The sequence below is a fragment of the Canis lupus genome, chromosome 1, assembly GCF_003254725.2.
Source record: "Canis lupus dingo isolate Sandy chromosome 1, ASM325472v2, whole genome shotgun sequence".
NCBI lineage: Eukaryota > Metazoa > Chordata > Mammalia > Carnivora > Canidae > Canis > Canis lupus.
The window spans coordinates 46115214-47268646 of NC_064243.1; the positions used below are offsets into that span (position 1 = coordinate 46115214).

At 42.0% G+C, this 1153433-nt stretch overlaps 7 protein-coding genes and 7 long non-coding RNA genes across 35 annotated transcripts; 6 read left to right on the plus strand and 8 right to left on the minus strand.

The window, feature by feature from the left end:
- Positions 1-192782: 192782 nt before the first annotated feature.
- LOC112644344 (uncharacterized) lies at positions 192783-225077 on the plus strand. Of its 8 annotated transcripts, none has more exons than XR_003126317.3 (5): positions 192783-192932; positions 202407-202505; positions 217022-217076; positions 222182-222363; positions 224656-225077. It is a non-coding gene; the product is annotated as an uncharacterized LOC112644344 (long non-coding RNA). The 8 variants fall into 8 exon arrangements; XR_003126316.3 differs by having other exon boundaries at positions 222223-222363; XR_003126319.3 differs by having other exon boundaries at positions 222223-222363; positions 224659-225077.
- A 16573-nt stretch (positions 225078-241650) lies between these two features.
- On the minus strand, positions 241651-248349 carry LOC112644347 (uncharacterized). Its single transcript, XR_003126323.3, has 2 exons — positions 248239-248349; positions 241651-245745 (listed from the first exon to the last, which is right to left on the minus strand). It is a non-coding gene; the product is annotated as an uncharacterized LOC112644347 (long non-coding RNA).
- Positions 246599-681442, plus strand: ARID1B (AT-rich interaction domain 1B). Of its 11 annotated transcripts, none has more exons than XM_049113926.1 (22): positions 246599-248536; positions 297836-298030; positions 375213-375362; positions 406529-406639; positions 506261-506302; positions 555010-555253; positions 588207-588296; positions 608528-608707; positions 621888-622215; positions 624052-624180; positions 639013-639158; positions 646353-646462; positions 647193-647351; positions 653260-653469; positions 656399-656603; positions 661705-661843; positions 662058-662230; positions 668617-668767; positions 671187-671283; positions 672968-673751; positions 676033-676163; positions 678291-681442. In XM_049113926.1, exons 1-22 carry the CDS (start codon positions 246614-246616, stop codon positions 680013-680015), a joined length of 7422 nt encoding a protein of 2473 aa, XP_048969883.1. In that variant the 5' UTR covers positions 246599-246613; the 3' UTR covers positions 680016-681442. The 11 variants fall into 11 exon arrangements, with proteins under 11 accessions (XP_048969883.1, XP_048969887.1, XP_048969892.1 ...); XM_049113930.1 differs by having other exon boundaries at positions 646371-646462; XM_049113935.1 differs by lacking the exon at positions 647193-647351.
- Positions 681443-698245: 16803 nt separating this feature from the next.
- LOC112644349 (uncharacterized) lies at positions 698246-706074 on the minus strand. The gene is made up of 3 exons (XR_003126326.3): positions 705477-706074; positions 704675-705034; positions 698246-701864 (listed from the first exon to the last, which is right to left on the minus strand). It is a non-coding gene; the product is annotated as an uncharacterized LOC112644349 (long non-coding RNA).
- Positions 706075-714214: 8140 nt separating this feature from the next.
- LOC112644348 (uncharacterized) lies at positions 714215-719072 on the minus strand. The gene is made up of 3 exons (XR_003126325.3): positions 715697-719072; positions 715384-715539; positions 714215-715251 (listed from the first exon to the last, which is right to left on the minus strand). It is a non-coding gene; the product is annotated as an uncharacterized LOC112644348 (long non-coding RNA).
- Positions 719073-737321: 18249 nt separating this feature from the next.
- On the minus strand, positions 737322-741654 carry LOC112643461 (WAS/WASL-interacting protein family member 1-like). Its single transcript, XM_025421464.3, has 3 exons — positions 741273-741654; positions 740714-741119; positions 737322-737431 (listed from the first exon to the last, which is right to left on the minus strand). Exons 1-3 carry the CDS (start codon positions 741375-741377, stop codon positions 737322-737324), a joined length of 621 nt encoding a protein of 206 aa, XP_025277249.1. The 5' UTR covers positions 741378-741654.
- A 10279-nt stretch (positions 741655-751933) lies between these two features.
- TMEM242 (transmembrane protein 242) lies at positions 751934-782456 on the minus strand. Its single transcript, XM_025422617.3, has 4 exons — positions 782324-782456; positions 781411-781511; positions 775685-775822; positions 751934-754169 (listed from the first exon to the last, which is right to left on the minus strand). Exons 1-4 carry the CDS (start codon positions 782409-782411, stop codon positions 754071-754073), a joined length of 426 nt encoding a protein of 141 aa, XP_025278402.1. The 5' UTR covers positions 782412-782456; the 3' UTR covers positions 751934-754070.
- Positions 759964-761534, minus strand: LDHAL6B (lactate dehydrogenase A like 6B). Its single transcript, XM_025422616.3, has one exon. It carries the CDS (start codon positions 761532-761534, stop codon positions 760407-760409), a length of 1128 nt encoding a protein of 375 aa, XP_025278401.3. The 3' UTR covers positions 759964-760406.
- LOC112644354 (uncharacterized) lies at positions 761811-763254 on the plus strand. Of its 2 annotated transcripts, XR_003126328.3 has the most exons (4): positions 761811-761951; positions 762048-762130; positions 762236-762425; positions 763240-763254. It is a non-coding gene; the product is annotated as an uncharacterized LOC112644354 (long non-coding RNA). The 2 variants fall into 2 exon arrangements; XR_007412843.1 differs by lacking the exon at positions 763240-763254 and having other exon boundaries at positions 762236-762529.
- Positions 782457-821730: 39274 nt separating the features above from the next.
- On the minus strand, positions 821731-823527 carry LOC118353860 (uncharacterized). Its single transcript, XM_035712799.2, has 2 exons — positions 822986-823527; positions 821731-822138 (listed from the first exon to the last, which is right to left on the minus strand). The coding sequence occupies exons 1-2, from the start codon at positions 823339-823341 to the stop codon at positions 821841-821843; spliced, it is 654 nt and encodes a 217-aa protein (XP_035568692.1). The 5' UTR covers positions 823342-823527; the 3' UTR covers positions 821731-821840.
- Positions 823528-824792: 1265 nt separating this feature from the next.
- On the plus strand, positions 824793-1100093 carry ZDHHC14 (zinc finger DHHC-type palmitoyltransferase 14). Of its 4 annotated transcripts, none has more exons than XM_025422620.3 (9): positions 824793-825341; positions 985832-986004; positions 1026555-1026713; positions 1059115-1059252; positions 1062664-1062712; positions 1077781-1077883; positions 1078987-1079096; positions 1084118-1084220; positions 1098877-1100093. In XM_025422620.3, the coding sequence occupies exons 1-9, from the start codon at positions 825097-825099 to the stop codon at positions 1099228-1099230; spliced, it is 1434 nt and encodes a 477-aa protein (XP_025278405.1). In that variant the 5' UTR covers positions 824793-825096; the 3' UTR covers positions 1099231-1100093. The 4 variants fall into 4 exon arrangements, with proteins under 4 accessions (XP_025278405.1, XP_025278403.1, XP_025278406.1 ...); XM_025422618.3 differs by having other exon boundaries at positions 824795-825341; positions 1098832-1100093; XM_025422621.2 differs by having other exon boundaries at positions 824796-825341; positions 985832-985992.
- Positions 826098-829381, plus strand: LOC125755716 (uncharacterized). The gene is made up of 2 exons (XR_007412849.1): positions 826098-828270; positions 828875-829381. It is a non-coding gene; the product is annotated as an uncharacterized LOC125755716 (long non-coding RNA).
- LOC112644356 (uncharacterized) lies at positions 1051452-1055438 on the minus strand. Its single transcript, XR_003126329.3, has 3 exons — positions 1055078-1055438; positions 1052702-1052930; positions 1051452-1051805 (listed from the first exon to the last, which is right to left on the minus strand). It is a non-coding gene; the product is annotated as an uncharacterized LOC112644356 (long non-coding RNA).
- LOC112645599 (protein SET-like) lies at positions 1064891-1067569 on the plus strand. The gene is made up of 3 exons (XM_025425257.3): positions 1064891-1064995; positions 1065112-1065331; positions 1067079-1067569. Exons 1-3 carry the CDS (start codon positions 1064891-1064893, stop codon positions 1067567-1067569), a joined length of 816 nt encoding a protein of 271 aa, XP_025281042.1.
- Positions 1100094-1153433: the final 53340 nt, after the last annotated feature.

Genomic DNA, 1153433 nt, shown 5'->3' on the forward strand with positions numbered 1-1153433 from the left:
AGAGGGAGAAAGGAAGGAAAAGGAATCCAGGGGAAAGAAAGAAGAGAGGAGAAAATAGAAATCACAAATGTCACTAAACTCAAGCATAAAGGCGATGAAAGAAACATTTTTATAAATAAGTAGTTATGACCATGTGAAACTGTTCACAAAATATTTTCAGTGTATTTTTTAAACTGAAAAAAACTGTCAACCAACCAACCAAGAAAAATATTTGCCACAAGCCTAACAGACAAAAGTTACAGACCTCTTGTAAGTCAGTAGGAAAAATACTAACACATTACTTTTTTTAAAGATTTTATTTATTTATTTGAGGGACAGAAAAAGAGCATGAGGGGGATGGGGAGAGGCAGAGGGGAAAAGGAAAAGCGGGCTCCCTGCTGAGCAGGCAGGACCCTGGGATCATGACCTGAGCTGAAGGCAGCCACTTAACTGACTGAGCTATCCAGGAGCCCTAATACATTACTTTTTTAAATTCAAAGGAAATGAACAGCAAGTCATAGAATGAAAATTCAAATTTCAGTGAGGTTGCAGGATATAAAAAATACAAAAATCTGTTCCATTTCTATACACCAGTAATGAACTATTGGAAAGATAAATTAACAATCACATTTACAGTTGCATCAAAAAGAATAGAATAACTAGGAATAAATTTAAGCAAGGAGCTGAAAGATCTGTACATTGAAAACTATAAGACAGTGATAAAAGAAACTAAAGACATAAATAGAGAGATATTCTGTACTTATAGATTTGAAGAATTAATATTGTTAGAATTTCCACACTACCCAAAGCAATAAAATCAAAATACAGATTCAGTGCAATCCCTTTCAAAATTCCAATGTCATTTTTCACATAAATAGAACACATAATCCTAAATATTGTGTGGAACTACAAAATACCCCAAATGTCCAAAGTAATCTTGAGAAAGAAGAACAGAGATGGTGGCATCATGCTCTCTGAATATATGACAAAGCCATAGTAATTAAAATAGTATTGTATTATAACAAAAAAAGATACAAAAATTAATGGAACAGAACAAAGAGCTCAGAAATAATCCCATGAACATATGGTCAATTGATTTTTCAACAAAGGAGCCAAGAATATACTATGGGGAAAAGACAATCTCTTCAATAAATAGTGTTGGGAAAACTGGACAGCCACATGCAGAAGAATGAAACTGGACCATTTTCTTACCCCATACATAAGAGTTAATTCAAAATGGATTAAAAATTGAATGTAAGACCTGAAACTAGAAAAAAGTACAAATGGTAGGTTCCTTAACATCAGTATCAGTGATGAGTTTTCAGTTTGACACCAAACACAAAAGCAACAAAAGCAAAAATAAACAAGTGGGATTACATCAAACTAAAAGTTTCTGTACGACAAAGAAATCATCAACAAAGTGAAAAGGCCACCTACTGAATAGGAAAAATATTTGCAAATTATATATCTGATAAGGAGTTAATATCTAAAATATATTTTAAAAACTAATACAATTCAACAGCAAAAAGAAATCCAATTTTTTAAAAACAGGCCGAAGATCTAAAATGACATTTTTCCAAAGACATACAAGGGTCAACAGGTACCTGAAAAGATGCTCAACATTATTATTCATCAGGGAAATGCAACTCAAAACTACAATCAAATATCACTTCACATCTGTCAGAATTGCTATCAAAAGTACAAAAAAAAAAAAGAGTTGGCAAGGATGTGGAGAAAAGGGAACACTTCTGCACTGTTGATAGTAACGTAAATTGATGCAGCCACTCTCAAAAACAGTATGGATATTCCTCAAAAAATTAAAAACAGAACTACCATATGATTTAGCAATTCCACTTCTGGGTATTTATCCAAAGAAAACAAAAACACTAACTCAAAAAGTATATGCATATCCATATTCATAACAGCATTATTTACAACAACCTAAGTGTTGATCAATAAATGAGTGGATAAGGAAGATGTGGAAGGTACACACACAGAGAGACACACAGAATACAATATTATTCAGCCATAAAAAAGAATTTTGCCATTTGCTACATAGATGAATCTTAAAGGCATTATGCTAAGTGAAATAAGCCAGAGAAAGACAAACACCATATGATCTCACTTACATGCAAAATCTAAAGAACAAAACAAAATTCAAGCTCATGGATATAGAAAATAGACTAGTGGTTGCTGGGGAGGAAGGGGTAAAAGATGGGTGAAAGGGGTCAATAGGTACAAATGTCCAGTTATAAGTAAGTCATAAGTATGTAATATACAGCATGGTAATCATAGTTAATAATACTATATTGCATATTTGAAAGTTGCCAATAGATCTTAAAAGTTCTCATCACAAGAAAAAAAGTTATGTAATTTATGTATGGTGACAGATGCTAACTAGACATATTGTGGTGATCATTTCACAATATATGCAAATATAGAATCATTATGTTGTGTACCTAATACAATGAGCATGTCAATTATATCAAGAAAAAAATAAAAATAAATTTTAAAAAATGTATTTAAAATAATAAACTCAGTTAAGCACCCAGCTCTTGATTTCAGCTCAGGTCATAATTTCAGAGTCCTGGGACCAAGCCCTAGGTTGGGCTCTGTGCTGGGCATGGAGCCTGCTTGGAATTCTCTCTCTCCCTCTTCCTCTGCCCCTTCTTGCACATGTGAATGCACTTTCTCTTTATCTCTTTCTCTCTCTCTCTCTCTCTTGCTAAAAAAAAAAAAAAAAAAAAAAAAAAAATGGGGAAACCCAGCAGACACATTCACCAAGTGATCAGAGGTAATGTGGCCAGTAATGGGACAAATCAACCTCAGGTGGAAAAAAAATTCAAATTTCCAAAATCCATACTCATTAGTAATCAATGAGTATGCAAAAAAAAATTTTTAATTGTGTTCCCTGTTAGACTGGTAAAAATTAATTAATTTTGGAATAAAACAATAATTTTAAATGCTGACAAAACACATGCCATAAAATGGACATTCTCATATACTGTTGAAACGAATGTAACGGACCCAAACTTTCCAAACAACAACTTGGAAATGTCCATAGGGAGCTTTTGCCCAGTAGTTATAACTTTTTAAAATTTACCCTAAGAAAATAATCACAGATATGGACAGAGATTTATGTATAGGACTGTTAATTATGCATTATTTATAATGGTGAAAAATTGGACCCAGTCTAAACGGAGAAGGGTTAAATTTATTATGGCATATATTGACTGTATAATGGAATATTAGTAATATAATAGAGCCGTGAAAAATCATGCTTCATGAGACTATATAATGGATTACTGAAAATATGTTATACGATGTAGGGCACAGAATTTTGTACACAGACCAAATATACATACACACATTAACTGGAAGGAAATATACTAAAGAGTAAACAATAGCTATTTCTGAGTAGTTAGATCATGGGTGACTTTCATTTTTTCCCCAATAGTTTTCCATATTTTCTAAATTTTCTGAAATAAATATGTGTTACATTGAAAACACTGTTGTAAGTTAATGAATAATCAGTGCTTACTCTGTGCCAAGCCCTATGCAAAGTATCTAGTATGTATTATGTCATTTAATGCTCTCAATAAACCTGTGAGCTAGATAATGGGTGTTATTATTCTCATTTTACCAATTAAAAATCTAAGGCCCAGGGAGGGTTAGTAACTTATCTGAGGTCACACAGTAGTAAATGGTACAGCCAGTAAGTTGTAACTAAATGAAGTGGGTAAATGTAGGCCCAATGATTGTAAACCCTACACCTTTAACCATATCGGTCATATCAGCAATTATTAAACATTCTGATCTTGGACCCCTTGGACATTTTTTAAAACTATTGAAACCTTCAAAGGGATTTTGTTTATTTGGATTATTGTTATTGATATGTCTATTAATATTTATCAACCATAATGTTTAAACCTGAGAAATGGTTAATTCACCTAAAAATAATAATGAAAACCCATCGCATGTTAACACAAATAATACATTTTTATTAAAAACAATTATATTTCCAAAAAATTACAGCAATAAAAATGGTATTATTTTATCTTTATGAAAATCTCTTAATGTCTAGCTTAACAGAAAATAACTAAATAGGGGATCCCTGGGTGGCGCAGCGGTTTGGCGCCTGCCTTTGGCCCAGGGCGCGATCCTGGAGACCCGGGATCGAATCCCATGTCGGGCTCCCGGTGCATGGAGCCTGCTTCTCCCTCTGCCTGTGTCTCTGCCTATCTCTCTCTCTCTCTGTGACTATCATAAATAAATAAAAATTAAAAAAAAAATCTTAAATAACAGGGCCCTAGGCCCTTCAAAAAAAAAAAAAGAAAATAACTAAATACCAATATCTGCTTCCACACTTAATTTATTGCAGTATTACATGTTATGTGGCCTTTAGAAAACACCACTGTCAATTCATGAGAGAATGAAAGTGAACATGGCAAATGATGTCTTAGTTTTATTGTGATAATGGTCTGGACTTGGTAGACCCCTTGGAAAGAGTCCCAGGGACTTTTAGGGATCCTGGAAACACATTTAGAGAATCACTACTTCACACTGAGTTTTTAAAGAAGGACAAGAAGGAAGAAGAGGAGGGAGGGGAAGGGGAGTGAGTGAGAAGGGGAGGGAGGGAGAAGGGGAAGGGAGGAGGGAGAGGAGGAAGAGGAGAAGGAGAAGAGGAAGAAGAAGGAGGAGGAAGTGATGGTGGTGGTGGTGGAGGAGGAGGAGGAGGAGGAGGAAGAGGACGAGGTGGAAGAGAAAGAGAAGGAGGAGGAGGAGGAGAAGGTAGAGAAGGAGGAGGAAATTGAGTGTTTACTGTGCATCAAACACTCATCACCACTTCAGATTCTCAAAAGGCCCCAGCACAACAGGAAGGACAATGGAGACAGAACTTTATTCTAACCTGATTCATTAACCCAGAGCAAAATTTTCTTCTAAGATGTCAGTCATTTCCAACCCACTGGTTGAGATGCAACCAAAATTTGGATCCAACTAGAACTCTGCAACTCTGTTAGCCTTGAACACATCATATCAAAAAAGACAGACAGGAAACTTGACATGCTCTGCAGAACCACCTCCAGAGAGCTCACCCCACTGTAGACAATGAGAGGAAATCCATGTAAGAAGCCAGATCACGGGATCCCTGGGTGGCGCAGCGGTTTGGCGCCTGCCTTTGGCCCAGGGCACGATCCTGGAGACCCGGGATCGAATCCCACGTCGGGCTCCCGGTGCATGGAGCCTGCTTCTCCCTCTGCGTATGTCTCTGCCTCTCTCTCTCTCTCTCTCTCTCTCTGTGACTCTCATAAATAAATAAAAAATTAAAAAAAAAAAGAAGCCAGATCACTGCATCATGAGATCATGAGTAACTTCCAACAAGTCACTGGTTCATCTGTTCATTAAACCAATATTTATTGACCAGTCACTAATTAGGATGTCATGCTAGATGCTAAGGCTACAAAGGAGAGAAGAAAATAATCTCTCACTGCTCAATTCTTAGTGTTAAATACAGAACCTCCCACATGATAGGTGCTCAGTAAATGAAGATGACAGACGGATAGATGGACATAGGGCTGTATGGATGGAGAAATGGCCCAGTAACTGTTCTTAAGTACCTCAGAGTCTATTAAAGGAGATAGACATGTAAACAAAGAATCATAATGCCTCATAGCCAGTGCTTGAACTGAGGTTCAAGTAGATCTTCAACAAAATGTGATTTTCACCAATTGCCAATGAATACCATTACCCTGAAGACTCTGTGGAAAAGCAAGTGGAGGATGTAGAGGAGGGTGGGCTCACTTCCAGGGGAAGAAGGAGTACTAGCAGGAGCCCAGGCCATGCTTGGAAGCCTAGTACTAGCAGGATACGCAGGTCAATGGATCATGGCACAGGTCCAGACCCTAGACCTGGGTGTGGCATTGTGGCCTGGTTACAGGACTAGGGAAGAGGCCTAGCTACTAGAACTTGGTAGAAGATTAAAGAATAATGAACAGTAAATCCAACTTGATCTGATGGTGAGTTTTCTGAATGTCTGAACTAGGCTCCTAACAGCCCTCAGTATGGTTTCCATAGCCAGGGACAGGGCTCAGCCTGCAGGGGAAGGCCATGTGGCCACGGCAGTGGAGAAAGAAGTATGGTGGAAACTAAGTGAGGTTTTCTTCCAGCCACCTGCCTCCCTTGGGTAGCTCTCCTAACATTTAACCACTGTTAGCACTAATGTATAACCATTGTTAGTGTTAAGTAATATTATAGTAAATGAAACACAGTTGCGTGCATGGCCAGGCCTGGCAGATAGCTGACACTCTCCTACATTTTATTCTACATCATTAATTCCTATGACAGCACTTTCCAGACACTGTAGGCATACACTAAAACATCTACTGTACTTCAAATTCTAAAAGCCACAAAGGCTGTAAATATTCTTGCAGTTGGGGTATAAATAGGATGAGAAAATTTTTGATGCTATGTGGGAAGAAGCAACATAATATTCTCAGCCTAAAAATAGTTGAATTTGTTGTGACCATGTTTTTGTTTTGTTTTGTTTTACAAAAAAAGTAAAATCAGTTCTCTGGCATTTCTAGGTATGGGAAAGGATTTACAAACTGTAAATAAAATCTAATGGACTCAAACACTTACCTGTATAGCACTTTTCACACCAACTTTCCCAAGGACCTCACTTAGAAACCAGAGCAGCTCAAGGGTTCATGAATGGGGTACATTAAATTAACTTATTTTGAACCACAACCAAAAGCAGAAGCTCCCCAGCCCACTGAGGCAGGAGAAGAAAAAGTCTGCAGTCATCTGAACTCCATAAATAATTCGTGGAGCTTTGCTCCCATGTGTATGTATAGACAGTGGCCTTGTGCTGCTACATTCCAGAACCTTCTCTGGTTTGCCCTGCCAGAAGAAGCACACAAGATGTTTATTTAATAAATTCACTATGACGGTAATAGGAGTTGTATTTTCAGTGCTTATAATACAGAAAATCAGTCAAAACTATGACAAATAAACTAAGGCAAGGAAAAACAACTGCTCCAGGCCAATCTAGCTTCTCAGATCTGAGGGCTTTATTGAATTTCATCAGAATATCTACTAAACACAAAATACTTACTCTTAAAAATCTCTAAAGAGAAAGATTAAGGCCCCTTTGATTGAGAACAAGGCAATTGAGATCCAAAAATGCCCCCAAGTGACAAAGGCATGGGTAAAGCATCTTGAACTTCATACCTGAGCTCTGTTTATGAAGAAAGCCAACTCCCAGGCTATGTCTCAATGAGAATTGCCACCAGCTAAAGGTCCCTCTGCTTCCCTCATACCCTTTAGGTGTGATGGCAGGCCCCAAATCTCAACCTCTTAAGAGTTTAAGAGAGAACCTGATGGCAGGGAGGGCAAGAAGAAAGACAAGAGGGAATTTTTTTTTATGCAAACTTTGAAAATCAAAGAGATTTTTCTCCTTTTGGGTGACCTTTGTCAGTTCTCTTTCCCAAGATAAATTTCATCTCTGCTAATCTCATAAACTAATATCAAAATTAAATATGGCATACTGCTTCATATAACATTTCTATCTATGTGGCAACTCTCAAGACTGTATATTTACCTAAGGAACTCTCACTGGGAGTTTCACATTGAACCAGATCTAACAGCCCAAGAAAAGGGGATTACTGCTATTTACATACGACTTAATCACACTTACAGACTGCTATCCTGTAAGTATAACTCACTTTAGGCAGATGGGTGTAGGATAAGCCATCAGCTCCAAGATCCAAGTAAGATGCTTTCCATTAACTAAAGCTGTGGCACAGTAAATAAAGCTTGGGAAGCTCAGAGAGCGGATGCATCTTCCAAAGGGCCCCATTTATGGGAAATTGGAGCATAATTTAGATACTAGAAACATTTGGCTTAAAATACTTAAAGGAGAAAATGGGCTTGCAAAATAGGCTTGATTCAGATCTGCCTCCCATCTTGGATATGCTGTATCTGACCTAATTGAAATTGTGGGATACTTGAGGAAAAAGTTTCCTGAAAGGCCCAGAAAACCATAGTAGATTAGAAAGGATTTAAGTGTATCCCTTTGTATAGAACTCTCTGGCTTATATACAAATTTTGTAATAGTGAAACCAATTCCTGGAGCACTGAATTTTGGAATGGAGGTGGGGAAGTAAGATACAGTAGCCTACCCAAGTAACGAATAATCTAGCCAAAAAAAACATCGTGCTCCTGTCAAAACCCACAGAACTGTACACCACAAAGAGGGCGCCCTAATTAAACTATGGATTCCAGGTAATAAAAATGTATCCATATTGGTTCATCAGTTATAACAATGTACCACACTAATGCACGATAATGATGGGCAACACTGTGGGGTGAGGTATAAGGGAACTCAGTGCTTCCTATTCAATATTTTTAAATTTTATTTATTTATTCATGAGAGGCAGAGTCATAGGGAGAAGCAAGCTCCCTGCAGGGATCCTGATACGGGACTTGCCCCCAGAACCCCGGGATCATGACTGGAGCCCAAGACAGACGCTCAACCACTGAGCCACCCAGGTGCCCCCCTTCCTATTCAATTTTATATGAGCCAAAAACTGCTCTAAAGACAGACATCAACATAAGTTAGGAGACTAAGAAAGAATCCAGATAGGAAAGAAAAGACATTGCAAAGCCTTGTTGTTGGCATATTACATGTCAATGCAAGGCATAAAGATTAGCAGTTGGGCACCCCATGCATTATATTTAACTTTGTCCAGGCTGATGCACTGCCTCAGGGGTACATATGTTCAGAATCAGGAGTGGTGCTGTTTTCCTGTACACCTTTAATGGGGCAATAATAATTATCAATGAGTACATCTCAGAATAAAGAAAGAAAAACTAGATATTTGAAAGAGATGCAGACTTAATACCTACTTTCCTTTGGCCCCAACATCAATATCTATATTAAGAAACAAAAACAAAATAAGGAAAATGCCTGTTTACTGATGAAGTTGAAGACAAAATTTTGCTGTCTCCCTCAAATTTAAAGGCCAGCAATTTAAGCAACTGGCACCTCCCTACTGGTTTTCTAATTTTCTTTTTCTCTATACAGGCTAGGCCATCATCATCATACTTGGGCTGAAATGACCGAATTTGATTAGGCATTCTTAGAAAATCTAAATTAAATACATGGCTTAAGTCAATGTTCCCTTTACTTTGTCTTAATTTTTCTCTTAATTTCACTGCAGAATTTGTTTTTTTTTTAATTTATTTTTTATTGGTGTTCAATTTACTAACATACAGAATAACCCCCAGTGCCCATCACCCATTCACTCCCACCCCCCGCCCTCCTCCTCTTCTACCACCCCTAGTTCGTTTCCCAGAGTTAGCAGTCTTTACGTTCTGTCTCCCTTTCTGATATTTCCCACACATTTCTTCTCCCTTCCCTTATATTCCCTTTCACTATTATTTATATTCCCCAAATGAATGAGAACATATAATGTTTGTCCTTCTCCGACTGACTTACTTCACTCAGCATAATACCCTCCAGTTCCATCCACGTTGAAGCAAATGGTGGGTATTTGTCATTTCTAATAGCACAGGCAACACCCTTTTTGAACTCGGCCATAGTAACTTCTTGCAAGATACATCCACGAAGGCAAAAGAAACAAAAGCAAAAATGAACTATTGGGACTTCATCAAGATAAGAAGCTTTTGCACAGCAAAGGATACAGTCAACAAAACTCAAAGACAACCTACAGAATGGGAGAAGATATTTGCAAATGACATATCAGAATTTGTTGTAAAACCTAGACAGCAAGTTTCTTCTGTTCATTAACAATGATAGCTAACAGTTTTTAAAATTTTTTTGAGTACAGTTGACACAGTATTACCTTATTTTCAGGTGTACAACCTAGTGATTGGACAAGTTTAAACATTATGCTATGCTCACAGCAAGTGTAGCTCCCATCTGTCACCATACACAGCTATTACTATATTATTGACTATATCCTCTATGCTGTGCCTTTTATTCTGTGAATTTATTTATTCCATAACTGGAAGCTTATATCTCCTACCCTCCTTCACCCATTTTGCCAGCGTCACACCTGCCTCTCTTCTAGCAATCATAAGTTTGTTCTCTGTGTTTATAGGCCACATTCTGCTTTTTGTTTATTCATTGTGGGTTTTTTAGATTCCACACATGAGTAAAATCCTATAGTATTTGTCTTTCAAATATCTCTCTTTAGCATAATACACTTTAGGTTCATCCATGTTGTCACAACAAATGGCAAAATCTCATCTTTTTTTTTGGCTAAATAATATTTCATTGTGTATACATACTATATCTAATTTATCCATTCATCTATTGATGGATGGATAGACAGCTCAACACCAAAACAACAAGCAATCCAATTAAAAATGAGCAAAGGACCTGAACAGAGTTTTTTCCAAAGAAGAGCAATAGACATATGAAAAGATGCTTGATATCACTCATCATCAGAGAAACATAAATCAAAACCACAATGGGTCACCACCTTATACCTTTCAGAATGGCTAAAATCAAAAAGACAAGCAATAACAGCATTGGAGAGGATGTGGAGAAAAAGGAACTCTTGTATACTGTTGATAGGAATGTAAATTGGTGCAGTCACTACAGAAAACAATATGGAAGTTCCTCAAAAGTTAAAAATAGAAATTCCATATTCCACTGCTTCCACCCAATGGAAGCAAAAACATTAATTCAAAAGATATGTCTACTCCTGTGTTCATTGCAGTATTATTTACAATAGTCAAGATATAGAAGCCACCTAAGTGTTCATCGATAGCTAACATTTGTTAGCAATTATAGCTAACACTGTTCTAAACAAGAGAAACAGGTCATCAGTTAATTCTTTAAATGAGTAATTTCTATTTTATTCTCATTGCCGGAGGAATCTCACAAGAATGAGAGGTATCAATTTTTCTCTTCCTTTCTCCACTCTGCCTGGACATGGGAGTAAAGGGGCAGTGGAGGGGGCTCTAGCATCCCTCCTGTTTGGGTATTATGCTGAGTGAAGTAAGTCAATCAGAGAAGGACAATCATTATATGGTCTCATGCATTTGGGGAATATAAAAAATAGTGAAAGGAAATAAAGGGGAAAGGAGAGAAAATGAGTGGGAAATATCAGAGAGGGTGACACAACATGAGAGACTCCTAACTCTGGGAAAGGAACAAGGGGTAGTGGAAGGGGAGGTGAGTGGGGGGTTGGGGTAACTGGGTGACAGGCACTGAGGAGGGCACTTGATGGGATGAGCACTGGGTATTATGCTATGTGTTGGCAAATCAAACTCTAATAAAAAAATATACCAAAAAAATCCCTCCTGTTTAAGGGACAAAGAAACAAAAGCCCACTAGAGTCCTGGAAACAAGACCCCCAATTCCCAGGCTTTCATTTGCAAATGTAGACGTAAGAGGAGAGGTTTCTCCAAATGAAGTTGTTGGAGGCAAAGGTGATTCTACTTGGGGGAACAGGGGAAGGTCTAGATAAGGGCAAAATGATTGAAAAGGTGGATTCCATAAGGGGCCAGGGCCTGTACACAACTCAGATGGGGCTGAATGTAGGTCCTGGAGAGATGGATGCCTGAAGAGCTGGAGTAAGATCTCTACATTCCTCTGACCATAAGAAGAACAGAACCACCAGCCTGGTCCAAGATATCTCATTGGCAATGTTGAGCAGAAGACTTTTAGATAGAACTTCTCTTCTGTTCTCTGAAACCTTGTATGGTAGAACTTTTACATGCTGTTCTAATGGGGAAGGCGACCAGTGCCCCACTGCCACTGGCCATACTGGCTCACAAGAATCAATTGTTAAACTTTCAGGAATTTTGTGAATCAATTGTTTTTTGTTTATTTTTTAGATTTTATTCATTTATTTGAGAGAGAGAGAAGGCACAGGGGACAATGGGTAGAGAGAGGAGAAGCAGACTCCCCACTGAGCAGGGAGCCTGACATGGGCTCGATCCCAGGACCCTGGGACCATGACCTGCCCCAAAGGCAGACCCTTAACCGATTGAGCTACCCAGGCACTGCTGTTAGCCAATGGTTAAGCACAGTCATTATTAAAAATTAAATTATGTAAACTTACAATTAAGTAAATTACATTAAATGTAAAAAGCGATAAATATGCAAAACTCCTCTCTTTTTAAGTACATGTATGACATTTAAGTAAATGTATGACTACATTTTACCATAATCAATGCTCTTCATGGCATCTCTCTTTACTATATCTGAATGGCAGATATACCATTTTCAGCGGCCACTGGACATCTCTTGCCAACTCTGTGCACAGTGATGGCATATTGGCAGCTTGAGATCGGCCTGATTGGGAGTATTTTTACCACATAAATTGGCAGACTCTACAGATCAGGTCTCGATGGATTGTTCTAGACCAAGAGTCAACAAACTATGATGCATGGGCCAACTATAGCTCACCACCTGTTTTCACAAAGTTTTATTTGACACAACCATGCCCATTCATTTATGCCTTGTCTAGCAGTAAAAGCTTTTGCTGCTTTCTCTCTACAACAGTGGAATAGTTAAAACAGAGACTATACGACCTGCAAAGCCTAAAATATTTATTATCTTTTCCCATATAGAAAAAATTTGTCGAACCCTGATCTAGATTTAAGAAAGTGATGGAGAATTATGGTGATCATTTCACAATATGTACAAATACTGAATCATTCATTGTATTGAACATTGGAAATTAATATTATGTTAGATGTCAATTGTATTCAACTTTTAAAAAGTGATGCAGAAAATGTTAATAATGCAGATTAAACTTAAAAATGCATTGTGTGTATGGTCTGTAGTTTGGTGAGTAGCATCAAAAATTAAAGAAATATTCTTTCAGTATTCAAAACTGTTATCCAATTCAGTAAAGAAGATACATCTAGTGGCATTACAAACCAGCGAACTTCTAAAACACATCTTCATTATTTTACTTTTGTATAACACCCATTAAATAAATTAAAAATATCGACCAGCCTCTATGTCAAAAGAATACATAGAGCCCCAGGTTTAAACATCTAGCAACAGGCATAACACTGAATCCTCTCATTGAATTGTACACCATTTTGATGAATGGCATGTCTCTCTGCTGAATCTGGTTTAAAAAAAAAAAAAAGGCATCTCTCGTGTATCTTGTATTCAAGTGTTGTGGAACATATTCATGAGCTGACATATATATTACCATTTAACAATATGATTCTGGTATTATAAATCCCATTCAGTAGGTGAAATAATAGAGATAAAAGGTTAAGAAACACAATGTTGAAGCTAGGATTTGAACCTAGATTTACTGAAAACCTGAGTACACTTGCTCAGAAATTATAATTTCAGGAGCTATCATTTGAGAGAATACACCATAATGTTAAAAAAAAAATCAACTGCTGGTGCATCTGGGTGGCTCATTTGGTTAAACATCCAACTCCTGATTTCAGCTCATGATCTCAGAGTTGCAAGATTGAGCTGCACAGGGCTCTGTCCTGGGCAACAGGACAGAGAACCCCTCCATGGGATTCTCTCTCTCTCTGCCACTCCCTGCCATCTCTCTCTCCTTCTCTGAAAAACATGTTAAAAAAAAATCAACTGTGAACTCAGCCATACTTTAATGTAAATTTTAACGTAAATTTATGTTACTAATTACGATATCAATAGACATTTGAAAAGTTATGTGTGAAACACTTCTTCATCCTATAGGCAGGGCTTGGTATGGATTCATAAACCCCTTGTGATAATGCAGCACTGGCCTCAGAGTTCTGCAGCCAAAGGCTGGAGACTTTGTAAGCAATTCCTATGGCTTATCCTTAAGATCCTTCTTGCTGCCAGACCAGATTCCCCGCCATATACTTAAGCCCAGACTTTGCTTCTTTCCCAAGGAACTGTTGCTCACTGTCCTTCTGGAACACCAACTGGCTTCATCGGATTTCCCACCCAGCCAGGACTGCGTGGTCTGGCCCCACGTGAGGTCTTTCCACTACACCTGTCTTCTACTTTGGGGATCTTCTCAGGTGGCAACAGGGGCAGGGTTGCTTGCAAAAGCTCCAGTGACATGAAAGCAGACAGACTTAGATCACTGAGAGCAAGTCAGAGGGATAAGAATGCAGGATTTCAGAGAGGACAAGTTAAGAGTCCCCAGGAACAGTTTTAAGCTGGGAAGTTAAACAGTCTGACTCATGTTTTGTTGATTTTTTTTTAAATGATGTCACATCTGTAAAAAATTGAATCCCACCACATCCTAACCTTCCCCTTCTGCCCAGAGAAAAGGAGGCAGGGTCCAGCACAGCTGGTGGTTTTCCCGGGACCAAAACCGGGCTGGAGACCTCTGAGAAAGGTCAACACCAGAGGCAGGAGAGCAGAGTGACCGGAAGCTTCTACCCAAGAAGCCGAAGGTCACAAACCACAGGAGGCCCCAGCCCATGAGCAGCCCCTAGCCCCACAGCCCAGGCTCAGAAGAGCAAAGACAGAAGTGGAGGGTATACCTGGAGCATTAGGGGCTGCTGGCTAAGTGAGGTGCTGCTGTCAGCAGTTCGCTTTGGTGCACTGCCCAAGAGCAGGGAGGCATGGAGTGTACACAGAATTATCTAGACAGCAATGAGAATTACATTTCACAGAAACTAAATTGTCAGTTTTTCTCTTTTATTTTCTTGGGTCATGAATAGTTGTGGTTTGGTAACAGTGGGCTAAAAGGAAACCTATCATGAACTTGGTAATGCTTTAAAAGTCATCAATTATTTAACCCAAGATGGCGAATAAGTTAGACGAAAGCATCATGGAGGAGAAATCACATTATTCTTTATGTCTGGAATGTGTGTAATGCCAAACCCTGGCAGGGATAGAGCCCGGTATAAAGATCAGATTTTTCCAACTTCTCCATGTGATGGTGAGGTTCGGGTGTGTGTTTGCTTACTGCAGACAGGTTGGGTGGACAGAGTTCTCCCCCCACTGCCACCCAGCACCACAGTCCAGGGAAAACAGAAGGAATGAGGGGGGAATGAGGGAGAAAACCCCATGATTCTGGGCTGCAATCTTCAATGAGAGGAACATTTCTGGGGGTTTTTGCCCTTGAAAATGAACACACATCCTACCAGTAACAAATCTCTGGGAAGTGCTATACCCTTCCCAGCCACCATTTGCTTGCCAATTCCCTACTTGGCCATTTATAATTCTCGCACCCACTGCTATCATCATACCAACTACGATTTCAAAAAAGTAGCAGTGATCACCATATTGCCAAATCCACTGACTCCTTTTAAGTTCTCTTTCTTCTTAGTTTCCATAATATGAGACTGCCTATCCTTGTAACCAGGCCTCTGTCAAAAGAAAAAAGGAAAATGATTTGATGTCTACAATATGCAGATTGAAGGAGAGGCAGGAGGCCAAGACAACATTAGTATTTCAAGTATATGCGTCTGAAATGTGTTGCCAAAACACAGAGTGGGAAGTTGGGAGGGGAACGATGTGATTTGGTGGGGGAGAGGCGTTCAGTAAGCTCTCGGAGACACAGAAACCCCTAATCAGGGTAGGGGGCTATCTACACAAAAATTGCTGCTTAAGTCCTGAAAAGCAGTGCAGCCACGCAGAGAAAAAAGATGGGCCCCTGGGAATTCTGCTTCCTTCTCTACCCCCCAACCAGGCCACTGACAAATTCTTCCCAAACATTGCTTCTTTTTTTTTTTTTTTTTTTTTCCAAACATTGCTTCTTTTCCTCCCATGTAAAACTGACTCCTTGTGGATTCAATTCTGAAGGTCTGTGCCTGGCCTCCATAGCCCTGTGGAAGCCTCTACTTTTTCCACTTGGTTCCACGCTGTGGTGAGACGGCCTGGGCCAGGGCCATTTTTCTCACAGTGATGGGCTCCCCTGGCCTGCTTGCCAAAGAGGACTCTGCTCCAGCTGGGCTCCTCCTCTTCATCCACTTCTCCCTCCTTCTCCCCTGCCTCTTCCCTGGGATTATCACATAACAGATCCCTCCAAGAGTGACTTCTCTTTGCTCTTCCCTCCTCCGAGGGCACCTTTCTCCCAACTACATTGGCAAGAGGGCTCTTTTAGCACTTTTAGGGACCTCTGTCCTATGATAGAGCAAGTATGGAATCCATTTTGACTGATTGATTGATCGCCTGATATGCAACTACGCCTCAGTAAAACTAAAGAACTGATCGTTTACAGTATCAAAGGAGCTTCCTTTTGCAGAAATGAAATTATTATCTATTTTTTTCTTATTGTGGTAAGATACACATAATGTAAAATTTACCATTTTAACCATTTTTAAGTGAACAGTTCAGTAGCATTCAGGACATTCCACATTGCTGGGCAGCCATCCCCACCAGCTACATCCAGAGCTTTTTCCTCTTCCCATATTGAAACTCTGTCCCAGGTAACACCAATTCCACATTCCCTTCCCCCCCCCCCACCACCACACACACATACCCCTGGCAACCACCCTCTGTTCTCTCTACGAATCTGATGAATCTAGGGACGTCCTATAAGTGGAATCACTCACTTTTTGTCCTTTTGTGACTAGTTTACTCCATTTAGCATAGTATCCTCAAGATGATTACATATTCTTTTAGCTATTGCAGACTCTAATATTTAAAAATCCATTCATTTCTAACTATTTGACAACTGGTATGGGAGGAACACTGACCACACAGAAAGAAATCAAGACCAACCATTTGCCAGCCACAAATGAGCCATATTCCAGCCCTGCCTTCACCAAGCTGGAACTCATATGCAGCTTCTCAAAAGCACATCTGCTTCGGAACAGAAGGAATATAATGTGTCTGAAACAATGAGGTGAGGAAAGAGCTCTCCACCCAGTGGGATGATGGCTTCGTCATCTCATTTAACCTTCACACCTCAGAGAGTCACAACTGCTTCCTCTCCACTTTACAGATGAAGAAACCGAAGCTTAAAGAGATCAAGTAATTTGTCCCAAACCACATCTGGGAGATACTGGAGCAGAGACTCACCCTCTCAGATGGATGTCCATTTGACCCCAGATGCCTTGCCCCTAAACACCCGTTGCCTACCCCACACTCCACCCCAGACCCCCCATCCAAAGTAGAAGGAAGCAAGGAAATCAACTAGACAAACATAGGACCTGAAAGAAATGGTAAGATTTCAGTGAAGAAAAGCATGCGGAGAAGGTGACTTTAAAACAGCCTGAGTATATAAATTGTGATCAGACTATTAAAGTCTCCTTTAAAGAGAAAGAACAAATGGGCTTCAAGGGTAATAGGAGGAATCTCATTATCAGATGGGTTTTCATAAAGGTTGTGAGTTCCCTTCCCCGGGAGACTGCAGGAGGAGGAGAGGCTCGAACCTGCCTAGATCAGGCCTGCCTGGAGGCAAAGAGGTGACCCGGGGGGCTCTTGGGGGACTCCCCCGGCACTGGAAGTCCCCTAGGTGATACTTGTAAAGCTTTTGAGTTCTTAAAAGAAAGGCTGTCTAGAAACACTAGGTAAGCGTCATAAATATGCATGTGTATTTTATCCCCTCTCATCAGCTTCATCCTGCTGGGTGGGGTGCATGTCTGACACTCTCAAAATTTAAGGGGCAATGTCCCCTTTGATTACAGGGCATTCTGCAGTGAACTAACTTTCAAACTAACTCCAACCTGCTTTCAAGCAGCGTCTTTTACATTCAGGCTGAGCAGTAAGTTTGCCTTGAAGTGAATATTTCACTGAACAGGGAAGATGCTAGCTTTTCATTTTAATGTCCTTACAGCTCTTTCTATATGCATTGCCTCAGAGGCTGAGTTTGTCAAGATATGTAAACAGCAAAATCCAATGTGCTTTTCTCAGGATGACCCAGTCTACTGAGGCAGATTAAGTCTAGTGGAAGGTGACTCCCAAGGCATCTTATGTTCAGAATTTCTTTAAAAGGAAAAATGAAACTGAGAGCACACCCTTTCCAAGTGACAGGAACCATCGAAACACAACAGACATTCTTAGGGATAAACCTATGGTCAGATCTAAAATGTTTTTTAGAGCAGACATATCACTTTTGTCTTCATTCTGCCAAATTCTTTAAGCCTCGACAGCCGTATTCAATTCCCACTCTTCTTGTGGTCATAAAAGGGACCCGAGTGAGGTCTGTATCCTTACATCAAGAGTTTAATTTGTGAAGGGGTCTTGTTGGCCATTGCCAGCACCTCCATCTCCTCCTTCTGGTTCTCCACCCCCCCAAACCTCTCCATCTATCACTGTGAAATCCTCAATGCACACAGTGTTTCAATGCTGCCTGCATTCTATGGCTTCTGATATATAACTTCATTTTAAGGATTATCCAGATTTTCATTGTCTAAAAATGTTATTTCCTATGTGGTAATTATATAAATGTCTGCATGGATTCAGATTGGTATTTGCTAATCTTTGTACAAAATAGAATTGGCTCCAAAGCATTGGTATGTGTGGTGGGGAGGAGGGAACAATGGAGTAATTTCTGTGCATGTTGAAATGTGGAAATTCTGTCTTCTACAAATGTACTTGTATCTAATCCTTAAGATTACTGCCTTCCTAGCATTTGCAGAGCAAATAATGTCAGTAATGGACCTCATACCCTACCTAGAATGTAGCCTTTCTTAGTATATATTCAATGTATTGACAAAAGCTGTAGGAGGCTGTTGATCTATTGCCATATTCTTATTAAGAGTCAGAACAGAAGTGCTTGGGTGGCTCAGTTGGTTAAGCATCTGACTTCAGCTCAGGTCATGATCTTGGAGTCTTGGGATCAAGCCCCACATCGGGCTCCCCACTCAGTGGGGGAGTCTCCTTCTCCCTCTCCCTCCATCCCTCCCCCTGCTCATGTGCAGTCTCTCTCTCTCTCTCTCAAATAAATATTTTTTTAAAGGAGTCAACCAAAATAATCCAGTTATTTCAGCTACTTTTCCATCACTGAGGGATAGGATAGCACCATGAGAACCCTTAATAGTGTAGCAATACAGGGATCCCTGGGTGGCGCAGCGGTTTGGCGCCTGCCTTTGGCCCAGGGCGCGATCCTGGAGACCCGGGATCGAATCCCACGTCGGGCTTCCGATGCATGGAGCCTGCTTCTCTCTCTGCCTGTGTCTCTGCCCCTCTCTCTCTCTCTGTGACTATCATGAATAAATAAATAAAATCTTTAAAAAAAAATAGTGTAGCAATACACAGTGATAACTAAGATAGATAAAAGACCAGGAAATCCAAATCATGACCCAGTCATTCTGCTCCAGAGACATACCCTGTGTCTTCCTGGAGGAAGACATTGGGACATTTACTTCCGTACCACCACCAAGCCATTCAATGTCTATCATTAAAGAAGCTAGATAAAAATAAACTCCCAGGAATTTACCCCAAATCCACACCAAAGCCAAACTTAAAATCCACAGTTGTTATTCATCAAAGGACTGGAGCATTGGTTTCCTGGTGCTGGTGGACTTCTAGACTTCCAAATCTGATGTTTTCTACTCATCATAGCATCATGAATGAGTCATGACCATTCCTATGCAGAAGACAGTAATAGGGACAAATGAGGTGCATCTTGGAGATAGCATTGCCTCTTGTAGTTGAACTATAACATAACTATCTAGAAACCAAGGAGACATGCAAAGCCACCTAAAATTAGAGAAAAACCCACAGTTTGAAGACCTGATAGTCACCTGGCTGCTAAGGTTAAATATCCAGAGAAAAAAATATATTAGTCAGGAGGGATGGACAACCATGGAAACATGGAAAGAACTGCCTATAGTTTTAGTGACAGGGGGGCTGCCAGGCCCTGAGACACAATGTCTTCCCTGAGAAAGATGACCAGAGCTGATTCTCAGAGCCCAATGCCAGTAAGTATTCAAATCCTTTCACCTGGGCGTTTGTTAGAAGTCCATGCTTGCTGGCCATCTTTCAATTATAATGTGCCTTCACAGGCCACAAGTACATTTCAAAATAATAAATCAGAATTCTGGTCTACACATCAGCTTTTTTGAGTTGAGTTAATGTGAGTCTATCCCCATAAGACAGCTCCAATGAAAACCATCTTCCTCCATTTTCAGTCTTCATTTTTCAAAACAATGAATTCATACTATTTATTGACATATAGCACACCATCAGTTATTATATATTAATCACCACAAGGTGCTTACAAGAATAACATTACTCCATTTGGGAGAGAAATGTCAATAAGTGAATTTCCCATCTTGTAAAATCTGAGGCAAGAGGCTGGGTTTTTACATCTTATGTGTTTATATTTTATGTTTATTTTGTCCTCCACAATGCCTGGCCCAGGTCTGGGTTTGAGTTCATAAATAGGTGTTAGTTTATCAAGTGAGTGAATGACACAGTGCAGCTAATTACAACTATATGACATAGAAATAAGGCAAAGAGCCCTGGCACAGGAAGCCGAAGGGCAAGGCCTGCAAATCCAGTGACTCCAGAGGGATAGTTCTGACTTCTAAACAGAAGCCAGCACATTCCCGGCCACAGAGGGTAGACCAGCAACCAGGTCACCTTCTGGATTTCTTTCCACCACATTCTCTTTGACTCCCAGCAGAGTATGGGAAGGGGGAGGGAACCCTCAGGGAGCATGAGCCTGACCATGAGCTCACTGCACACTCGTCCTGGACACCTCCTGAGGGCACTGCTGATATGTGGCCATCTCTGTGTTTAGATGTGATTGCAAGCAGCCACAGTGAGAAAGCATTGTCAGTTCTCTCTCCCTGCTCACTGGGCGAGAAAAGATTTTTCATTTCATACATCATTTACAACTTGCTGCTGTGATTCTAAAAAACCAGTGGGCTTTATCGAGTTAATGAGCAAGAAAAACATATTTGGTGAGCGTGTTAATTTTTTGAATGTTCTGCAGAGCCCAGGACATTAGGCAACATGCACGGGGCAGCTGGGCACACCAGGGAGCCCCTCCTCCCCCCAGATTATTCCACCCAATGATGGGGGCACCTGGCTAGTCACTAATAAGTCAGCAAATGTGTCTTAATAGAAATTGAACAGCAAACACGTCATTCACTTTGCATTCTCTGCATTGTCCCTACTCAGGAACATTTGGGACCCTGGGCGAAAATCACCATTGGCCTGATTGAGTTTCTCTTCCACATACCGATCTTCACAGCAAGACAGAGGAACAAGCAGGGCAGCTTTGAGGACAAATCAGGTCAAAAGGGGGAAGAAAGTATACGCATCTCGGTGCTTGAGATTTTCGAAGTGATATAAGACCATCTATCTCAAGAATGATGTAGTGATGAAGGTGAAAGGCTAGACACTTGGATGAAATGGCTCTGTCAGAGGACCAAAATAAGATACTTAAATAAGTCTTAATTTATTAAAGGATCCTTTTAGAGTTCTTATTCTTCTCTATCAAGACCTCAGATACTCCAAGCTGGTTGAATACATCTCAGCATTAATCTGCCCACGAGACCACTGAACCAAAAGCATCACATTCGTTGCATCTTGGTTTCTGTCTTTGAGTTCCATCTTAAATGAGACACTTGAGATAGACCTCAGCAAGTTCATGGTGTTAGCAAAACTTGCACCCAAAACTGAAAAGGCATGTGTGGATTTTTCTCATTCCTCTTCTACACATGGACGATGAGTAGATTTGAGTCTTATTAGAGATGGGGAAATGTTTGAGGCTATTAAGTATAAACACAAAATGATAGCTACTAAGTCTGGGCTTAGAATATCCCCCACTCTACACAAAACCAACAATGGGTAGGGACAACATTTTAATGTTACACAACTCTTTCAAAGAGGGTCAATTTCTGGACCCCCACCTATCACAAAGATTGCCGGCCATAAACACACATGCGCACGCACACATACCATTCACACACACAATTCACAACTCCCAGAGAGCAGAAGATCACTTAGATTAAGCAAATGGCATAGGAGACAGAAACTGGTTGTTTTCTAGATAAGAAAAAATGCAAAACAGTCTATTTCAGAAAAGATACAAAATAAGTATCACTATTTTAGGAAGGAACATAATTGTGTTTTGTTGGAGAATACGAATCCAGGAAACACTTTTGTATTCTGATATTTAATGGTATTTTGTATTCATTCCCACAGTGGTTGCGATAAAGCTCTACTTAACAAAGACACCCAGTTTTCCGTAACCGAGCCTGCAGCCAAGATATTATCTCAGGAAGACTAGGGCTTATTCGCACCCTAAGAGGGGAACTATCTCTGGTGTCTGGTAAATGGTGAGGAATGTCAGGAAGAGTATCTTAATTTGCAGATGATTTTTGGAGAAATGGAAAGAAGAGAGCTGGGAGTTGTGCCCAGAAAGCAGGAGGCCAAGGACTGTGAATTGCATTAAGTACGATGCTCCACATGTGGCTGAAAATGCCTGCCTCGGGTGGCCCCCATGTAGGACTGACTACAGCATGTTCCCTGCCCCACCGCCATCGTGGTCGGTGCCTGGCAGGCAGTGAGGCCAAGAGTCTGCCCCATACACAGAGCCATAGGGATGCCCCACACGTCCTCTGGCACAACCTCACTCAGGCACTAAATCACTTCCCCTTCTAAACTGTAGGCTCACTCTTCCCAGCCCAAAAAAAGAGATTCTGCACATGCTGAGTGTGAAAAGTTAAGGCCTGGCCTGACCACTCCATGGGAAAGCTCATAACCCATACACAGGTGAGGAGAAACAGTAATAAATGAGAGATGGAAGGGGTGCCTGGTGGGGCTCAGTCTGTTAAGCGTCTGTCTTCAGTTCAGGTCATTCAGGAGTCCCTGCTCAGTGGGAAGCCTGCTTCTCTCTCCTTCTGCCTCTCCCCTTGCTCTTGTGCTCACTCACTCTCATAAATAAATAAATAAATAAATAAATAAATAAATAAATAAATAAATAATCCTTTAAAAAAAATGAGAGATGGAAGATCAGGCAAGAGGAAGCTGCCTGGGGCTAACCTGGGGTAGGGAAAGAATATCCTAGAAAGGTTGAAAAAAAAAGCACCCCCCCCCCTCACTGTAGCACTGGCCTTAAATACCACCTGTCCCAACAACAGCCACCAACAATGCCATCCCACCTAGCTTCCTATGAACACCCTGTGAACATACCCTACATAGCTCTTGTGAGCTGCACACTGCTCAACCCCCTTCCCCTGGGTTCAGGCGAACCTATGGTTTGCCCACATTAAACAGCAATGGTGACTGGATAGTCCTTCCTGTCACATCATATGTCACATCATATCCTCCATTCTAGAAACTAGATTGAGATTCTCTTGCTCACCATAGTAGGCAGGATAATGCCTCTCCCACATCCTCACCCCCACCTCACCATGGTGTCTACTAATTCCAGAAACCTGTTACATGACAAAGAGATTCTGCTCAATTTCCAAGCAGGGAGATTATCCTGGATTATCCAGTTGGGCCCAGTCTAATCACATAGACCCTTAAAGCAGAGAACCTTCTCCAAAGAGTCAGAAAGAGGCAGCAGAAGAGAAGCAGGTGAGATTCTCAGCATTAAAGGTTTCAACACACCATTGCTGGTTCTGAGATGTAGGGCCCAAGTGCAAGGACCTGGGAAAGGCCCCCAGGAATCAACAGCATCCCCCAGCTGACAGACAGCAATGAAATGGGGACTTCAGTCCTACAACCACAAAGAGCCAAGTCAAGTCCCACTAACAGCTGGAAGGAGTTTGGAATCAGCTACTTCTCCAGAACCTCCAGAAAGGCTCATAGCCCTGCCCACATCTTGTAGGACTCCAGATCAGAAGAACCAGCTGAAAAAAAAAAAAAAAAAAAAAAAAAAAGAAGAACCAGCTGAGCCATGCTGCGCCAAGATCTCTGAAGAATGGAAAGTATAAAACCATGCATTAGTATTGTTTTAAGTCACATTTAAGCTAATTTTGTGGTAATTCATTACAGCAGCAATAAGAAACTTGAAGATGACTGTCATCTTGTCAAAGCAAATGCAAAAGGGCCACTGAGAGATGAGGGCAGCCCCAGCAGGCAGTCACCAAGAATCCCTCAATTCTACAACCAAAAGCTGCATCCTGCTAACTGTCACATGAGCTTTAAAGAGGACCCCATACCACAGATAGGAACTCAGTCTTGTCTATATCATGACTGCACCCTTGTGAGACCCCAAGCAGAGGACTCACCTAAGCCATGCCCAGATTCCTGACCCTGGAAAGCAAGATGGTAAATGTATGGTGCTCTGAGCCATCAAAGCCATGGCTACTTGTTGCATATAAAGCAGTAACTAATACAACACTCCTCCAGAAGGGTAGTTTATGTTTCTTCTGGACCACAGTATCCCAACGCCTAAATCAAGTTACTAACTCATGATTGGGAGGGTAGAGTCTGATATTTAACACATTAGAACTTAGGATAAAGATCTAACATGATGGGGATCCCTGGGTGGCTCAGTGGTCTGGCACCTGCCTTTGGTCCAGGGAGTGATTCTGGAGTCCCGGGATCAAGTCCCACATCAGGCTCCTGGCATGGAGCCTGCTTCTCCCTCTGCCTGTGTCTCTGTCTCTCTATCATTAATAAATAAATAAATAAATAAATAAATAAATAAATAAATAAATAAAAAGATCTAACATGATTGGGCAGCTCTTACATGCAAATACAGATTCTCTCTTTTCCACCAGCATATAAAATCAGACCTAAGTCTGACAACCACACTCTACTCTTTCTTACAAACCAGAGCACTGTCCTACCATACAATGGTGACATGGGTTCTCTGATGAGGACAAAAGCAAGAGTTAACTCCTTTTTCAAAGAGTCAAGCATGAATATCAATTTGTAACTTCATTTCAGTTGTTGTTTCCAATGGTATTTTACCGGATTGATGACGTTGAGGCAGAACCCTTTCATGTTTAAGTGACAGATACTCTAATTCAAATAGGATTCAACTAAAAACAAAAAAGGATTGGAACGTCAAGAGTAGACAGGGCTGAAAGCCCTGGTCTCATCGCAGCTCTTGGTTCTTCTCTCCTCTGTATTTGCTTTATTCTCCAACTGGCTCTTCTCTTGTGTGACAAGATGGCAGCCGGTAGCCCACTTCTCATCCTCCTTTCACCCTAGATGTTACAATACAAGTCCTGGGCCTGACTCCCACTGGCCCATTTGGGCCATGTCACTGCTGAACAGTCATTAGGGAGAGAGGAGACAATTTGTTGATTGGCCAAAGCTGGGAGCTGTGCTCATCTCTAGAGCATATGGTGAGGTATCCAATCCTCTCCTTGTGGACTGAGAGTCTAGAAGGAAAGAAAGGTTAAGGAACCATGTCAAAAGAAAGACAAGAAACATTAGATGGTCAAAATCAATACCTCTGTACTTCTGGAAGCCATTTTCTTTATCCATTTTGATTCTGACTAGCATTGGGCAATTTTCAAACACTAAATCAATTTTCTAAGGAAAAAAAAAGCTATCACCCCATAAAGACATCTGTATCTTGTGTCCAGACCGACTGTGCCCTGGACAGTCCCCTCAATCTCTACAGTGTAGGATTCTAACTCTATTGGGAACTTAATTGGAAGACATGTCCAGTCTCCCAACATGGGTGCCTTTGAAATTATCTTTGAAAAGAAGAACATTCACCTGTTTGAAAAACCAGCCCTAACACTCCCTAGGTAAATCTCATGGGTCATCCTTTTGCGTGCTCTGTATTCAAGTGGTCCTCTGTCCCTTGGTCCACTGCTGGGAACACGTAGACATTGAATCCCTTGACATCCCCACAGAGGTGACAGGGAGAGAGGCAGGGCGCTGAGCCTGCACTCTGTCAACTCCCCAAACTTTGTTTTTCAAAAGCAAATTTCTTCAAACAAAGCAGTTACAAGTCCTTAGTTGAAGTTTAAAAACAAAGATACTTTTGAGTCTTCTAAACACATACCAAAAGAAAAGGTTATTTTTTAACTTTCAAAAAAGACAGATGCATGCTTTTGGTGTTCAGATGCAGCCAAGCAGAATTTAGCTAAAACTTTCCCCTGAGTTCTATTTTGCGACTGAAACCAGGCACCAAAATCTTTTTTTTATCTGAAAGGATCTTTCTCTTTCAAAAAAGAAAAAGACATAGTTGGAAGAAAATATATGAAGAAGCTAAATAGGAGAGCCCTGCCAACCAAATAAGTGCCTGATATTAAGATATCGCCAAATAAATGGTTCATACCTTCTCGCCAGATGTCATTTTGGGATCCAGAGGATAATTTTAGGAGAAATCAGTCAAACTTCCTTGAGGTAGAACAGCCACTAAATCTTTAACCCATTTCAGAGATATATTGTATTGGTCTCCTATTTTTAGTGCCCCGTAGCTTCCTTAGCATAATCTGAGGGGGGCAATGCTCCAACCCCCCTGCCAGCGCACCATATGGGTTATTGTCTGATACCTGTGTATAATTATCGGTGTTATTTTAATAATCAATTTCAGTAGAATGGCAGGATTTGCTTCAGTTGCATTTAAATCCTAATAAAGCTCAATAAAAAGAAAATGAGAAAGAAAGAGAAAATAATGTTCGGAGGATTAACAAAACACTCCAACAAAAGGGACCTTTTTAATTTTCATGACGTGATAAAGTGATAGCCTTTTGAATAGACAATTAGGCTCATAAACCTGATACACCAAGGGCTTAATTCACAAACACACACTGCCACTAATACATTTGCAGAGGAGCTGTATGCTTAACAGGATTAGAATACAGCGAATCATTCATTATTAATGGAAATCTACATTGCCTAGGTCTTCATCCCTAGATAGACCAGTATTTAAATCAAATAATTTAGCACAATTTCAGGAGCTTAGTTCTGTATATAGATTGCTCATGGGTAGCTCAGTATTTCCGTACACAGAACTAGGAATCTTTCCTAGGGGCATTGTTAACCTGCCTCAGCTCCTGTTACCCAGAGGATTTAGATTCTAGAAGCTTTGTGCCTTGCCCTATTCACCCATAAACTGAGAAGTAACCACCTGGCTGGTCTACCTGATAAGGTCACTCGCCTCCCCCCAAAGACTGTAAGCTGTATAATATTCCATGCACACCATTTGCACTTCAGCTCTGATGGGTAATTTTGCAAATGCAGGACCCATGTCACAAGGAGGTTCAGACAAAACCTGGTCTAGGGCATGGGTAGAATTTACAGAGTCGCCCTTTCAACAGTGTCTCAAGGGACACAGAAGACTTCCTTTGCTTTGCCTCATGGAAATGCTGGCTTCACAGGTAGGCATACTAATGAGATATGGCTTAAGGGAAGGCGACAACAGAAGTTATTCACCCTTTTGGTTGAGCATCTAAATTGTGCCAAGTACAGAGTGACCAACTGTTCAGTTTGGCTAGGACCAAAGAGTTTCCCACAGCAAGGGACTTCTAGGTTTAAACCAGAAATTTCCCAGGCACACAGCATGGGTTGGTCACCCTAGCAAGGCAGTACAATATGCTCTCTACCATTTCATAATGGAGGTTCATTATTTTGTAATAATGAGGTTATCATCAACCTTCTGAGGGGGATATTCCCATTTTTAGAAATGGAGAATGACCCCCAAAGATGTTAAATAATTCACCCAAAGCCATGGCCAGCCAGTAGAGCTGGGATTCAGTCCCAGGCCTCTCCAACTTCTCTCCTCAAGGACCTCCAGTTCTGCTAGGTCAACCAAACATTCAGCTAGAACGAACTGCCTTGCTACTCACCCAGGGTCACATGCTTCTTCCACACAGGAAGTCAAGGCTTCCTGGTTTACAATTAATTCTAGCTTGAGATTAAAGCTTCACATGATCTGAGAACTCACCAGGCCCTCCAGCAACACCAAAGCCAGGGTCAATTCAACTAACATTGTCACATCTAAGGGCCAACAGAGACCATCCTCATTTAGAAAAAGATTGCACATCTAAACCTCCTGGGGGCATTTTCCCTGATAAAAATCTCTCCCACCCTCAGTGGGATTTTGAATCAATAGGCTCAGTGGTATGCCTGGCCTATGTTTCAGATAAAAAATCCAAGGTCCCCCAGATGATTCATAAGGCCTGGACAGCTGCCCTATCCTTCTGTAGGTAAGTCTGCTGCTTTATTCTACAACCCAATTAGCCATTGTGCCTCACAAATATGACTGGGGCAGGCCCTGGCAAGATTCCTTTACTGGTCAGATAAGACTACATTGAAGGCATACTTCGGGAAAGAAAAAAACAAATCCTAGCTGTGCTGTGTGAACTCAGGGAAATCACTTCATCTCAGAGCTTCCATTTCCTCACTCATAGCATGGGGATGTTACTAACACCTTTCCCAAGAGAACATACGAGATGTACTAGACACACTGATCCCCATACCCTATCCTCCTTATCATCCCACTCAACCTCAACCACAATACTGAACAATCACATTATTTCATTTCGAAGGAGGTTCCACCTACTAGGCAGACATCATGGTCATTCGCCCACTAGTTGTGGCCTGTGTACAACTGTCTGTTTTCACCCCAGCGTGCTTCTCGGTTATCGGCTGCTTTGGGATGATCGTATCCTTCAGTACCTTCCAGGAGTGAATCCAGCAAGAGAGGCTTCAGTGGGTACAACTGATAGATGGGATTATCAACTCAACAAATAATATGTTAAGTGGTTAACTCCTCTCATTAGAAAAGGAGTGTTTACTTTGCAAAAGGATTAATCAAAGTTTTTTTAAGTAGCAGGAGCCCAAATTGCATTAATCATTAATTATGAGTAACATTAATTAGTAACATATATTTAACCTCTAAAAATCCTGAATTCTTAAGACCTGGCAAGTCTCAGACAGGAAACTGTCTAGTTTATAAAAGAAAACAAGATTCAACACACATAAATTCCTTTTCAGGGGCCCCTGAGTAGCTCAGTCATTTGAACCTCTGACTCTTGATTTTGGCTCATGTCTTGATGTCAGGATCATGATATCGAGCCCGGCATAGGGCTCTGTGCTCAGTAGGGCATCTGCTTGGGATTATCTCTTTCTGCCCCTCCCTTTGCTCTCTCACTGAAAAATAAATCTCTTTTTTTAAAACCCTTTTTCAGTCTTCTTTGCAAATTTCTTGGCCTCTGCAGGACCTCAGGTCTGAGCGCAGGGCCTTCTGTTTTCTTCCCAACATTCTCTCCCTAGAGGATCTCCTCCATTTTCATCTTGTATCTAAATCCAGGTCCCGTCTCTGAATTTCAGCTGCCTGTCTCCACAGAGAGGTCTACGAGCAGCTCAAAGGTAGCACACCTGTGAACTCGGCCATAGTAACTTCTTGCAAGATACATCCACGAAGGCAAAAGAAACAAAAGCAAAAATGAACTATTGGGACTTCATCAAGATAAGAAGCTTTTGCACAGCAAAGGATACAGTCAACAAAACTCAAAGACAACCTACAGAATGGGAGAAGATATTTGCAAATGACCTATCAGATAAAGGGCTAGTTTCCAAGATCTATAAAGAACTTATTAAACTCAACACCAAAGAAACAAACAATCCAATCATGAAATGGGCAAAAGACATGAACAGAAATCTCACAGAGGAAGACATAGACATGGCCAACATGCATATGAGAAAATGCTCTGCATCACTTGCCATCAGGGAAATACAAATCAAAACCACAATGAGATACCACCTCACACCAGTGAGAATGGGGAAAATTAACAAGGCAGGAAACAACAAATGTTGGAGAGGATGCGGAGCAAAGGGAACCCTCATACACTGTTGGTGGGAATGTGAACTGGTGCAGCCACTCTGGAAAACTGCGTGGAGGTTCCTCAAACAGTTAAAAATATACCTGCCCTATGACCCAGCAATTGCACTGTTGGGGATTTACCCCAAAGATACAGATGCAGTGAAACGCCAGGACACCTGCACCCCGATGTTTATAGCAGCAATGGCCACGATAGCCAAACTGTGGAAGGAGCCTCGGTGTCCAACGAAAGATGAATGGATAAAGAAGATGTGGTCTGTGTATACAATGGAATATTACTCAGCCATTAGAAATCACAAATACCCACCATTTGCTTCCATGTGGATGGAACTGGAGGGTATTATGCTGAGTGAAGTAAGTCAGTCGGAGAAGGACAAACATTATATGTTCTCATTCATTTGGGGAATATAAATAATAGTGAAAGGGAATATAAGGGAAGGGGGAAGAAATGTGTGGGAAATATCAGAAAGGGAGACAGAACGTAAAGACTGCTAACTCTGGGAAACGAACTAGGGGTGGTAGAAGGGGAGGAGGGCGGGGGGTGGGAGTGAATGGGTGACGGGCACTGGGGGTTATTCTGTATGTTAGTAAATTGAACACCAATAAAAAATAAATTAAAAAAAAAAAAAAAAAAAGGTAGCACGCCTGTTGCAGGCTGAACTCTGTCTCCCAGAAAGATACTTTAAAGTCCTAACCCCCAGGGCCTCCAAACGTGGCCTTATTTGGAAAGAGGCTTATGGCAGATGTAATTAGTAAAAATGAGGTCTTCCTGGAGTAGAGTGGACATCAATGAGACTGATGTCCTCAAAAGAAGGTGGCCATGTGAAGATACAGAGACTTAGGGAAAACCACATGTGAAGACAGAGGCAAGATAAGAATGATGTCACCAGCAGCCACAAAACACCTGGGGCCACCAGGAGACAGAAGAGGGAAGGAGGATGCTCCCCGAGAGACTTCAGAGGGAGCACAGTCCAGCTGACACCTTGATTTTAGACTTCCAGACTCCAGAAAAGAAACTACATATATTTCTATTGTCAAAGCCACCTGGCTCGTGGCCCTAGGAAACTAGCACAATGCTATGCCCCCAGGAAGCAGTAGTTCGGCTGCATCCACCAATGACCTGGACAGCGTCCTGTCCTCCCTACCTCCTCCCCTCCCCTAGGGATCCCACCCAGCCCACATCATTACCTGCAAGTCTCAGCCCAGGGACAACCTCCTCAGAGTCCTTCCCTCCTGTTCAATCTCTCCTCACACCCTTCAGCTCTTCCTTGTGGCATTTGTCATGCTCTTAGTCACCTATTTATTAGTGTGGGGTTATTTGCTGTTACCATTGGGGTTTTTTTATGTCTTTCTCTCCCTCACTATAAGCCCCCATGAACAGAAATAATCTCTATTTGTTCTGGTGTTGGCAGAAAACAGAACAATGCCCTGCTCCTAGGAGGTGCTCTATAAATATTGTGGAATGGTCCAACCTAAATGCCTCTCTTTGTGGCTGATGCAGTATAGGGATGTGTTGACTCTCAAACACGACAGCACCAGCACTAACTCTACTCACACCAGAGCTGTGAGAACCCAGGGCTGTGAGGAAACATCACCAGCTGCCACCTATGGCTGGGCATCTGATGTCTTGAGTTTCCACAGTTTACGGCCTGCTGTGGTCCACAGATTCCTGATTTAGGTTGTTTCTTAATTGGCCCTTGATGCTTTGTAAAGCTGCTCCTCAAGGGTGATCTCAGGGAGACTGGCAACCACTCCTTCCAGGTGGTCATGTAGGTATCACTGCCCCATTTCACAGATGAGGACAGAGGGTATAATTCACACAAGTGATAATGCTGGGTCTAGCCTCCTCCTGGCTGTGCAGAGCCCCTTAATACAACAGAAAACAGCATGGCTTTCAAAAAACAGCTTCTGGATAAAGCCAACAGGTGACTTTAACCAGGGACTGATCCTATCACATGGGATGATCACCCAAGTTCTAGCAGAGTCACCTCTGAGATCACTTGAAACTTTGTTAACAGTGTCTTCAGAAGTAACTGGCAGTTATACACAATTCTTGGAACAAGAAGAGAAGTATCAGCCCAAATGCTTCCGTGTATCGTCATTGGATAGATATCATCACTGGATTCTTTTTTCTCACCAAATCTATGATGAGAAAAGGAATTTTAATTCTATCAATCTGGTGAACAAAAGGATTCTAACAGAGTCAGGATCTCCATCTTCAAATCGAAGTCTGGCATCAGCAATTCTCAACTTGCCTCTCCTCTTCTTTTCCAGGTAGAAGATCCAAACTAAAGCAAAGCAAAAGCAAGAACAGGGTGACTGGACAGACTTATGTATCCATGAAGTACCCTGAAATGATAAAAAGATTTAAGCTGTATCCAAGGACTATGCAAGCCTGTGATAGAGGTCACCCCATCCATGGCCTCCAGCTGGAGATGGAATCCCCCATGGCTGTTTAAAGACAAAAGGTGGCTACCACACAATGCTTCTCCGTGAATGCCAGGCCTTGATGACTCTGTAAAAGGTCTCCCTACTAATGAACACTAACTTCACTAACAGTCACCCCATTCACTCAACACCACTCAAATCCAGCTCTCCCTCACCGCCTCCGTTCACTGACAGCTGAGTCCCCAGCCTTCTCAACCCCTCAGAGTCAGTCTTGTCAAATGTAAACCTCACACCTGCGATTTCCAACCCAAAATGTGGCTTAAGCACTGCCTTCAACTCACACAGCTGCCCCAGATTTTAAATTTTTGAAGGAAAGAAAGCACAACTTGTCTGTCAAGCACTGTGCAAACTATGAGCCCGAGGCCGTTCCCACTTCCCTCATTAGATCATGCTATATACCTTTCAATGACATAATATCTTTGTGAAGCTGGGCTTCCCAGATTGCTGGGACAAAAGTAAGCCCCTTGTTATACACCCAAAGGACATGAAAGCAGGGACTCAGCTGAAGCATGCACACCAAGGTTCACAGAAGCACCATTCACAACAGCCAACAGGTGGCAACAACCCAAATGTCCATCAACAGAGGTATGGATGAACAAAACATGGTCTTCACAGGCAGTGGAATATCATTCAGTCTTAATAAGGAATTAAGTATCAATACATGCTGCCACATAGACAAATCTTGAAAGTGTGATGCTAGGGGGGGAAAGAAAGCCAAACATCAAAGAATAAATTTTGTATGATTCCACTTTTATGAGGTACCTAGAGTAGTCAGAAAATAAAATGGTGGTTTCCAGGAGCTGAGGAGGGGGAGGATGGGGCATTAGTGTTTAATGTCAATTAGTGTCTAATAGGCACAGAGTTTCGGTTTGGGATGATGAAAAAACTCTGGAAATGAGTGATGGTACTGGCTGCACAACACTGTGAATGTACTTAGTGCCACTAAATTGTACACTTAAAAAATAGTTACAATGGTAAGTTTTCTGTTATGTATATTTTACCACAAAAAAAAAAAAAGTAAAACCTTGCAAAAATCAATACAAAAAAGGAAACGAGGGTGGCAGTGTCCAATATGATCCAAGGTGTGAAAAGCTATTCCATGCCCAACTAGCAAGAAATTGTGGCTACAAATGCAATGGAAATATTTTTTGATTTATGCATAGTAGTTTCCAAGAAGCCACCAAGCTCTCTTAGAACGTAAATACTTACTAAGATATTTAAAAATATGACTACTTGGGGGGAAGCCTGGGTGGCTCCATTGTTTAAGCATCTGACTTTTGATTTCAGCTCAGGTCATGATCTCACGGTTGTGAGATAGAGCCACACATCAGGCTCTATAACCGGGTGTGGAGTCTGCTTAAGATTCTCTCTGTCCCAGGGCATCTGGATGGTACAGTTGGTTAGGTGTCTGACTTGTGGTTTCAGCTCAGGCTGTGATCTCAGGGTCCTAGGATTGAGCCCTGTGTCAGGCTCTACGCTCAGTGTGGAGTCTGCTTGGGATTCTCTCTCCCTCTCCCTCTGCACTGTGTATGCTCACTCTCTAACATAAAATATTTTTTAAAACTTTTCTCTCCCTCGTCTTCTGCCCCTCCCCCACCAGGTACACATTCTGTCAAAGAAAAAAATATATATATATATTCATATAACTACTTAATCCTCCGAACTGTTAAGTATTCTTTTGGCAGAGGGGCACCCTGAAAAATATTACTGGTGCAACCAGAGCGCCATGAACCAAGATACCACCTGTGAGGTTCATTCACCCCAAGAGTCATGCTTAAATTTCATCCATTCCCCACCACACAGGACTATAGGAGACAGATGAACATGTTAAATGACACCACCAGGAAGCAATCAGTGTATCTAAACTGTGGGAAAGGCCACGTGGAAATATAAAGAAAGAAGGAAAGAGAGAGAGATGAAGGAGCATAAGAGAATGAAGGAGTAGAAGATGAAGATTACAAGAGATTTGCAAATACGTCCACTAAACTGTAGTGTATGGACCTTACTAGATCCTGATTTGAATAAACTGTAAGATATATATAACTTGTTCATATATATGAAAATCAGGGGGAACTAAAGAACTAACTGGATCCATTGGTGTTATTTAGGAATTACGATATTACGGTTGTTTTTTTCAAGGTAGTCCTTCCTTTTCAGAGATACATGTGAAAATGTTTACAATAGAAATGATATGATGTCTGGGGCTTGCTTCACAACAATCTCAGACAGGGAATGGGAGAGTGAGGGGGAGAAGAGAAAACACAGTTGACCACGAGATGATCCATGTTGAAAACTGGGTGATGGATTCATGGAGGTTCACAGTCCTTTCTGCTTGTAGCTTCCCATTTCCAAATTTAAATGCAAATCTCCTTGTAAAACCTAGTGTGTCACTCCTTGGATAGCTCTAATTCTAACTCCTTGGGTGACTCTCCGTGCTCTCAGGATAAAATCCAAACTTGTGGGTGGGATACCTTGCCTCTACTCACCTCCCCATCTGCATTGCCACCAGCATGCTCCATGACACTGAGCTGCTAGGACCTCCTGGGTTCCTGCCCCACCCATCCCTCAGTCCTTGGTAGCACTCACCACTTCCCCCAGGGTGCTCTAATGGACACCCCTCCCCAACACTGGATTAAGACCCTTTCCTCAGTGCTTCTATAGAAACATTTTCCCTTTAGCAAAACTTTGTAAACAATAGTATTTTCATTTCCCATTGGTTCATTAAACTGAACCAATCTGAACTATCTGGTACACAATAGATACTCAATAAACATTTGTTGACTTGAGAAATGAATAGCAAAAAAAACAGCTGAATAAATAATATCATCACTATTTCATTCATTCCCCACCACACATTCACAGTTCTCTCTGTGAATCTGCCATCTACATGGGCCCCATTAGCAGCCTTTCATTGCTGGAGGATGTGGATCTTCCCTCCTACCTGGAGGGAGGAACTGAAAAGGTGAGCAAAAGAATGAAAAGGTTCATACATGCAAGGCCACCTCCCTGTGTCAAGTTAGAGACAAAATGAATCAAACCAACACTACAGCTCCAGAAAAGCAAGACTCTAAGCAAGGAGTAACAGCATTAGGAGCCAATCTTGTTGTGGGAATCCTGACTCCAGAGACATCCAATCCTTGCCTTCTAGACACTGACCTGACCCTGGGAGTCACTTCTGGGGACTCCAGTTCCTCACTCACCTCTTGAAAGCCTCTTCCAGACCTGACATCTTGAGATTCTACTCCAGTTTCTGATCCATCTCCACACCCCTTGGTTTGTTCATTATGTAATAACAAGTTATTGATCACTGAGAATACCCAAGCCTCACCAGACCGCATCCTAGGCAGTGTGACAAATTCCAAAGTTGACAAGGGTCTCAAAATCCTACAGAGAAAGATGACACGCATGGAAATAACTGCATCACAAAACTGAACATGCTACGTAGCAGAAGAGGGGAACAAGCAAGATGTCTGGGAGATCATAACTGAGCTGGAGTTCTTTCAATTCAGGAAACCTTGACAGAAGCAGCAGGGTTTGGATGACAGCCGTGAAAGGTGGGTGGGATTTAGGTAGGTGGCATGTCAGCTAGAATGCTTTCGGGTGCCTGTGGCAGCCTGCTTGAGCTGGGTTTCTAACCCAGCCCAGAGACAGAGTGGTCTCGGGGTTCTCCTCTGCTCTGTTCAAGGGGGATGGGTTCTTCCCATCGTACCTCCCTGCGGTGCCCAGGTGGGTTCATCGTGGACCAAGAAGGTACAGAGGGCAGGCTCCCCTCCAGGCACAACCAAGTTCAGGGGAAGCAGACAGACCATTAGCCTGTGGTCTCTTTCTGTAGTTCACTCTTAGAGAAAAATCCAATCTCCCAGAAGCCCCACAGCCAGTTCTGGTCAAGCCACGTGGCTAAAAGTGGATGGAAGGCCCATTCCTGAGCCAGTCCCATGCCTGCTACATCACCTGGTCTTGGGGCACACACAGGGCCAGGGCCATGTGGGATTCCCAGGCACTCTGCCTTCTAGATACAGCCAGAGGGATGACTTCCACGTTCTGTCCACCATCGAGGCAGGCTCTGGCGCAGCCAGTAGGGTGGTTAATGAGCAGACGTCTGAAGACAAGACAGGACAAGAAGAGACAAACCCAAACCCAATGCCCACCATGCACTTTCTCTCCCTCTTCCCCCTGCTTCTGACTCCTGGCTGCACGTTAGAACTACCTGGGCCCCAGCCTGGATCAATTAAATTGAAGACTCCTGGGGTTGGGATTCAGGCATCTGTGGTTTGGATCTTTAAGCTTCCCAGAGGATTGGGATGCCCAGGGAGGGTTGAGAACCAGGGCTCTGGCTCAGTGGTTCTCAAACTTTAGCATCACCCGGAGGGCTTATCAAAGCACAGACTGCTTCACCCCACAACTCACTCAGTACGTGGGAGGTGGAGCCAAGAATTTGCATTTCTAACAAGCTCCCAGGTGATGATGCTGCTGCTGGTGGGGATAAGCTCTCCATCATCTTGACCAACCTATTCTCGCTCTCAGAGCCACAATATCCTTTCCCACCTGTAAAATGGAGGTACTGGGAGCTGCCACACTGCTATGATCGGAGGGATTAAAGATAAAGTCCACAAAACACCCAGCACAGAGCTCACAGAGCACCCAGCAGGTGCTCACAAGATGGAAGTTACCTTTATTAGTTAAATCGCTATGGGCGTGTCAGAGGGCTGAGTGTGGCCCTGAGCTGGGTCAGCTCTCCCTCCCACCTAGTACTTTTTTTTCCTCCTAAAACTGTGTCAGAAGAAAAGAAAAGAAAAGAAAAGAAAAGAAAGGGAAGGGAAGGGAAGGGAAGGGAAGGGAAGGGAAGGGAAGGGAAGGGAAGGGAAGGGAAGGGAAGGGAAGGGAAGGGAAGGGAAGGGAAGGGAAGGGAAGGGAAGGGAAGGGAAGGGAAGGGAAGGGAAGGGAAGGGAAGGGAAAGGAAAGGAAGAAAGGAAGAAAAAGAAAGAAAGAAAGAAAGAAAGAAAGAAAGAAAGAAAGAAAGAGAAAGAAAGAAAGAGAAAGAAAGAAAGAAAGAAAGAAAGAAAGAAAGAAAGAAAGAAAGAAAGAAAGAAAGAAAGAAAGAAAGAGTGCATCTTGCTTTCTGCACTGGTTCTAAGTCTCTGGCGTTTTCTTATAGAATGATGCTTATCAGAGGAAAAACATCTGCTCCACTTTCTTTAATCTCTAATTTATCTAATCTCCCTTTGTAAAAAGGTATATTGCTAATGAGTGAATTTCTGCCAAGGGAAAAAAAATGCTTGTTTCAATTACTTATTCTTCTCATTGACTTTACTCTCTGTGGTGTAATATCACACAACATAAATATAATGAATGGGCCACTTTTTTCTGGTTATCTTCATCACTGGCCACTGATAGAGAGCCTTCCCGAGTAGAAAGATGTCATTTTTCATGTCTCTACCTGAAGCATCAGACACACGTTTGTCGGAGTAAATCTTTTCCTCCGGCGAGTGTCCCCACCCCGCCCAAGGCTCGAGCCCCGAGAGCCCTCCGCGGACGGTGACCGTGACGGAGAGCGGCCGCCAGAGGGCGCCGCAGAGCAGCGCAGCCTGCCCCCTCCAGGGCCTTGCTCCTCCCCGGGAAAGGGTGCTTCCCAGTATCTGTAGACATCTAGGTGTTGCTTGGCTTCTTGGTTTTTGTTTTGCGTTTTTGTTTTTGTTTTTTAAGGTAAGATAATTATCAGACATCAGGCTTTGCTCCCACGTGTTTCTAAAAACAAGTGAAAATTAAATTATTTGAAAGAAGGAAGTTGGATCAAAACAAGGAAATTTTGGAATTGGGGTGTTGTGGAGGTAGGGCCGGGAGTCGAAGGCCTTTGGGAATGCACCCCTCATTTTACAGGTGAGGACACGTGAGGCTCCGAGAGGTCTCCATGCCACAAGCAACACACCACAACCCCCATCAGAGCCGGGGGATGCAACCCATGAGCCCCACTCCCTCTCTCCTGCTGCCCTCCCTTATGAATTACTGTGCAAAGAGGAGAGACATTTCTTCTTATAAGTTTGTGCCATGCCTTGCAATGTTTATATTTCCTTTTTGTAACTTTTTGGATTGTGGTAAGACATACATGAAATTTACCATTTTAACTATTTTTAAGTGGCCTTTTCAGTAGCATTAAGTATTATAGGATACTGTACAGCCCTCACCACCATCCATCTCCCAGAACTTTTTTTGTCTTCCCAAACTGAAATTCTGTCCCCTTGTACTGGTAACTCCCCAGCCCCTGGCTCTCACCATCCTATTTTCTGTCCCTATGGATTTACCTATTCTAGGTACCTCATATAAGGAGAATCATACAATATTGTCCTTTTGGGTACGGCTTATTCCACTTATAAATATCCCCAGGTTTCTGACATATTGTAGCATGTGTGAGGATTTCCTCCTTTTCAGGGCTGAATAATATTCCAGTGCTTTCATTATTATAGCTGATTCCCAGAAGAACACTAGTGGGCAGTCCAGACCCTCCCCCTTCTGATGAGGACTCTGAGCCTCCAGTTACTTGCGGGCACCTGCCCTTTGCAGAGCTTGGACCCATACTTGGTCTTCTGGGCAGTCAAGCCCATCAGATCTACAGGATGATGTGTGCAAAGGGTTACTCAAAGAAAGCAGGGAACGGGAAGCACTCAGTGCTCGTCGCTCTGTCTTGACCTGTGTTTTTCCCACAAGCAGGAAGCAGACTTTTGCCACTGTCCCTCTACTTGCTGCACAGAGAGATGCTCCCCCCGTAGGAGGGGCATCCCACCCACATAAGGAATGCAAGTGCAACACCAAGGCAGGAGGGCACAGAGAAGCTGAACCAATCTACGAAGACACACCTCCACAGGCTTACATTTGCAGAGACTATACCACCCCTTCACAAAGCTTCTACAGACCTGGTTACAAAGGTAATGAAATCTTTTTGGTTTTTGTTTTTTTGTTTTTCTGGTGGGGGGTGGGGGTGCCAGATATTCCAGCTTGTGTTAACTGAAGTTAACACAATAAGCCACCAAATGCATCAAAGCCCTTTAGGTTTTAAAATTCTGCTTCAGCCAGAAGTCTGATTGAACAGTAGGAGGTGTGGTGAAGCATTCAAGTGATGCAGTCACTGGGCATCCTTACCCGGGTAAAGTGTGCTGGTGTGGCAATTCCCAGAAGAAAGTCCACTGCTAATTAAGAGCCACATCCTGAGGCGACTAAGGATTAATGTGACAAGTGAACTATTCCTACCTGTGCTTTATAAACAAAACCCATTATGGGTTTTATGAGGCCCCCATTATTGACATGACTATCATTAATCATCTAGGTGCTTTTGCAAATTGCATCATTTGATTCCCATACACGATCCATGAAATTAGAGCTGAAGGATGACATGGCTGCCCCGGGGTTACACTGTTGGTAAACCGTAGCCAGCAGTCCAAGTGGGGTTTCACGACTTCAGAACCCAACCTCTCCACTATGGAACTCAACTGGCTCATGTCACACTCATCCCCTACCCGGAGGTGGAAGCTGTCCTTGGAAGAGTTCTCTCACTTTCCAAACCAAAGCTTAGGCAACTTAATCCAACAAACCCTTCCTGGGCCCCCGTCTGTGTCATCACTGTGGCAGGTGCCTTGAGAAACACCAAAGGGAAGGCAGTCCCAAGTCTCTTGGAGCTCACAACCAATGAACAAATATCTGTGACTCATTGGGCTTACATTTAGGAGTAATATGGAATGCCAAATGTAGTAACTTCCTGGTGTATATTAAAAGAACCTGAGAAACCATTTCTTGGATGGCATTCAGGTGAGAAACAGAATACCTCAATTTTTACTAAAACACCCTGAGTGAACCTTTCCAAACTTCACATAAGGTGCAGAGACATGTGGCATTTCGCAAGACACAACCCCTTGGTTCACTGACCCCAATCATGGATTCAATAAAGGGTGTTACCGGGCAAAGAAGGGGTTTTGCCAAGGGTCCAGTCAAAATAGGTTTTAAAAATCAAATGGCATGTTTTCTGAAATCGTATTTACTCTAGAACCCTGGAGGAAACAATAAAGGAAGCTCCAACTCATCTGTTTGGTGTGATAAATACGGAATGTTCCTGAACTCCAATAATTTGCATAAGATGAAGCAACACTCAAAAAAGGTTAGCCAATCCTAAAAGGATTAAAATCTGTCTCAGCAGTCCAAGAACCTCTTGTAATTTCAGCTGCTCATCATCCTTGGCTACATTTGCCAATATTCTGACATGAAAGTGTGGGAAGTGGTCAACACCGTGCCTCAGTTAGGGAAGTCTACACCACAGTGGCGGAGGGGCTGTCTGATTCTGACAGACCAGTTCCCTTGGCCCCCACCCCAGCACGTTACCAAGGAAAAGGAGGCATGTTCTCTAGTTAGTGGTGAAGCAGGAACATTTGTACCAATAAAGGAGAAAAAGGAAGAGTGTGTTTTTTTTCTCCTAAATAACCTGAGATAAAAATAGGAAAACTTTGTGACCTGTGAACGATGTTTTAATATCTATGTACCCTAAGAGCAGAAGAAAAAACAGGATCACACAAAGATTATCGCCACAACAAAGTTACTCTTGGGGCAAATTTTAAGTAATATCTCAAAGAAAATTGGGAATTATTATAAATGATACAGAAAAGTTGGTGGAAATCTTATTACAATTAACATAGTGATGCTGCACCCAGCTACTTCCAGGGCCACTTGATTGGGGACCTAATCCTAACTACCGCTGCCCCCTCACAATATGTGACTTACTTTGGCCAACAGAACATGATCAGAAGTGACATGTGCCACAGTGAGGAGTCCTAAGAGTGTTGGGGGTTTCCTCGTTGTTCTTTTCCCTCTGCCATAAGAGAGGAAGGACACAGCATCAGGCTGCTTCTTCAGCCTGGGTCTTTCAGTGAAGAGGATCTGCGGAGCAAGGCTGCAGTGGCCCAGAGTCAAGATGAGCAAAAAACAGACATTTGTTACTAGAAGCTACTGAACTATTTGGACCTGCTTGTTACACAGCAACAGCTAGGTTTTTACCTAGCAAATACTCACATGTGGAGCTTCTTATTCCTCTTACATTAAAATCCAAAATCCATAACCTGGCACCAAGGCCCTACTTCCACCTGCTTAAACTACCCTTGCTTCCCACTACCAGGCCTGTGTTCACTGGTGTTAATGGCTGCTAAGCTTAAAAGTCACTTCTTTAAGGAAAGTTTTCCTGACCCTCTGTCAATCCACCACATACCCCTCCCTTTGTAGAGTGTATCAGATTTTAAATTTTAATTTTCTTTGCTTGGTCATTTAATTGCTGCCTCTACTTCTTCTTAAAGCATTAATCACAGCTATAACTTCTCTGATTATTTATTTAATATCCATCCCTCCTCTGACCACCACATGCTTACATATACTCTCACAAAGCCTCAGGAGAATACTTTCTGGTTTCACTAACCATTGAGCCCAAGACCTGGTATGTAACAGAGGTTCGATAAGTTTTTGTCAATGAATGGAATTGCTCATCAATGACCAGACAAAACAGATTAAGTATATTGTGAAATGTGAATATAAAGGTTATTTAAAGCACTTGCTGGATGGAGTGATGTGATAAAGTCCTGGTATTTCATGTAAGAGCAGTAATCTAGAAGTCTCTCTTCTCCCATATCAACACCAGCCCTGCCTCTAAACAGCAGTTAATAAATAATATCATAGTATCATGTAGCCTTAGATGTTAAAAACACAGGTTCTGGCTCAGTAGGGCGAGGTAGGACTCTGGAAGCTCACTGCTAACAAGTCTGGGGGAGTGTAAGGCTGCTAGTCAGGGCCCCACTGAGAACCACTGCCTTGGAACTTAGAACCACGCTCACTTGGGGGGGCCATGGAAGAGAAACACGGCCGGCTTCCTTCTCACTCACATCTCATACTTCACGGAGGAATGTAACCTTTTATTCTATGGAAGTGGGGGGTCCCACTGTCCCAATTCCACTGGGCAAACCATACTTGTTATAGACAGGGCCTTGATATAAGCCTAAGGGGGTCTCTGCAGAGCTTTGCACCCAAGGGGTAAATGAGAATCACATTTTCTACAAAACGCTATGGGTAGAAGTAGGGCAGCAATGCTGGCACCCAATTCCTGGTGAGTCTCTCTCTCATGGGAGACACCCTCCCTATCACTGAAAACTGACTTTAGGTGACAAGGAAGGGGAACCCCAGTGCCATCCAGGGCAGTCCATAACACAGTGGGCATTAGTTATGATTCATAGAGCTACCAAGTATTTATGTGTCAAGCACATACAACATGAAGGAAACCCCTTATGCAGAAGTCTTGATTGGAAAAAAAAAAAATGATTTTTTCCATGAAGTTATTCTACCAGTATCTGTTATAGGCACCCCTGGGTGGCTCAATGAGTTAACCATCTGCCTTTGTCTCAAGTCACGATCCTGGGGTCCTAGGCTTGAGCCTCACGTTGGGCTCCTTGCTCAGTGAGGAGTCTGCTTCTCCCTCTCCCTCTATGTGCTTGCTCTCTCTCTCTCTCTCTCTCTCTAATAAATTAAACAAATCTTAAAAAAAAAAAAACCCACAGCAAAAACAAAAACATCTCAAAAATGCCTTAGTTAAATAAGCAAACACTGAGGCCATGTAAGAAGGCAGCAACTAAAAATAAGCTGTACCCTCCAGCCTGGGAGAGTCCTGCAGATCCTCTTGCAAGGCTGGCCTCAGCTTTCCTGGGTGCTTGTCTCACAGGCTAACGGGGTCATGTGTCCACTCCTCCTCACCGCCCTCCCCGAGACATCAGACCGTCTCCCTGGCTCTCCTGTGCCACCAGAACCCTGCCTTTGTCTGAAACCTTCACAGGCCACAGCTCACAGCCAGGAATGTGAGGACGAGGAGATGGTGGGGAAGCTCTTCCAGGACCTGCCTGGGATTCCATTCTGCATGAGGACCACCCCCAGAATAGCGCATGTGACACACATAACCATTCATATAAAAACCAAATAGCCAACCCCAGCATAAAAGCAAGCCATGTGAGTACCACTGAGACCTTCACGCCCTTGCTTGGAAAGACTATATAAGGCTAGCTGCTCTGTAAACGCAAGCATCTAAGGAAAACCGCCCAGGGCTATAATTCTTTGTCACTGTAAAAATATGTTGAATTAGTCTCATAGACACTACATTCATCCATCTGTCACTATTCCTGGCCCTACTCTCCTCTTCTGTTAATTTTTATGCATAATCAGAAGAGTATCTTTTGTCAAGCCCCAAACCCCACTGTATGTGCCTGAGTCCAGGATGTGTGTGTGGCTAACAGCACTCCATCCACCACGACCACCTCACTACCTCATCACCTCTGTTGTTTGATGCATCCCCTGACACTCATGGGACAGAATGGTCAGACACCCCATGAACAGGAGGGGAAGGGCAGAGAGACGGTTGGATTTCACCCCAGTCAAAACCCATCTCAGTCCCTGAAATGTGTGTTTCTCACTGAATCCCAATTCTTCACACTTGTTTTAGGATATGATTTAACATGAAATGTGAAATATTTACTTTGTGACACCCGGGTTTGGTCTGTACACTGATTCCACGGTGTTAATCCCCTTGGAGGGCTGCAATTAAAACTGGAGCTGGCCAGAAGCGCCTCCCTCCCTGGAGAGCTGCGGCCCTGTCTCAGTAAAACTTACTGAGGGAAGAGGGAAGACTGAGCAGAAAAGCAGCCATATCCACACTGGCCCCCACCCAACAGCCCCAGCCATAGCACTGAGGACCATGCAGGAGGCCAATCTCATCACCTGTCCTCTCTGAGAAGCAAACAATGTAGCACTGTGCATTTTTCCCCATCTTTCTTTTTCTGAGAGGCAACAGTGATTAAGAATGCAGGGGTTAGCCTCCTATATTAGATTCAAATCCTGTTTCTATCATTTCCTCTGATGCTTTAGATGAATCATTTTAAAGTTTCAGTAGATTTTGTTTCCCTCACCCACCCCACAGAGTTTTGTAAAAATTAAAGAAGGTAATTTGTGTAAAGCACCCTGACAGTGGGCAGGTAAGAAGCAATCGATTGATGGCAGCAGTTGAAATCATTGTATTGTTATTACCATATAGGAGTCTTATAAAGATTAACCAAAATAGGGGCACCTGGGTGGCTCAGTCAGTTAAGCGTCTACCTTTGGTTCAGGTCATGATCCCAGAATCCCAGGATCGAGCCCCACATCTGGCTCCCTGCTCAGCAGGCAGTCTGCTTCTCCCTCTGCCCCTCACCACACTCTCATATTTGCTTCCTCTCTCTCTCTCTCTAATAAAATAAATAAATAAAATATTTTTACAAAAAAGGATTAACCAAAATAATGGGTACTGTTGTGGCTGTTTAACTGTGTGCTTGATTTTTTTTAAATTTTATTTATTTATCCACGAGAGACAGAAAGAGAGAGAGAGAGGCGCAGAGACACAGGCAGAGAGAGAACCAGGCTCCATGCAGGGAGCCTGACGCAGGACTCGATTCCAGGTCTCCAGGATCACGCCGCAGGTCGAAGGCGGCACTAAACTGCTGAGCGACCCCGGCTGCTTGAAAAGTCAACTGACATTGCACTAATTTTATAGCTTAAAAAACAAAAACCATAAAAGTTTAAGTCATTTGCACATGCACGCTGACATGGGAAGTTGAACCCCAGTGTCACCATCCACCACATGCTGGTCTAGCGGGGAGCCTGTTATGGATGCTCTAGGGGAATTCCCATAGAGCTCCCATATTGGTGGCAGTGGTGGGAACAGCACTGACTCTCCTCGTTGGCTCCATGGACAGTGTGCCCAGGCACCCTGAGGCTAATACTTGCTGCTCCTATGAAATATTGACTTTCTGACCCTCAGTTAGGTCTGTATCTCAATTCCATGTGCTGCAGAATAAGGTAGACCTGGAAGATGCATCACTAGGGCTCAGAATATAGGTTGGATGCCACTGCCTTGCACTGTGCTGGGGACTCCATTCATGGGCTGTGGAATACATATGTCTTGAATGATGCTCCCTGTAGTTGTGCAAACTGTAGGTTGAAGGGGAAAAAAAAAAACACAAGAGGAATGACTCCATTCTTACTCTTTCCCAACCATCCTTATAAGCCCCCAGCACCTGAACAGAAGATGAATGAGGCAGTTATCATGGAAATAGGAATAGCCAAGGAAATTTATGAATAAAAAGAGTCAATATTCCTTTCCTAATTTGGCTGTGATAGCCCACAGTGGGTGAGGCAACCCCACTCCACTCCAAATCTACCTCTGTCCTTGACTAGATGGTACCATGCTGCATGGCGGGATCAGGGCTTGGGTATGCTGGTAAATGTTTAACAACTTGCTTTCTGGGAAATAAAAGCCTTGATAGATAGTATTTTCCAATTCCCATGATGTAAATACTCCCATTATGGTCATTTCCAAGCTACTAATATGACCCCACTGAAGCAGAGCTAGGAAGGGACATACATCTTTAGGGTCACGGCTGAAAAGAGCAGAGACAAAGGGGGAAAGAACAAATACAGGAGCCAAACAGAGAAGAATTCAGCAAAATTAAAATATAAAGAGAGGGTGACCAGGAAAAATGGAAGCCACTCTCAGGAATTCCTACAGATATTTGAAAGGGTGTTGATTATCCTACTGCATATAGGTTTACACAGGATGACCCCAGTGAGCTAAAATGTGGAGATATTCAGAGTCACCTAAACAATGCAAGAGATGGCATATAAGAAAGCCAAAATCTCAGCCAAAAGCATACATGACCAGCTGAGGAGAAAGGCTAAAACCTTTTACTCATTTATGAATATCAGCAAAATACTATAAGAATATCAAAAAGTTTAAGATTTTCTTAGCTTGGGATCCCTGGGTGGAGCAGCGGTTTAGCGCCTGCCTTTGGCCCAGGGCGCGATCCTGGAGACCCAGGATCGAGTCCCACATCGGGCTCCCAGTGCATGGAGCCTGCTTCTCCCTCTGCCTATGTCTCTGCCTCTCTCTCTCTCTCTCTCTCTCTCTGTGACTATCATAAATAAATAAAAATTTTAAAAAAAAGATTTTCTTAGCTTAAGATTAGAGCATACAAACTCAAACTCTATTCATGTCTTCATTTGTCTCTTATACACCTGTGTAACTTGATCCTCAGGCTTCCAGTTGTTCTTGCCTCAGTTTCTTCTTCTATGAAATTAGTATTTGATCGCAAACTTCCCAAGACATAGCACTGTAAAACTACCTTCTAAAATAAATAACAGACCACCGAAACTTCACTGAGAGCATTTCTCCACTTATACCTAAGATTGCTATAGCTCAGAATTCAGAAATAGCTTTCATTTCAAAATGATCAATTCCAGAATCCCTAAAACTAAACATCAACAACAACAACAAAAAAAACAAAAACAAAACAGTGAAAACTAATTTTAAAGAATGCCACTTGCAGGTAATATCTTCTTACAATAAATGGTTTTTTTCAGACTACATCTCCCATCAATAACTAGAAAACGTGGAAAAAATATGAGACACATCTGTTCAAAAGGACCAGAGTACCACAAAAGCAGTAAGGACTTGAAAGACCGAGATCCTCCAAGAGAATGAAAGTCACTTTTCCCTACAGATACTTTTACTCAAAAGTAGCATTAGAGAGGCTGAGAGGCAGAGCATAGATTTCAGAAGTATCAGAGCTGAGGAGAGAGTGGAATATAGGACTCATCAAGGAGGACTAATCAAAAATTACTAGAAAAATTCAATCAATGAAAGGACAAGGAAATTGAAGAACTAGTGTGGCACAACACCCACTGCCTAACTAGCTAACAGTGCACCCTGCCCCTGAACTGTTAGCTGAGTTCTCCTGTGGACACACCTCCTCCACACCCAGAGCTGAGGTTTCCCCCCACCCCAACAACAGACCTTGCCAACATTGCATACCCTGCCCCCTCACTCTCCTGCAGCTTGGTACTACTGCATCCCTGGTAAACACCTGGTCTGACTCAAGCCCAAGGTGTCCCCCAACTGGGGGGACTAAAACACAGGGACCAAACCCTGCCCATAACACACAAGGAGAGTCATTGCAGATGACTGGACTGAGAGCAAAAGGGGCTCAGCCACAATAGCAGAGCACTCACAACACACAGAGGAGACACCCCTGAAGTGCCAGGTCCTGGTGAACAGGGGACACTTCACTGCAGACTGCTACAGGAGCTTCATAAACCCACTACTTTTAAGAGTAGGAGATGAAGCTGACTTTCCTAATACAGAGAAACAAACACAGAGAGTTACACAAATGTCACAAAATGACAAGACAGAGGAATATGTCCCAAGTAAAAGAACAGGACAAAACCACAGCAAGAGAACAAAGCAAAGCAGAGATAAGTAAAATGTCTTATAGAGAATTTAAAATAATGGTCAGGGGGTGCCTGGATGGCTCAGTTAGATATCCAGCTCTTGATTTGGCTCAGATCATGATCTCAAGGTAGTGAAATCAAGCCCCATATCAAGCTCGGCACTGGGCATGGAGCCTGTTTAAGAATGTCTCTCTCCCTCTCCCTCAGCTTCTCCCACCTCCCTCCCTCAACCCCCATTCATGTGCTCTCCCTCTCTTTAAAAAGAAAATAAAGTATTGGTCATAAAGATATTCACTGGACTTGAGAAAAGAGTGGAGTGAATGAGATCCTTAACAAAGAGACAGAAAACATAAAAAAGAATCAGAGAAGAAAAACTCAGTCACTGAAATTAAAAATACACTAGGTGGAGTAAATAATAGACTAGAGGAAGCAAAAGGATGGACCAGGGACAGTGTAATTAATGGAAAGCAATCAAGCTGAACAGGAGAAAGGAAAAAATAATAATAAATGAAAATAGACTCAGCAACATTTTCAAGTCCAGTAACATTCACTTATAGGAATCCCAGAAGAAGAAGAAAGGGGGGAAGAAAAAAAGAAGTCCAGATCTAGAAGGCAAAGAAAGCGCCTAACAAAACCAACCCAAGGAGGTCCACACCAAGGCACACAGTAATTAAAATGGCAAAAAGTAGTGATATAGAGAGAATTTTAAAAACAACAAGAGAAAACAAAATAGTTATATACAAAGGAAACCCCAGAAGTTTTCAGCTGATTTTCAGCAGAAACTTTGCAGGCTAGAAGAAAGGGAAATGATATATTCAAAGTACTGAAAGACCAGTGAGAATGGGGAAAATTAACAAGGCAGGAAACAACAAATGTTGGAGAGGATGCGGAAAAAAGGGAACCCTCTTACACTGTTGGTGGGAATGTGAACTGGTGCAGCCACTCTGGAAAACTGTGTGGAGGTTCCTCAAACAGTTAAAAATATACCTGCCCTACGACCCAGCAATTGCACTGTTGGGGATTTACCCCAAAGATACAAATGCAATGAAACGCCGGGACACCTGCACCCCGATGTTTATAGCAGCAATGGCCACGATAGCCAAACTGTGGAAGGAGCCTCGGTGTCCAACGAAAGATGAATGGATAAAGAAGATGTGGTTTATGTATACAATGGAATATTACTAAGCTATTAGAAATGACAAATACCCACCATTTGCTTCAACGTGGATGGAACTGGAGGGTATTATGCTGAGTGAAGTAAGTCAGTCGGTGAAGGACAAACTTTATATGTTCTCATTCATTTGGGGAATATAAATAATAGTGAAAGGGAATATAAGGGAAGGGAGAAGAAATGTGTGGGAAATATCAGAAAGGGAGACAGAACGTAAAGACTGCTAACTCTAGGAAACGAACTAGGGGTGGTGGAAGGGGAGAACGGCGGGGGGTGGGAGTGAATGGGTGATGGGCACTGGGGGTTATTCTGTATGTTAGTAAATTGAACACCAATAAAAAATAAATTAAAAAAAAATAAAAACAAAGTACTGAAAGAAAAAAACCTGCAGCCAAGAATACTCTATCCAACAAGGCTATTGTTAAGAACAGAAGGAGAGATAGAGTTTCCCAGACAAACAAAATTAAAGGAGTTCATGACCTCTAAACAAGCCCTACAAGAAATGTTAAAGGGGACTTTTTGAGTGGAAAGACCATAGTAGGAATTAGAAAAGTAAGCACAAAAGCAGTAAAATTAAAGATATCTGTAAAAATTAGTAAAGGTATTCACAAAATAAAAGAATGTAAAGTATGACACCATATACTTAAAGTTGGTGTGGGGGGGGGTAAAGAATGAGCTCCAACCTAAGTAACCATCAACTTAATGTAGACTGCTATCTGCATAAGATGTTATACACAAATCTAATGGTAACCACAAATCAAAAACCTATGATATGCAAAAACTAAAGAGAAAGGAATCCAAGTATATCACTAAAGAAAGCCAACCAATCATGAGAGAAGAGAGCAAGAGAAGAAAGGAATAGAGAACTACAAATTAACCATAAAACAAGTAACAAAATGCAAGAAGATATACATACCTACCAATAATTAAATGTAAATAAACTAAATGCTCCAATCACCAGTAGATGAATGGATAAAGATATGCCATATCTATATGGTGGAATATTATTCAGCCATAAAAAAAGAATGAAATTTTGCCATTTGCAACAACATAGATGGATCTAGAGTATAATGCTAGGTGCAAAAAGTCAGAGAAAGACAAATACCATATGATTTCACTTATATGTGAAATTTAAGAAAGTAAAACAAAGGGTAAAAAGGAACAAACTAAAAGCAGACTCTTAACTATAGAAAATAAATTGTTGTTTGCCAGAGGGGAGGTGGCTGGGAGATGGGTGAAATAGATGAAGGGGATTTAAGTACACTTATCACAATGAGCACTGAGTAATATATAGAATTGTTGAATCAGTATATTGTACACCTGAAATTAATATAACACTATACAGTGTGCTATACATTACAATTAAAAATTTTTCAAAAAGAAGGACAAGGAAAGCCAAAAACCAAAAGAAACAAAAGAAAACACAGAAACAAGCCCACAAAGATTAATATATTGGAATTATATAACACAAATATGAAAAAAAAACTATGATAAAAAAGCTCTTGAAAACATGGACAATTTCAGCTGCAAATAGAAACTATAAAAAAGGAACAAATGAAAATTTTGAACAAGATAATGATAAAAATTAAGAACTCAGTGGAGGGGTTTAATAGCAAATTCAAAATGGTAGAAGAGTGATTGAGTCAAATAGAAGATAGTTAATAAGAAAATATTCAGACTGAAGGGCAGAGATCCAAAAGAATGGGAAGTACAAAATACAGCATAAGAGATATGAGCAAAAAATGTCTAATATTTGTAACTAACGTCTGAAAAAGAGTAGAGTGAGATAGTCAAGCATGAGATGAATTTGTGTCATGCCAACCTAGCCAAGCTAGAACTTCCTGCTAGAATTTCCTTCCCTGCATTAAGTAGATTAGTGTGAGTTACAGAAATCTCATGCAAGATTCAGAAGTCAATTAGCAATCCTGTGCCAATGTCATTCAGAAGGTCATAGAAGGGCACAAGGTGCTGTTACAGTCCATATACCTTGTCATTTACCTGCTGACTCAAACTTTATAGACTTGGGACATCAGCCAGCTCCTGTCAGATTTCCTTCTTAGGCTCCTCAACTCCTGGGCCAGCACATGTTAACCTCCATGTCAAAGATGCCAAATTCTTCATCAGGACATCCCATCATTAATGTTGGAATCTTGGAGGTAGGGACTAATATAAGTTCCACTCCATTCTCGTGGGCTCCCTCTCTTCTCCTACTACCTATCCTTTGACTTCAGGCCATGGTACTAGAAACAGGAGAAATACCTTCCCCAGACTATTGAACCAGCTTGGCCAATTTTATAAGGTCAAATCAGTATAATAAATCTCTGTCTGTACGTATGTCTTCCAGCGGTTCTATTTTTGTGATTAAATCTTAAAAAAAGAAAAAATAGTATTTAAAGAGGTGATGGCTGATTTTTAAAAAAACTGATGAAAGACATCAAAACACAGATTCAACACTACATTTTACAACTGACACTAACATAATGTTATGTTTAGATTATACTTCCATGAAATGAAAGGGATAAATTGGAGGGGTACAGAGGGTTTTTAGGGCAGTGACAATTCTGTATGATACTACAATGATGATACATGTCATTACACATTTGTCAAAATCTACACAACCCATAGAATGAACAACCATGGACCCCCAGGTGAACTCTAAGAGTCCTATGAAAGCGTTCATTGAGGTGTAGACCTAAAGTAGGAAAGAGAAGTGCAATAAGAGAGATACCAACTCCACCTGTGTTTTCCTCTCTCTTGTCTACAGAGCAAAAGCCTACAGAAGGAAGGGCAACAGTCTTATTGACTCTACTCTCCTGTCCTGTGCAAGATATATGACTTTCAACAAAAAAAGAATGAGGCTTATGAAAAGGCAGGAAAAAAGATGATACAAAGAGGCGAAGTAATGATCAAAACCATACTCTGTTAAGACACAGATGTTGGAACTATGTAATAGGAACTATCTACTATAATTATTCTATATAACTATGATTAATATGCCCAAGGCTGTAATGGAGAAAGTAGAAACCAGGCAAGATCAGATGGGCAATTTCAGCAGAGGGACTAAAACTCTAAGAAAGCAGTAGATGCAAGTGCTAAAAATTAAAGGAAAAAAAAACCTAACAGAGAAGGTGTTCAATGAATTCATTAGATACAAGCCCACTGAGGAATTAAACAGCAGGAAAACAGAAAACATGTGTGAACACACACACACACACCTTCATAGATCATATCTAAACTGCTGAGAACAAAAGAAAATGAGGAATTTTTAAAGTCAGCCAGAAAAATAATACACATTACATACAGAGGAACAAAAGAATTAGCAGATGATTCTTTTCCCCGGAACTCATGCAAGCTAGAGGATAATGGAGTGACATCTTGAAGTGAGAAAAGAAAACAAAGTTTTCAGCCAGAATCCTCTCCACAACAAAATTCAAAATGACGGAGAAATAAAGACTTTTTTAAATACTGAAGGAATTCGTGGCCAGCAGATGTGCATTAGAGGAAATATTAAATAGCATTACTTAGGGGAAAAAATCATATACATATGATACCAAACAGAAACATGGATCTACACAAAGAAATGAAGAATATTAGAAGTGGAATAAAGGTTTAAAAAATTGTTTCTTCTTTTTAATTGCTTTAAAAGATAACCAACAACCTAAAGGAAAAATAGTAGCTATATAGCATGTGTTTTATCACATATAAAAAAAAGAGAAAATGTGACAACAATGGCACAAAGGATGGAAAGAGGACTGGAGAATATACTGTTGCAACTTACACTACATGTGAAATGGTATGACATTATTTAAATGTAGACTCTTATTAATTAAAGATATAAATTGTTCGCATCACTAAAACAAAGTTTAAGTTGTACTAATAATGTCAGTGGAGAACAACAGAAGTGTGTAAATGCTCACTAAACCTAAGAGAAGGCAGGAGAAAAAGGACCAAAAAGAAAGATGGAATAAATAAGAAAACAGCCAACAAGGTGACAGATTATAATCCAACCATACCGGTGATGACGTTGAATGTGAACAGGTCAACTGTGCCAGTTATGACAGGAGTTGACAGATTAGATTAAAAAGTAAGATCTAACTATATGCTATCTGCAAGAAATCTCCTTTAAACACAATGATAGGGACAAAGTAAAAAATGAAATGAAATGAAAAATATAAATACTGGGCAAACACTAATCAAGAGGGTGTTGAGGTGGTTACATCAATGTCAGAGCAGACTTCACACAAGGAATGTTATTAAAGATAAAGGAGGAACTCTGCGTAATGATAAAGGGGTCAATTCTCCAAGAGGATAAAACAACCCTAAGTGTATATGGACCTCACAACACAGCTTCAAATACCATGAAGCAAAAAAATGAACTAAGAAACAGACAAATCCATAGTCATAGCTGGAGACTCCAATACTCCTCTCTCAGTAATCACTGGGACAAGGAAACAGGTGAGTAAGAATGCAGAGGATCTAAACACTATCAATTCAATCAACCTAATTGACATTTACAGAACATCGTATGCAAGTCCATGTGCAACATTCATCAAGAGAAACCATATTTGATCATAAAACAAACCTCAGCAAATTGTACATGATAGAAATCATACAAAGTATGTTCTCAGACCATAAATGGAATTAAACCGGAAATCAACAATGGAACAAAATCTGGAAAATCCCTACACGTTTGGAAAGACATAGTATGATTCTAAATTATCCATGAGCCAAAAAGGAAGTCTTAAAGGAAACTAGAAATTTTTGAATTGAATGAAAATGAAAACACGGCATATCAAAATTTGTGAGATGCAACCAAAGCTGTGTCTAGAGAGACATGTATAGCATTCCATGCTTATAGTAGAAAAGAAAGGTCTCGAATCCATAAGCTAAGCTTAAACCTTATCAAACTAGAAAAAGGTAAATTAAACCCAACACAAGGGATCCCTGGGTGGCGCAATGGTTTGGCGCCTGCCTTTGGCCCAGGGCCCGATCCTGGAGACGCGGGATCGAATCCCACATCGGGCTCCCGGTGCATGGAGCCTGCTTCTCCCTCTGCCTGTGTCTCTGCCTCTCTCTCTCTCTCTCTGTGACTATCATTCATAAATAAATAAATAAACAAACAAACCCAACACAAGCATAAGGAAATAAAGTGCAGAAATCGATGAAATTGAAAACAGAAAAATGAAAGCATAGTAAAGACATTTTCCGAAAAACAGAATTTGATGAAATTCATCATCACCAGACCCACTCTAAAGGAAATTGCTAAAACAAGTTTTCAGGGAAATACAAACTGATACATGAAATCAGAGATACAGAGTATTCATCTCCTGTCCTACTATAATAATCTACCACAAACATAGTGGTTTCTAAATATGTAAAACGTATCTAAATGCATCATTGCACAGTTTGGGACACTGGCAGTCCAAATTGGTCTCACGGGTCACAGGGCTAAACCCCAGGGGCAGGAGGGCTGCATTACTCAGGGGGCTCTAGGGAGAACCCATGTCCTTGCCTTTCCAGCTTCCAGGCCTCATGCCTTCCCTGGATCATGGCCTCGTTCCTCCACCTGTAAAGCCAGCTCTTTGGACTGCCAATTCTCTGATGCTCCCTCTTCTGCCTCCATCCTCCACATTTAAGAAGTCTTATGATTCCACTGACCAGTGAGATAATCCAGGATAATCTATTTAAAAGTCAACTAATTAGCAACTTTAATGCCTCTCTGTCACAGAACCTCACATAGTCACAGTTTCCAGAGATCAAGGTGCATGCCGGGGTCATTGTTCTGTCTACCATGTGCAGAAAGAAATGAAGGACAAGACAAGAGAGAATTATAAGAGGAAACTAATAGACCGCTGACTCCTAAAACAGTAATGACAAGGAGTTTTTATATGGAGAAATAAGGTACATGAAAAAAATAGCACAACAGGCAGGATCAGACGTAAATGGAATTCAACTTTTTAAGGCCTGTGCATCATCCAGGGAGAGGGGTTTATATGACTCTATGCTAGATATTTATAAGGTAGTGCTGCTGTAATCTCCAGGCCCTTGGGTAGCCAGTTAAAGAATGCATAACTTGGGCAGCCCCGGTGGCTCAGCAGTTTAGCACCGCCTTCAACCCAGGGCCTGATCCTGGAGACCCGGGATCGAGTCCCACATTGGGCTCCCTGCATGGAGCCTGCTTCTCCCTCTGCCTGGGTCTCTGCCTCTCTCTCTCTCCTGTGTATTCTCATGAATAAATAAATAAAATCTTAAAAAAAAAAAAAAAAAAACAATGGATAACTTAACTACCGACAGAGACGGGACATGGAATCGTTTTTAAATATCTAATAATCCAAAGAACAGGCAAGGATGGAAATAAAAACAAGCACAGAACAAATGGGACAAACAGAAAACAAATTGCAAAGTGATAGATTTTTTTGCCATTTGGGAAACCTATGGCCAGAAAATTTATGTTCATTTCCCACAAGCCCAGGGCTTCTTAGTTGCAGGGAGCAGAGAACAGGCCCGAATGCCCATCCCTCTCAACCCAAGCCTAGGGCGCCCAGGCCTGGCCACCTCTAGAGAGTTCCTGTCCCTCGCCTGGGCCTTGCCTGAGAGCTCTCGGAGACCAGGCCTCCTGCCTCTAAGCTGCCCACATCTTCCTGGGACTGTTTCAGCTTGCTGAAAAGTTCTTTGTTTCTATAATTGCATACTGTGGTCATTGCCACAACGTCAAATAAGATTTACTTACATCTGAAGTGACCATGAGCGAAGGTTTGTACCCATGTCCTATTCTGGTGGCAGCCGAGCCTGGCTGCTCGGGGTATGGCAGGAGCACTGCAGAAATGTGTCTCACAGCGCAGGGAATTACACACCTCAAGTGAAGGAACATTCCCAGGCACAGCAGAATCCACTCTGCACTCGGGAACATCCCACACACAGCCCTGAACACTTGCATTAGCAGCAATTAATCTCAGGTGATACAAACTCAGAGCAGCCCTGAATTTGCACTCAGGGATGAAAGGGGAGGTGGGGAAAGCAGGAAGGAGAAAGAAAATAAATCTGGTTTTGCCTGCTAGACAGAGAGACATCTCTAGGAGAGGCCGGTGCTCTGTGACTTTGTTAAAAACCAGTGACCAATGCACGTGCTCCAGTTAAATATTTTGCTTTCATTCTCTAAACCCCAACAACAAATAGAAAAAAGTGGGGACAGCCAACGGTTGAAAACCAGGTGAAGGACATGTGGGAAGGGGCACTGTGAACACGACTCCCCAGCAAGCAGGCCTGGGTGGGGCTTACTTGATTTCAGCTATAGTGAAAATCAAGTAGCATTTTAAAATCCCAAATTTGGGCAGCCCCGGTGGCTCAGCGGTTTGGCGCCACCTTCAGCCTGGGGTGTGATCCTGGAGACCCAGGATGGAGTCCCACGTTGGGTTCCCTACATGGAGCCTACTTCTCTCTCTCTCTCTGCCATGAAAAAATAAATAAAATCTTAAAAAAAAATAAAAATCCCAAATTTTTGGAGACTTTTGTCTCCCAACTGTATCCAGGGAGGGGGAATGTATCCAGGGAGAGGCACACAGGGCAGATGGCAATTAAGGTGTGATGCAACAAATCTATTTTTTATCACAGTTTGTTTGATTTTTTTTCCAAGGGTTTTCATGCTCTTACCAAAAAGAATCATTACACAGTGATAGAAGACTTCAAAGTTTTTTCAAGGACCTCCAATAACATCAAATATTTGCATATTTTAGGATACTCAGGGTAACAAGAAATGATTAATCTCTGATGGGAGGTGTTTTGGGTTTATTTGCAGCCTATGCAGCTTGAGCATTATCTGACAATTTTTAGGGGGGAGGGGCAGAGGGAGAGGGAGAGAGAATCTTAAGGAGCCTAAAGCAGGGCTTAATCTCACAACGCTCAGATCATGACCTGAGCTAAAACCAAGAGTCACACACTTAACCAGCTGAGCCACCCAGGCACACCTGCAATGAGCTATTTTAAATCCCACTGTGTAGGGATGCCTGGGTGGCTCAGCAGTTGAGCATCTGCCTTTGGCTCAGGTCATGATCCCAAGGTCCTGTGATTGAGTCCCACATCAGCTTCGCATGGAGAGGGGAGCTTCTCCCTCTCCCTATGTCTCTGCCTCTCTCTGTGTGTCTCTCATGAATAAATAAAGTCTTTTAAAAAATCAAAACAATAAATGCCACTGTATAAATTGAAAAATAACCATGTCCATTTTTTTTGCCATAATCTCACCTCGAGGGACTGCCCAGCTATGAATCTGTTAGTTCTCAACCCTTAAAAAGTCACTAATTTCTCTGGTTTCAGAGAAATGCTCATATGGATCATCATCACCTGTGAGATTGTATAAAATGAAGATTCCTAGGCTTTCCACCCCCAAAACCTGATTCACTACATAAGGGACAGAGCCCATGCATGTGGTCCATAGATCTAAAACACTCAGCGAGATGATATTTGATGTTTATTCCAGCTCTAGTATTGCATGATAATGCCATTTACAAGCGGGGCTACAGCTCGTGGTATCATGAAGCCAATATTGCTATCAACACAAGTCAAAACAAAGCATCTATGAAGAAATAAAAATTTTAGGGAAAGAACTTTGGGTCCGTAGCAAATATTGATTAATTTTTCAGCACTTTACATTGAAACAACTAGACAACTTAAAAACACATTATTTTAAGTGTCTTCATATTCAATCTTTAAAGTGAAAGATTTACTTTTAAACAGAAAAATGTGCATTTAACCATCCGGATGAAAAATAACATCCTTTGCACAGTTGTTTTCCTGAGAATTGGGCTTTTTATATTAAATGCATTTTTACATTAGATATTTAACATAGAATAAAGACCAGAATCAATCTTTAAAGTATGTGGGAGATAGTGTGGCTTAAGAGCACCAGGAATCTTGCTGATCATCATCAATGCCCAACTAGCACCTCCAGAATTAACCTTCCCCCAGCCCGGGTAAAATCTGAAATTCTGCAATGACAGTTTTATTCCTTTGTTTTTAACTCATGCTCATGACTCATGACTCCAGCGGATTTGCAAATGTCCACGAGGAGCTAATCTACTAAATCCTGAGTGGCAATAACTAGCTCCAAACAATCGTGCTTCTAGCCCCTTCCATGCAGACATTGGTCATTGATCCTGGAGCTCTTCCCTCTGAGCCGAGATGAGGCTACAAAAGCTTCTTCAGGTTAGTACTCAGGCAGCTACTTCCGTTTGACTGGAGTTGCCCTCAATCTTATCTGTCACTTACAATATTCGTTCAATAAACCTTTAATGCACTTCACTATGTGCCAGACAGGATGTTCAGATGATCTTCTGAGAAGAAGCTAAGGAAGGGCAGCAGTAACATACTAAAGGCATCAAAGACAAACTTCACCCTACTTCACATTTGTGCCAAGAGTTGACCGTGGTAAAGACAAAGATTCTTCCTGTTGATAGGAAAATGGATATGGAGATTGTACTATATCCAGAGTAGAATAATATCCAGCAAAAAACTAACTACAGCTACATGCTACAACATCAATGAATCTTGGAACACAAGTGTTTAAGAGGGAAAAAGCGGGGGAGGCTAGTTTCAGAAGACTATGAGGAATATTGAGGAATGGGGGAAAAGCATGTAAGTGGACATGTGATATTATCAATGTTCTATTTATTGGGTTGCATGGTGGGTCCTTAGGTATCTATTATATTATGATAAAAATAACATCCATAAAAAAATAATAATAACATCCATGTATGGATGAGACAAGAATTGTGGTTAATCCAGTTATGTGCTCTGGGATCCATTTGAAGGAGAAAGGACACAGTGTAGCAATTTTGTCAAGAAAGCCAGACTAAGGATCTAAGCTACTGTCTACAGACTCCTTGGACCGACCTCAGGAATCTGCCTCACCACAAGAATTCTTTAAGGATAGGAAGCAACCTAGACCAGAGACATTGCAGAAAGAGCAATGCATGAAGTTCAACAGACTGGTTTGAAAAAAAAAAATTCTAGACGCCAAAATGCCTTGAACCATTCCAACAAATCATTTCATGTTATTCATATTTTCTTTACTTTCGAAGGGAAGTTTGGAATACCCTAAGGAGCACTTTAGTTCTGAAATTGCTGGAGTAAATAAAAGAAATGTTACATAACTCATTTCTAAAAGAACAAGAGAACTATATTAACAGATTGACAGTATTCATAGGTTAATTAGGAAATCTGTTGGTGCTGTTAAGAAACTTGGCATATTTTAATTTAGATTGACGTTCCTCAAGATATAGGTATAAGTGATGTTCATTCAACAATAGTGAGATGTCACACAGTCTGTAAGATACTGATGTCTGGAGAGTGCTTACAGTCGAGCAGTATGTAAAATGTGTTCTGGATCACTAGGGATGTTTTTTCATCAAACTTAGGTCTTTGAAAGTATTCAGGTTGGAAAATTGATGCACAGTTGAGAAGAACTGAAAGAAAGGAGTTAAAAAGAAAAAGGGCTTTTGAGCTGATTAGAAACTGTTTACAGAGGAACCATGTCACCACTGTCTTCCCATGGCCAACATTTTAAACACGGCCACCACAGCTGCAAGAGAAGGTTAGGAATGCCCTCTTCATTATTCAGGATGTTATCTATTGAACTGAATCTTTAAGAGTCAGATGAGAGAATAGATCGTTGGCGGGAACACTGAAAACATCTCTATATAGTCACCCAGAAACCAAGACGTGGCTTTCAGAAAATGGTTGCCTTCCAGAGTTTTTGCCTAATCACCTCACTTAGTCCTCACAACCAACATATGTGATGAAAACTCTTCCCCTCCACAATTCCAGACCACTCTTAGAGATTTTTTTTTTTAAAAGTCATAGAGCTACAGAGCTGCACAGCTAACAGGGGAGCCAGATCTACTAGACCCCAAAGCCCCAGTCCTGAGGGACAGGCGCTGCCTGAAGAACAGCCCTCAGAAGATTTCTGATTGGGTGGTGCCACTGCAGTGGGGGAGGGGAGGCCTGGACGGATGGTCAGGATGCAGACTTCTACTGGAATCCTTGTCTGTACTGTGGCCCTGCCTTCAGCTGAGCCTGGCATCCCCAAGCCTAAGGTCTCTGCTTTGCCTCTCAGCCCTAGCACTGGCCTCCTGCTCAACAGGGAGGCAGACTCGCAGCCCTCGGGGGATACAAAAAGGACGCCCATCAGTCAGGAGGGTGATCACTGCTGCAGAGAAAGACTTTCAGCCAATCCAGTTTTTGCCCCCACCTGCAACTCCAGGAAGTCGCAGTAACTAACTGCTGATGCTCCCCCTAGATCAGTAAGTAGCTCACCTCAGCCTGCGTCTGAGTTTCTCCCCTGATCAGCTTAAGTTATAGCTTTCTCCTGCCTGCCAAATCAGTAACTACTATCTCTCTGACTTAGAGCCTCCAAACTGTGGTTGCTTGTAGTGAGCATCCTCCACTGCTCTCTTTGTCCTTGTGGGTCTAGGCCTTTTTGGTGCCTATATTATCATTTTAATGCGGTTTTCAGAGAAAGCAGCTATAAACACATTTGTTCCATCTGCCATGCTCAACTGGCTCTTCTGAAACAAAAATATGTTCATGGACAAGAAAAATGTGTGCCTAAACCCTTATGTGATCTAAGAGTTTTACACAGAGCCTACTTGCAACATGCAAAACATTAGCCCCCACCACCACCACCCCCACCACAAGCTCTAATTGTAAACAGGTGAGCCGTGTTCCTTACTGCAGACATTTTTCTCAAATATGACCACCTACAATTATACAGTCTCTTTTCAAGCTTGGAGAAGGAAAAGTGAGAAAAGCCAATGCCAGCCGCCCGCAGTTGTTCGTGTCTCCAGTAAAAAGGCCATCATTTGCAGCATGAGTTAGACTATTTGTCACAAAGCTTGGATGCTGTTATTTTAGGCTAAGACTATGAAATGGTGCAGCGTTACAGAATCGCACCACTGCCAGAGCTCTGGACATTTGGTAACTTCTAAGATTTAAAACTATAAAACAGAGGAATATCTCCCTTGTAAAGGGCATGGATGCAATTTCTCACCTGATCCTTTAACACCACAACTAAGTTAACCAATCCAGTTGTCTGGGTTGTGTTTCTGATGCCCAGCAGGAGAACTTCATGACTTCTGACACGAACTGAATGAGCAGTTGCCTCATATGGCCCTGATGCCTGGCATGGAAACTGAGAAGGTAGAAGAGACTGGAGCAGACCATAATCTCAGAGCCTAGGGCCTGGATGCTTCTCTCATGCCCACTGGAAAAGAAAAGCTATAACAAAAACAATCGTACAAGATGCCACCTCTGTTGCTCACCCTCACGATAGGAGACCCTTGGGGAACCTTGTCCTGAGAGCCTCAGTTCATTTGTCAACCCTTCGTCCATTGGAAACTGTAAGGTCTACACCATTCCATTTCCCAAAGAAAATTCATATAAATAACAATAAAGAACAGGAATAAAATGGGAAGATGTGCTGCAGATTTTTAGCATCTTGCTTTCTTATGATGGATCTTCTGCATCCTTGCTCCTTTGAAATATTCTCACTGCAGTATAGAGAGAGCCCACCTGAGAGAGCTCCACAGAAAAAAAAAGGAAAATCACAAGTGGATTTCTTCACTGGTAATCATCTCAGATACAAAAGGGAAGGGAATAAAGTTGTTCAACATAATATGTCTTCAGGGAAATGTAAATTAAGACAACAGTGAGATACCACTACACCCCATTAGGATGACCAACGTCCAGAGCAATGACAACACCAAATGCAAGTAAGGATATGGAGCAACAAGAATTTTCATTCATTGCTGGTAGGAATGCAAGCATTGCAGCCAATTTGGAGGACGGTTTGGCAATTTCTTACAAAACTAAACATACTCTTACCATACGATCTAGCAATCATGTTCCTTGGTATTTACCTAAATGAAATGAAACATTATGTCTACACAAAAACCAACCCATAGATGTTTATGGCAGCTTTACTCATAATTGTCAAAACTAGGAAGCAACCAAGATGTCCTTTAGCAGGTGAATGAATAAATTGTAGTAAACCAGACAATGGAGTAACATCACTGCTAAAAAGAAGTGATCAAAGGACGATGCCTGGATGGCTTAGTGGTTGAGCATCTGTCTTTAGTTCAGATCGTGATCCCAGGATCGTGAGATGGAGTCCCACATTGGGCTCCCCACAGGGAGCCTGCTTCTCCCTCTGCCTATGTCTCTGCCTCTCTCTGTGTGTCTCTCATGAATAAATAAATAAAATCTAAAAAAAAAAGAAGTTATCAAGCCATGAAAAAACACAGAGAAACCAAACCCTAAATGCATATTACTTAAGTGAAAGAAACCAATCTGAAGCTGATCTGAAAAGACTACCCACTATATGATTCCAACTATACAACATTTTGGAAAAGGCAAAACTATGGAGACAGTTTAAAAAAAAAAAAAAAAAAGACTGGTGGTTGCTAAGGGGTTGGGGCCAGGAAGGAATGAACTGGAGGAGTGGAGAGGAGTTTGGGGGCAGTGACACAATTCTGTATGATACTACAATGATGGATACATGTCATTATACATTTGTAAAAACCTACACAACCTATACATAAACTATAATGATGTGTCAATGTAGGTTCATCAGTTGTAAAAAAAAAAAAAAAAAAAACATACACTCACATGCAGAATGCTAGTCGTAGCAGAAGTTGGGAGAAGGAAGGCCAGGGGGTATATGGAAAATCTGCCTTCTGCTCAGCTTTGGAATTAACCTAAAAAACTACTCTAAAAAATAAAGTCTTATTGTTTTAAGCAAATTCATCTCAGCCCAGTAATCAAGTTCCATCCGCAGAACTTAACCAAGCATAGTCTCCTTTCCCCATGTCCTAGAGAGGGAGACTGTCACTGTTCAATCTTCTGAAAAGAAGGGCAGAATGATGCAAGGAAGGAAGGAACAGAGGGAGAGGCCTCATCAGCTGAGGGCTGAGAAACCAGGATAGGTGGTAACTAATTGTTACTAGATTAGTTTTCTATTATTGCCTGCCAGATTAACATCAACATGATGGCTTCACACAACACACCTTTATTATCTCATAGTTTCTGTATGCCAGGAGTATGCCAAGGCTTAGCTGGTTCCTCAACTCAGGGTTTCACGAGGTTGCTATCAAGATGCCAGCTGGGCTGCATTTCATCAGAGACCTGAGGGGGGAAAGATTCACAACCACAGTTGCTGGCAGAATGAGTTTCCTTGCAGGCATAGAACTCATAGCCGCTTGCTTCCTCAAGGAAAGTCTCTGACCTCAGGGAAGGTTCTAGTCCCTCCTTTAAGGACTTTCACCTGATTAAGTCAGACCCATCCAGGACAATCTTTTTTATTAACTCAAAATCAACTGATTTGGGATCTTAATTACAAAATCTGTTCATCTTTGCCATATAACATGAACACAGGGGTGACATCTCATCACTGTTGCTATATTTCATTGGCCAGAAGCGAGTCACAGTTTCCGTGAACACTCAAGGGGATCATGCAAAGAAGTGACTCACTGGGAGTCACCTTATGGAATGTCCACCACAATTACTCCATATTTTCGTTAGTAGAAAATAAAAAGAGCTGTTGTGAAGGATTTTTGACCAATGTCAGTCTCTTGGGTTTCTGAATCATTTCCTCATTAAGCTATAAAAAGAATAGATTAATTAATTTATGGCCTGGCTAAGAAAGCAGAGTCTCTCCTAAACTTTGGCCGAGAAAGGTCTTTGAATATGTCCATTTGGAAAAACAGCACAAAATGTCATAAACACTCTGGCTGACTTTTGGCTGCTAGTCACACAAACCAGTGAAAAATGGCTGGACGACAAGCCTATAAGATGAACAGTTGTAATACTTTAAAAAATGTCCTGCCCTATTCTTTTCACCCTTCCAAACATATACACCACCACCACCACCACCCCAGTCTGCTCCATTGGAGGCATCTGTCTGTCTGGAGGATGGTTAGAATTTGTTATCAAGAGAATGCCAAGAGAAAGAACTTGGCCTTTGACATGCACAAATGGTTTTTGGTTTGGGTTTGTTTTATTTTTTTTTTTCAACAAGAAAATAAGCTTAAAGAATAGGCTACTCTCAGGGAGGTGGATAGGAGGATGGGATAACTGGGTGACGGGCACTGAGGGGGGCACTTGATTGGGTGAGCTCTGGGTGTTATATGTTGGCAAATTGAATTTACATTTAAAAAATTAAAAAAAAAAAAAAAGAATAGGCTACTCTTTTAGGAAAAGATTGTCTATATTCCTTAACTCCCTCCCTGTCCCCACTCTTGGTTATCAGAGCAGTTTGGCATTTTAGTAGAGAGGCCCTGGCCTGAGAAACAATGGACCCTCCTTGGAGCCCCAGCAGCAGGAGGAGGTCCCAGAGCAGGCTGCATGGAAGATGCAGCTGAGAGCATCCCAAGTCAGGGAGTCCAGCCAGCCAGGCTGAAGCTGCCCCCGCCACAAATGTCACTGTGAATATCCTGGGCAAGCTGCTGCCAGCTGAGGCAGGGACATTGCTCTCGGGCCAGAGGAAGCAAACACGCTGTTTCCAAGGACCCCAACTTTTCCCAGCCACTCTGAGCTAGGCTAAGCCATGTGTCCGCCCGTGCCTGGATATTATCTTAAAAAGAGAAGCAGGAAGGAGAGGCTGGGGAATGGACCACATGGAAAGAATGCTCCTATTTATATGAAACATTAGCCCATAAAACAATACTATATATTTTCTATTAGTACAACTCTATGTATGTAAGTTCATAGCAATGGGTACAGATCCACATGTCCCGACCCCAGAGCAAAGGAGCTGAGCCCGACCATCAGCCAGAGGAGCAAATTGACCAAATACAGATTTCAGAATTATAGACGTAATCAAAACTTAATTCATAAAAAGAATCATTGGAGGATTTTAAAAAAAAATACACTTTCTCTGGCCCTACCCCGAGACAGTGTGATCCCGTCTCTGCTGGGTGGGGGACCAGGATTCTGCAGGTTTAATAGGGATCTCAGGAACATCCACGGGGAGAGACCCACACCCGTCTGAGGACCTGTGTTTCCGAACTGCTGCACAAGATTTTGTTTGTTGCAACTGATTAACTAAACTTTGTCAATAACAGGCCTGAGGTTTGAGTCATATCTGAATGATCTCAAGGTCTGCCAAAGCAGAAAAACACCTGCCTCCAACTCCAGCAGTGAAAACATTCTCTACTAGAATGTGAACTCTAGGAGAACAGGGGCTTCATCTGTTTTGCTCATCCTGCGCTGCCAGAGCCTAGAACGCGACCCGTCACAGAAGGCCCTCGATAAATATGTGACAAATGCATGAATGGATGAATGCTTGAATAATGAACCTGCAAACCTCTCATACCCCTAACAGTAAGTCAAATAGGCAAGTACAAGAGATCAGTCATATCACATTTTAAGGGGTTTATTCCATTCCCCTTTACTCGGCTCAAATATGAATAAAATTGCTTCTCCTTCTAAAGTAGCTGGGCCTCACGATCAGCCTCCCCAGTGCTAACCTGGCACCCAGCCACATGTACCACCAAAGAAACATAAACCAGAGTCCAAAACTCCTTGCAAAGCCACATTTTTACTGATGACTCTAAAAGAGTCCCCAACTGGGGCCTCACATGACAAACAAGGAGCAAAACTTCCCCCAAATCCCATTTTCCTATTTTTCCCCCAGAAGTCTTCACACTACACAGTGGCTCCCTCCCAGGACACGCAGCCTGCCCGGAGCCTCCTGCCTTCCTCTCCTCTCCCCACACACCTGCCTCCTCTGGCCTTCCTGATCCTTTCACTCTTCAGAGAAGGAATTTCATAGGCTTTGAAATTACAGCATTACATCCACACTCTTTTTTTTTTCCAAAGGTTTTATTTATTTATTTATTCATGGGAGACACAGAGAGAGGCAGAGACACAGGCAGAGGGAGAAGCAGGCTCCAGGTAGGGAGCCCGATATAGGACTCGATCCTGGGACTCCCTGGGCCAAAGGCAGACGCTTAACTGCTGAGCCACCCAGGCGTCCCCATCCACACTCTTCATACAACTTAAGCCCTCTGTGCCCTGGGGCTCTCCCTCACCCAATTTCCAGATCAGCTGAAGAGAGGTCCAGGAATGGGGCATTCCAAGAAAAAGCTTCCCAAAGGCAAGAGAGGTGCAAGCACCACAAATTATTTGACATTAATAGTTTTTCCCTGTGATAGGTCAATGCAAGATGTGGCATCTACCTTGTTTTCAAGACCCAGTGCCTTGGGACACCTGGGTGGCTCAGTGGTTGAGCATCTGCCTGTAGCCCAGCACATGATCCCAGGGCCCTGGGATCGAGTCCCACATTGGGTTCCCCACAGGGCCTGCTTCTCCCTTCTGCCTATGTCTCTGTGTCTCTCGTGAATAAATAAATAAAATCTTTTAAAACATTTTAAAAGGTCCAGTGCCTTTGTTTCCCAAGTCACCACCCCCGTTCACCAGCCCACCAGGACTCTGCTTCAATGTCAACTCTATTATTCTGCACTTATTATGTTGTGCAATTGCTCTCAATCTGTTTTGTGTGCTTCCACCCCACCCAGCCCTCCCCGGGCAAGTGATAAGATTCTTGAGGGCAGATGCTTTGCCTCTTCATACCATTTGGATTCCTTCCACAGCTAATGTCCATGTATTTGCAGGTCAGGTGCTGGACAATATTTGCTAATTTCCTAAAGGGCCTCAGGTAGAACTTCCGCCTTGCTTTTCCAGAAAGAATATGCCTGGGAAGTAAAAAGGCAACCAAGTCATCTCTGAATACAAAGGGACAACTGTGTATGTAAATATATGATAGGAATAGTCATTCAAACATGAAATTGATCCTGGAGGACTCATAAAATAAACTGTAGGCGATCTGAACGTCTCCTGTGGATTACCAGCCAATTAATTCCACTGACACTGTACGAGGAATGGTTTATATTAAAGCAGGTTTGGAAAGTAGGCGATGGTAAGTCATTGCCCATTATCCACTTTCTCCTAATGTGAGAAGTGTGTCTGGCTACTGGGCCCGATTTGTATCCCTGGCTATGCCCTGTGGATAAACCCCAGCTGGAAGGGATTATGGCTGAGGAGCCCCGATTCAGGGAATTTGTCTTTTCCTTCTAGCCCCCAAAATACCTGAGCAAGAGCTACCAGAGGAGGAGGAGGAGAAGATCAGTATGCCATAAAGGAAGATCTTAGCAGGGGTTTTAGATCATTAGTACGAAATAGTGCAAAATAGTCAAATGCAAGAAGAAAGTAGGTCAGTGGGAAAGAACGGATAGACTCCCAGCAAAAACCACGTGTGCTTTTCCACCCCCGTGCAAAGCCATTCCCGAGAGTCGAAGCAAATGTTGTTGTTGTTTTGCACTGTACGCACTGTCTGAAATGCAAATCGGCTGCAACTAGCCTTGCAGGCCAGCAAGAGCAGTGAGAACCCTGAGCCCTCCGAGCAGTGTCAAGTGAGGTTCACGCAGAGCAAAATTAATGCTGTAAACGAGACACAAAGTTCACTGATGAGCAACTCTCTCATGGGCAATTACCTCTTCTCTTCTCTCTCCTTCCTTTTTTTTTTTTTTTTTTTTTTTTTTTTTTTTTTTTTTTTGCCATAGCGTTAAGGTATAGTAAGCAACAGAGGGTCTGAAGGAGACTGCAGTTTCATTTGGTCTGCCAAAGAAGGCAGCTTTCATGCATTTTCTGAGGTGTGCATAATTACAGGTGCAGTTAATGTGCTTAAGAGCTTAGGGGAAGCAATTGTATATGAAAGATAACTTCCTCGCAGACAGCTTTATTACAGCCGGGCCCGGCTGCCTCTCAGCTCCGGAATTATGCACACCTCTCCCTCCTCCCCACCCATGTGTCCTAGAGGTGCTCTCAAAGATGTGGAACCTGTAGAAATATTTGACTGGGAGTGTGCAGGGCCCCGAGACTTATGCACACACCTAATACATCTCCTGGAATCTCACAGGACTCGCCGATGAAGAGAAGACTTGGGGGCAGGCCTCAGACAGAAACTGCTAGCGAGAAATGCCTTGATGGATGAAAACCGATGGCGAGCAACCACCCGTAACAATTTTAAGAACACACATGAGGGGGACGCCTGGGTGGCTCAGCAGTTGAGCGTCTGCCTTCGGTTCAGGGCATGATCCTGGGGTCCTGGGATCGAGTCCCACATCAGGCTCCCTGCATGGAGCCTGCTTCTCCCTCTCCCTGTGTCTCTGCATCTCTCTCTCTCTCTCTCTCATTCTGCGTCTCTCATAAATAAATACATAAAATCTTTTTAAAAAGAAAAGAAAAGAAAGAACACACATGAAGTGCCCCGTGCAAGGCACCTTCCAGTGGAGTTGGGATCACAGTTGCAGCCCCACAGATGCAGAGGCCCATGTCAGCACCCTACCAAAGTCCTGCTAAAGTCCTTCCATCCAGGACCAATGGAGACAAGCTGCTGTTTGCTGCTCCACGATGTCCCTTCTCTGCAGGGTAACACTGTGTGAGGCATATTTTCTCCGTCAGGGACTACTGGCTCAGAATTGGGAAAAAGATGCCAGGATGTCAGTAAGGAAACCACCATGGCTCTTTTGGCTTGTACCAACAAGCAGGATTGGGGTGAAGTCTAATGAAAGGAAATAAAGAACTAGAAGGAAAAGGGGAGAGCATGAAGGAATAGGGCATCAACCTACTGAGGCAGGTCCCTCTCTACCCCCCCGTCTCTCTGCTTTTGTCTGTTTCTCCCCTTGCCTTCTCTCTTTCTTTCTCTCTCTCTCTCTCTCTCTCTCTCTCTCACACACACACACACACACACACACACACACACAAAGAGATGTGCCAAAACAAACACACAATGAGGACAAACGACACAAAGATACAGAGAACCATACACTGAAAGGCACAGACATAAAGATACACAGAGAAGCTTCAACTGAACTTCTGCCCTTTCAAGAATGAGTCAGACCAACTATCTTTAAAAAAAAAAAAAAGGTTAAAGCCAGTTGTGTTTTTGTGAATGTAAGCACAATTAATCACATCATCTCTTGGTACTTACTACATGTTCTGACCAAAATGGAGCTAAGAACACTCTGTCCCTTCCACACATGTTGTTAATGGTCTGGGAGAAGCAACAGACCATGGACTAGACTACACGGGACAGTTTATAGCCTCTATTTCCCAGTGTCTTTCTAACAATTAATTGTCTTTAGCTTTTTTTGGAGAAGCAAGAAGAGAGTTTAGTCCATGACTTGTTTTCTTAGTCTTTTACCTGTTTCTCATTTAACTAAGGCCCACTGACACAGCTTTTTATTTGTATCCCTCCCCCTTAGAGAATACTTGCCCTTTATAGTCAACAATACTGTATAATAAACTTCAAAGTTGCTAAAAGACCAGATCTTAATTGTTCCTACCACCAAAAAAAAAAAAAAAAAAGGTAATTGTGCATCATGATAAAGTATTAGCTAATGCTACAGTGGGATCACATTATCATATTATTCAATTTTACATGCCAATTAGGTTCCATCTTTAAAAATACTCCTCTTTACAAAGAATCCAACACTATCTCCCTTCAATACCAGTTACCCCCATGCCACAGGGTTCCAAAATACTGTATTGGGTTTTGCCATGAACAAAAAGACCTAGGATGATACTGTTCATGTTGCTTAACCCAGTGCTACAGAAGAACCAATGAGAATGGTCATTCTGCTTTTCCACCCTAGTGTGTAGCTTTCATCCTCAATGTTACCTCATGGCCCAAAATGACTGATGGACCACCAGCCATGGAAAGGCTAGACAGGACCTTTCATAACTGACTCAATTCTCCTTAAGTAGCTTTCCCAGATGTTCCCTACAAATTTATATATGATACACAGATTGAGAGAAAGAGAGAGAAAGAGAGAGAGAGAGAGACATACATATACAGTCAAAACTTAGCCACATGAGTGTATCTCACTATAAGGAAAACCAGACAATCTGGTCTTTTGACTGAGCACGTGGTTACCACAAGCTAAATTAGGATTCTGCTTTTAAGGAAGAAGGGAAGATTGGCTATTGGGAAATAACTGATTCAATCATGTTTTACACAGAGCCTAAACATTTTCATTCACTCAACAAATGTTCATTGAATGTCAACTCTGTGCCAACTGTCCTCAGCAGAGTCCACATCTGGCCCTCAGGAAACCCTTGCATCCTGACCCTGACAGACGCCAGCCATGCAGGCTGTTCCAGGCAGCCTTGTGTTTGTTTGTTAAGAATTTATTTATTTATTCATGAGAGACACACAGAGAGAGAGAGAGAGAGAGAGATTAAGGCAGAGACACAGGGAGAGGGAGAAGCAGGTTCCACACAGGTAGCCCAACATGGGACTCGATCCCGGACTCCAGGATCACGCCTTGGGCTGAACGCAGCGCTAAACTGCTGAGCCACCCAGGCTGCCCCAGCCTTGTGTTTGTGATATGCCTCAGACAGAGGCAGCCACATCCCACACTTCAGTCTTCCCTTTGCAGACGTTCAGTTCCTATGTCCCCAAACACCAGGAGACACATGTCACATCATTTGAATGATTCTCCTGAAGGACCCCAACATAGCCTGAGGCATGGGGAAACACTGAGGGTCAAGTGGGAACACAGCACACTGATGTTCTCTCCCAAGAATTACTCACTATTAGCCTTTTGCCTCAGAGGTGATTTTGAACTGTATTTTTCAGAATTCCCTTTTCTGTATGGCTCTGCACTAGGCCGGCCACAAGACACAATTTGTACAAGACATAGAAGGTGGAAGTGGAGCACCAGCCGACATTGTTGTGTCCTGAAGGCATCCTGGTTGCTCCCATGGATGCTCACCTCATTGCCACAGGGCAGCACTGACATGCACAGCTTCTCCACTTGCCATGAGATCCCCGTCAGCTTCTCCAGGTCCTGGGCTGAGGGGGTGTGCTGCTCCCTGGCAGAGGGCACCAGAATTTCCTGTGGCCATGTGCAGCATTGGGCTGGAGTCTATGAGTCAGACGCAGGTTCCCATTTGCCCTCAGAAGTTTCAGCTGTCCTCAGGGATCCCCATTCATCCTCAGTTTCATTTTCTCTTATTTTTCATTCACATGCACATCTGTCCCACTGCCAGTCCAGCCAATGCTCCACAACTTCAAGCCCAACCGCTGATGTGGAGCCACAGCATGCAGGGCAGACTCCCACGGCTGCGCAAGGTCCAGCCCTGCAAGACTTCCCAATTGCACAGTGTTCCCAACACCTGTGCTTCTCTAAAGGCACCCAATCTTCCCAATTAATTTCCACTCCTTTTATGTAGCCTGAAGCAGGTGGCAATGAGCTAGTGCTGGCAGGAACTATATTTTCACCCTCCCCTTTACCTGCCCAACCTGGGCGATCCAGCACCTCATTTTAGCATGCAGTTACATGTGACAACTAACATTTGTTCCCAGCCTTGGAAGCTTCTGCTGAAACTCAGAGATGAGCAGAATTGTGTTTAACATCCTGTCATATCTGTCATTCTATCATATGTGATAATAGATGAATAGACTAGATTAGATTGATACATAGATGTGTAGATAGATAGAATTTAAAAAATAAATACCCTGGAGCTTCCCTATCATACTGTCCTGAGGACTCAAACCATGGAGCTATCTAAAAAGTGAAATAGAATAATAATGAGGTCTTTGCCATTACAGACTCCCACAGCTCAGATTTTATCATTGGAAATATGAGACAAACCCACCTTATGCTAATCTCCCCCATTACATTGGGCAATATAATGTTCAGTGTACAAATGTTCCAAACATAATTCTATAAAACTTTAAATATTGCTTTCAATTTTAAAAAATGAAACTCATACTTAGAATGTCATTTCTCACCAATACATTAGCACTTAGATATTTGACTTACATAAAAATAATTTGTTTAATAAATAAGTGCTTTTTTAAAGATTTTATTTATTTGAGAGAGAGAGCAAGGAAAGGAGTAGAGGGAAAGGGACAAGCAGACTCCCTGCTGAGCACAGAGCCCATCTCAGGGCTTGATCTCACAACTCTAAGATCATGATGTGAGCCAAAAGCAAGGGACTGACACCTAAGTGACTGAGCCACCCAGGTGCTCTAATAAACAAGTGCTTTTATAGATAACCAAATAATTATATTTTCTTTTGGGATGATTTTGCTATTTAATTTATATATCAGTTTAATTTCATTTTAAATAAATCAGACACTTACAGTATAAATATATGAAATACTTCTTGTTTTGAAAATCAAGTCAACATTTAAAGACTATCTTGACAAATCATATGTCCAAAAGAACATCATACCCAAAGTGGAGTTTTATAGAATGGAAAACTAAAAAAGTGTTACTTAAAACAATAAAGAATATTTTTTTGGTCAAGTAAGTTTGGAATAGACTGAGTTTTAAAAATTTCAAATTAGGGATCCCTGGGTGGCGCAGCGGTTTAGCGCCTGCCTTTGGCCCAGGGCACGATCCTGGAGACCTGGGATCGAATCCCATGTCAGGCTCCCTGCATGGAGCCTGCTTCTCCCTCTGCCTATGTCTCTGCCTCTCTCTCTGTCTCTCTCTGTGACTATCATAAATAAATTAAAAAAAAATTTTTTTTTTAAATTTCAAATTAATTTCTTTACCTCAAGACTTCTCAACGAGTTTTTTATGCTTCCATGCTTAAACTCACCAAAAAGAGGCATATTGGCAAATTTTTCCAAGTTTATTTACCAATGGAAACTTTCCTGGTAAAATATTTTGAAGAACTAACATTCAGGAACACACTTTGGTAAAATGCCACGGGGGAAGTTATACAATACTTCAAAACAACCAACAACTTTTAAATATATTTTTAAATATGTCATTATGCGAGTTTCAAGTTATATTCTCACTATATGTGCTAACTGGTTTATTGAAATCACTGTTTTATCATGACATCTCTATACTACCACTCCAACTATACACAATAGTCCCAAAACACAGTCTAAGATCAAATATAAATAATTTGGAGGGTTTCACTTTTTCTAACACAATAATTTGTAGAGTTGACTGACAATATTATGCTTTGTACTTTATTGACCAAACTATTTCTCTCTAGCTTAAATGACATTACAAGACAGGAGTTCCATGCTGACATGTAAAGAACAAGAGCGATAATTTTATTTCTAGGTATAAGGTGGAATAAACAACTTGAAAACCCTCCCACTAAAAAAAATGCTTTCAAATGCAAGTGAAGTATAGTAAATACCCTGTAAAGTGCATAGCTGTGCTTATAATAAAGTAGAGGAACTTCCCAAGTGCTAAAAATGAACTGGGAATTAGAAATCAGAAAGTTAAGGTCATCTGTGCTGGAGCAGGAGGTGCTCCAACCAAATCAACACCCTTGGGTTGTAATGTCTCACAGACATGACAATGAGATTGAGATCTTAGTCCCCAACCAGACTGGGAGTAAGACTTGAGAGGACACCCCTGAATGAAGTCAAGACTTTCAAATGACTACATCCTCAGTGAAAGGATGATTTGGGAATGGGGGGAGTTCATCGACTGTCCCAGAGAAACAGCAAGGAAGCTTTTAGTTATTGGCCTGGGTTTGACTGGAAAAGGACTGTTCTGAGAATTTGCAACAATGGACCTGCTCTCACTCTGGTTTTTGGATTAAGTTATAGGCTCACATGGTCTAGAAACCTTGGTGCCAAAAAATTCAGATAAAAATGTTTCCAGGGACACCTGGGTGGCTCAGTGGTTGAGCATCTGCCTTTGGCTCAGGTCACGATCCTGGGATCTGGGATCAAGTCCCGCATCAGGCTCCCCACAGTGAGCCTGGTTCTCCCTCTGCCTGTGTCTCTGCCTCTCTCTCTCTGTCTCTCATGAATAAATAAATAAAATCTTTTTTAAAAAATGTTTCCAAAAGGTTAATATTCTTAAGGTATCTGACAGAAGCAAACTTAAAACTGCTCTGAAACTCAGGCCACAGAGAAATTCACAAAATAATCCCACCAATAATATGCACATAACCTAGAATGTATAGATACAGGAGGAAATAATCCACTATGGGGGAGAAAGGTCAATGAGCCCAGAAAACAGCATAATTAATCCTCCAATTAATCCTCCATTAACCCCTCAATGATATAACAATTCAAAAATCTATGAATGAGTATATCTTAAACTGTTACTCATAAAAGAAAGAAACAAAGATATAAGAACAAGAAACTATGAAAAATAACCAACATTTGAAAACCTATCAAAACAGAGCTTCTAGAAATGAAAACTCTAGTCATTTTGATTTTAAACTCAATGGATGATTTAGATAAAAAATTAGACACAGCTGAAGAAGGGAACTGGTGAATTGGAAGATATTTCTAGGAAAATTACCCAGAATGAATCACAGAGAGATAAACAAATGGAAAATATTTCAATTTGGAAAACATGGTGGACAAAATGAAAAGATCCCACATCTCTCCTCAGGGAGAGATAATGCAAAGATAAAGAGACAATACTTCCAAAATTGAAGAAAGACAGGAATTCTATAATTCAAGAATACCTTCAAATATCAAGCATAATAAATAAAAATATACCCTCACTTAAGACATTGTAGAGAAAGGCTGCAAAATATTAAAGACCAAGAGAAAAAATTTATGGGAAGCTTGGAGAAAACACAGCATGCCCACAAAGGAACAGCAGTTGACAATACTTATAAACTGTAATAACTGGACCCAAAAAACAACGAGAAAAGCATTCAAAGTGCAAAGGGAAAAACAGTCCTCTTAGTATTCTAAACCCAGCCAAACTATAATTGGAAAAGGAGGACATAATAAGGACATTTTCAGAATACTCAGGTTTTTATCTGCAAAACTTCACTTAAAAAATAAAACTGCACAGCAAAGGATACAGTCAACAAAACTCAAAGACAACCTACAGAATGGGAGAAGATATTTGCAAATGACATCTCAGATAAAGGGCTAGTTTCCAAGATCTATAAAGAACTTATTAAACTCAACACCAAAGAAACAAACAATCCAATCATGAAATGGGCAAAAGACATGAAAAGAAATCTCACAGAGGAAGACATAGACATGGCCAACATGCACATGAGAAAATGCTCTGCATCACTTGCCATCAGGGAAATACAAATCAAAACCACAATGAGATACCACCTCACACCAGTGAGAATGGGGAAAATTAACAAGGCAGGAAACAACAAATGTTGGAGAGGATGCGGAGCAAAGGGAACCCTCATACACTGTTGGTGGGAATGTGAACTGGTGTAGCCACTCTGGAAAACTGTGTGGAGGTTCCTCAAACAGTTAAAAATATACCTGCCCTACGACCCAGCAATTGCACTGTTGGGGATTTACCCCAAAGATACAAATGCAATGAAACGCCGGGACACCTGCACCCTGATGTTTATAGCAGCAATGGCCACGATAGCCAAACTGTGGAAGGAGCCTCGGTGTCCAACGAAAGATGAATGGATAAAGAAGATGTGGTTTATGTATACAATGGAATATTACTCAGCCATTAGAAATGACAAATACCCACCATTTGCTTCAACGTGGATGGAACTGGAGGGTATTATGCTGAGTGAAGTAAGTCAGTCGGAGAAGGACAAACATTATATGTTCTCATTCATTTGGGGAATATAAATAATAGTGAAAGGGAATATAAGGGAAGGGGGAAGAAATGTGTGGGAAATATCAGAAAGGGAGACAGAACGTAAAGACTGCTAACTCTGGGAAACGAACTAGGGGTGGTGGAAGGGGAGGAGGGCGGGGGGTGGGAGTGAATGGGTGACGGGCACTGGGGAATATTCTGTATGTTAGTAAATTGAACACCAATAAAAAATAAATTTAAAAAATAAATAAATAAATAAATAAATAAATAAATAAATAAATAAAATAAATTTAAAAAAATAAAATAAAACTGATTATTACTTTAGTAAGGAAAGAAAGTGAACACAGAAGGAAAGACTGAGAGGCAAGAAAGTTGAGCAAGGAAATCAGAAAATATGTATATTTATAAAGAAACTTTGATTAGAATAAAGCAAGGATAGTGACAGAGGGGTGAAAATAAGGCACAACTCAAGAGTGGAGAGAAATATCATGAAAGATGAAAGAGACAGTTGAAGGTAAAACAGCCTAAAGTATTAATCATGTGTTCTCAGTCAGGAAATGTGCAAGTACATGCTCTAACTCAGTATGGATACGGGCATAAGAGGGAGGTACTGTGGTTTGGGTTCTTTTTTTAAAGATTTTTTTTATTTATTTATTCATTAATGAGAGACAGAGAGCAGGGGAGAGGCAGAGACACAGGCAGAGGGAGAAGCAGGCTCCATGCAGAGAGCCCGATGTGGGACTCAATCCCGGGTCTCCAGAATCAGGCCCCGGGATGAAGGCAGCGCTAAACCACTGAGCCACTAGGGCTGCCCTGGTTTGGGTTCTAATACATGAATACTACAATATATTGAGCCAAATGAATTTTTTGGTTTGCCAGTGCATAGGAAAGTTATATTTAACCTATCTATTAAGTGTACAGTAGCACTGTGTCTAAAAAACAATGTACATACCTTAATTTAAAATTACATTCTTACTAAAACAATGTTAACCATCATTTGAGCTCTCAGGGACTTATAATCTTTTTGTTGGGGGACGGTCTTGCCTCTATCTTGATGGCTGCTGACTGATCAGGGTGGTGGTTGCTGAAAGGCAGGGTGGCTGTGGCAATTTCTTAAAATAAGACTACAATGATGCTTGCTGCCCCAACTGACTCTTCCTTTCACAAACAACTTCTCCATGGCATGTGATGCTATTTTATAGAATTTCTACGAACAGTAGAATTTCTTTCAAAATTGAAGTCAATTTTCTCAAACCCTGCTACTGCCTTACCAACCAAATTTATGTTATACTCTAAATCTTTTGTTGTCATTTCAACAATCTTCCCAGCATCTTCCTCAGATAGATTCCATCTCAAGAAACCACTTTGTTGACTCATCCATAAGAAGCAACCTCTCATCCATTCAAGTTTTATCATGAGATCACGGCAATTCAATCTCACCTTCAGATTCCACTTCTAATTCTAGCTCTTGTGCTATTTCCACATCTATAGGTGCTTCCTCCCCTGACATTTTGAACCCCTCAAAGTCATCCATGAGGGTTAGAATCAATTTCTTCCAAATTCCTGTTAATGTTGCTATTTTAACCCCTTCCCATGAATCACAAGTGTTCTGAATAGCATCTAGAACAGTGAATTCTTTCCAGATTTTCAATTTATATTGCCCAGATCCATCAGAGGAATCCCTATCTATGGCCACTTAACCTTATGAAATATGTTTCTTCAATAATAAGAAACTGAGGGGCGCCTGAGTTGCTCAGCTGTTTAAGTATCTGCTTTTCGCTCAGATCATGATCCTGGGGTCCTGGGATCGAGCCCCGCATTGGGTTCCCTGCTCAGTGGGGAGTCTGCTTCTCCCTCTCCCTCTGCTCTTCCCCCCGACTTGCTTGTGTTCTCCTTCTCTCTCTCAAATAAATAAATAAAATCTTTTTTTTAAAAAAGAACCTGAAAATCAAAATTCTTCCTTGATCCATGAGCTACAGAATGGATGTCATGTCAGTAGGCATGAAAATAGTAATCGCATTGTGCATCTTCATCAGAGTTCTTGGATGACTAGATTCATTGTTAATGAGCCATAATTTTTTTAAAGATTTTATTTATTTATTCATGAGAGACACAGAAAGAGAGAGAGGCAGAGACATAGGCAGAAGGAGAAGCAGGCTCCATGCAGGGAGCCCGATGTGGGACTCGATCCCAAGTCTCCAGGATCAGGCCCTGGGCTGAAGGCAGCGCTAAACCACTGAGCCACCCGGGCTGCCCTGAGCAGTAATATTTTGAAGGTAATCTTTTTTTCTGAGCAGTATGCCCCAACAGTGGGCTTAAAATATTCAGTAAACCGTGTTGTAAACAGATGTGCTACCATCTAGACTTTGCTGTTCCAATCTACAGGCAGAGTAGATTTAGCATAATTCTTAAGGGCCCTAGAATTTTGGAATGGTAAACGAGCACTGGTGTCAAGGTAAACGAGCACTGGTGTCAAGGTAAACGAGCACTGGTGTCAACTTAGTCACTACCTGCATTAGCCCCTAACAAGAGAGTCAGAAGGTTTCAAGGCAGTCAATTCACTTCTCCTCTCTAGATATGAAAGTTCTAGATGGCATCTTCTTCAACAGAAGACTCTTTTATCTACATTATAAATTCATTATTTATTGTAGCCACCTTAATGATCTATCTTACCTAGATTTTCTGGATAACTTGGTGCAGCTTCTATATCAGCACTTGCTGCTTCACCTTGTAGTTGTATGTCATGGATACAGCTTCCTTCCTTAAACCTCATGAACCAACCTCTCCCAGCTTCAAACTTTTCTTCTGCAGTCTCCTCGCTCCTCATAGCCTACACAGAATTGAAGAGTTAGGGCCTTGCTCTCAGATGAGGCTTTGGCTTAAGGGAACATTGTAACTGGTTTGATCCTCTAGCCAGACCACTAAAACTTTCTCCCTATCAGCAAAAAAGTTGGGTTTTTACTTCTGATTTATGTGTTCTTCTCTGGAGTAGGGTTTTAATTTCTTCCAGAACTTTTCTTTTTTTTTTCTTTTTTTTTTTTTTTTGCATTCACAATTTGGCTGTTCATCACAAAAGGCCTACCTTTTATATCCAAGCTTTTGATGTGCCTTCCTCACTAAGCTCAACCATTTTTAGCTTTTGATTTAAAGTAAGAGACCTGTGGTTCTTCCCTTTCTCTTGAACACTTAGAAAGCATTGATTGTAGGGTTATGAATTAGCCTAATCTCAATATTGTTATATCTCAGGGAATAGGGAGGCTGGAGGGGGGAGAAACACCGGGAAGAGCCAGTCAGTGGTGCGGTCAGGACACATGCAACAGTCATTAAGTTCACCACCATGTTATATGGGTGCCGTTCATGGCACTTGAAAACAATTACAATAGTAACATAAAAGATCACTAATGACCATAACACTATATTATTATAATGAAAAAGTTTGAAATATTATAAGAATTACCCAAATGTGGCACAGAGACACAAAGTGAACAAATACTGTTAGAAAAAAATGACACCAATAGACTTGCTCAACACAGGGTTGCCACAAACCTTCAATTCGTAAAAAAAAAAATCATATTTGTGAAGCACAATAAAGTGAAGTGCAATAAAAGGAGGTATGTCTCTATTAAGTTTCATGTTACACTTTGTGGGTAACCGGTAAAAGAACAGGAATAGGATGCATAGCTTCCAAAGAAACTGAAGTGCGGAGAGAAAGAAAATAGGGAAAACTTAAATTAACCAATAAAGTGGAAGGTAGAAAAGCTAAAGCAAAAACATAGTAAGTACAAAGCAAAAGGAAACCTGTAATCATAATTGCTGGAGATCCACCAGGTAAAAGAAAGATCTCAGCTTACTTTTTAAAAATAAAATCTGGCTGTGTTTCTACAAGCAATATGCTTAAAACATAGTATTACAGAAAGGTTAGAAATATAAGAATAGAGAAAGGATATACCAGAAAAATACAAACCCAATGAAAGCTGGTACAGCTACATAAAATGAGATAAAACAAACTTTAAGTCAAAATTCATTAGCAGGGAAAAAGATGGTCATTATATAGTGATAAAAGTTCACTAGGAGGATATTATAATTTTTTATTTTCTTTCTTTCATTTTTTCTTTATTTTATTTTATTATTTTTTTAATAGAATGTTAAGCATGTTCCATGCCCAGCACATAAACCCAACATGGGCTCAATTTCACAGCCCTGAGATCATGACCTGAGCCAAAATCAAGAGTTGGATGCTTAACCAACTGAGCCACCAAGGTGCCCCAGAAGATACTATAATTTTAAACTGTATTTTATAACACAGCTTCAAAATGTATAGAATTACTAAAATTATAAGAGAAACAGGCTCACAAACATTGTGGAAGATCCTACCTATGTCTCTGAATGCCTGGTGGACAGAGCAGAATAAAATATGGAAGGGGTGTAGAAGATCTTCACAAAGAGGATGAAGAAGAAGAGTATTAGAGAAGAACATGATTATTCTTCTCTTAGAGAAGAATAAAAATATATATATATATCAGGTATATATATGTGTATATATATATATATATATACACATATATATACCTGAATGCTCAAATTAGAAAATATACATTTATGTTCAAATACATAAAAACTATTTTTAGGGGACTCGGGTGGTTCAGGTGGTTAAGCATCATAATCGCGGGGTCCTGGGATTGAGCCCTGCACCAGTCTCTGCACTTAATGAAGAGTCTGCTTGAGATTCTCTCTCCCTTTCCCTCTGCCCCTCCCCACGCTTATTCTCTCTCACTCTCCCCCACACCCCCTCTCTCCCTCTCTCTCAAAAAAATAAATAAATCTTTAAAAATACATTGTTTTTAAATCATGGTAATTATTATGGACTACATGTTCATGTCGCCCTGAAAGTTATAAGTTGAAACCCACCCTCCAGTGTGATAATATTTGTAGGTGGGCCTTTGGGAGATGATTAGGTTGAGATGAGTTCACGAGGATGGTGCTCCATGATGGAATTAGTGCCCCTTGAAGAGAAGGAAGAGGCCATTGTGAGGACAAAGCAAGAAGGCAGCTGTCTGAAAAGCAAGAAATATCTGCTCTCACCAGACATGACATCTGCTGGCACCATGATCTTGGACTTCTAGCCTCCAAAACTGTGAGAAAAGAAGTGTTTGATAAGCCAGCGGTCTGTGGTATTTGTTATAGCAGCTAGAGCTTACTAGAACAAGAATATAACTGATACATATAAATGCAGCAGGACTTTGAGGTCCTCACTCTAAACAGCATTTATCAGACTTTTATTAGATGCACCACATTCAGGGTGCCTGGGTGGCTAAATCAGTTGGGCATTTGCCTTCAGCTCAGCTCATGATCCGGGGGTCCTGGGATCAAGTCCCGCATCAGGCTCCCTGTTCAGCAGGGAATATGCTTCTCTCCCTCCCTTTGCTCTTTCCCACTGTGCTCTCTCTTTCAAATAAATAAATAGAATCTTTGAAAAGAAGAATAAGCATTACATTCTTCTCAGGACCCCCAATTAGACACCAGTAATACAAATGCTGGAGAGACTTCCGTAAAGAAATGAAGGATACTTGAAAGTTTTACAAAGTGACTTCTTAAATCCAAAGCAGTGGCCGTAAGCTTATATAGCTGCTTTTATTAAAGGGGCTAACATGAGCATTCATTTACATTCTAGAAAGAGGGAACAGGATATGATAAAAAATATCCTCAAAAATGATTTTCTCTGCAGTCAGCTCAAGTACAGGGAGAAGAATTTAACGTAATGATACAGAAATGCCTCTTAGAGGCCAAGAGACCATGTACAGTTAGATTCATGGTGTCCTTGGGAATGCGCCCCTCTCTCCACTTCTTCCTCTCTCCACTCGGCCTTTAGTCCACCTGAAGTCTGCATGTCTGCTGCCTTCTCCCCTCCCTGCAGACGAAGATCCCACGTGCATCCATCAGCCTGCCAGGGCCTCAGACAGCTGCTCCAGACTCCATGTGGCCTGCATGCTGGCAGCAGTGTCTCCCATTTTCATAATTTCAAATTACAGGAAAGAGCCATGCCATACAAGACCTAAGTCCCCAGACAGCATGGAGCCAGGACTCTTCTACCTCTGCCCAATTATCAAAGGCAAGGAGAAGTGGCAGGTTTTAATGGGACATGGCCACTGAGAGCAGGAAAGGCCATGTTCAGAGAAGCCAAAATAGAAGTACCCTATACGTTGGGTAACAGTGAATCACTCTACTCCATTTCCAAGAAGAAAATAAGTATGTAATTTGCAAGGGGAGACATTAACATTGATAAATAAGAACATGCCTACTAGAGCAACTGTGATCTCTGGGATAGCCCTTTAACAAGCTTTTATTAAAGACCATGTTTACATATTAAATGCCACGTGCCAGGAATTGAATAGGGCTGAGATGATACAAAGGTAACTCTGCATGCAAAGAACTCATGATGTAATGGAGTACGTTATTAAGAAGAGCTGTGCCATCTGTTTCTCTAGAAAATTTAAAGAGTGATCCTTCCAGGGAACTTCAAATACACTAGAGTCCGAGGCCTTCAGACAACTCCTGTATGTCCTCTGGAAATTATACCAAGCCCCTGCTTGCATGCTCTTCTGTGCAAGAAACCTTAGATTTCTTGTTACCTCTGGGAATATCCACTTCAGCTTAGGAAAGCACTTGTAGAGAGAGGCAATTAGAAAAGAATTGAGCCCTTTTGTATTCTGCTTATGTTTACTTTAACCAATTTTAGGGACCATCCAATTTCCTCTTCCACTGTTGAGAGCCAGGATTTACCAGCACGCGCAATCAGGCGTGGACAGAGTCAGGTGTCTTCTGCACGAGGTTGCATGGTTACCACCTCATCCACCTGTTCAGCGGACCAGACACACTGCTGCTGGGTTTCCTCGGCAGCCCCTTGCTCTGGGCTGCTCAGAGAACATCACAAGCGTATTACTCCTAATGCACTACTACATTTCTGCAAGGAAATAAAATACTATTCCCTGGTGGGAGAGTTAAAGCCCAGTAAGAGGACTTAACCCACTGCACAAAATTAGTGATGAGAAAGTCTTGAGCTCCTAATTCCCAGTCTCTTGTGAGAAACAGAAAACCCACAGCCCAGCAGCTGGAACTCTCCAGGTACAATCCCAGAGTCACCTGTTTCTAATTATGCCTGCTTGTATGATGAGTTACTGATTAAGATGAGAGTCAGAAGAATGGAACCAGGAGAAAGTAGAAGCACAGTCTCTTAAAAGGGTGTGCAGGGCACAAGGGACCAGCCCCACAGGGGGATCCAGCCATGGCAGTCTCAGCTCCTCTTGGCCCTCTCCTCTGTAGGGCATTAGCCAGAAGCAGGCTTCCTACTCGTCATGGAACCCCCTCCACATGGCTTGTTTGCAGGTTATGTCTCTTTGATTGGCTGAGAGGAGCCCAAGAGAGCTCTGTGGGAGAAGAGAGCAGGAGGCTTCATACAAACTCAGTTGGGCTTTAGGGAATCAGTCTGTGAGGGGGGAAACCCGATCTAACACCAATCTTCCAAAGTGGTTTGGTTAATAAAGCAGCAGAAGGGTGATTTTCTACCATGGTTCCTCTATAATCCAGCCCCACCTGGGGACCCTGAGGGCAGCAATGTAATGATCCCTGAGGGGGCTTGGCTGAAGTGTCACTCACCTTTCCATGAGAAAGACCCTCCTCAGAGAGGGCAATTTTGACTAGACTTTGTTTCTACTCTTCTGTTATGCTTCTAGAACTTGTCATTGCAAAGCTTTTTTTTTTTTACCCCAAAATATCTTGATCCAAAATAAATGGATTAACTTTATACAGCATTACATCAAATGAAGTCCATTGACCTTTCTGATTTTCTTTTCTAAGAACAGCTGATGTGTGTCTTGCCAACCACCTTTCTAACCAGGAGGGCCAGAATAAGTGCCCTGAGACTCTCCCATATTGTGGTCTTACCATACATTTTATATTTATTAGCTGAGGGACCTTGCAAGTTATTTAATTTATGTAAGCCTATTTACCCCATCTGTAGTCTAAGGATGGTAACACTACCTATCAAGGTGGAGAAGATTGAGAAAATGTAATTCTATTTGGTAACCACCACAGTAATAATTGTTTCAAGCAAAGAATCATCAAAAGATGCTAAAATCAGTGGGTGAAGGTATGATAAGAAACAGAATATTTACACAGTCTCTAAAAATCTCCCCCAGAAGATACCTATTATATACTAAGCAAAAAATAATAACTTTACAGAGAAGAAACAGGCAAACACCACCCTAGTCAAGGGATCAAAGGCTATAGCATCACCAGTAATGGAACAGAGCTCCTGATAAACCGTATTGAGAAGGCACAACAGCACAACTGCCTTGCCAAAGTCACATAACCTGAATCTAGTCATGTGGAAACACCAGATGAACTCTAATTAAGAGATAGTCTACAAAATAACTGTCCTATACTCTTCTAAAATATTGAAGTCATAGAAGTATTTATCATCCCCAAATACCTGGCACTTGTGAATAGGTTACCTTGCATAGTAAAAGGGTCTTTTGAGGTATGGAGATCATCCTGGGTTATCTGAATGGGTCCAATCTAATCAGATGAAGACACAAAGCCAAGACCTGCCCTCCCCAGTTGTGGTCAGAGATGTGACAATGAAAGAAGAGCTGTGACCATCTGAGAGGGTCTTGATGTAGCTGGACATTGCTGGCTTCCAAAGTGGAATAAGGGGCCACACGTCCAGGAATGCAGGTGACATCTGGAAGCTGGAAAGTGCAAGGAAACAGATTCTCACTTAAAGCCTCCAAAAAGGAACCAGCCCTACTAATACCTTGATGTTAGCCCAGAGAGGACATGTCAGACTATAAGATAATACATCAGTGTTGCTAAAGCCACTGATTGTGTGGTAACCTGTTATAAGAGCAGGGAAAAACCAATAGTCATGAGAGAAAAGACTGAGAAACTGTTGCAGGTTAAAGGAGACTGAAGAGGTGTGACTCTTCAGCAATACTTCCAAGCAATATGCCTCCTGAATTGAATCCTGGACTAGAAAATGGGTATTAATTGAGCAGTTGAAAACTCTGAGTGAGATCTGAGGGTAGATAATAGTATTGTATAAATGTTGATTTTCTGATTTGGGTCATTGTGTTGTTGTATAAGAGAATGATCTTGTTTTAAGAAATACACAATGAAGTTTCTGGAAGTAAAAGGGCAACAATATACCTGCAACTTATTGTCAAGTGTGTCAGAAAAATATATGTGTGTGTATGTGATACATGCAGTTGATGTGATGTATACATGATATATGGATACATTGATGCTCATAAGAAGAGAGAGAGAGAAAATTATGGTAAAATGTAAGCATTTGCTGACTCTGTGTTGTGAAGAGCATACAGAAGTACTGTATACTATTATTACAACTTTTCTTTATAAGTCTGAAGTTTTTCAAAGTAAATTTGAAATACTGAAAAAGTGAAAAATGTATATAAAATATAGCACCCTACCTGACACTCTAGTGAATCTAGTGAATCTAGACTTTTGCTATTCTTTCTGGGTCTAGCATGCTCTTTGTCCATGGTAGGCAAAAGTAAATGGGGTGCAGTGGTTAGAAGCACAGTTGACCTTGGGCCTCAAGGCATTTGAATCCTAACTTGGATTCTTACTAAGTGTGTGACTCTGAACAAGGCATTTAACCACTCTGGCCTTCAGTTTTCCCATCTATTAAAGAGGGGGTAATATCTACATCAAGTTTATGAGGCTGAAGTGAACTGGTGTGTGTAAAGTACATAGACTAGCCCTAGACATGAAATCAGCTCTATGTACCTTGGGCTATTACATGGTGGGTTCTAATAAGATATCAAAAAGATGCTTGTCTGAACATCCATCTGCATACTTCTCCAACCTGCTGTCAGGGTTCTACCATTACAGTTTATAATTCTAGCTTAGGGCTTATTTATTGCCTAAATTCACTAAGTATATCCATCACTTAGACATGGGTATGTAGATGGATTTGCCAGAGCTTTTACTAAGAGCAAAACCCTAGAAGACAAAAAAAGACAGCACAAAAAGGGGCTGATCTTAAGGAATATGTCTTGTTCCATGGAGGATAAATAACACTGAAAAGGTAAATGCCATATGAAAGCTAAACTGATTACTACAAATCAATTTCATTTTATTTTCTGGAGCATAAGTCTCAAAGAAGATCACATACGAAGGAACCAGAGTCAGAATGACCTCAGACTTCTCAACAGCAACACTGAATTCAAGATGATAATGGAGCAACACTTTTAAAATATTGAAAGAAAAGAACTTTGAACTATTATGTTGTATTTATCTGAATTGCCATTCAAATGTAAAGATATAATAAAAGTATTCTTAGAAATATAATGCCTCAATAATTTACCACAAAATGATCTATATTGAGAACATTTTGGGAGAAAAAATTCAAATATGAAAAGAAATAAGACCAAGAGGCTGCAAATAGTATGGAGAAGAAAGATGATCAAAGTTTATTGTGGTCTCAATTTTTCTTAATTAAAGGTTGGCACTAAATTAAAAGAAAAAAAGCATATCCATAACAAAAAGTGAAACTCTAGCCAATATTTCATGGGTAATCTTTTAGAACAAGGATATAGAAGTTGATTTAAGAAACCAATAAAGATAAATAGGAGTATGAGCTTAAGTTTAAAACGAACACCAGAACAAAAAATAGAATGTAAAATCATCAAGGTGCAGAAGAAATTTCAATCCATTCAGTGGAATAGGAAGAGATAAATATAGGAAAACAAATGAAAAATATAAGATAGAAATAAATCTTATTATGATAGTAATTATATTAATCTACATGAGTTATACTACTGAGTAAAGAAGATGGCCTTTTTAAGACTGTATTCATTTATTATTTATTAATTTATTTATTTTAGAAAGAGCACAGGAGTAGGGAGAGGAACAGAAAGTGGAGGGGGGAGGGAGGATCTCAAGCAGACTGAATTGATCAGAGAGTCCCATGCAGGGCTTGATCCCATGACCCTGAGATCATGACCTGAGCCAAAACCAAGAGTTGGATGCCTAACAGACTGAGCCACCCAAGTGCTCAAGAAGACATTCTTAAATGCACCAACCAATAGACATAGGATAACAGAATGGATAAAAAAATAAGACCCATCAGGGTGCCTGGGTGACTCAGTCAGTTGGCATCTCACTCTTGATCTCAGGGATATGAGTTCAGACCTGACATTGGTTCTATGCTTGGCATGGAACCTACTTTAAAAAACAAACAAACAAAAGCCATCTATATGCTGTCTACAAGAGATGAATTTCAGACCTAAATACACCTACAGATTGAAAGTGAGAGGATGGAGAAACATTTATCATGCAAATGAATGTCAGGAGAAAGCTAGAGTAGCAACACTTATGTCAAGCAAGATAGACTTTAAAACAAAGCTGTAACAAGAGACAAAAAAGAACATGTAACGATAAAAGGGAAAATCCAACAGGAAGATATAACAATTGTAAATATGCACTCAATATGAGAGCACCCAAATATATGAAACAGTTAATAACAAACATAAAGGAACTAATCAATAGCAATACACTAACAATAGAGAACTATATAAACCCCACTTACATCAATGGACAGATGATCTAAAAAAAAAAAAAAATCAACAAGGAAATAGTGGCTTTGATCCACTGGACCAAATGGATCTAACATATAGATTCAGAACATTCCATCCTAAAACAGCAGACTACACATTCTTTTTAAGTACATAGATCATTCTCCAGAATAGATCATGTATTAGGTCACAAGATAAGTCTCAATGAATTAAAAAAGAATGAAGTCATACCATGCATCTTTTCTGACTATACAGCTATGAAACTATAAATCAACTACAAGAAAAAAATCTAGAAAGGACACAAATACATGGAACTTAAATAACATGCTACTAAACAGTGTATGGGTCAACCAAGAAATCAAAGAATAAATCAAAAATTACATGGAAACAAATGAAAAGGAAAACACAATGCTCAAAAATCTTTGGGATGAAGCAAAAGCAGTTCTAAGAGGGAAGTTTATAGCATTACACACCTACCTCAAGAAGCAATAAAAACCTCAAATTAACAACCTAATTTTACACCTAAACAAGCTAGAAAAAGAACAACAAACAACACCCACACCCAAGGCCAGGAGAAGGAAGGAAATAATAAAGATTAGAGCAGAAATAAATGATATAGAAACAAAAAAAAAATAGGACAGATCAAATGAAACCAGGAGCCGGTTCTCTGAAAAAAAAAAACAACAAAATTTATAAATCTCTAGCTAGACTCATCAAGAAAAAAAAGAGAAAGGACTCAAACAAAATCATGTATGAGAGAAGAGAAATAGCAACTAACACCACAGAAATACAATCATAAGAGAATATTATGAAAAATTATATGCCAATAAATTGGACAAGCTAATGGATAAATTCCTAAAATCATGTAACCTACCAAAACTAAAGCAGGAAGAAATAAAAAATTTGAACAGACTGACTACTAGCAAGGAAATTAAGTCAGTAATAATAATAATAATAATAATAATAATAATAATAATAATAAAACAAGTCCAGGACCAGACAGCTTCCTATGGGAATTCTACCAAACATTTATTTTTTTTTTAATATTTTTTTTAATTTTTATTTATTTATGATAGTCATCACAGAGAGAGAGAGAGAGAGAGAGAGGCAGAGACATAGGCAGAGGGAGAAGCAGGCTCCATGCACCGGGAGCCCGATGTGGGATTCGATCCCGGGTCTCCAGGATCGCGCCCTGGGCCAAAGGCAGGCGCTAAACCACTGCGCCACCCAGGGATCCCTCTACCAAACATTTAAAGAAGAGTTAATATCTATTCTTCTCAAACCATTTCAAAAAATAGAAGAGGAAGGAAAACTTCCAGATTCATTCTGAGGCCAGTATTACCCTGATACCAAAACCAGATAAAGACACCACCAAAAAAAGAGGACCATAGGCCAATATCTCTGATGAACATAGATGTAAAAATCCTCAACAAAATTTTAGCAAACCAAATCCAACAATACGTTAAGAAAATCATTCACCATGATCAAGTGAAATTTATTCCCAACTTGCCAAGGTGATTCAATATTTGCAAATCAATCAATGTGATACATCGCATCAATAAGAGAAAGGATAGAAACTATATGATCACTTCAATAGATGCATAAAAAGCATTTGACAAAGTACAACATCCATTCATGGTTTTTAAAAAACCTCAACAAAGTAGGTTTAGGGCAATGTACCTCAACATACTCAATTGTGAAAAACTGAGAGCTTTTTTCCCTAAGGTTAAGAACAAAATGAACTGTCCACTCTCACCACTTTTACTAAAATTTTACTGGAAGTCCTAGCCACAGCAATCAAACAAGATCCCTGGGTGGATCCCTGGGTGGCGCAGCGGTTTGGCGCCTGCCTTTGGCCCAGGGCGCGATCCTGGAGACCTGGGATCGAATCCCACATCGGGCTCCCAGTGCATGGAGCCTGCTTCTCCCTCTGCCTATGTCTCTGCCTCTCTCTCTCTCTCTCTCTCTCTCTCTCTCTGTGACTATCATAAATAAATAAAAAAAAAATTTCAAACAAGAAAAAGAAATAAAGGCAGCCAAATTGATAAAGAAGAAGGAAAACTTCCACTATTTGTATATGACATGATACTATATATAGAAAATCCTAAAGGTGCCCCAAAAAAATCATTAAAACTGATTAATGAATTCGGCAAGATCATAGAACACAAAATCAATATACAGAAATCAGTCACATTTCTATACACTGATAATGAAGCAGCAGAAAGAGAAATTTAAAAAACAATCCCATTTACAATTGCACCAAAATTAATACCTGGGAATAAACTTAACCAAAGAGGTAAAAGAACTGCACTATGAAAACTATAAAACACAAATGAAAACTTTCAAGACAACACAAAAAAATGAAGACATTTCATTGTTGTGGATTGCAAGAACAAATATTGTTAAAATATCCATTCTACCCAAAGCAATCTATAGATTTAATTCAATCCCTATCAAAAAAACCAACACATTTTTCACAGAACTAGAATAAACAATCATAAAATTTGTATGGAACCACAGAAGACCCTGAACCTGAATAGCCAAATTAATCTTGAGAAAGAAAAATAAAGCTGAGAGTAACAGAATTCCAGACTCAAATTATACTACAGAGCTGTAGTAATCAAACAGTATGGTACTGGCACAAAAATAGACACATAGATCAAGAGAACAAAAACAGCCCAAAAACGAATCTGCAATTATGGGGTCAATTAATCTTCAACAAAGGAGGCAAGAATATGTAATAGGGGAAAAAATAGTCTCTTCAACAAAAGAGAAACTGGTTGGGAAAACTGGTCACATGCAAATGAATGAAATTGGACCACTTTCTTACACCATACACAAAAATAAATTCAAAATGTATTAAAGACCTAAATGTGAGATCTAAAACCATAAAAACCTGGAAGAGAACATAAGCCTCTTTGAAGAACGTAACTTCTTTGAAGAACGTAACCAGGGATGCCCAATAAAATCTTTTTTAAAAACTACATTGAGGGCAGCCCTGATGGCTCAGTGGTTTAGCACTGCCTTCAGCCCAGGACGTGATCCTGGAGACCCGGGATCGAGTCCCACATTGGGCTCCCTGCATGGAGCCTGCTTCTCCCTCTGCCTGTGTCTCTGCCTCTCTCTGTCTCTCTGCGTCTCTCATGTATAAACAAATAAAATATTTTAAAAATAAAAATAAAAAATAAAAATACAATCTACATTGAGATATATCACTTCACACAGCTCAGAATGGCTAACATCAAAAACACAAGAAACAGTATGTATCGGCAAGGAAGTGGAGAAAAACAAACCTTCTTGCACTGTTAATGGGATTGCAAAGTGGTACAGCCACTGCGGAAAACAGTATGGAAATTCCTCAAAAAGTTAAAAATGAAATATCCAATGATCCAGTAACCATACTACTGGGTATTTACCAAAAAATACAAAAACACCAATTCAAAGGGATATATGCACTCCTTTGTTTATAGCAGCATTACTTGCAATAGCCATGATATGGAAGCAGCAATTGATGTGTCCATGGATTGATGCATGAATAAAGAATATGTGGCATATATTCACAATGGAATATTATTCAACCATAAAAAATGAAACCTTGCCATTTGCAACAACAGGGATGGAGCTAGCGTATAATGCTAATAGAAATAAGGCACTCAGAGAAAGACAAGTACCATATGATCTCACTCATAGCTGGAATTTAAGAAACAAAACAGAGCACCTGGGTGGGCTCAGTTGGTTGAGTGTCCAACTCTTGATTTTTGGCTCAGGTCATGATCTCAGGGTCCTAAGATCAAGCCCTGCATGATGCTCCACACACAATGGGAGTCTCCTTAGGATTCTCTCTCTCTCCCTCTCCCTCTCCCTCTGCTCCTCCCCCTGTTCATGCATGCTCTTTCTCTCTGTATCTCCTTCTAAAATAAATAAATAAATAAATAAATAAATAAATAAATAAATAAATAAATAAATAAATAAATATTCTTTAATGGGGGGTGCCTGCATGGCTCCATTAGCTAAGCATCTCAACTCAGGTCTTGATCCCAAGGTCCTGGGATCAAGCTCCACATTGGGATCCCTGCTCAGTGGGGGGAATCTGCTTCCTCTCCCTTTGCTCCTCCCCCCACATATACTCTCCCTTTCTCTCTCTCTCTCATTCAAATAAATAAATAAATAGTATTTTTCTAAATTGTATTTTTTTAAAAGACACAAAACAAGCAAGCCTGGGGTGGGGGGTGGTAGAGAGAAAGGCAAACCAAAAACCAGACTCTTAACTATAGAGAATAAACTGATGATTACTAGAGGGGAGGTGAGTGGGTGGATGGGTTAAATAGATGGTGGGGATTAAGGAGTGAACTTGCTGTGATGAGTACAGGGTATTATATGGAAGTGTTAAATCACTATATTATACACCTGAAACTAATAGTATACTGTATGTTAACTAACTGGAATTAAAATAAAAACTTTAAAAATAAACAAAATTAATAATATAAAAATAAATTTTAAAAAAAGAATGGAGTGCACTTGTCATGATGAACACTGAGAAATATATGGAACTGTTGAATCACTATATTGATTTTATATTGAATCACATGGGAAACTAATATAACACTGTATATTAACTATACTAGAATTAAAATTAAAACTTTTTTAAAGGGCAGCCCCAGTGGCTCAGTGGTTTAGCACCGCCTTCAACCCAGGGGTGTGATCCTGGAGACTCAGGATTAAGTCCCACATCAGGTTCCCTGCATGGAGCCTGCTTCTCCCTCTGCCTGTGTCTCTGCCTCTCTCGTGTGTGTGTGTGTGTGTGTGTGTGTGTGTGTGTGTGTGTGTCTCATGAATAAATAAACAAAATCTTAAAAAAAAAAAAACTTTTTTTAAGAAAAGAATACAGAGTCTTGCTGAATTTAAAAACCTAAGGTGGAGGACACCTGGGTGGCTCAGTCAACTGAATGTGCCACTCTTAGTTTCCGCTCAGGTCATGATCCCAGTGTCCTGAGATCGAGCCATATCAGGCTCTTTGCTCAGCAGTGAGTCTGTTTGATTCTCTCTCTCCCTCTCCCTCTACCCTCCCCCAGCTCGCTCTCACTCTCTCTCTCTCTAATTAAATAAAATCCTAAAAAGAAAAAACCTAAGGTCCAACTATCTGTTGCCTACATTAACAGGTTTAAAACAAAAAATCACAGAAAAATTAGGAGTACAGTAATCTCCACTAATGTTTTAAACTATTATGTTATCATGCCTATTTTAGACTTTTGGTCCATCTGTCCCAATAATTCCACTTCTTATGATTATATGTGGCCCAGTTTTTGAGGTGTTCTATTCCTCAGGTATGCTGTCATTCTGACTTCTGAGTTCATGTTTCCTAGAAATATCAACTACTCAGTGGAGGGATTTTTGGAGAGGGATACAGGGAGTGTCAGTGGTCAAAGGCAGGCCCCTATCTGGGTGGAAGTAGACAGGGCCCCAGGAGAAAGCCCCAGGAGCCAAAGAATCACTTGAGTGACCTCTTTTCTGCCACCCCCGAGGTAAACCTTAAGGTTAGAACTTTGCTTCCAAACACATCAAGCAGCCTGGGGAGAATGTGACCTCCCTGGATAAGTGTCTCTTAACCAGCCACACAAAGTAATCAGCTGAGGAGCTTTTTAGCAATCCTATAGCCCTGATCTTACAACCAGAGATTGTGATTGGTTCATCAATATGGAATGAGGTCTGGGAAATGGGTTTGTAAACTCTAGCAATTCTAAAGTATATCCAAAGTTGAAAGGCATTTGGAGTAACCCATCAGTCCTGAGTGTAAGTGTATGAAGAAGCAAGGAGCCAAGGCAATTGCCTGCAGTCACTCCACAAAGGTGTTCATCAAGTCCTTGCCCAGCAGAGTCCAGCCCTGCCCTGCTAACACCTGCATCTACTGTCTGGATTGGTTTTCACTTACAGGACTAACAATGATTGTCACAAAGTCATATGTGTCCCAAAGTCACACTAACCCTATCCTCTACCTGATGTTCCCAGCCACATCTCACCCTAGCCTAAGCCCCACACACATCAATAGCCTCCCTCAAGTTTTTCTCTTGTTTGGGTTTTGTTTTTATTTTGTATTTTTGTCGTTGCTGTTTAGTTTCTGAATTCTATGTCAACTTCTAGTTGGTTCAGAGTTGATTTTGGAGAAAGGAGCCAGTAGGCCATGTTAGTTTGCCATCTGGCAAGATTCCAAGCCTGAAAGGCAAGAGGTTGTTTGCTTTTGTACTTTTCTTTTTTAAAGATATAAACTCAGAGGCAGAACAGGATAACCTCTGGAAAGCAGAAATCCTAGCAGACCTGAAAAAGCCATATCTTAAGCTAACGTGGTAAGAGCTAAGAACCAGTGAGTTTTACACTGAAGACACCTTAAAGGGCTCAGAATTGACAACATCAGCAATCTCTAGAGCTGGGGCGGAAAGGAGAAATGACTGCAATCTATAGGACTGGTCAAGAGCTGTTTGAGAAGTAGTAAGAGCCCTATATCCCCTTCACCAGTCCATACAGATGAGTAGCAACCCCTCAACAATGTGCTGGCACCCTAGAGGCTTGGCCTCTGAAGGGGAAAAAACAGAGTGTGGACTGTGGGCAGAGCAGCACAGCTGAGGACATGAGCACAGGAAAAAAGTTAACATGAATGCTCAATGTTGCAAGCTGGGAGTGTCAGCCCTCTTTGTCCCTCAACTTCCAGGAATCTGCTGCAGGGCCTCTACTCTCCAGGCAAGAGACTAGCAACTTCCTCTCTGAGGAGTCTGACCATCCCATGAGGAAAGATCTAGACTGGTCCCAGGGTTCCCTAAAAATAGCCCATCTAGATCACCCTAGAGCAAAGCTCAAATTGACAAGCCCCACTCAAGCAGCTTTGTTGTCCTCATTTTTAATCATAAACAGACAAGCTAGGACAACAAGACATTCATGGAAAATCACAGAAGGAGACCAAAATAAATAGAAGACAGTAAAAATAAATAAATAAATAAATAACCAAAGCCTGAAGGAAACAAACAAAATGCAGGAAGAAGAAACTTTTAAAAATATAACTATCATTCCTATAATCAGAGAAGTAAGAAAAGATAATATATCCAGGACATAAGAATAGATTTCTACTTATTATCTTAAAAGAAGTAGAGAAGACAAGGGGAAAAAAATATTTTAGAAATTAAAATTACACCAAACAAAAGCTTCAAAGGAATAAAATACTTAGGAATTTTATTTTTTATTAAATAATACTTAAAAGACAAGAGACTCATACACTGAAGTCTATAAAACATTGATGAAATTTTTTAAAGATTTTATTTATTTATTTATGACAGAGAGAGAGAGAGAGAGAGAGAGAGAGAGAAGGGCAGAGACATAGGCAGAGGGAGAAACAGACTCCATGCAAAGAGCCCAATGTGGGATTTGTTTTGTTTTGTTTTTTAATAAATTAATTTTTATTGGTGTTCAATTTACCAATATACAGAATAACACCCAGTGCTCATACCGTCAAGTGTCCCCCTCAGCGCCCGTCACCCACTCACCCCCACCCCCCACCCTCCTCCCCTTCCACCACCCCTAGTTCGTTTCCCAGAGTTAGGAGTCTTTATGTTCTGTCTCCCTTTCTGATATTTCCCACACATTTCTTCTCCCTTCCCTTATATTCCCTTTCACTATTATTTATATTCCCCAAATGAATGAGAACATACACTGTTTGTCCTTCTCCCATTGACTTACTTCACTCAGCATAATACCCTCCAGTTCCACCCACGTTGAAGCAAATGGTGGGTATTTGTCATTTCTAATGGCTGAGTAATATTCCATTGTATACATAAACCACATCTTCTTTATCCATTCATCTTTCGATGGACACCGAGGCTCCTTCCACAGTTTGGCTATTGTGGACATTGCTGCTAGAAACATCGGGGTGCAGGTGTCCCGGCATTTCATTGCATCTGAATCTTTGGGGTAAATCCCCAGCAGTGCAATTGCTGGGTCATAGGGCAGATCTATTTTTAACTCTTTGAGGAACCTCCACACAGTTTTCCAGAGTGGCTGCACCAGTTCACATTCCCACCAACAGTGTAAGAGGGTTCCCCTTTCTCCACATCCTCTCCAACATTTGTTGTTTCCTGCCTTGTTGATTTTCCCCATTCTCAGTGGTATGAAGTGGTATCTCATTGTGGTTTTGATTTGTATTTCCCTGATGGCAAGTGATGCAGAGCATTTTCTCATGTGCGTGTTGGCCGTGTCTATGTCTTCCTCTGTGAGATTTCTCTTCATGTCTTTGCCCATTTCATGATTGGATTGTTTGTTTCTTTGGTGTTGAGTTTAAGAAGTTCTTTATAGACCTTGGAAACTAGCCCTTTATCTGATACGTCATTTGCAAATATCTTCTCCCATTCTGTAGGTTGTCTTTTAGTTTTGTTGACTGTATCCTGTGCTGTGCAAAAGCTTCTTATCTTGATGAAGTCCCAATAGTTCATTTTTGCTTTTGTTTCTTTTGCCTTCGTGGATGTATCTTGCAAGAAGTTACTGTGGCCAAGTTCAAAAAGGGTGTTGCCTGTGTTCTCCTCTAGGATTTTGATGGACTCTTGTCTCACATTTAGATCTTTCATCCATTTTGGCATTTCTATACACTAACAATGAGACTGAGAAAGAGAAATTAAGGAGTCAATCCCATTTACAATTGCACCCAAAAGCATAAGATACCTAGGAATAAACCTAACCAAAGAGGTAAAGGATCTATACCCTAAAAACTATAGAACACTTCTGAAAGAAATTGAGGAAGACACAAAGAGATGGAAAAATATTCCATGCTCATGGATTGGCAGAATTAATATTGTGAAAATGTCAATGTTACCCAGGGCAATTTACACGTTTAATGCAATCCCTATCAAAATACCATGGACTTTCTTCAGAGAGTTAGAACAAATTATCTTAAGATTTGTGTGGAATCAGAAAAGACCCCAAATAGCCAGGGGAATTTTAAAAAAGAAAACCATATCTGGAGGCATCACAATGCCAGATTTCAGGTTGTACTACAAAGCTGTGGTCATCAAGACAGTGTGGTACTGGCACAAAAACAGACACATAGATCAATGGAACAGAACAGAGAACCCAGAAGTGGACCCTGAACTTTATGGTCAACTAATATTCGATAAAGGAGGAAAGACTATCCATTGGAAGAAAGTCTCTTCAATAAATGGTGCTGGGAAAATTGGACATCCACATGCAGAAGAATGAAACTAGACCACTCTCTTTCACCATACACAAAGATAAACCAATGTGGGATTTGATCCTGGGACTCCAGGATCACACCCTGAGCCAAAGGCAGACACTCAACTGCTGAGCCACCCAGGCATCCCTGAAAAATTTTAAAAGACATAAATGGAAAAAGACATCCCATGTTCATCGATCAGAAGACTTATATTATTGGATGTATAGGTAGTAAGATGTACATCTACCCAAAGTGATACACAGATTCAATGCAATCTCTATCAAAAACCCAACAGTATTTTTTTCAGGAATAGAAACACCCATCCTAGAACCCATATGGAATCACAAGGGACTTAGAATAGCCAAAACAATCTTGAAAAGAACAAATTTGGAGGACTCACACTTCCTGATTTCAAAACTTAGTATAAAGCTACAATAATCAAAACAGCATGATACTGACATAAGGGCAAACATAAAACAAGGTACTAGGAGAGAGAGCCCAGAAATAAATCCCTACATGTATACTCTATTGATTATTGACAAGGGTGCCAAGATCATGCTATAGGAAAGGATAGTTTTGTTTTGTTTTGTTTAAATATTGTGCAGGAGAAACTGGATATCTACATGCAAAGGTACAAAGTTGGGCTGTTACCTAAGCCATACATAAAAGTTATTGAAAATTTATCAAAGACTGTAACTTAAGAGCTTTATAAAAACTGCAAAACTCTTAGAGAAAACCATAGAGGAAAATCTTCATGGCATTGTATTTGGCAATAATTTCTTGGATATGAAGCCAAAAGCACAGGCAATGAAAGAAAAAAATGCATAATTTGGACTTTACCCAACTGAAAAACTTCTGTTCATCAAAGGATACTACCAAGAGAGAAAAAAGGTTCATTTTGTGAGCCCACAAAATGGAAGAAAATATGCACAAATCACTGTCTGATAGATTTCTTTTTTTTTAATTTTTATTTATTCATGATAGGCACACAGTGAGAGAGAGAGAGGCAGAGACACAGGCAGAGGGAGAAGCAGGCTCCATGCACCGGGAGCCTGACGTGGGATTCGATCCCAGATCTCCAGGATCGCTCCCTGGGCCAAAGGCAGGCGCCAAACCGCTGCGCCACCCAGGGATCCCTGTCTGATAGATTTCTATCCAGGATGTGTAAAGAACTCTTAAGGCTCAACAGCACACACACACACACACACACACACACACAAAACCCACAATGTAATTTGAAAATGGGCAAAGGGCCTGAACAGGCATTTCTCCAGAGAAGATACACAAATGGCCAATAGCACATAAAAAAGATATTTAATATCATTAGTCATTAGGGAAATGCAAATCAAAAACCACAATGAGATACCAACCTCATACACATTAGGACAGCTGTTACCAAAGAAATTGAAAGTAACAAATGAGAATGTGCATTGCTAGTGGGGAAAACAGTCATGCTTCCTCAAGAGGTTAAACATTGAATTACCATATGATCTAGCGATTCCATTCCCAGGTACACACTTAAAAGAATTGAAAGCAGAGTCTCAAACAGATAATTGTACACCATGTTCGCAGCAGCAATACTCACAACAGCCAACAAGTGGAAACAGCCTAAATATTCACTAGTATATGAATGGTGGTATACACATAAAATGGAATATCACTTGCCCGTCTAAAAAGAATGAAATTATGATACACACTGCAGCAAGAATGAACCTTGAACACTATGCAAAGAGAAATAAACCAGACAACAAAAAATAAACACCATATGATTCCAAGTATATAAGTTACCTGGAATAGGCAAATTCCTAGAGACAGAAAGAATCAAGGTCACCAGGGGCTAGGGTTGAAGGGAAAGAAAAGGAGGAGTCATTGTTGAAAAGGTAGTTTTTGTCTGGGAGGCTGAAAAAGTTCTGGAAACAGTGGTGATGTCTGCACAACATTTTAAGTGTCCTTAATGTCACTGAGTTATACGTAAAAATGATTAAGTGGTGGGGCACCTGGGTGGCTTAGTCAGTTAAGTGTCTGCCTTTGGTTCAGGTCATGATCCCAGGGTCCTGAGATCGAGCCCCACATCAGGGTCTCTGTTCAGTGGGGAAACAGCTTCACCTTCTCCCTCTACCACTTTCCCTGCTTGTGCTCTCTCTTGCTCTTGCTTACTCTCTCTCAAATAAATAAATAAAATCTTTTTTTAAAAAATGGTTAAGTGACTAAAATGGTAAATTTTATATTATATATACTTTACCATAATAAAAACAAGCAAACAAATAAATAAAATATGGCAAAAATTAAAAACTCAGTAGAGGGTTGACAGAATGACAAAACAAATTAAATAAAATCATGGCAGAAATTAAAACCCTCAGTAAAGGGTTGACATATAAAATCAAGTGGGGGCACATGGCTGGCTCAATTGGCAAAGCATGTGCTTCTTGATCTCAGGGCTGAGTGAGATCTCATGGGCGAGTTCTGTGCCTACATTGGGCACAGAGCATATTTTTAAATAATAATAATAATAAGGAAATCTCCAAGAAAATATAGCAAAAGAACAGAGACAGAAAATAGGCAAATAAATAAGGATCGGTACAGAAGGTCAAAATCCAAATAACAGGAATTCTAGAAAAAGAGAACAGGAAATATGGTGTGAAGAAGGGGTGGGTTTTCAATGAACTCATTCAAGAAAACTTCCCTAAATTGAAGGACTTGAATTTCTGTATTGAAAGAATCTGCCAAATATGCAGCACTTTGGCTCTAAATAAATGGCACCAAGGCTTATCACTGAAATCTCAGAACCAGAAGGCAAGGGGTTCATAGAACTGAGCAACCTGAAAACTGAATCTCCAAAGAATCAGCAGACAGATGAGGAGTAGTTGGAGAGGAGTGTGGACTGCGGGACCCCATGTTCCACTCCAGTGCCTGGGGAGCGCCCGCTGCAAAGCAAGCAGGGCTAGGTCTCAGTCTGCTGAATGCCTCGGCATATGGAGCTCATGAGTGTTGGCAGGAAGGAGAGATCACAAACACTGGAAGGATAGGTCATCTCAATAAACATTTTGAGTGACATCTAAAGTGGATCTTGTGTGATGGGTAGAATTCGAACAAGCAATCAGAATAGAGACACAGTGGGTCAAAATAAAAGCAGTTCTGGGGCCCTGATCAGTCCAGAATAGCTGGGGTGGAGGGAGGAGAAGAGTGGGTGATGAAGCTAGACAGGTGGCTTGGAGGTAATGAACGGAGAAGAGTCTAGGAGGTACCAGGCATATGCCAGTGCCCTAGGCTGCCTTCTTAACAGGAAAGCAGACCGTATTATGCAAAGCAAGGATCCCCAGGTCCCATCCAATTCACTCTGATTCCAGATTTCAGTATCCTGCCTCTCCTTATCGAGTGTGTTAACACGTGTATACATTTAATGACTATGAGTTCAGTGGCACCCTGTGCAGATTGCTGAATCAAGAACCATGCATGGGTACATGTGACAAATACATGATCCTTGCCTTCAAGACACTGAGATTCTTGCGGATAAGAAAGGCCTCTTTTTCCATCATTGAAGAGAATAAACCAGAGCTGGAGGAGGGTGGAGAGCCAAAGTGGAAACAGTCTCACAGACCCCAAATGTGGAACAGCTCAGCATCCTTGACACAGAAGATGTTAGGGCCACTGGGACTTGAAATGAACTGGCCGCACCAAAAAGGGATCACTTATTGTAAATCCCTTACCAGGATTGGAGCTGTACTGTATATCATTCCTGGTTTCTGTTTTAAGAAATTCAGTAAACTGGAAAAAGGAGAAAGAGGACTCCCCACTTCACCTTCCAGGCAAAGGACTAAGTCTTCTGTATTTCAGACCCCCTATACGGTGCTCAGCATTCCAAGAATGTTCACTGTGCAATAAATTCTGGGCATTTCTGAAAATACGGACAGACTATAAACACTCTCAGGCATTATGTTGAGCTCAACACTGCAGACTCTTCACTGTAAAAGATCAATTATAATCTATTAGTTCAACAATCTTCATCCCATCAAAATTAAAAAATAAAAGGATTTTACATGACTAATGAGCTACTCTGCTCCACTGAGTCATAATCTGCATTTTAAAGTATCTATATTCACAAACGCAGGGTGAACTGAACCTCACTGGTGTTATTGTTTCTGACTTTCTAGTAATTAATGGGAATTTCTCAAATTGTCTGAATCGCTATTTAAATGATTTATATAATGGACCTTCAGAGTTGCTGTTACAATCTATCACATTGTAATGAAGTAACTTAGGTGTGTTTATTACCAATTTATAGCGAATATGGCAGACTAGAGGTTATAAAAGTTTTTTTCCTGCTGGCTTCCTTACTGTTCTAACATTCTGTGATTGGAATAAACAGGACATATCTTAACACATGAGACATTTGTAGTTTGAAGCCATAGATATTTTATTTGGGGCGCTGGCCAGTCCCTTGTGATTTATGACATTATTTCATTACAAATTGCTGTAAGGACAACCATTGCTCACCCACGAGGTGTTGTGCATTTACTCATAAATTTTCAGGAATGAGACCATGTATGTGCCAGGAATGATAGAATACTGTTTACTTTTCCCTTCTCTGACTCTTAAAACAAAAGGATGTCTTAGGAAATGGGGTTTAAGAGTCCAGCCTGAGAAAAAGGGAGTAGTCCAAACCAGCATGTGCACATGTTAGGTGTCAGCCAAAGCAGAGACATCAAAAAAAAAAAAAAAAAAGCAGAGACATCCACTACCTATGCTTAACTTTAAATCAAAGAAGAGGAACAATGTTCATACTATCTCTGTATCGATGCAATAGGAAATCTACAGTAATGGGGCAGAGTTTTTGCAGAAATATAATCCTCTAGAGTTAAGACCAAGATTTCTCAATTTTGTAATTCCCTAAGTCTATTGAGCTTCATGCCTGGCAAAACGTAGTTGTTCAATAACCTCGATATTTGAGTTAATCTCTACAAGAGTGTAAGTTGTGAAATAAATATTTGAAAAATTGAGTCAAAGTTCAGGAAATATTTATTTGAAGGGTGCATACCATAGGGAGGTATTTTGCAATTGTGAGATATTTGTAATATGATTTGAGGTCTTGAGCATGACGCCATCTTGCATTCTGGATCTTTCGATTATCTTTCACTTTTCTTAAATATTGTAAATACGCAAAATGATGATTTTTCATCTGACTCATTTTGAGAGGACATAAAAGAAACAACCTTCCTAAAATGAAGAATGCTATGTAATTATTAATAAATATAGGTCTTTCCTAATTCAGCAAGCTCAAATGTTACAAACGTATGGATTCTCCTAGATACATGGGAGTTCTTTGTACCAATATTTTTAGTTTTGTGCATTTGAAATTTTAATAAAAATATTTTGAGTAGAGCAATTGAGTTTTACTAGTTGGTTGTGTTATAGAGAGATGCATCCAGGAATATGAGACGCTCAAAGCATTTTGTTCCATTGAAGAATTAAATTTCTTACAATAGGGATCCCTGGGTGGCGCAGTGGTTTGGTGCCTGCCTTTGGCCCAGGGCGCGATCCTGGAGACCCGGGATCGAATCCCACGTCGGGCTCCGGTGCATGGAGCCTGCTTCTCCCTCTGCCTGTGTCTCTGCCTCTCTCTCTCTCTCTCTCTCTGTGTGACTATCATAAATAAATAAAAATTTAAAATAAATAAATAAATTTCTTACAATATATTCTTTCCTTTTGGGTTCACTTGTTTTCTTCTATACAAAATATTATACAAGTTTGTTTATCAAACCTTCAAATTTAAACTCTCTTTATCTTTGCATATCTGAAAATGTCATTTTTTTCCTTAATACATTTATTTAGGAATAATTTGCATACAAAAAACTGCATTCATTTAGATGAGTTTCATTAGAATGTAAATACTCATACCACCAGGTATAACACAGGGGTGTCAAGACACAGGGGTGCCTGGGTGGCTCAGTCAGGTAAGCATCCAATTGATCTGTCCATGGATTGATGCATGGATAAAAAGGATGTGGCATATATTCACAATGGAATATTATTCAACCATAAAAAGAATGAAATCTTGTCATTTCCAACAACAAGGATGGAGCTACAGAGTATGATGCTAATAGAAATAACTCAGTCAGGGAAAGACAAGTGCCATATGATCTCATTCATAGGTGGAATTTAAGAAACTAAAACAAATAAGCATGGGGGGAAAAAGAGAAAGGGGCAAACCAAGAAAGAGGCCCTTAACTCGAGAGAACAAACTGATGGTTACCAGGAGGGAGGTTGGTGGTGATTAAGGAGTGCACTTGCTGTGATGAGCACTGGATGATATAGGGAAGTGTTAAATCACTATATTATACACCTGAAACTAATACTATACAGTATGTTAACTAACAGGACTTTAAATAAAAACTATATATTTTTAAAGATTGTATGTATTTATTTGACAGAGAGAGAGAGAGCACAAGCGGGGGTGGGGAGCACACAGAGGAAGAGGGAAAAGCAGACTCCTCACTGAACAGAGAGCCCAATGTGGGGCTTGATCTCAGGACCCCAAGGTCATGACCTGAGCCAAAGGCAGATGCCCCACTTACTGAGCTACCCAGGCTCCCCTAAATAAAAACTTTAATTTTTTTTATTTTAAAAATAATATAAAAATAAAGGTTCTGGGTGGCTCAGCTGATTGAGCTTCTGGCTCTTGATTGTGGCTCAGGCCATGATCTCAGGGTTGTGAGATAGAGCTCATGCTGAGCACGAAGCCTCCTTAAGATTCTCTTTCTCCCTCTGTCCCTCCCAGCCCCCCCTTTAAAAAAAAAAGACACAGACATTTCCATTATCCCCAAAAGACTCATTGTGCCCCTTTGCTCTTCATTCCCTACATCAGCCCCAATTCTAGGCAACCACAGATCTTCTTTATGTCACTACAGATTATCTTACAATGTATATAAATAGAAAAATATAGTGCCTACCCTTTGTATCTGACTTCTTTCATTCAGCTTGACTTGAAAAACATGTTGTTGTATATTTAAGTACTCTGTTCCTTTTTAACTTCTAAGTAATATTCCACATTTTGGATATATCACATGTTATCAATCTACCAGCTGATGAATATTTGGGGTCATTTACAGGTTATAGCTAATGTGATTAAAGCTGCTATCGACATTTTTATATAAATATTAGTGTAGACATGTGTCTACACTAATAAATAAATAAATATTTATTTATTTTGGGTTAATACCTAAGAGTGGAATACTTGGGTATATAATCATATAAGTTTATGTTTAACATTTTTAATAAACTGCCAAACAGATTTCCCAAGTGGTTGAACCATTTAATAGTCCTAACAGCAATTCACAAAAGCTCTACTTGCTCTACTTCCTTGCCAAAACTTGATATTGTCAGTTTTTTTAAATTTTAGCTCCTCTGTAAATAAATAGTGGTTTCTCACTGTGGCTTCTATGGTGGTGATGGTGACTGGTTTCTTTTGCATTTCCTTGATGGCTATATTTTAAGCATCTTTTCACATGTTCACTGACCATTCATTTATCTTCTCTTGAAAAGTGTTCAAATATTTTTTCTGTTTTGTATTAGGTTGTTTGTCTTTTTGTTATTGAATTGTAAGAGTTCTTTATATATTCTGAATACAAGCCTTTAAAACAAATGTTTAGCAAATATTTTCATCCATTCTTCACCTTTTCTTTTTATTAGTGGTACTTTTAGAGAGCAAAAGTTTTTAATTTTTATAAAGTTCAATTTATCCATTTTTTCCTTTACATTCATGCTTATTTGTATCCTTTCTGAGAAAGCTTTGTCTTTCCTAAGGTCAAAAAGATTTGCCCTATGTATTTTTTCTATGTTCTTCCAGTTTTGTAGTGTTAGCTTTTCTATTTTGTTTTGTTTTAGGGTTTTGGCATGGTTTTTTGTTGTTGTTTTATTGTTTGGGGACTTTTCACCTGTTCTGAAAAGATGATTTAGCCAGGTGTAGAAATCTAGCTTGGCAGTTGTTTTCCCTCAGCACATAGGTTATTATTCCATCATCCAGCATCTCATGTTCCTGATGAATAGTCAGCTGTCAGTCTGATGGCTGTTGCTTTGTAAATGATGTGCATTTCTCTCAGATACATTTTAATTTATTTATTCTTGCCATTCCATAGTTTCACTGACATGTATCTAGGTGTGAGGGGTTTTGCTCTGCTTAACAATTAAGATGCTCTTTCTACCCCAGGATTTGTACCTACCCTTAGTTCTAGAAAAGTCTTGGCCATTATCTTTTCAAATATTGCTTCTCAAGGTGCCTGGGCAGTTCAGTCGGTCAAGAATCTGACTATTAATCTCAGCTCAGGTCTTAATCTCAGGGTTGTAATTCAAGCCTTGCATTGGGCTTCATGCTGGGTGTGGAGTCTACTTAGCATATATGTATTATATATAATACACATACATATTTTTATATCTATATATACACATATATATACACATATATATTGTTTCTCTCTTGCTAGTCTTCCAAGAATACCTATTAGCCACAATTTGTAATTTCCCAACTTTCTCTCCATATCCATCTTATAGTTCCTTTCATAGTTCCCCTTTATTTATCTCTCCATGCTGCATTCCAGATGCCTTCAAAGTTCTGGCTTCCATCTCACTTTCTTCAACTATGACCAGTTCAATATTTCATGTATAGGGTTTGCTTTTTTATTTCAATGACTATATTTTTCATTTCCAAGATTTCTGACTCATGTTTATTTATATCCATCTATTCTTGAATGCAATTGCCCACTTAATTCATATTTTGTTTGTAGTTGTTGTTTTACCTTATGAAAGGTTGTAAATGTATTTATCTCAAAGTAATTTTCTGATTCTTGTACTATTTATAGTTTCCCAGATATGAGTTCTTCAGTCTTGTTTGAGAGTTCATACTGCATGGAAGTTGCCTACCTACCAGCCATTCTCTCCCCATTTCTTTGCTAATAAAACCCAGTTTTATCTCGAGTAGCAATGTGTCCAGCCCATAGATCTGATAGGTCCAAGCCAGTTGTGACTATTTGTTTCCTGTGGCCACATATTCAATTTCCCAGTCTCCCCTGGAACCAAGGGAGGCCACATGACCCAGTTCTGCCTAACAAGATATAATGGAGATTCTGCTTGGGAGCTTCTGGGAAGTCAGGAATTACGGTATCTGGAGCTGCAGCAGCCATCTCACAACCATAAAGCAACAAACAGCAAATACAGCAGAGAGGAGAAAAAGAGAGCTTGAATCCATGATGACATTGCTGAGTCACTAGACCATCCTAAGATAGCTTGCTTCTAGTTCTTCTTATTAAGAAAGATAATAGGGGCAGCTAAGTGGCTCAGTTGGTTAAGCACCTGCCTTCAGCTCAGGTCATGATCCCAGGGTCCTGAGATCGAGCCCCACACCAGGCTCCCTGCTCAGTGGGGAGTAGTCTACTTCTCCCTCTCCCTCTCCCTCTTCTTGTACTCTCTCTCTGTCAAAAAAGAGATAAAACCTTTTTTCAAAGAAATAAAATAAAAAAGATAATAAGTGTCTGTATAGCTTAGGGCACAATTATTTGCTGCTAAAATCATTCCACCAGTAGAGCAGGTGCTTCCTCTCTCCAGCTGGTGGAATGCCTCAGCCTAGCTCCCAGGAGATCTGCAGCTCAGAACTACTGTGTCATTTGCTGGGTCTTTGTGGTTCCTGACCCCAAGCCAGGATGGAACTTGGTCCACCTCCAAGTCTTGAAGGGGTCTTGAGTCTGCCCTCTGCCAAAGGTGAGTAGCTTTTTACCAGCCAAAACTCCACATGGGTTGGTTGGAATCCTCACAGCTTTCAGCCACACCCCCAACATGGGCTTTATGACAGGCTCTTAAGGAGGGATTCACCACTCCCTTCCCACTTCAAAATCCTCTATACTAAATGTGCTTCCCTTACTCCCACCCCAAACCTTCACACTCAGCTAACCTTACTGCTTTGGGGCTCTGCTCCTCACTGGTCCTTCCCTTTAACACAGCTATGCCATTATAACCTTTATTTATAAGTCATCCTTCATTCCTCTAAGTGTGGGATATAAGAGAAGTGTCCACATTTGTTCACTTTGACAAGTTGCCTGAAATTCACCCAGATGTATTTTTTAATTATTGTATTGCTGTATTTGGGATGCTTACAAATAGGCTTATTCTTATAAAAGTTTGGAATTGCAAAAATAAATAAATAAATAAATAAATAAATATCAACATTACCCTACCACAACTGTTAATATTTTGATAGGTTTCTCACTAATCTTTTTTCTATGCATATTGATAAACATATTGTTTTATAAGATTGTGGCACTAATGTAATACAGGGTTATAACTTGCCTTTTTTCACTTACTATATTATGTACATTCTCTTATGCCTTTATATATACATATATCTTATATACATTATATTTATGAAATACATAAACACATGTTTATTAAATATATAAAATATATATGCAATATTCTATATGTCACTATATCACATAAATCATAGACATCTACCATACTTTCCTTACCCCCCTATTATGGATATTTGGTGTTTTTAATTTGTACCTACTATACATACTGTTGCATCATAAATATTTCAATATTTCCTTAGTATAAAGTGCTAGAAATAAGATTGCTGAGACAAAAGATATGAATATTTTTTAAATATATATACATATTGCCAAAGTTCTCTCCTTACAAATGTTCATCCTCTCAAACTCTGAGTGTAATGCTGTTTTAAACTTGCCAGTTTGATAGATAAAAAAGTCTCAGTGTTCTTTTAATTTACATTTCTTTGATAGTCATAAGTTTGAATATTTTTCATATGTTAATTAGCCATTTGTCTTTCCTTTCAGTGCATCTTAAATAAGATTGTATTTACTTACAACTTTGCAAAACAGTTATTTCACAAATCACACCAAAACACCTGATTCTGCATAGTAAGTGTATAAACCAGCCTCAAGAGCCCATATTGGTATGGACTCTTGTGTAAGTTGAAATGTCTTCTTTATTGTACTTCATGTCCAAATTATAATTGGGCTCAGTCTTTAGGTAAATCATAATCAAGGGTATAGGAGTAGAGAGAAGATGTGTATATAAATACAAGGGGCCAAATTACATCTATATCTGTAAGATACAGATATACATATATGAGTGTATATTTATATACAAATAATTCATATATAATTAACCACAGGTGTGGATGATTTTTTTATCTGCAAACTTCAATATAATTATATATTTCTGTAGTCTCTGGTCATGTGCAAACTTGTTTTGAAATTTATTAAAAATGCAGTTAAGGGGTGCCTGGGTGGCTCAGTCAGTTGAGCATTAGACTTCAGATCAGGTCATGATCCTGAGGTTGTAAGATCAAGCCCCACACTGGGCTCCACACGCTCAGCTCTCTTCATACTTCTCTCTCCCTTCCACTCTCTCCCTCCCCCCACGCACACACTCTAAATAAATAAATAAAATGCTTTTTAAAAATCGCAGTTGATATGCCCATTTGAAAATTCTACCAGCCACCATTTTATCTCATAAACCACAAATCAAACTTAAGCTGTGTCTTCCAAGGACCTAAAGACAGGTGCTATGTGATTAATTTAAAAGAGTTATCAATTCATACTATCAATAAAGCAACAGGCATTGAATACTGTTTATGGAAACTGAAATGCTAAAGTATTCAGGGAGGTCATTAGAGAAAGTGAATCTGATTGCAGGCTTCGAGGAGATGAGGTATTCTTCTGAGGAGAGAGGCAAGAAAGGCCTTACATTCAGAAAGACAGGAGACCATAATCAGATTATGTGTAAGGGTTCAGGTTAGGTGTAAGGGTTCAGGAGACCTCTGGGACTCAAGTCCTAGCTCCACCGTGCACCCAGCATGTGCTCTGCAGTAAGCACCTCACAGTCTTACTCCAGGATTTAATAGCATGCATAACGCCATATGGGACTCATAGTTGGGTAGGGACTCATAGCTGAGTCTCTCATTATTATGATAATAGCAATGTAAGATAACCAAGAGGCTGGCCACAGCAACACTGGTGGGAAATGTGGCAGAGAGGGCATGAAGCAGATGAGTGAGGTCCAGGACCACAGGTGGACTCCCAGGAGGTGGAGCCAAGCCTTGAGACCACGAAGAGCTTTCGAGTGACATATGAGGCAGATAAGTCCCTTCAAGGTTCATGGGGCATGACATGATGAAAACTATCAAGAGACTCTCCTATCCCTGTAGTGAAAATAGGATGCTGGGAAGTGTTTTACTGCATAATGAAAAATCACCTGTCACTGTGCAGGGGACTGTGACCTCACAGGATAAACAGGACCCGAGTACCCAGCTCCAGGTGGGGAGCCAAACTCAGACTGCAGCAAACTGCTAAGGAGCCAGGGTCACTTTGCAAAAATGTGTCTTTTATAGTGACGTATCAAAATTGAGGTATACTGCTGAGTAGAGACAGGAAATAGTAAAAATGTCTGAGTGCTTAGATCAAGGCTGTTTGTTACATTTCTGAATTTGGTCCTATGCTTATCACAAAAAATTAGGCATTGCTGTCTCTTTCTGATCACAGTTCTAGCTTCTCTGATGACACATGTCTTCCTGCTATACCAGTCACTCTGGGGCCTCCCAGGGCATCCCAACATTTCCAAATTTCAAGACAACCCGAGTCCACTAAATAATGCGCCTAGAAGAATACTTTAAGCTAAAACACCCACAGTTGTAAAGGTTTTTAGAAATCTATGCCACTCCCCCAGGTAAGCAGAAAAACCCTGTTTGTAAAACCCCCACCCAAGTCCTAGACATGCCTCCCATTTGCCACATTAGATGAAGGTCTTATATTAATGCAGAGTTAGGGAAAATGCTCTACCAGGTTTTGTTAGGTTCCTGTTTGAAATGATTTTTAATTCCTTTCTTTACTGGGGTGCCTGGGTGGCACAGTAGGTTAAGTGTCCAACTCTTGGTTTCGGCTCAGGTCGTGATCTCAGGGTCATGAGATCAAGTCCTACATCAGGCTCTGTGTTCAGCAGGGAATCTGCTTGGGATTCTCTCTCCTCCTTCTGTCCCTCCCACTTGTGATCTCTCTTTCTCAAAATAAATAAATAAATATTTAATTCCTTTCTTTCCTCTTCTAATCTACTTCTTTTTTGCTATTGCACACACCAAAATACATAAACCTTCATACTAACGGGCCAATTTCTTAACATACTTCTTTTTCTTCCCTCAGTGGAGACCTGGAAAAATTATAATCAATGAGTCAAAATGAAAATTTGACCTAATATTTCAACCACTATTTTATTTTATTTATTTATTTTTAAAGATTTTATTTATTTATTCATGAGAGACACAGAGGAGAGGGAGAGGCACAGACACAGGCAGAGGGAGAAGCAGGCTCCATGCAGGGAGCCCGATGTGAGACTCGATCTCGGGTCCCCAGGCTCTCGCCCTGGGTCAAAGGCAGGTGCTCAACTGCTGAGTCATCCAGGGATTCCCTCAACCACTATTTTAAATGCATCTCTTGATCATTTCCAAAATATCTCACTGAAGAATTAACCCAAAGGATGTTATTCTTTCCAATTTTTTTCATGGAAAAACCCTAAATAATTATTTCTTCAGAACTTTCCTCATGTCTTCACTGCTAATTACAAATCTCCCTCAAAATAGTCCTGTTTGGGGGCGCCTGGGTTGCTCAGTCAGTCAAGCTTCTGCCTTCAGCTCCTGTCATGATCCTCAAGTCCTGATACACTCTCACATCTGGCTCCCTGCTCAGTGGGAAGTCTGCTTCTCCCTCTGCCCCTCCCCCCGTTCATATTCTCTCTCTCATAAATAAATAAATAAATAAATAAATAAATAAATAAATAAATAAAATATTTTTCAAAAAATAGCTCTGTATGCCTCAGACCTAACTAAGTGAAAGAACAAGGTGTCTGTCTATCTCAAGACAATTGTAATCATTGGGTTTTTCTTTTCCAATTTTAATCATTTGCACTTGCACTTTGGTTAACAAATTAGCTTAGATGTTTCTTAAATAGGAAAGAATCATTACACGGTCAGGGAAAGAACTAGTTGTGAGCTAGGTGTGAACACAAGTTAAATCTTGGAACCTTAAGTACCTCGTCTATAAGATGGCATTAAAAATAGTAATACTTACCTCATATGATTTTGCCAGAACTAATATTATATATATTATCTATTATATTATATATAACAAGTATTCTATAACTTTACATGTAATATATAGTATTATATATGTTACATATGTAACAGATAAAGAGAAGCCCATTGCCCATCATGCAGCAAACATACAATCACTGTCTCCTCCCCATTTTTTCATCACTGTGACATACTTTTTTGAAATACAAACATGAACCTTTTCATCAGAGGGCTTTGGAAATTCATGATCTCTCTGGGGACCACTACCACACTTCAGATCACCACTCCAGAAGTCCCCTCTGAACCTCAGCTCTCTAAGGTAAGATGCTTAGGTACTTAATAAATACTTCTTGATGATGAGCCAGTATTTATCATATCATAACAGCTTTAAATGGACCTGCCTCATTCACAAAAACAAGGGCTAGAGCATGTAAAATAACAGGCAGAGGCTCCAGCACCCCGTCTCTTGATTTCATGTGGACCAGCCCCCAGTGCACACATTCTTTCCTGGCTGAAGCCCACTCCCACCTTTTGTGATCTCTAAGCCTCCTTCAGGGACATGCCCCAGTTCCCAGGGCAGTCAGGATCTGCTTGCTTTCGTGGGCCACTTGGGACCAACTATTCTAGCTCAATCTCATGTACTGATTCCAGTATGTCCCCTCTTCTGTCACATTGCAGGTGCAAATGAGACCCCATCCTCCTCCTCCCCGTATAGGGGAGGCAACAGACATTCAGACACTTTGGGACATCATTAGGTGTGGTTTGGCCAAATTGTACATAAGAATGATTTCCACAGGGCAGCCCGGGTGGCTCAGCGGTTTAGTGCCTGCCTTCAGCCCACGGCCTGATCCTGGAGACCTGGGATCGTGTCCCACATCAGGCTCCCTGCATGGATCCTGCTTCTTCTTCTACCTGTGTCTCTGCCTCTCTGTCTCTCATGAATAAATAAAAAATCTTAAAAAAAAAAAAAGAATCATTTCCACAAAGATTGAATGCAAGAGCCCCTTGAATGGTCTAGAACAAGGAAGGTTCTGATCATCCTCAGCAGAGGCAAAGGGCGGGGGTTAGAGCATGAAAGTGAAGTCATGGCGTGGTTAAGTGAGAAGTCAGCACAGGGGCTCAAGAGTCTAGACATGGACCAAACCAGAAAGTGTCTTTAGTCAAAGATAAATACACGCCTTCAGCCAAAGATCCAGACCCAGCCCAATCCAAAGGAAGGTCTACTTTAGTCAGGGAAGAAAAATTAATCCCAGGGAGTTCAAGTACATCTGCAGGTGGAAGACTATGGAAGAAGATGGCCTGGCACTAGGCAGAGGACGCTCAGCCCTGCAGATGCTGGGGTCAGGACAAGACCCAGGATGCTGAGGCACTGGCTGGGTCTTTGTCATCAGACACAAGACTGTAATTTGAGGACCAAGGACAGAGTGAGCCAGGTGTCCTCAAAGCCTCCTGTAGACAAAGGGATCAGTTCAGAACTGAATGTCATGCCACCGAAGCTGCACTTCTACATCTCCAGGGTTAGATGCTAGAACAGGCTTCAGGTAGTTGCTCTGTGCTCTGGTCAGGTCTGACATCTGCAGGCTACATGGTCTACTGAAGAGCTCCCTCTGATGGGGGCCCATCATCCACCCTGTCAGATGAAGCAAGGCTAGAGAAGCTGAGTAAATGCAGCGCAATGCCTAGGAACAACTGAGATTTCCCTGCAGATCCTGTCTCTACCATCTTTGCCAGAGGCAGAGGGTATGGAAGGCTGGTGGGAAACCAGAGAAAATACACAAGCCATCAGCCATCAGCCATCAGGTGGCAGACAAACAGATCTGTCAGAGGTGGCCAACACTCCAGACTTCCCAGACCTCTCCTGGGGGTCTGGACCAAAAAGAAACATGTTAGCAGCCTGGTAAGACACAGGACATGATCAGCAGTGAAGGGAGAAGAGGGCACTCCCGACCATAGCCAGGCTTGGTGGTAGAGGGAAACCATAAAATTCACCCAAAGGAGCTGCTCTTCTTTTCCTTCCCAAAGCTGTCTAACCGGTAAGAATGGTGTGAAATCATGTGCTTTCAGGTGCCTGTTCCTGGGCGGATCCTAGTTTCCACTAGCCCCCGGCCCCTTCTGCATCCTCTCTGCCCTCCACAGCAGATAAGAGTGCACAAACTCCCACCTAACGCTACTTTCTATTTGGTTCTTATTCTTACCTATTCTTGACTCAATGACCATTTACAGCTAGATTCTCCACCTAGATGAATGATGGCCACTATTCATCCAGTCACCCCATCTCTTGGGCTTTGACTGTACCAAGCTTGCATCCAGCCTTTAAACTAAAGTTAGATTTAACTTGGGTCTCCGCTCTTAAGGTTTTGACAAGTTGGCTGCCCTTGCTTGAACTTCTATCTCTGCAAACGCAAGGTCTATCGGAAATCTGGACTTGTCACTTTTTCCTCCTGGGCAATCAACTGTACAATCACAAGGAAATGCTTGCTATCGCCATTACTGTAACTCTGGTGACACAGATGCCATATAACTCTGCTGAATTAAAAAAAGAAGAAGAAGAAGAAGAAAAAGACTCAGGTATAGCCTCCAGGAGCCAAGTGCTGCTGAGCCACTAGCATCCCAAACGCTTGGGTCTGAAAAGAGACATAATGTCTCTTAGCATTATCAGCAAAAGCACTTCAGCCAACTCTGTATTCATATTCCTCAACCCAAATTCCTTTGAAAATGAAAGCAAAAATGAAGCGATACTCCTCATCATTTCCTCCAGACCTTGGAGTCTGGATTAAAGAAAATCTGCTGACTTTGCCGACCTTCACAAGGGTGCCGTGGGGGCGAGGAGAGGGGGCGCTTGCATCTGGGGCTGCTGTGGGTCCTAATAGCCGAGCTTTGCCTGCACTTTCGATATTTTCTTTCAAACTTGCCTTTTTGCTGCTGCAGCTGGGCTTGTCAGCTTTCAGTACTAATGGGTTGTGATGGGGTGTCAGGGGAAGTCAACAATCAATGCTTGGGAAAAAAAGTGGTGGGGGTGCGGGGGCCCATCACTGCTGACATGGCCAGGAACGGAAGTACAATGGCTTTCTTTTGTAGAAAAAGAGACAAAAAACTCTGTGCTGTGTTTTGCTTTTAAGATTAGTATAGATTTTTATTCTTTGATGACTGGGCTGTCTGCTCTTTCCCACTTAAAACTTGCCTATCAAAAACGTATATTCTGGTTTTTTAAATAACCACTTTCCTATACAGTTTAAATTGTAATTCACGTTGTGCGTCGCAGTTATTTCTTCCAGGAAGATAAAACAAGATAGGGAAATGTCTCCTGAAACAGAGGCAAGGAAGACGTGGTGGGGAAGGACTGTGGCCACCTCGCGAGGCAGGCCGCCTCTAGGAAAAGCTCATTCTGGCCCCAGTTGTGTGACATGAGAATGCCATTCCAGTAACACCTCAGCGTGAGGACGCTAATGTGAAAACATTAGTGCCTGATTGCAGTTTGCATCCAGGGCTGGGAAGCTCACTGAAGATGATTTGTAATCATAATCCTGGGGAACCCTCTTATGACACCTGCGTCGGAGCGCAGGAATAGGATTTGCTGCATACGTCATTCCGTTCAAGTCATAGAGCAGGAGGTCCATGTGGAAGGTGATCTAATCAACAATCAACTGCAATATCACCTGTGATAGCAAAGAATTTGCTAAATGAAGGTTCACTGTATATATATATACATTTTTAAAGATTTATTTATTTATTCATTCAGAGAGAGCAAAGAGAGAGGCAGAGACACAGGCAGAGGGAGAAGCAGGCTCCATGCAGGGAGCCCGATGCGGGACTCGATCCCAGGTCTCCAGGATCACACCCCAGGCTGCAGGCGGCGCTAAACCGCTGCGCCACCCGGGCTGCCCCACTGTATATATTTACATGAGTTGTATTTATGCCAAGAACCCAAAGGGGCCATCAAGGAGAGATATTTCCAGTTGACTTTATACAACATATGAGTTCCTGAGAAGTTTTGTGTGATTCAGAGTAAAACTCAGAGTCACCTCTTGATTTATTCACTTTGTAAACCCTGTTCCACATGACTCAGGTTTTCTTTTCAAAGCCCATCTGTATTCATCTTTCTTTTTAAAATTGAAAAATTTAGTTACAGGGAAAAATGTGGACAGAAGGAGTCTGAAGTGGTAGTGAAATGAAAAGAAGTCTTGCTAATTCCACATCCCTACCCGAACTACGTTTCCTTCCTGTACCATACTTCACAATCTTACTTGGCCCGATTATTACTTTCAACTGCAGCCTTTTTGTATTATCAGGACGTTAATAAACATACGGCATTTTAATAATTGGGGGAAAATAACACAGGTTTAATCTTGAAAAAAAACATCATCCAGCAGGAAGATGGAATGGACAGTTTTCCTACTCATCCCACTAATTACAACTAAACATCCTGCATGGTACAAGCTTTTACATTTCTATTTATGTATCTATAAATTAATAAACATATTATTAATATATGATTTACATACTTATTACATATAATTTAGGTATAAATATATAATTTTGGTTTTGGGGTTTTTCTGAGAGAGAGCACATGCAAGGTACAAGGAGGGGCAGTGGGAAAGGAAGAGAAAGAATCTTTTAAAAAAAAGATTATATTTATTTATTGGGGGGGGGGGAAGAGCAGAGAGAGAGGAACAAGCAGACTCCACACTCAGCACGGAGCCCAAGAAAGGGCTCAATTCCATGACCCTGAGATCATGACATGAGCCAAAATCAAGAAGCAGACATTTAACCAACTGAGCCAACCAGGCACCCCTATAATTTTTATTTATGTACATCTAAATCAACCATTCAAAGGTGCTGAGAAACCAACCAACCTTGGGTCTCAAAGAGCCACCATAGTGAGCTCCCTGGGTTTTCTTTTTGTCTCATAGATCCCAGACTTGGAACTGAAGAATCTGGGAAGCCCTCAAATGCCAACTGGCATAGACAAAAACAGTCCCCACAAAAACTCATACTCTAACCGAAAGACAAGGAAAGGGGCAACTCAACAGTCAGAAAGCATTTGAATAATGGCTGCTCTACTCCAGCCGAACACCACAGGAAACACTCTGTAGGAAGGTGGAATGGGAGCTAGACTTCCACCCTCATGAGCCTGTAAAAAGAAACTGCAACAGTTGCATCTGGGTCACATCACAGAAGACCAGATAAGGAGCCTGAACATTGGTCCCCATCAACCGATAGTCAGCAGCCCGCTAACCCCATCCAGTGTGTCAGCGGAGTCCTAGAGGAGAGCTAGAACTCCTCCCCCATATCATCCCCAGCCATGTCAGAGAAAACCAACAAAACCAAGAGGTTTACAGGATCTCCTAGCATGATACAAATATGTCCAAGTTTCAGCTGAAAATAATTCATCATGCCAAAAACCAGGGCAACCTCAAATTGAATGAAAACAAAACAAAACAAAACAATCAATAGGTACCAACACCAAGATGACAGAGATGTTAGAATTATCTGACAACAATTTCAAAGCAGCCATGATAAAGGTGCTTTAGCAAGCAATTATAATCATGCTTGAAACAAATGAGGAAATGGAAAGTCTCAATATAGATAACAAAGGAACACAACTCCACACACACACAAATTTGACACCTTGGAAGACAAGGGTCACTTCCTCAAAAAAACAAATAAAAATAAAAAACAAAAAACCTGCCACAACTCACCCAACATTAAGTGATGACTTGAATAGCCCTCTAACTATTTAAGAAATTGAATTCATCATTTTTAAGTTCCCAAAAAGAAATGTCAAGGCCCAGATGCTTTCACTGGATAATTGTACTAAACATTTAAATAAGAATTAACACCAATGTCACAACCTCTTTCAGAAAACAAAAGAGAAGGGAACACTCCCAATTGAGTTTATAATACCAGTCTTACCCTAATACTAAAGCAAAAAGGAAGGCAGTACAGAAAAAGAAAACCACAAACCAATAATCCCTCATGAATATAGATGCAAAAATCCTTAAAAAAAAAAAACCTAGTAAATAGAATTGAGCAATATATAAAAGAATCTATATATCATGACCAAGTGGGAATGGTTCAATGTTTAAAAATCGATCCGTGTAATCCACCATATTAACAGACTAAAGAAGAAAAATCACATAATCATATCAATCAATGCAGAAAAAAAGCATTTGGAAAAACTCTGTATCCATTCATGATAAAAACTTTTAGGAAAAAAACATTCCACTATGCTTCCATGATCAATTCTCTTCCTCCTTTTATGGGTATGATCTTGGGCAAAGTACTTAATCTGCCTGAGCCTCAATTTCCTCATTTCAAAAAAAAGGGGGGGGGGATGATGTTTTCTACCTCGCTGAGTTGCTGGGTGAATTACTATTATACATACCAATTATTAGTGATTAGAAGCACACCTGTTGAACAGTGTTTTATGGAATGGCTTCCTTCCTGGTTTTGTGTACTCTGATCATCAGAACCAGCTAGATAAGACCCTCTTAGTTCAAGTATCTACCTACTATAATACCTAAAAGTGCCAGAATGTTATAGACAACCCAAAACCATAAATCGTGCCTGAAGAAAGTGACAATGAGCATCTTGTCTATTTCACTGTTCAGTTAACTTAGGTAACATTATATACCACAAACTAGAATTGCTTTATAAAGATGGTCTGGTATAAACTTCTAATCACTCCTCAATACAGGATTAGTAAAAATCTTTAACCAACAAACATAATATTAATAATAATAGCAGTGATCAAAGGATCTTTCTTGGTCTGATCCACAATTCCCCTTTCCCTGCATTTTGTAAACTGCTAATCCTCTGCAGCATGTTTAATGCAGTTCCTTTCCCAAGTCAAGTTGTTCAGGGGTACACTCTTCCTTGTCTTCGTTGCCCTTATGACTATTTGCAGAAAAGTGTCAGTCTTTGCAGATGTGCTTGCAACATGTATATTTAAATACTGATTAACCATGTCTCCTCTACACAGCCTGGGTTATCCTTCAATATACACCACAAAAATGCCTGCCTGTTCTTTCAGCTGCAGGACAGCTTCCCTTCTCTGGTTTATGGTGCTCCCGTCCGGCTCTGGAACCCCAGTGCTCAGAGTTCTGGTCTACAATCTCTGGGGTCTGCCCTTGGCTTCTCCATAGCAGTGCAGCCAGAGGAGGGGCCAATTCTGAAGCTTTGGCAGGAAGAAAACCTTTCTGTTTGGGGTCCGAGCTAAAAGTGGATTCCACTGTCCCATTTGAATAGCAATATCTAGGGACCCCTGGGTGGCGCAGCGGTTTAGCGCCTGCCTTTGGCCCAGGGCGCAATCCTGGAGACCCGGGATCGAATCCCACGTCGGGCTCCCGGTGCATGGAGCCTGCTTCTCCCTCTGCCTGTGTCTCTGCCTCTCTCTCTCTCTCTCTCTGTGTGACTATCATAAATAAATAAATAAAAATTTAAAAAAATTATGAATAGCAATATCTATATCTTGCCATTTTGTGTATTATGATTAAATGTCTTCCCAAGTTGCCGGACTTCAGAAGATTTACTATGTAGTCATTTTAGGCTTATCATTGTGCAGGCCATAAATGCTCAAAAAATATTGGATGAATAAATAAATATCTATTGGCACTGCAGGCCAAGCTGACCTGAAAGGGCGCATGTACACATATAGAGCACACACACACACACACACACACTCCAAACACATGAAAAAGCTAGATAAACATTTTTTTTTTTAACACAGCCAAACTCAAAAGCAAGGGAAGGAAATCCCCAGATGTCAGAAAAGAGGAACAACTCAAAGAAAAAGAGTGAGAGCTGAAGCCAAACATACAACAGGCATATCATAAACAGATAGAGCCTACTATTCTGGGGACTAAGTAGTTTGTTGGGTTATTTTTTTGCTCATTTATTTTTGATTTTTCAAGTTTTTATCTAAATTCCAGTTAGCTAACATATAGTTATCAGTTTCAAGAGTAGAATTTAGTGATTCATTATTTACTACAACACCCAGTGCTCCTCACAACAAATGCCCTTCTTTTTTTTTTTCATTTTTATTTTTTATTGGAGTTCAATTTGCCAACAGTTAGCATAACAACCAGTGCTCATCCCGCCACGTGCCCCCCTCAGTGCCCATCACCCAGTCACCTCAACCCCCGCCCACCTCCCTTTCCACTATCCCTTGTTCATTTCCCAGAGTTAGGTGTCTCTCATGTTTTGTCACCCTCACTGATACTTTCACTCATTTTCTCTCCTTTCCCTTTATTCCCTTTCATTAATTTTTATATTCCCCAAATGAATGAGACCATATAATGTTTGTCCTTCTCCGACTGACTTATTTCACTCAGCATAATACCCTCCAGGTCCATCCACGTCAAAGCAAATGGTGGGTGTTTGTCGTTTCTAATAGCTGAGTAATATTCCACTGTATACATAGACCACATCTTCTTTATCCATTCATCTTTCGATGGACACCGAGGCTCCTTCCACAGTTTGGCTATTGTGGACATTGCTGCTAGAAACATCGGGGTGCAGGTGTCCCGGCGTTTCACTGCATCTGTATCTTTGGGGTAAATCCCCAACAGTGCAATTGCTGGGTCGTAGGGCAGGTCTATTTTTAACTCTTTGAAGAACCTCCACACAGTTTTCCAGAGTGGCTGCACCAGTTCACATTCCCACCAACAGTGCAAGAGGGTTCCCCTTTCTCCACATCCTCTCCAACATTTGTTGTTTCCTGTCTTGTTAATTCTCCCCATTCTCACTGGTGTGAGGTGGTATCTCATTGTGGTTTTGATTTGTATTTCCCTGATGGCCAGTGATGCAGAGCATTTCTCATGTGCTTGTTGGCCGTGTCTATGTCTTCCTCTGTGAGATTTCTGTTCATGTCTTTTGCCCATTTCATGACTGGATTGTTTGTTTCTTTGTTGTTGAGTTTAATAAGTTCTTTATAGATCTCAGATACTAGCCCTTTATCTGATCCGTCATTTGCAAGTATCTTCTCCCATTCTGTAGGTTGTCTTTGAGTTTTGTTGACTGTATCCTTTGCTGTGCAGAAGCTTTTTATCTTGATGAAGTCCCAATAATTCATTTTTGCTTTTGTTTCTCTTGCCTTTGTGGATGTATCTTGCAAGAAGTTGCTGTGACCAAGTTCACAAAGGCTGTTGCCTGTGTTCTCCTCCAGGATTTTGATGGAATCTTGTCTCACATTTAGATCTTTCATCCTTTTTGAGTTTATCTTTGTGTCTGGTGTAAGAGAATGGTCTAGTTTCATTCTTCTGCATGTGGATGTCCAATTTTCCCAGCACCATTTATTGAAGAGACTGTCTTTTTTCCAGTGGATAGTCTTTCCTGCTTTGTTGAATATTAGTTGACCATAAAGTTCAGGGTCCACTTCTGGGTTCTCTATTCTGTTCCATTGATCTATGTGTCTGTTTTTGTGCCAGTACCACACTGTCTTGATGACCACAGCTTTGTAGTACAACCTGAAATCTGGCATTGTGATGCCCCCAGCTGTGGTTTTCTTTTTAATATTTCCCTGACTATTTGGGGTTCTTTCTGATTCCACACAAATCTTAAGATGATTTGTTCCAACTCTCTGAAGAAAGTCCATGGTATTTTGATAGGGATTGCATTAAATGTGTAAATTGCCCTGGGTAGCATTGACATTTTTACAATATTAATTCTTCCAATCCATGAGCATGGAATATTTTTCCATCTCCGTGTCTTCCTCAATTGCTTTCAGAAGTATTCTGTAGTTTTGAGGGTATAGATCCTTTACCTCTTTGGTTAGGTTTATTTCTAGGTATCAGGCTTTTGGGTGCAATTGTAAATGGGATTGATTCCTTAATTTCTCTTTCTTCAGTCTCATTGTTAGTGTATAGAAATACCACTGATTTCTGGGCATTGATTTTGCATCCTGCCACACTGCCGAATTGCTGTATGAGTTCTAGAAATCTTGGGGTGGAGTCTTTTGGGTTTTCTATGTACAATATCATGTCATCTGCGAAGGGGAAGAGATTGACTTCTTCTTTGCCAATTTGAATGCCTTTTATTTATTTTTGTTGCCTGATCGCTGAGGCTAGGACATCTAATACTATGTTGAACAGCAGTGGTGAGAGTGGACATTCCTGTTGTGTTCCTGATCTTAGGGGAAAGGCTCCCAGTTTTTCCCCATTGAGAATGATATTTGCTGTGGGCTTTTTGTAGATGGCTTTTAAGATGCTGAGGAATGTTCCCTCCACCCCTACACTCTGAAGAGTTTTGATCAGGAATGGATGCTGTATTTTGTCAAATGCTTTCTCTGAAATGCCCTTCTTAATACCCATCATCCACCTAGCCCATCTCCCACCCACTGCCCCTCCAGCAACCCTCAGTTTGTTTTCTATAAGAGTCTCTTTTATGATTTGCTTCACTTTCTCTTTCCTCTATATTTATCTGTTTTTTTTTAAGATTTTATTTACTTATTCATGAGAGACACAGAGAGAGAGGCAGAGACACAGGCAGAGGGAGAAGCAGGCTCCATGCAGGGAGCCTGACGTGGGACTCGATCCCAGGTCTCCAGGATCAGGTCCTGGGCTAAAGGCAGCACTAAACCGCTGAGCCACCCAGCTTGCCCTATTCATCTGTTTTATTTTTTAAATTCCATATATGAGTGAAATCATACAGTATTTGTCCTTCTCTGACTGACTTATCTGGCTTAGCATAATATACTCCAGCTCTATTCACATCATTGCAAATGGTAAGATACATTATTTTTGATGACTAAGTAATATTCCATTATATGTATATATGTATATGAATATGTATAAATATACCACATCTTCTTTATCCATTCATCAGTTGATGGACATTTGGGCTCTTTCCATAGTTTGGCTATTATTGATAATGCTGCTATAAACATCACAGTGCATGCGTCCCTTCGGACCAATATTTTTGTATCCTTCAGGCAAATACCTAGTAGTGCAATTGCTGGGTCATAGGGCAGCTCTATTTTTAACTTTTTGAGGAACCTCCATACTGTTTTCCAGAATGGCTACATCAGTATGCAATCCCATCAACAGTGTAAGAAGATTCCCCTTGTTCCGCATTCCTGACAACATCTGTTGTTCCCTATATGTTTCTTTTAGCCATTCTAATAGGTGTGAGGTGCTCTCTCAACTCTCAATGCCTACACAGGGACAGGAAGCAACATCTTGGGCCATGCAAAGCAAAGAAAAGAAACTAAGCTCCCATATAAAACTGGGATCATGGAAGCTTTGCCTGCATTGTGACACTAAATTTAGGTCCTCAAACACCAGGTAAGGGAGTCAACAAGGAAGGTTAATGTCAGATTAGGTCAATTAGTATAAAAAGTTACTCACAGGAAGTGAAAACCAGCGTGCCTTCTGTATAAATCTGTACTGTTTTTAGTGGTGAGAGAATCCCAATGGAAAAATTAACACAAACACTGGTATAGTAATTGCATATCCTAAAAAATTGAAAAGAGGGTCTCAGAGAGATATTTGCACCCCCATAGTCAAGGCAGCATTATTCACAATTGCCAAATGTTCAACAGAGAATGGAAAAACAAAATGTTTTGTATAAGAAATATTATTCAGCTTTTAAAAAGGAAGGAAAGTTTGACACATGGTAAAAATCAGGATGAATCTGGAGACATTACACTAAATGAAATAAGTCAATCACAACAGACAAATACTGTATGATTCCACTTATATATATAGAGAGAGAGTAGTCAAATCCATAAAAACAGAAAGTAGAATGCTGGTTACTAGGAGCTAGAGGGAGGAGGAAATAGATGATCATTGTTTAATTGGCATAGAGTTTTAATTTTGCAATAAGAGAAAGGTTCCAGAGACTAGTTGCACAACACTGTAAATATACTTAACATTACTAAACTGTACGCTTAAATGGTTATATTGGCAAACATTATTCGTATCTTTCTACAATTAAAAATTGGGGGGTAAAAAAGGGACACCTGGGTGGCTCAGTGGTTGGGCATCTGCCTTTGGCTCAGGGCATGATCCTGGGGTCCTGAGATCAAGTCCCACATCAGGCTCCAGGAGGGAGCCTACTTCTCCCTCTGCCTATGTCTCTGCCTCTCTCTCTCTATGTCTCTCATGACTAAATAAATAAATAAAATCTTTTTTTAAAAAATTGGAAAAAAAAAAAAAAACTGGCACAGAACCACTTTAGGCCCCAGCAGGGAAATAGAAAACAAAACTCTGTAGATGAGAGCACAACCAGGAAACTGTGTCACTCTAGGACACAACCTGATAAAGATGAGTTCACATTCAAAGATGACAAATCTGGGGAAATGTACAGACAACAGAAAAATCTGAGAAAGGGATCCCCGGGTGGCGCAGCTGGTTAGCGCCTGCCTTTGGCCCAGGGCGCGATCCTGGAGACCCAGGATCGAATCCCACGTCGGGCTCCCGGTGCATGGAGCCTGCTTCTCCCTCTGCCTATGTCTCTGCCTCTCTCTCTCTCTCTCTCTCTCTCTCTCTCTCTGTGACTATCATAAATAAATAAAAATTAAAAAAAAAAGAAAAATCTGAGAAAATATAAAGCATATATTCCCACCAAAAAGATAGCAGATTATCTAGAAACCATCATGAAAGAACAGAAAAGGAAGGGAGTTACTGGGGGAGGGAGAGGAAGAGATATGATTTAGAAAAAAACTAAATAGGAATTCTAAAAATAAACAAATATACCATCATTATAATATTCTAAAAAGAATAATTGGGTGGGTTAAACACTGATCTGATTAATACTGGTCTGATTAATATTGCTACTGAATCCAGAGCAAGGGAAAAAGCAACACATTTTATTCAGACCTAAACCTTTAACCAGCTAATTACATGATTTATGAGCCATGATGCAATCCCCATTCTACAGCCAGAAACAAAATAACAGCAGGCATCCCTCCTGTTCATCTTCAACTAGTCAAACTTTGAGTCAGGCACTGTTCTAAGCCCTGAAGATACAGTTATGAACAAAACAGACAAGTTCCTTCATCTTCTGATTCTTATACTCTCATACTTCATTGTCTGCAAAACAAGGAGTAGGTGTAAATATAATAAATTCAGGTATTCAGGTAAATACAATGAAAAAATTAGTACAGAGAAATAACAGAGAGTAAGAGGGGTTGGGGGGTGCTACCTTAGATTCAGTGTTCAGAAAAGTCCTCCCTAAAGAGGGGGATTTAATCTGAGTTTGAATGAGAAGGTACCAACAAGGCCAAGATCCGAGAGAAAAGCAATCTAAGGATAGGGCTCTGAGACAAGAAAGAAGCAAAAGCCTTTGGATTACCATTTAAAACAGACACAGGTAGAAAGAAAGGATGATAATAATGTTTCCCATCAAACATAAGAACTAAAATGCCATGGTACAGATATACCCAATTACTCGCATTGCCAGATTGCTGTTGGTTCCCGTAAAGTTCAAGTCATAACTGAGTTCTAGGATACAGTCTGTGTGGGAGAATGAGAGCCAGGCCCTGAGCCTCAGCCAGAATTATACTGCCAAGGGGCAGACCTAGAAACACATTCTCTCAGAAGTCCACGGGTGACTTGTACACTACACAGTGTCCCTATCTGAGTCAGAGAATGAATGGAGTGCAGCCTATATGCTAGACACCCAGGACCCCTAAAGCTTCGTCCATTTCCTAAAGGAAAGGTGGCAACCTTTCTATGTAAAGAATCAGATAGTAAATAGCTTAGGTTTTGAAAACCATACTATCTCTGCTGCAACTGCTCAACTTTGCCATTGTGGTGCAAAAGCAGCCAAAGATAATACGGGAATGAATGTGTGTGGCTTGTTCTAATAACACTGCATTTATACAAAACAGGGAGTAATTTGCCAACCCCTCTTCTAAAACAATGATCTCCAGAGTGGTTGAATCCAAATGAACCACAGGGCATGGAAAAAAGTATCAGGACTTTTGTTTACATTTTTTTAGCATGAGAGAAAGAAAGAGAAAGAAAGAAAGAAAGAAGAAAGAAAGAAAGAAAGAAAGAAAGAAAGAAAGAAAGAAAGAAAGAAAGAAAGAAGAAAGAAAGAAAGAAAGAAAGAAAGAAAGAAAGAAAGAAAGAAAGAAGAAGAAAGAAAGAAAGAAAGAAAGAAAGAAAGGAAAGAAAGAAAGAAAGAAAGAAAGAAAGAAAGAAAGAAAGGAAGGAAGGAAGGAAGGAAGGAAGGAAGGAAGGAAGGAAGGAAGGAAAAGGAATGAAAGAAAGAAAGAAATTGACCCATTAGTATTTAATAGACAGGTTACCATGGGTCCCCTGAACGATCCAGTGTTCATAGGCATTCCCACGCAGTGTGGAAGGAAGTGTGAGGGAAGAAGGGATGTCCCCAGTGCAGCCGTGTTGGCAGTGGGTCCTCACCCTTACCTTTCCTTTCAGTGGGTTGTAACACATGATGGTTTGTCACACTCCCAAAATGGGCAAGCGGCTTGAAGGATTTCAACAAGAAACTCTCAGATGGAAGACAATACCAGTAACACAAACACAAATGAATAACTCGAAAACTGCAAAAACAAATTGCTCCACTTCCTAGTATGACCATGTTAGTCACTTAGAAGACAAAAATGATCCGAAGTTCCCACTTGCAAAGCAATCCAGGAAGATATTCCAGTCTGTATTTGTTGCCCATTGTTGTGTAACAAATCACCCCAAAACACAGGGACAGCAAACAACAATGAACAGTTAGCATCTCACACAATTTCTATGAGTCAGAAATTTGGGTGCCACTTAGCCAAGTGACTCTGGCTTTAGGGTCTCACCTGTGGTTGTCGTTGGGATGCTGGCCAGAATGCTGTCATCAGAAGGCTCCATTCAGACTGGAAGATTCACTTCCTGGGAAAATTGGTGCTGGCTGAGGGGAGGGATCTCCTTCTCACCCCATGCACCTCTCCATGAGGCTGCTTGAGTGTCCCCAAAACACAGCAGCTGGCTCCCCGCAGACTGAGGGAATCCAAGGTAGCAAGGCAAAAGTGACGGAATCTTTTATGTCCTGGTCTCAGAAGTCAGACACCATCACCTTTCCCATATCCTTGGGGTCACCTAAAGCAGCCCTGAGGCAGGTCTGAATACCAGTGGTCAGGGATCACGGGTTGGGGGGAGCACTTTGGAGGCTAGCCACCACCATCCACCCTCTGACCCAGTGACTGATGTCCTTCTTACCCAAGGACGTAATCGATCCTCAAGGAGAGAATGGGACTTCCCTCCCACCTCACTGTTTGCTCTAGTCAGGCTTCGCACAACTTTGACGAGGCCCAACCCACAGCAGGAAGGGCAATCTACTTTACTTAGTCTACCAATTCAAAATCCTTTGGTTTTTTGTTTTTTCAGCTTTACTGAAGTATAATTGACAAAACTGTGCTCTATTTAAAGTGTACAGGATGGTGATTTGATATACCTGGTCCTAGGTAGTTTTGCTGTGAATATCTTGGCTGCAGGCATCTTGCCCACAGCATTTTCACTGCGTAACTAATTGGCCATAACACAATTTTGCCATAAAAGATAAAATAACCAGTTGACAGTTTGGTTTCATTTCTCTACTGACAAATCAACTGCCTTCAGCAGAGTTAATGTATTGAAGCTAAGTTATCAGTTTGGTTTCATTTCTCCACTGATGAAGTTCCCATCTTTATATTCTATAAATCTTAGCCAGCCCTCATAATGGCCTATATGGTGACAAGTAGACATGGTGGTTTCGAACAGTGGATGTTAACACCTATGTATATTGACCTGATAGAAAATACAGTGATAAAACACACTAGAAGTGTGAAGCAAGAGCATGTGAAGCCAGACTGCCTGCTGTACTCTCCTAAAAAAATGATAGCATATCAGTGACAATAACAAAGCTCAGGTACAAATGCATTATGGCATTAGCATTTCTTCCACATTTTCCACAGAACTTTGGAACCATCTATCAATGGACATGTGACAATATGTCAAGAACGCACAGCATAGAAGGCTTTCACAACATAATACAAAGCTTGGTGGTAAATATGTATCCTGGTATTTGGAAAACCGATACCTCTCCTAATGAAAGAAGAAATTAATAATTCATGTTTCATAATGTCCTTTTAATATCCCTCTTTTATTTCTCATTGTGATATCTTTTACAGCAAAATTACCTTCTGGCCAATGAGTTATGCAAAGAAGTCTACAGGAACGATGTCTACAGTAAAACTACTAGACGCGGATAGAGTATATATCGTAAAAGGACTCCTCCCATTGAGTGAATCAGCACATCCAACACCTCACATATTTACCTTTTTTTTTTTTTGGTGAGACTATTTAAGCTCTATTCTCTTAGCAAATTTCAATTCTACAACACTACGTTATTGACTATAGTCACCATGTTATACATTAAAATTTCAGATCTTGCTCATTTTATAACTGAAAATTTGTACTCTTGTAGCAACTTTTTCCTATTTCTGCCACCCAATTCAAAAGTTAATCTCATCCAGAAACATCCTCACAGACACACCAAAATAATGTTTAACCAGAAATCTTGGCATTCCATGTTTCTGTCAAGTTATCACATAAACGTAACCATCACAAAAATTAAAATAAAGTCAAATAAATTTATATTTCAAATATTGGTTATTTCATATTTCTCATCTTCATCCTATTTTAGTTTGTATTTTTGAAAATGTTTCATGATACATGAACAATACAATCATATAAGTGTGTGTGTGTGTTTATATCACATTCATGCACATTGCGTGCTCATGACACTCTTTTAAAGAGGCAGAGGCATGAACTCAAAAGTTTGGAGACAACTGGTTTAGAGAGTATGAAAATGAAAAAATGCTCACCCATTCTGAGCTTCTATTTTCAGTAATCATTTGTCAGGGCATCTATCTGGTGGTTGGTAAGTGGTATCAAAATGCAGTTACCAGCTTGACTGCCTTATGAGAAGTGGCATAAAATGATGTGGTTTTGAGGGGAAGTAAATGTAAAAATCATATCGAGCAAGAAGAGGTGGTAGCTGTGGCAAGCATTTAGCCTGCTCTTGAAGATGAACAGAATATTTAAAATCAAGGACAAATTTCCCTTTTAAAAAGCCAGGAAATACATGATCCATGTAAAGACTAAAGCAATGAATACCTAAGACAAGTACCTAGGGAAGATTTTAAGGGGGAAAAAAGCTTTTCCGTTTCAGTAAAAATTGTGTCTTATATTTAAAAAAGAGGGGAGCATATAGAGACTTGATAAGAAGGAAAGAAGGGAGACAGGTTGAGACATTGTGAATATCTACCACCATTTGCTGCCAGCTACTTATTGAAAATATTCTACTCCCTTCTCCCTTTGCTGCTCCCTTCCATTGAAACTTTGTTTTAACAGAATCAAAAATCGCAAGAACAAGCACACTGCAATCCTTTGCCAGCAGGTCCCTCCACTAAGGGAGCTCAACCCAGCGCTTATATCTAGTCACCACACACCAAGAACCCTAGGCTCATGATTCATCCCTAGTTAGCCATTATGAACCAATGTAGAATGTCCCAATCGAATTGTTCCTTCAAGGGCCATCTTACCATAACCTGGACAATAATGCACGCAACTAAAGGTAGATTTACTTACATGCACATTATGCAGTAAGTAGTGTAAGTCACAAGTTAGCACCAAAATGTCTGCATAATGATTTCTTAGTTATATCATTATTATTATTAAGAATTTTAGTCTTGGGGCACCTGGATGGCTCCAGGTTAAGCATTTGACTCTTGATTTCAGCTCAGGTCATGATCAGGGTCATGGGATCAAGCCCTGAATAGGGCTCCATGCTTGGCAGGGAGTCTTTTTGAGATTTTCTCTCTCTTTTCTCTCTCTCTCCTTCCCCCTCAGCCCCTCCTCCCCACTCTCTCTCTCTCTCTCAAACAAATATAATAAATCCTCTTATTATAAAAAAAAGAATTATAGTCTTGGAGTGCTTGGGTAGCTCAGTCAGCTAGGCATCCAACTCTTGATTTAGGCTCAGATCATGATTTTAGGGTCATGGGTTTGAGCCTCCAAGGGTACCATGCTCAGCAGGGAGCCTGCTTCAGATTCTCTCCCTCTCCCTGTGCCTCTACCCCCCCCTTAAATAGATAAATAAAATCTTTTTTATTTGATCTCATGAGAAACACAAAGACAGAGACAGAGGCAGAGGGAGAGGCAGGCTCCCTGCGGAAATACTTTTTTTTTTAATTTAGTTATTTATTTGAGAGACAGAGAGGATGAGAGGAGGGAGGGGCAGAGAGAGAATCTCCAAGCAGACTCCCCACTAGGCACAAAGCCTGAACCAGGTTCCATCCTAGGACCATGATTTCAAGACCCAAGCTGAAATCAAGAGTCAGCTGACCAACTGATTGAGCTATCCAAGCACACCTAGCCTAGCTCCCTTTAAATATGATTCTATTTATACCATTATACTCCCTCCCCCAGTAACCCTCTCCCTTTCCTGTTCTTTCATGATGGTTTCTAGATAATCTTTTTGGTAGGAATATATGCTTTACATTATCTCAGATTTTTCTGTTGTCTATATCTCTTGGAAAATAGCTTTTTCCATGGTGACCCATTTCCCCAAGTTTGTCATCTTTGAGTGTGAGCTCATCTTCAACAGGCTATGTTCTAGAGTGATACAACCTGAGCCAAAGGCACCTGCCACCCAGGTGCCCCAATAAATAAATAAATAATTTTAAAAAAAAAAGAAGAATTATAGTCTTGGCCATGAGCAACATCTACCATTTATTAAGCCTTTTTTTTTTTTTTTTTAGCCAGATGCTCTGTATGCATGATTTTCATACATTGTGTCATTTCATCCTTCCAGCAACCCTAGGATGTAGATTCACCTACTCTTCACCATTTTCTAGAAAAGGAAGCCAAAGCTTAAGTAATTTGCAGGCCAAATCAGCGGCAGAGGCAGAATTTTATTTCAGACACTGACTTCTCCACTACTATACCAACAGTCTTCAAACTTTGATGTGCATTTCACATGAAATACTGCTTAAAATACAGAGTCTTAGACAGCACCCCAAAGACTCTGACTCAGCAGACCTCAGAAATGTCCTTGGAATTTGCATTTTTCCTAAAACACCCCCAGTAATGCTAATTTAGGTTGTTAGTATCTTTCTGGGACACACATTAATACTGTATTATAGGAGATCTCTTAAACTGGTAGTTCACTCTGACCAAACAAATTGAACTACATCTCAGATGTTAAAGGTTACTTTATAAGTAACTGACCTCTCTGATGTTATGAATTAAGGGAGAAGAACACAGACGAACACATACACACATTCAAACTTACCAAACTGAAATACCAGAGGCTGTAATTTCCATTACAAAATTTTTCTGCAGTTTACAAAAAGGTTCTTTGCAGTGACAAATTTCCAAAACAAGATACTACACTGCACTGCCCATAAATTGAGCAAAACTGGTCACTAAAACTAAAATATATAAATAAATAAAATTAATAGCAGAATTCCCAACACATAGAAAACCACAGACCAGTGAATTTAATTTTAACCATTTCAATTTTGTCTCCCATATATTTTTCTCAAACATCTACTGCCTGTGCCACTAATCTGCTCTTGAGGGAGAGCTGACCAAAAAAGCAAGTAAACAACAACCAGATAATTATTTTTTAAAATGCTCAAAAGTGGGACATCACAGTGGCTCAATGGTTGAGCATCTGCCTTCAGCTCAGAGTGTAATCTCAGGGTCCTGGGATCGAGTCCCACATGGGGCTCCCTGCAGAGGGCCTGATTCTCCTTCTTCCTATGTCTCTGCCTCTCTCTGTGTGTCTCTCATAAATAAATAAATAAATAAATAAATAAATAAATAAATAAATATTTAAAAAAAACACTCAAAAGAACCAATTTGGGGTGCCTACATGGCTCCGTCGATTGAGCATCAGACCATTGATTTCTGCTCAGGTCATTGTCTCAGGATCATGGGTTTGAGCCCCATCAGGCTCCATGCTGCATGTGGAGCCTGCTTGGGATTCTCTCTCTGCATCTGCCCTTTCCTGTCCCTCAAGGATGCATGCTCTCTCTTTCTCAAATAAATAGAGGAAGAAACAAATGAAAGAAAGAAGGAATGAATAAATAAATAAGTGAAACCAATCATGTCACATTTGACTACCTGATCTTTTTTGAGGATTTTATGCTTGTGATTTTATATTGTATTTATATGGCACAGTCATACCTTCTGCTGGTAAAGTTGTCCCTGGCTCATATATTACTGAATATGTCTCCTTATCATGGGTCTGTTTTGGACAGAGCATCAAGACTTCAAGGTACACTACCATTTGAATAAGTTTGTAAACAACTAGCCTAGCTCTCTCTCTCTTTTTTTTTTTTTTTTTTTAAGATTTAGTTATTTATTTGAAAGAGAGCATGAGAGGAAGGAGGGGCAGAGAATCTTTAAGCAGACTCCCTGCTGGGTGCAGAGCCGGAAACCAGGCTCCACCAGGACCCTGATATCATGACCCAAGCTAAAATCTAGAGTCAGTTGCCCAACTGATGGAGCTATCCAGGCACCCCTAGCCTAGCTCCCTTTAAATGATTCTATTTATACCATTTCAATTATATACTTCTCAGAAACACATTTATTATGTAATATAGTATGTGAAAGAAAGGACTTTTCAATTGTTGATTAAAATTGTTATTCTCATAGTGATTTTCCTGTTGCAAAGCTGTAGTGCCATGAGCCAGGAAGTCCACATCCCTGCAAGACATAGAGAAGAATTACGCCCAAGAACTCTTGCATCGGGCTGTTGTACATCATCATCTCTGCTCTGCAGAACAGAGACATCGCTCAGCAAACAAAGGGCAGTAAGTGGGAGGAGCCTGGGGGGCATGTGGAAAACAAAGCCCAACCTCTGCTCCCAGCTGTTGACAGAGGGAATAGTATGTAAAGAGCCTCCAGGGATGACTAAATGCAGATTCTACTTGGAAGTTAAGAAACTGAGCTTCGAGGATGCCTGGGTGGCCAAGTGGTTGAGCATCTGCCTTTGGCTCAGGTCGTGATCTCAGTGTCCCTGGATCAAGTCCCACATCAGGCTCCCTGCAGAGAGCCTGCTTCTCCCTCTGCATATGTTTCTGCCTCTCTCTGTGTGTCTCTCATGAATAAATAAATAAATAAATAAAATCTTTAAAAAAGAAAAAAAAGAAGCTGAGTTTCACTTCTGGATAGTCAGCTTTAGCCATCAACTATGCTTTGGGCTATAAATATATTTCAAAGAAATGGCTGAGGAGTAGATCTTGAATGATGGGAGGCAGACCCTTCCATAGCGCAAAAGAAGTGCCTAATGGGTGCATGAGTACAGGGGTGAATAAAGCCCAAGATGATCTCTAGGAGCCAGAAATGGGTGGCGCCCGACAATGGCCCAACGCTATCCCCCCAGTGGCGGTACAGTCCTCCAAGGTCCTGTGCACACCTTCAGTACCACCAACCACTTCATCCTGGGAACAGTTTGCACACATAGATGGAGATGGCTTGTCCTTTGGAGCCACACCATCCACTGCACTTCTGCTCCTACTGTGTCCTTAGAGCATGCTAGACTCTGCATTCCCTCCAATGTGAGCTAATTACAAGTATGTCCTCATCTTTCATGCTCTGCATCCCAGACTGACAGTCCAGAAAGATGCTGGGTGACCTGGATCACCCTGCTGGGCCTTTACATGCCTTGACTTGATTTAGCCCATAGGTCCAAGCCCACCTGTGGAGAACACCTGTGGAAACTGCCACAGAACAAACTGAGTGCACTACACTGATGGTTTGCAGGTGGTGACAAATCCAAGTAGGGTCAAAAAAAAATTTTCCTGAAGAACATCAGCCTGAACTGGCAAGACAACAGACAAGCATTTGGGGCAAGGCTCTGAAAGGAGAAAGGAGCTGAAAGGAGCTGTCCCACTCCCATCTTCTGTGCATTTCTACCCTCCCCTGAGCAGCCAGGATGGTATGACCAAGTAATAAGTAAACTATATTAAACTGTACTGAGAAAAATATTTGTGTGCCAATTTCATCTTTATTGTACTACTGCTGTGATGGTGGTTATGACTGTAAAAGCAGTAAGAATGGCTTGGACACTTGGGTTACTCTGTCGGTTAAGCATCCTACTTGTGATTTCAGCTCAGGGCATGATCTCATGGGTGGTGGGATTGAGCTCTGCTTTGGGCTTTGTGCTCTACAGGGAGTCTGCTTGAGGATTCCCTCTCTCTCTCTCTCTCTCTCTCTCCTCAAACAAATAATCTTTTTTTTTTTTTGTAAGAATAGCTAACACTAATTGAACACTTTCCATGTGCCACGCAGTATGCTAGGACTCATATCCATCATGTCACTTAATTCTCAAATCAACCCAACAAGGTGCTCTCTGTCTTTTATAGGAAGGGAAGTGAGGCTGGGAAGAGTAAAGTAATTTGCACTAACTTAGAATAAGCAGCAATCCTGACCAGGACAGCCAAGCAGTCCTAGGGACATCGTGGCCTGTAAGGGCCTTAATAAGCAGCCCTGTTTTATAGCACAGCATTATATATATATATATTCCCCAAATGACTGAGATAAGCTTCCATCATACTCGTGGAAGCTAGGCAAGAAGACAGGTGCTTAAGACATTTTAGAAAGACTGCTATTCAAAATGATAAAAACAAACTAAATTTGGGTGCTCAAAGAAGTGGAGTTCAGTCAGCTGGAAAATGTAGTTACGTGAAATAGCTCATCACTGATGATGCTGGATAAATGGACTGTTGCCATATTAGTAATAGTAGTAGTCAGAGCAGCTCAATTAATAATATTAGTCAAGCTGCAATGGTTGGACAGATTGGTGTCAGAGGGAAGGGGGAATTAGAGAAACGTTTGGGAAGTCATCCATCTCTGACACAGATTCAGAGAGACCCGGGCCATCCAGGCCCACCTGCCCCTTCCCACCACCCTCACTCATTGCTCAAAGTGTAATGATGTTTCCAGGTAACGTATTCATTTCTCAACAACAAACGCTCAGCTATTCTTCTCTCATTGTGAACCCCCTAGCTCTGGATGCCTCTGTACTTGGGCGCTGGCAGCATTTGAGAATATATATGTGCTGCAGCCCTGTGCACAGTACAAGGCTATAGTGAAAGCAAACGGATTCTCCTTGTCTGGTATATTGATGCTGTGCAGCAGAAAGCCAATAAGTGCATGACCTTGTTCCACACACAAATCCGTTCTTTTAACAGGCTTTTCCTCTAAGGCAGCAAGTCTGAGCTGGTAGGGAGACAGAATGAATTTTCCTTTTAAGAAATGTGTAAGACAGTACTCGTTTTTTCCAGCCTTTTTTTTTTTTGTCTTTTATTTTCCCAGTTTCATAAAATATACTTATAAAAGCATCTCCCTTCTTGCACATAATGATATTAGCCAAGCCATCTTGCTGAAAGGTCTTCCTTTCTCTGTTGGTTGCTGGAAATGGACCCCAGCCATATAGACTCAACACCAGTCCAGATTCTTATCGGTTACAATAGAGACGCCATATTTCTGCCTGTATTCCTATCTGATCTCTTGACTACATTGGACACATGGATATATGGATGGACAGTAAGACAAATAAGGAGATGCTATAGGTCAATAACTGCTTTCAAACCAATGCTATATAATTAAGGAAGTACAGGTTTGATTTTCCTGCTCCTACATAACTCTTGTTTGAGGGTGTGCAAAGTTGAGACTGATTTATGCCATAGCACACCATGAATAAAGCTTTTGAAGCAAAGAAATGTAGCCACAAGTGTTTAATTTGCATGTATGTTAATAGGTACTCAGCTTACATGGGATTGTCCCCATGTACTACATAGGATCTAGCATCACAGCATTGTGTGTCTTACACTTACCAGACATCGATTATGTGCCAGGCACTGTGCTAGGTGATGGCCACTCAAAGATGGATAGAAAAAGAAAAAGGAAAACAAAACAAAACAAAACAAAACCAGCAACTACAGGGCAGTGCCACACAATGAGGATTAATGAACATCATTTTTTAAAACTGTTTGAACACTGTTCTATGTTTCAAGCTGAAAACCACCCCTTTCTCCCTCCACCCATGAATCAGTCAAGAACAAAAGGAAATGATTCTGAATTTTTCGCTTTCTTTCCAAGCACCTTGGGAAGAGCCAGGCATGGAGCCAAAAGGGAGGGGGATTTTGCTAAGGAAAAACACCACCCTGTTTGGCTTTGATGGGAAAAAAAAAAAGAAAGAAGCAACTGCATCATGTATCGAGGCACGAATGATGTGTATAGGAAAAGAGTGTTTTTATGGATAACTGCCATGGGCGAAACAGCAGATCTAATCAAAAGCACTACACACGTGGATGTTCCCAGCCTCTGGGAGAAGGGAACTCTTACAACGGCTGGGTTTCTAAGTTTTTCTTCTTCAATTCAGCAGAGGGTAGACAGCCTTACAATGCATAAAATATTCCTCACAGCCTCCCTGTCCTCCCAGCAGGAAAAAAAAAAAAAAAAAAAAAAAAAGGCAAGAAAGAAGACTCATCACTAAGACAAACCATTAATTCCAAATTAATTCCAAACTAATAAAATTCTCTTATCTCCATCACACAGGTGAGTTGTGGTGTGACTATCCGTGAGGCTCCATACATATGAGCCTTGTCACTGCTCTCCGCTCGCCCTTCCCAGGAGCTCGGGAGCGGAGTCTCGGCTTCGGGAAACAAGAACGTTCGGGCTGATGGTCCCGGCCCCGTCCCTCTGCCCACCTCCGCCGCGGCCCCCTTAGATCCGCACCAGAGGCCGAGGCAGCCCCGACCCCAGCGCCGCGCGCCGCAGGCCGCTGTCGCCCCCAGAGGGCGCTGTCCGCCCCCGCCGCCCCCGCGGCCTCCCCAGGTCCCGGGCGCGAGCCTGCTCTCCCGCAGCCACTTTTTGGAAAGTCTGAACCTTGCACAGGCCTGAGCAGGCAGGAGCGGGAGAGGGAGCCGGGCGAGGAGGCCGGGCCTGGCGCCCAGAGGCCGAGGGAGGACAGGCCTCGCCCCGGGCCTGGGCCCGCTGCGGGGCTGCAGGTGCCCGAGCTGCTTGGCGTCGCCAGGCCCGGGGGGTGGGTGGTGGGTGGTGGGTGGTGGGTGGTGGCGAACAGAGGACGGCCAAGGCCTAACAGGACGGCGGGGGAGGGAGGGCCTGTGTCACTAAAGACAGCCCTACCCAGGGTTTCTGGGTATCGGAAGGTCAGATCAAAGATACCAAATCCCCCAGGAAACTAGACCCCAAATAGATATGGGTGGTTGTTTGCTTGTTTTTGTTTTTGTTTTTTTAAGGTTTTGCTTATTTATTCATGGGAGACAGAGAGAGGGGCAGAGACACAGGCAGAGGGAGAAGCATCCTCATCCTCAAGGAGAGCCCCATGTGGGACTCGATCCCGGGTCTCCAGGATCACGACCTGAGCCGAAGGCAGACGCTCAACCACTGAGCCTTCAAGGGGTCCATAGCTGTGTTTTAAAACCAGATTCAGGGCAGCCCGGGGGTCTCAGCGGTTTAGCGCCGCCTTCAGCCCGGGGCGTCATCCTGGGTCGCGGGATCGAGTCCCGCATCGGGCTCCCTGCATGGAGCCTCTGGGAGAGGGAGAGCCTTGTGTCTCTGCCTCTCTTTCTCTCTGTGTGTGTGTCTCATGAATAAATAAAATCTTAAAAAAAAAAAATAGATCCAGATGCAGCTATTCACCACATCTCCTTTGACCATCCCAACACCTCCCCCCCATAATCCGACAGCCCTGGCTGATACTGTGCACCTGTGCTATGCCAGGCACCGGGTAAGTTTGCGCGGATCCCCCTCTGCTCCCAGCGCCCCTCCGGCCCCTCCAGCACGGGTGCTATGACACCGCACTTATAAGTGACAGACACCTGGAGTGAAAACCGCCAAGAGAATCCAGTCAGGTATAGGAGCTGGGGTTTGCAGCCCGCCGATCTGATTCCAGAGTCCACATCCCTAACTACTAGGCTCATTGGGCTGTAAATGCCGTGCCTCTGGCAACAGCCAGAAAAACTTAATAGGCTGCTAAACCCAAATAGTAAAATCCAACTTGATTGAACCCCCATCAACCCCACCAAGATGGTAGAGTGAGGATGTCCCCAGTGTCTGTTCTTTCTTGTTTAGCAGATGCCAAAGGGTATGGAATATAGAAAAGAAATTAGGCTCCTGTGAAAAGTTAGTGAAACCCCAATTAGAAAAATGAAGTAGGGGTACTGGGGGGCTCCATGGGCTAAGCATCGGACTTGCGCTCAGGTCATGACCTCAGGGTCCTGGGATGGAGCCCAGCTAGGAGCCCCACGTTGGGCTCCATGATTCATGGGGAGTCTGCTTGTCCCTCTGCCCCTTCCACTGCTCATGTGCACACTGGCACTGTCTCTCTCTCTCTCTCTCAAATAAATCAATAAAATCTAAAAAAAAAAAAGAAGAAGAAAGGAAAAACAAAGTATGGGGGTATCTCCATGGCACATTCAGTTAAGAGATAGACTCTTGGTTTCTGCTCAAGTCATGATCTCCAGGTAGTGAGATCAGCCCTGGGTAGGGCCCCGAGTTCAGCTCAGAGTGGAGTCAGTTGAGGTTTCTCTCTTCCTCTCCCTGGGTCCTTCCCCCCTTTTTGTGTGCAAGCTCTCTCTCTCTCTCGGTCTCTCTCTCTCTCTCTCTCTCTCTCTCACAACTAAATAAATCTAAAAAAAGAGGGGATCCCTGGGTGGCTCAGTGGTTTAGCACCTTCCTTTGGCCCAGGGCATGATCCTGGAGTCCCAGGATCGAGTCCCCCGTCAGGCTCCCCGCATGGAACTTGCTTCTCCCTCTGCCTCTCTCTCTCTCTCTCTCCCTCTCTCTCTATCATGAATAAATAAATTAAATTAAAAAAAAAAAAAGAAAAGAAAGTGAAGCCTAGGAAATCAGTCTCCTAGAATTGTACAAAGACCCAACATCCAGGATATTCCAGAGATTTTTTTTTTTTTAACCAATCCAAGCCCAACCCCGACTCTGAGAACCCAGGCAGGTAGGATCCTTCTGCGGGAGGCGACTCTACCATCACCAGGCCCTCTGCTCTGAATCCGTTCCCCTCCCTCCCTCAGATTCATTTGCTCCCCATGGACTGAGAAGCTCCAGCCTTTCCTACATGAATCGTCTCCAGTTTTTCCCCTCTTTACCTCAGCAATCCAATAAATCTCCCCTTTTGGGTTTTTTTTCCTTTTGTTTTGGCAAAACGAATGTTTTTCCTCCTTTCCAAACCATTTAGTCTACTCATGCACCTGGACTCAACCATGATCCCCACCCGCCTCGTCATGTCCTACTCTTGGCCTCTTCCCCTCTGCCTACAAATCTGTGCTACTCTCACACTGTAAGAAATGCAATCAATTAATGAATAAAAAATTTTAAACCATCCTTTTACCCATGCTCCTCTTTGTAAGCAGGTTTACAAAATTGCTCAGTCAGAAGAGTCACCTGGGCCCTTGTGAATGACAGTCTCCCAGGCACTTTACCCTAGATATTGACTTATCTGGTCTGAGACATGGCACAGGAGTCTGCGTGACTGGGCAAGTTTGGGGAACACCTCCTTGCAGCTCTGCTTTCCGTGTCTACACACGCTGTGCACATGGACTGTCATCACTGTCCTCACCTCCCACTCACCCACAAGCACACTGCAAAGCTCCCACCCTAACAAATTTTTCTCTTGTGGGTGTTTTGTAACATGACAACAAAGCCAAGTGGAACTACAAGTCCCAGAATTTCCTAACCTTCACAGTGCTGGGTGAGGGCTGGCCACTCAGAGAAGGCTGCATGAGACCTATGGAGCAAGAGGGGAGCAGTGGGGTCATGCCCTGACGGAGATCCCTGGAGGGCCTAGGACCCACTGGCTCAGTGTGTTGTCAGGGGTGCCCTCAGGCCCATGGCTCCTCTTCCTGCAGGATTTCCTCCTTCAGCTTCTCTGAGTCCCGGGCCAAGCATAGTATAGTTCCACGGCAAAGGACAATGGCTCTTGTGGGTCATCTGTGTCCTCAAGGTTGAAGGCAGAGAGAGAGAGAGGCAGGTTACAATTTTTCCTTTTAGGATGAGTTTGTCTTCACAAGTTTCTGTTTGCCCTCAAATCACCCTGCTCATATCCAATTTTTCTTCCCAACTTCTGTCCCCCACTAGATACAGAGGCAACAGCCCTCCATAGACTTCACTATGTGGTCCAACTGCTATAAGAAATTCCATATGCATGTCACTCGACAGTGGTTCTGCTTCTCTGATTAAACCCTATCTGATGTACACACTGGTACTAGAAGTGACTCCAGGGGAGGAGAACCCTAAAGATGGGTTCCATGACTTGGAACTGGTTTATGTACAATTGATTCTCTGATATGATTAGATTTAATGGCCCTGTCACCAGCGGCAAAAGAGACATTGGTAGCCTGTGGCATGCAATGGCAAAATATTCATTAAATTGTCATCTGAAACACTTATAATTGTCTGCAAGACAAGGCTTTTCATGATCAAATAGTTGCTGCTATAATAGATTTTGGTGCAAATAAAGAATATAACATTTGGTTGCTTTGAAGAATATTAGAAAACTCAACCAAGAAAAAAAATAAACAATAAGTTTGGAGCCTCTCAATCCCAGTCTGAGGTTTGAGAAAAGGACCACAAAGCTTCCAGGACAGCCTAACAAAGCTCTTGTCTCCTGTAGCCAAGATTTCTAGAGAAAGAGAGAGAAAAAAAAAAAAAAAAAAAAAAGACAGAGAAAGAAAGTTCAATCTTAAGGATTGATGACTCACAAAACAAACTGAATTTGCAATCTTGCAGGATCTCTTATGCTTAATTATGTTAAACTTGTTATGTGCATTTTACCACAATAAAAAATTTTTAAAAAAAAACCTACTTAATCGAATGGATCCCTCTTCTGGGTGCCTGGCTGGCTCAGTCGGAGGGGCACGCGATTCTTGATCTTGGGGCTATGAGTTCAAGCCCTGCATTGGGTGTAGACATTACTTAAATAAATAAAATAAGTAAACTTTTCTAAAAAAAATAATAAGTCCCTCTTCAAACTATGATTCTCAAACTTTTTGAAGTAGAGGAAACTTTTTAACATTATGAATTTCACCCCTCACATTCCTGCCCACACACACACAGAAACATATGATGGTGGTTGTACTTTTAGTGTTTTTGAAGGAGAAAAAAGGTAAGGAAAAGTAATATATATCAGATAGATAGATAGATAGATAGATAGATAGATAGATAGATAGATAGATAGATAGATATCAGAGCAGGGGCACCGGGGTGGCTCTGTGGTTGAGTGTCTGCCTTTGGCTCAGGGAATGATCTCAGGGTCCTGGGATTGAGTCTCTCATCGGGTTCTCTGCAGGGAGCCTACTTCTTCCTCTGCCTATGTTTCTGCCTCTCTCTGTGTATGTATCATGAATAAATAAATAAAATCTTTAAAAAAATATATATCAGAGCATTGGTATGGTCCCTGAAGAGGCGAGTTTCTGCCAAATTTTGTCAGTGGAAGCAGCCCTTCCTCCTCGTCTTTCTCTTTCTGAGTTTCTCCCATCTCCACAAAGGCAGTTTCCTTATAGAGGATTGCTGATTCTCCCCACGACCTACCCATATGACTCTCAATTCTTCTAGACCTTGACCGGACACAAGTCCCAGCAGGCCTCAGAAGCTAAAGTACAAAGTGTGACCCATGAAGGGATGCAATATGCTCCAAAATTACAAACATTTTGTGAACTTTTATCAACAGCATCTTTGGAAATGTGTTTAGGAATGAACCCTACAGCTGTTGGATCAGGGTAGAAGGGATTGGATTGGTCCAAATTTGTTGATAGGGTGCACTGAGCAAAGATTCTAGATTTAGTGTGTTAACTTAAGAAGCTGGGGATGATTCTAAAAGTTTCTGCATTGGTTTCCTGGAACACAGGAACAAAAGTGACCTATTCTGAGTGAAGTTGAAATGCCAAAACTTCCTTAGTAAACAAAAGAAGATATCTAGAGGCTATGGAAGATCAGAATTGTAGAGTAGATTTCCATATCTGACCTGTTGTCTCACTCCCTAATTATGCCCTCCAGGATGGTTTGGGGTCCTTCTCTCACCAAGACTATAAGAAATGAATTTATAAGGACATCCTTGAAGAGCTCTATGGTGGCTCTTCTCTGCAGGCCAAGAATGACTACCATCAAATTAGCAAATTCACTGAGGTTCTGGGGTAGCAGGGGCCTTAATTATAGAGATGAGGTTAGCCAGGTTACCATAATGGGCAGCAGAGCCAGAGCAAGAATCATAATGGTTTAAACCATCAAAATCTTTGGCATTGACTAATTGATCTTGGTATCTCTAGAACTGAAATAGATGTACAACCTAGTAGATTTAGATCTGGTGACAAGAAGTCTGAGTCAAATCATCACACTAGAGAGTTGTGACCTTTTCCTAGATTTGAGCTAGTTCACCAACCCAGGGCCTTTGGAATGAGGGTAGGCTGGTTTCCCTTCAGAAATGTCCCACTTACACAGCTAATAATTAGCTGATACATCTCCCAAAAGTCTCCTAATTCCCAACATGCTTATGGACTACAGCATGTGACACCATGGTCTACCTCCCCCTTGAAACTTCCAATCCGTGTCATCCCTAAAATCACATGCTTCTGCTCCTTCTGCTGCATGTCTGACTCTCCTTCCCAGGTTCTTCTTTCTAATCCCTGAAAATGACCAGCCCTACATTTCTATCCTGGTCCCTTTTCTCTTCTCATTTCCTGAAACATTTACTTCAGTAGTTCCTACATCTTTTCTACCTAGAGGTTCCAAACTTCCCTATGAGCACCATCACTGCTTTTAAGTTAGCCCAACATCAAACACCTAGATGTACTATTGCCACCTTGAAGCCATCCCATATCTGCTATGGACGGAATGTTTGTGTCCCCCTAAAATTCATATGTTGGATCCCTGCCCCCCACCCCCCGATAGTATTAGGAGGTAAGGCGTTGGGAGGTAATTATGTCACAACGGTGGAACCTTCATAAATGGGATAAGTGCCCTTATAAAAAGGACCTCAAAGAACTCTGTTGTCCTTGTTCTACCATGTGAGAATACCAGAAGTGGACAGTCAGCAACTCTGAAGATTCTCACCAGATCCCGACCATGCTGGCACCCTGATTTCAAACTTCCTGCCCCCAAAACTGGGAGAAATACGTCTCTTGTTTACCAGCGACCCAGTCTGTGGAATTCTCTTATAGCAGACCAAATAAACTAAGATAATATCATTTTTCCTTCTGTTCTCCTATTAACACCACGATCTTCCTAATCAAACTAGAAACATCAGGCCTCCTTGACTCCACTTCCCCCTTTTCCTTTCCACATCTCATTGGTCACCAAAGAGTAGCAATTTTATGTGTAGTCTCACCTTTCTACTACTAGAAACATGACCCAAGATCAAATCTGTGGCATTCCTGGAAGAAATACGGCAGCCTTCCACTTCCATTCTCTCTCCCAAAAATCCAGCTGACTCTTCCTAATGTATGTACTATTTTGGTGTGTGAAGTTCCATTACTCAAAAACCCACTGTGTTGGGCAGCCTGGGTGGCTCAGCAGTTTAGCGCCATTTTTTTTTTTTCTCCAACAGATTTATTTGGAAAGGAATGGATTTTGAGGAGAAAAAAACATGGGGCAGAGGTATGGAATAGAAAATAAATACAAATGTAAGCTGTTTTTCTAATTGTTTTATAACCACAACAAATTCGTACAGAGAATGCCCTGTACAAAACAACACAATAAAAAAAATAAATTAATTAATTAATTAAATAAAAACAACACAATAAAGGTTCAAAGATCGAGGTGTTCCCCTAGGCAAGGCTGAAGATTTCAGTCTCTGGTATTTGGAATCTAGGCAGTCCTTGGTTTTGGATGGATCACTGGGTGTGTGACACAGTCCATGCTTTTAACCAGATTTTAACAGAGGGGGGATCACATCTTCAGCCCAGGATGTGATCCTGGAGACCTGGGATCGAGTCCCACATCAGGTTCCCTGCATGGAGCCTGCTTCTTCCATTGCCTGTGCTCTGCCTCTCTTTCTGTGTCTCTCATGAATAAATAAATAAAATCTTAAAAAAAAAAAAAAAAAACACTGTGAATCCTACTTGCCTATAAAATACAACCCAAGCTTCAGAATTTAGTATTTTTGCCCTTTATTAATTGGCCTTCAATCAGCATTCCTCATACCATGACATTTTCAGGTCTTTTACCATCCACTGAATATGACCCAAATGTTCTCATTTCTACATCTCTATTCACAGCATTCCCTATCTGCCATGCCTTCCTCATCTCTACCTGTTCACTTATTCCATACATACTATTGAACATCTCCCATGGTAAGGTCTTGTCCATATCAGGGCATGATTCCTCTCTTGGATTACTTAGATTCTGGCCTGTTGAAATCCTATGATTGCTACAAGGCTCGTCCATGTGCCACCACCTCTGTGGACTCCTCCTTGGTCTCCTGGCCAGAGGTGACCGCCTGACCACTGTGCTCCTTACCTCGTTCATAGTATTTGTCCACACGTATGCTAGTCATTCATCCCTGGAACCGTTGTAATTGCAGTTCCCTCTGCCCAGTAAGCTTTTCCTAGACTCCTCATAGCTGAATCCCTCACTTCCTTCAAATGGCACAGCCTCAGAGTCTTCTCTAGCCACTCTACCCAAACTATTCCTCCAACTTTTATCCTTCTTCATTTTTCTTCCTTGAAATTATCAGTACTTTAAGTGGGAGTGTGTGTGTGCACACGTGTGTGTAGTTGGTTGTTCGTGTATTATATGCCTACATCTACCCAGTGGGCTACCAGGGATGCTGTATCCTGAAATTGTCCTTTAGAAACAACAATCACCTCTCCCTAATCGCCTATCTTAACTTCACAAAGAATATCCAACTAGGAAATGGTAGTTTATATGTTCTTTGGGCCAAATCAAGTTCTTAGAGTATCCTTTCTCCAATAATTATATCCACAAGCAGAAAGGAAGAAAAATGGGCATTTATTCTCTCCTGTCCAGCTCATTGCTTTTGATTTTATTTTCTGGTTATATCTAAAACAACCACTGCCTTCTTCCCAAGCTTAGCAGAGTATAAACTAAGAATGTAACAAATGTCTCTGAATGGAATCCCCCTCCCCAAGAAACAGAATGCTGAATCTTTTTTCCATTGCTCGATATCCTCCAGATGATCTGAAATATTGATGGCACTAACCACTGACCACAGATCTCTCAGTGGGGACTACCATAGTCCCTTCCCACAGAACAGCCAGGGGACCAGGAGCTGCAAAAGCAGAGAACCATAAAAGCAGGAACAAAGATACTCAGCCCCACATTCACCTGGCTTTGGGACAGACCCAGCCCTTCATGTCCCATTAGCCCTAGAAGGAAAGAATCTTGGGAGGAGGCCTCCCTCACTTTGGATTCTCCAGAGTTTGTGTCCTTTAATTTTGTGGGTACCACAGAGTCAGTATTTTTTTTTAACAATCGCTGACTGGGTAACTTCAGTTGTCCTAGGTGGCAGTGGCATCTCATTCTTCCACAATATGTCTGAGAACAGTAGGTTGCTAGTGAAGGTGAACTATCCTTTCTTTGCCCCCTTCTCCCTCCCCCAGCATGATTGGGATCACCCAACAGAAAAGGGAAGCCTTGACTCTTCTGATGAATGTATGGCCCCTCCTGATAGACTAGCCTCAGAAAGGCCTCTTGTGAAGGGTAAAGCACTCAAGCCTGACACTACTGGACACCCAGGGCAAGGAATGTCAAGACAATGGGCTCTGCACTAAGGCTTTCCACAAAAGAACAAGGCCAGGGCAATTGCCTTCCCTGACCCTCAAGTGACAATCGTGTTCAACGCCTTCATTCACAGCCCATCAGAGGGCTGCTTGTTATAGATCTGTGGCCTCTATGACATGTGGGTCCCTATGGAACACACATCTGTAGCTGTCCTCACCCGTCTTCCCACCAGCCAGATAGGTCTCTTCCACTTCTCTAATACTTGGTCTGATCTATGACTTAATTATCTAGCCTCGATTAATTTAATTCACTGTAGAATCAATCAGGCCAACTGAAAACTGTCAACTCAAAGAAATTCTTCACAGATTCTCCAGTGTATTTGTGAAGGGAATAACAGCCTGTCACTTGTAGACAAGTCGCTTAATTTCTCTGGGCCTGGGTTCCCTCACAAATAAAACGAGGTAGATTTGTTGGTGGCTCTAACACTGGCTGCATATTAGAATCATCTGGGGAACTTGTAAACCAACTATGGGGCCTGGGCCCCTCCTTCCCAGACCAATTAAGTTAGAATCTGGTGGGGAGGGGTGGAGGCCGAGGCCCCAGTATTTTTTAAAAGCTCCCTAGGGAGCATGCAACCGCCTTGGGGGAATGACCAACAGATTGGATGATCCCTCAGACTGCTTTAGTGCCAGCCTCACTCTACCCTGAAAGCCCTCATGATGTGCCTTGAGCATCTGTCATTCGAGTGACCTCTTAACCCACCCAGTGATGTCTTATTGTCCCAAGTAAGAAGTTCAGTTGCAAACAAAATACCCTCCTCAGAGGCTGAATGTGTCTTTCCAGAAGACAGGACCAGATGTCTTTAGGATTTTCCCTGGACCTTCAATCCATCAAGCAATGCACAGAGAGGACAGTCATCAACACCCGTGCCCTTACTGCAAAGGTAACCTGGTGACCCCTTCCCCCTCTCCTTACCCATTCTCTCCCTGACCGGCATTCACCCATTCATCCCACACAGACCTGTCAAGTGCCTGAAACTCCACAGGTGGACCATAAGGCCTCATGGCCAAGGTGCAATCTGGGCAACACCGTGAAAGACAGCCCCTTTTTCTTTCTGCTAGGTTCTACAGCTCTATTCTACACAGAATGATGCACAGCCTCGTACTGTCATTATTTCACAAGTCAGTCATTTCCTACACCAAATTTTCGGACCCTGCACAGCACAGAGCACATAGTAGGCTCTGAGTAGAAACCCTTTGAGATGGAAGGGGAAAAGGCAGAAATAAGGCTGAGGGGCCAAAAGAAGTGTCATTATCTGTAACAGAACACATGCCCCTGGGCAGCACCCCCCCTTGGCCATCTTTCACCCCTCCCTGACTCCTCAAAGCCAATGCCAGCCTTCAGTGCTGCTTGCTAGTGCCCCTGACTCCCCTGCACTCTCCGCAGCACGAGAGCTCCCTTCCAATTCCCTTCAAATCCAGAAATGTGGCCAAATCAATTTATAGAGCAGAGTTTTTCCAATGTGCAGTGTTTTTCTATAATGAACCTGCCTGTACCTTGGCTTCTCTCTCAAAGAAGACATAGGCAGCAACCATCACTTCGAATGAGCAGTGAATTTATAATCAAACTGAAATCTACCATTGTCTCTTCAATCTCTGCTAAGCCACACCTCTGAGAAGCACAAAATTATGTACCCCTTTAGTGGGCATTCAAGTTGCAAAATAAACAACCAACCGTGGCTAAATACAAAATGGTAATTTTTTTAAACACATTTTTATCTTGAAATATTCTTTCACTTAAAAATCACGTCATATTAATATGAACACTAAGTCCTCTTGCTTACTTGTGCCTTGACTTGTTTAGGGAGAAATAGTCAGATTTTTCTTTTCATTTTCCGAGTACAAAAGTACCATAATATTGACAGTGCTTTTCCAAAACGACACAGGGTCTTATATTAGGTGTTAACAGGAGAAGGCAAAGCTATATTTTAAACTATGATGACCTAAGAGCTAAAGGATGCCAAAAAACATAGCAGTTTTTGGAATGAGCACACAGCTTGGAACCAGGCACCATGTTTTTTAATTCAGATAATAGGGGTGCTTGGCAGGGTCTGCTTTGCCAAGTCTGCATGATTTGACTGTACAATCACGAGCTCTGAAGCCTCCACCTAATTCTCAAGATTAGTGAGATCTTAGAGCCTTTCCTCAGCACCATCCGGGATCAGAGTGGAAGAAAGATGAATGGAAACCAGGTACATGTGTGTAGCCTTAAAAAAGAAAAGGTTTATGTGTCTGTAGTCTCCAGAGGCTTATAATGGAACCTCAATAATAGCTGAGCTGGGAAAGAGGCAGGGGCCTGTAGCTTCATCCCCTGGAGGAAGAAATCATGATATTGTTGAGTAGTGAGAAAAATAAAAAATTGAAAATGTTACCAACAAGAATGTTGGACTGAACGGCAGACTGTATTATACTTTGTTGTCCTTTGTATTCAAAGATAATGCACCTGACAGTGATTGTTCTCTGAGCCTTAGCATGTGGCTTAAATACCAATGGGGAAACTCAAGAGTCTTTTCCGTGCTCTATAAATTGTTCTGTGCTTTGCTACAGCCATGTCACTGTTTCTTGCTCTGTAGCTTCGATTCGTGGTTAACCTGAAGCCTTTGGTCCAAGGGGAGGGATCTCATGCCTTCCTGCCCACAGTGGGATGATCGGCTGGTGGCTGTGGTTTAACAGAGGTCAGTGCTACACAGAATAGCCAGGGAGCCACTCTTGTAGGAGGGACATACCTTCCCCCCACCCCAATAACTTAGGGAACAGTGAAGCATGTAATGGTGGTCAAAGACATGGAGTAGAGAGCACAGACCAAGTCTCCAGTCTCCCAGCCCTGCTCAAATGAAATGCTGAGCTTCAGAGAACAGAGTCACACCAACCAGAGCCACCATTTATTAAGCACCTATACCAGGGATTTACATTCAGTACCTGACTTAATTCTCACAATAGCCATGCCGCATAAGGATTATAATTTTCATTTATAGATGAGGACACTGAGGTCCAGACCAATTAAGTTATTTGTCAAGGGTCAAAAAGTTAATAAAGAGGACCTCTGGTTTCCAGTCCAGCCGTTCTGTCCTGACAACTAAAAAGCTGAAAAAAAAAACTAAAAAACAAACAATTCTTAGGTCCATCAAAGAAGTGAGGTCACACAGCAAACAACTGCCCCTCAAAATTGGAGAGACAGACAAGCAAAAACTGAGAATTACAACTTCCCACAGCAGATATCCATGAGCAGAAACCAACCCAGAAACCAGAGCTAGGGCAGAACCATCTGAGCCATAATTGACAAATTGCTAGAGTCTTGGTGTGGGCAAATCTCAAAGTTAAAAACTCTAGGGGGACCCAGTCATAAAGGGGAACCCACACATTTGTGAATTTCACCTCCAGGAACTCAACTAGATCCTCATATGAAATATCAGAGAAAAATCCCCAGTAATTCCAGCAGGAAGAGGGGAAAGGAATCATTTTGGAATGCATCAGAGCATTGTGTTGTGCTTCATTGTTGTTGTTGTTTTTAAATATTTTATTTATTTATTTATTTATTTATTTATTTATTTATTTATTTATTTATTAGAGACACACAGAGAGAAGCAGAGACATAGGCAGAGGGAGAAGCAGGCTCTCTGTGGGCATGCAATGTGGACTTGATCCTAGGACCCCAGGATCAAGCCCTGAGCGGAAAGGTGGACACTCAACCACTGAGCCACCCAGGTGTCCTGCATTCTGTTGTTTTTAACAAAGCCTGCCCTCAGAACAACCTATTTTATCAGAACATAACCGACTTGAGTTAGAGGGAGATTGCCAACTCCTAGCCTTCTCTTCCTATCTTACCCTACTTACAGGGAGAAAAAAAGTGAAACACACTGGTGAAGCTCACAGTCCAGGGTAACAAGCTCACCAAAAACTCTGTGGACCTAATTATAGGACCACAAAATGCTTCCCCTCCCCCCATGCCTTATCACCACATCACTAAAAGCCTATTTACTGCAGTTCCTTTCACCCAGTACATCATGTTCACCTTTCAATGAAAAATTACAAGGCACACTAAAAGTCAAAAACACTCAAATCGAAGAGCCTTGACAAGTACCAGAATCAGAGTCAGATATTATAGAAATGTCAGAATTATCAGATCAGGAATTTTTTGAAACTGTGATTAATATGCTAAGGGATTTGACAGAAATGTAGACAACAGAAAGGACAGATGGATAGTGTACCCCAGGGAGGGGTGGGGGAAACGGTAATTCTAAGATTTAAAAAGAAACAATAGAGATCAATACCTTGTACTGGAAATGAAGAATGCCTTTGATGGACTTGTTAGTAGACTGCACATGGCTGAAAGAAGTCCTGAGCTTGAGGATAGAACAATAGAAACTGAAAAGCAAAGAGAAAAAAGACTGAATAAAAACAGAACAGAACACTCAAAAACTAAGGGACAACTATGAAAGCTATAATATATGCATATTGAGGATGTCAGAAGAAGAAAGAAACAGAAGAAATACGTGAAGCTATAATGATTGAAATTTTTTCCAAATTCCCCAAACACCAAACCACAGGCACAGAAACTTCAACAACACCAAGCATGATAAATGCAAAAACAAACACAAATATGCCTACACATCAGCATATCATATTCAAAGTTCAGAAAATCCAAGATGAAAACCTCCAATGAAGCCCAAGGAAGAAAATACCTTACCTGTGGAGGAGCAAAGATAAGAATTATATCAGACTACTCCTCAGAAACCACACAAGAAAGAAGGAAGTAAAGTGAAATATTTAAAGTGCTAAGGAAAAAAAACAAAAACCTCTACAATTCTATTCTCTCTGAGACTAGCTTTCCAAGGTGTAAGAAAAAGAAAGACCTCCTGAGAAACAAAAATTGAGGAAATTTGTTGCCAGTAGATCTGCTTTGCAAGAAATGTTAAATGAAATTCTTCAAAGATGGAATCCCTGGGTGGCTCAGCAGTTTAGCACCTGCCTTTGGCCCGGGATGTGATGCTGGAGACCTGGGATCGAGTCCCACATCGGGCTCCCTGCATGGAGCCTGCTTCTCCCTCTGCCTCTCTCTCTTTCTCTCTCTCTCTCTCTCATGAATAAATAAATAAAATCTTTAAAGAAAAATTCTTCAAAGATAAGGAAAATGAAACAAGTCAGAACTCACAACTACAAGAGGATAGGAAGCGTGTTGGAAACTGAATGAGTGAAGGTAAAACAAAAAACATTTATTTTTCATATCCTAATTGATGACAGCATTTTTTAAAAATAATAGCAACAATAATAATATGCAGATGCCAAGGAAGTTTACGAGAAGATGCTCCACATCATATGTCATCAGAGAAATGCAAATTAAAACAAAAATCAAGTACCACCACACATCTATTAGAATAGTCAAAATCCAAAATACTGACAACACCAAATTCTAGTAGGAATGGGGAGCTCACGCTGGGGAGTACAACATGGGGCAGCCACTTTGGAAGACAGTTTGGCAGTTTCTAACGAAACTAAGTAAACTACCATATTATCTAGCAATCATGCCTCCTGCTATTTACCCAAGTAAAGTGAAAACTTATGTCCTCACAAAAACCTGCAGCACTTGGATATTTATAGCAGTTTTATTCATAATTGTCAAAACTTGGAAGCAACCAAAATGTCCTTCAGTAGATGAATGGATAAATACACTATGGTAGGTACATCCAGACAACAGAATATTATTCAGCACTAAAAAAAAAAAAAAAAAAAAAAAAAAAAAAAAAAAAAAAATTCCATCTAGCAATGAAAAGAAATGCACATAATTAAGTGAAAGAAGCCAATATGAAAAAGCTATAGACTATATGATTCCAACTATATGACATTCTGGAAAATGCAAAACTATGGAGACCGTAAAAAGATCAGCAGTTGCCAGAGGAGGGCTGGAGAGAGGGAAGGATGAATAGGCACAGCATAGGATTTTTAGGGCAGCAAACTTATAATGTCCCATACTATAATGGTGGATGTGTCATTATACATTTGTCAAAACCCATTGAATATACAACACCAAAAGTGTACCTTAATATAAACTATGGACTTTGGGTGATAATGCGTGTCAATGTAGATTCATCGATGGTAACTAACGTACCACTGTGTTGCCCAGTGTGGATGGTGGGGGAAGCTATGTATGTGTAGGGATAGGAAATATATGGAAAATCTCTATACTTTCCACTTAAATCTAAAAATGCTCTAAAAAATAAAGTTTATAAACTAAAAACATAATAAATTCTAGAGCTAGAATCTGATCTCAGGTACTTACCTATAAAACCTTTGTTTGACTTGGCAATGTGACAGCCTCTAATATGAAACTAGCAGTTCCTAAGCCACTGAGTGTGGCCCTGCACCACGCTATGTGTCTTTGGCCCTTTATTCTTAAGGCATCCCAATTCTAACTTACCTTTCAACAGCCAAGGGGATCATACTGTCACTCAGGCCACACAGTGAGGAGCTGTATGACTATAAGCAGACAAAATCACTAAGGAAATGCTTTAGTCTCATCAATCAGTGTAAATTCTAGTTTATCAGTGACACATTGCTGACAAACAAACCACAGCAGTTTACTATTTCCCATGATCCTATAGGTTAGCCAGGCAGGTCTTCTGCTGCTCTCACATGAACCAACTCAGACAACCATATTCCCTGGTAGACCAGCTGGGGCCTGTGCTCAGCTTGGATGGCTGAGATGGCCGGGTCTCTCCCTCTCATGGTCTTTGTGCTTGGCTTTTTCACAGCTTGGTGATCTCAGATGTTCAAGGCAACAAAAACAGAGGCTCTAAATCCTCTTAAGCCCTAGCCTCCAAAGTTGTACCATGTTGCTTCAAGCTGTTTCCACTGGTCAGAGCAAGTCATAAGGCCAGCCCACATTAACAGAGTGAGGAAACAGACCTCTCAATGGGAGAAGCAGCAAAGAAACATGAACACAGGAAGGTCGTGATTTCCTGGGGGCCAATATTATACATATTATTGTACCATGGTCCTCCCTTTGGCCCCAGTGATTCACATTCAGATTCCCCAAAGTCTCATCCAATTCCAGCATTAGACTCAAAGCCCATGATCTCATGCAGGTCAAGTCCAGATGGAAAGGGAGAATAAAAGTGCAATCAACCTTCCCATTTAAAAAGGAGAAAGAGGGGCCCCTGGGTGGCTCAGTGGTTGAGCAGCTGCCTTCTGCTCAGGTCATGATCCTGGGGTCCTAAGAACAAGTCCCGCATCAGGCTCCCCATAGGGAGCCTGCTTCTCCTTCTGCCAATGTCTCTGCCTATCTCTGTGTGTCTCTCATGAATAAATAAATGAAATATTTTTTTTAAAGGTGGAGAGAAAGGGGTGCCGGTTAAGTACCGGACTCTTGATCTCAGCTCATGTCTTGATCTCAGGGTCTTGATCTCAGTGTAATGAGTGCAAGCCCTATGTTGGGCTCCATGCTGGGTGCTGGGTAGGGAGAAAAAAGGAGAAAGAGAGGCTCGGAAATGTCACTGGCCCCAAACAATTCTGAAATCTGGCTAGGTACATGTTTCAACCTTCCTCCTCTGACAACAGGGTATGTTCTGTTATTGGGAGCCAGATGTGCTCCCTAGGAGCAGACCCCTTAGCTATTCTGTTCCTCAGTTTTTGGCTCTGCCCTCAGACTATGGCCTTACCTTCTGAGACACCTTTCCTTTATCACAAAAAAAATGGCTCATGTTTGCAGCTAAGAAGCGTTTTTAGTCATCCTCCTGCCCAAAGACAGTTGGGAGGCCAGAGGCCTGTCTGTTTCAGTCCAAGCTGGCAAGGCTCTCTTAAATACAATACTTTCAAAATCTCTGTGGGTTTCCTGTTAATTTTATACTGTTTCTCTCCATGTCCCAAAGAGACACATCCATCATTCCTTTCAAGACACGCCTGTCTGTGTGTTAGACATGTCAAATTGCAGTGGGATGATGCCCTGAGGATTCTTAGAAAACACTGTGTCTGGCTGAGAGGGTTATTTAGACAACTCCTTAAATTTTTCAGAAGTCTTAGCAAAGATTTTATAGCCACACCCTTGATTCAATGTTTACCTGTTTCTTTCTTTCTCTTTTTCTCTTTTTTTTTTTTTGAGTCTTTTGCTGACTGGAGACACTAGAAATGTAAATAAAATCATTTAATTTTATAAATAAAAATGTCCTGGATTTTCTCTATTTCCTGTAAATTCTAATTATAAACTAAATACTTCATTCTTCGGTTCATTTCTCTCTTCCCAAGTTAAAAAATAAATAAATAAATAAATAAATAAAACAGTGGACACTTTCAACATTTTTGCCTTGGCCAAGTGCACAAGGTCACCAAGCACATTTTCTACACCCCTTGTCCCTGTGGCATCAGCTTGCCCATTATACAAGGTGGGTCATTCCTTTCCAACACCCACTAACAATTCTTCCAATGCCCTTCCAGCTTCTCTAAAAAACGCTGTGCTATCCTTTCAGCCTCTACCGGCCCAGTCCCAAAGCCAGAGCCACACACACGTCTTGGGGTTTGCTTCAATTACCCACTGCCAGATACCAATTTCTGTATCTGTTACTTATTATTGTACAACAAAACACTCCAAAACTTAGCGGTTTCAAAGAACCACAATGTATTCTATCTCATTATTCTGTGGATTGGCTGGGGAGTTCTGCTGGTCCTTCCTGGGCTGCATCCAACTGGCAGGTTGGCTTCACCTGGGCTTTTCTCTCCAGAAGGTCTTCCATCCTGAGTTTATAAACGCATAAGCATGGTAGACGTGGAACAATGAAAAAGCAAAAGCAAAGGTTCCAGAGCCTCTAGAAGCCAGCCTCAGAGGTCATGCACTGTCACTTCTACCTTATTCTATTGGGTAAATGACATATAGTCAAAGGACGGAAAAACGTACTCTACATCTTGATTGAAGGAATAGCAGAGAACATGCATACAGGGAAGTATAATTCTTTAGGGGCTAGAACTTATAATAACCTACTACATAATATATATATTTTTATGTATAGAAATATGTGAACATATCCGCACAGCATGATTTTTTTACATCCGAGTTTGGAATCAAGATATTTGCTTTACTAGTTTATTTAGATAAATATAGTTGAGTCATAATACTTTATGATAGTCAGCTAGTGAATGGCCTGTAGTATATTTGGCAAAAGTAATGAATTCTTAGTGATTTGAGATTTTCCTAGAGCTCCTAGCTATAAAATGTTTCCTGTGAAGTAAAATGATATTGCTGAGGAATTTGGGTGGAAATTATAGGGTTTATGGATTAGCAAAGTGAGAATTAATGAGGTTCCTCTGTCTTTACTGCAACCTAAGAACTAGAATTCCTATAAAGAAATTAGTTCTAAGAGTGAAGGCCATTTTCAAATCATTCTGGCAAAGATGGCATCATATTGAAAGCAAAAAGCTATAAAAGCCTAAATTTTGCCATTATAGAGATCGTTTTTATTGCAATGTATAATTTTTATTAATTAAAATTTCACATGGATAACTTAGCAATAAAATTATTTTTTAGCCATAAAATTATTTATAATCTAAGTGTATGTCTATAATCTTACCATGTAATATATTTTTCACAAAGGTTTAGGACAATATAAGCTATAGTTTCCTATCTTTATTTCTCAGAGTCACTTTTACTGCTTAAATTAAGAAACTTTTATAAATTAAAGTATAAAGCCTTATTTCTCAGATATTTGTGAGTGAAATAAAGTGTTATTTTTACTCTCTTCAGAAATGCATAAAATGAGTGATTATAAAAATACGTCATAATATTACTCATCGTCTTTCAGACATTAAGAGAACTAATAACAAAGTTGTGCTAAGGAATATTGAATAAAATTGTTTTAGCAGGGAGACACTTAATTTTACATATAGAGGGAAGACCCAATCAAATTAGATGAGATAGGATCTCATGACTTAATTTATAGTACTATTATGCCATCCTAATTGTTCAATAGTCTTTATCAGGCTAAAAGTTTTGACCCCATGGATGATAACTAGAGACACATTGATAAAGCCGGCTTCAGAATAAATTACATATTCACGGAAAATTAAAAATCTGTGTGCAGAACACTTAAATGTATTAAAAATTTCAGCAATTCATCTTGTAAAATATTTCTCCAGCACCATTTCGAGTCTGACAGCCATTGTGCCAAAAAGCTTAAAATGTAAAATGGTTAGATGGGGTACCTAGAGTACTCATATCATGACAAAATAGAATGGGAATTTCCTAGGTATGGGAGAATGGAAGAATAGGGAGTTTGTAGGGGTGGACCATGGGGACCATTGCACAACTAGGTAAATGCACTCCATGCCACTGAGCTGTACTCCTAAAAATGGTTAAAATGGTAAATTTTATTTACATAAATATCTCACCGACATAAAATGAAATTAAATACTACAAAATAAGTGCAAACACTTCAGAATGTTGGCAGGTATAAAAGAAAACAATCCCACTGATTCAGATGAAACCTGAAAACGATGAGTTTAAAGGAGTGAGTTTAAAGGTTTCAATGGGTGAGTCACCTTCAGGAGAAGCCATCCTGAGACACCAGTGAAATTGGACACATCCGCCTGGAAAAACAACTCAGAACTTAGGTGACTGAATGGGGATGTCCTACCTGTATCACTGTTTACATTTTTTTAAATATCAGGACTAGTGTAAGCACCTCCATGCCTCAGTGTCCTTATAGATCCCAGGGCAAATTTTTGACCTCCCTACAACATCTCAAATACGTGCACTTCCAATCTCTTTTTTTCTTTTTTTCAAGATTTACTTATTTATTCATGAGAGACACACAGAGAAGGCAGAAACATAGGCAGAGGGAGAAGCAGGCTCCCTGTGGGAAGCCTGATGCAGGACTCGATCCCGAGACTGGGATCACACCCTGAACCAAAGGCAAGATGCTCAACCACTGAGCCACCAGATATCCCTCCAATCTCCTTTCTTATCATGTTTTCACATGCCCAGTCTCCATCTGGCTGATCCCCAGCCAGCTTGCTAGGCCCAACTCACTGAGGCTCCCCCTTCCTTCTCCATTCCCTGACAACTGTCCCTAGGGTTTTCCTCATCACTCGTATTCCCTATCAGTGTTTACCTGATTACCTGTGAGTCTTTCCAACAAATCTGGAAGGTTTTGGAAGACTACGACTGTGCCTTTGCTCATCCTTGTGTTCCTAGACCCTAATACAGTATTTGGCCCACAGTAGAAAATACATGTTTGTTGAATGAATGAATGAATGAATGAAGAATTAAATAAATGGTACACCCTTTCCAAACTTATAAAAAGGGTCCCAATCAAGAGCCAGCTCAGCGACAAGGATGCTGATCTGGGGACCTGACCACCTGTTGGGGGTGAAGCTGTGACAAGCCACTGTAGAGATGGGGCAAAACCAGCCCAAGACAGCAGCAAGGGGTGGGACGCAACTCTGGCCAGTACTTTATAAGAAGATATTACAGGGCTCTTGGGTGGCTCAATCAGTAGAGCATTTGACTCTTGATTTCAGATCAGGTCATGGTGTTAGGGTCTTGGGATCAGGCCTGACGTAAGGCTCCACGCTTAGTGGAGAGTTTGCTTGAGATTCTCTCTCTCCCTCTCCCTCTGCCCCTCCTCCCTGCTTATACTCTCTAAATAAATAAATAAATAAATAAATAAATAAATAAATAAATAAATAAATAAAATATTTTTAAAAATCATAAATAAGAAGCTTTACACTTTCTAACTGGTGCATTCCAGAAAGCAATTTTTGTTCCAGCAGGTTATTGTAACTATTACATTCAGAATACAATTCTGGAAGCAACTGTGAAGAGCTGTGAAGGGTAGTAGCTGACCTGTTTGTTCCTGAAAAAAAGGTCTCACCAGGCTCGTTATATGTATATGTACACAAATATATCAACTGGATCAAAAAAGCTTTTTCTAAAACTCTGTTTAAATATTTTATAGTAAATATAAGAAGAAGCACAGAACATTTTAAGTACAAATTAAGTTGTACTTAATTTTGTTGTGAGCCTCGGGTGATTTCCTGCCCATACCTCCTTTCCCTCATACCCTGCTTGGGTAGAACTACTCGTGATGGAAAAGAAGTGTCTGGTGACCACTGTAGCCCTGGGAAATGAAGCACATGGTAGATGCAGCAGGTTTCAGAGAAGGGGGTCATGCGCTAACTATTCCTTCTACATGTAAACCATTCTTTACTCTTGACCAAAGGCCAAGGGGCACTGACTATATTACACACAGGAGGATATACATTCCCAAGCGATCATTCATTATTATAAATGACTAGAATAAAGAAAATAAGATTCTAGGTCTGCCCATTTTGGTGGCTCCTACACTGGTAGAAACTTGTCCTCCTGAACTCTAATATTTTGAAAATCCCAGGAAAGGTAGAACTACAACAGAAAGAAGCAGAAGGAAAAAAAAATTCCTATGAGCAAAGGCCAGCTCAAACCCTAGAGAGCTTCTCCCCCCTCCTAAGCACATGTTATAGAAAATAAACAATATTTTCATTTAACAACAGATGGTTCAACACTCATTGCTATGCCAGGACCTAGCAGTGAATAAATGGCTTCTCCTTCTTGGAATAAGCATCTTCTCTTTCCAGTTGGACTCTAAGCCTGGGATGAAAGGGTTTACAAAATTCTGTGTTTTCGTGTTGCCAGCACCCAGCTCATACTAGCCTTCGGGAATAAAAGCTAACACGGTATTGGCGGTGGTGACGGACAACCCAGGGGGCAGGATGCAGGGGGCGAGTAAGATACGACCAAGCAGCTAGCTTATTTCACTTATATGTATTCCACAAACAGGTTTAGTACATACTATAAAATTAAGATATTGGTGAAAGCTAGCATTCACTCATTTTATATATTTATCAATTACTGTCTCCCATGGTTCTGAGAGTTGACCAAGCTCAGCTGAGCACTTCTCCGTGAGGTCTTCCATGCACTTCCAGGAAGTTAGTAGCTGGGGCTGGAGTCATCAGAAGGTTCAATGTGACTGGACACCCAAGACGCTAACTCACTTGATGGGCAGTTGATGTTATCTGTTGGCTGGGAGCTCATTGCTCGGAGTAACCGCACACTACAAGCTGTACAGGACAGGTAACCTGGCCTCCACATGCTTCTCAAAGAATGCAGCTGGCTCCTGAGAGGGAGGGTCCCAAGAAGAAACATTCCAAGAGACTGGGGTATAGAAGCAACAAAATTCTTTATGACCTGCCCTTGAAAGTCATAGAGTGTCACTTCAGCTGCAGCCCAGATTCAAACCAGGGACAACCAAAGAGTGCATGGCTCCTGGGAACAACTTTGGAGAAGGAAAACAAATATATATATATATATAAAACATTAATATATTATAACATTATAATTCAGACATTACAAACATATATATATAACACATATATATGTTTATGTTACATATATATATATTTATATATATTCAGACATTACAGTGTGTTTTACATATGTTATTTCATTCACGAAAGACCTAGTAGGTGGGGATAAGCATCCTTAATCTTACAGATGAGGAATCCAAAGCTCAGAGAAGCTAACATTACCTAGCAATAATTCTCTTGTGTGAATGAATTCAGAGTGTGGTCAGCTTGTGATCTGCCACGATTAACCTGAAACATCCTTCTTCAGCTCTCTCTAGAGTGCAAGGCTTTGTTCTCAGGAGTACTGTCGGAAATACGAATGAGAAAGAAGTGAAATCCCCTTTCTCCAAGAATTTTATAACCTGAAGTCCCTGGCGGGCTCAATTGAAAGAGCAAGTCTCAATCTCGGAGTGATGAGTTTGAGCCCCACATTGCAGGGTAGAAGTTATTTCATTAAGTAAAACTTTTTTAAAAAACTTTTTATAATCTAGCAGAATCAGAAAATATTGAGGTAACAGTTGTTGCCGAGCAAGGAAATCTCCATCTTGACAGATCCTGCTCTATCCAAACCACTGAAATTAAATGTGGGGAAATTGCCTTGAAAAACCTTCTTGCTCCTTCTTGAGCTCTTCTGAGAGATTGAAAGAAAAGGAGGAGAACAAGGAGAACAGGGTAACAAGCAAGGATGAGAATGTGGAGCCCACAAAGGAGCCACCAGGAGACTATGGAGAAGAAGGCCCCACCACCAACACCCTCACAAGGAAGGAATTGTCAGATGTGTAAACATTTAAATGCTATTGATCGCTCTCCAAGAGGCCACGCAGACAGGGTGTATGCTTGTGCTAAAGAGTGGGTTTAAAAGGCTTTTTTCCCATTCCCACTGTAGTAGGTAAGCAGCCAGATAACCCTCAACGGTTTTTCATCACATTGTTGTTCAGTCTCTCTACCTATAGGACAATAATTTTCCACTTTGTGCCCCAATCAATATGCCATCTACCACTGTTAACTCTCCACCCTAGGCTGCTCCTCCCACACAAATATCAGAATATATATATTTTAAATACATTACAACTTGTTTAAAGTTTCAGGCAAGTGAAGTCTGTGGTATCTTTGAATTCAAAGCTATTTAGTTTTTGACAAAAAGAGAGAGAGGTGTCTACGTTCTTGCTCTCAACTGTTAAAAGCCTGAGAGTTTAGTTTTAAGAACTTGAGTCACAGCACACCTCATTTGTCCCCTTGTGTCTCGCTACTGCAGCCCTAGGTGTTTTGTATAATGCATGAGTGAACCCCGCTTAGAAATAGAAATGCATTTTCAATAAGTATTTATTATGTTGTTCTGAGCATACAGCTTTAAATTTGCCCGCTGTAGCTTGAAGCATTACACAAACTGTTGGTCTGCTGACTGCCTCTCTGGCAGCAACACACACAGAAAATAGATTGCTAAGGGTTTTTTTTTTCCCCTCCTCCCCCACTCCTTCCCTCTCTCCTGTTTTCTTTTTCTTTCTTTCTTTTTTTTTTTTTTAAACCAGTCGTGAACATTTTTTAATCTTGTGGCATTTTTAATCAACACGTATTTCCTTCCAGGACCTATGATCCTCTATTGATTCCCATTAAAATGCTTTTCTTTTCTTTGCCCCCTCTGCTGATCGAATTTCAGATCAGCCACAGGATATGCAACTAACCTTCCGGCACTACTGAACCCAGCCGAGCGAGGGTGATCAAAAGGCTGATGCATTCATTAAACATTCCCGTCGCCCGGCCAGGAGCTCTAATGGAAGCTATCTCTTTGCATTGCAATTTTTTTTTTTTTTATCCTTTTTGTCTTTCCCCCCCACCTCCAAAAAATGTTTTTCGCCTTTGATCGCGAGGGGGGAGGTGGGGGAAGAACAGGAGAACAAAAGAGACCTATCTTTTTTCCCCGGGGCTGACGTCAGTTTGATTTTACTGACAACTATTCGAGCGTGTGTAGCAGTTGGAAGCGGCCCCTAGCCCGCCCCCGCCCCCCCCCCCACACCTTCCACTTTGGGGAGAAAACAAGACTTTTCGCGGCTCCCGAGACGCGCCCTGAAAATGGCCCGCTCGGGCTCCCGCTCGCTGCCCTCCCGCCCGCTCGGCAAAGGGCATTCCGGGCTTATTTGTGTGGCACGATCTTTACTGGGGCGGAAAACACGCGGCGGGGGAGGAGCGGGGCCGGGCGCGGGCCGGGCCGGGCCGGGCGGGGCGGGGCGGGGAGAGCCCGGAACCTTCCCCCCGCCGGGCACGGGACGCTGGCGGGCCCCCGCCAGGGCTCGGGGTCCCCGGCGGCTGCGGGGCCGCCGCGGGCGGGGCGGCGGCGCGAGGGGCCCGGGAGCGCGGAGCCGGGGCGCGGGGACCCGCCGCCCCCGCGGGCGCGCGTGCGCGGCGCTGCCCCCCACGCCCCGGCCGCGGCGGCCTCGGCGGCGCCAGCTCCCTGCTCGGCGAGCGCGGCGGCGGGCGGGCCGCAAAACCCGGGCCGGAGCCGGCGCGGACGGGGTCGGGGCGGCGCGGCGGGCCCGGGCCGGAGCGGGAGGCGCCAGGCCTGCCCCGAGGGGCGCGCGCGGCGCGCGGCGGGCCGAGTCCGGGATCCGGCACCTGGCAGGGGCGGCCCGCGCAGCCCGTGCGGAGTCCCCGCCCGGCCTGGGAGGAAGCGCGCCCGGGCGGGCTCAGCGCGTCCACGGCTGCCGGGAGCCCGAGGATCTACAACCGACCTACACCATTTCTGGAAAAGTCATATTTTCCGGGCTTTCGTGAAACAGTCATTGCCCCTCTTCTAAATGTGGAGGGAAGTGTGCATCCGTTTCAGGGGAGGGGGAAAAAGAATGTGAAGAGTGGACCGATTCTGGGAAATGTGGGTAATGGGGTTGGACCTGTGCCTGGTGTCCACCCGCTGGTCCCTTCCCCTGAGCGCACCTGGGACATTTGTTCATTAAGATAATGAAGCGCGGTGCGTGCTTGCTATCAACAAAGTACTGCGGCACGTTTGTCCAGGACCAAAAGGCCAATTTAAAAATGGGTCCCATACCTCGGGATCTTGACTGATGCTCTCAGGGAGAACGTGCATTCAATAAAAGTCAACCACTGTTGGCCGGACCGTGGAAGTCCGGGGCGCACCGCACCCCTATCTGCATTTCAGCGTCTACCGCGCTGGACTGAAACTGTGCGTTCGTCCCCTTACCTGTCTCGAGAGGCTGAAGATTCCCGGAGAGAGGATACCGCTTTGTTCTGTGCATCTGCCCCCAGCCCTTCAGAGCGCACCATAAGTGCTCGAATAAATGTCTTTCTGAATAAGTGCATACTGGGGATGAGAGTGAAATGCTTCGGAGCGTGGAGGAAAGAACATTTCATTTTGGCTAAGGAAAGGGGTCAGAGAAGGCTTCCTGAAAGAGCAGACATCTGAGCTAGACTCTGAAGACCAACAGTAAAGGCCATTCCAAATTGAGGCAATGTGAGTGAAGGAGGGAATGTGCAGTGGGGGGAAATGTGGGTGTGAGCAGGGGTAGGCCGGACACAGAGAGGGAGCCAGGAGGTTGGAGCTGGAAGGCGGTGAATGCCCAGCCATAGCGACAACGCCAGGAAAAGCACGAAACATCCTGCTTGACGGTCCTAGAATATGGGCCTGCAAATATAAAATAAAGGATATGGATATATTTTTTTAAAAAGAAGAAAGAAAAAAGTCAAAAGAAAAATGAGAGCATTTTACAGGAGAATTTCAGAAAAATCATATGAGACCAAAAATAAATGCCAAGGGAAATCCCTCTGCTTAAGACTCTGGGAACAAAAATATCTTGATAGCATTTGAGGGGGGTTCTGTATAGAAGACGGAGAGAAGAGAGGTAACAATGGACCATAACACTATTTCTTATTGGTGAAGGCATGAATTGGTTAAAAATGTAAAAGGATTCTAGACATCACTAGTAAGAAATAAATGGAGCTCAAAATAAGAGAACAGTGATCATTTGAAAACAAGACAAATGTTGGTCATTAAGGAATTCTACATTGTGGTACCGTCAATAGAATATTATGCAACCATTAAAAGTGAAGTATATTTATTAGGGAGATAGTCACAAAATATTGTGTGAAGAAGCAAGTTACAAGACAGAATGTCTGGAAGGACATATCTAAAATGTTAGTGGGGTTGCCTGGGCGGCTCAGTTGGCTAAGTGTGAGACTTGATTTCAGCTCAGGTCATGATCTCAGGGTTGTGAGATCCAGCCAGTGTGCAGCTCTGTGCTCAGTGTGGAGTCTGCTTGTCCCTCTCCTGCCCCCTCTTCTCCTCCTCCTGCTTGCACATCATTCACTTGCTCTCAAATAAATAAATAAATAAATAAAATCTTTTGTAAAATAAAAATAAAATGTTAGTGTTTCTCTCTAAATTTATTATTAGTCATTTTTACTTTCTCCTTTAAATCTGTATTGTCTGAATTTTAGCAATGATCGGTTATTACGTTCTAATTCAAAAATAAACACGATTGAATCGAGTTTTAATCTTTTGTAAATGTCTGTGGATCTTTCTGATGAGACTCAAGTGATGTTTGTAGCATTGGAAATCCATGGCATGTGGAAAGAAGACAAGGTCTGGAGTCAGATTGACCTGAGAGCTGCACAAGATGCCATTTTTTTAATTCCCTGTGCTATCTGGCTCAAGCTACTTCAAGACCTATCTGGATGCAATAACTTCATCTGTGAAATGAAGATGTAATAGTATGTACCTAACAGCATTGTTGTGAACACTGGATTTAATAGCTGTAATATGCTTAGCACTGCCCCTGGCCCTGGGGAGGTGGTCTGTAAGTGGAAGCTTTCCTGGAGGAAAAAGAGCAGAGGCTTTAGAAAACACCTTTCTTATCAGATCCTCCTCTGCTGCCCTGGTAGCCATTAGAGCTGCCTATAAATATTCCCTCTCTCCCTCTCAGATAGTAAGACTATACTTCCTCACCTACTTGAAGTTAGGAGTGGCCATGTGACAGGCCCTAGCCAACAAAATGAACAGAAGGAACATGTGTTACCAGTAAGCGTTTTGCCATGTTCTCTTTATCCATCTGCCGTGACAAACAGCAATTTCCAGGCAGTGGCTGCTCTGTCTGCCCAGATCCCAGACTGAGGAGAAGCAGAGACCCGTGCCTCTTCATAGACATATAGCATGAGTGAGAAGGAAACCCTTGTTGTTGCAAGCCACTAAGATTTGGGGGCTGTTTGTCACAAAGCCTAATGTAACTAATGCTGACAAACACAGCCACTTCCCCATTTTGTGACCTTGGCAAAGTTACTAAACCTCTCCAAGTTTCCACTTCTTCCCCTGTAAAATGTAGATGTTAATATTCCCATTCCATAGATTGGTGGAGAAAACAAATTAATGTCCAAAGTGCTAGGCCTTGCATCTGGTGGATACCCGTGAAACACTAGGGACTCTTATACTCTCTCTCACCACAGGGACTTATCCTATCTGTTAAATGGGAGCAGGCATCAATACCGAGGTGGTCCACTAATGCTTGCACATTGTCTTTCTATCACTGAGTATCCTCTTACTGCAGCCATAGAAAGATACTCGTACATGAATAAGAGATAGCAGGGTCAATGTAGGTAAGAAAAGTCATTCAAATATTATTGATAATCTCCTTTTTGTCCTTGAAGAAATGCCAAGTGACTAGTAGAGTCAGCAGTCACATGACCAATAGGTCACGTCCCTACTATGACAGCCAAGGCGGGGAGGAGGGGGTTTAGAACACAGAAAGATTCCCGTGATCCTCTGGGTCACAGATAAAGTCATTCATGTGAATGTGATTTAGAGCGGTGCTTATAAGGACGGTGACCACCAATTTCTTCTAGTATAAAACAAGTTTCTTATCATCTCAGAGCCTTAAAAACACGGAGGTCTGTAATACAAGAGACAGAAAGAGTTGTGTGTCTGGGTTCTTCTAATGCTCTGTATGCTTCACTGCTTAGATTGAGGAGTGAGAAGATCATGTGGCCACAAAAAAATCTGATTTTCAGTGCATAGAAAGGCTTTGTTTCTGTTGCTACATAATCAGGAAGCCTCATGATTCTGCCAGAAAATGAACAGTCCTCTGAGGATGTTTGGGCACGAGGCCAGACACCTCAAAGAATCCAGAAGGAGTGTGAAGTGTGGCTCTTTTCCCCAGTTGGGCTCAGCAGGGGGTATCATAGCACCTTCCCAATTTGAAAGGGAAGCCCAACAAAATTCTCAGGTGACACACAATGGGGCCTCTATTACCTGCATGTCAGTTACTGGAGGCTAATGTTAAATGAGGCACTCAGAAAACCTCTTCACTACCTCTAAGAAAGAGTAGCATGTAACAATAAGAGTAAAGAGTAATGAATAGTCCTATCTTTACATTTGCAGGGTATTTTACAGTTAACCAAGTGTTTTCCCATACATTTATTCATTTCATCCTTCTCATGAAAGGATCAATCAAGCAATAGAGAGATGCCGCTCCTGTTGTACCTCTACTTGACTAGCTGAAAAGCATAGAGTCTTTCAAGACTAAGCATTTCACCAATACAGAAGGCAGCAGCAGAGGTGGAAGAAAGGCAGAAAGTTAGTTCTGGGACTTGGCCGCCCATCTGAAATAAAGATCGCCAAGCAGTCTTCCTGTGAGTTACCATAATAGGAGCATGCAATTTCTATTTCCATCAAGGCCAACAAGAAGCCACTTCTCCATTTCCAACATCATTACGCAGAGCCACGTGTTAATGACCACATCCTTGGGTTGCTTCCTACCTTCTACCTCCGCACACCCCTCCTATCTTCCAAACTGATGCCCGGCTCATCTTCCTAAGCATCACTTTCATGTCACTTGCTCATGGGAAGATCTCTGGTGCCCCTCAGCCCATGACACAGATCTTCTGTTGTCCAGCTGATCCCATTCTACCACCCGCTAGTCAGATGTCCATTTCCTAGCTGGAAGGCCCTTCCTTCCCCTTGTCACAAATCAAAATTCTACACACAAGGCCGGCAGATGTCATATCCTCCACGGAAATGTCACAACACCTGCAACTGACAAAAGTTTTTCCACACCCCTGAATTACAGTCAGTTTTCCACCCTTCAGGACAGCCATCTTCAAAGCAGATACACCTATTCCTCTAGGGCTGACTACGGCTTTCCAAAGAAATGTACTCTCAAGGATATTTGGAAGGAAGGCAACATGAATATCTTCAAATTCAACATATGCTTTTCATCAAATACCCCTGCCCTCCTCTCACAATGGCTCTTCCCTCAGTTTACAAAAGTCTTCCCTCTTTCCCTCTTCCCTTCCCTGTCTCTTTTTAAAATATTTTATTTAGTTAGTTATTTGAGAGAGAGAGAGAGAGTGAGAGGAGGGGAAGAGGGACAGGGAAAGAGAGAATCTCAAGCAGACTCTTCACTGGGCTCCATCACTGGGATCCATCTCATGACCCTGAGATCCTGACCTGAGCTGAAATCAAGAGTTGGACACTCAACTGACTGAGCCACTGGCCTTCAGAAAGGTGTCCCTCTCTCTTACTCCCAATTCTACTGGAGTGCCTTGCTGGGGGAGGGGGGTGGGGTTTAAAAATCTTCCTGGGCACCAAGTAAAGGAAAAATGGAGAATATTGGTGTAGGTGTTGGGGAGGTGAATGATTATAAGGACCATGCATTTGTTTGCTAGAGCTACAGGAACAAAGAACCACAAACAAATGGCTCCAAAAAAGAAATTTATTGTCTCACGGTTCTGGAGGCTACAACTCCAAGATCAAAGTGTGGACTGGGTTGGTTCCTTTTCAGGGCTGAGAGGAAAGGATCCATTCCGGGATCCTTGGCTTATACATGGCCATCTCCTCTCTGTGTCTTCATATCCTCTTCTCTCTGTGCATGTCTGTCTCTCTGTACAAATTTTCCCTTTTTATAAAGACACCAGTCATAGTGCATTAGGGCCCACCCTAATGACCTCATCTTAACTAATTAGATCTGCAACAATGTTTTCAAGTAAGATCACGTTTGGAGGAATTAGGGGTTAGGACTTCAACATATAAATTTTGGAGGGCTGCAGCTCGACCTATAACAGACTGGGTATAACAAATAGTTTGAGAATCAGGACGTTTCCAGTATCTTGCTTTCAACAAAATGGAAGGAGAAAATAGTGAAACTATTAGCCGACAGATCATTAAAACTAGCATTTGATAATAGATTACTATGAGATTTGGGACAAATAAATCAGAAGACATTTCAAAAATTTAAGGACATTTTTATAACAAAATTCTTTGCATTCCCGTTTCCTCATTTATAAGAACAAGGATTTTTCATCTCTAAGAAATGAAAACTAGTCATAGAATGAATGCTAAACACCATCATTCTAGCAATAAAGTAATACTTATCCATAATACACGCAATGTTTGAGAAAAAGGACAGCATCATCTATCTTATTAAGAAATGCAAACTTCCAATAAAACTTTACTTTCAATGTTAGTATTTATCAAAACTGTATATTCATTTAGGTTGTTTTGATCAATTGTGCAATACTAGTAATGATAACTCACCCCAGGAATCACTTAGAGCCTATGGTCGCAGGAATTTTAAAGTGTATAAATTTTAATTTTTATACTATGTTTGACAGATAAAAATGTGAGGGATACTCAATAAAAGATGTCCAATCATAAAGATATTAGCATAAAATTCTGAAGGGGAAGTAAAATGTAAACAGAATTTCAAAGAGAAAAACAGCAATAGGCAATTTTTGCTTGCTAAAGATGACCTTGTGTATTTCTTTTTTTTTTTTTTTAAATTTTTAAGTAATCCCTACATCCAAGGTCAGACTCAAACTCACAAACCTGAGATCAAGAGTCACACGCTCCTCCGACTGAGCCAGCCAGGCGCCCTATTTGTGTATTTCTTAAACAGATGATGACAAATAACAAGCTGTTCTAAGATCTGGATTCCATTTGGATGCATTTAAGACAGTGATGTTTCATTTAAAAATGTCAATATTTACAATATGCTGGGGATTATGTTCTTTGAAACTATTTAAATTTATAATCTTATTATAAATATCAATTTTTATTTTTATTTTTTAAAAAATATTTTATTTATTTATTCATGAGGGACACAGAGAGAGAGGCAGAGACATAGGCAGAGGGAGAAGCAGGCTCCGCCCAGGGAGCCTGATGCAGAACTCGATCCCAGAACCCGGAGATCACACCCTGAGCTGAAGGCAGGCACTCAACTGCTGAGCGACCCACACGTCCGTAAATATCAATTTTTAAATGTGCGAAGAAGAGCATACTTTTCTAAACTATTTTAGGGTACTTGAGCAAAACCTTTAAAGATCAATTTGGTATATGGTGCCAAATTTTATATTGTGCTTTAGGTGTCTGAGTGTCTCAATGATCTTCTAGAGCTCATTGTCAATCCAAGGAGATTAACTGAATTTAGATCTTGACCTAGTGTTGTCATAATTTCCACTCACAAATGGAATGGTGGAACTGGATGCATGCTGGCAATCTTTGATTCCTTTCTGAGGGAGAGCATGGTGGCGTGAAAAGTGCATGGTCTTAAACCACAATGAGATACCACATCACACCCATAGGACAGCTATTGTCAGAAAAAGAAGAAGGAGAAGAGAAGGAGGAAGGGGAGGAGGAGGAAAGAAATAAAGTGCTGGTGAGGATGTGGAACCTTTGTGTAGTGCTGGTGGGAATTTAAAGTGGGGCAGCTGCTGTTTAAAACAGTATGGCAGTTCCTCAAAAAATTAAATATAGAATTACTGTATGACCCAACAATTCCACTTCTGAGTATATACCTGAAAGAACTGAAAGCAGGGATTCAAATAGATATTTGTGTACCAATGTTCATAGTATTATTCACAATAGCCAAAGGAGGAAGCAACCGATATGCCCATTAACAGAAAAATAAACAAAACGTGGCACTTTGGGGTGCCACTGGGTGGCTCAGTCCATTAAGCTTCCAACTCTTGATTTCAGCTCAGGTCCTGATCTTAGGGTGGTGGGATCAAGCCCCTCATTGGGCTCTGCACCTAGCGTGAAATCTGCTTGCCCCTCTCTCTCCTCATCTGTCCCCCAATCCAAATAAATAAATAAAATATTTAAAAACACACATACAAAGACATGGTATATACACAAGATGGAGTATTATTCAGCCCTTAAAAAAGAGACTCTGACATCAGCAACAATGTGGATGAATCTTGAGGCCATCATGCTAAGTGAAATAAGTCAGGCACCAAAAGACCATATAGTATGATTCCACTTATATAGGGAACCTAGAGCTGTGAAATTCATAGAGATGGAAAGTAGAAGGATGCTTTCCAGGTGCTGGAGGGAGAGGGGAATAGGGAGTTATTGTTTAATAGTATTATGTTTAACATTAATATTAGTGTAACATTATTGTTTAATGGGTACAGAGTTTCAGTTCTGAAGGATGAAGAAAGTTCTAGAGACATATGGTGGTGGCAGTTACACAATAATGTGAATGTACTTAACGTTGCTGAACTGTAATTGTAAAACAGGTAAAATGAGGGGCACCTGGCTGGCTCAGTCAGAAGACCATGAGATTTGGGACACCTTGGTGGCTCACATGGTGGAGCGTCTGCCTTCAGCTCAGGTCATGATCTCGGGGTCCTGGGATCAAGCCCCGCATCAGGATCCCTGCTCAATGGGAAGCCTGACTTCTTCCTCTCTGTCGGGCCCTCCCTCCTCCCACTCGTTCACACACTCTCTCTCTCCCTATGTGTCTCTCTCTCTCAAATAAATAAATATAATCTTTAGAAAAAGAAGAGCATGAGACTCTTGATCTTGGGGTCGTGAGTTCAAACCCCATGTTGGGTATGGAGATTACTAAATAAATAAAACTTTAGAAAATAGTTAAAATGAAAAATTTTATGGTATGTGTATTTTACCACAATTTTTTTTAAATACGTGGTCTTTGGACTCAGAAAAACCCAAGTTCAAATCCAAAATATCAGGTATGTGACCTTGAACAGGTTGCCCTCTGAGTCCCAAAAAGGAAATGAGAATGCTTAACCTGGAGGAGTGTTGAAAGAATGAATACATAAAGGAATCTGTAGTGGATGCTGGGGTATGCCACCCAGACACCCTCTTCAGGAGTCAGCTGTCACAGCTCCAGCTGGGATGTCAGCTGCAAACCTCTCAGGCATTGGCCCCCACGGGGTTGCCTAGCCCAGGTCTGCAACCCCTCTTGGGAGACATAAGCTGGCTAAGGCCAGCTTACAAGGTCCAGCCCTTTGCCTCAGTTTGGGAAAACTCTAAAGGATCATCCCAACCTTAGGGCCTGCAGAAGGTCGGGTGAGATCTTTGTGGGTCATGCACGCTTAGACTCTACCCAATCCAGCTTCTCTCACATTCCAGGCCAGGAGAGACCACCTCCTGTGTGCTGATCTGCATCTTAGAGTCAGTGTCCAGGTAACTCTCACCTGTTCACAATTTCCTGAGAGCTTCTCAACATCCTCAGAATGAAACCCAAAAAGCTTATCATTTCCCTCAAAGCCCTATGTAGTTTAGTGATTTACCTATCTCTCCTCCTTCTTCTGCAACCTCCTCTTCCCTAGCCCATCCCCGCCATGCAGAGCCTTTGGGTATACCACACTCATCTCGCACTTGCTTTTCCCCCTGCCTGTGACACTCCTCCTCCCAGCTGTGCATAGCTCACTCCATCCCTCTAGAGAGGCCTGCCCCAAAAGGTCCCCTACGGGGCCATCTGGCTATCTCAGTCCATAGAGTATGCGACTCTTGGTCTTGGAGTTGTAGGTTTGAGCTCCACGTTTGGTGGGGAGATTACTTTTTAAAAATAAAATAAAATGTTCCCTACCCACTCCAGAATCTCGCTCTATCCCTTTACCCTGCTCTACTGTTCCCTCTAGCATTTACTGTTACCTGAAATGACATTGCGTATTCAGTTGCTTATAACCACTAGAATGTAGTTCCCCCAAAGGCAGGAATTTCCTCTTCCTCAGGACCTGTGGTATTCTTAATAACTAGAAGGCCCAGCACATAATAGGCACTCAAGTAACATTTGTGGAAAGAATTTAAGAAACATTTGTGGAAAGAATTCGTGAATCGGAGATAATGTACACTGAGCATGTAAGTCAGGGCACAGCACAAGTCAAGGGCTCAATAGGTGGTACCTATTATTTTGTCATATTTCTTGTCTGTCCACCTCAGCCAGTGAGTGTCATATACCTTTTTAGAGTGCTAGGTCCCAAATCACTCAATAAATAAATACTTTTTAACTGGACTTGATTTATTCTAAAGCCAGGGGTGAGGGAGGACTACTGGAAAGATCATTCTTGCCCAGGCTGGCCAGCTGGTTCTACTTCATCTGAGTGGCCAAGATTCTATCACACACAATAGGTCTCTATTAAAAAGTAATTGTGATCAGACTCCGTCCATCACTTCCCAGGGAGAGAAGACAGGCTTCCAGCAAAATCATCCTGGCCACTCTCAGAGACAGAGGGTTTTTCTGAGGCCCTGTGTGACATTTCTTCATTTGAATTACCAAATATTGCTAATATTATTCAATAATCTTTTAGAAACTATCAAAAGGGAGGTAATGGATGTGAACTCTGCCCCCAAAACACTTAAATTCCAAACTTGTCAGAGCAGAAGAGAAAAGAGAGGCTTCATTATTTCTCACCTGTTCCCTGCCCTGTTCCCTTCACCCTCAGCAATTTCCCCCTTCTCCTGAGCTCTGTTCTCTCAGGTCTGACAGGAATACGCTGCCTGATACTCCTATCGGTTTGACATCCCACATTCTTGGCTGTGCAGTGACAGTGCACTTTATGAATTATATGGCACACAGTATTTCCTGCTTTGCCACAGTCAATTTAAATGCTGTACAATATGTACAATTTAATACATATGTACAATTTAAATGCTGTTCCCATGAAAGCAGACTGCAGAATGCCATGTAGAACTTGGTGACAATTCTCAGTTCTTCACTTCTTTTGCAGGTTCAAGAAAACCGTGGTGTCCTCACCACAAGGAGTACTCACAAAGGCAGGGAAGGCTGGCGACAGCCATGAGCCAGGCACCATGCTAGGGAAATACATGTTCATTTTGTAACTGAATCCACACCGCAGCACTTTGAGGTAGGTATTATCCTCAATTTACAGATGAGGTAAGAGGCTGGAGAGATGAAGTAATGTACATTGGGTCACCCAGATGGCAAGTCATAAATCAAGAATTGCATTAAGCTTTCCCTGATTCCAAAGGCTCGCCTAAGACTTTGCCACATTGCCATATACCCTGAGTCTGGTTCTTTACTTCCTGGGGCCCAATCTCAGGTTTCCTCCTTAAGAGCTCCCACTCTACCCGGGATCCTATTTGAAAAAACAAATATATATATATATATATATATATATATATACTACAAAACTGTAAGTTTTGGGCATATATATAGTGTCCTACCAGATTAAAAATACTATAAAGCCACAATAGATAAAGCAGAATGGCAAGCTGTGGGACAAAAGAGTTCAGAAATAAACTCAGACATAGGATAAAGGGAGCATTTCAAGTCCTTTCGAGTGGAAGAAAAAAATAAATTTTTCTAAAACGGTTTTAAGAAAACTGGATAGCCTGACAACAAGTATTGGTAATGTGTACAATGCATCATACAGTTAGAGATGACACATCCTGTCCAGCCCCCCCAAGGGACTGCCGAGAAGAGTCAGAATAACTTTCTGAGTTCCAGACTTTTTTTTTTTTTAAGTAGGCTCCAAGCACAGTGTAGGGCTTGAACTCCTGTCCCTGAGACCAAGAGTCCCATGCTCTACTGACTGAGCCAGCCAGGTTCTTAGCACTTAGGCCTTTGTAAAATCTCTGGTCTCTAGAGCGCTCTCATCTTAATTCCTTGCACAGTCTCCAGCAAGACTTTATAAGGACACCGAGGCTCAGAAAGGTTGGGTTCATAGCTGGCCTGGTGCATAAATCTCAAGCGCAGGGCTTCCTGAGCCCTGTGCAGCCCTCGACTATCCCAACTCTGTACAGTCTCTCCCCTCCGGGCCCTCACTTCCATACCCACACGATTTAAACAATGCAAAACAAATAACATCACCACATTAACACTGACACAATAACTGTGTTCATTTCTCCCTACCCCTGTGCAGTCTTTGTCCATAGCACACGTATTTTTACATAATTGCAATCATAGTTTAATTAAAATTTAGTGGCCCCTTTTCCCACTTCATATTGTATCCGAAGTCCCCGATGCTGTTTACAGTTTTATAGCAAATGACTGATGTCCATCTTTACTGTCTCTTACATGCTCGTCTTCTCTAATGCCATCCATGTAAATCTCCATCTCTAATCCAATTGATATTAAATGAATTTCTTTCACATGAGTGAGTGTGGGCCCTTGTGTTCCTCTTTTCAGGCGGCCATTTATCTCCTTTCGCTCAAAGAGACGTCTCGTCTCTTTTCCCAAACCCTGGGTAACTTCACAGATTGTGTTTGGATTCCTCTGCTTTCAGTCTCTCTGTTGTGGGTGAACGTCGGGGAGCTCTTCTGCAGGCTTTTGCCCGGGTGTAAGCAGCAGAAGGGGGCGTCTGTTGCCTTCTGGGAGTCTATGACCATTGCATTCCTAGTAGGGATTCACTCTGCACTCCTTTTTTTAACCTGTGGCTTCTCAATTTAGCTTCCTTAGGACAGTCATCACTACCAGTATGATTCACCCCCATGGTTTCCTCCCAGGCCAGGGAGAAATTTCAAGCTGAACATTTTCATCACCGTTATGTATACAGTATGATTCATGGAGAACAGACTCTGCTTAGAGTATTAAATAAGTCATTGTTTTCAATCATTCACACTGTGTGTTAAGAAAGAGAGACATTCTGCATATGCAATGTTCTAGTCCCTCCATTTCAGCAGATAAAAATGGCCTCATGGAAACATACCCTGACTTGACTGGTCTTTGGAAAGGAGTAGATGGGGGAGAGACATGGAAGTATAATGAGAGACATGGAAAAGATACATTTTGGGGTTAGTGTCTGTCCTGAATGCTCCATGAAGTCAAGTTCAGTCCACTTAAAAGTGTTATGAGGCCTTAACAAGGTAGTTCTTGAGTAGGATGTCAATAAACACCTACTGAATGTCTACACACTACTCTGTTAGCTCTCCAAAGGAAATTCACTGTCCCTGCTCTCAAGAAATTGATTCTCTACACCAAATTGTCTGGCTGAAAAGCATGCTGGCCAGATCTGCCAAAAGAGGGTGATATAATAAGAAGGTTGTGATATTTTTGCAAAAGGTTGGTTTTGATCAGGCTTATAACTGTGAAGTAAAATACTTCATTAAAATGGAGATAATGAAGCTACAGAATAATAGTGACAACAGTAATAATAACAGAGAGGGGCTATTATAATTTGGTTGTGCTTTCAGACATCTAATTGTAAAACATTTGTGCAGGGGGAAGAATAAAAATGAGTGTCTAAGAACAAATGCAACTGTTTTCTTTTTTGTCATTGAGGAGCCTTTTCTGGGGAAAGAAGTCCTAATTCCATTTGGGGAGCAAAGAAGGAAAATTTATGAGTTAGTACATCCCAGATTGATTGTAACTTTTCATGACTCAGCTAAGATGGGCTAGGAATGGCCAAACATGTTTGAATGTTATGCTTTAGTGAGGCACGGGCATTGCCAATAGTTGAAAGTTATGGTAGCTGTGATTCACTAAGGGGAATATCAGCCTTGACCAGAGAAAAATGTAGTACTATAGTAACAAGCCAAATTGCTGGCATTGTCAGTAGCTGTGATTTCACTTTATTGATTGTCTCCTGTGAAACATGAGGCTCTTTATTTGAATCATTTGTATAGGTGTCATATTGGGTTAATTGCAAAGCAATTGGATTTAATAATAATATAACGGTGTATCCATGTACATCGATTCCTAGAATTGTGAGATGTGAATTGCACTTGATCATGAGGTTGTGCTTCCCGGTGCTATGATGAGCAAGTCCCAGGCTAATCGTGTAAATTTAAGCTGCCCAGGGTGAGCTTTAACATATATGCCAGTTTAGATTGTTATTGCAAATACTTTATAGGGCTGGAACTTGATTGGATGCCCTTGAACTTGAATTGTTTTAAAAGCACAGCTTTACATTGAGTTAACAGCGTGCCATTAAGATCAGTACCAGTGTAAACACAGAGGATGAAGGCTTTTTGTTGGCCATGCTCTCCTGCAGGTTTTCAGAGTTGCTGAAATTATTTGGCTCTTAGCTAAGCTGTTTTGTCTTTGTCAGTCCGTTCAGTAAGGAATGCAAGAAAGATGGTTCTCAAAATGAACAGAAATTCCCAAAAAAGCAAGGATGCAGACAAAAGAAGTCGACAACCAAGTTCATTATTTCATAACTAAAGAAACAACATAGTCATATATTTGCATAATTGTATTTATATTTAAAATAAGTGGATACTTTCCAGTTCTCCAGTTGAAGGATGTTCCTTTCTGAGAAGGAAGAAGCAGGTGGGAATCGATTTTCTGGGAAAATTTCACATCCATATGATGAAGAAAAACTAAGGGAAAAGCTCAAGTCAGATCCAAGTAGGAAAATTTCAGAGGTTTTAGAGAAAGAGGAAAAAGGAGGATGAGGAAGTGTTATAAAATGAGAAGACTAATTCAGTACATATTGTCTGGCACAGTATGGGCCCTCAATAAATGGCTTTGAATCAGTAACTCGATTAACTGAGTTAAAAAAAAAATGTTGTGACAGGCGCGTGGGTGGCCCAGTCCCTTGAGTGACTCACTCTTGATTTCGGCTCAGTTCATCATCTCAGGGTTATGCATCAGAGTCTACATTCAGCCAAGCACCTGCTTGAGATTCTCTCCCTCTCCTCCTCTTCCTCCCGCTGGCTCCCTTACTCTTTTATAAATAAATATGGAAATAAATAAATAAATAAATAAATAAATAAATAAATAAATAAATATCTTTCATTAAGAAAAAAGTTGTGAAGAAAGTTAATAATGCATCAAAATGTATTGCCCTGATTGTGGCCTTCCATGTAGCTAAAAAGGAGTAACAAGCATTCTTTGGTTAGGCCAAACTCAACTACTTGAGTTTATATTAACATATTATCTTCAGTTAGATTTACTTTGTTCACCATTTTCACTAGCACCATTGCTATAACATCTTCTCTCGTTTTTTTTAAATATTTTAAAAAAAATTTTATTTGTGAGAGAGAGAGTACATGCATGGTGGGGTGGGGAGGGACAGAGGGAGACTCTCTGCTGATCAAGGAGCCAGATGTGGAGCTCAATCCCAGAACCCTCAGATGATGATGTGAGCCACCAAAAAGCAGACACTTAACTGACTGAGCCACCAAGGTGCCCCTGCTACAGAATCTTCTTAAAATCATTGGACTCCACAGTCAAATTGGAGAGGTCACTGGAAAAATCACTGACTTCTACAATTCATACGAAGTCAGCATGTAAAGTCATTTACTTACACTCAGATGCTTCTCATTTCCCTTCCTCCTGGAGAATCTGCCTTTCTCACCAATTTGAAGACAATTTCAGAGGGCACGAAATCAAAAACAAAACTAGATACACTTCATAAGCAGGTTTATCCATTAAGATATTAGGCTGTGTGTATGTACCCTACAGGTTGATCTTTTTATGAGCACAGACCGATGCTACAAGATGTTTTTTAAATGTGTTTCAGAAATGTGTTTGACTAAATGTGCTAATGGCAAGATTGAGGCCCTGCCTAAACGCTAATGAATTAGATGACCATGTGTTCAGAGCTGCTCTGGCCACAGTTGACAGCTGAATCAACTGACAGGAACAGCGGTGAAAGAAGACAAGAAACAAGGCTCCTTTGATCTTGTACAGATCTTTATTTTAATTTGGTGTGGATGTAGTGATAATATTACAGACTTAGGAGAAATATAGGAACCTAGGAAATTCTAAAAGGGAGGCTTTAAGTGAAATAAGACACGACCAAGAAGGAAAACCTCATATTTATGACTACAGTGAGGTGCCTGGCATTTCCTAGCATAACGAGGGTAATGGGAAGCAGTAGCCCTCTGTCAGGATGACAGTCCCCTTGCTTTGGCCTTTTGATTGTACCAGACTTTGGATTTTCTTAATTAAAACAAGACTCCTATTAAGTAAAAATAATAAAATGAAGAGACTTAAGAATCAACAAAAAACTGAAAAACAGCATTAAAACAATGAATTTTGACTGACTATTCAGATTTTTATGTAGCTGTTCATGAACCCTCCTATTGTATAAAAAGTACAGCAATTTTTAAAAAGATTTTATTTATTTATTTATTTATTTATTTATTTATTTATTTATTTGAGAGAGGGAGGGAAAGAGAATGAGTGGGGGAGGGGCAGAGGAAGAGGGAGACACTTAACAACTGAGCCACCCAGGGGCCCCAAAAAGTACAGCAATTTTTAACTATTGTGATGAAACTTGGACCTAAGACCCAAGAAAAGTTAAAAATTATGAAGTGCTCTTCTCCTAAGGAGATTCTTCCTCTGAATGAACTAATGTTATTTACATTTTATGTATCCTATGAGCACTTTTTCCTTGTTTATAAGCATTTTATTCATAGCCTGGAAAGCAAAACAAAAAAATAAATGTAAAATTCTATTTGCTCTATTTATTCTATCGACTCTGAGTCCCAGCTTCCCTTTTTCTACCTTATTGCTCTCCATTATAATAGCAAAGAAAAATCAAGAAACCTACAGTGTTTGAGCAAAATCTCACCCAAACACTCCACTCTGTGCTCCAAGAGCAAATACTGGCTAATAAATGGGGCTAGGGAGGGGTGGGGGGTGAGCAGCAGGGTTGCAAAATGTGACCTGGTGGCACACTGTGGGAACCATGTGCTCCAGAACTCTCTCGAGTTTCTATCTTATGAAAGATTTGCAATTTTTATCCTGTCACTGAACAAATAGAACCATGACTATTGTTTCACAATCTAGGCAGCCGATTGCACGTACTGGATTGCATGTTTCTTATTCTATCACATTTCCAACAGTTGCAAATGTTTCTCCTTCTGGGACATCAGGCTGTGAAACGGGTTTACTGTAGGGGGCGGGCATTAGAACTGGAGACAGGCAGTGATTGGATGATGGGAGATGATGCATACTTACTGCTCCACCCACCCTCGTTCTGGGCTCTGTTTAAGGAGTGATTCCCTGGATTTATTGCTTTGCCACCTCCTATTTTGCTTCTATGCACTTGTTTGTGTCCACACTGACCACATTACAATCCCCAAAGCAGGGCACCTGCTCTAGCATTTATGAGAGTCCATATTTCCTGGACTATGGATATATTTGAAATCAAAACTGTCTCAGAAGATCTAGAATATTTGCTGTAATTTTTCCTGTCCATCCATCCAAACAATCTATCCTGATTTTTAGGAATTCCTAAGTGCTCCTCCGTTAAGAAGACTCCTTTAACTACTCCAGTGTGTGACCCTCTTTCTGAACTAATAGTTTGAAAAATAAATTATATTATGTTGATTTACGTCTATTGAATGTATTATAACATTATATTATCATCTTATCCATGCTATTGTATTTTTTTTTACCATGTGAAATAAGCCCTGCATCTGTTACTTTGATAAAATTGTAGGAGAGAGGAGGTTTGTTTGATTAAGATTTATTTATTTAAGAGAGAGAGAGTGCAAGGGGAGGGGCAGAGAGGGAAGGAGAGGGAGGGAAACCCCAGGCAGACTCCATGCTCAGCGTGGAGCCTGACTGGAGCTCAATCTCAGCCCCTAAGATCAAGACTTGAGTGGAAAACGAAGAGTCGGACCCTCCCACCCTTAATGGTCTGAGCTCCCCAGGCGCCCCTAGAGGGGAGTTTTTTTGTTTTTGTCAAGTATGCTACATATATGATATATACATATTGCAGTTTACATGCTACCTATATATGTTGGAGTTTTTAGTTCTCTAAGGCTATTTATGTTTAAAAACAACTTTGCCTACTCCCTTGGTCCTTTAAAAGAAACACATATATAATCAATTTATTTAAGTAGTTACAGATGAAAGCATAGTTTGGGGATGATCTACGTAAAGATCCGTGACAAGTCTTAACAACTTCAGGCCAAGACGGGAACAGCAGTATGGCTTATTGACCATGTCAGTCTAGAGACACAATGATATCACCTCCTAATTGATATCTTGTGTTTTCTTGTTTCCTTGTTTACTATCTCTGTTTTTAAATAAAATATTAAGTAGAACTATTGTAGTTTGAAGAGATCAAACATATGCCTCTCTTCTACTACTACTGCTTAGAATGTCTATTGACATTTTCTACACCGGGTCATCCAGTCTAGTATTTGCTTGAGCAAATACAATGAACACAATATTTCTCGTATTGATGTTCACGTTATCAGAAAGCTATTCTTATAGTGAACTGAAATTTGATTCATTCCCTATAACTTTTAAACTTTGGTCTAGATACACTCTCTGAAGGAATAAAAATAAATCTTAGGGTACCTGGATGGCTCAGTCAGTCAAGTATCTGATTTTGGCTCAGGTCATGATCTCGATCCTGGGATCGAGCCCCGCATCGGGCTCCCTGCTCAACGGAGAGTCTGCTTGTTCCTCTGCCTCTCCCCCCACTTGTTCACGCTCTCTCTCTCTCTCTCTCAAATAAGTTTTAAAAAATCTTTTTAAAAAATCAATTCTCACTTTCACTTTTCTGTGGAGGCCCTCCATACGTATATAGCTTTTCAGCTCCTCCCATGTGAGTATTCTCTTCCCCAAATCAAGTACATTCAATTCTTCATATGGTTCTTCTAGGCATTTCAATTTCTTCCTTTTTCATTCATTCAGTCAACTTATACTGAAGATTTACTAAGTTTAAAGCATTGTGATGCCTCCTGTCTATATAATGATGAGCAAAACCAGACATGGTTCTTATTCTCATTGAACCCAGAGCCGAGGCAGAGAAGACAAACATTCATCACCTAGTCACACTAATGGATTTATAATTAAAAGCTCAAATAAGTGAGCTTTGAAGAGAAAGAATGTCATTTCATGTAAGCATATGACAACAGAACCGGAGCTAGTCTGGAGATTCAGGGAAGGCTTTTCTGCAGAATAAAGGATGAAGAGGAGGACAGGCAAAAGAATAGAGAGAGGGATCAGCATGATCAGGGATCCTAAAAGAGAGAGTGTGTGGTCAAAGAAGGAATGAATAGTGTAGTAGAGCTTAGAGAATGAGAGATAGAGAGGTGACAGGTAAAGCTGGGGAGTTCAAGGCAGAGAACATCACCAGGAGTCTTGCAGGTCTGGTAAGGTTTTGGATTTCATCCTTGAAACAATAGGAAGTCACTGAAGGGAATGGTGAATTGTGGTAAATTCCCGGTTGTCAAATATTCTGACTTTACTTCCTCCAGTGTTCCTCCCTGTAGGAAGATTGCATCCATTCCTACTGAACTCAGAGAAGACTTTGTGACCTGCTATGGCCAATGAAATGTGGGCAACCGTAGTATGTGTCCCTTCTAGGCAGAAGCTTTCAGAGCCAGCATGTGGGTTACACTTCCTCTTCAGTCATGTCATTGCTACCATGACCAGCAATGTTATATACAGGGGCTACTCCATCAGCTTGAATTCCAAAGTGAAATGTCCATGGAGCAAAGCAACAGACATGCTGTGAATGAGCAATAACTGCTGTTGTTGAAAGCTAAGGAGATTTCTGGGGTTGTTTGTTACAACAGGATTACCTAACTTATTCTGACAGATACAAAGGCTTTTATGGGGCCTGAGGGAACATGACCAAATTTGTGTTTTGGAAAGATGAGCAACTACTACTCAGAGAGTAGACTGAAAAGAAACCAAAGAAGATTCTGGAAAACAAGTTAAGCCATCATTACATTAATCCAAGCAAAGGACAGCAATAAATTGGACAATGGTGAACACAGAGATACAAAGATGTAGGTATAGCCAAAAGCTATCTAGAAGATAAAATTTTCAGAGCTTAGTGATAGATTTAGATCCTTGGTAGGAGAGGGGGTTGGAGAAATCAATATATCGGGGGCGATGCCTATGTTTCTGGCTACGTTTCAGATGGATACTAATGGCTTATAAAGAAATGGATATAAGTAGAGGAGGACAATACTTAAGGGAAAGATCATGAGGTTAGTTTAGAGCATATCTAACCTGAAGCACCCTTAAGGCTGCCAACTGATACAGCTGGCTACAGGTCTAGAACCCAAAGTTCAGGTTAGAGATACAAACTTAGAAACCACTGGTGTATAGATGGGAGTAATCATGGGCAGCAGTGAGTTTGCTAGATACAGAGTAAAGAGTAAAAAACAAAACAAAACAAAAACCATATATACACACACACACATACCACTGTATGGTATGGTATACCACATACCATATACACATACACACACACACACACACACACACACACACACACACAGAGATTGAGTTTGAGATTGATTTTTAGGATTAAATGTTTAGAAGCTCCAAAATGTAACATCTGGGGACGGGCTTACTCTTATTAAGAAGGATTAGCCAGAGAAGAGGAAGGAGAATCAAGAGAATATGATGCCTCCAAAGTCATAAGAAAAGCCTTTTTTTCAAAAGAAGGAAGTGATTGTCAAGGCTCCTCAGAACTTGAAAAAGATGAGGACTAAGAAATCTCCATTGAGTTTAGCCACATGAAGGTCACCAGAGGCCTTTGTCAAGGCTGTTTATTACCAGAATGATGTAGCAGAAGTCTGGCTGGTCTGGGGCCACACACAGCTCTCTGTGTCCCTGCTGGATGTAACACAAAGACAAGAGTGAGGCAAGGTCTGGGTGTCCGTGCATGACATCTGCACAAGGGGATCAAGTCCGGCTGACAGGAGCACACTAACATTTGCTAACGTGCTCCCTGTACATACACAGTAGCATGTCCTGCCCACTTTTGTCACCCTCCACAGGAGTTAAGAAAAAAATTATAGCTCCAAACCATAATAAAATCAGTTAACATCACTCTGTGGGTATTTAGGAAAACAGAATTAACTACAGATGCCATGATATTCAGTTATAAAACTAAACAGACTTTCAAAAAGTGTATTCACATTAATTTAATCTAATTAAGAGAAAGTACCAAAAACCACATGAAATGCAGAACACACGTGCACGTGAGTGCGCACACACACACACACACAAACGTTCTACTTATACATACATACATATATATATATATATATATATATATTCTTACTTTTAAATTTGAGGGGTTTGAGGGGTGATGGGAAATGGGGATAATGAAAGAATGCTCCCATATTTTTCTTCATTTCTGGTTCAGACTGCCCTTACTATATTTTGACTATGTATTTCCAGCTTATTCACTTATAAAATTATCTGATTCTTCTTTTTACAAAATTCTTTGTCGTATGAATTTTTCTCTTGAACTGTCTCAGACCTGGCTTTTTCTTACCCATGTCTGCCTCCTCACGTCTCAGTTCCTTGGCCCTCTCCAATTTATTTTGCATAAGCCCCTGTCTGATAGAATCCTATTCCTAAAGCCCTATTTTAATCACTTCTCTGCTCTTTCAAGAACTTACAATGGCTCCCTATTTCCTATCACATGAAATATAGAGTTCTCTACTTAGAACACAAGACTTTACACAATCTATCTCTATTTGACTCATTCAAGTGTGTTAACTACTCTTCAAAGTACAACTTCCACTTCCCTCAGGCTACATCAGAACGAGTTCCCGTACTCCTATTTGCTTTTTCTCTATGCTCCTTTGACTGAAATGCCCTCTGCTCGTCTCTTCATGTAACCAAATCTCACCCATCTTTCTAGGCCCAGTAGGAAAAATCTACATGCAGAAAATGCTCATCTTCTATGAGAAATTTGCCAATAAGAAACTAATGCTCTGGAGATTTTACTATGCCACACTCTCTACATGAATTATCTCACTGAATACTCAGAATAGCCCTTCAAGGTAGGCAACATTTTGATGATCAAAGTAAGGATTAAGACCACCTATGGAAAGCACTAGCACACTGCCTACACATAATAAGGATTCAATAAATGTTGACCGTCATTATGCCTACTACAGAGACGTAGTAACTCTTCAAGGTCATACAGCGGTAAGGGAAAGAGCTAGAATTCAAACTCTAGCTTCGGAGCCCACCCTTTTACCTTGCCAAGAGCAGCAATGCTGTTTGTACTGATGTTGTGTTGTCAAGCTTTCTCAACTATGACAGTCAGCTATCTATGATTTGTGCTATCTGAATTCCTCAGTAGTTGAAGTGTCTGTCCTACTCTGTTTTATACTAGGTGGCTAGCTTAGTTAGACTCACTTTTTCTTCACTATATGTCTTATCTCATGCTGCCCAAGAGTAAAGACTAGGGGTGTGCTGATAAATGTTTAACAACCACCTCTCATGGAGCTGGTTCATACTGTTCATTCAGCATTTGCTGACTTCAGTGGTATAAATATTCCTACCATGGTCAATTTCCAGATATCAAAACAAAGTCAGCCAATCCATATAATTCCTAAAATTTTAACCATTGGTCTTGCAAGTGAGTGCAAGCTGGCTGCAGCACACTACTGTTACAAAGAATTAGATATTATACTGTATTCTCTTGTCTTTCCTAGTGCCAGGCTTACTACTGAGCAAATAGGATACATGACCACATATCTGGAGCTTCTGGTTCAAGGTTGCAAGTTACATATAAACATTTACTTAGCCTATTTCTCCAAATCCCACTGAAATGATGATACACAAAAACTAATGCTTCCATAATAATCCTTAAACAAGTAAAGGTGCCAACGGCCAATTAGAAAACTTTACAAATTCATGAAAGACAAGAAAGCAGATGGATTCCTACTAATGGATAAGCCGAAGGAAACCACAAATTGAAACCAGCACCAGTGAGGGCTGCTTTGGAGCTGAAAGCCACTCTTCCCAGGGAGACTCTAGGCTCGGCAGGTATGGAGACCTTACATGGACAGTGGGGCAAATAATCAGGGTGACTAATTAAAGGCTAAAAAATAACTGAGACAGTTTGCCCCCTCCCTCTTCTATGTATTTTGAGCATTGTGTCCCCAGCTACAGCTCTCAGAATTGCTTTCTAAGCCAAGTGCAATGTTTCTCTGGGAAGGACCCCCTAGTGTGGATATTCGAAGCTGGAGAAATAGAGCAGAGCCTATGCTATCCGAACTTCCAAATGTACTCAGAGTGGGGAAATGGGTACACATTTTAGCAGCCGCACTAAAGTCAAATCTGTTCTACCATTTCAGGTGCTCAGTATCTGTTCATTGAATGAATGAATGAATGGATAAATGAATGAATCTTATATCTTGGAGACAAGTGAATGACTCTTTAGGCAACACAACAACCTAAGCAAATGCGTACAAATTCTGGATTTAAAACTAATAAAAATGTGTTTTAGCAGCCATGTTGGAGAAGAGAGGGAAGGAAATCTCCAAGTGACATAAATGAAGAGAAACATCAAAGGTAAAGTGTTAAGCACAGCCAAGCAGCCCGCATCCTTTGAGGCTGGGGGTGACCATGTGATATAGTTCTAGCCAACATGACGTAAGCAGCAGCAGGCAGGGATTTCTGGGAAAGTCTGTTTTTCCTGATCTGGGGACCATCCCTTCCCGCTTGTTTCTTCTCCCTGTCCCACCTGGGCCATGGCTTGTGAGGCTTGAAATGGAAAAGCCACCTTGCCTCTAAGAAACAAGCAGAAGTCACTGCTTAAGATTGGAGGCAGAGGGAGATACAGGGAGCTTGAGGAAAAAAACATGGCTGCAAGAATTTCTTCCTTTCTCTAACTACTTCCAAACTTCCTATTGTGTTAGAAAAATAAAACCCTTCTGAGTTAGGTTACTATAGCCAGTCTTGGTTGCGTCCCTAAATGACATATTATATGTCTGGAAACTTGGATGGTAGAAAAACAGCTTTGAGAAATGGAAACTCCAGGCCTGAGATAAATGTATGTGGTGGTGGGGAGTGGTAGATGTGTCCAAATTTATACTCCTTGCTTGACCCAGGAATCCTAATTGAGAAATTAAATTAAATTAAAAAGTACGCCAGGATATTTGAAACCTCCAGAGCCCCAGCAGTAAAAATATGTTCTCACTCCATGGGAACACTATTACATCTCCAAGGAAGGGGGAAGAATTAAAGAGAAGTCCACAGTTAAAAATTAAAAGGTCCATGAAAGAATATGCTGCCACGAGATGAATCAACAGATATAGCAGAGGGAAGAATCAGCATTCTGAGATCTGATATAAAAGAACACTTTGCTTTCAAAGTGACCATGAAATAACTATAACATAGCTGAAGATATAAACAAAAGCACGGAAACTATAATGAAGAAAAAAACAATTTTAAAAAACCCTCAAAACTTGGAAAAAACAAAATTCAGTCTCTATAAATGAAAAACATAGTCACCAAAATTAAAAATTCAATAAACAGGGCAGCCTGGTGGGCTCAGCAGTTTAGCGCCGCTTTCAGCCCAGGGTGTGATCCTGGAGACCGGGGATCGAGTTCCACATCGGACTCCCTGCATGGAGCCTGCTTTTTCCTCTGCCTGTCTCTGTCTCTCTCTCTCTCTCTGTGTGTCTCATGAATAAATAAATAAAATATTGAAAAAAATAAAAAATACATAAAAACTCAATAAACAGGGTGGGATGCCTGGGTGGCTCAGTCTGTTAGGCATTCAACTCTTGGTTTTGGCTCAGGTCATGAGCTCATGAGTTATGGGATCAAGCCCTGAATCAGGCTCCCTGCTTAGTGGGATGTCTGTTTGAAGATTCTCTCCCTCTGTCCCTCCTCCCACCTGCTCGCTCTCTCTTTCTCTAATAAACAAACAAATAAATCCTTAAAACAAAAAAAAAAAAACCTCAGTGAGGAGGGTAAGGAATAGTTAAGACAAACATGAAGAAAGAATCCATAAATCAGAAGACAGATTTGAGGAAACTTCTCAGAATGTAGGACAGAGAAACTATGAAGTTATAGTTAAGAGCCATTGAAAATAGATCAAGAAGGTTGAATATATACCAAATGGAAATGCCAGAGCAAAGGGTAGAAAAGGAAGAAGAGATGATACTTCAGAAAATAACAGCTGAGAATTTGCCAGAACTAAGTAAAACATAAGTGAGTCTTCAGATTTCAGAAGCATACAAACACCTTAGCACTACATTTTTTTTTTTAATTCAAAATTGAATTTACTGTGGTGAAACTTCAGAATGTCAATGATAAGAAGAAAAGTCTTTAAAACACAAATGTTCTAGGGCACCTGGGTGGCTCAGTGGTTGAATTTGGCTCAGGTGATCCTAGGGTTCTGCGATCAAATCCCACATTGGGCTCCCCACAAAGAGCCTCTTCTCCCTTTACCCATGTCTCTGCCTCTCTCATGAATAAATAAATAAAATCTTTTTTAAAAAAGCAAATATTCTAAAAACAAAAAGTAAAAATTATTCAATTGAACCATCATGAAATTTGTCTTCAGTCACCATAGATATCTGTGGAAATGAACAGCATCCTGATGCTCCACAGGGGAAAGAATTCTCATCCTAGAATTCTATACCCAGCTAAATTTTTATTCTAGGCTGAGAGTGACATAAACATTTCAAAACAATGCAGTTTGAAAATTTACCATTCAAATGGTAAAAATTTTGACCAAAATTTACCACTCAAAAGAAAAACTTTTTAAAAGATCTACTATAGGGTTTACTTCAGTAACAAAAATAATTGAATCTGGAAGGAAGAAGTGGAGGGCAAAACATAAGGGTGAATAAAGAAATTGGTAAATATATTGTCAAAACTGAATAATGACTTACTGTAAATAAATGCTGATCATTAATTTGAGAGGACTTTAAAAATAAAGTAACACTAAGATACCAGTACACAATACCATGGACACTGCAAAGATGGGAGATTTGAGTTTAGGCTACTATTAGAGTTTAAGGATCCCAAGGTCCTGTGTCAGTTCAAAGGAGAACAGATATATTGATTAACTTTACATTCTGTTAAGATTTTCTTGAGAACAAGTAGTAAAAAGTATAGGAATATAATTTCAACGCCAAAAGAGGAGAATAGAGGGAAATTAAAAGAAAAAAAGGGAATCCCTGGGTGGCTTAGCTAGTGAAACGTCTGCCTTCAGCTTAGGTCATGGGTGCCTGCTCAGTGGGGAGCTTTCTTCTCCCTCTCCCTCTGCTTATCCTCTTGCTCTCTCAAATAAATAAATAAATAAATAAATAAATAAATAAATAAATAAATAAATAAAATATTTTTTAAAAAATCAAAAAAGAACTGACAATGCCATTAAAAGGCAGGATAGTGGGGAGGGGATGGAGGGAAAAACAAATTTAAATAAAGACAAATTTAAATAAATAATAAACAGAAAATCTAAAAACTTAATGTTGAGTAATACACATACATTATATACATATATGTTTTTAAAGATTTTATTTATTTATTCATGAGAAACACAGACACAGACACACACACACACACACACACACACACACAGACAGACATAGGCAGAGGGAGAAGCAGGCTCCATGCAGGGAGCCTGACATGGGACTCGATCCTCGGACTCCAGGATCATGCCCTGGGCCAAAGGCAGCGCTAAACCACTGAACCACCTGGGCTGCCAGTATTTTTTTTTTTTTTTTATGAATCAATATGGGGCACTTGAGTGGTTCTGTGGTTGAGCAGCTGCCTTCTGCTCAGGGCGTGATCCAGGGTCCCAGGGATCAAGTCCCACATTGGGTTCCCCTCCGGGAGCCTGCTTCTCCCTCTGCTTCTGTCTCTGCCTCTCTCCCTCTCTCTCTCTCATAAATAAATAAATAAAATACTTTTTAAAAAGAACACGAATTAACATTAAATATTGTTAATGGACAGATATATGAACAAAAAGTAGAAAAACAAGATAGGAAAGATAGTCACCAATTTTGGAATAGTGGCTACCTCCAGAGGGTTTGGAGAGTAGAACTGAAAGCAGGTACAAAGTGGCTTCAACATATCTTCATGTGTTGTTGTATTTTTTCTATACTGTGGAAGAAACAAAAAGGAAGGGAAAGAAGGAAGAAAAACGCTGAGCTACTCAATGCAAGAATAATTCTACACAAACAAGCAGCACAAGAACTTGTCCCTCTGGGCACCTTGCTGGCTCAGTCAGAAGAATGTCTGATTCTTGACCTCAGGGTCACTAGTTTGAGCCCTACGTTGGGTGGAGGGATTACTTAAATAAAAATAAAACTGAAGGGTGCTTGAGTGGCTCAGTCAGTTATGCATCTGACTTCCACTCAGGTCATGATCTTGGGGTCCTGGGATGGAGCCCTGCGTCACTGGGCTTCCTGCTCAGTGGGGAGTCTGCTTGGCCCCCCTCCCCCGCCCTGTCCCTCCCCTTGCTCGTGCTCTCTCAAATAAATAAAATCTTTAAAAATAATAATAAAATAAAATAAAACTTAAAAAAAAGAAGTTGACCCCTCAACAAATTAACAAGTACAGAGAAACAGATGAAGCAGGAATGAGCAGGATCGGCAGGATCATGAGAAGGATGATTTGATAGTGGTTTGTCCTGTTACTGGCATTGACATTCTTAGCATTCTAACTGCAGAAATCTGCTGGGAGAGAAAACAGCTCTAACTCATACAGGAAGAGACTGATATGAAGGAAGGATCATGTGGCTATGTATTTTTTGACATTTGATAGAAGTCAGTATACATATTTTAGAAGATCCTGTTTCCTCACAATACTTACAAATAAGGATAATCTGACCGATAAAATCTTTCTGAAGGGAAAATGGTACACTATACCACTGGTTTTCCAATATGTTGGTACGCAAAAATCTGGGTGAAAACTGTAAATACTAAAGGGCCCTTGGGGTGGCTCCAATTCAGTAAGACTCAAGCTCAGAAGTCTCCTCCACCCAATGCTAGTCAGGAAAAAAGAGGAGAAGGGGATAGAAGGGGAGGGGGAGGAAAGGAGTAGGAGATCAGATGTAAAACTGTGTAAACCACTCATCTACTTTACCTACTTGGTCCCTGTTTCTCAGGAAGGCAAAGAAATAGATGCAAAGAGAACTGGAATACATTTCAGATGTGAGAGCTTTCTACATTTCCTCTTCCCATAATTTTCCAGATAGTCAGCCTTCCCTACCTAGACCAGATTTAAGGGAAAGTGGGATAGAACGCTTCTGAATGCAAGCAGGCCATGGGGACAGTATCAGTGGGAAAAACTGTCCATGTTTATTGTTAAGTTTATGGCAGCTAAAAATACAGCCCTGCTATTCTGTCTTCTCAAAATGATGACAAAGATTTTCATGCAGACACAAAGACCACTGGACGTGACATCTTGAACCCGTCCAGCCCTGACTCCAGGAGGATCCCATGAATACTTCGAGGACTACCAGACAATATGATCTCACCACTCCAGCCGAAAGGGTGATTCTGAAATGTCACTTTCTCCTCCAATTCTCTTTTTGTATTGGGGTATAATTTACATATTATAACATATGCATATTTAACATATACACTTCTAAATATATAATTATACAAATACAAATGTATGATTTTAAATATATAAAATATACACGTAATTTTGATGAAACTATATACACCCATCCCAATCACGGTACAATATAAAGTCATTCTTTAGGGAAACTTATTATCTGAAATAGATCCAATAGCAATGAAACACAATAGCTTCTATTTCTAAATATCCTGCATTTGCAATCATAGAACTAACATCCGAGACGTGAAGATAATGAGATACAGGGCAGTAAATAGTGTATTTCACCCCATCTATAAGAAGAGTTCCACTTTCCATAGTCATTTAGATAAGAAACAGAAAATGCTATAAATCACTGCAAAGTGATTTGTACTTGAAAGCACAAATCTTAACAATTTGTATGCTGAAAAGTGATTAATCATACTTTATTTTCTTTTCAAATTTTCTTACACTGCCTCATGAATAAGCCAATACACCTTATCTTCTGTCCTATCTGAAAAATCTGGATTAACAGCCCGGGCCGAATTCCATTCTAGCAACGGGGGTACATAGCTACAAATAATTCTCTTGAAGCCAAAGGAAAATAACAACAAACACAGGAACACCTTACTCTGAAGTTCCTTTATTTTGGTTTAAACCTCTCTTAACAGGCTCTTTTCAAGTCTTTGGAGCATTATTAAACGATCCTACTATTGATTTTCCACGCTCAGTACTGGTGGAATGGAGTGACTTGAAGCACTAATGACTGAAGTCCACTCACTGTCTAAAGGACAGGTACAAAGGCAGACGTACTTGGAACTCATTCCACCAACCATCCTCATAACTTAGACTTCAGCGCCTGGAAATAGGACAGGTGGGAAATAGGACACGGAACTCAACTCATCTCTCTTACTTAAATATAGCACTGCTTCTATTTCTGTTACTTACCTTGGGAAATTTCATAAGTATTGGTATATTTTGCTATTCAGCATGAAGCCGTATGTTTCATTTCTACCTTTGAAACCCAAATTTCCAAGCCACCGCTTTTAGAAAAGCATTCCTCTATTTTCAGCTTCATTCTCCATGGGCCATTTATTTGTGATGCCAAGCCATTGAGTAACTAGAGGTTACAATAAGAATTTGTCATGCCAGATTCCATCTTTAAAAGGAAAAGCTTTTAAGACAAACAAACCAATTTTTTAAATGAGTACTAGAAATGAATGGGCATTTCACATAAAAGGGGGGGAAGAAAAGGAATGGTCTCCTAAGTTCGACCTCATAAATAATCAGGAAAATGCACATTAAAACCACAATGAGACACCATTTCACACCCCATCAGATTAGCAAAAATTTGTAGTCTTACAATACCAAGTGTTGATGAGGATGTAAAAGTACAGAAACTCTCATACATTTAAATTGGTAAGAGCATGGAAGTGTCCTTAGGGGTGATATGTCAAGATGTCTACAACCTTAAAATGGTTCAGCAAAAAAAAAAAAAAAATTCTAGAGAGGGAGAAAGAAAAGGCAAATATGACAAAGTCTGTGTTACAAAGTAGGGGGCAGGCTCTAGGGGCAGAGTCTGCAAATTTGAATCACAGTTCTGCCCCTCATTAATTGTAATCTGGTTTAATTATTTAAATGTCAGTTTAATTATCTGTGAAATGGGAGTAATGGTGGTATGTACTTGATAAGAGATGTGAGTATTTAATGTGGTAATTCATGCAAAGTACTTAAAGTAGTCGCTGCCTTGTCATAAGCCTTCAATAAATGTTAGTTATTACCTCTGTTGGCTCCATTTTGCAGATGATATAAGTTGAGACTCAGAAGGGTGAAGCGACTTGTCTAGTCACATCACTGGCTACTGGTGATTGAGGCTCCAGGGAAGCTCTCCGACAAATCAGCAGAGACATTCACACAGCAGCTCCCTAACAGCAAACACTTGAGACAGCCCAAATGCCCATCCACTGCAAAATGGCTCACTAAATAATGCTACATTTCTTTTTTTTTTTTAAGATTTATTTATTTACTTATTTATTTATTTAGAGTATGCACACACACAAATGAAGAGAGAGGCAGAGGAAGAGGGAGACAGAATCAATCTCAAGCAGACTCCACACTGAGCTAAGAGATGCATGCGGGGCTCGATTTCATGACCCTGAGATCATGATCTGAGCTGAAATCAAGAGTGGGATACCTGATTCACTGAGCCACCCACGAGCCCAATAGTGCTACATTTCTTTACCAGAGTGCTATGCAGCCAGGGAAAGGAAAAGGTTGTATTAGCATGAAAAGAATTTTAAAAAATTAAAATTAGTTAAAGGATTTTATTTTATTCTTAAAGATTTTAGTTGGTCCAGCAAGAAGACTGATTAAGCCATAAAAACTACCATAAAACGCAAATAAAAAAATATTTTTGTTTATAACCACTTTGTACTTCATCACGGCACTTTTTGTCAAGAAAGTACTCTCTAAATGTTTAACACATGAATAATTATATAAAACAAAGAATGAAAAAAAAAACCCCAAAACGAAGAATGATTCCTACAATGAACTAATTTATAGCCATTTAAATCACGTTTTTAAATGAATATTTAGTGACATGGTGAAATGCTTACTATATAAACTTTAAAAATACAGGATTCCCAAACTTTAAATATATACAAATATATATATATATACACTATCCATACCTTTATATGTATGTACACATGTATATAGGAAACTTTAAGTATATACAAATATATATATATATCTTATCCATACACTTATATATGGATATGATATACATATACACATATGTATATATAAGGTGTTTATACGTATATTTAAATATATATCACAGAAGAATAAACTTGAAAGTTTATATACCAAAAAAAAATATTTTTCTATGTCTTAGAGATTTTATTTTTATTTATCTTTAAGTAGGCTCCACAACCAGTTAGGATTGAACTCACAACCCCAAGATCAAGAGTTGCATGCTCTACCCACTGAGCCAGCCAGGTGCCCTTAAAATTCACCCTTTTTAAAAAAGTTAAAAGTGATTTTCTTTGAATGGAGAGATGGAAAATGATTTTTCCTTTTTTTCTTCTCATCTATAATATGTATTTTCTACAGTGAAAATGTGAAACTAGTGCCTCTGGAGCACAATTAGGCAGCATCTAATAAAGTCACAGATTGCACACTTACAGTCCTGAAATATTTCCACTCTTGGGTGAAAGTCTTCACCTGTGCTCAAGGAGACATTTATAAGAAGGTTCATAGCAACATTGCTTATAATAGAGAAAAAGTAGAAACAACCTATATCCATCAACAGAAGCACAGATATATCTACCTGGTGAATATCTAGGCAACAGTTAAAAAGAAGGAAACAGAGCTACAGTAATCAAGGTGGGCATATCACAAAAATACAATGTGGAGTGATCTAAAAATGGCAGAAATGTAGGTGGAGTATGATATTGTTTATATAAAGATTAAAACCACGCGAAATAACATTATGCATGTTGACTATATATAATTTATGTATATATGCATGTGTACGAAAAATGTTTTTAATGTATGGGAATGACAAACACCAAATGCAGGGTAAAGTTTATCTGTGGAATGTGAGGAAGGGAAATGTGTTGGGGGAACACATGGATGGGGGCAGGTAGGGACTGCAAGTACACCTGTAATGCTCTATCTCTTGGACTGAGTACTAGAGTACAGGTGTTTGTTGTTATACAACTCTATGGGATTTGCCTGTGCATGTGCCTGAAATGATTCAGAATATACTCATATAAGAAAAATTTTAAATTAAGTTCATCTAGAAATTTAATTATTTGGAGGCGCAATCACGGACATTTGGGCTAATTTAGTGTGTGTGTTTGTGTGTGTGTGTGTGTGTGTGCGCGCGCGCGCACGTGTGGCACTGGCAAGGGGTGGGGGTTCCAGTTGGACTAATTTTTTAAAATACTTTTACATCTTTATTTTGGCAAAACCAAGATTTCCAAACCAGAACATTTAATTCCTGCAAAAACAAAGGATTTTTCATGAGAGTACTCAATGATAATTATCACCCAATTTCGTTTAAAACCCAAACTCTCTCTACTGGGAGAATAATTAAAACATATATGCCCCCTCTCCCTGAAACATACGTATTTAAAAGAAGAGGGTAAAGAAAGGCTGAATCCGTAAAAAGTTGCAGTCATTTCATTCTTTCAGCAAATTCTGGATTTAGAGGAAACTATGTGGCTCAGAGCAGGCCCTGCATGACTAAGCCACGCTCCCAGCCTTGCTGAGGCCGATCCTCCCAACCCTGGCCGACTTTGTCAGAGGGCAGAGTGACACATTTGCACATGGTTAAACAGTTTCGTCAGTGAAATAGATTTAAACTAGCTTTAAAAGAAGGAAAAGAAAACATTCAGTGCATTCCACATTTTCCCTTAAGTATACTGTACCTTCCAGTTATGCTGCATTTTGCATGCCTCGGAGCTCCAAAACACTATTTAAATTGTGCACATAAATCATTTTACCCCTGGTGAAACACAGCTGTCTCCTCCAGGAGAAATAGGGGGTGACCTGTCCCAAGTGGCTACACCCTGGGGTGAGGACCCGGCTCGGCCCAAATCAAAGCGACCCACGTTCTGTCCCGAAGGCTGCACAGTCTGGAGAAGCGCTCATCTCGCCCTGTAGCCATGCACCACAGTCTCTGGGTTAAAAGCTCTCGTATGAAAAACTGGGAAATTGTACCTCCTGACCACATGACCTCAGCGGTTCCAGCGTGTGGGAAGTGGAGGGTTACGAGGGCGGAAAGGATCATCAGGCAGGCAGGCCGAAGGGAGAGGCTCCAAAGGTTACACAACCCAGAAACTCACAAAGATGTACAGCGGGGAGGGGGCTGGGGGCTGGCGGTCCGCGGGTTCCCAGCCCCAAAGACTTTCCTTCTCCCCGAGAAGCCACCGTGGGGGGTTCCTGTAACTCGCAGACCTTGTTTACCCAGCGCTCACCCTCGGGGAGCGCCGCCCGCGTTCACAAGCCGCTGCCTGCGTTCTAGACGCTTCCCGGGGGGGGGGGGGGGGGGGGGCGGAGGGCGGGGCCGCCGGCCGCGGGGACCCCTCCGCCCCGCCCCGCCCTCCCCGGCCGCGCGCTGCGGGCCCGAGCGGGCGCGGGGGAGGAGCGACTGCAGCCCCGGGCCCGGCCGGCCCGGCCCCCGCGGAGCCTGCGCGCACTGCCCGGCATCGCCGGCGCCTCCGAGGGCCTCCGTGCACGTGCACTAGTTCTGCGTGGCTAACCCGGACCCCGGAGGAACCTCGGTAATTTCCAAACCCGGAGCCCGCCCCCACCCCAGCGCGCACGCTCGCCGGGGCTGTAGCGATCCCAGCGAGTGCCCCTCCTGCCCCAGGGGCGGGCTCGCGGCCCAGTTCCGCGGGAAGGATGGGCTGAAGGCGGCCCTCGCTGCAGGCCTCTCTCCCCGGGGAGAGGAGCCAGGTGGGCCTCTGGAGCACCCTGGAAGCTTCGACCTCCTGGGGCGAAGGAGAGAAGTCCACCTGACCGAGGCTAGGCCAACAGTGGCTCCTTCCTATGGGGCCTGGCTCTCCCGGTAACGAAAAGAGGCCACATCGAGTGTAAAAAATTTTCCAGATTACGCTATATGGCTTTCTGTTGAATAATTATGGGGTCTCGGTTTCAGAATTAAATTCATCACCTACCTGACAGCGCCCCAGACTGGGCACAGCCACAAAAATTGGCTGGCTCAGGCCTCACGCAGCCCCATGGGGTGGCTATTAATACCTGCCCAGGGGCCGCCTGGGTGGCTAAGTGGGTTAAGCTTCCCACTCTTGATTGGGGCTCAGGTCGTGATCTCTGGGTTCTGAGATTCAGGGCTGGGGGGCGGGAGGGGGTGAGTTTGAGATCCTCTCTAGCCCCTTGCCCTTGCCCCCTCCCTAAAATAAATCTTAAAACCAAACCGGCCAGGCAGAGAAGGAAAAGGCCTTGATAGACTGTTGTTGGTGTAAAGTCACACCGACCAGCTCCTTGCAGGACCAGCTCCTTAAACGCCCAGGTTTTCATACTATGTGAATGGAAATAACTTCACCCTTGCCTTCGTTTTCTCTGCAACCATTTCTCAGAAGCTGTTTTCATTTCCTTTTTTTTCCCTACGTTTTCTCCTTCTTGCTTTTGCTCCCTGGGCCACAGGGTCACTTCTTTCTAGACGCTGAAAGTCTGTCGAGGAGGGAGGATTAAAGGGAGACGTAGGGCCGGGAGATGCTATCCATCAGAAAAGGAACAGGGCAGAGCCGGGACTTGTGCTCCTCCTGCCAAGTTAATGTGCTACGAGAACCAGCTGGGTCGGGTCCGGACACGCTTTTCTGTTCTGCAGCTCGCAGAAGTTTTTGTGTCTCTTTAAACTTCAGTGATCTTTGGTGCCCCTAAAGGCAAGTGGGACACCTGAATCATAAAGCTTCAGATGAGTTGAGTTCAAAGTTTTATTTTCTGCTTTTAAAGCCCTCAATAAATTAGGGCAAAGGTAGTTGGAATCCGGCCTCCTGCCCTGGCAGTTCCTCTGAGCTTATTAAGGTTGGCTAAGCAATCTGCTGTTGAGAAACCAGGTGTAACAAGACCTGGGTGGAGGGAACCTGGGGTTGTTTGTGGATCTTTCTTCTTCTGTGCGGCATGTGCCTGTCTTTCTGGAGCAGCCCTGCAGGTTTGCCGCCACAGCTGGGTGGAGTCGACCTGCCTTGGTGGTGAAAGTCCCAGAACTCAGGGCTTCCCAGCTAAGAATCCGGCTGGCCTTTAAGGAGAAGGAAGCACTTTTGAGGAACAGTAGGGCATAAGGGAGTGTGAAAGCCAGTATAGTGTTGTAAGACTCATTAAAAAGAAAATAAATAAGGGGCAGCCCAGGTGGCTCAGTGGTTTAGCGCTGCCTTCGGCCCAGGGTATGATCTTGGTGGCCCAGGATCGAGTCCCACATCAGGCTCCCTGCATAGAGTCTGCTTCTCCCTCTGCCTGTGTCTGTGCTCTCTCTCAATCTGTGTCTCTCATGAATAAATAAATAAAATCTTTAAAAAAAAAAAAAAGAAAATAAATAAAAGCCCTGTTTGAGGTGACATACCTCTTCCTTGCACCTGTATATAAGCATTTATTTGTGTGTGTATGTTTGTGAAGTACCATTCAATTAATATCTGGTTCCTGGACTTTATCATTCTTACCTTCAAACGGCAACTTTTTGTGGCATTTTATGCTAGTGCAAATGGATTCTGTGCCTGTGAGTTTCAAATTCTCAGGTGTTTTGTCCTGGCCGTTCAGTTCTTGTCCTGGTGTTCAGTCCTGTGGGCTGCTGGCTTAGGATACCTCTTCACCCCCCTACCTCCCCACCTCCACCACTATCACCATCTTGAGTACCCTAGCTAGCTAGGGTTGGAAGAGAGGTAATGCTTCAGAGCCCTGCCACCAATTCGAATTGAGTCCTTAGGATTCAATTAAAGTGATAGAATGTAATCAAAACGAACATTCTGTACCACCTAAGTTGATCAGAAAGGGAGCAGTTAATTCTGACTGTTCTCTGTTTTCCTTATCATTATGTGGAATCATATTTTTGCCCCAACTCTCTAATGTTTTTACATTTCCAACAGAATCATTCTTTCTAAGACTCTTACGAACAATGGTGGTGGTGGGGATAGTCAAGAATTCCCATTTTTCCCCCGAGCCTGTTTACTTGCAAATCTGCTGCTGTAGCCACCAACATGCTTTTGAAACCTGGCTGCAGGGATCCCATTTGGTATAAATTTTCAGGCTGTGCTAGACTGTTCTCCCCAGGGTGAACTCAGAGACCCCGGGACATGTGTGTGCATTGAGACAGGATGGGGACTTCAGGTGGCTTTGTTCCAAAGCCTGGGGATGGCCCCACAATCATTCCAAATCCTGTTCTGGAAGATCTGTCTGCCCACTGAAATCAGGTTCCCATAATAACAAGGACAAAAGTAGATGGGAGTGTGAACTGTGGAAGTATCGGCTCCCTATGGAATGAGCTTGTTGGTGTTCATTAGTGCCTGCCTTTTGAATAGTCCGGGACCTAGAAAAAGCAGAAGCTATTTTGCAGGAAGAAAACAAAAAGAGAAAGTGAGCCACCTGTCAAAGAGAAAGGAAATCTTCCCCACTCTGCTTTGTACCATGATCTAAACCTCCTGGAAGTCAGACCCAAAAGATATACAAGCCCAAATTGATGAGCGTATCATGCTGTCATCTCCATGGGGTTTACAAACAGCTGAGAAATGACTCCATTCCTCATGACTCTCCAAGACATTCTCCAGTGAGCTTCGTGGTGACACCAGCTGCTCTTCCACTTCCTGTTATTTACTGGAGGGTGTTCTGTAAAAAGAAAATCACCCCTTTCTACTTTATTCCAATATAGTGGTCATTTTTATATCTCAGTAGTCCCTAAAGCATTTTACAGAGGAATCTAAATCCATCTATTATTATGGGAAAAATACAGACTCTCGGGGAACAGAAATGAGAAAATCCTTTGGCTGAAATAATTTATTCTTATAAAGTCTCTCAGTAACAAAGAACCTGTCTGGGTGGTATATAGATTCAAAATCATGGGGAAATGACCCTAAGATTATGTTTTGTTTTTACTTTTTTGTTATGTTCTCTGGGTCAATTAGACAAATTAGAAAAGTCAATGATATTCAAAGTGGGGTAGTCTTTTATTTAGGACTGGAACAACTCTTTCTCTGGAAATCTAAAAATGTTAGGGAATTGGGACAAAATATGATTCCACATAAAGATATGGAAAACAGAAAGCCATTAATTGCTCTCTTTAGAATCAGCTTAGATGTGTGCAGACTGTTTGTTTTGACTATATCACTTAAATCCGAAGGATACCCTTCGGATTGACATGTCCTTAAAAAATTATGTGACAACCAGCTCTTAATTACTGAAATCATAGTGCCAAAAGAACTTGTCATAACCAGCAGACCAAGCGACCATTCATAGAAGAGATGGATGAACTGGTCATGGAGGGCAGTGGGGGTGGCACTCCACGTTCCTGACTGTTCCTTTTCCCAAAATTCTTTTTGGCAAAGATTTAATTGCACCAAATACCAGTTTTATGATAAGACTATCAAACTTGTTTTATTGAATACCCTCTTCTCCTACAACTGTCTAAACAGGATTTTCCCATTTAGCACCACATCAATCCAGAGTTATGATTGTGCCACAATTTAGAAGATCCTTTGTATTATATATTAATATTTGTATAGTTATTAAAGTATTTAATGATTTGCACAGGGACTCCAAAATGAAATATAGCATGTCATTTATAGTCTTCTCTAAAATTATAAATGAAAAATTACTTTCCAGCCTTTAGTTTTTGCTGAAACAACTTGTAAGATGACTTATATTTTAAGTGGTATGTATAACACTTTTTAGAAAATACAGCACTTAACGCAGAAATCTTTTATGTTGTATAATATGGTGGTCTTCAGATGATGTTTATCCAGGTACTCTTTCTCAAACAAAACACTAAGTAGAAGACAAGTAAATAAATAAGGACAAAGGTGTTGAGGGGGCAATGGAGGAATAAGTTAGGCCTTTCAACTCTCGTCAGGGTCACAAAAGCACTTTTGAGGAACAGTAGGGCATAAGGGAGTGTGAAAGCCAACGTAGTGTTCTAAGACTCATTAAAAAGAAAATAAATAAAAGCCCTGTTTGAGATGACATACCTCTTCCTTGCACCTGTATATAAGCATTTATTTGTGTGTGTATGTTTGTGAAGTACCATTCAGTTAATATCTGGTTCCTGGACTTTATCATTCTTACCCTCAAACCGCAACTTTTTGTGGCATTTTATCCTAGTGCAAATGGATTCTGTGCCTGTGAGTTTCAAATTCTCAGGTGTTTTGTCCTGTCCGTTCAGAAAAGGCCAGAAGGCATGTTAAGGCAAAAATACATATGACTTCAATGAAATTATTTAGATAACTATTTCTACGTTGTAGAGTAACAGTAGCATCTCAAGAAATGATTGTCAAATTATGATTAGAACTTTAAAGGCTCTTTTATCCAAAGATGATTTGTTGGCAGCTGAGAACACTGAGGTCCTGCAAGTCAAGGGAGATCACCTGGATTATAGGGGTGCATTCCAGACCCCAGCACAAGTGTCTTGGCCCCGAATCGCATGCTTTTTTTCCATTACCCTGTGTAATGCATTGTATAAATTAATGTGAAATTTTTACAACTTAAAAATACCAAAATGAGCTATCGACTGAAATCAATTATTTGTACATTGGTAGCCTGTTTAAGTCATAGTCAAGAAGCACAGTTTGTGTTAGATCACACATCCTGAAAACATCCTTAAGCAACACAAGTCACTGTGAAAGGATTTCAGGAGCTCACGTGGGGAGACAAAGGACACCAAGGTACAGAAAGCCTTCGAGCCTTCTTTGGAAAGTAGGGGCCTTGCGTAGCATACACCAAGTCAGCTAATGCGAGGCTGGGACGGGCAAGCTGAAACTTTGATGTGGAGATGACTCTGGGCCTGGTCCACACTGAGAGCTCCTTCCACACATAACTCCTTGAGCAGTGGGCGGCAGGGGGAGGCCTCATCACAGAGGCTGACCTCATAGACCAGAGCTCGAAATCTTGCACTGACTGCAGACCACTGAGTGTGGCCTGTGTCGCATAACATATTATTAAAATAAGGGAGCTTTGGGTGGTTTTAACTCATCTAAGCCTATTTGTGCATATGCCATATACATTTTCAATTCCATAATTGGACATTTTGTTTATAAGTCACATTTCTTAGACATGTCATTCTCTGCTTCAGGCTAAGTTGGATTTGTTTGTTTAGTTCCTTCTGAGCTTTCAAGAGAAATCCTACAGAAGGGTTTGCTATGAACCAAATCAATACACTGGTTTCCATTTTTGCTTTTTTGGCAGCTCTGCTTCTGCCAGGGAATATTAGCTCCTGTAAATGTTAGCCGTTGTGTGCCTAATTGTATATACAATTATATTACATGCATTTCAATATTTGTAGATGCAAATGCTTCAGAGTGAACAAGCACCCCAGGCTGCAGTGAGGCAGCTGGACAAGGGGGCGGGCCAAGCCTGTCAACAGCCAGTATACTGAGCCTCCAGGTGGGGGCTTCCCTGTGGTTCAGGATTGTTTGGCAAATGGAAGAAACTTGTCTTTGTAAAAGCATCTGGAGGATTTAGGGGTGCGATCCTGTTTGTTATCTGGTTTATTCAGATTATGTTGTAAATAGGATGGCCTTGGGGCACCTGGGTGGTTCTGTGGTTGAGTGGCTGCCTTCAGCTCAGGTCCATGATCCCTGGGTCCTGGGATCTAGTCCCGCATCAGACTCCCCAGAGGGAGCCTGCTTCTCCCTCTGCCTGTGTCTCTGCCTCTCTCTCTCTGTGTCTCTCGTGAATAAATAAACACAAATAAATAAATAAATTAAATAAATAAATAAATAAATAAATAATAGGCCTTGACTTTTAAATTATGTAATTGATACAGTATTTGAAGCTTCCCCAGGGCAAAGCTAAAAGGAAAAAGAATAGTGCTTATTGTAGATCATGTAATACTTGCTCCCTGTGCCTCACAGGATTGGTGTGAAGAGCAAATAAATCCGAAACTTGTAAGGGACGTTGCAAACTGTGAAGAACTCTTCCCATTTACTGTCACAGGTACACATTCATGTTACATTTCAGCATCGAAGCAGAGATGAAAAATTCAGATTATGGCTTTCACCCACTCTTATGAAAACATATGACACTTAAACTGTTTTTTTTCTTTAATAGATTTATTGAAGTACAATTTATGTACCATAAAAACCACTCATTGTAAGCACACACTGATTGATATTTAGTAAATGTAAATGGTCATGCAACCATCACTAGAATCCAGTTTGAGAACATTTCCGTGACCCCAGTAAGCTTCCGTAGGCTCTTGTGCAATTAATCCCTTTTCTTATTCCAGCCCCAAGAAATCTCTGATGTGCCTATAAATTTGCCTTTTCTGGACATTTCCTATAAATGGAGTCTTTGCATCTGGCTTCTTGCATTTATCTTATGTTTTTGCAATTCATCTATGTTGTAACGTGTATCAGTACTTGTTTCCTTGTTATTGCTGAATAGTATCCCATGGTGTGGGGGCACCACATTTTGTTCATCAGCTGACTGACATTTGTGTTGTTTTGAGTATCTGACTCTTATGAAAAATGCTGCTCTGAACTTTCACATATGCAGCTTTGTTTGGACTTATGTTTTCTATCCCTTGAGTAGATTCCTAGGAGTGAATTGTTGCAGTTTATGGTAAGTTGATGTTTTAGTTTTTAAGAAACTGCCAATCTGTTATCCAAAGTGGCCGTAACACTTTATATTTCCATCAGCAATATACAGCGGTTCCAATGTCTCCACCACATCCATGCCAACACTTGATATTGTCTGTCTTTTTGATGATAGCCATCCTGGAGGGTGTGTAGTGATAGCTCATATCCCTAATGATTAATGATGTTGAGCATCTTTTCATGTGCTTGTCATTAGATCTTATTTTTTTGGAAATCTCTATTCAAATCTTCTGCCTATTTTTAAAAACTGAGTTGATTGCTTATTATTGAGTTAGACCCTACTTGTTTTTTGCCATTAATTATCATTTCCCCTTCCACCAACGTGTGGTCTCTTATATCCTGCTGCCTTCCAATGTTACTGTACTTCTGTACTGTTACTTAAGTTTTAGTACTAATACATTTTTTCCCAAAACTTGATTTTGAAACTTCCTCAAAAAGAAGAGCACTTCCACCTTATTTATATTTTTTATAAAAACATAGCCAGACCTAGCAAGATATTCTGAAAATAATATATCCTCAATGAGTATTTGTCACATAAATGATGAAAAAGTTCATCATTTGTATGTCAGTATCACATCAGCACACCTGATACTATAATTTAGTAAGTTGCATTTAATTTTCTTGATTATTACTTATTTTGTATATCAAAGGTTTCAGTTTTATTTTTTTTTCTTTATTTATTTATGATAGTCACACACAGAGAGAGAGAGAGAGAGAAAGAGAGAGGCAGAGACACAGGCAGAGGGAGAAGCAGGCTCCATGCACCGGGAGCCTGATGTGGGATTCGATCCCGGGTCTCCAGGATCGCGCCCGGGGCCAAAGGCAGGCGCCAAACCACTGCGCCACCCAGGGATCCCCCAGGTTTCAGTTTCAAAACCATCTTGGAAAGAAAGGAGTGCTGCAGATAGTAAACATGGACAAACAAATTTAATTTTCGGAGAAAGATTAAGAGAGATTCTGGGGAAACGTTAATATTTTGTGGTAGTTAATATGTTAAATTAAAAATTCTAGGTGTTATAATTTTTCTGCAAATGTCTCTGAGTGCCTTAACAAAAATAGTGCAAAACATAATTATGAAAACGGGCAACTCTCTCAAGTGTACCCATGAGTAAGTTGAAAGCAAACCAAATGCTTCACCTATCACCGGTACACTGGACCCCAAATAAAAGATTTCTAATTATAAATATAAACCTACTTATGTGAACCTGAATATAAAACAAAAACAACTTTCCCTATGACTAGTAAATAACAGGGGAAAAAAAAAACTTTTGAGCCTTGCCTGGAAGGATGCCAAAGATATACACTTGAGAATATTTTAAGGTAATTAGCATTTTTGTCTCTGTGTCAGTAAAAATAGGCTTTTGCCTGCTACTAATTTTCTTTGGGTTAGTGAGACCATTGTATGAGTGAAGGGCCGTTAAAGGCCATTTATATTGTACAAACAGAGGCACAAATTAGAGAGGGCATGGTAATAAGGAGAGGGGGCTTATGAGTGCTCAATTATGAGCCCAGAACCCACTTCTATTTTAGGGGGATAGAAAACACATCAATCTTGCTTTTAGAATATTTTCAATTAAAATGAACAGCACATGGCACACTAAGAAACAGCCAAGGCTGCGGCCATGTGGATTTTGAATAATTCTTACGTACCATCTCAGTATCAAAACTGATATATGTATAATGGGCTGAAATATAATTTGAGATCCCAGAAGACCAAGGTCCCTGAGCTGCATAAGAAATTCTAAAGGAAAAGAAATATAAAACTGGACCATCTGTTTCACTTTTCAGCCTGCAACCTTTAGAGGAGAAGATTTGGAGGAGGATGCTGTTTAAACCTGAATAGGGATGAAATATAGTACATAAACTCACAACATATCATTAACTTCCTCTCTCCTAAGCACAATCAATAGCGTCTGCAAGCCTAGTTCTGCATGTTAAAAACAAAGCACAATGTTAGCTGCACAGAGCATTCACTTCTCTCCACACCAAAACAATAGTGGGTAGATTACTCTCCGGCCCTAGGCAGTGCCTCCTGCCTAATTGGGGTGAGCAAATGGAGGCACCCACTCTACCCGGGCAAGTGTTTGGGGAGTGTAATTATAGTTTGCATATGCAATGATATCCTTATGAGCCCAGTTTGCACTTTCTTTGGCCACTACTCTCAGTGGCTTCATAGCATGTTTTTTATCCATACTTAGGAAAACATTTCAAGATCTCTTCCCCAAAGTTACCTTTTCCCTTATGCAAAATACAGATTTTAGAATTAGAACTAACCAGGCATCAGTGTTCACATAATGCTCATAGAGTGGAAAAGCACTAAATAAAGCAGTGAAGGGTGGCAGGAATGAAATGCCTTTGGTCTCAAGGTAGAGAAACCACTACCCCCCATGAACTTCTGCAAACCATGATTGTATTGGATTTTTGGCCTCTCTTTTTCAGGTGGCGCTAGTCTTCTCTCTTGAAACCTTTGTAACTATTAAGGCTGAAGTGCCATTTAAAGAAAAAGGAAGGCAAAGAAATGAGCTATAGGAAGCCATGGTGAGTCATTTGTCAATGAATCCTTTCTTGAGCTCATTGGGGAAGCAGGCTTCAGGGTGATGGGATCATAGGCTTTATTTTGAATTTGTCTGTTATAACCTTAAAGCTTTCTTCAAGGGAGATACATAGGGTTCATGTCTGATACACAATGTCTGTTGCTATGGAAAGGTTTGTACTTAACCATATTACGGTGTTCTGTTAGAAGCAGGGAAACCAGAATATCAGTTCATCTCTTTTTTAAAACTGTGTGTTTTATGGGCTAAAACAAAACAAGAAAACATGTGCAGCACATACTTCTGACATTGGACAACAATTTTAAAGGCCTTTTTTTACCTTGTATGTCTCAAGAAGCTGTTATGCATTTAAAGATCCGTGGTAGCCTCTTACTACAGAAGTTAGTAGTCACGTTACAGATACCAGTTACTCACAGTATGTAATCAGAGCTCCTCTGATATTTATGTCTTTAAATTCATTTCCGTGTTGCATTTCTCATTTCCACCTGAGTGTCTACTTTTGGCACATTATCTAGTACTGCATTCTTGGTGAACAGTTTCAACACAAAAAGATGGTACAGTGAGTGCTTGCTATTCAGGAGTCTTCTGTTCAAAATGGAAAGGTGAAGCGTGCCCTAACATTAAAATTTTGGCTTTCCTGAGAAAATGCAACAGTTGGCCTAAACACAATCTAAACATTTTCAACTTTCACGTTTTTCTTTATTTCACTCATTGCAAAATATTGTTTGTTTTGTTTTAAGACAGTAATTTCCACTCAGCCTCGTGTCCTCTTCTGGTGCAGCTCCTCTAGTATTTATGGGCTGGGGGGGCGAGGTTGGAGGGGAAGGAGTGACCACACATCAAATAAAGAGTGAACTGAAAAAAAAAAAAAGACAGTAATTTAGGGGCACCTAGTTGGCTCAGTCAGGGGAGCGTGCTTGGGATTGTGAGTTTGGGGAGAGAGATTACTGAAATAAATAAATAATGTTTTAAAATACCAGTAATGTATTGTGTGGTGCTACCTCCTACACTTGTAGGAAAACATATTGGTTCCCAGCATGGACCCTAGAGGCAGGCTGCCAGAGTGGGAGTCCAGATATGTATGCCATTTGTAGCCTGTGTCATCTTGAGCAAGTTTTCTTAACCTCTGTGTGACTGTTTCCACATCTATACCACTGGGATAATAATACTACCTATTTTATAGGGCTGAAGTGGGAATTAAATGATAGGGATCTGGCCACGCACTGAAAATAGTGCCTGGCACATGGTAGGTATACAGTAAGTGTTGGTTTATTACATTATTGCATGCCTTTTTTATCTTTTTAATTTTGTCTTTTTCTATGAATTTTTATTTTTGTCTTTTCCTATGAATGTGGAGTCATTTCCCTAAACTCAGAAGCATTTAAGATGGTAGAATTTGGGTCATTTTGGCAGGATGTTTGAGAAATATCTGGGGCTGAGGGGCTTTCCTCTGCCCCACAAATAATTCTAAGACTTAATTGACAATTGCCTTGTAACTCTAAGGAAAACTTGGCCTTTTGATCTGGAGTAGTATGATTTCTTCTTTGCCCATTGTCCTGCTAAAAGCTCTTTTTGATTCTAGATAATACAAATGTAAAAATAGTTTGTCTGGATATATATGTGTTACAGAGGCCCTTATATTTCTATTTACATCAATGCTTTATTAACAGTCCTTATATGTTATTAAGTGTAGAAGGAGGTTTAAAATAATTTTAGGATAATCCACTCCAACATAAGCTCCAACTGGTTTTTACCAGTATCCCAAGTATAATAAATATAGAGATACAGAAATAGACAGGGAGCTCCATTTATGGTATATCCAAACCGATGCATGAGGATTTGGCTAGACCTGGAAATTGGCGGTTAGTATTTGGCATTTCTTCACAACCAGCAGAACCATTATTAGTAGGCTTGTTTTATTTACTTGGAACATAATTTGGTACAGTCAAGTTAATCTGGCTACCATTGAATGAAATTTTTCTTTAAAGGCTTTTTTTCTCCCCACATTTCATTTATATACTACCTCTAGTGAGGTCAAATTCCCCTGTAAATATTATCTGATTTATTCTCATAACATCTCTAAGAGATAGAGTGCATTTGGCTATATTATTAACATCTGGGGTTAGAAGATCCACCTTTACTTTGTTGGGAATCACTGAAAACAAATCTCATGTAGACACTAATGGAAAATATAATAGGAGATAAATACAGGTATGTCTGCAAATGAAGATATTTTCCCACCTTTGAAATCTGTTGACTAAAAAGATAAAAATTGGAACAACTTATGATGATTGAATAGTAATAAAAAGCAGCATTTAATCTAAATCTCTCCTTCCTGTGATTACAGCATGCTAAATATTACTCAATACTAGAGAGTCTGCTGATGAGCTATGTAAATGTTTTCCAATAAAATTAAATAGATTAGATTTGGGAAGAGAATGTTAATGTTTCTAAGGCTTTTAAAAGAGTCGTCTTTTTTTTTTTTTTGGAGAGTCTTCTTTAAAAACTTTTCTGAAAAATATATGGTTTCAGACTGTGTCTGTGTTCTGGGTCCTAGCAGAGTGAACGCCATTATTTCCACGTGGTTAAAACAGGCAGAGGCAGCCATCATGTTTGAGAAGTTCTTGTCATCTGTGATCCTTTATTGTTAATTCTCTTCATGTATGTTGCCTGCTGCTTTGTCTTGGTTGTCAGAGTTTGTTACTGAGACAAGAGTAAGATCATCCTGCTCTGACAGTCGCAGATTGAGTTGGCATGACGTGCCATGAGGTGAGTCTAATTGCTGTTAATATTGGGAGGATGCATAATCCTATTAAAAAGAAGAACAGTTATAAAAAAATAAATAAGTGGAGGCAAGTCTAGATTACATGAAAGAAGGACAGCTTGATGAGGGAAAACCCATTAACCTGAAAGGAAGCAGTTCTTTGCTTCCAATTTAGCAGTTGTGAGCAAGACCGCATTCATACTAAATCAAAATGGAGACAATTTTTTTGAGTCACTTATAGACTTAAATATTAGGTTTTCTTATATGTGGAGAAAGAGACCCTACTATGATTCCTAATTATTAATAGAATAGCAAAATGCCACATTAGGTATGTTTCTAGGGAAACTTTCATCTTGTTCCCTAGGTGTTATTAATGAGTCAAAAAAGGTAACTTTATTTTAGGTGGAGAGAACAAAACAATAAACCAGAGCTTCTCAAACTCCAATGTGCTTTTGCCTCGTCCTGAGATCTTGATAAGTTGTGGATTCTGATTCAGAGCTCCTCAGTGGGGCCTGAGATGCTTCATTGGAGAAGCTCCCAGGAGATACCTGTGCTGCCGACTCAGGACCCCTCTTGGAGAAGGCAGGCTGCCGATAACTCTTTTACAAAGAAATCCAGACAATTACAGTGTAACTTATTTTGCCATCATTTCAGGAAATTGAATGGCAATTGGGATAACAAAACCAAGTCATTTGCTTTGCAAATGGAAATGGAGAGAACAGATCTATTTAAAGCTTCAGGGACTCCTTTATGACTTTTTTTTTTTTTTTTAAGTAAGCTCTACACCCAACCTGGGGCTTGAACTCACAACCCTGAGATCCAGAGTTGCATGCTCTGTGCCTGGGTGGCTCAGTCAATTAAGTGGCCAACTCTTGATTTTTGGCTCAGGTCGTGATCTCAGGGCTGTGAGACCCAGCCCCATGTGGAACTCCTTGCTCAGGCGGGAGTCTGCTAGATGATTCTCTTTCTCCCTCTGCCCCTCTCACCACTCATGTACTCTCTCTCTCTCAATAAGTCTTAAATAAAAAGAGTCACATACTCCACCCAAGGACTCCTTTAAGGACAACTTGAATTACTGGTAAGGTTGAAGCTATAATGGAACAGGCAGAAAGGCAGAAAGTCTCCTGGTTCCTTTTGGAGCTTCATTCATAGCCTCCTTCAATACTCCTCTTCCTGGTAGTCATTGTTATTAGATGGCTACATGGACCTATTCTGTTCATACGATAGACTTCTCAACTTGAATTCATGATACCTTAGTAAGAGAGAGCATTGTGCTGGGGCACTAGGGTGGCCCAGTTGGTTGAGCATCCAGTCTCTTGATTTTAGCTCAGGTCATAATCTCAGGGTTGTGAGATTGATTCCCAAATAGGGCTCTGTGCTGGGCGTGGAACCTGCTTAAGATTCTCTCTTCCTCTCCCTTTGCCCCTCCGGACAGCTCACGAGCACATGCATGCGCTCTGTTCTCTCTCTAAAAAAAAAAGAGAGAGAGCGCACATTGTACTTCTTCCTCTTCCCACAAACCAGGTTGTTAAGAGAACACTTAACGCTGCAAGCACCTGACAGCATGCACATTTCACCCATTTAGCCTTTCCCCAGGACATGCTGTTTATTGGTGGTTACATACTGGTAAGATCATCTGACACCTCCCAGCATGAAGTCTGGTGTTGTGGGCTCTTGAATACATTAATCTTCATCAGACCTCAGATAGCTGAATAAGAGGGAGAATTCAAATAATTAAGAATACATCGTAGTGAGAAGAGCTTTAAATGGGTTTCAGAAACTTGACTTCACAGTAAATATTCTGAATTTGGGTAATCACAAGCTACATTTATTACTTATCTGGTAAGTATGTAGGGACACCATAAGCAGAGGGTAGGAAAATGAATTCCAACTAAATGAACAGTATTTGGAGGTATTAGTCTGCTCAGGCTGCTATAACAAAATAGCATGGCCTGAATGGCTTAAACAATAGACATTTATTCCTCAATTCTGGGGCTGGGAAATGCAAGATCCAAGTGCCAGCTGATTCAGTTCCTGGTAAGGAGGGGCCTTCTCTCTGGTTTGCAAGTAGCCTTCTCCTTGTGTCTTCGAGTGCCTGAGAGGGAGAGGGTGGTCTCTCTGTCTTCCCCTTCTTATAAAGCTACTGATTTCCTTCTGAGGGAGCTAACCTTATAATGCCCTACCTCATCTAGCCCTAAGTACCTCCCAAAGGCCAAATACCATCACATTGGGGTAGGGATTCAACATGTGAATTTTGGGAGGCATTGTTAGGTCTATAGTAGTGTACTAAAGGCTGGTGAGATGGTGGTGACTTCGTAATTATAACATGAGCACAAAGGTGAAGACTTTTTTGTTGCTTTTCAACTTATATATACCTTTTTACATTTGTTTTCTCTAAAGCTGCAGGTGTGTGTGCGTATCACACTGATGTCAAGTCTGGAAATACGGTCCCTGGTGATAATGCCATCACAGTTTTGAAGGCTACTCATTCTAAAATCAATATATTCTCCTACCCAAAATACAACCTTTTAAAAAAAATAGTTGTGATGAATTTTCTGACTAACTCATATAATCTTACTCTACGAAGACAAATTTAGTCCTACTTCACAAAGACAAATATACTTCTAGCATGTTAGAAAAAAAATCTACACCTTCTAGTACTCACTAGAAAGTGAACATGGCAGACAAATGTGACATGAAAAGACTTGCTTATATTACTATTTCCAGTACAAATTCATGAAAGTGATGAATAAAATGGAACAACAAACTGCCCAGATGTCAGAAACAAAGCAAGAAGCCAAAGCCAAAGCAAAAAATACAGGCCAATGCTGCAGGGACCTCTGGGGGTTTTAGCCTTGGGTAAATGCCCTTGGGGATGAGGATGGGCAGAGGAGGAGGGAGAGCTGGAGGCAGGAGATAAAGCTTTAGACTCACTGGGCAGGGAGGCTGAAGCCCGTCCCTTGCAGAGAGCCCGGAGCCTCAGGAGAACTAGCAAAATTCCACTCATTGGCCAAAGGAAAGAGCAAAGATGTTTGCTATATTTGAGCCCAAGAGTAGGCAAAGGCCAGGGAAGGGACATCATTTGAGAAAAACTGATCCCATCCTAGGCCGTATCCTGAGAGGATTGAATTTATATTATTTGTTTAGAAAGCTAGCCGTAAGTCCATTTTCTTGGAGAGCAATCTCTAAGCCAATAAATTAACATAAAACTACATCCAGAGCCTTGGGAGTCCTTAGGAATCTGACAGAAGCAGAACCCCCTTTCTGTAAGATCACTTTCACATCCTGTGGGTCAGGAACTAGTCAGTCAGCTAAGACACCATAACAAAATGCCACAGACTGCGTGTCTTAAGCAGCAGAATGAGGCTAGAAGTCCAAGATCAAGATATTAGCAGGTTTACTTTCTCCTGAAGCCTCTCTGCTTGGCTTGCAAACAGCTGCCTTCCTGCCACATCCTCACATGGCCTTTCCTCTGTGTGTGCATATCACCTCGATGTCTCTTGCACTATTTTTTTTTTTTTTGAGGAGGGGGGGCAGAGAGAAAAAATTTTTTTGAAGATTTTATTTATTTACTTGACAGAGTGCAAGCAGAGGGAGAGGGAGAAGCAGGCTCCCCACTGAGCACAGAGCCCATTGTGGGGCTCGACCCAGGACCCCAGGATCATGACCTGAGCCAAAGGCAGGCACTTAGCTGACTGAGCCACCCAGGTGCCCATGAGAGAGAGAAAATCTTAAACAGGCTCCACAACCAGCATGGGGCCCGATGTAGACCTTGATCTAACCACCCTGAGATCATGACCTAAGCCAAAATCAGGAGTCAAATGCTTTACTGAGTCACCCCAGTGCTTCTGTCTTATAAGGACATCATGAGTCTATCAGATTACCCTTATTACCTTATTTAATCACCTCTTTAAGAGGCACCTGGCTGGCTCAGTTGGTGGAGCATGCAACTCTTGATCTTGGCGTTGTGAGTTAGAGCCCATTTTGGGTACAGAGGTTACTTAAAAAAATCTTTAAAAAATCAGTGCTTTAAAGGTTGTATGTCTAAATACAGTCCCATTGGGGGTTAGGGCTACAACATATGAGTTGGGGGTGGGGGGCATGGTTTAGTCCATAACAGAAACCTCTCCCAGAAAAACAGCTGAACCCCCCCCTGAAGATGAATTCACAACCACGACAGCAAAATGTTACAAAGTACATAAGGAATGCCATCTTAGAGGAGAATTATTAGAGGCAAAAATCAAGAGACTTTGCACCAAAACAACTACAGATGGAAGAATAAAAATCAGACACTCTAAAATAAAAGGAATAAGCAAAGAGATCTTTAAAAAGAATTGAATATGTAACAAAACCACATGATGTCATAGAAAGAAAGAATAGGCAGATCTGGAAAGAAACAAATGGAATATTTAGCAATGGAAATTACAGTCATTACAATCCCACTGAATGAGTTAAATTAGCATATTAGACACATTGAAAGAGAAAATTAGCAAATTGGAAGATATAGTTGAGGAAACCACCTTGAATGAAGAACACAGAGAAAGAGGTGGAAGAGATGAAAGAATGGTTCAGGGTGTGGAAGACACAACGAGAAGGTCCAACAAGCACCTGCTGTGTCTCAGGGAGAGAGGAGCAAATGGGAGACGGGCAATATTCAAAAAGTTAATGACAATTTTCTATAATGAAATATTAGAATCTAAACATGGAAGAAATACACTGATTCTCAAGAAGGAAAAGCAAAAACAAGTGTCTACCTAGTTTGAAAAAAATCCAACAATTCCAATACTTCCCACAAAAGAAATCTCAATAAAAAAAATTGGTTTCATACAGTACATGTGCTCTGATCATAATGCAGTAAAATTAGAAATTAATAAAAAACAATAGCTGCTAGGAAAATGAAAATGACCATACACTATCAATAAAAGGACTCTGAATGACACAAACTATATCAACACATGCATTGAATCTCTTAAAATTATGGGGCACCTGGGTGGCTCAGTTGATTGAGCATCCTACTCTTGATTTTGCCTTAGGTCATGATAATAACCTCTCAGGTCATGAGATCGAGTCCACGTCAGGCTCCACACTGAATATGGAGTCTGTTCAAGATTTTCTTTCTACCCCTGCCCCTCCCTCTATGTGCATGCACATGTGCTCTCTCTTTCTCTCAAAAAAAAAAAATCAGCATCTCAATGTATACAAGAAAATGAATCTTTATGGCATTTAGTGTATAGTTGTACCTCATTATTTATAATTCTGGTTTCATAAGCAAATACTTTTCCTTTGCCTCATGGTTATTCCTGAGACTGTCTTGTTAGTTGTGTCTGTCTTTGATACTAGAGAACTATATTTTGTTGCTACTTTACAAAGAACTTTCACACACATTCTGTCATCATCTAATTTCTCTGTCTTGGTGATATAAATCAGGGAGGCATTTGCAACATCCTTGACTAGCATGCAAATCACCTACCAATCTGTGAAAGAAGTACTGCTGGAGTCAGACATTTCTTACCAACTGATTTTATTTCTTCTGGAAGCCTGTAGAGACTTCATTTGGGCATTCACAGTGAGCACAGTCTTGCAGGGGAAAGTTACTGACATTAGGGATTGAGAAGCTTGAAGACAGTCTTCTCTCACCATTATTAAGTATCAGACACATGCTATAATAGATTTGTTGTTTAAATGATTAAGAATAGAATGGTGTGAATAGCCCTGAAATATGTGATAATGGAGCAGAGACCACATAGAAACACTTGTTTTTCCTTTAAAATCTATGAAAATTAAATAGACTTATAAGAATTTCTAACATGTTTTGCATAAGAAAAAATTTTCTCAATTGACTTATAAACCATGATAATGTTGGCTTTCAGCTCCCTTAAGACTTAAAATTCTGTGGAGGATTATGTGTGTGTAATTTCTTTTAATAAACCACCCATAGAGGTCTGCTTTGGAAAGATTTAATCTCTGAGTGTGTTTGTCGAGAATTCTGATTGTAATTCCAGAGAGGCAGGCCTCTGTGCCTTGAGAAGTGTTGCCTGGGCCTAATAACAACCCCAGGCACAACCAAATGGCAAAGCATTTGACATATAATTCTGTTATTTTAATTTTTATTTTTCAGTATATGTTACTGAGGCATCTCCTCTGCTTTTCATCTATATTGCATTGTTTTTACTTGGAGCTGATCTTGACATCAACTCCTTCTATTCACTGGCTTCCACAAGAAATAGTCCACAATCCTTAAAGATTTGTGGTAGCATCATAAAAGGTTGCATCCCACCTGATGCAAAGTTCAAACCCACAATCCCACTGAACATCTCTTACCCCACCCCTGCCCCACAGTCCTCAGCTATTGGGATTTACCTTATAAAGATATGCTCTACAACACAGTCTCAGCTGGAGATTCACTCAATAGTCCTGTCCCCAGCATTTCCCCTGAAGTAATCCTATTTGCTACCCACCTTGCCTATCAAGCAGGGCAATTCAGTCACCCCAGTGCCCTAGCTTATGCCAACACCCAGTAAACTGCCAGCCCTCCTGCTGCAAGAATTTATTCTCAGAGAGCAATGAGGGTTACAATCAATAATAATTCTGTTACATGTAAAAGTAAATGCTTTATTAAACTAGTAGTACTGACATTTCCCCCTAAACCATCTTTATCTTGTGAATACATTAAGATGTAATATAAAGTAATTTTTAAAGAAATGCAATCATCTAATGACATATTGATTATATTTCCACAATTGTTATTAACATAGCATAACTAAAATTTGAATTTATTTTGGGGTAGACAGAAACTTTGGATTAAAACCCCAGTGACTTGGGATTTCTGAGGAGTTTCTAAGCTCAGTGAATTACCTGAGCCCTTGACTCAGATTTCAAAAGCTTTTAATTCAGTTCTTACCCAAATTAATCTCAGTAGGTGTTCAGTAAATATTGGTGTAATGAATGGGAAGGTCTGTATATGTCACCACCTCCAGATAATCCGTGGGCTGAAAGTCTGCCTGTCTTCTGATATGTTTTGTCTTTTTTCCTTTACTTAGACAAAACAAAAATAAAATGCACTGATCTCCCTTGCCCAAACAGAAACAAAAACAAAATAAAAAAATAGAAAAACAAATATCAATAAAATAACAATAATATTTTATATTATAAATAAAAGTGTTCAATGAAATGTTTTCAATAACAACCCTCATTTCATTGTATTTAAAAATAAACTAAAAATGTTAACCACCAGCACATTATTTTCTCTACCTCCCTTTAATTTTATCAGATTTTAATTTAGTCAGTTTATTACAATGCCTGCAATTTAATAGACTCTTTCATCCAAGGAGTAATGTATTTCTTACATCATAAAGTCAATCAGTTGACTGATAAACAAATAAACCATTCAGCATCAAAAACTACTTGGAACTTGAAACAGTGGTTTGTACACATAGGTAAATAGTTATCTTTGTATAAAATGCTTGAGTCACAAGTTCATAGATTTTAGGGGTTAAATTGTAGACTGACATGATTCTCAGAAATTGACAAAAAATAAAGAATTTCATTTTATACAAAACAGCCTTTAGTGTTTAGACTACTTCATTCAACATCACTATGCCAGAATTTCCAGAGATAGCACTTTGATGAGCATTAGTTAAGTAAGGTAGAAACACAGCTGCTGATAGACTGCTTGCCTGGTGGTCCGAGTTCTGGACAATGATGTTCCTATAATATTGTGTATGGAATCTAACAATGATTAACTTTTAAGTCAAGTGTTATTTCCCTCAGAAAATACATAATTACCAAGGATAGGTGTGCTAATTTATGAAAGGGAGGAGACACGGATAAAGAGAATCTGGGATACATCCTCCAAAGAGAGAATTGCAGTAGGAAGGATACTGAAAAAAAAAAAATTGGCAAAGTAATTAAGGACACTTCCCAAGCAAGGCTGGAAATCCTCATAAATGTTCTATGCTTTATATTCTTTTTAAAAAGATTTTCCTTTTTTTTTTTTAGATTTTATTTATTTATTCATAGAGACACAGAGAGAGAATGAGAGGCAGAGACACAGGCAGAGGGAGAAGCAGGCTCCATGCAGAGAGCCTGATGTGGGACTTGATCCAGGGTCTCCAGGATCACGCCCTGGGCTGCAGGCGGTGCTAAACCACTGCACCACCGGGGCTGCCCTAAAAAGATTTTATTTATTCATGAGAGACAGAGTGAGAGGCAGAGACATAGGCAGAAGCAGGCTCCCCTTGGGGAGCCCAGTGTGGGACTCGATTCCAGGACCCTGGGATCACGACCTGAGCCAAAGGCAGACACTTGACCACTGAGCCACCCAGGCACCCCTATGCTTTATATTCTCAATTTATTTTATTCTAAAGGTTTCATGAGGGGTGCCTGGGTGGTACAGTGGTTAAGCATCTGTCTCTTCGTTTCACCTCAGGTCCTGATGGCAGGGTAGTGGGATTGAGCCCTGTGTCGGGCTCTGTGCTCAGTGTGGAGTCTGCTTGAGATTTTCTCTCCCTCTACCTGCCCCTCCCACTTGTGCTGTCTCTCATTCTCTCTCTCTCAAATAAGTAAGTAAAACTTTAAAAAAGACTTCATGAGACATGAAGATGGTTATCATTATTTGACTTTTCATTGTTCTTTCCTAATTTTTGATTCTTTGTGAAACATAAATCTATTTTTGAGGTAATGACTGTATTAAAGTTACATTGAACAACTATTTTAAGATTAAATAAAATAGGAGAATGCACTTTCGCTGGAAAAATTGATTAAATCCAGTTTCCCTAGTGCGAGAGTTAAACAGAAATGATTTTAAATCAAATTCGCCCTGAATAAGGGGTCTGCTTATAAAACTTGGAATATCTTTTTAAAGTAGAATGTTTATTATACAGTTTTAGAAAAACATAATACATAAGCCAAGGTGTTAATTTCCTTAATGCTGAATGTTCTTACATATTGATACAAAGGTAAACAAGTCAATTTAAAAACAACAGTTTAGGGATCCCTGGGTGGCGCAGCGGTTTGGCGCCTGCCTTTGGCCCAGGGCGTGATCCTGGAGACCTGGGATCATGTCCCACGTCAGGCTCCCGGTGCATGGAGCCTGCTTCTCCCTCAGCCTGTGTCTCTGCCTCTCTCTCTCTCTCTCTCTGTGTGACTATCATAAATAAATAAAAATTAAAAAAAAAAAGAAAATCTTAAAAACAACAATTTGAAGTGGAAAAACTGATTGCTAACTGTATGCAAAGTTCAAGTTCAGTTATAATTGAACAAATGCAAACTTCTAAAACTGAGAAGTGAATTTTTTTCTTTCATATTGCCAGGGATGAAAATATTGTTTTGGGCTTGAGAAATCTGCAGTCTCAGGTAGCATCAATAGGAGTGTAAATTTAGTGATACAACCTTTTTTGAGAGCCATTTGGCGGGATGTATTAAATTTTAACATGAAAATTTTGCTTTTAAATGTAAATTATACATCTTTTGATCTTCTAATTCCCTTTAGACATTTATAGTTTTTATACATGTGAACAAAAATAATCATTGTCATATTTTTTGTAAATAGCCAAAAGCCCACCGAAGATCCGTCCATGAGAATCTGGTTCTTTTATATGATAGGGTACATCTCTGCTTGCATGCAAATGTTCATAGGAAGGATATGAGTTATATATGCTCCTAGAAAGAAGTCCAAGGTAAATTGTTTTGTGCAAAAACAGCAAGTTAGAGAACATATATAATATAATCCCATTTGCCTAAAAACCACAGGGAAGTGGGAAAGTAGAGGAACTTTTTATCTGTTTATTATTCTGTCCCACACTACTACTTTGCTTTGCTTTCTTCTTTCAGCCATCTGCCTTCCACTCAGGTCTTGATCCCAGGGTCCTGGGGATGGAGCCCTGTATTGGGCTTCCTGCTCAGCAGGGAGTCTGCTTCTCCCTCTGCCTTTGTTTCTCCCCTCCACTTCCCCCTGCTCATGGTCATGTTCTCTCTCTCTCTCTCTGTCTCAAATAAATAAGATCTTAAAGAAGATAGTTGACTAAAGGAGATTAAGGTGCCCCTGAAGTCAGAAGAAGATGCTTACAAACATGGGCACACCAGGTCCAAGAGGGAAGAGGGCTTTAAAAACAAAAGTTAAATGTACATTTATTTACAAAACAAAATGAAAAACACCAGCCCATACTTATATGTAGCACTTTTTCATCTTTTCTCATACTGTCTCATTTCATTGCTATTAATGAAGATGAAGGGCAAGTGGAGAGAAATTAAAGGCACAAGATGAGGCACCTATTTTTGAAGCTCTTTTGCAGGATGGATCCAATTCCAGATAACTCTTCCAGTTGTAAATAGCAGTGACAAGAACCAAAAGTATTTTGCTTCACATCATGTAGATGTCAGTTACATGATGAGAAAAAAATAAAATATTCATGCTACAGGAAAGTGGCTTTTGCAGACTGGAAAGCAACTCTGATGCACTTAGAAATGCTTATTTCAGGGAGATTTTCTGCTGTTGGACTCATGGAACTGAAAGAAAAAAAAAACAGATGAGAAGACTCAAGGCACTGAAAGAAAAAAAAAAACAGCCTGTCCTAAAGGTTGTTTTATTTATTCCTCTTATATTCCTATCAAATTTTCTTGCAAACTCCTTTGGAGGTTAAAGTTTATTTTAGAAAGGCAGTACCTTGGTCGAAGCTGCTTTTCAATAAGGAGGAGGATAGATTCAACTGCCCTCGTCCTAATTGCTTTGTGAAGCCTTCCCTTCTTCCTAATCTCACTGTAGTTTCTTAAGAAATGAGGCACTTACATATCCCAGGGGGTTAAATGGAGATTTCTGCTGCAGAGGATAAAGTAGGGAGTTTGCTGCATTAATCATTGAATAACATCAATCACACATCCACTTGGGCAGTTAAATTTCTGTTGAACAAAGTACAGAAGTACCTGGGGAATGTCTCCCTCTTCATAAGTGGTGTTATTAGACGTCTGTCATGAAGGCCTTGTAAAAATAGATGTTGGGGTGCAAACAAAATCATTTTAATGCTAACACAATGCTAGGCACATAATGACTAATAACCTATAAAAAATTGAGTAAATAAATTACATTCCGAAATAAATTACTGTACCACTTCCCGTAAGAGTCTGTTAATCACCTTCCTACTCCACACTTGTGTGCTCATTGCAGCAAGGATGATCTTTCTTAAGCACCATTTTGATTTTTCAGACCCATTTTCAAAAACTATAATAAGTCAAAAATTTTACTCAGGTAAAATCCATATTGCTGATCCATGTTGCAAAGGGTTTCTAACAATTGGTCCCTTCTCCCTAATTTCCCTTTTAAAAAAATAAGTCAATCAGAGGACAATCATCATGCGGTTTCACTCATACATGGAATATAAGAAATAGTAAAAGGGATTATAAGGGAAAGGAAGGGAACTGAGTGGGAAAAATTAGGGAGACAAACCATGAGAGACTCCTAACTCAGAAACAAAGGGTTGTGGAAGGGGAGGTGGGCAGGGGGTTGGGATAACTGGGTGACGGGCACTGAGGAGGGCACTTGATGGCATGAGCACTGGGTGTTATACTATATACTGGCAAATCAAACTTAAATAAAAACAAATAAAAATATAAAAAATATTGTGCATTCATATTATCTTTGCTAGCCTAGAACACATGTGAATCTGCTTCATAATTTGCCTTGCCCCATCCAAATGCTACTTCTATCTGCAATGCCTTTTACTCTCTTTTTTTTACCATTCCAGATCAATCCCACTCTGGTCTTACTGTCATTTGTCATTCTAGCCAGCTTTGAGAGATGTAAGTACAGGGCAGTGTATTTATAATAATAAAACTCTGGAGAGTTTTATTTCTGTTTTACATGACTTCATATCAATTCAATGCAATGTTAATGATCTTTAGTGGAATATTAGCACATTGGAGGCAAAGCCTGGTTTTATGACTCTCTTACAAGAGGCTTCATGACCTTTCAAGGGTCTGATAACATCTTAGAAAAAGACCAAAGTGACTTCCTTTGAAAATAAAAAATATTGGGACACCTGGGTGGCTCAGCAGTTGGGTGTCTGCCTTTGGCTCCAGGTGTGATCCTAGGATTCGGGATTGAGTTCTGCATTGGGCTCCTTGAAGGGATCCTGCTTCTTCCTCTGCCTGTTTCTCTACCTTTCTCTCTCTGTGTCTCGCATGAACAAATAAATACAATCTTTTAGAAAAAAAATTAAAAATATCCTATCGGTGGGTCATATCAATATCATATTGAGTCAATAATGAAAAAGGGTCAACTAATTGCAAATCAATCTAAAACTATAATGAAATTCAAATATAAGTCCCAGCTTTAATAGAATTTGTTTTTGTTGTTTTGTCAGAGCATTAAAAAAGCATAAAGTTCATTTTGAGAAATTTAAAAAAATTTATTAGGGAGGATTTACCATATCAGTTATTATACAAATATTTAAAAGCTAGAGTAAAGTTATGGCACTGGTAAAGAAATAGATATATAGATTAATAGAACATAACTGAAAGTTCAAAAGTGATCCTTGTATGCAAGGAGAATTTAGTTCTTCCTAGAAATGGCATTTTGTATCAGGGGATAAAGGATGACCTGTTTAATAAAGGGGGAAATGTTTGGTTAATCACTTGGGAAAATAAACATTTGGATCCCTATAATATAACAAAATAAATACCAGATGGATTAATAATTTCTAAATAAGTTAAATAAAACTAAAACAATACATAAAAGTGTTAGTGGATATCATAGGCTATTAGTGGATATCATTTTTCTACAGTCTGAGAGAAGAGAGAACTTTCTAAAAATGATACCAAAGATAGAAAATGAAGTCTTGATAAATTTTAAAAATTCCACATAAAAATACCACAATTAATATTTAACGATAGTGAAGTGACCAAAGAAAATATTTATAATATATAAGGCAGACAAAGGCTTAAGTACCCAATATTTAGTCTTCTAAAATCTAATGTAAGAGAATGCTTTGATAGAATAATGGGTAAGGAACTTAAAAAAACAACATGGAATAAACACAAATGGTAAACAATTTTTTTTAAAGTTTAACCATTCTAGTAATCCAAAAATCATATTTTCGGCCCATCTGATTGGCAAAGTGAAAATGAATGAGATTTGGCAATATATCCGAAAAACCTTTAATAGGCTATATATCCTGAGGTGCCTAAGTAGCTCAGTCAGTAAGCGTCCAACTCTTGATTTCAGCTCAGGTTCTGATCTCAGGGTGGTGACACAGAGCCCTACATCCAGCTCCATGCTCAGAAAGTGGTCTATTTGAGACTCCCTCTCTCCTTCTGCCCCCCTTCCTCTCTTTCTCTAAAATAAATAAATAAATCTTTAAAAAATAAAAGGATATATCCCATGACTTACACATTCTATTGGAAGAAGTAGGGAAGGGACACCTGGGCGGCTCAGTGGTTGAGCATCAGCCTTTAGCTCAGGTCATGATCCCAGGGTCCCGGGATTGAGTCCCACATTGGACTCCCCACAGGGAGCCTGCTTCTCCCTCTGCCTGTGTCTTTGCCTCTCTCTCTGTGTGTGTCTCTCATGAATAAATAAAATCTTTAAAAAAAAAGTAGGGAAATATAGGCACAAAGGAATGCTTATAGCAGCTGATCATTACACCAAAATATTTGGGAAAACGTGTTATTTGGAAAATCCCAAATAATAAAGCTTAAATGAGGTAGATATTTATTTTCTTGCCATATAAATGAAAGTCTTAAGATAAAACAATCCATGGCTGATACTGCAACTCCATGATTAACAGTGATGCAGGTTCATTCTATCTTGTCTACAATCTCTTAAGATGAGAATTCCACCTTGTGATCCAAAATAGCTCTTTGATCTCCAAGCATTTCATCCATACACACAGGAAATAGTGTATGAAGATACCCTAGGACAATAAGAAGGAAGAAAAGCACAGTTCTTTTCTTTAAGGATATGTCCTGGAAGTTGAGCATGACATTTCAGTTGGGTCACATGGCCACACCTAAGAGCAAAGCAAACTGGGAAATCAGCCTTTATTCCAGACAGCACCTACCAGCTAAAAACTAGGAGTCTTGTCACTAAGGAAGAAGAGAACGATGGGTTTTAGGGGACAAGCTGCATTCTCTTCCATATAACCAAAATATTGACTCATAAATGGTTCAACAACAAATAAGTTATGGTTCATTCAGACAACGATGTGCTATATCATCGTTAAACTGATGGTATGGCTCTACAGTTATTAACATGGAAAGAGATGCCCAATATATTATTAAATGACAGAGCAGGTCATGAAATTGTTTTTATGGTATGATTCTATCATCTTTTCTGTATCTATCTAGTTGCCCTTTCATATATTTCATCTATTGATTGATCGATCAATCTGTCTTAAAGTGCTTTTTAGTTTTTAAAGTGATAGGATTTCTAAATTTGTTGGTTTTTAAATTTCTGATGATGGTGCATTGTGCTATGAAATGTGCTGTGTATGAAATGAATTCTTTGGTATTTGTTGTGACTGGATTGTGTCACTTTCTAGTAATTATCGGTTTTCCATAATTATTGGGGGCAGGATTCTGTATATGTTCATTAGAGCTAGCTTATTAATTGTGTTGTTCAAGACATTTTATACTTCCTAATTAATTGTAAGCTTTCTATATCAGTTTCCGAGAGATGTGTTAAAAATACCTACCATGCTTAGGTCATGATCTTGGGGTCCTGGCATTGAACCCCAGGTCAGGCTCCCTGCTTAGCAGGGAGCCTGCTTGTCTATCAGCCCCTCCTTCCACTTGTGTTTTTTCTCTCTCTCAAATAAATAAATAAAATCTTAAAAAAAAATACCTACCATGATGGGGGATTTAATAATTTCTTTAGTATATATATCATTATTTATCTTTATAAATATTTTAAGGCTATATTTTTGGGGGCATGCAAGTCAGCATTATTATATTTTTTTGGTGGTTGTTCTTTTTATCGTTAATGATAGGCTCTCCCATTTTTTAAGTAGCTTCCATGTCCAACGTGGGGCTTGGACTCATGATCCTAAGATCAAGAGTCCCATGCTCTACCAACTGAGCTGGCCAGGCACCCAATGGTAGCCCTTTCTAATACCTAATACTATTGCCTTAAAGTATTTTCTATTAAAGATTTTATTTTTAAGTAATCTCTATACCCAGTGTGGAGTTTAAACGTATAACCCTGAGATCAAGAGTTGCATGCTCTAGGACAGCCCGGGTGGCTCAGTGGTTTAGCGCTGCCTTTGGCCCAGGGTGTGATCCTGGAGTCCTGGGATCCAGTCCCACGTCAGGCTCCCTGTATGAGGCCTTCTTCTCCCTTTGGCTCTGTCTGTGCCTCTGTGTGTGTGTGTGTCTCTCATGAATAAATAAATAAAATCTTTTTTAAAAAAAGTTGCATGCTCTAACACCTGAGCCAGCTAAGTTCCCCTATTTCCTTAAATTTTATTTCATCTGATTAATACTGCTTTTTTGCCTTCATTTGTTTAATATTTGGTGTATTTTTTCCATAATTTTACTTCGCATTTTGGGCATTCTTCCCTTTTATGCTTGCAAAGAGCATACATATAGGATTTGTATTTCAATTCAGATAATTTCTGCTATTTAACAGCTGAATTTAATGTTTCCACTTATTAGGATTACTGATGGATTTATCTCCACCATCTTATGTGTGCTATTTAACATTTTTTTTCTTGTTATTTGGGTTTTTACTGATTCCAGTTGGATTGATTTTGTTCCCTTTTCCTTCTTCAGTGTTCTAAAAGATACATATTTTATTTCTGTTAGAGGCTACCCTTAAATTTTGAATATGCTGCATTTGACTTAAGAAAGACTACATTTATTTATTAAATTTTATTTATTTATTCATGAGAGACACAGAGAGAGAGGCAGAGACACAGGCAGAGGGAGAAACAGGCTCATGCGGGAACCCGACATGGGACTCGATCCCGGGTCTCCAGGATCATGCCCTAGGCCGAAGGTGGCACTAAATCGCTGAGCCACCGGGGCTGCCCAAGAAAGACTACATTTAATTAATAGCTCTGTTCTCTCTTCTCCCATGTTATTGTTGTCTAGTTTATTAGTTTCATTTGTTTTGTTTTTTAAGATTTTATTTATTTGAGAGAGAGACAGAGATAGCAAGACAGCATGAGCAGGGAGGAGAGGGAGAAGCAGGCTTCCCGCTAAGCAGGGAGCCCAATGAGGGGCTTGATCCCAAAACCTTGGAGATCATGACCTGAGACAAAGGCAAACAGATGCTTAACCAACTGAGCCACCCAAATGCCCCTGGTGGCGCCTATTTTTAAAAGTATCCCCAAATTAGCCTTCATTATTAGAGTTGTAGAGTATCCCACACATAGCACTTCTCTTCCTCTTTGAAATTCAGAACCAATATGGAGAAAGAGGGGGAGAAAGGCAGGAGTTAGAGGTGGAAGATGAGAAATATAATATTAGCTTTATTTCAGATAAAGCTGATAGAGAAAATGATTTTAGATCTGTGGCCAGATGGACTTGCTGATACTTTATTCCTGAATTAGATGGACTTAGCCCCCCATGGCACAGTGAGACAACAGCAGGTCTCCCTAATAAGGCTGGTTATTCACCACCTGGACCCAGGCAGACCAGAATGTTCCTTCTGTGGAGGCAGGCAGATCTGAAAGGAGAGAGAATAGCGGGGCTGAGCCAAGCATGGTGAGCTGTGCCTCCTAAACTTTCCCATTCTCCTGCCTTTGGGTGGAATGGTTAAGTAAGCAGAAAGAAGTTATGAGTGTTCTTATGTTAGCACTGTGGAGATGAGAGTAGAATTTCTTTCAATGGATATATGAGTGGGAAGTAATTGTTTCTCTAACAATTATTACTATTACTGCTGTTCTTGTTAATACTATTTTCTGTAGTTCCTGCTAAATGCTGATTTCCCATGAAGCTAATATTTCAGCTGCAGGACTCTTAACTTGATGGACCCTCCCCAGGCTATGAAACCAGGAAGAAGCAACACCCCAAGATAGTGGAAGAATGTAGTCTTGCTGGTCTGGAGGTCATTTCTCATCCTAGTGGTGGTCTTGGAGCTGCAGGAGAGGTGGGTGGACATTGGACAACAGTTCCCAATGGAAGCCTGCACTCCGTGGGTCCCATGGAACATCAGAATCTTCCTCAGTGAGAAGAATCTGACTACGACACTGCTTGGCTCTTAGCTTGAGGGTCATGTGACTTGGCACACACCACTGCTGAGAACTGCCCTGGCAAGGTAGGGGTGGGAGGGATGCTAGGTGTGGTGAAAGCCAGCCGACCTGAACAGCTTGCTCTGACAGTGAGATCAAAGGGCTGGAGTTATCTGAAGCCTTCCTCCATTACCAAAAATGAATGTGAAGCTAAAATAAATTTTTCTAAACTATGACTGACTTTTTTTTTAAAAAAAAGAATAAATTTTGGCCAACTGTGTTAGAAGACTGATGTGTCTTTCATCCTCTTTACATAGGACAATATTTAAAAGTCCTTGTCACATTAAGAGATGAGCAAAGAGTATGCAGTCAAAAAATGTACAGAATGAAATGTATTATAGAAGAGGTGAAATTATAACAAAAATAATTAAAGATTGTATTACATTCCTGGATTTTGTGAGTTTTTGTAGCATGTAGCTGCAATTTATTTATTTGTTTGTTTCAAGTTTTTGTTTAAATTACAATTAGTTAACACACAGTATAATTTTAAAATACAGCATAATACTAGTTTCTGGTGTAGAGTTTAGTGATTCATCACTTACATACAACACCAGTGCTCATCACAAGTGCCCTCCTTCATCCCCATCACCCATCTAGCCCATCCCCCACCCATCTTCCCTCCAACAACCCCCAGTTTGTTCTCTATAGCCAAGAGTCTGTTTTATGGTTTGCCTCCCTCTCTTTCTTCCCCACCATGTTCTGCTATTTAAATTTTTATTTGTTGTGATTTCTGTTCTCATTCTAAGGAAATGTAAACTTTTTTTAAAAAGATTTTTTAAAAAAGATTTTATCTATTTATTCCTGAGAGACACACAGAGAGAGGCAGAGACATAGGCAGAGGGAAAAGCAGGCTTCTTGCAAGGAACCTGATGTGTGACTTGATCCTAGGACCCTGGGATCAGGCCCTGAGCCACCCAGGCATCCCTTTTTTTAGATTTTATTTTATGACCAACAGACACATGAAAACATGCTCAACATCAGTCAGCATCAGGGAAATACAAATCAAAACCACAATGAGATACCACCTCACACCAGTCAGAATGGCTAAAATTAACAAGTCAGGAAACAACAGATGTTGGTGAGGATGCAGAGAAAGGGGAACCCTCTTATACCGTTGGTGGGAATGCAAGGTGGTGCAGCCACTCTGGAAGATAGTATGGAGGTTCCTCAGAAAGTTGAAAATAGAGCTATCCTATGACCCAGCAATTGCACTACTTGGTATTTACCCCATGATACAAATGTAGTGATCCAAAGGGGCACCTGTATCCTAATGCTTATAGCAACAATGTCCACAATAGCCAAACTATGGAAAGAGCCCAGATGTCCATTGACAGATAAATGGATAAAGTAGATGTGGTATGTATGTGCGTGTGTGTGTGTGTGTGTGTGTGTGTGTGTATATATATATATATATATATATATATATATATATGTATAGTGTATATATATATGGTATATATATATGAATATTAATTACTCAGCCATCAAAAAAGTGAAATCTTGCCATTTGCAACCATGTGGCTAGAACTAGAGTGTATTATGCTAAGCCAAATAAGTCTGAGTAGACAGTGTCATATGATCTCAGTTATATGAAATTTAAGAAGCAAAATGGAGGATCATAGGGAAGAGAGGAAAAAATAAAACAAGACAAAATCAGAAAGGGAGACAAACCATAAAAGACTCTTAATATAGGAAACAAACTGGGGGTTGCTAGAGGTAAGAGGAGTGGGGGATGGGGTAACTGGGTGATAGGCATTAAGGAGGGCACGTGATGTGATGAGCACTGGATGTTATATAAGACTGATGAATCACTGAGCTCTACTTCTGAAACTGGTAATACATTATATGTTAATTAATTGAATTTAAATAACATTTAAAAACTGGTTAAAAAAAACACAAAAAATAAATATTTTAAGTAATCTCTACACCCAACATGGGTCTGGAACTCAACCCCAAGATCAAGAGTCAGATCCTTCACTGACCCAACCAGCCAGGCATCCCAGAAATGTAAACTGTGTACCTAATTTTCTATTAATACTTTAGTATTCCTTTCTTAAAATGTGTTCCCCAAATTATGCAAGCTTTAGGTGCCACAAAACATGGGTCCGCCTCTGTTTTTTTAATTTTAATTTTAATTTTAATTTTTTTAGTAGGGGTGAGGCAGAGGAAGAGGAGAGAGAGAACCTTAAGCAAGCTGTACACCAAGCACAGAGCTTGATGCTGGCTCAATCTCAACGACCCTGAGATCATGACCTGAACTGAAATCAAGAGTTGAACACTTAACCGACTGAGACACCCAGGCACCCCTACCCATTTTTTTAGTTTTACAGAAAGGTTTGCCAGTTTCTTTGCTTACCTCTCCTCTGTGTTTCTCATATCTTTTCTGGGTCTTTTTTCCTTCTTACTCAAATACATCTTTTAGTGATTCTTCCCGTGAATGTCTGCTAATGACCCTACTCATTTCCTCTCCCTTCAGAGGCCACTCTTATCCTAAATTTACGATTTATCACTTGTTCGTTTTCTTAGTAGTTTTACAAGAAAAATAAATTGTTATGCATGTTTTAAAACTTTATCAGTGGACTAATGGTGAATCTATTTTTCAATTTGTTTTTTCCACTCAAAATTATGTTCCTTAGATTTTACTAAGTTGTTGAAGATAGCTATAATTTATTCCTAATCTTACTATATTGTATTCCATCATCCACATTTTACCCATCTTAACTGTTAATGGACATTGGCTTATTTCTAGTTTTTTACTAGTAGGCATAAAGCTACTTTAAGCATTTTCATAAACACCTCCTGCAAATGGATAGTTTCTCTAGAGTTTATACTTACGGGTGGAATTGCTAGGTCATAGTGTATGGATATCTTCATAAAGCAAAATTGGTTTCCAAAATGACTGTACTAATTTACATTCCCATCAGTACTATATGACAAATTGCCTTGTTGCACATTGCTGCTGATGCCTGATAGTTTTAGGCTTGAATATTTGCCAATTTTTTGGATATGTAATGGTTCTTCATAATAGAATTAATTTGTGTTTTTCTGATTGGTAATAAGACTGAGTGACATTTTATACGTTTATTGCCATTTATATTTTTTATAAAATGCTTGTGCAGTTCCTTTGGTCTTTTTAAAAAAATTGGTTTGTTTTTGCTCATTAATTTATAAGAATTCTTTACATAGTCAGGATACTAATCCCTTGATAGTTAACATATTTAACAAGTATATATTGTATATAAAAATATATTTAGCAAATCTCCTTCTAGTCTGTGGCTGATCGCTTCATTCTCATTATGGTGGCTTTTGATAAAATGGATATAGTTATTTTAAATGTAGCCAAATTTGTCAATTTTTCCTCTGTGGCTTTCAGTTTTTATTTCTTGTATAAGAAAATGTTTATATCCTTGATATCATAAAAGTATTCTCCCATATTGACTTCTAAATGTTTATAGTTTTGTATTTTATATATAGTTCATGAATTCATCTAGAGTTGATTTTTGTACATGATATGATGAAAGGGTGTAAGTTCTAATTATGTACCTTATCAGTGTTTATTTTTATATGTATATGTTCTTTTCTCCCATCTCACTTATTATACAAAAGACATATTGTTGGATAGAGGAAAATGGTACTCTGAGAAAAATATGTAACCTCAATACTTAAAGGTTGAAAACTAAATAGCTATGTTTCCAAGTTTGAAAGTTAAAGAAGAATAACAGGGAAAGAAAACCCACACAAAGGAAGTAGAATAAAAAACACTATAAAGAGCAGAAACAAACAAACAAACAAAAGAGCAGAAACCAATTAAATAGCCATTGTATAAATAATAAATTGATTAAACAGAAATCATGTTAAATAATAGACTCAAGAAAAACAAAATATTGTTCTTTGAAAAGATTAACAAAATAGATAAACTCTGGTGTGACTACTCAAGAGAGAGAAAAGGCATAGATAAATATCATGAAATTGATAAAGGTGTCACAAGTTTAGATGGAACAGGGGTAAAAAAGACAAGGAGATGCTTTTCACTAACTTTAGGAGGATTAAATTGAAAATAGAAAACATGAAAATTTCCAGAAAGATGTATATTGATTTTGTGTCTATATCATTAACACTCTTACCAATGCTAATAATTTCTGTGTGGATAATTTTGGGTTTACTACATAAAACAACCATACAACATGTGAATTATAACAGTATTTTTCTTCTCCCATTATCGCTGTGAATGTCTCTACAAATTTCTTTTAGAAGTATGTATTAGAACTTCTCATTCTGTCTTCCATGTCTCAGAAAGTCTCTTGTTCTCTTGTTATCTCTGTGTTGTATTACAGGTGGTTTATTCAGGTCTATTTTTCAGTTGACCATTTTACATGATTTATTCATTGAGTTGTTAATTTGAATGAATTAATCTTTTATTTCCAAGAGTATAATTTGGTCCTGGCTCAAATCTGTTTATTCTCTGTTCATATTGTCTTCTTGTTCCATTATTTCAATTCCTTCTTTTACCTCTTTAATAATCTTAAACATAGTAATGTTTCTAGTACCTTTTAAGAGTGTTCAATTATCAATAGTTCTATGATTTGTTGATTATTGAACCTTTTGATTCATCCTCATATCCTCACATGGTTTGTAATTTTTTATTGTGAGTTCATCTTAAGCAGTGATGGTCCTTTCTGTGGGAGATTGTAGATTTGTCCTGATATGTGGATTAATTTTTGGTTCTGCAAGGGTCCTAGAGTTTTCATGGGCCTTGAGCAAATTTGTTTTTCTTGCCCAACTTTTTGTTAGTGTGTCAGCTGAGAATTCTTGTCCTAAAAGACTAGCATAAAATTCAATCCTACACTCAGGCATGGTTTAATTTCTTATCTCAGAAGAGATGTTTCTTTTTCTTTCAGACTCAAAGCCTTGACTATTACAAGATGCCTTGCTCTTTTTCCTCATTGGACTTCTTGTTAGTGCCATTTTTATGGACTAAGCAACTTTGCAAGAGCTTTTCCTTAATTCACCCTCCTAATTCCAGATATTCATCTTGAGTGGACCCAAGGCCATGTCTTTTGTCTTCATATGAGGTTTATATCACAACCTCCATTCTCTAGGTGCTGGTTCCATCAGCCCAACTTTATAATTCCAGCTACCAGAGAATTCCCCTTTCTTCCTTCTTGACTCAATTATCTATTTTTAAAAATGTAATTTATCTGTGTAGCAGTAATTTATTTTGTTTATTATATTTTATCCTAGAGAGTGTCCACATCAGCCTTTTCATGTTGCTAGAACCAGAAGTGGTAGAAGAAGTCTTGATTTACCCCCAAATTTACCTCCGTATTTATTTATTTATTTATTTATTTATTTATTTATTTATTTATTTTAATTTTTATTTATTTATGATAGTCACACAGAGAGAGTGAGAGAGGCAGAGACACAGGCAGAGGGAGAAGCAGGCTCCATGCACCGGGAGCCCGACGTGGGATTAGATCCCGAGTCTCCAGGATCGCGCCCTGGGCCAAAGGCAGGCGCCAAACCGCTGCGCCACCCAGGGATCCCTACCTCCATATTTAAAAAAAAAAAAAAAAAAAAGATTCTATATATTTTAGACTTGGGGGGAGGAGCAGAAGGAAAGTGAGAAAGAGGCCTTAGACTGTGCTGAGCTCGGAGCATGGCGCCGGGCTCCGTCTCACGATCTTGAGATCACCGTCCGAGTGGAAACCAAGAGTCAGACACTTAACTGACTGTGCCACTAGGCATCCCTGCAACATTTAAATAAATGCTCTCCATTAAGTGTAATTACGGGTGATTTTTCTTTTCTTTTTATTTTTTTAAAAGATGTTATTTATTCATGAGAAACACAGACACAGAGAGAGAGTGTGACAGCCACAGAGGGAGAAGCAGGCTCCATGCTGGGAGCTGGATGTGGGACTCGATCCCGGGCCTGCAGGATCAGGAGGCCTTGAGCCACCCAGGCTGCCCCTGATTTTGATTTTCTATTAAAGCCTTTTATTGCCTGGACTTCATACAATGACTATGTAATATATTGATTATTTGAAAATATTATAAGGTGATTTTAATTTTGAAATGAAAATTGGGTTAGGATATCATTTTACTACTGTACAGCTCAAAAATTATTTTACTTTCAACTATCTATGTTAAGTAGGGGGAAAAGTTGCACAAAGTTCTAAAATTATTTTATGTTTGTCTTTAGAAAGCATCACCAATTCAGATTAAATGAGGAAAACAAATTTAAAGTTGTCTAAAACTTAAATATTTTTTAATGCATTTTAAAAAAAGATATATTTAGAAGAGAGAGCGTGGGTGGGGGAGGGGCAGAGGGAGAGAGAGAGAATCTGAAGCAGACCCCACACTGAGTTCACAGCCCAACATGGGGCTCAGTCCCACAACACTGAGATCATGACCTGAGCTGAAATAAAAAACCAGATGCGCAACCAACTGAGTCACCTAGGTGCCCCTTGAATATTTTTTATGAAGGTTTTTATTTTTAAGTAATCTCCACATTCAGTGTGAGGCTTGAACTCATAACCCCAAGAACAAGAGTTTCATGCTCTACTGACTGAACCAGCCAGGTGCCCCTAAAGCTTGAATATTTTTAATGCTGTTTTATTTCTTCAAGTAAATGCAATAAATGGAACAACAAATGGTGTCAGGAAAGGCCCTATGTTCTATAATAAACAAATATTAGTTCTTTTATACTTCTGAACAGGAAGATATTTCTCCCTCCTGACTCAACTCCTCAATCCTCCTCAATCTCAATTCCTTAATCTTTAGTTATGATGAAGTTCGAATATCCTTGAGATTGTTGGACTGATAACTTTTGAAATGTCCATGGTTTCAATTTCCTAATGATATTTGTGTATGTTTGTTTCTGGGTATATCTGGGGATGTGCGATGTGTCTTGAGGTGTGAGAATGTTGTATGTGTATTTGAGGGAGATTGAGGAGGGTGTGGGTGTGTCCGTGCCGGATGATTTTTGATTCTCTTTTTCAATGAATATATTTAGTTTTAGTCTTGTACCTATTCAAATGATCAGTAATTCTAAATTATTTAGACTCCAATAATGTTTTTCCCTAAATGATTTGCCAATATGGATAAACTGAAATATTCTTAATTTGAAGGTTTTAAAAAATCTAAATTATTCCCCACAAAGGTCACATAAAAAATCACTTAGTGTATTATTTGAACATTTCCCTCAGAGCCCATGCTTCCTTCGAAAGCCTTTATAATAAATTTTATGAAAACAAATTCTGGAAGTGCCTGCCTGGCTTAGTTGGTAGAGCATGAGACTCTTGATCTCGGGGTTGTTGGTTCGAGCCCTGCTTTGGGTGTAAAGCTTACTTAAAAATAAAATCTTAAAAAAATTAAAATTAAACAAATTTTGTATAGAACAGAAGATTGCCACTGTTATGAAATGTGTAAGACTATTTCTACAAAGGAACTTTCAATGGAATATAAACATCTCTTTCATAAATAACTTTCCTAATACCTTAGAAATTATTTTTTTTAGTTTATTTTTAAAAAAGAAGAAAGAAGAAAAGAGATGGAAAAAAGAATGGAACCTAGTAAAGTCTAATCAAACATAAATAATGTTTCTTTATAAATCTAGCATTTTCCATTCCCAAATTATTGGTAGTCCTGATCTGGGAGAAGGAAGGAAGTGGCTCCTATGTTGTGGCTTAGTTGTGCATGGAAGGTGTAACTACAGTGTACTAGAACAGCCTGGCAGTGTCCAGCCCTGGAATTTGACTCATCTGCTGACTTGGGCAGAAGCTACAGAACCAAATTCAGCCTGGGAAATTAGGAGAGGTGCAGCATTTTGAGCTTCACCCAGGAGGTTCCAGAGAACATGGCCAATGGTCATGGGCCTTCCCTAAAATGTGGACCAGCTAGAGATTTTAGAATTTAGATTTCTATAGTTCCCCCAGTACTTCTGGTAGGTGGTGGGTGTCAGGTGTCAGGGGATGTTCAATAAGAAGGAAACTCATATTTGACAATCCAGATAGGCAGGCAGCGTCAAATATAGTCATCAGTGAGTACCAAGGCCATAGCAGGCAGCCAAGATTTGAGAGACCAGATTCAGTGCCAAGGGAGGGTGAAGGGATAAACCTACCTTAGCGGTAGGAGCAAAGTGGAGCCCCCAACTCAGAAGGATAGAATAATAGGATTCAATGGCTGAGCCCAATCCCAGGAAAACAAGACAAGCATGTGGTTAGCTCGTGGTGTTAAAATGCCACCTGACCTCAGTTACAAGGTCCAGCATAGACCTAGAGGACAGCAGCAGTGGGGAACTGATGTCCTGTCTAAAGCATCTGGCCATGGCTCTTGAAATCTACCACTCCACCCCCAAGTAGGTGATGATTGGTCCTTGAGCCAGAGGGAGCTACACCAGCTGGGGAAGATGAATGGAATTTTTTCAACTCTAGTTTTATTTACTTTTGAACATACATTTTTGAATCAAAAACCAAAACTCTATGGAAAGATATTCACAGGAAGTCTCGCTTCCACTGTCCTCTCCATTCTGTCCTCCTCCACCCCCTATAGATAACCACCCCCTACAGATAGTTATCCTTGCAGTGTTTCTTTTCAAGAATGTAAACAACTATGTATACATATTCTTACTCCCCCTGCCTGTTATACAAAAGATAGCACACTATATATTTTGTTTTATTTTATTTTTTACTTGACAATATGTCCTGCAGATTTCTCTACACCAAAAGATGGAAATCTTTGTCTTCTTTTATGGCTGCATGGTACTCTGCTGTGTGGAAGTCCCGAGTTATTTGGAGTAAAGGCCCTATTAGCGCTGAACACTTGGGTTGTTTCTAATCGTTTGCTCTTACAATGTCACAAGGCACGATCCCAGATGGTTGTCATCTGTACTTTTACAAGGTACCAATAGCATAGATGCTTAGAAGTACGGTGGCTGGTTAAAGGGTAAGTTCATTGATGGTTTTGTTCATTATTATCAAACCTTTCCAAAAGAACTTCCATTTTCTGCTAACCCTAACAATATATGAGAATTCCTGTTCCCCCACAGCCTCACCAGCACAGCATGCTGTCAGACTTTTAGATTGTTACCAAGCTGGTGGGAAGGTTGTAATTTTGAAGTCCAACGAAGGGTGAATTGGACTTTTATTAAAGGCCCCACTAAGTAATGCTTCATTATTTGGAATGTTCCTATTCCTTCCTTCTTTTTTTTCCCTTTAATCACCATAGGCCCAAATATTTTGTGTTTAGCTATACGGGCTTAGTTATGTATTCCAAAACCTGAAGCATTCTGGATGTAATGAATTAAACTGGCTGGTGTAGGTAAGATGAAGAATTTAGAATCCTGACTGATGTCCTGGCTCCTGGGAACCCTCCAGCTTCTGCATTGCCAACACCTCCTGGGTCCCCCTCCACCAACCTCAGGCTGACCTCCTGGCCTTGACTAAACATCTCCCTGCCCGTTTCCTGACCACCAGGAGCCCGCCAGCCGCTGCCTCACAAATATTGCCTGTGACACGTAGGATGCCACGGAAAGAAGTTTTAAAGACTTATGTGAAGTATAGCTCACAGACTCAGAGCAAGAATAACCATGAGAGCCCAGCCTTGAGTCTGTGGAGGAGTGGCTCAGGCTATTTTCAATAAATTTCAGTAAATTTAGTAAGTGTTGATATAGAAGGATACATCTTTTTCATGTATGCTCAGATCATTAAAAATGGCTTTGAGTAAACCCCTGGAGAAGCATGAAGTGTTTTTATGAACATAAAGGACATTCTTGGTGGTTACAACTAGAACAGATGAAACACAGTCCCAGGTGCCCTGGAACTCCTGCCTCTCTGCGCTGGAGAAAATGTTCCTGTTCCCTATGAGACACCTGCTGCTCAACTTTTAGCTACTTTCAGCGGGGAAGTTTCATATGGGGGCTACCAGGAATCAAATTAACACATATCTGAGAAAATTAAATATGTGGTATATTCCAAAATTTGTAAATTTAAAACTTTTCAAAACAAAGAAATTAAATCGGATCCTGACAGAGTAATACAATGCCAAGATTGCATGCCACCTAAGAGCAAAAAATGAGAAGTTAAACCGAAGTATCCGGAAAGTACATCTCTCTATCTCTCTCTCTATTTTTTTTTTTTTTGGAAAATATATCTCAATTGAACTATGATGAGCTTAGTTTTAGATTAGTCATACTAATTTTTTATAGTATAAAGAAATAGTGAATAACTATATCTAGTCATTTTAATAATCCCAAGCTCTTTGAAAGTATAGTGAGAAAGATTTGGCAACAATGTATTTTAGTTATAGCATCTTTAAAAAATTGTCTATAGGGTGGCCACAAAGTCTTTTCTCATGCTAGTTTAAAATTATATGGATGGTTTTTTCCACAAAAATCTTGTTTTCCCCATGTTGTTCCAGACATATGTCCCCACAGATAGCTGAAAATCACTGAAGCATCCATGATGATGGCTGTTGCTAAGTCTTTGAGTCTTGTTACATGGAGTGGGGAACTTTTCTTTTATAATGACTAAAGGCAAAATTCCCCATTTGTTAAGTAGGGACCCTGAGGAGGTCATGCTGAAGGATGTTCCCTAGCTCCACGAGCAGAATGTTGATGCACTCCCTGTTGCAGAAGGGAAGGGAGGCTGTCTCACTTTCTCATTTTGTATCGACCACCAGAAAGTGCATTCAGATGAACAGGAGTGGCTGGCACTTCCTTTGGGATAATATGGTTGGTTCTATCAGGTGATCTTCTGAACTCGCTGCCCATATCTGACAAGAATGCTTGTCAAGCAGACAACGATTCTGCTTCATTTCCTCAGAATAATGGGTTGATTACTAAGGATACATTCTCATGCAGAGGGACTTTGTGACTGTTCAGGAAGCATCAGAGGAGCTAGTACCATCTTCAGAGGAAGGGGATGTGACCCTGTTAGCACTCTGACTGCAGAGATGATTTATTTATCCAACTAATGCTAACAGAGGACGAGGACCCATGTTAGGTCCTGGATATACAGAACTGTGGGGTGCCCTCCTGGAGCACTCAATCTAGGGGTGGAGACATAAACATTGACAAATATTTACAACATACTAAGGGTTAAAGTAGTGATGTCCATGAGTTCATTTTGTAGCTCAGAGGTGACTATTCCACTATGGATGTGAAAATTGGGACCAGGAAATTTTCACAAAGGGAGTGACATTGAACTCAATTTTGAAAGACAGTAGCTTTTGATGAAGCAGTGGGAAAGAGTACAGAAGGTGGTAAATGCAAAGTCCAAGAGGAATGAGAGAGAGAGCCCAGTGGGGGTAAGGAATTAGTAATGGAGGGGGCCAGACACTGGAAGAAGTGGCTGGACATTCAAGGAATGGCTACACAAAGGCACAGTGAGCAACTGTGAATAGTTGAGAAACTGGCAATAGTAGGTCAGAGCAGAGAGGACACCATTGTGACCGGGCAGGGCTGTCCCCAGGGTCCCCATGATGAGCTGGCTGGCCACAGGGACAGGGCCCTGCAGGGGAGCAGGAGCACCCTCAGGGGTCAGGGGCTGGTGGCTAGGAGGAGGAGACACTGGTGAAGGAAGCATGGGGAAGTTTCAGGCTCGAGCAGTCTTAGGGAAGTCAGAGAAAGAAAAAGCTAATTTTGAGATCTGAAGAGCCATCAAAGTAGTCACCAACTGGTTCACTTGCCTCCTTTTGTAGAGAAGGAAGTTGAAGTCTCTGCCAATATGTACTGCTTTGGGGCCTTGTGTCCATGCCATGTCCCATTGCACCCACACTCCTGAGGTTTTTTGTTCCTGCTTGGTATTTAGAAGAGCTTAGCTGGTCTAAACAGACCTCTCACCCTGGCACCAATAAACAGGTGTAGAATGGAAATCATAGGACACCACACTTCAGATTTCAATATGTATTTCCAAAAGACTGAAGCAGAGGAAAGCCAAGAAAAAACTCAAGAGTTTTCCTAGAAAGAAAAAGGCCATTAGGAATCATAGGTGAACTTTTTCCAGTGGCCAGGTGACATAAAAAAATCATAATACAGCAGGACTTATGAAAGAAAGTGGAGGCAGGCAGATCAACTGTCCAGGGAACTTACCTATGGAAGGTCAGCAAGGAAGGTCATTCTACACCTTTAACCTTGAACCTAAAATTTTTATAACTTCCATGAATGATCTCACCTTAGTAAGATGGTCTAGCCTAGTTAATGATAAATGTGTCAAAGGATAAATTATAATTTGCAACATTATTTTTTCCCCCAGACCCACTGAGGTTTTTAGTAACAGTGTGTTGGGCTGTCTCTAGAAGTCTCCCTAATAATGTTCCTGTCCCTCTTTCCCTTCCACCCCAGTTTCTTTCTTCTTTGTCCTCTTCTCCATTGCAACCACCCCAGATGAGGTACATTTTAACCCTGTGCACCCCCATTCTTTGTTATCGCAACCAGAGGGTCCCAAAGGGAGATGCCTGGGTGGCTTAGTGGTTGAGCGTCTGCCTTTGGCTCAGGGCATCATCCTGGGGTCCTGGGATCGAGTTCTGCATCAGGTTCTTCACAGGGAGCCTGCTTCTCTCTCTGCCTATGTCTACGCCTCTCTCTTTGTGTTTCTCATGAATAAGTAAATAAATTCCTTAAAAAACCAAAAAACACCAAAAAAGGGTCCCACAGGGCCCACAGGCAGGATGGGGGTTCTGGAGGCCAGCAGTCTCCTTCACTTCTGCCCTCGCTCCAGCCTCAGTACTAGCAATTTTCTTCGGTAGTGGAGAGGTTCACTGTGCTTCATTATCACCTCCGAAGTAGAAATGCTTCACACCACAGAATCATGCCCCATCTAGCCACAGAATCATGGAATGACTTGGCTGGAAAAGCACCTCCAAACTGCACGCCCCTCTCTCTTCCTCACGTAGTCTCTACCTAGCTTCATCTACCATGGATTAACTGTAACAGAGCTAGGGATGACAAATCCTGAGATTCCAGCCTGTAGGAAATGGGATGAGGACCCAGAAGCCTGAACTGTCAGGATGGAAAGAAAACCTTTTCAATGTTTTTTTCCTTTCCATATTTTTAGCTTGTGAATAGGTGGGGCTGTTTACAAGGGGGTGCTGTGCTGTGCTGTAAACAGAATTTTCCCCCAGCCTCACAGCCTTCCCATTCACTGTACTGGGTCCTGCCTCAGCTCATCCTCTCTCTGGTCCTGTTGGCCTGGTTCTCCTTTCCTCTTCTTCTGCATCAAAGCAGGCCTTCAAGAAAAATAAAAATTAAATAAAAATTAAAAACACACAAAAAACAAAGCAGGCCTTCAGGAATGTATTCAAAATATATTCATAATATGGTGTGAATGGCTGACAAATCTTCAGGTATTAGGTGGTAGAAGCATATTTGCATTTTGTTAGGGCATGGAGCCTTTAAAGAAAGGAATAAATCCATAAATTTTTAATGGAGAAATGTTAATTAGGTAGCAGAAGAAATGTTCCGGATTGAGTGGAGTATACCTGGTTTTCCTGAAATCACATGACAGATACCTATTCTATTTAGAAATTAAGCACACACTCACGCCCTACTTACCTATTTAATTCCAGGCAACATGTCAAATACTTTATATATATATATATAATATATATATATATATATACTTTCTCATTTAATTCTTACCCCCAAAACCCCCCAAAAAGAAAAACCCATGAAAACATGCAAGATAGATATCTAGTTTTTTTTTTTAAGATTTTATTTATTTATTAATGAGAGACACACACAGAGAGAGGTAGAGAGATAGGCAGAGGGAGAAGCAGGCTCCCTACAGGGAGCCTGATGCAGGACTCCATCCCAGGACCCCGGGATCACACCCTGAGCCAAAAGCAGATGCTCAATCACTGTGCCACCCAGGTGCCCCCAAATATTTATTAGTGTCTCATGTACATTCTGCTACCCAAAAAGTTAAGTAAATTGCCAAAATTTGCCCAGCCCATAAAATATGGCACTGTGATGTGAGTCTAACTTCTTTCTCCAGATCGGGAAGCTGTTACCCCGAGGTAACACTCCTTTCATGTGCTGGGAAGCAGTTTTCCTGCTTGCCTCCTGGGTTGCTTAGTTAAGGAACATATAGAGCTTTAAAAATCCTTTAAAGTCATCTTAAAAAGTCCTCTTAATTGTCTTTGTTTTTCTCTGAACTTCCCAGTTTGTGTATGTCATCCTCGTAATTATGTGCCCCAAATGAAGCACAGTGGCCTGCTCTATTTTCATTTTTCAGCGTATGCAGGATATAAAAAATAAACAGCATATGGTGCAAAGTTAATGAGATAAAAAAATAAGTTCACTTAAAATAATCCATGGGCTTTTCTACATGTGTTCTTGGTCTGGCTTCAAAAACCACAGGAGTTTTACTATGCTTTAAAAAAGGGTGAATATTTGCATTGTTTCTGTTGAGGTCAGTGGGAAACCAATCTCACAGAATCAGCGCTAATAATCATGTTGTTTATAAACAAGTACCATGCTAAACTAGTATAGACTGAGACTTACTGTGATGGACTCAAGCATTAAACATATTCAAGGCAACTCTCTCTAGTTACAAATCTCATGCTCATGTGATACTCCTTTATTTTTTTAAAAGATTTTATTCATTTATTCATGAGAGACACACACAGAGAGAGGCAGAGACAGAAGCAGAGGCAGAAGCAGGCTCCTCGAGGGGAGCCCGATGCGGGATTCATCTGAAGAGCCTGGGATCACGACCTGAGCTGAAGGCAGATGGTCAGCCACTGAGCCACCCAGGTGTCCCACCCATGTGGTACTCTTTTAGCCTGCAAGGGTAATGAAGTCTTACCTAGAGAGGAAGTTGGGAAATCAGTTTCTCAGAGTGGTAGCCCTCTGAATATAGCTTACAACTTGTATTACCATAATAGGTCAACTTGACCTTTTAAGAAAAACTTCCTACACCTTTGAAACAAAAAGAAAGAAAAGAAAGAAAAAGAAAAAGAAAAAGAAAAAGAAAGAAAGAAAAGAAAGAAAAAGAAAGAAAAGAAAAGAGAAAAGAAGTTAGGAGTCCTTCCTTTATGGACTAGCCACAAAACTTAAAAAAAAGATTTAAAAAAGGAGTCCCTGGGTGGCTCAGTTGGTTAGGGGTCTGCCTTTGGCTCGGGTCATGATTTCAGGGTCCTGGGATTTGAGCCCCTCATGGCATCAGGCTCCCTGCTCAGTGGGAAATATGCTTCTTCCTCTTTCTCTTTCCTACTCATGCTTTCTCTCTCTCTCAAATAAAATAATTAAAAAAAAAAGATTCAAAATGACTAGCCACATAAAGGTATTGTTCCTTAAGCTACATTAGTTCTCTGCGTTGAAAGAAACAATTAATTTGAAAACGCATGTGAATAATTTTATTTAGATGTTTGTGTTCAACCCCAGAGTTTTTTCAACAATTAAGTGCTAAGAGCCCACTGTGGGTCCTGGATTGTTCTGAATATGGTAGAAGGTAGAAGAGAAACTTGAAGGTGGGGACTGATAACCTAGCTGATAACCTAGCCAGTGAGACATAAAGGGCTTAATAAAATAATAATATCTGACCCCTCCCTTTTGCCAGGCACTGTGCTCAGAGCTTTGCAAACATTATTTAATCCTCAGAAGCCCGGTGAAGTAGGCACTGTTATTTCCTGTGTTTTCTGCAGGATGAAATCAAGGTGTGTGTGCTTTACTGAGCTCTCGAAGTATGAGAATTGTATGAGAAATCATATGCACTAGATCAGGTTTAGATTTTGTTTCCTACTTAAAAAGAAAAAAAGGGAAGAGAAAAAAAGAAAAAAATCCCAAACAAAGCAAAAAACATCAGTTATTTTGAAGAAGATAGAAGTTTTTCTCTTTCATAAACCAAGTCTGAAGGCAGATGGTAACTGAGCCAGCATCAGAGCTCCCGTTAAACAGAGTGACACACCTATCTCCAAGGCATCTGGGAAATGTAGACTTCTTCTTTTTTTTAAACAGGTGGTCATGTGCCCAGTTATAAATTGGGGCTTTGGGTAAAGAGAACAGATGTTGGGTAAGGGCACTTGCTTCTCTGCTGTATCTACGTGAAGTGCAGGGCACAGTATAGACACAATACATGTTTAGCAATAGTAACTATAAAACTCAAAGCAGCTTAGAAGTGGCTGGGTTTGTTGATTTAAATACAACTATTTCTAAAAATAAATAATAAATAAATAAATACATACATACATACATACATGCAACTATTTCTGCCTGAGGTTTTCCCTTTTCTAGATTGATGCCCTATCCTTAGATAGGGAAGTGAGTGAGAAGAAGGGAGGGCATGCGTGTTGCTCTAAACACTGCCCTCACCCCAGGGCTTGCGTCTCCTTTTCCTCCTTCAGGTATGCGAGGTGGCTGCCCCAAGGTTTGCAGCTGTGGAAAGGAGGCAGAAAGCCAAATCCACGCAAAACAAGGAGACTGCCTGGGCCTGGGCATGGCCATTTCCCAACCTGGGATCCTGTTTTCTTCCTGCACCTCCTTTCAAGGACTACAAATGATAGCCTTGGCCTCTGGCAAATAGAGACGATCAGGGGAGCCACACTGCACAATTCCAGGGAACAAACAGTCATACTGCATGAAGGCGTCCGTTAGATGGAGGGCAACAAGCATGGCACCCGCTGATGCTGTGCAAACAGGAGGCCCTGGGAAGGGGAAGTCTTGACTCACCTGGTTCATTTGTTTCAAAGAGTTTCTCAAGGATCATCTCAATCTCACAAATTCCTAGAAACGAGAGAAGGCTCTCAGGCCACAAAATCTTAGCACTGCATGGATTTTCAAAACTCTGCGCTGTCTCTAGGTCTGAGATTCCATGATGAGAAATGTTGGCTTATCTGAGCAGTGCAGGGGTGGGGAGGGCAGGGAGTGGTATAGAGAAAACTAGGGTAGGATAGAGGGACAGGAGTGGACTGGATGGTGGGGATACAAGCTGGGGTTCCCAGCTGCTTCATACACTGGGCCAGGAAGGGGTAGGTGGAGGAAAAAGTGGTGAGAGGGAAGGCCCTGAGCCTCCCATCACCTCACAAACACATCTGAACTATTACCAAGTCTTCCCATGCCTCTCCTCACCATCTGTCCCATGGAGGCCCACTGCAAGCATGCATTTATGCTTCATGTGAATTGGAAAAAAACATCCCATCCTCTAGTGGACTCAGTCCCGTGCCAGGACTCAATGAGTGGCAAGTAAGATTCTGGCTGGACTGCAGCCCTCACTCATCTCCTTGGCTGGTTGCCCTTGAGCAGTGAACAATCTGCACATTCTTAAGTGGGGGGACCCGTTGGGGTCAGTTCACTTATCTCCATCCCCATGGTCCCTCCTGTCTTTACCAACTTCACCATCTCTCATCTCTCACTTGGACTGTGCTTCATCATGACAGATAACCCAGAGAGCCATTTACAGTCTCCAATTTCGCCTTTCGTGTTGTCGCCAAGTAAAGTTATACATTTATTCCTAGAGATACAATGACTAGATGAAAAGAGTTTCATCAAATTGTTTTTAAACTTGTAGTCTATCAACAGATCACTCGGCTGTAGGGCACTATGAATTAATTAAAAATGAGTCCTAGAATTATTCTAAGTGTAAAAAAGCGCATCAGGATATTGCATTGTGTTTTAGAGGCTGACTACATTACATTTAAAAACATGTAAACATTAAGGGGTGCCTGGGTGGCTCAGTCGGTTGAGCGTCTGTCTGCCTTAGGCTTGGGTCATGATCCTGGGGTCCTGGGATCAAGCCCCGCGTCAGGCTCTCTACTCAACGGGGGGAGTTTGCTTCTCCCTCTCCCTCTGTCCCTGGTCATGTGTGCTCTCTCTCCCGCTTACTCGGTCTTTCAAAAAAATAAAACTTACAAAATTGTAAACATTAAAATAAATGCATTTTTATGATCCTTAGTATTTCTTCTTATCATAATCCATTGGGAGCCTAAAGAAATGAAGGTGGTCAAGCTTCCCCATCCTGAGAGGTGAGCCTGGACTTGAGACAGTCCCCTATTCCACATCCTTTCTGCTCTGGCTCCACCTCTTCCCAGCAGTCAGTGGGTTCTGTGACTGGATGCAGTCATGTCAGCCCACTGCTCACATGCTACACTTACTTAGAGCCCTGATCTTGGAGTACAAGCTCCGACCAACCTGGGCTGCCAGAACCTGCACAGAGGCACCCAGTCTGCTGTCTACCCCACTGGCCTCCTGGTGTCTGGGATGCCCTTTCCCTTCTTTCTCTGGTTTTCTCCCACCTTGCAGTTTTCAGCCCAAGCCATCTTTGCCCTGCCTTGGTCAGACTTCTTCGTTTACTGCCTTCCCATAACTCTGTATCTTTCCTCAGAGCGTGTTATCTCTGTGCAATGATACGTTCATTAGTGTGATCACTTGTCTAGCAGGTTCACTCAATGTGGGAAGTCCCCCCTTTCCTTCTCTGCACCCCACCCCACTGCGATGGCTGCGGAGCTTAGCACTGGGCCCGTGCAGAGTAGGCACTTGGCAGTTACTTGCTGAATGAATGGGGCTGAGCCAAGAGGCCACCTTCCCAGCTGCTCCTTGTGAGTTACACTTTGGGAGGAGGGAAAACTTAACACACAGGTCCTTGAGAAAGCAGGTCACCAGCACCAGAGAGAAGTGTGGCTTGAGAGAGGAGACATCTGAGGGTCAGAGTAGATGTCAAGGATGGCCCATTGAATTTTAAGGCCTACAGCAACACACCACATGTGAAAATTTCCTTTAACTTAGGGAGAGAGGAAAAAAAAGATTTATGCTTAACAACTCGGATGTTTTTAGAGGAATGCACTGATAAGCAAATTTCTTAATGAAATTGTCATTTTGTGTAGGGATGCACATAACCACGTCCTTTGTCCCTTACCAGAACAATCAGGCAATTGTCAATAATTTACCCTTAAAGGTGCCCACTGACTGTCTTAATGGACTGGGGACAAAGCAATGGGTAGAATAAAAATCACACATGCATTGGGGCTCCTGGGTGGCTCAGTTACTTGAGTGTCCAACTCGTGGTTTCCACTCAGGTCATGATCTCTGGATAGCAGGGTTGCAGGATAGAGTCTGTGTGGGATTCAGCATTCAGTGAGGAGTCCGCTTGTCCCCCACGTCCCCCCTCTCAAACAAATAAAATTAAAAAATAATCACACATGTACTACATCAATGCACGAGTTGTTTGTAATTTATTGTGCTTGAAGAGTAGTTTTACTTTCTAAGTTTATGTGTACTATGAAGCAATTAATCACATATGAGAAAGACCCAGAAGGGCCTCAGAGAAGTCACTAAAATCTTTCTTTCCAGAAAATTAAGGTGTTTTGCTCTCCAAATGACTTACCTTTGTATTCTTGATTATTATACATGATCTCAAATAGGTTTACTTCTCAAGTAGTTACTTAAAAGAACTATAGTGGAGCTATCTATAAAGTGTCTTTATCCACACAGCAGGTTATCAGTGATAGAGGCCATACAGATGATTATGTGACATGACATAATTGTAGAAGGAGAGAGTATTGAAATGCACCTGTAGGTGCCCACCTGTAGGTGCCCAATAAGATTTTGATGGGAATAAAATGAAAGAAATGTCATCATGCACATATCTGTCTAAAAGTAACAGAAAATCTCTAATCTAGGCTGTAGTAAAAATATTTATTACACAGCATTCAAAATGTGGATGGTCAAATGTAAGACAAAAAGTACAACGTTCTAAAATGCCAATAAGGTGTTTTTAAATGTATTTCACTGAAGTTACTATGTTTTTAAGGACTTGGGAGAGAAATTGTTAGTACCTTAATGGTAAATTTGATTTAAGGTTCTGGAAGTCTAGCCCCAACAGTGGTGGGTTCCCAGTGTTATGTCTGAACTGTGCCAGATTGAGGATTAGGGCGAGGTGCCTGGCTGGTGGCTGCCAACAAGGCATAGCTGCAGGGAATGTTGTTGGGTGGGGAAGTCTGAGCTTGCTTCTTTATTAGCCAAACCCTCTATGATATTTCAGGGCAGCCTTGCGTTTGTCTCCCCTATTGAGGACAGGGCCAAGATAATAATAATTATCTTCTTATTCTCAAAGCATGTCACAAAGTAGGTTCAAGATAAATTTGTGAAATAAGTGTAGTTTATTCCCATCCAGGTTTATTATCCATGCTATACTGTTCTTACTAAGTACAATGGTGCTACTATCCGTCAGAGTCCCCAAATTTATTTAAAGTATTTTTGCCTAGATTTTTTCTCAAATTCTAATTGAAAAGAAATTCTAATTGTTTGCCTCCTAAACTTTTGGACCACTGTTAATTTGCATAGTTGTTTCAAATCAAATGCTATGTCCCATATCTTGCGTTTACTCAGTTATTCACTGCTAACATCTAAATCAGAGAAGTGAAAAGGACAATTGTTTAGTGCTTTTTAAAGTCCCTGCCCAAGATCAGTAGGGAAATCCCATTAGCTCCATTCATCGCATTTCTCATAAATCTAAAAGGAAAGCAAGTATCCAAAGCCTTATTCTCTAATAGTTCTTATTTGTAAAACCTTGACAGGGCTTTATTCTAAATTGCTTCCAAATTACATAAAGAATACTGAGGAATATGATGGTTAGTGAATCGTGATAGTTTCAGTTATCGAATAAATAACCAGAATAGTAAAAGGGGACTAATCTGAAAGCAAACAGAATGATGGGCTACGACGACGATGAGGCAAAAAGAACAGAGCTGTGGCATTCTTCAACTACCATCTGGCTCAATCCTCTTGAAGTGGGCAAGTTGAAGAGTCTTTTATTCGGAGCCCAAAACTTCTTCAAAAGGAGTATTTAAATATTAGTATTTTCATATAGTTAAAAAAAAAAAAACCCAAACCCAAAACAAACCAAACCTTTTTGTCGCCAAAATGGAGTGTTTAAGAAAATAACGGGTAATCTTCTGGCTAAACAGGAGGGCTCAGGGCAAGCCGTGGGTGGGACGGTGGCGGCAGGGGCACGGTGGCCATTTGCCAGCTTTCGGGTCTTCACCTCCGTTGGTTTGCGGTCGGAGTGACTTATTAAAGTTGTCATCATTGTTTGAAATTACACAAGAGGTGTAAAAATAAGGACTTCATCGGGAAAAATGTACCTGTTACTTTCTGAAGGGCCTTATTTCATCAAAGGAAACAATATTGGTAGCGTGGCCATATAGGATAATTGAGGCAAGTGATACAACAGAATTATCACCTCTGGTTCAAACTGTGCTTTTTTTGTGAAATGTGAACCTGTTTCATCACTTTCTAACAGACCCCTGACAGTCCCTGTTTTTGTCTATGAAGCCATGGATTTTTAAATGAAACTCTGAGAGGCTTTTATTTTGTTTTCTTGAGAAGGTGTGTTTAAAAACTGTAAGTTGAATGAATAGGAGCCCACTACTTATCTTCAGCAAGGGTGCTTTAAAAAAGGTATTTTAGCATTCTCTGTGGTTTAAAAGACAAAACCAAGTCCTGCCGGCTTTGTGTTGTGCTTCTCTTTACAGACTGCAGTGCCTTCTGTCTGCTTTAGGGTGTGGCATCTGCCATTGGGGAGGAGAAACTGGCATGTGTCGCCTTTTATAGCAGGCTGATTTCATTGTGCTGGGGGCCTCTATTTCATAGCCTCTTGGTTCCAATCTTCTACTTGACTTGCTGAAACAAATGGAATTAAAAGAGATCTTGACATATATTTTTTTTCTAGTTCCATGATTTTTCTATATGAAAAATATTTCTAAGAAAAAGGCCAGAGAGCTAAACTTGGGTGACTCATGTTTCCCTCTCAGGATTAGTTGTGAAAATAAGCCACAAGATATGGCTACACCTGTTTAAATTGACTTTGACGTATTTTATCAATTTGGATAAATGCTTTCGTGTGACTGTATTATGTATATGTTTAGTATGGGTCTAAATGTCTAAAAGCATAAATGTGTAGCTGATTTTAGAATATATGTGTTCACACACGAAACAGACATGTATTTATAGTTGCATATGAAAAACTTTAAAAATTCAACTTTTGTGGTGTACTGTGTATAATTAGTACGTATTTGAATGTATAAAGGGGGAAAATCCAGGAGAAAGTGTCAAAAAGGCACACTAACAAAGATGTAGTATTCTCTTGGCAAAAACTGATGAATGATTTGGCATGAATTCATCTTACAGTTCTGTTAGTCTCTCTTACACACAATGATATAACCCCTGTTTTCCAGCTGTTCGCATGGAATTGCGATTTGTTGTTTGTACACTCTATAATGACCCTTGGGTGTGCACCTGATTCCCCTCCCCCACCAATTAGCCACCAGTTTTTCCCAGCCATCTTTTTCTATTTAGTCATTAACATATTTGCACTTGTGCAAGCAAATAAAAATAACCGCTGCAGTAGAAATAAACTAAAACGATCTTTATAAAAAGCTGAGGGATGAAGGGACTTTAGAAAACTATGTTCTCCCACATGTATCCTTTCAGTTAGTGTGACCTCTTGGAAAGTTCTGGTTTCAAATGCTTTCTCTCCGTGGAAACGAGTTCCACACTAGTACAAGTGAGGCACTGCTTAGGTTCAGAAGGCCTGCTTGAAGATATCCACGAGGTTACCAGGTGATGAATTCACAATAACAAAAACACTTAAAACACCCTAAAGTGACAGAAGAGTAGGGTATTCTTAAAGGAACACGGTCCGAAACATTTCTGCTCTAGGGCTAGATCTGACCCATCTCCATTACTACTGATCTTCTATTTATTGGGCATAACACGTATTTCTTTTAGTTTTGTTTCACATTGCTTAGAGATGAACTCCTATCCAGAGGGTTAATTGTGCACATTAACCTCTGAAATATGATGAAAGGCGTCGTACAGATTTATGAAGACACGAGATAAACTTCAGCTGTCCCTATTATGGCACCGATAGTTAAATTTCCATGTGCAAGCTGGAGCATAGCACACACCGGTCTACTTATTCGAAGACTTTCCCTTTAGAGAGAGGATAGAGAGAGACAAGCGCCTGTCGTTAAGAAAAATGCTCCTCTGGGAATACTTTTGCGTCTGTAGGCACTGCTAAGCCTACAGGCATACAGAAGGTGCCTGGAAAGAAGAGTTACGTAAACGTCCTCTTTGGGGCAGGTGCGGTCCGTCTCCGCACTTCCTGGGCGCTTGCTGTGTCCAGGACACGCACTCCCCGAACCCACGCGGCCGACCTTCCCCGAAACTCTTTCCTCCTCTCGCAAGTTTTGGAGAAGTTGTGGGAATTACACCGATGGCCCCAAATCGAGGCAGAGCGGCTAACGTTCTGGGGGAAAAAAAAAAAAAAAATTACATAACTCCTGGGAGAGGCAGTGCTGCTTTTTTTTTTTTTTTTTTTTTTCCTTTTGCACGGATCGCCCAAACATTTTGCTCCTCCGAACCCCGGAGGCCAACCGACAACTTTGTCCCCCAGCCCTTCTCCCTCTTTTGTCTGCTCGTCAGACTCGTTTTCCACCTTTGTATCGTTCCTTTTAGACGTGAAAACAAACACGCGAACGGCCGGTTGGCAAGGAGACGGGGCGCGAGGGGAGAAAGCGCAGCCCGCCGCCGCCCCAGGCCGCCCCAGCCCAGCCCGCCCTGCCCAGCCCAGCCCTGCCCTGCCCTGCCCGGGGCGGCGGTGCGCGGGGCGCGGGGCGGCGGGCGGCGGGCGGCGGGGCGGCCGGGGGCCCGCGAGGCTGCGCCCGGCGGCGGCGGCGGCGGCGGCGGCGGGGGGCGGGGGGCGGGGGGCGGGGGGCGGCCCGCGCCGAGTCCAGTCCGCGTTTTGCGAGTGCACGCGAGCAATCAGACAGAAGTGGATAATAGTTGCTCGGGCTCGCTCGGCTCCCTCGCATGCCGGCCTGGGCCCGACAGGCTCAGTCAGTCGTGTATTTACCCATATCCGGGTTAGAGAGGAAAAGAGAAAAGTTTCATTTAAACCTGAACTAAAAACTTTGACCATGAAATCACACAGCGGGAGCAGGCCCAGACCGTAAGGCGTGACGCCCGGTTCGGCTCCGGCGGGGCCTGCGGAGGGGGAGGGGGCCGCTCGCCTCCCGTCGGGGCGTGTGGATGCGCACAGGAGGGGCCGCCGACTAAAAAGTGGGTTTTATTGTCTCCCCCCGCCCCCCGCCCGGCCTCGCCACGCCGCGGCGATCATGGCCGCGCGGGCAGCAGCGGCGGCGGCGGCGGCGGCGGCGGCGGCGGCGCGGGCGCGGACGGGCAGCGGCGAGCGGCGGGCGCCCCCCGGGCCGCGGCCGGCGCCCGGGGCCCGGGACCTGGAGGCGGGGGCGCGCGGCGCGGCGGCGGCGGCGGCGGCGGCGGCACCGGGACCCATGCTGGGGGGCGGCGGCGACGGCGGCGGCCTGCATAGTGTGCACCACCACCCCCTGCACCCCCGTCACGACCTGAACATGGCCCATAACGCGAGCACGGCGGCCGCCGCCGCCAGCTCTCACAGCGCCAAGAGCGGCGGCTCCGAGGCGGCTCTCAAGGAGGGTGGAAGCGCCGCCGCGCTGTCCTCCTCCTCCTCCGCGGCGGCGGCGGCGGCGGCGGCGGCGGCGGCGGCGTCCTCCTCTTCCTCCTCGTCGGGCCCGGGCTCGGCCATGGAGACGGGGCTGCTCCCCAACCACAAACTGAAAACCGTTGGCGAAGCCCCCGCCGCAGCGCCCCACCAGCAGCACCACCACCACCACCATGCCCACCACCACCACCACCATGCCCACCACCTCCACCACCACCACCACGCACTACAGCAGCAGCTAAACCAGTTCCAGCAGCAGCAGCAGCAGCAGCAACAGCAGCAGCAGCAACAGCAGCAGCAGCAGCAGCAGCAACATCCCATTTCCAACAACAACAGCCTCGGCGGCGCGGGCGGCGGCGCGGCTCAGCCCGGTCCCGACATGGAGCAGCCGCAACATGGAGGCGCCAAGGACAGTGCCGCGGGCAGCCAGGCCGACCCCCCGGGCCAGCCTCTGCTGAGCAAGCCGGGCGACGAGGACGACGCGCCGCCCAAGATGGGGGAGCCGGCGGGCGGCCGGTTCGAGCACCCGGGCCTGGGCGCCCTGGGCGCGCAGCAGCCGCCGATCGCCGTGCCCGGGGGCGGCGGCGGCGGCGGCGGCGGCAGCGGCGGCGGCGGCGGCGGCGGCAGCGGCGGCGGCGGCGGTGGCGGCCCCGCGGCCGTCTCGGAGTTTAATAATTACTATGGCAGCGCTGCCCCTGCTAGCGGCGGCCCCGGCGGCCGCACTGGGCCTTGCTTTGATCAACATGGCGGACAACAAAGCCCCGGGATGGGGATGATGCATTCCGCCCCAGCCGCCGCCGGAGCCCCCAACAGCATGGACCCCCTGCAGAACTCCCACGAAGGGTACCCCAACAGCCAGTACAACCATTATCCGGGCTACAGCCGGCCCAGCGCGGGCGGCGGCGGCGGCGGCGGCGGCGGCGGAGGAGGAGGAGGAGGCAGCGGAGGAGGAGGAGGAGGAGGAGGAGGAGGAGGAGGAGCAGGAGCGGGAGCTGTGGCGGCGGCGGCCGCGGCGGCGGCAGCAGCAGCAGGAGGCGGCGGCGGCGGCGGCGGCGGCGGCTATGGGGGCTCGTCCTCGGGGTACGGGGTGCTGAGCTCCCCCCGGCAGCAGGGCGGCGGCATGATGATGGGCCCCGGGGGCGGCGGGGCCGCGAGCCTCAGCAAGGCGGCCGCCGGCGCGGCGGCTGGGGGCTTCCAGCGCTTCGCCGGGCAGAACCAGCACCCGTCGGGGGCCACCCCGACCCTCAACCAGCTGCTCACCTCGCCCAGCCCCATGATGAGGAGCTACGGCGGCAGCTACCCCGACTACAGCAGCCCCAGCGCGCCGCCGCCGCCGCCGCCGTCGCAGCCCCAGTCCCAGGCGGCGGCGGCGGCGGCGGCGGCGGCGGCGGCGGCGGGGGCGGCGGCGGGCGGCCAGCAGGCGGCCGCGGGCATGGGCTTGGGCAAGGACATGGGCGCCCAGTACGCCGCTGCCAGCCCGGCCTGGGCGGCCGCGCAACAAAGGAGCCACCCGGCGATGAGCCCCGGCACCCCCGGCCCGGCCATGGGCAGATCCCAGGTAACCCCCGCGCCGGCCGGGCCTGCTTCCGCCGCGGCGGCCTCGCCGCGCGCCTCGAGCCCGACTTTCTTTCTTTCCGCGTACTTTTTCCGCGTCTTCTGCCGGGGGGGAGGCGGGGGCGAGGCGCCCAAAGCCATTTTAACTCGCGGCTGCCTCCCTCGGAGGCTGGGCGGCGCGCGGCGCCCGAGTGCGCGGCGCGGGGCCCGGGGGCCCGGGGGCCCGGGGAGAGGGTCGCGCCGAGGCCCGGGACGCCCGCCGGGACGCGCGGCCGCCCCCCCCCCCCCCCCGCCCCGGGCGCGGAGCCCCGCGCGGAGCCGTGCGCGGAGCCGGGGATTGCGCGCCCAGGACGCGGCGTGGGCGCCGGGGGCGGCCCGGGCGGCTTCGGTAACCAGATCGGCGCTCCCGGCCCGCCGGGTCGAGGGAGGAATATTGACCCCGTCTCCTCGGTGAGCGCCCACGACCAGCTTTAACTGGGAAAAGAACGAGGAACTTTGTCCTACCTCCAGCCACACCGCGTTCCCTCTTAACCTGCAAGGTGAAGGCAGAGGGGGGAGGAAAGAGAAAAAAAGAAAGAAAGAAAGAAAGAAAAAAAAAGGTTAGCTTTGTGGCCACCGAGGGTGTTTTTCGTAGTTGTGCCCGGCTATTCGGAGATACTCGATGCGAGCTTTGAGTTTGAGTGCTTCGTAGCAAAAATAACACCCCGGTTTACAACGACGTGGAGGTGAGAGAGGTTCTAAAATTAATCGATTCATTCCCGAGAATAGCCAGGAAATCCATTATTTTTGGCTTCCAGGCTGCTCGAAAGGAGTCACCTTCGACAGGATAGGCTGTGCTAATGGAACGCATTCCGGTTAAATGGGACTTATTTTGATCTCGGATCAGGCATACATTTTATTCGGCGAGTCCAGGAAAATAGCAGACCCGTGAAAATGGATCTTTTTGGATCAGATTTATTTGGGTTTTCTTTGATTTGCTGTCCCCCAGGTCCTACAGCGTTATTAGGAAGTGTCCTGCACCCTTGCTGTTTCTTGCTCGTAGGCTGAGCCTAAAGACTGACTTGATCTCCTTTGCAAGGTTTGGAATTTGAATTGTGGAGGTAAACTGGCTGTAATAGTCTCCAGACAGCTGCCTCTGAGTTGACATCTAATCTGCCATCTGATTGGCTCCCCTCTCACCATTGGGCATTTAGCACTGCTGATGTAAATAGAAGTGCTGAGCAGTACAGTCACAAAAATTCTTGCCACAAATAATAACTGAGCTCTATTACAAGCAGATGTAAGGTGGAATATTATTTGAAGCTTAAGTTATTACGAATCATAGTTATTAATAAGAGGATTAAACACTGAAAACATGATGCTGGTGTCCAGCAGATTGGGCTTTTTTACAAAATTCCAGGTCTTTGACAGTCTTAACGTGGACACAGCAGATATCACGGACTTTGATTGTAAGATGAGAATACGGCAATTGAAAAGCAATTAAACCAAAGATTTTACCAATTCTTGGATTCGTAAAGCTTTGATGAAAGCTCCCTTTACAGATTAAACTCTGCAAACAATGGGTTGTCAGCACGACGCAGTCTAAAATAAAAAATTAAAACGTTAAAAAATTCCCAGGTTCTGATATGCGGCGGTCTCTTTTAGTGATACTTAATTAGCTTTGTAACAAGATGAGAGCTGTGTTTCTAGTAACGTGTGTTTTAACCATTCCGATCGTTTAAAGATGTTTGTAGATGAGAAGTTTCAAATTGATGTGATATTCAGAAGTCAGGAAGTGAGGAAACTAATTCTGCAGACAATAATCAAAGGGGAAAAATGGATAATCGAGAAATACTAAAAATTATTTTACATTTGCTTCTGATTTGGAAATATAGAAATGCTCTAGGAATTTTTTTCTTTTTAATTTTGTTAGGTTTGGTGATATGAGCCTTATTTGAAGTGCTCACACATGTGTTAGGGAAACTATCACATGCAAGCTGTGCTGGGTGTGTTTATTCCAAATAATCTTTCTTTCTTAGACGTCTTAAATGCTGTGAAAGCTTTTAAAATTCTGATTTGTTAGAAAGGAATTAACAGTGGTTGTAATCTGTGTTTTTACGCAGCTTATTTATTTTAGGAAGGTGCATTTTAATAATAATCATGTCTTAGAGGAGAGATGTGTCAGAATGGATACAGGACTGAATTTAACAGATAATCATGTGAATCCCCAGCTGAGGACATTAGTGTCCACTGCTTTTAAATCTTTAGTTACTGGAGTTGTACTTTTAATGAAAATAGATTTTCCTACTCTTGATAGAAAATTTGTAATATGACTTTTTAACTTTGATTCACACAAGACGCAGAAGCCTTGTGCAAATAAACCGATGTAATTAATTTTAAAAAGATTTATTTTGTCAGCTTGCTTTTAAAGGAATAGTTTGAGATTCACATCTTTGTACACTAGAACGGAAGGATGATAGAGGCAGATGTAGGTAGGTCCTTGTTACTTTTAAGTGTTATTTCTTAATGGTACCAATCATTTTAAGTATTTTGATGTTTTGGAATGAGAGTGAATCCATTATGTCCTCAGTGTGACCCTTGGGAATAGCTTTTTTATTTTTGAGGGGGAAGAAGAAAAATGCTGGGCATATGACCTAGATTCACAGATTTCTTTTAGGTACTCTGCCGTGTAATGTGTGGAATGTGTCTTTTTTATATTTTTCCGTTTTGGAAGGCTCATATTTATTTAGTATTTGTTATGATTATGATAAATAGTTATTTGTCCAAAATATTAAATTACTATGTAATTATAGGTCATAAAGTACTATTAAATCATGTTGTTAAATGATGAAATTTTCTTGTGGCTTTAGCACATTTAGTTTCATTTTTGGTTTTAGGAATGGTTTATATTGGGTGGCAAACGTTTGTGTAATTGGAAGCAAAACATGTATGTATTGTATTGGGGGCATCTTTCTGAAAAGTGAAATAAGCCATTTTATGATAGTTTGTTACTGGGTTTTTGTAAGATAAAGTATTTGGAGAGAGTAGTCTCAAAAGGAATACTGAGGTCTACTCACGTAACCAGGATTTTGTAATGTCCACATTTGTGCTGAATTCCATTAATGCTATTTTAACCTTAGTTTTATAGAATATAATGCAGCGTAATAAAAAGAGCCTTATTTACCATTAAAAGAAGTGACTAGCTGGCTTACAAAGCAGGAAGTTACAGACTGGTTCCTGATTACCTTAAAATTTGTATAAGATATATTATAGCATCACATCGTTCCCCACTTCCCTCCCAATGAAATTTTACCCTATCTGATGTTTTAAATCTTGTAAAGAAATTACTGTGCTCTAAATTGATATATTTGCTGAGATCTTGCTGGCTGGCTGGCTGGCTGCTCTGTCGTCAGAGAAGGTGGAATTGGCAGCTGTGGTCATAGAATAGGCCTATCCTTGAAGAAAAAAAAAACGAAAATATAACAAAAATGTTTACAGTTTTCTGCTTTCTTAGGTTACCTGGAATGAAATTATGCATGGCTTAAAATTGTTTTCTTTGGATATTCTCATTTCTGTTTACTTACTTTGGATGATTTAAAAAAAAGTGATAACTACTCTTTAAGACAGCTATCACTTATTGTTTATATTAACACAAAATTGGTAAGTGTATTCCAGGGAACGTCATATTTTTTACCTTGGGTCTATACTGAAAAACCTTAATTTCCGTTTTTTCTTTGGTTTTGCTTTTTATTTATATCTAGGAATGAATTTTTGGCAGGGCTTTTTCTACTTGTACCATTATCCCCGGCATCATATTGTATCAGAAGTATCACAAGTATGTTGTGGAGATGGAAATAATCCAAGTCACCCTTTGACACTTATACTACTGTACTTTCCTTCTAAATGTCATCTTCTTTCATTAGAATTGAGAGAATAATATCTTCTCTCTGGTATAAACATAGTATTGATTTTGGTTTGAGAACCAATTCTAAAAACGTAAAAGAGTATAGAGGAAGACTCATAAATTCATTTGGTAGTTTTACCAGACACATATTTTAAAGAAAACAGGTATAGGAGAATGGGGTTGAGTTTTCAGTTCTATTTCTTATTAATGGACTTTGTTACTTTATAATTTGGGGCAGAATTTATTTAAAAAAAAGGCTTCTGATGTAATAGGAACTTATTTCTGTAGGATAAATACCAATATGACAGGCAAACTGAAAAGGTGATCATTTCGTTTATTTATACCCTGTTCTGTCCTGGGAAGAGAGTGGTTTGATTTAAAATTTGTTGGGGGGGGGGGGTGGTCTCTCTGAAATTTTGTTACTTATTTTGAAGATTGATTTGGGCATGTAATTTTGGATGTATTGCATTGGGAACTATATTAGCTTTTTGCCCAGTGTCCAAAATTTAGAGGCTTTTCTCACTATAAGACTTGACACTGCTCAGTTAATGGATCTTGTGTACTTTGATCCATCATTGAGGAAAAGGAACTAATAATTCACTTGTGTCCCTTTCATTTTGGCTTATGTGTAGATTTGTAAATTTGAGGGTTATATTTATATTTGAGAGAACTATTGTGTATCACTTAAGGCAACATATTTATGGAGGCTCACGAGGAATGTTAATAAAACTCAAATTCTATTATTTTTTTGAATTAATTAAATTTTCAAAATGGATGTTACAAAATTTTTATGACATTTTATAATGCTCTTTATAATATATGGGCCACTTCCACATCTTAGGCTTTTTTGGAATTGGATCGTTGTTGGTCTCTGGCCTTTTCTGAGGTGTTCTTCATCAGATTTGTGTAGATGCTCTGTGGATGTGTAAAGTAGAGCCACATACTCGCTCTATGTGTGTGTGTGTATGTGTGTGCATGCATGCACAGGCACTTGAGGCTGAGGGATCCCTGTTTGACTTCTCTGTGTGTGCAGGGAGAAGTATCAGGCACAGCTGCTTATCCTCCAAGGATGTATATATTTATCATAGATGTAGAACTATTACACAATATTGCTCTTTACCATTTGGAGGCTATTTGTGCAAGGCTAGGTGGCTTCTTTTGGTTTCATTGGGTGATTGAGTAGATTAATTTTGATCTAAAAACTCTATACCTTAATGACTTTTTCTCAGAATTTTGATAAAAAGAAGGTGATACAGGTATTGGTACTGAGGTATCATTAAGTATCCACTTATTTTGCTTTATGCTAACGAAGGAATGAGTAGAATTGTTGATACGAGCATACCTGTAGTTTTAACTTAACACTTCACACTAATTGAGTGACTGAGTGACTTTATCAGAGTAAAAGATAGGTTTCCACAGTAAGTTTTCAGCAAACATGTTCTATTTTTCAAAGGCTTTAACGTGGAGTAATTCTAAGAAAACTATTTCCTTAGATTTACTTATTTGAATGGGATCCAATAGGCAGTTTTCAGACCCACTTCTGAATGGATCAGTGCCAAGAATATTAGAAGGCTACTGAGTGTGACAGATGAACTAATGATGAAATTAATTTGTTCCTTGAGTGATATTTATTGCTAGGAAAGAGACCAAAGCTCTAAATCTTAAGCATATCCGGTTTACCCATAGACACTCTTATTTTAGGTAGGTGGCAGCAGAATCTGGACTAGATTTGTCGTATTGAGGCATTCCTTTTGAATTGAATGAGATTTAGCTTTTGCTCATCATCTTCTGTAGGATGCCCTTCTCAATGTCTTGTTTGGGCCTTGACGAAAGATGAAACTTGAGAATCAGGCAAGTTATGTACTAGGTAGCTCGGGAAGGGAAGCCATATTTGATGAAATCCAGAAGAAAATCTTAGGCCACATTTTTAAGAATATGAGATGCTAAAAAATTATATGTATATTTTTGTTGTGATAAAATATACAGAAGATAAAATTTACTGTTTAACCATTTTTAGGTGTGCAGTTCAGTGCCACTCATGTTGTGCAGCCATCATTGCATCCATTTCCAGAACTTTTCATCTTCCCAACTGAAATAAAACGCGTCATGTCAAACTTCCACATTGTTAGTTATTAATGCATATTGTAAGCGAAATAATCTTCATTTTGGAGCCATTAATCTTGCTGCTTCATAGTTTGTTAGTAAATCCTTTCTCAGATGTTCCCTAGCAGCACTAATGCGTGTGTGTGTGTGTGTGTGTGTGTGTGTGTGTGTGTTTACTCCACTACTTCCTCCCAGTTCTGATTTGGGGGTGATCTTCCCAGGTTTTGTCTGTTTGGAAATGTGTTTTGTGTAGGTTAGTTGTTTCATTGTCAGGTCATTAAAAGTTTAAAAGCAGCTTTTTGAAGACTTTCTGTTTAAAGGTTTTGGGATACTTTGTTGAGAGAAGCCTGGTATATTTGGTTAGATAATAGGACATGAAAATGAACTGTTAGCAGGATTTTTCCCCTTTATTTCTCTCACCTTTTACATGTTAGCCTATTTTTTAAATTACTGGTTTTATCTTTCTACTATTAGTGAAAATTATTTACAATGATCATTTTTTTCCAGTTGTGTTATAAGTTTTGGGCCATCCCAGCCTACCAGGCCTGAGCAAACAATAAATGCATGTGTTGCTGTGTCTTTTTCCATAGTGTTCTGTGCCCCAAATTTGTGCTCCCCCCTTAAGTTTTTAATTTTGTAGTCTTTTGCAAAACTGTAGAAATAAATTTGTATGTGGAAAAATTCCTAAATTAAGATGATTGGTCTTTTAATTAAATTTATAGGCAGCTGGTTAGTCTTACGAACAGGCTTTTTTTGTGTGTAAAATCTGGAATTGTATTTTAGTTGCTATTGATGCTGGTATGTTGTTACATCTTTAGACAATCAGTTGTGTACATTAATACTGAGTTCCACAGAGGACACAGAAATTGAGCTTTAAGACTGTGTACTTGGAAATAATGATTTCTTAAAGTGTAAACATTTAGCATTTGTGTATGCTAGGAGATGTATGTTAGATAAGTATCTACTCTGGATGATCAGTTGGCAAATATTTATTAAGCACCCATTTTCTTCATCAGTCCTGTGCTGGACACTGACGGTAGCTAGGGTCTGGGGATTGCTGCCGCTCCTGTGTGTGGTTCAGGGAGACGTACTGCCAAAGCCTGCTCCCACTGAACCTGGGCATGGCATTTTTGGCATTGTCGACTTAGAACTGGTTCATTTAAACAAAGTGCAAATAGCAGCCATGTGGGTCAGCAGTCTGTTGGCCTGCTTTTTTGGGTGGGGGAGTGGATTTTGGCAAAACAGATAATCGTAGATTGTTGTGATATAGTTGATGTGAGCTAGTGACTCTTTTCCATTACGACCAATCAATTACTGGCTTTGTGCCACAGCAAAATAAAGATTTCACTATAGAAAATAATGACTAAAACGAGGAAAATATCACTTTGAAATGTATATAGAATGGTCCTTTTTCCTTTTCTCAGTTTTCTACATTACATAGGCTCTTGGAAAAAAGTTAAAACAGTCTGCTCAGATTTAGGAAGATACTTGGATTGCTGGAGTATTTTTGGTAACTGTTTAGATAATGTATGCTGGCTGAGGAGTAAATTCAGCTACTGCTTCTGGGTCCTGAAATAAACCTTTCAGAAAGCGAGGCATTGATGATTAGTGGAGGCTGTTCCAGAATTCTTAGTATCTCCTGTTTCTTTTTGTGCTCAACATCTTAGAAGTTAAACCACTCACTATACTCCATAGCCTTATTTTGAAATGACTGGTAATTCCGAAATTTGTCTAGAATTTGGCATCTAATTTCTGAAAATTGAAGAAGCAAATTTTAAGATTCTGTGACCACATATTTATATATATCAAGCTGTAACCCCATTTTAATATCCTTTAAATTTTCTGCTTTCTGTTCGTATTTTTTTTTTTTTTACAATAAATTCACTTTACCCAATGAATTATAAATGACCTTGGAAATAGAAATGTAAAACATTGCTACTGCTGAGCAAGAATCTGTCTGAAGAAGCAGACATATTTCTAAGGGAACCGGTATGTTTGTTGTATATTAGTTTATTTCTGTGGTTCTGAGGATTTACGAGAGAATGTGAATATATTACAAGGCATCCTCATGTAATGGAGAGATCGTGAGCTTGGAGTTGGTAAGACTTTGGTTCACTTGTAGGCTTGGGTGCCCATTTTCTCTGAGATACGGCCAAGGCTGTTTCCTGATGTGAAATGTTGCCTGCTAGATGGGGCTGTCACTGAGGTCATCTCTGTAAATCCAGTGACAATGTTGTATGAGGTACCTCTTTTTTTCCTACCTGTCTTCCCATGGTGTAGTGAACCCCGAGTTCTTATTCTCTGCCTGGCCCTGCTACGCTTCAGGGTGTGGTCGCAGATAAGCCGCTGCCTCCATCAATTAGGTGACCCCAGTCCCTCCCAGCTGCAAAATTCTGTGCTGCTTTGAATTTTAAAAAATACAGTGCCTCATCAGCTATGCACCACTGAACATCTTATTAAACTATACTAGATCCAGGACATGTTCAGTGAATATAAACTGAGGCCTGTGCAAATATACAGATTTTGTGAATACCACTGCAATTTCCCTCACAGAATGTAGTTTTGTACTGATTGGGACTCTTGTAAACAATTACATGAATTGGTTTTGGTTGACCAGTAGAGCCCATGATGGATTGATGTCATTGGGTCTAAGCTGCTGCCTCACTATTCCATCCTTAATATTAATCAGTGAATTCTGAGACTTCCTATCTTATACTTGGACCTTTCTACTTTCATGATCTGCAAAAAATGACTGGCAAGTACTTTTTGCAAAGGAACGAAGTTTTAAAATATTAAAACTGGGTTTTGGGATTCTGAGTGGTGGACAGTGGTCTCTGATTCATGGTTAAGTAACTTCTGCGTCTATTTCAACTTCACTGAATATGTGATTCACATTTGGTCCTTAACATTCTAATTTACTTCACATGTCAGGGAGGCTTAGGGTTGCTCTCGAAGAGTCAAAGTCAAAGCAGAGAATGTCAAATCTGAGAATGCTAGGGGCCTGCCTCAAATATGTAGGTAGAGAGAAAGAGGTTTTTTCTTTTTTTCTTTTTTGTTAATACTGAGATTTATAAAAGTATCAGGGACAAAATTTAATTCTATTATGAACAAATACTTACTCTGAGCACCACTTGGTGCTTAAGATACAAAGAGTAAATATAACATATGATCCATAATTTTCCTAGTGAATTATCATAGACTCCTGGTGTTTTACAAAGTGGAAATTAAAATGAATGGCTACATTATTCTCCTGCAGTTCTATGCAGAAAGACTATATCCCTCAAAGTGCATCATCTAAGAACTATTTGAAGAAAAGTTGATAATGTATCCAAACAAAATTTCCTGATGGGTATATTATACATTTCCAACATTAGTTTCAAGAAAATTTGTTCAGGTAGTGTTTCATGATTTTATGTGGAAGGTCCGTGTACTTGGGAGATATTTCTTAGTTCTTGATGAGAAAGTGATCTTAATTTGAATTTTGTTTTGGGTATCATCTGGTGATTTGTATCTAAAGAAATGATTTTATAGTGTCTGTAGAATTCAGTTCATTTGCCTTCACCGTATTGAATAATCTCTTGTGTGTTAGGGCCTTTTAACTATGGCAAGAACCCAGGGCATCAGGCAGATGTTTGTGGAGAGCCTACTGTGTGCCTGGTACCATGGTGGATGGTAGATTCCTGGATGACAAGGGCATGGATCTTGATGAATTGACAATGCAATGACTAAGGAGAAGTAAACATGCTACAGAATACAATGTCAGTGGTTCAGTGGGAGTAGTGCTGATGTTAGTGGGACATCCCCAAGAGACTAGACTGGGGTGGGAGCATAAAGAAGAAGGCCCTGTGCACTAACTAAGGTTTGAGACATCTGGTTAGTGAGTGTATTTTAACCAAGCTAGGAGGCAAGGGCAAGAACCACAGGTGTGTGGGTTAGAGAACTGGGAAGATTGGACATTGACTACCTGTGTGACCTTGGGCGAGTTACTTTACCTCCCTGATCCCTGAGGTTTAAAGTTCCCTCATGTCTAAAGAGATGGGAAAGTAGACATAACCTATGGAATTGTTTTTGGGAAGTACACTTGACAAAGTACTGGCATACTACCTGGCAAGGAAAGGGATGTTTTCACAAAGTAACAAAGGATTGTATTTTCTCAGGGACAAGGAATGAAATTGAGTTAGATGTGATTCTGTATTAGTTAATTTAACAAGTTGACTTAACAGTTTATTAGTCTTTCAGAACAAATAGGTTAGCATTTGAAGGTTATTTCTAGTCCAGACAGTTTTAGTTTTTTTATTGCCTGATGTGTCTGTACCTTGCCAAGTGTTTAGGGAAAGTGAGTGATGGGGCAGTTGATCACATTTCTTAAATGTCTGCTGTAGTTTGCCGTCTTTTTATAGTCATATTTTTTTAACTGGTAAGGAAAAACAAATTCAGAAGATCGATAATTGGGGCATTTAATTTCACCGTCATCAACAAACATTTAGTGACCTTGGTGTAGGGGCACTGTACCAGATAAAAAGATATTGGGAATATTTGAAAATTGAAAAGCATCATGTCATTCATTGGTTAGTGTAGAGGAGTATCCTTAGATTACAAAATGATTATTGGTGATTACAATAAATAAGATAGTTTGTGGAATATTTTTATTTTACCTACTTATCCATTTAATTAGAAACTTGGATTGAACAATTTTGGCCTAAAGCAATTTAAATTTTGAATCGAAGGAAATCAGTGCTTGGCAGACAACTTGCAAATTGGTGAAATGGATCTTTTGCTTTTAATTGATTTTCTCCATGTGTTGAAGAAGTAGTTTATTATTGTTAACTGTTGAAAAGTTTTAAAAATTATAGTCACATCTGTTAAGATTTTGCTGGTTTTGAAAGTCTTCCCTTTCCCCGCTCTCCCCCCCCCCTTTTTTTTTTAAAGATTTTATTTATTCATGATAGAGAGAGAGAGAGAGAGAGAGAGAGAGGCAGAGACACAGGCAGATACACAGGCAGAGGGAGAAGCAGGCTCCATGCAGGGAGCCTGATGCAGGACTCGATCCCAGGACTCCAGGATCATTCCCTGGGCCGAAGGCAGGTGCTCAACCGCTGAGCCACCCAGGGATCCCTGCTTTCCCCACTCTTGATGCCAGCCCCCTTCATTTTCATTTGGCTGCGCAGAAAGAACACTCAGGAAGGTGCACGCTAGAGCCGGCAGAGAGAGGCTTCGGGAGAGCCTGGGTTTCTCCCCTGGTATCCATCATGTGTGGCAAGACTTGGTTTGCCTCCTCCATTGAGACATTTGTCAGAAGTATGCGTGCGTTAAAGCAGTAGCGCTTTACTTTTATTCAGCAATTAATTAGTGAAGATAGGATGTGAAAAGCAGTTTTGTGTTTTGTTTTTTATTGTGCATTAAGTTCCTATAGTTTTCCATATTGCTATATTATTAATGAGGGGGGAGAGAAGAATTGGGGGGGGGAGAAGATTAATTTTATTTAAGACAGTCATGTTCGGGTAACATAAAGGAATGTGCTTTTTTAGTCTTAACTACCCTTTCCTGGTGTTTCATGATTCTTTGAAAAAGTAATGCAAAGAAGTTGTAATCAGCTGTTAAGATATTTGAGCCAACTGGTTGTCAATATGTTGAAGTTTTATTCTTGGTGTGTCTAGAAACTTCATATAAATGCCTTTTATGAAGAAGGAGGTGTACTAGCCTGGCCAAACTGGTAAAGCTGAAATCTGGATTTGATTTGCATATGTGGTATTTTTTAGGGACTTGCAAAGTTTCACACATGAAATAAACTAGGTAGTGTGTACGGCATCACATGATCAAAATATTTTTCCCCTTACTGCTGCCAGAAGCTATCTATTGCTTTTCAACAATCTTACTTGTTGGGCATCATGCCAAGATGTTTAAGACAACCCCTTACGTGAGCTGTTCCATTCTTAACCTCTTTGACTGAAGTGCCGTGACCTTCACATATGTAGATTAGCCATGTGCTCTGTGAATTGAAACTTGCTGCCTCAGGAAGAAAGGGTTTTTCTTTTTATTCCACTGGGAATTTGACAGCCATTCATCCCTGACCTGGGCAGAGGTAATGCAAGGAAATTGGATTCAAATGGAACGTGGACAGATAACACGGGGAGGCAGCAAGCTTTCTACCTACGAGGATGAAAATATCCCGTGGTACAGATAATGTGCTGATGCGAAGGATCTGAAAAGCAACAGATACAGAGAGAGAGCAATAGATAAATGTAGGCATTTTGAAACAGTGTCCTTTTAAAAAAGGAAATTGTCATTATGGCATTTCTAATTAGCTTTGACTCTATTCTTTCTCTTCTTTTCCTACTTAAGTTTTTGAAATCCTTTTCTCATTTAAAAAAATGTCTTTACATGACTTGAGAATTAAATTATGAGCAAGCGTGGACTTACATACATTTAATCCAGATGAGTCTCTCAAAAGTGGAAGTCATTAGAAAGTTGGAGAGATGAGTGTATTGTATCACCTGTATCTCAGCAAGTTTCTTTGTCTTTACGCTCTAAAATTTTGAGGTGAATTGATACTCAGTATTACTCATATGAGAGTTCTACTGAGTTTTGTGATGATTAATACAAATAATTAGTGAACAAAAATAATGAATTTTTGTATTTTTATTAGGCAACTAGTTTTAAAGAACATTCACCTTTGCTTTGTTAGTAAACATACTTGAGATTAAAGTAAGAGTCTGTATAAATAGTAGTCATGACACTTGATTAGGTTGATATGACAGAGTGTGAGAAGGAAAGTTCTCATTATAAGAATAATGGGTCTGAAGTGGTACTCCAACTGGTTTCTTAGCAAAAGGAGGGGATGATTAGGGCCGTCTGAAATTTATGAGTGCTTTTGTGTGGCTTTCAGGGCTGAGCCTTTCCTGTGTACATTAGGGCTTGTGAAATATTATGGGTCAGAGCATTCATTCCGGGCTCTGTGGGAGGTGTTGTTGATACCCAGCCCATTCTAGGGGGTGCAAAAGAGGACATCGGTGTGGGGAATGTGCTTAGTGGATACAATAAAGCGAGAGGAACACACAATTATCCCTTGACTTGAGGAAGACTTGTTTCTTTCCATTGAGGACTAATAAACAAATTAGGAAAAGTATCTGGTTATGACCATGCAGAATGTGGGGCCTTTCATGCATTTCTGGTCACAGGGCAGACAGAAGGAGTGATAGTCCATGGGTGGCAGGACTCAGATCTCACCAGCTTGTTTATGTGCAGTTGGAGCAGCGAGTCCAACCCGCAGAGAGAGGAGTGCAGGGTCCAGGGGAGGAGGGGCTTGCCCTAGAGGAGATAGAGCAGGAAAGGAGCAAGGCAGGCCTGTGATTCCCTTCCGCCTGGATAGGTGTGCAGCGCACCACCCCGCCCCAGGACAGCACACAGCTGGGTACAGGTGAGGCGGAAGGAAGAGTAGTGAATCAGCAGCCAAACCTTGAGGGATTTTTCTCGTTTCTTTTTTAATGGTGGCCTGTATTAAGACTGTTTTGTGGGACCCCTGCATGGCTCAGTCTGTTAGGCATCTACCTTGGGCTCAGGTCATGATCTCAGGGGCCTGGGATTGAGTCTTGTGTCGGGGAGTCTGCTGCTCCCTGTCTCTCTGCCTGTTGCTCCCCTTGCTCCTGCTCTCTCTGTCAAATAAATAAAATCCTCTCCCCCCAAAAAAGACTGTTATGCGGGGACACAGGAAATCAGCCTCTCCTTGGAGTCAGGTGTGATTGGCAAAAATATTACAACACCTTGCTTTTCATTCTTGGCCTCTCAAATAAAGAACTGCATGTTCAGAGACAACGGTTTTAGAAGAGCTCTGAGTAATAGTGATCTAATAAAAGCAATAGCAGTAATAATGGTTCCTGTTACTGAATACTTACCTGTGTGCTAGGCACATTGCACGTACTAATTGCCGTCTTTCAACAGACTTACAAGGCAGTCTCCCAATTTTATGGACAAGTAAACTGGTAGAATTAAAAAAATTGTTCAGTATTCTGGCATGTCTGGTGTGAAAGCCTGTATTGTTTCAGCTGAAGGAGTGATTCTCAAGCCTGGTTGTGCATCTGAATCACCGGGGGAGGCAGACAGGGTCTTGAGGCCCGTCCCCCCCACAGTGATTCCTGCATCGTCCTTAGGCTGTGGGATGGCCTGTACGCCTACCTTTCTCTTCCTGCAGAGTTACTGATACAATTGATAGTGGTAGAATTTAGTAAGACTTTTTTGTTGTTGTTGAGACATGTAGAATTATATACTTCTAATCGAGCTTTTACTACATTTTGGTTCCATAGTCCTATCAGACAGAGGAAAGAAAGAAATTATGCTTCAAGGGCATGAAGGTAGCTATTGGATTTTTCTGGTAGTGTCACTGAACATAAATTTACATCTGCCTGTCAGAGGAGACTGTCCCAAGATCTGGGTCATTGCTTGGAGTTATCAAGGGAGGCTATGAAATAGTCTTGCTGTTTGAAGAGGAGCCACTGTTCTGAGGTCCTGTTCTGAGTTATTCACATGTGGTTGTAACAAGTTTCTGGGACAAGGAGGCGATGGAGCAGCATCTGGAACAGTGTCTACTACCTAGTACCTGCTTACTAAATAGTTTTGGATTGGAAAATGGATGAACAGACTGGGCAGCATCTCGAGGTCATAAGTTCTGTGTGTTATGAGCCCAGAAATCTTAAATCCAAGAATGTGTGAAGAGAGCATGGATATGGGAAGGGAGGACAGGTGACAGTCAGGGACCAGAAGACTGGAGAAGGGAGAACACAGGCAGCCAGAATGAGATTGTTAGAATGGAAACCAACACACAGACTTCATGCTCGTCGTGTGCCCTCAGTGAACCACTGTCACGGCAAAAGTGGTAAGATACTACCCCCCACCCCCAAATCGGCAGATCTTAAAATAATCAAGATGCAAATGCGTAGTTACCAGAACGCTTGGAGAACAAAGGCAGAAAAATCCTCCCAGTTCTTTGGGGAGGTCATTTCATGACATGCAGTCATGAGTATTTCTGTCGGTGTTATTGCCACACGGCCATTCTGGAACCAGAGTCAGTGATATTGGGAGGGTATTAAAAGCACTCGATCAATGGACCCAGTCGAATCCCTGTTTCCTTTGTTACTTACTTGGTGGTGGACTTCTAGGCTGGCCAGGTCAAGGGATACTGGGATGTGTCCTGAGACCCTGTTAGTCTTTCTCTTTCTAATTATGTCTAGTAGGAGGGTGTAATACTGGGAAATTTCCCACCTATGTCCCTAGCTATTCTTCTCTTTTGAAACTTATCAATAAAATCATCACATCTCACAGCTTTAAAGAAAATCAGTTTGACCATAACCTTGTAGACAAGGTTGACGCCGTGTCAGTTCCATTCCACTTAACCAGAGCTGCAGAAGAGTGTGAGTTGTGGGAGGGATCACAGTACCGTCTCTATTCATGTCTGTTTCCTGGGGTTTCAGCTTGGGTTTTCCTCACTTTCTGACTGCTCCTAAATTTGAGGTTGAGAATATTTCTAAATGACCTACCTCCAAAATGTTATTTTTTAGCTTAGGAAGAAATGAAGGCTTTTCTGTCTCATGTTTCCTCTTTCCTAATAATATTTGATTTTGTTTCATTATTTATCGTAATAAATCAGTACTAGAGTAATCGTGGATTTATAGTTTGTAGTTAATGCTGACTACACCTAAGCCATCTCAAGGAAATGAATTAACAGTATGTTTTAAAGAACCCAGAGGAAGAGAAAAACCCAAACAAACTGGTAACCTGTTTTTTAGGCTGTAGCTGTTTGTCACCAGCATGTCCTTTTCTCTAAGACTGGGCCTTTAATTTTGTTTGGTTCTTCACACTTATGAAGGGAATGAGCATCTTTGGTGTCTTAGCAGTCATGTTTTAATTTTGTTCGCTATGATGAAAGGTATCTGTCTTTTACCTAGAAAGCTAACACCTGTCTACCTGCGTTAGTACTTTCAGAACATTTCTGTAGTAATGTATCATTCATCCAGTGCTACGGTTTCCAACAGTGCCAACGTAGCATTCTGAAACAGCTGAGAAAGCCTTCAGAAGGTAACTGTCACCGTGCTCAGGACCTAAGTCTGTTAGAGAAGAAGAAAGCCCTTCCCTCCCTTTTCAGGCATAGATAATAGTTATTTGGTTCTCCATGGTAACTCCCTTTTGCCATATTATCAGTACAAAGTGGAGGAGTTAGTCGAACAGCTGTGGGCAGCAGGTGAGAAGTGGGAGCCTGTAGAGGCAGACGAATGAGATGCAGCAAGTTCTGCCAACCACGGTGGGGGAGGGGGGGATCAGCGGATCAGCTGTGCTGGTTTGTCCCTCATGACCTGAGGGAGTCAGGGGAGAAGCAGGCCAAACCTTTCATGCTTTCGAGTCTGTGAGAGCCTTAGACACGAATCTGGGTGGAGACACCCTGAGTATAGTCATATGGGGACATTTGGAGGGATACCTTCCATACCCCAAGAAACCTTGGGAAAGAAGAACAGGAAACCAGGGTTGAGGGGCGGGGGGAGACTTTTAAGTCTGCAGACAGGTACTGTGCTACTTCATGTATGTCCTTGACTCATTCAACCAAGAGGTATTGCTGTCTGGTCAGATGCTGGTCTGTTTACCTACTGGGTGACAGATAGTGTTCTAGGTGCTAGGGACACAGCAATGACTACAACACAGGCCCTGCTTTCATAAGGCTTACCTTTCAGTGAAATTTAATCCCAGAGATAGCAGAACCATCTGTCCACGTGGGGCTGACACCCTTTGTAGGGTTGAAGAGCTGCACAGGGGAATTGAACACTTTTTCAAAAACTGGTTACTTAGTAATGAGGCCATATATGAATATGTAATAAAAATCACTTTGTAAAGGAACTATCATGGTTATTTCTGTAGTCTCAGAAATGCTCAGCATGCACCTCTTGTGTCAGAGGACATTGATGAAACATAACATTTTTACTGTCAGTGGTTGAAATGGCAAATGGCAGCCCCAACACTGCCTTCATTTCCTCCAAGCTGAGAGGAAGAAGCAGTGCAAACAGAGCTCTCGCTCTGACTCCACAGGGAGAAATCAGATGGTATGTAACTCTTTGAAGGTGCTCCCTTACTTTTGAATCATCCTGCGTTTTTAGTGCCAGGCTTTGGTTCTGGATCTGTTGGGTTTGAAATGTGTTCTAAAGAGCTGACTGGAGATGCTTGGAGGCAGTTAGAAAAGACAGGAGCGTGATTGGGGCCCAGTACAGAACTGTGGGCTCTAAGCATGAGGGGTGGTTGAAAAAGGAGTTCCTGAGATTGCCAGTGGGAGCATGTGCGTGGGGAAGAGAGGGGTGCTGAGGAGTTTGAGGGAGCACTCTCGTTGCAGGAGTGGAAAGGGAGCCCACCACAGAGCCAGAAAAGGAGGTGGAGAGCATGGAGAGAGTTCCACAGGAGCCACGGGGACAGAGGTTTTTGGAGGGCAGATAGACATAGCTGTGGTAGGCTCTGAGGAAGGTTCAGGCAAGAGTGGTCATTGATGACCTTCGGAAGAACAGTGAAGAGGGAGGCAAGCTGCAGGATGCTACACAGTGACTAGGAAGTAAGAAAGAGGCTTCCAGATGGTAGGAAGAGGAGTGGGTTTTATTTCTTCTTTTTCTAAAATTTTAATTAGCTGGAAGAGAGGTAGAGAATTTGGTTTGCTGCGCTGCCTGTGTCCAGGCACTGTGCTGTCTGCTTCCTAAATGCCAGGTGTTCTTTCCCTCTCTTGTTGGCCTGGGCTCTACTTGGGTAGGGACCTGAGGGTCTTTTCTCTTGTGTCCCTGGTGGTATCTGATGCAGTGTCTGGCATGTGGTGGGACTCAGTGAATGATCGTTGAGGGGCCATACACGTTCTGTGAGGTCTCTAACTAATATAGTCCTTGTAGCATTCATCTGTGACAGGTTTTGGTTTCCACATTTTCTCCATTCTAAGGAAATGTTGGACCAGAGGGGGCACATGTGCTTTGAGCCAGGCCGAGAGGTGATGGCCCCACGAGTCAACTCTGAGTCGATTAACTCCAGTGCCTGTGCTACCACTGGTCTTTGTTAAGGGCAGAGGATATACACTGGATTTGTAGGCTGCAGGGAAGGAGTCACAATTTATAGAGATTATTTACAAACATTTCCAGAGAATATGTTTTGTAATATATAGAACTACCAGTATTTTGGGTGCTTTTGATACCTTTGGTAAACTGGATTGGACATGCAAGGCAGTGAGTCAGCTGGTCTGATAAAGACATCTTTGAACCTCTGTAGAGAGTTCTTAAAACAGAGATGATTGCATTTGGGGAATTAACTTTGCGTATTGCCATGTATGTGCTAATACTCTGAGACTCAAGCAGTGATTGGTAGGAGTGAAAGCTGTCGTTACTCCCTGTTATCCTCTCTGAAAACCTGTGTTTGGGAGCGAGCATTCGAGATTAGCCACAAAAAGTTCTGAAACCGTTTGCTCTGTGTGTATAAGTTATTCTTTGATGTTAAACTCGTTAGACATGTATGGATTTTCTATCGTGTATTTATAGTGAAACCATTCTTTTTTTTTTTTTTTTTAAGATTTTATTTATTTATTCATGAGAGGCACAGAAAGGGAGAGGCAGAGACACAGGCAGAGGGAGAAGCAGGCTCCATGCAGGGAGCCCAATGTGGGACTCCATCCCGGCCCCAGGATCACGCCCTGAGCCTAAGGCAGACGCCCAACCTCTGAGCCACCCAGGTGTCCCCGTGAAACGGGGACTTTAAATTACAACTTCTTTAAATTACAACTTGCTACCCATCCCCTTTCCCTCATAGTACCTGGAACCTCAAAAGGAAATCACTTGTTTTTCCATTGTACTGAAATGTGAAGTTTTGACTAATTAGTAATATAAAATACTTTCTCAAACAGTTACTAGGTGTTAAGCAATGCTAAGAATTGCTTGGCATATCTTGTGAACGAGGTACCATTGTTATACCCATTCTGCAGACGAGTTAATGAAGGCATCGGTCTAGGTAGGCCCAAGGAGCATATCTAGGACGTGGCACAGGCACACAGCGTGCACCCAGGCATTCTGACTCTACTGCCATCTCACATACGCTGCATTTCCTCTCAGCAGTGCCTGATGCGAGCAGAGTTAGATGAGCGGTCTCCGTTCCTATTGTGCAAGCCATCATTATGATAGCTTTTTTTTTTTTTCTTGCTAACTTACATTCACATCATTTGATGTTCTATGAGGATATTGGAAACGGTGAAGAAAGATAACCCTTTCCTATAGATGGGATATTATTTGGTTGATGGAAGGTAGAGTCTTCCAGGAAGCCACACAGTAGGTGGTGCACCACCTTCTGTTCCAGGAGCTGTGGCCCTGAGGTGTGCACCTGGACTCCCTTTCCCCTCAGGACACATATCTTTATTATCTGTGCCCCTTCTGCCCTGCTGGTTAGGAAGCAGTTTTGAACTAAAGTGCATTTCTTTTTTGATGAGAATGTGAAAGGGGGTCTGTATACTTGGTTTACTTTTTATTAGCATCTCACCTTCCTAAAGAGAAAACTCCTTGTCCTGATATGTAATGTGGTCGAAAGATGTTTTTCCAGCAGCTTTTGTAGTGTTAAGTTATCATGTAGAACTGCTCTGTCCAATATGGTAGCCAGTAGCCACATGTGGCTATTTAAGTTAAAATTAATTACAATTAAATAAAATTAAAACTGCAGTTGTGCAGTGTACTAGCTACGTTTAAGTGCTTAAAAGCACAAATGCAGCACTGAATAGAATGTTCCCATCGTTGCAGAAAATATTATTGGACAGTGCTGCTCTAGAGACTCTGGTTGCATCTTGTAATTTTGAAAAGGACTTAAACATATGATTACTTTGCATTGCTCCTAGTTAGTGCAAAATGTGAGCTACTTGAATTTTGGATGGCCATAAATAGGATTGAGTCTCGATTTTAAACGTATTCTTTGTTATCAACAGTATACCAATGTGTTGTAATGATCCAAAATTAAAAATTAATGAAAAAACCCAATAAAATAATATTGTAAGAAACTACTTTTTTCTCTGTTTGGAGTATTTTGTCCAGGCTTTTCTGCCATGTCATCTGAGGATTGTTCAGGAACAGAGAGGGCATCTGTGTTGTCCACTATTTTTAGTAGGAGAGAAGATGCTGCTAAGCACCAAGTGTGGGGAAGGCTGTTGCACTTGATTTTGTTTTATAGCCACTGAAAATAAATGTATGACTGGTTAGTGTTTTTGTTTTTAGTTTTTTTCTTCTGAAATGTTTGAAGGAGAGTACTTGATTTCTGTCTGTGTCACAGTTTGAACTTTAACCAGTGGTTTGGTGGTTGGAATAGGTTATGCATTTTGCTGTGGAAAAAAATCGAATTGCTTTCTCAAGGTTGACTAAAATGTTTTAACTCTTCATAGCAAATGAGGCGTGAAACAAATTGTCAAAAGGATGGAGACAAAGTTATTGCAGCACGGAATGTTTAACGGGCTGGTGATGTTCTACCGGAGGTGTGAGCTGAGCAGATAAATGTGTAAACGGCACCTTTCTCCTTTTCCCCTGCCCGATTTTTCACAGCTTGTCTTTGCGAGAGGACCTAAATCTATGTCAGAAAAATCGCAGCCCTTCTGAAAGTGTTAGATTATAGTGTTGCTATGAGGAATAATTAAGAAGTACTATAGGCAATGGATTAGGAGAAATAAACTTCCTGTTTGCAAACATTTTACTGCACATCATCATTAGATGAAGTAAAAATAAATTTTTAGTGTTTCTGGAGCTTGATTATGTGTAAAGTATGTCAGTGCTTCTTTATGCCCATACACTTCTCTGTTCATTTGCTCTGCATCGTTCTACTCAGAATAATACCCTTTTTCAGGATTTAGGATTTTAGGATTTAGTTGGAATAATAATGCTTGGACTGAAAGATAATGAAGTATTTAAATCATGGACTTTTTACTTCTAAAATAGCAAATGTTAATTTAAGGACCAGCTAGAGGTTTAATAGGTGGCACTTTATATTTTTGGCTACTTCTCCTTCCTTTTCATTTTGAGGCTTCTCCTTAGGATCTTAGAATTTATTAAGATATAGCAAATAGAAGGTTAGAGCTTTCCAGCCCACTGGGGCTTTTAATTTCAAACATAGATCATAGAATGGCCAAAATAGATGTTTCACAGAGAGTGTGAGGGGAGAAATATTAAATAAAGAAAGATTATGCATTGGCCTTTTTTTTCTGGGGCCAAATATAAGTTATTTCTTATATTTGTAAGTATTTTTAGCATCTTACAAGCAAAGAGGTCTGTGTATAAATGTGTGTGTGTGAAAATATGTTTATGAGTATATGTCGTGTGTGTGTTTATGTATATGTATACATATTTAATAGAACTTTAAGTATGGGAAGCAGAAAGGCAGCATCCTACCACACTCACATAGTTGGTGTTTCTTTTGCATCTTTCCATCTCCTTGTTACTTCTAATGGGTGTATGTGTGACCATGACCACTTTTTTCATCCCTTTTTTACCTTATGACTAAGTGATAAGTATATATAGGGAGTATAATAAATTGATTATACTGCTTCCAAGCAACCATATTTTTTATTGGATTGACTCCAGGCTGGAGAGATGATTGAAGTTGTGTGTGTGTGAGTGTGTGTGTGATTTTTGTGCATTTATTTAAGCCCTCAGTGAAGATTTAAGAGCCAGTATTTTATTTATAGAATGCAGTCTACATTTATAAATTTATGTAATAGGGACACTTAGGTTGCTCAGCAGTTGAGCGTCTGCCTTTGGCTTAGGTCGTGTTCCCAGGGTCCTGGGATCGAGTCCCACATCAGGCTCCCTACCAGGAGCCTGCTTCTCCCTCTGCCTATGTGTCTGCCTCCCTCTCTGTGTCTCTCATAAATAAAAATTTAAAAAAAATTATGTTATAGAAATGCATGATATTTCCTTTGAGTTTTCATACGTAGAGGTGTCATGGGTCTTACAAAACTTGTAGTAGATGCTGCTTGCCTTTTTAAGAGGGAACCAAAATATTTTCCTTCCCCCTCCCCTTGATTTGCTTTTATCTTTGAAGTGTCTTATATCCGTCATCTTCATCCCTCTGTATGCCTATCTGTCTCATACTTACCTAGACTTACCTTTGCTTTTGTTTTTGCATTTATGATTCTCCCTGCCCCCATCTCCTTCAAGTGAATTCTCCTTTTGTTTTCATGGTGTGCTTTTTCTTGCTTTCATTTTGTCTTTTTCTTCCTCTTCCTTTTCTTGATCCAGTTCTTTCTGTCCTTCCTGTGGTTCAGTTTATAAGCTTCAAATTCCATATCCTGCCCAGAGCGAGCATTCATACAGAATTTTTCTTGTGTGTCCATGGTTAACTTTGGCCAATGTGTTTTAAAAATTTGCCCTTTTGATCTCTTCCTGTTGCTGTTTTTTCCCTTCCTAAAACTGTAAGTTTTAAAGATTAGGCAGTATTACTAATTGCCAGTATTTGTAAAGAGACGTGTAATTAGAGCAGGAGTTTAACGAATGCAAACATCTTGCTAAAGTTCTGTGCTTTACTCACTGACCTTTGACTGTTCAACTGATAATTGCTTATTATAAGTATGCATTTGTTTGCTTATATTAATCAGGCTGGAACAAACCTCCTGCAGCTTACCCTGAGTCTGTTTCCTCTTAGGTAGATGCTTATTCTGGAGTATGGTCTTTGGCTTCTTAAATTTGAATTTTAAGGCAGATTTACCACAAACTCTTAACTTTTACCTGCCTCTTGCTGGGCAGCATGCTGAGTGAGAGGAGACAGAATAATACAGTGAGTAAGGTATTCAATTTGAATCCCCAGCTCTGCCACTTGTTACTTGTGAAATGGCGATAAAGTGCCAAAGTGCCAGCTTGTTTCGAGGATTAAATGAGATATAAGCATATGAAAAGTGTTTTCTGAGTATTGACTGCTATTATTATTACCATTGCCATTACTGAGGAAACAGATTTACACTTCATTCAGGGGCAGGTATGAGAGTACTCTGCTCTTACAGCTGCTACCGGGGAAAATTTTTTTTTTCATTCAAAGGCCACCTTTGCTTTTATTTTCTTTCTTTTCCATAGGTGAACAGAAGAAAAAAATAGGAAGAGTTACATACAAACTTTAAAACGTTGTGATGTGATCTAATGTATGTTATGGTCACTTTGCCTCTATCACAGTCACTGGGCCTCAATATCTTCACCATAAACCTTGAGGAGTTTCTGTGTCCTTAACCAGTAAAATTGGGGATTAAATGAACTGTCCTGAGGATATACTGCCTGGGTCCTTAATAAATGTTAAACTCTTGTACAGTGTAGCTAACGAAACTTTAAAGCATTAAAAAAGAAAAAGGCATATGGTTTTCAAAAAGTGCTTTAATTTCTAATGTTGGGACACTGTGCCTTAATGTGTTATTCAGTTGAAGAATAGGTTCTGTCTATGACTTTCATAATTTCATCAGAGCTGGCTTGGAGGTGTCCCTGCTCTCTGTTGGTCTTTCTAAAAATATATTTTACATAAAAATACATTTCACAGGCTTTTTTGTATCATAGCTTCAACCAAAGTTTAAATGTGGGTTGACGTTACTTAGTAATAATAATTTTGCAGATCATTTAATGATTTCCAAAGTGCTATTCTTACTTAGTTCTCTCGATCTTGTGAGATTTGGGTAATTTTGTGTGTACACACACAGATACACACACATATGTAGAAGCTGAAGCACAATTAGTTGGGTAAGGGCACAGCTTGGATTCAAACCAGGTACCCCAAATCTGAGCTTTCTGAACTGCATACTGTCTCTCTGGTGTGTTACAGAGATTCTTTTAATTTATAGATATGTTAACTTAAGCATTTAGGTCACGGATTGGCATACATTTCCTCTGAAGGGCCACGGAGTCAGTATTGTAGGCTTTACGGGCATCGTCTTAGTTTTAACATCTGAACTCTGCTGGCACAGTAGAAGCCATGGGCAGTATGTGAAAGACAGGGGAGGCTGTGTGTGCCCATTGCCATGGATGCCAACATTTGAATTTCATCTAATTTTATATGTTATTAAATATTTTTCTTCTTTTGATTTTTTCCCCCTGCCCCCAGCTATTTAAAAACGTAAAAGTCATTCTTAGCAGACTGGTCCTTAGTCCTTCAGAAACAGGTGGTGGACCAGATTTGGTCTGCAGGCCATAGTTTGCTTCCCTCTGGTTTATATCTTGATGTGGGCAGGATATACTTTTCCATTTCAGGTTCCATACAAATCTTTCACCCTCCCTCCAGTTAGCCATCATTATTTATACAACTCTGTATTCTCTGAGATCTTGGCTCAAGCAGCAGCCCTAGCTAGCACGGCTGGGAGGATTTTGGCTTTTCAGAGGAGACTGGGGTCCCCAGGGAGTAAATGGATCTCCCAGGGTTGGCAGTCCCATTAGCAAGAACTTGTGCATATTAAAGCAGGCTCCTTTTTTTTTTTTTTTTTTTTAAAGCAGGCTTCTTGATTCTCTGTACAGTAGTCTATTTTGTTGGAATTTTTACTGGCTATGATTTAATTGTTTTTTTCATGTTCTGGGTACTCTAGCATTTCCTTAATTTCCCTCCCAAAGGTTTTGATATTCTGAGTCTTTTTTTTACAGAATGCAGTGGGTGAATATGTTATTCTATAAAAAAATTCAAACACTGGTGAAAACATGTATGTTGAATATTTAAATTCCTTGCACCACTTCTACTTCCTAGAAGTATATATTCTTAAGCTAAATGTATTTTTTCTAACCTACTTTTTCTTTAAAAATCTGCATGTGAATGCATACAATTATATAAACATAAGTAATCCACGTGTAAGATTGTATTATATACATTGAACTGGCCTTTTTCCCCATTGAAGCCACTTTTGGACACATCCCATTGGTCCTGTTTTTAACTTTGGGTAATTTTGTGTGTGTGGTGGCAGAGAGGTTCTCTTATTATTGTCTAAGCAGTAATTGAACGATTGAAAAAAACCCAACATTGTCATTTTCACTGTGGACTGCTGAATCATTTTAGGATGTCATTGTCTTTTGAGGTAGTTGGCCAAGAGTATTTGCCTGGAAGGATCATGATAGGGTCTTTAGGCATGGGCCCCGCATCACTTCTCTTTGTGACACCCTCAGATGCAGTCTCAGGCTTCCTGTGTTACTGTTTACTTGTTGTATGCTGTTCATGATAGTGTGTTACTTTTGATGCTTTAACCCTGTTGTATCCCTAAGGTGAAAGCAAAGGGAGACATTTCAAAGTAATTGAATTCAGTAATTTGAAATTTCAAAAGTAATGGAGAGAAGATGAGAGCATTTCCTATTTGGAAGGGCTCAGCTGGATTTTTTTTTTCCTTAAGTTATTTTCATTGTATCTAGTTAGCTTCAGAAATAAGAATGAGGAGAATAGAAAGGAGAACATACAGTGGTATCATGTAGATCTGAAAATACTTCAAAGTTCTCTTTCTTTTTTAGGTATAGTACTAAATAGATACCCTAGTCAGATGGAGGCTATAACTTTGTACTTAAAAATCTCTTTAAAAAAAAAAAAGGAACCTTCATCATGTTTTTGGCAGTTTATCACGTGGGTAGCCTTGTGAATGTGAGCTCTCGGCAAAACTGACCATGAACCAGAATGCTTCTGGTGCTCACCAGTCCTTGTAGCTCTCTTATAATCCCCATGCCACAGATTTTCTTGGAATCCTACCTTATTTCCCTTTCATTCTTTCATGCTTGTGTTTTCAGTTCAGCTGAAAAAAAAAAGTTTTTTTTTTAAAGTAGGGTCCATGCCCAACATGGAGCTTGAACTCAACCCTAAGATCAAGACCTGAGCTGAGATCAAGAGTCAGATACTTAACCAACTGAGCTACCCAGGCACTCCTCAGTCCAGCTGAAAAAAAAATTTGTTTTAAAAAGATTTTATTTATTTATTTGACGGAGAGAGAGAGAGAACACAAGCCTGGGGAGTAGCAGGCAAAGGGAGAGGGAGGAACGTGTTCCCTGCTGAGTGGAGAGCCTGCCATGGGGCTCCATCCCAGGACCCCGAGATCATGACTTGAGCTGAAGGCTCCAACTAAGCCACCCAAGTGTCCCAAATTTTTTTTTTAAAAATGTCTTTATTTATTTATTTATTCATGAGAGAGAGAGAGAGAGAGAGAGAGAGAGAGAGGCAGAGACACAGGCAGAGGGAGAAGCAGGCTCCACACAGGGAGCCCAATGTGGGACTCGATCCCGGGTCTCCAGGATCAGGCCCTGGGCTGAAGGCGGCGCTAAACCACTGAGCCACCCAGGCTGCCCCTTAAAAAATGTCTTAAGCACACTAAGTCTTCAAAAATAACTTTTTCTAATCTCTATGCAAATATGAAAATCGAAAATAAAAACATCTATATTGTTTGTTAAGGATTTATTCATTATTCAAATAAAGAATTTGCTGATTTGGTTTTAAAATATAAATGATTATCATGCTCTCTTCTGCTCTAGTTTTGGCTTGATGAGAGGAAAGAAACTTTAAAAAACTCCAACATTTAGAGACACTAAAATCTTTGATTAAAAATAGTGTTAAGGATTTTTGTTTCAGTGGACTATGGGAAGAAATATCTTGAAGTTGTACATAGGAGTTTGTGTTATCTCTGTGACTCTAAAATTCATCAAAATCACATGGCTGAGCAAATATCTGAAATACTTTTTGAAGATTTTTATTAGTTGTATCTGATTTATTCAGTTGATTTGCTGTGAAACACCAATAACCTAATCTAATAAAACACTGGCTGTCTTTATTTTTGGCCTCCTTTACATTGCTTATTTGTGTATCAAGCTGGCCCATAAAGGTATGTCTTGGCTCTGGACTGCTGAACAATGTCATGCTATGACTGACCTTCCTGATGTAGAGAAATCACATGAGACCTACAGTGAGTCTTTTTTGGTCTTTGCTTTATATGCTTTGTGAAGGATACAGTTGTTTTATACTCAGGATGTATAGTGGGGTATTGACATTTTACTGATCCAGAAAACTGTGTCTGAATTCAGCTGCCTTTCTTTTTAAAAAGAAACTACAGTTTTAATTTTGAAATCTAGATGAAACATAATCCCTGGAGTGCTCTTGCCCTGTTGCAGTGTAATCTTTTCATAAGATACCTGATTTAGTTGGAAACAAATTAGTAACTATGCATGCTTAAAGGAAGCAATTTAATAAACAGGATTTTAGAGAAACCTAATCAGAATTGTAAAATGATACTAGCGAATCAATTGCATTATACAGAATTACTAGGTTAGATGTAGCTTGTAGGTAAGGGTGAACAAATCTGAGGCTTCTGTACCACCATTGTCAAAAGCGTTAACAAATTTGCCTTTCTTGAAAAAAAAAAAAAAAGGCAAGGGAAATTCCCTTGTCCCTTAAGTTATTGGTTCATTCACAAATTATTAAAAAATAGCCTTCTCAGATCACTTGGTCTGAAGCCAACCAGACAGTGGAGCTGGCTACAGCTGTGACCTGGTCTCTCAAATTAAGTTCAGCACGCTGGGCAAGGCCAACTGTTTGGAGGTGGGCATGTGATCAGGTATCGTGAAAAAGGCAAAGAGATGCAGCCCTAAACCTGAGGATTTAGCAAGCACCTGGAGGCCTTGTATGGCAGAGAGCCGAGGGATAGGTCCAGGAGTGAGGTGAAGACTGGCAGGTGACCCAGACTCGATCTCACAGACTTCTGGCTGCCTTTTACACGTGAGATACAGGCAGTGAGAAGTAAACAACTTTTATTTTAAATCCTTTTTATCCCTTGTCAGCATATATGCATGTACTATTAAATAGTTGCCATTAGTTTTAATCACTAATTTTCAGTTCACAGTTTTGTACACATTTTCTTATATTGGTATTATTGCTAGTACTTTTTTTTCTTGTTAGATTTTAGGTTGACCTTGCAAGTATATTTTAATTGTCATATTTATTCAGTGTGCGTACATATTTTGTACTAGGTTCTAGTACAGAAAAGTGCAGAGTATAGAAAATGAGTGCCCACTAGCAAACTGTTCTATTTTATAGATGAGGAACTATAAGCCTGCAGGAACTCGAAGCCTGGAGAAGTTAACTTCCCTGAGGATAATCCAGGTCCTTTGGCTGGTGAACTAGAATTGGACACCTGCTCCTGTTCTATGTGTATTATGATGCAGGAGGTGTTTTCCTTTATCTTTGTAAGCTGTCTTGCTGTTTAACTTAGTCTCTGTCATTGAGGAGACAAGTAAATAGAAAATTGCAACCAGACCTTCTAAATATTATAATGGAGGTTTCCTTAAAGGTCTCTGAGAAGACCACAGAAGAGATAGGTTTTATTCTGGCTGGAGATTTCAAGACAAACTTGATGGGGAAGGTGATCCTTGAAGGATAAGTAGGAGTTTGCCTGGAGATGGGAAAAAATAAAGAGCTCCCAATAACTTCTGGAACTGTATGGTTTCAGGCTTCCTGTCAGGGAAAATATCAGGCTAGCAGGTCCTGCATGAGAGGGGCTTAGCTTAGGAGCCAGCGATCTGCTTGCATGTGGGAGTGAGGAGAAGCTATGTGGAAAGTATTATTTTTACAAAGTTGTGGATTAGTTTTTGTTTGTGTTTGCTGCATAACAACTCGAGTGGTGTAAAACAACATTCATTTTCTCAAGAGTTTCCTTGGGTTAGAAGTCCAGGTATGACCTGCTGGACACACTCTGTTCAGTGTATCAATAGGCTGTGATTAAGGAGTCAGTGGGCTGCATTCTCAGCTGGAGGCTTGACTAGGGAAGGCACCCTCACATTGTTGGCAGAATTCATTTCCTTGTGGCTGTAGCTTCATAGTCACTTGCTTCTTCAGTGCCACCAACACAGAGAGAGTGAGTTTCTAACTTCTGGGAAGGCTGGACTTTGTCTTCAAGGGCCCACATGATAATGTCAGGCCCATTTGGGATATTCTCTCTTTGCATTAACTCCAAGTCAACTGATTAGGGACTTCAGTTCCAATTGCAAAGTCCAACTGCTATATTCTCTGGGTTAGGTGCAAATCACAGGTCTTGCACAAAGGTGTGGGTACCAGGAGGCAGGAATCCAAGGAGCTGTCTTAGAATTCAGGTTGTATGATACAAATCAGTAAAAGTAGAAGTGGCATGTCTTAGTGTGCTCAGAATGTCATAATAAAATACTACTGTAGACTGGGTGGCTTAAACAGCAGAAATGTATTTCTCACAATTCTGGAGTTTTAATTTCTGAGATCAAGATTGTAGCATGGTAGATTTCATTCTGAGGTCTCTTCCCTTGGCTTGTATACCTTACTGCGTGCTCGCATGACTTCTTTATGTGTGTGTTGGGGGAGAGGGGAGAGAATGCCTTGGTCTCTCTGTTGTCTTATAAGAACGTAAGTCTGTCACATGAGGGCCTGCCCTTATGACCTCATTTAACTTTTATTACCTGCTTATGTACCCTATTTCCAAATATAGTCACATTGGCAGTTAGGTCTTCAACATACGAATTTTGGAGGGACAATTCAGTTTCAGTTTGTTTATATCATGGGTTACTAATTCTAGTGGCTTGGAGGGGAGCCTAATGGCCGTTAGAAACCTCTTCCCCAAAGGGCAGCAGCCAGATTTGGGAAAATCCTGATTCCATCCTGTTGTAATATGACCTCGGGCAGGTTGCCTAATCTAGGAGATGATTTCCTTCAACTAAAAATAGTGATTTGTAATATTAAGTTTTTTGCGAGATTTTTGTTGGACATGGTCATGTCATTTGTAAAGCATCTAGCACCGTGCTTAGCTCATAGTAGGCACTCCTCAAATGGTGGCTGTTGTTATTATATTTGTGTCTTGATATTTCTGTATATCTTCATCTTCTCTTTTCCACATTAAATGATGTAAATTCCCCATGAATTCTTGCGTTCCTTTCAACTAGAAGTTATTACCTTTAACTGAGAACTCATGGGACTTCATTTTCTTTGTCCTGTGGCATTTGCAAGCTTATTTATACCTTGAATTATTTATATACATCTCTTAATTTCTCTGCTATAGTGTATGTTTCTTAAAGTCAAGAACCGTCTTATACATCTATTATCTTTCATCGTGACTTGCTCATTAATATTTGTTCAGTTTAGACAATGTTGAATGAATGGATATGGCCTCTTATTTCTTTACTCTTTTATCTGAATCTTTGTTTCTTAACTTTTTTTTAACTCCTGCCTTCTTTTGGTAAACATAAATTTCCTTGTACCGCTTCCAGCATTCAAATGTATCATCTCAAAGGACTAGGTCCATATTCTCCACCTTCCTTGAGAAGACATAGGCTAGACTTTTCCTTCATATTCTCAACAAGTGAGATTATTTTATCAAGCTACATTTACTTACTTAACTTATTTATTTTATTTAAGATTTTATTTATTTATTCATGAGAGACACACAGAGAGACAGAAAGGCAGAGAGACACAGGCAGAGGGAGAAGCAGGCTCCAGGCAGGGAGCCCAATGTGGGACTCCATCCTGGGTCTCCAGGATCAGGCCCTAGGCAGAAGGCTGCGCTAAACGGTTGAGCCACCCGGGCTGCCCTCAAGCTACTTTTAATGGTATGTTATAAAACTAATACTTTCCCCTTTTTCCCCAAATAAGAAATTTGATCACCTTAAATATACATTTTCAACTGCACCCTCTTATTGACAGCCCCTACTCCTTGTTTCTATAGCATCCGTCCATTTTCACATGAAGAGTTCTGCTCTGAACCATTTCTGATGTACTATAGTATAGAGTCCTGTCCTAGGTAGTGGTGATAGAGGCATTAATGTTTAGGTAAAGCCTTCAGCCCCTTTGCACATGTATAAGAGACTTCTCTGCTTTCCTTTTATTTGACCCTTTTGTAATGAAAGGTGTTAAATTGATACATGTTTGAATTTGTGAACCCTATTTTCTGAAACGATTATGTGTGTAGCTTAAGGAGTAATCCTAGGCATCTATTATGCTTTTATAATCCTAGGCATCTATTATGCTTTTATAAAGCTCCCCCCTCCCCAAGAATTTAAAGCACTTTGTAGACATTACCTTATCAACACTTAGCACATCCCTATGAGCCAAATAAAAATTAGAGACCATTGCTTTTATTCTGCAGGCGAGTAAAATGTGGCTGAGAGGTCCAGGAGGGCCTGCTGTTCTGTGCCCTTCCAAGGTGTTTGTGCTGGGGAAACTTTGCCTTTACATTTTCTAACCATAAATTGTCATGTTAGTCTGCATTATAGTAGTGGGTATAATGTCCCAATTAACTCTCTTTACCAAGCCAGCAAACAGGACACCTTTAGTCAGAAGATAGAGCAAATTTATGAAGTGATCTTTCTTTTTAAAGGAAATCTGTAGCTGTACATAAGAATAAAAAATCAGTGTACTGAAAGGAAAGTAAATTACATCTAGTTTCCTGAGGAGGCCTCTTTTAAATTCATTTAGAGGCCTTATTTGGAATTGGATTGATTGAATGGGAGTTGTTTTAAATGAGCACACCCCTCCCCCCCATACTGTGAAAGTTATTTTATACCTTTGAAAACACTTTAGTTTTGTGTGGTCTACCTTGCTTGTTTGGTATCTTGAGATTGTGGGAAATGCTACTATGAGCTGGGAGAAAGCACAATTTAGGGGCTTTTACAGAATTGGGCAGCCTTCCTGAAAAGGCAGATTAATGGTAAGGAAAAGTTGAATCTTTGGCTGGCTTGATGCCTTTGAGGGTTTGTTTAAAAATATATATAGGTAAGGCAGTCTCACTTTTTTTTTTAAAGATCTTTTTTTAAAAGATTATTTGAGAGAATGCATAAGCACCCTCGGGGAGGGGGGTGGACAGAGGAAAAGGGGGAGAGAGAATCTGAAGCAGACTCTCTGATGAGTGTGGAGCCGCATGGGGGCTCCATCCCAGGACCCTGAGATCATGAGTGTGCTGAAATCAAGAGTCAGGATGCTCAATGGACTGAGCCACCCAAGTGTCCCAATGTAGTCTCACTTTTAATGGTTACTTAATAACTTAAAAAAGTCCCTCTTTCCTCCCTGTTTCATACTTACTTGTCTTATCCTTTTCTTTGACATGAAAAGTACTCTTTAGCCCAATTTTTGTTAATTGACTGTGATGACAGATTTTTAGATGTAGACCCATCAATTACCAATAAATAGATTGTTAAATAGTGAGCAATAAACTAAATATAAAAAGTGTATGTATCTAACAACAGACACAAATGTTTTTGGAAGATTGAATGTGTGCTGGCTTATGTGTGTTTTACAATGGATATATTTTGGTATTAGTTGTAAACTAAAATTTCTGGTCAAGCCCTTTTTTATTAAAAAGTGTAAGGAAGGCAGAGTATGTATGTATCAAGGTACATATTTTGTAACACAGGTTAAAATATAACTCTGGTGCCTTTGCAGTCTAGTTACTATTTTTAGATATAAAAATCTTTCACGTCCCTAGCCCTAGATTTGTACATTAGTTAATTTAGCAGATAGGTAAAGGTATAGAGTGTACTTTCCATGAAACACTTTCAAGTTTCTTTTAGTCTGGAGAGAGTAATGTGACTTCTTTGGTTTTCCTCCTTTATCCCTTTCTCCCCTCACCCATTTTTAAAATAGCATTGCTTTTCATACTGTCAGATTTCATGTTGTGACACCCTACTCAGAAGTTATGACAGCAGGGTAATGACAGCAACTGCCTCCAGAGAATCAATCAGGCAATTAATTTTGTAAATGAAATGCTGATTATACAAAGCTTCACATGAGAGGCCCAGTGATTAAAATCAATTTAACAAATTGTTTCAGGTGGGACTTGATTAATAATTTGCCATAAATGCTGAGGATATATGACCAGCATACCTTGTTGTTACTCCTACTATCCAATGTATAAAAATACCTTGTTGTTGCTCTTACTACCCGGCTCTATAAAAATCTGCAGGTAAGCTAAAGCACTGTGTCATCCTGTCACACTAGTGGGGATAGAAGCCATATGCATGCACAAACACACTCACACATATTTACCCTTTGCTTGTTTGTCTAGTTAGATAGACCTAGCTAACAATGAAAATGAAATGCATTATTGTCATTTCGGTTTATGTTTTCCTGTGTTCTACTTAAAAAACAAAAACTTGCCCAGACAGGTCTTTTTTTTTTTTTTTTTTTTTTCTTTTTGGGTCTTTTTTCTATGTAGGATGTTTTAGACTTTTATTATGCTAACTTATATTCTGAATCTTAAAGAGTGGCATCTGCTTTATAGACATTTCCCATTCTTTTTTTTTTTTATAATAGTCATGAGATTTATGCTCCTAGCATCATAGCTTCAAAGTAAATAAGGAAAAACTGATTAAAAAAAACAAAAAGGAAAAATAGAAAACCCACAAGGTTTTATACGCCTCTATCAGAAATGAACAGAATAGGGGTGCTTGGCTGGCTCAGTTCATAGAGTGTATGACTCTTGATCTCAGGGTTGTGAGTTTGAACCCCACACTGGGTGCAGAAGTTACTTTGCCCCTCCTAGGCTACAGTGTCCCTGGAGGTGGAGTTCCTGGGTCAGATTCTCTGACTCCCCAGCAGCCTAGATATTTACCATTCTTAATTACAGTAACAGCTATAAACATAGTTTGGGAAATGATGTTGTAAGAATATTAGGAATAGTAACATTATAGACTGGAAATAAAAAATGCCTATGTTTGGCACTTTATAATTTGAATCCAGGAGAAGTCACACTTGGAATAGGAGACACAGCTGGATGTCTTTCTCATACTCAGAATCTAAACATTTGTTAATTCCCTGTTATAAACCAGACTTGGGCTCAGGTTTCATAGTTTTCATTATGTATCTTTGACACATCTAGAAGGCAGTACAATATGATTTAGGAGAAGGTAACTTGGGGAGGTAAGGGTTGAGGTTTTTTTTTTTCTTTCTTTTTTTTTTTAAGTTTTTTATTAATGAATAGGAACAATAATTGTTCACTGTATGTGAGAAGTTGGGGCTATAAGGAGAATTAGGATGAGGAAGACACCATTTCTGCCCTTAGGTGCTCACTGATGAGAGTGGCCAGGTAAGCAGGGTTGCAGGTGGTTGTGATGTTGACTATTTATTGAATGAGACAGTGGCAGTGCTTAGCAAGAGCCCTGAGAAGGCAGGATACTGTATCTTGGGCTTTCTGGAGGAGAAAAGAGTTTGTTCAGTTTGCAGATGCCAAAGGTGTGTGAGGTGCGAGGGCATTCTAGGAACGGGTGTGCCTTAGTGCATTGGCACGGAGGTGTGCAAAAGGTCCGTCCGGGTTCACTGTTGAAGATGCTGCATATGGCAGGTGTGGCACCCAGAAGTGAGCCTTGATTATTTGGGTGTTGCACTTCTGGGCTTTGAATTCTTTCGACCTCTTTATAGCCCTTTCCCTGCCTTGTGACTTTTAGGGCAGTTTATCGGTCAGAGTTCTGGTCAAAAAATGTGGCAGAAAGTAGAAATCTGTCCACATTCCTTTTGATACTTAACCGTGCCGAAAGTTCTGGGAGGGAGGAGGGCTTCTAGAATTGTGGAATGCTGGAACAGGAAGGGGTTGTAAGGGCTCATCTGGCAATCTCTCACTTCACATGTGAGGAATCATGAGGTTCACAGGTATGAGACTATCCATGAACAACAAGCTCCCACACTTAAGCGGTTACTGTGTGCCAGGCACTGTGTTTTGTATCGACCCATGTTATTTCATACTTACCACGATGCTATAAGGTGGACCAATTATAATCTTAACTTTTCAGAGGGGGAAGCTTAAGTTCAGGGAATTTGCAGGAACTACCGAGATCACACAGTATGTGGTGACCCACTGTGTGCAGGCCAAGGCCGCCTTAATTCCAGAGCCTGCGTATTTGACCCCACTTTGCTGTACCACAGGAGGCCAGATGGCTGGATAGTTGGAGAGTTAGGCTCTACTTGCCATAGCAAGTAATTAAACTGTTAATTAGTTGGCTGTCTCTAAACCCTCTCCTTCCTCTAAGGGAAGCTTTGTCAACCACATTTTTGGGATAATTTGCTTTTTAAAGTTTGTACTGAGATTTAAAAATACTGGATATGTTTTCATTTGGATGGTTGCTCTCCTTATTTTAAATCAGAGTTTGACGGAGCACCACCACGATGCCCTTCCAGGAGGCACTGCTAGGGGACCAGGTCTGTTTACATCCTTTGTAGAGAAGAGGAGGGAGCAGGGTCACGTGTGAAAAGTGGGAGTTATAAAAGCACTTTTTGAAATTTACAAAAACAAATAAGGGAGATTTCTGGGTTGAAGATGGCACATTTCACATCTTTAATGGCTGGTTTGAGATCTTTTAAAAAGCATAGTATGAAACCTGAGGGGGCAGAAGCCATACATCTTAAAAGTTGAGGGTGAGGGATCCCCGGTAGCTCAGTGGTTTAGCACCGCCTTCGGCCCAGGGAGTGATCCTGGAGACCTGGGATTGAGTCCCACATCAGGCTCCCTGCATGGAGCCTGCTTCTCCCTCTGCCTGTGTCTCTGCCTCTCCTCTCTCTCTCAGTCTCTCATGAATAAATAAAATCTTAAAGAAAAAAAAAAAAAAGAAAGTTGAGGGTGATTACCTGAAAATGTTATTTGTGGGAAAGGGTCTCTACCAGAGCAGGGTTTTAACCTAGAAGGTCTCTTTTAAAGGACTTTTTAAAAACTTTATTTATTTATCTATTTACTTATTTATTTTAAGTAATCTTTGCACCCCATGTCGGGGCTCAAACTGGCCACTGTGAGATTAGGAGTCAAACACTTCTAACGGAGCCAGCCAGGTGCTCCTTCTGAGGGTTATTTTTTAAAAAGTACTTAGAAGAATATTTTTTCAGTATGTGTTTTGCCAGCTTTAGTACATTTAAGAAAAGTATTGCAGCCTCTTTTCCTCCCCAGTTACACCTCACTGTGTACCCTTCTTTATTTCTGTGTGTGCTCTCCTGGTGTTTTGACTCTTCTGGTTCTCCAAGTTTCTTTTCCCTTCCTCTCTTTACAGCATCCCCACCCCCTTAGGTTTTAAGCCTGCCAGATATCCCGTTGATACCATGTGACACCATGCAGCCCTTAAGGGCTCTGAGTTCTGAGGAGCTGCGGCCTCCTCCCTTGCAGACAAAAGGCATAGTGATGGTTCTGGTTTTCAGTTTCTTTTTGCCCTCTTATTTTAGCTTTTATTTTGAAATAATTTCAAATTTTCAAGGTCTCAAAAATAGTGCAGACAAGTCCCATATACTTTTTACTTTGATACATCAGTTTTGAACACTTTGCTACATTGACTTTTCCCACCTACCTATCCATCTACAGCGTATTTTCTCAGGATCCTTTGAGAATAGATTGCGCACACCCTGCCCCTTTACTCCTTAATGTTTGCCAGTGTATTTCCTGGAGCGTATTTCTTGGGATGAGGTTATTCTTTTACAGACCTCAGTGCAGTCACCACTCTTGGGGTATTTAACTCGGGTTCAGTATTTGAACTACAGTCCATACACTACTTTTGTTCACTGTCCTAATAACATCTATGTAGCAATCTTCTTTCCTTCAGGGTAGGATCCTGTCTAGACCTAATATGCATTGCATTGCCCTTTTTTTTTTTTTTTTTTGCATTGCCCTTTTTCAGTCTATACTGAACAGTGGACTTGAACTTCATGGTTCCACTTATTTTATTTTTTAAAAGATATATATTTTATATTTGTTAATGCTTGAGAGGCACAGAGAGAGAGAGAGAGAGAGAGAGAGGGGCAGAGACACAGGCAGAGGGAGAAGCAGGCTCCATGCAGGCAACTTGATGTGGGACTTGATCCCAGGACTCCAGGATCACGCCCTGGACCCAACGAAGGCAGGTGCTAAACCGCTGAGCCACCCAAGGATCCCCTCATGGTTCCATTTAAATGTGGAATTTTTTTTTTTTTTTTTTGGTGAATACAGTACTATAAATCTGTTTCCTTATGATTTTCTTAAAAAATTATACATACATACATGTATATAATTTAAGTGGGCTCCAAGCCTAGCATGGAGCCCAGCATAGGGCCTGAACTCAGCACCCTGAGATCAAGACCTAAGCTGAGATCAAGAGTCTGATGCTCAACTGACTGAGTCACCCAGGCACCCTTCCTTATGATTTTCTTAATAACATTTTCTTTGGATTACTCTTTGTAAGAATACAGGGTGTATACATGTAACATAGCACATACAATACATGTAACATACAAAAATATGTGTTAATTGATTATGTTATTGGTAAGGCTTTGTTCAAGAATAGGCTAATGATGGTAGTTAAGTTTTTGGAGAGTCAGGCTTATATGTGGATTTTTGATTCTGCATAGGGTCAATGCCCCTAACCTCCACATTATTCAAGGGATCAATTATATATTAGTCATATTAACATTTTCTATTTGAACAGTCATATTACAACTAATATATGCTTTAACTTATCTATGGCTCTGGTATAGTGGAATGGGGTTATGTCTCTGGAAAGCGTGTTTGTACCGGGGGCTGGTAGCCTGCATATCAAGCACAGCAGGCACTCTTTGTTTAGAGATAGGTAAATCAGTTGTTAACATTCATAATATTTGTACTAGCATTTTTTAATGCAATTTTAAAGTTGTTAATTTTTAAAAGTTAATAAAATAGCTTGAAAGAGGCATGATGGTAACCATAGTGATCGGTGGGGAAACCAGCAACTTCTCAATTTGTCTTTAGGTGCCACTCTGACATGCCCCTGGAATTGTTTATCCACACAGGTCACGTACCAAACATCTTTAGAATGATGGCGTTTTTTCACTTGTAAGATGGGAAAACCAATGGTTAGAGCACTGGAATTATTTATCCAACACTTCATGGCTAGTTGGTAGCAGGAGAGGATCAGGACCTCAGGTCTACCCAGTGTCATACTTCATGCTTTTCCCTTGGAGTAGACACAGCAAGTTGGTTTCTGCTTGTTTGCAAAAATCTGATAATTGGTAGTGGCTTCCTGCCACTGTACAGTGAAGCTGCTACCAATTCACTGGCAGTGAATGGTTCTGAAGCTTACTGGACTTCAGGAAAATGAATTCTAGGATTGATTAAGCAGCGTCTGTCTTCTGCACATTAGTGGAGGGGTGGAGAGATTCTGTGCCTCATAGTGATTATTCTGGAGTTACACTTTCACATCATAATGATGATAATAAAATCTCTCCCTATTAAAAGCCTGTTATGTGCCAAGGACTTAACTGTCATATCTCCAATTCTCTCACAGCTCTTCAGTGATAGTGGTAGAGTTCCTGCTGATCAGATGAGTTAACTGAGATGCAGAGAGCTTAAGTGGTGACTTTCTTTAGCATCACATGGCTAAAAGGGATGAGGTTGAAATTTGATGTATTCCCACAAAAACTTCCTTTCTTGCTTTAAGTCTGTATTTGGGGAATATACCACATTATTTCTCTTTCTTAAATAAGCCTGCTACTGAGTTGTCAGTAGTGACACATGAATATGAATGATAGTGCATACTTAGAGATGTAAATTTTAGGAATAGTTAAAGCCATGGTAATAGCTTTATAGTTTTTTTTTTTTTTTTGGTGGTAAGAAATAACAAATCTAGGGAAAATAGAAATATATACCATTACTATTTTGATATTTCCTTTAGATCTAATCTATTCTTGAAATAAAAAATACATATACACTTATGTTTATTTATAAAATTATTACATTTGCTAAGTTAAATTTAAAAGTATGGTTCAGTCAGAGAGTAATTTATACATTGAATAGACTTACCAAGTTGCTGAGCTTGGGGTATTAGGCAAATAATAGGTTTTGCCAGTTTATAAAAATCCACCCCACACTGGGGGAACCAAGACAGTCTTATTTTATGGACTTATTCTGTATTATCCAGATGATAGCTATGAATGGGTTTAATATTTGTCTTCTCACTTCATCATTCCTATTCCTATGGGACAGTCTAGTTGGGGAGACAGACATTTATCAAATAGATAAATATTCTTGTATTCTTTACTGAGTGCCATGAAGGAAAAGCACATTGTTTTCTGAGGGGATCCTACCTCACTCTGGTGTTCAGGGAGGATTTCTCTGAGGGTGGGGTACTGGTGCTGACTTCTGCAGGAGCATAGAGCTCCTTCCACATGGAAGGAACAGTGTAGTTAAAAACCCAGTGGTGGGGAAGTGTGTGGTTTTTCTAGAGTACCCCAGAAACCAGCATGGTCAGAAGAGGAGATTTCCTTTTGGCAGCAATGGTGGGTCCAGCTGTGACTGGATTTGGTGAGGGATGGCTGTGGTGGGAGAGGAAGGAGTCAGAATGCATCCCTGGATTCTAACTTGTACATCTATGTGGGTAGGGGGTATCTTTCACTGAGATCAGAAACAGGCAGGGAGTATCCTAGGCATCCAGGCAGGAATGTTGGGTGGCAGTTGGGTATAGAGCTCTGGGGCTTAGGGGACCAGCCAAGGGAGACCCATTTGGGGGACACAGGCATGAGGAGGTAATGCAACCTGTGGCTTATATGAACTTGGGAAAAATGAAGCTTTGTCTGCAGTGATGCATGATTTTTTACGTCTTGTACCTATTGACTGTAAGAAGCCTACATTCCAATTAGAGTCCTGTTGTTTAACTGGCCATGTGGTGTTGAGCAAGCTATTGCTTTTTCTGTTCAACGAATGTTAATGTTGCCGTTGCCAGGCATTGTTCTAAGTGCTAGATACACAAAGATTAAAAAACAAACAAAATTTTAGCTTTAATTAATAGAATGCGGAGACAAGGAAATAAACTATTGAGTGATTTCACTCTGACTTCAATTTGTTAATTTATTAAGAGGAAAAGAAAAAAAAAAGATTTATGAAGCTCTTACTGTGTGATAAATCCTGTGGTATCTCATTTAGCCCCCCAGCAGCACAAGAAATGAACATGACTGTACTCTATTAAACTGAGCCCAAGTTACACCACTAGTAAGTTGTATAGGCAGGGTTCACATCCAGGTTTGTCTGACTCTAAACTCCCTCCCTTTCCATTATACCTTTATTGTCTAGAATTTTAAGTGTTTTTCTAAACTGAGCTGTTTATATTATATGAAAAAGATGGAGGAGTTTGAAGCAGGGAAGCATTGTCACCCAAGGTAAATATTTGTGCTTGCATAGTAAGTGTAGTAGGTGAATCAGCAGAGTCCTTGCATCAGTGGAAAAGGTTTTCCTGAGATTTCTCTTGCTCTTAAGAAAGCTGATGCCTGGATGAATGTCAGTCTTTATGAATGGCACTCATGGTTAGCCGAAGGCTATGTCATCTTCCTTGACCTCTTTGATATTTTTGTCATTGACACGGGCAAAGACATGAATGAGATGGCATGCTGATTTAATTGGCGACTGAAGTCAAGATAGGAGATACAGTTAATATATTAGATGTCAGGGTGGAATGATGACTAGAAATAAACAATGAAAATAAGCGGAGGTACAGACAAACTTCCACCACTAGCATCGACTAACCACCTGAATAATGGAAGAGGGGAAGGTGGGGTTTCGTTACAGCTCATGGGATGGATCAGGAGTATGATGGGGCTGCCACCCAAGCACAGAGATCCACAAGGCCACATTAGTACCAGTGGAGGCTCTGGGAAAAAGAAGTGAGCTCCTCCCCATATTTTTTGTGTTAAGGGGACTAACACACACACACACACACACACACACACACACACACAAATTCTTCAAAAGCAGAATTGAATAATTTTGCTCAGAAAAAGGAAGTAGATATGATTGTCTTCAAATATTCTGCAAAAGGACCTAAGTGAAACCAATGATGTAAACTTCAAGGAACAGAATTTTGTTATGGAGAAGGAAGGAATTCATAACATTCATGGTTGTAGATACATGGCGGGGGGTTCGTACACACATCACCTATGAACCAGTGAGGTTCTTTTCTGTTCTAAGATTCTTTGTTTCATTGCTGAATCCTTTATCTAGAGAATCTTAGGAATTGTGATCAAATGGAGATGTATTGAAGTGCTTTGGAAATGCATGGTAGACATTGGTCATAATTTGATAATGTAGGTCAGGAGGATAATGCAGGGTTTCTAGAGGACATTTCATTGACCTCTGATGCTGTATGTTAATTTGGATGTACCTACACGATGGTTGCATTTTTTAAAGTATGCCTAAGAGTTAAGAATCACAGCTTCTGAATGTTGCTTTTTATTGGTAGTTTATGGAAGTCACTTATACATATAACATATAACAACATATTAATATTTTGTGGCTAGTCTTAATTCTGAAAAATGAAAACCCAGTGGTATTTTAAATTTAAAGTATAGTTAGAAAAAAATATTGTGTCTCCTATTCTTGTCCCATTTAAGGATAATATATATGTGACAAACTTCTTTATTTAAAAATACACATCAAGGGGCACCCGGGTGGCCCAGTCAGTTAAGTGTCTGCCTTTGGCTCAGGTCATGATCCCTGGGTCCTGGGATCGAGCCCCATGTCGGGCTCCCTGCTCAGAGGAGAGTCTGTTTCTTCCTCTGCCTCTGCCCATGTTCTCTCTTTTGCTCACTCTTTCAAATAAATAAAATCTTAAAAAAAAATTACACATTAAAAAAATGTTTCTTTCAGATAAAAACTGAGCAAATAAAAACTGCCTTAAATCCCATTTTTATACTTTTTTTCTTCATCCCCCCCATCTCTGGTTCCACAAATATATATGATATATATGTTCTGTGTAACTTGCCTTAAGGAAACCCAAAGCAAAAATAATGACAGTGGTCATTTTTCCATGCCAGTATATGAGTATTTTGGTCCCTCCCTGCCCTTACCCACTCCCTGCAGTTAGCATCATACTTAGAGAGGGCACCATGGTTCTTGGAGCCAATAACCAATACTAATACTGATGTATTAGAATTCTACTTCTTGATCCTTCCCATACCACGGTAGAATGTAGCACATATTCCTAGATTGACAAAGGAAAACTTATGGTGTGTTGATACTCAAATTCGAAGCTCACGTCTGCTTGAATAGGTACTATCTTGTCAAGTAAAAACACAATGGTTTTAGATGCTGCGTTGCATTTTTTTCCTGTCTCAATTTCATGACCATACATGGATGTATGCTGTAGTGTACATAGGAGACTATGGGCCTGAGTCAGGAAACTTGTGCTCTGGTCTTGGCTCTGTACAAGTGCTGTAGCCCTGGGTAAGTCCCCACAACTCCCAGCCTTCAGTATGTCATCTGGGATGAGATTGTTTCCGTGGTAATTGGATTCTGTGGTAGTGGTGACAGTGGTAACTGAGAATAGTGGTATTTTCTGGCTTGAAGAGGAATACGGAATGAGGGAAAAAGTCTTTAGTGCCTTGCTTCTTTATTTTTGACTTAAACTGATCTTTTTTATTTTATTTTATTTATTTATTAGAGAGAGAGAGAGGCAGAGACACAGGCAGAGGGAGAAGCAGGCTCCATGCAGGGAGCCTGACCTGGGACTCGATCCCTGGTCCCCAGGATCAGGCCCTGGGCTGAAGGTGGCGCGAAACTGCTGAGCCACCTGGGCTGCCTGACTTAAACTGATCTTAATGCCATTAGAAGAACTTGACCAAGAATATTGCATTATATATTATCATTGGTTTTACATGTGTCTTCTGCATAATGTACAGAATCGATAGAGAAATTGGTCGGTGATTTTTACTTTTTACTTTTGAGAACATTTTACTTTATGTGATCAGTCATCATTCCTGTGGAGTTACTGAATCAGCACAATCTGAGTCATTTGTGCTGTGTGCTAAGTGAGACATAAAGAAGTGCAAAGCATGGATGTTGCCATTTTAGACTACTTGGGAGGTAAGAAAATTCATGAAAAATGAAAAACTAGTCCATGAGTTAAATAACAATGCAAGGCAACTGAGAAGTCTGTTACAAGTAGCACAGGAGAGGGGCACCTGGGTGGCTCAGTGATTGAGTGTCTGCCTTTGGCTCAGGTTTGATCCTGGGGTTTTGGGATCAAGTCCTGCATTGGCCTCCCCAAAGGGAGTCTGCTTCTACCTCTGCCTGTGTCTCTGCCTCTCTCATGAATAAATAAATAAAGTCTAAACCAAAAACCAAACCCAAAAACAAATAGCACAGGAGAGACTAGGGTAGGTCCTATAGATAGTGTTCTTGGGTGTGGTGAAGGGGGGGATGCTCTGTTGACCTTGAACCAGGACTTGAGTGAACTTGGGTTTAGACAGACAGGAGAGTGGGGACGTCCTCAGAATAAGGACTAGCAGCCGTTCCCTGTGGGTGAATGCTCTAAATGGGAGTGCGGGTGTGGGGATGGAGAAGGATGAATGTGGGACAGCTGTGTCCCATCCACCCCCACCCTACAGAAAACCATAGTAATGTTTGCAGCATGCCTGGGAAAAAACAGACATTTTAGAGTTATATTTAGACATTATCACAGAAAAGTAAACATAGATTGCTTCATGATATGGCAACCACTTCTTACAGGTCACTATGGCTGGCTCTGATCCTTATCGGCCTAACTTTCACATAGCTGTAATTCATGCACATCGCTTTTAAACATTTGACATTGTTATGTATGTATTTTTCCATTTCTCTGTTCCACTGTGCTCATATGTTATGGCTTGTTCACATATTCTGTAATTGTCGAATAGGTTGTCCTAGTTTTCTTCTTTGAACAATTGGTAAGTGGCTCTCAGAACTGTTACAGTTCTTATTAATTTGATTTTCACATGCATTGTGAGTTAGGTATTATTTCTTCGATTTGCTGAGTGAGAAGCCTAATATGCAATGTATCTGGGGTCATATAGTGGTAGTAAGTGGTGAGATAAGTGTGTGGGCCCACTCTGCGGCCAAGCCCACACTTTCTTCACTGGACTATGCTGTCTCCTGTCAGTATTAAAAATCATGTAGCTGCAGATGGATTTGGAGAAATCGCACCCCTACCCCATTTGAGAGACAGGGTTAGAGTTGGAGCAAGATAGAGTTTTTATTTTTTATTTTTTTATTTTTAAAGATTTTATTTATTTATTCTTGAGAGACACAGAGAGAGAGAGGCAGAGACATAGGCAGAGGGAGAAGTAGGCTCCCTCAGGGGAGCCCCATGTGGTACCCCATCCTGGGACCCTGGGATCACGACCTGAGCCAGAGGCAGACGCTCAACCACTGAGCCACCCAGGCATCCCAAGATAGAGTTTTTAAAGCTTTTGTTTAAAGCTTATTGTCCTGTTATCTCTCAGAGTGAAGTAGTAGTGAAAAACCTACTAGTAGGTATAAAACCTACTGGTATAAACACTCATTTACTTAAATTGGGTTTCATTATTTTTGTCATTTTATAGGTAATGAAATATTACTTCGAAGTTTTCTTTAGTTGCTGGTAATATAGAATATTTTCCCAAATAATGGTTCAAAATGGGAAGAGATTCTTTCTCTGAGCGCATATTTAATCCAGATGTATAGATATGATTAGAGATCAAGAAAATAGGATAGTTCTTTCAGTGGGCTTGCAATGCTTTTCTTCAATTTGTGGTTTAAGAAATTGGGCTGAAAAAATTGTAGCATATTATATTCAGAAAGAAACTACTAATAAACCATTTCCCTAACTTGATATTTGGTAGTAAATACAATTACATAGATATCTTTATTATAAAAACATATGGTGGCATACTCTGAAAGAGTGGTAATGAAGGAATAAGTATAAAAAACATCAAGTCTATTTAAAGTAGGGGCACCTGGGTAGCTCAGTCACTTAAACGTCTGACTCTAGATCTCAGCTCAGGTCTTGATCCTCACCATTGTGAGTTTGAGCCCCGAGTTGGGCCTTCACACCCAGGGTGGAGTCTACTTAAAAAAAAAAAAGTCTGTCTAAAGTATACTAAAAGTATGTAAGTGAGTTGTTGTTTAATTTGGATTATCTTTAAAAGTGTTGTTGGATTCTTAGGCCAGCGTTTGATAAACCTCTTTTACCTATAATACAGCCCAAGTATGCTGCCTAAATTGTCTAGAATATATGTTCAAATATATATTTAAAAAAAATACACATTGTACTCTTATTTAGTTGTCCTTGGGATAGAAAACCTTCAGAGGATTTTGGAGGATGTAGGTAGTAGTGGCAGCTTCCCAAAAGGAGATGTAGGAAGGCATGTGTGTGCACGTGTTCATGTGTGGTGTACAATTGATACATGCATATCTACACAAAAGTTTATTTGAACAAAGGAGTTATAAGAATGCCTTACCAATAAATAAAATTGCATAAGACACTGAGTATAATTAAACCTACACTAGTTGTTTTGAGTTCTTTGAAAATGGGTGGTACATACTGTGGCCTTCAAAGGACTTAGTTTATAGGATTGAAGCTCAAACTGCAGTAGTTGTGGAATGGTATCTAGAGAGGAGTAACATATTTAGAGATGTATTTGAGGACTGTTTTAATATGCACAATGTCTCTGATAGAGCATACATTTTATATGAGAAATGAAAATGATGGTACTCTGGAATAGATCAACCAAGGAGAGATGATAAAAATACTAAAATTGTTTTGGGTTAGAAGTGAATAGGAGAAGCGACTTGACCTTTAGGTTTTTTGGAAAAACCTATATTTGGTTTGGTCTTTGGTTTCTTTAAGGAGGAAGTAGTAAAAAGCAGGGGTTGAGATCCTGTACTTGTACATATTTAATGTTAAAAATAGGAAGAGCACACAGCAGGATGAATTTGAGGTGTGGATGAGTATTTAACACAAGACCATAAGGAGAGAAGGTTAAAATTAAATAATTTGCACTGTATAAGTATCTGTTTTCATATCTGAAGTCTCACTGAAAGGTATTAGATGCATTTTGAGAGGTACAGATAATCTATGTATTTCATGTTTTCGATTTTCAGAACTCTCAGGGTTAAGCTAACATTTTTGACATGGGTGCAAATGAGCTGAATTTTAAGTAGGATGGTAAAGGTTTATTGCAGTGATTAGACAGATATTACAAAACAATTTTAGTCACTGATAAGATGAATTTGCTGCACTGTTACCTATAGCATTAAAATAAAGACACTCCAATAATCATTTTTCCATTTTAAATTTCTGCTTTAATTAAGCCAGTTTTGGGGTGCATTATTTAAAGTGAAATAAGTAGACCTTTCCTATGTCCTGGCTAATCCAGATTGAATGTGAAGATAGGGCTGCCTCAGGACTCCGTATTAGAAATTTAGCTTGAAATCTGATTTACTCAGCCTCTCTCTTGGCCATTCATTCATTCATTCTGAAATCACCAGCTGAGCCTTGATTTTCACACTTCCATAGGAAGTTTTATCTTTTGAGAGAAAGTGTGGAAAATAATTATATTCAGCTTTTTTTAAGGCATATGTTCTGATTTAACTCATTCTAGGAAAACTTAATTCTTAACACTTGATTTTTGTTTTATTGCAGTATATCAACATACATGTTTGTGTGTTGAATTGTGAAGTTAGCACAGGTTGTGTAACATCAGTATATAATCATTGTAAGTACAAAATTTCCTTGACTGGTGAAAGTAACACATCTAAAATTCCATGAAATTTGAATTTTGAGCAGAACTGTTAGGCCTACACATATTCTCATTCAGGTGAGATCAGTTCCTGGCAAATTCCTATGAATCCCCAAGAACTGAGCTTTTTTGTAGGGGGGCTTTGTTACAGCCCACCACAGACCCATTGAGATGCTCTGTCCTTACCATGCCTTGTGTGTCCAGTTAGGATGTCGACTGCATGTGTTACATTTTTGTTCAGCCTGTCTCCAGTGAATTGCTCATTTCTCTGGGATAGGTTGTTTTCATTTTTCTTCAGTGCCTGGTGCACTGCGCATTTAAGAGATACCAAGGAAGGAGGGCAAAGATTGCATGCAGCTTTGGGCTGGGGTGTCAGTGGGAAGAAACTGGCAGTTCTTGTAGCTTCCCCAGCTTGGGGTCTGGGTTTGTGCTCCTGGCTTAGCTCTTACCTCCCATTCATGCCATAGCTCCTTACCTTCGAACTACGGCTCTCACCTCTGTGGTGAGGCTTTCGTTGCCAAACCCAGCAATTACCTTCTAGTCACCGAATATGGAAAAGCTTTTAGCCTTCACCTCTTAAACACCAGGGTTGCATTTGCCATGTCTCATTTGTTGTGATGTATGACTCCCTTCTTTTCTGTGACACCATACTCTCCGGAATCTTTATTTTCTGACCATTCTTCTGGCTTCTTTATGGACTGCTTCTTTCCCTTCTCTCTAAAATGGTGTTATCCTCTACAATTTTGTCCTCTACCATTGTTCTTTTTTCACATATTTTTCCTGGGTGAAATACTTGAGTTTTTATATGCTTCCTGTTGATTAAATCATCCAGTATTTGTTGAACATTTTATTATGTGCCAGGTGTACTATTTGACTTATGTCCTAGAGATACAATAGTGAGTAAAACAGAAGAGTTGCTGCCTTTCCAGGAGCATGTATCCTCTATATGCTGACTTTTCCCTATATATCATTCTATGTCAGCCCTTACTCCCCAAGCTACAAACATATTGGGTTCCTTCCTATTTTTTTATTTTATTTTATTTTATTTTATTTTTTTATTTTATTATTTTTTAAGATTTTATGTATTTATCCATGAGAGAGAGAGAGCGAGAGGTGGGGGGGCAGGCAGAGACACAGGCAGAGGGAGAAGCAGGCTCCATGCAGGGAGCCTGACGTGGGACTCAATCCCGGGACTCCAGAATCATGCCCCGGGCTGAAGGCAGGTGCTAAACCGCTGAGCCACCCAGGGATCCCAGGTTCCTTCCTTCTAGATGTTTTCACCTGGGTTTCCTATAGGAACCTCAGATTTCCTATGTAGAATACTGAAGGCTCCCTTTGGCAAATGGAGGAGAGGGCTGATCTGCTTCTACCTCTGCATATCCTGTCTCAGATGGTGTCTTACTATCTATTGAGCCACCTTTGACTCCTGTCTTCTTCCATCACTTAGTCTCCAAGTTGTGTTGTATTTCCATCCCATTACTTGAATCTGGGCTTGCTTTCTGCCACTACTGCCACCAGTTCAGTATTTCAGCTCACCTGCCTGCTGCAGTAGCCCACCCTGGCTCCAGGCAGCTGCTTGAGAGCAGGCCTTCTGAAGCTGGATCCAACTATAGCTGCCTCTTAAAAGCACCTAGTGGTTCACCCCAAGGTGCAATCTGAAGCCTTTCAGATGACGTGCAAGGCTCACCCATGTACTGTCTTCTGCCTGCTGCAGCTTCTTTGCAAATTTCTGCTTCGTTTGGATCTCAACTGCTTATGTTTACTCATAAACATCAGGCAGCTCACCTTCCTTGAGCCTCTGCTTTATGCTGCTCCTTCTGCTCTGTGGTTCTCTATGCCCTGTCCCTCCCCACCTTGAGCCTGGCACTTTCTCACTCATTTATTCTGGTAATCTTTAAGCCTTCTAGAGGGTTTTCATATGTATTATATAGAGTCTGGCATACAGTGGGGATCAATATATGGTTTTGAAAGGAAGGCAAGAAGGATCTCTTGTATGAATGCTGCAGGCTTTTTTAGCACCTTGGGGAGGGATTTCCCTTGCCAGGGCTTTTGCTCCTTTGAAGCACCCAAGGCAAGAAAGTCCCAGTTGAGTCTCTAGTTCTGGCTCTCCCGAATGGCCTTGGCCCTGAGGCCCATGGGCTGACTCACTAAACCCAAAATAAAACTCAGAGTCTAGATTTGAACTGGTTATGTTTGGTAAGATACTGACATAGGGAAGGTGGCTTGTGATTCATAGTCTGGGTGCCTATTCATATGCACTAGTGATCTTTGAAAACTTTTACCCTAGATATTCTGTATTATCTAAAATCTACCCTTTCACTTTCTAATGAGTACTCAGATGCATTAATGTTTGATCAGGAGTTGCAGACTCAGGTCCAAATTAGAGTAGTTTTTCTGAGAATACTTTGAAGTCAAAATCGTTGCTAACCACTCAGTATACTTTATCTTTATTACTAGTAAGCTAAAAGGAACCGGCTGAGATTAACTGTCATGCTCATATCCTATATGTATAGCAGAATTTTAGATGCAAATGTTTTCTCTGCAAACTCTTTCCTCCTTTTGTTTCCTCCTTCGTAATTGCTAAAACCTTCCTAAAAATAAAAAATAGGTGTCATGTATCCATCTAGACCTTTTTCCTAAATGTTCTGGGTTTTTATATGCCACCTAATTGTTTTTTTTAAATTAAATAATTGATTTACAGCATATTAGTTTTTAGATATTATAATGATCTGATATTTGTATATATTGTGTGTCTTTAATATTGTCAAAAGTAAGGATAGTTGTGTAAATGTTAGTGTAACAAAATCTCTGCCTTTGTAATACATAATGACTTAATCTGTGTCTTTGTTTATTTCTTCCCAGGGCAGCCCAATGGATCCTATGGTGATGAAGAGACCTCAGTTGTATGGGATGGGCAGTAACCCTCATTCTCAGCCTCAGCAAAGCAGCCCTTACCCAGGAGGCTCTTACGGCCCACCAGGCCCACAACGGTATCCAATCAGCATCCAGGGTCGGACCCCAGGGGCCATGGGAGGAATGCAGTACCCACAGCAGCAGGTTTGTGCTGGTTTTAATCCCATTTCCCCTTCAAATTGGTGATGTTTTGTCTTTGTTGCTGTCTACCTAAAGATTGGTACTGAGAGAATTAGGAAGCATTATTTTCTTTTTTCTTCTAGTTTTCATAGTTTTCAGGTAATCACAGGTGCAGTTTTCTTTCAAAGAAGGAAAGGTGATAGGGCACCTGGGTGGCTCAGTCAGTTAAACTTTCAACTTTCAATCTTGGTGCAGGTCTTGATCTCAGGATTGTGACTTCGGCCTGCCTTGGGCTTCATGCTTGGCGTGGAGTTTACTTAAAAAAAGAGCCATGGTTGGCCAGTCATTAAGCATTGGATTCTTGATTTCCCCTCAGGGTCAGGAGATGGAGGCCTGCCTGGGAATCCCAGCATGAGCTGCTTAAAATTCTTTCTTTCTCCCTAGCCCTCTGTCAGCTTGCTCCGCCTCCTGCGTGCATGCGCATACACTTTCTCTTTAAAACAAATAAAAATAAAAATAAATAAAAAGGAAAAGTGAGCTTCTTAGAACAAAGTGGACAAAAATACCTGTTTGGTGGAGGCTGTTACCGTGTTACTGACTGTAGTTGAAAGATAGGCAATCTCATCATTTTGCACTACATTATATAGATCTAAACCCCATGAAGTCAACTTCGCTTTCTAACATTTCTGATGTCAGACTGGCATGTTTTGAACTGTGAATAGAGTTCTTAAGGTGAAGTTTTAATTATTTAAAAAATAAATAACCATGAAAACGGCATCAACTTTGAGAAAAGTTTCTTTATTCTCCCAAAAAGTTTTTTTGCGTTTATTTCTTAACATATTGCTTTCATATAAGAGGATTTGGGTACATCTGTTTTGGGTACATCTGTTTTCTTAGATTTGGATGGGTTTTGTGTTTTACTTAAAGACTTTTTTTTAAAGTCCCCCAGTATTTTTCTCCTTTTTCTCTAGAAACAAATAGTTGGAGTTACTTTTTAGCCATAGTAAACCTAGAGTCTCTTGGATACTAGAGTATATCCTTGTTATGTTGGCCTGAGGAAGCATGAAATTAGGAAAAGACTAAATTAGATTCAGACTCGTTAAGGTGTTTAGTCACTAGAAATACCAGAAAGCCTTATTTATTAATTCCCACACCATGTCTTTAATCCTGGGGGTGCACTGGGCTGATGCTGCGTACATTTTCCTGCCTCCAGATAAATTACTCCTTAATGTTGCTAGTACCCCATTCCAGTGTTTCATATACTTCCTCTCTGGAAATTCTTCCCTGTGTTTGACCAAAAATCATCTGTGGCAGAAAAAAAAAATGGATCAGACTTTTCTTCTAAGATGGAAGTGGAGAATGATACACTTTTACATGCTCCAGAGCTGTGTTGATGAAGTTGCATCTGAGCCTTTTCTTTTATAGGCTGAATATTATTTTTCCTCTTTATTTTTTGTCCCTCCTTGGGTGGTATTTTTATTTCAAGGTGGTTGTAGGGAAAGATGGAAGTAGTTCAACCTTTGAATCCTAGCTGTTGGTTCCTTAAATAGCTGTTATTACTCCTTTATTAAAATTGGCTGCCCAGAATTCTAAGTCACTTGCACACTTACTTAATTGCTCTGTTAATTTTTTTAACATAATTCCGTTCTTCCAGAAATATTTTGCTGCCTAGAATAAAACATCTTTAGCTGAGGTTACTAATTGTGAGGGGGAAATAGTTTGAACATGATTGAAAAGTAAGACATGATTGAAAAGTACGACATGATTTTCTTTTCCTTTTTCTAGTTTTAATTCAGTTTGCTCTTAGGTGAGGGGAAGAAAGCCCAAGCAGCTTGCTACCAAAATCCTATTTCTCCTCTGTAGCTGATTTCATTTGGGGGCTGATAGTCCTGTATGATAACCCCAGCCACAGGAAGAGAAGAAGGGAAGAAGTAACGGGACTTGTGGAATGAAGTAGATGCTAATCACTCCTTGTTTATCTGTATCTTCTTTCCACTATATTTTCCTGCTGTCAGAAATTCATTTTGAAAGGTGATGTTTATGGTAAGGTACGAGATACTCCTTTATCTTTTTCTCTGAACGAATTCAAGTCTTGTAAGTTTTCAACATTAGCATAGTTTGCAATGCCAAAGTAGAAGTCCAGCAAATGGAAAAGAGTGTATAAACAACGGTTACCCCAGGGGGCGCCTGGGTGACTTGCTCCATTAAATAGTTGCCTTTGGCTCAGGTCATGATCTCAGGGTCGATCCAGCCCTGTGCTGGGCTTCCTGCTCCACTTGGAGTCTGCTTGAGGATCCTCTCTCTCCCTCTTCCTCTGCTGATCTGCCCACTTGTGTGTGCCGATTCTCTCTCAAATAAATAAATAAAATCTTAAAAAAAAAAAGATTACCCAGGAATATTTTTTTCATTATTTTCTTTCCTACATGTGTAAGCCTGGAAGAAGAGGATGTACATAAGTACATGAGTAATCTTAATTTCTTGGGTTCTTGGTATTTTTTTTTTTAATTCCTGTGTCTCTTACATACTTTTGAAATTCAGTAACTCTTGGATTTCTTTGAAGGGACAAATTGATGAAGATAACTCACCAACTATTTCAGCAAATTTTTAATTAAGATTTTAGATTAGGCATTTTACTGCTAACCAGAAGAAATGCCTAATTCTAATTAAGGACAAATCTTTCTGATAATGAAAGGAAAGTAGTGTATCTGGTAAGAAATTGAATGCCTCGGCCATAATATGTCAAACTTTCATATTGAGTTCATCATAATCAAGTGTTCTAAGTAATCTGTATTGCCTTTTCATCCTTTCATTTAGTTATGATATAGTCTTAAAATATAGTATCTTGTTTTGATAAGTAAAAGGCTAAAAATGGCTATGAATGCATTTTTGAATATGTGTAACATTTTAAAAGGGACTCAACTTTTAAAATACTAGTTCATGTGATCAGTTAGGTATAGGCTAATTAATAGCCTTGAATGGAAAAAAATGTAATTGAGAAAGTTTTGGGTAAAAGTTATTAGAGCACATTTACTTTGTTAGTTTTAGACTGTGTTCTTGGTGGGGAATTCTCAGTGAGTTGCTTTGTTTGTAAATTTTGGGTAATTATAAACTTGTCCACAGACAAGGCCCTGGCACAGTGATTGGCTGCTGGTCCTGTCCGTTTTCTCCTCGTATTAATGTAATTGGCCGAGCATTTTTGTAATCATGGCTGCTAATGTTTCTCAGGGAAGAAGTTGAAAGATAATGATGACATTGAGTTTTTATTGAGTGGACATCACCACCTAGGCATGACTTTGCTTTGGATAGCCTCCAAAGCTTTCTGTGTTTGGTTTGTGAGCCTCTAATGAGCTGAATCAGGTTCATTTAATATTGCTCATATATTTCTGCAAAGGATTAAAATGCAGGAATTCAAGTTTGTAAATTGAGTTGCCCACTTACCAGCTGAGTGGTAAGTTGTCTTTGGCTCAGGGGTCACAGTTTGATTCCTGGCTAGCGTTCCACTCCTGTGATAGGAATTGTAAATGAGTATTCTGTTAGAAAGGACTGCCATGCTAATATGAAATTTAACATGGATAATATCCCTGCTTGCTTTTTGTTTCTGAGAATCAGGAGAAACTGGCCATCGAGTATTTGATTTTAGTGTTAACCTGGTAATTCTTGATTTTGTATGGTGATAATTTTATTTTTGCAATATACTCATGACTAGGTCTTTGAGCATGACATGATAATAGTACATCATTTTGGTATTTATTAACTGGAACTAGATTTGTGCTCTTTCACATGCTGATTCTCCCATACCATCAGGCGAATACATGGCTAAACAGATTAGTTTTGCACAGTGCCCTAAAAACTAGTCTACTTGAGTTTCTATTGAGCCGAGAGGGGAAATGAATTTTCTATGCCTCTGTGGAGAATGTTCTGCCTCTAGGCTCCTGGAATTCAAACTTGGAGATGGTTAACGGAAGTATACTGGTTGATTTCGTCTAATACAGAACCACAGAGAGGAAATATAATCTTTAAGGTTACCAGAATCTGACTCTTGAGTTTTTTTAGATTTTTAAAATAACATAGACACTAAGGTACCCCTGGCTGCATCAGGGATGTGGGTGAGCAAATGTTTTGTTTTACTTCTCTTGTCCTTTGTGATTATAAATGTATATGCAGGCCTGTGCCAACTTGCTTTAAAAAAGATTTTCATATAAAAGAAATAGCACACAGGGGAAATAGGCTACAGAAGTGAGGATATATTTATTTGTGTCAAGCACATTTCAATTACCTCATGTAGTGTTGAGATTTTTCCTGAGTTATCAAGGGTTAGTGGGTTGATATTTTAACTATCCTTACCTTACTGCAGAAGTTTGTATAATCTAATGCCTCTTGGCATTATAAAGCCAGGGAAAGGGGAAGAGGGCAGTGAGATATTTAAGTTTATGAGTATTTTTATAATGAAAAACACGACCTTTTTAGTTTTTAAAAACACATCTGTCTTCCAAAGACCTTTACAAAAATAAGAGCATGATATAACAACAAGAATATAATAGTTTTGAAAGGTATTCTGGAAAAATTAAACAGAAATTAGTTATTTTTGTTAAGGTGATCCATCTGAACTTATCCCTTAAAAACCTAATTAAAGTTGAAGTTCTTTTGAAGAAGACTTTAGAAGTCAATAGGTATTCTCATTTGTGTCTTTATCTTCTGTACCCTTTGGATATGTGTATTTTGCTGTGTGTTTTTTGAGTAAAAATGTTATGTTATTTCAGAACATAAGCATTTTATTTGGTGCTATCTTAACAGCCAAAACACTTCTTCCAATGCAAATGTTTATTTTGGCAGCAGATGTTTCTAAAAGGAGACAAACATTACAATTGTTTGGCTAAAATAAATGTTTTCTTTGGGGTTATTGAGGCAGCCAAGCAAGTTCTAGGATTCCCACCTGTGTTGCTTTATATTGTCAGTCTATTTGGGTAAAAAATGTTTACTTTAAAAAATACAGTTAAAATTATGTCGTATTCAGTTTGAACAATGTCTTTGAAAAGTCAGGATGGATGAGGAAGGAAGAGTTGGTTAAAGACGTAACAATTACAGAATTATTTAACATTAAATGTTTGTTTAGACTCCGTCTCTGAATCCTAAATGTGAATCCAATAATCAGGGATTAATTTTGGTTTTGCCTAATAAGAGCTTAGACATCCTATTTTTAAGGAGCATCGTAGGGTGTGATAGGATGAGAAAGGAAGACTTGACTTAACGGAAAAGAACTGGTGCGTAGAGTTTGTTTTACATCCAGACTCAGTTTTTTTGATAGTTTATGTTTACTCAAAGACACACCCACTCGCACTTATGTGTGCACACGCTTACTTGCACACACTTATTTAAAGCAGAATGTTTGTGTGACAGTGGTATCTTAGTATAACCAAATGTATCTCCATACACATACTGAATATATTAAACATGTATTTTATGTGTGTTTTAGATATGTGTACATATATAAACAAATACATGAATAAAATGAAGGTAAACATTTTGGGCAGTAAAATAATGAATGCTGAGAGATTTCTCTCACTGTGTTATTTGTAGCATTTTTTTTTTTTTTTTGTAGCATTTTTATATAGGCATGTTCGGTACCAAGAGACTAGGAGCCAAGCTGCTTTGCTTGCACACCTGAAATGTTTGGAGTCCTTTCAGCGGATTGCAGATTTGTATAAATAATGGCCTTTTGTTGGCCACATTTTGTCTTGATTTTCTCAGTTGTTCTCCATCAGTGAACATAAAGGTATTTAAGGTTTACCAACAAAATACATTTACACCTCATATTTCTGCTTCCAAGTAGATAGCAGATGCTACTATCACTGATGCCAAAGTTCCCTGTAGATGGAGTTTTGTACCAAGAGAATATTTTTGAAAAGATTTGTAGATATGATAATTTTTATTTGCTCCTTAAAATGTAAATTTCTGGAATACTTAACTGGTTTTATTTACTTTTTATATTGTAGTTGAATGTAAGCATATTTTGAAGCATTCAATGTGACATCCTTAGAGGAGGATTAGAAGAGATCACATTTCAAGTTACATAGAAATTTTTAAGTTGTTAGCCTTTTTCCTAAAAAATGAGCAAAAACCAGGTTTCATACTTGAAAGTTTAATGAGAAAATATGAGATGATTTCTCTTGTTGTTTGGATAGCTACTTTTACATTAGAAAGTTTATACCAAATAGATTTGGTTTTTTATCTGAACATTTACATTGTTCTAGGTATTTATTATAATGTGTACAGCACCTGTTCTCTGCTTGTAGTTTATACCCTTTTGTCACTCACATATGAATTCTACATATTTTACACTCATGGACTTTCAACTAAAATATCTCTTAAGCTTTTCTATTATGTTTTTGTCTTTGAGATATAAATCTCACACATGTTTTAGGTAGCATTAGAATTGCCGGAGTATATTTTAAATAAATTTTGATTTTTTTTTGGTTTTACAAATAAAGAAACATTAAATGTGATATTTATGTTAAAATTAAAGCAATTCAAATAAAGCTAACAGTTGATACCAGTAAACCAACCAACCACATTACTTCAATGCTCCCTGAAACACAACTAACCACAGAAATCACTAAACAACAAAAATCCCAGAATATAAATTGACAGTTACAGTGACTGGCATAATTTAGACAGTAGTTCTCAAGTTTGCTGAATATTAGAATCTCTCAGGGTGCTTTCCAGCACTCCAGATTGGGATGTTCATATCAAGGACATCTGAATGTTAAGGCCCCCTTCTCTCTTTTTCTGAGCTCCACAGGTGACTCCCCAGTGTAGCCAGAATTAACAACCAGGTGATAGAGATGGACAAGTAAGTAAGGACCCCAGACTAGATTTTGGGCCAGCAGCATTGCCATTCTTTGGACCCTGCCCAGGGAGTCAGGTGCTTACTGCTGCCTTAATGTGTCCAGAAGCAGGAGGTGGGACAGTGAAGTCCTCGCTGATTAATGCTGGTAATCTGTGTGCGATCTTGGAAAAATCAAGACCTCACCCTGCTCATCTACTGAGTGAGGGACTTTGACTATGAGATCTCCTGGCTTGGAGATTTAGATAACTATTATTTAAAATAATACTTAATGTTTTTTCATTTTAGTTTTAAATTTTAGAGTTTTGTGACTCCAAGTACCATCTTCTGAAATTGATGCTTGATGGGTTGTATTAATAATTACTAGCCTACGTTCTTTAAAATTCTTTGTAGAGGTGAAAGAGTTGTTCTTCCTTAAAGATTAGCAAATTGTTGCAATCAATGCAATCAGTTATTTACTTTTAATTTAATTTTTTTAAGATTTTATTTTTGAGAGAGAGAGCAGAGTGAGAGAGAGCGAGCTTGAGAGTGCACAAGCAGCGGGGAGGGGCAGAGGGAGAGAAGCAGACTCCCCACTGAGCAGGGACTTGGGAGTGGGAACAGGGAGCCGATGCAGGGCTCCATTCCAGGACCCTGGGATCATGGCCTGAGCCAAGGGCAGAAGTTTAACCAAGTGAGCCACCCACGCACCCCTAATTTTATTATTTTTAAAGTGAAAATTTTCTCAGATAACTTCTTCTGAATACCTGTGGTGTGCTAGGTATGTAGAATGTTGTCTGTCCTTTCTAATATGTAGAAAATCATAAGGTTGAGTGAGATGTTAACTTTATTTGGAGTCACAAAAGGAAATAGAGACCCAGTAATTACTTACTCATTTAATACATTATTACTTTCTAAGTAGTTCTGAAAATAAGTATATACCGTACATTAGGATAAACTGTGTACAGTGAGTTCTGAATAGAAATAGGGACTTTTAAGACTTCTATTCTGTGCTATTATTTTCACTCCTCTTTGAGTGCCACAAAGAGGGATTTGCTGGCTGTATTTTTGTCTTTTAAAATGGTTTTTCTCTGGGTGGCTGGGTGGCTCAGTCAGCTGAGCATCTGCCTTGGGCTCAGGTAATGATCCCGTGACCCTAGGATGGAGCCCCATGTGAGGCTTCCTGCTCAGAGGGGAGTGTTTCCCCTGCCCCCACTTATATGTACTTGCTCTGACATGCACTCTCTTTCTTTCTCTCAAATAAATAAAAATCTTTAAAAAAATTCAGGCTTTTTCTAAGGGTAAAAAGTTTTTAAACTTCATGTTAGTAGCTAGAAGTTAAATTCTTTATGGTCAAAAGTTCTTTATGACAGCTTGATTATTTTTGTATGCAACAAATTTATGAATGACCTTTGTACTTCTTTTTTTAAAAGATTTTATTTATTTATTCATGAGAGAGACACGGAGAGAGAGAGAAGGCGAAGACATAGGTAGAGAGAGAAGCAGGCTCCTCGCAGCGAGCCCAATGTGGGACTCGATCCTGGAACTCTGGGATCATGCCCTGAGCCCTGAGGCAGATGCTCAACCACTGAGCCACCCAGGCATCTCCCTTTGCACTTTTCATTTTGGAAAATAATATTAAAAGTTAAATCTGTAGTTTTGAAAGGAATTAGAAAAGACAGTTTAGCAGAGAAGGAGAAGAAAAAGAAGATGGGTGAGAGCATGAAGGGAAGAAGGAAATCACAAGGCTACAAATAGGAAAAAAACAGCAGCCTTGCTTCTCTACGAATGGCTGTGTAGATGCCTTCCTGGTGCTAGGGAGCTTACTCAGCCTGGGTTCCTCGGCCTCAGGGGGAACTCCCCATGTGAGATCAGGTGTTAGAAATTTCCTGGAAATTCTGGAGCTGAGACCTGAGTGTGGTTAGTGTATGTATAAAGCAAACATTCCTTACCTACTAAGCCCCAAACCAAAACTTAGCAACTGTTGACAACAGTAGGAGTTACCAGCTTCCTATTTCCTATGAAAAAGTATGTTTAATTGAGAAAGCAGACTGTATTCCAAAGAAGTAACCGAATTAGTCTGTCTCTATTGATATTGAATCAGTAAGAACATACTTTCTTTTTTCTTTTTTAGTAATGACCAAATAAACCGGTGGAATTGGCTCTTCAGGGATAGTCAAAAACACGATCCAGGTCAATTTCTATAAAACATCAAACATTCAGAAACAAAGAGTAAGACTAATGTAAATAGCAAACACTGAAAAGATTGAATTAAAATGCAAAAAGATCCGTTGCTAAGATAATTGTTGAACTCAATGGACCTGAGACTGGGAAAAACTAGCTCTATCCGGATAGTTGTAGATGAGCCCCCAAGGAGGGCTAGGGAGAAGTGTCTGATGGAAACTCCAATCTGAGTGCATCCCAGAAAAGACAACCAAGTAGGGACAGTTTCCCAGTATGGCCTGTAAGGATTATGTGTCGTTTTATAATCTATATCATTGTTACCATTGCTTGCAGAGAAAGCTGGGGAAAAGGGAAGTATTGGAATAATTGTTATTATAATTGATGGGTTGTTATCACCTCAGAATACTTCTTTAAGGGTGGCTGAGAAGGAAACTTCCTTTTACTTAATTAGTATATTACCTTAAATTTCTAAGATTTTCTGATATCCCAATAGTCTGGATATTTTAAGCATTTTACATCCTTGGAGGTTTCCTCAGAGTGTTTTGGGCTTCATAGCAAAGTAAGACTTCCCCTCTCTACTTAACTACGTGTAAGTCCTGTGCTCTTCATCACAGGTCTTTGAGATGAGAGGATCTTATTCCCCAGGAATTGGCCAAATTTTGATACTTGGGAGAAGAGAAAAGACCAGAATTTATTTCTCTCAAATCCATTGGACTGCAAGGGAGACCCTTTCTCCATTATTGTCTCTGATTGATTTCTTACCTATTCTTCCTTGTTGGTTTCAAAAATAAAGAGTGAAAGGAGTGACATCATTGGCCCTAAGTCTTCATGATATCAGGTTATCACAGCACACTTGGAGTCATTTCCAGAATGATCGTTAAAAGCTGATTTACCACATATATGAGTTAGGTCATGAGAGTAATAAAATACTGAATGGAGAATGAGGCAGAGGGTTCCAGAAGGATTCCAGAGCCCAATGGGGTCTCAGCCACTGCTGCTGAAAGACACAGAAACTGGCATTAAGCAACATGCAGGCTTCTTACTTCCCAATCAGAGTCTGCTATGGTTGGTCTAACTGAAAGAATTTAAGTCTCCTAGCTGCTAGGGAGGCTATGAATTTGAGTTTTCAGGTCTCAGTTGTGGGAGGCAGAATGGTTTGGATACTACATCTTTGCAGAGAACACAGAATTACTCCTGACAGTCCCAGAGTTTCTCTGGTGTAAACATTTCCCTCCTTAGTCTTCCTGTTTCAATAGATGGCAGCTCCATCCCTTCTGCTTGACCCCGCAAGCACCTCACAGTCCTCTTCTTTTTCTCAAGCTCTCAATTTGTTAGAGAACCTCATTGCTTCTTTCTTCAGAATAAACCAGAAATGGCACACTTCTCACCACCTTGAAGGCTACTGCCCTTGACTAAAGGTCTATGGACACCACCTCCCATTTGTATCACCATAGTGGACTCTCTTGACTTGCTGCTCCACAGTCTGTTTTCAGCAGAGTGACCAGAATGGTCTTTTGAGATGGTATAAGTCAAAGCAAGACACTGAGTCCCTGAGGTCCACTTCTATATCCACATCCCCACACCTGGCTCTTCCTTCTGCCTGGAAGGCTCTTGGCTGGGTGTCGGGCTTGCCTTCTTCCTTCTTTTAAATTTCTGTTGAGATGTTCGTTTGATCTTCTCAGACTTCTTGAGTTGAACTGCACACTCCTCCTGGCCCTGGCCCTGGCCCTGGCCCTGGCCCTGTTTTATTTCCTCCATAGCACTTGCCACCTGAGGTGTGCTTGTTGCTTTGTTGTCATTTCTATTAGGATATGAACTGTAGACAGCAGAGACTGGGTTTTACCCTGCTGTGGCCTCTCATCTAGAACAGCACATGGCTCTTCACAAACATTTCCCAGCAAACAAAGAAGAATGTGCAGAATTGTAGACTCTGGCCAGGGAAACCCAAGGAGCCCGGTGCTGAAAGGTTCGAGTGTGTTCGCATTATATCTGCCACCTGTATGTGGCTGAGAGGCTGCTCCTTGGCCATGGCTTCCTCAGTTTCTGGCTGAATTGCTAGTACCCAGCTCCTAGCTGATCTGGTAGGAAGCCTACTAACAACCACTGGGCTGTCCCTGTAAACCTGCTGTTAGATTCCAGAGGAGTTTCTGGTACCTGAGAGGCCATTACGGCATGGTGGTTCTCTGTTGCTCCTCCTTCCAACATGTGCAGGATTAGGGGCCTGTAGTCCTCTCTCTGATACTAACCCCACTGAGAAAATTGGAGACAGCACTACTCTACATCAGGGCTGGTAACGTTCATCTGGGTTCTCTTGTATTGAGTGAAATACTTAGTAGGGGGAGACATGCAAAAGTTTCCAGACCCTAGCTGAATTGGATTTGGTGTAAATGTGATACAGGCTCAGGTCTTTGTCCTAACACTGGTCATTTGACAGTGCTTATGGAGGAAAACCCCCCAATGAGTTAGGATGCTGTTTATGGAAAACACATTTTTCCAGTAGGGATTTACTGGTAGGGGAAGAGAATTCCTTCACAATAGAGGCAGAGCTGTGCCATGCATGGTGGGAGTATGAAGGGGCTTTTAGATCCTCGGTGGTGGGGGAGTAGTTTACATCCAAGCTTATATTGGAATTGTGTAAAAGCTGGTAATTTATGGGGAAAAAACCTTAAATGTGATGTTGCAGTTCTCCATCAGTGAAACTGGTAAGTTGAGACCACTGTTTTTAGCAGACATTGTTTTTCATGTGCTTTATGGAGCAAGCACACTTGTATAAAGCTTAGCTTTTAGAAGAGGTGTGTTAGGGACCGAGGTTTGGAATTGTTAACCTTTGCCTACATTGTGCTGTTGTTGTTTCCAGAAGCAGAGGTCATGGCCACACTCAGAATGAAAGTTACACCTAGGAGTAAAGAAATGCAGTTTAGACCAAATATTACAAAATTATCCCTATGTGCTTTATTTCAGTTGAGGATGTATGATAGATAAATAATTGACTTTTAAGGAAGTACAAGGATTTAGTGCCTCAGTATTGATGTGATCTCATTGCCCTCTTCCTCCGCATCGTGATTATCACTGATCACAGTTTCCTAGTTGTAAAATATGAGAGATTGTCATTACGTGCCAGTAACAACATCAGTCCCCTTGCCGGGTGTCACACTAGGTACTTTTATGTCCCGTGCTCTTGTGTAACCCCTGCTGACCTTTCGTTTATCTCCACTTTCTGAATAATAATAAGAGCTAATATTTATTAAGGGCTTACTCTGTGTCAGGCACTGTTTTACTTACTTTACGAGGATTAACAATCTTCATGATGGCCTCCTGGGGCATGTGTTATAATCCTCAGTTTATAGATGAGGAAACTGGTCATTTGACCGTGTTTGTTTAAATTTATGTACTCACTAAGTGGCATGGCAAGAATTTCAGATCCTTGGCACTTTACCTCTGGGCCCACTCTAGCATAAATTTTATGATTCTGGTAAAACTGGAATGCTTCTCATCAACTGAGATGAGAATTCATTTGGATTTCTGAATAGTAAGACTGATTATAGTTAAGATAGCCTAATTTTGACACTGAATATTAGTTTCATTAGCTTTGTAACCTTTACCACGTTGAAAATGGAATGTTGGGCAGCCCGGGTGGCTCAGCAGTTTAGTGCCGCCTTTGGCCCAGAGCCTGATCCCGGAGACCCTGGGTCGAGTCCCACGTCGGGCTCCTTGCGTGGAGCCTGCTTCTCCCTCTGCCTGTGTCTCTGCCTCTCTCTCTCTCTCTCTCTCTCTCTCTCTCTCTCTGTGTGTGTGTCTCTCATTAATAAATAAATAAAATCTTAAAAAAAAAAAGAAAATGGAATGTTACCTACGAGGTCTATCACACTTAAAGAGTCAGGAGTTTTTTTTATTGAGGTGAAATGCATATTACAGAAAGTTACCCACTTAAAAGTGTACAGTTCAGTGAAATTTAGTACAATTCATAGTACTGTGCAACCACCATCTTTATCTAGTTCTAGAACATCTCCTTCACCCCCAGATGACATTCTGGTCCCTATTAAACACTCACTTCCTGTTTCCTCCTCCCCCTACCCTGGGGCAACCATTAGTCAGCTATCTCTATAGATTTACCTATTCCAGATATTTCACATAAATGGAATTGTAGAATATGTGACTTTTTGTGTCTAGCTTCTTTCACTTAACATAATTTTTTCAAGGTTCATCCCTGTGGTAGCACATAACAATACTTCATTCCTTTATATGGCTGTACATTTTTCCATTGCATGGAGACAGTATCTTTTGTTTCTCCATTCATCTGTTGATGGACATGTGGGTTTCCATGTGTCAGCTAGTGTGAATAGTGCTGTTATCAACATTTGTGTACAAGTATGTGTTTGAATGTTGGTTTTAACTTCTTTTGGATATATATACCTAGGAGTAGAATTGCTAAGTTGTGTGGTGATTCTGTGTGTAGCTCCTTTTTTTTTTTTTTTTTTTAAAGATTTTATTTATTTGAGACTGAGTGTGTGTGCAGACAAGTGGGAGTGGAGGGGCAGAAGGAAAGAGAGAAGCCGACTTCCTGCTAATCAGAGAGCTGGACATGGGGCTCGATCCCAGGACCCTGAGGTCACAACCTGAGCTGAAGGCAGATGCTCAACCCACTGAGCCACCCAGACGCCCCTATGCTTAACTCCTTAAAGAACTGCCCAACTCTAGCTGCTGTAACATTTTACATTAGAATCATATGATTTTAACATTGGTCTGGTGTTTACCGAGACTGTTCTAAGTGCCAGGGCATATATCATGTCATATAATTCTTACCAAAGCTATTAGGTAGGTAATGCTACTTTGCCAGTGGGGAGACCAAGTAGGTGGGTAGCTTTCCTGGGGTCATTGTGTAGCCTTAAAGACCTTCCGTTCCAGCCCAGTGCTTCTCCGTGTGTTCCACACATCCTGCTGATAATAGGCAAGGTTGTTTTGGATGCCACATAGACACAGCATTACATAGCACTGAATCATATAGTAAAAAAGTTATTTTCTTACAGATTTTTTCTTTCTATTGAATGGAACTCTAATACCATTCCAACACTTCATAGCCCCTTTTCCCAGTTTTTCATTTTCTAAAGAACAGGCCTCAGTCTAAGAGCCTTGGGCAGGTGTCAGCATCCAGTTAGAAGGTAATCATATTGTATTGTCTTCATAGTCTGTATTTCGTGATGATCTTCTATTTATGGCAGGCAATACTGGTTTTCTATTTATGATAGTAGATTGAAAGTTTTCTTTAAAATGAAATTATTTGAATTAAAAGAGTGATTCATATCAAAGAAAAACTGCTCATACTGTAAGTGGAGTTTATGTACTTCCAGTTTAGCCCAGCACACATTTATTGAATGCGTACTAAGTGTTCTGTAATGTATTTGCACTGGGGAATGTAAAGATGGCAATAACCAGGTCTTTGCTCTCTGGATGCTCTGCAGAGAAAGAAGTTAAGCAGTATGTAGTGAGTTCAGGTGTCCATGTGTCTCTGGTGCTATGGCAACACGGAGGGACATTTTTCTGTGTGAGGATAGGAACGGGGAGAATGTTAGATTATATGTGTGGATATAGACTGATTCTAATTGTACCAGGTCTCTAATGAATTTTGAAAATTGATCTTTTGGGTTCAGATAAATATCATTATCTCATGCATCCATTTGATTCGTTATTATTTTTGTTTTGTTGAACTAAGAGGATATTATTAAGGTCTAAAGTGGTTTGTTCACTTTGTTATGAGACATTTATTGCTAACTGTAGAGGAACTTGGAGTTCACTCATGCAAATACATGAAATACACGTATGTGGGTCTTTAGAGTGCTGCAGTGCTGTAGTAAGATTTGGAGAACATGCTCTGGGAACAGCTAACGCTGCATAGAATGGGTGGCATAAGGCCTGGATTTTGGAGTAGGAGTTTGCTGGGTTTGGGAGAGGAAAGTTGGGGGAGGGAGTGCTTTTCAGTTCAAATAGGATTTAAAGGGATCTTTATGATTTTTACAGAATTTTTCGCATTCTAAGTTTGCACAAGCATAGAATCTAACTTCTTTTTTTCTTCTTGTGCCTTCAAATTTTCCTTTCATCTTTGCCCATATTAGTGCTTTGATGGATCAGTTCAGAAAGCAACAGGGTTCCTGTTTGAAGACCGGCTGGATCTTGTTTGATTTTTTTTTTTTTTTTTTTTTTTAAAGAAGAGAAACTGTCTCTCCATGCTAAGGCTTCCAGAATGGAGAAAAATACTAATCTATTCATGTATCAAGAGGGGGCAGAAATGTGACGTGTCTATAAACATTGTTTTAATAAGTAGACCTTTGAAAAATGGCCTGTGATTCTATTAGCATTATTTTCTTTTACCTCAGAGATCATAGAAAACTGTGCCTGCGTCATACGATCCTGACGCCTCTGCTGCAGTTAAGTTTATCCTCACAGAATGAGTATCAGCTCTTATGGCCTGCAGTGCTCAGGAATTCCTCTTGTAGAAAAGGGAACGAGCCAAAACGCCAGGGTAATATTTAGACAACATAATCAACGCTCTGAACTTTCATTCCAGTGGTTTAACTGGGGTGAGTGATGATACGGAAATATATAAAGAAGCTAAATTTTGAATAAAAACGTAAACATTGCTTATTTTTCTCCTCAGTTGAGCTTTCTTGTTGACTTTCACGTTTCAGGCTCTGACCTCTGCTTTTACGAGCAAGAGTGTAAAAAAAAAAAAGTGCACCCTCATCAGTTTTTCTGATTATTGTCAGTTTTATTTATTTGTGTTGGCCCTGATAACATATTTTAGGGTATCTTTTCTTATTCTACAAATTGCTTACATTTACTACACATCTTTTCAAATTAAGAAGGAAAATGGAACAGAGGGCTTGCTCATGTCTGTTAATCAGATTTATATAATTCATTATGACAAATAAGGTTTTCTCTCCCTTTTTTTCCCCCCTTCTATTATTTTTGGAAGCATTTTAATTTGTATTCATTACATTGTTCTTATGTTAATGGCAAGATATATGACTGATACTATATGATTTTTAAAAATTAGTCACTTGGAAATCCAGAGCTAAATTAGATGATTTCTTTTAAAGATAAAGAGGTGAAGGGTGACTTTGTTTTAAGTTGATTACCTTATCTTAATTCTAATATGAGAAAGGAAGATTATGAATCCTAGTGACCGTAGTGTCTCACCTGCCATTTGGTAAACTGAATATGAACTTAGGATTTGAATGTTTTGTCAAATATGCACACTTCAAATACCCCTACAGACTATGGTTGCAATATCCAGCAAATGAATTATAAAGATTATATTGAAAAGGACATCAGTGTCAGTATTAGCAAGTTTTCCTTTTTTTGTCATTGCTGTTAAACATTTGCTGAGTTTGGTTCTGGTGCCATGGACCACAGGTTGAACCTGATTAGGTAGTGATTGCAGCTGAGTCCAAGAGCCTTTTCTTAATGAATTGTATTCATTATGAAGGATCTATCCTCTTTGTCTTTAAAAAAGAGTATGTACTGTAAGAAATAATATCACAAGATATTTAATGTTAGTTGGACGTTTGGCCACAGATGACCCGTGTTAAGGAGAGTCTGTAGTATGTCTCTCACTCAATATAAAGGACTTGCCATTGGGAGGCTCACAGTCTAGTGGAGAAGACCCATATATTGAAAAATTATTTTAAGGAATGCCTGGGTGGCTTAGTGGTTGAGCGTCTGCTTTCGGCTCAGGACGTGATTCAGGAGTTCCAGGATTGAGTCCTGCGTTGGGCTCCCAGCAGAGCCTGCTTCTCCCTCTGCCTATGTTATGTCTCTGCCTCTCTTTTTCTATGTCTGCTGTGAATAAATAAATAAAATCTTTAAAAAAATTATTTAAAAAGTTTCCTCAATAACATGTATACATAGCTTAAAAGATAGTATTACAAAGCTTCTTATGAAAAATATCAATTCCCATTCCATCATTCCTTGTCTATGATTTCCAGTCCCTGGAGACATCCATTTTCAACTCTTAATGGTTTATTCTGGTACTTAAATCCATATTTCTAAATGACATGGTTATGTTGCTATTTTTCTGTTTTTCAAATTTAGACTGTATCTATTAACTTCACTATGTAAAAGTTAACTCTTACACTGCCCTGCCTTACAATTCATTTTCCCCTCTCTTTTCTCATTATATCTTAAGTTGAGGTTAAATTAACACTCACCTTTTACATTAACAGGATTCTATAATATAACTGCCTATAGTTGAGACATGAACTATGAATATATTTTCTTAATATGCAACTTTTGGTTATCCTGAAGTTGATAATTGCCTCATTGTTTTACTTTAAAAAATGTATATATCTACAATTTATCCTTATTCTCTGATAGAACTGTACAGTTCTCAATAAGGTGGAACTGAACAGTTAATCAAATTTTAGTGAACATTTTTCATGTTCATGGAACTCGCCATCTTTTGAATAGCCTTTTTATGTTTGGTGAAATTCCTGCATTTAAAAGGTCTGCCTCCACAATTTAGAATTCAGAACTCATATCCATGGCCTCACTTGCAGCTAGGATGCAGTCAGATGACTTCTATTCTTTCCGAGAGACTTACCAAACCAGATTTTGATCTGGAATGAACTGTGTTGCTTTCTTCCAAATTTCTGGCTTGGCAGTAGTAGTTGAGTCTTTGGTTAGAACTGGAGTCTCTCTGACTTGTTCTCTATTCCGTATGTTATTACTCTTATGAGTTGCTGTGTACATGTAGTAAAACTTCTTAAACCGTCATTCTCGGAATTACTTTGGTTTCAAACTCAGTTTTCTGAATCCACGTCTTCTGTCTTTATGTATGTTTTTTATTTTGGTGGGTGGGACATACTGTCTAGTAGCTTTTTAGGAAGGGTGCAGGAGACGAAAGTCTTTTGGATATCAGATGCCATTTCTGTCATCATGCTTGCTTGGTTGTTTGGCTGAGTATAGAATTCTAGATTGGAAATAATTTTCCCCTAAAAGCTTTTTTTCTGTTGCCTTCTAGGCTTACAGTATTTCTGTTAAGAGGTCCAGTAAATCATCCTTTATGTGTCATCTATTTTTTTCCTGTTTGATTACTTAAGCCTTTTATTTCTCTGATTTCTAAAATATTGATGAGCCTATTCATTTTGCTGGACCCAGCCAGTGTGAAACTCAATTCTAGAAATTTTTTGGAGGGGGGTGGAATACCATTTTTTGGGTAATTTCCTCATCTTGATTTTCTGTGTTCTTAGTATTTGGAAATCTTACTAGTTGGATTATAGAAGTTCTAGATTAACCCCTTATATTTTAAACCATTTCCTCTGTCCCTTTTTCATTTCTTTGTCTTTTTTGTTCCAATTCCTGTTAGATAGTCTTAATTTGTTTTCCAGCTGTTGTGGTGAATTTTTTAATTTTTGTTTTCTTAGTTTCACTTTCTGTGAACTTGTTTTCACTAAATTTTCATTTTTTATACCTTCTTCTTATTTCACGGATACAGTAGTTTATCTCACTGAAGATCATTTTAGGATCTTTGTTTTTGAAATCTTTCTCTGTAGTCTCCTTGTCTATGTTTCCTTTGAGTCCTTACTGTCTTTACTCTTCATTGTCTTTCCTGCTGGACACTTTCTTGAAATGTCTGGTGATCCTTGACTTTCTATTCATGTTACAGTTAGATATGGAAGAACAGAAAGCTAAGAACCAATAGAAAGATTTATGTTCTTCGACAGGTGTGTCCACTGGTAGGCCTAGATGATGGGGAGGGGATCACCCCATGTTGTTTGAGGATCTTCAAGTGTTATCTCTGTTGTCATCGTTGTCTGCCCGCCCCCCCCCCCCAATCCAGAGAGGAAATGAGGGCATCTGGAGGCTGAGTGTGCCTCCATTTAATCTCCATACTTCCATTTAATCTTATCTTTTCCATGGACTCCTGTCTCTTGCCAACCTCTCCAGATGGCAGTCCTCTTGACTTTTGACAAGATTGGGGTGGAGATTAGAAAGGGAGGTGCCCTGAACTACTCATTACAGATATTTCATCCAGCCCCCTGCCACCCTCTGATTCCTGAGTCATTGGGGTTCTGAGCTTTAATTAGCTTGCTTCTTATCCTCTCACCTAGAACAAATTAAAACTTTAATTATCACTTGTCTATCTGCTTTTCTCCTTCCAAAATTTTTTTGACCTCTTATCTGCTATCATCTTAAGTTTTCTTTGCCCTTGTGGATTTTTACTTTAGAAGTTTATTTACTATTACTTTAATGGGGTTCTATGAGGGAGTAGAGATAAACATGAGTATTTAATCTGACATGTTTACTGGAAATCTCTGCAAAGACCTTTTTAATCAGTTTTTTTTTTTTCTTATCAACCTGTTGTCTGCTTATGAGGTTTTTATAGTGTGTGCTACCTGGTAATACACTAGGACTTTTCAGTAGCTCAAGGAATTTGTAGACTAAGAATAAACCTATGAATAAATGAATTGAACTGCTCAACTGGAGTGTCCTCGGGTTGGCAGGGAGCCTGGCCTGACGAGGCAGTGTGAGGCGGGGGTGGTGGCCTTTGTTTAGATGAGCCGGAAAAGCCTCCTGGAACTCAGGAAGTGCTGCTCAGGGGAAAATGATCTCCCCAGCTGTGTTTAGGACAGAGCGAAGGGGAGGTCGGAAGTAGGAAAGCCAATCGGCTCTCTTACCAGCCAGAGGAGAAATCAGTGCCCCTGTCTGGATAAAAGTTCTCTAGTGAAGGGGAAGTAAGGGGGGAAGGATCTAGTTGACAGAGATAACATAAAGGCAGAAACAAGTCTGGAGGTTAACTGCATATGAGAGCAGACATTTTAATGATGTTGAGGTCAAGGATGATCCTAGTGTTTAAAATTTTAAGGATACACTGAAATGTGAATACATTCTGTAATAAAATTACTAATGCAAATCTATAAGTAGGTAACTTTTTTTTGGTTATCCTTTGCTTTAGGAGGAAAAAAAAGGGCAAGTTCAGTAAAACACTTTAAGCTTATACTTATTCAGACAAGAAATTTCTGACTGTAGACTTGGGTCTATAAAAATGATAGGTGCTTTCTACCTGGTTTTCTAAAGGCAGTGAGCAGCATCTGCCCCCTGGAAGCCACATCAGGATCTAGTAAATACAACAGTGACAAGAAGGATCAGTGCCTGGAGCCCCACCTGCCTGCCTCCACTTTGTCCTGTCAAATGTCCTGACAATTTTCTTTTCAGATTTGGTCATGAGAATCCTGACAAAGACTTCAGTATTCAAAGAAAGAGGAAATGTGTTCATTTAAAGCAGGAGACTGTACTGATGATGTCTGTGTTTACATGTAGTTTTTAACAATAAGAGATGAGACTCAGAGAACTTTCTGATAAATACTTCTCTGCTTAGAACATGACATTAAGCATAGAAGCATAGTCCTCAAGCTCTTATGTATTCATTTGTGATCTTGCTGTATTTGAGTTTCATCTGAGGCAGTGGCTTCCTGGTATCTGTATGTGTGGCCCAGTGCCAAGACCAGTGTGAAATGAAGAGCAACAACAGCAAACTGTTGGAGTAATTATAACAAAAGTCAAGTTTGTAGACTTATATGTCAGGAATAAAAAATGAGTCCCGTTTATTTTGCCAGTGTTTGGTGTTCACATTGCTGTTTATGTAATGATACATATGGTCTTTCAAAGTGATCATGTGCTTTCACAATGAGGTATCTGCCTACTTCTATCGGCTTTCACAAATGCTGTCTTTTTATATCATCTCTATCACTGTTAAGACAGCGATTGGTGATGAGGGTACCTCAGGACGGAAGGCTTCCATGGAGACCACCATCCTGTTTGGGGGGTGCATGTGGTGGTGATTCTTCCCTGAACATTCTGGTGCCCTCATGTTGGCCTCAGCCTCAAGCCCCTGAAGTTAAAAATACCCTGTGTGTGGCCTTGCCAGCTGGCCATTGGCCAGGGGTTTTATAGCCTGGGAAGGGAGCTTTGTGCTGGGGGTGGAGGTTGGTGCCGGAGTCACACTGTGGGGAGGGTCTCCGCTGGCTTGGGGAGCCCCTCTTGCCTTAGCTCTGTCATCCTAAACGAGATAGAAGGGGGAGCTGATGCTGGCCGCCTCCCATAGCTTTTGGTAATTTGTTTGTTAAACTAACCAAGGAGACAGTTTGAAATAGATTTTCCCATTATTTTGAAACCTATTGTATCTGATGCCAGAGAGTAACTTCACTGCTTGAGTACATTTACTTTACCTAATTAATTGAGTACTGGTTTCGTAGAGAAACAGGTTTATTAAACGTCAACGAATTTGGGATGTTTAGTCTTCACTTCTGGCCTTCTGTGTCCAGTGGCATTTTTCCTAAATTATGTCTGGAATTTCCTTGGGATTATGCCTGTGACATTTTAATTCCAAATTCTTGCTTAGTTTCTTGGGAAGGTTTCATTTGTTTTCATAATTCTTCTGTAAGAGTACCTAGAAAATAATTCTTATCTCTTCTCCTATCTTTCTTCCTGGATGCTGTTGTATTCACCCAAATCATAGGGTTAAAGTAATAAATACCTTTGACACATTGCTTTGTTTTGTTATTAAACATTGGTGGGGAACCAGGTGAAATGAGGAATGATGTCACAGAATTCTTATTACAAATAATTTTCAGGCCATACCCTTTGGTCATTCATAATGTGTGATCTTGTGCTTAATTAAGGCCTAAAAATATTAAAGAGCAGAATGTTAATTCATGGAAGCTTCTGCCTGTATGTGGTTCCAAAGAGCCAAAATTTAAAACACGGCTTTGTGTAAACTCTTACTGTCCTTGTATGTTTTTCTGGCCCGAAGAGCAGACAGTCACATTAATTTGCTCCCTCTCTTACTCACTACTTGATGGAAGGGGAAAAAAGAAGAAAAAGACAAATATTTGTGTGGGTTAGGGAGGGGAGGTGTTCTGTTTTGTTAAAGCTTTTAAGGAGTGTGTAGGTGGTAAGCCAATTGTAACAGTTCTTATGGACCCTTCACCCCTTCGGAGGGAGGGAAACGGTGTTGTCGGCCCTGATGTTGATGATTGAAGGATGATTGTTCACTTTCCCCAAGAATTAAAAATGTATGAGAGCACCCTTTTGACACTGGGTTTGCTGAAGCATCACCGCTGTCTTTTTTGGACTACTCCCATGGATGTTTTTGCACAAAGCGGTATCTGTCAAAACTTGAAATATCCTTGCAGGGCTGTCTTTGAGCAGGTAGTGCTAGACAAGTTTTAGCACATACTTGACATGGGGCTGCTGATCACTGGGAGAGAATGTTTATACTGATGGGTAGCAGAGCCAATGAGCAAAGAACTGTGCCAATTTATATACTGCACTCTCCCTAATTACTGCCCTCCCATTTTGAATCCTCACTCCTTTTTCTGAAAGTAGAAAAGAGGGGACACATGGTAGGAAATCTTGAGAATGCTGAAACAATGTATGATTAGACTGGGGGGAACCTCGGTTGTCAATATGAACTTCCATATTCTTCCTCTAGCAGTTCTGGTGATCCCGGACCTCTCGCATTCTTTTCTTTCTTTTTTTTTTTTTTTTTATGATATGATAGTCACAGAGAGAGAGAGGCAGAGACACAGGCAGAGGGAGAGGGAGAAGCAGGCTCCATGCACCGGGAGCCCGACGTGGGATTCGATCCCGGGTCTCCAGGATTGCGTCCTGGGCCAAAGGCAGGCGCCAAACAGCTGCGCCACCCAGGGATCCCGACCTCTCGCATTCTTAGGCAGGATGCAGTTCTCACAAGAAATGCCCATAAATATTTTTCTTTTGGAGGAACTGTCTCTAAAATACAAGTGGCTTTTTGTAAATTCATATTATGAATTTCTTATTTTGCAGTATGGGAAATCCATAGAAACAGTCCTATTTTTAATGTGTTCTATATTCATAACTTCAAGGGGATTATTAGTAGGCTGAATGAATTGGGGCCACTTCCAGAACTTGTTGGCACACATGGTATTCTTTAATAAATAAAGTGTACACACTACAGGTGTTTCTGTTTTATTTCCTGGAAAATGCTGAATTTCACATTTTGGGAGAAATAGAAGAATAGTTCTTACTTCCTTCCCCCGCCCTGCCCAGCCCCTCCCATTGTAAAATACTACTTGTAAAAGATTAAACATGCTTAATGCAGAAATGATAAAAGGCTAAAAATTCTCTGAAATCTCTTCAGAGAAAAAAAGTCTCTTGTATGTACTTCTAAACAAAGTTTTAAAATGGTGTAATGTTATACATTCTTCTGCGACTAGCTTTCCTCGCTTAATGAATCTTAGATATTTTGTGTTTGCACTATCCATATCTAGATAAGGCCGCACCATATTCCTTTGCATGGATATACTGTCATTTATTTAACCAATTTCTGATTGAGGGATATTTGGGTTGATGCCAGTATTTAACTGTGACAAATGTTGTTGCAAAGAGTGCTCTCTTGCAGTTGTATTCTCCTGAAAGCATTTCTTTAAGATAAATTCCTAGAAGTAAAATTGGAGGGTCAAAGAGTCAGGGTTTATTTTCCTGTAATAGGAGGAAGACATTTAAAACCCAAGAACTCAACTTTGCCCGGTCTTCTGCTTTGTAAAAAGTATTGTTTACTGTTTTATCAAAAAGAGGACTCTAAGTAAACTGCAGTTTAGAGGGAGTGGGGGGAGAGTCTCTCAGGATTAGATTTTTGTCATTTGACTTTTTTTCTTTAGTCTTTAATCTGCAGGTGAAGAGCTTTATATAAAACAAGTTTTAAAATTTAAAAGTTTTGTTTGTATTTTAATAACAGATGATTTTTAATCATCTGTTATGGTGTGAACATTATTAGTTCCTTCTGTTTTATGATCTGTACAGTATCCTATAATGTTAGGATACTGTATCTTATAATGTTTATAAGCCATAAATGCCTACAAGTGTGCAAAGTCATGTGAGGTAGAGTAGGGTGAATGGAAACACTTAACAATCCCTTACCTTAAACTTAAAATACAGTCATTTTTAATGATCACAGAGTAGCTCCTCATTATAATTAGTACAATTTCACAAGTAAATATTTAACACAAGAAGTTTAAGTATTTTTTTCTCTGAAAATTAAAGTTAGGGGCTGCCTGGATGGCTCAGTCGGTTAAGCATCTGACTCTTGGTTTTGGCTCAGGTTGTGATCTCATGGTCATGGGATCAAGCCCCACTTCCAGCTCTGTGCTCAGCCCAGAGTCTGCTTGAAATTCTCTCTCTCCCCTTCTGCCCCTCCTGCTTGTGCTTTCTCTTTCTCTCAAATTAATAAAAAAAATCTTTTTTAAAAAAGAAAATTAAACTTAGATTTAATATCATTTCAGGATTTCTGGTGAATAGAAAGAATTGTATACTTAAATTTTATCAGTGTTACCCATTTAAGGCACATATCAGATGACTAGTTTTTCTGTAGTCCTTCCAATTTTTTTCTTTTCTTTTTTTTTTTTTTTTGTAAGTAGTCTGGGGTGCAGTAGGCATGTTTGAAAGCCATTCACCTGGTTGAAGATTCTAAACTTCTTAACCCTTCCTTGAAGCCTCATTGAATTAAAAAATGAAAAAATGGCTTAATTTTTTTTTCTTTCCTGACAGGAGAAATGATAGGTATTTTCTATAAAATGTCCAGGTAATATAACAAGTATAAAGACAAAAATTGCTCCATGATTCTTCTACCCAGAGATAAAAACTGGTTAATTTCTAGAGCTTTGCATATATGTTTAACAAATTTTTGTTTGTTAACAGCATGGGGCACTGTTTACTGTGTGTTGTGTATGGTTATCATTATCGTGTTGCAGTACGTGAGCCATGAGCTCTGGTTCCTGGAGTGCTCCTCTTACCTTGCAAGGAATCAGATACCTTGGGTTTTCTGTGTATGCAGAGCCCCCCTCCAGCCATAGGGGCTGTTCCTCAGTCTTTTAGAAGCCTGGCAAGGGGACCAGAACTTCTGACTTTGAAAAGGAAACATATAACCTCTTTGTTCTGCAAATACCATCCAGTGATTAAGGTCTCGGCTTGTTCCTTTTTATTTTGCAGCTTCTGTTTTCTGGTTTGCTCTTGACACTCTTGTATTTAATTGTATTTTGAAGAAGTAAAAATAAAACGTGCCTTTTAAAAGAAGAATGTTTTTTTGGAAAGGATTTTTTCTCTCTCTTTCTGACAGTGGATCAGACTCCTGAAGGCTCTGGATCTAGGTTATTGCAGGGTTTGCTCTAAGCTGGAACTGTCCAACTGCTGTGCTATTTCAGACCTGGCCTATCTTTCCCTTTCAAGCTCCAGGGATAATTTATAGCTGCCGGGTGTTAGGAGTGGGTTTGAGTTGGGCCTGCACAGTGTAACATGGAATTTTGCAAAGATTGTTAGTTGAAATTACTACATCAGTATTCACATGACCAAGTACAGTAAACTTCTTCCACAGTTCATTTATTTGAATATTTATTGATCGAGTCCTTCATGTAGAATACTAAAACACTGAGAAAGCCCAGCACATGTTCAGAGCTGAGTGGACTTTTATAAAGATTCTAGGCCGTCATGTCAGCTAAATGATCTTTAGCAGAATTGGCAGTAAATGGATACCCATGGGCTGGGAATCAGCTTCTTTTTCTTTAAAGTTATTACAGAGCTATTGTTACCTCTAAGTGTTAGGTTAGTCTAGAAAAGGGACACTCTCAGTTGGGGGAATACTTGTTATTTACATATTTTCTTCCACATTGGAGAAAGTTACATTTCTGCTCTTTATCTCTGGCATAAGCATGGGAGGACTTTGAGAATATTTTGTTTGTTCAATTTGCAGTGGCCTTCAGAAATTCACTGTTTCTGTGTTTAAGTCTCTCTTAACCTAAATATAAATTTAGGAGCCAGTGATTGGACTTTATTAGTGCAAGGTTTTCATAAAAATTAGACTCCTAAGACAATGACTTTTCCAACCAGAAGGATATAATTTTCTTCTCTCTGAACCAAAAATATTACCATTAGCAGATGTTTTTCCAAAACTGACCACAAGAAAACATGTCAGGACTAACTCAGGATCATACAGAATATTAAATAAACTATGATTTAATTACAACAATTGACTCTCTGACTCTGTTAATAGCTAATGACTTACATTTTCCTGTGCCTGTGAGCTATGCTTTGCTGTGTTTTAGGGCTTTCAGATATAATCATTAGTGTTCCCAGAGACAAGACTTTCCTAGAAACTAGTTTCTTTCTTTTCATTTATGGTTTAGTTTTTATACTATTTCTTCCTCCCCCATTTAATTGGGAGAACCGAGGAAGAGAGGGTTACCAAACGGATTTAGGCTTGAAAACCCAAACCTTCCTTATGCCTTTCTGAGCTTGCTGTAAAAATGCAACAGATTCTTGTTATAATGCTGATAGGAGGGAAAAAACCTAGAAACTTTTAATGTTACTTTGGGGAATGTACTGTACCATCGTTTGCACACAGGCAGTCTATATTGGACTGCTGGAGTTACCAGGACTGCGATGTAGGGTGGTACTTTATAATCTTATAATAGAGCTTAAGGACTGGATCAGAAATTAGAACTTCAGAATTCCACATTTAGATATGTACTTTAAGTCTTCATGCATTGGAATTACAGCCCTTAAATCAGCCTGTATCCTAATGTGTTGTGAGACTAGATCAAAGTCTATATGAAAGTGATTTGAAATACTTTGATATATTCTTTAAGACAGTCTTGTCATTTTTTTTCAATCATAGTCTTAGGATTGTCCTAATGATGAACTTTCTTTCCACTTGGGGCATGATAATGGGCCCTCATGGTAGATCCAAAGTTGGTCAATTCTTGGGGCCTGGTATTCCTTTCTTGGGAGGCCTTGGTTTACCTTTGGGTCGCCTTCTGGGTTAGAATAGGGTACAGCTGGAGCCTGTTGGAAGTGTTTCTTCTTTCACCTATGCATTTTATGGTAGGATGAAGGTCTGACTCCTTGTTTCTTTCCATTTGCCAGCAGAGTTGTTCTTATCTTGGAATGTGTCACCCTCATGACCCAGATACTCATAACCATTTGCTTCTGAGCTCTCAAGCTTAGTATTAACCTGTGAACTGTGGTTTCTGAATCTGTAAGATGGATCTGATATTGCCTGCCTCCATAGGTTTTTATAAGGGTTAAATGAGATGATACTTGTAATGAATGAGTAGAACTCACTGAAAACCACAGACGCACACAAATATGTATGTGTGTGAAAATATTATTACAGATGTTTTCATAAAACATATGGTTCTTCAGTGAGTTTTGAATTATGACATTAACAATTTACTTTATGAACCAAAGCTAGCTAGCTAACTAGTACCCGTTTCTCCCTTTTCTTTCTCCTTTCTTTTCCTTTTCTTATTTGTCTTTCTTTCATTAACAATTGAACACAACTGCCATGATGAACTAGAATGAACATGAAATGGCTGTTTTCTTTGGGCTTGAGTAATTGTTAATTTTTATTTGGGAGTTTTCTGTGGAAATACTTACCCTCCATACCTAAGACAGTTTAGAGACCCTTTCAGGGGGTGAGAGGCAGGGGTTAGGGATAATGGAGTAACAAAGCATGCTGAAGATTTGAGTGGTTCATTACTTCAGGCTTATTAAGTAGCCTCTTAAGACCCAAGGCAGACATTGGACAAGAATGGACAAAAATTGTTTTAGGACTGAGGGTAGCTAGACTGTTCTATTTCCTGTGCTACACATCTTACTGATGTAAATGATTGAGGAGTCATTTCCCCTCTCCACCTTCCATAGGATCCAGTAATGTGGAATTCAGACTTTCAAAGTCAGCTAACATGATGTGATCTGGTTGTTGTGTTTGAATATGTTGGGCACAGATGAAACAGTGAAAGACGTGGGAAGGTTTTATTATATTGAGAATTCATTTCTTTTGCAAAAATGTTACAGCAATTAGCTGCTGTAATTACTATAAATAATTAAAACCAGGACCATCAGAATAAATTTTTTTTAAAAGATTTTATTTATTTATTCATAGAGACACAGAGAGAGAGGCAGAGACACAGGCAGAGGGAGAAGCAGGCTCCATGCAGGGAGCCTGACGCGGGACTCGATCCCACGTCTCCAGGATCAGACCCCAGGCTGCAGGCGGCGCTAAACTGCTGCGCCACCGGGGCTGCCCAGGACCATCAGAATAAATTAACAAAACATGTTAGGTGGTAACATGGGCTTTTCTTTCTTTCTTTGCTTTGTCCTGTTAACTTCCAGTTAACCATTAGACTCTTTTTGTCTATTTGACCCATCTGATAAGGCTTTTATTGATAAGCTACTAGCTCCGGTCTATTGGGGGAAAGGTGGATGCTTCCCATGTTGAATGGAATATGTGTTGAAGGTAAAATCCAAAGTATGGTAACATCACCGGTGTCAGCTTAATTTAACAGGAAGGGATGAATGAAGGTAGGTCAGGGAGATTGGGAATGATGTTCAATTTTGGAAGAACAAGTTTGTAATATCTAAGTTGTTATTCAGACTTAGCAATAAATTTTCAGGGAATGTGAGTGATACTTTAAAAGCAAGTAAGTTAATGAGCGAATTGCTCTTTAATTTTTGAAAGCTGGGAATTTAACCTGAATTTACACTGTAAGTGAACTTTAGCTACAAAAATATTATCGTATACAAGTGTTTAATACATGCATAATATTAACATTCTATAAAATACAGGCTGTTACATTTGTGGAACATGTATATTAAAATAGAACTGTGTGATGATGATAAATGGTACAGCAGATCTATTTCTTTTGTGTATTTCACATGTTTTCCTGGTTTAACTAGTATTTAGTTCACAAATGAGAGTCACTTGATCGATCACTTGATACGTTTACTTTTTTTTAGTTCTCTGTTTTGACAAAATATCACTTATTTCAGGTAGTGTTTCTGATAAAAGTTGTACAATAATCATTTTATAATTATATTAAGGTGAAATGTTAATAATCAAGTCAAGCAGTAAGTTAGCTATATGAATATTGGTTAAAACCATGAAATCCTGAGTTCATCAAAAACAGTCCATCCTTTCAAGTGGATTCCTAAATCTATTATATGAGTGTGTGTATGTGTATATATTTATCTGTTTAAAATCCCACAATTAGAGATGGGAATATATAATCCTTTGATTTATATCAGAGAAATTAGCTCTGGAATATAGAAACCAGCTGGCTATGTTCTTGGATCCTTAGAAATGCTATGGTATTTTTTATTTTTATTTTTTATTTATTTATGATAGTTACAGAGAGAGAGAGAGAGGCAGAGACACAGGCAGAGGGAGAAGCAGGCTCCATGCACCGGGAGCCCGATGTGGGATTCGATCCCGGGTCTCCAGGATCGCGCCCTGGGCCAAAGGCAGGCGCCAAACCGCTGCGCCACCCAGGGATCCCTGGTATTTTTTATAAAAAAGACAAGTGTTGAAAATAATATGAAAATATAGACTATAATGGCTTATTCTCCTACCAGATTTAAAAGGAAAAAATTTGGTTTATAATCTGTGTTCATGTATTATAATTACAACTATGGTCATGTGGACTGATTATATAGATAGTTGACAAGATATTGGCTTCTGGAGTCATTCTGGATCTTAGTTTCTTTGTTGGCTTATTCCGAGGATTAGTAGTGTTCATATGTATTGAGCTCCAAGAACAGTGCCCGGCACAGGGCAGACACTTAGCTTATGCTGCTTAATGTTAACCCAAGTGAATTTATTGTAGATACCATGGAAAGATGTGTGTATGTGTAATCAAATACATTCAGATATATGAATGTATAAAACCTTATTATCCATGTGTGAATGATGGTCCTATAACTTACACTTTTCAGGACACATTGAATGACTGAATAAACATAACACCCTCCTGTGTGCCACATGCTGTTTTTAGCATTTTGCATATATTAACTCATTGGACTTCATAGCAGTTCCGTGAAGTATATAGTGCTAGCTCATTTTATAGATGACGAAATTAAGGCACAGAGAGATTAAGTAACTTTCCCCAATACTTCTAGTGGATACGTTGGAACTGAATGCAGTTAGTGCTGCTCCAGACTCTTAACCACTTTACCATGTTGCCTCACCAGCATTACACTTGGATCTTGTTCTAAGGAGAATACTCCTGTTTGGCTTTCTTATAGCCATTTATATTTGTATATATGTTTGCATATATGTTTATATATCAGTTACAGCCCATTTATTGCATTATATGTGTGTGGATAAAAATGATATCAGCTTTTAAAATGCTTAGATCTAAAAAATAAAAATAAAATAAAATAAAATACTTAGATCTAATAATCCCTATTGTTTAAAAACTCACTGCTTTGCTTAATTGTAAAATAGGCCAGTCATAGTTTGTTGAAACGGTAGCGTAAGATCTAAGGGGAAGAATCTTGGGAAGAAAGTTAGAGAAATGATTGATGCTGTATCTGAATTCTGAGCAGCCAAGAGACTGAAATTTCGAGTCTCTGACTTCTAACTTACTCCAAGGTTGTAATGGGCAAGGAGGCCTATGGTTGACTCTGTGGTGTCCTGTGGTAGCAGCTGTGATTGCAGGAAACTTGTATTTCCTGTCCTGGGCTTGTAGTATTTCAACAGCTAGAACTTTGCCTTAGTAAGGGTAGTACAGTTGACTAAGTGCTTTTGAATCTGTCTTCTCACTTGAACCTTGGCAATGGCCTGGTTAGCACTAAGAGGGTTACTGTTCTCCAGGTGAGGAAACGGAAGCTCATGTCAAATAAGCATTTTCAAGGTTATACGGTTCTTAAGTGTCAAAAGCTGAACATAGGTTTTCCAATGACCAAACCATGTGCTCTCTTTCTGTTACCCATGATTTCAGCAGTGTCAGAACCCTTGTCTCCTCCCCATATAGAGGCAGTATGTAACTCCTGTGAAGCTTAAATGCCAGGCATAAGCCACTTGAAATTAAAGGACAGGTGGCCCAGTGGGTAGAAGCAGAGGCCCTGGTGTGGCCTTGGCCCGGATCCAGACGTCTGGTGTGGGGGTTCCGCCAAGCCCTCCTGCTCAGGAGCATCGCTATTTGTTTGCATCCCTCGGCTGTCACTGTGAAGGCGGCCATTTTTCTGAAATTTCTCTTTGAACCCGAAATTTGAGGTGGAGTCAAGGTTGGGAATGGGGCTCTGACAAAGGTGCTGGTCACCTGTTCTGGAACTGCTTTCATTTTCTGTTTTCTTTTTTAGTGTGGCTTGAAGAGAAAAGGAGGCAAGCAGCTTTCTGTTCCTTAACCAGTACAGTAGTAGTTAGTTTTGCATTTGTAATAAAAAGGAATCGAGGATGTCTAATTTGTCCCTTTTCTGTTATCCCTTAAACCTCGGGCTTTAAGCCTGATGTGATATTATGCTGTAAAGCAATACTGGTATTGATGCCATTGACATGGTCACCCGTTGCCTTAGGTTTGGCCATGAAGAGATTGAGAGCAGGGAAGAGTTAGTATTCCTTGTTTAGTGACTTCTATAATAATATTTAGATTTTGGTTTTGGGCTTCTCCCCCTTTAAACATTTCAGTATTTACTGGCATACTATAGTGCAAATGTGAAAAGGAAACTGTTAAAAATTTATTTTGTAATTTATATACCAGCATTTTTATATGGAACTGTGCTGTGCGTATGGCAGCTTTTCCGTTTGTGTTAACTGATACCAAAGCTTTTCTAGATTAAAAACTGTAGGTTGCAAAACATGTGGGTTTGTGTCGTTCCCCCCCCCCCCCGCCGCAGTTATTTCTTTATCACTGAGTTGTCCTTCCAAGCCTGGTCTAAATGTGCTTGAAAATTACCATCTGCTCCCTGCAGTTTGGAGCGGGCACAGAGAGACTAAGGTGGAAAGCTGTCACTTCTAATATTTTCATTCAAACTTTCACACCCTTCTTGTCTAGTTACATAATTGCATGCAGCAGGAGTTGTTTCAACCATTTGGTCCTATCCTAATTTTTAAACGGGGGAGGCATAGGGAGAGACTGTTTAATTTTGAGAGCTGGGGCACAGTACTGATGTGAATTTGAGAATCTGATAAACCATGAAAGCATTCAGCATTTCACCTTCCTGCCCATTAAGTCACTAGCTATGTCTGTGACATAAGTGAGACAATGTGAACAAAAACACCCATTCTTTGGATACATTTTCTTATGCAGAATTTGCTTTCTTACAAATTTTGAATGCTGTATTCTCAAATTTCATTTTCTGAGATTGGTGTAGATAGATTTAATGATCTAATGGTTATTTACAATCTTATTTGGTGTTCAGAATTTATTATAGATCATATCGGAAGGATTTTGGATTGCTTGCATAATTAATTTTTTTAATGTCCCCTTTTTTTATCTTAAAAATTGATCTATTTTGGTTTTGATTGGAATGAAGGGCCACAATAGGATTTGGAAATGAAACATGACGGAAGCCTGTTAGTGTAAACTGCCAATAATTTCTAATAGTCAGGAACAAGAAGACCATTAAAAAATGGGACTAACGCCAATAAAAAGGTAGTAAGATAAAATGATAGTATTATTGTAGGCCAGAGCTGTAAATTTTGATATTCCTGCAAGTTAATTATCTAACATCCACACCAAGCTGAAGACAGTAGTTTTACCCTTTCATTTACTTGAGGTCGATTGTAAGAGAAGAAAAGAATTTCAGTTTTCATTTGGCAGAATGATGGTTCTGACTTCCATATAATGAAGTATTCAGTAATTCCCACAAAAGATATTTAGTTAAGATGTCTGTAATTGATTTTTTTGAGGAACAGCATTCTATGCTTTTCATAATTAGAACAGAGAACTGAAAACAGAAATTCTCTCTTTTTTTTCTGGTATTTTCTGGTTTATGATAATCTGAGTCTCTTTAGAAAAAAACATTGATCTATTTAAGTACCCCGTTTGTGCCAGCTTATTTGCCTTTTGTACAACCAACATTTTATAATTCTGTAATGTAACAGAAACTTGCTTTGGAAAAGATGTATATTCCAGGCTGTCACAGAACAAATAGAGAGCTAGGGAGCAGGTATGTCGAAAACCTTACGTAATGTGGTCATTTGTAAAACAGTACATATATTTCGAATATCCTGTGGGAGTTACAGGAGGGTGGTGATGATTCTGTGGAGGCTTCAGTGGGTAGGCTTGACCAGAAGGTAGGTAACATTTGAACTCTGTGTGTGTGTGTGTGTGTGTGTGTCTCACACGCTTGGTAGTGGAAACAGTATATTTAGTATTCTATAATCCTAAACTTGTATGTTGAAGAGTAATGTGATTCTCATAGGGCTAAAGATGTTGGAGAATGCGATATATGTTTGGATTGGGAAAGATTAGAGAAAGGTTGTGAATGTGAATGGTTTTATATACCATTCCAAGAAATCTGAACTTTACCATGTCTATATAGGAACACTTTCTGTATTTGTAGGAAGTTTTAAGATGGGGGGGGGGGGAAACGATGAAATCTGTATGCCAAAAGGTGATTACTGATGTGTGAATAGACAGGACAGGGAGCCTGGAAGAAGGGTGAATGATTAGGGTGACCCTACTAGGAGGGCTTGAAGGATAGGTGAAAGGTGCATTTAATAGGTTGTATACATGGGTCTTAGTAACGAAGCATCAGGTGAGGCAAGGGAGGGCTTTTGGGCATCTGGTTTTATGTCACTATAGAGATAAAGAAGGGGCAGTAGATCTGAGAGAAGGAGGGTGACATTGGTTTTATGGTGGTAGCCTGCAGGAAGCACACATATTCAATGGACAGTTGGAAATCTGGATTAGAGTTGTTGAGGATGCTGAAGATAGAATCTTGAGATTCCATTCTGAAGTTAGAGTATGGCTCATTGGTTCTGAGTCCTGGCATCTCTTTTAGAATCAGTTGGGAAACTAACAAAATATATGTAGTGAGTCCATCCCCAGCGGGTTTATTTTACTTTGGTGTGGGTCCTGGACCCTGTGTAATCGGGGTTGAGAATCAGAATTTGTAGGTTCATAGTAGAAGCTATAGGAAAGGATGTGCATTGCCTAAGGAGTATAAAAGAGGAGGGAGACAAACTTTGAAACCCAAGTACTTAACAGGTGATTGACAAAACAGGAGGTAGTGAGCAAGTATAGTAAAGAAGGCAGAGCAGTAAGAAGAACATCAGAGAATTGTGCCATGAGAGAGATGGGGATGGGGTCAGTACAGAGGAATGTGGAGTGGTCTGCAATTTCCAGTGCTGTGGAAGGGTCAAGAAGAAAGAAGGATTAAGAAGTGGCCAGAGATCCTTTTTTTTTTTTTGCTTTTTTTGCTGTGATTTAATAATGTAAATTGCAATGGTTTGGGGAGTGAATGAAGAAAGGAAAGGAGGCAGTGAAGGTAGAGTGTTCTTTGAGTCTGCTTGTTTTGTCCTATAAGGTCCATGAGTGCTTTTGCATTGTTGAATGCCTGCTGTGTGCCCACCTGGGTGTGGGAGCCTAGCGGCTTCAGTTTTGGCTAAGTTACTTCATGCCCTGGGGAGCTTTTGGTCTTTTGAGGAGATAGGTGAACAGATATGACTTAGGTCAGATGATGAGCTGAGTTTCATAAGATTAATAAGTCATTCAAAGAAAAGTTGGACCTCATGTTACAGTCAGAAAGTATATCACGAGGGGGGCAAGGTGAGGTGAACTCATTCAGCTACATGTGAGTAGCTTACTTGAGATGATACTGGGAGAGATGCTTGGGTGATGGAAAGCTCTGAATGCTAAGTTGGGAAGCCTTACTTGATCCACTAAGCAATATGGAGCCTCTCTATTTCTTTTTTTTTTTTTTAATTTTTATTTATTTATGATAGTCACAGAGAGAGAGAGAGAGAGAGAGAGGCGGAGACACAGAGGGAGAAGCAGGCTCCATGCACCGGGAGCCCGATGTGGGATTCGATCCCCGGTCTCCAGGATCGTGCCCTGGGCCAAAGGCAGGCGCCAAACCGCTGCGCCACCCAGGGATCCCGAGACTCTCTAGTTCTAAGGGGGGAAGAGAGGCGGATCTTTGAAATGAGCATTTTAGGGAGATCATTTCCTGCCGCCTGCTTGATGAGGAAGAAGGACTAAATGGGAAAGAGCTTGGAGCTAGGGAATGGCCTATTCTGAACAGAATAAAGTAGGACCCCCATGGATTTGTGTTGTATGGATTGAAAGGAATGAGAGTGAATACTTGTGTCCCTGCAAAACTGCTCTCTTGACACCTAGCCCCCATTGTAAGGGTATTAGAAAGAGGAGGGGCCTTTGGGAGGTACTTAGGATGAGGACAGAGCCCTCACGACCAGGGTTAGTGTCCTACTAAGAAAGCCCCCAGAGAGCCCCTTTGCCCCTTCTACCATGCGCAGTGAGGAAGCAGCTGCCTGGGAACCAGGAGGTGGGCTTTCACCAGACACTGAAACTGCTGTCCTTGATTTTGGACTTCCCAGCCTCCAGAACTGTGAGAAATAAAATTCTGTTTGTAAGCTACTTGGTTTATGATAATGCTGTTACAGCCAGAAGGGACTAAGACAGGTAACTTTCAGTCTGTGTAGAAGGTAAACTGGGCGTGGGACATGGGAGGCTGATTTGATTGTATCGGGTTAAGAAGGTACAGGATGCCAGGAGAAAACTTAGATGACTCCACATTCCTGCTTTGGATGGAGGAGAAGAGTTTGGTTCCAGTAGGCAAGAGCCTGAATATAAAAGAAGAGGCAAGTTTTGTGAAGGAGGATGATGGGTTTGGTTTTGGATATATTGAGTTTCACATGGCCATGTTAGTTGTGTATATTTGAGGATAGTAGAGTATTCTCCCAGTATTTTTTTTCCTTTAAAAATCTTAAAGAAACAGGGCAGCCCGGGTGGCTTAGTGGTTTGGCACTGTCTTTGGCCTGGGGCGTGATCCTGGAGACCCGGGATCGAGTCCCACGTCGGGCTCCCTGCATGGGGCTTGCTTTGCCCTCTGCCTGTGTCTCTGTCTCTCTCTCTTTCTGTCTCTGTCTCTCATGAATAAATAAATAAAATATTTAAAAAAAAGAATCTTAAACATGTCCACTCCGTTCTCATAAACTTCCCTGTGAAATATAGGATAGTTATATCTTTATTTTATAGATGGGGAAACCAAAGCAATTAAAATATTAAGTGACTTAACTAAAAGTAGGGAATAGCAAGTGGAGCCGAGGTTAGTGAATACCTCAGTTCTGTGTCCATATAGTAATTGTCAAAAATGGGTTTTCAGATATTGAATGGATGATAAGTGAATTATTTTGATCTCCATGATGTTGCACACAGCTCCTGAGCATTTTCATTGGGCACAGAACCTCTCGGAGTCATGGGTTCCTCATCTGCAAAGTTGGGTGTATGGGGCATGCAGAAGGAAGAAGAGATTCTGACTTCTCAGTTTCTTGCTAGTTCGAACATTCTGTGTTTCTAGACTTTCAGTGCCATCAACTTGAAATTGTTCTTTGAAGTAACTAAAAAATAGTGTTCAACCCCTAACAGATGATTTATTTTCTATCCTCTTTTTCTTCAAGAGGAGAATGGAAAAATTATGTCTGTAGAACACAGTGGGCTAGAAATGGCTTGTGAGAACGAGTTCTGTATTTTCTTTAAATTAATCTTCTCCCTCATAGCAAAGCCTCATGTACTTAAAGTAATTGAATGGGCTGCAGGGTATACTGGGAATTGTAGTTTCCACTTCTTTGTGTTCTGAAGATTAATAATCTTGCAGCCCTCTGAGGGAGATAAGGAGAAGACGCTCTCTGACAAATTGTTATCTTGTCTTTCAGAAGTGTGCTTTGAGCAGTGAATATACCCTCAATGCCTCCCTTGGGCTTTTAGTTTGATTCTAAGTAATGGTAATATATAAAGTATGGCTTTAAACATTTTTTTGGCTTATGATACTGTACTTCTTTTCTAGGAGTGTCTTTAATCTTTTCTTTCAGCCTAGTTTTAAGAAAGTTTTTGTTTGTATCAAGGTTATAGATGTAAATGGTGTTCAAAGACAATGGTTTTACAAGATCTGCCATCACAAAGAGTGGTGACTGCTCTCCTTTATCCAGTTCATGTCCCTGGAGGCAGCCACTTTGAATTCTTCAGCTAGCTGATTCTTCAAGGATGCCTCCATATTTTTGAATAACATCCTTGCAGTTGCTGCTTTCCAGTTTGAGGTGACAATTTAATGCTCCCTTCTCATTGTGTCTTCCCCACAAGCTTGAGTCCTGCTTGCCTGCTCATTCTCTCGGTGTAGCTTTGTTGGGCCTGGGGCTTGATCACTGTTGTGTTGACATTACTGACCCTCTGGAAGCCCTGTCCAGAAGTGAGCCATGAAGTGAGCGGTGCTCCTCTTCTGTGTAGGTCTTTGGTTTCCTCCAAGTTAAGAATTGATTTTTCCTGAATTTTCTACACGTAGAAATATAAATATAAATAATATAAATATAAATATAAATATAAGTCATAGCTGTTTGTTGTAAGATGTTCAGTTCTCACAGGCATGGTAGCAGTTCCATCTTGTAGAGGACACTGTGCTGGGCCTCTGACTCTCTGGGCTCTCTCTGGGTACGTCTGTTTGTGATGCATGCATCCAGGGACTTCCTTTACTTTCATCTTGGAGTTTCCATCTACCTCTCCCTGTATGAGTGGGATCCTGCTTCGCTGAATTCTGGCTGGGTCTGTCTGATTTTAGTGCAGTCCATCTTCTAGTAGCTTTCTCAGGAATGGTGTGGGGAAGTAAAATTTTAAGATCTGTGTGTCAGAAAACGTTTTTATTTTATCCTCATAGATGACCTAAAGATCGAGTGGAAATAGCAGTTTGGGAATCATTGTCCGTTAGAGTTTTGAAGCCGTGGCTTGACTGTTCTTCAGCTGTCTGCGCTGCTATTAGGAAGTGTGAAGCCATTCTTCTTGCTTCCTGAGTGTGGACGCTATCTCTCACCCTCCCTGACCATTGTTGCATCTTCTCTTCTCCCACTGTCCTTAAGTGTCCCCAGGGTCCCTCATCTCCACTGCCCTCTGCACTCTTTTGACCTTGGGATCATGTTCTGAATTACATTTTCTTATCTCCCTTCCCTCCTCGTTTTTTCCTCTTCTCTCAGTCTAGGACCTTTGTCACTTGATGCTGTGCTTACTGGGCTTATCTTTTCTTATTTTTTTATATTGTTTTCTTTTTATTCCCATTTCTGGAAGAGTTCTTCATTCTGTTGTATTTTTAATTTCCAAGGCTCTTTCTAGGCCTCTCTCCCCGCTTCTTCCTCCGTGCCTCTCTACCTTCTCTTTGTTCCTTTTCTTAATTCTTTTTAAATTTTGTTTGAACAGAATTCTGTTCTTGTTTCAGGATAGATTATTTTTTATCTCTTTGAGATATTAATAATTGTGCATCTTACATCATTTCACTGCCTTCTGATTTGTGCCCCCCACCCCCTTTTTGCTTGTTTTGGTCCCTCTTTTCCTGTTGAAGGCTTTCCTCGGCTACCAATAATTCTCACTTGTCCAAATGTTGTTGTGAGGTACCTCGTGGGCTGTTTAGGGGAATTGGGGTCACCCCCACTCCTACTCCAGTGTATATTTAGATCTTTCCTAATTGTGCTAAGATTTACCATGGGAAGAGGCTGTTGGCAGGGCTGTATGGAGGGATCTCAGTATTCAGTAGATACAGCTGAACCACAGCACATCTATGGTATTGGTTCTGGGGAATCACTCTTTCTCCCCTCTTCTGGGAATAAATCTCTGGGTCTCTGCTGGGTTGAGGGAACTGCTCCTCGCACCCCCACACAGGCGCCCATCTCCATACCACTCAGCTCTCAAAGTATTTGGTACCACCAGTGCCTGAGCCTTTTGAAGATTCTGCTGAGTTAGTTACTAATTGTCCATCTGTTTCTAGCATCCACAATTTTGTTGCTGTTGTTGTTCCCGTTCTTGTGGGTTTATTTTATAAAAACAAACAAAAAAGCAAATGAAAAAACAAGCTGCAGTGTCATTTTTGTTTTGGGGAGGGAATGATACTAGGATGTAAGTATTGAATCTGTCATGTTGATCCAGAGTCTTGGTTATAAATAGTACATTTACATTTGTAGGTCTGACCTATGTATACTGCTTTATAAATACCTTTGTAATTTATGTGAAATGTACTTAACTGTGGGTTACAGTCTGTCCAATACATAAACAGAACTGTCACAGACATTAAAATGTAATTAACAGCTGTAAGAACTAACTGTCTACACTCTGTGATCTCTTTTGAATGGTTTATACTATTTGCAAGTTGAAAATATAGTTGATTTTGCAATCATCATGGAAATTATTTCATTTAAATGTGACTTAGTGCATCTCATTGTCTGTTTAGACGTCTGAAAATGACTTATGGCTGCAGTCTTCCCTGCACGTGAATACCCCATTCAACATGGCCTGCTGTATTGTTAACTTGTTAAAATGGTATTTGTTTCAGGAATATTTTCCTATAAAAACATGTATGTACACTTGAAAGTATGGGTGTCTCCACATAAAAATAATCTATCACAGCACTCTTGCTATGTCTTCGGTGCTTCAAGGGTATCAGCCTGTGAGTAGGAATATGGTAGGCTGTATTTTCAGCCAGCAAACCTACCTACACCATCCTGCAAATGCTCTCTGCCACCTTATGATGGTACGTTTCGCAGCTTGCGCCGTAGAGCCTTCTGTGGCTTCCTTTCTGCGCCATACACATTCTGATGGACAGCTTTGATCTCTGATGACCAACAGAAGTTATACAAATGACATTTTTGGACCTACAAAAGAGTAACAAAGATTATTTTGCTGGATGTTAAAATGCAAGTTGTATGGTGGTCTGAAGTGCCTTCATGGAAGAATTTGTGGAAGTTCAGTTAGGCATTGAGGGGCTGGGGCAATTCGTGTGCTCCACCAGTGAGCCCTGCTACCTGGGGGCTTGGCCAGTAGATGCATGGAAGCAGCTGGAAGCACAGAGCTGCAGAGATGCCTCACTGCTTGAGGGTACTGGAAAAGCATGGAACAGTGTTTGCTGGCATCCATTTCCATGGGCATAGTTGACAAGACACAAGTTTCCCCACATAAATGGTGTGAGAGGTATGAACACACTGCTTTCTATGGGAAGCTGACCTAGCTATTTTATGGGCATATTTGATTCTATAACTGAATGTGCTAAAGAGTAACTGGATGATGTCATTATCTGAAATACTATGTGTGTGTGTGTGTGTGTGTGTGTGTGTGTGTGTGTGTGTGTGTGTATTTAATTTTGGTAATGTGTGAAAAGTATCTGAATGTATTATATTGAAGATTTAAAATAATGCTTTTATTTTTTTCATTTAGGCTTTCTAGATGTCTTTCTTCACAGATTAAGAATAAGAATGAGACTCCGCTTGCAGTGTGACTTTTTAAAAATAGTATTTCATCCCAGAAGTAGAGCAGCAGGTCTCGAACTGCTCTTCACACGCCCTCCCCTTAAATTTCGCTCTATGCAGTTGAGTCCAAAATACAGCTTGCTCTATGGACAAAATAATCTTTTATAGAAAGACAGATGGAAAGATGGAAAAAAACCATAAATGTTTGTTTCAGAAATTAATATTCAAATGAGTTGCTATGTTGTTTGTGAGGACGGTATTCACTTTATTGGTGAGCATTGCTGCTGAGGCTGCAGCTTGGGGCATCGCTCCACAGATACTGGCATTCTGCAGAACAGTCCCAAGTGCAGGGGTCATTGGAATCCTCCATCTGTGAGCAAGCTGCCAAATGCATAGTTGTGTCAATACCGAACTGCGAATGAATATTGGATTTATTACTTTAGATCAGTTTTCCACATGGTCCTTACTATTTGTTGGACAATTTGGATAAGGTGTAATGGAAAAAGATGTGCCCAATCACTTCTTTTCCTTCCTGGAGGAAATGGTATTTCTTTAGTTTTTGTCATTGGATGGGCTTGGGTGCCCCTTTTGTATTGTTATGACATCATGATAAGTATTAAGCTAACAAACATAATACAATGAAGAACTGACTTTAGAAAATAGAAATTCTGACTTTTTTTTTTAAGATTTTATTTATTTATTCATTAGAGACACAGAGAACGAGAGAAAGACAGGCAGAGACCTAGGCAGAGGGAGAAGCAGGCTCCATGTAGGGAGCTCGATGTGGGACTAGATCCCGGAACTCCAGGATCACGCCCCTAAGTCAAAGGCAGGGACCTAACCGCTGAGCCACCCAGGCGTCCCTCTGAAAGACTTTTTTAAGAAAAGATTTATTTATTTGAGAGAGAGCATGTGTGCATGGAGGGGGGAGGGGCAGAGGGAGAGAATCTCAAGCAGCCTCCCCATTGAGCCTGGAGCCAGTGGTGGGGCTTGATATCAACAATCCTTGGGATCATGACCTGAGCTAAAACCAAGAGTCTGACGCTTAACTGACTGAGCCATCCAGGCGTCCCTGAAATGTTTTAAGACAAAACAAAACCAAATAATAAATTAAGTATCCATATACAAAACCAGAACTATATGATGTCTCTTTAGAAATAGAATTTAGAAAGTTTTTCTGTCAGTTTTTAAACAATGATAAATTGCAAGATTTTGAAGAGGAATTCAGCAAAATGATAAAAGAAGTGACCCACTAGTGAAGAATAGTGATTATTGAGGTATCTAATTTTACTTGGGATATCTAATTTTAAATGATTTTAAAAAATGAATTTAGGGGGCATCTGGGTGGCTCATTTGGTTAAGTATCTGCATTCAGCTTAGGTCATGATCCCAGGGTCCTAGGATTGAGCCTCTAGTCAAGCTCCTTGCTCAGCAGGGGGACTGCTTTTTTTCTCTCCCTCTGTCTTTCCCTTTCTACTCATGCTCTGCTTCTTGTTTTCTCTCTCAAATGAATAAATACAATCTTTAAAAGTTTTTTTAAATGAATTTAGTTTTTCTTTTCAAATGCATTAAATCTGTTATCAATTGAACTTTTGATTTCATTTTAATAGGTATATGCATTTTTTCAAAAAGAATTTGAAGATTTAGAAATCTGTATTTAAATCTGTCAGAATTGGCAAAATTCTCAGATTTAGTAATTTTAGCTGTTTTTTCCTAATGATAATTCTTAAAAGACAAGAGACCAAAAAAAAAAAAAAATGTTTTTGATCATCCCTTCTCTCTCTCTCTCTCTCTCTTTTTGTTTTGTTTTGTTTTGTTTTGGTATAGTTCATTCATCTCCATTGGCTCAGCATCTGGCTATAAAAAATGAATAATAGTGTTTATTCAATTGAAATTCATTTTACAGTTTTGGATGAAAAGTCTATCATTTGAAGATAAACATTGAGGATTACAACCGTCTTATAAATATTGACTAAATTTATGCTGAAATTAATGAATTTTTAAGCTGCTAGTCTGTACAAATTTATCTGAAAATAGAACTAAAGAAGAAACGTGTCAGTGATGTATATTAATTACTCTATCTAAGGGATTGGGACAGATAAAGACTTCATTTTATGCTATTTTTTTGTTACACTAATTTAGTAAGCTTATAGGCATGCATGTGGAAGCCAGCAAGGGTTTATATGGATGTCAGATAATGTGTGAAGAAATGGATTTGTCTAAAGTGAGCTATAAAGTGAATTTCTTTATATCAGATTTTATGTGCCCATTGAGATTCCTAAAAACAAAATTAAAAAAAATAATAAAAAGGGATGCATTCCTATGGGGGAAAATTGATTCTGAAAATTCATAGTAAAGTCACACTTAAGAACTTTAGACATCTACTGAAAATGCATATTTAAAATCTTTTCCAATACTGTTTTAATATTCATAGTAATAAGATAGAGTAGTTCATAATTATAGATACTTATGATTTCCCAAGTGAAAGTTCCCTACTCATCTGGGAGCAATGGGACTGGGGCAGGGGGAGGGTAGCCAGTCCCGATGTTGTCTGCCTTTTCCAGGATTCATCGCCATGTGGACTGGTTGGGTCACATTCTGCTTCTCCTGTCCTTCCTACTTGCCCTCTTTACTCCAGAGGGTCCCAACTCTATAACACTCTGGATTACAGTGTCTTTGAAGAAGTTGGAAAGCCAGTGGCTAAAATGCCCCCTGCTTGGCCTCTCCTTGTTAATGGAGATGATCATCCTGCAATTTTTGGAGGGTGACAATGGGAGAGGCTGGAGAGAGCCCCCTGTTCCACTGCGAATTTCAGTAAATCTCCCTTCTCCCTCTCGGCTAGATGCATTTATAGTAGGATAGCAAGTCCCAGTTCTGAGGCCCAGCCCTGGCTTGTGTTAAGTGATGAGACTGGCAGCCTGCATTCTCATGGCTGTTTATAGCTAGACCCTGCCTGACCCTGAATGCAGTGCATCTATCCTGGTGCCAGAGGGCAAGGACACCTGGAAATGTCCTAACTTCAGGGCTCAGGATAACATGGAGCAAATATATTTGCCATTTAACATATTATCTAGGTTGATTTCATTTATCGTCCTTTATATATATGTAGTTTCAAAAGTCTCTTTTGCTTTGGTGACTATGTATTGAAGAGCTTGCTTTGAAATAAGTCCTGTCAAAGACTGAATCTGCGTGGTAGCTTAGAACTTTTGGTGGAAAAAATGTGGATTCTGAGTTTTGCTGGGAAAATAAAAATACTTGAAGCAGTACTTAAAATGGTAGTATATATCCCATAAATAGGAAAAAGAGCTGTTTGGTGTATTGTATTTGAACATTATGTATATGTTTAAAGTTTTAAAAATTTTATCACGTTGGGGCACTTGGGTGGCTCAGTCAGTTAAGTGTCCGACTCAGTTTCAAGTCAAGTCATGGTCTCCAGGTTGTGAGATGGAGCCCTTCCTACATTGGGCTCTGTGCTGGGCCTAGAGCCTGCTTGAGATTCTCTCACTCTCTCTCCCTCTACACCCTGGTCCCCTCAAAAAAATAAATAATAAAAATTGTATCTCATTGGATTCTAGACCCATAGTTAAAATACTTTGTTAAACCCATATCTTGCAACAATATTTAGTGATGTGTCTCTATTCAAAAATTTTCTAATAACTGGGGATCCCTGGTGTATGGCGCCTGCCTTCGGCCTGGGGTGTGATCCTGGAGTCCTGTGATGGAGTTCCACATCAGGCTCCCTGCAGGGAGCCTGCTTCTCTCTCTGCCTCTCTGTCTGTGTCTCTCATGAATAAATAAGTAAAATCTTTAAAAAAATAATTCTCTAATAACAACAAATAACCATCATAAAGTCTGAACCAATTTTATATTTGTGACTTTCATTCTTGTTTTGTGATATCTAGAACTTTAGGATTTCCTAGCATTATGCTTGAAGGGGCTTTAGTGTATATCTCATTAAGTTTTGTAACTAGAATTGAAGTGATTGGTTTTTTTCTCCCTTCTTACTAATCTGGAAAAAGAAAGACTACCCATTGATAATGATATATAAGTAAGTTTGAACTAAGACTGTTTTCATAGTTTCTTCTTTAAAAAAAAAAAAAGATTTTATTTATTTGAGAAGAGAGAGTGAAAGAATGTGAGCATGAATAGGGGGAGTGGCAGGGGGAGACGGAGAAGCAGACTCCCCGTTGAGTGATGAGCATGGAGCTGGACACAGGGCTCTATCCCAGGATCCTGAGATCATGAACTGACCCGAAGTTAGATGCTTAATGGACTGAGCCACCCAGCTGCCCCATAGTTTCTTCTTTATTGCATAGCCTGTATTATTCCTTGTATGTACTCCTATAAACTACCATCTGTGTGTAGGAAAGTCAGACTTTTGCAGAGCAGGGCTTATCTCTTATTTATAGATACCTAGCTGGCATAGTGCCTGACAGGTAGGAGTGATAAATAAATGTTTGTGAAATAGAATGTTGAGGGAACCACACAGAATGGTCTTGTTTACTTCCTCAACGGACAGTAAAAAAAAAAAAGGTCCTTGATAGACTGGAAATCAGATCTCTGGGACAGGTCTCTTGGATACTGTTATACAGGGTGCACTGCAGTGGAGAAGGCCTGATACAGATAAGTGTCTTGGAGTGATTAAGTGGCTCGAGCTCACATAATAAAGTAATGGAACCAAGATTAGAATGCTGGTCTGATTGACTCCACCACTGTTGTTCTTAATTACTCTTTTATCCTACTTTTGTGAATCTGGAAGTACCATGTGGAAGGACATGTTTTGGTTTGAGAATCGTCTTTTCTTAGATGCTCCTACTTGCTTATGATCTTTGGGGCAGTCTGACTGCAGGGATAGCCAGCATGTCAATGTTATCCCACCTCTGTGCAGTGCTTATGGGAGCATCACCCTGCAGGTATACCGTCCCATGTATTGTAATGCTAGTACCTTCCAGGGCTGGTTGGTCCTGGGCTCATTAGGAGTTAGAAGAGCAGTTACTTCTTTTTTTTCCCTTCTTTGAGGAACCGCAATGTGTTTTGTTTTTTTTTTTTTCCTGATGGCTTCTTGGTATTTGGATGGGTTATGTACACTTGAAGGCTTAAGTTCTTTCTTTTCTGTATTTCCCCATGTTCTTAGATATAAAAAATAACTAGATGCTTATATAATATGGTATGAAGACATATGACATAAGATCTTGAAGTACTGTATTACAGGGAAGGCGGAGTAGAGTCTTTGTGGAGTAAAATACACCTGGGTATAAACATCAGCTGCTGCTTAAGCTGAGTGATCTTGAGCGAGCCACTTAAACAGTCTGTATTACAATTTCCTCCTTATTAGAAGATCGTTGTAATTACTAAATGAGATTTCATATGTGGGAGCAGGTAGCCTAGGACCTAGTATTAAGGGCTTAAGAAATGTTCCTTCCCCCATTTCATCCTTTTTGGGAATCCTGGCAGATCTGCTTAACCCATTGGTTCCTGGCCTGTCTTGTTTGATGATTTGGTAAACAATTACTGATAATTTCCATTCAGCAAGACAGAGCCTTCTAGGGACTGGGCAAGGGGCACATAGATATTTAGAAAATAACAAGACCACGTACATTTTCCTCCCCCGCTCCCATTGCCATGCTGTTGATGGTGTTTCCTGAACCTTCTGGTGTGGTTATCCTTACACCTTCTCTTGTTTCTTGGCTTTTTGGTTTTCTACGTGCTGTCTCTTGCCTGGAATTCCCAGGCACCTATAAATCCATATTGTATGACAGGCTACTCCTATTCCAAGATTATTCCGCCTGGGTGAAGCCTTCCTTACCTCTCCCTTTCTCCTTCCACCACACTTGCCATCATTGCATGGTGAGTTCCTGGTGGCACACCAGACAGTCAGTGTTTCTTTTTTTCCTCCTCCCCCTGCAGCACTTTATTACTTTCCTCCCCCAACTTTATTGAGGAATAATTGACAAATATAATTGTATATTGTATATAAATTAAGGTGTTCTATGTGTTGGTTTGGTGTACACACACACACATTGTGAAATGATTACCAAAATCCGGATAATCAACACATCCACCACCTCACAAGGTTAACTCTTGTGTATGTTGAGAATGCTTAAGATCTCTGCTCAGCAACTTTCTCACCTGTACAATACCATGTTATTAACCATAGTCACCATGCTGCATGGTTGGTCCTCAGAATTGCTACTTACAAATGAAAAGTTTTTTTCAAAGATTTTGTTTATTCATAAGAGACATAGAAGCAGAGACATAGCAGAGGGAGAAGCAGGCTCCCTCTGTGGAGCCTAATGTGTGACTTGGTCCCAGGACCCTAGGGTCGTGCTCTGAGCCAAAGGCATACGCTCAACCACTGAGCCACCCAAGCATCCCTATAACGAAAATTGATTCCCTTGGCACATTTCCTCATTTCCTCCTTCCCCAGCTCCTGGCAATCACCATTCTATTCTCTGTTTCTATGAAATTGGCTTTTCTTTTTTCTTTTTCTTCAGATTCCACAAACAAGTGATACTATATATAGTATGTATTTTTTTCTGTCTTGGCTGTTTCACTTCCATTTTAATCCATGTTGTTGCAAATGGCAGGATTTTCTTTCTTATTTTAATGGCTGGGTAATATTCTGTTATGTGTGTATCATTCTCTTTATTCATTCACCCATCAAAGGTTATTTAGGTTTTTGCTATATCTTGGTCATTATGAATAAAGCTGTTGTAAACATAGGAGTGTAGGTATCTATTTAAGATCCTGATTTCATTTCCTTTGGATATGTACCCAGCAGTGGGATTGCTGGATCATAGGGTGGTTCTATTTTTAATTTTTTGAGGAAATTCGTACTGTTTCCATAGCGGCTGCACCAGTTTGCATTCCCACCGACAGTGCACAAGGGTTTCCTTTTCTCCACATCCTTGCCAGCACTTACTATTTCTTGCCCTTTTGGTAATAACCATTCTAACAGGTGTGAAGTGACATCTACCTCATTGTGGCTTTGCTTTGCATTTTCCTGACCATCAGTGATGTTGACCTTTTCATGGATCTCTGGGCCATATGTATGTCTTCTTTAGAAAATGTCTATTCAGATTCTTTACTCATTTTTAATTGCATTATTTGCTTTGTTGCTATTTAGTTGGAGTTTATATATATTATATATATTATATGTATATATGTAATACATATATTTTTTTTTTGGATATTAACCCTTTACTAGATACATGATTTGCAGATGTTTTGTCCCACTTTGTAGGTTGCCTTTTCAATGTATTATTTCCTTTGTTGTGCTCTTTAGTTTGATGTAGTCTCACTGGTTTACTTTTGCTTTGTTGCCTTTGCTTTTGTCTCTTACCCAGGAAATCATTGCCAAGACCAATGCCAATGGTTTTTTCCCTGTGTTTTCTTCTACGAATTTTATGGTATCAGGTCTTACATTTAAGTCTTCAGTCTTTTTTGTGTTTATTTCTTTTAAGATTTTATTTATCTATTATATTATATTATATTATATTATATTATATTATATTATATTATATTATATTATTATTTATTTGAGATTGAGAGAGCACGCACACAAGTAGGGGAGGAAGGGGCTGAGGGAGAGGGAGAAGCTGACTCACCATGAGCAGAGAGCCCAATGCGGGGCTTGATCCCAGGACCAAGTTGAAGGCAGATACTTAACCAACTGAGCCACCCAGGCACCCGCCCCACCCTACCTTGTGTGTTCTTGATTCCCTTATCAAAAATTAATTGACCATGTGTGTATAAGTTTATTTCAGGGATGTGTATTGTGTTTCGTTGTTCTGTTGGTCTTTGCCTATTTAAATTCTATTACCATACTGTTTTGATTACTGTAACTTTGTAATATAGTTTGAAATCAGGAAATGTAATGCCTCCAGCTTTGTTTTTCTTTCTTAAGGTTGCTTTGGCTATTTAGGGCCTTTTTTGGTTCCATAAAATTTTAGGGTAGTTTTTTCTATTTCTCTGAAAAATACTGTTGGAATTTTTTTCCCTTGTTGGCCTCTAACAACATGGCCTTTCTTATCTTTGTTCCTGATACCCCATGCAGTGCTGGCCAAATAGGAGGCCTCTAGGGAGTGCGTGTTGAATAAATGAGACCTAGGCACAAATTTTGGTATCCATGCAAGACCAAGACCAACCTATTGATTAACAATTGGAAAATTCTGAGCTAGTCTACTGGTATAGAATTTTCTGTCCTTCTGATTGTGTAATAGTTCAGTTCAAGATACATTTTATATATATTTTAAATATTTTATATTTTTATATATTTTATAAGTTCAAAGTAAATAGTTTCTTTTTTTCTTGGCAAGCATCCTTGTGAAGATTATCATACTTTGAGGAGAAGGCAACTAATAATAGTGTATTTTTATTACTTAAAATTTAAATTTACACATGAATATTTTTGTGAACTTCAGTATAAAAATTAGAGACTGATTTATTTTTTTTTATTTTTTTATTTTTTTTTTAAGTTTTTCTTTATTTATGATAGTCACACAGAGAGAGAGAGAGAGAGAGAGAGAGAGGCAGAGACATAGGCAGAGGGAGAAGCAGGCTCCATGCCGGGAGCCCGATGTGGGACTCGATCCCGGGACTCCAGGATCGTGCCCTAGGCCAAAGGCAGGCGCTAAACCACTGAGCCACCCAGGGATCCCCGCTGAGCCACCCAGGGATCCCCTGATTTTTTTTTAAAGGGAGAGCCAAGAGGTTTCCAAGACAAGTGAAAATATGAGTATATATCCATGAAGACCCAGAATAATACATTTGTTATCTACAAACCATGTGCCAGCCCTTGGCTTGCCTTTTCAGCTGCCTGAAAAAGAGTTTCTCAGGCCTCCTTAGAAATAGCTATTCCTCCATTTACTTGGCCTATTTTTCCTGACACACCCCTGGTACCCTAAGTTTCATGGGGCCAATGCCAAAGAGTCATGTTTGATTTTGCCCTTGTTTTTTTTTCTGTGTTGGTTAACTTCTCAAGTTTAGTTTATTTTAAGAGTATTAGCCCTGGCCTCAGGTACATTAGATTTCCAGCCTGATTTGTTTATTTATTAGGTGTGTGATGTGAATATTGCTCACCTCGTCAGCCTTCGGCTGCTCACCTATGAAGTGAGGATGATGCTTTCTATCTTATCAGGTTGTTGAGAGAGTGAAACACCATAGTTTATAGCACATAGGTCTGACTGTCATACAGTAGACCTGAGGATTGGAATGTCATTTCCCCCTCCTATCACTTGTTATAATTCTCGGAGATCTCGAATACCATTTTCAGTGCCTCCTCTCCCTTGCACAGGACCTATTTGTGCTGGCCTACTTCTCACTCCTTCTGTCCTTGTATCTTTGTTCCTCTCTTACATATAACTTCTTAAAGAAGTTCTACACTTTTGTGTCATTATTATTTTTTAAGGGGGGAGGGGCAGAGGGAGAGAGACTCTTAAGCAGACTCCACACCCAGGATGGAGCCTGATGTGGGGCTCAGTCTCATGACCCTGAGATCTTGACCTGAACTGAAATCAAGAGTCAGATGCTTAAGTTGACTGAGCCATCCAGAAATGTGTGCCTTTTTCTTCCTTTTTTTTTTTTTTTTTTTTTAGATTTAGAATTCCTGTTCTCTTTACCTGTTTTTCTCTGCCTGCTCAACCTCTGGGTACTCCTTAAAGTTCAACTCCATTCCCTTCATGGAACTTGACTGTGTTTCTAGAATGTGCCTAAACTGTATTTTATGTTGGTCATCATGTGTTGAATCTTGATTCGTGATAATTTGAGTACTGATCCTCTCTGATCCTTGAGGGTCTTTAAGAGTGAGAGTCACATCTTGATCTTATCATTGTGGCATAAAGTAGAATAGCCTTCCTGTAGTAACTGATTAATTAAACATTTGATTTTAATTGATATATAATACCTAGTTTTACCTGCTAAAACTTACAGTATACTTTGAAAGATCACCTTTAAATTGCTTTTTTGAGTACAGCCATACTTTATTTTATTTCACTTTGCTTTATTGTGCTTCACAGATACTGTATTTTTTTCTAACAAATTGAAGGTTTGTGGTAACCCTGTGATTAGCAAGTGTTTTGGTGCCACTTTTCCAACAGCGTTTGCTCACTTCATGTCTCTGTGTCACTTTTTTTAATTCCCGCAATATTTCAAACTTTTTCGTTATTATTATATTTGTTAAGATGATCTGTGATCAGTGATTACTGAAAGCTCAGATGAGGATTAGCATTTTTTAACAATGAAGAATTTTTTAAATTAAGGTACGAACATTGTTTTTTAGACATAATGCTATTGTACACTTAATAGACTATGTATAAGTATAAACATAACTTTTATATGCACGGGGGAACCAGAGGATTCATTTGACTTGCTTTACTGCAATACTCACTTAATCGTGGTAGTCTGGACCTGAACCCACAATATTGCCAAGGTATGCTTGTATATAGATCAAGAGTGGTATCTAGATGAATATTTGAGGCTGATAACCATTTATTCATTGTTCCCTCGTTCCTTCATTAAATTGGCATTAAGTGCCATTGTACACAGTGTGTGATATAGCTGAAAACCATTACGTAGAAGAATTTTTTAGTTTTATAGGAAATGATTGCATGTATTGCATGACCAAATTTTAGAGCTTTACAAATTGTTGAGTACCAATAAGCTTTCTTCATATCTGTATTCATCTTTCAATTCAGTTAGTGACATCTGTATTTTATTCTCTTGGAAAGTGTAGAACCATTTGTCACTTACTCAAATTAATTGCATTTATAATACTCAATGGTAAAAGTTGAGTGAGGTGAAAAAGAAATATATGACCAACTGAATTATATTCTGGATTAATGTTTTTGTTATTTTTATTTCATACTTTGCATTTCAGTATGAGAATAATAAAGCCTTAAAATTATTACAGTCTTTCTCTTGCCAACTTATCCTCACAAAGTAAAGACACCAGACTCTGCCCAAATTTAAAAGTATCATGTTATTGCCAGTGAGCTATTGTTTAAAATGAGTTCTTTAGGGAAAAAAGTCACAAAGAAAGCTGTACTTATGGAGAATGTTTTCTTTTTCTTAATAGAAGGATGGCTTACTGCCATGTTTTGTTGTTGTTTAATATTATAGAGGTTTTACTGTAGCTCTGTTGATGATTACAAGAGTGCTACATTTTGGCTAACAAATGGAGTAAATGTGATGAAAATCCCCTATGTTGTACATTGTCTGAATAACATGTTTATATAACATGCTAAATACTTCTGCTGAAAGAAATGCTTTTCTGAAAGGAGGTTGGAAATTCCTTTCTTGATTTTTAGTATTGCTAGCGTGTACTGTTGTATATTCCAAAACTACATGGGTACTTTAAATGTTTATAGTCTTAATTTTTTCAAATTACATGGGTATTTTAAAAGCACCCTTAAACATTTTTATTTGCACATACTATCATTTTTGAAGTCAGGGTTCTGAAAAGATTGAGAATTGTATCTCTGGATAGGACTTTTGGTTTTCTTACAACCTACTGGCCAGTGAACACAGTTCATTTAAAGAAATTTATCCAGGTTCTCTATTTTTTAGAGTAGATTGCACTGATGTGTCCATGCTTATAAGTCACATGCACATTAAATGATACTGCGGTTGTGTTCTGACCCTGAACCCATGGCACTCTCTTCTAGCCTGTGGGCTCCTGTTGAGTCCTGGCTTCTCCTTGTGATCTTGTGGCCTGGCTCCTATCTTGTTGACCCTGCCATGTCTAGCTGTCTCATGTAAGTCTCTGCTGTTCCATGTTGGTCTAGTGATTCTACCCAGGGCTATAGCCTGCTCAGCTTGAGATTCCAATTTCTAATTGCCAGAGGGGCCTCTCCACCCAGACGTGTCTCTAGCAACTCAGTTCTGAAAGTATCCCATACTTTCTCCTACTCTGTTTAGCCCCATAAAATCATGGGGCTGCTCAGTCACTTAAGTGATCCACCTGGAAGTCCTGCTTTTGGCGATCCTCCCTCATTGCCCATATACTGCTAATGAGTAATTTCTGCAAATTAGGTCATACCTCTTCTGTCCTGTCTTCCCCACCCCCCATTATAGCCTTCACTGTACGTTGTGTTCTTTACCATCATCACTGGTGTGGACAATAGCTGTAGCTTCTCAAGTGACTTTGCCAGTTGTCTCTCTCTTGCTTCTAGAGTATTATTATTTTGAGGTCCACGGACCCTGGATTGTTCATAGATGGATTGCAGGAAGCTGTGAACCATTTGGAACTAAATATTAAAATTTTATGTATGTGTGTAGGTACATTTTTCTGGTCATTATATTTGCAAGGATCTAGGAATCCCACGTGGTTAAAAACCAGTTTTTGTTTGTTATTCCTTCACATGGAGTCTTCACAGTAATCTTGCTAAAATAAAATGTAAATCTGATATGTTACTCTCCTGCTTACATTTCTTTAGTGAATTCCTGTTAAAAATAAAATCCAAACTTGCCAGCCTGATGGCATAGCACTTTTGAGCTGATGCCTGTCTTCCTTCCCAGCTTTATCTCCTGCCAGCCCTTTCTCCTATGTCTATCAGTTTACTGAAATGCTTGCAGTTGGAGAATATACCACGTATTGTTTCCCTGCATACTTTGTTATATTCTTCCTTCTGTCTGAAATGACCTATTCCTCCTTCCCCTTTTATGTTTGCTTCAGATGTCCGTTTGTAAAATCTCCCTTGTCCACTGGCCCCCATCTACACTTAGTCAAATTTCACTTCAGTGAACACTTCTCTCTCTGTGTGTTAAAAATATTTGTTGATATTAGAGATTTCTACTCCTGAACTTGTGATTTTCCCTTAATACATTAAACTGCCTGCTCCTGAAATCTCATTACAAGTGACCTATGGGCCTTCTCACATAACCATACTTATTCTTGACTTTTGATTAGTTGCCTAAAATCTTTTGAAGAGTTTGTTTCTTTTCTTGCTCTTGTCCTGTGGTCTTGATCAAGCAGCTGCCCTTCATCATTTTTTAAAAAAGATTTTATTAGAGAGCACAAGTGGAGGGGGGGACAGAGGGGGAGGGATAAGCAGACTCCCCACTGAGTACCAAGCCTGACATGGGGCTCGATCTCAGGACTCTGAGCCAAAGTCTGATGCTTAACCAACTGAGCCACCCAGGTACCCCTGCCCTTCATCATTTGTATCATGACAGCTGTGTATTACATTCTGCCTTCTGTTTTTGCTGTGCAGTGCGGCTCATTTGGAAGTTCTCTTGTGATTTCTTTACTTATCTTTCCTACCACTTCAGAAACTGCTTGTATCAGCCAGAATTCTTAGTTGTAAGCAATGAAAATGGAGTCTGGCCCTTCCAAATGGAAAAGGAAGTACAGACAGGCTATTGGCAAGCCCATAGAATTGCCAGGAAGGCTGAAGAACAAGGCCAGCAGGAAGGGTAGGCACAAGGGAGACAACACTGTGAGATTGATACTAAAACTAGGACGCCAGGACAGAAGGCATCCACTGTCCCTTAGCAGGCACTGCCACAGCTTGTCCAGCGTCACCCCTGCTGGCATCCTGGTAATGTGCGCTGGTGACACACACCTGAAATTGAGTATTACTGTGTATACTGCCAGGAAAAATTCCTCTTGTCCTTGTTTCTTTGTGTTACCAGCTAATGGGCCAAAGATCAGGGCATGTGTATCTCATTGGCCAATCTTGGGTCACATGCCAGTACCCATTTGCTGGGAAGTTTAGGAATCAAGTATCTGGTATTTTTGGCCTGTTGGGAGGCAGAGTCAGCTTCTACAATTCTGACACCCCTTGCAATGTGGTATTTTCTCCCCTCACCACCAAGTAATTCTCAGATGCCAGTGGGTGTCTTGCAGTTTAACTCAATTCTGACACAACCTACCTGGAGAAAGCATCCAGTCCCACAGGCTAAGGGCTCCCATCTCCACTTTAGGTGACAGTGCTATTGATCTGGAAGCTTGAGGGATTCCCTTTCTGGGCTTAATTAATGTGCTAGAGTGGCTCCTAGAGCTCAGAGAAACATTTGTACGTAGTACTATTGGCCTATTACAAAACAATATAACTCAGGAACAGGCAGATGGAAAAGATGCATAGGGGAAGTTATACAGGAAGGTCATGGAGCTTCCTTGCCCTCTGAGTGCAGGACTCTTCCTGAAATGCCACATGTTAACCAACCTGGAAGCTCCCCGAACCTGTCCTCTTTGGGTTTTATGGAAGCTTCATTATCTAGGTATGATTGATAAAATAAGTGGCCATTGGTGATTGATTTCATCCTCCAGCCCCTCCATCTCTCCAGAACTCAGAGGGGTGGGACTAGAAGTTCCAACCCTCTAATCACAGGGCTGTTCTCCTGGCAGCCTGTCCTCATCCTTCCTGTGAGTTTTGAATGCCACCCCAGTAACATAACAAAAGGTACCTTTGTGGCGTCATCACTTAGAAAATTCTAAAAGTCCTAGGAGCTTCGTGCTAGAAATGGGAATAAAGGCCAAATATATATTTGTTATCATAAATCACCACATACCAGCCTCCTGTCAGACCCATAAGGTGAGGAATTAATCCACATACCAAAGAGTGCTTATAGCCTGGGCAGCAGAACGGATGAACAGGTGTTCACCACACTGCTGCTTTACCCCTTGGATTGGCTATGCTTCAGGAGATTTTTCTCCATGAAACAAGTATTATTATCCTGCAATTGTTTACATAGTGGTTGGCCATTTAGTACATCTTCGTGTCAGCATCTCATTCAGCAAGATGGAGGGAGTATTGTAATGCCATTTTTTAAGGATGGAGGTAAGGAAATGAGTGGGCAAAGCAAGAATGCAGTCTAACAAAGGACATAAGACTGCTAAGGGCAGAACTGGAGCTTGACCCATGCTTCTGGCTCCAGAGCCCATGCAGGCTGTTTCTTTAGACCTGCCGGCAAGCCATGGTGCCCAGGTACAGTGCCAGGAGGGGCTCAGAGAGGTATGTTCACTAAATACACACTCACACAACCTCTTCCAACAAGAGAGACATGCATTAGCATATCTGGTTCTGTGAGGCCTAATTCGGCATTTTGTATTCTTGTTCTGTCTACTTGTATTGTTTAATGTTGTAACGTCTCTCTGGTTGACTGAAGCCATATGTCATTCAAATAGAACCTGTACTTTGGCATTGGCCTGACAATCACTCAGCTGAGTAATACAGCAATAAAAATTATGAAAACTGTATCTGTTCATTAGACCACTGGAATTCGCAGCCACAAAGTGCCTGTGCCCCGCAGCTCTGCACTCTGGCAAATGGAAGTGCAGTAGATGAGGCCTTTGTCCTTTTTTCCCTGTGTGAATTGTACATTTGTTTCACAGTGTGCGGATTGCGAGTAGAGCCACATGGATGAACACTTTAAAAGATTCTAACAATAGGAAATATGTTTGGGGGAATGAACTGCCTCCAAACAAGTAGTATAAGAGGTATTCTACTGGATTTCTTTTTTCATGTCACATTAAAAGTTTTGCAGACTCTTTAGAATTTTAAGAGTGTTACATAGTTTTTCTGTTATCAGGAGAGAGGGTATATATTTTATTTTTATAAAGTCTTCCATCAGTTCTTTCTGCACATTAAGATATAAACATGAAGCAGGCATACATGTACCTGCAGAGCAGTGTGTGTGTGTGTGTGTGTGTGTGTGCGTGCACACATGAGAGAGAGACAGAGAGAGAGAGTGAAGTTAAGTGTTCCCATGTTTCAGACTAGTGAGCTTTCACATTTCATAGGAAAACAGTGTCAAGCCCTCCATGATGGGAAGAAGAGACAGCAAAAACAGCAACAACAAAAATTTCAAACACTCTCTGCAGCGGCAGATGGCACACTGTCATCAGAGGAGAACCCTTCCGTGCTAGACTTTAATTAATTAATTAACTAATTAATTATTTTGAGTAGGATCCACATTCAACATGGGGCTTGAACTCAGGACCCTGAGATCAAGAGTCACATGATCTACTAACTAAGCCAGCCAGGAGCCCCACGTTAAGATTTTAGAAGTCTCTTTCATGGGGCGGGAGTTGTGGGCTGGTGAGAGTCAGGATGCCCCCAATGGTACATTTGACGTTGGGGCCAGGTCCAGGTTAATGTCTGGGAGAGGACAAACTAGGAGTTAGGGCAGACAGAAAGAGATGTGTTTCTGGGGGGGAGAGAGACATCAAACTGAAGAGTGACCCTGTCTTAAATAGGGAGAATCAGAGGGAAAGAGTAGAAAGAGAAAACTACAGAGAATGTGGTTATGATTGTTTAAGAGACCAGAGGCTTACACCAGAGTTTTGTAAGGTGGTTGATAAGTTGATGTAGTGTTTAAAGTGTTAAACATGTAATGCTTTATTTGGATTAAGAAATTTGTATAATTATTTAAAAGTGTAAGGAAATGTAAATATCTATTTGAAAAAATGTGTATTTGCTTAAGAAAAAACACTGATGGCTCTTGGTGGATGGCAGTTATTAAGCTTTTATTATTTTACAAAATAGTTGTTAATTTTGTGTAGCAAACACATTTTAAGTTGACAACAGTTTGTGTGTCATTTTCTCATATTTCTAATGTAGAGAAAAAGGCTAAAGAGAGGGGTTTGGAAGCCTGGACTGGTCTTGTGGCTTGATGGGGGTTAGAAGGGATTTAAAATGCAGTAGCTTGTTGCCTTTGCTACCATAGTGTCACGGTGTCATGCTGGGTTGCCTTGGGCCTATAGGACTTCCCAGGGCTCTGTCAGGTGACCTGTGACTTGGCCTGAGTCAGATGCCCCCCACCCCACCCTTACTCTGGGCCTCACTTATACCCTTAGGAGGCCCACCAGGGCAGCCCTCGCCTTGCTTCCTGGACCCAGATTGAGGTCTTATTGTGGTGTTTGAAATTTTGGGTGTATTAGATTTGAGGTTCTGACATACTGAACCAGAAGAAATTGGAAAAAATTAGATCATTTCTAGTAGCTTTATTTTTCAAATAAAGCAGTATGTGTGGCTACATTTGCACACACGTCAAATATTTCTTTCATGGATATGAGCTACCCCTAAAAATAATATTTATGACAATACCAATACTTTATATTTACATAGCACTTTTCAACTTTTAAAACTACTTTAAAAGTAGCTTTGTATGTATGTGTGTGTGTGTGTGTGTGTGTGTGTATGTATGTAAATATATAAACTACCACCTATGACGTATTTGGGTTAATGCCTGCACCTATGCATATTGTCTTCAATTCTGTGTCACTCATTTTCAGGGAGTTGGAGGTCTGACTTGCCTGGGTTCCTGACCTCAGTACTTGACTGCTTCATTACCATTATTGGAATTTAGGCTCAGTGGTACACATTGGGGTTGGCTCAGTCTTTGTTCATGTTGATTAAAGAGCAGCAGTTTTAGCAATAATTCTAAACTGTAGGTATTCCTTAAAAATTACTGCGTGGTTTTGGAATGTAGTACTTAATTTCAGAGGGCAGAAAACTTAACCTCCCTCCACTGATATATTGGGTTAATATGAAAAGGATGTGCTGCTCTTCAGTGGCCATGTAAAGAGGCATCCTGAAGGTGTGTGTGGTAAGGGGGAAAGCCCTAAGGGGCTTATAGTTTTTCCACGGACAGTCCACAATCAACATTGGAGAATTAATAATAACTCATTAACTTGGGTGGTAACTCATATGTTTGTGTTTTAAAATGAAATGTACTAATTTATTACAGAGTCAATGTTCATACTTTTTCATATTTCAAAATGTATTCATTTTTTTAAGCAGCTGCTGTATGCATAGCATGGTCTTGGGAATTAATCAAAATTCTTCCCTATCATTACCTCACGCTGTACTGAGCTATTTATTCCTTGTGCCCTTAATGCGTACTTGTCTTCCCCGACTGGGTCTCTTACTCAACAGAGATTCCTCTCTCTTCTCTGCCAATTGAAAGTCAAGTCCTCCCTCTAGGCCTAGGTCCATTACTTCTGGTCTGACAGCATTTCCTAATGTTCTAGCACTTGTTTCCCCAACTTTCCCTGTTCCCTTCTCTGCTGTCTTTCTCTTTACTGCTCAGATTCTTCATTTCTTCAGACTTGTAAATGAGTATCATCTCTCTCTTCTGTTTGTAAGCGGCTTATGTGCAGGGATTTTGTCTTCTTTGTATTTGTATCATCTGTGGGGCCTAGGACAATTCTGTTGACACTTTATTGCTCAGGAAATGTTAGATCAATACACGTGATATAATGGAAAATAGAAGTTTGAAAGCTGTTTGGAAAAACAAAGCATAGATACAGATACTGTCTGTAAAGGAGCCTTGCTAGTACCTTCGTCCTTCAATGCTGTGGTCTGGTTGAATCAGGAGACCAGAAATCTAGCCTGGATTCTACCCCCAGTCAGTCACATGTTCTTAGCTATTTTAAGGTTCTGTCCTGTTAAAGGAGACTAGTTATACCCATTTCAATAGAATTGTTGTGGATCCTATTGAATGAGATCATCTATGTGAAAGTAGCTTTAAAAGTTGAAAAGTGCTATGTAAATATAAAGTATTGGTATTGTCATAAATATTATTTTTAGGGGTAGCTCATATCCATGAAAGAAAGCATTTTACAATGAGGTCTGTCTTGTTGTCACTGTAGTAAATCAGAGAAAAGAATCAGAGCCGATTAGTCTTATGCTCCTCACTCGTCTGTGGCGTGGGGGCTTTCATATTAAGGCCCTGGGGCAGAGAGCAAAGTCAGGTTATGATAAAAGAATACAAGGGGAACCTGAGAAGAGAAGAGAGTTCACTGGTTTAATTTCTGTATTTTCTAAGGGTGCAAACTCAATTAATAGAACTGCCTTTAGTTCTTCTGTCCCTGATCATTGGTGGGTCAGGGAACGTGTGATAGGAGCCTTCAGGCTCTCCATTCTTGCAGCAGCTTCCCCGGGGTCTCTGCCTGCTTCATTCTTTCTCATGAGTGTTCACTTTCTCCTTTATGTGTTCACTGTTTTTATTCTTCCTAATAGCATTATTGCAAATTTCAGGTAGTAGTTATAATTTTTGTCCCAAGTATTTGTCCCAGAGAGATGATTGATTAACCTGGATATTAATATAAACCTGGGAGAGAACTCATTGCTAGGAAACCTCAGGATTTCCACAGTTCGAATCCTCCATACTCTCCCTCACTCCTGGAAAAATAGATTACCTTCTTTCTGTGATGCTTTACTTCTTTTGTGACCTATGTAGAAAGTCAAGAGAAGTCCTAGCCCTTCCTCCTTCATTCTATTTTATTTTAAAGATTTTATTTATTTATTTGAGAGAGAGAGAGAGAGAGAGTGCATGCATGCACGGTGGGAGGAACAGAGGGAGAGGTTGATAAGCAGACTCAGACTGAGCGTGGAGTTGGATGCTGGGCTTGATCCCATGACCCCAAGATCACGATCTGAGCTGAAATCAAGAGTCAGACGCTCAACCGACTGAACCACCCAGCTGCCCCTCTATGTTATTTTAAAAATTTACTTCCATCTCATTTTCCTTGCTCTGTCTCTGCTGGAGCTCTGTTCATTCCATACTTTCAAATTCATTTCTTTTCTTCACCTGTAAGTTTGATGCACACCGTCTCTGACACTTGCCAACTTGCTCCTGTAGCATGGCCTTATTCTCCTGATTCTCCACATAGAACCAGTCCCTGCCCAACTCCAGCTTTGTCTCTGTTCTTCACTATTTCTTGTTTTGACACCTGACTGCTTCCAGAAGTTGCGGTGTCCTTTCTCTCTGAATTAGGTACCATCCATAGGTCACCGCCCTGCTCTGTGGGGGTTTGCCTCCATTTTGCCAGCCATCCCCAGGGAAACTGCTCTAGCTGCTCAGCCTATGCAGACCAGCAGTGGTCTGTCTCCTTGGCAGGGGCATTGTGTGTCAACAGCAGCTGCAGGTCAGGGGAGAGGAGATGCAGGGGCCAGGATTTGCTGACACTAGTTTGTTACAGTATCACTTGGAACAGTTTTTCCTGGAGATTTTCTGAAAATACCACTCTCAAATGCCGTGTTTTTTAAACTGCTTATTGTGATCTATTTGTAGGAACATGAAAGCAGTGTATTAGGCTGCAACTAGAAATTTTTTAAAAGGGAGAGAATTTGAATATAAACAGTAGAAGATATGAATGTATCAACATGTAGTAGGGGTGTCATGTATTCATGATTGTGATATGCAACATAATTTCCTCCTTTGAGTTGGAGTCAAAAACATTTGAAAACCATTGCTCTGGTTAACCTTCAATATTTCTATCCTTCTTTGTTTCTTGAACCCCTTTTCTTGTAATGGAGATTTAAGAAAATGTTTTGTATTTGTTTGTTTGTAGTTGAGATAAAAGTAGAATTAGAATATAGTCTATTCATTGGACAACCTGATGGAAAATCAAAACCACAGTGAAGTGGTTTAACCAGTTGCACAGCCAGTGTCCTATATTCTTTTACGGCATGACCACTTAAATAGTGCTGTTTCTAAGCAGGCCCAAGAAGGAACCTGCAGTGAGGGTAGCCATGTAGGTGGAGGCTCCTCTGTAGATGGGGAGTACCATCTGGGAGCATTAGAGCCTGTAGAGATGGAGCACCCAAAGCCCAACAGTTGATGCATCCTGGACATGTGAGGTGATCACAGTTGGCTAGGGGGATGGCAGGGATTTCTGGGTTGATTAGGCTATCACAAGTATGGAGAGTGGAGTGAGTACACTGGAAAGAGGTTCTGAGTTTCAGAAACCACCAAATAACCAGATAATGGTGCTGCAAATTGTTTTCTCTGGCAGTAAGAAGTAGCTCTATGTTTCTAAGTGATTTTGAGCGATTATTCAATGTAGCATCTCTGGTTAGAAAATATTGCCAATCTCTGCCAATTCTATATACCTTACCTTGAGTTAGAGCCTTTTTTTCCCCCCAGAGAGATTTTATTCATCTATTTGAGAGAGAGCACAAGTACACACAAGCATGGGAGAGGGGTGGAGGGAGAAGGAGGGGCAGACTCCCCACTGAGCAAGGATCCCGACCCGGCATCATCCCAGGACCCTGGACTCCTGGCATGAGCTGAAGAGAGACATTTAACCCACTGAGCCACCAGGTGCCCCACACCTCACATCTTTTAAATTTAAGGCTTTATTACAGTGGAAATTGTTGTGGGATACTATTTAAAACCTAGCTTTTTCCTCGTAGTGGTAATGGAAGAAATATTTTTCTTAATTAAAACAAAGTAGAATTAGAATATGGTTTAATTTCAGGAATAATAAATTTTTTAGCCCAATTATTCTGATTTCTCATTGGATTGGAGGGCTGTATCTTAGGATAATTATTTTATACCCCTTACAGTTTTAGTAAAACAGTTAAATTGCTCTATATTCCCTAAAGTCTACTGATTTACCTGCAAAGGTACTGAGAATGGACAATCTGAGATTGCATCTGTGTTGAAGTATAGTTTTGAGGGGGATAATGATGATTTTATGATTATTTATTGATTTTCAGAATGAATAGGTTAGACTATCTAATTTTAATAATTTGTTGATATAAATAGGGGAATAGTAGAAAGAAATGAAACATTTAATTTGTTGAAAATCCTATGTTGAGAAAATCCTCCTCCTTCCGCCCCCAGGTGTCTTTCTATTAATGATTTTAAAATGTCAACATCCTTTATTTTTTTCCTGAACAATCTTTGGGGAATATTTGGCACATGTTATTCCATCTGATGAAATAAGAAAAAAATTGTAAATCTTCTTTCTTGAGGGAAATAATTATATTATTTTCTCCTTTTATATAAACACTTGCTTTGAAATATATTTATATTTGGAGGGCTTTGATACTGTATCCAAAGCATCATTTCCTCATAGTGCCTCAATAGCAGAGTGGAACTCCTCCTTAAACTACTGCCCAGCATCACAAATTTGTCATGGAAGTTATGTCTATGTGCTAAACGACTCAAAATGAAGAGCCCTTGTCCCCCTCCCCAGTTTGTCTTGAGTTCATGGTGTCTGTGTTGGTAGAAATTGTATATCCTGTGCATTCTGAGTTAATCTAAACCACTCAGATTTTTTAAATTTCCATTTTTCAGACTTAACATTGTATGCAGTTCTTGTTTGCAGCCATTGCCCTTTTACTTACCTGTCTCTCTTTTTTTCAACCTCTTCCCATGCTTGCTTTTCTTATGTTCTGGTACTCTTGTCTGTTCACACTACTCTCTTCTAGAAGAGAGCAAGATCTCCAAAGTGTCCTTTACTCTTTGTGTTCCAGCCTGAGTGTCCATTTACAACCTGCCTTCCATGTTTCACTTACATGTTACTCCTCAGTCCTCTGTTCAGTGACTGAGGGTCATGGGAGAATGACATGAACTTGGGGGTGGGAATAGGAGGACGGGGAGGGCAGAGAATTGTGTTCCATTTGTTACTCTAGTGGATGAAATTGTGCCGGTTTCTTAACCCTTGACCCGGCTTTGCTGACCTTGACATTGGAGGTTTGAACTGGTGGTTTTTGAAATCTCTATCAGTACTAATAGTGCAGGATATAGTAATTTACAATAAAATGTAATTGGGCTTAGCCTTCTGAGAAAGGGAAAACAGGTGTATACTATTAGTTTAAAACAAAAGCTTGTGGGTCCAAATACATGTACTCTGTGTTGGATATGTTTTTGAGCATCTTCATTCACCTCCCTTCCCTCCTGTGCCTTCAACTCAGACTGTGATCCAGGGAATAAAATGCAAGAAGTCAGTTTTTCAGCCATTGATGTACATATATATTTCTTTTAGTCTCCCCTTTGTCTGTGGGGTTCAGGGACAAAAGTCACTGAGAGATGATGGGTTAGTAGTAAAAACAACTAATGCAAGAGACTCCTTTATAAACTCACCCCTCATTATTTGTTAACAGGCTCATTCTGAAAGTTAGGGCAAAGAATAAACTGACTGGCTAGTTCTGTTCATCTGAAGCCTGTTCTGTCCCTGGGAAGCACAGGATGAAGCCTATAACCTCACTACTCTCTGAGTTAGTGTCAGTGCCTCCACTCGGGGAGGATGCCAATAATGGTCCCCATACTAGTTCTTCCTTTGGGACTGTCTATTCTTAGATTTTGCAGCCTACTGAATTCTCAAAGTCTCAGAGGAAGACTTTTATAGCCAGGTTTGGGTCTTGGCCACGGTATGTGGAGAAGGCTGACCTTTTTGCATTACCAATGCTATTATTTTTCTCCATTCATACATTTTTCACCATATGTGTCATTTCAGGTTTGGAGTAGATAGAGTAATGTGTTTATGTTTTGTCTTTAAAAAAAAAAAAAAAAAACCTCAGGGAACAGTTAGACCATACATTTTTAAAGGATCATATTTTAATATAATACAGTTTTAAAAATTCCTTTTTTCTTTTTGGCAGGAGAGGAAAAAAGATCTAGAAGGCATGTAGAAGCAACTAGCACCCTCATCCTCAAAGAGTGAGCTTTAGATTGTTGGTAATGGTGCAGTCACATAGATCCCCACCCCTGCATCTTTCATTAAAAAAGGAAAAAACTTCAAAGCTGTGTTTAAACAAAATCTCTCTCTCTCTCTCTCTGTCTCTGTCTGTCTCTCTCTCTCTCTCTCTCTCTCTCTCACACACACACACACACACGCGCGCGCGCACGCGTGAAGAAGTCATTTATATGCATGGTATAAAATCCCCAAGCTAGAAAGGGTCTGCAGTGAACAGTCTTTTTCCTCCTGTCCCTCCACCATTGAGTTTTCCTCCCTAGAAGGTACCAGTTACTTGTTTCTCCATTGGCTGTTTTAAAATTCTAGTCTTACTCTGGTAAATCCCGGTTTTCTCTCTTTCCCCTACTCTGTAGTTATCTCAAATAGAACAGTCTTTTCAATCTAGCATTCGCTGCACATGTTCCAGTCATGCGGTTGCAAAGTTGACATTGCAGCCTCAGCAAAGGTTATCTCTTTAAAATTCTCTGAAATTCCCCTTTGGCACATCCATTTTGGCAGCTGGGTTTATATAGGAAAGTAGTAAAGCTCTTGGCTCCTCTTTTTGTGGTTTATAAAAATAGAAATCTCTGGCCAGAAGGGCAGCTGGGCAAGCAGCTCCTTCTTCATTCCCATCAGTTGTCCTTGCTGAGTGTTTTGCATTCTACCTGCAGCAAATGGTAACCTCACATATATAGGTGGCTCAAGTGGGTGGGTTTTAAAAACATGAACATCCTGTAGCTTGACACTTATTTTAAAGTTTAGAAACTCCTGCTTTTCTAACGTGTATGTTTTGGACTGTTTTGACTTTTGGTCTGGTAATCTTCTTGTTTCTTTCTTTCTTTCTTTCTTTCTTTCTTTCTTTCTTTCTTTCTTTCTTTCTTTCTTTCTTTCTTTTCTTTCTTTCTTCTTTCTTTCAAGAATTTATTTATGTATCTTAGAAGGCACGTGCGTGCATACTTGAGCAGGGGGAGGGACAGAGGGAGAGAATTTCAGGCAGACTCCTTGCTGAGTGTGGAGCCCTTCTTGGGCTTTTATCTCATGACCCTGAGATAGTGACTTGAGCCAAAATCAAGAGTTGGCTGCTTCACCAATGGAGTCACCCAGGCGCCCTTTCTTGTATTTTTTTTTTTAAACTTAAAACAACTCAAAGATTATGTTCACTGATGCCAAACTACCTGTTGCAGTTTGGGCAGTAATATAACAGGAAAGTTGGAAACTCCACATGGCTTTCCCAGTGACATGAATTTGTCACTAAGTAAATGACCGAGCATGCCTGTTTTCCTGGGGACATGTTCTCCTGGATGGAGATAGCTGAACCCCTACATGGCAGCACAAGCCTTTTTTTTGTTTCCTTTCCTTTTTCAAGTAGCTTTTTCTAGGAAAATGCTGCTTCTGTGAGCAGAATTGACCTATTTATTAGTACAGATTGCCTTCAGAGGCCTTCATTGCTTTCTGTATGCACTGTGATCTCCACAGAGGTAAAGCTTTGTGCACATCACGTCAGTGTATTTCCATAGTTATGATTCTCTGATTTAGAATGGACTACTACCTATGTTTGGTATGGAAAATAGTTATTTTTGATTTTGTTTTAAATGTAAATGCTGGTAACCTAGATGTCAAAGCTTCCATGTTAGAAATGAACATGGTCCTTTCACTGTTAATTTTTTTCTTTGCTTACATTATTATATAAATAAGGCATGTAGGCTCGCTTCTAGATGTGTTTTTCTGCCCTGTGATAGTTTATGAAAGATTTTAGACCACTTGTTTTTGCCTGTCGCTTCTGTTTTCTTCAAGAATAGGCGGTGTGAATTAAGTCTTTTGCTCTTAGGCACACCCTCCCTTTTCCTCCTGCGGTACCAAATTTATATACATTGGAAATATGCTGTCTTTTTTAGCCAAAATTTTTGGAATGGGATTTATCGTCTTATGCATTGCACACAGACTTTTTCTCTGAAGCTGCAAATTTTTTCCTGTTATGCTTCTGTTTTATCAGAAAGTGTACTGTGGCCTTTATAGATCTGTGATATCGAATGCCCTCGATGGATCCTTGGGAAGAAAGTGTTTTAAAGTGCATAATTAGGGTACTTGAGCATAAAACTACAATTATACACTTGTGTGTTAATTTTGTGTACAGTAAGACTTTAGTTCAACACTGGTTGTAAATGAGAGAGGAAGCATTTTACTGCCAGTGAATGTCTGCATTTTATGAATACTTAAAAACAAAATCTCCTCTAATTGGCTGACCTGGGAGGAAAGGTGAAAACATCTGTAGTTAGGAGGGAGAGGCGAGAATATAGAATGTGTACTACAGGCTTTTTAAAGAAGTAACTAGAAAAGTAATCTTACTCTTATGTGCAGCCATACTTGCTGTGCCTTTGGAAGCATTCATGCTATTTTAGTTGTGCCTCCACAGTGGAGACTAGCAGAGTGCAAGCATTTTGATAAGCCAGTGAAATTAATCAAGGGCAGAGTAGAATATAGCATTCGTTACTCAAATTCTTTGTGCTAGCATTAGGGGGCACTCCTTGGAGCTTGGAGTTAATTTTATGAAAATTAAAGGATGTACCACTTTATGAAATGGATAATAATGTTCCAGAACTGGTTACCCTCAAGAGGTAGCATGGACTTAGAAATATAAATTAATTTAAGAAGGGTATAAATAAATTCATGGATAATAGAATGATAATGATTATAAAGAGGAAATAAAGGCTGTTAAGGACATATCCCTGACTTCTGGAAATTGAGGTCACGAGAGACACTACCATTTAGTTCCCACAGCCATATAGAATATTCGCTCTGCAGAACATGGTCTGACCTAGTATTTACGTAAGCTGTGTTTTGCTAAATATAGAGTAGTTGGACTTAGAATAAGCAGTGAAATTTTGTAGACAATTAATAATTGTGAAGATAGAAGTCCAAGAGAGATTGTATGTATATTATTTTCATTGTGTTTATGTTTATAATCTTATATTGTGTCCATCTGTCAAAGAAGTTTTAGAAAACAAATGTGATGAGGAAAGATTCATATATGTCACAAATGAGAACTTCTCAACTTTATTTCACAAATCACAAAGAAATTTATTGTCTTACCTAGAGAGAACAAACTGATGGTTGCTAAAAGGGAGGTGGGTGGGAGGGGTAAGGGGGAAATAGGTGATGGGGATTAAAAGGACATTTGTAATGATGAGCATGGAGTAATGTGTAGAATTGTTGACTCACTATACTGTACACCTGGAGTTAATACACTTTATGTTAACTACACTGGAATTAAACTTCAAGAAAAAAAGAGAATGTGGAAAACACAAAAACTAAAAATGGAAAGTGAAAAATCTACCATATTGTATTTATCCAAAGAAATCTGTTAATATTTGTTATGTTTCAGGTAACTATTGACAAATAATGCTACAGATCAATCAACTTGAAAGTTAAGTGATATTTATTTTTATACCCATGGGTCTGTGAGTTAGTTGGACTGATTTGGAGTGGACTCCACTGGGTTTAGGTCCAGACAAGAAATATGGGGTTGGGTCCCCTGCATGTGGTTTATTTTGTAGCCCCAGATGAGACTGAAGAGCTTCTTCAAGGTACTTACTTCTATCTTCCAGTGAGATGATAGGATGGGATGTAAGCTGGGCCAGGGAACAGTGGGTGGGGCTGTGGATGAAACAACATTGGCCTTAAATTGATAATTACTTAAACTGTAGATTTAAGTAATACTATTCCTTCTACTATTGTATATATTTAAAATTTTACATAATAGTTAAATTTGTAAAAAAACAAACAAACAATTTTTTAAGAATTTACAAAACTTCTAAGCTAAAGGAGAGGGTTAAACCAGCCTAGATATGTTGGTAGTTTTCAGGCTCTAAAACAGCAGTGTTTGAGGCCTGGAAGTTATCTGTTAGGAATAAGGACATGGACCGAACGGAAGTGTGCTCCATAGCAACATGAACTGTGTAACTGGCCTGTTTGTGTGGTTGGTCATCCAGCCTGTTCTGGTATTGAAGACACTGCTTGACCCTGGAGTGTTTTGCCAACTCCTCCTCCAGCTCTGGGTAGTCTTTTCCTCTTACTCAAAGGAAATGACAGAATTTGAAGGAATGTAGCTTGAGCGTTCGATGCATACAGTAAGCACTCAATCTGCATTTGTTGATAGTTTCTTGTTTTTTTCAAGCAGGATGGAGTACTCTCAGGAAATTGTGGAGGTTTGTTATTTTGTTTTTTTTTTTTTTCCTTAGACAAGCCTAAGGACAAGATTTATTTTTCTTTTTAAAATAAGAAAGTGAGGGGGTGTGGGGGGGAAACCTAAATTGTTTAGAAGTCTCAATTCGGAACTTAGCTTAAGGGATTGTAGGTCATGGAGCAGTTGTAGGATCTTGACCTTGTAAACTTTTTTTTATTACCTTCAAGCACATTATTTTTGACTGGACATGTTGACATAATAAAATTTCCTCATGCAGTTGGTTCCACCACACATCGGCTTAGCATCTGAGTTCCTTGCTGTGGGGAATTTTCAATCTGACTCTTACGCATGGAAAACAGTGTTTGATCTTTCTGTGAAATCGGAAGCCAGCAGAATTCGCCACAGTAATGACTAAAATGTAACTGTTGTGAATTTAGGATTTTTCCTATGCTTTTCCCCTTCCTATTTTGTGGAATTTACCTGAAGGGGCTGAAGCTTATGATGAAAACAAACAAACAAATGAAAATTAAGGAGCTTTCTGCTGTTAAAGGCAAATTTATAACACATTTTTTGGAGAATTCTTGAATAGACCACAATAAATAATCCAAAATAACTTGTATTTTGTTCTAGATTTAGGAAAAACAGAGTTGGTTTAGGAAATGATAGATAATATTTTGATGTTTATTCCTTTAGGCTATTAATTCTTTACTCGTATAACTACACATACACAGATTTTTATATTAAAAACAGCATTTTACTACATATACTGTTTTATAACCTACCCCTTAAGGTACACCGTAATAATGCTTCTTGCTGTTAAATACATATTATCTACAATGGGATTCATTAATCTGATATTATTGAATCTCGAACCCCCCTCCTCCCCAGCTAATCCTTGTTGGACATTTAGGCTGTTTCCATATTTTTCAATGGGGATGCTTTCATGGTGGGAGGGGGTAAATTCCTTGCTATACATATCTTTGCATACTTGTTTCACATTTCTTTTTCCTTAAGATAAAATCTTAAAAGTAGAATTCTGGGTTGCAGAGATATTGTTTCTGTATATATTATGACTTGCCTCAGATATTTGAATTTATACACCCACTGATTATTTCAATATACCCAATTGCTGTGTACTGTTTTGGATTATGTAAAGTAGAAAATATGAAAACTTCCTGTGAAGCACCTGGGAACAGTCATTATCAAGTAGGGAATTTACATGTAGGCATAAATGAGGCAGTGATGATTTAACCTAAATATGTTATAAAATATGTGAAGTTAAAAGTTCAGCTACTTTGGTTATTAAGTATATATATACATATTCTGCTAGTAGTTTTTAAAGGTATAACTTACAATAAAATGCTCAGATGTTAAGTGTACCATCTGATGAGTTTTGACACATATGAACAGCCATGGAACTATCACCCCAATTAAGATACAGAATATTTTCATTATTCCCAGAAAATTCCTTCATGCCTCTTTTCAGCCATTCGTTACAGCCTGCAAACAGTGTTGTGATCTTTCTATATAAATTAGGTTTGTGTGATTCTGAATTTCATATAAACAGATAATACTGTGTGTTGATTGTGCACACTTAAGGTAGTTCTGGAGGGAACTGTAAATACTAAACCAAACTGTACTTAAAACAAAAGGATCTGAAGGTGATGTGAATATCATATGGAGTAAGAACAATAGGTCTTTCAAAAGAATGAAGTTAGACTTACACTATATACAAAAAAAACCTCAAAATGGATTACAGATCTAAACATAAGAGCTAAAGGTATAAAACTCTTAGAAGGGGGGCACCTGGCTGGCTCAGTTGGTGGAGTTTGTGACTCTTGATCATGGGGTTATGAGTTCGAGCCCCACATCGGGCATAGAGATTATCTATCTATCTATCTATCTATCTATCTATCTATCTATCTATCTATATCAAGATTACATATATATAGATATATATAGATATAGATAGATAGATAAAACTCTTAGAAAGCAAAGGGGAAAGCTTCATGACATGAGATTTGGCAGTAATTTCTTGGATGTGAAACCGAACGCACAGGCAATAAATGAAAAGATAGATTACATCAAAATTAAAAACTGTGTGTCAAAGGACACTAGCAAGAGAATAAAAGGGCAACCAACAGGAGAGAATATTTGTAAATCATATATCAAGTAAGGGATTAATATCCAGAATATATAATGCACTCTTATAGTTCAACAACAAAAAACCCAATTAAAATATTGGCAAAGGACTTGAATACATTTTTCCAAGTAAGATAAACAAATAGCCAATAAGCATGCAGAAGATGTTTAATATCACTAATCATTAGAAAAATGAAAAGTCAAATCCACAATAAGTATGATACCACTTCACACCCTTTAGAATGGCTATTACAAAAAAACAGAACACAGTAAATGATATCAAGGATGTGGGGAGATTGGAATACTTGTGCACTGCTGGTGGGAATATAAAATGGTACAGCCACTGCAAAAAACATTATGGCGTTTCCTCAAAGAATTAAACATAGAGCCACCAGATGATCCAGCAGTTCCACTACTGAGTTTTTATTCAAAGACTTGAACAGATGTTTATATGTCCATTTTCATGGCAGTATTCTCTACAATAACCAAAAAGTAGGAACGACTCAAGCATCCATGACAGATGCCTAGATAAAATGATAACCTTGTATTTTAAAATGTCTGTGATAAATTTAGTACAATTTAAGTCATTTCTTTTGATCTTAAATTATTTCTCTCTAAAAGGAAGGACAAAACTGATAATGTAAATAGATTCAGATAATCCAGAGATGACAGATCTGTAATTGAAACCAAGGTGTATTTTAGGACCATAACTTTCTAGCTCACGTCAAGGAGGATTATAATATCTGTTCCTAATGTTGTGAGCTGTTGTGGAGATAGAACATTGCACTGAACCATTGTGTAGCTCAAGGCAGAAAGCTCTTATGTTTATATGTCAGTCGTGTGTGATTTACAGTATATGATTTATATACTTCTTCCATGAGGTTCAGTCAACAAGTATTCATTGAGCCCTTAATACAGGCCAGGCTCTCTGAGTACAATGATGAGCTAAACTGCCAAGCCCCTCCCCCTTTTATTAAATTAGTTTCAGAGGTAGAATTTAGTGATTCATCATGTGCATATAACACCCAGTGCTCATTACATCAGGTGCCTCCTTAATGCCCATCACCTAATTATAAGGCTCCATTTTCTATAGAACTTACTTTTCAGTGGGCGTGGTGGTATATTTGTAGTCTGATAGACTTGAGAAATCCCAGACTGAAAGGTAGATGGGTTTCGTTTCGTTTCTTTTCTTCTTTTCTTTTTTCTTTTCTTTTCTTTTCTTTCTTTTCTTTTCTTTTCTTTTCTTTTCTTTTCTTTTCTTTTCTTTTCTTTTCTTTTCTTTTCTTTTCTTTTCTTTTCTTTTCTTTCTTTTCTTTTCTTTTCTTTCTTTTCTCCTTCCTTCCTTCCTTCCTTCCTTCCTTCCTTCCTTCCTTCCTTCCTTCCTTCCTTCCTTCCTTCCTTCCTTCCTTCCTTCCTCCTCCCCCTTCCCCTTCTCCTTCTAAAAGATTTTATTTATTTATTCACGAGAGAACACAGAGAGAGAGAGGCAGAGACACAGGCAGACGCGGGAATAGATGCCCAGTCCCCAGGGTCAGGCCCTGGGCTGAAGGCGGCGCTAAACTGCTGAGCCACCCGGGCTGCCTGGGTAGATGGGTTTCTTAAGGATTTAACAAATCCTTTGATATGCTAGTATGTTGTTTTATTTTTTTGTTTATTTCTCAAGCTTTTTTGATTATAGAATTTATTTCTGTGAGTTAACTTGCCTGATTAGTGTCCCTTGTAGGTGCCATCGGGAAATGCTGGCATAAAGTCCTTACTGTAAGAGATTTACCAATCAGTAGGAAGCAAAGAAGATCATAATGAGTCTTTGGCCTAATCTTGCCCCAGGTAGAGGCCTAGAACAGATTAGGGCACCTGGCATAGTAATCAGGGATGGGTCTCTGGAGCAAAGTTCTAGCTGGGCCTCTTTAAATAAAGCAGCACAACAAGGCACCTTCCTCTCCAGGCCCTCTCCAGGGGTCTGTCTCTTGCCTTGTGTGCATGCTGGCTTATCTTCCATGCCTCTGCCTTTTGGGGGAGGGGGGATGTGGGATAGGGTAGAGGTGACATCTTTAGTTTAGAATTTTAAATTATGAAATAACTTAGGCATACAGAAAAGTGCAGAAACAAATATAACAGACACTTGTGTAACTACCCCAGGATTGTTAAGTGTTACCATTTTGCCACATCTGCTTCATATCTCCTTCATTCTTTAAAGGGAAAAAATGCAAGGCTGAAGCTTGACTCCATCTTTTCCTCTCTCCCTTCTCCAGAGAATGTCATATATTTCCTCCAGTGCATACTTTTGTGTTTTTACTGTGTGTATATATACGTGTATATATATACACACACACATATGTACATATATATGTATCCATAAACAATGTATACTGTTTAGTGTATTAAAAATGCATACCAGGTGTGTTATGCTGCATTCTTTTGTTGCTTTTTAAAATTCAGCATTATATTAGATTTGAACTATTTTGATATGTAGGCTTAACTACTTTTTTTTTTTTTTAAAGAAAACTACTGTATAGAATTCCATTGTATGCCTATAGCAAAATTTTTCCCCCCATTTACGTACAGTATTAGAGTTAGATTGTGTCCTCTTTCTGGCTTTTGTAAATAGCATTGCATCAAATACCCTTCTTGGGACACATATGAATGTTTCATGGATATATATTTATAAGGGGGAATTGCTGGGTCAGAGGGTCAGTGCACCTTTACACTTGGTGAGGAAATGGTTTTCTACAATTTCTTTAGGAAGAAAAACGGACAGAAGATAAACCTTGATATTTCTCCAATTTTGAAGTATGAGCAAAGAGTTCAGGGTAAGGTAAAGTGAAAAATCGGCCTGGCATTTCTGCACATTTAACATCATACAGGGATGTGAAAGTTAATACTCATGTTTTTTATCAGAGTGGTTTCCTAAAATAAATATTTAAAGTAAATAAATCATTTTTAGCTATACTTTTCTAATAATATATGAAAGCATTCATATTTCTTGGAAAATTGGAATAAATTTTTTGTTATTATGTGTGCTCATGCTCCACTGTAAGATCTTCTTTATTTAGAAATGAGTGGAATACATTCTTGTTTTTCTTGTTTTTAGATAACAGAAAGGCTCTGATCTCAGGCATTTTCTGGAGATTTCCATTTAGTTTAGTGTTGTGATCTTTTTATTCAAACCATGATAAAGGTCCAAAGCATTTGCTGCATAATAATGACTTTTAGAGGGTTAGCAGTGAATAACCAAGAGCACCGTGCGGCTGTGAACATGAAGTCCAGTGTTTTGGCTATTGGATGAAGCTGAACATACTTGTAACCAAGAGTTGAGTGTGGTACAAGTGATTTCAGTTTTATGAGGTGTTCCTTCATTCGTTTCATTTTTTATATAATAAAACGTTTTTATTTTTTATATAATAATCCTTTAATTTAGTAATCCACTGAATAACATCCATTCATTCAATAAACACTGGGTGACTGGCAGGCCCACTTCCAGTAGGCATTCCAGGAATGTGGGAGTTTAGAGTCTAGTGATGAGGACAAACACTACACATAGCACATAACTAAGGGGTTGACTAACGAAGTCCGATCATCTCCCCTATGGTAAAGTAAAGTTGCAAATGGCCTGAGAAAGATGATTGGAGCTGTGCTTGAGTAATTAGGCTGGTCAGGGAAGAGGAGGGCACCTGAGCTAGAAGTGCTTTCTGACTCCAACTCCCAGCACTTGGTTCCTGGTACTCAGTAACTCTTGGTTAAATTTTCCTTGCACTCAACCTTCTGGTAATCTCATTTAGCCTGAGTGTTTGAGAACCAAGACATAAACAAGAAGACTCTCAGTAGCCAACATTGGTTTTACCAAACTCGAGGCAGTCAAAGTTCTTGTGCTTTCCTCATGGACAACTCCCCTTGGCCTTCCTGTTTTTAATCAACATTGCTGGTTTCTCGTCTTCAGCAGGTTCTGTTGAGGGTGGAGGTGGGAGTGATGAGATGTGGCTAAGAGCACTGGTGGCTGGTGAGACCGATGGTTCAGGGGCACCAGGGTTATGCCATGGGACTTGTGTAAACAGCGAGGCTCTGGGGCCCTCCATGTAAGGGCTCAATCTCTCCATTTCATAATAATGACTTCTTCATTCAGGATGTCAGAAAAGCATATAATAGACCTTTGAAAGCCCTGCATCTAACATGATTAAAAGCAATATTGATCATTAAAGATTTAGACTTTAGTTGTAGACAATTGAGCTATTGTATTTAGAAATTGATTTGTAGAGATAAAACTTAGGAAATAATATTTTGGAGATAGCACTACAACTGATAATTTAACAAGTAATAGCACCTATGTAGCATTCCAAGTAGGATTACTAGATTGCTGGTTATAACAGTTATTAATATGAATTAATAGAGAAAGCCCTATTTTACAGATGAAAATGTAAGATGGATATCGCTATATGATTGATCATATTCATGCAAGTGAAGCACAGTAGGACTTGGATTTAGATCTTTCTAACCCAGAGATTCTTTAGCTAAACAGATTTTAGTGATCTCTGTTGCAGTGTGGCTCCTATGTAAGGGCAGTAGACCAGATTCAGTTGATTGGCACTGGGGACCCACGTCTAACTGGTAGTCCAATTGTATTGGGTTATAAATCACCTCAGCCCAGGCTCACAGAGGGTGAGGTGCCAGGTAGGTTAGTACCAAACGAATTAGGCCATGTATCTAAAAGGAGAGCAAATAGGTTTTAATTTTGCAAGACAGGAGTAAAATCGCCCAAGCAGAAGTTTTTGATGGTTTCTCCTCTGAAGTTTGCTGTGTTCTGCAGATTATTGCTGCAGTTCCATTAAAGATTTGCTTACACTCTGACCCACCTTACTTTGCCTCACCTAACACCTCAACTTGCTCCGTAGCTTTTCAGAGCTGGAATAAAATAGTAAGAGATTCTATTAAGTTCATGACTGCTCTAGTGTTAGCTGCTGCCACAATATGTCCTGTTGTCTTTCTTAGAAAATAGAGCCCCGCTCCCCAAAACAACACTTTCATATTGTGTGTAAAGGTTTCTGTAAACCAGAAAGTCAACATATTAAAGTATAACTCATAGGGGAGTTGCCGGCTGTGTTGATTGAGTTTTACAGTCATTTTAACACTGGCAAAAGTGTTATCCTAACTGCTTCAAATCAAACTGCAAAGATGCTTGTGTGAAATATAGTATTAGATATCAAATCAACATATGGGTGCTGAACGGAGGGATATGTGTTGTGGTAGTATATGATATTCTAGCATGTGGAGTTGTATTTTATGGAAATTCTTTGGCTTGGCTTATGGCAGGGACATACATTCATTATGAGATATCAAGCTGTAAAATAAATAAAAGCAAAGAATTCAACTGTGCAGTTAAATGGTTTTCAATACAAACTTGTCTGCTCTACTAACTTAGGGTCTGTGTGATGAGGCATTCGTGAGCCGTTGTGGCCAAATGTTTGTGATCATTGCTGACAGTCCTGGACAATAATCTAGATCAGGTCACAAGGAAAATGAACTCTAACTTTTGCATTTTCCCGGTTTACTTCACTGTATGTGTTAGGAATTACTGTGCTAATTTAGTCTTAGAGGTGAAATATTTAATATTTTCCTCCTTTTTTACCATTTCTTTTCATTCAGTATTTGATAGTGATTGCATTTTTAAATGTGTATCTGGAACTGGTCACTGAATTCTTTTTTTTTTTTTTAATTTGTATTTATTTATGATAGTCACAGAGAGAGAGAGGCAGAGACATAGGCAGAGGGAGAAGCAGGCTCCATGCACCGGGAGCCCCATGTGGGATTCGATCCCGGGTCTCCAGGATCGCACCCTGGGCCAAAGGCAGGCGCCAAACCGCTGCGCCACCCAGGGATCCCTGGTCACTGAATTCTTAACTGTGTGGGCTTATGGAGCTCTAGTTGTTGGGGTTCTCAAGTGGACGGTATTGTGTTATTAACAGAATGACTTTACTGTCCTCTCTGGAGTGCTTTTTGCTATCCTCGTATCTGTTTTTCTTTTTCTCTGTTCCTGTCTCTCCCACTTAGAAAATAAAAAGGCAATAGATTTTTCATATGAAAAAAATATTGTTCATGTGTACAATTTGTTGTTTGAGAAAGGACTTTTCTTTGAGCAAGGATTTTAAGGATTTTTAGGTTCATGTAAATTAGAGATGGAGGAAACTCACTTAGGCCATTTTTGCCTATATCTGGCATTTGCGTCTAGCACACTTTGCTTTACACCATTACCTGTTTTATCAACTAGGAAAATACTACTCTAATATTAGATACGAATATTTTTCCTTTAAGAACTCACGTTGTTGGTTATATTGGGTTACATACATAATACTGTCTTCTAAAAGAGTTGTATTTGATTATAAAGCATTATAGTTTCTTGTTTAGCAGGAACAGCAGATGGAATTGTTAATATAACTGGTACAGTGTCTGCTACTATGTAGTTGGGACTTTTTGAACTTAGTTGAAACAAAACCACACCCTATATGAGTACTCAAGCCATAAGCATCCAACAGAATATTAGTAAGTGGGCTTGGATGGTTGGAGTTCATTTTAATTTTGAGTGTTGCATGAAAATGGATTAGCATTATGCTTCGTTGACTTTCTTAGCACAGGGTATCATTTTTTTTCCTTCACATACAGTGTTTTATTAGCTTAAAGTGTACAACAATATAGTGATTCACCAATTCAGTGGAGGCTATTTTTTCACATTAGTACTAGGAGATTTTTCCCCCCACTGGATTTTTTTTTTAAGATTTTATTTATTTATTCATGAGAGACACAAAGAGAGAGGCAGAGACATAGACAGAGGGAGAAGTGGTCTCCTCACAGGGATCTTGTATGTGGGACTCAATCCCCAGACCCGAGATCATGCCCTGAGCCAAAGGTAGATGCTCGACTGCTGAGCCACCCAGGCATCCCCCATCACTGGATTTTTATGAGGTTATCAATATTTGATTATCTGATGAAATCTTATTTCTTAAAACAGTCAAATTATCTTTTTACTTCATTGATACCATGCTAATAGAAGGCAGTATGACGATTTATGTAATGAAGATTAAAGATACTGAATTCAGTTGCTTAGCAAAGATCCCACTTCATGTTGCTGAATTGAAACCGTATTTGATTTCATTAAATTGCACATTTTGACTTTCTCACTTGTTTTGTTTGACTTGTTAACAGATGCCACCTCAGTATGGACAGCAAGGTGTGAGTGGTTACTGCCAGCAGGGCCAGCAGCCTTACTACAACCAGCAGCCACAGCCTCCACATCTCCCTCCGCAGGCCCAGTACCTGCCATCCCAGTCCCAGCAAAGGTACCAGCCACAGCAGGTGAGCACCACCACTGGTCCCCCAGACCCCCCAAACTGTTTTCAGGGTCTGCGTGCAAGGGCCAGACACAGCTCAGAGACAGCTTCCTCTCCTGCTTTAAAAATCCTGTTCTCAAGTGGGAAGAAAATGTGGTTTTGAGAAAGTGTAAAGCTGAACCTAATCTAAACTTTTCATTTGTTATGAATGGATGTTTGAAATTAAAGAGTGAGAAGAATACACTTATTCAGAAAAGTGGCTTTATTGATTTAATCTTGCTCGTTGGCACCTACATGGTATTTTTATCTTGAGCTATTTTTTGGTTGTTTTAATGGTAAATGCTACTATATCAAAACATTGTTGCCTTTGGCAGTGTTATTCCTCTTAAACTAACTTATAGACAGATATTCACTTCAATTACGATATATTAAAACACTAAAGGGAATCATATACTAAGCAGTTTGGAGTTTGAGTTAGCCTCACTGAATACTCTTATACATTATTGAGCAGTATATTTCAGCTGATGTGATTTGTAGAAAAATTGTACATATGCATTTGATAAAATGATTCAGTCTCATCTTGTTTTAGAGATTGTCATTGAGTGATTGATATTAAAAGGTACTGTGAGCTCAGGACTCTTACTCTGAATCCAGATAAATGTTTCATAGCACTTCTAGTGATAAGCATCAGAATATAATTTTCCATTTCATATTTTCCTTTCTTCTTCTTCTTTTGTGGGGTGCTGTAGTGAAGAGAGGGAAGACAATGACTTCGTTATTCAGTTTTTAGTGTCTTGCACATCTTAAAGAGATTGATACAAAGCAGTGTATATAAATATATGAAGCTTAGTTTTAATGCAGCTGATTTCTTAAGTATTTTCTTGGGTTCATTGGCGTCTTTTCCCACGTGACTTATATTTAAGAGAATTTTATTTTATTAATATTTAAAATAATTTTAAAGAGAGTTTATGACTTTAAACAGAACATGTTAAAACAACAGCTGAGATCAAAGATCCTGTAGCATCTTGTTTTTTTGCATAGGTTTTCAAAATTCTGACATTACATAAAGAGAAGTATGGAGGTAGGAATATATATTATTTCAGAGTTATTTGGTCTAGTACTTTATTAAGATGTGAGAAAACTAAATAACCTTCCAATATCATTTCTTTTTTAAGTGAGACTGGTATCTGGGTTTATGATATATAAAGTTATAGGCTTTTTCAAGGGTTTTCCTGAACCTTATTGAACTTCTGGATAAACATAGAATATTTTGTCATGCCATCAAAATTTAAGAAGAACTGAATAGAAAGATTACATTAGTCATTTTACGTTAGTGCTGAAATGAATCTCTGATTGTAAAACCAGTTTGATTAAGGATTCTGAGTGCCTGTCATTTCCTTCAAGACCAAGCTCAAATTTGCTTCCTTTATGAAGCATTCACTGATGACTTCTACCACATGGCAATTAGTTATTTAATATCCTTCACATTTAAATATTTAAAGCATACTACAGGTGAAATCTTACTTTAATGAATACTATTTTAATATGCTTAGTTTAGGTCTATTTTATGATTTGAAACTATTATTGATGTGAATGTAGTAAATCATATGGTAAGAAATACTGTATATATAACCATGATTCTCTAACATAAATATTGTCATTTTTGTATATTCCGAGAAAAACAAAAATTCTTCTGATTGTGTTGGGAAGTTTTTCTTGTTTTCTTACTCCCTATCTATAGAATGTCTAAGTATTTTTTAAGTTTTATTGCGCTCATTATGGGACAAAGAGATGGAAGGCAGAGATAGGTAACCGAATCAGAGGGTCTTATTTGATAGGAAGAACTTCGGTTTTTAGGGAGTTAGATGTTCAGATAGATGTGGAAAGTTTACCTAGGAGATAAGATTTAGCATTTTAGATATGGTTAGTGCTCCCAAAACAGTAATCCCCTCAAACTGTATCCCAAAACAAAGTAAAAATAACCAATAGAATATTTTCAAAAATCAAGCTGAATTTTAATAAGTATTTGTCATTCTGAATTCACATACGTTTAAAAACCAAAGACACTCAACTATATTTAATGTAGTGAGCCAGTAGTTCCTAACAGACAGAATGTTCTTTTCTGCAGACTTCTCTTGTTTCCAAACAGCATACATGGTGTATTGATTTTTATATTAGAGAGTCAATTAGCAAATAATACTTGGTGTCTTTTGTTAATATGATTAATACAAGAAGCAATTTTAAGGTTCCATTAAGATGCTTGCTCTATGTCTTTAAATTTGTTAACATGTTATATTTAACATGATTTGAGTAATCAATACATTCATATATTTCAAAAATGAAAAAGTACAAGGGAAAGGATATGAATAAAAGTCTCCCAGAAGAGTCCTCCTACCTAGTTCACCACCCATCTCAGCCTTTGCCAGACAACCACTGTAGTAGTTTATTGTACAGCTTTCTGGAGTATCTTTATACAAAGAAGCAAGATACCATATTTTAATTTTTACTCTATTTTTACACAAATGGTAACATACTATAACATACACACTGTTCTGTTCTCTATCATCCTCCTCCCCCACCCACCAAAATATAGTTTCTATAGATCTTGCCCAAAGGAGTACATGAAGCAAGGCTTCATTTTTTTTCATAGCTTTGTTTGATTTTATGGACATACCATGATAATATTAAACCAGTTCTCTTGATGGTCATTTAGACTGTTTTTAATTATTTGCAACTCAGATAATACTGTCATGATAAACTTTGTATGTATCATTTCATAAATGTGCTAGTGTATGTATATGATGAATTTCTGAAAGTGGCTTAAGTGTGTCAGTTGGTATATGCCAGTTATAATTTGGTAAATATTGCCAGATTGTTCCTTTGAGGGGTTGTACCAATTTATACTCACACCATCAATATGTGAGAGTACCTGTTTGCCTAAACATGTGCCAGTAGCATGGTTTACTAAGCTTCTGGAGTTTTGCCAATCTGATAATGTAATTTTAATTTGCATTTATCTTGTTTTGAGTTGTATTGAATGTCTTATCTACTTTTTTAAAAATTAAAAAAAATTTTTTTTGAATGTCTTATCTACTTAAAAGCATTTGCATTTCCTCTTTTTTAAATTGTGAATTCATATCTTTTTATCTTGAATTTTTCTATTCAATTGTTGGTCTTTTAAAAATTGATTTAATAAAACTGTATAGGGAGACTGGATCTTTATTTATGATATGAGTTACTAGCCACTTCCCCCATTTTATCACTAATCTTTGGTACTATTTATGATTTATTTATGTATTTGGTCATGCAGAGGGGCTTTTTAAATTAAAAAAAAATTTGTGTAGTCAGAATTATCAATCTTTTCTTTTAAGATAATACAGATTTTTATTTAGTGGGTGTATGAGACCTATACTCCAGTATTTACAAAGGAACTCTCCCATGTTATTTTGTAATATTTTCATAGATTCATTTTTGCATTTCACTTACCCTAATCCAGCTTAATTCTTTATTTTGCCAGATCTTTTTTAAAAAAATATTTTATTTAAATTCAGTTTGCCAACATACAGTATAACACCCTATTTTGATAGATCTTTAAGTGCCTTTTCTTGTGTAGGCTATTGTCTTCAAGCTCTAGAGAGAAAATGAATGTGTATATGGGTGTGTATACACACACACCCTATTTGGTTAGGATAAAGAGATTTATTGTAAGGGATTGGCTTACACAATTACAGAGGCTGGCAGGTCCGAAATCTGCAGTGTGGCAGGCTGGAGACTCAGGAGAATTGATGGCGGAGATGAAGTCTGAAGCATTCTGGATTGATTCCCTCTTAGTTGGAGAGGCTGGTCTTTTTGCTCTGTTCTGGCCTTCAACTGATGCCTGCCTGATCTGCATTACTCAAAGTCACTGATTTAAATGTTAATTTAATCCAAAAACACTCTCCATGTTGACACATAAATTTAACCATTAGTTACCTTTCCCCAATGGATTCGAGATCCCTCTTTCATTATTTGCTGAATTCCCTTAGGTATAATGTTTGAGGTTCTTCTGGGTTTTTTATTCTTTTTGTTGATCCTTCTATTAATGCACCAATACTGCCCTGTCTTCACTATTCTTTTTTAGTGTTATCTTGGCTGTTGTGTTTATTATGGCTATTACAGACATTGGCAGTGATGCCTGTAAAACCAATAATAACAATAAACTCTTCATTTCTTTCATTCATTCATTCATTCATTGATTCATGAGAGACAGAGAGAAGCAGAGACATAAGCAGTGGGAGAAGCATGCTCCCCACAGGGAGCCCAATGCAGGACTTGATCCCAGGACCCCTGGATCAGGACCCCTGGATCATGTCCTGAACTGATAGCAGACGCCTAACCACTGAGCCACCCAGGCATCCCTAAACTCTTCATTTCTTACCATGCTTTTTCCTAGGAATTTTTCTTTTTTGTTATAATAATGACATTTTTCTTATTATAAATTTACCCTTTTCATTTTCTATGAGACAGATGATACTTATAAAAGAGAAACAGTGAAACAAAAGTAAGTACCTAGTTTGAACAATTTTTGCCTTGTTGAAGCCCACTCACCACACATGAAGAACACAGTTGTGATAAAACAAGTTGGGTTTAAGTAGTTGGGTTGTTATAGGCCAGAAAGATTGGGTATACTTCTGAGAGCCTCAGGAACATCATGGGAAGATAGGGTTGGGGTGCGTGCTGGATGATTCTAAGAGGGATTTGGAAAGTGGGGGTCAGCCCGAGATAGGCTGCTCTCAAGAAGCTGGGATATTTGGTAATTAGATGTCTTAATTTTTATCCATGAGACAGGACATTTGAAGTGGGGCCAGATGGTCATGGATAAAGAAGCAATAGCCACTTAAGGTAGTAGTTAGGAGAGATGGGTGTTCTGTCATTTTTGTTGTCAGTGACCTCGTCGAGCTCTACTTTCAGCTCAGGTCATGCTGTGGGCTGCTTGTTCTCATGGTCTGTTGTCCATCTCTTCTTGAGTTCTTGTTCTGCCACCGCTCATCTTTCTGAATGACCTCTCCGTTTTTCCATTGTTTGGGTATTTTTTTAATTTCCTTTAGAACATTCTTCAAAAAGAGTTGTACTTTTTTTGTTAGAATGAATTCTATATACCTTATTTTTTTGTTGCCATTGTAAATTGTATCCTTTTCAGCATTTTTATTTTCTCATTATTATTGGTATATACAAATATAATGAACTTTATTACATTTTTTTTCGGTCCAGTGACACTTTAAGTTCTTGTTAATTCTATCAGCATTTTATAGATTCTCTTAAGTTTTCTCAATTTTTTAAAATAATGGTTGCTTTAGAATAGCCCCGGTGGCACAACGGTTTAGCGCCACCTGCGGCCCCTGGGTGTGATCTTGGAGACCCGGGACTGAGTCCTGCATTGGGCTCCCTGCAAGGAGCCTGCTTCTCCCTCTGCCTCTCTCTCTCTCTCTCTCTGTCTCTCTGAATAAATAAATCTTTAAAAAGAAAAGTTGCTTTAAAAAAAAAAAAATCATCCCCCTACCCGTCTTTTTTGCAGACTAGTTTCTCCGGAGCATTGTTTGAAAGGGCTGTCCATTCTTTTTTTTTTTTTTTTAAGATTCTGTTTGTTTATTTGAGAGAGTGAGAGAGTGTGCGGGTATGCACACCCTTAGAGGGAGAGGGGGAAGCATACTCCCTGCTGAGCAGAGAGTCCACCGTGGGGTTGATCCCAGGACCTGAGCTTGAAGGCAGATGCTTAATCCACTGAGCCCCCTGGGTGCCCCAAGGCTGTCCATTCTTGTATTCTATGGGACTTAAAGGGAGGCTTTCAGCATTTCATCATTAAGTATAATGTTAGTATACTTGTATAAACAAGTACACTTACCTTTTTGTTTACTTAGTAGCTGCCCACTACCGGGCAGGGAGATTTCCTTACTTTCCTAGTTTGCTAAGGGATTTTATCATGAGTGAATGCCAAATTTTATCTTATTTTTTTTTTTTTTATAATAACCATTGATATCATCACTTTATTTTTCTCTTGTAATCTGTTGGGGACATATTATTTGTGGTTTTTTTGTTTTAAAGTATTAAACCAAACATGCTTTCTTGGATAAACCTAGCTATGTGATATCTTTTTATACACACTGAATTCAGTTTTGCTGATGTTTCTTTAGGTTCTTGAGTGAGTTCATGAATGAGACTGATTTGTAATTGTCCTTATAAGGTTTTGGTGTCTGTATTATGGAGTTTTGTAAAATGAATTGGAGCCTAGTCTTTTTTTAAATATTTTTTTTTAATTTTTATTTATTTATGATAGTCACAGAGAGAGAAAGAGGCTCCATGTACCGGGAGCCCGACGTGGGAATCGATCCTGGGTCTCCAGGATCGTGCCCTAGGCCAAAGGCAGGCGCCAAACTGCTGCGCCACCCAGGGATCCCCCTAGTCTTTTTTTAAATCTACTGGAAGAGTTCATGTTAAAGTTTGGAATTACCTGTTTTTTGAATTACCCTAAAGCCCTGTGTGTCTAGCCCTTGATTTTTACCTTTTGTCCCTTTCCTGATTTTTTGACTTTTGATCTTATTTCCTTTGTGAATATAAGCATTTTCAAGTTCTCGATTTCTTCTTGAGTCAGTCTTTTGCTGTTATATAGCTGTATGAATATATGTGTATATAAGCATATATACATACAACACACACACACACACACACACATATATATATGCCTGCATATTAGGAATTTATTTCCTACAGTTTTTCAAATTTATTAACAAAGTTGTTCATATAACTTGTCATTAATTTCCATAACATCCAGAGTTCCAGGCATTTTATTTTTAAGATTTTATTTATTTATTTGAGAGAGAGAAAGAATCGGGAAGTGAGCACAGTGCAGAGAGAGGGAGAGAAAGAGAGAGAAGACTTCCTACTGAGTCTCAAGCAGACTTCCTACTGAGTGCAGAGCTCCATGTAGGGCTTACCCAAGATCATGACCTGCACTGAAATCAAGAATTGCACACTTAACTGACTGATCTACTCAGGCACCCCTGGCATTTTAATTCATAACATTCTCCCCTTTTTTTAAATTCTTGATTAATTGTGCCAGTGGTTCACCTTTCCAAAGCAGCTTTGGTTGTTGTCCTATTACATGTTCTTTTTTAAAAGTTTAGTTAAATTCTGTTCTTGCTTTGATTATGTCTATTTTACTGATATTTATTTTGCTGATTTTTTTTTCAGTCAAGTAAATGCTTAGCTTTTTTGAAACATGTTTGTCTGATGGAGCAAAATGGAAGACTAAAAATTTTCCTCTTAAGTACTGCTTTGGCTGAATCTCTCAAATTTTGATATGCATTATTTTTGTTTTCTTTTAGTTTTAAGAATTTCCACCCCCCCCCTTTTTTTTGAAGACACGGTTTATTTTTCTTTTTCTCAGAAGGATTGATCTGTGTTTTTACCATTTGCCTGTGGACACGAGTTATCTGGAACCACATTTTGTGTTTTATTTTGTAGTTTTATTATAAAAATTTCTTACTGTGCCGATAAACAGAATTATATAGGGAGTACTGACATGCCACCATAATTCCTTGCATTTACTAGCCTCGTCATATTTAGATTTTCCCAGTTGTCCTCAGGATGCCTTTATAGTATGGTTTTTTTCAAGCAGAATTTAAAGAAATCTAATACATTGATTTGTTTCTTAAGTATTTTTATCTGGAACAGTTCCTTCTTCCCCATCTGTAGTTGAGCCTTTAGCATGTTGAAAAGTTGAGTCCACTGTCCAGTGAAATGGGTTGGTTTGGTTCTTTCTTATTGATGGGGCTTAATTTGTTCATCTAGCCCCTCTATAAGGGGCTTTGTTTGTAGTTGTTGTAAATCAAATTCCCAACATGTGGGGCATTGTTTCTGTTGACCTGAGGGGTCTGGGACCCTTTCTGTGAGCGAGGAAGCCCCTAGCCTGTCTGTCCAGGGACCACTAGCAGTCTTCCAGCTGAGTGGGTAGAGACATGGTAGTGAAGACCAGCCTCCCTTTGCACTCTGTCCACATTCCCCAGCAGCAAAATCTGGGAACGTAACACTTGCTTGTGGCTTTGGGCTGCTAAGTTTTGGGCAGTTTGTTACACATCATTACTGACTGACAAAGTTGGAGTACTTCATAGGTGATGCTGTGAGTTTAGTATATCAGGATAAACACAGTGTTTTGTTGTTCCACAGTGGTGATGTCAGGATTGATCAGTGGATTCAGGTGGTGATGGCTTCTGGGACCACTTTAAATAGAATTATCTTCTTGAGGTTTTTGCAGACCACACCATTAAGTGTTAATTTCAACCAGAAACCCTGATGAAGGTTAGTTTGTGGTTGCAAATTCTCAGTGGAGCCATTTTTAAATTCTTCTTGCCTCGGAGTACCAGGTTCAAGACAGGTGTTTCTCTGTCCTCTTTAGTGGGTTTTCATTTTCTCAAATGATGGGTATAGTCCTTTTGAGTCTCTAATTTATTTGAGATTTATGGTTTCATATTTTACTACCTTTTGGCAGGGCCTGGACTTTTCCTTTTCCCTGTTCTCTGTATAGTTTTCCAGTGGAAAGTTAAAATCTAAGCAAGTGAGCTTCTATTGTATTGCTCATACTTCCTGCATTCTTGGTTTACTTTCTGTGTGTTTTTGGTTTCACTCATATTCATGCCAAGTCTCTGATCCATTTAAAAAGGCATTTTATCCAGTATTTTAGATATTTAAGTCTACAGACATTTTGAGTATCCAATCTGCCACATGGCTGGAACTGGCCCTCTTTTCTAATTCTTTATTTGATATCCTTTACTCAGTTTAAAATGGTAATAAGCATGTAATAGAATAGCTTATAACATAACAGACAATATATTCTCATTTTATAATGAAACTTTTCTAATGCATCCTTTATTCTTTGGAAATAAAAATCATAGTTCATATGTGATCTACACCAAATTCATAGATAATGTATTACCTAGACAAAATTTCAAACAAGTGAGAATAATGCACTAACTGTATATGGATAAACTGTCCTATTAATTAAATGCTGAGGCATGATTACATTTGAAGACTTGTGAAATAGGCACTTGTGTGTGGGATCACTGAACTTGGCAGCTACAAAATGAGTGTTGTTTTAGCAACTCTGATGTCTCAAGCCGGGTTGTCATTGGTGACTCATCTTTTAAGATGGTGAGCAACTCTTGGTCAAAGTCTAAACAAAATAAAGTATAATCTTTCCTCAATATACACAGTAGTTTTATTCCTCGAATATTCAGTATGTAATAAAATTATTTTAAGAATAGTTAAGAATTAACTATTAGAATAGTTAAGAATTGAGATAGAATAGTTAAGGATTGTGTTCTAGAGTCAGACAAATAATTAACTTTTTGTGTGATTTTTGTTTTTAAATTAAATGAATGGTGGGACTTGGAAAGAGTGGGATATGTTATTATCTGTCAGATCAGTCTCTCTCAGAGGTTGGAGGATAAGATTGCATTCCTACCCTATTATACCCACTAAGTTTCATTACATTTTCTTAAACTTGTGTGGCAACCATTCTCTTGAAATCCTGTTAGCACTTATATAACTTATGTGCTTCCTGATTTTTTTCTGAAATAATATTCATACATAATATGTGGTACTTATTTACAAAATCTAAGACATCAGTATAATGTCCTAAATGTAATGGAAAGGGTGGAGAGTAGTGTATGGTAAGATACTGTTTTTCCTGAGTAAACACTCACACATGTCCACATGAGAAGACTTGTGAAAGTCAGAGGTCAACACCTCCGTGTGTAATAACCGTGAACTCACTATGCAAACGAGGGATACAGGTACATTGCATGAACAGCTCGAAATCAGGAGCAGAGTTTGAATCCATGGGTTTTATTACCATATAACAGCAATTATATAAAATGAAAATATAGAACATTTTTAATAACATGTTCACAGAGTTAACAGAAAAGGTAAGTTACCCCCACAGTGTGGAGATACCGTAAATTTGTAAATGATGTACACACACACCCAGTAGGAATCAGTAAGAATGTTATCTAGACCCTTACAGCTTTTCTTTTTTGGGGGGAATTCCTATCTGTATCTTTTAAATTGTCTCTAATTAATATGTATGTAATATTTTAAAATACTGTGTCAAGGATGCTACATCAGTGACAAAGTAAAAGGAATTGCCTGTTTCAGCAGTATAACAGATGAGATATTCTGAATGTCTCTACTGATCCAAAACAATCTAAAATGGTGGCTCCATTCTTAGGGAGACATGCTGTCAGCTGATGATCTCTCATTTTTACCGTTTTTCACAGCCCTTCTGTCATCCCCTTCCCCTTTCTCCTTCCCCAGTGAGAATTCCTCCTGGGGCACTCCCGTTACTCGTTGGTGTGCACTCCTATTACATTGCTGGCCCTCCCCTCCCGATCTTACACACGCTCTTATACACTGTCTTCCGAGACCCTGATGAAACTCATCTCTGTGTCTACTCCAGAGGGCGGGGCTAAGGGAGGACTGAGGGAAGCTTCCTACTGCTGACCCCCCCCCCCCCCCCCCGACTCCTCCCTGACCTGTGCCCCATCTCCCCGCTCCCCCCAGAGCTGTTTCACATTCTCCTCTGTCTTCAGCTCGCCACTCCTGACTCTGAGCTGGTGATGTGGTTTCCTAGTTCCTGGCAGAGATACAAGCAAGAGAAAGAACTTAGCATGCCACTCGCCCGCGTCTGCACAGGCACTGGGCCTTCCGGTGTGCTTTGGTTGAAGCCTCACGTTCCTGTGTGCCTGCCGTGCCACACGTGGTAGAGTTCTAATAGGAGTGACCAAAACCCCCACAACAGCCTATTTCTCTCTTCTCTCACCATCATCATTTACTGTTCCTCCTTGAATCGGCTCCAGACAGGCTTTTATTTTGACCACTGTGCCAAAACAGCTCTTCTGAAAGCTGTTGTGGGGTCCGGTTGGCAGCTGTCATGTTTCCATGTTTCTCTTATCGGGAGCAATTGATGCAGGTGATGGTATCGTCCTTCCTGGAGCACCTTTCGTGCTTGTTTCTAATATGGAGGCACCATTTTAGAATTTGTTTTGCTTGTTACCTTTCTCTTTGCCTTGCCGGCCTCCCTCTGCTCTCCTTTGCCGGTGGTTCTTTGTCTCCCTGACCTACAAGTGTTGGTCTGTGGTTCAGGTTCAGTGTTGGAGGTTCTTGTTTGTCTTTATGCAGCTTGCCTGTGTGATCTCATTTAACCCTATGGCTGTGAATAGCATCCAGAGGCTAGAACTTTCAGATATATTTCTTTAGCTTGGACCTCTGTCCTCCCTTCTGTAACTGTACGCCCAGCTCCTACTTGGCATCTCCAAATGAATGTCTTAACAGGCTTCTGAAACTCTGTATATCCCAAGCAAAACACAGGACTCTCACTTCCTTCTTCCACAAACGTGCTCTTCTGTAGTTCGCTCTATCACAAACTCTCTGTAACACTTTGGTCAGAAACTTTGAAGTCTTCTTGAATCATTCTCTTTCATACCCATTTAACCTCTGAAATTTATTCAAATCTCACTAGTTTCATTGCTACCACTTTGGGCCAAGGCCTCATTGTCTTACTTGAAGGGTTCCAGGGTCTCCTAACTGGTCCCCACCTTTCACTGCCTTTGTTCACTACAAGGTACAACAGCCAGACAGATGCTCTATGGTGGCTGGTTCTCCACCGTCCCCAGGTGCCTCCTGCCTTCTTTGCCACTGGCCAGCTTGCAGGGCTCATCTCAAGGCATTTTTACTTACTGTTCACTCTGCCTACAAGGTTCTTCCCCCAGATGGCTGCGGGGCTTTTCCTTGGAAGTCTTCCATGGAAGACTTAACTTCCTCAAAGTCTTTACTCAGGTGGTACCTCATCAGACAAGCCTCCATCCTGACTGCTCTGTGTAAGACATAGCAACCCTCCTTCCTCCCTGCACTCCATTTTATTTGACCATGCCTGCCTTTTCTCCATGGCCCTGATCACTATGTAATGTATCACATTCTCACTCTGCCCTTTTCTGTGGCTCCCCCATTAGAATATGAGCATTATGAGAGGAAGGACTTTGTTTTGTCATTGCTGTGTCCCCATACCTAGCACGAAGTAGAAACACACGATATACACATTGACTTAATCATTCAGAAAATTTTTTATTTACTAGCACATAGTAGACTTTACAGTGTTGAAGAAAAAGGATTTACTGTCAAGTATTTAGACTTTGACAATTCTTTTGATATTGTAGACAGTGCTTTATGGGGCATTTTTATAGGTGACTCCTTTGTGCTGTGTGTGTGTGTGTGTGTGTGTGTATATGTGTGCTCATATGCACAGGTTTTCACCTATAAACTCCCCAAATGGAATTTCTGGGTAAGAGAATAGACACAAAGACTTGATATTTTACCAAATTCCTCTGCAGAAGGTTTTAGGAAACGATACCCCCAGCTAGCTCTCTTCTATTCATTTTCATATTTATTTTTCCGGTGATATTTACCTTTATTTCTCATAAGGATTCTACTTAGTTGTTTTTTGAGCCCCAACAATGTTAGAGAGACTTTATGGAATTTTGAATGAGATGTGTTACTGTGGTCATAGGTTGAATAGGTAATAGAAATTTGATTTCATCAACAAGAAGTACACAGTTGGACATTTATAATTTTCTGATTTACCTTTCACTCAGAGGCTCTGAAATTATCACAAATTCTTACTGTTTGCTTTCATTATCATTTGTTTCTTTCCTCTAATCATTTTCAGTGGGTCAGTGGGGGCAGAAATAGAACTACAAAATAAGAATAGGCCTTATTGATTCTTCCTGTTGTAGACCAAGAGAATAACCAATATAACAATGAAATTCACTGTCCAGTTAGCAGACACTGTATTTATTCAACCCTCTGACGTTTCCTTCTTAAAAAGGATTATGAATTTTTAAGACCTTAAAAAAACAAATAGCTATTTGAAATAGTTGCTTCCATTTTAATTTTTTTTTAATTTTTTTTTTAATTTTTATTTATTTGTGATAGTCACAGAGAGAGAGAGAGAATGAGGCAGAGACACAGGCAGAGGGAGAAGCAGGCTCCATGCACCGGGAGCCCGACGTGGGATTCGATCCCGGGTCTCCAGGATCGCGCCCTGGGCCAAAGGCAGGCGCCAAACCGCTGCGCCACCCAGGGATCCCAGTTGCTTCCATTTTAAAGTGTTTTTGTACCCTTGCTTACTTCCTCAAACTGATTTGCCTAAGATTTAATATTTTTGTGTAGTAGGGAAAACCTTCTTTAATGCTAAACGTTTTCACTTTTTTGTTTTGTTTTGTTTTATTTCAAAGTTTCCACTTGCCTTCCCTCTCCTCAGTATTGACTCATAAAATATTATGTGAGGTTTATTTCCTGGTTCATTGTCATCTCTTCACAAACTCTCATTACCTTTCTCTCTCCTCCTTGTACCTGTGGACCCATAATCCTTTCCTTTTATCTCTATTTCCTGTTCTCTTTAAACCCAATCTTGGGAGATGCTGGAGAAGAAAGAGGTCCTGTTGTCTCTTGGGGCACAGGTTTCTCTTGGACCTTTCACCCCCACACACACACTTCCTATTGGGCACACTTGCTAGACATCAGAGGAGTGTGCCAGGAATCAGTCAGTTCACCTGCAAGGAGTCTTGCACTTGCACACTGCAAGTATGAGGTGGAAACCAGCCTGTTATTACCCTTTTCTTTGACAGTAGTCTTCTCCCGATTCTGCTCCACCTCTAGGACCGTGACTCCTGGCAGCCAGAAGCTTCTGTTTTCATGGCTTTAAACTATACTGTTGTTTTCATAGCCAGAAAAATCTTTCTTTCCTTAGAGAGGATTTGTAGGATGTAACTCCATTCAAATAGTTTCAGTTTATTTAAAGAGAATATATCAGGATGAATTTTTTTAAAAACTCAAGTTAAAGCAGTGACAGAATTTCAGACTTCACCTTTTTAGGTGTAGTTTTCTTCTAGGTGATAGAATTCTCTGGTTCTTGAGAGTAATACAGAGTATTATGAATACATACTTGATAACGTACTTTATCTTTTTTATTTTTTTAAATGCTTGGTTTATTGGGAAAACTGAAGGAGAGAGAAGGTTAGGAAAAAGCAAAACAGAAACCATCTACTAAATGCCTTTGTGATTGAGAATGTTTTCTGTGTTGGAAATTCAGTGATTAATCAAATATGTGTCTGACCTGAAGGGGCTCCTGGTCAGATGGAATGGTAGACAAGGCTAGATAATGACAGTAGAGCAGGAGAGGTGTGTTTTCAAGCTGTGACTGAATGTTGGTAAAAAATGTCTCAATTTTTGAAGTTTTGAAGGATGAGTAAGAGTTGCTTGTGAGAGAAGAAGAAATGATCTTGAGGGCAGGACTAATGCTTTGTTAGAATCTAGAGATGATGCCCAACCACAACCACGAACGGGACTGAGTTAGACTCAAAGTTTGGTTAAAATAGTCAAGGTCGGGCTTCTGGGGGGCTCAGTCAGTTAAGTATCTGCTTTTGGCTCAGGTCATAATCCCAGGGTCCTGGGATTGAGCCCTGTATTGGGTTCCCTGCTCAGTGGGGAGTCGGCTTCTCCCTCCCCCTGCTCATGCTCTCCATCTGCATCCCCCTCAAATAAGTAAGTAAATAAATAAATAAAATCTTTATAAAAAAGTAGTCAAGGTCATTTAGAAGCAACATGACTGGTGGCTATATTGCTTTTCATCAGTGATTAAAAATGAAACAAAAGGTTATTCAATAATTTCTTTAAATAGAAAATAGTACAGGCTGAGCAGTTACCTTTTAGCAGTGGATTACTTAATAGTTGAACCAAGTGGAAGTCTAAATCTACTTTGATATGAGTAGGTAGACATAAGTATTTCAATTATATTTTCTAAAATGCCACTTTAGAGGCACCTGGGTGGCTCAGTTGGTTAAGCGTCTGTCTTCAGTTCGAGGCATGATCTCTCAGGGTCCTGGGATCAAGCCCCACAGCTGGCCCCCCGCTGCTTCTCTCTCTTCCTCTGACCCTCCTCCCTGCTCATGCTCTTGCATGCGTGCCCTCAAAAATGAATAAAATCTTTAAAAAATAATAAATAAAATGGCACTTTATTTAGACATCTTCACGGTCAGCAGTTTTCAAAGGAGATATAGTAAACTTGAAAGTATTTGATAAACAAGAATCATTTTGAAAAGCAGGTAACATTCAGGGATGAGTGTATACTTTAGAATTAGTAGCTTGCCACTGAAATAAGTCAATTAGAATTCTGAAGTTTCATTAGAAATATTGGTGATGATCCATTGTGGCAGAAATATTTCTTTATTATTATTGTTATTTAATTATTTAATCTATGTTTTTTATTACTTCTGTGACACAATGTTAATGGATAAGCCACTCCTTATTTTGCAGCTTTTTTGGGGGAAATTAATCATAGAAGGCCTGTGTTAAATCACTGATGGGCTCATATCATGTTTTAGAAGATTGCTTTGTAAGATTTTGTTATAAAAGCAAGAGAAGGACATTTATAGTTTGTTGCCATTAATTGCTTAGCATTTAGATATTAACACCAGGAGTCTATTAATTAACTGGATAGTAAAAACTGTTGGAATGTAGGTTGCTAAAAATTATTCTTTGTTTTAAAGGAGATTACTAGTGCAGCTTTCGGTTATGTTTGAATTTTGAATTGCCTCCTTTCTTCTTGCTTACGCTATTTGCAGTTGTCTTATACTTTGAACCATTGCTAGGGGGAATTTCTTTTAAGTTTAAAGAGCGTGTGAGCATCTAAGGAGAAAACTTTTAAGTTACTTTCAGGTCTGAGTAAGGCCCACTCCTGACTGATTTCTGATTGTTGACTTGGGTAACCATTTACCTGCTTGAAGACTCAGGTTGGAGCCACTCCTGGGAGCTCACAGGTGGTGTTGTGACAATCTGGTGGGCTCTTAGCTTGGGGTGGCCAGAGATTAGGAGGACAGGAATGAAAAAGTAATGATTTTCTTCTCCTTGCTATTTTTTTTCTCCTTTGGGAGACAGAGCAGTATATTAAAAGCTCAGCACTAATTTTGAATATAATTTGTTGCCTTAACAGTATCAGTTCATATATAATGGTAAGTTTTGTGTGTATGTGTTTGTGTATGTTTTGGGTCTTGATATTCCTGAAAGGTTTTTAAATAAATAAATAGAAAAATCTACTGAAGAATGAAGACCATTTTAAGAATGTTTGAATATTGTTTGACATGCATATGGTATTGTTGTTTTTATTTAATTTTATTTATTGTTTTTAGAGAGGGAGAGAAGTGGGGAGAGGCAAAGGGAGAGGGGGAGGGAGAGAGAGAATCTTAAGCAGGCTCCATTCCACACCCATCATGGAGCCTGACTTTGGATTTGATCTCACAACCCTGAGATCATGACCTGAACCTAAATTAAGAGATGGATGCTTAACCAACTGAGCCATCCAGGTGCTCCTTTTGTTGTTTTTTGTCTGTCTGTCTGTCTGTCTGCCTATCTATCTGAGAAAGAGAGAGAAGGAAGGAGAGAGCACAAGCAGAGGAAGGGGTTGGGGAAGAGGGAGAAGCAGATTCCTCACTGAGCAGGGAATCTGATGTGAGGCTCGAGCAGCCCAGGACCCTGGGATTGTGACCTGAGCTGAAGGCAGATGCTTAACCAACTGAGCCACCCAAGTGCCCCCTTTTATTGTTTTTAATTGTAGTAGAAATCAAGTTGATCCTGTAGTCAGTTGTAACTATTTATGCCTGGACCTTTGCTTTTATTTTATAAAACTGAGAAACACCAAGGAAAAATCATCAGATTTTATATAGATCTCTTCCAGTAATAAGGCATTTTGGGCTCTTTGATGCACAACTTTGAATAGTTACTATTATGTTTTAGATCATAAGTGGGACTCTAACTGCATTGGACTATAATTTGATAATGCTGTTCATTTTCATGTTTAAAATATTTTTGAAATAATTTCTTTCAGGTACCAGAATCAAGGGAAAATAAAACTGAGCTGTAAGGAATTATATAGTAATAATAATATTGTTAATACTGAACTTCCTTTAGAAAGGTGTTGGAAGGTTCCTCCTAAGAAGATCAGCCCAGAAGCCAGTAAGGTCTGGAGTGTGGGAGTAGCCTGCTCCTGGCTTAAGGCTTGTTCAGATGTTGTGGGGCATCTACTTATGAGTATGGGGCATCTTTAGAAATGTGTGTAAGATCAAATCAGATGGCCAGGACTGTCTGCCTTGCTGACAGAAGAGGAAAATCTTACATTATTTAAGATACATTATATTAAAGGCTCCTGGGATCCCTGGGTGGCTCAGCGGTTTAGCGCCTGCCTTCGGCCCAGGGTGTGATCCTGGAGTTCCCGGATCAGGTCCCACATCAGGCTCCCTGCATGGGGCCTGCTTCTCCCTCTGCCTGTGTCTCTGCCTCTCTCTCTCTGTGTGTCTCTCATGAATAAATAAATAAAATCTTTAAAAAAAAAAAAGAAATAAAAAAAAATAAAGGCTCCTGGATGGCTCAGTCCATTAAACCTCTGACTCTTGATTTTGGCTCAGGTCATGATCTTAGGATCGTGAGATCGAGCTCCGCAGCAGGAATCTGTGCTGACTGGGGAGTCCACTTAAAGATTTTCTTACTCTGCCCCTTCCCCCACATGTTCTCTCTCTAAAATAAAAAAATCTTTTTAAAAAAGATACATTTTTTTTAAGCTGAAGAGAAGCTTGAAATGCATTAAGAGAAGGAATTAGTCTAAAATGCAGATACTCTCGCCCGCCCCTTTTTTGTGTTTCTGATGCAGCTGTGAGAGCAGGTGAGCCTTCACCATTCTTTTCCTCTCCTCCATCTCTGTCACTGTCCCTACCAGACATGAAGCTGTGGGAATGAACCAGATGTGCTGGCTCTTGGGTGCCCTTGGGACTCATTCTCTCATTCCTTGTTCTGATTATGGAGTCTGAGCTGGTGGAGGAGGAAGCCTCTCTCTCTTAGTCACTGGCGCATGGTGCGGAGTGGGCCTGTGTATGGGTTTCATTTGAACCTCTTCTCCCTCTACCAAATTGAACCTCTTCTCGCTCTCCTCTTTGGTACTCCTCCTCCATTGGTAGTGAGGGATGAAGTTGAGGACAGAAAAGGATATGTAGCTAAAAGTCATTAAAGCTCATTATATTTTTCATACAGTCAACTTTCCTTCCTGTTTAAAGGAAGAATTTAAATTTCCTTCCAGAATTTAAATTCTGACACAAGGGAGACTGGGAAGTTTTTTTTTTTTTCCCCCGTTTTTTTTTTGTTTTTTTCCTCCCCCTACTCTCAGCTGCCTTTTTGTCTTTCAGTGCTCATTTCAATTTGTTAAAGTATGGAAAAGAAAGTAAAACATTTCTTATATATGACCTTAAAGTTCTTCCTTCATCAATTTCTTTGATTTAAAAAAGTTTTAGAATAACAGGCCCTCTGTATATTGTGCTCCAGAAGATGATTATCTGCAGATGTTTGAAATAATAGGGTTAGTTTGAGAATTTGCTGGTGTGGGCAAGAACCACCTTTGTACAGCCACAGTTTTCTACAGTGAAAAACAGAGGGGATTATCTGCATGAAAATTACCTGGGGTGTTTGCATAACTAAATTCTCTTTAAAACTCTTCTCCTTTGGGGGAACCTCGGAATCTACAAAGTTCAATCTACTGAACTTTATAGGCAATTCTGACTCATTCTAATCTTTGTGCACCACTGGAACACAGAAATACTAGCCAGTGCTTTCTAGTTTTTACTTTAGAATGGCACATGGATATTATTTCATTTATTATTAATAAATAACCCTGAGAGGTCATACAGCAGGTTTTCCTTGAATGTGGTGGGGCTTGGGTTTGATTGCAATTCTACTTTAATCTGAGGGTTTACTGTCTCCTTTATTACTGTTTATATATAATAGGGAAGCATTTTGCTCCAGAAATAGGCTGATATTCATGCCTTAAGGCCATTGATATGGGGCTTTTTGTTAACCCCATATCAATGGGGTTAACTGTTTTTGAAATTTCAGTGTGAATTGGAATTACCCGGAAGACTTTGTTAGAGCACATGTGTGTTGGACCCTTTTCCCCAAGTTTCTGCTTCAGTTTGGAGTATGGCCTGATAATTTTCATTTCTGACAAGTTTCCATGTGATGCTGCTGTTAACTGATGCCCCAGGATCAACCTCAGAGAACCACCGTGTAGATTCAGCAGTTCAGAGTTGTTTGGGAATAGTCCCTGGCCCAACACACTCAGAGGCACTCCCTCTCTCTCCTGGGACCCCAGGCTTCTGCAGCTCTGAGGTTAATATCCTGCTCAGCAGGAGAACCCAGGAGCCTGGACCTCACTCACTCTTGGACCACTTGGCAAGTATTTGGAATCCCATCTTTGCTTTAGAGCAGTGGTTTTCAACCTTTGCTTCCCCTACAGAAAAGCAGTGGAAGGATTATCCTTAGAATGTCCTTGGAAATTTGAGGCATTTGTTTTAATGTAAAATGGCTAAAGAAATAAATTTTGCTTTAATAAATAAATTTTACTTTAATTTCGAGTTAATTAATGGTAATACTAAATTTCTGGGATCTTCTTTTTCTTCTTTTTTTTTTTCCAAATAGAAATTCAATTGACTCTTTAATGATAAAAATTTTTCTATATTCATAACACTTAACTGTAATATATGTAATTTTAAAAACTAAGGAACCTCTGAGAAATTCAGATGAGTTTGTTAATTCTTAGAGTGTCTATAGTCTGTTTACTTTCATCGAAGATCAGTAGGAAGTGGATGCGGACTTCTCATCTTTCCCCTTATAGTCTATATTCTGAAAACAACAACTGGAGTAGGGAAAGAGAGAATTTCATAGACCAAATGGTCCATTTTAACTTATTTTTAAAGGTTATGGAAGTCGGGCAGCCCTGGTGGTTCGGCAGTTTAACGCCACCTTCAGCCCAGGGCATGCATGATCCTGGAGACCTGGGATCAAGTCCCACGTCAGGCTCCCTGCATGGAGCCTGCTTCTCCTTCTGCCTGTGTCTCTGCCTCTCTCTCTCTCTCTGTCTCTGTCTCTGTCTCTCATGAATAAATAAATAAAATCTTAAAAAAAAAAAGGTTATAGAAGTCATATATACTCATGGTAAAAAACAAAACAACCCCCAAGAAACCTCAACAGAATCCTTTTGAGTTCTTTAATTTTGAAAGTGATACTGGTACGACGCAAAACGACAGCCACAAAACGAATCCTGTATAGCTGGCTTTTATTGTTTGATGTTTTTTCAGTTACTTTTTTTTTCTCCTAGCCTTCTTTATTTTTTGCCCTTGGTGGTTTTAGCTTTTACTCCAAAGGCATTTCATGGGGAAGTCAACTTTTTAAAAGTGATCCCTGTACAGCTTTAGGGATGAGTTGGCAAGACAAGCTTGAGGCAGGATCTTTCTGGCACCTTACTTCACTCCTTGGCAAAAACAAACTCTCTACCTGTTTATACAGCATATGGGTTTCATAAATTCTGTTTCAGCAGGTTGCTATCATGCCACTTGTGTCCCTCATGCTATTCCTTTAATTAAAGTGTGTGTAGTAATGTAAGGTGTCTTGTTTAAATTACTTCTTAGACTAGAGTCACTCAAAAAACCTGGGCTTTTATTGGATAAAGTATTTGGACACTGAATTTGGAAATTTTTTAGCAATTATATTTTTACTTCAGTTACTTAGATAAAGATTGTAGCGTATTGGGATTTAAATCTCTGAAATCATGTTCTCAATCCTGATGAGTCTCATGTTTATTATCTCTGTTAGTTTTTACCCTTTAGCTGCTTTGGCGGCATCCTTAAGAATCTGGTGAAAGGGATCCCTGGGTGGCGCAGCGGTTTAGCACCTGCCTTTGGCCCAGGGCGCGATCCTGGAGACCCGGGATCAAGTCCCACATCAGGCTCCCTGCGTGGAGCCTGCTTCTCCCTCTGCCTGTGTCTCTGCCTCTCTCTCTCACTCTCTCTGTGTGTGTGTGTGACTATCATGAATAAATAAATAAAGAATCTGGTGAAAGCTAGGGGTCCTCTTCCCGGAAGAATACATGCACTTTGCAAAATTTGCTTTAATTTCAGGGAAGTTAAAGCAAATCCCCCTCCTGGAGAGAATTGAGGCCTAAATGAGTTACAGATTCAGGAGTCTAGGTCTCTGGCTCATGTGCCTGGGGTCGTCAGCTCTCTGATCCAGGGAGGAAGGGGTTGGGGTTTTGGCACTAAGAGTCAGTCCTGAGAGAATGTGAGATGCCAGTGCCAGCATTACTTCTTTTCAGAGGGGATGGTGATTTTTTGAACTGCTGCTGCCACCACAGTAGACAAATACCCATTCTTTACATCAGTGGGATTGATCTACCTCTTATAACCATAAGGCATGATAAGCTAGCTCTTGTTAACGACACAGCAAAGTTTTACGCTATAGATACTAGAGGTAATAGAGTACCCTAAAACCCCACATTGTAGTGATTCTTTATCAAACTTTAATGAAAATCCTACATTGTTGTTAGTCAACAATTCTTACTTTATAGGCAAATTTGGGGAAGTTGATTAAAAATTTAGATTCCTAAACCCCAGCCTCAGGATGAGATTTATCAGCTGCAGGGTAGAGTCCAGAAAATAGGCCCTGTCCAGTGGGAAGCAGAGTGGGGAGGCCATTAAATGTGAGCACTCTGGAAAAGGAATATATTTGGTTCCCATCCCAACTCAGCCACTTGCCAGCTGAGTGACCTTGGGCAGGTTACTTAAGAAACTCTGCCTCAGTTTCTTCCTCTTAAAATAGTACTTATTTCATGGGGTTCTGGTCAGATAAAAAGACTCAAGACGGCAAGTCAGATAAAAAGACTCAAGACGGCCTGGCAAATAGCAAATGTCACATAATTATTAGCTGCTCTTGCCATCATCACCATCAGTATAATTGCCAAAGGTAAAGCCCCAGGGGCTCAAGGGAAATTTTGATCTTATTCCTTTTTTTTTTTTTTTTAAGATTTTATTTATTTATTCATGAGAGACACAGAGAGAGAGGCAGAGACACAGGCAGAGGGAGAAGCAGGCTCCCTGCGGGAAGCCTGATGTGGGGCTCCATCGTGGAACTCTAGGATCATGACCTGAGCCAGAGGCAGATACTCAACCACTGAGCCACGGAGGCGTCCCTGATCTCATTCTTAAATGTGGTTTTAAAGAGTATAAATCGCAATTGGTAACATTTATTGAGACTTCTATATGCCCGTGCAGTGCTGATTGCTTAAAGGTAGTCTCTTTAATCATTAAAGCAACTCTTGAAGATAAGTCCTTCTATCTTGGTTTTGTGGATGAGGTAAGTAATTCTCAGGTAACAAATTATAGAGTCAAGTTTCTTTTTTATTCTCCGTGTGTGTGTGTGTGTGTGTGTGTGTGTGTGTTTAACACAAAGCATAACTGGATATTTACTGTGGCTCGTTTAGCTTTGTGATTTTATGAAAATAAATTAATCTATTAAAAAATCTTAGTTATTTAAGTCCAGCTCTTGAGGATCTTCATATTTCTCTTTGGTATTTTAGGAAATTAATTTTAGGCACATTTCCCTTTTCACTCTGGGTCCCCTGCTAGTTTAGGAAGAAGTTCTTACAAAAATGAAGAGAAAACAAGAAGCTTTTCTCAAGTTTTGAGTGGCCTCCAGAACTTAAACTTGATTAGAATTGGGGAGACAGCCCTCTTGGGGAAGTGTTCTCTCTTTTCCAGCCCACCCAGGGCTCACCTTACCACAGGCCCAGGGGCTGCTGCAGCTGCAGGTGTACTGGTAAGTCTGGTGCCATGATGACACATCCTCATTAATGGCAGGCTACAACTGTAGTGTTGAATTTGCCATCAGAATTAATGAGACACATGAGTAAGAAAATATAAAGTAGCTTGTATACGCCTGTCCTTTTTCTAGAATGGTTTTCAAAATTTTTAAATTTTGGAAATAATTATGCCTGTGAATTGGTAGGAAAATTGCAACAGTGTTCTGAATCTAGCCAACTCTATACTCAATCAGTATATATGGTGTATTCTGGGGAATTTGGCTTTACTATAAGCTGAGAAGCTGCCTTTGGAATCAGTAACAGTAAAAAACCATATGAGCCTTGGTCATGTGATTTTTTTGGGGGGTCATGTGATTTTTAAATCTACTCTAAAAGCTGTTTGGAACAAGAGTTTAAAGAGAGATACGGGGGGGAACACATTGATATGGACATAGAAGAATTAAAGTGAGTTAGCAGTATCTTAAACTGATTGTGCTGATTGTAGAACACCCACTCTGCTGGGAGTCCCTGAGCCGTACCCCCGCCCCCCCCCCAGTGCCTGGTATATGGGAGTGTTGGGAGTCAAGTGCACATTCACTGTACCCTTCACCTTCCCTGGTTGACTCCTCCAGTATGGTTTCTAAAGTAGGAAACTGAACTGAAAAATTCATCCAGGGTCACACAGGTGGTGAGTAGTCTAGAAGTTGGAATTTGATCTTGGGTTTCTTTGACTCAGAGGTTCATGACTCTTGGAGATTTGTGGCTGGAAAAGCCTCCTTGGAATCAGTGAAAGAAGAAACAAGGCCTTTAAGAGCCTAGACTAAGAAGATAAGGGTTAGAGTGTCAGATTTAGGCAAGGAGGATGGCTGGACTGAGATTATGACAGCTTGATCAAGGGATGAGATTGAGAACGGATTGCTGAGTTAGCAATTGGAGAATCTAGGGAAAATGACACTGGCAAGGTTAAATTCGTTAGGATTATGGAGGGATTAAAAAAATACAGCTAAGTGTTAGGATTAAGTAGTATAGCATATATGTTAAAGATAAAATGGTAGGAGGGAGCTTAAGAAACTGAAAGATTAAACGATCTATGTTTAATGGGTTTTCTTGGGGGGAAAGGGGATTGATGGCAAGGGGACCAATGAGGAAGTTCTTGTAGGAAAGCTAGAATCAGTCCCCCAGCCTCAGCCCCCTCTGGATTCCCACTAACTCCATTTTCATTAAATGGAAAATTTCAAACATAAACAGAAGTATACAGGATCCCTGTGCACCCATCACTCATCTTTAATAGTTCTAGGGCCAGTCTCATTGCATCCACACTCCCTTCCCTCATCCCCAACCCCCACCCGCAATATTATTTTGAAGTAAGTCCCAGACATCATATCACTTAATCTGTAAATATTTCAGCATACATCTCTAAAAGATAAAGGGCTTTAAAAAGGAAACATAGGGCAGGCCGGGTCGCTCAGCGGTTTAGCGCCACCTTCGGCCCAGGGCCTGATCCTGGAGACCCGGGATCGAGTCCCACATCAGGCTCCTTGCATGGCGCCTGCTTTTCCCTCTGCCTGTGTCTCTGCTTCTCTCTCTCCTCTCTGTGTATTCTCAGAAATAAATAAATAAAATCTTTAAAAAAAAGGAAACATAAACATACTATGGTTATCACATTTAAAACCTACATTTTCACACCAATTATCTAAATTCCTAGTAGCCTCATAAATGGAATAAATGTTTAATGTACATTGTAGGGTAGTTTGAATCAAGATCCAGGTTAAAGTCCAGTCTTAGAATTGGCTGATAGCTTCTCATCTCTAGCATTTCCCTCTGTCTCCATCTCTCTCTTTTCCTCTCCTTTTCTTTTTACTATTGGAACTTATTTGTTGAAGAAAGTAGGTCATTCGTGTAGTAGAGATTCCCACAGTTTGAGATTTGCTGATTGATTTGCTATGGTTTAGCATGTTCTTCAGCCCTTTTTATTTCCTATAAATTGGTAGTTAGATACACAGGCTTTATCAAATCATTATCAATTTTTTGTTTTGGCAAGAATATTTCATTGCTGGTTTGTTCGTGAGAAGGTATGAATGTCTTGATTTTTCTTTCTTTTTTGATGCACCACTAATGCTATAGTCTTCCTTCTCTCTCAATTTTTATTATTATTTTTTACTACGTTCAAGACTGCCAGTAACAAATAGCAAAAATGTGTTTTGTAGCACATTGCTACCAGGCAGGGTAGCTGTTAACATGATAAATATTCTTGGACATGAGCCCAAGTTTTGTTCTGTTTTATGTATTTGTCCTCTTATATTTGTTTTTATATTGCTGTATCTAAGTGTAAGCTGTTCTGAGCCATTCAGTCAATCATTCACAAGCCTCTTACTGAGTACCTGTCCATGCTTGGCCCTGGGAGCCCAAGAGGAAGGAAGAGTCCAGATCAGGAGATACACAAACAATTAAAATACAACATTGTAAATTTTTTTTATTTTTTTAAAATATTTATTTAGAGAGAGAGAGTGTGCAGGAGTGGGGGGAAAGAGGCAGAGGGAGAGAGAGAAAATCTTAAGCAGACTCTCCATGTTCAATATGGAGCTTGACCCGCAGCTTGATCTCATGATACTGAGCTCCTGACCTGAACAGAAATCATGGTGGACAAGAGGCTGTACTACAGTAAACTGGCCAAAAGCAGAGGCCTGACAGTTGGGAGAAAGACAAAAGAATGTAGATTTGACAGTGACTTGGGGTTTGGTGATATGTTAGAAGTGTATGAATGGTGAAAGAGATAAAAAGCTCTGAGAAGTCCCCTGTGGAGGTGAAGGTCCTTGACCAGGTGGCAACCCGAAGGAGGAGGATCAGATTGGAGGATGAAGAAGAAGGTCCTTTCCTGGCATCATGTGTATAAGGGGCTTTATACCCTCAAGTAGAAATGTTTATAGTGCAGTTGAACAGATGGGACTTGAAATAGAGATTTGGGAATTGTCACCAATCAGGAATCAGGGTGGTTGGAATCTTTGGGGTAAAGATCTGAGGGGCACCAGTTATTTGGGGACGGGCAGAAGGAGTGGAACTGGCAGAGGTGCCTTAGGTGAACATAATCTGAGAAGGCTGGGCCTCTTTATATTGCTTTCTGCCAGTCAGTTTGGGGACTTGAAATTACTATTCGATGATAATGAGTGGTAGAGTAGTCTTAGTTTTAAATTTGTGGGAGTTTTAAATTTTAATATTTCTTATTAATTCACAATATTGTAATTGAGTATTTTGGAAATATCCGCTTATAAAATATGCAAGATTTGTAACTTCTGAAAGGGAAATTTAGGAGAATATATGGAAGAATAGGGTAATACCTTTAAAAAGTTAAAACTGCATTAAATCCTTATTATGTAATAGTGTTTGAGGCTTCCAGTGGTCTCCAGTAGTTAGGATAGAAATGAAAATTTGTCCATCACATTGAGATACTAGCAGTGTTAGACGTTAGCTGTGCAAGTCCTTTAAGCTTTTGCTTCCTTGTGGTAAAATATAAGAGGATGCTAAGGACTCACCTTATAGGATTTATTGTAAAGGCGGACCGTGCACGGTACCTGTCACAGAGCCCTGTCTGCAAATGCCAGCTGTCTTTGTTAGTAACATTTCCATTAGGGCGTTCCTGAAATGGTGACTGTGCCATTCTGAAGTAGGTATTTTATAGATTTATGTTGCTTTCCTTTTGGAAAGGATATTTTACATTTATTTACAAACTAAAGCTGGGGAGGTCAATAGCATGCTGAGTTCCTTGATCAGAGTAATGATTTCACATGACTGGCAGCCCCATGTGGCCATGGGGACATTTTCTCTGTGGCCATGACGCCCTTCCCTCCTACTACAGTGTCTGATAATGCTGGAACCATTTCTTTTCCCTGTTAGTAGTTGGATTGATGATGAGAGTTTCCAAAGCAGGGAGAAAAAAGGAGCAAGAAATTTTTTCTGACCTAGATACTGTAGGACCTTATGAGGCCATTCAAGTTCTCATCATCCTACTCTGGATTATTGCAATAGTATTAACGTGACCATTTTTATTCTTTGTAGCACATCTGTACTTCTTGTGATTATTGAAGTAACCTGAAAACCTTTCTTAAGTAACCTGAAAATCACCATGTGTTCTATCTAGTTTTTTGCTGGTTTCTGGACTGAAACCTCCCTGGCCCCTTAGTACCATTGGTATGTCTAGGACTGAGGTGTTTTTACCACATCTGCTCATCCATCTTCCTTTGGTTTGTATTCTGTGTATGTGCTCTCAAATTTTTGTTTTCCTGTTACTATCTCCCAATTCTCCTACCACTCCCCTCTACTCTGGATTTCCTGCCCCCCCCCCCATTTTTTTAATCTTTTGAGAGAGAGAGAGAGAGAGAGAACACGAACCAGCAGGGGAAGAGGCAGAGGGAGAGGGAGAAACAGACTCCCTGCTGAGTGGGAGTCCAATGCAGGACTCCATCCCAAGACCCGGAGATCATGACCTGAGCGAAGGCAGATGCTTAGCCATCTGAGCCCCCAGGTGCCCTGGCATTTTGAGGTCCTAGGGTAAATATTTTTAATGAGGCTTCCTACTATTCCAGAATGATGGACTGGAGTGTTGACTGATGCTCCTTTTGTTAAGAGCACTTTGCTAGACTCTGTCAAAAGTTTACATGTGTACCAACCCTTTGGCAGAAATTCTCCTTTTGGAGGTTTATTATTCTCCAGAGATAGATCACATGAAGATGAATGTGTACAGATTTTATCATGGTGCTGTGTGAGTTAGGAAAAGACTGGGAACAACCTGAATGTCCATCAGTAGGGGACCGATTAAATAAGTCACAGTACTGACAAATACTGCAATACTAGGGAGCACTAAGCAAAAGAATAGATATTTAGATGCAGATATGGAATGAGCCCCACACTATATTGTTAAGGGACCGAAAAATAAAGGAAATATGCCACATCGTGTTTAAAGGAAAAAGGATTTAAATAAACATTTGTACTTGGTAACTAATGCATTGAGCAGTCGTGGGAAGAGAAATAACAACTATGAGCAGCAATTCTTGTGGAGGGCATCCTGGAAAGAAGGTGGTTGCTCTGTTTTTCAGTGTTTTTCGCTTTGTATCTTTCGAACTCATACCATAGGAACATTTTCCCTTTTAATTTTTTCTTAAAAGGTGTCCTTGGCCTTTCATTCTTCATTTTCTTTAAAGTCTTGTGTTACCGTTAGTACTTAATTTATCACCATAAAAAAACCGAAGCACTCGGGCTCTTGGCTTTGACAATAGACTCACGTGACAATTTTGATCCTTCTCCTTCCTTATGATATGAGTGAGACACGAGTGTTTTACTACCTGCTCATGCTCCACACGTAAGCTAGGAAGTAGCTGATGAAAAGGAGGGTTCCATACTAGGTGTTCAGTAAATGTCTACCACGTCTGCTGAAAGAAACACCTAGGTGGACCCTTCATGTGTGCATGCCTGTACCCCAAACTCTTTTCACACTTTTGTTGTTTTCTGAGTCAATCTTCCTTTTACCTTTGACTCATAACATGAAGACGGTTAAAACCAGAATCCATGAATGGTTAAAAGTCTGTGGGTGAGATGAAGAAAACTCATATTGATAAAGAACTGGGAAGGGGTAAACCACATTCCCCACTTGCGGTTCTTTTCGCATTGCAGCATGATCACAGTGAGAGAGACTTTATAGTCGTGGCTTTGTATGCGTACAGCAGAGGAATGCAGTAATGTGCGTGTCAGCTAGTATACACACTTGTGTGCACTAGTTCAAACCTGTAAATAAACAAAGATGGCAATGATGTGTTAAAAATGTAAGGCTGTGTCTTGTCATTTGTTTATAAAATGATGCTGAATATCTTCTTTATTTTCTGATACTGACATTGCCCTTTTATTGTCTATTAAAGTACTCATTACTATTACTCTTCTTGAGGTGAAAATAAGTACATACTAGAAAATAAATATAGCTCTGAAGGGGGAAAATCTCAGGTTTGTTATGGAATATAACCTTTCTATCTTTATTAAAGCTGCCAGAAGTAGACTTTATAGTCCCAGTGTGAATTATATATAGATGATGATTGTTTTAGGTTAAAACTTGGTACCTTTTCTGGATGTTTTCTCAGTTAAATTAATCCTTATGTTTCAACATAAATTGAGGCAGAACAAGTTCCCACTTCAGCAATTCTCACTAAATTTTGTTTCAGTTTTATTTCCAACTGAATTTAATAATCAAAAGCCTCTTGTGGTTAGGAATAGTGTTTGAGACTTTGGTAGAATCTAATTATTTTTGAACTTTTTAAAGCCTTAAAAAGTGAAATGTAAAGCCATAGTAAAATTTTCTGATAGCTTTCATAGTCTATTAGTTCAATGTTGCTTATTTTAGAGGGGACAGTATCTAAATTGAAATGTGTATTCATTATAGTTGTAATGGTCTCTTTCAACTCTTTTAAAAATCAGTTTATTTAGCTACAAAGGGAAAATAAAAAAAATTTAAAAGGCTAATAAGCATAGGGCATGTGAGCCTGTTCCTGTTTCTTAACCGGAGTTTAGTTAAAAAAAAAAAAAAAGAGAGAGAGCACTGCCCATAAACTCTGTGTGCGCACACGCGTGTATTTGAGGAGCTAGCGGGGGTCTGCTCATTTGTTTGCCCATTGTGAGGCTGTCCAGCACCTTTGTGGGGTTTTTTTGTAACGTGGTGAAGGCCCTGAATGGAAGCCTTGTGCCCTACTTGATTTGAAATCCTCTATGTTAATCTAAAGGAACCTGCAGGGCACCCAGCGGGAAGTCTGTGTGACAAGTGGAGGTCTGGGATCCGGAAGAAATGGTGCTGGGGGGCAGGGGGGCAGTGAGAGTGGTAATAATCTTTCAGCCTTCAGCTTTTGTCCCTTGCAGCCTAATTGTTACCCTCTGCTGGCAGCCAGATTGAAGGGCTACCCTTTTGGGTGTCCTGGGTTGCATGTGCTTACTGAGGCCTCACCTAACTGTTACCAGATTAAAACCTGGACAACTGGGATTTAACTCTCTTACAAAAGCATGGTACTGACTGGGCATTATGCATTCCTTTTAGAGGTTAGATATTTTGATTAATTGTGTGTGTGTGTGTGTGTGTGTGTAGCTTTACTTAAAGGATAAAAGGGTTGCTCGGGAAATGCTGTATTGTTGGCATGCTCTTTATTACAGAGCCTGTTTAAAACCAGCACTTGGCTAGTTAAATCTAGTTTGTACAGTTTGTGTACTTTGTAGTACTAGCTATTGGTCCAAAGTTTCTTGGCTTAAGAAGCCATGTAATTTTAAGTGTATACTGTGTGAGAAAGGGGTGGGGCAATAGGAGCTTTTTATAGGGCTTCACCTAATAAACATTAATTTTTAATGTAATATTTTGAGAGTTTAACAGGAGAAGTAGAACTTGTGTATAATGTTTCTTTGATACTAACACTGACAGGGAAAAGGGGAGAATTTTATTTTTAAGTGATATTTTGTATTCGTTTTTTTTCTCTCCACTCAGAAACTGGTTCTCCAACTTTCAGGGCCAATTAAGACATGCTATAATAAGTATTTTATATTCTGTCCTGCTGTTTGACTTTGAGTGTAAATGGTGATAGAATGTTTAGTAGCTGAGCATACATAGTTAAACAGCTAGAGATTGGGTATATAGTAAGTTTGGTGTGGTGTGGTATTTGGTTTATATAATAGTATTTCAGCATAATACTGAAACCATGCAGAATACCTCCTGGAAAAGTGTTCAACAGGATGCCAGAAAGGCCATGTTAATGATAAGTTTCTCATACCTCAGCAGGTTTTTTGGGCGTGTTTTGTTTCCCTACTGCTGTTTTATTCTTTATTGTGGTTCTCTGGAAACTATGCCACGTGAACATATGGAATTCTATACGTGAATGTTTATTGGTTTTGTAGAAACCCCAGGATACCGTGAGCATAATAACTATGTTGTTTTGTGGGTTATCAAGGAGACATACAAAAAGTCAGTTGTTAATAAAGTTTTCATTAAGTATTTTGACATTTTAAAGGTAATATTAAAGGCAGCTCAACAAAAATCAGAATTAAACAATAACATGAGCTTCTGGTTTGCTCTGGTTTAAAATAGAGTTTGATTACAGGTGACCTCCTTTCTTTTCTTTTATTGACTGTTACCTTACTGCAAAACTCAAATATGCTCTTTAGTTTGTATGGTCTCATAATAAATTTAGTTGTGTGTGTGTGTGTGTATACATATATATATTTTAAAAAATATGTGTTTTTTCTCTTGATGATTCACTGCTTAGTTTTTTGTTTCTAGTTTCGATAAAGTGTTAAATAATAGCCATATAACATTTGTATATCTGCTCAACTGTAATATGTTGATAGTTTGTGATAAGCCTTTGTTTTTGTTACAACTCACTGAGATATTTATGAAGTGCTTTATATTTGTGTTTGTTTAGGACATGTCTCAGGAAGGCTATGGAACTAGGTCTCAACCTCCTTTGGCTCCTGGAAAACCTAACCATGAAGACTTGAACTTAATACAACAAGAAAGACCATCAAGTTTACCAGTAAGACATTAATGTGCTGATTTGGAAATGTAATGAGTTAAAACTTTTTAAAAAGAGATGTTGTTTTTGTTTGTTCTACTTTATATTAAGACTTGGGGGAGAAGTTTCTAAATCAGATATATTTGTGATTTATCAAATTTTTAGGGCTTTATTCTTAAGAACTGTGTAGGCTTGGATAAGTGTCGTTCATTTGTAGTTATCTCTTAGTCCAATTGGGAGGCTTATTCGGTGGATAGGTTTTGTGGCAGAAAAGTGTACAGTTGTACAGTTGTGCTATGCTTAACCTGTTGCTTTCTGGAGTGATAAAGACCAGAGGTGTACTATTTAAGAGTTAAATGTAAAGAAATTCCCACTTGGCAAAGGATATAAATGATGAATGAGATAAAGAATCCAGCAGTAGTTTGAATTTCTTCAGGGACTTTATGTAATGAGAAATCACCAATCCTTTTCTACCTAAAAGGAAATATTTTAGTTTAAATTTGGAGAAAGCAGCTTATAAGTATTTCCACTAGTGAATACTGTGTTGTGTTTAGGAGATATGTTGAGTAGAGTAGTGGCTATATTAAAGGGAGTCATATTGAGGCTCATAAAGTAGTTCATCTGTTTTTTTTTTTTTTAATGAGCAGCCTAATTTAAATGAGGTTTTCCTTAAAAACTAAAAGAATACATCTGTGCAAATAAATTTTTATGTTTATTTTCTTGTTAAAATATTTTGATTTGAAGAATTATTATTCCTTAATCTTTATTAAGTTTCATTTAAGGTGGGAGTTCAGGCTAACGATTTTAATTTGAATTTCAAATTTTTTACATTTAATAAGATTTATTATTTCTGAATATTTGAGAACCAGCATTTGTAGTGAATGTTTTCCATGACATTTGGCATGCATACTGTATCCATTTTTAAGTTATGTCTAGCCTTAGAGAAGAAGGTAAGTCATGGCTACAGGGTGTATAGTATCTTTGAAGCTGATGCACATGTTTTTGACATCCTAATTTGTTAGCTTTTATTTCTGGGGTGGGTGATGGGTGAAATTTATTGTGATCATTTTGTTAGTCACATTGGAGTGTTTATTGTCTAGTTACTTGGTTTTTTGAAGGAATGAAAGAAGTGATGAATTATGCATTTTGTTCTGTAAGCTTTTTTCTTTAGTGGGTGATTCACAGCTTGGTAAGCATGCAGTTTGTGTGTGCATGAGTATGCAGGTGAGCACTGTTGATACATGTAACAATTGCTGAATATTTGGAAATTGGCTTGTGGATTTAGGAAATTTAAATTGACTCATGGGAAGCAGATAAATGATGAGTTCCACTTTTTTCCCCACCAGATTTGTATTGTTTTTAGAGAAACCCAACTTCGTAGATGTGCCATTGGCTAGTGAAATGTACTGTTATACATGTTGGAAAATTTCTTATAAATTGATAGAGATTTTTTATGCAGCCATAGGAATAGCTTGCGATGTGCTGCTTTCCTCATATCCACTTGAACTTTGGAGTCCTCACTAGGCTGTGTTTCTTTTCATGGCTCTGCACTGAAATGGGTGGTTGATGTTCAGCTAGCTCTACAGCACAGTTAGGTAAGGAGGAAAATATGGTAGTCCTAGAAAACTGATCGAAGAGTTCTGCTCGGGGATGGTGCTTTTTAAGTTGATTATTGAAAAGGAGGCTAAAAGCATTTTAGGAAGCGAACTGATATATTCATCAATAGTTTAAGTTTTTTTGAGTGGTTCTGTTTGTATACATATAATGGCTTGCTTTCTTCCTTAATCTTTACCATACCTAATTCCCAAGAGGATTTAAGGTTGTTCATGACATAAATTTTCTTATGAGCTAAAAACAAAACAACGCAACAGTGCCCCAGTTGGTATTTTCTTTCTGTTTTTGCAAGTCACAGGTAAATAACATGATGATTGACTTATTAATACCATTTCAATATTTTTTTAGAGAGCAGAATTTCCAGGTTTTGTGGTGAGTATATGGGAGTATCAGTTACTGAATAAAGAACAAACCATAGATCAACTGGTATACCTACCCCCCCCCCCAATCTGTTAAGATGAAAATTGGCTTTATTTAAATGAATTTTAGCATGGCAGTTTTCTTTCAACAGGCTTAATTTGTCTAGAAAGTTTCTGTACAGGGTATACTAATATATATTTTTAGCTCTGTGGATGCTGCATCAATATGTTGTTATACACAATTAAGATAATCACAATTTTGGGGAAAAATTTGTTGGTATTCTACATGGCTATACTATCATATTTTTAATGTTACTTCTATTAAATATTTTAGTTCTCCAACTTGGCTAAGTTGATACTGTAGATATTATGAAACTATAGGCAGTCCATCACATTTCAACCTCTAGTTTATAATTTGGAACTAGGGAAATTGTGGGTGTTAGCTTTACATTTTAAATAATTGTGGTATAGTGATTCTAATGTATGATTTTGAAGTCTTTATTCATTGTATATGTGAACTATGAAGAAGGTAGCTTCTCCAATAGTTATTTCTTAATCTCTTTAATTATATGGAGATAGATTTTGTAATATTTTTTGCACATGTAATATTTTCTTCATCATGTTTGTTACATGGTTAAATTTCTATTACAGGAAATCAAGATATTTTCAGTATCTTTATGTTAGATCTATAATTTGATCTTTCAGTAAGTTATCAGCTCATCGTTGTTTGAACTATTGTCTGTCTATATTTGCATGTCATTAAATTCTTAGTGATCTGCAGTAGCTAAAGCAGTTATGTTTTCCAGCTGACTTACATCTTCAGATCATTCATAGTAAAGCAAATAACTGATAAATTAATATTTGTCCTCTTGTTGTCTTGGGGCCATGACCAGTAATATTTACTTATCACTTGATTCACTCAGACCTAAGCTTAGAACAAATCTTTCTTAGTAATATCTACTTATTGTTATAGCTCATAATCGTATAGCTTTTCCCCCATTGAGATAACATTAGCTTACATACCCTTGATATTACCATTTTTAGCAAATTTTACCATATAGCAGGTATTAAAAGTAGCTGAAGAACTCTATCTCCTTGGAATAATATCACTTAAATTTCGAGCATATTCTGTATAGTTTTTTCTACCTCTATTATTGATATGAAATGAAGCCAGCATTTAAGCAAAATACACTGGAGTTCCCCCTCCCCCCAGTGCTACAACTTATTAACTCTTTATCTTATAAACATTGAGTATATCTCAATTTCTATTTTAAGGTAACTCCTCAAGTATTATTTTTTTTTCAAATATTATTTAGTATATTTTTTTGGTTGGGTTTTTTGTTATATTTTCATTGCTTATGCCATTTACTGTTTATCTTTTTATTACATTTACTTTGATAGCTGTCTTGACTCCCCTGTTAGTCTAGTATCTTTTCAGAATATTTATTATGATTTATTTGGTAAATATTTTCCTAATAGGTTTTGTGTAAAAAGTTTTAAACACATTCTTCCTCCAGTTTCAGAATTTTCTTTTCATTACTTGAGGGATTTTTTTCCCCACGGTCTTGGCTTGATAGCAGTAGAACCTGTGTTTTCCAGTGCTACGAGATACAGAAGGATTATAATCTCTGCATCAGCAGGGTGAGATTTGTGCCAAAACCACTTCCTTTATTATAAAATGACATTTGAGTTTTACCTGGTAGCCTTAAGCTTCCATAGCAAAAGTGGGCACTTTTGGATAATTAAGCTATAAGTAGCATGAAAAACATTCTTTTCTTAGTAGTGTGAAAACATTCTTTTAATTGTAAAAGTAAATAAATTGACAGGAACAATAATGATACTTGCAGTAAATATGGCACAGATATGTTGTTAATAAAATATTTATAAACATGTATACAAGGATGTAAACAAACAAAAGGTTTGATTTTCTTCCTTGATCTAAGCACATGCACATAGTGCTTTCTCCTCCAGGGATGTGAAGAGCCCTTGGTTTTCCTCAGGTTATAGCAATCACCTGTCTGCTTTATTCTTCCAGGAGGCCTTGCCACCAGTCTGTATTTCAGATAGTAAGCCCATTATTCTGTTTACCTTAGACACAGAATATGATCAGTCACATTCTAATAACCTTTGAGAAGCCCTGATTCAGGTCATTAAAATCCTCCTCCTGACCCTTTCTCCTCTAAATAGGAAATACCTAAAGAGATCAACAGAAAAAGTGATTTTATCTTTCTGAGTTTAGTAAAAAACCCTAAATGTTATATAGAATAGTACTTATGGTACTTCTGTTGAGTTAACAATTAGAAGGGAATATTGAGGTTTAGATAAAACATACGTTTTTTTGGCCCTTTGTGAAAGGAAGGAGGTAGTAAATGCGGATTGTTCTTTGAAATAGAGGGTGTTAAACAGGATATTGGAAGCCTGAAAGAGGATGGTTGGAAAACTGTTATTACCAAGAATATTCTTTGGGGGTTAGGTATTAGCAACAGAGCCTACAATGATTTGCCTTTCCTGAAAAAGAGTACTCTGTGTGTGTTTGTTTTTTTAACCTTTTTTTTTTTTTTAAGATTTTATTTTTTTATGAGAGAGAGAGAGAGAGAGAGAGAGAGAGAGAGGGGCAGAGACACAGGCAGAGGGAGAAGCAGGCTCCCTGCAGGGAGCCCAATGTGGGACTCCATCCCGGGACCCCAGGATCACGCTCAGGGCCGAAGGCAGACGCTAAACCGCTGAGCGACCCAGGGATCCGTATGTGTGTTTATTTTTAAATCTTTAATGACACTTACATTGGATAGTGGTAAAAGGTCATGTACTTTGGAAGCATATATGAATATTGATGATATGTTAATAGGGACATTTTAAGTTTGTAGATTTGTTAATACAGTTCCTGTGAACAATTGGAAACTATTGGAAAAAGCTAGGTGAAGCGTTTTTTAACTGTGTTTTGATGTTTACTAAGTTCTCAACCCAACTGAAAATATAAATTGTTAAAATGATCTCAACCTCTTAGGTGGCAGGTTTTCACAAAAGTTGAAATCTGCCAGGTAAAAATTATATGTGTGGCTGCTGAATGTATTCTTCCCAAACTTTTTTGTTTGTTTTTTGTATCTTGAATTTGATTTAAATGGTTTTCAGTGAAAGGTTAAGAATGTAGCTGTCTTCTGTTGCTTGATCCTTCTCAAACCATTCTGAACATTTAAAAAATCTAAGTTAATAAAAAATCTCATCTGTTGTCACTTTTTCTCAGTGTCCAGCACTGATGATTCCTGTGTGCAGCTGATGACATAAGCTGTTTATGAGTCTTCTTCTCTAAATGTTACTAGAGTACATTCCGTTGGGAGTTACAGATGTTGTTGAAAGGGAGCATCTCATGAAAGGGAGCAGGAGGTTCTTTAAAGGATGGGTGGAGAGTATCTGCACATCGAGTTCATCAGTGGCATGGTTTTGAAACTGAAGGTGCAGACACATTTTGGTATCTTGGCAAAGTTTTAAATGGAACACGTAATAGTTGGGTTTCTTACCTAGGATTTACCATATTCTCAGATGTAATTTTAGTAAGTGGTCTAATCCATGTGGGGACATCAATTCTTTTTTGGGTTAAGATTGAGAGCAGGGGCAGCCCTGGTGGCTCAGCAGTTTAGCACCGCCTTCAGCCCAGGGCCTGATCCTGGAGACCTTAGATCGAGTCCCATGTCAGGCTCCCTGCATGGAGCCTGCTTCTCCCTCTGCCTGTGTCTCTGCCTCTCTCTCTCTCTCTCTCTCTCTCTCTCTCTCTGTGTCTCTCATGAATAAATAAATAAAATCTTAAAAAAAAAAAAAAGATTGAGAGCAACATGTAATGACCTTACTTAAAAGTCCTAATTTAGGAAAAGTGATAGTAACTTTGACAAATGTTATTTTCCAACATGGGTTATTTCTTTAAGATGTGATGTTCTTTAATTTTATTCCCTAGAGTTATTTTTGTGATACTGGTAGTCATTTTGAAAATAGAGGAGAATTCTTGAACTTGAAACAAGGTAAGAGGTAGTAGGAAGTGGGAAAGTAGGTTTCTCCTTTCAAAATAATCTTCCACTTAAATGTTTGTTCTGTAAATGAATACTCCGTAAAACCCCACCAGTTTGGATTTCATCCAGGTAAAAGCAGGCTAAATATATGGAAAGTTTGAATAAATTAATATTTAAAAAGAACTGGAGTTTGCTTTTAAATAACTGAAATGTTTGTGTGCAAAGTGTTTCTAAATTGAGATCTTCAGTCCTGTTGAAATAAATGGATAATTCTAAATTTATTATAGCTGCGATATTTGCTTAGTGACAAAATGTTATTTTTAAAAATTCGTTTAACTTTTAAAAGCATTTTAAGCATATCCCCTGCAACTTTTTCACATAATATTCTAAAGATTTCCATTTAAAATATGGGGGAAATGAATTTTAACCCATTTTATGGGACTGTCAATTCTAAAAAAATTAATGGAGTATTATAAAAAATAGACACTAGACAAAATTGGAGATGAAGAGAGGCTGAAACATAACTGATTTGCAGGATATTGGTTTTGATAATAGAAGGATAACTATGATCTATAGTTGATAAATGAGGCTCATTAAGTTAGGGATGAAAAATGCAGATATTCCTGGCTGATAGAAAAGTTAGCATACAGATTGTGCCATAACAAATTGTGGATGGGAAGGTTTTGAACCAGCTTGCAGCTCTTCCGAGGGGCTGTGGGAGCCAGTGGAGCCTCCTCTGTGGCCCTACCAGCTAGGCACAGGCAGTTCCCAGATCTGTGTGCAGAGCCGCAGAACCACACCTGGCCCCGGGGGCGTCTCTGACCAAGGAGCTATCCCTGTGCAAAAGGAAGAGCAGTAGGGTCTGTCCTTAGTTTGAAGCCTAGAAAGAAATTCTTGCATGGGTGCTTGGGTAGGTGAGTTTGTCAAGCAGCTTAGCTCCTTCACGTTTTAATTTTATATTTTTACGCTAGGACGAAAAAAACGACAGATGTTCCAAGGTACCTCTTCTCATTCGAACCTGTTCTTTCTACAAAAGGCAGTTCTTGGCACGTTGAGCTAGAAAGCCTTCTTCCTCCTCTCTTCAGCGTGCCCTCCCGTTCAGGTATCTGGATGGGGGGCTTCCCCGCCCCACCCCAGAATACACAGGCATGGCCCTTGTAAGGGATTGAATGCATTTTACTTTGTATTGCCCAAGTTAGGTGGGAAATAGATTGTAATTTACAAATTCCCACTTTATAGGCAACTGAAGGCAGACATCTATGTTGTATGTTACATAAGAGATACATAACCAGCAGGAGCTCATAGTAACATTTGTGGACTGATTACCTGCTTTTATTTTTCTTTTGGACTGGAAGTGACTATTTTTGATATTAACTGTCAGTTTAGGAGAGGAAATAAATATATGTAGAGAGCAAAATATTTTTGTTCTTCTCTCACAATGTAGGATTTTAGAAGTGTGTCTCTTTCTCATCTTTTGCTTTCACTAAATTGTTGTAAAATAACTGAATGGTCTTGTTTTCCTTTGTTTGGGTCAAGAAATTTTAGCTGAAAATTGTTACTGTGTGAAAGAAGATTATTGACTCAACAAGCCTTCAATTTTCCGTGAATAACACTCCCACCCCCTAGCTTCAGGAACACGCCGTGCATGCATTCTATTTTAAAATACAGACTGTAATTTAAAACAGGCAGTTTGATGCCCCACTGAACTTTGTTTAAGCCTGGAATAAAAGAGGGGGAAAAAAAGCTTTAAGCTACAAAAAAGTGACTAAGCTTTCTCAACCACTTTTCTTCATAATGCATTCTATTTAAGAAAAAAAAAAAAAAAAGCTGTCGGATACTATCATCTCTTTCCACAGGACCTAAATTTTATCCAGTGTTAAATTGCAGTGTGTGCGTCTTTTCACTTTATTTCATTATTAGGCTATCATTTGAATTTTTTAAGTGTTGGGAGTAGTAGTCATGTGTAGTGGAATCTGAGTGCATTTGTGCATTTTGTCCCCGTTGAGTGCATGTGAGAACATTATTTCTAAAATACATCACTTCTAGTATTCACTTATTGATAGCTAATTTCCTAGAGTTATCTTAATTTAAATAGTACCTGATTATTAGACCAGAATGATAGTAGATAATATTATGGTTAAATATCTATATCAGATCATTAAAAAAAGGATTAGCTGAAAGTAATTTATTTCACTTGCCTGTTTTTTTTTTTTTTTTCCCTCCTCACAAAAAGAAAATGAGCATCTTAGGATGACTTGTATGGAAGGAATGATGACTTTATCCCAAGAGAGTCATATTTTTTGACCTGGAGACCTGTTCTAATGATGATGCTGAATAGCAAACAGGCTTAAGTCTTGGTTAAGTTTCTGGCTCCATGTATACCCTTCAGTAATGGCTCATATATGGCCTAGTATGGTTTCCCTCCCATTTTTGGGTACCATTTACTTTTGAACATATTTAGGGATTTGAGGTTGCCTGATTGAGTCCAAAGCTTTATTCAGGTCCTGGAAAACCACAGGCCTTCTTGTGGCCTTGATCTACAACATTGCAGAGATCCCCTGCTGTGGGGCAGTCTGATGTCTTTGAGTATAGGGTAGTTTTGGAAGAAGGAGAAAAGTTCACATGAATAGCTGAAAAGTACATATACCAGATGTACCATGGTACCATATGAAATGTACCATGAATGGAAATATTAGCAACCCAAGGACATGAAAACCATTTGTTCTTGAGGAACCCAACAGTTTCATGAAAAATGTCCTCTGTATTTCTACATTTTGTGTTTTCTTTCCCTCCCTTCCTTACTGCCTTCCTTCTTTCTGTTTTTGGGGCTCACTGGTTTGATCTGAGTAGAGTGGTATGTTACAAATCTTAACTTGTTAGTTTACTCCTACATTTGTCAAAGCATAGAATGGCATCCACTGAGACAGTGGCACATAAGCTGTGCCTGATCCGTAGGTGATGTCTTCTCTGAAAGTAGGCCAGAATGAGTGAGTACAGCAGTATCCTGCCCCATCTGAGACTTATACACTGATACTGATCCTTTTTTATCCCTCCTCCTCCAAATTTTTCATGTAAGTAGGGATCTTCATCAGTCTTTATTTCTCCAGTTAATACCTTCTAATGATCATAAAAGTTTGTGGTTAGTCTTTTGTAATTACCTGTATCTGGAGGAAATTTGGCTTCAAATAATAATAATTATATGCAATAATTTATTGGACATCATTTTTAAAAGTCTTTTATATAAGTAAAATTTTCAATTAACTAACACTGGAAACTGCTAGTAAAAGAATAGCTGTGCCCAGAGTAAGGGTCTTCATGAATATCATAGGTGTGAGTTGCGTGGACTTTATTTTTTTAAATTTTATTGATTGATTGCGTGGACTTTAAAGATATGCACTTCCTGACACCTATTTTGTCTGCTCAAAGCCAGATCCCACCCCATTCTTCTCTTTGTGAAAGTCTGGTACTTTCAGGTTACCAGGACAAGTGAATTGCTCCCTGCCTTTTATTTATACAAAGCCTTTATTTTTACAATGCCTTTATTACCACTAGAGGCAGGGAGACAACTTTAGAGGCTAGTGTACTATCTCACTAATGAGGTTGAGTCAGATTATTAAAAAGTGTTGGCAGTGAGAATGCAGAAGGAGAAAACTGTTGAAATAAAGAGAAGGATGAATGATAGACGCTTTTGATGTTTTTAAGCTGAGTGGCTAGATGTGTGTTGGTATTGATGACAAACACAGGGAAGTGGTGGTGGGAATTGGTTTAGGGAGAAAAGTATACCCAGAGATTTTATGAGATTTAAAAAGCAAGTCCTGAATAAATTTGCTTGAATTCTACGCCTCCTAGAAAAGCATTTCATCTTTGCTACCAACGCCTTATTTTTTGTATAGTTCTTTACATAAGAGATACAAAACATTGTCATAAATAGCAACTGATGTTGAAAGAATGATAGCAGTGGCTATAACTTTACATTTTGTGTAAATTGTTGGAGATGATTTGAATATCGGAGCAGAGTTTGTATAAACAGCTCAGCAGATCGTACCACAGTACCACAGAGTGTTCTCACTCGAACATGGAGTAAGACAAGAGTGCAATCTAAAAAATAAATGAAACTATATATAATTCAGTTAGGATTCATGGCTGATCCCGTTGTCTTTGCTTTTAGGCTAGTCCAGTAAGTTTATATCCTAATCTGTCTGTTTTGTTAGGTAGTTTTCTTCATACTGCTTTGTCTGGCTTACTTTGGAATGATTTAGACTTGCTTATTGTTGCAATTCATTTTGGAGGAACATTCCTTCGTTTCATTTATCTCATTATGATTTCTCCTTTTCTGAAACTTATTTTGAGTATGTGCGTTAGAGAGCCTAGTATAAAAATTTAATGTTTTTACTTGCTTGTTTGTTTTTCTTTTTTGAGAGTATGTGACGGGGGGAGGGCAGGGGAACCTAGTTTTCCCGAGCTATTTTTGAAAGATGTTCTTTTATTTTGTAGAAACGGTTACCCCTTTGAATACCTTGAGTTTCTGTGATACATTTAAATAAACGTAGAGGAAATAGGGCCTTAGGGAGATTACCATTGAACTCTGAACAGTTTTCTCTTTTTTGTTGTTTTGTTTTTTAAATAAAACCCCTCCTTACTTTTTTTTTTTTTTTTTTTTGGTCAGTGTTTAAAGCCCTGTTATTTCATTTCCTACGGAAAGAACAAAGGTCTAATATTAATGAGTTATTAAAATGTGTGTATTTACATAATTTGATTCAGATTTTTTAAAGCTCTAATTCCCAGATGTGGTAATAAAGAACCCGTAAAGACAGGAAACTTTGCTCAAAGTTCCAAGGATGATGGAATGGTGGTGAATCCGTAGCTGCTTCCATTATTATGGCAGCTGTCTGTCTGCACCTGCTCCAGGACATACCTGAGTGGCCTTCTCTCTTTTTAATACTGTTTTGCCAATTTTGACCAAAATTTTGAGTGTCCTTGAATGAATACGAACATGTTCAAATTTTCCCAAGTGGTTTTGCTTTTTCATAGTTTTATTACATTTATGCTTTTCCTTAGCATGCCTAAGTGTTGACATCCTCAATTAATACACAAAATTTCACAATACACAGGAAAATTCAGTTACAGTTAACATCATTTATTGATGGCCTCCTATATTTAAGATTTTATGTTAGGTGGAGGAATAACATAAAAATAAAATTTGGGGGCAGCCTGGGTGGTGCAGCGGTTTAGCGCTGCCTGCAGCCTGGGGTGTGATCCTGGAGACCCGGGATCGAGTCCCACATCGGGCTCCCTGCGTGGAGCCTGCTTCTCCCTCTGCCAGTGTCTCTGCCTCTATGTCTCTCATGCATAAATAAATAAAATCTTTAAAAAAAATAAAATAAAATAAAATTTGGATTAGCTTATTATTAGTGTCCTTTCCTAACACCTGCAGCAATAAGAAATCAACAAGAAAACATACTTTAATGTATCTTATTATTTTATCTATAAAATCTGCAAAATTCATACTTTTAGTATGGGTAATATCACAGAAATGTTTTGTCATTCTGTGGAAGTTTTGGATATTTGAAAAGGTAAGAGCACTGATGGCCGTATCAAAATGATGTTAGCCTGCTCTGCAAGGCATTCAGGTGGCATTGCGTCCTGCATCGGTAGTGCTCCTTATCACTGGGGAAAGAACATTGCTAATGAACACCTGGTGTGCTAGAGGAATGATTCTCCTGGTTTTCTTGAGTGATTTCATGAGGCTTTTTATTAATATTTTTACTACTTTTTTCCTGACTTAATTTGCACTTTCTCCTTTTATAGGGATGAAAACAAGATATTAAAGTTCTAGCCATCTTTGATAAAATTCTGGCCCTTTTTTGGGGTATTGGACTTTAAAAAGTACACTAAATATGCACATCATGGTTCACAAAGCACATTGACATATACTTCAATTTAGTTTTATTGCCTAGATACTTCACCTTTACCTACCACATTAAATGAGATATATTTAAAACCTCTTGCGTAGTACTTGCCTTATATGTAAGTTCTCAATAAGTTGTCAGTTTCTTATCCTGTCTTGGCCCCTCCTCTTTGGAAACTCATTTAGCCTCCAGGGCCTGTTAGGGTTGCTAGTATACCAATCTTTCCCAAGATTTAGCTCTTCTTTCCTCTGGGTGAAGAGACCTGGCACTGAGACTTGTAGAGTCACAGCGATTATGGCAGCTGACTCTTGGCTAAAACTTTATCCCTTTGACTCTTGGCCTGTGAATCTGTTGTTGGATCTCCCAGTGCTGTAGACCTCTGCTGATGGAGTATGTTGGTGTGAAGACCACTGGGATTCTTCTGCATTTCTTTTGATTTTTGTATTCTTTATTTTTATTTACCACATAACAGAAGAACACGTATATGTGAAAACTATATTAAACACTTTGTAATTTGAAACAATACTACTTGGCCCTCCCAACATTATTGTCAGAGTTGTGTAGGTAACTAAGTGATTGAAGTTTACTTTTCCTAGCTCTTTCCAGCTTGTGGTATTATCAGTAAGTGGTAAGATCACCTAAAAGAAGAGAGAGAAAAGAAAAAGATGTAAGGAAAGGCTCAGATGGAAATCTACTTTGCTTTCAATGAAGTCTGCTTTAGATAAACTCCTTAGATTTTGCAAAGGGTTTTCAGATTTCTGAGGCAGATAACCGTATGAACCATAGTGGTCGTCCAGGTATAACCAGCTGTGACTGATAATACATCTTTAGTGGGACAGGGTGGAGAATCAAGTAAAATCAGATATCCTCCTAAGTCAAATACATTTGTCTCTTTCTCTGTCTCTGTGTTTCTAATACATACACACAGAGAAAGGAAAGGGGAGGCATCAAGAGGATCATGCGTAAATAATTATATTAATATAGGAAACAGACCTTTGGGGATTCTCTGCCATTTATCATCCCGATTGATTAAATGATACTCAGTATGTTGTTGCATGAGTCAGATTAGATGGCATTCTGTGTGTTGTTGTGAGTCAGGTGGTGTTTTTGCAAGTGGGAACACTTTGGAAGCATCTTGTTTTTTTTTAGGACTATTCTTTTAGACAGTTGTGTTTATTCATCTTTAAACTATACATTCCAGGGTGCCTGGGTGGTTCAGTGGTTGAGCGTCTCTCTTTGGCTTAGGTCAGGATCCCGGGGTCCTGGGATCGAGTTCTGCATCAGGCTCCCTGCAGGGAGCCTGCTTCTCCCTCTGCCTATCTCTCTCTCTCTCTCTCTCTCTCTGTGCCTCCCATGAATAAATAAATAAAATCTTAAAAAATAAAAACAAAATAAACTATACATCCCAAATAGCAAACTTCTGCAAATGCTTATTTAATAAACCCAGCATATTTAGCTAGCAGCAGTAGCTAGTGAAAAGGTACCAGGACAAATTATAGAGGAAATGAGTATTACTTTACAGTTGTAAATAGGTTAATATATTTTTTTTACTTCTTTCAACATTTTTATTGACTATCTGATCATATCCCTTGTATATGATACTCCCCATCACCAGTTTTACTTTCGAATTTACTTAGAAGCCCAGTTTCTCATCAAAACAACAAAATTATATGAAATTTAATATAATTCATTTTGTAGCCTCTCTGATTGAAGTTTTTATACTGTGGCATTCTAATAAAAAGTATGACCCAGACACTGTATAATTTAATGATTGAAATTTAAGAACGTAAATTTCTTCATCTATAAAAGTGTTTAAAAGCAACTTGGAAGGGGCATTGTTCTTCCAACATGTGTCCTTATGAATTATAAATAAATTTGTTTATTTTTAAATATACCAATGGCCACTTTTAACTGAAAGAGTCCTGTTGTGACAGAACATTCTCATTTCCTATGATGTTTTTAACATAGAATTTATAACCCATGTGTTTTTAAATAGGAATTCAGCTGACCTACAGTAAAACATTTGTATAACTGAAACTACTCAAAGTGGAATACAAATTTTAAAAATGTTTAAAAAAAGGAGATGTAAACCGTGATAATGCAGTTACCACAAATCACTATTAAATATAAGGCTGCAGAGTGCCTGGCTGGCTCAGTCGGTGGAGCGTGCGACTTTTGATCTCTGGGTTGTGAGTTTGATCCCCATGTGGTGTATAGAGATTACTTAAAATCTTAAGAAAAAAAAATTAAGGCTGCATTCCCAACTATGTAGGTAGAAGGACAAAAATGAGGTTGCAGAATTATTAATGTAAAGTGAAAACATCATTTCTGAAGGGTAGAATATCATATGTATTATTTTGTAAAAGGAAATACTCTATAAAGGAACATATATAGTGCCCTGTGAAAATAGTGACTAATGATGCCAAAATATGGTTTTCTGTTTTTTTTTTTTTTTTATAATGTTAAAGAAGTTTTTTCATTTTATTTGGGATGATTATCATGAGCCGAAGTTTGGCATCCTGTCACATAAATAAATAAATAAATGATTGGCTGTTTCTTCCGTAATCTGCTTAACTGTCACAATGATAAATCCAGCAATTCTGTCCAACGGAGTAGCTTATTGAGCTGCTTTTTATTTCAGAGTATAAGTCTTGAAAATAATAGTTTTGTAAGTATAAAATATGTAGCAGAATGAGGTCATTTAATAAATAGTTCCATTGTGAAGAGAGTATTTTTCATAAACTTTGTTTTGAGGGATAGGTGACATTTTGTTCTGTAACTTGGTATTTTTCTGTTGTATGTTTTTATGGGAGAAGATTGCTAATGTTTGAGTTACAGGATTTGGACTCAAGATTAATTGGTTAGTCTGGTGACGGTCTAAGTTTTACAATGCAGACATTCCACTAATGACTTAGTACCATTAATTTGTATCTTGTGGTAAAATTTAGTGCTGGTTTTGTTTGTGTTTGCTTTTTGGGGTACCTTTTGACTTAAGTATATCATAAACTTGGAGGAGACATGTTCTTCAGGACAGAAAGGATAAATCCATAATCCGTCTAGCTCCTTCAGAGTTTTTCAGAGTTTTAGTGGGAGGGACGCTAAAGCTGATGTGATTCCTCCAATTTCTACCCTCCCCCCGGGACTGTGTGTTGGTTGCTATGCCTTATACTTTAGAAAGAGTGGGTGAGAAAGCAAGCCTGTGACCCACCCAGTAGGGGGTAAGGATCTTGACACCAGTCCTGATTTGAATCCACAACTATCTTTGGCTCTTGGCCTTTAGGGGGAAAGGGAGCAGGGGTCTGTTGATCCTATCTGTTGAAACGGGGGCAGCTGTATCATGTTCCTGTTATCGTGAGGGAATTGGACTTTTCTGAGCCCCAAACCATATGATAGAATTTAACAGAAAGATTATGTAACATACATTTACTCCTATAAAATAAAACAAAACATAGGAAAACTACCTGTGTTCATTTGTTGGCCGGTCTTGTCATATTTAACTTCCTTTAAGTAAAAAGGGTCTAATATGATAAATTCCTCCTTGTAGAGACTCTTCAAAAGGACTTGAATTCCAGTGTTAATTCTTTTGTATTACCTCTAGGAAAAGTACTTGCTCAAGATTTTTGTGGCTCTCTCAGCTATTGAGCTTGTGCTTTTAAAAATTGTACAGCTACAAAATCGTGAAACAGCAATGTCTATGTCAGCTTTATTTATTTATGTGATTTTTTTTTTAAGACACACAAAAAAACCTATAAATTGGAAAATTGTTTCCCTTCCGAGGGCTTAAAAAATATCTTGAGCTTGTTGGGATTAGATTGGGTGGCAGTCAGGGTAGCTGCTTCTCTGTAGCTGAAGTGCACAAATCGATTTTGCTCCTTTAGCTGCCTTCTTGTGCTTAAAACAATTTTTGACAAATGCTGGAGTTTCACAAATGTAGGAGTAGCAGTTATAGAGGTGGTTTTGCAAGTCCCTTGGAACAGCCATGCACATCTTCAGTCACTCTTAATTTGAATGAGAAAGGGGATGGTAGAAGCTATTTTTATTTTCCCCTGGGAGCAAGAGAAAAGGAGGCGGAACTCTGTACCATGTAATTTTAAAAAAGAAAAAAAAAATCAGATTCCATTGAGATTCTTCCTTGTTTACTTTTTGTTTTACTCTTGCTGTCTCCCAGTGTGTTTGACTAATATAAGTCTTCCCCCAGGAATATGAGAATATGTGGTACAGTCCGCCTCATAACCTTCCTGGATATTTTTATAATTTATCATCAGCTGACACCGCCTGGGTAGAATATTCTTACCACTCCCTCTGGCTGCTGGAAGTCTGAAATTACATCTTTGTCTTTGAAGTCAGGCATACTGTTAGCGTTGCTATGGCGACAGGGTGGGTAATGGCGTCCGCAGACAGGAGATTGGTATTTAGCGTTTAAACGCTGCTGTACCCAAGGCCTTGATTTTTAGAGTGGTTACTGAACTATTCCCTTTTAGTAAATGTTTAAAAATTACATTTTTACATGGTCTTACTAGATTAATAGTCATGGTTTATTTCATTTTAACTGCAAGGATAAAAGCATTATTCCATTAAATGGGTAGCTTTTTTCCCCCTTGGTTTATGCATTATTAACACAGGCTTTCCTGTTTTGCTTGTAACATTTTATAGGCTTTTTCAAACATCCAGTCAGATTTGCTCTGTTGCTCCTTTATTTTTTTGGTCTTAACCCATTATCTGCTTGATCTTCCATGATTTCAGAGGAGACAAAGTTCTGAGGAACTAAGCTTTATAATACTAAAAATGAAGAGAGGGAGGGAGGGTGAGAGCGTGTATGTGTATGTTACCTTGTATGTGATAAAGTTAACTGACCAGTCTTTCCCCATGAATTGCAGTGATAACTTTCTTTTTAAATGTTTCTTTTGTTTCAGGTTTCCTTTTTGCCCCTCTCCTGTACTCTACCTTCACATAGGAGGTTAAAGGAAAGATTATTTACAGTTGTGGGGAACTGTGGGACATCTTGTAAAGGTTTTAGTTAATGTAACTTCTTAACAGATTTATTTATTTATTTATTTATCTATTTATTTATTTATTATTTATTTATTTATTTATGGGGGGAGAGAGAAAGAGAGAGAAATGGAGAAGAGCGCAGGGGGAGGAGCAGAGGGAGAGGGACCCTGACTCACAACAGAGCACAGAGCCCAGTAAGGGACTTGATTTCACAACCCTGAGATCATGACCTTAGCTAAAACCATGACCAAGCTAAACCAATTAAGCTATCTAGGTGTCCCAGTCAATTTAACTTTTGAAGTAATATTCTCTCAATTAAATCTGTTTGGTCTGAGACCGTTACTTATATTACATATAATTTGTTGATTCTTGATTATTTTGGCATTAGAATAATGGTGACTCTTAAGTTTATATAGTTATATACGTATCCCTCTGTACCTCATTTATGAACTGCTTCTAGAATATAATTTTGAGTGCCTCATAATATGAAACTTCATAAAATATTTGTTAGGAAATTCTTCCTGAGATTAACTTAAAATGCTTTCTTGAATTTGAGTTTTACTTCTGCTTTCTTAAGCCAAATGAGATAAATCTAAATCCCTTGTCTCTATCGTGGCTATCCAGATACTTGAAGATAGTTTTCATTTTACCTTGTTTTTTACTAGGCTAATTAATTAGTTCCTTTATTTTCTCCATTAAGTGGTTTCAAATCTGTCACCCTACTTAAAATTCTTTGGTAAACTTACATTTTGTGTAAGTGCCTCCAAATAGCAATCCACAACCAGACTGAATACTCCAACAAAAGTATGGCTGGTATGGATAGAGCCAATTTGTCACTACCTTTGTTCTGGACCTTTATGATGGTAGGGACTGTGTTTCATAGCAGCTACATCCCACTCTGACCCTGTGTTGGGAGGTGCTTCGAAGGCACATGTCTCATCTGTCCTGTACTATACCCTTACTGAGTGCTGTCTTACTTTTTTTGAGTCATTGTTCAACCCTACTAATATGTATTTGGATCCCAAATGTAGCATCTGTTGTATTTAATATAATTTCTACCTTTATGTCCTCTGTAAATTCATTTCATTATAACTCTTAATATAAAAAAATTAAATAGACTAAATGCAGCACTTTTTGACGTTTTGGTGGTTGCCCTTCATCTAAGTATAAAAATCTAGAGCTTCTGTGTGTTCTTGGCCTTACATAACATATTAACCACCACACCATCCTAAGAGACTTAGCCAGAAACTGGATGGGAGTCCAGAACAATTAGGACCATAGTCCTGTTATACATATAAAGACTCCATAATATTAAAAGTTATATATAAGTTGCTTCTGAATTAATTTTGTCTTCATCAAGCCCAAGTTTTCTGCATGAGAGATGAAAATTGACTTTGTAAGCCAGTTCATATTGCTGTATCAAGTGATACGTGTTGGCTTCTTCCCTGTAACCAGGAGGAATACCCAAAATAAACATCAAGAAAAGATAGAAGAACCTGTGCCTACCCTAGAGGGGCCCTGGAAACAGAGCCTGAATGTCCTGGGTCCAAGGCACATGAGAGTTCCCCTAGTCTTGGGGTCTTTGAAATGAAGTGGTCTTGCTTGAAGGATCTCCAGTTTCAGAGAATGAGACTGTTGGTCACAGAAGCCGCTGGCCTATCCCATGAGGTGGTTAGTGGAGGCGGCAGGTAGTGTGTGTGTTTGGGGGTGGGGGGGCTCTCCTTTATATCTTCCTTATTTTTCTGTATTCATCTGTGTATCTGACACATGCTTCATGCTTTTCTTTCCATTACAAAATGTCCAGGACTGAGGGGATGTTGGATCCTAGGGAATGTTAAACTGGCGTAGTCTTTTCTAGGGATAAGATAGTTCCCTTGGGGGAACATGTATGGGGGCCTGGTATTGGGGAGGAGAGCAGGGTACCTGCTCTACAGTACGCAGTGTCTTTGCTTCCTTGCTCATCACTGCCTGTAGGAATGGAGGAGAGCATGAGCCTAGTGAGTCACTAAGAACAAGACATCCTATTTTGATGGGGTCTTGGGTGTCTCCACCTAAGACATGTATGTATGCATGGAGAGGAGGCACACAGTTTTTGCCTGTATTAAGCCACTTCTGCCCTCCTCAATCTTACATCTTTTCTCTCTAAAGAAGCCAGGGCTTTCTTTCTGGACATAGGTTACTTGAGAGGTAGAACACTTAAAAATTAAGAATTTGACAATACATTTTATAGATTGGAAAACAAATGCTTCAGACCAGTGCTGTTTCATGTAGTGACAGGTGGGAAATAATCCTCTAGAGATGGTCTCTAGGTACAGTATTCTTTTCCTTCTTCATTTGTAGGCCCTTTATGACTGATAACCATGCAAGCTACTCTAATTGGCCAGCAGTTTTGGCTTGAATTGGGGTTGAGGAATGGCATGTTCCACTCTACTGAAACTTTTAATGAGATTTTCATTAAGTGAATTCTGTATCTTCCCTCAAAAGGACAAATATATGAGTGAATTTGGCAGCTGAATATCGCCCTGTTTGCAGTATTTGTAACAGAAAGTGTGTTACAAAGACTTTGATAGTCTAGATCTACACCATCCAACAGAATTTTCTGGGATTAAAATATTCCATATCTGTGTCATATAGTATGTTAGCCACTTGCCATATGTTGTTATGTAGCACTTGAAATATGGCTAGTGTGAAGAACTGAATTTTGAATTTTAATTAAATTTAAAATAGCCACATGTGGCTAATGGCTTCCGTATTGGACAGCACATTTCTCTCATGGATCCTATGTAGTCTTGTTTTTACTACAGTGGATTTTGGTAAAATAACAATGTGCTTGCTCATATTCAGGCTTTCAGTGCATTTTGAACTAGGATTTAAGTCTGACTCATTCATTCATGTGTATAGGAGATTATAGGTACAAATATATTTTAGGTGTAGAGTGACTCCCTTGCAGTGTTTTGGTGTATAGATAGAAAACTTAAGATTTCAGGAGTAAGGTAATTGTATCTTCAGTGGATGACTGCTGTGTGCTGGAACATTCTTTCAGAAGTTAGAAAGCTGAAGAGCTTACATGTCTTTCTACTTGCCTCTTTAACTGCACTTTCAATTATCTATATTAATGGAAATAGTTATTCCTGAGGTCATTACCTTAAGGATGTCTTCTGGATGCATCCACCTCCCTTCCACACATACACCAATATCCAGGTCAGCTTCAGCTCTGAGGAGTCCAGGCCTGTGGGCACCAACTATAGGTCAAACAGCAGTGTGACCCGTGGATAGCAGAGTGTATCACATGGACTTCCAGGATTCTGCTTGCCTGGACCACTGTGCAGGTGTAAGCTGCAGCTTTCGGAAACGGAATGTAAAATGTCTTAAGGTCTATGATTTGGCATCTTTCTTAGAACTTCAGTGTCATATCTGAGAAGTAGCCTAGGGTTCAGCCTATAGTATTGAAAATAGTTTCCTGGGAATGTGTCCAGATGATGTCTACTGTTATTTAGGATATTTTTCCTTCTGTTTAATCACAAAGGGCATCAAGACGTGTGTTTTCCCATGAGTCTCCAATCATTTCATATTTACAGTGTGAGAATAAGTGGCAATTTCAGGGCAGCAGAGGAATTTTCTGACTTTTTAGGGCCGAGTTCCTCCTTTGCCAGGTGAGGAGGGATCTCCTAAAGGAGATGGCAATGCAAGGAAACCCTGATGCTGGTCCTCTTGCTGCCCAACAACTGGATTTCTGTTACGGAATTTGTATGTGGCACCGCCTTCCCCTTATACATAAGAGCTGCCACTTTTCACTATTTTAGTGCTCTGCATGTTTAGAATTTTCATAAGAACTATATTTTACATTTAAAATAATGTAGTTGGGTAGTTTAAATAATATGTTCCAGGATTTCTGATTCACTTGTCACCACCTTCAAAACTCAGCTTTTCCTTGTTGTCTACATTCATTCACTAAACACTACATTTAACAGTCATAGCCTATGTGTTTTATCTCTTCCCCGATATCACGAGTGACTCTTTTTTTCCGAGGTCATTATCTAAACCTAACCCCACCCCACCCCACCCCATTTAAAGAGGAGGAAAAACACCAGGAATGAGTAATAATAATTTTCTCAATATTTGTTGGATTCTTTGGCAGTAATGTACACTTCAGCATCAAAAGTAGATGGATGAGTTAGTGTTGCTTGTTGCTCTTACTCATTCAGTCTATAAACCTAACTTGTTTTATTTATGATGGGAGAAGAATATATGAATTCATTTTACTAAGCAGTTCTTGAGTTTTTGTAGTGTGCTATTTCAATGGACACATTCTTGGTTTGAGAAAGACGAAGAAATACAGAATACCTGAGATTATGAACACTTTTCAGCAAATATATTTTGTTTTGGTAGATATATTTGTTGTGGGATATTTCAGTATTCTCCATATGTCTTCAGTATTTCTTTTGAATAATAACTATTTTTAATTACAATCTGGATTTCTCTTTCCTCTTTTGAGAAATAATAGTGTCCTTCCCCTCCCCCTGTTCCCCTTTTGGGAAAAGTCAGTAATCTGGGCAATTTCTATTAAAAAAGCTCTATTACAACTAAGGAATGATTGTAGTCCACTTAATGAAGCAAAGCACAAAAGATGATGAGGACAGGAGCGATAGAGAGTCAGTTCACTAATGAAGCCACTTACTTTTGAAGGTAAGGAAAAAATAAAGAAGCCCACCTCTCTTTTTTCCAACCTGGTTGTTATCTGGAATTTTCAGTTAAGTAAAATCGTTAACTACTTATATGTGCTTCAAACTAAACACAAAACCCCAAAGACTATTTAATTATCACACTTTTGTTAATAAGATTATGGGACTTGCATAAGAAAGATACTGTGCAACATAGAATTCTTTCCTGTGATCATGAGAATATTTAGTTTGTGTTCTTTTTAATGATTGGGTCTAATACTCTGTTTTTTAGTCCATGAAGGGAGAAAGCAAGCAAATGACCGTTCCTTATCCTCTTGGAAAGGTCTTGCCTAATTCCAGTTGTTTGTTGTTACATTGTGTAGGGTTTTGTTCTTAAAAGCTCTTAAAAAGATGGATGTAATATCTTATTTCTCAAGATGGTTTCAATAAAATCTTAGTAGTTCACTAAAATTTTGTAAGATGTCTTTAGAAAAAAAAGTGTAACAGTTGCAGAGTTGAGTCGACTCCATTATCTGAGTCATTCCTTCTTTTTAAATATTTCACCCATTTAAAAAGTATGAATTTGTCTCCACCCCACCCTCCCCCATTAAATAAATAAATAATATTTAAAGCTGTAGATTTCTCCTGCTAGCTTTCTTTTGTGAGTGGTTTAGTTGGATGAGATCTGCAGGAGCACTGTTAAAAGTGGGAAGTGATTTAACATACCTTTGAGGCATTTGGCTGTAAAGATTTTGTTTCTGCTGAGAAAGCACCAAGGTATGAACTTCCCATGAGGGCGTGGTGGGGGTGGGCCACGGGCAGTGTGGATAGTGCTCTCAGCTCTGCTTGCTGTAGCTCTTTGTTCCGTCACTTTGGGTTGTTAGAAAGAGCGTTTCATTTTTCTACAGATTTCATACTGTAGATGGGAGCAGTCTACTTTCTGAATGAGTGAAGGTGAAGTGATATTCTTGCCCCCCACCCCTGATGCCCTTCTTTCATCCATTTCTGGCAGTTGAGAATTTTGTACACAGTGCATCTTCCTCTGGCGACCCAAGCTTAAATTTTCATTCAGGATTGTCTTTGAAGTTTACGCACATCGTGATTTAATTGAGAACATGATGTTCACCCCAAACTACTGTTACGATTTTTTAAAAGCAGTATTTCATTCTCCTTTACAATTCCTAAATTCTTTGCTTTAAAATAATAATAATAAAAGACATTTCTGTTTTCTGATGGGGAATTGGGCTTTGTACAAAATGTGTGATATGGCATCTGTTTGTGTGACAGATGCCCTTTATGGTCTCATAGTAAGTTCCCCTGTGCGTTGATATAATGGAATTATTGTTCTTAAAATAATTTATCCTCATTTATAGTAAACTACAATTATACTTTAATTTTATGATTTAAATATTAGTGCAACAAGTAAGAAATAACATGCACAAACTTTATTGACAAAGTACTGCCCTTAAAAGTATTATTTTTGTTTATGAGCAAATGTATTCTGTTTCTATGGGTTTGGGTATGCATTCCCTTCAGGTCTGTTTCCAAAGTGCAGCTTATTTACCAAAGCCTCAAAAATTTAAACAACAATTTCACTTCTGTTTTTTGTGTTTATTTTTTATGTGCGTACAGGGCAGTTGTCAAGGGGGGCGGGGGTGAACCCATATTATTCTCTGGGAAGGAAAAAGCCAGCCTGGTAAACTAGAATTAGGATTTGGATTTTGCAGTTTATAGGGTTTTAGAATCATTAGCATGCAGCACTTTCTTATGTTTTTTAAGACTTGAATTTAAAGAAGTGATTTTGTTCATTGAAGATGCAGAATTATTCCCTAAACATTGTAAGAAGCCAAGCACCAGTGTAGAGAGCAGAGCTCATGGGATTTGCCTGTATAGTTCAGGGACCACTTTGAAAAACCATTGCAAAATGGGCAGCCTTTTAATTTTGTTAAAAAGGAACAGATAATTGTAAAATGGAACATTGATTTCTAAATTTGAAGTTTTAGGTGTTCTCACAGAAAAGGAAAGAAATCACTCATAGAAAACAGAAACAGAAAGAAATTCCAAACTCCTCAGCTCTTACCAGGACATCCCTTGCTCACTAGTAAGTCAGAGCAGAGCCCCGAGTCCTTAAAATGGGCAGAACTTGCATGCTCTGTGGCTGAGTGCCTGCTGCCTGGGGTTACTTAATAGAAACCAAGTACTAAAGTAGTTTTTTTTTTTTTAATATATATTTTTTAAGACTTTATTTATTTATTCATAGAGATGCAGAGAGAGAAAGAAAATTTCTTTAGACACAGGCAGAGGGAGAAGCAGGCTCCATGCAGAGAGCCTGATGTGGGACTCGATCCTGGAACTCCAGGATCAGGCCCTGGGCTGCAGGCGGCGCTAAACCGCTGCGCCACCAGGGCTGCCCTACTAAAGTAGTTTTTACATTTAATGAACTTTCTACGTTTAATCAACTTTCTTTCACTGTCAGATTCCAAGCCAAAACTATATTTAAAAATGTGGTGCCATTCCACACAACCTAAGGTGTGTGTTTTGGAGAGTAAAATGAAAGGAATCACTGGTGGGGACCTTTGGGAGGTAGTGAAGTGCTGACTCCAGAGAATTGTGACTTTGGCTCTTCCTTGTGGAACCCAGGTGACTTCAGTGCACAGCATTGAGCACAGCCCTTCAGCCAGTTGCTAGCTGATGCCCATGGGCAAACACTGTACCTCCCCGCTTCTGCCCACATTTGGATCACCCTGGGTAGCAGAGCTACTCCATCAGCACATGTGCCTGGCCCTTTACCTGCTCTGGGTCTGTGTCTCAGGGTGACTGCTTGAGTGACCTCTTGATAGAAGCCTGGTGATCAGCAGTGCTAGTGGGAATACTTGAAATTAGTGATGAAGGGCATAATTGTGCATCACTTTTATCTCCTGTTGAATGTAAAATTGGTACACAGGTACTATTTGCTGTGGTTTCTTGAACTAGAAATAAATGGGCAAAGGAGGCTAAGGAACAACTCTGTCTGTTCGTATATTATTGAGATTTTGTTTTCTAAAGAATGTATTTCTAAAAAGAAAAAAATCATTCTGTGTATTCCATAATAAAGTGAGAAATACCATGTGGTGGGAGCAGCCTGCCAATTCTTCCCTTCTTATAAAAATAAGTCAACTCCACTATGCCACCCACTCTATTTTTACTAGAAAGAATGGGTGTACTGATTTATTTCATAGATAGTTTTTTATGTAATGTATATAATTTTGTATATACATATATATTCTTTAAAATACTATAAAAGGGTAAATGACAATTCAGCAGTGAATTCAAGTTTCTTTTTTTAACTTGTTATTTTAAAATTTCAAAATAAATGAGTAAAATGCATTGCAGTGCTTCTTAATTTTGTTTATATTTTTTAGTTTTAGAAAGTAGTTTTTCAGAAATCTGTATCTATGTCAATTTCTTTAGAAGTATTATATAGTTAACATAACTACTTTGGTAGGCTCTGTTTTAGTGGATTTTATTTAACTGTTGTATTTGTGCATCAATAAGGAATGTAGAAGAAAGAAAGAAACCTATTGCTCAGTGTTTGCTCTATTTAAAAAGAGCATTGCTGATTATTCTCACCACATAGGTAATATATATTCATTTATAAAGTTGAGATTACTATTTTCTGTATCTTAGATTTTTTTCTCCCTATATTCTTGAGTAATTTCTCTTAGAAAAACAGTCATATCACCTATGTACTGTTTTATAACCTGCTGAGACAACTTAATGTAATTTCTTATGAGATACAGTTATAGGCCATCATTTTAAATGATTGCGTAGCATTGATACAGAATAAGCCTGTTTCAGCAAGTATTAAACCAAAATATACTGTATAATTAAGTATTTCAGCTTTGAGTTGCCTTCTTTGTTATATTGAGCTTTAGGGTTCAAAATGATACTTAGACCAAAAAAAATTCTGAGTAGTATTTGCTAAGAGTGATCAAATGCTGTTTTATTTATTTTTTTATTAAATGCTACTTTAAATTAAGTCAGAACCATGGAAGAGTTTTATAAGTAAACAAGACTCCTCTAAACAAACGTTTCCTCTTGGTGTATTTATGTAAGATTCTCCCTGTTTCCAGAAATTGTATCATGTTTATTTTGAAAATAGAAATTTTTAATGTGGGATCCCTGGGTGGCGCAGCGGTTTGGCGCCTGCCTTTGGCCCAGGGCGCGATCCCGGAGACCCGGGATCGAATCCCACATCGGGCTCCCGGTGCATGGAGCCTGCTTCTCCCTCTGCCTGTGTCCCTGCCTCTCTCTCTCTCTGTAACTATCATAAATAAAAAATAAAAATTAAAAAAAAAGAAATTTTTAATGTGCTTATGAAATAGAGGTCTCAGAGGGATGCAAGACTATGTATAGTATGAACTGGGCATGGCATAAATTTGGGTTCTTTAGCAGTTTTTGTGCCTTTTTCTTAAGAATAAATAGATGCTTGCCAAGTATGGAAAGAAGCTCCTTCAGAACATGTGAATGAGAGATCCTTGCAAACCATTCTTTTGTTTCAGTTTCCAAATCTCTTTTGTCACTCTTAGAAGCCATCAGAAAGATTCTGCATTTTGACTTTTACAGTTGTGGGGAACGTTGTCCTCAGTTCCACCCGCCTTTCCCTCCTCCTCAAAAAAAGCTAGCCTTGTCATGGACTCAGCTGCATGCCTTATTAACTCATCTTGTGACCTTTGGCTCATCAGGACTATGAGCTGTCAGAGCTCTCTGTGACATCACAGAGAGTAGTATGTGACTTGAATGGATATACTGCAGGTGCTGAATCAGCTTTTTTCATTCCCTTCCACATTAGAAAAGCAGGTGCTAAGTCTCATTTTGAGAATTTATCGCTGTTGGTGACACTTTAGAGACCACTCCGCTTTTTTGACTAATAGCCAATGGAAGCTAATAGTCTGTTTTGGCCATAGAAGCCTTAAAATCCTACTAATTTCTTCCCTGATCCCCCCCCCACCCAAAAAAACCTTTTATGTTTTTGTGCTGAGACAAATATGATGACAGACAAATATGATGTTTTGTGTAGGGAAAATTCAGATAGGATTGAGGGATTTGTGGTTTTTAAATTTTTTTGTGGTAGCATAACATTCTTTGTATGCTCAGGATGTTGATGGTTGTATATCTTTGTCTCTGTGTGTAAAAAAATGTAAATTTGGAGTTACTGATTTTGAAAAAAAAAGATACATTTTTAAATCAGGTCTTTTTTAAAGAGCTTAACCTCAGTGGAAGTATGTATTCTCTTACCTGAAAAGGTTTCTTTTTTCATAAATATTTTAGAAAAAATTATTAAAATTACTAAAATTGTATTTATATCAGGTGTATTCAGTCTGTGAAGGTTTTATTTTGGATATTTGGGGAGAATGATTCTTTGGTTCTTTTTATTTTAGCTTGTAGGAAATGAAAATTATATGAACAGTCCAAGTATCAACGTAGATGAGGTGCTAAATAAATTGTAGTAAGCACTAGAGGACATAAGAATGTGTTAATCTCAAAGCTGCATGATGATTTTTGTGTTGTGAAAGGTTAGCTTTTCAATTGCAAGACTTAATTACTTTTCAGATGAATATTTCATAAGTTATTTTTTTCATTGAATATACATCTACATGCGTATTCTATTCCCCATGTGGTAGACATCGGTTAACAGCAGTTTTGAAATTCAGTTATTCCCCTGCAGCACCCCCCCCCACCCAATCTTTGCATACAGCAGTGTAATCAAGAGGTTCTCGTTTTTAAAATATTTTTTAAAGGTTCAAAGTAATAACATAATTCAGCAGTGCTTTCCTTGCCATTACTTTGTTGATTCTTTTATTGAATGTGATGGCACAGCTGATTTCTCAATTTTATCCAGGCGTGCCCCTGTTAGAGTAGGAGACCAATGTTTTCCACCTTCACAAATGCATGTTTGTATCTCTAGGTGATGCTAGTATTTCTGCTTGTGTTTCAGCTCTCTTTCTTGCTCAGTATCCCTCTGACTTTATCTTAACAGTGTGGAAAGAAGGGTGTCTTTGAAGAAAAATTGCTGTTGATTATTCAGTGGCTGTTTTGTCCAGGTTACCAGGAGTTAATGGGATAAGTTAAATTTGTACTTGGATTCATGAATATGTATTAATAGTTGTAAAAAACTTAGAATAAACTTTTATTAAGTTTAAAATAAAAATGTCTTAGTTTCAATTTAGGGGGAAAATTATTGTAATACAAACATATAGATAAGTTTAATAGCCTTTTTTCCAGCTCTTCTATATCAAGTAAAAGTGCGAAATTTTAGAGCCTAATGTAGAGTTATAGCTTGCTAATTACCTTTGGGGGGGATTTGTAGACAGTAAAATTATTTTTTGTTAGCTTGATTATCCAGAAGTCATAATTAAATATACATTTATAGTTTATTGCACATCATACAAAAATACAGTAATCTTGACCAAGTTCTGAGAATTTTCAGATTATGTAATTAGTTTTGTCTTTAAGATGTAGGCAAAATACACTTTTTTAAATTACTGAGATATATCCTTTGTCAGCATGCTTTTCTTTCCTTTTTTTTTCCTTTTCCTTTGCTTTTATTTACTGCTAATGCAGTCTACTGGAACTGGATGGTATCTGGCCTTAGCACAGGGGCCACAACTCATGGTATGTCTCAGATACTTAGGATATGCTGCCCATTTCCTTTTTGGTAAATGGGATGAGCCTCGATTTGTATGTACTGCCAATTTATCATTCAACAAGATAGACTTCTAGCCAAACAAATCCCAGCTAACCATTTCTTAACTTGAAATTCACATTAAGATGTTAGGGTGGGCAAATAATACGTAACTGCTGGTATATTCCCAATATACCAAGATTTTAAAAAGAGGGGCAAACCAGAAAACAAAGTCTTAACTATAGAGACCTGCTAAGGGTTGCTGTAGGGGAGATGGGCAGGGGGGCTAAGTGGGTAATGGGGATGAAGGAGGGCACTTGTGAACATCACCAGGTATCCTGTGTTAAGAGATGAAACACTAAATTCTACACCTGAAACCAATATTAAACTGTATGTTAACTGAAATTTATTTATTTTTTAAAGATCTTATTTATTTATTTATGAGAGAGAGACAGAGGGAGAAGCAGGCCTCCTGGAGGAAGCCTGATGTAGGACTTGATCTCAGAACCCCAGGATCACGACCTGAACCAAAGACAGACGCTCAACCACTGCCCAGGTGTCTCTGTTAACTGGAATTTAAATAAAAACTTGAAACAAAAAATAAAAAGCATACTTTAAAATCTTATTAATCTTCTTATTTTGATAGTGTAAATGCTTAGAGTGGTTTCAATTTGGGGAAACCGTTATCACAATATAGCATAGATAATTTTAACATGTTTTTCTTGCTCTTTTAATAGTCCATTTCCTTTTCCCTGTCCTTGCTGTTTGTATTGATAATGTTGTCTTTTTAATTGCCTTGATTGGAGACTTCATCTCAACCATCTTTAGAGAGATGTAAACCTAGTCTTTTGAGGGACTTTGAAGGGGTTAGAGTAATCTGTTTTTCAAAATATGCCTTGTATTTGAACATGTGAAGGTATGTTTACTGAAAACAAATTAGTTTTATACGTGTACCTGTAAATGCACATACATACACATATGTACACATATATACATATTTGCTTTTCAGATAAGAATATTCACAGTATTAAGACAAGAATCACTATAGGAAATGCCATTAAATAGGTATGAAAAAGTCATGAAGATAAATCAGTTGTCACCTGTCGGTTAATGATTAATTTGGAAATGGGATTTTTTACATTTTTTTCCTCCTGGTGCGCTTCCCTCTTTTGACTGATTTTCACTGCTCTGAATGATGAGTGAAATAGAGAGCGAGAAGAGGGAGAAAATGTGTGTATATCTGTACAGTTGGTACATAAAATTTGTTTCAGTGCTTTAAAAATACAGTAATATGAATTTAGTTTATGTATGTCATTTGAAATAGAAATTTCCAATCTGCTCTTATGGGTTAAAGCATACGCATATTCATTATTGTTATTGTGAAAATTTAAGCTTTAGATTTCTGAATATATTTAATGTTTGAATTGATCAGTAAGTTGAAATTATCCTTATAACTTTAGCTTATAACTGTATTTGAAACACGAATACCCTATGAATGTGATTGGGGGGCTTGCGGGTGCTTTGACAAAAGTGAAAATAAGACTCACGAAGAACTTTGATTCATCCCATAGGAAGAACAGTTTCAGAATTTATTTTCCTTTTCAGTTAAGTAAATCTTTCCAGTAGACATATGCTGAGTTCACATTTGGGTAGAGTTTGGGCATTGAGCTCATGTCTTGTTCTTTATGTCCTTGGAAAAGACTGTTCCTGCTCTTACCTTCAATTACCAGCACACTTCCCCGGTTCCTCCCTGTCTGAGGCAGACTGATGTGCCTGTCACAGGGCCACTCTTTCACATGTCCTTAGCCAGACAACATCTTATCTGGATGTTTCTTGTTACCTAGAAATGGAAATGATTGTTTTGTTTTACCTTATTTTGGGGGAAATTTTTATTTTCTAGTTATCTTTACACCAGTGTCGGGCTTGAACTCATAATCCTGAGATCAAGAGTCGCACATTCTACTGACTGAGCCAGCCAGGTGCCTCTGGAAATTATTATTTTAAACTGTTGTTACTGATAATGCTACTTGGTAGCCAGTATTTTAGTTTTAGTACTAAGTGTTGTAATTTGATATAAGTATTTGGATATTTTGCTCATTTCGCCCTCTAACTTATTTGTAAATTATTTCAAGAATGGACACTGACTAAAATCATACCCTGCTATTATATTAATATCTCATTTGATTTTGCTTTTGTGTGTATCAACAAAATTGTCCAGAAGATATTTAATATGAATGCACATCTCTATTCAGAGTAAGTTTGTTGGTCTTGGCTCAAATTGGATCCCTTTCTAGCCTAAGGGTAGGTTGGATTTGTACTGTAATGTTGGATTTTTACCATAGATTCCCCCATGAGTGCTCACCCATGGTTTAAGATAACCAGCTAGAGAAAGGAGTGTAGTCTGAATTAACTTTGTTTAAGCATCTAAACACATGACTGGTAGGCATGGTGAGCCAGAATGTTATACATTTATTGAAAAGAGGTGTCAGGGAAAAAAAGACCTCATAATAACACAATTACTCTACATATAGTAGTTACCCAAAGCCAAGTTAATTAACCTTATTCAGCTTTATTCTAATCATTCACTATTTTTATAACTATTAATCTATCTATAGAAGTGTGACTTAATAATATATGTGAGCTTTATGTGGCCAGGGGAACTAACTCTTCTGGGACATTTATTGGAATAGGAGTTTAAAAACATACTTCAGTATTCCTTGCTTTTTTCTTTTTTTTTTCCCCCCCTTTAGACTGGGGAGAGGGGCATAGGGAAAGAGGGGAGAGAGACAGAGAATCTGAAGCTGGCTGCATGCCCAGTGTGGGGAAGGAGGGGCTTGATCTCAAAACCCTGATATCATGACTTGAGCCAAAATCAAGAGTCAGATGCTTAACTGACTGATCCACCCAGGTGCCCCTATATCCTTGTTTTCTAAAGAAGAGACAATATCTGATAACTTAGAGGACTCAAAAATTTCAATTTAGTTTTTTTTATTTTTTGTTCTGTAATGTCTCTCTTCAGGGACTCAGATCAGACAAACCAATTCTAGGTTTTAACTTCTTTACAATTTAGACTTTGTAAAGAAAAATTTATATTTACCTTTTCAGTGTTGGTTAGAGAACTACACAGAATGTAGACATTATATAGAATTTTGAATTTACTAGGAATAAAAGCTTTGAATTTTTATAACATTTCTTTTGCTTTAAAAAAATGTCATGCATTGGGCTCCTGGGTGGGTCAGTCGGTTAAGCGGTTGCCTTCGGCTAAGGTCATGATCTCCGGGTCCTGGGATCTAGCTCAACGTCGGACTCCTTGATCAGGGGGGAGTCTGCTTCTCCCCCTGCCCTGACCCCTGCTCATGTTCTCTCTTCCTCTTTGTCTCAAATAAATCTTTAAAAAGGGTCATATATTTTATTTTGTAACATATGAGATATACCTTACTATTTGAATCAAGATTGCTTGATAAGTCTGCTAGATATTTTAAATTTTGGAATATTAACGATTTGTTCTAAAATGTTTTAATTATATTTCATTAATACTGCCAAATTTGGGGCATTAGTAAACAACATTGAAAGATATCGTTTTAGGTTCTAGAACAACTGTTTGTGGCTAGTGGTAAACGTTATTTAATGTCATATGTGCCTTCTATTGTGTCTCTCTTGGATTCTCTCTCTGTGCTCACTGACATAATAGAATGTTTTGGGTGCCTTTTGCTTTCACCATCCTCCATGGATTCTGCTCTGTCCCCCAGCGCTGTGCAGCATGTTTATGTCTGTCTTAAGCTGAATTATAGCACTTGATGTTTTTGACCTAAGACCGTGCACATCCACAGCCTGGACCTGGTTCTCTCTCAGCTTTGCTTTGACCACCCTGCTTACCTACTCCAGAATCTCTAGTGGAGAAACATAATTTTGCTCCTGTTTGTATTTTGTGTGAAAGTTAAGTATCTCATTTTCTCTGGGTCCTGATTTTTCTCTCTGCTGCTGGCTTCCTTAGCCAGTGGAGCTCTGATGCTACTTATACGTAGAAAGGACAGAGCTTACTGATGTATTGTCATCCATCTTCACATATCCTTAAATTCACTGTTGGTGAACTTTTTAGAAATTTATTTCTAATTAAGAGTAGTCATCAAAGGGGCCCCTGAGTGCACGGTTAGTTAAGCATCCAACTCTTGGTTTCTGCTCAGGTTGTGATCTCAGGGTCATGAAATCAAGCCTGTCATGGGGCTTTGCACTCAGTGGGGAGTTTGCTTGAGTTTCTCTCTCCTTCTGCCCCTCCCTCCAATACACATACACACTCTCTCTAAAATAAATCTTTTAAAGAAAAAGAGTCATCATTGGAGAATAAGAACTCAAAGTTGTAATATTTGAGCTTTGGAATCAAGTAGACTCGAATTCAAACATTCCTTTGTGATCTTGGAAAAATTATGACTTCCTAGGGTTTGTTGCATCATCAATGGCATGAGCATCTTAGCCTTACTGTTAGATTACATTAGTTAATTAATGCAGAGAGCTAACTAATGCCTTACCACTGGAGGAGGACGTAGTCATTTTTTTTCCTCCATGTCACTTAGCCTCAAATTCCTTACCTTTAAAATGGGGTTAAGAACACGTTAGCACAATGTAACGGACTTAAGAGAGAGAGAAAGAGAGAGAGAGAGAGAGTGTGTGTGTGTGTGTGTGTGTGTGTGTGTGTGTGTGTGGTGTCTGCCTGGGTCTGTGTATGTATCTAGAGGAAATTTCTGAATGAGATACATCCCACAGTAAACAGTGAATGAATTTGGGAATATGTTAGTTTTCTGTTGCTATGTAATAATTTGCCACGAACTTAGAGGCTTTAAACCCATTTATTATTTAAAAAAAAAATTTTTTTTATTTATTCATGAGAGATAGTTCTGAATTTCAAAAATTTTTTAAAAATATTTATTTGAGAGAGAGAAAGAGAGCGAAGGGACGGGGAGAGAGGGAGAGAGAATCCTAGACAGACTCCCTGCTGAGAGCAGAGGCACAGAGGGAGAAGCAGGCTCCATTCAGGGAGCCTGATGTGGGACTCAATCCCGGGACTCCAGGATCACACCCTGGGCCGAAGGCAGGCGCTAAACTGCTGTGCCACCCAGGGATTCTGCCCCATTTATTATTTCATGGAGCCTGTGGGGTTAAGAATCTAAGCATAGCATACCTGAGTCCCCCATTTGGGATCTCCTGAGATTGATAATAAGGTGTCACTTGGGGCTGGCACCTCACCTGAGGCTTGGGGTCCTTTTGCAAGCTCATGGTGGTTGACAGAGTTTATTTCCATGTGACCATAGACCTCGTGGCAGCCTATTTCTTAAAAGCCAGCTAGAGAGAGTCTCTCAGACTCTTTAAATAGCATTCCCCAGGTTAGGTCAGTCCCACAGAGATTAATCACCCTTTGATTAATTCAGACCAATTAGGGACCTTCATTTTATTTGAAGAGTCTCTGACTTTACCGTGTAATGTAACTTAATCATGGGTATAATACCCCAACACGTTCACAGGCCCTGTCTGCATCATTGGGAGAGGATTATATACCAGAAGCTGGGAATCGTGAGTGCCATCTTAGAATTCTGCCCGGAGTAGGAATGGATTAGGAAAGACCTCCATTCCTGAGTACATAGTTCTGAAGTTTAAACAGTTTTAAAAAATATTTATTTGAGAGAGAGAAAAGAGAGCAGAGGGAGGGGGAGAGAGGGGGAGAGAATGCCAGGCAGACTCCCTGCTGAGAGCAGAGCCCATTATGGGGCCCAGTCTCATGACCCTGAAATCATGACCCAATCAGAAATTAAGTCAGTCGCCTAACCCACTGAACCACCCAGGCACCTCTGAAGTTTAAATTTTTTTAAATAGTACCTAAAATGCCTAAAACAATGCTTTTTGTTCTCTTGACAGGAGAGTTCCTCCAGAATTCCTAAATGAAAATAATAAAAATTTAAATTTAATTAATTAAAAACTGTTGAACAACAGTTCTCCAATGTTTATTGTGCATTCACTTATGATGTCTGAGATACTGACAATCAGAAATAAGTAAATGGGCTAGGTTGGTTACTTTATTTTGTAGATGGTGGGGCAAAGGGTGAAGGCAGCCAAAGGGCTAGGGGACGCAGGTGTCCTCAGTGTCAGGGCACCAGTGAATGAGGGAGGGCTGGCAGTGAGCTACCCACTTCCCTTGATGACCTCATGTTTGCCTCTGAGTTTGTGCAAATCTATTAAGAATACTTATTTTAATGATATTCTGTAACCTTGTTGAAGAATTTTTCCTTAGCTACCAGTGGAAGACTAACATTATTAGTAAGCATGTAAACATGAACTTGGGAAGCATAGTTTGAGGTCAGTATCCTAAGGTGACATGCTTCTCTTACCCATTAGTGTCTATTAAATTAGGAGGCTGTCTCTGTTTACCTTTCTATTTAGATCCTTGCTCTATCTTTGGATTCAGGTGAGTACTTGAATTACAGAGTCATTTCATGTTCAATTGGATGGAGCCCCAGGAACCTACAGAAATTGGTTACAATTCAGAAGTACTTCTCTTAAAGACAAATGATCTAACAAGTGCCCACCAAAAAGGTTAGCCTAGGAATTGTGGTTAAAAAAAAACCCTTCCATTTAAAAAAAAAAAAAGGCACTTTAAACTTTCAGGAATTTTTAATATTTTGGTCCTTCTAAAGAGGCTAAATAGAAAACCATGGAAATAAGTGATACTTTATTTCACTGGCATCCATTACAAGTGCATGTTGTAACAGTCTCCCATGATATTATGCAAGTGAAAAGTTTTAGTCTTCTACATTGTGCAGCCAAACAGCCATTGGGGACACATGGCTGGGAGCACTCAAAATGCGGCTAATGGGACAGAGGAACTGAATTCTAAATTTTATTTAATTTTAATGAATTTAAATTTGAATAGCTACATGTGGTTAGTCGCTGTCATATTAGTGCAGAATATAGAATGTTTCTCTTATCCTATCATATTCTTTTCAACAAGTGTTGGGATAAGTGAATGTAGTTTATAAGTTCATATAATAAAGAGCCAACTAAATGAGCTTTAATATCCGTTCTGGTTCTCAAATTCTGCGCTTTATTGTTTCCTATAAATTACTTTAAAATGAATTTTAATGGGATATGTAGGTTTATTTTATTAATGAGTATCTAAGTTGCTCATCTTTCTGCATATATATTTTTAGTTTTTATGCACTGAAACCAATTTTTTATTGTTGATTTAAATGGAACTCCATTTTTTTAAGCATTACAAAATTTCTACTGTTAGAGGCTAGAGGCACATGAAATTAAGAGAGAATAGTCCATTTAGTTTACAGTTTTAACTCCTCACAATCATTCCACTGGCTTATTTGTCTTGAATGAGTGCCCTCCCCCCATTTGTTTCTGGTTCAGTTTGATTTACTAATTTATATCAGTAGTTATGACATATTTATTTTAAAATTCCTTCATAGCCACTTAGTGACATACTTTACTCCCATAACAAATAGAAAAGCAGAGGAAATAGATCTGTATTTGTGGTTATGATGAAAGAGTATGATGTGGTCTATATGTTTTTGTTGTTTTTCCCATCACCAAATTTCTTGACTGTCCTGGTTAGTGTCACAGACTAACCAGGATTCTCTCTGTATCTCCAGATTTTTTCTTCATGGAACATTTTTCTACAACATTTTACTGGGCTAATTTAGATGTGATTTCCCAAAGGGCACCTGACTTGAAAAAATTACTTTATTCATTCAGGGATTGATATTCCTAGGATTTTAGAAGAACAAAAAGCAGAGAATATGGGGAAGAGTAAAGTAAAAACTGCAATGTAGCTTTGAATTTTGAGTTTTTACTGTGGGTGTACTTTAGTGATTTCTATGTACATTTTATTATTTTTTTAAATCTGAATAAAGATGTGCAATCTAAACAAGTTCAGATTGACTACAGTTCAGGATTTTAAATCATGTAAACTCTTCTGGGAGCTTTAGCTTTATAAACCTTGTAATAACAAAGCTATGAGTCCTAGAATCATTATTCATACTTTTTAGTTTCTCACAAGGGAAGCATTATTGAATCTTTTTTTTTTTTTTTTTTTGCAGCGTACCACATTTTAAAACACACTGAATTACAGTTATCAAATAGTTTTCTAGTAAATAATCTTGTTTGCTGAATGTACAAGAAAAGCTAATTGTGTGGAGGTAGAGAGAAAATGTGGCAATTTTGCCTGAGATTAGAAAGGATAAAGGTTAAATTGTTCCTTGAAAACCTTACAACACAGAACAAAAAAAACCAAACACAAATACTATTCTCTGCCATCTTCTTCACACAGAACATACTGTTACATCAGTGAAATTAAGATACTTAAAAAGCCAGTTGAAAGCACATATAGAAATCTTTTAGCTTACGTTCTGTTAGATACTGCCAGGTATGTTATAACTTGGTGAGTAACATCACCTAGAACAGAGGAATGTATTAGTGTAATTTGTTTTTGGATTTCAGATACACATTTTTACAGTATCACAGCCTACCTTCAACTTCTACTGTACCATCTCCCATTCAGCATAGGAGCTTCACAGCAGTGTACTTTTGCTTCTCCTGTCTGGGCCTTTTTGCTGTGATTATTGTAGGTTTAATTACCTGCTATACATTGTGTTTATCTACCATTTATTTGAAGGATGTTTGGATTGTTTCACCTTTTGGTTATTATGACTAGTTCTACCAGGAACTGCTGTCATGTGTAAGTTTTTCTTTAGACATGTGTTTTCAGTCCTTCCTTCCTTCCTTCCTTCCTTCCTTCCTTCCTTCTTCCTTTCCTTTCTCCTTTTCTTTCTTTCTTTCTTTCTTTCTTTCTTTCTTTCTTTCTTTCTTTCTTTCTTTCTTTCTTTCTTTCTTTCTTTTCTTTCTTTCTTTCTTTCTTTCTCTTTCTTTTCTTTCTCTCTTTCTCTCTTTCTTTTCTTTCTTTTCTTTCTTTCTTTCCTGTAATCACGCTTAGTGTGGGGCTCGAACTCACAACCCCCAGATCAAGAGTTGCACACTGCACCAACTGAGCCAGCCATGAGTCCCATTCATTTCTTCTGAGTAGTTACCTACTAGTGGAATTTTGCTGGGACATATGGGGGACATTTCTGTCTCACAATTTAAGAAACTGCCAGTTAACTTCCAAGATGGCCGTATCATTTTACATTCCTCCCAGTGGTGTTCCTTTTTGCGTCCTCGTATCTTCTCACATCTTCTGTCCCTTCATTATAGCCAATCTTGTTAATGTGGCTGGGGTTTCAGTTTGCACTTCCCTAATAACTAGTGATGTTGAGTAGTTTTTCATATGTGCATCGCCCATTTGTATACCTTCTTGGGTGAGAAGTCCATTCAGATCTTTTGCTCGTTTAAAAATTGGGTTATTCTGTCTTCTTATTTAATTTTAAAAGTTCTTTATGTTTCCTGGATACAGGTCTTTGGCAGATAGAACTGGCAGATATATTCTCACAGTCTGTGGCTTATCTTTTCACTTTCTTAAAGGTGTCTTCTGAAGCAAAAAAAAAAAAACCCTTTAATTTTGAAGTTCAGTTTATCATTTTTTAAATCACTTGTGCTTTTTCATGTGAAATGCATGATCACTTCATTTTGAAAGATATTTTCAGTGAATGTAGAATTTCAGTTTGACAGTATTTTTCCTTTAGTAAAGATACTGCTCCACTGTCATCTGGTTTTCAGTGTTTCTGATAAAAAGTCTTTTCTTATCTTGTTCTTTATGTAATGTGGGTTTTTTTTCCTACCTCTTAAGATTTTCTCTATCATTGGTTTTAAGCAATTTAATTATAAGATATTTATAGTCATGTGTATGGCTGTAGTTTACTTTGTCTTCTGCCTGGAGTTTGTTGACCTTTTGGGGTTTGTGGATTTATGGTTCATTGGATTTGGAAAATTGTCAGCCATGGTTTCTTCACATATTCTTTCTGCACCCTCCACCTCTCATTTCTCTGTGTTCATTTTTTCTGTATCATGTCTTCCATTTTAGGTTTACTAGTCTTTTGTATCGTTGTAATCTGCCATTGAATACATCCAGTATTTTTCACATCAGACATTGTAGTTTTCATCCCTTGAAGTTAAATTTGGGTTATTTCACACAGTTTCCATATCTCTACTTAAGATGTACATTTTTCTCTACCTTTTAAAACAGTTGGAGTACATTTATAATTGTTCAAATATTCTTGTCTACTAATTCCATCATCTTTGACATTTTTATGTGTATTTCGGTTGATTGGTTTTTTTCCTCTTTGTTTTGGGTTATAGTTTCCTGCTTCTTTGCATTTCTGGTAATTTTTGTTTGGGTGCTAGACATCATAAGCTTTACTTTGTTGAGTGGTGGACATGTACGTGTATTTCTGAAGGCATATATTTGTTTAAAAATCCGTGATGTGGAATCCAGGTACAATACCTGGAAACGGCTTGATACTCTTGGGTCTTACTTTTTAGGCTCTGGTCAGTGGGACCTGAGCATTGGTAACCACTAATTTTTGTTCTACTTTTGAGGCAGAGTCCTTCCAAGAGTTACATGCAGTTTTCCCCTTTGACTGGTATGAACAGGAAATCTATGTGAGCTCTGAGGATTAGTCCTTCCAATTTTTTTGTTTCTCCCCCATCTTTATTTTTTCTTTTATCTTTTAAAGATTTTATGTATTTATTCATGAGAGACACAGAGGGAGAAGCAGGCTCCCTGTGGGGGAGCTCAGTACAGGATTCGATCCCAGAACCCCAGGTTGAAAACCTGAGCCAAAACAGACACTCAACCACTGAGCCACACAGGTGCCCCTCTCCCCATCTTTAGATGTTATTTCATGCACATGGACCAAACATTACTCTGCAGTGTACCAGAGAGAGGAGACTGCTAGAATCATGAGCCCTGTATGTAAAGGTTTCTCTTTTACTTACTCTTCCCTGAGAATACCAGCCTTCTGATCTTCGGTGGGCTCCCAGCTCCGTTTCCTCAACTCAGGGGCAGATGCCTAGAGTCTGCCTGCTGTTCTCCACCTTGCACCACGCCCTGGAAACTCACTCTAGGCCTTAAATGAGGCAGGCTTAAGGTTCCCCTTGTTCTCCTCTCAGGAACCATTGGCCTTGTTGCCTCATATTCAGCGTCTTGAAAATTGTTGCATTACATACTTTGTCCAGGTTTTTCTTTTTCTTTTCTTTTTTTTTTTTTAAGGGAAAGTAAATGTAGTACCTGTGAAAAAAATGAACTTATAACAATAAAAGTTAAAAATAGGGAAAAATATAGATTTCTTCATAACTGGTTTTGACAAGAAGTGATTTCTTCCATAAATTTTATTGCCTTTGAGTTTTACTATATAAGCATATCCTAGATATCATTTTAGTGTAATTTTTAATAAAGTAACATGGATATCTCAGTATATGGTATAGAAGCCATCTCAACACCATGAAAAATCTTTTTGTGTGATACAAATTATCAGAGATGATTGTGTGTCATTATGTAAAAAGTTTTTTTTGCTGTGCTGTTTTGTTACATGGATCTTAAAATCCTATATGGTGCTACAGTAGGTGTATCTTCATTAATACAATTTAAAAGAGAATATAATCTTAGGGGCTTTGTTATTCTAAAACATAGCCATTTTCTTTGAAGAATCACAAGTTCTACCTTCCAGTAGGATATATTTAAATGTGATGTATTACTTTTTTTAGCTACAAATTTTTTTCTGGACTTCTTTATAATAGAATCAAACTGTTATTCTGTTTGTTTCACATTTCTTCCCATTTTTCCCTCCAGATGGCAGCTGACTCAAGTGTACATGATAGTACATTTACTTTTTTTTTTAATTTTTTTAATTTTATGATAGTCACACACAGAGAGAGAAGCTGAGACACAGGCAGAGGGAGAAGCAGGCTCCATGCACTGGGAGCCCGACGTGGGATTCGATCCCCGGTCTCCAGGATCGCGCCCTGGGCCAAAGGCAGGCGCCAAACCGCTGCGCCACCCAGGGATCCCCTACATTTACTTTTTTAGGTTAAAAGCAATAAACCCATTTTTAATGCTATTGAATTACTTAATGAATGAAAGAAGATTTAAATGTTTTTGGTGCTTTATCTCAGCTTATAAAGCAAGTAATCCTGAAAGTACTAGTAGTGTTGATATTACCTGCTTATAATTTAAGAATTTTGCTTTTCTGCTTTGTAGTTCTGTCAGTACTGTTTCCATATTTATCTGCTTATAGAATCATTTGAAATTCTCAGCCCACAGGAATCCCAACTTTGCAAAGACAATTATATATTGTTATAAATATATAAATACTTATCTAAAGTAACTGCTGAAATGCTTATTTGGAAACCTTTGTGCTTTCTAGATCAGGTTCCAGTGAATTCTCTTTGCCTGATACAGAATATACAGTTAGGCAAACTGACTCAGTTGTAAACCTCCATATCTTGCCATGGGTAGAAATTACCTACCCCTATGACAGGTGTAGGAAGTTGGGAGGACAGGATGGTGCTGCTCATATTCTTTGCTGCTAAGGGTATTGGAAATTACTACTTGCTCTACCTGAATTTCAGCTTGGCAGTGGTCCAGGAACATTAGAGATTTGCATGAAATACAAACATGAATTATTTTTAGTCATTTGGTTCTTCCTTTTAAACATTGATTGCAGTGTGGCCTTTCTTTTTTACCATGCTAGTTAAGAGTCTAAAGAAAGTATCTGTAAAAGTTTAGTATTTCTCACTAAACACTCATCAGAATTTCTTCTAATGCTTAGATCCATAATTATGGCATTGTTATAATTTGATTAGTACATCTGGAAAAGAATTGTTGAGATTCTGTGTCAAGCAGTGTGCTAGTTATTGGGGGGATACAGTGATGAAATTCATGGGGCTTGCCCTTGAGGACGAGGTTGAGTGGTAAAGGCCCTCCATGAAACAGTGCATGTAACAAATTCTGTACTGTTAACTGAGGCATTGTGGGATACCAGTGAGGATCGTTGTGCCACGGTGGGAAGGTCTTAGGGACACCAGAGAGGCCTGGTTGGTGCAGCAGCATGGGGCCTGCACATCTCAGAAGGGGCAGTAATTTTCAGTGTACCAGGAGCTGAGGTTTTAGCTTGAAGCAACAATGAGCCCTCATCATATAGAGGAATACATAGATCTCGGTTGATGTTTTTAGAGAAAACCTCTTTCATTGTTTTAGGGGAGGATCTTAAAATTTGAATTGTTTTTGTTCACTGGAAGAAACAATTTCATGGTAAATCTTTTCAGTATTTGTTTTGATACTTTTATTTCAGTATAGATCTCTGTCATCCTGGCAGTTGAGTGAAACCACAATTTTTGTTTGTTTAATTCATGACCTAGCAAAACCCTGAAAGGTATCTAATTTTTGGCAACTTCTAGCAGACATCATCCCTCGTTGAATCCTATGTGTGATGCCATTGCTGTCCTAACTGTGGGAAAGCACCATTAGTCTCAAGATTACCCACACGTTGTTGACATTACTGGGGCATGGACAGGGCAGTTGATTTTTTTTTTTTTTTTTAAGAGATGGTAGTAAAGTGGAGGTAATTAATGGCCAGTTAACTGAAATTGGGAAGTGGAGCATTTCTGCATTTCTTCATGCCAAGTATATAGAACCAAGCATTAGAAACTGAAAATGATTTATAGGCACATATGTCCTTTTCTCCTAGGATAAACTGTAACCCAGTTTTCAAAACCTAAGTTTTCAAAAACACCAAATTTAGAAATGTATAACTATAGATGACTTTAAAAAATTAAAAGTTCTTTTTAAATCTTTATTTCCTTTAAGAATGCACATTCATACAATTATTAATATATAGTATCTTCTAAATTCTTCAATTTAGCATTATTTAATGACTTGAGTAGATGAGGATCATAGCTGCTTTCAACCTTCTCATTCCCACTCTTCCCCATTCTCCCAGGGTAATCGTATCTCAACTTTCATTGAAGACCAGATTATTGTTTTTTTATTATATCTTTTTAAGTATTGTTTACTGAGTAAGTCTTGTACTGTACAATAATTACATATCCTTTCTTGGATGACTTTTAGTATTGCGTGGAGTTAAAGTTTGCCTCATTTTTTTTCTCATAGTTTATTTTCTTTGACTATCTAACTAGGTCTTTCTAAGGTTCTACCCTGCAGCAGCTGTAACATAGTTTTACATACTTTCACACCTGTCAGATGATTTTTTTCAGTTTTATTTTTTTTCCCTAGGAGACATACTTTCTGGATTTCCAGAGCATCTTACCCCAATTTGGAGTGGTGGTTACCTTAGAAGTATATAGACATCTCCTCGGATGCTCATTCATTATTTTTCTCACTCTGCCTCTCATATGTGCATATTGTGTTCTCTAAGTCACTTGTCATTTGAATGTGCACATCCTTCAGTAGCTTCATGAGAAAGTGTGCTTCGGATGTAAATTTTTTAGACCTTGTATTTTTAAAAATAGCTTTATACCCTCAACATTTAATAGTTTGTTTGGTGAGGCCAGATAGAATTAGTTAGGATGGAAATAATTTTCTAAGAACTAAAAAATAAAACCTAAATTCTGATATTTCTGCATTTAAATGCTCCATGTAGCTGTTGAGAAATTAGATACCTTTTTAATGAGTGGCCCTTTCTTTGTATGTGACTTATTCCCCCATATTCCCTGGGAGCTATAAAGATTCTCACCCATATTCTAAAATAATGCTATATGGTTCCATGGGTCTTTTTTATTTTTTGTTGTTCCGGGCACTAAGTTTGTACTATTCATCATTTCTGGGCAATTATAGTATTTATTTGATAATTCCTTTCTCTCCCTTTATTCTAATTCCAAAAGTCTTTTTGGGTGGATTTGGATTCTGGATCGATTCTTTTCTGTCCTCTACTAATTTTTCCATTCCTTTAGTGTTTTCTAAGAGATAACTTTGACTTTATCTTCCAACTTGCTTATTATTTTATTTTTCTCCTTATTTTTTTTATTTCATAGTGGTTTTTTTGGATACTTTGTTCCTTTTTTATGACATTATTTATTCCATGGATGTGATACCCATTTTTTCCCTCTTTGAAACAGGATTTTATTAAAAAATTTTTTTCCTGCATTCTCTGTTTCTTCTGAATTACCCTTTTTACTTTTGTAAAAAAAAATTTCTCTTAATGTCCAAGATGTTACTCAGAAGTATTCGTATTTAAGGGTGTGAAGCACTGCAGTGCTGACCGGAAGCTCTCCTTGTACACCAGGCTTATGGACTGTACGCATCTCTTCAGGGTCATCATATTATCAGCCAGCTTTCTCACTGGGAACTTTCTGAGGTTAATATGTGAAAGTCTTTTTCTGGAGTAGGTTTTTGTTTTGTTTTGTTTTTTTGTTTTTTCCAGAGAAGGTACCTATAGTCTTCTGCTTGGAGAGTTGGTAGGTAGTGTGTGAGCTGAATTAAAGAGGATGGCTTCAGGTCCCTGTGTTTGGCCCTTATTCTCATGTATGGGGTCATTTCCCAGGCCTTCCCCACCCTGTGAGCCCTGAGCATTTTAATTAATCCTCTTGATTTGTCTGGTAATCCCCGATTCTTCAGCTTTCCAGGCTGTCTTGGTTTGATTCTTGCTGATAGCCTCAGACATTTAGCATTAGCCTTTCTTCTCTCTGCTAAGTTGTTTGTCATCCCTTCATTTGCTTTGCCATCTGCATATATTGTTAGTAATATTATTTCAGTTAACAAAACACCTCACAACTTCATTTATTTAAAAAGAATCATTTTATTATCTCTACCGTTTCTGTAATTCGGAGGGGGGCAATGTTTTGTTAGGTATCTCTCACATGGTTACAGAGGAGACACTGGCTGGAGCTGGGAGGAGAGGATTGTCTGGTCGTCTTGTCTTGGCATATTAGGGCAGAAGCTAGAGACAGGAAAAAGTATAGCATGGTTGTACAAAGTAATATGGGCAAGCCCCAGAAGTAGGAGTAAGTCATGGTAGTCAGGCACATGAGCTAGATAGTCATTGGAACTAAGTTGCTTTTCAGCTTGCCTGTGTCTTTTCAAATTTCTCCTTAAGTTTCTTCTCAAAATATGATTTTTGGTTCCTTTCTTTGGTCCTTCAGTGCTCTTATTCCTGCTCTTTTAAGGTATCTGAACATCATTCTGTAAGAAAAGATAATCTGGATAAATGAGAAATGCCCTAAAGTAGTTATTTTCCATATAAGGATTTGGATCTCCTTGGACCTGTTTGGCATGTACTGTCTTTTCAAGATTTTTTTTGGGGGGGGGGGCGGGGTATATTGTGATGACTTGATGTTACTGAAAAACAAGAGGAAAGTGAGGAGAAGCAGCTCTCTATGACTGCTTTGGAGGAAATACAGGGTGTGAATCAGTGGGTGGTACAGGTAGAAGCAGTTGTGGTGAAGCTTCACTGTAGAACTGGAAAGAAATCAGAAAATTGAGCTCAGGCTAAACTGTATTTCAGGAAGAAACTTTTTTTTGTGAGTGAAGACTTTCGTTTTCAATAATGGTAGGTTATTATTAAACATTGCTATAAATGTATTTAAAGTTCTTATGGAAAGAAAGGTTCCATATATTTTAAACGTTTTGAGAATTTTTCAGATTGTGGCTCTCAAGAGCAGCCCATAGCGTATGTTTAATTGAAACTTAAAAATCAGAAAATCACTTTTCTTCTCCTTAAAGAAAAGAGAAGCAAAGACTGGTGAGAATATAGTCTTGTGGTTTTGTAAAAATTACTCAAATGATCGAAATTGATAATACTTGTCAGATTGTCTTATTTCTAAAATCAGTGTAAATATTGTTCCTGTTCTGATAAACTTAATTAGCAAAGTCTTTAGCATTTGTGTGTAGAGTTTTGTAAAAAAAGGTTTTTAAATTCAGAGAAAATGCTCATGTTTAAAAAGACCATACACAAATCTGGAAGAAGTAAAAGAAATCTTTAAATTAGAATTGCAAGGCTGTCTGCTTGTATTTAATTGACACGTTTAAACATTGGTTGTAATAGATCATTTGCCATTTAACTGACATTAACGACCTCAGTTAATTCGTGTTTTTATATTAACATTGGCTGCTTATTTTTTGTTAATTTACCTTAGTATTTAGCTTCCTATACATTAAAAGTTTTTCTTTTTATAGATATAAACAACTACATGTCTTGAATTGCTCTTTTATTATTAAAACTTTTGCACACATATTGTTTTTAATTGCATTTTACTTTTTATAGCCTGAAAACATGAACCATATTGATCATAAAACTTAAGCATCTGCACATCGTTGCAAAACTTAATTCTGCAAGAAAACTCATACCTAAATGTCATGATACTCTCCAAATCATCCTTAGAAATGGGATTGTGTCCTGCCTCGTTCACCTTGGATCAGTCAGCAGGAGATGAAGGAAAGCCAAAACAGAACTTTTATGACTTTGATTCTGAGATGAAATGTCCCATTGCACTGGGTAATTTTCTGTATTAGTATTCTTACCTCCTATGATTTTTCTGTCAATTTTTATCATTTTCTGCCAAATTTCCTTTACTTAGAAGGTTTTTGTCTTTGATCTGTCAAGACTCCCACTGGTGGGGAAGAGATCTGGGGGGGCTTTCTTCCTTTTAGAGTTAAATAATTTTCATTTGAATTACTCATCTACCCTAGGATGTTGTGAATTTAAGGTGGGTTTGTTAGCCATGCTGACCTTCCTCTCATCCCCTTAACTAGTTGTGTCTCTGCAACACGTGTGGGATGGTATTGCATTTCTGATTGTTATAGGGGGCTCTTCCTCTCTCCCAAATAGGTTTGTGATTATTTTTTATTGAATACAAGGTTTTATGTCTCTTCTGATTCGTGTTTAATAGGAAGATTTTTAAGTTTCCAAAGTTTGGTTGGCTATTTTTAAGTATTGTTCAAAGTATACACCTCATGCGGACTAATACCAATAGAAGAGAGCTGGGACTGGCAGTTAGGGTCCTGGGTTCAAATCCAGATCTGCCACTCATATCAGTTGTCTGACTTCTTTATGCTTTGGTTTCCTTGCCTGACAAAAGAGACAGTAATACCTATCTATATCTTAGGTTAAGGTGAACATGTAATCCACCTAAAATATTGCTTGGCACACAGTAGTCACTCCGTAAATGCTAGGTGTTGCTATTACTATTATTATTAAAGAACACTTATTAGATCCTTTTACACAGACCACAGTCAACTTCTTTTAAAGGCCAGGGCTACCATTTTCGAAGGAAACAACTCAGCATAATAGTATTAAAAATGATTATATGTGATTAAAACACAAAGTGGCTACTCAATATAAGTACTTTTTAAAAACTCTAGAAAAATCTAAGGCCGGGGTGGCGGGGTTTGGGGAGGGGTAGTTAACTTCCTTCCATCCCACAGGGAGTATTACAGCTAATATTTTTATCTATTTCCTCTGTACCCACTATAAGAAAATCTGATAGTGTAGAAAATCTGGGTTTGTAGACCAGACACATGTTGGGCTGAAGGTGAGGGATTATTGCCCAAGGCTTTAGTTGTATATTCACTACAGACTGGGGACTGGGAGTGAGAAGGGAGTTTGAGGGAATAGAATAAATATCTAACCAGTAAGGTGTTGACAGCTATAACTGTCAGGCCAGTGACTTAATTAGCATGTGCCCAATTTGTACAGTCCTTCACACGAGTGTCTTTGTTGCATTCAGTGAGGGACTCACATTTTGTTCTACCTTCATCCATTCTCATAGGGCACTTGGGATGTGCGCTCTGTTTGCTCTGCACTCTGCTGATCTCAGGATTTATGGCAAACAGCAGTGGTGGCAAGGGAAGAATGGCCAAAGTAGTCTTCCAGGCTGACTTGTGGCCATTCGTACCCTAGTTTAAATGGGGACAGCATATTCTCGTCTCTACCAAAAGTGAATGGTTGCATTAGCAAGTCATCAGGGACTTCTGTAGAAGCTCTCCCATCCTCTAGTCGTGGTAGTTTCATTTCCTGTGTGTCTGAATGCATTCACAAGCTTAGGGGCTTGTTAATTATTGCATCCCGCATCACTGTCTTGTCTTCATAGAATGCTAAAGAGGACGTTAGTCTTTTTAACACACTTCAGCATCCTCAACCACCTGATGCTGAGATGGATGTTTTCCTGCTTTATTTCTATGCATTTGGAGCTGGTATTATCCTTGATTGACCAGTCCCAGAGCTGTCACCCTAACCAGCACCTCCATTAGAATATAGCAACCATTATTAACAAGTAGATGTGTGCATTCTTATAGTCAGAGAAATGTGTCATACAGGTAGAGAGAATTTCTTCCTTTTTGCTCATGTATATTCTGACCCAGTAGCTTGGTCCTATGGTCACATAAGGGCCATGTATTCACAGTGATCTGACTTCTGTTGGCTTGTGTTGTCCTTCCCTCCCTTCTTCCTCCCATTATGACATGGAGACCTCTGATTGTGGCAGTTTCTCCCAGTTCTTTTAGCTCTCATTTGTATTTAGCTTCTTGGCCATTGGCTATCATACTTTGTCATTACTCTTCTTTCACCCCTTACTTGTTTATCCCATTTGTTCTGTAAAACCCCTCCAAGTAGACCAGCCTTCCTGTTCCTCTCAGCCTCTCTGTGTTTTCCTAGCACTGCTGCAGGCACAATTGTACAGTCATGGCCATTGGTGTTTCTGCTACAGAGGATCATCCTGTATTCAGGTGAAGATTATGTCTTTTTATGGTTATGAAGATCCCAAGCAAGAGAAAAGATAATGATGTATTTTGACAGTCACAGATATAATGCATGTTAATCTTCAGTGATTGGAAGTTGTGGGAAGCTATCCTGCTGTACTACACAAAGCCAGCGCATAAATTGAAGAAATTTTAAAGTTTTACTCATACTGCTATTTAGTAAGGACTCTGAGTTCACACATTTGGGTTTTAATCCTAGTTGGCTCACCTGATAGCTGCGTGACTATGGGCAATTTGCTTAACATCTCTTAATCTCTATTTCCCCCTCCATAAAACAAAGATGTTAAGCATGTCACAGGGCTGCTCAGAGGAGTCAGCAAGACAGTGATTGCCACTTGCTTATTGTGGTAGATGTAGAAAACATGCTCAGTCAAGAGAGGTGGTGGTCATAGCTTTAAAACAGTGTTTGTGGTTGTTCTTATTTCCCAGGTGATAGGAACCCTTTCTATAGCTGCCTTGTGGGAGAGTGATAAGAAATAGTGATCTAATATTTAATGAGAGACATCTGAAAGGGTAGTTTATTCCTTTCATGTAATTCTTGTCAATTGAAGTACTTTGTAACTTTATAGTGAGTAATGTCAAATTCTTTTTTTAAAAAGACTTATTTACTTGAGAGAGAGAAAGCGAGTGTGAGTGGGCAGAGGGGTAGAGGGCGAGGAAGAATCTCAAGCAGACTCCCCACGGAGCATGTAGGCGATACAAGGCTCGATCTCACAACCCTGAGATCACCAACTGAGCCGAAATCAAGAATTAGATGCTTAACTGACTGAGCCACCTGGGCACACCCTGAAGTGTAAAATTTCTTATATAGAAAAATATTTACCTATGGTGCAGTAATTCCTTGAGAATCAAATGCTGTCTTGCAAGGTTCTGGGCTTACTGTTCTATAAAAGCATGAGCAGGATGTGGCCTTGGTCCTTTGAATGCTTGAGTCTAGTGAACTGTAGGATCAGTGGACTGGATAGAGAGCCAAGGCAGATTTCCTTAACTTCCTGCTTTTATTTTATGCTTTTGCTCTCACTAACCCTAATTACATATCATAAATGGCTTTTCATGGCTAATCATATTTCATAGCCATGAAGATTAATAATTATAACTATAATGGTAACAACAACTAATGTTGATCGAGGTTACTTATGAGCCAGGTACTTCTGCAGTCATTTTACATGTATTAACTCATTTAATTTTCACAGCATTCCTGTGAGGACTGTTATTAACCCTCTCTTATCATCAGCCTCTGAGGAACAACATTTCAGCCACAGTTGCATAGCAGGTATCAGTGGCAGGGACAGAATTAGAGTTCTGGCAGCATGGCCCCGCAGAGCCTGCTATGCTGACCTGCCAGGATATTCATTAGAAAATGGGGATCCATCTATATGTTAATCCAGGATCATCCATGATACTATACCAGTGTAGAATTAAGAAATGTTTCAGGGGAAAAAATGCATTCTTACATATAATTTCATATCCATCTTGAATTTCAAAAATTTAAATGGCATTTTCCTGAATATGTTGTAGGATACTGACTTTTAATTTATTTTACTCAAGAATAATAAAAACTTACTGTTTTCATACACATCAATAGTAATTGCTCTAAATGTCTGGATGTTTTTTTCTCCTAACATTTTTGGTACTTCAAAAGTTTTGTTGGAATTAGATGCATGCAGTGTTTGTAAGCTGCTCTTTATTTGGTACCTTAATTTGCTTCTCAAACAGGTGTTTGTTCAAATATAGACTTTAAAGTTCTTAATATTGAAAATCGTCCAAAGATACATAACAAAGTTTTAATCCTAATTTAATAACAAAACAGCATTTTAAAATAGTCAACAAAGTCACAAAGATCTTTCTCTTGTTGTGAACAATAACCTTGAACATAGATGCTTGTTTTTATTTTCATTCCACAATAGAAATATTTCTTACATTGTACGTAGTATATATACTAAATGTAATAATGTATATAACATAATGATAACTGTACAAGATGGCTTATACATGGAAATTGTATTAAGCTTACATTTTAGTTTTTGGGTTCCTGATTTCTGGTGTGAAAAGTTAAACAATTACAGATATGTGACCTGTGTGTGTGTGCATGTGTGTGTAGTGTCTTGTGTGGGTGTGTGTGTGCTTCATTTGGGAAAGCTATTTGGTAGAATAGCAATTCCTGTAGCTCCTATCCAAGTTTATAGGTTCAAGGGAAGACAGCCAGGCAAAAGGAAAGTGTTATAAATTAATATCTCATCCTGATTTAAATGTACCTTCCAACTTGTTCATGATCATAATAAAAAATGAAAAACCAATTAATTTTGTGTTATTTTCATAGACTTTGATTATAGAAGATCATTAGTTTGTTTTTAGTGATTCTTTGGCTTTGTTCTAAATACGTGTTTTCAGTTCCTGTGTCCATATTTGTGAGTCCTCTGTGTGTTTTCCCTATCAGAAAAGGAGCCCGGTGAGCAGAAGGACAGAAGGCTAGCACCAGGGCCTTGCCTTCTGGAGTGGGAGGTTTTCAGAATGGCTCCCATCTGTTGGGCCTGTTCACGGAGAAGACTTGAAGCCGCTGCCTTGGCTCTCCAGACCAGACGTGACTACTCAGAGGCCTCTGGACCTGGAGGGTTGGCTTAGCTGCGGAGGATGCAGTCCCAACCGGGTTCTAGGCACCACGGTCGTCAGCTACCAGCTCTAGAAAGCGTTGCAAAGGCAGCATTCTGGTGGCCAAGTTTATGCTTTGGATTAAAAAATATTAAGCAGAATTCAAAGATAGTATTCAGTGAATCAGAAGACTTTATGTAATAAGTCTAAAATTCAGATGCCTCCCGTAGAGGTTTGAATCTTTATCATTTAAGTTTAGCCATTTGCATTCACAGGTGGTATTGTAAGATCTACTGAGTGGTGGGTATTCTAATTGTACAAAAGAGGGGATCCCTGGGCGGCTCAGTGGTTTAGTGCCTGCCTTTGGCCCAAGGTGTGCTCCTGGAGTCCCGGGATTGAGTCCCGCGTCGGGCTCCCGACATGGAGCCTGCTTCTCCCTCTGCCTGTGTCTCTGCCTCTCTCTCTCTGTGTCTATCATGAATGAATAAATAAAAATCTTTTAATTGTACAAAAGATAGAGGAAGTTTCTTTGTTCTTAGGTTTTTAGCAGAATTACTTTTAAACATACAGTGTGGTGATTCTGGCACAGAAACATTCCCTATTTTGGGAGATGTTTGTGTTACTTCATTTGTCATTTTGCCGATAGACATGTCACTTGGATGTAAAATATTTTAGACTTCTAAGGTTCTAATGTTTTATTTTTAAAAATTCTCTGAAATATTTATTCTTCAGAGTGACCATCATGAAGTCATATACTAAATCACAATGCCAAAACTACTTAGTATAACTATCTCAATTTCCAAAGTTTTCTGAATGAAGTAGTATTTGTTTCATTGACAAGCCTAGGTGGAAACCATTGCTCTTTTTTTTTTAAAAGGCTTAAAACAGGAGCACCTGGGTGGCTCAGTCTGTTAAGCATCAGACTGTTGGTTTCACCTTAGTTTGTGATCTTGGGGTCCTGGGATCAGGCTATGTCGGACTTTGCACTTACTGCAGAGTCTGCTTGGGATTCTCTCTTCCTCTCCCATTGCCCCTAACTCCACTCTCTCAACCTCTCAAATAAATATAAAATCTTAAAAAAAAAAAAAAAGGCTAGAAACCTTAGTCTTTAATTTTTAAAATAATTACTGAATTTTAAATTTTTGTTGATAAACATATGAACAACACATTCTAAAATTTATAAAATCAAATGCAAATCCCAAAAGTGCTCTTTGTAAAATATGTCCTATATCCAATATTTACTGAATAGCTAATATAATTGTTGATATTTATTCAAATTATAAAATCAATATTTATTGAATGTCCTATGCTGACAAAAGGCCATTGCACCATGACAACAGGGATTATGTAGGAACATGAGGTTTACTTGGTGTACAAAAATTGAGATGCACATTCTCACTTTTGGATGTTTTTTTTTTTTTTTTTTTTCGTGGATTTCTGTCTTTGCTTTTCCCAAAATATTATTTGAGAATATTTGACATAGTGACAGTGGAAGTAGTGAGTTATTCAAATTGCTTTTTTCCTTCATGAGTCAGTTGACTAGAAAGGATTGAATTGCACTTTTGTTTATAGTAATGTCAGTCATAACTCTGCTCATCATGCATGTTCATCCACAGTCTCTCTTTTTAAAAATATTTAATTTATTTGGGAGAGAGGAGAGAGAGAGAGAGAGAGAGAGAGAGAGAGAGAAAGAGCATATGAGTTGGGAGACGAGCAGAGAGAGAGAGAGAGAGAGAGAGAGAGAGAATCCCAAGCTGATTCCACACTCAGCATGGAGTCCAACATGGGGCTCGATCTCATGACCCTGAGATCCTGACCGGAGCTGAAACCAGGAGTCCGATGCTTAACCGACTGAGACTCCCAGGTGCCCCTGTCAACATTCTTTTTTTTCAACATTTTTTTTAAAGAACAGATCTGACTATATACAAAGGTGGTAGGTTGTCTTAATGCAGACTGCTCCAGTGGAGCATTATGAGCATCTGTGATATCAGTAAAAACATATGATATCAGAAGTTTTGGCTCCAAAGAATGTCATTTGATTATTTATGGATCTGCACAGAGGAGCTGATGAGGTACCTTTGTCGATTTACTCTCTGCAAAGGAGGAAATGATGTTTAAACAAACACACAGGGAGCCTGGGTGGCTAAGTGGCTAAATGTCTGCCTTTGGCTCAGGTCTTGATCCCTGATGCGAATCCCACATCAGGCTCCCTGCAGAGCCCAGGAGCTGGGCAGAGCTGCTTCTTTAGCCTCTGCCTCTCATAAATAAATAAAATCTTTAAACACACACACACACACAAAACATTCACAAAATGCTTTTTCCCAGGTAAAAACCTAGTTCTCATACTTGGATAATCAAAAGCAGCTTTTAGTTTGTGTGTTTTGGGTAATTTTACCCAAAACCTGATTAAGACATGTCCATTATTTGTAACAACTCTTATCATTGTTCCCTGCTTTGAGTCACCTGTGTGCTCTGTCTCTAATCCTCAGATGAGGCCCTCAAACTTCAGTGAAGTTCAGTAACCTGCCCCAAACCATGCAGCCTGTGAGAGGCAGAGGACTGCTTCCAGGTAGGGGCTGCCTGGATTGGTTCACTATTTCCTCTCCTAATGAAACATGGTCTCCTCCCTCTATGCCCTGGGATTTTTCTCTCTTTCTCTGGAGTGCTTGCAGAGGTTCTTTTACCCAGAGCCCCCAGCCCTCACCCTGCCCAGCTGTGCCTGGGTGAACCAAGGAGCAGAGAAGTCGGGGCAGAGGGGCTTTGCCCTGAGTCTTCCCTGTGACTCCTCCTCTGCCATGTAGGATTGTGAGCAGGTGAGGTCGCTGAACTCAGTGGACTCTCTCTCCTGACGACCCAAGCAGGACCTGAGAAGGTGGGCTATGCCCTATTCTTGCAGGCTAAGGGGTTCCAGGTGCACCTTTTGACTAATGAGGCAGTAGGAAGCCACTGTGTCTCCCAGGGTGGACTGAGATGACTTACAAACAAGTCTCTGAAGAATTCATTTCATTTGCTTTTCTCCCTTTCTTACCAAAAAGAGCTCTGGTTGCCTCTAAAATACACATAAAGGGCTAAGAAAAAGGAAGAAATTGGAAATAGCTAACCTGTACCTTGTGTTACAAGTTGACCTATACAGTGTGCTGACTTAGAAACCAGTTTATGTGATGCTTTGTGGACAGAGATTGTCCTAAATGAATAGCAGAGTTTTGGTAACTCTTCACAACAGGCCACATTATAAAGCACTAGTTGGTGAGTACTGAATGGGTGTGTGGTGTAGTGTGTCTAATCTGTGGTAAGCCCACGGTGTTGTGCTAGGAACTGAACAACTTGGGACAAGGTCCTCAAACCTGCCAATTAACCAACCTTTCTGAATGTCAGTTTTCATTTATGTGGCTAGTACCAAGTTCTTGTGATGATGTGCTCAGTGACAGGGCAGCAGGGGATTAAATCCTTGTTAATGCTGTACTAGCTACTCGTTAGCTGTCACTAGACTTGTTAGAGAATCTGCCTGCAACCTGGTAATGTGTTACTGTGTCACTGATTTGGAAACAGGGTTGCCAGATAAAATATAGGGCACCCAGTTTAAATTTGAATTTCAGACAAGCAGTGAATAATTTTTTAGTGTAAGTATGTCCCATATATTGCATGGTACATGTTACACAGAATATATTACTAGATCTGGCAACCCTATATGGAAAGATTCACTTTGGCAATGTGAAGAGGCCTCTCCCTGTTAAGTTGCTGAAAACTTCAGGACCCCACATCAGTTGAACTCTTCATTCTTAGGTCTTCAAAAGTCAGGACTAACTCCTTTTTTCCCTGCATCAGACTCAAGGACTGTATGAATATCTTCTATCCACAAAGATCTGAATTATTCTTAATTTTGTTCAGAAGCTTGGATGAGGAGTGGTCTGAACCACAGTCTGGATGCTGTTAGTGTTCTCTGCAAGCACAACCAAACCCATCAGGAATTACCTACTGGGCTGAGCTCTGTCCCAGGTGTGAATTTCTTTCCCAGCAGTGAGGGATTCAGGATGAGATGCAAGGATGACCAGAATGGGGACTGAGTGTTCTAAGATTTCCTGAGAGCCTCAGAAAGGGGATCTTACAAGCCCTACACCACCAATCCCCTGCCATCATGGTCCCTGGCTAGAGGCAGGCTGGTGAAATGAATGAGTGCAGAACATCAGGAGCCAAAGCCTGAGCCCTCAATGCAAGAGCAGCCTTTTTTTTTTTTTTTTTTTTTAAAGATTGTATTTATTTATTCATGAGAGACACAGAGAGAGGTGAGACATAGGCAGAGGGAAAAGCAGGCTCTCCATAGGGAGCCTGATGTGGGACTCCATCCCAGGACTCCAGGATTACACTCTTGAGCCTAAGGCAGAGGCTCAACCACTGAACCACCCAGGTGCCCCTGCAACAGTGGACTTAATGGTTCACTGCTGGGTCTCAGTTTGCTCTCTGTCAAATGGGGATAATACCTACTCTCAAAGGACTGCTTGAGAAATTAAAAGTAAATATTAAATCAGGGGCACCTGGGAAGCTCAGTTGGTTAAGCATCAGGTCGTGATCCAGCAGGGAGTCAGCTTGTCTCTGTCTCCCTCTGCCCCTCCCTCTGTTCATTACTTTCTCTCTCTCAAATAAATAAAATTTTTAAAAAATGAATAAAAATAAAATACTAAAACTGTTTTGTAAATGTGATGTGTTTAGAGATGGAGGGTAGTAAGGCTGTGAGTATGACTGTTAGGCTGCATCTTGGGTTTTGGGAACTTTTCTCAAGAGTTTTTGTTTTTCTTTTTTAGCAATTTGTGAGTTTTAAATCTTATCAGTGCTGCATATTGAATTAGCTTTTTGCTGTGCGGTTATTAATAAATTTTGTGAATTGGAATTTCACAATGGTGTTAATGTCTAAATCAAATCAGCCTCATTGATTCTTTTTTTAATCCACACTTTTGCCTAAAGTGGCCATATTATAGATAACCCTGATCATTTATTACAGTGACTTAAAAACCACAGTAAAAACATGACATATGATATTGGGGGGAGGTGGGAATGTGCTCTTAATAGACATTAATTTAATTACATCTGGTAAAGCTGGCCCAGTAGACATGATTATTAGTGTTATTTAAGATAGATAAATTTTCAATAATCTCACTCTCCAGGGAATTACTTCTGAATCTGTTGTTTTCACAAACACATGTGAATTGTTGCAGTCTCTGGAAAACAGCAAAATAAGTGTAAAACTGATGTTCTTAAAAGTTGTAACTACTATGCCTATTACACTAGTCATTTGTATAAACATGTTTTTTCCCCCTCTGAGCAAATTTAGGGGTTGAATACCCCTAAATTGAGGTGCACCTTAAAACCCTAGAAGTTTATCTTTGTATTTCAGATTCCTCTCATGTTCTAAGAAGCCTATAATCTGTTACAACACTTTATCTCCTATTCTGTGGTTGTATAAAGATTGTAATGATACATTTGGCATGCCTGCTGCTTGAGTGTCAAGAGACAATTCTTTATCATTGTCATCGCCACCAATTCTTACTGTTGTGTAGCATCTGATAGTTTTTAGAGTGTTTTACCTTACTTTCTTATGAAATATGTACGATTGCTAAGAGGTCAACTTGGCAGGCATTTTTTATCCTTATTCTATGTAAGATGTAGCAGATGTAAAAAAAAAAATTCTTGTTTACAAAGTTCAGATGGCAAGTTCCAGAGCTGAAATTTAAACACCTGTATTTTAACTTCTTTTTTTACTATTATTTCTGCTGTACTGCGCTGCTCCCTGCCACAATCTACCCCTGCTCATGATTTCTAGAACTTTACATTTAAGTTTACATTAACAGCAAGGAATGTATTTTAATATCTAAACATTCTCTTTTATTAAAGTTTTTTTTTTTTAATTTATTCATGAGAGACACAGAGAGACAGACACACAGGCAGAGGGAGAAGCAGGCTCCCTGCGGGGAGCCTGGTGTGAGACTTGATCCCAGGACCACAACCTGAGCCAAAGAGATGCTCAACCACTGATCCACCCAGGCGCCCCTCTAAACATTCTTTTGTTGAAAATTGATATGAAGTTATTTGACTCTAAATGTATTATTCCAGATGATCTAGAAGCCTAAAAGTATACAAGATAAAGATATTATTGTCCCAAGAAATTATTTATCAGAAAATGTGAACACTAGCAAAATTTTCATAAACTTTAGTATAGTAGATGTGAATAAATTGGCACAGAAAGATATTTGGGGGTATATTTCTACTTTTTTTCCATTTAACATTTAAAGCAACCATGTCATTTTGGAGATTGTCACTTTTGGTAATCCTGTTGGTCACAGAATACTAGAGGGTGGATTATAGGCCTATGCAGTGTGGTAATTCTTACAGCTTTGCTTCTGGGTGTAGACAGAAGGCAGCTCTGAATGCACTTGTGTTATGAATGTGCAACTTATCTGGGTCTAACCTGTTCTCTTTGTATTCCCTCTCCTTTTTTGAAAGAAGTTGAGAAAAGTTCAAAGAGGTGGAGGAAGAATGGGAATGATGGGGTACAAAGCTGGCCAATCCCATGGTCAGTACTTCATACCCAGTGTTCCCTCATCCTGAGGATAGTTGTGATAAAAGCCACACTGCACTTGAATGTTTGGTATATTTAACAGAAGCAGGGTGAAAAATCAAACCACTATGTTTTCTCTGGTCTTCTATGATAAAATAGTAACTCTACGTTGTATTTATTCTGCTGAAAAGAAGGAAACAAGTGTTCTTTTCCTTCAACTGTCATGGAAATGTGGCTCTTCAGAAAAAAATTGCTGTGTGCTCTTTGGAGAATCTAAGTTGTTCAGCAGAGCTGTTGGAAGAAATTTGGCATGGAAGAAGGGAAAATTTTTATATGTCCTCTCTCCAGCAATCCTCTGAGCCTCATGTGGCAAGTCTAGAGAATTTCTGGGCCAGTAAGTTCACAGGCAGGAGGCCATGAAAGCCATGCAAAGGGCCAAAAGTATGTACTTGTGTGGAAACTAAAATGCATAGTGGACTCTGGGCTTGAATGTACTGTGTACTGTTCACATGTAGGACGATAGTGTCAGGATTAGTACATTAGGATTTTGTTAAAATCTTCCTATTATCCATTTATCCTTGGGATATGTAGTTAAGAGCAGGAAATTTGTAGTCTGGTGAAGTCCAACCATGCAACCAACTAGTCATGTGACATTGGAGAGGATTCTTGATTTTTGTAAGTGATAATTTCCTCCTCTGTAAAATAAAGGTAATCTTGTGTATTTAGTGGTACTTTTGTAAAGGTCAGAGGAGCCTGTGTCGAAGCCTGGCGCAGAGGCGCCCCATAAAGTTTTGTTACACTGTTGTACTCATGGTTATTATTGTTGCAATCAACAGATACTGAAGAGAGTTGCTCTCTTGTGGGGGTTCAGGACACCGCATTCTGTCTTTTTTTTCTGCCTTTGGTTTCATGCTGATTATGGAAGTGAAGAGCCAAAGGAACCTATATATACTGGGATATTTGGTGGTGATGTTTGCATGTTGGTGTGCTTGTGTTTCTGAGTTTGTGAGCATACAAGTGCCCCTGAGCCACCATCAGAGGCCTGTCTTTTCAGCAAACATTTAAGAACTGCTTTTAAGTGTAGCACTGGGAACACAGCCATGAAAAGACAAGTACAGTTGCTGCTCTTGGAGAGCTTGTGTTCCTTCAGGTGGAAAAAGGTGGTTTGGTCAACAAGCAGATACACAAGAGAATGTCAGAAAATGAAGATTGCTGTGAATAGAATTAGATACAGCCATATGAGAGTGAGCAAGCAGGTGGCCAGTTGATACTGTATGTTCCGGAAAGATCTCTGAGGAAATAAGCCGTTCAGCTAAAAATCCAAAGATCCAAGGGGCAACATTCCAAGAGGAGAGGATGGCTAAGGAAAAGGCGCTGACGGTGGAATGGGTGGGGCCTAACAAGCCAGGTCCTGGGGGGCTGGAGAGAGAGAGAGAGAGAGAGGCGGGGCTGGAGTCTTGTTCTTTAACTAGTTCTTCTAGAGTGAGTCACAGTTCTGAGAGTTTCTGTGTTAGGTTTTTGAATAGGACTCCAGAAAAATCACTGCAAACCAGATGGAAATGTTGGTCTCCTTTGCCTCTGGGAACTTTTCTTAATTATCAAATGGAGATATGTTTTATGTCTGTTTGTAATGGGGATATGAGTATCATTAAAGTATATGAAAAATATTTTGTATACTGTGAACCAGAGACACATTGAAAATACTGAACAACATCATGTTTCTGAGTAATACAATCATTTTAGATCTTTTGTGCTAATTTTGCTCTTGCATATCATTATTTGCTTGATATTTAGCCCTCTATACCCTCTGTATGGATGAGGTATAATGTTCTTAAGTTTTCCCTCCGTTATAAAGCGTATTTTGGAGGGGTGGTTTCTCCAGCAATTGTGATGGATTTACACTTCTTACAAGCACCTATTGCTAATAAGGCATGCCTAGGTTAGGAATGACTGCTACGGGACCATTTCATAGCATTTTAAGTAATGAAGAACACATTTTTATAGCTCTCTTTATGGTCCTTCAGAACTTGATACACATTTAATCTCTAAGGCTATTTTCATAATGGCAAACAATAAGGAAACGGAGGGTAAGGGTTAAAAACTTGGCTGAGCACCTACTAACTCCAAGTTCTTTTTAAAAGATCTCATTGGAACACCCAGCAAAGCAGGTGGTTGCCTCCTTTTTACAGGTGAAGAAACTGCTGCTCAGAGGCCCAGGGACCCTGATGCAGGTCAGGGCAGCAGAGCCACAATTTGAAATTAGACCCCAGGGTCCCTCCCAGTCTACACAGATAAATAATAGATGCCCTGGCTTTCATCGGAGCCATTTTAAGCAATGGCAGATGCCAGACGTTCTGGATTATTTTGCACATGTTGTCTGGGGGTTCCTGTGCTTCCCTAGAAAGGAAATATCCTTCTTTCTAGGGGAGAATAGCTTAGGAGACTGTGAGAACCAGCTCCTTCATGATCACTGTTTTCAGTTATTGAAGGCTCTGGAAGAAGATTATTGAAATTTGCATTCTTGAATACTTAACAGTTTAATAATCTTGAATATGAAACAAAGCCAGAAAGTCTCGTTTGATATTTTATGCAATGCTGCATCCATATATTCAAGTTTTTATTTAGGTTGCACACACACATACAAAGCCCAGAGGGAGAGTGGAAGTATTTGTATTCCTGGGTTTAAGAGCCCCTGCAGTAACTGCTATGAATGGGGCCCACCTTCATTCTGTCCTTGTTCAGTTGACTCATTACCTTAGCTCTTCTGTTCTCACAAGGTGCAGCCTGCAGAAGGTAGTGATGACCCAGGGAGCTGAGTGCTGGTTCCTGAGGCCCCTGAGGAATTTTGGGGAGGGAGAACTCTGGCGATCTGGATCTGTCGCAGGCTTTGCCAATAGGAGGCAAGGATGCATCTCCTTGAGTGTGAGGACAGGGAGGGTGTCCCTCTGTATTTGCAGGGTATTCGCTTGAATGAAAGTGAGCTCATGGGACTCCTGCTCGCTCTGCTAGGTTGTTGGATTGCCTATTTCAAACTGCTTTGTAAATTGTGAAGTAGCAGAAATGCTAGCTTTTACTTAGTAACCATGACTCTGAAAAGCTCTGTTTTAATTTCCTGATTGCCAAGTCAGAATGAGAAATAGATTTTATAATTGTGACACACTTAAATACCTTGAGGTATATGTTTACCTTTGAAAAGCTAATAAACATGTGACTTTTTGAAATTTTAGTATTTTATGTTCATTTTGCATATTTCAGTTTTGAAAAGAACTCCAGCCAAAGGCATCTTTGTGTTTTTTTATTCCTTCTACTTATCTATATATTTATTTTTATGTTTAGAGGCCCTCCCTTTAACTCTAGATTCTGAAGACCTCCTATTCTCTAGGAAGGCTAAGAATTCTCTATGTAATATTGATTATACAAAAGTTGGCTCTTATAGTGCACAAATCAGCTCTGCATTTGTAGGAGGGATACAGATGTAACTTTATTAATACACTGTATTGCTGTCTAACCAGAAGCATTTGCTAGTTCTTGAGGTCTCCTCATTCTGGATACTTTTTATGATTGTGATAAATTTGTCTTTTGGAAGTGCTTTGGAATACATTAAACCACTTGTTAGACTTGTAAAATAATGGCTGGAGATCTTAATTTGGCCTGCATGCAGATGTTCATTGCATCCTTCATGCAGCTCATTTTAGTTGCTCACTTGCTGGAAGTAGAGAAGCTCCACTAATGACAGGTAGCAGACCTGTCCTCATGTTACTTTATAATTTAGTGGGGGAGAACATCTTGCAAGGAAAATACAAATTGAAAAAATGTTACATTAGGAATAAATATGGAATTACATGGAAGAGGGCATAAATTTTAAGTCAGAGAGGGCATCTAAATAAGGCAAAACCTGAAGGTCAAGTAGCCAGGCAGCATAATGAGAAGAGGATTCTAGGTAGAGGGAAGAGCTGAGACCAGAGACATGCCGGGACCATGGGATGATCCAGGAATTCCAAGTCAGACAGTGTCCTCTGGTGAAGGAAGCTGATGTGGGGACCGCTGGTTTAAGTGTAAGGGCTGGGGAGATAAGTTAGGGCAAGGTCAACAAGGGGCTTTTGCATTCTTGTAAAGAGTTTAGCCTTGATCCTGAGAGCAATGGAAAACCATTGAAGAGTAATTTTATTTTAATCTGGGATGTGGCCTGAGTAGACTTGAATTTCAGAAAGATCCTCCTTTCTGCAAAGTGTAGAATATCGAAGGAGACAGTCGTGGTGGGCCTTTTGTGTATGGCCACCATGTCCATGCAGGTTTTGTGGTGTTGCATTTCAGTGAGCATCACATTAATGTTCCCATCTTCCATCTCATAGTGCCCAACCCAGGCAATGTTCCACAGCAGCTCTGTGAGCGGGGAAACTGTAGAAAGTCAGAATTGAGACTATAGCAGTCTGATGTAGGCAGCAACCTTGGAGTTGGAATAAAAAAAGGCCAAATTGTTGCTACAGGCCTTAGAATGGCTTGGCTCTAAAGGTGAAGGAGGGGGAGGAGTTGGAAAGATACCTAGCCTTCAGACTTGTCAATCTGAGAGGATAAGGGAACACAGGAAAAGGGAACACAGCAAGTCCATTTACTGTTTTCTTCCTCGTTCCACAAAGAAATCCAGAATCCTATGGTAAAGTGAAAATTGTAGCTATATTACGTAGCCTTATGGCTTCTTTGACTCTGCCTCTTATGCATCCACATCTAACAAAAAAAAAGGCCACTGATTAACATTAGGGTACATCCCATGATGTTTTCTATCAAAATGTCTCAAATTTGGGAAGCTAAGCATATGCCAAAAAAAAAAAAAGCTTGAACTCTAAATTGCCTACTTTTTAAGTTACATGTTTGTTAACTGTTTAGCTAGAATAATCATTTTACTGCTCCTAAAATGTTAAATGAAGCCGTTTTGTTTCTCCTGTGAACAAATATTAGATACAGAGATCTAAGTGATAAAATACCATCATTTTGCTTGATTTTTATGAAGTGTAATTTCTTGACATAAAGACTCAAAGGAACACAGACCAAGTAAGGAGATTAAATATTTATTTCATTCTGCAGACTTTGAAATTTTAAAATATAAGTTGTAATTTAAAAGATAAAATTGGTCTCTTTTATAAGCCCACAGAAAAATGATAGTTATCTTAAATTTAGAAATGTGTTTAGTTGTGGAATTGAATTCAGCTTTAGACGCTGAGCAGCCTTGTATGGATATTAAAGAATTCTATATTGAGTTAGGAGCAGTCTTTGAGAAAGCACACACTTTTGTACCATATTGTTTTACTAATTTTATTAATCTTCATCAGTGGATACTAGAAAGAATCTAATTGTTTCTAAGGGTAGGAGAAAAATATCTATAGTACAGTAAAATCTATCCTTCATTGGCATTTCTGACACAAAAGATCCATTTTCACCAAAAATGGCAAGGGGGAAAGACTTGATTCACAAGGAGGTCCATTTACCAGTTTCCAAGAAGAATCAATAATTAGTTAACTTAAGCTTTAACTGAAGATAAAATCCTAACATCCTACATTTTATGAGCAGATGAATTTAACGTAATGTATTTAACAACATAACTTCAAATCTTTTAAAAATGCCTTTTTAAAACATAGTCTGCCTTTCAACCCCTACCCCCTGCCTTTCAATCTCCCTCCTCTGCTACCTCCTTTATTTATTTATTTTTTTTAAGATTTTATTTGTTCTTGAGAGAGAGAGAGGCAGAGGGAGAGAAGCAGGCTCCACGCAGGGAGCCCGATGGGGGACTCGATCCCGGAACCCCAGGATCTTGCCCTGTGCGGAAGGCAGATGCTCAACCATTGAGCCGCCCAGGCGTCCCATCCTCTGCTACCTCCTAATCTCAGAATTGAGCTCTGGCTTGTTTTACATTACTATCTTGAACTTTGCTTTTTATGCCTTGGAAATATGTACAAAAGCTACAGTGTTACTTTAAGAAGCTTGCTTATGAAAGGTCTCCCCTGTCTAGTCTTCCTGACCCTGCCTTCCTTCCGTATTCCTTCCATCCTCCTGCTCCTTCTGCCTGCCCCCCACCCCTTCCCTCATTTAAAAGACCCAAACAAAACAGAATCCTTTGCCTTTGGTATTCTATGGAAAGTTCAGTGATACCTTGTCTTGCTGTTGTAAAAATTCATAGTATATAGTAGTTCAAAAAAGATTCTTACCTCAGAGACCTGATGTAAAGACCATTTGGAACCATATCTGGGCTCTACCACTGATACCAAGTTTTATACTAGTAGTTCATTAATAATGTTTTCCTGTCAGAGCCTTAGTGTATTGCACATCACTTTATTAAAATAAATGCTAGTGGAGACAGTAACTCAATGTAATGTGGCTGATGTGGAATCGTGTCTAATATTCTCTCCTCCACCCCCACTCCAGCTCCACCCCCAGCGTAAAAATTGCCATTCTGAAGAGGAAAAATATATTTAAAGAATTGTAGCATAAGGTCAAATTATATTATTTTATTGCAATACTACTGTAGTACAGAGATATTATGTAATGGAAAGGAGTGCCAATTTCCGTTCTGATGAAGCGGTCATCCTTTGGATATGCTTAGGAGGATAACTAAGCTAGTTACCAATAAATATACAGTTCTAAAAATTTCGGTTATTAATCATTAGGAAACGTCTTAAACTTTTTTAACATTGGAAAGATATCAATGAGATGTGTAATGAGAATGAAAAATATTTTGCTTTGTTCAGAATACTCAGAGCACCATGTAATGTTCTTAGGAAACGAAAGAGGAGCCTGTTCTGATCTGTCTTCCGTGAAGAGGCTTCTCCCACAGAGCTGCCATTTCTAGACTGAATGTTTTCATTTCAGAATGGAAAGAGACTTGATTCACAAGAAAGTCCACTTACCAGAAGGGTGGGGTTTTTTTTTTTTTTTGTCTTTTTTTCATGTTTAAATCCAAAATTATTATTGCATAAAAGGAAATGTTATCACTTATCTGAAGGAAAATGCTGTGTATTCTGGGGCTATTTGTTTGCATGACTCACATAGTCGCACATGGTTTGTCAGGCACCAGAGAAATGGTCCTCTGCTTTAACTTTGTAATTCCTCTGGTGAGAGTCTGTCCTAAAGAAATAATCCAGAGTGTTAGGGGCAGGGAGAGCTCTGAGCATAAAGACAATTTTCTTGATCTCCTGTATAGACTAGTGAAAAATTGGAAACAACCTATAGGACTCATAGAAGGGGCTTGCTTATTAGTTTAATGAATTTTCACACAGTCCCTCAAATGGAAATCTTATATGAGTAAAGATAATGGTTATTAAAACTTTTAGGAAGTTGGAAAATCTGCTTTTAATTAAAGTGTTAGGCTACAGTATTTTTCTTCAGTTTTCCAAATTTTGCACTTTATTACTTTCATAATGAAGGAAAAATAGAATTTCAAAATATGTTGTTTCTGCTCTGAAATTTTTTTCTTAAATAAATATTGAAGATTGCTGCCAGACTGCAGCCAACAATTTTAGGGACCCTAAAGCTTGAATTTCGTTTAAACACATTAATGGTTTTGGTATATTCTGAAAGTGTGTTTAATTTAAAACGAACCATTTAGTTTCTGTTTAGATTGGTTTTAGCCTTAAGTATATATAGTTAATTCTAGAGAGGAGCCCTAGAATTTGGGGTATAAAATAAGAAAGAGAATTTTAAGAAATGAGTAATAATGTTATTTTAAAAAGAGAATTAATTACAAAGAAGAATTTCTGGAACATTGATACTAGAAGTTCCGAGGGAACTTTTGCAACAGGAGTCAGAGGACCTAGGTTGAGAAATTTCTAAAAGCTTAAATTATACAAAGAACTCATGGAACCATTTCAATCTGGGAAATATGTTACTAACAAGAAATGCATTTGTTTCATTTCTTTTCCTCCCTCCCTTCCTCCTTTCCTCCATCCTCATTTTTCTTTTCTTTTTTTCCTTTGTTTATTGTGGTAAAATACACATGACAGAACCATTTTAACCATTTTAACCACCAGTGGTCTTATGTGCTTTCCTCTTGTCCCGAAGCCACCACCACCATCCATGTCCAGAACCCTCATCATCATCCTGAACTGGAGCTCTGGTCCCATTCAAACCTACCCCCCAACCCCCACCCTCCCTGCCCTCACCACCCTTCTGCGTGTGGCTCCAGGTACCTCATATCCATATCCTCTTTCCTTTGCTCTTAATCTAGATGCTGGAAGCATCACCCACACTCATTCACTCCCCTCACAGTTACTGCCCATCTCCTGTGTTCAGAGGCTCCAGTATGGCTTACCAACATGAAAAGCAAGGAACCTGTTAAATTTGCAGTCTAGTGAGTATAAACAAGCCCATCCCTACACAGGTAACTGGAGTAAAGGATAGTAATTATCATTTGAAAGGGCAGAAAAGAAGAAGAAGAAGTGTGCTACTTGAGTTACAAGAGTGAAGGAGTAACTGTGGACAGTTTATGGGAAGTTTATGGGAAGTTTATGTGGACAGTTTATTGCAGGATATGGGAAGAAAGTAGCATCCCATCACCCCGATGAGATTTGTAGGCATCATGAAGATGCCACCGCCCCAGTGTCTCTAGTAGGAGTCACATTTTATTAAGTTTTTGTGGTGGTGGTTTGCCTGCTGTTGTTTTATTTTGTTTTATAGTTGGTTAGTTGGTTTTTTGGTAGTAGTGATAGGCTGAACTTAGTCCCTCCCTTTCCTGATCCAGTAATCAATGCCTTGCAAGCCCTGGGCTATATGGTGCAGTTGAGTGGTTGGAGAATATAGGGAGTGCCCGATAAGCTAGGAGAATAATCTGGTCTGTTATCCATTTGGGAGGTTAAGAAGCCCATGGGCAAACCTGGATTTGCACCTGCACCCTGATCTATTCAAGTTAACTAAGGTAAAATTTCTTGAAACAGGCACCCCTTGTCTAGGCTAGTGGTTTTTATTACTGCAATTCCGATTATTAGCTGTTTTTTTATGTATAAATTTATTTTTTATTGGTGTTCAATTTCCAACATATAGAATAACACCCAGTGCTCATCCCATCAAGTGCCCCCTCAGTGCCCGTCACCCAGTCACCCCCACCTCCCCTTCCACCCCCCCTGTTTCGTTTCCCAGAGTTAGGAGTCTCTCATATTCTGTCTCCCTTTCTGATATTTCCCACTCATTCGATTATTAGCTGTTTAAGAATTTTAGGCAAACGTGCCTTTTGAGTTGGGTGGGAGACTGAGAGGCCTTTCCTGGCATTGCTTACTTAGTAGTGTTCATGCCCATTGTTCTGTGTTCCGCAGGTCTCTCCAAGACGACAGTGTGTGTCCTTCACTGGTCATTCTTCCCCTGGCTTGTCTGAGGTCCCTTCGTTTGTAAATGGAGTGGGTGCTAGGAACTGACAGGCTTTTGGTTTGACCCTGGCACGCCTGTTCCTCCTAAATCCTCTTAACACCACCTCCCATATTAAGATGTTCGGACTTCCTTTGTTGTATTGAAGAATAGTTTAGTTATAGTCTGTCTGGAAGAAGGTCAGTAAATCACTGGCTAGTATCACAATGAAAGAAGGTTTATTTAGCTTCTCGCCTGCTTGGTGAATACTAGGCACTCTTCTTTACTTTGCCTTGGAGTTATTCTTTGTACTGTGGATCTGTGAGAGGAAACGCCTGCCTGTCATTGAACTGGAGAGGCCATTATGTGCAGAGATGGTGGTGGTCACAGGTGTTGGTTGTTGATAGGAAACCATGCACGATTTTGTTGGAAAACTGAGCAGTTCTGTTACGACTAAATCGAGGATACCTCAAGGGGAGTAAGATTGAGGTCAAGTAGGTAGTGGGGTTAACCCTGAGTATTGGAACAGAGAGGAAACATGCACTGCTGCCCGAGGCTTGTTAGGCATTAGGACTTCTTACAATAGAAGTAGAATGGGATGACGAGGGGGCAAGGAGGCCAGTTTAAAGCAGATGGAACAGCTGAAAAATTGGCCCTCAACTAGTTGATGGCATAGAATATGGAAAATGGGTTTCTCTTGATGAAGGTTATAATTAAAGACACTGGTTTCTAGAGTATTCTGTCTATATAGTTTCTTTCAGCAAGTATTTATTATATGTCACTACCTTAGATACAGAAGCTTTATCTGATCAGCACCAAAAAAAATCTCATAAATATCATTGTTGTGTATGATGAGATAAAATGCTTATCACTTAAGACATTTAATTCATGTTTATTTGCTAATGATAGTAACAGACTTTTCTAAGTGCCTCACAAGTATTAATCTGTGTGGTCCCTCACAACAGCCCTATGATGTGGATACTTCTTTTCAATAGACCAATTTGCAGAAAGGTTAAATAATCTTGGTGTCAGGATTTGAACACAGGCCATTGGCCTGTGTAGCCTATGTTTCAGAAAGTTCACCTCTTGAGCAAAGAGTATGATGTAACTTGGCCAACCTGTTTACCGTAGTTCTGGCAAAAGATTGTGAGAGGGTGTGTTCCGCTGATTTATGGGGCAATCTTAGGGTTCTTATCCTTTCTCATATGAAGGATGTTCCAGAATCCTGGAATAAGAATTTCTAAAATGAAGTATAGCGAACCATTTAGACCTAATGTTAGAACACGGACACTGCTAATTCACTGGTTTTAACTCAGAGATTTTTGTCACCTTCCCTCTCTCCACCCTCCTTCTCTCTCCTCCACCCTTCTTCATCTTTAGGTACCTTTGAATATGGCAGGGCTATTCTTTACTATTGATCAGTATACATTCTAGACTGCTAATTTTGTAAACATTTGTGCATTTTGTCCTCATTGCCTATAAAAATAACTGTATTCTAATGCAGCAAGTCTTCCTATCAGCTTAGGCAAAGTAACTGTGTGAATTTATCTAAGTGGAGGGTGTGCATGTGTGGAAGTGAAAAGTCTTTCCCCACAGTGGTTAACCCTTCACTGTAAGGAAGTAGGATGGCCTTTTTTGTTTTTCACAGTGAAAATGCTACTTCGTTCTTCTCTATTCTGTAGGAAATTTATAAATTGTGATAAGTGAAACCAATCATCTAGAGAATTTCATGGTTTAACTTTTTTTAACAAAGAGAAAAAAGAAAGAAATTGTGTGTTTAATTTCACCTGTTTAGCAACAGCCTGAAGAAATCCAAAGACCAGACAGACTATTTCTCAGAGTTTACTGCCTACCCCCAGTCCCCCCATGATGTGTTAGTTTTTGGTTTTTAAAACTGTTGCTTTGTGGAGAGAGGTGTGGAATGGACAAGTGAATAGGGAAGCCATTCTCAATTTCATTTCTTTAACTTTCTCATTTCCTTTTGTTTTCAGTACAGGGACAATAAACTTTTTGTGCCCTAGCAAGAATTTTTGTGTTATCATTGAGTATATGGAGTATTGATATTTAAATAAATGGAAAAAATATAATTATAAGATAAATAAATTGATATTTGAGCATTTTGCGATTCCTTTGAGTTTTTTTTAATAAATTTATTTTTTATTGGTGTTCAATTTGTCAACATACAGAATAACACCCAGCCTTTGAGTTCTAATTGTGGCAAAAGTATTATAGTTCTTTTTATTTTCTTCTATTTATTATTTTGAGAGAAAGAGAAGGGAGCACATGAACGAAGAGGGGGAAGAGGCAGAGGGAGAAGCAGACTCCCTGCTGAGCAGGGAGCAGAACATGGGGCTCCATCCCAGGACCCTGAGATCATGATTGGAACCAAAGGCATAGACGCCCAAGCGTCTGAGCCACTCAGGCACTCCAAAAGTATTATAGTTCTATCATAAACTCCCTTCCATGTAAGTTCCATACCTTTAGTCAGCAGTTATTATTTTTTATTTTTTATTTTTAAAAGCTCCTTAAAGAGCCAGTTTTCTTCAGATTTTATCTATTTATTCATGAGAGACATGGGGGGTGAGAGGAGAGAGAGAGAGAAAGAGAGAGAGAGAGAGAGGCAGAGACACAGGCAGAGGGAGAAGCAGGCTCCATGCAGGGAGCTGGATGTGGGACTCGATCCCAGGTCTCCTGGATCACGCCCTGGTCTGAAGGTAGGCGCTAAACCGCTAAGCCACCTGGGCTGCCCTAGTCAGCAGTTAGAGCCAAGAACGAATTATGTAGTGGTTGTGATTTGATTAGTTAAGATGAACTAACAGGAAAAACTGCAAAGAAAACTTAATAGGTGTGAAGTGTTACATTAGTTTATGCCGTGGGAACTTGTATGATGAAGTATAAAATGAAAACAATATAAATATGTTTTGAAGTCCTTGAGGAAAAAATTCTATCACCACAGTGGTTTTTTATGAACTATGGTCCATGAAAACCCATATCACAATAGACATAGTAGTCCAAAGTTTAATTTTAGATGTGTTTTGTTTATTTTTATGAGATGATAACATGGATGTTAGAGCATTTGTCTTCTATTATGTGAATTTAAATGCATAAATGCCATATTTATTACCATTGTCTTTCTGTACTACTGTATCTTGGTTGGTACCGGTGTTGCATGTTTCAAAAGTTAGAGTATTCCAGGTTTAAATCAGAAATGTCTAGATGTTATCATAACTATAAACCGTAAAAGACAAAGTCTTGAAAGTAGCCAGAGAAAAAGAGCAGGTCGCCTATTAAAATTTGGTGAGAATCTTAGTAAATTTCTGTGGTACTGTAAAATGCTGAAGAAGTAGGGAAAATATCTACAAGATGTGAATTTGCAAAATTACTTTAAGTGCTGTTCAAGAATTATGATAAAATGGAAATGGTTGAGTTTATCCCTGAAAGACCTCTGCATTTCCTCTAAAGGAACTTCTGTAGGATGTAATTCAAGGGAATGAAAAATTGTTCCAGAAGGAATAATGAGAAATAAGAATAGTAAGCAGGTAGGAGGCACAAATATAGGTAAAGCCAAACAAACATGATATAAAAATTGTGTCAAACCCATGGAATTAAAAAGTAAAAAAACTGCAACATTGTTCAACAGGAGAATGTACCCCTGAAAGGGGCGGTGGTGGCAACTAATGTCCTTTTACTGTCCAGGAAGGGAGATTTTGTTGAGGTAAATATGTGTTTATGGTAAGTTGTCAAGGAAGACCGCTGAAGGAATTAAAGAGTGAAAAACTTATGAACTAGTGAAGAAGGGGGTATGGGGAGATAGAGGACAGGGTCCTACTGGTCTGACAGTAACCTTAAAATAACAAAATCAACTGTTTTCAACAAGAGCATCTCAGGGCTTTTTAAAACATCATTAGACCTGTTCCTGATTATGGAAATCTATAAACAATGCAGTCAAGTTTTTAACCTTAAGTAGCTTAAATTCTCTCGATTTGTACAGTATTGATCAATTTAGGAAACCTTTATATCAGAGCTCACAACAAATTAATGGAGACAAAAGTTACTGAGGCTTTACTGCTCTGTAGGAGATTTATGACTCCTGAAAGGATTACGGACATTCACGAGATTTCTGGGTGCTTATGTTTTGAAATGGGTATTTTAGAGGAAAATAGGAATGCAAGTAGCTTATATATTTGGATAGTGTTCAGTAATAATGGTCAGTGCAAATGCTGCTTATGTGTTTTTGTTGTTTAATCTCTTTGTCCTCTATTTTGAAACTGTAATAATCATTCTCATTTATTTTATTATTTTTTTATTTAAGTGCAATTCATTAACACATAGTGTGTCATTTAGTTTCAGGGGTAGATCATTCTCATTTATTGAGCACTAGTCTGGGCATTTTGCTAGTTGTTCTACTTATTTATTATTTGTAGCCCTCACAACAGCTCTGTAAACAAAGGTATGTTTTGCCCATTTCACATGTTAGAAACTTCATGTTGTCAGAGTTTACCCTGTCCCGGGCTCCTCACCCAGCTGGCCAATGGCAGAGGCGAAGCCAAACCTGCATATGCTCCACTTCTGCAGTAGGTTTTCCCTCTGTCCTTCAAGTGGTCTTTTTTTTTTTTTTTTTTTTTAAGATTTTATTTATTTATTCATGAGAGACACACAGAGAGAGGCAGAGACATAGGCAGAGGGAGAAGCAGGCTCTCACAGTGAGCCAGATGTGAGATTCCATCCCAGGACTCCAGGATCACACTCTGAGCTAGAGGCAGATGCTCAACCACTGAGCTGCCCAGGCATCCCTCAAGTGGTCTTTAAGGGGTGAATACCAGTGATTCTTTCTGTTGCTTTTTGTTAATCTGAGAGGCAGTTGCTTTGCTAAACAGTGCAATTAGGGGAAGACTAAGGAGAGCTAATCTGAGTATGCTTATGTGATGTGTTTATTATGATGAAGCCAGATTCCAAGAGCTTGTATTTTATCACAGAACAGCCGATGACTCTGAATGCTTTGCTCCAGGGACTTAGAGGCCCTGGGTGGAAGAACTGATGGCAGTTACATTCCCCTGCAATAGAGAAATGTGGTCCAGGGTATCTTGCAGTTAAGGTCCCTTGTGTTCAGACCCAAAGCATTTGTGAGACGTACTTTTACTTCTGTATATAGAAAGAAAAGAACCTTGAGGCTATGCCATCAGTGCCCATGTGGGATGCCACTGGGTGGTTCCCCATCTAAAGCACAAAAACACCGGGTATTTATTTCAAGGAGGTTACTGTTCAATAGGAAACTGGTTCTCAAAGAGGTGGAATTCAGGGTTGGGGGGTGGCATCTGGAAATCCCTGTGATCCAAATCTGCTAATTCTGCGATGTAAGATCCCCACAGCCTCAAAAGACTCTTGCTTGACGTTGGAACCGGTCCCCCCCTCAGAATGAATGACTTTCTGTGCCAAAAGTTTTCTCTTCGCTATTCTATTGAATAGTAAAGATCTAGAACATTTTCCAGCCAAATTTCTTTACTTTTGCCAGTGATTTTCAACCTCAGCTGAGAAATTAGCAGGACCTGGGAGCTTTACAACTCCTCATACCCAGGTCAGTTATAGCAGAATCTCTGGAAATCTCTGAAATCCAGACATCCGTAAAGTATATCATGTGACTCTTTAAGGCTTCTATAAATCCATGACCCCTCTCCCCATTTTTAGTTCTTTTAGTTAATTCATTACTTGAACAACCCTTGCTGTTCTTCACATATTTAAACTATTTTTCTTGTTTTACAGTTTAATCTCATTTCTTCTCGGAAGTGCATTATATAGAATAAAAATTAATATTTTGGGAGAGATAAGATATTTATTTCTAAGAAGTGAAAGCTGAGAGAGATGCAGGGTTTCAAATCATCCTGCATAAAGTAGGTTACAAGGGAAAGGATCTAGCTCAGCTGAAAGAAGCTAGTTGATCTGGTTTGTTTGTTTGTTTGTTTATTTATTTATTTATTTATTTATTTATTTATTTATTTATTTATTTTTTAAAGGCTTTATTTATTTATTCATGAGAGATACACACAGAGAGACACAGGCAGAGGGAGAAGCAGGCTCCACGCAGGGAGCCTGACGTGGGACTCGATCCCGGGTCTCCAGGATCACACCCTGGGCGGAAAGCGGCACTAAACCGCCGAGCCACCCGGGCTACCCAAGTTGATCTAGTTTAGAGCTGGCCTCCAAGAATTGTGTCCAGAAGTAAAAATTTCAAGAAGTAAAATTTTTCAAGAGTATGGGGATTCAGTGCAGGAAGAGGTGTATACCAGTACCGTCTAAGCAAGCCTTTTCATAGTCATCAGCTGGTGGGAATATCTTGATTCCCAGAGGGAGTTGGAACTGGCAGTTGTGGGAATACTGGAGTAGCAGAATGAGTTAGATGACAGGGGCTCCATTCTCAGCAGACAAGTGGAGCAGAAACCAGGAATAAATCTGCTTAGATTGGGAATACCTGCTAGACACATGGGCTACGTTTTGGTCCACTGAAATATATACACTGGAGGCTAGTTGAGGGCACCCTGTAGGAACAGGCTGCTGATACCCACCTGGCCTTGGTGGTCATTGGTTGGCTCTAACCTAAAGATTCTTCAGGTTGAAGCTAGTTCTCGCCAAATGTAGAGACAAGACCTTATGGAATGGGTATAGTGTAGTATAAGAGCACTGACCCTAAGGTCAGGAGACCTAAGGTCTAGTCTCATTTTCTCAAAGAACTAGATTTGCAACCTGAGACAACTCATTTAATCTAGTAAGCTTCTGTTTTTCTGCATCGATGAAATAAAAAGTACTCTCTTAATGTCTAGTACTATTCCTTTCAGGTCTGTGAATATTGCTGTAAAAAAGTGAAAGCAACAAATGTGCCCAAGTAATATGTACAGTAGAAAACTTTAAAAGAGTGTGTTTTTACATAGGGTGTGATGTTCTTGAGCTAGTCTTCTTACTGTTCTCATGTTGCCTGAGGCATACTGTAGTTCTATAGAGGTAGTCTGTGCCTCCCAGGCTTGATCTCAGTTTAAGCTACTTGTCTTCTGAGGTGATCCCAGGAACTGGCAACTCTGTGCCCTGATACTTAGAGCCAGTACTTTCTGAAGCATATTGACTCAGCATTTGTCACTTTATACAGTGATGGCAAGAAAAAAATTCAATATTAGAACAGTTGTACCCTTAAGTGAAGTCTCAGTAGAGCCTCATGATAAAAATAAGTGCTAGAAGCACTATTATTGCTTTACATCAACTTCATTTGGTTCATCAAAAATCAAAAGGCATTTATTTACCAGATTAGGTAACTATTACTGAAGTTAGGATCTGTTGTGAGCCAAGAATTTCAGTGGTTTTTTAAAGATTTTTATTGAGAAGCATAAATAAAAGGGTTTATCTCAAAAAAAAAAAGATTTTTATTTATTCATGAGAGACACACACACAGAGAGAGGCAGAGACACAGGCAGAGGGAGAAGCAGGTTCCATGCAGGGAGCCCGATGTAGGACTCGATCCCGGGACCCCAGGATCATGCCCTGGGCCGAAGGCAGGCACTAAACCACTGAGCCACCCAGGGATCCCTTTCAATGTGTTTTTTGTTCAACGTGAGCCTGGTGTCTGTCGCTCACACTGAATGCCGATACAAAAGTCTGCTTGAGAGTATGTTGCTTGCACACAATCTCATGAACTTATTTTTTTCTCTACTGACTAGAAACTGGTACCATAGCCAAATTAGATGTCAGCACAAAGGGAATTCAGTGGCATACCTGAACAGAAGTGACAAGCGAAAATCAATTAAAGGAGCCAGCCACATGGGTATATTTGGTAACACAGGCCAGCACTATAGGAATCTTATACTCATTGCCTTCCTTGAGATCAATGCTTTGACTTTGTGCATTGCTAACACACACATAAACCTTTGTTCATCATGATCTTTTTGATGATGGTATTGAACATATGTTGGGGTTTTTCTGTTTGTTTTTGATGGCTCAGCTTATAACTTGTTTTCGGTGTCCCCTGTCCCACAAAGATGAGACTTGAAGGAAGAACAACATTGTATTTTCCACTTCTGAATCCAGAGACTTAGAGACTGGTAGGTGAATATGCACGTGACTGAGATGCTAGCAGATATTTAATGGAGGCTTCATTATTCTGGAGCAGAGATACTCTTTTTCTCTTGGAAATTAGAAAGGAAGCATATAAGCTTTCCACAGCTACTGCTGCCATTTTTGTAACTACAAGGAATACGATTTTAGGCTTAAGCAGACACCACACTGGAGGGCAAGACTGATTTTGAGAAAGCAGGTCTTGAGTGACATTGCTGAGCCACTAGACGACGACTGACCAGAAGCCCATCCCTCCCTTTTTTTAAAGTAAGCTCCATGCCCGTTGTGGGACTTAAACTCACGACCTCATGATCAAGAGTTGTGTGCTCTACTGACTGAGGCAACCAGCCGCCCCCAAATGCCTACCCTTTTCCAAGAGTCTATATTTATGTTATTCAATAAATTTCCTATATAATTTGAGCTAATATGAGTCAGGTTTTCTACAGCTTGCAACATAAAGATTCCTAAAGCATATACTTCTCAGTGTTTTGTTTTTTCAGTGCCCTGTAACATTTTCTTGGTTCAATTTTTATGTCATTTTTTCCCTAATCTACACTGTAATATTATATATGTCTTACTTCTAATTGGGCCAGAAGTTCAGAGCTTGCAAAGGTATATATCAAACATGTCTTTAGATTCATTGCATCTTAACCAGGACCCTGTGTATTCATTAGTCCTTTATATATCAGATGTGAACCTCAGAATGCTTCAGACACTGTGTTAATAAGTATAGAGGACAGAGAGTTATCTGGTGGTAGCAAGCTACCCCAAAACTTAGTGGCTTAAAAAAAAAGGTATTTTGATAAGATTCATCAGGGGTAGTATAACCCTTCTCTATGTGGTGTTACTGGGCTGGAGGCATTATTTCCAAGATGATACACTTCCATGACAGGCAAATGGGTGCTAGCTGTCGCCTGAGAGTACAGTCGGAACTGTCAGCTGGGGGCTTTGATTTCTCTCCACATGGGTTCTTCCATGGTGCTTCCTTAATATTAGGAATCAGCTGATACTTGGGCTTCCATTTAATATTAGTATCAGCTGATACTTGGGCTTCCTTAAATGACAAAGGTTTGGATCTTCCATGAAATTTCCTTCCAGGGTAAGATTGCTAAACTGTTTCAAGCCTTTCAAAGAACTTTGATGCTGTAGTTAGTAAATTAGCTCCATGTGAGTTGTAAACTAAGGGGAAGTATGGTAACTTAGGTCCTGTGAGATTAAATGTCATAAGAGATGGTCTTTCTATACTTACTTACATGGGTTAAAACTTATTTGTAATTGTCTTGGTATGGAAATAAGCATTTTTTCCCTTTTTTACCAGTACTAGGCTTTATAGATGTAAAAACTTCATATGAAAATTTCTGGAATTCTGACCATTACCTTATGCAATACAATGTGGGATGCTGTTGTCAACTCCCCTGAATTAAACAGCTTTTTGATAGAAAAACGATCATCTGGATTCTAAATTTGAAGACAAGACTCAATTTTAGTTAAATATAAACCTTTAGGTAGCATGACAAGTGGAATAGTTAAGTTTCCTTTGTAAGCTGAAACCAAATGCACATTTTATTTATTCAACAGAGTTGATCAATTACCTTCTGTATACTAAATACTGTCCTGTCCCTGTATTATGCCAAGATAAAAGGAGGAATAGCCAAACATGTCATTCTTTATCTTCTAGGAATTTTCAGGCCAATGTAGAAAACAGAGAATCAGATCAGTATAAATTAGTATTTTGATGAGTTGGCTAACCTGAGTGAGAGATCAGGTTGGGAAAGAGGAGGTAACATTTGGTACCATATGCATCTTTTATACCCAGCATATTTCACACAATGCTTGGCACACTGTAGGTACTTAGAAAATGTTTGTGGAATTAAGTTTGAAATGTACTGTGAAGAATAAATAGTTGACAAGAGCCTAAATTAAAGCAGAAATGATGGAGAAACAGAAAGATGGCGGTGTGATTTCTGATTGGAACAATATCAGAAGGCGTGGGTAAGTTCCAAAGTTTCAAGCTCTGGCAGATGGATAGTTTGTTATTAACTGAACAAGGAGAACACAGAAGTTGGTTTGAGATCAGTGGAATGATAAGAGAAATTTATTTTAGGTTTTGACTTGTTAAAATCAGGGTTTTTGAGGGAACATCTTTATGAGATTGTTCAGTAAGCATTCAGAGAAACCTGGTCAGTCCTGGAGCTCCAGTGGAGGAAATGAAGATAAAAATTCAGGATTCATCGAAATATTTGATACCTACAGCCATGGGAGTGGGTGGGATTGCTCAAGTAAAGTGATAAAAAATCTCCATGATAGGTCTATGAAGAAGGTAATGTTTTTAAATTGGTATTTCTAGAGCCAATTAGATTTATTTGAAAAGGTGATCCACTCAATAGAACCAAGCACCTCAGTAGCCTGTTTCTATGGAAGTAAGTGGGTGTCCTGATTCACAATATAGCAAGTGCTGACTCTTAACAGTGCATTTGCTGTCATTCTGTCTTCCCTTTGCTGCTTTCATCTCTTGCATGTGAGTAAAATTGCAGGAAGGGCTCTCCTGTCACTGTGCCAGTCCCAGCATTACTCCTGCCCAACCACAACATACAGCTCACCCACCTCAGAAAGAAAGGCAAAGTTCCAGTGTGATTGCTGCTGCTTCATTGCTTTTAAGAGCAAAAATTATCGCAGAATGATCAGAGCCTCTTGCTGTATCTGTAAGACGCCATCGTCGCTGGAGACTTGTCACAACTAATAACAATTTCCACTGTGGTCCAAGGAAGGGTCTATAAAAAATGTTCTTTCACTTCTACCGCTCAGAAGACATCTGACTACTTTATGTGTGTGTGCAGTTGGCTGCAATTTTTTACATTATTAGAACTATTACAGTTTCATCTTTATAGATCTTCTTTGAATGCTTTGTACTTTACTTTTCTATCAATAAAGTAACCACTAATACCCTTTATGCAATGTTATCTTTAGTGAAAAAGTCCTCCTCAGTAAAAATTTAAACTATATTGCCCAATCTCAAATCTTTCTCCCCCTCCTCCACCAAGATATCTTGACCTATCTGATAGGGCTGTTGAGCATCTGAACTATGGCTAGTCCAAATTGAGATATGCTGCAACCATAAAACACATTGGATTTTGAAGACATAAGCATTAAGAAAAGTAAAATATATCGTTAATTTTTATACTGAGTACATGCTGAAATGATAATATTTTGGGTATATCGGGTCTGAGAAAATCTATTTTACCATTTTTTCTTTTGCTTTTCTTAACGTAGCTACTAGAAAATTTTAAATTACATACATGTTTCTTTCAGACAGACTGATGTAGACTAAACTACTCTAAAGACAACCCCTTCCCACAACATACCCTAAATGAGTTGTCCCTACTTATAGGTTTGTTAGTGATAACTTGCTCTTGTGCCTAATGTCACTGCCCAGTGCTGAAGCCTATGGTAATCCAGCAACAGTTCTGGTGATTTTTAAAGCTAGATTTGTTGATTACAGAGAATTTTGCAAAGGGCAGATTGGGGAAATAATTCACATTTATTGAGCTACTCAGAAGTAATACTTATAACCAGTAAAACATCTGTTGGGGACCATGGCAAGATGTTCTCTGTTTTTGGCTATAATTTCTATAAAAATGACTATTGGATTTTATAAAATACGTTTTTACTTTCTACCTTGTTCTAAAATGGATTTTAAATAGCCAATTTAATAAAGTAATTAATCGGTTAGCACCTTTTTAGGAATCCACCAATAGAAAGATGGTATCTGTTATTTTAGGAAATGAGCTAGTTGAAATTCCAGTAAAATAAAAATTCACGCTCCTCTAGATGATTGCTTCTTATCCTTTTTTTGGTCTGTCTCCTGAGACCAGACCTCATTCATCTGGAAACAAAGCACTGTCAGTCTGACCAAGGACAATCCATAAGAGGATCTCACATTTAGAATGCCTCACCTTCTCACATTGTGCTTTGAAGTTGAAAGTAAACATAGACCCTGCTCCTCCTGGTTGGTAAATGTCTAGAGCCTAAATGTCTTCTAACATGGAAACTAACAATTTTAGGGGGGAAAAGTGTCCAAAACTAAGTTGTAAATTTAAGAAATAACTGCCCACCTCTTTTTTATGATGATAAAGAAAATTCTCCACTTCCTGCAGATACTAAGTTACAGCTATTTAATGATTCCCTATATACATATAAGAGTATCTTCCTGTCTCAACCTTACTCCTACTTATTAATCTGAGGATTTGTATTGCTGGAGTGTGAGAACATTTGATGTCCAGCATTTCTCTTTTTAAGTTTCTATGATTTAGTACCTACTATGTGTCACACACTTTCTAGGGCTTTGCCTGTGAATAATACACATAAATACAGAATGGATGGACCTTGCCTTCAGTCATCTAAGAGGCAAATAGACATGTATATGGTTACATATAAATGATTAAATCAATTCAGTAGTGTACAAAGTGCAGTAAATTCTATTGAAGGGAAGGGATCAAAAAAGTCTTTTTGGAAGGAAGCATGGGATTTCAAAAGGGGCAAGTTATAGAGAAAGTGAAGGGTTCAATATGAATAAAGACCTTAAAAAAATATATCTCGTAGGTTCAGCACACAAGTCACCAAAGACGGTGATTAAAGGAGCAAGTGCAGGGAGATGAAACCGCATGGCAGATTAGAAACAGACTCCCCAGGGCACCTTCTCCCAAGGTAGGGAGTCTGCACCCAGTTCTCTTGATATTCTCAAGGATTTTGAGCAGAGTAACATATTCAAATCTGTGTTTGCTGAAGACAAAGACAAGCACTTTGAAAGATAATGGGTGGGAAAGAGCGAAAGAGTCTGGTGTCAAGGAAACCAGTTTCACAGAATTCTGGGTTTTAAAAAGGAGAGATATGGCCCTTTACTGAGGCAGTGCTAACAGGAATAGAGGCTAGGATGGATCTGAGAAACCGAATTTGGGGAGTGATTGAATGATGATGAAAGCAAGCTTTGAGTAATTGCTGTTTAACTCCTAACAACCACCTGCTGTTATTAGTCTTCTCACTTTATACCTGAGGCACAGGGGTGCTAAGAAACTTGCCCCAAGAATACAATGCCATTGCTCAGAGGAGTTAAATTCAGTCCCAGGCAATCTTGCCTGCATCCAAGCTCTTAATTTCTATTTCTCCCTGGAAATGGAGGAAAAGCATTCTGAAGTCCTAACATTTCTAGCTTCATTGGCTGTTGCTTCCACCAAAGAAAAGAGAAACTTTGTCCTTTACGTCTTGGTGCTCATTGAAGGTTCTTTTTGAGGGTTTATGCTCATCTCATTCCACATGCTTTTCTATAATAATAAACTCAGGCATCCATTCCCATGAACCCAGCTATCCTCTCCTTGCCCATGACTCCATGTTCTGTTATCTTTAGTACAGATACTCTGTCCTGTACTTCCTGTTGCCAGCTGGCTGGCTCCTTGGTAGACCACAAGCTTGTCAAGGTAAACAGCCCCAAACCAACCCCATTAGTTACTAGTAATGACATAACCATGCTGTTATGCAGCCCACCAAGTTGAAAACTAGGATTTCATCCTGACTACTCTCACATACAGCCATTATCTTACTTGAACTAGAAGCGTCTCAGAGTCTCATTCGGTCCCTTAGGTGGCCTTTTTTTTTTTTTTTTTTTTTTTAACCCCCTGCCTTCTTCTCTTGGCTTGCATGCCTGCATACATACAGAAATAACTGCCTACCTACCAACCAACCAGTTGGCATAATTTGGAGTACTACAGAGCAGCAAAAGACCAAAAGTACCCATAAGCGGGAGAGAAGGAGAAAGAAAGTAGGTAATCTCAGGAGGGAGGGGGATAGTACATAAATTTGCTTTTAAGAAAATTATCCGAGGTTTTAAAAAGCTTTGAAATAAAATTGAAAACCATTTAGCAAAGTATGTTGTTAGGAAATTAATAATATTCAGAAAAATAAATGGGATAATTGGGAATATAAATAACTTTTGAATATTTCAAGGACTTGGGTAGTTCTCAGTATTCTTGATTTTTAACCTTGCGTAAATAGCATTTTTTTTAACTTAGGCTTTAAGATTTTATTTATTTATTTATTTATTTATTTATTTATTTATTTATTTTTTAAGATTTTATTTATTTATTCATGAGATACACAGAGAGAGGGAGAGAGAGGCAGAGACACAGGCAGAGGGAGAAGCAGGCTCCATCCAGGGAGCTTGATGTGGGACTTGATCCCGGGTCTTCCGGATCACGCCCTGGGTGGAAGGCAGGCACTAAACCGCTGAGCCACCCAGGGATCCCAAAATATCATCATTTTATATATGTTACTCGTTTATAGCCTGGTACTAGTTCCAGCAGCTCATAAAAGATATAATTTAAAGTTAAAAAGTAAGAGATATGTGGGCAAACCTTTATATTAAAAAATGTTGTCAAGCCATGTAATTGTAAATCAGTACCTAAAAAAATGTTTAATAGGCATCTTTTTTTATTAACCCAAACTTTAAAATTTGAATAAAGGTGGTAAATGTTTGAGTTCTTAGTGTATATGGCACCATGCATGTCTGTTATTGGTAATTGCTGGTGTGTACTATAAATAGTAGGTAGAGTTGAATGAGAAATGGTATTCTATAAACAACAATGAAGCCTACTATTAGCCATTTTTCTTATTCAAATAGAGATTCAAAATATTTCGTAATAGTATTTTAAAACTTTGAAGTTTTCTCAAAATTAGTTTTCTCAAAATGGTTTGAGGAAACTCCCTCCACATAACTCTTGTTTATGACTCAAGAAATTACTTTCTTGGTGTATGTGCGTTTATACCGTGTGTGCTTTCTTTTACGGATCTATCCGATTCTTTAATTTTCTCCCAAAAGAAATAATCTGGCATTTGTGGCTATAAATTATGTATAATCTTAGTGGGGGACAGTGTTGCTTATTTGTTTAACTTGATAATTAAATTAGATACCCATTTTGGAAAACCAAAACTTTAAATATCTGCCCTCAAAGTCATGCTCCGGGTGAATCTCAGAAGCAGCCAGCCGCTGGCAGGTGCTGCGCTGAGTCCCTCCCCTGGCGGCCTCCGCCTTGCGCGGGGTCTTCGCCCTGCCCCGCCCCGCCCCGCCCCGCCCCGGCCTGGCCCTGGCCCGCCCCGCCCCGGCCCGGCCCGGCCCGCCCCGCCCCGGCCTGGCCCTGGCCCTGGCCCTGGCTCGCTCTCCTACTTCTCTCTCCCTTCCTGGCCCGCTTGTCAGCTTCTGAATCAATCATGCATCATCATCATAGTTTATCTATTTTTGTTGCCAGCCACTGGCTTTGTAGAGTATCGAACACACGAAGGAAGACCCCTTGCTAGCCAGTCACCAGGCCCTAAAATTACTTTTTTCCTATACATTAAAAACCATTGTCATGTGTTTCCTTCTCAACTGTTTACGCATCCAGTGATTCGGTTGGGCACTCAATTAGCAAGACACAGATGTTTAGAAAGTCTAAAAAACCGGAAAGGTGGGGGAGGAGAGGCAGGTGAATGATTAAGCGAGCTCAGAAATGCCGGGGGCCGGGGGCCCGGAGCCCGGGGCGGCGGGGGCGGCGGCGGGGGCGGCGGCGGGGGCGGCGGGGGCGGCGGCGCGGGCCGGGCAACAAAGCTGCGGCGGGGCGAGCTCCCAGCAGGCACCGCTCCGCGCCGCCCTCCGCCCGCGCTCCGGGCTTCCCGGCAGGCAGCCCTCGCCCCGCCCCGCCCCGCGTCCTGCCCTCCTCCTTCCCGCACGTAGGCCGGCGGCGGAGGGAGGACGTGGAGCGCTGGCCGGAGCGCCCCTTCCCCTGGAGCCGGAGCCGCAGCCGCAGCCGCGTGCTGGCCCCATGGCCATCTTCCCTGAGCTGGCGGCCCCGGGTCCTCCCCCGGGCCTGCGGCGGGAGCTCGGGCCGCCGTCTGCAAGCCAGGAGACCGGCTCCCAGGCGGGCGGTGCCACGGCACTGTCAGGCCCCGCTGTGTAAAGTTTCTGCTGACACAGCCTAACATTTAAATGAAACACTCCAGCTGGATTGGCGAAGGCAAAGAACGTTTTTCCGTACCATTTTAGCCACATTTTACCCTCAATGGCTTCATTTGCCCCCTAACCTCCTCCCGCGGGACTTGCCAAAATCTGCGTGTTGTTTTCCTACTTCCTTTGGTGCCTCTTTCTGCTCCTCTTCCCCTGCCCCCGAAGAAATACCACCGCCTAACTTCCAGGGCTGGATGAGGTCGCAACTCGTTTGCGCAATTACCAGTGCCTGGTGGTGGAAAAGAACAGGGAGCCGGGGAGGAAGGACGCAGGGTCGGAGCTGAGCCCAGGCCTCCGAGCGTCGGGTGGGGCCGGCGCTGCTGGGCGGGGGGCGGGAGGACGCCGAGCAGGGCGTGTCACGTGCCACCGGGCGGGGCGGGGCCTGCGGCGGGGGCGGGGCCTGCGGCGGGGGCGGGGCCGGAGCCGGGCCCGGGCCCGGGCCGCAGAGCGCTGGGCGGGACCTGCTGGCTGGGGCGAGGCTCGAGTTCTGAACCCGGTGGACAAAAACAGGGCGGGGCGGCGGGTGAGGGGCGGGGCCAGTCCGGGGTTTAGGCTCCCAATGCAGAGCGGGGCCGGGTGCTGGAGGGCGGAGGGGCGGGCGCCGGCAGCGGGCAGGCGGGCGGAGCCTGAAGCCCAGGCCTGCAAGAGCTCTGCTGGGCTGGAGGGTTGGCCTCAGAGCTGGCTGGAGCCAGGGTGATGGAGGCTGGGGCTGCTTAGACAGGCATTTGTGTTAAATAATCTGCAGCGAAGTACGCGCTCATCAGCCTTCCGTGGCGGGAAAACCTGCTCACAGCATTCTTTTAAAAGCTTAGCAAATTCTTAAGTTTGTCTGATTTTGTCTCCTGCCTGTGATTTCCTATCTTAATTAAATGCTAACAAATCATTTCAGAATATTGCCTTTTCTGCTTTTCAGCCTGTCTCTGATGAAGACTCAAACATCCTTCATTAGGTCTTCTCTTTGGTCACTTTCTATGGGAGTTTTAAGTAGAATGTTGCAATCTGGACGCCTTTGACTACATTTTCAGCTAAACAAGGTGACACATAAAACTGTAATAGATTAGTTAAGACACGCATTTAATCCAACTAGTAGTAAGCAATTATGGCCACTTGGTTTGTAAACTTCTTTTATTCCACTCAGTGGAGTATATAATTTTTAAAAGTCTGTTTACTGTGTTGATACAACTTAGATAAGTAGCTTATTGTTTGGTAGTGGCGGTTCTGCTTACTCTCTATCATACTCAGATAAACTGAAAATTGATGAAATTTCCTTTAAAATGGAATCCAGAGGCTAGTGGAGGAGCTCTACTGCCCACCACTTCTGATCAACTGCAGACCCCGTAGGTAGACACATACTTTACAAAACCATCCTGCTCTAGCTAAGACTTCGAGTTTCCCGGCCTGAAGAAAGGTTTTCTCCTCCCACAGCAACAGTTTAGCCAGTGAAAGACTGTCCTAACTCAGCGAGAAACCACTATACTTCTAACAGTTTACTACATTAGACTTTTTGTTTATAATACCCCTCTCGGTTTCCTGCTTTTCCTTTATAAAATGTTCCTCTCTTTTGTTCTTGGGAGTCACCTATGGTTTTGTCATAGCTTGCTTGTTCTGAGTTGTAATTCTCTATTTCTTTCTTTTTAAAAAAGATGTTATTTATTTATTTATTTATTTATTTATTTATTTATTTATTTGAGAGAGAGCAAATGCTCACGTGTGAATGTGAGCTGGGGGACAGAGGAGAGAGTGCATCCTAAAGTCAAAGAGGAGCCCATGCAGGGCAAGATCCCAGGATTCCAAAATCATGAACCCATTGGAAATCAAGGGTCAGTCGCTCCATCCATTGAGCCACCCAAGGGGCCCCAATTCTCCATTTCAGTTAACTTTTGCTGTAAAATAACAGGCAGTTTTATTTTTAAGTTTCTCACAACTTAATTTTGAAACTCTTGAATTTTAAGTGATGGTTTATTATGAGAATTATAGTCTGCCTCTGTATCAATATTGATAAACTAAGAAATGAGTGTTCAGAAGGTTATAAGAGAAATGGCTTTCAGTAATTCTGAATATTAACATTCTGTTTGCTTTTGTGCCTTATAAAGTTACAATGTTTGTGGTATATATGAATATACACAGTATTTTCACTTGTATATACAAACATTTAATTTTAAATAGATTGTATCAGGGACATTCTAACCTTGATCAAGTTGCTACTCACTTAATGACACCTGCCAGTTCCATTTTAAGTTAGATTAAATCCAAAATTCTTTTTGAGTGTTTCATTACAAGAGGTAGTCGTGTACCAGGACCTAATGTCGTAATCCCCATCCCTCTTCATATTGTAGTGAGTAGGGAGAGCAAATGTAGTGTTAGGGTAAACCCTGATTGGTGGCCATCTGTAGGCTAAGATTAGCAGCTCTTTTTAGGTTTTGAGCTTCAGTTTTGTGTAGTAATGGTTAAATTGATTTAGGTGTGTGAGTTTGGGGATGTTTACCTCCTTAGCTTTGTGAATATTGACTAATGGAAAGGCTTAATTTTCTCTGTATCTCAGAAAGATACCTATAATTGGAAAAGAAAACGGAACAAACTCTTTCACATAACCTGAAATTTTAAAACAGTGCAACCTTAACTGAATCAGTTTCAGAACAATTTCACCTGTCATCCTTCCACATATTCAGTAGTTAATCAACGCTTCTCCCAGCTCTAATGGTGAAAATGCATCTGGAAATATAGGTACATCAAGCTTTACTTAGGGGCACCTGGGTGGTTCAGTGGTTGAGTGTCTGCCTTCAGGCTCAGGTCCTGGTTCTGGGATGGAGTCCCTGCATCAGGCTCCCCCGCAGGGAGTCAGCTTCTCCCTCTGCCTGTATCTCTGCCTCTCTCTGTGTGTCTCTCATGAATAAATACATAAATCTTAAAAAAAATAAAAATAAAAGCTTTACTTAGGAATTACCATCCTAATACTACCTAGAAAGTCTTGGATTTTAAAAATCCTAACTCATTTGAGTATTAGCACAAAAGTTGTGTCTATTTGGATAGTCATTTATGCCCATTCTCCCCAAGAGTACAGTTTCTATTTGCTTTAGGCATTTGCCTGGTTTACAGTAAAATTCTAAAGTTATACTTTGCCCACCTAATATCCTAGTGAATATGAGATTCCAGTATCCACCCTCCCCGAGGCTCTCCAAGGGACTCTTGAAGTAAATAATTTAAATGAGATTTATTTTATTTTATTTTATTTTATTTTATTTTATTTTATTTTATTATTTATTTATTTATTTATTTATTTATTTATTTATTTATTTATTTATTTTAGAGAGAGCATGCACAAGCATGGGGGTGGGGGGGTGCAGAGGGAGAGGGAGGAGCAGGCTTCCCCATGTGGAGCTTGATCCCAGGGCCCTGAGATCATAATCTGAGCAGAAATGCTTCACATCTGAAGGTTGTATAATATTTTCAAGATGCTTAACTGACTGAGCCACCCAGATGCCCCTTCAGTGAATTTCAAGCAAATGCCTGATTTAACTAGTTTTGCATTCATATTATAGATAGGGCTAAAATACACATATGCAGACGTATACATGCACGCATATACACACATGTTAACAAGAGTTAGTTATCTCAGAGGTTAAGTTTTACCCATTTCCTCTTTTTCAAGATACTGAATTTGTATTAATCATAATTGGTAACTGTCCCATTTTAAAAAAGTAATATATGGCGTTGAGCTCACATTTCATATGAGTAGTTTTATTCTGTGTGCTGGGTTGTCACTGAACTCCAGAGCTGTTTCCTGGAGGGAAACTTTGTTTTACATTTTACTTAAGCTATACTTCGCTTTGTAGCAGCTCTTTTCTGTAGCCCTTGAGGCAGGTTAACTGTGTCAGCAATGGAGGTAGTGTTCATCCCAAACACTGCTTGGATTCATGTTAATTAAAAAGATCTGATTTGAGATCTACCTGTTTTCAATCTTTTGAATTATTGGTAGCCGGGACTTTTAATATCTAGACTAGGATTTCTTAATCTTGGTCCCATTGACATTTTGGGCCTGATAATTGATTGTTGTAAAGAGGCTATTCTGTGCACTGTATTATTTACCCACCAGATACCAGGAGCAAACCCCTCCCTCCAGTTCTGATGACCAAAAATGTTTCTGGACATTGTTGAATGTCCCCTAGATTGGGGCAAGAGGGGGCACACAAAATTGCCTCTGGTTGAGAACCACTGGTCTAGACAAAACTTAAATTCACTGGAAATCCTTGGCCAAAAGTGTTTATAAACTTTGGTAAAACATGACACGAATGAATGAAACATGAAATAAATAAAACCATCTAAGTAGCTAGTTTCTTTTCAAGTTTGGTTGTACATTGTTTATTTTAGAAACCTCATTTTTGCTTAAGCTGTGAAGAATTTGTATGAACAAAACTGACTCTACTTAATAATATGGAAAGGACCTCCTGAGAGTAGATGTTTCAGACATTAAAAATTAAGCTTTTCAACTTTGAGACTGTATTCCAAGCTTTTGCTACTTTTTAAGTAGTAAGTAGTTTGATGGTGTAACTTCTGTAACTCTCCTAGAGTTACTGGAGCTGACTTACCAAACAAATGTAAATAAATATGTGGTCCTTTACGAGATTTTTAAGATTTCATTTTCAAAAATTGAGCTTCAAGATTTCTGAGCTAAGAGCAAGGGGTACAGTTAGTTACAAAGAGGGAAGTATCATGCTTCACATCTGAAGGTTGTATAATATTTTCAAGCCTGAGCCTGTACATACTACTTTAGCTTTAGTGTTGACTGTAGTTTTGATTTTAAGTTAATTTGCTAGTTTTCATGTTGGAGTTCAAATTTATATGCCATTTGTATTGAATAAAAACATTTTTTTATTAGACACATTCTTTTCTAACTTCCAACTGGCAATTCCCAAATCATGCAGAAATCTCTAGAAGTTATCAACTGAAGATTTCAATTATATGAAACATAATTTATCAAAATAAACCAAAACATAAAGTTGTACTATACAATGAAAATGAAAGGCATTTTGAGGGTGAGAAGGTATGGAATGTTATTTAAATTTTTTATCTGTATATTTGGAAAAGGTGACATTTTCTGAGTGCCATGGATTATTGCATTTTGAAATGCAAAACAAGATAACATATAAGGATAGTATTTTTATAGAATCTGAAAACAGTTGTAATAGAACACTTTTATTACCCAAAAAGTTTCCCTTGCCCCTTACCTCCTTCTATCATACCTAGTTCCAGGCAAACACTTATCTGTTTTCTTTCCCTGTAGATTTGCTTTTTCTAAAATGTTACAGGGGGGATCCCTGGATGGCTCAGTGGTTTAGCGCCTGCCTTTGGCCCAGGGCGCGATCCTGGAGTCCCAGGATTGAGTCCCATGTCGGGCTCCCGGCATGGAGCCTGCTTTTCCCTCCTCCTGTGTCTCTGCCTCTTTCTCTATGTCATAAATGAATAAATGAATGAATGAATGAATGAATGAATGAATGGTATTAAATCATACAGCCTCTTTTATTTGGCATAACACTTTTGAGATTCATTCATGTTCAGATAATTTCTTTTTTATTGGTGAGTAGTTTTCCATTGTGTGCATGTGGTCCGTAGTTTCATCGGTTCACTAATTGATAGACATTTGCATTGCTCGCAGTCTTTGACAATTATAAATAAAGCCATATTCTCATATGGGCTTTCACGTGAATGTGTTTTCAATTCTCTTGGGTACATACCTACAAGGGGAATTTCTAGATCATATGGTAATAAGCTTACTTTTACCTCCTCGGAAACTGTCAAACTCTTTTCCAAAGTGTCTCTGTTATTTTACCACAATTAGATTATTAAAAAAAAAAAATTCTGTTCTTATGTTTGAATTCCATGTTTCTTCACAAATCACTCTTTTGGGAAAGGAGTATATAGTACTGCTATCTGTTGGAATCAGAGAATTCTTTCCTCGGAAGATCTTATTTAGGGGAGCACTGTAATCCCATCACTAGTATTTTAGAAAGTTACTTTACTATTTCATGTCAGGACATGCCTCTTGATAGGAGATAGCTTTTCTTAATAAAGCAGTTACAGATGAGTGTCACAGCTTGGTGCCATACTTCCTCTTGGGGCCAGTCTTGGGTCCCTTCCTCTGTGGGTTCAGCTTTGTACCTCCTGTCTGACCTGTCTCACGTGTCCTCAGACACCAGTTCTTAAGTGGGCGGAGGAGTGTTTCTAATTTTCTGCCTCTTTTCTGTACTAAAATGTCTATCTCTTGAATCATCAGTATTTTTTGACTGCTGAAAACTCTACTTTAGAATCTTTGTGTTCATTCTGGAAGATTAATATTGAAGAATTTTAAGCAAATGAACTCAGTAAAACTTTTTCACACAACTAATAACTATTTTTAAAGGCTTCCTCTTTTTCTTGTACAGTTTTTTTTTTTTTTTTTTTTTTTAGATATATTTGTTTTGGGGAGAGGAAGAGGGGGCAGAGTCAATATACAGTGGTCTGCTGACAGTTACTTGCCTTGAAAACTTCAGCTCTTTTTTTTCTTAATTTGCCCCTTCCAGAACTTCCTGTACTGGCCTCAGTTTCCTTCACATACTGATGCTCCTGGCTTGAAAGTTTTCTTGTTGCCCTCAGCAGATAAGGCTGGACTTAAACTGCCGACTGAGCAAAGGAGGTGACATGGCTCCTGGGGGGCCGGTGTAGATTAGCTTGTTTGGAGGAATACCACTTTACAAAACTATGAAAATTGAAAAGTGGTTGACTTCCCCAGAGACTTCTTTCTTAGTTTTACAGTTACTAGCTTACCTAACTAAAGGAGCGGATTCTTCAAAATAAGTCCCATCCAAAACAAAAATAAGATTTAAATGTAAAGGGTAGAAGTTTGTGGTTAAATTTAAGTATCACTAACTTTATGTTCTTTTTCCTCTCTTTACTAAGTCATCTCTCTGTTCCAACTTGATCATCAAAATAGCCCTGAACAGTTTAAAACTTTTGAAAGGCCTTAAAGAAATACATGGTAATAAAAGTGTGACTGTCACCACTATCCCAGTAGTTTAAAAACCCGGTGCATGGAGCCTGCTTCTCCCTCTGCCTGTGTCTCTGCCTCTCTCTCTCTCTCTCTATGATGACTATCATAAATAAATAAAAAATAAAAATAAAAAAAAATAAAAATAAAAACCAGTGTATTTTGGTAGCAGTATTTTTGGGTAAAAAGGGAGATTTGACACCTGCCATTTTTTCTCACATGCAGACTCTAGTGACAGAGTTGGGGGGATGGTGGGACATGTGGACAGGGAAGAAGGGAGCAGGAAAAGGAAACCAGTGATGCATAATTAAATTTATTAGGTATAAACAGCCATTTGGGGCAGTAATAGAAGTTTAATTTGTTGATCTAAAAATATTTTTGTTTTTAGAACACCTTTTCATTCTAATCTAATCACTTTAAGTCACCTTTTTGTGCCTCCGACCCTTGGACACAGGAATGCACGTCACATGGCCTTTATGTGGGTCTCCACAACCTGTCTCTAGGACCTCATCTGCATACTGACTTTAAAACAACTTTCAACTTGCTTTTCTGAGCCAGCCTTAATCGTGGGTAGGATTGGAAAGGGGGAGTTAAGTATGGGCAAATAGTAGTTTAGCTAAATTTTCAGTTACCTTAGTAGGTATATTTGGTTATTTTTAACATACAAAATTTTCCTCATTATGAAATATATTTAAAATTAGAGAAAAAAGGTTATATTACTGGCTTTTTTTAGAGCATTTGAATTTATCAAACTATAGTGTAGTGAATTTAATATAGTATATAGAAAATCTGATAATTTTTTGTATCAATTTATATATGAATAAGTTGATACATGGGTAAACAGGGAGGTGTTGCTTAAAATGGCATTGAATTATGACACTTCACAGTGAATATGATATAGTAGGAGATGAAATAATAGAATTATCTCAATTTTTAGGAAGTTTAGATAAACTACCACTTATTGTTTAAAATTTTTTAACATTTGAACTGCCTGGACACTTGTAGCTTTTATATTTTCCTTCATCAAACTTCCTAGAAATTATGATTAAGTATAGAAGATTTCTTTAACTGCAAGTTGGTGAGTGTTGGGGGGTGGGGAGGGGGAGAGAGAGAGAGAATATCTTAAGCAGGCTCCGTGCCCAGTGGAGAGCCCAGTGCAGGGCTCAATGTCATGACCCTGAGATCATAACTTCAGCCAAAATCAGGAGTTGGACACTTAACTGACAAAGTCACTCAGGCATCCCAAAAAGTATAGAAAATCTTAATAAAAATAGATATTAACTTGAAGTATACAGATAAGGCAATCACATAGAAATGATAATGTAATGAATAATTAGTGTTTCATTGTACATGTATTTTCTACTTTAATAAAATATGATTTACAGAAATATCTAAAGATGAATATGAAAGCATTGCTTTTATTGAAAGTATGATCTGTTTTCAAAAGTTTTGTTTAAAAATTTGCATTATTTGTATACTCGTGTTATATTAGGAAAGCTAAATGAAATCATGAATAGGTACATAATCATTGATCTATATTTTTCATGATTCCATAGCCCATATTTTTTGGTATACACTATAAATAAAGAATTGATTAACTTTTATACATATGTTTTTTTAGGTATAGCATTCTGAATGCCCCCAAATCTAACTGACATGATAATCCTTGAGCTCCTGTTGCACTTTGTGTCAAGGAGGGCATCTAGAATTGGTGTGGTGCTATGACCATGAAGCCTGCCAAGTGCCAGTATTTTTCAGTACAATTTATGCCTGTCGATATTTCTCACAGTGCAGACCTGCAGCATGGGCAGGGCATTCTTAACCTAACCTGCTGTGTTGTGGTCAACCATCCTCAATGCAAAACTGAAATTTACTTTTAGAAATTAAATTTGGAAAGATTGTGAGCTGTATGTGGTCTTTGTAAAATATTTACTATAGTCATTTCTTGGTATGGTATACATCTAAAAAAATGATTATGTTTTAATTTAGGAATATGGAGAAAAGAATGTTATGTTTGAGGGACAGCCTTCATTGCCATCAATTTTAAAAATGAATTTTTAAAAGGAATTTAAAATTTACTCTTCACTAGAGAGACAGATGCATCAAATGCATATATGTCATTAAATACAGTCAAACTTTTTAAAAATAACTAGTATATTATGCATACTTGTATATATCATCGGCCAAGTGGTACATACATAAGACTTTAATGTGTGTAGGTATATTAGGTGGAACATGTTTTAAATCTTGTTGTTATGTCTACATGTATGACATAGTGGGCAATATTAAATTTGAGTTCATAAACAGATTTGAATATATATATATTATATATATATAATATATATATATATACATATTTTAAAATTTATTTATTCATGAGAGACACAGAGAGAGAGAAAGAGAGAGGCAGGCAGAGGGAGAAGCAGGCTCCATGTAGGGAGCCCAGGGATCCTCACATATTTATATTTTGATGGTATTTTATTTTTTGACCCATTCACACGTGTACATTCATTCTTTCAACAGTTACTGGAGGGATCCCTGGATGGCTCTGGTTTAGCTCCTGCCTTCGGCCCAGGGCGTGATCCTGGAGTCCCGGGATCGAGTTCCGCATCAGGCTCCCTGCATGGAGCCTGCTTCTCCCTCTGCCTGTGTGTCTGCCTCTGTCTCTCTCTGTCTCTCATGAATAGATAAATAAATCTTTAAAAAAAAAAACAAAACAGTTACTGGAAAAAAAAATACTAATAGGCCCCTGCTTTTATGAAGTTTATGGTTTAGTAAAGGGATGAACAGTCAAATTTCATTCAAGTGGTTATACAGGAGAGGAAGAGGGGCTTTCTGAGGATACCACCTTTAAACGGAGGTGGGAGTGGTGTGAAGGGAACCAGAAAGGGAAGATCTGGTACAGAGTATTCCAGGAGGTGGGAGCAGCAAGTACAAAGGCTCAGAGAAAGAGCCATTTTTAGGAATGGAAAGGAAGCTGGTATATCTGAAATGTTGTATGTGGGGGGGCCAAGGTGGAATTGGGGATCAGTGAGGCAAGCAGGAGCCTCATTGTTCAGATGCTTGTGGACCACAGTAAAGAATTCAAACAGAATTTTATGATCTTGGAAAATTCCAAATAGAGAGTGGAGATGGAGAAGGACTTGGCTATGAAGATATGTGAGAGGTTTTAGAATTGCCTTTACCATCATAGTGTTCTTGCCTGAAACTCTGCCAGTAGATGTTTGACACTTAGAGTTCCATGATGTAGAGCCCCTCAGTGTGTTAGTTAGCTTTTGTTGTGCAGCAGACCAACCCATAACTTAATGCTTGGAACATCCACCACTTATTTAGCTCACTATCCTACAGTTGGACAATTTGGTTTGAGCCTGAGTTCTTCTGGTTTCTGCTGTGCTCAGGGTCTCTCAGGAGCTGATTAGATAAGTGGCTCTGAATGGCTCTTGGCCAGGGTGATGTGGTAACAGAACCATTATGTCTCTTTGCCTCCAATAGACCAGTCTGGGCTTGTTCGCATAGTAGCTGGTTGACTTTCAGGAGAGCTATTAGAAGAAGTATGCATTGCCTTTTGGGTCTTAAGACTTGGAAGTGGTACAATATGAATCTTTTTTTTTTTTTTAAGATTGTCTTTATTTATTTATTGGAGACACACAGAGAGAGGCAGAGACATAAGCAGGGGGAGAAGCAGACTCCCTGTAGGGAGCCTGATCCTGTAGGATCACGGCCTGAGCCAAAGGCAGATGCTCAGCTACTGAGCCACCCAGGTGCCCCATGATTCTTCAGCTGCATTCTATTGATCCAAGCAACTCACATGCCTAGTCCAGTTTAAAGTAGAGAAATAGATTCCACCTTTTGGTGGACGGGGCTGTAAACTCACATTGCATAGTGTTGGCTATTTTTACACGCTCTTGTTTCACATTCAAGGTCTTTTTTCTCTGAGCCATCATGAGTTTATGATTGCTCTGTGAACCTCATGTGAAGGTATCCTAACTCAGAGAACCTAATTAGAAAGTGGAGTATGACCATAATGGCGACAACTTTTGTTTTAATGTCATAGCCTAGGATATGAAGACAAGAGAACATCCTAGTATAGAAGATTTTGTGAACAAAAGACTTGTAGTCAAAAGCATAATTATAACATATCCACTATTTGTCTTGAAATCATGTTACACTGTATTTAGTGTAGTAGAAATGCTCTTTGGTTGCATAGATGGAATTTAGCATTGCTATTAATATTTACTGGTCCCCTAACTAGAGGCAGATTTTTAGTTAATTTTAAATACATTCAGAGAATGGTGGTTCTGCTCAGCAACATTTAGCAGTAGAAGGCATCATTGCATGTTCTCTTACCAGCTAAGCAAACACTGAGCAGTTTCAGCAAGCCGTGTCCTTGAGCTGTCTTGTGGCCTGTTCATGCTAATAAGGAGAATGAGGAGAATTAATAAGAGAAGAGTGCTGGCAAGGCTTTGCATGGTTTTTTTAAGTGTTCATTGTTTTCAATGGATTCCAAAACATAAGATAATGAAAATAATAGTAGCAATAGCAAGCAATAGTAATAAAACGACAAAACAACTTCCTTGCTTGAAAAATAAAAACTTTGCAGTCCAGCACTAGCTGCTTATGTGATTGTGAATGTGAGGGAGAGAGAGGGAGGCAAAGGAGCTGCTTGTCCTGCAGTTTAAATTGTCATAAATCTGGGGACATGGTTTTAGAAAGCCATTTATTTATTAGTGTCTGCTTCTCCTTAGTGATACATTGCTTTTTCTGGCCCAACTAAACTAGGCACGGCTATCTTTGTAAGTATGGACAGTGTTGTCATTCCTTGAACACCAATCTAGGAAAAAATTATTTTTTTTCAAGAGCATCTGAATTCTTAGTGATACACTCATGGACAGATATTGTGACTGCAAATTCTCTCAGGTTCTTGGTGATAGAATCTACCTGATTTTATTAGGTTCTATCAGGGAGTTGATCAACTCCCATCTCCCTTAGGTTGAATACCTTACAGGTTATTTTGCTTTTCCCATTACTACCTGGAATTGGGAGGCAAAATTTATATCATTTTGATGTTTAATTATGATAAAGATGTGGCATCTCTGATCACTGGAGAAAATAGCGGATCATTCTGCACCATGGTTATTCAAATGGAAAATTAAAACTGAGTCACCTCTTCCCCTTGTTATTTCAAAATAAATTATAGATGGATCAAATATTTAAATGTAAAAAATGAAAGTCAAACATATTAAAAGAAAACATGAATGAATATGTAAAAAATCCTGGAGTGGGGAAGGCATTTTTCCACATGGCACATATTCTAGAAGGCATGAAAGAAGCAAATAGTTAGATGTGAATGTTTGTAATGCCAAATTCCTGTTTTTAATCCTACTTTTAAAATTTAATATGTTTATAAGCATTTTCTCATGTTCGAAAAGATTTCATGAACAGTGAGCTTTTTATGATTATGTAATTGTCTATCATATGAAATACCAAACTTTATTTAACCATCACCTATTTTTGTACATTTTTTCTAATTTGTCATTATCTTTCAAATAATGGCATAGTATACATACTTCATAATTTACAAATAGTTGATAACAAATTAGATCATAAAGATAGATTTCTCTAGCAAATAGGTTATCACATTTGCTTACATTTCTGTGATTATTACTGAACATTATGTTATTGGTTGATTTTGTTAACTACTTTTAATTGAACAAGAAACACATGCACATCATGAAAAATATTCTTAACATTTTAAGACAAAACATAAGAATAATAAGTTCTTTCCCTTGAGGTAATCACTGATGTGTCTCTTGCATATCTTTCCAGAAATGATCCAAGTATATCAAGCACATAACCCACTCCTACTTAAAAAAAAAATATTAGCTTACTGTGCACACTCTTCTGATTCTTTTCACTTAATATATCATAGAAATCTTATCTGCACACAGATTTACCTCCTTTTATTTATTTATTTTTTTAATTTTTATTTATTTATGATAGTCACACACAGAGAGAGAGAGAGAGAGAGGCAGAGACATAGGCAGAGGGAGAAGCAGGTTCCAGGCACCGGGAGCCCAATGTGGGATTCGATCCCGGGTCTCCAGGATGGCGCCCTGGGCCAAAGGCAGGCGCCAAACCGCTGCGCCACCCAGGGATCCCCGATTCACCTCCTTTTAAACAGTAGTATAGTATTCTATTGCTTGGATGTATTATAGTTTATTAAATACTCCTTTGTTGTCAGTCATTTGGTTGGTAGATGTTTTCAGCTTTTTACTGTTATATACAACTTTGGTAAGCACTTGAGTAAATACTTTTACACTTGAATATCAGTAGAATTATTGGCTTAACAATTACGTACCATATACATTTTGATGGATACTGCAAAAATGCACATTATTCCAACATATGTTCTCATAATGAGTGCAAGGCTGTGTGATGTGATTTTCCACATTCTTACCAATATTGTAATTATCAACATTTTTAATTTTGGTAGTCTGTAGTGAGAAAAATAGAATAATGTTAGGAGTTCGGATTTGCATTCCTTTAATTATGAATAAGATTCTTTACGATTATAGGTCATCACTGTCACTTTACTTTTTGTGACAGTGATCTTGACTTTAGAAAGAAATGTTTTTCATTAAAATGGGACATATTTTTGGCATAGTTTTATTTTAATGGAGGTGCTGCTGGATATTAGTATTCTCTGCTTTTCAGGTAAAAGTAGAAAGGACTTCAGAAGTCATTCAAGAAAGGTCTAACCATTTTCACTTCAAATTCATGAATTCATATTTTTTCAATTTTCTTGATGGAATGATTGGAAATAAATGGTGGGTTTTTTTTTTTTTTTTTTTCTCTAATTTTGGTGAAGGTAGGCCTTAGTAGGCTACCTGGGAGAGAGAAACCACTGAAAGGTTTTTTGCTGAGCAGAGTGCAAGGACTGTTAAGAGGCCTAGCTGCTGCTGAACTTTCTGAATGATTTGCACAGTTCTCTACAGACGGAATCCTTTTAGGCACTGGTGTTACAGCGTGTTGATTGTGACATCATTTGAAATAACGGGATTTAATGGGAAGGGCCTTGTCTTGGACTTGGGAAGCCTCTGCTTTGCTAGCCTGCTCATATCACTTCACACCTTGCAGCTCGGACGCCCTGACAAGTTCTCTCCCTGGGATGATGCCAGCTGTGCTGCTCATCAGGGTCCTCTGTCTTTGTATTCGTTACAGCCTCTGTGTGGGGAGAACATTGGGTATTGTGCCCTCATTTTACATTGCATAAAACCTGTGACTATTTTTTCTTGGGTATGGGTTTTGTTTTGTTTTGTTTTAATAATACTGCCAGTTTTAAATCTCCCAAAACTGAAGTTTAAAAAAGAAAAATGGCACCGTGAATAATCTAATCTGGTCATTTCTGAATATGAATTTGTTTGTTAAATGAATGTTTAAGTACATTTCATTCAGGTATAGATACTTGAGTGAAATTCGTCATTTTTCAACTCTTACAGTAGCATTAAGCACAATGCCTTGCATGCAGTAAATATCCAGAAAGTCTTTGTTAATGAGTCAGGTAAATGGAAACCGTCAGCATTCACTCTTCCCAGGACATTATTAAATTCTTCCACTGAGATGTACTAATTTTTTCCAGTTGTACATTCCTGTTTTAACTTCAAATTGTGACTACTTTATAGCCAAATTAAATTTGATGATAATGGTTGATTAGTAACTAAAATCCCATCAGATAAACATAAATCTACTTCTAGCATATGTGTGTGTGTGTGTGTGTGTGTGTGTGTGTGAGAGAGAGAGAGAGAGAGAATTACAGATGTTTTAGGCTTGTGAAATATTTTAAAATATTTAAATTGATGATGAAAGGAAAAGCTGATCTCTGCTGATTGTTAAGTTTAATGACTGCTACCTGAAAATTTTATGTGAAGGTTGAAATACTCCCTTACTCCCACTAGAGGGGGATTCCTTCCAACTTAGGTAAAAATGCTCTTAGAAAACCTTTGTATGACATTGATCTTTGTTTTTTATTAAATTGAAGTTAGTTTCATATTTTTAAAATCAACTGTTTTTGTGTTGGCATTGAAATATAAAATCAGAAACAGAAAATATAAAGGAAATTATAAAATATAATTCAGTAGAACTCAAGTGCTTATGTATTTAAACCATAATGCTTTTGAATAAAACAAATATACATTTTCAGTTGGTCCAGTTAAATCGGTTAGTACTTAGGAATTGCAAACCTCTTCAGCCTTCCTGGAGATAGAATCTGGGATGGAGGATGAGGCTGACCTTTTGAGATCCACCTCCTTCAACCAGTGCCCAAGGTCTGCCTTTGTCTACTGACACAGCCGCACGACAGTTCCTAAATTCCACTTGAAAGCTTTGGTTTTGTTATTATCTCAAGTTGTCAAATAGATCGAAGCCATATCTTGAAATAGATTTCTATTTGCTATTGACTTTTCTCACTTTGACTTTTTATAATATATTAAGCAAACACAGAACTCACTGGGGATGGTTTTTGCAGATTTAAACTTCTAATATATTTTTCAGATAATTGTATGTACATTAAAGTATCACATCAGAAGGGTGAATGTACCTAAAAAATATATGCAGATATGCTCTGTGTCTGTAACATAAGAGTCAATGCTGTATAGTATTTACAATAGTTAAGATGCACTGAATTTGTCGTGTGTCCTTTGCCTTCAACTAAACTCTTCAATGTTGATTAGAGGTTTTAATGTAAAAATATTTGAGGTTAGTAATCTAATACTGTGAAAGACAGGACTTAGGAAATTCAAACATATGTAAATTGCCAATAACTGTTGCTTCCCTCCACCCCCCTTAAACAAAGTCTGTAATAAAATCTTGCTTCTAAATCTAACAATTAGCTTTGGAAATCAAAGTGGAAACAGACATGCTGTCACTGAATCTTATAATGATTTTGTACTATAGTTGATCCAGCATTTCACATTTGTTATCAGCAACATATGGTTTTTGTCAAAATGAGGCTGGTCATCTTCCCAATACCTAATTGTGTGTTTCTCCTGCTTTATGAACCAGTTTCCGCCAAGTCCCAGGTGGTGGATGAGCCTCCTTTGCAGCCAATCAGTTGGAGAATACAATTTCTTTGTTTCTTTTTGACCCCTTTACTTTTGTACTGGATGACAATCTTACTGAAATGGTCTTCCTTTCTGTATTTCCTTCTCTCAAGGGAAGAATCCAATTTTGTTTTATAGCAAGATACATTGGATAGGCTTGTGTGCCTTCTACTTAAACACCGATCACAAAGTCCTAATTCTAAAAGTTGAAAATTCGACGGTGAAGTCAGCTAGTCTGAGATTACTGCTCCACCCCCACTTGTCTTCTTTCAGACACTTAAAAAAATCCATATTCTGTTGCTTTCTTTCTTTGCTCTCTTGTATCATATATTGGTACTTTGTAGTAGTCAAAGTTAAAGCTTTACACACCAGACTGAATAATTATGTTTAAAAAACAGTAATTATCAATACACGTCTTGTTCCATGCAGCTTTTTGAATTCATGTTAATGAGTTCTGTCTTCTCATGCACAAGACTGACAGGCAATTTTGAAGTTTTGCCATCATTTCACAACTTGTTGCTTAGACTCTGCCTGCCTTTTCCTGAGTATTGCTTTCAGTCACTCTTGCTCTGCAACATTCCAGATTCTCAGGACTACCCACTCTGATGGGAGCAGGACAAGAAATTACTAGCAGCATCATAAGCATGATGAAATTGCTTTACGAAGCATAACTTTCCCCTCACTGTCCGTAAAAGATCAAAAAGCATATGCAACATCTTGTGATTTTAACTGAGAAAGATGATTCTTCTGACTTCTAGATCATTTTGAGGAACTTATACCACCACTTCAACATGATGACAAATACATAAATTTGATAGGCACTTGCCCTATTTTAGAACTGGAGCCTGGGGCAATGACCTATGTTTATACCCAGCCAACTCTTGAAGAGAATCCCAGATCTCTCTTTCTTGATGCCTTACATAAATTGAATACCAGTTTTCTCCAAACTCTTAGTTCCAGGCCATGCCTGTGCTCTGGTGTCTGTGGCTAGACTCAAAGAACATTTTTGAGAGTGCCTAAATTATTTTTTCCTTATGATTTCAGGTTGAAGTCTTGACCTCGGAGGATACCGCCTTTGGACTCAAGGTGTGTAGTCTGATGTAGCTTATTGGGTAGCTCCCCTAGGTGGATCAGAAGCCTCACACAGCTAGGACTTGTTTTTATTATCAAATGCAGAGGTTCTAGAAATCTTCCAGAGTTTAAGATTTCCCCCCTTCTTTTGTAAGATTAGACTATCGTAGTATTTTCTTTACCTTCATTCTTTGTTGTCGGGAATATAAGAAATAGTACAGGAAACGAAGAGTTTCATTTAGTAGTAATTGATGTTTAAGTTTGAATTAGCCATGGAACAGGATTTACTCAGTGGCTCCAAGTGTGGAGGGGACTGCAGTACCACTGCTGAATGTTGTTGGAGTGCTGTTTGGGTTTACTACTCTACTTTCATTAGTCCATTTATTCATTATCCCTGCTTCAAATATTTGTTGAACCCCTATGTTCCAGTCGCAACGAAATTCAATCCCAGTCCCTGCCCTTAAGTTGCTCACAGTGATTTGGTAGGCATAGGTTGTCCTGCCATGTGGTTGTCTGCTAGACATACGCGGAGGATTGCGAGAATGGGTAGGGCAGAGTGGGAAAGCATTCTAGGAGCTTGAGAGAGTGTATTCCATGAGGCAGGAGAGGAGGACAAGAGAAATGAGAACTGTTTTCAGGTCAGAGGACAACCATGAGAAAAATCAGAGGGAACTAAAAGTTAAATTCTGCCTGTGTGGCAAGATCAGAGGTTGAAGAGATTAAAGACTTGAATTTTATCCTATAGAAAATACAAAGCTGTTCTTAGATTTTGGCCACCTTGTTGAGGATGGATTTGCCAGAGACCAGTGAAGGGCGGTTGAATGGATCAGGTAAAAAACAATGTGGACCTGAGCTAGCAAAGTGGAAGAGGAAAGGAATTCTTAGGAAGTGAGTCTTGGGGACCCGGTAATCACTGGGATATGTGCAATGAGGAAGGTGGAGGAGCTGAGAATGAGCCAGAGGAAGAGATGGTGTGTCACAAAGAGAGGGAGCACACAGTGGGAGCAGTCACAGATATCTTAGATTACAGTCTTTTGGACTTGTGTGTTAGCAGATTGACTTGCCTTTTGGACATATTTGCTCATAATTCTTAAACCATGTAAGTAAATTGGTAGAAGGCACTTATTAGGAGAGGCACTTACATGACTTCATTTTCATCTAGAAGTGCAGAAGTAATGTAGGTGCCATCAGTTACTTTGGAAGTCAGAAGTTTAGGAGAATAATTGGTGGAGACTTTAGAGTACAAGGTATGGGTGATTGATTACTCTTAGCTGACTCCTGTATGTGCAACATCTTTAGCTTAAAAATAAAAATTAGTTGTTTATATTTTTCATATTTTTTCTATTTCCATTTTATGTGCTTGGCATTTTACTAGTACAGTTTAATGGTTGTGCTGCAATTATAGGTGGATGACATTGTAATACTAGCAAAATCAAAGCTGTTCTGAGGTTATAAGCTTAGCAAGGTTTATGTCACAAATGAATATAACTTAAAAGTAAAAATATAAGTTAAGACTTTATAAATATTCAGCTATTTGGTGAACGAACTCAAGTTTACCCTTAACCTGTTTCTTCTATTTCTGTGTCAAAAATTACTAAAGAAAATTTCAATTCTAAATAGAGCTAATTCAGTATTTGCAGTATTTAACATATCGTCATCGTTTTAATTTTTCATTTTTTTATTTAATGCCCAGCATGGCATGCAGAATATTCACTGCATATTTAATAAACCTGTAGGGTCAGTTCTTGTGAACTCATCTCCATAATCCTTCATACTTACCGAGTAGGCAGCAGTATTATGAAGATTACTGTACAGGCAGCTCTCGTGGTCTGCCCCACTGTGTAAAAGGCTTTTATTTGTTTTATGGCTAAACTAGCAGATTGCTTTTGTAGTCTTCAATTCAATTTGTAGAGACAGTAGTTTGAAATATTTTCCCAATAATTCAGTGATTTTTCAAAGAATTAAAGAGTTTTTCCACATTTATAGATCTATATCAGATTGTACATATAACTAAAAATGAGAAATTTGAAATTTTATTTTTTGCTTCATTCATTATCCACAAGTCAGCAAGTACATCTTGTTTCTTGAAAAGTCTGGATATTTGGTATTGGTCACATTTCTGAACATTTATTCACAACTGCCTCCTTTGTCCTATTTTTATGCCCTGGGAAAAAGAACTCAGATACTTCCTCACTGGGAATACAGTAATGGCATCACTTTGGCAAATGAGTAGAATGCTGAAGTGTGCATCTGCACCATGTATGTCTCTGATCCTGTTAGTACTGATATTTAATATGCCTCTCCTCTTTTTTTTACTTTTTCCCCCCACTATCGACTTATTCACCCCTTGGATGCTTCTCCTTCTCTTAAGTCTGCAGGCTTTATATTTACTTAAGATTGAAGCATGAATTCTTCAGTCTTGTTGGAAAATAACTTAAACGTGTTGGGACGCAGAGATACAAACAGCCTGTTATTGTGTGTGAGTGTGCTGAAACTGCGACCTTAGGAACAATTTTGCAGTCATTCCAAACTCTCATGACTGTTCGTGCTGGCTTGAGATTAATTTTTTTCAAGCTAATCTAATGAGAGATAGCTATGCTTTCATACGTTTCAAATCTTAATTTCTCAAATCCCAATTCGTCATTAGGCTTTTCTCAGTCAAAAGTAGCTTAGAATTTGAAATGCTAATAGCTTTACCACAGTAGATACTCCAGGTGTTTCCAATGGTTCTCATTTTTCGCTCTGAATTACAGCAACTTTGATTTTCTGGAATTTGTTTCTATACAGGTTTGGAAAGATGCTTAATTTAAAATCATGTACTTTCCAAAAATAAGAATTGTAGTGAATAGAAGAGGTGCTTCAAAATAAATGAGCAAATATATTAGGAAAGGAAAGTTCTGCAAACTGTAGGACACTGATCTTGACTTTGGTTCTCATCAAAACTTAAACATATTAAGAAGTTTATAATTCTATAGAATAATACATTAGGAGTCACAGGGACAGGCAAAATGGGTCAGTTCTTTTAACAAGATAAGATGCCTCTGTATCATTAATGCACTAAATAAGGCTGCTAGCAATAGATAATGAGATGATAAATCAGCTAAGGAAATATATATACAGTTATGCTATTAAAAATAGAAAAGGCTAAAAGTTTGCTGCTTATGAGTTCTACAAAGAAATTTATAGTAGAGAAGTGAAAAAGAGGAGTGAGTAAAATATTTCTGGGTCATTAAAAAGAGAAACTAGATAATTGTAACTTTTCCATGAATTTTTTGAGAGATCTTATCAAAATCTAAATACTTTAAAATTTCATGATCATGAATATCTTTTGTTTCTTGTTTGTTGTAGGTAGCTAAGTCAAGAATCATAAAGAAGCAAGTTTTTTATTTAATCCATTCTCCCAATGAGTTAGGGACTGTGTTATTCTCAGTTTTGGGGAAGGAAATAGAAATTGACACAGCTAATGAATAACAGAAGTGGGATGGGAACCCAAGCCTGTTCTCTTTCTTGAATGTCCTAAGAACCAGTGAGGTCTGCACTGCTACCTGCCTCCTCACTTCCCATGTCATCTCATCTGCCCATAACTCTGTCCCCACTCCACCCCTCTTGCTAAGGTCCCGCTCATTCCTTTCCTTTCACTTGCCTCTTCATAGCCACCTGTCTCAGTTGGACCCTTCTTCCTTCCTTGGCCCTCTTCCCTTGGTTTCTCCAACAGTGCTCTGCTGATCTTCCTCCTGTGAGTGTGGCCATGGTTTCTCAGACTTCTCTTCCTTCTCCACAGCCATGCCATAAAGCACTCCACCAGGGCTCTGTCGTGGATTCTCCTTATGAATGTGGCACCTCTCCCTCCTGCTCCAGGGCTGCTTCTTGAATATCGTGCTGAGTTAATGAATATGCATAAAGCCAAGACAAAGATTTAAAAATATACCTGTGGTTCAGTACAACATTTTTTCTAGGGTAAATTCTTAGTGCTTGTTTTGGCTGTAATATAATTTGGTTACCAAAATCATTTTTTAAAGACTTTTACTTTGGGGGTGCCTGGATGGCTCAGTCCATTAAGCGACTGACTTTGGCTCGCGTCATGATCTCAGGGTCCTGGGAAGTCTGGGCTCTCTACGCGGGGCTTCTTGCTCGGTGGGGAGTCTGCTTCACCCTCTGCTCTGCACCACTGCCCTGCTTGTTCTCTCTTTCATGTCTCTCTCTTAGATAAATAAAATCTTGAAAAAATAAATAAAAACTTTTACTTTTGAAAGATGGGTGAACATAAATATATATTATCAGTTCATTTGTTTTCCACTTCTAAATTGGCATTAGAATTCCACAAATTCAAAAAATACTTCAATACGTTATTTTGGCTGGCATGTTCTTTGGAAAAACGAAATCCTGTATTCTATGCCCATTTTCATGATTTTATTATAAAAATGTATGTGGGTAGATAATTTTAAGCCGAATGTTAAGAAAAATCAAGGGTAAGCATGTATGTTCTAGAAAAGAATGAGAGAAAAAAAAAGATGTAAACTGTAGGTCATCACAGGAACCCACAAGTGCCAGAGCCCTTCACTCCTGGACTCCCTTCAAGCTGTTACTGCTCCTACTGGTTACCATCCCCTGCTGGGGAGGAGAATGCCAGCCTGTCACCTCCACCCCCACCTTTTAGACCAAACCCTAAGGGAGGTGTATAAAACTCAATAAGGCCTTTTCTCGAAAACATTGTTTCAGGACCTACACCTCATTTTGTCTCTTCCTTCCTGTATTTTCTTTTTGTCTTTTCTTGGAACTATACTGTCCTAGAGTCCTAAAATTTTACCCCTCCTGGATATCTTCAAGGTCCTCTGATCTAGGTTTCCTCCATGTTAGAGATGAGGGAACTGAAGGCCAAAGGATTCTTTGTTCCCACAGATAGCTCATTACTGGCAAAGGTGGGAGTGAATTAAGGATTAGTAATCTCCTAATTTTTCCTAATATTTAAATAAAAATATTTAATATTTCCTCTTAATATTACCTTTTTATCCTATTTTGGCAAAAATTTTTAGTATTTAAGCACCTAAAATTTATTGTTATTTTAGTGAAAAGCCTAAACTTAAAAATACTTAAAAATCAGATTTAATTTAAGTTTTTTAAATTTAATTTAATTTTTTTTTTTTTAAGAGAGAGAAAGAGCATACATGTGGGCACAAAAAAGCTAGGGGTCACGGGTGGTGAGGTGTATAGACAGAAAATCTCAAGCAGACCCCACACTCAGCAAGGAGCCTGATGGGGGGCGGGACGGCGGGGGGGGGGGGGGCTTGATCTCGTGATCCTGAGATCATGACCTGAGTCGAAATCAAGAGTCCAATGCTTAACCAACTGAGCCACCCAGGTGCCCCTAAGAATCAGATTTTAAAATAAGTACTAAATTTGTTTACTCTGATGTATTACTTTTTATCCATATGTTGACTGATTAAATACCTAAGAGAAATATAACATCAGAGTTCAAACTGGTGTACTAACCCCCCGGGGTAGCCTCATAACTGTATTGAGCTCTTAACTTCCTTCCTTCCGAGCCTAACCTTATACCTTGCCTTCCCTTCAAATGCTTTCCCGTCCTCTTGTTGCATTTCATGTTCATCCTCCCCTCCAGTCTCAGTTCATACTGTTCCTTTTCTGTGACACCTTCCCTCAGCATAGCAGACTTCTGAGCTTTCAAGCTCTGAGCTTCTACAGCACTCACTGCCTTTGCAGTTTGCAGCTGACCCTTGAACAACACAGGTTTGAACTGTGCAGGTCCACTAAGTACTTGATCGTTTTCCATAAACACAGTGCGGTACTGTAAATGTATTTCTCTTCTTTAAGATTTTCTTAATAGCATTTTCTTTTCTGTAGCCTATGTTATTATAAGAATACAACATGTAATACACATCACATACAAAATAACATGCTCATCAGTAGTGTATTATTGGTAAGGCTTCCAGTCAACAGTAGGTTATTTAGTAGTTAAGTTTTTGGGGAGTCTGATGTTATACACAGATTTTCGAATAGGCAGCTCTAACCCCCATGTTACTCAGTGGTCAGCTGTGTTTGAAATTTCTTTGGCCAACTTGTTTTTGTTTTTTTGTTTTTTTTTCCAACTTGTTTTTGATCTGTATATGAGAAACAGCATGGTATGGCCTGGCCCAGCGCCATCATATGGCATTTTTTTCCAGAAAGATTATAAGCTTAGAGACTTCATTTTGCTCATCTTTTTATATCCAATATTGACTTGCACTTGGCTCCTACTAAGTAGGTGTTGCTGGTTATTTAGAGCTCTGTTGATGATTTAACAGTTCTGATTATTAAGAGCAAAAAACCTGTGATGTTACATATTACTACTGCCATTTTTTCTATTCTGGGGTTTTCTCACCGATTTTTCTATTATCTGAGTTAATGTATTAGCTTGGCATTTTATAAGGTGGAGCCCAGCTGAAAGAAGATGTATTCATTATTAATGCTTGTTGAAGCTGTTGAGTGGCTCTGGTTGACACTGAAGACCGACCAGCTGGTTCCAGTTTATCTCACTACTAATTTAAATTTATCTTTGTTAATCCACAATCTGCAGTTAGATTCATTGGTTTCATTCTTCCACTGCATTTCGTTCAAACATCTGTGGATTATACACGTTATGTGCTGGGAGTGCCTAAGAGTAATAAACCCTTGCTTCCATTGGCCCTACATTCTTGACACAGCTTTTGGGATAAATCTTATGCCAGAAAGAAATTCTAGGAGATACAAGTTTATATTCTCTTTTTGGATATAATTGTATGCTACTCTGTGATAATATTGCTTTGATTGAATATATTTGTTGTATTCTACGAAATGGAATAGGATTCCAGTGTGACTTATAAAACTTATAAATAACAAATGGATTAGTCATTTCCAAAAACAATTTCCAATAAAATAAAAGTAAAACTTATTTGTCCTTTTAAAAATAAGGTACTTTTACTTGTGGCAAATTGTATAGCTGGGGGAATCATATTGGGCAGTGATGTAAGTCATCTTTGGATTTATTCCTGGATTTTGACATCTCACCATTATGAAAATCATCTATATTTCTCTCATATAAAAGTAAAATGTTGTTATGCAATTTGTAACTCTTTGTCATAACTATTTATAATAACTAAGGAGGAATTAGAACAGAACACTGGTAGGCTATCTCTGAAATGTGTTCCGTTGGGTAAATAACCAAAAATGTGACCTTGAAGAAAAGTAGGAGGAGATTCACTTACATTTTTCTTTTTCTTTTTTTTTTTTTTCTGGCCAGTTCACATCACAGGTCTCCAGCTTGATTATTTCTCATTGTTTATTTTGGTCATCCAGAACTATGCTGTCCAGTTTGGTATTTACTAGCCATGTGTAGCTACTTTAAATAAATTAAAATTAAATTAAAAATAATCTTCAGTTGTACTAGTCACATTTCCATAGCCACTTGTTGCTAGTGGCTACCATATTGGCACTGTGCCTTTGTAGAATATTTCCATCTTTGAAGAAAGTTCTGTTGGCCAGAGCTGGTCTAGAAAAGAAAACTTCCCAGTATTCATATGAATAAGACATAATCCATTTTGTAATCAGAATAGCCATTATTTAATTGATAAACCACCAAGCATTAGAGCAGATAAGTAGAAAACAGAAGAAATTTGCTATCATAGTAAAGTAACATAAAGCAGAGGGAATGTTCTATTCAGTTCAAATATTAATAATAATAATAATAGCAACAACAACCATGCCAGCTCATCCCATTGGATTTTTCAAGTGGGAAGCTTTTAAACAGGATTATGAAATAAGGCATTCTTTTGGTGACTCTTGTAATAGGCCATTCATTCACTGATATGCTTGGGGTTATATCGGGGGGCTCTGAATACAGTATTCTAGATTAAGAATGTTTAGCTCCACATAATAAGAGATTATAATTGTTAAAATGTCCTTCCTTTTATGAATGTCACCACCTGAAAGCATACATTAATCTTCCCTCTAAAAACACCTCTTTTCCTTATAAAGCTGCAGTAACTCAGGTTCTTCTCAGCTGTTTGCATTTTCTCACCAGGGTGTGTTTTCTATTGAATTTATACTTGGCTAACTTGCTAAGCGGGTGTGAATGTAACTTTGGTGAAAACATATTTAAGGCAACAGTGTCATTGAAATGAAACTAGCAAAGATTTTCTTTTTAAAGTTTATCATCTTACTCATGTTACTCATCTTTTCAAAATTTAAAGGATTTATTTTTGTATTTTCAATTTTGTATTTATTGAAAATCTAGTAGAAATGTTTAGAGAAGTAGAAAACCAAGTTTATTCTTTACTGCTTCAGTCATTGAATCTAAATGAAAATTATAGAATCTATATTGGTGAAGCAGGAGAATTTTCTGTATCTCCGTGAAAGAAAGACTGGAGAAGGAAAAAAATCTATAGCAGTTCTCAAGTCGTGATTTGGGAATCCATGTTGAGTTGCTCCCTTCTTTTGTTAGAGAATTTCCCAGCCTCTCCTTCTGCCATCTGCTGGTGGTTTGTACACTTACATGTTTGATTTTAAAACAAATCTGCTTTATTCTTATTTAGGAAAGATTTGGGGGAAAATGTTCCATTTATATTCACCTCTACTATTTTGGTACAGTTTTGCGTGTCATGTTTAATTATCTTTTTAAGGGCTGTTTTAGTTTCTTTTTCAACTCTGCCTTTAGAGGAATACATGAATAGAAAATTTAGAAAAGACGAAAAAAACTATGAAGGCCAAAGTATGTGCCCTTAAGAGACAGAGAGGCGTAGACTTACTGGTTAATGGTCTTGAGTGCCATAAGGGGTTGCTTGAGAGTTGTTGGGGTCTTCCCTCATTTCTGAGTTTGGATTAAATACACAGTAGTATTTCTGTCCTGCTTTTTTTGTTTTTGTTTTGTTTTTTTTTTCTGTCCTGCTTTTTGTAATTAAGACTCCTTAACTAGAAGTGAGCCCATCTTTGTTTTATGTGGAATCCCGTTAACAGGTTGGAAAATTGGTGACTTGATAAGGTTCTTTTCAACCCTGAAGCACTACAGTTCTCCTTGTATTCATTAAGTCAAACCTTCAACTCTGTCCTTATTTTGTTACTCTTTTGAGTCTCCCCTCTACTATTTACAGCCTAAGCCATCCTTATCATCTGGGGAAAAGCATAAGTATCTTTTGTCTACAAACATCCTTCTATGAAATAAAGCTAGGCAAAAATTTTTAAAAGGGAAACAGAGTATAGGAATTTTATTTCCTGCCACCTTTAATCCCCTTTGCTAATCTTTAGAGCTGCCCTGACTAATTCTAGAACCTTAAACTCATGAGTCAGTTACTTGTTCATCATTTTCTCAAAGAGGAGAAGTAGCCCAGAATACTAATCTCATTTTTTTTCCATAATGAATAAGATTGAGGGAGGGAAAGTGACATATTTTAGGCCCTGTTTAGTGGCAAGGTAGAACAAAAATCCAAGTTTCTGCCTCCCAGGCCAGTGCCCTTTTTTTTTTTTTTTTTTGCCAGTGCCCTTTATGCAGAATTACAGCAGTATTTGGAATTAGTCCTCCAGTCTGGGAACTGTATCTGAAATCGAATGTTACAGGATCATCATTTTACAGCTCAGAAAGAGTCTAATAGTAGCAATTTCATATGGTTCAATTCAATGTATTAGGGCTCTCATATCATTTTAGATCTATATTCAACAGTGAAAACACTTTTTCTTTAAAAGCTGTTTATCCCAATTGGAATGTGTATGTGCACACTGTTTGAAGTATTAGGTGATCACAAGATATTTGTAGAGTTTAATCGGCATCAAAGTACCCACTAAGCCACATAACTCGATATGGAATGTGTGAGGTTTCCATAATATGCTTTGACATTATATAAAAAATAAAATATTTTATTGTAACCAAGTGTGTTCTGAGTGTGGTAGGAGCTCCATTTCTCCTAGACCAGATGCTCTGTCAGGTGATGGTAGAGGGCAGACTGTTTAGATGGATTTCCTGACTGCATGGCATGGGTCGCTAGATATAGTAAGTACATTTGTGCAGACATGTTTGACTGATGGTGAATGTAGGAAAGTGAGTGAAGGGGAGCTTAATGCAAAACAATTTATGCCTGCTTTTGTCAGACTTACATTGTATTTGTTTTGTTTTGTTAAAGGATGTTAGAAATTAAACATGGCCCCAGGTACTGTGGATTTCAGCAGTGACCTGTTTAAGGCAGGGAGGAGTTACCCTTGAAGAAAAGCTTACTACTTACTTGTATATTCTGGAATTTGATTGACTCCATTTTTCTCCAGGGACATTATTTTTGGCACTATTTTTTGAGAACTTAATTCTCCAGTAATAATAAAAATGCATATATCCTCCTTATCCCCACCCTCAAACACCTGTTCATTTGGGATATGCACAAGAATTAGAGGCATATTTCTGGGCTTGACTATAAAATTCCTTAGCATAGAGTTACTGTGACGATATTAATAATCTTCAAGCTGCTTAAGATTTTGTTGGGAAGAAGCAAAGAAATTATTCTAGGGGAGATGAGGGAAGATTTTGATTGTGTGTGTTTTAGGTTCTCTCTGATGCCAAATTTTAAAGCCGGTTTTGTTTCTTCAGATGGTGAAAACCCTCCTCCTCCCTTCTTCCTGCCTTAAATCTGGCTTTTACCCAAGCCATGTCAATTTTTGCAAGTCAGTTGAGAATGTCAAAGTGACTGGTGTTGAAAGAGCCAATATGTTGGAAGATGCTTAAAGCCAAGTAGAACATTTACGTGAATTAAAGAATATATTAGAAGATGATTTTCAGAAATCAGATTTGGAAAAAAAAACCTGTTGAATTAATACTTGCATACCAGATGTACCACTGATAAATACGTGTAACAGATATTCCCCAATAAGCACTAAAATTACCATTTTACAACTGAAGTAATGTATCCTGTGGGTACATTTGCAAAGATATGCCAACAAAAATACATGCAGGGTTCTTGAAGTAATAATGCAAATAAAACATTTCATATTATAATTTTAAAATAACAGGATTGGAAAGCAAGAAAAAGTCTGGGAGACTATTTGTTGTGTCTAAATTTTGCTTTTACTCTGATCTTTTGACAGTTGGCTTTTTGATATTGGATAATGGTTTTAGTGTCTTTGTGTGTGTTGAAGGACTGGATTGTCTGACAGAGTTGAAGTTGAAAATCCCATAAATTCTGAATAATACAAGTAATAAATATATCTTGTTTGTTTCATAGCAATGATGACTTATTTTCATACTTTCCTGTATTCTGTTTGTGTTCGTGGCTACTACTAAATCACTAAGCAGAGAGTTTTGCCATGTCTAATTTATTCTTTCGTGCCCAGCCAAAGCATCTGTGCCGCGTGCAGTGATGTGTGTCCCCGTGTGCCAAGTCCCTGAGACTTGCTGCTGCTCGTCATTGCCTGCTTTGCCTAGTGAGTCTGCTCCACTGGTCAGGCTGGCCTCTGGCTGAGGGGGGATGTCTTCTTCTGTCTGGGTCAGAGCCCACCTCAGGGGTGGGGTTCCTTCGGTCTTAGATGGACGTGTGAAAAGAATGAGAGGAAGGGAAAAAAAGAAATACAGGGAGCCATAGGACTTATGCGCTCTGTGATTGAGACAGAGTAAATGAAATCCTGCAGAAAATTTCATTTTCTTCTAGCTACACATGGCACTTTAAAGCACTTAATTGGCTGCTTCCTAAGGAGCTATGTACATTTTTATAAGAAATTCCTCTTAACCTCCCTCTACTCTTCCCCAAATTAAATTTTCATTTCAGAGTGACTTTTTTGGATCTCATTGAGGGGGAGAGGAGGTGAAGAATGGGGTAGCAAATGAATACATGTTATTTAAAATGAGAATTGGGTATAGGCCTAGACTAGATATTGTACATTAAATAACATGGTAAAATTAATAAACTTATAAAAGTATTCTAAAAATACATTCAAGATTTCCTGAACATTTCTCAGAATTTAAAAAAAAAATATGTATTTTACATTTATAATTATAAATTTCTCACATTGTAGTCTTATTGTCTTATTTAATTTTTAGTCCCTTTAAACAAGTAAACCTATCTTCAGTCATCTTATTTTTTTTTTAAAGATTTTATTTATTTGTTCATGAGAGACACAGAGTAAGAGAGAGAGAGACAGGCAGAGACACACACAGGCAGAGGGAGAAGCAGGCTCCATGCAGGGAGCCTGACGTCGGACTCGATCCCGGGTCGCCAGGATCATGACCCGGGCTGAAGGCGGCCCCTAAACCGCTGAGCCACCTGGGCTGCCCTTCTTCAGTCATCTTAATGTGTTAATGTGATGATATTTAATATTGTCATGATTTTTATTTTTTTTTTAATTTTTTTTTATTTACTTATGATAGTCACACACACAGAGAGAGAAAGAGAGAGAGAGGTGGAGACATAGGCAGAGGGAGAAGCAGGCTCCATGCACTGGGATCCTGACGTGGGATTCGATCCCGGGTCTCCAGGATCGCGCTCTGGGCCAAAGGCAGGCGCTAAACCGCTGCGCCACCCAGGGATCCCTGTCATGATTTTTAGAAAATTGTCATGTGCTTTTGTAGTATAAGAATAATAATACATAGTCAACTAGAATCATTTCTTGTGATAAATGAGTAATTGAAAAAGAAGCTGGGAAATCCTGATTTTTAAGACACAGAAGATAGGGGGTGCCTGGTGGGTTGGTTGGTTGGTTAAGCTCCTGACTCTTGATTTCCACTCAGGTCATGATCTCAGGATCCTAGAATCCAGCCCCTGGTAGGGCTCCCTGCTCAGTGGGGAGTCTGCTTGTCTCCCTCTCTCTCTCTGTCCCTCCCCCTGCTTGTGTGCTCTCTCTCTGAAATAAATCAGTAAATCTTTTAAAAAGAGAATACAGAAGATACCTTTACCATGTAGACACTTGAAGGGCTTCAGTTTTGATAATAAATAATCTTTATTTAAAAAATTAATATTTTGTTTTACCTTAATTTGAGTTCCAAATAGAACTTCTAATGACATCATATTCCCGACATGACTTTGTTTTCTGATTGACAGGAATTTTCATTCTCTGCTATTTAATAGTATGTGTAAACATCTAGAATCACAAGTATTAATAAACACATGCATGTGCAAGTTGTAAATAGTTCCCACTTGTGTGCACATATGTACACGTTCTTTTCCTTAACATGGGACCTGTGGGGAAGTTGACCTCCCCAAAGGATAAGTTTGAAAGGGGAGGAAATGGAGATCTGCCAGGCTTGTTGGCTGGAGTCATGGACAAGAGCAAGGCCTGTCTGAACTGCCACTCAGTTTTTATTCTGCGAGTTTGCAGGGTTGGTGATTAGAGTGGCTTTCGCCCAATTATGCTGTGATTATTCTGCTGCACTGTAATTGACTGGGGAGATATGCTAATACCTGTCATTTGGGATGATAAAAGATGAGCGGGGGACGCAATGCATTATTTAGCTGGCTGTGTGATAGATGAGGGATGCGCAGAGTGCTTTAATTGCTGAGAAGAGAGGTTAAGCTGAACGAACGGATGAATTAGAAATGAGTTTTTTTATGGCTTGTGGAAAAGTGAAATAAAGGAAAATGTGCCTCAGACTAAAGCAGCAGATAGAAATGAGCACAGCGAAAGTAGATTCAGGCAGCTTGCTTTATCAATTTAAGTATTAACAAAAAAATGCAGCTTAGAGTTCAGTAAATAATAATCAGAAGGAAAGTATGCAACAGATTCTCCGATTAAGCAAAAGAAAAAAAAGAATTGAAAGGAATTGTTTCTATTTGAGAAGACAACATTTGTGATTTGTAACCTCCTAAATTCATACGCCTTTTAGGTTATACTGCAACATAAACTTGCAACAATTCTGAATTTCATGCTTCCTACCTTTTGAACGTTTTCTTAGAGGTATCTACATTTCTTGTGCCTGTGTACCTCTCAGTATATGCAGGCAGAGGAAGTCAAGAAAAAATGAATATTTATAACACAAGGAGAATGTAATAATATAATTAGTGAGAGAGTGCACAACTGCTTCTTGAGTGGCAGGATCTAAGGCGGTCAGCAGGATAGTCCTCATATGCTATGCATTTACGTATTGGCATTTTTATGGAAAAAATTAAGGAAAGAGTGGTATTTTCCCTTTCATATGGTTTCCTTTTGTCACACCCATATATAATCTCATGTCTGTATTTCACAAAAGTACTTAAAAATACTCCATTGTAATCTGCCTGGTTATTTATGTGATTAGGTGTTAGTATTTAGCTTTATTGTAGTTTTGTGCGTTTAATAGGTAACGATTTTGAATATGTAGTGAGAATAGCATTGCACAGAAACAGACTGTCACAAACCAAAGGTTGAGGCCTGGCACACATTGTCAGCTCTCCAGTGCATCATACTTGACCGGATAATGATGTAGTAAAGTATTATCCCCAACTGTGCTGTTTTGTCTTGTAGATGAAGCAATGGAAATACAGGTTGAATAGCAGAAGTTGTATTTTTTGTAAAATGAGGAAAATGACCCTCCTATATTGTTGAATTATCTCCAGACAGTCCAGCTTCCCAAAGCCTGTGTGACTCATCTAGGATAGCAGAATTTATCACAGAATGGCTTTCAACTGGGTTATTGAACGGTAATGGATCTGTCTAGAACAAAGCTTGCCTATTGGGATGGATGTCAACTGTAGACAGATGCTACACTCTGCTACTCAAATAAGTTTTGTTGGAGCTGACCGCTTTCCCCCAATATAATTGGCATCTCTTTTGCACATTCCTTCTGAAACAAAGTGCAGTTTCATATGACTGTTTTTAATCACTGTCCTTCTTGGAATTCTGAAGTAGACTGTTGTAGCTACTTTACTCTCTCAGATGGATAGGATCTAAATGGATGCTTCTGTAGAGCATCCTGGAGGCTAAGTAGGAGTTGTAGAGGAAAAGATGCAGTTAGTCCCAAAGAACTTAAAATTAAATGGACAAAGGACAAACACAGCAACTTGTAAGAGAACAACAGTATCTAAAGGTACCTCAGTTTTACAAATGTCAGTTACACCAATTTAAAATACCACATTTTAGTTAATAACACATCAAGCTAACCCCATAATGAAAGATGGTGGCAGCACTGCAGGGATATGGTGTCTTGATTTTCTTCCTCATCAGTAGTATACAAAGAGTAGTATACAAACCGATTCAATTTTGTACGACTTTTTTTCTTAGTTCTAGCAGCTTACTATTTTTCCTGCCTGCCAGGCAGTCATTCAATCCTGAGACACTGTGTCTAGATCTTGGTTATAAGTATCACTTGAATGTAAAAATGATTCTTTCTTTAAGGTCCTTAGTTTGAAAGGTTTGCTTTGTTTAACATGGTCTGAAAGAGAATCATGTTCGTGGCTTTTTGTTGTTTCCTAGACATGATGGGTCTCAGTATAGATTTGATTTATGACCTCATGAAGTTGCTCTTTTGTACATTTGAATTCCCGGGAACTGTAATGTCACCCTTCCTTACCTTGGATGAAGTTCTTCCCCCTGAAATGCTGTGTCTTAAAATTGAGGCTTATACTAATACACGGCAGCATAGAACTAATTTTTTTCGGTGTCCTTAGCATCTTTTAATATCCCTACCCCCCAGGTGAAGTGTTCTGGTTTTGTTTTGTTTTTTAATGGTTGATGAGTTATCACATTTTAAAATAATGTGGTTATATTATTTTAAGATAAAATTTTAAACATGAGTATGGAATTATTGCCAATGAGGGCTTGAGAAACTGTGTGGTTGTCCCCTTATGCTGCAGGGAGGAAGTAAGACTCCTGAGAGGACAATCTCCCATCCTGGGCTTTTCCCTTTGTGCCTGTGGAGGTGGTTCTTGCGTCATGAGCAAGGCCTTCTGGAAAGCGGTTGTACATACTGAGTTATGCAAGGGAAGAGAATCATAAGTCTGCTCACTATATGTCCCTAGGACAAGTGTGAATGCTCAAATTGGTTAACACTGAAATCATTGAAAAATAATACATACATTATACATTTTGTATCAGCACAGGACAGATAAATGTACATTATAGATATCTCCTCCCCATCCATCTTGTTCAGCTGGCTCAGCCATACCCAACTCTATAGCAGTGCTTTAGCCGCTTATTCATCTTAAGTAGAATAGGGTTTTTCCCTTCTTTTTACATTTTACTAATCACTTGGTTCTATATTTTATTCAGTTTTATAACTAAAGGATCACATAGCATCAACATACTTAGGAGGAAGCCCAGCTGGCCGTTGGTAGGCATGTACTTACTTTGTACTCTCTAGAGAGTAGCATCTTACACTCAGCCTCAAGCAGGCTTTGAGAAGTGATGGAGGGTTTCAGGACACCTGGCGGGTGCTTCGGGTGAAGGGTGCAGTTTCTGACGTCTGCAGTCTGCACGTGGAGGCCGTTTCCATTGCATTCTCTTTGCTGTCTTCTTTGTGACTCCATTTTCTTAAGAGATACCAAGTAATGACTTTCCCTTTTGCATCAAGCCAGGTCCTCAGTAATGTGCCACTAGAAAAGATACGGGTCATTAGTCAATTACTAGAGAGTAATGATCGGTTTACCTATCTTATTTTGTGGTTTTGATTTTCTTCTTAAGGTAATGCTTTTTGTTTATGTCTCTGTCACATAAACTAACCTATAGAACTTGCACAAAGTACCCTTGGCTCAAAATTTTTGCTTTAAAAAAAATTAATGTAATAACTACCATAAATTTTGAGCCGTTAGCACCCACTATATCTTCTTAAAATCTTTTTTCTTCCTTAAATTTAACCACAACACTCTTGAGAAAGATAGACTAACTTCTAAAAAAGAAAAATTTAAAAATTCTTACAGGGGCTTTCTGGTTGGATTTGAAAGGAACGGTAAGTGGCTAATGTATTAGCTCTCTACCCTGGTAACAAATTACTACAAATTCAGCAACTTGGAACCACCCCCATGAATTATCTCCAGACAGAGTTCCTGGATCCTCTCTTCAGGGTGTCACAAGATTGGATGGAGTTACTCTTGAGGCTTTGGTTTCCTCCGAGGTTCTGGTCCTCTTCCAGGCTCGCTGGTTGTGGACAGAATTCACTTGCTTGTGGCTCTAGCATGGGCATGGACCTTGAGTCATTCCCAGTGATGGGGCTGGGCCCTCTCCACAACATTGTGCTCCAGGGGAGTTGCTTCACATCTCTTCCTTTTCCAGTAAGGGATTGCCTAATTTGGTCAGACCCACCCAGGTTAACCTCCTTTTAGTAATTCAGAGTCCTTGCTTTAGGGACCTTATTTACGTCTGCAAAATCCCTTTTGCCCCACAGTGAGGCATCATCTCAGAAGCCTTGTCCTATCCTTGTTTTTCTTACTCACATTTTAGGGGAGGAAATTGAGCAGAATATATACACCCAGGGGCCAGGCTTGGAGGTCATCTTAGAATTCTACCCACCACAGTTAGGGATTCACATTTGCTGTCAGATTTTAGGGATGGAAAACTTTTCTCTACATGTGCTCAGTGTCCTTAACTCAAATTTTTAAAACATGGAAAAATGAAAGTGGGATAGACTATTTGACAGCGTTGAAAATAAATGATAAGCGCTGTTAACAGAGCTGTCCATCATAAGAGCAGTGTTGTTATTTTTTGTATTCTTAGCTCCTAAGACTTTGCTCTAGAGCAAGAGAAGTAATTTCTTCTAGAGACTCTGACTGTGCAATTGATGTGCTTCTGGGGTAGGTGGAGAACAGTCTGCATTTCTGTTTCCAGTGCTTCTGTTGAAAGGTTTTGATGATCCCCATTTCTCCTTCCAGTAGATATGTTTGGTTATGATCTCAGGAATCTTCACAGGCATGCCAATTATAGAACATGAAGTCTGGTGATTCTGGTAGTTTTATAGACTTGAAATGCTAAGAAAAAAATTTCTTCTCTTAATATTTTACAGAGTCACCATTTTGACATTCAGATTTGACTAATCATTTTTTGAGTATATAAGGGGAAATGTGGCTTATGAAATTCAGTTTTGTTTTAATGTTTAAGGAATTCAATATTTTTTTTTACAAATTCTGTGAATTAGGCCCAGATAAAATACAATGAATAAAAAACCCAAACTACCTTTTGTCTTTTTAAAGAATCAGTCTTATCCTTTTAAAATGATGTACCTATGTGAAGATATTTTGAATTTCTTTGCCAACACTTGATTCCTGAAGAATTACTTTAAAGAAAAAAATAATATATTTTGAATAGGATTTTTATGTACTGGGTTTGAATCTTTTTGGTGTGGAGGAAGCCTGTTGGACCAAAAATTTAAGCAGTTAGATGTGTAGCAGATGTAATGGTTTGCTTTTAAATCTCCTGGATCTTGAAAATGTGACAGATACTTTATTTTTAAAAAGCAATAACTCTACGTGACACTTCATTCTAGACTCAAGTTTAGAAGGATTAATTTTAGGTAGGGTGGATTTTACCAGCAATCTACTCCAGAGCTAGAATGGGGTGGTTTTCTCATAGGACAGAGGAACTACTAATGTTGGCATGAAGATTACTGATGAAGTTTGTTTCTTTTGCAGACCCATAGAAGTGGTAATGGAGTGTTTGATGGGTTTACACTTCGGGGAGCATATGTTACTGTAAGATGAAGAAGCTCTGCGGCATTTAAGAAAAACCGTGGCCATAGTATGGCAAGACAGAGACCAGCCTCCACATAAGGGAAGGGAGAGAAGTGTTGTGTTGACCCCCAAGGCTTCCTCTACACCAGCACCCTCCCCGCCGCCAGTGGGTTAAGAAGTTAGGGTATGCTCAGACACCTGCCTGAACCACTCCAGGCTTTTCTCTAAAGTCTTATTAGCAACTGTTTCTTGAACTCCTTTTTGCTGACCCCTGTGCTGGGTTATTTATTTGTGGCCTGAAAGGAGGCAGCTGTTGTACACAGACTTGAAGCTCCCCCACTGGATCACTGATACCTGGTTTCCACTCTCCTTGACTTTCTGGTGCAGCTGCAGAAATGGGACTGTCTTGGGGGAGCAGGGCTCCAAAAGAGAAGTGGGATGCAATCTGGGGCCATGTGGCTTTGAATGGCATTTGACTTGGATGCGGTGGAGAGAGGGCAGTGGCACAGACAGGCAGGAAGCTAGAGAGAAATTTGGCTGGGGCCAGTGACTTTCATAGGAAAGAGGACCTCCACCTTGGAGGACTTCAAAACACTTTGCCTGGATGTCTTATCACACTTCAGCATGATGAGACATAACTGGAGGTGCTGCAGCTTGGAAATGGGGTTTTGTTTAAAAAAAAAAAAGATTCATTTGTTAGCAGTTGTCTCTTTGCATAAGAAAGACTGGATTTGGAGAGGATCTATTGATCAGTTGTATATCTTTAGCCTTTTAGAATGAAATGAGAAAATGTGGAATTGCTGAGGAAATAGTAAATTATTGTATGAATTAAAGTTTTACATTATCATTTAGAGCAGCTTGTTATATAATAGATTGATGTGGTGTCAGAAATTAAAGAAACCGGTAAAATTACTCCATTAGCTAGAAAATGTTTTAGACAAAATAATCAGCCAAAATAAGTCATTGCATTTTAAAGGGCTAGTTTAAAAGTTAACATGTTTGTTAAAAGTTAACATGTTTGCTTTTTGCTTTCCTCTCCAAAACCTTCATTGCATAATGAATTTGTTCGTAAATATTCAGTCATATACTATAATATTTGAGGTTTGTTGAAAATATGGTTTGATTAATTTAATGGAAACTAGTCAGTAAGTGAAATATATTTATTCTTATATTTTATGAAAAGTTTTCTGAGATTGGAACATTGACAGGTTCTGAGACTAGTTCATTTAACATTTTATTAGTCCTTTCAATGGGATGACCCTGTGGAAAGTCTGGGATATCATGATAGGAAGATACAGTGACCCTTAATTCCTTGCACCTGACTCTGCTGCCTGGCTGGACTGGGCAGGCCTCAAATACCCCTTCCCAGCCTGGAAAGATTTTGTGAGAGAGTGAGCAACCTTTTTGAGTATTAGCAATTCTGCCCTTGGCTCTGTGTTTTTGAATTTACGGAATGCTTTTGGGGAGCTTAAATGAGATACAGTGCATTTGGTTTTAGGGAGAACAATGAGGGGAGAAATTTATTTCAGTGCTTGTTGCTTAATCAACATCTACACTGCCACTTCACATCAGTGTCTGTCCTTTCCAAGTGAATTAGGTCTTGTGGGCAGCACGTCAAGAGGACGTGTATTGTTCCTGGCAGGGCACTTGAATTTCTAATTACCAGATTCCTGCCTTAATTGCAATTACCTGGACACCCAGGCAGAGTGAATTTTTGGAAAAGAATGTAATTAGTGAAACAGGAACTTTGCTGCCAGCTCCTTGTCTAGATACTAACACTAAACAGAACATTGATAAGTTCACATCTGTAAAGACATCCCAACCCATCAGTTGATAAAAACAGTTCCTAAAGTTAATTATGTATAGTACATCTCAGCTTTGGATTAGAAACATGTGATGTTAAAGCAGAGAACATTGGATTTTGCTTTATAATCCTGTATACTATGCATTTTGTATATCTCTTAAGATTGAGTAACTATCTGGAGTTAAAAGAACTATTTAGCAAATATTCTATTTCTGTATGAACCACATGCATTACACACTTGGTCTAATAAATGTAAAATACCAAGGTTTATGATCATTGGGAAAAAAAAAAGATCATTTTCTGATAGTTCCTTCAGTAGTAATTTTTCTTAAACAATAGTTTTCATTAAAAACAAATTCACACACAAAAAAGTTTCTAGCTGCTTACAAATACAGGGTTAAGCAACTTTTTAAAGCATGCTAACAACCCCAGGGCACAATCTGAAATATGTATTTTTCTATTCCTCTCATTTTCTCATCACACTCAGTGGCCCCACCATGTTGCCTTAGCACACATTCACAATCCTGAGATGGTAATAAATATCTATGAAGGGCTTATTTTACAAATTTTGATTCAGTCCTTAACCCCCTGCTAATTTGCTCTTCTCAGCTTCCCTGAGCTCTGTCCTTCCTTTCCATCTCAGCAAATCCCTTGTCCACACCAAGGTTAATTTTGTTCATCTATGGTTAGTTAATTCATAAATGATCTTTTACAGCTTCTTCCCCACGGAACTGCTGGTCTTTTTCATTTTTAGCCTTCTTAAAAAATGTTCCTTAGTCCCACTCTGAGGAAGCCACTGGACAGCAGAATGGTTGGTTGAATCTCTTCTCCTTGTAGCTCTTCACTTAGGCTGTCCCCCCAACTGAGATAATCTAATTTATTTTGATCACAGTCTAATTTCTTCTAATTCTTTAGTGGTATGAAGAGCATCTCCTATTTGTATATCTTTTTACACACATGTTATATTTTTATTTTATTTATTTTTTCAAAGATTTGTTTGTTTATGGGATGCCTGGGTGGCTCAGTGGCTAAGGGACCAACTCTTGATTTCAGCTTAGGTTACGATCTCAGGGTCCTGGGATACAGCCCCACTGTAGGCTTACTGCTCTGTGTTGAGTCTACTCTCTCTCTCCTTCTTCTGCCCCTCCCCCTGCTTGAGTATGCACTCCCGTGCGCGCTCTCTCTCTCATTAAAATAAATCTTACTATTTTATTGAGAGAGAGAGCACAAGAGAGAAACTCAAGCAGACTCTGCCTTGAGCATAGAGGTGAGGGGGGTTGGATCTTACAACCTGAGATCATGACCTGAGCCAAAACCAAGAGTCAAATACTTAACACAACTGTGCCACCCAGGCGTCCTGATATTTTTATTTCTACAGTGGTAAATTGAGAGTATAGACTCTTGTGCCTGGCTGCATTTGATTTACCTTGCTAACTGTTTGAATAACGAATATAATAGCAAAATTTAAAATGAGAATGATAACAGTTGACACCTAAGAGTTGTGAAGGTTACATGAGTTCATCATGGAGAGCACTTGGAATGGTACCCAGCATGTACAAGTGCTCTGTGGTTGTTATTGCTGCTGCCATAGTATTTGAGCATCACATCAGCCCTGCAAGGTAGCTGTGGCAGGACTCATCCCCATTTCATAGAGAATAAAATAGAAGCACCAAAAGTCACCTGCTTAACATCTCACAACCGCTGGTGGATCTGGGCATTGGACTCAGGTATTTCAGCTCCTAGTTATTGTGACTTTTTCCATCTTTATATCTGAGCATTTTTAGATTCAGGAATCAAAAGTCAGATCACCTAGTTAAATTTGAATTTCAAAGAAACAATAAAATTTTAGTAGTAGAAGTGTGTCCCAATTATTGCATGGCACATACTTAATGCTGGCAAATTTGCTTATCTGAAACAGAACTTTAACTAGATTTTCATATCTTATCTGATAACTCCAGTCCATCCATCCAGAGTGTCTACTCTGTGCCAGTCTTTAAATGGTAGCCCAAAAATTAAAGATAGCTGATGAGACCTTTTCTGTACTTTTTTACAACATATAAGATCTGGTTTTGTTTTTCAGACAACCCAGTTAAGGACTATTAAAATGAAGTGTCTGTGCTAGAAACTTCCCAAGATCATAAAATATTGTAGGTGGAAAAATATTTTTATGAGAGAGACACCATAGTAAATTTTTCCAGCAGCTAATAAACATTGTGTTTGCAGTGGCAAAAGTGAGACAGTAAATATGAAAGGGCTAAAGATAGCCCATGCCTACTGTCACTGTTCGGAGATATCCAAATGTTTGACACCGCAGTCTTGAGAAGCTGAATCTCTTTTCCCAAATACATCAATACAGCGTTTGATTATTCTGCTTTCTGTTGCTATTGTTTTCCTCCACTTCTGTTTTCCTGTCTGTTAATTGCTATAAGCTGCTGTAGACAAGAGTTTGGTTTTAAAGCTCCTTCTGGTATATTCATAAAAAGTACATGAAGGGTCCGTTAGAAGCTGGTAACGGTGGTCTGATCAGGACTCACTCTCATCTTGTTTTTTTCTATGATGTTCGTTGTTTTATACAAAGCATCTGTTAATCTGATAGTGTTTTAAAATGTGTTTTAAAGAAATGTTTCATTTCAGAATGAGGATGGATGGGTCCAATTGGACCAGGGTTTAAAGAACATAGAGAATATTTCATATGGTGGCTCATCTTTTTTAAAAAAAATCTTTTTGAATCTTAACAATAACAACAAATGCCCCAGGACAGAGTATCTCCGGGTCCAGGTGCATGAGTCATCAATCATTTCTTCATTCCGGCATGGAATATTGGGTAAGGATGGGAAGTGGGAGAGAGAGAGAGAGAGAGAGAGCGCTAACATTTACTATTCAAAGTATTTCCCATGTGTTTTTTCTTTTAAAACACTGCCTTAAGAGGCAGGTGGTATAATGCACTTTTGCAAATAAAGAAGCAGGTCAAAGGTTAAGTAGTTGATACTAGAGGACACTAGCCTAGTAATAAAAAGCCAATGCTTTTTCCACTCCACCAAGATGCTATTGTCATAGGGCCCATTTTGTTCCCTGTTAGAGATTTTTTTTTTAAGGTGGTTGTCTTATTTTATTAGTGATTGGTCTGAACAAAGTGAGTTTAATTTTGCATTACTATGAGAATTGAGTCTATGACAGAACAATATATTAATTTAGCAGGCATTAATGAGTTAATAAAATGTATATAAAATGTTAAATTCTTATTAATGTACTTCCAATGAGCCAGACTTCTTAATTGTATTTTTAATGGTTGTTTATGTATGAAATTAATGCCAGTGGATAGAGCTGTTCCGTATAGAACTTCCAAATGGCCATGATGTTAGCAAGTGGAATTTCAGTTCTTCTTGATTCATCACGGGATAACAGTACATTAGCAAACGTGTATCATAAGTCCAGAGTTTGAGTCTCTATTCTGTGAAGCTCAGAAAACAGTTTTGCCAGGAAGATACCAAGATATGGCTGAACCATCTCTTTGGAAAGGACTCACTGACCACCCTGATTGGCAAGGTAGCAGTCTTCCTGGTGGCAGACCAAGCCAGGAAGAGGTAACTTTGTGAGTATGGCATTAGGGTGTGGGATAGTTAAATAACTTGAAGGTTTTGTGGTGTTGGACTAGGATAGCCAGACACCTTCATTTGCCCTGTAGGCATTTCAGGCTGGTTTTTCATGCTTTCGTATTATGCAGAGATGGTCATTGGATTCCTTCTCCTGTTGTCAATCAGCTTTGCCTTGTGGAACCTCTGTAATTCTTTTTTTTTTCCCCCATCTAATGCTGATGAGCTCTTCATTTGATTAAGTTCTTCTGGAGATAGATCAGTACAACTAGTATAATTATAGAAGGGTATTGCTAGCCTAGGAGTTGACCTTGCTCTTTAAGGTAATTTTACGTATATATACTGAATAGTAGTAACTGTTTTTCACATATTTCTGAATGTTGAGAATCTAAAGCCTATTTCTCCAGAAAACTTGTTTTGTCCATTTGTAATCTAGGGAGCAAAATCAAACATTTAGAAGCTCTGTTCTGTTTTCTAATGATGTAGAGACATTCTTCATGGCATTTCTTTAGTGTTTCAAGTATAGTTTTCACAAGGAAGGCTTTTATTGGTTTTAATGTTCATTCTTCCAGACCTTCTCATTCAGAAGTACTTGTAACTCAATCCAAAGTTTAGTCAAGTGGGAAATGTACATTGCTGGCTGGATTCACAGAAAAGGCTTCCAAATGCTTCCTCAGTTGCTGTTCACCTAAAGAGCCCCATTGCCCCCACATCCCAACTACTAGTCTGAACGAAAGGCGAAAGGCGTCCTGGTGATAGAACCCCAAAACAATTGAATCCTTTCTGTCCTGCGTTCCCCCAGTGACGAGTCACCTTCCTTTCCTGCTCCCCCTTCCACTCCTCCATCCTGAGTGTTCCCCTTCCCTCCCTCTTTTCCCTTTTTTTTCTTCTGGTGTCTTCTCTTTCTCCTTCCTTTTCTGTGCTAGTAACAGTAGAGGGAATTACGTATCTTTAGTTCTTTAATTAAGAACTGAATTTAATTCTAGAAAAGTTACCCTCCCTTCAAATTCACATAGAGCTTTTGCATCAACTTCAACCGATAATGTACTGAGGCATTTTGGTTAAACTAAGAAAGAATTTATTATTTGTAAGTAGTTGTATTTATGAATGAAAGCAATAAGGTAGTGCTTCAGCAAAAAGATTACTAAAGCATTAGTTTATCATATTTGGGGAAATTTACCTCTATTGAGTCCCTATCTAATCCATCATAACCATGGTGCTCAAAGTCCTGAGGAATAGAAGTTAAGTTCAAATTAGTGAAAATTTAAAGGAAAATCTATGAGACAAGTGGAAAATGCACTCAAATATAATACTAGTAAAGATAATAAAGTAAATTTGACCCCCATTTTGCTAGTACTGCTTTGCCTTTGGATAACAGTAGTCCTGTGCTTCAGTCAGGATATATCATTCCGTATGTGTACGCCTGTGAATTTGTCAATGTAAATGATGACGATCTTGTGGTTTATACTTCCTTTTATTTTAATTCCAAAACCATCTCTAATTGATGAAATGTGCCTTTATGGTACAGTTCTTTTCAAATACATCAAGCACTGCTTTTGTCGACCCTTGACTTCATGGGCATGTTGGTCTTTGACCCAGAACTGGTAAATGAACCCTGCAGGGAAATCATTAGAGAATTGGAACAATTGTGGTGGTGGGATCAGGGGTCAAACCATTACCTACCCATAGGAACTTCCGTTTAAATTGGACTCTTGCTTTTCTGAAAGCAGGTCATATATTCAGGGAGAATACTGAAGAAGTGTGTAGTACATGTTAACGCTAATCTATCAGGATGAGATAGGGCTGTAAGGACCTCAGAGATTGTCTGGTTTGTTTTCTTTTTATTTCCTTTTTTTCTCTTATGTTGGGACAAATGGCTCTGGGCTTTTTATAATCTAGAAGTCTTTTTTTTTCCTAATATAAATATCGTGGAAGTATAATGTAGTTTTAAGGGAAGGACAGGAGCTATAAGTGTGCAGCTTGATACATTCCTGAAGTGAGCACATTTGTATCATCAGTACCCAGTTCAGAAGACACCACCTGGACCTCGGAAGCCCTCTTGTGCCCTCTTTGCATCATTACTCCATCCATCGCTCCACTACCACCACGGGTAACCACTATCCTGAATAAAAGTCAGTGATATTTCAAAGAGTCAGTGGGTACTAATGGGAAGCCATTCTTTATTTAGTCTTTATGCAGGAAACAACCTGAGCTTTCCCACTTAAAAATGTTGAAAAGTTTTGTGCAAAGAAAAACACAAACCTTATTCAAGGAGTATATATCAATATCAGTTTTCACGGTCATGTGGCAGGCAGTTAAAAGAAATTTTAAAGGTGACGGATCTCACAAAAGAGAGTATTTTTTCCTTTGCATTGGAAATCAATACTCAAAAGTTCCAGTCTAAGAATTCCAAACAGAAGAGAAGTTAGAGTTCAATTCATTTCAGTTGTGTTGGTAGTATTCTTCCTTACATAATTACTATATTCTGAGGATTGTATATAATCTCAAAATTTTAAATTTGCCCTGACAAGTAATGCATGTTAGTTTTAAAATATCTTCCATTAGATATCTAAATAAAGAAGTCCTCATTTTAATGACATTTTTGGGCCAAAACACCATCCTACTTGCATGATATTATTATGGTCTTTAACAGGTAGCTTATATCTGGATTCAGGATTGTGGTTTTTCCAAAGAATAAATCACATTTAGTCTTCTTGTTGAAACACTGGTGGTGATGTTTTGCTACTTTCTGTTCCAAAGGAAAATCTGGAAGCTAATTGCAGTGGGAAGATTTTCATTTTTTACAAAGCAAAACTAAGAATTTTTTGCTAGGAGACAAAGAAGATTTACTGGGATTGTGAAATTATTTTCATTCTAGAAAAACAGCAAGTCTTCTGGCAACCCTGATAGAGTACCATTTTTTCTTTTACTCTTTTTTTTTTTTTTTTTTGTCTTTTCCTTTGTTTGGCTTGGGAGTAGGAACCCTAGCAAGAAGGAGAAGAACAAGGATCAAAGTGGTGGACACACCACAGGCTTTGAAATCTGATAATTACACTGTAGTCACAGCCCACCTCACCCTCTGAACCAATTTCCTATATTTTTATGTATAAAATGCAGTTGGTGGACCCTACCGAATGAGACTGCTGTCAGGATTAAATGACTAAATGGTTTGGATAAAAAGTAAAAATAATAGCTATCATTTATCGTACTCTTATTTGCCAAGCACTATTCCAAGTGCTTTCTTTTATATCATTATAAACATCAGTGTAACCACTTATATCAGTTTGTCAATGAAGAAATCCAGGCCTCAGAGAGTCTAAGTAATATACATAAGGCTGAGTGGCTAGGTATTAGCAGAAGAAACAAGTGAACCAAGTTCAGACCACAAAGGCCACGATTTTAATCCTAGCTTCTAATCCTGGCTGTCACCAGCATCTCATTTACTAGGTAAGTAGTAGCATCTGTGGTGCCAGGAGGGGGTCACTATGACGGGGCAGCTCGCACTCACTGCTGGCAGGAACAGATGGGGTTGACACTCTGCTGAGGTGCCCTGTGCCGAGAGGGGTGCAGTTTTCTTCCATGGACCATCACCGTGGTTCTGTGGCGTGGCATCTGCCTGGAAGGCCACTTTTTTCTTCTTCTCACAAAGGTGCTTCCTGGCCCAAATTCATGTGTAGAATTTTACACACTGTTTAGGAGTGATAGGTTAAAATCTTTAATAATATTATTTGTCACATCGCCAAAAGTTTTATCTACTTTTCTTGCTTTATTTCCCACGTATGTAGTAACTGATCCGTTCATTCATCAGATGCTTGTGCATCATATCCCGTTCTCAGATTCTCGGTATTCTGTTACCTTCTCCCATTTTCTTTGTCCTTCTTTTTTTTTCTGCCTTTGTGTCCTACTGTATATGATTGTGCATTACACGTGACCAGCTTTTCCATAGGTACAGTTAACGCCTCTGTTCTGAGGAATTTAAATTCAGTCGCACTGTATCCCATATGTTTAAGACCTAAAACAATTACAGATACTTCAGAACTCAGAACTCTATAAAATAAACTATTTATCATATCAAATTGCACTAGGGATCCATTGTAGGTTGAGAACTGTGCTAGATCACAGATGGTATATTTCATGGATTATGATTTCACAAAACAGTCTGTCTTCACAATTTACTTCTCTTATATTTCCCTCTTGTGAATCCTGTGGGTAGTCATCAGACAGAGGGAAAAAATCAGATGCTTTATCAGTTTAAGTGATAAAATACATTTACCTTATTGCTGTTTGGATTCCCTGTGAATTTAATCATGAATTCCTTTGCTGTGTTGGAAGTGGGCGTCCTGCCCAGATCGGGTCACAAGGTAAGCGGATGTGTGTACTCTGTCTGTGGCTATGTGACTTAGCTGTCCTCTGGTGTGCTACTTTATGGTCTCCTGTTTATGGGCCTGTGCATGACAGCTGTTGTGACTCACCCACAAGGAGATGGAGTGAACATGGTTATAAGTTCAAGAAATCGGAGAACTAGAGAAAACACTGTGTGAGACACACCAAAGGCTAGAAATTAGAAAAGATCTGTTTTAAATCACCAAAGGATCTGTTAAACTATATCCTGCTATTACACAAATCAAGGACATCTCTGCTACATGGTTTTGTGTGCTGTTCTTCCTTTTATCACTTACAAAGTCATACATACCCTTATTTACTAAATGAAATGGGATTTTGAGATAGAGTCACATACCTAGTATACAGTGTAAAATTTAGAGCAATTCCATTGCTAATCCAATTCCAAAATTAGAGCAATTCCATAGATATAGGGGTGCTCTCATGACCAGCTCACAGGGATGTGCCTGTTCTCTCCCTGTCCCCCCTCCCTCCTCTCTCTCTCACCCTCACTCACTCACTCTTTGTCCTTTCAGTTCTAAGATGAGGCTGTCAATATCAGTAGTCACATTGTTTTTTTTTTTTTAATTATTTATTTATTTATGATAGTCACACACACACACACACAGAGAGAGAGAGAGAGAGAGAGAGAGAGAAGCAGAGACATAGGCAGAGGGAGAAGCAGGCGCCATGCACCGGGAGCCAGACGTGGTATTCAATCCCAGGGCTCCAGGATCGCGCCCTGGGCCAAAGGCAGGTGCTAAACCACTGCGCCACCCAGGGATCCCATCAGTAGTCACATTGTTAATAAATATACCTAGAAAATTGCATTCTAATGTTGTATGTGTCTATAGAACCTGGGCATGGTTTTGATGTAAATAATTTAGCTTCTCTAGACTTCAGCTTCACATTCTAGAAACAGAGATCTGGAGTAAGTGTTTACTGGCTTTTGTTTTAGTTCTGAAAACTCTGTAGTCTTCCTAAAAGTTTCTCATAAGTGTTTCTTTTCCAAAGGAGTCAAACTTTGCTCTCTCTGTGTTGTTTGTGGTATATATGTTTATTTATTTAGATATAATCTACTTACTATATTAGTTTCAAGTATACAACATGATCCAATAGTTATATGTATTGAAATAATCACAATGAGTCTAATATCTATCACTGTACATTGTTACGCAGTTATTTTTCTTGTGTAAAAAGCTTTAAGATTTGCTGTCTTAGCAACTTAAAATAGACAGTACTGTTAACCATAGTATATATTATAGTCACCATGCTGTATATTACATCTCAGTGACTTATTTTATCGCGTTCCACATGTTCTAATGCTTCTAGCATGGTTCTACCTGAAATACTGTGTGTGAGCCCCACAAACATCTGCTAAACAATTCTAAGAATTGATGAAGTATGGTTTGGTTAATACTAGCATGGATTAGCTGTTGAAGTCTCAAAATGTTCTAAAAATTTTATTTTTTTTACATGCTACTCATGTTTGACATGTGTCAAATTTAAGGACCTTGTGTTTATTATTTCTTTCTGTTGGCAGAATATTCAGTGGTAAGTTCCCGAGTATCTTTATGGCCTAAGATTTTCAACTATGGGCTATCTGGATATAAAGCTGCTAATCAAAAAAATGTGCTAGGCTGTTTGCAGCCTACTGGAGATTCAACAGCATGGATTTCTTGTATAGGCCATGGTTAATGCAGTTACTTACTGTTTCAGATATATTCTCTAGAAAAACCTACTTTTCCCTGCCAATGTAAAGTAAGGCCTGTCTGAGCCTCTTACCATTCTTGGACATTTACACTCCTCTCTTTTCAGCATTTATTCACATTCCTCGTACCAATAATGTTAGGTTCTTCAAGGGCAATCCTGTTAGAATGTCGAGAATATAGACCGATTGCCAGTCTCTCAAGCAAACATGGAGAATTTTCTCTGGGAAGAATTCAACATCAGCTTGACACTAATAATCATGAGTGGTGGGTAATGAGAGAGGCTGCAAGCCAGTGAAAAGTAATTCTGCAAACATACCTTCCTTTGTAGCACGTGAGCACCCCATAGTCCGGCCTCCGCAACCGAGTGACTACACAAAACAGTATTCCTACATCTCCTGCCTATGAGAACAACATTGCTTTTCTGTAAACTTTAATCGGTCACTTAAAGGAGATGAAGTGGAACATTAATTATAATTTTTTAAATTTACAAGTACATTGAAAAGACGCACAGACTATAAAACTGAAAATCATCTAGGAAACCAAAGGTTCACATTTTTTGATAGAAGATGACAAGTAGGTCACATGGGTCCCTACTTGTTTTTGCATACATATCAAGCTTGAAGCTCAGCTGTTGTGCTCTACACAAGAAGGACTAGAAAGAAATATGGAAAAATGTTAGAATTTGGTTAGCTCTGTGTAGTGGCACCACTGTGGAATTTTACTTTCTGTTCTGTTTTCTGATGTGTTTCCCGTCTGTTTTTAAGAATAATGAGCTCTGTTACTTTAAAATACCAATTTTGTTTCTCTTTCTTTTTAAAGAAAATAGAAAACATTATAAAATACATTTTTCTTGTTGAAGAAAAGATCATTTTTGTTTTAAGTTATTAGTAAACAGAATCAAGTTTATTAGATCATTTCTCCTTTGAATTGGTATCTGTATTGAGATAACTGAAAGTGTGTTGTTCTCTGCTCTTGTTGAAAACTAGAAGGATATAAATTGAGAAAGGATGGAGATTTGCATCTCAGTTTTTAAATATTACAGAACTAAATCTTTGGTTCTATTCAGAGCACTGATGAGAGCTCCAAGATGCAGATCTGCCTGAGGTAACAGTCAATGTCCATTTTTAAAGGCCCGCTGATACATTCCTATTTTTTAATGACTGAAAATCAACTTCCCTCCCTATCGTAATAGACTTGTACCTACTTTTTTTGTTACTAGGTAAAAACTTCAGCAAAATAAAGTTCATACTAAATGTCACTTCGTAATTGCAGTAATGATCACACAGCTGTGCTTTCCTCAGTTTATAACACATGTCAGCATCAGTTTAGGAGCTCAGCTTCATTTCCTGCCCAGATAGCATTCTGCAGACTGTTTTTGTGGTGAGAAAGCAGAGCATCCTGTCGGCCACTGCTGGGGTGCTAAGGCCAGGAGTTAAGGTATTCCAGCTCAGGCTCAGCCCTCCCATTTGCAATGATTCTGTCCTTTATTTATTTACTTGCTTGCTTATTTTCTTACTTACTTTTCAAGTATTTTTGTTTGCTAGATTAAGAACCATTTTATTTATGAGTTTGTGAATTTTCAAGGAGGAACTCTTACACTTAAATGAACCTGTAAGAAGCCCATAGAAAAGCAAGTGCCTGCAGCGCTAATAATGAGAACTGACAAGGCAATCCTGCTGGGTTTATTTATGACCTTCTGCCTTTGTTAGCTCTTGTGAGAAATTCCTTTCTAACCATAACAATATTGTTGGAGTTTGGCACTGTACAGAGAAATCCTACCGAGCCCCGAGGCCCACAAACTGGCACTCATTCAGCTCATAACAGATTGCTAAGCTTGTTGTAGTTTTACATTTTCCTTCACTCCTTTTTTATTTAATTCATAAGTAGTTTTCACCAATTTTTATATATGTGGTTTTAAATATATATATATATATATATATATGTATGTGTATATATATATATATAGCTGTTATTCTCAGAGCCAAAATCCATTATTTCCTTGAATCAATGTCATACCTATTTAAGAGTTGAGGAGAATTCAGAAGAGGACAGGCTACTGGAAAGCAAGAAGAGACAGGTCTGTTCTGCACAAGGACAGGTTTTGGAAGTCAGATCACATCCTACAAACTGATGGACCATTGTGGCACTCCTAAACCAATCTCGTGTGATTACTCATTCTAAAGTGAGCTCAGTAGAACAAATCTGCCTCAGGTTGCAATTTTATAATACTCTGGTTATTATTTCAACCCCTTTTGGTACTTTAAGAACCTGTTTATTCGACCTTATGTGCTTTTTTCTGCAATTTCCAAATAGGAAATTTTAAAAAGCATCAATTGTGAGAGGATTGTGTTAAAAATTGTAATTTTTGGGATCCTTGGATGGCTCAGTGGTTAAGTGCCTGCCTCTGGCCCAGGGCATGGTCTTGGAGTCCCCGGATTGAGTCCCACATCAGGCTCCCTGCATGGAGCCTGCTTTTCTCTCTGCCTGTGTCTCTGCCTCTTTCTCTCTGTGTCTCTCATGAATAAATAAATACAATCTTTAAAAATATTGTAATTTTTGGAAGTAAAAGAAAATCAGTTATGTAGAACATGTAACTCTTAAGATGAGACCCTTCACAGAAGTTTTCTGTATGGAGTTATTTAGAGCACAGGAGATACATAAACTCAAAGCGGTGGTTCAGTATTTCTGAGAATTGGTCCTTTTTTTTTTTTTTTTTTTTAATTTTTATTTATTTATGATAGTCACAGAGAGAGAGAGAGAGAGAGAGAGAGAGAGGCAGAGACATAGGCAGAGGGAGAAGCAGGCTCCATGCACCGGGAGCCCGATGTGGGATTCGATCCCGGGTCTCCAGGATCGTGCCCTGGGCCAAAGGCAGGCGCCAAACCGCTGCGCCACCCAGGGATCCCGAATTGGTCCTTTTTTATTCGATGTTGCCAACAATGACAAAATAGCTGTTTCTATTCTGTTCTATTTATTTATTTTTAAGATTTTTATTTATTTATTCATGAGAGAGACAGAGAGAGTAGACACCTAGGCAGAGGGAGAAGCAGGCTCCCTGTGTGGTGACCCTGATGTGGGACTCGATCCCAGGCCCCAGGGATCACGCCCTGAACTGAAGGCAGACGCTCAACCATTGAACCACCCAGGTGCCCCTCTTTTCTATTTAAAGTATCTAGAGACACATGACTTCTATTTCTTCTGAGACTCTTCAGGTTCAAGATGGCACTTTTGTGGGACCCATTTAACTAGAAGTACTTGTGTCTGTATTTATCTCTTTGAAAGGATTAGGTTGTTAGGCTGGTGCCTGTTGTATCAAAAATCCACACTATTGAAATCAATATTTATATTTTTGCTTTATTCTACTTATCTATTACCAAGTTTTAAATTTTCCTTCAAGCATCTTACTCAAGTATATACAAAACAGACTTGCTAATGGAGACCATGGGGAAAATTCTATTAAAAATCTAAGCCTTATAGGGGTGCCTGGGTGGCTCAGTTAGTTGCATGTTTGTTGATATCAGCTCAGGTTATAATCTCAGAGTCGAGGAATCAAGCCCCACATCAGGCTCCATCCTCAGCACAGAGTCTGCTTGTCCCTCTCCTTCTACTACTTCCCCACACATGTGCATCCTCTCTTGCTCTCGCTCACTCGCTTTCTCTTTCTAAATAAATAAATAAAATCTTAAAAAAAAACTTAGCCTGAAAAAATGTGAAAACTATGCATATGAGCATTAATTAGTTTGTCCAACTTTCTCTTTGATTTCCTTCCCATATACACTTGCAATGTTTTCACATCTATTCTGAAGATACTAATATGATTTCATGCTACTACTATTCATCTGTTACCCATTCTTTGAATGGGCCTTTTTTAAAGTTTAAAGTTATGCCTTTAGAGTGGGCATAAATTAATATTCTGTTCATTATTGCTGTGGCTCTGTATGAAAGACTGTTCAAATCTCCAGGGTCCCCCTTTGTTTTGTTTCTTTTGCAAAAGAAGCTTCAGCATTTTTTAAAGTGGTATCTGCTCAAGTACAAAGAAAGAAAAAAATTCTTCCAGATCTGATCACCTAAAATAATTACTGTTACCATTGTCTTGAGTATCAGTTGATACCTCTTAGGCATTAAAAAAGACACACATGTATTTTTTATATGTACACATAAATGCATATATATTCATATAATATTTTATATATTTTACATCAAGGAGATCATGTATTCTGTGGTTACCTGATTTTCACTCAATACTCTTTTCAATAAAAATTATATTTTAATATGTATTTTTAATAATTATTATATATTTTAAATAATCCACTACTATGTTGACCATTAGATGGTTTCTAACTTTTTTTTTTTGCCATTTTTTTAACATCTAGTTTTCTTGTTACTTCTTTTTTTTTTTAATTTTATTTATTTATTCATAGAGACACAGAGAGAGAGAGAGAGAGAGAGGCAGAGACACAGGCAGAGGGAGAAGCAGGCTCCATGCAGAGAGCCTGACGTGGGACTCGATCCAGGATCTCCAGGATCATGCCCTGGGCTGCAGGCGGCGCTAAACCGCTGCGCCACCAGGGCTGCCCTCTTGTTACTTCTTTTTAAATTTATCCCCACATTATGTGATATAATAAAAATTATGATGGTTAATATTTATTAAATAGATTATTAAGCTCAACTTATGCTTTATTAGGCCTAAGTTATTAAGATCAGTTCTCTCCATGTCTTTGAGACAAAGATCCATTTTATAGATGGAAAACTGAGGCTTGGATATGTTAATCCACTTGCCTGGTCTATACCACTAGGAAGTGATGGAGCAAAGACCTGAACACAGCTTCACAGCCTGGGATGACTACCTTTTCCAATCCCTTTTTGGCATTCAGTGTTTATCATTGGTAACATTACATTCTGAAGGCTATTTATTTAATGTAATATTGATTGTTAATGTAACTATTTACCTGACACATAATTATCTGGTAAATATTTGTTACGAAAAATGGAAGGATGCATTCATGCCCCTATTTGCTCATCCTATTTTTATAAGTGAGATGATTTTCTAGAAGTCATTTGCAAATTCTTTATCCTGGTCTCAAAATGTAATTTACAAAGAGTGGTTAAAAAACACCAAACCGTGTGTCTGAAATGTGTGTATATTTATATGTGCATGTAGGCATTTATATTTTCAGCAACTGGTTATTGAGCATAAGCTTAATGCTTATTCATAATTATATCTAATCATCACCTTAGCATACGTGATATTTTCCCTGTTTCTTGGGTGGTGAATCTGAGGCTCAGTGAGGTTTAAGTACCTTGTCTGCAATTGGGTGAAGCAATGATAGGGACAGGACTTGATTCCAGACTGCTCTTCTTACTCCAGAATTCGTATTGGAACTGCTCCATTATTACTGTAAACCTACGTTCTGATAAATATTTAATGAGCACTTACTGGTGGTAGGCATCATGCTTGGTGCCTTATGTATAGCAACTTATTGAACTCTCCCATCAAACTATGAGGCCATTATTTTTATCATTCTCCAGCTACCTACAGATGAGGGGTGGAGGGGTAGAGGCTTGTGGGGCTACGTTATTTGCCAGAGCCCTTGGAATTTGCTAAAGAGAGGCTGGGTTAGGGTCAGCTGTGTGGTTTCAGAACCCAGATTCTTTGTAACCACCATGGTCCACATCTGAAAAGATCACTGCTTGATACAATATAAAGGTTAAAAAGAAAAACAACTAAAATTAATGAATGCCTTTAAAAAAGCAAGTTTCATTAGAGGAGGGGAATCTGATGTAGAGATTTGGAAGACTCTATGGCACCTTCCAGGGATATGACTGGAGTTTAAATCCAATTTTATTTCAAAACTTATGATTTACTGAGATAAAAGAGGAATTAGGCTTGCACATCAGGTTACTGAAGTCCTTTCCCTGTTTAGAAGTTTAGGAAAGCAAAGGGAATGTGAATTTTACCATTCTGCCTTTTGAAATCCTGTGTCTTAATCTATTTATGCTGACTTTCAGACTGCTAGTAGTGGACTCCAGTGCCCATGAGAGAAAACCTTTCTTGTGGGCCCTGGAATGTGTTCCAAGTGACAGGATAATTACTCGTAAGTGTGAGGCTCAGTAACACTATTGCAGGCGCATAAATGGCACTGTTGAGAGGTCACGTGTTTGAGGGTGCAACGTGCTGGCCTCCCAGACCTAATTCAGGCCTTATTGATGATGACATTTGTAGTAGTAGTAGTATCACCATCATCATTATTGGTATATGCAGGTTTCTCCCTGAAACCCTGAATAGGTTTATGACTACCTCCTTTTGAGAAGCAGTTTTTGAAGTAATAGGTTATAAAATGGTTATATGCTCTTAGGAAAAATTATCATGTAAAATTGCTCTTGAGTGCTAGCACTTGAGGTGTTAAGTGACCGGCTGCCCCTGTACATAGATGGAAAAGGACTCATTTTGGAAACCTCTTATCGAAGTGAGTCTGTGAATCATACCTGAAAATAAGAAAAATTCATGTTTTTGAGTTTGACTTTTGAGGGAGGTACTGAATATGTTGTAGTTCATTTTAAAATATAAAAATAGTCTTCACAAAACATTTCCATCTATAATGTAGTCTGGCTACTCTTGTAAAAAAATTATCTGGATTCTCTACTTTTTTCCCTAAATTAACTCAGAAGTCTTAAAAATAATTTCTGTGAAACCATAAAAATTTTGGATTGCTTTTATATTGAAGCCATTAGACTATTTAATTTTTTTTAAGATTTTATTTATTTATTCATGAGAGACACAGAGAGAGGCAGAGACACAGGCAGAGGGAGAAGTAGGCTCCATGCAGGGAGCCCGACGCGGGAATCAATCCTGGAACTCCAGGATCATGCCCTGGGCTGAAGGCAGGAGCTAAACTGCTGAGCCACCCAGGGATCCCCTAGACTATATAATTTTAATGTATCTTTAAATACTGTAAAAATAACTCATTCATAGATACTTTGACATTATTGTTGATGAGGAGATCATCATTCAAAGAAGGAAAATGGAAATTGAGCTGATGTCGCCTTAGTATTTATTGTATCGTTAATTCTATTTTTATTTTTTAAAATTCTATTTTTAACTTATTCTTTAAAACCAGAGTGATTTGAATCCTGTGTCTAATATATAACTTGGCATCAGGAAATCATATTTTAAAAGTGATGTCCTTCACAGTTTCCTTATCATTTGCTTTATTCATTATATTGACCCACTGACAAAATAAGCATGTAATCCCCACTTGACAACTGAATAAAAGATTAAGTTGTCTTGCACCCAGCTTCTGACCCCTTTACATCCAGCACTTTCTACTGCAGCAGAGTCCTCCCTCTTGCTAACATTTTGTTATTTGTGACTCTTAGTCATTATGAGTGTTTTTATCATTCTGCGGATAGTCACTTTCCTATACTAGAATATTTGATATAACCTCATTGATAGAAATACTGTAGAAAGTCTGTATTCATGAACAGAGTGCAGGCGGTCCTTGTCTTACTCATTAAAAAGCTTAGGAGTGATCAATCCAGCCAGGGCACCTGAGAAATGGAAAAAACTGGCCCTTCTGTTCCTTCCCATCTCTTTTGGGTTGCTACTTTTGAGGCTTTCATTTTAAAACCCAATTCCTATCCCTTACTGGATGTGGTTTTAGAGCCTGCAGAGCCCTTGTCACTACCCACTGGGATGACAAGTGGGAGAGGAACGCTCTCCCTCCTCCCAGCTACTGCCTGTGGCCTCCCGGTTCCCTTGCACTGGACCCCGTTCCACACCGTTCAGGCTCTCTCTCCCATGGCCTCTCCCTGTGATTCACAATCACGATAGCTCACACTTACTGGCATTGTACTCCACCAGCCCTTTTACCTACAATTTCTCATTTAATTCTCACAACAACTCTCTTGGGCAGGTCCTAGGATTTCCCCCAGTTTATAGATGAGCAAAGCAAAGCACAGAAAGGTGAACTGTGTTGCCTGGTCCTACTTACTAAGTGTGGCAAAGCTCGAGTTTGAATTTTAGTCCTCTTAGGCCAGGGCTTCCACTGTGGAACATGCTAACAGTCATTCAATAGCCCCGGCCATTCTGCAGGAGGTAAATGTGGCTTGGCATCATGGGGGAGGCAGCTGTGCAGCTTGAACTGGTGTCCGTGGCAGAGCAGCCTTACCAAGATGGGAGTGCATGGCTCTCGGACGGAAGTATGGCTTCCCCAAGCAAAGAATGCAAAGGTTCATTTCAGGTTAGACTCGGTTGCTGAGGTTTTAGCTGCCGTCCACGGTAGCATGTCGGCTCTCCTGAAGGGAGAAAGGACCGCGACATTGTTCTACCTTCTCTCTCCCTACTTCCCTTCTGATCCAGGACTGCTACACCCCCCCCCCCCCCCCCCCACCACCGCTGGGCTTTGCATACTGCTCCTGCTCTGGACTGTCTGCATTTCTGCTACCATGTTGGTGGTTCACTACTCTCTTGCCGTGTCTCCTATATTGATTAGATTTCACGGCATTGGGTTTTTTGGTTTGTTTTCTATCAGCATTGTTTGTGACATACTAATATTTTTAACTCTAGCGCATTCAATCTCATGGCTGTGAATACATCTCTAATTTATGTTGCTGGAGAATTAGATAGTCTCCAGTTTTTGTTGTTGCAGTACTGAAACAATGTTTTTCTGCATGTATAGGCCTCCTTATGTACATATGCCAGAGTACACACTTAGGAGTGGACTTCCTGGGTCATTAGATAAAAGCACCTTCAGCCTTACGATGTGCTTACAAATTTTGTCCAAAGTGGTTATACTAATTTATATTCCCACTAGCTGTGCCTGGAAAAGCATTAAGTGCATATTTTCCTCTCTCCAATATTTTTTAATTATGAAACTTCAGTTGGAAGTATTATTTCATTTGTCGTGGGGTTTTTTTCCATTTATTGTTGATAAGAATATCATCTAATCATCTTACAAAGAAACTTCACCACAAGAAGTATATAAGAGAAATACTAGGGCAGCCCAGGTGGCTCAGTGGTTTAGCTCCTGCCTTCAGCCCGGAGCATGATCCTGGAGACCTGGGATCAAGTCCCATATCGGGCTCCCTGCATGGAGCCTGCTTCTCCTTCTGCCTGTGTCTCTGCCTCTCTCCGTCTTTCATGAATAATAAAAATAATCTTAAAAAAAAAAGAGAGAGAAATACTAAAAGACATATATGAGAGAAATAACTGCCTTGGCCATGCAAAAATCAGTGGAGATAGGACAGTTCTGCCTTACAAAAGAATCCCAAATAATAAACGTAGAAGGAATGAAGGAACTAGAAAATCAGCATTGGAACACCTTGCGACAGGCAGGGTCCACTGACAAATGCTAAAATTGTGGGCAAAACTTGAAGGAGAAACAAGATACTTGCATTGCTTCAAATTATGTTCCCCCAAATGTTAACTTATTCTGTACAATTTTAACATACACTCACAAATTCTTTGTTACTCATCTAGGAGGTAGAACTTACTTCCCCTTCTTTGGGTGTGAGCTAGACCTAATGCCTCCCTTCTTGTGAATAGGATATAGAAAGGGGAAAAATAGCTTGACCATGGAGAAATCTGGCAGACACCACTTTCACCAAGTGATCAAGGTTGACCTCACCTCTCCTAAGTCCTGCCTCTGTCATACCATGATAGGATGCCTTGTAGATGACACTTTATGTCTGCGATATTCTTCCCTGAAGTCTGTAAGCTCAGCCTCATCATGAGAAAACACCAAACATGCACAAATTGAAGAATGAATGTGCAATGGTTACGTGCAATGTTAAGACGAGGCATACTGGGTGAAGGAGTGCATAAGAAGAACACCCAGAACTCTGCCAGTTTCGTTTAAGTCTAAAGTTACTTCAAAATAAAAAGTTTTTTAAAATCCAATGAGGGATTAGGACAAGTATGTCTGTTCGTCCGGTTCCCGTGAACAGAGAAAATGTCAAAACAACTAAGTTTTAGTATTGTCGTATAAGTAAAACTTCCCTTTATTCCATGTAGACTCAGTACAATCTGTGAGTTGTGTGTTTTTCTATTTGTTTTTTTAAGTTGCTAATTTATTTTCAGTTCCTATAGGTCTTACTATTTTAAAGTATTTCATTGCTATATACTGAAGAAATAAGTGTCTCCTGAGGGTTCATGCCTTTTTGTTTTTAAGTTTTATTTTCAGAATTTCTACGTGCTAAGCATTGTACTTCTAAGATAAACAGTAGTTTTTTACCATGAGACATGCAAAAGTTGGTGTTGATTGCTTTTCTGTTATAAAGATTTATGATATGCTTTCAGCAATAAAAACTGGTATCAGTAGACAAACTCTAAATCTTACATATTTACAGATCTTGTTAGTTTGTCAATTTGCTTTCAAAGCACATGGGTCATTCATACCTTACAGTTTCATACCTGACTTTGATATTTGTAAAGCACAAACCCGTAAACCCTTACCCCTCCTCCTGCATGTAACTAGCTGGTTCTCCCCCTACGTGTCTTAGGACTTGTCACCAACGGTTTTGGAGTAGGCTATCTAGAAAATAGAATCTGTTGAAGCCAAATGTTACTCATAATGAGTTTTTTAGACACTGTTGTGCTGTTTTAAGGGTCAAGTATGTATTTCAATTCATTTCTGCATTGATTCTTACATACAACTGAAATAAGCAGGGCAACTGTGTAGACTCCCCGAATTCCTGCAATCTAGGAAAAACACCCATGACTAACCTAGGCTGTGGTTACTGAGGCATTTGCTGCAATCACTGTTGTTCCTTTATTTGTTAAATTTTATGTAATGCTAAAATACATGGATCTTTAACCATTTACAAATTTATTAAGTAAAAAAAAAAATTTATTAAGTAGTATCCATAATTTTAATCATGTTATGAAAGCATTCTTTGTATGTAAACACTTGAAAACATGTTTTTTTTTTTTCTTTAAAAATGTTTAAGATTTCTCTCCTGGCATTCTTCTGCATTCCTTTTCCTCCTTGATAATATTACAAGTCACCCATTAGACCTCTGTTGGCTCCCTGGCTCCTAAAAATGTTAGTCCATGTTGCTCAGCGTCCAGGGACAGAAGTGGTTCACAGCAGCCCTCGTCCCCCGTCTCTCAACCTTTCTCCTAGCTCCCCAGCATGCTTATCTTCCTGGCTCCCACCATGGTATCCCTCCCTGAGCTCTTGCCTTTCCACATTGTTCCCTGTGCCTCTAGTCCTCTGCCCAGCACTTGTACAGAGGGCACATGTTCACTCTGGTCCGGACCCACTCAGACTGCAGCCCCAGGGCCAGCATGCGCCAGCTGAGGACACCCCTTTCTGGATTCCACTCACTTACTAATGCACCTCTCCGACTCAGAATTCCTTCCTTTCCTAAGAATTCATCTGTTTAGCTGTTTGTCTCTTTTCATTGAGACTCTGTGAGAGAGGGACATTGAAGAGTACAGAATCACAGTCCAGGCCAACATTTAAATATCAAGTGTCATTCACATGTAAAAATGGCCTTCTACCTTTGCCCCACCTCTTCTCACCCATCCCATAGCTTCATCTGCAAACCTTAGTGCATGCCCCAGAAGGAAGTCTCTCCCCAAATTATTCATTATTTTCACTTTATTATGTAGCTTGAATCTCACTGGTTGTCATTTGTATTAATAAATATATTCTTTAAGATGCCATTGCTCTTAGAATAATGAAGGGCCAGCAGTTATTCACATGAGTCTTTTTTGTGTGTTTTCAGCATTGACTGACTTGGGCTTTGGCTTGAGGTTAGGAAGGGTCTGGAGGCTCTTGGCTATGTTGGACCATGAAATCAGTCAAACACCTTTTTTTGTTCTCTGTAGGAACAAGAGATTGGAGCTAATTAGATACTGTAGTTTCACCATATAAGAAAAATATACATGATATATATGGTACTTTAGAAGGTGCTAAATCAATGGTAGTGACAGTTGTTGTTGCTAAAAACTCATGATGGTTATGTTCATCATTATTTTCATTTGTGAGCACAGGCCTAGGAGTGTAACCAAGCAGGATAATGTTATTCCCAGATGAAAGTTAATCCCAAACTCCATACAATGAAAAGAAAACTATAAATGAAATTTCTTACCAAATAATTTTTATGTTCAAGACTGCCCACACTGTGTTAAAGGGTCTGTTCATTGTTCTTCCTAGCCTACATAACATCTTGAGACTGTTGTTAATAGTGGAAGAACAGAGAATCTCCCTGGGCAGAGTTCAAAAACTGAGAATAATTTAGGATCCCCTTGGGGCTTCTGCAATGGAAAAAAAATTCCCTTACATGATGCATATTTCATATTTATATTGTTTACCACGTCTAAATTTAGAATGGCAGTGCATTTCATATCAGAGTTCTAATTCAAGGACCTTTGAGGCTAGCTTCTATTTTAGGTGCTGATTTTGAAAAATCAAAGGAAATCTAAACATTTTTCACAATTTTTGCTTATGATAGTTTGCTTAACTCTGAATCCCACTTTTGTAAAGTATCAGTTTAGTTGATTACCCTGTAAATGTCCCATTAAAATGAGAGTTACCCATAATGGAATCTTGGCTTGAGAAAAGGAAAGCAGTTCTTGGCTATATCATTACAATGAATTTTGACTCATGAATTTTCTTTGCATTTATCCTTGGCTTTGGCTGGGGGTTTGTCATTTGTGGAGCTTGTGACTATGTTTAAATTAACATCAAACACTTTTTTTTTTCCAGTTGGCCTCATATATCTTAAGGCTATGTGTTGTATATATTGTCACGTACAATGAAGAGATAAATATTTGTTATTTGGACATGTTTAAATAGAAAGTGATATATATAACTTGGAAAGAAGATGCTTTTAGAGCCTCACAATTACTGCTTTGAAGGATTTTTTTCATGGATTCTGTTTTTCTGTGCCTTTGCATTTTTTTTATTCGTTTAGACAGGAGGCCTAAGCTTTTAACTCATTCGCTGTCTAGACAAATGAAAGCAGCAGGGACTTTTTGGGTTGCACACAGGTTTGTGCCGAGAAGAAACCTGCAAACATCATAGAGATTGAACAGAGTCACTGTGAGGTTTTTCCTTTTGTATATATGTCAGTCCAATTATTGACTTAATTCTAATATCAATTTCAAGGTGTATTTGTATCACATGTCCAGAATGATGGTTCTAAAGTAAAGTTGGAAGGGATGAGATGATTTCACAGTGTGTGAAGTATCAGTTTCTAAAGAACTAGGCAATCTAATGAGGGTGGGGGTGGTTAGCCTCAGGGATGCTAATTGGAAACAGGGGGCCAAGAATTCATTGCTAAATTTTGATAGTGAAGTCAGTAGTTTTCACTAGAGCACTTCTGGTAAATATTTAGAAAGATTTGCATGTGCTAGCTTACTTTGTGTGGTATTTGCAGCTGTATTTTACCACAAAGCATATAAATTCAGTGACATTCACAGTGACCAGTCAAATCTATCTTTTCTTCAGTACCGCACCTGGGCAAGGAATCATGCTGTCCTTAAGAAAGTTAGGGTCTAGTTGGAGAGAGAAAAAGAAAAAGAAAAAAAAAATGCATGCCTGAATTTGGCACTCTATATTCTGAAAAGGAGAAGAGACACTATTCCCACTTTTGAAGAAGACTGAGAGACTTTTTAAAAGACCATTGAACTGGCATTTTAACCTGTGCGTCAAGCCCATGGGAAGTCACAGTGAGAAATCATTAACTGTATCCTATTAAAATCCTTAAACAAGAGACCTGAACTAGTCTCATTGATTGAAATATCTTCTCTGTTTCTAATTCAGTGTTTATCCTCATGCTCTCTTGGGGCACTTCTGAGCAAGAGATGCCCAAATGTGTGCGCTGCTCTGCAGCTCTCTATCAGAGACTGATCTAATGCTATCAGCTAATTGTATTGAGGACCACAGCTTAGAGTATTTTGGAGTTGATTTGGTTTTTTAAAAACCCACTTATTTAATTAAACAAGGGAGTAAGATTTTCTGACTTATTCCCAGGTCTTTGAGACAGTAAGACATCACCAGCATTGACGGAATTTATCCTTTAGGAAGCTAACTTCCTGGATAAACTGAATAGTATCAAAACCAAAGATCCCTCTTGGTGTAGTAAAGTCACAGCATATTAACAATATTTTTAGGGAGGATCATATACAATATGTAGACGTGAGAGAATATTTATATTTAATGTATGTCTGTTTCACATCTATGTGAAAATGCCTTCTGTGCTCCTGGTTCACAGCGTGTTCCATATACATTCCTCTGCCATGCCCTTCCCCACCCTGTCCCTTTGTATTGAATCAGGAACATATTTGTGCTCTACGTTAATTCATAAGTGTTTCTCTTGTCAGAGTCTTGATAGGATTGTTACTGCTCCCCGGTGGCATTTCATTCCAAGTGCAGTGAAATCTCTTGTACTTGTCACTTGGATTAGAATGGAAATTTTACATGGGCAGAGGGTGGAGAGATGATGGTTACAGAGGGAAAGTCTTTACAAGGAACTTTCATTTAAATTAAATTTTAAGTGAAACAAGCTTTTCTTTTTTAAGGCATTGATTTTCTAAAGATAAATTAACCATCGACGGTAGAAGCTATATTATTTTTGGTGTACTGGAAAGTTTTAAATATCCTGAGTGATGTCAGATACTGAAAACCCAACCTAAGAGCAAGATTTTACTTACTCAGACCGTCCTGGCAAAATCCTGAATTTACTGTGTACAAGCCCATGAGGTCATCCCCTCACCCGTCACTCCATCAATACAAAGGAAAGATGCAAGGAATACTGTGGGGCAGGGGACTCTAGCCCCTTAAAAGAGTCCTCCCTGCAATTACCTTACCTGCCAGCTTTCCAGCAAGATAAATGGAAGCACTGTAGCTTGAAGGTGCCTTGGTTAGAATGAGATGCAGTAAGGTCTCTCTGTTCTTTACAGGCATCATAGATCTGATAGTACTTATAAAAGAAGAATAGAGTTGGTGCCCTGCTGACTAAATTGTCCTCTAGAGGAGTATTAGTTACAGAGCTTCTTTGTTAAGTAGGCTGAATGTTTAAACCACTGTTGAACTTCTTTTATTAACATGTTTTAAGATAGCTATACATATGGATACCCTAAGTGTCTGCAGGGCGGGAATATTTCTCTATAATTTACATATAAAAGTTATGTGTATGTATAATAGTAATATAGAAATTATATCTTTTTATTACTCTTCTGTTACACTGAGTCTAGTCAGCGCTGAAATTCTGATGACATGTGAACACTAAGAAAGCCACCGTTTTTATATTTTTCTCTTGGTATTTCCTTGATCAGCTTGTTGAATAACAGAAATGTTTTTCATGCTTTTGCAGCTTGAATGAAGCCTTCTTAACACCCATCCGTGTCACTTGTTCAACCATAACTTGGAATTTTAAGGGAGGACAGGGATGGAATTTATAGGTCGTGTGGAGAATTTTACAAATTTCCAAGTAACCATTTGTTTTTTTGTTTTTGTTTTTTTATGAAGAAAGATTTGCATGAGATTATTTAATTTGAAATAATGGCGTTTAAAAAAATCTATGTCAAGCCTTTTCTGTCTAATCCCATATGCAGTATAATAAAAGATAATGGTTTTATATCTAGTTATCTACCTTTTTTTTTTTCCTCTAAAGAAGCATCAGATCCTACTCCACCCCCCAGCTGATTGTTGTCTGATTGGCCCTTGGTTTATTAGTGATACACATTTGTTAGGTATTAACGTGTCTACACAGGGAGCCCGCCAGCCATCCTCACTGGGGGCTCCGTGGGTTATTCTGACACCTTCAGAGTGCTGCACTCTCTGGCTTCCGTTCAGAATTTTCCAGGTGGATGCAGATGTGCAGCCAGACCGTATTTGGTGAAACTACAACAATTCCTGACACACAGTGTGTCATCCTGCAGTTCCACTGAGGCCTGTCTCTCTCTGATTTACCCCCAACGAAGAGGAAAAGGCAGAAGAGGTCATACCAGAAACACTGCTGCTCCTGGAATCAGGGATTGGCACACTTTTTCTGAAAGGGCCCGAGAGTAAATATTTTAGGCTTTGGGGGCCCCAGGGTCTCTGTCAGAGCCTCTGTTGCAGCCCCAAAGCAGCTGTGGACACTATCTAAAGGAACGGTGGGGATAGTGTTCCAGTAAAACGTTGCAGACGATGAAATTTGAATTGCAAGTATTTTTTCATAGATCACAAAATATTACTCTTGATTTTTTTTTTCCAGTCATTTAAAAATGTTTGGTTTGTGGGCAGAGCAAAAATTGGTCGGGTCCAGTGAGACCCCAGCCAGAGCTTGCAGGGGTGTGAAGAGCCCGCTGGGTGGGCCTTCACACTCCTGTGGGTTGCTTACATTAGGTTAGGGAGGGAGTGCCTCTGGATTTGGGATTTAGAGAATTATCCAGGGCCCAGCTCATCTCCCACACTCCTGCACCCATCCCTGCTCTGGGGCCTTGCAGAGCATGTGGGAATCAGCAGTCAGCCTGGGGAGGGAGGTTGGGACATGTGGAACTTGCCACAGTTTCTCTTTCAGACCACCCATGTGCGTGCATGTATACACTCTACCAGCTTTTGTTTCTAGAAACTCAGATAATCCCCTTGATTTCTGAAGTGTGAATATTTTCTACATTGTACGTAGCATGTCACTTGCTCAGTAACCTTCCTCCGCTTCTGATCCTGCTTTGCAAAGTTGTATTCAGTTTCAAAAGTCTGAATCCAACTCTTGTTGAACTGAGTAATGAAGTTAAATACAATGTTTGACCAGCTGACTGTGTGCAAAATCATGCAACTTTGTGTGCCCTGCGTAGACATGTTTGTATAGTTTTTTTTCTCTGAAGTCTGAAAAACGTGATCCCATTTGCCTCATTTCGTTGTGGAAATTTGATGATACTTTCTCTAGCGGTGATATGTTCAATCTGTGCTGTTAACCATTATGTTTGTTATTCATAAGCACAGTTATGGGACATTGAAGATTACTCTCTACTTAGAGGTTATTCTTCTTAGCATAAGAAATTTTTTCTTTTTCTGTAACATTCATTTTTCTGAGGTCTTCATAGCTATTTAGAATGTATTTTTAAATCTTTGGCAATTTTGCTGTTAAAAAAAGGGAGAAGTTAATCATATGAGACAGCAGATGGTTAACAGATAAACTTTCCAGGAGACTGGGATCCTAATCCTGAGTTTGCTTTGTGACATTAGGGGAGACCCTGAAGAGCTGTAACCAGCTGTACTTTACCTGGTCCCTTTTGTATCTCCTGGTCTAGATTCATTCTTTAGATCCTAAGCATCTACCTCCACCAGTTTCAAAGTCCTAGTTTCAGAAGTCCCAGGAGTAAGCAATGAGGTAAAATTAAACATTAATAAAGTTGAATGAGTAGAGGGTATAAATTAGAATTGCATATGCTTTGTAGACGATAACATAACCCAGCATTTCTGATCCCATTCTGCAGCATTTAGTCCTAGATCATCAGGACAAATAACTTTATACTGCAAGTCAGCCTTTAGAACCCTGCCAGCACTTGCTCTGGGCCCCCCATGGCTCTGCAGACTTCTAGTGACTTGGGAGTGCAGTCACTGTGCAGGCTGGTGCTCCTGACGGTGACCTGCTCTGGGCCCTGGTGTCACAGCAGTGAGGAAGGCCAGGCTCAAATCTCTCCTTTTTTCATTCTGACAAGGGTGTGGAAGTCTTTGTTCTCCTTTCTCCTCTCTCCTTCCATCATCTCCTTTAGTAAATGGTTCTGTCCTGAGTGGTGTAACCTTCAACAGTAACTGACTAGCTGGGCCTCAGTTTCTGTGTCTGTCAAATGGTGATTTCATTAACTGCCGTACGGAGCGTTAGGAACAAATTAGTTGGCATTAAAAATTGTTTAGCTTTAAAAGTGTTATTAAAAAGTAAGGGATGACAGGATATTATTTCTGTCAACATAACCTCAAAGGGATTTATTTGCACAATATCATACAAAAAAGTACATATCACTATTTCATTATAATGACGCAATTATTTAGAATGTAAGAATTTCTCACCACAAGGTTAAAATTTTGCTGTTCTTTGGGGTGCCTGGGTGGCTCAGTCAGTTGAGCATCCAACTCTTGGTTTCGTCTCAGGGTCATGAGATCAGCCCTATGTAGGGCTCCACACAGCACAGAGTCTGCTTGAGATTCTCTCTCTGCCTGTCCCACACCCTCTGCTTGCACATGGACACACCCTCTCAAATAAGTTAATAAAAATTTGCTATTCCATTAGAATATTAGAGTTTGAAATTAAAACAGTCCTTTCAGTGTTGACTCTGGATAGAAGGATCCAGAACAGTAGTTTTCAGTGTGTTGAAGCCACCATTCCATTCAGATGGTAAGTCACCACCTCAAGTGCTGTTTTCTGGGACTCAAAAGTAAGTGTGTCGGACTAGGTGCTGACAGCTTAGAGGAAAGCAGCCGGATGGCTTTAGGAAAGAAAGGTACAACTTTATTTACCTTAGGGCCAGAACAGCTCTTAGGGTGCAACTCACAAGAGACCTCCTGAAAGTCCTCTAATAACAAGTGGCCATGCTCTGAGTTTTGGGTATTATCTAGAAAAAACTGTCTCTGAAAGGAACATTGTTATGATTTTTAAATAGTTTTTTGGTCAGGAATGGGTCTAGGTATGTTACTTTATAAATATATGGTGTTCCTTTCTTTCTCAGGACCTGTCTGGCTCCATCGATGACCTCCCCACAGGAACAGAGGCCACCCTGAGCTCAGCAGTCAGTGCATCGGGGTCCACGAGCAGCCAAGGGGATCAAAGCAACCCGGCTCAGTCACCTTTCTCTCCACACGCATCCCCCCATCTCTCCAGCATCCCTGGGGGCCCATCGCCTTCTCCTGTTGGCTCTCCTGTGGGAAGTAACCAGTCACGATCTGGCCCGATTTCTCCTGCAAGTATTCCAGGTATTCATTTCTTTAATGATTATTATTTTACTCTGTAGTGAAGACAGACCTAGTGTTCATCAATAGTGACATACATTCCACTGCTTTTTTACTATTGAAAACTTGATGATAGGACCACGTACTAGAAGCTTAACTTTGTGAATTGTCACCAAAGCGTTTGAGAGTTCCAGTTCCTAAAAATAATCAACAATGAATATAAACAATTTCTCTGATATTTTTGGTTTGGACATTTACCTTATGCTAGAAAATTATTCTCAGCATATTTTGTTGTAATGACTCTGTTCAATAAGATGCTCTGTTGGTAAGTGCCACTGAGGTGAGATTGTGTACAAGAATTGGCTGTAGATCGTATGGTTCTATTTAATTTATGCTATAGCAGTTATTTTGTAACCCATGTTTTGTGTTTATGCTCACCTGTATTTTACTTGGGCCCACACACATCCAAGTCCTTGTTACTGATAGAAATGTACCTTCTAATTTTGATATGAGGAGTTCATGTTCCAGTTAACTCCCATTCAGTATTTCGGTGATCATACAACTTCTGTCTGTATCTTCAGCTTCCCTTATTATGTACGTAGGGTTATTTGTCTGTTTGTCCGTCGCGTCCAGCTTTCTTATGTCAACATTACCCATTTCTTTTATCAGCAAACTAAATGTAATTTTTTCCCTCGTAACTTTTGCTAACATGATCTAGGTGGCTGTCAGAAAGTACCTCTTACTAACCTATTAGAACTAATATTAAAGATAACTTTTCTGATAGTTTACTCTGTTGTCTTGAAGCATGGATGGTAGATTTACCCCTTATTCACATTTTATTTCTTTTATATTTAAAAAATGTTTATTATGGGATGTTTTATACATAAGCATAAGAACATGCTAATCGTGAGACATAACCATCAAAGAATACTCATTAACCCACTCTCCAGCTTAAGAATTGGAGTATGACCAGTGTTGTTGGTCCACCTTTGTGTTCCTCCCTTATCTTCAGGCTTCTTCCTCTCCTCTGCCTCAAATACTGTTTGAATATGTTTTTAGTGTTTCTTTTTGGAGTTTTTTTTGAAGAATTTTATTACAGAAATTCATAGGATATATATTATTAGTTTTGTTTAGTTTTGAGATTTATAGAAACGTACTTGTAGAAACATATTTAGCATGACTATATAATTTATCAACCAAGCTGAGACACGGGGGGCATGGAAAGGTCACTATTAATAATTACAGGACAACAAGCATAAACTAGGGAGGTTCTTGGCAAAACAGAAAATGTGGTTACCCCATTTGTACTACAAATGGTCTCCTAGAGTTTGCTTTTTTGACTAAATGTTCTGTTTCTAAGATTCATCCATATTTTAGATACAGCTATAATTTAGCACATTTGGATTAAGGCATTTTGATGTTAACCTTTTTTTCAAAAATATGTTTATACCCAAGAGATTGTAGTAAACCTGGATTTATCTGCTTTTAACATTTTTAAAGCTATGAATACTCTATATTTCAGAATTCCTTAGGCAGTTTTTGGTATTGAGATGGTTTTTGAAGCATCATCTGCCTACACATTAGAAAGTCATATGTAAACTACTGTATTTGTCAAGCAAGGACGCACTGCTTTCTAATTTGGATCAAAAGGACTTTTCTTAATAACTTCAATGAAAACTCTTCTGAGGTCTAAAGATACTGCAGTTTATCATTTAAAATTCCTGACACGGGTAGTTCACAATCTGATGATTTTCAGACATACGTGTATCATTCCATTGGGCATTTTGAAACTTCTTCCTCACTGTTTGGATTTTGATGCAGTGTGGAACACGTAACCCAACAAAAGAGCTCACTTTGGACACATGATAGCACAGACTATGGAGGAGGTAGCTCAGCAGGTAGAACTGCCTTCAGAGTCTGGTGCTTCGTTGTGTTATGTGCAGGGTTAAGTTGGTCAGCAGATGACGCCTCTGTTGACCTATTAACTCCACCTCAAGCGGGGCCTGTTCTTTACAGTTGCTGCAGGTGGGGACCAAACTGTGATTCTCTCTGCCAGCTTCTTAGGAAAGTAAGTTTTTAGAAAGCCTTCAGGTTTCTTGGAAATGTTGTTTAAAGCCTACAATTTGTTTTTAAACTTGGGTCAGAGATGCTAACCGCCCATGGCCTACATTTTCATGTCACCAGACAGTTCTAGGTCAGCTCCTCTGCATCTACGTGGTCCAGGGGAGAGATGACACAGCAAAAGTTCCACTTCTTGGGGGAGGAATGTTCTTCAAGTAGATTCATAACCAGGTGTGCTGAACGAGAAGCCATAGAGTGATGGAGTTGTATACAGTGTGGCAAATGGAACGTTCCTTTGATGTGTGTGTTATTTATTGTAAGGGGAATAACCTCGTGGGAGATCTGAACAACAGCTTCACCACTTGGTCACTCTTCTCCTGGGTGGAATCACAATAACATATCGGTAGGGATGGACTTTCATAATCCTCTGACCTCACCCCTCATTTTACTGCCACTTTAGCTGTGTCACGGTGGAAAAGCTTCGAAGCCTCTCTGCACCTCAGTTTATGCAGTTGCAAAGATAATAACCATATCTCTCAGGATTCCTGTTAAATTTAAATGTGCTGATGCACATAAAGCAGGCACGTGGTAAGCACTCTGCGTGTTAACTGTTGTGGTGGTTCCGGTTGTTGTTACTGGAGACCTAGAGGCTTGCCCACATGGTGACTGTCTGGAGCAGAACAGTTGGTTTGGGCAGCAAGTCTTCTGATTCGTAACCCATTGGAGCTCTTGTACACTTCAGAAGACATGCATATAAAGTTTCCAGTGATGACTTGCTGTTTACTAAGTTTACTCCTTAGGACTGCTTTGTGCCAGCCATGAAAGCATAATGTATTTTCACGAAGTTGAATCCATTTTTCTTCTAACTTGAAAAAAAAAAAAAAAAGATAGGTTAGTGATTGATCTTCTAGGGGATTAGGTCTGAGAAGGCCCAGGGGAGACCAGAAAATTGGGGTAGGGGCACAAGAATCTATACCCTTGCTTTATTTAGATCATAGATTTGACTCTTGTGGGATGTGATAAGCCGGCAGTCTAACATAAAATTTAACGATAGATGCAGTTTAAAATCCAGGATTATTTCTCACACTTTTGTATGTACCCAGACAGTATCAACTAACTGATCAGTATCACCCTCTCATTGGCCTTAGCCATTGCTACTAAGGACAAGAACACAGGCTGGAAGGGTAAATAGGAATGAAATTTGGGATGCTCTCCTGTGGGAAGTGGGGGGCACCCTTTTTTAATTCATACAGAAGAGCCACACATCTATATACATGCTTGCCCAGGACCACCTTAGTGGTCAGCTTCCATGGCTTGTGTCCAGATACCACATGTTTCTCCTCTTCTGTTCCCAAAGCTAAGCCCAGGGACGTTCACACATCAGCTTATAATAGATGCTCATCATAAATCTTATATGTTGTAATCTGAAAGGGATTTGTTAAAAATCATGTGGGTTTTTGTTGAAAAAAAATTTGGTCTTCTCTTTCCCTCCACCTAGCCTATATGCTCTTTGTTTTCTTTACTTTTTTAATGTATTTATGTGAACTTGGTCATAGATAATAAAACCACATTTTAGAGATGCCCATAAAGTTGATTGTTCTTTTTTTTTTATTTAACCAAATGCAAAGGCACCTTTCCTTAGAGAATAGTTAGGCCCATTTAGGAGTCTCACTTTCTCCTATCCCATCCGTAGTCCTCATGTTTAGGTTTTGCAAATCCATACTTTATAGATCCTAAGCTAATGTGCAGTCTACTGCCATTTGCCTCTGAGTCTACCCTGGTGAAGTACACACATCAGGTGGCGATTGCCTGGTGTCCCACCCAGGGCAGGATACTTAGACCACTGCGTTGGGAGCACATGTTTGGAAATCCCACCTACCTTTTCTTTTGTCCATAGTCTTGTGCTTTCCTATCTCCCCTTCCTTCCCCTCCTTCCCAGCACTAACTTGTTCTTTTAACCTCACTTCTCTCCCATTACCTCCTGCTCTAGCTTGCTACTGCCTCTCCGAGTGTCACAGACTGACTCTTTCAATCATTGTCTCTCCAGCAAGTCATTGTGGAAATGCACAGCTGCTGTGTAGCTGTTAGCCTCGATGAGGTGAAGCCAAAATGTTGTGGGGGCTTCTTTCTAGTGTTGCCTCCCAGGGTTTGGTTTTTTTTTTTTTTTTTTTTTTTTTTTAAAAAAGAGCAATCATTTCTCTATCTCTGTCCTGGTAAATGAAATTGACAGCTAATGAGAACTATCACAGAGGTGGATAAACAAAAGCCCAGTAAAGCATCCCGAATGGCTGAAGCTGTTTCTTGCCTGTTAAAGCATTTCTCCACCCACTGCAAATTTGCCCTCCTATCATGCTGCCTCACAAACATTGTGAGCGTCATGGGAACAACTACTGTGATGCACGCTGGCACTGCATCGGCCCTGGCACAGCCCTAACTCAGTAGGGCTTTTCCTTCCTGCGTTCTTTTGAAAAGCAGGATGGAGGTTTTCTATGGTGAGTAGCCACATGGATTCTCCCTTTGTTTGCACATTGCTGGGCTCTGGCACTGCAGCAATCTATAGTTAGAAGTTCAAGAATTTCAGCCCTGGTCGTTTAATGTAAACAAGCGTTGGAGACCAAAATGTGTATGTTATACATTCCCCCAGTGCCATGATGAATTTTCTTGTTTTTACTTTTTGTTTTCATTTCTCTCTCCTTTTTATATTGGTGTATTTATCCTTAGAGACAGAAATGAAATATCTTCATCTTTCTAATTGGGTGTGTGTGTATATATACACATTTAAATCAGGCAAATCTAATGTCGGGTGCAATTGATTTGAAAGGTCTGATGTTAGACATGTGGTTTCCCTCCTAATAAATGATCCTGTTGTACTTTTACTGCTTACTGGCTTACATCCTAGAGTTATTTACCTTGGTTTTAGGAAAATAAACTGTTGGGTCTTGAATGTATTGTATAGGTCTTACACTGGGCCTAATTCGTCCTAACACATAGTGAAGCTGACACAGCACAACACCAGAATGCATTGCTGTTGCCAGAAGATTTAGTGGATGTTAATTTCACTTGTCTTGCCTCCAGAGCCAGCCATGCCAGTTTACTAACAAAGCAAAAATGTAAATAAGCCGAACTTTTTTTTTAATTTTTATTTTATTGGCCAAAGGCTTTTGTCAGCTTTTTCCTCCATGTGCTGTAAGCAGTAACAGTGTTTAAATATTAAGAAGGGTGAACATACAGTGGGGAGGTGATGGGCAGGCAGAAATTAACTGTTCATAGCCTGATAAACACTTTTGTTTATAAAAACTTTACACGTTCAGACTGCTGAGAATATTCATTGGTTTTGTTAATAACCGAGATCTAAGGATAGTAACTGTAAATCCCTGAATAGATTTTCCTCGTCTTCTAAAACAACAACACTTGGCATCTGTACCAAGTCCAATTTTAGGTGGAGACCCTTTCATCTGACAGCAGAAAGGTTGCTGATTATAACAGGCTAGGACCAGAGGTGCAAACCTAGGTATTCACACTAGCGTCATGATGAATAGATGTTTGTTTTCATGACCATTCCTTCTGTCTTCGTCCTAGTGTTTATTATAAGACTAATCAAAGACCACATTCTCCTGGCCATCATCAATAGATAAAATAAAGTTTCGTCAAATAAGAGTGTAAAACTCTCTCTTTTTAAGTTTTCTGTGCCTTGCCATCTGAGGTCTCACCTCCCACGTTGCCCCTCCCCAGCTTGACTGCTGTCTGGCTGGCCTGCAGCAAAAAGAGAGAAAGAGAGATGCAGAGGTTGTGGGTCAGGGCAGTTTAAAAGCTGAGAGACCATGGAGGAGAAGAGCAAGGCGAGGCAAAACTTTTCATTAATCTTTTAAGAGCGGTCCTCATCGCTCTGATCTTTTGCTATGCATGCTTCCCTCCTCTGGAAGCTGTTCTCTCCCTCCCTCCGCAGTTTGCTGGAGCACTGCCTGGGGCACACCTCCGCACAGGGCCCCCCCCCAGGACAGAGCTGCTTCCGGGGATCCTCCCCCAGGCACAGGCCACCTGGCACACTGTGCCCCTTTACCTATACAGGCTCAGGGCGGGCAAATAACTTAAGTTGCTGTCCTTCAAAAAGGATCACAGGGTTTCAGAGCCTGTAGAATTGGTTTGCCGGAGATAGCCCTTCCACCCTCTTAAAGCATCAGTTACTGTAGAGTTAAGCATGATTCTCCGAAGCATTATCATGTCAGTTCCTGGATGGTGAGTGATGCATCCAGCATACCAACTAGTCATAATGAATTTGTATCCCTCAGGAAAATCTTAGATACTAAAGGAATGAATTCCAAAAAAAGATGGCACATATTCGATTAAACATTGGAAAATGACTCTTTGGGCAGCATTGTGGTATATTCAGAGCCCTTCTATGTAAGCATTCACCTGGTTCTACCCTCCAGTCGGCCAAGTGAGAGCTAAGGTATCTCTGGGAGCTGATAGAGCTGCAGATACAAACAAGAAGATATTCTGGTCAAAAAACTAATTTTCTTGCTTAATTTGACATTCAGACAAGCAGATTCTGGAAGGATGCTATAATGGGAAATAGAAAAATGAATTGCATTTAGGAGTTAGTCATAGGCTGGAGTGAACAGGAAGGATTTTAGTGAGAGGAAATGATAGTTCCTGGTCTAATTTATCAAGATTAGTACCTATAAAATGAACACTGGAGAGTGCAAGCCATGTCTCTCGATTTTTTAATCCATTCCAAAACTTGGATTTTTTTTAGAACTCTCAGGGCTAAAGCCTAACTGGTCTTCAATAAATACATTTTCCACTTTTTAGTTAATCTTTGCTTAAAACTCAGGGTAAAATTGTGAGTTTATTTCACTCTGTATAAGTGGTTTTAAACCAGTTTCCTGTCATGATCCCATCAGTAGCATATCCGAGACAGTACAGGTAATGATACATTTTTTACTTGAAAGTGTACACAGTCACCCTACCTGGTAATCTTATTTTAAAACATCTATCAAGTGTTCCTTTTTGGCTTCTCTCTCGAAGGAGAAATCCTGCAACAGCTTGTTGCAAGGAAGATGCATGCTGCTTATTGGCAAGCTGAGCAGGAAAAAAAATTCTTAAACACAAAATGCCATTGATATATCCATGTTTTTAATCTGTGGCAGCCTGGAAAACATCAGTTCAGCAGTTCTACAAACCATGGAGAACTTCAGCCAGTATTTTTTTTTTCCCCTTACAAAGTAAACTACTTGTATGTTACACAAAACAGTAATTTCAGATCTGGTCCAAATGATGCTTAGCAACACTCAAGAAAGCAACAATATATTTGTCTTAAGAGAGATGTAGTTGCATCTCTGTGTGGCTTAGTTATTAGGTACAGAGCCTTCCCCTTTAGGGTACTAATTTAAAATTTAGACCAGGAGCCAGGTTATGGAGACTCAGCACTTTGTGGATATTCTCCTGCTGTTTCTAGAGGGCAGGCTCCCCACTGCCCATCTGCGACCAGATCCTTGCATTTGAAGCAACTGCCCCAGGGTTCTGAACTACCTTTACCTTTTGAGCCTCCTGACCCAAATCAAGTATTCTGGTAATTGGGGAATGAGTAATTCTAGTTTTTTTCTAAAGCAGAAAGTGTTTTCAATTCTTCCATTCCAGTAAATTTCAAATTAAACCTTTTCCTCTCCTTCTCCCACATTCAGAAATAGGAGAACATTAAGATTTTCTCAAAATACACATTCCCAGTTGGTTTTGCTCCCTTGTCTTGGTTAAAATTAAGTTACGCCATTCAGTTTAAACTCTCATTTTCCACTGCCTTTCTCTGGTCTTCAGCATATGAAAACATAGGAAAGCCTGTGTCACCAGGGTAGTATTTGGTGCCTCGTTGCCGCTCTGTGAGATTAGCAGTGACTAATATGTTTACGTGGTCGATCCAGCAGTCCACGCCTACTTCTCCATTATTTTTTTACACTGTTCACTGAAGAAGCACTTCAGGCGCTTTGTTTACTGTTCGATTTCAATTCTTGAGCTGAGTAGACTCGTCAGCCCTCTGAACTTGTGCTTAGCTGAGTATTGTTGCTCCTTGAAGCCGCAGCATGCTGCCACTGTGGAAATGCCATTGGCATTGACCCGTGCCCTTCTCTGGCTTCCCTGGGAGCGAGGAATCGGAGTGCAGGGTACCGAAGCTCTTGTGAGCGAATTTTAGCCTACAAGTAAAAATTTCACAAATCAATCAACTACACATTTTGGAAAATGGTGATAGAATGAGTAATACTTAGAGTCAAGATGTTCCCCAAGCTGATTCCACAAACTTCTGATCTGTGTTACTTTTTCAAAAGGGAACAGATACTTGTTGTGAAGGACACAAAACCATTTTGTAACGGGTGTTATGTTTATTTCTCTATGTTCCGATAACCCTGGAGCTGGGATTATGATGATGTGTTGATTGATTATAGCCGTTAAGTCTCTTACTAATCAGTTTCATCACTTGCTCTGAGCTCACACCCTCGCACCTTGATTTCTGTTCCATAACAGGGTGATAGGGGTTGTCACTGACTAATGAAGAACAGAATTGGTTTCGGCAGGAGACAAACGGAATGCCGACACCAATCCTAAAATGCATTAATCTTTAATAATTCACATCTGCATGTTTATAAATGATATAACCAGGGATTGTTAACATTGATATTCTCCCTTCCAAACAGAAAGTGACATGGGAGTTTGTACTTGCAAACTACATTAAATGCATATAGCTGAATGCCAAGATGTGACCTTGCCAGGGATGCCAAATGTACTAATTCATTGGATGTGTGTTTTTGAAAAATAGCATGTTGTACTTTTGCTATTGGATAAATCAGGTGATTTCCTGAGGAAGGCCAGCTGGCCCGAATGCTCATTTTCCTTTCCTCCTCATTTATCGTTCTCTTTCATTCATTAATTCAGCCAAGTACTGACTACATCTTAGGCTGCGGGCATGTTTCTAGGAACTGGGGAAAATGCACCGAATGTGAATGACAAAGGGCCCTGTCCTCATGAAACTTAGACTCTAGTGGGACAGATGGGAAATGAGCAGATAAGTATATAATTGTCAGGTATTATCGGGGGGAAAATCAGGTTGCTTCTTTTAGAGAACAGTGATTGGGAAAGGTGTCTCTTAGAAATTCATATTCAAACTAGGAACTCCATGAACAAAGGGCAAAAGCAAGCCATGTGAATGTCTGGGAGAGAGGTAACCAGGCAAGCAAGAGCAGCAAGCAAGCACACCAGCCTTTGATCAGTCATGTGGTGTGTTGGGCAGGGGACACACACAGTTACTGGGGCCAGAGCATAGTCAAGAGGGGGAGATGGTGACAGAATGAGTAGGCATTTAGATTAGAGAGTCACCACAGTCCAGCTTATATAGGGTTTGGGAGGTTATGACTGGGATTTAGAAGACATGTGGCAGGTAGAGAAGGCAGAGGATGGCATGATCCAACATAGTCTATAAAAGGATCATTCTGGCTGCTGAGTGTGGACGGTAAGGGGCAAGGGTGGAAACGAGGGAGACTGGCTAGGAGGCTACTGCAGAAACCTAGGGGAGGTTCGTTGTGTCTGGATGTATGAGCAGCAGAAGGGGGCAGAAGGGTATTAACCGCTAAGATTGGATTCTGTACAATGGAAGACAAAGGAGAAACAAATTTTTGAAGGGGAACCAAGAGTTTGGTTTTGAAAGTGTTACATTTGAGATGTTTGTTAGGCATCCAAAGGGAGATTTTGACTAGGCAGCTGGTTCTAAGAAGAATCTAGATTCTGAGCAGAGATCTCAGCTGCAGAAGTAAGTGTATGTCATCAGGGTTCTAGATGACATTACCTAGGGCACCTAGCCTGCATCATAATCACCTCGAGGGCTTGAGCAAGCAGGTGACTAGGCCCCACACCCAAGTCCTGATTCAGTAGGTTTGGGGTAGAGCTGGAGAATTTGCATTTCCAGCAGGTTCCTAGTTGGTGCTGAAGCTGCTGGTCTGGGAACTGCTGACCTGGGAAGTGAGTGAAGGTCAGTGGTTCCCAACACTGGCTGTACAGAACATCCTGGGAAACGATGGGTGTGAGGCTCAGCCCCAGAGGTGCCGAGGTAAATGGGTCTCACTGCGGTACTCCACCAGTACTTTTTATAAAGCTCTCGGGGTGATTATTGTGTGTAGCCAAGGTTGAGAAATATTGAGAGAGGAATTCTGAGGTCTGAATGCTAGGGCACTGGGAAATGTAGAGACCCTGAACAGGGAAAGGAACAGCCAATAGTTTAAGTGAAAACCAAGGAGAATGTGGCATTGTGGAAGTCCTGCAAGAAATTGTTTCTAGAAAGATGGGGAGACCCAGCTGTGTCCAGTACAGCTTAGCACTTCCCTCAGAGTATCCCGAGGACATGTTTTGGAGAGATTTGAATCTGTGTACATATTGGTCATAGTAAATTTTATGGACAAATAGCTCATTTCTTTACAGTAGCATACTGCCATTTTTTTGACCTTTCTATAAATACTTTGTGATTCAATTGAAATTATAATGTCACAGGAAGAAAATTCTTATGATAAAATAACTGCTATATTCTCAGGCCTAACTCAGATATTAATAGAATTCCTAGTTTCACAATTGTTTCTTTAAGTCTGTTTCACACAAAATCCAAGAATCATATCATTGAAGTTCTACTTGAAAATAGACAAAAACTTGTATTTTGGGGGAGCTGAACGTCAGTGTATAGTTTTTTGTTTTTGTTTTTGTTTTTTTTTTTAATGTGGCATCAGTGCCTTTTATTGGAAGTAGATGGAGGGAGCCAGTTCAGTATTCCATATTTTGATACTGCTGATTGTGGTTTTATATCAGCTCTTTGCTCCTAGAGCTGAATTCCTTTTGCCTGGAATGTCCATGCAGCCCCTCGCTGGCCTAGTAAACCCCTATACTTACTCTCAAAGATCCAGCTCTAGAGTCTTTGCTTTTGCAAAGTCCTACTGATCATCCACACCAAAGAGAGTCCAGCAAGCCCAGTGGCCTGTCGATGGCAGTGAGCACTGCTTCCTTTTTATCCCTGGGACTGAGGACAATGCCTGGCAAGTCACAGCACACTCAGTAAATGCTGACCAAATTAAAAAGCTTCCAGTTCACTTAGAATAAACAGGAACTTAAGAAAAGTAAGTTTTAACATTGATTACTTACATGACCTTTCCTCCTGTGGGCTGGGAGCCATCTTTGTGCCTTCGCATGTCACTGTTTATGGGATCGTTCTATTTCCCTTTCTCCTGAAAGAGATCCCACTATGACAGGTTATTCCACTTTCTTTTCCCTTAAAAATAGAATCTGAAATAGTTGTTGTAAGATATGTCCGTTGAAACCAGACCTCTGCGTATGTAGACCCTGCCTGATTTTAGTGCATCCTACACACACATGGTGCCATATAAATAGTTCCAGAAGTCTGGAATTGTCCAATATCCAACTTTTTCATCATCTCATAATTTTAAATATCTATTACTAATAACAAACCCTATTTTCAAGGAAAATGGCCGATGAAGAACAGATCGGCTATGGGGAGTTTTGTAATTACCCAGATAATATTCCCATCTCCTATGTAGGTGGTGTATAACGTTGACTAGATAAACACGGAGTGGGGAATGTTAGCCAGTGCAACTGGAATCTGAGCTTCAGCAACACATGAATACTATGCTTAAGATATTTGAGGGGCACCTGGAAGGCTCAGTGAGTTAAGCATCTGCCTTCAGCTCAGATTTAGGGTCCTGGGATCGAACGCCACAATCAGCTCCCTGCTCAGGGAGGAGTCTGCTTCTCCCTCTCCCTCTGCCCCTCCTCACTACCTGCTCTCTCCCGTGCTCTCTCGCTCTCTCTCTCTCAAATAAATAAATCTTTTTGTTTAAAAAAATGACAAGGAAAAGAAGATGAAAATGTCTATTTGTGAGAAACATGCATTTCAAAAGCATACTTGCTGAACACTGACTTCAAGTCTGAAATAAAAGAATTGATAAAAAATCCACCAGCAGATGGCCCAGAACATCTTCCTTCCAGTCCTTGTTGCCACAGTTTGTATCCTGCACTCTCAGAACAGCCCTCATACCAGAGGCCCCATGTGATGTGGGCTCAGCCCACCAGACCCCCCTGTAGTCAGCTCTGCCCATGGCCACCTTCCATTCCAGGCTATACTCTGCTCCTGAGTGGCACACCCCTGAAAATACTGCTGCTGCCTCTCCCACCTGGCCTGTCCCTAGTACCTCCAAATAAAATAATAAACTATTATAAATATAATTGTAAAATATTGGCTGCCCCTCTTAGATCATAGACACTTCAGTCAAAAGCCTTGGATTTCTTTACATTTTTCAGCACAATACAATGCTTTAGCTTTCTGTCAATTTTAAAAGTAGTGTTTTATTTTCATTTTTGTTTTTTTAGGGGGGAGGAAGAAATGGTGAAAAGGAGAGGGGGAGAGAAAGAATCTGAAGCAGGCTCCACTCACAGCGCAGAGCCAGATCTCATGACCCTGAGATCATGACTGGAGCTGAAATTGAGAGTCTGACGCTTCAGTGACTGAGCCACCCAGGTGTTCCTAAAAGTAGTTTTATACCAAGAATTTAGAAGTCTTAAGTTTCACTACAAAAGTAAGCATTCGTTATTTAGTGTCATTACAGATGGAGTGAATTTTTAAAGCCTTCAGAGAATAGTATAGTATTTTAGTACATAAATTGACAATTACATATCTACATAAAAAATATATAGAAACCATGTTGCCTATTATACTAGTATTTTATCTGTTGGTCCCAAATTTCTATCTACTGTGCTACTTTCCTCAGATTATAATATTTAATAGCCAAACTATCTTTTTCTGTGTCACTGTACATCTGAAAGCAGCATAGAAAGGCTGAAGGACTGCCCGTGTGCACCAGCCCTGGGTTGGGAAGGCAAGATGTTCATCCCTGCAGGGCATGTGAGCACTCCTGTGCGGGTTTCTGGTGCGGCCACACCAGGATTCCAGTGACTGAGCATCAGTGTGTGGCACTTCTCATGGCTACTCATGTGTGCAGTTGAGAGTTGTCATGACATGTGGGACCCAGAATGAGAAATCTGTGACAGGAGAGGATAGAGGCAAAGGAAACTTTTATTAAAGGAAAGAAAATGCCTTGCCTTTAAAAAGGCCCGTCTCTATCAGACAGCACAGAGCAGCGATCAAGTGGAAAAAAGGGAGCAGGCAGGCGCCTCATCTAATCTTTCTCCTGGGGGCCCAGGTGGACAAATTGGCAACCCTGTTCACAGCTTTTTTTTCCTCTCCCCTTTGTACCATAAGAACTGCTAATCGGATCCATGCTGCTGCAACTGTGGTTAGTTATTAACAGAATAAAAGCAGATTTCTTCAAAAGAACGGGTGGGGGAAACGACTATACAAAATTGCAAGGTTGTTAGAATCTTAAATGCACAGCAGTCGATTTTTCCCTTATTCTGAATTATACGATGAATACAAGTCTTTCATCTGTCACTATACCCATTTCTTCAGAAGGCAGCCAAATATTAAGCTTCTCAAACAAAAAAGGAATCTTAGAAAGAGGAAAAATATTGAGGAGGAATAAGAATGGGTATGAGTGGGGGGAAATTAGGTTTTGTTTTTATTAATTTGTCCTAGTGAGAGAGATATAAACTGCATGCTCGATCTGGCTTCCCCTCCCCTGCCTCTTACCTTACATCAAAGCAGGGATTAGAGCAGATTTAGCTGGTGGCTGCTCTGCATTCTGTGTCTGGTATCGTGCACGAGCTAAGTTCAGAACCTGCCACTTCCTTATAGGCGACAGCATGCTGCGGAGCTACACCTCCTGCGCGAAGTGTGTGTCATCCACGCGCACGTACACTTCTCCCACCCCAAGCGGGTTTTTCTGCACCCCACAGACCTCGGGGTTGGCTACCTGAGCTTTAAAGCTATTGAGAAGAGGGTGTGTCTATGAGAATGTTGAGTATAGACAGGGAGCGGGTTTTCAGCCTGTGGTGTGTGTATTTCAGTGCACCTCTGATGTTGGTACAGGAGACCATCCAAGATGCCCAAAGGTGAAAGTGGCTCCTACTTTCCAAGCAGATCACATTTCTAGTCCTCTTACCTATTTCCTGTCCATGTCTTCACACCTGAAATTAACTAAAGTTGATAAACTTTCCCTGAAGTTTTGTTTTTTATTTATTGGCCATTTTTTGGCCACAACCACAGTTTAATCCCTTCACCAGAGTAATGGAGTGAAGACCTCCTGAACTGAACAGGGCTGGGAGGAGCTGGTGGGCTAGCTGGAGGCACATTAGTCAGGCCCAGGCAGCAGCAGTCAGGCAGGATTGGAAACCATGCTTCACTAAAACCAGAAACCACCCTTCCTGCTCCTTCCGGGCCACTTGGGAATAGTCCAAACTAAGAACGTTCTGTTTTAAAGCTGGGAATCTCCTGTTTTATGTACATGTTTTAGGACTCTGGTTTATCTTTCATCAAAGCTTATAGTGACCTGAACAGTAAAGGCTAGAAATCGTCGTTGCCTTGTGCTTCCTGTCTTGACTTGCTGCATACCTACAAGAGCCCATTCAGGTCTTGTCTCAAGCTCCCTGTAGAAGTGTTCACCCAGAAGTCCTGGAATGAATGTCAGATAATCAGACTACTGAGCTGACTTCCTTGTGAGAGACATTACATAACGTTAGTATATTTAATAAAAGAAGGCAATTGGAAAAATGTGACTTGGGATCCCTGGGTGGCGCAGCGGTTTGGCGCCTGCCTTTGGCCCAGGGCGCGATCCTGGAGACCCGGGATCGAATCCCACGTCGGGCTCCCGGTGCACGGAGCCTGCTTCTCCCTCTGCCTGTGTCTCTGCCTCTCTCTCTCTCTCTCTGTGTGACTATCATAAAATAAAATTTAAAAAAAAAAAAAAAAAGGAAAAATGTGACTTGAATCCAGTGGGCTGGATAAAATAGCGTGTTATACCAAGTTGGTCTCTCTAATAAAAGCAAGCAAAACTCTAAAACCACCCCTCTGAAGGCATAATTCTTATGTAGAATGTACCGCAGTTGCATTTTGTTTGTTATTTGTCAGCTGATAGGCCTTTGAGGCTCTTCTACCCCAAAGGGTAGCAGTGAAGGTAGGAAAGAGACTCCAAACCTTCTGACTTATAGTAGGACCAATAGTTAAAAAGCTTCATGCAGCAAGTGATTGACAATTTGTTTAAGAAGAAGATATGTGGCTCCTTCCTCTATGGGTTCTGTCACACTTGGGACATCTTGAGAATTTCCTCATTCCATTAATGGCTCAGAAATACCCAAGTCAGGCACACATCCACTGTGCTGATTATCCATACATTTTTAGAACCCAGCGGCACACCAACAGTTGGCATTATCTTGGGTAAGGATTTAGGAAAATCTAACCCTACTTTGAATGAACATTTGCGCTATTAGATATGAAAGGGTTTGTCTTCTCAGGCTCAGGCCAGCTCTTTAAAGCTGTTAGGGGACCAGGTTGCTATGGTTTGTTCCCACTGCAGGGTGTACAGGTAGGGGAGAATGTTACTTTTTATTTATTTTTTTACTGCTTTTTTTTTTTGTGTATGTGTTGGGGTTTGTTCACAATGAAGAAATTGTATTAGCAGTCTGCTCACAGCTGCTCTTCCACCCTCTAAACCCTAATGCAGGACCAAATAACATTAAGTACTGTATATTCACATTCAGGCACTTCAGATAGACTCTTAATTGTCACTACTAAGCTGGAACCTGAGCAGATTCTGTATGTGAAGTTGTGAAGTATCTGCTTTGGTATATATTAAAGTGCCCTTTCTTGAAGCAAATAAACTAGAAGACACTGACAGAAAGATACCAAACTCAAAGTAATTTGTGGATTTTCTAACTCATTTAAATTAACACAAGATGGGATCCCTGGGTGGCGCAGTGGTTTAGTGCCTGCCTTTGGCCCAGGGCGCGATCCTGGAGACCCGGGATCGACTCCCACGTCAGGCTCCTGGTGCATGGAGCCTGCTTCTCCCTCTGCCTATGTCTCTGCCTCTCTCTCTCTGTGTGTGACTATCATAAATAAATAAAAATTAAAAAAAAAATAAATTAACACAAGATGAGGACATTTGAGGAATATATGGATTATTGAAGACTCACTTTTTCACCCACACTACTGCCATTAGACCTTATACAGGTATTCAAAGTTCACTGAAGAAAATGACTAGTAATATCCCTGCTGCTTGAATTGCACAGCTGCACTGTCTTACCACACATTAGTTCAGGTACTTAGAAAAGATGTTCCAGGGTTACCACTGATAGGGAATCCAACTACACAACTCACCAGTGTCATCTGACAAAATCATACTTGTCATTTATCTTGGCAGAAGAAAAGATCGTAGCTGGTACTTTATGTTTCAGAAATTAAAGAAATAACTTCTATGAATACAGCCCCAGAGTTAGAAGTTATAGTACTCTTACCAGTGGAATTGGCAGGATTGAAAACCATGCTTTACTAAAACCAGAAACCACCCTTACTGCTCCTTCTGGGCCACTTGGGAATAGTCCAAAATGTAAGAATATAAGAAATACGTCCTCCAGAAGAGCTATAAAGTCAGACTGTGGCAGGTAAAACCCATACTTTGCTTTAAAGATTTGAGGAAGAGCTGATTTCCATAACATGAAGTAAGTATGAGGAGACTTCAGAATAAAACATCCTAATATCTTAGTTTTGGATGCAGTAGAATTGAATAATAGAGGGACATGCAGGATGAAATTGATCTTGGTTGTGACATATTGGTAATTGGTACGAGTAATTTCTACAATGTAGTGTTTTGTTTTTAACTCCTCACTACGCTTAGTGTTACCTCCAGAAATTCCTGAAGAATAGAATAACTCAACTCCTAATTGTTAAAAATGATGAAATATATATTGATTTTGTAGCAGCTTTCCAGGGAAAGAACTTGATCATAGTAGGGTTATTAGTACAGTGTCAGGAAGTACTTCCTATCTCTTCTCAAAATTCCACAACAACCACAGTTAGCAATTTAATTCATGTGAATTCACAGACCCTACTTTTTTCTAACAATAAACCTTTCTGACCCTTAATTTCAAAGAATTTATGAATAGGACCCAAGTGTTTGCTACAAACACCCCATGATTCGCCATGTCTCTTACACATCTTTGTTGAGGAAGGTTGGACAACAAAATTGCCCAGGCTTCTGTAGTTCAATATGCCATTTCATGTTACTTTTAAGAAGCCAATCCCCTTGGATTGCTAGTGCAGGAATATCATATAGGACATTTCCTTCTACATGGTAAGTACTCAGTAGTTTTTTACTTCATTGTTTACACTCAAGTACATTCCTATTTACATTAGACCTTGTAAGACAAATGTGCACTCCAGATGTTCTCTCTTTCACTTTTGCCCAAAGTCAGCTAATGACGTAAAACTGGAACAAGAGAATGGATTCCTGGCAAAATTGACATCAAGTAATATCTGTCCTTCAAACTCCAGTTTTGCCATGTTGATTAATTATATGACTATTCCATCTTAGATAACTAAAACCTTTCTAGTATTGTTGATTTTTATTTTTTGACTGCAATAGTGTAAACAGAAGAAACACTTTTTTCTGGCCACTACAACTTTTGAAAAATGGGATTTCTGGGTTTTCTGGTTTTTTGTTTTTTGTTTTTGTTTTTTTCTTATTAGTATTATATGTTAAGATAGCGCAGTATAACTTGAAAAAGGATGAATGATTTGTTTGCTGTTGTAGTTCAGAATTAGTGTTTTTGTTCTTATTGAATTCCTGTAGTTGTATGTTATAGTGGCATAGAAAGGAATTAACCCAGGAAGCTTTAGCCTCAGTAAAGGATTTATGTGGAAATACTATTCATCTCATGTTTACTCTCTGCTCACCCAACACAACAGTGATAGAGTATAACTTACGTGATTGCATCTCACCGGTAGTTTTAATGTTTGTTTATTCTGGTCTGGCCAAAAAGTTGAGAAAATAAAGCTGCAAAAATCACTTAACTAGCAGTTTACCTGCTAAATGCAGGTACCACTTAAATCTTAGAACTGTGCTTGCATTGAGTACTAAGGAAGCCAGGGCATCCTATACTAGATCTGATTTTAAAAGGACATAAACCAAATACTGCTACTGACATTTATTTATGTAATCCTCTTTTTTAAATATGAGGGAGTATGTCAGGTTTATATGTCATTGCTATTGTTATTAAATACCATTTGATGTTTGTTGACTTTTTAAGCAAGTGTCCCTGAAATGTTTTTCTACTGATACTGTCACTTAAAATAGGAGTTCGTAAACTATCACCTCTGGGCCAAATCCAGCTCACCACCTGTCTTTGTAAATAAAGTTTTATTTATACTCTTTTATTTATGTATTATCCATGGTGCTTTTATACTATAACAGCTGATTGAATAGTTAGTTGCAAGAGAGAACATGTGGGCCTGCAAAGCCTGAAATATTTACTATCTGGCAATTTACAGAAAAAGTTTGCCCATCCCTGATCTACAATAATAAAATTATGTGATTACTGATAACTAAAGGTTTAGTTAACTACTAGTCTAGGTTTGGAGTAATCTGTCGCACCTTTATTCGACAAATATTTATTGAATGCTTACCGTATGTCTGGTTCAGCAGACATAGCATGGAACAAAACAGACAATTCTCTGTATAGTAAGAACTTGGAATTTTAGTGAGATGAGACAAACAGTAAACAGTAAAATAAGAATTTAGGTGATGAGCGCTAGGACTCTGTCACCTGTAAGAAAGAAAGAACTTAGCACTTGTTAATACTGACTGTCCCACCATCTTACTCTGTGAACTATACTAAGCTATAATATATTCATGCTTCAGTCAAAACACTGTAAGTTATACATTACTGGATGTTTGCTTACTTATAAAACATGCATATTAGCCTCTTTTTGCCCAATTCTGTTACATACTGAAATCCCAATGTTTTCTTACCAAAAATGTGTAGTTTGATGATTATCTTGATCCAGCCCTAAAAAGCTCTTTTTAATTAGAAAAATTTCCCTCAAAATCTATCCTAGTGTAAAAACTACCAAGGAAAGTATTAGCAAGCAAAATTCAACAGTACATTAAGAAAATAATGCACCATGACTAAGTGAAGATTCCAGGAATGCAAGGTTAGTTCAGTATAACTGCACTAATATTATATGCAATGGAAATAAATTTGCAGAAAAATATCTCCTTTAATATAATTCAATACCCAATCATGATAAGAACATGCAAGGAAATAGCAGTTGAGGAGTACTTTCTCAATATGGTAAAATGTGTATGCCTTATTTTAAAAACCAATATCTTATGATATACTGGGGAATCATTAAAGACATTTCTGCAAGCAAGGCACTGTCTCTGTTATTACTGTTTCTGCTACCACTCAATAATGTCTGGAGATAGCGCAGTTAGACAAGAGAATTCCAAGGCATAAAACAGGTATAGAAGAAATAAAAAATTGTCTCTATCTCAGATGATGTAATAGTAAACCTGGAAAACCTGAGAGAATCAATGGTAAATTAACTCAAATTGTAAAAGAATTCAATGTTGTAGCAGTATATAAAATTAACATACATAAAGCAGTAGCTTGTAACATTATGTGTCAACTATACTTCAATTAAAAAAAAAAAAAAAGAGTTGGCTGGGATGATGGCAAAGTAGGAGGACCTTAAGCTCACCTTGTCCCAGAAATACAACTAGATAACACCTCTATCAGCATAAAGAACCCAGGAGACAAACTGAAGACTGACAAGACAGACTACACAACTGAAGGCAGGAAGAGGCCACACTGAAGAAGGTGGGAAGAGTGAAGCCAGGATCTGGGACCATGGCCCTCCTCTGTGGGGAGGGAGTCCATGGTGCAGAGAAGGGCAGAATAGACTTTCACACTGAGGAGTCCACAAATAGGGAGGATGAATCTCCATAATATTTGCCTTTGAAAAAGAGATGGCTAAATTTTATGAGTTCTGAAAATCAGCCAGACTTAAAACATGGAATTTTAAGTCAGCTGGCTCAGCCCTGGGAAAGCCTGGAGAACATTAGGAAGTAGAGTCCCACCCTTAAGGAGACAGCAGGACAAACAGCCTGTGAAGATAGAGCATAGGACCAGCAGTTTGAAAAACACTGGGGGCAGATGGGAGACAGTGATTTGCTTATCTCAGAGTGTGCCCAGAGAGAGAGGGATCACAGGGTGACCTCTCCAGGCACGAAGGAGTAGGCAGGCACCATTTCTCATCCATGTTCCCAGCATAAGCAGTGGCCCACCTGCAATAACCATCCCAACGCTGACACTTTTTCCTAACTTGCTTGCACCAAGCCCCGCCCCACTGCACTTCCATAGATCTGCCTTTCCCAGTTAGGCTCCTCTGACTCCCCTCATTATGGACCCCTCCCCCCAGAAGACTAGTGCCAACCCTGCCAATACCACAACTCCCGACTTGCACACTATACAGTACTTCAGTTCCAGTCGGGGCAGGCATCATTCTGCATACAGACCACACACCTTGTTGCCCACAATGTGCAAAGAGAGCCTCTACAGACAACTGAGCTAAAGGAAAAAGAGGCCAACAGTCAAGAGCATAGCACAGGCAACACAGATGGGAGATATTCCTTGAAGTGCCAGACCCTGGGGAACAGGAGATAATGCACTGCAGGACACTACAGGACCTCTTCCTCATAAGGCTATGTTATGTTAAGAACGAGACAAGTAGCTGACTTTTCCAAACACACAGAAACAGATACAGAAAGTAAGACAAAATGAAGAGACAAAGATACATCGTCCAAATGAAAGAATAGGACCAAACCAAACCATAGCAAGAGAGCAAAGCAAAATGCAGAAGTAATATGCCTGATAGAGAATTTAAAGCAGTCCTCTTAAAGACCAGAGGAAAGAGTGGAGGACATCACTGAGACTCTTAACACAGAGATATAAAAAAGAGCCAATTTAAACTAAGAATAAATGAAATTAAAAATAAACTTGATGGAATAAATAGCAGGCTGGATGAAGCAGAGGATCAAATTAGCAACCTGGAAGACATTGTAATGGAAAGTAACCACACTGACCAAAGAAAAGGAAAGAAAATTATGCAAAATGAAAATAGTCTTAGGGAACTGAATGACTCCATCAGGCATTTTAGGGATGTCAGAAGAAGAAGAGAGAGATAAGGGGGCAGAAAATTTATTTGAATAAACTTCCTTAATCTAGGGAAGAAACAGAGCTCCAGATCCAGGACACACAGAGATGCCCCAAAAATCCAACCCAAGGAGGTCTACACAACAACATATAGTAACTAAAATGGCAAAAAAGTAGCAATAAAATTTTAAAGCAGCAAGAGCAAAGAAGAAAGTTACATATAAGGGAAACCCCATTAGGCTATCAGTGGGTTTTTCAGCAGAAAGTTTGCAGGCTAGAATGGAGTGGCATAATATTTTCAAAATGCTGAAAGGGAAAAAATCTGCAGCCATGAATACTCTTATCCATCAGGTCTATCATTCAGAATAGGAGAGATAAAGAGTTTCTCAGACAAAAACTAAGAGACTTCATGACTGCTAAACCAGCCCTACAAGAGCTATTAATGGGAACTATTTGAGTGGAAAAGAAGTCCATAAGTGAGAGTATGAAAAGTGAACAACACAAAAGCAGTAAAAAAAAAATCTATAAAAATCAAGGGATTCATAAAATAAAAGGATGTAATATGATACCATATACCTAAAATGTGAAAGCCAGGGCAGTAAAGAACGAGTTCAAATTTAAGTGACCATCAACTTAATATAGACTGCTGTATGCAGAAGATATTATATACAAACATAATGTAACCACAAATAAAAAACCAGTAATAGATATGCAAAAACTGAAAATAATTAAGTATATTGAGGTGCCTGATTAACTCAGTTGGATAAACATCTGTCTTTGGCTCAGTAAAGAAAGCCAACAAACCATGAAAGAGCAAGAGAAGAAAGGATCAAACAAATCTGTAGAAACAGCCACAAAACAAGTAACAAAATGGCAATAAATACATATCTAGCAATAATTACTTTGACTATAAATGGATTAAATGCTCTAATCAAAAGACACAGGGTGACAGACTGAATAAAAAAATAAGACCCATCTATATGGTCCCTACAAGAGATTATTTTAGACCAAAAGACACCTGTACATTGAAAGTGAGGAGATAGACATTTATCATGCAGATGGATGCCAAAAGAAAGCCAGAATAGCGATACTTACATCAGACAAAATAGACTTGAAAATAAAGATGGTAACAAGAAGCAGAAACAAAAAAGGACATTTACATAATAATAAAGGGGATCATCCAACAAGAGGATATAAAATTGCAGACATTTTTGAACCCAACATGGGAGCACCCAAATACATAACACAGTTAATAACAAACATAAAAGAAATAATAGTAATGCAATGCTAGTAAGGGACTCCAACACTCCACTTACATTGATGGACAGATCACCCAACCAGAAAATCAGTAAGAAAACAGTGGCTTTGAATGACACACTCAACCAGATGGATTTAACAGACATATTCAGAACATTCCATCCTTAAAGAGCAGAATGCACATTCTTTTCAAGTGCACAAGTGCACACAGAATGTTTTACAGAATAGACACACATATTAGGCCACAAAACAAATCTCAACAAATTCAAAAAAAATCAAAGTAGTACTGTGTATCTTTTCTGACCACAGCTCTATGAGACTAGAAATCATAAGAAAAATTCTGGCATGAGAACATATACATGGAGATTAAATAACAGGCTATTAAATAATGAATGAGTCAACTAAGAAATCAAGAAATAAAAAATTACATGGATGCAAATGAAAATGAAAACACAATGATCCAAAATCTTTGGAATACAGCAAAAGAGATTGTAAAAGTACCTAATGTAAAAAACAAGCAAAAAAACCCACCCAAACCCAGCAAAATAAAGGAAATAATAGGGATTAAAACAAATAAATGCTACAGAAATTTTAAAAACAAGAAATCAGTGAAACCAGGAGCTAGTTCTTTGAAAGGATCAGCAAAATTGATCAATCTCTAGCTGAACTCATTAAAAAAAGAAGAGTCCCTAAACAAAATTACTAATGAAAGAGGAGAAATAACAGCCAACACCATAGAAACACAACTGTAAAAGAATATTATGAAAACCTATATGCCAACAAATTGAACAACTTAAAAGAAGCAGATAAATTCCTAGAAACATATAGTCTCCAAAAACTAAAACAGGAAGAAATAAAACCTTTGAGCAGACCAATCACCGGCAATGAAATTGAATCAGTAATCAAAAAACTAGCAACAAATAAAAGTCCAGGACCTAATGGCTTCACAGGTAAATTCTACCAAACATTGAAAGAAGAGTTAATACCCATTCTTCTTTATTACAAAACTACAAGAAGATGGAAAACTTCCAAATTTAGTCTATGAGGCCCTGATACCAAAACTAGATAAAGACAGCACAACAGAAGAGAACTACAGGCCAATATCTCTCATGAATATAGATGGAGAAATCCTCAACAAAGTATTAGCCAACCCAACAACATATTTAAAAAACCATATACCACAACCAAGTGGGATTTATTCCTGGGATGCAAATGTGGTCTAGTACTCACAAAACAATCAACATGATATGTCACAACAATAAGAGAAAGGATAAGAGCCATATGATCATTTTAGTAGACACAGAAAATGCATGTAATATGGTACAGCATCCATTTATGATAAAACTCTCAACAAAGTAGGCTGAGAGGGAATATACCTCAACCTAATAAAGTCTTTATTTGAAAAACTGACAGCCAATGTCATACTCAATGGGGTATAAGTAGCTTTTCCCAAGGGTCAGGAACAAATATGTCCACTCTCACCACTTTTATTCAACATGATACTGGAAGTCCTAGCCACAGCAATTAGACAACATACGGAAATAAAAGGCATCAATATTCATAATGAAGAAATAAAATGTTCACTATTTGCAGATAACATACTATATACAGAAAACTCTGCAGACTTCATCAAAAAAACTACTGGAACTGATAAATGAATTCACTGAAGTCACAGGACACAAAATCAATATACAGAAATCTGTTGCATTCCTACACATTAATAATGAAGTAGCAGAAAGCAAAACTAAGAAAACCATTCCATTTATAATTGCACCAAAAACAATAAAATCTAGAAATAAAGTGGTGAAAGACCTAAACTCTGAAAACTATAAAACACTGATGAAGGAAATTAAAGACAAAGCAAAGAATGGAAAGACATTCCATGCTCATGGATTGGAAGAACAAATATCGTTAAAATGTTTATATTACCCAAAGCAATCTACAGATTTAATGCAATCCCTATCAAAATGCCAACAAGCAGTTTCCACATAACTAAAACAATCCTAAAATTTGTATAGAACTGCAAAAGGCTTCAAATAGCCAGAGCAATCTATAAAAAGAAAAATAAAACTGGAGGTGCCACAATTCTAAATTTCAAGTTACATTACAAAGCAGTAGTAATTAAGATAGTATGGTATTGGTATAAAAATAGATACATGGATACATGGACAGATTATGGATCAATGTGACAGAGAAGAAAATCTAGAAATAAATCCACAATAATATGGTCAATTAATCTTTGACAAAGGAGGAATGAATATGCAGTGGGGAAAATCATACTATTTTCAGCAAATGGTGTTGGGAAACTGGACAGCCACATGCAAAAGCATGAAGCCAGACAATTATCTTATACCATACTGAAACCATAAAAATCCTTGAAAAGAACACAGGTGCTAATCTCCAACATCGGCCATTAGCAACATTTTCCTAGATGTGTCTCCTCAGGCAAGGGAAATAATAGCAAAAATAAACTATTGGGACATTATCAAAAACTTCCTGTGAAGTGAAGAAAGCAATCAACAGAACTAAAAGGCAACCTACTGAATGGGAGAAGGTATTTGCAAATGATGTATCAGATAAAGGGTTAGCATCCAAAATATACAAAGAACTCTTACAGGGATCCCTGGGTGGTGCAGCGGTTTGGCGCCTGCCTTTGGCCCAGGGCGCGATCCTGGAGACCCGGGATCGAATCCCACGTCGGGCTCCCGGTGCATGGAGCCTGCTTCTCCCTCTGCCTGTGTCTCTGCCTCTCTCTCTCTCTGTGAGACTATCATAAATAAATAAAAATTAAAAAAAAAAACAACAAAAAGAAAACGACTCTTACAGCTCAATATCCCAAAAACAATCCAATTAAAAATGGGCAAAATACATGAACAGACACTTCTCCAAAGAAAACATCCAGATGGCCAATAGACACATGAAAAGAAGCTCAACATCACTCATATCAGGGAAATGCAAATCAAAACTACAATGAGATACCATGCTACACCTGTCAGAATGGCTAAAATCAACACAAGAAATAACAGGTATTGATGAGGATGTGGAGAAACAGGAACCCTCATACATTGTTGGAATGCAAACTTGTGCAGTCACTGTAGAAAACAGTATGGAGGTTCCTCAAAAAATTAGAAATAGAACTGTCATATGATCAAGGAATTGCTACTGGGTATTTACCCCCAAAATACAAAAACACTAATTCAAAGGGATACATGCACCCCTGTGTTTATAGCAGTATTATTTGCAATAGCCAAACTATGGAAGCAGCCCAAATGTCCATCAACAGATGAATGGATAAAGAAGATGTGAATAGTATTCAGCCAAAAAAGAATGAATCCTTGCCACTTACCACAACATGGATACAGCTAGAGAGTATAATGCAGAGAGAAATAAGTTAGAGAAAGACAAAACCATATCTTATTCATATGTGGACTTTAAGAAACAAATGAGCAAAGGGAAAAAAAATGTTCTCTCTTTTTTCCATGAGAGAACCAAGAAACAGATTCTTTTTTTTTTTAAAGATTTTTTTATTTTTATTTATTCATGAGAGACACAGAGCTAGAGAGAGAGAGGCAGAGACACAGGCAGAGGGAGAAGCAGGTCCCATGCAGGGAGCCCGATGTGAGACTCGATCCTGGGTCTCCAGGATCACACCCCGAGCTGCAGGAGGCACTAAACCGCTGCGCCACCAGGGCTGCCCAAGAAACAGATTCTTAACCACAGAGAACAAACTGATGGTTACCACAGGGGAGGTAAGGAGGTGGGAGAAAATGAGGATAGGGATTAAAGAATACTCTTATCATAATGAAAAATAAAAGGAACAGCCTTCCTCTACAAAGCAATAAACAGTTAAAAGACATACTGTTAGAGAAAATCCATTTGTAATAGCAACAATGAAGATTAAATGCTCAAAAATAAACATAACATAAAATGCCCAAAACTTTTATGTGCTTGAAAGAAACTAAAGAAGACACGAACAATGAAAGATGTGTCGTCTCCTGTTCTTAAACAGGATGAACTCAGTAGTCATTCATTTTCCTTGAATTAACCTATAATATCATTGCAATCCCAGTAAAAATATAAGCTATTTTATAAGAACAAATTGATACTAAAGTTCATATAGAAAAATAACTATGTTGGAAAAATGAAAAAGTGAGTTGAAGGGTTAGGAACTAGCCTTATTAACATTAAAACATGCTATAGAAGTAGATCTTAAGCTCTGATCACAAAAGATAAAATTTGATCTATATCTCATCACACACAAAAATAAACTGCCAGTAGATTAAAGATGAGACCATTCATGTACTTGAAAACTGAGATAAATTCCTCTTTAACCTGGATCCAGAGAAGAGTTTTTTAACTAGGACACAAAATCCAGAGGCCATAAAAATATCGATACATTTCACTTCTTGTTTTTACAAAAAAAAAAAAAAAAAAAAAAAGTCCCATTGTAAAAATCGAAAGACAACTGACAAAGTAGAAGAAAATATTCACAACTTCTACCACAGAGAAAGAGCTAAAATCCCTGGTAGATAAAGAATTCTTAAAAATTTCAAGACTAAAATGCTAAAAAACCCAGGCTGAAGAATGTGGGAAAGATATGAACAAACAATTAACCAGAAGAGAGATTTTTATCTCTCTCAAAATGAAAAAGTGGTCAAACTCACTCAGAATCAGGAAGGCAAATTAAAAAATCTCAGATACTGTTTCTCACATATAAGAATGACATATTTTAAATGACCACATACTTTGTTAAGTTATAGAGAGTTAGACTTGTCCAACATTGCTGATGAGAATTTAAATTGGTTCAGAACTTCATAGAGGGAAATTTACATATTTTTTTGCCCCATCAATCCCACTTCAAGGTAGATCTCACACAAGAAAATACATATGTAAGAGATGGGAAACAACCTAAATACCCATATGTAAGCAAGTGGTTGAATAAACTATGGAATATTCACATAAAGGAGTACCATGTACCTATTCTTCAAATGAAAAATGTTACAAACTTACGGAAAGTACTTTTCAGGACATGCTGTTGAGTAGCAAAGCACAAAAGATATCTAGGATACTCTATCCTTCAACTAAGGAGTAAATAGAATACACTGCTGTCCTTTCATTTATATAAAAAATAAATAGCAAAGATAAGCCAAAACCTAAAAAGATTGTTTATTATAGAGGACAACTGGGAAAGAAGTGGAAAGGGGAAAAGAAAATAGGAGGGGCATGTCTGCATGTATCTTTCTGGATAGCTGTGACTTATGGAACCATAGAAGTGTTTCACATACCCCCAAAATATCAAAACAATTAAAGCCAATCAAGGTGTGAAGGGGAACACAAAATGGATTACAAGTCCTAACAATGGCTCTGTGTTTTTCACAATGATGTTACTGAAATTACTTTGTGTGTATAATAGAATTGAACAAATTGGTAAATGAATTTAGATCATGAGAACTGGGTTTCTTACTATTGTAGAAAGAAATCATAACTAAGGGAAGGCTAAAATATACCCTCCAATTTTGGATTGGAATTTGAGGTATTTGCATAAGCTCATGGTTACACACATAATACCGAAACATACATATGCATATACATATAAGTTAGTGTACATACATATATTTCCTACTTCTGTTCACTGAGACAATCTAGAAGCAATAACATCCCAGAAATAATGAGCGGACCTAGTGCCCAGGTCTTAGTCTGTGAGCATCATCTTCCAGTAAAAAGAAATAGCATTCCTCGGAGAAGTGGTTGATCACAGGTCTGGGTCAGAAAAAATGCAAAATAGCCTGCAGTATCTTATGATTCTAAAAACTAAGGATTTGCAGGAGCTTCTGATGGTCAAAGCTAGAACAACTTAGCAACAAAATAATGTCAATGTTGGATATTACCCATGGAATAAAATAAATATCTATGAGAGTAATAGTTTTTTGTTTTCACAAATTACCACACAGCTTAAAACAACACATATACACTATCTCACAATTCCATGGCCAGGCATCCAAGCACAGCCTAGATAGGTCCTCTGCTCAGTGCCGCATAAGGCTGCAAAGTGTCAGATGGTCTGTCTTCTCATCTGGAGGCTAAACTAGGATGAATCTGCTTCCCATCTCTTTCAGATTGTTGGGAAAATTAATTTGAGAAATTAATTTCCTAGGGTTGTAGAAGTGAGGCTCTCAACTTCTGGAGGCTGCCTGTCCTTGCCACGTGGTTCGGTTCATCCTTGCCATGTGGTTCGGTTCATATCACGGGAGCTTACTTCTTCAAGGCCATTGGAAGCACTGGTCTGCTCAGAGAAGCCTGGGTCCTCTTTGAAAGTCAGATCTACACAGCATCATCACCCTTTTGATTATCTCACAGCCAGCCCATTAGGAACTTAAATTATATTTGTAAAATGCCTCTAGCTTTGCCATGGAACATAATTTTAGGAGTGATATTTCATCACTTTTTTTATATTCTTTGGTTAAAGCAAAATCACAGATTTTGTCCTCAGTCAAGAGATGGGGATTACACAGGATGTGACTTGCTGGAAGTCGTCCTGTAGTGTGTCTTCTACAGGATAGAAAGAATGGATAGAAAGAAATAGCCTTATAAATACATAAATGGGGAAGAAGAGGTAGTTCTTCCTCACAATAGATTTCCATTAATAGATGCAGAAGGAAAGAAAGAATAAAGAGTCATTATTACAAACTACTATAATAAATGTTAGGGGTCTGTAATGGATGCTGAAGTTAGTGCATGCAAGTTTGAGAGACACGGGATTTGCATAGTCTGAAATATCTTCCCTAAGATACAACTACAAAAGGCAAAATAGTAATTTTATATTGGAGGGACTTACTAGACACCGACCTTTACCAAGTAATCAGGGTAAATAGCACGAGAAATGAAGCCGATCAATGTCATGAACAGTATTCTCCCAAAACGTCAAGGTCATAAAACATAAGGAAAGATTAAGGGTCTTTTATAGACTGGAGGAGACCAGGGAGAAATAGCTAAATGCAATGTGAGATCCTAGAATGGAAGAAAAACAATGGTGAAATTCAAGTAAGATCTTTAGTTAATAGTATGGTACCATGTTAATGCTTCTGGATAATTCTATTATGGTTATATAAGATGTGAACACTAAGGGAGATGGGCTAAGGGATATATAGGAACTCAGTGTACTGCTTTTGTAACTTTTAAGTGTAAAATTAATTAAAAGTTTGTAATAAAAAAATCTTGGTAAAGACTTCTGAGAGTTTTAAGTTGGCAACAGAAGAAATTCAGGTGACGGGGACCCCTGGGTGGCTCGGCAGTTTAGCACCTGCCTTTGGCCCGGGGCACAATCCTGGAGTCCCGGGATCAAGTCCCACGTCGGGCTCCCTGCATGGAGCCTGCTTCTCCCTTTCCCTGTGTCTCTGCCTCTCTCTCTCTCTATGACTATCATGAATAAATAAATTAAATTAAAAAAAAGAGATTCAGGTGACTTATTAATCCTTCATTTTTATTTTGTTGCACCAAGATTTTGCACAATATTGTGTACAGGGTCATTGGAGAATAAATATGTAGCTGTAAAGTGGTGGGATTTATTCTAACTCAGCATAGTTTTTTCCAGTTGTAATGTTTTTTCCATTGTGTTTGCATCATAATAGACATAGACAAGGGGGAAATGGCTTTCTTTCAAAATTCTGTTTTAATGCTAAAGCCTTCCCATAAAGTTTGTTTGTTCACTATGCATGGCAATATTCTCCTTTAAAATAATTACCAAATTTTGTTTAAAAAGCTTTACTTACAAGAAACATATGTCCTATAAAAATCTATGGTTTTGAGGGTATTTACTGAATTCATTTGGTTCAGGGAGCTCTGAGTTGTCTTCTTTATACGGACCATGGACACAAATCCTATGTTATATTTCTCAGACATATTTTCTGATTCATTGTCTACTATGACTGTGCTTCTACCTATACATACTGAGGATGAAGTTATTTCTTGGCAACTATGAAACGATTGGTGGAAAGATAGGGGGTAAAAGCACTTGGAGAACATAAAGCAGTTTGCTCTAATCTGTCTTTACCATGAAAAGGCTCTTGTTCGTTTCTTTAAAGGATAGATTTAATAATAAATTTTCTCATTGCTGTAAAGGGGTGTTGTCTTAGGATTGCACCAGACAGGCAGTAGTGCTGCTTGGATATGGCAGTATTTTATGAATTCATGAGATGGGTTTCTTACGGCCTTTTTTATTTTTACTTGATATATTGTACATGAGAGCAGTGCCTTGGGCGTGCATAGTGTAAGTAGTGGTGTCCTGTATTAACGTAGAATTACTGTTTGTTATGCTGTCACGAGGCTCTGAATTTGGTCTGTCATACAGAAACAATCATTATAATGTAAGCACTTACTGTCTTAGCACAGCTGATTCCCCACTGACATTTTAAAAAGTCAGGATTTGGCTGCAGAGTGCTTTCCATTTCTAAATGGGCTGCAGATTGGGAGCCTAAGGGCATTTCATAGGGAGCACATGACCCTGAGTAGACACAGCAACTTTTGTGTGTCCACTGCGAAGCTGATGACTAGTGCTTATCCTTGAAATTGTTTTCAGCCAGAATATTGTTTTTTTTTTTTTTACTTTACGTGTAATTATTTGGTGCTAACACTAATTTACTACAAATGTCTGGGAGTAAAATGAATGGCTGGATAGAGGCTGGACCGTTTGTCTCCGTGTTTGATACACTAGATGTGGCTATAACTTAAGAGCTACTCTTGGTGGTTTCACAGCGCCACATTTCAGAGGTTTCACATACATTCTCTTTTCTAAAAGTGAGAAGCTTAAACTCCCAAAAACAATTTCAGGATTTTTTTATCATTATATTTTAACAACTATGTGTATGTATTATCTAAATGGAAAATCATCTTCCTGCCTCTCTGGCTGTCGCAGATACAACCTTTATTAGAATTAGTAATGAGTGACAGTCCTGAGAGACTCAGGGGACCCTGCTCCTCCTGGTCAGTAGTCAGGCTGCCTGGCCTAACAGAGATACCATTGGTTAGAAACATGAGAGGGTAGAAGTTCAGGGTAAATCACCAGAATCTGCAGCATGACCTTCACCGAGTGAACTGGTGGTAATCTTCAATACATGAGTTTCCTTCTCTACTCAGTTGTGATTCTTGCAGCAGTATACAGAACTGTAGAGAAGTAGGTCCTGTGATGTCAAAGCAGTTAGCTTGACCTAGCAATATCATAGACTGTGGTAACCCAAGAGCTATGCGGGGAGACCTGTATATGCTTGCACGTATGTGTGTGCACACCATGTAGATGTGTCTATTTGTATATTTTAGTCTTTCAGTTTATTTTAACAAAGGAGGAGATTAGAAGATAAAACAGCAGGGTATTCATGCCCTGAGAGCTAGCCCCTTGAGGATTGTGCTAAATTCAACTGCCTTCTTCAATAATATCCTTAGTCAAAATGTATCTAAACCTTTGAGCCCAAAAGTGAGTGGAGAACTCAGGTACTCTGGTGATTCTTAAGTTTCAAAATCCCTTCTCCTGCCTTTACATGACTCATTGTCTCCGTTTAATTAATAAAAATAATAAGTATCTTTTCCCTTAATTCATATTCTCAGATTAAGAGCCATTAAATAACAAAGTTGTATTATTATTATGCTAATGAAGGGATTAAAGATTCCTGTCTCAGGGAGCTTACACTAAAGTTTGAAAAAACAACTTAGTACACATTAAATAAATGGAAATCAAATAGATGTTAATAGATGCTGTTGCTTTATTAGAAATAAAGATCAAAAGAGGTACAGAATAATATGTCTCTCTTTAGTGCTAATATATATATTTTATAGTATGTTTTTTTATTCTTTTTTAAAGATTTATTTATTAGAGAGAGAGAGAGAGAGAGAGAGAGAGAGGCAGAGGGAGAAGCAGACTCCATGCAGGGAGCCTGATGTGGGACTCGATCCCGGGTATCTAGGATCACTCCCTGGGCCGAAGTTGGTGCTAAATCGCTAAGCCACCAGGGCTACCCTATAGTATATTTTACATTTTTTTCATGGAGGTCATCTGTGTTTATGTTATATCTCTGATTAATTATAAAGATTCTTTTTAGAAATTGGTTGATATTTCTACATTGAATAAATATTACCAACGAAAACTTGTTGGCCATTATGCATGCCTGGCCACTTAGAAACTAGTTTAAACTCAGGAGGGGGAGTTCAGTTTACTAATCTTAGATTTTGTTAAATGCATTAAAACATATGTCAGATTTCTGCTGCTAATTTATTTGTGAGTTTGGGAACTCCTTCAGCAAGAAATGAAACTTCTCAGGGGGTCATTTGCTGAAAATGATTATCTATGTTTCTTCCTCATTTTACCAGAAAGGGGCAATATATATAGCATGCGATATCTTTTTCTATATGGGGCCATTCCTTTGGTAATCATTAAGATTTATAAATGAAACTGTGTCTTGATTTTACACAATTGCAATATTAACGTAGATGGTTCCCCATCCCCACTTCCCTTCCTGTTTTACAGGCAGTCAGATGCCTCCTCAGCCACCTGGGAGCCAGTCAGAATCCAGTTCCCATCCTGCCTTGAGCCAGTCACCAATGCCACAGGAAAGAGGTTAGTCTTCAGTTCCTATCTTCTATATCTTTGTGTTTTCAGTATGTAAGGCTTACATGAATTTGGTCACCTGTGCGTCTCCTTATAGATGATTCTTAAAGAATACTCTGTTTCTTCATCAGATGAACAAAATAAAAACATACATACAACCACAAATATGGAAAAGAAGGATACTTTCTTGCAGATTAGGTGACGTTTTACCAAACGTAGTTCAAGACCCAATGAGTATAAATGTCCACATAGCACCATGAAGCATAGTTTATACATGACTGTAGCCTGACAATTGATCTAGCTGTGTAAAAGTGACTATTAATGATGCAACTTGGATATTGGTCCTAATGAAGTAAAATGTTAGAGTGTGTGTATGTTTAACCATTTTGATTAATAATTTATCCCAGGATACTTAAACAGTAAAGATTTAAACACATGGTAAGACCTTGTATTAAATCATTGTAATATCTTAGAACCTAGAGCCAACCTGAGAGATTGTAGAGTCCACTCACCTCAGTTTACAAATAAAGAAACTGAGGACCAGAGAGGTTCCATAGGACTTTCTCATTCTCAGAGGCTAGTCAGTGCCAGAGCCAGAAGAAAGAAGACTTTCTTTTCCTGAAGCCCGTGAACATGTAGATTGTCCCACATCTGTCCGCTTTGATCTTCAGCTCATTCGGGCATGTTGACCCCACATATTATTGCCTTGGCTGAGACCTTTGGCCTTCATTTGTTTAGCTCTGTCTACTTCTCTCCTTCTGTAGTGAAGCTACTTTTATTGGTGGTGATTTAATTCAGAATAGTGTGGACCAGGGTTTACACGCCTACTGCACCACCTGGTGCTGTGCCAAGGGACCTCCTACTGCCCGTGACTGGAGGCTCACCCCTCCCGCCCAGGGAGCATGCCACTTTCAGTCTTCCTCCCCCATGCTCACCCAGAAGACAGAAGTGCTGGCTTGGTAGCTGCTATTTAAAGGTTCCCAACTCCTCATGTTTATAATTATTCCTGTATGAGTTGTACAGATGACGATTTGCTTCTCATTAGAATTATAAGATTTCAGTTATTTCATGTTTAATAACTCAGCACCTCGTTATTTAGAAAGTAATGCCAATAAAAAGATGGGTTAGCCCTAGCTACATATCATTTGTGTTGAAATGAATGTTTAGTAGGAATAAAATGAGATATTTATTTTCTAATATCTCTACATATTTAACTCTTTTTATTATACTTTAATATATAGCTAGCACATTAATTCCTTTATTGAAATACTACAAATATGTCTTAATAATGGGATAGTTAATGGTTTTCAAACTTCAGAGTGTATGAGAATTACCTGGAGAACGGTTAAAAGAGATTTCTGAGCCACATCCCCAGATTTTTGACTCAGTAGGGCTTGTGGTAGGCTGCTTAAAATCTGCATTTTGGACAAGTTCCCACCTATTGCTGATCCTGCTGATCAGAGGACTATACTTTGAGAACCACTGCCTTATAAAGATACCATAATATGCTCTTATAATTGTGTGGTCTGTACATCTTTTTCTCTAAACTTTCCACCGTAACCCCCTGTGAACCAGTCTGGTACCTTACATCCTTTTTCTGTGTTAACTCGTTGGGCTTCTGGTCATCTGGAAGACAGTTCAAAGTTCATGGAGAGCGTACTAGCACCATACAGGGAGGAATTCTCTCCAAACTCCTTGAGCTACATTGTGTTGCTGGGTCAGGGAAGTGGAAAAAATAAAGGATCAGAGTAATTGTCTTGCACTGAAAACCTGCTCAGGCCAGACCCAGAACTAAGATGAAGAAACTATTTGGCATTCCCTTAATCCTCACTATAATCCTGTAACACCATTCCCATCAGTGGAGTCCTGCTTCTTGGGCAAGCATTCAAGGACAAGAGGTTCCTTATTTGGAAACCCTGCAATTCTAATCTTTATTGCTAAGAACCTTTAAAAGAGAGAAACCTCTCCTAGATCTTCCAGCAGCATGTCCCGCAACCTCTTCCAACTGATACATGTTTAAGAAATTTGAAAATGTAGAAAGCCAAATGTGAACAACAATGACACGATGAGGAAGCATAGCTAAATTAAACTTTTAACTTAAACAGGGGTGCCTGGGTGGTGCAATCTGTTAAGCATCCAGTTCTTGGTTTTGGCTCAGGTCATGATCTCAGATTTTCTGAGATCAAGCCCCGTGTCAGGCTCCATGCTCAGCATGGAGTCTGCTTAGGTTCTCCCTCCCCACCCACTGCCCCTTTCTTACTCTTTAAAATAAATAAATCTTTTTTAAAAACTTTCAAACAAATATATTGGTAAACAAAATCTAGAGTTTTCTTCTGGTGTCACTGTATAAAAACCATGATATAGATATGTGTGGGGTTTTTTCCCCCTCTAATTATCCTCATGATAGGTAGTGTGGTTTTAGTAACTTGTAATGGATACATAACAATCTGGGTAGTTACAATGACCATTTCCTTCAGATAGCAAATACACATTTTATAATTTGCTTAATCTGAATTGATTTTTATGAACATGTTTCCCAAACTTTCTCTGAAAGGCTGCTAAAGATGTTATGTGTGTCCCTTTGTGTGCCTTTTGTTGGTTGGACAGTCCCCTAAGCAAGAAAACCTAGTATTTCCAAAGAGCTGGTAAACGATACTGTTGCACGTGCATGACTTAAATTTTCTCCAGAATTGGATAGCAAGGATTTTTTTAAATGGCTTTGTTATTTGTTAAAATCTAGAAAGAGATATTAGTTCCTAATGATACTTGATCAGGTTTTCAGTGGCAAATGACACAATCATTACAATGCTTTGATAGAATATAACATTTTTCTCGTCTGATGATGAAACAGACATCATCATTGGGTATGTACCAACAGAATTTACAGTGCAAAGTAGATTTGAGAAAACACTTGCTGGAAAATCCCCCTGTGTTGTCTCCCATGTATTGAAAAATAATTTATATCTTTACATTTGATATATTCCCTCACCCCTCTTGAGGGAAGTGAGGAAGGAAGCAGAGAGGGGAAAAAGTATATTGGTGAGTTCATATTTTCTTCTTCTTCTTCTTCTTTAAAGATTTGATTTATTTATTCTTGAGAGACAGAGAGAGACCGAGAGAGGCAGAGACACAGGCAGAGGGAGGAGCAGGCTCCATGCTGGGAGCCCAACGTGGGACATGATCCCAGGTCTCCAGGATCAGGCTCTGGGCTAAAGGCAGACACTAAACCAGGCTGCCCATATCTTCTTTAAAAAAAATTTTTTCTCAAAAAAAAATTAAAATTAAAAAAAAAAAATTCTCTCAGAAACTGTGGACCTTGATAGATAAGAACATAGCTTCTATACTGCTAAGTACCAAAATAACCAAGTTGAGCAATTCCTTTTATGCTTAACTTCGTTTTAACAAGTAAGATAGGAGAGTAAGTTTCCAGTTACACACATCTTCTTTAATGTATCTACAGGGGATAGTTTTTCTTTAATAGCAGAAACTCTAGAAAGACACTTGCCTGGAGATAATTGCACAAAGAGATGCAGCCTGCTTCTGTTTGGAGGTGTGGTTTTCTGGATATTCCCCAGAGTCCTTAGGTAAGACAGCAGTACCAATAACTCTACCTTGAAGCCTGGCTCCCTGTAAACTCAGGAAGCTGAACTCTTGCCCTATTATTATTCCTTCCCACTTGGTTCTGGGATTCCTGTTCAGGAATAATGTGTATTAATAAATTATATACTCTGTTAAGAATTTTGCAAACATGAAGCTGTCCTGGGATCTGAACCATACTGGAATTTGCAAGGCCATGTCTTCTTCCCAAAATTGGGTGCAGAGTTGGTATGCTGCCCAGATACTTGGTAGCCCAGCAGCGCCCTCTGACCTGGTAGTTCTGGGATCAAGTTTGTCTAAGGCCATCGATCACAAATCCATTTCCACACATCGTATGTAGGCAAACATAACTTTCTGCAGTTTTCTATTTTCTATCCATAAAAGGTATATATGCAAGTAAATGTGGATATGTCCATTGCCCCCAGGTACAAAAAGAAGGAAAACATTTTAGATATTTATTGGCTCTTTACTCTCCTGTAGTGTCTCTAATACTCTCATCTGCTCTCCCATACAGCACCTCAGTTAGCATCTCCTGTTTACACTTTGTGTGGTGCTAAAACTTCCTACTAGCCGAATAAAGAAAAAGTTCAAATTCTTTGCTTCATTACTGAGATAAGTTTAAAAGAAGAAAGGTCAAAACTTCAGTTCAGTATTCTATAACACCTTTGCCACTGGTTTTTATCATAAATTTTCTTTCTGTAGTCCTCATATAACAACATGAAGAATTGCTATTAAAGCCCTTCACCAAAAAATCCAGCAGTATAAATTATGCGACCTAAGGCATTAGAGGAAGCATCCAGATAATGCTAAAATACTAAAATAAATGTTATGAGAAAATTCTAGCTAACAAGTTTAGGTTACTTTTATGCTTCTTGTATAATCTTCACCTTATATATCCTAAAATTGGAGAAGAGCAGTAGCAAATAGCTTCTTAATGTGTTGCCCTGTTTTCCACAAGGGCTTGGAGGGACTATCTACTCAGTCATCTGAGTAGATAAATAAGTATAATTATTATTAACATTAAAATGATTGCATTTTTAACCCCCGTAAAATGTGAAGCTTAATGAAACTAGCAAATGCCCTTCTAGTTATTGGATTAGCAATTAGGTGAAAACGTTTCAAGAAGGCTTATTTATTTGGACAGATGTAGAGAGGTCAGAATTAATTTTTTGAAAACCTTTTAATTGAATTCCCTTTTAATTTTCACAGTGGTGTCTAGTTAAATATTCATGGTAATGCTGGTGGTTTTCTGAAGGTCTGAACTAGATCTGGATTCTCAGAATCGACGTAGGTGATTTAACCCTTTTCATCTGGGGTGCCAGCAGGGACTTCCTAGTGTAATCCCATAGTATTTGAATAATTAGAAGGCAGTAATGAGGATTTAATTAGTCCTTGAGATATGCTGAAAGCAGAACCACGACGAACTTTCCCTTTTGGACATGGATTGCAAGCAGAGTTGACGCTTTTGCAGGACTGTGATGTGCTAGGAAATGTATTCTGTCGCTGGAGGCGGTTCTTTGGCACCATTCCGTGACCATCAGATCTGCATGGAAGGTATCCTGGGTGAAATCTTCCAGAATTACTGAATAGCACCCTCCCCCTCCCATGCGCCTTCATTCTTGTCCACCTACATGACAACCTTTTTTCTCTCTTCGTTTGCTGTTTAAACAGAGTTGTAGTCCAAGTGCATGGGCTTACTATACCTGATGCAGAATTGGCTTTCACTGTTCCCAGTGATAGCAGATGAGACAAGCTAGACAAGTGGTGGGTATACTCTGTAGTAAACAGGGACAATAGATGAGGAGAAAATCACAAAATTTTGCCTTTCTATACACCTGAGGTATCTGATCCAGCTAAACACCATTCCTGCCCTGTGTGTCTAAAGAGTCACAAAATTCCTATCTTTAGAATCTGATTTTCATAGTGATATTTATCAGTAACTATGTTTATGAATATTAATAGTGCCATTATCCAGAAAAAGTGTGTAGCACAGAAGTGGGGTGGGACATTTAGATGTTCTTCTTGTGTGCCTACCTTAGAAAGGTCAATCAGAATTTATGTACTTCACCCATATGAGGTTTCACATGTACCTAATTTTGTGTAGATTGAATAGAATATACTATTCTTTATTTCTTCTTTATTAAAGAAGATAAAAATATTAAAGAAGATAAAAATATCTTCTTTATTCTCCTATTTTTTTCTTCTGTCATTAATCCCAAATATTAACTGTCTTGGTATAATTTTATTCCCACTCCATAGTGGTATATTTTACCTTCTCTAAAGTCCAAATAGAATTCCTCATCAAATTTCTAGGCACATTCTATTTGCTCAGGGCAAATCTTTCTCTTACCTTTTAATGCCAAGGGCAAGAAAAGAGATCTCTTAAAAATAAATCGAGTGTCTTACTATAAATTAGACTGAGCTCTTGAGGGCCAGAACTGAATCTTGTTTATACTCTGTATCCCTGTGTCTACAACAGAGCCTCATGTATAATAGATGTTCAACAAAGATTGAGCTGGACAGCAGAAAATAATTCAGCCTTCACATCAATTCAGAAGTTTCAGATTGTTTCAGAGCACAGAACAGCCAAAGAACAAAATATTCCTTGTTCTTAAATTAAGAAAGATTACCATATTAATTAATATTCTGACAATTTTACCATGATAGGTTATTTGCTGTGGTGTAGGGTGGGGTGTTTCCCTCTCTTAAAACATGGTGGACATTTTGAACTTGGACCAGATGAAAGATACCATTTCTGCTCCCCATCCTTCCCAGACATATTTCTCTAACTATATAGACATGACGTCAGGCTAAGTTGAGTTCTCACAGAGGCCACCCCCCACCCTACCCTAACCAGGCTCCTTATTTCTTAGGAATATTTAGATGGAAATAAGTAAAAAGTTTGAAAAAAAAATTGTTAATACAGCTAGCTGGTTTCATGGCAATATTTACATCACAATTAGGGTTGAAATAATGTTTTTTAAGATCTTAATTGCTCTTCTTAATTGTCAAGAACAGATTAACAAGTTATAGCTCAAAAATGGAGACCACCAAGATAATTGTTAAGAGTTGGAAGTAGCATTGAAGTTTTTTTTCTTCGGTTTTTGCAGACTACAGAAACTATTTTGTTCCCCTTTCTTTTGAATTCTCAGTTTTAAGTATTACAAATCTACACATTCTGAAATGTTTTCATAGGGTATGTTGGTTGTCAGAAAATATTCTTTCTCCACCTTTCTAATTACTCTTGTATATAAAGGTGTTCTTACCATTTGTGAGCATGCCAAACATAGAAAGAACGGTGCTGCCTTTCAGCAGGAGGCTATTATCAAAAAGAGAAAATTTATCACTTTCCAAATGTATTGCTGTGTAAGTCTAGCTATCAACCTGTTAAAGCATTAGTGAGCGTCTGCCCCCACCCCCAGATGCAATTAATTCAGCCTCAGCTCTTAATTGAGGACCGCTTTTTTATAATATGCAACAGATGAAAATAAAGTCAAATGGGAGGTCATATACAAGAGAGAGTATCCAGGAAGCTGTTTGTAATTTCCTCAGCCTGCAAGCTCTGCCTCTGGGCTGGATGGTGGACCCAGCCAAAGCTAGCCTAGTGAAGGAAATAACAGCATAAGACTTGTATCAAGGTTATTGTTCCATTCCTCTTAAGTCCGCTATCTAGAGATGTGTTCACCAAAAAGCTGGGGAAACAAATATCACATACAATAAAAATCGATTATATTCACTGAGGAATCATCAGTCTAAATTTTAGAATATTTTAAAAGATGCATAGTTTTGTCACTCTTGCTATATGCAATAATTTCTTTGAATTGCCGATTAAAGCTTGCTTTTAATAGTTAGCCCTCATTTGTAATTGGCTCATTATTCTTCCCTGAAAGTATTTGAGAACATCTGGATTTTAGGTAAATTCCACATTGTGTGTTACATGCACTTATTTATAATAACGTTTTTCTCCTGTGCCTTATGGATCTGTACCTCAGGGAAAAACCCCTGTCCACCTGGATTCCCAAGCCATAAAGCTACAAGGCATCCTTGACTCTCCCATCTGCCCCACACTGGGACTCTACCCACTGGACTCTACCCCCACAGTGTGTCCTATGCCTTCCTCTTCCTGCTCTCCTGGCACCACCCTACTCCAGGCCCCCAGGAACATTCAGCAGCCTCCCAGCTACTCTTCCAGTCTCGGCTCTGTTCCCTTCCAGTCCTCTTTCCATGCTGAATCTAGACTGGTCTTTCCAGGAGGCTGGTTAGATTATGTGATTCCCTGCAGCCCAGGAGCTCCTCTTTGCCTTGGAGGAAGGCTGCACTGGGCTACTTGGTTCCGAGGCTCTTCCTTATCCCATGCCAGCCTCCCTTTCTGACCTTACCTCTCATCACCTTGCTGCCTCTCATCTACAGACAACCGAACCTCCTCTAGGATCTTCACATAAACTCTTCTTTCTATCATTTTTTGCCACCCACACCTCAACTCCAACCCCACCCTGATATGGAGCCTCCTTGCCCATCTTTCCTGATCCTTCAGGCCCTCTATAGCCTGGCACCTGGTAGGTCTTCGAGTCCATATTTGCTGCATGAACAAATGAAGGATTACCCTCCAGCCAGGCACCTTCCCAGTGCACCTGGCAGTGCTCAGGACCCATTGCCGGGATTATTGGGAACAGAGCTCTGTGACTGTGAGGACCACATGGCCTTGTTCAGTCTCCTAATTGCAGTGTTCATGTAATACATGCTTTTTCTCATTTTAATCTTCAGGGAGTTTAGAACCGAAAACCTGGGTTTAGGTGCAGGCTTTATCACCAGCTAGTTTTGTGACCTTAGACAATTAAATCTCTGCTTCCTCATAAGTAAAGTGAGGATCAGTGCCCCTTGGATTTGTTTCATGGATCAAATGCAACCTTGTGTCTGAAGGTTATAAGTTGGGAAGCCCAGGGCACCTGGGTGGCTCAGTTGGTTGAGGTCATAATCTCAGGGTCCTGAGATTGGGCTCTCCTGTGGGCATGGAGCCTGCTTAAGATTCACTCTCTCCCTCTCCTTCTGTCCCTCTTTGTTTCTTCCAGCACATAGTAACACACATAAAATTGTCTTTGCTTTCTGCATCAAAGCTAACTTTTGTAGCTAACACTCAAAAGATTTGTGTAAGGAAAGGCTGGATATTTTGCCCCCATCTACCATCTGGGCAATCAGTCTGATCCTTCCCTGGACCCTCATTTCCCCAGTGATAGATGTCAGTAGCCGAGAGGGTTCTGTGGGGGTGGCTGGGGAGAACTTGGATGCTCAAGTCTGTGCCTCTGAATATAGGGCACCACAGTAGCAGGGAAGGAAGCAAGAGCAGCTCTGCCAGTTAACCTGATCGCACAGCTGGGAAAGCACCAGGGGGCCTGGGTTACAGCCTTGAACGGGTCATTAGTTTCTGTCTTCCCCAAAGCAGTTCATGTTGTGAAGAGAAGCAAGCAGGCAAATAAACACTGGAGATATTAAAATGTAACAAGAATATTTTTTAAAATCTATTTTTCTCCCCAAATGGGAATCTGACACCTATTTGCAATGAGAAATCACTCTGTCTGTCTTTATAGTCGGAAGACTCTGCTAAGGTGGTACAGTGTGTGACCATTATTTCACACATGTGGGGAAACATCTTTTATTGAACTGGCTTGAAGAAACAAGGCAGCTCTGTGAATTCTCAACAGATGCCAACGTGAAAACAAATTGTCCATGTGCCAGAGGAAAAACGTGCTTTGCTTTTTGGTGGCTCATAGAACCTTGGGTGTTTTCCTGGTGTCCTGACAGTGCCGGAGCTTTCTGCCAGCTGAAGAGGCACCTCTGATGAAGAAATCACATTTTTGTGTAATTGTGTCTCTGTTCTCTTGCTCTCCTGCATTTGCCTGGGCACTCTTGCTCTTTCTTTACCGTTTTCTCTTTCATGGGTAGGATGAACCTTGGTTTGGGCTTTATGTTTGACCCTGTGTTTCCTTTTTTTTTTTTTTTTTTTTTAAGATTTTATTTATTCATGAGAGACACAGAGAGAGAGAGAGACAAAGACACAGGCAGAGGGAGAAGTAGGCTCCATGCAGGGAGCCTGATGTGGGACTCGATCCTGGGACTCCAAGACCACGCCCTGGGCTGAAGGCAGGCACTAAACCACTGAGCCACTCAGGGATCCCCTGACTCTGTGTTTTCCAGCAGGATGTAAAGTCTCATACTTAATGCTATTGAATTTGTTGTGCTGCCTGAAGAGGGAAAGGATGCACATGTGGAGGTTTAGATCCATGTCAAAATGCCTTCCAATTTAATATCCTGAAATTTCCCATTTTTGCCCTACTATTTCCTTGACTTTGTTTCTAAATCAGTTTTGTACACCCTTCAACTTAGGTATGCATTTCCATGAGATGGCCCTTTACTCATCAGTGACTGTTCCAGAGCTAGGACAACCTGCCATTGCCTGTTTGGATCCATGAAGCTTCCCACTCTATTTTCCTCCCTATCGTCTCCCCCATATATGCCTTCTGGCCACTTTACTTTTTATATTAAATATAATTTCATTCTATTTTTGAGAGTTTTTGAAGTCCTTCTAAAGATATCCCCGTCTTGTCCAATGAAGAGTTTTTCCCATTCCTACTGCATAATAAATATCCTGCATTCATTTTGTCTCTTATATGGAAAATGCAATTTATTTATAATGGTTGCGTAAATCAGTTTAACTTTTTTTTGATATACTAAGGTTTAGATAGTAACACTGGATCTTTCCTAAAAAAATTTTTTTTCCAAGGAAGAGAATTATGTAACATTTTTTCTAAAAGAAGGAAAAATATTCACTTAATAAACCACAAATAGTACAGTGCTGAAAAAAATATTTGAAAGGTCTGAAAAACTCATTTAATCTAATAATAATATAAAGAAACATTTTATAAATGCTAATTCTCTATTAGACCAATTTTCTAAGATAGCAATGAGGGGATTTTTTTTTTTTAATTGAGAAAGGAAAAATGTGTCTCTTAGTCTCTAATATTGGTCTCTATTATAAAGACCAGGATCATTTTTCCTAGACTTAACATTACTTAACACTGCCATGTAATAAGAATAGATTGTTTGTCTTGGAATTTTCCATTGATACCAACATAAATATTTGTAGAAGAATGACTCTAAAGAAAACAATCCTTAATGTGGAGACTGAGTGATTCCAGGTAAGATTGTGACAATCCTCCCTTCCTTCCCATCTTTGGCTATTGATTGGATACATAGAATATAGCATGCAAAAAATTATCAAATTGGAATTAAATATCTAAACAAAATATGCCTTTAGAATAAATGTTAGGGTGAGTTATTAGCATGTTACTAGGTGATAGAAACAAGCCTGGCTAAGATCAGAGTTTTCTCATGTGAGCTCCAGAGCTCCATGGCAGGGCCTGAGCCAAAGAGCAAGGGGGACTCCCTTCTGGCCCAAGGTCTTAGGTGTTCTTCCTTGTAAGTAGAAAGATCATTGTCTTCTTTAACCAACCCCCTTATCCCATATCCCCTGTGCAAAACCTAATGGGTTATTCATCCATTGCATAAATGTTTATTAAGCAAGGCACTGGTCATAGGTGCTATAAACCAGAGGTCAACAAAAGTCAAGATTCCTGCCCTTTACCTTGAGAGTCAATTCAGGAATTCACTTGACAGGAATCCTGGTATTTCTCTCTGTCTCTCTGTGTCTCTCTCTCGTTTCAGTGGGCAGACTCTGGGGAATCTGCCAAATCAGGAAGGATGTACGCGGAATCAATGCTGCTCAGAGCTCATCAGTACTGTAGATGCTGGTTGAGTGGCCTGAAACTGACAAGCTTCACTTTCCTGAGCCAAATAACATGGCCAGCCAATTATTTCTGGAACTAGCGCTCTGGAAAAGGGCAGTGCTTTCTGGATAGTCAACTGGGTGAGGAAAGCTACCTATCAGCTATAACTGGCTCTGTTGGAGGAGGTATAGAGCAAGGCAGGCCCAGCATGATAACACAGTGTGTGCTACCTGGGGAAGGGCATCAGGATGTTTGCCAGGAGGCTCACTGGGTATGACATTTGTCACCTCAGTGAATTTACCACGGTCCAGGGACTTGCGGCACTTTTTGGCTTCACTGTGATACATGGTTTGTAGAGGAGCCTGGCAAAGGGAAGCTAGTATGGAAACTTGGAGTCATTCAGACAGGAAATAAATGGTGGGTTGTCTTAAAAATAATATGAATAGGGATCCCTGGGTGGCGCAGCGGTTTGGCGCCTGCCTTTGGCCCGGGGCGTGATCCTGGAGATCCGGGATCGAATCCCACATCGGGCTCCCGGTGCATGGAGCTTGCTTCTCCCTCTGCCTATGTCTCTGCCTTTCTCTCTCTCACTGTGTGCCTATCATGAATAAATAAAAATTTTAAAAAAAAAATATGAATAATAACAGCTATCACTTATTGAGCCTCTGCTCTGTGTGCCGGCACTGAGCTGCGTGTTGCTCATAACATGTTCTCATTTAATCTTAGGATGTAGGCTCACTTGTCATCCACATGTTGCAGAAAAGGAAACAGCCTTAACTGTTACCTAACCAGCCTAGAGTCCCCTAACTGTAAGTGGCAACGCCATAGTTTGATTTTGCGGTGACAGGGGAGATGGACAAAGTGGCTACATTTGGCAAGCATTGATAAAGGGAACAGAAACAAACATGCTTTCTACTTGTTAGGCTTTTAGCCATCAGCTGTTCCCTCCTTGAAAAACTGTCTTCCTTTCCCTGGAAACAGTTCTCCAAATACACTATGAATTGAGGAGCCAGCCCACCACATTTATTAAGGTCTTTTTGTAAAGTAAACGGGCTCTAAACGAAGATGTTTTCTTATTCATTAAAAACCTACATTTGGTTCCAGTTCTGTGCCCGGCCCTTCGTGTGGTTCCAAGGAGACAGATGCGGAGAGACTTTGCAAGCCGCGGCACCCCGGTTTGGGGCAGAAACGGGCACACCAGCTGGTAATGGTGGCGGTGTGCTAACTGCTCTGCGCCCACTGACGCGCATGGTGCTTTCCGAGCTATGCAAGTGCCTGCTCTTGGGAAGGCCAAGGAGTGCCAAGGAGGGGGCAGGAAGGATGGGGGTCCGTAGGTTACGTGGAGACAAACGGCTTCGTGGGCACACTGAAAGCAGCATACTCAGTAGAGAACACAATCTAGGATTTTGTTTTCAAACTCTGCCTCCCATTCATGAGGCTTTGTTATTTGAAAAAAAAAAATTTTTTTTAAAGATTTTATTTATTTATTCATGAGAGACACACAAGAGGGGCAGAGACATAGGAAGAAGCAGGCTCCCTGTGGGGAGCCTGATGCAGAACTCAATCCCAGGACCCTCGGATCACTACCTGAGCCAAAGGCAGGCTCAATGGTTGATCCACCTAGGGGCCCCTGAAAAACAAATTTTTAATATCAGAGTGCATTTCACACAATAAGGGTGGAAATTGTTTGGTGAGGCAGTATATACATGAAACTGCCTGTGAGTATATAAACATATGCTCACGTGAATACACACGTTGGATTGTGGTATAACATATATTTCTTCAGTATGGATTGTGATTAAAAATGTTTTACTACTTTGTGAGCCTCCGTATCTTCATAGTTGTTTTGCAGCTTAAATGAGCTAATAAAAAACAAAGCTATTAGCATGTAATATATGTTCTTTAAATGTCAACTATTATTGACAGTGAGTGGCACATTGTCTGGAACACGAGAGGTAGTCGATAAATAATTTATTAAGTGAATGAACATGCCAAGACTTGCCAGTCTAAAGCAACCCAGTACCTACCAGTACCTAAGAGGAGAAAAGTGTCTGATTTTCTCCAAGTGGGGACTCCGTGATGGAGCTGGAGAAATGGGTCAGGCCAAATTTGGAAAGACCTGGACTAAGTTTGGACTTCATTCTGTTCAGCAATCAAGAGTTATGAGCTAGTCTTGCAATAAACACAGTGGACCTGTCCCTAGAGAGATGAGGAAGGATAGGATTCAGAGTGGGATTCTGAGCATGCATGTGAGTAAAAGATCTCCCTCTGCTGAGACGAGGAAAATGCAGGAGGACAGGCAGGGACACAGGTGTCTCTGGGCAAGGGGGCAGGATGTTAGTGTCGCCCTTGCTGTGTGCTGTTGCTTGTGGGCACTTAGGAGCCAGACAGGGGAGGACTTGGAGAAGGAAGCAAAATGTTTAACCAAGGAAAGAGCTGACCAGCTGAAGGTGCCCCCATACTTGTCAGATTCAGCCAAAAGCAGCAACCGTAGCTTCTAAGGACATGTGTTGTGACCTCTGCTTTGCTGGTCACACGTATTTCTTAGTCAGCTGGTCGTCAGGTGGTCCTCGGTCTGAATTGGGTCCTCCTCTTCTACCCTCCTGGCACCTGAACTCCTGTTTTCTTCTGTTTGTATGCCAGGGAGTGTATTGCCTGTCCCCCCCCCGCCCCCCGCATGTGGGCCCCATGAGGGTGCTGTGTCCCTGCTACCATATACCCCATACCTCCCACGCTGCCTGGCACCTGGCTCAGTGGCTTCATAAGCTCCCTTGATCATCATTCCTTGCTGGTAGGTTTATTTGCTCCCCAACAAATCGTAAGTTCTTCCAGGACAAGGATTGTACTGTGTCCTTTTTTCCAGTGTTCTCTCCTCCTCACCACCTTCCGTGAGTGCCAGAGAAAATTGGAGCTCACTGGGAGAAGGCGAGTGTCAGACTATCATGGCTGAGTTACCAGCGTGATCACTGAGGTCATAGCTCACATGGTGAAGGAAGGGCTCATGGCCTCACTGCAAAAGCGATAGTCATGCCTTTGCCTCACATTTTCATGGTGGTTTTCAGTTTAGAAGAGCACTTCTGCATATGTTTTCCCTATTTGACTCTCAGAATGATCTTGTAAGCCAGGGCAGGAAGTGCTGTTACACACACAAGAGATCCCATCACATGGTGGGTCATAGAGGCAGCCCCTCCCCCAGTCTCCTGACTCCAAACAGATGAAATGTGTTTCCCATTACACTGCATTACCTTTTCTCTGAGAGTATAGCTTTCTCTCTCGCTCTCTCTCTCTCTCTCTTTCTAAAGGGCAATTGATTTTTTTCAAATCAGAAATACACCTCTTTTCATTTGGAACATGATAGTACAAGTGTGTGTGAGTGTATACACATGTAATGAAGAACTCAAATAGTAAATTCATTTATGCAAACCTATGGATTTATGGTATGGATGAAATCTATGTTGTGTTTTCATACAGTTTCTGTGATTTTTCAGTTAAGTACTTTGTATAATGTAAATAATTATCTCATTTAGTACTTTCCTCCCAAAGTTTGAATTTCCTCACCTTACTTAATTTGAGGCATAGAATTCCATAATACATCTAGTAATAAAATATACCTTCATAATACTTAGGAAACAAATTTTATACTTTCTAAATTTTCCTTACTAGAAAGTTTGGTTTTCTAAATTCAGATGGCTTGTAACCAGCAGAACTTCACATCTTTTTTTAAAAGCAGCTTTATTCTCTCAGCTGTCAGTTTTTCTATTCACAAACTATGTCACAAGCTGTCATTTTATAATAACTTTCTAAAAGAAGCAAAATACAATCAAATAAATATGTCACCATAAATAGGTAGAAAATTCTTGGTTGAAATTTGATTTTTTGGAAACATTTTAACATTTATTTCTTTCTAAATAAAGGTTAAAATCAAAACAAAGCAAGAAATACCCCAAATAAATATACATGGAAATTATAAGCTTGATTAGATTTTTTCCTAGGGAAAAAAGTGCTGAAGCCAGAATTGAGAACTAGAGCTGGAGGTGTCCCTGTGAATACTGTGCTTCCTCGTCCTTCCATTTGACAGGTGAAGCAACTGAAGCCGGAAGGGTGATGTTGGCTGCCGTACTGTGCACAGCAGACACAGAGCCAGGACTAACTGCCGGGCTCCCTACTCTTGCTGCCACACATCTGCCTCTCGCTTTTCTTCTGTGAATGTATAATAATAGTACCAGCTAATAATTATCAAAAGCCCACTATTCCAGGCACCTGCTATAAGTTTTTTATGTGTATTATCTCATTTAATCCCCACAGCATCTCTGTGAAGTAAATGCCATTGTCCCTGTTTTACAGATGAGGGAACAAAAAGAGACATGCAGAGTTTCTATCTTTAGAGTGAAAAGTAGAAGTACTTCTTTTTATAGCTAACTTTTGTCTTCCAGTATTTCATCCACTTGTTTAGACAATGGTAATATTCAATAATCTTTTGAAAATACAGTTCTATCCATAATGGAAGCCTTTTTTGGTTGGATTACAGCTGGCGCTCAATTGTGATTATATATCACAGATCACTTTACCTGCCTCCTTACTGGTATTTGAGCTTTTAGCCTTCCTCTCTTGCAGTCCTTTCATCATGCTGCGGGTTATAACAGAATCAGCTTTTAGGAATGCAAGTCAGATTATATTGCTTTCCTGCTAAAACAGCCTGAGGTCTGTGCTACTGTTGATCTCAGGAAAGGACCACATTTCCCCCGGATTGCATATACCAGAGCTTCAGTGAGCTGTATCACTGTTTCCTAATAGGAGCTATATATGCAACATGAAATACTTTGTAGTCAGGACAGAAAGGTGGGCAAATGTTATCATTGGTTCTAGAAAAGGAATTAAAAACAGCTACTAAACAAAGTGTTTAGTACACTGTACTCATGATAAGAGAAATACAGAATCAAACACAAATTTTAAAATACCTCTGAAAGGATACATTAAAAACCATTGCACTTGGCCAGGGGAGCTCAGTGGTAAGAGAGAGGGATACAGTAGTTCCCCCCACCCCTCCCTCTGTGGTTTTATTTCCCAGTCCCTACAGTCAGCCACACTCCAGAAACAGATGATCCTCCTCCTGACATGATCAGATGGTCAGTAGTAGTCTAACGCTCCATCACAACACCTACGTCATACTCCTCATACCCTCATCTCATCATGAAGGCATTTTATCATTTCACATCATCACAAGAAGAAGGGTGAGTAAGTATGGTACAGGATGTCAAGAGAGAGACCACAATCATAAATTTTATTACAATATTTTGTTATATAATTGTTCTATTTTATATTAGTTACTGCTGTTAATCTCTTACTGTGCCCAATTTACGAATTAAATGTTGTCATAGGTGTGTTTGCATAGGAAAAAGCCTCATATACGTAGGGTTCTGTACTATCCATAGCTTCAGGCATCCACTGGGGGTCTTGGTCTGTCCCCCCACAGGTAGAGGGAGACAACTGTATACATTCTTAAACTTCTGTATCGTATTTGAATTTGGAGACAGTTACCCAGGTCCTTGAGTAACATGGATTCCAGTGTTTAAAGAAAAAACAAATGTATAAAAACTAGCTTCTTCGTTCTAGCTAAAAAGGACATCTGAATATGTGAGGTACTTAGGAGTTAAAAGATATCCGTGGTACTTCATCACATCTCTTTCCTGTCTCAGATTTTAGCATACCAAACACTTTTGCGTGTTATTACAGCACAACCTTGTCTTCATTTTAAGATGTGGAAACCAAGGCTCAGATAAAATATGATTTGCCTAAAGGTCATGCAGCTAGTTCAATCAGTACACGCTGTCATATGTTTATGTACATATCTATCTTCCCAAGTAGAAGCTGAGCTAGTGAAGCAAATGAGACCATAGTCCAGGCCTTGTGTCCCCAGTTGACTGCCAGTAGGTGATTTGAGCTCAGAAAGGGAGTCAGACAAGTGACGTCACCTTCCCCTTTCATTGTCTTGGGGAATACATGTAAAGAGATGAGTTTCGCCAAAAGTATAAAACAGGACTTCAGGAAGCTCTTGTAAAGTGGTTCTATTGCAAAGTTTACACAGAAAAAAAAAAATAGCTTTCCAATTTTAATTTCTGTGGAAGGAGGGTGGATTGCATACCCCATAGAACCTTGTCTCTGAGTTGTGGAATTTGGTGCTGTGACACATTCCATTTGAATTTGCTTTGTTATTCCACTTCTTTTGGAATCTTTTCACAAACTTGATTTTCTGCAGAATGCCAGTGATGAGTGAGATAATTCAACTGGAACATGGCATATATATTTTTAAGGACTGACTAAATAGTCAGAAATAAATAACTTGCCTAGGTAAGAATTCCTAGAACTCATTTGAACAAACCTTAAGCCTATTAAGTGTCCCAGAGGCAGCAATAACCTGAGGATGTATTGTATTATCAGAGGTTCTAAATCCTTCAGCATGGACACTTTCATGATTGAAGTGAAATTTAATGCCCAAAAAAAAGGACCTGTGTTATTTTTTTTAACTAATGAAGAAGACAGCAGTTACTCTAAAGAACGAAAGACAAACCCACACAAGCTGTATGGAATTTAAACACATTTTTTATTAAACAGGACTCTATATGAAACTCTTGAGAATTCTATAGTAAAGCTTAGATAAATATTTCATGAAACATCTTAAGATGCAATCATTTATAGTAATTTTAGTGCTCTGATTTCTGTTTGTTTTCAGATTTGAAAAAGCAAACATTTTCTATGATGATTTATATCTGGGAGCTGCCAGTTGAGCCCAATTTCATAAGACTTATCTTTATAAATAAATGGAATAGGATAATAAGGAACAACTCTACTTACTTTTATTTTATGTCTATCTCTTTAGACAGAAGCAGTATTGAAAGATCACTTTTTTTCCTAACTGAAATATAAACCATGGCTTTTATAAATGGCCAACCTCATTTATCCCTCTTAAGTTGAAGCTGGCTTTGGATCTGTGGGCATCATCTTCCCTCTAGCTGCCTCAGTAGACTCTCTAGCCGCTACTGCCCTAGGTTCTCGGAATAAACCAGCCCCTCTGCACTCTGCAGCCTACCGGAACCCTCACCTGAGACGTCAGAACTCTCACCAGCCCAAACTCCTGGGTTCTCGGAGCTGCTGTTAAAACTGCCCTTCATCAGTATGCTAGTTTGATGGTGTTAGCTTTTTTTTAGATACAGGTCTTGATTTGGGGTACTCTGTCTACATGAGTCTTCCACATCTCATCCTACATACTTAGCTTATATTTGCCCAAACTACTAATGTGGATACACCCTGACATGATGGTCCTGCATCATTTAAAGATGTATTTTCTTTATCCATTTGGACAGCTACCTGCTAAGCACCTACTTTACTGTGCATCATGGTCTGTTGAGTGCATGAGGAGTTTAACATTCACTCAATAAATAGTTACCTACCATGTGCCAGACACTCGGCTGCCACTTTGGGATGCAACAGTGAGACAGGCATGATCCTTGCCCTCATGGAGCTGTTTTAGTGGCAAGAGGAAAGCTAGTGAGTCCAAAATACAGCAAAATACCCGTTATGAGAAGCGCCCTGAAGACACAAATGAGAAACGACTAAGCAGTGTCACCACAGGGAGGCAGCCTGGGCAGGGGACTTAGAGATGAGAAAAAACCAGCCGGGGGAAGAGAATTCTCTGGGGCAGGAGCAGGAGGAAATAGTGTTTGGTTAACGTTGCCTGCCGGGAGCCATAGGACATGGGGTTAGAGTGAGAATGGCTGCACTTGACCACAGAAGAAGCCACAGGGTGTGGTCAGAGGTTTGCATTTGGTTCCCAGGCTCACTGGGAAGCCTTGAGGGGTTTCATGCAGGAAAGATATGCTCTGATTTCCTTTTATATTCCTGAAAGATGATTCTGGCAGCTTTGTGAAAGCAAAGCGAAAGCAAAGTGGAGGTGGGTGGTAGTTGAGGCTGAGATTGCTGTAGAGTGCTGGGTGAGAGGGGAAGAAGATGGTAGCAGGCCAGGCTTGTGCAGAAGTGGAAGTAAAGCAGAAGAGCAGCCCAGGAGACACTTCAGAAGCATGGGCAACAAGATGGGCACATACCTAGGAAGCAAGGGGAGGGAGTCGGGGGTTCCTGGCAGGAGCATCTGGGTGAGTACCGATGCCAGTGGTAGAGACGGGGAGACCCGGGCATGGTAGGTTTGTGGGAGGAAGTCAGAATTCTATTTTGGAATAGTAGAATCTGCTTCAAATCCACCCATTGTTCACAGTGTACCCGTAAGGGGTGGTACAAGTCAGGGTTCATAAGTCTGCAGCACTCTAGGGTTCAAGGTGAATGATTATTGCTCAGAATGGTTCCATGCAGGGCAGGGCAGGGTACTGGCCTCACCTTGAGAAGAGGGGTGGATGTTTGGGTGGCCCAAGATGTGCATCCCAGAAATCGGGGTCAGGGGCTCTGAGAGGGTACCTGCAACATGTCCGACCTGGCAGGAATGGAAGGCTTGCAGTGGAAGGGGGTCCTGATTGTTACTGTTGCTTTTTGTAGGGGCCTCATCACCAAGAGAGGCTAGGCTTGTTCTCCTCTTCTCTCTCTCTCTTCTCCTTTCTCTAGTTCAAGCCCACGATCCACTGGGTTCCTGGAAATCTAATGGGCTTTCAGAATTAGGACTGTGGGAAGCCCAAAGTACCCCCCCACCACACACACACACACACACACACACAGATCCCCGGCTGTGGGATTGAGACACCTTTAGATGTTTCTTTAGGGGAGTCTCATAGTGCCAGTCTTCTCCACATCCACCTTCCACACAATTCCATGTCCTTTTTGTCACCTGCACTTATATATTTCCATTTATTTCCCACCTAGGTTTTATGGCAGGCACACAAAGAAACCCTCAGATGTCTCAGTATGGACCTCAACAGACAGGACCATCCATGTCGCCTCATCCTTCTCCTGGAGGCCAGATGCATCCTGGAATCAGTAGCTTTCAGCAGAGTAACTCAAGTGGGACTTATGGTCCACAGATGAGCCAGTATGGACCACAAGGTAAACATTTCTCAAAAATGCATTGCAGTAGGTCATAGAAGTTTTGTTAATATGTTAGTCCTTCAAGTACTTAATATTATAACCACCTTTTAAGATCCCATTATTTGTTAACTTAAAGATTTGTGAAGTTAATGCAAACCCACAGTCCCTCAGCTGCCCATAGTGATGGGAAGAATAATTATAGTGAGTATTCATTAAGCATTAAGCGCTCATGCATCAGATACTATGGTGAATGTTCTTGATATGGGTGTTACTAGTAAAGGAGTAAATAAATCTCCGTTTCTGTGATGTAGTTTGAAATTCTTGTTGAGAAATAGACACGGGTCTTGTCCTCAAAAGGTTTCTGATTTAAAAAACTTGGGTTTCCTTACGTCGAATTCTGATTGTATCCTCTGCCTCTCAGTAATTATCTTTGCAACAGTGTACTCACCACTCAGAAGGGTGTTGTCCCATTATGTCTGCTCCCAGTTTGTCTCCAAAATTCTGTGTCCAGTGAATAGCAGTTCTCATTTTCTCAATCAGTGCCAGTCTTACTCTTCAAAAACAGAACAAAGCCTAAAATGGACATGTCTTTCAAAAAAGGAAGCTAATGGAGGCGCCTGGCTGGCTCAGTCGGTGGAGTGTGTGCTACTCTTGATCTCGGGGTTGTGAGTTCAAGCCCCATATTGGGTATAGAGATTATGTAAAAATAATATCTTAAAAAATAAAAAGGAGGGTAAGACAAGAATCGAAAAATAATGGAACCCTGCCCAAAATGCAGTGTTTATGTTCTGCCTTCCTAGAAATTGATGTATGTTTTGTCATGTACATGGAGAATCCTTTTATCAAGGTTTTTAACCTGATATATTTTTCTCTAAGTCACTCTTGGCAGTAAGGCATTTGAATTTCGCACCTTCTTTATGTTTTGTTTATTTAAATTAGACATTAATGGGTAATTTAGAGAGAATGAGATAATCTGGCGCAATTCCCAGAGTTTCCTCAAAAATATCAGGAATATTCCAAATCAAGATGATGAATGCCCACTAGGAAATTGTAGTAAAACAACAACAAAGTCAGGTCTCCTCCTGTGAAATAAAGTGGTCTTATTTTCTGAAGACTTCTGTGTGTGTTTAGCAAACCGTTGCACTTTGTTGAGGTTCGCTTAGCATCTCCAGCCACGGAGCAGGTGCCTCACAAGGCTAGATGATCCTCTTAGAAGGCCTTGGCACCTTCTTGGCTTTTCACCTAGTGTTCCTCAGAAGAGCTTTTCTTTCTGTTTATAGGACTTAACAGTTTGAAAATGGAATTTTTAGTGTATTTGTCTTTTTGAAGATCTCTTTCTGGAAGATTATAAGCACCTTCAATATTCCCACTATAATGTTGTTTCCTTGCCTTGCATTGCTTTATTATTTTATATCCCAACCATTTCTGTTGTTAGGAAAACTATATTAGGACACCCAAAACAAAACTTTTTTTTTTTTTTAAGATTTTATTTATCTATTCATGAGAGACAGAGAACTATATTAGGACACCCAAAACAAAACTTTTTTTTTTTTTTTAAGATTTTATTTATCTATTCATGAGAGACAGGCAGAGACATAGGCCGGGCTCCCTGCAGGGAGCCCAATTTGGGACTCGATCCCAGGACCCTTCAGGAACCTGAGCCAAAGGCAGATGTTCAGCCACAGAGCCACCCAGGTGCCCCTCAAAATAGAACTTTTTACTTGGCCTCATCCTGCCTTTGTCTACCACATGTGCATGTAGTCAGATGGATATAGACTTCATGTTCTGCTTGATTCTCTTTACACCGTGTCATTGATGGTTTTCCGTGATACTGATTTCAGTATACCTTGGGAATTTGGGTCCCACCGGACAATACCAGTCTGCCCTGTTCCCCATCAGCCCCAGGAAGCTGTGAAAGCTGTGACATGGAAAAAGTTATCACTGAGCTGAGTAGGACAGTTCTGACGCAGAAGAGCCGACTGTGTCCACTCAGCGGGTATCTTCAAAACTGGGTTTCTTTGCTTCTTGTGAGTTTATACGTTGTGATAGACACAGAAAATGTGGTCTGGGGCTCAGAAAGTAACTGGAGACCAGGTCAAAGCCTTTTGTTCTCAGAATTGGGAGTGGCTAAAGGTCTGGGACTTAACCACTGAAACTCAAAAGGGCTTCATGTAATCTTCAAAATTGGTCTGTCTTCTCTTAAGTAATTCACTCTTGCAGCCTCATCCTCTGCTGTTCTTATAATAAGGGAAGATAGAACCTTGGCTCTCTGTTGAGTCTTTTGTGAACAGCTGAGAAAATGCTTACACTGTTAATAGCAGAAAAGGCCGTTTCTATAGAATGGATTTCTCTGAATAAAACCCTCGGTTTTCCAGAATAATCGAACATTAAGATTCATAATTTAACAGCACGGAAACTGTGAGGGTTCTCATCCAAATTGCTCTGTGTCCTTGGAAAATTGCTTACTCTTTGAGAATTATTTTTCCTCTAGAAAATGAGAAAATTAGCTCACGTTACTTTGGAATTGGCTTCCAGTTCTAATGTTCTATGAATCTAAATCTTGCTTCAACTCCAGAGCCTTTTAGGTCAATGCAGCCCCCTGGATCTGCTACATAACATTTTGGTTATATAGTCAAGAAGGGATTTATTTTAAGGCGTAAATACTGAGTTTAGGTTGATACTAGAAAACATTTAGGATAAGGGGGATAATTTCCGTACTCCGTACTTTTTAACTTTGAAACAAGTGCCTGCACATCTGTCCTGTCTGCCCGCCGACTCTCCTTCACCCCAGTGGCCTCTCCCAAATCCCCACTCTGAGGGGTGTATCCTCCTGGCTCCCTTTACTGGCTCCGAATGCCGTGTGCTTAAAATCAGCATCTTGGTACTCTGTGTTCAACTCCAGATTGTTTGCCTTTCTTCCTTGTATTCTCCCTCAGCAAACACTAAATGACAGGAAACGAACGTTTGTGACATATATTGTTCAATTCAACAAACGTCCTTACTTTTACATTTCTCTCGTTGACCCTTTTAGACACGACACAAATGAAGTATTTTTTCCCCTCCTTAATTAACTACTCAGATTAGTAGTAAAACATTAAGCTTACATTTTCTTGTTGCATATTTTTAATGTCTCTGTAAAGAATCCCTTGTGTGTGACCCACAGAGGCCATTAGTCTCATCTTCCATTTCTGTTCCTAACTAGATGACTTTCTTCTGGGTTAGTTTTGTTTTTAAGAGATCTCAGAGGAAGATATCCTACAATCTTTTTTTAAGCCTTTTTACTGTCAGGAACAGCTTCTCCAAAATTGTTATTAGAGATAACAACCAACATTTATTACCGTATCCTGCCTGGGTCCTGTTTGAAGTGGGGTTTTTTGTTGTTGTTTTGCTTTGTTCTTTAATAGAATTAATTTATTTACTTATTTTGAGAGGGAGAGAGAAGGAGATTGACAGCAGGGGAACGAGCAGAGGGAGAATCCCAAGCAGACTCCCCACTGAACATGGAGCCCAATGGCTCCATGGGCTCCATCTCTTGATCCTGAGGTCACGACATGTGCTGAAATCAAGAGTTGGGTGCTCAGCCAGGTGAGCCAGCCAGGCACCCCTGATGTTTTCCCATAGACCGAGTCATTTAATGCTCACAACATGCTTTGTCATAGGTACCATTGTTATTCCACTTGGCAGATGAAAAAACTGAAGCGCAAAGTAGGTAAATAGCTTCACCAAGATACGCACTGGTCATGCCCAGACTCAAATTTAGGCAGACTCGCCCATTTTCTTAATTAATGGGAAGCTGTGACGTTATCCCCATTTTGCAAATGGGGAGGTTAAGTAACAGACCCATGATCCCAAAGCTAGGAAGTGGCAGAGCCAGGGTTCAAACCAAGGGAGACTTGAGAAGCCACTCATATAGTCACTGGTGTGTTGTTTCCCTTGCCTCCGATATACTCTCTCCTGGCTGGTTCATTCACTCAGTGAGCCACTGGGGAAACAAAAGACAAACTACTTGCCTTCGAGGAACAAGGAACATTTTGGGAATATGGGCTTAGAAATACATCAAAGATACTAGAGATGAAAAAAAAACTTTCTATGAAGTTAAGGAAATTTTTAGAAATGTATATTAATACCGTGAAATCTGAATTATTAAATATGCAAATGGAATGAATCCAATCTAAATGTGTGAAAATGTTTAATTGCAGTATATTTTATGAAATAGTACTTTTCTACCTTCAAGCAAGTGCGTACAGTAACTCCCCTTACAAAGGGTTTGCAAGCAGGACCATAGAGACTTGCTTTAATAAATAGAGGAGTTATGTAATTGACATCTTAATTATTAATAGATTCAGAGGGAAGAGAGCTGAAACAAATTTCACCTTTATAGCCTTTATATTTCTTAAGAACAAAAACTGTCTTGGTTTTGTGTTCTCTGGAACAGTGTCTACCACACTGACCACAAATATTTTTTGCACATTTGTCACTGATTGCAGAAAATGGGCATCTAGTCTTAACTTTCCTATAAATAAGTGGTATTATCTTGGGCAACTAAATAATTCTGAGTTTAGATTCCCCTCAGTTATCACTCATTTATATGAGAGTGTCTGGCCCACCATATATAGCCACACAGGTTATGCACTGATGTGGCCCTGGATTTATGCCTTAATTTGTATAGCATGTGCCTTTGGAAGCAGGGAACTTTTAAATAGGTTAAGTCTGATGAGACTTTTATTTCTTTTCTAAGATTTATTTATTTTAGAGAGCACGTGCAGACACAGGTGCATGTGTGTACAAGCTGGAGGGGGACAGAGGGAGTGGGGGAGAATCTCTAGTAGACTCCATGCTGGGCATTGAGACCACTGCGGGGCTCGACCCATGACCCTGAGATCGGGACCTGAGCCAAAACCAAGAGTTGGATGCTTAACCAACTGAGCCACCCAGGCTCCCTGAGACTTTTATTTCTAAATTACTTAATAAAAGGTATTTTTTCCAGAATTTAAAGGTTTGGTTTTTTTTCTAAAATAGATGCCATCTGAAATATTCCTTCTCCCTTCATTAAAATACATTTCTCAGTGAATTCAGGAGACTCCAAATCATAGCTAGTTGAAATGTGCAGTTCCAAAATAGTGAATCACACATTAGTAAACCTTACAGCTGTTTTGGTTGAAGAGGAACAATGCATAAATGTCAGTAGATGGTGGACCAGTAAATGCTTGAGAATACGTTATAGGACTATGACATCCTTGGTGTCACCATGACCCAGGATTTCAGCCTCTACTGTTATAAGTCCAGAATCTCCATCTTATTGTGGAATTAAACTAAATTCAGCCTCTCTTCTACAGAGGTGAAATGCACCTGCCACACGGATTCATGTTTCCCCTGGACAGTGCTGCAGACTAACAACACCCTGTTCTTTGGCTTTCCAAAGGCTGGTTTCTATGCAGGTCACTCACTCCCTGTTCGTTAACTCCTTTTTTCTCCTTGAAACCGGTTGTGATACAAGTGACATATTTAAGCCTCCTATTTTATGGTTAAATCAGCAGTACTAGGCAAGTGTCAATTCCACATTCTAAATGGTTCTGTTGTTAAAGAAATATTCCAAATTTCTATCTCACTAACATTGGGGAAAAAACAGAAATTGAAGTAGGTCATTTTACAGTGAAAGATTGTTAATGCAGTCTTCTTTTGATGCTCAAATTTAGCTTTCACATTATAAGATTTCAGCATGAATTTTTCGTAACACCGATAACCACAATTTTTATCAAAACCTGGGAATTTAGGAAGGAGTAAAGTATAAATCAAATGAAAATTTTAAAAAGGGAAAAAAGCCATAAAGTGGCTTTAATTTTGACCAGTGCCACCCTCTTTTACCTCACTAATTAAAATCAACAGTATTCAAGAGTGTGGCTGTTCCCTCCCCTCACTAAAGAAGCCCATCCTGCCACATCATCCACCATCAAGGGCTGTTCTCTACCACAGGTCTTGGTCAGGAGAGACGTGGACAGCAAGAAATAACAGGATGCAGACATTCAGCTTTACATCTTAGCAAGGTGCCTTTTCCGAGGGCTCCTAGCTCTACCATTTTTTCAAATGTTTGGAATGAAAGAGCCTTATTGAATGACAAGCAACAGATGGGTGGAATGGCAGATGGGTGGGGGAAGCAGGTAAGAGCTCTCCCTCCAAGCAGTGCTGTTCCCATGCAGGCGGGCACCAGTCACGGCGTCTCTAGAACCCAGGAAGACTGAGGTGCTCATGCCACATGTGACAGTGGTGACTCAGACACTTCCATTTCTTAGCATAGGGATTTTACTATTTTAGACTGAATTTTTCTATTGAGTTAATATCTTTTTACAGTTTTTAATGCCAGGACTTACTTTTTCTTCTACTTGGTTTGAGAAATAAATTTGAATCTCTTTGCATGCTGAAAGTAAAATTAGACCTAAGATGCGATATAGCGAAAGATAATTTAAGTGATTAAGAAGTTATTAATATTGGAATAGTTTCTCTCTCTTCCTTGAAAGCTTCTGTATTGATTGTCAGGGTCCAACAACAGTTACAGATATTATTTTTTTCCCCACGGCAGCCACATGAAACAGATAATCTTGTATTATACCCTTTTTACAGATGAGGAAAGTGAACATGGGAGTGACAGGTGGCTTTCTGAAGGTCACACATAGCAGACCATTATACCCCTGCTCCCTGGGGGCCTGTGCTCTTCTGCACTCACTGCCCTGGAGTCTGATGCTGGCGTCTGACAGTGCCCTTATGTCCTCTGGGCCTGTATGATGTTGGTCCCAGAGATGACTGTTTCTCTGAAGAGATGCTTCTTCCTGAGAGGCCACCAACATGCACTCAGCTCCCTTCCCTGGAGTGGTTCTCCTCAGTCACCTTCAAGGGATGCCTCCCCTTGCCACTCTGTATAAATCTCCCTCTATGTTCCTTCAGGGTACTTCACACCACATGACATCATCCAGGCTTACTTCTTTGCCTATCTCTTGGCACCAGAATGCAAACTCTGCCTTTGTTCACTGCTGAATCCCCAGCCATTAGTACAGAGCTAGCATGTAAGAGGCCCTTAAGAACGATTTCTAAGAGAGATGAAGATGCAGAGTTCCAGAGACACTGGTACCTTTTTAACCCTGCCTTGATGCTTCACAGGTGTGGGGTTAATGACTCAATGCTCAAGAATTATCTCAGGGAGGCGAAACGAAGGATCATTTTTATCTATTTTTCTCTGTGCTTCTATATTCTCTGCACTGAGCTTGCATTATTGTATAATTAAATTTTTAAAGGGGTCCATTTATGTAACATCTGGAAAAAACTACCAAAAGTGAGACACTGAAGTCATACCATAGGAGAGTAGGTCTTTCCTCCTCTATTCCAAGTTTTGTACAATATGGTTATTTCTCTTACCTTGTGAAGACTTTTTAAAATGCATGCTGATCTAGGGAAAAGATGGTGCCATAAATATCAATTCCAAAAACAAATTATTTGCATTTCCACAAATAGTAGGATTTAATGCAACAGGAGGTAAGTCAGTTTTCATTTTGAAACTACGTTCATGGTCTTCATATCTACTCAATCATTTTCTCTCCAAAGTAGTATCTAAAAGAGCAACATTGTGTTACCAGCCTGTGTAGAGAGCTGGAGTTGAAAGAAGTTGGGGTTGAAATATAATTTTTTTAATGTAGAAAAGATCTTACTGAAATATGGTAACCAGCAAATAAATATGTGAAAAATGCTCAAAATCATTCTTCATTAGGGAAATGAAAATTAAAGCCACAATGGTATCCACTACACACCTACTGGAATGGCTAAATTTTTTTTTTAATTGATAATATCAAGGATGTAGAGCAGTTAGAACTCATACATTTTTTGGTAGAGTTTCTGATAAAGTCAAACCTGCATGTACCCTACAACATGACCCTCTCATTCCTAGAGCTCTGCCAAGAGAAAGGAAACCTATGTCCACAAGGACCTGTGTGCAAATGTTAGCATCTTTGTTTGTAATTGCTAAAAACTGGAGACAACTCAAGTATCCACAGAATTGAATGCCACTCAGGAACAAAAGGGAACAAGCCACTGATGTGTGCAATAATGTGGATGAATTTGAGAAGTGTGATGCTAAGGGAAAGAAGCCAAACACAGAAGATTACATACTGTATATGACATTGGGGAGAAGGCAAAACTGTAGGGAGAGAAATCAGATCAGTGGTTCCCACGGGTGAGGGAGAGATTGACTACAGTATAGCAATTTTTTTTTGTCATGATAAGAAATATCCCATGTTGTGGTGGTCATAGGACTTACAGGATTGGTATTGTATATAAATTCTATCTGTATAAACATGGCCTAAGATCATATTATGTAATAAACAGTGATAAAAAGTGGCAAACACTATTAACTAAGCAACAAGGTAAATGCATATTTATCCCACAAACATATTTATCATAATATATAGCTCATTATCCATTTTATTTTTTCCTATTCTGGGTAAAGTGTCTGGTCTCTGATGGGACACCATTTTACCCTCCGCAGCATGGGAGAGTGATTTAGAGCCTTGCGTGTAGAAGTGATTCATAAGTACTTGTTGAATGATGATACTGAGAAGCAAAACTTCATCTGTGAGTGGAAACACTTGATAGTTCAATAAAAGCAGTGAGCTTGGAGTATTGATTGTAACTAGCAAGTTTAAATATTCCAGAGTCAGGGACAGAATTACTTGGGATCCTCCTAAAGTAATACCAGTGACTGATAGAGTATAGCTCCTGCTTCTTCTCTCTGGTGCTTGACTATAACTCCTGGTGGGCTGAAATCTGAATTTATTTGGTGACCATATTTCTGGAGCTGGTGTGCCAAGATGAACCCACTTGAAAACTGTGGGCTCTTGGACTTGGCTGCAAGACCCGTCCAGCTGAGGTGGGCTGGCCCAGCATCTGCTGCCTTCATTGTGCTTAATGCTCGATCCATCTGTTTTCTGTCAGAGCCAGTGCCAACAAATTACTAATCTATTAGAGAAACATGGAAATAAGATCGCACTTCCCATTCCTGGCTTTTCCTCTCATATTTTGCTTGGCTTACATGTTTGGTTTTTGTTTATTTGGGGGAGAAAGATATGTTATCGAGTAGGCAAGGGGGGGGGCATGAATCATTTTTTTCACTCCTTCCACACATTTTCAAAAGACTATGGGGAAAGATCACCAATTATCCATGTTGTTGATAGTATAATGATTGCTGATGGTGGCAGCCATCGTTTATTAGGTGACTGTGCGTGGCACTGTACTAGTCCCCTCATACCTATTCCCCCATCATCATCACTTTACAGATGGCAAAACTGATGTTCAGACAAGTTAAATAACTTGGCCAAGGTCATGCTGCTATTCAGACCCAAATTCTAGAGCCTGCGCTTTGTCCATCGCTGCCTCTTAAGCCATTTAAAGCCTTTAGAAAGCATTTTTATCCAGGCATGTGAGTTTAATGAGGAAAGTCTTTAGCGTTTCAAGGAGAAGAAAAGGGGACTTTGTATTTCTTCTACCAAATAGAGGCCTCTATAATTAGAACATATTCCCTTGACGTGTGCTTTTGAGTGCCAATTCATGGAATCAACCCAACTGATTGAGGAAAATTAGATTGGGAGCCCGGTACTCAATGGGCCTTTCTAAGCACAAGTGCTTGCGTGCATGTATGGGTGTGCATGGTGGTTGTGTTCTAATGCGGACCCCGCCCGGCTGCAGAATGCCGCCGGCTGTGGCAGACCAGCTGCTGAATTGAGCAAAGCCATTGAAACTCGGCTCTTCTCCTTAGCGCACACCATGAATGAGAGGGATGAAGTAGGGTCCCGGCTAACCGAACATCTCAGCCATTTCTTTCTTTTGTGTTCATCAAAATACAGCTCCCAACTGCCAGCTACTCCCAAAGCGCAAGAACCCAGGGTGACAGAGTTTCTCTGTTCCAACCATAAGCAGAGTTCAACAAAATCGGGAACTTTCTTCTCTAACAAAACTGCATTGTGGGCAGAGTCTGCAATAACCATGTCTAAACGCTTGTTTTCTAAAACAAGATTAAAGTGTTATTTCATTTCCTTCGAAAGCAAAGGGTACATATGTTTTCACTGAATAAAGTTTCTTACCAAATGAGTCATTTACCAAGTGGTGGGGGAGGGTGGGAGCTAGTAATCAAATGAATATGTGAATTAATTTTCATTTGCCTTCGAACTGTGAATGAGTTTATTTATTTTTAATAAAAGCAAGAGCCAAAAAAAAAAAAAAAAAGCGTCGTGTTTCCTGATGCTCTCAGACTCTCTGGAAATGAGGGCGGGCAACGCCAGTGAGGATGCAGAGGAGAGGTCCTAACTCTGCCCACAGAGAAGCCTTCTGAGGACCATGCTCCAGGAAGGCGTGGGAAGAGGCAGGACGGCCACCCACCCGCTGCACTGCGTCCCTCACGAGCCAGGGAAGCATAAGGTGCCCTTTCCACCAGGCTGGTGTGACGGGAAGACAGACGGGGACCTTATGTGTGGTCCTGCAGGGTGGGAGATGCCAAAACAACTTAAGAACTTTTTATAAAGAACTTGGAAATTGATGAGCAGGGACTGTTTTACCTTTTACTTGGGAACCGTGTAAGTTTATGTCCGTAAAGGCAGAGTACTTTCTTATGAAAAGGCATTTTAAATTTGAGGAGCTAGGTGGCACCTGAAGGAGTTTACATCAAACCTTCCTGTTCCTTCTATTCTTCTTGGCTTTCCTCTCCATTCCCAGTTCCTGACTCCATTCACCAGCACCAGACTCTGTTACTCCCCTTCAGGATTTCTTTAAGCTTCTAGGGGATGTTCAGGGTCAGAGAAACACGTTGGTCTCTAGGAGGAGCTGGCAGATTATGGCCCACTTTGGCCCACTGTCTTTCAATAAAGTTTTATTGGAACACAGGCACTCTCATTTGTGTATGGAGTGCCTCTGGCCATGTTGGGGCCATGGTGGCAGATTAGTTGAAACCTTCTGGCCTGTACAGGCTAAGATATTTACTGTCCAGCCCTTTACAGAAAGTGTGTTGGCACATGGTCGGTATAACTGGCGACCTTCATACGGTCTGCAATAAATAATACACTTCGTGGACACCCAAATAAGAAAGCTCATGTGATGCACCTAACAGCAAGTACCCAGTCTGTGTTGAAAAGTCCATGGATCTCTTTCAGATTTGTAGGTAATGCAGCTTTACATGTTTAGACTTAAAAAAACCTAGTTTTACAGTTATGAGGGTATGTCACATAAGTATATTTTTTTCCTTAAGCATTTGAGAGGCCCCACAGTAGTGTTATGTGCTTAGACTCTGAACCGTGCACACATGTTACTTGAATGCAAACCGTGCCGTCTCTGCTTATTAGGCACATGACCTTGAGACAGGCTCCTCCACATCCTACGTTTCCAGTTTCTCATCTCTAGAATTAGGTTTCTCATCTCTAGAATTAGAAGCCTCTTAGGCTTAATACAAGGATTAAATGAGTTAATACAAAGAATTTGGAATTGAGCTTAGCACATAGTAAATATTAAGTATTTGCTTTTATTATTGTTACTAATCAAATTCAGTTTCTGCTGGAAAACCTAGAGAAGCTCCTCCTAACTTACACTTTGGAGGCCTGGGACACAAGGCCCTGCTGAATCTGACCTCTACTCCTGCCCTGCACAGCCCCATGAAGCTCATCAGTGACTCATCTTGAGTTTTTCTCCTCTCTGGCTGTCTCTTGCCATGTATGGCCTCTCCCCTATGTATGCCATCCTCTCTTCTGTCACACTTGGCACCCAGGTATATAACCCCTATCATTTTTACATATGTGTTTGCGATACTTTACATGCATAATGTCTTTTAACCCTAACAACTCCTCAGTAGACTTTTTCTTCTCTTATTATCCCTCATACACCACACACACACACACACACACACACACAGTGAGCTCTTGAGTGCAGGAATTGCATTATATTTAACTTTATATCCCTTAGAACAGTTATGTTATTTTGACAAGGAGATTCTTCCAGAAAGCTGTAGGGATTGATTGAGAAACACTAATCCATAGTCTACAAATGCTTTTTACATTTATTTTATTTCAATAATCATTTGTGGGAAGGCAGCATATTTTATTGGTTAATTATATGGGTCCCAGAATCCTTTTGCTTGAGATTGAATCCTAACGTACTAGCTGTTGATTTTCTTCATTTGTAAATGGAATCATGGTCATTTATATGTATTTCGTATGGTTATTGGAGAAGTGAATGAAATCATTGACGCAAAGCACTTAACCCCACTTGGCACACATAGTGTAGTTCTGCAATTACTATTATTGGAATGACATTAAATACGCCTTTAATTTACTCGAATTTAATCTATGTACACTCACTCAAAATAGAAGGCATGGAAGGAGAGAGAAGACAAGACTACTGGCATAGTCAGGGCCCCTGAAGCTGCTGTTCTCCTGAGTGTGCCCTGGTGTGCACGGGGGCTGGAGGTGCCTCCATGGTTCTTCACTGTTTCCTCAGGCTCTTCCTGCTCCCCATTCCCTGCACTGAATGTCATGGTAGCACTTGCAACCACAGTTCATAAGACATGACACCAAGCGCAAACCAGCCCCTTTATCAGGGGCTCAAGGGAGCAACAAACACGAAGCAGCATGCCCCCAACACTAGAGAAAAACTGATTATTTTGCTGGACTAATGTTGAGCTTCCACATGACATCTCCTATGGGGTTTGGGGGGATAAATTTTAACCATATGTGCATGATGTCTTACATGTTGCCTTTCTGAACACTTTATCATAACTGTCAAATGTAGTGATGTCATAATGCAGTCACACTGGTGTGTTCTTAAGGACTAGGGGTTGAAATGGTTTTGGTTAAAGGGTAGGAATGGGAGTGTAGGGTGTACTGAAGTGACACTCAGTACTAGCATCCCTTGCCTGTTCATAGATGGTTTTCATGCCTAGCCTGAATGTCCCCTCTATCGTGTGGCTGTCCTGTGTGGTTCTTTGCCTTGGGAATGGGCCAAGAGAGCATGTTTTGACGCTGCCAGCCTTATCGGTGCCAGCGGGGAAGGGTCAATAAGGATAATGACTACTATTCTGTGTTGACCACATTGTTGGACCAGAAGGATTTCCAGTGAATGTCCTCACAAGTCCAGATACTAAGTAAAAGGCTTTAATTTGTGTTTACTTTCTGTTTAGGTAACTACTCCAGACCCCCAACGTATAGCGGGGTGCCCAGTGCAAGCTACAGCGGCCCAGGGCCCGGCATGGGCATCAATGCCAACAACCAGATGCATGGACAGGGGCCAAGCCAGCCATGTGGTGCGATGCCCCTGGGACGAATGCCATCAGCTGGGATGCAGAACAGACCATTTCCTGGAAATATGAGCAGCATGACCCCCAGTTCCCCTGGCATGTCTCAGCAGGGAGGGCCAGGAATGGGGCCACCGATGCCGACCGTGAACCGTAAGGCACAGGAGGCAGCCGCCGCAGTGATGCAGGCCGCTGCAAACTCGGCGCAGAGCAGGTATGCCGTCGGGGCCAGCGGTCTGTGTGCGCCCTGTGAGCGCGTGTCGCGCACAGAGCCACGGCGTCGCCTGGGTCACCCGGGGTGGGGAGCAGCGCAGTGTCGTTCAGCTAGGCCGTTCCTTTGGCCTTGTCACATGCCATCCCGTGATAGTAGAGAAGGAAATGGCAGACCATGGTCCGTGAGACATCAAGGAAGGACCCCAAGTGGGTGGGCAAGTCTATTCTGGGAGCTTATTGAAATGACTGTGACTCGTCCTTGTAACCAGCACCCCAGAGTGGTGGCATCTCTGGGTGGTTCCATTTACAACAGCAGGGTTTAGGCAGGAAAATCTAAAGCCTAAAATATAGGCTTTTAAAATCTAAGCCACTGAAAAAGAACCACCTTCCTTTTTTTTTTAACCCCACCGTAAAAAATCTTTATAACAGAAACTTTGTCTATGCACATATATGTATTGTGTATGTTTGTCTAAATGTTTCTGTGTGAGATTTATAGATTTCATATTCTTATGTTGTATTTTCTTTTTCTGGGCATACCCCTCTATCTGTCCAAACCAAAATGTGGCTAACAGAGCCAAGATATTTCATAAAGCTGAAGTTGATAGAGCAAGGCTTTAGCCTCAGTTACTTACTTATTTTTACTCTTGATTTTTGAAGCTCTTGAAGTAAATATTTAACCTGCTTAAAAATAACATGCTTAATTAAAAATTTATGAGACAGAAGTGAATAGTTTTAAAAGAAGCACTTATAAATATGTTTTAAATGATGTTTAATATATGTCAAAGTAACATTTTAAAACAAAGCATATTGAAAGCTATGTATGAAAATATGATATCTTCAGAAGAAAAGATAGAAGAATGATTTTTGTCAAAGGGAAAGAAAAATTGTGTGTGTGTATGTGTGTGTTATGTTTATATGTGTCCCTTTGTTGTTTTTCCTCTGAAGCTGCTATCTGGGGAATGTTAGGGACCCCTTCAGTCTCACCATTTGCTCCAAATAATAATAAATTTCCCTTGAGGAATCAAAATGAAAGTCAATCATTCTCTCTCTCTCTCTCTCTCTCTCTCTCTCTCATCCACATTACAGTTACTTAAAATCTCCTGAACTCTGCACTATACTAAACCGAACCTACACAGGCCTTAGGGAATGTTTTGATAAAAATGTCTGTGAAAAAAAAAAAAAAAAAAAAAAACCTGTCCATGAAGACTGGTTTACCTGGTCCAGTTGGAGTTCTGAGTTAGGTTTCCCCGAATTGTCCATTGTTGCAACTCCTAAGGTACTCGCTGTTTTCAGGTGGCAAGTGTGCCTGACTGCTCTGGACACAAGGCCATGGATAGTGACCCCGGGAGGAAGAGACCCAGAGAGATCGGGGCATAATTGTTCACTCTGCTCCCTCTCTGAATCAGCCAAAGTGTCGTTTTCTATAAATTTAACGTGTAGGTACACAGCCGTACATTTTCATTCTCTGCTTCTGATGAGCAGGCCGTTCCAAAGCCTTGCCTTTACGTAGTGCCCATTGTAGCTCTCCGGGCGTTTTAAATGAGGACTGTGTCTTTTTTGGCTTGTACTGATGTCAACGCCACATTGCAGAAGTGTCAGTGGAGACGAGATCCGAGAGTCTCACTTTTCTCTCTTCTTTGCCCTGTCCTCCATCCCCGCAACCCTTTTTTCAAGGACTGATAATCTAGTTGCCCTCCCAGGCAGCTGCATGGTACAGAGTACGACGCCCCATTCCATAGCCCTCCACACCTATGTGTGCACAGAACATAATGTGCAGGGGGATTCATACTTGTCTACAGAACAAATCCAAAGAAGTTGTTCTTCTGTTCTACTTTAGGCCACCATACATTAGGTCGCCTGCTTATCCCAGCCAGTCTGGGGCTGGCGGACGCCCCATGTTTTCTTCCCAGCACCCCAACTATGGCAACTCTCAGGCTCCCATGATGCACCAGCCTGACCAGTACGGGTAGGTAGCAACATACCCTGACTTGCTGCGGGACCTGGGCATTTTTTTTTTAAACTGTTAATGACCATGCCATCTGGCTGCGAAAGGAACACCTAAAACAAGAAAGCAAAAGACCTAAAAGGAAATCCATCCTGGGGGGGGGGGGGGGTGTCTTTTTGTTTATTTTTGTTTGTTTCGGGGTTTTTTGTTCGTTTCGTTCCGTTGTTTTTCATCCTTATTAATAGTACCGTGGCCGCGTGGTGGAATCCTGCATGCCATTCCCCCAGATCCTGTCTTTGCATGGCTTTCGGCATGGCTTCTTTTCCTTCATGCCTGAGAGGGAAATACAAACTTTTATCTCCGTAAAAGTAATGAAGTCACCTCCTCTGGCCTGATTTGCCCCATTGTTGTCCTTGTGTTGTGTGGGAACTTGTGTTGTACAGCACTGTTATCATGACTGTGTTATTGTCATTCCTGCCCCTACAATGACCTGCTCCTACACACACCCCTGAATTCAGAGTGCAGCGACCTCATTTGACAGGAGATGCACTGCAGGAGACATGGCTCAGGTTATTAATAGGACTTACGAGGGGTTTCATTATATCATCGCTGAGCAGACGTCTGTGCCAAAGATTTCTATTATTTCCTTCTCCCAAGGAGTTTTAGAATATTGAAGTCACCAGAAAAGTGCAACCAAATAACCCAACACAGAATTTGCTTTCTAAACGTGGTGTTGCCATATTAATTACCGATTTCAACACAGGAATTACATACAGCAACAAAAAGTATCTTTATTCTTTGCTACTACAAAGCTATCTAATAGCAGGCTTTCACCATTTTGAGGTTAGTAAATGCTTTTAAAGTGTATTATTGTTGAGCAATCTATTTAGCAAAAATATTATTACTGATACTGTTTCGCATGTCGTAATAAGATTATCTTGCATAGATTGAATCCTGTTCAGTAGTTTGAGTAGAAACACACCACATTTTTAGTTAAAATAAAACAGAGAACAGTTACCTGGCTTTGTTTGAAGACTAAACGTATAGAACTACTACTTGTTATGAATACATAACAACAAAGAGCCTTCCAATAGTTTCATATTCAGTATACATTTAGACAGCAAGAGCAAATGATAATTTTGCAATCGCGAGTTCTAAATCCTGCAAACACGATCCTAAATGTGGGCCAACAAATACAGAATTTTGTAAACATAATCCTAAAAGCAAAATAACAAATGTAGAATTAGGTAAACACATTTCTTTTGGGAAATTGTCTTTTCCTCGTTTTTCCTTTCTTGTGGTACCTTCAAGGTCACTTCATGAGTCAGTAGGAAAATAACAGTAGGGGGAGAAAAGCATTTATCATCAGCTGCTAATCCATAGGATCTGTCCTTTACCAACTCTGGAGTCCTATTTAGATCCACAAAGCTAGTCTGGCTGTGCCTTGCCAAGCCACATTAAGCAGCTGTGTAAAATGAATTTAAATGGCATGCATCAGAGTAAAATCTCTTCCACTGGGGCAGAAAATCAATGTTAGCTAACCAGCACGAGAAGATCAAATCTGCGTTTCAGCCAGCAGCATCCAGATAGCTTCCTTAGAACACAACACCTCCTCCTTAATTAAAAATAAAAAAAGAAAGATGTTGGAGTTATTCTTTGTAAATCTTGTAAAGCACACTTGGCAAAGGCTCGTCTTTGTGGCCCCATCCCTGTTAGCTCTGAATTTTGCCTTTCATGTCTACAGCATTCTTTCTAAAAAAGAAAGAAAAGAAAGTTTTATTTCTATTTTAAATCTCCTTTCCTTCTCCCTTTGCAGTACACATAACCTGTTGTGCCTTTTTTTTTTTTTTTTTTTTAGAGCAGAAGCTTGAGTGTGAGAAAACATGTATAGTACATGTTTTAGTGCTCTGGGTTAAGAAATTTGATTTTCAACATGCTTTTGCTTTACCTAACATCTCGTTGCAGCAAACTTGTGTTTTTGCTTTTGTTTTTATTTTCTTCCCCCATGGATAGCTGTGTTGGGTGGAATTTAGGTTGGCAGTTTGAAAAACCAGTTCGTTTACTCAATGTCCATTTCTCTTGTGGGAAAGAAGTGGCTCCAGCCTCACAGAAACACTGTATTCACAGAATTTGTTAAGATGACTTCTTTCCCCAGAGTCCCATAGGGCTCAGAGCCTCTGAAAGAACCTGAAAAAGACAAATTAATGACAAAGTAGTGAGTGAGTGTGTGAGTGTGTACACACATGTGTATGTGCAATTAGAAACAGCTCACTGTGAAAAATGCTGGATTATGGCAATCGTGCCCCAGGTTTTCTCAGCCCGTTGCATGGAAGATGAAACAGAGAGAGCACCCAGGTTTGACTGCTTGGAAGCCATTTTACTAGTTCCCTTGTTAAGGGTGCTGCAACAGGGGTAAAAACACCTGCTGCACTGAGTAAGTTAAAGAACACAGAGAGGACTTGGGGTTTTTTTTTTCTTTCTTTCTTTTTTACCTTTTGGATAAAGGAATTCCTCATTTTGATTATCAGAGGATTTACAGTAGAATGTGGCGAATCTCATTGTTCGGGTATTAGATTAGCTGAGCAACAATAACTAAACATTTGGAATTAATAATTTATAGAGTATTTGTCCTGGATCCTCTACCACCACCTGGTGAAAATGCATTGCTGTGTTTAGTTTCATTTTTTTAAAGATTTTATTTATGTGTTTGAGAGAGAGAAAAAGCACAAGAGAGGGAAGAGGAAGGGGAAAGGGAGAAGCAGACTTCACACTGAGCAGGGAGCCTGATGCAGGGCTTGATCCCAGGACCCCAGGATCATGACCTGAGCCAAGGCAGATGTTTATCCCACTGAGCCACCAGACGCCTCTGCTGTGTTTAATTTAAAGCATTTCTAGTTAAGGTGGAGTTCTTTTGAAATACTGAGAAACAGGTAGAAATATCAAATGATCTTCTGAAAAGCTTAGTTCAGGGATGGCAGGTGACTGTCTGCTATAACACTGTGCTGAACAGAGTTGAGACACTGTCTTCAGAGAAGAGCCAAAGTTGGCCAGAAGTGTTGGAGAGACTTTGGCCTACTGCTTCCTAAGGAAGCACTGCCATGAATCTCAGGCCACGCGCACACGTAAGATAAAATTTCCCTCAGGTGTTAGTGTTTTGCATCCGTCCATCCACTCGAGGTGGCCCCTGGTAGTGCCCAACAACTGACATCTCTGCCAAATACAGCCGATTTGTGGATTTGGATATATCAGAGTTATCCAGATTCTTTTCCTGAAATGAGCTCTGAGAATGAAGCATGACGTACAGAAGGTTCAGCAAGCCCCAGATCTTTAGGCCGTGGTATATTTTGGTTCCCTGAAATCTGTTGCCCCCAACACCCCCTGTATATAAGCTTTTACTAAGTCTTTGGTGACTTGAGCTGGCTCATGTCAAAGTTCTGGCACAGATCTTTATAATCTTTCATCAGAATGAAACTGTCTTCAGGGGGTTCCTGGGTTGTGCGGTCGGTTGAGCATCCAACTCTTGGCTCAGGTTGTGAATTCAAGTTCATGGGATTGAGCCCCACTCAGGCTCCACACTCAGCAGGGAGTCTAGTTAAATTTCTCTCTCCCTCACCACCTCTCTCTGCCCACCCCCCATTCTCTCTCTCTCTCAAATAAGTAAATCTTTATATATATATATATAAAATCTTTATATATATATATATATAAAATATATATATATAAAATATTTTTGTTTTTAGTAAAACAAGACACCAGGAATTCTAACCAATGTTATTTTTTAACCTTTGCCACGCATTAAATTCCATGAAATCATAAGTTAACTTGATCAGTAGCACCCCAACCATATTGATGCCGAAGCAGCTCAGTGTTTTATAAGAGTTTGACCAGTGGTCTTTCCCTGTTTGGAAATAGCGGCCCCGTGTACAAGCGACTGGATTAGCCTGTGCTCTTACTGCATGTGATGTGTTCCCCACATACACACAGGTCTCCCAGCATCCTTCAGGGAGGGGTATTTACAATTTACTTCCCCTTGTCCTATTTGCCAGCAAGGCACTTTTTCTGTATTACTTCCCTTGAAGCCAGTATGACGCAATTCTGCTGATGGGCTAGGAGCCACTGATGTGGAAATACTTGCTTTGAGAGAGTGCATTAAAATGTCAAAGGGGAAGGGGCAAGAAACCTGTAAACCATCAAGCCCCAGTTGTGGTGGGGTCCATCAGCCCTTAAGGCCTTGAGCGATTTGTCTTAAGAAAGAATTTAGCCCTTTGGATTTGGGGCAATTAGGTTTCAAAATAATAGCTGTGATTGGAGAAGTCACAGTATTGAAGGACAAAGAAAAGATTTCAAAGGCTGAAGTTTTTATTTCCACAATTAAATGTAAGCCTTTGCATTATCCTCTAAATACTCTGCTTAATTTTTAGCCTCTTGTTCCCCTTCAGAATTTAGAATTGAGTATTATGTTAGTATTTTAAGATTATGATTTCAATCAAATCTCTCATAGTTTCAGAACTATCATGATAACCATAAAGTATATTTATTAGTCCTCAAATCAAAAAGTAGTCAAACTAGAGGCACCTGGCTGGCTCGGTAGGTAGAACGTGCGACTCTTGATCTTGGGGTTGTAAGTTCAAGCCCCGTGTTGGGCCTGGAGCCAACTTTAAAAAAAAGTAGTACAACATTAATTTTTTTAAAAGATTTTATTTATTTGAGAAAAAGCGCATGCAAACATGACTGGGGTGAGGGGCAGAGAAAATCTCAAGAAGACTTCCTGCTGAGCGCAGAGCCCGATGCAGGGCTTGATCCCATAACCCTGAGATTGTGACCTGAGCCAAAATCAAGTCAGGCACTTCACCAACTGAGCCACCCAGGCGCCCCAAACACTAATTTTTAAAAGACTAAGAAAAAAATGTTTTTAAGTTTAATGAGATCCAAAGAATCAAAGGTGAAATGTACAGCAAACCTTTAATAGACTAGAGTCTGTGAAGTTCCCTGAACAAGTGATCATTACCTGGCAAGAGTTGTACCCGTATACACATGCTCACCTCAGCCATGGGCAGGTGAGGCTCATGAGCCTCTATTTTTATAACCCCCTGCAATAGAAGGCCAGTGCATGTCTAAGGTTTGGCCTTTGGAATTCCCACTACCAAAGAGAACTAGTAGAAACCTGTAGGGGAGCAGATAGGTGGAAAGTGATAAATATTGAAGGAGAAACCTGGACCAGAGCCTCAGTGACTGGACAGCATCGAGAGGAACTAAAAGTAGTGCAGACCTGAAACCATAACTCAGGCTTTGGCAGTCTCTTGACTCACAGCAAAGCTGGTCTCCCCAAATCTGCCTGCCCTCCTCTCAGACATCCGTGTCATCCTCACGTTCTGCAATATTCCAAGTTCGCCACTGTATCTAGACCTTCCTTCCTCACTCAGAGTATCTCCTGTCCACGCTCCAGTCTGAACTGCTCTCAGCTGGGTGCTATTCTCACCAGCTAAGGTGACCTATGATGGCACCAACATTGGGTTCGGGCTCCTGTTACCCAGGTGAGCCTTACCTCAGTGGGGTGTGCCCCTGTTGACTTGGCTAAGCCGCTTGTCTGCACATCTGACCTCATGGCCTTACTAGCTTCTCTGCCCCATGGTCATATCTAGAATTGCCTTCATAGTACCCCCACCCCGTCCCCAGAGAAAATCAGCCCCACCATGCAGGCAATCCGAGCTCTTTAGAGTTAGTAAAGGGCAAGATTATTGGACTCACATGTATCTCAGGTAGCAGCACTGGCCTTGTCCCCAACCTGCAGGGCTTTCAGGCTGACACCAGGAACAGTTTAAAAGTGGTGAAGAGGATATGCTCTAGGTCTTCATCTGTCCCAGCTGGGGTTTGGGAAGCATCCCGGGTGACCACATGAAGATCATGGGCAAGGGGCTGGGTTCTCAGATTGCTCACAGGACCCCTTACCTGGTAGCATAAAGGGCTAGGGCGCCAAAGGTTCTTCTTAATCTTGACCTTCATTCTTAGTTTAAATTATGCTTCCATTAATGGATTTAAAAAATCAAACTGAACCAAAAACCCACAGCTACAGAACCATAAGATTTTGTCCCTTGATTTGAAAGTTAACTCTCTCTGAATGGCCTTTGACTGTTAAAGAAATACCAGGTAAGACTTTCTGGATCCTGCCCATCCTCCTTCTCAGGGCAGAACGACTGGGGAGGATGTAATGAACTATACTTTTGCTCAGCTTTCACACTTTTCCTGCAATATATTTCAGCCTAATTTTGAACAGTGTTTGCTTAAACAAATTAAATAACTTTGTGGCCCAAAGCTGCCTTTTAGCTCAGGAAATCTGTAAGAATTTCAGGATGATTTTGTTTTAAGCTAGAAAAGACTATACTGACATATTTCCTGGCACTACAGCCCTGCATTCTTTGTTAGAAGGTTTTACAGAATATTGCTTTGGCAAGATACGAGGTAGAGATCTCGGGACCTAGATTCTTTTTTTTTGGGTGATAGACTAGTCTGTTTAGGTATGAGGAGTCTGTGAGTGCATAGGAGATCTCTGCATTCTTAATGACTTCATTCCTAAAATATCACTCAGGCTAATTCTTGGGTGGGTGCTGCTTAGCTTCTCGGTATTTGTCAGGCTGATATGCACTTGTGTGTGAGGTGCTAGTACCTCCAAAGAGACCTTTCCATCATCATTCTCTTATACCTGCATCCAGGTATAAAGGGTGGGTACTTCTATTACTGAAAAGGCATAGCCCTCCTTATAAATTACTTGTGATCTTTTCCTAATGGGATAATGATCTCAAAATAAACTTTTTTTAAGTAAAGATCTTTGACCTAACACAGAGAAGAGCACTGTTTTCTTTCTGTGGGTGACATCATTGGCAACTAATTTTTCTTACATGATGTACAATGATCTCATTTTTACGAGACCAGGGAGCTATGCAATATGCATCTTATCAGAACCCAATGGGAAGCTACATGTACCAGAACCCACAAAGTTCTGGGGTCCACTTCTTGCAGGGAAGAGACTGGTTGGGGACCCACTTCTGCCACCTGTGGCTTTGGTCTCTAGCCAGTACCTGAGGCAGCCCCTGTGCTGGGAGTCGGCAGGGAAGTGCTAATATCAGGATCTCTGAATGAAGCGTCTTCAGAAGGGAGACTTACAGTTCATTCGTGTCTGATTGCCACTAAACAGTTCTTAATAACAGAACAATGGGCTTAACTAACTAAAATCCACTTTGAGATGAAGAGAACATTCTTAGCTCTCAATTACCAAAATTCAAACAGCCAAACACTTTGTATTTTCTTCACACCCTGACAAGGAGGTCTCTCACTTCAAAACCCTTGAGCTCTAATTGTTCTCCTGGGTGATTTGAGAAAGAAGGTGAAGATCTGTCAGGTGCTTTAGGAACAACTGGAATGGGATGCCTGCATTGAGGCAAAAAAGAAGTACTTAATCTTGAAATTGCACAACAGGTGCATTTTAACAGTGATGCCAGAGCAGAACTGATAACAGGTTGGAACCCTATGAGAAGTCTGCATGAAGTAGTTAACAAAAAAGGGAAAAAATATTTCAGGCGTTAGAGCCTTTTAGGAAATCAAGATGGAATATGCAGTATTCCTTGGTGTGTGGTAGAGAAACTGCTTTCCCGAGATGCAGAGGTGAGAACACAGCTCTTTGAAGAAAGGCAAAGACGACCAGGAGAAATGCTTTAGAGGCAAAGGGGTCCCGTGGACAGCCCATGTGATAAGGGCCACGGCAGAGACTTGCCAGGGAGAACTTCTCTGCAGTTATCTGCTAATTCTATATCCACTAAAAAGACCATTCTCGAGACCAGTGAACAAAGTTACCACTGCCCATCTATTGAAAGGGTCCTTTTCATAGATCTCTTGAAAAAATGACCTTCCTTTTTGCCCATCCTCAAAGGAGAAAATAAAACTTAAATGTGTCAATTACCAAAGGGTTTGTGGAATTATTAACTTATAGCTGGAAAATGATTATGTATTACTCTAGCTTTGTGGCTGGGTTTACACACATCACAGCCTTCTTTAAGGGAACAAGTTGTCCCAAAAGAGATCATGTTCACAATGAGGGAAGATCTTAACCAAGACTTAAGAAGGATTATAAGAGCACAGGAAGCAAAGATGAGTTCCAGGACTCTCCCTCTGCTTCCCAGACTTGAGCTCCCCGCTGCCCATGTGACATTGCCTCTTGGGAGCTCGGGGGCATGGCAGATGCAGCCTGTCTAAAGCCAGACTCCTCCTGACCTCTTGGTGCCTGCCTCTTTAGCCATCCTCTTATGCAATTCAGACACCTAGGAGACACCTTGGTGGTTCTGTCCTTTCCCTAATATCTAATTCCCTAATTCTCCTATTCCCTAGTATCTAATTCATCACCAAGTCCCATTAGGATTGCCTCCGAGATACGGTCCATTTCTGTGTCACTGCCCACCTGGCTCTAAGGCATTGGCCTCTCTTCCCTGGTCTGTTGTAGTAGCTGCACACCTGCCAGCCACACATTCATCCTTCCCGCCTCCCGTGTGTCTTCTCATCCACAGGCAGAGGAAGATGCCCTTGAAACACATCTTTTTCTGCCATTGCTCCTGCTTCACAACCCCTGGGCTCTCTGTTTCTCCCAGCATACGGACACAGAGACCTCTAGGACCACAAGCCTTGGGTGACTTGGCCCTTCCCTCCGTCTCTGCCCTGGTTCCCTACTAGTCCGCCAGCTGCCTCTACTCCCAGACACCCAAAGGCCCTCTTCTCCCCTCCTCACTTGATTGAATCCCACTGATCTGACCTGAGACGAGATCTGAGAGCAGAGGAGGAGGGGCTGGCATCCCTTTCTCCTGGAACATTCTGTGACCTCCCTTGTTCCGAGCTTCTAGCAGATGCACCTCCCCGTCACCCACAGAGTGTGGTTGCAGGTGGACACTCAGCTCCCGTGATTGACTTGTGTTTGTTTTCCGGTTTGGGCCTACTGTTCAGGCTCCTTCCCCTCCCACACCTATCCTAAAACACTCTTCTTGAACAAATGATAAGAACCATCAAAAAGAGAAGACGTTTCTGATTAATTTGAGTCACTTGTAGCATGTCCACCTGAGTGAAAGCAGTACGGTTCTTTCTGTAAAAAATAATGTGTGGCTGTGTGTTTTTACAGGAATCCACTGTTTTTAAATAATTGGCACTTCTATCTGTTATCTTTGGTTTAAAAATATAAATGCCACTTTACATTCACAGGGTTGATTCCTCACCAGTGCAACTGGCTTGTTGAAACTATAACATTATTTTGCCACCAGAATCACTAATGTGCGTGTTGTTACAGGTGTGCTGATGGATCAGCCACACCAAAAAATGGGCTGGGGTTCAGACAGTTTTCTCTTCTGTTTGGGTTGTGTTGTTTTGGGGATATAGGTAGTTTTTTTCCCCCTTTAGATATTAGATTTAAAATAATCATGACTGAATTTGTCCTTGGTACTGCTCGGGGAGAGATGGTGTGCAACTCAGGTTGGAAGGTGTTCCACTAGTGGTGCCGGACGTGTATGTGAAAATGGTTTATGTTCCTAAAACATTTAAAATAGAGCATCCTGTGTGACGTTATACATACAGTTGGAGCTCTCCAAAAATACATTCTGCTGGAATTGGGCTGTTCAAAGATTCAAGTTCCTGATTCTGACAACTGTTGAGTTTAAGTGAAAAAATGCCCCAAATTTCAGTGTTAGCCTAATTATTTTTGTCAGTAAGCAGTATTTTCTGGCTTTATAACCCAAACTCCATCTCTAGTGGCAGTCCATATAGAGAAAGATATGTATATTTGGCAGTCATAACAGTTTTCTGATGAAGCACGCCTTGCTTTATCTTCACAGTGAACATAACTCAAGAATGATATTTTCAGTGGCTCTGCTAGAACTCTTGTGTGCAGTGTCTCTCCACGTGGCTTGCCCCTGGGACTTTCTGTGACATGGTTCTACTCATGTGGTGTTTGTTTCCAAAGCACTTCTTCTGTCTGTCCCTACCCTTCTCTAAAGAGCTGCATCAGAAATCCACTCATTTCCAAGTTACACATTTCACACTTTCCCGTCTGTCACTGTTGAGAAAAAATAGTGGTGATTGCTAAAACAATATGGCCTAAATATTCGTTTAAAGCACGAAAATCATATATAGCTCTTATTTTAAATTTTATTGTAGTTGACTTTAAAACAAGGTATTTAGAAATGTGTGGTTACTCTTTATAGCATTTCATACTGGTGTGTTTAACCGCTAAGTTCAAGCTGTAGTTGGAAGCTGTATTCCCCTTTCTGTCTTTCATGGTGAGCCATTGGAAACGGTCACTTTAAAACTGGTTTTTGCTGCTGGGTTTTTTTTTTTTCCCCCCAAAGCCAGCTCTTTGTTGGCATATAAATGTGTAATGTTTGAGAAATCTCCAAAGTGAATAAAAGGAAAATCTATTTAAAAAATTACTTGTGCATGTGTGGAGACTGAGAAGCAGGAATGAGGAGTGCTTTAGGGAAACACATCTAGAGGCTCCACTTTTGAATTATTCCCATTATACTAACCTGGCTTTTGTCATTGAGTGACAGATCTCAAACACTTCTATCTAGTCCCAACCAAAGACTGATTTAAGTAAAGTTCCTCTAGTTGTTTTGTGGGCCCACGTGTTCAGATAACCCGCCCCCCCCCCCCGCCTTACTCTCTCTCTCACACACACACACACACACACACACACACCATACTTTGATTTTGAAAAGATAAAGGGACGAGCACTGTGCTGCAGAAGACCAGACCCAGGTGAACACAGGGTCCATGTGGTCCACCTGCTGTGATCTGTGCACCACCTCCCTGGGGGTGCAGCCCAGTAGCTATGTTAGCAGCCCAACACCAACAAAATGTTACTTTTCAATGTTCATCAGTTCCCCCCTGAGACATTAGTGGGCATTTATTGCCACAACCATGGCAGGTCAGGAATGTGTGGCATTAGGACAGCAGTAATTTGTAACAAAAACTATCTGAGCCCATAATAGATAGCCCAGGAATTCCCACAGCCAAAGGTCAAGGAAGGGCACTTCGCTCTTCCAGGTAACTTACATCTTAGGGTTTTATGTAGAAAATGTTTCCCTCATTTCAGTTTGTACTTCTATCTCTTTTTGTTTTGTTGATCTTGTTTCTCTTTGAAAAAGAGAATGTCCTGTGTCATTTACGTCTTTGCTCCCCTCATTCCATGTGGAGCATTCCCAATGTTGCTGTGGTCAGAAAGGGATCTAGCAGTCAGTGAGTGCTGCCTCTGGAAAGGGCCCAGCTTCGTTTGAGGTTTCTGTGGTCCGAGTAACAGTAGTGAGCCCGACCAAAGAAGCTTTCTGTTGGCCCCAGAAACCGTTTCTCTCCTATTAGCCACACAGTGGTAAGTTGGAGTGCACAAGTTGGAGTGCGCGCGGTTTAGATGGGAGGCCATGTTAGATTTCCTTCCACCAACAAAATTGACTCCATTTCCAGAATTCAACAGAGTGTGTTGAAAGCTCTCTTTTTCAGTATTAAGCCCATCTTGCTTGTTCCAAATTACCAACAGTCCTGACAGTAGTTTCCAAAGCAATAATGAATGGGGTTTCTCCTGCATTGATGGAAGGCTGGCTCTCTCCCCTATTTGGACAGATGGCCAAGTGCTGTGCTCATGGCCACACATGCCCTGCATTCCTGGGAAGACTCCCATCTTCCTTGGCTACTTCCCTACTAGGATACCTGAGAGGCCCGCAGCAAGCACCCTGGATAAACTCCTTCCTGGAAGCAGGTATTCAGGAAGCCCAGAGAGAAGCACCATTTTTATTTCTCAGCTTTCTACAACTACAGGTGAATAGACAGATAGAAGGTAGGAAGATATACAGTGGGCTCTGCGTGCCATTAAACCTTGTCTTGTCAGGTGCTAGCAGTAGTAGAGGGCCTGTGGAGAAAGAAATAGAGGACACTAGACTAAAAGCAGGCCTGTGACATTCATTAGCTATGTGTCTTTAAGCAACTTAGTCTCTCTGATTCTTATTTTCTTTCTCTGTATGTGAGCATAATTCCACCTACTTTCCTCCAGGAATTTAAAAAATTAAATGAGTAAAATGCCTAGAAATGGTGCTGGGAGCATTTATAAGGACCTCATAAATTAGGACAGTTGCTCTTGTTATCAGACCCTCCATGGTTACGTGCAAAACCAGACCCAGAGCCCCAAAGAGATTTGCTCCCGGATCCCAGACAGTGGAAAGTGTGACTAGTGACAGAATCAAGACCAGACTTGTAAAACTCTAGGCATGGTTTCATTGAAGACCATTGTAGCCAGACCATTGTAGCCAGCAACTGACATCCCCCACCCCCCACCCCCACACACACACCTCTATATCTTTAATTTTTCTATTATTTTAAGGGTATTTTTTTTAACCTCCAATGTGTACCTTCATCCCCTTATGGTGATTGTAGATGACAGTGCAGCCTTGGGGGAGAAATCATGAATTAGGGTTCCAGAGAGCCTGCCTGGTGGGTTTTATCCGATTTCTCTTTTCCACCTGTGTTCTAAGCAAGCATGCTCAAGGAACCATTTGTTTCATGTGCACAATAGTCACACCACATGTGAAATTGAATCTGGTGGAAGCTGAAAGAGATGGCCGTCTTTCTGGAGGCCTGTTTACAATGGTAGAATGTTCTCTATCAGTTCATTTAACAAGTATTCCTTTAGTAGCTGACTGCACTCCATAGTTGCTCCTCTTCGGGAGACATCCAAACCTACAAGAACTAAGATGCGCACATAAATGGTTACAATACACAAATGAAAGTGCAGAAGGCTGTGATAGGCAGAGTCCAGGGCAGGCAAGCTTCCAGGCAGGGGGCGAGAATGGCCTTCCCAGACAGGGTGGGTCTTGAATCTGGATCTTGAAGGATGGGTCCCTGCCGGTTGAGACTTGAAAGCTGTCTTCAGAAAACCCAACCTGTTGATGAGCTAAGGATGCCCTTCAGATGATTTATCCTCTAAGAACTTGAGAGAGCAGCCCCAACAGGTGCCACTTGTTCTCTTTTGAAACAGGTACATGAATGTGAAATTGTCTTTTGTTTGAATGAGAACACGTCAGGAAAGAACCTCAGGTACTTGAGTCACTGCCAGCTGCCTACCTGCTGATGCTAAGACCCTAACCATAAAGGAGTAGGTGTCTAGCAGCCGGGCAATGGGTTTAGAAGTATTTGATGCCCTAGAGGTTAATCAAGCCATCAGATGATCTCAGATACATTCTTAATGAACTGCACTGGGAATTATAATCCTGATTCAGCAGTCTGTAGTCACTTGAAGTGGCACCATTGAGCTCAGAATTCAAGGCTGAAGTAACATTCCTTTCTTCCAGAGCCATGCTCACACCAAAAGTCCCTCAGCCTGCTAGAATGTTCTTTCCAAGCCATCATCGAGTGTTCGCTTGGACAGAATTTCCCCGAATGGTTGATGTAATATTTAAAAGAAAGAAAAAAACCCGCTCAAACCTTTAATACTTTGAATCTTCAAGTGGACTATGTTTGAACTTTTTCTACCAGCCAGGAAGTTGAATCCATTGAAAATTGCTACACAAAAAGAATAGTATATTGGGTTTTTCTTAAAATGACTTATGTTAATCTTTTAAAGAGTCGCTTTAAAAATATTTTACTATAATGCATAAAAAGTCATCAAATGACAGCTGAATGGAGGTGGGGGGATTTGTAATCATAATTCATTTGGAACAGATAAGCCAGTGTGGATTTCTACCCATCCTAGTAGTTTTACTTCTAAGAGGAAACACTCGTAGCCAAAAGTCTGAAAAGTTTTCTCAAAGTATACTATTTACATAAGAGATGCTTGAGTAGGAACTGGAGACTTTCCCAGATTTTAGCACGTTGCCATCATTTTTCTCTTGACCTTGTAATTCTCTCTCAAGAATTAAAGCACCGCGCAGTTTAAACCTCCCCTTTCCTGATCTCATCTCCAGTGGTTAGAGAAACACCTTGGTGCCACAGTTGTCCCCTTCAGATTAAGAAATTTTCCCCCTTGCAGGAGTGAGAAGTTTGTCTTTAACAGAGCATGAAAAAAATAAAAAATAAAAAAATAACAGAGCATGCACACAAAACTAGCAAAACTAAGTCACCAAAAATTTAAGTTCATGAGTCTGCATCGCAATCGGGAAGGGGTGACCCCGGAGCCTTTTAGGCACACTGTCAGCCAATCTAGGTTCCTTTCTATCCTGTCACAGGAAAGCCTACAAAAAGAAGTGAAAGTGTGGTATTTACTGTGTCATGTTAATATGGGAAAATTGGTGTGTTTTTAATAGTACCTAATTTCAGAATGTTAAATAACAGGATTGAAGGGTTTTAGAAATGCTTTCTCCCATATTCATTATATCAGAAAAATTTAAGTCAAAGAAAAAAATTTTAAATAACATTCCCACACAGCCAATTTGATTTTCATTCCTTAACTTCTGGTTTTTTGATACGAGGACATTTAAGTAATGCTATAAAGAGATCTTTTAAGCATTAGAAATTAATTTTGCTTGCTTTTGTAATTCCTGTTTTTATTTCAAGTTCCCCCTTTCTGGCTTATATTCCCTATATAAATCATAACCTAGACCATTCGACATTCAAAATGTATAACTTGTGAAATTTATATTATTTGGAATTTTTACACAGTGTATTAAATAATTACTTAGCAATATTCAGCCTCTCTTTCTGGGAAATAAGTTATTTTAAACGAACATGAAAAATAGCAGGCCCGCCCCTTGCATAAGTGGATTATGAGAAATGGCTACCAGGGTAAAGTGCTCCCATTGTGCATGGTCAGTATATATAGGTATGTGCTTTCTTTTCCTACAGGCAAGGCAGTTTTCCCGGCATGAATCAGAGTGGACTTATGGCTTCCAGCTCTCCCTACAGCCAGCCTGTGAACAACAGCTCTGGGCTGATGAATACCCAGGCACCCCCCTACAGCATGACGCCCAATATGGTGAACAGCTCAGCAGGTAACCGTGGCAGCTCTGTGCTCTGAAGGCTGCCTTCCCTTCCCCTCTTCTGCTCTTAGGCCTGCACCAGTGAACAACCCCCAAGCAATGGGATCATTGGGTGAAAAGCGGGAAAACTCAACTTTTCTGCCACCTGGAAACTTGTTCAATCATGTAACTATATTTCTAGACATAAGGATCACATTGAGTTCTGTGTAAATTATTTTTATACACTCTGTTTTTGTAATGTGTGGACATATTCCAAGTGACTCTGGGGATTGCTTGCTAGATGTATTCACTAAGTTCTTTTTCTCTTTGGACATCGTTCAAAGTATTGGAAGATCTCATGACAAGATTGCTACTCCATTCCATCGTGGTGGAGACGAACACTTCAAGTTCATATTTCAGGGGAAGTGATTGAGGGAGGGGTGGAAGTATTTTCTCACTTCTACATTTATACCTGGAAATAGTTGTTCGTAAGTGCTATTTACCAGTTTGTCTCCATTGAAAAACTCTTTACAATTTTCTTTAGCAAACTGTTTTAAATTTTCCATTATGTCTAATTTTTTAAACCCACTCTGTGAAGTCACCAACTACATTCTTACCAAATCCCATCCAATCCGTGCAGTAAGAGTGGCCTTTCAATTTGTGGTAATACCAAAAATGCCCAAACCTGTGCAAATAGTCTGTGTTCTCAGCTTCCTTTGACCCTGAACCACCAGCAGTGAGCAGTGCTACTCTTTCAGCTGAGATAAAGTTGGGGAATCACAGTTGACCTGTTACTTTCTAGCACCTATTCGAGTCGTAAGCACAATTTCAGGAGGATGCTCTCCTTTGGTTAATGCAGAGCTTTGTGAAACCAGTTGTGTGTGTCCTGCAATGTTTTATGATGTGTGAGGAAAACACCATGGAGCTAGAGGCTTGGCTTTCTCTTACTACTTTTTTTCATTTCCTCTGCCTTTCGCCACCTCTCTGACCTGTCTTTGAAAGGCCACCCCAGGAGCTGTTGTTTCTTTGTCCAGCCGAACAGGCAGCCAGAGGCTGGGCTTGCATCCTATCTGAGCTTCTGAGTTGTTGGTTTCCAGGGTCTAATTTAATAGTGCCATTCCTTGATGACGTCTCTTTAAAAGTATCTGGAAGAGGAAGAAAGAGCAGCTATTGACAAAATTGAAGGTTTTTAAATAAATAGAATAGCTCTTCTTGATACTGGTAGTTCATCCCAGCGAGGTGGGTGTTTTTACATTTGAGATGAAAGAGGAATGCTCTTAAACAGTCTATTTGCCAGAAGCTTCCCCTTCCCTTCTCAGCACTGTCCCAGGTAATAGTGTATTTGGGTTATGACATTATGTGTTTTGTCTGGCTTGCTGAAATAAAATTACTTCAGAGCATTGAAACTACACAATAAATTTTCACCTACTATTAGCAATACTCATTTTTTCATTTTTCCTTTGGACCCCAGAACCACAAAAATAACCAACCACGAATAGGTGGCACTGTGCCCTGCCTAAGAAGATTTGTGTTCCCAAGGAATAGCCAATTTAATGGAGATTCACAGAGAGGGTTTCTTTTTATTGTTATTATTATTATTATTATTCAGATAATTCAGCTTTTCGTTATTTCATACAGAGGCAATCTGTTGAAAAGCTGGTTATCATCACAGTCTTTTGTATGGGCTAGTATTATTCTTTTATTGCATTGTATATTTTGAAATATTGAATTTTTAGACCTACTTATTTAGACACATATTGAGTTAATTTAGACATTTATCAAATTTTTTCTACACATTTATGTGATTTTATTCCAACTCTGTAAGTCAAATGCTACCTGGTAGAAAGTAGTCATCTAGCTAGCACATCCGAAGAATATTGATGATTTGGCATATATTGTGTATCTATTGATAGGCACACGCCAATCTGCTATCACTCTGTCACAATCTCTGGGGGAAACAGGAATAACAAAGGAACTCGGAATGTTACTGAGTGGCTCCTCATGATTTTGGTCTGAGGATGTCCTCTTGACTTTTTCTAGAGTTTGAGCCAGAAATGGCTTTGATCATCATCACTTAAGTCTAGTGGTTTGAGCATATTACGAGTGATAACAGCCAAGCATTTTCTCTGTCAAAGGACACTTTTGGAGAAAGGGAAGATAATACCCATGATGTCCGGGGCTGGCAGTGGGATTTGCTGAACCTCAGTTAGCAGCTTATGCAACTGGCATTCCAGCATCCTCCTTGTGGAGTTCAGACAGTTGTGCTGTAGACGGGGTACCAGGGCCAAAAAACGTCTTCCTGTGTAGTGACAAATGGTTACAGGCTTCAGTGAGCAAGTAATTATTCAAATGGAGTCAGTGTGAGTATGAATGTGACAACTATTTCTTCATTTTAAGATGCAGGGGAAGTGGGGTGCTAAGCAGTGGGGGGATTTTTTCCCCTCTAAAGGAGCTTCCTTTAAAAAAAATTATTTGCATTAAAAGATTAGAATTATGTAATGCTATGGGCAAAATTATATCACATATAGCCTTGTCAAATAGACCCTTTTATAATACTTGTGTTATTAGTTACTTTATACTTCGTGTTTCCTTTCATAATATTCATTAGTCGTGTACTTGTCTTTGTATAAACCACCACCTTAAGGAAGACCTCTAAATTCCAGAAAGCGTATCTACCATCTGTGGTTCTAAGTTCGCCTCACTGGAAGGCACTCTGCAAAATGCAGTGCGGTTCCATCAGTATAATCTGCAGATAGTAAATGAGCAGCCATGTAGTCAGGCCTTCCTCTTCTACAAGAGCCCAGTCAGATTCCAGATCTTTCTGCCAACCTAGCCCTACCCCATCCCAAAAGCATCATCCTATGGATGTCCTACCAGTATGAGGCAGACTAGCTCCATTAGCCCTTAACAGAGAAAAAAGGCGAGCTCACTTCCACACTATCGACAGTTTCTTTCAATGTTTTCAAAAATCGAGAAACTTGTGTCACCTGGAATGCTTGTTAAAACTACAGATCTCTGGTGCCCAGTCAGAATTTCTGAGGAATCCAAGAATCTCTTCCTCACAGGTTCCTCAGATAGGTTTCATATGTGTCTATGCAAAAAGAACCTCCCACTTAGAGGTATTTCCTGGCAGAAGTGCTGCCAGCTTTATGTGGCATTTGCTGTTTCAAAATTAAAACAAAATTTACAAAAAATAAAAATAAAAGGGATGCCTAGGTGGCTCAGTGGTTGAGCATCTGCCTTTGGCCCAGGACGTGATCCTGGAGTCCCGGAATTGAGTCCCACATCAGGCTCCCTGCATGGAGCCTGTTTCTCTCTCTGCCTATGTCTCTGCCTCTTCTCTCTCTCTCTGTCTTTCATGAATAAATAAATAAAATCTTAAAAAAAAATAAAAATTTTAAAAAGATTTACAAAACTATGCCTAGAATATAAATCCTCCAAGTGGATAGATGCTTTCTTGAGACTTCAGGACCTTTCACTAAGGAAGTTTTAGATCTTTAGCACCATTGCTAGTGGCTGGTTGTCTAAGTAGTTTATAAAGATTGTTGGGCTTTCTGTTTGCTTGCTTGCTTGAAGTTCATGATTTGAGGTGAACTGCTATCCTCCCCACCCCCAAAGATAGAGAAGGTGCAATAAATTATGAAAACCGTATCTCTTCAAGTGGGAAAAATGGATGCTGGGACTATGCCAAGTATATTGGTAGCTCTGGGCTTCCTCTGGAGCTGGGGCTTTCTTGAGAGCATCAGTCTAGCTGGCTGGAGACGGGAGCTGGTTTCCTCAAAGCAGCAATGCATAGCAAGAGTACTGGTTTTGTTCAGGTTGCATGTTTCCTTGGGATGCTGTAACAAAGAGAGAGGGCACAGATGGAAATTACAGTGTGGTGCATCTCACTTGCACTGCCCTTGTGGAGGTGTGTCGGCACACAGAAGTGTCAGAGGATGCTTTCAGGGCCTGGCTGGTCCAGCCCAAGGGAAGTGTTTCTCCAGAGCTTCCCTCGTACCCTTTGAATGTGTTATGTTAACGGTACTCTTTATATATTTGCATGTATAAAAACGATCATGAATATCTACAGATGTATACACATAGATAGGCCCTTCTGTGTTTTCAGAAACAAGGTATAAAAGATTTTGTGGAGTATGCTGTATTGTTTACCATGAAAAGAACAAACCAAGTGTGTGTTTCTGGTCCCATTTCTCCATCTTCTGGGAATGATTTTGTCGCCTTGTAAGGGAGACTAAGTAAAGAAAGCTGAGTGAGTAAGAGTGAATGTTTGAGTTCAGTTTTGCTCACACCATATGTTCTTTATGTTCCTTTTGAATATATTAAATCCAGGGTGGAATAGCTGCCTTAGGACCTTGACCCACACTTACTTTAGGAAATCATTCCAGCTCTTAAATTTCAGTTGCAAAGCCAGAGGCTAGCGCTTGAAATGTATTTACAGTACTCACACAGCACTTTCTGCAGGCACGGGTTCTTTACTGCCCCTTTTTATGTCTGAACTTTACATACTGGATTACTGATGTCAATAGGAGAAAGAACAGGGCCTTGATTTAACACATCCTTACAATAGTGGTGGTCTTTTTCTTCTGGGAAAGGAGAAAAAAAAATAGTGCCCCTGGAGTGTCATTGGCCCTGGGAGGCATATAGCTCTTTGCGGTGATTCATTGAGAATTCTGGTAAGAAGTCAAAAATAAGCATTTCAACAAAAGGAGCAGCAAAAGCCACAGTAAGGAAAGACCTTATGATCCATTTAGTAAAATAAAATTTGCAGTGTAAGGCAGGAGGACTAAATAAAACTGTTACTCTCAATCCTATCCTGATTTATCTCTCAAAATAATAAAGCAGTGCTTTTGACAGTTTTTATATATGCAGACCCTAAGTGCCCATTTAAAAATATATAATAGAGAATGAAAAAGTTTGGGGAATTTCAAACCAACATATATGCTTACATTCATCTGAGTCTGATTTTTAAATCAGTATAAATTAATTGTCCTTAATTAGAATAATACATCTTGGCCTACTTCTTTATGCTTAAAAATTGTTTTTTTGTGTATGTTAACACATTTAATGCACAAACAACAAATATTACTATTTTCTATCTTTCAAGAGTAATATCTAGACATGATTTATCACAAATACTGACAGAACTATTCATTGTAACCTTTGAAGAAGCAGGCTTTCCCAGAAGCCATGAGTCCGTGACTTTGCCACTTTCTCGGTTTGTGTGGCTGTCGTTCCTTTGAACCAACTCTGTGAATAACCAGCAAGGACATATGGACTTTGATAAAGTAGCTCCTCTTTCCATACTCGTCCCGCTCTTTTTTCCTTCTGTTCTTCTAAAAAGGGTGTTTCTTAATGCATGGATTTACTAATTCCTACAGCACTAGACCCCAGAGAGAAGACTGCACGAAAGCGACCCACTGCTCTGAGCGGGGCGGTCCTGGTGCAATCTCTCTCAGCTGCTTTTCTGAGGTTTCACACATTCACAAAAATAACAGCATTTTTAGCTGATCCCAATAGATTTTTCTCTGCAGCTGCATCACTTGAAAAAGCTTTTTGTTCCAGTTCTTAAAGTCTAAGTATTGAAAGTAATTTGGAAAAAAAAAAAAAAGGAAAGAAAAACATCCCAATTATGATTTGTGTGCGTGGTGATGACTTCAAGGGCTGACTGGCTGCAAATGGGCTCTGAAACCCACGCCAGTGTGCCCGCGGAAGAGCCGGGCACTTCCCAGGGCATCAGTGAGCGCGCTGCCGGACTCCTGGGCACGTGGCAGGGTCGGCTTTTTTGGCAGGACCTCTGGTCTCAACCTGCAGTGATGCTAACGATATTAGCAAATTAGCACCACAAAGCTTGCCAGCTAATTCGCCAGAGCCCTGCTCACTCTCTCACTGCTGTAATTAAAACTAATTATTTTCTAAAACATAGTAATACATGAATATGTGCAATAATCATTTTGTAGTGGGCAATCTGTGGAGCCTTTTTTAAAGCTGCCTTTTTTTTTTTTTTTTTTTTTGGCACATTATGCAACATGTGCACCGTCTCGGTTCAGCCAGCACTTTTGTTTGCAGAATGTAGAATGGATCCTGTTCATAAAACCTCAGGTTTATTTTATTTTGAAATAGGAATGTTTTCTGGCTTTCACTCATTTACAAGGCTCTTAATTCTCTCTGCTCTCCCTTGTCTGCTTCCATCTCTCCTCACACATCTGTTTGGTGTCGCGCTCCCAGCCCAGTGCTGCGCAGATGGTTTTCACAGTGGGGTTCTGTAGACATTCAGCTGCTATTCCCTGGATGTCTACGCCGATTCCCTACTGTAGCCTTGTTCTTCTTTAAAGAGAAATCCAAACCCTTATTTTTAACTCAAAAATGTCCATCCATACTCGTAAATAACGTGTATAAATCAATCGTTCTCTGAACCTTGCATTCTAAATCCTAGATGAGCTTGATTGAGTTTCTGAGCCTTGAGATGGAAAATGAGTTTTGCCGGGAATTGGAGCGTTGACTCTGGAGCTGGTGTGGGTGTCCGACCTGGACATTGGAGCTGCTGCTGAGGATTGATAGATGTACACCCAGCACCACCCTGAAAGGAAACCAGCCACAGTGCAAAATAATTAGAAGTCCTTTCCTTCAACAGTGACTTTTGAGGATTGTTTTGGAAGTCATTTTCCGACTGTTTTCCATTGCTGCAGACTAGGCCACAAGCCATAGATAAGACTTTAAAGTGAAAACAATATAAAATGTCACATGGTTTTGCAAACAGTAGATCCTGAAAATTTAGGAAATTAGGAAAGCACGAAATCCACCAGACACCAGGTAGTACAAACACACACCCAGTATTTCCTTTCACACCTGAGGAGCATTTTAAATGCTGGACTGATTCCTACTAGTCACCTACTCTACTTAAGCTGTAGTGATCTTGAAAAACACAACATTGATAAGAGTTGACTTTCAGTGGCCCCAGTGTTGAGTAAATGATTGGGGGGGGGGGGTGTTTGTTTTTAGGTTTGGTTTTGGTTTGGTTTGAAGTTACACAAGGACTGGCAGAATGACGTGCTGTGTAGATCTCAGAAGACTGCGTGCTCGGAGTTACAACTCTCTTCTTTTTTCTTCTCTTCCTTCAAGGGAAATGCAAGTGTCCCATGCACCACTCAGTAACTTGTGTTAGCAGGAGCACAGCCCGATGCATCACATGTATAATCCTAAACTCTTTCTCCTGTTTTCGATTAGCATCTATGGGTCTTGCAGATATGATGTCTCCCGGGGAATCCAAATTGCCCATGCCTCTCAAAGCCGACGGTAAAGAAGAAGGCGCTCCGCAGCCTGAGAGCAAGTCGAAGGTACTTCCTTTCTCCTCTGCACGTGGTGTGGGGTCTGCCTCGCTGAAGCTGCCATGGTGTTCTGTAGTCACTGGTGTCGGCCTCCACTTTTGTTTCCACTTGGTTTCTTCTCCTCTGCATGCCTCCATCTCGTCCGCCGAGTTTGTAGCTCTCCCCTCTTTCCTCACCCCTCCATGGTGTGGATCTGAAAGTTACTAGTTCTTACGGCATTTAACTCCTGGTCGTGGGAGAGGGGTGGAGGGACGAGCCCCACCGGAGAGAGTTGCTCTGGGGGTGGGGAGAAGTAGGGGGTCTTGCCTGGTTTTGATCCTTGCAGCCATTTTCTCTGCCTTCAGTTTATAGCTTCCTGTTTTGGCCGCCTCAGCAACAACAACATACTTAATATTTTGCTTTCCTGCCTTATTTGATAAATAAGGTGAACAGCTTTTTTTTTCCTTTCTTTCTTTCATACGGGGTAACCCATGCTTAGCATTCCATGTAAGCTTGAAGTAAGCATGGTGGCTTAGTGGCCTTATCCAGCATCCGGCAAACTTACCAAGTTATACTAATTAAGAATGTTGTTTTAATACCTTTCTATGTGTGTGTTTCTGTGTGTGTGTTTGTACATGTCTTTATATATATCCATTATATATAAAAATTAGTCTGTTAAACTGGATGTGCTTTTTGTTAATTTAAATAAAGTTTGCCCTACCTTTGTCATTTTTTTTTTTTTTTTATTCCTCTACCACAGGATAGCTACAGCTCTCAGGGTATTTCTCAGCCCCCAACCCCCGGCAACCTGCCAGTCCCTTCCCCAATGTCCCCCAGCTCTGCTAGCATCTCCTCATTTCATGGAGATGAAAGTGATAGCATTAGCAGCCCAGGCTGGCCAAAGACTCCATCAAGCCCTGTAAGTGGCTCTGGTTTTTTTGTGTTTTTTTTTGTTTTTGTTTTTTTGGGGTTTTTTTTATAATTAATTAATTCTACTTGAATGCTTGCTTATTTATTTGTTTTATAAGACTTTTTCTTCATAATTTATCCATGAAAGGGTTTTCTTGATAATTATATTAGTAACGAAATGAGTAAAGTTTGTGTAAATCATAGAAGTTAATTTCTGGTAATGAAACTGCTAGTATAAAGCAGCAGCTCTATCTGAAGCATGTGGTTATGTCACTGGGTCCAAATTCCTTCACGCAGTGACTTTGTTCAAATGTCTGATCCATTGTGCACTTACAGAAGATCTTTAAAACGAGTTACTTCTCCATTTACATGGGAACTAATAGCAGCCATGGAATAAATGACAAATTTGGCCTTTGGCCTGAATCTTTCATGGGCTGTTGTATCTGAAACATCTTATTTTAAAACTGCCTATCTGAAAATAGAGATATTGCACTCTGGGCACAGGTTAACATAATACCAGCCCTGCTTTGTTTCAATCCACCTGTCAGAAATTAACAGAAAAGTTGTAGAAATGTTACTGCATGTGAATATTTGGAATGCTACTTTGGGATTAATAATATGTACCTACATTAGAATCAGTTGAGATAGAAAAATTACATCCTGCACAAGATTGCTGATCATCTTGAAATTAAGTGTTGATTTCCATATGATATGTTAAAAAACAAAAAATGGTAGTGTACCTATGAGGGAACTTTTTTTTAGCCTCAGTGTTCTGTCCATAGAGCTTGGTCTTTATTTTCCTACTGAAGAGATTAATTCTGTGCCATTAAAAAAAAAAAAAAAAAAAAGAATAAGAATGGTGCTGTAGTAACCTTTATTTTACATTCATATAGGGAATCAAAAGATCTGTTTAAAAAAAAAAAACCTTAACATGCAATTACTTGCCAAGAAGGTTTAATTAAGACGCTAATTTTTGTAAGACAACGTATTGAAGAGTACAGTTCAGGAAAAGCAGGTTCGAGGGAAGAAGACTCTATGTGCAGAATCTGGCAATCTAGTCAAAACCCCAAAAGGAGGCTGCTATTAATTATCCATTCACTGCTTTAAACAGATAGAGCTGAAGGTTTGAAGGGTTGGTGGTTCCAGTAAATGTTTGTAAAATTCATGTGGAGCTCTAGTATAACCAGCATTTTCCTTTTCAGAGGAAGAAAGGGCAATATTCACTGTTACCTTCTCTGTAGACATGTTTCGCTTTTGCAACAACCAAGATGAAATGAAAAATGCTCTAGGGCGGGCTAAGCAGAACTAACAGGAAGGGGGAATGCAACGCCTGCATTTTGATGTCTTTGTGTTATTGGCTTTGAATCTCAGAAGGCAGCCAACATTACAGGGGTTTTCCCCCGTAATCTACCCTGCTGTTGTGTTGTGTTTTGTCTTAATCATAAGAAAAGCATTTTTGAATCGGCATACTCTCAAGTTAACAGGTGGAACTCAAATTAGAACTTTTCAAAAACACTGGTATGTTGGCTCAGAGGGAAAAATTTCAGAGATTGCAAATAATAATCTTTAATACCTTAAGGTAATAATTAATAATAATTTATGAAAAACAAAGACGACCTATAGATCTCTGTATTTAAAAACTCCACCTTACAAAAAATAATAAATTAACTAAAAAATAAAAATTCTACTTTGCCATCTCTGGATTTAATAAAGATTGAGATATTTATGATCTTACAACTTACTAGTCAAGTTATCTGTGAACGAGTCCCGTAGGGAAGAAACTTTTATAAAAATCCCACTTTCCACTTAAGTATAAGAAAAAAGTAAAATGAATTGTTGAATTCCTTTGCTTACTATAAAACAATTATGCTTAAAACTGCATACTCCTTTTCCCTTTTTTCTGAATATTTCCATATACATTATCTCTTCCCATACCATAACCGTCTTAGGCTTAAGAATTTAAGCTCAGTTGGTTGAGCGTCCAACTCTTGGTTTCGGCTCAGGTCATGATCTCAGGGTCTTAGGCTCGAGCCCCGTGTCTGGGGCTTCATGTTCAGCTCAAGTCCACTTGTCCTTCTCTCTTCCCCCTTTTACTATCTCCCCCCACTCATGCTTGCACACTCTTTCTCTAAAATAAAAAAATAAAATCTTAAAAAAAATTTACAAGCAGACTTCTGGCTCCAGTGGCAGAAAAGGACAAGAGGAGCTGTGGTTGGAGGGAAGGGAAGAAAGATGGCAGCTCTGTATTCAGAAAATGGCCCCTGTCTTGAATGAGATACTAATTTAGGAAGGGAACCAAAAGCAATTGGAAGGAAGGACCTGAGAGCATCTCTGCTATCAGATCACTGCTGACATACACAATTTAGGAATATTTAACTGTTCCTTCTGAGACACAACCTCAGTTTCTACTTCACATTGCTCTTACCAGCATGTCTTATGAAACCCATCTAATAGTGAGCTCGAAATGGACCCCACAATAAAGATGTTCTATGCTTTGACAGTGCACTGTGGACCAACGTTGTTTTGTTACGGAACAGTCTAAAATAAAAAATAAACACTTGCACATACGCATATTACCAGGCATATGGTAAAGACTGCTGAAATGTAAATGTGCCTGAAAGATTTGAGGAAAACTGTACTTATAGACTTCATTAAACTGTACGCAAGGGAAACATTTGTGACGCCAGCATGTCCTGCTACAGTCTTTGAGCAATCTCCCTTCCCTTTCCTCAGGCCCATGATGGTTTCTGACACTAGGATATGGTTTTTACAGTTACAAGGTAGCCCCAGTGACCTGGAAGAGTCATCCCATCTTCCCACAGAGCTAGTTGACTTGCCCCATGTCAGTGGGTAGAACATATAATGACTCCTGTCCAAAGGCTACGTGAAAGCCAGTGTCTATGAACCAAAAAAAGTAGTCCAATCAATATCTTACGCTTTTGTTTCTCTCAATATTTGGTGATTGGCTAGTAAACAGACCTGGAGGCTGAGAGTGGAGGTAGAAAACACCAGTCAGTCCTAGGCTCCATCATCCTTTCTCAATGTCCAGCCTGTGTCCATGTTCACTTAGCACCTTGATCACCGAAATCCTGTTTACAGAAATATTTGATTCTGCTCTTAATTCTTACTTGGAGGGTGCCAGACTTCTCAAACCCTTTCTGACCCTTTGAGTGCTCATTCACAGAACAGATTATATACCAACTACCTCCGGTGTGCAGTCACTGTTGGCAATTCAAAATCTGCACACCCCCTGCTTTGTGGAACTCGGAGCGTAGTGGAAGACGAGGGGAAGACAGGTAATTCCACGCAAAACATACGCTTTTCATAAGCTATGCAACTAAGAGCCACCAAGGACAAACAAAGTGGGTGACAATGGTTTAGATGAAGGGGCCTCGGTGCCTGGGAAGCCTCTTCTGGGACCTAACACATCACCTGAGGCCTGACCACTGTCTCTTCATACAGATGCATTTTCCTACATTATGGTGCCATAAAAATCCTTAAGTCTTTTCTGAAGATCTGATAACTATGCTATGAAAAACAAGAGGATTCAATTAAAAACCATCCACTTCATTAAGTTTTTCTAACTTTACGAGAACACATTGAGATATGCAGAAATTAAACTCAAGTTTGTTTAAGAAAGAAAAGTAGAAATATGCATAGCCAAACCAGGCATATTGTTATTTTAGGCCTATCTCAGGTTCTGGGATGCATTCATTTCATAAACGGGAACAGGCATCTGCATGGCCTCAATGCTCAGGTCCTGACTAACTGTCCTTTCAGAAGCCTTCCCCAGCTTTGGAGAGGACCAGGCCAGAAATGGCAGGTGGATTTTACATTCAGAATGTTGGTGGAATTACTCAAAGTAATTTTAAATTGAAATGAATGCTTTTATTTCTCTTACCCTGAATTGAATGTCAAACTTTCACCTCTCAATTTTTCAGAAATAAAATGCAAGGGAGAGGTTGGTGGGGGTTTTTTATTATTATTATTGATTTTAGGTGATAATGCTTTTTTTTTCCTGTTCTTATTTTAAATTTTAATTTTTTAAAAAAACATTGGACCCATTTTTCTATTATTCCCCAAAAGGAAAAAAATTTTGAACTAGAATTTAGAAACCTCTTCATAATAACTACCCCATTAGTGATGACAAAGCTTCTGGAATGTGGTATAAAATGTGGTTTCTTTTCCTAGTAGAATATTCCTTGGGTATAAGAATATGGAAAAGAAAATTTAAAAACTTACATTTGAATATATAGTATGTTCCACACTCTGAGAATATATATGGATATATAGTTATATGTATGAATATGTATATATATTTTTAAGCTCTAATCTAAAGTCATTTTTAAATGACTTACTGTTTAGCCTTGGCATCAGTGTAAATTCTAAAAGATCACACTTTTTTTTAAATCTTGCCACCCTAAATTTTTTATTTACATCAACTTGTATCACTCATTTTTTTTGTATTTGATGTAAAGATTTTATGCCTCGATAATTCTAAGTCTGAGTCATAAAATTCCAGCAGCAATAGCTCGGGAGAAGAACATGTTAATTAGGGGAGAAGCTGCCACTCACCAACTTTGTTAGTTTCCTTCTCAGGCATCCTTTCTGAGGTCCTACTTTTATTGGGGATCATTTGCCAAATAAGGTAACCTCAAACTTCAGTGCAGTCATGTTACTTAACCTCCCAAACTTCAGCTATGCGTTTAAAATTGTTAAGCTAAATATAATAGAAAAAGAGTTCAGGAAAACTCCATCTAAAATAACGGGTATCCATTCCAAATGATAACTGATAAATACATATGAGGAAATGAAGTCAGTTCTTGTTCCAAGGAAATCTTTATTGAGAATCTAGAAGTGATTTTTCACAATAACCCTGGAGTTGTAAATATTACAAGTACCCAAATTATTGTTACAAATACAGAGACATAAGGAAAAAGACACATTTGGGCTGTGTAGGATTAAAACTGTTACCTTCCCAGATCACATAATCCATCCAGAAGGTGGGCTTCAGTTATGCAGAAACAGCAACTTTTGACATTTTAGGGTCAAAGATAATTAGAAAAAGACAAGAATTAGAGCATTAGTATAAACCACATGAGCCCATAAACCTGTGTGTGTAAAAGTAAATGTATATTTTTATCTGTAGATGTTCAGGGAATATGCAATAGCACATGTGTTTGTGATTAAAGCATGGTTGCCTAAGAAATCTTTTAAAATAACTCTCTAATAGCCCCTTGCCTTGGCAGAGAAGTTCAAGAAATCTTAAGTAGGGAGAGCTAGTAGTCATCATGAGTAAATACCAAAACCATATCTGGCCACTAGTCTATAAAGCTTGCAAATGAGCAAAGAGCCCACACCACTGGTTCCTGGCATTTGTGACCTACCTTATGTTTTTCAGCAAGTCCCGTTATCTGCTTTCCTCTGTATGATTTAACATTTTAACGAAGACCCACGTTGGCCATTCTTATTTTGACAACAAGTAAGGATCCATATAGTTTTGAGAGCTCTATAATATTACATACATGTAAAATTTTAAATTCACTGTGATTCTTCTATGAGCTAACACCCTTTTATTTTTAAAAATGACGTGCAGTGTTATTGGAATCATGCCTTCTGGGATTCAACGCTTATAATCAATCAAGTAAAAAAGGTTTTTGTTTTTTTTGTTTTTGTTCTTGAAGTATATAAAAGGGGGAGTTTGGGCCCTTTCTTTAAAGTCAAAGTAAAGTCTTAATTAAGAAAATGTATAGTTTGTGCCTGAACTAGTAGCCTTCATTCCTAATTGTTGTGTGATAGCAGTAGTTTTTAAATCTGTTCTCTTCCTGTATTTGGTAGCTCATTACTTTCTTCTCACCTTCTTCCCTTTACCCTGTGCCCACCCATACCCCATCTCCAAATGCTCCTCTGGGCACTAGAAGTCCAGCTCATCCACCACTACTGGGGAAAAGATCACAAAGGTGTATGAGTTGGGGAATGAGCCAGAGCGGAAGCTATGGGTCGACAGATACCTTACCTTCATGGAAGAGCGAGGCTCCCCTGTCTCAAGTCTGCCTGCAGTGGGCAAGAAGCCCTTGGACCTGTTCCGGCTCTATGTCTGCGTCAAAGAGATTGGAGGTTTGGCACAGGTGAGGATGAATGAGTCAAGGAGGAGACACTCTGCATAAGCTCTCTCTGCAGGTTTCTTTGAATGTGCAGACTCAATTTTTTTTCCCCCAATAAAGAGAAAGCTAAGCCTATGGGATCCAGTCTAAGTGCTACAGGGGGAGCACTGGGGCTCGGGACAGCTCGCCATGTGACCTCAGCAGGTCATCATATGGACCTCCATTCCCATCTGTAAAGTGAGACAGTTGGGCTAGATTTTTGTTTAGGTTCCCTGATAGCTCTGGGGTTCTGTGGGCTTTGCCAAGATTCCATAGTAAATACCCCAGAAATGTTTTGCAAGTGACCAATTGTCTGGATCAGTTATAAATCCAGTTCACTTTTTCCTTCTAGCCAGAGTAATTTATTAAGAAAACTAAGTCCTGTATATCTAATAAGCAAGTCCAAGATACCTGTCCACCAGAGGGCATTTAGCTTCAGGGTTGTGCGGCACCTACCCTGCACTTGCCTGATTCTTAAAGCCAGTGCTCCCTTAATTTTTATGCCCTGGGGGCCATGCTTTCCTCACCCTGGTCATGGCTCTGCTTTTAGCCCAAAGTCTAGTTCCGAGGATATGTCCTGACAGAGGAACAGCAAAAAGGCAAAAAGAGGATCCCTAGATAAGTGCTCACTGTGTGTGGGGCCCTGTGCTTTAAATTTGTTCTGGCTTTGTCTTTCTGAATACCCATAAAATGCAGGGGACATCAGCCCCACAGAGAGAAGGAAGCTGTAACAAAATGAGGTAGGGTCATGTGGCTCAGGGGCACTCGGGCTAGGTGTGGGCCAAGCCTGCGAGTTCTAAGATGGGTGCTCTGCCCACCTACCACTAGCTCTGAGGCTACTTCTTCATTAGAATTACTTGGGGAGCTTTAAAAACCTGTCAGTAACCAGGCTTCCACCCAGATCGATGAAAGGAGCTGCTCTGGGCCCTAGTGGTCTACTACATAGTGTGGCACCCTGCACTCCACCCAGGTACCACAGGTTGCCAACTATCCAAGAGTGAGTCACCTCATCCATAAGTATCACTGAGGGCCTGCCCTGGTTTCAGTGCCGTGTGGCTCTGGGGGATGCAGGAGAGGCCTTTGCTCTCAGCCCTCCCTGAAGTGCCTTATCCCACCAGAGACTGCAATGTACAACTGAACAAGCAGAGCTTGATTCAGGGCTTTGCGGAAACAGCTGGTAAGTCCTCAGTGCAGATGAAGTGAGGGAGAGTTGGTCCATGGAGGGAGAGCTCAGGATGCACACCTCTCCCCTGCACCTAGGTCCCCCTGACCTCTCCCACTCCATACCTAGCTCTCTGGCCAAGATTTTTTAGAATCCTCCGGATACTATACACTCGGGTTTCACCCTCACAGAAGTATAGAGGTCTGGACACCTTACTTGGAGTGTCAGCAGTGTGGGTTACCATGTTGGGTCTGCAAGTAAGGCTGTTTGCTCACCCAGCTAATCAGGGCAGTGTGAGTGTATCTGGGATGCACAGCAGTGGGCCACTTGGCCACATTGTCACTCATACCCAATCTTGGTTTCTACCCAGTGCCTTCAGATGCGGTCAGGGCAGGTACTTGCAGCCACATAGAGATCAGTGCCTTGCTTTTCAGGGTGTCCTAGGCAATACTCTGCATATCCCTTCTGAAGCAATTTGCAGGCCTGCTTGTTGCAGCCTGGCATGAAGTGCCAAAAGTGGAATTGAGCATTTCGTGAGCATTCTGAGATTTGTTTATCGTGCACCATTTAGTACTAAGTAAATGGACATAAAGAGCTTTGTGGGAAAGTTTGAATCCAAAAATTGAACATTTCATTAAAAAACCACTGTCCTGGGGATCCCTGGGTGGCTCAGCAGTTTAGCACCTGCCTTTGGCCCAGGGCGTGATCCTAGAGTTCCAGGATCGAGTCCCGCGTCAGGCTCCTGCATGGAGCCTGCTTCTCCCTCTGCCTGTGTCTCTCTCTGTCTCTCTCTCTCTCTCTCTTTCTGTGTCTATCATGAATAAATAAATAAAATCTTAAAAAAAAAAAAAAAAACAACTGTCCCCTTAACTCTTACCATGCTACTTAGCAGAAAGCATATCTAAAAGCAGATTATTCCCCAAGTATTTGCAGGTCTGTGTGTTTCCTTAAGGCGTTCAACCTTGGATAACGCTGGCCCAAGTGGGAATCAAAAGTTAATGCCCAGAATCCTATTGCAGCATTTCAGGATTTCTCTCCTTTTTTTCTCCTCACTTTGCGGCTGTGTTCTCTTCAGCCAGAGTGTTAAGTGGGAACACTGTGTAGTCACCTGTGCCCTGCCCCTTCCCCTGGCTCACAGGGACCCGCCACATCGGCCGGCTGGTGGCCTCAGAGCCACCCAGGGCTGATGGCTGGTGTGGGCTGCCCTAGAGTCCCCTTTGCCCAACACCATAGGAAAGCCTCCTGTGAGAGGAGGGACACGGGCTGGAATTACAGGCTCGGCTTTCTGGAAGCTTGTGGCTGTTGGAAGGAAACAGTGTTTCTCATATCAAAGCTATAACACTTAAACTGCAAAACAGTCAAGTTACTGCTTTTTAAATTTGTTTTCAGATGTCCTTTTTTTTTTGATTGGAGGTGGGATGGGGGTGAGCGAGAGTGTACATTTGCTCGGGGAAGATCGCAGGCTCTGAGCAGCAGCGGCCTGGGAAGAGTGAGGCTTTAGAAGGTGCATCAGGCAGAAGAATCTCGACGAGCAGCATTTTATGTAGCTATCAGCAGGTCCCTTAATGGTTTTATAACTGTAAATGCTGTCTCTGCACTACTGAGTGGGAGTAATGAGCATTAGTTAAGAGAGGCAAATGAAAAAAAAAAAAAAAAAAAGAGTAAACCAAGACATTAAGTGCTTTTTTTGTCTCCTGGCTTTAAACAAGCCACTTTGCTACAAACCAATGATCCTGCCATTTTTTTTGCTAGGTTAATAAAAACAAGAAGTGGCGTGAGCTGGCAACCAACCTAAATGTTGGCACTTCAAGCAGTGCAGCGAGCTCCCTGAAAAAGCAGTATATTCAGTACCTGTTTGCCTTTGAGTGCAAGATCGAGCGCGGGGAGGAGCCCCCGCCGGAAGTCTTTAGCACCGTGGACACCAAGAAGCAGCCCAAGCTCCAGCCGCCCTCTCCTGGTAAGTGGGAGCGCTACAGTTGTCGCCGGGAAAGGCAGTGGCACCTGCACCCCCCACCCGGCGGGGCTCTGGAGGCCACTAGCCACTTCTGAAAAGGCCACTTCCTGGGCAAGCACACAGAACGCAGGATCTTTGAGGATAAGGGGTGTTTTGTAAGGGAACCCCCGTTGGCAGCGCTTAAGGGAACAGAGAATATAACCTAGGATGTGGCCGTTTGGGCCACTGTGGCCAAGGCACCATTCTCCTGCCTTACCTTCCTTCATCAGAAGAGACTCTGGAAGCCTGAGCTATATACCTTTCTTCCTTCTCCACATATTTAAAAAATATTCCATCTAACCATCAAAAACCAGTCGCCCCAGTTACCCCTGTGAATACTTTGGTGCTACCAGAAAACACTGCCCTGAAAGTTTAGCAGCCAGTTTCCACCAGTTCTGCTTCTGTCAAAGAATGAAATCCGGACTCAGTTTTTAATGTTCTCCTGCCCAGCAACTTCCCACTTGTAGGGAATCCAGCAGACCTGTCATGGTGGAGGTCCCTGCCACCCTGTTTCTGAGGCCCAGCAGCCGGTTAGCTCAGACCCGAGGTCAAGAGCCTTAAGAATGCTACCTGGAAATAATGCAGTTCACCCACAGTCTCCTGAGCAAAACCAAACCCACGATACCTCCCTTTTCTCCTGTCTCTCCACTCCACCGTGGAGACAGGAGACATGCCGTTCTCTCAATTCCCCCGGTAGCCTCTCTTCTACCTGTTAGCATTTCAGATTCCTGAATCACTGTCTTCTACTGAATACGGTATTCTTAGATAGGAAGAGACGTTCATCACCCATAGATCTGGGTGGTGACCTCACACAAGTTAAATCCAGCTGTCTTCTTGCCTGGCCACATCCAAGCCCTGTGATGGTCAGCACTTAGCCACACTGTCCTGCATACAGAATGGGACTGACCATTCCTGCCACTTCCTATCAGATTGTTCTGGGATCAAATGCCAGTATTTCTTAGGTACTTACAATGTACCAGGCTCCTTCTTAAGTGCTCTACCATTTAATCTTTACATCACCTCTATGGTGCACATACTGTCCCAAAGTCCATGAGAAAACTAACACACAAGATCTAAGTAACTGTCCCCAAATCTCATTGCTAAGTGAGTGGCACCCAGCTCGAGCATTATGCCTGGACCTACTATATTCCTCTGCCTGTGTCTGAAGTGGCATTATAATAAGGAAACCTTCCACGCGTAGAAGAAGGTGTCTGTGATCCAAAGAAAGAAGTTGTTTTCTCCTTGTTTCTCTGCTGTCTGGATGGCAATCTAGTACCTACGGTCATTAATCAAGAGATCACACATAAATACTTCTTAGGGTCAAGATGCGCTTGTAGGGAATATACCTGGGGTATATATTTAGACCCGTCAGTTCGAAACACAATTAGAAATGCTCTCTCAGCCCCACCCTTAAGGATTTGAAGCCTTTGCAGTTCTGGTTTACCTTAAAACTGTGAAATCTAATTTTAAAAGTCTCACAACATTACATTCAGTTCACAGGGTAAAACAAGCTGCCTGTGAACAGCTCTGAAACTATTTTTCCAAAATAAAAACTCAGTGGGGTGTAGGGACCAAAGTGGCGATGTCTGCAAAGATGTAAAGGTATATTTTATTTGCCAGGAAAAACTCATGTCACTGAATGGGCTGCACTTCTGTATGGAGAATAGCTCTCCCAGTGAGCATCAGCTTCAGTACAAGAAATCCCGCTGAGGTATAGACCCTTCAGAAAGTGGAGGGCCTGTTCTCTCAACAGTCGGCTCTTTCCTTTTTCCCTTTCTTTAAACTACCGTTTTTATGGCAACATTATCGTTTTAACTGCACAAAGGAGCTTGGATTGCAGATGCACTTCTGATAACGCGTTTTCCGTGGTCCACATGGTCCGGAGTCTTGTGAATCAAGAAGCAGGAGGAGGAGGGTGTCCTGAGCCCAGCCTCCCGGTCAGGGCATGGCCCAGGCGACCTCACGCAGAGCACATGGGGCCAGGCCGCTCTCCATACCCTGCTCATACAGACGGAAGGACACACAGACTGGCCGGTAGGGGAGCGAGGAACATCAGCCCCAGAACCCATAACACACTTTTCCCTGACACTCATGAGTCCGTGGCCTCTCTGACACCAGAGCAATCATTAGAGAATACGAAATATATTTATCGTCAATGAAGGAAACAAGATTATTCCCCCACCATTTGCCACGTCAGGGTCTCCTACACTACACAATTTTTAAAAACGAATTTTCAGCCAGCATTTGTGTTCTTAGAGTCCATTCTCCCCCTAAGAAGGTAATTATAGTGTATTTCTTATCAACACATCCAAACTAAAAAGATTCCTAAGAAAAGTACTAGATTGCTTTCTAAATGGCCACTCTGAAGCCACCTGAATTCCCAGCTCATTTGGCTACACTAGCGTTGTGTGTCATCCATCTGTATTCCGGTTTCGATCTGGTGTGGCCAGTGTGGACTGAACTTCCTTTCCGCCAGCCTCTGGGAGGTAGAACCCCTCGGCCCGTGATCTTCACCGTAGGGACTGTGTGGTTTCTCAAGCCAGAGCTCCATGTTACTGTCTTCCAGTGACTTGGGCGAGTCCATTGAGGGAAGCTCCCAGATGAAACGTGGGCAAGGCCTGGGGTACAGTTGCATTTCTGAGGTGCCAGTGGGGATCTCGTTATAATAAGCCTGTAAAAGTTCATGGAGTTCTAATGAACAGCTGCAGAAATCACCTCCCCAAGTGGCCTAGGAGGCCTGGAAGCTGGGGTGGGGTGGGGGCGGGGTAAAGGGGGGCCGAGGAAGCTCCACATTCAATTAGTAAGTCTGTAACCAAAAACCCATCCATCTTTGCTGGCAGGTGGCTGACTGCATTTCTATTATTAGCTGACAGGTGATGTCACAAAACCTGTCATGGATCCAACTAGGGAATCCTCAGTGGAAGATAAATGAGAAAGAGGTTCAGGTTATAAACAAAGGTGCCCTCTGGGTGACCTCCAGTCACTGTAGACCTGGGACATATCAGCTCTCCTTCCTTCTCCCTGCCCTCCTTCCCGAAACCCCAGCCAGAACTAGGGCACCAGGTTCGTGCTGTGTAAATTATCTTCCCAGCTAGGAGTCTGGCTGTACAGTCTGAAGTGTGTGAATGTACTTAACCTTCAATAACCTTTCCATTGTTTACTTTCGAGTATACATTTGTAGCTTCTGGCAAAAGGTAGGGAGAGCCTACAGAGTGTGCCAGCCTCGTCTATTAATGGAGCTTCAAGAGGTTGTGTTCATTTTTTTTTTCCTGAAAGGAGAGGAAAAAATACTGGCAGAGGGAAGAATTTTTCCTTTTTTTTTTTTTTTTTTTTATTAGCTGTAAATGTGAATACTTGTAAATAAGGGTCATTCTGAAATCACAGCCTGTGAACCATGTTTCCAGGGAAGCCGCACAGGCTGCTGTGGAGTGTGGTCTGTGATTTAAGGAGCACGTTATTTCTCCTGCCAGCTCTGTGGGGCAGTCACATTTGTAGGTTTATCCTTACATATTTATAGAAGACTCCACTTTTTTTTCTCTTATTACGATCTATTTATTTGATATGTAGGGTTTCACCAAAATCTGATTTATAAGCATGTGTTACTAAGCTTTTCTTTGGCGATATCTACATTAAAAAGATGATCTACTTTTCAAGCTAGTCTTCCCGGCATCTCTGAGAGCTGCCCTGAGTCACTCTAGTCCCGGGCACCCAGCGTACACCTTACACAGGAGGCAGGGCCCTGGTGGCCAGGGCTCAAGATTCACTCCCAAGCAGGCCAGGCCCAGGGCTGACCTGATCTCACTGGAGACCTCTGTGTTCCGCTGAGGCTTTCTGACTGGAAGAGCTGGACTAATTTCCACCTCGGGCTCCTTCCCAGCACGCTCTGTAATCTCCAGTGATTTGTTGAACCCCATTTCCTCTACAGTTAAATGTGGCTACTGGTAATTGTAGTGAGTGTCGGACACTCCTAGGAAAGGGACTCCAGATAATAACATATACAGTATCATCTTTGACAAGCAGCCAGTAATTTCTGCCATTTGTAACAGTTCTGAAAGCATTTATTATAAACTGCATGAGGGCAGGAATTTTTGTCCTTTTTGTCAGTTTGGGACACTGGTGCATCCAGGAATAGAAAAAAAGCAATATAGTAAGCAATGTAGTAAGCATGTTATTTATTCAATAAGTATTTGTTGAATTAATAAATGTAGGTAGTGTCTTTCGGGCACCTCACATGCAAAGGTCAGTGATAAAGCGGGAACCCTTAAAATACTATGTTTTCCAATGAGGTGAGTACTTAAGTTTTTAAAAAGATTTGCTCAATACTGAGCTCTGTTATTATAGTGTAATTATAGTTAAAGCCAAATCTCAGGACTCTGATGATGACATTAAAGAACTCCAAAGAGCATGACTTTGGTTTTGTAATAACAAATCTGATTCCAGAGCTCTAAAAATGACTTTATTAATGACATAGCACAGACATTGAGGAGGCATTGAAGTGATATAAGGCTCATTAAAAATTTGTATCATTGCATTTCAACTTAAACATTTCTCATTGCCTAAGACCTGGTAGTAATTTTTCTAACTTTTTTCCTAAAATAGCACAATAGTCCATCAAATCAGTATACCGAATTTTTCATCCCATTTTTTTTCCTTACTCTCAGACATTTAGATTATCTCCATTATAAACAACACTGAAATAAACATTTTTTTCTGCCTAAAGCCTTCTTTTATATTAGATTATTTTCTTGAGATAAATACCCAGGAAAGCAATTACCCAGTCAAGAGGTATAAATATGTTTTATGGCTCACAAATGAAGTATGTTGCCAAATAGATTACTAAAAACAAAACAAAACAAACAACTTTTACTAATTTTCACTATAAACAATATAAAAGCAACTAATTTTACTGTGTCGTTACCAGTAATGGATATTGTTACTATTTCTAATTCTAATAAGATGGTGTCGTGTTGTCTTTCCTTTTTTTTTTTAAATTAGTAGGAAGGATGAGCTTACTTGATAACTTCTTTTTTTTTTTCTTATTTTCTCTTGGTACTACTACTGTCAGCTAACTCAGGATCCTTGCAAGGTCCACAGACCCCCCAGTCAACTGGCAGTAACTCAATGGCAGAGGTTCCAGGTGACCTGAAGCCACCGACCCCAGCCTCCACCCCTCACGGACAGATGACCCCGATGCAAGGTGGAAGGTATGCAAAAGGATCTCTGTGAGCCACATGACATCAGATTTGTCTGTAAAGAAGAAGTGTGTGTTCTTAATGTTGAATACTACTAGTTTTATTCATGTAATTTTAGGGGATGGTTTTTACATTAAACATTTTCAAGTTAGGCCTATTTTCTGAACAAGCATTTGGAGGCATCTCCTGCTATTTCACGAAGCTTTCATTTTTCTTGTCTCCTTAGAAGCAGTACAGTCAGTGTGCACGACCCATTCTCAGATGCCAGTGATTCATCATTCCCAAAACGGAACTCCATGACTCCAAGCACCCCATACCAGCAGGGCATGAGCATGCCTGATGTGATGGGAAGGATGCCCTATGAACCCAACAAAGACCCCTTTGGTGGAATGAGAAAAGGTAAGTGCAGGGAGACCTTTGCTCAGGCTTGGTCCAGAGGGCATTCTTCCCTCTGCCATCCCACAACCAATTCACTTACCCATTCGAGACATATCTGAGTCCCAGCTCTTCAACCTACTAAATTCCCAGCCTTGGGGAAAGTTCGCAGTAGCTCCATGCCTCAGTTACCTCATCTAGAAATTGGAATAATAACAGGACCTGCCTAAAGGATGTGATGAGGCTTAATTGAGTTAATGTACCAAAACTCTGTTGAAGAATGCCTGGCACAGGCAGTGAGCAAGAGTGCTCATGTGGTGCTCCCTAGTGGCGGGGGTGCTAAATAGCATGGGCTGGGCAAGGGCTAGGTGCTGGGCAGTATGTTGGCAAATTAGACATAGCTCCTCCTGGAGTTGGCAGGGTCTTGGGGAAACAAACAAAAAAGTAAGTTAAATCACAAAAATATAATTAAATATGGTAGTCGATGGAAAAGAAACAAAAGGAAGAAAGGACACAAAGTGCAGCAATTGTTGGCTGCGGATCATTGAGGGGGAGGGCATGGAAGGCTTTGAGGAAAGGTAGGTTATCTGCTGACCTGAGGAATGAGGAGTTAGAGAAGAGTGTAGAGTGGGGAAGGCCCAGGGCAGGAGCCAGCTTAGTGTGTTTGAGGAGGTGGAAGGCATCTGAGGCACAACGAGCCAGGTAAGGGCAAGCAGGCCAAACTCTGAGAAGCCATGGGCCATTGGAGCCAGAACCTTTCAGCCTTTCTGGGTGGGTGGATGAGTTGGATTTTTACCCTAGCTGAAAGATGTTCTGCAGGAAGTGACATGACTAGGTTTTTTGTTAAAAAATAAATAAATAAATAAATAACTGGTGGGATGCCTGGGTGGCTCAGTTGGTTAAGCCTTTGGCTAGGGTTGTGATCTCAGGTTCCTGGGATCAAGCCCCCCCCCCCCCAAATCAGGCTCCCTGCTCAGCAGGGAGTCTGTTCCTCCCTCTAACCGCCCCCCCCCCCACCATGTTCTCTTTGGCTCTGTCAAACAAATAAAACCGTATAAATAAATATGTGGTATCTGTGGAGAATGTGTTGGAGGGACATTGTGAGAGTCCAGGGGAGAGATGACAAGGTGCAGTCAGATCCCAGCAGTGAAGAGAGAAGTAGACGCATTGGCTCCGTGGTCTGAACGTAGGAAGAACAGGCTGTGCTGCTGAATTGAATGTGGAGGTGGAGGGGGATGAACCAAGTGATAGGCCCCCGAGAGGGTGACGACATCACTAGCTTGGAGATGCACTAGTGGGATGTGGAGGCTCCCCCGCTAGGGCCTGCGCTGTGGACGGGAGGGAGGGGAACAGAGAGGGACCGCCCAAGGGGACTTTGGGATGTGTGGTGATGGTAGGTGGTGGAGTGTCTGTCTGTCTGCCTGAAGCTAGGCAGAATCTTGGAATGAGGAATCACTTTAGGAAACTAAGCAGAGCAGTGAGACGGAGCAGTGCGGGGTGGGTGGGATCACAGAGAGCGTGGGACAGTTCCAACTGACTTAGCACACACCCAGCAGGGGTCTCCCTTAGGCTGATCTTCCCCATCGTGCACTTGGCCCTGAGAATGACCTGAACCTCTGCCCTTTGGGCCGCTCCACGCCCACTCCCAGTGCTCTTTGGCACTCTTCCAAATGCAGCCGGGCTGTGAAATTGAGGCACGATGTGAGTATCATCGAAAAAATACAGAAAAGTAGTGATACTGTTTTTACAGAAGTATTTCTTCTGGGATCCCTTAAACAATAGTACTTCTGTCCCACTTGGGTGTTTGGGATATGCAAATTTCTGGACATACGGTCTTAAGTAGAGAGAAACATAAAGCCCAAAACCATGGTTTTCACAACTAGTATGGACCAGTGAAAAATAAACATGAGTGTTTTCAAAATTTTAAGTATTAGGCATGTATCATTTAATTAAGAAATGAAATTATGGGGACGCCTGGGTAGCTCAGCGGTTAAGCGTCTGCCTTCGGCTCAGGGCGTGATCCTGAAGACCAGGGATCGAGTCCCACATCAGGCTCCCGCATGGAGCTTGCTTCTCCCTCTGCCTGTGTCTCTGCATCTCTCTCTCTCTCTATGTCTATCATGAATAAATAAATAAATAAATCTTTTAAAAAAAAAAAAAAAAAAAGAAATGAAATTATGTTTAATATAGATATTTCTTATGTAACATTTCAGCTAGCTCTTATACTGAGTAAGATAATCTATAATTTTTCCTTTCAAAAAGTTTTAGAGCTGCCTATTCCAAGTAAGTATTCTGCAGAACATGCAATAAATCCATAAGCTCAGAAATTGAAAAGCCTTGTAAATGTTGGCAGTGGCCATTTTTCTTAGTGGTATGAGATACTAGAACATTTTGTTTAGTGCTGGTGGTGGTTATATCACATTTTAGACTCTGAAAATATGACAGTAACTTGAGTAACATGGTAGTGTTTGGAATCTGGTTTCAGATGTTATGTGAACCATTCTAATATCCCACCTATTTGCTGTACTGGACAATGAGAGTTGCATTGCTTTTGTTTCTATATGCCTACAGTTTTTCTTATTATGAAAAATGGGGGGTGGGGGATGATTGTGGATTACCTGGTTAGGCACTAGCTGGCAGCATAATGTGTTTTCATCAACAGTGTAAATGATACAGGGGCTCAGAGGGGAGCTCCTTCTCATGTTTCCCCGGGATATTTCAGCTCACCTGCTACCTTACAGGGCTGGTCTATTTAGCACCAAATTAAAGCAAATACACAGAAAATAGATTTTTTCCTTTTTTAAAAAGATTTTATTTAAAAAAATAAAAAATAAAAAAAATAAAAAATAAAAAATAAAAAGATTTTATTTATTTGAGAGAAAGAGCACCAGCAGGGGAAAAGGGGAGAAGCAGATTCATCGCTGAGCTGGAAGCCCAACATGGGGCTCAGTCCCAGGACCCTGGGACCATGACCTGAACCAAAGGCAGATGTTTAACCAGCTGAGCCAATCAGACACTTTGAGCTATTGATTTTTCACATAATGACCAGCATCAGGGGAAACTGTGCTCTTCCTGCTGTTGCTGCCACTGACCTGCAGTGGGGTGATGGAGCAAATGCCAGAGCCTGTCTGAGCCTTGGTGGCCAAAGCAGCCTTGACTGCACCAACCTGCCTTCCCACTAATCTCCGGAATTCATTACTGATTGAAGGATTGATTAATTGCTTACAAGTGAATAACAAGTGATATTGATATGTTGGATATCTAAACAGCATACTTTAAATATCTAATATCTTTACACATAATCCTGCTTTTTTTTATTTTCAGAGGGAGAAAAAGGTGGGGAGTGGCTGAGGGAGAGGGAGAATCCTAAGCAGGTTCCATGCCCAGTGCAGAGCCTGATGTGAGGCTGTCTCACAACCCTGAAATCATGACCTGAGCTGAATCCAAGAGCCAGACCTAACTGACTGAGCCACCCAGGCACCCCATCTACTTTTTTTTTTTCTTTTTTTTTTTTTAAGATTTTATTTGAGAGACAGAGAGGATATGAGCAGTGGGGGAGGGGCAGAAGAAGAGGAAGAAGCAGGCTCCCCACTGAGCAGGGAACCTGACTCGGGGCTGGATCCCAGGACCCCGGGATCATGACCTGAGCCAAAAGCAGACACTTAACTGACTGAGCCACCCAGACACTCCTACTTTTTCTTTTTAATGCTCTAGTACTGAATGGTTTGTTTCATAATATTTTGCTGTTATAAAAAAGTGGTGCAGTGGTTATTGAATGATGCAGCTCTTTTTTCACACCCATAAGAGTATTTCTATGAAATGGATTCCTAAAAGAATAATGGAATCAAGGGATATGTTTTTTTGTTGTTTTTTTTTTAGTTTACTGAGTATATTTTACTACATAACAAACTACCACAAAAAGTGGCTTTAAGCACCAATGTTTGGTTATATTTCACAGTTCTATGGTGGGTGGGGTGGCTCTTCTTTCCATGTGTTGTATAAGCTGGGACATTGAGGCTGTCATCTGGAAGCCTGATTGAGAACTCTTCCAGAGCTGGGATGTCACTTGAATGGCTGGTGTCATCCAGAAGCTCTATTGGGAACTCACCTGGAACTGTTGCTTAGGGGCCTCCTCCAGGCGCCACTCCATGGAACTTCTTGGGTGCCTCCTGATAGGGTGCATAGGTTACAAGAAGGAGCACTTCAAGAGGACAAGCCCCAGATGCAAGCACATACAACCCTCTGCTGCATCACATTCGCCAGTACCCCATAGGTCAAAGCCAGTCACATGACCGGGCCCAAATTCACTGTGAGCAGGGACTTCATGGGCTGTAAATACCCAGAGATGTGCTTCCTTGGGCTTCACCAAAATAGAGCCCTACCATAGCAGGTATTGACAAAAGTTACACCAATTTAATACTCTTAATGTGAGCATATAAGAGCATGTGAACTCTCACTCCCTTACCAGGAATGATTTTTACCAGTCCTTTTAATATTTGCCAATCAGATTGGGGGAGGGAACAGCCTCATAATGGTTTTAACTTGGATTTCTTTAATTATTAGTGAAGTCACACATTTTTTCATATATTGATTGGCCACTTAGTTTTCTTTTTTCTCTGAATGTCCATTTATTTGTTTGCCTGCTTTTGTAGTCTGATGGTCTTTTTTTACTGATGAAGAATTTTTTGTGTTTGTAGGAACTAAGCCATTTAGTTTTAATTATCCCCATTAATGTCTGTCTGTCTCTGTTTTTACATTTATAAATTGGAGAGTAACATCAAAACTTCCTCTGCTGCATGGTGACTTGAGCTTGAATAAATTAAAGTATAGGAAAGCATACTGCAAAGCACAGTGCATCCCACCCGCGTTCAACTTCATTGTCTGCGCCTCTCTTCCAGCCTAACGATTTCTATCAGTTCACTGCAGTTTAATCAGCTTTTGCTTCATGTAACATAAAAGTAACCTTCCTAGGATGAAGAAAGGTAGTAGTACTGTATATCAATTAAGATTTGCATTAAAATGTTTAATTTGCCCACAGGCAAGTTTTTGGGCTTGACCCAATTTCCTTCAGGCTCTGAGCTGATGCTAATTTGCATATTTGACCTAATTGCCACTCTACGCCCTGGTAGAAATACTTGTATTTCATCCATTCTTGAGTTCTTTTTAATTCCCTTGTGGTTTTCTTTATCCTGATTTTGCAGTGAGTCAGTAGATGGACGTCCATGTTAAAGTTTTTACTTTTTTTCCCCCTCTAAGTGAGGGAACTAATTTTATTCATGCAGTTGACTCTTGAATAATACAGGTTTAAGCTGCACAGGCCCACCTAAACACAGATTTTTTTTTCAATAAATAGATGTACAGTACTGTAAATGTATCTTGTCTTAATGATCTTCTTAACATTTTCTTTTCTTTAGCTTTATTGTAAGGATACATGTAACATGTGAAATATGTGTTACTTGTGTGCATTATCAGTAAGGCTTCTAGTCAGCTGTAGCCTAGGAGTAGTTAAGTTTTGGGGGGAGTCCAGAGTTATACGTAGATTTTCACTTTTGTGGGGGTCAGTGCCCCTAACCCCTACATGAAGGGACACCTGTATGTGCATTTCTTTTCCTCACAACTGCTGCATGAGATGACATTACCAACCTTGTTTTATAGACAAGGAATCCAACTCAGAAGTTGGAAACACAGGAAAGGGCCAGTGTTTGTTTTCTACATTACTTTCTAACAAATTACCACGACCTCTCAGCCTGAAGCAATGTCAGCATAGGATCCCACTTTCCTGGGGACCCTCAGCTCAGAGTCTCCCATTCAGACATCAGGGTGTCAGCCAGGACTGAGCTCGTGCAGTGCAGGGTCCTCTTCAGAGCTTGTGCAGGTTGTTGGCAGTTTTGGTTCCTTGTAGTGGCAGGACTGAGGTCTCGTCATAATGACTCACCTGGGACTCACCACCCTTCCTGACGTAGGGCCCTCTCCCCTGTGTGGTGGGTGCTGTTTCAAGGCCAGCAGGAGGGTGTCTCTGACCTCTAGGTGGATTTAAGGGGCACATATGGATAATCTCCTTTTTAGTTGCCTGCCAGTCAGCTAATTGGTAACTTTAGTTACATCTGTGAAGTCTCGTTAGTTATATAATGTAATCATGGGAGCAGTATCCCCATCATATTGGTGGGTTCTACTCATACTCAAGGGAAGGAGGAGCTCATCCGAGTCCTGTATGCGGGGTGGGGGGTAGGGATCCTGGGGTCCATCTTAACTCCAGACCGTACACTCTTTGGTTTGTATTATTGTAGGCATATTAAGAATAAGATAAATGTCAGCAATACTAAGGGTAACAGAAATGACTAGAAGGGCTGTTTGGGTCCCTTGGTCTTTGAAAATGCTTAACTTTATATCTGTTCTTTAAAATGTTGCAGTGCCTGGAAGCAGTGAGCCCTTCATGACTCAAGGACAGATGCCCGCTAGCAGTATGCAGGACATGTATAACCAAAGTCCTTCTGGCGCGATGTCCAGCCTGGGCATGGGGCAGCGGCAGCAGTTTCCCTACGGAGCCAGTTATGATCGAAGGTGGGTGTCTTCTAAGGTGACCCTAGGAAGGTTTCCTAGACGCTGAACTCTCCTCACACATACATTCCTGACAACATGTAGAGCCTGCTCTCCTCTGGGCTTAAGGACTCTGTGGGGTGGCTGCCTTCAGCAGATGACCTGATCGGGACCATGGGGAAGGCCTCTTGAGAGCTGGCTGGTCCCAAGCAGCGGTGGGCCTCCCAGCATCAGGGTGCCCTCCTGGGACAGCCCCTGGCCCCACACCCCCAAACAACACCTCCAGCCTCCTCAGTGGCTCCTCTGGTGTGACCCACCACAAACTCAGGTTCTAAGGCCCCACCCCACCCCCTTCCTGCCTGCGTCTCTTCCTTCGGGAAAGATTTGCTCATGGGGGCTATGCTCGGGCTCTCGGTAAGCTCTGGGAAAAGTCTTCCTGGCTTTGGCTTTCCAGCTGTTGCCATTCTTCTCTGTGAAAATTTTAAACAGCAAGAACACTTTGCTCCTTAGAAAACATCTCTGAGGAAAGCCTCGGCTGTCTTTCTCCAGATGCTTTTCAGGATGGCATCTGGACATTCAGTAGCAAGCTGGGTTTCGGTGCCCATCCAACTTATTTTTACTAAGACAGAAGGAAAGTTGTTGAAAAGTCTCTGAGAGGTAGCAGAAAAGCGGCTTATGGTAGTCGACTTTCTGTGAAGAGGGCCCCTTACCTGTCCCCCTGACTTAAATACAGAAGCACTCAGAAACAAAGTCTTTGACATGATGTTTGTGGTTGTTAAAGAAAATGGAGGCACATTAGAAGGCTCTCTTTCTAACTGTAGCCACAGGGTGAGGACAGCCTCAGCTCCGTTCCCTCAGAATCCGGGGTGGTGGTGATGTTCCTCAGACTCCCTCCTCCAAGCAGCCGACACGCTGGCTGTGGGCGAGGCTTCAGTTGTGAGAGTCGTGAGGTTTCCGCTGGTATAACACAAAGGGGAAGAAAGTTTGAAAATCACTTCCCAAATAAGCTTTCTTTCTGGCATTTTCCATGCACCTGTTTCTTGAGATTACAGAGCCATCACAAGCTTTAATTGATTTGGTACTTGCTAGTAGTTACTAAGAATCCAGACTTCTCGTTCTTACCCTGGCTGTGGTGTGGTGAATGTTTATTTGCGATGTCTGCATTAATCAGTTACCCATCGTCTTGAGTGTACTGGATCAGGGATTTTATTTAGATTTGTTTTTGAAGATCCAGGAGAGAACCTACCTTTCTTTCTTTCTTTCTTCTTTTTTTTTTTTTTTTTTTTTTTTTTTGGCTGATGAGATTGAAAGACCAGTTATCCTAGAACATATATTCTTAGAGGAACTCAGGCAGATGTACTCCTCTGTTTCGTCTAGAATGCTTTCTAGAGCTAGTTTATGTCATTTTGGCTCTACCACTTTAGAGTTTACCTTGTTATGCTTCCTGAAAAGTGTTACTTGTTCAGCTTAAATTTTATCTATGTCAGTTATATTTCTTTCCTCCTAATGTAAGCTTCCTTCTAATTACTAACACCCTTAGCAAACCCTTCCCTTGTATCTGTTTTACCTGCGATGTTCTCAGAATTAATTTATTTTCTTTCTTGTTCTCACTCCTTGACCAGTTTAGGAATATATTCAGTGCAAGCATCTCTTCCTTCCTACAGGATTCAATCGGTATATTAACTTTTATCCCTTTAAACTTCCAATCTGTTGCTCTTTTACACATGCTATTTTTATGGTATTTATAGTTTCTCAGTGTAATAGAAGTTGAAAAATAAATGTTCTTCCTTCCCATTTTTAGATTTAATAGGAGCATATTTAAATCAGCCCTGTCACTTTTTTAAGTCCTCTCTTATATTTTTCTATGGCCTCTTAGGGTCATGGGGCTTCAAAATTTTAAGTAGTTCTGTTTTTACCATTATTAGCTAACTCAGTATCATTTAGATTAATTGTGGAGTACACTTTTTAAAAACTGAACATTTTGTATTCATAATGAGAAAATAAATAGAGATGTTTTCTGTGATTATAGAGCTAAGTTCTGGTAGTCCTAGAAATCCTGCTTTGATTCTTATATTGTTTTTCTTGTCTCTTACTCTCATTAATACCTCCTGTCCTGGTGTTGCATGACGCTCACTACCTGGGCCTGCGTCGGTGGCTGGGTGGGGACTCTCCTCAAAGGCACTGGGTGCCAGCCTGTCCGGCCAGGACTCCTCACACACCTACTAACTAGGAGATTGGCAGCATTCCCAAAATGGGTGTTGCCATCCGTTTAGCTAAAAGTTAAAGTGCTATTTCTGCTCGGCATGCCTCTGTTGGAAGGTGTGTGCAGTGAAGGAAAGACAAAACCACCGAGGGGTGCAGGATTTCCAGAAATGAACTGTTTATTTCTCTCTTGGCCTGAGGTTCTTTGAAAATGAAGTGTTCTTTGAATGCCTCATTCTAGGCATGAACCTTATGGGCAGCAGTACCCAGGCCAAGGCCCTCCCTCAGGACAGCCGCCATATGGAGGACACCAGCCCGGCCTGTATCCACAGCAGCCGGTGAGTTGGCGAGCGGGCATGCAGTTCTGTGCTTTCTGTTTAAAACTCAAACTTGTATTACTTCAGAAGAGTTTTAGAAAGTTAAAAACAAGTAGCATTTATTGAACAATCCTGATACATATGCTTATGCTAGAAAACATTATTAGGATTTTGAAGTCAGCAAATTTTTGAAAGCTCTTGATATATGGTATCCTAAAATAAATATATAACATGTTGTAAAAAGTAAAGGGCATTCAACCTTGTATGTAATAATCAGCCCAAGTAAAGTATAGTTTAAACATACGTCTTTTGTATGCATTGTCCTAACAAATGCCATTTTAGAACAAATTTGTCAATGTTTTAAAGAAGATGTGTAGATAAAAACAATTTAAAAAATTATATACCAATATTGAAAGTTAATCAGCTTTTAAAAAAATAAGATATTAATGACCCCTATATTTTGCCAACATAGGATAGGTTTCTGCTGACTTAACGCAGCCACAGATACTGAATTGTGTAAGATAACTTTGCACTTGTCACTACTGATGCAGAATTTCATGTTATGCTGTGGCTGTTCAGAAGCAGGGATTTCTATTTCTTTTTTTTTTTTTTTTAAGGTGGTATTTATTTAGGGGAGAGAGGGAGAATAAGTGTGAGGAGGGAGGGGCAGAGGGAGAGGGAGAAGGAGGAAGCAGACTCCCTGCTGAGGGGGGAGCCTGATGCAGGGCTCAATCCCATGAACCCACCCACCTGAGATCAAGACTCAAGCCAAACCCAGGAATTGGGACACTCCACTGACTGAGCCACCCAGGTGCCCCAGGAATCTGCTGTTTCTAAACCACATTTCAGGTGTAAGACCTTAGGTGACATAGAGGGGGTTTTAAACATTCAGTTTTACTGGAGCACGTGTGTACAGTGAACTGTATTATTAAGCCAACTGATCCTAAACAATCTCCAAGTAAGGTGGAAGAACACTAATTATTACATCAGCATCTCTCTCACATTGGGAGGATCTCACCCTGATCAAGTGCTGGTACTCAGGATGTCCCCAGGAGGGGAGCCTCGTAACACAGGCTACGTGGGCCCAGCTGTCAGAGCCTGGGACCCATGGGGCTTTCAGGGGAGACTCTGACGTGTACCACTGGAAGTCAGGGTGGGGGCCAGAAGCTGTAGGGTGTCGGATAAGCAGGTCCAGTCTGAGGAGTGGATGCTTGTATGGAGACATTTCTGTAAAGGTAGGCCTAAGAAATCCCTTGAATCCAGGAGCCTTTCAGGCTGGCCCTCGGAAACTCAGGCCATTCCAGTGCGGGTTCTCCTACCTACAGAGGCATCTCTGTGTAGCTCCAGGCCCCCACCCAGCACTGCCCGTGGCAGGGGCACCAAAGCTGTGTCCTCCTGTCATGCAGCCTTGGCAAATGCCAAGGGAAGAAATACAGGAAGAAGAGAGAGGAAGCCTTTCTTTCCCCACAGAAAATTTCAAGCCTGTGCAAACAAATTTTGGAAACCCTCTTTGGAGTCCGTGACGTGGCATTATATAATCCTAAAATGGAGTGCATAAATTGTTAGTCCTTAGTTGTTCTAGGAGCTTCCCCATATTCATTTTGAAATGAACATTCCACCAGGTAATAACTGTTTTGCATAATTTAAGTGTGTGATTATACCTGTAAAAGCACATCAGTATGATTTGTCTTTATATGGATTTCAGAATTACAAACGCCATATGGACGGCATGTATGGGCCTCCAGCCAAACGCCACGAGGGAGACATGTACAACATGCAGTATGGCAACCAACAGCAAGAGATGTATAACCAGTATGGGAGCTCTTACTCCGGACCAGACAGGAGGCCCATCCAGGGACAGTATCCATACCCCTACAACAGAGAGAGGATGCAGGGCCCCGGGCAAATACAGCCCCACGGGATCCCGCCTCAGATGATGGGTGGCCCGATGCAGTCGTCCTCCAGCGAGGGGCCTCAGCAGAGCATGTGGGCGACACGCAACGATATGCCTTATCCCTACCAGAACAGGCAAGGCCCCGGCGGCCCCGCCCAGGCACCTCCTTATCCAGGCATGAACCGCACGGATGATATGATGGTACCTGATCAAAGGATAAATCACGAGAGCCAGTGGCCTTCTCACGTCAGCCAACGTCAGCCTTATATGTCCTCTCCCGCCTCCATGCAGCCCATCACGCGCCCACCTCAGTCATCCTACCAGACGCCGCCATCACTGCCAAATCACATCTCCAGAGCCCCCAGCCCCGCCTCCTTCCAGCGCTCCCTGGAGAGCCGCATGTCTCCAAGCAAGTCTCCCTTTCTGCCATCTCTGAAGATGCAGAAGGTTCTGCCCACCGTCCCCACGCCCCAGGTCACAGGGCCGCCCCCCCAGCCACCCCCCATCAGAAGGGAGATCACCTTTCCTCCTGGCTCAGTCGAGGCGTCGCAGCCAGTCTTGAAACAAAGGCGGAAGATTACCTCAAAAGATATCGGTAAGCATTCCAGGCTTTGTCCTGAAATGAATCCCGGTTGTGATCTAGAATTTTAATTTTAGTTTAGATATAGCTCTTGTTAATCTCAAAGGGATCAAATTCTTATGACGACAAACTATCGAGACATGTTTTTGTACAGGAGCAAGAGCTGGAAGCTGCTAATCTGAGTTAAGAAACAGTGCCAAAGAGGAGCATGAATTAAAACAGTATTTTTACACATGAGTGTTATTTGTGTGAGAGAGTAGAGCTCCAAGTGAGAGACCAGGGGATCCTCATGACTATATTTTGTACTGCATTTTGAGCTCAAAGATTTGGTCTCAACCAAGCACTTAATCTCTGCAGTATGAGCTTAACGGCCAAGAGGCTAATGAAATGCTGAGGTGACCTGAAAAAATTTGAAGGTGAGCCACTCTGTCATTTTGGTAACACCATACAGACAGTGAGCTTCCCTGGGGCAAAGTAGAACCCTGCATATGATAAGTAGATAAATATATAGTATGATATACGGAATTTGATATGTTACGTGTAGAAATGACATGACCCCTATAGCACTGGTGGATAGGGGCCAAGGAGCTATTTCAGGTGGATGCTCATGTTTACTCACTCTGTTCAGGATGTTCTGAATACTAGTCAGAGATCTGGAATATCTGGGAGAACTCGGTTTTTCTGCATTATTTTTGAAGTACTTTTAATATAGCAAAGGACATTAGAGACCTTGGTTATATTAAAAAAAAGTTTTTTCAAAAACCTCGAAATCACTCGATTTGAAATCATTTACTACAGTGACTAGGAAATCAAAGCTATTAAAGGTTTTCTTCAGCCTTGGGAACTAAGGACATATACAGGCAGAGAGGGGGAGAGAAGTCAGGACTTGTAGAGAGGGCTGCTGGGGCTGAGAAGAAACACAGACAGACACTGAGCACCATTTTCTATGTTGAAATATATATGTGAGGATATGCGCGTGCGTTTGTGTGTTGATGTGTTTCTATGTGTGCGTACGTTTGAATAAATAAACATATTTAAATTTTTATAAAATTTCTTTGCACACGTAGATCAGCATTTGTCGTGAGCCTGGGGAAATTTATGTTCCTTTTTTTAAAAAGAAAGTTTGCTTTTTCTCTTACAAAAGTATTGCCTCTTAGAAAATATGGAAAGTAGATGAAATTAAAATAGAGGTGGAAACCCACAGCCCCCTCCAGCGGGTGTGATTGCTTGCCGGCGTCTGGTGTGGGCTGTTGCTCTGGTGGGTTCTCATCCCACCGGCCTGCTTACGCCATATGCTCCTGCCGATTTCCTGAGAAAGAAATTTCAGACATACGATGGGCCTCTTCTCTTAGTCCCATCTTATGGCAAATCTTGCAAATGTTTTATCTAATCCTTCTGTCTTCTTCAGGAACAGGAAGGGGGAAAAGAAAAGTAGAGCCCTTCTGTTTCCCATCCCCTGGCTCAGAGCAAGCTGTTGAAAAATCCAAGCCTTCAAAGTGCTAATAATTGTCAACAGCGTGTTCTGAGGGCAGAGGCTCAGATAGAAGAGGACAGCAAGGGAATATCAAGACTGTATATCCCAGAATGTGCTGTTTGGGAATTAAATTTTGCCTATATTCTGCGTATTTGCCAGCCTTCCAAAGATGCCACCCCAAGACATTTGTGAATGAAGCAGGCAAAAGAAGACAAATATCATTTCTTGGCTTGACTCAATTATTAACACTCAGCTGCATCATTACAGAGTCTGTTAGGGGCTAAAGGAAACAAATCAGAGATGAGGAAGGGCCGTTGTGCTTAGCCACTGCCACCTCTAGCAGCATGTTGAGCTCATGTTTAACCAACACATCCAAAGGATCATAAATGATGAAAATTTTTTAGTAAACTGTCACCTCCATTTAAAATATGGAAATGATCACGTTTCACCGTGCCTCAGAACATTTGTTTGAAATCAGTATTTAACTCAACATTCGACTTCTTTTGTTGTTGTTTTTTTTATAATTTTTAAAAAGATTTTATATATTTGAGAGGAAAAAAAAAGCATGCATGAGAGTGAGCTCACGAGCAGTGGGAGGGGTAGAGGGAGAAACCAACTCCCTGCTGAGCAGGGAGCCCAATGTGGAACTCGATCCCAGGACCCTGGGACCAATACCTGAGCCGAAGGCAGACACTTCACCAACTGAGCCACCCAGGCACCCCTACACTCAGCTTCTCTTTCCTTATTCTTCTGTTATTTTCTTCTGTCCTTTCATGCATAGAGTTAATATTAATTATGCCCTGATCTTTCCCCTGGTTTTAGTTACTCCTGAGGCTTGGCGTGTGATGATGTCCCTTAAGTCAGGTCTTCTAGCTGAAAGTACTTGGGCTCTGGACACTATTAACATTCTCCTGTACGATGACAGCACCGTCGCTACCTTCAGTCTCTCCCAGGTAAGCCAGTAACCCATCCATGGGCCCAAGTGGCTTAAGAAAGGGCTGTAGTGCACAGTGTCAGCAAATGTGAGAGGTGATTGGCGCCCCCAGCGGACGTGGCGGTCCCAGAGAATTGAGTTGGGAATAAGTCACTTCACGCTCTAGTATTAGCACACACATACTTGTTTTTATCACAAAGAAACTATCCCCTTGTGTGCACGCACATATGTGCGTGTGCATGTGCGTGTGGAATAGACTGTAGTAAAGGTGAGTTCCTTAGAATGACTGTCAGCAGGCAGGCGGGAGAGAATCCAAATATATCATCAAGCTGGGACTGGAGTCAGTATTGGGTATGCAGGAGCTTTCTCTGGGACATACCCTGCTTTCTAGGGAGACCAGGCCTCTTTCTTTTAATTAAAAAGAAATGTTATATTATAGAAAATGTAGGTTATAGGGAGAGGTAGAGAGAACAGTTTAATGAACCCCCATAGCCCCATTATTTGGCTGAGATAGTTGTGAACTCAGCGCCAGGAGCGTTTCTTGGTCCATTTCCTCCATTTCTGCCTCTCCACCTTATTTTGAAGCAGTCGTGTGAAAGCCTACTACTTTTAATAAGATTAAAGCGCGCCCTTGTCCAGTGGTAGGCCTAATGTAGCTTCCAGTGTAACTGCTAGAAAAGAGAAGGGAGCAGAGGGTTAGGCAAAATGCCCAAGAGCCAACTGAGCTACGAACTTTATTTTTTTAGCTACAAACTTTTAAAGAAATATTTAGAAACAAAAATGAAGAAAGGTAATTCTCCCTACTGTGGATGAACAATTGTCTGCGGGTGAAAAAAGCCCAAACATCTAATTACCTTGCTTCTGTTGACATTGGACCAGAATCTTCCACCTTATGTTCCTTCTCATATTTAAGTCCTCATAGTAGCCCTGAAAGGCAGTTTTTCACTGGATCAGAAGTGTATTAATAAGGTTATAAACATCTCATGAAGTCTATTGTAACAGAAAATACTAAAAACTGTATATACTTCCTTTGCTCAAGTAATGACCTTTCATCCTTAGGTTAGCAGAGTGAACTACTATTGATCACACATTTTAATAACCAGAATTGCTTTAGTGACTTACCCCTTACCCCCAGGGAAAAAGTCAACTTTAAGGGGTGGGAGGGTCCAAACCCCCAGATCTTCACTTGAAAAACTGTGGGATGTGCCTTCATCCCCTAAAAACAGAGTACTTTGTGGGCAGTACTTAAGTGTCCCCTTACTTCTTAATAACAGTTCTAAATCCGCTTTCAAGAAATTGAGAGCAGGATATGACAGTATGGGTGATTTCCAAAACACCTATCATTGAAGAATCCTTCTGTACTTACCTGTCCTCTACCCACCCAGATGTGGTGGGGTGGGCATTGAGGGAGGAGAGCTGGGCAGTGGCTAATCACAGGGTTATCGGTTTTCTCGAGCCAAACATTTGCTTACGGGACACAAAACTGATTCTCAGAGTTGCTTTTGTCTTTCAGCTGCAGTTGTGAGAGCTGCAATGTAAAAGTGCATTCTACGAGACATTCTAATTCATTTATCAGGGACTAAATTGATTTGTTTTTAATTTTCTGTGTTTATGAGCTACTACATTGCTGAAATTATCTTCTCCCAAAGATATATGGAGGATGTAAATTAGAGTAACCTATGGCACCTGAGACAAAAATAACCGTAAAATCCTAACAATAATAACCATAAAAATCCAGGCAAGCAAGTCTCAGATAAAATAGCAGAAGAGAACAGACTCACTTTGGGTGAATGAGTCTATAAAATCCAGGTTCCCACTCTTCTAGTATAGAGCACCTCGTACCTAAATGAGAAGAAAAGACAATATTAAAAAATAAGAAAATAACAGTGAAGGTTTCATACTGAAGGAGTGGGAAAGTAAGCAGCAAATAGAAAGCATGGTAAACGTTGGCTTCGTTAACAATATAAAATTCAGGGAGACCTTTCTAACTCGTGTGTAGTCTCTCTTTGGCCTAGCCAACAAGGAATTAAAACATGTGAAAATTACCCTTAAAAAAAATGTGTTGGTAGCCACCAGGATTGACCCTTTTCAGTCCTTCCTGACCTGATGACATTGTACCCGCTCTTGTTCTTGTCCTTCCTTCTAGTTGTCTGGATTTCTCGAACTTTTAGTAGAGTACTTTAGGAAATGCCTAATTGACATCTTTGGAATTCTGATGGAATACGAGGTGGGAGACCCCAGCCAGAAAGCACTTGATCACAATGCAGTGAAGAGAGACGATGGCCAGTCGTCGGCTGACGATTCCGGGAAAGAGGAGGATGACACCGAGTGCGTGGACGAAGAGGACGAGGAGGATGAGGACGAGGACGAGGAGGACAGCGGGAAGCCAGAGACGGAGAGGAGCAGCGTGACTCTGGCCTCTCCCACTGCCCCCGCAGATCCAAAGGAGAAGCCCCGGCAGGCCAGTAAGTTCGACAAGCTGCCCATAAAGATAGTCAAAAAGAACAACCTGTTTGTCGTCGACCGGTCGGACAAGCTGGGTCGCGTCCAGGAGTTCAACAGTGGGCTTCTCCACTGGCAGCTCGGTGGCGGCGACACCACCGAGCACATCCAGACTCACTTTGAGAGCAAGATGGAAATCCCTCCTCGTAGGCGTCCGCCTCCTGCTCTAAGCTCCGCAGGTAGGAAGAGAGAGCAAGAAGGAAGAGGGGAGGCTGAGGAGCAGCAAGAGAAAAGCATCATCGCAACCATCGACGATGTCCTGTCTGCTCGGCCGGGGGCGCTGCCTGAAGACGCGAACCCCGGCACCCAGACGGAGAGCGGTAAGTTCCCCTTTGGGATACATCAAGCCAAAAGTCACCGGAACATCAAGCTGCTGGAGGACGAGCCAAGGAGCCGAGACGAGACTCCTCTCTGCACCATCGCGCACTGGCAGGATTCCCTGGCCAAGCGCTGTATCTGTGTGTCCAATATTGTCCGTAGCTTGTCTTTTGTGCCTGGCAACGACGCCGAGATGTCCAAACATCCAGGCTTGGTGCTGATCCTGGGGAAGCTGATTCTTCTTCACCACGAGCATCCGGAGAGGAAGCGAGCGCCGCAGACCTATGAGAAAGAGGAAGACGAGGACAAAGGGGTGGCCTGCAGCAAGGATGAGTGGTGGTGGGACTGCCTGGAGGTCTTAAGGGACAACACGTTAGTCACATTGGCCAACATTTCTGGGCAGCTAGACTTGTCTGCTTACACAGAGAGCATCTGCTTGCCGATTTTGGATGGCTTGCTGCACTGGATGGTGTGCCCGTCTGCAGAGGCACAAGACCCCTTTCCAACGGTGGGACCCAACTCTGTCCTGTCGCCACAGAGACTCGTCCTGGAGACCCTCTGTAAACTCAGTATCCAGGACAACAATGTGGACCTGATCTTGGCCACGCCTCCATTTAGTCGTCAGGAGAAATTCTATGCGACGTTAGTTAGGTACGTTGGGGATCGCAAAAACCCAGTCTGTCGAGAAATGTCCATGGCTCTCTTATCGAACCTTGCCCAAGGGGACGCACTGGCGGCAAGGGCGATAGCCGTGCAGAAAGGGAGCATTGGAAACTTGATAAGCTTCCTAGAGGATGGGGTCACCATGGCCCAGTATCAGCAGAGCCAGCATAACCTCCTGCACATGCAGCCCCCGCCTCTAGAACCACCTAGCGTGGACATGATGTGCAGGGCGGCCAAGGCTCTGCTGGCCATGGCCAGGGTGGACGAGAACCGCTCGGAATTCCTTCTGCACGAGGGCCGGTTGCTGGATATCTCGATATCAGCCGTCCTGAACTCTCTGGTGGCGTCTGTCATCTGTGATGTACTGTTTCAGATCGGGCAGTTATGACACCCGTGAGAAGGCAGCATGTGTGAGTGAAGACTAGAGGCTCCCGTATAACTGGCTGTTTTCTGTTCTTTATCCAGCGTAGGAAGAAGGAAAAGAAAATCTCTGCTCCTCTGCCCCAGTCACTATTTACCAATTGGGAATTAAAGAAATAATTAATTCGAACAGTTATGAAATTAATATTTGCTGTCTGTGTGTATAAGTACATCCTTTGGGGGGTTTTTATTTTGTTTTTGTTTTTGTTTTTTTTTAACCAAAGTTGCTGTCTAGTACATTCAAAGGTCACTTTTTGTTTTTCACAGATTTTCTTTTTAATGTTCTTTTCCATGTTGTATTGCATTTTTTTTTTTGGGAAGCAAATTGACTTTAATGAAAAAAATTGTGGCAAAAGATGCTAAGATGGGAAAATTTCACCACACTGAGGCAAAAAGGTGAAAAATTATCAACTTCTAGGCATGTTATTCTTCAGATAATGAAAAAAAAAAAACTGTATCCCATTACCCAAAGCTCTGTGCAATAGAAACTTCTAGAGATGTAGGAATAGGGGCTCAAGGAGGTGTGTCAGTCAGTAGTCAAACTATAAAATGATACTGGTTTCTCCACAGAAAAATGGTTACATGAGGCTAGGAGCAAAACCAATGTTTTTTTAAGTTAAGATTGAAAATACATACGTGACAACGATCAACGGAAACTGCTTCCTCACCACTACCGTCATGTCTGCTGTCTGTCATTTGCCTTCCACATGGCAGTTCTTCACAATTCCTTTAATCATTTTTTAAATATTTTTTTTTACTGCCTATGGGCTGTGATGTATATAGAAGTTGTACATTAAACATACCCTCATTTTTTCTTTTCTTTTCTTTTTTTTTTTTTTTTTAGTACAAAGTTTTTAGTTTCTTTTTCATGATGTGGTAACTACGAAGTGATGGTAGATTTAAATAATTTTTTATTTTTATTTTATATATTTTTTCATTAGGGCCATATCTCCAAAAAAAAAAAAAAAAAAAAAAGAAAGAAAAAATACAAAAAACAAAAACAAACAAAAAAAAAAAACCACAAAAAAAAGAGGGTAATGTACAAGTTTCTGTATGTATAAAGTCATGCTCTATTTCGGGAGAGCAGCTGATCACAATTTGCTTCATGAATCAAGGTGTGGAAATGGTTGCATATGGATTGATTTAGACTATGGTTACCAGTACAGACAAAAAAGGAAAAAATACAGCTAAAAGGAAGAAACACAACTTCAAAGATTTTTCAGTGACGAGAATCCACATTTGTATTTCAAGATAATGTAGTTTAAAAAAAAAAAAAAAGAAAAAAACTTGATGTAAATTCCTCCTTTTCCTCTGGCTTAATGAATATCATTTATTCAGTATAAAATCTTTATATGTTCCACATGTTAAGAATAAATGTACATTAAATCTTGTTAAGCACTGTGATGGGTGTTCTTGAATACTGTTTTAGTTCCTTCCAGTGGTTTCATAGTAACCAAGTTGTTCACAAGAACTAGGGGGAACCCAGCTGTGTACTAACATAGTCCTCATCACCAAACCCGGAGGTCGGGAGGGACCTTAAGGGGATCACCTGCTTTAGAGTGGGGAGCAACGGTTTGATTTTCTCAAAGTATTTAGCGAATTAGTCTTTGAAGCAATCGACTCTAAGACACTGAGGCATGAGAATGTTCGGTGTATATGGGAGATGGCTGCCAGCCCAGGAGCTCACTGGCCTGACGATGTAACACTCTGCCTTTTACTAACCTACCATCTTGATTTTAATCAGAGTTCAATCTAGTCCATGTTTTTTCTGTGTGCCTCAGAGGTATTTCGCATTTAGTTAACTCCACGTGTATAATATTTATATTGTGCAATGTTAAAAAAGAATATGTTATATTGTATGTGGTGTACATAGTGCAAAGTGATTATTTCTATTTCAGGGCATATTAATATTCTCATATTCCTTCCTACCTGGTGCACAGTAGCTTTTTAATACTAGTCACTTCTAATTTAAACTCTTTCTTCCCGGGTCCTTGACTGTTATTGTGTGACACTCAATTTCTTTGAAACTGCTGCAGAATTAAGTGGTTAGTGGACACCCTTCTGACTCTACCTCTTCACCACCCCACCAGTCCCAGCACACTCAAACACCCCAAGTCCTCTCGCCAGACCGTGGCCCAGGGTCGTGCACAGAAGAGTCAGACCAGAGCACGCAGCTGCGACCAGTGTGTGAAACGTGACTCTAGTGTCATGAGAACCCGATTTTTCTGCGAGCAGTGTCCTCATCTGTCAACCCCCACATTACTCACACAATCTTCGTACTTAATGCAGCCAAATATATGTTGAATTTAAAAAACCCATTTATAACTCTACTTTAAATACATCTGCTTGCTAAGAACAGATTTTAGTGCTCTGAGCTTCAAATACGAAGATTTGTACGAGGGAACTCGGTAGGAGTCTAACTGCTCTCTTACAGAGCATGAATACAAGGTGTATACAGACTCTGAAGTCATCTAATACCCCGATTCTTTTGTCATTCAAAAAAGTAAAATCATTACAAAAGACTGTTGTTGTCATGGTTTGAGTTGTAATCAATACCTAGAGTCTGACCATTGAGCAACAAGTTTTTACATACTGATATGCAATGTAACCTCTAGAATAATCCAGGAAGACTTTAGCATCCTTTCTACATTCACCCCAGAATCAAGACTGCAGAAGCCCATGAAGAATTTACAGCCTGCCTGAGATCATCCTGCCTACAAACTGAGTTACTGCTTTGTCCTAAAAATTAGTTGGTTTTTTTTCCCCTAAGAGGCTTTTCAGAAATTTACAGGATGCCCGTACTTTAAATGTGTACAAAAAGAAAAAAAAAAAAAAAAAAAGATAAAAATAAAGGTGCAAAGAAAGTTTAGTATTTTGGAATGGTGCTATAAAGTTGAATCTGTTGGTATTTGAGTGCATTTTTTTAATGTCACATAAGAGGTATTGGGTGGCATGTGCTCAGAAATAACTATTTGAATGTTTTGTCTGAGGTTGAGAGTGGTAGAGAATCTGTTTTTATTGGCAAAGGTGGCCTATTCAGAAACTAGTTATGCTGTTTTTGAAAAGTTAGAATAGAGCATGGTTTTCTAAGGGCGGGTGGGTATGAGCAGTTGGATGATACAGTGTAAGCTATTAACTACCTCTTTTATGGAAAGAATATGGCCTTTGCCCTGAAATCCATCCATTTAAAAACTGCTGGAAATCTTTCCTTCCCTGTCAAACCCTGAGGACCAATTCCCATTATCTGTTCACCTGCAAGGAAGCAGAGAAGGTATTATAACTGAGCCCAAAGTGACGCCCCAAACAACCCGGTTTCTTCTCACTGAGTTGCGTTTCACTTCTTTATCGGAGAGCTCGAAGCCCAGCCGCCCCACAGCCCCGCCCTCCCCGCCACCCCATCAGCATCACACCGGGGGGACCTCCTGGCCAGCCCAGAGCCGTCTCCGGTGTCGGTACCCGAGCTGCCAGGCTGTCTCCTTATTCACCAGCTCGGCAGAGGTGTCGGGCGCCCGCTGCGTGCCCGGCTCTGTTCTAGGCTCCGAGGAGTCCCTCGTGATCCGAGACCCTGTTTCCAATCGCGTGATAGTTTTGGGTCAGACACGTACAGGGACAGTCTTCCGAATGGGGTGCTTACGTGCTGAGAGCACGTAGTGCATTTCGGTTGACCCAAAACCAAAGGAAGGCTCTGGCTGTTAGCCCCTCAGAGTGCGGCCGGAAGAGCTGGACCGAGGAGCGAGGAGCCGGGAGCCAAGGCGCAGCGTCGGGCTCGGGACCCAGTGACGCCTGGCCGCTTGGTAGGGCCGCGGAAATGCAGGAATCCTCGGAAACTGCAGGACGACCCTCTGTAAGTCCCACAGAGCCCCCCGCCCCTCTCCGTGTCCGTGTGTCCGTGCCCGGCCCCCGCTGGTGTGCCCGGGGCCTCTCAAATGCCACAGCCCGATTACCAAGTTAATTCACTTTGGGATTTAAACATAAATGCTGAGGGGGAGCTGGGGTGGGGGGTCCATCCAATGAGTTTTTCCTGAGTCTGATTTCAGGGGCTTGAAGTTTTACCCCAGCTTTTTCAAAGTACAGTCAGAAAAGGAAGCGATCTCAAAACAAAACAAAACAAAACAAACCCGCCAGAGACTCCTGACCTAGTCTCCTCTTGGCCATCTGTAATCCATATTACCGCAGCAAAAACTGAGAAATCCTGCAAAAAAGAAGCCTGTGTATCCCAAACATTTCCTGACTTCATTAATCTTGGACCCTTTTTTCTTCCCCCTGTGACGTTGCTGCAGAGCTTCAGTAGATAATCCGCACTAGCCCGAGACCCTGCCTCCCTTCTAAGCCACGTCGCTTGCTTGTCCAGAGTCCGTTATTCCCTAACCTCAAACTGAGTCGTCCTCATTGAGAGGACCTCTCTGTGACCTTGAACCAAGGTACTTAAATTCTTTGAGCCTGTTTCCTGATCCATAATACGGGGGTGATGCTGACCTCTGGATGGGCGAGGATTACAGGAGATAATTATGCAAAGACCTGGTAACCTGTGTGATCACTGTGTAGTCCTCCTGCGCATGCGCTTGCTCACACACACACACACACACACACACACACACACACGCTCTGCCTTTGGTGGGTACCTTCAGGCAGGTTTCACAGAAATTTAAAATCTTGCCTAAGAGAATATCTTCTCTGGTTTTCCTAACCAGCCACACAGTTTCGTGTTACTTTTTTGGTTTTAGTTTTCTAGAATAAGCCATAGAGCCTTGGTCACTTGACTGCCTGTGTCTGGTGGGCAAGGTGATGATGCTGAATTTCTCTCACGCAGCTTGGTTTGGGGACTTGGGCATCCAGAGGTGGGGGAAGACCTCCCCTTTAGCTTCACGGGCCTGGGGAGGCGTATTTGGAATACAGCCGTGCCCTGGGCTCGCCCTTTCGTGCCCTCCTCGAAGGGAACAGTGGCTAGGAACATCTTTCAAGGCTCATGTGGCAGGTGGCCAACCCCAGTGTTTGATTTTGCTGTTCCTTTGCATCGGGTGTACAGAGCAGAGAGCTCTGCCGGAGAAAGGAGCTCTAATCTTCACACTCAGCTGGACACGGGCCATGTTCCCATGGGCTACCAAAAAGGAATTCAGGACGCCCTGCATTTCCATGCAGGCTTAAGGTCAGGTAAATCCATGAACCTTGAGCTTTGATCTTCCACGTAGATTTGGTATTTAGGTGGCCGAAGATCTGTATGCTCCAAGTACGCACGTAGATTTTTCCAAAGACTTAAGAAACCTAAACTTGGATTCAGCCCCTTGAAGATATCCTTGTCCAAACAAAAGCAGTTTCTTAAGGCAAAAAACCGGCAGCATTTATAACACCGCTTCCTAGCAAGTGGTAATTATTTCACATTCGGATGTTTTTTTTGCGCTTGAAGGAATTTCATGGCTATTAGTTGTCTTCACAGAAGCCTTGGTATAGAACATTATAACATCCTTTCTCTAGAAACAGAAGCCTAGGCTGACACGCAAAGTGGCTGGAACCAAACTGAGACCTCCCCTTTCCAAGAACGTATATTTGCCTAAGAAATGTTTCCAGCTCTATGCAAAATCCAGAGGATCCGAGGACTTCTAAAGCAGAAGCCATGGTGTACGTTGGTCACAGATGAGAGGGGGCGAGGGGTCTCTTGTAAAACATCATCTAGATGTGATGTCATATGCTCACTTTACGTCTGTGCTTCTATTAAAGGGAACATAGTCCAAATTTACAACAAAATCTGGAAAGTCTGGGCAGTGCTCTGTCCTGTACAAGAGACTCCTCCAAGAGTCTCTCCTTAAGCGGCCTTCTCAAGAGCTTCATCTGTTTGTGTCGTGTTGAGACACAGATGTAACTGTCACCTGGTCCCTGGTGTAAGCACCCCGGGGTACAGTTCTGTCCTCCCAGGCTTTCTCGGGCCTCCATCCTCATCCCCATGCCCAAGGGCGTGGTGAATTCCCACAGGGAACTCAAGATTACATCCCTACTGGACACGAGGCCCGCTACCAGAGACCGAGATCCCCAGAAGATGTCAGACTTCCTGCCTTTCTGGACCTTCAGGTAGACTGCAAAACTTGTACTGGAATTTAAATGTCTTCAGAAAGTTGGGCCCATGGGCTTTCATGGATGACACTTGATGAGAAATTGGAATTAACCAAACCCCGGGTAGCTTTGAAAATTGAAACTCCTCATCACCCAGGGAAGGGGCCTGTCCGGTAGGAATTGGCATGCCGTTCAGCCCTGTTTTCTCCAATGCTCTTGGACGCTTCGCTAGCTTGGCGGCTGTGAGAACATTCTCTCTAACAAATGACCTCTTCGGTGCCCCTGTCAGACAACATTTTGGCTCTTAATTTCATAATCTGTTCTGTTTCCCTTTGCATTCACCCATTGTGACTCAGAAGACACCTGAGGAGTAAAAGGGGACATATGGGGATGACACCAGTTGCATATGTTTGGATCATGGCTTTAAAAATGCTGGTCTCATACAAGAGGCTATTTGTTCCCACGGGGAAAAAAAGTGACACGGTATCTTCTACACATTGAAGATGAATACACTTTTAGCATGATAAAAAAAAAATTACCCATAAGTGCAATGCTTGTTTTGTTGGTTCAGTGTATCTTTCACCAAATGGTGTGAACATATGGCCAGTGCTTCTCTTGGCCATAAGATCTGAAGGGAGAAGACTCCTGATGGCGAGAAGCCACAGTGATTTATCGAGATGAGTCGCAATTCCAGAGGGAGCTTCGAGTGAAGGCCTCTCTCAGCCAACTTCTCATGTGCAGTCCCCTCTCCCCCATTTAACATTTGATGTCTGCTTTGGTGGGTAGATTGGGATGCATCTGGAAAAAAAAATTGGTTTTGTTAATTAGTGGAATCTCATCGTGGTGGGCCTTGTTTTCAAAAATTAAATTTGATATTAGTTTGGGGGCTCAGAGCACTGAGCAATCAAACCTTGATATGAACTGGCATCTCTTCCCATCCACTCCGAATCTGTCTTTAAGGGCCGTTGTTAAATGGTGAGATTTTTAAGTGCCTGTAAATCATTTTCACAGTCTCATGCTCGTCTGGGGTATTGAACTTACATTTTGGAGAACATTCCTCAAAGCCTCCTGTCTGGCATCTCTTATGGAGGTGGGGGTGAGAAGTCTGTTGTTTGCGATTTGCTCAAAAGCACATGGGAAGCACTTAGGTGGAGCCCCGCCGAGAGATTTCTCAGCTCTCCCATCATCCCTGGGAGAGACCTGCTCTCCTGACTCAGCAGACAAGCCCCTGCTTCCCCTCGCCGGCCCTCGTCACCTCCAGAACAGACAGCTTCTGACCCTCCCGCCCCTGTACCTGTCATGGGGGAGAAAGACCCAGGCTTTCAGGGGACGAGGTTTCTGGTGTTCTCTCATGACCAGTCTAGGGACCCTAACTCCTGGTTTGCTCCACGCCTGGTCTGTGTGGTTCCCATCAGCATAACGGTGGGCAAAGCCCAAGCCCACAGTCTACCATACGATAGGCATCAAATAAACCATGGCAATCTCATTCTGAAAACATCGTCACCTGCCTAATTGGGGCCACACACGTCAGCAGGTAAGGACCATTCAGTCCGATGCATGTTGCAGGGGATACAGGAGAGGAACCCGGCCCAGGTTGGAGGGGGCAACCTGGGAAGCCTTCCTGTAGGAGATGGCATGAGTTCAAATGAGGCTAAGAAACGGAGAAGTCGTTCTTCCCCAGGAATAGTGCCCATCCTATGGGAGATGAGAGTTATGAAAGATCTCTGGGCATTCAAGGACCAAAAAGAAATCCAGAATTGTTCCATTGCAGGTTTCGAGGTGGTCTGAGGGAGGAGCTGGGGTGGGGTGCCACGAGGAGACTGGGGAGTTAAGCAAGGACGAGACCACAGGAGTCCTGCATCCCCCTGGAAAAGCGGGCCTTGGCAGGTCCCTGAAAGACTTGAACAGTAGTGAGACCCTCCGTGACAACTAGTTGGGAACCAGAGGAGTGAAACCAGCGGTGGAAAATCATCAGGACTTCACAGTGTCCAGCAAGGGGCGCTGAGGGCCAAGTGAGGCCCAAGTGGCTGTCGGCTAAGGAGGGTGAGCAGCCTTTGGAACATGGGACAGACCCTGGGATGTTGGGGACATGGGGCCTGGTGATTGTACAGTCAGAGGAAGGGGACGGAAAGGCCGTTCCTGGCATGGGTCCCTCCGAGTGGGGTGGCCAGTCCTTGGGCAGGGGACCAGCTGTGAGCCTCAGGGACGCCCTCTGCTTGCGGCACAGTGGTCTCCGAAGGCGTCCAGCCCCTCGGGATGGGGTGGGCTGCCGGCACAGGGCAGTCGCGGTGGTTACCAGCTGACCCCGGGTGAGGACATGATCCGGGAGGGCCCTAGGTCTGTGCAAAGGTCTTTCAAAGCAGAGTCAAAGGGGATGTGAAGGTGTGACCCAGAGGGCCGTCAGGAGGTGCTGGGCCGCGGGCCCTGAAGGTGGAGGACGGCGGCGCCGGGGTGTGGGCAGCCTCCCGACCTGGAGGCCAGGACGCTCCGCACGGGCTCAGAAGGCTTCGGGCCCCGGGGAAGACCCTGTCGGCGACCAGCCCACGGCCTGTCCGGTGGTGTATTTGGGTGTATTTGGGTGGTTTTCAGCACTCTGTTTCAGTTGCTAAGGGAGATGAAGCCGGGGGCTTCTTGAGATTGTGTGGCCACGGGACCCACCAGCGCAGCTGGTTGGCGGCGGTGGGGCACGGGGGTCCGGACGCCTGGGCCAGCGAGTGCGGGGTGAGGGCTGGGGTGTCTGCGAGGAGGCCTGCGGGCTCTGCCAGTGTTCAGAACAAGAGTGTGGAAGGGAAAGGCTCAGGGACGAGAGGGGAGCAGGGTCCAGGGGCAGCGGGACCCCAGGAGGGGACGCAGGAGGGACCAGCTGCTGGCCCCACGGTGGCAGTGGGTGCTGCACGGGGTCATCAGACGAGGAGGAGGTCCCGGGCACGGAGGGCACAGTTTGACTGCAGACCCGCCGTGCAAGTCCCCAGGAGTGCGGGGACCCCAAGATGCCGGCCCCGCAGGAGAGGCACCAGGGCCAGATCCCGGCTTGCGGCTCGCAGGGCCCAGGGCTCACCGGCGGGCCGGCTCGGGGGCCTTCGCAGGCAGGCGGAAACCATCCCGCTTTGCTCCAAAACTCACTGCACCGGGAACGACCTTGGCCAGCGCCCAGAGCCTTCCCCGTGGGAGTGGTGCTCGGTGGCCGGTCTGCGTCCGCCTCCCGGGCGGTGCCATCCGCTGCCGCGCCTCTGCGAGTGGGGCGCTCACGGGGGGAGCACGAGGGGCTGGGGCGCCCCGGCTGTCGGAGAGCAACGGGGTGTGGGCCCCGCTCTCCACTGTTGGGGTGTCCGATCGTGCTGGAAACCTGACCTGAACCACGGCTCCCGCACGCGGCCTGGGGTCAGCGGGCCTCACACAGATGCGCGGGGCCCGTGTCCTGCCCCGGCTGGGACTCTGGCCGCAGACGGCACCTCCCGCGGCAGGTGGCCAGCGCCCCCCCCCGATGGGCTCCTGAGGGAAGCGAGGGGACTGCCACCCGCCAGCCCCTTGGGACTGCCGCCTTGCCTTCTGGCGGCTCCATCACGTCCCTCGGGGTCTCTTGTGGCCACCAGGGCCTCCACACCAGCAGCTGCAAGCAATGAACCCGCGGCCCCCCAGGCCCCGGAGCCCCGCCGTGTCCTCCTCGCGCTACAGCCGCCGGGCAGGGGGCTTGGACTGTCCACACAGGCCCAGGCGGGGGTCCCCTTCTGCTTTAGAGGGGGAGACTCCCCAGGGCGGCCTGCAAGGGCCCTTCCCGAGCGCCCGCCTTCCGGGGCCTGGGCTCCTGGGCTGGCCTCCGTCTGTCCAGCCGTCTGTCCGGCACTAGTGCGGCCATCGGGGGTGCCCTGCTGGCCTCCTTCCTTCCCCTTCCTCCGCGTCATTGGGGTCTCTTCCTACTTCTTTGTTGAAATATTTATGTTTTCATTTCTGCCTCATTTTGTAAAACCCGTGCAAGCGCTCGGTTTCCTCGTCAGAGCGAGTCTTCACCCCGATGGTCGTGGTGACGTGTTGACGCGGGGGCTGTTCCCTGAAGCCCTTCTCCCCGCCGACGGTGGGGGGACTTTTAGGTTGAACGTGGTTTCATCTTTAAACACCCCCCCTCCTCCCTCGCTGCTGTCCCCTCGGTGTCACGGTGTCACCGGCTGTGTGTCCGCGGTGCCCCAGCTGAACTGCTGCTGGTTTCCTCTTCGCGCTGCTTCCTCTCAGAGCCCCTGTCGCGCAGCCCTCCCCGGCCCCGGCCTTCCTGCCCTCGTCCCTTTTCCTTAACCGCCCGCGCCACGCTCGCTGTCCGCTCCCGCCACCTCCGTGAGCGCTGGGGAATTCCTCCAGGTACTAGCTGGGCTTTCTCTGCCCCGGCATGCTGCTCGCTGCTCCTGCGCAGCCCAGGAGCAATGGGTCCTGAATGTCTTACTTCTAAAAACAATATTGTAAAAATTTCAAGTGGTTCTCTTTTCGCAGGTGCAATTTCGTCCCCAGCCCCTGGCATCCTCCCAGCCCCGGGTATCCCCCAGCCCCTGGCACCCTCCAGCCCAGGGCATCCCTCCAGCCCTAAGTGCCCCCCAGCCCCTGGCACCCCTCCAGCCCTGGGCACCCCCCCAGCCCCAGGTACCCCCCAGCCCCTGGCACCCCTCCAGCCCCAGGTACCCCCCAGCCCCTGGCACCCCTCCAGCCTTGGGTACACCCCCAGCCCCTGGCACCCCTCCAGCCCAGGGCATCCCCCCAGCCTGAGGCCTCAGCTGACGCCACCTCCCTCCCGGGTGGCAGCTCAGGAGGCCCCAGGTCCTTCGGCACAGATGGCCTCAGGCCGCCAGACGTGGTTCAGGGAGGGGAAGCGCGGGCCGTCGGGAGCTGGTCTCTTCTCGGGAGGCCCCACCGCCCACTTGCCAGCAGCCTTGAGCTCAGGTGCCAGGGCTGGACAGGTGCCAGGACAGGAGTGGCTCTGTCAGGCTCGGGGTCAGGGACATGAGTCTCGTGACGCTTCCCCCAGAGAGGGCGGCCCTAGTCCCGGCTTGCCCAGACGCCTCGAGGTGGGGGCCTGACCCCGAACCAGGGCCGCCGCGTGCCCCACTCCTGCCCCACAGGAGGGCCGCGGCCGCTGTCCCCCGCCAGCAGCAGGGCCTGGGCGCCTCCTCCTGTGCAGCAAGGCCTATCGGCACCTTTAAATGGCAGCTGGTGGCTCTTAGAAGTGACGAAGTCCTCCCCACGGGGAAAGCCCGTCGGGTTCCCAGCCCCGCAGGCGGGTCCCTCGGCCGCGGGTCCTGCCAACCCCGTCCACCTCCCAACTCAGGAAACGGAGCGGCACTTCCAGCTGGCCGGTGGCATTCCGCGTTTCCCGCGTGTCCGCAGTGACTTTACTCACGCGTCACCTTCAGGGGCGGGAGCCCCGGCTTCGTGTTTGGGATCGCTCGGGGCCCTTGCACTTCTCTTACACGATGGGATTTATCCCGCAGCCTCTGGCCTCCCGCCCTCCCGCAGCTGACCCCTGACCGTTCCCACGGGGCCCGGGGCCCCCCGCCCCCCAGAGCTGGAGAGGAGGGTCTCCTGCGCCGGCCCGGCCGCTTGTCCCCCGCCCCGGTGCAGAAGGCGAGGCGCGCACCTGCCGCTCCGAGGGCCCCCGGCTCCAGGCCCGCGGGGGGCAGGCGCGTGTGCTGGGCCCGGGCACCCCAGGGCCGCCTCAGTGGACACCTGAGGGTCCTCCAAGGAAGTTGTAGCTAAGAGGCTGAGGAAACACCCGTTCATACTTGTAAGTACGTTTTCTCGAGAGCTTCGTGCTTGTTCGTCGTTCACTAGCAGAGGGGGGTGGGGGGGAAGGCGGTGTTTGTCCCTTCCTCGGCGGCCTGGGGGGGCCATCCGTGCCCTCCCCCGAGAACCAAGGGCCCTCCCCGTGCCTGGCGGCCCCAGGGAGGGAGGGCCGACGGTGACCAGTGAGGGTGGCCCCGAGTGACCCCACGGTGACGAACAGGCCCCGATCGGCCCCAGGCGGGCCCCCGTGAGTCACTGTCCCCGCCACAGGGAGCAGGTACGTGTGCAACCGTCGTGCAGGAGTAAATGGGATCCCATCGGCATCCCGTGACTGGGGAGTCTTCTTCACCCAAACGAGCCGGGAGGGTCAGCAGGAGCCTGGTGGCCCCGAGCCTGGAGCAGGGGGGCCCGCACACCCCAGGGAGCGGGGGCTGAGCGGAGCCACGGGACACTTAACTCTGAGATGCTCCGCCACACTCCGGGTCCCCGTCCCCAGGCCCGCGATGCTTCCAGCCGCCCCGGGGGGAGCTGGGTCCCAGCCCGGGCTCTCGGTCGCCACCACAGAAACCGCCGTGGGTGCAGCGGAGCAGAAGCGGAGTTGATTAGACCATCAGGTGCTCCCGGAATCAGCAGAGAGAGAAGAGAGCTCGTGACGTGGGCGGGCGCCCGGAGAGGGCGGCAGCTGACGACACAGCAGCCGGCGACACCCCACCCGGACCTTCCCACCAGAACCTCGCTGAGGCCTTGGCGTTGAGGACACGGGCAGCCGCCGGCGTGGGAGCGGGCGGGCCGCGAACGCTGGCCTCCGAGGGCGCTGGGGCTTGGTCGGGAGGTGAGCGGCGGGGACGGGCCTCGGCGGCGTCCCCGGGCCGGGCTCCAGACTCCAGGTGGGCGCAGCCTGTGTGGACGACAGAAGACAGCGGGGTCCCCGGCAAGCGGGAGAAGGCAAGCTGTCTGGGGAAGGACACGGGTGGGGGCTCCTCCGGCGCGGAAGAGCTCTGGGTGAGCAAGGACATCATCTGAAGGGCACCAGGGACGGACAGGTGCTGCAGTGTCGCGCCACGATGGGGATGTTGTTGGTGACAAAGCGAAGCAAACCTGCAGGCAGTCATTAGAGCAGGTGATGGGCTTGTCACTGCGCTCCCTGCCAGCTCTGCCGGCTTCTGATTTCCTGCCCCGCCCGTCACCTTTTGGGGGCAAGCGTGTCCTCCAGGCTGGGACTTGGCAGCCAGCAGAACCAAGTCAGGGTATGAAACTTCTGCCTTCCCCCGTGCCTCCCCAAGAGAAGGCGACGAAAGCGACGAGAGGTTTCCTGAATGACCGAGTGGCGCAGGTCAGCCCCCCGGGATGAGGAGCCAGAGGACTCGGGCCAGGCCGGAGTAGGCCCTTCCCCAGGGGGCTCCCGGGACGCGTGGTGGCGGGAGCCCGGGGGGGCCAGGGGAGCCCCAGAAGCCGGTCCCAGCGGCGGGAGGCCCTGCGGCCCTGCGGCTCTGAGCCCCCGCGGGCCCGGAGGGAGGACCGGCCTCTGCAGAGCAGGACGGATGAATCGGATAAATCACGTACATGAAATCAAAGCGAAGAGGAACCTGTTTTAGAGGCGGGAGAGCGCGCGCGCTCAGAGGAGAGGCCAAAGCCCCGAGCACTGGGGACATATGGCATTTGTCAATCAAACGCAGAGCAACCTTCAAAAAGCCATTAGAAGGCAGCCCCATGCCGTCTGGGCCATTTGTGCCGGCTGATGGCTCCCCTGCCCCGCAGGCCCCACAGACGCTCCGTTCCTGGGACTAATTAGCCTTCCAGAGGGCAACGAAGGGCCTCTGCTGGAACTTTCTTGGGAGCTGAGCGGTTACGGCTTCAGACGGACACCCCCAGACCCGGGCAGGGCGGCGGCCCCCTCCCTGGCGGGGCTCCCTCTCCCTCCCACGACCGCCTCCGGAGATCCCCCTTCCTCCGGCCACAGTGGCCAACCTGCCGCTTCCGTCAGGACCCATCTTCGGGCGCCAGGAGGGCGAGGAGCGGCGAGGAGCGGCGAGGACCGGCCTGCTCTGCTCGCGGCCCAAGAGCCCAGGCCGCCCGGCACCCAGCCCCTCGCTGAGTGGCCCGAAGGCGTGTCCCGGCTGAACTACGCCCCCGGCGCTTTCCTTTGAGGCACATACTTCTAGTAGGGCAGATGTTCTTGTTTCCTACTGTTTTTTTATTAAAAGATTTTATTTGTTTATTCATGAGAGACACAGAGAGAGAGAGAGAGAGAGAGACACAGGCAGAGGGAGAAGCAGGCTCCATGCAGGGAGGCCCATGCAAGACTCGATCCCGGGACCCCGGGATCACACCCTGAGCCAAAGGCAGATGCTCGGCCACTGAGCCACCCAGGGATCCTATGTCTTCTTGTTTTTAGCATGATTTAGATTTTGGGAGAATTTTTTCCTTCTCTAAGTCTCTTCACCGTGGTCTTCATCCACCTGCTGGGAATAGCGTCAAAGGGGCTCAGCTGGAAATGCCAGCTTCTGCCAGGGCTCGGGCTGCCTTACCTCAGATGGGCCCTTTGGGCTGTCTCCTTCCTCCCTGCACCTTCCACACTGTTGTCCTGCCCCACAGGGGCCCCAGGCACCCACTGGCCCTGTGGAGCTCAGGGGGCACCTAGGAGAGCGTCCGCTGAGCCCCTGCCCCCGCAGCCAGGGGCTGACACTCAGTGAATCACCCCACAGAGGTTTATTGTTTTCCCTCTCCGGGCCCTCCCGTCCACAGGTCAACCTTCCTCCAGTGTCTCTTTCTTCAAACAAGAGGTTGAAAATGTGTCCATTGCAGAAATGTTGAAGAGTTTGGAAGCACAGAGATAAAAATGAAAAATAAAAATTACCTATAATTCTGGCACCCAGAAATATCTTTCATAAAGGGTTCAATTTTATAAGCAAATTCTAAAATGTATTATATCACGAGCCTTCTCATGTCATTAATTTTTCTAAAATTTGAATCTTAGTGGCTGCCTAGGGCTCCATTTATTCCACCTATCCCCTATTGTTGGACATTTATGTCTTTCCCAAATTTTCACCATCGTAAAAAATGCCGCAGTGAACATCCTAGGAGGTAAATCTTTGTGACTATCTCTAATTAATTCATTAAGATAAATTCCTAGAATAAATTCCTGTAAAAACAATGTGTCAAGTGGGATGAGTATATTTAAAACTCTTCAGACATGTCACTCAGGGACACTCTAGGGAAGTCACATCACTGCAAACCCTGATGTAAGGCCCAGCCAGCACTGAGTATCCACTCCCCCTCAAATTTGACAGACAAAAAAGACATTTTAGTGTTTTGTTTTCATTTCTTCGTCATCAAGTTTGGACTTTTGAAAACTATGCTCTTAACATATCTATATTTTGTGTTTGAGAAAATTTCTTTTTTTTAAATATTTTATTTATTCATGAGAGACACAGAAAGGGAGAGGCAGAGACACAGGCAGAGGGAGAAGCAGACTCCATGCAGGAGCCCCATGTGGGACTGGATCCCAGGACCCTGGGATCACCTGCACTCAACTACTGAGCCACCCACGTGCCCCAAGAAAATTTCTATTCGTGTCCTTTATCAATTTTTCCACTAGATTATTTTTTGTAAGAATTGAATCTATATAAATTATAAAGAAAAGCAAGCCTTGTGTCACATTTGTTCCTTTTGTCTCCCTTAGGTTTTATATTTCTGCCCCTCAGTCTCTATCTGCAAAGTGAATTGCTTCATCCAAATGACCTCTTGACCCCAAGGTCATGTCAAATAGCTCAGACCTTCCTCTCTACTGTCACCCTGCCCAGTGTCACCAGCAGGCTGAGTCCCCAAACTCCTTAGCATGGCTGGGGTGGGGGGACTTGAGTTTCAACTGTCTGCCTGGGTGGGGTTTCACCCTTGAATAATCCAGGTAGGGTGCTCTTGAGCACCCCAGCCCCGTCTGGGAGAGGGAGCCAGTGTCCAGTCCCCCCATTCCCCGGGAGGGGTCCAGGCTCGCGTCTCTGTGGTTTGCGCCTGGAACCTGGTGCGGGCAGCTCCAGACGCACCACAAAGCCCCAGGGAAGGCCAACGGCCCCTCACTACTGGCTGAGGAAGTAAGTCCACACCATGGATTCTGATGCTGATGCGAACTTTGTGACGGGAAAGAATTTATTTTTAAGTGAGAAAAGTTGATTCCAGGGCAGCCCTGGTGGCCCAGCAGTTTAGCGCTGCCTTCAGCCTGGGGTGTGATCCTGGAGACCCGGGATCGAGTCCCACATCAGGCTCCCTGCATGGAGCCTGCTTCTCCTCTGCCTGTGTCTCTGCCTGTGTGTGTGTGTGTGTGTGTGTGTGTGTGTCTGTCTGTCTGTCATGAATAAATTAATAAAATCTTAAAAAAAAAATAGTAAAGTCATTTCCAGAGCAATAAAAGCCCTTTCTCTCTCTCTCTCTCTCTCTCTCTCACACACACACACACACACACACGCCCCTGTACACACACAGATCTATGTGAATCATGGCCCGTGGGCGACAGCTCCCGTCTCCTCCTCTCCCCCTCGCTCCCTCTCCTTTGGACGCTGCCTCCAAACGCCCCGCCACCCACCGTGGGGCAGTTGTCCCTGGAGTCACGGCCGCGGCCAGCGTGTCGTTGGCTGCAGGCAGCTCTGGGCAGAACCGCTTGACGCCGTCTGCCGGGTGGTGTCGGGCCTGTCGGCACCGGGGAGCTGGTCTGCAGAGGCCTGGTTCCTGCACGTGGCATGGGATTCCTTCGGGAAGAATGTTCCCCTGTGGGCCATTTAGTGGATCTATGGGCCTGGGGTCAGAACCTCCCAAAACGGGGGGCTCTCAAGGGCACGGGAGCAGGATTCACTGTGCTGCCTTTTCAAACTCTAGGACCAACAGACAATGAAAACAGGTGGTCTAGGGTCCCCTGAGTGCCTCAGTTGGTTGAGCATCTCCTTCAGCTCAGGCCATGATCCCGGGTCCTGGGTCTGCTCAGGGGGAGCCTGCTTCTCCCTCTCCCTCTGCCCCCCCCCCCGCCGCCCCGGCTCATTCTCTCTCTCTCTCTTCTTCTCCCTCTCTCTCACTCTGCTGTCTCTGTCTCTCTTAAATAAATAAATAAAATCTTAGAAAAAAAAAAAGGAAACACGTAGTCTAGGAATTGAACACTTAACCTGCCCCAACACACCCTCCAGCAGCCCCACGCAGCTTCTCGCAGACTAAGGCAACCCCATCTCAGGCCTGGGGGGCTCTTGCTGGCTCTCCGGCTGGTGTTTCCCGAGCACATGAGAACAGCTGTTTTGCCGTGACAGGTGAAGCCTGGGCTGCAGCTGAAAGAGAAAAAGCTGGACACTCCCGCAGCGCTGTCATTTGTCTGACACACCCAGGGCTGCAGAAGTGAACTGGCTGTAAACGAGCGCGGCGTTGTTTTCAGCTAAAGACGTGGGGCCCACGCTCCATGGTAATTACATGCATCAGAGCTCACAAGCGTGGGCCTGCCGAGGACGCCACTCCCTGGGCCCAGGTCCTACCGAAGCTTGGCCCTGGTGGCCTCTGTCCCCAGCTGAGCCTCCTGAGTGCAGGGCCCCAAGTCAGACGCCTCATGTCAGGCTCAAGATCATGGCAGCCAAAAATACCCCTTCACATGCCAAGAGGCAGTTCCCTAAATTTCAGAGTGTGGGAGGGAGTAGATCCTTCTGGAGAGCTGCAGGCTCAGGCTAGGGGAGCAAGGAGGGAGAGCCAGGGGCCCCAGGGAAGGGCCAGGAACAGGGGTGTGGAGGATGGAGCTCTTGCAGAGCGACGGCTCATTGGACAAACACATTATCATCAGGGTTCAGGACTGTCAGCTCCTGGGGTTCCTGGGATGGCTCTTTTCAATAATTCTTTACATTTAACAAAACCCAGTTTTCCTAGTTTCCCGTGTGGATAAATGGGGGGGTGGGTGCTTTGGAGTCAGAAAGACCTTGAGCAAATTAAACTTTCACCTCCAGGATTCTCAGCTGTGAATGGAAACTCTAATAAAGGCCTTGGATTAAATGAGGGAGTGCTTCTGAGGTGCTTTGCTCGGGGCCCAGAGGGGCAGGAGGGCGGTAACTGGTCACCATGTCCTCCTGCTGTCTGCAAACCGGGACCAGGGACGCACCAGGGCCCCACTGGCGAGGTCAGGTCACCAGTGTGGGACGGAGCACCTGCCAGGGCCACCAGCCCCCTGGCAGCAGACACACACAGAGTGGAAGATGAGCTCCTGGTCTAGCAGCAGTAAATTGAGTAAGAAATAGGGCAATTAGTCAAGTAATTATAACCATGACAAAATACAATTAGAGACTACCGGGCAAAGTGATCTGGGAATCCAAGGAAGGAGTCAGTTGTTTATTAAATATATATATATTTAATATATATATAGTGTATATTTTATAGGTATTACATATTATATAGATATGCCTGGAGTATGATTCATAGATGATAGATAAATGATAGATGATAAATAGATGATAGATTGATAGATGATAAATAAGTTGATTCATGATAAATAATAGATGATAGGTCACAGATCATAGATGATAGATGATGGACAGATAGATGGGAGATAGGTCATAGATGATAGGTAGATAGATGATAAGTAGATAGATCATAGATGGTAGATTGATAGATGATAGATTGATAGACAGACGATAGAGGATGGATAGGTGTCAACTGTGCACCAAGAGCCGGGTATACAGTGTGAACAAATCAATTTGGACTCTGCCCTCAGGGCACCTCAGTGAAGTAGGGGAGACGGACAGTGAACAAGAAGACAAATGAAAATAAATTACAATTGGAACTATGTATGCTAAGGGGGAAAAATCTCGGTCAACACAAGAGAGAGTAAGGGGAGGTTCCCGAATTGGTGTAGCAGAAAGGGCTTCTCTGGGAAGGTGCCAGAGTCAAGCCACCCAGGGAAGAGTGGGGGCAGGGGCAGAGGGAGCCCCGAGGTGGGGAAGAGCCAGCTGGGTGGGAGGCAGGGGCCCCGGGCAGGGCCTGGAAGGGGGCTGTCGGGGGTTTACTGGACGAAACGCTGCGCTCTGGGGAAGGTGTCCCAGGCCAGCGCAGGACTCCCCATCGAGGGCAGAGGCAGCCCCAGTGAGGGGGGCCCCAGGAAGTGGGGTGAGGGCCAGGCCGAGGCTGCGAGGCCGTGGGTGGGCAGCACCCAACAGGGCTTTGCTTTCAGGGAACCTGCCCCACCTCAGTGAGCCCTGGGGTCCCGAGGAAGATCTTGGGGCAAAGGGGTGGGGGTCGGGGGTTGGGGAAGGCTCGCTTACCCCTGTTCTTTCATTTGGAGCTGCTGGAGCCCCTGGGCCCCTTCGTGAGGCACAAGCAGGCCTGCTCAGGCCTCGGCGTCTGCCCCAAGGCCACAGAGGCAGGGGTCCCCATCCCCACACCAGGGCGCCCCGAGGTTTGTCCCGGGCTGTGTGGGGGTGGATGGGTGCTGGCGGGTGGGGGGGCGGGTGGGCAGGCAGAGGGGTCCCCCCGCGCCCGTGGTGCCTCCTGGCAGCGCCCCCCTGCCTCACAGGGCTTCAAGGCTCAGAACAGACCTGGTGGCTAAGGCCTCCGAGCTCAGTGCCCCAGGACGCAGCCGGGGAGGCGGCCTGCGCCCAAGCACCCATGGGGGGTGCGCTGCGTGTCGGGAGGTGCCGCCTCCTGAAGATCAGCTCAGGCGCCCTGGGTCTCGGACCTTCCTAGCTCCCCCTGACCCCTGCGTGCCCCCTCCGGGGCTCCCAGCCACAGGTCTATCTCCTGTGGCCGTCGGGGCTGTCATCCGCACCCCGGGTCTTCATTCGGCAGCGCCCCATGGACTTAACTCTGGTTCTCCTTGACCACCCGTCCCTACAGCCCCTTGATTTCTGCCTCCTGGGCCACTTCGCCCAGCTGTCTGGTCTCCATGGCGACGAGCACCTCTAATGGATGCACAGTTCCTGTGAGGTCACACCCGCTGCCTCTTGTCACCCCCCTGCCTGCACACACCCCTCTGTCACACACAGTCTCTTCTGCCCCCAAATCACCAACGAACACCCCTGGTCTAGTTTCACCTCCCAAGACTCATTTCCCTCCCGTTTGTTTCTCTTGTTTTCTACCCAGTTTTAAGGGTGTCAAAGACAGTTTACTGGAACCTGTGCTGATCTGCTCCGGATCCTGGTCTCTTGATAACAGGGATTAGGGATGGCCCGGGGTGTGGATCCCCTGGGCAGAGGGGTGGGTGCCACGATCTGACCAGGGACAGTGCTGTTCTGTGCCCTGTGTGGAAGGGCAGGGGCTGCTGCGTTGAAATCTGCATGCAGGGGATCCCTGGGTGGCTCAGCAGTTTGGTGCCTGCCTTCAGCCCAGGGCGTGATTCTGGGGTCCTGGGAGCGAGTCCCACATCGGGCTCCCTGCATGGATCCTGCTTCTCTCTCTGCCTCTCACTTTCTCTGTGTCTATCACAAATAAAAAATAAATAAATAAATAAATAAATAAATAAATAAATAAATAAATAAATAAAATCTTTAAAAAAAAATCTGCATGCAGCCACTTATTAGGTGTGTTCAGTAAATACACTGGGAGCTCACTGGGAGCCAGGCCCTGGGCATACGTTGTTGGACCACGTAGCATCTTTCTTCATGTAGCCTTTGGGCTGGTGGGAATAGGGTTGCCACATTTAGCAAATGAGTATATGGGATGCCCAGTGAAATGTGAATTTCAGATAAACAACAATTTTTTAGTGGTTATTTATCTGAATTCACATTTCACTGGGCATCCTGTATTTTATCTGACAACCCTAAGTGGGAGAGAAAGAAAACAAATAAGGAAATAGAATAATGAAATGCCATGATTCTGGTGGGTGCTGGGAAGAAAAACCCAGTGCTCTGTGAGAGCATCTCAAGGTGCCAACTGAATGGTTAGGGATGAGCTCCTGAAGTCCTGGGGGATGGGAAGAAGCCTCCACATACCAAGCCCAGGGGTGAGCATTCCAGGCAGATAGAAGAGCCTGTGCAAAGGCCCTGAGGTAGGAAAGAGTCTGACATGATCCTCAGCCAAACAGGCCAGTATGACTGGATGGAGAGGTCAGTGAGCAGGTGTGTGCAACTTGAACTGATGACATAATAGACCACAATGAGCAGGTGCCCAGCAAATTATAGCTATTATATATTGTTATTAATAATTACGATTTTTAAAATTCAAGCCAAATATGAGTTCCAGACATGGTGTGAAACATTCCTTCAGTCACTAAACTGCCATATTTATACTTTCTTTTTTTAAAAGATTTTATTTATTTATTCATGAGTGACACAGTGAGAGGCACAGACATAGGCAGAGAGAGAAGCAGGCTCCCTATGGGGAGCTTGATGTGGGACTCGATCCCAGGACCCCAGGATCACACCCTGAGCTGAAGGCAGACGCTCAACCACTGAACCACCCACGTGCCCCTCATCGTACCTTTCTGTCAAGAGGACATTTCAGCACATATTTTACTGAATCCCGCCGGCCAAGCATAAGATATTTACCTATACATCCAAAAGTTATCTGAAAAAACTGAGATGCAGAATGTTGTCTGAAATTCCTGTTTTTCATCATAAGATGCTAAAATGTCAACCAGCAACCGCCCCCCCCCACCCTGAGTGTTATTAGGAAAGTCGTAAAACCCGGGTGTCGGTCAGCAGAGGCCTTGGGCCTCCACTCACACCTGTGCACTCCCGTGACGCCCCATATCTGCTGTGTGACTTGCAGCGTGTCGCTTGACCTCACTGAGAACGGGTTTGCTCATCAGTAAAAGCAGGAATAATAATAATGAGGGCTACAAAACGCAGAGGGTGACCTGGAGGATCCAGTGAAATACCATCCGGGTGATTGTGAGCCAGTGGGGCCGAATGGAGGAAGCAGGTCTGATTGCTGTTTGTCTCATAATCGTCCCAGGTACCACCTTCCTCGCTGGAAAGCCGAGCAGAGGGAGGCCCAGGGGTCCGAGCCCTGCAGAAAAGCCATCTTCCTGCTTCATCTCCCTGCGGAGGCTGCTTTCAGCCTGTGGAGGCGAGGAGAGATGATTTAACAAAACCGCTCGTGAGCACCGGAGACGGATTTAGTGCAGGGACACCTGTCAGGCTAAATGTCAGCAGACAGTGTGGAAGGGAGCCATGACTCACTCCTCATGCGGGACCGTGATGGGAAGCGCTGGCCTTCCCTAGCGACTAAGCACGGGCTGGTGTCACTGTGGCCCAGTGACGGGGACAACAGGGGGGTCTGTCTCCAGCAGAACCAGCTCTCAGTAGGACATGGTGGTCAGCAGCCCGGGGGCCTCACATCTTAATTCCACGTCCAGGGCCACATGAGTGTCAGCTTTCTCCTGAGCCACACGGGGATGCAGGCAGAGCCGTCGCGTCACAGCCAGGTGGCATGGGGTCCCGAGATGGCCTAGGACTAAGCCGTGTGGCACAGTGTGTGCAACAGAAACTTTGAGCCATCGCCCAGAGCAAGGCCAACACACCATCTGCATTACTGCAAGGGCCCGGGCATGACACGACTATGGCTGAGTGAGTGTCTGTGTGTAGATGGCCGTGATCGAGCGCATATACCTGAGCCCCGGCCACAGCAGTCCCCAAGGCCCCAGGTCCTCTCCTTCCCTGGGCTGCACATGCCTGACCGTCCGTGTCAGCGGCCCAGCCCTCAGTTTGGGCTCCGGGTCGTAATTCTGCCTCAGGCTTGCAGACCCTGGCGCAGGCCACTGCTCCCCGTGGGCTGGAGGCTGGGCCCCTGCCAGGACAAGGGCTGGGGGTGGGGGAGGACCTGCCCTTGGAATTCGGGGTACAGCCACTTTCCCGGGGAGCTAGCTGCACGATATTTTTGCTGCACCTCAAAAGAAAACTTTACATTTTAAATTAACAGCATGTCCACTGCCAGTATTTGTGGTTACTACCTGTAACGTAAATCTCTTTTAGAGATGTGTGAGAACAGCATACATAATGAAATATCAACATGTAACTTGATTTAAAGTGGCTTTTCATTAATATAACAAATGAAGTGTACCAAAATTTGAAAGTGTATTCCTTTGGGCCTAATTAAAATACTGAACAAAATACATGTATATGTATATTTTAAATGAAGACATGCAGCAGCCAGAATTAGCTACAAAAATTAATTCAAATCGAAAAGTGCACCGTTGAGTATATTGTTATTATTACCGTAGCCGGTCCTCTTCCCTGAGATGGCTCAAACAACATGCGTCTGATTTAGGGCCTACATGAGGGGACAAGTGGGCTTTGCTTTAAAAATACCTCATTCTCCATCTCGGCTTGTCTCCGGGGGCTTTAACTGTGCTGTGTTTTGGTTGGAGGAGAACTTTCCATGCACCTCTGAAGGTGGCCTCATCTCTGATTGAGGGGAGCATTGCAGGCCGAACTCATGTGTCCAACCAAGGGCAGGTGGCCTCTGCCTTGGGAGGGCATGACGGAGCTCGGGAGGGAATGGGCTCTCTCCACAAGGAGACAGTAGCCTTGACGGGCACCCAAGCTGGCGTCCAGGAACTGGTCCCTGAGGGTCACCTGAAGACACACGGGAAGGACTGGAGGAGAGCAATGACGGGACAGGAGCTGGCAACAAAGAAGCAGCTGGTGGCTACTGTGGAAAAGCAGTCTGGTGCCACCACTGAACCCAGGGCAGAGAGTTAATGCAGCATTGGCCACACCCTCACCAACTCTTTGGGGGCAGCACTAAGGAGTGTGCCAGAAACCCCGTGGAGGGACCCAAGGCTCAAGGTGGGACTCCAGGCTTGGAGTCACACCCCAAAGGCTTGGGCGGGGAATGGCTCCCTGCTGGCAATTCTGCCCAATGGCAGAAGATTCCCCAGAGGTCGGGCCACTGACCAGAGAGACCCCCTTGTCCATGCACGTCTGGGACAGGGCCTGGTTTCTAGGCTGTGGAGCAGGACTTCTCCCCGTGACCCTCTAGGATGTGGATGGGCCTCTACACTTGGCAGGAGATCCCTCCTGGCTCAGCAAGGGCCCGAGGACCAGGAGAGCCCAAAAGGAGAATGGAGAAGTGTGCGTGTTAGCACACGCGTGTGAGGATAAAGCTGGAGAAAGATGGACTTTCTCCAAAGGGTGTCTGCATCTATGCTGGCTGGCCGGCAACCCAGAACTCCAATGGTGGCCAAGACATGTCACCCCTTAATTCTTCGCCTCAGTGGAGACAGCAATGGTATCTATCCTCTTAGGGACTGATCGTGGATTGGATTAAAGACTTCATATGAAATATTATTCTTCAGAGTGGTAAGTATGCATAATCGTTCATCATTACTCTCGTTATTGTGAAGTTACTGGCTCATATTCCAGTCCCTGGGGGACGGGAAGTACCGTAACAACAATATTTGTACTGCACTATATAATTTACACCTTACTTTCAAGTACCTTATCTCTGGTCGCAACACAGGCCAGGCTCTGGGGCGTGATTCCTCCCTGAACTGAGGAAACGGGGGAACAGACTTGCCCAGCACCACATAGCCAGGTGCGAGGGAAGTTCCAACCTCAGTAACTGCCTTTGAACTCCTGGCCCTCCACCGTGGGGATGGGAGAGGAAACCCCTCATGGACTCCAAGGAAAGCTCTCTAGGACTTACAGAACATTCCAGGCTTCACTTCACAGGCCGGGGAAGAAGAAACTAGGCCAGGTGGGGCCGGTGCAGACAGCAGGGCTCAGCCTGGCCAGGACCATCTCCTAAAAACACTTCGATTGGGTCAGCAACTGGCTTTAATTCTGCAGTTGCAACACCTGTTTCCACAGTGATGGAAGGACATCTCCCCCCACCCCCCACCTCCCCAGGTCAAATCTCTCCACTTACGTGATTTGTTGGAAGGCTGGTAGCTTCCATCAAAAGCTCTTAAATATTGAAATATTCCATTGGAAGCAGAGTAACAGGCACATAGTAAAGATTTCCGGGTTCATGGGACTTCTTAGATCTTTGGTTGTCACGCATGGGCTTTTGCATTTGAAGATACTGTGTCATTTCCCACCAGCACAAGCCTGGCTCCAAGAAGAGGACGTGCAGGGTGTGGTCCGCAGAGTTCACGGGCGCGGTCGGGCTGCTATTATTTTATCCAACTAACATACATGTTCTCCATGAAGAGGCCTAGAGAGCAGCCGTCCCAGCTCCCAGATCAGCGGCGCTCAGTAACACGCTACAAATCCAGGAGCAGAATCCCTGAGAAGGCAAGGTCCAGCGATGGGGTCAGATGGGAAGGGGGGAAGGCAAGAACCTGCCTATTCAAGGAAATTTTGAGGAGAGACCGACGTAGGAAAGGGGGGCCTCCTCTGTCCTGAAAGGCAGGGGCCCGACCCCAGCCTTCACAGGCCGGGAGGGACGTGGGCTGTGTTGCGGAAGGGGACGAGAGTCTGTTTCAGTGGGTGCCCAGAAGGGTCGGCTCGCCTGTGGGGAAGGGACTTCAGAAGCTCACTGCTCCCCGAGAAACGATGGAGACAAAAGACAGAACTGGACGGCAAGGGCTCTAGGATCAGTTTAACAACCGAGGAGAGGAGGCGTCGGAAGGGCAGAGGACTGGAAGGGCTGTGTTGGCTTCTAAACGGCCGCAGAGGGAAAGGCCCGGTGGTCCAGGGAGCCCCTGCAGGGGCCTCCAAACACTCACCAGTGCCCAACTATGGCTGGTCTGCAGCCCCTGCCTCAGCATTTGCAGATCCCTTGCCTAGAACCCCCTTCCTCTTGCTTTTGGCCTCCGAGACTCAACAGTCATTGAACACTGCGCGGATTTGAGCGACATTTCAAGGATTTGGATCTGACTGAATTTGGTGTCAGGAGAACAAGGAAAAGATGTCAACACAGAACACATGTTTTTGATGTTGAAGTGCTTGGGGGCTGTAGCTATTCCAAGTAGTGAGGACATGGGAAAGGGGGTGAAGGGAGAGAGGTTCTCCTTCCATTGTCAATGGGGTGGATTTTCCTGACAGCAATACTCAGTCATGGAAGATGGCTGAAGTCACCAGGAAAGCACCCCCTGAAGACTCTGGCCTGGTCGGTAGACCTGGAAGTGTACTCGGGATGCCAGTGGCCAGAACGGGGCTAAGGGGGAGACACTTAGACAGGCTGGAAGTGGGCCAGGTGTGCAGGGGCAGCCAGCAGGAAGAGGGCACAGACCAGGCACCCTGGCCTCTGGCAAGTTTAACCTGGTCACATCGACTCTGGCTTTCTTCACTGCTCTGGAAGGGAACCCAAAGCTCCAGGATTCAAAATCTCATGCCACTGCTCAAATACAGCAATGGGGGGGGGGGGGGGGAGCATTCCTTAGCACTCCATATGAGCTGGTTGAAGGCCCTAGGTAGAGCCCAAGAGTAGAGCTGGGGTGTACAGAACCCCGCCAGGTAGGAGGGTGGGGAGGGGGCCGCCCCCAGCCTTCAGTCACCAGAAGAAAACAGAATTCCTCCTAGAACTGAGGCCCCGACTGCTGCCGGCCCAGGCCTCAGGGGCCTCAGGTCACCCCGCCAGCGGCCCGCCTGGAGCGTCATTAACCCCGGAGCCCTGGCCGCTCCGGTGGGGGTCACAGGCCGCTCCTGAGCGGGGCGGAAGGACGGGAAGGGGTAAAATGCCCCTTTCCTAGGGGTTCAAAAGCGGGCAGGGCTGGGGGCTCCCCACAACAGGGAGCGGAGGAGGGAGGTGGAGGAGGCCAAGGGCCAGGAGCGCTCCTCTGCGCAGGGGCCTCCTCGGGGAGAAGGGGGCCGGGACTGGGGGGCGGGATGGGGAGGGGCGCCCGGGGCACCCCGGGGCGTCGGTGCGGAGGGTGGCCTTGGTGGGTGGACGCGGCCGGACCCCTCTGCGGGTCTGGGGTGGGCGGTCGGGGGCGGGGACCGGGCTGGGGCCCGCGGGGAGGGGCGCCCCGGCACCTGCAAGCCCGAGGGCGGCACAGGGCTCCTCCCCCTCCCCGGGCCCACGCACGACTCCAACCGCCGCCCTGGGCGCCTGCGGGGGCCGCCCCTCCCCCCATCCCGGGGCCGCCCCTCCCCCCATCCCGGGGCCGCCCCTCCCCCCATCCCGGAGGCCGCCCGCGCCTCCCTTTCCTCCTCCGAGCGGTGAGCTCCGTGGGGCCGGCGCGCGGCAGGCGGCGGAGGGGCCCGAGCCCTTCTGGTCCGGGTCCCCGCGGTGCAGGGGGTGGGGGGGTCGGGGTCCTTCAGGTCACGAGTAGTTGGGGCCGCCCCCGGCCGCTCATCCAACCACTAGGGGTGCAGCCGAGGAACATGCCTTTCAAGCCCGCGCCACCCCGCCCCGCGCCCTGCACCCCGCACCCCGCGCCTCCTCCCTCCTCTCCACCTTCCTCCACCCCCACCCCCCACCCCCCACCCCCCACCCCCCACCGCCCCGCATTGGCTGGAAATCGGGCGGCGCCCGTTGCACAGGCTTGTGCCCCTCCTTGGCGCTTTGGGGTGCATTGGAAAAGGTGCCCCTGCCACAGTCACGTCCCTGTGCAGCCGCTGGTGGGCGCCAGGCCCTGGGGTGGATCCGGCCCTTGTGCAGGCCGAGTAATGATACTCCGGGTGCAGGGGCACCCAAGGGTGCGACAATTCCTCGTCGGCCTGCGGTCCCAATTGGAAGTGGATGTTAAAGATGAGAAATTCAGTTTTGTAAAGTGAAATGTCATGGATTTAGAGTCTGAAACCCACCCCTAGCCTTTGGTATTTGACTATCTTTATCCTTGGCAGTGTGTGATTCCCATGTTTCAAAGAAAGAACTTTAAAGGTTCATAAAGCTCCAAAGATTTCAAATAGCTCTTTTAAAAGCACTTTGATGGTTTAAATGCAGACACATGAATTACATATCTCTTAAATTACACAGGGTTTTAAATCTAAGGGAAAATGTCTTAGGCAAGATGGATTAGAGTTTTGTCTTGTGGGGGTAGTTTTTTTTAAAGGTGTTCATAACATTCAGGTTGATGGTGGGAAGAAAAGAGACAGGGGGCATCGGGTGAAGGATGCCCAGACTTCCTGCCACCCAGCCCCGTGGAGGCTCTAGGAGCAGAGCAAAGACACACCCACCAGGCCGTGGCGGGCCTCCCAAGCAAGGGCAGGGACACTGCCACATACGGCTCCTGAAGGGCCGTGGGTGAGCTCCTCCAGGGAGGGACTGCCTCTGCTTCTTCATGCCTTTTCCACCCTGATCAGTGCTGAATGAATGAGCAAATGATACAAAGAACTAATGGATGTAAAGATCACATCTCCATTCTTGCTACATCTACAGCTTGCTCACGACCTAAAGTGATTGATCTTTTCAGTGTCCCCACGTCAAGCCTTCAAGAAATCCCTAACAACCAGAGGCCCTACCCTAGGAGGAGAGGTGGTTTGGTATATGGTGAGCTCAGGCTTTGGAGTCAGGCTACACAGACTTGATTTCCTGCTCTGTCACTTATTATCTGGGCGACCTTTTTTAATCTTCAGTGTCCTCATCTATAAAATGAGATTGTAGTGGTCCTTCAGTCACTGGATTAATTTAGATACATGTAAAGCCTTTAGCAAAGAGCTTGGCTCACAGGCACTGTTCAGAATAAACAGGGATTGGTGGTGGTGGTGGTGATGGTGAAGGTGAAGGTGGTGGTGATGGTGGTGGCGATGGTGGTGATAGTGGTGATGGAGGTGATGGTGGTGGTGGTGGTGATAGTGGTAATGGTGAGGATGATGATGGTGGTAATGGTACCAGTGGTGATGATGGCATTCACCCCTCAAGCTTTCTCGCCCGTACAGCTGTGGCAGCTGGTCGTCTTACAGGGTGGTGGAATTACCGAGAGCATGCCTCGTCCCAGGCCTGCGAGATCCCTCTGTTGATGGAGTAGATGTACAGAGAGGCAGACTCTCCCACCCTGCATGGGCACAGGGAACTTTGCTGGAGTTTCTATAGCTGCCAAGGAGTCCTTGAACAGTTGTGGCCTTGGGCAGGTACAAGGGATGGCAAAGATGGGAGTTCTTTGAAATATTTCCTAGAACAATAAACTGAGCAATGAAATTTTCCTAGAACAGAGAGTTTTTGGAAGACAGCATCTAGGGGTCACAAATCTTCCAGAGAGACAAAAAATATTGATGAGCAGGCCCTGTGGATGGACCATGTCCACCCAGACAACTTCCCCTCTCTAGCATGTCCCTGAAGCCCTCTGGGCAGAAAGAAAAGTCCCCTTGAGCTCACCTCCCCCCCTCCGCAGGAGTTCTTGCTCATCTTCCCATCCCGGACTTGACAAGATGCCTGCTCCTATCTATTTGGTTTGTGTACTTGCTCCAGATTTGCAGCTGGGATTTAAGGCTCTGGAGCCCAACTGTGCCCTACTTGCAGCTGGGATTTAAGCCTCTGGAGGACAGGGTTCCTGGTTTGCTTCCTCAAATGTCTCACAAAGCCCTTAGTAGACAGCAGAGAGGCACCTCGTATGCGCCTCACACCGTGCGTTGCACATACTGGGTGTTGGCTAATTCCTACTGAAGAGACAGGTGGCCAGTGACAGAGGTGAGGGTGCATCTCCTCAAGGCAAGCTCTGTCCTTGTCCTTCCCGACTCAGGTGGCCCCAAAGACGGTGTGCTCAGGACCTTAGTTATATCTGGGTGGGACCTTTGGAAGCCACCACGTGAGGTCCCTCTGGAGGTGAGCCACCCAGCCACACCGAACATACTCCTGGAGAACTTGCCTCCTCTTGTGAAGAAACTCTTTGTGATTCTAAGCAATCGGTATTATTAGATTTTTCAGAACTAATTCCTCATTCCGTCCATTTTCCTTCCAACCTCAGAAATGCTTCAAATCTCAAAACCCTCCACCTCAGAACGTGGGGTTCAGAGCGCAAACCCTTGCTTTTAGCATGTAATTCATCATGGGGCTGGGGCCGCAGGGGTGGGGAGGGAGCCAGGAAGTCCCAGCAGAGTGCCACCATCACCCTAATCTCTCTCCATTAAGGAAACGGATGGCAAGACGGGGATTACTGTGCCTATAAATCAGCGTTGTGTTCTGGATAATCTAATACATTTTTCAAGTGTTGTTCTCTCGCCGTTTGGCATGCGCAGAACTGCTCAGTTGGCACAAAGTTCGCAATCAATCTCTCCTGCCTGCTCCCCACCCGGCCTCGCCACCTCCTCCGAACCTTCCTAATATTTTATACATAAACCGGTTTGGATTCACAGGGCATTCCAGCTAGTAAATGCTCTGAAGATTCATCTTTATGGACTAGCAGCCCAGCCTTGTAGCGTCTCAGCTTCTCAAGATGAAAAGGAATTTTATTTGGTGTGTTAGGCCACGCGGGGAATGGCTGCTGGCGGGTTGCTCGGTTCTATTATTATCGCGTGCGCTCCTCTCCAGGGAGGGTGAGACGAGGCGGGAGAGGCCTCACGGGTGGGAGCCTCAGAAAAACGATGCTCTTCATTTCCCCTCTTTCTCCCAGACCCTTCCAAAAGCTTGGCAGGGCCCTGAGAGGCTCCCCAGAACCCCAGGGAATGGGGATGGCGAGCTTTGAGCCACCAGCGTGCGTCTGCACTAGTCTGCGCCCTGGGAAGAGGGACCAGGGATCCACTAGATTAAGACAGCGCTTGGGGGAGGGCCACGGCCCCACCAAAGGGAAAGAAGATAGTGCAGTTTCATTTGCTTTAAAGCACGGCCTCATAATAAATGTGCACAGCAAATGTGCTGAGCAAACACCTCGGCGTTCATCAATATGCGGGGGCTGTTTATTGCCTCATAAACTTGGAAGCAAGTGATATTGTCTCTTAAATCAATGGCTCTGTGGACAGCCTTGGCGCTCCAGGAGAACAGGACATCCAGGCCACGCGGCGCTTAAATTAATGGCTGGAGCAGTGACTAGGAGGTGCTTAGTCACTGCCAGGGGATTAGGAGCCATTCCAGAGGACGCACAGCATCCTTAGGATGTATGTGTCAGGGTGGTGGGCCAGAGCACCTGGGGTGCCGTGGGGCATCCTCACCCATGAGCTGTGCCACCACAGGGGTGGTGGGTCCTCAGGTGCTCATCTGGGTCCCTCCCATTCTGGATCCCTGGCACCTGCATCAGGCCCCACCTGGGGTAAATCCTGGAAGAAGACGGCAGGAGGGAAGGAAACCAGGCCGCCAAGTTTTGAAAGGAGACCATGAACGAGAAGAGAAGCTTTCATTGGGGGAGAGACTGCAGTGGAGGCCTTTGGGGAATGGCCCTGCCACCTCCTGGGAGGCACAGCTTCCAAGGCAGGATGAGGAGCAAGAGACCTGCCGCTGAACTCAGGGCAGCGCTGAACACAACGCTGTCGTGTTGATGAAGCCCTGGCTCAGTTGAGAGACATTCACTAGGCCCTAAATACAGACCAGGTCAGGGAGGTGCTTGCAAGCTGAGCCAGTCTGCTCCCCCAGGCTTCAGGTGGTGACTGAATGGTAGCCCCCTCCAAAATATAAGTCCACATCTTAATCTCTGGGCCTTGTGAATGTGATCCTAAAAAAAAGAGTCTTTGCATATATCGTTAAGGATCTTGAGATGAGAAGATTATTTCGAATCACCCGGGTGAGCCCTAAATCCAAAGACAAGTATCCCGTATAAGAGAGAGGCAGAGAGAGATCTGAGAAGACAGAAGAGGTGAAGAACAGTGGAGACAGGAAGGCAATGTGACAAAGGAGGCAGAGATGGAGTGATGGGGCAACAAGCCAAGGAACACCGAGGATTGTCAGCGGACGTCCAAAGTTAGGAGAGAGGCATGAACGGATTCCTGCCCCCAGTCCCCAGCCTTGATCTCAGACTTCTGGCCTCCAAACCATGAGAGAATACATTTCTGTTGTTTTAAGCCACCACAATTATGGTAATTAGTTACAGCAGCCACAGAGACCAGTATGCTCCCCTTCCCCAAACTTAGGCTCAGAAAGGTGTATGCTCTTGCAGCAGCTGCTCCTGCCTACTTGGGAATAACTGGTTCTGGTCAGAGGGCCCAGACCAGTGGGAACGGCGCAGCCTAGCAGGGTGCTGGCAAAACTCAGGATCCTTGCTTATCTTTCCTTGTCCTCCGCAGGTGTCCTAGTGATAGCACCATTCAAAGCACAGGTGGCTTGGTACACCTGCATTTGTGAACCTGCTCAGGTACTCCAAGACTCCTGCCAGGTAAAAGAATCAATTAAAGCAGGAATCAATGGGCACTGAGGGGGGCACTTGACGGGATGAGCACTGGGTGTTATTCTGTATGTTGGCAAATTGAATACCAATAAAAAATAAATTTATTATTAAAAAAAATAAAGCAGGAATCACCCCTAGAATTTGCCTGAGGTCACAACCAGGCTTGGGGACGTGTGACAGGAACCTGAGATGTCAGGCATGTGGTTTGTACCTGGGCAGCTTAGGTCGCCTTGGGTGGTTTCCTTGTCTGGACCCCAGTCACTTTCAAAATTCAATGCTTATTCTCACCCCCACCCTAAGTGGTGCATCTGCACTTTTCTCCTTGGTTTTCCCTTCATAGACCAACACCACTGACCCAACCCCTTCCATCTTGGAAGAGTGGGCAGCGTCTCAGCCCGGGCAAAGTCAGAATTCAGTCACTTTGCAAGTTGTTGAGTTAACTGACTTACCAACATGGTGGAAGTTTATATGGAGGCAGATTCTCTCGGATGAATAAATTAAAGAAGGTGCCATGGGGAGAAATCTGATATTTTCTCAAAAGCCTCCTATTATAACCTTGATAATCTTCAGTGTGGTTTACAGTTAAACCCTCTACCTTCAAGGATCAGAAATCCCACACCGTTCACACCCAAAGTCCTTCCTATCGCAGGAGACCGTTATGGGCTCCAGAATGACAATTTATTAATCTACAGCGAGCAATAGTTAGGCTCAACTATGTAAAATTGCCAATATTCAAATGCTTTTGAACTGCAAGAGTGGCAAATTCATATGATTCAACATTAATATCACCATGGGGATCTGAAATACTCAGATCTGTATGCCCACAATTGTCCCCTGCAGGCCCCCTATGTGGGAAGCCCAATTATAATCAAAGAGGTACTTGGTGAGCGATGAACCGGAGCAAGGATTCTGGGGCTAGATGGTGAGAAACAAAAAAGCAGGCCCTGGCAGCTGGCAGCTGGGAGCCGGCCTGGCACTCACAGCTAGGCTGTGGTGTTCTTTTGTTGAACAAACACAATTTCACTGAACACCAACATGGAACAAGGTCACTCTGTGACCGGGATGGAGAGAGACAAAAACGAGGCCACTCCCGCAATCATGTCTGAACACAGACAAAAAAACCCCAAGCATACTGTTTAAACCACAAAGTGACCGCATGTCCCTCCCTCCCACCTGGTGTGAATGACGGCCACTTCTCTGCCAATTACGCCTGAGCCTCACTCATTCCTCCACCTCTTAGATAAATCCAGGGATGCCTGACTATATCCAATTTCAACGTTCTGATGTCCCACCTAGAGCAGCAGCCCCCAACATCATCCAACACAAGCCAAAATCCTATAAAAGGTCCCCTCCACTACCTCCTTACCAAGGTACCCTAAGATTCCCCACAGCGTGCAGTCTCCCTTGAGGCCACAAGCACTGAGAAACCCTACTTTGTTCAACTACCTGGGTGTTCCTGGTGTCTTTGGATGGTGGGCGTTGATAATGGCATGAGACTCTGCCAGCCAGACCTCGCTAACTCTGCATTGAGGATAGGTCCACCACCACCACCACCACCACCACCACCACCACCAGAACCCCTTGCACCATCACTATGACCACCACCACCATTCTCACTACTGCCATTACCATCCCAGTCACCACCACCACCACTACCATCATCACAACCACCTACCTGCTAAGTGCTTTATACACATTTTATCACTGTATCCTTCTTCAACTCTGTAGGGTATGTACCCTTATCTCCATTTTCCCAAATAAGGCTGCTGTGGCTCAGTAAGTTAAGGGCTCAGGAAGGCTCGAGATCACACAGCTAGTCAATGACAGAGCAGGGGTTGGAAACCTCAGTTGCCAGGGATACTCTACTGATTCTCCCGAGGTGGAACACTGCCGAGCTGGGCCCGGAGGTGTCCTGTGACCTCCGTGACCTCCCCAGTCTCCCCTGTGCGCCTTGGCTCCTCCCGCCCCTCCCCAAGCCTGGATATGAGCTGCCAGCAGCTGCTTCTGTGACTCTCCCGGTGACCTCCATCTGACTTGTCGACTGTTATGTTTCATTAAGGTGGTTGTGCACATGTTTGCCCCAGTCTCTTATGGGTGGATTTCATAATTTAACTTTTACAAGAAGATCTTATTTCCTTCATATCCAAGTTCCTGAATCTATCTCCCTGCTGCCTCCATGTGCCAAACGCAGTGAACACATAAATTCTTTCCAGAGCCAAGAATAGAAACTAAGATTTATGAGTCCCCATCTATTACTGTAGCCAGCAGGATCACTTACTCCTCATATCCTTTATTTCATGACCATATTTTTCTTCATAAATGGCACCTTTTTAAGATGTGACATAAAGAGGTCCAATTCAAAGTTTTAAATTCAAATTATTTGGGCTATCCAAGAACATACTAAGCATCTGAACTACGCATGGAAAATACCCTTTTTGCATGCTTGAATAAGTCCAAAACAGCTTAAGGGATTTTCTCCAATTTAAAAAAAAAAATAATTCACTTCTGGACTGAGGGGGAAAAACATGATAAATTTCTACACAAAAGCAATGCCTTGAGAGAGAAATAGCTTACGTGGCTGTGAAAACCAGAGGCTTTGTAAGAAATGCAACCCAGCCTACAAGCAAAGCTTCCTCGGGCTCATAATGTAGATGTCAAGGGTGTTTTCCAGAGAACCAGGCTCAGGTGGATTTAGGGGCTGTCTGAGTTCTGAGATTTCTTCCTCAGATGTGTGTGTGGTGGGGAGGGGGTTAAACACTCACCCAGCACAAAGATTAGAAGCTGTAATTGGTCTTACCACACAGAGTTTTAAATTCTTTTTGATGTTATTGACTGGGAAGCAGGGACTTCTCAGGAAAAGTGGAGTCTCAACTTGGCACAATTCACACGCGTTGCAGCAAACCCCCAGATGCCACAGGGGCTTCCCCCTTTTCTTTCTGGTAAGGCTGTCCAGAAGCAACTTCCAAAAATCCTCGAAAGGCCCCTCAGTTGCCCTGGTGCTGCTCCCTCGCCGAGCTCTCCAGGGGTCGAGCGCTTCCCAGCCACAGGCATGAGCCTGCACACCTAGCGTTTGCTGCCTCTGGCCTGGCAGGTCCGCCCTGGTACAGCTCCCCAGCACTCACCAGGCCCTGGGGCCCCTCCAGGCTCGCAGACAAGGGGGTTCACTCTGCCTACAGACAACCACACAGTGAGGGACGAGGGACGCCGTGCCTTTGTCTTCCTTGAGAAAAACCTTCCAACCAGATTGGAGGCTTCTCTGATAGTGTGAGTACACAGTTACTTTTCTCTCTCTCCTGAATGCATCAGTCTGTAGAAGAGAAAAAAAATTTAAAGGCTCCATAGAACACTTGTCTACTTTGCTCACAATCCCCCTCCCATGCAACAAAACACAAAAACAAACAAACAAAAAAACAACCAACAATCCCATCTCCCCAAACACCTCGGGCAGCCGCCAGCAGGGAGGAGAGACATGCTTTCTTCATCAATGTCCTGGAGATGACGTTCTGCTGTTTTAGTTTAAATGTCTCACGCTGGTGACTCCAGCCAGAAACAAGAGCATTACAAGGCTCCCCGTCTCACCGCCTCCTGTTGGGCCCTGTTGTGTAAGGGATTTGTGTCACCCTCTAAATGGGGTCTGGACACCCCCCCCCCAAGTAAAGTGGCAGATTCTCAGCAGGGATCTGCATTTTCCACTGTGAGCCCCTCCCAGCCCCTCCATGCATCTCCCTTCACCCCGTGCACCCCACACCTACCTGTGTTCTGCACCCTTGGGCACCCCATGCCCTCCTAGACACCACCCCCAGCCCATGCTTTTCTGGCCCTGGCTTATAGTGGACTCATCCCAGCAGTAGGAGGAGCCAGGGGGGGCTCATCATCCCCTGTGCCCAAGGCCTAGAGCCTCCTGTTTCCTGGCGCCAGCATCCTTTGGCCGCCCGGGAGCGGCAGGGCCAAGTCGGATCAACGCCTCTGCAGCCGCCTCAGAAATACATTGATTTTTGTTACAGCCACGAGGCCCATCCAATTAAAAATAATCACTGGCGTGTTCCAAGGCTTTATCCCTGCCAAGTGCGTTGACTGCTGCTTGCACAGAACAATGCCGTTTGTCAAACATGACCTCATTTTCATAGCTGGTCAGAGAAGTCTCGAAGCATCTCCCCCACCTCCAGCCCCACCCCCATTACTGGAAGGTCTAGAGGTTTTCTGAGGTGATATTACTCCATACTTAGGCCACAAGGGGGTTGGGGCCAAGGCAGCTTCCCTTTTCCGGGGTGTGGAGTGGTTGTAGGATTTAGGTTTTCTCTCTAGGGTTAGTGAAACAGACCAAGCTGCTGAAGAAGAGGCAGGCCGGGGAAAGAGGAAGATACAGCCCAGAAAGTATTTAAAAACTGCTGGTGGGTGGGAGGATGACGAAGTAGCCATTAGGGACCATAAAGCAAACCATGAACACACATCTCTTGCCATTACATAATATAAAGGATGAAAGAAAAAAAAAAGGATGAAGACATGTGATGGAGGCAGGCAAGCATTGGCCCAAGGAGGACCAGCTCATGTAGAGATCAACCTGGGTTCAGTCCCGGCTCTGCCCCTTCCTAGCTGTGTGACCTGAGGCAAGTTACTCAACCTTTCTGAAGGCAAGTTGAATCATCCCTAAAATCTGGCTATTCATACCTTCCATCAGAAACTCAACGGCATTATTATTTATTTATTATTTATTATTCCTCTCTAGGAATAGGTAAATACTAAGGCTTATTCTAAGAGCAGGTAATTATTGGCAAATTCTGGGTGATTGATGAACAACTCTCTGCAACTTCTGGCAAGCTTCCTAAGACGTACACGCACAAGTCTGGAAGTATATCAGGAATCTGTATTTCACTTTTTCCATTCTGGTTGAGCTTTGAGAAAGAAAGAGAAATTACACACACATACACACACACACACACTCACCAAGAAATCTCATTTTTCTTCCTAGAGATACTCGTTATGTTTCCAAACTTTTCAAACATTATTTATCCCAAATTTCTTTTTTTTTTAATTTAATTAATTTATTTGACAGAGAGATAGAGCACAAGCAGGGGGAGCAGCAGGGAGAGGGAGAAGGCAGGCTCCCTGATGTGGGGCTCCATCCCAGGACCCTGGGCTCATGATTCGAGCCAAAGGCAGGTGCTTACCCGACTGAGCCACCCAGGCACCGCCATCTGAGATTTCTGTATAGTGTCTCTGTTGATACAGAGGTGCCAGCTGTGTGTGGAGGTAAGTGGTGGTAATCTTCCTCGTGTTGGCCCAGGACACTTTTAGGTTCCTGACATCAAATTAACCATTATTTCATAATATTGCACCCTTCCAAAATAACTTTTTCTAGAAAGTAACCAAATTATTTCCGACTCATGGTGGAGATCCCACTGTTCTGCATCCTCACCACAGCTTGATAAGGTCAGTCTTTATAATTTACCCATTTTAGTAGGGGTGTCCTGGTATCTCATCATGGTTTTCATTTGTATTTCCCTAGTGATGCATTTTTTTAAATTATTATTTGCCATCCATGTTATCTTCTTCGGCATTATCTGACAATTGGCAAATTGTTCAGATCTCCTGTCTAGTTTTTAATTGTGTTGTTCATTTTATTACAGGGTTTTGAGAGTTTTAAAAAATACATTAGGGGTGGGGAGCCTTGGTGGCTCAGTGGTTGAGCATCTGCCTTCGGCTCAGGTCATGATCCCCAGCGCCTGCGATGGAGTCCCACACAGGGCTCCCCTCAGGGAGCCTGCTTCTCCCTCTGCCTGTGTCTCTACCTCTCTCTGTATCTCTCATGAACAAATAAATAGAATCTTAAAAAAAATTACATTAGGAGTATAAGTCCTTTGTCCAGTAGGTATTTTTCAATTATTTTCTCCCAGCCCATGATGTGTCTTTCATCCTCTTAATGTTTTCCTTTGGAGAGCAAAAGCTTTTAATCTTGATGAAGTCCAATTTATCATCTTTATTTCCTCTTATGAGTCCTGCATTTATTTGATGTTGTAGCTGAGAAATCTTTGCCTACACCAAGGTCACAAAATTGTGTTCTCTGTTTCCTTCTGGAAGTTTTTGATTTTTTTGATTTTTAAATTTTTATTTATTTTTTTTAAACTTCTGGAAGTTTTATAGCTTTAGACTTTACATTGAGGTCCATGGTCCATTTGGAGGTAATCTTTACATATGGTGTGAGGTTTGGATGGAGGTTCATGGTTTGCATATGGATATCCAGTTCTTCCAGCATCATTTTTTGAGAAGATCATCCTTTCCCCCATTGAGTTGCCTTTGCACCTTTGTTGAAAATCAGTTGACCCTCTACATGCGAGTCTATTCTGGAGAGCGTCTTGATTTCCATTGTAGATGGAAATCTGTATTTCAATCTGTTCTGTATTGAAATTCTCGGCTGCCATGATACCTGGACAGGGCCTCCTCTCTTTCCACGAGCACTGCTCACTGCTGGGTCCCCACCACGGGCAGTACTGACTGCTCTTCTACAACCTTGAAGCTTCTTGAGCCTTGCCCTAGTGGGGCTGGCTGCAGATGAATGCATAGATCTCCCAGAGGTCAGAAGTGGGGGGCCCTACACCACATTTTCCAGGAAGCCTCTGTTGCAAAAGTGCATTTCTCACTCTGGGATGCAGCTCTGGATGTCCGAGAGGCTCTGAACCGCTGGCTGGAGGACCCAGAGCTCCCCCACATCCTCCCACTCCCCACCCCAGTTCATGACCTTCCCTCCTCACCTTCCCTTAATTCCAATCAGGCTGGAGAAACTTCAAGAGAAGGATTGATTAGAAGTCCCGTCTGCCTTTCAAAAACCCAGAAGGTTAACTCCTCCAGCAGCCGGCTTGGCCGCCTATCCTCCTGCAGCTGCCCAGGGAGGGTTGCACAGAGGGAGGAACATGAGAAGAATCGCACGCTGAGTCCCCCAGCAGTTAGGAATTAGATGAAGTCATAAGCAGCTCTACACTTGGCAAAGCACCTGGACACAATAGTATGCTTAATGAAATGATTAAATGTCTCTGCAGCAGAGTCCCATTTCATTTATTTAACTTTTATTGACCTCTAATGAATGTCTGCCAAATACTAGTGCAGCATGGAAAAGCAGGAGTGAGGCATCTGCCACGGGGCAGGGTTTAGACTGACCCTGTGCTCCCCAAGCCAGAGAACTCCGTGCCATCACCCTCAGTCTTTCATCCGCATCTTCTGTAGACAATTGAATGGGTACTGAATTGGGGTGGGGGGCAGGACAACAAGAAAAATGTTACCTTTTTTCAAAAAAAACTGGTCTTGGCCAGGCAGGAATGCGGAGAACTGTGTTCCTCAACCTCCTCACTTCTCTCAAGGATGAGGCACTGCCTTTAGGACATTTAATTGGCTGAAAGCTATGTGGTTTGTATCTAAGGACAAAACATATTTCCAGAGACTTCCTCCCAGGTATTCCACACAATTCTCAAAAGAGTGAGTTTTGATGGTAAAATTCATTTGAGAAACCGACCTGCTTTATCCCTTCTGCAAGATCAGGTTAAGGACTTTGAGAAGCCCTGATGCAAATTTCCTAAACTTACTTATGTTAAGAACACTTTTTTTTTTTTTCACTAAACACCTACGAACTATCAGGGAACTCGGCTGAGAAAAGTTGTTCCCCCAAATGCCATAGATGTTCTGATAAAAAAAAAAAAAACAGTGTCTGCTGCCTTATTCTATTCAGCTAACTTAGAATCAGTGAAGGGTGAAGACAATGAGGAATTTGGGCTTTTCTCGGGCACCCTGCTTGCTTCTCCCTGGCATCCAGCTGGGGATGTGAGAAGAAGCAACGGCTGATGGGGGTGGAAGGGGTGGCAGAAAAGGGATGATTTGCAGAAACCCCAACCAGAGCACTCCCATTGACTAGCTGGTTAAGACTGCCAGACAACCCTAGATGAGAAGAGTCCATCTCCCCAAAGTTCACATGTATTGACCTATGATGACATAGCTTCTAGCATGCAGTTTTTTCTTCTTTCCTGTCATGCTAGCTTGCCAGAGATTTATTTTCTCCAAATATCACAACTGAATTGAAAACTTTTTTTTTCTTTTAAAATGTATTTATTTTGGAGAGAGAGAGAGAGAGAAAGAGAGCACGTGTGCATGGGGGGGAGGCAGAGGGAGAGGGAGAGGAGCAGACTCCCCACTGAGCAAAGAGCCCCAAGCGGGGGTGGGGACTCCATCCCACCACCGGAGATCACAACCTGAGCCAAAATCATGAGTCCCATGCTTAACCCACTGAGCCACCCGGGTGCCCCTAAAAACATTTTTTCTACGCCCCCCCCCCCATCACTTCTGTACTACATCTCCATCCTACTCCAAACTCACGTTTGGGACTAGGGCCCCCCCTTCCCGCTATGGAAAACGTCCCATCTGTCTTTTAAGGGGTGTCAGCCACGAAAAAAATGGGAAGTCTGCAAGGCAAGTGGCACTTTCCCTCCTTCGCTTGGTGCCTCCGCTTGCGCTCCTGTGGAGCCGAGCGCCCGCCTCCCGGCCCCGCAGCAAACGCAGAAGGCGCCGAGTCAGCAGCCCGCGCTCCCGTCCCTCCGCCGCCCGCGCCGCGCGCCCCTGCGGCGCCTGCGCTCAGCCTAATTCTTTATGCCTTGTTATTCTGTCAATTTCTTAATCTATTGGTGCTGACTTTATTTTTAGCGCGCCTATTGTGACAGCAAATCCTGAAATTGCCTCGGTTGTTTTTTCTGAAAATGGCCTTTACCAACCCATAATGCAGACCCCGACTAAATACCGGGGGCCCCGGGCGCAGCCGCCTCCCCTGGGAGCTGCGCATCCACGCTCCCCTTGGAGGGGGCGCCCCGAGGGGCCGCCGGGAAAGCCACCGGCTGTCACAGGAAGGTGAGCATCTCTGGGGCTCGCTGGAAAATGCTCGCTTCCTCCTCTTTTGGAGAATTTCTTCAAACATTAATAAATTCCCTCCCCTTTCCCTATCTTTTGTTGGCAAACTATAAAAAATGCAAATGATCCAGAAACCAATTAATTTTTAGAAGGCTGCAGCTGTTTTGCAGTATTCACAAGACATGGTGGGCACATTTAGGGCGTGTGCACGCAAAAGCACACACACACACACACACGTGGAAGGCATCGGGCCGCTCATCACAGACGCATCACGTCTCCAGATTTGAGCCATCGTGTCGGCCTCCTCCAAGCCTGCAGATCCGATTCAAAGCGTGCTCGGCACCCAAATAATCGGGAATTGCTAAGGGGCGCATTCTCCAGAATGCGGCCTGGAGATGTCCCCCGTCACACAATAAAGCTTCACCTCCCAGGACCCAGGAAGGCTCCCTGGGGAGGCAGAGGTGCCGGCAGGGGCTTTCTTCAGGCAGGCTGGGCCCTCCTCTGTCTTAAGTCCCAGGGACTTTTAGGGGCTTTTAGGGCTATAGCTGCTGCCCCCCACCCCTCCCCTGCAGTGGAACTTGGTTGGATTCAGAGCTCAGAACTCTGAATCAAGCGTCAAAGTCTTTTCTGGTGGTTGTCTGAGTATCAAGATAATCTTCCTGCAGGAGAACAGTTTTCTTCTACCTTCCATTGCATCACCCCATGGCCCACCTGAAGCCACTTCTCACTTTTCTCAGTTTGTGGGAACAGGAGCAGGGAGCAGCTGGGTTTGGTTGCAGTAGAGGGGTAGGGGTTCCAAGCTGCCCACCTTACAAGGTACGCTGTGCTTGGTCTCAGCACATCACTGCGATTCCACAATGCTTGGAGACTAGGCCCGTGACCAGTTGTGGCCAGTGAGATGCAGGCAAGTAGGCTGATGGGGCTTTTGGAAAAGACTCTTTTCTGTTAGCAAAACAAAGTCAAGTATGGAAACAGCCTTTCTGCACCCCTGCCTCCTTCCTGCCCCAAGAACACTTCTGTGTCCTGATGTGAAGCTGGTGGCTTGCAGTGTCCTGTGACCATGAGGTGGCAGGCCTGGGATGGTGGAGTGGTGTAAGGGGAAGCCATCGAGCACCTGCAGCCATCCTGGACCAGCGGGTTTCCAGACTCCTGGCCACATGAGATAATTGCCTCTTGTCACTGCTCAATCGAGTGTTTGACCGAGGTGTCCTGACTGACCGAGGGTTCTTAGGTTGGAAGAGACCTCACAGCTGTGTCATCTGGAATCACGGCCAAGGGCTGCTTGGCTTCCTGCTCTAACATGTCCATGGGGCCATCTTCTAAACTGCACTTCAACAAGCAATGAAGAGGACCCACTTTCTCCTGGAGCTCTGGGGCTGCCCTGGGCACCTCTGCTGGGATGTCTTCCTCATGTGGGGAAAGAATCCAGTTTGCTAGTGTTCTGGAGGGACTGGCATGGGGGCTGCTCCCACAAGAGATGCCAGGGTGAGGGCTGAGCCCCCCGGGACAAGCAGGGGGTGATGCCAGGCTTATTGAGATATAATTCACATACCATGCAATTCACCCATTTAAATGCACAATTCAGTATTTCTTAGTTGATTCATACATGTGTGCAAACATTACAAGCCAATTTTAGACACTTTTCATCTTGAGAAGACACTGAAGAAACTGAAGAAACTCTGTGCTCTCGAGCTATTGGTCCTCTACTTTCTACCACCCCTCCCTCCCCCAGCCCTAAGCAACCACTAATCTTTCTTTCTCTATAGAGTTCCCTATTCTGGACATTTCATAAAAGTGAATCATACCATAAGGGCTTTGTGACTGGCTTCTTTCACTTAGCATCACATTTTCAGGGTTCATCTACGTTGTAGCCTGTGTCAGTACTTCATACTTCATTTCTCTTTCTGGCCAAAAATGATTCCATTGCATATTCAGCCTTGTTATTTTGGGTAGTTACATTCTATAAAGTCACCATGATCATTGGGTTATTGAACACTGCCCTGTTGCTGCTAAGGGGAATACAGGGTTAGGTTTCTGCAAGCCACTGATCACACTTTCATCAATCAATCAACATGTAACCTTGTTTTATATGTATGTATAAATACCTTTTATACGTATGTATAAATACCTGCTTAAAAACACCTTATTTGATATATATTATTGGTTTATTAACATTGAACTCATGGCCAAAAACACTATAACTCCTATATGAATAGTAGGGGATGGGGGAAGGGGTGTTGCCCAGAGGACTCTCAGGATAAACACACCTATATCAACCCAAAGTCAGCCCCAACAAGGATGCCACCAATTGCCCTGGTAGGACTTTGAGGACTAGAACCAGATAGTTTGGGCAAAGTGGGATGATTGATTCATGCCAGCCTAGGTCTTCCATATGTACATAGTTTTTACTTCTACCCTTTGGAATGACACAAAGATGATCCTCTTTTTTTCATGAGAAGACCCTTTCATTGTTTGAAGACACATCTTGGGTCCTCCTAAGTCTTCTCAGGCTTGACATCCTCAGTTTCTTGGACCTTCTTCTTTCTTTTTTTAAATTTTTTTTAAGATTTATTTCTTTACTTTAGAGAGAGAGAAGAGAAAGCACGGGTGCAGAGGGAGAGGGAGAGATAATCTCAAACAGACTCCCTGCTGAGCTCGGAGCTGGACTTGGTGCTCCATCTCTGGCCCCGAGATCATGACCCAAGCAGAAATAAAGATTTGGACACCCAGGCCACTGAGCCATCCAGGCTCCCCATATCGGACATTCTTTACACTGTACACAGTAGCAGAGGTTGCTGGCTGATGATCAAGCTTCTCTTCTTCTGGTGTCATGGCCAGACTGCACTTCTCAGCCTCTCTTGAAGGTCGGTGTGGATTTGGGATGAATGTGAACAGAGGGCACGTGGTCATTTCCACACCTGGCCTGTACATACCTGCACAGGCTCCATGCTCTTTCAGCATGAAGAGGGGCACCATGCACCCCTGCTGGAGGAGGGCTGACCCCCACTTAGGAACGTCGGTTATGTGAACAAGTACTAAGCTGTCCTGTGCAATCTCTGTAGCCTTATCTGTTATTGCAGCTAGCATCACTTTGATTCACGTGCTTTCAGGCCCCTGCATTTCCAGCTCCCTCTCTGCACACATTCCTGCTTGTCCAGACTCCTTTCACAGTGGGCACCCCACATTGGCCTGGGGGGGGGGGAGTGTCTGTCCAGAGCTAAGGGTGATTTTCTCCCTTGCCCAATCACCCATATCTAGGGACACAGGGTAAGATTTTTGGAGGAGATTTTTTTGGAGGAGAGCCCACCCTGTGGTTGACCCCTATGTAACTTACCACTGAATAATCCCCCAGGTCATCTCCTCCACGTACCATTGCGAGACCCTGTTTTTCTCATCCTGCATAGCTAGGGGGTTGGGGACACAACAATTCACCCAGAACCATGACTCAATGAGATATTCTGGATCCTACTGGGACATTTACTCACAACCATGATAGCTGTGGTAATAACAGCCAACACCCGGATGGTCAATTCTAGATGCTTTATGAGTCTCAACTCTTCATACTATTGATTCTAAAGGCAAAACTATTATGATCCCCATTATAGAGCTGAGTAAACCGAGGCGGAGAAGTTAAATAACTTGCCTCAGCCAGGACAATTAGCTAGTTATAGAGCTGGACTTGATTTGCCCCAGCAGTTCAGTGCCAGCCGGATTCCTACCTACTAGGCGAATATGCTTTGTATGTCCTGGTCATGTCTGAATCCAGGTGCTACATGCATACAGAACAAGGACAGTGAGGCCCTCCCCTGAGAGCCCTTTGAACTAACACCCATCTGCTTCTGGGGCACCTTTTGGATGGTAGTCGCCTCCAGCCTATGTGTTGCCATTTTATCCACAGGGATTTCAAAGGAGATGAGGATCTATGCCAAGGAGGAAGAGGAGGAGGAGGAGGAGAAAGAAGAAGAAGAAGAAGAAGAAGGAGGAGGAGGAGGAGGAGGAGGAGGAGGAGGAGGAGGAGGAGGAGGAAGAGGAAGGAGAAGGAGAGAAGAAGAAGAAGAAGAAGAAGAAGAAGAAGAAGAAGAAGAAGAAGAAGAAGAAGAAGAAGAAGAAGAAGAAGAAGAAAAAGAAGAAGAAGAAGAAAGCAGCAGCAGTGGAGGAGGAGGAAGAGGAGGAGGAGGAGAAGAATGGACTCAGAGTTCTGCAAGCTTGAGGCCCGCTGAGCACAGCAGCCCAGAATCCTTAGGGACTTTCTGCCAAAACTCAAGGGTATGACCTTGAAGAGACAGGAAATCAAACAGAAAGCACTTGCCTTCCTGGGACCAGGGGTGTTGAAAGAGGCCGGACTAAGAACTACAAAGATAGAACAGATGCAGCTCTGAAAGCCTGGCCACTATTCTGAGTGTGTCAAACTGAGAAGAAGTATTGAGAGTGGGTGCTTATAATTTATCTAACAGTATATAGTGAGGACTCGGAAATGTATACCCTGGTAGAAGAATCGATCTTGCTTTGCCTTGTTCTACACCGAGGACCTGTTGAGCCAGACTGCACCGAGCCATCGGCTCCTGGCTTTATGCAAAGTAATTGGCCAAACATTATACGAAGACGTATAATCCACAAGCTTGACCCTTGTCGAAATTATTTTCTTATCACTCTACGGCTTGAGTGTTGGAGAAAGATGAAAGGAAATTGAGAACCTGCTTCTCCGGTGGCGACAGCAGAGGCTGCCAGTGGCAGGATAGGGGGCTGGTTACACAGCGCGCCCCGAGTGTGCAGCCACACGCAGCTCACGCTGGTTCTCAAGGGTGGTAAGGAGTGCCTTTGGCAGGCAAAGGCTGCGACTGGCATGGCAAGGGCTTCCAGAGCTGGAATATCCATGGGAAGGCTCTTCCTAAAGCTTCCTGTCCTTTCAGCTGATCCCGACCCATCCAGCCGCCAGAAAGGCAGCCATAGGCCAGGACCTGGCAAGGAGGGACAAGGAATCTACCCCAGGGAGGGGCGGGGGAGGGGAGTGACTGAGTCTCTACCAGGTTAAGGATGGGGTTCAGTAACGGAGAGGTTGCAAAGAACAGCAAATCCTGCTAAAGAGCCTGGAAATTTGGGGTACCCAGGTGGCTCCATCAGTTAAGCGCCTGCCTATGGCTCAGGTCATGATCCTGGGGTCCTGGGATGGAGCCCTTCATTGGGCTCCCTGCTTGGCGGGGAGTCTGCTTCCTCCCTCCCCCTCTGCTCCTCCCCCTCCTTGTACTCTCTTTCTTGCTCTCTCTGCCAAATAAATATAATAAATCTTAAAAGGGGGGGGATGGGTAGCTGGAAATTCAACTAACTTACTTTGCATGTTCTATCTTGGAGTCTGTGAAGACGCCAGCAGAGTTGGTTCGGGAAAACCCGTTCCAGGCCTTTCCCTTGTTTCCTTAGATGGCCAGCTTCCATCCACATTGTGCTCTCCCTGAGTGTGTGTGTCTGTGTCTAAATTTCCCTTTTTTATAAGGACACAAGTCATATTGGATTAGGGCCCTTCCTACTGAACTCATTTTAATGTAATCATATGGTTACAGGCCCAATCTCGTGGTCACGTTCTGAGGGGCGAGGGTTAGGACTTCGACATGTGAATTTGGGGTGACACAATTCAGCTCCTAACACCACTCTCCCCACCTTAACATTCTCTTACCTTGTTTTTGGCTTGCTTTGCCTTGTTTAAAGCATTTGTTAGTACCTGAAATCACTTCATTTATTTGTTTGGAAAGTATCTTTCCCACTTGAATAGAACATCCCTGACACATTTTCTTCCCTGGGGGCCTGGCACATTTGTGGGGCAAGTGAATCCGGCTCTCACCTGTGCCTCTTGGTGGCCAGTCCCCCTTCCAGTGAAAGCAGCAGGATCCCCAACCCACATTGTCCCGGTGAGTGCAGCCCTGAGTGTACCCCAGGAAACCCACTGGGGACAGAGAGAAGAGGCCTGAATCTGCCCCAAAAAGCCTAGGAGGGGAAGGAGAGATGAGAACTTTTCTCTTTCCATGTTATCACCTCATTATTTTTCAGGTCTTGGCCTCTTACCAGAAACAACAAGATGGAAAGTCCATCACACAGCTCATTTTAATCCACATTTCTCTGTGATGTCTTAATTAATTATTATTTATTTTCCATAGTAATATCATTAATATTTTTGAAGAGTTATCTCCTGCATTTCTCAGCCAAAATGTTTGGAGCAAATAAGTGTCACTTAGGCCTGGGCCAGCTGTTGTGTAATCGGACTGAGATTAAGGAGGTGCTACTCTGTTTGCAAGCCTGAGTCTCTCTGTAGCACCAAGGTCTTTCTGGAAAAAGTTTTCCTTCTGTAGAGGAGTCAGGAGCTCAGGAGTGACCCTTAGCAGCCAGGGTTCTAACCAGTGCCTCACAGAATTACCACCACTACCATCATCACTACCACCATCACCACCATTGTCACCATCACCATTACCATCATCATAACCACCATTATCATCATCAGCATCACCACCATCATCATCACTATCATCACTACCACATTCACCACCACATTCATTCACCACCACCATCACCATCATCACCACCACATTCACCACCACCATCACCATCATCACCACCACATTCACCACCACCATCACTACCAACACCATCATTATCACCATCACCACCACCACCATCACCATCATCATAACCACCACCATCATGATCATCATCACCATCACCATCATCATCATCATCATCACTATCATCACCACCACTACCACCATCGCCACCATCACCACCATCACCACCACCATTATCATCATCATCATCACTGCATTTACCAAGGACCCCTCTATACCAGGGCCTCTGTTAAGTGCTTTATCCATAAGATCTTCTAGAAATAGCACTCTAAGGCCAAAACAATTCTTTTGTCAAAGATGTGATAAACCAGTATAAGTTATGAAAATATCGATGGAAACAGAGCACACAGGATCCTTACCACCACACATGTACCCCACAACCAGGAACCTCGGTGACACCTGATAAGCATGACATTTAGAAGCACAGCGTCTGCACTTGGCTTGGAGTTGCTGCTCTAGGCTGGGTGTGGCTGGGAGCATCAGCTTCTCCCTGCAGAGCCCAGGGATGACTCTGCTCCAGGTGGGTGCATGTTGCGGCCAGGCTCAAAGGGCAGCGGCTGCTCCAAAGAGGCTTTTTCTCACAGTAGTGGCAAAAGCGCAAGAGATCAACTGGGACAGACAAGTTCTCCTCAGAACCATCATGTGTGAGTCTCCCCAGATGCCTGTTTGCCTAAGCAAGTCCTGTGGGCAAGCACAAAGCCAAGGAGGCAGGGATGCCTGGCTGGGTGTCATTGTCACCGAGGACCTTAGTGGTTTGTGATGGAGTGTGGGAATGCCACCTGACACCCCCTTCCCTTCCTCTCCCATACGGTGGAGACCTCTCCTGCTCCTGTGAAGCCAGGTCAGGGTGAGGCCACAGCGAAGAGCAGGGGCTGGGAGGGAGAGAGGGCGGGGGTAGACCGCAGAGGTGTGGGGCAAGCAGCCCAGGTGCCATCAGACTGTCTTGTAAGACCCAATTTCTATTTCTGTCACCTCCCAGCTTTGTGACCTCAGAGCTTCAGTGTCCGTGTGCGTAGAATCAGGGTGATAACGGCCCAGAGGTGAGGAAAAGAATCAGCACGTGAGTCCTTGGCCCACAGAAGGCGGGAAATGGCAGTCTTTTCACTGCTTCTGGGTTGGCAGGGGGACTTGGGTGGAAGAGTAAAGAGAATTCTCACGAAAGAGCTGGTCGCTAGAGAAAGCCAAGCGAAGAGCAAGCAAAGGAGGAGGAGAGGGAAATGCCCCGTGTGAGCCCGACGTGAGCAGGACGTGGCTCCAGAGAGGCCTGGGAGGTGTTTGCAGCCTTATAAGGCTCAGGGAGCAGCGAGGATGCTTCCTGCAGAGGCAACAAAAAAATCCCGCCGAAAAGTGGCGAGGTCCGTGGCGCCACGTGTTAGGAGCCCCCCCCCACCCCCCCGCACAGTCGGGGAGGAGCCGGGAAGCCCGCCCCCGCGGGACGCGGGCCCAAGTCCAACCAATCGCTGCCAGGGAGGTTACCGCGCTCTCAGGCTTCGGCCAATCAGGACGCAGCGCCCGCGCTGGGGGTGTGTCAGGAGGGAAGGGGGCGGAGTCGCCAGGGCAGCGGGGGCCGCGGGAGGGGGGGGAGGGCGGTGGCGCGTGGCGGGTCCGCGCCAGGCCCCGGCCCGGTTGCAGCAGGGCAGGCGACGTGGGCGGGGGTCCGCCAGCCCAGCGGAGGTGGAGGGGTGCCCTGGGCCCCACAGCTTCCCTCGGCGGGCGTCGGCCCTGGGGTGCCACGGACAGTGGGAGTTCCGTGCCCTTGCACGCCGCGCTTCTCGGCGTCCGCATTGGAAAGTAAAGTTCGCGGGAGGGCTGGGCTTGCTCACACCATCTTCTGGGGGCCCGAGGGTGAGTGGAGGCGCTGCACGTGCGGCCGCCCACGCCCTGGCTCACGGCCAAGCCCCCGGAGCTGCAGGTGCACTTGTGTTTCCCAGCGACCCGGGGGAGAGTTTCCAGGATGAGACCGTGGGCCCCAATACCCCGATCCCAGAGCCGTGGCTCTCTGTCCTCGGCGGGTGTTTATTCTCGGGGGGGGGGGGCAGAGGGTGGTGATGGCGAGGTTGGGCATCAGAGGTGGAACTGAGAAAAGGTGGATCTTGGGATCCCCGGGTGGATCAGTGGTTTAGCGCTGCCTTCGGCCCAGGGCGTGATCTTGGTCCCGGGATCGAGTCCCGCATCGGGCTACCTGCATGGAGCCTGCTTCTCCCTCTGCCTGTGTCTCTGCCTCTCTGTGTGTCTCTCATGAATAAAGAAATAAAATCTTTAAAAAAGAAAAGAAAAAGGTGGATCTCAGACCTGAGGGCCTTGTCAGTCCAGCTGGTGGGCAGACCCCCCCCTCCCCAGGGCTTTTTGGTTCATCTATAAACTGGGTAGGACGGCCTGGGTAGGACAGCCTCAGTGTGTGCCACTGCCGCCACCATCCACCACGGACACCTGCAGCGAGGTGCCAACGCCCAGGAGTGCTGGAGTCAGCAGGGCTGCTCCAGTGTCCCTGTGTCCTTCCTGCCCCTTCTCCCTGGATATCAGGCTCCTTCTAAGGGCTTCTCCAGAACCTAAGCTCCCTCTGTCCAGTCTGGGCAGTCTTCATGAAGGGATGTGGTGCTCTGACTCCTCAGCTCTCTTCTCACTTTATGGTCTGTGACTTGCGACTGGATCCTGTCAGAGCCTAGTGTCTCGGCTTCCAAATGTCCAACACTTGCTTTCAAGACAGCTGTCTCTGTGATGAGATTCAAGAACCGATTTTAATCTGAAAAACCAAGAATTCAACACTCTCTCCCCTCACCCTCTGTCTCTGGGTTCTTTTGATTTTCTGGGCAGGGTGCACCACTTAATTCATGGGAAGATGATGGTAACTTGACACAACAAGAAAATACGCATGAAAGAAACCTCAGTTAATGACAACCAAGTTGATCCTGTCGCAAGAACATGATTAAATTAAGAATTTCTAAAATAAATAAAGAGATAAATAAACAAACAAACCAATAAATAAAGACTTTCTTTTTTATTTGAGATGATGGCCAATCAGAGTTTGGGACAAAGTCCAAGAGTTGGTGTGGAGGGCAAGGGAAAGATCACGTGTCTAAGAGCCAGCTAGGAGAGAGGGGTTCCAGTCTTGGGGCTGATGCTACCTGCAGGCCTCAGAGCAAGTCTGAGCCTCTCAGAGGCTCAATTTCACCATCTATGATATGGGAGTGGACCAGGTGATCACGTTGGTGTGTTCCAGCTCTGAAGTTCTGGGATGTGAGGATTCATGCCAAAAATAATTAAGGCCAGAAGCTAGATTTCTGATCTTGCTGCACTGACCACATCTCCTTCTTCGAACTGACAGTTTTCTTTCCAGTTTCTAAATCTGATTGTTTCTGCAATTGTTGGGCATTAGGTTGACAATGGACAACGGATGGCAGCTGGACCCCCACATAAACATCAGAGTGTAACAGGAAAAAGATCATGGGCTTTGAAATTAGACCAGCCCAGGATTTATGTTAGGAGGTGTTCAACTGAAAACAACTAATAAAAACCTAACAGTGACTTCAACCATACAGACATTTACTGCTCATTCAACAGGAAGTCTGGAGGCGGGAGGTCCTGAGGTTGGTTTGACAGGCCAGCGGTCACACGTTCCAAACTTCCATTTTCCATCTTTATACCTTTCACCTCTTGGATCTTAAAAGGCTACCCCAGGGCCACACACCTTCCCTTCCCACAACATGCCCACAGGCAGGAAGGAGGGATGGAGGACTTAAAGGGATTTGTTTTTGAATTGTTCACCCCTTTCTATTAGGGAGAAGCTCTTTCCCAAGCCTCTGATCCTACAGCTTTCTCTCCCATCACATTGGCCAGAAGAGGTCTTCTGCTCACTCCCATCCCAATCACTGGCAACAGGATGCTCATGACCTTGACTGGCTAAGACCCGTTATAATGCTCACAGGATCTCCACCTGGTTTTCAAAAAATTTGGGCCTCTTTTAACTGTGTGATCTTGAACAGATCACTCAGCAACTCTTGCACCCTGTTTTCAGCATCTGAAAAATAGATGGCTTTTGGAACGATTCAGTCAGATAATGTGTGGAAAGTTTCCGGGGCGTTTGGCCATCCCATGGGCGTGCCATGCACTCAGGAAATGGTAACTCTTGCGCTTCCTAACACCACGTTGGATGGCAGTCAGAGAGGATAGCCTTGCCGAGCCGTCTTTTCCCAGTTTTCAATTTCGATAAACTCAATTTCCATGACAAGACACGCATGAGCTTGCCAAAGTCAACATGTTGGGCTCCAGTGTTTACCGCCGCGGCACCTGCTGCTCCAACCGGCTCTGTGCTGTTTTGTACATATTGGTTTTGGACAGTGGCTGCTGCACATTTTGTCTTCGGATTTCTTATGGGGGAGATTTAGCATCTGGCAGCATGGCCTCTGACTGTGCTGAGTCTCTAGCAAGCACGGTTGCTGGGCGTGAGCTGGGATGGGACTTCCGCGAGCAGAGAGGTGCTGCTTCCCTGGGAGAGGGCACTGGGCACGGCCGTGTTCCCGCCCGGCTGGCAGAGGGGCACCCCGTCCCCCCAGCTGCAAGTCAGGTGAGGTTCTAGAACTTCTGTCCCCTCACCACCTGCAGCCAATCCATCAGCTCGCTCTACAACCGCCCTCCTCCCACTGTCTGGTCCCAGGCCAAGCCGCACCCTTGGTTCCCCCTGCACCTGCACCTGCACCTGTACCTGCCCTCGCCCCTCAGCATCGGCTACTCCTGGCAGCCAGGCCATGGCTCAAGGACGGGTGCCACATCAGATCATACTGCAGCCTGGGCCCTGCCTGTGGCTTCCATCGCAGGTAGAAGAAAATCCAAGACCTCAAGGTCTGCCCTGGCCCCCTCTCGACCCAGTCCTCACTCAGGGCCAGCTGCAGGGTGCCCCGTCTGGAGCACACACAGAGCCCCAGGCTTGCTTCTTACTCTCTGTCGTTGTCTGGAGGTTTTTTTTTTTTTTTATAAATTTATTTTTTATTGGTGTTCAATTTGCCAACATATAGAATAACACCCAGTGCTCATCCCTTCAAGTGCCCGCCTCAGTGCCCGGCACCCAATCTGGAAGTTTTTAATAATTTCTGAGCAAGGGTCTGCATTTCCACTTTGCATGAATTATATCCAGTCCTTACCTCCGCCCATGACCTGCCACACTCAGCTCTCTTGTCGCTAGAACACCCAAGTGTCCTTGTTCCCCTAAGCATGGGCTATTTCCCCAATGCTTTCTGTGGTCACTGCCTTCTCAGCGAGCCAGCCTCTGAGAGGCCCCCCAACCCACTCTCCCTGGGTGCCCACCTGTGCATTTTCCATCCAGCACCCAGCCTCCCATCAAACCAGCTTCTGAGGCTGAGGCGTCAGGGCCCTTCCATTATACTCGATGCTCACCTTGTTCCTTTTACAAAACCAGAGTCCCCACAGGTAGATGGTACCTGGCACAGAGCGTTCACTACATGCATGTCGCTATGCTTATTATATATGTTCATCAAAGGAAAGGCCATAAACCAGTTATCTGATTCCAGAGCTTAGATTCTGTTTGTGGCTTGAAGGATGCAACTAGGGAGTTAAAGTGTTCACAGAAAGCATTAGCTGCTCTGTGACTTTGACTTAGGACAGGGGTCATCTGAAGGATAGAATGAGTACATCTGTCCCTTCGGTGGTGCTGGCATTGGCTTCTGCATAGATGTAACTGATTAAATACCTTGAGTATCCAGTGAAGACCTCCAATGATTTAATAAAATTAGGAATTGAAGTAAAGGATAATGCCCAGAAGAAGGGCACCTTACACACACATGCATACACAAGTGCATGCATAAACATGCACAGAGACACACATTTGGACACCCCCACATACACACATACACCCCCCCAAACATGTACATGGATGTGCACACATACATGTACATACATGTACATGCGCACACATGCACATGGGCACATACCTCCCACACATGCATACACACAGACAGGTACTATGTATGCACACCATGTGCGCAGAGTCTAAGGCAGTGTGTGCCTCTTCTGAGCAGCTGTGAGGTCTCTGCCTTCAGCTGAGTGGTGGACTGAGCCCCAGATTCAGAGGTTTGATGGGGCTGCCAGGGCAGCGGGCAGCAGTGGGTCCGGGGAGGTTCGCGCCCCTCCTCGGGAGCCCCCGCTCCACCTGTCTCTGTCCTTGGACCCACCAGCTTCAGGTTGAGAAGGAGGTTGGGATGCAGATGACCCAGGGACATCCAGCTTGTTCCAGGTTGCCCAGTTTTGGGAGCCTGGATAGCTCCAATGCCCATCTCGGGGGTCCAGTCCCTTCTAGAGAAGATCCTTCTAGGGAATATCTGGAGTGCGTTTTATGTTTGAAGACTAAAAATTATTGTCTCCCCTGAAGAGACCTATTGCTGGCCCCAAATGGCTTGGCCTGAGACTGATGCATGAGGCAGCTTGACTCTTGGAAATTAGTTGCTTGTGTCCCCAGGGGGTTGTGCAACTCAGTGGGAAGTTGAGGTGAAGTGCTCAGTGGGAAGCCCTGGCACGTGGTGAATGCTCAGTAAATGATGGCTTATCACCCGTTTGGCTTGGTTGTGAACAACAGAAAGCACCCTGGCTAGTTTAGGCTGAAAGGGCATTATTAGTTATTGGCTGGTCCACAGAAACCTTGAGAGGGCTGGCAAAACAGAGCAAGGCTGACCTTCCAGAATCAGCACCTAAGATCATTGCACATGCTGGGTGTCAGGAGCTCAACCCCATTGCCATTTCAGCTGCCACCACACTGATGTCACTTCTGTCCTGGGAACTGGACCTGGTGGTTTGGGTGGGCTCTGCAGCCCCAGTCACTGTCTTCACCTGAAACTGGGTGCATTTGCCTCACCAGGGCCAGCAAAACAAGGGCCCACCAAACCTGTTCCCACACATCGCTTACCTCTGAACTAAGGTCTTGTATGATCCTGTCCGATTGATGGGCCAGAAAGCAGGTCTTCCTAGCTGCAAGGGAAGCTGGGAATTGAATCAAGACTCTCAGCGTGAAGATTTCCTCAAATATGAAAAATTTATGCAGAACACAGAGTAGCTACAAATGAGACAGATGTACACTACAGGGAGTATGGGCACCAAAATAAAAGGAAACTTCAAAAAATAGACTTTACCTAACCCAAAGTCTTGGTTTCTCTGTTCAAGACCCATTTGACACCAGTCTTTGTGGTGGTGGTGGTAACATGGTGTCCCACAGGGATAGACTGTGGCAGGACGGGGTGACAGAGCACTGGGCTTGTGGACAGCCTCTGCCAACCAGTGAGGTCTGGGGCTGGGGCCATATGGGGCAAATGTCCCAGTTACCAGGCTTTTGCAGCTTCTAATGGCCCCTGCTTTGAACCCCAAAGTATGAGTGGTGCAATTTCTCCAACAGGCTACCAGGCCAGTGCATGCTACCCAGGGGAAATACTAATTAAAATGATCATTGTCATAATTTGCATCGTGCCTGGTACTGAACCAAGCCCTTTAAATCTTCTATCTTTAAATATTCAGTAACTCTGCGAGGGAGGTTTATTACTATCCCCACTCGACAGGTGAAGTCAGAGGCAGAGAGGCTAAGGAAGTCTCCCAGCCAGATACGCAGAGGAGCCGGGATTCAAACCCAGGCCTTGGCCACTGCATGGTGCTGTTGTTTTACAGGCTGTGGATGGGAATCCTCAAAGTCTCACTCCCGGCCTAGTCACATCTACTACCACTACCACGTACAGCCCCCCGTGGGTCACATGGATTGTTCACAGGTCCAGTATGGCAACACAGGGTTTGAAGGGGAAGTATTGTCCCCCAAAGGGTAGGGTTATCCTCTAAGGATCCCGAGGTTTTCCTCCCACAGAGGGGGCATTGCAAATGGGGGAGGGCTCCTCTGACTGAGCTCCAAACTATCAGAGGAAGATGGTGAACCCCTCACATCTCTGAGGACACAGCTCCTTCCAGTCCTGAATATAGCCAGAAACCAGGTCTTTCTAACCAGGAGGCCCAGAGGCTGGACATAAAAAGTGCAAGGCCTTGGGGGATCTCTGGGTGGCTCAGAGGTTTAGCGCCTGCCTTCGGCCTGGGGCATGATCCCAGAGTCCCAGGTTTGAGTCCCACATCGGGCTTCGTGCATGGAGCCTGCTTCTCCCTCTGCCTGTGTCTCTGCCTCTCTCTCTCTCTCTCTCTCTCTCTCAGTCTCTCTCTCTCTCTGTCTCTCATGAATAAATAAAATCTTAAAAAAAAAAAAAAGTGCAAGGCCCCTTTAGCCAGAGACCAGGTCTCCAGAGAGAGGGCATGGCCCACACTGCTGTTTCTGAAGACGGAAAGGCTGTGTTTGAAGATTGGTCCTAGCTCAACCCGAACCGCAGTTGCCGGGTGAGCTGGATCAGCTGACGGTGGGAAACTGGAGTGTAAAATACTTCAGACTTGTTTGTTTGCCTGTTCATTTGTGCTCTGACTTGTTTTTAGGAAAGAATTTGTTGGGGTGCCCAGGTGGCTCAGTTGGTTAAGCATCCAACTCTTGGTCTCAGTTCAGGTCATGATCTCACTCTTGTGAATTCAAGCCCTGCATTGGGCTCCAAGTGCAAAATCTGCTTTAATTTTTTTTTTAAAGGAAAAGAAAATAGAAAATAATTTGCAGTAGGACATGAGAACACAAAACATAAAATTTATACGTATTTAAAAGAGCCAGGAGAGTGATTAAAAAAAAAAAATCAAGACAAGGATAAAATTAGAAGGCAAATATGCAAGCCACAGGCATTGGCCTAAGGAGGGCGGTGGCCGAGCAGTGTTTCCAGATTCCTCCCCGCAGGAATGAGCAGAGACGCGCGGCGGCTCCCGGACTCACGCGTGTTTTCCAACCTCCTGCTTCTGCCAGTGTCTTTCCAGGTCAGAAGTCCTGTTTTTAGCCTGTTCTCACGGGGAACCTTCCTCGCGCTCTCTCCCTTTCTGCCCTCATTTTCTTGCCCTTCTCTGGGTTTATTTTCAGCCTGAAGCTGCTGGGGCTGCACAGAGGAGGCCGGGCTCAGGCCGGGGCCCCCCGCCCGCGTGCCCTGCTCGCCCGCGTGGGCAGCCGCGGGCCGGGAGCCGGCGTGGAGGAGACCAGCACCTTGCGGCAGCCCTGGCGCCGGAGCGGAGCAAGGGCTTCTCCTGCAGAGCTGAGGGACCGCTCTGACCTCCCCCGTTACCCCTGGCTCGTTTATAATCAGCTTTTCCATTATCTTGCAGCGAAGCCCTCCCAGAATCACATTAATTGCCTCTAACTACAGCTGGGTGGTTCATTTATTCTTTCTAATTTGGAAGATCCAAGTGGTTTAACCCCTATTTTTATTTTAAAAGCTTTAGGGGCTTTGTAAACTTCCGAGGCCCTGAAGCCAAAGTGGCAGACACACGCTCATGTGAGTCCAAGTGCATGGGCGCCATCACACACACTGTGGCACACACCATCACACACACCATCACACGAGCAGGGCACGCCTTTTGGGTAAGGAGTGGGGAGGCGGGCAATATGATCTGAGGGACTCCTATGTAAGCAGCTCTAGTGCCATTAACACCCGTATCAATGACACCACCACCTCCACCACCTCCACCACCTCCTCCAAAACCACTTTCACTGCCACCACCTCCACCACCACCACTACCTCCGGCACCAACACCACCATCATCACCATCACCTCTACCACCAACACCATTTTCACCATCATCACCTCCAACACCAACACCACCATCATCACCGTCACCTCCACAACCATCTCCACCACCACTACCACTACCAACACCATCTTTGCTGCCACCACCTCCATCACCACCCTTACCATTATCACCATCACCTCCACCACCACCACCACCACCACCACCATCACCATCACCTCCCACATTACCACCACCATCTTTACTACCGCATCTCCACCTGCATCACCACTACCATTGTCTTCACCACTGCCAGCATCTCTGCCTCCACCTCCATCACATCCACATCACCATCACCACCACTCGTCCAGGTGCCTGAAATTGCACCATTGCTGTTTTATTCTTTGACTTAATCATTGTTTCCTTCAGCCATTCTCTTTGAAACCATTACCTTGGTGTGAAGTAGTGAGACTCAGATCTGCTTTCCTCCATGACTACGTGTCCCTAGAAGAAGAACCAGGGGCCGAGGAGAGGCCTCTCAAAATCCGGGGAGAGTTAGAAAGAGTATGTGTGTGCACACACGCACACCCACAGGCACACACATGCCTGTCTTACCAGTTAAAAAATGAACAAAGACATTTGAAAAAAGGAAAAGTCTACTGAGCCCTCTCCAACAATGTCAGAGCTCTTACTGTTTACATATTTGTATCTTAACAGAGCAGATGGTAAGTTTCTGCCTTAAGCAGGTCGTAAAAAAGCTGGATTATACTGAAGATCAGTGGGTCTCAAACTTCATCACGCAAGAGAATCACCCAGGGGGCTTGTTAAAAACAGACTGCTGAGCCTCACCCCAGCATCAGTAGATCTGGGTGGGGCTCAGTAACTTACATTTCTAACAGGTTCTGGGGCTCCAGCTGCTGGCTCTGGAACCACACTTGAGAACCAGCACAGTTAACACACACCCAGGCTCACATGACTCACACACCTGTACACACATACATGTGCCACAAACACATACATAACGACTTGCAAAATGCAGGAATCCTTTTTTATGTAAAAATTCCTGTCAAAATGGAGCTTGAAGAATGTGAAGAAGTAAAAATAAAGCAAACTGGAGGGATAGATATTAAAATCACTTCAGCCAGCTGAGAAGAGTAGGGTTCTAATACCGGCCCAGAGAGGTGGATTTGGAGCTTCCACAGAACACACCAAGTCTTGAGGTTAAGGGAAGCGTAAGCTGCCCTAGGAGGGGGTTGGCACAATTCAAGAACAGCTGGAATGCAGAGACCAAACTGGCCTGGCTGATGGGGAGCAGGGGTGGGGGGTGGGGTAGCGGGGAGGTGGGCAGGGACTGTGGGGTGGGGTCCAGGGGTGCGGTGAGGCTACGGAGGGAGGGATGCCTGCCCGAGGAAGAGGCCAGGAGGTCTGAGCATCTAGGGCACAGACCGGGTTGGCCACACTCCAGTATGTTGGTGCAGCCACCACCTGGGTTCAGGGCACAACCAGTGCCCCCTGGGGTGGGGGTGGGGGGACAGGTGAACAACTGAGTCAGTGGCCGCCCTTAGGCCCCTAGCAGCCTGGGCTAGGAGCCGCCCCGGGTGCTGCCAGGACTAAGATGGCATGGGCTCCATTGCACCCACTGGTTAAAGTGGTCTTCTGACTAAAGGGCAAAAATGCAGATGTTTCTTCTGACTAAAGGGCAAAAATGCAGAAGAACAGACCCTGAAAGTTGTATGTAAATGTGTGTTCCTTTGTCCCAGACTTGAGACTTGTTTTTCTTTCCAAAGAAATGGAAGGGGAGATGCGGGAGGGCTGCGGGGTCGAAGCCCCTGCCCTGCTCCAGGCATCCCGCCCCCCTCAGCACTGGGCACCCCTGGGCACACTGTTCAGCAGAGTGCTTTCCACTGCAGACCTTCTGCTAACGGGGCGGGTGTCCCTGGCACATAGGGTGCCTTGAGCCCCTAAACTCCGGGGTGTGGCTCCCAGGCCCGTGCCCCCTCCGATGGTCCATGCCCATCCAGGGTGTTTGGGGTAGCCCCTCACCCCGCGGCCCAACCCTCCAAACATCCAGGAAGCAGCCAGAAAACACGGGTCTCAAAATAGACCAGGTTTGGGGATCTCAGTATTCAGATGGGAAGAAGCCTCATTTGACCCCAATCCTCATGGTTCTGACACACAGAATAGGGGCTCTTACTAAGAAGATATCCAAAGACCTCAAAATGTCTTGATCCAGACCTTCCTGGCCCTCACTTCACATCTGCATTAGCCCAGGTGAGGCGGTGGGTCAACGGGGTCTGCTTGAGAGGCTTCCCTCCACCTGGGTGCTCCGAGGAAGCCTTCAAAAATCTCGGGCCGGAAAGCACCCCAGACCAATTCAGTCAGCTCTCTGAGGGGTGACCCGGGCATCTCCATTTTCAGATGCCCCAGATGATTCTAATGGGCAGCCAAGTAGCCTGGTCTTGCCCAGGGTGAGAGAACCCTGATGGGCCTCGTTCCACCCCTCACCTCCCCTCACCTCCCAACCCCTTGCCTGTGGCCACAGGGCAGCTGCCTGGAGCCTGAGCGGCTCAGTGCCCTCACCTGTGGGGCGGGGGGGGGGGGCACCTCTCCCTTGGCTCCCCCCACCCCTACCATGTGCTCGAAGGCATGTGCTCTCTCTCATAAACAAACAAACAAATAAATCTTTAAAAAGAAAAAGCAGGTGACAGAGCTCAGTGAGAGGATGTGATTCCTATTTTGGAAAACAGGTGTGTATCTCTCTAGGACCCCCCCCCCCCCCCGCCCCAACACACACACACACACACACACACACACACACACACACACACACGGAGGGCTGTAGATCCACCAAGTCCTTAGTAAGTGCAGGGACAGAAGCTGCGATCTCAGGTGGCTTTTATCTCCCATTCACTTGTCTGTCACTTTTCTACCTTGAACATGGTAATTCCTGGTAGGACGTGAAAATCACTGAAAGGCAAACAATTGGGAAAAGGCACAGGAAAACCTAAACTGCAGGAAACCCTGCTTGGGACACAGAGAGGTGGTATGAGAGGTAGGCATGCCCCCTGTGCCCCGGACCCTACAAGGCAGAGGCAGCAATGGGGGGCTGCAGGGGCAGGGGAAAGGGGGGCTGGAGGGGAATGTGGGCCAGGGGCTGGAGGGGCAGGGGAATGGGGGGCTGGAGGGGCACGGGGGGCAGGGGGCCGGAGGGGAATGGGGGCAGGGGGCTGGAGGGGCAGGGGAATGGGGGGATGGAGGGGATGGGGGCAGGGGATGGAGGGGATGGGGGCAGGGGCTGGAGGGGCAGGGGAATGGGGGCTGGAGGGGATGGGGGGCTGGAGGGAATGGGGGCAGGGGAATGGGGGGCTGGAGGGGATAGGGGGCTGGAGGGGCTGGAGGGGATGGGGACAGGGGAATGGGGGCCTGGAGGGGATGGGGGGCTGGAGGGGATGGAGGCAGGGGCTGGAGGAGCGCAGGCGGCGGACACGGCCCGCGGGCGTGGGGGCACAGGCGAGGCCACGCGGCTGGGAGCGCGGCCCTGGGACGCGGGGCCCGGAGGAGCGGGGCTCGGGGAGCAGGGCGGCGGCCGCGGGGAGCCTGCGCCCCTCCCCCTCCCCCCCCCGCCCCGCCCCGCCCCGCCCCCGCCGCCGCCCGGGCCCGGGCTCGGCCGCCCTCTGCCGCCCTCTGCCGCCCTCTGCCGGGGGACGCGCGCAGGGCGGCCTGGTGGGTCCGCGGGGCCTGTGGCCGAGGGCCTCCGGGGCGGGGTTTGGGTGCGGGTTTGGGTGCGGGTGCGGGTGCGAAGGGTGCCCGACGCGAGGAGCGAGGGGCCAGCAGGGCCGACCTCGCGTCGCAGGGGTCGCCTTGGGCCGAGGGCAGCGGGTGGCTTCGGGGACAAGGTGACCAGGGCACGGCGGGCCCTGGGTCCGCGGGCGGGTGTGGACCGAACCGGGCACGGCAGCTTCTCACACCGGAACGTGCCTCCTCCTGGAGACTGGTTTGGGGGCCGGGAGTCCACACGCCAGCGCTGGCGGCGCCACAGCCGCTCCGAGGCCTCCGCGGGCTCCTGCGGGCCTTTCTCTGAGTTTGCGGCGTCCCCGCAGGCCCCGGCCGGCCGCCACCCGCACTCACGTCCCTCCCCTTTCTGCCCAGCCCCCCGGCTGCTTGCGCCCGTGTGCCTGTGACTCTGCCCCTCTTCTTGGACGGGCGCCAGTCCTACCTGATAACATCTGTGGCCTCTACCTCCTGGGTGTTCAGGAATGTCCAAGGGGAGCTCCGGGCTCCACTCGAGGCAGGAAAAACAGGGAGAGCTGGATGAGCTCATCTAACCCAGCAGCCCTGGGCAGGCGGGACCCATGGGGAAGGCTTCCAGGAGGTGGAGGCTGGGATTCTGGAAGGAGGCAGCTGGGGGCATGTCTCCTTCCCCAGGAGGGATTGGACCGGGGACTATTTGGGGTTTAGATCAACAATATAGTTTAGGGAATAATTTTTACAATAAAAATTTTTTTTGAAAAAGCATAGTCACTTTTCCTAGTTAGAGGAGTGATCCATGCTCACAAGGGGAAAAAAAATCAAACAGTACAAAGAGTATAAAGAAGGTTTTACAGGGACGCCTGGGTGCCTCAGCAGTTGAGCATCTGCCTTTGGCTCAGAGCCCCATCCTGGAGCCCCAGGATCGAGTCCCACATCAGGTTCCCTGCCGGGAGCCTGCTTCTCCCTCTGCCTGTGTCTCTGCCTCTCTCTCTGTATCTCTCATGAATAAATAAATAAAATCTTTTTTTTAAAGAAGGTTTTACAAATCACCCAAACCTCAGCACTCAGTGGTAACTGAGGTAAATAGTTTGATGACACTTTTCTACATTGAGAAGAATGCCACAGAGCCAACCTTCCTGGAGTTGTGGCTTTTGCCAGCACTTCATAAATTTGGTTCTGTAGACTCTTTTTAAGACTCTTCTCTCAAAATTTGACTGCCAATTAGGACTTGGCAAATGCTTTGCTCACGTGGCCCAGAAGATGAAGAAAGTGCCATCTTTCTCGAAGAGCCTAGGTGAGCTCCAGGGGAGGAAGGACCCAGGGCCAGGAGGCCATGGACAGAAGCAGAAGATACCACCAGGGTGAATAATCAGGATCACTGCTGGAAGAACCAGCCTGTGAGTGAGGAAGAGGGTCACGCATCAATATCAAGGTGTCAAGAGGGGACAGGAATGGGGAGAGAGACCCCAGCTCCAGAGGGTTTGAGCAGGGCCAAACTGTGTGTGGACAGGAGTTGGAAAGAGAAGGTCAGAACAAAGCTCATGAAAGATCCATCTGTAAGTGCCAAGCTCTCCTGCACACATGCACACTTACTATATTTTAAAAAAAGATTTTATTTATTCATGAGAGACACACAGAGAAAGGCGGAGACCATAGGCAGAGGGAGAAGCAGGCTCCCTACGGGGAGACTGATGCAGGGCTTGATCCCAAGACCCTGCCCGATATCATGACCTGAGCCGAAGGCAGATGCTCAACCACTGAGCCACCCAGGCGCCCCCTTACTACTTTTGAACAACTTCCTATTCCATATTATTTTATTCTATGCTGTGCTACACTATTCCATTCCATTCCATTCCATTCCATTCCATTCCATTCCATTCCATCATTCCTTTCTGTTAAAACTGCACAATACTGATAGCACTAAACGTTAAAGGATCTAATCTCACAGGCTAAGATTTCAAAAACTAGAGCATGTAACAAAGGCCCACCTGCTCCTTTCTGCCTTTCCCCAGCTTTAGGTCAGAATGTGCCTTTGTCTTGACCGTGGGTAGCTCAGGGGTCTCTCCTCAGAACCAGAACTCCCTCTAGAGTTAATAGCAGCCTTACTTTACCTCTGCACGCCTGCCCCCTGCTCTCAGCCAGGACGTACCTCCTTCCTTTGGTCGCTCTCAGGGCGACAGAAAGAAAGGGAATGACGTCTGAATCTCTCTGCTAAAGCATAAAGTCCCCAAGACCATGCTTCTCCAACCAGAAGTGATGTGATGGGATACTTCCCCGCTTCCCACTTCAGCTGTTCCCAGATAGTTAAGAATAATCCCCAAATTTTAAACAGTACTTAAGATTTAGGTGAGGTGTTGCAAGCGGCCACTGCTCGAGGTAACAGTGTCGATAAACTGCTTTCCCTTGAAAAGTTTCCAGCTGTGAGCCCAGGTTTACAGCAACCCAGGATCTTCTGCCGAAACAGGAATTTTGAAAGCACGTCGGTGCATAAAATGTTTTATGTTGAATTTATCACAAACGCCACGTCAGGATTTCAGATAACTCCGGAAATAAGAAAGCTACAATGGGAAGATTTCAGCAGTATTTATTTTTATTTATAATTTATACCCTGTCAGCTTCTAAAAAGGATTTGAGGCAGCACCCAATAAAAGACGTGTGTATACAACAAGGTGGCCAAAGTGGGAATAGGAAATCAAAAAGTCATGCGGAAAGAGGAAGAAGTGAAGAAGGTGAGAAAATTGCCATGACTCAGGATTCGGCTTAGTGCCGAGCTTTCTGGTAGCTAATGCAAGGATGGAAACATGAAGCCTTGTGCCAGCTTCGCTATCTGAGTGGGGAAAGTCGCAAGTGGTGCATTAGCGTTCCGAGGGACATCGGCGCATCTCTGGTACCATGTTCACTTGGGGACAAGTCCAAGGGCCTGAGAGGAAGTTGCCAGGAGGGTCTCACAGCCCGAGGCCTAGAGGGTCAGGGACAAGCAAACATGGTGCACCTGCTGCAAGAGGGCCTGGGCTCCGGGTGGGCCACGGGGGCTGCGAGGAGCAACCAGCCCAGCCCGGCCCATCTTCTCCGAGAGGCCTGCCCTGCAGCCATTCATGGCCTGGGCCGAGGCATGGCAAGGGTGGCTTGTGGGGCGCCAGGGGCACCTGGACCCAAGGCTGGGGGTTTGCATGCATGTGCAGGCGAGGCACTTGCATTGAGGGGTGGCGCCAGGCGAAGGAAGAGAAGGGGCCAGGCTGGGTGGCGGGTGGGTGGCTCCCCTCCCCTCACTGTGGCCTGGCACCTCTGGGGAGCCGGAGAATTCTGCATTTGGCCCTGGTTTCCAGTCTGCTGCGAAGCTGTATTTGGCAAGCAGGGAGACTGAATGGATTTCGCTCACCTTGATTTCTGCTGTCACGGCTGTCTTTGAAGGCGTGGGGCACGGTGCCTCCTAGAGCTCTGTCGCCGGCCTGCAGCTGCACTCCCTGGCAGCTGAAGTCATCTTTCCCTCCGGGTTGGCCGCCGTGGCAGTGGAGAGGGGGCTTTGCGCGCCACATGCACTGGGGAATCCTAGCTATGACATCCGTTAGCTGTGTGACCTTGGGCAGGTTCTTCCTCCTGGCTAGGGGCCCAGCCCGTGACCTTGGGAACAGTTCCACACCACTCCATCTCCCAGAGTGTTTATGAGGATTAAATGAGCTGATCCACGCGGGGTTTCGGATCAGTTCTTCACGCACAGTAGATGCCACCCAAGTGCCAGTGTCCTTCTTGTTATTTGGATCCGCGGTTGTTCCTCCCTCAGTGGATCTCCCCCAACTCCCCCACCCCGGGGGACTCCAGAGTCCGGGACCAGACCCCGTGCTGAGCGGCCAGAGGTCTGCGGGACCTGACTCCACCTTCTCTGGGCCCTCCCCGGGAAGCGGTGCTCCCTCTTGGCCACCTGGCAGTTCAGACACCTCACCCCAGAGAGGCCGCGGGGCCCCACTCAGTTACAGTGCTGCCATGCGCTCTCATCTTCCCTCTTTTACAAAGAGGCAGGTTAGTGCCCAGGAGAGCTGTTACCCTGCATCCTGCACCTGCACCCTGCGTGTCCCCAGCCCCAGGCTCAGCGGAGTCTCCGCTCATGGGTGCCTCCTGCTGCCCGCTGGGGCTTCCAGCCCAATCAGCAGTCAGCGTGCCTTCTGCTCTGCCTCTTAGAGGGTCTCTAAGCATGGTTTTGTCCCCACCCAGCACCCACCAGCCACTTAATAATTGTGCTTTAAGTGAATGAAAGAAAGAGAAAAAGAGAAGAAAGAGAGAAAGAGAGAAAGAAAGAAAGAAAGGAAGTGCCAATTTCCTAACTAAGCTCAGAAAACCTCATGGACTTCCCATGGCTTTTCCATGGCTTAAGCCTTATGGACTTCCTCATGGACTTCCCATGGACTTCCTCATGGACTTCCCATGGACTTCCCATGGCTTCCCAAAACCCAAACTTCTCATCTGCCAGCCTAGGCCTTGGGTAAACTGACTCACTTCCTGGCCTCACCATCCCGGCACACATTGACCCGGCCCAGGGCCCATGGTGCCGGCACATCTGCCACTCCTGCCCTCAGCACCCAGCTCCTGGTCATCCTCTCTGCCCAGGTCTGTGGGGAAAGACTCCCATCCTCACTGTCCCTTCTCCTTGGGGTTATTATACCATAGACAATTGGGGACGGAGGCCAGCCGACCACTTACAAGTGCTCACTGCTCATTTCAGATGACTCCCCGAGGGTGTCTGGGGGTTGGCGTTGCCTGTGAGGATTCTGGGGTGGGGGGGAGTGGAGGTGCTCCTTGCACACTGGTGGCCATATGAGAGTGAGGATTCTGCCGGGGAGAGAGATTCAAAGGTGAAGAAGGAGGGGAAGGTACAGAGTCAGGGCTCGGAGGGTGACAGCCCCTCTTGTGTCTTGCGGGCAGGTGAAAGCAGAATCAGGAAGCTGGAAGTAACTGTAGCTGTCACAGGAGCTTGAGAAGGTGGTTTGGGGGAGCAAAGGAAGGATGGGCAAAGATGCTTTCCTGCGGTGCCTCTTCTCCCTAGCACGGTCCTGGGACAAACAGACAGAATGGGGCCCCGGTTCTCATTGTGATGCCTGCACCAGCAGGTCAGCATCCCCGGGAACCTGGCAGAAATGACAATTCTTGGGCTCCACCTAGACCACTGAATTGGAGGCTCCCTGTGGGGCCAGGACCTGGGTTTTCACAAGAGCTCTGGGAGAGGTTTGAGAACCATGGGTCTAGGCAGAGTAACGAAGGTGCACTAAGCCCTCCTTTCCCCAGTCCAAGTCTTTCCCTGCTTCCCATGGCAGCCCAGCAGTCCTGAGTGCTCAGGGGCATGCCAGGGAGGAGCATGGACTCTCCTGTTGGTGTCGGGCTCACCAGCAGCTGTGGCCTCTGAAGCCCAGGTGGAGAGGGCTCCCACGCTCCATCTGAGGGTAAGGTCTGGAGGCCCAAGCATTGGGAGGAGCCTGTGGATGTGAATAGGAGTGTGCTGCGGGAGGAACACGAGGGTGTTATTTGGGATCAGATCAAGTATGCTTGTAACACAGGCTTCGAGGGCTCACGGACTGGCTGCTTTCTGAGCATTATGTACATTTAACCCTTCCCACAACATGGTGATGTGGGAATTCTTCTTGCACCCATTTTAGAGATGGAGACGCAGGGCCTACATGGGTCTTTTGCCCAAAGTCATCCCACGTGTCAGCAGAGGGGCTGGGCTTGGGGTTAAGGTTGGGAGGTTGAAGGAGGTGGTCAGGTGGGAGAGGGCCCAGGTGAGGAGACCCAGATCTGCCCTCACCCCACCAGTGGTTCCAGGAAACCCCCTTCAGGCAGGACAGTCTGGTTACGTGGCTACTCTGTGATGGTGAAGAATTTTTTAAATGTTTATCATGGCATTTGTCATAAAGGAGTTTTAGCTGTGGAGAAAATGTGTATTGGCCTATCACCTACTGAAGAGACTCTTAGTAACTCACCCATCAACCGGCCCTTGTTCTGGAAGAAAAAAAGAAGAATCAGCTAAGGCTAATTTAACCTGCCAATATGTTCTTACTGGAGTCTCCTTTCGGAGAGTGAGGGCTGGTCCTGGGGTAGGATCCACCCGGATAAGCCCTGGACAAGATGCAAACAGGTTTCCGAAGGGGGTGGTGCCGAACGGCTGACAAACATGAGAAGCGATCAAAAACCCAAGGACTGGGAGCCCCGGCCTTGACCTCCTGCCAGGCAAGGTGTTGGGAAAGCCTCCCCCGGGTTGGAGTACACGTTCCTGCGCTTAGGAACAGGACCACTCTCCTGTCTCCTTGTGCCAGGTGTTTGTGGAGGGGCCTGGGCGACAGGAGGCGGTGGAGAGAGTCGGGTGAGGGTCTGGGTGCATCAGAAGACAGGCCGAGACGGAGGTGTGGCATCGTCTTTCGAAACAGAGAAGGAAAGTGAGAGCAGTGGAGGCCGACCTGGGGTGCGTGTGGGCCCCTGCTCGGGACCAGCCATGGTGCTTCCAAACCGGAGGTGCCTTGGGGTTAGCAGGGGTTCACTTGAAGTTACCGAGGGGGTTTGGGAATAGTTTCCGGGGCAGACCAAACTCACGCAGGCCCTCCATCTGCCTCAGGAATCCATCACGGGCCTCGGGCTGGGGATGCCTCCTCCTGGGCCGGGCACCTGCTTTCCGGCCTGCCCCGTGCCTCACCACCGCCGGGCCGAGCACCGGCCAGGTGGGGCGACCGGGCTCGGGGGCCGGCGAGCCGCTGCTCCCAGAGGGGGATTCTGAGGTTCGGGGCCACGGAGAACAAGGTCACTGCACCGGGGCGACGGCTCGGCGCCCGTTCAGACTCTCAGCCTGTCGTGGGTTTGAGGAGCCGTTTTTAATTTTAGTCCGCAAAGCCCAGGCACGGAGTGAGGGTCACACGTGGATACCGGGGCGGCGGTGTTAACCCGCCAGCCCGAACTTTGCTAATAACTTAGGCGGCCTCCTGGCAGGCACGACCCCAGCAAACCGGCTGACCCGACGGTTTGTCATGCGAGGTAATTAATGTGTGATGGCACTCGGCTCCGAATGATTTAGTGGCCGGAGGGACGGTGCGAAGGAATGCTCCTGCTGGCATCACAGGCACAAACTGGGGAGATTAAGGTGGAATTATCAGACTGCGGTCCAGGGCACAGTGGTTCCCGGGGAAGCGGGTGGCGGGCGGCTTCTGTCTCGTTTCTTGAGTGAACCCCTCCAGGCCAGGTGACTGAGCCCACGGGTACCAGGTGCCCTTTCTGCCCCGGGTACTCCGAGGGGGGCTTCAGCTCAGTCTCTGGCTACAGAAGGGAGCTCCCCATGCCCGGAGGTGAGGGAGGAACCTTGGCTGTAGATGCTGTTGCTAGAGAGTCAAGTTTCTACAATGAAGTGAGAAGTGCCAGGGACTTTTCCTTTTTCTTCTTTTTTTTTAGATCTTTTGTTTTCAGAGAATGTTCCACTATTGTACTTCTGGGAGCCTGACCAGGTTCTACACAGCGACCTTCTGTGCGGCCAGACACGGGGTCATCCTGAGGACTACTTGCTCTGTGGCTCTTCATGTCATCTGTTTCTTCCTGCGCCACATGTCAGAGGAGCTGAATGCATTAGGATCTTGCTTTTCATTTTTAATTTTTGGACTAGCTGGTTGTAAGACAGGGAGTTAGAAACCCCTGCAAGGCCCGGGACCCGTCACAGATACTAATTTTTCATCATTTTTTAAAAGATTTTGTTTATTCATGAGACACAGAGAGGCCGAGACAGAGAATTAGGCTCCCTGCAGGGAGCCCAACGTGGGACTCCATCCCAGCACCCCAGGATCACGACCTGAGCCAAAGGCAGACACTCAACCACTGAGCCACCCAGGGGTCCCACTAATCTTTCATCATTCTGATGTGATTTTTATTTCCTTGAGATTTGGTGGCTGAGGTCAATGTAGACAGCATGGGCAAATAGGGGAGGGTCACCAGGAGCCGGATGTGTGGTCTTGGATGCAGGGACCCTCTTCCCAGTGAGAACATCCCTTCCTCCTCCCCACCCCTCCTCTTCCCTACCCATATCCTTCCTCCTTTACTTCCTTCCCTTCCCATAATTACTAAGGGCATAATTATGCACTTAGTCCTGAACCTGAAAAGACTATGCAAGGATGAGTGCTTGCTTCCCTGTCGGGGAGGCAGGTGCTTCTCTAAGGCATCACGGGATCTGTTTGTAACCTAGTCCTATACTTCCTGCTCCCTTGGTGGTACTTGGAATACTAAAACATTATGCTTTTATTTTATTTATTCATGAAAGAGACAGAAAGAGTGGCAGAGACATAGGCAGAGGGAGAAGCAGGCTCCCTGTGGGGAACCTGATGCGGGACTCAATCCCAGGACCCCAGGAGCATGACCTGAGCTGAAGGCAGACACTCAACCACTGAGCCACCCAGGTGTCCCTGGAATACTGAGAAGTTAAAACAAATGTTTTCCTGTGAGGAATATGGATCCCACCCCCAAATGTTGGTACACACATCAGAGATGTCAACTTTGGACGATTCCCATGGGAACATCTTTGTATGTGAGAGAGATTTGGAAGGACATGGGAAAAACCTGCTATGCAAGTGGATTTGTTGAGTGAGAGCCCCATCTTGCCTCCAACTCCGGATAAGCCTGAAGGTCCAGAGGCTGTACCTCCATGTATCTTTTTTTTTATTTTAAAGATTTTATTTATTTGACACAGAGAGCACAACAGGAGGGAGGGGCAGAGGCAGAGGCAGAAGGAGGCTCTCCACTGAGCAGAGAGCCTGACGTGGGGCTCGATCCCAGGATCCTGAGATCATTACCTGAGCTGAAGGCAGACGCTTAACCCACTGAGCCACCCAGACGCCCATCTCCATGTATTCTTGATCGCTAGGGCTGAGGCTCCCTTTTCACTGTATTGCATAAAAAAAGTCTTCCTCTTAAACAAGGGGCTGGCAGACTTGATGTGCTGTTCCTACAGACACTTTAGTACAATCACCTGAAATAAAAATCTATGAGAAGAGCATCAGGGCTGGCCCACAATCAAGCTTTCAAGCAAAGGGTTTCCTATCATTCGTATTTTTTGACAAACGGTCTTATTTTTGCTTTGTGTGAGATTGTCTTAGAATTTTCTTTGCTCTGTAACCTCTACCCTAACTGAAGGACCTCTAGGTAACTGTGGCCACTTGTGTTCTTTTCAGACAGCGGCCCAGGCTGGCTGGAGACCCAAGTCTGTAGTCAGGAGCCTCGATCTCCAGGCAGTCACCTAGATGTGTCTGGTGGAGTGTCATCTGTCAGGCTGCAGGCCTGGACTCCCACACTGAGCCCAAGGCATCAGACAGGGGCAGCATGATGAACTTTGGAGCCTTTTCAGATGAGCAGTCGTAGGTGCTGTATAAATGTGCCAAGCTGCCGCAGTTTGCCTCATTGAGCTTGAGACTCCTTCAAGAATGGAATTTACTGTTCTGTCATTGAGAACATTCACATGATCTCTTGCCCCTGTTCACTATTGGTGTGTGTGTGCGTGTGTGTGTTTAACTAAGTGATCATGCCTCACCAAATGATATGGAGGCAAAGCTTATGCGAGAAACACAAATTAGGTCCTGAATCACTTCACTACTACTTGGGCAGAAAAGTTGGGCTCTATGTGTTTCTTGGTGACTTTAATTTTCTCCCAAACACAGTTATATCTACCATCAGACAAAATTTGCTAACAGCCTCACTCATTATTACAGATTAATGTCACTGCTTGCAAGAGATGCTTACTTTCCTCTTATATAAGCACAGCCTTTGATAATTAATCCTGATAACACCAATATAGGGACCCCAATACTTGACATATTATTCAATGGCTTTTGGCAGAAAGGAAAAACATCTCACTTGAGTATGATAAAACACTATGAAAATCTGTATTTTACTACCTTTCATGAGAAATTTAACTATTTGGAGAAATAATTTTATATTTTACCTGGCTGGTTTTAATATATACTTAGCTATTTGCTTTATTTTTAAAGAAGATGCATGAAAATTGGTGACGATATACAACATTCTCCATGAACCAAACCTAGGAGAGATTAAATTTTGCCCCAAGTGAAATAGCTAAATTCAGTGGATTTTAATTACTTTTGTCCCCATGGGCTTTTTTTTTTTCTTCTTAATTTCTTATATTTTCCCCTTAGGTTGCATGATTAATTTGCAAGTTGAGTCCCACACTGTCCATGAAACGAAGCAGAATGTATGACAGATGAGGTGATTAGGTGCCACCTTTTGAGCACTAAGAAAGCTTTTTCCAACATTGGCCTGTGTCAGGGCGACAGAATTAGGGTCACCCGTGGTCACGCCTCACTGCTGCTGGGCCCAGGAGCAGCTCACTCAAACTCCGGATCATTAGAATCCCCATTTCTGGGGCCCCTGCCTGACTTACTAGATTAAGTATCTACCTTTGGCTTGAGTCATGATCCTGGGGTCCTGGATTGGGCTCTCTGCTCAGCAGGGAGCCTGCTTCTCTGTTTCCTGCTCCTCTTGCCTGTGCTTGAGCTGTCAAATAAAATCTTAAAAAAAAAAAAAAAAAAAAAGAATCCCTGCTTCTTGTAGAGATGGGCAGCTCGGCATTATGTGAGGCACTTCCTGTGCCCTATTTTTCATTCTGCGGTTGTTTAGAAATCATTTTCTTGACTCTGAAAATAACAGCAGCCCATGGATATGTTTTTATGGGGCAGTAATAACTTACCAGAATACATGTGGATTTTTTTTTCCCTTTCATGAATGAATCCCGAGGCCTCGGGAGTCGCCCCTCCCTGCCCACTGCATTTTCTCTATATTACTTTCTCTAATAGCTCTTTTGGTGCTAAGATTCTTACACTCAACCAGTGTAAGCAACATTCTTATGGAAAGCCGCCTTAATGTTGGCTTACGCATGAAATGGAAATGGCTTGTGTTATTCATCCTTTAAAAAATTTCTAGTGCTCAGCCTCCATGAAATGGATTGCTTATGGGGAGATAATGTCTGTTCCATTCCTTTTTAAGTCTGTGAAAAATGTCATCCTGGTTAATAGGGTGATTAAAACTCTTTATGCTCCAGGAGATAAATGTGATTATGTTTGTCATACTCTACCCAAGATAAAGACAGCAAAGAAGGCAAACTTGAAATTCCATAACATTTCCTCTCTTCCATATCCAGGAACATTCAGAACTCAATACACAGATGGTACTTCACATAAAGAATAACATTATCTGTTAAACATTTTTCCTTTCCATTAACCAATTTAACAATATGCCTCTGGTATAAAAGGAATAGACAAATGACTAAATCTTCTGATATCTGAGTTCTGACTGTAGAAAAATACCACTTCAGTCATATTGTTTGTTTTCCTTTAAACTTTCATCTTTTGTTACTTCATTTCTCCTTTTAAAATGCAACTGGAGCCTATGCCTGGTGTATCGTAGGGCCACTGTCCCTGTCAACCTTCCCTCTGAGGGTGATTCACAATCATTCTTACGGGGGCTGGCCTTGCCTCCCTTGAGGACAACAGACGTATATGTATATGAGAAGTGTCTGTAAACGTGAGGCATTCCAGAGAGGTATGTGTCTAAACATGTATTCCTCAGGCCTCCCACATGCCAGGCCCTCTGGAAACCATGCTCCTAGCCTCAGGCCAGTAATATGGGCACAACCAGTTCAGTTTGGCTCTTGCCTTTCCTTCCTTCATCTCATTTGGAGGCTAAAAATCTTTTCTTAGCAGAGATTTAGCTAAAAATGAAAGCTGGGTGAGGAGTTTTTGCAGCTCCATATGCCCTGATAAATTCCACACTTCTTTCCTTTTAGTCCTGGATTTTTAACAGGTTATATATGAATCCCAGATGCTGCTTACACCTGTTTAATTAATTAACAATACAGCAGCTTTAACAGGGTAACTGGTCCAGAGAAAAATGTTACATTATGCACTTGACATTTCACTTAAAAATTTCCCTTGGAACTAAAAGGTTTCATTATAACAGAAAAATTTCAAATGTACTTTATTAAACCTGATTGCTAATTAGAACCTATGTAATTATAAAAAAATTGCATTACTGATATCCAACCATATTTTTCTGGATATTCGGACATATTAAAGTACTTTCTTTAAAAAATGTTCATTTCCAGTAAAAATAATTGCATGTAGACATTATTCTATGTTTTCTCTAAGAGACCATGGAGGACAGGAAAGGGTTGGGCATGTATGAAAGAATTCATCAGGGAGGCAGTACTAACTACTTAATAATATTGAGACTCAGGAAGCCTGGGTGGCTTAGTGGGTGATCATCTGCCTTCGGCTCAGGGCCTGATCCTGGGATTCAGGATCAAGTCCCACATCGGGCTCCCTGTGAGGAGCCTACTTCTCTGCCTCTCTCTCACTCTCTGTCTCTCATGAATAAATAAGTAAATCTTTAAAAAAAAAATACTGAGACTCAATACTCAAGTAACTTTCTAGTTAAAAATATTTGCTAAAATGGGTGATAACTGGATTATTTTTACATTAACAAGTGAGAGATAACTACAAACTATTAGTCAATGTTTAGGGACACAGAACAAACTTTTCAAAAAAGTATGTTTTATATCCACAATATCATTACTATTTTAGCATGACTGCCTTTTCAAGTTATCGTAATCTGTTGCTGGCTTCTTCTCTATGTGTAAGAATGTGTAGGGCCTTGCAGTGAGCTCATCAGCTAACTAAGGAGCAGGTGCAAATCCAGGGCTGTGTTCAGGACAACAGAGCCATACCCACTTGCCTGACGTACAGAGTTTCCCTGTTAACCTGTCACTTTGGGATCGGCCTGATAAGAGTAAGCCTTCCAAGTCCTGGTAATCACATACTAACAAGAAAGGCTATTGAAACTCATTTAATTAGACACATTGAGGTACTAGTGCTGTTAGGAATCTGTCTATAAAGATTTTCCATCAAATGTTATTATAAATTTTTTTCAGGTACAAAACTTGGTTTTAGCTGTTATAAACAGAAGTATTTCCCTGGGAATCTTCTCCACAGAGAGGTTATATCCATGTAATTACTTTCAAACAATATTCCTAATTTTGGGAATACCTTAATATACACATACACCCATGTCAATTTTAAACTGTCAGCCTCCTATGTGGACACTGAACACCATCCATCTATGGGTTCAGGCAACAATACACATGTTCCTGATGAGAAATCAGGTGAGTCTCCTTGCTTCTGTGGCATCTCCAAAGTCCCCCTTTCCTTAACAGTTGTTTAAGCCTTTCCCCATCGTGCTCATCTCACTTGGATTTCAATGCTTCCTCCCACTCCAGAGACGATTCAGAATTCTTGGGAATTGCTGGAAATATCGACTGCATTTTACTTCGAAAGTCTTTCATCTAAAAGAAAAAAAAAATCAGTTATTATAATTAAAAGAAAGAGAAAAGAGCCAAAGCAATTAGAGACAGACCCTGCTGCCCAAATGATACTTTGTTGCTTGTGGGTACAATAAAAGGTAAAGACTGTGTTCCAGCTACCTGGAAAGGAAATGAGATACACCTCTTTTCTTCTTCCAAGTTTTAATCTATTGGGCTTTAAATAACATAAAATGCCACTCTGAATCTGGAAGGCAACATCATTTAAATTGCCAACCTGCCATGATATTTATTTCCTACCAGAAAAAATGCTATGTATTGCTGGCTTTCATATATAAAGAGGCAGCTGAGAATGGGAGTTCTTAAGTTTTTGAGGGTGGGATGGGGGGGGGAGTTCTGTTTATGCTAAATATTCCAAGGCCATCCAAAGAAGAATTTTGGAGCCAAAAGGAAGACATAGAGAGGAGAAAGTTAGTAGGTTAATAAAGAGTGAATCAGTGGATGGCAGATGAACTAGAATGTTCTCATATACCAGACTATGTTGAAGAATCTGCATAGAGGTTTTGCCAGCAGAGGTAGATTTGGAGCCTGAGAGTCAGAGCAGGGGGTTGGAAGATCTTTATACGCAATGTCAACCTGGAACACTTGGCTTCACCTCCAGGGCACACTGCCCTAAGGGCAGGGAATACTAATTTATGGGAGCTGGATAATCTTTACATTGGATAGTATTAGCTACACACTTTTTGATTCATTATTTTAACCTATCTGGTCCTGTTATGAAGGTATCCCGTCAGCACCATAGCTCAGCGTTACAACATTCTCATCAACTATAGCCTAACTGTATTTCTCAAGGATACAGATCTCAATCAGATTTGTGAAGCACCTTGGACTCACTGACAACACCAAGTTGTTTCTTGGTTATTTTGAGAGTTGGCTAATTTTTTAAATTTCACTTGATTTTGAAGTAGATTACTTATCTTGTTTCTAATTCAGCAACTTTGTCTTGCTCGTGACTTGTAAGTTCCTAGGTATCTGCTCCAGGCACTGTAGCACTGGTATTAGCAACACAGACTCTGGTATCAGATAGACTTCTCTGTTCAAATCCTAACTCCACTTGGGAAAACCGCTTACTCTCTGTAAGTGGTAGTTTACACGTGTGTAGAATGGAGATTACCTGCTTGTAGGGCTATGAGGATGAAAGCATAGCACCTGACACATGGTAGGACTCAATATATATTAGCTATTGTCATTATAGCATCATCAGTGTTGTGTTCCAAGAACAAAGATATATATGTTTGTTAAAAGCATTACTGTAGGGGATCCCTGGGTGGCTCAGCGGTTTGGCACCTGCTTTTTTCTCTCTCTCTCTCTATCATGAATAAATAAATAAATCTTTGGGGGGGGGGAAGCATTACTGTATAGTTCAATGTCATTTTGGTTTAAGTATTTTAACATTGGGAGATACAGAAGACTACACGTTATATGTAGTCTGTAGGAGGTCCATGCCAACCATCCCAACGTTTGGGTCCCAGATGTCTGCACTCAAGACACACATATCCACAGGAAGTCTGTCTCTCCCTAGTCCTGTCTTCCATACAACTCTCTAGCTTGTACTGTGACAAATCCTTCATGAGAGGCTGTCAACTACAGGCAGTACTGGGAAGGGATTGGAATTGTTGTTCCAAACAGCAGTTCTCAAATCATGTCATGACACTTTGGTTGTCATAGTCACAGTGAACTACTATTTGCAAGGGGGGGGCGGGCGCAGATTCTAAATATCGAAAATGACCACAAAAAGAACTGCTTTTCCCAAAATCCCAACATGGCCTTGTTGAGGAATCTTTTGCACAGACTTTCTCAAAGACCTCTCTGGGCAGGGTCCGTCATGTGCTGCCTAGTTCTTTGCCTTCACCTTTATTGGCTGAATGTATTACAACTAAACCTAATGATGGTTTTCAAATGGTGTGTCAGAGAGCGAGGACATGAAGAGAATCATTCACCATTATACCTGCTCAGTAGTTGCTGAGAAGGGAGAAGCTGGGAAGCTCAGATGATATCTGGGTAGAAGTAAAGGGTGGCTGCTCTACTTCAGCAATGGGGGAGGGGGGCTGTGTTCCCATTTCCTCCTCTTGGGTTTTTTTCTTTACTTTCATTTCCCAAGTATTGTATCATTTGTTCCCAGAGTCATGTATGAGTTACTGAGCCACTGGAAGGAATTATGTCTGAGAAAGAGCCAATTAGGAATAGGCAGACTTCAAAGACTGGTAAAGGAAGGGAGGCAAGTGTATAAAGAACACCATTTATAGGCCTCTTCTTTAATTTTACAGCTGTGGAAAGGGAAACCCAGAGTCCACATTGAAGATATAAATGGGGCCTCATGTTGCTTTAAACAATGGGGTTCCACAGAAGGTTTTTAAGTTTGTACTATTTTTGTTATATGGATAGGAAAAAAAGACCTTTAGGGTTTTTTGTTTTTGTTTTTTATACCTCTATCAGTTTCTGATGTGTTCAGTTCAGAGGTGTTGGTCTTAACAGTGATACTCTGTAACAGGCCAACAGAACATTCTCCTGCTTAAAAATGTGCTTGAAAAGATTTAGGGGTTAATTTAAGCAAATTTGATTATAAAACCAATGTACTGGATTCTACGATTCCACCATAACAAGGACAGCTATTGCCATAAACCAGTCCCTATCCTATATCCCAAAAGTTTGGTGAGGACAGGGTATGTTGCGAACTGGTCTCCAGCCAACAACTCAGTTTTACTCTGCAGCACCTTTTCAAACTCTGGAATCTCTTCCCTGTGGTTTCCCCCTTTCCCTTTTTCCTCTGACCAGGGAGAATTTGACACTGGTTATGGGTCACAGGGTTACCCTTTTAAGCAGGGCCACTGTGTACTGCACAGCTCCAGGGGCTGTTCTCTACAAAGATCAAGACAGGAGTGGCACCGCCGAGGCAATGAACCCACTGCTCAAGAACCTCATCCTTAAGTCCCAGTGTTTGTGTTCAACAGTGATGGGCTGTAATATTATTACAAAGTACTACTTTCTATGGCAGTTCTCAAATATGTCATGACAAATGGGAAATGTATTGCAAGTAATTTGTCACTAATATGGACATTCTGAAGACTGGGTATGATCGACTTTTTAGATATTAGAACAGATTCAAGATTATGTCTCTAATAATGTTGCTCTCATTCACACTGCAACAGCCTTTTGAAGGGCCGTAGAGCCAGGATGCCAGAAGTAAAATATGGGATACTGCTACATGTCTTGGCAGGAAAAAAACAACATGAAGACTCTTGGTCTAATATATGGTGTGCTGAAAAACTCCTTAAAAGCTCAGGATATCTACCCAATTAATTTGAGAAAACCCTTACAGCAACTATTCTTAAAAAAAAAAAAAAAAAAGCAGTTATTGGAATTAAAAGTTCAAGTTGTAAAATTTCTTTGCCATTGAAGCTCATTTAGCTTCAATTGCCTCTTGCGGGACTTCAGTGCTGGAGGTAGAACGATGAAAGCTTTATTATAGAACCAACTGATGAGAAAGCCTTTGGATATGTCAATAATCATGGTGCCAAGAGTAATTTTGAAGAACTTGGAGATTCAGCTTATTCATACAATAGAATAAGACTGTAACTGTTGCTTGAACAGGAATAATAATGTCTGCCATGTGAGATTACTTATGTGCCAGGCACTGTACCAAGCATTAGGCTATTATTTAGTCTTTACAATTCTATGTGGCAGAAATGAGAACCACCACTTTACATATGAGAAAGGTTAACCCAGCCATGGTGACGTGCTTTCTAAGCACAACTGACTGACTGATGTCCAGGGTTTTTTCACCATAGCCACTCTGGTTCTGTGACCTGGAAAGATTTGGTACCTCTGTAATCTCTAATCACATACCAGCTTTTGCTTAAAAGGATTTCAAATGCATATAGACTCTTACAATGGCTACCATTTTATTTAGAATAACCAGATAGCCAGAAATCATGTACTTCTAGATTTAGGGGTTATATGTACTTCAAGATATAGGAGGGTTATATGTACTTCTAGATATATACTTCTCCACCCTCTTCAAGTTATGTAAACAGAAGACTAGTTCTGGCAAAAGAAATGTGTTATCACTTCCAGGGTGAAACATTTAATTGCAGGTGTTTCCAGGCCACTCTTACTTTTCCATGGAAATAATGGAAACCTGTGTTACTATTGTGATGCCTCAAGATCAAAGCAATCTGAGGTATGAAGCCACCTTGTGTAGGACAGCTCCCCTAGAAACTAAAGTAAACCCACAGTGAATTTTACAAGAGAAATAAACCTTTATGTTAAGCCACACATCTGGAGATCATTTCTCACTGTAGTATATATAACCCAGCCTAGCCTGACTGACATAGTGAAGAGAATTACAAAACAGACCTAGGGCATGCTCTGATCCCTTTCAAAACTACATTAAACTTGGCTGAATAAAAACTCAAGGGCTGGACAAAGGGGAAGAGGAACTCTGTGCAATTAAGCTTAAATAGCTCTTAGAATCAGCTGGAACAATCAAACCACCATTCTTCCCACTTTCAGAGAACTCAGCACATCAATTAGTCCCATTATATGACAATACTTCCTGGGCAATCAGAACATTTCTAGATGTTTCCAATAAAATAGTATGGGAGCTCTGATCACTACGGTAAAAGGTCCTTTTTTGGGGTGGATTGCTGTTCTGTGTCTACCTGATGAAACCAACTAAGCAGGGCTGGCTTTATTTAGAGAAGAGATGCTAGTACTTTTCAATTTTGATTAGCCCTGCTGATATCCACATGGGTCCTGAGATATGTTTGAACATACCGTATTATTTAATATTCAACTATATTAGGAAAGCTAACATGAATTTGAGTTTTTCTCAGGGCACCTGGGTGGTGCAGCTGAGTAAGCCACCGACTCTTGGTTTCGGTTCAGGTCATGATTTCAGGGTCCTGAGACTGAGCCCTATGTCAGGCTCTGTGCTCAGCACATTCTGTTTGAGATTCTCTCTCCCTCTGCCCCTCCTGGTCATGCTTTCTCTAAAATAAACAAATCTTTAAAAAAAAAAAAATCATTTTCTAAGTTATTAGTACATCATTTAGGTAAAGATCAGACAAGCACCTTTACTTTCTCCTAAACCTGCACTGTGTCACATGTATAAAGTCTAGAATCTATAGTATAAAGTCAATTGACATAGGAATAAAAAAAATGTATAATTTTCTGAGAAATATAATCCCTGGAGTACTTATTAAAATAACTAATTTTTTTTATGACAGTGCTTAGCAACAGGGCAACATTCTAAAGCAAAAGCTTTCTGTGTGAAGTAAAGTGAGCAATAGGGATGACCCTGCAGCATCTTATGACCAGGCCTCACAAGAACAATCAGTAACACACTACCTGATTTAATGTGCTAACTGGTCAGGTTATCAGACACAGTTGTAAAATAATTTTAGTCAGGCTTTGTCTTTGTAACTGCAAAGTTTAGGAATGTTTCCTTTCCCTGCCAAATAAATACGAGTAACACTTGCCACCTCTGGACTGTCAGGACTCTTTCTAAAAGGTGTATATTTTACTGCATTGAATACTTTATAAGTGCTACCAACCAGCTCACTCCTATTTTTATATTTTAACTTAATGATCCTGCTTCACTGGCATCCATACATGAACATGTGTGTGCATGTGCCCCTCTGTCCCTGACAAACAGGACCTACTCTTGGCTCCCATTTTATAATACCTTTCTTAAGGTATTACAGCTGATAGACTGTCATAGGGGAATGAAGACAGCTGATGGCTACATTACAGAAAATACTTCTGCATTTACATTTATTTTTACATTGTAGAGAAAGTTAGGTCTTAAAAACACATATAAGTGAACATAGTAGGCATAAGCCAGCCAGAATGAAAGAACATATATACTTGATGAAAATTATTTCTGTAACACAATAAACTCCTATATCCTATAATCTTTTGGACCAAATAGCAACCAGAAACACACACACAGCAAGTACTGGTACATCAGTGATACAAAAACAACTCCTTTGATGCAATCACTTAGGAATTGTGGGGAAAAAAATTATCCTGACATCTGGATGTTAAATAAAAAAGCTGGGGGGACTAAATAAACCAGTAACTCTACTTCCTTCCCTGTTTTTAAATTCTAAAACATAAAGTTTATAAAAAATATTTGACATATACAACCCTACAACTACTATCTCATCAATAACTTCAGAAAGGTAGTTTCAAACAACTTTATAGGTTGAGCTCCTTCTGAATTTCCCAAAGTGTTTTTGCACTCTTCTTCAGACGAGCCTGTTCTTCAGGGGTCAGCTTTATCTTTATGAGGTCGGCAATACCATTCTCTCCCAAGACACATGGAACACTGAGGAATACTTCTTCGTTTATTTCATAGAGACCCTTAATTATGGTAGAAACTGGATGCACTCTTCTAAGATTCTTCAAAATACTTTCTGTTAAATCAGCTACAGATAGGCCAATGGCCCAAGAAGTATAACCTTTCATTTTGATAATCTCATAGGCACTAGCAATCACATCTTTGTGGACATTTTTCCACTGCTCAGGATCTTTTTCAGTTCCTATATCTGAGTTCAGATCCTTCAGAGGGACCCCAGCGATGTTCACTCCACTCCACACAGGAACACTGGTGTCTCCATGCTCTCCAAGGACCCATCCGTGACAACTGTCAGAGTGGATACCAAGCTTCTGCCCAATCAAGAAACGAAAGCGGGCAGTGTCCAGATTACAACCACTTCCAATAATACGGTTCTGGGGAAATTCACTCAACTTCCAGGCCACGTAAGTTAATACATCCACCGGGTTGGAAACAACAATCAGCTTGCAGTGAGGGCTATACTGGACAATATTGGAGATAATTAACTTAAAGATGGCCACATTTCGCTGGACTAAATTAAGGCGTGTCTCCCCTTTTTCCTGGCGTGCGCCTGCTGTGATGACCACGAGGCTGGAGTTGGCAGTGACAAGGTAATCTCTGCTGGACACAATAGTCGGCATTTTCACAAAAGGGCTGCCATGCTGAAGATCCATCATCTCGGCCTTCAGTTTGTCCTCGTTCACATCCACAAGGGCAAGTTCATCGGTCAAGCCCCTTAACAGGATGCTGATAGCACAGGCCATGCCAACCGATCCGGTTCCTATAATTGAGACCTTGTTGTGATGAACGACCTCCTCGGAAGTGAGATTCTTGAGAAGCTCGCCCCGGACCGTTGCCATGTTGGACGCGGGGACCACGGCCCAGGCGCCCGCGGGGGAGAGGCCGGCCGGCCGCTGGGGACACAGGCGGTTCACCCTCGCGGCGCCCGCTCTCCGGCTGCCCCGCAGGGCTCTCACAACCCAGCTCATGGCCACTCGCAGGAGAGGTGGCGGAAGAGAAAGGAGGGAAGGGGCGGACCGGCTTCGAGGCGCGAGGGCGGCGGGCGGCCGGTGAGGCGGTTAGACACCCACTTCACCCCTGGGGCGGCTGCGCGCGCCACCTCCCGCCGTCCACTACTGCGGCTGCGCGAGCCCGGGGCTCAGGGAAGACCCCGCGGGCAGCGGCGGCTGCACAAGCTCACGGTGGGGCGCAAGTCTCCCCCCAAGTCTACTACTGCGGCTGCGCGAGCTCGTGGCCAGCGGAAGGGCCCCACCTCCCGCGGGCTACTACTGCGGCTGCGCAAGGCGGCCGGTCGCAGGGCCCCTCCAGGGCCTGCAGGGAGGTCCTAGCCGCGTCCACCCCGACTGGGGTGGGAAGAGGGCTCCTCTAGCAAATGAATTCTGAAGGTAAAGTTTTATAAACATGAATTCTCTGCAATTTTTAACATGTATAATGGGCCAACCCAGATCCCCGGGATTACTAATTTTCTATTTCTGCTACAGATGCCAAGTAAAAATAATCCCAACAAATACACATAAAAATAGAGTTAAATTTTCTGAACTGTTTCCCTGCCGGGGAAAATAAGGTACGTATGCCCCGGCTCCGGATGGCCACCTCCTCCGTTTCTCTGCATCTGTACAAGGGGGTTCCTGTTGTATGCTGTATGTCATTGAGGGCTCTCTTTGGAAAGGTTCCGCGGCGTGTACACCAGTCACCACCATGAGCCACAACTGGGGAAGTCCAGGCTGCCGGCGCCGGGGAAGAGGCCGACCGCGAGCTCACCCTACTGAACGCTCATCACGACACTCCCTCACTGCTCTCTCAGGCCAAAGAAAGCCTGTGATCCATAGTCCGGATTAAAAAGGACTTCTTGAGTAGAGGTGGGGAGACAGACTTCTGTTAAAATGAAGATCTATCTTAAATGGCAAATTTTGACCAACGCACAAATCTGATTAAAAAACAGTAAAAACAAATATTAGTACAACAGGGCATCAGTTTATCTTCCTTCCTCTGCATTTCTCTGGTCAGTCCTATGAACATCCTTGGAAGTTACTAAGGGGATAGCAGCTTTACATCTGATGAAATAGAAACCCAGTGAACTACAGAAGTCCAAGCAAAAACAATGGCACTTTCTCCCCACTTATAAATAGAATTCGGACTGTGTAATCATTCCTCAGAGTTCTCCTTTCCTTTTCACAGAGCAATATGCTCTTCCCAAAAAGGGCTCTTGGCACTCACAGCCCCCACCCAGGCAGAAAAACAAAAAGATTTCGGTTCAGAACACTGAATCTTGACAAAATGAGTATTTCATATTTAGGACTTAGAAAGCTATTCTCCTTTCTGCCACTGAAATGCAGACTAGGAAGAGAGCAACAATAAGCAAAGGAGTTGTTGAGGGGTGGAAAATGTGGCAGTTAGTGGGGCTCCTGTTTGCACTCCAGCAGGGTCCAGACACCCCTTTTAGAGAGTGTGGGGTCACAAGCTCCATGACACACAACAGTGGTGAGAGCACTGCACACATGAGTTCTCTTCACAGTGGTGGTCAGATTTATGGTAACCATTTGTCAAAAACTGGAGTTTTTAAAATGATTATTTTTATTTAATGGTGACTAACATCTTAGAGGGATCCCTTTAAAAGACCAACTTTTTTTTTTTTTTTTTAAAGACCAACTTTTGATCGTTTCTTCTATCCAGGTCATAACTGAAATGTTTTAACCTGATGCCTGTTCCCACCTTCTTCCTATGATGATTCCTTTGACCAGTCAAGTCATTTTCCAAGATAAGTGTTCTTGAGGATGAAATTCAAGCACATAAAGACTCTTAGCTAGATGACTTCTTTCTAAAGTAATTTTCTTTCTAGAGTTTGAACCTCTTCAGAAATAAAATCTCTGACAGCTGCCTCTTCAGTTTTTCCCCTTAGCCACAACTAAATCAATTTTGAGAAAATAACACTCTCCAAAATAAAAATACCTCAAACAAAGCAGCTTTTTATTTACAGTAAGTCTTGAGATAAGAAGGGAAGAACTAAGAAAGGCAGAGACACCCATGACCTCCAGAGTAGATTTAGGTCTAGTCAAAGACTTGGAAAGCCAAATAGAGTCAGACAGCTCCCTAATGACTTGCCCTAGGTGGCTCTTTATTCCTTTTGAATGGAAAACCTAACCTAACTCAAATTTTCTATTCAAAATACAGCATACTAAGATAACTGATGGCAGAATTATGCTTGATTACGTCCCTTAGCAGAGAGGAAGCAGGAAATGAAGATGACCAGTAAGTCTCTGGACCAGGAATGGTTGCAACAGAGTCGTTCTATTCCTTCTGCCTAGACTCTCACTCCCAGCTCCCTTGCCCGTTTTTCCATCTAGAAGTCAAACATTCCATCCTCTCAGTCTTCTACAATCCCCCAAGCAGAAGTGACTTTTAAAAATCTTATGCCACCAGTGTCTTTGTACCTCTCCATTGTAGGATTTATCACAATTAAATGTAATTACTTATGAATTTGTCACTCCAGAGATAATCTTTTATTGACAGCATATCACTACCCTCTAGAACAGAGCTTGGTAAGTGAATTCAGTAAATATTCATGGTAGAAAAGAGTGAATATAGAACCCAGTGAAGTAAGGCTAGCTGAAAGGTGAGAGAAACAGGAAAGCACAACTAGAGAATCCACCTGGTGCCAGAGTTCTAAATTAAGGGGCAGGTAAAATGTGTAGGTGTCTTTTTAGGGTTTCTTAGCAAGGCTGATATACAAGTTTCAGATAAAGCTATGGATAAGTTAAAAGATTGCTTAACTGTTTTCAAAGCCAGAGTCAATACGTACCAAATCAGAACATACAAAAAGAAAGAAATTCTACAGTGCTAGAAATGCAGTAAAACAAATATGTACTGGTAGAATATTTTCATCCTTTAAAAAAAGTTTTGTTCTTTGGAGAGATTTTAAAAAATAAAAGGGCACAAAACCCTTGATAGGAAAAGAAAAAAAAAAAAAAGAGAAGCTGCAATGAAAGCAGTATTAATATTATAAGCTATAAACTCACCAGCAAGTAGAGCATATTATATAAACATCATTATTTTAAAAGTCTTGTGATTTAAAAATCATAAAATGCAAATTGTAGTTTTAGAACAAATTAGTGGGCTGTGATTCTATTGCTTATATACTAAAATCTATATAACTTTGTAATCCGTATGTGGGAGGTCTTTACAAATACCAGCACCTTAAAGCATTTTCTTTTGTCGGTGACACTGGCAATGCTGGGCGGGGACAGGAGTAGGGACATGAAGCTTTGTCTCCTGATAGAACAAAGGCAGACTGTCAATTCAGAACAACACTGTGATCAACTTCTATTTATGGTATTCAAATATCGTAACAGGAATCAGCAAGTTCATATAATAAAGTACCTAAATCTCTTTTGTTCCTTAAATGCACATAATTTTTGATGCCCTTAAAAGAGCCACATGTATTAATCACTCAAAAGGAAATATTTTAGTGTAGCACAAAACATGAAACAAAGAAAGTTAAATTCACTGGTGTGTGTTTAAACATCCCAAATCATAGCCAAAAACTGACAAAGCTTAATTTTATGGAGATAGGCTCTATAAAGGTGTGGCTTTATTAATTTACAACAATTATCCTCTGTGGTTGGATTAATAGAAATTATACTGTAGTCCTTGATAACAGTTCTATTCATCCAAAAAAAATAAAAATGACATGAAGGGTATTTTTGTATATGGAAGTTACCTTCAATTTAGGTAAAAACCTAAATTTATCTCAAAAAAGCTTAAGTTACCTTTACAGCCTCAAAACTGCCAGAAGAGATTAACTCCCTGTCGTAATGGTTAAAGATTAGTTTGCCTCAAGACTCCATCTAGGCAAAGAACAGAGCCAGCAGCAGGAAAGGTAGGAAGAGGAATGAGTGCTCAGAGGAGATGAGCAAGGACAAGGCTCAGAGACTAGGAGAACATGGACTTTCAGCATGGCTAGAACTCTTGAGTGCAACACAAAGAAACAGCCAGACTCTCAACCACAGCACTATGGACATGTGCGCTCGATCACTCTTGGTGGGGCCTGTCCAGTGTACAGGATGTTGAGCTGCATACCTGGCCTCTATCCACTAGATGCCAGTAGCATCCCCACAGTTAGGACAACCAAAAATGTCTGTGGATGTTGCCACTGGGGGGAGGGGCAGTCAGAATTGCTCCCATTAAGAACCAGTGGGTTAAAGAATAAGTAAGGGATAAGAGAGGGACCAAACCATTTCAAGGAACTTGGATTTTATTCTCAAGGGAAGAGTGAGCCATTGAAATGGCAGAAAGAGTATGATCAGATTTCATCCAACAGGTGTTTATTGGATACATCCTCTGCGCCAAGCACTGTTACAGGTGCTAAGAATATGACAATGAACAAGACAAATGAAGTCTCTATTAAAATTTACATTCTTTTTGTAAGGACAGATAAAACAAGAAAATGGTCACTATAACTTCATTTTGCAATTGTGCTGTGAAGAGAAGAAAACAGGATACTGTCAGAGAGGAACTGAGTGGTGGGAGTAAAGAGGCTACTTTATTTTACACCAGATGGTCTGGGGAAGCTACTCTGAAGAGATGATATAAGATCCGGCTGAAACTCTAAATGCCAACACAGAGCCTTCCTGGGGAAGGAAGGAGTCTCCTGGAAAAGCTGGAGGAAAAGCCCTGAGGAGGGAGGCCAGTGTGCTGTGGGGGGGGGGGGGCGGGGGGGGCGGAGGTGAAGTGGGAGGGCAGACTGTGTGGTGCCAAGAGGAGGTCGGCGAGGCCAGTGGGGCTACATCCCACGAGACTTCTTCACTGGGAGCCACTGAAGAGTTTCTCACAGAGTGACATGACTTGCCTTACACTTTACGAATATCTCCAGCTGCTCAGTGGAGGAAAAGTTCAGGGGAAGGAAAGGAGAGGCCAGGAAGCTTTCAATATGCTAGGCCAGAGGTGAATGTAGGTGGAGCGAGACGAAAGGAGTCAGGCTGTGTTTAGCCGCACAGCCACCGAGCAGGACTTGACCATGGATGACATGAAGGGAATGAAGGGAAAGGAGAGAACCCAAGATGAGTCTCTGATGGGGTTTGGCTGGAATGGCTAGGGGGATGGGAGTGATCCTGGCTGGAAGTGGGAAAGTCAAAGGGAGTAGCAAGCTGGGAGGACAGGGGTGAGGATGCTTAGTCTGGTTAAGACACAGGTTGTTGATGTGCCTCTGAGACACATAACTGATGATGTATAACATGGAGCTGCGGGGTCAATCCAACATCAGATTGTGCAGACTGTTTTAAAATGCTAAGGACTAGCTATGGGACTGAGGGACCGAGCACAGAAGTGGAACATAAGAGTGCAAATACGAAGCCACTGGAAATTCCCATGTTTAGAGTTCGGCCAGCGAGGAGCCGCCAGCAAAGATGTGCAAAAATGGCCAGGGAGGCTGAAGGTGTCTCAGAGGCCAACAGCCAGTGTTTTATGGAGGAGAGAATGTTCAACTGTCAAATGTTGAGAGGTTAAGTCACAGGGTGATGAAGACCTGTGTGTGCCAGCAAGACAGACACTGGGGACCCTGACCAGCAGTTTCCCCCACAGCCAGGAAAGAAGCTGTACTGAGGAGAAAGGGGAGGAGGGGCAGGTGGTGACCATGATAGCACCTTTAGGAAGTCTTTGCCAGGGAAGGGAAGCAGAGGAATGAGCTGAAAGCTTTGGGAGAAAGATGAGTACCCTCAAGACAATCTATAGAGGCGGGGGAAACTTGAACAGTGTGCACGCTGCAGTAGAGGGAAAACTGACAATCAGCAACAGCTGAGGTGATTCTGGGAGCAAGGTCCTTTGGCAGATGGCGCCAGTGGCCTCTGGTAGCAGCAGGGACACCTCACCCATGGTGACATGAAGAGAGGCAGAGTGAGTGGTACAGATGCAGGCAGAAGTCTGGGGAAGATGAAGGCCAGAGCCCTCTTGCAAAGTGTGGATCAGGGACTATGGAGAGGCCAGGCGGGAGGCAGAGAGAACAGGTTACTTGTGACCATCTTGGGGCAGGGAGACACCTCCAACTACAGTGGCTGTGGGGGTGTGCAAAAAGCAAGACTCAGTGAGTGATTAGATAGAGGGGTAGGAAAGAGTGCGGCCATGGACAGAATCAGCTCTTCTCTCTGGGCAGCTCTGTGGATGATGCTACCGTTCACCGTGAGTGATCCAGGAGTAGGATGCAGGGTGGGGATGGGGTAGGGGTCAGTATGTATCAGTTCAGGTGGGAATGCACATGATGCCTACTGGTCATCCAAGAATCCGTGTCCAGGCAAGTGGGTCTGTGAGCAAAGAGCTCAGAGATTAACTACAAACACAGACCTAGCAGCCTTCTGCATGTGGATGGAGCCACCAGAGTGGATGGACCCTGTAAAAAAGAAAATTTAAGGGCAAGGCAAGGAACCTGGCATAAAATTTATAAAATAAGGCAGCAGCATTTTAGAAGTAAATGGGATAGTAGGAAGGAAAAAATAACTTGGAGGATTGAGAAAACTTAACAAAAAGAATAAAGAACTATAAAGGTTGAGACTCCAAAAGCACAAGAGGCAAATAATAACTGATAAATCTGAGTCATCAAAAAGTGAAATTATGTTCAGTATGGTCTACGTTGTGGATACACAGCACATTAAAAAAATTTTCTTCTTAAAATGGTTAGAAATTATTTCAGTCAGGAAAATTCAATTTAAGAGACCACTTCATTATCTGCTATACTGGTAAATTAATAATGATATATATATCAACATATACATGTAAATTTTTTTAATAGATTCTTAAATATTTCTAAGTGACCAACCGATAATAGGTACCCTTTACAACCAAGCTTAGGGGGAAGTGTATGCTATCAGGTCTTCACTCCACAATGCTTTATTTAGAGAGATCTGCTCCTGTGAGTCCAATTTTCTAATGCTCGGTTTAAGAAATAAGGACAAAGAAAAAGAAAATCCAAATGAAATCAAGGATACTTTTCCTCCAGTGGAATAAGGCTGGGAACATTCCTGAGGTGATTAAGCCTAATTTCTATCAGGCTTTGTAACAAGAAGGCTTTCATGGCAGAGCTTATCTTTTCTAGTAATTGTTGCACATTCCCACTTTATAAAATGCTTGGGGCCCTATTTTACTTATAAAAGGGAACTGGTGAGTTTTTAGAAGAGGTATTTTGGCAATATGCCAAAAAAGCTGATTTTTTTTTTTTCCTGCCACCTTGGCTTAGGCAAAAACAAAAAACAAAAAAACCCCAGAAAACAAAATACGACATTGGTCATTATCTCCCATTTTAAACTGAGCAAGTGCTTGTGATTTGGTCTTTCTGTCACCAAATTGCTCTTCCACATTACATCGAGTGCCTCTTACCACCGGATGCCAAGCCCATTAGAGCTGCAATGAATGGGAAATAAGGGTTATAGAGATGTTCTTGTCACCTCAGACCTAAATTTAAGTGATGCACAGTGCCACTTCCAATTAATTTAAAAATGATTCCAGGAATATATTCCTCAATGCTTACGCTACCTGAAGGCCCTAAGCTTGACAGAATGATCTGTGCAAGATCACGATGACTCTGTGTGCTGGGTATTCTAGTAAGTACCATCAGAAAGTGGAATCGAGGCGGGGTCTGGTAATCAGAGTAAGGAACTCAAGTTTGCTTCCTGAAGACAGAAGCTGGTAGGGATCTTTGGAAGCTCTCAAATTAGATTAGGCAAGGATGCAGAAGGGACATCATTTAAGTCACTTTTCAGACTTCCCCTGCAAATCCCTCAGAAGTGGCTACCATTACACAATTTGCCAGGAAGCGGATTTGTTTTTAACCTTTGGCTGAAACCAAAGAAAAGTACAAAGCATACAGTCTATTTGCTTCTTAGATATCTTAGAAGTTAAAAACTTCTAAGTTTTTCATAGTTTTATTTACTTTTGTGGCTCTATCATTCACCTACAATGTTGCTTCCTTTAAGACAAATAACTTAAAAATGGTGTAGGAATAAATGTATTTGATACAAGATCTACCAGATGTTGAAATCAGCAAAAAGTCAAAAGAAAAAGATTTTACTCTAATTAGCAAAAGCCCATGTAGCTGGTCATAAGATCATTAAGAAAGGAACATAAACATTAACATAAAAAGTATACTTTAGCAGCAGCTATCAAAAAGGGCTGGAGGGATCCCTGGGTGGCGCAGCGGTTTGGCGCCTGCCTTTGGCCCAGGGCGCGATCCTGGAGACCCGGGATCGAATCCCACATCGGGCTCCAGGTGCATGGAGCCTGCTTCTCCCTCTGCCTGTCTCTCTCTCCCTCTCTCTGTGACTATCATAAATAAATAAAAAAATTAAAAAAAAAAAAAAGGGCTGGAGAAAATAAATTTTATTAGAATGAATCCAGTATTATCCTAGAGGAAAGACATAATGTTACTTCTCTGAAAGGATATTTTGTAGAAGAGGAGAGATAAATGCCAATTTTGGGAGTATTTAAGGCCTGTTTGTTTTTACATGCTTTACCTTCTGTTTTTCAGGAAAAGGAAGCCTGGGCTCTTGGGAAAGCAACAACCTCTATCAGCAGATCGGGTGGCAACATGGGCTGGAGAGATGAGTAAGACTTCAATCACAGATTATTTGCATAAAAGCCTTTATAGTAGCAGGGACTTCAGAGAGATGCGTAAAGGAAGAAAAAGATTATTTTCCATCTATCAGATTGGCAAACATTTCAAAGAGAAGCCACGAATGGCAAGGGTGCTAGGAAACCTGTATGTGCTGTCAGTATCTTCTAGATGTATAAACTTCATACTTAGTGATAGATATCAAAAACATTTTTTAAATGCCCTTGGATTCAACAATAACATCATCTGTCTTTAGGACAAATTTCCTGACCAAGAAAAGTACAAAAAGATGCATGCCTGCAGAGAGAGGTTCACTATGGTGTTTTAACAGTGAAAAATTACAATCTAAATGCTATTGGCAGGAGACTGATTAAGTAAATTATAATATAATGGAGTACCATGTAGCCATTAAAAGTGATGGAGATTTATATACTCCACTGTGCAAAGATGTTCTTGTGGCTATTCAGTGAAAAAAGGTTCCAGAATAGAACAGTAAAACAACATTTAGATACAATTATATGAATATGCTTACAGAAAGTCTGAAGGGATGTTCTTATTGTAACAAATGATTACAACTCAGTGAGATTTCTGGTGATTTTTGTCTCCTTTTTTGTACTTTTCTACTTTAACACTGAGTACATAATTTACAAAAAAATCACAAAGCTATCTTTGTTTTAAAAAAGACAGGTCCTAAACATGTTTTTCTTTAAAAACAAGCAGAATGTGTAAATAAAGGCAAACATCTCTTATTCCTTGGTAAAAAACTAAACTAAAAATGCCCTTTATTTATAAGTTACTTTTTACATTTAAGTCTCTGGACAATTTAAAGTATTTCACAATAACTAAAAAATGTTTTGATTCATAGTTTTATTTACTATAAATAAGGTTTAGTTCCTGTGAGGTTTTAGTTCCTGTGAGGGCAACAATTATAAATTATGCCAATTCTAACTACACCAGGTATCATGAATGTATTATTAAGTACAAGGCACAGTAAATGTAAGCTATGGTGATTCTGACCAGTACTCTGAGACAGCCTCACCTCCAACAAATGTTGAACAAGATGAGTTCACAGGCATAAAAAGCCCTAATGCTCCCAGTCATATCAATCAGGAATTATTTATATATCCAGTATCTTTCCTTCTAAGGGGAGAAAAAAAAGACGTAATAGTCTAACCATAAATGCACTCACTCTTTTCAGAAATCCTTTCAAGTATCAATACTTAATATAAATATGAAAAGGTACAAAAATTAAGTCTTTGTGCTTGAGTGACATAATTATAAGTGGCAGGGTTTTTTTTCCCCAGAGATTGTTTATTTGAGAGAGGAGAGAGAGTGCATAAGCAAGGAGAGGAACAGAGGGAGAGGGAGAAACAGACTCCCTAATGAGCAGGGAGCCTGATGTGGGATCATGACCTGAGTGCAAGGCAGATGCTTAACAGACTGAGCCACCCAGGTACCCTGCTTTTTCTTTTGATAATTGGGGAATTACTAGTTGGTATCTCTAGAGATCCTTATTTACTCACTGACAAGCATTTATCTCAACTATTCTAAACTGAAAATACCTGCTCCTAATAGAAATGATCTAATCATACTGTCATAGTGTGAACCTGGCTTGAACATGGCAGTCTCCTAGGATCATTTGGGGATCATCAGCTGCAGTAGGGGACCACAGGCCCATCATAAATGCTCATTCTTTTCACAATTAAGTTACTGTTATAAAGTTAATGCCATCTCAGCCATAATCAGATGATAAAATACTATAAGTCAAAGTAATTGATGAATCCATACTAAGGAATCAGGCCTTGCTTGCTGGCCCACAACACTGCTCAGCAGGCGGGAAAGGGTGAGACAATCCGAGGATGAATTTGGATTGGTTCCTATACGAAGGCAGGGAGGCTCCCACCTTAAATCCTGGGTATGCCTACTGGCTTCAGTCAGCTTACCAGATAGCCTCTACTAGCTCTCCTTTTGTGGAATCTCTAAATGATAGACTATTGGTAAAATATAAACTTATATCTGATATATTATACATGTTCTATGTGAATGAAATTCCATAATAACTATGAATAAACAAAGCATAAATTCAAAATATTTTTAAGGAACTGAATAGCTTAGCTTCAAGCATTTCAGCATGCCCTCGGTTAGCCAGCAGATGTAGCTGTGAATTAAAATAAGGAATGTGAACTGAGCTCTTTCAGCCAGTAGATGGAACCCTGCTTTTTTTTTGAACTAGGTTTATCTTGATTTAATACAATTCAAGGTTGCTACCAACAATTATTTGAACTGGGACTGATTTTGATTTACCTGAATTTACCTAGAATGATCATATCAATTATTTATTGAGTGCACAGATCTGGGCCATTTCTGTCCAGCATTTTCTAAGATTGTTTTCTTCAGTCATGGAAAGATAACTGAGGACTCCGAGCAACCTCATAATTATCCTCAAAACTCAATGCAGAACTGAGATATACCATATTGCTTTCCACAAGACTCACATTGGGTCATATAATAAGAGTTTGCTTACAGAGTCTTAAAACCAAAGCCTTTCCATAATAACAGTCTACTGGGGAGCCCTGTCTTGGCACAGTGCCTGGCTCAAGGTAGGCCCACATATATCTTCTGAATGAACAAATTAATAAACACCACTGCTTTTAAAAGGTATGCTCTTGAAAAACTATCAGTTGTTGATTTTTCTGCGAGACTTCTTAGATGTGGAGATCAAATTGATATTCCTAAGGACCTCCAGGTAGGGAGAGAGTATATTTGTATTCTCATGCTTTAGTTAAAGACATGAAGATATAAAAAGATTCCAAGTGTCCTTTTATTCAGTAGTGCAGATCAGAAAATAATCTTTCTTGCCGAACTATTTTATTTAGGCCATAATCCTCCTATTGGTGCCATAAAAAGAAGTTCACATTCTAAGAAACTAGAATAGCACCAGATAGCCCATAAAGCCCAAGTTCTTGAGCATAGAACTTAATCTAAATAACCTAATTTTGTTGGTCAATGAAAATTTGGATTGATTCATTATGACTCTTCTTATTCAAAGGCTATTTTTATGTTAAAATACCTTAAAACTGTATTACTCAGTTTATGACCTACATGACTAAGTTCTGGAAATACCACCTATCAATTCCATGAAGTCAATATAGAGTGCTAACAGACCACCATTTTTATAGAAACTAAAAGCTTAATAATCTTATTATTAAATATTTCATGCCCTCAATTATATTTCACATGTAGTCAAAGAAGTTTTGTGATCTTCTAGGCAGCTGTGCTTAATTTTTAGCATAAATTAAAAAAAAAATTTTTAGCATAAATTAATAAAAATAAAATCTAATACTATTTTTTTAAAAAGGTAGTATTACTGTTAAAGCAATACATATTAAAGAAACAAACAGAAAAGTAAAATAAAAAATTCACCCGCACACCCATAATTCATTCACATATTTCTACTGGACATATTTCCCCCCCAGTTTTTTCCACTTATTTTCAAATAACTGCTCTCATATTTTATATACAAATAAATCCTGCTTTACCATTATACTCTAAGCATTTTTCAACTGAAGATGAAGGCTAAAAGGAGGGCTTCTCTTTTATGAGGAAAGAATGGCTGGTCATAGCTGACTGATGTTAATTACAATGGTGGAAGTGAGGCCCATATTAAAGATACCCAGTAGGGACGCCTGGGTGGCTCAGCGGTTGAGCGTCTGCCTTTGGCTCAGCACGTGATCTTGGGATCTGAGATGGAGTCCCACATCAGGCTCCCTGCAATGAGCCTGCTTCTCTCTCTGCCTATGTCTGCCTCTCTCTAACTCTCATAAATAAATAAAATAAAATCTCAAAAAAATACTTAAAAAAAAAAGATACCCAGTAAAACCTGTCAAGTTATCAAGAATGTGTAGATCACATCATAATCAACATCAAATTTACAACATCCCTCATCTCATCCTAGCTCCTTCCAACTACTCCTTTATTTCCTACCTTAGCTAGGGGAGGTAACATTGGAAAAAAAATCTAGCTTCTAAAGACTGTCAGATTTGGATCCAAATCTTGACTCTGTCAATTACAAGCTGTGTGATTTTGGACAAGTGACCTAACCTCTCTGAATCCCAATTTCCACTATCTGCTTCATAGTTATTGTGAAGGTTAAATAGTCTGCTATGTCAAAAATGTCTGGTACAATGCCTGCAATGGAAGGACAGATTTTATACTGGTCAAAAGCAAAATTGAAGTAACAAAAAAATCATCACAAATCTTCAGTTACAAGTTTTCTAACTTTTCTAGGTAAACACAACTTTATCATTATAAACAATTACTAGCCAGCAGTTATGTCAAAAATAAAGGTTAATCAGACCAGGAGAAAAGCAACATTTGCCTATTAGTATATTTTGAGTGGAAAGTACAATAACTGCCTATGTTCAGTTATGATTAAACCCAATGTGAAAAACTCAGTAATGCCAATATTACTTATCACTCCCTCTCCCTTGCAATTTTCCCCTCTCTACTGAGTCAATCTCATCAGCACACTCACATGCTATTAATTCTCCCAACATAAAAACAAAAAACCAAACACCTCTCAATCTCACTCCCCTTCCAATGACCCCATCTCTTTCTTTCTCTGTAAAGCAGAGCTCAAAATGTATCTATACATATCATCCCTCTCCTCCCTTCTCTTTTGGATCCACTTCACCTAAGGCTTTACCCACCAAGACCTGCTACTTTGTTAACTTGGCGAACTACTGAGTCTCATCTGATAGGACTTAACCTTAGTATACACCCTCTTCACCTGGCGTCCAAGTCACCATTCTTCTGGTTCTCCCTGGTTTTCTCCTTTGGTAGGGAAATATCTTTGCTAATTTCCTCTGTATTTTCCAATCTCTCAACCTTGGGAGTGCCCAGAGCTCCTTCCTCAGACCTCTTTTCTCTCTACATTCAATGCCTTGATGAGCTCATCTGATCCCCTGTCTCTGAATACTATCCACATCCTGAAGAGCCTCAAATTTATATCTTTACTTTGTGCTGCTCCTCTGAATTCCAAACTTCTATAGCTAACTGCTTTCTTGACTCTCCACTTAGTTATCTAACAGATATTTCAAATTCACAGGCCCCAAACTGAGCTTTTGACATTGTCCCTGACCACCTGTTTCCTGGTCGCCATCCATCTTCTAGCTGCTCAGGCCAAAAGCCTTGGAGATCCCTGATGACGTTTTCTTCTCCCACCTCTCACATCCGACGTATAACAAGTCATTGTTGACTCTACCTTCAAAATACATCTAGAACCTCTTTTGTCAACGGCACCATTGCCACCTATTCCAAACTGCCAAACTACCTGTCACAAATAGCCTGGTCTACAGAACGTCCTACCAGTAGTTTAAAAAAAAGCCAAACATTCCCAACATATAGCTTTTTAGCTTAGAGTATAAATTATATATATACACACATACTCTTTTTGAAAATAAGGCATATTTAGACCACAGAAAGTAGAACATTCCAGATACCAATCACAGGATTGGAGTTACTTACACTGTGAACTCCTAAAGCCTTCCAGACAGCAAAGCTGATCACACCAACCCCACACCATGCATAAAGGGAGCCCCAACCCAAGGCTCGCAAGGCAAGGGAAGACCCACTCTCTGGTAAGGCAGCCGTGGCCATACTTCCCTGCAATGAAGACAGAAAGGAAAAATCATTATTAGTTTGGAAATTCATGACTGTATGAATTTTACCCTAATTTTGGGAAGCCAGACCAACCCGCTTTCAAATACCAGCTTTTCTATTTAATAAGTTCGAGACTTAAGTCACAAGTCACAAGTTCTCTGATTGATAGGTATTTGAGTAGGCAGGGCATTGCCAGGAGCTGTGCTAGGTACTAGAGACAAAAAGGGAAGTAGGGTAACTTCTTCCTAAAGATTTTAATCACCCCCATGGGAGGAGGAGGGGGAGTGGGGACCTGGGAGAGGGGGGAGGACACAGACACATAAAAGTTAATTATGATCTAAATGGGATGTGTAACAATAGAACCATACATATAGGGCACCATGGTCCCAGAGGATGATACCTAATCTATTGTTGTAATTAGAGGAAGCTTTAAGGAGGAGTTCTTCAAAGAAGTGAGCTAATCTAAGTCACTGCAAAGACTTTAAAATGTATACGCTAAATGCAGGGTATGTAGAAGAAACTCAGCTTAGGGTAGCTATTAATGAGAAACTAGAAAATAAACGATTCTCCTCTTGGGTTTCAAGGCGTCATAAAAAGTAAAAACCTATAACCATCATAACTAAACAACTTTCAGACTACCAGCATACAAACTTGACTGAAGAATAGGAATGCAATGCATGCTTCAAAAGGGAATAACCGCCCCATCACTGAAGGCACTGAGCTAGACTCTGTATTTGCTGACTTTAACACTTTTTTGTAATATACCTGAGACCTAACCAGATTTTCAAGAGATGTTTCTTTAGCTATTTTCTATGATAAAAACAAGTCTTATCCTCTTTTTCATGTTGTTGTAATTTCAGAGTGGTTCTCTAGATACCACAGATCTCACATAAATTCACTTACTTCTAACTGGCCTGAATTTTCATACAGAAGCAGTAACATTAACCAAGTATTGTTTTTTTTTTTTTTTAAAGATTTTATTTATTTATTCATGAGAGACACAGAGAGAGAGAGAGGCGGAGACACAGGCAGGGGGAGAAGCAGGCTCGACGTGGGACTCAATCCTGGGTCTCCAGGATCAGGCCCTGGGCTGAAGGTGGCGCTAAACCACTGAGCCACCAGGGCTGCCCAACCAAGTATTGTTAAACCGGGGTCAATTTAAGTGCCTACATTTTATTTTAGAAACTTAAGTTAAAAATTCCTTATTTCCTTGGGAAGGATAGAAATTATGTATGTATTATATACATACATGTGTTTTTAAACACCACCTTAGGTTACATTTTCCTCTCTTTATTCAATGAAGGACAAAGAAAAATGAATGTTCATTTGGCACTTACTATTGCCTTTCAACTCCCAGTTTTCTAGCGGGAGACTCAGCTTAAGATAATGCAGTCAAGGCTTTAAAGAAATGATGACCATTCTCCTGAAATAATAGAGCAGTGTAGGCAGTCTCCAACTAAAAGGTCATCATCTTAAAGTCCTGAGTTGCAATCTGAATCTGTATTAAAATGAACACCTAGATTCCTAGATTCCATAGATTCCAGGCTAGTGGACAGAAATCTTTTTTTTTTTTTTTTACAGAGAGGCAGAGACATAGGCAATAGGCAGAGGGAGAAGCAGGCTCCCTGTGGGGAGCCAGATGCAGGACTCAATCCCAGGAGCCTGGGATCATGCCCAGAGCTGAAGGCAGATGCTGAACCACTGAGCCACCCAACAAAAGTCTATTTAAAAAAAAAAAAGATTTTATTTATTTATTCATGAGAGACACAGAGACCGAGAGAGGCACAGAATACACAGAGGGAGATGCAGGCTCCATGCAGGGAGCCTGATGCAGGACTCGATCCCGGGTCTCCAGGATCACACCCTGGGCTGAAGGCAGCACTAAACCACTGAGCCACCCGGGCTGCCCCAGAAGTCTATTTTTTTTAAATTTACATTTAAAAAGGCTAAAAATAGAATAATTCTTTCTCCAAAAATAATCAAAGATGTTAAGAATGGCATGGTGAGCAAGTCATTTAATCCATGTATGCCTCAGTTAAATGGGGACATTAAAATAACAGTATCCCATAGGGTTGTGATAAGGCTTCAATGAACCCTAATCCTTACAGCAGCAGCTAGCACGTGGTAAGCATTCAAATGCTACATGTTATTATCACTATCAATGACAGAGAAAACTGCCAGGCAGTAACTATGAAGTATACTGCCTAAGTGGTATTCTTAAACTGGCACTTGCTCAGTGTAAATGCATTAACTGCTCCAGAACCTCTGAGCCTCTCTGAGTCTGGATCAATGGTAATGCCCTAATTCAAATATTTCCCCAGAGGGGAGGCAGAACTTTGCACAACACATTTAACCATCCAGAACAGTGGTTCTCAAACTTTCTGGCCTCAGGATCCATTTATACTTGGATCTCAAAAGAGTTCTGATTATGTGTGTTATACTTGTTAATATTTAATATATTAGAAATTAAAACTAAGAAATTCTTAATTTTTTTTTCTTTTTAAGATTTATTTATTCATAAAACACAGAGAGAGAGAGAGAAGCAGTGACGCAGACAGAGGGAGAAGCAGGCTCCCTGTGGGGAGTCCAATGGGAGACTCAATCCCAGGACCCCGGGGATCATGCCCTGGGCCAAAGGTAAGCGCCCAACTACTAGGCCACACAGGTGTCCCAAAATTCTTAAATTTTAAGTATTAATTCATTTAAAAATAAACCCAATATAGATTAATATAAACCTATTTTTATGAAAACAACTTTCTTACAAAACAAAAGAATTTAATTCAAGGAGGCAATGTTTTACATTTCGATTAATCTTTTAAAATGTTTGGCTTAACAAAGGACAGATGAATTTTCATAAATGCTTCTGTATTCAATCTGCTGCAATATGTTTTTTGGTTGAAGAACTTGAATAAAATCCAGCCTTACAGAGATCTGTGGTTGGAAAAAGGACAAGTATTTTAATAGCCTTCCTTCCTTGATGTTCTACCAAAACTTCCCAAAAAGCTGCATGCACTGTAGAATCTGAAGTCACACTGATGAGTTTTCTGTACTTTGCTACACTGAAATCCATTAGTCTATTTTGTATTTCGAATGGGCCTTTTATCCATGCATTATGATCATTCAGAAAATATTGATTTACCAAGTTATGCAGACCTTTCCAATGTTGACACCATTTATTAAATATTTAATATTTCACATCATAAATATTACCACCAATCTCCTCAGAAAAACCTTTAAGTACTGAGCAGTTATTAAGCTCACAATGACAGATACAAGTTTCCTAAGATCTAATTTTCACTTGCAAGCTCCAATTTTATCATTGGCAACAGAAACTGACAAGTACTTGCTTGAAGAGATGACATTGGGCTCATTTTGTTCATTTTGAAGAAAATGTCTGACAAATACCCACTTCTGAATAACTATAGTTTGTCAGTTGTTCTTTCAAATAAAAATGGTTATTACATGAAAAAAAAAAGCAGCTAGTTCAGCATGCAACTTAATCATAAATTGCTTATCCTGGAGAAAACCATCTTTCTTTGAAATAAATCAGAAGTGCTTTATGTGCAATTCCCATTTCTTCATGTAGAATATTAAAGAGGGATATTCAAAGGTTAATATTTAATAAAATTAATAATTTTACTGCTATAACAAAGATATTCTTATGCCGTGAGGTTTTGTTTTGTTTTTTTTTTTTTAACTGTAGATGCGGGCACCTGGGTGGCTTAGTGGTTGAGCACCTGCCTTCGGCTCAGGGCGTGATCCCAGGATCCTGGGATCGAGTCCCACATTGGGCTCCTTGCATGGAGCCTGCTTCTCTCTCTGTCTCTCTCATGAATAAATAAAATCTTTAAAAAATAAAAAGAATAAATTGCCGATGCATGGTAATGAAGAACACAATGCCTGCTAGTAGTTTGGTGCCACTACTGTAATTACACCAAGGCACCAACAGTTTTACTCCTACATGCTTCTCTACCATTAGCACAAATGTCTTGGTATTATGAAAAGTTTGGACCTTATAGACCCCCCCCCCAGGAGTTTCCTAGGATCCCTAGGGTTCTATGGACCACAGATTGAAAACCACCATGTTTGATGGGGCATATGTGATAATCAAATCACAGAACCACAAAATAGAATATTAAATTGTAAATGTGGGTATGTGTTTTTTTTCCTGAGAATCCCTAGCTTTCATCAGATTTTCAGAAAGGTCTATGACCCAAAGGTTAACATGGTAATGTAAGCTTAGAAATCAATGCAAATTGTTAAAGCATCACTATCAGTTAGGCTTTACTGATTTCTGCTACAAGATATATTTCTGCACTGAAAATATTCTATAATACAGGGGGAAAATGACCACAAGTTTCACCACAGTGATTTGGGTAGCTCCATTTAAGCCCTTAGTAATCAGATGGGGACCAAAAGCACTTTTAAATGTGGTCTTTTTCCTTTACAGTATTTACAATGCTTAAGTATGATATCAGATTATTAAAAATACCAGTAGAATGGGAACTCGACTGGTTTATATTTCGATGTTCTTCAAACATCGAATTGTAATTTTATAGTTAATTGTGTAAATATTTGTTTGATATCTTATCTCTTGCACCAGATGCTAGCTTCCTGAAGGGCAGATGTTTTGTTCATTTTTATATCTCTTGGACTTGGCTAGCACAGTGCCTGACACATAAAAGATCCCAAGTTAACATTTGTTGAAGCAATGAAATGATGGATAAGTAAGTCATGTGGGATGGAGAGGGCAGAGACAGGACAACACATGCAAAAAAAGTAACTACAAGTCAATGAGAAGAAAAATACTCATCAACTGGGGATATGACCACATGAGTGATTACTCAATCTTGCTCATGGAGTAAGAATTTTCTGGCATAAGTAGATTATGGTCATTCAACCCAAACTGAGCACTTATGTGTCAGGCACCTTTCTGGGGAGTGGAGCCACAGTAGCACACAAGCATGTGTAATCTCTGGGTTCCAGGGGCTGACCCACGTTTTTCATTAATATAAGATGCACTTTACTTCAACAATTTAATATTTTTGAAATAGAAATGCCTCTGGTGGGGTGCCTGGCTGGTTCTGTGAGTAGAGCATGAAAACTCTTGATCGTGAGGTTGTGTCTTCAAGCCCCATACTGGGTACAGAGCTTACTGAAATAAATAAATAAATAAATAAATAAATAAATAAATAAATAAATAAATAAGAAATGCCTCTGGCAATTAGTTTTGTGTCAAGAATTTAACTGGCATCATTTTTTTTTTACGGTACATAAACTATTGGGCCCTCTTATAACTAATAGGGAATTACCCAGCTTTAGATTTAGTCATGTTGTGAATAGGAAATGTACTGGATGAGCTTTCAAAGTCTTGTTCTGCTAAAATTTAAGAAAGCACATAATTAAAGACTTCTTTCTAAATGAAAATAAAGAATTGATTAATTTATATGCTTCCTGAATCTATGAGGTGGATATAGGCTTACTTCTTAAAACCATATGAAAGGCCACCAACGTTTTCTTTACTTCTATGCACAACAGCTAATTATCTGTAAACAGTAACTGTGCTAGGAATGGCTTTCCGAGTCACAAACCTTATTGAACCATTCAGGGCTTTTCTTTTTAGCCAATGACAATGTTGTAACAAATCCAGCTAGCATTCCTGCGGCAGCCACAGTTCCAAGGAAAACTCCACCTGCCAAAAGGTTTTTTTTTCGGGGGGGGGGGGGGAGAAGGGGGAGGGTGGAGGGCGTGGAGGGTGAGGAGAGAGATTAAAGAAAAAAAAAAACACACCTTAAGTTAAAAAGACGTACCCAGGTAAGTTCAGACACTATTTAGATTTTAAGGGGATCCCTGGGTGGCGCAGCGGTTTAGCACCTGCCTGCAGCCCAGGGCGTGGTCCTGGGGTCCCGGGATCGGGATCAAGTCCCACACTGGGCTCCCTGCGTGGAGCCTGCTTCTCCCTCAGCCTCTCTCTGTCTCCCATGAATAAATAAAATCTTAAAAAAAATTAGATTTTAAGTCACTTTTGAAATTTGAGAAGCGATAGCTAGGCAGCTCTTGCCAAAAGTAACCTCATGGCCTCTAGTTCTGCGGGGTCGTTCCCGGGCGCTGAGAACGGGCGCAGGGTCCCTTCCCCGCCCTTCTTCCCCTTCTCCGGGGGCGGGGTGGGGGGTGGGGGGTGAGGGGCAGGGGCTTGAAGTCTCTCCCGGGGAGGAAAACCAGATAGTGCGACCTAGAAAGGGGGACGGCACGAGAGAAACTAGAGGGGATGGTGGGAAGGTAGCGCACGGGACGCCTCGCGGGACCAGCCACCCGGCCCAGGGGAGGTTCCACCGCGCACGACCCCGGACAGGCCGGTCCCCTCCAGGTAAACTCGGGGGGGGGGGGGGGGGGAGAGGGGGCGGGGCCAGGAAGGTCTCCCAGGGCCAGGTGGGTGGGAACGGCGGCTCCAGCGCGGGCCCCGGGACAGTCGCTCCGACTCCAGCACCCCTCACCACACCACACCTTTCACCAGGAAAAGTCGATCGTCTGCGGACCCCGGAGGCTCGAGGCTCGAGGACGGCTGCCCGGACCCAGCACCTGCCGTGTCCATGTTTAGGGACCTCCACGACCGCGTCCCACGCCCACTAGGGTCCGGGGGAGGCAGGCGCGAGGCGGAGGAGAAAGGTTCCGCTACCACCTCTCCCGGTGCGTCCTGAATACTGGTCCGGAACGCCCGCCGACCCCTGACCCTCTCTCTCCTCCTCGCGGTGCGCCCACCCCAGCCCCGGGGGCGGTGTCCTCGCAGGTTGGGTCGTCGGCTGCCCGGCGGGGCTGACCGCGGCGGCCAGCGCGGCGTCCCTCTGGCACGCACAGTGCTCCGCTCGGACTCTAGGAGGCAGCGAGCGGTCGCGAAGGCGCCGCGGCCCGGGCGGCGCGGGCTCGAGTCCCTGGAGCTCCGCGTCGGGATCGGCCTGACGTCACGTCCAGGACGTCCGCCGGCGCCCGTGCGTCACGAGCCTGAGAAGGCGGGTCTCGGTCTTCGCTGTGCGCTCTCCCGGGAAGTCTGCAAGCAGTCGTCGCTTTGGGTGGAAGTGACAGGTTTTTATCCCCGGAGGAGAGCCAGCCCAGCAGCTGCGCTGTGACACCCCTCCGTCCCCGCACTTTGATGGACGGACCTAGCAGGAGAGGTGGCCGGCCGTCCCGCTGCCCCCGGGGGAGAGAGACCGCCGAGGAGGACGCGGGGCTGCCTGGAGCCCTTCTCGCGGCCCCCAGCGCGCCTGGGCTTCCCCGTCGGCGGCCGCTGGCCTGCGGTGCTGCAGCCTGTAGAAGGTCACCGGCAGCAAGAGGCTGGGACACAGACGCATGACATCATCTTTTAAAATGTGACAATCTGTCATTTGTTCATTCTGCACACACACACACAAGCCCGAACTTCTTGAGGGTGGGGATGAAGTTTTTAAAAAAGATTTTATTTATTCATTCATGAGACAGAGAGAGAGAAGGCAGAGACACAGGCAGAGGGAGATGCAGCCTCCCCATAAGGAGCCGGATGCGGGACTCGATCCCAGGACCCCGGGATCACACCCTGAGCCGAAGGCAGACGCTCAACCGCTGAGCCGCCCAGGCGTCCCGGGATGGAGATTTTTTTAAATTCATTTTTAGATTCTCTGGCTTTTAACTCATTACCTGGTCACACATAATACATTTGGGGAGAATGAGTAAATACATGCATTCGTTAATTGCAATTAGTAGCTCAAACCTGGGCTCAGGTCCTAAGTCACTTCTCTGCTGTGTGAACTTGGCTGAGTTATCGAGGCTCTCTGCCTCAGTTTCTTCATATGTAATGTAACAGATAATACCCGCCTTGTAAGTTGCTGCGAGAATTAAGGAAGCAATATAAATAAAGAAGTTAGCATAGTGCCTGGCACAAATAGATACTCAATACATGTTAGTTCTAGCTATCATACCTCTTAATTTTAGTAGCTGTTTTATAGTGTTGCCTAGGGAAAATTGTAAATTATAGATACCCAGGGCCTACCACTGAAGATGATTGCTCTGAAGGTCCAAGCAGGGCAGTTTTAAAGCTCCATGGGGTACTCTCTCTCTCTCTCTCTCCCTCTCTAAAAAAACAAAAGAAATATTTTTTAAAAAGGGAGGACACCCGGCTAAGGGTCTGACTTTAACTTCTGTTCAGGTAATGATCTCAGGGTGGTCGGATTGAGCTCCACCCACTGCAGAGCCTGCTAAAGATTGAATCTCTCGCTCTCTCTGCCCCTCACCCTCTTAAAAATAAATTTTAAAACGTGTTTTTTTGTTTTTTTTTTTTTAAAAGCTCCAGGGGCAGCCCTAGTGGCGCACCGGTTTAGGGCCGCCTGTGGCCCGGGGTGTGATCCTAGAGTCCCCAGATCGAGTTCCATATCAGGCTCCCTGCATGGAGCCTGCTTCTCCCTCTGCCTGTGTCTCTGCCTCTCTTTCTCTGTGTCTCTCATGAATAAATAAAATCTTAAAAAAAATAAAAAATAATAAAAAAGGCTCCACTAGGGATTTAAATGATCAGTCTGATTGACAACTACTGCTCTGTTCAAATTTCTGTGTGGATGAAATCACACAAAATTTATCTAAACTGTGAATGCCCTGGAAACACAAGGCCAGAGTCTGAAAGAGCCCTTTAAACTGGTAAATGCTGTGCTAACTTGTTGAAAGTCTTTAGGACTCATCCTTTCTCTTTTCCTTCATACAAAAGAGTGATCACAGCAGCTAAAATTTGCTGAGTACTTTCTATATGTCTGGCATTGTGCTAAGTGCTTCAAATATGTTATCTCATTTAATTTTCTTCATAAACTCAGACTAATTAACTTGCTCAACTCACACAGCTGTTAAGAAGCAGAGCCAGGATATAAAAGCAGCTCTATTTTTAAAAACAACAAAAGCAAAGATATAAGTGGGGATACAACAGGCCCAAAACTTCTGTGTGCAGACACCACAAACAAAATGAAAATGAAACCTACTGAATGGGAGTAAACATTTGCCCATCATATACCTGATAAGGGGCTAATATCTAATATATAAGGAACTCATACAACTCAATAGCAAAAAGAAAAAAACCACACACATGGGCAGAGGATCTGAATAGACATTTTTCCAAAGAAGACATACAGCTGGCCAACAGACACATGAAAAGATGCTCTACATCATTAATCATCAGGGAAATACAGATCAAAACCACAGTGAGATACCATCACCCTTGTTAGAATGGCTATTATTAAAAAGACAAGAGATAACAAGTGTAACAGGATGTGGAGAAAAGAGAACCCTCATACACTGTTGGTGGGAATGTAAATTGATGCAGCCACGATGGAAAACAGTACAGATGCTCTTCAAAAAATTAAAAATAGAACTGCCATATGATCTAACAGTTCCACTCTGGAGATTTATCTGAAGAAAATGAAAACCCTATCTTGAAAAGCTATACCCCACATTCATTGTAGCATTATTTACAATAGCCAAGATATGGAAACAACCTAAGTGTCCATCAGTGGATGAATGGGTAAAGAAATTATGATATACATATTTAATGGAATATCATTCAGCCATAAAACAAATGAAATCTTGCCATTTGCATCAACGTGGATGGACCTCAAGAGCATTATGTTGAGTGAAGTAAGTCAGACAAAGAAAGACAAGTACTGTATGAGCTCTCCTATATGTGGAATCTAAAAGAACAAACAAAATAAAAATTTTAAAAAAGAACAAAAAATAAGCTCATAGATGTAGAGAACAGATTGGTGGTTGCCAGAGGCAGGATGTAGAGGGCAGGAGAAATAGGTGAAGGGGGTCAAAAAGTAAAAAGAAAAATGAATGAATAAATGAATGAATGAATGCAATTCTGTCCACGTCCTTATCCAGCACCCAGTGGTCCTCAAGCTTGAGTTGATAACTGGAATTCCCTGGAAGGACCTCAATCCCAGAGTTTTTGGTTCAGTGGGTTTGTGTGGGGTCTGAGAACTTTCATGTCTAACAAGTTTGCAGGTGATGCTGATGCTGAGTAGAGGTCATCTCTCTACTCTTACAGTTTACACCTCTTAAAACCACACTATCTGCTTTAACACTTTGGGATTCTCTTCTCCCAAGACTGCTCAGAGAGAAAATGTACATGCTCCCTAACTCCCTGTCTCTGCCATCCTCCCCTCTCCCTGCAAAACCACAGAAATTTTTTATTTTAAGGATTATATTACTATTTACTATAAGGAACATAAGAGAGATAATTCAGTTTTAAAGTTAGGGATATTACAGCGTCCTGTATTCTGGAGACTGTCTCCATTTTGAGGCAATTAACTACAAGCTCTGCTGGACCTCTGTCTGCTTTTGTTGTAGGGACTGCAGCTCACAAACATCTATCTTCATTCTAACTCCCAAAGATAAAAGCCAATGTTCCTCCTTCCTACACGTAAGCTCAATTTCCTGAGATACAGAGGGTGAAGAGGCAATGAAGGCAAACCAATGGGTAATCTTTGCCATGGTGAGCAATTTGCACTTTAAGGATCCTTGTCAGATACACACCTTGAGAGGGGAGACTGAGATCCCTTCGGAGGAGGTGAGCTAATTGTGGGGGGAATCTTACAACCTCGTTCCTCACTGGCCCTAGACTCTTGCAGTTTTCTCTGTTCCAGATTCGGGAAGATGGTGATTCTAAGGCCTGAGAAGCCTGCATGAAGCCAGGATGAAGAGTCCCTGGCCTTGAGATTAGAACCACATTCCAGGCATCCCAAACACATTCCAGGCATCCCAAACTAGGATGCTTAAAGAAAATGCATTTTATTTTTAAAAAGATTTTATTTATTTATTCATGAGAGACACACACACACAGAGACAGGCAGAGAAACAGAGGGAGAAGCAGGCTCCACGCAGGGAGCCCTACGCAGGACTCGATTCCGGGTCTCCAGGATCACACCCTGGGCTGCAGGTGGCGCTAAACCGCTGCGCCACCGGGGCTGCCCGAAAATGCATTTTAAAGACAATGTTAACCAAGATGTCATATTTCTACAGTTCACATCATTAAGTACTTCAGGTGCAATCGAATTAACTGGCCTGCTCTCAGGACCCTCAAATCCCACCCTACAAGAATGCATTATGTAAGCTCCAAATAGGTGACTTACAGATATTTGGAACACTGTGTGTCTGCGAGATAGGGATTGGTAGTTCAGAAATAGCAAGACAGGGCATATTCCAAGCATGGGCACCTGTGGTCAGAAATTTGCAGAAGTTTGGTGCTCCACGCAATGTGAGCAGGAACTGTTGATTCAATGGAAGTGTGATTCCCTTTTAGGAAAATATAATAGAAATGTCTTGCAAGCAAAGAGGCTGCTGGGAAAGCAAACCCATCTGAGACAGACTCTGTTGCTATTTTGGTATTTGTTTTAGTCAGCTAAAAGTCCATACCATCCATGCATCTGACCACATTCTTATTTCAAACATTGGGGCCTCTGTAGATTCTATTTCAAGTTTTGACAGTTAGAAAACCTGTTAGTATTACAGTTCCCAGAATGTGGGTACCCTTGCTCTCTCTAGTTCCAAACATTGACAGGCTTTTTTCCCATCTATTTTTAAAACATTTCTTTGGAACTTCAATTTCTCCCTGTTTAAAATATGACGCTGAATTCTTTTTAAAAATCTGATAAGGGTCACATATTGGTCATTCTTCTCATTGCTACTTAATGTAAGATAGTTGTCAAAAATAGAGTGCAGAGATCTTTAAAAGTTATTGCCTAATTAAGTGTATACATAGGAAAAAAAGATCTGATGGACTCACATGGAATTAACAGAGGTTACCTTGGTAGGAGGGGGGAGGCGAAATTTTCTAGTTGTATTTTGTCTTTCTGTCCTAATAAGCGAAATGCTTACACATTTCTATGTTTGAAAACATTTAGCAAGGAACTTGTATTACTTTTATGAAAAGGAAAAAAAAAACAGGAAGAAAAACAATAAACATACTTTAAAAATGTATCACATCATTTAAAGAGAGAGATTTTTTTCTGTTTAAATAGAAATATTATGTAGGTTTCCAGAATAACTCACCAAACTCTTCAGCAGGATATCCAGTGACAACACTCTTGGATAGCGAGGAAGTAAGAGTGAGAAGCATATGTCCTGCGGAGAGATTTTTAGGCTGGCTAAGAGCCTTTGCCAAGTTTGTACGCCCCAATCTGATGTTATCAGAGCCTCTTGAATTCTTCCCAGTATCTGCTCTGGACTCCCAGGGTTATAGCTACCTTGAAGTGCACTGCAATCAATACAGTGCAATAGAAGTGCTAAGTATGGTAATAATTCCTCTTCAGTGAGCTGAAACTTGACTTTCAAGGTTGCTTCTCATTACTCACTTCCGGCATCTCATTACTTAGCTCTTCGAATAGTATTCTATAACTGCCCCAGGTTGAATAATAGAAGTCTGTCTTCATCACGGTAAATGCAAGTTGCCATTATAGGTATCCTCCTCTCCATTTTTCTTTATGGCGGAGCTCATCTTTCCTATCTCCTTCTGTGCCAGTAGTTGGATTGTTACTGTTAGTAATGATAGATGAGAAATCTTTTTGAAAGCTGTTCTATTTCATGAGCCACAGATATTTTCTTATAAAAGAGTGATGCATATAATTTCCTTTAACGACATTCCTCTATCTTGTGAGGATCAAATATGATCACATGTGTTCAAGCATTTTGTAAATTGTCAAGTATTCTGGCAATAAAAGACATTCTTATTTTTAGTCCCATGTGTGTCCCAGTCAGAGAAAAACCCTTTCGCACTGCCAAAAGTAAAATAGATTTTCATCTATGCATTTCATTTTGCCAGTATTTCTTACGCAGACACATATGTTTCATTAATGCTTGTTGTGCTTATTTTTATGAATTATTCTCTCTTGATGTATTAAAGATTATTAACTACAATGTGACTAACAACAGGTTCTATCACACATATGATAAAGGAGTGACTATGTAAACTATTGAAGCCTTTTTGACCAAATACTGTGGTTAAGTTTATTTTAGTTCTCATTCACCAGCAAGGCTTAACTGAATACCTATTATAGTCTGAGGCACTGGATTTCTCCGGTGAAGGAGAGAGGCACTGCCCTTGGCTCGCTGGAGCTTAGACTTCCATGACTGTCCATTTTCAAGGTCAGTGACCATTCATTGAGGCATCTTTCTGTTTCCACCTTTGGGCTGGATATTCTTTCCAACTGCATTTCTTCGACTTTCTGCCTTAATAAGTAAAATACGGACTAAAGCAACATTTTTATTTATTGCTTGTGACACCTGCAGTGCTTCAGATCATTCCTCTGAATAACAACTATTGTTGCACATGTGGATATAGAATGCCTAAGGGATTGATGCAATCTGTGCTGAGCCTGGACTGTCCAGCTCTTGGAACTCAGAGGGGAGGGACTATTTCTCAGAAGTAGGTTCAGGTACTGAAGCCCCACAAATGATTCAGAAGCAAGTAGGCTTGTCCTGGGGGACAAACACCTGCCTAATGGATCATGGCAAGAGAGGTCTGCAGTCCTGGTGGTCTGGTTGTGAGATAGAGTTTCTAAGTAATTAACATGGTGCTCTAGAATCCAGGGCAGAGGAGGGAGTTCAGAACTTCAGGCAGGAAGGCTAGCACTATTAAGAGATTTGCTCATAGATAACAGTGTCCTGACCCTCCCCACAACCGAAGACTTAGAGATGGTAACTGCTCAATGCCAAGGCACAACCCAGTCAAAATAAAGAGACCATGATCAGAAGCCCAGCTGGGATAGAGTCAGTGGGATTCTGGTGCTGAGTCAGAAGAGTTTCAAGGTCCAGAGTCCATAAATTTAGGTCTGGACGAAGGCTGGGTATACAGGTGGGAATCATGGGAATCAGCTCAGCCCCACAGGGGTGGAGGGCTGGTGAAGACGGAGGCAAGCAGACAGGGCCCCTCCCTTTAGTTGTGTGACTTGTTCATTTGCACAAGGGCCTCCATCCCAGAGGACAAGGGCTGGAAACCAGCCTGTGTTCTGCTCAACAAGCCTTGTGTCCTGGTGCAGGGCACCAGCTGGCTCTGGAAAGGGCCACCTTTTCTGGTTCACAAAGTGGTTCCACTTGGTTCACAAAAGGCTACCACCTGGGCCTGGTACCATGGAAACATGATATTCAGAGGCTAGGAACTAATTTAAAATATCCCAACTGATAGTAGTCTACCTTGTATTAAGACAGAAAAAAAATTTGAGAAAGATCCCAAAGTATCCAGGGCTGGAGTCTCAGAAACAACCATGTGGAGCTAAAATGCATATAGACTCAAAGTGCCTTTGGAATTCAGAGAATAAGTCAGAAAAATGTTGCTTCTAAAGAGTGCTAGCATGATTAAGCTACTTGAATTTACATTAAAAAATACATCTGTGGCCTTTCAACAGTTTTATTTTTGTAATTTTAGCTCACCAACTATTGTTCTCTCTGTGTTACAAAGGAGGTGTCTATTGTTACTTCTCACTGGGCAGTATACTTTAATTTTAGTAACGTATTTTACTGAGATTTGACCCCTTTGATTTATTCTTGCATATAAAAGTAATAACCTCTTAGAATGTGATTATATAGTGTGATAAAATATTTCACCATATAGTAAATTACATGCCATTTAAAAGATGATGTCTTATTTAGGTCAACTGTACCAGGACCCAACGCCCTTTTTAAAACATTCAAAGCATTTGATGGATTCATTGCTGAGTGCACTATAAATAAATACAACCTCGAATTCCAGACAATGAAAATGTGCTAGGGGATACATCAAAGCCACGACCAAGGTAGAAAGATAGAAAGAGCTTGGATTAGCTGTCTATAAGCCAATCCTGCCAGTAACGGTGCATCATTGTCTCCATATCTCTTAATATGGGCTTCATTTGCCTCCTCCATAAAAATGAAGGGAGGATTGCATAGATCAGCACTCTTCAAAGTATCTATCATAGCATGCCAGTCCTGGAAGCTGTTAGGTGTTACCTGAAGGGAAAAAAGGTTTTGTGATCAAATGAGTTTGGCAAACAAAATATAGCAGGTTTCTTCACTTTGGGGCTTCTCAGAGTCTTCAAGAGGACACATTAAGCATCACATTAAGTGATGTGTCCTCTTGTGTTCTCTAAGTGAGCTGGCCAAAGAATCTTCTGTTTAGTAGTATCTTGTGTACTTTAGACTATAGTTTGAGAAAGACTGATCTAGTTGGTCGCTCGGATTGTTTCTGTTCCCTTAAATTCTGATTCTAGTTCAGTTTGGAGAAATGAGGTTATTCTGTTTAGGGGATAGAAAGCAATGGCTTGCCTTCCTCTTGCAGCTCAAGGGCAGATCTAAAATTTAAAGTCTCCACTCTACAGTCAATCTGAACCTACTGGGTGGTCGGAAGAGTGAAGACCAGATTTCATTCAGGGGTTGAAGCTTCAATTCTACTCAAGCCAAAAATAATGTCTCACTTTCCCATGTCAAATTTAGAGCTATTCTTCACATTCTAGGAGAGAAGAAAGAGAGCTATTTGTTGGGGGGCGGGGAACCAAAATGGTCATGAATAATCTACTTCATTCCAGTCAATTAGGAAGAAAAATGCAGTCCCCAAAGCACATTTTGAATTGGTATAGTTGAGAAACCAAAATAGACTGACTTACAGTAGAATTAGATTTACTATTTCAAGCCCTGCTATATATTTATCCTTATTTGGTTGCTTTTCTCAGAATTGCATGACTATGGAAATGGGAGTGACCTTTTGAGGTCATGGAGCAGATCATCTTGTGTCCAGGAAGGATTTCACTCAAATTCTCCTAATTACAGATTCAGCAGGAGGCCCATCTTGACTTCTGATTGTAGAGCAAGTAGTTGGTTTGGGCACATCCTATCTCACATGTAAATCCTCTTAGAGGAGCTCAGCATGCTGTGGTCCTGGGAGCCCTTGGTACTGGAGGAATTCAGTCTGCCAGTCATGTCCTCAGGTTCTCAGAAAAATGGCTCTAGGCAGTTCTACTTGCAGAGGTTTCTGTGTTTCATGTCACATGGTCCAGTTGCCCTAGCCAAAGCAAAGTGGATCAGGATCACCCTGAGACCCAAAGATAGTCATCTATAGGCTAGCAACTCTACTCAGTAGGAGCTCCACTTACTGCGTAGTTCACCCAATCTGCAGCACATGTTTTAGTGAATCCCTGTCTCTGGAGCCACCCTTCATGTCCTGAAACTGTCCTATCAGGTGTGCTACTCAGCCCCCCTTCCTCAGGCTGCCACGCTGTCACTGGTGGGGTCTTTCAAGGGTAGCTGTCACTACCCCTAATGCCTCTTTGCCAGAATTGGAAAAACTCACCCTCTCTCAAATAAAATTGTTCCACATGAGTAAATCATTGAATACTCGCATACACATACCACATGCTTTCCCACTCACACACCCTCTGGAAGCCAAGGCTCACACAGTTGTCATGATCTGAGCAGCTGGCTATACTTCCCATTTTTTTAAAAAAGATTTATTTATTTTAGAGAGAAAGAGAGAGCATGAGTGTGAGGAGGGAGAGAAGCAGACTCCCCGCTGAGCCTGGAGCTGGACTCTGGGCTCGATCTCAGGACTCTGAGATCAGGAGCTGAGCTGAAATCAAGAGTTGGATGTTTAGTGGACTGCACCACCCAGGCTCTTCTATATTTCTTCCATTTTTACTGGTGGTAGTTCTAATGGCTCCCATCCCCGCCCACAGCCTGTTATGCAGGTCACTCCAGGGGTCACATCTTAGTCCAGGTCCTGGCTTCTCCCTGTCTGCCTGCTCCGTTGCAGCATACTGCCCCTAACCCACCACATCACTGGCAGGTCAACCAGAACTCTGGGTGCTACTATACTCTTATTTCAAAAGACTTTTGACAAAATCTCTAATTTTATAACTTTATTAATAAGATTGGTCGTTTTTGAAGCTGGCTGAGCACCTATGCCCAAAGAGTCTTGATTTACATATCACCTGGAAGGAAACCCCTGAGTCCACGCTGCAGGTCTCTCTTCTCAGCCCGAGTCATTTTAACGTACTTGTAAGCAGCTTGAACCTAGATCCTGGAAGGTTATATGTCTAATTAAATTTTACAGATGGCACAAAATAGGAAGCTTTAATTATTGAATAAGTGAGATGAATGAGAGAAATGTCTTAAGATGGCTTAGACAGACTCAACGAAAGTCTAAAACAGATAAAATGGGCTTTAACAAAGACAAATCAAATTTGCAGAAAATAACCAAGTGCAGGATGGAGGATATTTAGCCTAGAGCGCTTCCTGTGAAAAAGAGACAGACCATTTACTTGGCCTGTGTGAGGTCTGGCCACTCAGCATCCTCAGAGAGCAGGGCAGGTGCAGAGGACAGTGACTGGGAGGTAGGAAATCCTAACTGTGTTGTCTAAGAAAAAAAAGCTGAGAGTAAGTGTTAAAGAAAGGTAGAGCCTCTAGAAGCCATGGGGAAAAGATAGACTATGTAGATTTTGTTTCAAATAAAAACCTTTCAAAAATTTGAAATGTCTCCGAATGGAATGAGGAACTTGAATTACATTGTTTTCTATCACTAGGACTTTCTGAGCAGAAGTTGGATTACTATCTAATGGAGATGATGTTGAAGAAATTCATGCCCTAGAGACAAGGTAGAAATTCCAAGAAGTCTTATGTTGCTAACTCAGCTCTGTTGTCTTTGAAACTTGGTTTTGTCAGCAGAGTGAGAGCAGAATTATCTCTCCGGGAAGAATCACATTACTCAGGCTTGTGAGTCCAAATGCCAATTTAATACTGTGTAATGAAAAATATGGTAAGAACCATAACAGGAAGCCAGGTAACAATCAGAGAGCTGCATGTGACACCTTTCAGGCTCAGGCAGATAAAGCAAACAAATAGCAAGTAAGGAAAACTTCTAGAAAGAATTGTGGATTCTGTAAGGGGATCAGCTGTAAAATCAATCTTATAAAAATCATTAGCTTTCCATTATATTAGTTATAACTCATTAAATTAGAAGACAGAGAAAAAAGATGCCACTATGTGATGATCATAAAACTTTACCAACACGCAGGAAAGAAGGCTTGATGATATCATATCTCTGGTTCCCAAAACTTAACTGTACAGTTGTCAATTCATCTCAACTTACAAATTTAATGCAGTTCCTGTGGAAATCAAAATAAAATAATTCAAAAAACTTGACAGAATGAGGGGCTTCTGGGTGGCTCAGTTGGATAAACACTGACTCTTGATTTCAGCTCAGGTCATGATCTCAGGGTTGTGGGATCAAGCCTCTTGTTGGGCTCCATGCTCAGCAGGAAGTCTGCTTGTCCCTCTCCCTCTGTTCCTTCCTTGCTGTCTATCTCTCAAATAAATAGATAAAATATTTTTTAAAAACTTGACAGAATGATTACAAATATATCCAAATAATAAATATTCAAAAAAGGTCAAGAAATTTTGAAAAAGCCTCATGGGAGGGATTGTTAAATGCATGATATTACATTAATTAAAGTACTAGCCATAGATAGGAATAGCTGACTACATCCATGGAATGGAACAGCAAGTTCCAAATGGACTTAAGTATATCTAATAGCTTAGTAAGCAAACATATTTCAACTGAGTAGAGAAAGTCCAAAAAAGGAGTTGGTGACAACTAACTGATTATTTGGGAAAACAATTTCTTTGATTTCTATTTCATATTACAATTAAATAAAAAGCAATGTAAGAAAGTGTAGATAACTGTCTACTAGGAAATCCCCTTGAGTTGAGGGACAACTTTCCAAGCATGAACTAAAGAAATAAATACAGATACCCCTCAACTTATAACGGGGTTATATCCTGGTAACTCATTGTAAGTTGAAAATGCATTTAATACACCTAACCTGCCAAACATCACAGCTTAGCCTGGCCTACCTTCAACGTGCTCAGAACACTTACAAGGTCATTGAACACAAAGCCTGTTTCATGATAAAGTGTTGAATGTCTCATATAATGTATTGAATTACCATACTTAAAATGAAAAACAGAATGTCTGTATGGGCGCAGAATGGTTGTCAGTGTGTCCCAGGTCTCAAGCTGACTGGAGCTGAGGCTGCTACCCAGCATCATGAGAGTTCACCTGCATATCCCTAGCTCTGGAAAAGATCCTACTTAAAAATTCAACGTATGTTTTCTACTGAATGCCTACCACTTTCACACCATTGTAAAGTCAAAAAATCTTGAGTCGAACCACGGTAAGTCAGGATGGTCTATATAGACTAATTGGACTATATAAACCGGAAAACTGCTCTATGGCAGACAGTGTGAATTTGCTCACATAATCTCATCTCCCGCTCTTCACCGTTGCCTGCCCCTCACTGGCTGCTGAGAGTGGCCATGTGACCAGTTCTGGCCAATAGGCATAAGCAAGAGTCAGCTGCTGTTATCTCATCCTCCACCCTTCCTCCTTCTGCCTGGAACACAGATCTGATGGTAAGTGCTGCAGCAGCCATTTAGTGACCATAAGATGACAAACGGAAGGAGGCCAAGAGAAGGCAGGAGTGTTAGTCAAATTCATGCCAAAGCCAAATTCATTCATGAGTCAGAGCTTAAGGCAAAGCACCACAGTGCAATTAAAGGCAAATAAAAAGCTGGGGAAAATATTTGCAACATATATCACAAAAGTTAATATCCCTATTAATAAAAAGACCTCTAAAATAAGAGATACGTCAATAAAAATGGGCGATGGATATGAATAGGAAAATATAAAAATCAAATGCCTAATAAATTCATGAAAAATCAGAAAAATACAAATTTAAATAATTACCTAAAGATTTATCACCTATAAAAATTGGCAAACACTGGAATAACTATAATATTTTCTGGAAAGCAATCTGGCAAAATGTATCAAAAGTCTTGGAATGCTTGTACCCTTTGGGAATCTGTGCAGAGAAATGGTTAATAAAGTGCAAAGATTTGCTGCAAGTCTGTCTCCTATGATGCTGTTGGTAATTTAAAAATGATGGAAGTGGCAGAAATGTGCAATAATAGAAGTCTGATTAAATAAAAGATAGGGTTGTCCACCTAAAAAAATATGTATCCATTAACTTACTGTAGAGGTATATTTGTCAACGTACAAAGGTGTTCACTATTTGTCTTTCAGTGAAGTTGAAAAACACCTCAGTGAGGATGAAATATTTCTATTTTTGTTAATATGCATGCTTGTATATTTATGTGTGTGAAAAATGGCATGGGAGAAAATAAATCAGGCATTAATGTCATCCCTGGGCTTGGCCCACATTTTCTGATTATTTTTGTAATAAACATGTATTGAAATAAGAAAATCATTGCTATAAAAACATTTCTGGGTGAGCACAGAGTTGAAACCGGGAATTAGAAGAATTGATGATTTAAAGATAGCTGGCTGAGATAAGCTGAGGTGTTTGTCTCACTAGAAGGATATCAGAACATTCTGAGTTATTCTGTAAGCTAATTCATGGAGCACAGTTGATGTCTGTTTCTGTGATTCTCCTTTTCCTGGCTCCTTCTAACAGACATATTTTTGCTTTAGGAAGTTTAATATAGTCAGTTTGGCTAAAGCCAAGCCTTACAGTTCTAAGGGTCCTGCAACTTGTAAGGTGACTTTGCATTTCTCTGTTCTGATCCAGGACATGTGATTTGAAGTTTAACTCTCTGAGACTAATCCTAGTTTCCCGATTTCCAAGATTTTGGCATGAAGGGGAGATCTAGGGGTATGCCTCATGGTAGCTGTTTTTTTTTTTTTTTAAGGATTTTATTTATTTATTCATGAAAGACACAGAGAGAGAGGCAGAGACACAGCAGAGGGAGAAACAGGCTCCATGCAGGAAGCCCAATGTGGGACTCGATCCCAGGACCCCAGGATCATGACCTGAGCCAAAGGCAGATGCTCAACTACTGAGCCACCCAGGCACCCATGGTAGCTCCTAAATGTTGGCTAAGGGGTATGTGTTAGATTCCTCTTAAAAGACAATTAGTACTTTGCCTTAAAGGGAAGTAGCTCTGAGAAGGCAGAAGGAGCAGTGACAGCAGTATCTTCTGACAGCTTGACTCTGAACTCGTGTAATGACTTCTAACTTCTCATATTTTATATTACTTAATCCATCAGCCATGTATTGTACAAGCAAGGATTGTATTCCCTTTACTGTATTCCTCCACTCCACTTCCAAGTAAAACTAAAAATGGCTGTTTCCCTGAAGGCAATTATCATCATGACCTTGCAAAAGCTACATGTGCCAGTTGGAAATTCTTTAGAAGTTCTTTTTTAATGATGGCAAATATTTTATTAAACTAAGAGCATGACTGATAGAGAAGCAGGCTGCATGGAAAAATATTGAAATTTATTATAATGACATCTACCAACCAGGGGCTCAGCAGGAGATAAGAAACCTCTCAGGTAGTTCAACAGAAGATTCTTTCATGCAGGGACTCTTTGTAGAGGAGTGGGCAGGGTTGGAGAACTGCTAAGAGAGGTCAAGGCATCCAGAGACTACAAGAGTAGGAAGCTGTGATAAACCCTGGGCCTGAAGGGAAATGGGGGGCCTGGTGAGATTTGGAGCCAGGCAGAAGGCCCTCTCCCTGACATGAGGTACGATGGTGGAGCAGGCTGCTACTCCCAGAACCAGGCACCAAAGCATGAAGGGAATAGGGAAAAACTGCCCTGCTTCCTGAACTCCAACGTCCTCTGGTGCCACCCATTGGTCGCATCCTAACAGAAATCAGCTGAATGGGATCCCACCGAACACACACAAACTCTTTGGAGCACAAAGAAGGCAGGAAGGGTGAGGAATGTGTTTGAGGGCACAAGTGGAGAATGACCAGCTCATTCCCTGAAGGAACGTTCTGTTCTTTGAAAAGAGATAACACATCAAGGACAATTTTGGCAATGCTTAGTTATGGTTCCTCAAGGTTCATCTATGCATGCTTTCAGGAATGTTTCATTTTCAAGAGATTAAAACAACAACAAAAAACAAACAAAAAAACCCAACTCAGGCTCAGTGGAGTCTCAGAGAAATATATTGTTGTGGATTGAAACACAATTTTGTTGTGTCCCCTCAAAATTTATATGTTGAAACCCTGACTCCTAGAGTGAGGGTATTTAGAGGTGTAGCCTTTGGGAGGTAATTAGTTTTAGAAAAAATCATGAAGGTGGGGCCCTCAGGGTGGGATCAGTGCCCATATAAGAGATTGAAGAGACCAGAGCTTGGTCTCCCTTTTTCTCTCTCATGCAGACACAGTGAGAGGGGGGCTGTCTGCATGCCAGGAAGAGAATCCTCCTGTTGGTTAATCCACTCTATCTGTGGTATTCAACTATGGCAGCCTGAGCTAAGAACATACCTAAAATTAAATATGCATATACTGAAGACAGTACTAGCTATCATTTATCAAGCACATGCTCTGTGCCAGGCTTTGTGCCAAGTGCTTTACCTGAATGAGTTTATTTAATCCCCCCACCTGTAGGGTAGGTATTATTATCTCCATTTGACATAGGAGGAAACTGTTGTCCAAGGAATTGATCACGTTTTGCTCTAGGTCACCTAGCTAGTTAGAGCAGAACTTCTATCTCTGGAGGGTAGACTGTTGAAGCAGCAGGTGTTGCCACAAAGTGGGCCCCATCATGCAAATACCCAGGGTGCGGAGGGTAGAGGTTGGAGTCCTCAGCCACAGGAGGGCGGTGTGGATCTTGGAGACAACTGGGGGGTCCAGTGGTATTCTTATGTATTTGCTGGTTTTCTCTCACTGAAATGACAGTAGGAACCTGGTGGATCTCGTTCATCACTATATCTGGACTCCCTGGTACCCAGTATGTACTCAATGATATTTGAGAAGCGAATACATGACTGGCATCTGAGACAATCAATGTTTATAACTTACATTCAGTTTATTTATTTATCCAGTGGTGTTGTGACTTTCATCAACAGGAAGCCTACCTGTTTGTTTGTTTATATTTTTTTAGTAGGTGCCACACCCAGCATGGAGCCCAATGTGGGGCTTAAACTCACAACCTTGAAATCGAGACCTGAGCTGAGATCAAGAGTCAAATGCTTAACTGACTGAGTTACCCAGGCATCCTGAAGCCTACCTGTTTTTAAATCAATGGTTTATAGGTGTATTTGAACACAGAGAAATGTTGCCACTTCTTGGTCACTAACAAGACCTACTGGAGGAGGCACTGGCATCACTAGCATAGTCACAGAACCAGGCAGTGTAGACACACATGTAGAACGAATCAGATGTTGGTTAAATGTCCATAAGCATTGTGGCCTGGCCACTGGGAATATGAAAAGAATCCAAACTCAAACTGGCAGTGAGGGACTAGACAAGGCTAATTGAAATCTTAATGAGAATACAGGTTTCCATTATGCCCCATCAGGTAGTAATGTTGAATGAAGTGTTGGAAGATTATCTCCTGAACCCAGGTAGCAAGGGCATTAAGATTAATGCCCTAGCTAAGATGAGGACTTGGGATCCCCTGTTGTCTGACTACAAGAAAGGTTCACAGGTTCACCACGGATGCAGGTAAGACTGCCCTGGGACAAATGCAGTCTTCTCTTGGACTCAGCTGCCTGGCCGGTCTTAATTCCATCAGCTTGAGAAGACCACTCAACTTGTTTTGGGGTGATGAAACTGTTCCTTCAATGGGTAGACTGTATTTCTAGACTGAGGAATGTTTTGAATTAGATGTTGAAGTAAATCAAACCATCATATTCGTACTTTAGTTCAGGAATACTGAACTGTAGTTCAGGAATACTTTTGAAATCATTGAGAAAATCTGGATGCACTTGGATTTCATTGTAATAAGGGAATTGGATGTATTGGAACAAAGACTAGCTTTGTGATCCCAATTTAAAATGTGTAATTAAGTAATTGATTCTAGACTTGTGATTTATATAAAGTACAAAAATTTGATTAAATTTATAGACAGTATTTGAATGTTTAAGTGAACTGGAGAGTCACAGTATTTATAGGTTTAATTTATTAAATTTATTACAGTTGTATTGTATAAGTACTTGGAAAGGCTTTGCTGCTTAGGGTAGGCATTTGAAGTAGTTCAAAAGAAAACTGATTATGTTAAATCTGTAACTGCAGTTTAACATATTTGAGGGTATTTAATTAACCACGATGTAAATGAGAGTGATTGTTTAAGGGAGTTTAGTCTGTTCAACTTGATATAATTGGTCATTAATGAAAGAAAAAGTGAAATTATTCTGGCTTTACTAGATGTGTAAGTAGACTAAGAATTGTAATTTGAATTTACAGGCCCAAGGAAAACTCAGTTTGAAAATCCACCATCCCTTTCTTGTTTTCAGTGCTCTAATGCCTTTGCACAGGAGGTTCTGGGGTCCCTGTGGCTTTATGAAATCAGTGGAGGGGCTGCCCCCTCAGCCTTGAGGATGAGCAATGAGATGTGCTGCTGCCTCTTTAGAAGGTACCAGAAACTTCTTAACCCGCTTAAAGGATCAATAGGAGATCTGGTTCTGCCTCTGGGGGCAAGTGCCCTGCCAGAAAGCCACACAGGCTCTTCCTAAAAAAAAGAGGGCCTAAGAGGCATGGGCCAGAGGTGGGATGAAACCAGACCACACTTGATAGAGCCCAAGATACCACCCCCTTACCCCCAAGTTTTTCTAACTTAAATTCGCCTTCAGCTACTAAGACTTATGAGTGAGTTCTTCCACAAGATTCTTATTAAGGTGAAATGGAAGATCTATTTCATACAGAGGAAATGATATTATCAAAGACTCAGAAATATGATTGAGCCTCTTCTGGGAAAGCTTCCCTCTTTTCCCAAGTTGAGATAGAAGCATCTTTTCCATATTCCCAAAGTGCAGCTGCTTTCACACATCCCTTCCCATTGTGTCTTGGGATCATTGGTTGTTAGGTTTCTCTTCCTTTCTAGACCAAAAGCCTCTCAAGGGCAAGAACTATGTCTTTTTTTTTTTTGTAGTCCCAGTACCTAGTCCAATCCCAGGTACTCAGCAAAAATAGTCCAGGCGTCAGAGACTATGCGCTTGTATGTACAATGGTCATGGTGAATCAACCCTCAGTACCTATTTCAATTTCCTTCTAGCAGCCTTCCTGTACTTCTTTTTTTTTTTAAATTTTTATTTATTTATGATAGTTACAGAGAGAGAGAGAGAGAGAGAGAGAGAGAGAGGCAGACACATAGGCAGAGGGAGAAGCAGGCTTCATGCACCGGGAGCCTGATGTGGGATTCGATCCCGGGTCTCCAGGATCGGGCCCTGGGCCAAAGGCAAGCGCCAAACCGCTGAGCCACCCAGGGATCCCCCTTCCTGTACTTCTGAGGCCAAAAAGCCAAAGCTACATTCCCAGAATCCCACGCAACCAGTGTTCTGCATGTGGATTACATTGTACCAAATCAATGCACTCCCCTGAAGTGGGAAGAAAGAGAAGAGTCATCTTCCCTACCTGGGTTGTTGATGTTGGCAAGCAAGTTGCCAGAAAGACAGGGTTTTACTCCCAAGGGTCCAGTCACTACTGTTAGGAATTTCCAGTACCTTTGTGGGGTGGTGGGGTGGCTCCTTGGTATCTGGATTGTGATGGGTGTTTTTGAACTTAACATTTCCGGTGACAATGTCTTGCACTCCACCCGCCCGATCGTGGCAGAGGTAGACTTTCCCTGGAGATCCACCAGAGTATTCTTGCTCTGGGGGTCATTTCTGGAAGTCAGCCTGAAGAAGTCTTCTCCAGCCTCCCAATAATTCTTTAAGCCTTGGATTCCCTATATTAAATCTCTTTTCTACTGAAGATGACTGCAGGGATTTCTGTTTCCTGCCTCCAAATTCTGACTGACATAAAAGAAAGGAGAGAGAGACCAAGTTTGAAGGAAAATTTAAAGAAGGCTCAACAGGACTGGACAATATGATGTGGAGAACAAGGAAGATAAGGCCACAAGAGGTGCCTCGAAATGTAGCTGGAAACAAAAAGCACCACAAACCCAGATATGTGGGGTAGGTGGGTTGTTCAGTTTTAGACTGCATTCACCAGGCTAGTGGGTCATATAAATACAGTTGTCTATGGGAAGATCAGAGAATGAAATCAGCAAAACCCTGGAAAAATCTAGTAACTAACATTATGTGGGGGTAGATAAGCTCCCTGAAAAAGACATTGTAGAGAATAGAACCAAGAACCACTTCTTATTTATTTTTACACTGTTAGAATAGAAGTATAATACACAGTAAAGGGCGCACATCCTAGATACTCAGTTCAATGAATTTTTACAGAGAGGACACAATTGAGTAGATCAACATATAAAAACATTGTTGGCGCCCAGAAACCTCCTTCATATTTTCTTCCAGCCAAAAACCTTTCCAATGGTAATCATTATTCTTTTTTTTTTAAGGTTTTATTTACTTACTCATGAGACACACACACACACACACACACACACACACACAGAGGGAGAGAGAGGCAGAGACACAGGCAGAGGGAGAAGCAGGCTCCATGCAGGGAGCCTGACATGGGACTCGATCCCAGTCTCCAGGATCATGCCCTGGGCTGAAGACAGCGCTATACCGCTGAGCCACCCGGGCTGCCCGGTAATCATTCTGATGGCTGTTGTCGAGGACTTTTTTCCCCTAGTTTTTGAACTTTCTTTAAGTGAGATCATACAGTATACATCCATTTGTGTCATATCTGTTGTTTTTTTTTAAACTTAATATGGTTTTCGTGAGATTCACGTATGCTGAGCATTTCCCAACAGTTTGTTCGTTTTCCCTGCTGTATAGTACTCCATTACATGACTATCCCACGATTTATTTATGTATTCTATTCTCGGTGGCTATTTATCTTATTTTTAGTTTGGGGCTATTATGAATAGTGCTACAATGAACGTTGTCCTTGTAAATGTCTTTCGATGAACTTCTGTTGGGTATGTACCTAGGAGTGGAATTGTTGGGGAATAGCATTATGTGTTCAATAGACTTTGTCAAATGGTGGTTCTTCCAGTAAGATTTGGCCATACCACAAACCACCTGAAAACGTAGTTGCTTAACACAACGACTCATTGTTCCCTGAATCAGTGCAGTGGACTGGAGTCATCTGAGATGGTTCTTTTGTGCTCTGTGTATGTCAGCTGGATTCAGTCCTGCATTAGCAGTCAGCTGGTAGCTGATGGCTGGTGGCCTCATTCACTTGACTGGCAGTTGGCTGGTTGTCAGTACGAGCCAGGGGGCTAACTTAGCAATGGGGCGGCCTTAATCCAGCAAGCTGGTCTGGGTTCATTCACATGGTGATGGTGGCAGTTTGCCAGAAAGAGCAAAAGAGAGCAAACTCCAACACACCAGGTCTTTTCAAGCCTTTGCTGGTGTCACATTTGTTAATGTCCCACTGGCCAAAGGATGTCACATGGCCAAGCCAAGATTCAAGGAAGGGAGAAATAGACCTTTTGGAGGAAGAAACTGTAAAGTCAGTTGCAAATTGTATGTGTCAATTGCAAATGCATACAGAGATGGGTACAACGTGTGGCCACTTTTAAATTTGCCCCAACATTGCCCTGATTTATCCCCTACTGGCAGTGATGAGAGGTCAGTTGTCTATGTCCTCACCAATACTTGGGATTGTTAGTCTTTTCTGTTCTAACCATTCTGCTGGGTGAGTGGTGGCATTTTATTGTGTTTTTTAATTTTTACTTTCCTGATGGCTACTGATACCAAATACCTTCCTCATTTGAGCATTGGTTGTCCTTTTGGATGCACTTTTTTTGAAAGAGCATTTTGTCCATTTTAAATTAGATTATTTGCCTTCTCAATTTTTTTTCCATAGGACATACACATATATGCATGTAGATTCATTATTTATATATGCTCACATCTTATCACTTGTTCTTTCATTATTTTCATTATTAAATGGTATCTTGATAAACAGAAATTATTACTTTTAATAAAGTCCAATTTTCAAACTTTCTTACATTTTAGTGCCTTTAGTGTCCTGTTTAAGAACTCTTTGCCTACCAGGTAATGGGGTAGATTATCTTACAGTATCTGTATCATTTTACCTTTCTCCTTTAGGTCTATTGATCTACCTAGAATTGATTTTGGGATGCAGGTAGGGGATTAAGGATTTGTCCCATGTTGGTAAACTACCATTTATTGAAAAGACCACCTGTTTTTCATAACTCTGTTTAATTGCAGTGACCTATTTTATTTCCTTATTTAATTTACCTTTCCAATCTTGAGATCTGGTAGTATAAGTCTTCAACTTTTTTTCCTTCATCAAGCTTGTTTTTGCTTTTTTGATTCCCTTGCATCTCCATATAAATTTTAAAATCACTTTGTCAATTTCCAATTTATCAGCCACCTTCAGGCATTTTTCAAAATGGAGATTGCATTGAGCATTGAATCTAATCATTGATTTGAGTAGAATTAACCCTTAAAATACTTGGTCTTCTAATCCATGAACTTGGTATATTTTTTCATTTATTAAGGTCTATTTAAAATTCTCTCAGAATTGTTTTGTAGCATTCAGCAAAGAGAGCCCACACACCTTCTGTTTAATTTATTCCTATCTATTTGACAATTTTTGCTGTTATTGTAAGTGGTATTGTTTTTGAAACTTCATTTTCAAATACAGTGTTGGCCTCCGAGTTTTCTTATTGTTGTCCTGTTGAGGGTAATATGTCTTTTTTCTCTGTTGACTATCAGATTTTCCTCCCTTAGCTCTGGTTTTCAGTAGTCTTACTATGATATGCCTTGGTATGGTTTACTTTTGTATTTATCTTGCTTTGAGGTCATAGAACTTCTTGAATCTGTGACTTGGTGTCTTCTCTCAGTTTTGGGAAATAGTTTCTGTTCCATTCTTTCTCCTCTCTAGGATCTTTAATTACACATGCATTCAGTTTTCCACCATGTGCCATTTATCTTTCACTCTTCTTATGCTTTGCTTCTCTGTGCTTCAATCTAGTTTTTTAACTGACTTATCTTCCAGTTCGTTGTCTCTTTTGCTTATAATCCATCATTAAATCCAGTTTTAGAGTTCTCAATTCAGTTACTGTACTTTTCAGTTCTAGAATTTCCATTTAATGCTTTTTAAAAATAGATTACAGTTCTTGGTGAAATCCTCCATATATTTATCTATTTCAATGACCATTTCAAACACAGTTATTTTAAAATCAGGGTCTGAGAAACTTAATATCTGGATCACATGTGTTTCTCTTTCTATTGTCTTGGCTTTCCCCACCCTCCCTCTTAAATCTTAGTCACTGGTCATATTCTCTGGTATGCCTGGTAATTTGGATTGAATTATGGGAATTGTGTATAACAAATCATAGAAACTCTAGATGATGACTACCTTTCTACAGAGAGGATTTAATTTGATTTTGGCAAGCAGATCACCATGACCCAATTAGGAATTGAGCTGATTGGAGCTGAGTTTCAATATTCTTAAGTGATTGTCTATTCCTGAATTATTGCACCTTTTCCTAGGTTATAGTCCTTTAGGGGTCTCCTGAAAGTTTGGAGTGCATGCCAGGACTCCTGAACTCCAAGTTTGTCTTCCTAGCATCATAGACCACTAAAGTCTCTGATGACCTTCTAGTCTGAGAAGTTGTTGCATGATTGCTAATTTTTTCTTCTTGGATTGTGTCTAATTAGTTTAGGGAAAGGTCAATGCCTTGAGGGGAAATTGCACAGGGAACGTAGGGCTCACTTCTCTGGGATGCTGGATCCTCACATCCTTTCAATGTGATAGCCTGGAATTCGACTTTTCATCTCCCTAGCCTGGTGAGACTTCTGCAGCCCTTGATCACTTATGTAAGTATGTATGTGTGTGTGTGTGTGTGTGTGTGTGTGTGTGTGTGTCCCTTTCTCTTTCTCTCTCTCCTCTATACTTCAGCAAATTCCCTGGGGAATAGCAGTGGTCACTCTCTGGTTCACTTTTGTGTGTTTTATTTCTCTTCAGGATCTTGACCATTTAAGCACTGGCTGTTTTGGTTACTCTCCATTGTTTTAGTAGCTATTTAATTTAGAGGCAGTGTTTTTATGGCTATTTTTCTGGGAGAGTTAGTCTGATACAAGCTACTCATTCACAGGTGCAAATAAAAGTTTCCCATTCTTTAATGTTTAAAGAAGAGTAATATGTTATCAGAAATACGTATTATGCTAAAAGAAAGTCCTTTCTTTCCTGTGCAAGCATGGAAGTCTTCTTGTGATTCTTATGTACTTTCTAAGTATCACTGCTTTATTTGACATTTGACCTCAAACAGATTCTCAGAGAGTTCTTGCCACAGCTGCTGTAACTTTCCATTAGTCTCAGAGGACCTGAAGTTCCTCAAACTGATCTCTGGGGAACAGAATGGTTATCCCCGGCTGCTTAGCAGCTGGGGGTGTGGCTATAGCAGCACTAGATGATTCTCGAAGAGTATGCAGGGATTAATCTTGAAAAATCCACTGAGATAAAATATGGGTTTCTGTCATCAAAAGCTCAATAAGAAAAACCAGCTTAAATAAATAATTCTCTGTTAAGGGATGGCCGTTGCCATGCCTAGGGAAACGGTTTCCATAGGAAACAATAATAAAAATAGCATTATTTTTAAACTGGGGAAAAATGACACTTTAGGTATCCAGATTTTAAAATAATATAACAGAGGAAATGTTTGAAGATTCAGCTATTTTGGTTTTAGAGAGCTCTTGCTACATTCATTAGATTATATTACCTGGAACTACAAAGTGGATCATACCTTCAGTGTCCACTGAATGCATTCTGGGAGGGTTGAAAGTGAAGAATGTCAGTGGGTGGTGATCTATCCTACTCTTGGGAACAATTAAAGCGACAATCATTTTAGTGTCTTATTTTACAGTCACAATTCTAGATATAAATTTTCCCCCAATTATATAATCTAAACTATCCTTAAAATTAAGCTCCCTAAGAGATGGGAAAGGGGGCCCTGGGTGGCACAGTTTGTTAAATGTCTGACTTGGTCTCAGATCAGGTTGTGATCTCAGGGTCATGAGATCGAGCCCTGTGTTGGGCTCTGCGCTTGGCATGGAGTCTACTTGAAATTCTTTGTCTCTTCCCTCCCACTTGGGCATGCGCTCTCTCTTCTCTCTCCCTGTCTCAGATAAATAAGTAAATCTTTAAAAAAGAGAGACGGAGAAGAACTAGTTCTTCGTATTGTGCATGTACTTGAAAGAGGTATTGAAACATCTTCAGCCTTTTTTTGGGTGAAAATGTAAAACTCTGGAACTACGACCAAATGTTCCTTTTTCTTCTTTTTTTCTGGTCTAATGAGGGCTTCTTTTCTTAGGTTGTTGAAGTATCTTTCAGCAGACTGAGTTACCAACGGTCATAAACTTTCTTCTCATAAGAGCTAATTTGCTTTTGATAAAAGCAAATGACTCTTTCTGATTTTCCCTTGATATCTTTGGCTTATTTTCTGTAGGTATCCAGAAATTATTCTGCACCTAAGAAACCCTTTCTAAAAGCATAGTCTCTCTTCTGATTATGGAGTTGGAGACATCTGATTGTGAGCAATGTGAAAACTGTTATTAATATTTTAAAAACTGATCTATTTTAACAATTACTTTCTGTTTTCTGGTGGAGCAATTCAGCCAGTTAGAGACAGAGTCTGAGGTTAGATGTGGGTGCTTAGAGAGTTCTAGGAGAATGTCCAAAGCGACTTTGCCATTGATGTTCATGCCCTGGCTCACAATGTGAACTCGGCAGCTTAAGTCCTCTTTTCTCAAACTTTAGGGACGCAAAGAACTTTAGAATTTTTGAATCCTATTTAACAGATGACAATTAAAGGTGAATTTAGCTAACATAGGACAGAGCTGTATTCAGAAAGTTCTCCAGCTTGTATTCGGTTTGCCTCAGATGATGCCTGCCCTAGTAGCCAGTCCACACAGCACTCAGAGATACCTATCCAAAGGCAGGAGGCTATGATCCTTTACTGAAGTCGCCATCACCAGGTTACCCTTGCCAAGCTGGCTAGCGATGAACATCTGCTTTGCCGTCTGTGCATGTGAGCACGCCCAGTTCTGTGTGCTACTGCTACGGAATCCTAGTGTTGGGAAGGAAGTAAAGATGATGGCAATAAACAGATGGCGGTGCCAGTGAAGCCTTGCTCATGAGAGCCAGCTTGAAAAAGAGCTGGGAAGGAATAACACAAAGAAAGAAAGGTAGAAAAAACAGATGTCGTTCTGATTTTATGTCAAAGGAATCTCAACTTGTTAAAATTCTTCTTATCCTTCCAACTCAAAGTTTAAGACTATCTCTTCTCAGAAATTTTCTGGTTGCCCAGCCACGGGTGGACACCCAGCCCCTCTCCTATAGCATCTGATATTCCGCTTTTAAGTGTTGATCGGACTGTATGTGCCTGGGTGTATTATTAGGGTGTGGGGTCCTCAGTGGGAGATGTAATGTTTAAGGTCACTTTGTGCCCCATGTAGTGGCCAAGAAGTGGACTTGCATCAAGTAGTTTGCGTGATCTCAAGCAAATAACCCAACTTTTCTCAGCCTCAGTCTCCTCATCTGTAGACAGGGAATAATGATAGAAGCTACCTAATTGAGATTGTGTCAAAATGGAATTAAATAATTCAAGTAAAATATGTGGTATGCTGCTTGGCCCATGATACTCAAATACATATATTGATAAATGTGTGTGTGGATATATATATATATATATATTTATTTATTTATATATTTTATATGTATATAAAACCTCATAACAGTGACAATATGTTATCCTGGAGCTACCTGGCTAAGATGGAAGAATAAACATCAGTGCCTGGCACACTTTCTAAACACATGCCTTTCCCCTGCCTCTCTCCTGTCTTTATTTAGTTTTTACTGTGCCCTCATCCCAAGGGAACCTGGCTAAGAGGTATGGAATCTAGACAAGAAAGCATGTTCCTCAAGGTCATATCAGTTTAGAAGCACTTTCTCGTCAGGTTATGGAACCTTTCTAATAACAAAGTGTGCTGGTTGCTGCCAGCACCTTTGTTTTTCTAGAGAGGCTACTAAGTGATTTCATTGTCAAGGCCTTTGGTTTACAAGAGCATCTTTCCCATTAAGCAAAGACTCCTGGCTAATTGACAGATTACACTAGAGTGGGTCCAGAAACATCATAGGTACCTTGCAGAATACAGCAGCTTGGTACGTGTTGCTAAGGTACTCTTTTCTGGGTTTCTAGGGTAACTGGCATCTCAGCATCTCAGGGTTTGTATTCAGGCTATTCCTGGTATGATAATGACAGTCTGCTTCTATACCTGAAGATCTGTAATTCTTCTCACTATTCATGGCTTTGCCGCCTTCCTTCCTCACTGCCAATTCTTTCCACAAACACTTACAATTGGTCTCACCACTCCTGCAAACGGCTCTCTGAGGACAGCATGATCTTCTGGCTTCCAAATGCAATGTTGTCCTGCCAGGGTCTGGGCAGCTCTTTGTGGTCTTGAACTCCAGTTAGGACCCTGTTCCTTCTAAAATCTTGCCCTCCATTGGCTTCTTTGGAATACACTCTGGGTTGTGGGGCACCTGGCTGGCTCAGTTGGTAAAGCGCCTGCCTTCAACTCAGGTCATGATCCTGGGGTCCTGGGAATGAGCCCCACATCAGGCTCCCTGCTCAGCAGGGAGTCTGCTTCTCCTTCTCCCTCTGCCTCCTCCCTTTCCTTCTGCCACCTACCACCCCCACCCCCCACCCCCACAATACCCCGGTTGTGCTCTCTGCTCTTGTTCTCAAATAAATAAATAAAATCTTTAAAGAACTAGAATATACTCTGGGTTTTTCTCCTCTCTGACCAATCTTTCTTTGTTGCCTTTGCTTGCTTCTAACTACTGTCCCTTAAATATCAGCATTCCCCAAGGTTCTGCCCTGAGCTACATTCTTTTCTTGCTCTATATATTTATTCTCACTTGAATTCATCCACTCACATACTTGTTAAAATAATGGACCAGTGCAGAAAAGCCTAACGGAGAAAGTTTTTAAAAAACCACACAAAATATCAGAGATAACATTTGTCATCTTTCTACCTATATTTATGCATTTAGTTCATGGTTTTATAAAAATTGGATCATTCTATACACATGTCTGCTTTTTTTAACTAGACATTACAGTTTGAATATTATAGGTCAACACAGGATTTTTACCATCATTTTAAGTGTTCTGTGTTGCATTAGTTTGCTAGTTCTGCCATTACAAAGTACCACAGACTGGGTGGTTTAAACAATAGAAATTGATTTTCTCACAAGTCTGGAGGCAAAAAGTTTGAGGTCAAGGTGTCAGCAGAGTTGGTTTCTTCTGAGGTCTCTCTCCTCAGCTTGTAGACAGCTGTCTTCTCTGCATTCTCGTGTGATCTTCCTCTTTGTATGTCTTTGAAAATGGATTACAGCCTACTGTCTTTGAAAACCCTACCTCTAAATACAGTCACATTCTGAGGTACAGGGAATTGGGACTCCAACAAATGAACTTTGGGGGTAGGGGACACCCTTTAGCCCATCACACATCTGTTTTAAAAAATAATTCTTCATTAATGCCATTTTTCCCCAAATATTTTTTTTAAATTTTTATTTATTTATGATAGTCACAGAGAGAGAGAGAGAGAGAGAGAGAGAGGCAGAGACATAGGCAGAGAGAGAAGCAGGCTCCATGCACCAGGGGCCCGACGTGGGATTCGATCCTGGGTCTCCAGGATCACGCCCTGGGCCAAAGCAGGTGCTACACCGCTGCGCCACCCAGGGATCCCTTCCCCAAATATTTTAACAAGGCCCCGTTTGTCTTTCATCTCTGGTTTTGGAATTTTTGTTTTATCCCATTGGTTGAGAATGAGTCGAGTTTCTGTAAAGGTCTAGACCATATGTTGGCTTGCTCATGAAACCGTCCACAAGTAGTTATTCCTTTATCTGGGGCCCTATGCTCTATTGTGTGCACCATCATTGTGGCGACTCTCTGCCCTGTGGAAGTGTGCTTAGTTATCTTGTGGTTACTATACTTAACATCAGAGACTAGATCTTGTGCATCTCTGCTTCCCCGTCGTATATAGCACATGCCTGGGACTCTGAGGATGATGGAGGAGATATAGTCACTGACAATCCTGAAATTCTTGGCTACCCAATACTTTCAAGGTTAACCTTACATTTTTCATATCATTTAGACTCCTTTCATCTCCTTTTTTTCTTGTTTTCCCCTTCCATAGTTTTTTTTTTTTTTTCTGCCTACAGGAAATTTTTAAAATTCTGCCTCGAACTCATTGAACATCTGTGTTGATCTACAGAGTTAGATTGATTTCACTGTTAAGATTCCCAACCTAAGAAAATGGATTTTTTTTACCCACTTTCCCCATTTGTTTGGGGGATAGTAAATATTTATCATATAAAAGCTGGTTGAGATCAAGTACCATGTTAGGTTTTTCTTATGGTAATGATTTTACATGTGTAGAGAGCTGTCATGGGGGTTCAACAACATTAATGTGTAACTTAGCACTGGACCTTATTTACATTGTTCTGGTAAACTAAACATGCCTTTCTTCTTTTTTGGTATTTCTTTTAACCTGTTTTTGGCAGCTCCCATTTTTTGCCTAAACTTTAATTATTAACCCTGTGAATAAAATGTTGTTCTCTATCTAAGTATGTGGATGCTGACTTCCCTCATCAAAGAGGAAGAGGCCAGGAAGAGACTCATTAACTATAGAAAGGAAATGTCAAAAAGGAAATCCTTTGCATTTGGTGGTTTCCGGAGGATAGATTTTTACCTGAGAACATATATTATTTGGAAATTATTTTATGCATTTCTAAACAAATTGGGGAAGAAGAGAAAAAGCAATCCTGTTATTCCAAAAAATAATTAAGAAACATTGCACAGATACAAAAAAGCTTAGATAATAATATAATAAAAATAACCTCCTCTGTATGAACTATACAGTTTAAACTCTTGATCCTCTTTTTCTTTTCTTCATTTCTTCCCTTGCTTAAAAAAAGATACACTGATTCATTTTTGCTTTTGTTTCTCTTGTCTTCATGGATGTATCTTGCAAGAATTTGCTCTGGCCAAGTTCAAAAAGGGTGTTGACTGTGTTCTCCTCTAGGATTTTGATGGAATCTTTTCTCACATTTAGATTTTTCATCCATTTTGAGTTTATCTTTGTGTATGGTATAAAAGAATGGTCTAGTATCTTCATCAAGATAAGAAGCTTCTGCACAGCAAAAGAAACAGTCAACAAAACTAAAAGACAACCTACAGAATGGGAGAAGATATTTGCAAATGACCTATCAGATAAAGGGCTAGTATCCAAGATCTATAAAGAACTTATTAAACTCAATAGCAAAGAAACAAGCAATCCAATCATGAAATGGACAAAAGACATAAACAGAAATCTCACAGAGGAAGACATACATGTGGCCAACAAGCACATGAGAAAATGCTCCGCATCACTGGCCATCAGAGAAATACAAATCAAAACCACAATGAGATCCCACCTCACACCAGTGAGAATGGGGAAAATTAACAAGACAAGAAACAACAAATGTTGGAGAGGATGTGGAGAAAGGGGAACCCTCTTGCACTGTTGGTGGGAATGTGAACTGGTGCAGCCACTCTGGAAAACTGTGTGGAGGTTCCTCAAAGAGTTAAAAATAGATCTGCCCTATGACCCAGCAATTGCACTGTTGGGGATTTATCCCAAAGATACAGATGCAGTGAAACGCTGGGACACCTGCACCCCGATGTTTATAGCAGCAATGTCCACAATAGCCAAAGTGTGGAAGGAGCCTCGGTGTCCATAGAAAGATGAATGGATAAAGAAGATGTGGTTTATGTATACAATGGAAAATTACTCAGCCATTAGAAATGACAAATACCCACCATTTGCTTCGATGTGGATGGAACTGGAGGGTATTATGCTGAGTGAAGTAAGTCGATTGGAGAAGGACAAACATCATATGGTCTCATTCATTTGGGGACTATAAAAATTAGTGAAAGGCAATAAAGGGGAAAGGAGAGAAAATGAACGAATATATCAGTGAGGGTGACAAAACATGAGAGACACCTAACTCTGGGAAACAAGCAAGGGGTAGTGGAAAGGGAGGTGGGCAGGGGGTTGAGGTGACTGGGTGACGGGCACTGAGGGGGACACTTGATGGGATGAGCACTGGGTGTTAACGCTATATGTTGGCAAATTGAACTCCAAGTAAAATTTTTTTTAAAAAATCCAGAGTATATGAAGAATTCCTACAACTCAACAACAAAAAGACAAGCAGCCGAATTAAAAAATGGACAAGAGACTTGACTAGACATTTCTCCAAAGAAGATCTAAAAATGCTCAGTAAACACATGAAAAAGATCATGAACAACATCATTCATCATTAAGAAATGCTAGTCAAAACCATAGTGAGACAGCACTTCACATCTACTATAATGGCTATTATTTTTTTAAAACAGGAAAATAAATGTCAGTGAAGATGTGGAGAAATTGAAATTCTTGTATGTTGCTGGTGGGATTGTAAAATGGTGTCACTGCTGTAGAAAATAGTTTTTAGTGGTTCCTCAAAATGGACATAGACCAGCAATTCCACTTTTAGGTATATATCCAGTAATTGTGTGCAAGGTCTGGAACACATGCTTGTGTGTCATTGTTCATTACAGCATTCATTATTCACATAACCAAAAGGTGGAATAGCCCCAGTGTTTAGCCACTACCTTGACCTAATTGACATTTAAAGAACACCACACCTTAGAACTGCAGAAACAAATTCTTTTCCAGTGTACTTGGGGTCATGACATACTGACCATATGCTGGGAAAAAACCCCAAGTTTTAATAAATTGAAAAGAACTGAAAGCTTACAGAATATGTTCTCTGACCACACAAAAAAACCAATTAGGAATCAATAACAATAAGAAGCATAAATTGAACAACTCATTTCTTAATAAAACAAGGATATATTTAAAATATCATAAAGGGAGACAGAACATGAGAGACTCCTAACTTTGGGAAACGAACTAGGGGTGGTGGAAGGCGAGGTGGGCGGGGGGTGGGGATGACTGGGTGACGGGCACTGAGGTGGGCACTTGATGGGATGAGCACTGGGTGTTTTTCTATATGTTGGCAAATTGAACACCAATAAAAGATAAATTTATAAAAATAAAAAAAAATCACAAGGAAAAATAGAAAATACTTAAAGTTCTGATAATGAAAATATAACATATTGAAATTTGTCAGGTGCAGTTAAGGTGGTTTTTAGAGGAGGAATTTATAGCTTTAAATATTTATATTAGAAGAGAAAAAAGCTGTAAAATCAATCTAAGATTCTGACTTAAGAATCTAGAAATAAATAAGCAAATTAAACCTAAAGTAAATAGATGAAAGATAATTACAAAGATAAGAGCAGATACAAATGAAATAGGAAACAAACCCTGGCTTAAATTAGCAAGGCAAAATTTGGTTTTCTGAAAAAAATTAATAAAATTTATAAACACCTAGCAAGACTGATTGAGAAAATTGCCAAAATTTACAATAAATAACCTTACAGACATTAAATGGGTAACAGGAGACTATTATGAGCAACTCTATGCCAATATACCAAATAACTTAAATGAAAAAGAAAAATTCCTTGAAAAGCATAACTTGCCTGAATGGAAACAAGAGAAATAGAAACTAAAGAATCATCTTACATCTTTTGAAGATATTGAATTTGCTATCATAATCTTTCCCTCAAATAGAATTTCAGGACCAAGAATTGACTAATAAATTCTATCAAATATTTCTTTTTATCTATTTTTTAAAAGAGATTTTATTTCTTTTTTTTTAATTTTAGATTTTAGAGAGAAGGAGTGAGAGTGCAAGCATGAGGCGGGAGTTGCGGGGGGGCAAGGAGGGAGGGGCATAGGCAGAGGTAGAGAGAGCATCTCCAGCAGGCTCCACACTCAGTGCAGAGCCCAACACAGGGCTCAATCCCACGACCCTGAGATCATGATCAAGCCAAAATCAAGATTCAGATGCTTAACTGACTGAGCCACCCAGGCACCCGACTATCTAAACACTTAAATGAGAAGTAATAGCAGCCTGACAAAACCCTTTTGGAAAAAAAATAGATGAGTCAACAATTGCTATTTTGTTTGATAAGGCCAGGAGAAGAATCCCCAAACCAAACCTGACAAAGACATAAGAGCACTGGGTGTTATGCTATATGTTGGCAAATTGAACTGCAATAAAAAAAATAAATTAAAAAAAAAAGAAAAAACCTCCCTAACAAATTTAAAAAAAGAATAAATAATTGAAAATCACTAACCAATAACCCTCATGAACATAGATAAATTTTTTCCCACAAAATGTTGTTAATTGAAATCCAACAATATATGAAAAAGGTAATACATTTTGAACAAGTGAGGATTATCTCAGAAATGTATATTTTTTTGCAATCAGTGATTGGTCACTGTAATTATCATCATATTAACAGAATCAAGGAGAAAACTCTCTCAATAGGTACAGAAAGAACATCTTACAAAATTCAGCATTTATGCATACATAAACTCATCAAAACAGAAATAGAAGGAAATCACCTCAATGAAATATTTGATGCTGTCTCCTAAGGTTAAAAACAATGCAAGGATGTCCAATCTTTCCTTTCTTTCTTTTCTTTCTTTCTTTCTTTCTTTCTTTCTTTCTTTCTTTCTTTCTTTCTTTCTTTCTTTCTTTTCTTTCTTTCTTTCTTTTCTTTCTTTCTTTCTTTCTTCTTTCTTTCTTCTTTCTTTTGACTAAAACAAAAGAGAAAAATCTGTAAATAATTATTCAATTCTAGTTTGCTGGTTTGCTTTTCGTGGTGTCATGGGCTAGCATAAGCTTTCAGAACCACTAGCCTTGAGGAAATGAATAAATATATTGAGGAGAATGGTTCGGGCTTCAAAAGGAAAATAGAAAAGCATACAATACAGCCCAGAGTTCTTAATTAGAATTGCATGCATCAGTTTAAAAACATAGTTTTTAACATTGAGAAAAAATAAATGTACATGCCTATGTGTGCCTATGTTTTTATAGAGATGGCAATATAGGTATACAAGCACATAGATATTTTCCACTGAAAAGGAACTAGAACCCCTTGGAGAACTAATAGATTGTAGGAGCAAGACAGGGAAAGGACAGGATGAGCCTGGGACTGCTAATTGAGTCAGTTTAGTGGGAAAGCAAGGAATGATTGGGTCACGTCACATTATTCAGGACTTAGCTTGAAGGGGCCAAATCTGGAACAATCTGATTATCAAAATAACTATTGATAATAAGCCATTGAGTAATATAAACATATAGGAGGCCATTCTGATACAAATAAATGAGTGAACAGGTACATAAATGTGGAAGAAGGGAAAGTCCTTCCTTACTGTAAGTTACCAAGAGAAAAAGGGAGAAAAAGGGAGACAGGGGAGAGGGGAGAAAGATAGGGAGGGGAAAGAGAGGAAAAGAGGGAGAGTGGGAGAGAGAGAGAGAAGAAAAGAAGGAAGGTAGGAAGAATAAAATTAGGAAATCATCAATTGGTAAAATTAGTGGGTGAGTGTTCGATGAAGAACAAAATTTTGCATTCTTTGTAATTATTAACTTACGAAGGAAAAGTAGTAACTTTATATTGGAAGAATATGGTGGAACTATTTTACCTAATGATCAAAATGAACCTCACCAATGTTGAGACGAAGCAACATCATTTGACTCGATGTTGAGAAGGGCACAAGATCACATCACTGATAAGTCTACTAAAATGCATAACCTGATTTTTTCAGCATATCTTATAAATAGGCTAAATAGAAAGGTTGAAATAATGCTGCTTATTAAAAAAACCCAATAACTTAGGGGCTCCTGAGTGGCTTAGTCGGTTAAGCATCTGCCTTCAAGTCAGATCAGGATCTCAGGGTCCTAGGATGGAGCCCCACTTTGGGCTCCCTACTCAGTGGGGAGTCTGCTTTTCCCTCTGCCTCTCCCCACCTCCTCCCTCATGCTCTCTCTCTCTCTTTATTTCTCTCTCTCTCAAATAAAGAAAAAAACAGCAGACCCACAAAAAACCAATAACTTATATTCATGTCATACCAGAAAAGATGTAAGAGAGCTAAAGCATAACTTACGATGTTATGTTGTGAAATGATTTTAAACCTAGAAATAAGTCTGTACTAGAACAAATTAAAATGCCTCTTAGGGTGAAATATTATCACAGGAACAACAGAAAGTTATAAAAATGAAAATTTCTGTAAATATATTTGCTTTTTTTATCTCATCAATGTACCTATAATTAAGAATATCTTTGATATTTTTACACCTAAAACAGGAATAAACTTCAGATTTTACAAATATATTGTTATGTGGATGTTTTTGGTAGAACAAAGACATACTTTTTTTTCCCCCCTGAATTAGGGGGAATTGACCTATTGACCACAGAAATCCAGATGAGTAGAAGTCGATGCTTTCATAAAGGTCTCACTTGCCTTTTGAAAGAAAACAATATAAATAGTAAAAATATCTGAGAAAAGGGAAAATAATAAAAATACAATTAATACTTGCACATACATTTATTATTTACAAGGCATTTCTGAATATTTTTTTGATCTCGCAGCCAACCTTTGACATAGGTAGGTTTCAGTTTTTCACTCCAATGAGATTTTTGTTCCCCAGAAATGCCAAGGATGCCAAGAGAAGTATGTTTTGGGATTTGGTTTCCACATATTCAGAGAATAAATAGAAGTCCAGCAAGTTGTTGTGCTGGCCAGCTTTACTTCAGAAATAACATTAGACATTTGTGAAAATCCATTCTTTGCAGAGGAGACAAGAAATTTCTGAAATCCACTTTAGATGCTTTTGGAATTCTTTCTGACTAAGCAGCATTTTCAGTTGAGGGAGGTGTTTGTTTTGCTCTCGTCCTCTGAGGAGCAGATGGGCGTTGGCTGCAGATGTAGGTGTTCTGAACACCAGGGCCAGGCTCTCATGGTTGGAACCCCTTGCAGAATACTGAGCTTTATTCTCCTGAGTCCTCCAGCAGGTGTTTCATCTTGGCAGTGTAGAACTGCTGTTTCTCATCGCTGATGGGAAGCTTCTTTCACCATCATGTTTACCGTTCTGTTGCATGTTTTATGAGTCATAAGCAAAGGAGTTTTGGAGACTGTCCTTCACAATTTTTGCTGCTTTAAAACTGAGTGCATACTCTTCTGCTTCTCAATTAACAAGGGTCTGTATTTTGAGTGTCTGTTTTGGCTTGGGCTTGAGGCACGTTCCAGCTTTATCCAGCACCTGTAGCTGGAAGCAGTATGAACATGCTTCTTGAAAATCGCATGAGGAGGGGCCTGGCTGGCTCATTTGGTAGAGCACGGGACTCTTGGTCTCAGGGTGGTAGTCCAAACCCCACATAGGGCATGGAACCTACTTACTTGAAAAAAAATTGTGTGATGAACCATAGGCCCTGAATGCGGCAGGTGTCTGGTAGTTTCAACTATGTTGCCTGTGTGCACAAGCTGAGGGTCCTAACTTGAGTTTTATTGTGAAGAAACACCAGACAAACCCAAATTGGATGACACTGTATAAAAATAGATGGTCTGTACTCTTCTGAAATGTCAATATCAAGTAGAAAAAACAGGAAGTAATGTGGCTGGTCCACATGGCAGAAGACTCCAGAGATCTAGGCACAAAGTGCCATGTATGAGCCTGGGCTGGATCCCGAATGGGGACAAATTAGCTATAAAGAACATGATTAGGACAGTTGAAGAAAATGGAGCGTGGACTGTATCTGTGTTTGCCTATAATTATATGAGCCTGGAGAAGGATATATTTTGTTAACCATGATTACTTGGGAAAGAGTGGGGGTTGGGAATGAAGGGAAAAAATACTACAATTTAAAAAAAGCATACATGAGTGAAATAAGTCAATCGGAAAAGGACAAACATTATATGGTCTCATTCATTTGGGGAATATAAAAATTAGTGAAAGGGAATAAAAGGAGAGAAAATGAGTGAAAATATCAGTGAGGGTGACAAAACATGAGAGACACCTAACTCTGGGAAATGAACAAGGGGTAGTGGAAAGGGAGGTGGGTGGGGGGTTGGGGTGACTGGGTGATGGGCACTGAGGGGGGCACTTGGCAGGATGAGCACTGGGTGTTATGCTAAATGTTGGCAAATTGAACTCCAATAAAAATAATTTTTAAAAAATAAAAAAGCATACAGGATGCAAACAACATGCATGGTATGATTCCATTTTTGTTAAATGATATATGTGTATGTCTGGGAAATGAATTATATAATTATATAAGGATGGTCAACAAAATGTTAACGACTATCTTAAGGTGATAGGAATTTGAACAATGTTTACATTTTTTCCTATTTCTGTGAATATAATTTTTCTTTTTTGCAATATAATTTTTTCAGTCACAGGTATTATTTTTATGAAATCAAAAGTAATTTTTTTAGTGTTAAAAGGCAGGAAAAACTCACTTGGGGAAAATTACAAGAAAATCTTAATTTTTTTCTGTTTCATCCACTTTCTTCCTATAGCCCCAACTTTGTTACTTAAAACACCTTACATGTTTTGACCTAGGATGTTCCCAGATGTGCTGAGCATGTGTAAAGATGTGAGCCTACTCTTTGCATTGGAAGGAATTAGGGTGTTTGATTTTCCGGAGAATTCTGTTTGATACAGGAATTTCAGCAGTTACTTCCTGCCATCCTAGAGCTCTCAGAAGAAACCCCTTTCTGGTGACTTCAAAGTTCTCCTTAAAAGACCGTGTCCCTTTGACCTCTATGTACTTTGACCACACTGGGTGCACTTTCATCCTGACCTCAAAAGGTATATAAATTATATAATGTCCTGGATCTGAATATCTTCCCCTTTCACCATACATAAGACTGTTCTTCCTCTTGGCTGCCTGGAGGTATTGTAAGAGTTATTGAGGTGGGTTTGTGGAATGCTTTGAGCTGCTCAGATGAAAGGAACGAAGCTCTAATTTTGTTAATAACATAACCTTGTTGTCAGTGGGGCCCACCAAGTCAGGTGAAAACAGGGAAAGACCCGTCAGAATCAAAGATACTTCCAACAATCAAGGGAGACCCAGCTTGGTGCTTTGATGCCCATGCGGTGCAGACTATGTCAGCTTTAGTAGGGTGGTCAGATGTGAAGAAGGCAGAGTAATGCTTCCAGAAGGAGCTCTCAACCAGTAACGGGTGGGTTGGTAGATAAAGATTGGCTTCCTCACCCCACTGGCGGGGAACTGTGAGGTGGGTTCTGCACTACTTCCCAGTGCCCCCTGGAAGGTATGAGCTTCAGTCACCTCTGGTGGTAACTTGCTTCATCATGCATGCTCTAGTAGCTTTTTTCCTTCTATTTCACCTCACTGTCCCAGGTGTTTTCTGGAATCCCTTCCTAAGTAAACTACTTACTCTTGAATCTTGTCAGTTCCAGTACAGCTAGAATTGTCACGTGTTTCCTCCACCAGTCTCACTGCCCTGAGATCCTAGCCCCCTCGTTGCTGCCTATGCAAATTGCCAGCCCCCTCGTTTCTGCCTATCCAAATTGCCAGAGCTCCCAGCCCCACTCTGAGCCAAGTCTACTCAGCTGGCAGCTCAACAGACGTAGCACTGTCTCCATTGTGTGGCAGGCTGGAGTAGAAAGGGTTGGAATCACACGTACATGCCTGGCTGAAGAATCCTGATTCAGTTACTTACTAGCTATGAACCCCTGGGCACATCACTCCACTTCTCTGAGCTTGTGGAATATTGATAAGAATCCTTGCCCTGTCTGGTTGTCCTCTGGCTCTAGTGAGCTACACATATAAAGAACCAGGATATTGCCTAATACAAGAAGATACTCCAGAAAAGATAGTTATTTTCATCTTATCTTGAAGAAATTCATTATTTACTCTCTATGTGTCTCCATCTTGTTTCCAAACTGAGCTATAGCTTCTCTAACAGATTCAGCATATGTATGCTTCATATTCATATTTATCACACTGTCTTGTCCATGAAAGGCACTAAATAATTGTTATCAGTTTTCTAAAGCTTTAAATCAGAGGATGAACTCTTTCAATTCAAGATTCGCTTATGGATTATTTGCTATTGTGAGGAATTCTCAAAGAATTTTTAGCAGGCCATTGTTTTTCTTGGCCTCAGTTTTCGTGTATGCAAAACAAATGTTCAGGTCTATAATTCTAGATGCACTGAGGTCCTTCTAGCACTACAGTGTGGAATCTAAGCATTCCTCGAAGGCCAGTACTATAGGTTACTCTTCTTTCTGACCCGTCACCACTTAATATAATTGTGGTCACAGATTAAGTGCCTTCCCAGTGCATGCGGAGTCCATTCCAGTCATCTCACTGATCCCGTTTCCTCCCAGCCTTCCTTCCCTCTTACCATCCCTCACTCTATTCCAGCCAGACCATCTTTTCTTAGTACCCCTAGAATCTTCCAGACTTGATCTGCCTCGAGGCCTTTGTACTTGCTATTTCTTATCACTTGGTTCTCTGCTCGTGTCCCCTCTCTCAATTCTCTCTATTCCACGACCCTGCTTTTTTTCTTGTAAATGCTCTCTGAAATTGCCATCATCTAGCATTTCTTTGCTTCTGTTGTTTGCGTTTTATTTCCATTTATTGTTTGTTTTGTCCACCCCTCCCTCTAGTCCTCAAATATAAATGTCTGTTTTTGGATCTTTGTCTATCCCTGCCACTTAAATAGTACTTAAAACACATCTGGCACAAAGTAGGCCCCTAAATAAACAACTGTGAAATGAATGAATGAGTAAACTCATGCCTTACAGAGTAGTTTTTAGATGGTGAGCTAAAATCTGTTGCTGTCATGCCAGGTTCTAGTGAATTTCTTTAGGTGTGTGTCCTAAGGGAATCTATTGCTCTAGGTGTAAGTAAACATGCAGTGGGAAGAAAGAAGGACTTTCTAGGGAGACGAGGGAAAGCAATCATACCAGCTTATCTAGAAACTTATTTGCAATAGGAAACTCAGATATAATTCAAGAAGTAATAATTTCTTTTTATTATAGAAAATTTCAAACATAAACATAAGTAGATATAGATAAGACTAGCATAATGGATCCTCTTGTACCCTGTGATAGACAGATACTAGAGTGGCCCCCTCATCCTGGTGTCTATACCCTGTATATAATCCTCTCCCCTGAGTGTTTGCAAAACCTGTGACTTGCTGGAAACCAATAGAATATGGCAGTTTGATGTCACCCCTATGTGATCACCCCTATGTGTAAGATTCCACCTTGCTGACAAACTTATTTCGGGGACTCTTCTTGCTGGCTTGATGAAATCAGTGGCCATGTTGGGAAAGGACATGTGACAAGGAGCTCCAGGAGCTGAGGGCGATCTCCAGTTGACAGCTAGCAAAAAGCCAGAGTCTTCAGTCCTACAGCTGCAAGGAAATAAAATCTGCCAATGACCTGGGTGAGCAAGGAAGCTGATGCTTTTCCAGTTGAGCCTCCAAATAAAACACAGCCTCGCCAACCCCTTGAGGGTAGCTTAAGACCCTAAGCAGAGGACCCTGCTTAGGTGGGTGAGGTGCCTGGACACCTGACCCATAAAAAGTATGAGACAATAAATTGGTGTTGTTTTGAGCTGCTAAATCTGTAGTAATTTGCGGCAATTGATAACGAATTAAGATATATCACCCAATGTAAATGATTTTCTATAGTTTGCCGGTATTGATTCATCTATACGTTCGTCCGTGGTTTTGGGCATGGGTGGGATGGAGTATTTTAAAGCACATGCGCATACTTTAGTATCTCTAACAGAAAAGGAGTTTTTAAAAGTATAACAGTGAAAAATTAAGGCTTCCTTGACAACCAAAATAGGAGTCTTTTTAAAGCCCAGGAAGTCGATGGATCTAGTCTATTAGCTGGACACGGGAAGAAAGGGTACATTCTATAAACTGAGTAAGAAGAACATCCCCTTGATCCGATGAGCTAAAGAACAGGTACACATATGAGACCTTTCACTTGAAACGTCTAAGCCTTGCCAGTCGTTGTCGTTGTTGCTGTTTTAAGTAGTGCAGTCACAAGGTACTTGATCCTATAATATGCTCATCTGTCCTACAAAATCCAAAATCGTTCAAATCCAATCCTGATTGTATGTTGCAAATCCGACCCGTTCCGTTCCCCTAACCTGCGCTGGAAGGGACCCTTGTCAATTTCCACGTTTTTCATGACTCTTCATCGTTCCATGCCCTACGATAACTGGCATCCCTACCACCCTTCCCTTACCACAGGCAGCTCCTTCCAACTGGCCCCAGTTCCTCTCCTCTCTTGGAGACACCAAGCTCCTCTGCCTTTGACACTGAAGCGCTTCGTAAAGGAAACTCCCAGGGCTCTGGGGTCCGTCCCATCTCCACCACCAGGGCGCACTGCGATCTCTGGCAAGTAGAGCATTCTTTAAACTGGACACAATAGTGCCTCGCAGGGTTGCGGTCAAGATTAGATAAAGAACGTGTGTCACGGGTCAAGAGCCCAGCCCCTCGCAGGCACCGCCGCTCCTCACCCTTCCCTTTGTTAGTCCCCAGCTCGTCTCCCGGCACCAGAACGCCCAACACCACGCCGCACCCGCTTTCGTCGCGGGGCATGCCGGGATTTGTAGTTTCTTTGCTCCCCGAGCCGTGCTCGCTCTCGGAGTCAGTCGGCGAGAGGAAGAACTACACATCCCAGTGGGCAGTGAAAGGAAAGCGGGGCTCGGAAAATCGAGCGTCCCCGCCCGGCTGCCTCCGCTTTCCGCTGCCCACGGGTTGTGCCCACCGGGCGCGGGCTCCGACCCCGCGGCAAAGTCGGGGAGGGCGCGAGCCGGGCGCGCGTCGGCCGGGCCGGTCGGGCGGGGCCCCGGGGCAGGGGAGGCGCGGGCTGGAGAGGACAGCGGCCGTCCCTCTGCGGCCGTGGGAGCTCGCGGGGGGGAAAGGGGAGAAATAAAGCGAGTACATCGCGAGCGGCCGTGTCGGAGAAGTGAGAAAGAAAGGGCTGGGAGGCAGCAAGCCCCGCGCAGCGCGGCCGCCGCGGGCTTGTCCTCGGGGCCGCAGGGGACCCAGAGCGCTCTGCGCTCCCTGCGGGACACCTGGCCCCGGAGCCAGGCCCGCCTCGTAGAGTGTCTCCCCATCCCGTCGCCGGGCACCCCGCCCCCGCCGGGGGAGGAAGAGCAAGAGCCGGCGCAGGCCCGGGAGGGTCACCTCTCCGGGGGCGCGGGCTCCTCGGGTCCCCGGGAGCCGCTGGCATGGACCTGCCGCCGCGTGCGTGTGTGTGTGTGGGTGTGGGTGTGTGTGGGTGTGTGTGCGCACGCCGAGGCGGCGGCCGCAGTCCGCGAGCGGGGCCGGGGAGCGCCCAGCGCCCGCCCGCCTGTCCGCCGGGGGGTCGTGCCGGGCCCGCCCGAGGGCACTGGGGCGGGCGAGGAGGAGGAGCCGGAGGAGGAGCCCGGCTGCTGGGCGCGGGCCGCCGCCCCCCGGGCCGGGAGGAGGCGGGCCCGCTCGGAGCGCCGCGCGCGCGCCGGGGCTGAGCCTCGCAAACAAGTGTCTGTGGCGCTCGCCCCGCGGCGGCCCTCCCTGCGCCCGGCCCGGCCCCTATGGGGCGGGAAGCCCCGAGCGAGCCGCCGTCGCGACCCCCGGCCCCCCGGCCCCCGCGGCCCCGGCAGCCCCGGCAGCCCCGCGCGGGGACCGCGGGCTGGGCTCGGCTGCCAGGCGCGCCGGCGCGGGGTGGCCGCGCGAGCAGCGCCCGGGCTGTCGCCGAGCCCGCTCCTGACAGAAGAACGTGCTCGGTTTCCCCACCCACCCCTGGGAGGGGTTGCCGGTGCCGCGAGCTGCCTCCCAGTTTCCATCGCTCTCTCCTGGGGAGGATCCACCGCCGGGAGGAAGGATTAGAATAAACCTGGCCGCGGCGCCCCAGTGGCTCGCGGGGAAGCCGGCGCGGGGGTCGCCGCCTCGTGTCCCCTCGGGGCGCAGCAGCAGCAGCGGCGGCGGCAGCGGCAGCGGCAGCGGCGGCAGCAGCGCTCGGGGGCCGGCGGGCCGGGGCGGCGGGGCCGCGCGAGGGGGCGGGCGCGCGGCGCACCGGGGGCCCCGGAGCCCCGGGCGCGCGGGCTGGAAGCGACTGAGGACCGCCGCCGCGGGCTGCGGGCGAGCCCCGTCCCTCCCGGAGGGGGTCCGGGCTATGACAGCGGGGCTCCCGCGAGGGTTAACCTGGGTGTCCTCGGCGAAGTTGTCGCCGAGCCGGCAGCCGGCGTAGGGGCCGCGGCGCCGCGGCTCGGGGGGCGGCCGGGCGGCCGGCGGCGGTCGTGGCTCGGCGGGGCCCGCGCGGCCGGGGGGCTCCGGGGGGCGTGCGCCCCCAGCCGGCTGCGCTCGCGGATGCCTCCCGGCGGCGGCGGGCCCATGAAAGACTGCGAGTACAGTCAGATCAGCACCCACAGCTCCTCCCCCATGGAGTCGCCCCACAAGAAGAAGAAAATCGCGGCCCGGAGGAAATGGGAGGTTTTCCCGGGCAGAAACAAGTTCTTCTGCAACGGCAGGATCATGATGGCCCGGCAGACGGGCGTCTTCTACCTGACTCTCGTCCTCATTCTGGTCACTAGCGGACTCTTCTTCGCCTTCGAGTAAGTGGCGGCGAAAGCTCCGCGGCGCCCTGCTCCCCTCGCCCCCCCGACCCCCGCCCCCGCCCCCCGCCCCTCCTCTCGCTACTTTCGTTTTCCAGAAGCCGTCCCTGAGGGATCTGCACGCTGTTACATAATGCGAGCCCGCCTGCCCCTGTTGCGCTCCCGAGGGTCTGTCGGCGCTCGGGCCCGCGGAGGGGACGCGGCCCGGGGTCGGCTGGGGAGCGGCGAGGGGGCAGGGCGCGCGGGGAGGGCGTGGCGGCCTGGCGGCTCCCGGGCGGGGCGGGGCGGGGCGGCGCCGCGCCTCGCAGGTGCAGTCGGAGCCCCGCCGGCCAGCCCGGGGCAGCCCTCGCGCGGGAAGGGAGGGGAGGCTGGAGCCCCCGCGGGCGTCAGGGCAGTGGGCCTCCCTTCTGGCTCGCGAGCCGGGGCCCATCGCGGGCCGCTCATCCGCCGGCTCTTCTAGGTGCCTTCGCTGAGCGGTGGAGAATCTTGGTTGTTTCAAAGTGGAGGCTGCCCAAGGGGGCCTGGAAGGATGATTTCAATGTTTCGTTCTCCTTAGATGCTCGCCTTTGATCCACAGTTTTCCGAGTTACCATAACGTGGTCTCCAAACTCTTCGCTTTTAAAAAAAGTTCCGATCAAAAATGTTGAAGATACACACTTTCTCCTCCCTCCTCCCTCCCTCCCCCCCCCCCCCCACGGCCCCGCGCAATGTTCGGGAACAGGTGAAACGAGACTTTTTTTTTTTTTTTTTGCCCAGTTCAGGAAAAGTCGGACACTGCATGGTAACTTCGGTTTCCAGAAACAGCACTTTGGGACTTTAGGGCTTTGATTTGAAAAAAAAAAAAAAGAAAAAAGAAAAAAGAAAAGGTGCATGCTGGTCTTCTCCGTTTTCAGGAAAATCAGGTTGGCCACTAGCGACTGTCCTCCTGCCAACTAATGAAAGATCTTCTTATTTATTAATAGATTAGATAAAGTACTTTAACCACATTCCAGAATCAATTTCAATTGCTTTTATTGGGTCCAACATTTGCAATGCAGCTTCTTATGTAATTCTTGGTGTCCTATACACAATAAAAGTTGTAGCCACACCCCCCCCCCCCCACACACACACACACACACTTAAAAGGAGACAATACCGTTATTGGGGAGTGCTTTGTGTTTCCTTACCTGGCTTAATGATGGGGCATGATACCCATTCAGTCTCCATCTTCCGTTGCATAGGGTTAATTAAACCTTTGTGTTTATTTACTTTTGTCTTTGATAAGTATTAATAGGCTCTGATTTTGTGCCCAGTGTCTGGTATTACAAATGCTATCTCTATCAGAAACGAATGCTCTCTTGACAATGTAATACTTTTCACGTAAAGCCCTGTGACTCTGGGGGGAAACATTTTTTTCTCTGGCATTGTGCTATGATGCACGGTTTTAGCAGGATTGAGTTAGACCAGGTGAGGAGAGAGATCTCACAGGTGAGCCACGCACCTCCCCCAGGCCTCACACACAACCCCTTCCTTTCTGACTATGTAAATTTCCCAGGTCTCTCCCAGAAGTTGAACTTTGGGGCACATTTGCAGCTAGGGTAGAGCCTGTTGGGGACCTTGGGGATGGGAGGGGGAGGTGTGCAAAGGCTTTGGGAATGGCAGGAGAAATGCTCTGTTCCTCTGTTAATCCCCTTGTCCCCCTCCAGAGCCAGCCACTCATCCTTACAGACTCGGGTCTGAGTCATAATAGATTCAGGCACTGGAGTGACAATGCTCTGTGGTTGAACACAAATACCATCCTTCTAATGGTGGCTTTCCCTAGAGGTGGTCTTCTAGATAGATAGTATTCACTATGTTCCTAAAGGTAAAAAAATTTTTGAACTGATCTATATTGGCATTTTTGCTCTTTTTAGCACTTTTAATGGTGGGGAAAATAGGTTAATTTTGTGAGCTTCAGCCACAGGTGTTTCCTGCAGGATGATGAATGTTTCATTTTCTGCGTACACTCCAATCCCCACTGTATGGTTAGAGATCCCCACTAGTTATACTTACTATCTTTCATTTTCTTTATTCAAGTACTGCTTTTAAGCAAACCATCATAAATTCATTTTTACCTTTTAAGCTCTGTGTGTGTTTCTTCAAGAGTTCCCCAAAGTCCTCACTAGAAGATTGTTAGGGATCTTTCTCTGCGTCAGCATTATGCTAACGGATGGCTGTAGGAATAAACATGTGTGCTGGGATTTTATTAGCTACTATTGATAGCTTCATTTTTAGATAGGCTGTGTGTGTGTATGTGTGTGTGTGTGTGTGTGTGTGTGTGTGTGTGTGTGGTCTCCATGAGTGTTGTTTCAATTAGGCAATTTGAAATTTCAAGAAAATAGGCCAATCCTAGCCTGATGCCTCGGTTGGGAAAAATCATAGGGCTGTGTTCAAACTATAGAATATTATGGTTTGGCTAAGAATAGTGTCACTATGTTGCTTTTAAGTTCTTTATCATTGCTAATGACAAAGTGAAATTAAATAACTTTGGCCAAATTAATTTGATAGACTCAGAGAAGCAATTAGTTCCATGCATAGGAGATGAAATGCCAGCAGCCTAAAAGAGATCAGGAGAAAATGCCAGTTTTGTCTGCTCACTGCCAGGCCTGCCTTCCTTCTAAGCTCTTTCTTTAGTTATTTATTGGACACATACTATAGTGTTTGCCTATTTGGATTAATTTCATGTCCAGATAACTTTAATATTAGTAGAATTCATGTTCAAACATTAGAGTCCATGTTTCCCCATAGAGTTACAAAAGGCAAGTGCAACATTTGAAAAGAAGACACAGGACTTCGCTTCAGACTTCCTTTTCCTGCAGTTCTTCCCCCACCCCACTTCTCATTCCCAACCTTGAACAGAGGACAAAGAAGTTCCTACTGGAGAAAATGACCTATTGGAGCACAGCAACAGGTGTTGATAGTGCCTCCGACCCCTGAGAAAAAGGCAGGGTGTGTGTGTGGGGTGATTATTCCCACAGTGCAGGTGAGGTGACAGGCATCGAGAGATGAAAAGACCACTGAGGGTCACATACTAATTAGTGGCCTGGCTTCTGACTACAAAGCCATTGCCCTTTCTGATCCATGGTGCCATTCTCCCTGCAAGTATAGAAGAGTGCTTACAGGAATGGGCTTGGGAAGGACAGATCCCAGGGTTCTAACTAGAAGTATGACCCTGGGCACAGAATTTGACGTTTCTAAGCCTCAGTTTTCCCATCTGTTAAATGGGATCAATAATATCTACCTTAAAGTGGTACAAAGATCAAATGAAAAGGTATAGTTTGTACAATGTCTCATCCAAAGTAAGTACTCAATTAACAGCACATATTTTTAGAGCAAACCTTAGAAGTAGCCTCCAAACCACTACCTTTTCTGAGAGCCTTTGAAGAAGGGAGTGAGTTAGTAAGTATAACAGTGATAGTATATTGGGCTGAAAATAATGCAGAACTGTGTAGTTTGCAGTTGAAATGAAGATTTCTATATGAGTCTGAGGAGTGACTCCACTCTTGCCCCTTCAGAGGGGGAGTCCTGCAGAGATGTCCAGGACCCCCACTTGTCCAGACCTGGGCAGGAGCACGGAGGAAGCATCCAAGAAGCAGGGACTGGATTTCACTTCTGTTTTCAGAGCTACCATCTTAGAACTGTGAAGACGGTAAAGAAAACTACTAGAAGCAACCTGATGCAACTCCACTCATTTTCAAGTAGGGCCAGGCGATGTATTTTGAGGCATCTCGTATTCAGCATACGTACTGATAGAGTGTCAGCATTTTGTAGCTGTATTCAGGATGGAAGGAAGCTGTGGCAGTGCTGTTGAGAGACCTGTCACTGCTCCTTGCAGTTACTGAGGGCCTGGCCCACCTGAGACTCAAAGCAACATCCTCATTCTCACATCCCCAGAAGATCAATTTGAAAAGATCAGTGAACATTATAAATTTCTTCATCTCTTCTTCTCTGACCCACACAAATGTACAGCCTGCTTATGTTTTGAGTTGAGATTTTGAAAATAAAAAGTCTTTGGTCCTGAACTATTGACATCTTGTAGTCTCTGATCACAGGGGCAGAAAGAAAGAGATGAACCAGGCATCCAGGTGAGGCTCGTGTTTCCAGAAGCCGCTGTGATGTGAGGGGAGACCTTCTCAGATCTGGGACTTGACGGTCTCCCACTTATGTGCTGTGGCCACAGATGTCATTGGGGTGGAAACACTTGGGAGTGTGGAAGCATTCCTAAATTTCTCATCACTGGAAGTCCATCGGTTTTTTAAAAATATTAAATTCAATTAGCCAACATATAGTACATAGTTAGTTTCAGATGTAGTGTTCGATAATTTATCAGTTGTGTATAACACCCGGTGCTCAGTCACATCAGGTGCCCTCCTTAATCCTCATCACCACTGATGATTTTTTTTTAAAGCCACGTTTTTTCGTCTCCCCTCTCCTTCCCGTCTCCCTTCCTTTTCCTCTCCCTCCTTCCCTTTGTTTCTTCTTCCTCCTCCTCCTCTTCCTCCTTCTTTCTTTGGCTAATCCCCTTTGAAGTAGTTGATGACTGACTGGTAGTAGAACTGGGGTGATGTTTGCTTTGAAGATGGAACAAGGGACTGTCCCCCATAAACAAAGGTGCTATTTCCAATAATAATCTCTCCCTTATAAATTGGAAATCCTTTATTATTCAGTAGAAGATACTACCCTTATAATATATAAGGACCCTGTCTTTTCTCAACTGTCCTATTCAGAACTGCATCAAGTTATCCGCCATCTCAGGAAACATACGGGAAGTGCCCTGTCTTCTGGCCAGATGCTGGCCGTGCTGTGCACTGTAGAACACCACGGGATTGATAGTAGATGACCATCAGGATGTTACCCTGAACATTTCCTATTAACCAAGTAGATGGTGTCAGGGACACTCTGTAACCCACTGTGGATCCACACAAGATTTTTTTTTTTCCTAAAGATTTTATTGATTTATTCATGAGAGTCACAGAGCGAGAGAGAGAGGCAGAGAGACAGGCAGAGGGAGAAGCAGGCTCCATGCAGGGAGCCTGACGTGGGACTCGATCCTGGGTGTCCAGGATTACTCCCTGGGCCGAAGGCGGCGCCAAACCGCTGAGCCACCCGGGCTGCCCCCACACAAGAATTTTAAGTGGCTTCAAAACCTTATTATTGAGCTCTTGACCTGAGGGTGCTAATCCTTTCATTTGTGTGCAAGATCAACACATGTAAGTTCCGTGAGGATAGGGAATGCGTTAGTTTTGTTCACAATTGTACTCTAGGACTTAAAATAGTATCTGGTACATAGCTGGCTCTCAGTAAATATTTGCTGTTTATGGAATAATGGTAATATTGAAACTAAAAAATAACTTCCTTGTGCTTTAGTTCTTCATCATGTAAAGTCTTCAACATTAATAACATAATAATGCCTTCTAGAACACATTTGGCTTAGAATTTTTGATTATTAGTTGTAATTCTTCTGATTTTAGAAGCAGGTCTCATCCTTTTTCAAATTCATTAATTGAAGCAGAGGAAATAAAAGGTTTTCTTAGTTACTTAGAAAACTAGTGACAGAGTTGGGATATTTACTTGGCTAACTAAGACTTTTTCCTAGGTTTTCTTTTCTTTCTTTTCTTTTCTTTTCTTTTCTTTTTTTTTTTTTTTAACTAAATGCTGTAAGCAAATAAAGCACTCTGTGATATATAAGAATGTTACCCTCTACTACCAGTACCTGGAATAATTTCACATTTTATGGGTTCTTGACTTTGGATACTTGAATTTACTTAATAAAACTCTTAAGGATCCTGTTGACTCTCAGCTAGTGGGAAGTGATAGGAAGTCACACAGAAAGGACGCCTGTAGGTTTCTATAATAGGGTAATGATGGTCAATTATTTAGTGGGCCATGTCTACAAAACCTGGAGATTTTTCCTTTGCAGAGCAATGTTGCACGTAATTTATTCATTGCAGAGTTACTGTGTCTTAGCAAGAGAATTCAAATTAAGTGTTTTAAGGAAGTGTATTCATTTTTTTTTTTTTTTTTTTTTTGCAGCTGAGGTTGTTAGGAAAGGGAGAACATTGGTGGTTAATAGATATTTCACTTTTTTTTTAAGATTTTATTTATTTATTCATGAGAGACAGAGAGAGGGAGGCAGAGGTAGAAGCAGGCTCCATGCAGGGAGCCCAATATGGGACTTGATCCCAGGACCCCAAGATCACTACCTGAGCTACAGGCAGACGATCAACCACTGAGCCACCCAGGTGTCCCTCATTAGATACTCCTAATTAGTTACATCCAGGACTTTGGATCTGATAAAAAGTTGATTCAGGTAAGGATTGGGGACCATTTTAATGCTTTCCTTTAGTTCTTTCCTAACTATAAACGTTGATATCAATTCAAACTAATTTTTATAAACTGGATGATCTACCTCCTCAATTTCTGCTCTTTAAAAACTGTAATATTAGACTCCTAAGAAGATTCTATGTAACATGTATGCAAGTTTTGAAATAAAATACTGTAAAGAGTACTTGTGAAACTACCACTCAACTCAAGAACCACACTGATACCAGGGCTTTTGAATCTACTCACACCCTCTGGGTTTCATCTCCCTGCCTCTTCCTGAGGTCATCACCACCTGAGCTTTCATCAGTGTTAATGCCTTGCCTCTTTTTCCTCAAGGTCTTTTATTTATTTATTTATTTATTTATTTATTTATTTATTTATTTATTTATTTATTTTTCCTCAAGGTCTTTTAATGTGTGCATTCCCAAACAATAGTTTGTTTAGTTTGGCTTATTTTTTTTATCTAAAAAAATGTGAACAAATTTCTTTTGTATGTGTAAAGAAATTTTTATAGATATTAAAAACTCTCCATCTCTGTTCTTTTCCCTCCCTCTCTCTGGACCATTAAAGAGTAAATTACAGACATTGTGTCCTTTTCTTTTTTTTCTTTTTTTTATTTTTTTTTTCATTGTGTCCTTTTCTACCCACATTTTTCAGCATTTAATTCTTAAGAAAATTTTTCTTCTGTAAATAGTATCCTTAACCCTTGAACAACACAGGTTTGAGCTGTGCTGGTTCACTTAAGTATGATTTTTTTTTCACAGTACGGTACTATAAATGTATTTGTTCTTCCTATGGTTTTCTTAGTAGCATTTTCTTTCCTTTAGCTTACTTGACTGCAATAGTACAGTGTATAATACATATAGCTTACAAAACATGTGTTAATGGACTATTTATGTTATCCATAAGGCTGCTGGTCAACAGGAGGCTATGCAAGTAGTTAAATTTTGAGGATGTTGAAAGTTATACACCAGTTTTCAGCTGTGTAGGGATAAAGTGGGGTTGGCACTCCAATCCCCATTTTGTTCAAGAGTCAGCTATAATAGTATCAATTTCAGTAAATTTAATGTGGCTACAACAGTCCATATTCAAATTTTATTGTTAAGTTTAAGTTTATGATTTTGGCATTTGTTTTGTGTTTATGTAATATGTATTATTTCTCTTTTCTCCTTCTAGCCTTCATTTAGATGAACTGCATATTTTGAATATTCCATTTTATTTCCTTTAAAATTTTCAGCTATATTTCTTTGTATTTTTTTTAGTAGTTATGTAGGAGATAAGAATATGTCTCTTTACCCTGTCATGGTCAACCTCCAAATAGTAATACTATACTTCACAAATAATGTAGGAAACCTAAAACATTATAATTCTACTTACTTCTCCCACCCTTTGTGACTCTATTGTCATTGGTGTGTGTATAAACCCAGTAATGTTACTACTTTAAAGTTGTCAGTAGTATGTAACAGAAACATAAATAAATATATATATATGAAGCAAATATATTTTAAAGTAAAACATATAAAATCTAAAAAAACATACATTTATACATATATAAAATAGAGATAATTTTAAATAGAATTTTATATTTACATATCATTTCTAGTACTATTTATTTCTTCCATCTACATCATTTCCCTTTGGCCTAAAGTAATTCTTTTAGCATTTCCTGATGCAGATCTGCTGGTTACAGTTTCTTTGAGATTTTGCTTCTTCTGAAAATGTTTGCCTTCATTTTTAAAGGACAGAAGATATTTTCACTGGATATAGAATTCTAGTTTGATAGTTGTTTGAATCAGAGCTTTAAGAGATTGGCTCATTGTCTTCTAATCTCTTGTTTCTGATGAGAAGTTAGCCTTTATTTTTAATGTTTTCCCCTGTGAGTTTTTTCCCAGGTGATTTTCTCTTTATCTTTTTTTTTTTGTGTGTGTGTATCTTGTTTGGTTTCAACTACACATGCCAAGGTGTAGTTTTTTTTTTTTTTTTTTTTCTACTGATATGGCTCAGGGTTTGCTAAGACTTCTGGGATCTGTGGGTTGATATCTTTCATTAGTTTTATAAAATTTTTTATCCAGTATTTCTTCAGATATTTATTTTGTGCCTTTCTTGTCCTATGTTTTTATTAATACTCTTTGTGTGTGTGTGTGTGTGTGTGTGTTCCAGTTTGAATAATTCCTATTGGTCTGACTTTATGTTTACTGATCCTTTCCTCTGCTGTGTCTTGTTTATGTTAAACCATCTGTGTTGTCTTTTTTTTTTATTTTGAGTGTTTCTACATTTAAAAAAATAGTTTTTTATATAGTCTAAGAAATAACTTCTATTCTCCTGAAATTCTCCATCCATTCATGTCCATATTTTCCACTGGATCGATCTATCTATGTATTTATGTATCTATGTATCTATCTATTTTTCTGGTAGTTATTCTGAATTCCTTGCCTAATGATTCCAACAGCTTTATCATCTCTGGGTCTACTTCTTTTGGCTATTTCTTCTCTTGACTATGGGTTATATTTTCTCCCGTCTTTGTGAGTCTCATAATTTTTGATTGCATGCCAGATATAGTGTGTAAAAGAGTTGTAGAGGACACAGCAATTTAAAAGGGCATGCCTTTTATCAGGCCACCAGTGTGTGGGCTCAGTCAATCTAGTTTTTTATTAAAATGGGTGTGGTCTTCCCTGAAGCTTTAGTTAGATCTGTTTCATCATTGAGCTCAAATGTTTCGAGGGCAGAGACTTTCCCTTCAGCAGGAATTGGGATCTGAATTATTTTTTTTGAGGGGGGGGGGAGTCTGAATTCTTAAGATTTCTTTATACTTCATAGGCCAGCATCAGCTTACCCAACTGTGAAAGATTTGTCAGCCAGTCCATTAGCATTTTGGGTTACTTGGGAGTTTGCTTTTAGTACTGTATGAACCTTCTTCATCTCAGCACATCTCTCTTTGTCTAGCAGTCTGGTCTCAGCGTTCAGAGTGCTGCTGCAATGCTTAGGGTGAGGGCCTGAAGTGCATAAGGGAGGTTTTCTCAGTTTTTATGCTCTGACCCCTGCCTTACCCTTGAGAAGATCCTTTCCTTCTCAAAACCAGGGCAGTTGCCTCTCAACTCTCCTGCCCTACCCCCAGCCTTTGGTGTATTCTTGCTGTGTTTTTGGTGAGGATCAGTGGGAAGGAGTTGGCTGGTACTCTGTGTCCCAGGCTCCCTGGAATTCGTATCTGTAGGGTCAACTATATGGCTGTTAAACTTGCTAGAAATTTACTTGTTTTCTCCTTACTCCTGGATATGGTGGGTTTCTGTTCTTCCTGCCATTTTCCTAGGAATGAGAGCAGATATTGTCTTTTTTTTTCTCTTGGGAAGGGCTCAACACATTTAAAATTATTTGTATCCTCAGCTCCATGATATATTTTTAAAAATTGCTTTGTAGCTAATCTGGTTTGTTCTCATTGTTAGAGTGGGAGTGATTTCTCTTACAACTTTCAACTTGCAAATTTTTGAACTTACTATTGTGTTTCTCAGGTTCATATATTTTGTTGCATTTATATATGTAATTAGCTTTCATTTGGTTTGTATAAATATATTCAATTTATTCCTCATACTATCTCTAATCTTTCTTTTTTGGATTTCTTGCTGATTCTTGTCATTTACCCTCGTTTTAAGGGATAGACTTCATAGGTTTTGATTTTTTCTTAAGTGTGTCCTGGCAATGACTATGACATTTGGGCTGAAATGCTTAGGCCTGAGCATGGTATTCAATTTATTATGCTATAAAAGCATGATGGTAAAGTAGTTTTCAAAAGATAAATCATAACTATCATCCAATCATTGAAGTTATATATAATTAAGAGCAAGGTTTATAGAAATATGTCCTTGTGATAAGTGAGATACTTTATCACAAATCTTCATCTGCCAGTTTAATTTGATCTAGTTTTTCACTGATTTTTTAAATAAAAGTTTAATTTTTTATTCCCCACTTAAAAATACTTTGAGTATGGAAGCTCTTTTCTGATCCCATGTCTAGCTTAGATACAAACTCTCAGAGTCCTTGTAATTAAGGTCCTGTTACTCACCTCTTGTCATGTGGCTGGCTTTAGTTGAAAGTCCTGATAGAAGAGATTTGTGATTGAACCAGTCAGCCCTCAGCTCTTGTAGACTCTTCAATCTGCCTGGTTCTCTACATGAGAGAGAAAATATCTTCCTCTGCCATGAGCAGTCCCAGAATGAAGAGAAAGGTGACAGCTGTGTGTGTGTGTGTGTGTGTGTGTATGTATGTATGTGTGTGTATCCTTTTCCCTGACTCCATTCTCCTAATCTGTAGAAGTTGTGCTATCCTAATTTAGGCTTTTTTCCCCCCTCTGCCTTCTTGGTTCTTCACAGCTGGTTGCTAAGGCACCATTGGAATAGACTTCTCTGTATCCTTCTAGAGATTTTTGAGGTAGACTTTTAACTGTAATGAGACCTTTTCATCTTAGAACATTTTAAGCACATTTGGACAGAACACACCATTTTTAAAAATAGGAATACAATAATTTCCATACATGTTCTAACTGAATTTTTAAAAATGCTGACCTCAAAGTCCTTGGGAACTTGGTCTTGGTGTTGAGAGCCATCAGAATGTGACAAGGCTGGGCAAGGTGGTTGATAGAGGAAAGTGTAGCCAATGGCCCTCTGAGGCTGGATGTGGTTTGTCTTGAAGTAGTCCTATTAGTGGGGAATGGCTATCTAACTCGCTGGGGAAAAGATTTAAGCTCCCTAAATCTGGTAGCTTTTCAGGTGCTTCTCAAGATTATAGAGAAACAGCTTATTTTAACACAAAACACTGGAGTCTATTAAAGGTGTAAGTTCTACTTGCTGAGATGAGAAATTATTGCCTCTCCTTGTACAGATAGTAAAAATTAAATGGGTCCCCAAAATGTGTGTTCCTGACTACTTCCATGACAAAATCTAGTGTCCTTGTTTTTGTTTTTACCTTTCTCTCAGTGGCGGAGGAGATTATGACCACTTTCTCTTTACTTGAAACTTTTTCTTCCTTTAGCTTCTAGGATGTTCATCTTCTGCTTACCTTTTCCCTTTTCCTTTTTCTCCTGTACTGTATCTGCTCTTTCCTTCTTGCCCTGAATTCACTTTGCTTGTTCCTCTTCTGCCTTTCTTACTTTCTTGAGCAAGTTTGAATCATCATGGTGATCACTCTCACCTCTTCCAATGTGTCTTTCTCCCTTGCTTAGAGTCCCTGCCTCATTGTCTTAAATTACTCTTGCCCGTGGAGATCTCTTGTCCACGTGTCCTCTGATGTCCAGAAGGCAAGTCATTGAATCCCACAGGTGTTGTTACTGGACCCATCACTGGCAGTGAAGAGAAGTCCTCCCTCGTCCCTTGCACCGCAGCCCCAAGTGTCTTCTGTTTCAACACTTCTCATATACTTCAGCCCTTCATCCTTTACTGATCCTTTCCTTTCATGTCTCTTGTGCTGTATTCTTCCTCTCTGTTTCCATACTTGGTGTGGCAGTTTTGAATATCTTCATAAAATCTTTAACCCTCTTTCCATTTAAAAACAATGGAATATAACTCTTCACTCCTTGAATATAGGTCTGCCTTAGTGACTTAGTTCTAAAGAATAGCACACAGCAGAAGTGATGCTGTGTGATTTCTGAGACCACTTTAGACATGTGATGAAGCTTTCATCTGGTACACAAGTTTTCTCTCTCTCATGGGGCATGTACCTTTGGAGCTTTGAGCTACCATGTGAGAAATCTAGCTACATCACACAGAAACTCCCCATAGTATAGAGAGCACGTAGAGTGAGTCTGGACCATGTATGGAGAGGTGCCCGTGGATCCCGCAGCTCTTCCTGCCCCTGGCTATTTGAGTCTTCCTGGCACAGCAGCCAGACATGCAAGCGGATGAGCCTTCACATGATTCAATTTCCCCTCTTTCTCTAGTCTTTGAGCCACCCCAATGGAAGTGAAATGGGGCAGACATGAACTATTCCAGCCATGTTCTCTCCAGACTGCGTATTTGTGAACAAACAGTGTTGTTTTAAGCCACTACATTTTGGGGAGGTTTATTAGACTGGAAAACTTAACTACCAGAAATTCGCAAATGAAGTATTGAGACTGTTTTGGAGTATACAGCAATGAATGTGTAACTAACACTAAAGTTACAGTACTATAGCTTGAGACTTAAAAAAAAAATGGAAGCATCAAGGTTAGCTTTTCTACCTCACCACTCCCATACCAATGTGTCCTTGAGTAGGAGAGAAAGGAGTAGCAGCTCGATAATGCATCCACCTTTGTGCCAAGCCCTGGGTCTCCCTTGGGATGTTTTTCTTGGTAAAGTACTTTGAACTCAGTAGTGTAGGTCCTCATCAGCCCACCCATGGACCATAGTCCCAGCCTTCTTTCTCAAATTTTCCTCCATGCTGTGTTTGTTATATTTATAGTGATAGACGTACACTCATTGTGTGGAAAAGTAAATCCACACAGAATTACTGAAATCTGGTGTCTAAGACCTTCTTATTTTTCTCACAACTTACTAAGATTGATGACAATGGCTAAATTTTTTGATATCTCTATGCAGAGCCATCTCTCTGTTGATTTTGGAGAGATCTTCAATATTGTTGTGTACTAGAATGCTCATTCTTCCTGGGATATTGAGAGCAGGAACTTGGCTTACCTACCTGCCATCCTTTTGACCCACTGAAGCCTTTCTGGTAACAGCCTGTGGTTGCTTTGTGTCTGCAGAGCTAAGCTGTCCCAGAAGTGGGCAGCTAGACAACTAGTGACCCACAGTGATCTGATCTTTCAAGCTGGCCTCAGATTTATATAATCAATGCAGTTTATCATCTTAAATGGTACTATTTTGGGGTATTTTTAAATTTCCCATACACACATTCTTGATGACGATAAGGGCATTTTTTTAAACATATAAGCCAAAGTCAAGTTAAATTCTAGAGCTATATATAGTTTATTTGTCTTTCTGACCCAGGAGAAATTTTCTTTTTACTTGGATCTCACATTTACTGACTCAGTACAAACTTTCCTGCTTCTCTTTAAGATAGCAATCCATGCAAATCAAATGCCAGAATGGTCCTCACATACATTCAAGTGGTGCTTTGTACTCTATTTAGGAGATACTCTGTGTTTCTGTTTCTATTCTGTTAGCTTTATGCATATTTTGTGCAGATATTTCAAAAGGTATGGTCTTGTCTTTTATTTTTATTTATATATTTTTAAATATTTATTTATTAGAGAGAGAGTGTGTGCACAGGAGGAGGGGTAGAGGGAAAGAATCTTCGAGCCACTCTTCACTGAGCAAAGACAGGGGAGCCCAATGTATGGTTCTATCTCAGGACTCATGAGATCATGACTTGAGCCAAAACCAAGAGTCTGATGCTCAACTCACTGAGCTACCTAGGTGTCTCAAAAGATATGGTCTTGTCTTTTAAAGGTTAATAGATACTAAAAGTTAGAGAAGCCCACTCTTAGTCATAAAATTATAATTTAGTTGGGATAAACATTGAATAAGATTATATACAGGAATAATTTCTTCTTTGGCTCACGATAAAAAAATAAAGGTAAGAAGTATTATTTTTAAGCTACATGCCTTTATTGAGCTAGAAAACTATCAACATTCTACTTTTTATTTAAAAGTTGAAGTGGCCATGAAACAGAGTCCCATTCACTCATTACCAAACTCTCCCGTCTCTTGGCTGTGGATGGTTATAATGATACAAGAAATGGTGGATCTGTTCTCTAGAATTGGAGATTAATATTCTTCTACACTGTGAAGAGAATGTGAGATTTTTGGTTTTAGAGTGTTGAATGGACTTGACCCAGTCCCCCAGAGTTGACCCTAGTTGGTGTTTTCAAGGAAGATCTCAAGCTTTCCCGAATGCAAGCCCTGATCACACCTAATAGGGAGGTTTAAAGTGTAGAAATAAATGAAATTGTTCTCTGATCAACTTGTTCTCTCTTTCCTCTGGATAAGTTTTCTATTGCTGCCATAATGGATTACCTCACACTTAGTGACTTAAAGTCACAGACATTTATTATCTCACTATCCAGTAGATTAGAAGTTGGACATGGGTCCTCTGGAAGGAGCAAGACCTAGGGCCAGATCTCTAGTTATAGGTCATTTTCTGAGAGATACTTCGTTGGAAGCTGATGGATGCCAGCATTCTAGTAGCAGGAGGAACAAATGCTTCTGTCCTAAAATAATAGACAGTGAAGTGGAGGCAGGAGGGGGTACACTTGATCTTAGCCAAAAGGATGAGAAGCGATGGGAGGAGGTGATCTGTATGGCTGATGACCATGTCCACTACAGTTACTGACAGTTGAATGCTGCAGATGGGTCAGCTGTCCAGTGGGCTGACCCAGGCTAGGGGTAGTGGTGGTGGTGGTGGTGGGGAACAAACCAACTGCGATGGTGAGGAGAGAGGGGGAATCCAGCCTGGTAGGCAGCTGGGATCAGGGTGGCCCCCATGACCTGAAGGTGTCTGGCAAGTCTCTAGTTCTGGAGAGCTACAGATTAGATCGTCCAGTGCAGGGAACCTGAAGTGACCAGGGCAGGGATGTGCTGCTGAGACTGGACACAATGTGAAAGGAGAGCAGGCTACCGGCAGGGGAGAGTCCCTGATTGTTAGGCTGTGACTGCTCTGTCCCCTCTGGGTCTGCATCTTATAGCCTGCCAAACCAGCCTGCAAGTGTGAGAAGAGGAGAAGACAAGGCTGGCATTCAAGCTGAACCTGACCTTTAACTCAATTTCCTTCTCATTGAGAGATGGACCTTTGTCACCCGAAGAAGAGGATTTTAAAATTGTCATTGTTTTTGTCCCCTTTCTTCACTGAAGACAGAATATGGGAGTAATTAGTGACTCTAGAAAAAAGCTTGAATAAGTACCTCTCTCTTCTGAATCAGGAAGAAAACTGTGGAGATGTTTCATAGGAACGCAGTAGATTGTATCAAATTAAAGTATTTTTTCTGTATTTTAGAACAAATATTGTCTTTTTTTTTTTTGTTAGAGAGAGGCATTGTGTAGTCCTAATGATTCCTCTACCAGTAAGGTGCTTTCTGCAGCTACACTGACCAGAATGAGTCAGGGGAAAGAGCTCTGACTGTGTGTCTGTGCAGGAAACACAAAGAGCAGGTTTGGCAAGTTGCCTGCTTAGTTAGTTCCAGAATGTCCCTAGTAGGTTCATTCAGCCTCCAAAGAAAAGTGGTTTTACTTGAAGTGTCTGGTCCAATACATTGATCAAAATAATTAAGACATCTATGAACCTATGCAGTATTCTGGAGGGACACTGAGACATTTGTTCCCGACTGTTTGATCAGACTGTGCTTTCCTGATTACCACACTTAGACTGATAGGAAATGTCTTCCTTCTGAAGGAGGGGCTCCATCTTTTATTTCTTCAATATTTTATTTATTTATTTGAGAGAGACAGAGACAGCATGAATGGGAGAGGCAGAGGGAGAGAGAGGATCTCAAGCAGACTCTACACCGAGCATGGAGCTCAATGCAGGGCACGATTCCAGGACCCTGAGATCATAACATGAGCCAAAACCAAGAGTCAGACACTTAACCAACTGGGCCACCCAGGTGCCTCTGGGGGTGGGGGCATGCTCCATTTTATGCCTTTGGTCCATCTGTTTTTTCCCATCTTTCTTCATGAAATTTTCACTCCTTTTTTACTTTTGCTAATATTTCTGGTCTCTTTACTCAAGAAATATCTATTGAGTATTCACTGCATGCCCAACACAAGGTGCCATGTATTGAGGATTATGTGTACATCATGCGGCAGCTTAATGCTGTGTGCACTGAGGTGCTGTGGTCTGCTGTCAGGAGCAAGCTTAGTATTTTCTGAGCCCCTGAATAAGCACCATGCCATGAGATAAGAAATAAAGGTGTTTGCAGCATCTACAAGAAGTAATTGTACATATCTGCCTTTTCTTCAGCCAAGCGGAGACAGCTTCATAACATGTACCTTTTTCCCTTTTAAGATTCTTGTTTCAAAGGTACAAGAGCAGTTGTTGTTATTATCATTCACATGAAGAAAATGAACTCCCCAGGTTAGTGGGTCTGTGAAGAAGGAAGATGTGGAACTGGAAACTCTGCCTTCCACGCTCTTTTCACTACCAGAGCTGGGCTTTCCTGCTGGGCTCAAGCCATCCCAGACACTAACTCTCCACTGCATACTTTTCTTTGCACGACGCAGTGTTTTCGAGGCTGTGCCTGATGTTCCCCATTCTCTGTAGACCCGCTCCCGGGGCCCAGGCTGTCTGGAGGGCTCTGATCCTCCTGCCACACATGGTGCCTACAGTAGGCGCATGCTGAGAGTGGGCCTGAGACTGGTCAGAATACTTTGCAAAGGGACAAGGATGCTGCCATCTGGTGCAAGGGGAGTTTTGCTTGGAATCATTTGTATTGTCACCACCAGGGCTGGATTAAACCCTTTCAAAAGCCATAAACAAAGAAATTTTGTGGCCAGCCCCTTTCCCACCACCATATGTAAATTATATCCAAAAATAAACTGTAAATCACAAAACTTACCTTCTAACAATTGCAAAATTCTGAATAAGCTCACTGAAGCTGAACTTTTTCCTCAGTCTTCATGCCCTTGCTCTACTGATGTCCTGAACAATTGTGTGGTCTGCCCTGGGGGTAATTCATGGAGGTCCCCCCCTAGAGAGTGTTGGGAGAGAGCCAGTGTGCCAGCCACAGGCGTGAGCCCTTGTCTGTATTCCATCTAGCTGGGCATAGAACTGCTGCTGCCACCTCCAGTCGTGCGGTCACCACTGTGCTCTATGGAGGGCAGTCCTGGGGTGGACAACTGGGTAGCTCCCTACGCACCCCGCACTCTGAACAGCATCTTTTTTTTTTTAAGATTTTTTTATTAGAGAGAGAGAGGAGAGAGAGAGAGAGATTGAGTAGTGTGGGAGAGAAGAAGAGGGAGAGGGACAAGCAGACTCTGCCCTGAGTGTGGAGCACGATGCAGGACTCGATCTCATGACCGTGAGGTCATGACCTGAACTGAAATCAAGAGTTGGACACTTAACCAACTGAGCCACTCAGGTGCGCCCAAACAGCATCATTTTTAAACTTTGAGAGGGTGACCTACACCCAGCAGTACATCATGGAGATTCTAGGACATACATGCATACACTCATATCTACCCATACTTTTATGCACTCTCACTTCTTGAACCATGTACAGTGAGCTCTATTATTCTAGTCAACTCTATTGTTTTGTTCTAGAATATGGCACTTAAAAAATAATTGTCACCCACTGAATTGATTTAGTGACCCACAGCCTGAAAATTGGGAGCCACTGAGCTGTAGCCTGGCAGCCAGGACACCACTGCTGCCCACAGATGCCGGGTCCCCATACCTCCCCTCTCCATCCTTGTGTGTCCTCTGCCCACACCCCTCTGGTCACTTTCAGCCAGGCACCTATAAGATGTGCAACAACCTGTTTTTCCTGGTCTTACTCAAGCACACTATGTCATGTAGCCTTCTTGACACCCCAGTGGGGACACAGCTGTGCGACCCCAGCACTCCTTGTCTCCTGTCTCTGGGACTCACTGTGGGGCTTAGCTTGCTTTGCATGCTTTCCTTATTTGCTGGCTGTGAGCTCACTGAGCCCATGGCTTGTCCTGCTGCCCTTTGGTTCCTGTGCATCTGGGGCCAGTGTGTGGCATTCAGTGGGCACTGAATCAATGATTCTGGAACTGGATTGAAACAATGATGCCATTGAGTGGAAGGGCCAACCAAAACCTACTTTTCTGGCTGTGCACATCCTCATCCAGGTTCCCATTCATGAGTGTTTGCCAGGCACATGCTGAAGGTTTTCTACAAGAGGCAATGAAATAACCATTATCAGGAACCCAGTATTTAGACATAGAAGTTAAAGACAAATAGAAACACTGGCGCTTCAAATAATGGATTTCTAAGAACTTTTTTTGAGAAGTATGAAAATACGTAAAAATAGATGCTTCACAAAATAATGATTTTTTTTCATGATTAGTGTTGGCTCTAGTCAATCTTTTAGCAAACTGTATTGTAGAATTTTGTTAGCTCTACAGTAATCCCTTTATCTTACTTTTGATCATATAATGATAGAATGGGTAAAATTTCCCCCATTTGACAGGTGAGGAAACAGGCCCAGGAAGTCAGATGACTGACGGTCACACAGAAGCATACTGTCAAAGGCAGGGTGACAACGTGCATTTTCTGATGGCTGGTCAGGAGTTTCCCCACTGCATCATCCCTTCTTGATGTAAGGAAGGTAAGGTAGGTAGCAGGAGGGAGACTGATGTTCTCTATGCTCATAATCGTCAATACAACTTGTCTTCAATATGAAATTCTTCTGATTATTTCTTGTTTCAAGCTTTTATTTCTTCCTTGAAAAAAAGCTATGAGTAGAGTGCTGTTCCATCTCTCATTTGAAGATATTAGTATCCTCAGGCTGGTGTTGTGCATACACTATTGCTGTCTGGACTGGACTGGTTGCATTGTACAATAAAAAGTCATACTGAGGGCACTTGGGTGGCGCAGTTGGTCAGGCATCCCACTCATGATTCCAGCTTACATCTTGATCTCAGGGTCATGAGTTAGGCTCCATGCTGTGGGCATGGAGTTTACTTAAAAAAACAAAAAAAAAGTCATGCTAATCTTCACTGGAGTTCATAGATTTGGCCTTAGATCTTAGCACACCCAAGGAAACACAAACAGGATTCCCAATGAGCACTCTTGGATGGAAAAGGAGTTTTAGCATAATTTCTTTGGCTTGTCCCTTTGAGCACATACCATTTTGATGTGTCATAAGCCATAGTGAAAGTAAAAAACCTTCTAGGTGAGGAACCAGAGAATCCACTTGGTGAAACTTGTGATCATTTAGTTGGGTTAGAATGGAATTGTCACTGATTTTTTTTTCTCTCATTTTTGACCCTCACCCAGCCTGTGAGAGGGAAAAACAGCCCATTTCTTTGTTTCCTGTACCATGCACCTGCAGCTACTAGCCCCCAGAATTCCTGTGCTGTTGTTCTTTCCCTTAAGGAATAAAAAAGGGTGTAAGACCGGCCTGAGAACTCTGCCTTTATTTGTCACTTTTCTGTGGGGAGATGCATTCCCAATTTCAAATAACGTAGGGGGCTGCGTGTTCACCAAAAAAAGAAAGCTCATCTCTTTGGAGCTGATTAGCTAAGCAGAGCTCATTAGCTTAGCTTAGTTTAGCAAGTATGATCTCATTAGCTAATGTGACACCATAACATATACACTGTCAACCACCAGTGGGGGAGGACGAAAGGCGGCCGAGGGAGGTGGCATGCCCATCGCAGATGTGCAAATCTCCATGGTCCTTAGCTCCTGCCAGCCCAGCACCAACATGCGATGTGCCCGGACAGGTGCCCTGGACAGCCGACACAGAGCAGAGCTCGGCGTGAGAACATTTCCCAGTGTGGCCTGCCTATGAGATCTTTAGAGCATGTCATCTGTAAAAGTCATATTCAGTGAAAGTGCCAAATGGGCATTTTCTAAAAAAAAAAAAAAAAGTGTATGTCCTCCTGTCCTAATCAGTAAGGCCATTATTCAGTGTTTGTTGCTTTGTGAAGAAGACTCCCCAGAGCTGACAAGCCACAGTGGATATTTATGAGTTGCTTTATTGAGAGTCTCTACCCTGTTTCCCTCAAAAGTGCAACTGTCTGGTCCTCAGTTTTCTCCCCTAAAAATGGGACAATAGTAGCTTCTAGCGGTTTCCTGGCAGCGATCCAAGAAGGGAAGGCACCTGGAGCGTTTAGCACTGTGCTTGGCTCACAGACACCCTCTGGAAGTTGGATCCTTTTCTTTGGTTAGTGAGCTGGCTTTTAAATACACTTTGTATCTTAGCATATTTTAGATTTACAGAAAAGTGGTGCAAATAATATTAAGTAACTTTCTGGTTTGTGTGTTTTTATTTCTGTTCTTCCTCATACGCTCTTTAGCCCTTGATGGATTTACACATCAGGAGTTAAGAGTTAATGAATGAATTACTGTGCGCTACTGACATTTCAGAAAATAAGGTGCACAAGCAAATTAGAAGCAGTGGGTGCAAAACCAATTCTCCCAAGTCAGGCAATGCTGAGCGTTCTTACACATATGCCTTCAGAAGTGGCGGAGTCCAGCCTTGGTAAGGCTGAATCTCCTGTTTTATTTATTTATTTTTCTGGCTCATTAAAAAATAGACTTTAAGTGGTTCAGAAGTGTGAGGTGTCTGAATCTAGGAACGTGTAACAAGGAGAGAGACCTATCTGGGAACATTTTTGCATCATTGCGATCCAGTGTAAAACCTTCCCCAAGTAGACTCAAAAAATTCTTTTGTGATGTTTTTTTCGGGGGGGAATGTGGAAATTTGATCAGTAAATCGATAGTCTTGATGGTAATAATGATGATGAAGAGGAGGAAAGTACATTGTGTTGTTAATAACCATAATACATACATGTTTGCTCAGGGAACTGAATTTTGACCAATAATTTACTCAAACATAAATGATTATTATTATTTTTATTTTAAGTAAGCTCCACACCCAGCATACAGCCCAGTGCAGGGCTTAAATTCATGACCCCAAGATTAAGACCTGAGCTGAGATCAGGAGCTGGATGCCTAACCGACTGAGCCACCCAGGTGGCACAATGATTGTTTTTAATAACAGCCTGGCATTGCTTTCACTGAACAAGTTAGCACTGTAGTTCATGATCAGCCTTATAAATGAAACAGTGTACAAGCAAAGACATTTTGCCATGATTCTGTAATAAGTCAGTGTTAAGGAGAGGGGTGCACACTGCTCCATGAAGATGAAGTCTCAGATAGGGTATCAGTTGAGAATTCTGGATAACTGTACCCCAGCTCAACCCCCACTCTGACCACCCCATCTTTTCCTCTTTGCTCCCCCTTCTTTTTTTTTAAGGTTTTATTTATTTATTTTAGAGAGTGAGAGCAAGAGGGATCACAGAGGAAGAGGGAGAAGCAGACTCCCTGCTGAGCAGAGAGCCTGACACAGGGCTCCATCCCAGGACCCCATGATTGTGACCTGAGCTGAAGGCCCACGCTTAACCCACTGAGCCACCCAGGTGCCTCTTTGCTCTCCCTTCTGATTGGGATAATATCATCCTTGGGATCTTTTGTTGAGCTAAGCCTTATCTTTTTGAGATCACACTCTTTTAAATATTAATTCCCAAGGGGAGAGGTAATGCATTAAGTTTGTATCACACCAGCTCCAGAGTGTGCATTAGCTTATCACTTTCTCACAAGGCCTGAGGCTTTAAACAGGAAGCTGTGTTTGGGGATGATGAGGGAAAGTACAGAGACTGAGATCCAGGAGGGAAAGCACTGAGATGCATAGGGAGGAGAAAGAAGCTTGAAGGGATTCCCAGGTCACAGGGACCCATGTGTCTGTTCAGCTTTTCCTGAATCAGTGAGGGTTCATAGGTATTGTATAAGTGGGACCATAGTTGTCATGTTGAGTTTATGAAGGTGACAGTCTAGGACATTAATGAATTAATTCATATTCCTTCAGTTGAGTATGATTTCAGAAAAATTTCCTCCAAGAATTACATGGAATTTGGCTTGCTGAGTTAGGAGAGGGCATATTTCCAGACTCAAGGAATATCTCTTCAATCCAGGGTTTCCCCAGCAAAGTCCTGAATGCTCCATCACCAACTCATATGGTACCTTTGTGCAAATTTGAGAAAGGCATTCTTCCTTCAAGATGGTTTATCTCCAGCTGTCAGATAATTGTAATTATATAACTTTTTATTAAAACAAAGGTATTTCTCTCTGCTGGAAAATTATCAAAATAAAGACATAATTCCATGATGTTTACAATGTAAATAGTGCCCCTTACTTGTAATGCCCTTGCTCAGTGCACAAACTGTGCAACTGAACATGCAGCCCTGCTTCCTATTTCTCTAGTCCTTTTCTCTCCCCTTTTCTCTGGCAATGCTCAGTCCCTACTGAGTTAACTGCCTGAAGTGCAGAAGGGCCTGTGCCTGTCTGCAAGTCAGAAAGGGAGGCAGGGAGAAAGGATATAGAGTCCTGCTTGTCAGATATCTGGGTATCAGGCATTAATGTATGCATTGGCTTTTCATTGTAGCAGTGCTGTTCTCAACCTTGGATTAGCAATGCCCTGGATGTATAATAGTATTTCCATAAATGTGATATGTGCTCATTATGGGCCAGGAATTTTGATATCTATCATTAGTCCTTATAATAAGTGGCCCTATAATGTAGGCAGTTTTTGTAGCTCAGGGTGGGTACCTGACAGAACTAGGATGTAAACTCAGACCACAGGGCTGCACAGCTGTCCTCATCCCCTGCGGAACTCAGTGACTCTCCCTTCCCCTCCAGCCAGCTCCGCAAGTCTAGGCTGCTCTGAAGCCCTCCTCTGGCACTGGGGTGCTTTGCCTTCCCCTGTCCTGTATTGCCTGTGTGTACAGACAGCAGTCCAGAGATGATCTCCGGATCAGGAACCTTCCACTTTATCGGCATTATTTGGATAAAGGTCCAACCTTTTTATAGTCTTCCTAAGTTTTACTGGCCTTCCTTAAGCCAAAATTGCCTGGACGCCAAGAAACCTCCCAGCAAGACCCCATAAGGAAAGTTAACTCTTCATGTTCTCATTGTGAAACGAAATTCCTCAATAATTGTTTTAGACTGCTCAGACCGAGTCATTTTTCCTCTGAGAAGACATAGTTTCCATCTCAGCCCTAAACTACAAGGAAAGGTGGGCTTCTTTGAGACCGTTAGTGCTTTGGCCACGTGATTATGATGAAATTGGTGTGCCTTCACCCTTGAGCAAAGCAGAACTGGGTACTTCGGTATTCATTTAATTATAGTTTGATGGGACAGGCACTTCTTGTTTGCCTGTCCCTATGTGCATATTTATTTCAGGTTGATTAGGATGACGTGTAAACTGAGAGCTAAATAAACTTTGGTTGGGTGGGCCACCTGGCTAAATAAACTCATCGCTCGAATCTCAGGAATCAAATAATCAGGAAGCAGGTTGTTTTTATGTGAGTCCTCTATGCTCTTGCAAGTACTGTCATGTTGCTAGGAAATATGAAGCTCTTTGTTTGAGAAACGATAAAGGTCAAATGTGGAAATAGGCCCAAGAAGGAGTCAGATGTAGTAATGATGACAAATCTTTAGGAAGTCGTATTGTTGGCTGGATGTGATAGGTGGGGCATATCTCTGTTTTATACATTGGTTGTCGCTAGGATTAGGTTGCTGTGGATAATGGAAACCCCCAAATAACAATGGGTTCATCAAGAGAAGAGTTTGTATTTCTCCCACAGAAAATGTCAGAGGTTGGCAGCGCAGGCTGGCAGAGTGGCCCTCCCTGCTCTTCCTTCCTTATCCCTTAGAGTGTGACTTGTATTCTTGTGATCAAGGTGACAGCCAGAGTGCTGGCTCTTGTATCCAAGTCTAGGCAAAAGGATGAGAAAGAGAAGAAGGGGCCGAAAGGAGGCCCTACCTGCCTCCTTAAGAGCTGTTGCCTGGCATCCCCCTTGTGTCTCCTGTGCCAGGTCATAGTCCTACCTTGCTGCAAAGGCAATTGGGAAATGAGTCTTTGCTTTGTGCTTCTGCGTGACCCGTTAAACCTTCTACTATTACATAAGAGGAAGCAAACAGTTCCTGAGGAGCAGCTAGCACTCTGCCTCTGCATCCCCGGAGAAGTGGGGTGTTGAATCTACCCAGAGGGTGGGGGTGCCGCCATCTGAGGCTGGGCTTGGTGGGACATGGTGGCGACGGGGCTCTGCGGCACCCAGGTGACAGCTCATCAGGGACTGGGTTCTGGGAGCTCTGATTGGACCTGCCTTCCAGAGGCGAGAGGCAGCAGGTCATCCCACATGGGGGCTCATGCAGCCAGCGCTGCTCCCTCCGGCTCCTTCCTATAGAAAGCAGGGCAGGTTGTGTCCTCTGAGGCAGCCTGCTCTCTTCTGGGGAGGCGTTGGGCATGGAGCAAATGTGTCCCTCAGTAGATACTTCGTGGGCACCAGAGGGTCCAACACTTGAGGACCGTGGGGCAAAGAATCCTGCACACTACTGCCCGCATGTGGCTCCTGGGCAGGGGGGTTGCAACTCCACAGGGCAGCAAACTGGACGTGTGAATGTATTGCCTGTGTGTTTTCCTTCTTGCGTCCCTTTTCTTCACCTTGACCCTGGTGCCACGAGGGTTGCCCTGGGGCTTTCCCAGGGCAGATATCCTAGGAGGCATTCGAGTGCCTGTTGAAAGTCAGGGCTCCCCAAGCACATCTCAGAGCCTAGGAGCCTGCTCCTACTCACTTGCCCACCAGCATCTGGCCTCCTGCTCTTCATTTCTATGTGGGGATACTCCAGGTCCCAAAAGGCAGCCAACCTGCAACCACGAAATGTATGGTACTTACTCTCTAATCACCCCCCATGGAAGGTGGGGGAGACAAGCAGGGATAGAATGCGCCCCAACATTTTAGTGCCGTTGGGGCAGAGGGGATGCTTGTCTGGTGAAATTGGCTGGATTTGTTGTGGTGTGTTTTGCTTGAAAAAATTCTGAATAAAAAGATAAGATTTTATGTATAAAAGCTTGCAGCTCTTCAAGCCAGAAATAATTTTGAAAAATAAAACAAACAACTCATCACAAACTCCGTTATCGGGGCCCTGAGGAAGAACAGGCTCTTACGTCACAGCTAATGCAAGCTGATGAGCAAGAGTTGACGTTGGGCTCATCCGGCTCTTCTGGAAGCCCTGAGGGATTTTGCAGATGAAGCAAGTGGTGGCTGTACTGTTTCCTGCTTTTAGGTATTTGAATCTGTCTTTAACACTGCAGTCATCCATCCACTGGGAGAAAGGGCCCAGGCCAGTGGCCTGCCCACCACAGTCGATAAAGATTCCCTGGGAAGCTTTTTAATATTTTAATATTTGGGGTCCCACTTTAGATGTGGTGAATCAGAATTCCAGGCTTGGTTTGGGTGATTGGAGGGTGGTAAAGCTCAGAAGATTCTATTTATTAAAAGCTAGCAAAAGAGGAAAAGAAACCAATATCCAAAGGTTATATATTGTATGATGCCATTTAATACGTGGGATTCTTAAAATGCCAACATTAAAAAGCTAGAGACCAGATACCTGGTTCCCAGGGGTTAGGGCAGTACCAGTTCCTTCGTGCTGCTGGGACAGTTCTGTATCTTGGTTAATCTGTATATGTGATATAATATCATAAAATTATACACAAGGTACATCAAATAAAGGAATGCATGGAAAAAATGGGGCAGTGTGAGTAAGGCCTGTAGTTTAGTTCATTGCAATGTGCCAACCGACTTCTTTTAGCTTTGTGTGGTGTCAGCTATTGGGGCAAGTTGAGTGATGGGTGCATTCTTACATAGAAAGATCTGTGCAAAGAAGATTAAGGTTAGAAAATAAAAAAAGGAAAGATGAGAGAAGTAAAAAGGTTGAATACTCTCTGCATTATTTTTACTTTGTTTTTAGTCCATAACTATTTCAAAATACAAAGTTAAGAAGAACTTTCCAGGGGCAGGGGTACCTGGGTGGCTCAGTGGTTGAACATCTGCCTTCGGCTCAGGTCATGATCTGAAGGTCCTGGGATCGAATCCCGCATCAGGCTCCCCACAGAGAGCTTGTTTCTCCCTCTGCCTATATCTCTGCCTCTCTTTCTGTGTCTCTCATGAATAAATAAAATCTTTAAAAAAAGAACTTTCTAGGGATACCTGTGTGTCACAGTTGATTAAGCATCCAACTCTTGGTTTTGGCTCAGGTTGTGATCTCAGAGTCCTGAGGTCAAGCCCCATGTGGTCCTCTACACTCAGTGGGGAGTCTGCCTGAGATTCTCTCTCTCCCTCTGCCCCTCCTGCTCATGCTATCTCTCTCTCAAATAAATAAATCTTTAAAAAAGAGAACTTTTGAAGTGCCTCTGATTTACAACTAGTGGTTGAAACTGGTCTTTGCACATGTGTGCAGTTGGTAACTGTTAGGGGCTTGAGTGGAACTGGGCAGGGGCCCAGGAAGGTTAGCCTTGGATCTGAAGTGTGTGGAGCATTTATGAGTGACTGTGTGATGAAGCACACTTTGGAATGGGAATTGTCTCAGCTTGGGGATTCAGGTAGAAATGCCAGTACAGCTGCCAGGACTCTGGTAAACCGGAGAAGGAAGAGCACCACAGCTCATCGGGGGAGGGGAGAGGGTCCAAGGAGATACACAGTTCAGAGTCAGAGCACAACATGTCAAAATCTAGACATAAAGTTCTGTGAATAACCTTAAAAGAGAACACCAGTATGCGTCAAGGCTTGAAAAATAAGATCTATGGGGAAGAAGAAGGGCAAGAGATATAACAGTTTTTAGATATATGTATTTTAGACAGCCAGTGGGGTCGGCTATTTGGGATCATCACCAAAGTGAATGGTGGTTGGCTCCCACTTCTAAATGACAGATTGAAGTGGGACTTGAGGAATACAGCCTTGGGAGGGAAGGTGACAATGAATGAGGGAGAGAGATAAGCCCTTTCAAATGCTGAGAACAGAGCCTGGTATAGAGTGGAGATGCATTAAGTATTTGTAGAAGCAATGGCGACACGGGATCCTAGTGGGAGATTATTCTCCTGGTCAGGTCAAGACTTCATCTTTAGGGGCACCTGGGTGGCTCAGTGGTTGAGCATCTGCCTTTGGCTCAGGAAGTGATCCCAGGGTCCTGGGATTGAGTCCTGCAACAGGCTTCCAGCAGGGAGTTTGCTTTTTCCTCTGCCTGTGTCTCTGCCTCTCTCTCTGTGTCTCTCATGAATAAATAAAATCTTTAAAAAAAATACTCCATCTTTATGACCTCGCACATGTGGAGGACCTCTCTGAACTACGGAGGTTTTGCTTATGAAATGCCACTAAAGATTGACAGGTATCATATCGAGAAAGCTGATGAACACGCCTCTCCTCCTGTTATTCGGTGTCTTGTGGGTGCCTGCAGGCTCTCTGATTCTGTTTTACCAGTACTCAGTGGTGTGATGTCACTGCCTTCGACAATTTGCCTCAGGAAGGGGAATTTCTTATTTCATGGTTTTAAAATTACCTGAAGCCACAGACAGCATTCTTTCAGAATGATGGTTTTTTTTTCTTTTTTAGGTATCTCTCTTTTAGAGGGTTTTTTTAAGTCAGAAGGCAGCCAAAAATTTCTCACATTCAGACACTTAGTGGGAAGGATGTGTGGGTGCTGAAGAGCTTTCTACACTGCATTTTCTAAAATGTCTTTTTCTGTCTAAAGCATGTCTCCATGGAACCTCAAAACTCTTTTGTACCCACAATTTATTCTTTCTTTTGTCCAGAAATTTTATTCCTATACCCAGGGTTCCACCAGTACCTCATGGGCACTCTTCTTGCCACAGGCTACAGGTTTTCTATTAAATGCCACTGTATTCATTCCTCTCCAGAAAGGCAAGCAAGTGCTGGCAGTGTGGAATGGCCTCACAAAGGTTATCCAATGCATTTCTTTCCACACTTATTTACTATTCATAGAAGTTAATGCATCACTCACATTGCAGTGTCACAAATAGGTTTCACTGTGACTTCCTGCCAGTTACTTGGGAACTTGCCCTAACTCAGTGACTGCCTTGAGAATTTGCTCTGTATTTTATGTAGATGTAGGTGATACTGAGTTTGGGGCATAAAATCTACAAGAGATTCTGGATGTGTTTGTATTTTCGCTTCCTTCAAAAATTACGTATTAATTCATTGATTCATGTATTCTGCAAATATACATTGAGTATCACTACATTAGGTGTTGGAAATTAACTGGCAACCAAAATAGACAAGGTTCCTGCACTCATGGGGATTATGGTTTGAGGGTTTTGTTAGTTTGGGTCTTTGGGGAAGCAGAGGCAAAGGAATCAGATGTGCAAGGATTTTATTAGGGGAAATGCCCTAAGATGGAAGAAAGTGAGGAAGTTGGAGACTTGGGGAGAGCCTTTAGACAATGCAGGTCCAACCCCCGGTGAAGGTGAGAGGGAGAGAAGTTTGTGTAGAAGCATCCCATGTGGTCTAGGGAGGTTTGGTGAAGCTGTTGGGGAGTCCTTGAGTCAAATTTGGAGGACAAAGTCAGAGTGCCTGAGACAAAGTCAGAGGATTGGGTCTGTGTTAGCACTTTTGCTGTGTTCAGTCATTGGCTAGGCCGCCCTCTAGCAGCCATGGCTTCCAACGTGCACACATATTGAGATGGATCTCCAAGGGGGCTGCTGGGGCTTGCCATGGTCCATTATGCTCCCTGTAGGAGGAAGCGTGGGAAGCACATTCTCCTGTCTGACATAAGAGTGGGGATAGGTGAAAATATTAACCAGAAAATCATATGAGCAACTGTAAAATTAGAGTGACAAAGAACTCTAAGAGAAGCCAAGTATACAGTATTAGGGGAGTATAGTGAGCCTATCTCCTCTGCCTGCGGGGGACAGGCCAGGGCAGAGGAGTGAGGTCTGAGGAGTGGAGAACAATTAAGTAGGCAAATCTGGGGAGGAGGGGAGGCTGTCCTGGTGGCTCTGAAAGAAGGTGGGCATGCAGGCCTTTTACATCGGCAGCAGGCGGCCCTCAGATGGGGGGGTAGAACACAGTCAGAAGTGTGCTTTGGAATGGTGACCTTGGTTTCAGGTTGGGAAGCTGACCAGAGGGGCAGGAGTTCAGGGACAGAATTAGGAGCCTGTTGAGGAAAACCCAGTGGCATATGGACCAGGTGTGGCAGTGGAGATGGTTAAGAAGTGGACAGTGTGAGACACCTTGGAGAAAACAGCTGACTGTGCTTAGACTGGATATCAGGGTGGGGGTGAAGGATGGGAGGGGTCACGGATGACTCCTGGGTTCCTAGTTTGCAGCTGAATAGGGAAGGGGTGGGGGAGGGAGGAGGGAGAGAGAACCAGTGTGAACTTGCTTGGGCTTGTTGAGAAGGAGATGCTTCTTTCTGACTTTGTGGGTTCTCTGTGTATTACAGGTGGGCATTGCATCTAAAGAGGGAGTTTAGATGAAGGAGAGGCTTCCGGGGGGCATGGAGAGGCTGGGAGGAGGAGGACATCACAGATTCTGAGAAGTGGCAGAGAGGGAGGAGGAGGGATTGGAGTGGCTGCTGTCGAGACACATGAAAGAGAGTGTTTTGGGGCAGATGGTAGACAGGTTTGTCATTCAAAAGGACTGTGGAATTTGGTGACATGGAGGCTGTTGGTGATCTTGACTGGAGCTGTTATTGCAGAACAGTGGTGGGGACACCAGATTGGAGTAAGCTGAGCAGGAAGCAACCAACTCTTTAAAAGTTTGGCATGAAGGAAGGAACAGGTCAGCAGCTGGAAGGCAGGTATGAGTAGACACCTAAGTAAATTTGCAAGAATCTGGTTGACTCTAAGAGAAAAGTCAGTTGTTCAGGGTTCCTGAGTAGGCAGGAGGGGTGGCCTTGGAATGGGGGGGTCATTTCTCCACGTGGGCTGTGACTCCACGTGGCCTCTGGGGAAACGAGGGCAAAGGTAAATATGGAATGGTAAATATGGAAGTCCAGAATGTAGCCAACGGTGGTCAATTTTACTTTAAAATTCCCAGTGTTCTCATTTGGCTTCTCTGAATTTTGACCTGGATAGTGATATCATTTCATATTTAGTACCACCGACCCCCTGCATATGAGGAAACTATCCCAGGCTTTTTTGGGACTTCCATAAGTAAACAGTATTTCTCAAAGCATTTAACATCGGTGATAATGTGTTCGACAAAACTAAACTCCATAGCTGGATCTTTAAACACTTTACCAAGGAAGGGAGGACATAAAAAAAAGGAGAAAAAAAGAATGTAGTCAACCATGTCAGATGATTGATCAGAGCAAGAGGCCCATGGGCCATGAGGATGTGAGGATGATTCTACCCAAGCCCTGTTTGTAGACTCTGTGATGTCAGAGAATACTCAGTGTCCATACTGTTCAGTTGGTGGTATTTCTTTCTGAGTTCAAGTGACAGCATTATGAAATTCTTTACCGAATTCTTTCCATTGTTAATGTCCTATTTGGGAAGACCCTGTTCAAGTCTGCATTCCTCTGGTTCAGGTTTGCAGCTTGTTCACAAATCTCTGAACCTCCTGACCGAATCCTGAATTCTTTTCATTCTTCTTATCAGAACCACATGTTTTCTAGATGTTTCGATAACATTCGATTGGCTTCCCATTGCTTCCCAACCAAACTTTTGTTTGGTTCTCTAGTTACAGCAGTAAAATCACTCTTACAGCGGTTCAAGGGCCATCCTTCCAGAGGATAACAGGAGGGTGTTGGCAGAGAAGGTGGGGTGCTGGGCTGGCCCCACCTACTGTCAAGAGAACTATACCAGTAATAGTGTGGACTCATCCAGATCTTCAATTAATATACCATTCAATGAATTACTACTTTTTTAATTTTTAAAAAATTTTAACTAAAAATTTTTTTTAAAAAAGATTTTATTTATTCATGAGAGACAAAAAGAGAGAGGCAGAGACACAGGCAGAGGGAGAAGCAGGCTCCCTGGGGGAAGCCCCATGTGAGACTTGATCCCAGGATCCGGGGATCACAACCTGAGCCAAAGGCAGATGCTCAACCACTGAGCCACCCAGGGATCCCATTATTTTTTTTAGTCCTTCAGTGTTCTGGTCTCTGCTAGTCTCTAGATAGCTTTAAGAAATATTAGTAAGTAACGCTGTCGTTATAATTCATTGATACTGTCTTTATTACCAGTTTGTCAAAGAACTTTGCAAAGGATAGGGAAGAATTAAAAAACAATCACTATGCTCAGACGAACTGACAGAGGCAAGAAGAGAAAAGCTTATGAGACAAGAGCTCAGAAATATGATGTCCATTTTTACAAATCCTAAAATGCTTTAGAGTAGATTAAAAGTTGGTGGCACCCTTCTCTGGTGAGGGGAACTCCCATGGGAGCTTTCCCCGTGGTGCAGAGCAGTGCTAGCTTGGGGATGGGATGGTGTAGGCAAATGTAGCTGCTCCTCCTTCTCTTCCTACACAATTACTCTCAGGTTTTTATTCTTCTGTGTTTTCTGAAGTTTCTTGGGTGGACTCCAGAGCTCACCCAGGGCAGTTTTTGTCCATGGATAGCTGTGTGAATATTGATCTTTGTGGAGGACAGATGCTGGGGTCTCCTATGTTACCATTTTGTGACATCACTCTGTATGCATGTGCTTTAAGATGGCATTTTTTTCAAGGCACCTGGGTGGCTCAGTGGTTGGGCGTCTGCTTTTGGCTCAGGGCGTGATCCTGGGGTCCTGGGATTGAGTCCCGCATCCGGCTCCCCACAGGGAGCCTGCTTCTCCCTCTGCCTATGTCTCTGCCTCTCTCATGAATAAATAAGTAAAATCTTTTTAAAAAAAAGATGTTGTATTTTCATTTGTTTGCTTCAAAATATTATCTATTTAAAAAAAAGTTGGTGGCAGAAAGACTCCAAGGGAGGTACAATTTTCTAACCTGAGAAATTACCAAGACAACATATTCTCTCACTCAGTATTTGTGAGGGGCCAGGCTGGTAGGCAGTCCCAGCCCCCAGGGAGCCTGCATCTGTGTGCCACAAAGCTGTGGGTGCAAGGGCTGAAAATGTCAGGCCCTACCAGGGTGAATGACGTTGTGGTTAAAAGGAAGTGCATTTTGCTATTGCAATCACTCTTCCCCTCTTTAACGTTAAAAACAGTCTTGTTTCCTTGGGGGAGGTTTTTTTCTTTCTATATACTTAGGCACATTTTCAGTTTTTCAAAACTGTTTATCTTTCTTGGATCACTCAAAGGTACTGTGAGGAGTCAGGTCAGTGCTTCGTACAGTGAACCTATATAAAGCCTTAAAGTAGGTCACTCTTGTATATCAGTACAGTGCTGCCTGCCTTTTCTGTTATGGAAATCATTGATCCAGAAGGACTCAAGAGGACTTTTAAGGAGTGTTCCTTCTATTTTCAAAGGTCCTATGAGTTAAATAATTTCACTTGGATGGGAGATGGTGTGATAGGAGAGGGGAAGGGTTTGGGGAAGGAACTTTCAAATGAGCTTATATGAGCCTCGTGCACAGTTCTTGGACTATTGCTAGGGAAGCAGTTCTTGCCTGCCAGGATTTTGACTAGAAAACCAAGGCATATGATGTGATGAGCATTGGGTGTTATACGCAACTGATCCATTATTGAACACTACATCTGAAACTGATGATGTACTATATATGTTGGCTAATTGAATTTAAATTTAAAAAGTGCAGAGACTAAGAAAAAAATAAAACCAATGAAAGAAAAACTAAAACCTGTTCTGAGCTACATGCAAAGTGGGGTGTGCCATCTAGCGAACTTGCAGCAGGTCATTTGCTTGTGGCCAGGACCATTTGTTTAAGGATCTTCAGACAGAAGTACATATTTCTGGCCACAGTGAGATGGTGGAGTCCAGCTATACCAGGTGACAGGACTATTCAGATTGATTTATTCATTGAGCATCTATTATTATCATAATTATGACTTTTACTACCACTGTCTCCACTGGGACTAACTGGAAACAATGTATGGTTACCTCCATTTGGTAAATGAGAACACCCTGGATCACAGGCACACAGGAGCTCATCCAAAGTTTCTTGGGCTTGTGAGGGGCAGTATCAGGAATCCCATTATAGATTCTTCTCTCTCCAAAATGCCACACTTGTGATGCCAGGTTCCAGGGAACAAAACAAGTGCTGGCTCCCAGTGGACCAGTGTGAGGGTAGCAGAGGTGGATGGAAATGCAGACAGATGAACAATGCAGTGAGAACTGTAGAGAGCTGAAATAAGGATGAGCTGGCAAATGGTAGAGGTGGTCTCCAAGGAGGAGGTGACACGCAAGGGAAGGTATGGAGTCAAACTTTGGAAACTGGGGTATAGTGTCAAAGGAAATGAGAGAGTCTCCTGATCCAAGAGGCTGATGAGGAAGCCTTAGTCAGGAAAGTCCCCTACCAAGTGGAGACCACAGCCTCCCAAAAGTGTGCTTTTGGGAGTGTGCATTTCTGGAATGTTATTCCACATTGAGATAGGACTACTTTTTCTGGTAGTGAGTTGAACCACTGGTCTTTCTTTTCAAAGATGACACTGAAACATGATTCAAAATTGGTATCTGTGCTGAGTGAATCTAGTTATAAATGCCCCAGATATAAGCTGGGTTCCCAAAGTAAGTCTGGAAAGATAAATAAAACTGGATTTTCTTAAAGTTATTCTTAAAGTATTGTAGGCAACTCTGGTTTCATGGAGGCTCACAGAAGTGTGGATCATAGGAATAAGTTGTATTTGGTTTTGTACCTAAGTATGCATTTGAACCATCTCTTTTAAGTTTATTTTGCTCAGAGTTTATGACAATGGAATTTGTAGTTCTCTAATTCATACTGACAGCTGGTAGCTAGGAAGATGATAAGGTTTGAGAGGAAATGGAGCAAGAGGGCTAAAGAGCTAACATTTTTCTGTGGCTAACCCTCCAATCATATGTAAGGCTGATTTGAATGAATTTCTAGGCAGTAATGTCTTTATATGTATATTTTCCATTTGAATTTCTGTGAATTGTCTGAGGTTTTTGCTTTTTTTTTTTTTAAGATTTTATTTATTTATTCATGAGAGACACAGAGAGAGGCAGAGACACAGGCAGAGAGGAAGCAGGCTCCATGCAGGGAGCCCAACGTGGGACTCGATCCAGGGACTCCAGGATCAGGCCCTGGGCTGAAGGTGGCGCTAAACTGCTGAGCCACCCGGGCTGCCCTGTTTTTGCTCTTTTTAAAAGAATCTTTCAACTTGATTTAAAAAATTATAAGAGTAATTCATGCGGTGCTAAAAATTCAAACAGTACAGAGGCTATTAAGTGAAAACTGGCTCACCTGCTGTTTGCCGCTCTGCCAGCAGTTGTAACCATGACCAGTACCATAGTGTCTTCCAGCAACCTCTATGTAAGCGAGTGTATGGGTGTATCTATAGAAAAGTATGTGTGTGTATATATTATGCAGATGAGATCATGCCATGTATACTGTACCTTGTTTTTGTCAACTAATCATATACCTTTGGTACTTAATGTATTACCACATACAGAGAACCTCTCTCTTTTTAGGGGCTGCGTAGTGTTCCATAGTGTGAGTGGGCCATGATTTATTCAGCCAGGATGAACTTTTTGGCTTCTAGGTTTTAGCTACTATTAACTAGGCAGCAGTAAACATTCTTGTACATACATGTTGACACAAATGTGTGACTTTATCTGTAGGGCTGTATCAGATGACTTCAGCTGCAAGTTACAGAAAACGAAGACTTGCATAGCTTATATGACAAAGGCATTATCTCTACAGGAGAAGCCCAAGGTCAGGCAGGCTCCAGGATGTGCTGGCTTATGAACTCACTGAGGTCTCGAGACCACAGGCCCTTTCCTCCCTTGGACTCACTCTCCGTGTGGTCCCAGACTGGCTGCCCTGATTCCCAGACCTGATGGGCACATCAGACCTGATGACATCCAGAGGAAGAGGGAGACCATTCCTTTCAGCATGTCCTTCCCAGAAGATGCCCCAGCCTGTCACATTACCCATTCTGAAACCACTCATGGACCAGTGGCAGAATGTATATGGAGAGGTCAAGTTTCATACTTGCTAAAAGGATAAAGTCCCACAAATGGGGTTACTGGGTCAGCAGTTTTAAAGCTAAACTTTAAAATTGGCAGTTTATTCCCAGATCGCCTTCTGGGGATGTAGCACCAGTTTATACTGCTGTAGGCATGAATGGGAAAGAAGGAGCATCCAGCGATTGTTCTGGAAGTGATTTGGAGACCGACTGTGTTGTACTTTGCTTTTTGGGCCGGGTTTATGAAGCGTGGCACAGGTGTGCGTGTGCTTGTTTAGAAACGATGACTGAGGCAGTGGGGAATAAGGTAGGTTTAAAAAAATGTGGGACTTGCCCCCGTGGGTGGGCAAGACTTACTCATATTTTGAGGGCAGAATGAGGCTTTTAAATGATTAAATTACATCATGACTTTGAGTGTGCCTTTTTCACTCCGCAGTGAAAAACAAGAGAACTGGGTCCTGCTTTCCCCCACCTACCCCACCTTCCAGCCTAGAACCGTTTAGTGTTCCAGAAACATTTTAGTGAGTGCATGTATTGCCAAAATTCTTCAGAGAGATGTTTCCAAGTAATTTAGCAGAGACACCCCACATGTATCGTCCAAGATGAAAGTTCTAGGGGAGGCCTTCAGTGATCAGATTATTTCCGTGGACTATTGAGGAATTTGAGTAGTTGAATTAGAAGATGCTAGAATGTCATACACAGTGTAGTCCTCGTGCTAAATTTAAAGTGTTCTCATGAGTATGAAGACCATTTTGTGGTTCAGGAGGCTTGGAACAGGGCTGGAAATTCAACTATATCTCTGCTTAGGGGCTGAGGGCTCCCCAGGTGGGTAAAAATAAAGGGCTTTGTTTTTCTGGTTCCTTCCTTCTGGAAAATCCTCTGATCTTTGGTCTCATTGATAATGTGGTACTTTTGTTACAACTGGTCAACTGACCAACCTATCCTGATAAATTATTTTTAACTAAAGTCTGTAGTGTATATTAGGGCTCACCCTTTGTGGTGTACAGGTCTGTGGGTTGTGATAAATGCATAGTGTCACACACCCACCATTATAGTATCCTCCTGTAGTGATTGCTGCTCTTGTTGTAGAGCCGAGGCTAGAAATTAAGACTTTATACCAACAACTCGAGTCCAAAAGTTAAATCAAGATACAAACAACTGCCTGCTTAGTGAACTGTGAATTATTAGAGTACTGTGTGCTTTGAGAGCCTTGATGGAAAGGTATGAAAAGAATAATAATAAGTAACATTTGGGTATGTGTTTGACATAATTATCTCATCTGAGAATTCATTTAGCATTCATTGAGCTCCTTGTAGGTTTCAGGGGCCTCATAAAGCACCTTGTGGGGGCTGGTAATTTATTTCCACTGTGAAGGTAAGGAAATTGATGAGAACCAGGAATACCTTGAACCCATGCGTCTGGTTCGGTACAGAGCCCTTTCCAACGGGTCACACTGCAGCCTTGTAGGAAGAGTGTTTTTCAGGCACGTAGAGACTCCCTTCCGGGTATAGTTCATTCAGCTTTCTTAATTAAAGGGATAACTATAGCATAGTAAGGTGAGATGAGGGTGGAACCCAGATGACTCCATGTTGTGAAGATAAATGACATCAGTCCAGTGTTACCAGCAGAGACAATGCAAACTTTTTTCTCTGCCTGATGTTTCCCATACCTGTTCTATGAATATTCCAGACTTTTAAAGACTCCATCTTGATTTCTGGATTCTGTGCCTACATCCCACCCATCCCAAATCTAAATGAATTAGAGGGGATCAGTTTATCCTTGTGATAAATGATAAACTCATTTATCATCTGCTGCAGTGTTACCCAGAGAGGCAGTTAGCTTGGATCATGTGGTGGGAAGATGATTAATGGAAGGTTACTAGACATTTTTTTAAAGATTTAATTAATTAATTAATTTAGAGCACGTGAGCAGGAAGAGGGGCAGAGGGAGAAAGAGAGAGAATCTCAAGCAGACTCTGCACTGAGCTGGGGGCCTGATGCAGGGCTTAATCTTATGACCATGAGACCATGACCTAAGCCGAAATCAAGAGTTGGATGCTTAACTGACTGAGCCACTCCGGCGCCCTGACGATTACCAGTGTTAATAAAAGCCAAGTTAACTGAAAATGTCTCACGAGTCATTCATGTTTGGGTATACTATAAATTCCATTTCATTTCATGATTTTTAAAGATATCTTAGGTTTTTAGGGCACTCCCCTTCCTCTCCATTGTCAGAACAGGCAGGGTAAGCTCTTCTCATAATAACCAGGAGCAGGAAAAGAGTATGTGTAAGGCATTTGCATAGACTTACTCTATGTTATTTTGTATTTTTATTGTGAACCTTTTTATTCTGTGTTTTGCAAATTTCCTTGCAAAACAGAGTAGCTCTTGGGGCGCTTGGGTGGCTCAGTAGTTGAGCATCTGCCTTCGACTCAGGTCGTGATCCTGGGGTCCTGGGATAGAGGCCTGCATCAGGCTCCTGTCTGCTTCTTCCTCTACCTATGTCTCTGCCTCTCTCTCTCTTTCTTTGTCTCTCAAGAATAAACAAAATCTTTAAAAAACAAACAAACAAGTGGGTCGCTTTGGCAGCACATATACTAAAAAACAAACAAACAAACAAACAAACAACAACCAGTGTAACTTTTTTCAAATATGACTACCCTGTGGCCTTATGTATGCAGGAGCCCAGATCTGTGTAGTTATAGGAAAAACAGCCTAAATGTGTGTACCTTATTTACTTCCCCTCTTTTAATAAAGCAGTTAATACACTATTTTGTATGCATTCTACTTTTCAGTTGATAAGGAAAATGTTTTCCAAGGCCAAACAACTAGACTGTGAGATTATATGTTTGTCGGGAGACACACATACCTTCCCTCAAGGCAGCTGGTACTTGAATGGGTAGAATTTATTGCAATTGACATTCCTTAGTCTAATAAGGTCCTGAATATGGCATTGACCTTGAATTCTACTGACTTTTCCTGTGACTTTATGCCTTAATTTTTCTATTTAAAAACAGGTTAAATAAAGCCCACTGACGAGCATGGATTTTAATGGAGAAACTAATAGTGATACTTAAGTTTTAGAAGCTTTTCATTTTAAATGTAGGAGGACTTTTGAAATTCTATCTCCTTTTATTGAAAGTTTGTGATAATTTATGTAGGGTCTGGGAAGACCTAGTTTTTTCTTTTTTCCTAGACATTGTAAATGAAACAGGATCAACATGATCCATGGAGAAGTATATGAAATCTTTAAAAGAGCAAACTATTTTCAAACCCCTGAAGCTTGTTTACCCTTTGAAATTGAAAGTAATAAACCTGATAATATTTTTAAAGTCTCACAATTAAAGCTTCATTTTTATTTAATCCAAATTGGTGAGGCTTTACTAAGTATATTGAAGGATTTTCTCGGTATGAATTTTTTTTTTTTTTTTTTTTTTTTTTTTTGCAAATATAACATCTAGATTGGATCAGGATGGGTATTCTGACCTCCAGATGTTTGAAGGCTGATGAGACTTTAAAACATTCACTTGTTACATCTGAGGTTCTTTGACACAAGATAGTGGCAAAGTCTCTTTTGCAAATCAGGAGAAAGCCTCCCAATCTGCACGTTAACTCTAGAGAAATGTAGCTTGTAAGTTGCTGAGCTCATCTAAACTCTTGCTACACTTAATGCCATGTGTGGGATTGTAGGATGGCATCACCCAGGCCCCAACTTCCACCTGCAGATGGAGAATCTGGGCTGAATAAGACCCTCAGGCAGTCTGGTGCAGGGAAAGTTGCAGAGCACTGGTCCAGGCACCTCATTCGTGCTTTGTGTAGACGCTGCAGAAAACACAGCCCGGCAGATACTTCAGCTCAGTTGGGTCTAAACTGGTTCCACCCAAAGCCCTGGCATATTTCACCTGACTTTTAACAGACACATGCCTTGTACTGAGAACACATACACCTCTTTTTCATATCAAACAACCCATTTCACTGAAATCATTTCTCTCTCGAGGTTTGAGAGGCAACCACTGTGGGACATATTTAAACTCACTTTGTTCTGTTTGAAAATATGTATGAAGGAATTCTGAACAGGGGAAAGAGCAAACCTCAGAGGGAAACAACCACTGACAGAATGTCAGGCCACGGAGGTAAGAGGTTTTGTTGATCATTAAGGATTTGTGTATTTGTTAAATAGGGAGACTCAGGGTACTGTGGGGATGTTGTCCAGCCCCAGCTAAGTAAACATTGAGTCTGCTGAGGTCAAACTCAAACATAATCATTGCCCTATTTTTTTTTCTACCACAGTTTTGAATCACAAGGGGGAAAAGAAAGCACTGAGAGGGAAAGAACAAGGGTCAGCAGGCTTTCTGGAGCTGCACCCATTCTGTCCACCAAAGATCTATGCCGAACACCTAATTAACAGAGTCAAAAAGCAAAATTGGTACTTCAGTTTGCTATGAACGAACAGCTGGTTAACAACCTTTCTGGTGGGCCTCACTAAATCTGCTGCCAGACCCCTGGCCCAGAAACACTGCATGCACAGTGATTTTTAGGAAAGAGGATACATTGGCAGGGGGTTTGATTAATTATTAAATATACAAACGTGAAACCAGGAGCCAGCCATCCTTGGAGATCTTTCTCACCTCCCACGCCCAGCTAATTACCATGTCTTATGAATTCCCCCAATAAATATCTCTCAAATATATGCCCATCTCTGCATTCTAGCCCCAGGCCTCAGTCCTAGACCCCAAACCCTGCTCTCTTAGCTCTCAATGGGGACCACTGCACAGTCTGGCCGGTGCCCCTAGCCCCCTCTACTTTCATTCTTCTTCTTTTTTTTTAAAGATTCCATTTATTCATGAAAGAACAGAGAGGCAGAGACATAGGCAGAGAGAGACACAGGCATCCTGCAGGGAGCCTGATGCGGGACTCAATCCCAGGACCCCCGGGATCACGACCTGAGCCAAAGGCAGACGCGCAACCACTGAGCCACCCAGGTACCCCCCACTTTCACTCTTTAATGCATGGCCACACTACAGCCAGAAGGATCTTTTTTACAGGAACTCTAGAATAAGATTTTAAACATCCCATTATTTTTATTGGGATTGCATTTGCATTTATAGATTAATTTAGAAAGAATCAACATCATTATGTTTCTGAACCTTCCTGCCTGTAGACTATTCAAGCTCTTCCTCTGCATCTTGCAGGTTAATTTAAATTCTCTTCCCATGCCTCTTGTCCAAGTCTTGATACATTTATTCTTAAGAATTTCACTCTGTTGTTCCTTTTATAAATGGAGGCCTTTTCTTCTAATACTTCTTCTAACTGGTTATTGTTTCTACACAAGCAAGTTACTGATTTCTACATAGGAATTTGCTCCTACCATCTTAGTGAATTCTTTTATGGTTTGAATAGTTTCTTAGTGGATTCTTTTGGGGGTTTTGGCTATATGAGAATATCATATACAAATAGTGACAGTTTTACTTCTTTTTTCTTTTTCTTTTTTTTTTTTTTTTTAGAGAGAGAGAGAGAGAGACTGAGAGTGCACCTGGAGGGAGGGGCAGAGAGAGAAGGGGAGAGAATCTCAAGCAGGCGCCATACCTAGCATGGAGCCGGGGTGGGGGTGGGGGGCTCTATCTCATGACCCTGAGATCCTGACCTGAGCTGAAATCAAGAGTCGGACACTTAATTGAGCCACCTAGGTGCCCCTTTACCTCTTTTTTCTGATTTTTAAATCTCTACCTTCTTTCTCTTACTCGAATGTGTTAGCCAGTTCCTCAAAGAACCATAATAGTAGACATATCTTGTTCCTGAGTAGTGCAATGCTTCTAGAATTCCTATTTTAAATGCTGAGTTTTAGGTTTAGTTTGATCTGTTTTAACATGTTAGGGAATTACCCATCATGACTTCATTAATTAGCATTTTTACAGAAGGATCTTTTAAAATTCAGACTTGATTATGTCACTCCCTGCTTCTCATTGCTCTGAAGAAGAAACTCTTCTCTCCTGTGTCCTAAGGTCCTGGGCTGTCTGTCTGGCCCCTGGTCCTCACCAGCCTCAAATGAAGCTGCATTTTGCTTCCTGGCTCCAGCCACACTGGCTGCTAGAGCATGTCAGGCCCCTTCCAAACTTAACATGCTGGACACCAGCACTTTCTCTCTGTTCATCACTCTGCCTCTCACTCCACTCCAAATTTCTTTTCCCTGGACAGCCCCTACTATCTTTCTGAGCTCATCTCAATAGTCACTCTCATGGAAGGCTCCTTGACCCCTTGACCATAGTGGATCCCTGCCTAGTGCCCTGCTTCTTCCTAAAGAGCAAAGTCAGATTGTCAGGTGCCATGGCAGTGAGTCCCAAGTGGCCAGATTAGGGACAGAAGGTCCAAAGGAGGCCATCATACTAGTTCATGGTTAAATGATGAGAGCCAGGCATCAGGTGATGATCCTGGGGTTGGGAAGTAGGGAAGAGATGCAAAAAAATATTGTGGAGGTAAAAGCTCTATGGCTTGACTGCTGAGTGAAGGCAGGGGGTGAGGGATGGGAAAATGACCGCTAGGGGCTCTTCTTGGGTGATTTGATGGTACCATTGACTGAGATGGGGATTCCAGAAAGAAAAGTAGGTTTGAAGGAAAAAGCAATGAGTTTGTTTTGGGACATTCATTTAGCAGAAAACGAAGAGGATGGGAAGCTAGAAACCATGTAACAAGGAGGGAGTGGCAATCTTACAGAGTCCTATCTTACAGAGGTGGAGAGCGAGAAGAGGATTGATATGGGTTCCTGTGTTTGGCAACTTGGGAGTCATTGGTACCTTGAGCAAGAGCATTTTTAGTGGAATTGGGAACATCACTGGAGGAGGGTGATGAATAAAAGCTGGGCGTGAGGGGTAGGAAGTGGTGGCATCCACTGTAGACTTCCTGTTTGTGAACAGGGAGGAGGAGGGGGAGGTAGAAAGGCAACTGGGGGAGCTCTTTCCTGATAGCCTTCATCTTCTGGGTGTCATAGAGGCCAAGTAAGAAGAGATGGGAGGGTTGAGAGTTCAAGGTTGAGAACTGTTACTTCATGAAATAGGAACCTGTGTCCAAGGGTGAGGCAGGATTCCTGAGCCTCTGGGACACCATTCATGTTTTAGAGAATCTGCTCCCTGCCCTGTGGTTTTCACCAGCAGAGCATCAGAGCATTGGGCTGGTGTGTTGATGGGGATGGTTGGCTTAGATTCATTCAGGATAGAAGATTTGGCAGGGAAAATGCAGGATCTGGAGGCTGGAAAGCCAGAGAGAATGTCAAGAGATAAACCAGTGATGAACGATAGGGCCCAGGCTGGCTGAGGGAAATGAGACCAGGGGTCCCCAGGCATGGGGAGGACGCATGTTGACGTATTATAGTGAGAACTGCCTTGGATTATACTGCAGAGGTAGCATATCTGCCAGCGTCATTAATCCTGCAGGAGTAAGAATCAGAAATATGACATGAAATCGACCCCCCTTCCATTAGAAGGTGGTAACAATTCTGAATCAGGATTCCATTTATGACTTGGGCCCCTAAGGACACTGCATGGTGGGGCTCTAGGCTTCATCTTTTCTCGGTAATGGCATAAAGGCCTCTGGCCTTGCCAGCTCTTCTGTCATAGGAATCTGCTAGGGGGAGTGGACTGGATTTGCAAAGCAGGGTAGTGTTTTTCTAAACTAGTGATCTGTGAACTGGTATCAGTCTAAAATTAGCCTGTGAAAAGATAAGCTTTAATATGTGTCATTAGGTGGAATGACAAGTAATTGAGGGTGAAATTTCCCATTTTTACAAAAAAGTCTCTGTGCAAATCAGGCACTCCTACGTAAAAGGGTGCTGTGACTGTCTCAGCTGCTCTTTACAGCGTGCCCTCTGCAGCTGATGGCCGTGGCCCCATGGGTGAGCGTGGGAAGTGCAGGCTTGCTGAGGCCTGAGACCAGATCTTCTGCATGTTCACTAGCAACCTTCCCCTATATGTTGGGTGGCCACTGAAGTTAGTCATAGCACATTCTTAGTCACATGGTGTTCTGTGGAAGTGTATCTGCTGCTTCTCACATCAAGTCTCATCTCCTTACTTAGTTCTGCGTGAACAGTTAGAGGTCTCGCTCCCAGCCCTTGCTACTCTTTGTGGCTCTGAGCCCCTTGCAATGATCTCACTTGAGTGACATTTATAGCTATGTACCTGGTTGACAGGAACAGTGACTCATAGTTTTCTGCATTCAGTACCTCTAATTCTTTCCCATCCAGAGGTGATGAGATTGTGTGTGTGTGCTTGGGAGAGGGGTGGGGAGAGGTGGGTGACTGTTATTATCAAAATGACTGGAATCCAAATGTGAGTCTGAGTCATCTCAGCTTGTGTGGATGGTGGTGGGCAGGAGAAAGGAATGGTCTGGGGTTGACTAATGCCTTGAGGAAGTTTCTGAGGATGATCCTCCTTGGATCTGTATGATGAGCATCCAGGTACAGGTATCAAGACTTCCAGCTCCCCATTTTCTAGACTGGGAGATGTAATCTATTACAGTGTCATGAAACAATTTAATAGGCTGCTGGTCAGAATTTAGAATAGAATAGAGAATAGATTACATTTCCTTTGGTAAGGTTAATTATTGTTCTGTAAAATTTCTGTTTCAGTTGTGTATGTGTGTGGGCATTTTAGACTGTGATATAAAAATGCATTTATTGCTATAGGTAATGGTACAGAAAGTTTGAAAACCATTGCTCTAGATGGATGGTAAATCTTTAATGAACTCTTTTGGTAAGAATTGAGGACTACTCGTTCTTGTATTTCCTTACCCCTAGCAGTGTGTAGCATAGATATTAGGTGCTTGATAGCTATTTGTGGAAGCCAGGCAGTCAGGAAGGAAGGAAAGAAGGAGGGCAAGAGGGACGGATGGAAGGAAGAAAATGTTGGAAGGATGGAGGAAAGGAAGGAAGAAAGGAGGAAGGGAGGGGAATGGGAGAAAGGAAAAAGGGAGGAGAGAGGGAGGGGGTGAGGACTGGAATAAGGCAGATCTGGAGATTATACTTCATTCCTCAATATTATCCAGGATCCCAGCAAACATTTCTCTTCTCCCCCCCCCTTTAAAAGATTTTATTTATTTATTCATGAGACACACACACACAGAAAAAGAGAGAGAGAGAGAGAGAGAGAGGCAAAGACACAGGCAGAGCGAGAAGCAGGCTCTCTGCAAGGAGCCTAACATGGAACTTGATCCCGGGACTCCAGGATCACACCCTGGGCCAAAGGCAGGCGCCAAACCTCTGAGCCACCCAGAGATGCCCTCTTCTCCCTTTTCAAAACAGCTTCCTGAATGATCCAGAAAGTGAGTTACCCCTAAGATAGATAGAGGTAACCATCTTCAAACCAAAACCCAAAGATCAGAATAGTAGAGAATCATAATGGGTAAAGGAGAATGTCTGAGAAAATGTTCTTCTTAACAGTTTATGTTATCCCTGCTCAAGAGATCTTTATGGGGTAATATGGTGCATTAGACTTCTGTTGCTGCTGCACCAAATTACTGCAGATTGAGTGGTTTAAAACAGCACAAATTATTATCTTACAGTTCTAGAGGTCAGAAGTCCAAAACGGGTCTTGCTGGGCTAAAATTAAGATGTTGGCAGGCTTCATTACTTCTGGAACTCCTAAAAGAGAATGTTTCTTTGACCTTTCCAGTGTCTAGAGGCTGTCCTTGGCTTGTAGTCCCTTTCTGTATTTTCAGAGCCAGCAACATTAGTCTGAGTTCTTCTCATGCTGCCTTCTCTCTGCTTCTCTCTTCTGGTTTTTTCTTCCACTTTTAAGGACCTTTGAAATTACATGGGGCCCACTGGGTAATCCAGGATAATCTCCCTATTTTAACGTCAGCTGATTAGCAACCTTAATTGCATCTGCAGTCTTCATTCCCCATTGCCATGTAATCTAACAGATTCACAGGTTTTGGGGATTAGGACATGGACATCTTGCAGGGGCCATCATTCTGTCTACCACATATGGTTTATTCTAAGATTGCCAATCATTGGTAGCCCCTGCCAAAGTTTTGGTGTTTGTATAGAGTATAGTTGGACAGGGCGTGTGTGCTGTGACTATCTCATGGATGTGATAAATAGTTTCATTCATACAGAGCTGGGTAGTTGTCCCAGGAGAAAGACTGATCTGACAGCTGGTTTGGCAGGGTTAATTGGACAGCCAGGTTGTGATACGCTCTTGTGTGGTACTTTTGCAGAGCTGTTGTCATGTTGCTGATCTACTTGATGAAGTTGTCTGTAAATAGCAGCTGTCTTCAGCTGGCTCACCTACTCCCATCTACCAGATTATAAATGGAACACAGGGTGAAAAGAGTGTGAGCATGGGTAGTAGTGACTGAGTGCCTGCATCAGGCTCTGTGTAGTATTATTTGAATTTAATCTGCAGAACGGCTGTCCGAGGGAGGTGTCATTACTATTTCTGTTTAAAGATGAAGCAAGCAACACTCGAGGGCAAGCAATTCATCCAATAGATGACTCAGCTGCTGGTCTAAGAGGCAGATCCTGGATCCTAGCCCTGACAGGAACCACGCAGAGGGGGAAGATCAGTGCCGGGCCCCTAGTACTGGACGAGAATCTTTGTTGAGTCAGCTGTCTACAAGGATGGTAGTACCAGAATCCACATCCAGTGCAAGGTCATGGATCAGTGATAGGAAAGAGTGAACAAGCTGCTCTGTGGATGAGAATTCTGCTCATGACCAGGGATTAATGGCCTTGGTATATCTGTTGGGATTAGGGAGCAGGTTTCTATATTATCACTAGTATGAATGATGTTGAAATCTCTTAACTATTAAGGGTATTCAGGGTTGCTTCAGCTCCTAAGGAAATTTAGTCTGAACTGCTGGTCACATAAACTAATAATTTACCTGACACATTCCTTTTGGCTTTTTAAAGAAATGTTGCTTAATTGCCCCCCCATTCCTGGGCTCTTGGAAATGCTCAGCAAGTAATAATCCACTAAAGTAGAGGGCCTCATAAGTTGGCCTCATAAAAAGGCCATGGGAAGGAGCAGCGTTTAGTTGCAGCTGCTTCCTCTTTTTTTTTTTTTAAATCATCCAATCCATGATCCTTATTTTACTTTATTTTTTTTTTTAAGATTTTATTTATTTACTTGACAGAGAGAGAACACAAGCAGGGGGAGCAGCAGAGGGAGCGGGAGAAACAGATTCCCTGCTAAGCAGGGAGCCCATCACAGGACTTGATCCCAGGACCCCAGAATCATGACCTGAGCCAAAGGCGGATGCTTTAACTCTGGCACTCTCACTTGCAGCTTCTTAGGTTTTTTTTGGTGAAATTTGCGTAAGATGCAGTGTGAGGCCTCTAATGCTGCATATATTTAATTTTTTAAGTAAGTAGAAAAACATGTCAGACAAACAAAAGAACCTCACCTTTTACTCATCTTAGTATCTCCAGTACTTGACAGAGTAGATGCTCAACAATTGTGTTTAATGAGTAATCACATTATTCAGTCCTTTATTAGTAAGATGTCATTTGAGTAAGAGGCTGTGTGGAACAAAAGAGAACAGGATAGAGTCCTTACTTCAGAGAACTTCCTGTCTAGCAAATGTATTTGCCCAATGCTTTTTTCTAAGGATGTTAGTAGTTGCATAGCAGGTGTAAAGCTTATGGAAGAGTTCCTGAGTTGGCTGAGCTTCACCTGCATTGCTGCAAAAGCTCCTGAGCAATTTATTTTCTTTGTCTGGGAGCCTTCCAATAGGAGGTGGTTTCCTGGATAATTCCCATTATAATTTAATTTAAAATTTGACTTCCTATGAGATAGAATAAAAGGTGTTAAGATTGCATGGAAGCAGACTTGTTTTGTACTAGGTATCTAATTAGAGCTATTTCCACATGATTTTATGAATGGGAAAATGGCTTTCATGCCACTGAAGCCACTGATGTGAGCCAACTGTTTCAACCTATGGTGACTACTCAAATGATACAGAATAATGTAGTAGGAAAAGTAGTTTTTCTGTGCTTCTTGAAGTTGACATTTAAGCATGTGCAATTTTGGGGAACCATTTTTATGTTTTTGGATCCAGATGGTTGTTCCAAAAGGAGCACTGTCCCTGCTGATCAAGTGGGAAGTAAAGAAAAAAGTTTCCTTCTGCATTAAAATCCACTTTGGAGGATAGCCCTACTGTTGCTGTCATGGGGCTGGAGCATCTCACCTCCCAAGATGCAGTGTGTCTGTTTCTAATGAAGATTTTAAATGCCCTGTGGTCATTTTCTTTGAAAACCTTGTCATGTGCCTTGGCAGATGGCAGGTTTGTGTTTGGGCATGAAATCTAGCACACTGCTGGCAAGATCACTTTATTTCTTGAGAGTTATTTGGGTAATAAGAATTTATAATTGAATTAAGTTGGCCCTCATAACTAATAATTTTATGTGGGCACATGGTTGCAAGCTAAATACCCAAAACCGTTATGTGTCTTTCCTGATACTTGAAAGGAGGCTAGTTTTCTTTGAATAATTATCTCTTGGATAATGCTTTTTATTTGCCCAAACGCAGAAACTCATAGATGTTCTCTGAATACAGGAAGAAAAAGTTCAAAAGCCATGACTAAGGCAAGAATCTTTGGGCTCTGAGAGGTTGGCCTGGCTGAGATATTCAGGAACAGCTGTCTAACTACAGACTCTGGGGCAAACCACTTAACCCTCCTTGGAACTGTTTTGTTTTGGTTTTGAGGGTCGGGGATCGGGGAGCGGAGCGGACCAGGTGAGCACCGGTTCTAAAGATTCTCTGCGTGACTGTGCCACTTGGAAGGACAGGCTTTGTTAACAGGAGCTGGACAGAGTGGCTGGCGTGTGCAAATGCGTGTACAGATGCCCCCGCTTGTGATTCAGAGCACAGCTGGTGGCCCTCAGTGACCTTGACAAGTGTCCTTTTTCAGTGGAGATGTTAACAAACTGTGACATGACATGTGCTGTGGAAATGGAGGGTGCTTTGATGTCTTCCAGTTGGCCGGCTTACATCTTTCCTGAGGGAGCACTGGACTTTTGGGCAAAGGAAACAGCAGTGACGAGGGAAAACCAGATCCACTCCTCTGCACACATGCACTCTGTTCCCAGTAATTACATCAGTCTGTGACCGAACCAAGGGGTGCCCGTCATAAATAGCCGTAAGTCCAGGTGATGCCAAGGACAATGCTGTGGCATGTGGTTTTTGACATTGCCAAGAGATAAACCAAAAGATTATAACAAAACAAAACAAAACAAAACAAAACAAACCTGGGCAGCTCAGTCATTGAGTGTCTGCCTTTGGCTCAGGTCCTGGGATCAAGTCCTGCATCGGGCTCCCCATGGGAAGCCTGCCTCGCCCTCTACCTATGTCTCTGCCTCTCTCTGGGTCTCTCATAAATAAATAAAATATTTTTTAAAAATTAAAAAAAAATCAGCTCTGAGATTTCATAGCCTCCAATAACAAAAATAAAATAGGAAAGAGGGCAGCCCCGGTGGCTCAAGAGTTTGGTGCCACCTTCAGCCCGGGCATGATCCTGGAGACCCGGGATCGAGTCCCATGTCGGGCTCCCTGCATGGAGCCTGCTCCTCCCTCAGCCTGTGTCTCTGCCTCTCTCTCTCTCTCTCTCTCTCTCTCTCTCTCTCTCTGTGTGTCTCATGAATAAATAAATAAATTCTTAAAAAAAAGGAAAGAAAAGCAGTCTTATAGCTACTATGTAATTAATTGCCAATAATCTAAGAGTAAGGGAAACTCACTTATAAATTATATATTCACATAAAATAGTTCTACTGCATTTTGAGTTCAAGGTCAGGGAGCTCTTCTGATGTTCTGAACAGACTGAGGCCAGGGAGCAGGGAATCAGGGCTGGCCTATTCCTCGCCCCCAGCCGGTGGTGTATCTTACCAGCCCCATCCATGGCTGGAGTGGCCCTTGCACTCTCCTTTCTTACGCTCCCTAAGTCCCTGTGAGAACTTCATGTGATGGAATGATTTCAACTTGGTGGTGACCTCCTACTAGTTCCTCCTGTAATGTTTCCAGGTGCCCTTAAATATTGTATTTGGGTCACTGAAGACACAACTCTATGAATCATTTAGGCCACAGTAATAGCTGCAATCGCATTTTCTTTTACTATCTATCCTCTGGGTGCTTTCAAAATGAATCTTTCACCCAATTATATCTGGTTTATCAAATTGTGGCCAGTGTGGATTGGGCCACGTGAAGACGAGCACTTACCAAGCTTTACCTTGTAAGGAGGAGCCAGGTTAAAGAAGAAAGGTGACTCGGGTATCCTCCCTCATTTGTAGTGTGCACAGGGCGAGCCATTTGCCTAATGAAACTGGGCCTGCCCCATGATGGAGAGAATCCTTGCGTGACATGTTTTTTAATAGCCTTGTCTGGGTTGGCCACCATCTCGGGAGAAGGGACCTGCTCAGGGCTTTCATTCCTGCACTGCCCAGAGAGCCTTTAGAAAATGAGCTTTCCGGGTTTCTCCTATCCTTGCACAGAGACATACTGCAAGCTGTTCGCCTCTCACTGAGCGCAGAGGACAACTACCACCATGCTTGTAGAAGTTCGTGTTCACGCAGGAAGGAATTGCCCTATCAGGTCCTCGGGGGTTACAGATGCTTATCCCACTTAATCATCGTGTCGACCTCAAGATGAGACAGATGGGGAAGCTGAGGCTCTGGGATGTCACCAGGGAGTAATAGGCAGGCCTGGGGTTTGCCTCCATATGCCCCACCTGGGGGGAGCCTGCCTCCTAGTCCAGGGAGATTAGGTAAGCATGTGCATTGGGAAGAAGGCAAGAGTAAGAGGGTACCATGAGGAAAATGCTAGCACATGTGGAGGTGTGGGGAAAGGAGTGGAGGGAAGGTATATTTCAGAAAGTTTTCATGGAGTAGATGACCTGGGGTGAATGTTGAAGAAAGGCTGAGATGTAGACAAATATATACTTTCTTTCTTTTCTTAGAGAGAGTAGGTATGAGTGTCAGGAAGTGAGGGGGAAGAGGTAGGGGGAGAGAGTCCCCAGAGGCTCCATGCTCAGCACGGAGCCTGACACAGGGCTTGATCTCATGACCCTGAGATCATGACTTGAACTGAAATCAAGAGTTGGATGCTTACCTGGCTGTGTTACCCAGGTGCCCCAAATATGTACTTTCTTGACCAATGTCTGTCTCTGGCATAAGACTCTAAGCTGAATAGGGCAGGGGCTTCTCTTTTCCCCCATCTGTTCTTTTTTTCCTTTCTGTCCTGCACCCCAAAGGTCTGGCAGAGTGGTAGAAAGTCTGGCTCACAGTGGATGTGTGCTCAGTGTGTACTGTTTGAATGGACGGTTGGACTAGACGTGGATTGGAGGTATCCGAGGCAGTGAGAATAGCGTGAGTGTGAAGAAATGGGCCAGGGTCTTGGGTAAGGAGAGGGCAAGGAGAGGGCAAGGAGAGGGCAAGGAGTAGCAGCCAATGAGGCAGGACAGGCAGATGGACGGGCAGTATGGGAGGCCCGTGGATGCCAGGCAAAGGGGCTGGGGTAGAGGCCTGGTGTTAGCTGTGGGGCCTTGGCTAACCTAGTGATTCTGCTCCTCCAGATCTTCCTTGTTTGTAAAATGGAGATGAAAGAAGGTACAACCTTCTGAGATCGTTTGGAAGATTAGTTTAAGACCTGTCAAGTGTTTCGCATTGTCCTGACACACAGTAACGCAAGTGCTGGATGCCACCTAGCTATTACTGTTCTTAATGGCCCTCAGGACAGTGTGGCTTTCCTGTAAGGAAGGATGAGATTGGGCTGAGCTCCAGGTAAATTCATCTGGTGGCAGTAGGATGGTTTGGAGTGGAGGCAGAGACTCCCCGGGAGATGCGAGGAGGAGTTAGTGGGTTCCGGAGCTCCCAGGTGAGTAGTTGTGAGGACTTGAGCTGGAGGTCATGGGAAGAACGTCATGGTGGGCCCAGATGCCAGGCACCTCATGAAGGCTGGGTCTACAGGACTCCGTGACTCACTAAAGGGGAGGGTGAAAGTTTGCATCTGAGCTCCGAAAGGCATAATGATCCAATGATTCATGGAAAGAGGGGAGCCAGGCAGGTTTGCTTTGGAAAGATGATGGGTTCGGTTTGGGTTGTGTTGATTCCATGGTGCCTGTGGAATTTCCAGATGTAGAAGTTCCAGTGAGTTAGGAGACCCCATACTAGAACTCTTGGCGGGGGCGGGGGGGCAAGTCAGGCAGGTGAGTCTACAGGGAAATCACCTGCACAAAGCCATCTAGAGGGGGTGCAGAGACGGGGGCTAAGGATGAAGCTCGCAAGGAGGGGCTGGAGTGGCAGGTGGTGGGGATGCGGGAAACAGGTCTTTCCCATAATTGCTGTGGCCTAAAAGAGGGTTGGTGAATCTGGGGCACTGTATCAGGAGTCCCACCAAGTGCCTTTGTGGCAGGGTCATTGACTTCCAGGCACTGGAAGCTTGACGCTGGACAGCACCTTTTCATTTTTAGATGGTAGTGGCGGAGGCAATGCTGGAATCACAAATTAGGTTAATGGATGTATGTCCTTCCTTAAGGAGGCCATGTCCCCTCCAGAGGATACCTAGATTCTCTTTATATAGTGGTGTCGTGAAAATGAACGGCGTGCTCTGTGCTGTGCTTGTGAGCATCCTGGACAGGCTCATCTGTTCTTGCCCCAGTCCTGAATGGGCTTTCTTTAAAGTGAGATTTAGGTTCTTAATCATCTTAAAAGGAAGATGATCAGCCCTCTTCCCGGGAAAATTCCTGCACGTGCCTGTGGACAGCTCTCAGTCCGGTCCGTTCAGGGGTTTATGGATCCCCTGAAGCCCTCGGGTTAAGAATTCTTCCCTTAAAGGCTTAGCCTCAGCACTTTCCTCTTATTAATAAAATGACCTTCTACTTCAAGGTAAAATCCATTCAAATCTGTATTACTGAAGAAGGCTACTAGGTCTTCTTGGTAACTATATTGTTGATTGCTGTAGGATAATAAATTTGTGTATTTAAAACAGAGAAATGACCCTGTGAATGCTATGATTCATTCTTTCCCATATGAAATTATGGGGTCATATAGGTCATAATTTTGCAGAAGGGAAAGCACAAGTTGATTAAATTTCAAGACGTTCTTGTTTCCATTGGATGGAAAAGTAAAATAAATACATGCAGGTCTGTTTTCTCTTTATTTTATCATTTGTTTGATTTTCTAAATAGGGATTAAGCTAGTTAAAAGTTGTGTGTACCGAACTGTCATTTTTAAAATTGTGGTGAAATGTAATAACAAAATTTACCATTTTAACCATTTTTAGGTGTACAGTTCAGGATCTCGTGACATTAAGGATCTTGTGTAGTTTTAATTCATCCCATTGTGAAAAATTTCTAAATCTTCAAAACAAAATGAGAAAGTTGAAAAGATTGTAAGAAAGTATTTACCTGGAAAGATACAATTCGTGAACTGAATTCTAAGGGGTCACAGACTGGGGCTTCCCATTTAACAATGCTTTATGGAAAGATCTCATAGATTTCAGAAGTAGAATTTGTTTTTTGTTTTTTTTTAAAGACATTGTTAAATTTATTTATTTATTTTTAATTTTATTCATTTATTCATGAGAAACACAGAGAGAGAGGGAGAAAGAGAGAGAGACAGAGAGAGAATGAGAGAGAGAGGCAGAGGGAGAAGCAGGCTCCATGTAGGACCGACGTGGGACTCGATCCCGGGTGTGCAGGATCACACCCTGGGCTGAAGGCAGTGCTAACCCGCTGAGCCACCCGGGCTGCCCTAGAATTTGTTTTTAATGGAGTGATGATTTTTATTTTGCTAGAGGACTAAGGAAATCTCCAAGGTAGACAAATTAAGAGAATTTTCGAGATCATAAGATTAAAATCTGGATTTTGAGTTGCATTTGTGAAGTATGGAAGATCATTGAAACTCAAAACAAGTGTCAGGTATAGACAGAGCTCTGCATTTTTCATTAGCTGAAGTTAACATATTTTCACAGGTATCTACAGTACAACACAATACTAAAATCTCATGTGAATTTGCAAATGTGAGGGTCACCATAGTAACATCTATATTAGCCTTTACATTTAACATTATTGGTAAAATATGCTTATGCCTTTGTAATAAGACTTTCTCAGGGAATAAAAAAGATATTTTTCTTTCTATTATACCACAGGATGTTCCTCCCTTGTCCCAGGCATTGTTTTTGAAATTCAAAAGTCTGGATGTCATATTAGAAGCAGCCAAAATATTAGTGTTGGTGTCAGGAAGTTAGAATACTATTTCCAAAAGCAGTTTGAGCCAAAGCTATGGAATTTATGGATGTACTTGGCTACAGGGGATAGTAGGGAAAGCTTTGGACAAATATATCTTATAAGTAATAAATTCAGGGTATTGTCCAGGCCGTGATGAGTTCCAAGGGCTGAATTCATCCAGAATTGAGCATTCATGCTGAGTTAGCCGCTTCACTGCCTAAAGAATCATATTGCCAAACAAAGAGTCTTTGTGGCAGTGAGTGCGAGGGTCGTTGGGTGACTTTAACACTCAGTCACTTAGGGTTGGGACATTTCCCTGTCCAGAGGAACTATCATTCCCCTCCACCATCTCAGACAGCCATTTACATTGCTTATTTCCTAATAAAATATTTCCATTCTTCATTCTCAAAACATCTGAAGGCCCTTCAGAAACTGACTACAATTGCAGAGGGCTTGGAAATATTTTTGAGAACTTGATGACGATACAGATTTCTGATGATTAGAGGAGGAATGATTTTCGTCCTGGTGGGTATTGATTGATGGCCCTAAATTAGAGCAATACACCATTTATGCACAGGCAGTGAGAGGTGTGTGGGGTCCCAAGATGGGACACTGGGGCTCCAGGAAGAGCTGAGGGTGCCGACTAAGCAAGCATGTTCTAGGGGCATCTCGCAGAGTTTCACCACTCAGAAAGTGCTGCTTGCTAGACTAAGCCTTGTGGAAGCAACAGGAAAAGTGAAAGCAGGAGCCTGTCTTGGTCCTCCCAAGGAGCCGTTTTGAAGACAAGGTATACATGCATGAGCAATAATGACAGTGAACCTCTATGGGATCGAATGGAGCCATGTAAGAAGGGGAGGAGCAGGAATCCACTTGGGGGTCATTAGGTCTTTTTAGAAAGGCAAGAGGAGTAGTGGTTAGGGGCATGAATTTTGCAGACAGGCTGCCTGGGTTCAAATCCCAGCTCTACCACTTAACCAGTTGTATGATGTCAGGTGACCTACTTGCCCTCTCTGTGCCTCAGTTTCCCATATTTAAAATGGAGATGGTGAGGGGTGCCCAGGTGGCTCTGTCAGTTAAGCATCCGACTCTTGGTTTTTGGTTCAGATCATGATCTCATGGGTTGTGAGATAGAGCCCCACGTCTGGCTCTGTGCTCAGCAGGGCGTCAACTTGAAGACTCTCTCCCTCTGCCCCACCTCCCACTAGCTCTCTCTCTCTCTCTCTGTCTCATAAACAAACAAATCTTTAAAAAAATAAGAAATGAAGTGGAGATAATGATAGGACCTGCTTAAGAGTGATGTTGTGGGATTAGGTAATACACGTAAAGTACCTGGCTCACAGTATGTGGTATTATAAATGTTTGCTGTAATTATAGTTATACTGTAACATCATGTTTATCAGGAAATCCTGATCACTTACCTAAGAGCCCCTATTGCTAGGAGTGTGTTTACCTTATTGGACTTCAGAGTTCAGAAGCTTCTTCCAGAGAACCTCTGCAAAGCTTGGCGCCAAGTGGATTGAGGGGCCCCAAGAGACCTGTCACTGAGGGTTCATTCCCCAAACACTGCATTTGCCAAATATGAGTTATTTTGTTCCTTGAGGGTTAGTTTCTTGCACCTCACATTTGCACAGAGGAAGAGCTGCCCAAGCAGGCAGTGTGCATCAGAGTAAGGCAGCTGGTGCTCTCCCTTCCATCTTTCCTGTCCCTCTCCATGGGCCGTGTGATGTGGTGGCTAACTGAGAGTGTAGCTTCTGGAGTTACATTGACTACTAGCTGTGTGACGCAAGGTGAGTCATCTAACTCCGATAAGCTTTCATTTCCTTATCTGTGCAAAGGGGCTGATATGGATATTTGCCTCATGAAATGTGACGATTAAAAAAGATAAGGCTTAAAAAGATGTCACCATTGGGGTAAACAGAGTGAAGTATACATGGGAACTCTCTATACTATTTTTGCAACTTCCTGTGCATCTATAATTATTATTTTTTAAAAAGTGAAAATAAAAGCCTGCAAAGAGCTAGCATTGTTCTTGGCCCACAAATGCTAAGAAATTATGTGGTTCAAATTTATGGGGTATGGAGGCACTCTACAAATATTTTATATGCACAATTGATTTCATTCTCAGGACACCCCTATGAGATAGGTCCTAGGGTTATCCCCATTTTACAGAGAGGGGATCTGAGTCATTTATCCAAAGTTACCCAGTAAGTAAGTACCAGAGTTTATCGGTTTGCTGCAGGGTCCATGCTTTAACCACGGTGCTATGTGCCTCTCCTAGCGAGAGCCCAGGATGGTGAGCTTTTCTGGTGACGATAGAGCCCTCCATCTCAGCGGCTACTGGTTTTCGTTAGTGTAATTCTTGAAGGGGAAGAGAGTCTTCGTCCATGTCCTAGAATTTGTGCACGGAAGATGAGTCTGTTTGTACATTTACATATAACACCAAATTTGGCGGATTTATTAATACCCTGAAAGACAGGAACATTGAAAATGATGCATTAGAAACTTCCATCAGAACGGCAGAGGCTTGACAGCGACTGCACACTCTCATGTCCTACGTGAGAAGACTGCCATGGTCATAGACGTATGTGCTTGGGAAGCTCTGGGCATCTCTCTGGATGCTGGGTGCAGGACTCTCATGGTTCCTTGAAACAAGTGGGCTTCGGTGTATTAGTAGCAGCATAACAAGGCCAGACCAGGGAGTTATCTACTCGCTGGCCATTTATCAGACCCTTCTCAGAGCATGGTGTTCACTCTTGCTCTTAAAAAAAGGGAGGTGAAATTGTCTGGGGAAGAGCCATAGCAGTGGCTGGAGGCTGCTGTTCTAAGCCTCGCGGCCGGATGATCATGGGCCTGCTCTTACTCTAGGGGTGTGAGGACTTCTTTTTCAGTTCATGGCTTGAGTTTTCCTTTAAAACAAAACAGTTTTTCATTAGATTTGGAGCATCTTCGTGTTGGCAGCACTGCCCCATAAGTTGTAGTTATCTTGAAGTTTGTCCTCAGAAAGAGCCTCCCTGTCTCTCAGGGCTGGTTCTCGGGCTGCTCTATCTGCAGATGTGCACTGTAGTCAGGAGTCTCCAGCAGCCTCCATGGTGGTCATCGCTGCCCAGGTCTGAGCGTGATTACTCTCACCGTCTCCGCTTTGTATATGAGGACAGGGGTTCCTGGGTGCACTGCAGGGCTTTCCCCACATCTCCATGTGGCCTTTCTAGTGGTTCAACTCTGGAACACACTCCATTCCCAGCTCCAGAGAGTGATGGCTCTTGGTGATCGATTCCCCTGCACGCACATACCTGTGATGGGACATTTCACCCCCTCTGCTGCTGTCTTGCCCCCAGGCCTGTACCATCATTACCTCCTCATGGGTCTCCCCGCTCCCCCAACCCTCCTCCAACCTTCTTCTCAACACAGTGACGACTGAGCTTTACAAGCAGAAGTCAGGTCATGCCACCGATGGCTGGAAGTCTTGCGTGAGCTTACCTGTATGACCTGCTGCGGTCGGGGGCCCCATCCATCTCCCCTTGCTTATTTACTCCAGTCACCCTGGCTTCCTAGGAGCTCCTCCAGCACCTGGCCACTCTCCCACATGGCCTGGGCACTTGCTGTTCCCTTTGTGGGGATTTCTTTCCCGCCGATGTACATACGGCTGCCTCATTCCCTCTCTTCCTTCAGGTGTTTAGTCAAATGCCACCTTCGGGTTATGCTCAACTCCTGGACTGCCCTGTCTAAAGCGAAATCCCCCTTCCCTTCTTCTTCTTTTTTTTTTTTTTTTTTAAGATTTATTTGTTTTAGAGAGAGAAATGCGTGAGTGGAGGGAGGGGCAGAAGGAGAGGAAGAGAGGGAAGCAGACTCCCTGCTGAGCACAGACCCTGATGTAGGGCTCAACGTGGGGCTGGATCTCACCATCCTAAGATCATGACCTGAGCTGAGGCCAAGAGTCGAGCACTTAACCAACTGAGCCATCCACGCGCCCTGCCTCCTTTGTTTTAAATCCTTTCTTCTGAATACTATCTAATACATGTTTTACTTTTTAATCTTGCTTATAACTTCTTTCTTTCCATTAAAATGTATGCTTCTTGAGGGCAGAATTTTAAAATATGTTTTATTTTCTACTGGAATATTTAGTGTCAAGAATAGGGTCTAGGTAGAGGTGCCTGGGTGGCTCAGTTGGTTAAGCATCTACCTTTAGCTCAGGTCATGATCTAAGGGTCCTGGGATCCAGCCCTGTGTCAGGCTCCCTGCTCAGTGAGGAGTCTGCTTCTCCCTCTCCCTCTGTCCCTCCTCCCTGCTCATACTGTCTCTCAAATAAATAAACAAACAAATAAATAAATAAAATCTTTTTCTAAAAAATAATAGGGTCTAGGTATAATAGATGCTTAATAAATATTTACTGAATGAATGAATGATTAGTAATAATTTAAGTGTAAGTTCTCTGAAGGCAGGGCACACAGTCTGTCCTCAATAAAATATTTGGTACCCCCAAACTGCAAACAGTATGGAGTCTCCTGTTTTGGAAGTTGAGCTGTCTGCAGGGAGAGAAGTGGCTGTGTCACCTGTTGAGGTCTTTTCTGGCTCCAGAGTCTCCCACTATTTCACTGCTAACCCAGAGTGAACCTAACAGTTCCCCAGATTTCTGGCTCTGCCTCTTTTTTTGTATCTCTAACAGTTTCATGTCTGCAAGGAAGTCACTAGTGGAAATTGAAAAGAGGGGCCTAGCTCACCTTTTAGGAGGTGGAGGTCAAGGCAGAGATGGTAAAAATGGATGTAGCATTTGTCTGGCAGGATCAGTTGTGGCTTGAGTCCTTCCAGACCTTGCAAATCCTGCATTCCATCCCAGCAAGTTTCTGATCTTTGAGAAGAGAGCTCCTGAGCTTCAGGTTATTTCCAGGCAGACACCAAATACTTGCTCCTATTTCCAAAGTTCTGTGAATTTGGTTATTTGTTCTCTGAGGCTGTAGCCTCCACGTGGCTCACTGCGCCTGTAAGTGTTAGATTGGCAGATGTGTTGTGTGGGAGGAAGGAAGGAAAGTTTCCTATGTTAATTTCTCTCTGACAAGCACATGTGCAAATCTAGACACAGACTCTTGTATAAAAAGTAAAGGATAAAAGGAGAAAAAAACCAAGTCTCCATTCTTTAGCATGTGTCTGTGTGTGTGCTATTTCCATACAGGAAAAATCCCCTGTTTCATGGAAACCCATATTCAAAACATGGATAGGCTTCATTTACTTCCTCATGTGTAGAATTTGAAAGTAGGCAAAGAAAGTCCTGTAGTCATGCAGAAGAATGAAACTAGACCACTCTCTTTCACCATACACAAAGATAAACTCAAAATGGATGAAAGATCTAAATGTGAGACAAGATTCCATCAAAATCCTAGAGAAGAACACAGGCAACACCCTTTTTGAACTCGGCCATAGTAACTTCTTGCAAGATACATCCACGAAGGCAAAAGAAACAAAAGCAAAAATGAACTATTGGGACTTCATCAAGATAAGAAGCTTTTGCACAGCAAAGGATACAGTCAACAAAACTCAAAGACAACCTACAGAATGGGAGAAGATATTTGCAAATGACATATCAGATAAAGGGCTAGTTTCCAAGATCTATAAAGAACTTATTAAACTCAACACCAAAGAAACAAACAATCCAATCATGAAATGGGCAAAAGACATGAACAGAAATCTCACAGAGGAAGACATAGACATGGCCAACATGCATATGAGAAAATGCTCTGCATCACTTGCCATCAGGGAAATACAAATGAAAACTACAATGAGATACCACCTCACACCAGTGAGAATGGGGAAAATTAACAAGGCAGGAAACAACAAATGTTGGAGAGGATGCGGAGAAAAGGGAACCCTCTTACACTGTTGGTGGGAATGTGAACTGGTGCAGCCACTCTGGAAAACTGTGTGGAGGTTCCTCAAACAGTTAAAAATATACCTGCCCTACGACCCAGCAATTGCACTGTTGGGGATTTACCCCAAAGATACAAATGCAATGAAACGCCGGGACACCTGCACCCCGATGTTTCTAGCAGCAATGGCCACGATAGCCAAACTGTGGAAGGAGCCTCGGTGTCCAACGAAAGATGAATGGATAAAGAAGATGTGGTTTATGTATACAATGGAATATTACTCAGCTATTAGAAATGACAAATACCCACCATTTGCTTCAACGTGGATGGAACTGGAGGGTATTATGCTGAGTGAAGTAAGTCAGTCGGAGAAGGACAAACATTATATGTTCTCATTCATTTGGGGAATATAAATAATAGTGAAAGGGAAAATAAGGGAAGGGAGAAGAAATGTGTGGGAAATATCAGAAAGGGAGACAGAACATAAAGACTGCTAACTCTGGGAAACGAACTAGGGGTGGTAGAAGGGGAGAAGGGTGGGGGGTGGGAGTGAATGGGTGACGGGCACTGGGTGTTATTCTGTATGTTAGTAAATTGAACACCAATAAAAAAAAAAAAAAAAAGGAAAAAAAAAAAAAAATAAAAAAAAAAAAAAAAACAAGAGAAAAGTTAAAGACTGTATAATGAAAGAGAAAAAAAAAAAAAAAAAAAAAAAAAAAAAAAAAAAAAAAAAAAAAAAAAGAAAGTCCTGTAGTATCTCAACTACAGTTGTTTATTAATGCAGAAAACTGGGAGAAGTAAAACTGTTAAATGAAAAATCAGATGAAATAGTTCTCCCTGATGGTCATGGGTACAGAATTAGAAAGACTCAATACTACACATTGAATTCTTGCCCAGTGCCGGGAGTGTCTGAAGTTTTATCTACATTTCTCATTTATTCCTTGGGACAAACTAGTGAGATTATCACTAGACAAACTAGTGATACTCTTACAGATGTGGAAACTGAGGCTTGGAGGGTGTTTGCTCAAGGTCACATAGCCCCTGAGTGGTGGAACCATATGTTTAGAGCTGGCAGTCTGATTTCAGTGGCTGTGTTCTTACTGCACTGAACTGCCTCTCCAGGAGATAGAAGAAAGAGCCCTAGGAGTATAAACAGCTACTCTTGTGGTTAACATCTCTCCGTCTGCCTTCTCAGCCTGCTCTACACACTCTGCTCACCTAAATGCAGATAGTAATAATACCAATGACTTTGGATAAAAATGAAAAGAACCTTAGACTATAGTGAAACTTACATAGTTTACAGGCAACAGAGTGGCCTGACATAGCTCCTGGCATATGGGTGGTGCCTAATAAATCCTTATGGAATGAATTTTTGCAGGAGCAAGGTTTGGTAATGGATGAATACCAGAATGTCTGGATTAAAACTAGAAAGGAACTCATGTATCTTAATTTGATTTAGCATAGGTTGGTCCAAACAATCTGGCAGTGTGCCTGTCTAAAGAATATTTTATTTATTTTTTTTTAAAGATTTTATTTATTTATTCATGATAGTCACACACAGAGAGAGAGAGGCAGAGACACAGGCAGAGGGCGAAGCAGGCTCCACACAGGGAGCCCGACATGGGATTCGATCCCGGGTCTCCAGGATCACGCCCTGGGCCAAAGGCAGGCGCTAAACCGCTGCGCCACCCAGGGATCCCATATTTTAAATCCAAATATACATCAGTTCCCAACAATCATTAAATCCTGATGACCATCCAGTTTTCTGTCATTGAAAATAGCTCAGGCATGTTGAGTTTCACTGTTGGCCACCTGAGCCCTTCCAATGAGCTCCAGTAGGACCACATTTGTGCATGTTCATGGAAGTTGAAGATCAAAATCCACTCGTTCTGCAACTCACATGACTAAGGGCAGGATATTAAGTTTGCTACTGTAACACACAATTCCAAACGTTTAATGGCTTTCAACACAAATGGCTTGCTCATTTAACACAGGTCTGCTCTTGAGGCTCTAGGGCTCTGCATGGGTTTTCCCCGCCTAGGGGCAGCAGTTGTCTGGACATGGCTATTCTCATGGTAGAGGGCAGAAGCAAGATGCCACACTGAACCACAATGTTAAATTTAAAGCTTCTCTAAGGTGTCTCATTTGATCACATTCTTCGGCCAAAGCAAGTTCCATGGCCAGTCTGAACAGTGGAGCCAGAAGTCTGTTGAGGCTACCAGGACACATTGCAGGTCATAGGACAAAAGGCAAGGATGTGTGGTCTTTTTGGGATTAGGCATGGTGGGAGGTGTGAGTCTACCTCTGGAGAAGCTGGCCCGTGTAAGGAGGAGATCTGCAGGGGCCCCCTTGGTGGCTCAGTGGTTGAGCGTCTGCCTTTGGCTCAGGTCATGATCCTGGGGTCCTAAAACTGAGTCCTCATAAGGCCCCCTGTGGGGAACCTGCTTCTCCCCCTGCCTATGTCTCTGCCTCTCTTTCTGTGTCTCTCATGAATAAATAAATAAAATCTTAAAAAAAAAAAAAAAAAGGAGGAGTTCTGCAGGGATGTCACCACCATGGGTCAGGTATTTGATCTTGGTTTGCAAATATGCTCTATGCAACTAAGTTTTCAATTCCTTGTTCTCACTTTCAGTATCTGAACCATCTTTGGGAACTGCTGTAGGACCCGTAGGAAACAGCAAAGTGGTTGATTTCCAGCCTCTTGTATAAGAAGCTCTGAGAACTATCTTGACTTGAGAAGAGTGACCATGACTTTCAGAGTCTTTGGGCCCATGTTTTTGGATAAATGTGCTCTCACCGAGGCATCACAGAGAGGTCAGACAGAGCCTGGGTAAAGGGAGGTGGCAGTGGGTTGCCAGCAGTCTCTCAGTGGGTACTTGCCTGGAGGGTGGTGGGTGGCTGCAGAGCAGAGATCATGGCTGTGACAGGATCTCTGTGTCACAGTCATGGTACTGGAGTTCATCAGGTCACTGGTAGCCACAGGATTAAATAGGGTGGGAAGTGAACACATCCTGGAAATCACAGCTCTGGTGCGCAGATCTTGGATGCATATTGCCGGGGCGGGTGGGGGGGGGAAATAAAGCTATAAGGCACACTTCAGATAAATTTTTAAAGATACTTGGAGCCACCTTCTTATTTAAAAAATATGTTAATAGCATCATTTATTCAACAGATACCAGATTCACAATGTTTAAAATTCAAAAGGAACAAAAAACTTTTCAGCAAAGTCTCCCTTCTAACCCTGTCTCACAACTTCCTTTAGTATTAGTTTCTTGTGTGTCTGTCCTTTCACAGACCATTCATGCATAGCATAAGATATATCCTTTGTTGCCGGAAAACTTGCATTAGAAATTAATTGTGAAAAAAAAATAAAAAAAAAAGAAATTAATTGTGCTGGGGGTGCCTGGGTGGCTCAGTTGGTTAAGCATCTGACTCTTGGTTTGGACTCAGGTCAGGATCTCAGGGTCTTGAATCTGGCCCCAATTTGGGCTCCCACTGGGTGTGGAGCCTGGTTAAGATCCTTTCTCTCCCTCTCCCTCTGCTCCTCCCTTCTCCCACGTCTTAAAAAAAAAAAAAAGTTGATTGTACTACAAACTTTATTGGGAATCTTCCAGTAGGTGTTACATCTGAATATTGTTTGTTTCTCAGTACAAAGATTTTATTACTCAGTATACTATAGGAAATGTATTTTGTGTCAATATAAATGTCTTTGCTCACAAGTTGAATAATTTAAGAAGACAAAGCTTATGAAAAGAGTTAGTACAGGTCCAAGTACTGGATATTTTAAAGTTTAGCATTAGCATTACAGTTAACTCATGATACAAATCTTTTCACTTTTTTCTATTGAACTTCCTTTAAATTTCCTTTAAATTTATTTTTAAAAATCATTCTACTGTATTTTTTACTGTATTTTTTTCATCATGACAAGTGCACTCCCTGGTCTCCATATCTTATTTCCCCCATCCCCTCCACCCACCACCCTCTGGTAACCATCAGAGGGAGAGAACAAACGTTCTCTATAGTTAAAAGTCTGTTTCTTGGGACGCTTGAGTAGCTCAGTCTGTTAAGCATCTGATTCTTGATCTTAGCTCAGATCTTGATCTCAGGGTGGTGATTTCAAGCTCCACACTGGACATGGAGCCTACTTGAAAGAAAAAAACCAAGTCTGTTTCTTGGTTTGTCTCTTTTCTTTTTTCCTTTGTTCATTTGTTTTGTTTCTTAAATTCTGCATGTGAATGAGATCATATGGTATTTGCCTTTCTCTGACTGACTGATTTCACTTACCATTATGTTTTCCAGCTCTATCCATGTTATTGCAAATGGCAAGATTTCCTTCTTTTTAAGGCTAAATAATATTCCTATGTGTATCCCATATATAAATATATATATGAATATATATGCCAAAATATTGGAATATATATTAGCATATATATTTATATATGGAATACACACACACACACACACTACATCTTCTTTATTCATTCTTTCTATCAGTGGACACTTGTGGCTCTTCGATAGTTTTGCTCTTACAGATAATGCTGCAATAAACATAGGGGTGCATGTATCCTTTTGAATTAGTGTTTTATATTTTTGGGTAAGTATCCAGTAGTGTGATTTCTGGATCATAGGGTACTTCTATCTTTAATTTTTTGAGGACCCGCCACACTGTTTTTCCAGAGTGACTGCATTTTGCATTTCCACCAATAGTGCAGGAGGGTTCCTTTTTCTCCTCATCTTCACAAACACTTGTTTCTTCAGAATGCAATTCTTTTATCCTCATGGTGCTTCAGCTTTATTAACTGTACAATCAATATATTGATGCTTATTATCCAGCCTTAGAATAGTAGAAGCCATGCTCTGTTGAAGGTACATATAATATTCAGAAAGTTCTCTGAAAACTTCTGCATTGACTGTTATTACAGAATTAGTTGATAGAAGAAAGAGTAGATCAGTGGCTGAATCCAAGAGCCTTCTCTCCCTGGTTTTCAAAACCCCTCATAGTGTTCTAAGCCCCTTTCTCTGAGTATGCCTGTTTGTCGGTGGCAAAGTAAATATTATTTCCATTAACCAAAGAGAAAAAAAATGTTTGCAATACATCATTTCCCTGGCAGCTTGCCCAGGGCTCTTTTTTCCTGAAGCAGAAAGCGTCCCTGGTGGGCACTGAACAATATGCTTGTACTGCCTGCAGAGGCAGCTGGTTGCCCAAGCCCGAAGCCCTGGTCAGATGGCTCCCGAAGATTCATGTCCTCCTCTCTTTCTGCCTTTTACGCATCAGGTGTGCTCTTGGAGGCATCTTTTGCTACAGGGCAGTGCTCCTGGTGTTTTTTTTTTTTTTTTAAAGCAATAATTCTAAGACTTTTTCAGGGAGGATTTATCCAGAACTTGATCAAAGAGCATCATTGGGCAAAAGGGAAGTAGTCATTTCCTCTGTTACTAGTTTGAAGCCAACTTAGGTAAGGCTGTCCATGGGTCACTTGGGTTAGGGGCTCCCTGCCAGAAAGAAGGGGGAGCACGGTGGCAGTGTCTGGGTGATCCCATCCCTAACCCCGCTGCCTCCACTCTGCTCCAGGCCCTTGTGCCTCAACCTTGGCATTCGTCTGAAGAAGAGGAAAGACGCCAGAATATGGACTTTTGATAAGACCAAAACACCAGCCAGAGAACCACCAAAACTGTTCTTCGCTGACCCAGAGTGGCCACTGTCCATGATGGTAAAGCCCACCAATGTGTAGGTGGTTAGCACACATCCAGCTCTAACATGAACAATTGAGAAACTTTTCCAGCAAAACAAGCTAAGATGAATTAGTTGTATGTGAATATCTATGACTCCTATTGGTCTGTTAATGCTTTGGCTAGACTACGAGCATTCAGATCCTGGTTCTGCCTCTTAGCTGAACTTAGCTGTGTGACTTTGGATGGTGCCCTGACCATTCTGGGCCTCAGTTTTCTTCCTCTATAAACTGGAGATGGCTCCCTTTTGGGATCATATTTGAAATTAAATGTTTTAATACAGGCAAGGCTTTTAGAATAATGCCTGAAGTATCATAAGCACTGAATGAATGAGTGAATGAATATTATTATTTAATTATTTTTCTTAGACAGCTAACATTTATAAATGTCTCCTATGTGGCATGCTTTGTGCTGAGTCTTTATATGATATTTCATTTATTTATCACGTGAGCTTTATATTTTAGAAGTCAGGAAAGTGAGGACCATGTACTTGTTTGAAGTCAGTTAATCAGTGACAGAGTAAAAGTTTTAACTTTGTCTATCTGGCTCCAAATTCTACACTTCTGAAATATTATAATGGACAGTCTACACATTCACAATGAACCCCACCATGGGTGAGTGTAGCATAGCTCACTGCAGAAACCCTGTTATAGACTTCAAGTTAGACCTTGTGTCACGGCATTTGATATTTGCTTGTGGGTACCAGGAATCGGCTGTTGGTCAAGGAGTTCTGAGAATGGAAAACGCTCTAAGATAACCCTCCAGTAAGATGACAGATTTTTTTCCTTTTTCTAGAAAAGTCAGGGAAGATTTTTCCATCTCAGTTTCAGGAGACATTTCGTGGGCAGTCTTTGATAAAAAGTCATTCACAGGCCATCACTTCCCCATTGAGAGGCTGGGCAGAGGACTCTTCTAGGGTCTTATCAAAGATGAGATCAAAGCAGGTGGAAGAGAGGACGTGGTCAGAGGGGGGTTAGGCAGGATGATAAATGGAATGACCAAGTCTGAAGTGAACATGTGGCCAGAAGTTGGGTTCAACATGGAGGGAACAAGGACTGCAGTGGGGAGAGTGTCCCTGTGGAAGCCAGAATTGGGGGCAGGAACTCTGAGCCTGCTGACAGGAGTGGGAGCTGGGGTGGGGGTCTGGAGTACACTCCCAGTGACTCCTAGAGAAGGGTTTAGCATTACCACCACCACCCCCCACACACCTACAGTTTATATGCATAGTTTGTATATATGTAAAACCATTGAAAATAATAGCTCTGAATTACTGGATATAAATCAATATTACCCAAAGGGATAGAAGGATTCTAGGAGTTAATTTTGTCTCCATCTTCTGCCAGCTTCTTGTGGCATTTTTGATTAGACAAGGGCCATCATACTTTATTAAAAATAAACAGAATCAAGTTGAGCTAGAAATAGATGGAACCTCGGTTCATTTGTCCTGCTCCTGTCTTCTTCCTGTTACATCTCCATTTCATGTGGTTGTCTGGCCAAAACAGTGTCTATTTTTAAAGGAACAGTGGATGCTTTCAGGCTTGGGTGAGAGAGGCCAGCGCTAGTGTGCTGGGGGTGCTAGCACCTCGCATTGGTCCAGCGTCTCCTCTCAGTGAGCCATGTACCTCCTCTGCCATCTTGGGATGGTGAGTGGGCCACAAAGGTTCAGGACTGGGGAGAAGTTCTTCTAACCTTCTGTACTAATTATTTGGGAAATCTATTAGAGTCTGGTCTGAAAGTGAAACATCCTCCTTCTACTTTTTTTCATTCCAGGCCCTTTAATACTGTTGTTTAAAAAAAAAAAAAAACACCTATATTTAGATGCAGGAAAAAAAAAAAAAACACAAAAAAAACCCACACACACCCAACTGAGGCAAGATGGTTTTAGTTTGGAAAAAGCCTGAGAGAAAGAAGGGTGGTGTGGGGAATGGGGTTTAGGGTAAAGCTAAATGATTCCAAATGCCAAGAGTTGAATCGTTCTAAAACCAAGACATCAAGGTTATTATTCCTTGCACCCCAATTGCTCCAGCACAAGGCCATGTCAGGGGCCAGTGCCTTTCCACCAGCTCAGGGTCTGCTCACAGTGTTGACCCAAAGGAGTGAGTCACTCAGTGGTATGGAGTGCACTGGGGCAGTCGCAGGTTTCAGCAATTCTGTGTTGTTTTAATTTGATCCTACTTCTCTGTTTATAACCTCTTTCCAAAAAGAATTTGAAGTGCCCGTACTTCCCTTTTACTTCCTGCCGTCGGTCTGTATTTGGTGATATTTATTATGTTAGGGACACTTGGCAGCTAGTTCCGGCCTTCCCTGGATCCTAGATAGTCTCTCGTCTAGTCTGTCGTCCTAGTCTCTCTAGTCCACCTAGAGAGTCCAGGTGGACTCCAAATGTCGTCTTTTATTACCTTGTGCACACAGTGTGTTCATGCTCGGCCTTGGGCTTCCCTCTGGCCTCCTTCCAGCCCTCTCCATTCAGCCATACCCACCATTCCTAAAAACCCAGCTCGGGTCCTATCCTATCCCAAATGTTTTCCTTGACCCTTCAGCTGGTCTATATCTCTTCCTTTTAAGACTCTTTGACATATTATCTATCACATAATTAGTAACCTGCTACCTAAGAATTATACGCTGATGTATTTGTGTATGTGTGTATCCGTATATACATATACACATATAGATATATACATTTGTAAATATATGTTGTCTGAATGTAATACTGTTTTATCCGCTGAAGGTATTATTTGTACATTTAGTCTCCAGGGTAGGCAAGAGTTCTGGGCTCTATGGGCCCTTGTTCAGGTCCTTCTGCTGCTGGGTCTCCTTATGGTGCCAAATGGACTCACCTCCCCCTTCTCTTAGACTTTGCTCTGGGTACCTGGGACTCAGAATTCCTTGTCCAAATGATCTATTTTTTTTTAAGATTTTATTTATTTATTCATGAGAGATACAGAGAGAGAGGCAGAGACATAGGCAGAGGGAGAAGCAGTCTCCCTGTGGGGAGCCTGATGTGGGACTTGATCCCAGAATCTGGGGATCACGACCTGAGCCAAAAGCAGCTGCTCAACCACTGAGCCACCCAGGTGCCCCCCTTGTCCAAATGATCTTATACCCACTTATAGAGGACATGCAAGCTCTTCCCTGTGTTTGTGGTGCTGTGCACTCCAGGATTGAGGGGTGGGCTGCAGTGGCTGTTGGGGAAGATTGGAGGGTGACAGTGCTTGACCACAGGCTAAGCTGTTCCTATGCAAGGCCCAGAGAAGGGATAGGGAACTGAGGCAAGGTAGGAAGGCCATCAAGGAAGCCCAGAGCTGAGGGCTGGGTGTGGAATGCCTGGGAGTCCAAGAATCCTAGATAGATCTTGGCCTTCCAGATCCTTCTGAAGTTCATTTGTCAAGAAGGGGGATGTGGTCATGTCTGGCTGACCCAGTCCCTAGAGCATGTAACTCTTGATGTCGGGGGTTGTGAGTTTGAGCCCCATGTTGCGTGTAGAGATTACTTAAAAATAAAACTTTTTTTTTAAAGGAAGGGGGATAAACTCATTTCATTTAAGTTTTTAGCTTGATTTATAATGTTTACATATTTAGGTATAGGGTGAGTGAGTCTCTTTCATACTCTGACCCTCATGCCACAAATGGGGGTTTCTCCCCAGTAAAATAATAAGTTTGTCAGCAGTGTTTAAACAATATTTTATTTGGTATCTTTGTAACTGTGTGATTTCTTTGTAACTGTGATTTCTTAACAGCTGAGTGAAACTTTGTCCTGCCATGAAACTTATCCCTGTACCAAGTGAATCTTTTTCCTGCCTATAAGGTGTGTGGGAGTGGATAAAAGTCACTATATTTATTAAATGACTAAAGTTGAATATATGACCTCATAAATAATCATAAAAAATAATTTTGCTCAATATTCAGTTTATGTAAACAAATGCCATTTTTTCATCTATATTGCAGTCTCCTCTACTTGCACATCTTGATCCTACCCTTCTTCCCTTTGATTGTTAATTGTCCAGAAATCGCTATTAAGTGTACTGAGTGTGTGACCAGGCACAGTGAAAAATGCATGAGGTCCCTGCTGAAATTCTATGCTCGGCACAAAGAGAGAACAAATAAGAAACTTGAATAAAACTCCAGATTTTATGGCTTTAACCATAAGTGCTATGGTAGACTGTTGGTTTCTTGAAGAGAGTACTTTCCTATTTTTAAAAATGAGACCATTTTGGTATTTTAAAATAATAAAAATGGAGGTGCTTTCATTTATAAGTAGCCCTTTTAGTTTTCATAAACCCTTCAAGGCAGACACTATCATCCCTGTTTTATAAAGGAGAAAATAAGATTCAGAGAAGTTTAGTGACTTCCCTAAGGCCACTCAGCTGTAACTCAGAAGGGCCAGGCCAAGAGTGAAAGTAACTGGCTTTCACTGCAGGCCTCTTGGTACACACCTGGCACCTCCCAGGCACCCTGGATGTCATCAGAGACCATCACAAACATTTGTCAGTTACAGCAAGATAAATTTCCTGTGGAGTGAGATCGGGTTTATAAAGAAATGTGACGCTTCACACCGTGAAAGATTTTGGTTTTTCAAATACAAATTTCCCACCAAATATAGGTTTATCTGAAAGTGAGATTTAAAAAAAGGAATACAGGGTATCCATTGTATATTATATGGGTTTTATTCAATTTCCCTTAAAATCTACTTTAAAATAATCAGATTTTTTTCAGGTATAATTTACAGTAAATAAAATTATCTATTTACGAGTATGGTTGGGTGAGATGGACGGATGTGTTCAGTCGTGAAAACATCTCCAGAGTCATAATAAGGGATTTTTAATATCTCCTGTGCCCCTTTGATATCAGTTTCTTCTCCTGGCTCCTGCCCACCACAGATCTGCTGTCAGGATAGCTGGGCTTCTCCAGGTATTTCATATAAATAGAATTATGCCTTTTGCAGTCTTTGGTGTCTGGCTTCTTTGACTCCTGTGAGGCCCGCTGTTAATTGTTTCTGCTTTTACTCTTTTAGTCCTCGGGGCACATGAACTAGGCTTTACTCTCCTAGTGAAATCAGATGGTGCTCTAATTCCCTCTGACTTACTATTGATGGGAAAATTCACTTAGAGACTCAGGCACCCCCGGCCAAACCGCTGCTCTGAAATTTCTCGCCTGTATATTGGTGGGCTTTGATGTCAGACACTGATGGCTTGAATTGCAGCTTTTCCACCTTCTAACTCTGTGATCTTGAGCAGGTTTCCTTTCTCTGGGCTCCTGTTTGCGCACCTCGGAAGTGGGGGTAATAAGTGGATATCCTTCGTAGGATCATTTGGGCCAAATGAGATTTTACATGGAACATACTTGGTGGTATCTGGCATATCATGAAAATTAATAAGATGATTATTACGATGATTCTTTGGGTATGGCTATTACTTCTGCTTTCTGTCTAATCAGAGGCCTGTGCTGGGGACCCATGAGGTTGGATGAAGAATGTTACTCATTTATGGTATTTCTCAAACCAAATTAATTTGCAGACTTTTCCGCAATAGATCGTGAGCCTTATCTGATGGTACTTTTGAGGCACATGGTAACAACTTTGATAAATATTTATAAATGTTAGCAAATAAATGTATTTGAAGAGGAATAGTTCCAAGTCCACGAAACACACTGAATTCAGAACTAAAGGGAAGTAAATCACCAAATTTTTTCATGAATTCCTGAATCCTCAATATTTTTATATCACGTTTGTGTGGAATATTTTCTTTGCAAACTGGAACTAACCAGCCCTTGAATTTTATTACTTTAAGAGATAAATAAAAAGCCAAACCTGCTTCTAAAAAAATCGTGTCTTTACTGTAAATCTGTTTATGCCTTTTGACAACTGGATTTTAACACCCCTTCTTGAATCTGTAAAGTGGACTCCAGTCAGCTAACACAGGTGTGCAAATGGCAATAACGTAGAAGACAGCCTGTGCTTCCCATAAATACTAACAAGTTGGTTCCCAAGTCGGATTTCCTCAAGGCATGTGTCCATGTACAACATTTACCCTGATTTTAACTTACAATATTATGGATCACTCAAGCAGAAACACGTGAGTGTTTTTCAGTAATAATGATCGTTAACTCTGGGAGAGGCTTTGATGTCAAAAACCTAGTCTTTTGTTTGTGCCCGTTTGCAGAGGCTGGTGGTGTCCTTCTTGACGGGTGAGATTTGACTCCTGTCAGGGTGGAAGGTTGAGATGGAAGGACAGGAATGACTATACCACGCTTATGATTTCCAAAGAAACCAATTAACCTTTGCGATGATCTTGACCTTCATCAGAGCTTACATATGCTAATCCTTGCTGCATCTTCCTTTGATAAATTTAGCACAAATCAATATCAGAAATAATAACAAGTTTTGAGGTATTTGGAGTAGGAGCAAATGGAAGAGCAGTGACCTTGTGCATTTTCCACGTCATGTGTTGTTGTCTGGGACAGAGAGGTGAAGTCTATACCTGCCCCTTAGCAATCACAGCAGAGTCATTCCATGCATCCCAGCTATGAGCTTCAAAAGAGCAGCGTAGCCTCAGTTCGTGGCACAGTGCTTGGCACACAGTAGGCCCTCAATTCAATAAACATTTATTTAGTAAATATGTATTCCTTCAACAAGCATTTGCTGATAAATGAATACATGGGATGCTGAAATAATAGATTAACCTACTTCTGGACTACAGTAAAGAGCATAATTTAAGAGAGCATTTAGTTCAGATAAATCAAACTTAATTTTTTAGGGTAAGAGCATTTTATAGAAATTAAAACACAAAAAACACTCCTGTTCAGATTATTTTCTGGAAGCCTGGTTTCTTAAATATTACTTATTGAAGATAGCATGTACTTTTGAGGGGAAACAAACAAACAAAAAAACAATCAAGAGAACAGAAAGTGCCCACTGAGGTCTCAAGGGATGCATGGGGTCCTCGGGGCGTGGGGGATGACAGATCCGTGGTCCCGTGAGCTCTGGGGAGTGGTCCAGAAAGTTGGGATGGCCTGCTGGAGATGGCCTGACTTAATGCTGTACTGATACTGGTCCTCAAGTTCTGAGGCTGAGGTCATGGTGCCCCGCCAGCCCCCCCCTCCACCCAAACTTGACCTTGGACTAGACAAATTTCCAGCCTCTGACTTATGTCCTACTGGCATTTCCAAACTCGTGCCACCTGTACTACTAATTTTCTAATGTGCTTAGTATTTTTCTACAAATGGACTCACTTGAAACAGACTTAAGTTTGTCAATGAACCGCTTAAACCATCTGCTTTCTGAGTTACCCTTAGGTAGGCATTGGATTACCCATTTATAGCCTGCAATATATCACTTTTGCTTATAGTACTTTGTCTCCAAGCAGTAAAATTGCTCACGTAGGATTTTTTTTTTTGTGGTGTGTGTGTGTGTGTGCGTGTGTGCGGTGTATGTTTGTTATGAAATTGTCTAACAATTATGGATTTAAAAAAATATTCATCCTTACTCTAATTTTAAATCCAGCAGGCTCCATGTTCTGCTCAATTCTATAATTTCAGGCTTTGCCTTCAATAGACCTTATGATACCTTAATTTTCTGTACTGCCAAGGAAATTAGGGCTTAAATTTTATAACCTAAATTAAAAAGAAAGATGTTTAACAAATCTCATAAAGATCACTAAGACATGGGGAGTGCTCTTTTTAATCAAGAAACTGGTTGATCCTCTAGAGGAGGGTAATAAGTAAAACATTCTTGTTTTCCCATCCGTCCCCCACTACCTGTTATATTTAGCTCTTTTACATGATAGAAATCTCCTGCCCTACAAAACTTCTGTTCTGAGTTGGATTTATTTAGGAGGACAGTAGATGTTATGGATCTTGGTATCTTCGATTCTCAGGGGCATTTTCTTCAGACAGGAGGTCCAAAGGGATCTCTACTTCTCACGTACGTTCTTTAGATTCAAAAGACATTCTGTGTGTTGATCTTTTATTTTGAAGCTTTATGGAGTCTGAATGACAGGGTATTAATACACAGTAACCCTGACTATCCTAAATTCACTCTTCTCAGATCCCACAGAATAAAGCATTTTTAAAAATATTTTATTTATTCATGAGAGACACACACAGAGAGGCAGAGACATAGGCGGAGGCAGAGGCAGGCTCTCTGGGAAGGCCTGATGTGGGACTCAATCCCAGGACCCCAGGATCATGACCTGAGCCCAAGGCAGATGCTCAGCCACTGAGCTACCCAGGTGCCCCAGAATAAAGGTTTAAAGTCTCATGAACTCTTAGCTTTTCCTTTTCTCTCTGCCACTCTACAATGAACCCTCTAAGGGACTTCATTCTAAGGTACATATTTTACACAAACTTGAGAGTTTCATATTTTATTATCTTGTTTTGTACTAAAAAGATTCTCTAATAACTGGGCCCTGGACATTGATTGACCAGCTATCCTGGACTTTAAATTCATTTATTTATAGGTATTTATTGAACTTTCTTGACTTCACCATAATTCATTCATTCATTCTGTAGATATTTATTGAGCATCCACTGTGTCCTATATGCAGCGGAGGCTGGGTGACTCCAAAGACCAGCTGGGTGACTGGATGGTCCACCTAAACTTGTATTAGATTTCATTCATTCTAAGGCCATTGTTTTTTTGTTTGTTCGTTTTGTTTTTGTTCTTTTTGTTTGTTTGTTTGTTTTGGACCATGCATGACCGTACATATATACTTACTTCTGGTAACAAATGCGTTCCTTTTGATTCTGGCTCTGAAAATAGGCATGCTTATTAGTTAGTAGTTGTCATTCTATTTTTTTTTTTTTTTTTTTGGCAGTTGTCATTCTAAACCTTATGCTTATTCCAAAGGCTTTAGGTATGGGCTATATAACTTAGGTTGGGGTTTCTTGGAGAGCAATAGGAAAAATGTCCTTTGCTTAGACAAAACATGTTTATTTTCCTCATAGGATAGGACTGGTATGTCAGTATTGCTCCTCAGAGTCCTCAAGCCCACAGACTCCTTTTTGTCGCTAGCTGTAGGTGGCCTACATTTCCAAGATTACCTAGTAGTCCAAGATGGCTGTTCTGTCTCCAGCCATACCTGTCTTTCAGCCACCCAAAAGGTCAAAGGACAAAGAAATAAGGTTAAAAGATTTGCATCAGGCATTCTCTAAGCACTGTGTACTTATTTTTCTAGCCATGTCCTCAGTCTTTGCTACTCGTGAAGGCATTTTTCTTTTAATATCAAAGAATAATTCTCTGTCATTTCTAAATACTTTATGGTAATGGATCTTGCTCTTTAATTCCAGAAGATCCCTGGCTGTGAAACGTGTTTATAAAAGAAAGGAAAAGTGCAACACAACATTACTGATTTTAAAAATGCTTCTAATTCATCTTCAAAAATGAGCTCACAAAATTAAAAGCAAATAGAGATAAATGCTCCCATTTTTCTTCCGGCACATTAAAAAGCCTCTGAAAGTGGTGATGGTTTTCTCCATATTCACGAAGGAGTATTTGATTGCACCTGCAGGCCAAGCCAGCGCTCTCTCGTTAATGCTGTATTTGATGCTGGCATCACATCTAAAAGCCCCCTAAGCCTCAGTGTAAGCACAGTATTGATTTCAGCCGGACCAGAAGCATCCCTCCATGAGTTTCAGCCTTTGACAGCCCTGGGAATGACGCCGTTGGGTACCTAGGGCAGAGAACAGGCCTGTTTCAGGTGTCATACATTTTAACAATCTTATTTATCTCAAATGAAGAGGACTGGCCATGCTGTTTTCCAGCTGCACGTCTGTGGCCTCATGTTTCTCGGGAGGTGCTGCCCGGGCACTTTGAAAGGCTGAGCAGTAGGCTTCCAGCAGTCAGCTGAGCTAAGCATTTACCGCAGTATCATTTCTCTCCCAAGTTCTCGAAGCATTTCCCAGTTTGCGTGGCAGGATACAGGAGGATCACAGGGCTTGCAGTGGCCACTCAATACAGACAGTCCGGATCTTCCTGAAGATGCGCCGTCTACGTGGGCAGTGGAAAGTGTGCCAGAGACACCTAAAGAAGGCAGAGTGATGGATCATCATGTCCTAGGGGAGAAGATTTCTGGGACAAAAAAAAAAAAAAAAAAAAAAAAGAAGACAAAAGCCAGGGAGGAAAGCCTGTGGGCCTCCAAGTGCTGTACTGGTGTGGAAGGTTCGTGGTGAGCTGGTGCTCCCTCTCGTCCTGCTCTCCTCCCCAACACAGCAGGTAAATCACAAATGAGATCCACACCAGGCTTTTGGTAGACTGAGTGCCCTTAGAAGCTTTTTCTTAAATCCGGAGCTCCAATGATGCTGGCTTCTGTTTGCTTTTGTTTTGTGATCCAGCTCCTGGGACTGCAGTGGAATTGGCGGGGTCGGGCTGCAGGGAGTGTGAGCTCCCGTCTTGCAGACTTGTTGCCACCCTTTTCTGCAGGACTCCAGCCCCGTAGGGACCATTGTCACTTTCTCCACGAGGAACAGAATGGAATCTTTCTTACAGTCAGCGGGGCATACAAGTGGCCCTTGTTAGGAAGAAAATGACTGTGGGACAGAGCGTTTCCCCTCAGAGAAAGCAGTTAGTTTTCCACGGGGAATGAGAGAAACATGTTGGCCCATTGTGGGTGTGAGCAGCGCTCTCCTGGCACTGATCTCAGTGTCAAGTGACATTCTTTGACAGCTGCCACGTACCACCACGCCCTCTTAATCTGACTTGTTGGGGGGACAGAGGAGAATGAACTGTTGGCATCAGAGAGGGAACAGAGGAAATGGGAGTTCTGCTTTTCTTGGCAATGGCTTGGTTTCGTTGGAGTTCGTTGCTGTTTGCAGATTGCTGCCACCATTGTGAGAAGGCATGCCCCCTGCCTGCGGGAGACCAGCTCCCGGCTTCCCTGGACACCTGCTTCCCGGCGACACTGCGCAGGCTCGTGGGCCCAATGCCCAATGGCAGGGTGGGACCAGGGCTCAGCAAAGACCCTTTTAAAAGTGTGGCCCATGAGCCTTTGGATTTTGTAAGCAGTCTCAAGGACCTGAGGATACTCTTGCTGTTTCCAATGGGTTTGCTTTTACACAGGTGCTGGTTTTGCAGTTGGTGGCCCTGGTGGCTGTCTGGCTGCTTATCCCACTGTTGAAGGAGCGGCAGGTGGAGGAGCAGGTCAGGCCGCTCACCTGGGCTCTCCTGCGTCGGGGCCGTGTAACCGCGCATTGGTCCCTATGCAGGGGCAATTTGCACTTTGCAAAGTGGGAAGGACCACAGCTACCTGGTGTACAGTGCCCAGCTGTGACAGGCATGCCATGATGTAGTTTATTTGAGAGCACTTTTGAAACTGTCAAGAATTAAAGGCCAAACCCTGTCATCCCTCCTCTGGGCAATTTGCGCTTCTCCAGAGGACATTAGTCATTTCTTTTACGTTTGGTAGTCTGCCGAGGAAGGGAGCAGTTTCAGATAAGTTTTACAGTTATTTGGACAGTTTGCCTAGCCCTTTGGTTCTGTCCACTTCTACTTTAAATTGCTGTGAAACGTTATCGTTAGTCATCTGTTATACATGCTGGCAAAAGACTGAGCTGTCACAGACACTTCTTTGGTACCTGACTGGTCAGGGGTCAGGACTTGGTGGTGAGGTGTTCATCATGACTCAGTGTGGGGGTCCCAGGGGCTTCATTTGTTTGCCCACAACAAAAAAATGGAGTCCAGAGTCATTCCTGGGGCTCAGAGCAGGAATATTAGTTGATATCATGAAATCTGTTCTGTGGATTGGGTTGCTTGAGGTCATTTGGGAATGATATTTTCTGTAACTAAAATGTGAAATTGGCAATTTGCTCTAAGAATTCTAGAGAACTGTCCTATAAAGTTTTAAAATGGACATTAATGCCTCCCGTATTCTCCCTTTTGCATCTGCCTTTGTCAGTGAGTAAGAATACATGGAAATTAAGGTATCCCAGTATTGTCTGGAATCTTTGCCAATCATTTAAGTGTTATATTCTTTGCTTTCTTCATAAACCTGAAATTATAGAAATGTGGTTTTCCTGTCAACTCCTGAGAAGTGATATCTGTGTCAGAGGTTATGCCTGGAAATGAGTTGCCCTTGGTGCCAGGATCGCTTTGAGATCTGACCTGTAGGTTCTCTGTAGATTCTTTTTTTGTTGTTGTTGTTGTTAAAGATTTTATGTATTTATTTATTCATGAGAAACAGAAAGGCAAAGACCTAGGCAGAGGAATAGGCAGGCTCCCTGCAGGAAGCCTGATGCAGGACTCAGCCCCAGGACTGTGGGATCACAACCTGAACCAAAGGCAGATGCTCAACCACTGAGCCACCCAGGTGACCCAGATTCTCCATAGATTCCGTGTTCTTGGTTTCAGTTGTTCTGAGAGGTGTCTCATCCAGTGGCCTGGCCCCTCCTGTTCCCTCTCAACTAAATGCAACATTAAGAGACACCTTCACCCCACGCCCCCATGAAGAAGCCTCAACTGCTGTGCTGAGCTTTGAGCTATGGACCTGGGATTGTTTCTGTCCCAGTGACAAAGAAGAACAAGTTTGGACAAATTAAAATACAAGACCAAAGAAACTGACATATGAAACAGTCAATGAGGACATCTGCTTGCGCTGGTTTTGCAGAGGATGAATAAACAGCTGGTGTCTGCTTCCCCCATCCCATTCACTGGGGGCTGTTTCTTCTCTTTCTGCAGTCAGTATATATGAGAGTCAGCTTATTGACATTTATTTATGTTTAAGCCTAGAGGAGTGTTTTTGTGGGGGGATAGGATGAGGGAGGATTATTCAGGGTAATTTTATGTGATTGCTAACAAAAGTCTTCTTTTCCTTTTCATAGTTCCCATGGTGATTTTTTTCATTTGGTGTAGCATTGATCTTGTGGGTTTTAATTAGACTCTAATAGTCCCTGGGAGCAGGGAGTGTTGTGATTCGTTAGTATCTTCCCTTGTTTAATGTTTGTCAATGGTTAAGACAACAAAAATATGGTACAAAATCTATTCTGTAGATATCTGTTACATTGCTTGATACCATAACAGGAATATAAGGGTGTCATGAAGGGGAAAAATTAATAGTAAATGATTTTGCCTTTTTTTTCTTTTGAAAATGTCAACTCAAAATTCCTTTGGAATCACCTAGTAAAATTATGGTTTTTCAGAATTCACAAAAGGGGATTGACTGTAGTCTATGAACCTTAGCCTAGGGGAAGCTGGGGGCAGCTGGGTTACAATAAGGGGTCAAGAATCCAGTCCTGTCTGTAAACAATAAGTGTATACCCTATGTATATATGTATGCAATCACATTTTTTCAAGGGCACGTAGATCTTGTGACTAATCAAACATAAATTCAACTTAAAATTGTAACTGAATTCATGATAGCCTTCTCTAATTAGTATTTTCTCAATAATTAAAAGGTATAGGGATGCCTTGGTAGCTCAGTGGTTGAGCGTCTGCCTTTGGCTCAGGTGGTGATCCCGAGGTCCTGGGATTGAGTCCCGCATCAGGCTCCTCATGGAGAGCCTGCTTCTCCCTCTGCCTATGTATCTGCCTCTCTGTGTCTCTCATGAATAAATAAATAGAATCTTTTTAAAAAATAATCAAAAGGTATAAAATACAACTACTACCATATAGGAATGCACATAGTTTTTTAATATTAAAAAATAGTTCCTGTCTTTGACATGGACAGGGACCATTCTTCTGAACCATTTATCAGAGTAGTGTTGATCCTAGAGAGATATAGGATAAAGGTATTCTTCCAGAGGTCTCTATGAAAGAACTTTCTGGAAAACAAATTGTTGACATTCGTTATAAAGTAGAAAATAGTTCCTATAGGCCCTGCTGATTCTAAATGGGAGCGCTCCAAATTACTGTTTGATGGTGTCACTAGACTTACAAACAGAGTAAGTTAACCTCTCCTTGGCTTCTTTCTAAATCCTCTTCCCTATTGGCCTTTATAATTTCCGTAAATGTTAGGGGATGGGGGTGAATTCCTTACTTCTGTGGTGGTGGCTAGAAATTTGGAAACTTTGTTGGAGAGGCACTGTGGGTTGCAGAACAGGACACCTTCCATTCTGTGACAGTGAAGTTTCAACAAGCTCTTGCTGTGTTTGGGTGCCACTCACTAATGAATGCTACCCATCAGCTGACATGGGAAGGGCTGGGCTTCTGGGGGGAGCTAAAGCAGAGGCACCTGGAGAGAGCCTCAGGGTTGGAATCTCCTGTGTGAGTAAGCCTGAAGAACCTGGTGGGAGAGAAGGTGGCTTATGTTCCTTAGTGGGGTGCGGGGGTAGCTGGGAAAGGAGCACAGTTAATGGACAAAGCCTCCACTTCCTCTGAGTTGATGGGTCCGCACGGAACTGGACTGTCTTCCTGTGTTGGCTTCTCCAAAGATCATTGTTGATACCTACATAGCAATTCTTGAATTCTAATGATGAGGAGTTTTGAAGAAGCTTGCTGCTGAGGAATAATAATAAAAAAAAAAAAGCTCTCCATTGGCAATGTCATTAGATGTCTTAGACATCATTCATTCCAGTTTCCCACTGCATGCAAGAATCCTTCTATAGAAAAGCTTCCTAGGAGTTTAGAATCAAAGGGTTCTGGTTTGCCTGGAATTAAAGTGCTGGTACTTATTTGCGCACTTGAATTGTATGGAAGCAGAAAATAACAGGCCTAAACAGGGCCTGTGTGTAAACATCCCATTTGTCAGTGAGTGCAGATGTGTTAGGGGAAATGAGGGAGGTAGGGTTGCAAAGAGGATTGGCAGATGTGCACACAGAGGTGTGGGGTGCTTGTGTGTGACTTCTGACGACAGTCCTCTGGTCGTTTCCATGTCTCCCTAGCAGAGATTGGTAACAACAGGAGGTAAGCAAATAATTCCTGGATCTATTTTTTTCCTGTTTGGACAATGAATGCAATGTCCTCAAAAAAGGCTCCTTTTCCTGCCTGCTAGCCATAGTGATTAGCTGAGGAAGAAACAGAGTAATAGCTGGTTTAAAAGGCACATGCAGTTTTCAGTGGAGCCTCTGATGTCATTGCTGTGTACTTTCGTTTTTGGAGTCTGAAATAACACACACATTCCAGGGGCCTGGGAAATTCCCAGGTGGCCATTGCCATAAATGTTATCTCATTGAATATTGTTATATTGTGGCAGAGATTCCAGGCTGCTAACCTCGAATGGTTCAAGGGGAAAAGGGGTCTCTATTGCGGAAAGATGCCCTTGAAAGGCAGTCCATCTATGGGCAGAGTCTCCTGTTCCTCTGTGAATATGTTTGATGTACTCTTCCTTCTTATTAAATAATGACTGTTACTAAATGTAGCTTCCAAAGGGACATCGGAATGCAGCTGTGTAGTAAGATGTAGGCTTAGAACAGAACACTGGATTTTGGAACTTTGATTTCCCAAACTTGTATGACCAGGTCATCATCAGCCCAAGCCCCACTGCCCATGTTATCCCAAAGGCAAAGGCATTTGGACTGATAAAAAGCATGCTTCCTAGACACGCCTCCTGGTTCCTACTTATTTCTTTCACAGCAGCTGTATTTTGGGTTTGGGTCTTTAAATTAGAGAGGCCCCCATCCCCGCCCTTACAGACACATCCTCCTCCTGGATATGAAATAAAAGTGTGAGCTTATCACATTTGCAACTTGGGAATGTGAGCACTGTTGGTGGTGCTTATCCAAGGTCTAAGGGCAAGGCAGGGAGATACCACAGGTGGATATCTCCCGGCTGTGAAAGATGGCTAAGAGGAGCAGAGGAACAGAGGGTCAGTGGTGGGCGTGGTGAGCAGAATGTCTGCCGGGCACTTAGCACTCTTTTCTTCCACCCTGTAAAGAGGATGCAGTGCAGTTCCGGCACATTCTAGCCAGCCGTTGTATATATTACCATAGTCGGGGCTTCCCGAATTAACAATTTATCACTCTTGGAAGCCACCCATTGGAATACCCAGCCCCTGTTAGAGATAGAGAGGCCTGAATCTTGAGGTCCTCATACATTAAGAGCCTGACACTAATTTAGGATGATTTTCATGCTTTAGAAAAAACTTTAAAAAGCCTTATTGTATCAGATCCTGGTCCAGCACATGGCCTGAGATCAAATGAGGCTTTGTGGGTAGGCATTGGGCAGCCCTGTTCACAACAGCCAAGATACAGAAACAACCTAAGTGTCCATTGATGGATGAGTGAATAAAAAAGAAAATGTAGTATACGCATGCAATAGAATATTATTCGGCCATAAAAAGAAAGAAGCCCTGCCATATGGCAACAACATAGATGAAATTGGAGGGCTTATTTCTTAAGTGAAATAAGCAGGTCAGTGATGGATAGGTACTGCCTGGCACCACTTATATGAAGAATATAAAAATAGTTGAACTTATAGAAGCAGAGAGAAGCATGGTGGTTGCCAGGCGCTGGGAGGAGGAGGGAGTGGAGAGCCGCTATATTCACTGTATAAAGTTTCAGTTTTGCAGGATGAATAAGTTCTAGGGGTCTGCTGTGTGACATTGTGCCTGTACTTGACAGTACTGTATTGCACATCTGCAAAGTTGTTCAGAGGGTAGATCTCATGCGAAGTGTTCCTATCACAATTTAAAAAAAAAAATTAGAGCAAAACTCAAAAAGTGCAACTCACTATTGAGCCATGACTTTAAACCTTCTCTGAGCTTAAAGTTTCTGCCTGTTCCGTCTCCTCTGCCGTGAGTTTCATGGTTTCTCTGCCACCACGTAAAGTTAGCTCTTCTATTTCTCTAAATTTACCTCCTTCAGCTCCAAGTGGCCTCCTTAGCTCTGGGATTTCAGAGGACATGGACCTGCCCGTTCGTCCTTTCTGTGCCTTTCCTAACCTGTTTTCTGGCGGTGTTCACCACTGCGGTTACATGTACAGTAGTGGATCCTTTCAGCACTTCAACAGCAAAATGACCTCAAAGCCAGAGCCTGTATTATATCCTGACTTTACAAGCAAGACTGTGTTTTCCTTTCTCTTTGTTGCTGTTGCGCTCTGTTCTCCCACAGCAGGGGGAAAAAAAGCAGTGCGTCCTCTTGTTCTCAGAGTCTTTACTGGCCAGGTACAGATTCCCAGGACTTTTTATAAATGCCTGGCTCTTTTTGGTGAGACAAGGAAGTGTCATGTTCTCTGGCTTCTAAAGATCTTGTCGAGAATCTCTCTGGAGGATCAAGCATATCGTTGTGTTGCTGGGCATTACCAATCTCAGAAACAGAAGTGATTGTGTTTATAAATCACCCCCAGATGTCTGTTCTCTAAATCTGCCCCTCAATAAGTGGGAAAAGAAGATGAGACACCAGGTTTCGAGTGCTTGGCACAGGACCCACCACCCCTGCCCTGCTCTGGGGGAGGGCTCCTCCCCCCTCTTCATGTAGATTCAGGCTAGAGTCACTGTGAAGTGCTGGATGTGTGTGGTACAGAACAGACTCGGTTGGTGCTGTTTTAGTTGTTTAACTGTGACCCTCACACAATTATTAAGAAGAAAATGGTCTCATTTCATTACTAATGAAATTTCCTGAAAGCCCATAAAGACAATTGCTTCTGGGTAGCAGTGTCCAGATTCTGCGTCAGCTGAATCGAAATGGGTAAATGCGCATTATGTGATGGAACATTTATAATATTAGTAGTTAGCTATGCAGACATGCACGAAGAGCACGTGGAATGGCCAGACACTAGATCCTTTGGTAGAAAGGCTTAGTTTGAAAGTAGATACCTAAGAAAATTAGAACACAGAAAAACATCACCACCCACTGTTTTTCTTGACTTTGGTGTTTGGAATATGGTGTAAGTAGGGATTTGACTCCTGAGAATTGTTTCTTGAGCCCATAGCCTTGCTCTTACACATGCGAGTAGTGAGAGCAATGGTTTACTAAGCCTCCCCAAGCCTCCCAACACCTCACCAGAAGAAGCAGATATTGAGCCTCAAGAGAGAATCATTTCAAAAGAAAGTAATACAATGGGTCCATCTAGCACCCCTGCTCAAGAATGTCATTCCAGGTGGACATGGCTGTTGACTGTTAGACACTCTTTGACGGAAAGTAATCCTCAAAGCAAGCAGATGTCACTGAGCTTTGTCTTGCTCTTCACACTCCACAGCTTCGATTGATCATATTTTAAAATAATGCTAATGATAAAATTTTGAAAATTATAGTAAGCTTTTTTCTTTTTATTTATTTTTAAGATTTTATTTATTCATGAGAGAGAGAGAGAGAGAGAGAGAGAGAGAGAGGCAGAGACACAGGCAGAGGGAGAAGCAGGCTCCATGCAGGGAGCCTGACGTGGGACTCGATCCCAGGTCTCCAGGATCAGACCCTGGGCTGAAGTCAGTGCTAAACCGCTGAGCCAACCGAGCTGCCCAGTTGTTTTTTTTTTTTTTTTTTTTAAACTCACTTGAAAGAAAAAAAAACTTGATGAAGCATCCCACTCTTGATCTCAGCTCAAGTCTGGATCTCAGGGTGGTAAGTTCAAGCCCCACCTTGGGCTCCATCCTGGGTGAAGCCTTTAAAACAATAGAATAAAAATTAATTAATTAATTAATTAATAAAACAGTAATAGAAATTCAGTCCATGGTTAAATATTTCACTGCTCTAGCCATAACTATATGTTGAAAATCCTTTAACTTAGAAGTTTGGAAGTCCTAGAGATCACCGAGAATGGGTGCCTGCTCTTGAGAAGACTGCAACCTGGAATATTCTGTTTATATGTATATTTTGATACATGCATTTTTTGTAACGTTGCTCTTAATTACATATGCTGAGTAATTCCTTTCACTGTGAGACTTCGAAAGAATTCAGTTCTGTCCCCTTTTCTATGACTGCAGATAGTTCATTCAGATGATGAATTATTAAATTGTTCTGGTTAGATATTTCACTTCTTAGTTTTATATGTAATGGGTATTCAATAAAGACTTGACTGATTTGATGATTACTTCTACTCTTCAGACTACATCTGTAATTTATGAAGTAGATTTTGGGATGACTATGCGGAACTATCATTTATCCAAATTCACAATTTTTTCCCTTTTATTGTAAATTAGGTAGTTATGAAGAAGGATTATGAAAAATAATCACATTCTCTTTTCCTTCCTATTCCAATAATCTGTCCTCATTTAAGAAATACCCCAGAATTATGGCCCAACACAAATTTTGTCCTACCAATCTCCTAGTTCTTTGGGCTGACTTGGTTCAGCTGGGCAGGTTTGGGTTAGAGTGTTCTGGTAGTGTGTTGCTGACTGGGCTGGGAGCCATGGCTTCTTTGCCCATGTATGTGGCTCCTGTGTGAGGATGCCTGGAGTTGGAGGAGGCTGGCTGAGCATGTCATCTTTCCATGTGGCTAACTTTGGCTTCCTTATAACATGGTGGTCCTGGGTGTTCCAGGAACGCAAGGCTAAAGCGGCAAGACTTCTTTGAGCTAGCCTTGGAAATCCCAGAACAGCACTTTGGTCAGATTTTCTTGGCCAAACAAGTCACTAAGACCAGCTCAGATTCTAGGGGAAGGCACTTAGATTTTTATCTCTCAGTGGCAGGAGACAATCTGTAGCCACCTTTAATCTGCCACATGACATATTAAAAAGTGGCCTTATTTTAAGTTTGTTTTCCATTTTAAAGATTGCTTATTGAGTTGGACCAATTAATAAAGACCTATTTTTGTTTTAGAAAAGCACAGATATAGTCAATTCTCCCACTGTGCCATTGAATTTTAGATGAGGGTAACTTTAGATAATACCTAATTTGTCATAAGCCAAGTAGAGTACACGGAGGTGCCCACTTTGAAACTGATACCAGCATATCAATTGTGAGGTCCTGACTCAATGTTACGCATGAGAGCCTTTCTGAGAATTTTCTCCTTGAGAACAGAACTTCTAGGGGGCAGAAAGTCACAATGACTGCAGTACAAATACCCAAGCCCATTAAAACAAATAACCACTCTTGTAACAAAATATTTTCCCCAGGAACCATGAACATTGTGAAATTAAATAAAACAGGCTAGTTAGAGCCCTTTCCAGGAGGAACTGCTTTGAACCACGACAGCCAGAGAGTCAGCGTCATTCTATTTAGCAAGAGAGGGTAAGAAAAACAGAAATTTCCCAAGGTTAGCCTTTCATGAAGTGCCATGAGGCTCTTGTTAAAATGTGATGTACTGAGATATTCTATCCCTGAGGGCAAGTTGACCTGTATGTGTCAGCCTTTCTCCAGAGGTCTGAGCTTTGGCATTTAGGCTTGTTCTGCCCTGGCCTGATCCATGGCCACCTCCAAGCACACTCAGGCCTCTCTTAGGAAGAACTGAGACCCCACGGGGAGGGTCCTATGCAGGCTTCGGGGCTGCCAGTCCCAGCTACCTGAGTGCATATGTCTGCCAGCAATGCTGGTTCCCATAGTAACTCAGGGCCTCAGTTGGCCATGGTCTTGGGAGCTCAGCCTATTCTGTATAGGACTGTCTGCCCTGTAATAACACCATCCACACAGAAAGGATGAGAGCCACTTCCTTGAGGCCCTCTCCTCACTGTGTCCCTGCCCTGGGACGGTGCCTGGCACACAGTAGGCCTTCAGGCAGCATTTGTTGACTGCACAGTAAAAAAGCAGAAGTCACGTCTGTGCTTTTTCAAAATATTAGTTACAGAAATCAAAATAGGGAGAACTCAGTGAAAACTCAAGCATTGTGGGCTTTTCCTGAAAATTGTGGAAACTGACAATGCTGGGCCTGAGGCACAATAATTGGGGGAAGCAGTACAGATTGTCCTCTCTGGGTTGGCTGGTTTTCTAGGGACCAAAGGCTGCCTGCCCTGGCTGCCACATTCACCCTGCTTGCCTTCCAGGCAAACCCTGGTGGGTATACTCCACCAGGTTTGTCATCTCCGAGTTGGAAACACCCTTGGAGTGTTTCAGAAATTCTTGTACTTGAAGGGTTGTGTGTGTGTGTGTAATATTTTTTAACTTTTAAAACAATTTTAATAAAACTTTAAAAAATGCCTTATTGAGATATCATTCACATACCATGGGAGTTACCTATTTAGGGTGCACAGTCCAGTGGCTTTTTGTCTATTCAGAGCTGTGCATTCATTATTGCATCAGAAAGAGCTCTATCTGATTTTAGAATATTTTCATCACCCCCAAGAGAAACTCTGTGCCTGTCAGCAGTCTCCTACCTACTCCAGGCCCTGGAAACCTCTGATCTGCTTTCTATCCCTGTATATTTGCCTATTCTGGACACTTTCTCTAAATGGAATAATATAACTTTGTGACCTTTTGCTTCTCTCACGTAGCGTCATGTGTTATAGCATGTGTCCATATTTCTTTCTTTTTATGGCTGAATAATATTCCATTGTTCAGAGAGACCATATGGTGTTTATCCATTCATCAGCTGATGGACATTTAGGGATAGTTACAAATAATGCCCAGGAGATTATCAATCCCATTAAATAACTGCGTGCTAATAAGTAGCACATCAGAGATGAGAGGGAAACATTTCACATCAGAAAAACAAGAATGGGTTATCAACATCCCAAAAAATTTGGAAAATCATTACAGGAAGAAGGAAAACTATCACATCGAAGTTCCTGAGTTCCAAAGAGCAAAGGGCACAGCAGAGAAAGCACGCCAGTGGCCAAGTGGTGGCAGGGGAGGAGGTGACCCTCACTGGGAGGTGTGGTCCGAGAGGCCTGAGCCAAGTGTGCCCTGCAACAGCCTCGAGCTGAGTCCCTGGGGAAGCACGTCTGGGCTCGGGGACACTGGCGCAGTGACACAGGGCTGCTGGCCGCCGTGCTGTAGCTGTCCGTCCTGTCGTGCAGGGAGCCTGTGGGAAGGACTCGCACACACCTCCAGTTGTTGGCTCGGTGGTGCATCAGCTTTCATGCGCCTGCTAGGGTTAGGACGCCTGTCAAGGTAGGAAGAGTGTTTTTCTCCAGGCCTGCAAGCCACCTGGCCTTGATGTTGGCTTACTACTGCAGATAATGCGCCCCCCACCCCCCACCCCCAGACAGTCCTCCTGATGGCAGGAGGCTCCCTTGTTTCGGTCGACCCCAAAAGATGCAGTCTGTTTTCAGAATGAACTGTATGTTTAAGATGAAACAGATTGAAGGAGACCTTGCCCCTCTGTGACATCATTTGGCTAAACTCGTGAGGATTCTACCCATTTTCCTGTTTTCTGTAAAGGATGAGCCTGGGAGGATACTTTATTTTTTTATTTTATTTTTAATTTAATTTATTTATTTTAATATTTTATTTATTCATGAGAGACACACAGAGAGAGGCAGAGATACAGGCAGAGGGAGAAGCAGGCTCCATGCAGGGAGCCCAACATGGGACTCGATCCCGGGACTCCAGGATCAAGCCCTGGGCTGAAGGCGGTGCTAAACCGCTGAGCCACCTGGGCTGCCTGGATACTTGCTTTATAATAAAAACAATAGGTATAATTTATTGATGACCTGCCATGTTGTAAGTCCATTCTTCCTCTTTTATTTAGGTGAAGATGGTTTTATTCCCATTTAGTGGATGAGAAATTTCAGGATCGGATATGGCAAAGAACCCTAGGTCATTTGACTGGTAGGTGGCAGAGGTATATCTGAGCCCTGGATGGATAAACACCAGGTCTCTTCCCCAGAACCCATCTTTCCAGTAGGTGGTATTTCAGGGAAGGATGAGGTTTTTATTTTATTTTATTTTTTAAGCTTTTATTTATTTGAGAGAGAGAAAAAGAGAAAGCAGCAGGGAGGGGCAGAGAGAGAGAATCCCAAGCTGACTCCTCACTGTACAGGTAGCCCCATGGAGGGCTTGATCCCAGGAACTCAGATCATGACCTGAGCAGAAATAAAGAGCCAGACGACCAACTGACTGAACCACCCACGTGTCTCAGGAAGAGGTCTTAATATGAACGACAAATCTTATCTTTCTGGGGCAGGATGGCCAAAGGTAGGCTTGTTGAGTAGGTGAGTCTGGCAGCAGGTCTACCCCCTTCCGCCCAGAGGCCAGTGCTGTCTTCTGCAGTGACCTGAGCCTGTCCTCTCTCCAGCCAGCACTCCTGGCTCCCCAGGTATGGCTCACTGAAGTGCTGCCCTCCTTTGCAGGGAGCTGATGAGGCTGTGTCTGTAAAAGTGAATGCCCAGAGATGCACATAGTCTTACCATCCAGAGCCTTCCTGCCAAATGAAATTCCTTCTCAGTAGGTTTTTTTTGTTTGTTTTTTAAGATTTATTTATTTATTCATGTTAGAGAGAGAGAGAGAGAGAGAGGCAGGCAGAGACAGAAGGAGGGAGAAGCAGGCTCCATGCTGGGAGCCCGACGCGGGACTCGATCCCGGGACTCCAGGATCACGCCCTGGGCCAAAGGCAGGCGCTAAACCGCTGAGCCACCCAGGGATCCCCTCAGTAGGTTTTTCAAGCTGTGTTTTGTCTCAGGCAGGATAAGCGAGGTTTTGCTGAGTTAACAAACAGCTTCAAAATCTCAGTAACTGATGACAACAGAAGTGTATTTCTTGTTCAAGCTGCATGAACACTGACATCTGTTGGGGATACTGCCCAAAGTGCCTCACTCAGGGACCCAGGCTGATGGAGTAACAGTCACCTGACCTGCTGACACCATCAATTAGATGATCTGGCCTAGAACTGATACATTATTGCCACTCACAACTCATCGGCTCCACCCAACCACATGGGCCAGAAGTATAGTCCATCCAGGTACCTGGAAGTGGAGAAGAGCTGGAACCGACAGGCAAACAGCACCCATGTCCACCACAGACATCTTGGGACACTCCTCCCTGGTCCCTCACTTGCGCCCTCTCTCTAACTATGAATTAAAACAGGGATGGGCCTCTGGCGGAGAGACTCAGGCCCCCACTCACCAGGGTGGAGAGTTATATTACTTTTAACTGTGTTAAGAGGATTACATGTGCCTGACACATGGTAGGTGTTTAGTAAATGACAACTTGCAAGGTGCTATGTAGGAAAAGTTATGATTTCTCAATAGCCAAAAAAGTCTGATATTCCACTGTCTTTCAATTCTGTTTTCCCTAGAGATAAGCCAATGACTGTTCTAAGGGCAGGAAAAAAAACACATTTTAAAATGCTATTATTTATACTTCTGAAGAACTGGTAGGAACCCAAATTAAACATCCAACCATAAGAGAATGATTAAGTAAATAATGGGATATAGTCTTCACAAAATGTAATGTAGCCACAGAATAACAAGGAAAATTATATAACAACAGGGTTCCCTGGGTGGTGCAGCGGTTTAGCGCCTGCCTTTGGCCCAGGGCGCGATCCTGGAGACCCGGGATCAAATCCCACGTCGGGCTCCCGGTGCATGGAGCCTGCTTCTCCCTCTGCCTGTGTCTCTGCCCCCCCCCCCCCCCCCGTGTGACTATCATAAATTTAAAAAAAAATTATATAACAACATGCAAATTGCTCAGGATAGTATATTGGTTGAAAATGTGTTACAACATCATAGATATTCATCAACCACAAGTATGTTCAAATAAGTGCAGATGAATAAAGATTGGAAATGAAAATACCAAAAAGGACAATTCTATTAGAGTTATAGAATCATATTTTCAATGTTTGTCATTTTAAAAACTATTATTTTGAGGCATGTGGGTAGCTCAGTCAGTCAAGCGTCTGCCTTCGGCTCAGGTCGTGATTCTAGGGTCCTGGGATTGAGTCCCACATCAGGCTCTCCGCTCCATGGGGAGCCTACTTCTCCCTCTGCCTCTATCTGTCTCTCATGAATAAATAAATAAATAATTTAAAAAAACACTTATTTTACAGAGAGAAAAACTTTAGAAAAATATCCTAAATGCATTTGTTGATTTACTAAGAAACTATTAAGAAACTTTAAAGTGAGAAATGTTAATATCATAGTGGATCTAGATGGAAATACTACACAGATGATCTCTGGTTCGCCAGCCTAGTGGAAAAAATTGGGCCCAAGGTAAAGGAAAATGTTTTTAGAAAGCAAAAATAATAGAACGTCAAGCGTATGCACATACGTATGCAGTAAGCGTATGCAGTCAAGCGTATGCACACACGTATTATGATGCTTTCCAAATGTGAGTAGGGCTTGTAAAGTTTGCAACCCTCAGAATTCTTTAGGAGCAGAAAACTCTTCAGACTATGCCTGGAGAGCTGGTTTAGTAGTCCACCCCTTGCCTTTGGTATTGAGTGGCGGGTGGCTGTGTCAGTCTCTTCCTGACATGTGAAGGCCTTGTGTGTCAGAAATGTGTCTTTTCTATTTCTATAATGCTTGGGTCTGTTTCAGCATCTGACCCAGGGTCGCTCCATGTTCTTCAGAGTCTCCCGGACCTCGATTAAGCTCAGGTTCATGTATCCCCACCCCGAGGACTTTGACTCTGAAGGTCTGGAGTGGGGTCCAGGAATCTGATTCTGCACTGTCCTGGGGCTTCCGACGCAGGTGTGAGATGATGGTACCACGTGCCCGGCAGGGAGGCCCCCTGACATGTGTTCGTAAGATGGACACACTAACAAGATTTGTGAGGGATTCAGCTTTAAATACAGTGTACTGGTCTGTAATTCTCGCATTTTCCTGGCGATTCCTGTGTTAATGGACTTGTGGCCTCTGAGCTTCCCCTGCCAGGAAACCCCTCACCCCCCAGACACACCTGCTCCTCCCCTGGGGCTCCCTGAGCAAATGGGTTTCTATTGCACAAATGGCCTCCACAGAGGATCTCAGCATATGTGCTGAAGTGGTTTGTGTTGGTTAATGCCGTCTTATAGGAGAAGGAAGAGATTATCACAGGAGGGAGCTATCTCAAATTAAGAGTTTGTGGGCTTGAAATAGCTGGGAAAGTGTCTGCCTTTGTGTAGAAAACTGAACCTGTTTTGCTGAGCACAGTGGTTATTAAGCAGCCTGGGAGAGAAGAGGGTCTTGGAAGCTGGAAAGGAAGGAATGAAACAAAAGTTTCATTGTTTCAGTGTTGAGAACACCCTCTGGGAGCCAGTGCTGCTGATGTTTTGTGGCCAGATGCAGGAGAGCTTATCCTGAAGATATGCAAGAGAGCCTCTGTGTCTTTTCCCTCATCTGTAAAATAGGCTTTATGGTGATACCTACTTCATGGCTTGGCCTGAGAGTCAAATGCAATGCTGTAGATAAAGGATCCAGGATGGTCCTATTATTTTTTTCATTGGAGAACGCATGTGGCATTCCTGCAGGTGAGGATGGTCTCCACCTGGGCAGACGGAAGAGCATTCTGCTACTGTAAAGGGAGCATCTGGTCAGGAGCTCTGTCTGCAACCAGGGTGGAGGGTAGTGGCTTGAGGAGGTAGGACACAAGTGTATGTCCCCATCAGCCTAGAAGGAGGTGGAGGGAAGTTAATACAAGCTTGAAACCAGCATACCTTCAACTGGGCACGTGAAGAGCGTGGTGACAAGGCCAAGTTGGGCCTTATACAGAGAGAAATGTTTATAAAGTGGATGCATGTGTTTCCAGGACCAAGAGCTGTGAGTCCTGCTTTGGCCTCAGACTATACTGCTTGGCCAATCAAACAAGTGGAGTGGAGGCTTGCCTCTGAGGATGGAAAACAGTTTTAATACCTGACTCCAACTGGGTGATGGGCACTGAGGGGGTCATTGGCGGGATGAGCACTGGGTGTTTTGCTATATGTTGGCAAATTGAACTCCAATAAAAAAAAAAATACCTGACTCCACATTTACCATGTGAATTAAAAAAAAATAATCAATCTAGAGGTGATTTTCTCCTCTTGTCATTTCTGGTACTTTTCCGTGAAAACAATTGTAAACACATGATCTGGCAGTAGCCTGTTTCACAGACTTATTACAGGAAAATGCTGGAGGCTCCCCTTGGAGAGGGTTTACCTGGTTCTTACAGGTGCATACAAAGGGCGGCTTTGCTCTTAAGCATTTTTCAAGCTTTCTAGCACTTACTGGACCAGGGGCAGACGAAACAAGGGCCCCCTTTGTACCTGATAGCATTGATTAGAGGGGCTGACCTGAACCATGCCACACAGTGTATTGCTTTTCTAAATAAAATTAGTATTTTGAGGTCACTGTGCTTTGAAAAGTAAAGATAACAAGATAATTGGTGCTTTTGAAAATCTGTGGCTCACTTTTGATTTTTGAATATATTCCCATGAATCTGTAAATGCAGAAATGCCCCTAAAACCATTTGTGTTTTTGTTTTTCTTGGCTTATACTGGGGAAGTCTCTTGTTTTTTTTTTTTTTTTTCAATACATATATGTCCTTTAAATTTATCCTGATCGTAGGAGAAATTGATTTGACTCAATGGTCCTTATTAGGCCTATATTGACAAAGATAGATTACAAAAATATTACAAAAAAATATAACATTCTAATTAATTATTTGACATTCCCCCTCCCCCCCATTTCAGGCCTGTGTGGAACCACATGGCACAGCTCTGGGCCCCATAGCTATAATGTTTATTTACATGTAGGAAGTCATAACACTGTCTTTTGTCTCTAGGATTTTTGTCATTTATTTATGTTGCTGGAACAAAAGAAAAGTAAGAAAGGCTTTTTCCACTGTTTTCATTAATATGTTCGGACTTTTATCATAGTGTTGTAGGAATGAGGTTAACTTTCTTTAGACGTGTGCAAGATAATTAGCAATTTCCTGTTGTATTTTGGTGCTGGGATTTTTATCCGGGTAGGCTTTAATTAAATGCCCTTTGCTGTTCAGTTAATATATCTGTCTATTTAACTCAATTTGACTTTAACACAGAGCTACTAGGTAATTAAAACAGTTCAATGCCACATCCTGGATGAATGAGAAAGTCCCAGTTTAGGAGCAGAGCTCTGGAGAACTTTGCCTTAAACATGTGCTCAGGAGTTTGCAATGTAGTAAAGTTTTCAGTAACATCTCCCTGGAAGCAATCATGATGAAGAAGAGTGGACAACGATAGGGTTTTGTATCATGTATTATTCGATAGCTCATCTGAATATAGCAGAGTGATAACAACGAACACTCATAAATGGGCCAGGCAATCTCAGAACCAGGGCGTGCCTCACACTGCTATGCTTGTCCCTCACAATCTTGCACTGTTTCCTTTCCCCAGACTAATTTGATGTTGTTGTTGGTTATTTTTTTAAAGATTTTACTTATTAATTCATGAGAGAGAGAGAGAGAAAGAGAGAGAGAGAGAGACAGAGACACAGGCAGAGGGAGAAGCAGGCTCCACACAGGGAGCCCGATGTGGGACTTGATCCCGGGTCCCTGAGATCACGCCCTGGACTGAAGGCAGCGCTAAACCACTGAGCCACTGGGGCTGCCCGATGTTGTTGTTTTTTTTTTTAAAGAAGAAGGCAATTGCAGATTCGGGCTTGAGTCTTCAGTTTTCACATTTCCTTCTCATTTCCGAATCATTTTGCTGAAAGCGACTTTCCATGAAGTCAGGGATATACCTGTTGATCGGGCTGGCTTTTCCTAGCCTTCCCCACGAACCACACAGCCAGAGTGGTCCCTAACGGTGTCTAGACAGATTCCACCAAAGACTTTATCAGTCCAGTTGCTGGGATTCTCCTATTTACTGAAGTCTGCTATTAGTAACTCTTCTGAGCATTGGAACCTCTAGAAAGTTTATCTCTGTATCCCTAACCCTGAGAATAGTGCCCGGGACATAATAGCAAATGTCCATTATGTTTAATAATTTAGTAAATGTCCATAGGAAAAATTTAGATTATTTCAATACCATTTCATTTAAGATCAGTTTTGGCAGGGTGCCTGTGTGGCACAATCAGTTAAGTGGCCGACTCTTGGTTTCAGCTCAGGTTGTGGTCTCAGTGTCGTGAGATTGATCCCCCCGCATCAGGCTCCACATTCAGTGCAGAATCTGCTTAAGATTATCTTCCTCTCTCTCTGTCCCTCCCTTCTGTATATGTGCTCTCTCGCTCTCTCTCTAATCTTTTTAAAAAGTCAGCTTTAGCATGTGAAATCAAATATATGTATATTCTGAAGGATCTAGCAAGTGAATCTGATCCATGACCCTTCCAACCCAGTGGCACCAAGAGATGGTCTGTGGGAAGATATAACATCAGCCCACTTCACTGAGTTGGAGATCTCTTCTTTGGTAATTCCTCTATAATCCACCTGTCAGAAGGGCAGCATGGTGTTGGAATTAAGAACATGGACCTTGGAGCATAACTTCCTGGGTTTCGGTCCTGGCTCAGCCACTAACCAGCTGTGTGATCTTGGGAAAATTACCTAACTTCCCTATATCCTAGTTTCCTCTTATGGGAAATGGGGATATATAACACCTACCTCAGAGGGGTGTTTTGAGGATTAAATGAGTTACAGGGGCACCTGGGTGGTTCAGTCAGTTAAGCATCTGACCCTTGGTTTCAGCTCAAGTTGTGATCTCAGGATTGTGAGACTGAACCCCGTGTGGGGCTCTGCGCTCAGCATGGAGTCTGCTTGACTCTCTCTCCCTCTGCCCCTCCTGCTTGTACTCTCTCTCTCTCTCAAATAAATAAATCTTAAAAATAAAATGAGTACATATATGTAAAACTCTTAGAGTAGTGATTGACATGTTTTAAGTGCAGTGTAAGAAATCTGCTATTACTCTATGTACTTCAGTGTTTTGTTTTTTGCCTTATTCACATTTTTAATTGGCTATAACCCATTTTGGGGAGCTTGGATCCTCACACTCACCCCCACTGGGGGAGGGGAGAGACTTTTCATCTCAGGCAGCCCCAAGGGCCTCTTTCAGGACAATGGCAGTGCCCTCTTGCCATACTCCAGCGTATGGTATTTGCTTCTCTCTTGCTCTTCAAGGGAAGGATCTCTCAGAGTTCATTTAAAAAAATTTTTATTTTGTTAAAATATTTATCCATGAGAGAGAGAGAGAGAGGCAGAGACACAGGCAGAGGGAGAAGCAGGCTCCATGAAGGGAGCCCGATGTGGGACTCAATCCAGGACCCCGGGATCACACCCTAAGCCGAAGGCAGACTCTCAACCACTGAACCACCCAGGTGTCCCAAGAGGTTGGTTGTTTTTGAAGGTGTGAACGGAAGTGGCAAGAAGATGTTTACCTTTGAACCTGAATGCCTTGTTATGAGGGCAAACATATCAAGGAGAGAATTTGCTCAGTCCCAAATATGTGTTAAGTAGGGCTGCATGCCTAGTTGGGCACCTCAGGGCCCCCTCCCAGCTCCAAGGTGACCTGGAAGCTCAGCAGTGGTGTAGCTGTGCAGTAATTTCTGTGATTTTGACATGCATCTGATAAACAGAGCTTTACACCTCCATAAGTCAGAGTCGACAGGCCCTTCTCAAGTTACGTGAGAGGAGAGAAGCAGCCAGTATTCCTGATGGGACAAGGGAGTTTGGTTTGCTGACGGCCGGGAGCACCCCCACCACCATACCAGGCAGGAGCAGCCTGGCTCCTGGGGAGGCCAGAAGCGACAAGACATGGCAATGGGAAGGCCACCGAGCCCTGCCCCGACACGCTGGGGCTGCACGGGTGAGCACCCTCTCCTAGAGTGGGCTCCTTCCACCTGACAGCAGAGAGGCAGCTAGGTGTAGTGAGAAAAGCCTGGGGAGGAGCCTGCAACCCCCAGCTCTCAGATGTCCTTGCTTTGAGATCCAGAGGAATCGTAGCTTGTGCTTCAGTAAAATGGGGTTCATTCTGATGGTTCCTTCTCTGCCATTGTCACAGGTTGCTCTGAAGAGCAAGTGAACTGTTTTAAAAGTGACAGGTTCTTGAGTTCCATAGTGAATTAAGGCTGGGCTTTGGGAGAGGTCCCGTGGAAGGGGACAGTGTTATCACGGGTGCTTTCTCAAATCGTCTGCACATGGTGCCACTAGACAGCACTTAGACTTTGAGTTGGGCTTAGGATTGATTTTAGATTTCTCTCAGATGGCGAACCTGCTCGTGGCCTCATTACGGTGAGATCTGACAGGTTTGTGGCCTCTGTTCCCTGAGGTTCACCCCTTTTGGGCTCAGCGGCTCGGGGAGGACCCTCAGGAAGGGGGTTTTAGGGCAAGCCCCCTCGAGGGTAGTTGTACTGTTATGGGGACACATCAGCCCCTCTCAGAATGCAAACTTCTCATTTGGTGTTCCAGATTCTGCATTGGGTGCCCAGATACGGGAGTTATGGGTTTGAACAGGCTTCCCCATCTCTTTTATGAGATAGAATAGATGGTTTTCATATTCCAAGAATAAAGCTGTAAATATCACATAGTTCTTATTCTCAATCTTGAAAATAAAATTTTTCTAGGGGTTTTAAAAGATGTGTTTTGCATTATTTTTATCGGTTATGTTGTTATGAGAAAGGACCATGAAATTGAAATGGGCTGGTGAAGACTTCTGACAAGGGAGTGTTCAATCTACAGCATTCTTTTCTTTCTTTTTAAAAAAGATTTAATTAATTTATTTGACAGAGAAAGAGCGCATGAGCACAAGCAGGGGGAAGAGGGAGCGGGAGAAGCAGTCTGCTGAATTAAGAGCCTGACATGGGGCTCGATCCCAAGACCCTGGGACCATGACCTGAACCACAGGCAGATGCTTAACCAACTGAGCCTCTCAGGACCCTCTATAGCATTATATTCTGTCTCTGCCTGGAGCTCACCCGTATCATCCATAAACTCCCCCTCTGAAATTGTGTGTGTACACAGGTTTCAGCACTCCCACTTTCTATGTAAACCATGGAGAGAGGGTTGATATTTTTATTGTGTTTTTGGAAATGTGAGGCAATCTATTTCCTGTAGAGGAGCAGCTTGTGTCTCCTAAGATAGTGTTTTTATCTTATTTTTCCTCTCTCTCTCTCTCTCTCTCTCTCTCTCTTTGAAAGTCTGCACAGAATGGACAACTAGAGAGAGGTTGAGTAGTTACAAGTGAATTGTTCTCATGTGTGGGGTAACCCATTCTACAGTGGAGTGCTGGTTGGGACAGGGCTATGTCTGCCTTCTGACCTTCTCTCCTGCACTCATGGACCTGACAGGCTGTTCCTGTCACTGCACTGTGCACACTGGCACCTTCCCAACCTTAGCTCATGCTGTTCCTACACCTAGAATAATTTCTGCTATTCCTTTCCTTTTCCTGCCCAAACCCTATTACCTCCACTTGCAGAAGTTTACCTCTAGTAATTATATCTAACACAAATGTCACTTCTTCCAGGAAGTCCTCACTGCTCACTCCAGTTGGGAGTCTGTGACCTTGACCCATCCTTGATACTCCTTTATTACCTATTTTTTTCACCATTCTTAAAGCATTGAGAATACCCAGTGCTTGGAATTGTTATCATCAATCCATCTATCATCTATATCTGTTTCCTCTGTGTCTATCTGATGAGATCATAAATGCCATGGGCATAATGTGGTCCTGAAAAGAGAGATCCTTGATTTAAGGGTGGGGTGAGGACTGGGGCCTGCCTAATGGCAAGTGCCCATCTGAGGGATCTAGAGGGAGATGCTACTAGCTTAATCCAAGGCAAAAGCACCAGAGCCTACGGGGACCCTGGGGGACAGGCAGGCAGGACCCAGGGTCCGCAGGGCATGGGATGAACTGGGCTGGGGTTGGAAGCTACACTCAGACAGATGGGGAGAAGGGAGGCATGCCTGGGGTCAGGATGATTCAGGGTGTCCCCGGCAGGTGTCAGCATCAGTGGTTTTTCTTTTGGGGGCAGTTCAGAGCCCTTCATACCCAACCATGGTACCTCCTGCCCACGTGCCTGCCCTCTCAGCTGGCACCTAATGGCACAGCTCCGCTTGGGCTGAGTGAGGGCACTTGGGTCTTAGCTGAGGCTCAGTGTCCAGCTCTTAACCCTTACAGACAGCTGGGCTTTTGGGGAGCCCAGCTGTCCTACTTCTTCCCATAACTCTGTAGCCTCTAGCCCAATTCCTTGTAACCAATAGGAATGCAAGCAGTCCTAGTTTCATGATTGCATTTGTTGACTGGATGAGCACATTTGTTTCTGACGTGTGGCTTAGATTCTGTTAACCGTGACTGCTCATCCCCAGAACACCTAACCTTGCAGTTAGAACCCTCAGCCACCTTGTCAAGGAAGAAAGTTTTCATTCCCTTGCCTTCTCTCCTGTTTGTTTAGTTGTTCTTCTGTTTTTGCTCACAGTGATGATCCAGATTGGGTGAGGGATATAAATAAGAATAGGTGATGGTCCCTGACAGTCCCTGAACACCATCCAGCAAGCTTTATCCTCTCTTGGGGGGTCATCCCTGGGTCCCCTTTTGTGCGTCCCTCTCTGTGAACCTCTGCTCTGAGGTCCAGGGGAGGACAGATTGTATATATGCGTTTGGAGGGCTGCCCCTATTTGAAAGCTACTGGGCTAGAGAACCTCTAGAGCATTTTCTCTCCTCCCCCCTAGGCCATGTGAGGCTCTTCATAGGTTGTGGGTGGACCCTTTCTGCTCTTTTTGTATGAAGTGAAATGCATTTTGAAGGTCGATTTTGGCTTGTTGGGTAATGATAGGTGACGGTCTCTTCAGGACGGGCAGGGGGACTTTGGGACTTGTTTGGTTTCCTGACCTTGGGTTCCAATAGGAGCATCTTCTCTTCTTATGCTGGGTCAGGGCACATGTTCCCATACTGTTGCTGTTCTCTGCCCTCAAGTGGTGCCATGGTCCTTAGATTACCATACATTTCTGCACATCCTTGAAGCTCTTGGTCATGTGGACGTGTCTTTCCACACAGCAGTATTTTGAGTGTGTTATCCAAGTTACTTTTAATTAATCTCATTGTTTTAAACTAAGGGTGGTGAAAAGAATCACAGTCATAAGTTTGGCATAAAGTTTATGTGGCTTGTACTAGTTATAACTGACCATGATGGCATTCTCCTGCCTTTTTAATTGCTCCCTGTGCACGTTGGTTATTCGCAGTCATTTCCATCATTATAATTGAACTAGCCCACTAGTTCATTTGTTTGGAATAGGGGCGAGGACCTTATTTGTCTTATTCATTGCTTCAATGCCTCTCCTTAAGACTGTGTCTGGCATATGATAGGGACTCAATAAATATTCAGTGACAACATATATAATGAGTTGGCCATGAAGCATCCTCCTAGAGGGGATTGATGCTCTATTTCCAGTAATGCTTCTGTCTGTACCATGGGCTACGGTGAAGCTTGCTTCATGCAGAGGATGCTGGCCAGGAAGGGCACTACTACTTTGCCACTGCCTTATAACAAGTGTCCTGGAATCAGGCATCCGTGTATGTGTGGGCAGAGAAGTTCTGAATCGAAATGAATTAAGAAGGCAGACTTCTTTTTCAGAACCTGGCCAGCTCCTGCCATGTGACATTGCTTCATGTAGAGAACACTCACAAAAAAGTGATCGCATGATCTTCATGATTGAGGTTTTCTGGGAAATGATGGCAGCATATATAAACTTGGCCTCTGATAGTAGCCAGTTGGAAATGTGTGGTTCAAACACCTGAACTGGAGTGAGAACATCTCACAAATGGAGAACATTCTAACGTCTGTATTCCATTTGCTGTTTCTCCCTTAAAATAATCTACCTTACGTTCAAGCTAATCAACACGCTCTTCACAGCTCTTCAGCACCCCAGCTTAATTGGCCTGAATTGTTGCTCTCAGTGTGAACAGTTTGCTGTATTCTCAAGGCTGGATTTGATGACATCTAATTATCCTCACGGCGCAGCCAGGCGAGATGAGACAGAGGGCGTGAACGGCTGCAGCCGGCTGCCATAAGCGGGCTGATTGCGTTTGCAATCATCCTCTGCTCCCCGGGCAGCATTTCCAGGGTGACTGTCTCCCAGGGCCCACCCAAGTGTCCTGAGATCCAGTGTGTTGTTGCACAGAAGCAAGGCAAACCCTGGCGTCTCAGCCCTTCTTCAATCAACTCTATTTTAGAAATACTGGTCTTCCACCTGCTGAGGCTCTGCAAGCATTTCAGTGCGACCGTTATTCTTTGCAGGGGGTCTTGCTTAACAAAACACCGGTTCTAATACACGGCAGCGTCTAGGTGGGAGCTTTGGGCAGTGCATTGTTTGTAGTGTATTATCTTCATAGGAGAACTACCTTTAAAATCGGATGAAATGTGTTCTGCAAACTTTTTTTTTTTCTTATAAAGTGACAACTTGCTTTCTTTCATACAAAATGAGTAGGAAAATGTCGAAGAGAATGGAAGCTCACTCTAATAATGATGCTGGTCCTTTAGAGGCAGTACAACCTCTAAACTGTTTCATGATCATTATCAGCTAATTCCTAGAATTCCTTCTGCTGTAGGCCATTCTTATTGCTCCTGCCAGGAGGACATATAAGAAGGGTGGGTCAGGAGGTTAGACCATGGGTAAAGCCCTGTACATTCTATTCCGCTTCCATGTTGTATGTGTGTGACATGCTTGCTCCACTAGGAGGCCAGGCTTCTTTATTTTGGAGGATTTTAAGATGCATGACTCAGTGTTCTCTTTATTTACTTCTATTTGTAATCTGCTGCAATCTTCCTGTGTAACAAAAAATACAACGACATCCAAGGACTTTGGCACTACAAACACAATTGAACAAAACTGTGGCCAGAAACCCTCCCTTTGAAGATTTCCCACGACATGAAGATTAGGGATAGTGGTGCTGATAAAATGGGAGGATTTGGTTCATTTTAAAGTAATGTAGATGTTGGAATCATAGAGTCTCAGACCTAGCAATGAACTTGAGGCCCTTACGCCTGACCGATCGTGAACTTGTTCTGTAGCATTGGGAGGTTTGGTCCAGGGCAGACCCGTGGTGCCTGGAATACTGCAGCATGACCTGCTCAGTGCTCCCCTTTCTGTGGGGGCTTCACTTACTCTAAAACTCCCTAGACTCACCCCGGGGAGGAAGTTTTGTTTGTAGGAAGTAGAGGTGCAAGAAAGTTTGAAATATAATTTCCCTCGTCCTGCTGATATCTTTCCTTTTATTTAAAAATTTCCTTTCTGAGCCTTGGCCAAAGTTTTATTTCCTTATATTTTTCTCAGCTGTTTACGTGATTAGGTTTTTGTTTTTGTTTCTGTTCTACTTTTCTGCTCCCCCGCCACCGCCCCCCCCCCCCCCGGGCCTGTCCTGCACTGAAAAGCATGCTTTTCCCACATTGATATTGTGTCTCCAGGCTGTGATGTGCAGAGCCCCAGTGACTGAATAACAAAAAGCTAAACCTTTTTAAAGATTATAATTTAAAATCCACACCTGTATTTCTCCCTTGTTTCTGATTTTGTTTCCATTTCAGCACTTAGGAAATGAGGCGAGTCTCTGTATTCCAATCCAGTGACTGGATTCTGTTGGTGATGTGAGTGGCTCTGAGTCTGTGTGACTGACTCCTAGGATGTTCTTGGTGATGCTGAAAGGAAACAGCTCTCCTGTGTGAGGGAGTCATCATATCACTAGAGCCAATGATGTCACTAAACTCCTACCCCATGGCCACATGATGATGCTCAACTGTTACTTGAGTATTCCATGCCTGGTTAAGCTTGCCAGGCCAAGCATCTCCCACCTATGTTATCTTGGGCAGCCAATAAACTGTGGTTGACTTGTCTTCACATCAAGTGTAGTCAATGGACAGGGTGAATATGCATATTCCTTCCAGCTCTGAAATCCTGGAATTTTTATTGTTTCTCCTGCATGTTTCAGTTTTTCAAGTGAGATCTCGAGTCACTTATATAAGTTTGCATTCTTGCTTCAGCAAGCACATAGAGAGTGCCTACAAAGTGCTAGGACGTGCTGTCCAGAGATGGAAGATGCCCGCTGCACTTTCAAAGAACACAGTCCAGAAGAAGAGATAGGAACAAAAGTCACTCTGGAAGTGGGTGATACAGTCAGTCCTCAGAGAGCAGCGTGCAGTGGATGCTCTGGGTCTCACAGGGAGCTGGAGGGAAACCCATCCCAGGGGAGGTCATGCTAGAGGAGAATCTTGAAAGAGAAATACGATTTAACCCCATAGAGGGTAATATAGGGGTGGGAAGGATGGGCAAGACTCAAGGAGGGAGAGGATATATAAATGGGAGAAAACAGGTGAGGCGTGGTGTGCTGGGGACGTGTCCTGTGCATCAGGGTGAAGTGACCATTGGATGATGGCAGATGATGGGGCAGGGGGGTAGCCAGAACTTGGCCACTGTTGACTACACTCCTCAGCCGAGATAAATTGGTGTTAGGGTCATTTTGCAAGTGAAGACATTGAGACTAGGTAACATCAGAAGGGCATGTAAGTAGTAAATATAAAAGCAAAATTTGAACTTGGGTCATTGTGAGACCAAACCTCAAGTTCTTTCCTCCCTCTCCGCCACTCCCTCTGATGGGGGCACCGAAACACCCCTTCACCCCCTGGCCCCACTGCCTTGCTGGAGAGTGTAGGTTTCATCCTAGAGGTGATGGGGTTGAGCTCGGAAGGATTTCAGGGACGATGGCAACACGATTGGGTAGGGAGGCTAACAACTGGTCTGGGTCAGCTGGTCCCTCATGCTGGGTGGACTCCATCCCACACTGCCCTGGAACAGCATGAGGGGCGTCTGGAGTTCCACAGACCTGATCCTCTGTCTCCCATCCATCGGTAGCCTTTCTTGCAACACTGGACCTAAGTGTCTTTGCAAACCTATGAGGATTAAAGACAATCCAAAGTAAAAAAAAAAAAAAAATACTATCAACTTGTGATTATTGAAACTTTACTGCATGCCTTTGCCGAGCATCACATTGTTCAATCCTAACAATGCTGTGAGGCAGAAATGATTAGCATCCCTAGTGTACAGACGTGGACTTGCCTTAGGCCACACAGTTTGTAAATGGTGGAGCTGGGAATACACTCCCATCAGAGTGTTTAACTTCTCAGCCTATTGCTTTCTAGAAGAAGCATTGTGCCTGGTGCATGGTGGGGAGTCAGAGCTTTTATCAGTATGATGATAGTTCTTTATTATATTAACTATTATGCAGTCGGGTCTGGGAGCCAGGCAGGAGCAGAAGGAAGATGATGGAACCCAGGCTAGCAGCCTCGGGACTCCCAGCCAAGACCTTTTCTCCTTCCCTGGGCTCTCGTCCACCCAGGTGGGTGCACGGGAACTGTTTTTCCCCACCACATACAGCTCTCAAAGGCTCTCACAGGCCTTTGGAGCAGATTTAGGATGTGCCTGTGCTATACCACCTCACTGGAGCCACTTTTTTTTGTCAGTGAGATGCCCTGAGTGAGGGCCATGTGCTGGAGGAACGTCCCCTCTGCTTCCAGGTGGGTGTGGACTCCTCAGGAGTAGATTCTCCCCATTTGCCATCCACATGGGATCTGAGAACCTGTACCATCCTTTCCCAAGGGGGAAGGCAGTGAGCCCCACCCTGCACCCTGCTCCCACTTCTAGGGACCCTTGGCTCCCAATTCCATCTTTCCAGCCAGACCCTGCCTGGCCTTGCATATTAATTTCTGGGGAGAGGAGCGTGGAAGAGAGTTTGCTTTGGAGAAAATGTTCACTGATCTCTGCATTCGTGGGATTGGACTTCAGGCCTGGCAGTCTTCTACCCCAGAACTCATGGGGCCAGGCTCCTTCTTGATTTTAACTGAAGGATTTCAAGACATTTGCATCTAAATTCATATTTCCCGTGGTCCAAAAACAAAACAAACCGAAACCAAACCCTGACCTTGTGTTCATTCCAAGAGAGGGTGTGGACCTTGTATGTTTATTTCATAGGTACTGTAATCCTGTAGACAACGCCAGAAAGTTTTCTCTGAAACTTAAGATATCTGCATTGTGTATCCTTTTTAGGGATACTTAAGGGCATCTTTCCTTGGAATATGTAGCTTAGCTTTGCAGAAGAGAACCACATTTTCCCTGGCCTTCCCGGGGCTATTACATGTCATTTCTGTATTTTCAGGGGTTCTTTCATTACATGGGTGCTTTAAAAATAGCACACGTGTACCTGGATGGGCTTAAATCTGCTGGGCTCAGGGCAACCCCTCCCCTGCCTGGGAGTCTGCATTCTGAGCATCCAGGTGGAGATGTCTTCGTGTGGTTGGTTCATCAGCAGCAACCGTGCCACCTGTTTAACTTCCATAAATTAAGGATGTGTGCTTTGTGAGTGTGAGAAGAGTGGCTACTCGTTTCTTATGGATTTACACGATAACCTACATCTGTTTGCCATAGTAGCTCTGCAGTGGTTTGTGTAAGAGAATGGACTTGCTGTCTGCAGAAGTCTGTCTCGGATGGTAAAGATGTTTACAAACACAGCCTGCCTCATCCGATTACCAGCCATTTCTGCAAAGTTAGAGGGAATCTAAGATTGCTCATTTCAGTTTTATTCTTGCTCTTCTCAAGGAGGAATATTTAGAGTTGAAATTTTTAGAAAATGAAAACGTTGCTACAGACTTAAATCGTAACGTTAACCTGATACATGGACCACACTCATGTGTAACTGCTTTCTTTGTAAAAGTGGCCACAGCATAAAGCTGCACCAAGGAAGATCCCCTGACAGGAAGTGTGGGTTTTGAAATTTGCAAGAAAAACCTGGGCAAGGTTTTAAAAATACCTTCCCTTCCCCTGCCTCTTTTAGTTGTTCTCATCCAACGGTTAAAAAACATATAACATTATTCTTGTTTCTTAGACTTTCTAAATTTTAATAGCATTTTCAGGATAAATCTTATTATGGCATTCCAGTGTTGGTGCCATTGGGATTTTGAGATGAGGGGTGGTGGTTATTCTTATGGAGAGGGCTGAATTTGGTAAGATTAGAGCCCAAAGCCCGGCCTGGCTAAGCCAGACCCCACCGACACACAACAATACTTTGCGTTGTTAAGGCAGTGTGTATTTCTAAGCATTGTCACAGACAGCTTTTCTTCAGTCCTTACAACACCCAGTGAAGTTGACAGAGGCGATATTTCTGTTTCTGTATGTACCGAATCCCTGGCTCAAAGAGTCCGGATTGCTTGCTTCAGCTTCCCAGGCTGGTAAGTCACAAAGCTTGGATACACCGGTGCTCTTTCCACATTCATTCAATGAACATGTACGGAGCATTTTGTGTGCTGAGAACTATGCCTGTAAACAAAGTGTCTTATAAAATAAATAAGCCATAGGGATGAAAAGTAGAGCATAGGGAATACAGTCAGTAATATTGTACTAACATTGTATGGTGCCAGATGGTGACTGCACAGACCGTGGTGAGTGTTGTGTAATGTATAGAACTGTCTAATCACCATGTTGCACACCTGAAACTAATATAGCATCGTATGTCAACTATACCTCAGTAATTAAAAAAGGAAGAAAATGGGTCTAAAATTGGACCTGGATCTTATAGTCTAGTGAGACATGTAGATGGTGAGCAAGTAAGCCAATACTATGCCAGATTGTGAGGAAGGAAGCTCACTGGGCATCAAGAAGGAGAAAGATATTTGGGTGAGGGGTGGGAAACACACTTCGGATATTCAGTGGGAAAGGCCTGAGGCCCACAGCGGGGAAAGGGGCTGGGCAAGGTGTGGCTGGAGTGGCTAGAGCTAGCAGAGATGACCTGGGTGCTGGCAGGGGACATGTATGCAGTGGATGGATCTGGAAGATGGGTCTCTACTGATCAGTGGGATCGGATGTCAGCAGGAGTCAAAGAATGGGAGGCATTAGGCTGCCCTAGGTTTCTGGATGGAGAAACAGTGGGTGTGCCGTGAACTGAGGTGAAGATGTGAATGAGAGGAGAGGAAATATCTTTTTTGGCCATTGCGTGGGGGGAGGGGTTAGGAGATGAAGATTTATGACGGTTTCAGAAATTACTTTCAGAGTTTACGTGATCATTGTTCATTCAGTTTTCCAATCCTGTTTTAATGCTTGAATTTGAATTAGGAAAATTACTTGGGTAATTTTATCCATGTACTACTTTTTTAATAAAGATTCATGTGTTTATTTATTTATGACAGAGAGAGAGAGAGAGAGAGAGACCGGCAGAGGGAGAAGCAGGCTCCATGCAGGGAGCCTGACGTGGGACTCGATCCTGGATCTCCAGGATCACACCCTGGGCTGAAGGCGGTGCTAAACCGCTGGGCCACCAGGGCTGTCCTTATCCATGAACTACTAAGTGAGCATGTGTTCTATCTCTGGATGTGTGTCACTATTCAGGGAGCTGGGGTCTGTGGGTAATAAGGAAGCAGCAGGTGCAACCCTTGGCCTTTAAAAGCTTTTAATCTAATTAGGAAGGCAAGGTGTATCTATACAAAACCAAGTGATTGCTGCTTGTAACTATTGAGAAAATTCTAAAGGCAACATATAATCACGTGCATAATGTAACATGAATTATATATAAAACGTTGCAAGAACACACACAGAGGACAGTTTCAGGCACATTCATTAGGTCAAGAAAGAAGAATCTCTAGAAGAAGTTAAATCATGAGTTGGACACTGAGAAGCAAATGTATTAGAAATAACAAGAGAAAAAAAAGAAATAACGAGATATCTCAGATGACATATTACAGATTTTAAAAAAGTGCTTCCTCAGTACCGTGACCAGCTAAAAAATGTTTAACCCAATACCTAAGTAGTTTACATGTAGGAATAAATTTTAAGGAAATGTGCAGTACCCATAGTGGGGAAAAAGTAGAAGACTGAGAAATGCAAAAGCTTATTGGAATAAATGGAGGATTATGTTAAATATCTACATAGAAAATTCAATGTAGTAAAGATGTCTGTCCTTCCCAAAATTAGTTTATAAATTTGATATAATTCTGGCTGAATTATAGCATGATTTTTGGGGAGGAATTTTCAAAATAGCTCTTGAGTTCATCTGAAAGAAAAAAAGTATGTGTTTATTTGGAAAAACTCTGAAAAGTAAGTAATGAGAGGTAGAAGGATGGGGGCATTTTTATTTGTAAGTAATTAAATTGTTTTTTTTCTTGTTTTTTTTTTGTTTTTTTATTTTTTATTGGTGTTCAATTTACTAACATACAGAATAACCCCCAGTGCCCGTCACCCATTCACTCCCACCCCCCGCCCTCCTCCCCTTCCAACACCCCTAGTTCGTTTCCCAGAGTTAGCAGTCTTTATGTTCTGTCTCCCTTTCTGATATTTCCCACACAATCTAATAATAAAGCTGTGTGTGGTTAGAAGTTAATGACGCAGAATAAGACCTAAGAATATATAAGAATTTAATGTATACAAATGCATATGAGTTTATGAGAAACTTTATATCAAATCTAGATAGATTGATATTATTTATTTTTCATTTTTTTATTTATCTGGTAGAAGGAGAGGGAGAGGAAGAGAGAGAGAGAGAGAGAGAGAGAGAGAGGGGGAAAGCGAGCATGAGCAGGGGGAGCAGTAGAGAGAGGGAGAAGCAGGCTCCCTGAGGAGCAGGGAACCTGATGTGGGGCTCAATCCCAGGACATGGCCTGAGCTGAAGGCAGACGTTTAACAGACTGAGCCACTCCGGCGCCCCTAGATTGATATTTATATTTAAATAGGTGGACATGTAAAAGCAGTAAAAAAAAAAAAAAGTCAGTGACTATATAAAATTGGGTGAAGAAGGCACTCACAAGCATCACGTGAAAGCCAGGAAAGTTTGGTAGATTCCCCTACAGAAATTTAAAATTTGGGTCAAAACAAACCATCTTAAATTTAAAGACCACAAAGATGGAAATATATTTGCAAGGTACTTATTAGACAAAAGATTAATACAGAACAAAAGATAAAAATATTGACTCAATAGAAAGACAGGTTTAAGAATATGTATGGATAATTCACAAAAATGAAATATAAATGATAAACATAGCAGAAACTGGTTAACCTCATTAACTTCCTTATCTTTATATAAATGAGTGTAACTTTTTCTGAGCAGTTCGGCAATGTAAATAAGTTCTTTAACAAAACAGTTCAGCAATGTAAATAAGTTCTTTAAAAAATAATAAAAGCATCTCCTTGACCCTAATGTCCTATTCCAGGAATTTACCCTTGGAAAATAATTTGATAAGTGAGCAAAGAGATATAGACAAGGCTTTTCACTAAAGTATTGCTTATAATAGTAAAAATGCCTAAACAGTCCAAATGCCTGGCCTGCATTTAAGTAACAAGTTCCAGAGCATTATAACAGTGTGACCCCCTTCTTGGTTTCTTCTACCTTTCCAAATGTGTTTTTGCCTGGCACCTGCCTCAATTCTGCAGCCCCCAGCATAGTACCTGCACCGGGCAGGACTCTCTAAGTGTTGTTGGAGCAAACCCTGCTTTGGCCAGCCAGGCCTTTCAGTGCTGGGTATGGAGTATAGCCCGCTCCTTGAAATCATGTTTATGCAGCTGGCATGCCAGCAGCACCCTGCCTCTCCTCTCCTCCCTGGACCCTTCCCTGTCTTATCACCTGCAACGATGGCTGGCTCCCCCACAGTCTTTTGGCAATTTGTCTGAACCTACCTTGCTCAGGGTGAGGCAGAAATCAGGGATTTGTGAGGTCAATAGATCCAGAGTGGTTGAAGCTGGGGGAAGGTGGTGAGGAGACGGTCAAGAGGAGGCAGGAGCCAGGGGATAGGGAAGGGGGCAGGGCATCCTCTGAGGGTGTGTCCTGAGTGTCAGAGCCATTACCAGCCATGGTCCTGGTCATTCCTGGTGAGGATGCCACTCCTTCACTGGGGGCACTTTTGATTGACAGTATCCCCATCAATACCCTATCCTGCAGTGACACATTCAGCGCTGTGTGCCCACCCTGCAGGAGGGACATGTGAATGAAAAGAGGAAAGGTCCACAGAAGGTGGACCTCTTCACCTCTTCTCATGAGGTTTTAGCTTGTGGTGAGGACAAAGCCCATATTTTCAGCTTTTTCTGTATTCTTTGAGTCAAGGACAGGAAGCACATTTATCCTCTGTTCCCCCACAGCGCCTGGCTTACTGCTTTGCATACAGTGGGTATTCACTAAAAATTTATGGAGTAGTTGATTGGACTAGGTTAGTGTCCCTGGAAATGGGAAGAAAGAAGATGAATTGAGAGACTTTGCGAGTGAAAGACTAGGGTGTGATGAATACATTTATAATGAGATCATATAGGTTTCCTCTTTTACTTTTTAAAATAAAAAAAAAAATTAAAAAAAATAAAATCAGCTTCTACGAATGAGCTGAATGTGAATTTATACATTAAGATTTAATTGGTTAAACTGAGAAATCAAAGGTTCGCAGTAACCTGGGAGTCCCCAGGACTCGGGCCCTCATCTGGCTCAAGTCTGGTAACGAGGCGCTTTATGGACGTGTGGCCTTGGCTGTCACCCCATTAACAGCTCTGACTCTATAAACTGGCAGCTAAAAGGTTGCTGGATGGACGGGGGATATGCTGAGAGTGATTGTAATGATAGGGTCTCTAAATGGCTAGCATTTAAATTGTAATCCTGAGGATTAATTATTTTGATTATCGAATCATCTCTTGTGCTGATTTGCCATTTTCAGAAGTGCTCAGAGCTCACCCACTTGAGTGAGCACAGAGGCGCCCTGGTTTCAGCACTGGGGCTGGTCAGGAAAGCCGGAGCTCTCCTCCCTGCCAGGACCACCTTCCCCTTAATCCTGACACTGGCTGTGACTGCGCATCAGGCTGAGTGTCACCTCACCCCATACCACAGCCCTCCAGGCAGGTACCATTATTACCTCCACTTCACAGGGGAAAAAACCCAGCCCCTGGCTCACCTCCTCGCCCACCACCTTCATCTAAACCACCAGCACCTCTGTGCCAAATGCAGGTGCCCCCACATCCACTGTGGGGCCAGGCAGATTCTTCCCACATCAAGCCCCATCTGTCACCTCCCTGCTCAGAACTAGCGGTGGCTATTCAAGAGAGGTGCTGGGTCCCTCCTGGGCCACCCCTGCAGCCTCCCGCTGCCCCCTGCCCACACTCTGACCTCCAGCCACCCTGTCTGTCTTGTGTTTCAGAAACCTTGGGGATTCACTGCCCATCCTGCCTGTCCCCTGCTTTCCCTTCCCAGGGAGGCACAGCCAGTTCTGGAATTGGGGGAATGGGCCTTGGGGGCAGATTCTGCTCTTTGCTGAGTGGGGCAGCTGACACATAAAAATAAGGACTGTCCTTTCTCCATTGTCCTAGGGTGTCATCTGCAAGAGAACAGGGACTTTACCCGGTTCACTGCAGTATTCCCAGTAGCTGGAGCAGCCCTAACATCACAGACAGACACTCAGCAAGTAAATTAAGTGGATGAAGAATGGGGAAAGCAGGTGAGAAGCTTAGGAGTCGGGAGTCAGGATTGATGTATTTTAGCCCAAATAGGCGTGAAAAGGCCTGTGGGGGGAGGCCTTGCACAGACCTATATGGATTGGGGGAATGCTCTGGGTAAGACATTCCAGGCACGGTGCTTTGGGAGAGCAAAGGCCTAGCTAAGAAGGCAGTGGGAAGGCAGCAGTGGGGGTGATGGGTGTGTGTGTGTGTGTGTGTGTGTGTGTGAAAGGACATAAGGATCTTATGGCAGGAGATGGTCCTGTGGGTGAGAGGTACAGTTTGGGATTTTATTCTGAGTGGGATGGGAAGCTGTGAGAGGATTTTAAGCAGAGGAGTTACCTAGCAGGCTTTAAAGGTCCTCCCCTCCCCCTTCACTTGTAAAGGGCAGGAGCAGGAGACTGACTGAGGTACTACTGCACTAGTCCAGGCAAAGATGGCAGTTCTTGGACCAGACCCTACTGGGGAGGTGCAGAGGGGATCAGATTTGAGATGTGGTTTGAGGTAGAGCTAACCGGCTCTGATGAGGGACTGGATGTGGAGGAAGGAGTCAAGGAGCACTGACTGATCACTGCAGTCTTTCACCTGGAAACAAGCCTTTGTAGAGAAGGTGCTCAGCCCCCTGTGCCCTGAGCCCCCCGGTTGGGGCTGCTTCCTTGGTTTTACCCTCTGAAGGAAACATTCCTTTCCTTGGGGTGCTTATTGCAGGGTTTGCTCATCCATTAATTAGTGCGACTGCTTGATTAAGCCCCTCTCACTAGACCGAGCTCAGCAGAGCCAAGCCTCCTCCACCACTGCTGCCACCTCCTCCTCCTCCTCCTTCTGTCCTCTTCTTCTCCTCTTCCTTCCCTCCCCTCCTCCTCCTCCCTCCTCTCCTTCCTCCTCTCCCTTTCTCTTTTCCTCTTCCTCTTTCTTCTCTTCCTCTTGCTCCTCTTCCTCTCCTTTTCCTCACCTCCCTCCTCCTCCCCATGGCCCAGCTTTATCTCTAGTGCCCAGTGCAGCATTGGGCACATAGTAGGAATACAACATATGCCTGAATGAACAAACAAATTAATGAAACCAAGAGAGATTAGGAATGTAAGCCAAGTCACATGGCTGGTAAGTGACTTGTGACCACACTCTTCATCCAAGGAGCTCTCCTCCCTCCCTATCATGCTTCAGGGGCAGCAGGAGCAGTGGGACACCCACATCCCACAGATACTCTGTCCTCTGCTCCCTGTTCTCTCCTAGCTCTCCCTCTAGCTCCCCTCCTCCCTCCCTCTCTGTGTGCCCCCCCTCTACCACCACACACACACACACACACACACACACACACACACACACACACACACACGTTATTTCTGGAATCATGAAAACCTTCTGAGGGCAGTGTTTGTATTCCTTGAGGCATGTGATTGCTCTCTGCTTTTAGGAAATCTGCCATATGTGCTGTGTGCCCTGTCTGGGCTGTAGTCTAAATGAGACCTTCCAGCTGGGTTTGGGTTTCAGACACATTCGCGCATCCTTCGATCCCCTTTGCTCCGGTAGAGACAGGAACGGGCCTCCCTGAAGGCTCCATACACGGGCCTCTCCCCTTTCTCCTCCGAGGGCAGAACAAGTGGCGCTGTGGGAGACGTGAATGCCCATTGTCAGTGGAGGGTTCCACAGCAGATGACAAGCAGGAAGGGAGCTCGTTGTTAGGGTGCTGAGTCACATGGCCTTGCAGCAGAGATCGTGCAGGGGGAGGCAGGAGGTGGGCACCATGGCCCTGTGGTCAGACCATAACTGCAGCCGCCCCTGGAGCAAGAGGACAGTCTGAGCCCTGCTGGGACCTGCTCAGGGCCAAGAGACAATGGAATCGGGCTTGTGAGCCTGGGTGTGTGTGGGGGCTCCGTGGTGGCCAGGGCAATGTGAAGAGGGGCATTGCTCCACATGCCGTCCTGCTTCCATTCTCTTCTGGCAGCTGATGGCTTCAAAAATCCCTGAAGCCAAACCCATGCCCATCAGCGTGTTTACAGAGGAAGGCAGTCAACAGTATGAGAGCCCTCTGAACCTGTGGATCCACGGCTGTGGGGATGGCTCGGGAGAGCTTGAGCTGTGAATGTGACCTGGAGCCAGAGGACACCATCGGGAGGTGTCCATGTGCACGTGGCTCTGGACATTCACGGCCTTCTGTCAGGGCACCTAGCTTCCAGCTTAGTGATATTGTCCCGTGGGCCTTGGGCATTTGGGGTGCAGAAGCCTCTCCCAGGAGGCGGCCATGTGGTATCACCATCTCAGCTGGGCAGTAGACCAGCACACACATGATACACCCATGTCTTCAAGCTGGTGACTTTTGCAAGCCGTCCTTGTCCATGGTTACTGTACCTCTCTGTGACTTCAGTGGCTCCCCTTACTCAGCCAACTGTAGCAACCCACTTAGATGTCAAAGCTTTATGTCCCAAAGAGCATGGGTTTGAGGAGTGTTTCACATGGCTTTGCATGCCCTTGTTTGTAAAGGAGTGTGGCCCCCCAGAGGAGCCCTGCAGGGTCCTGGCTTAGCCACTGATTCTTGGTTGGCCTTCTTGGTTGGCATTTATTTCTTTGGCTGCTTTAGCTTTACAACAAGTGGGTTGGACTTGATCCTCTCTAAAGTACTGTAAAGTCCCTAAAGTTTTGAAAGGTTGAGGCCAGAGGGAGGTCACTCTAAGGCCATTTGGCTGTGGAGTGCTGGCCCTGCCTGCGAGGAGCTGTGTGATGCAAGGGAGGTGGGAAGGTGCCGGTCTTGGATGTCGACCCTGCCCTTGGCCTCTCCTAGACCCTCCCTGGGGACTCTGCAAGTCTAGACATCCTGATGGCAAAGACAATGATGATCGGGATGTGCTCTCTCATCTGAATCTCAGTCTGGAGGGGTAGGCAGGGCATTTGTTGTTACTTGCACTGGGAAGATGGTAACCTGGGGTTGAGAGGGGACAGCCAGGAAATGCATGGACCAGACTCCAGGGCTCCTGGCACACCTTCCGTATCCGTGCAAGAGATGAAAGACTGGAGGCAGATCTTTATAAAGAGGAACATAACTTTTCTTGTAGATTATGGCCCTTTTGAGGACATCCATTTTCATAAAATCTTTCATTCCAGGGCAGTTCACTTTGTTTCATTAAGGCAGTTTAGAAGGAAATAACTCTTTAAAAATCTAATAAATTCAAAGAGAGAAAATGTTAAATTGCATTCTGTAGGCTCTAAGGTCTCAAATCCATTTCATTTCCTGAATGCATAATCTCAAATCCGTTTCATATCCTGAATACATATTCTACATTTAACAATCCCAGAGACAGCCAAACCAATAGGCAAGTGATAAAACGCTCATCGGCAACCTGAATGTTTCTTCTTGTCTTTTTGGCCATAAACAGACTGCATTTTCCTGCCTCATGTTTCTCTAGAAATGACATGACTTGGAATTGGGATCCTAGCCTTTTGTTACAGCTATTATGCTATTACGTGGGGCTAGGGCCTCCTAGAGTACCTCTACAGGTTTGTTTTTCGTTCCTTTTAACATAGATCAAGAAAAGCATACCCCAAGAGTTTGGAAACCCCTCCTCTCAAAGCTTCCATTTGTAGATTCCTTGCCAAGCGCTGAAGACATGCAAACTTCCATACTTTGGAGCATTTAAATAAGCTCTAATTTTGTTGTCTTATAGAACTATGAGGTTTTTTTTTTTTTAAAGCAGTCCAAAATTAGAATGGAATACAAGCCTTCTTTACTTCCTGTTTCATTCACTTAACCAGCGTTTATGGTGTACACGCACTGAGGTGTTTATGGGGAGGAACTCATAGTGGGTGTGTGCTCTGAGGGGACACAAGATTTTATCAGGAAGAGGAAGCAGAAGAAAATGGCAGTAATAAAGGTATAGAAGGAGGACTTTGCAAAGCATTTGGGGGAAATGTTGAGAGGTCTGTATTACCTTAATTATGTGAGCAGTACTGGAAAGCACATGGGGCATAAGAAAAGCCAAGGAGCCTGTGCCTTACCTGCAGGGGAGGGGTAGTTGGAGGTTTTTCAGCAGGGGAATAACAACCAACGTGGGCATTAGCGAGAGAAATATGGTTCCAAAGCCTGAACTTTGCCCAGGCTATGAGTTCTCTGCTGCCAGGCCCAGGCCCAAGGGAGAAGGAAAGGGGTCTATGGTGACACCAGGGTGCAGGGCTTTAGCTGAACCAGCCGAAAGGGATTGCTAGGGTCAAAGAAACAGGGATGTGGTTGAGAAGAGACAAGATAATGACCAGAAATGTTGGCAAATGTTGGATCCAAAGAGAGTGGGTCAGGATGGTGAGCAGCAAGGCAGGGCTGACGAGGTAGGGGAGGAGGTTGAAGGTGCAGCAGAAGCAGGTCAGGTCAAGGTGCAGATGCGAGGTTGCAGACATCAGTGTGTGCACTAAATGCTGAGCCTCCTAGGACAGGGACCGCACCTGCAAGGGCTCTGAATAGCTAGCCCCTGCCCTTGTGAGTGCTCAGCATGTGGGGTTGTGTGGAGCTCTCCTCTATTTCCATACCTGGAGTGTCCGTGGTGGTGCAGGCAGCATGTAGGCTGGACAGGGAGCACTTCTCTGGATGCTGTCCTTAAGCAGAGTCCGCATTTGTGTCTTAGTCCATGTGGGCTGATATAACAAAATTACGATAGGCTGGGGTGGGGATGGGGGCTTACAAACAACAGAAATTTTTTTCATGGTTTGGAGGCAGGAAGTCCAAGTTCAAGGCCATAGCAGATTAGTGTCTGGCCGGTGCCCACCTCCTGGTTCATAGACACTATCTATCCACTCTGTCCTCACATGGCAGAAGCAGAAGGAACTCTGGGGTCCCTTATATGAGAGCAATAATCTCATTCCTGAGGCTCTGTCTTCACCACCTCCAAATACCAGCAAACTGGAAGTTAGGTTTCAACACCTGAACTTTGAAGGTAGAAAGACATGCTTTCTATAGCATGTTAGGTGATGAGTGGGCCTATGGATTGTTAAGCTAGCTGAACTGGATTGTAAACTTTTCTGAAAAATAGCACTCTATAATTTTAAAACAGTATTTTTACTAGGGAAAAGCAAAAGAGCTTTCAACATAAAATATTGACAGAAGAGAAGCCTGGATTCTTGCTATTCATAATGACCCATGTCTTTAAAAATAAATCTAATTATTACAAGCTAAAATTGTATGTATTTTTTATTCTAAATACCAAAATATGTCTTGAATTAAATTTAAAATGCTCAGATCCTCAACAATCATTTTTGTAGACCTTTCTAGTAAGTCACCATTTTGTGCGTAGCTGCTGGGTGTGGAACTCTAGAATGAACTAGGTAGGAGCTGATGTTTCTTTTCAGTGCTTGTTTTTTTTTTTTTTTTCAATTTTATTTATTCATGAGAGACACAAAGAGAGAGGCAGACATAGGTAGAGGGAGAAGCAGAGAAGCAAGCTCCTCATGGAGAGTCTGATGTGGGATTTGATCCCCGGACCCGGGATCATGCCTTGGGCCGAAGGCAGATGCTCAACCACTGAGCCACCCAGGGGTCCCTTCAGTGCTTGTTTTAGAGGAAGGATCAGAGAACTTTTAAAAATGTTTTGCTTAGGTTGAGCTCTAAGTTTGCATTATTGTTGTAAACTTTCTCTAGTAAATCCACAAAGCAATGTTTAAATGAAGACATCTTAATTTGAGTATGGTGGATGGATATGTAATAGAGGTCTATTGAGTGTTTTAATATGAGATGTTTTAAGAACAGATTACATTTATCAGCATTTTTCAGCGAGCTTGCATGAACTCAGCAAATAAAATAACGAACATTCTTATTATTAACATCTATAACATTCTTATGCAAGTAAAGGCCCCACTTTGAGAAGACAAAACAAGCGTGGGGCTTTCTTCTTGCCATTTTGACGGCTCCCCACCAGCCAAGCAGCGTGTGGGTGGAGAATGTTTTAGACATTCCTCCTCACAGCAGGGAGCGTTTATGAAAGGGAAGACTCCACAAAGATCGCCCTGATGCCTGCTGAGATCCAAGCAGTGTGTGGTGAGGGACAATGCGGGACAGCTTCAGTAAGAAGGCAGGAGCAAACAGTTCGACCAGGCCAGAGATAAGGACACATGAGAAAGCATTTGCGGTCTTCTTGTACATTTACATACATTGTACCAGTTCCACATCTTGCATGGCTACACCTTTCATGTTCTCCTGGTAAAGCCGACTCCTCCTCCTGCCATATTCTTTCTTAGTGCCAAGAATCACCTTCTGGGACTTCCCGGGACTCCAGCTCTATCTCCCCAGTGTAGTTGGGAGGGAAGAAAGGTCGAGTCAAGCACAGTGACTATGCTGGCTCACCTAAGGCTGTGTCTAGGACATACGTAGGTAGGCCTTGTGTGGTTCATATGGTACGTGGGTGCGGGAGTTCAATCAAGGGCTGGTTGTCTCCCACACTGGAAGGTAAGTCACCCCTCCCCATGCTCTTAAGGTTGAATTATGTCCCCCTACCCCTCCAAAAAAGATACATTGTAGTCCTAACTCTCAGAACACGATCGTATTTGGCAATAGGGTTTTCATAGAGATAATAAAGTGAAAATGGGGACAGTAGCATGGACCATAATCAAGTATGATTGGTGTCATAAAAAGGGGACATTTGGAGACAGGTGCAAACACAAACAGAAGGTAGACCATGTGAAGGCATCTAAGATGTTATGGTCTGTTTGTCCCCCTAGTCAGGACAGAAGGTGGGGGCCTTTGGGAGGTTTGTAGGACAGGAAGGTGGAGCCTTCGTGAATGGGATTAGTGCCTTTATAAAAGACTCCAGAGAGCTCCTGAGTCCCTTCTACCATGTGAAGACACAGCAAGAAGATACCAGCTATGAACCAGAGTCCTCACATGAACCAGGTGCCTATACTGGTGCCTGATCTTGGACGTTCCAGTCTCAATAGATAGGAGATAAATTTCTGTTGATTATAAGCTACTTTTTGTTCTAGTGGCCCAAAGGGACCGAGAAACAGGGAGAAGGTGCCATCTGACTGTAATGATGCATCTACACATAGCTGAGCAAACCCAAGGATTGCTGGCTGACACTGGAAGCTAAAGGATTTTTTCCTAGACCATTCAGAGAGGGCATGGCCCTGCTGGTACCTTAATGTTAGATGTCTAGTCTCGGGAACTGTCAGACAATACATTTCTGTTTTTTATGTCACCTGGTTTGTGGTTCTTTGTTATGGCAGCGCAGAAATGGCTACACACGCCAACTTTCATAATAAGGCTTCAGAGGGGTTCCTTTTACACAGGTCACAGAAACCAGACTCATTATTTCCTTCCTTTATCACTTCCTCTTTATCTCTTCTTCTTATCTGCCCTTCTTGTGAACACAGTGACAAACGTTTTGTGGGTGTCAAGGGAGGGCAGTGTAGCAAAGCAGGGATCCTGAGGCTCTGAGTGGAATGGATTAGGGAAGGGGGAGAAGGTTGCTGGAAACCTGTGGCTAAGGGAGACCAGGCACCAGGGGCCTTGGCAGGTGGAGGCCAGGTGGAGGGGGGATGAGAGGAAGCCAAGAGCCTGCCTGGAAGAGGGTAAAAAGACTGAGGGCACAATATAAAATGACTTCAAGATTTTGAATGTCAGGGCTCTCTGATTTTGAGAATTATTCCTTGCTTTGGAGAGTGATTGTGGTGGCTATAATGAGATGAGTAGGAAGGAATTTCCATTTTAGGAACACTTGTAGGTTCCACTGCCAACGTGATTAACTTCAGTAATTGGAAAAGGTAGAGCTTTTAGGGGTTTTCAGCAGTTCAGTCATCAGAGAGAGCTTGAAAACTAGGGGTTTGAAGAGATGGTGGAATTTTGGCATTCATGGATTTCAGACTAAGAGTTTACTATCCTTTGAGTATTTCTCAAGGGCTGTAGTCTACAAGAAGGGTTGGTGGGTCTAATGATGCTACCTCATGTGAAGTGTGGTCAGGACCCTGTGTACATGTGTGTAATGTGTGCACCAGTGTGAATCTCATGAGGATTTGGTTCCAGTGGACACATGGCAGCCCAGAACCTCTATCACATTTACAAGAGTATTTGAATTAAATCCCCAAAGGGATTTGACAACTTGGGATTTGTGAATATACCATGGTGGTACTGCCAGAAGAAGTCAGCCAAGGAAAAGCAATGTCTGTGAGCATATGTTCAAGAATTCTAGGATCAGCTTTCAACCCAAACCCCTCATTTCAGCAGTTGGGAAATCTGAATCTTGGTGACTTGTCACCAATCAGACAACTGAAGGTAGTGAGCCTGAACCAGAATCCCATTTTTTCCGTGCCTCTTTCTACCATCCCAGTCAACAAGCATTTTAAGTTAATTACCATATGGCCAGTGCTGTGAGACATACCTTCCTCTTCTTGTAGCCTATAACCTAATCAAAGAGATGAAGCCAGTATCCCAGTATTGTTTGATGAAGTGGGGCTGTAGAAGCTGCAGGGACCCCTGTGGATCCTTGAATTTGGAATACTCCCCTTTTCTTCATCCATGTTCTGGAATAATAATATTAATAATATTTGTTTTCTGAACTAGTGTGAAAATATTCTGAAGACTATAAAATGCATCACGAAGGGAGTGTTATTAGCAATGAGGAGTTCCAAGATGTGAGAGACCAATGTAGACTCGCAGAGGGGATGACTGAATAGAGCCTCCGTAGTGGGTATAACATTGGCAGAAGACAGTGGTGGAGGAGCATGTCCAGGAAGAAGGAGCATAGGCAGAGGTGGGAAAGTATAAATTGGGGAGCAGATTGTTCCCAGTGGTTGGGATGGGGACTTATTATGTCTCTTCTAGCCAAAATTTGGGGTCAAGTCCAAATCAGAGTGACTTGGGGAATTTGGTTCAGGAAAGTATCAATATAGATATCATCATTGTGCAGATATTATTATTTTTATTTTTGGAAGGCCTTTAAGGCACATTATCTCTGGAATCTTTTAGCAAATATCTGTCCCAATAAGCAGGGAGGAAAAAGAAGCTTACTGAAACAGATGTTAGCACTTTATTTATTCTCCCTCTTGCCCTATTTGGTTTATTTCTTTTGCATGTATAAAAGTTAAAATAAAATATAGCAGACTGAGATAAAGGTGGTAGTGTATCTAAAGAGTGGTGCCAAAACATCTGTTAATTTAAACTTAGGACTTTATTAAAAGATGAATGCTACCCAGCACTTCTATCTGTATCTACTTTACATTGACTTCCATGGCTGTTATTCAGGGAGAGCAGAGCAGATTTTTATTCCATATGCTTAATATTAATAACATTCATATGGGTTCCTAATGGTTTTGGTAAAGTAGAACTGTGTTTAATGCTGTTTTTGCTTGGGCTTAGATGATATATTCAGTTCTGAAAACTTGAAGAAAAGAAAACAGAAAATCTGATGACCTGCCTGGTTTTAATCCCACTCGCCTTCTGCAGCTCGTAAAACTCTTATAGCTAAGCTTCCACAGGGGATCAGAAACATTTTCGGTGTGTGGCCACAGCTGTAGTGTCCCTTGCCATAGAGCAGCATTTGGTCTTAATCCATCAGTCCAGACCTATTGCACTGATCTTGCACATTTCCCAAGGACATCTTTGGGGCAGGCTCATGGGATGAGGGTGACAGGACGGTTGAGTCATATGATGTACTGGTTTTGCTACTTGGATCATCCTAAGCATACAATTATAATTAATTATAACTATGGTATTAATATAATATTTAAGAAGTAAGGATTTGTTTAGATTTTGTACCTATTAGGTCTGCACCTTTTAGGAGACGAGTAAATACATTCATTTATTCATTCAACAAATATTTAGCGAGGACCAGGGATTGTTCTAGCAATGGATAAGAAAAAGTCCCTGCCTTCAATGAACCTACATTCTAGTAGAGGTAACAAACCAAAAACAAATCCACAAATACATGTGTAATATAATATCACGTGATGGTATCACATGGGAGAAAATTGAGAAGGATAAGGCAGTAGATTTGGGGAGATTATGCTTTTTCATTTATTTTTTTACATTTGAGTATAGCTAACACAATGTTACATTAGTTTCAGGTGTACAACTTAATGATTTAACAAGTTTATATATTATGCTGTGTTCACCAAAAGTATAGCTACCATCTGTCTATTACATTGCTATTATAATACCATTGTACTCCTTATGCTCTGTTTTCATTCCTGTGACTTACTCCATAGCTGGGGGCCTGCATCTACCACTCCCCTTCACCCATTTTGCTGAACTCTCTCCCCCCTCCCTTCTGGCAGCCATCACTTTGTTCTCTGCATTTATAGTTCTGACTCTACTTTTAGTTTGCTTATTCAGATTGATTGTCTTCGTGGTGTTAAGTTGTAGAAGTTCTTTATATATTTTGGCTATTAATCCCTTATTAGGTATGGCATTTGCAGGTATCTTCCCCGATTCAGTAAGTTTCATGATGGTTTCCTTTGCTATGCAAAAGCATTTTGTTTTTGATGTAGTCCCATTAGTTTATTTTTGCTTTTGTTTCCTTTGCCTCAGGAAACATAACTAGAAAAATGTTGTTATGGCTGATGTTAGAGAAATTACTGCCTAGGATTAGTATGGTTTCAGGTCTCAGTTTAGATTGTTAATCCATTTTGAGTTTATTTTTGTGTATGGTGTTAGAAAGTGGTCTAGTTTCATTCCTTTGTGTGTTGCTGTCGAGTTTTCCCAGCACCATTTGTTGAAAAGATCATGTTTTTCTATTTTATATTCTTGCCTCCTTTGTCATAAATTAATTGACCATATAAAGGTGGGTTTATTTCCGGGCTCTCTGTTCTGTTCTATTGATATGTGTGTCTGTTTTTGTGCCAGTACCATACTGTTTTGATTACTACAGCTTTGCAGTAGATCTTGAAATCTGGAATTATGTTACCTCTAGCTTGGTTCTCTCCCAGGACTGCTTTGGCTACTTGGGGTCTTCTGTGTTTCCCTATAAATTTTAGTATTATTTTTTTAGTTTTGTGAAAAATGCTATAGGTTTTTTTTTAAATATGGATTTCACTGAACCTGTAGATTGCTTTGGATAGTATGGACATTTTGACAATGTTAACTCATCCAGTCCGTGAGCATGGAATAGCTTTCCATTTGTTTGTGTCATCTTCAGTATCTTTTAAGAGTGCTTTATAGTTTTCAGAATACAGGTTGTTTACTTCTTTTGTTAAGTTTATTCCTTGCTATTGAGATTAGGCTGTATGAGATGGAATATTCAAGAAAGGCATTTTTGAAGAGATGACACCTCTTGTGCTTTGAAGTGCAGAAATATGAAACAAGTGAGGAATTGAGACTTCTGGATATCTGGTAAAGAGCATTCAAGGAGGAGGGAACAGCTACTGCAAAGGTCCTGCAGTAGGGTGAAATTGGCATTATTTGAGGAATGGTGAGAAGTTTGCTGTGACTGGAGTGTATTGAACAAGTGGTAGCAGATGAAGTCAGAGAGATAGCCAGTCACCAGATCGGAGAGGGCCTTGTAGACTACAGTGAGGATATTAGATTATGTTCTAAGTACAATAGGAAGTCACTTTTACATAATCACTTTTAGCAGCAGTATGCAGAGTGGAAGTATAGGAGCATGAGAGCAAAGAGAGAAATGCAGAAGTCATTGCAAGATACAGATGGCAGACTAATGTGGATCTGATCGGAGCCATTAATGGAGACATAGAAAGAAACTGGAATGAAGAGTATTTTGACAGTGACATGATTTGCTAATGAGTGAATTTGGGGTGTGGTTCTCAGGGGAATAGCTCTATTCTAATTTTCCAGTTAGAGATGCCCACAGGCCACAGTCACTAACCCGAACACTTACCCCATCATCCCAGAATGAAGATAACCCATGGAAGCTGAGTCCATGGCCCCTTCAAGAAGGGGTGAAGAATGAACAAAACCTTAAATGACTTTCATAATTTAAAATACAAGTTTAAATTTTAAATGTGATGCATTTTTGATGAAGAATAAAGATGTTCCTCGCTTTGTATCACCTTTTCTTAAACCTTTCCTTAGCAACCTTTCAAAACCATGGCAGATGTTCCTTAGAAAAATAAACTAAATTGCAATTTCCAGGAAAAAGAGAACCATTATCATGGGCTCATTACAAACTTCATTATTTAGCATATTGGAAAGATCAGGCTTAATTTACAGTTTCTTCTGCAGGAGAGGAACCCTAGACAGAATCAGTACAGTTAATGGTGTAAAGGAGGAAAGGAATAAAAATTCAGGCTTTCCTCTCCTCAGTGCTGGTATTTGAAATTGTAACTAATTTTCTTGTAGAAATAATACCCAGTGTTGGGTGGACTCATTTTGGATTTTCCATTTGCTTTCCTTTTGCTTTTGTTATTATTCCTCCCTCCCTCTTAGGCTGCTTATCTGATTTTTCCTCTGCAAAAAATAGTTCCACATTCTTTATATGGCTTCTAATTTTTTGTAAGACAGTTATTGCAACTAGGATATTGCTGTAAAAAATTGTGAAATATTGGAATAATGTGACTTTTTGGGTGTCAACCATTTCCTGATCTTTTCCTGAATGAGTAATTATTCCAAGAATCTGTTCTACTCTAAATTAGCTGTATTACTGGGTATTTTCTTGTTCCTTAAGATTACATTTATAGCCTGTGATTAGATGTATTTCATGCCCTGAAATTTAAACTTTGATATTAAAAGTGTGTCAGTTCTTGTTTTGTATCTTTGAACACATGAAGTTATTTAAAAATGCATTCATGTTCAGATGCTTCTACATTTCTAAAGCCAGTATTGTTTTATTTTAGAATACAAAGACAAGACTAGCACCCTGGTGACTGATTTCCTCATAGAAGACGTAACATTTTGCTGGTTCATGGAGCTGGTAGCTTTGCTGGCAGCAAGGTGTCAGTTGTTGGTTTTATAATTTGATAGTAAGATAATCAATCTTCACCTGACACAAGTTGCTCAGATTCTCCCTTATTGATAAGGATGTAATAATGTTTTACTTCTCCCAAAAAGGAGAAGTTTTCTAGACTCTTTTGGATATAGGACTCTCTGTTCTGGGCTGGAAGAGATTCTGTGCTAAAATTCACCTTTTGACCTCACCTGACCACCCTGAATGTTGGGCATTCATGCACTTAACTCAGCATCCATCATTAACAGTAATGGCTGCCAATTATTAACCATATGATATGTGTTGTTGTAATCCACTCAACAGTCTTGTGATGTTGTTCTTATAACAAAGAAAGAAATTGAGATCAGAGATGGCTATCTCAGGGCCCACAGGAGCTGCCAGTTGGACCAATATTCTTAGTGGTGGCAGGAAGGCTACAAAGTAGAAGATGGTATAATGCTTTTCTCCAGTGTATATACATGCTAGAAGGGAAGACCAAGAAGTTAACTATATAAAACAGTAAGAAGATAATACTGTATAAGCAAGAACACCATGACTATGATCTGAATGCTTTACATGAGTGCTGAGAGAGTAGGTAAGTGAGCAATCAGACTTTGGTCCCATGAGTTGGCTCATTGAGGAGATACCTTGAGGGGAATTTAATTAATAGCAACTATTCTGAATCATCCTATTCAAGGGTTCCCAAAACATGTCTTGGCAATAAAGCTTGTGCTCACAATCCCAGATTTTTGAATACCGTCCCTGCTGCCTGATTCCCCACCTCTCACCACTCACCCATCCTCCAGCATGGAGCCAGAAGGGCAGCACGGGCTCATCTACAAGTGTCTTCTCCATGCTGTTGGCCAGCTCCTCCACAAGTGTCAGGGATGCTATTCATGGCTCATGGTTTTTTGCTGCTTTAGTTTGTTTGTTTTTAAACCACATAACTAACCACATAACCTCTATCAGGATGCTTTTGGTTGAAGTAACAGAAAGCCAGGTGCAGATTGGTTTAAGCAACGAGGAAACTTATCGGTCTGCATAAATTGGCACCTAAGACAGAGTGGATCAATGTTGGTTCATCTGGCTGTTCAACTGTGGGATGAAGGTTGTTCCCATCTTTTCTCTGCCTTCCACAATGATAATTTCATTCTATGATTGTTCTTGTGGAGTTAAGGTGGCTGCTGCATGTGGACCTGCTACTGCCTCTTTCATATTTGGGGTCAGATGAATCCTGGCTTCCTGTTGCTGCCTGTAAGAATAAGGAAGGATCTTCCTAGAATCCTCCAATGGGCCTGTATTTGCATCTCTTTAAACATATGTGGTTCATACTTCCTTCCAAAACCACCTACTGGCAGGAGAGGATTCCCTTAGATCATGCACACCTACCTTTTAAGCTGAGTTCAAGTCCCCAAGCCATGGGCTGCTGATGAGTGTGGGCAGAGTTTAATGATTGCAGAGCCAAAGGTAGTATCCATTACATAAGACTCAGAGCCCCGGGTGTTTTATAAGATACTATGTGTCTTATTTTCCAACCCCTTCAGCAGGACTTGGGGCTGATGAATAGTTTGACATGCAGTGCTAGAAAATGAATTGCCTAAAATTATTAGGAGCCAGGTGATAGACAATCTGAAAACATGAAAACATGCTCAGCCTCATTAGTAATCAGGGAAATGTAAATTAGGATCACAATGACATACTATTCTGCTCCCACTAAATTGGCAATGATTAAGAAATCTAACAGTACAAGTGTCAGCAATAATGTGTGTGTGTGGAAACGGGACCTCTCAGGTACTGCCAGGAGAGAAGGGTATCATTTGGTCTCACCACTTTGGGAAAAAAAGTTGGTACTATCTTATAAAGTAGAACATGCATATACCCTTCAACTTAATTAAAACACGTATTTTATAATTTCTTCAAGAGACATGTTTGAGAATGTTCTTGACAATAATGTTCATAATAACAACTAGAAACAATCTAAATGTCCCAGACAGGAGAACAAATAAATGCATGGTGGTGTATTCACACAATGGCCTGCCATACAGCAGTGAAAATGAAGGAACTACAGCCACATGCAATACCATGGATGCATCTTAAAAATTTAATATTCAATTAAAAAAACAAAGCTCCCAAAGACTACATACAGTAAAATGCCATGTTTATAAAACTCAAATGCAGGTATATTTAAGCATATTTGGGATATTGTTGGGATACATCCATATGGGGTTAAACTATGTTTAGTTGGGATACATTATTGGGATACATCCATATGGGGTTAAACTATGTTTAAAAGCAAGTGTGTTTGGGACACCTGGGTGAGGGAGTTGGGTACGTGTCTGACTCGATCTCAGCTCATGTCATGATCTCAGGGTTGTGAGATCGAGCTTCCTATCAGTCTCCTCACTCAGTGGGGAATCTGCTTGAGGTTCTCTGTATCCCTCTCCATCTTCTCCTCCTCCTGCTCTCTCTCTCACACACACATACATAAATAAAATCTTTAAAGATAAGGGTTGTTATTTAGCAGGGTTAGTCTGGAAGGTGGGATCTAGGAAAAGCAGAAGGTTGACTCCAATGATAATTGTTAATAAGATCTAATCTTTAGTTGGATGGTAGGATTGGGGATGTTGTTTTCTTTAGGTCCTCATAACCACCTATCTATCCATCCATCATCCATATCAAATACCACACAATAATTTTTAAAGTAGAGGCTCACTGAACTCTTAAATAAATGTGACTCATTGCCATTGGGTAACAAAGTAACAGGACTCTTGTAAGAGGAAGCCAGGTCTGATGGATCAATTAATGTCCCATCAGGGAACAAATCATCATATGGTTGGGAGAACCAGTGGTTGGAATCTATTTAGACCTTGAAAAAGTCCCTGATTAATGACTCTATTGTAAGTTACTAAAACCCTGACATCATTGTGGGTTGGGGAAATATTTATCCTGTGGATAGGGAGGCAGCCATCAAAAGTAATAAATAAATAAATAGAAATTCAATGAGCTTTCTTCTATGTGTAGAGGTGTGTAAACTTTTAGTTTCTGTAGTGATCAGTCAAAATTTGCCTCATTGCATATTTTTAATGAAACAATTTGGAAGAGGAACACACAAACAAGAGAATCCCCTGGTGAGAGGGAAGGCAGAGTGCAGCTAAGTGGTGAAGTGCTGAGCACATGAGGTTGAAGGTGAAGATCAGGGCTTGTGCAACTCAGAAACACAGCGGATGAACTGTAGTGTGGACAGCACACCTGTTTGGTGACTTCCACTTCTGGTTAAATTCCCTTCTGGGCATTGATGCTTGATGGGAAAACACTGTAGCTCCTGTGGTCGAGAGCTCTTGCCAAGTGAGCCTGTAATAGTGTCTCTTCATGGTTTAGTAACAAGTTCCATCTCAGGTGAATGTGGGACTTCTGATGTCATTTACGTGATTCAGCACAATCTTTTAATCCCCCATAAGAAACTTGCCGTGTCTCACTGAAAATGTAAAGACAGACTGAGCCCAGTTGTTCAAGTCACTGTCTATCCACCAATGACTACACTGAACAATTGTGAGTTTGTCAGCATCTTTCAGTTTCCCAAAAGGTGATGATTTCTGATATCTCTTTCAGATCCAATGTTATGTGACCCTGGGAGTCTCTTTATGAAGAACCATATGTCCTCCCCCACCTCTGTTAGATTCAGCAGAGGCTGATAAGGCCTGTCATCTGGCTCACACTGTTATTCTTGCTTCAGATAGTATAGACCTCTGTAGTTCTCTACAACATTATTTCTCAGTTGTATTAATTATGTTCTAGGTACCTCTTCCCAAACCATGCAAATGATAGTAAATTTAGTGATGACAAGCTAGAACTTTCCAGAGTCTTTCCAAAACATATTAAATATAGTATTTAGATGATGTGTGAAAAATCCCATTAACTTCAGTGAGCCTTCACATGTTAACCTATGCGAACTTATTAATAGATATGTTTTATATGGGTCTAAGGGAGATGTTAGTGTGAGCTATTGTCTATAGTTTAAGGAGAACCACTTCTCTGGACATTGTGGAGTAGACACCACTGTGTTTGCCCAAAGCTTCCCAAGCACCTGGATCCTTAGACCCAGAGTGAGTGAGGCTATTTAGGTCTGGTTTGCCCTGAGCATCCTACTCTTAAAAGGTCCCCATCTCTCTGTCCAAAGCCCTATGGGCCTGGGTGTGAATACACATACGAGAATGTATCTGTTGAATTGGTTTTCAATCTTTGCCCACCTCAGGATACCACGAGGCAACATGTAACTTAACCCCTCAGCACTTCACAGTATGGACACTGCCCTGTTCCAGAATTTTCTCCTCTTGGCTTTCTGCTCTGATTCTTTTCATACTTTCAGACTACTCTTTTATGGTCACTTATGATTTTCGTTCTCCACTTGTCTTGCAAAGTTTGCTGTTCTTCTGCCACTGGCTCTCTTTGCAGTCTACGAGGAGAAGCAAATGTAGATGTTCAGATGGGCCTCACAAGGAAGCATAGATGAATGATGGGGCAGTGTGGCCGGGGATGCTGGGCCTGTGCAGACTGCAGTGGGCACACCAGCATGTTTCTCATCTGCCATGTGACATGGTGCTCCACGAGGCAGCCACACACATCCATGGGCTAGATGGGCCACCAGACTCTGCTGGCACTTCCATGGTTTTGGCTCCACACCTAGGCTGCTTGCTGCTGATGTTTTGCCATTTCCTTTAAAAATTTCTCTCTTTGTAATATTTTTTAAAATGATACAAATAATATAATTTTTTTCATCAAAATTTACCTTTGTGGTTTAAATATAAAAGCATGGAAATCCATTGTCCCCAATCCTACCCTTGCTAATCTTCCCCCCAGTGCCAAGGCATCTTACCCCTTTAAGACAAAGAGGTCCAAGTCCAAGTCTTTGTCCAAGTCTTTCTAAAGTTCAGATTTTTATTTTATTTTTAAAAAGATTTTATTTATTTGCTTGAGGGAGAGAAAGAGCAAGAGAGAAAGAGCATGAGTGGGGTGAGGGATAGAGGGAGAAGCAGGCTCCCCACTGAGCAGGGAGTCCAATGTGGGGCTCAATCCCAGGACCCAGAGATTATGACCTGAGCTGAAGAAAGACACAACCATCTGAACCACCCAGGTGTCCTAAGTTCAGATCTTTCTGTGTATGAGTTCCAGAGCCACACTGTTGGGGCAAAAGGCCTGGATTACTTACATCATGTTTCCACCTGGATGGTGGTTCTGGGTTTTGCTCAAGTCAGGAAGGATTTTCAAGGTTGAAGCAAGAATGAATCTCCCCGTGCCAAATACTTATCTCAGTATATTTGCTTCCTGGAGTCATTCTCTGTGAAATACAGCTAACCATTGTGTGCAGAGTGGAGTGGTGTTGTGGAATTCAGTGGTGGAGGTGAGTGTGCACAGGACTTTTATATAAACTACGTCCACTTGCAAACATTGTCCATGCTCAGCATATTTCATTTCCACTTTGGTTTAACGCATGTTCTGAGTGTTGTCATCTCTTTGTGTACTGTGAATTTCTAGATGACCCGTGTGTGTGTGTTTAGTACCTGGCACAGTGGCATAAACAAATGATATTTAACAATGCTTGTGCTGTTGATTGGATTGTGATAGTTGGTAGAGAAGGTGTTGGTTAGACCTTTTAGTGGTCCTGATTTATTAGAAACAGATGCATAGACAGCAAGCTCTAGATTGAGAAGTGGAAGACTGGTGCATTTCAAAAGGTAATAATAGCCTACCTCGAATAGGATAGTGACAGACACCGTCTCAAGTGCATCATGTGTGTGAAATAATGCATATATAATAATACACAGTTCCCTCCTGCCATAGGTCCAGTGATTATCCTCATTTCAGAGTTGAGGAAACTCAAGAAGAAAGAGGTTAAGTCATTTGAAGTCACGTAGCAAGTAAGCATGGAGCAGGGCTTTAATGCATGGCCCATGCCCCTGGCCACCAGCTGTCTCAGGCGGACTGCCTGCCAGGCCACCTTGCCCACTCCAGAACCTTCTCCTTTGCGCATAGCTGTATATCCCTCCAGAATGTCAGCAGCTCTGCTCCTGATCTGGTCATTTCCTCCCTTAGGATTTTTATGACCTATCATTGAAAGATGGTGCAATGGTTCTGCACAATATAGAACACAGTCTGTGGCTCGTAACACACCCAAGCCCATATATACTTTGAGAAAGAGAGGAATAATAAATAAATGGCTTATTTAGAAGTGGGTGAACTTTTTGGAACAAGTGAAAACCTATCTGTCTTTCAGTACTTGTATTTTAAAACTTCTAAGCTCATCAGAATTTAGGATTTGGCTACGCTAAATATTCTTAAAGAGTTCTCATCCTTATTGAGGAATGAAATATTTTACGTATTCCTGTTAAATACATTCAAAAGAACCCAGAAAAGAAGCAAAATCCTAGTATTGGGGAACATTGAACAAGACATGTGTGTACCTGTCATATCAGCATCCTAAAATAGTTTCCACAGTACTTCATTAAATAAAGTATCTGCTTCTAAATAAAGTTTAGTGGGTGCTGTTATTCTTAAGGACATTCTTCAGCTGAGGATGCCAGGAGAGATGGCCCCAGCTGGTTGGTTACATCTTGCTCTTAAGCACAGATTGCTCTTAATAGCTCGCTGTTCTCTGTAAGATGTAAACAAAATTGACTATTCAGCACCATTCTCCTCTCTTTCTGTCATTAGCTTCCATAAATGTGCACTAAAACCTCAGGAGTTGTCATCCATGTGCCTATAGATGTGATGTTTCACAGCTGTGAATGCAAGGGTAGCCTCCCGCACCTGCTCGTGAAGCCAGAGAGGGCTATTTCAAGTCGAGGTCAGATCTGATGGTAATTCAGTTGTTTCTGAACATTTCACACCCTTACCTAAGCCATTACAGTTCCTCACTGCAGTCTGTCCCATCTGGGATTCCGTCAATGGAAATACAGACTCATGGCTCTTCTTACCTTCTGCTATTTATTATTTACACTGAAAGGAGCACTTGACTAAATGCCCCATGTACATTTACTTCACTTACATTATTATTATTATTAAAGTATCTGTACATTATATGCTATATTATCATTCTTTATTATTCTTTTTTTAAAGATTTTATTCATTTATTCATGAGAGACACAACACACACACACACACACACACACACACACACACACACACAGAGGCAGAGACGCAGGCAGAGGGAGAAGCAGGCTCCATGCAGGGAGCCCGACGTGGGACTTGATCCTGGGTCTTCAGGATCACACCCTGGGCTGAAGGTGGTGCCAAACCCCTGAGCCACCCGGGCTGCCCATTCTTTATGATTCTTATAATATTGTTATGCTATGATTATTACTTTTTTTTTTTTTTTTACCAATTAAGAAACAGATTCACAGAGGCTGGGGAACTCACCTGAGTCACACAGCTAGTGCTGGAATTGGAGATCAGAATCCAGGCCTTTTCTGATCTGAAGATGAGGCCCCTTACTTGTCCATCGTGGATCTTAAAGAGAACTTAGACACATTGATGTCCAGCTCCTGATTTTATGGCTGAGCAAGTCTCGGCTCAGAGAGGAGGAGTTACACACTGCACTTCTGTCAGTGGTCTTCAGGCCACCATGCTCCTCCCACTGTGACCATGATCCATGACATCCTGGTCCTCACCCTTTCTCTCAGAGAGTGACTGATGACTCGCACAGGTTGTTCTGAATGAGTTTACTTGCCTGGAGTTGGTTCTGTCTATAGGAACACAATGAGTTGAATTTTCATTAGCAAGTATTCAAGGTATAGATTCAGAGATTAAAAGAAAAAGACAGCTGGGGAAAAGCATGTTGAAGGCAAGCGGGTAGAGCCCAGAGGCTCTCCAGTTCCTTTGGGGACGAGCAAACCAGTAAGCTTAGGACCAAGCACTGCCAGCCGCTGCCCTTGGGTTCTCACGGCCCCTGAGCAAAGGGGCTTCCTTCTGCCATGTCCTGGAGGTATTTTCATTTCCATGTCCAAAAGTCTGATATAGCATGAGTTTTCCTTTCCTTTTTTTATTTTTTTATTAGAGTTCAATTTACCAATGTATAACATAATACCCAGTGCCCCGCTCAGTGCCCGTCACCCAGTCACCCTTTTTCCTTTAAAGATTTTTACTTATTTAGAGAGACACAGAAAGAGGCAGAGACACAGGGAGAAAGAGAAGCAGGATCCCCGTGGGGAACCTGATGTGGGACTTGATCCCAGAAGTCTGGGATCATACCCTGGGTTGAAGGCAGACTCTCAACCACTGAGCCACCCAGGCACCCCAAGAGTTTTCCTTTCTTTATACGCCTGTGGTCACTCTCACCTGTGCAGAGAGCAGGCCCCTGGATGCTCCCCTGTGGCTGCCAGGTTCCAGGCTTCCTGTAAGGAGCAGGAATGGAAGACTCTTCTGTAGGGGACAATATAGCAAAAAAAATGTCCTCTGATGAGATTGTTACTGTTTAGTATTTGGATCTCACCAAGTAGGATGGGAAAGGGTCCCCAGAACCCCCAACATATACAGCATTCCCTCCTTGTTTGTGGTTTCAGTTGCTCGCAGTCAACTGGGGTCTAGAAGCAGGCAATCCTCCTCTTGACCTATCATCAGAAGGTCAATGGTAACCTAACGCTACATTACAATGCCTACTCTGCTTGCTTCGTGTCATCATGGAGGCATATTATCCTTTGCCGTCATCATCACAAGGAGAGGACAGTACAACAGGATAGCTCAAGAGAACACAGTCATATAACCTCTATTACCATATATTCTTTTTTTTTTCTGGCTTACATTTAAGCATTTTTATATATATATTTTTTTATTGGAGTTCACTTTGCCAACATATAGTATAATACCCAGTGCTCATCCCATCAAGTGTCTCCCTCAGTGCCCATCACCCGGTCACCCCACCCCCCTGCCCACCTCCCCTTCCACTACCCATTGTTTGTTTCCCATATATTCTTATAATTATTCTATTGTATCACTATTGTTAATCTCTTACTGTGCCTAATTTATAAATTAAACTTTATCATAGATGTGGATGGAAGAAAACATAGTATATGCAGTGTTCAGTACTATCCACAGTTTCAGGCATCCACTGGGGGGTCTTGGAAGGTGTCCCCCACAGATAAGGCGAGGGAGGACTACTGTCTCTGTACCGAGACTGAAGTCTTGGTGTTTATTAGTGGCCAGTGGGAGAGGAGTGAGTTATGACAGATGTCACATAACTTGAAGAAACCCCAGAAACAAAGGTCGGACCCCTGACTCTGAGCCTTGGAGCCCCTTGACCTCTTGAAAGTTTTGCTGGCCTTGACCTCAGGAAGGCTGACTAGGCTCTCTTCCTGCAGGTGGATAGGAAGTGGACGCCTCTGATCCAGGTGCCGAAAACATGCTTGAGTATCCTATCCCAAGAGCATGGGAGATCTGGGGCTGTGGTTCAGGGGGACTGCGCTTTGGGGATACCTGTACAGGTCAGCTTTTGGTTCTTGACTTGGCAGGTGCAGACACTCAATATTGTCCTGGTGCTTTTAGAAGTGTTTGCAGCAGGGGCCTTGCAGTTGTCTACAGTATCAACAGGATGCCAGTTGGATTAGTGCAGCCATTTTATAATGACTAGAACATTCTTTTTTGTATCTCCAGTGTGTCTTGGGCTGGGGAAATTGGATTTGTGGTTGGAAGGCTGTTGGTGAGTGGGGAAAAAGAATGAAGGGAGGAATGACCTTAAATGACATGTCATCTGAGAATGGCAAGACCTGATGAATCACCCACAATTGAGCATATCTCTAGTAACCAGAATATTCCTGCCTTCCTGACGGAGCACCTCTCTGAGGCTCGGTGAGGACAGACACTACAGACTTCTCCCTCTCCAGATCCTTTTCACTATCTTTTGAGCAGAGCACAGAGTAACTGATTGCATTCTGGCTCACATGATTATAATCACATTCAGGGCTTCTTTTCTGAGCTTATGCCAAATCATGCACAATGAACGGAGAGCATCCCAAGTTTCTTTAACTGCACCTTTCCAGACATTTCTTGTATTACTTCCAGAGATGCCTACTAGCACTGGCTGCATATATCTATATATAATTGATATATATTATACATACAGATATTATTATTCAATTGAACAATTGTTCAATATGTAAACATATTGATCATATACACATGTATATATATTATTGATGTATATTATACATACAGATGTTATTGTTCAAATGCTTACGTATTGATACTATTGACATATAATATTCACACAGAAAAATGTCAAATTATGGGCGTAGCTTGATAAATGTTCACAAAGTTATTGGAGTCATGAGCCAGCACTGAAAGCAAGAAATAGAGTGCAGCCAGCACCCCACAAGCCCCCTTTAAGTCAAAATCCCCTCAAAAGAACCTGTTTCCCTTTACCATTATGAGTTTAACTGCCTGTTTTTGAGCTTTATATAAATGAAACTCACAGTGTACTTTCTGCTTAACATTGTAATTGTAGGATATGTCTGTTGGGTGCAGTAAACACTACATCAATATCATTGCCATATAATATTCCATCAATAATATGTAATTAATTCATTCTACTCGTGATGGACATTTGAGTTGTTTTCAGCTTGGTACTATTCTCAATAATGTTGCTATGAACATCCTATATATTTTGTTAGGTATATTTTGAATTAGCTATTTTTGCAATATTTTGAGTCTCTTTAGGTTTGCTCTAAGATAATCTTCTCAGAGTTCTGGGAGTATGTTATTGTCACTTTTGTGGAAGGCTTTCAGGCCCTGAGTGTCCAGTTCTTGCTTTCTCTGCCATACCATGATGCCATTTGTTTACCTAGCCAATCTTCTCCTGCTAGATTGTAAACCCACATACTAAGTAATCCATATTTATTCATGGATTGAATGTTGTGATGAGGGACTGCAATCTAGATTTTGGGCTGCAGTGCAACGTAAAATTGTGCAAGGAGGGACAAATTAAGGAGAAAGGTCAAGTCTGAGGTATTATCAAATAAGAGAACTGAAGGGCTAGTATATGGGGACCCTCTATGGTCTTTCCTGAGGGCATCCCAAAAGTGGGGAGCTGGTTTTCCTAGTGGGATTGGCTGCTTTCTTTTTTTTTTCTTTTCTTTTTTTAAGATTTATTTATTTATTTGAGAGAGAGAGAGGAGGAGCAGAGGGAGAGAGAGAATCTCAAGCAGACTCCCTGCTGAGCATGGAGCCTGTGGGGGGCTCGATTCCAGGACCCTGAGGTCATGACATGAGCGAAATCAAGAGCCCACTGCTTAACGGACTGAACGACCCAGGCGCCCTTGGCTACTTTTCTCTACAGTGTGTTGGGGGAGGGGCGTGTCCCAAAGAACCATCCACGCTAAAGTATCTCCCGAGCAGTCAGCACCATGGTGCCTCTGAAAACTTCTGTCAGGCACACCCACACTGATCCTGAGCTGAGACATCAGCTGGGTTCAGACCTGACCAAGGGCCAATCGGGAGGCCTCTGCCCTAGCCCATATTGAATCCTCTGTCCACATAGCTGCTTATGATCTTGGCACTTATTACAGGTCAGAAGCAGTACCAGCATTTGCTTTTCCTTTTTTGTTTTTCAAGAATATAATAGTCACCTAGAGAGGTTAGATTTTTTTAAAAGTGTGGCTGTAGGCAATGCCTGTGTTCTTTATCAAGGCCTCCATGTTGGCCACTGCTGGGGCTGGCAACTGAGAAACGATTAGTCAGGAAAATCATCACAGGATTGCCTGTGGACAACTTGAAAGCGTGTGTGCGTGTGTGCACATGTCTGTGTGCAAGCACATGTGTACATTGTATGCATGTGAGCATACATGTATGTGTAGTTTATGTATGAGCATGTGTGCATGTATGTGCAAGCATGCATGTGTATCTGTGTGAGCACGCAGCTGTGTGTAGTGTGTGCATGTGTGTACATGTATGTGCGTGTGCATATGTGCATGTGTGCACATGTATGAATAAGCATGCGTGTTTATGTGCGTGGGTGTGGACACATAGTCTAGGGCAGTGACCCTGTTGGCTTGTTCACCCACAGCAGGCTGCCTGCAGCTCTGTGGGTTTTCCTGGAATCTGAGGCTTCCTTCCCTGTGTGGGCGGCCTGTGGCAACAAAGACCACCCACCTGCCATTGCTTTTTCCCATTTTTTTTATCTCCACCAGCCCTTGTCTAGTCGTGCTCCAGTGTGAAAGAATTGGCACTTGCTAGATCTTCCCCAAGCCACAGCGATGTTCACCACAAGTTATGTCTGGGACTCAAGCAAGTGGCTTGTAACAGTGTTCACTTATGAGCATCAGAGGTCTGTTTGTGTGGCTGTCCAGCTTCTCAGGACAGGGATTGGTGGGGTGTTTGTCAAACACCCTGAAATGAGTTGGTGCTGGTCTCAGTGCCTGTGGAATGAAGGCTGGGACAGCTATGATGAGGAATGAGCTATGATTCACAGAAGACGTAAAAGGAATTAGGACCATCATGGTTGCTGAGAGCCCCTCTTGTGTGTGTTGCTGTGCCCTGGCCCACCAGCTGCCTCTGCTCTGCACACCTGTTCCCTGCCAGTGCCAGGCCCCCAGCCTCCGCCCATCCCCAGTCTTCTCACCTGTGGCTGCTGTAGTTTGTAGAATCTACCTCCATGTGTATCTCCTGGAACCTTGGACTGAAGCCGGATAGGCCTGGTGTTTGTGGTTCCCCCATGCTGTAGTGGTCTCACTGGTTATTTCCACAGAGCATGCCAGGCCTTACCTCTGTGATCAGCACAGTCTTTATGACCGGGTGGCCTGGGCCCTTCCCTGCAGGTGGAGGACACAGAGCAGGAGAGATGCTATAAGCCACCCCACAGCTGGTATAAGCTTTCCTTATTTGAATCCTTATCTTAAAGATGCTCAGTGTGTGCCCAGCCGTGTGTATCTACTTGTTTAGAGAGATGTGCTCCCGGGCAAGAGAGGGCATAAGTGAGATGACTCTCTAAGAGACATGGACTTAGTTGTTCTGGAAGCATGACTGCCTTTTACATGGATTCTGGAAGCAACATCAGCTGCCCCCTGAAGGTTCAGAACCATCTGTGTCCCAGATGACCAGTGGGTAAAGGCCTTGGAGTCAGGAAATCTGAGTCCCCATCTCTAGCTCTGGTGCTCAGGAGTTGTATGGCCCTGGGCACGTCCCTTCCGTCTCATCTCCTCTCCTGCAGAAGGAAAGGATTCAGCTGGTTTGCTTCATCAGGCAGACATTTGCAGAGCACCCACTGGGGTCTGTTCACTTTGTTAGATCCTGGTGATAAAAAGCTGGCTAATTGGTCACTGCCCCCAAGGAACACAGTGTCCTGCTGAGATAGAGGAATAACAAAACCAGCAATTAGAGCACAGCAGGGAAGTGAACAGATGCCCAGGATGCTTTGGTGGATGTGAAAGACTTCTTGGAGTGGGTGGCACTTGGACCAAGTAGAGAGAAAGAGAAGGGCATTTGTAGGACAAGAGATGATTTCCAAGGTCACTTCCAGATCTAAAGTGTTGAGTCTAGGTGCGTGATCTATGCAGAACTCTGAACAGATGAGTTTCTCTTTCCATCCCAGCTGTGTCCTGGCCTGGGGCAGTGGCCCTTGAAAGAGTCCCTTCCCCATTCTGACTGGATGGAGGAACCTGTAGAGAAGCCTCAGCTATTGTCCTTCTGGATTCCTGCCGGATGCACTTTGGCTGTCCATGCTTCTAGATCTTTATTCCCCAGCTGTCAATGCACAGAAGTTCTATTGGGAACACATTTAATTAGAGATTACCTAGTAGTAGTTTATGCAAGAAACAAGTTCCTGAAGGTCTCATTTGATTTAAAACACAGAATTTGATGCTAGTTTTCTATAGAAAGAGGGATATGATTTTCAAAGACATAAATCTACAATGATTAAAAGGATATTTTTTTTGTTTTGAGCAAAACGTTTGAAAAACATAATTCTACACATATAAGAATAGTTTTACAGTCTCTACCTTTCTTTCCAAAGTTTTTAATTGTTTAGTGTTTTCCAATATCAGCGCTAGTACCTACCTCATAATGATCCCATAAATGACATTTCTATCAGACATTTTTAAAAGATTTTAAATTAATAATAGAGTAGATATTTAAATAATGCAATAGTCACTAAAATCACTCACATGTGTTCTGAGATATGAAACAAAAGTGTTGGTCATAGGATGCTGGTTTGAAGGATAGCTGGTATTAATTAGCACTAAATACTGGTACTTAAGAGGGGAATGGGACAATAGTGTAACTTAGTTGACAATCCACTTCCTGTTAACTTTGAAATGATGTGGTTCTTAATAATTTTTTTCAATTTAGAGGGCTTTGGAGTTTTGCACATAAAATGGAGCTTTATTAATACTTCTTATAATCTTACTATTTCAAGTTCACATACATTCAAATCTACATAGAGTGTACCTGCACTCTATTTCTTGCCAATATGTCTGCGAACTGGGGGAGGAAAGGCAAAATGTACATGAAGATATATATTTAAAACTGCAATGTTTGGACCAAAAGGCTCATATGGGGAGAGCAGCTAATCCAACTTCATTTACAGCTGAAGACGTGAGGACCCAGGTAGGTAGAGTCAAGAGCTCATCCAGTGAGTTAGATCTTTGTTTTGTTTTATGGTTTGCAGTCAGATACTTTAGCTAAGTCTGAAGTTAGAGTAATCTAGCTCAGTGCCTCTCATGTAGTATAGCTCAGAAAATTCTGGAGATCAGCCTTGAGGAAGGGACACCTTAGCTTTAGAGCAGGAGGCTTCTTAGGGATACGGAGAGGCCCTCTGTTTCCTGGAAAGGACAGATCTCAGGAGCAGCAGGGGAGGGAGGGAGATGACCCTAAAATTTCTGGTTGGGGCATTGGTCTCCAGCCACATCTCTCCCCTGCCCAGAACATAAGGAGCAGCTTTGATTCTTCCATTGAGGGCTGATGGCATCAAGCCTCCCAATCCATAGGGAGAATGTAAGGCCCCAGAATCAAGGGGCAGCCTTTGAGACAGTTGTCTTAATTAACCTAATTAATCTATAAATTGCTAGAAGATGTAATAAATTGTATTTAAAAAGCCACAAAGCCGGGCTGCACAAAGATACCAAACTCTGGCATAAAGTGGTCCCAGATTTGCCCTTTTCACTCACTACTTGGATGACCTTTGACAAGCTGTTTAATGGCTCTGTTTGCTCATCTAGTCTAATACCTACCAAAGATTGTGTTGTAAGATTCAGGCCCCTGGACTTATCCATTCATCAAGTTCCTGCCAGCCTTTATAAATGCAAACATGTCAAAAGCCAAGCAAATAAAAATGGCTTTCACAACTAAAAATGAGAAATTCCACCATCAGATAATTAGAGTTGAGACTTGATACATAATCTCAAATTAAATTCAAATGTTAGCAAGAAGCTGGTAAATCTGTGTTCACAAACAGGAATGGATTTGACAGTATGTCACTGGTTTTCACACTAGCTCCTTTGTTAAGTGTGTGTGGTGGGGGGCATCATCTTGTTTATGGACCTTGTTGGCTTCCTCTCCTCCATCTTCTGCTTCTGTGATCATAGGGAAATAACTGGCATCAGAAGCACGAGCATAGAAAAGGAAATCTAGGAGTCTACTTCCTGGTGGTATGGATTTTTTTCTTAAGGATTTTATTTATTTATTCATGAGAGACAGAGAGAGGCAGAGACACAGGCAGAGTAAGAAGCAGGTTCCCTGCGGGGAGTTTGATTTGGGATTTGATCCTGGGACCCCAGGATCATGACCTGAGTCAAAGGAAGACGCTCAACACTGAGCAACCCAGGCATCCTGGTGGTATGGCTTTTAAGGAAATTATTTATTTTCCGGTTCACAAAAGTTACTAAAACCATTTTTTAAAAAGATTTATTTATTTGAGAAAGAGAGAGAGAGAGACACTATAGAAGACAGGGCGGAGTAGGGAGAGAATCTTAGGCTGACTCCTCGCTGAGCATGGGGCCTGATGCAGGGCTTAATCCCAGGACCCTGAGAACATGACCTGACTGAAACCAAGAGTTAGACGCTTAACTGAATAAGTTAAGTCTCTCTCTCTCTCTCTCTCTCTCTTTCTTTCTCTCTCTCTCTCTCAAGCCTTGAGGGCATTTGTCAATGGGCATTTGTCAAGTACAAATGGTACTTTCACTTTGCCTTTCTTTGATCACTAGTGAGGTTGATGCCACTGTAATTTCTTCTGAGTTAAGGTTTTTTCCTGCCCTTTGGGGACCATCTGCTTTGTTTTGTTTTGTGGTTTATGTAATAGGTGTGCTCTCAAAATGCCTTTCTCAGTTCGTCTCTATCCACAATATGGTAATGGAACCTCCTAAACTTTGTTGTTTTTTTTATTTTTATTTTTTTACATGTACATTTTTTTTATTGGAGTTCAATTTGAACCCCCTAGACTTTGGCCTGTGGTGTCCTCTTCTTTCCAGTCCTCGCTGCCTTCGACATTCTTTCTTCTTCTGGTGTCCCTGTGGGGGCTCTAGCGGGAGCCTGGGAGGAGGGATCCCAGACATGCCTGGCCATGGCTATGCAAACCCCACCAAGGAGACTTTTGACTTTTATTTTTATGCCTCTCGCAGTCTTATCAACCCACAAGGGCACAAAAGTTGGCATAGCCTGATTCCAGAAAGAATATTCTTTTTTTATTGTTAAAGATTTTTATTTATTTATGAGAGAGAGAGAGAGAGAGAGAGAGAGAGAGAGAGAGGCAGAGACACAGGCAGAGGGAGAAGCAGGCTCCATGCAGGGAGCCTGATGTGGGACTCGATCCCGGGTCTCCAGGATCCCGCCTGGACTGAAGGCGACGCTAAACCGCTGAGCCATCTGGGCTGCTCCCAGAAAGAATATTCGTTAAACTTGTTAAGAAACAAAGACTCACTGATAAATGTGTATCTCTTACTATTTTGTATAAAAGATGGAAATAAAAAGGCGGGAGAGCGAGATGTTTGGTGGCATGAAGCATGGGTTAAAGAAATACACAGATATAAGAGAATCTTTAGGAAATGCAGAATGGTTTACTTGTGCTCACTTTATAAACTTCACTTCTGTTATTTGCAACCTCTTAATAAGTACCAGTTTTCCAGCTCCCTGGCTGAATTTTAAGGTCTCTTCTGTGGCATACAATTGTGCATAAACATGTCTTCTCTTTCCATATCAATTCCTTATATTTCTTTTTTTTTACCCTTTGAGAAATCAGATTTTGGTGGAGGGGGTCATTGATTTTGTAAAATTTTCACATCACTTTGAACACAGACCTTCAGACCATGGAAAGGTAACTCAGGCTTTACTTAGTGACAGAGGGCAACTAATAATTCGTTAAGTTTTCCTGACATCCAAAGGGGACTTGTATGCCACTCGGCTAGTCAGACAAAATTGCAGATAGAAAGGATATTCAGGATTTATTCCATTAAGTGATCCTGTTCTATTCACTCTAGGAAGAACATTCCATTTTATTTGACGGATGTTATTTCCGAATGTAGTTTGTGCCTGATGGAGCCAAGTGTGTTAGTGAGCTGTTGCTATAGAACAATTACCCCTGGAATTTGGTAGCTTAGCAAACAAATAAACAAATGTTTATTATCTCGCAGTGTCTGGGTCAGAAATCCAGTGCAGCTTAGCTGTGTCCTCTGGCTCGGGGTGTCCCACAGGGTTGCCATCACCTCAAGGCACAGCTGGAGGAGGACTTGCCTCTGAGCTCACTCATGTGCCCATTGGCCAGAGGCCACCTTCATGAGCCTTGCCAAGGGAGCCTCTCCATAGACTGCTCACAGCATGACACCAGTCAGGTCTCCCTCCAGGAGAACCAGTGAGAGAGCAAGAGAAAGTGAGTAAGGGGAAAAGTTGCAATCCTTTTTGTGACCCTAATCTTGACAACCCATCAGTTTTGTTGCCATTTTCTGGGAGTCACCAAGGCCAGCCTCCACTCCAGGTGAGTCTGCATGCCAGGAGGCAGGAGTCATTGGAGCCATCTGGTCGACTAACCTACCATACCAAGAAAGGACTTCTTTTCATGGTATTTCAATTAAAATAATTTGGGGCATCAGATGGCATGACAACAGTGCCTCCTCTGGTCCCACTGCTCTTTAGTTGGCTATAGGGGAAGGTGTTTACTGCCAGCTAAACCTACAGGGCCAGTCACTGGTTTCAAGCTGCCCCTTTTCCCTACCACACTTCCTCTTTCAAGACTGCTTGCTCACCCTCTCCCAGTGGCTTTCAATCACTTCTCTTCTTGAGTTCCTCTCCAAGCTTTGAAGCCAGACTGCTTCCCAACTCACTGGGCTCTGAAACTCATAACTCTCATGGGCTTTGACTTTGAACGGCATGGAAGCCACTGGACTAAACTAAAACAAGGAACAACAGGGAAGTGTGGGAAATTAACAGAAATCCACAAAAGTGCAAGACTAGCTCTCGTAGGAGGAAGGGAATGATATTTAGGGAGTACCCAATATATACCCAGGGCTTTGCTACAGGTCTTCCAAACATTAACCCATCAGCTCTCAAGCCAACACTACAACAGGGCTGTCAGCACCTATAATTTACCATTGTTCCAACTCAAAATAGGAGGAAATCAAGACTCAGCAAGAATAAGTAACTTACTCAAGCTGATAGAGTAAGTAACAGATTTAAGATTTGAAGTCAATTAGTCTGATCCCAGTGCCTAAGGCCTTCCTGTATACCATGGAACTTATCACATGGCCCCCTGGTCCCACTTCCCAGATCCTCGTGTGGAAGTGAGTCAAGTTCTTGTCTTAACTGTCAGTCTACTTGGTCTTGTCTGGGTAAAGTTCTCAGATTCCAGACAAGGCTAGGGATAAGATGGTACCCCTCCTGAGTCTCTTCTAGAACCTCCTTCACACTCGTGCATTTGCTGTAGGTGATTTTCTTCTTCACACAGGAGGTATTTTATCATTGAGGCATCTTGCCCACCTTTGGCCTTGTGAATGAAGAAGGAGCTTCACTACTTGTCTCCACATTGGCATGAGCCTTTAAGTGTCTCCCTCTCCTCTTCCCTACCTCAGAATATGTGAACCCATCTTCCAATGGATCAATGCATATGCACCAGTGTTGGTGGGGAAGACTGGTTCCACTCTTTAAATCTATGGGCAGAGCTGATAGCCAAATTATTTACCAACTGCCAGAGCAAGGATTTGGGCACCTGTAACATGGGCAGACATTAGCCTTATTTGCTGGATCATGGAGAGGTCTATGAGGCATAGGGAGAAGGGCAAAGGTGGTGAATGGTGGCTGGGGAACATGGAGGCACTTGGGTAGCACCTTTAGCAGCATGGAAATCTACTTATTTGTAGGTCCATGAGTACATATCTCCCTTCCAAAAGTAGTAGTTCATAATACTTTTGGAGTCACAAACCCCTTAAAGAACTTATGGATCTTCTCGTAGTAGACTGGGAAGCCCATGACCTCCAGATTAAGACATGGCCAAAGGTAAGGCTTGCCTTTTTCTCCCATTGCTGGGAGCTTCCCACCAGCTGGGCAACCTGAAGGCAGGATATTACCACTGGCAGGGCTGGCTGCCTCAGAGCCCCGAGCCCCTTCCAGACATGGCTCCTCTTGTCCAATCTTAAGGAATGACTGACTTCTCAGTTCATTTGTAGAACAGCAGCAATTGATACTCCTTGGTCCAATTTACCCATTTTCCTAGGTTCTGACCCAGATGTCCTATTCAATAACTCTTATCTTCGAAAAAGTGTTTTTGCAAAGCTTGCTGTTATATTTAGACAACATTAAAATCCTGTCCTCTTGCTCAGGGCAACAGCAGGCACACATTCCACAGAGGGAAGCAGGGGAGCAAAACCCAAACTGATGGAAACTTCTGCTTCCTCAAGAAGTCTTTCTCAAGAACAGTCCTGAATGAGCATCATAGACACAGGACTTTGTCACACAGGCACAGCCAGAGCATTCACGGCCAGCTTGGTGGGCCTCTGCTTCTTGGCATCATAGAGTCTCACAAGTGTGTAAAACGTGAAATGGTTTTTCTTGGCAGTCATGTAACTACCTTCTCAGGCAGTTGTCTCCAGAAACATAAAGGATCATCCTCAGAACTTGGCAGTTCTTTTGGACTTCATTAATTCCACTGATTGTTTAAACCAACTGGATGATGCCTGGCACAAGCTCCAAAAGGATGAGGAGCTGGTCCTATGGGATATGCCTTCTGATATTTTCCCTAGTGTGTTGTATAATTCTCCAACTTCCCAGTTGACTCTCCAGCTTTGCTATCTGCTCAGCAAAATTCAAGGAATGTGTGCTTTTCATGACAGTAACATCTTCCAAAAATTCCATCCGGATAGCCAGGCATGACTTCCTTTGCCTAAACCCCTGTTGTGGGGCTCTCATTAGATATGCCTTTCCCAGATGTCATCCCACCATATCCTGTAGGGTTATTGTCATGATTTTCCTAGAACTACTGAACACTATTTGTCTTTTGACCTCCTCTTTTAAGAAATTAACTAAGAGTCATGTTTGCCACTGGGCAGTCCTCAGGAACCTGTTCTATTTAAAAATGAACAGAAAAGATCTTTATCTCAGAAGTGTGTGGCTTAAAAAAAAACTCAAGTAAAGAGACAGTATGAAAGTTTAGCCATAGGAGAATATACTTGGAAAAGTACAAGTAGTTGAGTGGGGTGGTCAAGGCATTAATTGGTCAGCATGGTATTTTTGTTTTTTTCCCAATGAGTTCAAAGAGTATATCACTGTACTTAGTAGTATCTAGTGAAAGTACCCAGGCTTTTGGGTGTTAGCTGGCACCTTTCACCTGTTCTCACCTGAGGTTCATCGTCTCCCCTGATTGACAGGAGTACAAATCCATGTAGTAGATTCAGTCCCATTCTGCATTCTCTGAAGTGGAGGCTTTGGACTTTCTGCCAAGTTACTCTTTGGGCAGAGCCTGGGAGTTTTAGGAAGCTTCTCTTTTTTCATAAATGACAGTTTTGCTTTTTAGCATTGTACCCCTCAGAATCCCCAGTACTGTAGCAGGACTAACCACTTCTGTGTTTGTATAGCAGAAGCACATTTAGAAATAGCAGGAGCAGTCTTCATCATTTGGTGTCAAAGCTTGTTTAACAGGGACTCTGGGGATATAAGCTCTCTTCTCTGTAGAAGTTATGGAGGTGATTGCTTATCAAATGGAATTGAGAAGCAGAGTCCGAGAGTGGTGTTCTTGACCTTGGAGCACTAAGGTGTTCTCTCTCCTAAAGATCTGTGGAAGTGCAGAAGCCAAAATATGGCCTGTACCCCTTCACTGTGTCCCACATGTTTAGGGGCTCTGGCACTCTGCCCCTCACAGCAGCTATCTTCATCCCACAGGTGGGGGACTCTAGCCCATGCTCACAGCTCTCAGAATCCTGTGCTTAGTTGTCTTTTGGGCAGGTCTATGAATTGTTTCTTTTCCTGTCCCTCTGTTGGTGGTCCATCATCAAGAGGTGCTGTCTCTCATGACTCTTGGATCTATCTTCTCCCCAAACTGGGCAAGGCACCTGCAGGCTGAACCAAGTTTCAGGTTTTCTAGGCATTCTTAATTACATATAATGAAGGTAATTGATATCATTATAAAAAGGTAAAAACAAGTACAACTATAACTGTATTTTACTAAGAAAAATGTAGAGGGCACAGATCAGAAGTGGTGGTTGCTTGGACTGAGGAATGGATGGATGGATAAAATATGTGAAGAGTGGGGTCCCTGGTTAGCTTAGTGGGTTAAGCATCTGCCTTCAGTTCAGGTTATGATCTTAGGGTCCTGGGATTGAGTCCATATTAGGCTCCCTGCACAGCGAGGAGTCTGTTTCTCCCTCTCTCTCTGCCACTTCTCCCCAGTCATGTTCTCTCTTTCACTTGCTCTCTCTCTCTCAAGTAAATGAATGAAAATCTTTAAAAAAAAATAGGTGAAGAGGATTAAGAGGTACAATCTTCTAATTATAACATAAATAAGATACTGGGATGTAGTATAGTGTAGAGGATATAGACAATCATATTGCAACAATTTTGGTGACAGATGGTAACTAGACTTATTGTAGTGATCACTTTGTCCTATACATAAATATCAAATCACTCTGTTTTACATCTGAAATGAATACAATATTGTATGTCGATTATTCTTCAATTAAAAAGGAAATACAGGCCTCATTGTAGCATATTTGAAGGAATATGCCATGGGTACCTGGGCTTTGAAGACAGCCACATCTGATTTGAATGCTCCTTTTGAAATTTACTGGCTGGATGTCTTTAATCAAATTAGTGAACCTCTTATGACTTAGTTTCCTCATGGTCTCAATAATGGTCTCAATAATGCCATGGTCATAGACTTTTTGTAGAGAGTTCATGAAATACAGTATGTGAAACTGCTTGAAATGGAAGTTCTCGCTGGATTAACTTCCCAAAACTGGAAATTTCCATCCTCTTCCTGCAGTCTCCCTGTCTAGCTGCCTGTTACTTTAAAAACTGTGTGACCACATCTGTGTGCCTTGCCAGGGCGGACTTTCCCTCTGTATCCATCTGATCTGACCTCGCCTCCTAATGGGCTGGATAATTACACGGTAGGAGTCATTCCCACCATCAGGGAAGAGAAGTGCCTTCACCGTTTTTTTAGTGCAAAAGCACTTTACACAGTAGAATAGTCAGTAGCTTGGCAATGTTTAGGGGGGCAAAGGAATCATTTGTTAATGCACACTAAGTGCTGCCCCTTTAGACAGGGAAAAATTAATCATCAGCAGTTCCCAACAGCAACCCAGTAGCCAGAAATTCTCAATGAATTGCACTTTGTTCATTTTTAATTTCACTGTTTTTATTTCTGCCAAATATGAGCTCCTGAAGCTGTCCTTACCGGATGGCCTCCCATGTGGTGTCAAAAGGTTCATGGGCTTGTTAATTGGCTCACCTTGTTTTGTTTTTATTTCTCTCCTTTTGGGAAATAGATTTTTTTTTAAATACATGGATAGGCTTTTTTTTTCTCTATTCAGAAACACTGTATTTCCATTCTGTGTAAGTATCATGTACTATTTTTCAAATAATGGTGTCTCTTCTATTGAAAACAATTGTGTTAAGTTCATGAGTGAAGTAACTTAGCCATGTCTCTGTCCCAACAATTGGCTATTTCTCAACTATATTTATCCTCTATTATCCGAGTATCCTCTATACTTCTATGATGTTTATGATGATGCGTATGTTAAAAGCCAAATCTTCAACTCCTCTTCAATCTTAGAGAAATATTATAAAGGAATTTTGGTAATTATTCCTTTGCAAAAGGAAGCAGGTGGCACTCCTCCCCCAGGAATAGAAGAAAATTAACCAGGAGGTCTGGGCAAGGAGAGCTTTAGCAGGGTAGGAGAAGGCTGTCATCAGAAGTAGAGAAGACACTGGGATGAGTGTCTGCTCATCTTCATGCTTGGTCTCTTTCTTTAACTGCATTATGATCTTTGCTACACCTCACTTTGCAGCTCACCACCCACAGTGTGGACCTCGACCTCTCAGGTCTGCTCTGATGATTCTATTACATTCAATTCAGCAAATATTTGCAGAGTACCTGACCTGCAGCAGGAAGTGTCTGGGGTTCTGGGGAAACAGAGGTGAATTGATAACCCACAAAGACCCCTTCCTACTGGACTGGTGCTCGCAGGGAGTCCAGTCCAGTTAGGTCTGAGGAGGCCCCACCTTATTTCCTGGCAGTCAACAATGGAAGGCCCGGACAAATAAATACAGTGAAGGGTTTTGTGGCTCTGTGTTCTTGTAGATGCCATTCCTTTGGGCTGGTCTAACTCTTGCATGGCAGTCAATAGCCACTCCAGAAAGCCTTTTCTGAATCCATGAGCTATTGTGTTTATAGTTACCTGATTTGGGGTCTGTCTCTTCTACTAGAATGTGAGTCCCTTGAAATCAAGGATCTGTCTTGATCTTGTATACCTGATATTTGGCTTAGTGTGTTGGCATGTAGTATGTGCTCAATAAAAGTGTGAAGAGGGAAGGAAGGAAGGAAGGAAGGAAGGAAGGAAGGAAGGAAGGAAGGAAGGAAGGACACACAGTAACATCAGACATCCACAGTATCCACAGTACTTGCTCTGCATCTGTGGAAACTTCCCAAAACTCACACAAAGGCCCAATGATTCTGAGCTAGTCTTCATAATACCCAAGGCCACTTGCCCATAGCAGTAGCTTCTGGACACTAGAAGGAAAGGACTTTGCCCAGTGTGGTGGCTGGGAGCAGGGGGCACACTGCGGCAGAGGCCTTGGTGATGTGTAAAGCTGTTTGCTGCTTTAACAAACCCAGGAGAGCAGACTGAGGCCCTGGGGGTTGGATTGCTGAAACCCAACACACTATGAACAACAGCTAGTGGGTGGGAGGAGAGAACAGACCACATAAGCAATAATTATATGCTGAGTGGTACCAGCAGCACTGTGCCTGGGAGCGTTGTGGGGCCGCATCCCAGCAGACAGCCCAATGTCCCCCAGTGTCTTGGGACAGGAGAGAAGGCCCATTGATGTTCACTGTGCAGTCTAAAATAAGGCAGACCATTCTCATCCCAATTCTCAGGAAAAGGTTTTCCTGAACATATAATGATTAAACTTGCTTGTATTTACTTGAAAATGTCTCTGCATTGAATAGTCCACCCAGCCACAATGCTCCTAACAGAGCTGTCTGCCATTCGGGCTCAGCTCTATGAACAAGGCCAGTGTTTGGGAAGTTTAATTCGTGTAGCTTTTCATCCCTTCTCATTCCAGAAGGACTCCTTCCTTGTCCTGCCATCCTTGGACTCAACCCCAACTCAAGGAAAGGAAGGAGGACACCACAATGAGTCTGGGACCCCGGATCTCCAGAGGGCTTGCTGGGACATGATGGCACCCATGTCCTGGCGCATGGGGCCCTGCACCTCCAGCCTCCTTCTCAGCTTTCTCTTGGGCTTGGTTTTGTTTTTCACTGTGACATAGGAACAGCATGGTGTAGATGTCTCTGCTGTTAATATATAAATATCCAGTTTAAGATGGAAACCCACCAGAGTGGCTAAATGAGAACTTTCTCCCCTCCCGTGTTCATGAGAAATTATACAAACCAGAGATGTGAGATAGCTCGAGATTTTTATCCTTAAATATGTGATACTCTATACCTTGCACCACACCAATCTCATTAGAGGCAACTTTGAGGTTTATTTATTTTTTTATTGGAGTTCAATTTGCCAACATATAGCATAACACCCAGTGCTCATCCCATCAATTGCCCCCCTCAGTGCCCATCACCGGAATATGCATTATTGTCAAGCATCTTCTTTGTTGATGGTTGATTTTTTTTGACAGCAGAGACAGATTTTAATATTTGGCATTCCCTTCCCCCTCCATATTTTGGTTCAATGACAATTTATGCATTTATTTTATTTTTTAAAAAAGATTTTCTTTATTCGTGAGAGACACAGACAGAGAGGCAGAGAAACAGGCAGAGGGAGAAGCAGGTTCCATGCAGGGAGCCCGATGCAGGACTTGATCCTGGAGTCCCAGGCCGAAGGCAGGCGCTAAATCACTGAGCCACCCTAGGATCCCCTGCATTTATTTTTAATTACATATTTTCCACTGCAAAAGTAAGCCTTGTTTAATTAAGAAAATTTAGAAATTACCAAAAAGTACGTATGCACAAAATCACCCTCCTCTTTCAGTCTTTCACCATGAATAATGAGGTAATGTTTTAGGTCACGTTCCTTTAGTTGTGAATATAAATATGTGTTTGAAACAAAAACAGGATCATCTCGTGTCTACTTTGCATCCTGTGTTTTTTTTGAAATCTATTCGGTTCATTTGACAAATATTTATTGAAGGCCTACTATGTGCTGGGCTCAATTCTAGGCTCTGTGGGTTAGGCCTGTGAACCAAGCAGGCAAAAATCCTGTGGCTTTGAGTTTTTCTCTAGGGGGAGAGTCAGACAGTGAGAAATGAGTATGTACAGTACTTGGGCCCAGCAGAGTTAAGTGATAGGAGGGAAATAAAGTCCAAAAAGAGCCAGGAGTGCTGGGGTGTTGGTGTAGGAGGGTTGGGAGTTTACCCAGTGTGGTCAGAGAAGGCTCTGCTGAGAAAGTGATATTTGAGCAAAGACTTGCAGGAGATGAGGAGCTTTGTGGCTCCTTGTAGAGTGGCTTCTGGGTGGGTGGAGGGCACCACACAGGCGAAAGCCCAGGCAGGTAGGACTGGCAGCTTCCAAGAACCGCAAAGGGGTATAAGGAGGAAGCAGGATGTGAAGGAGGGATTGTAGAAGGGGAGGTCAAGGGGGATGCCTGGGTGGCTCAGTGGTTGAGCATCTGCCTTTGGCTCAGGTCGTGATCCCCTCTATCTATGTCTCTGCTTCTCTCTCTGTGTCTCTCATGAATAAATAATTTTTTTAAAAAACCTTAAAAAAAAAAAAAAGAATAGGAGGAGGTCAAAGGTACAAGCCAAGTGGCTTGGTTGCCAGAGAGGCGACATGATCTGACATGATCTGACCTCTTTCACAGCTGTGACTCTTGCTGTTGGGGACAGAGTGTGGGGGGCAGGAGTGGAAGCCAGGGGGAGTCCAGAAGCTGTTGCTTCTGAGGGAGGGTATCAGGACCAGACTACACCACAAATCTCAGACCCTCTGAGTAGAAAAGCAATTCAGAAAAGTGTGAAGATGTGTTAGGAATCCTTCACTAATTTATTTTGTTCACATTTTTAAAAATATGCACAATAATGATATATGATTTTCAAACTGCTGTTTATATAAACCTAAAATAGCTTTCTCAATAAATCTAAAATACAGGTTCTAAGTGATTAGAGTATTGTCTTATTTGGCATATTTTTCCTTAGTGAGTCATTTTAAAATGTTGGTACCTTAGGTTTGATGAAATACAGAATTATGAGCAGAACTGAAGTTCTGCTGAGAGTTTCCTGTACAGAGTTGCCAGAAAGGAGTTGGAGTGGACACCCTGTCGCATGTGACACAGGATCTGAGCAGCCACTCTGGGCATTCTATGTAGGGCCAGGGCGAAGGAGGTCTCTCCTCCAGCCACTCTTGTCCAGGCCTCACCCCCACTCTCAGCGAGTCCTGGGCGGGGAGCTTCCTGCAGGGACCTTTCTGGTCCTGCCATTTCTTTTGGATCCAGAATGTACCTAAAGCAAGGTGATGGCACTACTATGGCTAGGTAGTTCAGCGGCCATACTCTATCCAAAAACGACATGATCATCTGAGTTAGGACTCTAATGGAAAATCTGGGACTTACGGTCACCATGCTCAGTAATCATGTTAGGTCATTAAAGAGCCAGTCTCAGGACAGAGAAATCCTGGCTATCTACCCCTGTGGTTCACACACTAGCCCAAAGCTCTTGGCTTCCTGGAATTTTAAATCAAACTCAAAATCACTCAGCAGAAACTTTGAAATGTCACCCTTCTCCCGAGAAGCTCTGTATACACATTATTTACACACTGTGAATTGAAACCTGTATTTTTAACTACAGATTCCTAGGTTCTATGTCTATAATTGGACCTCTCTGGGTGGTCTGGGAGGCCCGGGGTTTAGAATCATGACACTGATTTTGTCACATAGGAGCCGTAGAGACTTCAGGCAAGGCGGTACTATTTGGGGACATCCCTGCAGAGACCACACCCAGCTGAGAGGCCTGCAAGGAGAAGCCAGATTCCGTAGTGGCCGTCCTGTCCCTGATCCCTGACCTTCACCTGCCTCCTCACCCCCAGACAGCCTGAAAGCTACACTGCTCAGATAAGAAAGTAGACGTGTGTGAAAATGAGCCTGCAGAGTTTCTGATGACACAGTGATTCACTCTGCACAGTTCACAAATGTGTATGTGGAGTTCTACCCTCACCCAGCCTTCCTCTCTGGGTTTGAGCCTTTCCTTCCAGTTTTCTCTTGTTATGTTTACCCTTTTGTCCCTGGGTTCATTTATTTAAATTCCCTCCTTCCAGGGACACCTGGGTGGCTCCATAGGTTAAGCATCTGCCTTTGGTTCAGGTCATGATCTCAGGGTCATGGGATCAAGCCCCTGGCCGGGGCCCCTGCTCAGTGGGGAGTCTGCTTCCCCCTCTCCTTCTGTGATCCTTTGCTTGTGTGCTTTCTCTCCCTCTTTCTGTCAAATACATGAATAAAATCTTTTAAAAAAATTCCCTCCTTCCAGATCATATTGGCAGATTTGTCATTATGTGTAATTACCAAGAAGGGGGCTTTTCAGACACTGGGGGTCTCTCAAAGGGAAATGAAAGTCTTGAGAGTTTAATGAAATCATCATCTTCCCCCATTCTAGAATTGTGAGCAGACATTATTTCTGAATGCTCTTTTTCTCTATTCGTTTTTAGGTAATGTACTTCTCTTTGCCCTGTAGTGGTACATTTATTTCTAGGGATGTGATTAAGGGACAAATCATAGAATTAATGGTGTTTATGTCCCTGCCTATAAATGAAAAATACACAGACTTCACAGTGACTCATATGAAAAGGATAAAGATCATTTTTATAACAACCCTTACAACCTCTATTCCTCACAAGGCTACTCTGTTATTAGTTCAGACATGTGAGTCATTGGCTCAGATTATTTCATTTTATGATCATTTGCCCTAACTATCTATTACTGAAATGCATTGCAATCAAGATTCTGGAATATAAAATAATAGGTTCACTTTGTGATTTCTGAAACATAGAGACGTCTCTAGTTAGCATATAGCATCACAGAGGCAAGGCCACCTCCCCTTCCTGTATGAACTTCCATGGTGTGCCTCATTTCTCTGTGCAAAAAGTAGTGATTCTGGTGTTTATGCTTTTGTGTGTGCAGGGCAGAGCACGAATACCAAACATAGACCGTGTTGTAGTCAAGGGTCATGAGCTACAATTAATAGGATTTTTTTTTTCTGTATGTGTGTCCATTTTCAGGCAAAAAAAAAAATGAAAAGATGACTCGAGTTGTTTTGATATGGGAAAAGACTCTCTACTTTTTGTTCCAAAGGCTACTTGGTTTTAATGTCTCTGCCACATCTTGTTAATGTTTTATTTTGTTTTGTTTTTCTTTTTAAGTATAGCTAATCTTCCCCCAAAGAATGTCCTGTGGAGAACCAGAGAGACCTGGCTACCCAGTAATGAAATCCAGATTTCCTATCTGAAATGTTTCAGAAATTAATGTGGCCCAAGGAATTTTGTCCAAGGAATCAGTTGTATGTCACATTCTACCCTGGGAGCCAGTCTCTAAATAGCAATGCAGAATTAATGTCAGTATTGATTCTGGGATGCCAGTATCTGTTTGATGGTAAAATAATGTTGTCATAAATAATGACAAAACACACTGATTGCATAGTCTCCAGTAACATGGCACCCAGACAACAGTTCCACCCTTCATCAATAAACACCAAACCACAAATAATTATTTTTTTATAAAGATTTGAGAAGATTGCTAGTAGAAGCAAAAACATTCCTTCTTGGGCACCTGGGTAGCTCAGTTTGTTGAGCATCTGACTCTTGATTTCAGCTCAGGTCATGATGTTAGGGTCATGGAATGGAGCCCTGCATTGGGCCCCATGCTGAGCATGGAGTCTACTTGGGATTCTCTCTCTCACTCTCCCTCTGCCCCTCCTGCTTGAGCCCTCTCTCTTAAAAAAAAAAAAAAAGAAGACGACGATGACAACGATGAAGAAGAATAGAAAAAGAAAAAGGAAAGAAAAGATCCCTTCTCATCTTTTGGCAATTAGGTTAGATTTTTCTAATTTTTACCTGGAAAGGCCTCTCTTTACCTCTGACATACAGCAAGGTGACAGTCTATTGTGGGTATTTAGTTACTACAGCCAGAGCCTACCAGCCCCCACCAATGTGCACTGAGGGGAGTGGGGCATGGGGATGGCTTTTCATCAGGTTAGAATTTCTTTGGTCTGGGGCTAAATTAGCTCATTCCTTTCATGTCATGAAAATGCATGCCTTCAGATTCTTGTGTTTTTTTCCTCCTGTCACTTTCCCATTGAGCTTTCGGAAGACTAAGATGCTCATAGCCTGTTTTCCACAGGCCCTGGGTTGTATGTAGGTCACAATTCTTCAGATAGAGAGAAGACTCCATTTGGTGTTTATATCTTTGGCAGCTGCATCATCATCTTGTATTGAATCCAGGCCCTTGGGGGAAGGAGTCTTCCTCACAGATGGCACTCAGAATTGTAGATCCCAGCCACAGTTGCTCAGAAATATGAAGGAGCCATTTTCAAGTTGTCTGAGCTCGGCCTAAGAATTTTCTTTGCTGCTTACAGTGTTTCAGCTGCGAAGCCATGCTGGTTGCTCTGGGTTGGCTGGGATTTCCCATTAGTCTTGCCTCCTTCCAGAGGTCTAGCGATCCCTGTTGTGGTCAAGGTCTGCTTACTGCCTTGTCTTTACCAGAAAGACTGCAGATGTTCTCTTCTCTCTCTGAGTGGCACTTGGAAGGTGCCTGGGTAGCGCTGATCTCATCCTTTGTGTAGGGGCGTGAATTCTGCTGCTTTTTATAAAGAGTGTTGTCTAAGATTTCAAAGAGAAACTAGACATTGTTCTTTGTCGCACAGGAGCTAGTTGGAAGGGGAACTCTCAAGAGCATCTAGTATTGTACTAAGTTTTACCAACATAAGGAGCTTTGTCTGCTAGGACTTTAGGGCATGGAGGGGTTAGAGGTTCTAGCTAATGCTTACAGGATGCATACATATTGCACACTTGACTCAGCAGACTAGGGACTCCTTCTCTTGGCCAGGGAAACCTCTTGGACAATGTGGATCCTTAGCACCTGTTTGGAGAAAGGTACTTGTAACTCCCTTACACTTGTACCGAGCAGGCTTGGAAGACAGAGAAATGAGTTCTAGACACAAGATACATTGTTGAGGTTGAGAGTGTGGCTAATTTGACTTTCCTCTTCTTCTCCATGATATTATTATAAAATTCAGTTGAATGAGGCCAGTTCACTTAGTCACTCAGCAAGAATTTTCCAAACACCTGCTCTGCAGTGAACAAGGCCAAGTCTCACTCTCCAGGACCTCTGGTCCAGTCAGATGCATGGGACATGTCCACCAACAGCCACAGGTTCCACAGACAGAAGGAAGCAAAATATTATGGAGGCTCAGAGAAAGAAGCCATCACTCTTCTTGGAGGTGAGGCAAGAAAATCTTTTCACAAAGTCTTTGTAGGATCTTGAACATTGGGGGTGAAAGCATTCCAGACACAAGGGCTGGGTTAGCAGACACTTGTTTGGGAAGGCTGAGAGGTCATGGATGCTTGAGAAGAAACATGAACTTAACTTAGCAGGAAAAGGGGAGTCATTGCAGGCTTTGGGGCAGAGAAGTGTGGCCTAGATCTGGCCTCATGGTTAGGGCAGATTGAAGTGAGGGCCTAGCAGATAGAGGGCTGATGGTGTTCCAGTTGTCCCCCCAGGCAGGAGAAGCTGAGGAATACAGTACTTGGGGTAATTCTGTAAGATGCCTGCAAGGACAGAATGGGGCTAGAAACTGCACTTGGCCAGCTGGGGAAGAGGCCTAACTAAAAACCAAGTTAGAAGTTTCCACCATTACCTGGACTGCTATACTTTTAATGATTTGTACAAGCTTTTTTTGCCACTTGAAGTGACCAGAGGACTTCCTGTCACGTTCTTCTCATAATCAGGAAAGTCAGAGGACTCACTTAAGTTTTTACTCAGGGGCAGGAGCAGGGGCAGGGGCAGGGGCAGGGGCAGGTTTAAAAGGAAGACCAAAGAAGTTGTGGTTCAGAGACATGCATGATTCCTCTAGGTTGGCCAACCAGTTACACGGTTAGGAGAAGGCCTGGCAGGTAGTAGGCATTCACTTGTCAATCAGACTCTTCCTGGTTGAGGTCTGAGCCAATCTACACTTAAGGACAAATAACTTAGACCATGATATATTATCTGTGGGATGAGAATGTGCCAGGGCACAGAACATTCAAGTTAAAGACATTGCTTGCTATCTCATTTTGAATGTCACATAATTAGCAGACTAGTGCAGTGGACATCCTCGGTGGGAGATGAGGAGAGGCAGGTGAAGGTGATGAGAGGCCTTGGGAGCTGGCAGCCTGGGGAAATGGGTGGTCCTCAAAGATAACAGCCCCATGCAGCGCACTTGGGACAATGAGAAACTGTTTAGGACATGGGTTACTCATTAATTGCATCATGCTCTAAGGAGCCCCCTTTAGGACTTGGAGCAAGCAAGCTCTGAGGTCAACCAAGGAACATTTCAGACCTAGAAGGGGAAGAGAAATACGCCATAACCTAGGATCTACTAACCCACCTTCCTGGGGGGTTTCCAATAGCACTGAAGTAGCCTTCATCCTTGGAGAAGCCAAATGGAGCTAAATCACAGCTCGTGACACCTGTGGTGGATTACATCCTACTGACCAGTGTGCCCCATCACACTGTCTTGCTGTGTCCTGGGTGCTGCTGCATAATGACTCTTCCAACTGTTTCCTATTCAAACTCATTAACAATGAGAAAGAGGAGAAAACGGCCTGAATTTAAATTCTGAAAAATCATCTTCTACACTATGATTTCTCTAACCATTTTGTAAAAAAATAAAATAAAATAAAAAATATATATACACACACACGGTCCACCTAGAGTAGATTCTTTTAGACTAAAAATATATATATTTTAGGGTTACTGATTGAAAGCAGCACGTGCACCCCGATATTTATAGCAGCAACGTCCACAATAGTCAAATATGGAAAGAGCCCAAATGTCCATTGACAGATGAATGAATAAAGAAGATGTGGTATATACATAATGAAATATTACTTAGCCATCAAACAATGAAATCTTGCCATTTGCAATGATGTGGATGGAGCTAGAGGGTATTTTGCTAAATGAAATAAGTTAGAAAAAGATAAATGCCACATGATTTCACTCATAGGTGGGATTTAAGAAACAAGACAGATGAACATAGGAGACACGAAAAAAAGAGAGGCAAACAAACCATAAGAGACTCTTAGTGACAGGGTACAAACTAAAGGTTGATGGAGGGAGAGGAGTGGGGGATGGGCTAGATGAGCAATGGGGATGAAGGAAGGCACTTGTTATGATGAGCACTGAGTGTTGTATGATGAATCACTAAATTCTACATTTCAAACCAATTTTACCAAAAATGTTAATTAACTAGAATTAAAAAAAAATACTAAAGAGAAAAAATAAAAATAAATCTTTTAAGGCTAATATAAATAGAGATCTATTAGTACCAGGGTCAGTTTTATGCCTTCTATATGGACTGTGTTTATGTCTGATTGAGGTACACTAGCACATTTTCCGGCTTAATACAATGGTGAGGTTGTTTTTTATATGACAATAAGTGTAACAAAGGTGGTGTCACATTTTATGACACAAATAACTTTTGATGACCCTCTAGAGTTTGAGTTCCTTGTTCTTAACTCCAGGTTGGCATCATAGTCAGAGATTTAATCAAAAGACTTGCAGAAACTGGTCTTTATTACCAGCTCTTCATAGAAGCTCTATGTCACAGTCCAAACATGCCAAACGATGAAATAGACATGTCCTGAGAGCCACCTATCCCTGAAGCCCACTGTATCGCACCACATTGGGATTCAGCCCCCTACGAACTTATGGATTGTGACTTTGATTCAGTAGTAAATGTGATTTTGATAGTCACTTTATATTGAATCCCTAAGTGGGGCCATGTTTTAAAATCTTCTAATTGTCCAATTCCTATTGCAAGAAAATGTTCCCTTTACAAATCCAGAATTAGACACTCAGTGGTATTTGCCAGATTATGGTGTCCCTTGTCTCTTAAATGTTTGTTTATTCAACTTGAAGCTTTTCACATTTTTTAGAAAAACTGAAAGCCCATTAAAGGGTATTAATTATGTTAGTATTTGCCAGAAAACACTCGAGGAAAGCAGTGTTTTGATTTGTTTGTTGTTGTTGTTTTTTTTTTAATGCAGAGAAAAATTGGTTGTATTTAAAAAGTCCTTTCCATAATTTAACTGAATACTTTCACAAAGCAGAGATCTTTAGGTTAGACAGTCTTGTATTCTGTTTTTTCACAGCAAGTTCTTTTTTATTATTATATATTATATAATGGGGGTATTATATATTATATAATATATATATTTTAAATATATATACCACATCTTCTTTATCCATTCATCTGTCAAAGAACACTGTGGCTCCTTCCACAGTTTGGCTGTTGTAGACATTGCTGCTATGAACATTGGGGTGCAGGTGTCCTGTCATTTCATTACATCAGTATCCTTGGGGTAAATACCCAGTACTTCAACTGCTGGGTTATAGGGTAACTCTATTTTTAACTTCTTGAGGAACCTCCACACTGTTTTTTCCAGAGTGGCTGTACTACTTTGCATTCCCACCAACAGTACAAGAGGGTTCTCCTTTCTCCACATCCTTTCCAACATTTGTAGTTTCCTCTCTTGTTAATTTTAGCCATTCTCGCTGGTGTGAGGTGGTATCTCATTGTGGCTTTGATTTGTATTTCCCTGATAGCAAGTGATGCAGGGGATTTTTTCATGTGCTTATTGCTCATGTGTATGTCTTCTTTGGAGAAATATCTGTTCATGTCTTCTGCCCATTTCATGACTGGATTGTTTGGGTCTTGGACGTTGAGGTTGATAAGTTCTTTATAAATCTTGGATACTGGCCCTTTATCTGGTACATCATTTGCAAATATCTTCTCCAATTCTGTAGTTGTCTTTTAGTTTTGTTGGTTGTTTCCTTCGCTGTGCAGAAGCTTTCTATCTTGATTAAGTCCCAATAGTTCATTTTTGCTTTTGTTTCCCTTGCCTTCATAGATGTATCTTGCAAGAAGTTGCTGTGGCCAAGTTCAAAAAGGGTGTTGCCTGTGTTCTCCTTTAGAATTTTGATGGATTCTTGTCTCACATTTAGATCTTTCAACCAATTTTGAATTTATCTTTGTGTATGGTGTAAGAGAGTGGTCCAGTTTCATTCCTCTGCATGTGGCTGTCCGATTTTCCCAACACCACTTATTGAAGAGACTGTCCTTTTTCCAGTGGATAGTCTTTCCTGCTTTGTTGAATATTAGTTGACCATAGAGTTGAGGGCCCATTTCTGGGTTCTCTATTCTGTTCCATTGATCTATGTGTCTGTTTTTGTGCCAGTACCACACTGTCTTGATGATCACAGCTTTGTAATACAGCTTGAAATCAGGCATTGGATGCCCCCAGCATTGGTGTCCTTTTCAATATTCCTCTAGCTATTTGGGGTCTTTTCTGATTCCATACAAATCTTAAGATTATTTGTTCCAACTCTGCAAAGAAAGCCCATGGTATTTTGATAGGAATTGCATTGAACGTGTAAATTGCCCTGGGTAGCATTGACGTCTTCACAATATTTATTCTTCCAATTCATGAGCATAGAATGTTTTCCCATCTCTTTGTGTCTTCCTCAATTTCTTTCAGAAATGTCTGTAGTTTTTAGAGTACAGATCCTTTACCTCTTTGGCTACGTAAATTCCTAGGTATCCTATGGTTTGGGGTGCAATTGTAAATGGGATTGATTCCTTAATTTCTCTTTCTTCAGTCTCATTGTTACTGTACAGAAATGCCACTGATTTCTGTGCATTGACTTTGTATCCTGCCACATTGCTGAATTGCTGTATGAATTCTAGCAATCTTGGGGTGGAGTCTTTTGGGTTTTCTACATACAATATCATGTCATCTGAGAAGAGGGAGAGTTTGACTTCTTCTTTGCCAATTTGAATGCCTTTTATTTCTTTTTGTTGTCTGTTTGCTGAGCCTAGGACTTCTAGTACTATGTTGAATAGCAGTGGTGAGAATGAACATCCTGATCTTAGGGGAAAGGCTCTCAGTTTTTCCCCTTTGTGTTGTGTTCTTGATCTTAGGGGAAAGACTCTCAGTTTTTCCCCTTTGGAAATGATATTCGCCACAGCAATTTCTTTATGTCTGCTGGCTCTCTTTGCTAAATTCACTTTCCTACTCTATAGATGTTCAAAAAGTGTCTAAGTGTCTGGGAGTTTGGGCTGGGTTATATTGATGCAGGAATGAGAATGAACGGTTTTTCATGATTTCCCATGAGTCTCATGAAGGGAAGTCAACTGACAATCCAGTGAGCAAAGTGTGACATGGTACTGGTGATGGTTGTTTTGTGTTGTTTCTGCAGGGCAGTTGGTGTGAGAGAGATGAAAGAGTTGTTAGAAATGTCATATATTTTTATCTCTCTGAATCAAGTGATCTTCCTGGAGACCACAGTCTGCCTGCCTGGCAGGACAGGCCTAGTCATATTGGGGGTCACTCCTCTACCTTCTTAAAGTTGTTGGAAATTCTCTGGGTTCCTCCAGAGCAGAGAATTTGGGGGAGGCCTTTGGTCTTCAGGTCATAGTAACCATCCCACAGAGTATATCAATTCACTATGCCTCTTGAAGACCAGACATTCTAACATGCCTAATGTTGGCCTCAGCAAAGGGGATCATGTCCTGTGATCCTCGAGGCCTGTACCTCTTACCAAGATCCCCTTGCCATCATATCAGAGACCTCACCACCTCCTCTGCAAGCACTGCACAGGAATGGGGTGCTAGTCCTCCCTAACATTCCCAGGATGGAGCCCCCCTGTCTACCTCCTTGTCTTGAACAGATCCTTCCTCTCCAGCTCCCTCTCTTTGTTTTGTCTTGAGTGTCTGCATGAGCATCCCTTGATGGTATGGACCATCTAGGAGATGCTTTCCATTCCAGATATTACCATTCTGTGGTTCCATGTTGTGTTTCTTGATGCCCGATGAACATGGTGACAACAGACTGACCATGACCATGAACATTGCAGATCCTACCCTCACTCAGCTCCAGGCATTGAGCTGGTTCTCACTCTGCATCTTGCCACCTCTGTGGAACCAAGGGGCCATGACTGATCCAGGGCGTGGTGCTTGGAGCTGCCCTAGTTCCTGGATCCCCAGAGCCTGGCTGGCAGACATTTGTCTCCCTGACTCGTCCCTACCCTGGCTGCATATCAGCTCCCAATATTGAAAGACAGTGAGGAGGTTTCATAGAATTGAGTTGAGTCTTGTTCTTCAGTTGGTAGCTCACATGCCTTCTGGAAAGCGGGAGTATATTATATTCTAGCTGCCTAAATTCCATGAAGCCTCTTCAGAAACTGCTTTGCAAGTTCATTTCCATAGGTCATTAACCTCTTTTGGATAGATTAACTCCAAGAGATTGAAAAAATGGTTTCTTGCCTTTTAAGGGTGAATTTGTGGTTCTCAGTTTTTTGGTGTTTTTTTCTCCCCTCCCCCCCACCATGAAGAGTTCATGTTCGCCTCAGGAAGGACAGACTGGGTCTGGTGGAGACGGCTCTTAGCTGGGGTCTTCTTTTATTATGTGGTTCCAGGGAAGGGTGGGAAGATCCCACAGATTCATCAGCTCTATTGTCAGTGTGACTCTGTATGTCTTTCACTGACTGGCCAAGCAGGATGACTGCCACTTGCCTGCAGTGTCTTTCCCGAGGAGAATGGTGGGAGCAGAGGGCCTGGGTTACTGCAGCTGAGGAGGGAGGGTTAAATTGTCTGCTAGAGAGCATGACAGACCCCCCACCAAATGTAAATGCTTCACACAGATGAATTTTTAATGGAAATCAATTTTGCTCCTTCAATTAAATTTTTTTTTTTTTTTTTTTAATTTATGATAGGCACACAGTGAGAGAGAGAGAGGCAGAGACACAGGCAGAGGGAGAAGCAGGCTCCATGCACCGGGAGCCCGATGTGGGATTCGATCCCGGGTCTCCAGGATCGCGCCCTGGGCCAAAGGCAGGCGCCAAACCGCTGCGCCACCCAGGGATCCCCAATTTTGCTCCTTCAAAGAGACTTTTGGCTTCTTGGAAACTATAGACTGTTCACTGTTGATTACTGACATTATGTTTCCTTTTTTTCCCCCTCCCCTTCCCTACTTCCCCTCCTCCTTTCCACCCTGTTGGCAGCTGCCCGTATCTGGCAGTGAAAATCACCCCCGCCATCCCTGTGGTTGGTGGCATTCTCTTCTTCTTCGTGATGGGGACCCTGCTTCGCACCAGCTTCAGTGACCCAGGAGTCCTTCCGAGAGCCACGCCCGATGAAGCCGCTGACCTGGAGAGACAAATAGGTAACCCCGAAGGTCTGCTCTGCCCTTGGCCTCCAGGCCCTCCCCACTGGGACTGAGCCACCACTCGGGAAGACAGGCCAGGGTGCCCAGGCAAGAGGGGCAGGCAGGGCGCAGGCCGGTGACACGTAACCTGGGAGTCATCTAGGAAGTCCTTGTTCCCTGGGCGGCAGCTGACCCAAGGAGGAGATGGGAGGTTAAGTGAGTGGTTGGAGGCAAGGCCAGGATATGCCGTCTAGCTGAGGCACTGCCATCACCACACTCTGCTTCCTGATGTTTCTTTGAAACCCAAGCCCCTCTGAGAAGAAGCCTCTGTCCTGAAAGACCCATAGTTGCAGGTGGCTGCTTTCTGTTCCCTTTATGATCATCATACCTATTGCTGCTTCCCATGATAGAAAGCTGGGGAGATGACATATTTCTTTACTGTCTTGTTTATCCAGCCTGGGACCCAGAAGTTCCTTTATTAAGACAACAAAGATACATACATATATATACATATTCATGATGTATATTGAGATGAATAGCCTTAGTTTTCCTTAGATGTTGCAACCCTGTGTTGAAATTTCCTTAGATACTTAAAGGTAAGAAGTTTACAGCAATCCATTTTAAACACATTAAAACAAACCCTGATCCCTCACAGAGAAAACTTTTAAAGTTCTATTTTGAGTTAAAAAGAGAGCTGCTTCTTGCTCTTAAGAGTTTGCACTTGTGAAAGCATAGCTTTGCAGTGACGTGATGATAATTTGACAACTGGCAGGGGGGCTGTGGTGACTCTGGGTGAACTAAAGCTTAGCGTGAAAACCCACCTGACACTTCCCTCCCACTGTTCCTCCTACTCTGTGGGCTTCTCTTCCCAGCCTCACTCAGCCAAAAGGCCCCCACTTTCCAGTGTCAAGAGATACGAGTGTGGGTCTTGAGAGGCAGCATATGCTGTGGGCTGCCACCCCTGGGTACCAGAGCATGGCTGTGTCCTCTGAACATCTGCTTCCATCCTTCATCCCCACAGTGACGGAAGAGAGCAGTAAAGGGGTTGAGGGTGGGAGTATATGGCAGTGGTCTGCTGGGCTGCAGCCTTCTTGTGTCCTGAGGCAGGGAAGCAGAGAGAGGAAGAGTCAGCCATGGAGAAACAGTCTCTTTCTTAGCCAGTGCATCTTGGGATTTCATGACATTAATTATATATTAGTTCATAATTTAAAGCCTTACATTTATAGCATGTGAATCATTTGTAAAGGCCATACATGGCTATCACGGGATTTGACCCTAGCCAAGGAAGTTTGGGAAGAAGTCTTTATTATAACATCCATTTTGCAAATAAGGATACAGAGCCCGAAAGAGGTTTATTGGGAGAAAGTGGCAGAGCTAGAGCCTTGAACCCAGGTCTCCTCAGTCTCAGCCTTTATTCTTTCCAGGGTGTCTGTCATGGGCCTATCAAAACTGTGTAGTTTGTACCCCCATCACCTTAGCATGCAGCTTGAAAATCCTCTGCTCAAGTGGTGTGCAGAGAGCCTGGCTCTTCACAGTGGCCTTGAAGCATTTTCCTGCTGCGAGCCTATTTTCTACCCCACCTCTTGGTTAGTGCAAGGAGCATTTGTGAAATTAGCAAGATTAGGAACTGGGGATGATAGAGTACCAGTGGAATTCTCTATCATAAATGCAGATTCTAAGAGGCATAGAGTTTCCGTTCATCCTTGTTAATATTTAGGAAGTTGCGTGATTCACTAAAGTGCTTTTTGGGGGGCTTTGAGTTAATAACCTAAGAGTGTTATTTTTTAAACATAAGTATTTTTAAAACTAGCTCTGCCCTATGCCCCAAGAGACAAAGAACCTGTGAAAGTACTAGATGGGGTAAAGGATAAAACCAAATCTTGTTTCAAATGAGGGATAGCTGAGGGTCTTTAGAGACAGGACAAGTGTGGCAGATGTGAGTTACTCTGAACATCCCTTCCCTAAAAGGCAACGAGAAAACTGGACAAAATAGTCACAATAACTTCATGGATTTAGAATTCAACAGTATTGAGGGGGCAGTTATTTGTGAAAATCTGTTGGACTTTGGGTAAGAATAGCGTGTCTGTGACAGTCCCATGTGGGGCTGCTCTAATCTCCACCTGAATTCCAAAGGTGAGAAATTTCTACCTGGACAGGGCAGACTCTGAAAACCAGCAGCTTCCCTGTCTGAAGAGCTGATTTGTTTTGGAGTGAAGTATGGAAAAAAATCAGTAACTGAAACTTCTATCTTAAGCTAGAAAAAGTGGGGCACCTGGGTAGCTCAGTAGTTAAGCATCTGCCTTCAGCTCAGATTGTGATCCCAGGGTCCTGGGATCAAGTCCTGCATTGGGCTCCCCCCGAGGAGCTTGCTTCTCCCTCTGCCTCTGCCTCTCTGTCTGTGTCTCTTGTGAATAAATAAATAAAATCTTAAAAAAAAACTAGAAAAAGAGCAAACTCAACTCCAGGCAAGCTGTAGTAAGGCAGTAATAAAGATGAGGTGGAAATAAATGAAATAGAATAGAAAAAACAACAGAAATACAGTGAGACCAAAAGTTAGTTCTTTGATAAGATGAACAAAATTGACAAATCTTTATACTATCCCCCACCCCTTCCATAAAAAGAGAGAAGATAGAAATTCCCAAAATCAGGAATAAAAGCAGAGGCATTACCATTGACTCTACAGATATTAAAGGATTTTAACTTTAAGCCACAAATTAGACAACTTGATGAATGGACAAATTCTTAGGAAGCCACAATTACCAAAAGAATGACTCAAAAAGAAATAGAAAAGCTGAAGAAACCCATAACAAGTAAAGAAACTGGCTGTCCATATGTAGAAAGATGAATTTGAATCCTTCACACCATACACACAATTTAATTCAAAATGGATCATAAACCTAAATATAAGAGCTAAAGCTGTAAAACTTCTGAAGGAAACATTGAGAGGGTTTTTATGACCTTGGGTTAGGCAAAGAGTTCTTACATAGGCGTACCTGGGTGACTTGGTCAGTATGGGGCTGGCTTTTGATTTGGGCTCAGGTCATGATCTCAGGGTCCTAGGACTGAGCACCACATTGGGCTCTTTGCTCAGCACATTCTGCTTGAGGATTCTCTCTCTCCGTCTCCTTCTGCCTGTGCCCCACTTGTGCTCATGTGCTCTCTCTCTCTTTCTCTCTCTCTAAAAAAAATATTTTTTTAAAAAGTTCTTACATAGATACCAAAAGCGTGATCTGTAGAAAGAAAAAGATAGTAAATTGGAGTTCATTAAATTAAAGACTTCTGTGCTTCAAAAGACACCATTAAGGAAATAGAAAGAAAAGCCACAGACTGGGAGAAAGTATTTGCACATCATATATCTGATAAAAGTATCTTGTACTTGTATCTAGGATATATTGAGATCTCTTACAACTCCATAAGAAGACAAACAACCCAATTAAAAATGAGTAAAGGATTTGAACAGACATTTTTCTAAAAAAGATATATGAATGGCCAATGAATACATGTAAAGAAGGAGATGCAAATCAAAACCGCAATGATGTACCACTTAACACCCACCAGAATGGCTCTAATCCAAAAGACTGATGATAACAAATGTTGGTGAAGATATGGAGAAATTGGAACCTTCATGCTGGTGGGGATGTAAAATGCTATAGCCTCTTTGGAAAACACTTCCTTAGAATTCCTCAAGAAGTTAAGCATACATTACCATATAACCTGGCAAGGCTATTTCTAGATATTTATCCAAGAGAAATGAAAACCTATGTCTCTGATGTGCATTGTACCTAATATCCCCAAACTGGAAACAACCCAAATGTCCATCGGTAGTCAAACTGATGAGCACCACATGGTGCAGCCACACAGTGGAATACCAGTAAGTGATAAAAAAGGAGCCTAGTGTTGACATGCGCCGAAGCATAGATAAACGCTAAGCAAAAGAAGCCAGATCAGAAGGCTGCATATTGTGTAGTTCCATGTGTATGAAGTGTCCAGAAAGAACACATCTTTAGAGTCAGAAAGCCAACGAGTGATTGCCAGGGCTGGGGACAGGAGTGAGGATTGCTGCACTGGGACATGAGAAAACTTGCCAGAATGGTGAAAACAGCCTAAGATTGGACTGGGATGCTGGCAGCACAATCCAGTACATTTATTAAAGGTCACATTATTGCATACTTCGAAAGGATAACTGTTAGGTTTGTAAATTATAGCATAATAAAGCTGTCCAAAAACAGAGGAGGAGAGGAAAGGAAGAGGAGGAAGACGGAGCAGAAGAAGAGAAAGGGGCCACTCGCTTCTAGTTATAGGACATTAGACTAGTTGTAAAATGGGAATAAGGACACATAGCCTATAAGATCAGTGCAGTAAATGGTCGGGGTTTTTGTTTTTGCTTTTGTGTTTTTAAGAAAAAGTTCTTCTCTTTTCCCACCCAGCTCTCTCCTCACCTTCCACATATGTGGACTGTCCTAAAAGAATTCATCACCTGACACATGATCAGAATAAATGTCAGAGCTAGTCTAATTCTTTATTAGGAATCCTCTCCTGTATTACTTGGCTGTGGAGAATAAGATTATGTCTCAATGAAATCTTAGCACATTTATTTTGTGCGATCTAACTGAGGAAGGAAAATGGAAATTAGATGCAGAACCTTTTTATGATTAGTTATTAATTCTAATTATCTGTAGTGGATCTCTCCTTATAGAGGTCCATGATAGCCGCTTGAAACCAGCCATCTGCGTAATGAAGTGAAGCTGTGCCAAGGGTGGGACCAGCTTTCCCTTCTTCAGATTTCTGGGGTGAGGGGGTAGGTGGTGAGGAGGAGGGGGAGGCTCTGTGTCTCAGAGTCTGTTACAAGTCTCCTGAAATGCCTTACCCTTCTTTTTTTCTGAAAGACCTTTCCTGATTAGTTAACATTGCAGCTAAAAAGACATCCAGGAATGGCAGAGAGAGGTCTCCCTGGGGTCACTGGAGTCCTGCTTGGAAATGTGACACTTTGAAAACTCCTTTTTTTTTTTTTTTTCTCAGTTCACTCAGGGATGGTAAGATACTAAGCAACTGATTTGGAGTTAGATAAAAGTGATGAGACACCACATTATAAATCACCAGATCAACGCATTTCAAGTAGGGAGAGACCTTTCCAGGGATCAGAATGGGGGAAAGCAGTGGGTCTGCCTCTTTGCTTTTCATTACACATGTTGTCTCTTTCCATCCTTCAACAGTCCTGAGGACCCCAGACAGGAAGTCCAGGAGGAGCCGAAATGTGGACTCAGCTTGTTGGGCCCCAAAAGCAAGGCTAGTTACTTAGGAAATTCTCTCCCCATGTCACGGTCACCCTGACACCACAGAGTTCCCTGATACACAGGATCTGTGGAAGAAACATGATAAATTGATCAGAGCTTAAATGGTAGCTTGGTAAAGGGGGAATCAGATCAAAGGAAGCAGGGTGGTCTTCAAAAAACTCACCTGTGCTGTGGCAGTGGCACAGTCTGAGTTATTGTCCCAATTAGATGATACTCTGCTGGACGAAATGGGCACGTGGGAATCTCCCTTCTGTCTCTGTCTCCCCTCTCGCTCTCCTTTCCTCTCTCAATTCCCCCTGTCCCTCCTCCTCCCTCCCTCCCTCCTCCTCCCCCTCTTCCTTCCCCTATTCCTCTCTCTCCACTCCTCATCCCTAACCCCTCCTCCTCCTCTCCGCCTTCTCTGCCCCTCCTCTCCCTCCTCCTTCCCCTATTTCTCTTCCTTTCCCTTCTCCTCCCTCCACTTCCCTCCTCCTCCTCTTCTTCTTCTTCTTCTCTTTCATCCTCTACCCCCCACTCTTTTGGTCAGATTCTCATCAGCAACTTTTCTTCTAGTACACAGAACCAATCACCATTTCTAAGATGAAAGTTTATCTTTCATCATTTCCTAAATTAATCCTTGGACTGGACATCCACTAGATGAGATGTTTAGGAAGCAGGGCAGTTTCCTGATCCCGAGGAAACACCAGCCCACCAGCCCTGGTTCTGCACCATCCCACATAGTGCAATTCCTGGGAAGAGTTCCATGGGAACAGGATGTTTTCATACCCCTATTTGACTTGCTAGAGTTTTTTACCCCTGAGACATCTTAATTCGGTGTTTAAGAGTGGAAAGTTTTAATTGGAATTTTAACAACACTGATGGATTTTTGTTGCAGAAAATACTTTCTGAAAATACGTTGATCCAATTGAAGACCTAAATCAATGTTCTCTATTGTAAAGCTACACTATTTCCAAGTTTTTCCCATTTTCATTTTTATTTGACTAAAATTATTTTAATAGAAGTAATTTCTTTTCTGCATAAAATTTATAGTTAAGAGGTTTTTTTTTTATTGATCAGGGTTTTTGTATCATGAAAGTTGCCATTATGAATTTTCTTATGGAACTGTTCGTTACTTCTACTAAGACAGATTTTCCTGGTGATTTAATAATTTTTTGAAGTCAATACTGATTTCCTTTTGTGAATATTCACCATAAAATATTCATTGGTAATATTCAACATAAAATTGTTTCAAAATGTGATCATTTTATCTACTTTTGGCCTCATGATTAAGCTAGTGTCTTTGATCTGTAATTAAACCTTTCTGACACTTTGCATCACTTCACGTACTATACACTAGGTGCCCACAGTGTAGAACATACCAAAAAAAAAAAAAAAAAGAGGCAGAGCCACTGGTAGTTAATTTGCTTGGCTTTTGCCAGTTTTCTTTTCAGAAAGTGGTATTTTCTGACCCTTCCCCCAGATCTTGTTTGCATCTCCCTACTCACCTCCAAAATTACCCCAGCATACCCCTGTGTGTAATTGTTATTTGCAGTGGACATTTTGGCATTTCACAAACATTCTGCTAGGCCTAGAAACTCTGTTTGGACTTGAACTACACCTGCTGGTGTGGGATTCCTTCCACCTCTGCCATCGTCTCTCCCCTGCCAGTGACCATGATGCCACTTCATCAGCTTTGGGACTTTCTCTCCCATGCACCAGTCTTAAGCATTACCTGTGCCCATTGCCATAAAATAGTCTCTGTGCTTTTTCTGTAAAGCAATTGGTTTGCTGACCCATGAGGAAAGCTAGGGTAATATGAATAGCTATTTTTCATTGAGTGCTTCTCTTGTGCCAGATATTATGCTCAGCTGTGTCCACATCTGACCTGTATACTTACAGCACCTACTCCGTGGTGTTTAGACACTATTGTCCTTATTTTATTCACAGGAAAGCCGGTGCTCAGGAAGGAAAGTGATTGGACAAAGGTCATTTGGCCAGAGCTGGGAAGGAGGCCCATCTGCTATCACCCCCTATGCTTTTAATCACTGCCCACCATCTTGCTGCTTTGGGGAGCCAGGCCCTGAGCAAGAGATTTCTGGTCTTACTAGAGCAAGTAGCACTTCCCATTTCCTTTATGTTATTTTCTCTTCCTCAGACTGTCTACATCATCTAGCTTTCCCATCCCATTGTCTGACTCCTCCATCACATTCATAGCCTAGAAATAGAGAGGTGTGTCCAGCACATCATGGCTACAGGGCCTAATTCTCAAATCCTGGGCCCAGTTGGGTGGAGAAAGTAGAACAGCAGGAAAGTCCAGACAGTCTAACATCCGTCTTGAAACTGTCTGCAGATATAGGGACCTTTTGGGACTCTCACTGATGTCCAGATATCCTGTGATGCTTGTGAATGAGTTAAGGGAAGGGGGGGAGCAGGGTGTCCCACCATGTCTGAAATATATTCTGGAAGAGACAAGGCATTTGAAGAAAATGACATCCTAGGAATAAAACAAAAAGTAGATTCTTTGTTTGAAGGAAAATGCTAGAATCATCTAGTGTGTACAGATGCCAGGGAAGGGTAGGCAGCGATTCTCCCACACCAATGCAGGGTGGCAACTCAGAATGTCAAAATTCCTGATTGTCTCTTTAAAAAAAAAATCCAGCCCGGGAGAGCTGGGAACCAGATGTCACAATTCAAAATTGTGGTATTTGGGGAAATACCACAAGATTTTGAAGGCTCTAGTTCTGAGGGAAGGAAGGAGCCGGAGATTTTTGTTTTTCCGAAGGATTTGGGAGGATGGGTGTTTTTCATCCAGGATGTTCATTGAAGCCTATATTATTTCTTCTTCCTGTAGAAACCCAAACTTGTGGGAATGTACCATGTGTTGGACCTGAGGCCAGTTTCTGATGTAAACATATTCACTTGTTTGTGAGGTTAGGACATTTTTCTGTGATGGTTGGGGTAGAGAATTATAATGACAGAGAAAAGCAGCCTGCAGCTCCCCTCTTCTGGGGATGCCCTTTACAGAATTGTCTTCACTGTGCTCCAGATAGCTTTGTGGGTGGCCAGTAGTATTTCCCTTCTTTTTACGGGAAGAGACACTGAGCCAAGGGGAACTATTGCACTTGCTTAGGTCACACTTTCTTGTCCCCTCTGCACTGTCTACCAATCTGAATTCCTAAATCTACATAGGTATTTTGGTGACCTCTGTACTTCCCATCCTGAATCCACTGGGTGTCTCTTAATATAATAAAGCTCAAGAAGTTGAAGGTTTGACTTACATAAGTGTACATATGTACAGATTTGGAATCTCTTCTAGAGAATTAATGAACCCTCCCTAGAAGCAACGGTATCACTTCATTGCAGATGAGAGGAAATGACTCTGTCTCTCTCACTGCATAAATGTCACATTCTTTAGAGTCTGTTAAATCAGCAGAATGATGGCACAGAACAATGTTGACATGCTTGGAAGGAAGGAAGGAAGGAAGGAAGGAAGGAAGGAAGGAAGGAAGGAAAAGAAAAGAAGAAACATACTCTAATTGTAATCAGTTCTCATACGCAAGGCTGTGAAAAGGGGAAAATCCAGATGATGAACTAACCAGGGTGAGGGAAAGGTCAACTGCAAGAGAGCAGAGAAAGCCAGAAGCTGCAAGGATGGGAAGGAAAGGCTCAAGTGGCACGAAAAGGATGGAAAAATTGAGACCATGTGGTTTAAGAAATGGCCAAAGGAAAGAGCAAGGGTCTGGCACATGTTTGTGGAAATTAGAGGCTCACCCTTCCCCAGCCAGGGGCACTGAGATCCACAGATCCTGGTTGATGAAAGAGCTTGGGGAACCCACCTCCCAGATGGGTTTCAGGTAGGCTGGTCCTCAGCAATGCTCTGAGCTATAGAACATTCCCACTTAAAGGGACCTCAGCAATTGTGGAGATCATCCTGGGCAACTCCTTCAGCTTGCAGACAAGGAAACTGAGGCTCAGAGAGAGACAAGTACTAATATCTATCATTTGACTCTTTTGCTTCTGAAGGCGAATCCCTAAATCCTTGCTACACAAAGAGAAGTCCATAGAGGAGCAACATCAACATCTCCCCGAAGCCTATGAGAAATGCAGAACCTCTGGCCCCATTCCATGCACTGACTCGGAATCTGAATTTTTAACAAGATCCTGAAAGCCAAGAAGCTCCCTGAAGCCTCTCGCTCCCACCTGGGGCCCCGGGGACCAGACTGTTCCTCTCCATCAGTCAGCCGTCTGCTTCCCCTCCTCTTAAGCTTCCAGGACTGCCAGGTTTTTAGGAGTTTAGCTAAATACAAATTCATGTACTTTGAGCATTCGGTGTAGTAGCCTCCTTGCAGTGCCTTTAAGTGGCATCTTTTCCCTTATTAGTACTTATAAATGATAACTGTATGATAAATACCTCCTCCTTTGAGAGTGCTTTATAGATTCCAAAGTCCCTAGATGTTTTTAATATCAGTAAAGCTCTAGAGCTAAGGTTATTGAACCTGCATCCCAGCTCTTCCACTTGTTGTGTGACCCTGCGAAATGTTTTAACTTCTCTGAGCCTCGATTTTAGTGCATATAAAATAGACCCACTGAGTGCAAAGGTCCATTCCAGTGTTATCATCCTGAGTCTAGAAATAAATCCTTCCTCCTCCTGGGCTTGACCATGAAAATCCAGGAACCAAAATATTCTAGAAGGTTATTTAGCCTGTTCAACTACTTAAACAAGAAGGATGACCTATTCTTCGAATAATTTTAGAGTGCAAAGCTGCACGCACGCCTGTGTAAATTCAACAAGTAAACTGTAGGTGCCACAAAATAAGAGATATTTAAATGACTCACTGGAATATTACTATCATTATTACTTTAACTAGTGTCCTTGGGAAGATTAAGCAAAATGATGGAACAATAGCTCTTCTGAGTGAGGAAATGAGTCAGTCAATAGGATTTAGAGGGAAGTCAAAGAGAAGGCACCTCATCCAAGAATGGGCAAGGCATGTTCCTCCAAACAGGCTCCGGAACTCAATGGGGCCCCACTGGTGAGTGTGCAGGGCATGAGGAGGAGGGGAGTACAAGTATGGCTTTTCAGGAAAGAAATCCCGCTGGAGGAGGTTAATCAGAAGAGGGGGCAGGCTCTTTGAGCCTGGAAGTGGGAGGCATTTTCTTATTACAAGTGTTAGAGTAGCATGAAAAGCAGCTCAGGGATAAAAGGAAACAAAGCACCCAGTGAGGAGAGAGGAAATGGACCGGGGTGAGGAGGCGGGGGCGGGGCTGGGCTGGGAGGAGCTGAGGCTGAGCAGGTGCAGCAGGGCAGGGAAAGGATTAGCAGCCCCGGGGGCAGGAGAGAGGATTTAGAGAGCCATTGCTAGGGTCAAAGAAGCAGTAGGCACTCCGTGGAGTTTTCCTAAGAAGAGCTTTACTCTCTCTCTCTCTCTCTTTCTTTTCTTTTCTTTTAAACAGCCTAAGGAGCCATCCCACATTCTGCTTCATATAACATCTGCATGTTTTGAGTGTTTTGTGGCTGGAGTCTACACTAGGGATCTGACTTAACCGAGAGCGACTTGCTAAATGACTCTGCTTGTCCCTTACCTGTCCTTCACGCCCTTTTGTCATTTATGTGCTTATAACAGTCTGTGATACCAATGGGGGCTGTGATTCAATGAAACTTTGTCACAATAATCACCCTCCAAAACTTTGTTATAATCAAACCAACTCACCTTTGATTTTCCAAGTAATCTTTCTCCTTCCTCCTTTGGAATTTAAAGCTGTAAAGTAGGAATTTACAGCCAGCTTTTTTTTTTTTTTTTTTTTTTGAGGGAGGGTGGTAGGTATGTGTTCTATCTCCCTTCTCTTCTATGCCCTGGGAAACTCAATGCTAAGTGAGCTATGGGAGGTACATAAACTGTTATTTTGTGTTTCTGGTAGATAAGTTCTGAGGTAAAGAGTACAAGCAGGCTAGTATCTGCCCTGTTGTCCAGAGTTTGAGGTAGGCATGAGGACCCACTTGCAGCCAGCACTCAGAGGGTAGAAGGCACTTGTGAAAGAGGCCAGTGAGGCATATAGTGGGAGGATGGGGGGTTTCTCTAGTGAGGGCTCTTCCTGCTATCATGTTTGGTAAAGAAGAAATTCCTCACATTTTTCATTTATCCAAGTTTACCATCCTAGGCCCCCAAAGGAAAATTGTAACTTACATAGGTGGACAGAAGTGAAGACCATTTGTTTGGAAACTGCAGATTAACACTGTGTAGGAGAAAACAGGAGTACAAATGGTTGAATGCCATATTACATACCATCAAAATTTGGAGTGAGCCCTTTTATAAATCTCTTTATTTTCTTTTAAGGATGGAAACTTGAAGTTCAAGGATCTTTGAGTGAGTGATGGATGGGTTGCTTCTTATACTAAAGAGAAAGCAATAGAGTAGGAGTGGCTAAAACCTCCCATGGCTCTCACACAACTAAAAGTCACACACTTGGGGCAATGCTGAGCAACACAGGGGTGCCTGGGTGGCTCAGCCGGTTAAGCATCAGACTCTTGATTTTGGCTCAGGTGATGATCTGAGGGTCGTGAAATCAAGCCCTGTGGGCTCCGTGCTTATCACAGATTCTGCTTAAGATTCTCTCCCTTTCCCCGTATGCCTCCCCCAACACAGTTTCTCTCACTCTCTCTCTAACATAAATAAATCAATAAAATCTTTTAAAAAAAATACTGAGCAGTATATCCAATAGAAATAGAATGCAACCCAAATGTGTAATTGTAAATGTTCTAGTAATGACATTTTAAAAATGGAAAGGAACAAGTAAAATTAATTTTAATAATATATTTGCTTAGAAAAAGAAGAAATAATATATTGGCTTTAACCTGGCGTATCTAAAATATTGCCATTTCAACATATATTCGATATTTAAAAAGTACTTAGTACTGAATCTTTCTGGTGTGTATTTTGCACTTGTAGCAGATTCAGTGTGGCCTGCTCACATTCCAGATGTTCACACATGTCTAATGTCTAGCACATTGGGCAGCACAGATCTAAAAGACACAGAATTGGATCTGAATAGTTGTTAGACTCTCTCAGAGTTACCAGTATTGTTTATCTTGCTTTGGGCCACTCTAGAGAAAATCTTGGGAGGATGGCTTTTATCTTCATCATTTTCTTGAAGGATGTCATACATTCATTTATTTTTGTGTATTCAACATATACTGGAGTGCTTACTACGTATGAGACACTGTCATAGTGCAAATTATACTCTTAGCATATTTCTTTTTTGTTTCTATCAAGTTAATTGTAAAGTTATAAATGATAGAATCATCTGAAATACCTTAAGCAGAATCATTCTTGTTTTTAATGACAGTAATGTTTTTAAAATATCCGTCATGTTTCCACGGTCAAATTCCATGCTGTAGATTCGGCCATTGTTTCTTAAACTTGAAAATACACCAGAGCCACCTGAAGGGCCTGTTCAAACAGTCCCCCTCCAGAGTGTCCAAGTCAGGGGGCTAGGGTGAAGCCCACTACTTTGCATTTTTAAAAATTATTTATTTTAGAGAGAAGGAAAGCACAAGGCGGCGGGGCAGGAGGAGGCAGTGGGAGAGGGAGAGAGAGAATCCTCAAGCAGACTCCCCACTGAGCGTGGAGCCCGACACAGGGCTTGATCCCACAACCCTGAGATCATGAACTGAGCTAGAATCAAAAGTTGGACATTTAACCAACTGAGCCACCCAGGAGCCCCTTGCTGCTTTGCATTTTGACAGGTTTTCAGCAGTTGCTGATGCTGCTGGTCTGGAAGCCATACTTTGAGAACCGCTGGGTCAGAGATACATTTTCTCTGTTAAGATTCTTTCCCTTTTATGTATCCCACCCACCCTAAGACAGAGCTGAACATTTCTGGAAAGATGAACAACCACAAGATTTATATGTCTCAGAGGGATTAGTTCCAGAATGAGTGGATCTCTTCCCTGTGGTCTCTTTTCTAAGATAGGGACATAAAGACCCAAGCAGGAAATCTGAGAACAACTCCCAGGGCCAAATGATCAGGTGTGCACTCAGCTAACGGAAGCTTGTTTATGCTTTGGGGACCAGCATCAGTTGTGTCCACAGCTAACCCTCTCTGTACGGGTCCTCATGGGGATAGCTGTCATTTAACACCTGCCACCTATTTCCAGAGCTCACACTTATGCTGGGCTGGGGAGCTGAGAAGAGTATCTGTGGTTGTCAAAGCTGTTGAGTACCATGTACTAGCAGAAGAATGTCATAGACTTTCCATCCCGTGCTTCACGGCACAAGTTTGCCTTTCACCTCCTATCAGAGGATAGCTGATACCAAAGCCAGCCAGAGCAGCTGTCTGTCCTCCACAACATGGTATGCCCTGCTCATGTGTGTTTGTCCAGGGCTACTGCAGAGCCAAAAATCCTAACAGGAGGCATATGTTTTGTAAGATGTCAGCCTTCTACACTCACTCAGGTATAATGGATCCATTTGGGAGGATGAGAGCTGGCCAGGCCAGGTGTCAGTGAGGCCAGAACCTTTTGACTGGATCCAGCAACATTGCTGTGTCATACAGTTGATTACATGGTTGATTTGGAGTTTTCAAAGCACCCAGAGAAAAGGCCCACTCAGAATGGTGGCTTCTGATCCTTAATGAGTTTATTTTTCAGTTTGTGTCACTTCACCATGATTCAGGTCCACCTTTACTGAACTCAGAATGATGTCTGAATTGGTATATAGAAGGCCAGCATGTACTCTTGTCAAGTCAGAGAACTTTTATCTAAGTATTATCATAAATTCCACCCAAAATGTGTGCAATTCTCTGTAATAGATTGGTATTCCAGGTTTTTCAAGCCAGCAAGTGAAGCCTGGGCATCTGGGATGAGATTGCCCTTGGTTCTCCTCTGTGATGCTGATCACCACAAGGTTTATTAAAAGTAATAAGGACACTTGTGGCTATCCCTACCTTTCCTCAACTCTCTCACCTTGGGCAGGAGTGGGTCAGGGGCTTGGTCTCTATGTTCTGCATATGCCTCTATCCAGCCACAGGTATTGTCACTGGAAGTACAGATGGGAAGGATGGGCTTTTCTTCCCACTATTTATTTACTTATTATCTCTGCAGGGAAGACCTGTGACAGACTAGGGAACAGTTGCCAGGTGTTCTGTTTACCTGTGCCTTAAACAACTCACTATCAATTTTATTGATTGATGGAGCCTGAGTGAGGGGTGGAAGGGCAGAGGAAGAGAGAAAGGGATAATCTATCTAAAGCAGGTTCCATGCTCAGTGTGGAGACCAATGTGGGGCTTGATCTCATGATCCTGAGATCACGACCTAAGCCAGAATCAAGAGTCAGATGCTTAACTGACTAAGACACCCAGGTGCCCCTCGACATCAATTTTGGATAATTGATGAACCTTCCTCACCATCACTTCCATCCTAGAAAAAAGATGTTTTCCCTTAGATTTGGATGACCAGGTTTTGCTGTCTCATATGATATTAATCCCATGAATACCAACCAAAAGGTCAAGTTCTTAGAAAAGAACACAGATAGGAAGCGAGTCACGAACAGGTTGCCTGTGTAATGGTGTCTGGTGTTGCCAGGAGGTTCTCTGACTCCCACAGCCCTTCCAGGGGTGGACAAACTTTGGCTTAGTGACTAGACTTCTGCTTTTTTCTCTCAACCAGCACAGGATGTTTCAAACATTTATGTGGTGATTTTTCATCTTGCGATGACATATCCCAGACATTTGATGAAAAATATTCCTGGCTAGCTGTTTAGCTAGAAAATTAATCATTATCAATTAATCAATTTATTTTAAGCACAGCACTGTCTTAAGTACTGTGGAAGAATCAGAAGAAATCTAGCTGGAGGCTGGCATGCCCCAGTGAAGTCACTGAAGGGTTTTTTTTTTCTTCTTTTTTAACAACAGACATTTATTTTTTCACAGTTCTGTAGGCTATAAGCCCAAGATTTAGGTGTTACCGGGTTTTATCTCTCCTGAGGCTTCTCTCCTTGGTTGCACACAGCCAAGAAACCTTTGTTATTGTTGTTGTTGTTAAACAAGACCATCAACACGTACAGATGACCATAATACAGGGTTGACAGACTTTGCACTATTGACATTTTGGGCCAGAGAATTCTTTGTGGGGTGGGGTGAAGGATGTCCTGTGTTCACAGGATGTTTAGCAGCATCCCACCCCTTAACCCTCTAGATGCCACTCCCCGTGTTTCGCACCCCCTACCCCAATAAAATTGTCTCCTGGTAGTTCCCAATGTCCCCAGGGGAGTAGCAAAAATCACCCGGGGTTGAGAACCACTGATGTAATATAACCTGAATTTGGGATGACAGAGGGAATCGTGAGTTTAGGAGAGAATCAAGAGAGATTTTCTGGGGAAAACACATCTGAGTCTGGATTTCAAAAGACAGGAGGGCATGAATTGGCTGAGGAGATTGTTGGGTGGAGGGGTAGAGAACAGAAGAGAAGTGTTATTTCAGAAACTAATGACTGGGGGCACCTGGGTGACTCAGTGGTCTGCCTTTGGCTCAGGTCGTGGTCCCGGGACTCTGGGATCAAGTCCCACATCAGGCTTCCTGCAGAGAGCCTGCTTTTCCCTCTATGTCTCTGCCTCTCTCTCTCTGCGTCTCTCATGAATAAATAAATAAAACCTTAAAAAAAGGAAACTTATGACTGGAAAGGAAAATATGGGGACATGAACTGGATTCCTTTGACTGGCATGGGGGGTGTGCCAGAGTAAGGAGTAATAATAAATGAATTTGGTTAGCAACAGGTAATACCAGCTCAGGCCAGAGAGCAGACGCAGGGAAGGCTGAGAATGGTTAATGTGTCTATAGCACATTCTGTGTGCCAGGCACTGTTTTCACATGTTCCACATGCTAACTCACTTCTCTCAGCAAAAGTACATCTCAGGTGCTATTTTGCCATTTTACAGCTGGAGAAACTGAGACTTGAAAGGGACCAGTAATTTCCTAAAGTCTCTCAGCTAGGAAATAGCAGAGCCATGAGTTAACCCTCACCTGGTGGCTGAGCCCAAGCAATTACCCACTGCATGGGGGCAAGGGTTAGTTGACATGATGCCAGGTGATGGTGTTCTCCTTACCACTAGGCAGGGGTGGGTCTGGAATCCAGGGGGTCAAACAGGGTTTGAAAGGAATAAAAAAATGTGCCCTCATTTATAAAAACATTGGGAATTTGTATGAAGAGTCAAAGAGATTCTCAGATTTAAAAGGAAAGCTACAGATGAAGAGTGCAAGCAGAGAGTTTAGTTCCTTGGGCCCCAAGAATAGAGACAGTGGGTGCCAGGCTGATCATGGAGCAGGGGCTTTGAGCAGGAGGTAACAGCTGAGGCCTTCAGGCAGGCCTGGGCTTGGTGGAGGGTGTTGGGAGGAGAAGGTTGCCCCTGAGGAGGAACGGGCCAAGGGTGGGCCTCGGTGGGACCAGGTGGGCTGGTCCTCAAACCAGCAAGAGGTAGGAGTACCAAAAGGAAAATTGAAGAGTGAGAGGCTTGAATTGGAGATGAGGCTGGTCTGTGTCAGGGAACTGGATATGGAGAGATTGCTGCATGAGAGGCCTGTATAAGAAGCCACATGGAAAGGCCTAGAGGCAGGCAGCCAGAACCCCGACTCTGCCACTCACTGCCATGGTCTAGGCTGACTGCTTGGCCCTCCGGCCACAGGGTGCCCTTCTCTGGAACAGGGACGGTATAATACTGCCTGTCCTGCAGGCGACGGGGAGAGCTGAATGTGATTCCATACATGTGGGGCCTAGTAGAGCTTCGTGCACACTGTAGCCATGATGGAAATTCTCCAGTGGTGAGCAAGTAGGTGATTTGGAGAGGGAGGTGCTGGAGCCAGACATTCTTGGGAAGGGTGCAGCAGTTATAGAGGCGAGGCGTGAGGGTTGGACCATGGTTCTGGGAGAGAAGTGTGGGGCTGTTAGAACTCAAAAGGGGCTGCTCTGAAAGGAGACAAAAGAAACTCGATTTTTGCCATGTTGAGATTTTAAGTCTCCAGTGAATCATCCAATATGTAAGGGTCTTCATAGAAATGGACAGAAATTGAGCGGTCAGGGCTGAAGAGTGGATTTTCACATTTGATGGAGCTGTGTGGTTAGATGTGTGTCCAGTATTGTGTTAGATTGAAGACTGAGAAAAAAGCAAAAGTTTATTCCCAGGGCTGGGCTTTGGTTGGTCTTATTTATGAATTTAGCTTCAAGCATCAAGACACTTAGAGGGTTTGTGGTTCTCCTTTTGTGAGCTGATCCCATCTCTGCAGACTTCCTAATTTCATTCCCATGCCTCTGAGAACAGCAAGAACAATAGATGAGTCTGAGAGCAAATAGACTAGAAAAGAAGGATCCTCACCAGCATGAGGCCTCATGTTTTGCACATCCAGGCAAAGTACTGGGATTTGACCTTCCCAGCACCACCCTAATAAATAGCATATAGAGATTCCCCGCTAATTTCTAATGGGTATTTTTGACTGCCTAAACCAGCACCGCATCACAGAAATATACTGAGAGCTACAAATGCAAGCGTGTCAGTTTAAATTCTCTAGTAGGCCATTTTATAGTAGTAAAAAGAAACTGTGAAAATTGATTTTAATAATATTTTATTTCACCCAGTTCTTCAAAGTAGTCTCATTTGGACATGTAATCAATACTTAGAGAGTATTGAGATATTTTATATTCTCCTTTTTGTACTAAATCTTTCAAATCTGGTGTGTATTTTACACTTGCAAAACATCCCAATTCAGACTAGCCACATTTTGAGTGCTCAGCCGGTAGTGATGGCTACCATATTGGACTCCCAACTGCAGTGCTGCCATTCCATTCCAGAAAAAGGCTGGTAATCGCTCTGAGCTTGGTGACATCTATGTCACTCTCATTCCCACAAGACTAATGCCTGGTGTGCACGAGTGCAAGTTTGTGGTTCATTTTGTGCCTCAGCTGGTTTGCATTACCAGAGGGAAACTGTTTAAGAGCCATCCATCACCCACAGAGCCCCAGATGGGTCATTTAGTGACAAGAGTGGCCCATCCAGGGGGCTCACATCCAGCCGTTACCAATTCCAGAGGAAAACAAAACTAATAACTTTGGTGCTGAAATGGAATCCAAGTTCGTGGGAAGGAGGAATTTCTAATATAAGAAAGGCAACAGTCCATCAATAAAGAAAGATTGGATTCAGGCTAAAGCAATGAAAGACTCAGAATTGTTTTTGGTTTTATTTCTTCTGTCTAAGATCCTCATTTCAGGTCTTTATGATTCCATTTTTCCACTTGACAGTACACAGGGTGGTTCTAGGGAGTCATTACTAAAATAAAAATTACTGGTATGGCATTTTGCAAAAATCACCAAGTGAACTTTGGGGGTATAAAACAATATAACAGAGTTCCAGTAATGTGGAATAAAGATTGTTCTTCTTTGCTGGAGTTTCCTTTTCTTTCCTGGCCAAACATATACCAGAGTGAAAACATCTGGAAATGTGACCTTCGGGGAGGGCTGCCCAACTCCCAGTCCCCAGATGCTGGATTTCTCCTCCAACTCTTTGATAGAAATGCAAGTGGGCACTTCTGATTCTAGTCATACTTCAGAATTATTACAGCCCCAAACACACAAACAGTATAATGATCGAGAGGTTTTTCAGGCTTCCCATGAAGCTCTCCCGAGATAAAAGCAGTTAACAACTGCTATTCTGCGATGATAAATGGTTGTAGGTTTTCTTTCATCAATATTTTAATGACTATTTGCATATTTTGGCAATTATGGACACAGAGAGTCTGATGGTGATTACAGAAGCAGATTGCAGAGGTGATTCACAGGACGTAGTTGGCCATCAGAGGCAATGCCATCTCTCTGTGACAAGCGGGGTCCAGCCCAGGCACCTGGCTGCTTGGCAGCCTTCTGAAGCAGGTGTACAGAGAGCCTTTGGTGTGAGTGGCTGACGTGGTGGCAGCTGGCTGCCCTCCCCTCTGATGTTCCTTTTCCCCAAGACAGCTCAGTTCTTTTGCAAGTGCACTGAAAAACCCCACACCAAAATCAGCCACTTGCCTCTTTCTGTAGGTACGATTGGCTGTTGAATCAGAGCCTCTTTGGCAGCCACTCTGTGCCTGTACTGGTGGAAGGAATCTGACAAAGGAGGATTTGACAAGACCTGTAGAATCTGACAGACCCCTCTGCCACCACAGAAGGAACCTTTTTGGAAGGAAAACAGTGTTCATGTCTCATGGACACTTCCAATTTCTCTGTAAAGTACTATTTAAATAATTTATTCACTGTTTGGTTTTTCCTTATCTCAAGCTCCAGGTTGCCATGAATATTATTTTGTAGTAGACCAGTTATGAATGTTTTACCCACAGAAGAGTCTGAAAGAAAAGCTTTCAAAGACCTGGAATTTGTAGAAGGGGCATGAGGAGCTGCCTTTCCACTTTGTATCAAGTTTTAGAAATTAATGTGAGAACCAAAATAACAAAATGATGGAAGAAATCCAATATAAAAGGAAATTGGAATAGGTCCCCACTTCATAGAGCTTTGAGGAGGAAAATTTAAACCTAACTTGAAAAATAAATATGAAGATGTTCATTGCAGTTAGATATGATAGTGCAAAAACTCAGGAGCAATTTAAATGTGACAATAGTAGCAAATGGATAAATGAACAATTGTATAGTTCTGTAATTACTGTTAGGAAGGAAGTCATTAAAATGCTGATTTCAAAAATATTTAAAGACTGGGGCGCCTGGATGGCTCAGTCAGTTGAGTGTCTGACTCTTGGTTTTAGCTCAGGTCATGATCTCAGGGTCCGGGAATGGAGGCTCCCCACCCTCTGACCAAGGGCTCTGGGCTCAGCAGGGAATCTGCATGAGATCTCTCCCTCTGCCATCCCCCCTCACCCTGTTCACACTCTCACACCCTCTCTCTCTCTAAAATAAATAAATATATAAAATATCTAATGACTTATGAAAATGATCTTGCTATAACATCAAATGAAAATATGCAAAATATAAAAATATATGTAAATTATGATCTTAATATATGCATAAGCATAGAGAAATGACCAAAAAGAAACATAAAGAGGTTTTTCTTTGTGGTTAGACTGACAGTGATTTTATTTTTCTCTTTGTTCTGATAGATGAAATTCTCTATGATTAGCACATGTTAGTTTTATAACCAGAAAAAGGCAGTAAGTATCATTATATAAACTCTCATAGGTATCCTCATAACAAACAATTGTTAAGCCATACTGCTTGCTAGTTGCCCAGACTTGGCAAATCTATCTCTTGGGGCTTCATGTCCTCACCTGGATAATGGGATCCAGTGGCCTGACTCACAGAAGTGTGATGAGAAGCCAATACATTAACCTGCAGAAACTGAAAGCAGGCAACTATTTTTTTTTAAGATTTTATTCATTTATTTGACAGAGATTGAGAGAGAGCGCGCACACGCAGGGGGAGCAGCAGAGGGAGAGGGAGAAGCAGGCTCCCTGCTGAGCCTGATGTGGGGCTCTATCCCAGGACCTGGGATCATAACCTGAGCCAAAGACAAGACCCTTAACCAACTGAGCCACACAGGTGTCCCCGCAGCCAAGTATTTATATATAAGCAAGATGTATAACACTGTGTTGGATACTGTGTCTTATTGTAAACCTGCTAGAACATAAGTAAGAAATGGTACAAGCTTTTTTTTTTTTTTTAAAGATTTTATTTATTTATTTATTCATGATAGTCACACAGAGAGAGAGAGACAGAGAGGCAGAGACACAGGCAGAGGGAGAAGCAGGCTCCATGCAGGGAGCCCGACGTGGGATTCGATCCCGGGTCTCCAGGATCGTGCCCTGGGCCAAAGGCAGGCGCCAAACCGCTGCGCCACCCAGGGATCCCTGGTACAAGCTTTAATGAGATATTTAGAATAGGAGCCCATAAAAAATTAAAACTGAAAAGTGCCCTGCACACATACACATAGCAGGAAAACGTTTGAGGGAAGCCCTGGTTGTCAGAGCTTGGAAGTGTCAGCTGGCCCCGTGCAAGGACACTACTTCTGAATCATTACTGAAAGGCTCTTGGCAGCTTCCCCTGAGATTTGGTGTTTACTCTGTTTTGCTCAGGACAATATGCCTGTGAATGGGAGAAGCGTGACTTGGGTGGGGTAGGCAGGGCACACGGAGCAGTAGGTCATATTGTCCGAGTTCTTATCCAGTACCTACTAAGCAGCCATCAGGTGCCAAGGGTTAGCCCAGGCCAAATACTTTCTATGGTTAGTGCAAATTAGAGTCCCCATGGAGGTTTTAAAATTTTACATGACATTATTTTTTACCATATATGTATTACTTTTTGATCATAAAAAGCATTTGTACACATGTCAGAGTCTTCTCCTGGAGATTCTGATCCAGCAGTTGGGGTCCTCACTGGACACATGCCTGTCTTAAAGTCCCAAATGTGTGACCCACTATCCTATAGTAGGATGAATATGGGGGACACAGATGGCACAGTAGCTGCCCTCAGTTTGTAATCCAGGGGACACAGACTGTACACATTCACCTGGCACAGAGCAGGTGCTCCGCTATGAAGGTCCTGAACTGTTGAGTTGAATGTAAACGTTTAACATGTAACATAGACTCTTGGAGTCTTACTTTTTTCCACTTAGCCTCTGAGAGTTCTTCAGGGTAAGTGAGAAGCATGGGTGTTTATAATAATCACACAAAATAATTTTGCTTCCTCGACTCAGAATGCTGTTTGCAGGGAAGAGTCAGAAGGGTTGGTTTGAGGAGGTCGCAAAGGTGTGTGGGCCATGAGATGGTGCAGCTGCTGCTGGGGCGTTGAAGCCCGAAGCATCCAGCTGAGCCCACAGGAAGAGCCTGTGAATCTGTGACTGATCATGAAGCCTGTGGCTCAGGGCAGTAAGGGAAGGAAGCAGGGTCCAGGCCCTAATCAGGAGAACGGTGGAGAGGGCCAGCAGAGGGCCCAAGGTTGGCTCCTAACTACCCGACTGGAGGCTCTTTGAGAAAGCGGCTCTGCTCTTGTCTACTCTATACAGGCTCCCGGTTTCCCATAAGTGGCTCGAATGGGGGGACCCCAGGAGCTATGACCTGTGCTCTCTAGGGAGCATCTCTAGGGAGATGTGGGATGGGGCCTCCCAGGAGAGGGTCTGCAGAAGCTGTGCCGCTCACATAGCCGGAGGGAGGAGGAGTCTTTAAGCTCCTGTCCATCACCCTCAGGTCCACAGACCTCCTGTCATTAAAATGCAGATCCTCAGGCCCCAACCTAAACCCCCAGAGTTTCTTTAGGAAGTAGGGCCTGGCAATCTGCTTCTAGCACACTTCCCAAGGTGATCCTTTTACACAGGAGTGCTTGTGATTTATGGCCTTTAAATGTCACCAAATGCATATAGAGCATTTTATATGTGTCGGGTATAGACAGCACCATGGAGATTTGACAGGCTCCTCCAAGAACAGAGGTCATGTCAGCTAGGAATATGTCGGAGAGAGAATCCTTATCTTTGTTCCCTTCTCCCCTCCTTTCTCCTCCCAGGTACCTGCTCTGTCCGTCAGGGAAAAGACTAGAAACATCTCAGGGCTCTTTGTTAATTCAAGAGGCTGCCCAGGAGGTAAAAAAGGAGTAAGGCAAGGCAGTCAGATGCCAGGACCACCCAGACAGGAGGATCAGTGGTCCTAGGACCTGCTGATTCCAGAAGGACTCATTGAGTGTCTACCAGGTACCTAGCACTGGGCTGAACCCCAAGATTTCTAGGGGAATAGTGTCCTTGCCCCTGCTAAGCCTGGAGTCTGGAGGAAAGGGCAGGGAGCTGACCCAGGACCTGAAAGGAGGAACTCTGTCCCCCAGGGAACAACAGCTGGAAGTGATTCCTGGGAAGGTCCTGCCTCAGCTCCTGGCCTCCAACCTAGAGGAAAAGCTGGGGTGGCTCTGGTGACAGGAGGTCACCCAAGAGTGGCTGCTTTTGTTTTGCTCTGCTCTATGTGTATGGCAGGTGGGGGCATTCTCTCCCCAACCCCCAGCAGAATTTCTTGTTCTCTTCTTGTTTGTAGTACTTGGTTCTTGGAAGATGTTTATTAGAGACAGGTTGTCCCAGTGGAGCATCTCCATTTATCAGTGCTGTGTGTGTCCAGAACAAATTTGGTCCTTTCTTCCCTGTGCATACAAAACCATGGGGTGGAGTGGACCCTCCTCGGGCCAGCAGTGGCACACTGGTGGGCACTGTCCAGGCTGAGGGCAAATAAGGACTCAGAGGCTCAGGCCAAAGATTATATTGTCCAGACTTGTGGAGAAGAGTGTGGCCAGTGGGTGGAGGGAGTGCTTCAAACACAAGCAGTGGGATCCCTGGGTGGCGCAGCGATTTGGCGCCTGCCTTTGGCCCGGGGCGCGATCCTGGAGACCCGGGATCGAATCCCACGTCGGGCTCCCTGCATGGAGCCTGCTTCTCCCTCTGCCTGTGTCTCTGCCTCTCTGTCTCTCTCTGTGTGACTATCATGAATAAATAAATAAAATCTTAAAAAAAAAAAAAAGAAAAACACAAGCAGCTAACAGCCGCTGAAGGCCACACTTCTGGATTAGTCCGGGCTGTAGGGCTGCATTGCAGTTCTGAGACTTGTAGAAGCCTGAACAGAAGTGAAACACAGGGTCCTCTGGTGGGCCGAACGGGGCCATTGCGAGCAGCTCAGTTGGGTGGAACCCATTAGTCTGCAGGGCCGAGAATGGAAAAAATGTCAGGGAATTTCAGATATCTAAGAACATCAGGGCCCTTGCACAGATGAAACTGGGCTGGAAACTCAAAGAATTTCTCAGTCATATTTCTTCCAAGTTAATTGACAAAGGAACAGAGACACTCCTACCCTGCTGACAAGATCATTTCATTAAAGAAATCAAACATCATATTCTTTACAGTTAAAACTGTTCTTTTGTGGTGGTCTCAGTTGGCATCTGCTGACTGTCACATGATGGGGATGGGCCAGGGCATTTACTTGGATAATCAGAAACAAAAGGGCATAAAGACTCAGATTTCTAATTCACTCTTCATGCCAGCCAAGCCTGGGACCCGAGCAAGATGCTTTATTTGCCGGAAGGGGAAAAAAAAAACAAAAAACAAAACAAAACCCATAATCACATTCAGAAGTATCAATGTGTTTATGTGACTGGAGAGAGAATTGCAGGCATTTAGGAAATCCTTTTAGGATTAGAAAATCCTTTTAATATTATGCATACATGTTAAAAAAAAAAAAAACATGTAGAATTTGGTGACCATATGCTAATCTGAAGAGGTGGAAACTCCATTTTCTTCTCCAATCCAAACATCTGCCATGTCACAGGTTGTTGGCTATCACTGCAAGTCCCGTTGTGAGCCCTGGAAGGAACAAAAGAGAACTGAAATTGTTTTGTTTTTGTCAAAATCTAGCCTGCACTGCTATTGATCACAAGGTGCATGCTATTAAATAATTTATCCGAGTTCTGTTCCACCCTGACACATTTTATTCTGAGCACTTACAGTCTGAAAGTACCAGAGAGCAGACAAAATCACGAAGGCCTGCCTTATAAGCAGGTTTAGATGAAACTCATGCTTGCCTGATTTGCCATGGCCTTGGCCTCTTTTCAGACCTGGCACCAGGGAACTTTGAGGGCTGCTGTGGGGCCCCAGGGATGAGATGCTAGCGATCTGTTGGGGGGCTCTCCACGCTGCTGTTGTTAGAAGGGAGCACGTCCTCAGTGGTACAGTCCAAAGCAAGAGCATTTGAACAATTTTATTTAATCGCTGTAGGTGGAAAGGTGTTGCAGTGATGTTATCGATTTAACGGAGGGCTGGTTAACAAGCATTTATTAAGTGCTCACCTGCAGTGTGCCTTCAACCCATGGACCATCTGCTTGTGGAACTAGAGCAAAAATACAAGCAATGAGTTCATGGAGAACATAGGCACATTAATCGTGTTATCCAGACTTTGTCACATGCGTGATGAAGAGCAGAAAGCCAAGTGGAGTCAGAGAGGGCGGGGGGCGGGGGGCGGGCACGGCATGAGTCCAGATCAAATCCTACACTTAGAAACAGTTAGAAGCCTTGTGGCTCATCTCTCCAGCTCCTGTGACACAGATCTGGGTAGCCCAGCAACTTAAATCACTCAGTGGTGGCAGTGTGGACAATATAACTCAGTCCACTGACTCCCAGGAAGATTCTCTGTTCCCCCTTGCTTTCTCTTGGCACAAAATCTGGGTACCATTGTGGCAGATGAAAGAATACAATTCCCAGTAGCACAAAAGGCACCATTCCTAGAGATAAATGTTATGCTGAGATAATCTGCATTAAGTGAGCTAATTGTATGACTTGGCCCCAGATAGCACCATGTGCTGCCAGAGAGCCAGGAGGAAGATTAAAATTCCAAGAGCTACAAGTGGCCCTGATGAGTCAAGCAAACTCCTTCTCATGTCATTTCAGGAACAAAAAAAGAATCTAAAAAACATCTAACTCACAACCAGTATTTAGGGGAGGCAGAGAGGACATCTTTCTTTTTTTTTTTTTTATTTAAGATTTTATTTATTTATTTATTCATGAAAGACACAGAGAGAGAGAGACAGAGACACAGGCAGAGGGAGAAGCAGGCTCCCTGCAAGGAGCCGGACGTGGGACTCGATCCTGGGTCTCCAGGATCACATCCTGGGCTGAAGGCGGCACCAAACCGCTGAGCCACCCAGCTGCCCTAGAGAGAGGACATCTTTCTAAAATTGTTGATGGATGTTACCCCTGCCCCAAAACTTTTATTTTCTGGTCCTCCTGTACAAAATAGAAGTTGCCCAAGAGCAGAGCTTTTTGTATATTTTGTTCATTGCTTTAGACTCAGTGCCTAGACCAGTTCCTTGTTTACAGTAAATGGTCAATAAATAGTCACTAAGTGAAAATAAAGTAAAGCAATTACTGAAATTTATGAATTTAAAAGTGTTTTTTGGAGCAGCAGAGATATTTCCATTGACATCTAAATTTATGAATTATAGGGAGCCCAGACTGTCTCAACCCCGTTTGCAAGCTGTTTAAAGAATAACATTTTTCGTTCATTATAAAGTAATATATGTTGATTGTAAAAACCCTGAAAGGCATAAAATACGTATTTCTTTGTTTTTATTAAGTTAATTTAATTCAACCAATCAGAAATATCGATAGTTAACATTTTGATATATTCTTTCAGTATCTTTTTTCTGCATAATATATTTTTACACAAATATGGACTTACATCATGCATTGCTATTTTGAAAACAGACCTTCTTCCCTGTTCTATATTATGAACCATTCCACTCCATCTTAGTAGGTATGTGGCCATCCATTGTGTGATCATGTAGCACAGTTCACTTAACCAATTCTCTTTTACTGACATTTTAGTTTTTAATACTAAAAAAAAAACAGTGTTGCAATCAACATTCATGCAAACCTCCTGAAGTCAGATGTCTAAAGATGCCTTTGCTTTGCCAAAGGTATATAGAGGTTGTTAATGTTTTGAGATATATGGCCAATTTGTTCCTCAAAAGGTTACATTAATTTATATTCTCACCAAAAGCACACAACCATGCCTCTTGTCCCTACTCTCGCCAATACTAAATATCATCGTTTAAAATTGACCTTTGGGATTTCATACTATCAAATAAATAAATAAATAAAATGGACCTTTGGGGACACCTGGGTGGCTTAGTGGTTGAGCATCTGCCTTCGGCTCAGGGCATGATCCCGGGGTCCCGGGGATCGAGTCCCACATCAGGATCCCCACTGGGAGCCTGCTTCTCCCTCTGCCTGTGTCTCTGTCTCTCTCTGTGTGTCTCTCATGAATAAATAAAATCTTTAAAAAAATAAAAAATAAATAAAACTAGCCTTTGACTTTGTTTGAAATTGGGGGCTGCCAAGTGGCAAACTTCTTCAATGCATTTACTGGCATACTTCTCCCTTTGTGTGTGTGTTACCTGTTCACCTCTTTTCCCCATGTTAGCATTGGAATATTTGTCTTTTTCTTAATCATTTGCAAGCACTCTTTAAAGATGCTACTCTTTGTCATGTGTATAACAATGTTCCTACTTTATCATTTGCATTTTATGGAGTTTTTGACATATAGGTTTTCAAATTTTTGTCGTCGGAATTATCCATCTTTTCTTTATTTTTGGAAAGTACTTCCCTGCCTCCAGACTCTTAAGTTTATGTTCATTTTTCTAGTTCTTGTATGTTTTATGTTTACATATTTTGGTATAAGATATGAGGTATGGCTTGAACTTTAGGGTTTTTTCCTTCTAAATGATAAGCTATATATCCCAATTCCATTTACTGAATAACCCTTGCTTTCCCCACTGATTTGGAAAGCTGTATTTATCAAATACTGACTCATACAGAATTTGCATCTCTTTGGGAATAGTCTGTTCTGTTCCAATGTTTCACATTTTTCCTGGGACAACTACTTCCCCTCATTTTTTTGTTTTACTTTTGCAAATATTCTCACCTGTTTATGCTTCCAGATGAAGCTTGAATCATTTTTTCCGGTTTGTCAAAATTTCCCCAAATCATACTAGAACTTTGATTGGCATTGTAATAGATGCATAAAGTGATCTGGTAAGAATTGACATATTTAAAATACAGAATCTTGGAATGCCTGGGTGGCTCAGTGGTTTAGCGCCTGCCTTTGGCTCAGGGTGTGATCCTGGAGATCCCCGGATTGAGTCCCACATCAGGCTCCCTGCATGGAGCCTGCTTCTCCCCCTGCCTGTGTCTCTCCCTCTCTCTCTATGTATCTCTCATGAACAAATAAATCTTTTAAAAAATAAATAAAATAAAATAAAATACAGATTCTTGCATGCCAGGATGTGGAATGCTCTTCTTTGTTTTTCAAAACCTCCTTAAAGTCTCAGTATTGTTTTATAGAGTTCTGTGTTTGAAGCCCGCCAACCTTTTTTTGGTTAGGTTTATTCCGAGAGTCTTGTGATTACTTTTTCTGAAGTAAATGGGATTTTATCCCTTTATAGTTTCCAACTGGTTATGGCTAATATTATACACAAAGCACACACACACACATACACAGGCTTTTGACATTTAGTTAGATACATAGATACCCAGATATAGATTTGTACTAGTGATCTTATTGAAGATTCTTATTTTTTTAAGATTTTTATTCATTTATTCATTTAAAGAATTTTTAAGAATTAAAGAATTTAAAGAATTTTTAAAGAATTTAAAGATTCATTTAAAGATTTTTATTCATTTATTCCAGGATCACGCCCTGAGCCAAAGGCAGATGCTCAACCGCTGAGCCACCCAGGCATCCCAAGATTCTTATTAATTTTACTAATCAGTATTGATTAAAGGCGAAAGAGAAAACAGTATAGAACCACCATTGATAGACATTTTTTCCATTAAAGTACACAGTACATTTATAAATAGTATCCGCTAGTTCTGCGGTGGCATCCTTAATTCTCTTTTTCTCAGTGCTAAAGATAAAATCTTATAGCATTACTATACAGAATGAGATATAAGCTGGTCTGTGCTAATGCCCTCATATTAATGCCACTCCAACCTCAATAAAAGCATACCAGATTTTCCTAGAGATAATGAGGAAGTACAGCCCTGCTCTCACATGATGTCCAGCACCCAGTACCTCCTTGTCATATAATACTGCAAACACTAACAACCCAGACTGAGCTCTATTATTGTATAATATTTAGTAGCTTCTGACGATGCAGAAACTGTGCCTCATGGAGTAGAAACATGCACAAATAGTTCTAGCTTTGGCCTTCAGTTAAAGGATTGATTTGCATTTACACAGCGCAGCAATTTGGCGTGTGTGTGCTCAGAGAACTTTGACAAAAATTTGAGAGAGATTAAAACTTTGCAAGGACACAGTGACCTTTATTTCTTTTACATTTAAGGGCAAGGGTTTGGCATCCATGTGGGGAAAAAAGTATGGCAAAAAATAAGATAGTCATTAATTTTCATTTTGCTAGAAGCATGTTTTGAATTAACTCAAACTAAAAAGGTCACAGCTACTAGGCATTTTCTTTTTCTTCTGTCTTTAATTGCATTAATTTGTATGCAGATATATAGAGATAGAGAGAGAGAGAAATGTATTGCCATAGAGGATCTGGGAAGGCCTCAAAAAAGAAGTTTTGATAACCATGAATATTATAGTATCTGACAGTTTAAGGTCTTTCAATGAATTACAATGCCCCTGAACTATGAGCACTCAAATTATCATAGTTTAAATGTGGAGAAATTGAGGCCTGTTTTCTCTACCAGATTAAAAAAAAAATCACACTTCTCACCAATGCCATCCTGTGTTCCCATTTTCTGGAACATATGCTTTCAGAACTATTTTTAGGAATATTTGGGCTTCTACTGATGGAATTATTTTTGCAGCAGAGTGAAGATTGATGTTTACCACCCTGTGGTCACAGTTAAAATTCACACTCATAGCCATCTCCTTAACTCTGTGAATGCATGCAAATGTGGACAAGATCTCTCTTTTAATGAAATTTAATTTAATAGGGCCCTACTTACCTAAAATAGCTGTTATTTTTTTTCAAACAGTAGCCACTGGAACCAGAGCAGGAAACAAGAAGGGCCCATCTATGTAAACCAGAGCCACTTCATTCTTGCTTGTTTTGTATATTCAGGTTCTTTTAAGATTGTCTTTGAACAAAAAGTTACAGTTATCAATGCAACAAAAAATGTACCATTTGAAAACCTGGCATGGCAGTTTCATTAAGCCAACTTTCCATTTTCCAGAATGAACTAGTTAAAATCGGTTCTCTGAGTAACATTAGCATCTTTATAAATGGCACACGTCTCTCTCTCTCTCTCTCTCTCTCTCTCTCTCTCGTCCCTAGGCCAACTGCTGAGATTCTCCAACTAGTGATAGAGACTCATGTAGAGAGTTTAGCTGTGATATGTGTTGTGTTTTCCATGAATCCCAATCCTCTTCATCAGATATCCACAGGGAGCTTTTCTAAAAATACTGATTCTTAGGCCCTACCCTGTGGGCCTAAGAATCTTTGGGAGTAAGGAATCTGCATTTTAAAAGCCTCTCAAATAAGCAAACCTTTACAGATGGTGCTTGTCTGGGTACCCAAAAGAATGTGAGTATAGTCTCCACCACTGGGCTTTTGTCCTGCTTGCTAACGAGTGTTGCATCTAGGCAGTGCTTCTCGAACTATCACGTACATCCGAACCACCTGGCATTATTCATTTCTAACAAGTGTCTTGGTGATTCTGCTACTGCAGGTACATGGAACACACTTCGAGTAGCAAAGCTCCAGGCCAGGGTTCCTCATCTTTGGCACCATTGATATCTTGGGCTGGGTGATTCTTTGCTGTGGGGGCTGTCCTGTGTATTGTAAGATGTTTAGCAGCATCTCTGGGCCTTACTTACTAGATGTTAATAGCATTCCCTCCTGCTTATGACAACCAGAAACATCTTCAGACATTTTTAACTATAGCCAGATTTTCCCTGGGGCACAAAATGACTCATGGTTGAGAATTGCTACCCTAAGTGACCTTGATCATCAGTCAGGTGTGATGTATATTATTAAATGTGATTTGAGTGTGCATTTAAAAATCCATACTCTGGGTTCATCTGTCTTCCTTAGATATAAGCCACATAAGGACAGAGGACTTAACTTATTCACCACTGTATCCAGAGCCCCTGGAAGACTGTTTAGCACACAGTAGGAGCCTGATAAATATTTGACAAGAATAACAAAAGAAGATGTGGTCCATGTATACAATGGAATATTCCTCAGCCATTAGAAACGACAAATACCCACCATTTGCTTCAACGTGGTTGGAACTGGAGGGTATCATGCTGAGTGAAATTAGTCAATCAGAGAAGGACAAACATTATATGGTCTCATTCATTTGGGGAATATAAATAATAGTGAAAGGGAATAGAAGGGAAGGGAGAAGAAATGGGTAGGAAATATCAGAAAGGGAGACAGAACATGAGAGGCTCCCAACTCTGTGAAACGATCTAGGGGTGGTGGAAGGGGAGGTGGGTGGGGGGTGGGGGTGGCTGGGTGACGGGCACTGAGGGGGGCACTTGATGGGATGAGCACTGGGTGTTATTCTATATGTTAGCAAATTGAACACCAATAAAAAATAAATTTATAAAAAAAGAATAATAAATGAATGCATGAAGCTAGCACTGAGTAGCACACGAAGCTCACTCTCTGTGGCTTCCTTTTTCGACTTTCTATGAGGTGTACAGAGAAAGTGGCTTTGCCTAGTCCTCTACAAATATTTCATTATGCTTTTTTCAGTTCCTGGCAAAAACCTTAAGAGGTCAAGTTCTTGTGGGGCTAAAGAGTATCTGTCATAGTTCTTATCTGACAAATGCTTTTTCCTTGACCAAGTTCTCTCCTAAGAGAAATCCATCCTATGAGCCCTTCAGTGACCAGGTCCAGAGTAAGTCCAATGCTTTTGTGGTTTCTAAATGAAATGACCCTCTCTAACCAAACCAAGCCGTGTGGTCAGGAAAAGCGAGGTCAAGCGTGAGCCACACTGTGAAGCATGGCTTTGCCACCTGCACTCACCATCTCCCCCTTTCTTGGCCTGCCACTGCCTGCTGCCCTTTCCTTGTCACCCCCACTTCCACATCTGTGAGGGGAACGGTGCACGTGCATCACTCCTCCTCCAAGCCAGAACACGTAGTGGCGGTTCACGGGCAGCCACGGTCCCCACAGCAGACCTCACACACCCTGCTTGGTTCATGAAGGCAAAGCGCCAGGGAGAGTTTGAGACTCAGTAGGAGAAAGGACCCCCTGTGCCCACCCCACCCCCTCTGCCCACCCCACACACACACACACACACCTCCAGCAAGGGCACACAGCTGAATCTCTTTATATGGGATCTGCCCCAGGTCCTCTCCAATCCCATCCCCAGGAGTTTATAGCAGTTCCCCACCCCACCCTCTCCACCCCTGCGTGAAGGCTCCCTCTCCAGGCCTCTGCATCCTTGCAGGATTCCACCCATTTGAAGGCAAGCCGGGGACTCACAGTGCTCAGCCTTTTGCTCTTCCATCTCTGTGCCTGTGACCGGAGCATTGGGGCATGGCAGGTGGATCCTTTGCCCACCGCCCACCCTGGCTGAGCTTTGTCTCCAGGGCTATCTGTCCACCTCCCGGGGAGTGCAGGTCCCTTCATGCTCCACCCCAGCACCCACTCTGCAACAGTCCCATCCGTGTCCCCTTGGTCCGGGGGAAGCCCTGATTGCCAGGCCAGCTCCACCTCCTACCCCAGCAGGCCACATGATGCTTCTTGTCTTACAGGACGAGAGTATCCTTGGAGGGTATGAGAACCAAGTTCACTGGGGGAAGCCCTGGGTTTTCTTTGCAACTTTTTTATTCCTAGCACCGTTGCTGTGCTGGTGTTCCACTCTGTCCCAGAGGGAATCCAGTGCTGGGTTTCCCCAAATGTGCTCCAAGCAGACTAAGTGACTCAGCAACATTCTGCCCTCCTTCTGTCTCTCCAGGGCTCCTTGCTTTGAAACGTAGCAGTGCCTTGGGGCTCAGCACTTGGCCCCATGCCTTCTGATGGCTTATAATGTTGTCATTGCCAAGGGACATTTATCTCCAGCCTTGGCCCTTCCTCTCAGGTCCTGCTCTGTATGTGTACCTGCCTACATATGTCCTCACACTCAATACCAGCAGGTGAGCTCCCTGGCCTCCATCCCCCCACCCCAGCACCTTCACGGAAACAACTCCATACCACCATCTGCCTTGGGGTGCCATCACCACTGTGCCCCCTTGCACCAGCCACAGCCTGAAACCCATCCTGGACACCCACCTGCCTCTCATTTAGCATAATCTGCTAATAACTGATGTTTCTATTTTCATGTTTCTAGAATGTGTCTACTTCTGTCTATCACTACAGCCACTACCCTCTTCTCTCTTTTTCTAAGATTTTATTTATTTATTTATTTATTTGAGAGAATGAGCAGTGGGGAGGGGCAGAGAGAGAGAGAAGAGAGAGAATGAGAGAGAGAGAGAGAGAGAGAGAGAAGCAGGCTCCCCACTGAGCAAGGAGTCCAATGCAGGGCTCAATCCCAGGACCTGGAGATCATGACCTGAGCCAAAGGCAGGTGCTTAACCACCTGAGCCACCCAGGCGCCCCACCACCACCCTCTTCTGAGTTAACATCATCTCTAGCTTGTATTCCAAATCCCTCCTAACTGGCTGCCTTGCTTCCCTCTGTCCCCAGCCCATCTCTGAGACCACAGTTAATGTGATGTTGTACATTTTACCTACATTTATACACATATATGGCTTCTGTTAGGGTTGGCTTCTGTTAGGGTTGGCTTCTGTTAGGGTTCTCTGGAGAAAACCAATAGGAGTATTTAGATTTATTTTTAAGTAATTGGTTTGTGGGATTATGGGGGTTAGCAGATTTGTGGGACAGGCCAGCAGGCTGGAAAATCCAGCAAGAGTTGATGTCAAAGTCTTGAGTCCAAATTTCACAGGCAGGATTTCTATGTTACAGTCTTGAAGAGAATTTCTTACACTTCAGAGAACCTCAATCTTTGCTCTTAAGGCCTTCAATTGATTGGACAAGGCCCACCCACATTATAGAACATCATCTGCTTTACTCAAAGTCTGATTTAAATGTTAATCTCAGGGTGCCAGGGTGGCTCAGTTGGTTAAGCATCTGCCTTCGGCTCAGGTCATGATCCCAGGGTCCTGGGATTGAGCCCCATGTTGGGCTCCCTGCTTAGCAGGGAGTCTGCTTCTCCTTCTTCCTCTGACCCTCCCTCTCCCCCTACTCCTGCTCTTTCTTTTATAAATAAATAAATTTTAAAAATAAATAAATAAATGTTAATCTCATCTAAAAACACCTCAGCAACATCTCTACTGATGTTTGATCAGACAACTGGGCACATAGCTTAGTCAAGTTGACATGTAAAAAGAACAATCATACTTTATTTTGCACTTAGAATGAAGGCCAACATCCCAGTCATGGCCACAAGGCTCCATGTGATCTAGCCCTTGCCTTCTTCCTCTCTGACCATCTCCTAGGCACTGTGTCCTGGTCATACTAACCTCCCTTCAGGTCTTGAATATACCATCTGCCTCCTGTCCTGGAGCCAGTACATACTTTATCCCCTCTGCCTGACATTCCTGGTCCCTGTTCCCAGTGTGCATGCATTCTTGCACATGCATTGCCTAAGGAAGCCCTACTCCATCATCCTTCAGATCCTGGTTCAAATGCTGTCTTCTGGAAAGAGCTCCCACACCAGGCAGACTTACCTACTCCTCTGACTCAATGTGACACAATGCATGATGACGCATTTAGTTGTGTGGATACTTAATTGATATCTGTTTCCTCCACTAGACTGTACACTGCTCTAAGGCAGGAGCCAGGTCTGTGTTGTCCGCCCAGGTACCTCCAACACTCATATTAAAGGAACGTGTGAAGGAGTTGGGAAAGACTAGCTGGGCCCTGAATACCTTATGTCTTCCTTCCTGGTAGGGCCCCTTCCATCCCATGTGGGGCCTACACTTGCTTATGGGCTCCCTGCACCTGCTTTCCTTGTTCTCTTGCTCCTGGCTTTGCAGACATTCCCTGCTCCCCCTTAAGATGTGCCCTACAAAGCAGAGGGGACTACTTCCCTGTCTGTCTGCCCATGTGGCTCAGGTTTGAAACTCTGCCTGCATGAGCCTCGCTTCAGGCACCAGTTTTAGTCCTTGAGGATAAACATTTAAGACAAACTGACAGAGCAGAGCTTTCATCTGGAAAGAGAGGACTGGGGGGCTGTCACCCCTTCACGAGCCCTCAAATGCTCATTTGTATGTAAGCATTTACAGAGGCAAAGCTACTGCCATCCAATATATTGGTGAGAAAATAGTCATATTTTACCCTCCAGTGGAAACCTAACCAACATCTGTGGACAGATCAAGATTGGCTCTACTTTCCTCCCTAGCGCTTTAATACTTGAGTTGTCTAAGATCTAATTATTTTAATATTTTCCTATGGGCCTGGAAGCTTACAGACTGTTAGGCAGGAGTCTATGTTAATTGGCTCTTAGCCATTTCCCTTCATGATAGATAACCATTTCAAGGTTGGGTGGTCTGTGTCCCAAATGCTGCAGAGCACCAATGAAATGAACCTTATGAAATTTCAGATGCATTAGATCCAACAGCTGTCCTCCAGCACATGCAATGGACATAATCATCAAACCTGGTATAAAGCAAATTGTACTTCCCCTGTGACTTGTATCCTCATGCAGAGAAGCTTTACCTTCATTCCAGTTAAACACTTATTAGTGGAGGTTCTTCTCTCTCTGGACAACATTGTCAGTGTGAATCATCTATAAAACTCCAACGCATCGGGGAATCCCACTGTTCCAAATCCTTTTGGTAAAGGTAAAGAAATGTATATCTTTTGTATATTTGGGTTTTTTCCTTTGCATTTTATTTTTTTAAGATTTATTTATTTGAGAGAGAGAGAGAAAGAGAGAGAGAGAACACAAACAGGGGGAAGGGCACAAAGAGAAGGAGAGAATCTCAAGCAGAGCCCCATGCAGGGCTTGAACTCATGACCCTGAGATCATGACCTGAGCAGAAATCAAGAGTCAGATGCTCAACTGACTGAGGCACCAAGGTGCCCCATTCCCTCTACATTAAAAAAAAAAAAAAGCAGAGTTCAATTACTTTATATGGTGAAGTTCAATAGTTTTAAAAGTTCAACCATTTTCTCCCTGAATTTGGAGCAGAAAATAAGATGGTAGACAAGTGGGTCTCTCAGGATACGAGTGTCCTAAAAGAACAAGACTTATTCAGAGTGACTTATTCAGAGTAGGCATGTATTAACAAACAGCTTACTTAGGACCTCTGGTTAAGCCCAGGACTCCTCTCAGAGTGAAAAACTTAGTCAACAGGCAGCTTTGTGTCTCTGGACTCACACTGCGTGCACAGCACCCCTTCTCCAGATCCCCAGATCCCCTCTTTCTTTGCTGATTGTGAGGTTCATGCCAGATGGCGGTTCTGTCACTGTTTCTGCCTCCACACCCACAGCTACCGGCAATTTGCAAGGAAAGGGTACTTTATGAAGAGAAAGGCCATTTCAGGCTTTTAAGTTCTCTTTCAAAATGCCTGTGTATAAAAATGTCCTTAAGAAATACTGACTCATATAAACTTGAAGTACTGTTAGAGGTTTATCCCCCCAAATTCTAGTGTTCTTTATCCATTAGATATTGCAGACTTCAATTACTCTTTTTTTCAACGGCTCTACTTAAACCACAAAGAGCAGCCCTAAGAGGCAGAGGCACAATGGTTGCCAACAACAACAAAAAAAACCCAAACCCAAAACGCAGAGTAATTGAGGATTAGCACAGGAATGCCACCTTGTGTGCCCCATGACATGGGCCACGGGTGGTCGTCATTTCCAGGAACAAGGAACAGATTTTATGACCAGCCATTGGCATCACTCTGAACATTCAAGAGAAACTTCCTTTGTGCTCAGGTAGGTATTTGAGGTCCTGGGTTTCAAGGCCCTATTATTCATGTCTACCCTGGACATAAGCATGCCTGAAAGCTTTGAATTTATTATGTGGAAGAAACAGCACCACTGGGGTATCCTGAGGTGTCCAGCTGCCCATGTCATGTGGCGCATTCTAGTGTCACAGACAAGCTGCATGAGATGGGTCTCTTGACCAGCAGCAACTAGGGACACATATAAGAAGAGCAGCAGCCTCAGGAGGATCTTGAGAGAGGCATCCCCAGGGCAAGGAAACTCTGACTGGCATCTTTCATCCTCACCTGCCAGGACTATTGGCCTTTCACACCTACTGTGTGCTAGAACCTCATCTGGACAGCAGGAACATGAAAGTGGGTAAAACGTGGTCCCTGCCCTCCAGCAGCATCTGGGGAAAGACAGGAAAGCAGATCCTTGTACTGTTGCACTAGTGAGGTCCCAGGTCTCCCCTCCAATCTGTAACTACCACCAGGTCGAACGTGGGTTTGAACTGCATGGGGGCCACTTATACATGTGGTTTTCTCAATAAATACAGAACAGTATTTGTAACAGCAAATGTGTTTTATTTATGATTTTCTTTTTTTTTATTTTTTTTTTATTTATGATTTTCTTAATAACATTTTCTTTTCTCTAGCTCACTCAATTGTAAGAATACAGTACATGGTGCATGCAATACAAAATACATCTTAATTTATGTTATTGGTAAGGCTTCTGATCAACAATAGGCTACTAATAGTAAAGTTTTGGGGGAGTCAAAAGTTATAATTGGATTTTCAACTCTGCAAGGGATTGGCTCCCCAACCCCAACATTGTTCGAGGGTCAACTGTATGTCTTAAATGTCAATTGGCTTTTTTTTTTTTTTTTTTTTTTTAGTTCTATAGACCTTTAGTCACTTTAATGATGGTACAACTGGGCCCTGAATCCAGGTCTTCTGATTCTTCAATTTCTTTTACATAAAAAGCTCTGCAGATACGAGTTTTTGGGTTTAGCTTCATTCTTATGCTTCCATTTGTCATGCCTGTTGAGTTTCGCCTTCAGTTCACATTGTATCAAACTTTTAATCTTTCAAAAATATAGTTTGGAACTACACAATCACTTGTTTATTTTAAGAAGTGCTAACTACTTTTCCAAGTCACTGCTACTCAGGCTAGGCTTTGTTAGTCGTTGCAGTGTGAATAAGTGCATTATCCCAGCTTTTTAAAACACTTCCCTTGACAATTCACTTTTTAAATTTTCTGATTAAGTTAACACAAATATTATTGATTGGGTTATTATTTTGAAACCTATATCTGGCTTTTGAGTTTTCCTGCCCACGTTTGCAAGAGCTGAATTGATACAATGGATTTCATGGCTGACATAAGGCTAATGAGGCACCAAGTTATAATTAATTTAGGCCTCAGTGGCACCCAATTGGCACCTCTGGAGAGCTGACCTTATCTTTGATGTATTCAAAGCAAGTTATTTTTGCCATGATGCTAAGGGAAGTACACAGCCATGTCATCTCTTTGTTTACTCCTTATTCAGAATCCATTGAGATGTTTGATAAGATAGGCACCGGGGGGCCAGGCAGGTGGGGACACATGCCAGGAGAAGGTATCCTTCTGGGCAAGGTCACCCAGGGTCCTTAGGCTCCCCAGCTATTTAATTATTCTAAGTTGAAGGATTGTCCTCAGCAAAAAGGTAAAGCAGAGGGTTGCCCCTTACTCTGCCCGTTTTCCTGTCCTCCGCACTGCCTCTGTCCCTCAGATATTCCTGAACTCTCTGTCTTCTTCTTCCATAACCTGCTTAGAGAACTTTAGTTTTCCATGAGTAGAAAATGCCTAGTAACCACTCAAGTTGCTTGCCTGCCACTGGTATTTTCACAAATACCAACACTTAGGCCAAAAGGCTGGGGCAGATTTCCAGGCCTCGGTCCTCCTCTTAAAGATTGGGGTGAAAGGTGAGGGGCCCCGAAGTCATTACATGTTGAATGGTAGATTCCGTCCGTGCTGGGGTGCTGGCAGAGGGTGCAGCTCTGCGAATACCACCATACCTGGGGAGTTTTTACCACCCTGAAGCCAGACTGTACCCTGCCAATGAAATCAGACCCTCTAAGGGCAGGACAGAAAGATTAATAGTTTTGGAAGCTCTTCTCATGACTCCTGCCCAGACTGTTTGTGGGGGCCTCAGTGGGTGACAGGACTCACTGCTTATTACCACTTAGCAAATTTACCGAATGCTGCAAATGCTGCTATCTGATCATGTGTACTTTCCTTGTGTATAAATTAAAAGGAACAGCTACTTTTAATGCTACTGGCTCTGTTTCGAGAACACCCTGAAGTTTCCCAAGATTTCCTCCAGCCCCTAGGGTCTGCCTTGCTTGTTTATTGACTACAGAGTCTTTGCTGAAGCCCTTAGATATTCTTGCTCTTGCTCCCCCAGGGGCCTCCTGCTCTTGGCTGCACAGCTAGCTGCCCCAAATTCTTTCTGGCAGGCCTCACAGGGCTGGGAGGGGTCTAGATGAGAATAAAACTCTATGTTTTATTTTCCTGGAGAGCAAGGGTTCTCAACCCTGCAGCACATTAGAATCATCCTGGGGACGATTCTGATTTAATGGGTCCGGGGCAGGATCCATGCATTAGGGGAAGTTTAAAAGCTCCCCAGGTGATTCTAATGTGAACTCAGAGACAAGAACCAGACTATAAGATAAAGTGAAACTTTAAAAAATAAACATGTTTGTATTTTCTTCAACATTTAAAAAACTGATTCTAAAATATAATGAAGGATGCTGGTCAGACAATAAACAAAACATGGAAATTATTTTTAAAACATACATTTAAATGTATGTATATTTGAATATATAATATACCTTTAAATATGTATTTACATATGTATATTAAATATACCTTTAAATACATATTTATGTATACATAAATATACATATATTTATGTGTAAATATAACCTTTAAATACATATTTTTGGACATAAGTATATATATATATATGATGTGTGTGTATGTATATATACATACACACACACAGATATATATATATAAAAAATTTATATTCCTTCCATCCAATGCCTGGTATTTTTGAGGAGGCCAATGTGCAAGATGGGACATTCTTTTTTTTTTTTGTATATATTTTTTATTGGAGTTCGATTTGCCAACATATAGCATAACACCCAGTACTCCTCTAGTCAAATGCCCCCCTCAGTGCCCATCACCCAGTCCCCCAACCCCCCGTCCACCTCCCCTTCCACTACCCCCTTGTTCATTTCAAGATGGGACATTCTTAAGCTGGATTTGGAATGCACCATCGGAGAAAGATCTTGATGTCAGTATCACCCACTGTATTAGGGCAACACTAGCTGCTGTAACAAATAAAATCCAGACCTTCAGCAATTTAACACTGTGGGAATTTGGTGTCCCTATGACAGTATGGAGGATAAAGAGGTTAGAAAGGCAGCTCTATTCAGCACAGACATCAGGATCCCCGCTTTGAGGTTCCAAGGTGCGCCTGCCTGGAGGGGAGAGAGCGTTCGGGACTCCATGGGTTGGTACCCAGTGGCTGAGCTTGAACCCCATTGGCCAGAACTCAGTCACCTGGCGGCTCCCACCTGTGTAACTAGTCTGGCAAGGAGCAGGAATGCTATGGGGCTGCATGCAGGTCCTCTGACAGCAGGGAGCATTTGTGTGTCAGGTGCCTCCCAGGAAGGCATAGGTGTCCCAATGCCAGGTGTGACCACTGCCCTTAGAAGTGCAGACTCCAGGCCTCCTCCTAGGTGCACGAGGCCACAGAGGACAAATGATTGTGTTAAGGGCGTGTGCTTTCTCTTCTTTTCTCCACAGATATCGCAAATGGCACCAGTTCAGGGGGGTACCGCCCACCTCCCAGAACCAAAGAAGTCATCATCAATGGCCAGACTGTGAAACTTAAATATTGTTTCACCTGCAAGATTTTCCGGCCCCCTCGTGCCTCTCATTGTAGCCTTTGCGATAACTGCGTAGGTGAGTAGCAGCAGAAATCGCCTCTGTTCCGCCTCTCATGCGGGGGGTGAAATGTCTGCAGCGGATGAGGTGGCTGATTGATTGCCTTGGTGGCCTTGGAGGAGATTGCGCTAAGGAGAGTCAGCATGTGTGTCTCTATAATCCCCGGAACCGAACAACTCAGTAATAAATATTTCAAGTGCCTCCTGCCACGGATCCCATTCACCAAGCCCAGTGCTACCAAATCTCTTTTTCCTTTTTACGTCTTCCACCCCCACCCCCACTATCAGTCCGGCGCCCTAGGTCCTCTGCTCCTGCAGGGCGCACAACAGAGTGGGGGTTCCTGCCCTGGAGTGGCCGGATCAGCGGGCATTAGGAATAAAACCACTTTACCCCTAGGTCCCTCCATCACCCAGAAGGCTGTCTCCACATGTTGCCGGATGAGCTTTGTGCAGTTCTCACAACTCCTCCAGAGGTACTTAGTGGGGGAGCTGGAGGCACTTGCAGCCCAAGGAGAGGAAGAGAGGCAGAGGCTAGGATGGTGGCTCTTCCCAGGGACCACCACAATCTTCCCTCCCTGTCCACTTGCTTGCTCAGGGACAGACTAGAGAAACAGACTGAGGGAACGGGTATAGCACAGGCTCCTCAGTTGTAAGACGTGGCTCTACTGTTAGGCCACCGTTGGCCCAGCACAGGATTTTGACAAGTGACGTGGCTCTCAGCCCCCTGGAATTATTTGGCAAGCACCTTCTGTCACTTCAAATGGAGAGCTGCTAGCCACACCCACAGACCATCTCCTTCCTTGGTGTGAAGCTTCTTAGAGAAGTTGGCAACCAGGTGACTCAAGTCACAGGAAGGGTGATTTACACAAAGGCTCTCCTCACCCGGAAAGACCCTCATTTCTCCAGTCCTGTGACCTGCCTCTAATAGAAATGACCAAGGATAATTCCAGGAATCCTGTTAGCTCAGAACCAACCTTATTTCCCTCAGTAAAACATCATCATTCATGGCCAATACTCTTTCTGAATCTATTAGAATTCATAGTCTCCATTCTTAAAGAAAATAAAATGTTATAATATACTTCCACTGTACAAAAATGTTTTCCTTTTATTTGTCTGAAATTTACTTCATCCTAACTTTAAAAATCTATAATTTGGTATAAAGTCCATGATTTCCCCCATCAAGGCTTTGTCTTGTTTTTTGTTTTTTTTTTTTTTTAAGTTAGATAAATTACTTTTAGCCTTGGCCCCCAAGCAGAACAGCATGGAATTTTGTTCTATCTTCTCCCATTTTGCAAGTAGTCTTAGTCAAGAGCCAGGAATCTGGCACCAGATGGCCTGGGTGCAAATACTAGCTTCATGACTCAGACAAGCTACTTAAACTCTCTATGCCTCAGTTTTCTCATCTATACAATGGCCTTGATAACAGTAGCCACTTCATGGGATGGTTGATGGATTATATGGATCAACACAAGGAAAGCACTTGGAATAGTGCCTGGTGTAGAGCAAATGTTATTATTGTATCTGTAATTCTTGTTGGTATTCTGTTATTTTTTCTGATCCCTTTATATTTTTGATTGTCTTTCTATGGATAATTCCTTGATCTACTATAGCACTCTGTGGGTATGGTGACCAAAACCATACCTGGTCCTCTATACGGGGGCAGACCAGGGTTTCTATAAGGCACATGACAGCCTTTGTTAGACTTCTGATAGGCTTCCTCATGACTTCAGCCCCACAGGCCATCTTGAGGACACTTTTAAGTCAAAGCATTGCAGAGTATCTTTAAGGAATAACCTGTAGAGGTTCTCAAGACCCTTTCTGGAGTCATAGTTTTGATATTACATGATGGAGTATCATATGATGAGATATTATATGATGTAACTTACACTTTTGTAAAGCTCTTCTGTTATATTCCACGCCTTCTCCTGGAGATCCAGTGACTTATTCCACTAGGCATTTATAAGTAGGGAGTTGGTATTCCCCAACTCCAAAGAGTTTACTGGGCACCTCCTTCTCTTTATTATTTATAAAAGTGTTTACCCATTTCTAGACATCTGTTCATTTGTTCATTTGTATCAGTTGATCTCAATCTTCTATTTCCTTTCTGTAGTCTAGACTACTAATCATGATAAAACTTCCTCCCCAGCTCATAGTGTTTTAAAATTCTCTTTGGATTATTATAAAACACTTTCTAAAAGCTCCTATAACCATCTTATTCATTTCCTCCAACACCTGTAGGTGTACATAAATGTCCCTTAAAGAACTCTGATGAATTAGATGTAAAATCCCCTTATCAAAATTATGTATCAACACCAGTTAATGGTGTACTTCTCCTAGAGCATATTTAAGATAGTACAATATCTCATGGAAACCACCAGCTGAGAAAATTCAAGCCGCCAGTCTATAGTATCTAGGAGCCCTTCTGCAACTTTTCTGATAAATCCAAGTCATGGTAGCAATACAGCACTCCACAAATAAGCAGGGTGGTGTCCTATAATTGGGAGACACAGAACAGCAAAAGGAAAGGCAAGGAAAGGGGAAAGTTTGGGAGTAGGCTCAAGAGGAGGAAAACTGGCCAGAGACTACATTACCAATGTCTCCTCTAAGGAGCATCTGCTTGTCCTAGGGCTGGAGTTTGGCAAACCTTGATCAGGGCCCCACTGTACCAACGACAGGTGAGATAAGTAGAATATAGCTGATTTAACATAAAGCTACTCACAGCACTCCTGGAACAACCACACAGTGATTCAAACCTACATAGCTTTGGTTTTCCAGTTCATTATGCTACATTTGGGCCTTTGGTGTGACCCATTAGCAGACCAGAAAATTGGACCTCTTTCCACATTCAGGAAAATAGAGTGGAAAGCAAATGTCTCCAACAGAGAAGTGTAATTGCAGAGTTTGCTGTGATTTTATTTTTAGATAGAAAGTTTTTATTGAAAGAATTATACTTTTTGCAGCCAGAGAGGAAAAATACAATGATGTGCTGAAAGCCAAGGTTAGTACATGTGGCTTCCCTTCCCTTGTAATGAATGGGTTTGGGATGGTTCTTCCTACGTACACAAATAAATATCAGTTTACAGTGGGAGAAGAGAGAGGAAAAGTACAGTTTCTCAGGCAGTTTAGAAGAGTGTTTTTCTTTGTTAAATAAGTTTGAAATGAGAGCAAACTTGTAGGGGCTCTGTATTTTTAGTTGAGGAACTGAGGGAAAAGCTTTCATGGAGAGCAAACTCTGGTACAAATACAGAACTGGTTAGCAGATCCTAGTGGTTGGCAATGTGGCTCTAATGTTAAATACCCAAGGCTGGATCCAGGTCCTGTCATTGGATAGTATTAGTACCTGGGTAGGTTATCTGACTACCCAATTGTTATCCCGTCTGTAAAATGGGATGACCCTAGTACTACCTCATAGGTTTCTTTTAAGGATTAAGTGAGTTAGTGCCCAGCAAGCAACCTGTAGAGACCTGGTGCACACTGAGGGCTCAGTGAATGTTTGCCAATAGCGTTATCATGAACTGCTGCCATAACACTCCCAAATAACTGCACATTACAAGGTTCATCTTCACAGTGTGATAGGAATTACCTCGTTTTCCTGTAATCTGGTGTGCTTTAGATGACCTGAAGTATTAGAAGTGAATATATTCCCCATCACCACCTCTGGTTTTGTCTCTGTTTACCTCTGTTTCTGTCTCTCTCTCAGAACCTTTTCTGTCTTCTCTTTAGTTCTTTTTCTTTTGCTATCAAATTGCTTCTGCACATATGGAACAGAATATTTTGGCTTATTTGTTCATCCAGGCAATCTTTGAGGTTATAAAATATTTCTAAATGATCAACATCTGGGGCCATATAGCCACTTCTACTCTCTCTGATCCTCAGGATCCCTCAGATCATTATTATAGTGTGAGTAACTGGAGGTGCTGGAAAGCAAACTGTGTGCTTGAGAGGTCCTCTCTAACTCACGGTATACTTCCCAGAGCCCCAAGTGAGTCCACTCCACATTTCAGGAAAGTCTATCCTTTGGTAGTCTCTGGTCTCATGTCACAATAGCCAGCAGCTTTCACTGGAATTGAGTATTCTTTTGTGTTGTTTTGTTTTGTTTTGTTTTTGTTTGTTTTTAATTGAGTATTCTTAATACAGTCTAAACCTGTAATTAAAAGGATCTTCTTGAAAGTAGTTTAAATACACACTGTGGACTAAGTTGAGTTTGCTAAAATATGAGATGGCGCATGTGAGCATTTGTAAGTCTGCTTCATTCTGTACCATGAATTTGTCTAGCTTTGACCAGGCAGCTTAGCCTGAGACCTGGAGGCGACTGCCCCTGGGTTCCAGACCTATTGCCCTGTGTGGGCAAGGAGGATCCTCTCTGCCTATGCAGTGCCATATCCTGAAGTGCTGTGAGAACAAAAGAAAGGACATGTGAAGCGCCCCAGTTGTGTCAATCCCTGAGGAGCTCTCAGCAGTGCCAGCCACTCTCCTCACACAGGAGTTGACCCGGTCACATTTTGTTCTATCCTCATCTATTAATTCTGGTGTAGGTGGCACAAAGAACCTCCAGAGGCCCTCCAGAGGGACTTGGTGTTCAGTGACTATTGCTTTTGGTAGGGTTTTACCACCATCTTTAAAAATCCTTATAAACTCTCCTTCTCATTCCCCTGTCTCCTTTTTGCTGTGCTCTTTCTCTCCTGGACATACTACACACTCCCCTTCTCACCCTACAGTGTCTTCCTTCCATTGATCCAGCTGCTTCCTCTGTGATTTGGTTTTTGGAGCCAGCTGCTGATATTTTGTCTGTTGTGTATCCTCTGTGTATATTTGAGCTCACTCATTAGAGTTACTGCTTCACAATTGTGCCTAATATTAAGAGGTTTGGAATATCTGAGATTTGGAATTGCAGCTGCCTTCTGGCGTGGAGGTACATTCTGGAATTTCTTTTTAACTATTAGGGTATGATGAGAGAGCTATTGATTTCCTAAAGGAAAGTGTATCATTTGAAGGGAATGGAGAGAGCTGGCATTTGTATCCTCCCAAGAACCAAAACAAACAGGGCTTTACTGTAACTGCCCCCACATCAGTTTCAAGTATCTTTGCTTTTCAGTCACATTTAATAAGCACCTATGTGTCATACACTGTGCTAGTAGCTAGATGCATCAAAATAAAAGATAGTCCTCAAAGATCATTACTAAGAACAGACAAAGGAGAATTCAAGACAGAAATCATTATATTTATTATATTGTATAAGCCAAATAGAGTAATTTTACCCTGGTAGAGAGTACAATTAACAATTCAGTCATCAACATATATGCAACAAATAACATTGCATCAAAATACATAAAGCAAAATTTGTTAGAGAAGGCAAGGATAATTTGGTATAAACATAATGCTAATGAGAAACAATTGCATACTTCTTATTTTAATGGTTCAGGTAAGTAAAATACAAGTAAGGAAATAAAGAATACTAATATATAATTAATAAATATATGCTTAACTTTGTTTCTACAAAATATACTTATCTTTTTTTTAACTGTGTGTGGAATAGTTACAAAATTTAATCAGACTAGGTCACAAAAAATCCCTAGCTTTCTAAAAACAGATATTTCACAGACTATAATATCTGATGGCACAACAGTGGAACTAGAAATCAACTGCAAAGAGATAAATACACAAACCTATCCAATTGTGATTTAAAAAAAAAAAAGGTTTTTAAACTTCAAACACAAACCTCAAAATCATAATTGTGGAATAGCTAGAAAATTACAATAAGAAAAATGCAAAAAAAAAAACTGTACTGGTTAGAATTTTAAATTTTAAACATACAAAATAGTTGACCTAAGCAGAAAAAATTATTTGGAAACCTGTCAGGTTGCTTATAGGAATGAGGAGGAGAAGCCTGAAAACCAGCCTCAGAAGCCAATAAGAGCAGGGAAGTCTGAGTAACTGAGTGCAGTCACTCCTGCAATAGAATGTCACAGGAGGTGCACGCACTACAAACAAAATGTTTGTTTTGCCACCACTGAGTTCTAATTCTGCTGCTGCTGCTATCAGCTTAAAACTGTGATTCTGTTAGTCTGCAAGGACTCTGGGTTCAGACATCTGGGTGGGAGCGCCTGGACCTGTTTCACCTTCACACTCAAGGAGTTAGCAAGTGGGAGAGGTTAAGTACCCACTTTTAGTGTCTCTAACTGAGGTGGGAGGGTGGAGTCCTGCCTCTCACCTATTTTGAGATTCTCCTCAAAACAGGAAGTTTACTTAGATGGTGAATGGCCAATAAAATAAAAAGTTTTAAAAAGTCTAGTACAAAAAACAAAACTGAACTTATAAACAAATAAACATAGCATCCATCTCAAGAAGATAGAAAAAGAATAAACTTAAGAAAAACAGGAAGAAAACAGTTAATGATCTAGAAAACAGAAGAATAAATATGATACCACCTCTAATTCTTTGGAAAATAAACAACATAAAAATAAACTTCTGGTAAGACTGAAAGAGAAAATAACAAGAAAGTGGAAGTAACAGATTCAAATAAGACAAATATAGGTGAACTTTTTAGTTATTAGAAAATAATTGCATTACTTTGCATATTATATAACTATGTTGATTGATTTGAAAATCTCAGTGAAACATGATTTTATGGGAAATGAGTCAAAGAATGAATGGAAACTTAAATAGACTACTAATAATGAAAAACTAAGTAATTTACTAGAGTCATCCAAGAAAGATGCTAGAACCAAACAGTCTTACTTCCTGTGCTCTGAATAGTATTTCAGATCTTACAGTAGCTTGGACAGATTTTCTGCTCATTTTACCAAGAAAGCATAAAAGTAACACTAAAATCTGACAAAAACATCATGAAAAAAGGAGATTCTCATTAATAAATGTAAATCAAGTCCCACATTGGACTCCTCTCAAGGAGCCTGTGCTTTTCCCTCTGCCTGTCTCTGCCTCTTTATTTGTGTCTCTCATGAATAAATAAATAAAATCTTTTTAAAAAATGTATATAAGGTCAACATGATAACACCACATTTAATCTAGAAGTGTAATAAGAGAACTAATCATTTGACACAGAAGGGAATTTGACATATTCCAGGAATGCAATTTTTTAAATGTTAATAAGTCTATTACTTATATCAATAGGTCAAAGGCCAAAAGGTATATGATCATGACAATAGATAATACAAAGAGATTTAATAAAACTTGGCACCCATTTCTAACTCTAAAGCTTGGTAAACCAAGATTGGGAGGTCTGGTAGGCAGAATTTGGGCCCCATGATCTCCATACCATGGTATTACTCCCATAATTAGGTCACTTTACATAACAAAGAGATTTTGCAGATGCCATTATGGTTACTAATTAACTGACTTCAAGTAATGGATAGTATCCTGGATTATCCAGGTGGCCCCAATATAATCACAAGAGCCCTTAAGAGAAAATAACAGAGATTCCAAGTAGGAGAAGGATTCATCCTACATGGCTAGCTTCAAGATGGAGGGAGCTGGAAAAGGTGAGAAGGAAATGAATCCTGCCAACTGCGCTAGGCTTAGAAGGAAGAGGACTCAAGCCCAATGACACCTGCACCCCCCACAATTACCTTGATCTTAGCCTGAGGAGACCCAGAGCCTAGCTCCTGACCCACTAAAATTTCAAGACTATAAATTTGTGTTGTTTAAAGCCACTGCATTTTGAAGAGATAGCTGCAGTCCCATGCTCATTGCAGCATTATTCACAATAGCCAAGAATTGAAAATAATCTAAGTGCCTGTCAATGGATGAATGGGTAAAGAGGGTGACATAGACGTATAACGGAATATTATTCATCCACAAGAAAGAAGGAAATCCTGCCATTTGCATCATAAGATGCAAATCTTGAGAACGTTACATTAAGTGAAATAAGTCAAAGACAAATTGTCTATGATACCATTTATATGTAAAATCTAGAAAAGTCATACTCATAAGAACAAAGTGGGGAGCAGGGAACCAAGAGAGATGTTATTTAAGTGTACAAACTTGCAACCAGTAGTAAATGAGTCAGAGATATGGTACACAATATAGTGAATATAGACAATAATATTGTATTATAATAAACTTCCTAAGAAACTACATCTTAATTAATCCAACCACAAAAAAGAAACCATAATTATGAGAGGTAGATGAGATGCTAAGTATTGCTATGACCATCATATTATATAAACATATCAAATCAATATGTTATACATCCTCAATTTACATGATGTTATATGTAAAATATATTTTAATTAATTTTTTTGAGGTAATAAATTTGTTTAAAGCTACTATATTTGTGGTAAATTGCTAGGCGGTTTTTAACGTGATCTTAAAAATGAAAAAAGCTAACATTTTCTCTATGGCAAAACACTGGAGTTATTTTACATTAAAGTTAGAAACAAATTAGGATGTTCACTATCATTGCTAGCATTTAACATTTTTCTAGCTTTTTCTAACTAATGCAAAAGATGAGATAAAATAAATATGAACTGTCAAAAGGGAGCAGGCAAGTTATCCCTTCATTGTAGATGACAGGAAAACCAACAATAACATTAGAACTAGTACCAACAAACACTAGAACTAGTTTTTTAACTTCAGTAAGGAAGGTTATTAGTTACCAAATCAATACATTAAAGTAGGTGACTATATATCAATTAGGAATCACAATAGAAATCAAGATACATTCTCTCCACAAACTTCTTTATAAATTTAACCAATTTGAGGTGGAAGACAAGATAAAATAATTATGTAGTTCAAGCTAAAGAATAAGCTAGCCATAATAACCAATACCATTGTGGGAAAAGGACAGTACAAAGAGACATGTCCTTATTAGATATCATGCGATCTGAAGCATGTCACTGACCCACAAACCAGGTGCAGAAAGTGACTCAAGGTCCCCCCCCCACATGCATGTGTGAATGATTTCTTCATTGTCATTTTTAAATCTCTAATGTGATCATCAGAATACACAATCCTTGTTCAGATGCATCTCACTGTCTGCCGAGGAAGGCAGGGATAACCAACACAGTGGAGTATGGCAAGGACCACAGGGAGGGGTCTTCAGGAGCCCAGACTTCGTAGTGCGGGGGTCCCTAGATCAAGTCGTACAGCCTAATTAGGGGTCACTGCATTGCAGGAGGGCAAGAGACCCAGTGGGTCAACACACCAGGTGGACTAGACAGTAGGACAGAGGCTCAGACTTTCAGGGATGCTTGAAAGCAGTCCAAAAGACCAATCTCCTGAGATTTGGGGGAGCTATTTACTCTACAACTCATGTGGGGGCTGCCTCTGCTCTTTCTGCAGTGATGCATGGGCTGGGTTCCTCTGCTCCTCATCTAGCCCCCTCATGTTAGCCTGTCTGGAGTTTTATCCTTTCTTTTTGGTTGAAGCAACAGGTCCTATAACTAAACTTCAGAATCTATCAAACAATCTACTCAGTGGTTTTGGATCCAAGCCACCAGTCCTGTTTTCACCTTCTCCCATTCATTGACCTCTGGAAAGCTCCCACATGCCTCTGCTAATTGTGTTACCTACCTCTGACTCAAAGGAATAAGTACAGTTATGAGATATTTTAGCTGAAAACAAACTTGGAGGTTTTTGTTTTCACAGATCATCTATTGTAGTGGCCCGAGGGCTTACTGGGACTTGCAAAGTGAAGATAACGTCAGAGACTTACCATCATTGTGATGGAACTCACACTTTGCAGGATTGGGGAGAGCGGGAATTCAGTTCACCGCTGTGCAGAATGCTGCCATTCCTTCATAAAACGTTTTAATCGTATCAGAAGTTCAGAGCCAAATTTACCCACATCTGAGCAATGTAAATGAGACTTTAGGGTGTGTATTTTTGGCACTAACTTATTCCTGGCTTGCTTATAAGCAGCTCGAGTCCTTTTTCAGAAAGAGGGGGGGGGTTGAATTAAGTCACTCATTAACAATGATTCAGTGTTATTAGCTCAAGTGACAGATGACAAAATTCCAAGTAACCTTCCTGACTCACTTGACAGTAAGATGACATTCTTTCCTGGAAGCCTTTTCACCTCCTCTTACATCAAATTAAAACTGTTCCTGGTTGCCTCCATGCTGTGTTCTTTGTTTCTTCCTGCCAGTTCTCATTTCCTGTACATCACGCTTCCCCAGGTCCCCGGCTTTCCCTGCTCTTCTCTGGATTCTGCACCATCGTCCATGGAGTCTTCACCCTGTCGCTCGGAGCCATCCTCTTGTTCCAACTGGGTAGCCAGCTCTTCTCTGGCAATCTCTTTCTCAGCATGCTTTCCCTACGATGAGGTCCTCTGTGTTCTGCTTCTAGGAGTTTCTTCCAAAAAACATTAAAATTAAGAGTCTAGAGGTGCTTTTGAGGCAATAACCAAAATAAAAGGAAACTCTAAAGTCTTTCATCTTGCAGAAGAAAACATCTTGGGAGGACAATAACATTAGAACATTAGAACTTCGTAGTAAATTTGTTATAGGTGTAAGTATATAGAAATGCCTTAAAATGGACTGTGTGGGCCCGGGAGTCTGCATTTTAGCACAGTTCCCAGAGGGTTCTTATTCACAGTGTAGGTTAAGAGCCCTGGGAACAGACAGGATTCCAGTCTGGAGGCCAGGCCATGTGGAGGCTTAGGAGGTTCTCATGTCTCACAGAGATCAGGGCAGCAGTGAGGCCTCCTACAGGAGCCACTTCCAGAAGAGTAACTGCTAGGGTGATTTGCCTCCTTGAAATGTTAATAAATAGCATCTTTTGAATACTGTTGGAAAACTTGCACTGGCAGTGTTGAAAACTCATCAATAAGGCTATATTTCTCCTCTAGCTCCCCTTAGAACCATCTTTTCTCTGGGTGTTTGGGGTAGATGTTGACACAGTTTGCAAACAGGGGTAGAAGGCCATAACGTTGATGGCCATGCCAGGGCCCAGGGGTGGATGTTTAGAGTCAAGATGAGGAATCAGGCCATATCTGTAGAGGGCTTTACAATGTAGACATTTACAGCTAATCTAAAAGTATGTATTCATAATAATTCATTGTTGACTTGAGTTGCCTAGAATTAAACTGTCCCCCAGCAACAGATTGTTTTGTGGAAAGAGAGTGCAAAGAAGTACAAGACAGGCCTCCTGCCCTTGAGAAGTTTGTTGCCTAAGTATGAAAAGTTAACTAACACCATAAAGAATATTTGACAAGTTTATAGCACTCAGGATATCTAGTCTGATCTTAGGATGGTCATTTTAGATGAATTCTCATAAAGGAATGAGATGGGAGGAAAGTGAAAAATTAGATGACAGCTACCCTAAGGCCCTGAATGCTGTCCAAGAAAGAGGGGACCAGACTCAGCTGCTAGCATGGAATGCTGAAATAGGAAATAGAGATGATATGGCTTTAGGAGAACCAATCTCACATAGTATAAAGTGAATCGATGAGATGTATTAGTTAGCTACTGTCCAGTGATGCTGTATGACAAACACCCTCCGAAATCTCCATGGCTTTTTCAAATAGCACTTCTCTTTCTCATGTACCTGGAGTTCATGGGGTGGCTCTGCGACTGGCTGGGCTTGGCTCGAGGGATTGATGAGGGTGAGTCTTCCCCTCAAATTTAATTCTGAGGACCCAGGCTGAAGGGACTGCAGCTACCAGGCTCATGTTCTCCTCACAGTATGGGTCACTGGACCACATGATGGGGGTGCCAAAGCAAGCAGTATCTGAAGGCCTCTGCTTACAGCACATTTGTTAAGCCTCTAATGACCAAACAAGGCAGATGGCCATGACCATGACCGTGATCTGTCAGTAGGGCAAGGAAGGATGATACTCTACCTCAAGAGGAAGAAAAGTGAATATTTGCTGAAATTATCCAATCCATCACTTGCAGAGAGACTTGAAGACCGAAGATCAATCACTTTTTGGTTGTGTGTCTGTTCATCTTTGTACAACCTACAGTGTCTTATAGTCCAAATGTCTGTTGTTTTCTTGAGTTTCCTAGCATTGAAATTGGCCTCCAGCAATGGATTTTGGAGTTAGGGAGACAAAGGATAAAATATACATCACCAGCCATGAAGTTTCTTCTACCAGCATATCTGTGGCCGATCGGCTGATCCAGCTGCTCGATGTTGGGTGTTAGACAATAAATGTTTCACAAAATTCCACCCACTGGCAGTAGCAGTTGGATAGGATTGACCTGTTAAGGCCTGAACAGTTGGATGATGACTAATAACCTGTGCACTTTTGTTTTGAAAGCTTAGAATAGGTTTGTACATTAAAAAGCTATGAAAATAATTTGGTTTATCAAAATATGTTTTTATTTTATTCTCAAAAAGCTGAAAACTATTTTAGATAAAAGACTAATTGAGGGGCACCTGGGTGGCTCAGTTGGTGGAGTGTCTGCCTTCAGCTCAGGTCATGATACTAGGGTCCTGGGATCAAGCTCAGGTCAGGCTCCCTGCTCAGTGGGGAGCCTGCCTCTCCCTCTCCTCCCCACTCATGCTCTTTCTTGCTATCTCTGTCTCTCTCTCTCAAACAAATAAAATCTTTTAAAAATAATACTAGTTGAAATGGAAAGATTAAGTTGGGAAAAAGGAGAAGAGGAATCACTTACTTAGAAATTAGTAATGTAGGGTGCCTGGGTGGCTCAGTTGGTTGGGCCTCTGACTTGGGCTCAGGCCATGATCTCAGAGTCATGGGATGGAGCCCCACATCTGGCTCCCTGCTCAGCGGGGAATCTGCTCATCTCCCTCTCCCTCTGCCCCATCCAGTGCTCGTCCATATGCTCTTGCTCTCTCTCGCTCTCTCGCTCTCTCTCTCTCAAATAAATAAGCTTTTTAAAAAAATAAAATATCGGAGAAGGACAATCATCATATGGTTTCACTCATATGTGGAATATAAGAAATAGTGAAAGGGATTATAAGGGAATGGAGGGGAACTTAGTGGGAAAACAGAGAGAGGGAGACAGATCATGAGAGACTCCTAACTCTGGGAAGCAAACCGGGGAGGGGGGGGGGGTGGGGGTGGGGGAGGGAAGTGGGGGATGGGGTAGCTGAGTGACAGGCACTGAGGAGGGCACTTGATGGGATGAGCACTGGGTGTTATACTATATGTTGGCAAATTGAATTTAAATTTTAAAGAACTGAACAAAATAGAATAAAATAAATAAAAATTAGTAATGTAAAAAAATTAATGTGCTTGTGAAGAAGACATTATTATATTTTTATTAAGGAAGGAAAATGAATGCACAGAAACAATGTATACTAAAATAGCTCTTTGGCTTATATGATCATAAAAGCCATCCATCATATATTTATGTGGGGCTTTTAACTTTAGGAGGTGGTTCTATATGTTATCTGTTACTTCGTCTGTTGCTCACAACCAGCCAATGCATCAACCGAGGTGGAAAGTATCACCCCCATCTGCTAAAGAAATCTGCTTCAGAGAGGACAGGAACTTGCCAACAGTCAAAGTTTGTAAGACTCTAGTAGCCTGAACTAGAAGGCATCCTCCCAAGCCCTGTGGGAAAGTGGGAAAGCTCGTAACGCACAGATGCAGAGCAGAGAGAAACTCAGATGAGCCTGAAGGTAAGCAGCAGATGGACAGTAAGGTTTTAACACATGAAGAAAGGCAGTAACCTCTACCCCAGCCTGGTAGAAACACGTCATCCATCCAAGGAGCGCGGCTCTATGCCTGGGCACCGGGCAGGGCTGCGGCGTGCAGGGAGAGTAGGAAGATGAGTTACACATGCTCACCAGCCTCCGAAAGCCTCTGAAGGCTCCAGGATGAGTAAGGAAGGTGAGTGTCTAGCATGACCTAGCTGGACCCATGAAACTCATAAGTAAACTCAGCATGCTAGTTATTGTCCCAGGATTACTGAGAGGTTAACAAGACAAGGTACATGTGTAAGTATTTTAAATCTTTAAAAATCTCTCATGATAATTATATTAGCCTCCTGAATTGACATAGCACCTGCTTTTGTACTTGGATCGCGCCTTCTCCTTCCCAGGGCTCCCATGGGTCCATTAAGATCCAAGGGGGAGAGTTTAATGAGGTGAGCTGCGTACTTGAATCAGAAGGTACCAGCAACTTGAGTGGAAGCAGTGAGCCCCGTATGTGAGAAAGAGTTCAGTGATCTATCCCGATGGCCTGGACAGAACAAGTCCCCTACAGGCTCACAGCCAGAGCTCAGTTGCCATGAGGACAGGCAACCCAGGGTTGTGGCTCTGCTACAAATGCAGCTTACTGCTCCCTCCAAGGACAGGGCCTGCCGGGGACCAAGCACCTTGTTTCTAGAGTTTGCTTAGAGCAGGGATTCCTGATCTGGGCACCCTGGATGGAATTCAGGGGTCTGTGAGCTTGGATGGGAAAAACAATTACATCTTTATTCTCACTAGCCTCTAAATGAAATTTAATATTTCCTTCAATTATGAATATGAGCCACAAACCACATTAGTAGTGTTAGTCACCACTAGAAACCACAGACATTTTCTGATGCCTTCACAGTTCTTGCAGATATTCAGACTAACATTTATACTTGTCACTACTTCACAATTACGGCAGCTGGGAAACTATAGCTTCTATTATTTGGCATATTAATAAATAAGCATACATTTCATTATGTCACAGCTTTTAAATTATTTTGAAAATAATCCTTATTATTTTCTTTTGTCCTCTCATGTAGTTTATGAATTTAAAAACACACAGGGGGATCCCTGGGTGGCGCAGCGGTTTGGCGCCTGCCTTTGGCCCAGGGCGCGATCCTGGAGACCCGGGATCGAATCCCACATCAGGCTCCCGGTGCATGGAACCTGCTTCTCCCTCTGCCTATGTCTCTGCCTCTCTCTCTCTCTCTCTCTCTCTCTCTCTCTCTCTCTCTGTGACTATCATAAATAAATAAAAATTTAAAAAAATAATAATAATAAAAATAAAAAAAATAAAATAAAAACACACAGGGAAGGGAGGTGGTCCCTAAGCTTCATGAGGCCACTGACAGGATTCACCACACACACAAGAACCCCTGGTTAAATCTTGTTTGGATTCCTCACTTGTTAGAGAACAGACTTCTGAAGATGACAGGTAACATCTTTTCTCCACCCCACAACCCTCCAGAGAGTTTGTGTTGATTTTTTTTTTTTAGTAATACACAATAACATTTCTTTCAAGAATGCCATTTTTAAAAGCTCTTTAAAAAAGAAAGAAAGAAAGAAAGAAAGAAAGAAAGAAAGAAAGAAAGAAAGAAAGAAAACAAATGATACTGGGCTCATTTCTTTTCCTTCCTCTTTTTCTTCCTCTTTCTCTCTCGATCCAAATGCAGGTGTGCGGCACACAAACACACAACTTCCTGAGAGTAGGTGGGCAGGCAGGTGGACCACTCGCCCAGGGCAGCCTGCTGAGCCTGGGGTTTAGCCACTCCCAACCCGTGGGTGTTTTCTGGGAGCATTTGTGTAACCCTTTCTTACAAAGAAGGGACCAGAGAGTTCAGTGACAGGATGAGCTGTGTGAGACTGGTCTTCACCACCTCTCTGGGTTCTTAGGTAAACAGAATCTATCTTAAAAGTTATTTAAAAGTTGTTGAGAAAAAAAAAAAAAAAAAAAGTTGTTGAGAATCCCTTCCTTCCCACTGTGCTTGTCTTGGTCCCTTTATACTGCTGAGAAATACTGGGGGGAAAAGAACCCTTGGTTCTTAAAACCTTCCCACAAAGGATAATATGGCATTGTCACAAATTTGAAGCAGAGATCCTTTCCCAGCCCCGCATGGGTTGCATAATGGTTTGTACCACATACCTTTCCACGGAAAGTAGGCAAAACTAGGTGGTATCAGGAGCATATTCCTGACTTTTATGAGTTAAATTCAACAACAACCTCATAATAGACTGGTATGCCGTTTATCATATAAGTAACCAGCTTTCTACCAAGCGGTTTGTGCCTGAGAAACCATTGCTTATTAGTAACTGATTTATAGGTTTGTTTTTCAGTCCAATTAGCTGGGGAAAAAAAACCCTACATTTTTTCCATCTTTGATCACACTGAAGCTTTGCTGTAGGATTGGAAGTCGCCAGCATCTGTGCGCCTGGGATGACTAAAATGTTGTGCTCAGGGAAGCGGTGACTCCTAGGCTCGTGATCCTCTAGGGCTGTACACGTGGCTGTATGTAGGACTGTCTACTGACTGTCAATGGTCCATCACATCAGGGCCTGTGTGAGGCAGCACTGGGGAGGCAGTGGTGAATGTGGTTAACAGGGTCCTGCCTATAAGGAGCTTACGGGTGGCTACTGAGGAACGCATGCAAGCATCCATGCAACAGAGAAGCAGAGATGACCAGTGGAAGTATGGGGTCATGTGGGACAGGGCCACGCAGCTCCAGGAGCTGTCCAGGATGCCAGCTGGAGGGCAGGGACCCCCCCACACACCGTAACTCTGCTCCCTTCACCCAAAATGTCCCCCCTCTGCCAGTATGCTCTCGCCCCTCCTTTGCCCAGCTCTTTACACTTTGCACAGCGATGCCAAAAAGAGCTCTGAGCTTCGTGGTGGGTGGGGTGGGTTGTCATCATTAGCTGCCACTAATGAAGAGTCCAGTTTCAGCCCTGCCACCTGTAGTCTTTTGCTGGTGTTGGAGCCACAGGATAGAGAAGGAGGGAGAAGCCAGTCCTTCAAGGAATGGTCTATAGGCAAAGGCCAGACCATGGGCAGACTCTTTTTTTTTTTTAAGATTTTATTTATTTATTCATGAGAGAGAGAGACACACACACAGATGCAGGCAGAGGGAGAGGGAAAAACAGGCTCCATGCAGGGAGCCTGATGTGGGACTCGATCCCAGGACCCCAGGATCACACCCTGGGTCAAAGGCAGGTGCTAAAGCACTGAGCCACCCAGGGATCCCTGTGGGCAGACTCTTATGTGAGCAGGGGTGGAGTGGGAGCCTCACCTCAGGGTGTCAGGGGACAAGCAAGGGGCCCCCAGGGGAGGATCCTGGCTGGACCACGGTCTGGACGGTCTGTCCTCAACTTTTTGCCTAAAAGTCATCAGCAGTTTCTTGGAGAGAAAACCAAAAACTAACATCCTAACATACCTTTTTTGAACATTTGCCTGTGACTTTATAGGGTGAGGAGTCCTAATAGTTCTTCTGGGGGAGCTTCTGATTCCCAACGAGGTCCTTTGGTGCATCATTGCCACCCGAGTAGAGGCCTTGGCCCCCTTACAGCCTGTTGTCCACAGACAGCTGAACTGGGTCCCTCTGAGACAATCTGGACCTAAGAGTGGGAACAATCAAATAACCTGCCCAGCCCACCAAGTCCGAGTGAGGTCACACATTTCGTGTTCTCATCAATCACCGTGGATGAGGCTGTGGTGGCAGGAGGGCTCACAGCCCACATAAGAAAAGGCAGGTGACATTGGCCCACAACCTGAGAAGGGCGGCCTTGGGCTCAGACCCTGGACTTTGCAGGAGTGAGGTCCCGGTTCTGCCCATGTGTTTGGGGACACAGCCATCCCTTTGTGCCAGACCTTGTTAGTCAAGCTCCCACACCGAATGTGCAAAGCCAGAAAACCACTGTGTTCATTTTCAGCAAATGACTGTGACTCCCTGCCCCAGGGGCCAGAGTTCTCCCGCCATGCAAAACCAGCCCTTTCTCTGCCAACGGCCAAGCTACTCGGGTAGCCAGTTCATCATCAGACTGCCAGTTTATAACCGTGGGATGGAAATATAACCATGATAGGAAGCAGAACCCTCCAGGGCACGCCCTGTGGGGCTTTCTGGATGATTGGGTCAGATACTCTCACGAGAGTGAGAATAGTTTATATGGGCCCTTTAGAAAAATGTTTTGTTAGAGGACTCTGATCGTTTAAAATAATGAATTTAAAACAATTTTTAAATGTGTCTTTTTTATTCTGCACATTTCCTTATTTAAAAATGGTTTTCAAAAAAGAAAGCCTGCGTGTCTGACAAGATGTGTTTGGCAAGCACATCCCCCGCCAACAGGAGGGTCTCAAGGACAGAATTCCTGCGGCCTCGGGACCCTGTCTCTGTCTGTCCTGGGTGGGCACTGTGGCATGCCGGCACCGTGTTCTGTGCACGCTGCACGAAGGCCTCCTTCTGCGGCAAAGGCAGACTGGACCTAAGCCAGAGGACAGTGGTCCCCGGCCATGGGTTTTATTTTTATCTGGCCAAGAAATGCTTGCCTCATTTCTGCCTATAATTGTCAAACTGCAACTCTGCTTTAAAAATACTTTTTTTTTTTGACACCCAGGAAAGCCATAGCAATTACTTCATGAAAGTCTGTTTCTGTTGGTCTCACTGGCCACCTGCCCTCCATGTGTATCTTCTTGATTTGCTGTCACCCTGATGCGCACGTGGTTCCTGGCTTTGTCTCTGAGGAGCATGTGCTCAGCTCTGAGTCCGCTTCCTTTGCCTTCCTGAAGCCTGTCTGTCCCTCAGGTTTAGGCTCCAGCTCAGGCCTCTGCTCTGAGCTCCAGGCTGACAGAGGCCCCTGATTTTCTGACACCTCCACTTGGGGAGCTCAGAGACTTTCCACGTCAGCAGGTTGGGGGTGACCCCACCTGGCTGAGAGCCAGGAGGTTTGTTGGTCACTCTCTGAGTGGCAAAAACCTAAGAGTCACTTTGGACTCCTCCCTCCTCTGTCCAAAGTTAATGTGTCATGCAGCTCTGTACATTTTGGGTCCCAGGTCCACCTGCCTCCCCACCTTTACTGTGCCGTGGCCAGCTGCAAGCTGCATTCCCTTCGCACCTTGACGGGGCAGGGTCTCCTGGCGGCCTCCGCCATCCATCTCTTCTCCGCATCCGATCCACCCTCTATGGCTCCAAACAGAATGTGATCCCACTGCCCTTCTTGAAAAGTGCTTTCGTGCTGGTGGTTAATAGGAAGGAGGCCCAATTGTTAACCTGCTCTGCAAGAGCATGTTCACCCTGCCCAACCTCCCCTGCTTGGCCCCCTGTCCTCTTCTCCATTCCTGGGACAAGCCACAGTGCCCTCTGTGAACTCCTGCCCATGTTTCAGGGAAGGACCTGGGGTGGTTTCTCAGGGAAACCCCTTCCTCCCACAGCTTTTTGAACTCCGCCTGCATGCTCCCCAGCTGTCACAATACACTGGGGGCTTATTTGGAGTGTGAGCCCCAAGAGAGCAGGCTGTGCCTGTTTCCCTCGTCCTGTGTTTCCAGCACCTGGCACCTCGCCTGGCCTGCAGGTGCTCAGTTAATATTTGCTGATGGAGGGAGCAAAGGAAAGGAGGCAGGGAAAGAGGAAAAAGCAATTAAATATTCTCTGGTTGTATCTACCTCATATCTCCATTTTACCTTTCTCTCTTAAAAAAAAAAAAAAAAAAGGGATCTTGCTTTTTTGGTCCTCTGACTAGGTTGGTGCTCTCAACTGGAACAAAACCGGTTCCTTCCCGCAATCTACACTAAATAAAACTCACAGTCCCACCCTCAAACCCTCAAAGTTCAAGAAGTACAAATGAAAATCTTCAGACTCTAAGAGAAACGGTAGCAAATTATAAAATATAAGTTTGATCAGAAACTAAGAACCCTGCAACAGTCCCAGGAGGATGGAAGTGGCATGATTGAGAATATATTTAGACCTATTGCAGGTACGATATATACATAGATTGATTCACTGGGCTAGTATTTGGGGCCTGTCATATGTCAGCTGCAAATCTGAATAAAGCAGTAGTTGCTTTCAAACGTTTTTCTTCCCTGCCACTCACAGTAAGAAATGCATATATCCTGGTACTCAATGTATACAAATGCTCAGCTAAAGTTTCATGAAGCAGTAACTTGATGACATGAGATGCCTCGATATTTTCTATGCTATTTTTCTTCTTCTTCTTTTTTTTTTTTTTTTTTTTTTGATTTAAAGGCTGGTCATGGCCAACTAAATTTTATTTCGTGACCCACTACTTAATCACAGCCCTTACTTTGGAAAACCCTGAATAAAACATAGGCCCTTCCTGTAAGTAAAGCCAGCAGCGTTCTGTGTGGGTGCGCGGCGGCGGGGACAGAGGCAGCAGCGGTGGAGTCATGCAGGGTGAGCAGAGGTCAGCCTCCAGCCGGCTTGGGGTTTTAGGGCATGTCCTTCAGAACCTGAGTACAACACAGGTAGCAGACCAATCTAGTAGGTAGGTACACCTGCCTGCCTGCCTGCCTGCCTGCCTTCTTAGAAAACCTCAACTTGTAAATGTGCTGTTTGAAATACTTCATTTTCAGCAAAGTAAACTATAGGTCAGCTGTTCTTAAGACCTGGTCTAAGACCAGGCTTCAGGAAATTGTATGGAAACTACCGTGTATGAGTGTATGGGGTAGGGGGTAGGAGCCCACAGTTTTCATCAGATTGTCAAAGCGTTTGGGAATAAAAAGTGCTAAGAACCACTGCCCTAGAGGTCAAAAACCTGAGTTTCTGATACCGGTGGGGAACAGTAGACAAGAGGGTGGAGTTTTAGCCTTTGCTTCAACCATCTTCCCTCATTAACCTCATTTCTATCATACTCTTCTCTGTCATACCTTCCACGAGGCCCTGGCCCCTCAGCAAGAGCCTCCCCCTCCTGGCTGCTGGATTTGAGCCTGGTAGCTCCAGCAGGTGTCAGCCACGAAGGATTCTCTATTTGCCCCGAGGCTCTCCATGGGGAATGGGATGTTAGCCTACTCCAAGTTTAACAGTTAATCACCACATCCCTGCTGTACTTTGCTCTTAGATGCCCTTTGTAAATCCTTTCAAACAATCTAGTGGAAAATCTAGCCATTAATCTACTTCAATTAGAAAATCACTTTCCTAGGCCATAAACCTATGGCAGTTAGCAGGTCTGGCTTCATGGGTGGCAGGACCCAAAGTCGATTTAATGCTCTGCTGTTGCTACCTTGAAATTCTTATGAATTTTTTTTTTTTTTTGAGAGAGAGAGAGGGAGAGAAAGAGTGTGCCAACAAGGAGGGAGCAGGGAAGGGCAGAGAGAGAGAATCTTAAGTAGGCCCCATGCCCAGCACAGAGGCCACCCAGGGCTCTACACGGGGCCTGATCAAACAGCCTTGAGATCATAACCTGAGCTAAAATCAAGGGTCAGATGCTTAACCAACTGAGCCACACTGCCACTCCTCTTATGAATTTCTCTATAAGTTGCCCTATAATTTCCACTTTGCAGTGGGCCCCACAAATTATGTAGGCAATCCTGACCATTAGATAGAACCTTTGGCTTGATCTTTTGAGTGCCTTAGTTTAAAAAAGTAATTAACGATCCACTGGCTAGACAGAGTGACTCAGTGAAGTGCTGGCATGCTTTTCATGAACAACAGCAACCAACAAGAAGACAACCCCCTATATTTAGCATCTGAGAAATCTGTGCTGATCTGATTCTGGTGGGGGGGAGTATTTATGTAGCACTTTGTAGTCTCTGAGTGCAGTGTAGTCTCTGTTCCTTGCAGTTCCCCTCACGTTCTGTGCTTGGTAGAGCAGTGGTGTCTCCAATGAACTTGTTTCCTGGTTTTGCATCTTGTAAAATATTTTTTTTGTATTTTTGTTGAAGGTTAAACATGTGTATAAATTGTAAATATATTTGGTTTATTACAAAGGCTTTAGTACCAACAACAACAAAAAAATCTCTGAGTGCTTTAGAGCCACCAGTTCATTCGGGGCCTAACCTGGGTCTAGAAGAGGGCCAGTTCTTATAAATTATTTATACTACTACCGAAGCCTGCCAGCACTTCCTAATTTTGTGTAGAGTAGACACAATCGACTTCAATTCTTGACATTTTTATTTAGCCAAGCGATTTTAATATTTGAATTGGAAAGAACCTTTACAGCATATCTAACTGCTGGAGCCCACAAACCTGCCTAGGTAACATTGCTAAGTAGGCCTTTAGGATTAGGGTCACAGGTCCTCTATCCCAAGAATCCAGTGTCCTTTCAACAGGACAGCACCAAGCTATCAATTTACAACAGCAGGATACCACGCATACTGAGAATTTAACTTGGGACTACTTGAAACAATTACAGCAAACACTTACTAGCTGATTGCAAATCTAGGGTGAGGGGAGAGGGTTGTAAGCGGTGGACCATTTTAGAAATTGGAATAAAATGGGGAAACTCAATATATAAAACCGATAGATGTCTCTCTGCTCTAGTTAAAAGGGAAGAAAAGATGAATGATTGGGTGGAGGGACATCCCAGCACGCAAGAAGTTCAGTCTGGAAATGCATCAGTTCTGATTCACATCAAGGCTGCACCCAATGAGGAGAAGGAGGCACCAGCAGCAAGAGCCACATAGGGGGTACAAGCAAAGGGCTCATGTGATCGTATTTGCTTCAGGTGGCCCTCCTAGCAACCGTGTGGAGCACTCACTGATGGGGTGCCCCAGGAAGATTTTACAGTGGTTCACAAAAGAGCTGATGAGGGCATATGCACTGCAATGGCCTTCAGAGACAGGAAGCAGAAGCATAGAAAAGATAGCAGGAAGACAGTTAGCAATCCTGTTGACCAGCTGAATATGAAGAATGAATATAAAGGGCAGAAATGAGTGCATTCTCTACGTTGTGCAACTAGTTGCCTTGCCTTGAGGGTGCCATTTGCTACGATGAGGCCAGCAGCGAGGAGAAGAACAAACAGGGAAGCATAATGACTATAGCTTTGGACCCACTAAAGGTGAGGTATCTATGAGACAGGTAGGTAGAAGTGCCTAGTGGGCAGTTGGAAAGATAGCAAGAGCTCAGTCAAGGTGAATTTATCTGTGAGAAAAGTAAAGGAGCCTGGGATGAATGACATCCAAACACACCCTCAGCTAGTGCCTTGTATTCAACAGGAATGACTGGGGCTACCAACTCCCAACTTTACCCTCCCAAACCTGGATGTTTGCCCCAGATCATCAAACCTTGCACCAAAGTGACAAAGGAACTGTGGAATCCCAGGCACATGCCCTGGAATGCCAATCACACAAGCAGCTGGAGATGCAGATATTTGAGGGGGCTTAACATCCGTGCAGAGTGACAGCATGCTATGAGAATTTTGGAAAGCCCTACAGGGGACTTCTGAGCTTCAAATATCCCTTCTGCCCATCTGAGTCTGATTTTGCTTCTATTCTATATCGCAAAGTAGGGCAGCCAGGACTTGTCTCAAGATAACTGGACTGAGCCAAGAACCCCTGGCTCTGAGAGTGCTGGGCAGGAAGGGTGCCTCAGGGTCTTCTAGCCAAGGCCTGCCTTTTAGAAATGGGAAACTGGGGACAATTGTGAATACTATAAAAATGAATATCAGCTGCATAAACTGAAGAAGGATTCAGGGGGAGGACAGGCCCCTCTGGCTCTCCTGTCTCACACTTGTTCACATCATCTTGTAACATTCAGGCATTTGTGGTAGCCACAAGACACAGTGTAAATACAGGTGTATTTCCAGGTGAGATGTTATAGGGAAAAGCACCCTAAAAAATATAAAGCACAGCACATATTTGCTATCCTTTCCTTGCACTGGTCTTATGTTTTAACACTACTCTTGATGGGGTGACTAGGTGACAGGCACTGAGGGGGGCACTTGATGGGATGAGCACTGGGTGTTATGCTATATGTTGGCAAATCAAACTCAGTAAAAAAAATATATACAAAAAAATTAAAATTAAAAAAACCACTACTCTTAATGAAGTTCTTAAGTTCAACTTAAGAAAAATGAAAAGTCTCAGAAGTTTTGCAAAGAGGTTTCATTCTGGATAGTTTTTTTAAGATTACTGCTCTGAACACATCAGTTTGCTTTTCAAAGGAACCATCATCAGTCCCATTGAGTCACTGCATCCTGCTCATTGACACAGCTCTGTGCCTGAGATGACATCAAGTCACAGAAGCTTGCTTACTCCAGAAGAGCATGCCCACCAGGAACACAGGCTTCCAACTGTGTATGTGTGTAGTCAAACTAAAAGATTTTGAAAAGCCTTAGAATCTTTAGCTTTACACATATAACATACCCACAGGATAACTCACTTCTGAAACCTTCATTTTGGGGATAAATTGACAAAGGCTTCAAAAAACACAGTAACGAGATGTGAAAGGACCTGTGACTCAAGAGTGTGGAGAACATGGGGGAAAACAGCAACTGGCCATCAAAAGTAGTTCTTGACCCAGACCCAGCACGGAGCAGCTGCGGCCCTGGCAATTCCATCTGGCTCCGAGCTTTACTTTCCTCACTATACCTGGGGACCTGTGCCGTCTAACTCCCAGGACCAGTGTGGGGTAAGTGAATGCAAACAAGTACTAAAAACCAGAAAGCCCTACAGATGTCTAAGCCATTCCAATATAAGGTGGTATTGATATTGATTTCAAGGCTTGGAATTTCTAGAGAGGAATGGAGAAGTTTCTGAGGGGTGTTGGTTGTTAGCATGATCTTGTCTTCCAGGCTCGGAAGATAATTTTTTTTTTAATTCTGTGCAGATTGAAGAGGAATTCCCACAGTTTCTGGCCCTGCAGACTCATAGATAGTCGGGGCGGGGGGTGGAGGGTAAGGCTGAGAGGGGCCTGGGTGGGCTCAGAGAGTGACTGCCAGGAAGGAAGATTCCCTGAGCACCCAGGTACTGGCTCATCATGCAGCTGATTTCAGAGTTTCACGACACAAGGACCACCCATGCCTCAAGACTGTTTGCTTGAGGACATACAAATTTGAACTTACATTACTGATTTTATCATGATGAGCCAGAGCTCTAATCCAGCAACTAAATTCCAGGAAACCCAAAAAGCTCAACAGTGGGGCTCTCATCCTGAGTCTTCCAAGAGCGGAGATGCTGGGACAGCCAGGGCTGAGAAGGCAATGCCATTCTCCTGCCTCGTTGGAACTGATGCTTCTTAGGATGCCCCCTGCTGGATCCCAAATTTAGAAAACTGTAGGATTTCTTTCCTTCTATCTCATAATAGGCCAATTCACTTTTTATAAAGTCATCGTATTTTTATTAACATTCTTACATCTCCTTTCAAAAAGTATTCGTATTACAAAGTCTTTTCCTGTCTTCTCCATTTTTTTTGGCAACGATTTCTCTTTGCTTCTCTGGAAAGATCTTTTTTTTTCCCCTCTTACAAATTTTGTTGTCATCTTTGTTTTCTAGCCAGCAGATCTGCCTCATGGCACAGCCACTTCCAAAGGCTTGCTTCTTCCCTGCATGTTTTCCCTTATCCTAGAAGCAGAAAACTCCCCCAGCATCAGAAACCAACCTTACAAACAGAAGTTAAACAAACTGAGAAATTTGAGGAAATAGAAATGTGTACAGTTTGAGGAGCTGAAGGGACCTTAGTTGTCTATTGTTAAGCCTCCTCCCTTGATGCCCAAAGAGACTCAGGGCCATGCCAGGTAATGGTGAAGCCAGAACAGTGGGGGGGGGAGAGGTGAAGAGGAGAGAGACAGTGGCAGGAGACGCTTTGATTCTACATCACTGCCCAAGATTTTGTTAAGCAGCATTGGAAAGATTACAACAACTCTACACTTACTAGTCGGTTTTACATGGAAAATTTTAGTTTTTTAGCAAAGGGAGCTAAAAGCTGTAGGATCTTAATTCATTGGACATTGGCAAGGGCTCAAGACTGCAAACATCTGTACAGGTACTAATAAAACACAGAGTCATTTTGCATTTTATTTAACAGCTCAAGAGGGCCTTGGGGCTATTGAATTCAACTTTTTACATGTGAAAAAATTAAGTCCCCACATAGAAGTGATATATTAATACTTTATAACCACAGAATTAGTATGATAGAATTAGTATGATATTAATGGATAGAACTCATTTTCAGATAAGGAGCTAGGAAGTGTTGGGAGGGGGTAGGAAACTTTCCCTGATATATCCCTTGGCCCCAAATAACCCCCAAGCCTCACAGTCTCAATAGATTTATCAAATCTGTATGTGTCTTAAGGTGTTCCCACTTCTGATTTTCACTTTGTTGAGAATGAGGTCATCATTTTAAACACTGGAGTAATTTCTGATGGAGAGTAGGCACCCCAGACATGAGCTAGGCCTTTTCTGCATGCCTCAGAGGACAGATGCCCCCGAACCAGAAGAGAGAGACCCACAGGGCTTACCAACAGAAGTGCCGGTCCTGTGGTGGCCATGTTCCTTTCTTATTCCCATCCCTGTGATCTGCCCAGAGGTTGTGGGTGCCCAAGCATGCTGCTCCAGGAGGGAGGGCACCCCGGGTCCTCAGGCCCACCTGGCACAATGACCAGCATAGGAGGCAGTAACAGGTGGTGGTTAAGGGTTCAGATTAACACCTGGATTCCAATGCCAGCTTTTCCATCTGCACTTTCTCATCTGTAAAATGGGCATAATAGCATCAACCTTACCAGGTTGTCAGAGAAATAAGTGGCACAGTTCATATGAAGTACTTAGCACAGTGCCTGGCAAGGACTCACTGAGATAAAAGAGGATAAAAGTGAGAGAAGGAGGAGGGGGTAGAGGGAGCATGCCAGGCTGCTTTCAGAAACCTAACCAATCCTTGAACACAGCAGCAAAGCTATTTTAACTTGAGTCTTACCAAAAGTTTAGAACAGCATGAATTATTTTGTGTCTAAGAATTGCATAGGAACCATAAAAGCCAGGTAACAATATGTACCACTCTAACATTCCATCATTCTAAAAATAAAAAAAAAAAAAAAACAAAAAAAAAAAACAAAAGATACTTCATAGGGCAAGATTTTTCTAATCTGAGAGGTTAAGAAAAAAAAAGGCCTGGGTTTAAAGAAAAAATAATTTTCTGTCTCATACTTTTAAAAACATTTAACTTAATTTAGAGGTAAGTAACATTTAAATTAGGAGTTTTACATTTTAATTGCATGTTTATATCTCTGATTTCACATGATTCTCAAGACACAGTTGGAAAAGGAAATTGGGATCATTATTTCCTTTCTCCTGGCCAGGCTGAGAGGCAGCCCATCCAGAGCCCAGGACTACTGTCTGGAAAATGAAAAATTTTCTGGTCCTATACCGAGGGGATGATCTTTGTCTATCTCTGGATGCCAGTCATGAGTTTTAGAGCCCAACTCTCAGATTTTAAATTCTTGACGTTTCCAACATTGTATTCCTTTCTCTGGAAGCCTTCAAATGCAATTTTTGCAAATATTTTTCCCTTAATATTTCAGTGGATTTTTCTATCCTTGCACAATTCTAATACTTCTCCTATTTTCCTTGTGTTTGGTGTCTTTTTCATATTGCATTTCTCCCCTTAATCTCCCTTTGTCAGGGGAGAGGCATAGTCTCTGCTCAGAACCTACAGCTCCTGGTGGGCAGTGCCTCACCTCTCTTGGTGATTCCCTCATCTGTAAAGTATGAGCATAGCACCTACTCTGGGACTCTTGTCAAGGATAAATGACAAATGATGAAATAATATTAATACGTAAAAATGTAATAGGCAGTTGGAAAATGGTACCTTTGGTCATCATTAATAATAGTGTAATCGTTATTATTTTGAGTTTGGGGTTAATAAAATAAGACCATAATTCTTTTTTCTGAAGTATGTTCCCACTGGCCAATTTAATGCGACCTTCTTTCCCCACTTAACAATCTCAGGGCAGGTGACTTTTTGAAGTTGGCTTTCATCCCATCCATAGCGTCTGGGTCCCCCAGTGGTGTCTTATGGAACTTTAAATAAAACCACTCTGCCTCCCCCTGATAGTGGGAGAGGCCAGAGGCCACCTCTCACCACAAGCTGATTCACACCAACTGTCCAGTCAGCGCTTTCAGCTCTGGTCAGCAGCTGTCACCACTCAGCCTCCTCTGAGCACATTCAAATTTCACAGAACCCTGCCTGCCTTTTCCTCTGGTTGGCTCACCCCAAATTTTCTCTTTCACCAGCATTTTCAGTGTCTGCACCTGGCAACCAGGAGCAGCGATCGCTTGGAAGCCTACCAAACGCGATTAAAGGCATCTCTTCCTTGGCTTGGTGCATGTTTGTGGAGTGTCTGTCTGCCAGGCTGTTTGGGTGGCTAGACATGGTTTCTCAACGTGAGCTCACCTGGGGAAGGCGGGAGGACAGATCCGCAGATCATCACAGGGCAGCGAGATGCTAACAGGGCTGTGGTCAGGGTGCCCCAGCTAGCTCCTCGGATCTCTCATTATTTTAGAGAACCTTCCAGATTCTTCCAGATTTACCAGCACCCCGCCACATCCCTGTGTGCCATTCCCCTCCCGTCAGGCTCTGTTCCTCTGTGCAGCAAAGCTGAGCACAGATCCCCAACAGCATAGCACAGGGAACAGCTCCTGTTGCTTTTTACAGGAACTCTCCAGAATTATAGCCGCGTAGCTACCACTCCCTTCTGGCAGGGACCAAACTTCCGAATCAAGGAATGTGGCAGCAGCTCCAAACTGTTTTTTTAAAGACTCTCCCACAGCACCCCCACCCCACCCCCAGTACATAGGACACCCCCATTTAATTTTTCCATGCAGGAAATACACAAACTGACCTCTAATGATAGTTGTGCGAGATGTCTCAGATGTTGTGGATGCATGCAACTAGCTCTGCCAGCTGTTGGGTCCCCCTCTCCTCCAGATGTTCTCCCTCTCAGCCAATTACTGCCTCACTCAGGTCCCCAGGAGCACGTCGTGTGCAGCTGTGGCCACTTCCTCTGGTCCCAGCTCAGCTCATGCCCAACTCTTGTCTACTCTTCTTCCCGAAACCTGAGTAACAGAAACCTCCCCGTCCAGAACGACCCCAGGCACCCCTCTTCCCCGAGCTTCCTCCGCTCTGAGCTAGGGTGAATGTGTTCAGAGCAAGAGGCACGCAGGACAGGGTGAGCGATCCTTGTCCTGATTTTATCCTTGACTCGCAAAGGGAGACTTTTGTAGGCTGGCCAGCGCTGGCGAGAGAGAACAGGCTGGCTAGCTGCTAAGTTAGGAGGAGTTCACTGTGAACTGTGAGGAGTGCACTCCTTGAGTCTGAGCAATATTTGGAGTCTGAAAATAAAGCATCCTATCAAATAAGGAAGACCTTGAAGCCATGGAGGATTGTTGTTGTTGTTGTTTTCCTTCCTAGCACGTGACACAGCCGTGGGCACATGGAAAATACTGAGTAGAGGCAGGGGTGCATTTGTGGCCAGGAGCCCTAGAGGCAGGTGGAGCAGGCTTTGCCCCAGCCTCACTACTCATAACCATGGGATGTTGGCAACACACTTGCTGGCATGGGTGTCCTTTTGGTGGTATAAGGGTTTAGTCAGTCATTTGACAGGTATTTATTAAAGACAGAGTAGCATTGGCAAAAATGGAAAAAATGAATGATTTTTGGAGAAAAGTGAGGGTAAAGCTGACAGGACCGGTTGAAGGCAGCACGTGGCCATTTTGGCATCACCAGTGTGTGGTTGGCAGCTGAATGTTGGGATGAAGAGAGACTTCCCAGTGGTTGAGAATCCACGGAGAGGGGAGGAGGCCCAAGCTGAGCCCTGGGTGCGGAGAGGGAAGCTGAGGAAGGGGATGGGGGTGGGAAACGACACTCAGGGCAAGGGGGCCAGTAGACAGAGATGCCCACTGAGGCTTTTAGACTCAGTTTACCACCACAGGTTCAACAAACAAAAAGGAAAGACATGAGACACATTTGACAAAAGAATTCCTTGGGGAGCGCGCATTTCAGCGGGGTTTTTGTTAGCCTACAACGTTTTCAGTAAGACAAGTTTCCAATCAGAAACTGCTTCCAGCTCAAGACTGCCAGAGAGCCAGGCCTTCACACCATTCCCGAGATATCACCGGTTTTGCAGGAAGCCTCTCAGACCCCATGAGCAAGGGTCTGATGCATCTCATCTTTCCCATTTGCTCAGCCTCCTTCAGGAAGGCCAGAGTCACAGCTTCGCTACAACCTTCTAAGCTAAAAACAAAACAACTGCCTGCCCCCCCAGCAGTGGTCTACGTGGGCTTGGAAACCCTTGTTCTTCGATGGGGGTGTGCATGATGTTAACTGTGCCTCCCAAGCCCTGGTGTCGTCTATGCTGATAGGTGGCTTTCACTCGAGGAAGAGGCTCAGCCCACAACATATTTGGGATTTGGAGATAAGCTTTCATGGCTGGAATCAAGAAGTTCCAACCTAACATGTACTTCTCTGCCCACCCCACCCCCGCCACATCCTATTCACATTTTCCAATACTCATGGATAAGGAAGAAAAGCGTTCTCAAAATGACAGACTCAAAGTCTTGGAAAAATATGGTTGGTTTAGATTTTTTTTCCTCTTTGTGTCCTTCTTTGTGTAGACATCTTCATGTACAGCCTGTGTAGACCAGTGACTTGGGAGAAATGAGGTCATTTTGACACAGAAGTTAACTGTTCCAGCTGTGTGGGCTTGGCAGCACTTGCTAATATGGGACAGAGTACATCAACAGAGATTACTTCCCCCAAGTGTCAGCCTCGTACAGGCCATCAGGTTGTCACCAGGCCAGTGAGCTCTGAAATTTCTCTTTGGGTTCTCTGTTCAGACTGGCTGTTTCTTGTTAACGCCACTTGCAGCTAGGATGGATCTTACAGTTCCTCTGCCACCACTGTCCCCAGTGTCCCTCACACCCTTTTCAAGAAGCAAGTTTGCAGGAGACATAAAATAGGAGATGAGTGATTTATGACAGGGGACATAGGTGCCTGGCTTTGGACTGGCTTACTTACACAGTCACACCTCACACAGGTCTCTCTGTATGCTTGTAAAGCATATAGGTATTTAAAATATGAAAACTAGGTTGAAAGTAAACTTGGGAAACACCTCGAGTAAAAAGCTAAGTTGTCCAACCAGTGTTTTTAGCCCCGTCAGCAGTGGCGGCAGGCAGTCCGATCAGGGTGCGTGTGGTTCATAGGGCAACTCTGGATAGTCCTTCTGGACTGAGGAGTAGAAAAAAGAGAAGCCCTTGGCCATGACTTGCAAGGGGAGGGACAAATCACAGTCACATTATAGACTTTGTGTGAAATTCCCACGAGGACGTGGGTTTGTACACAGGCTTCCCGGGGTGACAGGGTAAGAGTGCCAGGAGCCAGCACTCGGGCATTCGCAGGGTGCCAGGGCCAGTGTATGCAGGGGTAGACCGACCTCAACCTCTAGCTCCACTGCTCCTGAGCTGCAGGGACCCCTGCCAGCAATCCCCCCTCTCCAGGACTCAGTCTGCTCCTCTAGAAAATAGGGCAGCATCATTTTCCTCCTAGAAATGGCTCGAGGCCATAGGGTACTAAGGTATGTGACTTCTCTTGACAAACTACAAAACACTGTGTACTTTTATTTATTTTTTAAAGATTATTTATTTATTTATTCATGAGAGACACAGAGAGAGAGGCAGAGACACAGGCATTGGGAGAAGGAGGCTCCATGCAGGGAGCCTGATGTGGGACTCGATCCCAGGACCCCGGGTTCATGACCTGAGCCAATGGCAGACGCTCAACCACTGAGCCACCCAGGTGTCCCAACATTGTGTACTTTTTAAAAATGCTTTCCAGGGCATTATTCAACCCCAAAGCAACTCTATAAAAGCATCTTCGTTTTACAGGTAACTTAGCTGAGAATTGCAGACTAAAAGATCCAGTGTGTTACACTGCACATGAAGATGACAGCTCACTTTTTAAAAAACCCTACAACTATTGAAATAGTGGGGGCATTCCTCGGGAAACAGTTGTTATGGGATGGGAGAGCAAGGGATTATCCCTCTGTCCTGGCTCAGGCCCCTGTGACCTCTCTCTACGGCCACTGACGAGAGAGGTGGTCACTCAGTCCCACATGCACACACATGCACATGTGGACACATACACATGCACACACACGTGCATGTGCACATGCACACACACTTATACATGTATGCACATAGGCAAGCAAGAGGCCCAGCACTTAACATCGCATCTTAAGGGAGGACTGTTCTGTGCATCTCAGAGGCGTCTTTTTAAAAGAAGGAAACCTTGACTTTTCTCATCGTGATGAGAATTTGAGTTTCCCATTTCTTTAAGCTGCTGTTTGAGAAGAATGCGTGTTCTGGGTTTTTCAAGACAGCCAAGTTCTGTTAAAAGAATGAACCCATTCTCGAAGTGTCTTCACGTTAAGCATTTCTCTGAGTGGTGCATTTGGAAGTAAGCGGTGTGATGTGATTTTGTGATGCGGTCGACCCTTGAACAACACAGGCTTGGGGTGCGAGGCCACTGATACACACGCACAGCGCTGTGAGTGTGTTTTCCTCTCCTCGTGATTTGCTTAATAACGTTTTCTTTATTGTAAGAGCACAGTATATGATACATGTAACGTGTGAAATACGTGTTAATGGACCGTACGGGATGGGTAGGGCTCCCAGTCCACAGGAGGCTGACAGTAGGTGGTTTCGGGGGGTCAGCGTGAGGTGGGGTCCCAGCTGTCTGGCCGTCAGTGCCCCAAGCCCCCTCACCATTCAAGGGCCGACTGTGTTCCCAGAGTATTGGGGAGCGGCGGGCGGGGGGCTCCCTCGTGTAAAATGACATTCTATTAACTGATTTCCCTATTTTTTTCTCTGCCTCTCATTTCAGAACGGTTTGATCACCACTGTCCCTGGGTAGGCAACTGTGTGGGCAAAAGAAACTACAGATTTTTTTATATGTTTATTTTATCTCTGTCTTTTCTGACAGTCTTTATATTTGCATTCGTTATCACCCACGTCATTCTTCGTAAGTATGCTGGCGAAATCAGATTACGTATGTAACCATTTGCCTGCCTTTGCTTTTCTGATTTAATTTTGAGTTAATATTTTGATCATTTCGGGCTTTCTCTTTCTTCTCTTATCCTCTTCCTGTTCCTCTCCTCACTTCCAGCCTGCCCCTTTCATGCACTCTTCTTCCCCTCCCTGTCCTCCCTCTCTGTCCCCCTCCCTCCTCCCTGTCACCCCTCCCTGTCCCACTCTCTGTCCCCCCTCCCTGTCTTCCTTCCCTGTCCCCCCTCCCTGTCCCCCTCCCTCCCTGTCCCCCTCCCTGTCCTCCCTCCCTGTACCCCTCCCTGTCACCCTCTCTTCCCTCTCTCCCTGTCCTCCCTCCCTCCCTGTCACCCCCAACCCCCTTCTCTGCCCTCCCCATGCCCTCCCCCATCGTTCCTTCTACTCCCCATTCCTCATCCTTCCAGCCACAGCTGCCAGGTCACCCAGATCAGGTTCTCTTTCGCTTACAAGACTTTTTCCTTGATACACTTGCCCCTGTTCCAACCTCAAGGACCTCACTTTCTATTTTGTGAGGGGATCCCTTGGAAGAGTCATTCCCACATTTTGCACAAAGGATAATGTGCTGCAATGATAACCATCAAACAGAAGTTTCGTTTTTAACGTGACACCAGCTTAAGCAAGAACAGTCGCCATCCCTAGGAAACAATGTCTGGGGATAAAGACTGGGTCTCCTCACACACATGCACACACACACACACACACACACACACACACACACACATTGAAGATACATGATTGAAAAGATTTTCAGTTATCTGCTTCACGTTAGTAAATCCCTGAAGGAAGGAACTTCATTAAAAATGAGATTTGGAATAGGAAGGATTTTACTAAGTACTTGCCCAAGCAAATGACATCTTCCTTTCCCATTCTCAAGGTCATAACTTCGAATTTCCTTTGTCTCTTGATTATCTGCTTTCCAACAACAGGGAATGATGAGAAGGAAGTGAACGGCTTTGACCTAGGAATTAAGCCTTTAAACTTCCATCCCAGGGCCATTAGCGACCCTGCAGGCCAGCGGTGCCCCTGTCCACACTCCTGAATCACATCCACCCGCCAGCAAGCCTAGAGCTCCCTCCTGCAACGTGCCAGGCAGTTTCTGGCTTCAGCCTCACTGGCTTCCCCTGCAGCAGTACTGAAGCCATAGATGGCGTGTGCTCAGGCTGGAGTCACCTTCTGCCTCTCTTGGTGGCGTCAGTTGGGGCCTGGGCAAGTCAGCAGTATGGAGAGTTTGTTGGCCAGATTTGGACATTACATGGGATCTCCCATGTTTTCATGGCATTTTAAAACTTAGGTCCCTTCTTTTTGACTGGAATCCCTCCATGCAAATGTGACACCAGTTTGTAATCTATGCTTGAGAGCCAGGACTCAGTGGGATCCCAGGAGGAGGATGACCATTCAGTCGTGACGGGCCCTTTCCACAGTATTCGTGGCCCCACAGAGGCACCTTTTCTCTCTAATTTCAGAGTTAAAAAGTGACAAAAATGCATCCAGGGTCCTATCTGTGTGTTAATAGACCAAAGAATCAGAAACAAGAATAAATAAGCACCAAGGCTGTAGCACATTTAGGACATAAAAAAATAGCATTTAAAGTTGATGTTCTTATATCATCTTTAGCAACTTCAGAATGCTTTCCAATGTATGTTATTGAAATGTACTTATGGCTTCACCCCTGCATTCTGGACATCAAGTGCTGGTTTTCACTTGCATGCCTGCACACGTGAGCTCTGGGAACACACACACACACTCAGAGTGAAGCCTTCCACTACCACCACAGTTGGGTGATGTACACTTCACTATCATCTCCCCTAACATCTTAGTCACCCAAGATCCAGCAAAACAGAGTTTGCTGTAGTTTATGCCTATATATTGTTAATCCTGTTCCTCCACAAAAACAGTTCAGAATTTATCTGCTTACAAGTTACCTGAATATGTTGAACAAAAGCAAATACGGATTGTCCTCCCCCTTGTTATGCACCACCCACAACCCCCACACCCTGCCTCAACAACCCCACATACCCCCTGACTTGGCTTGGCACTCAATGCTCTCAGGAAAGGCAGGTTTTTACGTGCCTCCTAAGATTCTGAAAACACTTGCAAAGGCAGAACACTGTTTGAGAGCAGCTGGAGAACTGTCGCCTGAGTTCTCCCTGCCAGGTAACAGGATCTGGGAGGGGGTGGGTGGCCATGACAGGAAGGGGGGCCCTGGAGGAGAATCTGGGGAACCTGACAGCCAGGCATTCTTATCAAGAAAACAAGAAAGGAAAAGTTGGGAAAGTGAATGAGCTTGGGTTCAGTAGGGAAAGATAAGTCATTTCTTCTAGCGTCCTCATTTGCCTCGAGAGTGTGTTTGCTCTACGACCTGCCCCAGCCCGCTTGCTGGTTTTGCACCCCCTGCCCCCCGGCCTAGCTGAGATGGAAGAGAAAGCCTTAAGCTTTCCTTATTCATTTCCCCACTCTTTAGCATCCTAGCGCCTGGCACATCCTTGTGCCTCAGTAGTGGCCAGTGGGGAAGACAGCAACAGGGGAAATGGGACCCTGAGGACAGATGTGAGCACCCCACTCTCACCCTTCCCATGGCTGGACCTGGTTCCCACTTACACAGAGGGATCAGGGCCTCTGCCTCGACTGCCCTGTGTGGCCGCAGCAGCACAGACACTGTCTCCCTTCTCCCTGTTTCTCTCGTTGCTGCCCCAGGCTGGGTGATATCCCCAAAACACAGTTTCATGCCGCCCCAGGACAGGAAGGCCAAGAGTTCCTCCACATGGGCCTTTGTGTTTAAAAACCATGAAGCCAGCACATAAAAATGGCTTCTTGTCAGATGCCTCTTTACTCAAAGCCCTAGAGAAATTTCTTTGCACAAACTATTCACTCTTAAAGGAGTGAGTAATAAACTCCAGCTCTCTGAGTTTATTTACTCTGGGTGCAGATGAAGATGTCTTTTATATGTAGCCTAGTATATAGCATGTCCGAGGTCAACAGTTAACAAACTTTGGAAAAACAGTCTTTCATAAAAGAAGAGGAAAAAAATAGCATACAGTATTCTGTTTTCCTATTAAAATGAGGAAAACAAAGGGGTAATCAAACTATAATTTATGGGAAAGTATGCAGACATCCATCTGCTTTTATTGAAAAAATATCCTGCAGATGTTGGGTCTAATTATGAATCTGCCATTTTCTTGTTGAATAACTTCAGTGGAATCTCAATCCCTGATCAGCATATTGGGTGCCGTAGCACAACAAAATATAATTGTTTAATTGATCTTTAGACACCTATTATTTTTATGTAGATGAGGGAGCTTTCAACACGAAGGCTGTTTTTCTGGAGGTGAAGGTTTTTAAATGCTAAACTTTGGTTTCATTTCCACAGGTTCACAACAGACAGGATTCCTCAATGCTCTTAAGGACAGTCCTGCAAGATATCCTTTCTGGTTGCCCTGTTTTTCACAATGCTAATGTGTTAAGTATTGGGCTGACTTTCTACTCAACGACCTCTTCATCTGTGCCTTGGCTTTTCTTCTCAGAAATTGTATTCTCTTTCATTCCATCAAAAAAAAAAAAACCCTATATTCATTGGCCATGAGTAGTCATGTCTGAATGCTCGAACCTCGACATGACTCATTTAGCCATGTTTAAATTGAAGTGCTCTTTAGCTAGAAAGCCAAGTGTAAATTCTTGTTCACCCTGCATTGATTTGTGTTAAATCAGGTTGGTTGGGGAGAAGGGCTTGCAAGGTCCAGCTGACCTCATTTTGATCCCTGCAGAGTATTTATAGATGCCCATGTGTGGGTCACCTTCTCACCGTGAGGTTACCAGATGAGAATCCTCTGACCCCCTCTATAGATTCCTTCTGGGTGTGCCTTTGTCATGCCTTCAGGCAGTCCAGATAACCTTTATTATTTCCAGGAACAGAACACTTTTTCTCAGTCTTGAATGGACTAAAGATGGTCAATCTCAAGTCAATTGGATTAATCCCATCCTACCAAAGAGTATGTATGGGCACGTGCCATCGTATTTTGAACTTCTTGAAAGAAAAATGTTCACCCATGATGTGCTTGAATGGGCTCCCTGCCTCACCTGTCCCCCTAAGTTTCATGTTCATTACTATAGAGTTGGCCTCCTGGACCCATTGACCTGGCTCCATCTGGGACCCAGCTCTCTTTCTTTTTCATATAACCAAGTAGGCTGGACTTGAACTTCTCATTACTCCCAGAAGTAATCTTATCTTGTGGTAGAGAATTCTTAAACAATGAATGAAGAACTTTACTAAGAGGTACATATCTTGTACCCGCCTCATGTCCCTAGGAGCTGGGGTACACAGTGTGGAGCGGGTGTGTGTGTGTGTGTGTGTGTGTGTGTGTGTGACATTAAGATACCTGAAAACAAATGTGGTCTTGTATGTATTTGCATTATATAAAGCATCTCCTTTTTGGTGCTTCTGTGTTTACAGATAGCACAGAATATTGTTTGGAGGTACAGATTCTATAGTCAACTAATTTCTTACAAAGGGAACAGGGACATATGGAAGATATACAAGGGGGACTTGCAGAATACATTTTACAGGTATGTCCTGTCTTCTGTTAAAGGGGGCAAGAGCTAACTATAAGTTAGCCAGAAGGAAAGGTAGTCCTGAGAATGGAATTCTCCATGTTCATGGCTGCTAAGAACACCCATGGGAAATGTCATTCTCCATCCTTCTCCCCAGCCCTGCCAGGGGTGACCCCCTCCGCCATCATCTCTGTGCTCTTCTATTTTCAAGACATGTTGCTTTGGCATATCTTACAGTCAAGCTTTGTCTTTTCTTCCCAGAAAAAGAGGCTCAGCTGTCTTTCAGGAAATTGGTCACATCGTGAAAACATGCTGGTCATATAGCATTTTATAATATAGTTTGCTGCTGGCAGGGCTTCGTGGTGTCTATTACAGATCACCCAACTCATGGATCTTTATTATTAATTATTATTATTATTATTATTATTATAAATCATTCATTCATTCATTCATTCATTCATTCATTCATGAGAGACACAGAAAGAGAGAGGCAGGGACATAAGCAGAGGGAGAAGCAGGCTTCCTGCAGGGAGCCTGATGCGGCACTTGACTCCAGGACCCTGGGATCACAACCTGAGCCAAACAAAGGCAGAAGTTCAACCACTGAGCCACCCAGGTGTCCCCCCAACTCATGGATCTTATCATATCATATCATGAGGAAGGACCAGGTAGCGAGTCCTGGTTTCCTGCTACCCTCATAATTAATTAGAGATCTAAGGTTATTTCTTTCAACCCTTTTGTATCTTGAAGTTTTTGACCTGCAAGAGTCAGCCACTTTGTACTTGACATGCTACGGTGACAAAATCAGTTATATGGAATATGAGTGAGAACATCCAGCATGGGAGTATGGTTTACGTGCATGACAGGAGTGATTTCAAAGAAGCTTCTTTTTGTGGCAATATGTGCAATGGGTGGTCTCTGCCAGAACCTTCTTTTAGAGCACACACGTCTGCTCATTCTCATGATTTGGCTGTGCCCATAGTGGGTATAATCAAGAGCATTGTGTTCCCCAAGAAGGAGAATAGACAAATGCTGGTAGAAAAAGCAGCATGCTGACTTTGCTGGAGAAACAGTTTGTGTGGAAAGGAGAAGAAAGAGAAACACTCTTCCTAGGTTCAGGCTATTTTCCCTGGAAATATCGTTCTCAGGTAGAGGTAAAGAGTTTTTATGTGGCCCAGACTTTGAAAACTCACAAAATCTCAGCCACTGCCTTTCCAATGGTGTTGCCATATCTAGATGCCAAGGTTTTTGCTTTGTGGGTGTCACCCAGGCATGTCCTCCACATTCTGGAGCTTGGCAGCCACATGGTCCAGTGAGAGCCAGCGACGCCACAGCCCACTTTGAAAGCATGAAGGCCCCTTACGGCATCCAGACACAGCTGCTGGATGTCCTACCTGTTCCAGGCCAGCCCTCCATCAGCACAGCCCCAGCATGCGCCCAGCTGTATTTTGGAGGCTTAAAGCAATATAAATTAATTGTTGTGCCACTCTGTAGGTCAGAAGTCCAGCAGGCTTGGCTTTTTTCTGCTCTGGGTCCCACAGTGCTAAAATCAAGGTGTCACCAGCCTGGACTCTTATCCAGAAGCTGCAGGGGGGATCCTCTCTTGGGCTGGTTCAGGTGGTTGACCAAGTTCGTGGGCTACAGGACTAAGGCCCCTTTCTTTGCTGCTTTCTCTGATTCATTTCTTCCTTGCTCTTCAAAGCCAGCAGCAACGGGTCAGGTCCCTCCCACACTTTGAAGCTCTCCTGCCTCTCTTCCACCCATCACTCTGACCTCAGCCAGAAAAGCTCTCTACTTTTTAAAGAGTAGCCGCAACCTGAGAATTCAGGATAATCATCCCATCTCAGGGTCTGTGACCTCCAGTATACAACTCCCTTTTGCCATATAGGTTATATTCACAGATGCCAAGGATTAGGACGTCTTTGGGGGGTCCCTGTTCTGTCAGCCCCACAGGCCTTTGAGGAGGAGGTGCCCTGGAATCAGGCATTCAAGTGCAGGCTGATTTAAGAGGATTTCTTTCTAGACCCATCCATGAAGCTCTCTAATGATCCAGCTCACTTCTGAGTCTATGTCTGTCCCCGCTTCCTTTTCAACCTTTGTGTCACTCTAGGAGGGGGGCGGACAGAGTTGATGGGTTAGTATATATGTACACAGACATACACACATATCACATATATGGTGTATGTGTGTGTACATATATATGTATATGTATATATGTACACACACACAAAGTGTGTGTGTGTGTGTGTATGTGTGTGTGTGTCCTCTCCTGAAGTCAGATTTTGTGGCACTTTTTAATCCACTGTCATATTGGGCTCCTGCTGGTAAAAAGGTGACCTAAAGCTGAAGGCTGAAGCCAGAATATCCCAGGGCAGCTACCAGAGCTGACATAAAGACTGTCTGATTTTCTCCCAGAGAAAATTGGGGACCAAGAGCAAGATGCCAGGGGGAATGTGACAGCACAGCAGCCCAGCAGGATAGAGATGGGTGGGGAGATGATGGAAGCAGCCTGAATAGCAGTCCCAATTTGAATCTTCTTCACTCCTTCTGGAAGCGGTGGAAAACTTTAGGAACATCGGACTTACCCATACTAAAAAGTGAGGTGCTGGGGTTTTTTTTTAATTACAAAGAACATTAATTGTTTCATGTGCCACTGGCCACTCCTCCCCTGATTGCTATGACTGCCTACAGGCTCTCTGTGCTGATGGGTTTTCTCTGTTTTCAATACCTGCTTTGAAGAAGAATCCCTCCTTCTATCAAGTGGGTCTAATAAGAAGCATTGAGTCTGGTGATTTATCATGAATTTGTATTCCAGAAGAAAAAACATGCTTTGGGTTCTATGAGGTTGTGCTGTGTTTTTGAAAAAATATTAAGTTCTGGTTATTAGTGATAATCTATGTGTGGTAAAGCTGGATCCCATTAGGATATCTGTTCAGTATTTTGGGCTCCTGCCTTTCCTGGGGACACCCGTGTGGTTTTGGAAGTGGTAGGGGATGGCCAGGCAGTGTTTCCAAGGGGCTGTTTTCAGCTCCCAGAGAAAGGGGTGCTCACCACTGGGGCAACAATGAGGTCACAGAGACTAGGGGTGGCCCGCAAAAGGGTGGATCATGCCAGCCGGTGTGGTAGGAGGTTCTAGCATCAGATCATGTTAATACCTCCAAGCTCCCTCCCATTGCTGAGGCCCTGAGAGTTTGGGAGTCTCTTTGGAGGTGGTAGATTTCTGATGATGAGGCTGATTTGAAGATATTAAATCAGGTTACAGAATAGATTTTTATTTTGACGAAAGCTCTTACTTCGAAAATAAAGTTCTCTCCAAAGAATTTCATCTGAATGAGAGTGGTGATCCATCGTCAAAGTCCACTGAAATCAAATGGAAATCTGGAAAGGATTTGACAAAACGTTCAAGTCAAACGCAGAACAAAGCCAGCAGGAAGAGACAGCATGAGGAACCAGAGAGCTTCTTCACCTGGTTTACTGACCATTCTGATGCAGGTGCAGATGAGTTAGGAGAGGTCATCAAAGATGATATTTGGCCAAATCCATTACAGTACTACTTGGTTCCTGATATGGATGATGAAGAAGGAGAAGGAGAAGAAGATGATGATGATGATGAAGAAGAAGAAGGATTGGAAGATATTGATGAAGAAGGAGATGAGGATGAAGGTGAAGAAGATGAAGATGATAATGAGGGGGAGGAAGGAGAGGAGGATGAAGGAGAAGATGACTAATGGAACACTGATGGATTCCAACCTTCCTTTTTTAATTTTCTCCAGTCCCTGGGAGCAAGTTGCATCTCTTACCCCACCCCCCCCCCCATTGTGCTCATTTGCCCTGGTTTTTGAAGTCTCTTTTCTCTCCCTTTATACCATTGTTCTCAACTTATTTTGGGGGGAAATACTTTGGAGCAGAATACAGCGGGAAAAGAATCTCTACCCCTTTCTGTTCCAAATTCATTTTTATTCCTTCCTGTCTCAACAAAAACTTTATGGACTCAACACCACCGTGCTCTGTGGGAAAAAAAGAAAAACCTTCTGCTCCCTTAGCTCTGCTGTAAGCTGGAGGGTGCTAGGCCCCTGTGTAGTAGTGCATAGAATTCTAGCTTTTTTCCTCCTTTCTCTGTATATTGGGCTCAGAGATTACACTGTGTCTCTATGTGAATATGGACAGTTAGCATTTACCAACATGTACCTGTCTACTTTTTCTTGTTTAAAAAAAGAAAAAAAAAACTTAAAAAAAATGGGGTTATAGAAGGTCAGCAAAGGGTGGGTTTGAGATGTTTGGGTGGGTTAAGTGGGCATTTTGACAACATGGCTTCTCCTTTGGCATGTTTAATTGTGATGTTTAACGGACATCCTTGCAGTTTAAGATGACACTTTTAAAATAAAACTCTCCTAATGATGACTTGAGCCCTGCCACTCGATGGGAGAATCAGCAGAACCTGTAGGATCTTATTTGGAATTGACATTCTCTATTGTAATTTTGTTCCTGTTTATTTTTAAATTTTCTTTTTGTTTCACTGGAAAGGAAAGATACTCAGTTTGAAACGTTAAAAGTGTACAAGTTGCTTTGTTACAATAAAACTAAATGTGTACACACACACAAAAAAAAAACCACTCATGGAGACTGTTCCCTGGCTGACGACCCTGCTGCCCTGAGCTCATCCTCTCCAGCCCTGTTGTCTGTGTGGAGCAGGAGTCCATACCACACCAAGTTCTTAAAACAAGAGATTTTCTGGGGAGTTGCCTGAGCACCGGACTGGAGTCCCATGTAGCCGCTGCACGTGACCCTGTTGAGTGTTCTCGGGCAAGAAAGTAACTTAAGTTTAAAATTTTTCAGTGGCCTCCCATCTGATCTCCTGACCGTGGTGTCAAAATATCCTGATGAGGAATCAGGACACAGGCAAAGGTTTTTCTCCCAGTGGATTTACTGCAAAATATCCAACTAAAAGCCATGTTGTGGAGGAAATGAGAGAAATTAGAAACACAGGTGGCTAATTAACAACTAATCGAGACAACTTCTCAGAAATACTGGCACAAATGATGGAAATAACTGAAGTGCCTCATGGGGCCTGTGTGACAACAGCAGGACCTCAGGAGAAAGGAACCCATCAGCTCACTTAGTACGTAGTCTGGACTGGACGGTGTCTAGTTTGAGTGGACAGAGTTTGGAGGAGGAGGAGGAGGAGGAGGAGGAGGAGGAGGACACGCAGGGAAGAGCCAGCAAGCCCACCCCAGAGCCCACCCGTGGTGAGTGAGGGCAAGGAAGGCACCCGGGCCTCAGAGCCCCTGGCCAGCCCTCCCTCCACCTCTCTCCCTATCTCCCAGTGGCCTGGGGCCATTTCCTCCTTCTCATCTCAGCCTCAGATGAGCAGAGGCAGTGGTGGCTAGGTGCTACAGACTCTCAGGAATGCCTGGCCTTCTCCAGGGAGAGACAAAAGGAGAGTGTTCTCCACAAAGGATGGCACTCAGTCTTCCGTCCACACAGCCGGACAGGTTCCAACAGAGAAGGTCCACTGGGCATCTGTTTCTCTCAAGACCATTCAACCGAACACCCACTACGTGCGAAATCTGCCATGGTTACAAAGTGGAGAAGGATACACCCGCCCTTCTGTCAAAGAGGGCAGAGCAGCGAGGGTGGGCAGGCTGATTCATTCTTCTTGACGAGCATCTGTTGATGCCAAGATCTGGTGGATGACTCGGATTTCTGAAAAGCAGCGTAAGTCTTAAGTGGTGTCAAGGATCAGAGCATGCTCGAGGTGGGGGTGGAGGTCCAGAAGGGCCTCGTGCAGGGAAATCAGGAAAAGCTTTGGCAGGTGGTGTCTGCACGGGGCTTGGAAAGATGAGGCAAGTTCCAACAGGACATGGAGGGGCGAGGTCCCAAGCAGGGCCAAGAGCCTGAGCAAGGCCTGGTGTCCCCGTAGGGCTGGAGCCAGCTTTGTGTTCACTAGGGTGTGTTCATCGCTCAGCAGGGTCTGCAGGGTGCTGGCTACAGCAGTTCAAAGGTGCTTCCAGTCAACGGGCCCTCTGCCCAGATGGTATAAGTACACAGATGCACTTGGGACTCATGCACACAGTGGGTGTAGCGGGAGGGTGCTGTGATAGCTCAGCCCTGGTTGGGGGGTGGCGGTCAAGAGTGCTCCCAGGAAGGGAAGGGCCCCTACCTCATCGTGTACCTGTGAGGAGTGGGACCAGATTACAGCTTTGGCAGGTGAATGAACTCATCGCAGCTGGGTTTTGTTATTATTGTGTTCTTAAGAATTCATCTTGCAGCAGGGAACACACGGAGGGAGGGAGGAGACTTTTGCAGGGGAAAGACCCCCAAAATTGGAATGGGTGACAAGGGGACAGCTCAGCTGACAGCTAGGCAATCAGATCAGTACTGCAGAGGGGACAGGAGGGGGTTTCAGAGCCCATTCTGAGGGTTCAGCCCTGGGTGTCCAGGGGAAAGAGGACACAACAGAAAAGGGAGATAGCTAGCGCTGGCTTTGGGAGAAATTAGTCCTATTTGAAATATATTTAGAAGCAGAACTAAGAGATGACCCCCCAGGAACCTCCACGTGAGGCTAGAGCAACTTTTGGATCCTCCTTGGTTCCTTGCATGAAATATAGAAAGGTGAAAAAGTCATGAGCCTGCGGTGACAGGGCTACAACCTCATAAGAAATGGGGAACCAGTCACGTGGTGCCAGGAGAGCCACGTGGCTACGCCTACCGGCTCACCGGCTTTGAGGGTCTGCTAGAGCCCCACAGGGAGGGGACCCCAGGCCACCCGTGTCATCAGAGGAGGAGCCCGAGAGGGGAAGCCCCATGATCAACAAGCATTGCAATGAAATGGCATTAACATCCAATTAAAAGGATTACAGTCATTTTTAATCATGACTTATTGTTCAGCGCTCCCGAACGAGCGGGAGTCTTCAGTGGTTGGTAAATCAAACAGTAATTGATTCTATGTGTGTGGAGGCTTTTGATGGAGAGCCGTTTTATCCCAAATTTGCATTCATTTCGAGGTACACTGTCTGAAAGGCACCGATGGCCTAATGGGCATGGTTCTGTTTTAATGGAATTTGGTAGTAGGCTTGCGGTTGGCTCAGTGCTCTCAGAAAGGAGGGACGCCCTACTGCCCATTGCACGATTCATGAAGGCAGCACAGGTCTTTGCTAGCTACACTCGGCTTTCAGGATAAACCCTCCTATCCCCCTATCTGTGGATCCTCGGAGGGACCCCAGAAAATAGGTAGGACAGGTGTCCTTAGGTCCCGACAGCTGGGCCTGCACTGAAGGGTCACATGACCTCAATTTGTGCTCAGTGGTATTGCCAGAACTCGAGTCCGGATCTCCCCACCACCAGCCCCTCTCCCCACGCAGGGAACCAAGATGCTTTCCTGCTGCCCCTAGCCAGTCAGACTGAGGGAGTCCCATGAAGAATAAGCATCAGATGACCTCTCATGAGGTCACAAAGTGGGGGAGGATGGTGTCGGGTTTCTTAAATCACTCAAGGATAACAAGACCATACTCTCACTGTAAAAGATTTCAAATGGAAACATAAGAGTAAAAAAAGGAGTGCTGCTCTTGACCGTTCCTCCATCGTTTTGTAAGAATTGTCTGTTTTTGTGGGTCTTCCCAGGTGGTATTCTAGGAATCCATACACATAACAATATACTGTTGCAGGGACAGTTTCTATCTAAAAAGGGTCATAATCTTTGCATTATCCAATGGTTTGATTTTTAAATATTTCCTGAAGATAACTTCCGTGTCAACATGTGGATCTACCTCATTTTTTCTCAATTGCTTTAGAGAATTTCAGAAGGCAGAGGAACCATAGTGTATGCTTCCGTTGATGAGTACTTAGATTTCTTAATTTTTTTTACTGCTTAAAAAATGAGGCAGTGAGTGCTCTTGCACATGTCTCCTTACACACAAGTAGTGTTTCTGCAGGATTGACAGCTAAATGTGGAATCTCTGAGATGGAAGTTAATGAGGCATGCCACATTGTCCCCTAAAGGGGTGGTACCAATTTGTCCTCCTAGTTCCTCACACCTTTACCCACATTGGATGTCATCGGTTCTGTGACTTTTGCTAGTTCGTTGGGGGGGAAATAAATCATTGTTTTAATTTCCATTTTCTGGATAATAGTCACCTGTGCTTATTTTCCTGCTCGTTGACTTTTTTTCCATTGCCACAACATGCCAGTCCGTATTCTGTCCATTTTGTAATCCGGTTCTGTGTTCTTTTCCTATTAACATGTTCTTTATTCTCAACAATAACCATTTAATATCTCTTGCCAATATTTTTCTCCCAACTTGTCAGTTACCTTTTAACTTAATTTTAATACAAAAAAGGTTAACTTTTTAATGAAATCAATCTATAAGTTTTATAGATTGACTATAATGACTCCTAGATTTTGTAACTTATATTTCTACTTCCAAATTGTAAGACTATTTCCTTTCTTTTCCTCTTTTATATTTTATTTCTTCAGTTAGAGTAAATTCTCTGTAATCTGATTGTGTGTGTGTTTACTAAAATTCTCACTTTATTTTTCCCAAATGTTTAGTGATGTGTCCCAGTAATGCTCACTATTCTATTCTGGCAGTTCTCAAACTTTTTGATCTCAGGACTCTTTTACTCTTAAAAATTATTGAGGACCCAAAGAGCTTCTGTTTATGTAGATTATAGAGATATATATATATTTCTATATATATATAGAATTTCAGAAGGCAAAGGAACCATAGTGTATGCTTCTGTTGACGAGTATTTAGATATCTTAAATATATATATATAAATTTCTAGAGGTCATGTTTAAAACTAGCTGAGAAATTTTTAAAACACAGAATGCACCAGCAGTCATCCTATTTTGCTGAGAGCGAGGACATGAGTCTTGCATCATGCAGCCTCTAGATGAAGCCCTCAAAGGAGAGAATAGCATCAATAGGAAAATAGCTCTGACCTGGGGGTTTCCCTGAAGTATCTCAGGGACCCTAAGGTTCCACGGGCCACATTTTGAGAACCACCAGTGTATTCTTCTGCCCCTAATTTGAAATGCCTTCAGTACCTCTACTTGCCCACACGTCTCTTTCACACTCTCACCTCCTTTTGTTTACTAAACGTTCTCCTCCCATCCCCTAACCCTTGATTTTCCCCCCAAGTTTTCTTACCCATTCTTGCACATTTTCTCTCTGTGATGAATTTTAGAGTCAGTTTGTCTAATTTCTCTTTTAAAATTCCAGTTGGAATTTTGATGGGAATTACAGTGACTTCATAGATTAATTGGGGAGAACATGCACCTTTATTTCTCAGTATTAAAGAATGTAGGACAAAAGGATTTCAGAGAATGAGAGATGATGTTCACGTGATCCAGACTGAAGGGTCTCCATGACTTCCCATGTGTCTGTCACATGAATCACTTAGATGTGAAGACCCCACCCCAAACACAGAGATGGCACTCGGGTGAGGGGGACACAAGCTGTATTTTCCCATCTCTAAGAATTTCCCCATCCGATGGATGAGGAAAACATGCTGACAAATTCCTGAACCCAAATATTTACAAGCATTAAATGCTGACATAGACGCTAAATCTGGAGAAGAAAGGGAAATCTTGCTGATACCCACTCTTCCATCAAAACTCTTCCTGTAAGGAAGCATTGCCGAATTTACTGTAATTTTTAGGGGAGAAAAAAGATTACCAAGAACATTGGTTTCTTACATTTTAAACATCAGAACCCACGACAGAGACCTGAAGCATATTAAAATGCTGGAGGGCTCTGGCTCCATAGAGAAGTGCCCCCCAGAGCCTCGTAAGCTCAGTGCTCAAGAAGAGGCAGCTCCTGGACTTGGCTTCTCCCACCATTCTGGAATCCAGGGGGTTTGGGTCAGTGAAGAAATGCACATGAAACACAGACTTCTTAAAATAAACTATTATCTGGATTTGGCAAAAAATACCATCACCAGCCTGATTGCTGGAAAATGGAAAGATGGCTGGTGACATACTAAGAGAGACAAAGACCATGAGAATAATGAGCGTGGTGGTCTCAGCCTTGTTGCTGTATGCTCCGAGCCCCCAGATGACAGCCTGTCTTGTGACACTGCCATCACATGGGGCCTTGGGAAGGGTTCTTTGTGTCCTAGAAGTTCTGGAGACCAAGTTCTAGTTTAGTTCTACCATGAACTACTGTGTGAGTTTTTATAAGAGGCTTGACTTCTCCGGGACTCAGCTTCCTACCTGTAAAATTAAGGGATTAAAATAAATCAGGACATCTTAACAGGTCCTTGTGTATCTATGGAGAGGTGTCAGGGGAGTTTGTAAAACTCCTGAAATTATAAGGAAATAATTACGTGTGCATTTTTTCTGAGAAAAGAGGGGGGATCCAGAAAGGTTAAAAAATCTTTAGTTCCATGATCTCTCACCTTTTGTGATTTTCCAAATACTGAGATGCCCCCACCATGCTGTCCAACCCAACACTCTTCCCATGTGTATGCAAGGGACTCTCACCTTGCTTAACTTCCCACAGGCAAACGGACCCTTACTTCCTTAGGGCAGGGAGTGAATCCTTCCCCACCGCTTCTGTCCTAAATGCAGGGCTGGTTCCACAAAAAGGCACAGAGCGGGCACCCCTAGGATGGTGCAGAAACTCAATGGAGACGTGTCTGCCCATCATCATTTTTCATGGTTTTGCATCCCACAGCTATCTAGTGAGTACTTCGATATGCAACATCATGGGTTAGGAGCTACAGGGAATTTAATGACACCCCCCTGGCCTCAGCAGTAGCTCACTGTCTTACTGGGGGTTGGAGGGAGACAGAAGCTGGCCATGGTAACTGCTATAATTTGGAACCATCTCAGCAGCAATAAACATCCAACGGCTTATTAAATTGGCTCTTAGTGGAATTGGCATGTTTTTCCCTCATTTCCCCTTTTAAAAATCTCAGTAAATGGGTTTTGATACATTCAAGAGAAATTTATATTGATCTTATAATGGCGTAGATATTGTCAACATCTGTCTTTCGAGTCAGTGAGAAGATGTGTTGTTTAAATATTTGTCCCCCAGCCTAAGAGTGAAGTTGAAGGGTTGTGGTCTACTCAAGCTGCCATAGGGTCACTAATCTGTGACAAGGAGGGTCCCTACCTCCCCCAGTAAGGGGTTATAGTCAGCCTAGAGCCACTGGGCCCTCAGCGGGAATAGGAAAGGATCCAGCCCACGGCTTTTCTGTTGCACTGACACAACCACACTTCCAGGGGTCCATCCCCAGCTTTGCGATTTCTCAAGCAAAGTACTGAACTGCTCTCTGCCTCAGTTTCCTTATTGGGTAATTGGGAATCACACTTCTCCCTGGGTCACTGAGGATCAATAGTGAGTTAATCCATGGGAAGCCTTTGGAGTACCACCTGACACGTAGCCAGACACACACCAGCCACAAGTGGTTATGATGATGGTGACGACTCCTTAAGACACACGGTGGGGGGGAGGGATCCGCTATCAGTGGCAAGCGCAGGTGGGCTGCATCCTGCATCCTGCCTTGAATTCATGTCATTTTGACACAGCTGTGAGCTAACCATGCAACTGCATTCTGCTATTTATAAATCGCCTCTAATGCTCACAAGATAATATAGAAAACTGCAAGTTTATTTTTGGAGCTATAAGCCTTTAAAGTTCTGTGTCCACTGGTAACAATGCCTCCTTTGAGGAGTGATCGTTTTAAGTGGCATTGCAAATGGAACAGCAGCCAGAACACGAGCGGTAGCCACCCTAAATGCTGTGATCCTCCTCCGCTTTGACACGCCAGTTTTTATATGGTTCACGCATATGCACGCATACATATACACGCATATGTATATTTTGACATCACCATCGTTCTACCTGGATCGTAAACTTTTAGAGACACCTAAAGTACTTCTGAGACAGAAGTTCGGCTCTGCCTGTATTATTCAGCAAGTAAACCTTTTGCTTTCATTCTTTATTCCCTTTTCTACCCTGATCCTTTCTCTTCTGTCATGTGTCCCCTCCTCTCTGATCTTTCTAGCTCTTGTCTTTTCCCTGCACTCCACTTCACCTCTGCTTTCAAACCCCGTGTGACTTGCCTCCCCAGTCTGTCCCGAAACGGGGGCTGGGATGGTCAGAAGAGGGGCATCTGTGAGCCCTCACCTTGAGAAGCCAGTTGAGAATGAGACCATCTTTGCTACAAGGGCCACCATCCGTGTGTCCCCATGTGTCCCCGAAACCCCCCTTCATCACCACTTGCCTACCCAAACAACCCTGGGAGAAATGAAAAGGGTGCGCAGGCTGGTGGCAGCCCTGGGGTGGGGTCTGCTTCTCTCTCGCCCCCCACAGATCCTCCCTACTTATCCATACTTAACCTGCTTTTCCAAAATTCCAACTTACTTTCCTCTTCTCAAGTGATGTAACTACCCCTCCCTTTTGTTTACCTCCTGCCTGCCTCCCTGAGGAACAGACGGGGCCCACCAGGAGCACGGTGGTTGGCATCTGTAAGACTCTGGGTGCTCTGGGCTGTTTTCGTCTTAGCTAGCTGGCAGCAGCACATTCTTCTCCTCTTCAGATACCCATTTAATTTCAGAGTGGTGCTTTCCTGAGTGCTTGCGGTTTCTAGAAGTTTAAACCTTAGGAGAGTAAAGTGTTTTTCTGCCTCTCCAAGAGCAGAGCCAGCAGTTTATCCTGATGTGGAAAGTCAGGGCAGGAGCCTGTTCATTTCTCTTATTTTTATATGCCACCCCAGACGATGGTATTTATTAATAATGACATGGCCGATTATGACACTGTACTGAATATGATATTCATTTCTATGGCCTAAAGATGAATTATACCCAATCCTAAAAAAAAAAAAAAATCAATGGCGATGTATTACAGCATGATCTATGGCTTCAATCCGTGGGAGCATCGAGAACGCGTGGGTATTTGCTTCTCCGGCCTGTAACTTAACGATGGGGGATGCAACTCCCAGACGTATGATGGATATTTTTTTTCCCTGAGAAACATCTGTATCTTGTAAATAGAATTTTATAAACATTTTTGGGACAGAAAAATTCTCTAGTCCTTTCAAATTGCCAAAGTCTGGGTTGATTTATCTCCTCTGTTGAAGAATACCACACTTTCTCTCCTCCGGTGATAGAGCATCTTGTGGAACTCTGAACTCCTCATCGCTCAGTGTCTGGTCGGTCAACATCCACATTTCCTAGTTGCCCACCAAATAGCTGAAAATAGCCTTATGTGTCGGGCGGGCTAAGGGGTCCTCGTAAGTAAAGATACACCTCACCCTGATGCCACTCTGAGAAATGCCCCCACTGACTCCGAAGCCCAACCATAGGTGCGGGTGGGCAGCCACCAACTGGTGAAGGGACCATCCAGGGAGAGAGAAAGCCATGAAGATAAGGCCTGCCCAGGCTTATAGTTGCCGGTGGCCGGGACCGCACCTCACTGCCAACTGTGACAGTTCCCCACACCCTCAGCATCAAGCTGGGGGAGAGACCCGTTGACACAACAGTCCTCGGTATTCAGAAGGCGAGATTAAAGCCTGGGATTGCGGTGATGTTCAGCGTCGAGCCTTCCCTTGGCGGCCTGGGCCGCTGCCGGCTCCCGCCAGCCTCCCCCCGGCTTCGCTGGCTGCACAGTGTGTTGCGGGGAAAGGCAAAGGGCAGGTGGGGTGACGCCCAGGGGAACGGCCAGCCGTGAGGAAGTAAACAGGCAACGTTCAGGGAGCCCAGTGATCGCTCCCTGAGCACCAGTGAGGTGGAGCTGGAAGAGAGAGGCCGCGGGGCTGGCCCTGAAGGATGCTCCTCTGGCTTAGGGACAGCCCTGACGTGAAACCAGACAGACTGACAGGCCTGAGGGAGTGTCTGTGGGTGTTTCCCGTCGAAGCCTCGCGCCATCCCGGCTCCTCAGACACCCCGAGAGCTTTCCCTGCCTTCCCCGTTCTGCTCCTTGACTCCGGGCCACTGTGCTGGAGGCTGTGGTGTGCTTCTTCTCCGTCTGGTCTATAGTCGGCCTGTCGGGCTTCCACACGTACCTGATCAGCTCCAACCAGACCACCAATGAAGATGTAAGTTCCTGGTGGGCCGGGGTCGGGGTGGGGGTGGGGGTGGGGGTGTCTGTGTCCAGAGGCGGAGGGGGAGAGGGGAGGAGGGCTTGGGGGCCAGGGCCTTCTGCACATCCCGTTCCAGAGCGAGCCTCCGAGAGCCAAGATTGTGAGGTAGAAGCATCTTCCTACGTTGGCCTCCATGATTCCCAGTTGGGAATCTCTGGATTGTCCTACTTTCTGACCATGTCCCTTAGATCCTGAGGCCTGCAAAGTGACACCCAATTCCAAACACTAGTGGAGGAGATTATCTTCTCTTCCTTTCCAGTAGTTTTGTGAGTCGCATGTCACACATCCCCTGGAGAGAGACAGTGGCTGACATGCAGGGGGTGAACGAATGAATCCACCTCTCACGTTTAACACTTCCGTCTCATTTTTGGAAGAGGCCGCCCCGACCCAGAGTTTGATGTTTTGTCCAGGATTATCTGCCTAGACCTAATGTGGCCGGAGAGGAGGGATAAGAACAGGAAACATGATGTTGGAAATGTTGCTCATTGGCCTGGTCCTCTTTGTTCTGAATATTTAGATTCTGACAGAAGTTTCTGTCAGTACAGCGATTAAATGCCTCAGATTCAGTCAGATTGCCTTAAAGGCTTGATGATACGTGAATTAAGAAATTAATGGAGTTATCTGTATTTCGTAACTGTGGATATTTGAACCTGTGAAATTATTTCAGTGACATTGTGAGGCCGGATTCAGGCAGGCTGGAAGTTGGCAGTTGGGGGAGCCCAGTTAACTCTTGGCCACCATCCGTTTCATGGCTGTTGAGCACGCCAGCTGTGAATCTGAGAAAAACCTCCATGGGCTTCTGTGAGCTGAGCTGCTGGTATACCACGTAGTAGACACAAGAGATCATTGTCCCCAAAGAATGTTACTTTCCCCCTCATTTGACCTGCTGTTTGGGGATGTTTCCAAGGTTGGGGTAAATGTCAGTTTTCCTTGTGAAAATACTTCAGTTTCTCCTATCAAAGAAATGAGTAAAAATGATTTGCATTCTTTATGAGCTTCTTACAATCCAATTCACCTAAACTGTGGCATTGGTGTTATTGACTCTCCTTTTCTTTCAGATTAAAGGATCTTGGTCAAATAAAAGAGGCAAAGAGAATTACAATCCCTACAGCTACGGGAATATCTTTACAAATTGCTGTGTTGCCCTGTGTGGGCCCATCTCTCCAAGGTGAGATTTGGAGAGCGTCATGCTCTTTAGTGGACCTGGGGAAAGCCAACAAATTAGCTGTGGCAGCACAGGCCTTACAAGGTAGAGACCCGGCCACAAAACCCACTGTTAGATTTGATCACACGCTCTGGATGACCGCCGGGCCAGTGGTCGGCTTCATGCACAGCGTCGTGGCCCTAGTAAAATAGAAATCTGGCTCAGTTTATCGTGCTGTTCTTGCCATCTTTTCTATTCTTTCACTGAATTTGTGTCAAGGATAGGGAAAATCTCCTAAGGATTGAAATAGGGAAACTGAGGATCATGCCTCGCATTAATTATTGAGTCATCTTGAACATCTGTGATGAACACAGAGCTGTGGTTAGCTTAGTAGGGAGGCCAGGATGCAGTGTAGGAAGCAATCAGAAAACCTGGAGAAATGGGTGCTAAGAGCTGAGTTATATAGAATATACATGCTAAAATAGTTGAGCAGGAGAGATCAGCATGAGCTGAAGCTTCCAGATTGTGGTGACAGTAATAGGACAGCACTATGATGGCAGTAGCTGACACTCATGAACAGTGTTAGATCTGTTTTAAGTGTTTTATATGAATCAGCTTTTAAAGCTTTTATTTATTTAGAGAGAGAGAGTGCATGCAAGCAGGGGGAAAGGAAGAGGGAGAAAGAATCTCAAGCAGACTCCACACTGAGCATGGAGCCTAACTCGGGGCTCACTCTCATAACCCTGAGATCATGACTGGAGCCAAAATCAAGAGTTGGATGCTTAACTGACTGAGCCACCCAGATACCCCTATATGAATCTGTTTTTAAAATATGGCTCTGTAAGAGATAAGTACTATTATACCCCATTTTGTGGGTGAGGAAAGTGGCACAGAGAGGTTACTAAACGTGCCCATGTTCACAGAGCTAGTAAATGCCACCTGGTCAGGACTCAAACCCAGGCCCCTGGCATCAGAACCAGCATGTGTGGAACACATGTTGACACTCCTGTAGAGCCTTTCCAACAGATTAATCAGTCATCCAGCATATTTATTAAGCAGGTATTCTGAGTCTCTAGAATGAGTTTCCAAACCATTGCTACTTCCTCCCTTTTGGCCTCTAAATGCATAAATGGAGAGACTCCACAAACCTGCTGCGAGCATCTCCAAGGCAGCATCACTGCACTTGTACCTCCGTGGCCGTCATTGCCCATGCGTGCTCATGGAATGCAAATTTGATTTTATTATAAGCCTCAGTGAAATACCATTAAGGAAGTAAGAGTGTTGCCCTCCCCCCAGAAACAAAATCCAAGCATATATTCCGAGGCTACATATTAATTGATACTGAGGGTATGTTACTGGTACTATGAGTAATTAGAAATTGATTGTTTTCTAGGTTAGGCCCAGGAAATCGGGAGCCTAGCGTGCTACTCTCCTCCTGAATGAGGGCCATCAGGAGCCCCTGGCCTGTCGCACAGAGGCCTCCTCTGAGGAGGGGCTGTAGGAAGGGAGAGCCCAGGACTTGAGGGGGAGGACCACCTTGGACAGGGGAGTCAGACATGCCTGGAGGGGTGCCAGCCTGTCCCCCAGAGAGCTCCAGACCCACCCAGGGATCCCTCTGAGAGCTCTTTAGGCCAGAAAATCCATCAGGAAATGCTTGGGTTTTTTTTTTTTTACAGTTTGGCTTTGTTTCCTACCAGCATGCATTTATTTGCGGACTGTGGGCTCAGGCGATGAAGCCCAGGCTAGAGGCCTTGGAGGAGCATAAGAGGCAAATGACAACTGAACAAGCCTCCTTCCTCAAATCTAAAATACACATCCAAATCCAGGAAAGGAATTTAGAAGTCTCATATTTTGAACAAATCTCTTTTCTTGTTCCCCACTCTTTGATTTGCATTTGGCGCTGCTTTGTATTGTTTGTATATCAAATCTTGTCACAACCAAACTTAAACCTTCCATGGCTGGGTAAAATGTCTTACTGTGGCTCAGTTAACTGGGGCTGTATTCTTTCTAAAACCCAAGTCCCTCTGGATGGGGCATTTCTCGAGGATGGCCCTCCCTCAGAACTGTATGAACCACTCTTGGGTCTGTGAAGTGAACATGGGCCACTGGCCTCTCCTGTGGTGCCCACAGGCTCCTGGAGCTGGACCTGGGCAGAGATGATAAAGGGTAGTTCTTGTCTCTGCTCCTCCCTCCTGTTGCCCTCTTTGCCCCTTCTTGTACTGCCCTACCTCACCAACCCCTGTACCCCTAAGAGGGCAGAGCCTTCCACGAGTGTCCCAGCCAAGCCTGTCTAATGGAGTCTAAGAACCACCAACATGCCCAGAATCATGCACCTGAGTTGCCTCTAAAATGTTCTGAAATGGTATGACAACGTGCTCATCAGAGTGTCTTCATAAGCTATGAACCACATTTGGTTTCCTGAATGGGTCCCTGGGGGTGTGCATGGCAGTGGGGTAGGACTGGCCAGGTTTGGGAGAGGGGTCCTCATACAAGCCTGGCAGAAGGAATGGAAAATTGGAAAGACAGATAGTCCCAAGGTGTCAGGGTCAGGCCCTGTGGGCCAGTGCTAGAATGGCAAATCTAACAGTCAAGGAGCAGCTGTGACAGAGAGTGGAGTGCAGTTTCCATGGGACACCCAGGAGGCCTTCCCAGAGGAGAGGGCCTAAGTTGTCATCTTTTGTAACAGATGAGTAGGAACTGGGGGAAGGAAACTAGAAGGAGGACAAACAGGAGCAGCATGTGCAAAGGCCCTGAGGTGAGAGGAGAGTGTATGGCCTGTCAGAGGAGCTCGTGTGTAGGAGTGAGAGGACCACAGAGGGTGCAGCAACAGGTGAGGCAAGAGGAGCACGTACAGATCAGAGGAGCTCCCAGGCCATTGTGAGGACTGAAAGAAGACTCAGGGCAGAATGTCACAGTCTTAGGTATGTGGCTGGTCCATTAAACAGACTGAATGCACAGAATGAAGGCTGAGAAGTTTATTTTGTCCTCTCTTCTTCTGTCTTTTCAGACTCTCTTGAGAACCTAGTTGGGTATTTTTTTGTTTGTTTGGGTTTTGTTGTTGTTGTTGTTGTTGTTGTTTTATTTTATTTTGGTTTGGTTTGGTTTGGTTTTTTGCTCCTGAATGAAATCTCCTGCAAGTCCCTTAATTTCTCTGGCCACCTAAAACAAAAACAAAACAAAACAAAGGACTTCAGACACTTTCGTGTCCTCAACCACTGTCATTTCCATGGGTAGGGACCCCGGAGCTCACCAAAGGGCAACACTCTCCACCCCTTCCCCCGTGGCCAGGTTAGGACTTCAGCACATCTTCTAGAAAGACACAGTGCCACCCCCATTGTATGCTTGCTCTGGTCCAGGACACCTGCGAGGCCCCCACAGTGGGCTGCAGATGACCACTTAAGGTCCACGGCACCTCTCTTTGCTCTTTCCACTTGGATCTTCCGTGCTGTCGCAGGGGATCACAAACTTGGTGTGAGCTGTGCGGGACTCCAGCACCCCTCCTTTGGAAGATGGAGGTTCTTGTTGCCTATTGGTTTTCCTAAACCTCTGAGAATCCAACCAAAACTGGAAGCAGAGAGAGTCCCATTTCAAGATCTTGTCACAAGCATATTTTAACGTCGTCCAAAGACCTACAGGTGGCAGTTGGGAAAACTCTTGTCTCCTGGGAGCCATACTGACAGTTGGAGGGTGGCCTCAGGGGACCAGGACGTGTGCAGGCACAGGGGGGGCTCTGAGGCATCTTGCGGAGGCTGCAGGGCGTGTGGCTGAGCCCCACACATGGGCTCACACCAGGAGCGCCCTCTCATTAGCTGAGGTCTTTGCAGTTCTGCCCTTAGACTCGAGGTCAACACTGAGCCTTGACTCAGGGAGGAAAAAAAGGCAGCTCTTTTGATGGCAACGTAAAGCTTCCCCCTACCTTCTGTCTGGGCAACAGCGCCATGGAGCACAGAAGAGGTGGCTTTATTATTCACAAATGATGCCATGATTCTGCAAATTTGCCTCGGGAGGCAGGGACCCACTTCTGTTGATCCAGCCACCAACCTTCTTGTCACTCAGCTCCTAGTGAGTGTCACTTGTGGAGATCGATGATTGAGAAGACCTGGTCCTTGCCCTCCTGGGGCTTACACTTCACGGCAGATGCAAGTCTGGAAGTGGGTGATGCTGACATGATGTGACTAACAGGGTGCTCCGGGGGCACTGCAGAGGGCCCCAGTCCAGGGTGGAGACGCAGGTGCTTTGCGGGGAGAAAAGATAAGACTATCCTCTGGAGTTGGCGGACTGCTGGACAGAGGGGACTGTCTATAAAATCACGGCGACACCAGGCCGAAAGTGGTATGTGCCACTAAAGGAGTCGCAAGCAGGGCCCAAAGAATCCAGAGAAAGGGCAAGAAAGAGCAAGGGCTGGGGGCTTTGGAACCTGGCCATGGAGAACGGACAGAGGAGTGGAAGGGAGGCTGACCCGGGGCAAGAAAAACCAGAACTTGAGCAAAATGCCAGGATGGCAGACACCGAGTGCACGTGGGGCTGGGGCTGGGCTGGGCTTCTGTGCTGTGCATTGCGCACGTGCAGGAGGGTGTCTCACTCTTGCAGAGGGGATGAGCCTGGGAACGCTGTGCTTGTAACAAGAAGGCGTGGACTGAGGCCGGAGCAGAAAGTGGGGACAAGTGGGGTGAGGCCCAGAGCAGGTGACAGGGCGCCTCCAGAGCAGTGAGAGCAGGCCGGGAGACTTGACAAAGCCTGGATGGAGCACCAATGGCCGTGCTGGCCCTGGGTGCAGGGGCTGGGGGGTGGGTGGGAGACCATGGGAGTCTGCAGCAGGTGCAGGCGGGGGTGGGGGACAGATGCTGCAAGCATTTCTTAAAGGCAGAGGTGATGGAATTTGGTAGGTGACTGTCATGAAAGTAAGTCGGGATCTATCCCGAGACACCAGCAGTGGGGTCCCACACAGGAGGAGGGAGCCCCAAATGGAAATTACAATCATGCTGATGGCATCTTTGGCTCTTTATTCACTCTCTTCCTCCATATCATTTTGTTTTCTCTGGCAGCCTCATCGACAGAAGAGGCTACATCCAGCCTGACACACCGCAGCCGGCCACACCGTCCAATGGAATTGCTGCGTACGGGGCCACACAGTCACAGAGCGACATGGTAGGGACCACCTGCAGTGGGGACCAGAGCTCCCTGCAAGGCTTCTCTTCTGCTTCTGTGTCACTAACCCAGTAACAAACCAAGCACACCTAGAAGCCTTCCTGGGACACCCATCAGCTGAAAGGCTCGCGCCAGGGATAAGAAGCATTAAGTGAAGGCGATACCCAACAAAGGATTATGGCCTTTGCTTGGTTGGTTTGTTCTGGACTGTGTAAGGGAAAGTACCTTGTGATGGAAAGCCCCCTTGCATAGAACCAGGGTGTCTGGGGGTGAGATACAACCACTCGAAGCAGGGGTGGCTGGCTGGCTGGCTGGCTGGAGGGTCCCTCTCTGTCCTTTGCCTCAACCTGTGCTAACCTCCCCCACCCCCACTTTAAGTGCGCAGCAGGTGGCCAGTTCTCCCCGCTTTCAGCCCAAACCTTAGATCAGCCATGCAAACCTTAATGCACATAATCAGACAAAGTGTTCTTTATTCAGAGCCAAAACTGAGCAAGTCTCTCCAAAGAGGGCTCACAGGTGTCCTGGGAGGTGTGCAACATGAATATGCTATATTTTCAGTCTGCAGGTGGGAGATTTGGGACAAGGACTGGAATCCCTCCATGGGTCCTTGAAAGCACAGACAGGACTGGCTGTGACCATCATTGCCTTAAAATTCCTTAGGTATCTGGAAGACAGCTTCACTTTATCTGGGACAGATTTCCGAAAGAAGTTCCTTGTTTCAAAAAGGGACCCAGTCTTTGGCCCTCCCCGGGAGCTGTTTGTTCTTTGTAGACCAGAATCACCCACAACAGAGTTTCCATAACAAGCAGGTCTAAGACCTGCCTTCTGGGGTAGACTGGGAAAGTGACAGCCTCCTGGACACTTTGTGTCATTTATAAAGAACTGCAAGGTGCAAGTCAACAGTCTTAAGACCATCTCATTAAGCTCTCAGGGCTCAGGGAAACCACTCAATCCCAGCGACCCTGCAGCAGCGTTTACAGCCCTGAAAATGGGCTCCAGCCCCAGCAGAAGGTTGCTGCGGGTTATTTGCTGGCAGTGGCGGTGACTAGCTTGTGTGGTGGTGCTTTGCTGATAAACCATCTCCTTTGAAGGAAAATACATTCACGTCACTGTCCTTGCCCCTCTACTCTCAAAGGGGTCACAGGACATCTTGTTCTGTCCACATTCACCCATGCAAACGACCTTTAAGAGTCACCACCTTATTTTTCAGAGGAGGAAAATGAGGACAGAGAGAGTAAGGAGAGAGGCCCACAGGAAAGGAAATTACATTTATTTAGCACCAATGGTGTTCAAAGCTCTTGACGATCAGAATCTTGTTTAATCCAAACCAACAATGGCAAACGGACATGCTTGTCTCTTGCCTTAAAAAAAAAAAAAAAAAAAAAAAGCTAGTACAAGTGGATCATCTGCCCCAAGGGCACATAGCCACTTATTTGTGGATCTGAAATCAATCTGATGACTTAATGCCCGTGTTCACTTCATATACTGCCTCCTTCGTGAGCAGACACTAAACACAACTATATCCATGTTCAGAAGTCTTTCTCGGCTATTTATGGGAGCGCAGCAAGTGTCCTGGAAGGACAAAATTCCTGTAAGGAGTTCTGAGCATGGCATCCACTGATAACTCCTGTGAGATGTGTGCTCGTATTTTCACACTTTGTGCATAGAGCCTCTTCCTGAGTCCCTACTGTGTTCTGAGGATGCGACTAGGTGGTAGGGATGCAAGGTCTGTGGAGTGCAGTCCTTCTGTCCTCAAGGAGGCAGCGGTCCGGGGACAGGGCACAAACACACACGGGAAGCATGTAGCAGGAACCTTCACTAGAAGATACCGCTGGCGGCAGAGGTCCTCATCAGATCCGACGAACTTACATTAGTTTCACCCTGCGACTCCCGTGGTACTGAGCCCACCGTGCTCTGCACTTTCTCTAGATTTAAAAAGTAAACAAGACCACCTTCACGGTGTTGACACTATTAAGCTGCTTTCTGTTAAGAGGGGGCGAGGGCATCGTTTATTAATTCCACAAACATTTATTGAGCACCTACTATGTGCCTCCGTGATAGCCGGAGAGGGCAGGTTTAACAAAGGAGACAGGGGGGTCGTTTCACTCTGTATGTTAATCAGAGTCATCAAACTGCTCGGGTGCCCTCTGGGGCCCATCCAGACCCACACCATGACCCCGGTGAAGGGCATACCCCTGCAGGCACTGGCCAGGTAGGAATGGCGAGATGCCACTGCCTCTTCCCATGGGAAGGCCACCTTCCAAGTGACCAGTGGTCTGTGGTGCCACCAGGATTGTTTAAAGGACACTTCTGAGAAGCTTGTGACGGTGAAGCAGTGCCATTGCTAAGCCCTTGTTGTTCAATCCAACGTACGGATTCTTTTTAAGGCATCTGTTCATCTCTGGCTTGGACTCTTAGGTCAGGAAGCATGAAAATATTAAAAACCTCAGGCTCCTGGCTCTCCTGCTCTCCCCTCTCTCTGGAGATAAACCACATGTGACATCCACGTGCCTTAAGCACCAGTCAGATCAGGGCTCGGGAAGAACTCTGACCCTTAAGGGAGTTTCGTCAGGCCCGACCCGGGGCAGCTGTGGCATCCCGAGTCATCATGGGGGCCTGAGTGAGGACCCATGACCCTGGGTGACCTGCCAAGGCTGACCAGCCTCCACAGAGAGGGAGCTTCACTCATTTCCACAGTAAAGAAGCTCCACGCTGCTGAGTTCTATGGTCTACTTCTCCCCTTCAGAGACAAACTCTAAAAATCCTGCAGAGTCCGCTCTGCTCTCTGCAAACTCTAAAAATGTGTAGAGATGTCTCTTCCATGTGGGGAGCACTTCGAAGGCAGGCATCAAACTTTAAAAGGACTTCTTTATTCCCCTCTCCAAGAGGGGATGGGGATTAATTGTGCAAAGAGCCAGGCTTCCACCACTTACTAAATGAGTGCTTAACCTCTCTGCCTCAGTTTTCTCATCCATAAAACGGGAACATTGATATCCTTACCTTTTAGGGTTCTATGGGGATTAAATAAGTAAATGCATTTAAAGCACTTAAAACTTTGCCTAGCACAAGGTAAATATTATGTAAATATTAGCTATATTATTATTATTATTATTATTATCTTCCTGATATCCATGGTGACAAGATCAGCCAGGTCAGTTGCATCCACTCTGAGCAACTGGTCAAAAATGGGCATTACTCAGGTGAGGGAAAGAGCCTCGATGAGAAGCAGGGAGTGAGAGCTCCAGTCCTGGTTCCCACCAGTTATCTCCCTGCCTGTTTGCAACTTACTCTGCCTCTGTGGTCCTCAGTTTTGCCCACCTGCAAAATGGGAGCTGGGACTTATTTGTCTCTAAAGCCCCATCCAGCTTGAAGCTCTTTGTGAATCTCTGGTCTTTGCAGCTTGACAGGCCAGAAAAACAGAGAACAACTTCCGAGTCCCCGAGTCCCCGAGTCCCCTACACAGGAGAGGAGGCAGTTCTTCCTGGAGGGTAAACACTGTGACCCTTCACTCCTCCTACTCCTCATATGCCCGCCCCCCTCCTCCCGACCCAGACTCAGGACCCAGCACTTGGCAAAGGAGTGAGGCATATGCTGCAGTCTGGGCTTCATACCAAAACTTTCCCTTCTTATCTGTCTCATATTTCTCGAATTTCTAGGATAAATCCTACTTAGCCATGGTGTATAATCCCTTTTATATATTTCCTGGATTTAGTTTACTGGTGTTTTGTTGAGTATTTTTTACAACTATATTCATAAAACATTTTGGTCTGCAGTTTCCTTTTCTTGTTTTGTCTGGTGTTGGTATCAGGGTAATGTGAGCCTCCCAGACTGAGTTAAGTGTTTCTTCCCCTTCTGGTTCTTGGAAGAATTTATAAAGAACTGGGATTAATTCTTCTTAAAAGACCTGATGGATTTCACCAGTGAAGCCATTCAATCCTGAGCTTTTCTTTGTGGATAGTTTTTTTTGATTATTCACTCACTACTTATCACAGGTCTATTCAGCTTTTCTACTTCTTCTTGAGTCAGTTTCAATAGTAGGTGTCTTCTAGGAATTTATGTTACAAAGTTACCTAATCTATTACCCTGGTCTCTTTGGTCGTACATCAGTACTGTTTTATTATGGAAATAGATGAAAGGAGGAAAAGTGAAAGATTGAAAAAAGTAAAAAAAACAAATAGAAAATGAGAGTAATTTGTAGAAGTGAAGGAAGAGGGAAGCAGAAGCCCAGGACTGTGGTGAGAGGGAATAAGCAGGTGGAGTGAGCCCTGAAGGGGGGAATTGGTGTTTTGTGTTTCTCACGTGCTGTGAAATGCATGTAACTCCTCCAGGGGAGAGAGATGAGGGACTCTAGCAAAGTGACTTCCAGCATGGCCTGCAGGTCCTACGGTGTTTGCTTGGCTTTCTCCCGTTTGAGTAATATTAGGACCAGGAGAAATATATGAGAAGTTTCCAGGAACTGTCAAAATACAGGAAAACGAGCCAGCATATTTCATGATTGACAGTAAACTAATTCCTTGAGGCAAATTATAACATGCCTTTCTTTTGATTTGCTTCATCTGCCTCTAACAGACACCCCAACGAAGACCACCACAAACTGAGCCAACACATCAGGACCAGCAGTGCTTGCCCAGAAAGAACCCTGATCCCTGCAGGTTTTCTAGTATCCAATGCAGCAGTGGCCATCCCAGCACTTCCCTTCTGCTCTTTTTTAAACATGCATTATCACTAAGAGCAATCTGTCCACAAGCAATGCACCGTCTTCCTTTTTATTTTCTTTCATTAATTGGATATAATTAGAGCTTACAATGAATTTAAAAAAAAAGTTCTTGTGTCCCAATCCCCAATTAGATATGAAAACTGGCTTTAAATCCTTTACATTGAATTTAAATCACAAGGTGAATTTCAGGCAGGTCTAAAAGTGGAACCAAGTGTATTTAATACAGAATTATACCATAGTCAAGTGGGTCTATACTAGGGTTTATCACTCTTTGCAATCAGCAAGTGAGGAGAATATTGATACTATTATTGCAAGGATCATCTCATTTAATCCCCACAACAACCTGCAAGGGATTCCCATTTTGCAAAGCATGAAACTGAGGCTTTAGAATAATGACTGGCTTGCTCCAAGTCACATAGCTAGTGGTTCAAGGCCTGTTGCATTCCACTAATTCAACTTCGAAAGCCCTCCAACTGGTGTCAGCTGAACCTCTTCAGATCTGGCCCTTCCATCGGCAACTGAGCTTCCTATAATCCAGTGGGTCTCAGCCTTGCGTGCTCATTAGGATCACAACACTGATATCCTGAGCCCAGTTAAGTCAGAATCCCCAGGTGGTGGTCTAAGCATTGGCCTTGTAATGATCCTAGAGATGATTTTAATCATCAGCCAACACTGAAAAACATCACCATAGCCTTCAAATTTTCTTGAGTGCTCCAAAAGTTTGGGTTAAAAGGAATAATTCTTGAGCTATATTTTGCTTTGACACAAAGAAAGTTTCTCTTGAAAAACCTTAAGTCAATCGGACTCAACTAAGACATGATCTGTTCAGAGAATATTCGTATTCAGATGTACGAAAGATTTTGACAGAAGGTGCTAGCAAATGAGAGGCCGGGGAGTTGTGGAACTCCCAACTAAAGTACTTGGATTCAGGCAAAGCTTTCTGGAGGAGATGACATCTGAGCCAAATATTAACAGATTAGTTACAGAGAATTAGCCACCCAGAGATGAGAGAGGTGTTCCGAGCAGAGCAGGCACAGAGGCACAAGCATACATGGGGTGGACCTGCATGCCTGTGCAGGAGCAGGAGGACTGAGTTACCAGATGTGGGTTGCAAAGCAGGTATTGGAGGGAGCTAGGGCATGAAGAGCCTTGGGTGCCTTATAACTATATTGACTGCAGAGACTGTATTCAGTGAGCAATACTAACAGATTTTTATTTGGGGTGATTGGAGGCCAGGAGGCTATATGTTGTGCAGAGGGAGGTGTGTTAATATGGAGACAGGGAAAACAGAAGACCCTCACAGCAGGCTTAGCAGCAGTGGGGTTCTCTGGGACCGAGAGGTGGGTTCAGAGAAGAGGCAACCACAGTCTGGGGCTTCGAGATGGAGTGTCTGTGGAGGTCTGGGGACAAGGAGTCAGGGATGCCCCCTGCCTTTCAGCTTGGTGACGAGTGGCCATAAAAGTCATCAATGAGAAACACAGGAGGAGGGGCAGGTTAGGAGGAAGCTGATGGTGGCATTTGGGTGCCTGTAGACAGTGAGGGTGATGGGGAGTGCCCTGGGGGTAGCTGGGAAAGTGTACAGAAGATTTGCTTCCTCTTGCTTAAGAAGGAATGACGTGGTTTGTAGAAATTCACTTTGAAATAGTAGAGATGTGAGTCACTTTTATTAGTTATCCTAGAAGAAACAGCTGAACTGGCATTTTTAAAAAACTGAGTTGCTCGTGTTTGTCATCTACTAACCCGATTTCATCTCTCATGCTGGAAGTTTTTTTTTTTTTTTAATCAGCATTTATTATCTTTTCCTGACTTTCTCTCCACCACCCCTGTCAACTCTGCCCTCACCAAGTCAAATCAAATCTCTTGATCTAATTGGACACTAGTGAGGATGCTAGAATAAAGCTAAAGATAATGAAGGGAAAAAAAGCTTTGCAAATGGACAGATTTAAGTACTCAAGGCAGCAGGGAAAGGTAGAGAGAGCTGGGTGATGGCATCACAGCCCCTGGGCTTGCATTTGCCAGTCCTGACGATGGGGGCTGGGACATCATGGGCAAGTCCCTTAATCCCAGAAGCCTCCAATTCCTAAACTGTGAAGGGAAGAAGGGGAGAGTGATGATCAGCTCCCTGGATGGTGATTGGTGCTGATGGAGACCCTGTCTGTCCCATCCTTCCAGCCCCAGTGGATAACACAGCCTGACATATAGGAGGTGCTCATTTTTTTTATTATAAATTTATTTTTTTTGGTGTTCTATTTGCCAACATATAGAATAACACCCAGTGCTCATTCCATCAAGTGCCCCCCCTCAGTGCCTGTCACCCAGTCACCCCCACCCCCTGCCCACCTCCCCTTCCACCACCCCTAGTTCGTTTCCCAGAGTTAGGAGTCTCTCATGTTCTGTCTAGGAGGTGCTCATTAAACGTTCTATTGAGTGTGTATAAAAGTTGCCCTGTATGGTCTTGCTCACATCTCTTCATTCTGCACCTCATTCCTTCCTCTCTCCAGTTTTGTCACATTTGCAAAAGGCTCCACCATGAATATGAAACTAGGAACCAGAGGGATAGATAGTTCAGTGATGGCCCTGGTAGCATCCAATTAATCCATGGGCCGAGAGAGACCACAGTCTACCCACTGGACACTGTGAGCAAAGTGCCTGTGTGCTTTTCCAGGGACTCTGAAAATTTTTAGGACTTGAAAACAAATGACGAGCTCTAAAACATGAAAACTACAAAATAAAAATTAATAAATGTTTCATGTCTCTAAGACACATGAGTGTGTCAACTTCATCACTTGTTAATTTTATTAATTAAAGTTGGCATTCGTGGAAATTTTATTACACTTTAGAAGTGATTCGTGCATTGGGTTTTTCTTACTCGATAAGAATTCCCAAGCAACATGATTACATGGAAATCATTACCAATTCTAAAATAGGTGAGTTACCCATAAATAAGTCTAAAAGTGAACTGACTTGAAGCCCCACACTCTCTCTACTTCCCTGTGCTGGTTTTGTTATGGGAAACCCAGGTTTCAACTCAGCTTACACCTGGAAGAACTCTTACTGATCCCAAGGCTCCTACCCATCACTGACAGTGCCCCCAATATATGAGAACATCTTTGGGAGAGGCTGGTTGTGAAAGTTCTAATGGAGGGAGAAAGAGACATGTTCTGTGTGGCTTCACAGCTGAGAACCAGGACCAGACGGTGGGCTTGGGATTGAATCCTGCCCAATCCAAGAAGGAGATGCCCAACACTTAGAAGCCCCCCATCCCAGCGATGTTTGGGAGAGTTAGCACCCCCGATTTGGGGTTGGGGATGGTTGTTTGATGCCTAAGTGATCATCCCTTTACTGCAAATTCCCAAGGAATAAAATGTTAGAAAAATAATGAAGGGACATCTAAAGCATTAAAATGTGTGTGTGTGTGTGTGTGTGTGTGTGTGTGTAGCCTTTGTCATCTGAATGCCTGTGACATTCTGAGGAGCCATACTGAAATTACGTGCAGATAACCCCATGCCAACTGAAGACCACATTTTCATTATTCCTATCTTCCTCAATATTGGCTTTTATTATTACCTAATATTGAAGTTCCTTACATATATGCACAGTTAGGACACCCAGCTATGGCCCAGTTTTTAGTGTGTATATCTCATTTGATTGTCAAGTGATTTAAAGTACTGTGTAGCATGAGGATCATCATTTATGCTTATATCTGACACTTGTAACTAAAAGATCCTTTGGGACCATGTGCTATACACCAAGATAATAACGTAGTACATGGTTGTTGAAATTTTGGGTTTTTAAGAAAATCCTCTGTTATATTTACTTAGCTTAATTTTTAAACCTCCTCTTAATCCAGTATCAAAAAAGACTAAACCTAGCAGTTACGTGATTTGTTAAACTAATATTTAGAGCTCTCCATGCATCATCTGAAAAATCTAAAATAATAGGAAAAAGAAGTTAAGCACACTTAAATGATAATGTTAAATAACAGAAGTAAAAGGAAGCTCTCCTCCTAACTGACATTTTAGGTGGATTTTAGAAGTTTATAGTGTTTCTGTAGTGTAAATGAGCACTCATAAGACCCCAGAACACGGCTTCACAGCCAAGCAATAATAAATGATGCCCAACGCTAATACTTTTGACAGAACTGGAGCAGAAGGAATAAATAATTTCACTCACTCTTCATCTGTATACAAGACCATCTAAAAAAAACTCCCAGCTTTGCTGTTAACATCACTTAATCTGTGTGCTAAGGTTTATTTCAAACAAGAAGTCAACTAGAGTAAAATAAAATATATTCCAACATGAGCTATTTTATTTGAAAATCTGCAGAAACAAAAAGTAAATTATCTCTATGTATGGTGTTTTCAAATTGTAACATTAAGTGATAATGTGTGTGACATCCAAACATCTGAAACCATAAACTTCTTTGCAAGTTAAATGCCAGTACTTCATTTGGGCAGTAAATCAGCCAGCCGTCACAGTGACTTATTGCAACCACAGCAAATGCTCCAGCACCACTGCCAGTATTCATTTTATGCTGCCAACAGAAGGGTCTTTTCATAGACGCTCTTACAAGCAATCAGGTTTCTATTCCATTGGTATTCAGCACTTGGATGATTTTGACTTTTTAAATGGCAACTTCAGAGGATTCAACCTAATATTTGATAACTATGGACCTTTAAAGGGTTGTTTTGGAATGACAGCATGAGTTTCTCAATATCCTGTTTGTAGTGGAGGGATGGTCACTGCCCGATATCCAGGCACTCGGTTGGTGTTTCTTAAGATTATATAACTGGTTAGATCAATAAAATATACCTAAGGGCGGCTGGGTGTTAGTGCTGGAACATAATCCCCTGCTACCAAGTTGTCAGAGAAGAAAGTAAGCAGTGATGTCGCCCCCTACTGGTTGAAGAGAGGAGTCTGCACATGAAAAGCCAAGAAAGCGGGCGGTGGCTTGAGAAAGGCTGAGCTAAGAGAAGAGATAAGTGAGAAGGAAGACAAGGAGGGGAGAAGAGGAAGAAAAAAGAAGAGAGGAGAAAAAGAGACGTGGCCAAAACACTGATGAAAGGAAAAAATGGAGGGGAAATCAGAGGAGAGGGTTGGTGAGGCCAGAAAGAAAATGAAGTAGAAAAAATCAACAAGAAATGGGCAAATAAGAATCAGAAGCAGTGGCAAAAAGGAAGCAGCGTAAGAACATTGTTTCATGGGTCACCTCCACATTGACCTTGAAAATACCGGCCAAGCTCCCAACTGGGATTGCAACCATGAAGGTTATTAGCCCATCCTCCTGGGAATTGTGGCAGTGTGCAAAATGAGGGAACACTCTGACCTTTAAAAAAAAAAAAAAAATTAGGTGTCTCCCAATCATTGAGTCTTTTCTAAGAAGGAGATGTTCAAAACATGTGAAATTAATAGTATGAGAATTCTAGTGATTGCTGTCTCCCTAGTTGGAACCCAATAAAGTCCATCATCCTATGGAGCCAATAGGAGATTTATATGGGCAAACTAGTAGAACAAAGCCTGGTACCAGGGAACCCCCAAACAGACTTAGTCATCTGGAGGAAAACCAGTTTGAATGTGGCAAATTATCTTCAAAGCTATGAGTGCAGCAGGATTTTGACACAGGTTCATGGCCCCAGTAATCGTACTCGCTGACATCACTGCTGCAAGTTAAACTGGTGGGAAGGGATGTGAGGCAGAGAGTAGGTTAATTATTAACATGAAAGCAGTCCCTATAATGAAGGAAATATCCATAACGATCCTCAGAAAGACAGTTCTCTTTTAAATAGAAGTGTAGGAGAGGTGCTTGAAGTCAGTTAACAAAAGTCAGGATTCAAAATAGTCATTTTGAACATATTTCTGAGCGACTTATATTTAGGGGTTTTTGTTTTTGTTTTTGTTTTAGTGAAATGGTTCAGGGTCCATTGTTTTTCATGTATTAAAGCCCTTGGGCTTTACCCCTGCTATACTGGACATCATTTTTGATAGTCCTGGCGGGGAGGCTGAACGGAGATTTGTCACTGTTTCAATGAATTGTCAGTTTGGCCACAGGAAAACTCTGTCCACAGGAGTGGACTTAGGTTTGGAGGGGGGCTTTCTTTTTAAAAGAATGAAAATAATATGCCAGGAACCAGAACACGGAGGGGTCCTGATCGGAAGCCTCATGGCTTCAGAGTAGACCCACCTCCAGTACGTGTGGTCTTGTTGGCATCAGCAGTGATGCTTGTATGTAAGGCCTTGGAAGGCACATCCATCCAATTCCACCTCGGCCTCCCCATGAACATGAACTCTCAGGAACTAACGGACCACTTCATCCCGGGAGGTTCTGGTGGGTGCCCACCCGTGGTCTCCACTCCGGGCATGCCTGCAGGGGAGTGGTCAGGGAAAAGGAACTGGGCAGTGACCTGGAGATGGAGGGGCACCTCTGTCCTCATGCTGGTGCCTCTGACCTTGGAAATCTCCAGCTCTGCCCTCTCACAGAACTCTCTGTAACAGTCGGTCTTGCACCGATCCCTAAAACTGAATTTGCCCATTATTTTCAATAACAGAAAGGCTTTCTGCAGGCCAACAGAGACAAGCAAATCTGATTTGCAATTTTATCTTTCCTTAGAGCCAAGGGTGTTGCATAGACAGAAGGGATGAGGCAGAGGGAGGGCCCCAGGAGGGAAGACAGAACAGGATTCGGGCATCCAGGAAGGGCTGTGGCTCGCCAGCCGGCCTGCTGCACCAAGCCTCGGCAAGGGGAGGCAGTGTGCGGAGACCAAATGGTGATTTTCACAAAAGGTTCTTTGCAAAGCACGATATATCCAAAGCCCTAGGACAGTTTCCAGAAGATGAACGTTTAATCAGGAAGGCCGCTCTTGGGCAGCCCGGGTGGCTCAGCGGTTTAGCGCCGCCTTCAGCCCAGGGTGTAGATCCTGGAGACCCGGGATCGAGTCCCACATGGGGCTCCCCACATGGAGCCTGCTTCTCCCTCTGCCTGTGTCTCTGCCTCTCTCTCTCTCTCTCTCTCTCTCTCTCTCTGTCTCTCATGGATAAATAAATAAAATCTTTAAAAAAAAAAAAAAAAAAGGAAGGCCACTCTTCGCTGCCTCTGCCCTATCAAGACCGAGTCCCTATCAAGACCGAACCCGTGTGCCGGACCAGACTGACAGCACCCGAGTATGAGCGAAGCTGTGTGGACCTGCCTGCAGCCCTCACCTCGCTGCTTGGCACCTCCCACCAGCGAGCACCCCTACGCCTCCCCTGAGCTGGAGCCCCCTGCCAGACCCGCCCTTGGGAAAGTACTGCGATGGCAAAAACCATGTGATGGTGATCTGGAAAATGCTTCATACAGGAGATCCCAGCCCTTGGCCCAGGCTCCCGGTGTTTCTGAGCTCCCTGGAGTGGGAGGAAGGCTAAGGGCAAAGCAAGGGTCTCCCCTAAGACTTGCTTTCCTTTGGTAAAGAGCTCTGCTCTTGCCTGGAATCAGGTCTTCCACCTTCAAAAGCCTGTGGATTCATAGAGACTGAAGCTCTCCCTCCTCTGCATCTGGGTTGGGGGCAGGGGCTGGACTGTGATTGTAGGGAGACCCATCTGCCGAAAGGACACACACTCATGGGAGCAAATGAAAGAAAAGAAAAGCCCAAGTGTCCATTGACAGATGAATGGGTAAAGAAGAGGTGGTATATGTATACAATGGAATATTACTCAGCCGTCAGAAAGAATGAAATCTTGCCACTTGCAACGACCTAGAGGGAACTAGAGGGTCTTATATGCTAAGAGAAATAAGTCCATCAGAGAAAGACAAATACCATATGATCTCACTCATCTGTGTAATTTAAGAAACGCGACAGATGAACATAGGGGAAGAGAGGAAAAATAGAACAAGATGGAATCAGAGAGGGAGACAATGGTAAGAGACTCTTAATCATAGGAAACAAACTGAGCATTGCTGGAGGGGAGGTGGAGGGGGATGGGGTAACTGGGTGATGGGCAGTAAGAAGGGCACGTGATGCGATGAGCACTGGGTATTATACTCAACTGATGAATCACTGAATTCTACCCCTGACACTAATAATACAGTATACGTTAACTTAATTGAATTTAAATAAAACATTTCAAAAACAGAAAGAAAGAAAAGCCTCAGGAGTCGGAACTTCCACGGACTCTCTGTCCTCCCTGAAGGCTGCACAGTGGGTCGTTCGGGCTGCTCCCCGTGTGGAGGTGGGTGACTGGTGGTGGGTCTAGGAGTTCCCTGGGCAAGGAGAGCCAGTGAGGCACCTCCATTGCAAACCAGCTAGCACAGGTTCTATGGAAACTCAGGAGTTCTGAAAAAGAGGGGCAGGGATAATAAGACAAGGCACGTTTATTAAGCACCTACTATGTGTCACATGCAGTAGCAGAAAGAGGTGTGCAGTCAAGCAAAGCCAGCCCCAAATCCCCGGCCCATGCCTAGTTTTATCTGTTAAGGTCTCAAGGAGGCCAATCGTTCATTAAGCCTCAAGGTCTTCCTTTGCAAAGAGGGGAAATGTGTTTGTTCTAAGAATTCTAAAGAAACTCAGTGCAGTGCCTAGCTCCTGCTTGAACCCACAGTCACACCCAGTCCTCCTCCCTGTGCAAGAGCAGTTCCTGAAACTCTCACAGGAGTTAACTGCACACTCAAGTTCAAGATCTCCGAGTGCCGCCCACTCTCCTTCTAGCTGAACCGGGCCCATGGCTCAAGGGAGGGTTCCCCATCCCCCATTCCACATTCGATCAGCTGAGAATATGCTTACACCATTCCTTTTGCCCAGTGAGTGAAGGAGAGGACATGAGGGGTAACGTGATGGAAAAACACTTAGGAGAAAAGGAAGCATCTCGTTAAATGTTGCCATTCTCTTTCACAGATTCAAAAACCACGGTTCTTGAAGCTGATGGAAATTTAGCAGTGGGGAGGTCTAGGGCTTTGTGAACCAGTCTCATCAGACCCTGAGGGGCTTCTTTTTCTTTCTTTCTTTTCCCAGTAAAACATACATAACATAAAATTACCATGTTAGCCATTTTTCAGTGTACACTCTGGGGGTACGTCCTCGTGGTTGTGCAAAGATCGCTACCATCCACCTCCAGGACTCTTCATCTCTCAAAGCTGAGACCCTGTCCCCATGCACACTTGCTCCCTTGCCCCTTCCCCCGGGCCCAGGCACCCACCCTTCTTTCTACTTTCCATCTTCAGGATGTTAATGATCCTGGGGAACCACATATAAGTGCAATCATAGAATATCGGCCCATTTGTGACTGGCGTACGTCTCTTCGCATGACATCCTCAGGGTTCATCCGTGTTGTGGTGTGTGTCAAGACCTCCTTCCCTTTTACCACTCAGCAATGGTCCATCATCTGTCTACACCGCATTTTGTGTATCTGTTCATCGGTGCACAGACCCCTGCTTCCATCTTTTGACCATTGTGAATAATTGTGAATAATGCTGCTATGAGCATGGGTGTAGAGGGCCTCATATCTGTAAAACAATAGAGCAAAAGTGGTTTTCAGCATCTGAGAAACAGCCACCTGAGACAGCGATAGGTGGTAAAGCCTGTGACTCTATCCGTGGGATTGTTTCTTAATTAGGTCGTGTCTGTGATCAAGGGCCAGGAGCATGGTCGCCTTTGGCTGCATGTAACTCCTGGGGCACCTGTGGGTGATTTGGACTTCCGGCGGCTCACTTAGGTGCCAGGCATTGGTGCTGGGTGTCTCCTGGTGACATGGGGCTACTGTGCACGCTCTCTGACTTGTCTGACTGCGGTGTCACTAACTCGTTTCTCTCTCTCTCTCTCTCTCTCTCTCTCTCATCCTGCCCCTCCCCGTACCCCCTTCCCCGCCCTCCCCGCTCCGTGCCCATCTCATCTCGGCCTTCTCTTTGCGGCCCCCTCTGCTCTCCAGTGCGACCAAGACCAGTGCATTCAGAGCACCAAATTCGTTTTGCAGGCCGCGGCCACGCCCCTGCTGCAGAGCGAGCCCAGCCTCACCAGCGACGAGCTGCACCTGCCCGGGAAGCCGGGCCTGGGCACGCCCTGTGCCAGCCTGACGCTCGGGCAGCCCACGCCGCCCTCCTCCATGCCCAACCTCACCGCCGAGGCCGCGCTCACAGACATACTGCCTCTGAAAGAGGAGCACGTGGGCCACCAGTTCCTGACCCCCGAGGAAGCGCCCTCGCCACCCAGGCTGCTGGCGGGCAGCCCCCTGGCCCACAGCCGCACCATGCACGTGCTGGGGCTGGCCAGCCAGGACTCTCTGCACGAGGACTCGGTGCGCGGCCTGGTGAAGCTCAGCTCCGTGTGACCGCGGCCCCCGGGGGGTGGGGGGTGCAGACAGCGGGAGCCTTCCCATGACCCAGCTCCGTGGTGGCGAGGACGAACTCCTGGTCCTGGGGCGTGAAAACCGCTCGGAGAGTGGAGGCTGCTCCTGGGACAGCAGAGGAGGGCGGGGCCCACATGCCTGCAGCTTGCAGGCAGGTGCATCTTCCTTCCCCACCCCGACGGCTGCGAGCACCGGGGAAACAGAGAAGTGGCTGTTCCCAGGCCCCTGGCATCCGAGGGGCGGACCCAGGGAGAGAGGAGCCTGCGGGCTGCAGCCAGTCGGGGAGGAAAGGACAGTTTTCTGCTGGAGGTTCCTTGGTCCGCTCGCTGCTCTCGGGACAGACACGCGGGAAGGATGAGGACAGCTGTGGCCAGACCGAAATTGCACTTACGTGTTATGCTACTACTATTTGAGATAGACATGCCATTCCATTTGTTAATTTAAAAAACAAAAACCTCAAGGGGAAAAAAAAAAAAGACCAGATCTGGATTTGCATGCCACGCTACATCTGTTTACAGTGGTGTTGGTATTCAAAAGGAAGTGCTGCTTGCTTGCTTTCTTTCTTTCTTCTAATTTGGTGAATTTTCAAGTGCTGTTTTATGGGACGACCATGCAACACGCCGAGGCTAATGGACAATGCCATCACTCGCCAGCTTATCCAGCTTAACTTAGACAGGCGTAGGTGGCGCCCGGGCTGCAGAGGGCTGCTGGGGTTGTAGCCTATCAGTTCACCTTCTGTTTAGTAGTTAGACGAGCTATTGTGTTGTACCACGCCTGCCACAGTCTCCACCTCCTTGTGTGACCAAACTTCCTGTGGACAGCCAATAAAATGACGTCCTCTGTTATTTTGGATCTGCGTACGGTTATCCTTAACAGCTCGACAACACAGTCATCTGGATGGCCTGTTGGAGAGTTGGGTTTTATTAAAGTATCCCTAGGGAGGAATGGTCCCCAAGCAGCCAAAAGTAAAATCTTTGAATGGGGGAGCAGGTGTTTTCGGGGCGATTTCTCAGGCAAGAGGGTAGCTTTCTGACAGTGGGGTTTTCTCTCTTTTTTCTTTGATCATCTCTTTCTAACACAGTCTTAGCAGAATTTGCTCCATGTGGACAGATTGGCAGCAGCAGTCCATCTACAGGAGAGGGGAGAGGGCACGCAGGATAAGGGGCCACGGTGGGGCCATCTTCTGTGTCATGTTCTTGTGTCGCCAGGGCTCAGGAAGGGCAGTGTGAGGTCCTCCTCGGATATCAGAAAATGAGGAGGGGAAACCAGCTTAAAGTTTGGGCCCCGTTCATCATCATTCTTACCCAGGCACGAAACAGAATGGAATTAAGAAAATTACCACTCCGTTCAGTTCATTTATCATCTAGAAGGGAGCTGGCTCTGTATTTAGGGAATAAGTCACTTCAGAGGCAGCTGCAGGGACTCAGCAGGCTCTGTCCTTGCTTCTTTCCAGATGATAAATTCAACAGCCAAATCGACTCAAGTTCAAAATCAAGCTGGGGCTTCTCACAACCGTTGAGAAACACAAGACGCCCCAAAGCTTTGCATTCATGGAAAAAGGCTGTTTCTCCTGAGAAAGAGTTGCCATTTTATAGAAAAGAAAAGGAAAGGCGAAAAGAAAAAAAGAAAAGCACAATTTAAAGTCTTATTTGGAAGAAAGCCAGTTCTTTGTTGGTGGAGAAATCTTTTGTGCTGAAAATAACCACAGAATTCTTGCACAGTGGTATCTTTGAGACATCTTTACCTTTAATATTGTACATACAAATAGAAAACAGGCAAAGTAAATTATATGTAGCCATTGTTGGTCTCCTGGACCTCCTAATGCCTTGAACTCACTTGGAATTTCTAGTAAGGGGAACAGAGCTCTTCCTTACACAGCCACACACACTCAGGCTCACGGTCATCAATGCACAGGGATTTTCCCTGCACGCACTGCCTGTGAACAAAAAGCAACAGCCCTGAGACGTGCCTTCCATAACTTCCCTAACCCTCTGCTTTCTGCCTCCTTCCATCTACTGCCTGGAGACCTTGGGGGAGCCCTGGTCGTGAGGAGAGAGAAGGATGGGTCAGTTCTCACTCCTATATCTATGTGACTACATCCATTCCCAGCTTCTTCATCTGGAAGTTGAAAGCGATGGGCTTTTGAGTCTTTTTGTGTCTAACATCATCTAATTCAGTAGTTGTTCATTTCCCACATCTGGTCCTTTTTTCCTACCTCCTTATGAAAAAAATCCAAGGGATCTTTCATTTTTATCTAATAATCAAAATTTACATAATATTTATTACCAATCCTCCACCCCGCCCTCAACTCTGTCTCCCTTCCAGCTTATCATTTACCAAAAAGGGGATTGGGAATTTCGGTGAAACAAATCAAGGCTATTCAGGGTTTAAGAGGGAGATTAACTTGAATGAGCCAATTTGCTAAAACAATTAACTTCTTAAAACCCCAAACCAGAGAGATACTCACAGCCCTTTACTCTGTGGCTTAGAAAAGAAGGGAAAGTCTGTGCAGTGAAGGACTATGATCCTAGGAACTCCCTCCTGCCCCTGGGGTGTCCACATGATCTCAGGAAAGTGACTTCTGGCAATAGGCCTGCGTTTCCCATTCACTGATAAATATATATATTTTAAAATGTTGAGTGGTTCCATCAAGCTGTGGCTGAGTAGACCTTGATCTTTCTAAATTCTGTCAGTGTGTTATGGATTGATTGCATGCTGGCTATAAAAATAGGATAAATATTTTACCATGCTATTAAAGTTTGGACCATTATCAAACATATGCACACACATACACACTCATTTTGTTGTTTAAAAATTCATCCGCTTTCATCCTCGCAGGAGTGCTCCGGGGACTGCAGGCACTCAGAGGCTGAATTTAGCCTGAATGTCCTGGTCCTCAGAAGGATGTTGGTTGGAGCAACTAGGGTGACCGATAGCCTGCATCAGAAAGGGCAGGATGACATGTCATTCTGTGCCTGGGGAAAATTGGCCCAGCATTTGTACTGTGCCCATTTGAAAAAAATGCTCATTCCAGCTTTCACATGTAATTATTTCAGCCTGTAAGAATGATGCCATAACCCCACCCTGGGCCAGCAAAATGCCAAATACCTCTTCTGGTCCAGAATAGCACAAAGGAAGAGCCTTTCACTCAGCACCACCTCCTCCAGGTGCACTATAGACTTCCCCTATTGTTTAGGATTATTGACTGGAATTCAAGATGAAAAGCAAACCCCATTTGATGAGCCATGCGTCTACTGGACCTGAATGGGTTTTCAAAAACACCCTAGCTTTTTACGGCCCTGGGCCTCGGCCTTCTCATCTGATTCAACAGCAAGGAAAATGAATTTGCCACAATTGACAGTAAGTGTCCCTGGCACTGGAGCCTGTAATAGCATCTCCAGGGAAATGCTGGAATTCAAGCCAGTCAGGGACCTCCATCAGTGGGGACAGAGGCTTCTGAAGGTCACAGCCTGATGGGCTTCTCTGCCGGTGTCTAGCCTCCTGCTCCCCAAGGAGGGGGGCTGTAACGTGGATGCCCCCTTCCTGAGCTCTGCCCACAATCATCCAGTGCTTTTCCACCTTGGCTTGTGGTTTTGTGTTTGCTAGAAGGTATCAGGAATTCACGTTCATTGTTCAAGGAAAGTTTCTAAAGTCAGTTGTCTTTCATTCATGCCCATGAATACTGCCTCGCCCGTTTAGTTGATCATCCAAGAAAAAAAAAATAAAGGGAACAAATATCAAATATACTTTTCTGATTAATGCCTTAAACTGTTTTGAAGCTGAGCCTCAATCAAAGTGATGTTTACATTTTTTTATCAAGTACCTATGAGTTGTGGGGTCTAGCATATTCTTGTCCAAATGAGAGAGCCTTTCAAATGAATCCTTCCCCCCTGGTCCCCTCCACCTGCCCTGGAGCTCTGTGTATGGCATTGTATGCTGTTTTCCATGTGACTGTGTCCAAAACCACCTCCCATTGGTTCCCTGGAAATGCACTCCCCTCGTCTCTGTCTTCTAAAAATAAGTTATTGAAATATTAAATAAGCTGAAGCGTTGTTTTCTTTCCAATAAATGTCAAAGATGTTAATGGTTTTTTGTAACTCGGTAAATCCTCTGTCTAGTTGCCCATTGTACAGTCCTCGCAATACAGCCAAGATGGATTTTCAAATGAGCGGTTAGTACATTAATCAAGCCATTGAAAATAATTGGGAGGTTGAAGATTAGATTGTTTCTGGAGCAACTGAATTTGCAGCTGCCACAAAACTAGATAAATGGCCTTAACTGGAATTATTTTTTAAATCTCATAAACCCCAGGAATTACATACAGAATGAATTGGAAAGCAGATGGGCATCTTGGACAGCATGAAGACTTGTCTTCTGTCTGTTGCTGACTTTTTAAAAGATACTTGGTATTGCTGATGAAGACATGAATGAATAACTCTCTATTTGCCCTAGATATTTTAAGATGGATAGTTAAACCGAGAGGCCATATGGCATATCCAAAGAGACATGTTTTCTGGGTTCTACATGAATGGAGATGGTTTTAGCCCGCAGTCAAAAAAAAAAAAAAGGAAAGAAAGAAAAGAAAAAAAAGGAAGATTGAAGTCTTGCTTAGCATTTGCCCAGGGCATTCTGTGTTGGTATTTCACACTAGTCAAATATTTTGGTTGTGGGGGGAGGGGAGTGGTGGGGAAGCATTTTAACCTCTTGGTGGATTCAAAGTCCTAAATCAGAACAATGGTGAACACAATATAACGCATAACATTGCATGTTTTCCAAGATAATTATGCTTATTTAAGTGCCTTTCATGTTTAATCAATGTTTGCAGAATATATCTTAAACCTGAAATGAATTAAGAAAGTATTTTCCTCCTTCAATAAAAACTGCTAATGGCATCAAATGTAAACCTCAGTCTTTATAAGATAGATATTATCAAGGTCAACAAGGTGTAGGAAAGAATCGGATCGATTTGCATTCAATGAGTTTGCACAATGTACATCCGAAGAGTAATGGATTTTCTGGTCACAGATATCTGGATTGGTTTCTTACAGCTGTGATTCTCAACTTTTTAAAATTCTCCATGACTTTAGAGTGATGCAGAACTTCAAACCCCCTAATCCACTAGCTCTTTGTTCCACCTTCTAACACACGTACACACACCAGCCTTCAACCTTGATGGGTAAGAATTGTGTTTGCCTACTAGTCACGAAATCCCCAAGTTGACAGTGGCTTAGACACTTTCCTGTCATGCAAAATAAGTCCAGTGGTAGGCAATCGAGAGTCAGTGTGGTGACTCCATAATGTCATCAGTGCCCTGACCTCTTTCTCTCTTTCTGTTCTGCCATTCTTAACATGACTTTCATCCTCAAGGTCACTTCATGGTTACAAGATAGCTCCTGCAGCTCCAGCCACCAAAGCCATATTCCAGGAAGGAAAGAAAGAGAAAGGGGAGGAGCAAAATGGGTACATGACACTTAATGTGGCTCTCTTCAAAGAGCCGTTCCCAGAAATCTCACTCAGATTTCTCCATGGCCAATGTGGAGTCACATGACCACCCCTGACTACAAAAGAAGCTGGAAATCATGGTGTTTTAAGCTGGGCACAAAATTGCCCCAAATGTTGGGTTCTGTGAGTAAGGAAGAAGGACAAAATGAGTACTTACTAGATCATCACAACAGATAACCTTACTTCGTCCTTATTGAAAAGGAGACACTCCAGTTGACCTCATCCATTCTCCTCTCCACCAGTAAAGCTTTGTCTTCATCCACTTTTCTCTCCCTTTAGAGAGAGTTCTTACATACTAAAGTAGGTCTGACCCAGGCTCTTCCATGACCTCTGGGATCCAGCCTCTTCTCTCTTGCATCTTCAATTTCTCTCTTTTCATTAGTTGCTTTTCATAGGTCACCAAACTTTTCTTCTATTAAAAAAAAAAAAAGGCAAAATCAAAGACCAAAAAATTCTCTTCCTTGTCTATCATTCTCAGTGTTCTTTCATGGTACACTCATGAGACAGGCCCTCCAAGTCTCCAATGGCCAAATCCAGTGGCATATCCAGGGGCATTGGTCTACCTTCTCTTTGACATCGCAGAAGCATCTGGCATCGATGCACTGCGTCGGTGGGCAAGCTGCTGTTGGATGGCCTCTAGGCTCCTTCTCACACAAGCCCTCTGTGCTTCGCCACCACATTCCCACCCTCTGATTCGGTGTGACACTGTTGTTCCAGTTGGCACCTCCTTGCATTCTGCTTCTTTCCCACACCCCCTAAATGAGGACATGTGGCAAGGCTTTGGTCCTCTGCCCTCTGCCCTTCGCTCTCCTTGCTCTCCTCTCCTGCAGAGACTTTGCCACTCCCATGCCTTCTGGACTCTACATTGGATTCCAGCCTCTCTGTCTCCCAGATCACCTCTCTTCCAAGTGCCAGCCCACACCTGAACCAGCTGCCTGGGAGGAGAAAGAGTTTTCAGACAGGATTCTGGCTCGGCTTACCTGAAACTAGCTCTCTAACCACTTGGGCGATGGGTAGAGTCTCTGCACCTGGTTCCTTTACCTGTGTATGAATGGCTACTGTTGGTGCAGTGTCCACTTAGATGTCCCATCATCACCCCAAACTCAGAATGCCTAAAATTGTATTCCACATCTTTTCCCCAAAACCAGTCCTTATTTCCGTTGCTGCTTCCCTAGTAGGGTCCTAGGCTGAAAATTCTGAAATGGTCTTTGATTCTTTGTTACTCTCCATATCCGGGAAGTTGTCCAGTCCTGTCTACTCTTGCTTTATAATACCCATCAAATCTGTCCCTCTTTTCTGTTTGATTGCTATCTTCACTATAGTCCCCAGAGTGTTACGATGGCTGCCAAGAGGTCTCCTCCCAAAGCTTTTCCTGTGCCCGTCCATCCCATGTGACCCAGGCAAATTGATCTTCCCCAGCCATGCTAGGTGCATGTCAGGTCTCAGGCAGGAGACTGAAAGGTATTTTTCTTGCCCATGTGCTGTTTGGACCAACATCAAAGCCTCTATACTCTGGTCCCAACTAGTTTTTCCACCCCTCTGTCCCTTTCTTGTTGTGCTCTCCTCTCTGACCAGCTGGCCTCCTCATCTTCTGGTGCACTTCCCACTCTCCCCACCTCCACTGTGTTCTTCCTGACTCTCCCCTGAATCTGTCCATGCTTTAAAGGCCTTGCTCAAGGACCCACACTTCCATGAGATCTCTGATAGACCCAGGAACTCCTTTCCTCTGAATTCTTAAATTGGTCTGTCAGGTATTTTCTTAAATTGAGGTATAATTCACATGCCACCAATTCACCCTTTTAAAATGTATGTTTCAGTGGTTTTTTTAGTACATTCATATGATTGCACCATCACCACCACATCTGTAACATTTCTGTCACACATTTGATACTCTTCCTAGAGTACCTATTATTCATATTCTTATGTGAATGTCCTCTCTCCCCATAAAACATGGGGGCATGCCAAGCAGAACAACTCACTCAGGCCTGAGACCCTCAAATGCTCAAGAAGGCAGGGCTTTAGGTGAGGAGGATACAGTGACAACAGTTCAGGAAACAAAGACCCAAACTCCCAAAGGGGATGCCACCCTGAAACATCACAGTCTCAGCAAAAAGCCAAGCCATCTTCCCTTTACCCCCTCTTATGTCCATCACAAGGAAATGTGGTTGTTGTGATGCAAGGCTCTGTGCCAAGGGAACCTGAGCTGGGGGGTGTCCTACTCTGCTCCCCAGATCCAGAATATCTGGGCTCCCTCCACAAGCCCACCTGAGGCTTCTCCTCCATTCCTTATTACGCATATTATACTTTGGGATAAAATAGGGGTCATAAGTCAATCATCTTATATAATTCCAATACAAAAAAGTTAACTTTTGGGGTGCCTGGGTGGTTGAGTTGGTTAAGTATCCGCCTTTGGCTCAGGTCATGATCCCAGGGTCCTAGGATCAAGCCCTGCATCAGGCTCCCTGCTCAGCAAGGAGTCTTCTTCTCCCTCTCCTTCTGTTCCACCTCCCATGTGCTCTCTCTCTGCTCTCTCTTTCAAATAAATAAATAAAATCTTTTTTAAAAAGAAAAAAATTAACTTTTTAAATATATAATTTGTGATCAATAGTAACATAATATAGATTACATGCTTTAAATTTTTCATTTAATAAAAATCTATTAACCAATTCCATTAACAAGCATTTTTGGCCACATGACAAAGGGTTAGTCACTGAAAAATGTGTATCACTTTCCATCATAGAATGTGTATCATAGAATGTATACACCACTTACCCATATATTATAATTATTTCTGGATAATAAAAGAGGACTTAAAGTAAGACATACAGTAGATATTTGTATGCAACTTTGCTAAAATCACATTTTGCTTTGAAACACCACCTAGCACAGCATTAATGCCAATATCAGTGCACGGGCTCCAAACAAGCATGAGCAGAGTTGATAGTTTTAATGAGATGACAAATGATAAAGGGAGAATAGTTTCCTCTCATATCACAAACAAGGTTAATTGTAATGAAGAACTGAGAAAAGAAATGAGTATATGGCATCTATTCACATATGAAAGCATATGTCATACATGCAAATATATTACAGACTATTATATGTTCACATGTACTATTTCTTACATAGAAATATATTTTGTATACTTTTTACTAACCTATTATATTCCATAAATTGGCTTGGAATTTGGAATGTATTTTCCCATGAAAGCGAACATTTTAAATGGTATTTAGAACCTAGGTCAGTCTGCAAAATAATCCATAATCTACCTGGAATAATACTATGACAGTCTTAGGATCTAAACTCCCCCAAACCTCTCTAAATTCTGAGTCCTGAGCCTGGTTCTCTGACCCTTGGAGCCCTGGGCCCCCTCAAGAGTAGACCACTCCTTACTATTATTTCTACACCACTACCAAACAGTCAAATCCATTTTAAGAAACACATGGACCTCAGATTTCTTTAAAATATGTACTAGGAAAAAACAAAACAACAGAAAGAAATCCTTAAGTTTTCTATTTCCAAAGATTCAAAATAGTGACCCTTCTTTGCAATGCATGTAAGCATACCTCTTAAAAACAACCTTTTCCTTCTTCTTTAGAGCCTTCAGGAATTTCAGCTGAGATGATTTTCTGGCAGAAATTCTAGATGATTCCACAACTGAATCCAACTTGACCAAACATGGACAACTCACTGGGGATTGAGAATTAATTTATTTTGTGTTACTATCCTAAATTGAAACATGCATTGTGTTTTGAGGCAGTCTAGCTGACACTGACCAGCTCGGTGGAAAAAAAATATCTTGTAAAGCCTTTTCAAAAGATTTCCTTGAAACCTAGTCAACACTCTGGAAACGTACAATGGAGATGACACTATGCAAGTGTTCTTCTTAATGTTCTTTTTTGAGAAATCTGGTCGGCAAACATCTGTTGGTGACACCTGTGCTTTCTGATTGAAATCTAGCCTGAGTATTGAAATTTAATTAGTTAGGTCGGTCTGGAAACTGCACTAGAAAACACAATTTCTTGAGATAATGAGAACAGATGGATTCAGAAGCCACCAAGGATTATTTCAAATCCATTGTTTCATGGAAATATCAAATAGGGCTCTCTGTGTCCCTAAGTAATAGCTTCAGACCAGCTGTGTTGAGGTCATAGGAGGTCCCTGTGAACTGATGCTCTGTTATCTTACTGAAATCTTAGGACACCTTGCCTTCCATAGGCATCCTCCCAAGATCTGGATAAAAATTAACTTGCTGCAATAAAATCTAATCCAAGAGCGTGATGGAAGGTAACTGAAAATGTGAATCTGAGGACCCTTTCAGGAAGCTCATGACCACCTCAAATTCACCTTTTACACTAGTCTGGAGGTCTCCATGTGCACCTTCCTCTTCACAAAGACATCCCTTCACTTCTGCCTCCATCGTATACAGGATACAAATGAGGGACCTCATAATACAAGCCTGGTCACGTCTGGATGTGTCAGCTTTCCTGTGACTTGGCACTTCCTCAGGACCAATGGCCTCCTATGCTATGGCTGATCTACTTTTAAATTCTATACTATCAAAAGGAAGGGCCTGGCATTTGTTTCTGCCAAATGCCTCCATATCAGTTTATCATCAGGTAGGATCTGTCCTAAGAATTTCGAAACTCTTTCCTTGGCATCCTTCACCTGCCAGGAGGGAGGCTGGGCCACAGAGAGCTACATAGGAAAGCAGTGCTTTTTCTAAAAAAGGAGCAAATTCTTTCTCTTTCTTCTTTCTTTCTTTCTTTCTTTCTTTCTTTCTTTCTTTCTTTCTTTCTTTCTTTCTTTCTTTCTTTCTTCTTTCTCCTATCAACATGTCAGCTGCTTTGCTGAGTTGTCTTTTTTTTTAATGATTTTTTTAAAAGATTTTATTTATTTATTCACAAGACACACACATAGAGGCAGTGACACAGGCAGAAGCAGGCTCCATGCAGGGAGCCCAATGCGGGACTTGATCCAGGGTCTCCAGGATCACACTCTTGGCTGAAGGTGGCACCAAACCTCTGAGCCACCGGGGCTGCCCAAAACAAATGATTTTTAAGGAAGGTGGTTTTTGACTCATTCACTATGAGAAGTTGACTGGAGAGGAATGACCATCATCATGGTGTCTCCAACAGTCATTTGAATTTTCAGATAAAACATGTTAACATAATTGCTTTAATGTGATATCTTCACATCCTTTTTAAGGCTTCTTCTTTTTTTAATTTATTTTTTATTGGTGTTCAATTTGCCAACATATATAATAACACCCAGTGCTCATCCCATCAAGTGCCCCCCTCAGTGCCCGTCACCCAGTCACCCCCACCCCCCGCCCACCTCCCTTTCTACCACCCCTTGTTCGTTTCCCAGAGTTAGGAGCCTCTCATGTTCTGTCTCCCTTTCTGATATTTCCCACTCATTTTTTCTCCTTTCCCCTTTATTCCCTTTCACTATTTTTTAAATTCCCCAAATGAATGAGACCATATAATGTTTGTCCTTCTCTGATTGACTTACTTCACTCAGCATAATACCCTCCAGTTCCATCCACGTCGAAGCAAATGGTGGGTATTTGTCGTTTCTAATGGCTGAGGAATATTCCATTGTATACATAAACCACATCTTCTTTATCCATTCATCTTTCGATGGACACCAAGGCTCCTTCCACAGTTTGGCTATTGTGGACATTGCTGCTATAAACATCGGGGTGCAGGTTTGCTGAATTGTCTAATCCTGAATCAACCCAACCTCAAGTTCTGAGTGAGCAGGATTTATATTTACAACTTAGGTATATGCGCCCCATTGATTCCTAGAAGAACTTACAGCAACATCAAAGGATGTTGATCTATAGGACGCAAACAAGGTGTTTTTCTCTCAATTCATTGTGAAGCCACCACCTTCCACTCACTGAGTCTGTGGCCCTTCCAAGGGATCCTGGCACACCCCAGAAGAAAGAAGTCAGTTCTTATCCTGGAGTGTCTACATGGACTTTTATAAGACCAGGCCAGAGACAATGAATTGAAGAGAAAAGACCGAGTCGGGTTTAAATAAAGATTTGGAAGGATATCAACTGGCCATCTTTTTTCCACTGGGAGAAGAGTTGAAATTTCTGTCTGGACTAAGGGAAGACTTTGGAACAATGGAAGGGTCCCCCTGCTCCTGACCTCATGGGGTCTTGGTGAGGGAAGCCTGCTGCTTTCCATGGCTTTTGGGGGAAACCTGAGGGCAGAGGGGATTGGGGCCTTGCTTCTTGGGTCAAGTCTAAGGAGACAGGTAGTCTGCAAACCAGCATAAGAGTGGCTAGTGGAAATCAGAGCAGGTCAGTAAAAGCAGAGAGACAGAGTTCCCACCTCCCTCACTCCAAGGTCCTGGCCAGGCCGGGAGGAGCAGCTGGACATGTCCTATGCCCTGGGGCCAGGTGGAGCACCTAGGCACAAAATAGGGGAAGAGTACTCAACACCCGTTACTTCCACCCATTGGGGAAATTCATAATAGACTGATTTTTCTAAGAATACCACTTCACTGCCACACGCCACAGACTTTCCCTTGCAAACACACAGACCTATAATGTTTACTATATGAGCAGCATCCTACAATGACAGTGACCCTGCCTGTGGTCAGATGTGGTCACCACAAGCAGATATAGCCAGATACCACAAGTCCTGGCCTCTGCGGCTGATGCAGATGCTGAAGATGCCTGGAGAGGAGTAACATCTCTGCAGAGGCCGCTGGGCAGAGATGATCAAGAACATAGGCTGGTTCCCCAAGGACACTGACAAACACCTCCCAGATTCTAAAGAAGCCTCCAGTTCAGGGCAAGAAGGAATTCTAACTTGACCAAGGAAATCCCTGACTTAAACTGAGTTTACCTAGACTAATTTTTTTTAAAGATTTTATTTATTCATGAGAGACACACAAAGAGAGGCAGAGACATAGGCAGAGGGAGAGTCAAACTCCCCACGGGGATCCTGATGCGGGACTCGATCCCAGGACCCGGGGATCACAACCTGAGCCAAAGGCAGACTCTCAACCCGAGCCACCCCGGTGCCCTAATTTTTTTTTTTTTTTTTTAACTATGGAGGCTCAAAGTTGGAAATTAAGTAGGTCTCAAATATTGGCTTTTTTTATAATCCCATTTTTGACTATGACATTTGTACCCATCACAAAGAGACACTTGGTCCCTGGCCATGTGGAGTTCCCGCCTTAGTGGTATGAGGGGCCAACACAGAGATGAAATCAGCTCCCTGACTTTCTTTCCACCTTCTGGTCTGTTGTAGCTACTATGGCCTCTCCTTGCAGACAGAGGCTTCTATTCCTCAGTCATAGACCAGCCTCTGTTCCTCAGACACACATGGGCGTCTCCCCCTCAGGTCCACCTGGGCCTCTCCTACACACACACACACACACACACACACACACACACGCACGCACACAGCTTTGTCCTCACACACAAACAGGCCCCTCAGCTAACTCACTGGGAACTTCCTTCCCCAGGTACCATGTGACTTAGCTCAAATCACTGTCTCTGAAACACCCATGCCCTTCATCAATCTCCAGCCCCTTTCTTTGCTTTTAAAAATCTTCATTGCAGTTTTTGCTTCTCAACATTATATACAATATTGAAGTTGTTTATATTGTTTCCCCGAATAGAACATGAATCCCATAATAAACAGGAACACTGTTCTGCTCACCACTGTATTAGAGCAGGTCTGGAGCCATACCTGGCACGTAGTAGGTGCTCAGTGCTTTTCGAGTGGATGAAAGGTCTTAATTTAGAGGAGACTCCATACTGCAGCCAGCAAGTGCACACTCCCGAGTGCCTGTCCTTCAGAAGCTGCACTTGCTGTTTTTGTCCTGCTGTCCTTGGCTCCGGCTTCAGAAGGCCCATCAGTGCGTAATTTCCCTACTGATTTGGAGCAAGTTTGAGAAATACCAATATTCTGCATCTGCAGGAAAGATCTATTTTTCTCATTTATGGATTTTTAGTACAGTCATCATAACTGCTTGGGTTTAATGGTGTGCAAATGCTGTTGGTTTGAGTCCCTTAAAAAAAATGTAAAAAAAGAGAAAAAAAAAAAAAAAGAACAAGAGGCAGTGAGGGAGTAAAAAGAAATATCTGTCTCCTGTTTTCTAAAGCAGGATGAAGCTCCTTCAACAACATCACCTCCCAATAAGTGAACTTTGCACGGACTCTCACAGGGATGCTGAGCCGACTCTGTGGTTGCAGAGAACAAGGAAGGGCGGCTGTTAATTTCATGGCCACCTGTCAGGGCCTCAAAGGTGGTGACCTGCGAGTCCCCACCTGCCCCCTCCCCTACCCCTCCTGCCTTCTGCCCCTCTGTTCATGACTATTTTGGGATTTGCTGAACCTCCACTGACGGAGGAGTAAAGAAGAGAATCCATGACCTGAAACCAGCCTTCTAGAATTCCTTTGTCAGCAGAAGTGGTTCCAGCTCTGAGTATTAAAGAGAAGAGGTCAAAATTGTCCCTAAAACTAGATTTTGGGTAATCCACCACTAGAACAGAGGATAGGGAGGAAATGGCTGGTCTGGGGACCTACAGACTGCACCCTTTATACCCCATGGTCCCCCCACTCCTTGTCACTTCCTCCTGTCCATCCTCCCCTTGGTGGCACGTGATCTAGTGGTCCTCACCAGAAGCAAACCCTGTCGTGTCCTTATCCTGTTTGAATCCCTGCTTCCTTGTCCTCAAGTATGCAACTCCAGTGGCCTAAAATGGTAATCACTCACCTCTAAGCTCCTCTTGGATGCCCACAGGCCATCTCCCCACCAGGCCCACCCTGTCTGCCTCCCTTTCTTTCTTTTTTCTTTTTAAAGATTTTATTTATTTATTCATGAGAGACACAGAAGGAGAAGCAGAGATATAGGCAGAGGGAGAAGTGGGCTCCTCCCAGGGAGCCCAATGCAGGACTCAATCCCCCTGGGATCGAGACTTGGGATCACTCTCTGAGTTGAAGGCGGATGCTCAACAGCTGAGCCACCCAGGCATCCCCCCTCCCCTTCTTTCTGAATTGGAGCCCCATTTTGAGGCTTCCTTCCACAGGAGCACTGCACTCTCCTGTTATGTACCCTGATACACTAATTATCCCCCCAATCTAGTTATTCTCTCACACTCAACTGCAAGTTCCTTGACCGCAAGAAGAGCATCTTTCATCTAAGGATCCCTGGTGCCTGGCCCATTATAGCTTTCAAAAAAAAATTAGTGAATGAATGATAAATGTATGACTTGGTTCTTCTACAGTTTCCTTTTATTCAAGATGTTGAACTACAGCATCCAAAGTCAGAACTTGAAATACTCCCCAAAATGTCATTATGGAGAAGCACTGGCCACTACATATCTGTTAGAATGGCCCAAATCTAAACACTGACAACAGAAAAAGCTGGCGAGGATACAGAATGACAGAACTCCCATTCATTGCTGGTGGGAGATCAAAATGGTGCAGCCACCCAAGAGGACAGTTTGGAAGATTCTTATCAATGAAACTGAACATACCCTTGGGGCTCCTGGATGACTCAGTCAATTAAGCATCTGACTCTTGATTTTAGCTCAGGTCACCATCTCGGGGTTGTGAGATTGATCCCTGCGTCGGCCTCTGTGCTTGAAATTCTCTCTCTTCCTCTCCCTTTGCCCCTCCCCCCCCAAAAAAACCCTAAACATTCTCTTACCATAGGCTCCTGCAATCTCACTCTTTGGTTTTTACCCAAAATAAATAGAAAACATGTCCACACAAAAACCTGCACATGGATATGTATAATAGCTTTATTCATAACTGCCAAAACTTAGAAGCAACCAAAATGTCCTACAGTAGGTGGTTGGATATCTAAACTGTGATATATCCAGTCATTGCAATATTATCTAGCACTAAAAAGAAATGAGCTATAAAGGCATACAAAGAGATGAAGGACTCTTAATTGCATTATTACTGAGTAACAGAAACACATCTGACAAGGCTGCATCCTGTATGATTCCATCTCTATGACATCCTGGAAAAGGTAAAACTGTAGGAACAGTAAAAAGATCAGTGCTTGGGGGGATGGGTAAGGGATGTGGGATGAATAAGTACAAAGGATTTTTAGGGCAGCAAAAGTACTCAGTTTGATATTATAATGATGGACACATGTCATTGTACATTTGCCCAAACCCATAGACTGTATATAACCAAGAGTGAACTCTACTAATGTAAACTCTGGATTTTGTAGGTCATCCATTGTAACAAATGTATCACTTGGTGAGAGATGTTGATAGTGGCAGAGACTGTGGGTGCAGGGGCTGGGGGGATATGGGAATACTCTCTATTTTCTGCTCAATTTTGCTATGAACTAAAACAGCTCTGAAAAATAAAATCTATTAACTTAAAAAAATACACTGACCACCACTTCAAAAAAGTAATGACATGATAATAATGATCAAAGCACATGCACACACCCACAGTGGGATGAATCATGAAATCAACAGAGGACATTTCCTAAATGTGTCTCCCTTGAAAAGCCACAGCTGGTACAATATCCCATCAGATGGCTTCCATCCTGGGTCTGACCGGAGGCAGCCCCAGCAGGCTCTCTTTCCCCTGGATTAGGCCCTCCCTGAGTAGTGCCCAGGGTCCGTCTGAAGACAGGGACCTTGGGATAGAATGCTTAGGTCCATCCACGTTTCTGGGGAGCTGGGAACATGGCAGTATAAGCTTGCAGTCAGGAAAATTGGCTCAGGATTTCCTAGGTTGGGCCTATTTTAGGCTGATTATCAGTAGTTGGTTTCCTTTGCAGAGCAAAAGCCTGTTTAGCCTTGTACACATCCGACTGCCTGATTTAGAAGGACTTCAAGGGATCTTAAGAGGAAATGTGTTTGGAAAAAATAAGAACATTCTACTGCTGCAGGCAGAAGTAACAAGGGCCGGAGGCTTCTCCCACTTTGTGCATGATTACCTCTGAAGACTGTGAGGGAATAAGAGCCTTCCTGCCCCTTTGGCAATGTATGTCTACTGAGAACTGTTTGTGGTGGACATTTGTAGTTACCCCAATGCATTCCTTTCTACAAGGACTGGATCTCTCTATTCCCTAGGGAGTGCAAGCCTGACCAGGGTACTGCGCTTCCCCCATCACGTCCCCATGGAAGACCCCATTTCTCAGAAGCTGCTGCAGAGTGAAAAGACCACCCAGAGTGGTCAGGCACAGGGGTCCTGGCCCTGCACTCACCACCACCCAGCAAGTGTGAAGGACGTTCATTGTGTGTGCCTTCATTCCCATCTCAGTGTCCATAACTTTGAAAGAAGCTGAGGCAGCCATGTAGAGTAGCAGACAAATTGTCACGGAAAAAGTAGGCCTTCCAAAGGTGAACCATGGATTTAGCAAGTTTCTCTGGTTTGCCCCCTTCTCCAAAGCTCTGTGAGAAGACAACTACAGGGATAGAAAAGACACCAAAAGCATGATGGGGAGCCCCACCTTCTGCGGAACTCACAATTCCTCCATCCAGCTAATCAGCACGATTTGCCAACAAGGGAAGTACGTTAGTCACTGGCCGACACCCAAGTCAAAGTGACTTTAAAAAAACAAGAGGATTTATTGCTTCGCAGGGATAACCCAGCACCAGCCTGGCTTGATCCAAGGGCTTGGTTTATGTCCTAAGGACATGACCTCTCAACCTCTTTCTCCCTTCTCTCCATCTCTCAGGCTCTGTTTCCTCCACATTGGCTTCACCCTCAGAACCAGCCCTCAGAGTGACAGAGCAGGCCCTGATGTGCCCCAGGCTATGTCCTCCCAGTTCAGCAACCCCAGTGAAGGAAAGTAGGAGGGCTCCCTCTTCCACATCTGCCAAGGCCTGGGACACATTCATGAGGCCTACACTGGCTGGGCTCAGCCCTGAGCCAGTTACAGGAGCAAGAGGACTCCAGTGGCCTACTGGGCTGGGCCTAGGTACCCACTGCTGCCAGAAGTGAAAAGGCAGCCCTCTTCAAGCAACAGGGATCAAGAGTAGAGGGGTGGCTCACCACGCGGATGTCAGGGCGGGCTGGCTGTGACAGTCTCCTGATGTCCCCCTGCATTAGCCTCCACTGGATGATCCCAGTGTGTAGACAAAGTCAGGAACACCACCGCTCAGCCAATCTAATGAGGCCTAGCAGAGACTAACTCTGTGGAGCCTACCAAGCATTTGCCAAGCCCAACCCTGGAGCCATCCATCACCCTACGTGCCTCCCTCACCCTCACATTTGGTCAGCCACTGAGTTCTTCCAACCTCAAAACTAGCAGCAACCTGCCCTCCCCTCTCCGTGCCTGCTACCGCTGCCAAGGCCAACAAGGATCCCTTGTATCCACTTCTCATGGCTGCTAAGTGCCACAAACTTAGCAGCTGAACCCAACAAGAATGTACTCTCTCAGTTCTGAAGACCAGATGTCCACATCAAGGCACCAGCAGGGCCATGCTCCATCTGAGACGCTGGGTAGAAGCCTGCCTTGCGTCTCCCAGTTCCCTGGGGGTGGTGGCAATGCTTGGTGTTCCTTGGCCTACAAGGGCATCACTCCAATCCTGCCTCTATCACCTTGTGGCCTTCTCCCTGTGTGTCTATGTCTTTACGTGAAGGTATCTTCTTAAAAGGACACCAGTCAGATTGCATTCGGGCCCATCCCAATGGCTTCATCCTATTGATTCTATCTGCAAAGACCCTATTGATCACACTCATAGGTACCATAGGTTAGGACTTCAACATATCTTTTTGGGATCTGTTCAACCCATGACATCACTTCTATCCTAAAACATGGATGGCTTGTCTGCAAACACCCTCTCAACTCTGCTAGAATGTTCAGTTCCCTAGAATCAGCTGACGCACCCTTTAGGGCCACACAGGAAAGCAGCAAGGTCTGTCAGGAGCATGCAGGTGGGGAGGAAAAGGCAGGCAAGACCCTTCATTGTGGTTTCTGAGGGAAGGAATGGATGAGGCAGGCTAGGCAGACTTGATATTGGCAAATTTGAATAATTTCTGTGGGCTCTGGGGAGTAAGGCTCCTCTTAGTGACTGGCACCCAGATCTGGGTCTGGCCTATGGGATTAGGGCAGGTGCACAGTGGCCCAGAGTGTGATAGTCAAATAGAGGAGGTGTTTGGGGCTTGGACTCTGGATTGGTTAGTTTGTATATGAAAGGTGCATCCTGGGCAAATTGTCTACTATCTCCAGGAGGACACTAGCCCTGGAAGGTGCAATCCCTCAGGGTCCTTTATTTATTTGTTTGTTTGTTTTATTTTTTTTATTTTTTTAATTATTTTTTTTATTGGAGTTCAATTTGCCAAGGATGCACCTTTCATATAGCATATCACCCAGTGCTCATCCCGTCAAGTGCCCTCCTCAGTGCCCGTCACCCAGTCACCCCATCCCCTGCCCACCTCCCCTTCCACTACTCCTTGTTTCCCAGAGTTAGGAGTCTCTCATGTGTCACCCTCTCTGATATTTCCCACTCATTTTCTCTCCTTTCCCCTTTATTCTCTTTCACTATTTTTTATATTCCCCAAATGAATGAGACATACAATGTTTGTCCTTCTCCGATTGACTTACTTCACTCAGCATAATACCCTCCAGGTCCCTCCATGTCAAAGCAAATGGTGGGTATTTGTCGTTTCTAATGGCTGAAGAATATTCCATTGTATACATGGACCACATCTTCTTTATCCATTCATCTTTCGGTGGACACCGAGGCTCCTTCCACAGTTTGGCTATTGTGGACATTGCTGCTAGAAACATCGGGGTGCAGGTGTCCCGGCATTTCACTGCATCTGTATCTTTGAGATAAATCCCCAGCAGTGCAATGGCTCAGTCTCAGTGTCCTTAAGAATCAGATATCAAAGTATCTGGGAAGCCTGATTAACGCAGGGCTGCATACTTCCTGTGTTCTGTGACCCTGCTGGCAAGAGTCCTCTGTTCATTCTGGGCTGTGTTTACATCAGAAGTTGTTACTTTAGTGTCTATGATATGAAGTGATGCAGACATCCAGGCCAGAGCCTTTCCTGAGGCCTTTAAATGTGCCAAATCGGGTTCATCAAGATGCCCCACTGGAGGACTCCCCCTTGCCCTCCACAGAAATGGTAACACAGCCAGGTATTGAAGGCACACTTCGCACCCAGAAGTGCAAGGAATCGTGTCCTCACCAGGTGCCAGGTCCTTGTGCAAATGTATGGCAGCAGGTGTGAGAAATGTGTTCAAGGCTTCCACAGGTTCTTTACATGCCTTGGGTTTAGGTGAATCAGAGCAGTGTAGCAAAAGAATATTATATATTTAAGCTGCATGTAATCACTAAAGAGCAAGCAGGCTCTCAATACAAAAGTACAATATTTCCGTAGAAGTTGCAGGGGGAAAGATAGACAACACCTATGCAATAGTTTTCAGCCAGGGCTCCTCACCTTTTGATCCACTGGGATTCCTTTTCTTTTCTTTTCTTTTCTCACCATGGATCCTGTGGAGTCTGTGACAAGATAATGATAATTTTATGCCCTCATTTTTTTATAAATCAAGAATATGCATATCTATTGATCTCAGCTTCTGATCATCTAGAGATGAGCAGCATCTCCATGGGGATTGTGTTTAATTCTAGCCAAAAGTGAAGGAATATGATGTGTTGGTTAGTCTGTGTGGCATCATTGTGAGCCAGCGGGTGACATCCCACACACTCTGTGATACGCTGACAATAAGCCATGAACTCCCATGGACTTAAAGATGCCCTAGAAGTCAGGAAATACATGCTTGGGGACCACTGGACCACAGCTGGAAGGACCCAGAGCAACTGAACTCAGGCATCTCTGACTGATAAAAAGAAATACCATCTGCCAGCTTCTTCAGAGGAAGGATAACCTCACAAGGACAATAGTAATCATACCCCCAGGCATTGCTTCAGCGAATCATCATAGCAATCTTATGAAACAGGCTCATACAAATGCAGTAAAACCCAAGGTCCCTGCCAAATGGGAAGCCAGGGGACCCCCCCACCCCGACTTCAGAGCCTGTGCTCTAACTTCTGCATTATGTTGGAAAGTGGGCTTTGAGGATCTCTAAAGGAAACTACTAGTCTGCATGGGCTGCCATGACAAAACGCCACAGGCTGCGTGAGCCTGGCTGAGCCTGAACAGATACTTCTCGCAGTTCTGGACGCTGCAAGTCTAAAATCAAGGTGTCTTCGGGGCTGATTTTGGGTGAGATCTCTCTTCCTGGCTTGTGGATGGCCAACTTCTTGCTGTGTCTTCACATGGCCTCTTCTCTGGGAGTGTGAAGGCAGAGAAAGAGCTTAAGCGAGAGAGAGACAGAAACAGAGAGAGAGAGAGAGAGCTCACAGGTATTTCCTAGGGCCCTACATGTATGACCCCATTTAGCATTAATTATTCAGCCTTAATTTATTAATTAGCCTTAACTTAGCCTTAATTATTTCTCTAAAGTCCTTACCTCCAAATACAGTCATATTGAGGGTTAGGGCTTCAATATATGCATTAGGGGAACACAATTAAGTCCATAGCAAAAATCTCTGCACTTAATGTGGATTCACCCACCACCTGGGGTATCCAGGCTCCACGCATCCGCTCCATGTGGAATCAGGCTCACCTGACACATCTGAGCACCTAATGTTCAGGCTTTGCAATACGGAAAGGTGATTTCCTATTCATAATTCAGATTTTTCTGGCTGCCAGAAAAAAACATGAGTTTGCAAGCAGAAAAGACTTCTGCATTGAGGAGCCTGAACAAACGTAAAGAACGTGGGTGTTGGCTTCTGGCAGCTCTGAATACAAGCGCAGGCTCAGCTGCCTGTAAGCTGGGTGACCTCAGGTGAGCTACTCCATCTTTCCGGGTGTCAATTTTTCCATCTTCGAAATGTCACCGTCAGCCCCTAGCAACCCTCACAGGGTTGTTGTGACGGAGTGTAGATGAGCCGGCTTGTGTCATGCACCTGACCCATAATAAAAACTCAGAAAACATTAGTCGGATGCCGGATTGTCAGTTGCATTACCAGCCCCTGATTTGATGTCTAGAAGAAAGCCTTCCCACGCTTGACTGTATGCTTCAATAAACCCTAACAGCATCTCTGGGTCCCTGTCCTTAGGGTCACCAAGACATTGCTGTTAATGCAACATCTGCCAGTTTTGTGATCCTTTGGTTGTCACTATTCAACTAAATTAGAGTGGCAATTGTCCCCCAGGAGCATCGGGTGTTGGGTAGAGCCAGCATCTCCTAAGAGTTGGTCGAAACTTGGGTCCTGATCTGGCTAGGCTGGTTCGAAAGTCTGCACTGTCACCAGGGCAGGAGCAGAACATCTGAGCTGAATAACTTGTCCTGTCACTTTCCTGAGGGACTGTGGGATCTGCTTCCTCAGCGATGAAATGGCGCTGGGACCCTTGGTTCCCACAGACATGGCGTATGTGTGTGGCCCAAGACACTGTCTCCTACCTCCTGGGGCTGAGAACTAGGGAGCTGGCCAACTGATCGAGCCTAGCTTCTCTAGCTTCCCCATCCTGGCCAGACTCCAGTGAAGAGCAGGAGGGAAGTGGGCTGCCAGGCAAGGGTGGGCTCTGGCACCCAGGGAGGTGGTGCTTCCTACTAAAAGAGGGTGCTACTTATAGACCGACCAGCCGCTGATGGACTCTGAGCTCTACCACTTGCTAAATGTGTGCTCCTGGGATGAACAACTCTGTGTCTACGTCTCCCCTGTCTGTAAAGTGGGCACCACTCTCTGTCTCCTTCAGGATCACTTACGGGATAGAAATGGTCCACGCAGAACACATAGCTAATGTGTAACTCTTAGTATATAGTAGGTATTACTATCTCACCGTTGTGATCTTACAGTTCTTAGGGAGATGGGCTGTCAGGTGGGAAGAGAACTGAAGCCCGGTCCCTGCGGAAGGTCCAGGATTTCAGGCTGGACAGGAAGGCAAGGACTGAGTGTTCTCAGGATGCTGGGTTTCTCTGAGCTGGCATCTCCTAGCGCATGATCATGGATGGGGTCCTCTCCAACAAAGGATCCCCTTCCTGAAATGCCTGGTCATGAACATAGAACAGGCCAGCAGGCAAATGTGTCAGTTGGGCAGACTTTTCCCTTTCCTTCACTGAGATGCGTGTTTCCTTCAGTGAGATGGAACTTTCCAGCATCCTAATCTCCTTTTGCTGTTTCTTCCACTGCAGAGCAAGAGGTTATGTACTGTTTATGTAACTAGGGGAGTAAGGAGATAGAAAAGAGTATTTCTCTTAGACATTCCTTCCTGACCTCTGCTGGATTTCATGATGTTTCCTGAGTTCCCCACAGATTTTCAAGACTCTAAACTCTGAGACCCTGAGATGAGGTTATCAGCTACTGCAGGGGCTGACCATACTATCGCAACCAGAAACAGGTTGTCTGGTAGCCATTTCTTGCTCATGGGTGGAGAGGGAAAGAAAAACAAAGCAAGTATGAGGCAAGGTGGGAAAAGTTTACTCAAAAATGGCCCGCCCCAGAACACTGCCCCACTAGACAGGGTACCCTGCTTGGCTTAGCCTGGATTGATAAACCAATCACCGATAAGCAGCATGCACTTGCCATGATTGGCTGGGCTCATTGGAATCCTCCTCTGACACTTCAGTTCTGTTAGGAAGTAGGAAGGGGGCTTGTGTGGCTTTGGGGCAGGTGACTGTCAGTGTCTGCTACCCAACCATGGAAACTTCCTCAACACTGGAGAGAGTCACCTTGTATTGAACAGGAGCTTGTAGTAGCCAGAAGAGACCCTTTGTCAAGGTGTGTCTGTACCTGGGAGAAGTGCAGGTCCAGGTAATTTGCACCTGTAGAGGGGAATGCAATGTCAGGGTTGGGGGGTCGTCTGGCAGGCTCCTTGCTCTGAGCCCATTACCATCACCCACAGCTGCTGTGGGGGCACAGAATATGTGCTCTACTGGGAGAGGCAGGTAAAGGGCCATGCCCTGGACCCACCCATCTTTCCCTGTCCCTCATCCTCTGGTCCACCCATTCACCCTTCCCTTCACCTCTGCTCCCTTATGAAAACGCAGCCCTGGAAGAGAAATCCTGCCTGCCAGAGGCTCCATCAGATCATCCTCAATCTGGAAAAAGTGCCAGAGGACAAAGATGTCCCCTCGAGGGGATCCTGAACGGTCATCATCCCAAATGACAACAGATGTCTGCTCTCTGCCTGAATGAGCTTTGCTTTGCATAGAAACGCAATACCTCACTGACCTGTAACTCCTCTTTGGAGTTACAGTGGTCTAACTCATTGGGAATGTACAACTTCAGAAAACAGTTTTGCCAACTCCTCTCTGTAATGTAATTTTCTGGGTCGACCACTATGTGAGAAGCAGCTGGTGGTTTACATTTTAGGAGAGAACTGGTCATTCTCTACCCCAAGGTAGCTGACATCTCATCTATCCAGGCTCACATGATAATCTGACCTTCAGGATGGCAACTAAAATGTGTCCCTTATGTTTACACTGATGGGTTGTTGGTGACCATCCAGAGTACTGGGTTGAGAAGGGCTCAGGCTGCACCAGAAGAGTACTGTATACCATCCACAGTGTCTGCCATGAGCAAAGCCCAGGAATGATGGCGATACCATGACTGTGACATGCCCAGTCTAAGCTGCCACTCTTCAAGGGGTCTCCATGGTATTTTCCAAGATGAAGGAAATAGGTGTTCATACACCGCTGGATGGAGGCTTCCAGAGAAACAAAGCTGTGCTCAGGCTGAAGAAACCATGAAGAAACAATGACTGAGCCACCCAGGTGCCCCAAAGATATTTTTTCAATTAAGCCTTTTTCTAAGCCCTAGGGGACTTGGCATAAAGAAGCCAACCCTATCTGTATTTGTTTCTATTATTCTCTGTTTATAAAGATTATGGGTTAAATGATCTATAAAAAGGTGTGGGGGAGGGGGTACACCTGGGTGGCTCAATGATTGAACATCTGCCTTCAGCTCAGGGCATGGTCCTGGGGTCCTGGGATTAAGGACAGGATTAAGTTCTGCATCAGGCTCCCCACAGGGAGCCTGCTTCTCCCTCTGACTGTGTCTCTCATGAATAAATAAAATCTTAAAAAAAAAAAAAGGTGAGGGGAGAGGATAAAGTCTAAAAAATAGGAGTCCTGGTTCAGTTAGGTCAACTCTTTTGTATTCTTGCCATGTGACTCATCCATGAGAAAAACTCAAATTACATTAAATTTATGAGTAACTTGATGGTGTGTGACCAAGAAATGAAGAAGTCTTGCAACACAACTTTGTTTTCCAGGCTTGAGTTCCCTGGAATAGTGAGTTAGAAAAACTCTCATGACCAAACTGGCAGGCCCTGGAATCCTGGCTGGCCCCCTCCAAGCCCTCCAAGGAGAAGCCTGGGGTTTGAGCAGCAAGGGCGGGCCTCTATTATTTCAGCCTGGAAAACAGCTCCACCCCACCCAGGGAGAGCCGGCCATCCTGAAGGAGGAGCCTGGGATGGTGGACACCCCTCCTGTCCGAAGCTTTACTGAAACCAGAGCTGGGTGGGCCCCACCACCTGAAATACCTCCTAGAATTATGTGTTTGGCTATTTAGTGAAGCAGGGACATTCTTTCATGGTTTCTGTCTTGCTCACAGATAGAAAGGAAGGAAAAGAAGAGAAGGATAAGGCAGCAATGGCTGCCTCTGTCCTCTACACCAGACGTGAGGAAGCACCGAGTAGGGGAGCAGGGGGTCTACATGTAAAAACAACCACCATAATGGCCGCCATGTTTCAAGCAACCAGTGTAAGGCAAGAGCTGCCTTAAGTTCTTTGTAACATATTCCATTATAATTGCAAGGTTCACTGGATGAATGAGAACCCTGTAAAGGCTCCTGCTGTTTGTCTGAGGTCCCACAACTGGAGCAGCAGAGCTGGGGTCAAGGCAGCCACTCAGAGGTGAGCTCGGAGTCTGTGACGGTCAGCAAGCAGACCAGTGGTCAAGGCCTTATAACAAGGAAGAAGGAAAGCTTTTAGCTTGGAGGATCTTACTTCGAAAATGTTCAAGCTTATGCATTTGCTGGAGGTTTTTCCCCCTGATGCATTACATTCTAAATTCAATGCCCTAGAAGATATTGAATAGACAGGACAAAATCCATTAGGCTTGTTGATTTATAGCTTTTCAGCATTTAGAAGGAGCAGCTTTCAATGTGAAATTGATTGCACGCTGCAGCCCATTTTAGAAATTTGTCTCCTTTTGCCAGTAAGTGATTTATGCCATGCTCCCATTGTTGCCTCTTTTTGGAAGGAGGAAGAAATATCAACACAAAGCAAATTCAGTGTCCACTCTCTTTGTGACTCCAGCTCAACACTCCCATGGCCTGTCTCCACATTGTATGGACTGAAGAGTCACAGCTGTGTAGCTGTGGCCTCTGGTGCTTGGTCACCTAGGGGGCTCCAGTTGGGGACCATCCTCTAATGCACAGTTTCTGGAGTCAACGAGAGGAGAGCGGTGGGGATTAGTGAGGGGTTAGCTAGGGTTACTCTTGACCCTGCTCTTCCCTCCTCCCCCATACCTCACCTACCCCCACCCACTTCTCTGTGGTCCCTCCATCCTTGCATTGTCCTTCTATTTACTCCCTGGTGCTCCCTAGATGGGGAGTATCCAGAAGGCCACAGGTTTGCAATGAAAACCCTGCATCTCCAGCCCCCAGCCCAAGGCCCTGCCCACGGCAGGTGCTCTGCATACATTTAGTCGAAACAACAGTTCACAGCTGAGTAGCTGAGGTGGAACGGGCCTGTCAAAAGATGGAGCCGATGCTGTAGCTGTGGAGACACCTGTTGAGTTTGTCACGGGCCTCTTTGAACCACCATCCTATATTTCTCTGTGCATTCTAGAAAGAGATGGCCTGGAAGATACAAAAGACTTTGCCAAAATAAAGAAACTCTATATCCATGAGTTTAGAAGACCTGGATGAAAAAAATTGACGCTAGATCAGTTTAGCATAACTCATACTAGACATGTGTAACTAACTGCTCTGGTGAGCGAACTTAGTATTGAATGCTAAACGAAGATGAAATGGCTTTGCTCTCTTGTACATTTCCAGTCCTTTCGTGATCCTATTCTGAGTCCTTATTTCTTCCATGGCACAAGGTTATTAAAAAAAACACAAGGCTTATCCAATCCATGTTAATCCACTCCTATTTCATAGGCCCACCTCCTCCCAGCAGTGATGAGGTCCTCACTTCAGAAATGTGGCACGAGGAGAGACGGTGTTGGCTCTTTCCACCCTCTCCACCTGCTCCTTCTTCCACTGTGCTGTGTAGAGGAGGAGGAGGAAGGAGAGACCCAAAATCTCCGCCCTGCTGGTACCATCTGGCTCTCCGTTGGCCGGTGGTACTGCTGACTGACAGGTACTTTCTCTGCGAGGTCCTGTAGGAGCCTCCTCATCTACGGCTCCCCTGGCTTGGCCCACTTGGACCCACCGCCAAGCCCTGCCCTCAGGGTACATCCCACAGCCTCCTGCTTCTGAGGCAGTGGCAAGGGACTCAGGTATGCTACTTCCCAGGTGTTCCTGGACCCACCAGACTCACCTCTTGGTGAAAGACCAGTGACTCTACCATTGACCTCTCCTCTGGCCATTCATCTCAAGTAGCCACAGCTGAAATGATAATCTAAAGATTCTCCAGAGTGGGTCCAGAATCAAGAGAAAAACGTTGCCTCCCTTCTTTTCCAAGCTCAGGGTGAAAATGTCTAAGTCTTTCAGAACAATTATGAGCTTAGCTGTTATGTTAATGCAGGAGAGCCAAAAGTCAGGACATACAAAAGAAGGGTCAATCCTAAAGCACTCACACTTCATTTTGGAATGAAGCCAAGGAGTCTAAGACAAAGGCAAACACACCTAGATGCTGAGACAAACTTGACTCAGGTGTATGTTTTCCTGACTCAGCCTCAATCTGTCCTGGGCCTGAGCAGAGGTAACTTAGCTGAGAAAAAAACTCAGTGAAGATGATGTGAGAGCAGAGTCACCGTTAGAGGAAAACATAACACCCTACCAGGGGCTCAGTGTTGCCAAAGCCATAGGAAGAAAAACAAAGAGGTGAATTTGAGCTTCCAAAATGAATCTGAAAGAGTCAATACTTAGGTCTCCTGATTCTTGGATGTTCTTGAATATTCTTGAGTAAGTCCGATTGCAAAGAGTAGTTGATGAAATATAAGTCATAAGGGATTTTGTTTTCTTTTAAAGATAGAGCCCACCCCTTCCAAATCACTACCACACATGTGAAGGTGACCTGGCTGTAACATCTGTCACCAGGGCTGATGTGGCTAATCTGGCTGGTAAGGCAGGTGTCCCTCCCTCCATCATCGCTCCACATGTGTGCCTCTGAAGCTGAGCACTCTGTTGAAGAGGACAACCTTCCCTGAAAGAGGGGGACCATTGTTCTATCCAGGATATATGCTAGAACCTCCAAACAAGCTCCCAGAACTCCTCATCCACAGAAGAATCCTAATGGCCTGTGTTGTATGCCTTTGCTGGTTGGATCTAGAATCTCTCCTCCCTTCTGCTTTCTAAAGGAAATTCAGATTTTCATTTGAGTAGCCTCCCTTACCTCATGCAGGCTTAGAGAGAGGTGGACCCCCCGGATCAGGAGGGCCCTGATTAGTCTAAGAGAATGGGGTAACTCTATCTCATGCCCCACAGCGGTGAGGTCAGACACAGAAAATGGCATTCAGACAATCACAGCATTGGTTCAGCAGTGGCCTGTGACCCAGTTTGGGCTAAGGAGACACAAGCAGAGATTTGCTGGAAGAGACTGTGCCTCCCTCTGAATGATGTATCTTGTGGATGCAAGCTCTGGGGCAGCTGAGAGGATGTTGTCTCAGGACAGACACCAGGCTGAGGGTGACACTGACCCTTTGTGGGCCAGAGTAGAGGCACAGGGAGAGCTCAGAATCATGACAATACCATGGACCCAGGTGTCCAGCCAACCCTGACTCTGCCCTAACTCTGGCCTGCCCAGGAAGGAGAGCCGGATAAACACACTTAGCCAGTCTGGTGTTCTGCACCAGCATTTTAAAATATTCTAACAAGACTGATCATATAATTCACTGCCCAATCCAGCCCCTTTGGGGAGTGAAAGAGGTATTATTAATAATCCCACCAGGACTACGGATATGAACTGCGACTGTTCCAGCAAATCGGACCATGCAGTCCCTCTAAGTATAACTGGCAGACCGTAGCATCATCCAAACTAATCAGCTAGGCTTAAAGACAAAGTAAAATCTGAGTTATTTCAAGAAATAACGTAACCCGACTCAGGCCCAGCTCTAATTTCTTCTCCAAACTGCAGCCAAAGTGATCTTTTCAAACGTGCTCCCAGCACTGCGATGGCTTCCTGCTCTTCTTGGGAGGCAGCCTGAGAGCCTTCGCAGGGCCTCTCTCTTCTCCAGCCTCCCAGGGACTCTGCCCTCACTCTGCAAGGAGCACGCTTCCCTCTCACCCACCTGCTCCAGAGCCTCACCCCACCCCCTGAAAGTCTGCCCATCACCCCTCCAGCCTCCACCCTGCTCCAGGGGCCTACAGAACCTGCTGACCCTGTTCTTGCCCTTCCAAGCGCTCCTCTTGGCTCTCTAGCGTGGGTACAAGTGAACAGGGGTACACCTGCCCTTGTTCTTTGTGGTGTGAGCCCCGTGCCCAAGTCCTGGCCACATAGAGACTCCAAGCACGTGTGTTGAGTGACTACACGACTGCTGGGAATGCAAAGAGCAAGGCACCGCAGAGACCCTAGAGGGCCCATATTCAGAGTTCCAAGTGGTCGCTGCCCAGGTGGGGGGAGCCTTCCCAGGGTGCCGGGGAGGACAGACCAGCCCTCCCTGGTGATGCCTCCGACTCGGGGCACTGAGGCTTGCGGCCCTTCTCCCGTGGACCCCACCCCTAGAGCACATGGTTTCCAAACCTCTCCTGCGAGGGGAGCAGAGTGCTGGCAGGGGTCCTTTATAAGCCCTGAATCTGATGCAGCTGCTCGAGGTTCAAGGGGGAAGGTGCTGTGATGTTTTCCTCTTAAACCCTTAGCTGCAAAGGGATCATTTTTTCTTAACTTGCAGTATCTAAAGGTCAAATCTATTTCTTCAATAATGACCTCCCACTTTTGGTGGGCAGAAGTGAGGACAAAAATCATGCTTTTGTCATTTCAGCCTGAAAATGAGCTCCCTAACCATAATGCCTTTAGGGATGGCAGATATATGTGCTAAGGACAAAAGATGAGAGGAAAATCCTTTTAGGTCCTGCCTAGGTCTGTGTTCACACACTGTCTTTTTTTTTATTATTATTATTATAGAAAGTTTATTTTTAAAAAGAAAAAAAGATTAAAATTACTCATAATCCAACCACTGAATGCTAACTTGGTAAATTGGTGGTTCAGTCATTTTCTGTGCATATGTGATTTTTTAAAATATATATATATAATTGTAATAATACTGTGCATAGTGCTTGTGCCAAAACAATAGTTTACAAAAATTTTTCTAGGATATGATTTTTAATAGTATTCCATCAGGTAGGTATTTTCTATTATCAGATATTTTAGTTCTTTCTAATTTCTTACTATTATCAACAATGCTGTAATAAGATTTTTTTTTTTTTGTAATAAGATTTTTTTTTCACACACTGTCTTAAGCCTGTATTCTGATGGAGTAATCGTCATCACACCCTCTGCGTTACTTGTGCTGCAAAATCACTTTCCTCTCCTTGTTGTCAACTCCCACCATCACCGCCAGCAACTCGCAGGCCTTTTTTCTCTCCCATACAGCAAAGTTAGGCAAAGTCTTTCTCTTCCCCTTGGGCGGCCTTGTGAGGTTGGCAGTAAGTGAGTGAAGAGCAGCTCAGAGAAAGTGCAAGACTGGTCATCCTGCAAGGGAACACGGAGGCTCCCTCACATTTCCTATGTTGTTAAAGTTTTCCTATTGTTTGCAACATTGCTGCAAAGACAGTGTTCAAGGTACTAGTGATTGCCCCTCACATGAGGAATCACCCAAAAAAACCTCTCATAAAATTCAGTTTCTGGAGAATATCCATCTCTCTAGATTTTCTCTAATCAGGCAACGTGAACTATACAATCTGGCACGCCTCCTTGATGTCCTGAATTAGTAACTTCTGGCATGAGCACTAAATTTATCCACCTCACCCTTAGCCCCTGTCTTCTGAGCTCCTCTTATCTCTCCTTTCCCTGCCCTACTTAGTACACGCTTTCATATTTTAAGCTACCTTAAAACTCTTTTTCAAGTTGACAGAGCATAAATGATAAAAATTATTTTTCCTAATATTAAAAGTTTTTTTAATCTTATGAAACCACATTCTCTTAAAAGAGTAGTTCAGAATCACATTAAAGAAAAATAATCCCCAAAAGAACTAAACTCTCACCGAGAACTAATAACTTCAAGTCTGTTATGCAGCAAATTCTGTTTCCTGTCATTTAATTTCCTCAGACTCTGGATTTGTGTTTCCTGTGCCAGATCTATCATTCGGCCTCAGCCCTTGGAGGTTTTCTCCAGGCACCAAGAAAACCAACGTCCCAGAGGCTGCTGAGAGCCTGGCAGGCTTTTCCTGTTTGGGTTTGAATGAATATTTTATATAAAACCTCTGAATACCCTCCAAAAACTGAGCCAAGGACTCAGGGTAGAGAAAGGAGATTTTGTTCCCCATACAACCCAATAGCAAGGATATCTGTAGCCCTGGGAAATCCAGACCACCTCAGGGAAATTGGGGACAGGGTCCGGGCCTCTCGCCTGACCGGAGCCCCTGGGTGAGGCTGCCACTGTGCTGAACCGTCTCCAGCAGGTCAGAGATGCCATACTCATTATGTCCCATCAATTCTCAGAGTATTGCCTTGAATTCTTCAAGCGGTGATTAGATAATCATGCCTCAGGGGCAGAAGAAGAAGGAGCACATTCAATCAGAGCTTGTTATAATCAAAAGTTTAAATTAATGACACAGTACTGTGTAGTCATTATTGTGCATCTGGCTTTACTGGGCTGTAGTCTCTGCAAAGACGAGACTCCTCTTTTCCTCATCCATAGCAATATGCATGGCACCTGCAAAGAGTGCATGCTCAGTCTGTGTTTGCTAGAAAAGAGATCGTGGTAACGAGCAGAAATAATCATCAGTTTTCATATATTACTAGAGTTGGTATTGCTTTTCCACAGTAAAACCAAGTTTTTAGTTTGTATCTTTCTTTTTCCACTTTCATCTCTACAAATGGTACCATTGTTGATAGATTTCCTGCTGCTGAATACAGGTTGATTCTATACAGTCATTGACTCAAGAACACACATACACACACACTGACTCGGTAAGAGATAAGCTTCTTGGACACATTTCCCCAATATTCAGGGTTCCAGGTCATGCCATGTCTTCCCTTGTAGGTGGCCTGAGTTGACACTCCCCAAGTTTCAACACAACCATAAGCATAGACTCTGGAACGAGATTGCCTGGGTCAAATCCTCTCTCATTCACTTGCTACTTGTGTAATCTGGGGCAGGTTATTGAACTTACCTGTTACTGTTTTCTTATCTGTAAAATAAAGATATTCATAGTACTTACTTGTGGTAGGTTGGAAAAACAGTCACAGATTCTTCTCCCAGTACATACTTGCTTTGCAGCACCCTCCCACACTGACTCTGGGCTTGGCTCTGTGCCCTTACTTTGGCCAATAGAATAATAACAATACGAAGCAAGGAAGAGACTTGAAAAGCACTCTCCCACTGGGGTTTGCTTTCTTAATGCCTCAGAATACTGAGGCCATCATGCTAAAAGCCCAGGATAGTCTTCTAGAGAAAAAATCACATGAAGAGAAGAAGCCCCAGACATCCTAACCATTCCACCAAGGCCATTATAAACCAGCCAACCTCCAGTCAACCTGCCAACTGAACAGACATGTAAGTGAGCCCCACCAAGATCAACTAAGTCTAGCTCAGACCACACAAATTGCCCAGCAGAATCATGAGTCAAACAAATAGTTGTCGCTTAAAGACACTGGGTTTTGGGTTGTGCGGTAGTGTTGGATTATGGCCTCAAAATTCTTTGCTTTCTTCCCATTAGAAGTAGAGTCTATAGCCCTTAAATATGATGGGATTTTGACTATTTCAGCCAAAAGAGGCCTTCAGAAGTATAGTGAGTAATAGTGAGTAGTATATTTATACTTCTTTGTACGTCTGGTTATGTTTGATTAGATGTCAGGCATTATAAATTTTACCTTGTTGAATATTGGATATTTTTGTATTCCTAGAGATACTCTTTAATTTGTCTTGACAAAGTAAGTTACTTAGGAACAGTTTGATTCTTTCTGTGCTTTTAAGATTTGTTAAGTGGACTAGAGTCATATTTAAACTAGGACTTGTTTTTCCCCAATTTTGAGGCAAGAATCTGGAGAGTACACTACCCAAAGCCCAGTGAATCATAAGGTTTTCTAATCTGGCTTACAGGAATGGGATCTATCCCTAGCCCTATCTCACTATTTAACTAAAATACTTTTTTTAGGGGCACCTGGGTGGCTCAGTGCTTGAGCTTCTGCCTTCAGCTCAGGTTGTGATCCTGGAGTCCTGGGATCGAGTCCCACATCCAGCTTCTTACATGGAGCCCTCTGCCTATGTCTCTGCCTCTCTCTGTGTCTCTCAAGAATAAAAAAAATAAAATATTTTAAAATATATTTTTTAAACACAGTGGTTAAATAAAATTCAGAACTACCATAAGGTTGCTTTCACCAGGAATTGTACACGTATCCAATAAAATGTTATTTACCAGGTAACACTAGAGTTCCACTCATGAAAAGAATTGCATTTGTTTTCAAAAATACAGTAATAGGCCAGTCTAGTTGGAAGGTGAGTCTTCATTAGTTTGTCTGGCAGAAGACATTGGGTAAAAAGGGAGCCAAAGTGCTCTACATAAGAGGTTAACAAAGGGGTGCCTGAGTGGCTCAGTTGGTTAGCATCTGCCTTCAGCTCAGGTCATGATCCCAGGGGCCTGTGGTCGAGCCTCGCATTGAGCTCCCTCCTTAGAAGGGAGTCTGCTTCTCCCTCTGCCCTCCCCTCTGCTGTTGCTCCCTTTCCCCCCACTAATAAATACCTAAAATCTTTTTTTAAAAAGAGTTCAGGAGAAAGTAAGAGGAAAAGGTCAGGGAAGGGAGAGAGGAAACAAGATAGCACAGAAGTGGGCAGAAATATGGGCAGGGAGACAGAAACCCTTGATGAAATAGGGCAAAATAGCAAAGCAAGGATGTCCGATAATTTGGTTTTAGACTTAATTCAGGTTTAACTGTGGATTTAGATTCAGACGCTATGATATAAGCCTCTCCATGGCCTCAAACTGTCAGTAAAAGTCAGCTGCATACACAGCTTTGGATGATGGCATTTTGGAAAATGAAGTTATGAAGGTCATGGCCATTATGGGCAGTGAGGCACAAGTTGGGATAAGGAGATGTTTCATAAACTGAATTGATTTTGTGGAATCAGGATTTCAAAGCTGGAGGTAACCAAGGGAAATATAACACATATGGCCCTCACCCTGAGAATTCCCTGGAGTCTGAAAGGAATACTACATCTGCAAGTATACATGGGACAGGAGTAAAAGTCAGTTTCACTCCAAACTTAAAGTACATGGTAACCTCCAGTTGACATGAGGTTAAATATAATGATTCTTTAGTGGCATAAGAATGAGCAGGAAGGGTTCAGAGGCAGGAGTCTATCAATATGACATGTTTTAGCTACTTTAACCTGTATCTAAAATAAAGTTCCACCTTTGCCTTTGCAAAAATTGTTTTTTTAGCATTTGCAGGATATAGTAGATTTGTGATATTATCTGTTCTCCACAGCAAATACATCATGGCGTAGTCCAGAAGCAATATTATTTTTTCACCGTCAAGGTTAGATCGTATCAATGATTCCTTGCTCTGGTCCCAGAGGCATGGATTCCCCAAGATTGTCTTAGAATGCCGTATATTGCTATTTACAGTAAGTAGAATGGTTTCTTCTGAAAGAGACCCCCGTTGTCTCCCCCAGAGCCACTTAATGTTTTAAGGGAAGCACAGCTGACATTGGATGTTGAGCAGGTTTTAAAGACCTTCCCACTTCTTAATTAGGAATCCTAGAAACTAATGTTCAACTTTCCTTCAGTTATTTTTCCTGGTGAAGAAGATGAAGGCATTGATCCTGTTTCTTCTTGCCTACCTCTTCATACCTCCCCCAAAGGTTAGTTCTTTAAAATCCTCTGTTAGAAAACTGAAAATTTGTAACTGAGGTTACAATTTTCAGTCACTCCCATGTTCACTGAGCCTTGAACAATATTCAAAGTCAGGGGCAGCTGGGCCTCCCAGCATCATCATGCTGAAGCATGACATAGGTTCAGATCCCAGCTTACAGGACACTATGCAAAACCCTTCCTTGCTTTGCCTTTCTAATTTTAAACTGGAGACTCTCTCAATGAGACAACCAGAGTGTTGATACGTATACTGGAATGTAGAATGTGATAAAGATAGAATTCCCATCAGTGAAGAATTAAAGAGAGTAGGGAAATTCAAAGCCACATTCCCAAGTCACTTCTTATTTATATTAAAATAAAATCCAGGGGCACCCGGGTAGCTCAGTGGCTGAGCATCTGCCTTTGGCTCAGTTCCTGATCCCAGGGTCCTGGGATCAAGTCCTGCATCAGGCTTCCCACAGAGAGCCTGCTTTCTTTTCCTATGTCTCTGCCCCTCTCTCTGTGTCTCTCATGAATAAATAAATTTAAAAAAATAACTTGGAAAAAATAAAATAAAATCCAAATCAACTACTTAAACATTTAAAAATATAAAAGGATTAGAAGTATATGGAACTGATTCTTTTAATAGAGAATGAGGAAAGTCTTTCATAACGTAGTGGTCTAACCCAGCCCCATGCTACAACATGGATAAACCCCAGGCACATGGAGCTAAGTGAAAGACAGTCACAAAAGGGCACCTGATGTATGATGCCTTTTATATGAAATGTTCAGTGTAGGCAAATTTACAGAGACAGAAGGGAGGTTCATGGTTGCCTCGGACTGGGGTGGAGGTGGAGATCTGAAAGGTGAAAGCTAAGGGGGACAGAATTTGTTTTTGAAGTAATAAAAATATTCTAAAATTAATTATGGTGGTGGATACAACTCAGGGAAAATACTAAAAGCATTTGAATTGTACATCTTGAATGAGTGAACTTCATATGAATTATATCTCAGTAACTCTTCTTTTAAACTGGAGGGATATAAACCAAATTATCAATAGTGGTTACCTCTGGATAGAGGGCTAGTAGATGATTATCATTTTCCTTTTACTTATCAATATCTTCAAAACTTTTCTCCAGTAAAGAGGTGCTACTATAGAAAGGAAGGAAGGTTCTTTTCCCAAGAAGCAAGAGGTGGCAGCCATGATCTGAGTCTACTTGCTTTTTATATTGAAGAACATCTCTCTTCAACATGTAAATAGCATGGTTATTACATGATACTGGGTTGGTTTCTGTATTAAATAGATAATATGTTTTAAGAAGATGTTTGTCAAAATGAGTTACTGCTTTTGAGAAGAATCAGTGTGACCTGGAGTGCACCTGCTCAGATCAAGCAGTGAAACCTTGGAATGATCTCCTGTTCAGTCCAGATCCCTTTGATTGTACGGACTCTCTCTTCTAAGTGTAAGCTTCTGTTAAATCTTTTGTTAGAATCCAGAGAGAATGTCCCTGCTTACCGAGATGTTCTTCTCCTGTCTTGTGCTTAACTGTATTTACTTTCAACTGGTATCCCAATTGGGTTTCATAATGGAAGTCACGGTCCTATGTATGGCAATCTAGTCCTGTACAATCCCTGACCTCAAGGAGCTCACAGTGTGATGGAGAAGACATGGAAGTGCAGGGCAGTGCAGGTTACGGAGGCAGGAACCAATCACCAAACACCACAAAGGCAAAGGTGAACGTCTGGACTTCATCCTTGGTCAACAGGGCCATGGAACCCTGCTGAAGGGTTTCAAGCAGAGAAGACTTGTTTATATTTGAAAAAAACCATCTTGGCTACTGGGAAGAGAGAGGGACTGGTGTGGGGTGAGCATGGAGGCAGGGAAAAAGGGAGACCATGTAGAGGTTTCAGCATTGAGGTCAGATTGCAGATGGCCAGGAAAACACCACATATGCAACAGCTGAAAGTTACCATTCCTCTCACCAGGAATATAGGACTTCACCAAGCAGTTCTCATAGCACTTAGTGCCTTCCAGCATTCTCCGCCACATCCCATTTACAACACCCTTATTGGCTGAGGCCTGGGTTGCCTGCTCCACCCCAGCGGTTTGCAGTGGGGTGGGTTACTGCAAACTGAGAGTGTTCTGAGAGTGGGTCAGGGCCTTGTTGCCCAAAAGGAATTCTGGGTGCTGTTTCTGAAAAGGGGGCAATCGCTGCTGGTTAACCAAAAGAATATAAGTATTCACTCTAGAGGGCATAAGAAACTGCTCTCCTGTTCTAAGACTTCTCTAAAAATAAAATCTTGGGGCCCCTGGGTTGCTCAGTCAGTTGAGCATTGGACTCTTGGTTTGAGCTCAGATCATGATCTTGGGGTCATGGGATTGAGCCCTGCATCAGGCTCCATGCCCAATGCAGAGTCTACTTCAGATTCTTCCTCCCTCCCCTTCCATCCCTCCTCACTCATGCTCTCTCTAATAAATAAATAAAATATTTTTTAAAAATAAAATAAAATAAAAAATGAATAAAATCTTGTTGCCATCTGGTCTTCATAAGCCTTTCATGATGGGGATGTCTTGATTCCCATCTCTCTAGCCGGAGCTGTTAGAGGGTATTATCTTCAGTGTCTCCCCACCATTAGCCATTCCAGGATTTCCTCAGAGAACTCAGAAAATTCTAGGGCTGGTCAACTGGGTACTGGCCCTCTCTATCCCTTGCTGTACAGTTCTAGCCCTCTGTGGCCACCTAAGTGGATGTAGGAAATCTCCCAAGGAGATGCCTGAGTGGTTCAGTCGATTAAACATCTGCCTTCAGCTCAGGTCAGGATCCCAGAGTTCTGGGATCAAGCCCTGCAACAGGCTCCTTGCTTCACTGGGAGTCTGCTTCTCCCTCTCCCTCTGCCTGCCACTCCCTCTGCTTATACTCTATCTCTGTGTCACATAAATAAATAAAAATCTTTTAAAAAGAAAAGAAAATCTCCCAAGGCTCAAGAGAGTCCTAGGAGGCCCTCTGTACACATGTCTATTGACAATGATTGTTCCCAGCCTCCCAAACAGACTGAGAAAAAAAAATCTGGAGGCTCTGGTGGAGGGTAAAACCATCCTCTGTCATTCTAGATAGAAAGGAGTGGTCCCTTTGCCTTGGAGCTTATTTAGAAAAAATATAGAATCTCAGGAGGGCCAAGGACACTATTCCTTCAGGCCCACAGAAATGGTTCCTAGGCCCCAAGTTGACTTAGCAAACTTTGTGTTGGACAGATCTGTCCCAGTTTGCAAGCCTGCACAGAGGTGAGTAGGATGAGGAGAGGAGGCTTCTAGATTTTTCCATAGGCTCAGGAAGGGACAGGCACCCTCCCCAAGTTTCTTCTTCAAAAATGTAGTGGTCCTTGCCTCTGGAGGGACCTGGAATATTTCAGAAACCTCAACCATCAGAGACACATGTGACAGTCACCGTGACGACCAGGGACCGGTGATATGTACCTGCGTCTTTAGGGGAACTCTCTGAATCAGCTTCACTAAATCAGACACCGTTGGTGAATACAGAAACTCTATTCCATGTTGCACAACAATCTCATTGATTATCCATGATAAGAGTGATCATCATAAAAATAATGACAGGTAACAACAGTAATGATTCGTCATGACATCAGTAATAACAACAACTGTCAAGGCGATGATACTGTTAAACGAAGGAAGTAGAAAATAAACACCCAGCGGTGGTTCTCTCTGAGTGTCAGGATTACTTTGCTCCAGGAGTTATGCTTTGCATGCGTGCCCTGTGACGATGTCTTCATTCTCTGGCTTGCATCTGTGTAATCGCACTAATTAAGGAGGAAACTTGTATTTTTAGAAGCCACTTAAACTCGTCTGCGGCTGTGTTGTGTCATGTGCAGACCAGGGCCGAGGCTGAGGAACTCCAGAGGCAGGGCTGAGGCCTGCCGGGAAGCTGAGGGTCAGCAGGGCCGGAGCTCCTTGCTTCCCAGCCAGGGAGGGCAGGGGATCCGAGCTCTCGGGCCCACACACTGGCAGCCGGTGCCTGACGAGGAAGCTGGCTTCACGAGCAATGTCCTGAGGAAGCGGACAGCTGGGGCCAGGGGAGAGGAGGAAAGCTGATAGCGGCCGCCTTGCCAGCAGAGGCTCTGTCAGCCGGGCCTGCCGCTCCCTCAGGCCTCCCCGGGCCTGGCGAGGCTCTGTCAAAACTGCCAAAGGTTCCCTGAGTCCTGGGCAGCCCAGATCCTCCCGAAGATTCCAAACTGAGGAGGTTTATCCTCTGCTCGGAGCTTCAGCATAACCTCACTTCAGGAGACACTAGAATTTGGCTTTCGTTCAACAGGGAGCAATTGGCTTTCACCTGGCAAGTGCCCTGGGCCTGGACAGTTCTGCGGTTTGAAATCTTGATTCAGGGGCACCTGGGAGGCTCAGGGGTCAAGAGTCTGCCTTTGGCTCAGGTCATGATCCCAGAGTCCTGGGATCAAGTCCCGCATCAGGCTCCGCTGCAGGGAGCCTGCTTCTCCCTCTGCCTGTGTCTCTGCCTCTGTGTGTGTGTGTCTCTCATGAATAAAGAAATAAAAATCTTTTAAATAAATAAATATTAAATCTTGATTCAGTTGGTGTGAAAATGTTAACATGGGATTGGAAACACCAGGTGGCTGAAGTTTCAGTGGGTGGAGGTGGCGGCTTGCCCAGGCAAGGCCTAGGTGAGCTGGCAGAGAGTCCCTTGGCCTGCTTCCTGCATGAGCAGTCCCGGGGGGATCTGTCCACGGGGATCCAACAGCCTGGCAGCCCCGGCATTGTGCCGAGCGTTAGCCCGGCCCCTTCCCGTAGAACAGCCTGGATGGCTCTTGATAAAGAGGGAGTCCCTTCTCAGAAGCCTCCCAGCAGACATTCTCTCATTCATGGAATTGGGTCAGATGCCCATTACTTAAGCACGGCCCAGCAGGGTGGAATTCCCATCTAATTCAGCTAATTAAGGGTCACACATGAGGGGCTACAGCAAGGCCCTGTGCCTCCTGAAGCACAGTCATCCAATACTGGGAGGGCAGCAGATGGGTGCTGGGGGGGTTCCCAGTAACATCTGCCACACCTTGCTTCTAATCACCTGAGTTTCCAAAAAGATGGGTGTCCAGGGTCAATCAAAGCACCTGGTACAGTAGGGTGCACAGACTCCGAGGAGCTGTGAGCCCCCCACAATCAAAAGGAGAACAAATCCAGCAGTTGTTGAAGAAAGTTCACCAATACCATGGGTTTGGGCCTCTGCCCGGGGCTCTCCCGCAACCGCCCAGTGCTGTCTCAGCTGCCACAAACAGCACAGGCCACTCCCATGTGGCCTCTGCGGGAAGATGGGGGCATCTGGAAAGGTCACAGGCTTTAGTATTGGATGGACCTGGATTTGAATCATGGCTCTGCCATTTCCGGTCTGTGTGACCTTAGAAACATTATCAGCTTCTCTAAGTGTCAGTGTGAAAGTGCAGATGACAGCATCTACTTCATAAGATTATTGCGAGGATTTTTCTTTTTTTTTTTAAGATTTTATTTATTTATTCATGAGAGACACAGAGAGAGAGAGAGGCAGAGACACAGGGAGAGGGAGAAGTAGGCTCCACTCAGGGAGCCCGACGCGGGACTCCATCCTGGGACTCCAGGATCATGCCCTGGGCCAAAGGCAAGCGCTAAACCACTGAGCCACCCAGGGATCCCAGGATTTTTCTTTTCTAATCAGAGTCCCTATCACATAATAGGTCTTGACCGATCAATGACTCTTCACCTTTGGAATTCTTAAGAATCTCTGGAGAATCTAAGCTTAACATGCAGATTCCCGGACCCCCAACCCCAGACATGCCAATTGCATGCCTCTGAGCCCAGTAATCTGCATTCTCAACCGCCACCACCACCCCTCACCCCTCGGGTGGTTCTGATGCCAGTGAATCACTGGCCACACATTGAGAACCCCTGCAGCATGCTGCTGGTGGTACATTATTCCTGTGCTGTTTACAGGAGAAATCAGAGCACAACAAATATCTCACACGACAAGAAAATTCATCTTAATTTTAATTATCTATAATTAGCTGCATTCCATTAAAAATAATTAAATCTGCAGCTTTTGCGGTCTAATTTTTCGCAGGCCTATTGGTAAATGCTGAATAATTCTGGTGGCATTCTTCTTGCACAGATGAGCCAAACACACCAACATCGAGGCAGGGAAGGCCTCCCCCAGGGAAGGAAGGCACCACCTCTACCTTCACGGCCAAATTAAGACTCTTACTAAAATTACCACGTGTCACATTTCCAGCAGACAACATCCTTCCAACCTCCAGACTGGATTAGTGAAGAGTCAGGCCCCACCTGGCCCTGTAGCTCTGTCTGTTCAATTGACTTCCTGTCCCAGGAAAAGTAATATGCTCAGAAGACCAAAGGTGAACCTCCCTCTTCCCCTCTTCCCTCCCCGAAACACTTTGGCCCTGCTGACTGGTCTCAGGAGAATCTAACACTGTTTACTTCCTATTTCCCGTCTCTGGGCCTACAGTGATTACAGCACTCTCACCCGGAAATCCCTGCTACTGCCCGTTGTTGCAAAACCAGAATAGAAAACATTTTGCAGAGCTGTGACTTGGAACAACAGGGCAGGGAAGACAAAAGATGTCCCAGCCAGCCTCTGAGAGTTGAAAGGCAATTCGAGGACAGCACGCAGGATGAGATTTGGTAGGGGTGGGCAGGAGGTGCTGGGCGGTGAGTTCTTACAGATGGGGAGAGGTTTGAGGAGGAGAGGGCTGAAGACAGTGCCATGTTTGGTTGTGTTATGAATGGCTTTGGGCTTATCCTGCCTGGCTAAGAAAGACTTGGCAGCGGTCAAGTTCATGAAGAAATGTGGTAGAGAGAAGGGTGATCAGCTGTTCTTTTCCAAAAGGGCAAACCAAGGGCAAAATGAAATGAGATGAGATGGGAGGAGCTCTGATTACAGTCCAGTGGTTCCCAAATCTGCCCATTTGCCAGAATCACTTCGAGTGCTGGTTACAAGACCCATTCTAAGGCACCATCCTGACACTCTTCCCTGGCAATTTGAGCAATCCAGTAGAATCCAGAACCACCTTTTAACCAGACATGCCTGACTGGTGGCCTCTTGAGACAACAGCATTTGTTCTAGAGATTCTTCATAATAGTTAATGCATTTTTCTGTAATTCACTAGTTACATATTTAAAGCCCTTAATCCTCACAACCAGGGCCATTTTAAGCTTTCCCTGAATCTTAGGACTCTGACTTTTGTGGCTCCCACCTCACAGCAAACAGATTACAATGTGCCCACATCCCACTTTAAATGGAATATTATCATATTACTTTGAAATTCTTTGTTTTGCTCAACTAATTTAGGGTCAGCAATCATTTCTCAGAGATCAACTTAGATAATCAGGAATTTTTGCAAAGTAAAAAAAATTTAATCCACAAGTCATTTTTTAATGTAATGAAAACTTCATAAACACAGAATTTGACAACTAAAGAAGTTTCAAGAATTTGGTTAATTCTTCTTCATTTGGACTTTGAAGCTTCATAGAAGCACTCAGCCCTGTGCTGGTAGTAACTAACAGACCAAACACCAAGCCAGCCAAAGCTCTGTGAGGTAATATCACTTTAGAGGTGAAATAAACCACAGCCACATAAGTGATTTCTCTACACACAGTTAAGAGACACAGCCAGGACAAAACAGTAAGTTTCCTAATTCCTATGGCCATACTCATTCCACTGGCAACAGAGAATGTACTAGATGGCTCTGAGCACACTGTCCTCCTTAGACAACTATTACTTCCTACAACATACAAGATTCATGGGCGTTGGTGTTAGAGACCTAAGGCCTGGACAAAAGGCGGTGTTGACACCTAAAAGGAAATCTAAGATTCAGAAAAAAACCAGTAACAGGTGATTTCAGAGCTCATTGATCAGGTGGTCTCAGCCAAAGCACCTCATACACTGTTCACAATAAGAATCGCTCTCACAACCTAAGGTTTGCACATTCAGAGTGTGTTAGACATGGAAAAGCTGTTATCTAACCAAGCCACCCAAACAAAATAAAGCAAAAAACAAAAAAAACAAAAAAACAAAAAAAAAAAAAACAAGGAGGAAGGGAACACAACTTGGGAGCTACATGACGCCTTCCTTGGCTGGGGATGAGATGCAGATTGTAGGAGTATGGATGGAGGCAGTGTGAGAGCTTCATGGAGGAGCTGGCCAAAATTCTCCTTAAAAGGTCAGGAGAGGCTTCCCACCACACTGGAGCTCAGCCTTCGTGGCTGAGAGGGGGTCCTCAGGCAGCTGGCGGGGGGGAAGCATGAGTTCTGATAAGAGACCTACCCAGACCCAAGAGATAGCCCTGTGGAGATGGCCAGTAGATAGGATGTTATTAGTGCTGGGGTCTTCCCACCAGGGCCATAGACTCCATGTTCTCCTGGATGGTGTCACAGAAGAAACAGAATCATCTAGCTTGTCCTCCTAGAATTTATTTACACATGGCATCTGTCAGCATCGTGGGTGTATGACATGTGAAGTCCCAGGTTGAGGTCCATGGAGACATCTGAGTAAGGGCAACACACGGTAAGCAATCCCTTCTTTGAAACACCTTCACAATTCTCTCCAGATTTAGCAAACCCTACCCTCACCATAAGTAACCGATCCCATAATAAGTAAAGGGAGCCTCATTCTGCCAAACCCACATATAAGAATTTCACCACCAGTTTGAAGATGTTTGCCTTAGAAGTCACCCCCCATCAGGGACCCTGCTAAGCACTGACCCATGAACCTGTGAAGAGTCTTGAGAGGAATCCAGGTTCACCTGAGATTTGGCATTTGAAAATTTCACCTGAATCCTGTGAATCCCAGCTCAGCCTTCTAACAAAACCTTGATTTCAAACGGTGGTTGAAAAATGGGATGGTTCTGTTTCAGAGATGCCAGATGGTAGAAGAATGTGGCAGCCCTGCCCAGGCACAGGGCAGAGGTACAAATTAGGGAGTCATCAGCACATGGGTGGTGGTTAAATTGGGAGGCACAAGTTGCCCAAGGAGAGTGTGTACAGTGAAAAGCCAAGATCCATCCATGGGAACACCAGCGCTGCAGCAAGGGGAAAAGAGTAGAGGATCCCTTCTCAAGGGAGACTCAAGACAATTGCTCAGAAGGTAGGAAGAAGACAAAGAAAGTGTGGGTTTTTTTTTTAAGATTGTGTTTATGTATTTGAGAGAGGAAGAGAGAGAGCACGCGCACAAGCAGGGGGAGTGGCAGGCAGAGGCAGAGGGAGAAGTGGGCTCCCAGCCCATCCAGGAGTCCCAGGTGCCCTGGGACTTGATCCCAGGATTCCAGGATCATGAGCCAAAGGCAGATGCTCAACCATTGAGCCACCCAGGCTCCCAGGGAGGGTTTTGTTTTTTGTTTTTTTTTTAAGTCAAAGTAGTTAAAGTTTCAAGGAAGATCTATTTCTTACCCTCTATATCTTTCTTCCACTGCAATTAAATTTGTAACAAGACACGTTACCACCCAAAATAAAGACTGCATTTCCAAGCTTCTTCTACTGCAGCTAAATAGTGTTTTGTGATTTACGATTGCTTTATGACTTCTGGCCAATGGGAAAAAAGCGATCACAGTGGTGTCAATTGACAATATCTATCAAAATCAAAAATACATAAATCCATTGATCCTGTATGTTTAATAATGTAAGAATGGAAACGATGTAATTATATATGCATCATTAGGGGACCGAATAAACAAGTTATGGCACATCCATACCAAAACATACTTTGTAGCAATTTTTTAAATGAAGTATATTTACATGTACTAATGGGGAATGATTGCCAAATGTTGATATTTAAATGAAATGTGAGGACCTGAGGAGAATGTATAGTAGCTATCACATACAAATGTGTGTATTCATGTACCTATGTACTTGGGAATGCATTAAAAATCTCTGAAAGAAAGAAAAAAAATCTCTGAAAGAAAATAAAATAAAATAAATAAAAAATAAAATAAAAATCTCTGAAAGAAAAAAATAAAAAAATAAAAATCTCTGAAAGAGGGGTGCCTGGGTGGCTCATTCAGTTAAGCATCTGACTCTTAATTTCAGTTGGGGTCATGATAGTGGGTTGTGAGATCAAGCACCACATTGGACGGCATGGAGCCTGCTTGTGATTCTCTCTCTCCTTCTCCCTCTGCCCCTCTGCCACACAAAACACAAGTGTGCTCCTTCTCTCTTTCTCTCCTCTCTCTTTCTCTCTCTCTCAAAAGAAAAAAATATCTGAAAGGACTCATAATAACACATGGGAGAGAGACACTTAGCAGCTGGGAGACAGGACTGGAAGGAGACTTACTTTGTATTCCGAACGCTTTGGGGCTGTTTCGTTCATTTTTACCACAGATGTGAATTGCCTATTTTATTTTATTCATTTTATTTTATTTTATACCAGCTTTATTAAGATATAATTTACATACTATAAAAGCACATCCTTTAAAAATGTGTAATCCAGAGAATTATATAGCTGGGTTGGGCGACCGACTCTTGATTGCAGCTAAGGTCATGATCTCAGGGTTGTGGGATCGAGCCTGGCACCAGGCTCCATACTCAGCATGCTTGAGATTCTCTCTCTTCCTTTGCTCCTCCCCCTGCCCACTCCCTCTCTCTCAAAAATAAATAAATAAATAAATAAATAAATAAATAAATAAATAAATAAATAAATAATTTCTTTAAATGTGTATAATTCAGTGTCTTTAGTATAGTCACAGGGTCTGCAGCCATCACCACTGCCTGATTTCAGAACATTTTCATCATCCCAAAAAGTAACCCCACACCCATTGGCAGTCCCTCCCATCACTCCTCACCCTTGGCCCCTGCCAACCAGTTACCTGCATTGTGTCTCTATAGCGTTGCCTGTTCGGAACATATCACATGAATGGAATTACACAGTGTGTGGTCTTGTGTGTCTGGCTTTTTTCACTTGGCACACTGTTTTCAGGGTTCATCTCCATTGTGGTGCATGTCAGGGCTCTGTGCCTGGTTACAGCTGAAAAATATGCCGCCATATGGATAGTTGCAAGTCTGTTGATCCTCAAGGTTACTGAGGAGCTGGAGGGGGTGGGGGGCTGGAGTCGGGCCAGTTGAAACTCCACAAAGATCACTGTTCTTACCAGGATCCAGCCATTTCCTTTAATGAAAGCTTCTGGTATTGTTGCAAGCCTTTGATTAGCTTTCAGAGCTCTGAAAGAGTTGATTTTGACCATTTTTGACAATGTTTTTGTTGCTTTTAATGGTCACTGGATTTTCAGAGATCTTTACCCTGCCTGAAACTACCTATTTTAATCATAAGTAAATCTCTTTCTCTTAAGAGTGAGTTGGAGGAGGGGTCATGAAAATTAAATAATGGAGGGGTTGCCTGGGTGGCTCAGTCGTTTGGGCATCTACCTTCAGCTCAGGTCACGATCCCAATGTCCTGGGATTGAGCCCTGCATCGAGGTCCCTGCTCAGTAGGGAGTCTGTTTCTCCCTCTCCCTCTGCTGCTCTCCCTGCTTGTGCTCTTTTGGGATCCCTCTGTCAAACAAATAAAATCTTTAAAAAAAATTAAATGATAGGTTGTATATAAAACAACTAATCTAACTCCTGCAATATGATAAATGCTCTATATTAAAAACAGAAGCTCATCTTTTTATATTATCATGATTACCTCTGGCTGGCCCTCAGTAATTGAGGGGCATAGCAGAGACTAGACCACCCATCTTCTGACTTCCAGGCCAGTGCCTTTGCGCATGCACACCCCGTCTCTCCCTGATCCCCACAAATGATCTATATATTTAAGGGACTCAGGTAGCTCCTCTACTATATTGCACCAATCTCCAGGTATAATCTTCAATATAATTTTAAGACATGACTTACAGAATACATAAGAAAATGTGTAAGAAAATTTAACTCCAGTGACCACTTGCAGATTGGTGGGGACAACAAGTAGCAGAAAGCAAATTTATTTTCTCCTGCTTCCAGGATTCTCTCAAATGCCATCAACCAACCACCCCACAGGAGCAGTCCTGACATCCCAGTTCCTTATTTAGTCTCTCCATGCCACAGAAGATTCAGGGCATCTCCCCACCACTTGAAGCCAAGTAGGACCTAGAAAACTGTCCATCCCAGCACTTTGCTCCATTGGATCCTCACTAGGATCCCAGCAGGGTAGCAATGGCACTTTCTTGGCTCCATTTGGATTGTCTTTCTTTACAACTTAAAGGAAAACAAGAGTTTCTGCAATAAACAAAAGTAGAGTTCAAATTAGAAAGAGAGCAAATTTTGGGGTTCCTGAGTGGCTCAGTTGGTTGGGCATCCAACTCTCGGTTTCAGGGGGGACATGGTCTTGAGGTCCTGAGATCGAGCCTGGCATTGGGCTCTGCACTCAGCATGGAATCTGCTTATCCCTGTCCCTCTGCTCCTCTCTCTCTCTCTCTCTCTATCTCTCTCTCATAAGTATTCTTTAAAAAGAGAGAGAGCAAGTTTTGAGTCAAGCAGAGATAAGTTCAAAGCCCAATTTTCACTATTTACTGGTTTTGTGATTTCGACACGTTCAAACTTCACTGAGCCTCTGTGCCCCTCATCTACAAAGTGGGAACAAAATTATCCTTTTTGCTAGTTTATTATGAGAAATAGAACTTACATATGTCAAAGGCCAGATATACAGTAGTTGCTTAATTAGTAGCATCAATTATAGCTGTGGCCAGGTGTTTGTGAAGTCTGCAGCACTCAGATAAAGACGCTGTTTTTACCAAGACCTAGATTTTTTTAAAGATTTTTTTTATTTATTCATGAGACACACAGAAAGAAAGGCAGAAACATAGGGAGAGGGAGAAGCAGGCTCCCTGAAGGGAGCCCAATCCCAGGACCCCAGGAACACGCCCTGACCCAAAGGCAGAGGCTCAACCACTGAGCCACCCAGATGCCCAGGATCTAGATTTTTATATTTGGCTTTAGGAACTTCTCTTCCTTCTCTTCTGCCTTATCCATTCTAGTAAACTCCCCTGTGGGCACAGAAAGATTTCCCGTATACAAAATGACATTGCTTCTCCCTCCATGATTTGTTGATCCAGGAAAAGAGGATTTGATTCTCCCCAGCCCGTGTTTGACTTTAACTCAGGAAAAGCTGACTTAGAAAGTTCAGTGTTTCTGTTGTACCCGGGGTGATTTTAGCCTAAAGCCTCATTTGCCTGAGCTAGGAAAAGGTGAGTCATTGAAAGAGCAACTGCTTTTACTCCTTTTTATGAGTCAAAGAACCAGTATATGAAAGATGTGAGGGGGCAAGTAGAATTAAGAAATGTGCGACAGAGGCACCTGGGTGGCTCAGTGGTTGAGCATCTGCCTTTGGCTCATATCATGATCCTGGGGTCCTGGGTTCGAGTCCCACATTGGTCTCCCCGCAGGAAGCCTGCTTCACCCTCTATCTATGTCTCTATCTTTCTTTGTGTCTCTCATGAATAAATAAATAAAGTTGAAAAGAAAATAAATGTGCAACAACTGTGTCCCATGTTAGCTGCTTGTCCTGGGAGGAATCAGAGAAGCTTTTTAAACTTTGAACTGCTCTGAACTAACCAGTACCACAAGTCCTACCTTGATCCAAAATTGTTCTTTTTCCCTTCTCTAAACATAGAAGCAGAAATAAATTTAGGGAAAAGCTTCAATCTTGTTGCTTAAATACAATGTTATATAAATACTTTGTTTTGTTTTGTTTTTTCATTAAAACCCACCAACCCTGGAATGTAGGTTCTCCTGTACACATCAGCACAAAAAGACAGGTAGAGAATCCAAACCAAGAGCCAATAAAAACGTGGCAAGTTTTGGACTAGTGAAGGGCATCCTACAGGTAAAACATCAGGAATCCAAAATACTAGAAGTTACTTTTGAACTTATAATTAATTATCAAATGTTTTACATAATCTTTCTGTTGAAATCCTAAAACATGTAAAAGCATTACATCTAAAAGTTGAAATAGTCTAAGATTAAACTTGTATATATTATGACACAGGTTGTTTCTCTTAAGAAGAAGAAGAACCATTAAAAATGCAAATATATGAAACAGGGCATTTATGGTAGTTGAGCAGCCCACAGGATGCCAGGTGTGGAGTGGCTAATGGTCACCCTCCTGAGCTTTTGCTGCCAGCAGAACACTTAATATCACCCTAAAATATTAAGTATCAAGGAGACATGTCCCTGCCCAATGGGCTAATCTGTTTTCCGGAAGTTACTTTTCCTGCCAAACAGAGAGCAGCAAAACACCTTCCCATCCTAGGCCCATGGCAGGACTCAGAGTGAGCAGGAGGCTTGCACTAAAGAGAGGAAGGGGCCTCTCCGGGTGGCCACGTAGGTAGTGAGCGGCAGATGTTTCTGCAGAACTCTCTGGAGGGAACCAAGGCCCCCTTGGTGATTAGATTAATGCAGGCTGTTGTCTAAGACAAGGACTCTCAGGAAGTATATTCTCCACAACACAGACTAGAGGCCAACTTGTAAGAAGGTAACATCCAGTACAGAAGAGCAGAGGGTAAGGAAGAGTTGGAAAAATGTGGGTGTGTGCGTGCGTGTGCACCCACACACACACAGTCATTGTCACTACACAAAAACAGAGTCCATTTGTCGGCCAAAATTGGCCAAATAATGCCTTCTATTTTGCCAGCTTAGGGCAGAATGTAGTGGTCAGAGGCCCTAACTCTGGAGCAGACGGATTGTTCCTTCTCCATGCCTCTCAGCCGGCACTTAAGTATTTAAGAAGAAACCTGCCATGAAAAGTTTTATTTTATGAATTCCAGTGTTAATTTTTTTTAAGGTTTTATTTAATTATTCGTGAGAGACACAAAAAGAGAGGCAGAGACACAGGCAGAGGGAGGAGAAGCAGGCTCCATGCAAGGAGCCCAATGTGGGACTCGATCCTCGGAATCGGGGATCAGGCCATGAGCCAAAGGCAGAAGCTCAACCACTGAGCCACCCAGGCGTCCCATGTGACAGTTGTTTTAATGACTCATACTTGGCAAATTTCAATACTGCCGTAAGCTTCAGCTTATCTGCAAATGACAAGGCTGTCCCATCTGGTTAGTGGCACCTGTCAACTGTTACTTTCAATGACTACTTGCTAACAGCATTTGCTTAAATATACAGTTTGATCACCTTCAAGTTAGAAACAAAGTGTGGAAATTATTACTCCCATACCAAGCACACTTACAGAGAATAGGAATCCTCTTCATCAAAGTTAATGAAGTAAAACAAGTAATATTAGGGGCGCCTGGATGGCGCAAGTCTGTTGAACGTCCAACTCTCAGTTTCAGCTCAGGTCATGATCTCAGGGTCATGGGAAGGAGCTCTCCATGCTCAGTGCAGAATCTCCTGGAGATTCTCTCTCCCTCTCCCTCTGCCCCTCCTGCTTGTGCACCCGCTCTGTCTCTCCATCTCTCTCTCTCTCTCTCTCAAATAAGTAAAATAAATCTTGAAAAAAGTAAGTTATATTAGTAGTAACAGCTGACACTTATTGAGCACGTATTATGTCCTAGGCATTGTGCCAGCTGATTGATAGATACTACTGTCTTCCTAGGATTCCTTCTAGGACTCTCAAAAATATTATTCCTATTACATCTCCATTTTCCCATTAGGAACCAAGCCTCAGAGAGCGTAACAAACTTGCCCACAATCACATAGCCAATAAGAAGCAGAGTTGGGATTTTAATCCAGACACCCTGTGTGTAGAACTAGAACCTATAAATATGGGACCAAACAAGACTTTTGCTCTTTATATTGTTTATTTCAATATAAACTTAATTTATTTCAACAAAACAATATCACTCATCTTATTAAATTAATGCCACTAGTCTGAATTTTATTGGTTTTGTCATTTCGTTTTTATCTAATTTGTGAATTTGTCTTTGTTTTATAAATGTATTAGATCTATAAGGACTGGTAGGCCATATTGATTTTAGTTGTTACCTTGTTTTACTTTGTTCATATTTAAGTGATATAAAATATAATTTAGGTTGACATCAGATATCTGTAAGAAATTTTTCCTTGAAAAAAGGTCCATTCTTTCCATATGTTTTATGAACACCAATATAAAATAGGAACAATGGCCCTTCACTTAATGCAAACTTGCCTTATGCCTGATGTAAAATCTTGAGCATTAAAAAATATTTGATGAATAACTGCCCATTCATCTGATTTCTCATTTATATTTCCACGGGCCTTTTCTCCTCAGACTTTTAAGGAGCAGTATGGAAATTTTTCAACAAATTATCATGTTGCATTGCACTATCAACATCCTAAGAGTTGGGAGGAGTTATTAAAATCACATTAACAATGGCCTGGCTTTCTGTGGTATGTTTCCTTTCAATATTGCAAAATGTTTTTAGATAAATTATCGTGTGTATCTTCTCATATCCTGAGGAAGTAGGTAGTGGGAAGTCTCTTTGTCACAACCTCACAAACAAAGAATCTAAAGTACAGAGAGGTTAAATAAAACTCAGAAGAGAATTCGTGTCAAGCAGTGAAGTCTGTATACTCAGTTACCTTTAGAATCTAATTGGATTTCCCATCTCCCAGAGAACTCACACATAGACTCTGAGAAACCATCAGGTGATGGGGTCTCTGCCCCTTGAGTGTGTGCTGTTCCCAAGATGGTAGAGTTGGGAGGTCAGGGTGATGGGTAAGGGCATGGCCAGAGTCCATTTTGGTGCTTACTTTCAACACTTGCTAGCTTTAAGACCTTGGGAAAATAATTTAACTTTTATGGTCCTTGGCTTTCTCACCTATCAAATGGGAATAATGAGAGTCCCCATTTCATGGAGTCATGGAGATGTTGGAGTGCCTGTTGGGTAGACTACCAACAGCGTTTGCACTTATTAGATGCTACTAGGATTTGAGACATAAACATGCTTTGTTGAAACTGGGTCGACACACACATAACATTGTATGAAACGGGCATGCATGTACATCGTAAAAGTGGACATTAACACAGCATAACTCTGCCCTATGCTTTTGGGTTTCCATAGCAAATTTTCTGAATAAGAGCCCTCTCTTGTAACTGTGTAGCTTTCAGAACCTCAAAGCATCCAATGTTATAGTCAGATAAGGTTACAGGGAGATGAGGGGATATGTAGCCATCCAGGAAGGTAGATCTACTGCTAGGGACATATGTTAAAGGCTCATCCCTTGACAGATTGGAACCCAAGGCTCCCAGAACTGAAAAGACCCAGAGACGTAACTGAGGAGATCTCTTGCCTGTCTCCCAGCTGGACTCCCTCCAAGCCTCACTTTTGCCCAACATTAAGCATCTTCTCTGCTCTGACTGTTCTCCAGTTACAACTTCTAGGAAATGATTTCAGGAGGCTAAGATATTTCTGGAAATGGCAACAATCTCAGGGAAAGGAAACTCTGCCCTATTCCTGCTGTTTCTGAACCTTGGGGTCCCCACTGGTCTTACAAGGCAGACAGATCCTGGAGAAAACAAACTCTAATCATCCTGCATTCAGTGGCTGCCCCTCTGAAAATAGGGTCAGAAGATTCATTTTACTTATAATGTTCTTCTGATTGCAAGTCAGAAGACTTGAATTTTGGCTAAAAGTATTTTCTTGGGGGATGAGGTTATTCAGGCAATTTCATTATGATTCCAGGGGCTGCCCAGAGGCCCTGAGAGGATCTCTCCACTATCCTGGAGAGTCATGCAGAGACTCACATCATTGAGAGAGACCCAACAAGCCTTCCCTCTCCTGCTTGTTGATGGGAGGACTCCTCAAATTGGAGGATTTTTCCATGAGAACATAAATTGTCTGCACGTACATAACAGGTATGCCCTGCTCTTTAAGTTTCAAGCACAAATATAATTACATGCCTTTTATTTTTGCTTTCATTTAATCACTAAAGAGGCTCAAAAGGAAGCAGCGAGGCTTCTGATCTGCCTTAAACCAAAGAATAGCTGGTCTAGCTACCAGAGTTTCCAGAAACAGTATTTAAAGTGGTGGTTAACATCCCAATATCCATTCTACTTCCCAAAAGAATTGTCCAAACAACTCATGATAACCCATCTCCCTGGCCAGTGGGTGGTTCGCAATAGACATGTGACCCAGCCCTGGCCACAGAGATCTGAGGAGAAGCTGGGAAAGATGTTTTGTCTCTTGGAAAAAAAAAAAAAAAAAAAAAAGCATTTCACAATCTCCAGGGAGAAATTCTCTCTCTGAGTTGTCTCTCTCCCAGTGGCTCCTTTTGGCATCATATTCCTGAGTGTTAGTCACTCCTCACTTCTTGGAGGGGAAAAGAATACATCTGGGATAGAAAAACACCAGCTCAGAGTGTGGACATTATTCTGAATGTGTGGAGCAGTGGAGACTACTGATAGACTATTTGGTATAATTTTGGAACTTGCTTTTTTTTTTTTTTCCTCAAAGATTAATGGAAGAAAAGGACCCTTTGCCGCTATTTGGTTTAACTTACTCAGATTATAATGACAATGTCACTGTGCTTTAACTTTGGATGGGAGGGATTTAAAAGCAATTGTTTGAGAGTTGTTTCGCATCTTTAAAAAATAAAAAAACAATCCACGACTTCAGAATGATTTTGATTTTCTATTCCTATGAAGAAATGAAGCTAAATGCTTTCAATATGGGGCGCCTGAGTGGCTGAGTCAGTTAAGTGTCCAACTCTTGGTTTCAGCTCAGGTCATGATCTCATGGGTCATGAGATCAGGGCTCCTTGCTCAGTGGGGAGTCTGCTCAAAGACGCTCTCCCTCTGCCCCTCCCCCAGCTCACTCTCTCTCCCTCCTTCTCACTCAAATAAATAATTTTTTTAAAAATAATGTTTTTCATCCTAGTGCCTTCTCATAATTTCCTGGTCATGGTTGCAAGGCAGAGATTGAAAATTATCCCTGAAAGGTCTCTCTAGTCCTCACATTTGTCCACTTCATGCTTTGCTCTTTCCAGATGCTACTCGAGAGGCAGGAGGAGAAAGCTCAGGTACTACAGAAAAGTAATGCTAGTGAGTCTACTCATGGGATTTTTTTTTCTCCACTGAAACTACACTTTGTTTCCAGTGTGACCTTTGAGATGAGACATAATATCAGTTGACTGTCAAGGTAGTTGTAGGTAGTCACATCAGTGGCCAATGTGATGATACTAACTGTCGGTCTGACAACAAGATATTTATTTTATTTCATCAATACCATCCTCACTGATGTGCTTGAGGAGTGGAAACAAGGAAATGCACTGAGAGTTCTCTGTGAACTGCCAAGCTCTCTATGATGACCATTCCTTGCCCTGGTTCATTGGAGTCCAGGGCAGGGCACAAGAACTCCTCTACGGTTGTTCACAGAGCCCTTTAGATTTCCAGCTCTGGCTTAGGTTTTCCAGGACCAACCAGCTTTCCAGTTCCTGGAATGGAGACATCATACCTTGAGGAGGGGCTCACTTCTGCACCCCGGTAGCTGCTAATGGGGCGCCCAGGTAGGCGATGCTCCAACCAGCAAGTTGAAAATTGGGCCTGATCCCTAGGGGGCAACAGAGTCCAATA

Coding starts and splice junctions, on each gene's coding strand:
- LDHAL6B (XM_025422616.3), bottom strand. CDS start 761,534: ATGAGCTGGGTTGTGAGAGCCCTGCGGGGCAGCCGGAGAGCGGGCGCC.
- LOC112645599 (XM_025425257.3), top strand. CDS start 1,064,891: ATGCTGACTTTGCTGGAGAAACAGTTTGTGTGGAAAGGAGAAGAAAGA. Junction 1,064,996..1,065,111: donor AATATCGTTCTCAGGTAGAG/GTAAAGAGTTTT, acceptor GGTGTCACCCAG/GCATGTCCTCCACATTCTGG. Junction 1,065,332..1,067,078: donor ATTAATTGTTGTGCCACTCT/GTAGGTCAGAAG, acceptor GATGAGGCTGAT/TTGAAGATATTAAATCAGGT.
- ARID1B (XM_049113926.1), top strand. CDS start 246,614: ATGGCCGCGCGGGCAGCAGCGGCGGCGGCGGCGGCGGCGGCGGCGGCG. Junction 298,031..375,212: donor TGCAGTACCCACAGCAGCAG/GTTTGTGCTGGT, acceptor ACTTGTTAACAG/ATGCCACCTCAGTATGGACA. Junction 656,604..661,704: donor GCTCCAGCCGCCCTCTCCTG/GTAAGTGGGAGC, acceptor TACTACTGTCAG/CTAACTCAGGATCCTTGCAA.
- LOC118353860 (XM_035712799.2), bottom strand. CDS start 823,341: ATGCCCCGCGACGAAAGCGGGTGCGGCGTGGTGTTGGGCGTTCTGGTG. Junction 822,139..822,985: donor GTTGGAAGGAGCTGCCTGTG/GTAAGGGAAGGG, acceptor ATTTCCTTGCAG/CTGTAGGACTGAAGACTCTG.
- ZDHHC14 (XM_025422618.3), top strand. CDS start 825,097: ATGCCTCCCGGCGGCGGCGGGCCCATGAAAGACTGCGAGTACAGTCAG. Junction 825,342..985,831: donor GGACTCTTCTTCGCCTTCGA/GTAAGTGGCGGC, acceptor CCCTGTTGGCAG/CTGCCCGTATCTGGCAGTGA. Junction 1,077,884..1,078,986: donor ACCAGACCACCAATGAAGAT/GTAAGTTCCTGG, acceptor CTTTTCTTTCAG/ATTAAAGGATCTTGGTCAAA.
- TMEM242 (XM_025422617.3), bottom strand. CDS start 782,411: ATGGACACGGCAGGTGCTGGGTCCGGGCAGCCGTCCTCGAGCCTCGAG. Junction 775,823..781,410: donor GCCCTGAATGGTTCAATAAG/GTTTGTGACTCG, acceptor TCTTCATTGCAG/GGAAGTATGGCCACGGCTGC. Junction 754,170..775,684: donor AGGCTTTAGGAGTTCACAGT/GTAAGTAACTCC, acceptor TTTTTCTTTTAG/ATGAAAGACTTTCGAAGTAA.
- LOC112643461 (XM_025421464.3), bottom strand. CDS start 741,377: ATGAGCTCATCCAGCTCTCCCTGTTTTTCCTGCCTCGAGTGGAGCCCG. Junction 741,120..741,272: donor GAGGCCACAGATGTTATCAG/GTAGGACTGGCG, acceptor AAAGGCCCGCAG/GAGCCCGCGGAGGCCTCGGA. Junction 737,432..740,713: donor CAGAGGGCGGCCGAGCCCGG/GCCCGGGCGGCG, acceptor GTGCAATTTCAG/GCACCTGGACGAGTGGTGGT.